The sequence below is a fragment of the Equus caballus genome, chromosome 4 (genome assembly GCF_041296265.1).
Source record: "Equus caballus isolate H_3958 breed thoroughbred chromosome 4, TB-T2T, whole genome shotgun sequence".
NCBI lineage: Eukaryota > Metazoa > Chordata > Mammalia > Perissodactyla > Equidae > Equus > Equus caballus.
Genome location: NC_091687.1, coordinates 54,480,003 through 55,633,435, shown reverse-complemented (window position 1 = coordinate 55,633,435; position 1,153,433 = coordinate 54,480,003). Strand labels below are relative to the sequence as shown.

General features: G+C 36.4%; 6 protein-coding genes, 3 long non-coding RNA genes, 1 other non-coding gene and 1 pseudogene across 62 annotated transcripts; 7 read left to right on the top strand and 4 right to left on the bottom strand.

Annotated features, from left to right (window-relative positions):
- The first annotated feature begins 63,850 nt into the window (after positions 1-63,850).
- Positions 63,851-64,871, top strand: LOC100053273 (small ribosomal subunit protein uS2). Its single transcript, XM_001497103.7, has one exon. The coding sequence runs from the start codon at positions 63,937-63,939 to the stop codon at positions 64,795-64,797; it is 861 nt and encodes a 286-aa protein (XP_001497153.5). The 5' UTR covers positions 63,851-63,936; the 3' UTR covers positions 64,798-64,871.
- Positions 64,872-112,616: 47,745 nt separating this feature from the next.
- Positions 112,617-114,180, bottom strand: LOC111773084 (uncharacterized). Its single transcript, XR_002807282.2, has 3 exons — positions 114,104-114,180; positions 113,684-113,791; positions 112,617-113,561 (listed from the first exon to the last, which is right to left on the bottom strand). It is a non-coding gene; the product is annotated as an uncharacterized lncRNA (long non-coding RNA).
- Positions 114,181-128,281: 14,101 nt separating this feature from the next.
- Positions 128,282-150,276, top strand: LOC138923761 (microtubule-associated protein 1S-like). 2 transcript variants are annotated; one of them, XR_011437847.1, is made up of 4 exons: positions 128,284-129,120; positions 129,721-129,837; positions 141,755-141,862; positions 149,258-150,276. XR_011437847.1 is itself a non-coding variant. In XM_070264654.1 (3 exons), exons 1-2 carry the CDS (start codon positions 128,650-128,652, stop codon positions 129,823-129,825), a joined length of 576 nt encoding a protein of 191 aa, XP_070120755.1. In that variant the 5' UTR covers positions 128,282-128,649; the 3' UTR covers positions 129,826-129,837; positions 131,126-131,446. The 2 variants fall into 2 exon arrangements, 1 of the variants encoding a protein (XP_070120755.1); XM_070264654.1 differs by lacking the exons at positions 141,755-141,862; positions 149,258-150,276 and adding an exon at positions 131,126-131,446 and having other exon boundaries at positions 128,282-129,120.
- Positions 142,918-143,391, top strand: FERD3L (Fer3 like bHLH transcription factor). The gene has a single exon (XM_001497036.4). It carries the CDS (start codon positions 142,918-142,920, stop codon positions 143,389-143,391), a length of 474 nt encoding a protein of 157 aa, XP_001497086.1.
- A 23,804-nt stretch (positions 150,277-174,080) lies between the features above and the next one.
- Positions 174,081-176,032, top strand: TWIST1 (twist family bHLH transcription factor 1). Of its 2 annotated transcripts, XM_023638777.2 has the most exons (2): positions 174,081-174,855; positions 175,374-176,032. In XM_023638777.2, the coding sequence occupies exon 1, from the start codon at positions 174,214-174,216 to the stop codon at positions 174,811-174,813; it is 600 nt and encodes a 199-aa protein (XP_023494545.1). In that variant the 5' UTR covers positions 174,081-174,213; the 3' UTR covers positions 174,814-174,855; positions 175,374-176,032. The 2 variants fall into 2 exon arrangements, with proteins under 2 accessions (XP_023494545.1, NP_001139637.1); NM_001146165.1 differs by lacking the exon at positions 175,374-176,032 and having other exon boundaries at positions 174,214-174,813.
- A 375,950-nt stretch (positions 176,033-551,982) lies between these two features.
- On the top strand, positions 551,983-562,423 carry LOC111773314 (uncharacterized). 2 transcript variants are annotated; one of them, XR_011437846.1, is made up of 4 exons: positions 551,983-552,110; positions 558,987-559,052; positions 560,082-560,454; positions 560,926-562,043. It is a non-coding gene; the product is annotated as an uncharacterized lncRNA (long non-coding RNA). The 2 variants fall into 2 exon arrangements; XR_002807692.2 differs by lacking the exon at positions 560,082-560,454 and having other exon boundaries at positions 560,926-562,423.
- A 22,678-nt stretch (positions 562,424-585,101) lies between these two features.
- HDAC9 (histone deacetylase 9) lies at positions 585,102-1,131,994 on the bottom strand. 50 transcript variants are annotated; one of them, XM_070264618.1, is made up of 14 exons: positions 1,131,130-1,131,594; positions 1,062,249-1,062,368; positions 747,343-747,405; positions 675,906-676,018; positions 660,737-660,978; positions 656,711-656,852; positions 655,587-655,713; positions 652,398-652,519; positions 621,377-621,508; positions 616,690-616,805; positions 608,099-608,221; positions 605,116-605,326; positions 604,465-604,682; positions 585,102-587,732 (listed from the first exon to the last, which is right to left on the bottom strand). In XM_070264618.1, the coding sequence occupies exons 4-14, from the start codon at positions 675,943-675,945 to the stop codon at positions 587,418-587,420; spliced, it is 1,788 nt and encodes a 595-aa protein (XP_070120719.1). In that variant the 5' UTR covers positions 675,946-676,018; positions 747,343-747,405; positions 1,062,249-1,062,368; positions 1,131,130-1,131,594; the 3' UTR covers positions 585,102-587,417. The 50 variants fall into 50 exon arrangements, with proteins under 50 accessions (XP_070120719.1, XP_070120707.1, XP_070120745.1 ...); XM_070264606.1 differs by lacking the exons at positions 675,906-676,018; positions 1,062,249-1,062,368; positions 1,131,130-1,131,594 and adding exons at positions 767,915-768,011; positions 848,034-848,092; positions 943,429-943,519 and having other exon boundaries at positions 655,593-655,713; positions 656,711-656,861; XM_070264644.1 differs by lacking the exons at positions 621,377-621,508; positions 1,062,249-1,062,368; positions 1,131,130-1,131,594 and adding exons at positions 767,915-768,011; positions 848,034-848,092; positions 943,429-943,495 and having other exon boundaries at positions 655,593-655,713; positions 656,711-656,861.
- LOC138923890 (casein kinase I-like) lies at positions 667,395-668,302 on the bottom strand (annotated as a pseudogene).
- LOC111773315 (uncharacterized) lies at positions 982,404-987,061 on the bottom strand. Its single transcript, XR_002807693.2, has 2 exons — positions 983,456-987,061; positions 982,404-982,549 (listed from the first exon to the last, which is right to left on the bottom strand). It is a non-coding gene; the product is annotated as an uncharacterized lncRNA (long non-coding RNA).
- On the top strand, positions 1,036,637-1,036,763 carry LOC111773355 (U6atac minor spliceosomal RNA). The gene has a single exon (XR_002807737.1). It is a non-coding gene; the product is annotated as a U6atac minor spliceosomal RNA (small nuclear RNA).
- On the top strand, positions 1,117,563-1,119,241 carry LOC100066299 (eukaryotic translation initiation factor 2 subunit 3, Y-linked-like). The gene is given in 2 exon segments (XM_023639337.2): positions 1,117,563-1,118,404; positions 1,118,407-1,119,241. Coding segments are annotated over 2 exon segments (1,395 nt in total). The 5' UTR covers positions 1,117,563-1,117,569; the 3' UTR covers positions 1,118,967-1,119,241.
- Positions 1,131,995-1,153,433: the final 21,439 nt, after the last annotated feature.

Genomic DNA, 1,153,433 nt, shown 5'->3' with positions numbered 1-1,153,433 from the left:
TAACTGTTATCAAAACATGTCTCTTGATTGATTTATCTGGAAGAGTGGCTCTTATCTTCTTTTGGAAACACAGTACTTCATATTTTAACTTTTCTCAAGGACCTTAATTGTCAGTGATTTTTCACTAAATCATCTGCAATGGACATCACAAAAAAACTACAGATAGGAATTTTAGGCAGATTAGGCATTTTAATTAGTCATTCCATTTTCTTTTCAATGGCAACATACCTAGGGGATGTGGCTTCCAAATATTTTAGTCTGATGTCCTCAATATCAGGATACTTAATCCATGATGAGGAAAAAAAACAACACTTGACACATTAAGATGCAGAAATGTTTTCTATGAATCAATTTATCTCACTTTCTACCTGGTCCAAATATCAGGTTGTGAACTGATGGTTTTAAACACTTGGTTACAATACAGAAAAATAATTATTTCCCATGCTTCCCCATCTGCATACCATCTCACATACCCTCTTTCCTCCACTCACTGTGGCAGTGACCCCATAACCATCAACAGATCCATTATTAGTGTTTTTCTAGTTGATACTCAGGTTCACATTTAGCTTTATAAAATCATTTTCTCACTGTGGTTCCTAAAGAAAGTCATATTTCTCCACAAACTCCAAGGGATATTTATCACAGAATGATGTAGAAAGAGTACTTGTTTTCTTGTTATATAAATAACTTGAGAGCTAAAAATATTATCCATTGCATAGGTAAAGATGGCTTGGCTTAAGAGCAATTGTTTTCTGAGAACACATTGCATCTTCTATAAGTTCTTTGATGGCCACCAGTCTCCCAGTCTGGGTGGGTTGCATTCCACTGCTGATGTACTTAAGTTTTGCATTTAATTCAAATGTCACCGTTAGGGATGTTAGTTTTTCAATGTTTTAGTCTTGGAGACCCAACAAATCCGCAGCCAATGAAAACTCATTCTTTTAGTTTCATGCCCAAAATATATCATCATGTAACTTAAAAAGATCATACTTTTTATTGCAATATCAGATGGGCAAAGTTTCTTACCTCCCAGCAGATTAACCTTCAAGTCTGTACCAATTCATTAAACATGCACATCAGTCACCAGACTGCAGCATAATTTATTGCAATTAAGCACTTCTGTGTTGGGGAACCGAAATAAGATTGTCCATTATCAGTGCTGTTAATGGTTTTCTGAACAGTCGCCAGTTCATTCACCCCACCCACCCTTCAATAATAAAATAATTTTGACAAAGGGCCCATGTTTCAACATTTTTAATAAAAACAAAATAGAAAAACCATCAGTAACCGAGCAGTAAAGTTTCCTCTCTCTTTCTTCCTTGCCAAAACTAACAGAAAGGAAAATGTCAGGCTGGCTTCTTGCCAAAAAAAGAGGAAATTGAATGGTCTCAGTTCTTATTCTTTGACTAGTAGCATTGTGTACATAGAATGCTTGGCTCTTGGGCTGATTTTGACAGAACTGAAACACAGATAAGAAGTTTTGAGGACTCCATTCTGCAATTTACAGACTTTGATTCTGTTTAAGATCTTTCAGTACCACATTACAAATCAACGTGATTTAGAAAATAATGTTGTTTCTGCCATTGACATAAGCCATATGTGAACTGCTAAGCTACTATGCAAGCCACAGCTATAAATTTTGGTCACTTGCAAGAGAGTCCCTATTATTTTAGGTCTCAAAATAATTCAAACCATTATCATCATCTTGAATGATGTCTCACTAAACTACTGCCTGGTAATGAGCTGAAAGGTCTCTCACACTAAGCGCAGATAGAGTTGTTCTTAAATAAATTTCCCAGGTAATTCATTCAGAATAATAGGACAGTAGGCTCTGTTTAAAAGAAGTTTTGATACACCAAAATCATTAATGTCCCTTTCACAGACACTATGAATGTAATCTATGGAATTCATATCTCTGACATAGACAATGTTTGATGCAGATAGTGAAGCAATTAATTACGAAAATGAAAAACTAAAGTAAGTGTGATAATTTGTCTTTCTGCAGAAAGCAAAATGTGTTCTTGCTACTTTGTTAAACTTAGTCTGAATGTCTCACTGAGAAGGAGCCAGAACACTTACTGTTTTTGTTGGAAATAGCTGAATTAGTGTATGTGGCAAAAAGGATAGATGAAATAGTAAATTTATCCACAGGATGGAAATTTTTCTACCTTATTAACCTCTTTTTACAGTGTATATAAGACATGGTAATGGGATTCCTTAGTATAAATCAATTCTCACGTAAAGAGAAATCTAAATTATTAAGACCCTCTTCAGATTTAGTCAATTACTCTGTCCCACGCATATATACATTTTTAAAAATCTACTCAAAATTAGAAAGTACAGTCATGTGTGGCTTAACAGTGGGGATACGTTCTATGAAGGGCATCATTAGGGGGTCTCATCATTGTGTGAACATCAGTATACCTTCACAAACCTAGGCTATACAGTACTCATCTTATGGGACCACCACTATGTATGCTGTCCATTGTTGACCGAAACATCATTATGTGATGCATGACTGTATTTTTTTAAGCATCAAATTCCCTATTAAGCTTCATTTGTAATTGTAGGGTGAAGCGTTTATCTGAAAAATAAGATGAGATTAGATTAATACATCAAAAACAAATCTCCAAAGACTGCTCGTGGCTATCATCTCAAAAGCATTCTTGAATAGGTTTTCTAGTCTCTCTACATTTCTTCTTCTCTTCTCTTCTATGTTCATTTTTATCCAAAACTAGCCTCTTATTTTACATTTGGACAGAGAGCCATTCAACTCTTTAGCCAATTTCTAAAATCAGTTCAAATCCTCCTCCATAATAATTACATGAGATATGCTTAATTGCTTTATATAAATTTTTAATCCCCTCCACATTCTAGAAATGTTGAGTTTAAAACACATATCCAATTAACCTTAAGTATTCATATAATATTGACAAAGCTAAGAATAATTATATTAATTATATTAGTAATATCAATTATTAAGCTAAGCAAATGAATTATCTGTTTCAAACATTTTCATTCTTCAAACATTAAATATTTTAAGAGGATTGGCTATTTTAAAATATCTGCTTTATTTAAAATGATACTACATGAAAACTATAAGGAGATCTTGGATTCTTGGTGTGAAAAGTCATTATTTTTTAAAGTTAACCCTATGAAATACAAAATATTTATTGAAATAGGATTTTAAACTATCTTCTTACCTAAAAAAAAGTAATTTTTCAAATTTAAGAAATGCCACAGAAATACCATTCAAAAATGTCCTTTGCTTGAGTTTGTAAATGATAAAAAAAATAAATATTTTTTTACTAATTTTATAACCACATAACATAAAAGATATATAATATATTATATATGTATATATATTTAATCTTATATACAACACATTGTATTAGGGACTGAGAGAGAAATTAAAAGGCCTAAGACATAGATCACTGGATAAAAGAATTTACAACATAATTAAGAAAATAAAAGAAATATTCATTAAAGGACACAGTGATATTGCTCATAGTGGGACATTGTTAAAGTTTGTTATGGATTGAATTTGAAAGAGAAAGATTTGATTGTTAAGGTGGAGCAGTTTCCTGGAGTGGAATGCGTAGAATAAAACAGGAGGATTGAAGGCATACCCCACAGGTAGAAGGGAGAGAAGCCAGACAGAGTAGTCATTAAGGTGAAAACTGGGTCACTTCACCAATAAAGAGAAGCTGAAATAAAATCTGAGTGTGAAGCAATCATTTTCTAATTACAAATATATTTGGCTAGGTCATAGCGGGTGAATTGGCAGGGAGGGCTAACATCAGTTTTGGTGGATGTGTTCTAATATGGAATAGTCCCTCGGAGTCTAGAAAGTCACTATACGTGGGAGTGTAATGTATATAATGCAGCCAATTAAAGATGGGGAAGAGACATATGATTGCTGTGGTATATTATCATCTTATTTTAAAATGAATGGTCCTATGTTAATTTTGAGTTTGGGAATCAAAAAAGAAAGTGGAAATCATGCTTGGTTTATTTCCACCCTGGAGAAGAAAATGCAAGGTGTGCTGAAGTTAGTATTATGGGATTCTTGCAGGGCACTGAATAGCATTTAGATCAAAAAACAGTAACCAAAGAAAGGAGCCCCTTAATACACGGACTGCAGCTTAAAGCCAATTATCTAAGGACAGGTAGTGATTATATGCCCTCTTTCATATATATCTCAAAGGGTTATTTTAAGTAAGATACTACTATAGGTTGGGACACTACACTAGAATAAAAGACACACAATCCTATGATTAAGCAGGACCTTGCATAACATTAACCTTTACCCATTTATGCCTCTGGAAACAGAAAAGAGTTGGGTTTCCTGACCTCTGTTTTTCCAACTTTATTGGAACATTTTCTAAGCATAGGAGTTATATAATATAGATCCCAAGAGAATGGTACTTGCACGACCAGCTTCAGAGCTGGGGGCAGGAGCTGCCATGGTGGACTGGCTCCAGGGAATGTGGACTTTGCTGAATGGCTATGTCTGGAAGTTGGCTGACAGGTAGGAAGGAGACTTTCTAGAGGAGCGAAATTAAAATGCAGAGAAAATTAAATAAATGCTTACTTATGTTTCTCCTTCCTTCCTTCCTTCCTTCCACTTCTGAAAGGCGAAGAACCTGTAACTTCCAAGAAACTGTTATGGAAAGGACTTGAAGCTACTGACACTGAAACTCCCAGATCCTTCCCTGACACTTCAGTCTACTTTAACTGAACTGACCAACATTTTTTCCATGATCGAATGAAGAAACCCGACTAATACCAATGTCACTACAGTTTTACACTTTCATTGAATTTTAACATATCTTCAACCCAAGTAAGAAAAGGTGGAGAGAGCATCTGTTTCCATCGCCCTGCAACTAACCAGAGGTCTTAGTATTACCCTGTCTTTAAGCTGCCTCACAGAAGTTCAGGCCAAGGACACCATGGGGAATCTGTGGTCTTTACAACATCCATGAAATTGCTAATACACTGTAGCACCAATGAGAGCTCAAAAATGGAACTGTGTGGAACTCAATTTATCTGCCTCAGAGGGATTAAGAGTAGAGTTCAGTCTGCCAGGATTCAGGACTATGGTTCCGTGAAGTCTAGGTATTAAAGACCTGGGGCTGAACTGTCCCTCCAGCTATAATTATGCAAGTCGTGTATGGTAGAAAAATGCTATAATTAAAGTCACAAAATGTTTTTTATCATAATTCTATTTTATTGGTGTATAACTTTGTGGAAAAAAATGCTCTGGTTTGTCTGAAATTTTCTTCTCTGGTATTACACATTTCTTTGAAAAGACTTGGATAAACAGTGGGTCAACTCCTTTGGAACTAAGGTTGTATAAAAAAAATACAAAATAATTAGAAGAGTTAACATTTTTATTTTCAAGTTAAACTTTGTATTACCAAAGTCTCTCACATATTCCAGGTTAAAATATTTCCTCTTCTTAGGTAAGTACCCTTGAAAAGTTGCTACAATATTTTCATGTTATTAGACTATTTTAACTAGCAAAAAAGATATTTAAGCATCTTAAAAGAGAATGTGGGGGAAAATAAGCAAATGATAAACTATTAACCCGAAAACTTTCTTCCAAAGAAGTATTCTTTCTTTCATTTTGTAAATTCTGTCTGTGCGTGTTTCCTTTCCCCAGTTTAATTGTAATTCCCTGACACCAGGGTTGATGTGTGAAGTGTCATTGTTTCCCCTATGACACCTGAAGCAATACCCTATGTGTCGTAAGTCCTCAACAAATATTATTGGTCCCCTAAATCCAGGAAGATGTCTCACTTTCCTGAAATTGCTTATCATTTACAAGTTAACTGCAATTTTAGTAAACTAAATAATATTCATGCATCTGCAATTATAAACTTAAAACACATGGGAAATATTATACTAGGATTTTTTTCATCGATTTTTTTTGCAGAAATCAAGCTAATAAAACCACATAACTAACTAAGAAGAAAAATTGCAATGTTTCAGATAACTATAAATAACTGTTGGTCATTTGTATTTACAGAAGAAAACAGAAGGGTCAACAATCCAAGCTGACAGATCCTCCTAGGAAAGCTTGTGCTTTGAATCAAGTGATTGTGTTTTTTTACTGACATCTGACTAAGATGGAATCTGCTCCTCTGGGGATCCACTCCAAGGGAAATAATAACGTCCCACTATAACGACACCACGCAGAAGGCTCAATAAAGTTGTTCAGCTTCTTCACCCTTTTTCCTTCTTCACATTCCACCCCATACTGGGCGTATATCACTGTGGAAGAGATTCACGTAAAATTCCCCCTCTTTCACTGTTCCCCCTAAGGATTGCGAGTGGTTCAGTTTCCAAGTTTAAAAAAACTTTTGTTAAAAGCTAAAGCAGAAATGACAACAAAAATGCCAATCAAACCCACGATATAGAGTTAATAATTTTTGCCTGAGGAGTCACATCACGAATATAGTGGTTAGTTGTGATTGTAATGCAGATATTTTTCCCAGATAATGAGAGATATGAGTGTGAGTTCTAGACTTGGATGTTCACCCGAGTGAAAGTGTGTTTTCCCAGACTTTTTATGGAAAGAGCATTTTACAACCCTATATCAAATTCTGAAAAAAAAAATCTTAAAGGTTTTACTTATTATTAGTGGAGTTAATAATTATAGAAGTTGTAAGCAATTAAAAATATTTTCTCAATAAAATTAAACTATGCTCCAAAAGCTCTTGGCAGCCTCTGAAATATAACAAAGAAACTTTACTCATTTTAATGTGCTCATAAAAAATAGAAATTTAATTAATCCCATAGAAATATGAACGCACTTTAAATTCAAGATTTCAACCTGTGCTACTTAGACCAGTATGTGACATGCAAAATGAAATCAGAATGAATCAATGAAGTAGAGAGTACAAATATCAAGACAGAGGACATGTCTGTTCCATTCTCCTCTCCCCTCTCAATGCCTAGAATAATATCTAATGAACAGAGTAGCTCTTCATAATATATTTATGAAATAAATGCTCTATAAACACATTAATAGTCTTTTCGCTCAGAAGAAGGGACGAGATAAAGACCGTTAAAAATTGTTAAGACTCTCTCATTATTAAATTATTCTCCCAGTCACTAAAGCCAGTCCCTGGAATCCTGAACTAAACTGTATTTGAGTGCGTACGTGTGTGTGCGCTCGCGCGTGTTAATGACGTCAGTCAGGTTAATTGTCACCCCGTCACAGCTTCTCACCATTATCTTACGGGCAGAGAACAAATGTTACTCATTGTTAGATAATATTGTTCTCCTCACAGAACACACACATATATATGCTGTAATATTGACCATCTTATAAAATAAACAAGCAAACAAAAAAATTCTCTAGATCCTAAATACTTCCTACAGCAACTTCTCCATTGTTCTGTGTTCAAAATATCTGTCTATATTCACTCTCTCCAGTTTCTCACCTCTCATTCTTTATTCAACCAAGTCCAGTCAGGTGTTCATGCCTACATCTTCACGGACACTATTCTTTGAAAGATCTCCATGACATACTTCTTGTTAAAGTAACTGATCAATTTTTCAATATCCATTTTACCTGATCTCTTAGCAGTATTTGACACAGATGAGCAACCCCTCCTTCTTAAAAAACTTTTCTCCAAGGACTCACAGTCCCCTGGTTTTCCTCCTCCCTCAATGGTCACTCCTTCCCAGTCTCATTTGCCGACTTCTCCTTACAGATGTCTAACATCCAAGTGGAAATGCTCCATTGAATAAACAAGTCCTCTGTATCCTACTCACATACACTCACCTAATTGGCCTTCTTGCTCACCTTTGAACTGGTCAAGTTTATTCCGGCCTCAGAAAATTTGCATTTGCTGTCCTATCTGCCTAGAACACTGACTGCTCTTACAAGTAGCCCTATGACTCATTCCCTTGCCTCGTGTGCAATCTCTGCTTAAATATCACTGGTGTGGAGGGATCTTTTCTGACCTTTATTTGATATAGCCATTTTCTTCATAGTCACTTCTAGGCCCTGACTCTGCTTCATTTTCTTCATAGCATTTAGTGATAATGACATATCATATTTGTATTCATCTATTTGTTTATTGTGTGTGTCTCTCAACTAGAATGAAAGGCCTATGAAATCAGAAACTCTGTTTTGCTCACCACTGCTGTATTGGTGCCTACAACAGTACATGGCATGTTATAGGCCTCAAAAAATATCTGCCGAATGAATGAATGAAGAAGAATAGCACCACATTTAATATGTAGTATCAGTAGATTCCACATTTTGATTGCCACTACCCTACCTTTATTTGCATATTCAATGTAAATGTACTGTGGCAACGTTCTGAGGAAAATACTGTCTGGCTGTGTGTGTGTGTGCCACGTGTGCCCATGTGCAGCACATGAGGTGGGGAGGGGAGGTGTAGCCCAACACTACAGCCCTCAAAGAACACATAGTTTATATGTACAAAATTTAACTACAACACAAGGCAGTATATGGTAAATGCAACAGACAGATTTGTTTATTCGTTCACTCATTCAACAAATATTTGTTGAGCATCTCCAAAGAGCCTTCACTAAAAAAGGCAACAAAAAGTAGGAGGAAACAAAAAGCAAAGAAGAGAACTCATAGGGATTAGTGGCAGCATTCTAGATGTATTTAAGACTTGTATAAGTGGCAGGTTGAACTTGACTTAAGAGAGTTAATGATACACAAGATAAGAAGGAGGATTTTAGTGCATTCAAAAAAAACAGTAAGGAGTAAAAATGTAATGAGTGACATTTCTAAGCAAAAGCACCTGAAAAAGTGCAGGCAGTAAAATATCCCATGTAAAGAAGTGTTCTCCTCAGTCACTCCCCAGAGAAGAAAGATATTTTTGTTCTGAATACATAGTATGTAGCAAAGACACAGACTCCAGAAAATTTATTTCAGGCGTGAGGGGGAAAAAGCCAAATACCAAGAAAAATATGTTCCAGACCATGATGATCAGATCAAATCATATTTTTATGAAATACTATGTGGGAGCATCCTGCACTACTTTTTATCCTAAATTTTTTTAAGACCAAACTAGCCAAGTTTTCATATGGAATTACTGCCTTGTTTTGAATCTATAATGGTAGATATTATAGAATTGTCAAAAGAGGTTAACTTCAATTTTTGGCCATTTACATTCTTGCGCATTTTAAGAATCACTCAACAGAAATATTTGACATTAACTTTGAAAAGCTTTGCACTTTGAGAAAAGTGTTTAAGTGTCTTAGAAAACCACATGGTTTATTATAGAAATTCTGTGTTCAGTATTTTTTTCACAAGGAATGTTTGTTTATTTGTATGTTTAAGAGCTAAATAAAATTTTTCTAACATGGTTACCGTGTGGGTCTGGGATAATACTTACTGCTTAATTGCTTCTGAAGATTTTAGGTCAATATTAGTGTTTAAAAATAAATATGCAGACAATTATCAAGACAAAGGTTTGTTCAGAATTACCTAATACATTCAGAGAAAAAATGTAAGGAAATGGTGTATCTCTTTCTTAAGTCCATAGACAAATTAAATGTCACATTAGCAAACTCTGAGAGATTGTTCAACGTGGGCCTCAGTTCTTCCTAATTCACCTGAGCCCTGATATGCTTGCATCAGTTTGCTGTGGTCTCTGTAATCCTTATATTATCTCAGAACAAACTCTCATATTCATTAACTACAAAAAAAGAGGAACAGTACCTCTCTGCAGTGGGGAAGGATTAGGAAGGGCTGGTCCTAACAGACACAGAGAGTGGGCTCAGAAGCACAACACCTATAAATTCACATTTTATTAGCCTGGTTCATATCCTGCTCAACTCCTCTCTCACCCCACAAGAGAGAATTCCTGTTTACATGTACAATCTCCTTGGGACTGTGGAGGAATATGAATTGTGCTCTATGAAAAGAACTATGGTCCTATGTGGGGAAGGTAGGCTTAATATGACCTGTCAGGGCTGTACATCTCCTAATCTAAATTCCTCTTAAGAGATCTACCATCATCAGTCCAAAGAACTCAAACAGGAACCTCCTGTGAGCATCAGTTACTTTAAAAAGCTCTACAGTTAATAAGCCAATAAAACTAACAGTTGAGTATGACTGACATTCTTATTTAAAAAATGAAGATACACTAGCGTGACTAGAGAATGAAGGTCGCTCTATATTCCTAATGTAGCTTGGTCTCTGAAACTTAGAGCGTTTTTTTTAAAATACCTGTTTTGTTATAAAGCAAACCTTCCAATTCAGATGAATTCTGCCCCAAAAGACACCGAAATTAAATGACTTTTCAAAGTAACCTAATGGAAAAAATATATAAGGCAAAAAGATGCATAGGTGTCAAAATATTCTAGCCAATCTGTTATCTGGGATAAAGACTCTTTTTTCTTTTGCTGAGGAAGATTCACCCCGAGCTAACATCTCTTGCCAATCTTTCTCTTTTTGTATGTGAGCCACTGCGACAGCATGGCTACTGACAAAGGAGTGATGTATGTCCATGCCCAAAACCAAACCTGGGCTGCTGAAGCGGAGTGTGCTGAAGGCCACCAGGGCTGGCCCTGGGGTACAGGTTCTTAGACTAAGCTACAAAAATATGAGATTCTTAAAGATGCAGATGGTGGAATTAGAACCAAATATCACAAATACATCATGCAACTCTAACTTGAGCTACTTAACTTCTTGTTTCAGGTAAACCGTTTTGTTTGAACCGCTCTATAGAGACATGAGAAGCCTTAAGAACAGCAAACCATGGGGTTGGTGGTAGGGACTTGAAGGTGGTTCAAAAGGAATTTTTCTGGAGCCTGTTTTGAAGAGATTTAAAGAAAATGGTAGTCAGTCACCTTACAGGCTTAGTTTACATTTGGTGTGACTTTAAGGAGAAGAGCTTAGAGTATCTTACTTCTTTAGATCTTTCCTAGCTTTTATTACTATATATATTTCATTAATGAGTATATAGCCTGCTTTGTTCCCCAAAAGTATTTGCAGTTGTTTATAAAAATCCATATAGTAAAATAAAACTTCCCAAATTAGGGAAATCAGAGAGCAGAGAAAATGAGGCTCATATATTTTAAAGAAGCTGCTAAGTAAGAACTCAGAAATACATGTGTATGTTTCTGCAAAAGTATGAAAGGTAGGCCATAAATTCAGCTCTGTCCTCTATCAGACAAACTGAAGTGAGAAATAGGATCAGTTATAAAATTATCATTATGCATAAGATAAAAATAGACCAGCTGTTCCAGAGAAACACACATTTTCCTACATTGAAGTCTGCACAGAATTCTCCCATAGTTCCTCACAGAGGGGACAACAAGGAACGTTGGGAACGTCATCCTCAATAATATTCCCAGATCACACGGAGAGTTCCATAGAGCTATTTCTTACTGTAGCTGCCCCATCAAGTTCAACGGGGAATTCATGCCAAAGGACAATTTAATAAACACAGTTCAAAAGGATTGCCAAAACCACACCATCTATGCACACAGTTTTCTGATTGAAAACAGTTTTCAGGGATAAATTCTTATGCTATTTAGCAGACTAGATGGACTGGGATGCATATCTTCCAGGCAATCTTTTTCAATATTACTTTTCAAAACTCAAGTTTTGATAAGAGCTGGGTCATCAAGGTTATACCCTCTGGCAATATCCTGGGGGTAGGGATTGTATATGGCTGATCCTGATTGACAGTTTGTCCAATCCTTTTCCAAAAATCTCTTCTCTTGGAAACCTACCAGATACTAGTCTGAATCATTTCCCACTGCAACTCCACTGAAAAGTGTACAAAGGAGATATCTTCAGGTAGGGCTAAGATTATTTTAGAAAGCAATTCTGGTTGTGCTACAAACACATACATTACAATACAGTACTCAAAACACTAAAATTCAAGCTCCTCAAAAGTGAAGATCTTTGTCCATTTTCTTCACTGCTATCTCCCCAACAACTAGAAATAGTGTCTGGCATACAGGTGATACTCAACAAGAAATTTTTTTTGGTAATAACTGGCTAGAAAAATGATAATGAATAAAGTTCCTAATAATCAGTAGTGATTAATCATTGAATTTATATTTTATTATTCTCAATGCATATATTTACATTTAATTAATAGTAGTATGTGACATTCTTATGTCTACAGATAATGCTTTATAAATATCTGGACTCAAGGATGCATTATATTAACATGTCTCTCCCCCAGGGACCCATGATCCGTAGGTTGGAAAGCATTGGATAAAAGCTTTGCTTTTATTATTTTGGCCTTGAAATTGTCTCAGAGGATATTTCAAATTGCTCACCAAAACTGTAGAAAAATGGTGTGGTTAAGCATGGGATGTGAACTCCACAGACCTATGTTTCAATCATGGCTCCACCATCCTCTAGTTGAATGGCCTTAGGAAATGCACTTTGCTTCTCTGAAGTCTCTGCAAAGAGCATAATTATATCTGCATGCCTAAGTGTTGTGAGGACAAACGAAATAATATGTGTAAAGAGTTTCATAAACGGTAAGAGATCCATGAAGTGCTCCCTTCTATCCAAGAGATGCTAGATGGAGAACAAAATTTAATTCATGAGACCACTCTTGGTTCCTTACAAGAAATCCATTTCATTAACATCTTTTTCTGTTTCCTACAAGAGGACCTACAGCCACAACATTTGAAACCATTATCTGATCTGCCAGGGGATTTTCTATTGACGCTGACTCTTACAGTTTCATTAAGATTCAGATTCTAAATAAACTTAATATCTGTATTTCTCATATGATGCTCATGAAGCTCATCCTACAAACAATGCCCTGAACTTATGGGTGGAAAGCAAACAAAGAACCAATAAAAGATACTAATTATTTTCTAGCCTTGTCAGATTTCTCTAAATATCATATACTTAGTGACCTACTTCCACATTAGATCAGAAGGATAAATAGCAGCCCTGATAGAACCGTGGTGAAGCATTGACAATCAATGTAATACTAACAAATGAGCATTGCTTTAATATTTTGACCCAGTATTTTGTTTATGGTTATCCAAAAGAAAATCTAAATAATCAGTGACCCTTTGGTGTATTTGTAACAGAGATTACAGGGATGGACTTCTTTCACCTTTTCTTTTCTTTTCTTTTCTTTTCTTTTTTTTTTTTTGCAGAACCAGACAATAGTCTCCTTATTGTAGTTATTACTGACATTAATGCAAATATTTCTGACAAGCGGAAAATCTTGTAATTAAATTTCTGTTGTACTTTAATGTTCTGTTTTTCCCTGAAGAAAGTCCCTGTTAACAGATTTCAAGCTGTGATAATAATATTTTCTTCTTACGTTATCAAAAATTGTAATCTGTTTTCTTTCCTGGATATGACTCAAAATAGCTGTAGGATTTAAGAAAACTGAAAAAGATACTTTTTTTCAAAGTTTGGGTGAATTGTTGTTGAATATCAACTTAGAGTTTCAATAGAATGAAGAACATTAGCAAACTTAGTGTAGTGACTTGACTTGGAAATTAAAGTCTCAGCAGATGTTAGAGTCTAGAAACTGCTGACTTTTCAGAGCGGATGGAGCAGTGAGGAGAGAGGCACGTTAAATAAATGGAATTTATATGTACTTTTAGACCCACAGTCTCTGTTGAGTTATAATTTTTGAATGCAACACAAATAAACTCTGAAAATAATCTCATTAAGCTCAACTTCTCCATTTTTGGTTTTGACTAATTTTCTTAAACAGGAATTAGCTCAAATTTGAAATAACTAATTAATACATATTTAAAAATAAAATTTCAGCTTTCCCAGATAAATACCTTTGAGCCAACTATGCATGATACCAAATTCCTTCATAAATAAGACTAAGTCTGAGATGGATAAAAGTCAGCTTTTTAAACCCTTTTATGTGTTATTCTCATACACCTGTTTTGAGTTTTTTATTACTTTTGATTTTTTTTAAAAAAGGAACTCTCAAATAAAATCGCTTTTCTTCAATTCTAGCCAAATAACTGATCTCATTGAAAAGTAGGATTTAGGTATGTGAAATATTTATAGAAAAAAATCTCTTGTCCCCTCTGCACTAATCAATACTTATTAAACATAGATTTGACAATAAAAAGCGCTGCCAAAACAACTAAAGCCACAGCAGTTTCATAAACTTTAGTCTTCATCTAGTATTGCTAACCAAGCCAAATACACATTTCTCAGGATATATCAATTGGCAAGCACTCACACCAAGAAGGTCAATGGACACATTTCTGGTCTGAAACAAAGCTGGAGGGAAAAAAGTCATTCATTGAGTTGGGGCAGGGAGAAAACCTGAGAAATTGAGGCTTTTGTTTAACAAGTGAAAAAGAACAGCCTCAGAGAAATTAAATGACTTATTCAAAGTGTTAGACTAGTTTGTCATTACACTAGAACAACTTAATTACGGCTATTGACTTCCAACACAATAGTCTTTATCCCATACTGTTCTTCAATAGAGATCTCATACTAGAACATTTTTATTAATAAATGCTTTACAGCTATGTGAATGGAGAATCCATATTGCCCAGATGGAAATCCATTTTTTTAATGTATGGCAATTCTTTCTTCTACTACATGTGCAAAACTAAATCATGGCCCCTGCAGAGATAAGCTATCAACTCACTGTGGACGTCAGGAAAATGTATCCTTAGAACGTTTGCTGAAAGGAGGATTTATAGTTTATCACATGCCACTTAAATGGCCAAGGGGTAGCACAGTTCAGAGACTTCTGGTTTTTATTAATAGATAAAGTTTTAAAACTTGCTCCCATTTCAAAGATGACTTGCCTGTTTGTAATCCTTAAACAAAAATAACCATGAAAGAGACTCAGAGGTTTCACAGACTTCAAATGGACCTGTTTGGGTTATTAGCACTTTAGTCAACAAACGTTTCCTTCAGTGAAGACAGAAAATTAACATCATGGGAGGTTCCTGACAGCATTGGTAAACAAGAATCAGTACAGTCTTTGTCAAAAATGTTTGACAAATTAATTTTGCCACCACAATTATTAATAATTGATTTATCAAGGATATTTACATGAACTCACAACTAATATTTTACTCTGCTAGTTCTCATTCTAGGCGTTTAGTGATTGTCTTTTGAAAGCAAAAACTTAAATTCCCAGTCTGCTAATGCCATCAGAGAGAGGCTGAGCCATCCTAAAGACTTCAGTATGCCCCCAACCAGTTAATTCCAATTAGAAATCTCAACTCCCAAATCATCATCAAACTGATGATTCATTTCTGGTACCATATACTTCTTTCCTAGAGCTTTCAAGGAATAAATCCCAGGGCAAGATATCATATTCGGAGTATTCAGCATCCCCCAGTCCTGAGAAGAACTCACTTTCTCTAAAATTCTTTCTCCCTTACCCATCACATACACACTCTCCTTGGTTGTTAGCTTTTAGCAAATTGTGAAAAGATGAGCGAAAACTGGTATTCAGTGACTTCCAATGACAGAAAATGAATCCCTCAGTGTCAGAATTAACCTAGAAGTTGTAGGCCATCAACAGCACAGTTACATGCCAGATAAATGAAAATTACTTGTTTCTGAGCGGTTTGTTCCACAAAAATGTGGAGCTCAAGGTTTTTAATTACCACGTCACAGCACTTACAATGTAACTACAGGCTAGTTACATAAGATTTTGAACCTCATTTTTCTCATCAGTAAAATGAAGATAAAAATAGTTCCTGTCTTTATAAGGTTATTATATGGACAAAAATGAGATTATATATATTTACTGCTTAGCACAGTGCTCAATAAATATTAGGATTCTGATTGAACCCCCTTTCCTTTTTTAAAAAAACTTCAAACAACATTGAAAATATTGTATTTGGGAACACATTTACAAATCAGACCCAAGAAAAGAAATGCTTTGTAGCTCTCTGCATCATGCTGCTTACAATACATCTTCTTTACATGGTAGAAGTTATAAGCAGTCTTGGAGTACATATTTAAGATATTAAATATCTAGTTACAGATACAAATCTTGGTAAAGAATGGGCATCCCAAAACATACAATGTAACTAAAGTAAGAGAGTAAGTAAATATAGGGGTACAGAAAACAATGTTAATACGTAACAAGAAAACCTTAAATCCTCTAAACTTTTTAGAAGTGGATTATGGATTCGGCTCTGAGTTTTCTAGCAGCCAATGCAAAGAAAGTAATGTTATTAGTACATGAACGGCAATGTTACATGATAGAAACACACTAGATGCTGAGGATGGGAAAAGTGATTCTTTTAAACCAAACACTTGAGATTACTATAACTCTACTAATACATTGAATCCTGATGATAAACAGCAAAACTGTTTAAGGACAGCAATAAATAATATAACAGAAATTTACCCAGGGATGAATGGCATGATATTTAGGAAAAGAAAAGATGCTATACTGTGGAATTTGATAAAGCAACTTATATTATTTCTCAGCACTAACTAGTGTATACTTAAATCTGATATTAAAATGACTGCATAGTACTGTAGTATTTTGATGCCTCTGTATCTTCGTTTCTTATAATTGGTATCTAATACTTAACTCAGGATGTCTAATATTTAGCTCTATTTAATCAGAAAATTGAAATAAGGTTTCGAACATTTTTGTAAATCCTGGTTTTAATCTAGGCATACCACATTGTCATGTTCTTCAGAAAGCACTTTCTAAAATAGCAACTTCTGAGAAATGAACAATTTAGGGATTTCCTTGGGGGAAATCTATTCTTAAATTCTCTCTCTCTATTTCCAGCTCTATCTCTAACTCACTCTAGCTTCAAGTTAAAACTGGTCCTTAAAATCTAGAGTTGACTGTGCTGATGTATGAATGTTGATGATGTTTACTATTTACAATATCAAACAATGTAATGATTATATTATAACCACATGATGACTTAGCATTAAACATATCTTTTAATATAATATTGTCCATTAAAATAAGTAAGCTAAAAAAAGCAAATTATGTATATTCTGAGAGTTTCTTTGTATATATCAATAAAACAAACTGTAAATATTTTTCTCTGTGACTGAGGTAGAAAAATAAAGAAGTAAAATAATTTTTCCGTGTTATTTTAAGTCTAAATTCACATGAGAAATTGTCAGTGCATGTGAATTATTTCAACTAAATTCTCTAAGTTCCCTTAAATAGAATATAACATTGGAGATGTTTACTGAAAATTCATCTTTTCATCACGTAGCTCCTTCTTTAATGCTTGTTTAGGTTTTGACCAACCAGGATAACTGAAGGACATCTCAAAATAGAGATACTGCTCCTTGATCTTTTACTGCCCAAACTCTCCTTTTATTTACTTATTTTGAGTGAGGGGTTTGGAGAAAAGGACTAATCATTGCTAATGAATTTGGTGCTGCTGAAAAATGCCAGACGGGCAGTCACAGAGACTGAAGTTCTTTTATTCACAGGCTAAAGCAGAACATTTTCCCCTGTACTTTGCTCTAAGCTGCAACCTGGGGTACAAAGTTATCTTGCATTCCCAGACCTGTACAATCTCTTCTTCATTAATCAGCATTTTCACATTTCATCAAGTATCACTTCTGATAGGCATATTCCGGCTACGCAGAAATCATCATTTCTCATTACTCATTTCTCGGACAGCTTTGAAAAAATAGGGGTTTCACATTAGCAATGTCTTTTGGCAGGAAGGTTACATAGTGTTGATGGAAAATTAATTCAGGGAAAACAAAATAATATATATGACGATTTTTCTTTTATTCTTTCAGTCATCTAATTTAGAACAGATTTATGCCAAACCAATAGATGGTTTTGTATGTACTGAAGAAAACTACCCACCTTGGAGCATTCCTGATGTTTAAAAACGTTACAAATTCATATCGGTTCATGATGATGTACCCAATTATTATGATAAGAGAAATGTTCGATTAGAGTAAAATAACAATGGAGAAGCCACAATTAATTTTTTGTAATTATTATTTATTCAGAATAATTAACATTTTAATTGTGTATACAAAGGGCTAGCTCCAAAATTCTGAAAGACAGGCTTTTATTTTCAAAAGAACTAAGACCCCAAGGATTTAGATAACTTGCCTGAGGTCACCCAGATAATACACAGGAAGAATCATAATAAACTCTGAGTCTGTATGAACATAAAGTCTATGCATACTATTTCTCTGCTGTCAAATCTACATCTCCAGACCAGACCTCTAGTCTCATGTGTCCAACTGTCTCTGAGATATTTTCAACTAATTGTCAGTATGTCCAAAACTAAACTTTAATATTTACTCATGAACTAGCTCCCATTCTGGTATTTGTACCACTGTTACAAATTCTTTTTGGAGTCACGTTTTTCTATCGTTTACATCCCCAGTATTCAGATATTCAATTTTCCATTTTTTCCTTCAAAATTCCTTTTGGTTTTTAGCAATAATGGGAATTTTTTTAACTTTTTATTGAGATTATGATAGTTTACAACCTTGTGAAATTTAAGTTGTACGTTATTGTTTGTCAGTTGTGTTGTAGGTACACCACTTCACCCTTTGTGCCCACCCTCCACCCTGCCTTTCCCCTGGTAACCACTAATCTGTTGTCTTTGTCTACATGTTTAACTTCAGTAGTGGGAATTTTTTAAAAATATACTATTACAAGAAAAATTTTCAATTTCTTACCTATTTGAATACCATAATTTCAAAATATACACAGCGATCAAGTCTGGGAGGGCATACTCTAAAATGAAAATTATTGTATTTGAGTAGAACAATTAAAAGTGATATTTCTTCTTTTTTCAAAATACTCTTTCTTATTTCATTGCAAAAATATGGAAAACACCAAATGGTTGTCACAACAAGTGTCAGTACATTCTCTTTCTATTGGTACTACCCCTATGCCGCTACTTTCTCAGGTTCTTGTCATCCAAGCTTGCCACATATTATGTTTCCTCTTCAAGCTATTCTATAAAACAGTTGATCCTCTTTAAACAAAGCTTTGTAAGAATAGCTCCTGTCTAAAAAACTTCATCAAGTTGTTCCAAGTCTAAAACACTTCTGGGAAAATAGACTTTCCATAACCTAGGTTTAATTTTTGTTTCCAGTATCACTTCTCCAAAATGAGTACTTGACTCCTGCTAGCTGTTACACATTCTTACTTCCATCCTTTGTTTATGTCTGAAAAGCTGTTGCCATCTTTCTTTAAATACCTTTTGCTGAGCATTTAGCTAACATGCCAGTTCCTTTATAAGCCCTTCTCCAAGCCTTACTTTCAGCTTCCTTCATGTCTTGTGAATAAAGTATCTACTACATATTTAAACATTTGTTTACTTAATGCTGTCATATATTAGTCCCTTTGTATCTTTTTGCATATATTTTCTTGAGACCAAGAAATGGGTCTTATCGCACTTTTCTTGAGCATACAAGAGCATTCAGTAAGTAGAAAAGGATTAACAAACTCTGGTTGATTTTTTGATTGGGATTAACGCTGCCTTCTATAACAGGCATTTATTTTAAAACACAAAGAGTTGACTTTTCAAGATTTCACAAATTTTCTCTCAGTTCAAATATTTGCATACTAGAAAATTTAAAAGACACCCAGGATTGAATAAAATGTGAGCTCCTAATCTTGATAGGTTAGGTTTTGGATTTGTGAACATTACAGTAATTTCCTATCCAGACAACTTCGATGGTTTAAAAAAAATTATATTTATTTTACATTCTGCATTCTTAATAAACCAAAACCTCAGTAATTTAGCTGGTGTTTGGATGTTGCTTAAACCAAACCTGAAATCCTATCATTAAATTTTCCCAGAATCATGGACTTTTAGAAGCCTCATGTTACCATTTAAAGTAATTGTTAAAAATATTCCACGTAGGGGGCCAGCCCCATGGCTGAGTGGTTAAGTTCGTGCGCTCTGCTTCGGTGGCCCAGAGTTCTGCCGGTTCAGAGCCTGGGCGTGGACAGGGCACCACTCATCAAGCCATGCTGAGGCAGCGTCCCACATAGCACAACCAGAAGGATCTACAACTAGAGTATACAACTATGTACTGGGGGGCTTTGGGGAGAAGAAAAAGAAGAAAAAAAAAAAAAAGATTGGCGACAGACTGTTAGCTCAGGTGCGAATCTTTAAAAAAATTTTTTAAAAAATCCATGCATTATGAAGGTAAATACTATTTATATATTTAATTCCACTGGAGTTATTACAAACAACTGACATTACAAAACTTAAAAAATTAATTCTAAGTATTGACACTTCATAGATATCTAGCAAGGTTTGCAAAAATATAAGAAAAGGAATTGAACATATGAAAATATAAAAACATGAAAAATGAGCAAAAAACTCTAAGTTTTCACAAATGTTACAAAAAACATCAGAATTTTATAACTTATTACCTGACTTTCTATGCTGCACTACAAAAATTTTAATGGAATAATATATAAAACAATGAAATAAAGGTGGTAAAATGCCTAACATTTACACAAGCAGAGAGTTTAAATCAGATTCTATTGTTAATAGGTATGCTCCCTGGACAGGTTCACTAACATCACTGAATATCCAGTTTCTTCATGAGAAAAAAAAGAAATAATAATTCTTATCTGTCATTAAGATGAGAATTAAATGTGACGGAATGGAGTAAAGTCTCTGCAAGAGTGAATTGATGCACATGAGTCACTGATATTTTTACTGTCTTTACCAGATCAATAAGATTCTGAAATAACCAATGACCGAGAATTGGAGTTGACTTCTACTGCTTCCATCTTTCCTTTCAGATATTTTTTTTTTTTTTAAGATTTTTTTATTTTTTCCTTTTTCTCCCCAAAGCCCCCTGGTACATAGTTGTATATTCTTTGTTGTGGGTCCTTCTAGTTGTGGCATGTGGGACACTGCCTCAGCGTGGTTTGATGAGCAGTGTCATGTCCGTGCCCAGGATTCGAACCAAGGAAACACTGGGCCGCCTGCAGCGGAGCGCACGAACTTAACCGCTCGGCCACAGGGCCAGCCCCTTCTTTCAGATATTTTTAAACACTTTCCTCACCTCATCGTTCAGCTCTGGATGCTTACACTAGGCTCAACAAGAAGCATGAGTATTATCTCTAAATGATGGTACACGGCCTCTGTTTTCAGGTTATTCTTCACCTGCCTAAGCTGACCTCCTTGTTTATTAGTATGGTGTCCTCACCCTACTTCCTTACCAGCCCCTGGGTTCCTCAGTCCTCAGTGCTTAGCTCTCCTGTTTCCTCAAACTCTGTTTATTTGTGTCTGTTTGTTTTCTCTCCAGTGTGATAATGCATCTCCCTATAACCCCACTCCAATCCCCTAGAACAGGAACCCAATTTGACCTTTATCCATACAGTGCTACCAAGTTTTATGATCCACACTGCGATTTACCACTTTTTAAGTGACCAGTTCAATATAATTTAGAGCTCCTCTTTTCTCTTATCTCTCATGGCATAGCTGCAGGGATTAACAGGAGAAATAAGAATGACCAGATTCTGTAGGTATCCAGGAGGTCAAACACATTCATCTCTTAGACATACAATCATTCTGATCTCTGTTTTATTTGAAAAATCCATAGTCACAGTATAAGAAATATCGCTTTAATGACTAAAGAAAGAACCTAAACCATATCACAGTGAAAACTAGATTCACCTGGGGAGATTTTATAAAATGCTTCTGCTTGATCACAGTCCAAAACAGATAAATAAGAATCAGTTGGGACCCAGTGCCCTGAAAGAAGGTAAACACATGCATATTCTCACTGAGGCTTTCGTGCATTCTTACTGACGTGGCCACCTGCCTGGGTTCTATCTGAGCAGACTGAGGTTTCACATCCTTGGTAGCTTAACAGACTTAAAAGTTCCCGGGCATTGCCTTTATATGTACGTGTTTGCTGGGCTATGAGGAAAACTTGGCAATGGCTTGTAGCAGGCACTAGGACAATAGGTAACGTAAAACTTTGTTTGACTGACTTTTATTTCAAGACAAAGTGACTCAAGAAAATAGATTTTGAAAGATTAATTTAATCCATGCTTTATTCTTTATTATAATAAAAGCTAGTCTGAGAATCGCTGTGAAACTTTTGTGAGTCCCTCTGACCATTTTGAAACTTCAGTAAAGTAGAAAACAAAACCACTTGTTTACCAGAGTGATAAAACATGCAAGCTTCACATGCAGTCTCTATATAGTTTTTCTTTAAACAATGTAACGGTTTCTTTAAGGTGCAGTTTAAGGAATGATATCAATTCCTGCTATTTGAGCTCTGTTTACATTAAGACTTAGTTTCCTTTCTTAAATACTTTAAACATAGTATGTTCTATGATGCTCAGTGCAGCCAGACACTCAATAAATACTTTTGGATGATAATGACGAAGTTGATTTTAACATAGGTGTTCTCTCTCTTTACTTACTTTGAATGTCTTACTAAAGTTCAGACCAGTTTGTATTATCAGTTTTCTTCTTAAAATTACATAATGTGGTTGTTATATAAATCTATTTCTTCTTTGTCTTCATTTTCTTAATGCAAATTTTAAAAAAGAAAAGCTGCATTTTACTAAACCAAACTGGGATCTTCTATCAGTAAGACAGGTAACACAGAGAAACTTCACTATGCCATTTTATGCTCCATGCCTTGTTTTCTTTGCCTCACTCCCCTGATCTTCCTAAATCGCTGCTCTTCTGGTTAGAGGCAGTGTTCCCACAGGTAGTGCATGCTAGGAAGTGGGGGTTTGGGGTCAGAGGTCGATGGGCTTGCTTTCATGAACGTAGCTCTAACTGTGAGCCAATGCATCCCTACCCCCCACGCCCCCACCCCAGCAAAGCATTTGTCTTCTCAGCATGAATTTTCTACATGCAGAGCAGGGCAAGGACCCTGCAGACTGCTTGAGGATCCACATTTGGAGAGTTAAATCTCACACTTGACGTTTAATTGCATTACAGTTGATGAGAAAATAAATATTGAACCATTGCTAGGACCTCGTTATACTTTGAAAACTTGAAAATATTAATTGTCTTAAGCTGCAAAAAGTAGATTTCAAACATCTTAGTTGACTACAGATTGCATGCAAGAAGAGTCACGCATAACTAGTTGCTGCAGTGGCTTTCCTATAAAACAAAGAATGGCCAAAAACACTACACAGACCCCTTGCAATCAAAGGGCCTGAGCTTTAAAAGTTAACTTTACTGCCTGATTCTGAAGTTTTCATTTTCTTTGCCAGACAGGTTCAAAAAGAATGTCTGTTTTCATTTCATCAAGCTTAATCCATACATAACATCCTTTCCCACTATTTACTAGACTACAGCTATCAAATGAAGATATGATGTCTGTGTTTGGGTTAGTTACTTTAAATTCTAATGACCATGATGTAATCACTGTAATCAAGAAAAGCTTGTCTGTCTTTAGATTGAGGTCCTTTGCCATTGGCCTGGCACACTTTTGTGCCTTTTCATTAAGCTAACCACAATTTTGCCTAATTTGTAATTATCAGTGAGCCTGCTTTATAGTCTTGTGGCCCCAAATTAAAGCTTATTCCATTGGCTTTTGTTGTGGTGGTTATTGTTTTTCTGGCAAAACAGTTTACAAATATTTGGTTAAGAAAACTTTATCAGCAGTACATTTTTTACCAAACTGATGTCTTTATGCATTTGAGTGGTTTTTTTCAAATTAAGCATTTTTTTACAATTATATCTAAAGAAGAGATGCTCTTATGCCCAAGTAAGTGTTTAGAGAAACTCAGAAATTTAAAAAGAATTAATTTGAAAGAAAAGGATGAAAATTGTAACAAGTATACATGTGAATGCAAATCTTTGTGTTTTTTAAAGAATAAAAGTTTTCATAAATAAAATGGAAATCATATAATTTTCCTAGCGTGAGGAAAGTTTAGCTATTGTGAAGAAAATTCCATTGTGAAGAACATCCCTATTCCAGGCACCAACATTTAAGAAATATAGGATTTTCCTTTTAGCTGTTCACTAAAAAGTAACCCTAAGGGACCGACCTGGTGGTGTGGTAGTTAAGTTCACACACTGTGCTTTGGCAGCTCAGGGTTTGCTGGTTCGAATCCTAGGCATGGACCTATACACTGCTCATCAAGCCATGCTGTGGCAGCATCCCACATGCAAAAAATAGAGGAGGAAAAGCATAGATGTTAGCTCAGTGACAATCTTCCTCAGACAAAAAGAGAAAAATTGGCAAAAGCTGTTAGCTCATCCAGGGTCAATCTTCCTCACCACAAAAAAAAAAGTAACCATAAGACCCTCTTCTCTTTTTCCAGGGAAAAATACTTGCTAATGAATTTGGAAATCAAAGACCATTAAATAAATGATTTTTGTAAAAAATAACCATCACAGTTGATAACATTTTGCTATTCAAACCACTTAAATCTCGTTTTATCAGAGATACCCTGGATAACATTAGCATTTAGCTACTTTCCTGACATGTCTCTAAACTTATGAAAATCTTCTGAATTTGGATGCCCCTATGTTTATTTTGCACATATGGGATATATTTTTTCGGTCTTCTGGGTTGCAAGGTGAGTAGACTAAATAGAGAGGGAGAAAATGGTTTAGTTGCTAAGCAACAGATTAGCAAGGACCACGGATTTTTCCACTAACGACTGATAAGCTTTCAGTAATGTCATGGAAAAGTGATAGAGAGGGAGCATTCTCAAACTTCCGGTGCCTCTTTTTTCATTTCTTTTAAACTGAGAGTGATGGTTTTTTCAAATAGGAATATGAACAGGCTTTGCTCTGCAGAATGTACATATGACTGTGGAAGACTCTAAACCTTCCAGTTCCCTTTGCCTCAGCAACGGTAGAAGTGCAGATGGATGGTCTTCATTAGCCCTCACATGATACTATCCAGCAAGGTTAATTAATTAACCTACATTAATTAATCACTAGGTTGGCTGAAATAAATGGATTACCATGTATATTCTAGTACAATAATCTTTTGGTATATGCTGTTTCATTTTCACCAATTAAATAATTCAGAAAAACTAATAAAACGAAAGAGACAGTCGCATTAATTCCGCTTCTTTAAGCAAAACTCCTGTTACACCTAATTTCATATCAGTTTTAATTAAATAATACATTAAATGTCTGATGTTAATATGACCAACAGAAAGAACTAATTTCAAGATGGAGATACTTATTTAGTCCCAGGAATATAAAGAGAACGATAATCATTCTTAAGTAGGAATGGTGGAAACTGAAATAAAATAAAACCATACATACAACCTATATAGATATAATAGAGTGTTTAGGTTAATAGATGTGATCCATGTCTATTATAAAAAGTTGTTGTTAAGCCATGCCTGTTACTCTTTAACCTTAGAGACTTATTTAGCAGTTAACTTGCTTACCAGAGGATATCTTTGTGATTTCCTAACTAGGTCTAAGCATAGAGAAACAAGTCAATGTGATAGGAAGGAGAAAAAACAATTTCTCATATTTCCTAGAAGAACCTTTTTCTCACAGCAATAAGTTATTCCAGGAAAATTCTGATACAATGAAAGGGAATATCATGTTTTTAACTTATGCTAAAAAAAATTATGACTATTTCAATGTTATCAAATTTTAAAATGCAAAATTTTTGAAGAGCCACTGAACAAGAAATTTAAAGAACCATGAAATTTACATTCACGCTTTTAATATTTATTAACTTCTAATAAATGTTTATTATATATTCCTTATGTGTATATATATGCATGAAATTGAGGTGTAAATTGATGCAAATGGCATTTGTTCTTTGATTTTTTTTCAATTTTAATGATATGTTTTTAAAATTGACATTTAGTGACATCCTTGAAATAAATGGAGCTACTCTTCCATGACACAAAACCAGGATTCTGATTCTCCATCCTAAGGAGATGCAGATGACGTGGGCAACTTACACAGATTTCAAAGGTGCCACTGGTTCTACCGTACCATCATATATTTTCTATCATCCTAGTGATCTATTATTTAATGTAGTATATATTTAATATAATTTCTATGTGTTTACACACTACACTCCCAAAGATATTGTAATCTCCTTCTGGGAATGGATGCTAGCAGTGTCCAACACAATGCCTCGTGTATATTGGCATCTTAAGGAAATGTCTGTGGTCTTGGTTTGAATTAAGTCTTTTACTCTGAAAGTTTGGTGAGGCTGGGAGTGTGTGTCTGTGAGGTGACAGTGGGGGAAGTAGGGGAACCTCAAACATCATGAGGAAAGAAATGGGGTCAGGCAAACACACCAAGTGAAGAATTCGTGAAAACTAATATATATGTTGAAGAGGAGGAAACTTAAAATGAGACAATGACAGGCGAGACAGAAAATATAGGTGCAGTGTAGTGGGCTCGGGTATGGGGTTAAAGCACACGTTTATCCTTTGAATGCCGTGGTCACAAATCCAATGCCAAAGAGTGTCAGGGAGCTAAGGGTCATGACTGAAGCTCCGCTGCTGGTGGAGACAGTAGTAGGGACGGAGGCAAAGTACAGCACATTGTCCACATGAAATGGGCACCCGGTACTCAGCTCTAGCAATTAGTGACATTTAGGAATCCAAGCACCATGCTGTCAGACTTCCAAATCTTTTTAGTAGTAGCCAGAAATCTATTATTATGTGAAATAGCCTAAATTTTTAAATACTATCTTTATTTTTCAAAAACACTGTATAGGTCAAATAAAGCATATCTACAACCTTGATATGACACATAGACTATCAGTTTGTGACTTCTAGTCTTTGCAAAGAGGAGTTATGGAAAGATGTTATTTTGTTTTTTAAAAGCATAAAGTGTGAAGTTTTCACTGCCTCTTTCCTATATAGTGAAAGACATGATATGACATCATGCGATGTATTTGGAAACTCAGGTATAGTGATGCTTCTCCATAGACAACCAGCAATTTTAGCAATTTGTCCAGAGTATTGCTCAAAGTATAAGTGGGTCAGTAGTTCTAAACATGCTGTGAAAATGTGGCTCCTTTATTCAGCATATAATTAAACTGATTCTCTTCTCTTAAACTCCCACCCACTGGTTATTGCGCAGGGGGTCAGGGCTGTGAGAGGATTATGCTTTGGCTTTATCTAGTTTAAAACTCAGTGTGATGCACAAATGTACATAGTTTCTTTAGGTAGTAGTACTATCTTATATGACTCCTGGGCACTGCCCCTCCCAACCCCATGCCAATCCTCTCCCTAAACTGACTTACTCATGTATATGGGGCTGCATCCACTTGCTTCTAGCATAATGCTCCCAATCCACCTGGTTTCTTGGAACCCTGTTGGCTTCTGTTTCCAAACTCCAGAGCTCACTAGCTCATTGTCCATTCTTTGGGTGAATGGGATTCCTCTCTGGAACCTGGTCCACCTGACCTTTGCTGACTTTCTTTCCCCTCAGTTATAAAGGTCTCATACCCAGGTCTCTATGGATCTCCAGCTGGCTCCTGGGCTGACAGTCCACTTCAGACTTTGCCATGGCTCATCTCACCCCAGTTAGCAGGCCCACTGGGTCTCACCTCAGCAACCAGGCCCATGGACAGCTGAGCGAGGCTCAGGTGTGCCAGTAGGACTCTCTCTGTCTAACTATGCTGCTCTACCCTCTTAAGACCAGGCTGCCCCATACTCCTGTGCCCCTCACCCTGTGGTCTCTTCTGAATGGGGAATTGGGCGATGACCCCTGTTCTCAGTGTCCCATCCCAATTATATAACCCACCTCCTTTTTTGTGGGTAGATAGATGAATTAGAGACACATGTCTGATTGCTTTTCTCTTCTCATCTCCCTTTATCTCCGATGCTTCCCACATTTTCCTGAGATCAGAGAAGGAGGGTCTTTTTTACTTCCTATATGTCATATTTGTTTTCTACCATGAAAGTGCCTTGCTGGGACAAGGAGAAATGGCCTCCAATCCGCAGCAAGGCCCAACTCTACGTGCAGTCTTGTAGGCTGGATCTTTGATACCTTAATGTGAACTAAAGAAATTTGGACAATTTTTTCTCTTCTCCCCAAAACTGGTTTTCAAGCCTATTATCTTCTTGCAAAATATAGCTAAATATTGTCTAAGTCTTTCTCGTTTTAGAAATGTGTCTAATCTACACACCACCCTCCACCCTAAAACTAATCTCCAGGACAGGAAAATGTCTAAATGTAATAAGCATGAAAGTTGTGTATTCAGAAATGCAGAAGGGAGAAGCATACCATAGATTTCAAAATATTACCTCTGTTACCTAAGTTTGGTGGAGAACTATAGAAATCAAAATTAAGTGAAGCTACACTCCCTTCATCCCAAACTTACTAAACTCCTTTTGCAAATCTTGTTTCATTCCAAGGCAACTTTTAAACACTCAAGGCTTATACATTGCGAGTCTGATGTAAACATGCCATGAACTTTTTCTGATACCAGGAACATGGATTCTGAGGCTTTTAGACATATTGAACGATTTATCTTTTCACTCTAATTTCTACTCTCTGAATCTAGAAGGCCCTCAAAACACAAAATGATTTAATACAAATGATGTAATGCCATGTATATATTTTCGGCTTTTTCTTGCCAAAGTTCCATTTAAAAAAAAAGAAAGAAGAAAGAAAAAAAGAAATTATTCTCAGAAGACACTGCACACAATGCAACTATTTATATCCCTCCACTCCTCTATTACTTAAAATGAAAACCTCCTTTTAAAAGCTTGTCAACAAATGTTTCAGTACGGGATAGTAAAGAATCCTTGTTTTTAATGTGTCACAGTTAATAACAATGCTTGAATTTATTGCCTCCATAAAAAACAAATATTCTCTGATTATGTAAACAAAATCAACGTTTGAACCCCAAAGTTTTTATGTTGCTTCAGGAATTATACCAGCAAACCTGCTATAATTTTTAAAGGAGAAAAGAAAATACTTACAATTTCTCTTGATATTCATCCCCCCAAATTTAACAAATCCAATAAACTATTGTTGGAATGAAAACTGTGATATTATGAAGAAGTGTAACTATTGAATGAACATAAAAATAGAAAATAGCAACGTTTAAGACGTTTGCCGTTCTTATTTTAGAAGATGACTACACAAAGCCAGCCTAAAGAGGGGGATAAAATTTCACATTTTATTGGCGTTTAGGGAAACTTTATACCCTGTCTCTGGAAAATCAGAAAGGGAAGTGGTTATAAGGAATCCACATAATAATGTATGGGAAAGCCAACTAGAATTTACAAGGGAGGGGACTCTGCTGGTGAATCAAAGAGCTGCCAAGTCACATGTTTCACAATTTATTAATCGTGGGCTGCTCTACCAGCCAGCAGTTTCTCCATTTTCTCCTCATTTATGACTCTATTCCCACTAACCCACTAAATTATTTTTGGTGCAAAATACGTGTTATGAGTGAAAACACAATACAGGACAAAAATGAGAAGAAAGTAAACATTTGGCAGGTTTCAAAAGCAGGTGGAACGGGTCCAGATTGTCCATTGTCTACATTTTGAGATTTTGATTTCAGCCAGGGAATATTGTTTTGTTGTTAAATGCTACACAAGTCTCAGTTGGGTCTTCAAGGAACAACAACTCAGCATTGTTTGAAGTCCAATTACTGGAGATCCGCTGGCACTAAGAAATGGTATTTGCCCTTGACCCGGCTCCAGTTTCCCAGCTGTCAGTCCAAGTAAAGGAGGTCTATAGACGACTACTGACAGGAAAGATTTTTCTAAGGGTTCTCTTGAAGACTGTCTTTACTCACTTCAAAAAAGGCCAAACATTCTATGTATCGCCACTGTTATGTTCTACCTGTGCATGAACTTTTAATTTAAAAAAATATAAAGTTACATATATAATCTCCTTCTTTGAGAAAAAAGTGTTCTTTACGTGTGGCCAATATTTTAAGATATTGCATCTCTAAATGCACAAGATTCTCTAAACCTGGATAATATCAGACACGAGGTTTGGCTCAGGGCTTCTCACCCTGCATGCCTCTTTACCCCCTATCCAAAGCGAAGACACTTGACTATGGTCATTTGGGCTAAGCTGATGGTGGTGAGGAGAATCCTAAGAATTCATCTATACCTGTTCCTCTAAATGAAATTCAATGGATCAAAACAAACCATCATCTCCGTTCCAGGCAATATCAAATGACTTTTGCCCCATGACAAGCCTGCATGCCACTGTGCTCTTTGGCCTCAATTAATTTTACTGAAAGAGGGCTATAGAAAAAGATATGTCCATCTATCTCTACACTGACCAGACAGAGAGCATTTTTTAAACATTTTGAATTATCACTGTCTGCCTAAGTAAATGATACAGACAGTCCATGCAGGCAAAGAGAAACTCAGGCACAAAGCAATCTATGTCCTCACTGCTTTTGGCAATTTTTAGTGCATCTCCTCTTGTTCATCACACTCCTGACAGGAGTACTAGCAGATGTTATTCAGAGGCCTCCAGTTCCCTCTCCATATCCCTTCATCCCCAGAAGAGAAACCTCACTTGTTAACTTACCACACTGTCTGAGCCCAATCGAATACACTACATCAAATCTCCTCGCTAGCCTTCCTCTATCTTTATCTATTTTCTTTCTTCACTTCTAATTGTGAACTTGTGCCAACTTCCAATGGCAAACATCCCCATCTCTGCTTTAGCTCTCATCCGTTCTTTCTTCTCCAAGCGTCTTGCTCCATCGTCATCACTTCTCTTTTGCTTCTTCACTATCTCTACCCCTGCTGACCATTGCCCTTTATTTACAAACGTAAGCAAGCCATCCTTATACACAATACCTCAAGTTACCCAATCCCAAATCTCTCGATTCTAAGATTTATAAAATCTTAGACTTCCAGAACATTAAGCTGAAAAGAAACTTGCAAATCTTTATTCTAACTAAATCATGTTACAAACAGAGGGAAAATCCCATGCCCCTTTTAATTTTCCCCCATGCTCTCAATTTTAATAAGTCCATTTATTCAAAGGTAATAAATGACTCATAATTATTTTTTTCTTAGTCTTTAGCTTTCCCGGCTTTGCTATTTGGGGTAATTGTTAATTCTCAGAGAAATTATTTCCTCCAAATCACCTAAACCCGTACATTTATTCCAACATGCAGTCATTTGGGATCATCCCAGATCCAGAGCCATCAGCAGCCTTCCCAGGTAGTGCTTGGCACAATTCTTAGAATCATCCTTGACTCCCTCCTTTCTTTCATGTTTACTTTAAAAATAGCGTGAAATTTTATATCCATCCTCTCCTTTTCTTTTCTATTGCCCTTTATGTCTTTCATTTTCTCTTCATGGATTGTTACAGTAGGTTCCTGAGCAGGATCCTCACAGCCATTTCCTTCCTCCCCAGTCCATCTCATATATCTGTACCTTGTTAATTTTCTTCAAGTGAAACTCTGATATGATCAGTTTATCCGTAAAACCATTCTTAAGCTTAGAGCTCCAACTTCCAATACACCTGCCAACTAAATAAATTACAATGCCTAGCATTCAAAACTCTTTGGAATCTGGTCCCAGTTTGTATTTCAAGCATTATTCACTAGTCTTTTTTTTTTTTAACCTTAAATTGAAGTCAAAATGAGGGATGAGATGCTCTATAAATATATTCCATGCTTCCTACCTATCTACCATGATGCTCTATGTTATGTCCATCTCTAGTTTCCTATATATCTCTCCTTCACCACCATCTCTGTTAACTAAAATACTTATGATCCAGCAAGGTGAATCTCAAGAAACATCTTACTCATGCAGTCTATCTTGATCACTCAAATCAGAAAAGAGATTTTTCTCTTTGGGAAATCATAGCACTGCATAAGTTTCTGTTCAATGTCACCTAAGATATTCTGTCTTATCTTAGAGGTGATTGGTTCCTTGTATTACTCCTTGCCTGAGAGCAAAATTTTTGAGACTCAGAACTATTTGTTTTTGATTCTTTGAGAACTCTTAGCATAGTGCCTTGTGTTTAAGTATTCGGCTAAAGGTTTAGGTGTTGTCTTACAGGGTCCAGAATATTCAACAGGTTTTAGACTAAACTTTTGCCCCACACCCCTACTTGATCCCTCACTAAACCTTCTCTTTACAAAAATTCCCTAGACTGGGGTAATGGCTCCACCAGTGACTCAGTAATCCTATCCAGAAAACTGGAAGTCTTAAATTTCTCAGCTTTCAGCATAATTCCCAATAATCATTCCCATTGGTAGACAAGTCTTATTCATGTCTTCTTTGAAATTCCCTATAAATCTCTCACTTCTTCTTTTTATCAACACGCCTCTGTCTTAGATCAGTTCTTCAACATTTCTTACCTGGACCATTGCCATAGTTTGGTAACCACATCTGACTTCTCCTTTGTAACCTGTCCTCCACATTGCTACTAGGGTGATTTCTCTAAATAACAAAACTGAGCATTTTATCCTTCTTCTTTAAATCTTCTCAGACTCCCTGTAACCTACAGAGGAGTGCCGAAACTCTTTGTATGGCTTGCAAAGCCTTTCAACAACCTGGTCTCTGTCTTTTTTTTTGGTCCATTTTATGGCACCAGTTTACATACATCATGCACACATAGAAAAAGCTTGGAATGCCAGTCCCCCTTGCTTAAGTAAATCCTGCTCCTTCTTCAAGGCTCAACTCAATCCTCCTGCTGGTACATATCGTAAAGCATTAGGTCTCCCTTCTCTGCCAAATCACATAGTAACTATACGTTCACTTGTCTATTTTCACCAAAGACTGAGAATCCTCTCAGACTGGAATATGATCAAATTTTGGTTCATATTCATGGAGTCTGATGAAATACCTGGAATAAAATATAATACTTGTAGAATTAAAAATGTATGAATTAATTGTAAACATACAATAATTCAGCTCTGATTTATATCAAACCACTTGTACTTATAATATCCCTTTTATAAGTGCAAAAACAAAACTAAATAATATATTCTTTAGGCATACATATTTAATTTAAGAATAAAAAGTAAACAGGGATACAATAAAGACAAATTTAAAGATAATTGTTAATACTGGTAGGAAGAGAGATGGGTCAAGAGAGGTGGATAGAGGAGCAACACACAAATAGATGTAAGATACTTTTAACCTACTTGTTGGGTAGCAGGTTCACTGGCATTCATTCTAAGTTGATTAATTACGTTCTTAAAAATGTGGCCATTCATGGACCAACAGTGATAAAGCATCATGAATCAAAGGTTGGGATTAATCTAATTTGATGGGGTGTTTGGAAACCACATTGGATATCAGATTTACTTGGCTACTAATTAACAAAAAAACTGCCATAGTTATTTTATTATTTAGATCATGGTAATCATACTTTTATAAAAAGTGATGCTTCATAGGCAGATGTACCTTTTCACATTTTCTCTTTGATCTATAGCGCCATGGGGAAAAATATAAAAATATGATAGAACAGATAGATCACTACAAATGTGAACATGTAAGCAAATATATCTACTTTAATATTCAAATTTGTATGTGAAGCTTTAATTACAAAATAAATCTCTTCCCTGAGGAAAAGTAGCTGCAGCAGAAAGAACAATCACAATCGAGTATTCTCCTGGATGGATTGATTACATTCCCTCATTCAGTTAGCAAGCATTTATTGAGAAAAGGCTATATTCCAGGATACACTAGATGCTGGGGACGCTAAGATGAATAAAATAGGGCTCCTGGCAAAAAGTGTATACAGAGGCCAAAGCTTCCTCCATGTGTCACATTTACACCTTGGAAAATTGACTTATCAGCACCTTGATAGAGTGCAATTCACAGAAATCTTTTTCTCCTCACTCCAGTTCAAGGGGAATTCTGGAAAATTTGTGAAATGTTTCTTCACATCAGTTTAAGAAAACACATTGTTTGTGATGCCTTAATTCCCAGGAGACGAAATTCTTTTTCTTTTTTTATTCTCTAACACAGAGTTTGATAATTTTTAGACGATAATTATAGGCTGATTTTTTGGAAAATAAATACTAATTGTAGTAATAGCTGTTAGATCTTTAAACTATATTTTTAAGCATTATTATTCAATAATTTATAAGGGGACATGATACAATTTTATTTAAAATGGAATGATAACTTTGCTTCATTTTATAGTGATTTTGAAAAATTTTTTTCACAACTTTATTTTGTGTGTGAGGAAGATTGGCCCTGAGCTAACATCTGTTGCCAATCCTCCTCTTTTTGCTTAAAGAAGATGGTCACAGAGCTAAAATTTATGAGAATCTTTCTCTATTTTATGTGGGATGCTGCCACAGCATGGCTTGACGAGTAGTGCAAGTTTGTACCCAGGATCCAAACCTGCAAATCCTGGCTGCCGAAGCGGAGCACACAAACTTAACCACTCCAACACCGGGCTGGCCTCTGAAAATATTTTTTAATATAATGTGAACCAAACTGTAAGTTCTGATGTCCTTTTTGGTTTTGGAATTTTATAGTAAAGATTTACAGACCTTTTTGCACACTACACATCCGTCAATTATTTATTGATGATATCATACATAAGAAATGAAAAGTTATGCAAAACTTTATTCAAATGACAGTGGAATAAAATACATGTACTTTTGAAGATCAGATATGTAAAAAAGTAGAAATAAAACTCATTATATATTTTATACAGAAAAATATTACCACTGGGTAATAAGCATGTCGGAAATGTTATAAGTTGTGTCTAGTATAGTGAATAGCATAAATGACTTACAGATTCAGCTCAGCATTGTTTTATGGTACGTAAAAGAATTGAAGGGTACAGTGACAAAGTAGAAAGGTGAAAGTAAGATAAATTTAAAGTGGTCTGATTTTTTTAACTTTCATTTTACCAGTATTTAACATATATTTCACAATTACCATATGATTCATAGATGACATGCTTTGGAGAGAGAATCCACGCTTAATAGATGAAAACTACTATATATATAACATTGCTCTTAGAAGTGGCATGTGTAGTGTAAGTCGTCTAAGTCATCAAAACCTCAGAGAAGGAAAAGAAAAATAAAAAAGAGAAAAAAAAGGAGTGAAAGTTTTGTTCTAAGAATAAGCCTATGAGATTGCTGTGATTTATCCTAATGAAAAGGCAGAGAGTAAAGAGAGGAAAATGAGAGCTGTAACAGAAAGGACTTAGCGTAAAACTTCGAAGAGAATTTCCGTAACGTCTGTGATCCTAGTTATAAAGAGAAAAGAAAACAAAATATCCATCCACTTAAATCTAAAACAAATGGTCATTTATATGGCATAAGTACCTTTTGTCCAGGCAGGAGGGTCCAACCTTAGAAAAGAAAGAAGATAATTCCTTCTGTAGGACACAAAGAAAACTAGGTTTCATGGTCACATTTTCTAATGTTAGGAATGGAATATGTGAGCTTCATTATTCTAAATTCTCTTCATTCTCAAATTCTCTTCATTCTTCTATTCTCAGTTTTGAGAATTGAACAACCCAAATCTCTATACATCCTTATGATTTACATTTACACATTTGTTTCTATGCCCAACCATAAAATATCACTAAATCATAAAACATTGGGAGGTAAGAGAGGATAGTTTTGTTTTCCCTCAATCTTGGGAGTTCACCTCTATCTTCATCTTGTGAGTCAGTGTAATGTAACACTCAACTCAATCTCTTAGTACTTGTGTTCTCTCTCATGTTCTCATCAGATGATCACACAAGTGTGAAAATTACAGTTAGTATATATTGACTATGGAAAGATGAAAGGCAAAATAGATCAAGAGTCACGATGCCTAAAATATACTTTGCAACACCTCAGCATAAGCAATGTGATATAAGGTGAATGTATTACTTAAGTTAAGCCAACACCCAATTGCCCACCAAGAAAGCACATTTGCAAATTGCTCAACTGATCATGCTAATCAAGAATACCTAGTCCTAATGCAGCAAAGATGCAGCATCCTATCAGAATGAGCCAAACTCGAGAGGTGGTTACACAGCCCTCCTAAAATTTCTGTCTTTGATCAATAGATAATGTTTTGCTAATTAGGCTACTGGATATCTAAAATGGGTTTTTATTGATGAAACTAGTGACATATCTTGTTAATTTAGTGACGAAATGAGCATTCATTGATAAAATTAGAGGTGATCAAAATGTATGGGTTGCCCAAAACACTTTACGCTGTTGCTACTCAAAGTGGGTCTGGGGTCCAGCAGCATCAACATCACTTGGGAGCTTATCAGAAATGTAAAATCTCAGGCTCCACTCCAGGCTTGTTACATCAGAATCTGCATTATAACAAGATTCTCAGGTGACTCACATACACTGATTTAAAAGCATTCCCTACTCTTTATGAGCAAGTTAAAAAAGAATTCTAGCAAGGCCTGTCACTATACCCTTAGGAATATTGCCTTAGGCTCAACCCTAAGCGTTCTGTCCAATCATAACTGTGGACTCTGTTGTCCAAAAGGATAACATAATGCTGCTCTGGAATTCTGCATTTGCCTTAAGAAAATCTTTCATTCAAAGTGTTGAACAGAGTGCATAACAGGACAAAGAGCTCTGATTGATCGAACTTATAGATGAGTTAACTATACATCCAGGACAGTCTTACTTTATGCCTATTGTCCCAGTATAATTACTAATTATGCCCCATTTCATTTTCAAAGGTGTCTGGGTTTAGACGATAAATTAAATGGTCAATCTAAAAATAGGTCATATGAATTTTCACTTTTATGCTTTCTTATTAATAATGGACTCCCACATTGACAGCTTTTACAGAGATAAGAGATGGGGAACTTTTCTTTTTTGGGAACCTCTGCCATCTTTGATGTCTCACAATTACCAGCTCATTCTGCCATTTCGATATGTCATCCTTTCTAAAATAAATTATTAAACACAGTGAAAGCGGTATTCATGAACTGAGAAACACAGGAGAAATCAAATGTACTTTCAAACCCATAGCCTGCTACCCATTACTCTTTAACCCAGCTCCCTTATGAAATGTTCTATAAGTTTAAAAATAAGATAGGATGGGGGCTGGCCCAGTGGCATACCAGTTAAATTCGCATGCTCTGCTTCTGCAGCCCAGGGTTCAGCAGTTCAGAGCCTGGGCACGGATATATGCACCACTTATCAAGCCATGCTGTGGCAGGTGTCCCACATATAAAATAGAGGAAGATGGGCACAGATGTTAGCTCAGGGGCAGTTTTCGTCAGCAAAAAGATTAGGTTGGTGGTAGATGTTAGCTCAGGGCTAATCTTCCTCCAAAAAATTAAATAAATAAAAATAAGATAGGATAGAATATGGTCCAGTTCTAAAGCAAAAGTGTTGTTGATGTGGAAAGAAATCAAGATTAAATTTTAAAATGTCTTAATCTAAAAACTTAATCTAAAATATCTTGGCCCAAAAAGAATCCAAAACACTTAATCTTTATCCAGCCACATCTATGCTAGCATTAAATCAACACCAGACTCATATACATTTTAGCCAATATTAAATCTTAATCAATGGTTTGAATCCCTATCACAATTTCTTACGCAATTAATAGTTAAATTGGTAGAATTTTAGCGCTTTCTAAGTGCCAAAAATTGAACCACAACATCTAAACCAAAATGCATTTGTAACAATGAAATTCAAGGCCATCATTCAGTTCTAAGTTACTGTCTTCTGAAAGTAAATAAAATGGTTTGGAGCTCTCATTTAAATAGATTCTAGATCTGTGGTACGCTTTTGACAATGATGAGTTTTCTTGGTACATCAATGTTACCAAAATGGTCAAGGAACTTATGAACATAGCATTTGTGGTAACCAGTTTACAATCGAGAATTGAAAGATGCATTTTCAGGATCATAAATAAAGCTAAATACCCTCTTATTCAAGGGAAGGAATATCCAAAACTTGACCAATTGTACAAGGATCCCAATTAACAAAGACATTTCTTACTAGTATGTAGGCCAGTGTGTGATTACCCTGCAATTGCGGAAGCAGCTCACTGTGGACTGACTTAGACAATGCCCTTTTAGTCTCAGTGAGTTTCAACTGTTCTTACATTAAACGTGGCAAATCAACTTGAACATTAAGAAATAACCTGGAAATTTATTTATCAAACAGGTTTACCGAGAACAAAATGCTAGATTGATTGAAATATTGTACTGATTGATGTTATAGTTTATCAAAACTTTATCAAAAAGATTATAGTTTCTGAGAATGCTGATAAATCAGGAGGGAAAGCTCACAATACAATCAGCTGCAACTGAATGAAATGCAAACAACCAACAATTTCTCATGCAAACTCATGGCATACTCATCACTAAATGGTTCTATATTAGTTTCTTCCAGAAATTTATAAAGCACTCTTTCAGAATTTGACAGAGTACTGATAGATATTTACAGTTGATGAAATGTGGCCATGAAACACCACAAAACAAATCCATCTAGGCAACTCAGCAGTCATACCAAAATGTAGAAAGAAAGGCATATGGACAATGAAGGATTGAAAAATATAATCACTAAACCTATGTTCCTTTGCCTTCCCAGAAATTAATGCACAGTTTAAGAGTTTAAGAAATGAATGACAATTTAATTCTCGCCATTCCAATTTCAACTGCCATGTCAAATGTGTTGAAGATTAAGTTGCTAGGAGTGCCTTCCCAATGCCAAATCTGTGAATGTAAATTATTTTACCTTTCAATTTAGCAAATGAAACTAATGGATGTCAATAACCTATATTTGGTATCCGCAAGAAATGAATACCCTGTAAAGAGCACTCAACAGGGAGTTAGGAGATATCATAGGAGTCTCATCCCTATTTAACTATTCTTGTTTTATTCTTTACCAGTGAGAGCCTAGGATGTGACTATGTTCATATCCTAACTGAGCCACTTGTGAACTTGGGCAAGTTACTCACCTCCCTCTGCCTCAGATTTGTTCATCTGCTATATGGACATAACTTGTTTTGAAAATTAAGTGAGTTCATTCATTCAAAGAGATTTAAAACAATGCCTGGCACAGAAAGTATTTAATAAATATTATTAGTATTTATTCAATTCTGTAATGTACTTTGTTTTACAAAGATTTTAAAAACAAATGTTTTCATAACTAGCTCTAGACAAGCTTTCCCTTCCCCCTACATACTCACTTGAGTAGATTTGATGATTTCTAGGATCCTTAAACTTCTAAGAATGTGTAAATTCTACTAAACTCCTAAAAATACGTGAATAACAAGGCAGTAATCTTCAAACCTTATCTTACTCAATATTGCATTTCTGAGGCAATCACAAAGTATTCTTACATAAACTTGTACTTTTCAAGCAGGACATGTATCTACAGGAAAATACTAAGGGAATACATGAAGCCACAAAATAGCTGTAACACATCTCTGTAGAGGTTTAATCATATTTACAAAATTGAGAGGAAATAGAAAACCAAATAAATAACTAAACAATTTTAACAAACAGAGCTAGGAAGTAGAAAGCAAAAGTCACTACATTTTAAAGTAAAGCATGAGAGAGAGACTTCTGTAGAATAATTTGAGACTCAGTGCTCAAAACGATAAAGAAGGGTGGCTTTTTAAACCTTTATATCTCTGTGATTTGTGTGAGTAAACTTCAACCATGGCTTCTAGCATTGACATGGCTGTTGACTTGATTGCAGTCAACTCTGCCACTGGAGGCTGAGAAATTTCAGTTGTCCAGCAGTTGAAAAACAGCTTCTTTTGTTGAGAGATTCTTCTCGAAGGTTGCCTTTATGATAGCTGAGACATACCAATTTTATTACGACCAAAGACTCAAGTTTACTAGCTTTTGTAAAGCCATCTGAAAGTTGCATATATCAGTTTTATCTTTGCGAAAAAATTACTACTAAAACTATGTACTTTTGAAAGCTTACCGTGATTTTACCCAAGAGGAAAACATTGCTAACTGTCACCACACTGAAAACAAAAGTACCTTTTAAAAAACCTTGAAACAGGGTCATCCATCGATTTCTTCTTAGTCATATAGATACTTGGCATAGTTGTCTGGCAATGTGAAAGTCTGAACTGACACAGATGAACTTTTCTCATACTATAATACATAAGAATTTTGAATAAAATATAACATATCAAAACAAACACAGGGTGGGCCTTAAAAGAAAAGGAAATCCTAGTTTCCAGGATTAGGAAGATAAATCAAACCTAGAGTGGTAAGCAGAAGTGAAAGCTCAAGGGAGTTGCAACCCATCTGTATGTTCAAGGGTCTGATAATGAGAATCCTACTGCTTTTGTGGATACAGGAGATGAGAAACATGGCAGAGCATTTTTAATGGAGCCTGAAAATGGACTTTCTCGTTGAAAAAGGAACACAGCCATTGACCCAGGTCCAGGGAAGGATTCTAAAAATCAAAATAAGATAAAAAGCAGAGAAATCAAAATTCCCAGAAAGCATCAAGCATGAGTATACAGCTTGAATTTATATTATTTTGCTTTTGTTTTATTTTTATTATTTTGCATAGTTGTCTGCTTTTTACTACAAATCCCTTTCACCTCAAATTGTTAAATCTATTTATTTCTAAAATTCTAACTAGACATTAATAGAATTGTATATTTTAATTTAAATTTAACTCCTCATTATCATATTTCCCATCAGAAGAATTTGGTAAGAACAAAATTAAACCCAGAAGGAAGGAGTGGTATGGAATGCTAAAGAAAGAAATTGTAAAAACGTTAGTAAATCTAAATAAGTATTCACTGATAATAAGAATAATAATAGTAACTAATTTGGATAATTTAAATATAAGGCATAAGGCACAGAAAGGCATATAAGCAAACAGCTTTTTAATTCCCATGGGTGCCTTTAAGTAGAGCTAGAACCAGAACTTACTGGTGAGCTTGCTCCTTATCTGCACTGTCAACACTCACAAACACATAACAAAATCACCAAAAACCCCAGCAACTATGACCATACATCATAACAGCACTTACAGAGCAATGGTAAATAACAGGGACAAGTACTAAGCCACTTCAGGAGCAAAGGCTCTGGAACAAGCAGAGTTAATTTAAAAGGCAGGAGGACAATTGCATGTGCCTTGAAAAGAACACTAAAGACAAGTTAATTTGTAATTTTCTACAAGACTATTAAAATGATTAGGAAAAAAGGTTTTCAATATGATAATCACTCACATGATTTTGCTAACAGTACAAGCAAAAAAAGAACCTAAAAAACCTTTCTGTATATGTATTTAAAATGTAGGCATGTATATTTGAGGCAGAGTTGGTTTGTTTTGATCACTCTTGTAAACTCAGAGCAGATATTTGTGATTTGCCTATAAGTACTCATAAATATTTGTGAATGAAAGAATAAGTAAATATTTGCTATACTTTAAATAAATTTAAGGGGGAACTAATATACATGACAAAAATAATAGAAAAAATAAGATAAGAAAGCAGAGTTAAGGAATCCCTTAGTTCTTTTATTGTTCCAGGGAAGTGTTAAAATAGTGATTAAATTTAGGCTTCTTAATTCAAATACAAATGATTAACTGCCATATACCAGAGAAAAATAAATGGCTGGAAGACATAATGAGGGGCAGGCAAATAGAAACTACAAAATAAAATGGTAGAAATTATTAGAAACATATCAGTTATTATAATAAGTAGAGAAAGTCAGTCTTATCTATTAAAAGGTCATAATTTCAGCCAAGATTTTTTTAAAAAGGAAAATCCATGTATATTCTGTTGAGAAGGATTTTCAAAAGGTGAATAGCAAGCACACATAAATAAACTAGAACATGGAAATTAAATAGAAACTATGAGAAAATGAAAAAAACCTAAATTGTTAGTTTTTGCATACAATATGATTTTCTGCATAAAAGATGTGAAGGCAACTATAAACTATTATAATCAATAATAAAGTTCAGCAAGGTGTCTGAACTAAAAGTTAACATATGAAAATCAACTACACTCATACAGTAGCAACAAATAGTTTGAAAAGGATAACTTAAAATATTTAAGGTCTCTTAAAAATTTAATCTGGGTTTTCTCTATGAGGAAAATAATACAAGGAATAAAAAGTATTATTTAAATAATCAGAAAGTTACACCATGTTAACTGATGGAAAATTCAGAGACTCAGTATATCAAAGATATCAGTTCTACCAAATTAACCTACAAATCAAATGAATTTCACTTATAATCATAAAAAAGTGTGTGTGTGTGTGTGTTTGTGCAACATAATAAATTTACTCTTAAATTCATATAGAGAGCAAAGGGCAAAAACAACCAAGAAAAGTTTAAAGAAGTAAAGGGAGCGTGACTTGCCCTACCAGAAACCAAATCTCATTATAAAACTAAAGTAAATTTTAAAAGCATGATACTAATTGATGTTTTAAACAAATAGGTCAGAACACAGAATGCAGAAAGATACGTTCATAAGAACTTGTTGTATCACAGAGGTAGCATTATAAATCAGCAAGGAAAGAATCGGATAGAAAATAAATAACAGTGGGGAAGCTGGCTAGCCATAGGGAAAAAGTTAGATTCCTACTACATACCATCCATAAAAATAAACCCTAGATGATCTAAATAGAAATCTAAATTTGAAAAATAGAACATTAAAAACTTTTTAAGAAAATATAAGAGGATATAATTATGATCTCAGTATGAGAAATATTTCTTTAATGCCACAAAAACTAAAATCGATAAAGAAATATTTAAAAAGTTATAATATCTGATATATAGTAGGCACTTTCTCTGAACTCCTGTATTAGGTACTTGTGAAGTAGATACTATTATTATCACAATTTTACAAATGAGTCCCAGAGACATTAATTAAGCTGCTCGAGGTCATGGGAAGTACGTGAACCAAGATGTGAACCAAAGTCCATGTTTTTCACAATCATTTAATTTTGCCTATTTGACTCAATCAAAATGAAAATCTTCAGTATATCACAAACTCAATTCAAACACAAAAACTGAGATAAGATTGTCAACCCCTAACCAACAAACGATTCTTATTGAAAAAACACTAAGAGATCTCACAAATAAATAAGAAAAATAATCTTGGTAAAGTAGTTAGATAAAACAGTAATCAAAGACATGCAAATAAAAGCTCTAATGACAACCCTATGTAGATCCACTGAATTGGCAAAAATTTTCAAGTATACCAAACCAAGCATTTATGAAGATGTGAAGAAAAAGACACTTTCATAGGTTGCTGATAGGAAGAAAATTGAAGCAACTCTTTTTGAAATAATCTGACACGTAGTAACACTGCAGATCCAGCTATTTACAGCCTTAAAAAATTTAGGATATTTCTTTCACAAAGAGATGTATACAAGGATTTTCATTAGAGCACTAATAACATCAAAACTTCAGAAAATTATAAGTCCACTAGTGTAAGGAAAGATTAAAAATTTGGTTTACCATACAATAGAAGGCCATATAGCAGTTAAAAAGAGTGCATAATTTGTCAATATAAATTCATCTAGAGCATATAATGTTCAGTGAAAAGACTTCAGGAAAACAAGTACAGTATATCTACATTAGTTCTTAATAAAAATTTAAATATATTAAATATACTCTATATTTGTAAAGACACAGCTTTATGATAAAAATATAAAAACTAAAGACATGGTTGGGAGTAAGAAAAGCAACTTCAAAATGGTCATTACATTCGGGAAGAAAGGGTAAGGAATGGGTCCACAAGAAATAGAAAGGGGGCTTCTACTTTATCTCTGATGCTTAGTCCTTTAAGTATAAAAGGTCTAAAGCAAATATGACCCAAAACATTAGCATTTAAGAAATGTCTGAGTAGTGAAATAATGATTTTACTGTTTTCTGAAATGTCCTATATGTCTAAATTATTTAATAATCAATTTAACTTAGTTTTAAAAAGACAGGTGCAGAAGGAAAAGGAGAAAACAGTAAGCTCCAATGAGAGAGCTGTATGAAATGATTTTTAAAAGTCACAGGAAACAGACAGTTAAACCACCTGGGAAGTTAGAAAAAGAGAAGAATGGATGAATGGCATGTCCTTCAGGTAATTCTCCATAAATATAAGTTCCATTTTTCTTGAACTGGAGCTCTTGATTAGTATTAGACAGCAGAGATCCCAAGATTTTACCTCCTGACAAATAAAAGAAGTATAGATCAACTATGTTACCAGTTAGTAGGAGACTGCTATGTGTTAAAAGGAGACCACTTTGACATTCTCTTATAAAATAAACCTAAGAGGCACAAAGTCTTCTATTCCTGTCAAAGATAACATCCTCAGGAAATAATTTGGAGTTAACTTCAAGCCATGAAACAATGGGAAATAAAGTATCCAATGTTCTATCCTATGAAATACAGATACATTAATATTAGTTCATATAATTCCATAAAAATCAATGTTATCAAGCTACCATTGTAGTCATTCTTGTAAATCAGAGGTCTGAAGAAAATCTGAGAAAAACATTTTTAAAGAAACAATTTTTTTAATATTTTTAAAATCTGAGGACTGAGATCCCTATTTTATTCTAGAATATCTGCCTCTAAACAACTTTACATCCTCATATACTCATTCACACAAATTAACTGTAAAATAGACTCTTAGATATGAGAAATAAATGCACTTGTCTAATGAGTCTATTAGATATTAGCCAGTTAATATTTGAGGGATATATACTAACGATGATTGTTTAGGCTTAAGTTTTAAAGAGTTGATCGTAAGATACATCTTTAAGGTAATTCATATTTTAAGTTACTCCAGGTTCTTGTTAAGACACTCTTGTTGTCAATATAGAAAAATTCCCTCTTAGTTTCTGAATAGTGGGCAAGGAATAGAGGAGGAAGGCTTGCATTCATTTCACCTGCAAGCTGGAGCAAGTCATTTAGTTAAAAAAGAAGTGAAGAGTGACATCAGCATCATAGAGGAATGAGCTTTCCCCCTAGACTCTCCACCTAAGATACAATGAAAAGGACATTATTTACCAACAGAGGACATTAACAAACACAAAAGACATCTGAGACCCATACAGCCATACGTCTGAAGGTGAAGGTGCTGAACCCCTGGTGGGAGTGAAAGGAGATAAGGGGATCTTCTCTCCCTCCCCAACGGCAGTGACCCTGGGCTCTGGACTGTGTATGGCTCTGAGAAGAGAGGGAGGAGGGGTAGCCCTTCATGGGAACACCTTTGCTCTCCAAGTTCCATCATAGCCTATGAGAAAGCCCCATACAGAGGTGACTAAGCTATTGTGGGTGTGTCTTCATCAAGCTAGCAACCCAGGAGAGCAGATAGCAAGGACAGAGTGACAAGTCCCCAGGCTCCTGCAGGCGAAAGGAAACAACCCTTCCCCAACCTGGTGCTCCAGCTCAGCCAATTGGCCAGAGTGCCTGCATAGATGGAAAAGTACCGGTTATGAGTGAGCGAGCCACAGATCACGGTGAGCTCAGAACACACAATTCTTGACCCCCACCCAGTGGCAGAGGGTGGAAGTGGTGATCAAATACTACCACTATGTGGAAGCACAAATCCATGCTGTCAAGTGGTATGGAAAAATATATTAAATCTCCAGACCAGAAGGAAAATGACAAGTACCCAGAAATCAATCCTGAAGCCACAGAAGTCTATAATGTAAATGACAGAGAATTCAAAATAGCTATCATAAAAAAACTCAACAAGTCACAAGAAAATGCTGATAGACAGTTCAATGAATTCAAGAGCTTCTTCACAAAAGAGATTGAAACTATGAAGAAGAACCAATCAGAAATACTGGAGATGAAAAACACAATAGTAGAGATGAAGAAGAATATGGATTCCCTAAATAATAGAGCTGATATGATGTAGGAATGAATCAGCAATATTGAGGACAGAAATATAGTAATGCATCAGACAGAGAAGGAGAGAGAACTAAGACTAAAAAGAAATGAAGAAATTTTCCAAGAAATATCCAACTCAATTAGGAAATGCAACATAATGGTTATAGGTATTCAAAGAGAAGAGAAAGAGAATGGAGCAGAAAGCCTGTTCAAAGAAATAACAGATGAGAACTTCCCAAACCTTGGGAAGGAGCTGGAAATACAAGTGAAAGAAGCCAATAGATTGCTGAACTATATCAATGTAAAAAGACCTACTTCAAGGCATATAGTAGTGAAGCTAACAAAAGTCAATAACAAAGAAAAAATAGTAAAGGCATCAAGGCAGAAGAAAATAACTTACAAATGAGCCCCTAAAAGGCTTTCAGCAGATTTCTAAGCAGAAACCTAACAGGGTAGGAGACAGTGGAATGATATATTCAAAACTCTGAAAGACAAAAACTTTCAGCCAAGAATAGTCTATATAAGAAAAATATCATTCAAATATGATAGAGGAATAAAAACTTTTGCAGATAAACAAAAGCTAAGGGAGTTCATTGCCACAAGACCCCCATTACAAGAAATCCTCAAGAAGCCCCTCATACCTGGAATAGGTATACACTATCAGAAAATTGTAGCTATCCATCAGAATAGGTTGACTAACACTTAATTGTAACACTAAAGATAAATGGAAGGAAAATGGCAAAAATAAATATAGTCTTGTCTTTTTAACCACAAACTCACAAAACAAGATGGAATAAGATGTGACAATAAAAACTTAAAAGGGGAAGAGGAGGGGGATGGAATCAGCTTAGTCTAAGGAAATAAGAGGTTATAAGAAAATGGACTATCTAATCTACGAGATCCTTCACACAAACCTCATGGTAACCACTGAAGAAATAATTAGAACAAAACCACAAATAATAAATAAGGAGAAAACTAATAAACCAGCATAGAATACTACATAACTAAATTGATAATCTGAAATACATTGGACAAGAAACAAAGGAAATGCAGAAGAACTGGATTGCAAGCAATAAAATAGCAGCATTAAGCCTTCAAAATCAATAATCATTATAAATGTAAATAGATTGAATTCTCCAATCAAAAGACACAGAGTGGCAGGATGGATTAAAAAAGAAGACCCAACAATGTGCTGCCTCCAGGAAACACATCTCAGTTTCAATGACAAACACAAGCTCACAGTAAAGGGATGAAAGCTGATGCTCCAAGCTAATGGCAAAGAAAAGAAAGCAGGTGTTGCCACACTTATATCAGACAATTTAGACTTCAAGATAAAACAGGTAAAGAGAGACAAAGAGGGGCAGTATATAATGATAAAAGGATCACTCCACCAAGAAGACATAACACATTAATATCTATGTACCCAACACAGGAACACCAAAGTAGATAAAGCAACTATTAAAAAACCTAAAAGGAGACATTAACAACAATACAATAGTAGTAGGGGACCTCAACACTCCACTTACATCAATGGATAGATCATCCAGACAGAAAGTCAACAAGGAAACAGTGGAATTAAACAAAAAACTAGACCAGATGTACTTAATAGATATATAGAGAACACTCCATCCAAAAACAACAGATACATATTCTTCTCAAATGTGCATGGAACATTCTCAAGGGTAGGCCATATGTTGGGAAACAAAGCAAGCCTCAATAAATTTAAGAAGATTGGAATAATATAAGCATCTTTTCCAACCATAATGCAAGGAAACTAGAAATTAACTACAAGGAAAAAAAGCACAGAAAGGGACAAAGATGTGGGGACTAAACAACACACTGTTGAACAACCAATGGATCATTGAAGAAATTAAAGAGAAATCAAAACATATCTGGAAATAAATGTAAATGAACACACACCATACCAACTCATATGGGATGCAGCAAAGCAATTCTGAGAGGGAAATTCATTGCAATATAGGCTCACTTTAGCAGATAAGAAAAATCTCAAATAAGCAATATCAAACTACACCTAACAGAATTATCAAAAGAACAAGCAAAGCCCAAAGTCAGCAGAAGGAGGGAAATACTAAAAATCAGAGCAGAAACAAATGAAATTGAAACAAAACAAAACAAAACAGTAGAAAGGATCAATGAAACAAAGAGCTGGTTCTTTGAGAAGATAAACAAAATTGACACACCCTTAGCCAGACTCACCAAGAAAAAAAGAGAGAAAGCTTAAATAAATAAAATTAGAAATGAAAGAGGAGAAATTACAACAGATACCATAGAAATACAAAAGATTATAAGAGAACACTATGAAAAACTATATGCCAACAAATTGGACAGTCTAGAAGAAATGGCTATGTTTTTAGACTCTTACAACATCCCAAAGATGAATCAAGCAGAAAGAGACAATCTATCTGAATAGACCAATCACAGGTAAATAATGTTAAATAGTAATCAAAAGCCTCCCAAAAATAAAAGTCCAGGACCAGATGGCTTCCCTGGTGAATTCTACCAAACATTCAAAGAAGATTTATTACCCATTCTTCTCAAACTATTCTAAAAATTGGGGAAGATGGAACACTTCCTAACAAGTTCTATGAGGCCAACATCACCCTGATACCAAAGCCAGACAAGGACAAAATGAAGAAGGAAAATTACAGGTCAATATCACTGATGAACAAAGATGCAAAAATCCTCAACAAAATATTGGCAACACAAATACAGCAAGACATCAAAAAGATGATACATCATGGTCAAGTTGGATTTATACCTGGGACACAGGGATGGTTCAACATCTGCAAATCAATCAATGTGATATACCACATTAACAAAATGAGAAATAGAAACCACATGATCACCTCAATAGATGCAGAGAAAACATTTGACAAGATCCAACATCCATTTATGATAAAAAAAAAAAAGCTTAATAAAATAGGAATAGAAGGAAAATACCTCAACATAATAAAGACCATATATGACAAACCCACAGCCTATATGATAGTCAATGGGGAAAAACTGAAAGTCATCCCTCTGAGAACAGGAACAAGACAAGGGTGCCCACTCTCACCACTCTTATTCAACATAGTACTGGAGGCTTTGGACAGAGCAATTAGACAAGAAAAAGAAATAAAAGGAATCCAAATAGGAAATGAAGAAGTGAAACTATCACTGCTTGCAGACGACATGATTTTATATATAGAAAACCCTAAAAAATTCCATCAGAAAACTATTAGAAATAATCAACAACCACAGCAAAGTTTCAGGGTACAAAATCAACTTACAAAAATCAGTTGCATTTCTATACTCTGGTAACAAACTAACAGAAAGAGAACTCAAGAATACCATCCCATTTACAAACACAAAAAAAGAACAAAATATCTAGAAATAAATTTAACCAAGGAGGTGAAAAATCTATACAATGAAAGCTATAAGACATAATTGAAAGAAATAGATGATGACATTAAGAAATGGAAAGATATTCCTTGCACATGGATTGGGAGAACAAACATAGTTAAAATGCCCATAAAAACTAAAGCAATCTATAGATTCAATGCAATCCCAATCGAATCCCAACGACTTTCTTCACGGAAATAGAAAAAAGAATCCTAAAATTTATATGGGGCAACAGAAGACCCTGAATAGCTAAAGCAATCATGAGAACAAAGAACAAAACTGGAGGCATCACAATCTCTGACTTCAAAATATACTACAAACCTATAGTAATCAAAACAGCATGGTACTGGTACAAAAACAGGCACACAGATCAATGGAACAGAATTGAAAGCCCAGAAATCAAACCACACATTTACAGACAGCTAATCTTCAACAAAAGAGCTAAGAATATACAATGGGGAAAGGAAGGTCTCTTCAATAAACGGTGTTTGGAAAACTGGACAGCCAGATGCAAAATAACAAAAGTAGGCCATTATCTTTCACCATACACAAAAGCTAACTCAAAACGGATCAAAGTCTTGAAGGTAAGGCTTGAAACCATAAAACTGCAAAAAGAAAATATAGACAGTACACTCCTTGACATTGGTCTTAGAAAGATGGTTTCAAATACCATGTCTACTTGGACAAGGGAAACAAAAGAAAAAATAAACAAGTGGGACTTCATCAGACTAAAGAGCTTCAGCAAGGGAAGGAAACCAAGATCAAAACAAAAAGACAACCCACCAACTGAGAGAAAATACTTTCAAATCATATATCTGACAAGGGGTTCATCTCCAAAATATATGAAGAACTCATATAAGTCAACAGAAGAAAAACAAACAACCTGATCGAAAAAATGGGCAGAGGATACAAACAAATATTTTTCCAAAGAAGATACACAGATAGCCAAGAGGCACATGAAAAGATGTTCAACCTCACTAATCATTAGGGAAATGCAAATCAAAGCTACAATGAGATATCACCTTACTCCCATTAGAAAGGCTATAATCACCAAGACAAAAAATAGCAAATAGTGGAAAGGTTGTAGAGAAAAGGAGACCCTCATACACTGCTGGTGGGAATGCAAACTGGTGCAGCACTATGGAAAACAGTATCGAGATTTCTTCAGAAATTAAAAACAGAAATACTATATGACCCAGCTATCCCACTGCTGGGTATTTAGCCAAAGAACCTGAAAAGAACAATTCAAAGAGATTTATGCACTCCTGTGTTCACTGCAGCATTATTCACAAAAGCCAAGATGTGGAAGCAACCCATGTGCCCATGGACTGATGATCAGATAAAGAAAATGTGGTACATATATGTATACAATGGAATACTACTCCACCATAAAAAAGACAAAATCATCCCATTCACAACAACATGGATGGACCTTGAGGGCCTTATGTTAAGTGAAATAAGCCAGACAGTGAAAGACAAACATTGTATGATTTCACTCATATGTGGACGATAAACACACGGACAAAGAGAACAGTTTAGTGGTTACTAGGGGGGATGGGATTGGGGGGTAGGCACAAGGGGTAAAAGAGTGCATTTATATGGTGACTGACAATAATAATGTACAACTGAAAGTTCGCAATGTTAACTATTATGACTTCAATAAAAGAAAAATTTTTTAAAACCTAAAACTTCCAAGAGAAAAGCTTCGTGACTTTGAATATGGAAAATATCTTAGATTACACACCAAAAGCACAACCCATAAAAGAAAACCAATTTGACTTCACCAAAATTAATAACTTCTGCTTTCAGAAGACACTGTTAAGAGAATGAAAGGATAAGTCACAAACTGGAAGAAAAAACATGCAAATCACATATCTGTTAAATGACTTGCATTCAGAATAAAAGACTCTCAAAATAATAAAAACAAGCAAGTAATTTTTAAAACACGGGAAAAAGATTCAAACAGACATTTCACCAGAGAAGATATACATTTGGCAAATAAGCACATGAAAAGATGCTCAACATCATTAGTTATTATGGATAAACAAATTAAAACCATAATGAGACAGCACTAGATGCCTATTAGAATGGCTAAAATTTAAAAAACAACCAAGTGTTGGAAAGGATGTAAAGAAACTGGAACTCTCATATACTGCTGGTAGGAATGTAAAATGGTACAACTGCTTTGGAAAACAATTCGGCAGCTTTTTAAAAAGTTAAGTATACATCTACATTGTGACTCATCCAGCCAGCAATTCCATTCCTAAGTATCTACCCAAGAGAAATGAAAGCATATGTCCACATAGACGTTGTACATAAATGTTTATAGCAGCTCTATTTATAATAGCCAAGAATAGAAACACACTCAAAAGCCCTTCAACAGGTGAATGGATAAACAAACTGTGGTACATCCATACAATGAAATCCTACTCAGCAATAAAAAGGAACCAACTATTGATACATGCAACAATGATGAATCTCAAAATAATTATGCTGAGTGAAAAAAGCCATGACGAAAAGTATATACTGTAGGATTTCATTTATGTAAAGTTCTAGAAAATAGAAACTAATCTCTTGTGACAAAAAGCAGATTAGTGGTTGTCTGGGGATGGGGCTGGGAGTGACAGGATGGTGAGACTACAAAAGCGCAAGAGGCAACTTTTGGGGTGACCTGTATGTTCATTATCTTGAGTATAGTGATGGTTTTATGGGCATATACATGTCAAAACTTTTCAAATTGTACACTTTAAATATCTACAATTTATTGTATATCAATTACCCTCAATAAAGCTATTCAAAAAATTTTTTTAAAAAAGAAATGAAACTACAACATAGTCATATGTTATCCCCCTGAATAATATTGCTTTTTTCATCAAAGGACCCTTCCAACCTATACTGACAATCAGTGTAGCGTGATGGTTCAGGTTATTCTAAGAATCACTATTGTTCTGTACAAGCTCAGAAAGTTTAGCTTAGTGTTTTTCAAAGTGTCATTGGACCACTAGCACCAGAATCACCTGGGGAGCTTGTGAAAAACGCAGCTTCTTGGGCATAACACCAGACATACTGAATAAGAATCTCTAAAGAATTTGGGGGAATCTGCATTTGTAAGATGTTTTCAAGGGAGTTTTATAAAAAAAGAAAAAACAGCAGAATTTAAAAACAATCGATTGTAATCTGTAATCAGTATCTTAAAAAGAAACTGAAGTTCACTACATTAAATCAACGTCTTCAAAGTAACGTAAAAGACACATAGTGTGTGTTAGGAGGACAGAGATTTTTTTCCGTTTAAGAAACCTCTAATTTATTGAAGTACTGCTGCTTCCATCTGAGCAGTAAAGGTATTTTCTATGCATAAAAACAAGCATATTTTTAAAAGCAAAATTCTTCAAATTTGCAACTCCAAGACCATTCCCCGAGGGCCCTGTGAGATGACTATTTTGTAATCACAAAGAGTATTTTGTGTCACCACTTCTGTAACAATACAAAATAATTATCTTTACATTATGTTTCCCAATACAATTTAGATGTTAGGGTCACAGGCTTCTGAGAGAAAAAAAGAATAAACCAATTAGTGGTTGATATCTAGGCCAGTTATCTAAATCAATAAGAACATGAGAATAATGAACCAATTAGTGGTTGATATCTAGGCCAGTTATCTAAATCAATAAGAACATGAGAATAATGAAAGACAAAATTGCAGCTTTGAGCTGATGCCCCTAACTTTGACCAATGTCTTGAAAATACACTTCCCTAGTTGAAAAGTGGTTTGGGAGAAGTCAGGACGGCTCAACAAAAATACCAAGATATAAACTGAAACTGCACACTAGGCTAAGGGAAAAATACAAACATTAAAATTCAGACAGTCTAGGAAAGAAAGTTGTCAGAAAAAGGACACAAATTTTTATCAAAATGAGCTAAAAAATCATTAGCTTCTAAAATATGAAGCTGTAGTATGTGGAGTTCCAGATCACTACAGTGGTACAAAGTAAGAACATTTATTTTAAAAACAAACAATAAAACTCCATGCGTTTTCCTGGAAGTACTGAACTAATGCTTTACTTATTATTTATGTTACTATACTTCATATTTTCCATTTAGCAAACAATGGCAATTCACTTAAATACACAGTACCTTCAGATATGAGCAGGAAATAGAAACAGGGGAAGTTACTTTTATTAAAGAAAAACTTTCATGAAAAATTTCCCAACCTCATTATAAAAAGGGCATGTCAAATATAAACATGGGAAATATAGTAGGAAATATGTATCCATAGAAAATAGAACAGAAGAGAATAATACATCAAAATAATGGATAAAAAATAGTATATGTGTAATATATATAAATACATAGTATGTCTTTTTTCTATCACTTTCCCAAGGTTCTCTGGGAAGAGCATATAGTTGTGTCAATTTATTATCCAATTTGGCAATCTCTGGCTTTTAAATATCATATTTAGAACATTTACATTTAGCGTGTTTATTGATATGGTCAGGATAGTACTATTTGTTTTATATTTGTCCCATCTATTCTATGTTCTTTTTTTCCCCTCTTTTCTTGTCTTCTTTTGGATTAATTGAATTTTTTTTAAGTGTGATTCTATTTTATTACCACTATTTGCTTATTATCAAAACTATTTTGTGTCTTTATGGATTAAGGATTACATCACACACATTTAACATATCAGTCTATCATTAAATAATAGCATACCACTTCACATATATTGAAAGAATCTTAAAAAATATAATTTCATTTACTTCCTTCCATCCTTTGTGCTATTATTGCCACGTATTTCACTTTTACATCATATACTCTTAAAAATATGTTATTAGTTTTGCTTTAAGTGGTCTCATAATTTAAAGTTTTTAAAATATGTAAAAGAAAACATTTATATTTGATGGCATATTTACCATTTCCAATGATCTTCAGTCCTATATGGAGGTACAAATTTCAATCTAGTATCATATTTTGTCTGAAGAACCAGATTTTGGAAGATATTTTGCTGCTCATACAATTCTAAGATGACAATTGCTTTTTCTTTCAATGCTTTAAGATGTTGCTCTACTGTCTTCTCACTTTCATAGTTCACTACAAGAAGTCTGCCGTCATATTTATATTTGTTCCATGTGTATAATGCCTTTTTTCCTCTGCCTAATCACAAGTTTGTCTCTTTATCACCAGGTTTCAGATATTTATTTATGATATGAATTGGTGTGGTTTTCCCCATATATCTTCTTGGAGTTCATTAAGTTTTCTGAATCTATGGGTTTACAGTTTCCAACAAATTTGGAAAATATTTCGCCATTATTTCTTCCATTATAATTTCTGTTCCCCTACCTCTTTCTTGTGGGTCTTTAATAACACGTGTTAGAACACTTAGTATTGTCCTACAGGTCAATTATACACATTTTTTTTTCTGTTTTTTTCTCCTTGTAATTTATTTTGTATATTTTCCATTGCAACATTTCTGTGATGTTGAACCTGTTATTCATCAAGGCATTTGAGTGTATTTTTCATTTCAAATCTTCTATTTTTAATCTCTAGAAATTCATTTGGGTCTTTTTTTATATCTCTGTTTCTCTCTTTTTAGTGTTCATGTTTTCTCTACCTTCTTAAACACATGGAATATATTTATAATAGCTATTTTTACATGCCTTTCTGAAAATTCCGTCATCTCAGTCATTTCTGGGTCTATTTCTGTTAATCAATTCTTCTAGTTCTTATAGGCCATATTTCCCAGCTTATTTGCATGCCTAGTAATTTTGGATTGGGTTCCAGACATTGCAGATTTTATTGGTGAGATTTTTGTTGTATACCTTTAAACATTGTTTGGCTTTATTCAGGGATGCAGCTCACTCCAACAGAATCATTTTATCCTTTGAGGCTTGCTTTTTATATTTTTTAGAGCAAGTTCAGAAAAACTTCCAATTGAGTATAATCTTGCTCTACTGCTAAAGCAATACACTTCTGAGAATTCTACCCAATGTCTGATATATTAGGAGATGTTTCAACTTTGGCTGGTGACAACATGGATTATTCCCAGCCTCGTGTGAGCTTCAGGGATTGCCTTGCCTACTCCTTTCTGTTGGTTCTTTTCTTAGTTCATGTACTTTCCTCACCTAGATGGGCAGAGCAGCACTCAGCTAGAACCTCAAGGGAATCCCATGCAGATATTTGGAGCTCTATATCTTTTCTGTTCCCTCATATCTGATTATTTTGCCCTGCAAATTCTAGGTGACTTGGTCTTCTCAGACACTGTCTTCTCAACTTCACAAGTCCTCTGATAACTGTCAAGTTTTCTCTTAACTATGCCACGTCCTGGAAACTCCAGGCCATGAGTTGGGATAGTTGTAGGACTCATGTACTTTGTTTTGCTTCTCTCAAGGATCAATGCTCTGTACTACATTTTGGCCTTTGCCTGAAAATTGATGACTTATATATTTTGTATATTTTCCTAGTTGTTTAATGTGAGAGAGTAAATCTGTTCCCGTTATTCCACTGGAGTGAAAAAAGGAAGTCTATACTGTTTCTTTTTCTATGTAAGTTATTGAATGTTTTTAAAAAGTATAACTTTAAATTTTAACTACTTTATATCTATTTTAAGTTCTCATCAATACATAATGAATTTCCAAATAAAATCTGCTAGAAAAATATGTATTTTGAAGCTTATTGTCATGGTAAATTTTAATTGTATGTCTTAATATGTAATCAAATTACTATGTAAGATTGCTTTTCTTTTGGAACCAAAAGTGTTCCTAAGTTCAACTGTATTTTCCATTTCCAATGGAAATTGTCTTTAGAATTCCAAAGGTATTTTTAATAACTTTCTTTTCCTAAAAAGCAAAGAAAATTGAACATCATGCAGACTTTTCAAAAAAAGAACTCCTCCATGCAGGATTACATTTTAAAAATTCCCTATCTACTGAGAACTCTTCAAAGGTTTCATGTTTATTTCATTAATTATAGGACTTAAAGGAGAAATACAATGGCTCTGACTATGTTGGGTCTCTCTCTTGTTGGTTCTTCATAAATAAGGGGTAAAAAAGTTTTCCATTAATCTCAGGGCTTAGGAGTAAAAGTTAAATGCCATCAAATACAAGTCATAGCTTAAAAGGAGATGTTTTTGTGAAGACAGGTTTATTTCCAAATTAAACTATTCATCTGTCTGGGACATCTCAGTCAATCTCCAATGAGAATAGAGAGACAATAACAGAATTTTCAGTTTCTCTCAACAGAATATAAAATGAAAGCTACTTGTGGTATCCTATTTAAAAGAGGATCATCTAATCATGCCTGCTAGTTTCACCATGTTTTGTTTGTTTTCATTTTTGTTTTTTTTTTAAAGCAATCGCGAAAGATTTTCTTTGTCCAGAAAACTGGAATGAATCCACTGAGTCATCCAAAAAATTGAAAAAAAGAATTGAATCGAGGTAGACCCAAGAAGACTGATCCCTGGATTTCAAATCCCCACAGCTCAATCTAGGTCAGCTAAGCCTTAATCTTTCATTTACAGAGTAAGTGCTTTTGAAACACATGTACTAAGAAAAGATTCTCTGGCAAAGAATGGCATGTTCAGTGGTTGGGTAATATGTTATAATGACATTTTGATTGTGTACTACACAAAACTGTTATGTCATTATGAAAATACTAGGTAACGTTTGTCAAATGTAAGAGGAAAAATTTCAAAGTTGCACCTATAATTAGTGCAGCGTGAAATTTAAAATACTTTCATTTTTACTCCCAGAACCAGATTTTGAAAGTAGTCAGAGTGTCTGTCTTTTCCGAGCCTTTGGATTAAATTAGAGGGCACAAACATTTTTTTCTTCCTCTTTAAATGACAAGAAAGGGAAACAACTTCTCAGTTAGGACAGACCTTAGATATTGACTATCGACAACGGCTCCAAAACTGTTATTTGCTACTTCCAGGAATTGTCAAATCCCTTAATATGAGTCTTTAAAATTTTGGCAGGCCTAGGACATTTGAATAATTGACATTTCCAATTTAAACTACTAGTAAGAAACCTTTAAAAATCCTAAAATCTATGAAACTAAAGTAGATTTTTCTGAGTTACAAATTTAAATCATGTGGACTTAATCTGGTGTAATAGAGTGAACCTGGCTGTCCACCCAAAGTACCCATACTTCACTTCAATGCACTGATTTCAAGGTTTTGTTTTTTTCCTTTCCCCAATATTTTTAATAGATCTTGTGAAGTGAATAAAACGTTGTCTTTGTGGAAAATCCCAAAGAATGCCAAGAGCTAGCCTTCTTGATAGGAATGAAAAGAAAGTGGAGCAGTCTAAAAAAAGCAACAGTTCCTTAGCCAGAAATACAAGTTATAGATAAATTAGAACACAGAAATCAAATGTGATGGTTGTATGAATGAGTTCACCATTATGTAGAAAAACAAGAAAATCCAATTAAGGAAACTACTTTAGCAATTACTTCTAGTACAAAAAGTCATCATTAAATGAGATAAAACTTTAAAAAAAAAAAAACTTGTGGTGTGAGGTTACACATAGGTCACACATAATTCCAAATGGAAATGTAATTGAGGAAAAAGCCAGAAGCCCCTATAAGCACCCTATAAAGTAGCAGGTGGCATAGGCATTTGTATGATTCAGAGATGTAAAGAATTGGAGGCTGTTCTGTAAAGTCAAGATTAGTTGATATGGAAATAAAATGCCTTTGCCTACATGAATCCCTCCAGTGCTTAACCCATGAACCATCAAACACCCAGACTTATTATTTTAATTATGCATATTCTGGTAAATTCATGGCTAATGTTTCCTCAGAAATGATGTAGTGTAGGGTGTATTTTATTGGCATTTATTGTAAAAGTATTCATAAATCACTTCAGTACTTTATTTATAGAATCATTATGCATTTGAGGAGGTTCCTTATATTTTTCAATTTTATGTTGCTGCCTTTTGTTGAGGGAATTATAAGCTAGAATAATATTTTTAGATTTTTATTTACTAAAGATGAGGAAATAAATTTTGTGGAAACAGCTAAGTTTTATGGCACACTTTTCTTAAAGTTTAAAAATAATTTGTGAATAAGATTTGAATATTTGCAGCTAGCATATACATTATGTACTCAAGTGCTAGACTTTATATGTACAGTAAGAAAAATAATGTATATCAAGATTTCATTCCTATGATTAAATTCATAAACAATTTAGAAGAAATAGAACACAATTAAAATAAAGACAATTCTATTTAAATATGATCAGTTTTACAGAAAGTCAGGGGAAAAAATGCTACCTCACTCTCAATATCCAGGATGCATTAACACTTAGACAGCCATTCAGAGTAACGTTAAATAATAGCTTGTTGATGAACATGAGTTGTGTAACACATGTAGCCCAGATGTCAACGGGTGTCCACTTACATCTTAAGATCTCAGCTAGATTATTTGAACACTCACTCATTCTACGTCCTGTAAATGAGTAATACCTTCCCAAACCTCTGGTCTATCTGAGCAGCTGCTTCCACTGAATGAATTCAGTTTTGGGTTATCTGGATGTTCTCAGTGCTCTGTCCCTGTCTACACTGCACCAATCCAGATGGGGAATTCAGAACATTCTGTCACGTCTAACAAATCAAAACAAAAACCAGTCATTCAAACTATGGGTGTGTACTGTAGGTTTTCCTGAAGATAGTGAAGGAGTTTGCCTCAGGGGAGAGAAAAGTTTATACGACAATCATGTAGATAACTTTGAATCGAAAATTAGATACAACTATTTTTTTAAAGGCTCCATCTACCTATTTCTCGAAAACCACCCATTAAATGCTTCTCTCTTTTTCTCAACCATGGGAAATCTTGAAATTTGGAAAGAATTCAGCTGAGTGATTCTGACTTGGGCTGTGGTTTCATTCAGAGAGTAACTGGAGCTGCAACAGGTGGAGAACCGGCCATACATTTCTCTCTCTTCATGAAGTCTCAGAGTTTCTCCATGTGGTCTCTCCACACAGGCCAGTTTGCACTTCCTCACAGCATGTCAGCCTCTGGGAAACTGAACTGCTTACACAGTAGCTCAGGCTTCACTAAGAGTGTTTGAGGCTGCAAGACAGAAACTACATCACCTTTTATGATCAGCCTCAGAAGTCACAGATTGTCACTTCTGTGTAGTCAAAAGTCCACCCATGTTGAAGATAAAGAAATACAGACTGACTTCTCAAAATTTCTGTGTAAAACCAAAATATGGGATGGGAGATGTTGCGGCCGACTTTGGAAAATGCAATCTGCCACGTATGTTTAACTATTTATCCTACATTTTTACCTAATTCTCCTTAATATGCAGCATCAAAAAGTAATACTTACATAAAAATGCATTAATCTAACACTTTGTTACTATGATGAGTACAGTTCTTTTAGTGACTAATGGAATTTTAAAGATCTGTAAAACAAACAGAAATGCATGTATTTTACAAAATTAATGGCATCATTAACCTATCTAGCAGGTAAGATTGGTACAGCTGCTGGAGCTTTAGCTAAAAGCATGTCAATGCTGATAAAGGTGTAGAATCTAGAAGCAGATGTGTTGGAAAAGGATGATGGCCTGAGTTCTGTTGTAAGCTCTATGTCCTAAGAAAGACATTTAAGTCTTCTGGGCCTTTTGGTTTGATCCTCAATAAAATGTCTTTCTTTTTTTTAAATATTTTATAAGGCTGTTTTCTCTTTCTTTGACTGTATGGAAGGTATCATTACCTTTTTTTATGGATAAGGCAATAAAACTCAAGTAGATAAAGTATTTGTCCAAAGTAGAAAATCAGGGTCAAAGTTAAGACCAAAAACAAGCTCCAAGTTCACTACTCTCACCCACGCAACCTACTTGATCAATACAACAAAATACCAACAGGTGAATGCATTATTATATCTAGAATAAAATTAGAGTGGCTACAAAATTGAATGCAAATTTCCATCTGCTTTATGGATAAAATCACTGATTGCTATATTTCAACCAGACTGAAGATACGATTGATCTAGGCCTATGCTGCTCACCTGAGTTTGCCAAGATTCATTCATGTCTGAAGAATGCCAACAGGCCCCTCCAAAAAATTACCTCTGTCTCTGGTTCACACAGGATATGCCAGACTAGATTCACACAGTCCACCCTATTGTATCCTTGTCATACTCCAGTGGATGTTCTCCCTGCGCATTTAATCTGTTTGTTCCCTCATCAGTCTGAAAATAAAGGCACACATGTTTACAGAATCTAGTAATTACATAGTTATTGTGTTAACATTTGGATGACGATATGGCAAAACAGACCTGCCTCAAGTAGTATAGGCATTGTTCATTTTTTAAAAAATCAAGTTACAATACCTTGTAATGTAAAAATGTGCTAAAAGGCCAAAAAGGTAACAGGTTTGCATGTATTCGGCAATTTCTCCGTAGATTAGCCTTCTTAAATCAAGAATAAAAAGGGAAATCCTTTAGCATATGACTTAACAATTGCATAATATTTCTTTTCTTGGCATTTTAAGAGAACTGTTGAGATTCAGTCTGTCATCTATGCATTTCACTCTAAGGCGAAAGCTATATACGATATTACAGCTTTTTCTTCAAACAAAAATTCAGATGGACTATTAAGATAATTATGAAATTCTCAATTATATTGATAATTTCCTAAGAGAGAAAAAGCAGTTACCAAGATTAACCCAAAGAAAAACAGAAAACTTGAATAGACTATTAACCACGGAGGAGGTTGCAAAAAGTATTAACTAATTGTTTTCAATTCAAAGACTCCTAAGGCTCCAAAGACAGAAAATTTTAATAGTAACCTCTTTAGAACTACAAAAAGGATGTAATGTTTTGTTATAAAACTTGCTTGAGCTTTCTCAGTATATAAGCATGTCGGTGTCGCAATCCAATGTACACATCAGGATAGATGCGGAGAGGGCTGATGGCCACTCTGAGTTTATTATAACCAGCGTTTCAATATATACATAGCTTACAGCTGTTAAACATACACAGGTGTTCTGGATGAAGTAATTAGCAAATGCCAAGAATTCTTAGTGATTTCTCAAGGAGCCCTCCCTTGGCCTCTGTTTTGATATTATCATGTTATTGCTGTGCTCGTATATTTTATCTCGGAGCATGCAAGCCCTCCTAGGCAACGGTGCCTCCTGCTCCAGATATCGTGTCTCCATCTGTGCCCCCAGGCGACCGATGCCTGTCTTAGGTTGCCTCCCCCTGGAGGTCTTACCCGTCATTGGCTAACCGTCCTTCTCACCTCCGGGTCACAGTTTGTTAGCAAGCTTTTTCCAGTGATTATTAACCCTTCCTGCGTCAGGGGAAGCTACAAAGCATATCTTCAAATAATAAATTGTTTTTCTCTTTCTAAAGAAGGTAGTCTAGATAATCATGACAAATATGGTTACTGGAGTCAGACTGATCAGTTTTTGCATGCTATCTCCACTACAAATAAAATGTGTGACTTTCGTCAAGTAATGTGACCCCTCTAAGCTGCAGTTTCTTCATCAGCAAAATGAGAATTATAGTAATAGTAGATTAAATAAGATAATTCACATCCGTTTCTAACAGCACCTGACACATCGTAACTGTCAGGAGACATCAGGTATTATTCTTGTTCATAACAATATCCATTAATACAATCATTGCTTTATTGGACATTCTGACCAATTCTATAAGACATAAAATAGAAATAAAAGGTATGATTAGAAGGGAAAAGATTAAAGGGTTATTATTGACAAGTAAATAATGTATGCAACTGGAATGCCAAGAGAATTGCAAATTTCTTAGAATTATCATAGATTAGAAAAGTGGCCAGGTATAAGATGAATAAAAATAATAGCTCTCCTTAACAAGGTAGAATAGTTGTTATAAAAATATATTATTCCCATATACAACATAATTTTCCTGAAAGAATATATATATAACAAATTTGAAAAGAAGAAAGAGAAATTTATTTTACTGTACAAATGAAAATAAAAATTGTTGTAAGAACTGACAAAGAGACCAATGTATCAGAAAATCTTGGTCCAGAACACACTTATATTCATGCACACTTATGAGTTGAATATAACAAAGCAAACAATATAAATCAATAACAAAGGGCTAAAGCGCCAATATTTGTTGTTAGGAAAGCTATTTGGGAAATACTCAAGTTAAGTCTTCATCTCTGTAATGACCACTTGCCTGTTGATTGTCTTCCCAGCTCAAAATATTTCCCCTTCCCTGGTAACTCTCCTTTCCCTGATTTTTTGATATGGAATCTGATCCACAGAGAATAGGCTACCAGAAGCCAGAGTTCAGCCAACATGACCTTGTTTCAGGGCAACATGAAGCACTGTATCCAAATTAGAAAACAGGGTTTCTTTACTGGGAATTTGGATTGGGAGTGAAAGCCAGATTTAGTCCTTCTCTGGATGGTTGGATGGTCCCCACTGGGACAAGGAAGTAGAGAAAACAAATGAGAAGGATGAGCAAATGCACTGAGAGGACAGGCCAGAGAAGAAAAGTAGACACAGAATCCCAATGGCATGCCCACCCTGGGTCTCTGTCTCTGCTTGAAGTGTGGCTGCATCCTGAATGTGGGTCCTGAAAAACAGTTCTGCATTCCTCATAAGAATCCACCTACCTTTTGACAGCTCCAGAATTCTTGTGACTTTCATCTAGAATATTCCTAAATAAAATTATTTTATCTACTAAAATTAATTCTAAAAGGAAGATAGGCTAAATTTTAAAATGAAATAGCTATAAATATATTCATCTTGGGAAGGTAAAGAACATTCTAAACATAAAAACTCCATGACCAAAACCAGCAAACTAGATACTCTACTTAGTATAATTTATAAACAGATAAACAGGGAAAACATCTGCAAAAAATACGACACAAACAGACAAAGATTTATTTGTATTTTTAAAGCAAAAAGAGGTCTAAAAATGGAGAAATACACTAACATCCCAAAATTAAAAGCAGGCAAATCAAGGAACAAACAAGCCAGAGAAGAAATATAAAAGGTCATTGAACATGTGAAAAAAATTCTAAAATTGTAAAGGAATGTTTTCACATATAAAATATGTATTACTTGTGTTAATATTATTACACAGATAGGAGTACTACATGGGTGGTAGTGCTATCAGAAATTAATTTTGCAACGTGTGTAAATAAAGGCCTTCATACGTGGTCATACCCTTTTGAGCCAGTGTACTAAGTCAGCACCCCTGTTTACAAGTACAGAAATCTAACTCAAAATGCTGTAGTGAGAAAAGGGATGGATTGGCTCATAAAGGTGAAAATTCCAGCAGTGCTCATGTTGGATCCCAGTGGTCAAACATGTGGTTATAAATCCCTCTCTCTCCATATCTGTACCTGTTTTTAGTTGTGATGGGTTTTTTTCTCTCAAGTAGGTTCTGCCTCAAGGTGAAAGAGGGCAACCTGCATTTTAGGTTTACATTCTACCAGCTCAACAAAGCAGCAGAAAGAGGACCTCAAGTTTCAGATGATTTCCTGTAAAATCCCAAGATTACACCTCATTATCTCTCTCTGCCAGGACTTGGGTCACATGCTCCTCTCTGAACCAATCACTATGGTCAGGGACTAGGTTCAGCTTCCTAGGATGAGAGCAGGATGTGGGCTTCATCCTGTCTGAATTAGTGCCTGAATTGCAGGGATTGAGGGGGGGGGGGGGGGGGGGGCGGTTCACAAAGGAAAATTCAGGTGCGATTCACAGTAGAAGGGAAATGAATGCTGTGCACATAAAAATAATAGATGTCTGTCATACCCCTATACCTAGTAATTTAACTTCAAGGAATCTAGACTTAAAAATCAATTATACAGCCTTTCCGCGCTGCCTGGCGAGGGGTCCATATGGCGTTGTTTTGGGTTCCCGTCGTAACTTAAAAGGGAAGCTTTCACAACGTCCGGAGCCCTTGACATCCTGCAAATGAAGGAGGAGGATGTCCTCAAATTCCTTGCAGCAGGAACACACTTAGGTGGCACCAACCTTGACTTCCAGATGGAACAGTACATCTACAAAAGGCAAAGTGATGGCATCTACGTCACAAATTTGAAGAGAACCTGGGAGAAGCTACTGCTGGCAGCTCGTGCCATTGTAGCCATTGAAAACCCAGCTGACGTCAGTGTCATATCCTCCAGGAATACTGACCAGCGAGCTGTGCTGAAGTTTGCTGCTGCCACTGGAGCCACTCCTATTGCTGGCCGCTTCACTCCTGGAACCTTCACTAACCAGATCCAGGCAGCCTTCCGGGAACCGAGACTTCTGGTGGTAACTGATCCCAGGGCTGACCACCAGCCTCTCACAGAGGCGTCTTATGTCAACCTGCCTACCATTGCTCTGTGTAACACAGACTCTCCCCTGCGCTATGTGGACATCGCCATCCCATGCAGCAATAAGGGAGCTCACTCTGTGGGTCTGATGTGGTGGATGCTTGCCCGGGAAGTTCTGCGCATGCGGGGTACCATCTCCAGTGAACACCCATGGGAGGTCATGCCTGATCTCTACTTCTACAGAGATCCTGAAGAGATTGAAAAGGAAGAGCAGGCTGCTGCCGAAAAAGCTGTGACCAAGGAGGAATTTCAGGGTGAATGGACTGCTCCTGCTCCTGAGTTCACTGCTACTCAACCTGAGGTTGCAGACTGGTCTGAAGGTGCGCAGGTGCCCTCTGTGCCTATTCAGCAGTTCCCTACTGAAGACTGGAGTGCTCAGCCTGCCACTGAAGACTGGTCTGCAGCTCCCACTGCTCAGGCCACTGAGTGGGTAGGAACAACCACTGAGTGGTCTTAAGCTGTTCTTCCACAAACTCGGAAAATGGAAATAAGGTTGACGGAAAATAAACAAGTTTCTAAAAGTTGTGTCCATTTTTTTCAGTTTTTTAATTCCAGATCAAGGTCTCTTGACATCAGTTTTACTTCTGAAGCCCACTGTGGATAAAGTATATTGCATTTAAAAAAAAATCAATTATACAGGAAGCAAAATTATGGCATACATTTTTAAATAACAGTTGTATTTCTTATACTACAAAAATAAAAACAGTAGTAAGGAAATGGCTAAATAAACTATAGTATACGGGGGAAAACAATAGTATGTGAAAAGGTAGAATAAAGATCTATATACAGAGTATAATCCCAGTTTTGTACGTATTTATATTTGCCTAAAAGAAAAACTGAAAGGCAATAAACAACAATGATAATCCAGTGTGGTGGAATTTGGGGAATTTTCTATAAGCACATATATCAGTTTTTATCAGGTAAAAACTCTGCCAAAGGGTTACAAAAGGCAGAAATCTGGTAGATAATTATTAAGGTGCTCAATACCTGCTGTGCTTAGGCAGCCTGAAGTCATGAAATACCTCCTTTACCACAGAAACCTTGACATCACTTGAAATCTTTGAACTTTAGTATCTACATTAATAAAATTGGAATAATAATGTCTGCTCTGCACTCCTCACATGATTATTATGAAAATCAAATAGCATAAGTAAAGCACTTTTAAAATTCTAAAGCACTATAAAAGCTGATAGCACTAACATCCTGAAATAAAGAAGACAGGGCAATCCTGTGCACTCTCCCCCACTAGCATATTAAAGACTCAAACAATAGTCACATAATAATTTCTCAGTAATCCATCAGTCTCTTGTCTTCCTTTGGACTTTAGTTGTTGTTGTTGTTGAGGAAGATTGACCCTGAGCTAACATCTGTTGCCAATTTTCCTGTTTTTGCTTGAGGAAGATTAACCCTGAGCTAACACCTGTGGCAATCTTCCTCTACTTTGTGTGTGGGTCACTGCCACAGCATGGCCACTGACAAGTGGTGTAGGTCCACACCCAGGATCCAAACCTGGGCCACTGAAGCAGAGTGCACTGAATTTAACCACTACACCACAGGGCCCATCTCTGGACTTTACTTTTTAAGTCTATAAATGGAGATAATAATACCTACTTTTTTGGTGTTACAGGAGGTAACACCATACTAGTGCCCGGCACACACAAAAGCCACTTAACAAATGTAAATTATCTGTGCACTTTTCTTCTTATACCTATCTATTCCCTCATGTGTAAAATGTGCATGCTATAAATGTGCAGAGGTGGGGAGAGGTAGGGCGATGATACCCGAAAATCCTTCCCACCTTTCACTTTGGATTTTTCCACAAAAGCGAAATCTCTTTCACAGAGCTGGGTGGTGGATTTTGCAGTACAAATAGCCAAACCAGTGGCTTTACATTCAACACCATCTCTACCTGGGGCATGCTGGATAGGTGTGACACCACGCAGTGCTGCTCCAGCTGTGTGCCCAGAGGGCATACATAAAGGACCACTGGGACTTTAGAGCCTCCAACATACCTCTGCCCAGCTTGCTATCTTAAGAAAACTGGGAACTTTAAACACACACAGATTTCATATGGCGTCATAGTGAGGATGGATGCTATCTGTTGCACTCCCACAGGTTGCCCAATATCCAAGTTTAACTCAATAAAGGGTGGGTCAAGAATGATGAAGGAAACTACTTGAGAAAGGCATAGGACCTTCTAAATTTAAGAACTGTGACTTTCCCTCTTCTCCCATAAAATGCAGATTACCCCATGAGGCTGTCCCACTCCTCACCACCTGAATTCTGCCCCTCCTTTCTTTTGCAGCCTCTAGGGAAGTATGTGCAGAACGCAAGTTCACCGGGGACCACATTTCCCTTGCTCTGGCCTTGACCCTGTGGCAATTCTTCAAGACTCAAGACAAGAGCCTGTTTCTTTACCAAAATTACTAGAGCCAACTTAAAATCTTGGGCAGCTGAGAATGTAGCCTGTCCCCACAGGGTAGGAATGTATTAACCACCCTATAAAAGTTATTTTTAAACTTTTATTTAAGGAACAGCAGCTGGAGAATAAAGAAAGAAAGGCAAAATACAATTCCTTTATACCGAGGCTGCAACCCCTCTCACACCAATATCCCATGGCTCTCTGTGGGAATTACGTTCACGTAAATGTTCTAAGTCTGACCTTCAAAACTGGAAACTGGAGAATCCAGAAATAAAACAAACAGGAAATACAAAACAACCATGTTTTATCACATCCTTGTAGTTGCCTTGCTCAATTATATTAGGGGAGTTTGACAACAGACTTGGAATTCTTTCCCTGGATTTGGAGGGAATTAGCAAAAAAATTAAAGAAATATTAAAATACCATCACATATAATGAGATCACTGTCATTTGGAAATTGTTTCCAATCAACATACTGTAAATGTTAGCAATGGAAAGTTTTCTAGCAGTTCCTATCCTGTGAATGAGAGTAATCATTTGTGTAACGGGGGAAAGAAATTTAGCAAATTACAAAGTCAGGAAATAAATAAATATTAATGCAGTCTACATTTCATTAAACTCTAAGTTATGATGAAAATTAATTCTGATTTTCATTGCTATTTTAGTAATACTGTATTTGGAATATATGATTGCTATATTTGTTTGTTTGTTTTTAAGAAAACAATGCACCGCCAGTTTGGAATTCACATCAGATCAACAAGATTTATTGAGAGCACCTACTGTTTGTGAAAGGCAGTTCCTACCTCAAGAAGCTTACACCACTGTAGGAAGAAAATATATACGTGCATGCAGAAAACTGAATACATGAGATGCAAAGTGCTATGAGACTGGGAAAAGGGAAAACATCACCTCCGGTCAAGGGGCTTCAGGGAAGGTCTATTCGAGATCACTTTGAGGAATGGGTAGAATTCTGACAGAATAGGAGGGAACAGCATAAGCAAGGGCAACAAGTGACAAAGTAGTGTGCATGTTCAGAAAACAGTAAGTAATCCTTCAGCATCATGACAAAGTGAACAAAGACTTCAGGGGAAAGTGGGCTCCAAGCCTGGTCATACACTTGTAGATGTTTGACTTTTGGTAAGGTGCATAACTTCTCTAAGCCTCCATTTCCTCCTGATTAAAATTGAGCTACTAATAAGTGTGCTATGAGAGTAGGACCATGCATGTGAAGCACCTATGATGGTGACTAGCATATGGTGAATGCTCAATAAATGTTTAAAGCAAAAGAGAAAACAGAGAGAAGGAGGAAGAGCAGAAGGAAAGGAGGGAGGGAAAGAAGAAAAGAAGGAAAGAGATGGAGAAGAAGGAAGGAAAAAGGGAGGAAGAAGGAAGAAAAGAAGGCAAGTTGGGGGTTTTGAGAGGTTTGAGCTTAAGATACATATTTAGGAGCTATTTGCATATAAGCCCAAGATATGAAGACAAACATCACAAACTAAAGTAAACAAGGCAGAGGACAGAACTTCAAAGGATGTCTGTATTTTGTGAGTGGAAAAAGGAAAAGGTACATGAGGTCACATGAGGATGGAATAAAGACAGGACATGGGTTCAGATTTGGGTTCCACCAAAGTCTGTGTGACTGAAAGAAAATTTAGAACTTCTTGAGTGGAAAATTACCTTCCTCACAGAATTATCCTGAAGAATAAAAGACATAAGATATATAACATCACGGAACACCACGCTTTATACATACCTAACCATCGATAACTATTAGGCCCCTCCTCACTCTCTTGCTTGCCTCCCTTAGAGAAAGGAAAAGGAGCAATAAGTATAAAGAAGAAAAAAAACAGCTGATAGAGTGACAGTGACTATTATGGAATAGAAGAGGGTAGGGACTAAGAAAGAATGCTGTGAGGGTTGTTGCGTAGAATTATCATTCATCTTTAAGATTTCAGTTTCAGTGGAGGGGCTGAAGGGAAAAGGCAGATTAAAAATTGAAAATATTAAATGAGTGATGAGGTACTCGAGCAACCACTCAGTGTCTTCCTACATCATATCAGGGCATTAAGCAAAGAATTAAGAAAAAATAGTAACATGCATGAGTGTTAAGGTTAAGTGAGTTTTATTTAACTTATTTAGGTATTTATTTTCGGGGAATGGATAACATGAAACCAAAAAGAAAACAGAAAGAAAGAAGAGGTTGAGAATGAAGGCAAAAGAAAGGGCATGTCTTAGTGGAGGTGAATTGAATCTAGAAATGCGTAAAAAGTTAGTTAGCCTTGACAGAGAGATACATCTCCTTTTGACTCAAAGGTATTTGTGGTTGGTGGAGATACATTAATTTCTTGACAGAAAGAGGATAATGGCCGAGAAAGGTCATGCCAGAGAGCATCCATCTTCTGAGCAGGGTTCCACGAGTAATTCCTGTTGATGCTTAACATCCCAGAAGTGGGAGTGTCACCAATAGCTAAGGATTCCCAAAGTACTAGTGAGAGCCCTGTGAAAATGGCTGATCACGTGGTTTCAATAAAGCACATGGAGGTGCACAAGGGTGATGAACCAGGAGAATTTTGAGTCCATAGAATGAAGCCTTAAAAGATCCATGATCAGAATGTACAAATGTAGAAGGCAGGGCTGAGATGAGAGAGGGTGATTTAGAGTTCAAAGGATGGATCTAAAAGTTTCCAGTTTTGGTCAGGCTCTCCCTTGCTGGAGGGGTCAGAGAATTAGCACAATTGGAAGGGTTCTCTTAGGTCTAGAGTTGAGGGAGAGATTCTTTCCACCTGCGGCTTCAGGGAGACATTAACATCAAGGGATTGGAAGGAAGGACAATTAACTAGGGGTGGGATGAAAGAGATGGCCAAAAATGAGGATAGCAAAAGCAAATATTGAATGCAGAAAAATAAGCTAGCATTCAGAGAGCCAATGAAGTAAGAGCTTAATCGGTAAGAAGCATTCCCGGGTGCACGCTTGGAGGAAGTGTCAGCTGCAGCACCGCGCAACAGGAGGCTTATCAAAGGGGCGAAATAGACTCCACAAAAGCTTTTCGATGCTCTAAGGTGGCTGAAGTGGAGTGGAGATAAAGGGTTTGGGTAGGCGAAAAGCTACCTAAATTCTAGAAACCTCACGGACAGGCTTTATGAATCTCCAAAGATGATTAACTAAGGCACAGTGGAGAGACCGTTTAGGAGACTTAAAAAAAAAACGGGTGCTAAAGAACTGAATTCCCTAATTTAAAAAAAAAAAGATCGCAGTAGAATGAAAATTATGTAGGTATCTCTAATATGACAGCATATTATATAATTGCGCACTATGTAATATATTTTATAACAACATTCCTCTATTATTTCATAAATGAATGTAGTCCTATTTAAGGATGTTGAGAGAAAATTAAATGCTGTAATTTCAGGGAAAATATTAAGTTCATACAAAATTTTTAAAGTTTGAAGTATTTTGCTAAAATTTATAAAGCAATTATTTACATTTATCTGGGAACTAAAGAAAGATTGCTTTTATTTCATGAATATAATTTGTTTTCCTAAACATATAATGTCTATATAATATGGGCAGGAGCTATTTTCAAAAATTGGACAATTTTACACTTGATAAGTTGTACTAGGTAAAATGTGAGTTATGTAAATTATATAACACATGTATATTCAAAAATTAAACTATAATAATTGGAAATTGTTTTAAGGTAATAATATTTGAAACATTTGCACATAACGAACATCTCCATTGCGGCCAAGGTTAAAGTGCCTACATCATTTTGCAGATGTTTCTCTTTACTAGAAAAGCAGCCACACAGCTGCAAATGGTACCCTATGGTTATGTTGCACTATTGTTCAACACTTAATAAATTCTTATCATAATTATTGAATAAAACACATTACCTTTACATATTTACTTTTCACATACTGCTATTGTTTACATACTGTAAATAACCTGCAGGCTTCTATTAAGAACAAGCTGAATTTAATTTTGTGAATTATTTTAATTTCTGTTGCTTAGATATTGTCAATGGAAAAAAATGTTACAAATTGTCACAACAGGATGCATGTGTTGGAATTAGCAGAATAGAACTAATGGGGGGAAAATTTTGTTCAGTTTAAAAAGTAGAGTCTGGAGATAATACACATACTTATAGGCTCCAATAATTACCAAATATATAACACCAAATATACACAGTATAGGTAGACTGGCAATTCAATGGGCCCAGGAGGTAAGATATTCCACAAGAATATTACTAAAATATTAATCCAGTCAGAGATTACTTCCTTCTTGATCTGTTTTATCTTGTCATTATAACAAAGTGGTGACATAGCCACTAAGATACCAGAGTAGGCAAAAACTGGCTCAGATTTGGACATATTTCCAAGAGATACGAAGATCTTCACAGGCACCACCAGAATTCCAATATTCAAATCACTAGGAGGTTCTCTTTTCATGCCTCTTTCAACTTGACATTTGAGAGTAGAAATCACTCCCTAATTATGCAAACACTCTTGACTTGGGGGTTATCACTCTTTTCTGTATTTCTTCACACAAGTCTGATGACTTTTTCGAATTCTCCTTCCCCAGTTTTTCTACATTTGGCTTCAATTATACTGATAACACCTATGTCTCATCTACATTTTCTCCTTTTATTTATTCAACACATACTTACTAAGTTCCCATAGTGTGCCAGAAATTGGTCAAGGCACAAATATAAACAAAACATATTTAAACCTTGTTGTCATGGACTTGACATTCTAATGGCAGGAGACTGAGAATTAACAAAAAATAAAAAAATTAATTTACACTAAGTTAATGTAGTGGGTTGATATGTACCCCACCCCCCAAAAAAAGACATGTCCAAGTCCTAAGCCCTGGTACCTATAAATGTGGCCATATTTGGGAAAAGGGTCTTTAAAGATGTCGTTAAATTATGAAGCTCAAGATGAGGTCATCATGATTTGTGGGGGAAGCCCTCAATCCAACAACAGGTGTCTTTATAAGAGAGGAAAATATAGAGACACAGAAAGAAGGCCATGTGTAGATGGAGGCAGAGATCGGAGTTACGCAGCCCCAAGCAAACGAATGCCAATGGCTTGGAGAGAAGCTAGGAGAATCTAGCCACCAGAAGCAAGGAGAGAGGCATGAAACAGATTCTCTCTCAGAGTCTCCAGAGGGAACTAGTTCTGCTGACACCTTGATTTTGGACTTACACCCTCCAGAATTGTGAAAGAATAATTTTATATTGTTTTAAGTCATCAGGTTACGGTAATTTGTTATGGCAGTCTTAGAAAACTAATATAGTCAAGATGCTGAGAAGTACTATTGAAGGAAGTTAGAGATTGTGAGGATATGGTAAGAAATTACAGATTCAGATAGGTGAGATATGACATTTGATCAAAGATCTGAAAGAGCTAGAAATCTATGCAGAAATCATGTAGAAATCTAGGGAAAGACATTTTCAAATGCAAAGTACAAGGGGACTGAACATGGCTATGCCTTAAAGGAGCAGCAAGGAGGACATTGTAGGTGAGCCAGCATGAGTGAGGGCAGACAGAGGGAAGCAAATTGATAACACAGCCTGAGGCTGCTTCATAGGGTCTCTTGTAGGTAGTGTTATACAGAATGAAACATAAGTTATTGGAAGGTCATGAGCAAAGAAATGATGTGTTATGATTTAGGTGCTGTGTTGTGAATACTCTAGTTTGAAAGAGGGTAAATACAGTAGTAGGGAAAATAGTTAAAAGGCTATTACAATAATCTAATGAGAATAATGGTGCCTTGGGACAGAGTGATAGGACCAGGATAGTAGCAGTGGAGGTAGTGAGTGGGGTCAATTCTAAGATGTTTTTATTTTATTCAGCTTTATTGAGGTATATTTGACAAATAAAGTTGTAATGTATTTAAAGTCTACAACATGATGATTTGATGTGCATATACATTGTGAAAGGATTCCCACTATCAAATTGACTAACACATCCATCACTTCACATATTTACCTATTTTTTTCTTTGTGGTGAGAACACACATTCTACTCTCTTGACAAAGTTCAATTATATAATACAGTATTATCAACTATACTCATCATGTTATACATTAGATTCTAAAGCTTTACCCATCTTTCCATGTCCTCAACATGTTTTTTTTTAGAGTCTACATATAAGTGATACTATAGAGTATTTGATTTTCTCTATCTGGCTTATTTCACTTAACATAATGCCCTCAAGGTTCATCTGATTGCTTTTTTTTGAGGAAGATTAGCCCTGAGCTAACATCTGCTACAAATCCTCCTCTTTTTGCTGAAGAAGACTGGCCCTCAGCTAACCTCCATGGCCATCTTCCTCTGCTTTATACGTGGGACGCCTACCACAGCATGGCGTGCCAAGCGGTGCCATATCCTCACCCGATATCCAAACTGGCGAACCCCGGGCCACCGAAGCTGGAACTTGCGAACTTAACCACTGTGCCACTGGGCCAGCTCCTGATTGCTTTTTAAATAGAGCAAAGAAAGAATTCTTTCTCTTCATTTTTGATCACTCAAATTGCATGGTACAAAATTTAGCTCTTGACAGGCAACATATATTTGTTAGGTTGAATTTAATGTTTACTGAAATCAATATTGAGAGCATAAATTTCAATCCACAATTCTGATGTGCACGAAATGAAATTACTTTGTCTATAATTTTAAGATCTATTTTAAGCCCAATTCCAGCTTAAAATATGTTTGCTCAATTCCTGATAATCTCAGTTACTGCAAGTTCTTCCATCTCCCTTGCCTCCTTCTCCAAGGTTGTGTATAAATACCAGAGACATTTAAATACCTGGACCTGGAGAAGGCTTGTGGTAGCATATAAAAGATGACGTGGAGCAGCCTGGTTGGATCAATGAGGGACTTGCCCTCTGTCCAGCTTCCTGAGTTGTACTTTGCCTTTTCTGGTCTTTAATCCATCTATCACAGGGTCTCTCCAGCTCCTGGTTTCCATTAGATACTTCCGAATCCCTCTTGGCCAAACTAAAAATTAACAGTATTTTGCTGTTCCGTTTGTGTGTTAGTTTGCTAGGGCTGCCATAACAAAGTACCACAAACTGGGTGGCTTAAATAAACCCAAATTAATTGTCGCATGGTTCTGAAAGCTAGAAGTCCAGGATCAAGTTCTCAGCAGTGTTGGTTACTTTGGAACGCTATGAGGAAGAATCTGCTCCATGCGTCTCTCCTAGCTTCTGGTGGTTTGCTAGCAATTTTTGGTGATCTTTGACTTGTAGACATCTTGCATCTCCGTGATCTCTGCCTTGCTGTTCACATGGCGTTCTCCCTGTGTGTGAGTTTGTTGCCAAATTTCCCCTTTATATAAGGATACCAGTCATATTGGATTAGGGCCCACCCTAATGACCTAATTTTAACTTGATTATCTCTGTAAAGAGTCTATTTCCAAAAAAAGTCATATTCTGAGGTACTTGAAGATTAGGACTTCAGTATATGAATTGAGGGGCATGGGGTACTCAATTCAATCCATAACACCTTGCCATACTTGCCATATTGGACACAGGGAAATTGGGAGATCATTTCATGACCAAATACCTAGAAATCCACCCACAACCATGTTTACTCTACCACTCCCACTCAGTGCTGGATGTGGGGCTCACTACAGGGCTTGGTTACTCCCCAGTTTCCTTTTGCTTTAAAACTTCCAAATGCTTATGAAGTTTATATCTCCTGATAGCACTCAGTCAGGGAGCAGGGCCCCTGCTCAGGGACGTTCACTGCATCAAATCTGTTTGCTTCCAAAGTCAGGAATCTTCACCTCCTCAGAGTAGGAAAAGCTGACTCTTAAAACAATGTCCAGCCTTTTCCAGCCTCCTAGTCATAGTACAAACTGGAAACACTGATGCTCTCAGGACTAAGTGCTGCCAACATAAAAGCCTTAACTTCTGAAATTGAAAAATGCTTGTCTTGATTTTTTACATTACCATCTCTCCTGTGCCAATGAATAAGTAGTCCAAACGGAGGAAAAGCCCTAGAACAAAAGTGTCTATCAGGAATGAAACTCACACCAGTTAACATACCAAACCATCATCCTGCTAGACCAACATTCCCCAATATGTATTTCTCAAACACTTGGTTCTCAGGGTCAATATCACGTTATCAGAAATCGCAAGAAAAGTTTCATAGTCAAATTTTGAAAACGCTCAACTAAACAAATAGATCTCTAGAATCAAAGAAATGTAGACAGGAAAGAGACTTTCGGTTTAGTCGAACTGCATTTTTTGACAGATGAAGAATCTAGTCCCACAAGAGAGAAATAATTTACCCAAGACTGCACAGCTACTAATGCACAGCTAAGTATTTTGACTCAATGCAAGGTTTTTTCCTCTTTCTATACTAAATTATCTATTTTGTACAAACAGAGAGAGAGAAAGGGAGAGGAAGAGAGAAAATAGCAGAAAAATAGTAACATAAACATCTAATTCAATCCAACCAATTCATTGGGCACCTACTATGTGCTGGCAATATCCTAGAATAACAGCAAAGGAAAAGAAATGAATATTCACTTTAAGAAACTCAAAAGCAGATGTAGTATAACATTACAATCCCATTTGGATGACAACTATAATTTTTGCACATTAAAAGAAGGACACAGCTATGTTATAGGATAGAAGGCACTTTCCATTCTCTATACAATATCTGCTATGATGAATTACAATCCAAGCATATTAAATATACTCTATAATGTGAGAGCAACATAATTCTGGTCAGTGTAAATTATACCTGGCTAATCTATTAATGAGCTTATATAAAAATTCTTTGAAAAGATGCCAATCCAAAGACCATTTATTGGAAACTTTTTTGTCACATATATGGAATTGTTTTAAAAAGGGAAAACAAAAGTTCAGAATAAACAGACACTTCTCTAGATAAATACATACAAATAATAATTTTACATACAAATACATAAAAATAATATTTATGCAATGTTCATACAAATAAATACAAATAATAAAGTTCAGACAACTGCCAATTCCAATTTTGAGAAAACCATACACTTTCAGAGCTCAACAGGATCTTAGGAATTAACTAGTCCATGCAGTGCTTTTTATCTAGGATATAACCGAGGTGAGAGGAATTAAAATATTTATAAATGTTTATATTGACAGAGAGCAACAGTAAATAGTAAAATCTCCAAGTTTGCAGATGAAACTGCATAGTAAGAAGCAAAACAGAACAGCAGGAGGATGAGGAGTAAACTGAAGGAAGGATTTGGTGATCCTATGTGAGTAGAGAGAATAGCGATAAATGTATTTCAGTGTGAACTAACGCATTTAAGATAAGTAACCCAAACTATTACACTAAAGTGTAACACTAGGTGTACAGTAGGTGAAATTCAAGATAACTCAACGAAAAGATAAAAATCATCCCAGGAATTATGGTTGCCAGATGAAAAATAGGAGAAAAATCATACTTCTGAGACAAGAAAGAAAAAAAGCAAGAGCAAGTATCATCTAAGCATATTTTTTCCATTCACATAATGGATTAAGTATGCATTGACCTTTTTTAACAGTGACATGTTGAAAACAGAGAAACTCTTTGCAACTTGATCAGTGTAATCATAAGATAAATAAAAGAAAGTTCTCTGTTGAGTAACTAGCAATATGTGAGGACCATTATTATAAGGTATGACACAATCTGATGATGCTGAGACCTACTCAGTAGAGTTTTTAGGGGAAAAGAGAGTTAAAACATGATATTTCATGACATGGCTATTGAAAATGTGGACACCTAACCACCTACCACTATGTCCTGTCACTTAGTGCTTTTACCACAGAGATGTGGTGAATAAGACATATTAAGAAAAATCTCACGCTCCTTTACACGGTTCCAAAAATTCTATCATACATAATTCAGAAGTCTAGAATACACGAAACTTTGAAAAGAGAGTAAGAGGACAAAATTCCAAACACCCTGTTTTCCCTCACATGTACTAAATGAATGAGCCACAGCCTATTATTACTGGGGAATCAAGACCACTACAGGATCATTTGAAAACAACTGCTGCCCTCGTGAGAAAAGGAGGAATGGCTTACCACGTGTGCCATGGTCTAGTTGGGAACACATCTAGATGTGGAGATAATAGTTACTATTTCCAGAAGCAACAATCTTTAAAATTGTAGAATAAGTTCTGGTAAATTCATGTTATAAATGAATAGACCCCATTTCTTTGGTCAAAATACAGTGAGAGATTTTAGTTTAAAAAGTCATCTCCTCAGACAAAGCTAAATGAAAATTACATTGGTGATATGGACAATTTGGCCACAACTTAGACACTATTGCTTTCTAACTGAATGGGAGAAAACAAATATTTGAAAAAGAGATACTGTCACCACCAATCTTGCCATTGGCTATAAAGCCACCAGCCGAAAGTCAAAGAATTTGAGACTTCATCTTTGAGTTCAAGAGCTCTATTTTGTATCTTAGGACTCCTATAATTCAATTTAGTTTTACTCTCAATCTCATATGTTATTTTAAAAACTTCTGAAATTAAAAATAGTGGAAAGCTGATGGAAACTCTGCATGGATAAAACATGTATTTTTATTAAGCTACTTTACTGCTGGCAACTTTTTTCGTGGTATGGTGGTGGTAGCATTCTTTAAATGCCAGCATTCCATTGGTACTGAACGTTGGCACTTCTTGCAAATAACTGAGAACTCTGAAGGCTAATCCCCGTGAATTTCCTACTTCATGCCTGGTAGACTGCATAATATCAGGGTAAGCTGAATAAAATGATAGAACCTCATAATGAGTATTCAGATTTAGAGGTAGATTATCACTGTATATTCAAAGTCATGCCTAATAAAAATTTAGCGAGGAAATCTGTTTAAACTTTCAATAAATGGGACCTTAGTCTCTCAGTCTCTTCTGGTTTAATTAGTTAGTTAGCTAGTTAGTTAGTTACTTAAAATCAGTCTCTTTCCTGTGAACATCTTGGTCATTCTGATTTCTCTCCTCTCCTACCTTTCTTCATGATGCCACCTGGGTATCTAGCAGGTGTATGTGACTCTCCAGCATCAGCATCCTCAACAGCTCCCTTTTTTCTCCCCAGAAGCACCTAGAAATTTGTGGCTCTTCTGCATGGCATGAACTGGCTGTGGAGAACCAAGAGTGTAGGTTTTTGGTTCATCCATCTACTTACCCTCGTCTTCCAATTGCGGCCAAGTCTCTGAGCAGAAAGCTATGTTTCTACTAGAGTCAGAAGCTTCTCTGGATTATGCCTAAATGAGCAGACTTCTAATGGCAATGCATATTCTTGGGTATCTCCAAACATACCTGTATGTTTGTCCACCTCCTTCAAGGTTTAACCCCAATACAAGAACCTCTGTATCTGACTTCCTCTCCCAACACCCTATCAGTTCTATTCTACGACATTTAGCAACCTGGATGTGTTGATGTAAGTTTAAGGGATTTTGAAACTCTTTAACTGTCTTAAAGCAATTTTCTGTTACGAATTAAAAGAAAAAAACCACCGGCTTTGTCCCTCACCATCCCTTTAGTCGAGGTAACACCTGCTTTCCTCCTGAAGAGAAGAAAACCATTCAATGAGAAGGAAGTCATAAGAAAACAAGATTTCACAACATTAAAATGTATTTGAAAATATACCTAATTGCATCCCCAGTAAAAATAAAAGCAATAATTTATACAATCTACTTTCTCGGTACTGAAAAATTTCCCAAATCCAAAGAGAATAAAAGACTTCAAAATTCTCGTCCAGTAATGTTCCTCGTTTCTCCTCTGGTGGTAGAAATGTGATTAGCAGGTCCAGAATGTCACAGCACATCCCTTGAAGTTGTTCACAAGGAAGCACTACGTAGTTAATGATGACCAAGAGTTAACAATGATTATAGTTAATGAAGACAGACACAAAGCATGAAACAGGACATGCACAGTCCTTACAGACGGCAGCGTGCTTAAGACTCGGGTGTGCACAGACCCTCAGGCAGTTCCTCAAAGTGAAGTCCAAGAATTGCTTTCATTCGTAACATATGTGGAGCCTGGTAACGAGGCTGATTCCATGGCCACAGCCTTGATCTACTGAACCAGAATATTTTAGGATGTAAGCTGGTATTATCTGTTTTTAACAAATTCCAAGGGGTGATTCTTATACACATTTGTGACTGAGACTCTCTAAGACTTGGTGTCTCACAAAGGGCATTGACAGTTTCCCTTCTCTGGAAAATGTGCAGAAGCCAGAATGCCACCAATGTATGCTGATCCAATTTTTGGTAGTTCGTCAGAGATTAGAGAAAAGGGATACATATGTTGGATTCTAAATAATGACAGAAAGAATATTACAAGGCAAAACTTATTATATTATGTCTAAAAATCCGTGATTCATTGTCCCTTGACATGTAGGATATCTCAGTTATCACTAGTGAGTCATCATCTATGGAATTATATTTCACTAACTATGACTGTCCTTGAAGTATTGATAATTTAAGACTTTATGAATTTATAATTTATCAAATTCATATACTGATTGGCAAAAGCATTTGCTTTAATGTTTGCAGGTAAGAGCAGCCTTCAGCAACTTTACTAGAGTTTTTGACACACCTGCCTGCACTCACACACACAACTAACCTTACACATTTCTTGTCCTTATTCTTCATGTTTCCTCCAGCATCATTTTTTAGTATCCTAAGCTCTCATTTAATTATTTATTTTTGCTCCTGAAAAGCCACATATCAGCCTGTCTCCCCAGAATTTAGTTTTAAGTTATGCAGTGTTAGGAAGAATATTTATTCCTCCCTATTCAAATTTCCCTAAGGTAAGATGTCCCCTTAACACTCCTGGTCTCTCTCCATCCTCTGGGAGAGAAGGAGAGGTTGAAGAGATATATTTGATTGACACAATATGGAACAAGAAATTGACCCTACATAACTCAGCCCCCTTACCTTTCTTCGTTTTGAGAACTTCCCTGCCTGCAGTGAGTACACATTCTGGTTTGTTCCTCCAAGCCACACATTTCACAAGACAAGAACTTCCATGTGGGAATGTCTGTGGCTGTTTAAAGTTGTCTGTAACTTGGTGGGTAAGCCTAATTGTGAGGTTCAGCATAAGGTATTTCATCATTGCCACATCCTGCAATACATCATTTATCTGTATTAAACTCATATTTTGATATCCAACTGCTTGGATTTTTTTGTCTATCTCTAAATTGGTTTCAAACTCAGAAGGAAAAGGAAAGTAATATTTATTGTATTCCTTCAAACCCCAAACCTATTATATAATTTAAGTAAATATATGTCTAATTTGTAGCATATGGCTACTTTCCTTGGGTTTTCTTCATTTTTCTCATTATCAACCTTCAAGGGAGACTCTGTATTTATATTTAAGAAAAACTATGATGAGTTTGCAAATAATAGCCAAAGTATTCCAGAATAAAAGGCATTTAAGAAATTGGAAGGTTAAGTGCGGTAGCAACATGACAAGACTTTTTTTTTTTAATCTTAGTCTAGGGTAATAACCGTTAGGGGGGAATTTCCATTCCCTAGTCCTTCTGTTTCTCTGTGAAGAAGCTTCCGTTAGAGTAAAGTCCTTTGCTCTGTCCAGAGGATGGAGTTGTGAGGGAGAGAAGCTGAGAACACACCGCCCAGCCCTTCCAAATCCCCTCTTTGGGACATGACTGCTCAGAGAACGTGAGGATTGGTTGTTCCCTGAGAAGGACCATTTCGGGGTGGTGACCTGTGCCTTTTCAGAACTTCCTGTGTCTGTGCAAATAATTATGCTCAAGATTAAGTGATATAAAGCCCATTATTGCTACCAACCTGAGCCATATTTTCCAAAAGGTTTTGTCAGTAATTCAGGATACAATTCAATCTCCAGGTTTCTCAACTCCTGTGCCTATCAGCTGTTTTCAAATCAATTGGGATAAAAGGGGAAATTATTTATTAGGTGCCCCCAGGCCTCAACAATAATATACTTTCCATTTGAGCAGGGACTTTATTTTTTTCATTCTTATAGCATCAGCACCTAGAATAGTGCTTATTGCGTATTAGGTACTCAATAAATATTTGCTGAGTTTGTTGAAAGAATTGGAATTTTACCATTTTCATACTTTACCTAAGGCAATAACAGTGATATAAGCCTTCAGTTTTTCAGAGAAAGACTCAGAAAACATGAGGAATTGAAGTTCTGCTTCAAATATTTATATAAACCCTGGAACTAAAAGTCTTTTAAGGTTCCTTCTTATCTCTAAAACCCTAGAAAAATTTGAATGATTCAATCTTAGGTGGAAAATTTTTAAGTGAGTTTTGTTTCATTGCAAAGTGTTAAACCATAATGAACACCTATCATAATCGCTAAAATAAAATATGGTGACCACACCAAATGCTAATAAGAATGCAGAGAAACAAGATTACTCATATACTGCTGGTAAGAATGTAAAATAGTGCATCCTATCTGGAAAACAGTCTGGACAGTCTTTTAAAAAACTAAACACACAACTAACATACAACCCAGCAATTGTATTCCTGGGCATTTGTCACAGAGAAATGAAAATTTGTGTTCACACAAAAATGTGTACATGAGTGTTCATAGCTGCTTTACTCATAATAGGCAGAAGCTGGAAACAACCCAGATATCCTTCAATGGGTGAATGGTTAAAGAAAGTGATATACCCATATCATGGAATACTACTCAGCAATAAAAAAGAAAGAACTATTGACACAATCAATAACTGGGATAAATCTCAAGTGACTAATACTGCGTAAAAAAGGCCAATCCCAAAGGGCTACATAGTGCATTACTCCATTTATACAACGTTCGTGGAATGACACAACTATGGAAATAAAGAACAGAATATTAGTTACCATGGGTTAGGGACAAGACGGAGGAGAAAGACAGATGTGATATAAAAGAACCACAAGAAGGAAACTTGTGGTGTTGGAACTGTTGTATATCCTGACTGCAGGGGTGGACACATGAACCTACATAAGTGACAAAACTGCATAGAGCTCAATACACCGCCCCCTCCCCACACACACACAAGTACATGTAAAGCTGGGGAAATCTGAATAAGATCTGTCATCTGAATACACTGGTATGATACGGTACTATGGTTTTTACAGTATGTTATCATTGGGGGAAACTGGGTAACGAGTTCAGAGGATCTATGAATTGTTTCTTACAACTTCAAGTGTATCTGCATTTATCGCAAAATAAAAATTTAATTTTAAAAGTCTAATTCCTGGTTGGGGGTAAGTTAACAGCAACTATCAGATAAGAAGCATTTATTTTTTCCTAAATTAAGTGATTTATGCTAACTCCTTTATTTACTTCTTTCGTTTTTCTCTTTCTGTAAAGTTTTTCAAAATTTTTTCTAGTTATGAAAGTAATCATGCATATCTAACAAGTAAGTCAATAAAAAAGTGTGTAAAAATTATGTTTATAGTCTCTTCCTCCCTCTCTCCCATTCCATTGTCCCCAAAATAGCAGGGATTAACACTTTTAGACATATCCCTCAACACCCTTCTCTATGCTCATACAGGCATGAATATACATATGTGCTTATATGTAGTGTTTTATGTCAGATTTGGCTCCCCAATATTCCATAGTAGAGATGCACCATATTGAATCAATCAACAATAAAAATTCATGTTTTGCCTATTTTCACGCAGATACTTGGTACCAAAAATATGCTGTGACAAATATCCTTTTATCTTTACATCCTGCTGTTTTTATTTTTATAAACTATATTTTCCCAAGTAGGTTGTTCAGTCAATATAAACATTTTATTTTGATAGATACTGGCCATATGTTGAAAAATACTCAACACTGAACTTACGGGAATGTACCTCTTCTGCTTGAGGTCTTTATAATTATCTAAGGAAATGTGGGATGGCCAACTACAGCCTGGTAATTGTAATTTTTCCCCACTCAGTGGAAAAAGAATGGAATTTCAGTATTTTAATATTTCATAAAAAAATGCTTACCCTTACTTCTTATTCTTTGCAAGATTGAATTTTTTAAATTATTGGTTTTCTTTACATCTTATATCTGAAGCTTCAATTTTTCTTATGAAAACTTATAAATTTAATATTTTAATAAAATTTAAACTTATAAGTGCTCAAAAAAGCTAAGAAATTTGTGAACGGTCCATTATTTCCACTATTATTATGTTTTCAAATATATTTGTTATTAACTTGGAATGTCCTGTAAAATCTTTTTTACTGATAACACCCAGTACTGGTAAAAGTACAAGGAAGTTCACTGCTTCATAGATCCTTCCAGAAAATAGTTAGTAAATATTGACAAATAGCTGTGTAAAGATTCATACTCTTTAACAAAGTACCTACATCTGGAAATTTTGATAAGTAAATAATCACAATGTAAAAATAAATTTTTAGAACAAATATTTAATAATATGGGAAAATGTCCATAATATATTGCTAAATGAAATAGCAGTTTGTAGAAATATCATATTAATTAAGGTTCTTTTGCAATTAAAATAAATAAAACCCACTCCAGCTCAGTTAAGGAAAAGAGAAAATGTACCATAAAAACCAAAGACAGGAATTTAGCGGAGCCTTAGAAATATGCTAACCGTGGCCTTCACAGTAATCAGGACCCTCTTCCGGTTTCTGAATTCTGCTCCTTTCTGCTGACCTGTCTTACTGTCCTCTCCTAGTCCAAACTGACTTCTGCTGCCTTCTGATCTACATGTCAGAAAACGCTTGGTTTTCCTCTATTCAATAGACCAAGGAGTGTGAGACTGGAATCTGTCTAATTCCAAATTCCCTAGAGAAAGATTTCATTGGTCCTGGTTGGGCCATTTACCCATGGTAGCCCAATCAGTGTGGGTATGGGGATGGGGGAAAGGAGGGGAAGAGAGAAAAGTCATGTTATATGAATGTAGACACAGTGAGTCTTGCCTCAAGAGTCCTGTGAATAGGAAAAATATATGTATACATTTGTAGAGTTAGTCTCCTAGCAATTCCATAAACCTAATACATATAGATCAATAGAGACATAAAGTCATGGTTATTAATAAACATTATCCTTTTTACAAAACATGTAAAACACTTCTAAATGCTCACCAAATATCATCTGGTTATTAAAGTGATAAGTGATTTTAATTTCTTCTTTATTCTTCTATGTTTTTTAATTTTATCAATAAATACAACTTACTTTTATAAAGCCAAATATATTAAAATAAACGTGTCAAATAAAATTAAATCATAAAAATTATAAAAGACTCACAATGCTAACCTTCACTTATTGTTTCATCAATAGATGTTCTGAAGACGTGCATGCAAATTTTAAACTAAACCAATTCAAAGTACAGGAGAATTTTTGCAAAGTGAGTGCAAATTTAGTGAAATATTAAGTTTTGTACACATAAAAGATTGATACATATTGTAGAATAAGAATGTTAGCCTGTTAACATTCGCTTTGTTACCCTGTGGTAATAAGACAGTTTTAATTACTGAGAATAATTACTAAGTCATGCTGAAAAAGAAACTTAGTTAATAAAGCATTTTATAGATATAAGTGCTAAATATTTTTCTAGGATTTTAATAATTATTATACTTAAAAATTAATGTGATAATCACTTTTAGGCTTATTTTTATCCACGTTTTTTATTTTTTTATTTTTATTTTTTTAAAGATTTTATTTTTTCCCCAAAGCCCCCCGGTACATAGTTGTGTATTCTTCGTTGTGGGTTCTTCTAGTTGTGGCATGTGGGACGCTGCTCAGCGTGGTCTGATGAGCAGTGCCATGTCCGCGCCCAGGATTCGAACCAACGAAACACTGAGCCGCCTGCAGCGGAGCGCGCGAACTTAACCACTCGGCCACGGGGCCAGCCCCTTTATCCACGTTTTTTAAACAAAATCATGGAAAGAGTCTTAAAAGCCAATAAATATAGGCTATTATCTGGAAAATTTGTGCATGGCACTGTAGCAAGTTTTGTGCATTTTTAATAAATCTCCATTAAAGCTTGAACTAAATGTTCTAGAATTGAATATTAGTAAACAGAGTTGAGGCTAGAAGTCAGTTAAAATAAGACTGATTCCTAGAAAGGAATTAGCAGGTTCTCTAGCTCCAGATTATTTCAATTGTTTAACATTATTTTCATAATCTTTATTCATTGATTTGAAAAACAAAGAAGTTATTAAATATACCCATACCAACATATTGCAACAAGAAATACGAATGTAAATTTGATTTCCTTTGTTTTTTTTGTTTGTTTGTTTGTTTTTGGTGAGGAAGATTGGCCCTGAGCTAACATCTGTTTTTCTTTTCTCTTTTTTCCTTTTTTCTCCCCAAAGTCCCAGTACATAGCTGTATATCCTAGTTGTAGGTTATTCTAGTTCTTCTATGTGAGATGCCATCACAGCATAGCCTGATGAGTGGTGTGTAGGCCCATGCCCAGGATCCAATCCAGCACACCCTGGGCCACCAAAGCAGAGCACATGAACTTAACCACTCAGCCATGAGGCCGGCCCCTCATTACTTAATTAATAAAAACATAATTGAATTACACTCAGCGAATTTGCCATTCTGATACTCTTACAGTTATTGCAGCTTCCCTCTTGATAAAATGGAGATTCCGCCTTTCAGTCATCCTTGCAGATATAACACTAAGTAGGACATAGAGCCCATGACTACAGCCAGAAGGCCTGTGCCAGGCAGGTTCGATAAGGCTCCCACACAGCAGGGATAGATCACATTTTGCCATGTATAATCTCCATCCATAAGTAAAGAACCACACAAGTAGGTCTTGGAGTTCGCAGGGATCATATAAATGTTTGAACAGTTTTGAGATCATCTAAGAACTGCAGTTGTCTCAGAAAAGCAGTTCAGTTGTTTTGTTTAAAGTAAACAATAAAATCCCTCAATAGGATACTTGGAGTTAGTGGTGGAAGGAAAGAAGGAAGGTTATGAAAATACAACTCCTCTGATGATGTACCATATGGAGAATACAGGGAATTCCCCACTCCATCCTCCATTCCTCATCACAATGTGTACCCTCGCTAGTGTTCAAATATAATATCCCAAAGAAATGTGACAGAGCCTGGAGCTGGATAAAATCATCTATGTACATTGAAATATAGGTCATGCTTCTATTTGTTATGCCTATGCCCTGTTGCTAAATTTTCTTCAAATTAGAAACCAAAATAAAATTATGAACTCTATCTCATAGAAAGACATGATATTAACATGTTCAATTGTGTTTTCCAAACTCTACTGCAACTGTTTTTTTCATGCTATACTCTACCTCTCCCCCATAAGACTTCTTTTTTCCTGCGAACTCAAGCGAGGCTGGAGAGTAGGGGCGAGGTGTATAGTGGTCCTCATACCTTTACACCTCACTAGGCGAAGGTCCTCTACCTAGAAGTGCCAAAAGCTGTCACTTTGATACCTGAATGACAAGAAAAGCTAGAAAGTTATACAGGGACACATGAAGCTAGAGGAAGGGCTTACATAGATGCTGAATTCAGATTTCTATCCCTATTCCAAAGGACAGACTGATGGCAGAGACCCAGGAGTCACTGGCTTGGAGCCCAGAGCTGAGCTTAGTCAAGGGATCCAGCAGTGACCTTGAACGCAGATCTGAAATCATGTGGGCTCAGGAATGGGAAAACAAGGAATCTGCTCACCAAAGCCTTATTTTTGCACAAATTCCTAGCAGCATAGTTTAAGCCTGTCTTCCTATTAGCTTCAAAATATAAGGCAGATATGATCACTAGACCATTTCTTTCAGGAGACTATCAGAGAAATAACATTATTTTATACGTCAATTTCTGAGAGTAAAAATATGCCATTGCCCGGCGTCAGTTGTAAAAATTAAAAATAACTCAATAAGATGGAAATGCTAGAAATATAAAACCCTCTTATGAAGTTTTTTGCCTGCCGTGCTTAAAATTACACATTAATCCAATTTGCAGAATTGGTAATGTGATAAAAACAAACAAAGCTCATATTAAGATATGAACTAAATTCCTCCATCTGTCAGAAAGCAACTACCACTTAAGCTGCTTTTTTACTGAAACGTGTCTATTTCAGGTCTTGTAACCACTAACGTCCTTGAATCATATAATGAAAAAGCCTAAAATTTCATGTAAGATAAGCTTTCCTCAGCATTCAAAATACTTTGCAATGTGATCCTCTTCTTAGTTTAAAAATCAAACTTCAGTTTACATCAAAGGCAGTATGAATTATGAAAATGCTGTATGGTAAGCTCGGAAATAGATCAGTACAGAAGTGGGGGAAGTGGATGGAGGGGTGCCCTAACCAGACTGCTTCACTCTTGTTTCCCGAGTCGAGCTTCAGTAGTCTTAGAGTTCAGTGCACCAAGACCACATAAGGCCTTATGCCCTCCCCTACTCCTAATCTTTATTTCTATCTTTCTCACCCAGATACAATAAAAATAACTAAAATTCATTGACTGTTTCATGCAAATCATTATGTTAAATAGTAATTAATTTAATTCTCATAAAAAACCCATGAGGTAGGTGCTATTGTTATCTGCACTTTTAAATGTAAACAAACTGATATAACCAGGTTCCTAGTAGCGTTATTCACCATAACCAAAAGAAAGAAACAGCCCAAGCCTATTGACAGATGAATGGATAAACAAAATGTGGTATATACATACAATAGAATATTATTAGCTTAAAAAGGGAGGAAATTCTAACCTGTGCCACAATATGGATGAACCTTCAGAATATTACTGTAAGTGAAATAAGCCAGTCACAAAAGATAGATACTGTATGATTCCACTTACATGAGGTACCTGGAATAGTCAAATTCATAGAGACAGAAAGTAGAACGGTTGTTGCCAGGGGCTGGGGGAAAATGGAGACAGTTGCTGTTTAAGGGGTGTAGACTTTGAGTTTTGCAACATGAAAAGAGTTTTTAAGATCGGCTGCATAACAATGTGAAGGTACTAAACCTTACTGAACTATTTACTTAAAAATGGTTAGGAAGGTAAATTTTATGTGATATATATTTTACCAAAATTTTAAAAATATTTTTAAAAAGATAGGCAAACTGAGACACAGAGAGGTTAAAATTACTTATCAATTTCACTCACAAGTTTTGTGTTTCTACAAGTGCCACATTGAAATGGTTTCAATATTTAAAAAATTAATTTAAAAAAATTTTAAAGGAAATGGATTTGGACAAGGAATCACTCCTGTAAGATATACCCTCCATTCAGATATCCAACCACAATCTGAGCATTATCCCAACGTCAGACATCACTCCTTCTCCTTTGTGTCCAACATCCAGTCAGTCACTAATTCTTATTGATTCAACCAATAAAATGTCCCTGATTTTTCTCTTCCTTCCTTATCAGCATTGCCACTGCTTCATTCAAGGCTGTGATCATGGGAACCTTTGCAATCACTTGCTGCCTTATCTCCCTGTATCCAACAAAACTCTTCATTCTGGACTGATCACTAGTTCCTAGACTGAAATCCTTCAAAACCAAACCCATTCAAATGAAGCTGAAAGTCCTTCACATAACATACAAAGTCCTGCCAAGCACTTGCCTTCATCTCCTATCTCATCTCACAGCACTATCTCTGTTCCATAAGCTCCAAACATAACCAGCACTTCAGAGGTCCCAAATATGCCACATTGCTACTGAATTCCTCTGCCTTTGAATATGCAATTCCTCTATCTGCAATTCCTCCCCTCCCTCCTCACTAAAAACTATTTCCACTCATGCTTGAAGAATTATTTCAGAAGATCTAGTCTAGAAAGCCATTCTTGACATCCAGGGCTACAAAGGACTCCCCTAAAATGATTTAATAGTATTTATAGAATGTCATTCTAATTATTAGTTTATGTTTTTGTCCCATGAGATCATGGCCTCTTCAGAGTGGTCAAAATGTCTTTTTCTGTCACTATTGCTACTATCTAGCACAGCGATTGCCATACAGAAATGTTCAGTGAATGTCTGAATGCATGAGTGAATAAAAGATGAACGAGTTAATAAATTAATGCTTATTTAGCATAAGTCCCAGCACTACAGCTGCCTGGAGAACCACATCTTACTGCTTGAAGATGGGTCCCCGATCATGTAGGCTGGTCTCAGGATTGCAGAAGGAAGGAGATGAATTTGATCTACTTCTATATTCTCCATCTCATTAAAGAGACTGAAGACTTGTTAGACAGCACAGAAAAATTATTTAGACAAAAAACACTAAAGAAAGAGATTCTAGGGAGAAGATAATTCAAAGACAGTCTCAAGGTTTGGTCAACAGAAAAAAATAATAACTTGACATAGACTAGAAAAAGAGGAAAAATTCTATCTTGTATTACTGCAGCAGCACACACATCTGAGACTGCTCCACAGAGGCTACACTTAGACTCTTTGCAATAGAATAAATGACACCCCTTTCTTCAAGAAATGGTTAAAAGAATGCTGAGGCCTTGAAAACCCTGAGAACCATTATCAAACCCCAAAAAAAGAGACGTATATTAACAATGGACAGCTTCCTGCTGAAAAATACAAAGACAGCATAATGAAAAACTGCGGTGTCTAATCAGGAAGTGAGATATGTTTCTGGACCATGTACATGAGACATGAATAAAAGTCGATCATTAGTTAATCAAACACATCAACTGCTATCAATTGCTGCTGTTAAATTAATAAACAAAAACCTCGTTAAATTCAAGGCAGGAGGCGAAAATGGGGAGCACTCATGCCCTACCTCCATAGCAGAGCCCAACAGGAAGAAGAAAGACTTTCTCTTCTTGACTGGCAAGAAGCTCAGCCAATGAGAGACTGTCACAGCCCAGGCAATGAAAAGCCACTACACCTCTAACTCTGCTTACTCCCAACTTGCCCTTTCCCTCTATAACAGAATTTCTCTTCCCTTGCTGCTGGGGAACTCACAAGCAGATGGCCTGCCCTGGTTGCAGATCCCAGACTGTAATTCTTTGCTGATCCCAAATAAACCCACTTTTTGCTGGAGAAATAACTGGCTGTCTATTTAAGGTCAACACTGCTGATACCTGACTGACACGAGAGGATTTAACACAAAGGAAATGGAGGATGCATTTCTAATGACTTTAAAGTCCTTGTTGGAAAAACTGGAGGACTTCAGGGCATAAATGGCATTTTCTTTTCTTCCAGCTGAAGGTCATGAATTTAGAAAAAAATAATAATGAGGCTGAGAAGTAGCTTGAGTCAGATCACAGAGCAAAGAATTCCAACAGATTTGGAATTCACCCAATAAGTAATTAGGAGACATTGAAGTTCTTTGCAGAGGGAAGTAAATTTGCATTCTAACTTATAAATTCGACTCATGTAAATTGAGTTTATGGAATCAATTAAGTGTAACATAAATGCCTTTAGAATCTACTAAAACTAAATCATTTTATAAGACTTGAAAGACAAAGTACTAAATCTTGAGTGTCAATAACCCTACTAAGCTTTATTGGACCCTGAAATCATTGGCCAAATATTCTTCAGTCCTCGATACACCAATTCTTTATTTTTTTAATCTGAAATACCTAAGGGTACTTATGAATAGTAAATATACATCAAATCACTTGTGTCTTGCAGGAGTGTGAGAAAAGTGCTCACTCCCTATCTACAGAACTACATCCAAACCTCCAGTCCATTGTTCCTACTAACAAGAGTAATAAAGTAACAGCAATAATAATAATAGCGTAATAACACGTGTACACACCCATCTATCTTTCCTGAATTACATCCTCCAAAAATGGATAGATATGGTTTCTCATATTTGAAGGGTATATTTGGGGTAATGTCAATTAAAATATAGGTTTTATACCAGACATAAATTTTCCTTAGGAGGGCCTCTGGGAGGTACCAATGTATAACCAGAAGTTTATGTGTCTGCCAACTGGAAAGGACATGCCATATTTTAAAAGATACTCTGTACATAAATAAATATGAGTTCATATTTAAAACTGAAAGTCTCGACAGTAACCACTCTTACTTGCAAGCATCATATTTAATTGAAATGTTTCCTATTTGTACAACTCTACATAGTCTGCTCCAGGATTGTGAGAGCACGGTGACATTTAACATTGTTTAATGATTCTCCAAAGCAACCACAGTAAGTTTAGAATGTATATGTATTCAACACACTGATTCCAATAAGGATGCTCATTATGAGACCCCTGGATTCAGACTATTGCCCATTCAAACCAAGGAATCAAAGGCCTAGGACTGTTGTGTTAAATAAACTGTTGGACAGAAGAAGTATTATTGGCTGAACTTTCATCACAAAAACAGCACAAATATATATAGCACTTGCTATATGCCAGATACTATTCTAATATAGAAGATGACAGAAAGATAGACACATAGATAAATAGATAGATATACAAACACATATTCATTTCAACTCTATTTATAGCAAACACAATCGTGCTAACATCCTGCAAACTAGGTACTTATTAGTCACATTTTACAGAAGAGGAAACAGAGACATAGAAACATTAAATAACATAGCCAACATTGCATAGGACGGAAACAGCAAGTTGAGGTTTAACCTAGCCATCCTGGTTCCAGAGTCCATTCCCAACCACTAAGTTTCAATGCTGCTTCTATAAAGTGTTGATTCCATTTTACCCTCCTTCATGGTTGTGAAGCACCCTATATGTGCCTCTGTCATAGTGCTTCACAAATTTTGGTAAAATAATGTTATATATGTGTATGTGTGTTTAAGCATATAGTAATATTTTATTTATATGTACTATATATGTATAATAATATAATAATATTATATTGTTAGTATATAATTTCTAGTAATATAATCCAAAATCCTTTGTGAGCCGATCTTGGGCAGGAAGGAAAATTATTCTACACCTCTTTGTACCCATATTCCTAACACAGTGACTCAATACATAGTAAACACTCAATAAATATATGCTGATGAAAATTCATCTGAATACTACGGCTGCTCACTAGTTTGAGGTACTCTTGCCTAGCCAACTGGCATTTCTACTGTCTTTATGACAGCTGACTTTCACCATCAACTTCTGAACCCTGATGTCCAAACTCCTTTCAGATTGCTACCCCGAACAAAAGTAATAACCATATAACATCTGCTGCTATAAAGCAACAATGATAATAATAACCACAATAAAGACAGGAGTTACTATTCATTGAGTATCAACTAAGATGTCAGTATTTGTCACCCCGGGCTGTCACAATGTCTGGACTCTATGCAGCACAGGAAGAATTTTGCGGTGAGGCTGGTCCGCATGGGACATGCTATTGTCCAAAGAGCACTCTAAAATAGAATACTTATTCAGACAAAATTTAATCAAGAAACACCTGAGAGAAAACTACAGCTCTGTGAGAGAATCTACAACTTTTTTTTTTAATCAAGGCAAGGTTTTTTTCTTCTGCATCATAGAATATCAGCACATACCAGAGAATTCATTAAATCCAGTGCAAAATCCTACTGCTTAGCATTTTCACGTTTCAACCTACCTTCAGAATGCCATTAGAGGCAGTAACAGTGAGTCACAATTTATCTCAGTATAATGACTTCTGGCTCTTATATATATGTAAAAAAACTACTAAAGAATGAGGGCAAGAGCTTTCTTCTTCACAATTAATATTTACTGAGTCTCCAGGGCTGAAATTACCTCAGTCTTTTTCTTCAAGTCCACAATCACAGCTGCAGTTTTTTTCCATTACTATAGCAACCACAGGAATGCAAGCATTGTGTTTCCTTCTCTGTCCAAAACATATAAAAGAGGCCAAAGTAGCAACAACCACCAGGAGACAGATAAATACCCTAAAAATGGTCATAATTAAGAATTTATATTTATGGGAGTATTTTGAAAGCACATCTGACTTCAGAGTACTTAGATCATTCAACTATGACAAAATACATATTCATTCAAGTTTATTGAATCAAGATTCATTAGTTTCATTTGTAGAGACTTTCCACAAAGAAATCTTAAATTTACCAGTTTTGTCTTTTTGTCTAAACAAATGATAGAAAAGAACTCTCCTATTAAGGTTATAGAGAACTTTCCAAATTACATAAAAACAATGTCTTATTTATACCCAAATGGGAGCTAGAAAACTATATAAGAAGTTAATGGTTTGATCCTCAATTTCGTTGTTTATCCTTCAAAATCATAGTAATAGTAGGACATTCCTTCATGCCTACAGTTGTATCTTTAATCTAAGTTCATTATAAAGTAACAGAAGCACAGTATTTTAAAAAGAACTCAGTGAGACATTCAAACATCTGAGTCTCATTCTGTGTATGGTTAGGTGACTTTAGAAGTCCTCGGTCCAATTTTGCTGTAATAGAATGAATTTTAAGGTGAAAGACCTGTGGCATAAATAACAGCATTCTTCATTGCAAATACAGTAACTTTAGGCTTTGGACATAGACATATCTGTAGGAATGGCTGGTATATATATGTGGGGAAAAGGAGGGGGAAAGGATTTGAAATATCTTCCACCGTCATCTATTCTGACCTCTTTTCTCAAAGGAAAGAACTGATACAGAGATAAAATGATGACAGATAGATAGATAGATAGATATCCCAGTTCTCACAAAGAAAGGTTTCTATCACTTAGTAATTTTTTTCTCTTAAATTTCCAAGAAAGATGGCTACCCTAATTATTTTCTAAAGAAATACATATTAAATCATTGCACTAGCACTGCCAGACTATGTAGAGCTCTTCCTTGGGAGACGCATTCCCATGCCAATCTGTGTAACTTACTGAAGTAAGCACTATAATAGATGCATTTACAAAGCACAATAGAAACATATAGTATGGGCCTGACTTTTCCAGGAGCAGATTCACAGAGGGAGGATTGTTTTTCTGCTGGGTGTTAAACACATTGTGTTCACTAGACGAAGGCAGAAATTTAGGCACAGGGACCAGGGTGGAGGAAGTGTGCTAGAAGATGGAAGCAGAAAGTGAGCATGGGGCTGTTTTGCAAAGGGCCTTGGATGCCATCCCAAAGAGTCTAAACTTGATTCTGTGGAGAACAGGAGAACTAGCTTTAAGCAAGTCAGTGACAATTTTAAAAGGATAACTGGGGAGACAGAGGGCAATGATGAGAGACTGTACAACAAGAAGATTCTTACAGTATGCTAAGGAAGAAGTTAAATAGAGAAGTTATGGTGAAACAGAAGAGATTGATTGGAAATATATTTAGGAGAAATACTTCGAAGGACTTGATAACTTTGGAAATAGTAAAATAGACTAGTTGAAGACAAACATGATAGCTTCTTTATTTAATTGAAATATAATTGACACATACCATTATATTAGTTTCAGATGTACAACATAAAGATTCGATATTTGTATACAATGCAAAATAATCACCACAATAAGTGTAGTTAACACCCATCACCAAACATACTTACAAAATTTTTTTCCTTCTGATGAGAACTTTTAAGATCTACTCTCTTAGCAACTTTCAAATATACAACACAGATTCGTTAACTATAGTCACCAAGCTGTACATTACATTCCCAGGAGTTATTTATTTTATAACTAGAAGTTTGTAGATTTTGATCATCTTTACCCAACTTCTAACTGGAGAAACATCAAGGGCAGAAACAGTGAGTCATATATAAACTCTTAAATTTGTCCACAAAATTACATGATATCTTCTCTACTTTGAGGGATCCTCCACTCTCTACGGTCTATCTTTGCCACACAGGTTACCATTATGACAGTTAAAAAGAGTTAGTTTAACACCTTCTCTAAATGAGATTTTAACAGAAAGTGGAAAACATTTACCAAATTAGTCCATGTAAAAATACCATGAAAAAGAAAAGAACTATGTTGGGTTCTTAAATAAACCAAGAGTTTTAAATATTTTATAATTATTTTTCCTTAATGGTTTGAACTCTATTCTTTCTCAGAGAGAGGAAAAATGCTTTAAAAATGTGGCAATCCAACAAATATAGTTTTAAATATTAAGGAAAGAAAAGCTTCTCCCAATTATGTACTGTAGGGGGAAAATATCTACCTTAGTTTTTTTCCTAATAAATTCATTTTAATATCTAGCTTCTCAAGAAATATCTATAGCTTTAGAACATGTTACATAACTATGTAACATTACTATAGAAGCTTTCACCTTGCCAACAGGACAAGATAAGACAAATCTGTAATAATAATGACTCTTTGCCATTAAAACATGAGAAAGAAAATGGCAATATTTAAGTATATATTGCCTTCTAGTTCTTACCTGTTTCACTCAATATTATGTTACTATGATTTATGTTGCTGTATGTCATTCACTTCCTTTGCTCCTAATTGCTGCATTGCAGTATGTTGCATCCATCACAATTTTTGTGTAGTTAGCTTGCATTAGACATCTAGGCTGCCTTCATCTCCCTGCTACCATGAGTAATACTGCAAGAAATGGTCTTAATTTTGCTAAGTACTGTAAGGCTGTGTTCCAGAATGACTGCTTTGATCTACACTTTCACTAGCAGTGCCAAAAATTATGTCTTCCCACACCTTTGCCAACACTTGGCAACATTCTTCCTTAATTTTTGCCATTTTCATCGGAGTGATATGAATGATGATTATTGATACATTGATTTGCATCTCTTGCATTATTAGTGAGTTTGAGCATCTCTCCATACACTTGAAAGCCATTCACAGTTCCCCTTCTGTGAATTGCCTAGTCACGCTAGTCACTCATTTTCTTGCTCTGCTTCTTGTTTTATATACTCATTACATAAATTACAGTCACATATGCACATAAAGTCCACATATTTTACATGGATTACTGAATATTTTAAGTATTTGACTATGTAAATAAAACACCTGCCTGCAAATAGGTTTACAAAGGTAGTTTTTTTCTTTCTGACTTAACCTAACAATTGTAAGGCATTATCAGAAACTTCATTTTAAAATATTCCCATTGCCTGAGAATTTACACTAATTGAAAAATTCAATTGAAATTAGAATCTACATGCAGAATGATTGGGAATCTCCAAAATTTCCACAATAGGAGAAGAGTGAAGTAAATTCTACTGGAGGAATATGGTAGAAAATAGTGCTTCCAATGAAATTATAGTTACAAAAGTTGTATCATAATTCATGCCAAAAACATTTATTGAGTGCTTATGGAGTACTAAGCACACATTAGGTACAAGAATACAGACATTACATTTCAGGATCCACACAAAGATCACATAATATACTTAAGAAAAAACCCATGCAAACAATTATTACAGATTACTTGCGTACTGTACAGATATGTTTACATGCAACGTGCTGTAAGAGCTCAAATGACAGGAAACCTCTGCCAGGTGAAAGGGAAGTGCTCTGAAGAGGAACCTAATGTTAAGCTGAGTTGTAAGGAATAAACATTTGTCAAGTGCTCCAGTCGGGGAGGGAGACTGCCTTCTGGGAAGAAAAGGAAAGCATATGCAAAGGCCCTGAGGTGTGAAAGAACATAGCCCATTTGGGGAATTTCCCATTGTTCTTTATTATTATAATTCTGGATACATGTCCAAGTCTTGCTGGAGTGAGATCAGAGGCTGGGGAGGTACGCAGGAGGCATGTGATGGAAGTTTTTTATGCCCGTTTTTGGAGGCCTCTAAATGCTGGATATACAACTACCAAAGGCTTATAAGCCACAAATATCAGGCATTGGCCTTGGAGTTGGAGTTGTGGTGATGAACAAGACAGACAAGCCACTGTTGAGGGGTGTGAAGAAATGACAATCCTAACTTAAGTTTTCAATGGGTAGTCTAGGTGCAGTGTGAAATAAAAAGCAGGAATTGACACATAGAAGCTAGTTATGTTGCTCTTGCAATAATCCAGACCTCAACTAAAGAAAATATTTATGGTATATTCATGGGAAATAAAACATGCAGATACAAAGTTTGATATTTAGCATAATCGTATTTTGAAGAGTACTTCACATTATGAAAACTTTTGAGTGCATGGTCTAATTAATCCTTACAGTAGTCTCAGAAAATATTACCATTGCCTCCATCTTATAGGTGGATAATGAGCTTCATGCCCAAGAAAAGTAGCCAGGGAATGGAAGGACAGGCATACTATCTCAATTCACATGATATAACATTTAATGGATAACTTATGTGTGCCAGACCCCATTCTATGAGCTGGGGGTAAAATTTCTGACAAAATAAAGCCCTCTTCCTACAAGAGTTTGCAGTCTAGAGAGACCAGTAAGTGAACAGCCAATTACACTGCAGTGCAACTGGCATTCTGATAAGGGCTGAGCCAGAACTGCCTCTCCACTCAGAATTGTGTGAAGTACAATGAAGACATAAAGCCAAACCAGGAAGGAAAATCTGTTGTATGAAGGGTAGCAGGACTGTAATTGTTTTCCCAAAAGCCACTTAATGTTGATATTATGGCACTTTTACAACTTCAAAGGCTAAAGGGGGGGCCAGCCCCATGGCTGAGCAGTTAAAGTTCGATGCACTCCATTTAGGCAGCCCAGGTTCACAGGTTTGGATCCCAGCGTGGACCTGCTCCACTCATCAGCCATGCTGTCGAGGTGTCCCACATACAAAGTAGAGGATGACTAGCAAGGATGTTAGCTCAGGATGAATCTTCCTCACAAAAACAAAACAAAACAAAACAAAAAAAGCCGAGAGGCAGACAAAGAAAAGAGAATAAGCATCAAACACAGAGCTAATATGACTTCATGGCAGCCATTCCATTTCTTTTCATTTTCAGAGCTCATGGAAACAATATATCTGGTTATTCATAAGCAAATGTTTGAAATGAATGAGATAGCTATGTAGAATTTCCCCCAATTTAAAGAGCTAAGTGTTTAATAATCAATGTCAGCAAATAGACTGAAGAGGTGAAGCATAGTAAATATCAAGAACGAAAGAAACTGGATCAGATATCACTGTTTGCACTAAATGATAAACATGTCAAATTGGACTTAATTACCAATGATGCCCACAGTTTTTCCAGCTGCATTATAATTCAAATCACTCCTCCACTTCTTTGCCAAAATACATTTGAGAATTTGTTTTGTGATATATGAGATCATGTAAAAAGTACCAATTCTAGATTGATTTTAAAAAAACCCACAAATTCATTTTTCATATTGTGTGAGGACATATTATCCAAAAAATGCTCAAGTAAATTAAGAAGGGTGTTTGCCTATTAAAGATAAATAAAAACTTGGGGGCTTGGGAAACTGGGGGTAGGGATGGTTGGGGGGATTGCATGAAAGATCAAACCATTATGTTACCGTTAATTTCACTATGCAGGTTTTGTCTTAGTATAGTACATATTGATCATAATGTTCGTCAGATGCAAGTCTGAAGGAAAATGTCCTTTTGTCTTTGATGAGGTTGTAGTGAATTTTGGAGAGAGCACTGGATGTGAAACTGGAAGGTCTGTGTTTCAGTCCACCTCTTGCCAGCTGTGTGTCCTTGGGTGAGCCACTTAATAGCTCTGAAATCCAAATTCCTCAGGCAATTTCATATAAAGTTGTGAGGTTTAAGCGAGATAACATATGCCAGCATTTGCAAAACAATAAAATGCCTCATAAATGCCAGTTATTTATTACTCTATGCATAATTTTAAAGGACATTATTAAACTCTAACCAAAACTAAAACAGAATTAAGTTTAAAAAAATTCTTGACTAGAAGCAGGCTTTATCTGCTTTCATTACCTTGTCACCTCATAATATTCATTTTGAAGTTTTTTTTTTTAGGACATAGGGTCATAATTGATGGGCTCTGATAGAATACAATCCAAACTTTGGACAAAAAGGAAAAGATTAATATTTCTCAAATACTATGGGGGAAAATGCAGCAATAAAAGAATACATTTTCTGAGAATCTTGATACTCAAAATCCCTACATAATTAACCATCCCTCTCTCCCTTCTTGGTTTGGGTTAGTAATTTTATCCTCTTCCTAAGGGAGAAGAAACAAAGGTTAAGAGACTGATACAAAACTCAAGCTAGCAGCAATCCTATCTTCAGACTCTGAATCCAGGCCCGTATTAGCTATGTCACCAATAAACCTTTCAAGTTGCCACTGACTCAAATAAAACCCTCACATCAAGCCATTTGTGCCACTATTCCTTTATCTGTTCTACCTACTTGAAATATTACCTTGTTTTTTAACAGATAGTGACCTAAAACAGGCACATATTCCTTTCACTACCAAGTCTGTACTTTAATAGACACAAGCCACATCTAAAAAGCCTCAATGAGAAAACTTTCTGTGAAGAAAAATAACAAAGTACTTCGAAGCATGACACAGAAGAAAAAATTTCGGTGGAAGTTTCTTATCATTATATAGAGGCTTACAATTGGCAAGTTGACGTTTTGGCAGGAATCACATTAATTGCTTCCTTGAGTTCTTCTATGACAAGCCTATTTTAGGGGAAAATACATTTTTCTGTTTGCTACATCAGTAGTTCCATTGTAGTTTCAAAGAGAGTACAAATAGCAACAGCAGCAATAATGCCTGACAATTATATAGCATTTACTGTGTCATACACAGTTCTATGTTCTTTATATATTAACTCATTATCCCTACAAATTCCCAACACTATCTCCAGGGGACAAAAAAGCAGCCATCATTTATTCCACTGTTACCTCTCAGGTAACAAGAATAATCTTTAGGAAATTCTGAAGTGGTTTGCAATGACCAGCTTCCTGACAGACATACTTACAAGTCCCACCCTCCTAGCAAAACCAGTATCTACAAAGCAAGTGAAACAATTTTAATTCTCTCTACTGTAGCTTGGTGGATTTGGTAGCAAGAGGCAGGAAGCATTCTGAAAAACAAAAATTTGTGAGGAATATAAGAAAAATCATCTTCCAGGTAATATATAAAGGAGAACCTAACTTTTCCCTGCCTAAATTGAAGGTCACAAAATCCCACTTATCCAAGCGCAGGAGGCCTTTCGTAGTAGATAGATTTTTGCTCTATTAGCAAAATCGTTCATACCAAAAAAAAATCTGTTTCCCAAAAATTACACTTATTTGTGCCATAGAAAATAGGAAGAGAAATAACTGGAGCCAGTAGAAATACAGGCACAACAGCTGGATGCTTCACAGATGGCATTTGAGCAAATGCAGACATAAACAAAGCATTCTGCAATGAGGATATGGGCTCAGGTTCAAGGAAGCGATCAGTAGGATTTGAGTCGTGAGATCTGTGGGCTGGCACAGACTGTGGAAGTGAAGACTCAAAACCAGCATGGTGACTGGAAGGGGGCTTGCGTGACCACGTGCTCCACTAATATTCCAGCCGGTGAGCAGGTAGGTAACACAAGACTGTTTGCTGTTTTGTTTTGATTTGTTTTAACTTAAAATTTGAATTTGGTTGTTTAGAAAACCATCTGCTATGAATTCAATTCATCTTTAACCAGTCTTTTGTTGAATTTATAAAATCTATCAGGTGTTGCCTTCGTGTCTTGTTAGGGAGAAGAATTCCCTGGCCTGTTGCGACCAATCAAAATTGTGGCCACTCTCTTCCGAGAACCATGTGGAGCAGAGCAGGCAGCAGCCTTTCTGAAAAAATGCTTTTCTTGAATCAGCACCCCTTTCTTTATCTCCTGAGCACAGAGCATGAAGACAGAGCAGGAGGGATTACTTGTACTAACCTCTTAACCCTTCACTGGGTAGGAAGCAGAAATTACAGCTCAAAGCAAATGCACAATAGCCTGACCTAATTCTGAAGCAGTTTTAATTTACTTATAAACTAAATTTGAAATAACACCCAACCTCAACAGAACTATAACTCAATATTTTTCCATTCCACAATAAATAAAGTGATAGAGGCACAGTTTTTCTTTTGGACTGGTCAAATAGTGCTGATAAGAATGCAAAATAAATTCCAAAATAGTAATCATAAGGCTTTTTATAATTATAATTATTAAATGTTATATCAGAGCATAAAGCCCCAGTTACTTAATTCCATTAAATATCTACTTCTTAATGCTAAATGCAGGTGAAGCACATTATTGTTTCTGGGTAAAATAAGATGAAATGTTAAGCTCTATAGAGAATATAAAAAAGTGGAGCCAGATTTTCATACTTATAACTCAATATGACTATTTCTATAGAATAAGAATCTGGCTTAAGTTGTGTAATCATTTAAAAGGTCCCAAAGTCTCCTTCCTGGCTCTCTTCTCACCTCTCAAATGTCAAAAACATATTTCCTGATACAGCTGAGATGCGTGCCAGCTCCCTGTCAATGAAAAGTAAGAATGAGAACTTTGACACAATGGCCATCAACAACTCTCCATGGACCGCCACTGTTTGGAACCTGTTTCTCTCTCTGGTGATGAAACATCTTCTTGGTTCAGTGCCTCTACTCTGAATTCTACATCATTTTCAAGCAATAGTCTTTTTGTTGGACTTTGCGAGATTCCAAACAAGCCATGCAATTTGTCTCTACTCTTGGCCAAACTTGGTTTTGGAACACAAAATCATTTCTTAAGATGACCAGGCACCAAAATAATCAAACCCCTAATTGTCTAGCATTCCTGTAATTCTGCAGTAACTGGAAACTTAAAAGAAAGTACATACTCAGAGAAAAAAAATCCAATGTGTAAATTGTAAGCTTAGCCAAAGTTTAGAAATAAAATGACAAATAACGGAAAATTGAATTAGGACAAAAGTAATGTCAGAGAAAAACAGGGTTGTACCATTTTGCCTTATTTTATTTAGTGAACTCAATATTCATTTATTTACAATAACCAGCATTTGGGTATTCAATAAATATTTGATATTAGCCCTCATAGTGGTGATTGGGGAATCTGTGTATCTATAAAAAGGAGTGAGAACAGAAGCAGAGGAAGGGAGAAATATATAGCATAATATATATAATATTAATTTTAAAATATTTAAGGCAGAGTAGTAGTTATTACTAGGAGACAGTCCTTGGAAAAAAATACTGTGTCAGTGGAGAACTCCACATAGAAGAGAACGCCAAGTAGAGGAGACTCTGCTTCTTGTTCTCTGCTTAAGTTTGAATAATGGGAACATTGCCTGGCACACTGAAGACACAAAAAAAATATTTATTGAATGAATGAATGCAATCACTCATACTATAACTCCCCTGTGGGATTCACAACACACATGAGCTAACCAAAATCCCCAAAATTTCTGCTGTAAATGAAACCTACTTACTTTCTTTTTTAACCTAGGATTTTTAAAATTTATTTGACATAGAACACTTTTTCTTTTGAGGGGGACATTATTAATATTTCGATGAACTGATATGCTATGGAATGTACTTAAGGAATAGCCCTTAAGTGCAGAATACGGACTCAGAATATACAGACACAGTTTGTATTCTCAAAGAGCGCAGAGTCACATGGTAAAAACTGATATGTATACAACTCATTACAATAAAAGAAAGACCAGGATGGAAATTGTTATATTTATTATGATAAATATTTAAAATACCTTAAAACATACCTGTTCATTTTATATATTATTCTACTATAAATGCTATAGTAGTATAATACATTAATAACTACTGTTCTTTACTATTATAATCTATCATGATATTAATAGTGGTTATATAATAATATATTATATTTAATATAAATGTTATTGAGAGCTAGAGGTTCTTGTAGTAAAACCAAACTTGCAGAAAGATAGTCAAAGTAACAAGAGCAAACAGTTTTTTAAAACGTACTTTTAGGGCTGGCCCCATGGCCTAGTGGTTACGTTCAGCATGTTCGGCTTCAGCAGCCCAGGTTCAGTTCCCAGGTGTGGACCTACATACCACTTGTCAGTCGCCATGCTGTGGCAGCAACCCACATACAAAATAGAGGAAGATTGGCACAGATGTTAGCTCAGGGCAAATCTTTCTCAAGCAAAAAGAGGAAGATTGGCAACAAGTGTTAGCTCAGGGCAAATCTTAAATAAAATAAAACATACTCTTAGTTTAATATAAGATTTTAATAATTAAATATATGAAAATGAAACAAAATTCTAATTTCTTGCCTGAGTCTTCTCACTTTCCATTATACAAAAATCACTTTGGAATCAGATCATTCCAATAAATCTTTTATCATGAAGAGTCATAGCATTTTATTTTTGAGTTCATAAGTTTAACCAGCAGTTAGTATAAATCTCCATTCACAAGATGACAAAAGAAATACCTGATTAATTATTTTTTGTTTCTTTGCTCTTGTTACACACAATATTGTTCCAAAAAATAACTCAAGAAAGCTTACAAAAATACATATACTCCAATATGCCTAGCTGCCCGGAGATGAAGCTGAGATTAAAAGTCTGAAGCATTCTAACTACCAAGGATTCTTCTAATGCTCATAAAAAGCATTATATGCCCAATCATATGCAATCTCTAAAAGTGTTACTCCATCTTTTTTTATTTTATTTTATTAGTGTTGAAAACTCTAATGGAACAGCATCTCCATAAAAATGAATCAGAGCTTGGACTTGACTAGAAGTGAGAAGCAGAATTCCGGGCCTGGTAGAAGTAGACACCTCTTATTGTCATTACTATACGGGTAATAATGACAAATGCCAATTATAAGGTCCATAGCTTGCAAAACATGTCCTGTTCATTACCTCAATTGGTCCTCAGAAAGTCTCCCACAAGATAGAAGAAAACTAATATTTGTTCATCCAATGAGTAACTATATTCTAGGTGGAATGTTTGAGCCTTTACATCCATGATAGCTCCCCAGCAATATTTGCAAGCTCACGTGACTGTGATTGTTAGAACTGTCAAGCTGGCTCTGACTCTTGTCGACCCTATGAATGAATGATGTCCACAATGTTGTCTTCAGCAACACTACTCAGCTTCTGTAGACTCAAGCCTATGGCCTCCTTTATGATGTCAATCCATCTCATATTCTGTCTTCCTCTCTTTCTGCTGCCTTCTCATGATGTGCCCAAAGTAAGACAGCCTCAGTTTATCATCTTTGCTCCCACTGATAGTTCAGGCTAAATTTGCTCTAGGATCCACTTATTCATCGTTCTGGCAATCTAGGGTATCCGTAGAGCTCTCCTCCAACATCATATTTCAAATTAATCAATTTTTTTCCTGTCAGTTAGCCTTCTTCACTGTCCAGCTTTCAGGTCCATACATAGTAATTGGGAATATGAGGGCATGAATAATCTTGGCCTTAGTCTCTAATGACACTTCCTTACACTTCATGATCTTTCCTAATTCTTCCATTGCTGCCCTTCTGAGTCTCAGTCTTCTCTTGATTTCTTGGCTGCAGTCTCCATCTAAATTGACTACTGAACTAAGGTAAAAAAAATCTTTAACAATGTCAATGTCTTTATTGTCTATGTTAAAGTTGTGTAGTTCTTCTGTAGTCACAATTTTTGTTTTCTTGATGTTTAAATGCAGTCCTGTTTTGGCACTTTCTTCTTTCACTTTCATCAGAAGTCATTTTGAGTCATTGCTGCCTTCTCCTAGTAAAATGGTGTCATCTGCACATCTTAGATTGTTGATGTTTCTTCCACTAGTTTCACTCTTCCTTCATCTGAGTCTAGCCCAGTTTGCACGATATCTTTATTAGAAATGCAAATGTTGGGGGTTTGGAGAACAATGGTGATCAATTCCATATCTCCCTCTCAAAAAAATAAAATCAACAAGGGTAAGAATTAATCCACGCTAGACTCATAGCTTCAGCATTTGATAGACAACATTCCAAGTTCCAATTATCCATAAGTAGAAGGAATAAAAACATTCCAACAGAACTTCGGCCACTTGTCCACCTCTGCAACCAGCCTATGGACACAGAGAGCAATGAAAGGAAAAGTGAAAAGGCTCTGCGAAAGGGCAGAGGATATACTTAGAGGAAACACAGGCAAAAGGCAAAACATCCTCAGAAAAAGAAAGTGAAACAATAAATGAAAAATGACCTAAATAAGTCTGGACTTCGTAGTTCACAGGCCTGGTGATGGGGAAGGAGGTTGGAAATGTGGGAGACCAGAAATGTTTGAAACTGTTACGGAGTAACAGTTCTGAAGTTCTTTAGGTGGGGGATGAGCATGTGAAAGGAGGAAGAGCTCAGGCTTGTTTAACAGAATTAGGCAGTTTGTGTCATGAGACCATCCAAAGGAGCGTGCATTTTCAACTCTGGCCCCAATCAGGAGAAATAGAACCTTCTGACCCCTAACTCTTGCCAATCACCACAGAGGTAGAAGGCCAGAGAACACTCTCTGGTTAGAAAGTTGACCCCCAGTACTGAACAACCAAGGGAAATCAATGACTCAGGATATTCTGCAGGGCTTATCGAGCAGGGGGCAGAAAGAACTGCCATAGTAATGGTATTAATCAGTATTCAGAGATCTTAGAGCAGCTGCAGTAGTAGAGACAAAGAATTTTCTGCAATTAGAAATAAGGACACTGGAACAAAGAAAAATCCACAAAGCACACAAGAGCATGAGATAAGCAAAGTTTGGAACACAAAGAAAAAGATTACAAATACCTGTGTAAGACCAGAACTGGAAAAGTCTTTTATCTATACCCTCTCTTAACCATGTCCATTTTCACCAGTTCCTGAATAAAATGACTTGAGGTCTGTAGTACTTCCTCTGTAAGTTGTTATAGAATAATGTTTAGGTTAACTGAATAGAAATCTATATTATTTAAACCATAATTTGGTCATTCTCAGTGATTATACATATCACCTTCATAAACTTCTGGATTAAAGAATACTTCCAAGTATTTATATTCAGATGTTGGGGGCTGTATGAATTCTATCTAACTACTGTAATCATATTTTGGGGCCTAAGGTCCACAAAACCAGTTAAGTTACACCCTTTAGAAAATATACCTTAGTCACATTTATTTCTGTTTCCATGTGTTACATGTGACACCTTGACTTGTTAAGAATTTTAGCTGAAATGGAGAGCAGCTAGTTTTGCAGAAAGCAGGTAATGATGTGAACAAATTCATTTCCATGTATTTGTTATGTATCCAACTACAGACACCTATTTTAAGTTCATACGATAAAGATATTCCTTTGTTTTCGTCCAATAAAGTTTCATGCAAGGGACTGAATGAAGGGTCTATTTCCAGGAGGCTGTTTTTGCCATTGAAAACTTTGTCTTCTTCAGGCATTTGCTGAATGATGCATTAGCAGGAGCTACAAGGATCACATTGTTTCACACCAAATAGCCCCTACGCTTTGATTCATATATCACACATGTTCTGTTTCTTACATTTCTGTTTTCACACCCACTACCTAAGTGCAAAGGGATTTGAAGACAAGTACCATAGTTTTCTAACTTTCAGCTGCTTTGGTTGTATTGATGGAGGAAGTTATGGAACACGCAGAAAATAGAATCAAGATTAAGGAGATCATATTTCTGTTTTATGTCCTGTGATACAGTGAAGTTCACAGAGTAACAATTACTCAAAACATTCATTTCAGATCATTTAGCTTCACTGAAAAGCCCTTAAATGGGCAAATACAATTTTAATAAGATTATTTATTCTAGAAGGGAGACAGCCAGAGGTGTGACTTCAAAGATTGTGAAAGTGGCTATCAATAACAATAAAGTTTGTTATATAAAACAAATTGACATATAACTCTCCTTATCTTTTGAGAAATTCAAACTGAGGAAGTGAGCTTAAATGACTCCAGGAAAGTTGTTTCTTATAGATACTGAGATACAATAATGAAGATGGTTACATACTTTTCTTAATGGTGTTTAAAAATACATGCACATTCCACTAATGAGTCTCGAAATTTTCAATGGTTTTACTTCCTGATGATTCCAGAATTCTAAAAAATGAATTAAACAGATAACCTTAGGGAGTCCTGTCTGAAACTATTAATTCAAATTTTATAAACTAATTTAAATAAGTTCTTGATCCACCAAATGACTAGGTAACAGATGTTAAAATCCCTGACACAGGTTGTACTCTTGAAATAATAGAATTAATTTCACAATGGAAGGGAACCTAGGGAGCATATAACTAAACCCTTTCATTCCACAAAGGATGGAAGCGAGGCTAGAAAATATTACAGACTTTTTCACATAGTGGAAACATCTATTTCTTTATAGCCCAGGAATCCTAATTTCCAAGTCAATCCTTTCGCCTCTATATCTCATTTGCCACTTTACCTGAAACTGTGTGAATTTATTATATGGGCATATTGCTATTCTTCAGATCCACCTTCGAGGCAACCTTCCTAACCTCTACAGTGCCTGGAAAGAGACTTAAGTATCTGTTCTTCCAGCACTGCACAAAGTTTTTTACATAATTTCTTGACCACCATGGAGCACATAGAGTGAAACAACAAAAGCAGTACTACATCAACATTAACAAAACAAGAATGAGGAAAGTAGAATAGAAAGGTGAGGGGGTAACCTAGCCACAAATTAAATCAAGTTTATGAAAGAAGTGAAAGAGTGATTATTGCTGACCAAAGAGTGTCGTGCCTGAGACATAGGAAGCACTAAATATTCTTAAATAAATTAAGAGAAGGATACAGTGTGTCTGGCATCCATAAAGAATAAACATGTGGATTCTTGTCCACCTCCTTTTATCTTTCTATCCTAATTCACAATTCCTCCCCAGCAATAATTTGCCATCTGCTGAACATCTACTTACCATGTTACTCTGCTCTAGAAAATTCTACTTTCATTTTTCCTTCTTAGCAGAAATACTCATGGAACACAGCTTAGCACTCTTATCTCTTTATTCAGTTACATTCTGTTTTTCAACTTTATCAAAAGCCTAGAGAACCTATTAGAAGCACTGGCTAGTAGACCCTAAGAAAATTAAGCTGTCCAGTGAAAAATATGCCTTGACAACATATTTATAAAAACGTAGAAAAAATTCATATATATTTTATTACACATATATGTGCATAAACAAACAAATTCCACCAAAGTAGACGCAGAATAAAATAGTAAATATAATATTATTTAGCATATAATACCACTTGACCACACCTCACCTTTCCGTGTGGCTCTAAACATACACTGACATAAAACAAAAAGAAAAATTCTTTAAAAACTCTAATTTTTCCAAGTAAGGATTTAATTAAAATAGAAACTTGGTCTTCAAAAATCATTGGCAGTATGCACTAGGGATTTTGATGGCTATAACATATTGCCTTTAAAAAAACATAAATTCTACATAGAACCTCTTCAATTTATCAAAGAATAAAGTCAAAATCTCACTGTTATAGTTCACGAAATCCTTAAAGCATTTTCTAGACATTACAGGTGTGGATACCCATGGTGCTCTCTTCAAGTAATCGATGACCACTAAGCCACTTGGAAAAGAAGGAAGACAACCACTCTTAAAATGTAAAAGACATGATTGTAAAGGGAGGCCAAGTGAGATCTCTAAAAGAGGGAAAAAGATTATCAACATCATTGAGGCTATGTCTAGAAGGCAACTCCATCAGTGTGGACTTCCTAAAATAATCTGATTCAAAAGAGCTGCACCATTGGCATGTTTCATGTATTATTAACACAAAATTTTGAAATTGAATTTTGATGTTTTTTGGTTGTTCAATAAAACAGAGTACATGCAGTATCCCTTGGCACCACCCCCCCCAATAAGCACAGGGTGCAGACCAGCCTCTGCAGTCGCCCATCACAAGAGGTGACCTTAGGCATCAGCAACTAACTGCAAAGGAAGAGTCTTCAATGTTAGGTCATCTCGGGTAGCACAGGTCTTTAGAGGAAATTAATATATCAATATCTATATTTTCTTTTGTGAATAGTGACTGGGGAGTCTATGCATAGCTGAAGTTATCTAGCCTCTTTAGATGTATTTATTTTAATTAAAGGGAGATTTATTAGCTTCTGAGTCATTTGTATTAATTCATATATATCTCTCTATATTTATGTTTAACCAAAAAGGTACACAGGTACAAAGAATTTCACTCCTGTCACTTGAAAAAGATAAAACCATTTGGTTAGAGCCATAAACTTACTTTATATGGGGCTCTATTTAAAATTAGTATTTGATGAAGAATTATAAGAAGACATATCTAGTCTGAAAGGTAGTTCTTTGCTGTGGTCTTTCCACATTTCATATGTCATAATCATTTTTCCTTGTGCATAAAATACTTTGATTTATTTGAAAAAATGGCACAACTCTCATTGGAAAAAAGTAGTCTAAACTAAAACAATGTAGAGATCCTAGACATTAGAGACCACGTGATTCCTAGGTTCAAATGATTTCCAACAAATACACATACCAGCTGAATATCTGACAAACAGATAATATGACCTAGATCCTTTATCAAGGGACTCCTAATTGATTTTTTTTTTTTTTTAAAGATTTTTTATTTTTTCCTTTTTCTCCCCAAAGCCCCCCGGTACATAGTTGTGTATTCTTCGTTGTGGGTTCTTCTAGTTGTGGCATGTGGGACGCTGCCTCAGCGTGGTCTGATGAGCAGTGCCATGTCCGCGCCCAGGATTCGAACCAACGAAACACTGGGCCGCCTGCAGCGGAGCGCGCGAACTTAACCACTCGGCCACGGGGCCAGCCCAACTCCTAATTGATTTTTAAAAGGTATACTCCTAACCATCTCACAACTAATAAGGCTACAGCAATCTCCTGCATAATAGATACAGCAAGTCTTGCTAAATCCAACCTTTATATCAAATATTTGCATTTGGCACAGATGTACTTGTCAGTGAATGTTCAGTTCTGAGTAAGATAATCTAAATGGAATTCAGACAACTGATGACATATGTCTATGGGGGAACCTATGTAAGTTCAGAGGACTTATAGCAGTGCTTCCAAAACCACCTTAATATAATCACTGGAATTAATATCCTTTTGCTTTAAAAACATATATGAGATTTTTAAAAAATCAGACAGTGGAAGACATAATGGTTCACATACAACCTGTGTTCTAATGTCCCTCTGTTGTGCATGAGAGCCCATCCTGAAGAAAAAGAACTGTCAAAGTGAGAAGAACTGATAGAATTAAGAAACTGTGAGGCCTTAATTCTTCCCTCTGGATATCCAGGATCTCATATGGTTCCACATCCTCCCCAGTTTTTTGACTTTCAAAGAAAGGAATGTGTATCTTACTCTGCACTCTCTACATCGAGGCACAAAATTATGATGTTACTACGTGGTTTAATTAGGTTTTCCGTTGAAGATATCTGTAATAAATCACATAATACTAGAATTTTATATTTGCTTTTGACTTTTTCTACTGTATTTCTTTAAATAGTAGAAAAATAAAATTTTTGTTTTCTTATTGACGTGGTGAGGAGTTGGCTACAGCTACACAGAACTCACGTTCCCCCATAGCAGCAAGCGGGTAGAGTTGAGGCACTGGCTGCACTTTTTAGAAAGAATGAGTGCTTTGCAAACACAAGATTTCCAAAATATTGTTTAAAAACATATAATCCCAAATAGGACACATTTGTCCTTTTCTCTACCTGCTTGGTCCCTGCTAAGCATTAGTGTGTGACCTCAACAGAGAGGAAAATTAATTTTCTAAATAAAATAATCTAGTTGCTGGCAGATTCATGAGAAACTGGTGGGAGGATTGTCAACCTGAAGGAAAAAGGGTAATATTTTATCACTGATGATCTCCCTGAAGCCACATCTAATTTGATATGCACTCTTCTTTGATACCTACCATTATTCTATTATCATAATTTTAACATTTTTAGGCAAAGCACATGGCGTAACTCCAAGCAAAGTTCAGCAGCCACCTCTTTTACTGAGTCTTTTAACTCTATTTTGATATTGTGCGTCTCTCTATCCTGCTTTCTAATCTTATTTGTGCTTTCATCCTTTACCTACTCTCTCTTTACCCTCTTTCATTCATCTTTAAAATGAGGATAGACAAAGAAATATTATGGAAAGAATGTGAAAAGTGATGCTGATGTAATGGGCATGCCTATTGCAATTTTGAATGTGCTGTTATGGTTTCCTTTATTTTACACACTTCACTCACAAAGAAATTCTAAGTAGCTACATGAGAGGATCCAAGGGAGAAAATAAACCTAAAAATATGACATGGAGCATCTGTGCAAAACTTTATGATAAAGCAAATAGAGAGTTATGTTCTCAGTCCTTTAAAAACAATAAAGAGTAGCCACATTCTGATGGGATAGCATATCTAAATTTAAAATATGAAGTGCAAATAAAATAAACTGGGAGGATCAACACATGTTAGGAAAGTAGAAAATGCAGCTTGAACTAATACGGGTTTGGATCTATTTAGTTATGCCAAATTGAAAGATACCTACAAAGTGGACTCTGGTTTCCTAAGACTGCAGTTTAAATGCATTGACTGTTTAAGCAGATCTCACACTTTAATCACTTTAAATCAAGCTCTTGTGGCTTCAGGGTACTGACGCTCTTATGCACATGCACAAAACACTGAAGTTAGGAACAATAAATACACATTTAAATTTTTAAAACAAATTTAAAATTATGAAAAGTAATTTTTCTGTAAAGTTTTCCTGTAATTTCTTATCTTTTTTGTTGTTATTGATCTCTTTAAATCAGGAAGACTTCAGTGCTTTCTGTTTCTACAATATGTTACCAACTTAAGGCACAGAAGCAAAGCGGATTATCAGATGAACAGTATTGTCTGAGGTCACCAAAATCTTGTTTAAATATATATATATTATCCTAAGAGTGATCAAGTTTGCTTTTATGCACATCACAATCTATAACACATTCACCTTTCTGGCGGCATGTGTGAATTTGGGGTGGAAAGTCCTTTGTAACAGGTCATTTCCTGTAACAATCACTTATATTTTGGTTTAGTCAGAGCACTAACATTTGTTTCACAGACCTTTTCTTTTAAGCTCAACTTCAAGCTGAATGTGGTTCTTTTAGAAAATGCTAAATTTCCTCAGAGAAAGCCAATGGTTAGGATTGTTCCTGCAGCCAGAGTGTTGTGTGGTGTGATTCTCGCAGGCCACATCATGGCGCTACACAAGCAACCAGCGGTCACTGTTGTCCCTAGAAAACCACAGAGACTGGAAGCATTGCCTTTGTGGCTGTGTCAGAATGAGTTCCTGTTATCGGTTCCTGCCTCAGACATTCATTCGTAAGCCTTAATTTCACTCTGTGAATCTAAGCTTCACTGTAATGTGATGACTACAAAGAAGAAAGTAAATGTCCCCAAACGAATGTCATCCTGAGCTCACACTCAAACATTTCTCCAGTTATCAAAGCTTGGTATTCACACTGGGATAACTTCTCCTACTCTACTGCTTCACAAGCACTCACTGAAAGGCTGATAAATTAAAAAGATGGCATCTCCTCTGTGTAGTCCTTTGCCAGCTTCCCCAAAATTGCCATGCTATATTATATAATACTTCCTTAGCCAAATTCCAAGAATTCTATAGGCTGTAATTTAATCCTAGGAAAACCAGAGGATATTAAATGATCTAAACTGTCTTAGCCAGAAATCTCTGATTTGGCTGCCCTTTGAAGTTTGTATCTGAAACTTTTTGATGTCTTAATATTGTTTTAGAAATTAAGGGGGAGAGTTGACTTTGTAAATCATTTTAGGATTGCAAAAATGACATTATGATGATGAATGGCACAAGGCTTTAAAAAAAGTCTCTCTGAATATTAAATTAATCACAAACCAAGGCTGTCTAACATTAGTTCCTGATAACTTAGAGATCCTGTGGCATTCCAGATGCTCTATGAAACAGAAATATTCTGTCTTTATTATGAGCACCTTTCCACATCTGCAATTCTGTTATACAATAAAGTCTTGTTCTTTTGTTGCAAGATTGCCCTGGTTCATTTTTTTGTTATTAATTTAAACCATGTGGGTAAAGGGTAATCCAGTAAGCCATAGGATTTCAGATCAGAGCTTTCGTACAATCACATGCAACATCAAACATCTGGATATTTAGATGGATAGGGATGGGGGAAAATTAACAAGACCTGAAGCACTGTCTGAATGAATAGATTTTAACTGGATATAATTTTACTCACTTTGAATATAATATTTCTAGCATACCTTCTTTAAAGAATGGCCAGGTTATAATAGAAATAAAAATTCATAACCTAATTACATCAGTCACATATAAATGCATAATAACCAAATAGTTTTCAGTAAAAAAGACCTTAAATTATTATTATAAATTGCTTGAGTAACCTAGAATCACTTTTATTATATCTAAAGGCAAGTTTAATGATCCACTTAAAGAGAACACGATCTATAAGTTTTCTTGGAGCACTAAGTCACACAGTTGTCTATTTAACATAAAGCTTGTCCTAGAAACATTGTGCCTTTAAGGCTTATTACTCAATTATACATGATAATTAATATTTGCCTTCCTCTGTTTTTTGCCAATTCTTGCACTTTTCCTAACCCCACTTCCACAAAAGTTTTGAGAAAAAAGAAGTCATAATGGTATACGACTAGAAAAAAAATGTTGGCTTGTTTCAAATTTTTACATTTTTCCAAGGTACCTAAAAGTTGCGGACAATAAATAGCATAAGGAAAATGTCTAAGTATCTTGCTAATAAATGATTCTTTATGGGTTTTAGAAATCTGTTTAATGCAGAAAGGTATACAGAAACTTAAGAAAAACTAGTCATTCTTACTAAATATACTCAATTAGTGCCGTTTAGTATTCAAATGATATTGAGAATAATAAAAGATCCTATTCAATACTGAAAAGGGAGGCAGAATAGGTCCATCCAAAGAAAAATTTTAAAGTTGATCCCCAAAATCATATAAAGGTCCTACAGCAGTCTAAATCAATTTATTTTCAATGCATGATGCATATACCAAAGCTTGAAAGTTTGCCTGAATGGATGTTATTTGCATTCTGTAATCCAGATGCTGTGTATTTTACTGCAGATGCCAGGTGTGGACATTCAAAAGTAGAAACCTAAAGATCAAAGAAACAAAGGTTGATCCTGTTGAAATGTTTAGCAACAAGTCATTCATATGACTAGAGACTTTTTGTTTCATGAGGTGTTTACATCCTTTGTTGTTAAAGCTATTTATTACCTTTGAAAACAGTTCACCTTCCCTTTTGGAATACTATAGAGTGTGATATGGTCTTAATGTATGTTAAGGGAACATCCATGTTTGCAATGGAAATCACCACCACTATTCCTGCAAAACAAATTCAATTTGGGGGTTAAAAAATAAAAACAGGTCAATATTTTATTTAACAAAGAGGTACCCAGACCCACAAATAATACATAAAACTAGACATAATATAAACTAGATATACATGGAAACACAAAAGCTAAGGTAAATGGGAAGAAGAAAAAAAATTATAAAACTCAACTAGCTCCAAAAGGTAGGTAGTTAGACAAAGGAGAGCTAAACAACAGCAGCATGCTCTTTTTCTTCTGGAAGGACTCAATGGAGTTGACCCTCTGACTTTAGCATCTCTTTAGTATTACTTCAACAAATACTTACTGAGTATCTTCTGTATGCCAAGCATTGTACTCGCCAGTGAAAATAAAGCAGTCTCTCCCTTCAAGGAGCTTACACTCTATTGGAAGAGACAGATAAATACATTAAATTTTTCAGTACAGTGGAACAAGCATTAAATTAAGCAAAATTCAGGTAGCCACAGAAACATTAAGAAGGAAGATATCCAACTGTTTTGGCACCGACGTCCCAAAGTGATTTCTACTCTACTAGAAAAACAAACATTAGGCATTAGTCAGAGAAGGGGAAAGGGGTGAGTGATCCTGGCAGGAAGGAGAGATGTGTGACTTCCCAGAGATGAGAAAGTACACCAAGTATATGTAACCACACGCAGAAAATGAAGACTCCAAGGCAAGCAATGGGGAGAGTTAATATATAAGAGGTAAAAAAATATCTCCAGACCATGAAGAATTTTATATCTCTTCTCATCTCCACCACCAAAGGAAGGGAATGGCATCTCAGCTCAACCTGTGCTGTTTATTACTCAGTTCAAACTAACGCAAGAAACTTTTTTAAGTATCATCTGAGGACCCCTGGGGCCCTGCAGAGTCCTCCATTCCCTGGTCCAGACTTCAAGGTGTAGATTCTTCCAAAATGTAGAACTGATAGATTTAAAATGAAAGAAAGACACAGGGAACATTTTATACTGCTGTCCCAATATTTAGTACTTACTCAAGAAAATTTTTTTTTAAATCTCTAGGACAATTGCAAATAGCAATGGGGAAGGACTGGACTCTAGTTTAAAATGGAGAAAGTGTGGACTCAGTCTCTGTCTAAACAATCTCTCTCACTGCTCCCTTTTATTTCTATTGTTATTTTTTATATAGTAATGGTAATAGTAATATTAAAAATAATAATAAACTTCATTGGGTATTTAATACCTGCCAGGCACTCTCCTGAGTTTTTCATGAATTCTCTCATTTGTTCTTCACAATAAAGACTTATAAACTGGTTACAGTTTTTATCTTCATTTTACAGATTAAGATCCTGAGAGTCAGTGATCTAGGTAGGTCACAGGTCTGATAAACACACATCCAGGACTTAAAGATAAGACATTTGAATATATACAAATAGGCAATAGTAAATTTTCACATATTCTGATAACATACACACAGTCTCAAATAGAGAAATGAATAAATATTCATCTCACAAAATAAAAACTTCCCAAATCTATGCAGTCCCACAAAGAGATGCTGACTATTCCCTGGGGGGTGATTAAAGAATGCCTTGGAAATATATTCTTTAAAATTTTAAGAATTGATCTTTTTCAAGCTCATCAAATTTATCTGCTGTTGCAAACACATTTGTCTCCTTTCTTTCTGGTCTTCTTTGGTCAAAAGATTATTACAATAATAAGTTTCATACTCAGTCCAATCCTTAAACATTCAGAAATTTACTCATTATCTCCTATTTCTTGTCCTAGTTATCATAGATAGATATAAACTATTTTAGTATAAGGAGAGCACACATGACCCCATGGACACGTTTTATTTTAGCACAGTTACCGTAACATCTCATAAGCCTGAGAAACAATTTGGAGATCAAATATTCCTGTTGTCTAATGCTGCAGATTAATCACCCCCAAAATTTAATGGCTTAAAACAAGTATTTATTTTACATTGTTATGTGGGTTGACTGAGCTCAGGTGAAACGGTTCTCATTTGGAGTCTCTCATTCGATTACAGTCAGAGAGTAGCTGAGCTAGGGTCATCTAAAAGCTTCTTCACCCACATCTGATGCCTGTGCTGACATAGTTGGAACAACTATGGGCTGGAGAGATATCCATCTGGCTTCCATGTGGCTAGCCTGGACTTCTTCATAGCATGGTTCTCCTAGTATAATCAGTCTTCTTACATGGAAGCTGGCTGCCCTCAGAATGAGTATTCCAAGAGGTTATAACTAGAAACTGTCTTTTCCTTAAAAGTCAGGCTTGGAAACAGATACAAGGTCACATTGTCATATTCTATTGATCAAAGAAGTCACAAAGCTCACTTAGATTCCAGCAGTGGGGAAGAGACCTGACCTCTCAATGGGAGAAAGATCAAATAATCTGTGACCACCTTGAATCTATCATACTGAGCTCTTGGCTGGAAACAAAGCCTTAATCTCACATTTTTATTTTGAAAATACATTTCTAAAAGAAGAGAAGTAAAAATATAGTGAAATTCAATATGCTTGCTCATAGGAAGAATAATTTATGCTCTATTAGAAATTTAACTTTTAATCAGCCTATAACTAGTACATAATGTTGACCAGTGGCCCAAGTGTATTTATTCATGTTAGTCACTACACTGAAAATTTGATAAATAGAATTATTTATGGATCATAACTACAGCTCAGCCAAGATGAACTGGCAAAGATGCCAAGATTTAAGATTACAGGGAAGAAAATGGTAATTCTTTCATAGTACTTAAAATTAGTTTTTAAAGTAAGGAGTTATGATAGACTGCATAGCAAATAATATGTTCCTTTCAAATGACTTTATAATGATAGCAACAATTTTCATACATTTCCATGGGAGAATTTTTCTTTCCATAAGTACTTTTTAATGACTATTTAAACAATACTTGATATTCACACAGAATTTAGACCACACAATAATGGCTTGATGCACTTCATTAGTAAGTCTGTGGGAAAATCAGTGGCCCCTTAATTTGGGATTAAAAGGCTTCTTCCTATGGCCTTTAATTTAAATTCCCAGGAAGAAACATAGGCTATGAGTCTTTAAAGTTACATACATGAAGGTAGGTTATCTCAAATGCAGCATAAACAGCACTGTTTTATGCTGAGTAAAATTTATGATCCAGTCCAAAAGGGAAGCTGTACAAGGACTGTTTGTGGTGACAAGGAATAGAAGATCTCTTAGTCCATCACTGGGAAACAAGATAGATGAAGTGTATATATGCATACTATAAACTACCGTGTGGCAATAGGGAAAATACTGAACAGGTATAAAAAGAGCAACACAGATCTTAAAAACAACGTTGAATAGAAAAAAAACAAGAAACAAAACTAGATGTATAGACCAATATAATTTATGCATGCAAACTAAAAATCCACACAATATATATAGTTTTTACAAGAATAAATACAAACAGAAGGATACATCTCATAAGGGTGAGGATATAGGAGGGAAATTGCAGATAAAATGGGATAGATTTTTTTAAACAAATAAACAGAGAAATTTTGCAAAGGCCAATGACAATGATTTGTCATAACCTGAGTAGTTACGTTTGACTCAGCTCTCCACCAAATAAAACAAATTATGATCCAATTACTGTCATCAGTTATAAAATCATAAATGACTAGATATTATATATTTCATTCTAGAGACTGATAAATACTAGTTATTGGTTAAATGTCACAGTGGACAAATAAAACTATTAGATCATCAATGTACATAAAAATCAGTCATATTAAAATAATTTTTAATAGGAAATCAAAGGGGCCTGCTAGTCATCCGTGATTTATTCACACCCTTCCAGCTTACGTTAATGGGCTCTTTAAAACATATTTTAAATTTTAGCCTATGTCCAAACAATTACTTTAAGAGATTGATCAAAAAGACATATTAACTTGGAGAGGATTCTGGGAAGATGGTGGAGTACAAAGCACCAGGAATCTGTCTCCCCACCTAGACAACAACTGCACCAGCAGAATCTGTCAGATGTAACTATTTTGGAACTCTGGAGTCTATTGAGGGGTGGCAACTTCTAGAAGGCTTTGAGAGTAAACTGTCATTAATTTGGTCAATCAATTCTTAGCACAGTGGCAGCTACCCATCCCCACTCCTCAGCCACATAGCAGGCAGCCATACAGGTTTCCAGAAGAGCTTGCACACAGTTTGTAGGAGCCACAGTGGGTAAAAAGGACCCTGACCTCCAAATATCAGGGATCTGCACTCTGATCACTGATTGCTGCTTCTAATCACAGAGATACAGACAAAGAAGTGGGTGGCCATTTTTGCTGTACCTCCCCACATTGCTGCAAGCCCCTGCCCCACAAAACTCTTAGAAAATATAGGGGGAAATCTTCATGACATTGGATGTGGTGATGAATTCTTGCATATGACACCAAAGGCACAGGCAACAAAAGAAAAAACAAATTGGAATTTCTGAAAATTTAAAAACTGTGTACATCAAAAGATATTATCAGCAGATTAAAAAGGAAATCTACAGAATGAGCTAAAATATTTGTAAATAATATACTGAAAAGTCATTGATATCCAGAACATAGAGAGAATTCCTAAAACTCAACAAGAAAAGCAAACAACTTGATTCAAAAATAGGCAAAGGATACTTCTCAAAAGAAGATACACCAATGGCCAATAAGCACATGAAAAGATGCTCAACGTTGTTAAGCATTAGGCAAATACAAATCAAAACTACAATGAGATACCACCTCATACACCTTAGGATGGCTACTATCAAGAAAAAAGAAAATAAGTGTTGGCAAGGATGCATAGAAATTGGAACCCTTGTGTACTGTTGGTGGGAATGTAAAATAGTATGACTGCTGTATAAAACAGTTATTATTCCTCAAAAAATTGAAAACAGAATTACTATATTATCCAGCAATTCCACTTCTGGGTATAGATGCAAAAGAATTAAAAGGAAGGTCTTAAGGAGATATTTGTACACCCACGTTCATAGTGTCATTATTCACAATAGCTTAGATATGGAAGTGACCCAAGTATCTATCACTGGATGAATGGATAAATAAAATGTGGTATATACATATAATGGAATATTATTCAGCCTTAAACAGGAAGGAAATTTTGACATATGCTACAATGTGGATGAACTTTGAGAACATTATATTGAGTGAAATAGCCAGTCGCAGAAGACAAACATTGTACGATTCCACTTATATGAAGTACTTAGAGTAGTCAAAATCATAGAGACACAAAGTACAGAGGTGGTTGCCATGAGCTGGAGGGAGGAGGGAATGGGAAGTTATTGTTTAACGGGTCATAGAGTTTCAGTTTTACAAGATGAAAATAGTTCTGGTAATGGATGGTGGTGATGGTTGCACAACAATATGAATGTATTTAATACCATAGAAATATACACTTAAAAATGTTTAAGGTGGTAAATTTTATGTTACGTGTATTTTCCCACAATTTTAAAAATTGGGGGGAAAAGGAGCAAGGGGAAATGAAGGCTCATAGCAATCACAGATTTATTACAATTCTGAAATACAGCTAAATGCACATCTCCAATTCCTTGATTAAAGCCAGACTAGTTGCCTGAGAGTGATTTACCATGAATATTGGCTCTGCCTTCTGGCCTGTGTTTAGGGCTGAATAACTTTATCTGTCTGTTTCACGTCTGTAGAAGGTCAAAGACCCAGAGACTTCTTTTCGTTATAAAATGATTCTGTTCCTTAAGTTCAAGTTAGTATCATTTCTTTAAAAGCCTGGTGGGTTTCTTGCTTATCAAATTATAATCCATATCACACTGCATATGAATGAGCTAAAGGTGAATCGCCAAGGAAAGGAAAATCTTATTTATGACATAGCTAGACATGTTAATAATAAAATCAATAATAATTCTTTTACATTTTTTTAACATGGGTCTATATGCAGAAGATTTTGTTTTTGACAGCATTATGTAAATTGGCTGCAAATCAAAAGAAATTTTGAAGAACATTGCTGATATTGATCAATTCAGAGCTAATTTTCAATTTTCCAATAACTTTTTGAATTCAATATTAATAATACTGAGCTATCACAAAAGTTAGTGAGTTTACATAACCTAGACAGGTACTGTCTATGAAACAGATACTGTCTTGAAACTGTTACAATTTTTACTTTAAGTTCATATCAATTCCTTTATAATAGAATAATCAGTTTTATCAATGTGAATGTTAAAGGAAAATGATTTAGAGTTCTCATTTAACTTTTTGGAAAACTTTTAAGTATATCTGGAACAATTTGGGTATATGAATCTACTTTTTCAACTATAAATTTTATGAAACTTAAATACAGATCAAGTATACCCAATGAAAACTTAGCGTCCAAATTGAGATGCACTGTAAATGCAAAATATACATTGGATTTTGAAACTTAGTACTAAAAGAATGTAAAATATCTAGTAATTTTTATATTGATTAAATGTTGAAATATTTTGATATACCACTTTGAATACCTTATTAAAATTAATTTCACCTGTTTGTTTTTTTTTATATATGTGGCTGTGTATCAGTTATCAACTTATTGCCTCTGAGCTTCAGGTTCACTATTCAGTACCTGCTCTGTGATAATGGACTGGATTCTTAAAGCATTTCACATTTACAGTCCACATGCTTTTAAGCTTTGTCAGTTGAGGATGTTAGAGTGGCATTGCAGGATGAAGGGAATTCCTCTTCTTGTTTGACTGCTGAACTTTCGGGGTTTATCTTTCTCTTGCTGCACAGTCATCAGCAGTGCAGGTGTTTGATGACATCTGGGGAGGGTGCTCTGTCCCAGCCAGATATCCAGAGTGCACAGTTCTTCAGCAACCTCATAGCCCCACCCCAGGCCCAGCGATCACCTTCCCTTCAGACAGAGACACTGCATGTTCTAGGTCTCACACCCATAAGAGCACCCCAACTCTCTCTGAGCATGCCTACCAGCCATGGCTCAATCACACCCCCAAGGATAGTTTCCTGCTGCTCAGTGACTATGGGCCATCTCTGGCCCACGCAACCCCTCTCGGCCATCCAGTGTGCTAAAACTGCACTTTCTCCAAGGGAGTCTGAATCTCAGCCATGGAGTAGGGCCTGCCTTCCAAGGTTGTCCTTCCTTGAGTACTCTCCCTCAGCTCTTTTTTAGAGTTTTCTTTATATCTTCATACTAACTCTCCTCTCCTGGCTTAATAATTCTTTATATTAAATGTTCTCTGTTTAAATCACTTTATGACTTCTGTCTCCTGATTGGACTTAAACTGTGACAGGGTATAGGTAAAGAAAATTTTTAATTACATATGTGGTTTTCATTATATTTATTTTACCTCTAGAGCATATAACTAGAGAAGGCAGGCAGAGAGCAAGTAGTAGAAAAATCTTGAAAATAATGATTTAAAATATTAATTATATTTAAATAAAATTTAAAATTTAAAATCATTTCAAGTTTCAAGAGACAATGAAGTACTTAAATTGGAACTTCAAAATGTTACTGAAATATGACTCTGGTACCAACTGAGTTTCAAAGATTTTGTTGAAGAAAGTTCAGAAGTCTTACCTGAGAGTTTAGAGAATTTATCCACTGAAAGGTGGGTTACATCCCAGACCCCAACTGATGAGAAGAATGGAGAGGAAGAGATAGATATGACCAAAAAGAAATGGGAATAAAATTGGCGAGCTACTCTCTACATAAGATAGACATGTTTGAAAAAGGCGAGTATGATATTGAAAATGACACCAATTTGTACAAGTAAGCCATGGTCAAAATATGAATACCTGGGGAAAAAAAGCTTTATTTCTTTACTCCGTACAAACTACTAGTCCAGTTCTCAAGTAGTGGAAATGAGCACCAGTTAAACCATAAAATAAAACCATACTTTAGCTTTATAATCTGAATTTGGGTAAGCAATGAATATTCAGATATAAACAATATACTGTTTAGCAACCTATTATACTCCTTGGAAAAAGGACTAATCATTATAGCCTATTAAGAACAGCCTCACTAAATTGTTAAAAGTTAGAGAGACTCTCACTATTAGTCTATTAATCATTAAGAAGACAATGCCAAATAATGTCTTTCTTAGCAATGCTATAATAATATCGATTTCATGTTTGATGGAAAACATATCTAATACTACTTGGTAAGAACATCCTAATTAATTTTGTTCTCCGTGGTCTAAAAATTCAATTAGCTGGATATTTTTCAACATAATAACTGAATAATCTTTCTAAAATAAGGTAGATTAAAGACCATTACATTAATCAAAAAGGATACTCATTGGGGCCAGCCCCATGGCTGAGTGGCTAAGTTCGAGCGCTCCGCTTTGGCAGCCCAGGGTTTCGTCAGTTCAGATCCTGGGCACGGACATGGCACCGCTCATCGGGCCACACTCAGGTGGCGTCCTGCATGCCACAACTAGAGGGACCCACAACTAGAGTATACAACTACGTACTGGGGGGATTGGGGGAGAAAAAGCAGGAAAAAAAAAAGATTGCCAACAGTTGTTAGCTCCGGTGCCAGCAAAGGAAGAGAATTTTAGAGCAATGTAAATTCCAATGCACTATAATTTCAGTCATGCAAGGACCAGAATATTAAGCCATCAAAAAAATAATCCATGAGAAAACTGCTGATTCTACGGTTTTATTTGACTGAACAGGGCCCTAAAAATATGTTTCAGAAAGTTTGTTTAGTATTATATAACTACTTGGGTTATGTGGTTTTCATATTTTTTAGTCTATTTACTAAAACCATTGGTCCTACAATTGCTCACCACATAGAGATGCTTTCCAAGCTTCCAAAATAATAGAATCACATTAAATTTCATCAAAGTTTAGGATAAGGATTCCATTAGGTTACACACTGATGATAAATGGAATCAAGACTTTTTTTTTTCTTTTTGGTGAGGAAGATTGGCCCTGAGCTAACATCCATTGCCAACCTTCCTCTTTTTGCTTGAGGAAGATGGTTGCTGAGCTAACATCTGTGCCATTCTTCCTCTATTTTGTATGTGGGATGCTGCCACAGCATGGCTCAATGAGTGGTGTGTAGGTCCGTGCCCAGGATCTGCACCCATGAACCCCAGATTGCCGAAGTGGAGCACCTGAACTTTACCACTATGCTACCAGGCCGGCTGTTGAAGATATTTTTAAAAGCATGTTCAGTATGTGTGATCCACTAAAAAACTAATTTAAAATCATGATATGAAGGTCTTTTCCAGAGTTACCAAAACAATTAAGGTGATTACAACTTGGACTCCACAACACTGTAGCTACATTAAGTGTTATATGCATAATCTAAACAATGGGGTACAAAACAATTTCACTGAATCACCAGTGGTACAAAACTGAAAAACTGAATTCAGGAAATGCATAACTGGATCATGGACCATAATTCTAAGTTGATAACAACCTCAATCATTTGGGAATTTCCAGGTCTCCACTTTAAGAACCCAGATCTGTTCTCAAGCCACTAGAAGCTACATTCTTCAAACCCTTGGTTTGGGATTCTCATTCTTCGCTGTACACCACACTGCTGAGTAATCGCACCTCTCATCAATTCAGGAAAGCTAAAAAAGAAGCTCTGGGAAAGGTTTGCCTATTAGATATATTCTTTTCTTTTTGTAAACAGCTTTACTGAGGTGTAACTGATATATAATAAGCTGCATCTATTTAAACACTTTGACAAATTTTGACATAGGTATACATCTATAAAACCATCACTATCATCAAAGTACTGAGCAAATCCATCACCACCAAGTTTCCTCATGTCCTTTTGTAATTGCTGCCTCCCAACAACCTACCCTCATTCGTTGGCAACCACTAATCTGCTTTCAGTTATCATAGATTAGTTTGTATTTTCTAGAACTTTATATAAACAGAATCATAAAATATGTACCCTCTTTTGCTCTGTCTTCTTTAACTCATCATAATTATTTTATGATTCATCCATGTTGTAGCATGTATCAATAGTCCATCCCTTTTTATTGCTGAGTACTATTACATTGTTTAGAAATAACATCAATGGTTTATCCATTCATCTGCTGATGGACATCCGGATTGTTTCAAGTTGGGGGCTATTAAAGTAAAGCTGCTATGAAGATTCACGTAGAACAAGTACGCTTTTATTTTTCTTGGCTATATAAATAAGAGTGAATGGCTGGATCACATGGTAAGTGTAAGTTTAACTTTCTAAGAACCTGCTAGATTGTTTTCCAAAGGATTTGTACCATTTTATGTTCCAGTTAGCAGTGTATAAGATGTCCAGTTTCTTCACGTACTCACCAAAACTTAGTATGGTCAGTCTTTTTAACTTATTCATTGTGATAGGTAAGTAGTAGTATCTTATTGTGGTTTTAATTTTTATTTCCCTATTGACTAATGATCTTGAGCCTCTTTTCATGTGCTTATTGTCATTAATATATTTTCTCTGTTAAAGTGTTCGTCCAAAAATTGCACAGCTTTTTATTGGGCGGTTTGTTATCTTATAGTAATTGAGTTTTGAAAGTATTTTTTAATAGATTCTAAATACACTTCCTATGTATTCAGATATGCAATTTACAAATAGTTTCTCCTAGTCTGGGGCTTGTCTTTTGTTTTTCTTAATGTTGTCTTTTGAAGATCAAAAGTTTCAATTTTGATGACATCCAATTTATCAATTAAGTATTTTTATGGATCATGCTTTTAGAGTCATATTTAAGAAATCTTTGCACAACTCAAGATCACAAAGATTTTCTCTTATGTTTTTTATAAAAGTTTTATAGTTTTAGGTTTTAAATTTAAGCCTAAGATCCATTTTGAGGAGCATTTGATTTTGTCTTAATATACACAAAATTTGATGATGTGGTATCACCAAAAAAATGCATAGTGGTTAGTTAGGTGGACAGTTACAACACGGGTTGTGTGATACAGGAAGATTTTGAGGATTATCTGAAAATCCTACCACCCAAGATATTTTTCATATATTCTGTCTATATTTTGTTTCAAGCGGGAAATAGGGTAAATTCAGTCCCTATCACTCCACCTTATCCAAGAGTGTAAGTACAGTATTCTTTACTTTTTAAAAGAGTATTAAGTATACAATCTCTGTATTTATTTCCTACCTGGAGAACTGGGGCAAAAAAACCCAGAAGGATGTGTTACCAGGGGTGCAGAAAATGTCCCACATCAGAAGGCCTAGAGAGTGACTGTGGCCTATCCCAGGAACTCAAAGAGCCCAAGCACGTCTAGAACAAAGAGAAAAGGCTAAGAAAAGAATCTGGAGAGGTTGACAGAGATCAGATTACTGAAGACCTTGTAAGTCTTTTCATGGATTTCTAATTCCATCCTAAAAATGATTAAAGTCACTGAGAGGCTATAAGCAGGTTAGCTGTGATTAGATTTACAACTTTAAAAGAATCACTTTTAGAATGAAAAATACATTCCAGTGGGGTAAGATATTCAGAGACCAGTTAGGAAATGTGAAACATTTTGGCCAGATGTGTGACATAATATAAGTCAGGGGTGTAGGACGAGATGTTTAGGGTGTACCATAACCGAAGGCAAATAATCATGAATGAGAAAGCATATTCCTGACATAGTTAAGAGAACACATGTGAGGTTTAATGCTAAGTTAGAAGACAGACGTTTGGAGGGAGGGGGGTCTTTAATGGTACTCAAAGGATTTCATATTACATGAATAACAAAATTAAACATTGAACAAACTGAAAGTTTTGTTTGAAGGAAGATCAAAGAAGTTCTGGTCCATGGATTAAAAGAGATGACGAGTTTCAAGGACATTTGGAGACAACTGCAGCTATTTAATCAAAGCAATACAGGACAGGGGCAGATTTCTGAAAATGGGAGTTGAAACCAGAACAAAAATCTCTCTATCTAGTTCTAAAGCCTCACAGTTTATTCACAGCCACTTATTAAACTAACCCCATTTCTCAATTCTGTCTTATTTGTAGATGAATGTCCCTCATAAACCTAAAATACTGTTCAGCCCTCAAAATGTTTTATATATTTTAAGTATCCTTGTTATAGCATTTTGTAATATTGTCTATATTATGCAAGTAATTTCTGACTATATTTAGTATTATTTCAACCTATATAAATTTTATTAAACTTAGCATCTTAACATAAAACCCAATCTATGTGCTATTTTATATCCTAATCTGTTTAAGCATTTAGCAGATTAATAGCAATAAAATGATTAATAGTCAAATAAAACAAATTACCATCTTCATGATTATCATTATGTATCAAGGAAGGTAAAATGATAATAGTCAAACGCATATATATTTCCCCTTCCCTTTACGGAAAATATTCTTAGGAAATTGACCTCTGTGATGAAGAAAATACATTCTGTGTGCTATAATATGAGATTTGGTTCTAACTATGTGATTCAAAAACTGCATTACAGAAATTACTACTGATTTTTTTCCCTCAGCTTAAATTATCATTACTGTTTTCAAAACCAAAAAGTTATATCACATCGATGAAACGAATGTTCAGGTTCAATGAAATTATCATCACCATAGACTTAAAACTCATAAACTACAATTGTATAGGTCAATATACATCTCTCAGCACACTGTGTGTGTGTGTGTGTAATGACTTAAGCTACAGTCCATTAAGACATGATGCACCATACCCAAAAACCCTGAGAAGTCACTTAGGAGATCACCTGACACACACACACAGAACATTAACCTGAGCATTGATAATATCTTAGCAATATAAGGATGATAAGAAAACACACAGCATCACTTGGAATAACCAGGCCTTTATGCATGAGATTTCCATCACCTGCAAGATGGAAAAGATGAATGAAAAGGGTTTTTCTCTTCAATTTAAGTGATACTTTAATCATTATCTTTCAAAGCTCGGGGGGAATCTTTGGTGAAAAATGTTTAAAAACCTATTTCATTTTTTTAGCACAAAATTTATCTAAGGACTTTAAGATGACCATATTTTTATTTTTACAAATTACGTAAAGCAAAGTTTCACAGGCCAATAGCTCAAATATTCTAGTTGTGTTATTATTGATTCTAGATGTATCACAACTTTCTTCTTGTTACAAGCGCTGACTGAACTAATTCTATAGGAATCTAACTGATTAAAACACATACCATAAGGTCAGAAAGAAAGCAGAGTTAAAGTTAGATTTCACTATCTAGGCAACACTCCTTTCCCAATCCATGAATTTCAACGGTAACTGCATATTAGAGTCACCTGGGGAATTCAGTTTAAATGCTGATTTAATTTTTCTGGAATATTATCCCCCTATCAATAGTTTTCAATTCACTGGTAATTCTAATATGCAGCCAGGATTGAGAACCACTGTCAGACCTAACTCATGAACCAAAATCTTTAGAGTATATAACAATATCCTAGATAGGGCAACCTCTGCCTACCATCAGATATTCTGATCCCATAACTCTAGAATGGGTCCAGGAATCTGCCTTTTAGCTAGGAGGTCATTCTGAGACAGGTGGTCTACAGATTAAATGAGAATCATTGTCCTAAATTCAAAACCAAGCTTTGTATTTTTCCAATCTCTGTTTATTGAGGCCTATCTAAAGTACAAACCCCTAGTTCCAGAGGGAAAAAAAGACCCAGAGAGTCAGAAAGTAGAGTGACATCAGAGAGCAAGTTGACATGTGAGGGCTTCAGCACTCTCACAACTTTCATATAATGTAATGAGAGCAGTAAGCTGAGAAGCAAATACCCAGGTAAGCAGAAGTTCCACCTGTGCAAGCTAAACCCACTAAGATGGGATTCAATACAGAGTCCTGGAATCTGCAGAAGAAATTACTTCTTCTCCTTGAGAATGAATTAAGAGGAGAACTGGAGAGAGGACAGTGCTCTTCCTATAGGCCAGTGCTTTGGGGATTTTCATAATTACTGTTACTACAAAAAATCTCAGTTGATTTCTTCAGGACTCTACTAGCACACTCTGAACTTTAATTCTTTATAACTTTAAGTAAATTAAGATCTTAAAGATGCTATATTTGAGGATGCAAATGTAAAACTTCGTCCATCCCACGATGATTTCAACATTTATCCATATCAACCTGCTCTTCTTAGAAAACCCTGAAATGGAACACACCAGGCCAATATTTTACTGACGCCATATAACTAATCCACTGCTTTACTCGGGTATTAACCATAGTCATATCCTATCATAAAAAGAATTGCTCCCTCTGAGTATTCACGATGAAAAGTAACACTAATTATTTCAAAGAAAATGTCTTGGTCTGGACCGAGACATACTAAGAGAAATACTTGGTCTAAAACAGACGCATATCACGGATGAGGAGAAGGGACAGGTTAAGAGGTAAAGAGCACGCGCACAGTGCCTAATACACAGTAAGTGCTCAATAGTGTCGCAGCCCCCAGCGCCCACGCCCTCGCTGCCTTCAGAGGTGGGCTCCCCACACCCCACCGAGGCGGGCAGTTCCAGTCCGTCTCCTTCCCGCACGTGCTGCCGCCGCCACCACCACCACACCCGCCCGTTGCGCGGTCCCCCAGCGGGGCGCTCGCCAACGCGCACCACGCAGACCTGAGCCTGGCGTCGCCCTGCGATTCTGGGCCCCGCGAGGTCACGCCCATGGCGCCAGCACCTGCGACCCCGCAGCGACAAGGCCAGGAGCGCGGGTGCCAGGAGCTGGGTGTCTCGACGGTCGAGGAGACGTCGCCCACGTCCGTCAGCGAGCCCCTGCCCGCCCTGTCCGACTCAGGCCCCCTGCCTGCCGCCCCCGGCACTGCGGCCTCGGCCTCGGGAGGCTTCCGAGTCCCTCCCACTGGCCCGCTGACGACCTCCTCAAGTACCCCCATCCCCGCCCCTGCTGCCCAGACCCCCAGCATCTGCCTGGTGGACCCCCGAGATGCTGGGGGGGACCCCCGCCCCACACCCAACAGACCCGGCTAACCGAGGGCCTCTGCAGTACCCAGAAGTCCCTGGCCCGCTTCCAGCCCCTTACTGCCGCCGCCAAAACCAAGGGGCTGGCCGGTGGCACCCGGCCCGTCGGCCACTCAGCCCGCGGAACAAGCCCTGTGACAACGAAAGTCCGGCACCCCTGTCCAGAAAGTCCTCAGTCCCCAAGACGGCCCCTCGCGGCCCATCCGGTCAGCCTGCAGCCGGCAAGGTGCGGCCTCGCGCGGGGTCCCTGGTCCACCTCGACCTGACCTGCGTGCCCAGCGGGAGCCGCGCCCTCCTGCTAGACGAGGAGCTCTTCCCGCGGGTATGCGCGCTCGGCTCCGTGGTCAGCGGCCACGAGCCCCGCGAGGAAGAGGGCATGCGCGGGCGTCCTGGACGGCTGCTGGCCCCCAAGCAGCGGTGGGACCCCGACCTCCAGGTTTTTATTTTAACATTATAGTACTAGGCATAATAGAGCCCATGGCCTAGTGGAAAAGAGATTATTATGAGATCTGAGAGTCAGTGAATAAACGCATGGCGAGAAGAGGAGCGCAAAATGGGTAAGGAGAAAAGGAGCAATATGGAACGCTGGAAAAGTCTAAGGCTCCTGAGGCCCACGCCATTACCCTACCGTGTGTGTTTGAGATGTTGCATCTCAGATGAGAGAAAGCAAATTGACAATGGCTAGCAACGTTATGGTATTGATTTCAGTGTTATTTACTTTATTAATTCCAAGGGCAGCACTGAACCAGGACACGCTTTCCCTCCTTTCCATAGCATGCCAAGTCCGAACCTGATATTCAAATGAGGTCAAAGTCCCCAGACTGTGAGGCAGAACTAGAGTAAAACTAGTCTTACAAGTTTTGTTTTACCTGTAAAGTACGGATAAGTTGTCAGAAACTTTAAAAACTATTTGACCATTTTTTTCTCTAGAAGCTTAAAAGTTTAAGCATAGTACGCGATCATCTCTGCTGTCTTCAATGTGTCTATCATATTATCACTCTACCTTGTACTGAGAAATTTATCATATCCTTCTTAGTGGATTCTGACTGAAGATAACCAATCTGGAGATAATGGTCCCAAGAGCCACTTCAGTGTCCACCGATCGTGGAGAAGAATAGTAGACCAAATCCACAATACATAATCATAAATCCAGGTAGGAGTAACAGATTAAATTTTGAAGCCTGGAGAGATAAAGAGATAGATTGAGACTGCATATATTTTTAGGATAAAATGTAAGGAGACTTGAAAATTATTCCATTATTCTGGCCACTGGTGGGTGTAGCAACATATTTTCAAAGGTAACTTAATGGTATGTAGGTGAGGTAGTGTGGCTCTAAAAGACGAAATCAGGATAGGCTCAAATTTCTGTTTGATAATTGCTTAAAATCCTAGGGAATGTATTAAAGAGGCGTAGGAAGAGGATAACAAAAATGTGTAACAAACCACTTTGCCAAATAAGATGACTGATTTGACACTAATGCTACTTCAGGGGGATGAGGGGAAATTTGTTTTAAAAATTAGAATTTTCTCTTGGCACAGAGCAACACTTGTGAGTGCTCCAGGGGGTCGTCATTTTTCAGGACCCACAGAGATAATGACAGTAATGGCTTCCACCATGATGATGGTGTTCTCCATCCATGACACTAACCAATATGGAGATTCCATAATCCTCAAATGATAGCTATAAGAAACCACAAAGAGGCTAAAGACAGTGGCAGGATAACCAGTAAACGCTGCCCAAGGAAGGTTGGTGAGTCAAGAAGCAGGAAAAGGGTTAGGGAACCTTTCACTTCAAAGTTGTTAGTTCTGATACAGCCAGCATTTTTAAGCTTAAGTAAATCACTTAAATTTAGAAGAGATAATATAGGACAGAAATAAATCTAAATGATATCCTTGGTATTCCTCCTTAAAGTTATTTAATGAAAATATCTAGTGACCCCAATACAGTATTCTTCACTGAAGAAAAAGGGAATAAAAGTCTTCCAAACAAAATGCAAATAACATTGAAGGTGTAAATTTTATAGACAGACAAAATTATTGAGGAGACATTATGTTAGACTCTGTGTTAGGACCCGATATCAGAAAGATTAAGACATGAGTTAGTGAGAAGCATTGTAACTTGGTAATCAAATCCCTGGGTTCTGACCTATGTTTGAATCCTGAATGAGCATTCACACATTTATGATCTCAACCAATATGAGACTCATGTGGAAAATGGGAAGATGAGAGAATCTTCTGCATAAGGTCAAGATATTAAATAAAATAATAAATGCACAGCACTTAACGTATAGTAAGTATTAGATAAAAGTTATTATTATTATTATTATTATTATTATTATTATTATTATTATACTGGTCCTGAAGGAGCTTCCAGTCTAATGAGAAGGGAGATAATTATCATGTGTAATTCAGATTACAACTTTCAAAATCTACTTATTTAGTACCTACAACTTGGAAGATACCACTCAAGGGACTGAGGATTCAACTGAGAATCAAAAAGATAAAATCCTGTCTCCAGGGGCTGGCCCCGTGGCCGAGCGGTTAAGTTCGCGCGCTCCGCTGCAGGCGGCCCAGTGTTTCGTTGGTTCGAATCCTGGGCGCGGACATGACACTGCTCATCAAACCACGCTGAGGCAGCGTCCCACATGCCGCAACTAGAAGGACCCACAACAAAGAATATACAACTATGTGCTGGGGGGCTTTGGGGAGAAAAATGAAAAAATAAAATCTTTAAAAAAAAATCTATTAAAAAAAAAAAAAAATCCTGTCTCCATGGAGTAGGGCAGTTTGGGTCCTCCAGGAAGCGGATGCTGAGACCCAGATAGGAATGAAAGAGGTTTCTGTGCGGGGCGAGGGGAGTGGAGTGTGGTGTAAGGCCTAGGAAGGATAAAGAGAAAGGAAGCAGAATTGGGCAAGAAAGCTTTCAGACTGTGATAAAGATATGACGCCTGTGGAAAGAAAGAGGTGAGGAAGCAGAACTGGGCAGAGAGAGCATTAGACTGTGATACAGATGTGACAATGCCTCAGCCAATAGAATGGGGAGCTACAATGCAAAGGAAAACTGTCAGCTAGCTGCACTCCTCAGAGCTGAGTAAGTTTTTTCTAGAAGGGAAATCTGAGGGAGGGAGGGGCACCTCCATGGATGCCACAGTTCACTCTGTGTCACATGGATTCATCTCTCCGTACACTTGTCGAGTGACAGCTTCTCTAGGATGCCAGCTGGTTTTTTCTTGAACAGAAATTTGGAAGAGAGAGATTAGTAGATCCAACTATAGCCCCATCACTGCAGTTCTTCTTTTGGTTACAACTGGTACTCCCTGTCTTCCTTTTCGGTTCTAAATTCCTCCCACCCTCAGCTATTATCTCTGCTGATCTTGGAGGTTTATCTAATGATGTAACTCAAACCCTCTTTCCAGGAGTCTGAGTCTGGTACCATATCCTCCTCACTCATAGTTACACAAGTGAGTGCAAAGAGGTGCCAAAGTAGATCACCTGATTTCTATACATTTTCCTCCTGCTCATCAAAGGATGGTGACTCCTTTCCCCATCTGCTGATCCCTGAGGACTCCACAGTGTCCACATGACACCAAAGCTTGTAATTCAACAACACCTTTGCTGTATTTGAAGCTCAACAACTCTAAGTATTTAGTCTTAAATTTTGTTTCCAATTTTTTCTGCTCTCCCACTGACAGAGATAAGAACTTCTTGCCTTCACACTTTATTTTAATTCATTTGTAAACTGCTTGAAGTTTTTTATTATTCTCTCTTCGCTACAACATCATTGGAACTTATTTACAGCCAGTCAATTCCATTGTCCTTAAATACATTGCATCCTCCATACTTTTCAAAAGCCTGCATCATTACACCACCCAGCATAACCTTTTCTACAAGAACATCCCTCCCAGTCACCACCAATGAAAGTTTTAGCAAATGGACCACTACTTTGTGCCAGGAATTATCTGTATCCCACATACCACCCAGGATGGCAAGTGATCACTCCCCAAATTCTAATCCAACTTACTACTTGTTAAGAACACTCCTAGTAGCAACCATGTCAGTTCAGATCCTCCAGAAAGTGGATATGAAATCAAGTTAGAAGTGCAAGAGGGTACTTTTTTTAATTGTTGTTTTCGGGTTTTGGGGGAGAGGATGGTAACTCCTGTGAAATATAAAGAGGGAAAAACAGAATTGATCTGGGAAATGCTTGAGACCATAATACTGATCTGACATCTATGAAAAAAAAGGAGAAATGAGGACTGCACAGGAAGAACCTCAAACTATGGTGCAGAGCTGAAAAGAGTTCAGCAAACACAATAGGGAATTCTGGAGTAAATATTATTTATTGATAAGTCCCACATTGGGCAGAAATGGCCAAGCCCTAGTATTCCCTTTGTGCTGAGGCTGACCAGAAAGAATATGGCCTCAGCTTGGATGCTGCAGCAGATCCCTAAGGCAGTGCAGTTGGAGCAGCTTGGCTAATTGCAATCTTTGCAGTTGAAAGAGACACCCAAGCGGTGCACTTCCATGGTTGCCTCTTGGAGTTCATATTCTAATGAGGGAAACTGAAAGTAAACAAGTGAAGAAGCAAATATATACTGTGTCAGATGCTTTGTGTGCTAGGAAGAAAGACAAAGCAGAGTAAGAGGGTTAGGGAGTGCAAGACAGAGGAGGGGGAGTATAGTTTATATAGGGTGGTCAGGGAGTGCTTCTCTCATAAGCTGGCATTATCCAGGGACCTGAAGGAAGAGATGGAGGGGGTTTATGTGGATATCTGAGAGAAGAGTAATGCAGTCAGAGGCAAAAGAAATACAACGGCCCTGAGGCAGATACTGTGCCTGCATGTTTGAGGGGCAGCAGCGAGACCAGCATAGCTAAAGCAGAGGGAAAGTGTAGGAAAGTAATAAGAGATGAGTTCTCATAGGTATTGGGATAGGAAAATAATAGTGTATCATGTAAAATAGTGTCTTTCAAGACATGGTGATTACTTTTACTCTGAGAGAGATAGAAACTTAGTGTCTCCCCCTGACTGTCTAATAAATGTGTTAAACTTAGATGTTCAAAGCTCATCTCCTGATCTTTGCCTTCCCCCAGATCTGCCCTTCCTGGGGTCTTTCTCACTTCAGTTGATTACCATGCTTTCTTTCCAGCTACCCAGGCCAAAACCTTGGGATCATCCTTGACTTTTTCGTTCTTTCACACTCCAGATACAATCCATAAGCAAATCTTGTTTGCAGCAAATATTTTCTTGAAAAATATATCTTGAATATAATCACTGTACATCATGGCAACTGTTACCAACGGGGTTACTGTAAGAGCCTCTGGTCAGGTGTCCCTATCTCCTTGTTCCCTGGAGAATTTATTCTCTACACGTTAGCCAAAGGGATTTTTTTAAACGTTAAGTAAATCTTCAAAAGACTTCAGTGGATCCCCATCTTACTCAACGTAAAAGTCAAGGTCCCTAAGTGGTTGAAAAGGCCCTGCAGGATACAACCCTGCCCCATGCGCCTACACTACCTCGTCTCCTAGTACTCTTTCTTCCCTCACTTCTTTGTGTCTACTGGCCTCTATGATGTTCCTCCAGTATCCCAAGCATTCTTCCACTTTATCTTCTCTAAAATGTCTGTTCTCTCTGCCTGGAACATTCTCACTTGATATGCACTTAACTACCTCCCTACTACCTGCAAGTATTTATCCAAATATCACCTTCCAATCAGACTTTTATGTGATAACCCTATTTAAAATAGCAACTTGCCCCCCAATTTCAGCACTAATGATCCCACTTACACTAAACGGGTTTTTTTCCATAGCACTTACTACTCTTAACACAATAAATAATATTTTGTCTTTCCTATCTCGTTCACTGATGTATATCAAACTCTTAGATCATTGCCACAAGAATGAGGCACATCATAGGCATTCAATAAGAATTTGTTGACAAAATTGTATATTTTTTATTTAGTTTGCAATAAATTTAGTGTAGAACAGAATAACAGATTATAATTTGTATATATTGATGAAAGTAGTATATTTATGTATAATATTAATTTCAATATGTTTAATTCCATTTTCTTATTAAGTAGGAGTGTCTTTGAATATATTAGGTTGAACCAAATTAAATTGCCCACTTTTTTTATGTTAAAACTGGTTTGATTTTTGGCAGTTACATATGTTTCAACTTAATACTAATATTTTCCCCATGTCATAAATGAATGCTATAAGGGCAAAAACTTTTGAAAAATTATTAAATTGCAAAATCACACATATAGTGTTTAATCTCCAATTATACAAAGAACTTACGGACTTAAGGATGACTGTCAAACCTATAACATTTACTACAAAGGAAAGTCACTGTTAAAAATAATGTGCAAAAATATAGTATAGGAAATGAGGGAAAAAAGGAAATTATTTAGGAGTAGTAGTTTATAACATCCTGAGGGATATTTTTTCCTTCACACCTCTCTAATTTTCCACATGTTTTTCAAAAAGAAGTGAAGAATTTGGAGAGGGTTCAAACAACAACTAATGTAAGAACTAATATAATCAAAAATTTGGAAAATAGATTTATCCTAAAGGCTAACAGAAGTGGAATTATTTCATATGAAGAGGAAAAACCTGAGGCAAAAACATTTAATAACTGATTTTAAGCAGTTTTTATAAATGATATTTTAAAAATAGATATAAAGTAGCATAACTATCTTTAGTCTTTCAAATCATCATAGAGTTTTTTAGGTGCCAGCAGAAAACACACCACTGCAATAAAGTGATCTGAGACACTCTGGAAGTGCATTCTTTCTCACATATTAATCTATATTTGAGGGGTACAGCTCTACTCCATTAGATCAAGTCCCAGTCTCCTGTTGCTTTGCCATCCCCTAGGGCCGAAGTCAGCAAACTACAGCCTGAGAACCAAATTCTGCTAGCCACCTAATTTTGTAAATAAAATTCTATTGAAACTCAGTTACACCCACTCATCTGTGTATTATCTATGGCTATTTTCACACCACAGTGGTAGGGTTAAGTAGTTGTGAAAGAGATCATATAGCCTGCAAAACCTAAAATACGTACTGTCTGGCCCTTTACAGGAGTTTTCCAACCCCTGCATAGGGTGATGTCCTTGTCTACATGGTCAGTGCTAGCTAACCACCAAAGTATGCACATTCCAGGCTGTGGGAAGAGGGCAAAGGAGCAAGTAGAAGGCAGATGATTTTGTTTTCAAAAGAACAACTTGAACTTGCACATATCACATCTCATTTATCCCATGGGCGTGAATGTAGTGGGGCAGAAAGGTACCCAGCTAAATTATGTGTGGGTGGCTCTATTACTAAAAGGAAAAAGGTTAAGTAGATACTGAAGAACAATTAGCAATTTCTGCCACAATTATGTATGGCAAAAAGAAGATGGTGTAGGTGGAAAGAAGGGTGGCAAGGATAAGCCTTTTGAAGCAGCTGCTTTCTTTTTTTGAGGATGATTAGCCCTGAGCTAACATCTGCCGACAATCCTCCTCTTTTTGCTAAGGAAAACTGGCCCTGAGCTAACATCCATGCTCATCTTCCTCTACTTTTTATGTGGGATGCCTACCACAACATGACTTCACAAGCGGTATGTAGGTCTGCACCCAGGATCTAAACCAGCAAACCTGGGGCCACCAATGCAGAACATGCAGACTTAACTGCTGCGCCACTGGCTGGGCTGGCTCCAAAGCAGCTGTCTTCTTCATTGAATGAATGGATTTTTGCAATGAGAAGTACTTCACAGAGTAGAAGCCTGCTCTGTCCAGGAACTTTGTCTCTTCCTTATTTATCTCTTACTTATTCCCAGTTAAATGTCATTCACCCAGAACCTAGTAATACTAATATTTTAAAGAGCAGATCCTCAGATTTGGTATTTGTTTTCAGTGGGTAGAAATAAGGCTTCAGTCTCTACGATGGTAACTTTAACTTGGCATGTGTGCTTCCCACACAGAGCCTCTTCTTGTTACTCTGTAACACCTCAGTTTAATTGCAAGGACAGCAGCTACAGATTCAATTGCTTCCAGAGCATTTTCATGCTCCCTGTCCACTCTCCCACCTCTCTGACACACACATACACACACATGAGCAAGATACATGCTCAACAATTGCATATTCCTTCATATTTTTGAGTGTCCTATCTTAGCAAGTCTTCATATTAGGTGTCCTGGGGAATATGGAGATAAGCTTATTATATAGGGCAGGGGCTGGCAAACTACAGTCTAAGGGCCAAATCTAGTCCACTGCCAGGTATTGTAAATACAATTTTAGAGAACACAGCCATTCTTACTCATTTACATATTGGCTCTGGCTACTTTTATACTCAAAGGCAAAGTTGAGTAGCTCAACAGAGACTGTATAACCTATAAAAAGCCTAAATTATTTACTATTTTTCCCATTAAAGAGGAACTTTGCCAATCCCTGAGCTACAACATTCTAAGGAGCCCTTACTTTCATTTGAATCAGGATTATAAGTAGAATAGCAAGAAATTAGTTTGAATGTAAGCAAGAATTTCTTAACTCTAAATGTAGACAAGCCCTAGAATTGATTTTTTTTTTTTACATTTCTTAGATGTTTTTCCTGGAGCTGAGGACAGAAAAGATACTTATTTCGTTTGGAAATATTTTAATAAAATGAATAAGTTTAATGAGGAAAGAATGGTCTTTTCAGTAATAAATGGTGTTGTGTTAATTGGATATCCACTTGAAAACCAAATAAACTTTGGCTACCACCTCTGTTACTCATACTATACAAAAATCATTTCTGGGTTGGTTAAAGCTCTAAATGTGAGAGGAAAAAAAGCTTTTAGATGGAAACATAAAAGAATGTCTTCATGACTTGGAATAAGTTAAGATTTCTTAAACATGACATAAAGAGTACTAAGTAGGAAAAAATGGTAATTTGGACTATAGTAAAACTGAAACCTTCTGACCCAAATCTGGAACACTGACACCACCACATGCTGATGAGGATGGAGAGCAACAGGAACTCTCATCCATTGCTGGTGGGAATGTAAAATGGTACAGCCACTTTGAAGACACTTTGGTGATTTTGTACAAAGCTGAATACTATACTCTTACCATAAAATCCAGCAGTAATGCTCTTTGGTATTTACCCAAAGGAGTTGAAAACTTATGTCCACACAAAAACCTGCACACTGATGTTTATAGCAGCTTTATTTGTAATTGTCAAAAAGTGGAGGCAACCAAGATATACTTCAGTAGGTGAATGGATAAACACCCAGACAATGGAATATTATTCTGTACTAAAAAGAAATGAGCTATCAGGCCATAAAAAGACATGGAGGAACTTTAAATGCATATTACTAAGAGAAAGAAGTCAGTGTGAAAAGGCGGCATACTGTATGATTCCAACTATATGACATTCTGGAAAAGACAAAACGATGGGATGATAAAAAGATCAGTGATTGCTGAGGAGGGGAGGGCAATGAAAGGCAGAGCACAGAGAATTTCTAGGTCAGTGAAAATACTCTGTATTGTAATGATACATATGTCATTATACATTTATCCAGATCCATAGAATGTGCAACATCAAGAGTAAACCTTAAGGTAGAACTATGGACTTTGTTAATTATGAGCCAATGTAAGTTCACCAGTTGTAACAAATGTACCACTGTGGTGGGAGATGTTGATAATGAGGGCAGCTATTCACCTGTAGGGGCAGGGTGTATGTGGGAAATCTCTGTACCTTCTCAATTTTGCTATAAACTTTAAACTGCTCTAAGAAATTTGCCTTAATAAAAATAAATAAATTCTTCTCATCAAAAGACAATCATTAAGAGAGTGAAAAGGAAAGCCACAGAGTAGGGAGAAGCTATTTGTAATACATATGTTTGACTTAGGACTCATATCTGAATATATATACAAATAAATAAAAAATTATAAAAATTAGCATAACATTTGAGCAGGCTCTTTACTAAGGGAGCCATTACGTAATTAGCCGATATGAAACAGTGCTCAATTTCATTTGTAATCAGGGAAATGAAAATCAAAAGCACAATGTGATGCTAATGCACATCTTCGGAATGGCTTGAAAATGCCAACTGTTGACAAGGGTGTGAAGAAACTAGAATTTTGATACATCACCAGTGACAGTGTAGATTCTTACAACCATTTTAGAAGACAATTTATCAGTAACTGCTAAAGCGGAACATGTCCATAACCTATTCCACTTCTAGGTGTATACCAAACAGGAATGTATAAATGTTCTCATCAAAGATATGTACAGCAATATCCATAGCACTGCTACTTGTAATAGCTAAAAACTGGAAAATACCCAAATGTACATCAACAGTAGAAGATATTTTCACACAATTAAATAATGCTATTCAGCAATGAGAATAATATGCATAACTCTCATTTAAGAATATTAAGTGAAAGACACAAAAGAGTACACAAGCTATAGTTTATTTTTATATAATGCTCAAAAATTGGCTAAATTAATCTTAGAAGTTAAGAATAATACCTTGGAGAGTGGCTAGCGACTGGATATGGGTACAAGGTTGTGGGGAAGGTTGAAATAGTCTCAAGCTATACACTTAAGATTTATCTGTTTCTACATTATCTCCAACTTCAATAAAGCATTCTATTTCTTGATTTGGGCACTGGTTTCATGAGTATGTTTACTTTATGAAAATTCATTAACATGCTCTTATAGGATTTGTGAATTTTTAAGTATATACATTAAACTTCAAAAAAAGCTTACCTAAAATAGAAAAATAAAACAGATGCATATATATTCTTCTAACTCTAAAATCGGCCATGGCCATAAACCATATACAATTTGAAATTGAGTAAGAAGATGCAGGCCCCTTCTCTATGTCAGCTAAGGGAACGTTTCTGACACTTTACTCCTTACACTCATGACAAATATCTACGTCGTCCTATTTTATCATTTTCCCCCAAATTTGCTTAAGATCCTGTAAGAATAAGGGAAGGGGCATAAAGAGGGGAGGGAAAGGCAAGGTTTCAGCAAATCTGGGAGAGTGAGGTATTTGCTTTACTCTCTGGATACTTTTTTATCCACCTTTCTCTCCTTACCTCTTAATTCCACCCTCCAGCCCCCTTAAAAATGATTGCTCAAGTTATTCTTGGTCATTCATTTCTTCTACTTTGATTCTGAATATAAGATACAATATACACAAAGTGTTTAATTTTAATTGGGATGGCTAATAGAGAGAAAGTAGGTAATAAACTAAGCAAAACTGACTGTCATTTCATGATCATTTTGTGAAACGTCTTGAGCAAAGTTTGTGGAGAGTTTATTGTCAAACTCTTTACAAAAGCCTCCGTGTAGGTCACTGAATAATTATAAACAATAGGCCTAGAACCCAAAGGAGTCAAGTTTGAATTTAACTTCCTTTAATCCTCAGTTGTATTTTTTTAAAATGTTTCCTCAACTTTCCAATCTAGAAATGAAAATAATGGTTCCTTCCAATGGAATGAACTGTTTCAAACTACTTACCACTTTATACATTTACTACATTTACTATGTATATTTGCTGTGAAACCAAATATCCACAAAAACGTTTTAAAATAAAGTGGATGTTTCAAAATAAGCAGAGAAAAAAATTTACTTATTTTTATTCTATAATTATATTTATAAACAAAAGATATTCAATCGTTATAACTTAGAGTTTGACATTTTTGCTCTTATTATGTCACCATGATTAGAACATTCCTGAGGTAAACTGAAATTATTGTGGTATAAACAGAAGTGTTTATCTTGGGATTTTATGATAAAATTGAAGACAAAGTATTTTTAAATTACTGCTACAGGCATACCTATTAAGATATTAAGACTTTTTTATTAATCGCAATATTTTAATATTAATATTTCAACCCAGTTCTGTCTGTTGCTCCATTAATTTTGCTACAGTTTCTTTTGTGATAGAATTGTTGAAATGTTCATTCCCTTGGATAAAATCATAAAGAATTTTACTCCAAGAAAAGAGTTTCTTCAGAGTCTCCTGATAGCTTCTGACACCTATTTGGTTAAATTTTAAATTTAAGTTTCTATCATGTTCCCCTTCATTAAGTGTCCTAATGTATTTTGTCGTTGAACTAGATTCTCACTAGATGAGATATTTAATCCACTTACATATGCTTTTAAAAGGGAAAAAATAAGTCATGAGAAACTTTTAACAACTAAAAATCAACTATAATATTTGTCCAAATATTTAATAACACAGTAAGTTAAACAAGAGTTAGAAAGCATGTTACTGCTTGTCAAAATAAAAATTATTTCTCCCATTTACTTATTCCTTAGCCACTGTTGAAATTCCAATTTGTTTCTATTTTTCAGTCTTCTCTTTGAAAGAAGTTAGTAAAAACCAAATAGGCAATCATAACCAAAGATCTCATTCTCATTAACGTATTTCAGGAATGTAAATTTCAATTCTTCTCTGCCTGAGCTATCACAAAGCAAACTAGAGAGTGAAGAGTAAATACAAGCAAGAGAAAGAAAATCAATTAAAGGAGAAGAGAGCAAAGGGGAGCTCAGACACAAATGGGTTAAAAAAAAAAAGCGAAAGAAGAAGTCAAGATAATGCTATTTTAATAGTATCTGAGAGTACACACTGGGAGGCTAGGAAGAAGAGGAATTGTGCTGACCTGTTAGAAATAGGCGGTTTCTGGGAGCTGTCCAATGTACTAACTGAACCGTCATAGTCACAACTTCCCTCCTTAATAGGAATTGATGTCCTCGGTGATTCTTCCCTGAATCAAGGCATCTCTATACCCATCTTTTTAGTCTATTTCTTCTAATCTATATTTGAAATTATTTTCTAACATGTCATCCTGCCCCACCCTGTCTTCTTAAAAATCCCTACACTGAATAATTAAATAAATATAGCTCCTGGCAAAAAAGAAGGAAAAATGAACCATTCTTTGTTAAAATATTAGAGATAATATGAAACCAGTAAAATTTAATTACACCAAACTAAAAATCTTTTTTCATCTCAAAAACTGTTGTAAAAATAATAAAAAATATTCCTTAAATAGAATTCAATGAAGTATAATTTCTGCTCTTCAATCCTGTAGGGCAATACAAATCAACGAGGAAAATAAGCCAGATGGAAGTGTCAGGATTTTTCTTTGTTCACAAATACCGGTCAACGATTTAAAAGTCGAAAGACTTCTCAACAGAGGGTGAGCTGATCAACTCATTGGTTTGTCAAAGGGAAAATCGCATTTCTGTAAGGAGATTGAAGTTGATTTGTTTGCAGGGGTGGGAGGGGCGTTGAAGGTGGGAGGGTTGCTTTGCCTCCCACGCCGGGATTATACAGTAAAGCACGCTCGGAGAAAATATTCTGAGCTTTCCCTTTTCATTTTATTGCCATCATAACTTTTGCCCTCGAAGTAAAATCCTCTGCTTTACCTGAGTAGGAGATAAGAGTACCGAAAGGAAGTCAAGTATCTCAATTGTCAGGCTGATTACGACAAAACAGACTTTAGAAGTCAGGGTTTGTAACGCGGCAAGAGAGCTGTTTATGATGCCCGGGAAGGAGAAAGCCGGTTCCAACAGCGACTCTGGGGAATGCGCTTTCGGCCCCCCTACCGTGCTTACTTAGGCTAATGGGAGATCTTTCCTTTCAGTGGCCGCTGCACTGGGATACCAGACAAACAGCGCCGCTCGACCCCTGGCAGACAGGGCCCCTCTTCAGGACATCATTAAAAGCACATGCACTTGTTTTACACCCATTGCATTGGCAGCCTCGGGTGGCAAGATTCAGGACTCCTACTCTGAAGCCAAGGAGAAGCCAGAGCGGTGGAAAACATCCTCGCTTTGAAAATCCAGAGCTAAATTAAAGAACTACATGAGATAAGGAGCTTGAAGAATATTAGTTGGCTGCAGGGGTGAGGAGAGACACAAAAAGCACAGCAGGTAAGAGCTGGGAGTTGCTGCCAAGAAGGAACTGTCCCAGGTGGCGCAGCGAAAAGGATCTCAGAATTGGAGGCCTGTCCCTTTGAGTCTTCCATGCGTGCTCAAGCTTGTCTTCTTCCATCAGTTTCTAGAGGAAGGACGTTGTCAGAGCCTTCCCTATCCGTGCGACTAATCCTGTTATCAGCTTGGTTATAAATATCAATGGCCCCCAGCCCTTCGGAGACGGTGCCACAATCAGACTCAGGGCTGTTAGGAAGCCCATCACCAGTCTCGCCCCTCCCTGCGAGAAATCGATGAGACGCAGGGCCGAGCCGACGCGATGGCGGCCTATCCGGAGAGCTGTGTGGACGCCACCGTGCTGGACTTCGTCGCAGACCTGTCTCTGGCCTCCCCGGGGCGCCCTCTCCTCTGTGGCTTCGCGCCCGGGGTCCCCTTTGGGGACCGAGACGGAAGACCCAGGAGGCTGGCGCGCTTTGAGGAGGAGGATCCAGAAGACGATGAGGGCGAAGTAGACGAGGAAGAGGAGGAAGAGGAGCACGGCAGAGGCGCGTCCCTGCTGGGCCGCCCCAAGAGGAAAAGGGTGATCACCTACGCTCAGCGCCAGGCCGCCAACATCCGCGAGAGGAAGCGGATGTTCAACCTCAACGAGGCCTTCGACCAGCTGCGGAGGAAGGTGCCCACTTTTGCTTATGAGAAGAGGCTGTCCCGGATCGAGACACTACGCCTGGCCATCGTCTATATTTCCTTCATGACCGAGCTCTTAGAGAGCTGCGAGAAGAAAGAAACCGGCTGAGCCGGGTGGGATGGAGGTGTCTGCCCCCTCCCCGCCTGGGCGCGTGCGGGCTTCGGGTGTATCAGGACCCGGCAGTGGTGCGGCTGAAAGGTTAGGAAAGACGCTCCAAGACAGAATGTCTGACGTTCTGGAGCTTGGTTCGGGATTGTAAAATCCCCACAGCGCTCGAGAAGAGTGGCAGCCGTAGAGTTAATATATACACGATCGCTCTCAATGGAGTGTGGGGCAGGGGCGGGCGGGGCGCGTTAGAACTGGTTAGAACGAGTTGGAGCCGTCGAGGCCTGCGACCTGGAGCAGCTTCTGTGGGGAAGGGGACGGGGACGGGGACCGGGGCGGGGAGCGTGGGAAGCTAATTCTCTCCGCAAACGGCAGACTTCAGGGGCTTCTATGGAGTCCAATCTCTCCGCCTTACTTTTTTTGTTTTTAATAGAAATAATAGAGTTTCCTTTTTTTTTAAGCTTCAAGAGTCGGTGCTGCGACACCCCCTGCACGCACTCGGCTCGGCCCGAGCCCTTAGGGAGGTCCTGGAGCAGAGATCCCCAAGGGTGCGAGGTGCGGGGTCTCCTAAAAGGTGAAGGGATTCCGGATTTCTCATCTGATCTTCTTAGGCTTGTCATCAGACAGAAGGAAAGAGATGAGAAAGGAAGGGGAATCAAGGAAACGGGCGACCTCTGAGAAGGGACAGGATTCTCCCCTCCCCTCCACTCCCCTTCGCTTTCCTCCCCTTAAGCGCAGAACCAGCAACTTTGTTCGGGTCCCTCCAGGACCCCAAGGCTTGAACTCGGAGGTGGGTGGGGCAGCTCGAGCCCACGCGCGGGGAGGGCTTCTGGGCGTACCGGGGGTCTTGGGCACCAAGAGCCTTTGCCACCCGCCTATGCTCCCCCTGTCGCCTCCAGGGAAAGGGCCAGGTCTTCCCAGGTGCAGCATCGCCTGAGCGCGCACTTTTAAATTTTTAGCTGTAGTAGGGAAGATAGTCTTCATTCTAGTTGTATCTAGGGACCGGTGAGGCAAAATAGACAAAGGAGGATATGCATTCTTCAGCTTTGGAAAGATGTGTGTGATGGAGATGAGGTTGAAGCAGGACCATCTTGAGGGGCCGCCTCCAGTTTGAACCCTCTGACATTCTACAGTTCTTCCTTCTGGGCACCTGCTAACGCCTGAACTGGGGTTCTTCAAATAGGAGTACGTAAGTGAGGAGAGGAACGAGAGTGAAACATGCCCTCTTAACTGTAAATTCAGTAATCATAAGGGATCAATCCCGTTATTCCAACATTTTACTTTTCCTATTTTGCACACCCTTGCACGCACACACACACACACACTCTTCTCCCTATAATAATTTTAGAAATATAATTCATTTTATTAAGAGGTAATATATGCTCATCCTAGAGTTTGGAAAACAAAAGTTAAAAAAAGAAACATTTTAAATAACTCCACATTACCACACAGCGTTTTTATCTGTTTCCTTCTGGTCTTTTTTTCTATACAGATATAAATTCAATATATTTAACAAACTTGGGATATTTTGGGATATTGATCTTTTTCCACTCAGCATTATAGAATGAAAACTTTCCCCTTGACTTTAAATGTTATGCAAATGTAATTCTGATTGCTGTATTTTATTGTCATATTGATGTATCACAACTTAACTCCAACTATTTCCATTTAAAAAAGAAATCATGCTGCAAAGAGCACTCATAAATGTCTTCTCTGCCTATGATAATTTCCTGATGTTACATAACTAGAAATGAAATTGCTACAGCAAATGAACATTTAAGTTTGTGGCTAAATATGGCCAGATTGCCTTTCAGGTAGGTTCTGCCAGTTCACACTCCCTCCCACCAGCATTGCAGGAATTTGCTGTTCCTTAAGAGCCTTCATTTAAATCTTCCTGGTTCTCCTACTTATAGGAACTGGATTCCTTCTGAAATGACCACCCTCTCAAAGATGATTTCTCATTTTGACTTTGTCTTTTCACCAAGAATTTTTCCACTTCTATCATAAGAACTTCAGGATAAACAGACAAAAGAAAAAATGTAACTAGCTAAGACCAAACAACAAGAAAACCAGGGAGTATATATTTTAAAATTCTCTACAGCCTTTATTAAAATAAACTGAAATTTGGACAATGACCTCTATACCAGTTTTACAAAGTAAGATTACTCATTTTCTCTTCTTTATCTAGACAACTTTTTGGCTACTCAGACTAGAGTATCTGCATTTTTAAAGATAAATTTAAATTTACTCATTTCAATATGTTAAGGAAACGTAACTATTTCTCAACTTATCATTAAACAGTATTCTCCTCTCTAACTTCATATGGAGTGCTAGTAGCTCCATCAGTGCCTCATATTTATGCAATTATTGATTTGTTCAATTAAAAAAATGTGTGAACATTTTACATATAGTGTGAATGGGTTCCACATTGAAAGAGCTTACAGAAGCTCCAGTCTTTCTCCCACTTAAAGTCTTCCCGAGAATTAAACATCATTTTTTAAAAATCTGCAAGTGTTAAATAAGTTTTAAAAAATGGTTCAATTCGAGGAATCATTAATGTTTTGTTGAAAGAACCAATTCTGAAAACCAGATTTAAAAAAAACTGTGTAGACAATGACTTCAAAATCATTGGATCCTGAAGAGTAAATACAACCATCCATCATCCTTAATCCTCTCCCACATACTCTGAACCATTCTGTTATATTCGTAGTAAGTACATAATATCCTACAGTGAACACCTTTTCAGTATAGTAAATAACACCTAAAGACTCTCTAAATAAAAAGCTATTGCTCCGTTATTACTAGAAGATTTATGTCCATAATTCTTAAAACTGTTACAGTTTATAAATGCTTTGTTCTTTGTAAATTTTTTATATGTTTAGAAGCTGCTCTAAAATGTAAAGTCTTTTAAAACTGTTTCTTAATCATTGTACTAATCGAATAATTTGAAGCCAAATAAAGATGAGAAGCACAGGGAAAAGGATTGACTTATTTCTTACACCAAGTCGTCCATAGAGGTCACACAAAATGGTCTGCATTTCAGACATGAATCCACTGCACCTCCATACCTTGACACTCAACTTTTCTCAGCAATGGGATAGTTTTAGTTTTCCCCATGTGAGATCCATAAATTCAGTTTACTTTTAAACACAAATGTTTTTAGTATATAACACACTCTATGTTAAAACTATTTTATTCTTTATTATCTTCTAAACCAACAATGATAGAAATATCAGTAGACACTGGTTTTTCAATACCTTCCACCAGTTAAAAAAAATCTATTGGTGTCAATTACTTCTGGAAAATTGTGATAATTGGTTTTTGAAATTTTAAAGTTAGTTAGACACTTGGAATCTAAATATCATTTTAGATGTTGCTTGGAGGCAGTTTATTTATACACTTTTTACTGACTGAAAACTGCCTTTTGGTCTCAAACTAAGTTCCCCATAACTATCAGGTTACTATTAGCATTCAGACATGTAAACCAAAAAAGATCTAAATGAAATCATATTTGAAAGACATAATCAGGCTTTCCAAGGAAAGTAAAAATAATCAGAAACCAATCATCTTTTATAGTTGCCCAATATGAAAGCAGATTTTTGGCAAAAGTAGCCCTGGAAATTGAACCAAATATTTTGCTACTATGCATAATTCCTGCATGAAAATACACTTAAGACCCTTGTATTGGTGTTTATTATTGCATTTGTCAGCATTTCCATTACAAAAATACTATTGTGGAAGGTTTATAACATAGCTGTACAAATTCTAAGATGAAACTTGATAAGCACAGTTTAGCACACTTTTTTGTAATTGCAAATCTTCAAAGAAAATTTCAAAGGTAATGAAGACACTTAAGTAGATTTTACATGTGAGGTTCCAAAATATACCAACAACTGTAAAAACCAAGATATTCTATTTAATACAAAATATAAATTAGATTATTATTTTATTTTTATCAAAAATAGCTGGCTGATTAACATTAAATTTTAAATACTAAACCTACTTTTTATAGGATATTATTGCATTAAATTATATTTTAAATGTGTTAGGAAACTGTTGATATTTTGGTATATATCTGTATCTTGGCCCAAGTTCACTCAAAGGTTCCTGAACTTTGCCAACACTTTGGGTGAAGTTAGGCCCAATTTCTCGTCATCGCCCTCTCTTCCTGTGAATGCTGGACTAAAAAAGCTTACAAAACACGAGTCAGCAGTTCTGACCATTTTGTTTTGACTTTGGGGTTTCTTTGAATCCAAAGCTCAAAACCAAACCTGGCGAGGAGGAGAAGGAAAGGAAAGAAGCAATGCAAACTGACAGGAATAAAATACCAGAAGGATGGAAAAACTTCTTCAAGTCTCTATAAACCAAAGCCTATGAATTTCCGTAACTTTCTCTGTGACACCAAATTTTTAGTTCTGTGCCTAAAACATGTTCCATCAATGAATATAAGGAAATGCAAAGAATAATAGGAATGTATTTTAAAACACTCTTTATGGCTAATATTTGGTAGAATTCCACCCTTAATTTTGCACAAGGCAAAGAACTTTTAATATTCAGTGAAATCAAGAGTTTTACAAATATGATAAAAAATTTTCATCATAAAATATCTTATAGTAACTCAGTGCTTTATTGTTTTCAAAGCACCATCCACATACTTTCTTTCAATTGATACTGCCAACTGGCTTTCAACAGGATCTAGAGCCTTTAAGTTAAATTGAGTCATCACTGTAGCATCTTAAAAATTCATTCTCTCATGGAAATCAGCATGATACCAAGGTTCCTAAAAAGAACCAATGGTCACATATAAGCAACACATCTCTTTGAAAGATATTGCCTTCAAAGATCAAAAGCACCTTAACAAACTCTGCGGATGATAAATTATACAAAAGGTTGATATGGTCTGACTCCCTCAAAGGCCAAATTTTACAACCTTCTATTTAGGGCTCTGTGAAGGAGATTTCCACCTGCAGCCAGCAAACATAGATGACCTCAAAGCTGTTGTTATGGACAGCTTTTTATGATTTCCAGTCTTCAAAAGGGAGGAAAATATCTACGAGAATATAGAAGTAGATCAAACAGTTGGTGAACAATAAAAGATAAGAACTTCTTATAAACATGTTTGAAGGAATGAATAAATGTGATTACACAATTATTTTACTGCAGATAATTTTGTGACTTCTTCAAAACTTAGTAAAATCACAAGCTATATTTGTTACCAGTCAGATCTTGAACTAATTGACTGTATTTAGTTCTATAGTTTAGTGAAATGTTGGTTATATTTAATCTCAAAGTTTAGTGAAATGTTGGAGAAACTAGAAATGGTCTCAAGGAGAGCAACCAAATAATTGGATTATTAGGTCTGGATGAAGTAACAATATCAGTAAGAAGAAGTAGTAATATCTATAACAATGTATCTACTGTATTGCTTACTTACATGACAGCACATGTTCTTAATACTGTGTTGAGTTCTTTACGTAAGTGTTAAAGTTCTCATAATTTTAGGATATAGACACTGTTACTACCCTCATAGTGATGAGGACACTGGCATATAGAAGTTAAATAACTTTCCCAGGCTCAATCAGCTAACAAATAATGAAGCTAAGATTTATATCCAGTCAAGGATTTCAGAGACCAAATTGTTAGGCACTGAGGTTATCTACAAATGATCATATGATTATTATATTTAAGTAGAAATGATGTGGTAAAAATGAGTAACTATTCTTTCTCTTTACTGAGGATCAGAAATGTAGGCATGGGCTTATCGTGTACCAGAGGCATATGGTCTCTGCAATGAAATTGGGAAAGTGGACTACTGATGGAAGCTTTTGAACAGGTCTTGAAATAATCTATCGATATTTTAAAACCACAGCTTTGCTCGAGTGTCTTCAGTGCAATCCTGCCAGAAGAGAAGAGACAAAACTCTTTCGATGAACATAACAGTGAAAACACAAGCTTTGGAATTTGACAGAAGTAGATTTGAATCGCGAGTACATGACATAATGCTATGGAAGGTAGTACAACTTACTGAAACATGTTAATCCTTGGTTTCTTCATCTTTAAAATAGAAACAATAATATTCATCTAAAAGGCCCTTATGAGGATTGACTGAAATATGTACACAGAGTAAATGGGGTATAGTGAGCACACAGTAAATGGTAACTACTACTGAAATACACATCACCATCATTATCATTATTATTATATCTGTTCCAGTTCTAAGGCAATGAAAACTCTATGGACAAGAGATCACCTTCACCACTAATGGTAATATGTGAAAACATAAAATATATAAAGGGCAAGACTCATTATATAATGCTTTTAAATAAACTGAAAAAATCAGATTTTTTTTCATTTCCCAATATTTTTTACTCCTGGAATACATGAGCACCAGCTTTTAGTCCTGGCCTATGCATCTTTCTAAGTGGAACAATATACAACCAACAGATGAACATGGAGACCAAACACCCTCCTTTAACATGCTACTGTAATAGCACATATATTACAAAGAAAGGGTAGGTTAGTGACTTTAAATCTGAAAACGTTATCTGAGTTCACTCAGAGAAGTTCTGTTTTCTCAGCAGCCCAGACATTGTATTTAAGTATATGTTTCCAAAATCAGTGTGCATTTATTCAAATCAGATAATTCCTAATTGAATATTTCTATATCCTAATTGCAGTGGTGGTTGCACTAATCTACAGATGTGATAGAATGACATCGAACTATGTCTTTTTACACCAATGTCAAATTTCTTGGTTTTGATACTGTACTGTGGTTATGTAAAATGTAACTAATGGAGGAAAGCGAGTGAAGGATACATCCACCCTCTCTGTATCATCTTTGCATTGCCCTGTGAATCTATAATTACTTCAAAATAAAAAGTGAAAAAACATCAGATAATTACTACGACATTCCTTTGAACCTGTAAATCACCTTAGAAATGTAAATTATCATTAATTTTAGACAGGCATTCACATATACTTGATTCACGTCATGTCCTCCAATTTTTCTTCAAGTGTTTCATGAAAGTGAAACCAAGTTTTGTGTATGGTATTATATAGGTCCTGGAACAAAAATCAGGACTCTACCCGTAAAAGGCATAGCCAAAAACTGAGTATCTGATTCTGGGTCCCTTGTTCCATGCTGACGTTCTTGGCCAGATACATTCTCAAGAATGGATTTGTAGTGTTAAAGGAGCTTCACATCCTAATTCTGCTACTGACTAAATTAGATAACTCACTTAAAACATCAGGGCTTCAGCACCCACCCTGATCTGTAAAGTGGAAATGATAGACACGGAGTTATTTAAAGTATCAGAAGAGATCACATAAAGTTCTTAGTACAGTTCCTCACATAAAATACTTAGCCAATGTTCTTATCATTGTTGTTTCTGTTATTTCGGTGTTAAATGTATATACACAGCAAAATGACAATTCAGCCTTTTAGAAGGGCTCATGAGAACACATACAAAAGCAATATTAAATAGTCTGTCCTGCTTCTTCTAAACAGAATCAGAGTCTTAAATAGCATGGCATTTGTGCCCAATTTAAACTGCTGCTCTAATAACGTGCTTTTATTAATTTTGTTTTTAAAACCTAGAATTTAAAGGTAAGGCTTCCGGTCCATGACATATGTAATCACAATCTTTGTTCTAGCAGGACACTCGCTGTAAACCCTACATTCCTAAAATAATCTCTAAAATTTGCATATAAGGCTTTTTATAATAAAAAAGTGATAGCTTGGGGCTGGCCCCGTGGCCGAGTGGTTAAGTTCACGCGCTCCGCTGCAGGCGGCCCAGTGTTTCATTGGTTCAAATCCTGGGAGCGGACATGGCACTGCTCATCAAACCACGCTGAGGCGGCATCCCACATGCCACAACTAGAAGGACCCACAACGAAGAATATACAACTATGTACTGGGGGGCTTTGGGGAGAAAAAGGAAAAAAATAAAAAAAAAATCTTTAAAAAAAAAGTGATAGCTCAATTGGTAAATCCTCTGGGAATTTATTTTTGAGCAGATTCATCCTGAAAGCTATGATGTTGGTGATAGTAACTGAGAAGTAGGACTGCCTCAGTTACTAAGCATTTATGCATGTCTGATCTAGGCTAATGCGAAGTCTGAAAACCTGGGATTCACTCGGCCCAGTCACCTGGGAATGGGCTAGCACGGCCATGCTTTTTTTAGGTTCCTGAGGGACGTAAGAGTCCCTGTGCACCCACTTGTCTCCCATAGAAACGAATCAGGGAGGAAAAGAGAAAAGGCCCCTCCTTGGAGCAGCAAAGAGGGAAGTTGGGTCTCAAAGTGCATTCTTGGAAATTCTGTGTTATTTCTGCCATTTACAGTCATTGAAAATTTGGCACCTGGCCTTAGTCTCTTTATTTATTCACCTGGCTTTATCCTCTTTTTCTTTTTTCACTCTGACACTAGTGGATTTATCCAAAATCTCTGAAAAGCTTTGTATTTTTTGGTCTAGATTTATTTGCAATTTAAATATCAGCTTTTGAAAAGATAAAGTTGGCCTTAACTTACACAAAATTTCTCAACATTTAAAAATGGGTAACTTTTTTCATATCCACTATTTTATATGATAATTTTTCTTCATATTGAAAGTTAAAAGGATAATTATTAAGTATCTTTTTCCTTTTAAAAGCTTTGATTCAACTTCAAGTGGTTTATTTGAGGGTTGATGGTAAAGGGCCTTCTGAAATTTACTAAAATTTTGCCAACTTAGGAAACATACCCAATTTCAAATATTCTCACCATGGCTTCATATTTTTGACCAAAAAATGTGGTGACTATAGTTAACAAGCATTTGACAAGTAGTGGTTTTGTTAATTGTAGATCTTGTGGAACATGCCACACCATTTCTTTCATCACTATTCATTTGCCTAATCTCACCAAAATCCATTAAAATTAGAGCAGATCAGCTCAGTTAAAATATATACATTGGATGCCACTTTGCTTCAAAATGACAACCACAAATTAAACTTCATGCCCTTATTAGCGTACTACATTTCATCAAATTCAATCAACTGCTCCTAAAGTTAACATGAAACAGGCTGAAAAATTCCAAGAACTCAAAGCATTACAAAACAAAAATCTTTCCAAATTACATCCACATGAAAATATGCACCACACCTCCGTCCAAATCTTGGGGTCCTTGCCTTGGACACCCTTAGAGTTTCTATTTCTATAGTTAAACCCCTCTCTTCATTGCATGATTCACATACATGCAAATGTGCATACATGTGCATACCTTCATATGTATTTTAAAATGGAAGGCATGTATGCAAAATTTTTTTACTCCTAGCTCAAACCTTTAAAAACGGTTTTATTTTTCTTCCTTTTCCTCCATACTTTAGTTATTTCACTCTTTTTAATAGGCATCTCTTTCTTGAATACATCATATGTCATAACATTAATGACTGTTGAATGTTTGCATCTTTTGTCACTGAAATTTAAGTGAGCATTAGTGTCTTTACATACAGTGAAAACAAGCCCAGGAATTACTCCAGTACTTGACCAAGCATTAGCCTCACATAGGTCTATCGGGCCTGAATACAATTACTAAGACCAGCAGCCAGCCAATTGTAGAAAAGAAAGTGTCTGGAATTGCCATTCGGGAAACCTACAGAACACTCATTGATTAGATGAGGGTCATTGACTCAATGAGAAAAACAGAATTTTCCCTGGGAGCGGACCTACTTCCTCTTGGAGAGATTCAACAGTATCTGAAGTTCAGGTAATTTACCATATCAAGAAAGGAGTTAGAAAGGATTCAAGAATGCTCTCTGAACCTTGGCTCTGGTTGGGAAGATCTTAAGCCATATTTTACAACATTAGGATATTTTGTGGATTCTTACAGCTTACTTATGGAAATTTCACTGATAGGAATTTAGCCTAAGTAAATAATAAAGACTATGTACAAAGACTAGACTACAAAATATGCATCTCAGTACTGTTTATAATATCACAATATAGAAAATAGCCTAGATGTCTAAAAAAGTGAGTCCTTAGTTTAAATTGTTACAGTCATCAAAAGAACGATGTACAATATAATTTGTGCTACAGAAAGATGATTCCAATAAATAAGTAAAAAAGTATTTTATAAATCAATATGTAAGGCATGATTCCATTTCTGTTTCATATAGGAATGTGCATAAATATATACATATGTATGCATATCTTTATATCTATAGATATAAATGTTCTTTTTATATACATTATGTGAGAACTGGTCATTTTTGTATTTGTTTGTATTTTTCCAGTTTTCTACCATCCTTTTGTAGTCAGAAAAATAATAAAATTATTTTAGAACAAGTGGGACTACATCAAACTAAAAAGCTTCTGCACAACAAAAGAAACCATCGACAAAATGAAAAGGCATCCTACAGAATGGGAGAAAATATTTGCAAACCATCTCTCTGATAAGGGGTTAATATCCAAAATATATAAGGAACTCATACAACTCAATTGCAAAAACACAAATAATTCAATTAAAAAATGGGCAAAGCAACTGAATAGACATTTTTCCAAAGACGACATACAAATAGCCAAGAGGTATATGAAAAGGTGCTTGACAACACTAATCGTTAGGGAAATGTGAATCAAAACCACAATGAAGTATCACCTCACACCGGTTAGAACGGCTCTTATCCAAAAGACCTGTTGGCAAGGATGTGGAAAGAGGGGAACCCTTGTGCACTGTTGGTAAGAAAGCAAACTGGTACAGCAACTATGGTAAACAGTACGGATGTTCCTCAAAAAATTCAAACTACAATATGATCCAGCACTCCCATTTGTGGGAATATATCTGAAGGAAAAGAAATCACTATCTGGAAGAGATATCTGCACCTCCATGTTCACTGCAGCATTATTCACAATAGCTAAGACATGGAAACAACATAGTGTCTATTGACAGATGAATGGATAAAGAAAATGTGGAATATACATACAATGCAATATTATTCAGCCATAAAAAAGACGGAAATCCTGCCTTTTGTGACAATATGAATGGGCTTTGAGGACATTATGCTAAATGAGATAAATCAGACAGAGAAAGACAAATATTGTATGTTCTCACTTCTATGTGGAAGCTGAAAATGCTGAACTCGTAGAAATAGAGTAGAATGGTGGTTGCCAGGGGTTGTGGGGTATAGGATGTGGGGAGATGGTCAATGAGTACAAACTTCTAGTTACAAGGTGAATAAATTCTGAAGATCTAATGTACAGTATGGTGACTATAGTTAACAGTACTGTGTTACATACTTGAAAGTTGCTAAGACAGTCCATCTTAAATGTTATCACAAAAAAAATGAAAAAAGTATTTTAAATTAAAAATAGCAACCAACACAGAGATACAATTTGTGAGCTTTACTCTTAGTTGTATGGCAGAACGCTGTTACTTAGGTGAGAACCCTTGCCTTGTTAACTCTAAAACATTTAAACTAGCTATTTAACATGCTTAGAAATTATGCTCCATAATATTTTTCTTTGGATACTAGAGAGCAGAACATTACCAGCATGTTAGAGGCCCCACTCATGATCATTCAAATTATTGCCCTCTCTCCCTGCAAGGATATCCAGTAACCTGATTTCTAACAGCCTTGATTAGTCCCAGTTTTTCTATTGTTTTATATAAATGATTATCATTGGGTTTTGGGAAAAGATTTTCATTTTTAAATCTATCTTCAGTAAGACAAGCATTCTGCCTGTCTCCCCCAAAAAGAGAAGTTGAAATTAATTAGAAAGATAAGGATTAAATTTGCCACTAAATACACAGTTAAAAATTAAAAGGAAGAGTACATAGTAAATATGCACTTTAATTTCATTGACACTGAAATGGAAAATGGAAATGAAAACTTTAACAAGTGTTGAGGTGTTCCTTAAACACAGCCAAGTTCACCTGTAATTTACACACACACACACACACATACACATATCTAATAAAAACAGCTACAGCAAACTATACTAATGCTAAGATTTTTATTGACTAGTCAGGAAGACCCTCGAATTTCTAATGAAATTCTGGATTTTGAAGCAGTTAGTACCCCAGTTTTGCTTCCTACTTAGCCCCATGGGACTTAAAATATGTGTGTGTGTGCATGTGTGTGTGCCTGTGTGTGTGTGTGCCTGTGTGTGTGTGAAGGTACAAAGAGATTTTGTAACATTTAATAGTTACTTTATTTTTAAAAAAGATATATTAGAACTTGACAAATATGCTCCAAAAAAGCTTTAAATATTCATATTCACATATTCTTATGCATATTCATTTTCACATCCTTTTCGTATTCATGGTTTGAAAACTCTGCCATTTACCAAAAGCAAAAAACAATTACATTTCTAACATAAATAATTTCAAAATATTTAAAACCTGCACTGTTTTTAATAACTTTTATTTTTCTTAACATGTGACATTTTATCCCCATTAGCAATAACAGATGTCTAATGCATTAAAAAGGAAAATCCTGCACACGTGTTGAAATAGAGGACTTTACTGAAAGGAAAGCATGTGCTTTGATTTATATTAGTCAAAATTTAGATACTGTACTTGGTGCTATTTCAGGAAATGAAAAGGTGAGGAAACAGTTATATACCAGTAAACCAGAGCAAAAGTCTCCATAGAAACCAAAACAGTTTCAGTGGGAGCCACTTAAGCTAAATTAATACCTAGAATATGGTCATATTAACCCCTAGAGAGCTAATTCGAACAAAATAAAACCCTGTCCATTGATTCATGTATGTTACATAGTATTTACAATTCTTCTTAGTTCACATTTAATTGTTAAAACTAAATCAGTCATTGAGACTATGAAAATTTGGGTGAATTCTAAAGAGAAAAGATCACAAAAAACAATAGTGTTTTCTTACTCTCCCCCAACTCCTTTATCTTCGCTACTAATGAAAAGGAAGACCAAGGACAAATTGAAAAATAATGAGCGATAAATCTAATTTTGTTTGTTTGGCTGGTTTTTGCCTCAGCTTTCATAGGTAACTTCTCTCCTGTAGACTGCATCTGAGTTACTCACACCATCTCCCTGTTGCAGCCAGTGCCGGGTGCGGAAATGCAAAGCCAGCAGGGACAGCAATTAATTTATTGAACTATTACTATGCACTAGCTGTTTACATAAACTGTGTCATCCAATCTTCACAAAATACGTATTATGATGAATATTAACATATCCACTTTACAAATAAGGAAACAAGATCAAATAGGTTAAAATATCTTGTCCAAGCCAGATTTTGATCCAGTTGACTCCTTCTCCAGAGGTAACAGTGACAAATGTTGCTATAATGTAGCTCCATGCCCATGTCAATTAGCTGGAGGCTTGCATAGACTCCTTGCAAAGGTGGCTCAGTATTGTTTGCGCATCTAGTTTGGTAAGACACTTTGACAAGCATAACCTGAAGGACTCCTTTAAGAGTTACTGTTAGTTCCTATGGTTTCAATTAAAACCGTCTTTCAAATAGTGTATCTGTTGCTACTAAAACGATTTCTATTTCGTGCACTTTGTATTATGTTCCCCTACTCTCATTTTCCATATTTTTATTGCTTTATATTTATAGAGTGTGAAAGAAATAGTTCCTTGCATCTAAACTGGGTGATTTTCTTAAATGCTTCAGAAATATATATTTATGTAAGTATGTATTTGTGTGTGTGTGACATACATTTATAGTTTCCTACTTTCTGATGCTGTAAGAAAAAGGCTACCACCTCAAGACCACATAATCCTTGGTAATTCCTTCAGGTGATGCATTTCATTAGACTCTCTGATTCATAATTAATCATAACATAGGCTGTCTACTAATGTACCCTATATATGATAATTATCATATTTATGATGTTTGAAAAAGCAAAAAAAGAAAAACATTGGGGGGGAGTGGGATATATGACCATTATATAAACCCATCTTTTGTTTTCACCAGGCCCACCCCACTACAGTCAAACTTGATATCACTACCCTCGTGCTACTGGACAGAGTTACTTTTGGGTTTTTTCTCTTGTTGTTCACTTTATTTTCCTGCTCTTTAACAAAATTAAAATTAAATTAAGATGAACTTCTAAATGTGAAAAGTTAACAATACAACAGAAAATTTGTAAATATGTTTATTTCATCTTCTGAACAAAAGAAAAATACTGCTCCTGGGTTGAAAACTAAGGCTCATTCATGGCCATATGCAATGATAGAATAAGAAATCATTTACTGAGTTACAATGTCGCAGTCAAGGAATCCAAAACAATGTCAAGAGCAGCACTGAGGCTAGAGATGCTAAGAGTCCTAGCATTGAAAGGACAGTGTGGACAAACCCAAAGAAACATCTTCTAAGAGGGAAGGGCAGAGCTCAGACGAACCTTAACTATGCGGCTGGAAGCATTTCATGGAGGCTTACCATAAATTTATTACCGAATGGATCAAGTGACAAAAAAGAATACAATTCGCAGATTTATGGCATTTAATTCAGGATAGAGATTTTCTTGAAATAAAATTCCAACGATTGGGAGAATTTCCAAGTCAGAAGATATGATTTATAACATTTTCTTCATCAGCTTAAAGTATAATGCCATTATTACGTCTCTGATTTTGTGGATGTTCTTTATAGTACTTCACTCTTTCATAAATCTAATGTTTTTCCTTCATACCCTGACTGATTTGCTACAGTTTAGTTGTAGTTGCTTTTTAATGCTCCTATATCATTAGTAATTGGCTTTCAATGCATTGCATACTGTATTATAGTTCTATTAGTCGTTCATTTATCATTCATGTCACAAGGATAAGTGGGTATGTCTACCAAAAAAATAAAATCATTGTAGATGTCTCCTGCTTCCCTTCTCCTCTCTCTTTCTCTCCCCACACACAATCTTTTTTTCCTTTCATGCTGTCACTGTCTGTTGGATTCATTGACTATATTTTATATGCTAGCATATAAAATTAAAACTTTCATTTATGTTCAAGATTATTTCCTTCCGTAAAAATGCTTGCAAATTATATATTATCAACAGAAATTATAGAGAAAGAAAACATGAAGATATATTTTATTACAGTTTAGTTAAATTATTGGGCTGCATAAATGTCTCCGTTAGGAGAGAGGAGTTGACAAAATGACCAAGAAAGTGAAAAATTTCCTGACTCCCCTTTCCCAAGTCAAATGTTCATGGTCATTCTTATGTGTAGCCCTAAACTAAACAAGCCCATAAATGTCATAGTGAGGAGAAAGTGAAAAGTAGCAATAATGTAGGCTCGGTTTACTTTTAAATTGGGCTGGATGGATCAGATTGAATTTTCTTGCTCTGTTCAGCATCCAGTTCTTGTGCTAACTTTCATCACCAATTTAGCAAAAATCTATCAAATATTTATTGGATGCTTACTATTCGCCTTGGCTCTGTTCTCAACACAATTTTCTAGCTTGGTTAAGATATCTTGCCTAAAAGGAGCTCATAGTAGAATGAGGGACATACACTTAACCAACCCCTGCAGATATCAGATGGGATATGTGGGAGCATTAGAAATAGCAGCCATTGGGATGGAATAGAAGAAATGTAGTTAATATGTAAGTTGTATGAAATGTAGTTAACATATTGTGAGATCTGTACTATTTTATGCTTAAATATCCTTAAGTTGACACTGCTTGGAACAACAGCATTGGTAGGCATGTATACCTAGCATGCAGACTATGACAAGGTCTAAAGGAGTAAATTTCAAGCTCAGAGTCAAGTTGAAGCCAAGGATCACGATCATTTGGTTCACTACTTGATAAAGAGCCTACTAGTTCTAACAATATCCATTCTCACCTCCTTCCTTTAGCAATAGAACCCATGAAGATTACACTAAACAAGGCCGTCCAACGAATGACCGCATTTCCCAGCCTCGCTTGTAGTTAGTTGTGCCAATGTGACTACGACCTACTAATGGGATATGAGCAGAAGTCACATGCAATTTCTAGATAGGGCCCTTAAAAGGGAACCTTGTCTTCCCCTTGCTTTTCTCCTTTCCCACTGAGTGAAATGCAAAATCGAAATGACACCTGTAGTGACCATTTGTTCCATGAAATAGAAGTCACATTTTGAGGATAGTAGAGTACAAAGTTAAATCTCTAACACCCAACATAGCTGAGCCCCTGAACCAAGCCTGTAACACTTATCCAAATTTTTCATAAGATAAATAAACTGCCTTGCTTAATCCACTATATTTTTGGATCTCTTTATTATAGTGGTAGATCCTACCTAATATACCTGTTCCTCCCAAGTGCCTTAGGACAGTGCCTGACACATAATGGAGTCTCATTAATATAGTGGACCACCAAGGGGCAGAATGACCTCAGACTACACAGAAGGTTTTTAAGCCTAAGGCCAGACTACAAATAGGCAAGTGCCAAGCTGAAATTGTTCTGACCATGTTAGGCTGACATGAGGGAGGGGGTGCTACATACTATACCTTTTCTGCATTCTAGTTTATAACACATCTCAACTCCTCATACCCTAGCCTCATCTCACAAGGTGCCATTCTGATGTTTCAGAAGGGAAAAACATTCTAATTGTACAAAAAGAAGAACATGAAATGTGACAGAATAGAAATCAGCTGTATATATTATGATGCAAAACTCAAAGTTATTTTCATTCTATGACAGTATAAACAATATAAACTTGAATATAATAAAATTTTTCAAAACACATAGTTAAAATATATCTTATCAAAATTCAAAATTTTTAATTATAAGAAATTTAGCATACTTCTAATTCATCTGTCTGCCATGACTTTCTCTTTGACAGTACAGATTTGGGCTAATAGTACTAAATTGTAGAAGATGATAATTGTTAATTGTTATACCTTTGCCTCCAACTAGGGGCAAGAAAGCTTTCAAGTTAAGCATAAGTCTTCCATTTAACATTTAGTTGGGCTCAATGGTTTTCTCAAGAAAATATCACTTCACTGGTAACCTAGATTACTGCATTTTATTGTCAAAGTTCAGGGAGCAAAATCTCAAAATCACTTCTCAATAACTTTCCATATCTCAACTAAGAAAGAAAATATTTACTGAAGATAGCCAGAAGATGTGTTTCATTCAAGATACTAAAAAATCTATAACGGGGGGGGGGGGGGATAGTGGTTAAGTTTGGCGGCCTGGGGTTCTCAGGTTCGGATCCTGGGCACAGACCTGCGCACTGCTCATCAAGTCATGCTGTGGCAGGCATCTCATATACAAAAGTAGAGGAAGATGGGCACAGATGTTAGCTCAGGGCCAATCTTCCTCAGCAAAAAGAGGAGGATTGGTGGTGGATGTTAGCTCAGAGCTAATCTTCCTCAAGAAAAAAAAAATCTATAACAGGATTAAACCACCCCATCAGAAATAAATTAGAGTTGGTAAAATTACTTTCAGTAAATCATAGTTATCTTTCTTGTCCTATGTATTTTTTATCGATGGATCAGACACTTGGCTCTAAGAAGTCTGGTATACAATGTGTGTAAGATTGGCCCTGAGCTAACATCTGTTGGCAGTCTTCCTCTTTTTGCTTGAGGACAATTGTCGCTGTGCTAACATCTGTGCCAATCATCCTCTATTCTCTGTGGGATGCCACCACAGCGTGGCTCAATGAGCGGTGGTGCCAAGTCCGTGCCCAGGATCTGAACCTGTGAACTGTGGGCCACTGAAGCAGAGCGTGCAAACTTAACCAACAGGCTGGCCCTGAAATGAATATTTTTATAAGATGTTCTCCTTTAAGAATTTTTTGTTTAGTTTTGCCCTTACTCTTGTTTCCATTTTTATAACAATTGATTAGACTTAATTGCTGTTTCCTTGTATCATTGCTCATCACAGTTCTTATGTCATTCTCAGCAAGCTAAGAAGATACTCGACCATTTTGTTGTTGTTGTTGCTAAGGACACAAAATGGTATTTTCCGAGTCCTTCCACACATGTTCCTTTGTGTAAATGCGACTTTGGCTTGGTGGCTGAACTTCTTGCACTATACCTTTTTTGTCAAGTGTTCTTATGAAGATCTACATACTCTGATTTGCATCCCTTTATAAGTCATCCATGCTCTCTATCTGGATGCCTATATGATGGTTCCTTTATCTTCAATATTCAACATTTTTCTCAGAATATTTATGGATATGGATCTGTCTTCATTCACTTGCGCCTGGTCACTTTTTTTTTTTTTTTTTTGAGGAAGATTAGCCCTGAGCTAATTACTGCCAGTCCTCCTCTTTTTTGCTGAGGAAGCCTGGCCCTGAGCTAACATTCGTGCCCATCTTCCTCTACTTTATATGTGGGACGCCTACCACAGCATGGCGTGCCAAGTGGTGCCATGTCCGCACCTGGGATCCGAACCGGCGAACCCCAGGCCGCCGAGAAGCGGAATGTGTGAACTTAATTGCTGCGCCACCTGGCCAGCCCCTTGTGCCTGGAATACAGTGTGCCATCCCATTCTATGAATGCTGTTAATTTTTTTTCCTACCTTGGAGAATTATTTTCTTTATGTCTTTTATTATTGATTATTACTTCTCAATTTGTCCTAGTTTCTTCTTGGGAAAATGAATTATCTCTCATTTCACAAATACCACCTTGCTTAAAATTGCACCTGCCCCATTAATACCTATCTCCTTTCTCTGGCTTATTTTTTGTCTGTCACAGTGATCCCCATCTTTTCTTTGGTTTCAGTTCTCATCTCTTCCTCACACACACACACTCCCAGAGTGATTTCCGCCACTTACACAGCTTAAAAGGCTATCTATATGTTGATATATTCCAAATTTTATCTCCAGCCCAGACCTCTCTCATAAATTCCAGACTCACATGTCTAACTGCCTGCCCAACAATTCAACTTGGATTTCTAACAGACATCTCAAACTCAACGTGTCTGAAATTGAACTCTATCTCCCTGAAATGTGTTCCACCACAGCCTTCTCCATCTCAGTGGTTGCCAACTCTCCCTTTCTTCTGTTCAAATAAAAAGTCTTAGAGTCATTCTTGATTCCTCTCCCACACACCTCCTATCTTATCTTTAGTGAATCCTGTTGGCTCTACCTTCAAAATATATCTAGAAGCTGACAACTTCTTTCCAATTCCAACTCCTCTGCTGCCACCCCACTTTAGGTCACAATCACCTCCCACCTAGACTACTGCAAGAGCCTCCTAACTAGTCTTTCCTCCCCCAAAGAAAAGTCCATACATGCCACAGACCTTGGCATATTATTGAGTTGGCATTATTCCTGCTGCACAGGGATGCTCTCAAGTGAATACCCTTGAGTTCTGACATTTATGGTGGAGTGATATCTTCATATTTTGACTAGAATGGACCACTGCCTAGATGGTTGTGCCATCCTGAGAAATTAGAAAAGGAGAAGACTGACATTTCAGCAAAGAACTAACTCCCCTTCCTATTCTAATTGCCACAGCCTCAGATTAGACATTTCCCTTAGCACTTTCTCTCAACTATTTTATTACACAAACCTCTGGCTCTGAAACTACACAGCTGAAAGGCCCTCCTTCTCTTCCAGCTCAGCGTCAACTTCTTCAGCTTCTACTTTGCAAAGAAAATAAAAGGGAGAATTTAGAGATAATTTTTGCTTTATTATAGTTTTTTTTTTCTCCTCGCCAATATTTGTGATGTGCCATGTCCCTCTGGTGTTGCTATACAAAATAAAACACTGTCCTAATTATGAGCTACAGCATTTGGGTGAGGAAGACCAGATATGTTTATTGAATAATTTCAGAATCCAGTTAGTGGTAATATTTCGTTGAATATTTGTGGGAAGCAATAGTCTCCAAATTAACAGTTTTATATCTTTAATCTCTGATTTTTGAGTAACAGATATTACTCCATTTCATTGCTGTTCAAGTATATTGTCTAAAATGTAAGTTTAGGGCAACACTGAAGTAAATTGAGGGATATTTGACCTAAGATAGTACCTGCACTTTTTGTATATTTCTAAAGAGAGCAATAATCAATAAACAAGTAATTATGGAGTACCCATTCTACACATTATGGAGCCCACGTGGAATAAGAGAAGAGTCTGGTTTCTTATGGCAACTAGGCTACTTGGGAAGAAAATATTAACACAAATGAAACAAGAGTCTAATAAGAACCACTTAATACCAAATTGTGCTGCAGAGAGTCTCAATGCCAAGGACTCTGAAATGCCATCTCTGTTGGAGTTCTGAATGCCCCACATTCAAACCAGCTTCCTACTCATTGGGCAAATACCCAGTCTGTCAGACTTGGTGGGAGACTGCAATTTTCATGATCAATTGGATAGAGGAGAGGGTGGGCTGGAGAAAACAGAGGGATTAATGATGGTTCCTAGGTTGCTAACCAATTAGATAAATAATTTACTGAGATTTACTGATTTTCAAGGGTGTAAGGAACCAGTTATTTGACAGTGACAGTTAGTTCAAAATGTCTGTGAGAAACCACATTTTGGTATCAAATGGACAGTTGAATAGGAGAGTCTTTAGCTCAGACAAGATACCACCCGATACATAAGTTGAAAAAGTCATACACCTCCTGTTACAATTTCTTGTCAGCTAGGGCATAAAGGAATTATTGAAGCTCCTGCAATTAGTGTCCTCATCCTGAACTTTGAGTCTTTAGGGAGTGAGACAAGGATATAACAACGGTTGCTCTTCAAACATAACTGGATCATCAATTAATTTTCTCATTCACCCTTTAAACCCTTCCTTTTGCACTTAGAATTGAGTGTGAATGCTTCATCTTAGTCTACAAGGTACTGCATAACTTAGTCCTCATTTAAAATAATAACATCAAACATGTACCAAGGGCCAGGCTCCATTTTAAGAGGTTAGCACTTCTGACTTTATTTCATCATCACAACAACTTAATGATGTACACTATTCTCTCCCTTTCACAGGATACATGGAGGGGTAAGTAACATATCTAAATTACATAGGTCATGAGGAGTTGAGTCATATTTGAAGCTAGGCTGACTGGCTCCAGAGGAAGTGCTCTGGACTTCTAAAACTTCTCCTACCTCTAGTAGTCTATAATTTCATTGAAGTGATTTTTTTATAAGCAATTTCTCCAGTTCTGCAATTGTGATGTTTTAAGAATTTTATAATAAATTAAAGTAAAATGATCATCTAATTTAATCTAGGGAAATTACCTAGATTCCTATTTTTATTTTGCTTTCATGCTTTGGAATTAGTCCAATGACATGACCCTCTGCCATACCTGTTAACTCACGAAAATGATAAAAACTACAGGACACTGTGATTGTAGCATCTATTGCTGGTGTCTTCACATATACAATCCCATAGTCATTCCATCTTACCAAAGTTTGCCATGAAATTCTCTCTCTCTCATTGAAAATGTACGGTACACAAGGCACTGCAAAATATCTTAATGAATCTCTGTAAAATATCTGGGTGCTCAATTTTCATATAAGAAACAATATAAAAATAATAGTGAATAAATGTTACATAAATCTAGATGTAAAGTTTATTTTTCCTAATAATTATGTCAATCTGTAGTCTGTTTTGGAGAATGGCCCAGTTAAAAAGTGAATTAAATATAATTCATTTTCAGTAGCTGCTCCTTAGGTATTCCAAGCCTGCTGAAATGCTTCAGAATTAACATCTTTGTGTTTCTCTTTAGAGTATTTTTAACAACTATTTCTCTCCAGTCCAAAACCTTGGCTGTGAAATTAAAATTGCCAGTAAGGTTGCTTATGATAAATTAGTGGATATTTTTGTTTTCTCAGTCATTATATACACTTCATATTCCCTGGAAATATCTCTACTCTTGAACACAACTACATCTAAATAGGTCCTTTACAGTTAAAACAAAGAGATCATGGATTATTGTTTGCTTTTCATACACATCTGATAGTGAAATAGAAGAATATCCTTATTTGATAGACACATTTCAAGGTTCTAAGACCTTGAGAGAAATTGAGATGATGAGACAAGGCCAGTAGGCTCTTTCTTGTTTCCGATCTCACTGCACTCTATCTTTCTAGAACTGAATCCAAAAGACAGAACTGGACAGCTTCAGCCACACTGAGTAACAGGCACGGAAGGCTCAGACAGGCCTAGGGTGTGACGTCAAGGCCCACACTTGGAAAAATCACAAAAGCCATAGTACCACAACCTTCCCTCTCTTCACAATTTTCACTGCTTTTCAGTTCAGCCTCTTCAATATGTCCCAGTGTCCTTCGACTACCCTGAGCCCCTCCTGTCTTGAGAAAAACATCATACGATCTAATTCACTCAAAGGTGTTAGTGACCTAATGTGTTACCTCACCTTGGGGACTTTGCCATCTAAAAGAGGAGCCTGGGGAGGACAATGCCAGGTCCCAAATTAATGACTTACCAGTGACAGATTTAAAGCATTACTATGGGAAGTATAAGGCGGCTTTTGGAGGAAACCCCTTTTGCCCCTCTTCAAACCGCGTCACTGCCTATTTTACTCATTTTTGGCACAAAAGTTTAGGCCCACAGTTGGCCATAAGAGGTTTCCAGAACTAGAAGGAAACTCATTCTCATCATTTAGGAAAATGCTTTCAGCTTCCAGATAGTGCCAAATCTTAGAGTTATAAGCAGTCATAGAGCAAACTTTTCATCTGTAAAACTGACTAGTTGATAATTTTTAAAATCCTTTTAAGTTTACACATTTTTCAACTTTCTCAAATTACTTATCCAGTTACTTCATTTTACAGATGAGGAAACTGATGCCTCCAAATCCCCCTAAATCCAGTCATTTTCTCTCAACTTTCTATTATCCTGTCCACATCCCTACAGCTACTGACATGCTGTAAGTTCTCATAAGTAAATTGACGTACTTACATTAGTTATATTGTGGGTTAATGCGAACACTTCCTAAATCTAATCATGATGGTCTAATCCATCCCCTGCACTGTCTATAGACCAATATTTCTAAAATAGAAATCTGATCATGTCCTTTCCCTGCCTACCATTCTTCAGTTTTCCCAAATGCATTTAGGATAAAACCCAATTTCCTTAGCACAGCAAAGTTACTGTCATCTAAACTTTAGTTTCTGGCTGCTCCCACACCCACTCTCCCTCCAGCCACACAAAAACTCCTTACAGGTCCCTGAAAAGGCCATCCATGATCAGGCCTCTGTGCCTTCGCCCATGAGGCTACCAGTGTCTTTCTGTCCTCCTACCCTTTTTCCTTCTCACCTGGTTAACCCCTATTCATCCTTCCAGACTAAAGCTGAGAGACAGCGTACTTCAGCAAAACTGCAATGTATGCTTGCTGTATTACTTACGAATACCCAATTCTGCTAAAGAGAGTAAGAGAAACGAGGAGGAGAGATGATGTTAAGTATGAAAGTAAGTAACATGAGAGACATCGTAGCCATCAGTCAAGTAAGTAGGAAGGGACAGAAAGACTATGTAAGCATCAAATAATCCTGAAGCTCTCAGGGAACCCCACATTCACAAGGCACCCATATTCATGAGGTCTTAAATAGGCTCCATGTTGTTGACATCCAATCTGGCCTAGTTGTCCTCTGGCCAAGACAGAAAGATAAAATCCATAACTGCTCAGCAGGCTAAGTATCAAGCCCCAGCTGTGGACTAGAGTATTTGCCCTGTGCCCCTGTAATACGCCAAGCGTATTTCAGCTCCAGTCACCCTCCATCATTGCTCACCCTTAACTTTGGACCTCTTACCCATACCATTAGCAAGGAAGGTTGATGAGACAGACAGAGAGAGAGAAACACAACATATTAACATTGTGCACCTGTGTACTCCAGGATCTGGGTAGCATACTCCTTCCTGCCTGTTTGCAACCTACCCTACTATATTAACATACTCCATCTATTTCCCTTTCTTGCTGTATATTTCAAACTGACTCAATAAACCATGTGACGTGTGCATCTTAATTTTGTCTGTGGACCTTTCCGTGTGTTTCTCTCGGGGACAGGCTCCTGGAAGTGTATTTGGAGGCTACCATTGCAGTGAGGTAATTTCCCAATGCACAAAGGCATCCTGCCACCTCAGACCAAGTCCAGTGTCCTTCCTTGGCACTCCGGAAAACATCTATCACAGCATTTAGCCCTCCATGTTACAAAATTGTTTTCATGTTTTATTTCCCATTAGACTGTGACATCCTTGATGTTACTCAGAGCCCCTAAAATAATTAGAGACTTTGATGCACTTTTGTTAACTACAAAAGAATCAATACACGTGTTACAATTAAGTAGTACCTGTTGAAACCAGAATTCACATCTCCTGAATGCACCATTAGGCAGAACCAGAACCTTACAATCTCTCAAGGTCTTCAGTAGGGGTGAGTAAGAATAAGACTCATCACTTACGGCTATGTTTTTCCCTGAGGGATTTGAAGTGGGAAGGGCAAAGGCATTGATCCTGGCTAACCACAGGGAAAAATACCCAGTTTGATCTCCATTGTGGTGGTCAAATGAAATATTACTAACAAGCAAGGAGTGTTAGCAACCACATAAGATTTCTGAAATTCTATCATGGTCCATAGTGTTGTTCGTGTAGTCATGGCATCAGTATTCCCACAGATGTCTTCCCTTCCACTATCTTAACATATGACGTCATGTTACCATCTTCACTGTAATTCTGGATAGAGCACACCTATTAGATGACTATCAACGTTAAAAGTTTCATGGCCCTCTGCCCGTTTCTTACTTTTTTTTATGACTTGGGTGAGAATCTCAGGGATTTTTAAAACATTTAGCCTACACCAAGGGACAGGCAGCTACTTACAACAATCTTTTTGGGCAGAAACTGAGGCAAATTATCCTAGTGCTTTTCTATTTCTTACTAAGTGCATTAATTTCTTTCTTTCTCTTGTCATTTAAGCCTCTATTCCCCCTACATATCAAGCCTCATTTTCTCTTTTTCTCTATCAGTCTTGCTCCCTTGCTTTAGCTCCCTCTTTCACCCTCTCTCTCCACATTCTGCTCTGTTTCTCTTGAGCTCCTTATTTTCACTCTGTTATCTCTGTCTTGTCTTTTTCTCTTCTCTTTCCAGGTCGTTTGGTCCATTGCTCCCTCCAGCAGGGTCTCAGAGAATGTGATTAGCAATTCATCTGCAAGAAGACACAAATGCAAAGCAAAAGCACCGAGTTCCACCGGAAGCAAGGGTTCCCCAGCCTGGTTGTCACGGCACTCCACCAGAACCACTGTCGCCAGAAAAATACCAAAATGCAATTTGTTTTCATTTACTTTAATTTACAAAGTAATCAGATGCTCTGAAACCTTTTTTGAGAGGAAGTAGTAAAAAGAGGAAGGCAATCTTTCAGTCAAAGATTATATATAATAATTCTGGGGAAGTGTTGGGAGTCAATACATTAAAAATACCTATTTTTCCATATCTTTGAAAGGTAATTTTAGTTCTTAACCTACCGTGTACGTTAAAATATAATTGACAAACCAGAAAACATAATTTCCATCTAATTTTTTATGCAAAGACATGCCAAATGCCAAACTAAAAATTCAAACTTTCAAAGATATTTTGGAATAGTCATATATTTTTTCAAAACTACTTTTCATTGCCAAACATAGTTCTAAAATTAAGAAAGTTAAATTCCAGGTCACTGAGAGTTTTGCACAGAATTCTACTAATGTAAAATAAACATTTTTCCCCTAAAATAATAATTTTAGTATTTCTCATAAATGTGTGCTTTTCTTTTATGTTCTACAATAAAAAGATAAAATCTCCCCCAAAATCTAAAGCTAACTCATGTTTATGTTTTTAAAAAATTAATAAAAGTGACACAAATTGACATCCCCAAAATGACATTCCGTGACTATGTAGTATTTTTGCTATTTTGTTAGCTTTCCTCTTCTTTAAGCTTCTTTTTAAAAAAAGTTCTCTAGGAAATTGTGTCCTCTTGTGGTCACTGGCAAAAACAACATGTTTTCTGCAGGAAGAAATCAATCCAAACAATGGAAATAGGACTTAAGGGTTCAGGAAAAGCCATTTGTGAAAAAAAACAATCCCTTGAAATGAAGAGAGATGAGAGTTGTGAGTAATCAGAAAGGGAACCTTAGCTGGAAGAACACAGAATGTAAATCATTCAATTTATATTTAAATTGCTTGATCATCAGATGACTGAAGAGATAAAAATGCTTACTATGTAGGAAGATTGTGGCCATGATAAAAGCCTCTATGAATAGCTAAGTATTTCTCACATTATTTCTTCAGTTATTCCAGCAACCCTTTGAAATAAGTAAAGTGAGAGTGTACTTCAACAAGGTTAATTGGCAGCAAAGATGGGACACAAACTCTCTAGGCTGCACACCCAGCTAAGCTAATAAATGGAAAATAACAAGTCTCTTCAACTGCGTACTTTTCCATACTCTGATTATTCTCTCCCTACAAGCTCGGCAAGTTATGTCTCCTTATCTCATCCTCATTTCGAGTGCAGAATGTTAGATATTTTAAAAATTAACATTTATTTGAAAGTTTGATTTGTTCATATGAGGTGCTCTTGGCAACTCAATTTCATGAGCTTTATACTTTTTCATTTTATTTCTGGATTGAAAGCTTCAAATTTTATAATTTTAGTTTCTTATTCTTAAAGAAATTCAGAAGGAGAAAGGCAGAATCAGTTAAATCCATGAACTAAACTATCATTAAAAGAGAAAGAGAATGACCTCTTACTCAGGGCAAGCTGTGCAAACAACAGCTAGGCTATTTGTGTCACTGAGGAAGAACCTGCTTTTACACAGTTATCAGACTCACTTGTGCTGACAAACACTTTATATTCCAGTTTGATGAAATTCTCTCATTGAAATTCAAACTAGGCAATTCCTGTGGAGGCTTCAAAAAAGATGAAATCTAAGATGCACAGTCTCGTGTGAGATCCACTCAACTCCAGCCTTTTCCCATTTGCGCCCCCTTCTGTGTGAATGCTCCTGTGTTTTATTCACGCAACTCTGAAAAATTATTCCACAAAACTCTAAGCCAACAAACAGGTGGTAGGTCATCCAAAGACTGCGGAGAAGGAGTAGGAACAGATTCAAAGTACTCACCTTTTTTGCAAGTCTCAACTCCAAATTTTACCAGCTTGCTAAGAATTCTATAGTGTACGTGTGTCTTTTCCTTCTCTAAAAGCATTTAGAAATGATTGTTGCTAAGAGAATGCCAGTGCGTATTTAAACTGTAAGCATACAGATACATACACACTTATTGCATATGCTCGGTATGAGATTCCTAACTCTGTTACTTCTAACAGTATTTTTTTTTTCAATTTTTAACACAGCACACATTCCTCAGGAAGGACTGTGAACATGCCAAGTTTGCAGTTTGAAAACAAAGCTCATGTTGAATTATTCGAGTGCAAAAGAAAAACTTTTTTTGTCTTCAGTTAAATTTTTTTTCAGAGAATTTATGTTAGAAGTAGAAAAAATGATTCACTTTCAATTAATCCAGTATTTCCAAAGAAGGTAGGACTCCAGTGATGTCCTTCCAGTCAGGCTGAGTTCAGCCCCAGAGGGAAAATTTTAAGACCGTTTTTTAAGAGCCTGAAATTAGGATTTTAGACCTAAGTAAGCTTTCTGATGTTAAACTGAATCCAGTGGAGGATATCATTACTGCTGCATATACAAGATATCCAGAATTATAGTTGCCTCATCAGCACACAGAAACGGAGCCCATCTTTATTCTTGCCCCAGCAAGAGTGAAAAAGAAAACTGTTAGATAAAATGTTAGGTAGGATACAGCTATAGATGAGCTAGATGAGCGGAGTGTGACAACTGACCATGAAGTGTTGCAGTTTGCAAAGCAGGGACTATCAAGCCCCAGACATTTGGAGAGGTAATTCATTTGCCCAACTACAACTTTCTGCTCAAAAAGGACCATTTGAGCACTCAAAAACCCATATCATCCTCATGCTGCACTCCTTCAGAGTTCAACAGAAATTTCTTCTCAGAACCAAAGTCATTTACTGTGACTCCATCGGGAAGATTCCGCGCCTGCCCGTGCCGGGATGGTTCTGGTAGGTCATTCATTTTAAGCCCTCTTTTAAGCATTCTGGCATCCAGAGCATCGCCTCAGCCCTGGGGATCCCTGGACCCAATGGCCAGAAGCTTTTCATCCTTTAGAAGTTTAGTGCCCTGGAGGGATGCCTTATTTGTTTAAGAACTAGACTTGGAGACTGATGACTTTGCAAGTTGGACTGGCTAATGATCCCTGGCTGCAGTGCTGTTGTGGACTTGGTTTCTCCTCCAGCTTGTGCGCGCCCTCTTCCATCCAGCTAACCCCAATTCCCCTTGGTCAGGTAAGGTTTCCTTTACACTTTGCCCACACTTTCCTGTCTTGCTTACCCATAGCCACAAAGGAAAGAGTCCAATTATTCGATCTTTTTATTTTTGAGAATTCATCTAAAAGGAAGAAACAAACTTAAGATTTAAGATTGATCTTTAAAAAAAGAAAGCGAGATAGGTAAAGGTGGAAATTTTTCCAGATTTCTGCAGCAACGTTCAAGTAAGAATTGCAGAATACTCTGCCATTCAGATTTACAAAAAGGAACACTCGGCAGAGAGTGGGGCAGAATTTCTGCCTTATTCTCGAACTGCTTGCAAGAGATAAAATCCCATAGGCAGAAGATGCAAACACAAACGTGACTTATCCGAGCGCGCTTTAAGGAGACCTGCCTGCCTGCTATTAAGTGGAGGTCAAGCTTTCATTTTAAAATATGGCAGTCACTTGCGAAGCAGGCCAGTTGGCATGCTGTGGTCATTGTTTCTGAATATTTGTAAAAATGATGATAGACAAACTCTGCAAGTCGCCCCTCTCATGACAGCACAGCCTTGTTAGCCCGCTGTGGGAGGGATGCCTCTTGCCCTCACTTCCCCCAGAAGGCTGAGCCCCTCAGCCGACCCCAGGCGCTCCAGACCCCGGGTATCCGGGACTGAAGCTGCGAGCCTCAGCGGGGCAGAGCCACGTGGCCTGCCCGCGCGTCGCCTGGGCTCCTGCCTCATTCTAGGCACACCCGCGGCCACGACCCTCGATCGGGCCCAGAAAGGGGAGCTTCGCTGAGTTAATTCTCGCTGGCGAGTCCAGACTGGGGAGAGCGAGAGCGGACCTCGGCCTGCGCAGGGCACTCAAGCAGTACTTCGGCACCCCCTAAATCTGCCCCCAAAAGCCGACTACTGCTTTTGACCTCTGGTTTGCTCTACAACGTAAAGAATGAACGTGAAACGGTTATTTTAACCCAACTCGTTCCAGAAAAGAAAAAAAGTCTAGCATTGCAAAAATGGTCTTCTTTTCCACGGCGGCTTCCCTTCCCTTCACCAGCTCACCAACTTTTGTTGCTTCCAATTTGCTAAAATCGGCGTTAACACCCTCTTTGGGGATGTTCCTTGTTAACTTACATAGAAATGCTTAAACGTAAAAGCGTCCAAGTTAATTGGAATGCGTTTGGGGCGCATGAAGCGTAATTGACCACTCGACCGCCTAAGAATGGGGGGTGGGGAGGGGGTTCTCACAGCTGGCAGCCCCGTGTGTCCAGGCAGTGTCGAACCCCCATCTCGCTCTCTTATGAGCTGACCTTTAAAGGTCACAATACAGGGCCTTATTTGGGAGTGAGGTGGGGCTCAAATGGCCACAGGGCTCCACCTTAGGCTGGCAGCTCAGGCGATCAGGACCGCGGGGAAGACGCCGCGCTGCCCCACTCGGGCCCTGCTGCCTTCTCCAAGGACAAGAACTACCTTCCGCAGGAGAATGAACTTCTGCCTCTTTCTAGAACCTTTGGAGGTGTAGTCCTCTGGCTGTTGGGAAGCGTTAGATTGGGTCACTGTGGAGGGATAAGGCAGGCCCAGATGCTTTTCGAGGAGAGGTGAGAGAGCAGGCCGGAGCGCAGATCCACAGTCCCCGCCGCACAGCCACGTCTTCAGAAACGCCCACGACCTCAAGGTCAGCCGCGGTGGTTTGGCCCTTGGCACTCCAGGGGCCCGTCTACCTGACTATTGGGTGGGCTCCGCGGCTGCCAGTTTTCTTGCCATTTTCCCCGCCCCAGCAATCCCAAACCGGCCCCATGGACCTAGAGGGTACTGGGGCGAGATGAGACATCACCCACTGCGCAGAAGCTGTTGCCGCCGTTGCTGTCACAGCCACTCTGGGAGGGAGCAACACCGCGGCCGGGACGGTCCCCTCCGGCCGCTTCCCCCGGCTGCGCTCGGGTGCGGGGGCGCGGCCCGCGCGCTCCGACGCGGAAGGAAATTGCCCCGCGCCCGCGGGCGGAGGGCGGCGGGGAGGGATGGGGGAGGGCGGCGAGGAGGGATGGGGGAGGGCAGCAAGGAGGCGGGCAGAGGGGCCGGCCGCCTGGGCCGGGTCGTTTTTGAATGGTTTGGGAGGACGAATTGTTAGACCCCGAGGAAGGGGGGTGGGGACGGGGAAGGGGGGCTGGAAAGCGGAAACTTTCCTATAAAACTTCGAAAAGTCCCTCCTCCCCACGTCAGGCCAATGACACTGCTGCCCCCAAACTTTCCGCCTGCACGGAGGTATAAGAGCCTCCAAGTGTGCAGCCTTCGCCCAACTCCCAGACACCTCGCGGGCTCGCCGGCATCGGCAGCCTTTCCAGGAGGCCGAGCGGGGTGTGCGTGCGGCCGTTGGGCGCCTTCTTTTTGGACCTCGGGGCCATCCACACCGTCCCCTCCCCCTCCCGCCTCCCTCCCCGCCTCCCCCGCGCGCCCTCCCCGCGGAGATCCTCCCCGTCCCTCCTCCCGCTCCCTCCTCGGCGGGCCGCACCGCCCGGGCCGGCGCCGCGCGCGGGGGAAACTGGCGGGCTGAGGCGCCCCTCTCTCCTCCTCTTACCCGGGCCGCCCCTCTGCCCCGGGCCCGCGAGGCCGCGCGTTGCCGCCCGAGAGATGATGCAGGACGTGTCCAGCTCTCCAGTCTCGCCGGCCGACGACAGCCTGAGCAACAGCGAAGAGGAGCCGGACCGGCAGCAGCCACCGAGCGGCAAGCGCGGGGGGCGCAAGCGGCGCAGCAGCCGGCGCAGCGCGGGCGGCGGCGCGGGGCCCGGCGGGGCCGCGGGCGGGGGCGTCGGAGGCGGCGACGAGCCTGGCAGCCCGGCCCAGGGCAAGCGCGGCAAGAAGTCTGCGGGCTGCGGCGGCGGCGCGGGCGGCGGCGGCAGCAGCAGCGGCGGCGGGAGCCCGCAGTCCTACGAGGAGCTGCAGACGCAGCGGGTCATGGCCAACGTGCGGGAGCGCCAGCGCACGCAGTCGCTGAACGAGGCGTTCGCCGCGCTGCGGAAGATCATCCCCACGCTGCCCTCGGACAAGCTGAGCAAGATCCAGACCCTCAAGTTGGCGGCCAGGTACATCGACTTCCTCTACCAGGTCCTCCAGAGCGACGAGCTGGACTCCAAGATGGCAAGCTGCAGCTATGTGGCCCACGAGCGGCTCAGCTACGCCTTCTCGGTCTGGAGGATGGAGGGGGCCTGGTCCATGTCCGCGTCCCACTAGCAGGCGGAGCTCCCCACCCCCTCGGCAGGGCCGGAGACCTAGGTAAGGACCGGCGCCTCTGCGCCCCTTCGCCGCTCAGGTGGCAGACGGACTGACGGCCAGGCCGCGGCTCCCTGTCCACCTCGCCTTCCTCCCCCTCTCAGCTTCCCCACCCAACCTGGCACCGCCACCTCATCCCCCGAGCGTCCCTGGAAGGCAGTTCGGTCCCGGCTAGGGAGAGAGGGATGCGCTCTTGTGAGGGGTGTGTGTGTGCGTGAGTGTGCGTGACAGACAGCAGGGAAGACTGAGAAAGATTCGAGGGTCCTGGGTGAGGACAGTCTTGCAAGCGCCTCCCTTTCTTTTGGCTTTTAAGTTTTCGTTCTCCTTAAAACAAATGTTTCCAAATTCCACCTCCTCCTCCTTTCCGCCCACCCACTTCCTCTTGCCCTTGGGCTGAAATCCTTCCAGGTTGTTCGGCGTAATTTCTCGGTGGTGGTGATAAGAACAGTGCTCGCTAGTCTTAGAAAACAGCCACAGAGACCTAAACAATAACCAACTTTCCCCCCTCTGGGTTTTTGCAGATGTCATTGTTTCCAGAGAAGGAGAAAATGGACAGTCTAGAGACTCTGGAGCTGGATAACTAAAAATAAATATATATGCCAAAGATTTTCTTGGAAATTAGAAGAGCAGACCCAAATTCAAAGAAACAGGGCGTGGGGCGCACTTTTAAAAGAGAAAGCGAGACAGGCCCGTGGACAGTGATTCCCAGACGGGCAGCGGCACCATCCTCACACCTCTACATTCTGATAGAAGTCTGAACAGTTGTTTGTGTTCCTTTTTTTTTTTTTTTTGACGAAGAATATTTTTATTTTTATTTTTTCATGCATGCATTCTCAAGAGGTCGTGCCAATCAGCCACTGAAAGGAAAGGCATCATTATGGACTTTCTCCATTTTAAAATGGTAACAATCAGAGGAATTTTAAGAACATCTTTAGAAATAAAAATACTGGGATCAAACTGACTTGCAGAATCACAGTCAGTTAATTCCTTTTTTCATTCTTCCTCTGAGGGAAAAAAACTTAAAATACAAAAAACAACATTCTATTTATTTATTGATGACCCATGGTAAAATGCAAATAGATCCGGTGTCTAAATGCATTCATATTTTTATGATTGTTTTGTAAATATCTTTGTATATTATTTTTCTGCAATAAATAAATATGATTGAAAATTTTAAGAACCTTAGAGTTTGGTCTATATTTTTAAAGCTCAGGATTAAGTTGGAGGTAAATACCTGCTTGTTTAACTCTGTAGGCACCCAGGAGGGAGGGGGCTCTAATATAAACAAAGCAGGGAAAATCTCAAATAAACTAGCTGACAGGCACAGGCACGTTATTTAGAAAGACAGCTTTATTATTCTTGCAGTTAGGTGTCCAGTGGGCTTAGCAGCATCTCTCCATCTCTTATCAGGTCCTCAACCAGCAAAAACTTTAATTTGTTACTCACCTCTCTTGCTTATATTTTAAGGAGGCAGCTGTAAAACAGTTAACTGCAACCCAGCAGCATGAAGCCAAAACTATTGTCTCTTGTTACTGTGTATTTTTGTCATGCCCTCTACTCTTTGTGAGGATTTTTAAGTGATAGTTTCATTTCAGTGAAAGGATGGATAAAGTGTTAGTAAAATGATGTATACACACATATAAATGAATACAAATGCATGGAAAATAATAAAGCTTAATTCAGCAGGAAAGAGAATTCCGTTTGTAAAGTAATTTGCTTAACTCTTCTTTCATGAATGAAAATGACATTTAGTGCCATGTTTGCTAAAAAGAAAAGCCAAAGTTAAGACTATCTTCCCATGTTGTTACCCATTTGAGAAGCATGCTTCTTCCATATGTATAAGGAACATACAGCTATGGAGTAAAATACAGTAAACAAAGAATCTGAACTTTCAGGATCCTCGGTATCTATTCGAACAATTACAACTTTAAATGCTATAGCTACTCATTTTCTAGTCAGTTCATTAGCAAATATATATTATCCCAAATTGCACAGAATTTTTCTTGGTTACTTGTATGTATACAAAATCTGATGAAGTTAAGTAAAACAGTAACAGGGACAAATGGTGCTTGATTTTTATTTCATTCTGGTTATTTCTGGGCCAGGAAAATATTGGCATTTATAATTATTATCATTAGAAAGTGAGTTTCTATCGCTCAGTTCTTTTACATCCAGTTTACTACGTTCAAATGTAATTAGGGAAGTTTTCAAACTGGAAAATAATTTTGCTGCCTAATTCAAACAATGACTATGACAAATAAGTGTATGAATCGAAACAGATCATGTTTGCTCAGCTCAGGTTGAGGTTATTATATGGCCTGAAGGTTTTTGTTTCCCTTTCCACCCATCAGCATAGAATGCTGACATAACAATACTGCAAATTTATTATTGTGAATATTTTAGACAATATTTTACAATAAGGAGCCAGTATCATTTACTTATTTCAAAAGATTAGTGAAGGCTTGGGGAATTAATTTTTGCATTTTGATAGTCCTTTACCAAATAATGAGACGGGAATGTGATTATGTGTGGGTGTATTTGCAGCATGTGGGTGTATTTGCGGGGGTTGTGCATGTGTGTAGGGTAGAAATGTAAGGAGGGTGCCCTAGAAGTATGAGGGAGAGCATGAAGATGGTAATTCTTTCTTTTGTGTGTATCATCCAACCACCTCCATTTTCTAAATTATTCGTGGAGGAATCTCCTTGTTCACCAGCTTGGTCTGACTATTTGATATTTCAGATTTCTTGACGTACATCAGGATGGAGCTGACCATCATTGCTGAGAAGGTAATCTCTGTCTTAACTCTGATGATGTAAAAACTAGAAGTTTAAAAAAAAAAAAAGGTAGACTTCCATTTGCCTTTTCTTTTTCTTTTTCTTTTTTTTGGTGTTTTGTTCTTTCCACTTTTCTCATAAGAGAAAATACTTTCGGAGAAAAGCAAATGCCGCATTTATGTTGAGTAATACTAAATACTAAGCTGAAGGTAATATTTTCCCCTAGATTTTTAGAGAAATAAACGAATGAAAGAAAAGTGGTGAATAGTTTTACTTTGAATGAGAAGAATTCACGGTGGAAAATATTAAGTATTAGAATACAATTTTCAACTTGCATACTATTTCTATATTCCCAGCCTCCCCCTCTCCCCCCACTGTACCCATGACAATGCTAATTCTTTTTAGAATAGGAATAACGCTACCTGTGTTTCTATTCTCTCTCCCATTAGTTCCTGTTTTCTTTTTTTTTTCATTTTATTTTTGCTACCTATTCTTATTTAAAGGACACTTAGAATGAATTCGTTCTGTTACAGAAGTGAGAATTTAATGTGGTGCCTGGACCTCAAAGTCTTTACCCTTTCGCCAGAATGTATTCACTGGAGGGAAAGTATTGTATTAAATTGTCTTGGGTGAATTCTAAACAATTAAGAATGTTTCCTTTACTGTACACATAAGTTTCTTTTAATCTTGCTTTTAATTTCGTTAGGTTGATAGCCTTCAGTCATAAGAAAGCAGTAACTTTTTGTTCCCATATTCACACATTTCCCCTCTTTTGCACACACTTGCTAAGCAATGCACAGATGTGCACAGATGATAATTCATGCACAGTTGCAAGTACCTTCCCCAAAGTGGAACATATTAGTAAAATAAGGTTAAGTAGCAGAAACTCACACAATGTGTGTACTTTTTCCCACACTCAACAAAGGCACAAGCTTCTTGCTCCTTCCGTCTTCAGGCTCATATTTATAATGGAGCTTTTTAAGGGACACTTGGCCTCTTGCAAAAAAGTCGAGCATTTTGCACATTCCACGGTTTGGCAAACTCAGAACTGGTTATTTTCTCTAGACCGGTATCAAGTTCTTCTCAGGCATATGATTTCACTTGAAGTCCTGCCCAGGAATCCTTCAAAGTGAGCGTTTGTCCCGCTCTCATGATGTCAGGCGGTTTTCCCTGCATCTGTAATTTGAAGAAAAACAAACAAACCTGTAGGGAACAAACGCCACGGAAACCCAAACAGAACTCCGTGGGGAGCGGGAGTCTCACCTGCGGCGGGCGCAGGAGGGGGCACGGGCCCAGCCTCCCTGCGTGGGTGGCGGCAGCCCCGCACCGCCAAGGCAGTGACGAGGCCCGTGCCCTGCCCGCCCGGCGTGGACGCCCCGGCCCGCGTCGGGCCGCTGCGCGGAGGCGGTGGCTCCAAGTGTCAGCGGTAGCAAGGGGAGCAGCAGCAAGAGTCAGGCAAAGGCCCAGCCTCAAATTTCCAGAGACAGCCCCGCGTTAGCAACAAACGGGTCGAGAGGGGGATCCCCGGGGGCCACTTTTCCAGAATTTTCTGCCTGTGTGTCGTAAAGCGTGCCCCACCCCCAGCACCAGCGAAAGTGGAAGGAAAGTGCACCGGCAAAGTGGAAGGAGAAATCGGTTTCCTGATAATTTCTTAAAGCCGGCAACCTCACTTTTTCCCAGAAACCTCGAAACTGAGCCCTCGAAAATGCAACCATGGTTATTAATTATCCTTATTTACTGAACAGAAAGATAGACCCAGTGAACAGGGCTTGGAATACATTTTCCATTCGCTTTTGTCTCAAGGCCCCAGGACGTGAGCCCACTTAATGTTCTTAGCAAATCAAAGCACGTGTCCTTTGAAGAAGGTGTGTAATTGGAGTTTAAGGCATGTATGGAATTCCCAGATGTCTATAAAGTAAGAAGGAGCATGTGGCAGGTCACTGGAAGGTGGGGCAGGTTAAAATCACTGGCACAAAATCCCCCCGTTATATTCTCCTTTATAAGGACCAGGAAGATAAGCCTTGGGGAAAGGATGGGATGGGGTCATAATGAATATCCAGCTTCTCGTATCAGAGTCATAGTAACCATGGTAAAAAGCACATGGTCAGAAACCTCAAAGAAAACACTCAATTATAGCCGGGATTTCGTGGGCGCCCTGCAATGAGATCGTTTGGGGTTTGCTGCAGTCAGGGCCTCGAACAGCAGTCTTTCTTGTTTACGTGGACTATTTTCTTTTCCTTCTATTTTTTTCCCCCTCTTAAGTTTGTGGATGTGTCTTCGTTCTTCTGCGTGCGATTTAGGCTGAAGCCAGAGGAAAAAAATTCCAGATTGGGAAAAGAAAAAACAATTCTAAAAACACTCATGCCAGAAGGCAGCTTTCTTGGGGGAGGGGAGACAGCGGCCAAGTGAAATGAAATTTCGGTAAAACATGCAGTTTAAAGTCTATCAGATAGAGCGAAAGAAAAAACAACCATTAAAATCAGCTGCTCCCTTTTCTCATTTCACTGAGGAATATGTAGATGTGTATGAGCCCGTCGACTCTAAGCGCGAGTTTGAGTGTTGCTTATTAGGCAGGCTTTTTTGTTTTTGATCTGAAGCTGGAATCGAAGGAAATATGACTTTTCTCCTTGGGTTCAACATGGTGCCCTCATTTACCTGCACAGTCGAGCCAGAGGCAGAGACGTAAGGATCGGGGGTCTGCCAAGGAAACTAGCCCGGGCAAATGTTGGCGCTGGTAGGGGGGCGATGTGGGGTCAATCCGGGCTAGGGGAGGCTGGAACAAAGCGCACCACAGACCCGGCCATTGAGGCAGGCGGAAGAGGGAAAGGGACGCGCCGGGGGTGACGCGAGTGTGACGAGTGAAAAGTTAAGCAGGTACCTGAAGGAAGTTTATCTTGCCCAGATGTTAGGGCTTTTATGAAATGTCACGTGAAGAGAACAGATGTACAACTTGCAAATGGGGCCACGCCTGTAAATACGAGGGAGGCAAATGCTAGGAGGGAAATCCAGGCATAAATCATCAACTTCTTTTTCTAGATATCTATTTTCTCCTTTAAATATTTGTTTCCGGAAAGGGGCGACATCTTAAACTGTTAAGCGCGTCTTGCAGGAGAAGTCACAGCTCCATCTTCTGTCCAGCAATCCCCATCCCCCAGGTGCTGTGGCTGCGGAGGGTTGGGGTGGTGGACAGATTTCTCCCCGGCTTGCGTTGTCCTTCTTCACGTTTCCCATCCCCCACGTTTTTCTCTTGGCTTCTCAAAGACGTTTGATCCTGAGAAACGTATCGGATCTCGGTTTGGAAAAGCTGAAACTAATCAATTGCCTTTTTGAAGGGGTAGAGAGTGATAAGAAGAACGAAGGAATGCCAGGCCTGACAGACCCTAAACCTCCAAGATGCTTGGATGAGCTGAAAGATGAGCGGGTGATCCCTCCTTCTTGGGCCCGGGAACCAGCGCTCTGGGGATCCCTGCGGCCCATGGGGTAGGGCTTTTCCCAAGTTAAATCATGGATGTGATTGAAAAGGATTTTTTAAATGACTTGTACAGATAGGAGGCTTTTCTTTTTCTCCATGCAAGGTGGAGTGTTTCCGTTTATAAACAAAATTTAAATGAATTAGCAGTTGCCAGGTTGTGGAAGACAGTCCAATTCCTTCCTCTGTATTTAACAGACATGTTCATAGAAGTTATTGTGAATATTAACATGGCGCAGCCTTGGATCTCTGTGCACATTAAGGTTTTAAATATTTGTGGACAATACCTTTAAGACTGTACATTAAATGAACTGTGCTGTGGCTCTTCATTTAAATGCAATATTATTCCTACGTTTCTGTGAAATTGACATTGCACCTGGCTTACAGTAATTATATAGCTACCCATATAGCTCTCTACTTTAAACAAAGTTTAAAAGTTCGGGTATTTTCTTCCACAGTATTAATTCTAAATTCACTGTCAGAGTTTATCTTCTTCCTCTTTGGGTTTCCAAAGGTGTGGTCAGAATTGAAATATATTTAAAGTGTTCACATTAGCTTTAAGGGTTGACAGTTTTAAAAATGCACAAGACCAGATAGACAAGACATCTTTTCTCTTTATAACATTTAATCCAAATACCCATCCAGCCATCCCTGGAGGAACTTAACCTTTACTTATTACCTTTGGGTGCATATCATATCTAGTTATAGCCCTCAAAGTGTCCTGGATGAAGACTTCAGATCCGCCCCCCCCCCCAGGCCTGCCCAGCCTAGAAGAATGTTGGGTTGGACCCCAACACTTTGACTCTGATATGTAAAGCTTTCCTTTGGGGCTTCCAGACCTCCATTTCTAAACATAGTACTGGACAAAACAGTCCACATTTATTTCCTTTTGTTCCTGAAACTTAACACCAATCAAAGATTTGTTACTCTTGCTAAAGTGGAACATGCATCAGACAGAAACCATCTCAGTACTGCAAGTTTAACAATGACAATGAATCCTGCAGCAAGGTCTGTGGATGAACCCCTAAATCAGTGTTCCGTTCCTGGGGCAGAACCCTGCCTTCCAGAGCAGCATTCTTTAAAATGTTCTTTTTCACGTTATGACAGAAGGAAATTTCTGTTAGCCTATTGCTAAGATTGCCTCTCTCCTCATTCCACCCTTGACTTCTATTGCTACCCACCATCAATACACACCTTTTAAAACTTCTTACTGTGTAACGTATAAAAGAGATCTGGGGCAGGGAATCCTTCTACCTCTTCCTTCTCTCCAGGCCCCGACTGAGTGAAACTTAAAACACATCTCATAGATCAGTTTTCCTTCTCTGAAGTTAGGCACAGTCCACGACCCGGATTTTCAAATAGCCCAGGCTGGAGTCTGCAATATTTAATCCAGTCAGCTATTAAATGTCCTCCGGCTAAATCAAGAGTATAAGAATCCGTACCAGGATAATGATACCAAGAGCAGTTTGGTGAAGGGAAGGGGGGCTAGGAGGGGGTAGACGACTCCAGGGATCCTTTGATTTGAAAAATCCTGTTTTTAGAACTCCTGTCAGAGTAATAACAAAGCAAAGAAACATGAAAGAACAACTCTTTGTTCCAGGATATGGTTTTAATGAAATACTACTACCACACACATACACAAAATCTACTATTAATAACGGCTTCTGAGACTCCGCTTTTCCTTTACCTATTAGGGACTAGGCGGCTCCGTAACGTGATCTCCTCTCCCCCTTTCCTGCCGCCTCCTTCCCTCCCCAATTAAGCCAAAGTGGTTGCTCTGAGTCCCGGCCCGAAGATAACCGCGGACTGACGCTGCCCTCAGCATCCCGGCTCCTTGCCCCTTCTCTGAGCAAAGCCCCAGGCCCCCGGGGACTTGACTGCGGCGACTTCGCCTTCTCCCTTCCGAAGGCGGACGCCGCACTTTGGGAGCGAGCTCTCCTGGTCCCCGGCTGGAGGCCTTTTAGGACCCCAACACATGTGGCACCAAGGGGATGGGGTGCCCCAAATCTGCTTGCCTTGGCTCCCAACTGACCTTGCCCTGCGCTTTTTTGTTGACTTAAAACACGGGGAGGGACTGCCGCTAATAGCAAACGGGGTTGGGGGGAGGGGAGCGAAAAGGCAGGGGGTGGGGAATCACCAGAGAAAAAGCAACAGCATTTGGGAAGGAGGGGGAGCAACCTTTTAGGCAGCCAGGACGAGGCATTTTAGCAGCCTTGTCTGTCATCTGTAGCAGTGGACAGATAAAACCGTCTCTGATCAAAGAGATTCGTTCATAAATCACCCGTAAGAAATGGATTGTGAGGAGTAAAAGACACGTGTCGAGTAATCTCAACCTCGGAGTTCGCTCGCTGCCAGCGCGGTTCCTAACGCCCCTCCCGCAGTACCCGTGTGGCGAGCGCGTCTCCCAGCAGGGAATGTATGTGGGGGGAGGTCTCTCCTTCCTGGTCCTCCTCCCCCCTCTCCGCCGCCCCCTAGCTTCCGCCGTAGACGCCGGGCCGGGCCATCCCCGCTCCAGACTTAAGATTTCAGTACAATCGGTTGACTCTGCATTGACCAAGGAAGTCGTAGTAAAAATTGGGGTCTTTTCATTTCCGAGGCAAGAAAGTTGCTCTCTCTGAATAGAAGATATCTCCCCTCGAGGTTCCCTCTTAGTGCCCTCGTCCCTCTGATGATCCCTCTTCAGAGAGCTCAGAAATTCGCAAAGCGTTACGGCGCAAATGTAACGCAGCCCGAAGAGTTCAGCTTGAGCTGAAACTGCCTGAGCGGGCGTTTTCTGTTCCGAGTTTGTAAGTTTCAGACGAACGGTGCTTTGCACGCAGGTTTGCCACGCTCGTGAGTGTAGTATGTAAGGAGCGGTTGATATCCTCTAAACTAGGACCGAGTGGATTCTCTTTCTCCGCCTCCCACCTCCCAAGCCCCGAACTCTCTCACACCTGCTTCTGGTTGAAAAAACAAGCGAAAGCGAATGTCCAGTCCCGCGTGCTAAACGCTTGCGCCAGCTGTTCCGAGGACCCCAGAAACGCGAACTGGGCGAGTTTAGAAGCGCTGTGGTTGGCTATTTCCAAGAAAGCAGTTGACAATGCTTAAAAAAAGACACAGTTTGTGAATTTGTGCCGGGGATTTACAGCGACAAATGCCCCTTATGCCTTCCTTTCCCGTGAGTTTTAGCATCCTCCAGATAAGTAGGATTTTGCTTATAATAGGTGTTTATGGTTCCAGGAATTGCACTTTGATCTAGGATTTTGGGGGTGGAGTGTCTAAGGGGTCTCTAGACGCTTGTCTGATTTGAATGCTTTTCAGGATGATTTATGGCAAAAGGCTCCTTTCTGACACTTCCAGATGCCAAAGCTCTTGGCTTCCAGGAAAGGGTGAGGGAAAGCTGCTTTCAATAGCCGCGCGGACGGGAGCCCGCGTGCCCACAGCGCCCACCTGCCTGTCGCCCTAAACCGACAGTGTGCGCCAGCCTTCTTCTGGAGCTGCTGATAACCTTTCCCCGCCTTCCAATTAAGGAGGGAGGGACCTTCTTTTTATGATGACGAAGCTACGGAGGGAAACCAAGTCACCTGCCTGTAAAGTTAGTCTCTCGCAGTTAACTGTATTTTATGCAATTAACCACCTGCTCCCGCCCCGTTGGTGGTTTGGTGTTAATGTGATTTGACCCCCAAATGTGAAGCGGGGCGGGAATAAGCCTTCCGTTGGGACCGCTGGTGGTTTCACCCTCCGGTCCCAGCCTCTGGCCGCGGCCGCGAGGATCGCAATCGTGGTTCCCGCAGGGCGGAGGCCCCGGCAGGCAGTTCTCAGAAGCTGCCGGGGCGTCGAGAGGGGGTGGGGAGAGGAGACGATGTCTTTCCAAAAGCTCCCTGCAGTCGCAGAACCGCGAGGCGAGGCCAGGAAAAATAACCCTCCCGACTCAATTACTGCGAGCTCCATCGGGAAGCTGAAATGTGCGCCTTTGCAGGGGGGCAGGTCAGACAGGGCGGACGCTAGCACGATTTTAGGGGATCCCTAGGGCAGGCAGAGGTGAGAACATGCTGAAGGCATTTGTCAACCTGAAGCGAAAGGTGGGCCCGACCCCCCAGTAGCCTCCAGCGGACGCTTTTCCCAGAGGAAACAAGATTTTCCAGCCATTTCTTCTTCGAAATGTGACAGATTGGAGCTGGGAAGGAGGAACTTCGTTTTCCTTCTTTTTTCCCAAGGTGAAGGCAAATTAAGGAAGGAATTAGCAGCACAGGCTCGAAGACCGGCGGCGCGGAGGGTCGAGGCCAGGGCACTGCTAGTAAATTCTGCTTACAGAGCAAGGTTTAGTCCTGAATGATATTCTGGCTTGTTGCTTGGAATCCCATAAGGATGAGACTCTGTAATATTTGATGACAGTGTCTGCCTATTTCAGTCTTTTTTGATGAGCTTCCACCGTCCCTCCTCCCAAGTCCCTTCGGTGTTCATAACTTGAAGGTCAGCGGTTTGCTTTCCCAATTGAAAACTAAGCCTGATTTCCTGGGTGAAAGAGAATGGATTAACTCGAGAGCCTTTAAAAAAACTTATCTCCCAATGTACAAGCTTTCTTCATTCTCTGTAACGTTACAAAACAAGGAACCAGATCAGAGTTTATTGGTTTATGTAGAACCGATCATGATTTGATAAGCTTAATCATATGACAAAAGGCATACTGATTATTCCCTCCTGTCTCTCAAAAGGCAGCCTGAGAGTTTTTGAAAGTCACTGACTTTTTCCTAGAGTTCCCATCACATCAAAAGAGTCAGGTCACCTCTTCTCTTTTCTGTATGTATATATTCAAGAGCATAAAAATATTAAATAAAAAACTTTCCCAACTTCAAACCTATCAAATGCTTAACAGCTGAAGGATATTCATCTTTAGGAGGCAGACCAAAATGTCAATAAAAATTTAATTATTTCTGAAACATATGGGAGCACTTACAAGACCCAAAACGTGATACTAAGTATTGATATTGAGAGGAAACCAAACAATATACTTTCATATTTGCTGGTCAAGACCTTATACCCCCAAAAAGTTCCATAAGCCACAGACATTTTTATTCTTTCTGACAGGGTTTCTAAAACTAGCATGAAAGACAGGTTGGTGGTCAAAGGGGTCATCTGTATTCTAACTAAGAAGAAATTAGTGTTGAATTCCTATGTCTTTGGCATTTGTTTTCTGTAGAAAGCTGTGTGTGATATCTATGATGGCAAATATTATTCCATTGGCGGACAGGGGAAGGTGTACATTGGTGTGGCCATTTTTTGTTTTAATAGCTAATACAAATTGCCTTCTTAAATGTTCCATCCAAATATTCTTTCCAACCTATAATTCTGCCATGCTGAGAGATGGCCCTTAACACAGGTGACACTGGTGGTGGCATTTCTGTAGTTGGCTGTGATGAGCGAGACTGATGTGTGACTTGGAATAATCTCCAAAATAGAAGTAGAGTCTCTTAGGTAGCTACTTTTTCAACTTGTGAGCTGCAGCTTCTTTTCCACTTATAGCTTCCACGGGACTTTTGATTTCTAAAAAGTGACATCAAACTTTGTTGAATTGCAGGTTAATCTAATGGTGGGCTGCTGCTTTTGGACCAATATTCTGATAAACCCTGATAGTTGGTTTGACTTCATTGTCATGATTTCCAGTTTTCCCTGTGGTTCACTTCACAATGCCTTTGAGAGATGTTTTGGGCACCTGGTTATCTGCTTCCTTAGACAAGAGGGTCCCAGTGTCAACATTAGCCTAATGGTGATTTACATACCTTCCACGATTAGTTATCAATAGATCTTCTACCATTGGAATAAAATTTCCATTTCTCTAAGGTTTAGATTCATTTAATTTAATCATTTAATTTACAGCGAAGGACAGGACTCTGAAGTCCAAAGCGTTTAAGGTATTTGCCCAAGACTGATCGGGCTAGTCCAGTGCCCTTTTCTCTATTTGGGGGTATGGTTTTAAGATTTTAAGCAGGATAGTAAACTCCAGAATTGGCCTGAGTACCAGAACTACCCATTTTCTTCCAGCTGAGCAACTATTCCCCAAGGCTCACTATCTCTCTCTTTTACTACAAAGTTTTGCGTAAACAAAGTGGATAACAAGATCATGACTGTCTCTTAATAAGTGAGACTGGACACTACTCTGGTTTAGATGTAACACCCGGTGAATTGCAAAGGCCAGGATCCTATTCATCCATTTTATCTTTTCATTTACTAAGAATGAAAATGTGTATGTCTTTATTTACACTAAAAATTCTAATAGTAATATTATAAATACTTGTACCTTTCAGAGTACTTTTTATTTGATTTTGATTTTTACAATTAGTGATACAAAGCCTTGTTTGTGGAAAAATGCCCTGAGACCGTTATTTTTTTCTAAGGATAATTACTATTAAGAATACTCTTACGAATTCAAGACTGATGGGAAAAGAAAGGTAATTTAACTAGCATGTGCAGAAAGTGTTTGTTGGTCCAAAACACCGGGGGTACAGTTTGCCCCATGGAGTGATTATGGAATGAGGCAGAACCAAAGGAGAGTGATCCTAAGTGGGTTTTCCTACTCTGTGCAAATGATCCCAGAGGCCTTTTCAATGTGTGATCTGTGATGCTATTCTTATATCTGACGTGTTTTCCTAGGGGGTTTTGTTTTCATGAGTTACTGATGCAAAGAACAACTTGAAACCAGATTGCTGGTAGCAGGATTCAGAAAAATAACAACCTAGGTGAAGAGTTTGTGAACCTATGGGAATGTACAGCCTCGAGCGACTCTCATTTACTCCTGTAAAAGATCTACTTAGTTGTCTGATTGTACAGCTAGAGTTAAATGTCACGTAGATCTACAGAAGCAGTTTTGAAATGTCCACTCTTTTCCAATCACTCTCCCCCAAGTGACAGGCTGCATGGGTGGCCACTGTGGCACTGCCTTCAGTTAAACGAATGCATGATTATTCAGTCAACAAACATTTCTTGAGAGTCTCTCTAAAGTCTAAAGGCTATGTAGAAAAGCGACTATGTCATGCTCATCATAACAAATAAAGGAGCCTCTAATCACAGAAGGCTGGTCTCACCTGTGGATATTTGCTATGTGGGCCCCCCACAAGTGGTTACTCAGTTTTCTTTGATATTCTTGGGAGATGCATAAAATTAGGGCCCCACTACTCGTGGAAGAATAGGAGTGGAGAGGCACAAGTGGTTCCTCTGCATTTAGCATTCTAACAGTAGAAACTTTGGAGCAGAGAGTAGAAGTGAGTCCAAGAAGATTTTTGGTTTTTTGGCTTTGTTACTTTTATCTCTTTTCAATGCACATTCATCTGTCTGTAGCAACATCCTATAGATTAGTAGTGGCTTATTAGACTTTAAGCTTTTTGTGGACAGGTGCCTATCCAGCTCACTGCTATAATCCAAGCTCCTTGCTTAGCACCTGTCACATGGCATTTGTTGATTTGAACTAATGTCACCATGATGCTAACAGGGAAACCGAGGCAGAGAAGCAAAATTCACATCTAAAAGAAACAAAAAAATGACTATATGACAGTTGCATATTATTATGGTAGGAAATTCATATACTTGTCTCTAAGGTTTACATTTAGAATAAAAACCCAAGTAGGCACAAAAGAAGACATTTATTAAAACTGAAATTCAGACTTTTATTTTAAGTATTTTAGAGTACCTTTCTATAGGGAGCCCACAACCACCATTTGCCTTCATGATTTCTTTGTGTGAATAAGTAAAGGGACCCCCTTTTTCCAGGGCTTATGGCTTGTCTGTCAAAGCAGGGCTGATTTCAGGCCCCATCACCCAATGGACCAAGCGCTCTTGTTCAATTAACATCCCTCACAACTGTATGTAGCAGCCTTGGCACCCCAAAAGCAATAATTTTCAAATTTAATAAGGAATCTGGCTAGCTTATTATCAGTGCATTTTCATGTCTGTGAAATTGATTCCACTTGATTTTTATGAAAGACCCAAACGTAGACTCTCCACATGTGCTTCTTAACCAAACCAGGCCAGTCTATCCAGAAGGGTCTCTTCTCCCGATCCAGCCAAGTGGGGTTCTATTTTCTTAAATGCCTTTGCTATACACAGCTCTCCATTGCCCTGTCACCTCCTAACACAGCATAATCGCTGATAACTCGACAGTATATGTCCATCAGTATCTATGGAAAAACTGAAACTCCAAGTTACTTACTTATTGCATATATGCACACGTTATTCCAAACCCGAGAGTGGTGGTGTAGAGATTGAAATATAATTGATTGTGAATTGAAAGGAGGCATTCTAAAAATATTTTAACTTTGGTGTGATTAGTATGAATGGAGAAAACTGCTTCTCCACCCCCATTCCTCTCCTGCCTTCCCCCCTCACTCCAGGGATGCGGTGAACTTGCGTAATTTAAGGCAGGTGGTCCACATAGTAGTCTGACCACAGAGGATGAGAGAGTGTGCATTTGATACCCTGACTGCTGCTCTTTAATAGACTTTAAATATACTATGACTATTATTTGGCTTTTGGCTATTACATTTATTTTCACTTTCTTTCAAAGGCTTCTCTCTTTCATTTAGTCATTTTCCACACACTGAAATGTAACCCGGGTCCAATGGCACCAAATAGAGGATTTATCTATATTGTCATCAAACTAAATGCAAACGAAATATCAAAGGGGAGCAGAGGGCACCGCTATATTTGGCTCTTAAATGCTGACAGAAAATTCATGCATTTTTCTTTGCCTAGGTAATAACAATACTTTATTTTTATATAAAGCCTTTCATCTGAGAATCTCAAAGGCCTTCAAGATGTCGTTTGGGTCTGGTATTCTTCAATTGGCTGCCCTTTGTCTCTTTCAGTAAGGAAACATTCCTGTTGGATGTAGTTTCATAACTGAGCTTGCGCTTGAGTATGCACATTCAGAGGTCCAAGGGCACTGAGTGTTTCTTGAATAGATCAAACAAATGACCAGTTATGACATTCTCAAAACAACCCTGAGAGGAAGATGGGTGGCAAAGGTGATTATCTAATTTGCAGGTGGAGCAGTTGTGACACAGCAGGTTAAGTGACCCACCTGAGGGCACACAGTGGAGTCTTTGTTACTGCTGGAAGCGGTGTAACATCTACCAGACTGTTAGCATGGCTGTGTTTCTTTGACATCCCACCTATCTGCTCCTTCTCCTTTCAGAATGAAAATCTCTAAGAAATGGCACCCTTGTGCAGATAAGAAAAAGATTCCAATGCAAGGGAGGAGACTAGAGTAGCAACTTTGGAAATGTTGAAGATAAAAAAAAATGTGTGAGGGGCTGGCCCCGTGGCCGAGTGGTTAAGTTCGCGCGCTCCGCTGCAGGCGGCCCAGTGTTTCGTTGGTTCGAGTCCTGGGCGCGGACATGGCACTGCTCATCAGACCACGCTGAGGCAGTGTCCCACATGCCACAACTAGAAGAACCCACAACGAAGAATACACAACTATGTACCGGGGGGCTTTGGGGAGAAAAAGGAAAAAATAAAATCTTTAAAAAAAAAAAAAAAAAATGTGTGAGCCTTACTTCTCCAGAAAAATCACACAGCTTCTAGTCAAATTAGTGCATCTAAAATATAAAAAGGAATATCTGCTGCACATAGAAAGTGGAAGTGTGATCTTTAAGTTCCATTCTTTATAAGTAAGAGAGCATGTGTTGACCTCAGCCAGGGAGCATAAGCATAATGTTATATGTATTTTATATATATATATATATATATATGTGTGTGTGTGTGTGTGTGTGTGTGTGTGTATGTATTTATATGCAAATGAATGAACATATATATACATATATTCTCTAATTAAGCTACTTGCACATTTTAAATCTTAAAAGGATTTTTCATTTATGTTTTATTTATAGCTATCTTTTTCTTTCCTGGAATTTTGTTTTGCCTCGTTATCTCCAAACATAGTCATTTGCTTCAACATCATAGTTACTAGTCTGAGGAGCCCTGAAGTCTGGATTATTCCTCTTTGGCATCACTATATGATTTACTGTTAACTCAGTGTTTGACAATACTGACTGTGATATTCCACTTAACATTTATGTTTCAATGTCCTCTTGAGACACCATATCATAATTTACTTTTAATTTTAAAATTCATTGTCACCTGTAGGGCAGGGATCCAAACTCTGCTTTTGTAAGTACAGTAACTTCTGTATTTTATTCGAATAAGAAGAGCTAATAGAAGGAATATGTATATATATCTTTAATAGAAAGGACTTCATAATAAACAAGACTATAGTTTTCACCTGAGAATAATTATACATTTGAAACAAAACAATTTATTAACCACAAAATTTCTTTCTTTTATTTTTCTTTCCTTTATTTTATATTCAGTTTGAGTTTCTAAAGTGGAATGTATCTTTCATAGTAAAGAACTATTACAAAAAGCCAGAGAAAAGTCCTTTGACAATTCTAATATGCATCTTGAGGCTGTCATTAGTCCATCTTACTGGTAGTTATATATAAACAGAATAAAAAAATTCTGGGTCTGTGTCTTCCTATTTTTCTAATCTTAGAAATTCTCTGATCCAAGATGTGTAATTTAGAAAGTTTAGAAAAAGCTGTTTCATATATAACATTGGTTTTACCATATCAGGGGTAGAAATCTCCAAGTGATATGCCCTTTTTTAAAATCTGTACATACCATCTAGGTTCTCAGTTTAGTTTTGATCTGCTCCAGAAGAAATATGCGTAAACAAACAGGAGTGATAAGGATGAACAAAAGTAAAAAACTGGATTGTCTTACTTCGCCTGAGTTTGAGAGTCTAGAATCTGAACTGCATTTTGTTATTATTGGTCTGTCTCTTCCACAAAATTTCTATTGCTTGGTGCTTTATCAATGAATGAGGCCAAATTTGAGAAAGAAGCTAAAGGTTTAGTAACATGAAATAATGAAAATGTTTAAGAACTTTTCCTGCATTATTAGATAATTTCAGCATTGTTTTGCTCTTCTTTTTCTTATCTAGATTAATCAAACCCTCAATGCTATCCTTTTCACTGGCTTATGTATCTTTGTTTTGAGGTTATGAGGTCTTCTTGCATTATTCATTTTGCCTTAAATGAAAGTCCAATTTCTGATGTGTAGTTAGGTTACTTTAGGGTAAAAATCAAAAAATTAGAACAAGTCTAGTGTAAGCTGTGCCACTCATTAGCTGTGTTATTTGCCAATTAACTGAATTTACCTGGGCACCACATTTTCTAAAATTGGGGAGTGTAATAGATTATATCACAAGGATTATCATTCTGCCATTCAATGACCTAATATCTCTGGTGATGCTTCAATAAAAGACAATTTTAAATTACCATTGTAAAATAACTTGTCAAGAAAATTTTTCCATCAAATGCCAAATTTTAAATCTATAAGATCAATTAAAATGCTGTTTTCTAAAATTATGACTTAAAAATTGTGAGGTGAAGCATTATTTAAACATTTAAAAACTTTTTCTGAACTTCAAATTATTGTATTAAAAAATAAAAAAAACTGATATCTGGGAGCAGATACAAAAGCAGTGATGAATCAGTAACATCTCATTGCTTTTGATTTGATTTGATTTATTATTTTTCTTTTTTGCTGAGGAGGATTTGCCCTGAGCTAACATCCAGTGCCAATCTTCCTCCCTTTTTGCTTGAGGAAGGTTGGCCCTGAACTAACGTCTGTGCCAATCTTCCTTCATTTTTTATGTGGGTTGCTGCCACAGCATGCCTTGCTGAGTGATATAGGTCTGTGCCTGGGATCTGAACCTGCAAAGCTGGGCCATTAAAGCAGATCTCACAGAACTTTAACCACTAGGTGACATGGCCCACCCAAAATCTCTTTGCTTTTAAGTCATTTGCTAACAGTTTTGCTTTTCTATTTTCGTTTTTTTTTTTTTTTAAAGATTGGCACCTAGGCTAACAGCTGTTGCCAATCTTCCTTTTTTTTTTTTTAAGGATTGGCATCTGAGCTAACAATTGTTGCCAATCCTTTGTTTTTTCTGCTTTATTTCCCAAACCTCCCCTAGTACACAGTTGTATATCTTAGTTGCACGTCCTTCTAGTTGTGGGATGTGGGACGCCACCTCAACGTGGCCTCACGAGCAGTGCCATGTCTGCGCCCAGGGTCGGAACCCTGGGCCACCACAGCAGAGCACGCGAACTTAACCACTCGGCCACGGAGCTGGCCCCTACTTTTCTATTTTCTTGTTAAAGGAAAGAATTTGTCATTAATCCCTTAATTCAAAAATCAAATCTATCTTAAATCATTCCTAAGATATCTTTACTAGTCAAAATTAATCTTATTCAGCAGCTTATAGCTATATTATATGCCTATGAGAGACAATGAATGTGTGTGTTTACCTAACAACTAGCACGCTGATTATTGACAATGAAAATGATAGATAGAGGAATGGATGTTGGCTACAAGCCTTCTTTAAAATATTAGTTCACAATTCTTTAGCAGAATTTCCTTTTTCTCGTATGACATCAAAGTAAGGGTTTAAAACTTGAAACTTTTCTTAGAATTCATGCTCTGAAGTATTTCTGTTTCTTGTTTTGTTTTGTGGTCACTAACCACAGAGAAATTTGTCTTTTTTACATATGCTGGAAATAATTTACTGCTTTTAGAAATATTAAACCACAAAAAAACCAATATTAAAGAAATATTCTGGGTCTGCCGAAGCCCTCAAAAAGCCAGGAAATTGAGAGTTAATGCAGAAGCTCTGCTCTGGCTCTATGTCCAAGGGACTTTAGGACCTCTGAAGAATGACAGGTAGCGCCCCATCCACATACTTGTAAAAATGTAAAAGGAAAACAATATCAGCAGGATGATGTTGTAGAAAGCACACAGAGTTAGTATAATCTATTTGAGATGCTAATGTTCACGTTTACTTAATATAAAACAGTACTCTTCATAAACACCAATTCTTCTCTAACCTTAATACATGGATGAAAGTCACAAATTCAAAAGACTTCTAAAATGACAATGTAGATTTTTATCTGTGGTATAGATGTATTTAATGGTGTAAACTTGCCACAAATGATATTCTCAAAAGAGTTTTTAGAACTAATAGTCACTTGCATAATCTTTGCTTCTGGTGTATGGGGGGAGCAATACTTTCAAGCCCATCTATTTTACTGATCTCACTTAAGAGACCAGAGATTTAGGCTATTCACACAGATTAGGCCTCAGGAAATAAAGTCTCCTTTATGTACATAACACAGAAAGAAAAGTTCAATGGGTCTAGAGGATATATTTTTTTAAGTGTTAGTTTTCAAACATTACCTCATGTATAATCGTATAGAAACTGAAATTCATAAATCAGTCAAGACAACAAGTTTCTGTCGATGAAAACATGTAATCTGGTTTGTTATTATATTGTATTGATTTTATTTAAATTGCATAACACTTTCCCTCAATAATTTATACTACTTGCTTGTTTCCATTTTAATATTTATTATTTACTGCAGAAAATATATTTTGAATTTTTAATAAGAACATCTATATTAAAAATGGTTTTATTTTTAAAGAAATTATTAAATACCAAATTTATTATCACAATTAAACTTAATTTATAGCAAAATATCTCATTGGATTGAGTACAATATTTTAAATTTTTTAAATCTACAAATATAGAAAGACTGACAGTTCTTGAATTATAGATATACCCTTAATGGTATTATTCAAAGTGCATAGTCACATAACAGTAATAATACACTTTTAAAAGTATTTCTGTTGAGCTGTGATTTTGTCAAAAGCATTAAACAATGATAATTAATTATTGTATTGCTTCATTTACAGCCATGTTATTTGCTTGCTTTGTAAATGAAGAAGAAATGTGGTAAAAACCAAATGTATCAGTTATTTAAAGTAAGCACATTTGGATTCAGAAAAATAAAGATGAATTTCCATAAATTAGAAAACATAGATCGCTTCACTTTTGATTAAGAAAACTAATTTTTGTTTTTTGATGTAAACATTACCTCGTCCCCAAATACAATTTTTTTAATATTAGAACTCTTTCTGTTTAAAAGCAAATTGACTATAAAAATGAGGCATAATGGATGATATATTTAAGAAATACTCATTTCTCAATATACAATTCACTTTATTGAAAACTGATAATTTGCCTGCCTATACTAGTGATTTCTGAAAATACTGGTAAAATAATGAACATTTAGGGAGAAATATTTAGCAATCTGTAAAGCTAGGAGTTAAATTAGTTTTAAACTTCGTTGCATTCTAAAAATAATTTCCAGATTGATTGAATGTTTGTATATTAGTTTAGATCAAAAATTTTGTTTTCTATACTTCAATATGGAAATGTTTAAAACACATTGTTGAATAAAGATTATGCAATTGAGAATTTCCAGACTCAGGAGCTTAATTATGATTTTTCACATTACCTATTCCAAATCATAGATTTGATTTGGTTTCAGTTCATGTGTAAATAAGTGACATTATTCAACCAACTTTTTAACATAATTCCCTCCATAAACGCTGGAAGCACGTTATCAGGGATAAAAATGAGTACATGAACAAAAATTGTCATAATGTACTTAAAAAAATTAAACTTTGTAAGGTTAAAAATTGTGGCTTTACAAAAAGGAGGCATTTTGTCTTTCTATTCTGGACTTAAAGGAGGACATTTGACACATTTATATGGCAAACTTAGCCAATGTTTGGAAATGCTTTGTAGTGGCCAAAAAGCTGTGCATTTCCTTCTGTTGACCTGATTTTTTTTCCTTCCAATAAAGTTAATTAATAGAAGATGCATCAAACTGTATTGTTGCAGATGTGCACGTACTGCCGTGCTAATTGCTCTTATTTTTTTACAATCCAGTCCTGCACATGCTTTAATTTATATTTGCCTGAGTTAGCTTTTTAGTGAATTAGCGGCACTCTGCCACACACTGAATAGTAATGTGCTTGCATCACTGGATTATCTCAGATGCGTTATTGTCTAGAATCCATGCTCCTAATTTCCTTACCACCCACACCCATCTCTTTCCTCTGTTTGGAAGGCTGATTTGTGTTAAGAAGGGACCACCAAGCTATTAACTCTGGGACATAACTAGCATTGTTCATAGAGAGCGGGGCTTATGATCATATCACATTTTAACTCTTCCACCAGCATTATCCTTGTTTCCCCAATGCTTTCAAGAGGCAATAACTCCAAGTGCCTCGCATGGAAATGATAAACTGCCTGTTGTGCCTTTTCTTTGAAGGAGTTCTCCTGCAGAGTATCATATTTAAATAAATTGCCATTGCGTTTAGCAAGCAGTACAATCATGCCCATTGAGGTAGAGTCTTTTGATCATATTTTGTAATGCAATCAAGGATCACATGAGGATTCTCGAACAGGCCAGCCTTGCTGTATGCTAAATAGGCGACAGGAGAAAGAAAACATTAATTGTCCTGAATCCCACTGACATAACAAAGCACACCTGTGTCCCAGATAGTACGGCCCCTAAGGCAGTGGGGTTACATACATGACCAGAGTAACTCTTTTCTCTTGATTGATCAGTAATTTCAATCAAACTACCAGACTAAAAAAAGTTGATGATATATTCAAATTGTCAAAAAAGGTCAAATATGTGCACATAAGAACAGCACTTATGTTCTTTTATGTAATGGAACACACTAGATGGGGAGCAGGATACCTGGGTTCTAGGTCCACCTAGTTGCTGATTGAGTCAGTTGATATCTCTGCCACTAGTGTCCACTCTCCCACACCCTCTCAGAAATCAGTAAGACCAGGGCAATAACTGCCCGCTTACTGAGACAGTTGTCTTGAGGATTACACGAGAGAATGATTAAGAGGAACTTTAGAAATATAAAGCACTTTACAAATGTTCTATTCTGATAACTGTATGGATATGTATGGCACAGACTGTATATGAATAGTGTTCGTTCTCATTACCTCTGTGCAAACGTTTTTATAGTATAATCTTTCTTGCAAAAAGGACCTGGGGACCTTTCATCTACCAGCGATACAGGGTCACTAGTAGGGAATCGCTAACTGACAGAATAATTGAGGAAACTTGGGGACACTATTGAACTTCAGTTAATGGACTGAAAAAAGAGGCGGCAGCAAATGTGGAAGTGGGGGCTTGTAAGGAATTTCCTGCTCTACTGCTCCAGCATTCCGACTTTCTGCTAAACTCTAAGATATCAATGAGAAAGAACTAGCCAATCCCATCCCAAATCATTTCCTGCTGACAGATATTGTTAAGTAACCTATTACCCTCTCTGCCTTTTTGTTTTTCTTTTATTTAATGGCACAGGAGAGAGAAATGAAAAATTGAGGATGTAATTAATAAACATAGATTTTTTTTCAATCTCCACGAAGATAGTTTTGCAGTTCAGATTTCTCTTTCCCTGCAAGAATAGGATATATCTTTTATATTACATTCAAATGAGATCTCAAAAATCAAAATGGAAATGTCTTGTTTTTTCCAGAACATTTCTCCTCTTTTGTAAAGAAGACATGGAGAGCTAGTCCCAGTCTGATACCTTACCTTTCTGCCAAAAGGGGAAAAAACCAAGGGGATTGGACTGGAAAAGCACATCTTTGGTCCTAGAGGGTGAGGAGTGAGGCTTTTTCGTAAGTGTTGAACAATGTTAATAATTCTACCCTTATTATGAACTGAAGTCAAATAACTTGAGAAAATAAATAACCGAGAAGGCAAATGGGGGAAATGGTTTTCATACTGCATTGGAGCCTGTATGAGTTAGCTAGGGCTGCTGTAACAGAGGATCACAAACTGTTCTTAAACAAGAAAAATTTATTTTCTCACAACTCTGAAGGCTAGAAGTACCAGATCCAGATGTCGCAGGGTTGGTTTCTCCCGAGCACTCTCTCCTTGCTTGCAGGTGGCCCTCTTCCCCTGCTCTTCACGTTGTCTTTCTTCTGTGGGTTTTTCTATCTTAATCTCTTCTTTTTTATTATTTTTTTAATCGAGGTATAATGGACGTATGAAATTATATTAGCTTCAGGTGTACAACATAATGCTTCGATAGCTGTGTACATTGCAAAATCACCACCACGCTAAGTCTAGTTAACATCCATCACCACACATAGTTAACAAAAATATTTTTTTCTTACGGCAAAAACTTTAAAGATCTACTCCCAGCAACTTTCAAATATGCAATACAGTATTATTAACTGTAGTCACCATGCTGTACATTACACGCCCAAGACTTATTTATTTTATAACTGGAAGTTTGTACGTGTTGACCACTGTCACTAGTTTCTCTCACCCCACGACCTCTACCTCTGGCAACCACCAATCTGTTCTCTGTATTTATAGGCTTGTTCTTTTTGTTTTTGTTTCTGTTTTGTTTTGTTGTTAGCTTCCACATATAAGTGAGATCATACGGTATTTGTCTCTCTCTGTCTGACTTAGCATAAGGTGCTCTAGGTCCATCCATGTTGTTGCAAATGCAAATGGCAAGATTTCATTCTTTTTCATGAATGAATAATATTCCACCAATTCATCAATAAACACTTAGGTTGTTTCTAATCTTTTCTTCTTATAAGGACATCAGTCATTGGATTACGGCCCACCCTAATGAACTTATTTTTAAAAACCTGTCTCCAAATACAGTCACATTATGTAGACATTGGGAATTCAACATACAAATTTTGGGAGGATGCAATTCAGCCCATCACAGAGACCTTTTTGTCTGAAGAGTATTGAAAAACTCTACCTCAAATACCCTGAGGAAGAAATCTCTTCCCTCAATTTTTACTGACATTGCAGAAAACTTAAAACACATTCAATTTATAATGCTGACAATTCAGGTGGTGTTTCCAGGAGAGGTATTGACAAGGCTTTTGGATTAAAAGAAAAATCTAGCTGAAATAATTAAGCAAAAACCGAATTAAAATCAGAAGTGGCTACCCAAGATGTGATAGAATTTAAACAATCTAAGAATCATTTTTTTCATTGTATAAAGGGAGAACTACTTCAAGTATCTGTTCTTTCTTAGATTGATCCACACAAATAATCCACGGCCCCGTCTATAGCCTTGCCTTATATTTCCCTGTAACCTTTGTTTCTTGCCTCTCCAACCCAGTAGCTCTGCCCTTTTCATCCCTGCCCACCCCCCCAACATTCCACAAACATAAATTTTATGAGGATAGAACATTGTCTGTTTTGGTCACCTGTGTAATCCCAGTGATAGCCATACAATGAAAGCTGTGTAAATATTCCATGAATAAGTAGTAAGGTTGTTGTTAGACATCAGGAGCAAGGAATTTAGAACTCCAAATTACTCTCTGTTGCATCTTGTACTCTGTATATTGCAGGAGCAACAAAAAATATCTGGTTTGGGGCCAGCCCAGGGGCACGTAGTGGTTAAGTTCGCATGCTCCACTTTGGCAGCCTGGGGTTCGCAGGTTCTGATCCCTGGTGTGGACCTACAAACCACTCATCAAGCCATGCTGTGGTGGTGTCCAATATACAAAATAGAGGAAGATTGCACAGATGTTAGCTCAGAGACAATCTTCCTCAAGTAAAGAGAGGAAGATTGGCAACAGATGTTAGCTCACAGCCAAGCTTCCTCACCAAAAAGAAAAAAACCCAAAAAATATCTGGGTCTCCTATCCAAATCCAAAGTGTTTCACTAAAGCAGTTCTTTATAGAAGACTTCAAAAACTCTGGTAGCAGCCTCAGTCAGATCAAAGAACACCTTGATTAGTAAACATCCTTGTGAGCAAATCAGTTCATCAGATAAATAATCAGTTGTTTATAAGTTAGCGTACATATTAGGCCTGTATATATTATCACTAATTCTTAAAGTAACTCACAGTGATATAGATAATCCCTATTTTATAAATAAGGTGATAAAGTTCAGAAAGGTTGAGTAATTTACCAAGCATTTCACAGCTTTTAACTGACAGAAGTAAGATTTCAATTTAAGTTTGTCAGGTTCAAAGCCCCGTGACTTCACCTCTACCTAACTTTGTGTGAGTCAAAATGGCCACTCTAATGGGGTTGGGGACACACAGCTAATTGCAACCTGATAATATTTTTAAATATCCTGCCTTTTTGGAAGGGAAAAAAAATTGTCGAAATGCTATTTTCCTTCTCAGTGAAATCACACAAAATATTGGCTTGTTTTGTAATTATAGCATGCATAATCAAAAGCTGGGTGGTATTTTCTGAAAAAGAAGAAAAATCATCCATCTTTTCTCAACTGATTTTCTCATAACTTGACTTCAACTAACCTTATTAATCAGGACAATGAAAAAAAAATTCACAAGGCCCATGAGTCAGCCCATTTCAGATTCTCAGTGTCAGCACATGGCCTCAAGGCCCAAATGCAGTATTTTCACACGATGCGTCTTTGGCTATTTATTATAGGGGAGGCGGGAGAAGATGAAGCATCCCGAGCAGGAATGCAGTTCACTGTCTTCAACCCCAAAGGCAACTTGGCAGTTTTGGGCTTGGTGCCCACATTGTTAAAGCTGCGTCTGTTCTCAAGTCTCTAGAAGGGCTTTTAAAAAATATTTGAAATATTCTTGTTTCTTCATATCCCCTTCTCGTTCTCCAGAGGAATTGTTTAAATCATATGATTGATCTAATTTTAGGCAGCTACTCTGCTACAACTCTTCAGCAGCGAGACGTGCTTTCTTTTAACTTTATGGCACTTTATACAGGACCCTTTAGTCACGTTTATGTAATTTCGATCAAGCTGCAATTCTAGAGTCTCATCTATTATTTAAATGCTTTCTAAATTAAATATTGTGTATATGACTGAAAGCCTTTCTTCCCAGCCATAAGAATAATAAGTTCTAAAAATAAACTAAGTCAATTTTCTTTTCCCTCCATATTTAATCCTAGTGATTGGATTTTAATACAAGGTAGAAAAAAATATATTTGGGACCCATGTATATACTCACTGTATAGAGAAGGCCTCCAGGAATGGTTGGTGAATTGAACTGATATGCCGGCTGTGTCTCTTGTTCACTTGTCCCAGATCCCCCTTTCACTGGCACGTATTGATGAGGCCCTTGACCTCCAAATTCAGCTCCTTTGATTCAAATCTTTCTTGTGGCTGCTTAGCAATATGATGTTTTCCAAGGTGCTCAATCCCTCTACTCTCAGTTTTTCACGTTTTTCAAGTGGGCAATAATGGTATGTGTCTCAAGAGGATGTGCAAGTTAAATAGGCTTATCTATGTAAAGGATTTACACCAATGTCTGTCATACTGCCTAATAACTGTTCAGTCTTGTTATTATTGTGATTATTATTTTCATCACAGAAGACACACAAAAAAATCACTCTTAGCTTTTGAGGAAAGGGAGAAAAGCTATTTCTCTGAACTTTTCTCCTCACATTTCTGTGCCTGTTTGAAGCTGAGAACCCCTCAGCTTTCTAACACCAATATGGCTGCCGCACAATTAATAGTAGAAACTTGCTACCCCAAATCTGAATTTGTTAGTAGCCTTGCCCATACTTTAAATCTTTTCCCAGTCATACTCACAAATGCAAAAGTGTGTGTAAGTGAACATGTGTGCAGTGAGCATTGAAGATTGGACCTCCACTTCTAAAAACTGTAGTTCCCTGGGATGACTGCTTTTCCCTTCACCTCTTCCCCTTCCCTCCATAAATCTCCTTTACTTGCTGTGACTCAGGAGCAGTTGAGGTAAGAATGGCTATTCCTCAGATCAGGAAGGGTATAAAACTATTTCTGACTTCATAATAATAGGAAGGTTTCTATTGGAGCAGAGGAGGAGCTAGGCTGGGTTTCCTATCTGACATCTAGGACCAAGCATAATCCTATAATATTTTATGTGATTATTTTGAAAGACTTTTTTCCTTAAGAACTTTACTGACTACTCAAGGTTTTAAGGCTAACAAAATAGAAAACCCTATTTCCTTGGTTACTGACCACACAGTCACTAACAAGTTAGTTTCTGGTTTTATTTAAGAATGAAATGCCTTGGCAAGTTTTTGCAAAGAGTTTTGGAATTGTTGCCATTGGATGTAGACATAGGGGAATAGGAAAATGGAAAGATCTGAAATATATCTTGCATATCACTCTTTGCAAGCCATGCTACTTCTTTTGACAATACTCATGCTACTTATATGTATTCAAACACAATCAACAACAAGAAAAACCTGGAGAGTATAGTAAACTTTTCTGATTGAGGGCAATTAGCACATCATTTTATGTCTTGAGGGTAATGCCATGCTTGCTACTCTGAGAAATGGCTGGAAGAGCGTGGAGCACATGCTCCATAGAGGAACATAGGAGAGTTATTCCACGGTACATGTTCAATACTGTCTGTCTTGGGGATTTGAGGCAGCTGGTGGCTCCTAAATACCCGAGTCAGTATCTTGGCTTCAGTTCATTTCTACAAGTAAACATCAGATTTATAACTGTATCACCTTTTTTCTCTTCCCCACTGAGCACTAAAATCACTGTCCCCTGTCCACAGTATACTTTAGTTTTATTATTCTCCCACAGACATAACTCATATAAGGGGGCTAGTAGAGGATCACTGAGTGAGACTAAGTCAGCAAAAGCACTCACCGTGACTGTCCCTCCTGCTCTAGTGGGTACCCATCTGGCAGCCCGTCTTACCCCCCAATGATGCCCCAGCCCCAGAAAACAGAACTAGTGTAAAGCATGTTTTGGGTGCTAGGTATTACTTTACATATGGCTAAAAACTCCAGGCATTTGAACTTGCTATCTTGCTCATCAGTGTTACATGTAATCTGCTTCATCATTTAAGTCAGAGGAAGTAATATGTTCCGCATTTTTACAAAATGTAGGACTCCCTTGCAGTTCCTGAGATCTGAGTTTGGAACTGGAAATGAACCTTTCCAGAACTAAGTTAAAACTAATGTTGTCAAGCACAACATCATGTTCAGAGGGGAAAAAAAGAACATCCAACCCAGGTTCACCAAATAAAAGTTTTATCAGCCCCCTTAGTCATCAAATGCCTCTTTAGGAACCATGTTGACGAATTACATGTAAATGAACCAGAAACAGAGGTAATATTAACACAAGGCTTCAAACGGAGAAATATTTGGTCATATGTTCTTTCAAATTTTCTAAATATTGTTCAATTCTACAACCAATATGTTGAAAACATGTTTTTTACAGCTTTATTAAGCTGTAATTCACATACCATACAGTTTATTCATTTAATGTGTACAAGCCAATGATTTTTAGTATATTCAAAAGTATACGCAAGAACTACCACAGTCAGTTTTAGAACATTTTCATCACTTCAGAAAGAAACCACATATTTAGCTGTCACCTGCTTATGCCCCAATATCCCTCAGCTCTAAGAAACTGCCAGTCTACTTTCTGTCTTTATTGATTTGCCTTTATTGGACATTTCACATAAGTGGAATCATGTGACATGTACTTTTTTGTGACTAGCTTCTTTCATTTAGCATAATGTTTTCAGGGTTCATCAAAGTTGTAGCTTGTTTTAATATTTCACTCATTTTTGTGGCCAAATAATATCCCATTGTATGGATATGCCACATTGTGTTTACCCATTCATCAGCTGATGGAAATTTGAGTTCTTTCCACTTTTTGGCTATTATAAGTAATTCTACTCTAAACATTCATCTACAAGTCTTAGTTTGGACAAATATTTCATTTCTCTTAGGACTATAGTTGGGAGTGGGATTACTGAGTCATATAATAACTATGTTTAACTATTTGAACAACTGCCAGAGTATTTTCCAAATTGGCCTCATCATTTTACATTCTCATCAGCAGTGCAGGAGAGTTCCAATTTTTCCACGTTCTTGTCAACACTTGTTGTTATCTGACTTTTTGATTCTAGACATTCTAGTGGGTATGAAGTAATATCTCATTGCAGGTTTGATTTGCATTTCACTTGTGGCTAATGATGTCAAGCATCTTTTCATGTACTTACTGGCCATTTGTAGTTAATCTTCTTTGGGGAGCTGTGTATTCAGATCCTTTGCCGATTTTTAAATTGGGTTATTTTTGTTTTTGTTATTGATTTGAATGTGTTCTTTGAATGTTGTAGATACAAGTCCCTTATCACATATATGATTAGCAGATTTTTCTCCATTCTATGGGTTATTTTCTGCTTCTTGATAGTGTCCTTGAAGCACAAGAGCTTCACATTTTGATGAAATCGAATTTATCTATTTTTGTTGTTGTTGTTCATGCTTTTAGTGTCATATCTACAATTCATTGTCAAATCTCAGGTCATGAAGATTTATGTCTGTTTTCTTCTGAGAGTTTTATAGTTTTAGCTCTTACATTTAGGTCTTTGATCCATTTTGAGTTAATTTTTGTATAAATTGTGAGGTAAGTGTCCACCTTCATTATTTTGCATGTGGCTATCAAGTTGTCCCAGCACCATTTGCCAAAAGAGCTATATCCTCATTGAATAGTCTTGGAACCCTTGCTGAAAATCAGTTGGCTGTGGACATATGGGTTTATTTCTGGACTCTCAATTCTATTCATTTGATCTATATGTCTGTCCTTATGCCAGCACCACCTGCCTCGATTAATGTTACTTTATAGTAAGTTTTGAAGTTGAGAAACGTGAATCCTCCTAATTTATCTTTTTTTCAAGATTGTTTTGTGTGTTTTCAATCCCTTGAATTTCCATATAAATTTTACAGTCAACTTGTCAATTTCTACAAAGAAGTTAGCTGGGATTCTAAGAGGGTGTGCATTGAATTGATACATCAATTTGGGGAGTATTGCCATCTTAACACTATTAAGTCTTCCAATCCATGAACATGGGGTTTTTTTTCCATTTATGTGGATATTTTTAATTTCTTTAAACAATGTTTTATAGTTTTCAGAATAAGTTTTGTACTTCTTTTGCTAAATTTATTCCTAAACATTTTATTACATTTGATGCTACTGTAAATTGAATTTTTCTTAATTTCATTTTCAGATTGTTCATTGCAAGTGTATGGAAACACTGTTGATTTTTGTATGTTGATCCTGCAACCTTGCTGAACTCATTTATTAGTTCTACCAGTTTTTTGTTTGTTTGTTGTTTTAGTAAATTCCTTAGAATTTTCTGTAGACAAGGTCTGGATGCCTTTTATTTCTTCTTTTTTTTTCTTAAAGATTGACACCTGAGCTAACATCTGTTGCCAATCTTCTTCTCTTTTTTCTTTTTTTTAATTCTTCTCCCCAAAGCCCCCCACTACATAGTTGTATATTCTAGTTGTGAGTGCCTCTGGTTGTGCTATGTGGGATGCCGCCTCAGCATGGCTTGATGAGCAGTGCCAAGTTTGCACCCAGGATCCAAACTAGCAAAACCCTTGGCTGCCAAAGTGGAGCACACAAACTTAACCACTCAGCCACAGGGCCAGCCCCCCACTTTTATTTCTTTATAGTACCTTATTGCCCTGGATCCTCCAGTATAATTTTGAGTGGAAGAGGTGAGAGTGCATCCTTATCTTATCCCTGATAGTAGAGGGGAAAGAATCTTGTCTTTCATCATTAAGCATTGTGGTAGCTGTGGATTTTTTGTAGATGCCCTTTATCAGGTTGAGAAAATTCCCTTCTATTCCTAGTTCATTGCATGTTTTTATCATGAAAGGGTGTTGGATTTTATCAAATGCTTTTTCTGAGTCTGTTGAGATAATAATGTGGTTTTTATTTTTTATTCTGTTGATATAGTGTATTACATTATTTGACTTTCAGATACTAAACCAACTTTGCATTTCTGGGATAAATCACACTTTGTCATGGTGTATAAGTCTTCTTATATGTTGCTAGATGGCTAGCATTTTGTTGAAGATTTTTGTATCCATATTCATAAGAGATACAAGTCTATAGTTTTCTTATAATTGTCTGGTTTTGGTATCAGGATAATAATGGCTTCATAGACTGAAATGGGAGGTCTTCTCTCTTCATCCATTGTTTGGAGGAGTTTATGAAAAATTGATATTAGTTCTTCTTTAAATGTTTGGTAGAATTCAGCTCTGAAGCCATCTGAGCCTGCACTTTTCATTGTGGATAATTTTTATTTTTTATTTTTTTTTGGTGAGGAAGATTGGCCTTGAGCTAACATCTGTGGCAGTCTTCCTCTATTTTGTATATGGGATGCAACCACAGCATGGCTTGATGAGCAGTGTGTAGGTCTGCACTCGGGATCCGAACCCATGAATACCAGGCCACGAAAGCAGAGTGCGCACCCTCAACCACTACACCACCGAGCCAGCCCTTGTGGATAAATTTTTGATAACTAATTCAATCTCTTTACTGGTTATAGTTCTATTCAGGTTGTGTATTCTTGAGTCTATTTTGGTAGTTTGTGTCTGTCTAGGAATTTGTCTACCTTATCTTTGTTATCTAATGTATTAAGGTACAATTGTTCATAATATTCCTTTATAATTGTTTTTTTCTTTCTGTAAGGTCAGTAGTGATGTCCTGTCTTTCATTTCTGATTCTACTAATTTTACTTTTCAAAATTTTTTCTTGGTCAACATAGGTAAAGCTTTGTCAATCTTGTTGATCTTTCCAAAGAACCTGCTTTTGATTTCATTGATTATTCTATTCTCTCATTAATTTCCTCTCTAATCTTTATTGTTTCTTCTGCTTACTTTAGGTTTAGTTCACTCTTCTTTTTCCAGTGTCTTGAAGCTGGGGGATGGAGGTTAGATAGTTAACTTATCTTCCTTCTTTTTTAATGTAGGCATTTATAGGTATAAATTTCCCTGTAAGCACTGCTTTAGATGTGTCTCATTAGTTCTGGTATGTGTGTCTTCATTTGTATGCATCTCAAAACATTTCTTAATTTCTCTTTTGATTTTTTCTTTGACTCATTGATGAATCGACTGTGTTGTTTAATTTTCACGTGTTTGTGAGTTTTCTAAATTTCTCCTTATAATTGATTTCTATTTTCATTCCACTGTGGTCAGAGAACATACTTCATATTATTTCTATCCTTTCAAATTTATTGAGGTTTGTTCTATGGCCGAACATATGGTCCATCCTGAAGTGTTCCATATGAACTTGAGAAGAATGTATATTCTGCTGTTGTTGGGTGGAGTGTTCTATAAACGTATGTTAGGTCTAATTGGTTTATAGTTTCAAGTCTTCTATTTCCTTATTCTGCCTACTTGTTCTATCCATTATTGAAAGTGGGATGTTGAAGTCTCTAACTGTTATTGTTGAGTTTTCTATTTCTCCCTTCGTTTTTGTCAAGCTTTGCTTCACGTGTTTTGGTAGACTCTTATTAGGCGCATGTATGTTTATAATTGTTTCATCTTCCCAGTGGTTTCACCCTCTTATAATTATAAAATTTCTCTCTTTATCTCTAGTAATGTTTTTTGTTTTACAGCCTATTTTGGCTGATATTATTATAGCCACTCCAGCTTTCTTGTGGTTGCTGTTTGCATGATATACCTTTTTCCATCCCTTTACTTTCAATCTATTTATATCTTTGAACCTAATATGTGTATCCTGCATACAACACATAGTTCGATTTGGAATTTTTTTGAATCCAGTCTGACAATTTCTGACTTTTGGTTCGGTTGTTTAATCCACTCACATTTAAAGTTATCATTGATATAGTTGAATTTTCATCTCCAATTTGCTATTTTTTCTTTATGTCTCATATCTCTTTTGTTCTTGTCTTCCTTCACTGCTTTCTTTTGAATTAAGTGAATATTTTCTAATATATCATTTTAATTACTTTAATGATTTTTTTCACTATATTTTTAAAAATTAGTGCCTGAGTGATTGCTTTTAAGGTTTACTTTATACATCTTAACTCCTCAGAATCGGATTTATGCTAACTTAATTTTTGTGAGATATAGAAACATCACTCCTATAGTGCCCTATTTTCTTTCCTCCCTTTCAGTGATATTGTTTTTACAGATATTACGTCTATAAATGTTATAAATTGAGCAATATATTGTTATAATTATTACATCATATAATTTTATGACTTTTGAAGGAGCCGAGAGAAGACTAAGAATGTGATGCTGTGATGATGAGCAGAGTTTTAAAGGCTCTATAGGGATGAGTCTTTCATCTTGCTCTGATCATGAGCTGATTTTCAGAGTGCCATTTTATCCTTCGAGCAGCACTACTGTGGTTGCCTCAATGTTGTTACCGCTTAATTGCTTTATATCTCATATTGTGTGGCTTCCAACAGCAGAGACTTCGATGCCAAGAGGGACTTAACCCGTTCAAAAGCCTTCTAATAATGATGGGTTCAAATGCATAATGCACCTAATCACCAGCTCTGAATTAGTTCCTCAACCAGTTATCTTTTTGTGGATAAAAAATGTAATAGAAATTGAGACGTTACAGGAAGCCTTGGATTTTTATTTATTTACTTTTTGCTTTTGATGGAATGAGAATATCAAGCAAAGTTTGAAATCTATCTTGCGCTTTCATGAAGTAGTGTAAAAGGTAACAGCACATGTTCTGTTTTCTGATTTTCCATCTTTCCCTCTTAACTATCTATACAATTTATGACACCTTTCAAATATTATTGTTTTTATCTTTCCTCATCTTGAGAGATTATGTCTTGTTCATCTTGGTTCCTCTAAAACCTAGAATAGTCACTAGCACATAGCAGATGCTCAGAAATTGTGTGTTAAATATTATGAGCACTTTAGATATTGATTCTTAAAGATGCAAGATTCTTAAAGATTCTTAAAGATAAAGATCTTAAAGAGGTTTCCTCTTTGGAGGTTTTGTGCAATCCCCAATTTTATCCAACAGTGATCTTATTTGAGAAAGCGCAAGATGCTGCTGCTATTTGACAGCTTCTAGTAATCTCATTCATGTGATGATTATGATCTTAAAGAAGCCAAGTGTGCCTACACAAAGTTGATTCTGTTTGTATTTGGTGTCCACTTGTAGTAAGAAGCATAAATGTGCAGACTGTCTGCTCAGCCTTCACTGTATGAGGAAGCAAAGGAACAGGTAAATTATTAGGTAGGAAGAATGGTCAATCTAGGGATGTGTCCTAGGGTTCTGTAGTCAGGGCAGAGAATCAGACAGAATGCCTAACAACTAAAGTTATGAAGAGTGGGGTGATAATGGTGACAATGGGTGCAGATAGCAAGCAGTGAAGTTCACCACTGAGGGAATTGAGCACTTGCCTCAATCTGTTCATAAAGCTTCCATCTCTCCAAAGAACAGAAGCTGTATGAACAGATTGAGGCAGATGACTGAATACTGAGGCCAGAAAGAGGTATGGGTTTAGGATGTAGGTTTTAACCAGTACCTGGCATGTGTTTTGAAAACATCAACAGGAGCATAAAGGAACAATTTACATTACAGGTATCATAAAATTTTGCTTTTTATATTTCTGATATTTAATGAACTGGTCTTGTTTTATAGTCACTTTTCTTGGGAGGCAGAAGAAAATCAACAGTTAGGTGGTCCTTCTAGATGCGTTTATTAATGTATTCAACTCAACAAGCAGAACAGGTTCGTGGTTTAGATATTTTTTTATGTCCATTTTAGAGGCAAGGAAAGTTAAGTTCAACAAATTTAAATAAAGTGGTCAAAGTCACATAGCTAGGCAGTAGTAGAGTTCAGATTTACGTGACTCTGTTACACTACAGATGACAAAAATAGGGAATTCAGAGACTTCAGCTTCAACCATGAAAGAATAATCAGGCCCAGTTTTGCCTTACTGCTGTAAACAACTGGAAAGCTGGACAAAATATATGAAAGCATAATTTTCAGATGTTGGGCAGCAGACAGTACAGGACTGTGATCTTTGAGAGAAGAGAAACAAAATGAACCTTAGACTGTGCCAACTTTCAACCTGAAGAAATTTTCTGAACCATGCGGCAGGGAGGAGGAACCCAAGGAGAGAACAATAGTCTTACTGAGTAGAGGAAAAAGAGATCAGGGTTCTGGGAGGCTGAGGCAACTGAAAGTACAAAATACCAGAAAGGAGAGAGCTAAATAGAAATGGAGCATAAGAATCTGCATAGGGGTGTCTGGAGTCTGTGACTGATGACTAAACCATGCATGCATAGGATGGAGCTTCATGAGGTCGGGCTAAGAACTACTGGGGAGCTGTAAGATGAACAATGCCTAGAGCTCACATGGGAACGGGGGATATTTTAGTTTCAACTAGCCAGGCACCTTGTTGAATACCTCAGGCATTCAGTACTAAATATTAAAATACACTGCCTTAATAGTAAAGCTAAACTAGATGTAGAGTAAAGGAGTAGAGTAAACCAGATCTGCTCTAATATAACTTAAAACTAAGCTTTGAAATAATCAAGCTGATCTGAAAGTAACTTAACTGCCAAGCAAAACAAAGTTCAATTTAAAGGAGGACAACAAAATTTAATCAGTAACATAATACTTACAATGGGAGGGAGAAATAGAAGCATAAAGCTGTAAAGCTTTATTTTTTATGTGATGTGGTAAAATATTACTTGGTGATAGACTGCAACATGTTAAAATGCGTATTGTAAACTCTTGAATAACTGTTAAAAAACAATCAAAACAGAACAAAAACCTTGGCATCAAATTTAAGCAAAAAAAACCAGAAAACAAAAATAAAATATGTGTAGCTATTGAGACAAATATACACATTATTTTGAAAACTAGAAAATACTTAAGGCAAGAAAATAGAAAAAAAGGAATAAATGAATAAATAACAGATAAGAAAAATAGAAAAGGTGACAGACTTAAACCCAATCATATTGGTAATTACATTAGTTGGAAATATCTAAACATTCTAATTAAAAGGCAGAGATTCTAAGAATGAATTAAATATATAATCCCAACTATAATGCAGCCTATAAGGGATGGCATATGATATATGAAGATATTATAATACATAAAATAAATGTATTATTGTATATACTATATATGGATGTTAAAAGTAAAAGGATGAGAAAAGATACATCATGCCAACACTTAAGAACTGTAGTGATTATATTAATATCTAATGAAGTAGACTTAATGACAAGGACTATTATCGGGATCAAGAGGGGCTACTTTATAATAATGAGTTAATAATCCATGAAGAAGATAATTCAAAATGTATTTGCACCCAATAACACAGCTTCAACATATCTGCTTCAGCTACCGACAGAAGTGAAAGGGGAAATACACAAACCCACAGTTATATTTGAAAATGTCAGTAGTTTATATTCGAAGTACACAGAAAATCAATAAAGATATAGAAAACTTGAAAAACACTATCAACCAACTAATTGATGATTATAAAACATAGTAACCAGGAACATTAGAGTATACATTCTTTTCGAGAGCATATGGAACATTCACCAAAATAGACCTTATTCTCAGCCATAAACCCAGTCTCAAAAATGTCAAAGAATTGAAATCATACAGATTGAGTACTTAATTCCTACAACAATGAAATTAAATTGAAAATGAATAAAAGAAATTCATTGTTAAAGTACCCAAATATTTGAAAATTAAACAATATTCTTCTAAATAACTCCATAGGTCAAAGAACAAATCACAAGAGAAATTAGAAAATATTGTATGAAAACACAACATATAAAAATTTGTGAGATACCACTAAAGTAACGTTTGGAGGAAAATTTCAATTTTTAAATGCTTATTTTAGTAAAGGAGAAAGGTCTAAAAATTCATGATCCAAGCATCCACCTAAGGAAGACAAGAAAAAGAAAAGCAAACTCCAAATTAAGTAGCAGAAAGAAAGCAAGAAAGAATATCTACAATATGGAGAAGATCAATGAACCAGAAAGCATGCAGTGTTTTTGATTTCTAGTACTTTCTTTTATTCTTTCTTAGAGTTTCTTTCTCTTTGCTTATATTACCGAGCTGCCCTTGCATGTTGCCTGCTTTTTCCACTAGAATTCTTATGTATTAATTATATTTATGTTAAATTCTCTGCTCAGTTTGATAATTCAAAATCCGCGTCATATCTGAGTTGGGTTCTGATGCTTGCTTTATCTCTTCAGACTGTGGATTTTTAGCCTTTTAAGCATGCCTTGTGACTTTTGTTGTTGAAATTGGGATATGATGTATCCAGTAATAGGAACTTTAGTGTGAGGTAAATAGGCCTTTAACGTGAGGTTTTAAGTTAACATTAAACACATCCCAACTAGGAGTTGTCCTTTCTTTTCTTCCCTGTTGACTTTGGGCTTCCGGAGGTACTCCTCAGAGAGAGTTTATGTCTCGCAGCTTGTTCCGCTGTAATCTTCTATTATACCGGAGCCCTGTTATATGGTGGTAGGTGTTGAGGGAGGGAAAGTGTTCTATAATCTAGTGATTAAATCAGTCTTTCAGTGGGCCTGTGACCCTGAGCTGTGATCTTCACAAATGTTTCTTAGCTGTTCCTCTTCTCCCTTAGGTTAGACAAGAAGTCTAAAGGGGGCTGGAGTGGGAGAAATGCCCTTTCCTCAGGTGGGGTCAGGCTCTGGAAAAGTCTTTTCCCCGGGAGAGTAGGGACAGTAGACCTTTGTTATGGAGAACACTGAGAGTATATTTCGTAATGATGAACCTTCATCTTCCCTGCCAGAGCCACAGAAGGATCTTTCTCTGCTCTTCACTCTGAGAACTTGGTAGAGTTCCTGGATGTAAGCCCATAAAAGTGTGAGAGACCCCGAAAAACTGCAGCCCACAGGAGTTTCTCACCCTCACACTAGTCCACACTCAGCCTCCAACAATTCATCAAAATTGTCATTTAAGTGTTACTACCAGCTTATGACTCCACTGGCCTCTTTTTCAGATAAGTAGATCTTAGCTGTGATGTTCTAGATTCAGCTGTCTCTCTGGATTCAGGGTGGTGATTTGCCCTTAGACCTCAGTTCTCCAGTGGGCCCAAGAAAAGTCATTGATTTCCAGCTCATTTAGTTTATTTTTTCTTGTTTTAATGATGGGAGTGATGCCTTCAATTTCTACATTTTGGAGATGAAACCAAATCTCATCCATCGAATTTTTTATTTTTGTTATTGTAATTTTGAGTTCTAAAATTTCTATTTGATTCTTCTTTATATATTCTATTTCTTTGCTGAGATTTTCTGTGTTTCATTTGTTTCAAATGTATTTGTAATTGCTCATTGAAGCATTTTAATGATGGCTGCTTGAAACTTCTCGTCAGATAATTCCAACATCTGTGTGATCTTGGTGTTGATTGTCTTGTCTCATTCAGTTTGAGATGTTCCTGATTCTTCGCATGACACATGAGTTTTGATTGAAATATGAAGATTTGGGGTAGTATGTTACAAGACTCTGGATCTTGTTTAAGTCTTATGTTTTAGCAGGCCTCCTCTGACACCACTCCATTGGATGAAGGAAGGTGCCACATCATTACTGCCAGATGGCAGTGGAAACCAGATTCTTCACTTGGCCTCCATTGACATCAATGGATAGGGATAAGGGATCCCCAATAGGCATTTGCTTTATATCGCTCTGGCCATTCCTTGGGTCCTGATGTCAGTAGTTGGTCTATCTTCTTCTCTCCACCTTCTTATGTTTGTTTAACATATAACATCCAGGCTTTCTAACTGTACTTGGTGTGAAGAATAGGGAAAAGTACACTTGTTACATATTCCTGAAAACAAAAGTCCCTGACTCTTTTATGACTCCAGTAATACTCCAATATTGGAAGCACACAAAGATATTGTAAGAAAAGAAAATTACAGGCTAATATCCCTTATGAACATAGACGCAAAAATCCTTTACAAAATATTAGCAAATTTATTCCAGCAATATATAGAAAATATAATACACCATGCCTGAGGAAGGCAAAGTTGATTTAACATTTGAAAAATTAATCAATGCAATTCACTATATTAATAGACTAAAAAGGAAAACCTTATGGTCATCTCAAAATATGCAAAAAAAGAACACTTGAAAAAATTCAACACTACTGAAGGTAATAACCTTCAGCAGATTAGAAATGTTCAGGAACGTCTTCAATATGATAAAGGGCATCTATTACAAAGCTATAGCTAATATCATACCTGCTGTTCAATGACTGAATATTTTCCCTCTTAAGATTGGGCACTAGGCAAGAATTTCTGCCATTACCAATTCTATTCAACGTTATACTGGTTGTCTTAGATATTGCTGCAAAGGTGTTTAGAGTAAAGAAACACCACTAAGAAAATTAAAAAGCAAGCCACAGACTGAGAGGAAATATTCACAATACATATATCTTACAAAACACTTGTATTTAGCATATGTAAAGAACTTTCACAAATCAATAAGCAAAAGAAACATCAACTTGAAAAAAATGGAAAAGAGATTTAAATAAATACTTCAAAAAAAAAGATTTACAATTGAAAACAAGTACAAGAAAAGATACTGAACTTTATTAGTTATCAAGGAAATGCAAATTAAGGCCCCAATAAGACACCCTACTTACCCACTAGAATGGCAAAATTTAGAAAGACTGACACTAAAAAGTGTTGGTAAAAATGTGAAGCAACTGGAACTCTCATATATCATAATTGAGACTACAACTGATATAATTACTTCAGGAAATAGTTTGGTAGTTTCTTTTAGAGCTAATTGTTCTCCTACTATATGACCCATCAATTCTATTCCTAGGTATTTTCCTGAGGGAATTCAAAAGCATATATTCACCCAAAGTTTCAAATGTAAAATTTTATAGCAGCTTTATTCAAAATAGCCCCAAATTGGAAACAACCTATTTTGGGCACCCCCAGCAACTAGATGGGCCTTTCTTACAAAATTTGGTTCAGATGTTGAGACTGATGATGCCACACACACAAAGAAGGTAGAAAATGTTTATTCTTCACAGATTGAGGCTTTCTGGGGAGAGCAGGGCAGGTGCTTCCTGTAAATGATGTATAAACACGTGAAGAGTGTTTAGCCTTGAAAATTATAATAGCAATTGATATATATTTTGATAAAACTTTTAAAAATAGTGTGACACAAAGTGCTTGAATTCAAATCCTGAGAGCTACTTACTAACTGTACACAATAATTTTTGGAAATTACCTTATCCCTCTGTCCTTCTTTTTCTACTTCAGTAAATTGGACAAATAATAATGAGTACCTCAAGAGTTATTGTGAGTACTAAATGAGTAAATATACTACAGTACTTAGAACAGTGCCTGGGAAGAAAAAAGCCATTATTAAATATTATCTTTATTATTTTTTTACAAGAATGCAGGGAGTTTCATGCACAGTTGATGTAAATGTAAATTATTACATTATTTTTGAGACTATTACATATAAAACCCTTTAAAGTGTTCATAAATTTGGCCAACAGTTCCACCTCTGGGAATGCATACTGCACAGTTAATTATGTGTATGTGAAATAAATTCTCTCCAAGAATATATAATCACATCATTGTTTACAGAAGGAAAGAAAGGAAATAACACAAATCTCCAAATTTCCAATTGTTAGGAATTAAGTTATGGGATAATCATACATTATTTCCTTGAATTTCTATGGGAACATGTAAAAACATGCAACAATGCACACTTTATGTTCAGTGTAGAAGAAAGATTAATAATTAATAATAAATCAATGCAAAAAAGTTTATATACGTAAAAGCAACAAAAAATATAAAATGTTAACCTATGTAAGAAATCTTAGGACTCAAAGGAAGTGTTTATGTAGAAAGAAGATAGATCCATATCTAGGTGAAAAATCTTTGCTTTGTCACTTGCTAGCTATATGATCATCAACAATTCACTTAACTCTTTGGAGGCTCAGTTTTCCTAAGGATTAAAATAGGAATAAATACACGAGGATACATATTAATTTTCTAGATTTTTGTGATACATTAGTTGAGGTGATATATATTAATAGAACATGTTAGGTAATGAATAAATTATGATTATGATTATTTAATACTTAATTTAATAAGAGACTTAAGTGACTAGATTAACAAGCCATTTTCTGGGATGGTAAAACTAAATCTTGTAAAGATGCACAGCCTAGCAAAAATTTAAGAAGCTTCACAAAAATCCATTTGTAACATTAATAGTTTATTTGGTAAAATACTTTTAATATTCATTTGGGAAAAAAAGAGTAAAAATATCCACGAAAATTTTGAAAAAATGGGGCAAACAGATGGGTACTAAAATATATTTTAAAGCTACAATTATTAAAGCAGTGTGGTTCTGGGGAAAAAATAGCCAGATCAGTGGAATGTGAAATTATAATGAAAATCTATTTTTATTTACTATATTGGTCTGGATCTAGATATGGGTATAAAAATTTAATATAAGGGTAAAATTAAAAACCAGTGATAGATATATTACTCAACATATAATATCGGGAAAATGAATAGACACTTAAAAAAATTAGTTCTTCACCTCATACCATAGCCAAAAAATAGGTTTCAGATTAAGAAAATAATTAAATGCTAAAAAAGAAGAAAGGAATGTGAAAATCTATCTGATCTCTAAGGACTTTCTTAGCCTAAATGAATGAAAGTAATCACAGAGGAAAAATACTGACAAACATAAGTACCTAAAAATGTCCATGTCTGAAATATAGAAATCATAAGTGAAATTAGGAGACAAAATAGTTGAGAAATATCTGCAACAAATGTGACATAGGCTTTGGAGCCTTAATAGGTGTAATTTTTTCCTTTAAAAATCAGCGTTTTATCTTTTCAAACTGTCTGTAATTCTTTATAACATTTTCTTCCTTCTTAAAGATTAACTAATAGATGAGTTTATAAGAACAAATAATTTAGTGAACAATTAAGAACAAGATTTATCCATAGAAATGAAGCGATGTGGGGGAGGTGAAGAAAATCTAAACATACACCTGACTTGAATAGCAGAACTTCTAAGTAGAGAATCTTGCCAATAGATCGACCTAAGTATCTTAACTGTGTACATAAGCATTTTTAAATGGACATAAATTGAAAAGAAAAGGGAATCGAGGTCTTAAGCAATGAATTGTTGATAAAATAAATACAACTGGTACAGAAAAAATTCAATGCCACTTGTAGTCAAAGGAATGCAAATGTTTAAAAGTTCTAATTCTTGTGCCTCAGATTAGCAAAGCTATCCTGATTGCTAAGAGTACTGAAGGGCATGTCAATGATGTTCACTCATTCCTTTTTGGGCCAATAATAGTTACTATACTTTTTCTTCAGGAAATGTGAATAAGAATTTATAATAAAGATATTTGGAATAGAATTAATTATAGTATCAATAATAGCATTACCTTTAATATCTTATATTAGAAAACAAGTAAATTTCGGCACCCATTCATATGTTGGAATGTTATGTAACAATTAAATTATTTTTAGAAAGAATTTGTAATGATATTAAAAGTAGTTATAGTAAGTCAAAAAAGCAAGATGCAAAATTTTTAGTATATGGAATCTTAACTAAGAATGTTTTAAGTATTCATAGAAAAAAGACTAAAATATATAGGTATGATCATGGGTACTATTTTTTTCATAATTTTTTGTCTTATTACAACTGTATTACTTTGTATTCCAATAGAAGTGATTTTTATGACTGTGAACAATATACTGTATATAAAATTCTTTTGCTATGACCATCAAATTTCAAGTTGGTATATTGTAAGAATATTTTAGATGACTTGTAAAAATTGCTTTGTTCTGGGCTTTTAAAAGGAGGAATTTTCATGAACATATTAAATACTTGGTTAGTTGAAGGATTCCAATAATTTTTCACGCTACTTTTAAAAAATTTGGTTTGTATTTAGATGTGCTTAACATTAAAAACCAAATTCCTGTTTGATTCTTTCCTCCTACACTGAAGAACACAAAGTTTTACAATGTGGAGGAGACAGGAAACTCTGGAATTGTCTTCTCAAGATGACAGAATTTATTGTTTAAAAATATTTTTTTTATAAAACATTTCATTGGGTGGATACTGTTTAAATGCTAACACCTTGCCAACTGTCAATTTTTGACACTGCTTTGTTTCTTGTCTTTTTTTATTTGTTTGTTTTATCATTGTACGGTCAGTTTGGACAGTGGTTTCTGTTTAGTTTCTATGTTGTAATGTGGATTTGCAGCATATGGGAGAGTTCTCGACAATGTCCTTAGCATGAGTGATTTTAAATAATATTAAATTTTCTCACTGATGAAAACATTTGGAATAACTGTTAAAAAGGAATTAAAACAAAATCTTATAACATCATCTTTAGTTTTTACTACAAAAGAACAGCAAAGAAAAAATAGTTTTTAAGAAAGATCAAAAATAGGAAGTGTGAAAGATATCATGTTGGAGTTTTAGATGGTGGATCCTGTCTCCTTTGAGCCACTCTTGTGCCAGAGGCCCATGAATATGGTTCTTCATATATAAAACACTCCTTAAATTAAGTTTTTGTTGTTTTTTTAAAGATTGGCACCTGAGTTAACATTTGTTGCCAATCTTCTTTTTTTCTGTTTTCTTCTTCTCCCCAAAGCCCCCCAGTGCATAGTTGTGTGTCTAGTTGTAGGTCCTTTTGGCTCTGCTATGTGGGATACTGCCTTAGCATGGCCTGATGAGCAGTGCTAGGTCCGTGCCCAGGATCTGAACCGGCAAAACTCTGGGCTGCCCAAGTGGAGCGTGCAAACTTAACCACTTGGCCACGGGGCCAGCCCCTCTAAATTAATTATTAATTTGCATACTTTTTCACATTCATTAGGGATAGTAGATGTTTACGGTATGCACATCAATTCATGTGCTACTTAAATCACTCTAAAGGATCCCTATCACATTCCTCAATATTTTCGTCTATCTAGGTTTCTTCCCCATTTTATGGTCAATTAGATTTTATTTCCGTATGCCATGTTTTTATCCAAACAGGAAATGCCCCTGATTAAAAATACTACCAGAGTCTTCTTCCTGTAGAAAAGGCAGTTTTCAGTGAAAGATTCAAAGATGCAAAACTAGAAATTAGAAACAAGAATCTAGACAGTAGTAACGGGTATTTATTTAGCATTTATAGTGTTAACTGTTTTCTATGCATTTAATCTTCATATTAATTCCATGAAATAGAAAGTTGAGGGAACTGATGACCACAGAGGTTATGAAATTGGTTCAAGGTCATGTGGCCAGTTAATAGAATATCTGAGCCTGGAACCCGACTCTGCCTGATTTCAGAGCCCACACACTTAATCACCAAACTATGTTAAGAAACTAGGAAGTAAGCTGAAAGCCTAGAAACTGCCCAGTGCTTTGCTCTTCTTTTTGTCAGAAAGGCCTGACCTATCACTAACAGCATCTCTGCTTCATTCAATAGGTATATTAGTATCATAATCCGACTGGTAAACAGGATCCCTATAGTGACGTCTTAGAACACGCCCAGTTCCCATGCTGAAGGGGAAGTATTCATCATGTAGAAGACATCTGAAACTAGCCTGTGTCACTGGCTCTTGAATAATGGAATTAAGTGTGTTGATCACAAGTAACATGTGCAGCAAAATGACATTAAGGACATGTAGATGTGTATAAGTTATGTCATTTAATGTGCTCGGCAGAATGAGATAGTAAAAAGAAAATTATGGCCTGTGGAGTACAAATCACACCTGTTCCTTCCTCACATTGTGAGTTAGGACAAGGTACCCTCAAACATCCTTAGTTTTTCATTGCAACGTGGCCTCATAATGCCTGTTGGGAGAGTTATTATAAGGATTAGTGACACTAATTTGAAAGCACCCAGCTTGGCATCTGACACACAATAAATTTTGGCTATTATTATTGTGTATACCAAGAGTAATCGTTACAATTTACAGAAGGAAGAGGGCCTTCATCTGCTCTCTGAGGAGTTCTAATATCAAGAAAAGATGTTGTACATTGTATAAGGCAAAGAAGCACAAATGCAAATGCAGATCTAAGCATAAAAAGAGAAGATAATATCTTAAAATTAAAAGACAGATTTCCCAGTATGGAAGGCTGTGCTGATAATGTGTATATGAAAACTGACAGCATTCATTTCATCACATTAAACAGACAATTATCTAGAGCCTAGTCTTTTCTAGGTGGTGGAGATAGACTCAATCTCTTTACACACAGGGCCTACAGGTCAGAGTGATCTTCGAAGAAAAGCAATATAAGCATCTACTCAAATTAAGCCATTTTTGTAATTGGCTTGTTCCAATTGCAAATTGACAGGCAACACCTTCTTGAGAAAAATTAAAGGCTTTATTTAGGGCTTAAAAAACAATAAAGTAAAATGTGATGTTCATGAACAAGAAGATGTTTAAAATTTAAACTTAATTTATTAAACCCTGATATTTTTCAGAAAATGAGGTAATCATTAAAAAAAAAAGCCAATTGATTTGTAAAGTGGATTATTTCCAATTGAAGATCTTGACCTATAATCATACAGTGTCATGCAATTAATAGGTCAGATTACACTGGTTATTATAATAGATAATCCTCCTAATTTCAGTGATTTAACACAATGAAATTTATATTTTGCACACATAAAGTACAATATAAGTGCTTATGTGGGCTAATTAAGGGATCTAGGCTTTTTGCCTAACTACATCATCTTCAACCACATGGCGCCCAAAGTCACTGCATAATGGGGAAGAGCATGGGATATTTATATCTGCAGCCCTGGAAGTGGTAGAGCCTCCTTTCCAACCACATTCCAGGGGTTAGAACTTACTACAAGGGAGACTGTCGTCTAGGTCAATGGTATTCAAATTCTGCTCCATGGACTGGCTGCCCATCTATAAACTTTGCTAATGATCTTTGATAAGATAGGGAACTTGTTCTGGATATAAATCAACTATGTCACTAAGGATACCATTGAGTACCATGAACAACTTTCTTGCTAAAGGAAGCAGTTTGTTGATTGACATTCTGGTAGTGGACCTGCACTTTGAGTAGCACTAGATTAGCTGTGTGCCCAGGAGAAAGAGGAAACAGATTTGGGGACCAATTAGCCAATCTCTGCTATGTCCAACTATATACGTTCAGATGATTTAAATGTGGAAGTGATGATTGAGTCTGGGTTTTAAATATTTTTAAGATCTTTTAATATTAAAATATGTTACCATTTAAATGAAAAATAATTTGCAAGAAATTATTCCTTTTAATTCTCTTTAAAATATGAAAGCATTAGCAAATTAAGAATGATTTAAGGTAAATAATAATATATGTTAACTATAATTGTATACACTGTAAATTTTCAGATTGAAATCTTGTCATTTTAACATGTAGCAGTTATATTATGAACACTCATATAACATGTTAAATGAGTTAACTGAGTTAACTCATATTAAATCTAAACAAATGGGACTTTTGACACTAAAAGATGCCACAAAAATCATTACAGATTTAGAATGAGGAGTTTTGCATTCTAGACTTAGTTGTGTCGCCAACTGTGTGTTATTGGATAAGGAGTAAGGGCCATTTATTAGGTCAGGAGTGTCAAATAGATTTTAATCCTTGTGTTAGTCCAACACAGCTGTCTGAGAGTGCTGTGCTGAGAAGGATTCCAAAGCAGAATTTAGACCCATTGGTCAAGGGTACCATGATCAATAAGATGTATCTACTAAAGGCAAAAGATAAGAAAATAGCTACATTTCAAGGAAATATTTCCTGTATCTCAAATATATAATTAATCAGGTTCTTTATATTTCTAAACTAAGGGTTCTTATGAAGTTTCAGGCATAACTTTTGTAAAGTAGACCAAAGGGAAGATAGGAGTTGGATATGGATAATTAAACAGCAAAAACAAGGAAAAGGGAGACGTTTAGAGAGTGACTTCATTTGTTTGAAGAGAATTTTCAAAACATAATTATGTCCATGTTTAATGTTAGCACAAAGCACATTACAAATTAAAATGTCTTTTGGATTAGTCACCAAGTTGAATTGTCCACACCCTTTTCTTTCTTTTAATGTGGAGAATCAAGTGTTTTCTGGCTTTCGTACTGTACCGTTTTTGTGACCTAGTAACTGGACCATGGAGATGGACTAGCATAATAATATTTGAGAGATAGTACTGCCACATCAGAAGCAAGGGTGTACACAATACATTTAAAGGGGAAAAAAGTGACTTACACTATATAGGAGAAAGCAAAAGTGGCTGCAGATGGAATTAATGAAACAGGATTTAGCCTGCACATGCAGATCATGTTTGAAATTCCTCTTTAAAACATCTCATATGGAAAAGCCAGTCTATTCTGGTTAATCTAGCTTTGACATACCCAGTGAGTTCAAATCTAGATTGCAGAACATTTACATTGGTCAAAGCTATTCTGATGATTTAGGATGAAATGAATCTCTTGGTCTCTCTGGGATAAAAATTTTAAGGTGTCATTTTTCTTTATATTCATAAAAACTGCAGATTCAAAAATCAGAAAACTCAGATTCTAGTGTTAACTCTGCCATGATGTGGGCGGATCATTTCACCACTCAAGAATCTGGTTTCTTCATCTGTAAAATAAGTTGACTCAAACACATGCTTCCCGATACTCATGCTGTCCTATGCTCTAATCACAGAACATGAAAAACTTCCTGGCTTGTGATTTATAGGTATAAATCTTGAGAATCACCTGAAGACAGAAAGCTAGAACTCAATGGTAATATTATAGGTTTTTGGGGGGTGTCAATAATCTTACACAATACACTCAGATATTAAGCTAGAAATCCCAGAGCCATCCTTTATACTTCTTCAAATGAAATCTATTTCCTCCTCAACGTGTTTTGAGTTCACTCCACCCTTAGCTTCAGCTTTATTGTCAGTGTTTATTGAGGCTTCAGCTGGAAGAAAGAACACCTCTGACTTCCTTTCCCTCAGGCCTCCCCCTTCTTTCTGCGCTCCACTATTACTGCTTGCTATTACTCTACTTTATTTTTTATTTTTTTTTTTTTTTTTAAGATTTTATTTTTTCCTTTTTCTCCCCAAAGCCCCCCAGTACATAGTTGTATATTCCTCGTTGTGGGTCCTTCTAGTTGTGGTATGTGGGACGCTGCCTCAGCGTGGTTCAACGAGCAGTGTCACGTCCGCGCCCAGGATTCGAACCAACGAAACACTGGGCTGCCTGCAGCGGAGCGCGCGAACTTAACCACTCGGCCACGGGGCCAGCCCCGCTATTACTCTACTTTATCTCAACAATTCATCATATGACTGCTTTGCTTTTCTCCCTGAACTAACACAAAGCTAAAAGGTTCATCCTCATCCACCTCTGTCCCCTGAAACACTGGGATTTGAAAAAAAAACTATAATGGAATTTTAACAACTTAAGAAGCAACTATCTCATGAATGGTCCTTGTTGATTTCCAGTCTTTCTTCTTTTCTAAAATTCCCCAGTGGAAAGTCTAACTCCCTTTATGGCCTTTCTTGGAGAGCCAGAATCTCTCTTGAGAGCCAGGGCTTCTGAAACCATTTAGTCTCAGGAAACCTTCATACTTTTAGAAATTACTGAGTACTCCAAAGAGATTTTGCATATCTGGGTTATATTTATTGCTATTTACTTGATTAGAAATGAAAACCTGGAACATATTTTCCCAAAGAATAACTGTATTTCCTAAGACTAAGAAATGTAGTAAAAAAAGAAAGTGACATGGTGCTGCACTTTTGCAAATCTCTTGATATCTGGTTTAAGAACAGACAGTGAGAGCCTGCTTCTGCATTCCATCTGCGGCAATATGTTGTTTTCATCGGCATATATTGCGAAATCTGGCTTCCCAAAAATATGTAGTTTGGCAAAGGAGGAGTATTTACTAGCCTTTTTAGGTAACTGTCAACATTCTTCTTTGACACAACACCAAAACTCAACAATGTAGTTTCTTAAAGATTAGTTTCAATGTGGAATTTGAGACCACATCAATGCACTTTTCCTTCTCTGTTACGTTAAAATCTACCAGTCTATCTTGTACTTTGAAGAGACATTTTTCCAATGAATGATTTTGTAACATTATGCATTGATTATTTGAAAAATATTAGTTCACCAAGTTGTGTAGCACTTCCAAATGTTGACACATTTTACTATACAATATCAAAACCCCGCGTTCATTAATATCACCAATCTCATCCAGAAAGTCTTAAGTATTGTGACGCTGTCAAACTCAGAGTGGTTAGTACGTTTTCCAATATTAAAAAAATTTTATTTGAAAGCTTAAATTTTATCATTAGCAATAAACATTTTCCATTGTTTTGAAATGGCAGGCTCATTTTGGTAATTTTGGAGAAAATGTCTGCCAAATACTCACGTCTGAAGAACCAGTTTGTCTGGCAGTCATTCTTTCAAGTAAAAAATGACCCCAACTTGCCTTTCCTATCTCCTCTCTTGCTCCATATGGTCATTGGCAAGAAAGAGCGTTTGTTTTTACACTCAGTATCTTACGCAGAGGTTGGCACAGAACATGTGTTCAATATATGTTTTTGAATAAATACTGCATAGTATTGTGATAGTATTAATATAGCAGATCCAGTTAGTCACTTGTCCTTTTGCCTAATGCTGAATGTCCAATGAGAGAGTCACCAAGCCTCTACTTTAATTTACCTAAATGGATATAGGTGCTTCTGTTTTATGTATATAGTATTGTTTTTAGGCAACATTTATTTAAAGAAATCAAATTGCTTGGAAAAATGTTTTTCCTGTGAGAAACTTTATTTGCGTAAGTTCTAAATATACCTCAAGTTTGCTAAGAGACTAAGACTTAATTATCCCAACCACTAAAAAGAAAGGATAATTATGCAGTGTGACAGAGGTGCTAAATATTGATGCAAAGGCAATCATGTTGTAATATATAAATATATAAGATTAACATGTTGAACACCTTATATTTACCTAATGTTATATGTCAAATATATTCAATAAAAAAATAAAGCTAGGAAAGAACTAGAGGAACTTAATGAGATTCTAGTGTCTTCTATTTAAATGTTTTCTAATTTTGGATAAAGAGATTTAACATTGTAATTTCACTCTGATGACAATTTATGCAATCTTAAAAGCTTTCCATTATAAAAATAAAAAATAAACCTTAAACATGACCCTGACATAAATATTTATGTTCAGCATTAAGAAAAGCTTGCTTCCTATTATTTAAGTCCTGCAACTCCAGAAAAATCTTGGGATTTATTTCATTTTTTTTTAATCAGAAAAAATGATAACTTGGATAATGCGAAGCCAAAGTAGTCCTTTACTAATGAGTTGGGATAATTGATAAATACAATAATTGGTGCCAATTTGTGTCATTTCTTCAATTTAAGTTTACAGAAAACTATGTTGACTTAATTTCAAAAATGTTGTTGACATTATACTGAGTATTATTATTACTGGCTTTATTCTAGATATATCTATACAAGTAGAGCAAAATGTGAACTGAGCACTTAACAGTGGAATTTGATCAATGCAGTCAGGCAAACTGATTTTTTTTTTCCTAAACAGAAGATCAGAAGATTTGGAGACCCAATTTGGAAAGTTGCCTTCACTCTTTTTGCTTAATTTTGGTAGGTGGACAAATCATGAATGTCTAATAAAAGCCTATTGCTTTGGGATAGTGGAGTGTGTGTGTGTGTGTGTGTGTGTGTGTGTGTGAGTGTGTGTGTGTGTATATAATTTCTCTGGAAGCCAACATAAAGACCTCTGTTAGCCTGGAAGATTTGAAGATATAACCCAGGGTATCATTTCTTGTGTCCAGAAAGCTAGGCTGGGAGAAAGATTCCTGGCCTCCGGAACACCTAAAAATATGTTGTAGGTAAGAATTGTAGCTTTGGAGCTTAGATAAATAATATTTTTGACTCTATCCTACCTTTCTTAGAAAATACACTTTTAGTGGTGGTAGTAATCACTTTCAACCTAATTGTCATATTCTTCTAATTTCGCTTTCACCTACTAGAATTGAGTTGAACATGAGAAAATGTGAACTGTTTCCACAAATAAATGAATCATCAAATAAACTTGGTACTGATAAGTAAAAGAGTGTAGGAATAGCATCCAAACTTGTTATCCTACTTTATTCATCATGAGTGTTTAAAAAATGTGAATCAACGCTAACAGCATATTAACACTATTTAAACCCCAAAAACCCATAGTTACAAAGAAGAATGGACTAGATTTAGGCTTGGAATTCACTTGGACCTTTTTAGTTTTGTAATCTCAAGCAAGTTACTTAACCTCTTTGAGCTTCAAGTTCTCCATTTTAAAAATATGAGTAGTAATATCTTGTGAACATCAAAGGAAATAGCATATGTTTAAATACATAATATAGCCCCGGACACAGCATAGACATTTGGTAATTTTCATTCTTTACCTTTATATTTCCAAGATACTATTCAAGTAAAAATTGTCTTAAATTTATCAGCCTTTATTAATTGGAATTTCAGGATAGCAACGGGGCTAAAATACTAGGAAGTATCCCCAATATCACGGGAATTGAGTTTAGAAAAGTAAAAATATGATTTCTGAGCCTATAGGAAATTTATCCTTTTAATAGGAAAGCAACACCCTTCAATGGTTTGGTTACTTTCCGATGTAGCTGAATTACTCTCCTAATTAAGTGGCAGTTTCTGCCATTATACATCATTATGTTTAAATGGAGTATCTGGAAGATGTCTCAATTAGACAGTCTTCCCAATTAAGTGTGTCCTATAGGTTAATAGGAATCACTTCCTCTCCCTTTGATAGTGCTGTTTGGGAAAAATACCTAAGGCCCAATCATTAAAAGGTCAAAATTGCGCTTCTCAGTTAACACTCCATAAAGTGGAACTGGGAAAATTTGCCATGACTGCTGTGGTTTTTGTCAGTCTGGCTGCAAATCAATCAAGACAACTACACTGAGTTATGGTATGATGTACACTTTGTGGCAAAATAACGCATAGGGAGATCAACAGTACTCTTTAGAAGAGCTAAAATATGGCAGTTGTTGGAATAATTCACCATATCATTATCATTCAGGTTTGATAGAATTCATAAAATAATTTGTGATTTAAAAAAATTAGACAAGATGAAGCAAGAAGAACAAATGCTGAGGTGATGAATTCTAGAGGCAAGGAAGAATACTTTGCGGAAGAAGGGCGAGTTCACAAATAATCACATTACATACAGTACAAGGATTTGGCACTGTGGCATTAAACATCAAGAAAGTGGAAAATGTATTTGGGCCATGGAGTAGGAGATATTGAACACTCCTTGACTGCTACTACTGCCACTAATGTCTGCAGATACTGGTGACCCTTAAGTTACTGGAAACCTGGGATTTGGTGTACAAAATTTATAGATTACAAATGTCTTGGCTAAAAAGTTTGGATGCATCAAGAGCTGGTGTTTCACTTGACTTATACTACCTCAAGCTATTTATAGTCTGGGAATAAGACACAGAAGGCAAACACATCTTGCTCTTTCTGAGCTATGCTATATACAGCCTTCCATTTCTTTGGCAAAAAGGATCAAAAATTTTCAAAGACAAAGATTGATGAGAAAGGCTTTAGAAGATGCATCTTTTTTTCCCTGCCTGAAAATGATTGAGTTTCTCCAGGGCACATACACAACAAGAAAACATAAGGGGAGAACATTTCCCAAGAACATTATTAATGTAATCTTGCCAAATATTCTAGAAAATCATAGAATATTTGCATCTTTTAAATATCAGCACAGAGCCAGGAGTGGAAAATAGTGCAAAAGTTTAAAACATGGTTATTCATTTATTATGGATGCATAAAATTAGGTTTTACATTACTAAAAGGGATGTACTCACATTACATGTGACGACATTCTTAACTATCCTCTTCATTTACCTCTCAGGTGCTCAGTCTCTTTCTTGGCCTTGTTTGTATGCATACTTAATATGCTTGAGATAAAGTTTCATATATTCTGTGCAATTTTTTCATTCTCAAAAAGCAGATGTCATTTTTCAGAGTCAAGGAATGTGAGAAAATCTTCATTTCTTCACTCAGTAAATTTAACCTTTTCTAATTCACTAGGTGATGGTGATTCTTTACTAGCATTTTCTTTCTTTGTCAGAATATACACATATGCATTCTTGATAAGGAGAACCTAAATCAAGAATAACACGTAAGGCTTGTCAATAAGACAGAACCAGTATCCTGGGGAATTAGGGGTTTGGATCTCTAGATCAAGCTGAATCTTGGCAGTCAAGGAGAAGCATTGTAGTGGGTGGCTTAATAGAAAGATACAGGGATGTGAAAATTTGAACTAAAGCCTGTATCCCCATCTTCTTAGAATGACATTCTAAAGAGCATGCCCAATGGCACCATCCACAGAATCTAACAGAGTGTCAGGAGTCAAGCTGGAGCACCGTGGTGGACAAGGACCTGTGCCACTCAGACATCATTTCATGAGAGGATGCATTATCCTGTCAGCAGGCAGCCTCGAGCTGTCAGCCCCTTCAGGGTTTTCCTCAGCTACAGAGGACTGTCTGGGCCATAGTCACATATTTTCTGAGACAGCCCATAACCAATGACCAGTGAAGGTGTGACTATAAAAGCTTGACTATTCCAGTTCAGTGCTGAATAACTCTGAGGGGCTATTCTAATTCCAGATCTCCTTGTGAGTTTTGTAGGGCCTGCATCCAAGTCTAACTTCTTTGGCCCTTTGTGCTTCCTCCCTCTCCCTTCCACAAGTATTAATCCCAAAAAACGTTGTTTCAGCCTCTGCTTCCAGAGAACTTAACCTGCAACAAGTGCAAGACAAACTTGTTGCATTTCTGGGTTTCCACGTCTCTGTTTGCTCCTTTTCTTTGTTTGGTATTTGATGACTTCTGTTAGATACTACTTTAATTCTTAGGGACTGTTCGGCCTGAAGATATCTGTCCTTCTCTTTGAATCATGTGACAAATCCTGTGTTCTAAGGACAGAGATTTTTTTGGATCCACAGTGCTATTGTCAAAACTGCACTCAGTAGGATCTGTGCATATTTTCACTTATGAAAATATTACGCACAAAGTTACTTAACTCATTTTTTAAAGAGATGGAATTAATTACACTTTAAGGAGCAAATTTTATGTATCAAAACTTGTAGAATTCCAGTAAAGCACTACATTTTAAATAATATTTTGTTATTTCAGTAATAAAACATTAAGGAAAAAAAGAGAGCCAAAAATTAATGAGTTAAGCATCTAGCTAGAGAACCCAGGGAAATAACAGAAAACTCCCAAAGAAGGTATAAATAATTAAAATACATAAAAGCAGAAATTAATGAAATAGAACAGAAGTCAGCAAACTGTAGCATGTGGACCAGTTGACTGTTTTTATAAATAAAGTTTTGCTGGAACACAACCACATCCGTTCATTTAGTATTGAACATTGCCTTCATGCTGCCATGTCAGGGATGAGTAATTGTTATAAGGACCACAGTTGAAATATTTACTATTCGGCCTTTACAGAAATAGAAAACAACTATGATTCAGAGAAATAAAAACCACAAAAGTTTAATCTCTGAAAAGACTTACAAATTGGCAGACTTTTGGTGAGACATTAAGAAAATGAGAGAAGGCATAAATAAGCATTATTAAAAATGATAAAGAGGACATAAGCAACATATAGTAAGAGGAAATTATGAGGAAATGCATGTCATAAATTTGAAAACTTAGCAGCCATGGACAAATTCCTAGAAGGTGTAACCAACTAAAACTGCTAAAATATAAGACATATGAATGGTCTTTATAACTATTAAAAGAAACTGAATTAGTAGTTAAAAAATTTTCCCAAATAGAAAACATTAGGTCCAGATCATTTTCACAGGCAAGTTCTTAAAACATTCAAGAAACAAAAAAACTGATCTTATACAAATTATTCCAGAATAGAGAGAAATAGAAAACACTCCCCGGTTCACCTTAAGCGACTTAAATAACTATATTCCCAAATGTAGATGAGGGTACAAGAAAGGAAGACTATAGGCAAATCTCACTTTGAAAGATAAGTGCAAAATTTCAATTAAATACTAGCTAAAAAACCAGTCAAGTCATGTTTGTAAAAACAATTCATGAAGTAGGATTTATCATTAGAGAATCAATTACCAGTCATCATATTAACATATGACAAGAGAAAGTCATATGATCATCTCAATGGATGAATGTGATTGTTAATTTTACGTGATAACTTGCCTAGATATTTGGTCAAACAATATTATCATTATTATAATTATAGTAATAATTATTATTCTGGGTGTTTCTGTGAGTGTGTTTTTGAATGAGATTTAAACCAGTAGAATGAACAAAGCAGATTGCCTTTCATAAGGTAGGCCTCATCCAATCTCTTGAAGACTTGAATAAAACAAAAGGCTGACCCTCCCCTGAGTAAGAGAGAATTCTTCTGTCTGATGGCCTTCAAACTGAGACATTGACTTTTCCTGATTCTACAGCAGTCGGTCAACCTTCAGACTCAGACTTGAACTCAGACATTGAGTGCAGAGTTTGGACTCACCAGCCTCCATAAGTGTGTGAACCAATTCTTATTCCCATTTAATATACAGTTTCAATTCAATTACAATCAGAATTTCAAGAAACTTTTTGTAGAACTTGACAGGTTGATACTAAAATTTATACAAAAGAGCAAATGACCAAGAAATGCTAAGATACAACTAAAGAAGGACAAGTTGGTACAATTTGCTTCATGAGATATTAAAAGTTATAGTAATTAAGAGAGTTTGATATTAATGCAGAGCTAGAGAGGGACCAAAGGAATAGATACATATATAGCAGGATAAATGTATGGCAATGTTCATAACAGTATTGTTTACACTAGCAAAAATCTGGAAACAATGCAAGGGTCTATCAATTTGATAATTTCTGAATGGAATACATTCACAAAGTGGAGCATTATACAACAGTGAAAATGAATGAATTACTCCAACATAAAACAATATATATGAATCTCAGCAAGATAATATTATATGAAAAAGTCTCAAAATATTAAATATTTTAGCCTTGTTATAAAATAAAAAGAAATAAAATATACTTTTAAAGGAATACTTATGGATGTACTAAATCTATAAAAAAGTAAAGCATGGAAAGAAAGATAAACATAAGACACAAGAGGATGGTTATCTTGGGGAGAGGAAGCCAAAAGAATGAAATGGTAAGCAAACTATCGTTAAATTAGGTAATTTTCAAGATCCTAGCTTTTGTTTTGGGTACTGGATTTTAAGTGGGGGCTTATGGGTGATAAATACAAACATAAATATCTATGTAAATAAAAGTAGGCTATGCAATGCTACCAGTATGTTATGAACTAAAGATTATGATTAATTCAGTTTTGTGCCCCAAACATTCAAAAAGTGAAAATAAAATTCTGATTTGATAGTGGAATCCCTAATAAAAGATCTCAGATTCCTTTTGAAACTGAATGCAAGTCAAATGAAAATGACTGAAATACATGCTATTTTTTGATCATTGTTATGTTAAGTGGGTATTACCTCCAACTAAACATCAATTTATTAGAATGTTAATTCCCTAGTTTTAAATCCTAGCTGCTGCATATTTAGGATGACCAAAACAACACTCTGAAAAAAATCGCACCTCAATAAGAAGAAATATGGAATCCATATTTGATCCATTTTCTTCACATGGCTTCTAGGACACTACACTCCCTAAACTTTTGTCCACTTTGTTACTCCTTTTCAATTTCCCTTTTTGATTCCTTCTGTTCTTTCCAACCTGAGACAACTGGGGAAATGCTCCAGGACTCAGTCTTTGGTTCTCATCTATCTATACTTATTCCCCTGGTGTTTTCCTCCAAATGTATGGCTTTAAATAGCATCCATAATTTGGTGACTCCAAATCAGATATCCCTAACCCAGACCTCTCTCCCAAAGTCTGGATTATGTTTCAAGCTGTCTACATGGTATCTCTGCTTGTTAGTCTAATAGATGTCTCAAATTCAAGCTGTTGAAAACTGGACTCCTAATCTTTCCCCTGGAACCTCCTCCACCCACGGCCTTCTCCATCTAATTCAGAGGTAACTCCATCTTTCTAGTTCTCAGCTCCCAGACTTTGGAGTCATCCTTGACTCTTCTCTTTCTCTTTCACCATACATCCAATCCACCATTGAAGTTGGTTGGTTCTGCCTTCAAAAGCTAATATCACCATCTGGATTAATGGCTTAGCTGCCAAACTGGTCTCCTGGCTTCCAAATTTGTTCTCCTAAAATCTGTTCTCAACAAAGCAGCCAAACTGACCCTTCGAAAATGTGATCAAGTTACTCTTCTACTCAGCACCCTGCAATGGCTTCCCTTTTCTCTCAGGTGAAAGTCAAAGTCCTTGCAAAAGCCTCCAAGGCCCTACAGAATCTGATCCCTTCCCCCTCGTCACTTCTTTCCTGTGCTCCAGCATACAGAGCTACTTGCTCTTCCTCAAATCCTCCAGGTACTGCCTTGCTCTAGCTCTTCTGAAGGCTGTTTCCCCAGATGTAAGCTTGCCTAATGCCTTCAATTTCTTCAAGTCTTTGCTCAAATTTTGTTCTAGACCCAGCTTTTACCAGTTCATGAGAGCTGATTATTAACTACTCAGGGATTTTGCAAGCCATTTTTCAAACCTTTGGTAGCTTGAAATTGACCATAGTGGGAATATTTACACCACAGAAATGAGGTCTACCCTGATCGCTCTGTTTAAAACTGCAATTTTCATACTCTTCCTCCTTAACTCCTGATTGCTCTTATCTTGCTCTACTTTTTCTTTTTCTTATAGTATGTGCCACCTAATAACTTACTATATTACTTTAATATATTTACTACCTTTATTGTTTGTTGACTATCTCTGTAAGCCAGAATATAAGGTGTACTAGGGCAAGGGTCTTTGATTAGTTTACTGATATAACCTAAGATACAATATCTGACACATAATAGGAACTAAAGAAATAATTGTTGATTGAATGAATGAAAGAAAAGACAAGGAGCTTTATCTTACTGTGAGACAGGCATAAGCAAAAATTGTAAGTAACTCTCAATATTTTTACATCAATAACTATAACCTGAATAAATGGTAAATTGAGGGCAATGACTTTCCAAATTGCTAGAAAGTGGTTAGCTGCCCTGGCTTTGACCATTCTAAAACCGAAGGGAGTATTAGCGTTGAAATACAGTGAATTATTCCTTGTTTGTGTATTTTTCCACTGCTTCATTGCTAGGGTTTCCATAAGCAAAGATTGGACTAAGCATAATGCTAACTGCAGACAAGTTCACTTAGAGGAGACTGAAAGGAAAATGGATGTGTGTACACAGACACGTATCTGAAAATCCCATATCCATTTTGACAATCCTTTGTCTGAAATTGTGTGTTTAATACTTCAATCTCCGAAGTACCCACTTTCAGTTTGTGTTAACACAGGGTTTAAGAGACTTCTGACTCTCAACTTTCCAAAATGGGTAACTTAGCTTTCAAATGATTCCAGCACGTTGACCTGATAAAGAATATTTGAACATATAAAGAGATGGCAAAATCCCCCCACCTAAAAAAAGCACCAAGTAAACGTATTTATATAATTGTTTCTTGACCAGATGTCATTGAGCTATCTTATACACCAGTGGAAGTGACCTCTCCTTACAGTGCGGTTTTCAATGTTCCTTTATTTGTCTCTCATGTGATTCCCTACCTGAGCTATAGTTTAAAGTCATTTTCTTACTGCCATTTGAGGGATGCCAAAACATTAAATAACACCCACTTAAATAATTACATTTCTCTAGCTACAAATGATAAAATAAACATATCAAGTTCATGCACTTTGCTTGTGTTGACACCATAGTGTCTTTTCCAAGGTCAGGAAAACAAATAACGTTTTGGAAATATTAAGCATTATCGTCATATTTTTGTTTTGGGAAATAACTGTTTATATAAACTATAAACTTTACACAAAGGTATCTCAAATGGGAAAGAAGCTCTTTAAAAAAACAAATCTTTATAAATGTGCCTTACCCTTATTTCCAGGCACTTTGAAATTCAATTAAATACCTAAAATGCTTTTCAAGAATCTTGAATATGTTTCGCAGAAATTGTTTTACCTTCTTAACTTTTCTAAATATAGAGGAGCTCCCTAAATTGTTATTTCTTTGGCTTATTACAATGTCTGTGGGGAAATATTACAGATTAATAAAGCAAAATCTAGAGTGGGAAAGGATTCATGCAAATCAAATTGCATATCAGAAATAAAATTGAAAATTTTTTGTGATGAAGATATTAAAGCTGTGAACTCTCCCATAAATCTAACATTAACAATTTATAATCAGTATGGGACCTCTCTTCAATAAGTCTCATTCTTACAGAATTCTACTACTCCGGGTTCTTTTTCAGATCACTCACTGTCATTTCTGCCAACATTACTATGGACTCTTTTCAAAATTCTAGGTATTTATCGTTCTAAAGTGTATCATAAAATCTTAAATCAAACTGCTAGCCTAAAGAGTCTGTGGTATTTCATGACTTAAACCAATACCCTAGAGTTGCTGCAAGTCGTTACCGTGGCCCCTCTTGCCTCTGAATCCAGAGGCACTGAGTCTAGCTCAGGACTCAAGCTGGATGAGAAAGAGCTTGCTTGTACCCAGTTGTAGGGTCAGCAAAGATTTGGGGGTTTGTGATTTTTAGTCTTATAACTACATCAACAAAAATTGTCTGCCAGTTACGTATAGTGTGGGTCATATTTTGAGACCTTTTATGAGTTAGCAATAGAATCTGCTGTAGATACGTGAATCTACCTGTGATATGACAGCTTAAACCATTAAGGTTTTTTCTCCCTCAAAACACGAAGGTCAATGGTAGGCTGACCAAGGCTGACGCAGATGCTCAACAATTGTGTCAGGAATCCAGACTCTTTGTGCATCCTCTGTGCATTTCTGTGCTCAGCGTGTTGTCTTTCTTTCTCATGCCTGTCATTTCTTGGTCACAACATGGCTAAGGTCCCAAAAAACATTGTGTCCACATTCCAGGCAAGGAGAAAGGAAAACAGGCAAAGATTAAGCCAACCATGTCTGTTCCTTTTTATTAAGAAAGAAAAACCCTTTCTAGAAGCTCAGTCCAGCAGATTTCCTCTTATATCTCATTGGCTGAAAGTAAGTTGAATGACTACCAGACCAATAACTGACCAAAGAGAATCAGATAACTACAATGGTTTAGACCAAAAGAGATTTACTCCCTGGCCTAGGGTAAGAACCAAAAGTCTCTGAGATCAAGGTACTGCAGGCACCACCTGAACAATCTAGGGCTCTGTCAATAGGGAAAGGCTATTGGCTGTTGTGTAGGCAATGGACAGATACTTTCATATCTACAGTCAGCCTCATTCATCTTCAAATTAAATCACTAGCATTAGCGAGTAGCACATAAAGCCAAAGTACAAAGTATAACAGTGGTTGGCTGAGAACATGCTTTGGCTTCCACTTTCATTTGCTACCTAGGTTTGAGATATGAAGGTTCAAAATGGCATTCACACTAATTAATAACTGCTTTTGTAAGTGCACCTTAGTTCCATTGCATAATTGAAGTATAATGCTCAAGATCTTGGCTTAGATTCTTGATTCTGGCATTTACTAGCTACAAGACACTTTGGGGTATGTCAACTTAACCTAAGTGTTCTCATTTGTAAAACGGGAATATTATCATTTATTTTGGGACCCATGCCATAGTGTGGTTATGAGGATTAAAATCTTTAATTGCTGAGCACATAGCCTGGCATTTTGTTAAGCACCCAATAAATGTTTGCAATTGGGGTTGCTCAATTATTACTATTCTTATGTCTAGGATTTATTGACTGATTTACTGTGTAGTATATAAGGTGAGAGGAGGGAGACAGAAGCCATAGTGTGTCCAGTTCAGAAATTCCACCCTCCGTTAAGTTAGTAACTAAACTTACCTATTTTTGTAATATTAATCTATTGCTCACTTATCATGTAATTACAAACTTAAGACCAAATAAACACTTCTTACCCCAAAATTGGGGACTTTGTAGGAATCAGGGCTGGTCCAGGAGTTTTTGGAAGATTAGAGGTAGGTAGGATTTTTTTGGATAGTCCATCAAAGCAATTGCTATGTAATTGCATTTTAAAAATTTAATATGAAACCAAACTCCTACAAATGAGTAAATTTATACATATCAATCAAATTCTGAGCTGTTGTTTATAAAGACAGAGTCCATATTTTTCAATTATTTTATTGAAATCATAAAGGTCTATAACATTGTGTAATTTTGGTTGTATATTATTATTTATCAATTTCTGTATAGACTGCATCGTGTTCACCACTAGTAGTACAATTTTTATCTGTATGCCGTACATATGTGCCCCTTCACCCCTTTTGCCCATCCCCCAACCCCTTTCCCCTCTGGTAAACACTAATCTGTTTTCTTTATCCATGTCTTTATCTTCCACATATGAGTGAAATCATGCAGTATTTGTCTTTTTCTGTCTGGCTTATTTCACTTTACATCATACCTTCATCCATTATGTTGTAAATGGGACTATTTTTTTCTTTTTTATGGCTAAGTAGTATTCCATTGTGTGTATATATATATATACCACATCTTCTTTATCCATTCATCCATAGAAGGACACTTGGGTAGCTTCCACATCTTGGCTATTGTTAATAATGCTGCAATGAACATAGGGGTGTATAAATCTCTTTGGATTGTTGATTTCAAGATCTTTGGATAAAAACCCAGTAGTGGGATAACTAGATCATATGGTATTTCTATTGTTAATTTTTTCAGAAACCTCCATACTGTCTTCCATAGCAGCTGCATCAGTTTGCATTCCCATCAGCAGTGTATGAGGGTTCCCTTTTCTCCACACCCTCTCCAACATTTGTTATTTTTTGTCTTGTTAATTATAGCCATTCTAACAGGTGTAAGATGATATCTCATTGTAGTTTTGATTTGCATTTCCCTTATAATTACTGATGTTGTACATCTTTTCATGTGTCTGTTGGCCATCCGTACATCTTCTTTGGAAAAATGTCTGTTCATATCCTCTGCCCATTTTTTTGATTGGGTGGTTTGTGTTTCTTTGTTGTTGTTGAGTTGTATGAGTTCTTTATATATTTTGGAAGTTAACCTCTTGTTGGATATATGATTTGCAAATATTTTCTCCCAGTTGGCAGGTTATCTTTTTGTTTTGTTCTGTTTCCTTTCCCTTGCAGAAGGTTTTTAGTCTGATGTCCCATTTGTTAATTTTTTCTTTTGTTTCCCTTGCCTGAGTAGACAGGGTATTTGAAAAGATGCTGCTAAGACTGATGTCAAAGAGTGTACTGCTGGGGCCAGCCCAGTGGCGCTGTGGTTAAGTTCACACATTCTGCTTCGGTAGCCTGGGGTTCACTGCCCCAGATCCCTGGTATCAACCTACATACCGCATGTCAAGCCATGCTGTGGCAGGCATCCCATAAAAAGTAGAGGAAGACGGGCATGGATCTTAGCTCAGGGCCAGTATTCCTCAGCAAAAAGAGGAGAATTGGCAACAGATGTTAACTCAGGGCTAATCTTCCTCCAAAAAAAAAAAAAAAAGAGTGTACTGCCTTTATTTTCTTCTCGGAGTTTTATGGTTTCAGGTCTTACATTCAAGTCTTTAATCCATTTTGAGTTCATTTTTGTGTATGGTGCAAGGTAATGGTCTACTTTCATTATTTTGCATGTGGCTGTCCAGTTTTCCCAACACCATTTATCAAAGAGACTTTCCTTTCTCTATTGCATGTTCTTGATTCCTTTGTTAAAGGTTAACTGACCACTGCATGTTCTTGATTCCTTTGTTAAAGGTTAACTGACCATAGATGTGTGGTTTCATGTCTGGGCTTTCAGTTCTGTTCCATTGATCTGTGTGTCTGGTTTTTTTTTTTTTTTTTTTTTTTTTTGCGAGTACCAAGCTGTTTTGATTATTATAGCTTTGCAGCATATTTTGAAGTCCAGGATTGTGATGCCTCCAGCTTTGTACTTTTTTCTCAATATTGTTTTGGCTATTCGAGGTCCTTTGTTGGTCCACATAAATTTTAGGATTCTTTGTTGTATTTCTGTGAAGAATGTCATTGGGAATCTGATTGGGATTGTGTTGAATCTGTAGCTTTCTTTAGGAGACATGGACATTTTAACAATGTTTATTCTTCCAATCCATCAGCATGGAATATCTTTCCATTTCTTTATATTTTCTCCAGTTTCTTTAATAATGTCTTATACTTTTTGGTGTATAGGTCTTTCAACTCTTTGGTTAAATTTATTTCTAGATATTTTATTCTTTGTGTTGCAGTTGTAAATGGGATTGTATTCTTGACTTCTCTTTCTGCTATCTTGTTATTAATGTATAGAAATGTAACTGATTTTTGTGAGTTGATTTTGTACCCTGAAACTTTGCTGTAGTTGTTGATTATTTCTAACAGTTTTCTGATGGATTCTTTAGAGTTCTCTAGAGAGAGAGTCATGTCATCTGCAAATAGCAAGAGTTTCATTTCTTCCTTTCCAATTTGGATTCCTTTCATTTCTTTTTCTTGCCTAATTGCTATGGCCAAAACTTCTAATACTGTGTTGTGTGTGAGTGGCAAGAGTGGGCACCCTTGTCTTATTTCTGTTTTCAGAGGGATGGCTTTTAGTTTTTCACCATTAAGTATGATGTTGGCTGTGGGTTTGTCATATATGGCCTTTATTATGTTGAGTTACTTTCCTTCTATACCCACTTTGTTAAGAGTTTTTATCATAAATGGTGGTTGGATCTTGTCAGATGCTTCTTTTGTGTCTATTAAGATGATCATGTGGTTTCTATTCCTCATTTTGTTAATGTGGTCTATCACATTGATTGATTTGTGGATGGTGAACCATCCTTATATCCCTGGTATAAATCCCACTTGATCATGGTGTATGATCCTTGTAATGTATTGCTCTATTTGGTTTGCCAATATTTTGTTGAGGACTTTTGCATCTATGTTCATCAGTGATATTGGCCTGTAATTTTCCTTCTTTGTGCTGTCCTTACCTGGTTTTGGTATCAGGGTAATGTTGACCTCGGAGAATCAGTTAGGAAGCATTCCATCTTCTTCAATTTTTTGGAGTAGTTTGAGAGGATAGGTATTAAATCTTCTTTGAATGTTTGGTAGAATTCTCAGGAGAAGCCATCTGGTCCTCAAGTTTTGTTTTTTCTGAGGTTTTTGATTTCTGTTTTGATCTCCTTATCTGTGATTGGTCTATTCAGATTCTCTATTTCTTCTTGATTCAGTTTTGGAAGGTTGTATGAGTCTAAGAATTTATCCATTTCTTCTAGGTTATCTAATTTGTGGGCATACAGTTTTTCATAATATTCTTTTATAATCCTTTGTATTTCTGTGGTATCCATTGTAATTTCTTCTTTTATTTCTAATTTTATTTATTTGAGCCTTCTCTCTTTTTTTTCTTACTGAGTCTGGCTAAGGGTTTGTCAATTTTGTTTACCTTCTGAAAGAACCAGCTGTTAGTTTCACTGATCCTTTCTACTGTTTTTCTAGTCTCTATTTCATTTATTTCTGCTCTAATTTTCATTATGTCTCTCCTTTGTTGACTTTGTGCTTTGTTTGTTCTTCTTTTTCTAGTTCTGCTAGGCGTACTTTAAGATTACTTATTTGATATTTTTCTTTGTTGAATTGGGCCTATATTGCTATGAATTTCTCTCGTACTACTGCTTCTGCTGCATCCCACAAGAATTGGTGTATTGTATTATCATTTTCATTTGTCTCCAGGTATTTTTCGATTTCTTTATTGATCCAATGGTTGTTCAGTAGCATGTTGTTTAGTTTCCACATATTTGGGACTTTCCCAGCTTTTTTCTTGTAGTTAATTTCAAGTTTCATAGCCTTGTGATCATAAAAGATGCTTTATATTATTTCAATCTTCTTAAATTTATTGAGGCTTGCCTTGTTTCCCATCACATGGTCTATCTTTGAGAATATTCCATGTGCACTTGAGAAGAATGTGTATTCTGCTATTTTTGGATTGAATGTTCTATATATATCTATTAAGTCCATCTGCTCAAGTTTTTCATATAAATCCACTATTTCCTTGTTGACTTTCTGTCTGGATGATCTATCCATTGATTTAAGTGGGGTGTGGAGGTCCCCTACTATTATTGTGTTGCTGTAAATTTCTCCCTTTAGGTCTATTAATAGTTGCTTTGTATACTTTGGTGCTCCTGTGTTAGGTGCATATCTATTTATAAATGTTATGTCCTCTTGGTAGAAAGTCCCTTTTATCATTATATTCTGCCCCATTTGTCTCTCATTTTTTAAAAAATCTTGAAGTCTGCTTTGTCCGATATAAGTATGGCAACACTTACTCTTTTTTGTTTGCCATTTGCTTAGAGTATCATCTTCTATCCCTTCACTCTGAGCCTATGTTTGTCTTTAGAGCTGAGATATGCTTCCTGGAGACAGCATAGTGTTGGGTCTTGTTTTCTAATCCATCCAGCTACTATGTGTCTTTTTATTGGAGAATTCAATCCATTTACTTTTAGAATGATTATTGATATATGAGGAATTAATACTGCCACTTTATCTCTTGTTTTCCAGTTGTTCTGTGTTTCCTTTGTTTCTCTTCCTTTGTCTTTCTGACTGCCATTTCATTTTGGTGGTTTTCTGTGGAAGTTTTCTCAGTTTTCTCCTTTTTATGAATTGTGGCTCAGTTCTGATTTTTTGTTTACTGGTTACCATGAGGTTTGTGTAAAAGATCTTGTAGATACGATGGTCCATTTTGTGATAGCAGCTTACTCATTAGTCTTAGCAGATTCCATCCCTTTCCTCTTCCTCTTCTGAGTTATTGTTGTTCACAAATTATTCTGTTTTGTGAGTTTGTGACTAAGTCAAAATGTTTATAGTTACTTTTGATGCTTTCCTTCTCTGTATCTTTTATGTTATAATTTAGTATTTGACCTGTTCTGAAATAGAGCTTCAGTTTTCTGATTTGTCTATTTATCTTCTTGCTCAAAGCTTTGTAGACCTTTGCCTTTTTGTTTCAGGTATGAGGGCATCCTTCATCATTTTTTGTAGGGGAGGTATGGTGGCAATGAACTCCCTTAGCTTTTGTTTATCTGAGAAAGCTTTATTTCTCCATAGGATCTGAAAGATAGTTTTACTGGATACAGTATTCTTGGCTGAAAATTTTTTGTCTTTCAGTATTTTGAATATATCATTCCATTCTCTGCTAGCCTGTAAGGTTTCTGCTGAGATATCCTCTGAAAGCCTGATAGGGGTTCCTTTGTATTTTCTTCTGCCTTGCTGCACTTAATATTTTTTCTTTGTCATTGACTTTTGCCAGTTTTACTATTATATGCCTTGCAGAAGGTCCTTTAGCATTGATGTAATTAGGAGTTCTATTGGCTTCATGTATTTGTAAGTCTGGTTTCTTCCCCAGGTTTGGGAAGTTCTCAGCAGCTATTTCTTTGAACAAGCTCTCTGCTCCTTTCTCTCTCCCTTCTCCCTCTGGAACACCTATAATCCTTATGTTGCTTTCCCTTGTTGACTCAGATATTTCTCAAAGAACTCCTTCATTTTTTCAAAATCTAAGTTTTCTCCTCCTCCACCTGCAAAGCTTATATATTTTTATCCTCTAAATCATTAATTCTCTTCTCCACAACATCAGCTGTATTTTTAAAGAATTCTAGATTATGTTTTATCTCATTAATTATGTACTTCATATCCAGAAATTCTGCTTGTTTTTTTTTTATAGTTTCAATATGTTTGGTGAAGTATTCCTTATTCTCATTAATTTTATTCCTGAGGTCATTGAACTGTCTTTCTGAGTTTTCTTGTAACTCATTGAGTTTCTTTACAACAGCTATTTTGAATTCTCTTTCATTTAGATTGTAAATTTCTGTGACTTCAGTGTGGGTTTCTGGAGATTTGTCATTCCCCTTCTGCTCTGTATTGTTGCTATACTTTCTCATGGTGTTTGATGAACTAATCTTTTGCTGGCTCATTTGTGGTAGTGTCACGTCACAGATTCTACCTGCTACTGCTGGGGGGAAGCAGGAGCTGTGTTTCTGATCTCACCCCATCTGCTGGAAGTAGTGTGAGTATGGTGGCTGCTCCCACCGGCTGGGAAAGCATTTGCACACTGGCTCAAGGCTGCTGCTGCACCAAGGGGCATTCCCACTTGTGGAACCACAGAGGTACTGTGGGCATTCATGCTGGCTGAGAAAGCATTTGCATGCATGTATGTCTGCTGCTGCCTCTTCTTAGGGTCATGCTGCACTTGATGGGTGGGGCTACTTCACAGGGTCTGAGCCTGGGCCACTCATTGTGATCACAGCGGCAGGGTGGGCTCTCCCATTGGCCAGGAAAGTGTTTGTGCAGAGTCCCAGGGCTACTGCTGCCCCTTCCCACAGTTGCACTGAGGTGCACTCCCACTTTCATGGCCACAGTGGTATTATGGGTGCTAGCACCAAGCGGGAAAGCATTTAGGCATGTGTTCAGGCCTTCCAGGGAAGGGTAGGGGAGTGCTCAGCTATCTCCACCACTTCCCAGGAAGCCAGTTCATTCACCTTTAGATGTACAGGTTCAGAGGTCTCTCAGGTGTCTTGTTGTGCTGTGTGGGTATCCTCCGTTGGTCAATGAATGTTCATTTAGTTGTAGTTCAAAGAGGGAGAGCTAAAGGGAATATCTTACTCCACCATGTTGCTGATGCCACTCCAGTCTCCATTTTTAATGATATTTTTAAGGCAGCCATATTAAACATAGCACAGACCCACCCTCAGACCATTAGAACAAGTCACCTTATGGCTTCATTTCTAAGTTAGCATTGCAGAAATTATGACTGTTCACACAAATAAAAGCAAATCACATAAGCTGCTCCCAGATATGAGATAAAAAGAAAAATAAAATTCTTCAAAGAGCAAAAGGTATTACAGAGGAAGCGCAGAGATTCAGAGAGGCTTGTAGTGATTTAAATTGAGTGACCTGGGGTGGTACCAGCATTGTTCATGGCTCTGTCAGTTTCTATTAGCCTGTTTTACAACTATGTTAAAATTACCCTCTTAACTTAACACACTGTGCCACAGGGATTTCACTCAATATCACCAAATGATCATTAACAGGAGAGCCTAAGACAATAGAGAGACCATTCATCCAACAAACTTTATTGAACATCTGTATGTATACGACTCTATGCAAAGGTTGTAAAGGGTAAGTTTTATTTTTAGTCATTTATTTTTTTAAAGCTAATGCTGGAAACTGCTAAGTAACTGCCTTCTGTATTTGATGCCAAAATGTAAAATCTGTTAATAGTTTTTATGCAAATTTTTCAAGGCATTAAAAAGGAAAACATTTGAAGCTATAGAATATTCCAAAGCGTGAAAGACAGCTGCTGGGATTTTCTCTAGAACTTGAAAAATCTATTATGTGTGGGAAAACACATGCGGGAATAGGATAACACGGCTTCCCTATGTTCATTACTTAGACAAAATATACAACTTTATATTAAATATGTTCCTCTCCTTGTTCTCCTCAATGTTCACATAATTTCTCTGTCCTGAGTCTGAAAATCTTTCAACTTGTTTCCATTATTCTGGGTAGGTGTTCCCAATTCAGAACCTAGTTCTTTGGTATCATTTTACTAGTGTTCATTATGTCAAGAGAAGTTATTACCACTTTACTTTCTGTGACATCATCCTTTTTATAACTTGGCCTCTCTAAACCTACAGTTTACAAACGCTTTGGGAGTAAAGAGCGCCAACAATTTGGGCATACTTTTGTCAAAAGTTGGTCTTCTAAACCCTTCAATATCCAGCAGTCATTGCCTTTCCACACAGCACCATGAGTAACCAACCAATTCTAACCACCTATCTCTGTCCACCCTCAGGTTTTCTCACTTCCTCTTTCCATTATCATACCATATTAAATTTTTTTTTCTGATCAGTGTTAACAACCAATGCCTCGTTTATCTATCTTTTATGCTAACACCTGGTAGATCTGAGAACCCTGAAGGCCTAATGGGAGCATGTTGGACAAGGCTTCTCATAGCAGCATAGCCTATTTTCTCTAAGGTAACACAGGGATATTTACAGTGATTCTATAGAGATCATGTCTCTACCATTGTCATCCAACCTGGGGGATGATCCCCTATTAAAAAGTACTTTAATCCCTATCAAGTAGTAAATTTGCTGAATTCTGATTGCCTATAAGCTGTAGCTTATTTTCTCTTGTCTTTCATATATGAGGTTTTATGTAATTTCTTTTTCTTTAATTGATTTGCCACAGCTTAAAAGTGAATTATCCAGGTACTGGAAGCTTAGGAAACCATTCGGTTTTCAAATGGCAGTAGTATAAGTGATCCCCTCATGGACAAAAGTTGTGATCTCACCTTCAAAACCTCTAACAAAATAGTAAAGTCAGTATTCAAGAAGGTTGTGAATTATTTAGCTATTTCCTATTCATATTCTAATTACTTTCAGATACTATTATTGCATTAACATGCATTTAATAAAGGTGTTTTATAACATCAATTCTCACAGCCAGGGCTTAGACTGACACTGTGGATGTCCTAGACTAATCATAGAGGGCCACTTCAAACTGATAAAATATTTCAATATTTTATTCAACTTAATATTTTATTTGATTTAGTACTTTTGTCTTACTTAATTTTGGATTTAAATATTTTTAAATGTTTCTTTAGGAGAGTTTGAGGTAAACTAATTTTCTATTAATATATTTTTATCTTCATAATTAGCAATATATTACTTGGACAGAATACAACATAACATTTCAAATTATTTGGAATTGTTTTAGTTTCACAAATTTTCCATTACTCTTTATCATATAGCATCAGTCACTCACATTCACTAAAGACAGACATGATGTTTAAATTTTCTTGCCTACCATCAGCCCCACCCCAGCTTCCACCTAGGCAAGGTATTTCCAATTTTTCCTCTTTGGTTTTCTTTTATATTTTCTGAACCAAATATATTCTTTAGAGACAAATTAAATGGTTTCTATTTTTAAATGAAAATATAAATCACCTATCCTGGTAACCTGCTTGAGGCTGCCAACTTCAGCAAACTATGGCTTTATTGGTCCTAGGAATTAAGACCTATAGTGGCACCACATAACCTACACATATCTGTGGCAAAAGTTTTCAATAGAGACAAACTAGTGAGAGTGATGAGTGTGTGTTATTTCCACTCTGGGGTGCTATCTGTTTCAGGGAAATCAGGGCCAATTGACCTTTTGCCAGTTATGTAAGAAGTCCCATGTGGAAATCTTCATTAGCTGGCATCATACTATTATTTTTTCCAGTGATATTTTAGTGCCTTTTATAGTCAGTTTCCAAGGCAGCTGCTCAGGTAGACTACCTCTCAATATAATTCAGCTCACAACAATCATAGTTATCGAATTCACGTTCTGGATGGTACTTCCTTCTAATGGCAGCAAAATTCCACTTTGGCAACTGTCAAGGGCAGAAACTCTTTGTAGAGAACTCCCCAGCTAATATGCAGTGGTGTTATATCTATCACATATTAATCTGCCCAATCTTCATAATTTCTTAGAGTCTTGGACAGCAAGACCTCTTGTTTTCAGTGTGGTCAGCTTCAAATAAAATCATTCAATAGACCATAGATTTTTTTTTTCCCTAATAAATAGATGGATATAAGGAAATTTTATTATACTAAAAATTCTTGATTCAGTGCAGATGAACAGAAGGAAAGAGATTCCATTTTCTACTAGAAGAAATTTATTAATCATAGCAAATGTTTATATATAGCTCCTCCTTTTGAAGATTTTTCTGCAGTGATAGTATAAAGCAGAAGTTTATTCTTAATTCTTTCAGCTTTCTTTTCTTTCTTTTTTTTTTTTTTTAAAGCTTTATTTTACTTTGATCATGCAGTGGCTCAAAGATGCTTTCTTTCTGCAGACTTTTGTGTGTGTGTGTAAGGAAGATTGGCCGTGAGCTAACATCTGTGCCAATCTTCCTCTATTTTATGTGGGATGCCACCACAGCGTGACTTGATGAGCGGTTCTAGGACCACGCTTGGCATCCAAACCTATGAACTCCAGAGCGCCGAAGCAGAGCACATAAACTGAACCACTGCACTACTGGGCCAGCCCCACATCTTTCTTTTCTAAAGCATTTTCTGCTTTCTTGGTGCTTTTCCTTCAAGTGTTCGTAGGTATTTCCATCTTCCAAATTCTTCTTGCACATACTACCTTGTGGATGTAGGAGTTTAAATTTAATGCACAGCTTTCCCTAAGGGTATTTGTATTGTCCCTTATGAAATTAATGACTTTCCTCATGTTAAATACATGTTTGCTATATGATTGGGAGGGTGATAATTGATGGCAGAGGGCTGAATGACCTTGATGATATAATTTAGGAATTGCTTTGGCACAGACCGCTATATAAGAGTTTATCCAATTTGCACAGTATATTCTCACAGTAGCCTCCAATGTGGAAATTTGGTCCAGAGAAATAATGAGGCAAAATAAAATGGTTTAAAATTCAGTGGTATATTTGAGAGTAGAAAACAAATCTTCTTAGTGCTTCCTACCAGACATGCCAATGACTTGGATAAGGATTGTGTGGGTCCCAGACTATTGATAGTGAGGCACAGGGCCAGGAATGCCTGAGGCACTCTTCCTTGCTCCTGTTAGTTGTAGCAAGCCTCATCAACATTTCCCCCACTGGGGCTAATGTTGTGGCTGGACCAACCCTTGTGGTTTTTATGACTGTAGGATACACTGCAGCAAAAACCCATCAGGGAACTTTGAGAAACAAGATTTATTACTCACAAGTCTTGGAGGATACACAGCATGTCCAAGGGCCACACAGTAATGTCACGGGTAGAGTGTGCAGACCCAGGGCTCTGCTTTATTAGTTTGAGGTTGGAGTATCTAGAGTTTTGTGAGTTCACTGTTTATTTGCTAATGTAAAGCATAAGAACAGGAATTAGGACACAAAAAGGGAAAAGCGGGGTGACTCAAGCAGTCTAGGTTACCCAGCTTTCTGAGAGGGATCTTCATTGGTAGAAATGGCCTAAATCCTTATCTGGTTGTTTTGATAACAGCTGTGTCACACAGCTAGAAATATGTTTATTCAATGTTGATGTCTTTGTATTGGATACCTCAGCAATCAAATCTTAGTGTCAGGTACTTAACACTACAATCAAAAAGCTTAATGTCAGGCACACACACCACAGGACATTTGCTTTATCCATTCTCAGTATTATTTATAAAAATCTTTGTAATGTTTATATATATCTTGTATAAAATAATGGTGTAATAAACAATAATATTAAAGGATCTTGTGAATACTGGAAATAAAATATTTGCACTATCACCTTCAGAACTCTTAGTCCAGCATCATACATTTGGACATTAAATTCACTTGGAAGAGTGAAGTCAAAAGTTAAATGAGTGAGCTATTTGATGCCAGTGTTCTTTTGTTCTTTCCCAGCTGCCCACCCACAGTTTCTCACTTGCCTTAAGAGTTCTTCAACTTTAAACTTTTTCCATAAGTTTTAGGAAAAATTTAGAATATTTTATTAATTTTTTGAGAAATTTCCATACTATTTTCCATAGTGGTTGTGCCGATTCACATTCCCACCAGTAGTGTATGAGGTTTCCATTTTCTCCACGTCCTCTCCAACACTTGTTATTTCTTGTCTTTTTAATAGTAGCCATTCTGCTGGGCATGAAGAGATATCTCATTGCGATTTTGATTTGCATTTCACTAATAATTAGTGATGTTGAACATCTTTTAATGTGCCTTTTGGCCATCTATATATCTTCTTTGGAAAACTGTCTGTTCAGATCCTCTGCCCATTTTTCAATTGGGTTGCTGGTTTCTTGTTGTTGTTATATGAGTTATTTATATATTTTGGGTATTAACCCCTTATCAGATATATGATTTGCATATATCTTCTCCCGATTGTTAGGTTGTCTTTTCGTTTTGTTGGTAGTTTCCTTTGCTGTGCAGAAGCTTTTTAGTTTGATGTAGTCCCATTTGTTTATTCTTTCTTTTGTTTCCCTTGCCTGAGGAGACATATCCAAAAAGATGCTGCTAAGACCAATGTCAAACAGTGTACTGCCTATGTTTTCTTCTAGGAGTTTTACGGTTTCAGGTCTTACATTCAAGTCTTTGATCCATTTTGAGTTAATTTTTGTGTATGGTGTAAGATAATGATCTACTTTCATTCTTTTGCATGTGGTTGTCCAGTTTTCACAACACGATTTATTGAAGAGACTTTCCTTTTTCCATTGTATATTCTTGCTTCTTTTGTCAATAATTAGCTGTCCAATTTTATAATTCTTTTTATGTCTATAAAATTTGCAGTACTGTACCCTCATTTGTTTCTGATTTTAGTTATTTCAGTCTTCTCTCTTTTCTCTCTTAGTCAACCTATCTAAAGGTTTATCAATTTTGTTGATCTTTTTAAAGAAACAGCTCTTGTTTATGTTTATTTTTTCTATTGTTTTTCTATTCTCTATTTTATTTATCTCTACTCTTATCTTTATTATTTTCTTCCTTCTGCTAGCTTTGGATTCAGTTTGTTCTTTTATTTTTTGTTTCTTAAGGTATGAAGTTAGATTGGTAATTTGAGACCCTTCTTTTTTTAAAGTAAGTTTGCAAGCTATAAATTTCTCACTTAACACTGCTTTCACTGCATTCTGTACGTTTTCATATGTTGTGTTTGCTTTATATATTTAGGTGCTCTGATGTTTCATGCATATATATTTACAATTGCTATATCTTCCAGGCAAATTGACCATTTTATCATTATATAATGTCCTTCTTTGTCTTTTGATGGTTTTTGACTTAAAATCTAGTTTTTATAATGTAAGTTTGGCTATCTCTGCTTTCTTTAGGTTGCTGGTTGCATGAGACATCTTTTTCTATCCTTTCACTTTCAGCCTAGGTGTGTCACTAGACCTAAAATGTGTCTCTTATAGACAGTTCATAGTTGGAGTTGGATCCTGGTGTTTTGTTTTGTTGTTATTTTTTTTTTTTTTTTTTGCTGAGGAATATTTTACCTGAGCTAACATCCACTGCCAATCTTCTTTTTTTTCATATGTGAGCCATCACCACAGCGTAGCCACTGACAGATGAGTGGTGTAGGGTCGTGCCTGGGGACCAAACCTGGGCCGCCAAAGCAGCGCATGCTGAACTTAACCGCTAGGCCACCGAGGCTGGCCTGGATCCTGTTTTTTCTTTTTAACCCATTCTGCCTATCTATATCTTTTGATCGAGGAGTTTAATTCATTTACATTTAAAGTAATTACTAGTAGGGAAGTACTTACTTTTGCCATTTTGTTATTTGTTTTCTGTATGTCTCTTTGTCACTTAATCTATTACTGCCTTTACTTGTGTTTAGTTAATATTTTTTCAAGTGACACCTTTTGATTTCTTCTCATTTCCTTATATGTATATTTTGTAGATATTTTCCTTGTGGTTACCATGGGGATTACATATAATATCCTAAAGTAATAACAATCTATTATAAATTGATACCAACTCTTAACTTCAAATGCATACAAACTCTCCTCCTTTATAGCTTCCCCCATTATACTATTCATATTACAAATTACACCTATATATTTTGTGTACCTGATAACATAGATTTATAGTTATTTTTCTGCATTTGTCTTTTAAATCCTATAGGAAATACAAGGTGGAGTTACAAACCAAAGTTACAAAATACCGTGGACTGGGTGAGTTATAAAACAGATATTTATTTCTCACAGTTCTCAAGGCTGGGAAGTTTGAGATCAGGTAGCCAGCATTGTTGGGTTTTGGTGAGGGCATTCTTCCTCACTCGAAGATGGCTGTCTTTGTGTAGTAACCCTGAAGCACGTGTTTCTTCAGACTGTTTCTGGAGATTTATTTTGTTCAAGTTAGCCATGTTTCATGGTTCCTTTATATGCCTTGTGATCTTTTTTAAATTGGGGCATTTGAAAAAACAGCCATGTCTCCCAGTCTTTGCAGACTGATGTGTAAGACCTTTACTACTTTGTGGACCTCTGAGTTTTGAGATTAGCCTGGGATGAAGGCTTAAGTTCTTCTCAGATCTTTTCTGGGCATGTGTTCTGTCTGGCCCTGTGTACTTTTTTTTCACCTGATTGCTTTTAAATGTCTTAATTTCCCAAAGAGTTACACATTGGCTCCTTCTTGGGCGCTTAGATATTCTATTTTATTCCTTTACCCGTGACCAATCTCTTATCCCCAGGTGTCCTCAAGTGTGTAGTACTTGTAGTTTTTCCATGCCACAGCGCCCACCACTGCCTTCCACACCTTCCAGACTGAGATACAAACTATGCTACTATTTCCTGTCTCAGGTCCAAGTCAAACGAGATAGATGTCAGTCCTTTGGGCAGCCCACAGACAAACCAGGACTTTGCCAATAATTTCCACTTTGCTCTTTCCAGTCCAAGGGAGGGAAGTGGAATTGGGCTGAATGTTTGTGTCCCACCCCCCAACCCCCACTCAGTTCATATGTTAAAGACCTAACCCTCCAATGTAATGGGATTAGGAGGTGGGGCTTTTGGGGAGTAATTAGGTTTAGATGATGTCATATGAGTGGAGCCCTGTGATAGGACTGGTGCCATTATAAGAAGAGGAAGAGACACTACAGTTTCCTCTGTCTACCATGTGAGGATACAGCAAGAAAGCAGCCATCTTCAAGTCAGGAAGTACTCCCTCACCCAGATCCAACAATGCTGGCTACCTGGTCTCAAACTTCCCAGCCTCAAGAACTGTGAGAAATAAATGTCTGTTTTATAACTCACCCAGTCCGTGGTATTTTGTTATAGCAGCCTGAGCAGACTAAGATAGGCCACTTCCTCCTGAGCTTGATACAGAGAATTGTGTAAGGACATGGAGGGACTGGGGCAAAGGTGAATAAAAGCCAGGAAATTTCCGACCATTTTGAATGTGGCTTTTTCTTGATTGGACATTTGCTTGGTTGTAATGGCTCTTCAGCTGATTTTCAGAGCTCCTATGAAGTTGTTTTAGTCAGTCTGTGGTTGTTTATTTGATAATTCTTTTTTTTAATGCAGAAACATTGGTTTGTAACATTATATAAATTTCAGGTGTATATCATTATAGTTCAATTCCTACGTAGATTACATCATGTTCACCACACAAAGACTGATTACAATCCATCACCACACACCTGTACCTAATCTCCCCTTTTGCCCTCTTCCCTCCCCCATTCCCCTCTGATAACCATCAATCCAATCTCTGTCTCTAGGTGATTGTTTGTTGTTGCTTTTATCTTCTACTTATGAGTGAGATGACATGATATTTGACGTTCTCCCTCTGACTTATTTCGCTTAGCATAATACCCTCAAGGTCCATCCCTGTTGTCACAAATGGCCAGATTTCATTGTTTCTTATGGCTGAGTAGTATTCCATTGTGTATAAATACCACATCTTTATCCATTCATCCCTTTATGGGCACTTCGGTTGGTTCCAAGCCTTGGCTATTGTGAATAATACTGCATTGAACATAGGGGTGTATGTATTTTTATGCATTCGTATTATCATGTTCTTTGGATAAATACCCAGCAGTGGAATAGCTGGGTCATATGGTAGTTCTATTCTTAATTTTTTGAGAATCTCTATACTGTTTTCTATAATGGCTGCACCAGTCTGCACTCCCACCAGCAAAGTATGAGAGTTCCCTTCTTTCCACAGCCTCTCCAACACCTGTTGTTTCCTGTCTTGTTAATTATAGTCATTCTGATGGGAGTGAGGTGATATCTCATTATAGTTTTGATTTGCATTTCCCTGATAGTTAATGATGTTGAACATCCTTTCATGTGCCTGTCGGCCATCTGTATATCTTCTTTGGAGAAATATCTGTTTAGAAATTTTGCCCATTTTTTAAATTTGATTATTTGTTTTTTTGTTGTTGCAATGAATGAGTTATTTCTACATTTTGGATATTAATCCCTTATCAGATAGACGGTTTGGAAATATTTTCTCCTGATTGCTATGTTGTCTTTTCACTTTGTTAATGGTTTCCTTTGCTGTGCAGAAGCCTGTTAGTTTGATGTAGTTCAGTTTGTTTATTTTTTCTATTCTTTCCCTTGCCCAGTCAGACATGGTACTTGAAAATGTGCTGCTAACACTGATGTTGAATAGTGTACTGCCTATGTTTTCTTCTAGAAGTTTTATGGTTTCAGGTCTTATATTCAAGTCATTAATCCATTTTGAGTTCATTTTTGTGCATGGTGTAAGATAATGGTCTACTTTCATTCTTTTGCATGTGGCTGTCCAGTTTTCCCAGCACCATTTATTGAAGAGACTTTCCTTTCTACATTGTATGTTCTTGGCTCCCTTGTCGAAAATTAGCTATCCATAGATGTGTGGGTTTATTTCCAGGCTCTCGATTCTGTTCCACTGACCTCTGTGTCTGGTTTTGTGCCAGTACCATGCTGTTTTGTTTACTATAGCTTTGTAATATGTTTTAAAATTAGGGAGTGTGATACCTCCAGCTTTGTTCTTTTTGCTCAGGGTTCCTTTGGCTATTCTGGGTCTTTTGGTTTTAGGATTTTTTGTTCTATTTCTGTGAAAAATGTTGTTGAAACCTTGATAGAGATTGCACTGAATCTGTTCCTTACTTTAGGAAGTATGGACATTTTGTGTGTGTGTGTGTGTGTGTGTGAGAAAGATTGGTGCTGAGCTAAAGTCTGTTGCCAATCTTCCTCTTTTTGCTTGAGGAAGATTGTCCCTGAGCTAACATCCATGCCAGTCTTCCTCTATTTTTTATGTGGGACACTGCCACAGCATGGCTTGATGAGCGGTGTGTAGGTCCTTGCCCAAGATCCGAACCTGCAAACCCTTGGCAGCTGAAGAGGAGCATGCAAACTTAACCACTGTGCAACGGGGGCAGCCCCAGGAAGTATGGAAATTTTAACAATGTTAACTCTTTCAATCCAAGAGCACAGAATATTTTTCCATTTCTTTGTGTCTTCTTCAATTTCTTTTAACAATGTTTTATACTTGTTAGTGTATAGATCTTTCACCTCTTTGATTAAGTTTGTTCCTAGGTATTTTATTCTTTTTGTTGCAATTGTATTCTTAATTTCTGTTTTTGCTACTTTGTTGTTAGTGTATAAAAATGCAGCTGATTTTTGTATATTGATTTCATATCCTGCAATTTGACTGTATCCATTTTTTATTTCTAAAAGATTTTTGGTGGATTATTAATGGTTTTCTCTATATAAAATTGTGTCATCTGCAGATAGTGACAGTTTCGCTTCTTCCTTTCCAATTTGGATCCCTTTTATTTCTTTTTCTTGCCTGATTTCTCTGGCCAGGAGTTCCAATGCTATGTTAAATAAGTGTGGTGAAAGTGGCATCCTTGTGTGGTTCCTGTTCTTAGAGGGATAGCTTTCAGATTTTCTCTGATGAGAATGATATCAGCTGTGGGTTTGTCATCTATTGCCTTTATTATGTTGGGGTACTTTCCTTCTATACCCATTTTTTTCAGACCTTTGATCATAAATGGATGTTGTATCTTGCCAAATGCTTTCTCTGCATCCATTGAGATGATCACATGATTTTTATTCTTCATTTTGTTAATGTGGTGTATCACGTTGGCTGATTTGTGGATATTGAACCATCCCTGCATCCCTGGAATGAATCCCACTTGATCATAGTGTATGGCTTTTTTAATGTATTGTTGTATATAATTTGCTAGTATTTTGTTGAGGATTTTTGCATTGATGTTCATCAGTGATATTGGCTTGTAATTTTCTTTTTCTGTGTTGTCCTTGTCTGGTTTTGGCATAGGGTAATGTTGGCTTCGTAGAATGAGTTAGGAAGCCTCCTGCTTTCTTCAATTTTTTGGAAGAGTTTGAGAAGGATAGGTATTACATCTCATTTGAATGTTTTGTAGAATTCACTAGGGAAGCTCTCTGGTCCTGGACTCTTATTTTTGGGGAGGTTTTTGATTACTGTTTCAATCTCCTTCCTGGTGATAGGTCTATTCAAATTCTCTATTTCTTCTTTATTCAGTTTTAGAAGGTTGTATGATTCTAAGAATTTATCCATTTCTTCTAGATTATCCAATTTGTTGGCACACAGATCTTCATAGTATTCTCTTATAATCTTTTATATTTCTGAGGTGTCCATTGTAATTTCTCCTCTTTCATTTCTGATTTTATTTATTTGAGCCTTCTCTCTTTTTTGCTTGGTGAGTCTAGCTAATGGTTTGTCAATTTTGTTTATCTTTTCAAAGAATCAGCTCTGGTTTCATTGATTTTTTTTCTATTGTTTTCTTTTTTGTTTTTATCTCTATTTCATTTATTTCTGCTCTGATTTTTATTATTTCCTTCCTTCTACCGATTTTGGGCTTTGTTTATTCTTCTTTTTCCAGTTCCTTTAGATTCCAGTTCCTTTAGATTCCTGTTAGATTGTTTATTTGAAATTTTTCTTGTTTGTTGAGGGAGGTCTGTATTGCCATAAACGTCCCTCTTAGAACCACTTTTGCTGTATCCCAGAAATTCTCGCATGTTTTATTTTCATTTTCTTTTGTCTCCAGGTACTTTTTAATTTCTCCTTTGATTTCTTCATTGACTCAATCATTGTTCAGCAGTATTTCTTTAAATCTCCATATATTTGTGGCTTTTCTGGTTTTCTTCCTGTAGTTGATTTCTAGTTTCATACCTTTGTGATCAGAAAAGATGCTTGGTGTTATTTCAATCTTCTTAAATTTATTGAGACTTGCTTTATGGCCTAATATGTGATCAATCCTGGAGGATTATTTGATGATGCTGCAGGGGAATCATGGTATGGTGCTTCCTAGTCCACCATCTTGCTTACATCATCCCTCCTCCCCATAATTTAGAATTTTTATTTTAAGAAATAAGGCACAATATACAATGAATTCAAGTACAATATATATAATTGAATATATTCCTTTATCTGGGAATTTTGAAAGTTGATCAGTCATGTGTAATTAATATATTTAATAAATTTTAATATCATGATTTTTAAAAAATGCTTAATTTCTAGTAATTCATGAATTTGATTCCATAGTTCACTGTTCATTGTCAAATATCCTGAAGTGTACATGATAAATAGCCAAGTTTCATGCCTAAGTATATATCCTATTTATATATGCTGAGACATTCCTGAGCAGTTACAAAATACAGTTTTGTAACAAGTACTGTGTTTTTTTCATATATAACAAATGCATTACTTCCATGTGCCCAAAATGCAAATTTGCAAATTGCATCCAGGAACTCATCAAATCTGCTAGATGAATTATGTAATTCAATTTGGCAAAATTTTTGCTCACAGCACAAATAGTTTTCTTTGGTTTTCTTGGATTCTGTTCTAAGAAGGAGGTAGCTGGAAAAAAGTGAAAAATTACAGGATATGATTCATAAAAATCCCACATCTTTTTTGTGTGCTTGTACATTCTTTTTTGAGGGAAAATGTTTTCGTCCCACAGCAATGATTCTTCTTTCTCAACAAGTACTTTTTAGTTGGAAAGATACCCACACACAATATATCCAAGGTCTTCCAAAAGAGTAGCCAAAAGGAGAGGAAGATGCATGTCATTTAGCATCTAGAAGAACATGTAGCATATTCATTAAATCCTTTTTTCACCAGAAAGGAATGTGAAGCCTGAACTTTAACATGGCCACAGTATGTATTAGAGAGCAAAGAAATGAAACCTCAGCTATGTATGTTCCTGCCAAGCATTAGCCCAAATCTTTCGCTCTCTGACATGTGACGAGTATCTGTTTCCCTGTCATATTTTGAGAGAGAAGAAAATGATGCCCATGTAACCCTATCCTCACTTGTAAAGTTCAGACAAGTGGCACTCACTACTATTCCTTCCTCTTTTTCATTTGCTTCCAAGAGTGAGATTAAGCACACATGCCCAAAGAAAGGGCTACCAGCACTGAATTGTTAGAGGTAGTTTGCAGAGGGTGTAAGAGACACACCAAGTAATTAGGAGTCGTCAAATCTCTGAATATTACCTATGTGCTTTTAACTTCCTTTTCTCTCTTGAAGCAGCCTGCAAACTCTTTCTTCGTTTTGGGTTTGTGAATAACTCTTATGGCAGTAGTTACCCATTACCCAGAGTGAGGAGCTCTCTTAAGCAATGGAATGACCAGAAGTTTCAGAAACTAAAGTGTCAATTTCATGCATATGAAGAATTCACAGAATATCGGAGCTAATGGGAAACGTACAGATTAGATATCCAATGCTCTTATTTCATAGAAAAAGCCTGAGACCACTTCCGTTGCTGACAATGTGAAACACCAGTTAAATTGCAGCACTTCTACCAGGAAAATCTACAAATGCTGGATGATATTTTCTTTTAAATGTATAGATAAATTCACCAAAGCTATGAACACTTCCAAGTACCAGGAAGGAAGAAGGCACTAAAAATAAGAGAGGCAGGTGGGAGAGCTGATGCTACCTTTGGCTTGGCATAGGGTTGTGAAGAGTTGCCAGTATAAGTAACCCAACGGCTTATGTTTTAATACCCATGCAGAGACAGGAAATGAATACTTGGGACCTCTTGTGGTAGAGAATTGAAACTGAGAAACCCATCCTGTAAACACGTTCACAATTAATCTAGGATCCTTGAGAGGCTGCCCCTAAGTGGTAGAGTAGACTAAAAAATATATCTGCCCACTGACAACAGAATGACAACAAGGAAGCTGGCAGTTTCTTTGTGGACACTGGGTGGAAAAAAAATTTCTCCTGATAATTGGTAAGCCTGCACATAGATTTGTGATTTAAATTCATATTAGTCATATGGTCAAAAAATCCATAAGGAGCAAAGTGAGGATCAAAATGGTCCTGTGTGGTAAAACCCTGGGATCCCTGCCAGAAAAAATGCAAAACTCCTCAAGAGAGATATGTCCTCAAGCCAGATAACATGGAATTCCCACAGGTAAAAGTCTACTGAAGGGGGCCGGCCTGGGGCCGAGTGGTTAAGTTCGCGTGTTCCACTTCAGTGGCCCAGGGTTTCACTGGTTTGGATCCTGGGCGCCGACACGGCACTGCTCATCAGGCCACACTGAGGTGGTGTCCCACATGCCACAACCAAAAAGTCCCATGACTAAAATATATAACTATATGCTGGGGGATTTGGGGAGAAAAATCAGAAAAAAAAAGATTGGCAATAGTTGTTAGCTCAAGTGCCAATCTTTAAAAAAAAGTCTACTGAAAATGAGTTTATAATAAAAAATTTTCAGAAGAGCAAACAAACTAATATAAGCAATCCTGAGTACTTGAGATCATAGAGAATTCTGATGGATGCTATAGCTAAATGTGTAGAATATGATTAAAACAAAAAGTAAGCAATAAGAAAATAAGACATCAGAACAATGGAATATTGAAAAAGAAGTTGGCACATCTTTTAAAAATAAATAACACCATCTTTTAAAGTTAAAATTCATAGGATAAAAATGCCTAAAATTAGACCTGAAAGATTAGAAGAAATTATGCAGAGGGCAGCATAAAGAGACATGCGATGGAAAAGGTAAAAGGCAAGTGTTAATGGACAAAAGTGCAAAGTGAGGCCTATTGATATACGTCTAATAAGAGTTATATCTAATAAGAGTTAGAGCAGAAGGGAATAAAAAATTGGGAGAGCTGTTATCAATCATAAATAACTTAAAATACCCAGAATAGCAGAAAGAATTTAATTTTCAGATTTAGGAAATACATCAACCCCTTGCAAGATAAACACAAAGATCATACCTACTCACAGAGATCTTTAAGGATCCAAAGAGAGAAAACTAGATTACTTGCAAACGAACAATAATTAGGCAGTTACAGACATCTTGGCAGTGAAAATAGAGGTAAGCATGCAATAAAATGATGTTCTCACAGTGCTGAGAAAAAAATAACTGGCAGCCTAAAATTCTATACCCAGCCAACATATCATTTAAGAGTGAGGCCAAAAAAGTAAATACATCTCAGACAGAGAAAGTTAATCACTCTAACCCTGAAAGAAGAAAGAAATGGGATGCAAGCAAACTTATTGAGCAAAGAAATTGGTGAACATGATGAAACTCTACAATAATAATGACTTACTATGATTATTACTGTTTTTACAAATGGAAAAACTGTAATAATCACTGATATGTAAAGATAATTGTTATAAATAAAATCAATGTTTAAAAACAAGGTGAAACTAAGTACTAGACTATAATGAGACACAAGATAAAACAGGGTATACAGAAATCACTGCCATTTAAGGCTCTTGTATCTTGCAAGGGGAAAGTAGACATGTGAGTAAGGTGATTAACTTTAAGTCAAGTGGGCATATAAGTAATATGAGTAACCACTAAAATAATAGAAATATAATGTATAATTTTCCTAAAACAAGTGAAGTAGAATGTTTAACTTTAAAAGCCTCAAAGGGGGAAAAAAACAGAAATTAAGGTTATGAGAAGGTAATGAATTTACTCAATGCTACATTGTGGAAGTGGGTCTGGAAACTAAAAGTCTATATTTCCAGTTCTGCATTATCTTCTCTGGGAATACGTCAACCAAACTTGAATCTTCATAGAGTAAATAGGACTTATATATTTGGCTGCTTTTAAAATTGTTTCTTAGGGCCTGGCCTGGTGATGCAGCCGTTAAGTTTGCACATTCCACTTCAGCAGCCTGGGGTTCCCTGGTTGGGATCCCGGGTGCAGACATGGCACCGCTTGTCAAGCCATGTTGTGGTAGGCGTCCCACATATAAAAAGTAGAGGAAGGTGGGCACGGATGTTAGCTCAGGGCCAGTCTTCCTCAGCAAAAAGAGGAGGAATGGCAGTAGATGTTAGCTCAGGGCTAATCTTCCTCAAAAAAAAAAATTTAAAACAAAAGGTTACTTAAAGCTCTAAATACCTGACTTGGCTTGATCTAAACGAAAGAACAATTATTTTGTAACAGAGATTATAGTACAGGGATCCATATATTTTTCCATTTGCTTTCCATTGAGCTTAAAAGGAGTAGTGACAAGAAGGAAGTATTTCATAGCATCTAGCAATCCTTTTGTAAATATTCATTAATTGCAAAGCAGTATTTTTGGCTGCATGGGATTGCTGAGTTGAATCTAATAGTCTCATGGGAGAGATGGACATATATGTAGCCATAAAAAAAGAAGTTAGAATACATTTAGTTAAGTATGGGCTGAATTTTAAACTGGGGAAATTGAAACTTCAAAATGGCAGTATAGTTTTAATGGCACAGAGACCTCTTGTAAATACAACCTGTCTCATGAGGGTATAACAGTCTATCAAGGTTTGGGGTCTGATGAAAGAACTGAAAGTAGTGCTTATCGAGATCAGGGCTTTGCAAAGTAAAAGAGGTTGGAAATTATGTGTCATTAAAGGGAAAACGAAATAAAGCAGAAATGGTTATTGAAGAACTTGATTATCTGGGACTTGATGCACCAGAAATTATAACAAACTGATTTTTTTAAAAAAGAAATAATGAGAGAAATGCAAATGACTGCAATTTAGAAAGCAATTTTTAAAGGGATTTTTAAGACCTCTACAAATTTAATCTATCTTTCCAATTCTCAACATTATATAGTTTTAATTGAATGTTGACATTAGGGATAGTAGACATTAGAGATGAAAGGGACATTAACAAACACTCTAAACCATGTCTACTCTCTTGATAGCTATCGGCCAAATCTTCCTACGAATATAGTTATACGTAATTTAGACAACAAATATTTCCTGAATGTGTTCTGTCTGCCTCTATGTTATAATTCTATGGAGAAAGAAGACAGGTCTCAATTTTTTTAAAGCCCTAGTATCACACAATTTTAAACCCAAATCTATTTTGTGGGAATATTTCTTTTGCAACTATATAAGAGGGAGCTTTGATGAAATTTTCATTTCTTTTATGTACTTATATTACCAATTTTCTTGCTATTCTCCGTGCTATTATGGGAACAATATTGAATATATGTGATATATAGTAGGCATTCAGTGAATGTTAATTACATTGACTGAAATAGTTTGGATAACAATAAAGAAGATGGGCTTTTTTCTGGCATTTAAGCTTCAGTTTCCTCATCTATTAAATTACTCCCCTCACAGGAGTGTTTTGAGATTTACATGAAAGCACAAAGTAAGTGTTTAATAACTATTAATATTTTTTTATTTTTTGAATAAATAAAATAATTGAAATAAAACATGTTTAGTAAAGGAGAAAAATTAAAAATAGCACACTAAAGTTATACATTCTTAACAGAAACAACCTCATTTAACAGGGATATGAAGTCTTGACATCCAATTAAGAATAAATCTTCAGGGTTGGCCTGGTGGCATAGTGGTTAAGTTTGTGTGCTCTGCTTTGGAGGCCCGGGGTTCACAGGTTCAGATTCTGGGTATGGACCTAGCACCGCTCCTCAAGCCACACAGTGGTGGCATCCCACATAAAACAGAGGAAGACTGGCAACAGACGTTAGCTCAGGGCCAATCTTCCTCCTCCCCCCAAAAAAGAATAAATCTTCATAAATATATAATTAATATGTTATTACGAATTCATTTTTATTACATTATTAAATTGATTTACTTTATCACATCTTAACTTTTCAAGTCTTATTCTTTTGGAAAAAATTATTTTTGGGGAAAATAAAATATATATGAGGGACTTTCAGATTTTAAATGTACTGTATAAGCATTCATCTCCAGTTTTTTAAAGATTAGAAAAAGGAATTCATTCACCTCTTTCCTCAAATCTTGTTTCCCTATTATTTGACATTTAAAAGAATAGCTATCAGCCTTTTCCAAAGTACTTACTAGAATACGTGGGGAATGATCCATTAACGGTCAACCAAGAGGACTACAGGAATTGATATTGCTATCGATGCTACAAAGCTGAGGAGTTACAATTACAATACTTGGAAGGACTTTGAGTTAAATAACTCTGAAAGTTTTAAGTAGCGAAAGAAATTCTTTAGTTCTATTTTTAACTACTTTTAAACTACTAACTACTTTTTAAAAATAACAATACAAGACTCATTCTTATTTTTCACTTATACTCCACTTTTTCAATTGCTCTCTTTTCACCACAGAAACTTAAAAGAAACAAAGAACTATGAAGTAACATTTGCCATTTGACAAATCTGATTAAACCAAAGGTGTTTACCATTGAAATCGACTCTACCCACCCACTCCATCTCAAGTTTACTTTCTGTTAGACAAAATATTACTATCTTTTCCCAGAAGGAACCCAAACCATTGTCCACTGGAAACAGTTATGTTTTAGACTGTTAAGCATTGCAGGGGGTTATAAAATACAAAAATAAGTATTGGCCTTGGGATAGATTTCAAGAGTTTTTGGAATATGTAGTCCAAAGACATCTTAGGGTTCTTGGCTAGATTAAAGAAAGATGTTGAAATAGGGGGAAAAAGAACTGTTTTGTAACTTGTACTTACTGTACAAACCTAGCCACAATTACCATATCCATTTAAAATGATAATTTAATAAAACCGTAAGGTTAGCAGAGACTGAGCACACAGTCTATTCTGAAGGTTAGTCATAGTTTTATAGTTAAAGAATGCCTTTAGTATGCCATCGTTGACGTATCATGTATGCTGTTTGGAGAGAGGACAGACTTTGGAGCCAGATAGACATAGATAAGGATTTAATCCTATCTCTTACTATCTGTAACAATGGATAAATAAATGAGCTAGCTTTTTCCATGCTTCATGCTCTCATCTGTAAATGGGAGTAGGGTTCACGTGATGAATAATATAATTTTGGTACAACGTTCAGTGGAGTAACAGGCACATGGTTGGTGCTTAATCAGTGTTAGCATTCTTTATCCTGACCAGCAAACTACATTCAAACCACAACTCTGTTTTAATTTACTTTTTCTTCTATTTGAATTCTCACATCATTCAAATCACTGCTATCTCAAATCACCGTAAAAAGGGGATTTACTTGCAAGTAACCCTTTAATTTTTTGAAAGTGGAACAGTATATGTCACAGTAATTTATAATTAGTAGCAAGTATTTGTCAAATACCTAGTATTCAGAGTCTAATGGCAGGCACTAAGGAGGTAGAAAAATAAGAACTCTTTTATTTCAAATAGCTTTTATTCACACTAAGACTAGAGGAAAATCTAATTCAGTAGAAAACACAAGACAAAAGGGGATCTTTCGTCCTCTTTGAAGGAGAGTCATGACATTAACAACTTCAACAATAATTTGGAACACACCATTGAATTTTCCATTCAATATTTTCAAATATAAAAAAGGAATCAGAAAGAAGAAGGTGAACATTCCATGAGCATGTTCAACAATGGTATTATTATTAGGTATTAATCCTTTATTAGATAATTATTTTTCACATCTGGGAAAACATCACTGGCAGCACAATTTTAAGGAAAGAAGTTTGGCAATATGTAGTTTTCTCAGCAGCTCTGGATGACAGATTTTGGTGAATGCTAGCCAAAAAAATTAAGGGCAAAACCACTGGTGCGCAGAGGACAACAAACTGATCTTATTACAGAAACAGATATCAGACCACAAGAGAAGAGACATTTTAATTGTACACTAAGCAAGAAACTCCAGATTACTGGCATACACATCAGCAAGTCTAGTCTAGAGTGTTTAATCACAAGATTAATAAATATCGGTTTCCTGCCAGCCCTGCCCACCTTATTTAAAAATATCAGGATATTTGATTTCAAATGATACAAACTGCTGAGACTATAATCTACGTAATGGTCACTCATGTTTAGCAGCATGCTTGTTATACGCAGAAACCACTAAAAGGGCAATTTCATATAATCTGCTGTTGTGGAGATAGACACTGACATTACTTATCCAGAAAGAGTTTGAGAATCTTACGATTTAGTACTAGCATGTGGAGACTTTTACCTAAAAACACTCTTTGCATACCCAAAGAAGTGCCATTCCTCCTCAGATTTTAGAATTCTTAATTCCTAATATTTTATTATTATTATTATTCCATTTCTACTCAATTTTAAGTTAATAAAGGCAATAGCTAGAAATTGCTGTAAGATCTCTATCAATTGTCTTAAAACGCCAAGTCCAAGAAAGGGCGCCACAATGAGGCCTGAAGGCCATGTCTACAATGTCTCACAAAACATTTGGCCCTCCTTATTTTATCTGATGTTGCAACATTTGCCTCTAATGTGCCTAAGGCCCAAACAGAAAAATTAAAAAACTCCAATTCTTTGACTAGTCTGAAAATATCTTACTTCCAAATTACATTGATTTAAAATTTCTCTTTGCTATTTCTTCTTCAGTTTATGCTTGTGGGTTTGACTCACAAAGACATCATCCAAAGGGCAAGAGAAGTATATATACAATCTTGTCGATGTGATAACTAGCACAACACAATTAGGTAGACGCAAGAATGGTGGAAAACTATTTTTGACACAAAAAGAAAAATTCTATGTAAATAAAACAAAGCACCAGGTCCAAAATTAAAGACCAAAACACAATAGCTTGATCTATCTTTTAAGATAAGAATAGTAAAAAAGTCAAATGGTTCTTGAAAAGGAAGAGGTAAAAAGAAAGGTGACTTATCTACTAGAGTATTTATATAAAATGGCATGAAATGAAGTATACCTAGTGGTGTCGCTAGTAAATAAGTTGCCAAGGTTGTTTCTATTTAGAAAACATAAAGTAGAGATTTAATAAATTATTCTGACAGTTTAGATGCGGCAATTTGGTATTGGCAGTTTGACAGGGGAAACAGAGAGGGGTGGAAAGGAAATTATTGGTTAGAAAGATTGGCACTGCACCACGGATTCACCATGTCGTTGTTAAATGTTCCAGTTTGAGGATTAAGATGGTTTGAGGAATTGCTATCACCTATTACTCTATCATTGAGATCAAGTCCAAACAGCGCCAGATCAATAGTCTAAGGTTTAACTGTCTAACCCAGCTATTTCCAGCACATTAATAACTGACTACATTGTTGCGTAAACTATTATATAAAACCAGCCAGGTATATCACAGAAAAAATGGACTGCAGTTGATTTGGAGAAACCACGTTCTACGGTCCTGTGTGGGCACACCATGTTCATCTAAAAAGTGTATACTCTGGCCACATGACAATCATGCTGCGCTTCATGAAGCATTTTATGGAGTAAAGGCAAGCTGTTAGGAGGTGAGGGCTATGACCAGGAAAAGAAGCCACACAGGCACTTACATATTTTAGTGATGGTGTTGATGAAGGTGAGGCAATACTCATAATACTTCATTCAAAAGACAGTAAATAATGCAAACTACTGCTGGAGACCAAAATATAATTGTGCCCTTTGGGAACACAAGAAATATTTGATGATGATCATGACTATGTTGATGATCAGTTTTGAAGACAACAGTACAATGCCTTCATTTCTTAGCATAAATCATCTGGTTTTCATTTCTTCTGGAGGTGAAAATGTCCTCTTTAAGAAATAGTTGAACAGGTGCATTGTTTCCTACTTCCTTTTTTTTCCCCCTGTTTTCTCAGCAAGTCATGTGATTTCATTCCCGAAGCAGGGTATTATAAGATAGATGCCACTAGAAATGACAATGTCAAACTGAGAGAGTGATTATTTCAAGCTCAGAATGAAGCACTTTTAAGACAGAAAGCTTTGGCTTGTTTGTTTTGTGGCTATTAGACGTTTAACACTTTCATTGTGACAAACTGAGATTAAGCTTTCCGAAGATAAATGGTAAGAAATATTTGAATAAATTGTCCTAAACATGAATGCTGAGATAAAAAATAAGTACAGAAGTGCTGATTGAAGAGAAATTTTCCCCCAGGAGACATTCACTTGATCATTCTATTTCACTTCCATATGGAGTCTGTAAAGAAACCCAGTAAATCCACAAAGCTTTATGAATGAAATTTGGAAATCAAATAGTACTGAATTGTTAGGAGAGACAGCCCTGTAGTTTCTGAAACCTTTGCGTGAGATGTCCTGCTTTCAAATCCACTGTTGTCAGTGAGAGCTGTGTGAGAGTTTTGCAAAGGGTTATAGTCGAAACTGAAGGCAAGATTTCAGTTCCTAGGACTGGTAATGAGTAAAGCGACTTGTAGTAGTTTTTCGTAAGGATCTCTGTTTTCTCCAAAAGCTAACTTTCATCACCACTACTGATGTTGTAAATTTATTAAAATATTTAAAAATATTTCATTTACTAAGCAATGATTAAATAGCCTCTGTTACCATTAGAGGTCCATTAAACTTATTATCTATAAAACTGTCTGGTTTTCAATTTAATCTACAACCCCAGACTGTATTATATGATTGAGAAAACTAACTTTCTTACATTGTCTTTTGTACCTATTATCAAATCTTATTCAACATCTAGCATTGTTTACTAATAGAGTTCTCAAAACCCATTATTTTTATTCATCATATATAAGTCATTATGAGATTGTGAGAAAGCCTATGTGGGTATTCTTCAAAGTATGGGTCAGAAAAAGAAATATTGATCACGCTTACAGAGGAGTTCTTCTAATGGCCTCTTACTGGGAACTATTGTGAGCGATAAAAATTAAATGCATAAGTGAAGAGAACTATATCAAGTGAAACTACCCTTTCAAAAAGTGCTGGTCTATTTCAAAAGAAGTGTGGATATTCTCCGAAAGCCTCCATTCTGTCCCTGAGGGCTACACTACATCGTGTAACGGTATAATCAAAAAGCACTGGCATTCGGTTCTTACAACTACAGTCAGCTGTGATTAATCCTCTCCATAATTTATCTGCCTCTCCGTGTATCCTAAAGACTCTAACTGCAACCAATTGGGTACGGTATCACATGGAAGGATGTGTGATTAAATCATTAATGTGTCATGTTTTAAATCTAAATAACCATGGAGATGTCCTAGTGATTTGGCTTTTTCAGATTGATGGCTATGCATAAGCATGCAACATAATTATTGTAGGAAACTTCAGTAAATTAGTATGTTTGCACTATTCTGTTTCATTTTCTTATTCAACATTTAAAAAATATCTGGGAGGGCTGAGAGTAATAATACAGACTTGTAATTATGAAGTTGATTTTAAAAAGTCACAATTATGTTCCTAATTAAAATATGACATAACTTTCCTTTTTAAAGGAGAGAGTCTTTATTAAGACTTTGGCCTCACTATTTTATTTTCTTTAAGTAAATCTCCCCAAGCAATTACAGCAAAATGACAGGAGTTAGCAAACATGACTGGCATGAATTTCGTTGAAAATATAGTTTTTTTACAAAACATTTTTACAAAAAATTCATTACTACTGTGAATTTAGATTGACCTTACGCTTATGCAATGAAAGTAATTTTTACCTAATACTGAATTACATTCCATTTCAGATTTCCTATTTCAAAGGGTATCTCAAATTTCTAAGATGTTAAACCAAGTATCGAGCCATTTTTGCATACGTAATAAAAGTGTTTAAAATTAAAATGGTAATGCTAAAAAATCCAAATGCATGAAAAATATGGTCTGACTGTATAACAAAAGGGAGTTATATAATTCTACTTGAGTGAAATCTTTCATCTTTGATTTACAGGTTAGAGTCCTCTTTAACTAAAACCATATTGTGCCATATCTTTCATATCATAGCCTTCCCTAAAACCTTGTTTTAATTAAGGTTTCTTTCAGATTTCTGAATAAAAGCATGACAATTTTCACTTATGGCTTTAATATATCCCTTGAGTTAGGAAAATATATAAAAAGAAACATCAACTCTTTCGAAAGCACTGTCAGATATTAAATACTGCAAGGTATCCTACATCAATGTCTTTAGGTGTTTGAGTTATGCATTGAAATAGAGTTTTGGGAGGTAGGGGGATAACCTACTTATATTCAGTAAGTTGCTTTTAATCTCAGAAATAAATGTCCTTTATTTTCAGCCTTTGACACTAAGGCAACATGTGTAAAGGTTAAATTTGTGGGTTTTTTTTTTTTTTTTTCCTACATAAAGGCACAACTTCAAGGTTAACTCAATTCAAGGTGACTTCAAATAGGCAGTGCCTTCACTAACACATTTCAGAGATCTAGAAAATTCAGTAACATTGCTTAGGCCATATTCACCTCAATGGTTTCACACTAAAAGAACACATCAGATCAAGCAACTGTGTTAACGTGGAAAGTGAAAAAATAAACTAAATATTCAAAGCTCCTGAGTCATTGAGGGGATTATTGGTAATCTTTAGCTTTTTTATAGAAAGGAAGGATGAAAGGTAAGAAGAAAGGAAGTGACGGAGGATAGAAAACGAAAAGTGAGAGAATAAGTTCTTGAAAGATTTGGAATAAATTAAGACCATCTTTGAAAAGTTATGAACTTTATCCTCTGTGGAACATATGCTCAGAGCTACTGTCATCAGAGCAAGGGATGTATGAGGGGGGAGAGAGACCTCATTCTCAAATACAATTGCAAATCTCCCGTGTGTGAGAACACAGAGAGGGATGTTAGGGTAATTTTTCTCAAAAAATGTGACAAAGTATCGCACCATTACATACAGTGTGTGAGGTTCCTTTGGCATTTGGACTTGGAATATAGCGTGGTTTATTCCACTGAAAAAAGCCTCAGCCAAGTTCCTCCATCTTGAATTCTTACTAACAAGAGTTGAACCATGTGTTAAAACAAAGGCCAAAAAACAAACAAAAGGAAACAAAACCAAAAAAACTACAATCTGTAGGGAATTGCTCTCTGTTCATAGCTGAAAGCAAATCCTGTAAACAATTAAAGACTGACAAAAATATTACCCAATAAAAAACTGATCAGAGTGTCAGGAATGGGTATGTCTCAGGTTTTGCCCCAAATTTTGCTGGCTATCATAGCATCTGTAATTAACAGGATCTAATGCTGTATTGGGTGTTTCTAGTTCATACTTTGGGTCTAGGAGTGGGTCACCCAGCATACGAAAAGCACGCTGGAAGCAGTTTCTTCCAATCGTGGTTTACTGTAACTCTAGAATCACAGCGGTTACGTTTAAGGAATCTTTAATGCCCTTTCAAGTCCATCCAAAGAACAAGTGAAGCTGCTGTTCAGAATTTTGTGCCCAGTGTTTATGTTCCATCGAATCTGTGCCACCCAGGCGGCAGACAAGACATGTCTGAGGGTGCTGGGGTGGAGGGGATACACAATGATGTCACACACAGGAAATATCAGTGGGGGGGACTTGGCACTTCACAAGGCTGGCTCCTCTTCCATAGGCTCACCAGCAGTTCTGTAAAAATAAACAGGCAATCAGAATACGGCATAAGAGTACACAATGACATTGTAGATTTTCATGCATAATCAAAGCTGATTTTTCAGCTCTCTCTGATGTTTATTTGTGTTATTCAGTTATCCATAAATAGAGTTTCTTTCCTAGGAAGTATAAACAAATGTCAAGTGGAAAAACATTTTAGATCCAAGCAATCATTGGAAATGTTCCTGTTTATATTAAAACATGTCAGAATATTTTATAACTCTAGATTCCAAAATGTACATGTTTTGTGTCTAGTACAGTCCAATAATTTATTGAAAAAATTAACTATGATATTTTATTTTAGGCGCAACTGCAGTGATTTACTATGGAACCAGTTTGCTAACCAGAGCAAAGGACCCAGCTAGCTTCTGGAGGAGACTCACCAGGCTCTGGGTTTTGCTTCTGTTCTTTCATAACTGGTTTGGCTGCCTGCTGGAGGCATTTTGAATCAAATTCTGAATTTGATTAGCAAATCGCTGCTACAGACCCAACGTTTCTACAAGAAACGCACTATGGTAGTGTGTAAATAGTTTTCATTCGGCATCATCTGTGGGGTGTTCTGCTCAGGCAACACCAAAACTAATTGCTTGAAAATTTATACTTTAGATTTAACCTTAATTTAGTAACACTCTGAGAGTGTTTTAAGGCAAACTTTTAGAATGATTTTTAATTTAGTCAAAAGGACAAATTGTACCAGGAATCCAAATACATGAGGTAGCTGGACTGTCGAGGGAAGAATGCTGGGATTTGAGATGCGGGAGAATTGAGTTGGAGTCTGAGTCTGCGATTTACTCATGTTGCAACTGCTCACGTAGTAACTATACTTCTGGGAAGCTGTGGTTTCAGGTTTAAATGCGTGAGAAGAAAGATGTTCCTTATGGAATTAGTGAAGGTTAAAAAAAAAGGACGTAAAATTGACTTGTAAATAACAAACACTATGAGATATTAGTTATTTAATACTTTGGATTTGTCCCTTCGTCATCTAACATATGCATGCAATTGTGTTGGATGGCACACCGATAGTTACGCCTTTGTCACCATAAGGAAACACAATATTTGGATGATAGTTCTCTCTGGGTGGTGGAATAATAGGTAGGTGGTTTTCATTTTCTCTTTTATATTGTTTATCTTCTTGCCAGGATTCTGTAATGAATTACTTTCATATTAGGAAAAAATGCTATGTTTAAAACACAGCTGTTTATGAATACAAATAAACTATTTAGCCATGTTATTTTATAGATTTATAAGGAAAAAAGCCAAGATTGCCTCGCATCTATAAATGAAGTAGTTGCCATTTTAACTTAGCATTTTTATAATAAATTAAAAATATTGAAAGATTTTATCCATGGAATGTGATAAAAAATATTTTAATGCATCCTCTAAAGAATGAGAAATATTAGGTATTCATTATTTAACTTTACCAAAAAGAGAGAGTCCCAGATGAGCTGATGTGGAATACTAAAAACATAATTTCTTAGGAATTGATAGCTTGTCCAAGAGCCCACTGGATAAGGAGGTTGTGAGAAAGTGTTTAGAGCTGCTATATAAGATAAAAGCTATTTAAATGAGTCATACTCTATTATAATCTTTCCAAACTAACATTATCAGCATTCCCAGAAGACAATTTTGGAAAACACTTAAGTAATTAAACTAATTTATATGTAAACATGCAAACATTTACATCTGAGACTATGTGGACAATACAGGCATAGAATCCTCAAACTAGGTACTCTAATGGACACTGAATTTGCATACTTTTTTCCCAGTTTTATTGAGATATAATTGACACATAACATTGTGTGAGTTTAAGATGTAAAATGTGATGATTTGATGTACATATATATATATTGCAAAATGTTTACCACAATACCACACCCTTCCCCTCATATTGTTGTCATGGTGAGAACGTTTAGGATTTATTCTCATAGGAATTTTCAAATATACAATACAGTATTATTAACTATAATCACTATGCTGTGCATTAGGTCCCCAGAACTTTTTCATCTTATAACTGGAAATTTGTCCCCTTTGACCAACATTGCCCCATTTCCCCCACCTCCCAGCCCCTGGTAACTATCAATCGACTTTACGTTTCTATGAGTTCAACGTTTTTATTTCCAGTTTTATTAAGAAATGATTGACATACATCACTGTATAAGTTTAAGGTGTACACCATGATGGTTTGATTTACATATATTGTGAAATGATTACCGTAATAGGTTTAGTTAACATCTATCACCTCATACAGATACAGAGTTCAACATTTTTAAATTTCATGTATAAGTGAGGTTACACAGCATTTGTCTTTCTCTGTCTGCCTTATATCACTTAGCATAATGACCTCAAGTTTCACCCATGTTGAACCTTCTATTCTATGGCCTAATAATATTCCACTGTATGTATATACCACATTTTCTTTATCCATTCATCCATCAATGGACACTTCGGCTGCTTCCATGTCTTGGCTATTGTGAATAATGCTGCAATGTACATGAGAGTGCAAATATCTCTTCAAGATAGTAATTTTGTGTCCTTTGCATGTATACCCAGAAGTGGGATTGCTGGATCACAAGTAGTTCTACTTTTAACTTGTTGAAGAACCTCCATACTGTTTCCCATAGTAGTTGCACCAATTTACATTCCCATCTACATTGCACAAGGGTTCCCTTTCCTCTACATCCTCACTAAGATTTGTTATCGCTTGTCTTTTGCATGCTATCCATGTTTAACAGATGTAAAGTGATATCTTATTGTGGTTTTGATTTGCATTTGCCTGATGATTAGTGATGTTGAGCACCTTTTCATTTCTCTCTTGCCTATTTGTATGTCTTCTTTAGAAAAATATCTATTCTAGTCCTTTGCCCATTTTTTAATCAGATTATTATTTTTTTGCTATTGAATTATATGAGTTCCATATATATTTTGGATGTTAACTCCTTATCAGATATGCGATTTGCAAATATCTTCTCCTATTTCATAAGTTACATTTCCATTTTGTTGATTGTTTCTTTTGCTGTGCAGAAATTTTCAGTTTGACATCGCCACACTTATTTTTGTTTTTGTTGCTTTTCTTTTGTTGTCATATCCAAAAAATCATTGCAAAGACCAAAGTCAAGGAGCGTTTTCCCTATGTTTTCTTCTAAGAGTTTTATAGTTTCAGGTCTTACATTTAAGTCTTCAACCCATTTTCAGTTAATATTTGTGAGTAATATGAGATAGGGGTCCAATTTCATTCTTTTGCATGTGAATATTCAGTTTTCTGGACACCATTTATTGAAGAGATTATTGTTTCCTCATTGAGTATTCTTGGCTCCCTTGTCAAATTGGGCCATATACGCGAGAGTTTATTTCTGGGCTCTCAATTCTGTTCCATTAGTCTATGTTCCTGTGCCATACTGTTTTGATTACTATAGCTTTGTAATACGGTTTGAACTCAGGATGTGTGATGCCTCCAGCTTTGTTTTTTCTCAAGATTTCTTCAGCTATTCAGGGTCTTTTCTAGCTCCATGTGAATTTTAGGATAGTTTTTTCTATTTCTGTGAAAAATGCTATTAGAATTTTGATAGGGATTGTCTTAAATCTATAGATGAATTTGGTAGTACGGATGTTTTAACAATATTAACTCTTCTGATCCATGAACATTAAATATGGTTCCATTTATTTGTGCCTTCATGAATTTCTTTCCTGGGTCTTACTTTTTTTGGTGTATTTTGTATCCTGAAACTTTACTGAATTTGTTTATTAGTTTTAATAGTTTTTTGGTAGAGTCCTTAAGATTTTTCATATACAAGATCATGTCATCAGCAGAGACACCCTTGTCTTGTTTCTGATGGTAGAGGGAAAGCCTTCATTTTTTTACTGTTGAATATGATGTTAGCTATGAGTTTGTCATATAAGGCCTTTATTATTTTGAGGTGCATTCCTTCTACACTCAAATTGTTGAAAGTTTTTATTACGAAAGGATGTTGCATTTTGTCAATTGCTTTTTCTGCATCTATTGAAAAGATCATATGATTTTTATATTTCATTCTGTTAATATGATATATAACCGTGATGGATTTACACATGTTGAACAATCCTTGCATCCAGGGATAAAGCCCACTTTATCATGGTGGATGATCCTTTTAATGTGCCGTTGAATCAGTTTGCTAGTATTTTGTTGAGGATTTTTGCATAGATGTTCATCAGGGATATTGGTCTATAGTTTTCTTTTCTTGTAGTATCCTTATCTGTCTTTGGTATCAGGGTAATGCTGGCTCCATAAAATTAGTTTGAGAGTGTTCACTCCTCTTCAATTTTTTGGATGAGTTTGAGGATTGTTGTTACTCTTCTTTAAATGTTTGGAAGAATTCACCAGTGGCCCCATCTGGGACTGGGCTTTTTTTCATTGGGAGGCTTTTGATTACTAATCAAATCTCTTTACTTGTTATTGGTCTGTTTAGATTTTCTATTTCTTTATGATTCGCTCTTGGTAGATTGTATGTTTTGAGCAATTTATCTGTTTCTTGTAGTTTGTTCAATTTGTTGGCATATAATTATTCATAGTAGTCTCTTATGATGCTTTTTATTCGTGTAGTATCAGTTGTAATGTGTCCTCTTTCATCCATAATTTTATTTATTTGAGTATTCTCTTTTTTTTTTTCTTGGTAAGTCTAGCTAAAAGTTTGTTAATTTTTTTATCTTTTCAAAAAACCAACTGTTAGTTTCATTAACCTTATTTATTCTTTTTCTGTTCTCTAGTTTATTAATTTCTGCTCTGACTTTTGTTATTTCTTTTTCTTCTGCTAACTTTGGACTTAGTTTATTCTTTTTCTGGTTCCTTAAAGTATAAAATTAAGTTGTTCTTAAAGATTTTTTATATAGGCATTTATTGCCGTAAATTTGCCTATTAGCACTGCTTTTGATACATCTCATAAGTTTTGTTATGTGGTCTTTTCATTTTTGTTTGTTTCAAGATAGATTTTGATTTTCTTTTGATTTCATCCTTGATCCATTAGTTGTTCAGGAGTGTGTTGATCAATTTCCACATATTTGTGAATTTTCCAGTTTTCCTCCTGTTACTGATTTCTAGTTTCATACTATGTTGGTCAGAAAAAATACTTAGTATGATTCAGTCTTTTAAAATTTGCTACAACTTGATTTGTGACCTAACATATGACATATCTGAGAGAATGTTCCATGTGTACTTGAGAGGAATGTTTATTTTCCTACTGTTGAATGGAATGTTCTGCATATGTCTGTTGGGTCCAAAGTATAAAACAAGTCCAATACTTCTTTATTGATTTTCTGTCTGGATGATCTATCCATTGTAGAAAGTGGGCTATTGAAGTTCCCTACTATTATTGTACTGTTGTCTCTTATTCCCTTCAGGCTATTAGTTTAGGTGCTCCAATGTTGGGTGCATATATATTTACAATTGTTGTATGAATTGACCTCTTTATCACTATATAATGGCTTTCTTTATCTCATTACAGTTTTAGACTTAAAGTCTATTTTTTCTGATATAAGTAGCTACTCTTGCTCTATTTTGGTTTTCATTTGCATGGAATATCTTTTGCTATCTCTTCACTGTGAGCCTCTATGTGTCCTTAAAACTAAAGTGAGTCTTTTGTAGGCAGCATATAGTTGGGTCTTATTTTTTTTTTTTATCCATTCAGCCACTCTATGCCTTTTGACTCGAGCATCTAATCCATTTATATTTTAAATAAATATTGATAGTTAAGGACTTACTATTGCCATGTTGTTAATTGTTTTCTGGCTGTTTTGTAGTTCCTTTGTTCCTTTCTTCTTCTCTTAATGTCTTCCTTTTGAATTCATGATTTTCTGTAGTGGTATACCTTGATTCCCTTCTCTTTATCTTGTGTGTATCTATAATAGGTTTTTGTTTTGTGGTTACCCTGAGGCTTACTTGAAACATCTTATGGATATAATAATCTATTTTAACCTGATAACAGCTTAACTTTGCATACAAAACTCTACCTTTTTACTCCTGCCTACATTTTATGTTTTTGATGCCACAATTTACATCATTTTATATTGTGTATCTATTATCAAATTATTGTAGATTTAGACCATTTTAATACTTTTGTCCTTTAACCTTTATATTAGAGTTAAGTAGTTAACACATCGCCATATTACACAATTAGAGTATTCTGAATCTATGTACTTACCTTTACCAGTGTGTTGTATATTTTCCTATGTTTTCATGTTACTAATTATCATCCTTTCTTTTCAGCTTGAAGAACTCCGTTCAGCATTTCTTGTAAGGCAGGTCTTGTGGTGATGAATTACCTCAGCTTTTGTTTGTTTGGGAAAGTTTTTATCTCACCTTCATTTCTGGAGGCTAATTTTGCCAGGTGAAATATTCTGGTTGGCAGTATTTTTCTTTCAACACTTTGAATATATGATCCCACGCTCTCCTGGCCTGCAAGGTTTCTGTTGAGAAATCCACTGATGCTCTTATGAGAGTTCCCTTGTATTAGAGAAATTTTTTTCTCTTGCTGCTTTTAAAATTCTCTATTTGTCATTGATTTTAGACAGTTTTATTATAATGTGAGTTGGAGAAGATCATTTTGGATTGAAATTTTGGACTGACCTATTAGGTTCATGAACTTGGATGCCCAAATCTCTCCTCAGATTTGGGAAGTTCTCAGCCATTATTACTTTAAATAAGCTTTTTGCCATTTTCTTCCTCTCTTCTCCTCCTGGGACTCTAATAATTCATAGATTGTTTGTCTTAATGGTGTTCCATATATTCCACAGGCTTTCTACATTCTTTTCTTTTTGTTCCTCCTACTGGGTAATTTTAAATGACCTGTCCTTGAGTTTACTGATTATTTCTTCTGGTTGCTCCAGTCTCATGTTGAACTCTGGATTGAATTCTTTGGTTCAGTTACTCTATTCTTCAGCTCCAAGATTTCTGTTTGGTTCTTTTTAATGTTTTCTATCTCTCTGTTGATCTTCTCATTTTGTTCTTGTATTATTTTCCTGATTTTTATTAAATTGTTTATCTGTGTTCTCTTGTAACTCTCTGAGCACTTTTAGAACAATTATTTCTAATATTTTTTCGGGCAACTCATGTATTTCAATTTCTTTGTGGCCAGTTGCTGGAAGTTTACTGTGTTCCTTTAGTGGTGTCAGGTTTCCCTGATGCTTCATTATCTCTGTGGCTCTGAGTCTGGGGTAGGGGGCATGATGTCTCATTGGCTCAGGCCTCTCAGGTCCACAACACTGACAACTGTGTGGTCCTTGGCAAGCACTGTGGGGAGTCTGGAGTGACTTAAGGGGTTTTTGGAATCCTCAGTATCTTCTTCAGGTGCAGTAGCCAGGGACCAGGCAGGCTGCTGTGCTGGCTGGAACCAGTGGTGCACACACTTGGCTTGGGGGGCCAGCTCAGATGCCTGTGTAGTGGCAGGGGCTAGTTGCAGACCACATATAGTGGCAAGGGCCAGGGCCAGTGGCAAGGGCTGGGGCTGACTGCAGGTGCAATATCAGCTGTAGGAGCACTGGCTCTCAGCATGCAATTATGTGATTGCAGAATCTCTCCATGGATGTATGGCAGTGGAGGCCAGTTTTGAGACTCGTGCCAGCAGTGTGCAAGTGCACAGCTGGAGTGCTAGCTGTAGTTGAGCCCAGAAGTCTAGGCCAAGAGTCAGGGCCAGATGTGGACCCACAAACAGTTTTTGGGGCCTTGGATGTTGGAGTGCACTCTTGTGGCTGAAGGGTCTCACCCCAGGGGTGAGCAGGGCAGTAAAGGCTAGTGATGTGAGTCAGGTCAAGGGTGTGCAGGTGCAGAGCTGGAGCGGCTAGCTGCAGGTGAGCTCAGCAGTTCAGGCCAATGACAGGAGATAGGGCTGAATCCAGGCCCACAGGCAGTTGTGGGGGCCTTGGCTGTCAGCATGGACTAACGTGGCTAGAGGGTCTTGCCATGGGTGCACACATGGCAGTGGAGGCAGGTGATGGAAGTTGGGCAAGTGGCATGTAGGTGCACAGCTGGAGGGGCTAGCCCTGAGGGTGTGCATGGTGGGGGGGGGGGGGCGGTTAGTTGTGGGATCTAGGTTGGCATCTTGCACTCATGCAGCTATAGAGGCTGGGGCTGGCTGCCAGTATGGATCCCAGGCTCAGAGGGGAGGGAGTAGAGAAGGACTCAGGCAACTGGTGACCAGGATGACCATGAACGTAAAAATCAGTAGGGTGAAAACCTCAGAGGTGAAATCTGCAAAGGGTCCAAGGCCGCTGTACTGGTCATTGGTTTCTTCAGCAATAAGAGCTGCTGGGGTCCTTGCAGAGCATGTCCCTGGGAAACATGATTACTCCCACTGCATGGCTGATACTGGTAGCCCCCTGCCCTTCTTCCTTCTTCCTGTCTCTACACTGTCCATGCCATCTCAGCTTTGGGGGTCTCTGGGTAGGATGAAACTGAAGTGGGTCTTTTTTCTGCAGTGCTTCAAATGGCTGGGGAAGCTAGTGACTCACCGTGCTCTCCCTTTCCCAGTCAGGCGAACTCCTTCTAGCTGGGAGTTTACTCTTGGAGCTGAGCAGTGCCATCTTGGAGGCTGGGATGATGCTGGTAAAATGAAGCTGTCCTTCATTCCCTTTTTGAGTGGTTATTCTCAAGTTTTTTCCCCTGTGTGGCTGAAGTTTCTTAAGTGGACTTCTCAGCTCTCCCAAAGTTGTTTTTCTTCATGGATAGCTATCTAGTTATTGATCTTTTTGGGGGACAAAGGCTCAGTTCCCCGCTCTGCCATCTTGGTGATGTCACTGTTCCCAGTTGAATTTTCTTGTTTCTAACCCAAATCCACAGCAAGATGATCTTTTCTCCCACATTTAGGAATCAATTGTGGCTGGACTTTCAGAGACTGTAGTGTGTAGATAAAATGTCCTGGGGGTCATGGATGTAAGGAACACATACCTCCCTTTGGTGGTGGATCTATGCATTCTCCGGGTGCATGTTCAGCCTGGACTCTGAGGATGTGAGCAGGGTGTCTGCAGTGCAATCCACTCACTGGCAAAAATGGAGCCTCTTCTGTTGAAACATTGGAACTTGCAGGTACAATATAAAGCTTTCCATCAGACACTTCTCTTCCCTTTCCTCCCTTCAAAATCATCATTTCATATTCACCACTTTTTTTCAGTCCATTTACTCCTCCCTACTTTCTACTGAATCAAATACACATGCACATAACTAGCCAATTCTCTGTGTCTTGCAGCATAGAGGTAGTGTTAGTAGCACAGCAATTTAAAAAATATCCTGGGTTTCAAGGTAGGTGCCCTGTGTTGAAGTCCCAGCTGTGTCACTTTCTAAAATTTAACTTTGAGCAAGTCAATTTCTCTAAATTCTCAATTTTCTCTTTAAAATTGAAATGATAATCTCTGACCTGTCCTCAAGGTTGTGAGAATCGAATGAGTGAATCTAAGGGAACATGCTTTAGGGCCAGCCTCAGTAGCTTAGTGGTTAAGCTCTATGTGCTCTGCTTTGGTGGCCTGGGTTCAGTTCCTGGGTGTGAACCTACACCACTCATCACTGGTTATACTGTGGTGGCAGCCCACATACAAAATAGAGGGAGATTGGCAACAGATGTTAGCTCAGGGCGAATCTTCCTCAGCAAAAAAAAAAAAAAGAGAGAGAGAGAGAGAGAACATGCTTTATACACTTTATACACTGTAAAGTATTAAACAATTACAGAATGATTGTATTATTTATATCTGCTATCATGATGATTCATAGTAACTCCCTTCTCATATCCGCAGCTCTCAGTGGAGGTAGTGTTATCTTTACTTAATCCCTGTTCTTAGGTAACTTTTATTTATTTATTTATTTTAAAGATTGGCACCTGAGCTAACAACTGTTGCCAATCTTTTTTTTTTCTGCTTTTTTCTCCCCAAATCCCCCCAGTACATAGTTGTTTATTTTAGTTGTGGGTCCTTGTAGTTGTGGAATGTGGGATACCTGACAAGTAGTGCCATGCCTGCACCCAGGATCTGAATCAGCGAAACCCTGGGCCATCGAAGCGGAGCGCGCGAACTTAACCACTTGGCCACAGGGCCGGCCCCGAGGTAGCTTTTAAATATGTCTACATATTTTTTTTAAAGATGATTTTTTTTAAAGAAATCATCTTCATGAAACACTTAAAAAGTGAACTGGTTAGGGATTAGCCTTTAATGGTTGTTTTTGGTGAAAGAGTGAGAAGCAATTCTCTGCAAATGTGGGGGCTCACCACTTCAATCATCTATGGACACATACCAAGTTTACCTTGATTGACAAAAACACAGTTGTAGAAAGGGATGGGGGAAGGAAGAGCTGAATCTTTACATATTTGAATTTAATTCCATTTGCAATTAGGTGAGATAGAGAGACAGTAAGGTCAGGAATAAGTGTACAATAAAACCTCCAAAGATAAATTCTAGTACAATAGTTTAGCTAATTGAAAGACATAAACTTCTACTACAGCAAGCCAGCTTTACAGTGAGCACTGATGGTTCTCTGTCAATGAAGGGCAATGATTTCATATATTAAGGGAAGGATCAGTTCAGTCCAGCAATCATAGGTTAAGATAATTTACAGAAATAAAAAGTAGAAAGAATTTAACGTGATATAAGATACAGCATAAAATTAAGTTATTGTATTTTCCCTTAAATGGGCATTTAATTTCCTATGATTTTTAAAACAGTATTTGTTAATTTATGTTAATAATGTTATTTAGTAAGACACATTTTCTCTTGTTTTATTGATTTAATTTAATCCCTATATCTTACTTTCTCTTCCTCCTGCAAGGTAAGTAATCTAATGCCTGTTAACGTACATTAGTTTGCTCATAGGTTGTTCAAAGTTATATATTATTGTTTTGTGAGCATATATTTTTATTTTATATTTTTTATTTTTATATACTCATATATCATTTCTGTTGCTTAATTTTCTCACTCGGTATTGTATTTATTAGATCTATCCATGCAGTTATGTTTTTCTAGTCTGTAGCTGCAAACTGCTATGTGGCATCTCCATGGTGTACAGTCACCACATTTTAATTATTTATTATCCCAATAGTGGACCCTAGGTTTGATTACTCCTCTCTACCCACCATGCATAAAGCTGTAGTGAAATTCCTAGTACATGTACAGTCATGCATTGCATAACGACATTTCAGTCAACAATGGACCACATATACAACGGTGGTCCCATAAGATTAGTACCATATAGCCTAGGTGTGTGGTAAGCTATACCGTCTAGGTTTGTGTAAGTGCACTCTATGATATTCACCCAAGACAAAATCACCTAACTATGCATTTCTCAGAACATTTCCCTGTCATTAAGTGACACATGACTGTACTCTAATAACCTCAGATGAGAATGTCTTCAGTATACATTCCCAGGAGCAGGATTATTAGATCATGGGTTTGTGTATACTAAATGTTAGTAAATTGCTTTTTAGCCTGGCTGCCATACTTTATCTTCCCACAGCTGTGTGGGCTCCAATGCCCCACCTCTCCACCAATGCTGGCACTCAACATTTTACTGAACTTTTCATTGATTCAAAAAATAATTACTGAGTATCTATTATGCATCTTGGCTCCCCTCTAGGTTCTAGAAGTATAAGGGAAACATAAGAAAGTACAACAGGGGGACCTGATATAATTTTGGGATTGATGGCCAGTGAACTTCTCCAAGAAGAGGAAGTGATAGTTGATCTGATGTCTAAAGATAAGTGGAAGAGAATGAGGAGGGCAGTATAGGGTCAGTGGGAGGAGAAGGAAGACTAGATAAGTATTCCAAACAGAGGGGAAGGTATGTGCCAAGAAGGCCTTATGTGAACTTGAATATGGCTCTTAGGAGAAAATCTGAAACCACAAAGAGATGCTATTACATGCCCACTAGAAAGGCTAAAATTATGAAGACTAATTATACAAAGTGTAGGTGAGGATATGAAGCAATTCTAACTGTCATTCATTGTTGGTGGGAATGAAAAATGGCACAGCCACTTTGGAAAGCAGTTTGGAAGTTTATTACCAAGTAAAACATACGGCTTCCCTACAACTTGGCTATTCCACCCCTACGTATATATTGAAATAAATTGAGTGCTTATGGTCACAAAATAAAAACTGGTACAAAAATTTCATAGAGACTTAGGTTTCTCAAAAAATTAAAAATAGAATTACCATATGATCCAGCAATTCCACTTTTTTTTCATGAGGAAGATTTGCCTTGAGCTAACATCCATTGCCAATCCTCCTCTTCTTTTCTTTTTTTGCTTGAGGATGATTATCCCTGAGCTAACTTCTGTGCCAATCTTCCTCTACTTTATATATGGGATGCCTCCACAGCATGGCTCAGGAGCGGAGTAGGTCCATACCTGGGATCCAAACCAACAAATCCAGGCTGCCAAAGCAGAGCACACGGAAACTTTAACCATTTGGCCACGGGGCTGGCCCCACCAGCAATTCCACTTTTGAGTATATATTGAAAAGAATGGAAAACAGGATCTTGAAGAGATAATTGCACACTCAAATTCATTGAAGCATTATTCACAATAGCCAAGAGGTCGAGGCAAACTACATGTCCATTGACAGATGACTGGATAAAGCAAATGTGGTATATATATACAATGGAATATTATTCAGCCAGAAAAAAGATGGAAATCTTGTCTTATGCTGGAACATGGATCAACTTTGATGACATTATGCTAAATGAACTAAGCTAGTCACAAAGTTAAATACTGCATCATTCAACTTATATGAGGTATCTACAGTAGTCAAGATCTTAGAAACAGAAAGTAGAATGGTGGTTGCTAGAAGCTGGAGGGAGGGGGAGAAGAGAAGTCGTCATTTAGTAGATATAGAGTTTTAGTTTTACAAGATGAAAAAGTTCTAGAGATATGTTGCACTACAATGGGCATATAGTTAACACTACTGTCCTGTACACTTAGCAATGGTTCAGGTGGTAAATATTATGTTATACGCTTTTTATCACAATAATAAAAAAAAAATTCAGAGCAGCTTTATTCATAATAGCCCCAAATGGCAGAGGATCTGAATAGACATTTTTCTGAAGAAGACATACAGTTGGCCAACAGGCCAACCTTATGTAAGGTGCCTAATCACCAGGGAAATGCAAATCAAAATCACAGTGAGATATCACCTCACACCTGTTAGAATGGCTAACATCAAAAAGACAAGAAATAACAAGTGCTGGCAAGGTTGAGGAGAAAAGGAAACACTGATACACTGTTGGTGGGAATGTAAACTGGTGCAATCACTATAGAAAATAGTATGCAGTTTGCTCAAAAAATTAAAAGTAGAACTAACATGATTCAGCAATTCCACTCCTGGGTATTTATCCAAAGGAAATGAAAAGATTGACTCAAAAAGATATATGCACCCCTGTGTTCACTACGGCATTATTCACAATAGCCATGACATAGAAGCAATCTAAGAGGCCATCAATGGATGAATGGATAAAGAAAATGTGGTACAATGGAATATTATTCAAAAATAAGGAAATCCTGCCATTTGCATCAACATGGGTGGACCTTGAGGGCATTACGTTAAGTGAAATAAGCCAGACAGAGAAAGACAAATACCATATGATCTCACTTATGTGTGGAATCTAAAAAGACCCCTGAACTTATAGATACAAAGAACAAATTGGTGGTCGTCAGAGGTTGCAGACGGGAGGATGGGTGAAATGAGTGAAGAGGGTCAAAAGGTACAAACTGCTAATTATAAAATAAGTAAGTCCTGGGGATGTAATGTACAGCATAGTGACTATAGTTAATAATACTGTATTGTATATTTGAAAGTTGCTAGGAGAGTAAATCTCAAAAGTTCTCATGTAACTATATACCGTGATGCATGTTAACTAGACTTATTGTGGTGACCATTTCACAATATATACATATAGCAAGTCTTTATTTGTACACCTGAACATAATACAATGTTACATGTCAATTATATATCAATTAAAAAATCAGAAAAAAATAAGTCAATAGCCCTAAATGGGAGACAAGCCAAATGGCCATCTACAGGTGCTTGTGTTAGTGCCATCGAGTTGATTCCAGCTGCTAGTGACCCTGTGTACAGCAGAATGGAACCCTCCTTTTTTGCACCATCTCTCATTTTCTGGCATTATATCAGACAATGCTCCACTGCTATTCATTGGGTTTTCATGGCCAAGTTCTTCTGAGGTGAGTGGCCAGGTCCTTCTTCCTAGTCTGTCGTAGTCTGGAAGCTCTGCTGAAACCTGTCCACCATGGGTGACCCTCCTGGTATTTGAAATACCGTTGGCATAGCTCTCAGCATCACAGCCACATGTAGCCGCCACAGTGTGACAACAAACAGACAGGTGGTGTGGTTCCCTGACCGGGAAACAAACCAGGGCCTTGGTGGACCACTATACCACCAGGGCTGGCTCATCCACAGGTGCATGGATAAACAAATTAGGGTGTGTTTATACACTGGAATAATGCACAATCATAAAAATGAGCAAACTACCAATTGGATGGTCTTCAAAGCATTAAGCTTAGTGGAGTAAAAGAAGCCAGGTAAAAAGCAGTAGGTACTATGGGATTCCCTTTAAATGAAATTCAAGAACTGGCAAAATTAATCCATAGTTAAAACTAAAAAACAAATGGTTACCTCTGGAGGGATTGGCATTGATTAAGGAGAAGCATAAGTAAACTTTCTGGGATGAAAATGTCCTCAATCCTGTTCTGAGTAGTGTTTATATAAGTATGGAATAGGTAAAAACATTTTGGTATGTGCATATTATTATACGTAGGACATACCTCAGTTAAAAATTAAATGAAAGAAGATCATTTTTGGAACGCAGATCACAAAACAGAAAGCAAAGATATCAGAGATAAGGTACGAAATGCAGGTGAGGGTCTGATCATGCAGAACTTATGGGTCCTGTTAAAAATGATGGTCTTTATGTTAATGGAGAGGGAAAGGCACTGAAGGGTTTCCAGCAGAGGCATGACAGGACTCGCTGTCCAGTTGTGTTGAATTTTGTTTTGTTTTGAAGAGCTCCCTGATTGCTGTGTAGAAAATGGATTAGAAAGAAGGTAAAAGTGGATATGGGAACCAGTAAGGAAATGACTGTAAGAGTTTGGATGAGAGATGAAAGTACTTCGGAGTGAGTGTTGGCAGTAGAAGTTAAAAAAAAAATAGATGGTTCTCTCAAGCTATTGTCTTTATCTTGGATGCCCTTCTTATGTACTAGGTGAGATCCTGCGTATTCCTCCACCCTGGCTCAGTTGTCCCTGCTCTGTGATTTGTTCCCCAGTCCTTGGCCTAAGTTAAGTTTCCTTTTTCTCTGCAGCTCAATCTATGAAATGACTTGTCAGTTATTACAGTTGGTTGTTGCTGTCTGATCCTGTGGTAGGAAGAGTGACAGCTCCCAAAGATGTCTACATCCTGATCCCTGGAAGCTGTGACTATGTTACCTTGCATGGCAGAACTGACTATGCAGAGGTGATTGAGGTTAAGGATCTTGAGATGGAGAAATTATCCTAAATTTTCCTGGTGGGTCCAATCTAATCATATGAGTCTTTAGAAGCAGAGAACCTTTCCCAGCTTTTAAGCAGGCTTTCCCAGCTTTTTTTCTTCCATCAGAGAGAGAGATTTGATGACTGAAGAAAGGTCAGAGAGATGTAAAGTTGCTGGCTTTGAAGACAGAGGAAAGGGGCCATGAGCCAAGAAATGCACGCAGCCTCCAGCAGCTGGAAAAGGCAAGGAAACAGATTCTCCCCTAAAGCCTCTAGAAAGGAACCAGGCCCTGCCAACCTCCTGAGTTTAGCCGACAAAGAGTTGCGTCGGCCTTCTAAATTTTGTCATTTTGAGCCATTAAGTTTCTAGTAAGTTTTTAGGATAGCAATAGAAAACTAATACAATCCCCAGGTATGTGAACCTTTTGAGGACTGTATGGTAGCTTTGTGACCCTGGCTTCCAACACTTTGTCTGGCATATAGAAAATAGTCAGAAAGTGTTTGAAGAATAAATGAACTGGACATTCTCCCTCTTCATCTGCAGGTTGGAGGATAATACTGTAATCTGTCAGCATCACTCTCATAGTTTTCTCCCCCGTTAAAGACAATTCCTCTCTGCGTTCAATCAGACGCTTGGCTTCACGCTCCCTCCTTTATTATGTTTCCTCAGTCAATCTATTTTTATGATCTGAGTACTATGGATTCTGGTTAGCCAACATATCTGAAAGCGGACATTATTCAATTAGTACTATGAAAGAAAATAAATGTAAAACACACATTTTGAAAACTCTTATAAAAATATAAAAACACTGATTCCCCCAGAAAACATAGTAAATAGAGACAAGAAGAGCTCAGATATCATAACAAAATGTTATGTTGCCATTTTAACAATGGTTTGCCTTCTGTCTTTGGATTCAGTCATTTATTCAATAAGTATTTATTTATTACCTACAATGTATTGGGCATTGTGAATGTTCTTGAGTTAAGCCAGCTAACCACAGATTAGCTAATTGAATCAATTTATTGCTTAGTGATTGTTTGTCAACCTCTTGTTTTTAATGACTATACTATTGATTTAACCTATGAACAGTTAAATATATAGATACACAGGACAGCCTCTATATTCTAGTATTATAGGTCACTGGATGATGAACTATTATGAGAGGGAAAAAATAGAATAAATTGAGGAAGAAGAAAATGAGAGAAAAAAATAATAAAACCGAACCTTTACTGAGTACTTACTATGTGTTAGGTGTTAAGTTTTTAAAATGTATTGTCTCGTTTCATCCTCAAAACCGTATAAAATTTTCCCTTCATTTTAAAGACAAGGAAAATAAAGCCCAGAGAGATACGTAAGTTGCCCCTGATCCCACAATTATTAAGTTGGAGATAGGATTTGAAACTAGGCAAGCTGATTCTAGAGTCACAGTCTTCTCTTATTCTGTAGTGGTAAGAAGATGGGATTGAAGGAGTGGAGACAAAGATAAGACGGTGGGACGCTAGTGTTACCATATTTCGTTTTACATATAGTTCCATTAAATTATGTTTCTTTTTTCAAATTAAACACTTCTTTGTAGAGAATTCAGAACAGAACCCTGAAATACATAATCGGCCACTGGATTAAATCTCTACCATACTAAGCCAGACTTCACACACGCCCCAAGACTACATGTTAGGCACTGAAAACAGAGATAAAAAGATGGTCCAAGGAAAAAGGAGGAAAAGGAGATGAGAGGACAGACTGTCCTTCCTTTTACCAGGAGTTTCCAAATCTCAGCCCACTCTTCAACTAGGGCTTTGTTGACACTGCATGAAAATTAAGAATAAAATTTATATTGGAAAGTTTGCATGGGTAGATAAATGAGTGCTCAAAATAATGGTATCATAGAGAAAAATCAGAAGCCTGCATAATTTGTGCAATATTTGGCTTCTAGAAGCCTTGGAGACCCAATCCTAAAAGATGGAAAACAAAGTTGTGTTTCTAAGTATATTAAATACGAATGTGTATTTAATAGTGGTCTACATTTCTATATAAATCTTCAGATACAAGAAAATGGTGTTATCAGTGTCCTTGGCACTACTGATAGATCAGTCAAAGCTAAGGCAGATGATAATCAGGACTTTCCAGCTTATTGTTATACTTTTTTTGATACCTTGAATAAGACAGTTACTCAAAACACAAGATAGCCAGACTCGGAACCATCTATTTCTCATGCTTCTGTATTGACTTGAAACCATCTCATTCATGAGAAAAGATGCCAAAAGTTGAAGATGAAATGATTAAATAAACAACCAGATCAGATCTAACATGATTCACACTATAATCAATAGGTCAAACTGACATTTGAAAACTTAACTTTCAGTGTTTGTTTTGATTTTAAAAAAAGACAGAGAGAGAGAAAGTCAGGAATTCTACAGCATAAATGTGTTCCCAGTAACCTAATAGTTGATCATCCTGAAGTCTTGATTGCCAGAGAGAACTTTTTCTTGATTTTCAGCAGAGCCTGAACTGGTATCCAAGAATAAACCTGAATGCTGCACTGACCTTTTCAAAGTAGAAGCGTTGGAAACAGATATCCAACCAATGCAAAGTATAATCTTTTAAAGATGCAGTCTTCTAGCAAACAAGAAAAAGCCTAAGATCACAGTTCTCTCTTTTAAACAATATGCTATATATGACCAGGCCTATCTATTTAATATTCTTTGAACATATAACTTGGCCCCATTTAGGTTTTTCTTGTCTTTTCGTTTTGGTTTTGTTTGTTTTGCTGACCCATCCATCATTTCCTTCCTGATCAAGTCCTTTGTCACCTGAAAATTATGTTCTGAAAACTGTGTTTCGGTCAATAATCCCCAAAATGAATCCTCACATGTCAACCTTTTTCTAATAATTTATTCTTCATGGTCCATCAATGAGTTATAAAAATGAAATGACTGCTTGCACTGTGTTGTCATCTCCCCCCCATCCAAGAAAAATGAACAAAAAATACTTACAATGGTTCTTAGCCAGGAGCATTTTATCCCTTATTCACTAGTGGTAAATGAGTCAGATATGAGTTGGCCAGGAAAAGAGTTGCTTTACCCAAAATCTTAGTACAAAATGAGTCATCTCACTCCAAACACCAATATATCCTCCAAAATAACTGGCAAGAATTTCCTATAAAAAGAATCTTGCCTTCACCCTTTTCCATCCATTTAGTGCTCTGAGTTTTCTGATTTTTCAATTTCCTGTGTACTTATAATATTGTATTGCTAACAAAGGCCCAAGAACATTTCCACCTCTTTATCTCATTCTGAAAGTCATCTTTCCTGTATTGAGTAGGGGGACCATTCTGATAGTATTCCCCTGAAAAGAGTAAATGCTTTGGCTTTCAAGGGTTCTCCCTGACTCTCTCTGATGAAATTCATGCATGGTTCAATAAATATGCAAAAGCCAGTTCTAGAGGAATTTTTCTTTTCTTCCGCTGAAAAAGTGAGTTCAGAGCCACAGGAAATGTTTCAAGCTAAACCATTTTTCTTCCCGCAAGAAAAATCAATCAAAATAGATACAATCTCTCTAAAACTGATAAGCAAACATGAATCCAGGCCACAAGCTTCAACTCTGTCTCCGTGTACATCAGAACATGCCCATTCCCATTCTCTTTCTGCTATCACATAAAGTTTAAAAATCACTGTGAACTGAAGCCAGGGTTTAGTCCCTGTAGATTATCAACAGTCAAGCACACTATTTACCTGAGGATAAATAAGCATGCTTACAGAGCTCCAATTCCTGCCAAAGTGCTGAGATTTTTATACTACTTGGGGCTCATAACATGACTTATTATTCTTAATTATTTTAAGCTCTGCAATTTACTGTGTAAAATTACTTACAATTCATTTCAGGTCGGAATTTAAGTTCGTTTCTCTATATTAAATGAATTCTAAAGAATAGCTATGCTCCTTTTATATCCAGCACTAACAGATGTTAGTTTCCTCAGTTTTACAGCCCTCAGATGACAGACAACTAACTGTATTTGGCCTTGGGAATAATTGCAACACCTTTGGATTATGAACTTGGTTCATTCCTTAGCTGGGAACAGCAGGAGGTTAGTTCATATTATCAAAGATGTAAAATAAGTTTTCCCTTATGCTCCAGATGCTCATATGAAGATGCTTTCTAATACAATATTGTATAACTTTTTGTTCCTACTAGTAATCTGCTCTTTAAGTGGTTATGGCAAGAAAAAAAATAATTGCATAAAAATGAAATCTCTTATTCAATGTATCTCCTTCTTTTGACCAAAACAAGATGTTAAATCCATTAAACTCTGAATATCCAGTAAAAGCAAGAAAGCTAAAACTGTTCAAATTTGTGCAATCTTGGGAAAATTGCCAACTTATATACTAGTAGCAGGATCTGTGTAATTAATGGTGATGTTGTTGACGGAGGGAGTCCGATTTCATTCTCAGAAGCAATTTAAAAGTGCAAGCTGGCAGAGCTTTAGCAAAGCCTCACCTGATTCGTTTTTAAATTGAGGAAATGTAACTTTTAAGTCAGCCATAGAAAGCACCAATGTTAATGTATGTACATTTGTGGTGGCTTTGGTCACAGTAGACTTAAAAGACATTTTGAATGTAGTACAGTCTGTAGGATAGGATAATGAACACCAAAATGCACCAACTGACAAACATTTCTTAAAAGGAGAACAAGCAAACCCAATCTTAGGTTAACCTTATTTATTTTGCTCCTGAAAGCTATATTCATATGAAGACTAATTGAAGTCAACTCCTTCTTATCATAAAGTAAAATAAAGTCAGACTCAAGTGCACACATTCCTTTACATAGACTCCTTTGGAGGCAAATCCATTTTTATCCATTCATTGGACCTCAAAGACAGTCATATAAGGAGCTTGTATGTATTTAGGCTATCCAACTGACCAGCAATACCTCCAGCTTCTGCTTTCCTTTTTTCCCCTTGTTATATCAGAAATTTCAAAATGGTGAGAGAAAGAAAAATAACATGTAGAAAAATAGAAATAATGAGGGAATGAAGGCAAGCCCACAAGTATCTCTTTCCATAATATTCTGGATGGGATGCAGATGGATGGATAAATAAGGATGGATAATCTTTAATTATCTAACAAGGAGTGATTTTTCTCACCATCTATCTCATCCCCTTTATTTTTCTGTAAACTGCAACCACATGGTCCAGCTCTGTGTTTCCCATGAAGAATGAAACAGATGAATCCTTGATAGCTGACAGAATGCGCTGTGGCATATGTGGATTTGGAGAAGACAGGTAGTAGAAGTGGAGGAGACAGGTGAAGGAGAGCCTGGAGAGAGGTGCAAGAACGCTAACAATGAGCCTGGATGTTACTGACCTTAATGATTCCCCCATGTTGGATCCATACCTGCTGTCTTCTCGAGCAAAGGGCTGTTCCACATCCACTGTCAGGGAGGCCAGGGCAGAAACAGTCTCTGTTTCCTCCTGCAACTGAGCCCCAGCCAGAGCACAGCCCCTTGGCACAGCTACCATCCTTACCGACTTCCAGTATTTGCCTAGAAAAAAACATGTATCATACTTTATAGGAATTTTACTTAGAGCAGTGTTAATCAGAATACTTGTATAGGTCCAACTCAGAGTATTGTTAAGTTAAAATTCGTCGTGTTATACACAGTTGTAATTTGGTTTCTTAATTGTCATGATTAAGTCTTTTTCTCAATCTAAGAAGGCCAAGTTGTGAAGTGCTAATATTCCCAAGCCTGAGTCTCTCTCCCTTGCTCAGAAGGTAATAAAGTGAGGAATAATCCATGGTCTAATGAATTCACTATCAGACTGACAGCTGTTTCTGCAACTAAGTAAGCAAACTCTGGGCATCATGCCCCCTGGGAAACCCTCAAGAGACTGGGAGGTGGAAGTCTCATGGAGAAACTGAATGAAATAGTAACGTCAAATTGCTACTTGAGCCATTAACTTTAAAAAAAAAATGAAGTTGGAATATTAAAGAAAAGGAAAAGCCCAGAAATGCCAGCATGAATCAAATGGCGACTTTGCCAGAACAACCAGGTTTGTTAGTCCTGGATGTTCTTTATTTCTCAACCCCAGGGTGTGCACTAGAACAATAATTGATTTAAAACTTTAATATATGCATTGGCTGATGTTGGAATCCTTCCACACGTCATATGGATCTTTCTGTTTTTGAGGCAGGGAAGGAGAATGAGAGGAAAATAGGAGATCATTTCGTGAGAATATGCCAATGGGATAAATATGAAAGAGTAGAGTCAACAGACCCTAAGCTATTTCTTGTGAAGTGTCCAGTAGCCCCAAATGAAAGCAGGAGAATCTCCCTGGGTGCTGACACGACTCACCAGGTTAGAACTATCTCTGCAGCCTCACCAACTAGGCAGCAAGTTGGCATGCAGAGTTTGCTTACTTCCAAAAAAAATTCATTTAGAGTAGAAAAGGTAAATGGATGAATACTGCATTGGGAAGTAAGATAACTGGGTTCTGGACCGAGCTCTGCCACTGACCATCTTATCATGCTGGAAAGGCTCTCCAGCACTTTAATTCTGCTTCTCAAAGCAGGTGGATGGCCTCAAATCCCTTCCAGCTCTAACTAACATTTCGTGATTAGCTTTTTGTTATCTTATTGCTTCCCAAAGGAATGAATGTCACATTAGGGGAGGAGACCCAGTCTCCCCCTCTACTCCTCATGTCAACAGAACTTCCTGACATAGTTATCTAGGACTGCTTCACCTACTGTGATGACCTATTATGACCAGAGTCTGAGAATCATAAAGCTTTTAATTTGGACCAAAGGATAGCAATTCTAACTGTGAATGAACCTACAAACTAATACTTTTTGAAAGCTAAGGCTGTGCCAGATGTTGGAGACAAAAAGATACTTCCCTGACACCAAGAAATTCATGGTCTAGTTGAGACAGCACTTTTAGTTAACAAACAATGACAATTCTGTGTGGAAAAGGCCCATGTGATTCTGAGAGGAAATAAGTAGAACATATACTTATGATGACAGGAAGGCGAGAGAAGACTTGCCAGAAAAAATAACACTTGACCGAGTATTTGAAAGACCATCAGAAGTTAGTCAAGCGGAAATAGAGGGAGGTGGTGGTGGTGAGGTATCCCTGGAAGAGGAAATAGTGCATACAAATGTGCAGAAACTTGAGCCTCTGTGGTTTACCAGGGCACAAAGTCCACTGCTAGGCACAACTGGTACAGAAGAAAAGTCTGGAGTGTGATGAATGAGACTGCTGTGGTAGGCGTGGTCTAATTAACACACAATCTTGAATCACATGCCAATGATCTTGGACTTCAACCTGATGAGGGGTGGTAAGGGGCCATTTTAAGCAGAAGAGGCACAGAATCAGGTTTAAGTTTTTAAAAGATCCCTCTGGAGATATCATGGAGGATGGACTGGAAGGTGATAAGAGTGGTGGCAGAAAAAGCAATTTCACATCTTGGCAAAAGTCCAGGTGGGAAATGATGATGTCTAAACCAAAGGGAAGTGACAGAATAGAAATGAGGAGATGGACTAAAGAGAAGGGATAGGAGGTAAGCAATGGAAATGTATCTTGGCTTATTCTTTAATGCCCCTCTATCTCTTTCAACTTTGAAAGATGACCTTGAATTGACACAGTTCCATTCCAAGACCCTAATCTCTCTAGATCGCAATATCATTATAATCTTACCCAAGCTGGAGATGCTATATTCCACCTATAAGTGCATTAAGTTGTAATGTTTCACAAAATATTATTATTAAACATTATTTTAGCACATGATATTCACAAGCTGGGATGCTGGGTGTCATCCTTTCTTTTTTCTCTAGAGTGACTAATATGGGGCCTCTGACAAACAAACAACAGGTGGCTGGTAGTTTATGGGGTGAATTATTTTATGAACACTATAGGACAGAGAAATTAGCACTATTCAGCTCCTCATGTGTGCCAAGGACTGTGCTAGGTGTTTTCACATTTATAATTTAATTCAGTCCTCATGACAACTATGTAGGCAATGTTAAGTAATTTTTTCTAAGGTCACATGACTAGCAAGCAGAGGAACTGAAATCTTTACCCAGGTCTGCCTGCCTCCAAAATATCTCTTCCTCTGTACTCAGGTGTCCTCCTTTATTTAGTCCTCCTCTACACTCCTCCCACTACACATAAAAATACAAAAATAGACTCAATATATGAAAATCTCAACTTAAAAGAACTATGCATATTGCAAAGGAATTCCTCACTTACCAAAGAAATCATCTTTGGTAATAACAAGTTACTCTTGTTCCTTAGATTATGTGACTCAGTTCATCCACGTTTTATTGACTTTTATAGCATGGATTTATTGCACTAAGTGAGACAACAACGTTGAGACTAGTTCTTTCTACCATTCATTTCTCATAACTTTGTACTATTGCAAGTACCTGGCTCCCAGGTAAGTCATTGATGAAGCTATCATAAAACTGGAGACAAGTGCTCACTGAAGATTATGAATAAGAAGTCCATTGAAGACGGAGCCCTGAACTAAAAGACAAGATTTTCAGATTGAAGACTCCACACTAGTCCCAGAGAAGTCATTTGGATCACTCTGAAGCACAATTTCAACATTTCTAAAGTGATAGTGGTGACCTTGATGATAATGCAATGTCTTTTCCTGCTCTAATTCTAATTGATCACTGATCTCACATTACATATCACTCTTGGATATTAGAATAAACTTAGTATGCAGAAAATCTTACTTTTCTGTGAGCCTATGAATCCTTGAAGAGATCAGCAAATACTTACTTTTAGATAATATGGTAAGTCTAGAATAACCAAGGGCTTTAATTTTCAAGCATTGTACTTTTTCCTCAAGAAGAGAGCTCATGGCCATAGACAAAACAAACATTTTTACTCCCAAAACACAATCGGGACAGAAGGTATGAATCATTAATAACAATCTTTCAGCAGAATGACTGACAATGATCCTTCAAAGTTTAGCCTGTATGTGCGTGAGTAGTAAGAAAGATTTTAAATAGTTGAGACCTTTTGAATAAAACGTAATATGTGTAAAATATCCTGCTAAGTTAACATTAAATGTTAGAATTTTGGCTTTCGTCCAAATGTATGAGGTTCCTGAGTCAGAAATAACCCAAAACTTTAAATTCAATATGGTCTCTGGCAAAGACTATAAAAACAATGGAAATATTCTACATTAATAACGCATTTATAGACCACTATCTCTATTTATAAAGGAGATAATTAAAATAGAAATGGATATAGCACAGACTGTGCAATATGCAGCCAATTCAAACCCCACAATTTATGGGTTATATTTTGACATGATGGGTAGAGTTTTTTTCTTACAGAAGCATATGCACAAGAAAATCGTATTGGTTATCATGGGAATAATACCCCGATTAGAACATAAGAGAAATGAACCAAAGTTTACTGCTAGAGTTTTCAGGAGCTGCTATTCATAAAATAAAATATTAGTAACCAGCCACCACTGGGTTGCTCTCCTAAGGCAATAAAACTGGCAAAAGAGAGGAGTTTTCCATTAAAATTGGACAGACAACCTCCCTCTTTGGTCATATCCTCTATCCTTATTCGTTTTTCCCACTATGTAAATCTTCCCACTTTCAGCGCTTTTTTTCTTGGACTATTCAGTCTTTATTATTCTGCATTTTTGTTTTGTCTGGTAAAGCTAAAGCAAAGAATAAATATAAAAGAAATGTAAAAGCTAGATAACAGAATGCAGACAGTCAGGAGTTAGAGATAGGGGCCATAGATGAAGTGTCATTGGGTCAGATAGGAGCCATAAGAGGATATCTTGCAGGTATTATGGAATCAGATGTCAGTGTAAACCAGATCATTCTTGGTAATGAGCAACTTGGAAAAATAGGTAGTGGTTGACATATATGAAAGTCTGTGTTAGAATTAACCCATCCACCAAAAGATTTCCCAACCAAAGTCCTTTGACACTTTGGAAAACTCCTGACCCTAGAAACCTCCCACATATATCATCATCTCGGGAGCCTTAGACTTGTTTCTCAGATTTGTTCTTGCCGTTAATGATGCCATGCTTTGTCATTACACACCATGTTCTCATAGGAAAAGAATCTGGTACTGGCCTAAACCTGTTCCTATCCCCTTAAGTCTTCAAGATTATTAACACTTGGGACTTACAAAGGACGTAGGTTCATGGATTCTCCAGAGCTCAGAGCTTCTTAATACTTTTTTAATATATATTTTTTAGCTAAATGGAGAACTTTACTGGGATCCAAAGCATTGTATATATGCAAAAATAAAGATATACTGAAAATTGGTGTATAAATAGAGTGATCAGGTAATTTTTCATCCAAGTTGGGATAATTTTGAGGTTAAAATGGGGCTAAAAATAAGACATGCTACGGAAACACTCATTTTTTGGTCAACAAATTATTTTCATCAGTGGACCTATAAAATAGTCCTATTCAAAAATTATTTTCACAACTAAAATTCATTCTAGAAAATAAAAATCTCATGACTTATGTATGCCAAACCACAATAACCAACTTCTTTATATTGATTATCTGAATATTAGAAAATAACATAAGCAGAATTATGATTGTTGGTAAATATTCACACATGTTAATCAGTTCTGTGGTTATATCTCTCACTGATAGAATATCATTGCTATTTTTTAATGAAGAATGCATTTTTTATTTCAATGTGGTCGAAATATTTTAGATTTTTTCATAAAATTGCCTGCAATCTTCTTCAAAGCAGAATTTTATGGTTAATAAATTTGAAATTGTGGTATCTGATTTACTCTTCTCAAAAGACTATAGTATTTTTGGTTGACAAATACCATCTCTACAAATGCAGTGCTGTCTGGTAAGCTCAGGGCAATTTCTGCTAAACATGGAATATTTTCACTTCCAATTTTTAAAACATTGAAATGAATAACTATTTCATACCAAATATTTTCATGACTACTGTCTTTTTCCTCCTTTCAGAGTAGCTTTCTTTGGCAAACATTCTATATAAGCCAAACTTATCAAAAAAGTTTTTTCCATGGGGCTGCTCTGTTGGTGTAGTAGTTAAGTTCATGCACTTTGTTTTGGCACCCCAGGGTTTGCAGGGTCAGATCCCAGGCATGGGCCTAGCACTGCTCATCAAGCCATGCTGTGGCAGCATCCCACATAAAATAGAGGATGATTGGCATGGATGTTAGCTCAGCAACAATCTTCCTCAAGCAAAATGAGGAGGATTGGCAAGAGATGTTAGTTCAGGGCCAATCTTCCTCAGGGGGAAAAAAAGTTTTTTCCATTTATGACTTTTCAAAGTTTTATTTACTAAATTTAGATGTTGCAAAATCAAATGACTTCTCAATTTCATTACATTCCAGAACAGAATATAAATTTATCCAGGCAAGAATAGGAGTCTTATCATTGATTCTATAAACAAATAGACATTTTTGAAAGCCTAGTTACAAAGTTTCAAAATCAAATCTTGTGCATGGTTTGAGTGCTTATCCTTCAATTTGTTCGTTTATTCCCTTGCCTTTATGGATCAATTTAAATGCTTTCCTTTTTGAAAACATTGTTTCCTGTAATTGCAATTCCTTAAAATCGTCCAAAGCTGATATTTTTGCTGCATTTCATGACTATTTTTTATCAGCTTCACTGAGGTATAGTCTGCAATCAATGAAATTGACCAATTTTAAGGGTAGGTTATGATGCATGTTGACATATGTGTGCAGTCATATAAGCACTACAACAATCAAAATATAGAATATTTTCTTCACCCCAAAAAGTTCCTTTTGGCCCGTTGTTATCAGTTTCTTACCCTCCTTCTTGGCCCCTGACAATTACTGAAATTCTGCCACTGTACTTTTGTCTGTTCTAGAATTTCATATAAATGGAGCCATACATTATATAGTCCTTAATATCTGGCTTCTTTCACTTAATACTATGAAATTCAAAAGATTTCTTTTCTATAATTGAATAAATTTGATGTAACATTGAGTAAATTTAAAATGTACAGAGTGTTACTTAGATACATTTATATATTAAAAGATTTCTTACCTTTATCTTATCATCTCTATTCTTGTTTCTTTGTATGTAATATGATTTTTCTTTTCTTCTGGCTACTTTTAAGATTAGATTCATTATGATGTTCCTCAGTGTGATTTTATTCATATTTATTCTGCTTGAGATTGATTGAGTTTCTTGGATCTATGGATTTGTAGTTATTATCAAATTTTTAAAACCTTTTTCTATTATTTCTTTTAATATTCCCCCCACTGCCACCTTTTCTGGGACTCCAATTACAGGAATGTTAGACTGATTGATGTTGCCCAATATATCTCTGATACACTATTTTTTCAGTCTTTTTCTCTATTCTTCACTTTGGATAGTTTCTATTGCTTCTTCAGTGTCACTGTTTTTTATTTGTTTGTTTGTTTTTGTCTTCTGTAGTATATAATCTGCCATTAATCCTTCCAGGGTGCACAATGTTTTATTTCAAAAACTTTTCATCTCTAAAACTTTCATTTGCAAGTTTTTTATGTTTTTCCTTTCTCTATGCATCATGCTTGCTCTTTCCTCTTCACACTGGAAGTAACTATTTAAGATTCTTGGCGGCTAATTCCATAATACCTTGCATTCCTGGGTCAGTTTCTATTAAGTCATTTGCCTTGTGGTTCTAAGTCATATTTTCCTACTTTGTTGCAGGCCTGGTAAATTTTCATTTGGATGCTTAACATTGTTAATGTGAGCATTTTTGGTTGTTGAATTTTGTTGTCTTCTTTGAAAGTGTTGGATCTTGTTCTGGCATGGAGTTCAGTTACTTGCAATCAGTACGATCCTTTTGAGGCTCGCTTGTACTCTTTGTTAGAGTGGTTCCAGGGCAGGCTTTAGAATAAGGCTAATTTAGCCCTCCAACTAAGTTGAAATCTTTGTGATATCTCTATATGATGTCTTGTATATTATAAGGTCACTTCACTGGCTACTGGGAACGCAAACTATTCCCAGTTTTGTGTGAACTCCTTGGATTGTTTAACCTAGTGTTTTCCATTGGTTAGTTCCCCAGCCTTGTGGAGTTTCACGTCATACATGGAAAGATAAGTAAGACAATGGTTTAAGGAAACTCCAATACAGTTGCACAGAGCTAGTTCTCTGTGCAGCAACTTCATGTCAAATATTCTGCCTCACAAATTCTAGTCACTTCAATCTTCCCAAACTCTGATCACTTATCTTCAACTCAGAGAAAATTTGGATTCTCCCTCCCTAGGCTGCAGCCTGGAAACTGCCTCTCATCAGTAAGCTTAGGCAATTATAGAACTCATTTTGTTTTTTCTCTTTCCCTGTTTGTTTCCTGCTGGGATCACAGGCCTCCACTGTCCAATGTCCAAAAACAGTGTTCTATGTTTTTCTGGTTTTCTTTTATTTCTGATAAAAGGACAATTCCTATAGTAGTTACTCCTTCATTTGTGGGGGCCAGAGGTCCATTTATTGAATATTTTGATTAATAAATTCTAACTGATTACAAAAAATGTAATCAAAATTTAAAAAACTCATTTACAAAACAGTTCAATATTACTATAGAATAATCATCTCAAACATTGCTAATGTATGGTTGATAATGGGCAGCAAAGAGAGAAATTTTATACTCCCACGCTGAAGTTTATTTTCTTTGTCATCGATATCAGCTATATTTCAAAAACCTTGTATTTCATTTTTCACCCTAACTGTGTTTACATAAAAGTATTTGAAATCTTGAGAACAATAGCTTAAATTTTCATTGATAGACTATCAAGCCTGTTTTTTAAAGGAATTTTTGAAAAGTTTATTAAATTTATAATTACATTTCATTAAGTTATTTATAAAAATTTAACGATTTTTGTGTACTCCATAACTAATACCAAATACATTTCTGTTCTTTAAGATTGAGCTGTGCTCCATCAAAATTTAGATTTGCATATTAATACAAAATCAAATGATTTTATTGTCATTGTTGAATTTTCACTGTAATAGCATTCAGAATAATGCCCTATGTTTCATTTTTGACAGATTTATTTCCAAAAGCTTTACTTTGATTCCATGAATTGAATGAAAAATATCATACCATTATTAGAATTAACTGATTTTTCTGTTTGAAGCACCTAAGGATACTGTATCATTTAACCAACAGATTCTTCTTGGGAAGTCAATAAACAGCAACTATGTCCTCACTTTGGAGCTTGAAAAAGAACATTTGAAATTGAAAATTCATTTAAAGAATTTAGACGCATAGTCATTTTATCTGAATAAAAAGTCATACTTCATAGAGTGATACTTAAATGCACCTTCTGCAACTGCACTTATTAAACTGTTCTGTTTGCCTTAATTTTTTTTGTTCTTATTAATTACTAAATTTTAAAGTAGATACTGCTATTGATTCAGCAACATTGTGCCTTCAATGTCCATGTCACTCATTATATCACTACGTTCCCATGATGAATGATGAATATTGACAAACATTTTGTGAAAGTTACATGTTCAGTATCAACTTTCTTGGGAAATAACAATTGAGTCTTTTAGCAAATACTAAGTTTTTTAGTAGCAAACTAAGTTTTTTAGCATGCACATTTGTTTTTAAGCACTTTTCAGCCAACAGTGTACATAGTACAGTTAAAATATGTAATTAGCAGGGCCGGCCGTGACCCAGTAGTTAAGTTTGTGCACTCTGCTTCGGCGGCCCAGGGGTTCATCAGTTTAGATCCTGGGCGCAGACATGGCACTGCTCATCAAGCCATGCTGAGGCGGCGTCCCACATAGCACAACCAGAGGCACTCACAACTAGAATCTAAAACTATGTACTGGGGGGCTTTGGGGAGAAGAATAAAAAAAAAAAAGATTGGCAACGGTTGTTAGCTTAGGTGCCAATCTTTAAAAAAAAAAGTGTAATTAGCCATAAAACAAATAAATATTTGTGGAATTGCAATGTATAATAATTGACAAAACCTCTGTAGAAAAAATATTCAGAGTGTAAATGCTGCATGCAGGATTGCTCCTTCTCTATTTCTTGAACATATATTATCCACATCTAACTTCTGATTCCCCATGTTTCCCCCAATCTCACCTTCTGGCAGCTTGGTGGCTTCATGCAAGTCACAAGCTGTGGCTACAGCACACCTGCCTGGTGCACCAGGTGGCAGCAATGTTGAATACTTCTCCCTCCACCTCCCAGAACAAAAATTTAGGTGTCCTTTACAACTCATGTCTTGGCTGATGTCTGTTATTTCAATACCCCATCCAGATACCACTTGTTTTGGGTTTTTCATTTTTCAGAAACCAAATTGATCCCACATCTTGTTTTTGCAAATAAAGTTATATTGAAACAGAACTCTGCTCATTACACATTGGCTATGGCTGCTTCCTTGCCACAATGGAAGAGTTAAGCAGTTGAAACACAAAGCTTTATATATTTACTACCCAACATTGTACAGAAAAACTTTGTTGACTTCTGGTTTAGAGCAAAGAGACTAACATGCCCTATTTTGTAAAAGATAACTCTGGCAGCACTTTAGAGAATAAATTGGAGAAAGCAAGAGTGTATGTTGATAAACCACTTTGTAGGATATAAAAATGGTCCAGGAGAAAGATGACGGAAGTCTGATTTGGGACAGTGGCCATGGAACAGCAATAACTGGATGGATCAATAAAATGTTTAGTGAGTACAACAAATAGGATGGGGTAATAGAGTGGATGTAGACAGCAATGAACAAACAACATGAAGGATAACTTCTAGATTCTTATCTAGCAAAACTTGAAGGTAGAGAGGTGCCATCTACTTGGATCAAGAAACCTGGGAAAGGTTGAGGTTTGGAGCAAAAATAACGACAGTGGCTTTGGACATGTTGACTAGATGTGCTTTTGTGATATCAAGCGGGAAGATGCTGAGCTAGAAGTTTAATAAACATCTAGAACTCAGATCTGAGGTCTGAGCTGCAGATATAAATTTTTGGAGTTATCCAAGTAGAGGTGACTGTGAAGTTATGGTCTGGGACAAAAACAACATGCCTATGATATGCAATTAGAGTGTGCTTTACATGTAATTTCATATAATTCAAAACTACTTTATAAGATAGATTCTTTCATTTTCCTTATTTACCGTGAGAAAACTGAAGTAAAGAAGACTGAAATAACTTATCCATGCTGCACACTCAGGAAAAGAATATATAGTGTGAAAAGGATTTAGGTAGAGGATGATGGGCTCATTAAGCAGAGATTCTGCATTTAATGTTGCAGCTAGGGGAGTTGGGAAGGGCTCTAATAGTTCATTTGTTTGGTTGGCTAAAACATGCACCAAAAGGTGGCCCATAGTAAATGATTTAGAAATGTTAGACCCACCTTGGTTTAATGGAGAGGAAGGAATTCAAAGACTTAGGAAGATTGGAATGTTAAAGTGAATTTGTCCTTTATGATCTACTCACCCACACTGGGAGGGTCCAGAAGACATACCTTTCATCATGACTGGGAGAAATAAATTTGTGAGGGAAGTCGTGGCATCCTTGAAGAGCCTTGTGGTTGCTCATTTCTGTAAACCATAACTTACAGTGGGAACTGTGGTCACAGAATTGGGAAACCTAAATGCAATGTGAGTAATAGGATCCCAGGATGGCAGGGGCCAAGTGGCAGCATTCAATTGCTAAAGTCAAGGTGGACTTGGTTACCATAATGGACAGCAGAGTCGCAGCAGCTGTTTTGATACGATGGTGGAATGGCCTTTGGACAACTCAGTTTCAGTGCAAGCTAGGTGGTAATATCTTGCAAGACTGGGCAAGGTTCTCCACAAGGATGTAGATGCGCTAGACCATCATACAATATACTGTGCTGCTTCTCCCATATCCAGGATTTATGTGTCCAGGAATCAAGGGGTGGAAATGGGAGTGGCACCACTCACTATTGTATCTAGTGAACCACTGAGAAAATTTTGCTTCCTGTTCCTGTGACCTTATGTACTGCCAGTCTAAAGGTCTTAGTTTCAAAGGGAGGAAAGGTTCCTTCAGGAGACACAATAATGATTCCATTGGACTAGTGGTTAAGACTGTTGCCCAGCCACGTTGGACTTCTCATGCCTTAGTTTCTATAATTGCGCTATGGTTATGTAAGATGTCAACATTAGGGTAAGCCAGGTGAAGGTTATAGGAGAACTCTGTATTACATTTGCAACTTTTCTCTAAATCAAAAATTATTTCAAAATAAAAAGTTTAATAAAATCGCTTTTTAAATCTAGCGGTAGAAATGCCACTGGTGACCATAGTGAGACTGCAACTGATCAGAGTGGTTTTGACAGGGATTTGAAGCTGAGAAAATGGAGATAACTAGAGAGAAACAGTCTTCAAGAATTTGTTCCTGAAGGGTTTGGAGAGCAATAGGATGGTAAATTAGAGAAGGAGTGAGGTTGCTGGAGTTTGTTTTTAAGATGGAAAGGATTTTAGGGTGTTTAAATGTTGATGAGAATGAACAGTTCAAAGAAAGGAATTTGGTAGCTACAATTTACTCTAAGTAAGGTTTGTTGCTGAGATTGAGAGGAGGTGAGGTGAATGGAGGTTTGAGGAGAGTGAGGTTTGAAAGAGTAGTTTGAGAGGCAGGGTAAGATGGTCTGAGAAACACAGTAGGATTATAATGGGCCCATTCGAGTTTGGTGACCATAAATTTACAGGAGGCCAAACTGCTAGGATCCATGACAATCGTGAGAAGATCTGTTTGTTTAGGTCAAATGTTTTAGAAAGTTCTTTGTAGAATACATCCAGGACTGAGATTTTATTAGATTAGTAAAGTGGAAGGGCAAGATTTTTAAGGCAGACTGAAAGTTAGAAGGGCAAATGAATTTAAGTGTTTTTAAGCTGGACATAGAAAGAACTGAAGGAAAGGGATAATGATTTAGGAGAAATGATGAATTAAAATAACTGCAATACAATAAGGAGTTTTAGGTGTGTGGGTCAACAATTCTATGGCATATGGGTCTGATACATCCCTCTCTGGCAGAGACCTATCTGCCAGTACTGGCTTAGGATTCAGTTTTTTCAGGTGTGTGAAGGGATGGTCATCAGTAACAGATGGTCATCTGCTTTCCAGGTTCCTATTATTTCTTTTCTCATTCTTTATCCCTATAAATATATGTCTTAAAAACAAAACAAAACAAAACTCTCTTTATTATTATTTTAGTGACATTCCATAAAGGAGTGAAAGTAAATGAGTATTTTTAATCTATTATAATTTCTTGACAATAGTGCCCTTCCTCCTTTGTAACCCCATTATAAGGCTTATTATTCTCATTTCTCTTTTCTACTGACTTTCCCTAGTGGCTTGTGATTTTATTTGATTTTATTCATGTATTTAAATATGTATATGTTTATTTACTTGAGCTCATATTTTGTTGAACTTGATCTCTGCATATACAGAAAGTCTAAATTAGGGATACTTTCCTCCAGAAAGGAATTTCATTTGCTTCCTCCAGAACCCAGGAATGGACAAGGAAAAAAGCTCTTTAGTACCCATCCAGTCACATCCCCAATTCTGATGCAGAACTTAGGCTTTCTTGTGCAGTTCCAGCACTGATATCATCATTGGCCCCAGGGATACTCTGTCTTTTGTGTTACTTACTGCTCCCTATTAAATTTCAGCTTATGTTTTCTTTTTTCCTCTCATTCCCTTACATTCTAGCAAGCCCAGTAATGTATTAAAATAGTCTGTTTTAATGTATGCAGAATATTCTACATTTTAGGAGCGGTCTATTCTAGTGTCTATGCTGGGATACTCGGAAGTAGGAAGTCTGGTGGAACTCTGTTCTTATCTGTGAAATGAGGTGGGAACAGGAAAGCCATGCGCCTTAACAGAAAGAAAATGGGCTTGACAGCACAGCCAGACCAGGGTTCAAGTCTTGGTTTTACTGCTTAGTAGTTGAAAGACCTTCAACAAGCGACCTAAACTTATTAAGCCTCAATTCATTCACAAACAAGATGAGGAAACTAACTATGCATTGGAGAACTGTGTGAGGACTAGGGATAAATACATAAATACCTACCAAATAATGGTCCCCAAACCTGACTTTTAGCATACCCTATTTCAGTGAATGGTATCTCGCGAGTGTGTGAAGCTCACGTGGGTTCTAAGAGCTGAGTATACAACCACAAAGCATTCCTATTCTTAAAGAGTTTTCAGTCCTAGAAACATGCATAGGTCTATTTATTCTCTTGGTTTGATTAGTTTTGCCTTTGTAGAAACGTAAGTGAAAGAAAACTCATAATTACAGATGAGCTGGAATAAAAAAAATTTCCAGACAAGTTAAGTCTCTAAGCAGATGGCAGATTTTCCTTTTTATTCTGGTACATTCTAGTATTAGTACTCTACCAAACAATAATGAGAGTCTCAACATTTCAAGAGAATGGCTAATTAGAAGTTCAAAATCAACTTTGAAAAAGCCATGTGTACAAGTTTGACCTGGCTCTGATACAAGTAAGGGTTGGCGGGGTTAATAGTGGGAAAATGTCTAACGCTGCTTTTCTTCAGCAAAGGTCTGCCTGGCCCAGGGCTGCAACGTCAAGGCCTCTGTCTAAAGCCAAAAAATCTATGACAAATAGCAGCTCACACCTGACAACAGTCAGGGTTTTAAACTCAACAGGGCAGGGATTTGAAATTCTGCCAATTCTTGCATTTTTTTGTGATTAGATGTATTTTGCAAGTTTATAAGGGGCTCTGAAGTGGATTCATAGCTCCATGGCTCCTTGTAATTTGGTACTGTCCTTCTAGAACTGCCTGTGGCTAAACCTCAGTTAACCGGAACTTCCAAAACTCCAAATCTTCAGTTAAATTGGTTATTTTTCTAAACATGTTACTTTTGGAAGGAATGGGAAAAAGTATACACAAAAAGTGCAAAAGGAATGAATTTATTTGTGACATAGACTGCTTGATTTAGGATCTTGCCTTTGGACACATTAATCGTATGACCTTGGGGAAATTAATTAACCTAGATGTGTCTCAGTTTACTTGGCCATAAAATGGGAATGAAAATAGCACCGACCTCATAGGGTTGATTAAATGAGTTAATCTGTATTCACCAGATTGCTTAGAACAGTGCCTAGAACACTGAAAGCGCTCAACAATTATTATTTTCTTATTTGCTAACAGCTTACAGGGTTTGAATTGTATAAATAATTTCATGCAATGTCCTTTCATAACCTCACTGTAGTGAAAAACTGATGTCTAGGATGATACCACCTTCCCCCAAAACTTCGAGCCTTTCAATCAGCAAAGTTTCTTTTCTTAAGTCTAATATTCTTCATTCTCCCTTTCAAACCTTTTCTTCTTCCACTGTTCTCTATCAGAGGAGGTGACATCACCATCTACTCAGCTGTCAAAGCCTGAAACCTATAAATCACTAATCCTCTCCATGCCAATTAGTTACCATACCATGCAATTCTACTTCTGAATTAAACGGCTCACATTTGACAAGAAGCCCTGCTAAATCTCCTATCCTTACTGCAGGCCTAGTGATCTTTTGAAATGCTGGTTTGATCATATCCCTTCCCCGCTTGAAATAAATCCCCAAACCCTTATGAGTTAAAAGCCCCTTTCCAAAATGGTGGATATCTCTTGTTCTTCTCCCCTGGATCTCAATAAGATGGACGTGGAGGAGAGAGGAAAAGAGATAGAGATAAGAAAAAAGGTAGAAAATCAAAATGAAATAAAGGTCAAAAAGAGAAGAAAAACTGAGCGTGGGTTAGCATTTGGGTGTGGAGTCAAGAAGCTAATGAAGCTTGTGACCTGATCTCTGCAGCACATGTTGCAATACGGAGAAACGACCCTTTAATCTGTGTGCATGACGTCAAAATATTGGACAATTTCCTCACAACAGGAGATGTATACAAATTCCTTTCAGCTTAGAAACAATTTGGATTTTTTCCTGGATTGATGGATACGCCCCTTCTCCTTGGGAAAGAGCTAGGTAAAGGCTATTATAGTAATGGGAGGAGATGGCTGAGAATGGCATTTCACATCGAAGAAGACAATGCTTGCTATCTTTAAAGAGAGATTTATCTTACTTTAGAAGCTTTTTTCAATAATTACTATCCAGATCTCTTAATCACCAAGAGAGCTGAATAGCACTTACTCTGATCACCCACTCTAATACAGCATCAACCATGTTTGTATTTTATTTTACCAACTAAATAAATCTGTCTAATGGAAATAGAGTAGAAATGAAATCAACAAAATTAGCACTCCTTTGTTCATTTCTAACATTGGTTGTTACTTCTCAGGGTAATTTCCAGAACAGCAGGTATAATGATTTTATAAAAAGAGGAAGAGGAGGAGGAGGAGAAGGAGAAGGAAAAAATAATAGTAGTGGGAAGAAGGGGAGGAAGTCATTCACTCAATAACACATATACAAAACATAAATTAAGCACAGTTCTGACAAGGAGTAGGTGTCAATTATACTTGTCTATGATCACCCAGAGAAAACTTGATTTCATTTTTATTTCTCTCGAATGGGTGAAAGGTTGTGCTCTGCACATTATAGGTGCCTGAACTACGTGGATAGCTGACTACCTTGTAGTCAGCTACATATGTACAGGTATATTCTCCTGCAATCAGAAAATAATATCCCTTTCCATAGTGATCTGAAAAGTTGGATAAATTCAGAGGAGCATTAATTCACTTCTCATTGCCCTAAATAATACTGTGTGTGTGTGTTTAAAAAAAGAGATTTTTCCATACTGGCAAATTTTATATGCAGGAGACATGGATGTTGTTCCTCCATTTATATAGAACAAATTTGAGAAGAACATACAGTGACACTGCAAATACTGTCCCTCCTCATTCTGGCCTATGTCACCATTTTGCTGGGGTTGGCATAATAAGGAATTCTAAGAAGACCCCAATCCAATAGACAAGGAAGAATCTCTGGAGGGGGCAAAAGATGAAAGTGGGAGTGGAGGAGGAAATTCCTACTGTTCTTTTATGATTCTGCTTCTTATTTCCCATTTTGTTGCCACAGCCGCACCAACTTAGAAAAACAGTGTGGTGATATGCCATGTCATTCCTCTTGAAATTCCTCAGAAAAGTTAAACGTCTTGCTCATCGTCACATGGCTGGTGAGTGGAGAAGAGGGTTATACTGGAATTCATATCACTTTTAAATCTTCTACAGTAGTGTTTTTCAACTTATCAGCTGCAAACCGCTGGAGGGTTGTAGCAAAATTTTAAAAGAATCCTCAGATCCTATGTACATATATATTTTCTTGATCCACGAATCAAAAGATACTATGATTATCACTATTATCATGCAGGAGGTCTATAAAATTGGTTGACACTTAAAAAGAGTACTCTTTTTGCTAAAAAATTTAAATAAATGAAAAGAAACCATGGTTCTCTACTTGTGGTTTTCATATTTTTGGGTTTCACAGATCAATATCAATATCATTCGTTATATGTTTTTAGAACTTAAAATTATAGTCTTTCAAACTAAATAAATTTAGTTTTATGGAAAACTCACTTCATGGTTCTTCCCTTCAAAATCAGTGAAAATGTTATCATGGGCCAACACTGGTGTGAAAAATGGCATTTGGAAACCTCTCACTATGCTATGCAGAAGAAGGGAAGAGTTTAATGGACTCTGTAAGTTCTTAGGATGGGTTTCAGGAAAGGAAACCTACATATGAGGATCCTTTGTCCTTCTCTGGGCTGATTCTTACCTGGCATCACTTGTTGGTGATTATAGCTGGCTAGCCAACCACTAGATTCAGCTTTGAGAACTGCCACTTCCAAGCTTAGCAATGGAAATGGTAGCTGACAAGTAATCTATGTTCTTCCTAATTTAGAAATGATTCATCATTGTGGGTTGTGAAAGAGAGAGAAGAAATGGGCTTTCATACATTTTGCCTGCTCTTCTTAATCCATTCTGCATGGGCTAGCCAAGGAGCATAATTACCTAGGCTAGTTAACAAAACCAATCTGAGCCAAGAAAAGAATGTGGCAAATATTGACAGACTGTTTGACTCATTCATTCAACAAACTTTTGCAGAGCACCTACTATGTACCAGACATCGTGCAAAGGATACAGCAATTAAAAACAAAGAACATCGGCATAAACAATGTCTGCCATGAAAACACACGGGAAATATACCCAATGTAGAATAGGGATGAAGGGGGATTCATAGATGGCTTCCCAAAAGAGATAACATCTGAGCTAACTCTTGAAAAGTTAATAAGGGTGAGGCAGAAGACTTTGTTAGCAGAGAGAACAGCATGTGCAAACATGAAGCTTCTTGACCATGTTGCCCTTTCGTCATCTCAAAGATGGTTGGTCTTTGTACACATCCACCATCTTGAGATGAAACCAGTCTCTGACCTGTCAGGAGGGGTCTTTACCTGTCAGGAAAAATGGTTGCCCTGCTGTTGCCTTGTAAGGCCTTTTCTTCTCAACTAAATGAGTAACATAAACAAGGACAAGAGGGATGAGCCTGCTGCAAAATACTCAGACACATGTGGCCAGGCAAAGGGCCAATGCTAATCACAGTCTCCAGCACCTGCATACCCTCAGCTGGGGGGCTCAGTTCTCAAAGAGAAATTCACATAAGGCCTGTCAGCACCTTGCTGTCTGTCTTGGGACAGGGCTGTCTAGGAACTTGCCTGAATGTTTCCCACATGCTACAAGGCCTGCTTCTCAACATTTACATAGTTTCCTGATATTGTAGTTCAAAATTGTAGCACAAAAGAGTTCTTCAGAAGCTGGGCTAGGAGATAGGCTGAAATTCAAACACCTCCCGAAGTTAAAAGGAGGCACCTGTGTGACACTCAGAGGCATACGAAGAGGAGATTCTCCTGTTAAACAAAGGCTACCTGCACGGCTGACTTCATAAACAAGCAACCTGTGCAGTCACACAGGGCCTCATGTTCAGAAGGCCCTCATGCTTGGTTCAATGCTCTGCTGTCATCTTCTTGAAATTATCAACAATTTTTTAAAAAGGAAGCATTCACATATTTTCATTGTGCACTGGGATACAAGTGATGTAGTGAGTCCTGACTAGTTTTCCCAGCAAAAGGGAAATGGAAAGCCCAATCAAGAACCTGGAGTTCTACAGGAGCACTTGAAATGGGAGAGTAGTGGGTTATAAAACAGAGAAAAGTAGGGCCAGCCCTGGTGGCCTAGTGGTTAAGTTCAGTACGGTCTGCTTCGGCAGCCCAGGTTTGGTTCCCGGGTGTGGACCTACACCACTCTGTTAGCAGCCATGCTGTGCTGCTGGCCCACACACTAAAAAAACAGACGAAGACTGGCACAGATGTTAGCTCAGGGTGAATCTTACTCAGAAATAAAAAAAACAAAGGAAAACAGAGAAAAGTAAAAGAGTACAACTTTACAGCTTGTAAGGAAATCTAGCATTGTTTGCTATGCCAGGAGCCCATAATTTAAATTTTCTAAGCTATTATGAAGTTTGTCTGAAATATGCATATTATTTTACTGTTTTATGGCCCTTAGGCAGCCCTGTTCTGTTTCTTTAGTCAGGAAGAGCAGCTCCAAACACACACAATTTAAGAACCACATAAAAATGTACTACACAGTGGTCAAAGCCACAGTACTGAGCCACATGGTACTGATTTTTACCCCATGTCCCAAATGGTGAGAGATCACTCTTATCTCATGTTTTTCTTTCCCTTTACAACCTCAACCCACCATTCAGTTCCTGCTCAACCACAATTTGAATTCTCCTAGTGGTGATGCTACTATCAGTCTTTTTGGTAAATATTTTTTTGCATCACCAGCACCTTGATTTTCATCAGGACCGGCTACATAATTTGTGAAGCCCAGTGCAAAATGAAAAGGTGGGCTCCTTGTTCAAAATTAAGTAAGAACTTCAAAGTAGCAACAGTAAGAGCATTAAACCATGCATAGGGCCCTTCTAAATGTGGGACCTATATCACTGCACATACTGAATGCCCATGAAGCCAGCCCTGATTCTCATTGGCCAGAATCTGGTCATGTACCCATCCCTTAACCAATCACTGTTAAAGGGGTTGACTAGTTTACCCTTACACTAAGAACAGCTCCAGGGGAGCTGGGCATAAATTCATTTTCCCCTGAGTTGCATGGTGTCTCATGGCAAGGATTCATGAGTGAAACCAGCCTTCTTTTGAGTAGAACTAAGGAAGGCATGGTTGCTGAGCAGCCAACAGTTCCCATGACACCATATATCCATGAGTCAGAAGGAGGAACTCTTCTCCAGAAGCTTGCTTTGATGCAAGCTTGGTTCCCTAGGGCCTTGAAGAGTTATTCAAATCCTTCCTACTCAAATCTGCCTATGCTCAATTCCCAGGCTCCCATGCACTTTACACCTCTTCCCTGCTGCCAATCCTTCCTGTAGGTACATGAAGGTACATGAAGATATGATTCCTGTCCTCCTGATGATTATCATCTTATTAAGGAACCATGACTAACCACAAAATACACAAAAACTCAAGTAATAGAGAAATCTAAAATAAAAGAACACTAATTAAAATGCACGTTAGTGCTGAGAGTTTCTAGAAGTATTGGATTAACAAGAGCTGGGTAGATGTTTCAATACGAGTTTAGGAGGAAATGGATTTTTAAATGGGGGAAACGGTCAGTGTTGGGTGATGTGAAATGAATTTTGGAGCAGAAGACAGTGATGCACAATCCATAGTGGCAGAATTCTCATACAACAAGCTTTGATAGCAGAGTGAATCATTTTCAAGAGTCAAACACGTTTGTTGTCTAGAGCAGACTGCCACTGTTAGTGGTGAATGGAAAAATGACAGGCAGCAGAAAGTCGTTACTAGGAAATTAGATCCAATGCAAAATGCAACAGTACAGTTTCTGAAGATATACACAAACTATGATTTTTCACACCTATGTGAAAAGTGAGTCCTGTGCTCTATTATTCCCCTTCATGCTAACTTTCATGTTAATTTGTGCTTGATTTCAGTGTGTGTGTGTGTGTGTGTGAATGTGTGTGCATGCATGTTATCATCTAGCCACTAGATCACCAAGGAACTGTATGTGTGTGAATGTTATCATGTAAAAAGAATAACTCTTGACAAAGTAACAGCAAGTGAAGGGAAGTGGATAGTAAAAAGTCACTGACTGTCCCTGCTTTGTTTAGTTGGTTTTTAATTGTGTGGCTTTCTCATTAACTTTTTCCTCTCTTGACAAACTTAAAACCAGTAAATGATTGCTGAATTCCAACATCATTAGGAGATAACTTAACCTTAGTTAAGACTAGACAATATAATTACAATTTCTTTATTAATTTCATCGTTCTAGGTAGATGCTTAGTGGTAATAATGGAAAAAAATCCAAATACTTGGAAAATATGAGAAAAACAAGATTTTAAATCTAGAGTCTCTGAGCTATGTTATTAATGTAAGATAAGATTGCCACATTAAGAGCAAGGCAATAATATAGGTATGAATACATAATATGTGCAAATTATAGTAACTAAATTTTTCTTATATTTGAGAAACTCAAATATGTTTTTCATGTGCTGTAATTCTCAATGTAAGTTTAATTAGTTGTACCTGATTAGAAATTTTAAAAAAAAACAACTTTAAAGACATACTTTGAATTTCAATGATCTTCTGTAAAGAAATAACGGCATTCATATTCGGGGTTTGCTGGAGAATATCTTCTGCAAGTGGCTCCAGCTGCAAGAATAGGAGATAATAACGTGAGCAGAATGACTTTATAGTAAGTCTGACAGAAGCAAAGCAAATTGAAACAACCACCCCCCCATAAAAGCTTGCTCTAAGAACTAGTTAACATTTTCCTGATATCACTTCTAAAAGTTTAACCAGTTTTATTTTCTCTTTTGCAGCCATGTAATTGAATTCCAAGGGGCTTTTCTATTGGTCACAAGACTAATCTATGAAGCCCCTGAAGCAGGTGCATGTCTGTGTATTATTCATTAAAAATCTGAGTTATTTGTGTAATTTTTGTAGGTTCCTCACAAAACAAATTCCATCATGTCTGTCTATGCAGCTGGGCCCTGCAAACAAAATCTCAGGGAAGTTGCAGTAGGCAGACAGTGAGCAGTGTATTATTCATACATTCGCAGAGTTTTTACATCTAACCACCTTACACTTTCAGACACTTCATGGTAGAAAGCCACGAGACACAGCTACTCTTATTTAATTGCTATTGAATACGTGGTAGAGAAAATGTTCAAATAAAACCAAAGGTAAAATAATTGTACATTTTCATTTAACTTCAACTGTATTCATAACTACGCAGATGTCCATGGGGAAGTACAGGACAAATTCCTGTCTTGCAAATCTATCAGGATCTTCTGGAATTACACTGATTTTTCACGGAGAATCTTAGAAACATTGCTTTGCAAGAAATGAAGAGGAGCTTTAAGTAATTTATGGAGGGTTTTGGCAGAACTAAATCTGATGATGCATCCCTGGGAATACATTGGTGATGTAGCTGAAGTAGCGGCAGAAACTACATAGCCAGGACACTTGCAAACAAAATAGCTGTCCAGCTATGGTGACCCAGAAAGCAAGGAAAGTAAGAGTAACAAAGGGATTAACAAAAAAGGAGTTTTCTTAGAAAATTTATAGTTAGTAGTCTCAAATATAAACTGATGGTCCAACTATAGTAGGACACGAATTGGAACTGATGTCACTAGACGTTGTACTCATCTATGTCTCTTCATCCGTAGTAAAAGACTCAGGGATTTCAAGTTTCCATAGCATATGTGAGTGAATCTTCCCCCAGGGTCTCTCTGAATTGATTATTCTATACTTCAATCATGGAATCTAAAACAATAGCACCTTTCTTCCAGATGCCATAGGATAAGAGACTAGCTCAGGGATATTTATATATGGGTAAATTCACTAAATATAACTTTCCAGAATGTTTTTTTTAGCTGCCAAAGAAAAACCTTTAAAACATCAAAAGGTTTATTTGCAATACAGTTTGGCGAGAGGAAAAAGAAAAAAAACACCAGTGTCAGTGAAAGGTTCTGCAATCTTAAACTCTTAAATTTTGTTAAACTCGTTTTTTTACATCTGGTATGTCAGATAGTATCTTCAAGAATATGTTATCCTAGCAACACCCTCTTAACTCAGAGGAACTAATGAATCATAAACAGAAGGTTACTTGGAAAACTCTTACTCCAGAATTAGACAGGGTTGAGTTACCTTGCTCATAAATAATCTTTCCTTTCACTTCTGTCTCAGAGCTCAGAAAAATGTTTTAATAGAAATCAGGTAGATTTTACTAATAAATGTTTTGAAACATCACTCTATGTTAAAATACTTAAGAACAAAAGTAAAAGATGATATCAGCGTATTTAGTTCTTCAAAAAGCTTTCCTATGACTTTAGGTTAAAAATGCTGACAAACTAAAAGGTGCTGGCTACTGGAAAGAAAGCTACAGGCAGATCATTAATGTAAAAAACACTTCTAGAACTCTCTCGCGTTGAGGTCTGTGGACTATTTTTAAGACCTGGGTTACGTAGAAAGTAAACGTGATTCAGGGTGTTGAGAGTAAAAATACAAACAACCCTAAACCTTCCATTTGGACTCGTCAGTTAGATACGATAAAATTGTGTCTACTTTTAAAGGCAACCTAGAGAATTAAGGCAATTACATTGATAATTTAAGCCTCCCAAACCATTTCCCTGCATGTTTTAGGTGAATGTCATTTAGAGGATTTAACCTTCAGTTAATTGCCCCAATTTGTTTCATTTTGAGAGTATACACACACACAGAGCTGAATTCAGAAAGTTCTCAATGTAGGTTCTTTAGTTTTTTTCGGGCAGCTCTGCAGAGAAGGTAATGGGTAATACTCTCAGTTGGCAAGAAAGCAAGCGGCATTTAGAGTCTGTTTTCATAAAATTAAAACCTTTCATAGAGGGACCACAGAATTGAGTTGTCTTTTCTAGAGAGTTTATTATTTAATCATTCACAATTATAAGCACTAAAAACATCTGATTAAAATATCTATTTAATAAACATTTATGAGTATTGGTCATTATTAGTAATCTAATAACGAACTGTAATGAAATAATATTAAATAATCATTTTTAAAGTAAAAATATGCAGCAAAACTGTTATGTATTTAGTTTGGCTGATAAGGTGTAGCAAAAACATTGGCTATTGAGGCTAATCAATGTTAGTAAGAGTTATTAAAAGATAAATAAGGAAGTAATTTATGCAAGCTAGAGAACTTTTGCATGAAAACATTATAGCTTGATAAAGCAGAAGGAGATGTAGGGAATATCACATACCCATCATGCCATCTTTGTTGAGCAATTTCATCAAGTAATAATAATTATCATGCAGTTATAAGATACACTAGATAATTTTAACACAACCTCTTGACACATGAAGCTCTCATCTAGCTTTATTTAATCTAAAGCTTAATTGCAACCATTACGGTAATTCTTTATATAATTTTCAGACTCAGTGACAGGGAAATATATTTTTCTACATCTTTTACAGAAAGTTGCAACACTGTATTGATACAATTCAGATGTTTGTTAAATTGCACATACCATGTAATTTCTAAGTACTACAGCTATTTTAAAACACTATAAAACTGTGGCCATTATCAGGTTGTGAATAAGTAATTTGTAGATTCTCTAGAATCAGATCATTTAAATTATCAAAAATCATTTTAGTTGGCTAAGATGCGCTTGTGTAAACAGGAAAGGGTATCCTTAGAGAAGCTCTTGAGAAAGAGTTTTAAACTCACTCTGCACTTATGAGACTTAAATACCTACATTTGCTTACTTCATGTTTGACTTGTTGGTTTGATTTTCTAATTTCTTGAGTTGTATGCTTCTATCTTTAATTTTAAGCTTTCTTCTATTCACATGTGTACAGTTAAAGCTTTATATTTTTCTCTAAATCCAGCTTTATACACATTATACAAGTTTTGATATTTCATATTTTCATAATGATTCGACTCAAAATATTTTCAAATTTTCATTGTGATTTCTTTGACACATGAGAGGTTGTATTTTAAAATCTCCAAATAGGGGCCGGCCCGGTGGCACAGCGGTTAAGTGTGTACGTTCTGCTTCTCAGGGGCCTGGGGTTCGCCGGTTCGGATCCCGGGTGTGGACATGGCACCTCTTGGCACACCATGCTGTGGTAGGCGTCCCACATATAAAGTAGAGGAAGATGGGCACAGATGTTAGCTCAGGGCCAGGCTTCGTCAGCAAAAAGAGGAGGACTGGCAGTAGTTAGCTCAGGGCTAATCTTCCTTGGAAAATAAAATAAAATAAAATAATCTCCAAATATATGAGATTTTCCAATTATCATTTTATTTCAAATTATACAACTAATTTATTTTTTTTAGTTTTGTTTTTATATTTCATTATTTTATTTTACATCACTGGTATTTTACTTATTTTATTTTAATTTTATTGTATTAAGAACACAACATGAGATCAAATCACTTAAATTTTTAAGTGTAAAATACATTATTGTTGACTATTGGTACAGTGTTTTAGAGTAGATCTCTACAGCTTTTTCATCTTGCTTGACTGAAACTTTATGCCCATTGATAAATAACTCTCCATTCCCCCCTCCCCCTAGCCCCTGACAACTACCAATCACTATTCCACTCTTTGACTCTATGAATTTGATTATTTAGACACCTCATATAAGTGGAATCATGCAGTATTTGTCTTTCTGCAACTAGATTATTTCACTTAGCTTAATGTCTTCAAGGTTTATCCATGTTGTGGCATATTGCAGAATCTTTTCCTTTTTAGGGCAGAATAGTATTCCATTGTATGTATATACCACATTTATCCATTCATCTGTCAATGGACATTTAGCTTGTGTCCACATCTTGGCTATGGTGAATAGTGCTGCAATGATCATAGGAACGATAATATCTCTTCAAGATCCTGATTTTGATTCTTTTGGATAAACACCCAAAAGTGAGATTGCCAGATCATATGACAGCTCTATATTTAATTTTTTGAGGGCCCTCTATACTGTTTTTCATAGCAGCTGCACCATTTTGCATTCCTACCAACAGTGTGCAAGGGTTCCAATTTCTCCATATCCTTGCCATCACTTGCTGTCTTTGTTTATTTGATAATAGTCATACTGACATCCTGAATGTCATGTGATATGCGAGGTGATATCTCATTTGTGGTTTTGATTTGCATTTCCCTGATGATTAGTGATGTTAAACATTTTTTCATATACCTGTTGGCCATTTGCATGTTTTCTTTGAAGAAATGTCTATTCAAGTCCTTAGCCCATTTTTTAATCAAGTTATTAGTATTTTTTACTACTGAGATGTTGAGTTCCTTATATATTTTGGAGATGAACACCTTATCAGATATATGGTTTGCAAATATTTTTTCCCATTCCATAGATTGTTTTTTCACTGTGTTGATTGTTTCCTTTTCTGTACAGAAGCTCTTTAGCTTGATATAGTCCCACTTGTTTATCTCAGATTTGTTGCCAATGCTTTTGATGTCATATTCATGAAATCATTGCCAAGATCAATGTAATGAGCTTTCCCCCAGTTTTCTTTTGGGGGTTTTACAGTTTTGGGTCTTATGTTCAAGTCTTTAATCCATTTTGAGTTTATTTTTCTGTATGGTGTAAGATAAGGGTCCAGTTTCATTTTTTTACAAGTAGATATCCAGTTTTCCAACACCATTTGTTCAAGAGACTACCCTTTCTCCATTATGTATTCTTGGCAACCTTGTGGAAGATCAGTTGTCCATTTATGTGTAGATTCATTTTTGTGCTTTCTATCTGTTCCCTTGGCTATATGTCTGCCTTTATGGCAGTACCATATTGTTTTGATTACTATAGCTTTATAGCATATTTTTAAATCAGGAAGTGTGATGCCTCCAGCTTTCTTCCTCTTTCTCAAGACTGATTTTTTTATTTACTGTTCCATATAAATTTTAGAATTGTTTTTTGCTATTTCGGTAAAAAATGTCATTGGAATTTTGATAAGGATTTCACTGAATCTGTTGATAACTTTGGTTGGTACGGGCATTTTAACAGGATTAAATCTTCCAATCCACAAATATGGGATGTCTTTCCATTTGTTTGTGTTATGTAATATTGATTCTAACTCATTTTCACTGTGGTAAGAGATTATACTCTGTATGAATAAAATTAGTTGAAATTTATTGAAACCTGCTTTATGCTCCCAAATATGGTCTATTTTAAAAAATATTACAAGTGTATTTGAAAAGAATGATATTCTATAGCTATTGAGTATGGCCTATTATATATTTCAATTAAGCCATGTTTATTAAGGTGTTTAAATCTTCTAAATACTCTCCTTTTTATTGTCTTCTTTCTCTGTCAGTTCCTGAGAGAAATGTGTTAAAATTTGTCATTATGTTGGTGGTTTTGACTATTTTTCATTTGTTTCTTTCAATTTTTGTTTGATGCATTTTGAAACTGTGTTGTGGATACACAAATTTTGAATTATTTTATCTTCTCAGTTAATAGAATATTTACCACAATGAAGCAACTCTATTTATCTCTAGTTCCTTTTTTTGTCTTAAAGTCCACTTTATCTGATGTTAATATAATCACATGAGCTCTCCTTCAGTTAGTTTCTGTAGTTTAATCCTTTTCATTTTTTTATATTCAATCTTTCTTTATCATTATATTACAGAAAGTGTCCCTTTAAACAGCATTTGTTATTACACCGTTATAATCTTTGCTTTTATTGGCAAACTAAATACACTCATATGTGTTTTGTGGAACTGCATAAGCTGATTCTAAAATTTTATATGAAAACACAGAGGGGACAAATGTAGCCAAGACTGTCTTGAAGAAAAACAAACTGGAGTATTTGTTCTACCAGATATCAGGATTTCTTATAAAACTACAGTAGTTAAGACAGTCTGATAATGTCATGAGGATAGACAGATACGTGAAACAGAATAGAGTCTCCATGTATATATGGACAAAGATACCACTGCCGATCCATAAAGAATAGATGGTCTTTTCAATAAATGGTACTGAATCAACTATATATACACATTTAAAAAAATCACTTGACTTCAACTTCATGCCACATACTCAATTCCTGATGAATTGTGCATCTAAATGTTGAAGTCAAAAATAAATCTTTAACGTGGGTCAGTCCCATGGGCTAGTGGTTAACTTTGGCATGCTCCTCCTTGGCAGTCCAGATTTGTTTCCCAGGCATGGACCTATACCACTTGTTGGTGGCCATGCTGTGGCAGAAACCCCCATACAAAGCAGAGAAAGACTGGCACACATGTTAGCTCAGGGCGAATCTTCCTCAAGCAAAAAGAGGAAGATTGGCAAGACATGTTAGCTCAGGGAAAATATTCCTCAGCAAGGAAAAAAAAGTAAATAAACCTTTAAGGAAAAAATAAAGAGAATATTTTCATGACTTTGGGCATAGAGAAAGAATACTTAAACAGAACAGAAAAGACCTAATCATAAAGGGAATAACTGAGAAATTGCAAACATTAAAAATTACTTTTATTTGTCAAAGGATACTATTAAGAGGGTGAAAAGACAGATAAGATATTTCAACACATGAAACCCATAGTAGAATCTATAAAGAACTGGTCAAATCAGTGAGAAAAATGACAAACCATCTGAAAGTGGACAAAAGACTTGAATAGGTGCCTCGAATATTGGTATATACAAATAACCAATAAATAGATGAAGAGCTGCTTTACTTCATGAGTATTCTAGCAAATCAAAACCATGATGATATACTACTGCTGTACCCAACAGAATGTCTAAAATTTTAAGACTGACAATACCAAGTGTTAGAATGATATAGAACAATCGAAATAGTCATATGCTGCTGGTAAGAGTAGGAATTTTGACAACCACTATGGAAAACAGTTTGTGATTATCTACAAAGATTAAATACATGTATATCCCATGACCCAGCAATATCACTTTTAGATATATACTCAACAGAAATGCATGTATAAATGTACCAAGGAACATATATAAAATGTCCATTATAGCATTGTACATAATGGCCCCAAAACTGGAAAAAATCCCCATATCCATTAAAAGTAGAATAGACAAATAAACCATGGTATTTTCTTAGAACTTCTTTTTATGGAATGTAATACTGTATAATAATGAAAATGAATGACGTATAGCTTGCTGTAACAACATGGATGAATCTGACAAGCATAATGTTGAGAAAAGAAGTTAGATACAAAGGAACATATATTGTATGATTTAGTGTATAAAAAGTTCAAAAACAGGTAAATTAAAATCTTATGTTAGAAACCAGAAAATTGTTTACTTTCAGAAAAAAGAAAAGGAATACTTATTGGGAAAGAGAATTTGTGGTTTATTAACGTGCTGACATTATTCTATTTCTTGACCTGGTTGATGGTTATATATGCGCTCTATTGAGTTGTACATTCATGTTTTATGCAGTTTTTTGTCTGAATATTTATATTTTACAATTAAAAACAATTTAAAAAGGGAGTACGTTTTCTGACAAAAGGGAATAGGGAAACTAAGTCTGGTTCTTGAGTCCAGGTTTCTACTATATTATAGTGCATCTAAGAAAAAAAGAGAGATTACAGGTTTTGCAACAAGAACAAGTTATATTCTTAGATACAGGCCACAAATTCACTTACAAAGGGAACTGAAAGTTCCCCTACAACCTGAAAAGCAACTGAGAAAAAATGCAGAAAGGGTTCAGTTATCAGAATCAAAGATATTGTGGAACTTTGGAAGAATATAATGATCAAGACCAAGAGGATAAGTGAAGCAGATTGCCATAAGGACCTGACCCTCCATGGTGATGAACTATTATCAATTCCCTAGTGAGGAGAGTTGGTGGTTAAAACTCAACTTTCATTTAAATAATTGTCTTAGAGATGTCTGCAATTAGTTGTATATGTTTAATTTGATTGCTTAAGTAAATCTGGTTATAATTTTATCCATATTGTGATTCATGAGTCATTCTCAAAATAATCCCTTTTATTCACTTGAAGTCATTAAAATCCTTGACCAAATTGATTGAGAAAAAAAGTAAATCGGGGTGGATTCTATTGATAATCAAGTTAATACACTATTGAGATTATTCAGACTGAGTCTGCCTGAATTCTATGCATGTAGATGATGAAGGGTGACATCACACAGCAATAAAGAAACATCTCTGGCCAAGAAGAGTGATATAAACCTAACATGTCTTATGAGAGTATCAGGAAGACCAAGAGGCAAAGGGTACAGTCATGGCCATTCAGCTCACATGACTTACTGAAGGAATTCCTTGAATAAAAAGGAGGGACAAGTGGGCTAGACTCTGAGATTATTATCATAGTTATTGTTCTATTAGTTGAGTTTTATCCAAAGCTACCATTGCTAGGAAAAATGTAGGTTACGTAATATATCAGCCAAGGATGAAAGGAGGAAGACTATGAGGAAGTGTCTCTACTCACTATCATACCCAAATAGTATCCTACAGTTTCCATGCACTTGACAATGGAAAGTTTAGACATAGTGGCATATTTAAACACCTACAGCAAACTGGCTAAATAATTAAAAATGAACTCAAAGGTAAAAAGAAGGAGGCATAGTGGTCTATTGGAAAGAGGGTAACGAATGCTATTAGTTGGATAATTCAGACTATCAATACTTTTATTTAAGCATTGAGGTAAGATATGCAATAATGAGAAAACATTTCAACCACACAGTTTGGTTAGGGAAACACTATATATATTGAAAGGTGCATGTTAAATTGAAGTTTCAATAACATTGAAGGGAAGTTTGCTCAGTCCTTTATGTGTAATTTCCTAACATAATGTCTATCGTTTAGACATCAATTGTTATAAAGAAGGCTTAGTTCATCTTATATGCCAAAAATCTTGTTTCCTTGTCCCTTTTTTGCAAATAAGTTTAAATTTTACAGTTATATTTGGTAAATCCTCATGTTTCATTGTCTTTGATCCTTGGTTTTCTTGCCCTCACTTGATTTTTTATTTTCTCTCTTTAATCTGCTAATTTGCATGTTTTTAAACTGTTTTTCCTTAACTTTTTGTTTAGTAAAGAGATTTGTACTATACGCTTTTCCAAATGTTGATTTTTCTGCTAAGAAGACCTGTTTCACATCATGTAGCAGTGGTTGCTGGTAAATGTTTAACAGCTGACTGTCCAAGAAAGAGCTATAATTTGTAGCATTTGCTGATTTCCGTGGTGTAAATACTCCCACCATGGCCTATTTCAAGCTACCAATGTGATGTCACTGAACTCAGATTTGAGTAGAGATACACACAGTTAGCTCTCATAAGCCATTAAGAGTCACCTCCAACATATCACTGATAGACTATTATTCTGTTTATTGGTAACGTGAAGAAAACTGTTCCAAATGATTATTTCCTTAATAAACTCTTGTTTTTTTGTATGAGATTCTGCCTTCTTCAAAAACTTCATACACTGGTTTTTTTTGTTATTTTACCCCAGGTCATGAAACATTTATTCAAGGCTTCCATATTTTCCACAGAAATTCTAATTCCTTACGATATTCCATTCCACTGATCCAGCCTCAATATTTACTTTTATTCGACTCAAAGTAGCCTGTCCACTGCCCGAAACAAAACAAACCTAAAACAGAGCCATCCACAATTCCACGGAATCTTAATGTCTTTATCTGTGTATTTCTACTTCAAGAGCTAAATGCTTTCCTTTGATTTTGGTTTGTCACAGTCTCATTTTTATTCGAGACCAAGGTTAAATGTTAACTTCCTCTATTAAAATATTCCTCCATCCTTGTAGTTAAAAACAAAGGGTCCTACATTACATTCTTGAAGTACTTTGTTTATATTTATCTTACTCTTATTTGTATTAAAACTTTTAGGCACAAAGTAGATGTCCAATAAAAGACTATTGAATGAATCGACAGATAAATGAATGTCATAACATGTTTGCTTCACCACTAAAAAGAAATGCTTTCTTTCTTTTATTGGTAACCAGAACCCTGTGAAGTATCCATGTTCCCAGTCCACATTCCTTTTAACACTTTCTGAAAAGCCTAAAGACAAACTGTACAGAAAATCTGCATGTCGGGGTTTCAGACTATCTGGATAACTCCTACTTTATTTGGCTTTTGCTAAGACAGAAAATCAAAAACTCCACCATCACTTTGGTTCTGCTTCTCATAAGCCTTGTTGAACATAAGAAATGCAACATCATAGGCCATATCTACAATGGAAACTATCTTCAAATAATATTTTCCAAAACCTTTTTACTCTCTTTAGATTATTCATACATTCTCTTTCAGCATGTATAGGTTTCAAAGTCTAAGAGAAGACCATAGAAAAACATTATTCTGGATTATCATATATTTCCCCTGTATTCAGTTCACCCTTTCTCTACTCATGAATTGCAACTATTTAGGAATTTGTAAGCTTTCCCAGATTCACACCAATTCCCCAATGGAGTCAGCCATACATAATCTAAAGAACGAAAAAGCGGGAAAAACTACTTCCCCATTCAAAATCTAATGCAAACAAACCCCTGATGAGCAACTTGGACAACAACATCTCAAGAGTTCACCTCAGGGGTGGTTGTCAACACTTACTAGAGTCAATTCAAGAGACTTTTTCAGCAGCTTTAGAGCAAAAAGTCATCTTGGAAAGATTATCAACATACACAGTCACTAAGTGTAGCCACTGTTGCTGAAATCCAAGTCAAATGAAAGCAGCTGAGCCTACTCAACAGGAGACAGGAGATATTACAAAGAAAAGGAGAAAGAAGAGAGAGAGACAGAGGAAGGCAAGAAAAAAAGAAAGGAAGGAAGGATGGAATGGAGAGACAGAGAGAGAGAAAGAAAGAAAAAAAGGTAGGTAGGTCTAGAAGCCAAACCTTAAATGAGTGAGGAAATTAGAAAAACAACAACAACAAAAACCCCGGTATAAACCCCACACGCTAGACTCAAATGTAAGTGTTGAAGCTTCAGTACCAGAGGACACGGCATCATCTCACCAGCTTCCACGTCTATGGTAATTTGGTTTTTCTCTCTAACAAGCTTAAAACTGTCATTTATTCTGTTTTGACAGGTGGTCCTTTAATGGCCACGTTCTCAACTCACTACCCAAGACTCTTCCTACTACATGTCGTCTCCTTTCTTTAACCTGCCTGAAGTTTTTCAATGTTTTTGTTTTAGACTCCATAGGAATGCCAACTGCTTAAGCTTTTCTCACCTCTTGGGAAAATTTCTTTCAGAGGAAGCAACCCAGGGTGCCACTAATTGGATTTGCATAACAGTAGGCAAATTTGGTCTTAGAGCAACTGTGACATTGTTTGCCAGCCAGCACAAAATCAGTTTCTCTGAGAACTTCACAGATGTTTGTATTACAAATTCTAAAAACGATGTGACTATTCACATAAGTATCTCTGATGTGATTCCAAGCAACCTGATTTTTCTCATTTAGATAGTCACTTCATTTTCTTGTAAACCCCAAGCTGGTGTTTCCAAGTGCTTCATTGAAAAAGTTCAAAAATATTCATCATACACTGATTGGACTGATAAATCTAAGTTCTGAACTTCGCCAAGAAAAAGAAAAAAATTGACTTCTGGTATGTCTTCAAAATCAGTTGCCTCAAGGAATTTCCTGTACCATGCTTAAATTAGTTTTAATCCAATAGTATATTATTTTGACTGACCCTGTGCATATTTCTTACAAGAATAGTTAAGAGATGTTTTGCTAACTAGATCACTTTCATGATAAAAAAATATTTAAAAAGAAGAAATGCCTATTTTGGGTGCAACACTCAGATAACTTAATTTTTAAAAAATCAAGTTTTTGGGTACCCATCTATGTATCAACACCGAGATACAGAGCCAAGAGTTCCTGATTTTATAATTCTTTTGGGTTATGTAATGCATATTATTCTGCTGATAATAAGCCATATAAAGCAGCATTTTGCTGTATTGACATGGCCTGGCCAAGAACAACAAGGAAAAGAAATAGCATTAAAAAAACTGGCAAAATGTTTATGAATTCTAATCCTCTGCACATGAATAAATACATCTGACGAAGTGCAGAGGCCCTCAAAAAGGCCCTTCTTGACCTTCCTAATTTGAGTTCAATTGCATGTTCAGTGTTGAGAAGCAAAAGTAGGTTCTGCCAATGTTTTAAGCTCAAGCTTCACTATATTTTGTTATTTGTAAAAGTGAAATGCCAGATAATAAGTTATAATTGCCCTATTAATCACTGGAAAAGGGAGTTTGGAGGGAAATTGGGATTTGAAATTGCAATGATTGGTATCTGAACGATATCCTTTTTTATTTTCTTACCTAGAGCTTAGCACATAAAACTACTGTGAAAACTACATGTATGCACTTTTTTAAATGGTGAGGTACACACAATATGCCTTTTTCTAAAGGAATGAAATTTAAAACTTCAATGTAGTCATGCTGTTAGTCATGATGAACTTTGAACTGGAAAAAAAAGTACAGAAAACCAGGCCTTGTATTATAAATTATATTGTCAATGAAAGTGAGAAGAACTCTTTGTTTCTTAATTTGTTTCAAGTATTACATTTTCATTTCCTCTTTTCAAATAAATTATAATGTACAATACACATGTATTTTTCTTCCATTTCTCATTTTAAAAAATCCTTCTTTCTCTTAGCTTTGTTCCTCTGTATACTGATAGACCTGACACACCAAAACTTACCTTTCAAAGTTCGATATACCAAATCCATCTGTTAGCCTTAGAGTATTTTGTGGGAAATCTATACTCTTGTTATATCCCTAAGAAATCTCAATGGAAAGAAATACAGAAATATATAGATTATATAAACCTCTCTTACTTTAGTTCATGATGAACAAGTTTTAGATTGTGCTTATGCAATTGAAGATAGATAACAAAAGGGGACAAGGTTGTATTTAGGGTATTATAATGTCTAAATCAAATTTATTATAAGACATCCAGATATTTAAAGTTGACTAAATAGTCAGTATAACTAAAAATAATCATTTCGGTTATCACTTACTGGAATTTTTAGCATGTATACACCCACATAGGCATGTTTAAGACTAGCCAGTGACACTTTTTTCCCCTCCTCTATCTCAAGCCTGGTCTTTCTAAAAATGTAGAAAAAGAGCATAGGTCTCAAACTTTAAATTAGGTGGCATTCTCCTAAGGTCACTTACTGCTCTATGAAAACAGTCTATTTGACCTCTAGGAATAGCTCATATAATAAAATGACCACAGGCATCTCAGTCAAAAGAGTATGCAGGGGAAGGAAGGTATAAAACACACCCATTTTGCTTTTTAGTAAACTCAGATAAATTAAGAAAACCATGTAACACCAAACAACTGACTCGAATCTGCTCTGAAACACAGTCATCTCTTAAAGGGAGAGACCACAGGAAAAATTACCCCACCCTCACTAGAAATCCTTCAGAAGAATAGAGAGGACCAAGTGCAGAGATTACACAGCATGGAGATAAAATCTCATTTGAACGGATGTGCTCAAAGAGAGCCAGTGAAATCCATAATTTCCTTTCACATAGTTGGAAAAACAGTTGGCTTTTGCAACTGGGTAACATTTCTTTCTGGGCAGGTCAATCATCCACGGAGCCACAATCCAAGACCTACTGTGATTTTGCGCATGTCTGGTGAAAGCCTTTATAATGCAAATATTAAAACTAGTCTGCTTCTCTAAAATGTTTCTACATTTAAAATCAAATAAGTAATTTGAGAATATAGGTGAATATGCAAAATATGTTATCTGGTAGGCAAACAGAACAGCCCAAAATTAACTGATAAGGTAGAAGAAGCATTTATTTTTTGCATTCATTTATTGCCATAAAAAGCCCCAATATTCTGTTTGACATAATTTGTTCATAGGAATCTCAAAAAAACTCTAATATTTAGAAAATCTTAGACACCTTGAACTATCTGAAATAGCAGTCCAGTAATAACAACACTAATCATTAGATAGTTACATCTTTTGGGTTATTGTGCTGTCTAAAATTACACACCAGAGTGAAGACTTGAGCAGTGCTCAAGTTTTCTCTCTCATATTTTCCTTCATGTTAAAAATGTACATATTTACTTCAGTAAATATGGTACAGTAATCATGTTGAAGCACTATAGGTTTGTAAGGTAATGATGAAAATAAAACTTCTGTGTTCAGCGTGCAGAAAAAAAGATGCCTTTTTTCCCTTCATAAATACTACAGTCAAAAGCATGACTTACTATTAAAAAACAATATGAATGATAGATTTAAAAAATGATTTTGTAAGGGGCCAGCCCAGTGGCACAGGGGTTAAGTTCTCAAGTTCCACTTCTGGGCGGCCCAGGGTTAGCTGGTTCAGATCTCGGGTGTGGACACGGCACCGCTTGGCACGCCATGCTGTGGTAGGCGTCCCATGTATAAAATAGAGGAAGATGGGCATGGATGTTAGCTCAGGGCCAGCCTTCCTCAGCAAAAAGAGGAAGATTGGCAGTAGTTAGCTCAGGGCTAATCTTCCTCAAAAAAAAAAAAGATTTTGTATATGTTTATTTCATAAGCAAGGTCATATTTCAAGTTCATCAAAAGAGGTAAAATATACAAAATAGAACACTTCTAAACATGCACATAAAAAAGTAAATAAATTGATAACATTAACGAATTCATACTAATTTTGAAATATTTGTTGCACTGCAATTAACTGGTCCAAAAGTGTGCCATGATCTGTAAGTGAACCTAAGGGTAATTTGATCTGAAGTCTGCAGAGTAGCCAGAAAAATATGTTGCAATTTAGTTATGTGATGTGAAAGAAAAAAGAATGACCTTTGGCAATGTAAATTCAAGTTCAAATCTTGGATCTAATGCATTCTTGCTGCATGAGTTTGGCCTTCTCAAATCTCTTGGACACTGGTTATCACCATCTGTAAGATGGAAATAAGATGTATCTCTTAGCCTAGAGAATTCATAAATGGTGATAGAATAAAGAGTTTATCAATATTTTTAAGACTTCAGATCAAGATGGTGACATAGGAGGCTCCTGAATTTCCCTCCTCCCACGGATGCACCAAATTTACAGTTATACATGGAGCAATTCCTTCAGAGAAATCCAGAACTAGCTGAGTGACTCCTACACAATGAGCAAATGAGAAAATACCCATATCAAATGGGTAGGAAAAGCTAAGATACACCTTAGCCATAAACCCCACCTCTGGCACAGCACCATACAATTGGGAGGGAACTCCCAACTCCCAGCTTCACCCTGAGGAGCACACATCTAGCACCCCAACTTTTAAGGCTCAGATCTGAGGAATGGGCTCCCAAAACACCAAGCTCTGAAAGCCAACAGGGCTTACATTCATGAGTTCCAGAGGACGATAGCAAACAAAGTAGTTCTCAGGTGTGCATGCACTTGCCACGGCTATCCCCCCCACCCAGGGCTCAGAGCAGAGGAAGCAGGCAAAAATGCCCATCTCCCAGTCTTTCCCTGGAAGGGGATTGACTACATACATTACAAGCCACTGTGTGAGGGGTCTGGCTTGTAATTAGCCCACATCAAGCTGCTGACTATGATCCTCCTCAGAGCCTTAAAGAGCTGCTGTGGCCACTTCTCCCACATTCTTCCTCTGGTTCCCTCCAAGAATAAAATCAAGTCACCAGCATCTCCCTGGAAAGCGCTTGTTCATACACCTAGCACCCCAACTTTTATGGCTGACACACAAAAGATGGACCCCCAAAAGGCCTAGCTCTGATAGTGAACAGGGCATTCATTCATGAGCCCCACAGGGCTATAGCAAACAAAAAAGCTGTTTTTAAAACAAAATTCAACATTCTTTTATGATAAAAATTCTCAATAAATTCAGTATAGAAGGAATATACCTCAACATAATAAATGCCATATAAGATAAGCCCACTGCTAACATCATACTCTATGGTGAAAAACTGAAAGCTTTTCCTTTAACATCAGGAACAAGACAAAGATGCCCACTCTTCTACTTTTATTCAAGATAGTATTTTAAGTACTTTATGCAGTAATTAGGCAAGAAAAAGAAAGAAAAGGCATCCAAATCAGAAAAGAAGACATAAAACTGTCACAATTTGCAGATAACATGATATGTACAGAGAACCCTGAAGACTCCACCAAAAAATTGTTAGACCTAATTAACAAATTCAGTAAAGTTGCAGGATACAAAATTAACACAGAGAAATCAGCTTTCTATACACTAACAATGAGCTATCTGAAAAAGAAATTTAAAAAAATCCCATTGACAATGGCATCAAAAACAATAAAATACTTAGAAATAAATTTATCAAAGGAAGTGAAAGATCTATATATACACCAACAACTACAAGACATTGAAGAAGAAAGAAATTGAAGAAGACTCAAATAATTAGAATGCTATCCCATGTTCGTGGATCAAAAGTTAATATTATTAAAATGTCCATACTACCAAAAGTGATCTATAGATTCAATTCAATCCCTATCAAAAAGCATTTTTCAGAGAAATAGAAAAAACAATCTTAAAATTCATCTGAAACCAAAAAAGACCCCGAATAGCCAAAGCAATCTTGAGAAAGGAGAATAATGCTGGAGTCATCACACTTCCTGATTTCAAACTATACTACAAGTAATCAACACAGTATGGTATTGGCATTAAAAACAGACATATAGATTAATGGAACAGAAGAGAGAGCCCAGAAATAAACCTATGTATATATGGTCAATTAATCTTCAACAAAGGAACCAGGAATGCACAACTGGAAAAGAAGAGTCCCTTCAATAAATGGTGTTGGTAAAACTGGATACCCATATGCAAAAGAATGAAACTGGATCCCTACTGTACCTCATACACAAAATCAATTGAAAATTGATTAAAGATTTAAACGTACGACTTGAAGCCATAAAACTCTTAAAGAAAACATAGTGGGTAAGCTCCTTGACATCAGTATTGGCAATTGATTTTTGGATTTGACACCAAAAGCAAAGGCAACAAAAGCAAAATAAACAGAAGGGACTACATCAAACTAAAAAGCTCTGCACAGTAAAGGTAATTATTAACAAATGAAAAGGCAATCTACAGAATGAGAGGAAATATTTGCAAACTACGTATCCAATAAGGGGTTAATATCTAAAATATACGAGGAACTCATACAACTTAACAGCAAAAATCCTACATAAACCAATCAAAAATGGGCAAAGTAGCTGAATAGCTATTTTTCCAAAGAAGACATACAAATGGCCAACATTTACATGAAAAGGTGCTCAACATCAGTAATCATCAGGAAAATGCAAATCAAAACCACAATGAGATATCACCTCACATATCGTTAGGATGAGTATTATCAAAAAGAGAAGAGAGAAATGCTGGTGAGGATATGGAGAAAAGAGAACCCTTGTGCCCTGTTGGTAGGAAGGTAAACTAGTATAGCCACTATGGAAAACAGTAGGTGGTCCCTCAAGAAATTAAAAATAGAACTACCATATGATCCAGCCATCTCACTTCTGGGTATATATCCAAAGGAAACAAAACGACTATCTTGAAGAGATATCTGTACTTGCATGTTTATTGCAGCACTATTCACGAAAATCCAAGTACGGAAACAACCTAAGTGCCCATTGACAAATAAGTGGATAGAGAAAATGTTATACATATCTATATAGATACACACACATGCAAGCACACACACACAATGGAATACTATTTAGCCTTAAAGAAAGAATGGGGGCTGGCCTGGTGGCACAGTGGTTAAGTTCGCATATTCCGCTTTGGCGGCCTGGAGTTCGCTGGTTCGGATCCTGGGTGCGGACATGGCACCACTTGGAAAGCCATGCTGTGGCAGGTGCCCCACGTCTTAAGTGGAGGAAGATGAGCACACATGTTAGCTCAGGGCCAGTATTCCTCAGCAAAAAGAGGAAGACTGGCAGCAGATTTTATTGATTTTAGCTCAGGGCTAATCTTCCTCCAAAAAAAAAAAAAAAAGAAAGAAAAGAAAGAAGGAAATCCTGTCATTTGAGAAAACATGGATGAACCTAGAGGGCATTATGCTAAGTGAAATAAGCCAGACAGAGAAAAGAAAAATACTGCATGGTGTAACTTATGTGAAACCAAAACAAACTAGTTGAATTCATAGAAACAGAGAGTAGAATGGTGGCTGCTAGGGGTTGGGGGCTGAGGGGAATAGGGAGAAGCTGGTAAAAGGTTTTAAATTTTCAGTTGTAAGATGAATAAGGTTTGAGGATCTAACGTATAACATGTGGCTATGGCTGATAACACTGTATCGTATAGCTGAAATTTGGTAAAAAAAAAGTATGTGAGGTGATGAATGTGTTAACTTTATAGAGGGAATCATTTCACAGTGTATACATATATCAAATCATCACATTGTACGTTTTAAATATATTATAATTTTATTTGTCATTTACACCTCAATAAAGCTGAAAAAAATATATACATATATTTTAGTGAGGAAGATTGTCCCTGAGCTAACATTTGTGCCAATCTTCCTCTATTTTGTATCTGGGATGCTACCACAGCACGGCTTGATGAGCCCTGTGTAGGTCCACATCTGGGATCTGAACCCACAAACCCTGGGCCAGTGAAGCAGAGTACATGAACTTACTAGGCCACCAGGCTGGCCGCTGAAAAAAATATTTTTAAAAGGTGTTTTTTTTTCCCCCTGAACTAAGATAATCCTACAGAAAATCTCAAGGGAAATTTTCTTTAGTTATTTCTTTTTCAAAGTTTCAGTGCTCATTAGTTAGGTCAGTATACAAAGAATTTCTCGTCCCAAGGGTTATCTTTATTATTTATTAAGTTCTGCCAATAACCTGATTGAAGAGAGCGCTATGTGAAATCTATAACTGAGCAAAAGTTATAGCATATAACGTGAAAGCATGTAAATTTCTTTTATCTAAGTCTTGCCTTCTTCCTTAAAATCCTAAGAGCAACATTGTGCTTTCTGAGTATATGGGATTTAAAAAAAAGACTTAAAAAGTATGCACGCATACATTCCTAGTTCTTTACCCCTGCTCTTTTGTACTTTTAGTTTTTTACCTCATTTCCTAGAAGGGCATTTACACAGGCTTCTGATGCATCGCAGATGGCTGTGAGATCATGTCCTCCTTCCAGAGCCAACACCACGTGTCCATCGGCCAGTGTCATCAACTGCTTCGTCAAATGACCAAAGCCTACCATAATACAAACAGAACATTTCAAAGTATTAAATCAAAAGTGAATAACCACTAGAATCTAATATTGATGGAGCATTTATTCTGTGTATTTCCTTTCGAAGCACTTTTTGTGTGCTAACTCATTTAATACTCACAATAACTTGATAAATTAGGTCCTATTATAATCTCTATTTTACAAATGAGGGAATCAAAACCTAAGATCCTACAACTCCCAAGTATCACAACCAAGATTTGCAGCAGTCAATCTGGCTCTTCACCAGTGTACAACACTGCCTTTCACAAAACATTGTACATATACCTGGATAAAAAACTTGAACTGTATTCAACCCATGTTAATAAGGTAAACAATCTCATTTGCTTGACGTTTGTTTCCTGTCTCCACCATCTGTCTTTATTATAGAAGAAAGTTTTCTACATATCACCTCAAATTACTTACAGATTTTTATAGACATTCTTTTTATTATGAAATAGTTGATAAATGCAAAAATTAAATAACGTCTATGTATGTTATAAAGTATAATGATATGACAAACACCTGTTCACTTACCTTGCAATTTAAAGGAAATAATGTTAGCAATACTTTTGGAGCCTCTTGTGTGCTTCTCTCTAATAACATGCCTCCTCTTCTCTGTGGGAAATCAGGGTCCTGAGTTTGTGTTTATAATTCTTGAGGCTTTCCTTTGTTTAATTTGCTTGATTTTAAACTTTATAAAAATGGTTTTATACTTTTGCAATTTGCTCTTTCACACAACATTTTGTTAGCTCATCTCTTTTGATGCACGGAGCTATAGTTCTTTGCTGTCTAGATGGACATTTTATGAGTATAGAAGAACTTATTTACCCATTCACCAATTGACAAATATTTGGGTTTTTTGTTGTTACAGAAACCCAGCATTTTGTTATTACAAGCAATGCCTCCATGAACATACTTATACCAGTCTTCTGGTGCACATGTGTAACAGTAGAGTAAAACTGTCGTGGCTTAATACATGCTAAATAATACCAGATTATTTTCAAAGAGGTGTGCCCAACTCCAACTCTCAGAAGCACTATATATAAAAATTCCAATTTTGCCAACATTTGCTAAGATTGCCAAGTGGGTGGGTGAATAATGGCATCTGTGGTTTCATGCAGTTTAAGGAGGGATCTTTCTATTTCTACTTTGAATTCGAGTTTTTATTTTAAATAGATGTTGAATTTAATTAAATTATTTCTCTACACCAAATGAGTCATTTTTTCTCCTATAATTTCATAGTGTTGTGAGTATGTTAATAAATATTTCTAATATTAAGCTACCATTGAATTTCTGGAGTAAAATAAGCTTGGTTGTGATGTATTGTCTTTTTTATACATAACTGGATTTGTATTGCTAATGCTTGTGTAGGATTTTTTTCACCTATGTTCATGAATGGAGTTAATCTATAATTTTCCATTCTTATATTAATCATGTTGAATTTTGATATGATTGGGACCCTCTTTTTTCCATTATCTGACCCTAGAATGTTGGGTTGAAATCTTCCTTAAAACCATTTGAGTCTTGTGTTTTCTTTGAGGAAGACTTTTTTAGTTTTGAGGAAGGTTAGCCCTGAGCTAACATCCACTGCCAACCGTCCTGCTTTCTGCTGAGGAAGATTGGCCGTGAGTGAACATCTGTGCCCATCTTCCTCTACTTTATATGTGGGACGCCTGCCACAGCATGGCTTGACAAGTGGTGTGTAGCTCCATGCGCAGGATCTGAACTGGCAAACCCTGGGCTGCCGAAGTGGAGCGAGCCAACCTAACTGCTACACCACTGGGCTGGCCCTGAGGAAGACTTTTTAACTACTGATAAAATTTCTTCAGGGATTACAGGACTACTCACACTTTCCAGATCTTCCTAGATTTTTCTAGGAATTTGTTTCTTTTATTTAAGTGTTCAAATTTATTGAAATAAAGTTGTTTATTATCTTTATTATCTTATTTTGGAACTTTAATTAGATATAATAGTTACGGTCATTATGTCCTCAATGTCTCTTAAGTTTCTTTCATAGTTTCTATGTCTTTTTCTGTCCTGCATTATGTGTACTTTTTTTCAGATCTGTCTTCTAGACTTTCTCCAGATGTGACTAATCTGCTGTTTAACACTTCTCTACATATTTTCATTTCAGTGATTATATTGTTCAATTCTAGATGTTCTATTTGGTTATATTTCATCACTTCCTAGTCATTTTCATAGTTTCTTACACTTTGCTCATTTTTCATTTCTTCCTCTTTTTTTTTCTTTAGGCATAATTATTTTATATTCTGTAACTGCTATTTGAAGTTTTTATGGCTTAGCTTACTATGTGTTGTTTCTGCTGATTCATCCTCATGGTGTCTTAATTCTCCTCTGTTTTTTGAGATTTTTTTTAACTCATATTCATTGGAACTTTATATGTGAGAAGTCTTTGAAGCCTTAGTTGAATGTAATATTTATCTTTGAAAACTCGGGTTGAGTGCGATTTTGTCTGCTTCTGCTGGATGGCTGGGCCACTGGCAACTAGGATCAATTTTAAGTTCTAAGATTGCAGGGCTTTTTTTTTAATGCACAGATATTGTAAAAGTGGAGCCCAAAACTTGATTACAAATTCTCATGGAAAAGAAATTCAGTTTCTTTTTCTGAAATTCAGTTTCTTTTTCCTTTTCTTTTCCTTTTTTTTTGAAATCCCCCTTATTCATAGCCATACCTAAGACAGATTTGTTGTTTTGTTCAGTATTTCCTTTTCTCCTATTCATCCTTTTCCTTAGAGCTGGCCTTTTGTCATTCCTGTCTTCATTCTGGTCTTCAATACAACCCCTTCCCTACATAAGCCCAAAGTTTTGACTCTCCTTTCCAGTATGTAGTAGTCTATCAACGTACAAGCTCTAGTCAATTGGAGACTGTGGGATAGCCCAGGGAAGCCAATAGCTACAGTATTTGCTCACCTTCCTTCATCTTTTTGGAAGTCATCCATAAATTTTAAAGAGTAGTTTTGATATTTTCATGTAGGAGTGTTTCAGGATATGTAGTCTCTCATATTGCCAAATTTAAATGTTTCTCATTCAACATTTTAAAAAATTTAACAGTGAGTCCAACCTGCCCAATTTCAGAAACAATTGCAAAAAAACAAAAGAGATAAATAAAACCATGTGTTCAATATGGCATTTCATTTTTTTAATATGCTTTAAGGATTTTAGGGAATAAACATTAAATTTTTCAATCAATTACACTTTTTAATAACTAATAGATTTTATTTTTTTAGAGCAGTTTTGGATTTACAGAAAAATTGAGCAGAAAGTTCCCATATACCACCCAACCTTCTTGCTGTCCTTTCCCCTATTATTAACATCTTGCATTTGTGTGGTACATTTGTTACAAATGATGAGCCAATATTGATGCATATTGTTAAAAGTCCATCGTTAGGATTCACTCTTTGTGTTGTATGGTTTTACAGATTTTGACAAATGCTTAATGTCATGTATCTGCCATTATAGTATCATACAGAATAGCTTCACTGCACTAAAAATCCCTTGTGCTCCAACTATTCATCCCTCCTCTCCACCCCAACCCCTACAAATCAATGGTATTTTTGTCTCCATCGTTTTGTCACTCACTTTTCAATGTTTGCATTAATTCAAACTTTTAACTTCCTGTATTATCTGTTCTAAAGGACAAAGGGCACTATTTCATTTTCTCTCATTTATATACTACTTATAGTATTTAGAATATCCATAAAAACTCTATCTCCATAAAAACTTGAAAGAATAATCTTGAACATGGAAGTCCATGCTCTGAAAGCCCACCTGTGCTGCCTTCAAGAGTGTCCTCTGTTCCTCTCTTAAGTATTGTGGTCTTTTGTTTGAAAAGAAAGGAAATTCTCACAACAGAGTTGGTAGAACTAAATGAAAGTCTGAAAAATTGTCAATGAGATCCCAAAACCGAACTAAGTTGCTTCCATATTGGAACAATGAAATAATATCATCTTAATCCTTGGAAAATATTGAGATATCTACTCAATAAAACTGTCCAGAATTTCAGTTCTTGTCTAGCACTTAAGGCTAGCCATGAAAAAGAAGAGTTCATTTCCTCTGGCAAAAAATTATTCAAAAAAGGATTTTAAAAAGGTGAAAATTGGGGCTGGCCTTGTGGCACAGCGGTTAAGTGGGTACATTCCACTTTGGCGGCCCAGGGCTTGCTGGTTCGGATCCCGGGTGCGGACATATCACTGCTTGGCACGCCGTGCTGTGGTAGGTGTCCCACATATAAAGTAGAGAAAGATGGGCATGGACGTTAGCTCAGGGCCAGTCTTCCTCAGCAAAAAGAGAAAGACTGGCAGCAGTTATCTCAGGGCTAATCTTCCTCAAAAAAAAAGAAAGGTGAAAATTATTTTCAAGCATTGTAATATTTCTCACTTTCTATAGACCACATGATGATACCAATAAGAATCTTTTCCACAGGCCACTTAAGAATGAAGCTGACCACACTAAACTCCATCTTCTTACCTGATTACTATAAAAAGAGTGGTAAGCTTTCAGAAAATATGTAATGCAAAGTTCTGATCCCTAATTCTTAAAAATCTTCTTGGCTTAAGTCAAGGTTAATAGCACATAGTAATTAGTTCCACTCTTGTAAACAAAAAAAAAATAAGAAATACTCATAGATAAGTATTTCTGCTACTCATATTGTTAAATATTCTGGACAGCTTTTCCTATAACCTAAACCAGGTCTACAGTGATAACTTAAAAAGATATAATAAATCAAGCCAATGCACCATATCTTTCATACTAAAGGTTCCTAGCAATTGAGAATTCAATTATCTAAAGTCACTACTGAGCAGATCAAATCACACGGATAAAAAAAAATAGGAGAGAAAGAACCAAATCTGATTTAAATTCACTCTTTCCTCTGGGAATAAAAAAAAGTCCCATAAAATACCAAATTTAGATGGGATAGTAAAAAGTGGATGGAAAGAATGGAATGAGGCTAATCTTTGATCTCTGTCCAAATTCCTCTTTCTTTTACCTACAGGGTTTATTTCCATTCACATGTTACCCATGTGATCTCTGGAGCCACAGATTAAGGCAGCTGAACTCTGAGTTATGTGTGCACAAAACATTCAAGTGAAGTAAAGAAAAGAAACTTCTACAAGGTCTCTGCCCTTTCTTCCAATCAAAGTAAGAAATTCAAGAATAATTTTTTAGTTCTATTAACCTGAGTTTCTACTGTGTCCATTACTGCTGTAGATAAAGCCAAGCGTGGTTACCAGTGTCAAGGTATTATTTTTAAGGCCGTGTGAGATAAAAGTTTCAGTGGTGTGTGAGTGTGCTTATTTGATTAGAGGCTATGTAACATATTTTTAATAGGCATAATTGCAAGTTTTATTTAATAGTTTTTATTCCTAGCTTCAGAAAAGGCACAGAAAGCTCATCCTACTTGTCACAACAAACCTAACCCACACAGTTGAAATGTTATAGCAGAGACCATAGCTAGCAATGTTTTCCGCAAGGGAGTTGAAGTGTCCTGAGTTTGATGACTGATGAGAAAGAGTGATCAAAAGTGAGAAAACATGTCTGTAAGCATGCTCCATCATGGGCTCAAGCAATCACCAGATATGGGGATGGAACTGGGTTCTTAGGGTCCACATACACCTTTAGTTTCTGAATTTTTTTGGTGGGGGAAGCAGAGCTTAGGCAGGAGCCTGGATGCCTGGGGAAGCAAGATGGGCAGGCTCAGATTAGTGGCTAGAATTGGTACATAGTCAATGAAAATTAGCCTTGGCAGTCATCTCTACAACCTGACTGTGACAGAATTCTCTAAGAAATACTCTTTTCAAAGTGGGATTTGACACCTTAAACTCTTTTAAGGATTTCTTCTAGAATGAGGCATTAACAAACTATTACCACTACTGCTAGTACTCACACTACTACTGCTACTACACTAAAGAATCTCACATGGAGTCTGTTTCAAAAATTAAATCGGCATTAAATTAAAAGCATGAGAAGGAAGCTACATGGTAATAAATCATTTCTTTTGATGACCAAACACAGCTGAACTGGTAACTACCAAGACTGAGACACCACTGAAGAAGAGAAATAGGAGGGCATTTTCAGTTAGAAATCCTCTGTTCAGTTCTGTCCATTTCCTACAATCAAATTTAATTTTGTTGCTTCTAAGAAAGAGTATTAAGTAAGCTGTAAATATGATAGTGGTTCAAATGATCAGTTTCAATTTGATTTCCTGATATTCTATGAGGTGTTTGTTTTTGCCTAAGAAGTCATATTGTGTCAGCATTTTTACTAGTTCAGAAAAGTGGTTTGAAATGAAAAGTTGCCCTAAGAAGGCTCAAAGCTTAAATTTTTGATATGTATTTAATAACCAACCCAAAGGGCACAAAAGGATTCATCCTTCAAAATGGCATGTCTCAAATACTTCTCTGTAATGTTTCCCAAATAGTTCCTAGAGAACAGTGGTAGTGAAAGGAAACAACCCTAACTAGCTTTATTTTAATTTCCGTTTAAAAGCAACTATTTTAAAAACCAAAATTAACACATGTTCATTGTAGGAAATTTGCAACATAATAAGTAAAATAGTATAATATATAATAAATATGATATATATTGTTATATATTATGTAAGTATATTGTCTATCATTTAATAAATAATAAATAGTAATAAAATAGTTATAATATATATAATAATAAATCCATAGTCCTACCAACCAGAGATAGCCAATTCCAATTTTGCGGTATTTCATGCTTGTTGTTTTTGTGTATTTTTAAAATAAAACAGGACCATATTGTAATTTTTTAAATTTACGTTTACAAATATCAATATAGTAGAAAACACTTTTTATGTCCTCTACAATATCATTTTAAATGTATTAACATACCAACCAATTCTCTGTTTTAGATATTTAAGTTGTTCCTAGCTTTTCCTTTTTATATATAAGATTGAAAATAATATCCTCTTGTATGCTTGAAGTGGCCACTACATACTAGCAATTACCTGATTCTAGTGTTATTATGTATTATTTTAGGATGGAAAGAGGCCTGCTCTTTTTACCACTAACTTTTCTTTTCTACCAGAGTATGAGATAGAACATAAATAATAAAGCACATAAAGGCAAAATGGTAACAAAGTACAGTCAAAACTTTACAAACTTCACTCTTTTAGAAACTATGTGTTTTCAGCAATGTTTGTTGGGGATAACGGAAACATTCTTATAGAAGCTCAGAGAAATGAGAGAGACTGCAAGAAATTATCTTTCTATTATGAAATTGCAGATAGTGTATAGGAACTCTCTACGGAGGCCAAGACTGAGGGAATTCAATTTAGTTGACATTGCTATTTTGCCATCCTGTAATAGATCAGACTCTTGAATCAGCAGCCAACTCTCAGAGAAAGGTACCTGGGTCATGATTCATTTGGCTAATGAAATAGTGACATAAAGTGATTAAACAGGTCATTTTACCTCTACTTATAAATCTCCTAAATTTGCTGATGTCAGTCCCTATTCACTACAGGTGTTTCTCCATTATTATTTTCTGTGTCTGTTGAGGAAAGCTTCAAGAAAAAAAAGCAAGAATGATAGAGGCAATCCCTAACCCGCAATGCCTAGCTGCCATTCAGCAGAGGTAGTGGAGTGAAAGTCAGCGGTAGTGACAGTCTCTTTTGAAATGTTCACACCTAAAATGTTATTGATTTATATCATTTTTGTAACTTCCTGATGGCTAAAAAGCCTCAAGAACAATTTACTGATTTTTTAACAGGTTAGTTTCATTTCGGCCTGAAATGTGTGTGAAGAATTCATTGCAGATTCTAGCTAGTAGGGATCAAAGGAGTCATTCACTTTTGTCCCATTTTAATTTGAAATTTAATTTTGCACATCCACTGGCATATTTTCTATAGTTATGTCCAGAAAGGATCATTTTCCTGCCTAAACTCCTTTGTCATTAAGTTACTGTGTTGTTCCTTAGGAAAATGCAGTCAAACTCAAGTTGAGAGAGAAGTTTGGGTAGCATGTGGCTGTCTCATGTATTGTAAGGCTGTCTAGCAGGACTTCAAAGCCAAATCTGATTGTTGCAGATGGGAAGAATGCTTTCCACAGAAATACCTTTTTAAGACGCACGGCGCTGTAATTCATATGGTAGGCACTTGTGATTCATTCCTGATGATGTTGGGATCATTTAACTCACAAAACCATTGTCGCTACCATAAAATCCTTTCATCTGTAGCCAAAAAGGTTTAGTTCATGCAAATGAAAATTTTTCATTAAAGTATCACCTTAATAATGGTCAAAGATATACATGTTCTGATCATGTTTAAAATGTAAATTTATGAACATATTCTGAAGATTCATTTCATGTTAAGATCTTTATTTATTTGATGTCCCAGGACTCTTTCCAAGTTCATCGAAACCGGAAATCAATTTTAGAGAGAAATATGGAGATTATTATCATTAAATCTTTCAGTTGGCTTATTCCGAGCAGCCCTATAAATACTGCATATGTTTTAAAGAAGGTACTTTCAACCATAGTAAAAATCCTTTTACTGTTCTAGTCAGTGATACTCCAGGAGGTAAGTTTATATTCTCAGCACCTTTGAAAACAAATGAATAGTTGCTTTGTATCCTAAACAAAGTCTTCAGTGCCATTATTTCTGAAAAAATGAAATTGAAAATCATTTACCCAAAGGTATTACCAAGAATAAAATGTCAAGAAAGGTTGATTGGTATTTTGACTATCCATCCATCCATAAATCTATGATTCATGTACAAATCAACAATTACTTACTAAATACCTACTATGTGCCAGAATTTTATATATAAATCTGATACTTCAAACAGATATATGAGCTTCAGTTTTCTCACCTGTGAATACAACTAAGGATTATTCTACCTCACAGATTTGAAATGAATATCTATTCATAAAAAGCCACCTCAAAAAAAAAACAAGCACAGTGCATTGAACAGATCCTGGCACATAGCGGGTACTCAGTTTTTAGATTTTTTTAATAAAATATTTTAATCATAGGACTTTAGATCTAGAAATGAATTTCAAGATTATATACTCCAATCCTTTTATTTTGAGGATGAGGAAACTAAGACCCAGAACGGTGAATTATCAAAGCAGTTAACAAAATTGGGGAGAGAACCCAAAGCTCTCAGTGAGTTCATTTCCCACCATTCAGCCAACTCATAGATATTAATACTGTCCATATTTTTAGACATGATTTTCAGTTCAAATGAACTTTAGAAAGAGTCCCTAGACACCAATGGCTTTACAAATCATTGCTGTGGTGTGCTAAGTTAAACAAACCAGAAACATGTGAATTAAATTTCCCTTAAAATACTTAAATATAAAAACAGTAGGGAAAAAAATCCTAGAAAACGCTTTTGGACATCACAGGATCATTCCTTTCCACTCCTCAGGAAAACTGTTTTTGCCAAACCCCCAAGTGCAATTTGATTTGCCAATCACTAGCTTTTACTGCTGCTTTCAATAATGCATCAAATACTTGGGATCTATTCTCTCACCGATGCTCAGGCGTAAGTGGCCAAGTGGGATGGAACAAAAGCAGGACAGACTCATCTTAAGCAATGATGATCACATTATAGTAGTCTGTGCTACTCAAATTCAACCAGTATTTACTAAGCACATACATTAATAATAGCTAGGGAAATATATAGATAAATAAGATATAGTTCCTGCTTCCAAGGAACTAAAATATAAGGGATGTATACACTGATAAATAAAATTTAGCATAAAGCAAGATAATTGTTATAAAATAAACAAATTTTTATAAAGCTTAATAGATGGAGGATATATGTCTACTTAGAGGAAACTCAGAAGATAGCAGAAGATACTCTTAAACATTTGCAGTGTTATGCATTTGCATACCTTTGCCTCGGCTCCTCATTTCTGACATAGGAATAGCAATGCTGGTTTGTTTCAGTGAGATAATATATATATGTAAGATGCATCTACCCAGCACTTGACACAAAGGCAGTATCAATAACTATTACTTCCTCACCCAAGCCCATCAGTCCTCTTCATGATTTAAAAGCTCTATTAGATAAATAGGCAACATATTCTAAATGGTATCATTCTTTTCATTTACTTAATTTTTCTATTAGTAAACCTATCTCTAGAATTACTCAATTATGCTGACATAGGATTATATATATTGTAGTTCCAGAAAGCAAAATGGAGAATGGAAAAATAATTTTGGTGAACAGGAACCCATGTTTCCAGACAATCTTGCTCTTTAAAATCTATTTCAAAAAGATAAACTGGTAAGAATTGATTAACACTTTCAAACCCAGCATCTAGGCTGGTACGTAATAGGTGTTCAGTGCATGTTTATTGAAAGAACGAGTGAATTTGGAATGAATGTATTCTATTCAAGTTTATTTGATTCAATTTCAATTAGATAGTATGGTAAGCAGAATTCCCAGAATGACCCCCAATGACTCTTGCCCTTGTATAATCCCCTCCCCTTTAAGTGTGGGTGGAACCTGTGCATATTATATATTCCTGTGGTATGGCAAAAGGATTTTTCAGTTGACTTTGAGTAAATCAAAAGGGCAGTGTTGGGGGGGTGAAGGTAATCTAATCACAGAGACGCTTTAAAGGCAAAGTTTTCTCCAGCAGGTCCTGTAAGAGGAAATTAGGGAGATTTACAGCATAAGAAGGATTTGATTCACCATGCTAGTTTGAAAACAGAGGGGACCATGTGAGAAGGAATGCTGGTAGCTTCTAGCCAGCAAGGAAATGGGTACCTCAGTTCTACAACTGCAGGGACTGAATTTTGGCCAGCAACCTAATGAGCTCAGAAGATTGCTCCTTAGAAACTCGAAAACAAGGAGCTACTCTGGCTGATATCTTGATATCAGCCTCAAGAGACCTGAAGCAGAGAATCCAGTTGCGTTTGCCCAGACTTATGATCTACAGAAATGTGAGGAAATAAATGGGTAGTGTTTTAAGCTGCTAAGTTTTCACATATCCCTGAATGTACTACAGTCCTGAGAAAAATCAATATCATAATTTCCATTTTTGAGGCAAATTAAAAGTTTAAGGAAAGTTGGAACAATAATGCCAACTACAATAATTAGCAATTCTAAAATATTTATCCTGTGTCAGGTCCTGGTCTAGATGTTTCATTCAATCCTCACACCAACCTCAGGAGAAAGCTACAGAAAATATACAACTTTCTATAGAGGAGCAAACAAAGAGAAGTTGAGTAACTTTCTCAAGGTCACACAACTAGAATGTAGTAATGTCAGAGCTCAATTCAGGCTTTAGAGTCTGAAGCCTTAACCACTGAGCATACTGACTGTTTAACTAAGTGAGAAGAGCCCAGATAACTTTTTAAAAATCCACACATAAAAGCACGTGTACTTTTCACTTAGAATATGATGAAGTAACCAATGCCTGCCACCATGTGCCCAAAGGGTTCCTCTGTCCTCACTATTCTGTACCCATCTCCCCCACTAAGTGCTGAGTGCAGTATCCTGAGGAAGAAGACTGGTACCTTGACAATGCCTGAATAAACTGTCTGTTGGATCTGGGGGAGGTGGGTTGTTGGAAGAAAATAGGTTGTGATGAGTTTTCAGTTGCAATGTGATACTTCAATAGAGTCAGTGCTGCTGGCTTCTCTATTACCCTGAACAAAAGCCAAAATCTGTGGGTCATTCTGTTTAAAAGAATAAGAGAAGCTCATTCTTGGATGAGCCCGAGTTTATCTACATTAGGTGACCTTTCTAAACCAGAGAGATTTCTAGAACTGTGAACTCTTCTAAATGAAAGGGCTCTGTTAAAGAGATATGATCATTGGCCACATCAGGTTGGACACTGCAAGCCTTTTCTAACTAATATAGCTTGTGCTCCAGAAAACCTGAGAGGTCTTATACGGCTGAAAGAGTGTAGAAGTTAGAAGACCCTGGGCCTGGAGATGTGCAAGCATGCCAGTAGAAAGTTCTAGGCTCACTAGCATAGAGAAATGAGCTCAATACACTAGCCACCCAACACCTGTCATTGGCTTCTCACGCTTTTCAGATTAAATTCAAAGTCTTTAAGACATGGTCTCTCTCTCCAGCCCCATCTTCTGCCATACCATCACACTCACTTTTCCCTTTACTTAAACATAACTATTTATACAATTTGATGAACACTGCAATCAAACAGTGCCCACAATTCTGAGGTTCTTGCTGATGGAATGATCTGTCCACATTCAGCTAACTCTTACCCAACCTTTAAATTCAGTGTAAGCAACATACAATTGTTCCCATATGCCCCCTTCACACTTATTTCTTTCTATATAGTCCTTAATTTGTGAGTTCACCCTACCAGGCTGTAAACTCCAACAAACAGGGACCACATCTTGCCTGACTTTGTATATCCAGTGCGTTGTACAGTGCAAGGCATTCTTAATACGTCAATTAAATGACTGATGTATAGCAGTAGAGAGACTTGAAGCCAACATTATGAACTTAGCTAAATGTGTGATAATAGCTAAAGTTTTTATAGAACTTATTACAAGGTAGGCTCTATGCTAAACACTTTACTACTTATTTAATGCTCAAAAAAAATACCACACACACATATGAAAGAGGTATTATCATTACTTTCATTTTAGAGATGAGAAAACAAACACAGCGAGGTTAAGTACTTTGTCCAAGGTAAAACAGCAGAGGATTTAAGCCCTCTGACCCTGGAGTCCATGCTCTTAAACCACAAAACCCAACTTTTTTGATTCAGGGACCATAGTGATATTGGAGAGCAATTTTTGAAGAAGAGCAAAGAAAAGCAAGGCCCTGAAAATTTTATGTTTTTATGATATGCCTAAAATAGAATATAAATTTTCCTTTCTTTAAGAATGTTTTAAAAAGATACTGTGGCCCATATAAGTAGAAAACATTTTTCAAAGATTGGCGAGGAAGAGTATCTGAGGAAGAGTTCAGGTCCAAAGAAATAAAACAGGCCAAAGGGAAAAGTCAAGTCCTTCTTGTCACAGACTATTTCATATACAGTTCTATAAAACTTATAAGGAATTTAGTTAATTTAGTTTTACACTGATTGAAACTAAAACACCATGTGTTCAAGAGGACTCAATAAAATAATTGTGGCTGATCCATCAATTTAAGACACAATTGTTCAGAATCTACTATGTGACAGGAACTGTGCTGGACAATGACGATACAGCTTTGAGCACGACAAAGACAGCCCCTACCCTTATATCACTTATAAACTAACGTTAGTGAGACCTAACACCACCAGGCACCATGCTATGTGTTTGAAACACATGATCTCATTTAATCCTCACACAACTGCCCACCTGGGAGAAGGAGTTATAAAGAAATTAACTTGCTTAAGTGACACAGTCAACAGCAAGCTGTAATAAGAAATTGGCTGGCTGACTCCAGGACTGGTCCTTCAAACCACTTGGCTGTGTTTAAATCCAAATAATACTGAAGCACTAGTTTAACGTATTAGTGCTACAGTCACAGCACCAGCTGTGTCTGAATAATAATCATCAAATGTTAGTGACTGTAACTCATTCATCTTACTCAAGCTCTAACTTACATTTGTAAAAACTGATTTTCAGAAAAAGAAATACCCACTTTGATTTTTCTGATATTGTCAGTTTGAAAAGAAATATATCACCACCTCACCCCTCCCCCACCAAAAAACCCCTAATTCCTTTTCAAACCAACCCTTGGAATTAAGCTTGCGTTTCAACTTCAGTGTAGCATTAATTCATGACAGTACTCCCCAAATTCAGCCCAGATAATGACGGTCATGGCAGCACTTGTAGTGACCATTGCCAAAATGTTTATCCACGAGTTTGTCTTACTTGTCCTTGTGGTTACTTCATGACTAATTGCTTTTTTAAAAAAATTAATCTTTTGAACTAACATAGTACCTGACACATAGTACCCAAAGTTATCTGGTCTTTTCTTCAAAAACAAACAAACAATAACAAAAACCCCACTACTGAGTCTCAATGTATACATTCCTCACAAACAGATGCCTGTAAACTAGACAGATGATAATTCATCTTAAAAGCGCCAGATAAGTATCAGCTAAATTGTGAAGGTTTGTTGAATGGTAGAAAAACAAATTATTCTCTTCCAAGGAAAATGAGGACATATGTGCATTGCCAAAAACATTCCTTGGAATTCGATTTCCCAAATGACCTAGGTTTTAAATTTCAAGACGAAAATACCTGATTTTAAAAGATAAGTATCTGCCCTCTGGGCAAAACTGATGATTTCTTATTTTTTCTGCCATAAAAGGAGGTTCAGGAACCCTCTAAATTATAGGTTTCAAGCAACCATTTAATTTAGATTAAATTAGACAGCAATTGTATGTTAAATAAATATGAAATGGCTCTGACTGTATTTGTTAGACATTAAGAATTCTGTAATACTTGGCTTCTATTACACATTTGTTATTGCTGATTTTTAAAATAAATCACCATTTAATTGAAATACTTAAAGAACATTTACAAAGGAAACCATAGCATTTAGCAAAACCCATGAGAATCTAATAAGCCCAATAGGGTAGCTCTTAAAAAAGTAGCCCATTCTCCAACATCATGACAGAAAATCTGTAGTGCAAACATGGCCAGGATCCTATACAATCTTTACAAATGCCATGATTCAACTTGCCACTATGGACCTAAAACGGGTTTTCTTTTAAATATTTATTATCAAAGTGGCTTTGGTCTGTTATAGGCTATTCCCATCTGCCATTAAAAAAAAAATCATTGAAGGTAGATGAAGATAGGAACTCCTTCATGTATCCATCAGATTCTTGAATATAGCTATCATTCTTTAGGAAAGAAAATTAAATATTCCAAAGTATGTTGCATCACAGTTTTTATCATGCATTTTCTTTCTGCTTTCCCAAGTTGGAGATGTAAGACATGAAAAAAGGATCCTTCCTTTGATTATGCTAGAGGTCTTGCACCTTAAGGGAGAGTTTCTTTGTGAATGAGGCTCAATATCCAACTTATACGAAATACAATAAAACCTTCAACATGGCAAAGACAGTATTTCAGGGAGGATGGTGGCATTTTAGGTCAAACATTTCAAGGCATTTACGGGATCTGAAAGATGACAAAGACTGTAGAATTGAATATTGACAGAATGAAGTAAGCAGAGTCCAGATTCAGGATGGGCAGAGCAACTCTTTAGGAGTTGCCAGGACTTTTGGGACTAGACGAGTATGTATCGGAATAAATGAAGGTGCATAATCTACTGGTAACTCTAGAATTATTAGAACTGGGAGGTCATAGACGTCTTGTTAAACAAGAGTGTGTAATGAGATTAGGCAACCAATTGTCAAACTAAAGACAATCACAGATGCTCTAGGCTGAGATTCAAGCTGCAACCCACTCGAGATATGCAGCTATAAAGTCTGTTGTTCCTCTCTTAGAGTGTCAGTTCAGGTTTACCAAAAACAATTAAAATTTCAGAATCTGTATGTTAATGGACAAACCTATAGCTGAAAAATTGGTAATTTTATTAAGATGTGACCATCAGCATTTTTCTTATCACAATCACAAGCGTAATAGCTTCAGAAAAAGAAAATCAAGTGGGTGCACAAAATCACCTAATTAATCAATAGATGACAAAGAAATTCAAATTGACTATTAAAGGAATATGGCTTTTATCATAACATTATGTCTCGAAAGAGTTGTGTAACTCATTATAATAACTTTAAACCTCAAAAATCATTAAAGATAAATTACTTCTCTTAAGAGATACCCAGATGTTTTCCACCAGCTGCTTAAACCCCCCCAAGACATTTGTTGATTCTTATTGCCTAAAGAATGTTAGTTTCTAAAAAAGATTATCAAGTCTATCTTGTGAAGCATCAGTGACAGAATCAGTGTGGCACCACTGATTTTCAACATCGATAACATTAATCAAACTACAGTGGATATTATCAACTAAATTCTAGTTCAAGTTCTAAGACCTGCTGGATAAAGCCAATTCCCATCTCTAGGTTTTTATTTCTCTATGGGTCAAATAAAGGAGTTAGACTAAGTCAGTATTTCTTAAAGTTGTTAACCTCTGGCTAATCAGAATCATACAGGTGTTTATTAAAATGCAGATTCCTGAGCCTCATTCTCAATCAACTTGGAATCCAAATCTCTGGGGTGAGACCCAGACTCTTCATTTAATATAAGTCCCTCAAATGAGTTTTGAGAGCGATCTGACTACAAAATCTTGAAGGCTCCTTCCAGCTCCGCCATTCGGGTTGATCCTTTGATATCTTTTATAACTTTGTAGTAGTCAACAGTTTAAGCCTACCAAAAAACAAGCAAAATAGATCCAGTTTTATTTTGTTTATCAGCATGACAAATAGACATTAAAATCAAAATAATACAGTACATCGTTACTCCACCTTGGGCTTCCATGAAATTGTATAGGAGGCAGCATTTCAACCCACCCTCTTACCCCTTTTTTGCCCATCCCAACCTCCCTCTCAAGTTCTATCCTCCTCTTCCCTCTAGTCTTCATGAAATACACTTTCAAGAAGGGCTCTCACACAGTGAATGGATTATGTTTATCAGGAAGCTTTAGATATGGGGCCTCATCTCAATATTTAAATGTTAATATTTGCAAATCTCATAAAAAAGTGCCTGACCCATTGTAATAAGAGCTATATAACTATTAATTCTGGCATTTTAAAAGCCATTCCCTTTATTAGGAAGATTTTTCAAGTAGAACTGTGTCCTGGCTCTCCCAAAATATAGTCTTAAAAGAAATTTACTCGCATTTAAAATTAAACCTTGTTACCATCATTTTGGTTACTCTTATGATGAATTATAGAGAGTAAAATGCCAACATGAAGAAAGCTTTCCACTAGCGACAAATAAATAGTTTAGGTTATAATGATAATAGGCAGCTCTTCAGAAACAATAATTTACAAAATGACATATAAATACTCTTCTGACTTCATGTTTTGGAAGATAATAACATTTTCCCTAAGCACATTGAATTTTCCTTCTGATTAGGCCTTTAATCACAACAATCATTTATTAACTCAAGTATTTTATTGAGGAAAATTTTTTATGTTGTCTTTGCCTCTTTATTACCTACTACTTCAAAGTGGAGGGCTTGATTTGAACAAAAGATCTGAGACATATAATATTATCAAATGAAAAAGACTTGGGCTATGTTCAACCAACCAAAGAATTACATTTGAGAGCCAATGATTCTCAATGGAAAAAACTTTTCAGGTCCCTAGGATTAAAACAAAGTTTATTAACAGAACTCTGGTGAATCCCAACTTGCCATCATTGAACATGCGAGGAAATGCAGCCACTATGGAAAGCAGTATGGAGTATCCTCAGAAAATTAAGGATAGATCTACCATATGATCCAGCTATTCCACTGCTGGGTATTTATCCAAAGAACTTGAAAACACAAAGGCATAAAGATACTTGCACCCCTATGTTCATTGTGGCATTATACACAATAACCAAGACTTGGAAGCAACCTAGGTGCCCATCAAGGGACGAATGGATAAAGAAGATGTGGTATTTATACACGATGGACTACTACTCAGCCATAAGAAATGACAAAATCCGGCCATTTGTGACAACATGGATGGACATTGAGGGTGTTATGCTGAGTGAAACAAGTCAGAGGGAGAAAGTCAAATACCATATGATCTCACTCATAAGTAGAAGATAAAAACGACAAAAAAAAAAAAAAGCACATAGCATTGGAGAGTGGACTGGTGGTTACCATTGGGGAAGGGGGGAGGGAGGAGGGCAAAAGGGATGATTAGGGTCACATGTGAAGGGATGCACTATGATTAGTGTTTGGGTGGTGAACATGATGTAATGTACACAGAATTCGAAATATGATGTACGTCCGAAAAAAATTAAAATTAAAAAAAATAAAAATAAATTAATTAATTAAAAATAAATAAATAAATAAAAAAGAAAAGAAAAGCAGTTTCATAGTATACTGTGTCATTTCAATTGGTTGATTCAGTCAAATGGTTGGATCTACTGAAGTTTTATTTCTGACTAAACAACTGAGGTGGCAGCATTTGTAGGGATATATGGTCAAACTGGCCATGTGTGAATACATTACCCAACAATATACTAACATTTTAGTGGAGGAGAGACAGGCAATAAACAAGAAAAGGTACTAAGAGCATGGTTATTTTGGTGGCTTAATTTAGGGGCAATTTTAATGATCACCTGAAAAAAGCCTGGAATTCTTATATCTATTCTTAGCATAAATAAGCAGGAAAAATTGTACATAAGTTTATGTAAATATCTCATTTAAATATTTTAGCCTATAGAATACATCTTGAATGATACTCTGACTTTCTGTATCATTGAGATTTTTTCTCCTCTGCTTTATGAAACACTCTTCTCACCTGGCCGTTGCCATCATACTCTCAGGTTTTCCTCCTTCCTCTCCTTCTCTTCCCTGTCTAGTTCCGGCTCTCCTCCACCTCCTTCCACCTAAGAAATGTGGGTATTCCCAAAGGTTCTGCCCTCAGTACTCCACTCCTCCTCTGCAAACATTGTCCATCAGTGAATCTTTTCACTGACACAGTTTCATCCATTATCACTAAGTCAAAGACTGAAATCTCTACTTCTCTCTACCTTCCTTTCTAGATCTAATTCTCAAGCACAAATTGCCAATGGGATATTTCTTTGCACATCCAAATTTGACTCTAGTCGAACATGTCTAAATATTATCCATTATCCATTTTCCTCAGCTTCTACTTCTAAAATCCCCTTAACATCTGCCAATGATAAGGCTCAAACTACCTGATTTGTTAAGCTGGGTCCCAATATGCCATATTGTCAAAGTGACATTTCTAAATAGGCTTTCCTTCTGGAGAGTGCATTGGATAAGAGCACAGATTTGAGAGTTTGAATTCCATTTCTCTCTCTGTGTCACAAGCGTCATCTAAGGTATATTCTCTATTTTCCCTGAGTCCCTACTTCTTCTTCTGTGAATTGGGGATAATAACACTTGAGATTATAGTGACTGCATGGAAGAATGCATATAACTACTTAAGCACGACGTAAGGATACAGTGAAGCCGAATGAACGGCTGCTGAAGAACAAATGTCATACATTTGTTTGTGTCCTTCTTTCCATATGCTTTCCCTCCCCCTCTCATCTATGTCTTACTCATCGTTCAACAGCCAGCTCTGCTGTCCCCTATAACCATATTTAGAGAAATTTCGCTGATCACTATACATTTTGCTTGCAGAATTCACTTAATCAAATACTGTCTTTTCTTGTATTGATGTATTTTTGTTTTCAATTTAATTGTGAGATTCTTAGAGTGGTTCAAGATCCCAATTTTTGGCCTGTCGGCCAGTAAACCAAAACAGTAGTGTTTACTGAATAAATAAAATGCCAGTGTTTCTCATACTCATGTCCAGAGGGGCACTTAGATTGAGCAGTGCTCATGCCTGAATCTGAGTTCTTAGTCATGACTGACTGCAAATATTGTGTCATTTGAGCCAGGGAGATCAGAGCTTTGGCATTCTCTTTGCTCTTTCCCAAGGAATGTAGGAAGATTTCATATTTGCGAACTTTGAAACTATATCAGCTCACCTTTAATGACTTTTCTCTCTACTACACATGCTCACAGAACTTGTAAGATAATGTGAAAATGGAAGTGTATTGTCTCCTTCTTTTGGGCACTATGTACTCTCAAAATGTAACTTAACATGAACAAAATGTAGACTTTATCCGAGTAATGCTCAGGAAAGCCTCTCAGGGTCCGGAAATAAACATTCTGGGATACTCTGCAGGCCAGATGTGCAGACTATGAGATGGCATGTGGGAGAGGAGAGAAAGAACCCAAGCCCGTTAAATCTAGCATATTCCTTAGGGTGGTTTACTTTTCTTTGCAAAGATGTGGTGGTGAAGCCCTTTGCTCCTGGCTGCTGTTTGCCCACACTTTCTGGCTGTTTGTTAATACCAATTAAAAGGGGAAGGGAGAGGTAGGTTTGAGAGTACTGGCTCTGATAGGCAGGTAGAAAGCAGTGTCTAAACCCAAGTGTTTATGTGTCTGTTTCTTTCTGTAGCCCAATAACTTCTCTATCTATCTTATCAGCCCATAAGAGAATTGCACCAAAATTCTACACCACTTTACTGTGTTATCTGAGCACACCACGTTGCCACTCCGAGATGCAGTGTCCTCGCTTCCTCATTTGTAAAACCAAGAAATTGTTGTAGATAATATTGAATTTCCTTTGCACCTATGACTCTATCTCAGTCAAGGACTCATCTTTACTCCACATAACAAAGCTCTCCAGGTCACTCTAATTACTCTCTTTGAGGCTCTGAAGAAATGGCTGCCAAATTTCTGGCTAGTGACTGACGTTTCACATCCATGCTAGTACACTTTCAAACACAAACCATCCCGAGCCTTTCTTTGTTCTTTGGGGATGTCTGTTTCCGTCATCCCAAGAAAATGCAAGAACAGTCAAACGCAGGTGTTTGGGTATGGCCTAACAACTATGGTTCTTCGTCTTTCTTCTTTTTTTCTTTTTGAGGGGGGATCTGTTTTAATGTACAGGAAAAGTCACAAAGGCTGATCCCGAAGTCTTGACATCCCCTCTGGTTGTCTGAAATTCTGTGAAGTCCATAGGAATGCCGCACTCCATAGGCCCAGGCCCATAATTAGTAAATAAGGAAATATCCAAGGGAACAGAAATTTAAATTTGAACAAAGAAAAGAAAAAAATCTTAATACAGAAAAAGTGATTTTGTTGTTGTTGTTGTTGGAAAAAATGGGAGTTTAAACAGCACATTTATTTCGTTTTAATTTCTGGGCTGTCAGACATCAGCTCTGAAGCCCTGATTCAGAACACATGCGAGGTCCCTTTGAAGTTCTGGCTGCCTTTTTTTAACAATGGCAGAAAGATATAAAGAAATTAAACTGCAACATAATCATGAAACAGAACTTCTGGACTCCTGATTTACAAATTGTCGCTCTTTCATTTTTTCAAGGCTTCATTTTCAAAGCTTTATTGTGACACATACCTTTCTGTAATTTTTTCCCTTTAAGCTCAATCTTCAGCTATTCCTTGCCCTCCAAAATGAAGCATTCTACTTTTATTTTAATCAACTAAAAAAAATAGTTTGTTGTGGTTTTCTGAAGACAAGAAAGGAACTGGAAAATCCAGAGCAATATATTAAATGGAACCTTTTTGATAAAAGCCATAGCAGTATGGGGTTTAGCTCTCAAAGTACCCAATTCTCTTGGCATAAACACAAAAATGTACCTTAAATTTTCAGGCAGCCCAAAGAAAATGTCTACTTCGTTTTCATGCTCTAATTACAGAAGATCCTTACCAAAGAGTCCAAGGATCCTTAATAAGAACTGCATTTCAGATTTGGTCTGATAGATGCCGCATTTGAAAACACACACACACACACACACACACACACAAATTGATTTAATGTTGTTATTCAGTGGCCATACATATTAATTTGAACAAGGTACACAGGAATTTAGTCCCTAAAGTAATTTTCTTCATCCTACATTTTTTTCTGTAATCTCTTATGGGTCTTATCATATATTATAATATTTATACTCTTTCCAAATACCGCTATACTTTATTCCACCTCCTTCCATTTTTATAGTGAAACTTCTGCTCCAGGGTTTCTTTTCTGCTATATCCTTTTTTTAAAATTTTTTCTTTCTTTTCTGCTTTATCTCCCCAAATCCCCCCATACATAGTCATATATCTTAGTTGTGGGTCCTCTTTTCCGCTACATTCTTAATGGTCAGAATTTCAGAAATTATGTTTTTCATCCAATCTATTGACCTTCGATACACCTTCAGCAACTACTTGTCATCTTTTATGTCAAGTTCCAATTCCATATGGTAAAATGAAGTGGTAAGTTGAAAGAACTTTCCCCATCAGTGGTCAGTTCATACTGACTTGTGAGAACTGATTGCTAAGTTTTCAGAAATTTTGTGAGCCAGGTGTAAACACAGACATTATTAAATATTAAATTATATAATTTTACAATTTAAACAACAACAATAAACAAACATATAGATATAGAGAATAGACTGATGGTTACCAGAGGACAAGGAGACAGGGGGAGGGCAAAAGGAATAAAGAGGGACATGTGTACAGTAATAGATGGTAGCCAGACTTTTGGTGGTGAGCACAAGGGGATCTATAAAGAAGTCAAAATATAAAGATGTACACCTGAAATTGATATAATCTTATAAATCAATGTTACCTCAATAAAAAAATTTTAAAAAACAATTTAAAAATTCTATTAAAAACAAAGGTATTAAATACTCAAAACTCATCATTTGCTAATTATTTTAGTACAGTTGCTGTTGCTTATGCTCTTGGGGTTATTTGCATCTATTGTATCTAGATGATGGAATTGCTATATTATAGTTTGCTATTTCACATCTCTTTTCAACTTGTGTTGGTAACTTCACATTTGTAGCTGAAAGTGACCAGGTGGGGAGTATTACACCACAGGCCTATTTGTTTATTTGTTTATTTGGGAGAGCTAGTTTTTTAAACATTTACCTGCACATCACTAATTGTCCTCAGTACCTGAATCATTCAAAAGAACTAATTTAAAACTTACTATGATCACTTTACATTTTATCTTGAATATTCCACATAAGAATTGGAAGCTGGAGTTTATTTTTGTCAGTCCTCCTTTAGGGAGAAGGATTGAGGGGAAAATGAGAATATGTGGAACTATTTCTACTTTCCTACAGCCTGAAACTCCTCATATTTCCTTAACTGCGTACTATTCTTTAATCCCTTCACTGTTATTCAATGTATTGATTTCCTTTTTACATTCCTCGCTTCTAGGGTTTTAACTTTTCTTCTGCCTAGAATAAAATTGCATTTTCACATCTACTGAAACACCTCTTAAAATTTTAATGAAAACTTACATAGTCTGTGATGTCAATAGTAATTAGGAAGCTTGGTATAAGATTCCTCTTATTTTCTGGCACAGGATCAGGCACATGTGGTCCAAATGAAACAGAAAGAAAATTGTACATATTTCTTTAAAAGGAGTAGGGAGTGAAGTGTGTATTGCTATGTCATTACCTTAGAATCTTGGACTGTAAGTGCCTAGAAGGGAGGTACCGAGTATGTCAAGTAGCCTAATCCCTTAAGTATTAAATAATCATCAGATGGGTTGCCAAACTTCCTCCCATTCTACTTTGACAACAGCCTCAATCTACAAATGAAAAACATTTCTGTGTCAAGTAGTTTAAATGCTATTATTCTGATATGAATGACTGTCTTGAATACAAACAGATTTTAGACATAGAAAATTAAGATCTCTTTCTCCAGAAGGGATGTGGAAGAGATTTAGATAAGAATTGGAGAAAGTCTGACCATGGAAATTAGCCATGTGTTGAAAAGGTTGCATTATTTATATACACTTGTATAGCCTTTGGTCTATTTCAAGAATGCTAGATTACGCCCAATGCCCAAAAGAGAAATAGAAAATTTTTAAGCACAGAAAATATTCATTTGTATGGGCTACAACTAAACGGAACTTTTTGACTGAAAACTCCTCTTTAAGTAGTTTCCTAATATTTGGGATTAGTATTATTTGCAGTGCAGGGATGATAACATTAATCTAAACATATTTCCCAAGTTCTGGTATAACATCATTTTAAGGGAGCATGAGCATGCCCTTGGTGAAACTGAAACACCTACATCTCAAGCATATCTAGATTCAACACGAATCTGTCACATCCCACATTCTAGCAAAAAGATTACTCTAATTTTTACTAAAATAATTACAATTAATGTCACATACAAGTTTTTTTTAATTTAAAATGAGACGAATATTTCTCAACCACCACCCCATTGACACTTTGGAACAGATAATGCTTCGTTACAAACAACTATCCAGTGCCTTGTAGGGTGTTTAGCAACATCCCAGAGCTCTACCCACTAGATGCTAGTAGCACCGTCCACTTGTAACAACTGCAGTGTCTCCAGACATTGCCAAATATCTCCTGGAGTGCAAAATCACCTCCAGTTGAGAACCATTGAATTAGACTGATTTTCAGCGAAAATCTTAATTTGACAGATAACACATTTTTAGAGGTTTTTTATCTCTTGTTAAAGAAGAAAACTTCATAATAATAGTACTTTCGTCCACTTATGAGATACCTTTGTAGTTTTCAAAAAGCTTTAAAACATCATCTCAATTAATTCTCATAACCTAAGAATATAGGTTTTTATGTTCATTTTCATAGATGTGAAAACTGAAAACAGAGAGGGAAATAATTTTCCAAAGATCACTCAGCTGTAGTGCTGGATATGAATATATTTAATGCTAAAGTTAAGCATTGACTATGTAAAGGCAGTATAACTAGTGTGGCTCTTAGCTTTTATATCATGCTTAATTTCAGAATATTAAGCTTTTTAAACAATATACATACATTTGTGAAGTACTAACTATTCTATGAAACATTTAAAAATGGGCTCCATTTAAAGTTTTTTTCTTCTATATGTTAAGAGGTGGTATAAAAAATTACGTCTTTTCCTTTAGAATAAAATACACTATCATGGAAAAATATTGTAAAAATATCTGAAATATACTAAGTGTACCTAGTATGTTTACATAGTAAAATATACTGTGACTATGACATATATTATAGGTACAAATTTGATCAGAACCAATTCTATGGAAGTCACCTTTAACCCTCACTTTCAAGGTTCTCCCACATCTGGATGATGCTGAAAATGACCTTACATTCTTATACAGTAGCCTCCCTCTGTCTGTAGGGGATACATTCCAAGATCCCCAGTGGATGCTTGAAACCACAGATAGTGCCGAGCCCTATATATGACTATGTTTTTTCCTATACATACATACCTATGATAAAGTTTAATTTATAAATTAGGCACAGTAAGAGGTTAAGAATAATAATTCATAATAAAATAGAAAAATTATAACAATATACTGCAATAAAAGTTACTGTAGATCTTTGCAACCTCAGCATACAATTTTTTTCTTTCCTTAAATTGAGAACTTTCAACTTTTCTCTTAAAGGAAGAATTTTATGGCTTCTTTTTGGCATATCTGAATTGCCAGCATCACTACTCTCATGCTTTGTTGCCATTATTAAGTAAAATAAGGGTTACTTGAACACAAGCACCCCTGTGCATGTGATACCATGACAATCAATCTGATAACTGAGATGGCTACTAAGTGACTAAGGGGCAGGTAGCATATACGGAATGGATACTCTGGACAAAGGGATGAGTCATGTCCCCAGCAGGACCGTGTGGGACACTGCAAGATTTCATCATGCTACTCAGAACAGTGTCCAATTTAAAACTCATGAATTGTTTATTTCCGAATTTTTCATTTAATATTTCTGGACCGAGTTTGACCACGTGTAACTGAAACAGAGGAAAGCAAAACCTGGGGAAACAAAATCACGGACTGTACCTACTATCAAGATATCACTATTCCATCAATATGTCACTAAACTACTAAGAGTAAGGTAAACTGTAGGAATGCCTCATACAATATGTATGTTGCTCTTTGGTACATTTTGTTTTCTTTCCAGGATTATATGACTCCACATCACTGGGTTGCATGACACAGGATCACTAGTCCACCCTTCTCCAAGGAATTACCTAGCTATTGCTCCAAAGGTCTGTGGCCCTTCTCATAAGGATGGGCCAGAATGACATCATCTCTGGATTCTACTTTGCTTTTGAGGTTGTGGTATAGCCCACCTGTAGTCAAATTTTGCCTGTCAAACAATATTACATCACTAAATCTGTGGGGAATTCTTACACTAGCATTATGACTCAACTGGGAATAACATAATGATGTAATCTTGATATGCATCATAGCATCTTATGATGTGTCCCCTCTTTAAAAATCTTTTTAGACAAAACTTTATCACTTAAAAATTAAGTAATTTAAAATTCCTATTACACCTCACCTAGTGACAAACGTTTTTAATAGATAGTTAATCTTGACATTGTCTATTTTACCTGGGAAACATTTTCCAGATCAGAGTATTCCAGTGGCTTGTGTGTGAACCTCATTTTTCCTTCTCCACATTACATTTTTTTCCATTCAAACAATATTATAAAGAAAAAATTCACCTTTCCATGTTCTGAATGGTACTATATCCTGCAGAATGAATTCCCCACCCTTGGGATCATTTGTTTTTTATTGGAGCTTGTTTTCATAGCACCTGCTTGTGGTTTCTAAGCTTTTGGATGCACATGGAGTTGGTTTCTTCTTTTCATGTGCAGATGCTCCTGATGAGAAGAGAAAAGAGAGATCTTCCTTCCATCCAATTTTCTCTCTTTCCCCAGGTTTACACCCAAACTATCCCATCTCTAGGACAAGGGTTGTGGTATTCACTGACCCAAATTAAAGCTTCTCAGAGCTTAAAAACTTTAAGAGATCCATTAAACTGTAAATATCCAACTATCTTCACCATCTCAAACCTAGACAATTCATAATCTTGGGGAGAAAAATGGACTATCCATGGAAAGGAGCTTTGAATATATCTTATCTAGCTTGTAAGGGACAAGGTAGCATTAATGTACATCCACCTACTCTAAGATGCTGTATTAAACTCCCAAGTGCCTTCAGGCAAGTAAGAGACATAAGGCAAGTGCAGAGATGACAACAGTACAGAGATAGAGGGATGAGCAGAAGAAAAGATTCCAACCGAGTCATGAGCAGTAAACAAGAGTGAGTACTTCCAGCTGGGAAATCAGGAGGCTCTTCAAGGAGGAGAGGACATTTAGGCTAGAGCTCAAGGATTAGTATAATTTGGCCAGCAAAAGTGGGAGGAAGGGCTTTGAGGACAGAGAATACACTAAGCAAGTGAAAGAGAAAGAAAAGGTGGAGGATTTGGGGTTGTTCTGCTAAATGTAAAGAACTTTATGCAGAAGAGTGCAAACATCACAGTAAGGGGAGTTTATCAACAGCACATGGAGTCTGTTGAAATTTTTCTTCATTAAACCTATCCTATCCCTGACCACCTTGACTTGAAGTGATCTTCTGAAAGCCTAGAGCACTTATTTTTGTCACTCGTTTATCACACAAAAGCCATCAATTCATAGAATTTTAGCACTGGAATAAATATAAATACAGATGATAAAAATGAGAGTCAGTTAGGTTTAGTTATCCTGTCTACTAATAGTTTAAATTTTCGTGCATATATATATATGCAAAAACAATCTATTGAGATGTTAATTAGTGTCTCTTCTTCCTTTTGGGAAAATGAAAAGATTTTCTTTCCAACACACCTCCCCCCCGACACACACACATACACACAAACACATGCACGCACTCTCTTCTGTTCATGGAGACATCCTAGGCCTTTGGGTTCCGAATGCTAGGCTCTTTGGTCTTTAGAGGCTATTGATGGTTTCTGTGGTTCAGAGGAAAAGAGAATGTGCCAGATACCAGAAGACAGTCTCCACCAGACTTTTGTTTGGAAGTCTAGCCTTATTAAGATCATTTAATAAAGATCTTCACTGAGGGGGGAGGGAAATTGAGACTGGACCTTGGATTAAAGGGACAGAAACTGGCCTAATCCCAGCTGTGGTTGCATAGAGACGGAAAGGAGAATCCTAAATCTAAAGTATCTATCATGTCACTCTCTGTCATGTCATCTTATTTTAATTTTCCTTTAATACTTAATGCTACTAATATGATCCATGTTTGTTCAATTGTTTGCTAATTGTCTGACTCCCACACCCTCATCACTCCCAGAAAGTAAGTTCCATCAGGACAGTGAATTTATCTTTCTCATTCGCATTAATTACATCCCCAGCAACATTACTTAGGGTTCCAGCAGGAAACAGATGGCACCTCAAAGGGTGTGAGAAGACAGTTTAATAAAGGGACTTTTTACTGAGGCAGGAGCAATACTTGCAACAGTAGGAAGGGATGTGGAAAAAAGGCCATGTGATAGAAGCTGTGATCTTAGGTAGAAGAATGTAGGCCTTGCCCAAGGCTAGGTAGGAGCAGGAGAAGGCTTTGAAGAATAGACACTACAGTTTCTCTCTCCTTTTGCTCTCTAAGCTCCTGCCGGTACCCCCAGTGGCCATACTCAACTAGAATCGAGGAAGCCTGGTGCTGCAGACTATAGAGGTTGGTCTCCTAGGGCACACAGCCAGTTGGAGAGCTGATGTAGAGAGGCAAACAGAGAATAACACACACATTTAAAATTCCCTAGATGAATGACTAGGCTATCAAAATGATAGGGGGGTAACCTTCCCTTAACACTTTTTCAGGAAGTGGCAGGAGTGCTGATGAGGCAGCATATACATTTTGACAGCAACAGAACACTAAGAGCATGTGAAATTGGGAGCTAAAAGAGAACAAAAAACATCCCTGTGTGACCTTGCTTGGCACAGAGTGAGTCAAGATACTTGCCTACACATGGATTGCGTGAGCTTGGACAGTGGATAACAGCAACCGTGATGGATTGAAGGCTACAGCCCCCTCCAAAACTTTTTAACTATGTAACCCTTCTCTACCCTCTCGCTCAGGTCTCAGTATGACTTTGGGGATGGTTAGAGAGCTCTCCACTGACCTATGCTGAGCATCTAGAAAGTGAGAAACCCAGAACCAGATCAAATTTGATTTAGAAAAATGAACCAGTGCAATATTTTATGAATCCAAGAGTTTTAGAGCAAAATCATTCCTGCTATATAGAACTTATTCTTCCAAATAGATGTTAACCTCCATGAGGGCTATTTAGGCTGAATTGTGTCCCTCCCAAATTCAAATGTTGAACTCTCAACCTCCAGTACCTCAGAATGTGACCATATTTGGAGATAAGATCTTTAAAAATCTGATCGAGTTAAAATAATGTCATTAGGTGGGGTCTTAATTGAATATGTCTGGTATCCCTATAAGAGGAGAGACATCTGCAAGCCAAGGAGAGAGGCATCATGAGAAATCAAACGTGCTGACACCTTGATCTTGGGCTTCTAGTCTCCAGAACTAGGAGAAAATAAATTTCTGTCATTCAAGCCTGTGGTATTTTGTTATGGCAGGTCTAGCAAACTAACATAAGGGCTAAGACCACATCTTAAGTTAGTTACACTCCATTATCACAGTGGCAGCATGGTACCCTTACTGCCACAGCTACCCTGAATTCTGTGACTTAGCTGTATTGGCTCGTTCTCTCTTTCTAATACATTGGGAGTGTGACAAACAGTGTGTCTTTCATAATTATCGTCTACTTCCATTGTATGCATATGTAAAGTGGAAATAAACCTTACTATTTCAGTAAATTTTTACTTCTTACTAAAGTAGAAAATAACCTTTATCTACTTAAAAGAAATTGAGAAAAATCATATTTTTTATCCAAGGTATTTTAAAGCTTGTACTTGTTCCAATTGTTAGGTGTTTTTGGAAAGATAGGAATTGTGCCTATTGTAATTATGTGTATTACAGCTTCAGACATTCAGCAGAATCTCTGTTCCCAGTCATAGCCAGCATTATTCTGATTCTAGAGCCTTTGCCAGTTGTGTAAAGGTCATGTGGAGGTGAGCAGAATATGAGGTATCTGGCTCCAATTCCACTTGAAACATTAAAGTGACTCCAGATTGATAAAATAGAGAGAGGGAACAGCATGCTGAACTACAAAGATCCCAAACCAGAGTGAGCCAAATGGTACATTCTTGACTAATGGCGACTGGCAATGAAAGGGAGCAGAGATCTTAGGAATGGAACAGAAGCTCCATTTTAGTTTAAGATGTAGGTAGGACATATGAGAGTATTTGCCAGAAAGATGACAGGAAAGTAAACAGCTGGCAGGAAGGACAAGAAAATTGTTAATGTTTTCTGCAAGGATATGAAAACTCATTCTTTTCATGGTAAATACTGGCGGTCAGTGAGATAACAGTAAAGGAGAAAATTAAGGAAGTTAAAAACACAAACTCTATGAATGTCCTCAGAAAAAGGAAGAGAGGAAATTCTACTGGAGATCTATTTGAAAGAGTGGCAAAAGGAAGAATATGTAATAAAGAAATTGAGAAAGATGAAAATGGTTTAAAGCTTGAGAGAACTATTACCAATTAACAAGCTTTGGTCTAACACCATCACTGAGGCATCATGCAAGTTATTTACATGAACTATGAGTATAGTGGTTATTTCTGTTTTCTAACTGAGGAAATGAAGTTTAGGGAGGTTAACAACTAGCCTGAAGTCATGTACCTTACAAAAGGCTGAGTCAGGACCCAAATCTAGGTTTGCCTAGCTCCACAGCTCTTGCTATAACTAAGCACCAGGCTGAAATTCCATCAATTCTCAAAGTGCCTTTCTCCTACTGTGATCAATAAACTTATTCTGTGGCCTAAACATGTAAATTGTTTACAAATAGCTCATGCAAGCAAATTGCTGGATATATTTGTTAAGTTACCCTTGAATGACTTTGTATCGTGCTTTATTATATCAGACTGATCTATCCTGCCAGGTAAGGGGTACCTCTGTACAATTTCTTTTGTTCAACCCTTAGCACAATATCATTTGCAGATAAGAACTCTTACTGTATATGATTGTATTTGTTAGAACACACTCCAAGGAATGAGATCAGTGAGAGTTCTGGATTCAGAAAACTTATACATTTAGCGTAGAGAAATGTTTCACTTATAAATAATATGAAATTTCTTTCTCCCAACATCTTCTATTCCTTGAATACAAAAATCTAAAGTGTTCCTCTTTGGTTTATGTGCTACTTTGACTACTTAGCAAAATAATTATATTCTAGGATATCCAACAAGATATCTAACTGAGGTAAGTAGGTTTTTATTTACTTCAGTGATGCAATTTACTCAATCAAATATTTTCCCCTGCTCTTGTCAATTGTTTCAGTTGCTCACAGGCAATTCTATTAGGAATGAAATATTGTTAGAGGGAGTTCTCAAAGGGTGCTTTATCTTCATTATATTGAGAATTCTATTCCAAAAGAACCTTTGGGGAAATCTTTTTTACTGACATTCTTTTCTTTCATAGTTTTGTTTCAAACACAGGGACTTTTTCCTGCCAAAGCCTCATTTTTCTCCTTTTTGTCTAAAAGCTGTTTTCTGGAGACTGTTCATTTCCCCCAACCCCCCACCCCACCCCTTGGTGGATCTCACAATGATGATTCTCCTAAGGACACATGAGAGGGCTTTGCCCTAATCCATATTTTACTAAACAGCCCCAGGAGTGAGAAGGACCTTCCCTAGGATTTGATTAAACAAATTCTTAAAGTCAATAAAATATTTTCAAGTTGTAAGAGAAAGCAGCATTAGTGCACATTCCCAAGGAGGGCAGACATTTCACTTTTCAGTCATCTTTAAGGAGTATTGTTTGAGATGAAGTGAATTCTCCTTGAGATTAGTTCCAGAAGCTTCAGCCTCTAGGGGCAGTTGCCCGTGAGGATAGTTTATTGAATAGCACAACACTGTTGTGACTTAAGCTATTTCTACACAATTCAGAGCAATTTTATGTGTAACTTTCCTCTGCAACTTTACAGGGTTACTGAAAGGGTAGAAGAAAACAAAGTAGGTAAGACCAGGCAAAGCATGTGATTAAGTTGAATCTGAGGTAAAATAATATGACTTACCCCTGGGAGAAATGAAAGAGAAAGCTACTTGTTAAATACAGTAGATTAGCAATGTATATGTGAGGTGTGAGGATAAAAAAGATTAGATTAAATATATTAGACTGATATATGGAGCCTATTTTTATGATTAAATAGGCGTGGTTAAGAAAACAATACAATTGAATGTTCAGTAAATGGTTAAATTGAACCAAGTTGGTTAAAATGCAGCTTGTTAACATCACATTTACAGATGCTAAAATATCCATCCACAATATCCAATGAGGAGAAGTCTAGCAACTAAGTGGTTAATTTGATCCCCATCCATAAGCATAGAGATTCATTTATCTGAGGGGGAAAAAGTCCCCTACAGGCATAGGATTCTCCCAGTTGTCTGATAATAACAAACAGGCTGACTAGAAACAAACGGTGTAAAATCTCCATGTTATGTGTTCAGTAGATATAGTTTAAATATTAAATCTAGCTTTTCTTTTTCCTAATGTCAACAATGCAGACAAATAACAGGCCTTTGGAGAAGGAGGATTTTTTAACTTTGAGATAATTTAATTCTGTCCCAGCAGAGAATCAAAGAATCACAGGAGAAAATATATTTTCTCTCTCTCTCTCTCACACACACACACACAATAATGAGCGTCTGATCTGTTGCAGTATAGGAGCCCTGGGAATAAAGCATCTTGTTGGGAATCTCTGTAGTATTTTATTAGACAATCATGATTAATGTCACAGAATTTAAGCAATGTTTGAAAAGAAGTCAAAATGTGCCACAAAAATTCACTTGATTGTGCCAGTGGGAATATTTCCTAACATAGTCCCAAACTTCAAAAATAGTATACAGCATACAAATGGATTAAGGGACAGGGTCCATCCATTTCTTCCCAAGTATATTTAATTTATTTAACAGAAAAATGTTGGGAAAATGGTGACTCTCATTAGCATGAGAAAGGAGCGTCCAGTGGTGTCTATACACTGGATTGTTCACATGTTGTTTTTCCCAGGGCGAGGCGGGTATTTGAATTTCTTACTGCTTCATGTCACCAGTCTGTAATGCAGATTGTAACTTTAAGATGTTATCTCCTGGCTATTCAGATAAACGGCCCATTATGTTTTTATGGTGGGCAGTTCTGAATCCTTAGGGGATTAGAAGATATTGGCTGGAGTTTAGTCCCTGCTAGACTATCAAGGGGTCCATGGGATCTTGTTCAGACTATATCTTTAAGCAAACACCTCTCTCATAATGGCGTCTCACACTGTCTTCTTGGCCATGGACTTCAAAAGCTGATTGCAGGGAGGCCCAAGGAGGCAATAACCCTTAATATAACAGAATCAGTCTAGAAGGGACAGACAGGGCAAAGGTAAGGCGTCTCTGAGGTTGGCATTTGTGTGTTTAGCCACATGGGGTGAATAGGGGCCATCTGTTCTTGAATCTGCTAACTCATCGTTTTCACACCATCCTAGGATCAAGTACATTTCATGCTTATTGGTGTGAGCACCATAGAGCTTTGCCAATCCTAATGATACATATTTTAATTTTATTTACCTTAGCTCTCTAAATAAAGAAAGGATGTGTAGGTAAAAGTGTGTGTGCATGTGTGTGTGTCTGTCTATGTGTGTCCGGGGAATTTGAGTTGTTCTTTGTAGACTTAAAAGTAAGACTATCACAATTAAAACTAAACTCAAGTACATATTCATAAAACTCATACATCCTTTGGGCAGTGGAAAAAAAACTCTGGAATGCCATGCTGCTGGAATTCTTTTTGAGTGTACTGTGTGACCTTTTTTTTTAAATTAGAGAAACTCCCTGTTTGAGACCCATATACAGAGGACTCCCTCTTCTGTCATCTTTCAAATAGTTGTGTGTACTATCAACTATTACAAAGAATACTTCATTTCAGAAAACACAAAACATTTTCCATTTTGAGATCTGTAAATAAGAAACAGAAACTTGAATTTTTCTGTTAGTACTTTCAAACCCAATATAAAATTGTTTTTTATATGCCAGGTCATACAGAGTGTGTAGCTTACTAAACATTAGATATGATAAATGTGGATATTTACCTTTATCCACTCTACTGGTAGATGACAAATCATATTGAATAATTAAAAGCTTATACTTTGATTTTAAATATTATTAACCCATTGTATTCATATTAATTATTTTGTAAGGTAAGTTAGCCACCGTGTCTTCTGAAGGAAGAATTTAGATACTATTAATTTTAATTTTGGACTAAAAGAAATAATTAAAATTTGTATCTTCTGGAGCCTATAAAATTTTAAAAGTACAATTTAATCAATAGAAAGTTAGTTGAAACTTGCTACTAGTGGGTGACAGTCTTCCCTTACTAACATCTTTAACACAATCTAACCCAGGCTGTCAGATTCTTTGTGAATCTCAGTAAGGACAATGAAAAAGAAGGAATCAAGTTCACATTCAGGTATAGGAAGAGAGAGTAACTTTCAGAAAAAGTGACACCAGTCCTAATACCAGGGCACTGAGTTAACTCAATCATACTGATTGCCATTTACCACCTAAGAGCTCGGTTCAAATCTAAAGACAACAAAGTGCCCTCTATTGATGGGACATTGAATTAGCATTTTGATTCTCAAAGAGAACAGTCCATAGCGCATGCAAACGTTATGTTTTCAATCAGTGACCATAGCAAATACATGCTAAGATTAAAACATGATTTCTCATTAATAACAGTTTGCTTGGTGGAGATTCCAAAACCTAAGTCCATACTTTGGATACTTTCCCTAGACAATACTTTTCTAACTCAGCAATCTTCAGGCTTTTCTGGAAGCATAATCTTAACAGCATTTGAAAAACTAAATACTGTCTTGCATATTTTAAAGGAATGTCTAATATTTTTATGATTTAGTATTTTTTAAAGGATGTATTTTAAGCATACTGTATAAGTGCTTTAAAAACAGTTCCTCAAAATATTGGACCTCTTGATCTAGTTTATTCAATTTATGGAAAATGTCCACCATACAATAGAATTGGCAATGCCAGTCCTCTGCCTCACCAATCAACTAAACCAGACTCACTTTTTTTTTGGCAGGAAAAAATATTATTCCCTTTTTCCATTCAAATATTGACAGTGAATTTCAACATAGGGAGAATGATGATGGACAGATGGATGGATAGATGGATAAATAGATATGATAGGTAGGTAGGTGGATATATACATACATACGTACATATGTACATACATGCATGCATATATAGACACACACGGCCTTTTTGTGAGGCCAATAAAATGAGATGCTGCCTCTCTTAATATTGCTTACCAAAACTCACTTTGTTTTGTGGTCACAAGAGACTCCTTTAGATATAACGCATTCTCTTAATCACCTTCCTTCACACACTCCAAACACTATCTACATGAGGCCACCCATATTTTCATGAAAATACAATGCACTTTTAGGATTACTTTTAATTTATGTGAAATTTCCTTAGTTGTCTGTTCCATTGCCAAGTAACACTCAAAGTTTCATGCCATATTTAAGTTACCTTGTCAGCAAGGTCTTTCCGCAACCAGGTTAACTGATCTCCTTCCTCACCTGTTATAACTATCCACTGGTTATTATAATAAGTATTTTACATCTATATTGCCATACCTGTATACATGTCTCTCTTAATAGACAATGCCTATTTATCATATTAAAGACTCAAAAACGTTTTTAAGTGAAACAGATGAATCAATGAATGATTCAATAATTAATAACTAGTTCCACTGAAAAATGTCTAAAATAGTGCTTTGAAAGGACAATAGCCACATATAAGGTCATGCTCTAGAAGAGGTGGGTTCTTTAAATGTACAAAGTATGTTTTGCTAATCTCCATACACACAAAAATTTACATGTTATTATTATCCTTCTTTATTCCTGAAGAGACTGATTCATAGGAGACATTTTAAGAATGACAATAAAAAGCAGCAATCTAGAAAAACCATACGTGGACGCGCTGTTTTAATAACATTAGATCCATGCCATTGTTCCTTGGTGGCAAAACCCTTAGCTGGAATGGGGAGACAATGTTAAAAAAAAAAAAAAACAAATTTTAGAAGGCTATTTGGATGGGGAAAAAAATCTTTGTCCTATAATCACTTATAAAATCTAATTATACCTATTTAACATATGTTAACAAACAGGAAATAAAATTTAAAAACAAAAAATAATTTTAAAATATTATACAGAGAATTATAGCCTGTCATTCATCCTTTTTGGTTGCCAAATCAAGCAGCTTAACCAGAGCTTCTCCAGCATAGCATGGTCAAATTGAATGTGACCTACAACTTTGATCATTTGATATTCTGCAGATGAAGGCAGCAGAAGCCCCCCCACAGCATCCCTTAAACGATTTGTGCAAAATTGTAATACTGGATTTTAGGAGCCATGTGATATTTACCTCTTCTCTTATACTCGATATAGTCTAAGAAAACAGGGAAAATTGATAAAGTCCTAGAGTTTTGATGAAACGAATTCTCCCAAGTCTTTGAGACTTATTTAGATTTCAGAAATTACTCAATAAGAGATCATTTGAGAGACCTTATTAATTTTTCCCCAAACAGCAGCCAAGGTTTAATATACATCTAATATATAGGACTTATATCTTCATATTTACTTAACACTTTCTGTTATAAATAAGAAGATGGAAAAACATCACTAAAGCCATTTCTAAAAAATTCAGTCAGACTAGATTTTGTTCAACTAGCATTTTTTTCATGATTTAAACTTTAAAAATAGGAAATGTTAGTGAAAACAAGCTTTGAGACATTCCTGGAAGTTACAGGTCATGATTTTATACTAGAAAAAAAATTAGCATCTGCATTTTCTGAATTGAATGAACACACGTTGCTAAATCTTTTAGAATGTCATTGAACACAGAGGTAGTTTAAAACGCCTTATTCTTCTTTGTTCATGTTGATGGTCTCAGGAATTGAGAATTAATTTTCTTTGTTGGACGAGTTAGAGCTTAATTTATCTACCTTCTTTGTTTCTCAATAGACATCCTTTACACTAAAAGTTTCAAAAATATAATTTGCACTTTGAAGGTATTGGGTCAGAACTGGTAACTCTGAAGCAAAGTTCTTTCTTCTCTAACAAGCCACAGGTCCTCAGGAGTGGCGTGTGACCTGTTTTCACCATCATTAACAAAATGACTTTTTGTACAAAAGGAAATACTTTTATACCTGAAAACAAAATCTTGTGACACATTGTGAAAATTATTTGGTCTGACATTGGGTTTTATTATGCTTTGTGTTATTCCTGAGGAACAAAGAAGATCATGCTAAAGAATGAAAAAGAAAACACTTAAGGGAGTCTGGGCAGTTTTAACAGCATGAGTGAAATACAACACCAAACAGGATGTCTCTATTCCCTTTGAACTTGAGGCATCCCATGGACCCTAAGCTACCGAATTCTCTGGTTAGTTATGTGGTGCCAGACATTCAGTGGCACTTAATGAAGATAAGTTTCTACATTGTACTTTTAAAAGTAATGGTGAATGAATCCTGCCTGACCTGAGTGTTTTATCAAAGTCTTTGTGAAGTTGGAGAAAATGTTTTCTTGGGTTAAAATAAAGCAATTGTCCACTTTCTATTTTTTTTTTCATTCACTGCCAATAAATCTTCAAATCAGTAGGGAGAAATATTTCCACATTTTTGTTTCAAGAATAAATGTAAATATTTGTGTTTGTTCATTTATATTGAAACATAAATAAGACTCTAATGGAAAATAAAATTTAAACTTAAGCATCAATAGAATGTTTCTCATTAAATATTTCCTTTCATAAACAACACTTACAATTTCCTACATATTAAGAAAAGTTTCTTCTTGATCTTTCCCTTTGCATTAATGAAATATGTACCTGCTCTTTTTTGAGGTTTCCCTGATTATACAAATAGTTTCCTTATGGTTCTGTAGTTAAGTAGTACAAAATCCACACCTAGGACACTGCCATTCCTCTCTTTTGGAAATATATTCATAAAGAAAGTGGCTAAGCACAATTAAATAATGCTTATTGTTACTAGGCTTGTATTTAAAGTCCCTTTTCAGGAAACTCTTGGAAAGTGGGTGGAATAAAAAGCTTAAGCTTCTGATTGAATGCAAACCTCAAGATTGTACTGTCTAGCTTCACAAGAGAATATGCGAAAAAGATCTATCTGATGCTATCTGAAGGGAAGGCGCTGCCTTCTTATTTTTGATTTTTCAATATAAACATCAACTGATTCTACCTTATCAAAAATTTTCTTCTTTCATAAAGAGATAACACTCTAATTCAGACAAAGTATACATTGACCTAATAAAAATTTAAAGTAATTCCCTTCATGAAGTAATCTTTAGAATAGGATTTAGTGACTCACTCTTATGATCATGCCATGGTTCCTTTAATCAGCAATAATTAGAACCCTTCCATAATACCAATTCCAAGCATTCTCCTCTCTTATCATTATCTCCTATCTTGTGAGTTTACTCCCACTACTACCACAACTGCAATAATTTGGGGATCTGCAATTCATTGATTCTATCAATTTTTCATTTCTCTTATACTCCTTATTTTCTTACTTCTCTCCTTTAACTAGTTTAAAATTCATAGTACATCAGAAAATCACTTCCCTGTCTCTTTCACTCTAATTCAACTCTGGTTCAACTCTTGTTCAACATGGCTGGGAAAAATGACATAGTTATGTTGAATTATCTCACTTTGAAGTAATGTGTATGAAACTTATGTGGGCCCTCAATGTTGCTCCATGACATCTTCTCCGAGTAGATTCCCTTTTCCACTCTCCTAGCTAATTATGTCATATCTTCTCTTTAGTTTTCAAACCTCCAAAATTTCCTCCCCACTGTTATTCTCAGTGGTGACCTTGGTTCCTATTTCACCAAAGAAGTCAATCGGAAGCACACTTCACAAATCTCCTACCACTGCATTCAAGCACCTGCCAGCAACTGGATCCATGTGTTCTGCTTTTTCCACTGTTACTATGGAGAAACTGTCCATGTATCTAAGGCCAAACCTTCCATTTGTGCGCTAGATCTCATTCTCTTCATAAATTCAAGAACATTTCTCCAGAAATTAATTCACTCCTCTCTCTATGACAGAACCAGTTTTTTGCTTTGTACTAGATCATTCCTAGCATCACACAAATATGCTGTTATTTTTACTAATATTATTTTTTAAAACACTCATTTACTCTCCTCTCTCTACCCACTGTTCCATTTATCTAATCCCCTTTAGAGCAAAATTCCTCAAAAGATGAGTAGTTTATCCATGTAGTCTTTAATTCCTCCTCCAATTCTCTCCTCTAATTAAGCTTTTAACTCATCAAGCCCCTCATTGACAAGATCAGCAGTAGCCTGTGTGTTACTGAATTTAATGACCAGGTCTTAACTTACTTGCCCCATCCACAACATTTAATTTAGTACAGCTGATTATGCTCTCTTCTTTGAACTGCTTGCTTCATTTAGGTTCTAGGACACTCAGCTGCTCCTCATCTGGCTCCTCCTCATGACTCTGATATCGTAATGTTAGAGCGTCCCAATCTCAGTCTTTAGATCTCTTCTCTACACACACTTGCCTTATAGGGGATCTCATCTTTGCTTATGGCTTTAAATACCATCTACTTGCTAACAACCACATTTATATCTTTAGCTCTGACTTCTATCTTAAACTCAAAGCACATTTATCCAATTGCCTTTTAGACAGCTCCACTCAAATGTCTAAGGAACATTTGAAATCCAATTGTACAGAGCTGAACACCTAATCATCAGCTCAAACCTGCTTCCACAACCTTCCCCATTTCAGTTAACATTAACTCCTTTCTATGTGGTGTTCAGATCGAAAACCTTGGCGTTATCATTTACTCCTCCACCTCTACCTCCCTCTTACTCCAGGTCCAGTCTGTCAGCAAAGCCAGTTCACTTACCTTTAAAATAAATCAGAATATAACCACTCGTCACCACTTCCACCTTCCTTTTCCCTGTTCACTCCACCTAAGTCATACTTGCCTCCATGTTCCTTGAGCACTCCAAGGAACTTCTGCCTCAGGGCCTTTGCCCTGCCTGTTCTCTTGCCTACAGTGCTCTTCCCTATGATGGTCTCACAGCTTCCTCCCTCATCACTTTCCAGTCTTCATGTAAATGTCACTTATGAGTGAGGCCCTCTCTGACCATCTTTTTTAAAACTGCAAATCACACTTCTTGCAGCATAAGCTGATCCCTTCCCTACTTTAATTTTATTCATAGCAATATCAACTCCTAATGTACTCTGTTTACTTATTTATTTTGTTTGGTCTTTAACCTCTAGAAAACACTCTCCAGAAGAACTTTCTGCAATGATGCACATGTTCTCTATCCGTGCTGTCCAATGTGGCAGCCACCAGCTATGTGTGGCTACTGAGAACTTGAAATATATAGTTTAATTAACTTAAATTTAAGTTTAAATCATCACATGCGGCCAGTGGTACCCTTTTAGACAGCACAGCTTGGATATACAAGCTGCATAAGAAAAGGGAGTTTTGATTTTTTCAGACTTATAGAACCCTAGGACCTACAACATCATCAGGCACACTATAGGTGCCCAATGTATTTCTGTTGAATGAATTAAGTACTTCCTTTGCTTTCTGGTTTCATTTCCCTGTTTAAACATCGACACAGGCCATGGTATTTGGTTGATGAAGGGAGCACAGGTTACACCTTAGCTCTCATTAACCCTGCGGTGCCCTTTGTGCAAAGCACAAACTGCACAACTGCAGGTGGCCACCCTGAGTGAGTGACTTGGTTTCCAGATAATTACCAGTTGTTTAGAGCCTGCAGCTTTCTCTCTTTTTGGACACCATCGTCACCATTAATGTGAAAAGAAGGGCAGGGACACAGTGGGAGAGCCCTAGATGTGGAGGTGTTTGCCTATCTCTGTGTACTGTCACTGCCTTAATGACAAAGGGACTTTGAGCTCCTTTTTTTTTTCTTCAATCTTTGTGCCTACATGAAACCCTCTGTAGACTCTCCACACTCAGCTTCAGAAGAAGGGCCAAATGTAAGAAGCATCAAGCAACAGCTAGGGAGGAAAAAAAAGAAAAAGATCAAACATAAATTTAGGCTCCTTAAACTCAATAGTAATTGTCCTTAGAATATAAATCTCATCTCTCTACCAAGAATAAAATTTTGCGCAATCGTACATGGGGAAGATTTAACATCATTGTATGTCTGGGACAAAATCAACTACACTTCCCCGAGATCTCTGGGTTTGTTTCTGTGCCTTCAATCTCCTTTTCCCACCTCATATTGCCCCTTTACTTATTTGTTAATAAAGCCTTATGAGAGAATAGGTACACAGAAGCCCGGGTTTACCTCTTTCTGTCTTCACAGGGTAGGGCCAAGTCCTTCATGGTGGAGAGATTTATGCTCTCAATACACAAAATGACCTTCCAGGAGAGAAGGAAAAAGAGTGGAAATAGCAGAGATGGGGAGAGATGTAGCTATTTCAACCAAAGAGTGAAGTTAATAAACTTGGATCCCCTATGGTGACAAGTCCTAAATGTGTCCTGGTCCCTGCCTCTCCTTGTTCTCAAGGTCAATTTCTGATCTAAACACAGACAGAAAAATACATTTTTACCAGCTCTAAAAACAGACCACTTTTGAATTCCAGCTGCAGCTCTTTAATAAATCTGGCCATTTCTTATCATTTTTTATGATTTAGTTTCCTCACCTGTAAAATAGGGATCATAGCAATATTGCTTATTTTACAGTGTTGTTATAAAGATTAAAAAAGTAAATGTGGCGTGCTTACTATAGATTATAAGCACTTATTAAATGCTTGTAGCTCTTGCACTTCGAGATACAGAATTTTAAACCATTCCATTTGTTGGCTCAAACTCTTCATTTTACAGATGAGGACTGGAGACATCAATTCTTTAAATAGATTTTTAGTGTCTGAAGCAGGATTAGAACAAAAATCTCTTACTTCCTATTTAGCATACTTTTCAACACACCACTCTAATACTCACTGTGTCCCCTTATTCCTTTCCCTTCTTTTCTTGACTGTTACATGGAAAATAAGAGGAGTAATCAAAAGTGGGAAAATTGGAGGGGGAAATTGTGGCTTTGGTTGCAAGTAAAAAGTTACTTAACATTCTGCTCTTCAAGTTTTTTCTTCTGTGATGTGGGAGTAATCAAACAGATCAGCTGGAAGTGCTATGCCCCCTGCCCCCAGAGGGAACAGATCGGTTCACACAGAGACCTGCCAGACAGTTGTAACGCCAATGCTTCTGTCCCATGTAGAAGGTGTTCTAGGGCTGCCTCTAAATAGATGAGGCAAGTGTAGGAGTTTGTAGCTTACAGATGATAAAATTTGTAAACCTTTTGGTGATTTGTTCTATTGGGATCAAGAGTCGATTGTAACTAACTCTCCTGTTACCAAATACCTGAACACCACCTCTGGAGGGAGTCGTGCAACGAGCTGCAGCAGCAGGCACACTGCAAAGAATAAGAGCTGGACTCTCCAACAAGCTTGGGCTATTGCTTTGGCCTGGCACTTATCAGTTATTACGTCTGCTACTTAATGATTTACTCTTAGAGGGCCTGCAGTGGTGGTGTCTTTTCCTAATTGCTGATCTCATTTTGCACCCTAGTGCCAAATAGTTCCCCTGAGACTACTGAGTAAAACAACAGGACAAGTTCCAATAATTATCACCATCCTTAACAAAATGCAGCTCTTAAAGTAGATGACCTTCCTGGAACCATCCCAAGCAGCCTGACACTCCTCTGTTTTCTTTAGACACTTCATGAGCCTGTCAGTTACTGAAATTAGCTACATTTAATAAACAATTCCCTCTGCTGGCTACTTGGACAATAAAGTGATTTGAGGGACTCATATGTGTGCCTTATTTAGATGATTACCCTAAAACAGGATAGAAATATTGTGCATAAGGACAGGGCTGTGGTGAAAAGCCTTTGACTAGAAATAAAACATGTGAGAATACTGTTTATAGTAGATCCAGAAAACTGCAAATAGATGAACAGAGCTGGCAACATATTTTGAATTTGAGATAAGTGATTTTAAATGAGATGACTAGATTTTATATAGTGCACAAATATGTGCCACGAAACCCAGATCAGACAGACTCACCAAAATATCCTACACTGTTGGAGTTAAGTAAGGGTCGGCCAAATAAATTAAATCCTGAGTGTACTACCCTGGCCTAATTGTCGGGTCTCCCTGGGCTTACCTTTGTCTTTTCATCACTAGCTCCACCTATCATTTTATCTTTCTATTTTCTTCTTATTTTAAATTTTATATCATAGTACTATCAATTTTCCATAGTAATTCAAAAATAAACATTCTCTCTTATGTTATACTGTAGTAAATTTCCTTACTTTATAGTTTTAAAAAAATCTGCTTTTGAAAAGGTCATCAGTCACAGTCAATTTGCTATAATCCCAATCACTAATAGAAATGTTCCCTCAGTTTTATTCCTTGTTTTTATCTTAAGCAACATGAGTTGCTTTTTTAAAGCAACAAGAGTCTCTTTTTTTATGCATGTGACAAATCTTTTAGATGTTTATGAAACTTCTTATTAAATTAAGAAGTTTGCTATTTGTCCCAAATATCATTAGCCTGCACTACCTATATGAGCTTGGCTAGCTAGACTGACTCCCTGTTATGTAGATGTCTGGGAGATTCATTCCATTGACAGACGTAATCTCTCAAAATCTATGGACTTATGCATTTTGTTAACAGTTGTTCATTATTGCAGTTTTCATCTGAAAATTATTTTGAAGCATTTAAAAGCCAGATAGTTATATTTTGTTATCAAGACACAGATCTGGAACTATTCAACTCAAATTAGAGTAATATATTATGAATGTATTAAACTGGTGATCCAGAGCACTTTGAAGGCACGTAAAAATTTTAAGACTGTCTAATATTGGCTAACATTTGCTGAGTGCTCACTAAATGTAAGTCTCTAGATTGAAAAATGAGCTGTCTTATTTAATCTTCACAAACCTATGAAATAGACAGTCCATTTGCATATGGTGAAATTGGGTCCCACTAAGGTAAAGTAAGTCGCCCAAGGTCACACAATTAGAAAACCGGCAGAGCCAAGTGTTGGTCCTAGAAAGCTATATTCCAGAGCCTGTTTTTTGAACCACCACCTAATATTGCCTAGTAGGCTGGTTATTGTTTCGTTTCATTTTGTTTCTTTTTTTCCTTCCTTCTTTCTTTTTTTAATAGAAACAAACATGGTACAACATGAATACTTATGAAAGTATCTCGAATATGCACCCATACACAAATTTTCAAGTAAAAGAAAAAACAATAGATTGACTTTGTAGAACTTAAATACATTTTAAATTAGGTCATTTGATTTCTTTAAGAGAATAATCATCCAATAAATGAAAGTCAATAAATATCTTTTGAGCAGGGACAATGAGTGAGGTGATGTTTTAGGTCTGTGGATATACAGCAGTTAACAACACATAATAGCCTCAAAGTGCATAGTTGTAGCAAATAGCGATTAGAGAAAGTGATGGAGGATGATTGGGAGGTGGGCACAGTGGTCAGGGAAGATCTCAGTAGGTGATATCTGAGCTGAGTACATAGCCAGGGAACAATAGACAGAATTCCAGACAGAAGAAATATCCTGGGACAAGACCCTGACATGAGTCTGGCATGTTAGAGAAATGTAAAGAATTACGAGGCTGGAGCAGAATGAACAAGGGGAGGACCAAGGAGGATGTGAAGTGGAGAGAGGTCATGTGTGGTAAGAAGTGCAAATTGTATTGTAGTTGCAGGAAGAGAATATTAAGCACAGGACTGATCTGTCACAGGTGGCCACTGACTTGGTAAAATAATTTCTGAAATAGGTAGTTCCTCCAGTTTACAGACAAATTCTATCAAGTTAGAGAAAAGAGGAAAACAATAGGGAATAAAGACCTTGCCCATAGATTTATATCATTATATATGACTCCACATAAATCATTCCTGAAAAAAGGTTGAACATTAGAAAAACAAGCAGTAAACAAAGCAGAGATTTACAAAGTGATGTTCATAAACTTAGGCATTTCTGTTTCATGTCTATCATTAAAATAAACATCTAATTATTTTATACAGGTGACTCATTTAGATTGAAAAATTCCACACATTAAAAATTTGAAGCAGGACAGCCCCAGTGGCTTAGTGGTTAAGTTTACCACACTCCACTTTAGCAGCTCAGGTTCAGTTCTGGGGCACAGACCTACCTCACTCATCTGTCAGTGGCCATGCTGTGGTGGTGGCTCACATACAAAAGAAAAAAGAGGAAGACGGGCAACAGATGTTAGGTCAGGGCAAACCTTCCTCAGAAAAAAAAATCTGAAGAAATGATAGGAGGAGATAAATAAGAGCTTACAATCTGGTTAGATCCAAAACAATTTCTTAGAGAACAAAGCTGGCACTAAGATTTTTAGACAGAGTGAAGGTGGAAGATGGGATGAGAAAACTTCTGTAAAAGAAGTATTGCATTTTAAAAGCAAACTGGAAGAAAATTATGCATCTCTGTCTCACCAATTTTCATATTTGTTTGATTGAAAATACATCAAATTCTGAAATCAAGAGAAAGCTCATTTCTACAGAACTCTTCCTACCAAGGGATCTGGCAAAGTTCATGGTACTCTACTAAGTAACAACTAGTTTATTTAGGTGAAGAGATAAGGGAAAATTCACGGAAGTGACTTTTGGTCTGAAACTACCTGATGGAACTATTGGGCAGAGGAGGCCAATTAACCATAACTCTCTGGAATCATAAGAGCTTGTAGTAACATATATATGCGGCATACAAGAGACACAGTTCAGACTTAAAGACACTTACAAACTGAAAGTGAAGGGATGAAAAAAGATACTCTGTGCAAATGGCAAAGAAAAGAAATCTGGGGTAGTAATACTTATATCAGACAAAATAGACTTTAAAACAAAAACTGCAACAAAAGACAAAGAAGGGCACTACATAATGATAAAGTGAACAATTCAACAAGATGATATAACACTTGTAAACATTTATGCACCCAACATAGGAGCACCTAAATATATAAAGCAATGATTAACAGACATAAAAAGAGAAATAGACAGTAACACAATAATAGTAGGGGACTTTAACACTCCACTTATACCAATGGATAGATCATCCAAACAGAAGATCAATAAGGAAACACTGGACTTAAATGACACATTAGACCAGATGGACTTAATAGATATATATAGAACATTCCATCCCAAAACTGCAGAATACACATTCTTCTCAAATGCACATGGAACATTCTCCACAACTCATCACATATTAGGCCACAAAACAAATCTCAATAAATTTAAGAAGATCGAAATAATACCAAGCATCTTTTCTGACCACAATGGTATGAAACTAGAAATCAACTGCAGGAAGAAAATCAGAAAAGCCAGAAAAGTGTGGAGATTAAACAAAATGCTACTGAACAACGATCGGGTCAATGAAGAAATCAAAGGAGAAATCAAAAAGTATCTGGAGACAAATGAAAATGAAAATACAGCATGCCAAAATCCATGGGATACAGCAAAAGCAGTTCTAAGAGGGAAGTTTATAGCAATACGGGCACATCTCAACAATCAAAAAAAACCCCAAACAAACAATCTAACAGCACACCTAAAGGAACAGGAAAAGGAAGAAACAAAGCCAAAATCAGTAGAAGGAAGGAAATAATGAAACTCAGAGCAGTAATAAGTGAAACAGAGACTAAAAAAACAAGAGAAAAAAATCAATGAAACTAAGAACTGATTCTTTGAAAAGATAAACAAAATTGACAAACCTTTAGCTAGACTCCCCAAGAAAAAAAGAGAGAGGGCTCAAATAAATAAAATCAGAAATAACAGAGGAGAAATTACAACAGACACCTCAGGAATACAAAAGATTATAAGAAAATACTACAAAAAGCTATACACCAACAAATTGGATAATCTAGAAGAAATGGATAAATTCTTAGAAACATACAACCTTCCAAAACTGAATCAAGAAGAAGTAGAGAATTTGAATAAACCAATCACCAGTAAGGAGATTGAAACAGTAATCAAAAACCACCCAAAAAATAAAAGTCCAGGACCGGACAGCTTCCCTGGTGAATTCTACGAAACACTCAAAGAAGACTTAATACCTATCCTTCTCAAACTCTTCCAAAAAATTGAAGAGGAAGGGAAGCTTCCTAACTCATTCTATGAAGCCAGCATTGCCCTGATACCATAACCAGACAAGGACAACACAAAAAAAGAAAATTACAGGCCAATATCACTGATGACATCAATGCAAAAATCCTCAACAAAATACTAGCAAAGTGAATATGACACTATATTAAAAAGATCATACACCATGATCAAGTAGGATTTATTCCAGGGAAGCAGGGATGGTTCAACATCTGCAAATCTATCAACGTAACACACCTCATTAACAAAATGAAGAATAAAAATCACATGATCATTTCAACAGATGCAGAGAAAGCATTTGACAAGATACAGCACCCGTTTATGATAAAAACTCTAAATAAAATGAGTATAGAAGGAAAATACCTCAACATATATGACAAGCCCACAGTTAATATCATTCTCAATGGAGAAAAACTGAAAGCTATCCCTCTAAGAACAGGAACCAGACAAGGATGCCCACTTTCACCACTTTTATTTAACATAGTATTGGAGTCCTAGCCAGAGCAATCAGGCAAGAAAAGAAATAAAAGGGATCCAAATTAGAAAAGAAGAAGTGAAACTGTCACTCTTTGCAGATGACATGATTTTATATCTAGAAAACCCTAAAGATTCCACTAAAAAACTTTTAGAAACAATAAAGGAATACAGTCAAGTCGTGGAATACGAAATCAACGTACAAAAATCGGTTGCGTTGCTATACACTAACAACGAAGTAGCAGAAAGAGAAATTGAGAATACAATCCCATTTACAATTGCAACAAAAAGAATAAAATACCTAGGAATAAACTTAACCAGAGGTGAAAGATCTGTACACCGAAAAGTGTAAAACATTGTTGAAAGAAATCAAAGAAGACACAAAGAAATGGAAAGATATTCCATGCTCTTGGATTGGAAGAATTAACATCGTCAAAATGCCCATACTTCCTAAAGCAATCTATAGATTCAACGCAATCCCTATCAAAGTTCCAACAACATCTTTCATGAAATAGAACAAAGAACCCTAAAATTTATATGGAACAACAAAAGACCCCAAATAGCCAAAGGATTCCTGAGAAAAAAGAACAAAGCTGGAGGTATCACACTCCCTGGTTTGAAAATATACTACAAAGCCATAGTAACCAAAACAGCTTGGTACTGGCACAAAAACAGACACACAGATCAATGGAACAGAATTGAGAGCCCAGAAGTAAACCCACACATTTATGGACAGCTAATATTTGACAAGGGAGCCAAGAGCATATGATGGAAAAGGAGAGTCTCTTCAATAAATGGTGTTGGGAAAACTGGACAACCACATGCAAAAGAATGAAAGTAGACCATTCCCTTACACCATGCACAAAAATCAACTCAAAATGGATTAAAGACTTGAGTGTAAGACCCGAAACCATGAAACTTCTAGAAGAAAATGTAGGCAGTATGCTCTTTGACATCAGTCTGAGCAGCATATTTTCAAGTCCCATGTCTGACCAGGCAAGGGAAACAAAAGAAAAAATGAACAAATGGGACTACATCGAACTAAAATCTATTGCACAGCAAAGGAAACCATCAACAAAACGAGAAGACAACCTAACAATTGGGAGAGGATATTTGCAAACCATATATCAGATAAGGGGTTAATATCCAAAATATACAAAGAACTAATACAGCTCAACAACAAAAAAACCAACAATCCAATGAAAAAATATCCTTTCTTTCTATAACTAGCCCAGTGGTTCTTGAAGACCAGGAGTATCAGGATCACCTGGGAACTTGTTGGAAATGAAAATTGCAGGCCCTGCTCCTAATGAATCAGAAGTTCTGGGAGTGGGGTCCAGCAAACCTGACAAGTCCCCCAGGCGATGCTGATGCCTGCTCATTGGTATACCATGGTACTAGACCACAGTGATTCGTCAGCCCATGAGAGTAGGGTGAGGAAAACTTCCTGCCGGTGGAAAGTACACGTTCATTCCCCACAGTTTCCTTGATAACGTCATCAGCTTCACACATGCTAGTAGATGATTCTCAGTCACATACTTGTGGCCCATACACTTACACTACTAGCACCGACCTATGACATTACTTAACCAATTGTTCGACTAACTGATTCTTTTTTGTATTGATTTGATTTGTGAAATGAACTGATAACCAATTATTTTACTTAGAGTGATCATCACAGCACGGGGTAATAGTCTATGGTCATATAGATTTCAGGTCAAGGAAGAAAAATTTTTGTCTGAGCTAAAAGCTAAATCGCATTAACAGAATCCATTATTTAAAATCTCTCCCTGATAATGTTTTTTTATTTTCTTTTGTATTGTATTGTGATTTTAATTTTTACTTTCTTGGGATTCTGTTCAATCATTGGAAGCCTGCAGAGAAAATATAGAATGGAAATCTAATCTATAATTTTAGTATGGCCTTTGGCTTGGATTTTTAAAACAACAGCTCAAAAAGTAAAATACTATATCTCATTGAATCTAAGATGTCATCAATTACAGGACAAAATAATTGTGACCATTTTTTTTTTATATACCACTATGAAAATTAAAAAACCAGTGCCAACCCCACAATGAAATGCCATCAAATGTAAGAGGCATCCCAGTTAAGGCATGTTAAAATATGAAAGAGTGCGTCGTAGTATCAATGAAATACAGTACACATTAATGTACAGTTGCAGCTGGCATCCTCCTTCAGGGCAAACTCTGCTTATGTATTTTCTTTTCAAAAGCAATGTTGATCTGGCCCCAGTTATGGTACAGTTATAGTAATTTTGTTCTTCAAAGTTAAGCAGTAGTCATTCAGCCTAAGGATTATTTCATGACATCAGTAACTAAGCACTGCAGATGGAAAATATTCTTCTACAATTTGGTATCTGAGTTGTCATGTGGCGGAGGAAACAGGCAATTGAGCGAAAAAATGAAGGCAGGGTAACAGTAAAACATGGAGCACTCATTGAATAAATCTTTTGGCTGTCATATAAAAATAAAACCATTCCCAAATCTGAGATTTTTTTTTTTAATGCTGATATTTTCCCTTCTTAATTAGCTATGTTGCTTCTTTACATTAGTTGTTAAATATATATAAGAAAACTATGTTGCATAAGACATTCATAAACATAAATGTCCTGCAAATCTCATTCCCCCTGTCTTTGCAGAGAGTCATGTACTTACTTAAGAGTATAACAAAGAGATGTACTAGTATGCAGGAATTTTGAGCCGAAGACTAAGCCCCTGACTAGTTCTTGCACAGAACGCTCCATGAAAAGCAGCGAAGATGGTCTGCAAACTGGTAAGTTCCCATATATTAGAAAAGCTCTGCTTACTTTTTTGACTTGGAGAATTTTATTTAAATAAGAAATTCATTGTTGGTAAAATTTCCTTTTATTTCTGTATTTTCACAATTCAGAACAAGTTTCTGTAGTATTTAAAAACTCTACTCATTTATTGGAGATATTTTTAATAGCCCATTGAGCCAACTTGAAAGTGTGTTAAGCTGGAAGTTACAAGACATGAGATCAAGTTGTGGTTTCGTTATTCCTCAGCTCTGCGACTCTGAGCAAGTCATTTAATTTTTCTGTCACCTTTTTAACATTTGGAAATGTAAATGACTGCTAAATCCTCTTTAGTGATTTCAGGGTAATAAGAAGATCCAAGAATACAGCAATACAAAAATACCAAAAAAGGGCGATTCATATATATTATCTCATTTAATCATACAAACGAAATGAGATCATGCAGAGGAGTACTGAGTATAGTGTCTAGCACAGAGTAAATGCTCCATAATTGCCACTAGGTATTATTGTTCTATCATCAATAACAACAACACTGCCAGAGTGAAATTAATGTTGCCTTTCCAGTCAAGAAAACAATCTTCAAGAGGTTGAGTGATACTGTTGTGGTCATTCCAAGGGCCCAGGCCAAAATTATGACTCATCTACTGGACAAGCAGACTGTGCTTTCAACCTCAGGGCCACAGTGCCCTCCGCAGTCACTGATAGCATAGCCAATCAGATTGTCTTTGAGTAGAAAATCATCTTTTTGATTTAAATTTAACTCCTGAAGTATTGTTTGAAAACACCTTAAAATAATAACATTTTATCCATCTATCACATGACTGTTAGCCCATTTTTCCCTTAAAGTCTGGATTAGACTTGAAGAATATTCGTATAGAACAATATCCTCCCTGCCAATTTTAACTGAAAGGGAAGGGGACTGATATACGAAATTTAAAACAGTAAAAAGAAGAAAGATTAGTTGTGTGGGTGTATGTGTTTGTGAGAGACAAGGGATATGGACTGTGGTTTGAGGTAGAGTTAAGGAAGGTAGAAGGCATTTTCTTTAGCTGCCTTCCTCCATGTTTTTAAGTGCTACATAATGAAAAAGAAACAGAAGCCCAAAGTGACTGAAAAAGTCAGTGTATGCAATACCTATGCAGAAAAAGACGTGAAACAAAAACCTCGAAATAACTTAAAGGTCCATTAATAGGAAGATAGATAAAATACACTATGGTATATGTCCATAAGGGCCTAATATATAGAAATTAAAAAGATATATAAATATCCATAAGTATACATCAAAATAAAGATATTAAAAGCAAGTTCCATAAATTACACGTACAGAACAACAATTTAATACTTACCTTTTGCTATATATGGTAAATTTAAAACCACACTCACTAAAATAATATTGTATTGTGTGTGTGTGTTTGTGTGTGTGCGCGCGCGTGTGCGCACGCAGTGGAAATACACAGATTATGACAGTGGCTAAGAGGGGAAGGGAATAAGACTTAGGAGCAGTGATTAAAGGGGAGTCCATATTCATCTGCAATTTTTATTTCTTTTATAAACAAAAGACTTGGAGCAAATGTAATAAAAATATTTAGCTGTTGCCATTTCTAAACGGTGGAAATAATGAAGTTTGTTACATAATTCTTTGTATTATTCTTCATCTTTTAAATCATCCAACATTTAAAAAAAACATATTTTAAAATGGGTGCATTATTTTAAACAACATTTCTGAGTTCCCAGATTGTACCAGTTTATTCTAAAAGGATGATATATAAATATACAAATTCTTGATGTGAAGCTTAGTAATTATTTACAATGCCCGTGTGACTTCCAGTTACAAGACATGGAGATTAGCTTGCATTGTAAGACATAGCTGAAGTTTGTTTTACAGATAAGAAATCTTGGGAAAAACTGAACACTCAATTTCTTTTTATGTGCTTGTTTCAGGGGTAAACAATATATAACAAAATAACTATGCCAGGCATAATGTGAGAAGCAAATTAGCAAACAGAAACAAACTGACTATAGTTTGTTTGAAAGTAAAGATTGTGTGTGTGTGTGTATACATTTGAAGTGAAAAGAATGTTTTTAAATACATAAAATAAAGGACACAGATAACAAAGGAAACAACTATATTGAAAAAAGCCACCAAAATGTGGGGGAAAGTCATGATATAATACATGCAATTGTATATTACTGCAGCAAAGAACTAATTAAGCAGCAGGTCTGACATAAATCATCACCTCAAAACAATGATAAGAGTAATTGATCATTGGACATATTTACACAACAGTAAAGTGATATGAAAATAGCAATCATTTCTATTGGTGACAAGGTCACCTGTTTTACCCATAATGCTGTGCTTTGTTGCCTACACTTATATTGGGAAGAAATACACTCCTAAATTCATACAGCTAATAAGGGGCAATATTAGTAAAAATAATGATGTAATTTTTTTCCATCCAAGTTCATGAGCCTCATGAATTCTATCCAAGGACTCCTGGGAGGTCTGCAGACTCAAGATTAAGAACTACTGAGACAGATATATGCCCACCATCCATTCATTTACCTCCACTTCCAAACTGCTGCTTAAATCTGCTGCAGGTGGGAAAAATTAGCTAGAGAATCAAATACATTAGTTATATATGTAAAGAATTAAGCAGAATCTCGGCAAGGGTAAGAAGGCGGGTCCATACATTTATAAATGGGCTTTCTGAATCCACTTTTGCATTTCAGAAGTTCTTCTGTTTACTTTCTGATTCTTAATGGTGTTAGATAGTTTGATTACTAAAAAAGTATCACTGGATAATTTATTCTGCATCAGAATATTAATAATGGGAAAACCCAAGCATACCTCAATATACCAGAGAAATTGCACAGCTTTTAGGCAAGCAGGACCTGAGGTATCCTCATCACAAAATACTAACGCTTTATTTTCTTTTAAAAGCATTGTCATTTATTCCATTTGCCCCCAGACTTATTACAATGTAAAAATACATACGGACAGGGAAATATGAGATGTGGGCCCATCTCTTACTCACCTGACTTTTAACTGCATAGACATACGTTTTCTATTTACCTAGAATTCTGCATAGCTTCTGGGACTTCTGGCCATCCTCCTTCCATTTTGTTCAAATAAGAGTCTAAAATATCTTCCCACAAGTTACAACATTTATGATACCCAGACTTTTGTTTAACATTTAGAATTGTTGAAATGATATCAACAACAAAATTCAAAACTATTAACTCACAATGCTTAATCATTTACTTCTTATAATTATCATCTATTATTATCTCTCTACTCTCACTTTTTTTGCTAATTAAGAAACTAACGATTACAAAATCAGTGAGGGACAAAGTTGAGATTTGAGCATAGAGCTTCTGACATCACAACGAGCTCTTCTGCACTCTCCTTTAAGTTTTCATGTCTATTTCAGGTTTACTATTTAAAGGATTCAGTCCCCCACTGTCCTGCTTTTCTGAATAGGGATAAACCATCTCAACATCCAGATTCTAGTAGGTGTGAACAGCAGGGACTCAGTGCTTTTGCCCAAGGCCCACTGTTACAAGGAAATCATGACTTTCCATTTAATCCTTACATTCTTTTCAATACTATTTCTATTAAAGACAAATATTGAACAAGTGACCATTGCCAGAAACACAGGTTTGCGTTAATTAAAATATGGGAGATATGAATATGTGGTCTAAGACCTAGAAAGAATTGGTGGTGATGGGGGTGATAGCAATAACAACAACAACAAATCATGAAATCCCAATTCAAGTAGTATCAAATATACCGGAAGAAAGAGTCTGACTTACTTAAAAGATCATGGGTTCATTTTAGCTTTACTTATTAAAATAAAAAAAGTTACTTAGACTATGTGCCAGGTCCAGCTTCTGAGGACACAGCACAGAAGTGTGTAAGAGAGGTTAATCTGATGGTGGCTGGATGGGAGAATAGTTTGAATAATCAATCCTGCACGATATTCCCCCAGTTTCCACCCTAATCTAAAAGAACCAAAACAGTTCAAGTTCAAGGTTGACCCTCCATGAAGTATTATTTAGTAGATGTCTTCTAGACATTCCTTTTCTCCACACCTGTTCGCTGTGGCCTGAAATTCTATTATGAGATGACAAAGCATTAAGCCCCCAATTACAGATAAATAATAGAAGATGCAACTGCCAAATAGAATGATCACATTAGCTGAAATACACTCATCTGAAAAAAGTAAATCAGGTAATGAATAAAACATGCAAGTGAATGTGATCAAGTTGTTTATAAGTTTTGGTAACGGGGAGAAAATTAGAGACTTAGGACAGCAACGGACATTTCAAGGGAGGGGTAGAATCATCATTGAGAGAAGAACAAGAAAGAAAAAAAGAAGTCAACTTCACCAAACTTAGTTTTTAGTCAACTTAGTTCAGGCTTAGTCTGCCTTCAACTCTGTGGACAAGTAAAATGTGTAGGCAGAAGACATTTTGCACTGCACACCCTCGTATATGCACAGGGGAAGAAGCACACACATCCATCATTAGCAAATGAAGTAGACCAACATAGCATTATGTTTAACAAAGTTTATTTCTTGGCACTTATTTGTTGACTGGGTTAGTACTCAATTTCTTATAGACTTATTTTTGGAGGATTGACTAATCAAGGAGTTTTTACACTTCCCCAGGAATAACTCACAGCTAAGTATGAACTCATTTATACAGGTGGCTGCCTCACGACAGTGTTCTTTCTTCTCAGACAGTTACAGGGGGATAAAAGGAATGAGATGATCATTAAAGAGGATAAAACATTCTATTAAGAAGAAGATGGTAATTCAAGAACCTAAGATAAGGTTATTTGGATTTTTCCCCAATGATTAGCTATTCTTTACTTGTCAAAATAACACGTGTATTTGTTGAGGGAAATGGTTGCCATCCCAAGGACCATAAAAATATTCCATGTTTATAAAAGGAACATATTTTTTAATCAGACATAGCTATCATCGCACAAGGACTTCTGCATTATCACAAAGAAAGGAAAATTCTTATTCACATGATAAAAGCAATTTGCACATATGAATTCACTACCTGAAGCCAATGAAAGTAGAGAATATATAAATGTGTTGGAAAGGAAGAAAAAAAATATTTTGTTGTAAAATGAATTTGAACTAAAGAACCTTCATTATGTTTTTTTAATGGTGACAACACTGTAAAGCCAGGGGGTGCTGCAATATGGTGAATCAATTTTATTCAATTTTATTGTTTGAACATAGCACTTAGTTGTCATGCCAACCATCTTAAACTGTAACCTGAAGACAATTAGATATGAATGAGAGTATTTAAAAAGTTAAACTGATAACTTCAGGTAAAGTTTCCAGCAGGGTTTAGGGCAGGGCACAAAGATACTATCCTTTGAGCTTGGGCCTTAACCGTGGTGGTGAGTTGAAAGAACAGCAAAGATTTTAAATAATTACTTCAGATAATTTATTTAAAACTTCAGCACAAACAAATCTATTTTTGTTGTAGTCTCACAGCAGAGAACATTTAATATGTAAAGAAATGAGAGGAAAAGAGAGGAAGGAAGAATAGTACGAGCAAAGAATCAACTTTAATTTTAAATACCTCTATATTTGGGCTGAGACTTTTGTCATAATATCAACCAATTCTTAAAATAAAATGAGGTAGCTAATTACATGTTTTAAAACAAAGACAATACTAGTTGTTTTGACTTAATTTATCCTTTCCTGTGAGATATATCAAACAAAATTATTATAAAAGACATATTCAATGTGCTAAAACAGTAACATTTTAGCATCTATAAAGATAGTACCCTCAAAGCCACTCTCTAAAATGCTGAACATTTTACCTGGGGCAGGGATGAGTTTTGCCAGAATGGGAAAACGTTAGGAGAGGAATTGATTCCTGTAATTTCTACCTATTTTTTACTTTAGGTGTTAGCACATTTCTACTCTGATTTTGGGACTGCCCTCAAATAGAGGATGACTTATGGCATGGGACAGTGAAGACCCAAAATTAATTACCTGTCCAGAACTTCCAGACCAAAGTAATATAATTGCATCTGCCAGGTGGTTAGAAAGAGAACAAAGAGACCCAGGAGTGAGCTCTTTGGGGAATAAGTGTACAGCAGTCCGGTAATCCTAACCTCTACCCATTAGTGTGGCTGCATCTCTAGAAAATAAAATAGCTGGCAAACTCAGGCCTAAGTGAGAAGATATACACAAACAGTCACCCAGATGTGATGCTCTGTTGCTTGTCAGTTTAGTATCATAGGATTAGTCAGTGTCTATCACTGACTGTGCGCGTAGTGAAGGGTCTTGGGCACCAAAACAGCCTCTGCAGTGTGAATCCAAGTTCTCCATTCTCATGCATTATAAACATTTTTCTCTTTAGTGGGAAAACAGCCAGTAAATGACATGTAATTTCATCTAACTACAAATTCAGGATAAGCACTTTGGTTTTAACTCCAATTATTTCAGATGGTAAAATAAGTTAGTTTTCTCGTGTATGAAATATGTGAACTCCTTTAGATAGCCTCTACTACAATCTCTTTGGGTTCTAAGATTCCCTCTCCTCATTGTATATCTTTTCCTTATTAAACTGCAAACATTCAGAAAAGGGTCAATTATTAAATCACTTAAAATTTAAGTCTCTTTTTCTTAGGAAATAAGTCACTTAGTAAAGAAGCATATGGTCTGTTAAGTAGAAAAGACACAGAAGGGAAGAAATAGATAAGAAGGGGTGAGAGCTTGGAGAGATTACAGACAAACTTATCCTGGGATAGAAAGCAATGAAGAACTTACCCCAAAATGGGTACATACATAATACAACATAATGAGGGTCTTGCAGCACTGTACTGAAGCTAACAAGAGCTAGAAATGTTTCCTATGTCTGTTTTTTATGTCTATGACCAAAAGAAACCATGCTACTACTACTTTCTATTCTGCCTTCCAAGATAACATTTGAAATTTGAACTCGACTTGGCAAAAAGTGAACAAACAGGCAAACAAAAAAATTAGTTCCTTCCAGCTAGTTTTGAGAAATGGACTTGTTACAACTTGCCCCCTTGTCAGGGAGAAAGACCCAAGTATAGACATTCCTCCTTCCTGAGGGAGATTCTTGGGTTTAATGGCAAGGAACACCTTTTCTAGAGTTCTGTCTTTGCTCCATATGTTTCCTATTGTTTGAGTTTATCTCAATTTGAGATACAAGCTTTTTTTTTTCTTTATTTAGCCTACACTATTCACTAGTCTTGACCCAAATGAGGTTTATCTCCAGTGGCAAGAGTTCATTCTATTTGAATGGAGTTCCATGAAGAAAGAAAAAAGATCATAAAGACATTTGATATGACCAAACACCTCTCTATTTTACCAAAATTGTGAATTATCATGTTTTGTTTGTGTTTGTGGAGTTGCCTCTTTTAATATGTTTTCAATAGACAACAAGGCACTAAGAATGGTGGGTAAATGATAGATGGCCAAAATAGCTACTACCTAACAATGTTACTGGAACAATTAGAGTGCAGAAAACTCTCTCATATGAGAAGCCAACTAAAAACAAAGGTTGGCATAATGCTGGTTCTTTGGTTCTTTTCAGATTAATAGAATACACTTGTTCCAAACTCATCTCTCTCACTTGAAACTGTTTGGGTTGTCTTTGATCTGCTTGTTTTCAACTCCCCTAAAATACACAATAGTGGATCCTATTCTTTGTGAAACTTTACTTTTCTTCTTTTTTTATACATATCCAGAGTGCCATATATATTTGTATACGTGGACATACATATGCCTTGTTTTCGCACTCAGAGAGCACAGAAATTATTCTTAAAGAAAGCCTCTTTCTAGCCAGATTCTATTAGGTCATGTTATTCAAATACAAAATAACACACAAAATTCATTTGTTCATTTGGTATCTAGTTGCTAAGGAACACAGCCAGAAAGTTAATCTTTGCAACACAACAGACCAGTAGAGACCCTGAGCATTGCCCATAGGCATGTACAGAGCCTCTGAGCAAGGGGAACTACACTTTTGTATTCAAACTGGGAAAAGCATAGCATTATCGGGAAAATAGCTATTTATACCCCATGTACAATGGAATTAAAACAGTGACATCCATTCTCCTTGCAAAAAAACCAGTAGCTTTTCTAGACTCATAACCTCTCAAGTTGTTTAACATATCTTAAACAGAAGCCCTATCACTTCTGCCTTTAAATAGTAAAATGGGACTCCTGAAAAACATAAATGTTCTGAAATGTCCCATCAAGTACACCATAGAAAACAATTTAACTTTGTTTTTCTTAAAGGCCACTTTCCACACAGAGATGAATCTGACAGAGCAGTAAACGCCATCTGAATCATTCAAAGATCTCACTCAAGTTTATTAGACACATGTAAAAGATGCCGTCTATTTCAAAGACCTAAAAGATATTATGTCACAACATTGCATAAAGGCCTGAAAGATATACTTACATTTTGCTGTCACTTTGTACCCGCCCAGAGGAGGGGCGTGGCCTTCTAATGCATCAAATCCAGCAGAAACCAGGACCATGTCTGGATCAAACTCTTTGGCCACAGGCGTCACTACAGTCCTGCACAGTAAAAAGGCAACAAGTCACACGTAGGAATGGGGAATACCTTGAAATATTGTGCAGTGAAAATGACTTGGCGCAACCTCAAGAACTTCCCAAGAATAAAGAAAAGGGGAAAGAAACACTACTCTGAATGGATCCAAAACATCATTTCCTTAATACTGAATTACTGTTATCTTAGCATCCCAATTCAGTCTTTTTTCTTTCATCTTTTTTACTCCAAATTAAAAAATATATATATGCTCTGCAGGTACATTCTAAAGGCCGACGTATTACATGCACATCTGTGGCTGTTTTATCCCACTGCCTATAAAAAACTGCTTCTTCCAGGGGAGTGACTAATGTTTTACAGAGGAAAGCTGAAGCTTTAGTGAAAATCTGGCTAGCTCCAGTTAGTGAGAACTTGGTGTAGATTTGAACTATAAATTTCTTTTGGGAAAAAGTTGCTTTCCCAACTTTTTTTAAAAAACATTTTAAAATATTTGTCATGGTAGGGGGTGATTCTTGCAAAGGAAAAACATGAAATTCCTTTAATAGAATCCAGACTATAATGTTAAGTGAGTCCAAGGTCAGAGACACCAGGAATGTGGCAGCCGCATCCATGACAGCAACCCCTGCAGGCCCCACTCAGACACTTCAGCACTTACCTCTTCAACCTTCTCAGGCCTCCCTAACCTCTTTCTCCTCAGTGTGGATTTGAGAGAGAATGACTAATGGATACTAGTAGGATTTATAAAATCAAATTTTTTTTAAATGGAGGCTTCAAGACCAGTGTGCAATCATTAAAATTCAAATTTTCAAAGACTATATAATGACATGGGGAAATGGCATACTATAGCGAATTTAAAAAGCAGTAAGTTCTCTATTGTGTGTTTAGGAGAAATAACTAAATCAAATATTAAAATAGTTATCCTTGAGTAATGACATACATGTTTAAAAAATGTTTTTAATGTTTGATAATTTCCCCAATGTTCTGCAACAACCACATATTAGTTTTACACTTAAAAATGTTTTGCATATAAACAAGAAGTTGTTGAAGTTATAAAATAAAAAATACTTGTTTGAAACTTACCTAGATAGAGATATAAATCAAGGAAATGTTTTTCATAACTCCATTACTGTCGTAGAGGTACAAAAGTTCAATCCTTCAAATTCATAAATGTACATGTAAGTGACTTCCATGGTAGTCCTTCCAATAATTGGAAATCCATTTACATCTGAATTGGCTCATTAGTGAAACTAAGTGGAAACCTAATTTTGTTGACTGTGTGCAATTTCATTATTTTATTCTTCAATAAAATTAAGAATCTCTAATACAGCTACATTATCAGGGAAAGTATCTTCAATTCTTTTCTTCCTAATAATATCAACTCTTACATTATAATTTTCATAAAAGTGTCACATATTATCAATTCACTACTTTTCATTAGTGAAATAGCCATGTGATGTATGTTGTTGGGATATTAGATATTGGAATAAGTTGTCTCAAGGAATCAAGAATGTTTTATCAAGGTACTCCATCTACTCAGTTTGATTAACCCTATGTACTCACTTAGAGAACAGACAATACTCTTAGGAAAATACGTTGGTGATGATTGAACAAGGTTGTCTGTCCAGTCATATGCATCATAGTAACAAATTTTCCATCTCCTTTCCCTCTGTTTGGAAGGTTTCTCCCCCTCCTCTTCTTTTCTCCCCAATTTATTCTTGTAAGAGCAATTGAAGGGTAAACATCCTTCAAGGCACAGCTCACTTACTGTCTTCTCCAAAAAGCTTCTCTCTATAATAAAATGATGAAACTAAGACCCCATAGATCTCTTTATCGTGGCAATTATTGTAGCATGTACATGGAGTGTTTTTACTCTTCCATTTATGCAAGTCTAGACTGATTTTTATTCAAAAGATCTTTCATGTCTGAAAGATTGAAAAACACATCTGAGAGTATTAAAAATCTGGCTAGCTCCAGTTAGTGAGAACTTGGTGTAGATTTGAACTATAAATTTCTTTATAGAGAGTATTAAGTGGGAAAAACAATGTAATTTTTCTTAAATAGAAGAAATCCTCAAAGACATTCATTTAAAATTTTATCTGAAGAATTGAGTTCTCCGGTTAAAGACAGCAAACAAAGCATATGTGTTTGTGCCTCCTCTTTCCTAATATCCCACTGAAAGGAAAGTATAGGAATATACACATGAACTCATAATAGATATCAGGTAAATGCACACAAATAACTTTCGACGTGTGTGTATGCATGGGTTAGTATGTATTTCCTAGAAGCAATGACAGCCCAGTAGCAAAGAGCACAGTTAGTGCACAGATCTTGTTTTTCTAATATCAATCTCCAATACAGGGATCCAGGGATCCGTGGAGAAGTGATTGATTCCAGAACTGGGTCAGGGAAAGTACAAGATATTTCTGGAATATCTTATAGTGACAGGAAACAATGAAATGCTCAAAAAGGGATGGGGACATGTTGATAGGGCATATGAACCAGAGTGAAAGAGCTCTCTCCCAACAGCTAAAGCTGGGACAATTTGAGTAACAAAATAAATAATAACAGTATTGGATTATATTCCATAGAGTTAAATAAGTATCCATAAATCCACACAGAGATTAAAAATAAGAGAATAAATAGAGAAAAGAATAAACAGCTGTGCCTTACAGAAAAATTTCAACTAATAAATGTAGAAGAATTGAGGGAAATAGAAAATCATCATTTGAACAAGACAGAAATAATTGATGCAGGAAAGATATATGGAGGGATGCAGAAATTAGTAGTCAAAAGCTTGAGAAGAAACATGATATCTGCATAATCCAAAAGTAACTTGCCCATGATTATTATGAAGGAAAAAAGTAGAAACTTTACAATGAAGAAAGCTGCAGACACCACATTACTAAAGTGATGAAGGTTGACATCTCTAGTGATGAGACATATCAACATCAATACTTCTTGATCTGATACACTGAGAAAGGCAGATCAGTTCTACAGCATTCTTGCTAAAAATATATACCCTCAAATCTAATAATGAGAAAACATCAGACAAACCTAAATTGAGGGACATTTGACAAAATAACTGACCAGTACACTTTAAAAGTCATGGCCAGGAAAGACTAAGGGATGCTATTGATTGGAAAAGACTAAGGAGACATGGCATCTGAATGCAATGTGAGGCTCTGGACTGGATCCTGAAACAGAAAAAGGACATTGGTGGAAAAACTGCAGTCCCATATAAAATCTGTAGTTTAGCTAACAGTATTGTACAAATACTAATTTCTTAATTTTGATAATTCTACTATGGTTATGTAAGTTTTTAATATTAGGGAGAGCTGGATGTAGGGCACACAGGAATTCTATGATATTCTTACAACTTTCTGTAAGTCCAATAGTATTTCAAAGTAAAATGCTACCAAATGTCAGAATACCAAAAAAGGAATAAATGTATAACAACAAAAGACAATGGGAGAGTTGTCAACGAGCAGAGATACTTAACAAATTTCCAGAAGAGGGAAATTGACTGGGTGCATACTGAAAAAATGAAACAAAAAAAGAAAGCTACCACCCTGAACATGCTCTCATGGGACCACAGAAGAGATGGAGGACACTCCACCTAATAGAACCCCAATGAAGGAAAGCATAGTGAAGGAAAAGAGAGGACTAAAACCAAGAAATTAAAGAAATGTTAGTTTGTTAAGAAGACCAAGACGACATCCCAACACTTTTATTATCTTTCCTCCATGCCAGCAACCAGTGTTTAATCCCACGCAGAACATTCAGATGACTCTTTTTAAAGAAAAGGATGTGTCTGGAGAAAGCCAAGGTTTCTAGTATGGATACTGTTGCCCTAAAATAGTCTTCCTTATTTTGTCATTTAGGGAGATTCAGAGAGCATGAGCCATCTTTTGGAACACTAACCCCAAAGTAGAGTTTGGTGGTCCACACACTCTATCCCACACTGGCTGACAAAGAGCTCCCAATTGACCCTTTTACACAACCACAGGGAAAACCGACACGTTACTACTTTCATAAACATCAACGGCAAAGCAGGAATTTCCTGGCATATAAAGAGACCCAGTAGTATGAAGAAAAAAAGTGATTAAAATAAACATAAATATAAGCAACTCTGGACAAAACAAGAGAAATAATAATCTCAAAGAGATTCAAGAACATATTTTATCTTTAAAACACAGACATGCTGTTATGAAAAAAAATCAAGGAAAGCACTTAAATATAAAAACCACAATTGCAAAAATTAATAGAAGGTCTGAAAAAATAAAGTTGAAGTAATCTCTCATAAGAAGAGGCAAATAGATAAAATATATAATAACTCGGAAAATATGAGACATAAAGGATCAATGCAGAAGTCTTATATTTGAAGGATAGGCTCCCTGAGAATGCTGAGAAAGAGAGGGGAGGACATTTTCAACTAATAACAGAAGATAAATTTTAGGAACTGAAAAATAACTCAAGTCTATAGATTTGCTAAGTCCAACCAGTGCAAAGCTCTATGCATAAAAACATATACATACTTAAACATATTCTCATGAAAATTCAAATCCTGAGGGATCCTTTAAAAAGAAAAAAGGTCATCCTCAAGAGACAGAATGAGACTGACATCAAAGTCCTAATCAGAAATACTGAATGTCCTTATATTCTGAGAGAAAATTATTTTTAAACTTTATTCCTACTTCCAGCCATTATATACTAGTATTCAAGTATGTTACTTAAATAAAAATACTTTAAGATGTGTAAGGACTTAGAAATTTAATTCCAAAGTAACCTTTCTGAGTAATTTAATTGGGAATGTACTTCTGCAATGCAAGAAAGTAAACCAAAGAAATACAGAGATGTAGGAAAAAAGTAGTGGATATATGGGACCAGCCTGGTGGCGCAGCAGTTAAGTTCACATGTCCTGCTTCAGTGGCCTCGGGTTCACTGGTTCGGATCCTGGGTGTAGACCTACGCACTGCTTGTCAAGCCATGCTGTGGCAGGGGTCCCACATATAAAATAGAGGAAGATGGGCAGAGATGTTAGTTCAGAAACAATCTTCCTCAGCAAAAAGAGGAGGATTGGTGGCAGATGTGAGCTCAGGACTAGTTTTCCTCAAAAAAAAAAAAGTAGTGGATATATCATAGGAGAATGATCAATGATAACTTGTACATATATTTCTTTGCTAGAAACAAATGATGGAAGCAATAATAATGGCACATGTGCTTTTTCATCTTCACCTGACCACTGGAGATTCTGTCAGGTTCTTGAAGAGCAACCCTCCTCCTTCTTCCCTTCATGTCCTCTCAGGTGAGACTCATGCTAGAGAGAGTAATTGAGCTTATAAAAATAAAAGGAGATAAAAATACTACTACCACTACTAATAAAGGGAGACATAGATCACGTGACCAGACACTGAACAGAGCAAGGAGAAAAGAATCCCATTCTGGATTTCTTTACATGAAATGTGATTCTGATTCATAACCTCCTCAGTTAGAATGAGATCTCTGGATTTATTCCATCTCTAGTCAATGGCCAAAGAACTGGTTGCACTGACATTGACTCATGTGTTGTGCTTAAGCTGAACCACACTACTGATTTCCCTTGACTCAACTCAGTGTGTGCTGAGTGAACAGTATATGATGCTACCCCCTCATTTGTCATGCTCAGTGCAAGGAAGAACTGCTCTGGCTTTAAGGAAAACAAAAGGCTTGGTTCCTCAGCCTTCAACTTAAATTTTAAAGCATTTCAAATCATTTTAACCTATAGAATTTCTCAATAATATTTTTTTATTCATTCATAAATCATTTATTGAGCCCGTATTGTGTGAGAGGTACCGGAATTGTGCCAGGATTCAAAGATACAAATAAGTTGTAGCTCTGCCCTCAAGGGGTTCACACCTTAGAAGGAAAAGCAGGTGGAAACATGTCTTTGCAGTATGGTACGGTACAAATTCAGGCACAAACAATGTACCAGGAGACAGACAGGAGTGGGCAGCCAATAGGGTTGAAGACAGTATGAAGAAAGTCCACCAGAAGAGGAAACATGAAAAGTGAATTTGGACATTAGTTTAAGAGGTTGCCAGGAAGAAAAAGTGGTGAGGACAGTTCAGGCAGATGGACTAGCAAGGGCAAAGTCATGGACATTTGAAAGGGCATGGAGGCTTGTGACAAATAGTTTGCTGTGACTGAAGCATATGGTGCATATGGGGTCGCAATAGTAGAGGAGCCTCTAAAGACATGCAGACCCCAAGCCCTACGTGTCTGAAACCAAACAAGAAGCGCCTGATGTTGAGGAAGCCAGGGCCTAGGGGAGAGTGGTGGCCAGTGTTTCAAGAACTGGAGAGCGGATACCAGTATAAATGCATCACAAAGATCATCCCATTCACTTTCTTCACTTGACAAATCTTTAACAACCACCTGCCATGTGCCATGCACTGTTGTAGGCCAGGGTTACTAGCAAACAAAGTCCCCAATCTCTTGTCTTCATGGAGTTTACATTCTAATAGAGAAGAAAGTGTATAAATAAACAAGCAAGTGTGTTATAAGGAATAAGGTGAAAAATGTAATAAAGCCATGGGAGGTGGTGCACGTTTAGATATGGGTACACAGAGAAGGCTGCTCTGAGGTGGTGATAGTGGAAGAGAGAACCACACTGTATGAAAAGAGGAGGTAGGTTAAGTGAATGATGGAGGAAGAGCACTGACCTGTGGGAATAGCAAGTGCACTGTATCTGATGTGGGAGAGTCTTTGATGTATTCAGGGCAACAAGAGGAGGTCACTGGGGCTGACACAAAGTGAATGAAAGTAAAGATGGTTGAAAATGGGACCAGAAAGGTGGCATAAAGCCAGTTCACGTAGGGCCTCATAAGCCATTCTGAGGACTTCGGATTTCATTCTGAATGAGTATGGAAACTGGAAGGTTTTGAGTAGGCAGTAACACGATCCGATTTATATCATTTCTGTCCTCATCAATTAAGCTAAGTATTTAAAAGTGTCCTTTAGAATTATGAGGTCTTTTTGACCTCTGAGACAGCAGATTCTGATCCCCTGTATAATTTATAATGGCATATTATAATCATGTAAATATGAATTATAGGTGAAAATCCAACCCTACTTTTTTCTTTATAGTTTAATTGTAGGTCATTGCTTAAAAGCATCAGATTATAAAATTACACATTTTCGAATGGTATAAGGATGTCTGTTCTTTTTAGATTGTTCTTACAAAAACAAAAGTGCACATTACAGTGTGCACACTTTTCATCCATCTGCATGTGTTTGTGCATAAAGTGAAGGATGCTCCCAAGGAAACTCCATGACAATTCATGCTTGGACAAGTGGCAAAGGCAGCACATCAAAGAGTGGCTGCTAAACAGATTTCAGGCAGCAACTGTGGCTGCTGGCATTTCAGAATGTCTCCCAGCACCTCACTCACCACTGGACCAGTCACATTCTGAGGAAGCACCAAAGGAAGGAATACCCTGGGTATCTATGGAAGAAGGCCACCCCTGGGAGCTCTAAGCACACCAGTATAACTGGTGTTCTCAACCAGCTCCTCCAGCCCTGACCTGAGTAAGTCCTGCTCTTCTTTCTTAACTTTCACCCTCCATCTTGTCACACATCCAAAACACACATACACAAACATCATCCCTTGCTCTCTTTCACACTTGTGTCCCATCCATCTGGAAATCCCGTTGTCTACACTTTCAAACTATATCCAGAAACTCACCACATCTCAACACCTCCTTTGTCATCACCCTGGCCTGTGCCAACACCTCTTACCTGGATAGCAGCTACAGCCTCCTAAGAGGTACTGCTATTACCTCTTTTATCCCCTGCACTCTATTGTCAATATAACAACCGGGTTGATATGTTTAATTAGATCCCCATCCTTTTTCTCAGGGTAAAAGTAAAGGTTTTTTAAATGACTCATAAGTCTCTGCACAATTAGGCTGTCCCCCATCTCTCTGATCCCATCTCTTACCACTTTCTACTGGGACCCTGGTCACACATATGCCAGACGTATTTGTCTTGACAAAGACACACTCTGGCCATCAGAATTTTATACTGGCTATTCCCTCTGCCTGGAGTGCTCTGTCCCAGATGACTAACTCCTCACCTCATTCAAATCTTTGCTCATATATTATTTTCTCAGTAAGACCTTTCCCTAAGGCCCTTTCCTTCACCTACACCCACTGTCACTCCCTAACTCTTTTATTCTGCATTTTTTTCCTAACACTTATCTTTCGAAGTGATACACGTTTAACTTATTTATTATACTCTTTATCTTATTGTCTGGCTCTCCCCAGTGGATGCAAGCTCCGCAAGGTAAGAAATTGTTTGCCTCTTTGTTCGCAGATGTTTCCCCAGCACCTAGAAGAGTGCCTCATACATGGTGGAGACTCAGTAAGTAGTTGTTGAAAGATAACCCCTCTGATTTTTTATGTTCTCACCTTAGGTTTTCTTAGTCTCTCACTCTTCCCCAGCTTCTGCACATTTCATAAATATATACTCATGTGGGGTTTCCCCAAAACATTTCCAAAAATGGGACCAAATTCTGCAACATTTTCCACTGCAAGCCATCTTGAAACTGAATTCTCTGGCTTCAGTGTACAATTGTAGTGGAGTAGAAAGATCGATGGACTCCAACTCAAGACATTTGGTTTCTGTTCCTGACACTGCTCCCAATTGTGTGACCTACATAAATTGTCTTTCCTTGACTATTAGTTTCCTCAACTATAAAAGGCGGGGGGGGCACTTAGAGACTACGTATATGGTCTCTAAAGTCACATGCAGCTCTCACATTCTATGATTTTTTTTATGTCTCAGAGCTACCACATCAAAGGGACACTTTCTTCCCCCCCCTTCTTATTCTTTTTCTTGCATTTGATAAGAAAAACCATTGCCTGGGTGGAGGGTGGGGTAATTAGGTGAAGGTGATCAAAAGGTACAAACTTCCATTTATAAAATAAATAAGTTCTGGGGATGTAATGCACAGTATAGTAACTATACTGTATGTATTGTCTGCACATATACCACATATACTGAATATATATATCTAGTCCAAAAAGTTTATTCTTTCAATTAGAGTTTTAAATATGAAATTTAGTAAGTTTAAATTGCTTTAGTACATTAAAATGCTAACACTAATTTTAGAACTCTGTTATTAAAAAAGAACGAATACTTTAAGGGACTAAGGGACTTTCCTTGCCTAAGATGTGTCATATAGCCAGTAATAGTTCTGACTAATGCAGAGATATTACTCAATGTGTCTCTGAGCTGAGAGTTGGGAGAAAAATCTTTCTCAACAGTAGCTCTTCTTGGCTTTGGGACATTGTCGGCGAACATCATATATATACTATGATGCTGGCTTCCTAGGCAAAATCCTACACTTAAGCATAGCAACCTGGGAAAAATTACAAGATTGTTAGTCTATCAAAATGGATAAAGTGTTTCTTATTTAATTACCATATAAAAACACAGTTGTAATAGAATTAATAAATTTTGCTTTTGTTGAACACTACACAGAAATTCGACTTAGAAAAATTAACAGACCAGAATTAGGAAACTCTGAGACGTGCTTAGTTTGGAGTTTCTAGAAGTCATTTAAGAGTTAATATTAAAATTTTATTGAAATGAACATTATTTTGCTTTGAAATATAGAATGAAATGTATATATGTTTATATATGCCCCTTCCCAGTCATTATTTTATGAAAGTATTTAAATACCATGTATTTTAACATGCCAAAATGTGGCTATAATTTTGCAACAGTGGTTTTCAAGAAATATTTTATTATGATTCCAATGTGGGTCCAGTAACTTACAGATGGTCTTATGTCTTTAGTTTCATAAGTATTGCTAAATCAGTTCTTCCAATTTGTAAAGGTTAAGGCTGAAAAGGAACAGTTTCTATGCCACTATCCAATTAACAAAGGGCTGTGTCATAGGTAACCAATACTAAGCCAAAACAGAAAGGACTAGAATCTTCTCCAGGGTAATGCACTGGACCATTGATTCCTTCTTGAACACCTTCAAAATTGCCCACATAGAATGTTTTTCCTTATGGTTACAGTGGACACTTATGGAGATGCTAGTTCCACAGCAGACCTTAAGCTCTAGCTTCACTTACACCTACCTTATTACTCCTCCCTCCCTCTGTTCTTTCCTCCACTCTCCCTTCTTTCCTCCCTTCCTTCCTTCTTTTCTTTGCTTTATTTCTTTTTAATTTTCTCTCTTTTTTAGACCAATTGATTCTTAAAGGACATGAAAATTTAAGAAGATTTTGAAAAAATTTTACACACAGCAGACCACAAATTTATAAACTTTGCTTCCTTAGGAGAAGACCAACTGGATAACTGAGGAAGAAAGTACATTTAAAGAAGAACACAACCCATATATTGGGGCAAGAGAGGCAGAACTAGTCCCTACAACACGTATCTTTCCAAATCTCTGTTTACTTTCATTTCTATAGCAACCTGGAGGTTGTAAAACATTGCCATAATGAGTGGAAAATAGAACACAAATGACAGCAAAATGTTCTTATAACTCGAATAGTAGAGAATTGTTTAGAGAATTTGGAAAGGCTGATTTTTTTTTAATGGACTCATAGCAGGAAAAATGTCTACTAAGTCAACAGTAAATTTCCCCTCCAGAGGGACAGTAAGATGCTCATGACACGTGCACTTTGGAAACTTAATTATGTGCCCATTTCTTGTTATTACTTTCTTTATCCAAAAAAATCCCTAAAGAGATTTTACTACCATCAAATCAGTCATAGGGATTTCTCTGCTTTCGGTGGGGTGCAATGTGGAGCTTAGTACACATATTGCATTTCCCAACACCCTATGAGCACAGAATATTCTTTTTGTAAAGTTTCAAATGGGCCTCTCTTTGGTCTTTGCACAAGTGATTGCATTCCATAAAATATTATTGCATAAAGCCAAAGGACCCTGGCTAAAAATTAAACTCAGTATTCCAATAAAATCCAATCTAGAATATATATATATACACACATACACACTACACGTTAAAGAGAATGTTAGCCTTTATATTTCTTCTCAAAAGAAGAGAAAATAGAGCTTTGTAGGCATAAAAAGAAGGAAAAAGAAAGGTCAAACTTTACTGTAAGTAAATGTTCTGTGGTTTATAGAATTCACAAAACAAATTACAGCATGACATCCTTTTCAAGGAACTGTTTGTGTCTTCGGAAAAAGTGTGTATTATTTTTGGTGAACTCTACCTTTTGATGTGGCCTTTCTGAGGGAGGCAGCATCATCAAGATTTTTTTTTCTTTTAATTGCGTAACAATATGAGATGAACAAGACAAAAGGCAAACTCATTTAGTAATTTGAATCCCTGAGGCATAGCCAGAAAGAGACTGAGAAGGAAGGAAGACCTTGGGAACTGAATGGAGCTCTGAAGTGCAGAGTTGGGTATCTCCTCAATCAGGAGACTCATCCAAGATCAAGGAGTTTTAATTTTATTCATGTCTAAAATGACAGGAGAGTAGGATTAATCCTAAAGCTAAAGAAATAGTTCATTTATGTTGGAGGCAAGCTAACTCTTTTCTTCGAGCAGCAACAATAAAATTATCAACCATTTTGACAGCGTACCATATGCCAGGCATGGAGTTAGACAGTTTGTACATTATCTCTAATGCTGTAATACCTACAACATACCTAAAATTATGTGTTTTGATCTCCCATTTTATAGATAATTAAACTGAGACTCAGTGAAGTTAAAAACAAAATTGTGAAGTTCATGCAGCAAGTAACTGGCATAAATTGGGATTCAAATCCAAGATTTGTCTGAATCCAAAGACTGTGTTCTCAGAAATGACAATTTCATTGTCTTTTCACTGCATTTTTGGATGAAAAATTAATGTTTCTAAATGCTATGATTCTATGAGGTAATGAAGACATATCATGTGTATCAAATAAATGACTTCAATTTTCTGTGAGTTAGAAAGGAAGCATTAACTGCTATGCTCCACTTTACAGAAGATGGTAGTAATGAGACTGGCTGTGAACATTTATTCAGCAGCAACTTATTTCCAGGCACAATTCCAACCACAACGTTCATTCCACTAATAAGTATGGACTTTTCATGGTGGCTGGATAGAGTAATTGATATTTACTATTTTATTAGTTATGACAAAAATATAACATACCAGCAATGAGTTAGTGAGACTATGGGTTATCAGTTGGATTAGCATGAAAACAATTTCTAAGTACACTCAAACATTTCAGATAAGTGGAGAAATACACTGATCATCCATTTTTCCGAAGATCCAAATACCTGGTTCCATGTACACATATAACTAGCTATCTGACTGATTATTTTCATTTTTTAAAAATTGGATGTTATGGTGGCACCTGGATGCTACTATAGTGATACAGTGACATGCTAAATGAGCTGCTGAACACCTGGCAGAACCCAAGATTGCAATGGATAAAAAATATGAAGACTAATCTTCCTCTACAGTCATCTATACGGCAGTTCTACAACCTCCTATCAAAAAGATCTACATTGCTTTTAAAAATCTTTCCAAGTGGCGGATATTCTATAAATATTTTCAAATTGGTTTGCATGTCTGTCACGTCCCCATTTGAAAACAAAGGTGAAACTAACTTTCACAAGGTTGTCTTATTCATAGATTTCTTCACTTGTTTATTCATTTATTTATCCACCAAGCATTCATTGAACATCTACACTGAATCTCTTTGCCAAGTGCTGGATATCATACTATTAAGACAGATTCCTATTCTTAAGAAGCTCATGTGGCATGTGTACTAAATCTGTGAACGAATTTCTCCCAGTTCAAAGTGATAAGTTCTCTAATACAGATATAGATTTTTTTTCTCCCAATTCAAAATTAGTACTCTAAGAATATAGCTATGCATGTAGACACAGAAAAGAAGTCTCTAATTGTACCTAGGGAATAAAGCAAAAGCTCTATAGATAAAATGACACTTGAGTTAGCTGCTTAAACAGTCGCTCAGTGGGTTTCAAAATTCTCAGAACATAACCAATAGCAAAAAAACACATTTTACTTTGGAAACCAACACACACACACACACAACTAAAACATAAGTTTCATAAAATAATACTTACACCCTTTTACATTTTATATTATATTCCATTCCATTCAAGAAATGGCAATCTTGACCCACTACATTGATTTCATAATCTTTTAATGAGCTGTGACTCATAGTTTAAAAAATACTAGTTTAAAGGAAAAGAAGCAATTATCCATTTGAAGAAAATAATTCCAGACAAACGGAACAGCATGTGCCAGTCAAGGAATTATTGAAGCCATGACATGTAGAGAAAATGGTAAAAATTTCAAGGGAGTCAAATCATGGCAGGCATGGGGGTGAAGAGTTGAAAACCGTATTGGAAGAATCAAAGACAAGGAAAACATAAGGCTGAAAGTGAAGAGAAGAATGTGGATCAGACTGTGAATAATCACACTGTTACTTACTTCTAAGGAATATAGGTTTTATGGTGTGACAACAGTGATCTAGCAGAGATCATTAAGGTAGAAAACAACATGCTATCTTTGCTTTATGGAAAGTCAGTAATGTGGAGAAAAGACCCTAATACAACGAGACAGGTGACAGGGAAAATAAGAGATACCTCAGCCAAGGTAGTGGCAGTGGGGATGGATACAAGAAGCCATTTTAAGAGCTATTCCTAAGAAGGGATCCAAGTTCAAAAAACTAGCATTACATCATACAATATTAGTAAAGCTAGAACAAAATAGAATGGTGAAAATGAAATACAAAATAAAAAAAATTGTTCTCATTTCCAAAATGTAAAGTAGCAATTTATAAGGATTCATGTATCCAACTGAATATTCTTAAAAATTCAAACAGTTCTTTAAAATTACTATTAAAAATTGGCATGTAATGAATTAATATGAATGACCATTAAATATTTTTTTAAAATCCATCTTATTAGTAATCAGAGAAATGTAAATTAACAAAAAACACAGCATTTCTGCTTATCAATTGGCAAACATCTTTTTTAAAAGATGAATATTTTTTATTGGTAAGGGTAAGTTGAAACTGGTACTCACATATATTTATTGGTGGGATTATAAATTTACAGGATCTTTTTTGGTAATCAGTTGGGCAGTTTGTATCAAGAAACTTAAAAATTTATCACGTCTGTTGACTGATAATTCAACCTGTAGAATTTTCTTCTTGAGGAAAGAACCAGATTTAAAAGGAGACAAACTCAAGTCTGCTTAATATTTAAAATAATCAGAATTTGAAAACACCCTCAATGTCCACCATTATGGAAATGATTAAATAATATCATGCAGCTATTAGAAATTGTTTTAATTCAACCTAAACAATTGAAGGGTTTTTTATACATTTATTAATAATCAGAGATTTTTAATTCTGTTTCCTCATCAATTAAATGGGGATAAAAAAATACTACCTCCCCAGTTGGGGGATTAAATGTGATTATATAAGAGAAAGTTCTTTTGTAAAAGTATACATTTCTATGAAAGTGTAATATGTATTTTTTTCTATTACATTTTCTAGCAAAGACATTCAATTGGTATCATCACAATGGCTTCTGGACAAAAAAGAAGTTCTCTAATTGGCATTTGCAACCAGAATCAATAGAAATCTTACAAGTATCCCAATTTAATTTTCCCAAGGGGAACATAATTTAAATTAAGATTTAATAATTACTCGAAATGATATTGTTATTTAAATACCAGAATTTTTAAATTGTCACATCCATCCTAAAATCATTACACTGTCTTTTGTGAGAAGGATTATGGGTGATGATTTTTTGTATCTCCTCTTCCAACTTTTCTGTAACATAGTTATATTCTTATTACCAGCCAAAATTATGAATACAAACCCTTCCATTATTTAAGATAAGTTCCTAGACATACAGGGAACTTGAGAACCTTGGTCACTCTACCTTTTGGGGAGCAGAAGGAAGAAGTCAAATAAGAAAAAGCAAAAGAGAATGAACTTGTAAAATTACAGGAAGAAGTCTAGGAGACCACAGTGCTATAAAAAGCAGGAGGGGTACAAATTTCAAGAAAGAGAATATCAAGTTTCTATGAGATTGAGAAAGATGATAATAGGCTAAAAAGATCATTGGCAATTTGGATTTGATGAACAGGTACTATGCCAAAGAAGAGTTTTAATAAAGAATAGAAACAATTTGAATGAATAATGATGATATCTGAATAACCGGACAGAGTGAGTTATTTTCATGACAAACAGACTTTGGCCTAAAACAATTCTACAACAACATTCATTTATAGCCCATGATACATGTATATGATGTATATATTAGTCTGCATTCCTTGGATTCTCAAAAAGCCCCAGAAGCCCTTTTCTAGTCATTTTGTGGTAGGGCTGTGAGCAGGGAGAAGATGTCCTAGAGAAGAGAAATCTCTGGCTGCAGCCCCTTTCAGGCAGTCTCTTTTGAGGTTGCAGATCCTCACGTTGTTCTCTGTCACCTTATTTCCAGGAAGATTTGCACTTTATGTGACTAGGAATTGTCACGCCCTAACGTGATGTGAAACTCTTAGAATATACTGTACTGCATAATACGCAGGCATAGTTTTCACAACTGTATTTGTGGTGATTTCCATTAAAGCTGGAGATCAAGTCTTTAGTCAATTAGCATATTCTTTCTTTAAGAAAAAATCTCTTTAGAACTTTTTCTAAGAATGAAACATTCTAAAAGTCAAGAAGAGAACAGGAAATGTGTATCTGGCTAGTGTTTTTATAAAAAGGCATCTCAATTCTTACACAGAGGTCAAGCACTTAGTTTATTAGATCGTTAAATGTATGTTGATATTTACTATTGAAAATTAGAAGCAATATGAAAGTAGAGTGCATAGTAGGAAGATTTAATTTAAATTTTTCTCTAGGCATTTATTGTATTTGGGGTGGCCTTACCACTTTAGGAAGCCAATTTCAAAACAGTAATAATAATAGCAAACAGCACTTACTTTGCATCAGATCTTATTCTAAGTGCTTTACTTAAATAAACTTATTTATTCCAGATAGAATCCCAAAAAGTATTTCTATTAATTTTTCCCATTTTGCAGATGTGAAAAATTGAGGCACAGACGGCTTAACTGACTTGCCCAAGGTCACACAGGCAGTAAGTGGAGCTGCTGAGGTTTGAAACCAGGTAGCCTGGTTCCTGAGTTCAGGCTTTCAATAATTTAGGTAATGAGGCAACCTGTTTTATAATACTGTTAATAACTAGAATATTGGTTCCCCAAATAGAAACAGTTTGAACCTGAATTGACGTTACACTTGATTGTACTGCTCACATTAACTAGAATAATGTTAATAGAAAACAACTGATTAAATTGCTCTGGTATTTCCAAAGGAAAATGCACGTGAACTTCTTTGTTTCCTTCTACATATATCACAAATTAATAAACTGAAATTAAGGAAAGATGCTAATGCATTTGTAGAAAATAGACTTCTTTTTGCTCACTCCAAGTTCAGTAGAAGAAAAATAGAGGTTGTATCTACATCGTTACTAAAATCAATCATATTGACACCCATTGGAAGCCATTTCTATGGAGTAGCTGTGAGTGGTGAAGAGATTGTCATGTGGTCTACTCTGTCTGCCCACTGTAATTACCAAAACAGCAAATGAATCTGATTTTTAGGGTTAGTTTAGGGGTTAGATTAAAAATCTAACCAGTCACTCAGTTTCTTGGGGGCTGTAAGGTTTTAGCCTGAATCTATGATGCAATATCTCTCAGGACCAAAATACTATAAGAGCACCTTCTTTTCAAAACATGCATTTTAAGAGAACAGCAGGATTCAGCTTCCCTAACCAACAGCCCCACTCCAAAGATACAACAGATGTTGGTCTGTGTGCAAAGCAAACATCAGCCCTGCTAATGTGGTCTGCGCTGAATTCTTTGTAATTAGACATTTATCCCAGTGCAGAGTCAAGGTCATTAGAGTGAAAAGCTGTAATGCTTACAATTATTTTGCCCCTCATGTTTCTCTGCATGAAGTCAAGGAAGACGGCGGTGCACAGGAGTGAAAGAAGGAATGTTTCCATTAGTGCAAAGGTCTCTTGGTACTACAGAGACTGGGAAACAGAGACTGAGTCAGTAGTAGAATGAGCTACCGTTTGGTTAGACAGCTTGACCTGGATTCGGCTAAGGATCCCCTCCCCCTCTTTTTTTCCCCCCTATGCCTTCTGACCTAAGCAAGGGAAACATTAACTGACAGAATGGCAAACTAAAAAGTAAGGGGCTAGCAACCACAGCCTAATTAAATTTAACATATTAAGAAGTGGTGAAACCACAGGCAGCTGAAAAGGAGTGCTCAAGTTCAGCACGGCCACCATTTCTAAACACAGTGGGTGCAATGAACTATGAACAGTATCTGCAGAGGACAAGCAGTAAAGGTGCTCTCAAGGTGATGTATGAAAGTACAGTGATCTCTCACAAAGATAGGAATGAGGAGAGTTGTGCTGTTGACAATGGGCCACATAAAAAAAATTATTCCAACTATTTTCTCCAAATAGAGAAAATGTGCTTTCTGTCAGGTTCACATAGAACAGCCACTAATCAATTAGTCAAGCTTTCAAACTCCCTTCTCTACAATAACACAATACTAGGGTAAGATAGATCTTTTGGGGATGTACATTTAGAAAAATCTGCTGTATGTAATCTAGTTTAAAGAGCCCTGGGCTCAAAGTCAGACAATCTTGTGTTTGAAACCAGACTCTGCCATTCACTGGCTGTGTGATAGAGATATGTCCTTTTACTTCTCTAGTTTCAGACTCAGCCTTTGGAGAGTAGAGTGTGGTGGGATTAAAGGATCCCTTCTAGCTAATTCCATCTACCTCTGAAATCTGACACCAGTCACTTTAGCAACCAACTGCGTCAGTTTTCCTATTACGTTATAAAAGCATTATGTTAGACCTTGGTGATATTCAAATATTTAACAAGCACAACACAAGACTTGATCAATTTGTACAGACACTGACATCATTGCCTTCTTTGGAGGTTTAAGTGCACTGACAAAATATACATACCATAAAAGCTATAATGTCAATGACCATGATAAAGCCTCATTTTTATAAATTATAACACTAACTGAAAATAATTGCATTTACTATTTTTGCTTTTTCCTTGTTGTAATGGCTCCTTACTCTCACTCACTTCTTTAAATTACCCCTGATTTGATTATTTACTCCTCTACTAGACTTTTTATATTTTCCTCCACTAATTTGTTTTTCTTTTGGCATTTCATACTCAAGCCTTTGTACTGTCCTCACTTACCTTTGTCTTTTTTGTTTTTTTCGTCCTGACTTAGCCATTTCTATACTTTCTTTACCCACCTACAGACCTTTCTTCTGATCCCCTTTTCTGCCTAATTGATAATGCTCTTGAAGTGTCACAGACTTATTGTTTATGCTATAAGATACAATAACAGTCTTAGTACTCATTAAATGACTATCAAACATCATCACAATTACCATTACTATCATGAGCTCCACAAGAATATCACTTACTTAATATCTATATGAAAGATATAGAAAATAAAAATATGTTTCAGTTGCTAATGTATGACAGTGCAATGACATATCAACCAGAAGAGAGAGCTAAGCATTCTCAGAAATATGTTGTAAAAGTTCCTTTTCATTTTATTTTTTGTCCTGCATATTAACAGGTAGCTGCCACCTGACGTGCTTGCCAAATATTCATAGCTACATCGCATTAGGCAAATTTCTGGTACATATCTGGTGAAATCTGCCCAGAGCCATGGAGAAAAAGATTTTTAAAAATACAAATTTTCAGTTTTACTTTCTTACTCTTTACTTTAAGAAGTCTTCCACTGGTACTGTTTACTTTTACTGGTGGAATTACAACTATGTCAATATGTTCCTAGCAAGTAAACCTTTTCCTTGGCTAATTCTGGTTTTTATAAATGTCACAATCAGCTGGATAAATTACAATTCAATCAGCAGTTAAGATAGCCAGACATGTGAATTACTCTTTATCTAATGTTTTTTCAGATAGGTAACTTCTAAGAAAAATTCCAATCAACTGATTTTTAAAAAATCTATTCAGGGGCCGGCCCCGTGGCCGAGTGGTTAAGTTCATGGGCTCCACTTCGGCAGCCCAGGGTTTTGCCGGTTTGGATCCTGGGTGCCAACATGGCACCATTCATCAGGCCATGTTGAGGCGGCATCCCACATGCCACAGCTAGAAGGACCCACAACTAAAATATACAACTATGTACTGGGGGGATTTGGGGAGAAAAAGCAATTAAAAAAAAAAAGAAGATTGGCAACAGTTGTTAGCTCAGGTGCCAATCTTTAAAAAAAAATCTATTCATTTGACTAATTTAATTTCCATGGAATATAATTACATAATTGTGTAGGGATAGGGAAAACATTAATGAAATCTAAGAGTTATAAAGAAGCTTTCTGCTGCTTTTTAAGTTGTTTAAAATGACTAGTTCTATATTGGCAATAAAATTAAACACTAGAGGGCCAGCTCCAGTGTTCTAGTGGTTAAGTTCAGCGTGCTCCGCTTTGGTGGCCCAGGGTTCAGTTCCTGGGCACAGACGTACACCACTCTGTTAGCAGCCATGCTGTGCTGGCAGCCCACATACTAAATAACAGAGAACGATTGGAACGGATGTTAGCTCAGGGCGAATATTCCTCAGCAAAAAAATAAAATAAAATAAACACTAGAACCATAAACTCCTAAATTACAACATTTTCAAAGAGAAACTTTAAAGGTAAAGATGACACATACTTAAGTTCCAATGAGATAGTAAGGAAGCCTAGTATCAGATTTATAAAGATGCTCTGAATATATTCTGTGAATCATGATTTTGGGATCAAATTTTCAGAAACCAGAAATTCTGTATCACAGAATAAGTTACCTTAGAATTGATGCTCATTGTCTGATCTTAATGGCTGCTTAGAACTTTCAGAATTGGTATGGAACCCCTAAATTCATTTTTTTTCTTAATGGGCTTAACCCTACCCAGGGTCACCTACAAATTTATTCTGGAATGTATTGAAGTCTTCCATTTGTTTTAATAAATACAATCATACAAAAGTCCTGAACATATTTATTTAATATTTTTTAAAGGAGACTAGGATGTCAAGGGTATTTTCTCTGTTTCATTTCATTAACATAAATCACTCTGGTTAAGATGAAACACCCTACACGTGAACTGCATTAAAGCAACTCTGCCCCTTAGGAGGAAAGTCGGAGCCAGGCCAGTGTAGGGACTTGCCTCAGTCCAGATTTTGAACATGTTCACAAACAGGTGCAGACTCTTCACACCAAAACCAATAGAAAAGTGTGTGCTCTGCATGTAAACGTTGATTGCCTTCCCAATCCCCACTTTGATTTGTTTTGTTTTGTTTGAATTGACTTCATCATTTTCCCTTAATGGGTCCTTTCTGTTTATTTAAAAAAATATATGCCTTAACATACACTGGAAAGAGAGAGAAAAAATCCTTTACTTTGATCTCCTTGGCATGTGCCCTAGGATGAAAAATGTATCCCAGTTGAATTTTTATGTCAAGACCATTCTCTATCAGTGCAGTTTCTCTAAGAAATCTTCCACCCTTGCAGAATTTCTCTGCTTCCTATCACTAGCTAGCATAGCCACTAACTTTATCTGAGGCTCATTATATGATACGGTGTCCATTGTTTCATTCCACATAATGGCATTAGGGTTAAATGAACCACGGCAATTTACCACAAAACTAGTGTAGCTTAATTTTCAGAGTCCCTCACTCACATGGACCCTTTCCAAGACCTTGTACCTATTTCAACGTTTTTTCCTTTGTATTCTTTCTCTGAAAGAGAGTTCCCATAATTGTACAATATTGAGACCTATAAACTGGGGTCTGACCCTGAGTAGGAATGATAGCGTGCCTGTGTTGTGTGAAATCATCCTTTCCTGGATGCCTGCAGAAGGGGGGCTATTTATAAGGCATGAATTAGCATCCCATTCCCTCCTCTGTGTTCTCCTACTGCATGGTCAATATTTCATGCTTTATTCATTCTCTAATTGTCTCACAGTAATTTTCATTCCCAGCCAGGACTGTAAACTTCTCCAGGGAGACTGCTGAATACTTCTGCATATTCCTCCACAGCAACTAGCTCAAAATTGAGCTCATAGAATGTCAGTTACATGTTTGGCAGCTTTATGCACATCCTATGTACACCTATGACAGATGTCTCAAGCACCAAAGGCTGAATTAAGACACTGATCAGGCAGTTAGAACAGAGCTGTGCCATTTCTGCACCCCTCAGCAGCCATGTCAGGAGAGCTTTATCTGGGGACAGGTTTCCAATAAACCTCAGTTTCAGTGGTATTTCCCCCACAGGCATGTACCTACCTGCCTGCCAGAAGGGAAGAAGGCATTGCTGAGTGGCTGGTCCTGTTTTATAAAAGGGGAAGAAAGGCTAATGAATCTGAGCATTCAGGAAACCAACTTTGAGCTGATGCTTTTGTAAAAGAAAGAAAACGGAAAATAGTTTGCTTTCATAAATGGATTTTAAAAGACAGAACTAATTACAGACATTTGATGTTAATGGAATTTTTAAAAAGTTGATTGGATGATGTAATACGAATCAATAGACCAACTAACATTTCAAAAGAAATACATTTTAGTACAGTTCAGAACATCTGTACATCTAGAAATATTATCTTTGGAAACAAAATGACATTGCCACACCATAATACCTATGGTCCACTGTTAAATCCAGGTCTTAACCTTTCACAAGCACCATTTGAAAATTAAAAATGCAGTTTCATGGGAAGGCAAATAAAGGATGATATTACTAAGAGATGATAATACAGCACAGCACGTGAGAAAGAGCAGACAGACACTGCAGCTCAGATCCTCCCAATGGAAATCTGGTGACAGCAGAGATGAGCCACTGCTGGGCAGGCTAAAGCACTGTGACCACGAGAACTGGTTTCTTGTCAGTGTATTTCTAAATCCATTCATGTTTGTCTTCGGAATACACTCAGTTCCCCATTTTGAATTGATGGTGAGGGAACATCCAAGCTTCTGTTTTAGCCCTGACACTAATTTCCTGTGTGATCTTCATAAGTACCTTGTCCAATTCACAAAGATGTTTGAGGACAAATAAAATATTACAATAGATGCAGAGCTTTTGAGCTTTGGGAAGAAAGATACTTCTTTATCGTTGGGCCCAGGAAAAAAATCTATTGATGGTTCATGGAAGGAAGCATTCTGTAGGTTTATTCCAAGGAAAAATTCTCCCCTCAACTGTCATTTTGGTAAGAGAATTGTCACACTTCTGCCTCTCCCAGAACAAGAAGTACAAGAGTCTGTATCACACAGAACATTGTGTGTTCCAGCCACACCATGATTTCCCAAGCACATTCCATACTCTGCATATTGGAATCAGGGTCAATTTAACTAAGGAAGGCTGCATTCTTTGTGTTATTCAAGAAAAGCATTTTCTCCTTTTTTTGGGAATCTATTCAAAGTCCAGAAGGCTCATGTGTCATAATGCTATTTCATGACTTCTGAATGCTTTGATATAACTAATACTTTTGTTGCTGTTGTTTATTCATGTGTTTTTATTTAGGTTTTCTTTTTTCACTTACATAATTCAACCTACACGGATATCCTAAAGACATTGGTTGAGTACTTATATATATAGTAAAACGAAAGAGCATTTTAAGCAAATGACTAAGGACTTTGCTGACTTATTGCTTTGATAGATGTAATATCTTTTGAATAAACATGTGATGACCACAGCTGTGGTTTAATAAAGTTCAGGACATCTGTACATCTAGAAATATTATCTTGGAAACAAAATGGCATTGCCACACCATGATACCAAAGGGACCTCTCTCAAAGCTACTTTCTTTTTTAACCAGGAAAAGCAATATAGTTTAACATTTACTGTCTTATTTCAGGGTTTGCTTTCTTATCATGAAGGGTATTCACTTAATGGAAACTCTCCCCTTATTGACATAAAAACAAAAAAACTAATTTCCTTTTTTTTCCTCAGCGAAATGTAGTCATGAATAACAAATGAGGTCTTAACACTTTTTAAGTCCATAAATGGATTTACCCATAAAACCAATTATATGTTCACACTGCAATTAGTTGCTAATTGTAAGAGTTAAAAAAAACCAAATCCTTGTTTTTAATGTGTCATATCTGATCTAAAATAAGTTTGGGAGATACGTGCACATATTTAAGCTGAAACAAAATATACATAGTGACTGTAAAATATCACCAATTTGCTATAATTTTGAATGGCAGTAACTCTACCCTAAGAAAATTCACTGGATGATTTAATAGTGATATCAAAAGAAACTGATCTTCTTTTCCCTTTTCCCTCTCTTGTTGATTCTGTGTTTCTCCTTTCTTTCTTTGTCTTTATGACTGTGTGTTATGTAAGAACCACCTGGATGCAAGCAGTGGGAAATAGAGAAGATAATCTGTAGAATATGGGTCACCGAAGTGCTCAGTTTATTTGATAATAAAATATTATATACTATATATGCAATAATATAGTGCACGTATTTTTTATTAGATTGAGAGAATCTTAAGGGTAGATGTGTTTTACTTAGTTTTATATTATCATGTTTATTTTAATGATGAACTGTCTAAAGCGCTAAGTTTGTTCCTTATATATCAGGATTTCCCAAACTGTGTTCTATGGAACGTTAGTTTCTGTGGAATTTACAGCCTTTTGGGGGGAAAGAAACTGGGGGAGTGAGGAGTTCCATGTTCAAGTAATTTGAGGATATAATGCATTAAGTAATCTAAGATAGATTTCCTTACTACTGGAATTCTAAAAGTCTTTAATATGATTTTGCAAATTATCAAGAGGAGATTTTTCACCATAGGATATTTTTTATTTTTGAGAAACACTTATTAATATCCCCTGTATCTACTGTTTAGAATGTAGTTTGGAAAATACTTTTATTGGTATCTCAAATTTAGAGCCATTATTTGGTAGTCTAGTCTCCCAAAGATCTTTGTGGTGCCTATCTCACTCTGCTCAGGTTGCCATAACAAAATATCATAGACTGGGTGGCTTAAACAACAGAAATTTCTTTTCTCACAATTCTGGAGCCTAGAAGTCTGAGATCAAGGTGCCAACACAGTCAGGTTCTGTTCAGAGCTCTCTTCCTGGCTTGCAGATGGCCACCATCTTCCCATCTGCTCATATGGCCTTTCCTTGGTGCATGCAAGCAGGGAGATAGGGAGAGAGAAAGCTATCTGATGTCTCTTCTTATAAGGACACAAATCCTGTCAGATCAGGGCCCTGCCCTCATGACCTCACGTAACCCTAATTACTTCTCAAAGGCCCTATCTCCAAATATATCACATTGCGGGTTATGGCATCAACATATGAATTTGGGGGTGGGGATACTCAAGCATTCAGTCCATAACAATGCCTAATAAAAAATATATTTTGAATTAGCTGAGTATTCTAAGACTCTTCTTTCTTCTGGTCTGAACTGACATCATATTCATCACTAGCAAAAATCTGTCAAGGGCCTCCTTAATTTCTCTTAGGAGAGGTTAGGGAGTGGAGGCTCATTTTTGTCTTCCCAGTACTGATCTCCCTGGGTTCTCCATGTGGACCCTTGTGGAGAGCTAGTGCCCAGTCCAGCCTGTGTATAAGAGTACTCAGGAAGGAGTATTGGATGAATGGTCACCAGGATCATGTGTGAAATTAGAACATATTAATGTCAAGTTTACTTAAATAATGCAAAAATAACTCACTTTTTATTTCAAAAGGAGCCAAGTCAGACAATTATCACTTATGACTTTCCTACCTAAAAGGTGATAAGTAGGACATAGCCCTGGACTGGACGTCCCTTACTTTCATAGCATGACCAGGGCTCCTTATCTGAGAGGGCTTAGTTGAATAATTGTTAATTCATTAAGATGTATAATCCATCTTTACCAATGGACCAAAAGCAATGGAGCAGCAGCAAGCGTGGGGAGGATGGAATCCTTGGTGACACTACAGCTGACCCCTGAGAGGGAGACTTCCTTATTTTCGCTTCTTGGCTTTGGACAGGATTGAGAGCACTTTCATATAACCTCTTTGTGGGAGGCTCTAGAAGCTGGGATTGAACTTTGTAGAGCCTCCTGAGGGGTCTTTATTCCTCAGGGTGTTAGGATAACTCTCACACCACAGAAAGGCTCCTCACTTATGTCCACTTCAAAGGAACATTAATAATAATTCTCCTTATTACAGAATCCAACCAGACTTTTTCTGGTGTGATGATTAATTGGGAGGTGTTGTATTTTTTCCAATATATCAGGTAAAATCATTTCAGCCTCTAAAAATAAATGTTCTCGCTGCAAAAAACAGGCACAAACAAAAATGTTTTGAAAAGTAATCACTTGGTTAAAAAATGGAAATTGGGCTTCTGTGTTGTAAGGAATGTATGTGCATAACGGTGAAATTCAACACTGGTAAATGATCTGACTGCCTCAAAGTGAAGTTTTTGCCTTCCTACAGTGGCCTTTAACCCTGCCCTTTCCTCCAATCTGAGAAGAGCTGATGTTGATGGAACATATAATGGCCCCTTTCCTGTGTAGTAAAGTCAGCAATAAAGCTTAGTAATTAAGGGTACCAGGGAGGCTCAGCCCAGCAGGCTAGTGGTGTGGCGAACACTTTTAGAACTTCAAACAATATCAAAGTCGCTGAGAAACGGGCCTAGCTCAGTTCTGGTTTGAATTAAGCCTCACTTCCACACGCACTTTTCAAATCCAAGCTCAAACAAGAAAGCCAAGGCCTTCTGGATTTCATTAGAGCCAATTATCTTATCTGTTTCATCTCAGGCCTGACCCTAAGGCTGGCAAACAGCTATTCAGTGCATTTGTGTGGTTGTTTGAGAAAGCCTCCAGTCAGCCAATGGCCTGAGGACCTGCTAATTAAAACACCGTTGCCCCCCTGCCTCTAGTGATTAAATATTTTCAAGCTTTTGTAAATAATTTTTCCATTCTTTGCCCCAAGCCTCAAAGGTCCAATACATGCAGTAATTTATTTAGTTTGTCAGAGAATACTATTGGAAATAGGGACATAATGGAACCTTTGGAAACTTTTATACATCTTCGTACTTCTGAAAGTGACAGTTTATAAATCAGCCAAATGTGTATACTGTTTCTGATGTAATTATGGCCTAATGGCCTTTCCCTTTTGAAGTGATATAGTGTATAACAGGCTTACATTTTGTCAATAATCATATTTCCTCAAATGTCAACATGATATCTAGCATCGGAATTTAATGAGATCATTTAAGTCCTAGAAATTGTATCAACGTATAAGGCCTTCAAGTTTTTTGCCTGTGGGTGGGTCACAGTTGCAAAGACCAGCTTGGGAAGAAGACTAATCAAATTCTCGCTTGCTCTTTGTCTCAAGGACCTGCTAAAGAACACTGTGATTTCTTTCCAGGGCCAACTTCTGAGAAATCAGTGAGTGATATGATAATGCCACTTCAGAAAAAAAAAATATTCAGGGAAAATAAGGATATTTAGAATTAAAATTATTGAATTAAACACTTTCCACAGTCTAATTTATATTCAGAGTGATCTGAGAATCTCGGAATGATGCTTATCTTGCAACTGGATTGTGGGGAGGGGAAGGACATTAAGAACTATCTTTATAGCTCTGACAAACACTAAAGTATACATGGGTTTGGTAAACATCCTAGGAAGCCCACCATGGCCCTCCTAACACATGGACTTCCCTGCCCTCCCATGCTCCTCAGGCTTGATATGGCCACATATACCAGAGTGCATGGGACTCCAGACCAGCTCCTCCTGGACCAAAACACAGACAGACTGGGTGAACACACACAGCACACAGACGCTTCTCTTCCCGCCTGCCCCGGGCATAGCCATACAGACTCACAGCTCTTCTAGCCAATCCAGTCATGTTTTATTGGAGGAAAATAAAAATCCAAGGTTTTGTTTGTTGTTGTTGCTCTTTTTGAAGTATTTCAAGAAAAAATGTCAGCAGGCTCATTAGCTGTATCCAGTGTTCACTAACACACCTATGAAAAAGAACTATAGGGCTGAACAGCTTTGCTTCTGTTGTTCCTAAAATGACACTTTGGTCTTATCCTAAATAATAGGCTTTTAATAAAAACATCCACCAAAAGCAAACAATTAAACAATACATAAAGCACCAGGGGGCAAACTCGTGGTTCAGTTACAGTCTGGAGCCATTCCAAAGGAGAACATGTGGGTATTTTACAAGGAACAATATACTTCTCCAAACTTATTATAAAACAACACAATTTTAAATTGAGCCTAATAAGCCCCTCAAATCTTGATACAGGTTTTCATGCTCAGCTCTGACAATGGAATGATCTCTTTACATCCCAATTTCTTCAAAAGTATGTTTAGAGAATTGTGCCAAATATTATATATACATAGTAAACATATATATATATCTATATATAATAGCATTATATATAAAATATTTATTTTAGAAGACGGACAGAATATTATTTAAATTTTTAAAAGATCCACACTAGTAAAGTAACAGGGGAGTGATCCTACTTTCGCAGTAATTAAGTATTTTTAACGTGGATTCTACATATAATCATTTGATTTTTATCAAATGTCATATACTCAAAAAATGAAACTAAATGGAATATATTCAACACTTGGCAGATTTCAGTTCTCTGAATAATTTAAAATATAATGAGATATTTTTAAACTAAATCAGTGAAATATGACACACATCAGATTTTATTTTTTCTGTCCCTGCCTTTTTCACCTGCTCTGACACTTGGTATAATTATATTTATTGTAGAGAAAGGCATCAATGAATAATTTCTGCAATGATATTTTCAACTCAGATATCCTGAAATATAAAAGGGAATTAATAGTATCAGACAAAGGAGAGGTCTTGGGTACACAAAGCAAAGTTAGAGGCCCAGTGTGGCAACTTTAATATCTAAGATTTTTTCTGAAACTGAAAGCACAGAGGGTTAAGTGACCAAGCTTTCTTTGGACTAAAAAACTTTTAAATTATAAATCCATGCCTGCTCCATTCTTGCTCTGGATTGCAAATCACCTTCATTTCTTTGCCTTGAACTATTGTTTGAAAAGGGCTCGTTTGTTTTTGAAATTCAGTCCATTCCAGTAACTCCAACATTGCTTTACTCTTATGAAGTTATGAACCAACAAAAAATATATATCTTAGGTGAACCAATATTTTGTTTTCGAGTACAACAACGTGTATTTTTGTTTAATAGGTAAGATAATATATAGATGCTATTGTCTTTTGTTTTTTTTTTTTTTGAGGTAGATTAGCCCTGAGCTAACATCTGCCGCCAATCCTCCTCTTTTTGCTGAGAAGGAGTGACCCTGAGCTAACATCTGTGCCCATCTTCCTCTACTTTATATGTGCGACGCCTGCCACGGCGTGGCTTGATAAGCAGAGCATAGGTATATGCCTGGAATCCAAAGCAGCAAACCCTGAAGCTGGGGCCACCAAAACATATCACAGGAACTCAACCGCTGTCCCAGCCCCTAGATGCTATTTTCTTAACGGCCTTTTCCACAACTGTTTTGTGATGCAAATTATCCCCAAATTGAGATGCAAATGAATTTAAAATTCTCCTGAGGGGCCATCCCCATGGCCGAGTGGTTAAGTTCGCATGCTCTGCTTCGGTGGCCCAGGGTTTCGCCAGTTTGAATCCTGGGCGCGGGCATGGCACCGCTCGTCAGGCCACGTTGAGGCGGCATCCCACATGCCACAACTAGAAGGACCCACAACTAAAATATACAACTATGTACTGGGGGCATTTGGGGAGGAAAAGAAGAAGAAGAAGAAAAAAGATTAGCAACAGTTAGCTCAGGTGCCAATCTTTAAAAAAATAAATAAATAAAATAAAATAAAATTCTACTGAGACTGAAAGATGACTCAATTTCCAACCCCCCTCTTCTCCCATCCACTGTTTAAATTGTGAAATCTGCACTATAATAGCAAGATATTATTTTGCTAAGCCTTTCCCATTAGAAATCATGCAGCTCATAAGCCCACTGCCCTCCATATGGATGTACAACACCAATGCTGCTCTTTGGAATAGAAGATGCTTAGACAACCAGTACCGAGAACTGTGGTGCCCACAAGAAAGATGGGCAGATTCATAACAGATACAAAGACAAATCCTCGCCCTTCTAAAAGAGTGCCAGAGGAGTTTCAATGTCTGCATAAATGGGAACAGATGTTGATTTACAAGTTTCATCTATATGACATCAAGTCATTGGGTAAAATATGGAAATTTGGGTCTATCATCCAGATGTTTGATGTTATGCAAAGACTTGGACTACTCTCTGAAAGTCCTGCCTACCAGAAAATGGTGTAAACTGCAGGCCTGTACCTCAGAAGTAATATCTGAACAGACTTTCTGTTGAACAGAGGTTTCCCAAAGATGATCCCTCTATCTGGAAAAATTAATAAGTAAATTTCTGTTAGTAAACATTATATTTATCTAGTTCTCAAAAAAGGAATTACAAATTTATATTTATATTAATTAAATTTAAATTAATTTATTCAACAAAAATTCTGTCTCTTTTTTCACATTATTTGTCATCTCAATAAATTTAGTTTTAATAAACTTCAGGTGTGAAATCATGGAAATGGTAGAGAATTATTCAGTTTCAAGAAAACACATCTAAGACCCAAAAGGCATTGAAATTTGGTGAATAAATAGCTGTTCAATGAGATAGAGGATAAGTAACTTTCATTTGGCTTTGTCTTACCACTAAATGAAGAATAATCTTAAAATATTCACTAAAACTGTGAAAAAAGTGTGACTCCATAGTTTCTTAATTATATTTATCTTCCATTCTGGCTATGTCATATGATAATTAACTGCACAACAATTCCATTATTAGATGAGATGATTTAAGTTGATAAATTGATCTGAGTTGCTTAACTGGCCAAAGGATCTACTATTTCTGGCCTAAAAAGTTTCACAATAATATTTCGTGGAAAGCTTTCATTTCCTGATATCTCTGAGTATTACACATATGTTGGGAGGATTTTGTGCAAGGCAAAGGTTTTACAATCCACTATTCCATCTTGAAAATAAAAATAAATCATTTCTAGTCACGCAAATTGCTTTCCTTCTTAGAACTGATGGGGAAAAGAGTTAATTGAACATAGCTACTTTTTTAATTAGTCCCTACTATTTTGAAAACTGTATAATTGCTAAACAAATTCCTGGAAATTTTTGGCTTTAAAACTTCTAAGTCAGAAGGGAAAAATGTTGTTTTAAAATTTTTATAGTTCATCTGACCTTTTAAAATAATAATGAAAACTATGTTGTAGCATTTGAACTATTTTAAATAGTTCTTCACTGCAGATAATATAATTCACCTTTCAAAACTTCAAGTACTTCAAGATACTTCCTGGACTTTTTACCTGAGATCTATACCTTCTAATAATATCATATCTCTTTGATGCTCAGCTCAAAAATGAAATTTACAAGTTTCCCAAGGAAGACAGGTGTGCACAAGATCAATTTACTCCCAGGGTCAAAGAGCAGAAATTCTAAGGGTATCTAGAGACACACACCTACAGAAATTGTAATTTTTTGATGAAAATTGGTACAATATGTTGCACAGATGAAAGAGAAAAAAAATGTTCTTAAACTATACTTACTGCTGAAACTAAAGAGCAGATAGACCTGACAGCTTTCTAAAATTTATTCCTATGGATCTTTTTCTTCTGACCTGTTCTGATAAAACTTCCTGAAACATCTCTACCTGCTGAATATAAAGAATAAAATTTGGACAATGAATAAAACTGTGGATCATACCAGCAGGAAATTCATATGTATTGCTCTTCATTGAAATAAAATATTAATAGATGAAAATCATTACTGTTTTGTTCCCAAGATTGATTGACAAGTTTGGATTTGAAGCCCACATCTTCTTTATTAGCCAAGTTTTTCAGAAAGAAAAAAATGTGGGCTTGATTTGTGAGCTATGATAAATGGTCTTGGAAAGATGGTAGTAGGGCCAATTTGATATGTACAGTATTTCATATTGGCAAATTGTTTCAAGAAATTTCACCATCATTTCCCAAATGTCTTCGACATCCTTGGGAAAATACATACTATCATGAGCATAATATATTTGGTTGTCACTAACAATTGAGAATCCATTTCAAGACTGGGAAGTATCCACCACATCTCTTATAGACAAAATAAGACCCCCAATTACTTTGCAGTATTGAGAATAATTTTTAGATGATAACAAGTCATTCTTTATTTAAAAATTGAATCTAAAAGTTCATTTATTGCTCTATGTTCTATTAAAATTTAATTTGGTATTTCTCAAGTTCAATTATATACTCATTCCAAAAAATCCAAATATATAAATAAGAAGAAAATATTTCTTTTAACAAAGTAGGAAAGAATATATTTTCCATTGTAAATAGTCTGGTTATCAAAAGGAAGAAAAATTATAGGGGTTTCATTTGATAGACTCTCTTAGTGTGTCAGATGACGGAAAGGCACAAAGAGAAGTGGCTTGGAGTTATTATATGGTACAAGGGTAGTGAAAATCTAGAAATTATTTTCAATTTTAAAATAATGTTACCAATTTAGATGTCCAAGCCAAATGTTGGACAGGCTAAAATGCATTTGCAGAGAATTTCTCACTACACTATTGTTTTGTCATCACTACTTTTGACAGAGTAACTACAGTTTATAGCTTGGGGCAAAAGGAGTACTGTCTCCACAGTCACACTTGTTGCCACTGAGTCCCTGATCACCACTTACCAGCTGTGTGACATCAGGAAACCTACTGCAATTGAAAAGGAGCTTGGTATCTTCATCTGAAAAATGGGAGCACTCAGCTCAATAACTCATAAAGATGAAAAGAAATAAGCAACTAGCATATACTAAGTCCTCAATGAATGTCCTACATTACTATGTTATTATTATTACATTGCTATTTTTTATAATGGTATTATTTTCCATCTCCTTAGCATGAAATTACATTAAATACGATAAAAATAAGAAAAGTAACCATAAAACAATATTTACGTAGTTGTCATTACCACCAACCAGAGAGACTATAAATATTTACTATGGTTCCATCTCATTTCTCAGACAGAATTTAGCAACCTCTTTTTCGGTCTATGTGTTTGACAACATTATTTATAAGTCAGTCCTCTAAAAGTAGTTAGAATGACAATGATATGTTTGATAAAACAATAAGGAGAGAAAATAAAACATTGTACTTATTTATGTGCCCTGCCCAAAATTATCTATCATCATTCCATGATAAATTCAACCACTCTAAGAAAACTCCAGGCTGACCCTCATTGACTAGTTGTCTGAGGAACACTTGCTCCATGAATATGACAATAAAGGACTCTATTCTCCGCTCTCAAGTTAAATGCACATTTTATTTTTGCCACAAGCAGAGGAGGAACCGTAGGAAGCCGTGGTTCCTATTTTAAAGATCTGCATCTTTAAGAGAATGGAATTGATAATTTGACTTATGAACTGAGGATAGATATGCTATCTAGTCAAGTTTCCAGTCACAGTTTGGTATTAATGGATTTTAAATTTGCTAATATCATTAAAGCAAACAGGTATGAATCAAAGACAGGAGAAAGAGATATACGCTGTTTGGACTGTTTGTATGTACTCATCTGATTCAATTGCTTTGACTATGTAACAACTATACTAATTTTTAAACATTCTAGTTGGTTATATGGTCAAAGAATTTTAGTGAAGGCTACATTTACTAGCACAAAACGTTTTTATTAAATAGAGATACTTCATAAGCAGTGAAAGAAAAAATAGGTAGTTTACAATAAAAATAACAATGAAAATTTTGACTAGATATTTATTTTCTCAATTAGACAACTCCCCCGAATTCCCTTTTTTAGTTGACTTCCTGACAACTTCAGTGAAACAAATCATTCTGGGTTAGAGTTTTCCCCTGAGATGAACATCCCTGAAGAGCTGATTTTTATAGACCCTTTGTCTTTTGGAAATCCTCATCATTAACAAATTTTAATTCTGGTATTTACAGATTATAACACACTGGTTTGGGAAGCTGTGATTTTTAAAATCAGAACTTGTTTGTATCTAAGCAACCAAAATAAATAGCTCTATGCCATTCTCTTAGCTAGTCCTCAGTGTGTCAAATGAATCATTTATTATTTCATTAAAACCTTCTGAATTTAAGAAGCTTCTACATCTTTTTTGAAATTAAAAGGCCACACGAGGACTGTCATTCATTCACTTATTTATTTATGTATTCAATAAAATAGGCACAATTTCAAGGACTACTAATATCTTACTTCTGCGTTAGAAATTGCTACTCAGTTTTTTAAACACTTGGAAATGTTTTATTAGATTTATCTAGAAGCATGAGATCCATATTGTCTCTTGCCCACTATAAACAAACTATTTAAATGGTCTTATATAAATAATCACTTTAACATTTGCAGGACTCTTAAAGAGTTAATCTTCAGAAAAAATAATGTGTCCAGTGCTCATCTGGGGACTACGGAGAATACAAGAACCATTGGAACAATCTTTTGAAGTGATTGAAACAGAGACTGTTTAGCAGGCATTCAGCAAAATATTTGTTGAATGAAGAGAAGATGTCTGACATTGATATAAGCAAATGAATGGGTGTTCAGAGTTCCCTGTAAATCACACTCTTCAAGGGGCCAAGAGATAGTAAGGTTTCATGTAGCCCCCTCAGACTTTTGCACTTCACTTACTACCAGGGGTTTCTAATGCTTCTATTGTAGTCAGCATCATTCCTTCCCTCTTCTCCGACTCATTCATTTATTCATTGACTCATTCAGTCAATATTGTTGAATGGCTGTTTGCCAAGCTTCATACTAGGGATTTGTGACTTAGGTCAAGAAAGAGATGGTCTTAAGTTTTGGTAAAAGTTCACTGTGCATTACCACTCCTTAGTCTTTTAAGTCATGAACAATAGAAAAGAACAGCAGTGTAGTGTGACAGAAAAAGCAGAGATTTTAGAGCCATAAACTAAGTTGACAACATGGTCCTTCAAATTAATAGTTCTGTGGCTTATACAAACCACTTAAGAATTAGCCATAATGTCTATACAGTTTCTAATCTAGGACCTATCATGTCAGACTCAATAAAAATAGTCACGATTATTTTATAAAATGGTAACTTTGCCAATATACTTTGGTTGAAGATAAAAACATATTTGCTATTAATATACATGATGACCACACTGGGAAGTTTAGAAAAGTTGCTAATATAAAAAGTCCACATTCCAGGCAAGGAGAAGGTGCCATTCTCGAGGACATTCAGCCACTTTCAGGAGCACTCGATTCCATTTACCATTTTAATAAAAAAATAATAACACACACTTAATACCTGTTTTCAAATTATTTAATGAAATTGTGCTCAAAGGGATTCTTCAAAAAAGATCTCACCTACCATTTACTTTGTGATGTGAGAACAAATAGATACAAAATATAAATGGTCCCTCCCTGCTGTGCATGCATGATCCATTTTTATGTAAAGCTATAGTGCACAAATATTATTATGATAATAAAAAAACTAAGAAATCTGCATTGCTGATCAATGGATACAACAATATGCTACAGTAAGGTTGACAACTTAATGTGTGTATCAAGCAAGTTATCTGGTTAACTTTGTAAACAGACAAGTAAATTCATAAGTGTAATAATATTAAAGTCTATTATCCCATAAGAGTTCCTTTAAGATATTAATAACGTTTGTCAAGTTGCAAATATAGGCAAATAGAATTCATAGCATTGACATCCCAATAGATTCTAAATACAATTTTTAAATTTTACTGCTAATCAACACAAAAATGTTCACAGACAACCCAAATCTTACAGTAAATAAACTTATTTCAACTATGTTTTCTATAAATAGTATAGATAAATGAGTCTATATTTTTTTCCAAAGTACAAGTCTAAATGTGGGTAGAATTTTCCTTACTATCTCAAATATCAGACAAAATATATTTATTTTAAATGTGGTTTCTTGAAAACAGTGATTTTCTATCATTTTTCCTGAGCCTGTTTTCAAATGAGAAATGACCCTCAAATGAGAAATTGAAATATGCATAATACATAGGACCGACCAAAACTTCACTTATTCAAAAATTTCCCTACCTTTCAAATACATTAGCAACAGAATTTTCCCCTTGGGAATTTATAAATGGTACATTTCAAAACAATGAATGCTTCTAAACTTTTTTATCATGTAGCTGTTTGCTTTTGCTTTCAACTAAACAAAATATCCCCAAAAATCATGCATTACCAACAGGTTAAAATCTCCTAAAATCTTGCAATGAGGCACATAGTGACACAATCTGATATTTCTCCTTAAAACAGAGACCTTTCCAAGGACTGAAAGTTCTTTTAAATTCCAGAGAACCAATGCCTTTTTGAAAAAAATTCCATATCCAGCAAGAAAGCTTTTACTTTGTTGTATTTCTTGTTTAAATTAATTTTAAAAGTTATTTGCTTAGGGGAAAAAACGGAGCAGAAGGCAATGTTTATATATATATATATATATTTCATTTAACTGTCTACACTTTGTAGAGAAACTGAAAACAACCAATTAATTAGTTGATGTTTTAATGTGAGAGGGAAAAATATACATATCATGAGAGGGAGAAGTCATTTACCATGAAACAAGATTGCCTAGGTCAATGTTTCTAAAGTGAGCTAGCTCCTCAGAACGAAGAATGCTAAGGGTGTTGTGTGCAAAATGGATTCTCTAGTCCAATGAAGCTTGAGAAATGCTTGTTCAACAAAGTTAAATAGGTAGTGAAGGACTTCTCAGAGCATTTAATATGTTAATGTCCATTCTAAATTACATCATATGTCATAATAGGCAGAATTTTCCAGAACTACTTAATAATAAAATATTTTTTTCCTTTCTTTTTCGCAGGGACAGGGGAATATGACTGAGCCATTAGCCAATATACTTGTACAACTACAACTAGATCTTGATTTTTTCTTATACACATTCCTTATGTGGCTTTGTAGCAATATTCAGGTGCCCCAAACCAAACATTTTTTTGGAGCTTTGATGGAAGGACTCCTTTAGCCACTTTACCTTAGTTAGAAATTTATAGTTCTCTTTTACATTTGGTGTTGTTTCTTTCAATGGACATTTGTTTTCTAATTTGCTACTTTCAGAGAAAGAAGTACCAACCTGAATGCTTCAAGGTACTCAATATCTCCCATGGGGGGATCAAGGCCACCTGTCCAGGCAATGTTTATATTGTATCCTTCTCCAAGGCCTGTTCCAACCTAGGAAGAGAAAAACCACACCACAGTGGGTAGAGGAGGGCACAGGAAAGAAAGCAAGAAGAGAGGAAAACAAACACATGTGAGCTCTTGAAATAAACATCAAACAACATGTCAAATCAGCCCAACCTTGCTTGACAACCAGTGCTCTGGGTTATGCACTTGTTCTGCACTGGTTCTTGGTCCCGTGGGACAATTCAGTAATCTCATGTAATTTAAAACACCAGCAAAGGACAAGAAAATTAGGGGTAATCATGCAATGCAATTACCTGAAAGATACAAATAAAAGTGGGGCTCTAAAGAAATAAACCGAACCTCATTTGGGGCTCCACTGCCAGGGAAAAAGTTCCCTTCATCATAGCGATGGAGTGAAATATACAGGATGCTGGGGTCAGCATAAAAGGCCTGCTGTGTACCGTTTCCATGGTGAACATCCTACAGGGAAAAGAAAACAGACGACAAATACAGTCACGTCTAACTCTGTGCTGAGACGATCTTTCTGATTTCTAGTTCCCTGTCTTTCTACCTCACCTTCCTCCTCATTTTCTGTCTTCTCACTGTGTCTCTCTTTCTTTCTCCTGTTCAGTCGGCTTCCACACCACCCCCTTTACTTCCTGAACTTTCAGGCAAATTACCCTTTAATGCACTCATTTTTTAAACTGGCTTCTAAAAATCAGGAAACCACAGCGAGCATGCCCTGGAGACTCCAGATGAGCAGTCATTGAGAAAGCCCAGTCCTTTGGTACAATTAGATATTTATACACCGGCCCTTTGTACTCTTTGCTTCAGTGATGGAATCTCGCATCCTGTTTTATGGAGGAATTTTATGACTTATTAACTGCCAACAGTTCATAACCCCTCAGGCTTAATTAACTAGCCTCATTGGCCTCTGAAGAAAGACTAATGTTTAAACTACAAACTAGTATTTTGCAGAAGGATCTATGGCTTACAGAGCATTTTCGCAATTCTTGACAGAACACTAAACATACGTGTATGCATTGATTTGCCAAGTCCCACCATTAAGGTCAAAGGCTTTGCAACCAGCTGAGTAAATTGGCTTTCTTGAAGCAGTCAGTTCAGTTAGCAATCCCTCAGCAGTTAGAATCACTTGAAAAGAGATGCCAGATGCAAAATGGACTTCATACTTTATTTTGGTAAAATCGTGACAGTAAGATTCAAAGACACAGGAGCATGAGCTCATTAGCTATTAAATCATTTGGGTCAAAGCAGAAAGATGGCATGGGGCTTTATGCAATCTTGTCCAATCTGCCTAATTTTAATATTATAACATGGCTCTCTTCCCAGCTTCCTTTCTCCTCTTTTTTCTTTACCCACACCATTCCCTCTTGCTGCTAAAAAAGAAAAAAGCCTGTGTCATTAGATGAATGAAAAAAATTCTTAGGATATTTGAATATCATAATGATTCAAAACTTAGTTCTTTTTCTTAATTGTTTTATGATATAGACATATGCTGGAATTGACAAAAGAAATAGGAAAAATAAAATTAACAGCATTTTAAAAAACTTTTCAGTAAAAGACCTCAAGTGTTAAGCATCTCAATTAACATGCTTCCTAATATCTTCTGGACAAAAATAAAATAGACGACTCTTAAAAGTGAATAATGTACATATTTGTATTTAATAGAATATACTGCCACATATATAATATATACAGTTTTGAGTTTTGTTGTAAAAAAGTTTTGGTCACTTGTAACTATATACTTATATTGTACTTTATATCAGTGAGAATCACACTATTTTCCACAACAATTCCTACAATCTTTGAGTCAGGCACTATATTAAATACCTTGCATAGATTATTTAACAATTCTATGAGGTATATGGTATTATCTCTAATTTAGAAGACAGGTAAACTGAGACTCACTTAGAGAGTTTCAGTAATTTACTAAGAACATACAGCCAGTAAGTTGCAAGAATGGCTCTTGAATCCACTTCTCACTCCAAAGGCCAAACTCATAACCATTATACTGTTAACTTACATTCATTATCTCTTTGATCCTCTTACAAGCCCATGAGGTGAGATTGGTGTTCATTATTGCTCCTTATTGAGGTTTATAGAACTTGTCTCCACTTCAACCTCCAGCCCAGAACTCCCTCACAAGACACCCCCAAAGCTTCCCTTCAATGGGTTCTGAAAGCCTGCACTGAGCTTGCTATCCACAGTGTATATATACACTAATCTTCTTCCTCTTTTATATCATACACATATCCAAAATCAGTTAAGAAATCATAAAATATTGGGGAAGATAGGCAGCATTCTAGAAACTTGTTCCTGCTAAAGGCATACACATCAGGAAAAAAAAGTTTACAAAAAATATAGTAATTCCTGGATTTCTGAATGTTCAAAGGAAAGGAAAGAGGAGATAGCAAAACTATTTTCCTTTATGGGAACAAAAATGAAACAACTTAAGCTAAAATGTCTTTTAAGTTTGCTACTGAATACCTAGAGGATTATCAAACAAAATACATTGAAAACAACAGTGAAAGAACGTTTGCATTTCCACTATACAATAGAATTTTTAGTTAGTATTGTAAGAAAAGTTTTGCTCCGGCCCTAAATGCATTCACACTTTGAAAACCAGAATAATATTTCCTTGATTAATTTTGTTTCTTTAATGATGTTGTGAAGGCTTATTTAAGAAGGTCAAATAAAAGATGATAATTTGTCTTTAGAAAAATGTTTTGGGTGCTTAGTGTTGCATAAATTTCTGAATAAGAAATATAGTCTTGCCCACAGCATAATAAACTGTCAAAGACATTATTCACTAAATACACAAATCCATTCTAACAATACTTGGATAATTTTTTATCCCATATTCATATTCACAAAGTATCTAGAGATAAAGATAAGTTCAAATATGTCTTTTGTTTTGGGCAACAAGTTACAATATAACCTTGTGAATTTTTTTTGTTCTTTTTTTATTCAGCTTTCTCTACTGCAAAATATTCATACAAAGTATCTACTGCTCAGGTAAGATCTGAGGATTTTTTCTCTCCATAGCAACAAGTATATACTAGACTAATATAAGAACATTATTGGTGATTATGAGGAATTACTATAGTAAGGAAATGAACTGAATCATTAAATGCCTCAAAATAGACCTTGCATCTAAAGTGTTGCTGGAAAATGCTGAAAAATTATTTCAATATTTTACTAATTAAAAATATACTCTGAACATTTACTCTATACAAGGATTTAGCATGCATATATTTTCATTACAATGTTAAAATAGCTTTGAATAAATCATATATTCTACCAGCTAATGTTATCACTTGTAATTATTTAGTATAGGCACTCGTGACAAGGCTCTTTGGATAAGTTTGGTACATCACCAAAAATGGATTGCCCAAAATGTAAGGACATTTTAAGTGACTCTTCTTTTATGAAGAAAGCCTAAAACATGTTATTTTCAACTGAAAGTCACATTACATAAAAGCTACCTGAGTCACGCAGGCAAATCCTACTTCTAGGACAGGTTCATGCCCTGAACACATGATGGCCAGTCTCTTGCAAGTTGCACCTGTTCCCTCTCCTCACCAATCTGAAGGTCTTTGGAATCTGCCCCAGAAGGTGAACTGGAATGAATAAGCTTCTCAGATCAACTGGAATCATTCCTGCCTAAAATACTCAACGCCTCTGAATTTGGCTGTGGTCCCAAAAAGGAGGTGAATTAGAGCTCTGGCTCCCTATTTCCTAGGCATATAAAAACGCTGAAGGTAGCTGCCGGACAATGGACTAGTTCTGTCTTCTCTTGGCCCAAGATTTTGTGGAGCCGGTTCACATCCATTAACTAAAGTTAGTGATTTTGGATATGCAGGAATGAAGCTTTTTTTTGCCATTGAAGAACCTTTTCCTCTTCTCCTTTGCTAACTTGCAGAATAGACCTGTCAGCCAGGAAGAACGGATGTTTCAGCGCCACGTGGCACTTTAAAACTTCCTTCTCAGCAGCTGAAAGAAACAGGGGAATTTCCTCAAAGTATCCTGCAGCTGCAGAATTTGGAAGACTTAAAAGAAAGAATATGCCGGCTGGTGGTGATCTCAGAGGCAACCCTTTGGACAGAGCTTCATATATTCAGAGAATTTGAAACAAAAACTTCTCCTCTACTACAGCCTGCTGGGAACTCAGTATCCTTGATGATTGGATAATGAAGCAAATTCATAATCAAAGGCCAGTAAGCTTACAGGACTCTCCTTGGAGCTACCAAGCAACTTATTTTATAAATCATATTAAATTATCTCCAGAAGTCTTTTATTCTTATATTAGCATACAAACCTTTACACACAAATCCTCTGAGAAACAAAGTATCCATCTATCACAAGCTAGGCATTTCAGCTTTCAAGTCTATTGTACAATTCATTCCTTTAGAGTTTGGACGTCATAAATGTGCTTTCAAAGGGGACTCAACAATTATCTTCACAGAACCATAAAATGGTAGCAGAAGAGACTCCTCAGAAAGTAATACTAAAATGATTCAGAAGGATAGGATGAACAGTTTACCAACCTATCTTTTGTCTTCATCTGCTGTACTTTATTCAAGTTTGTGGCTTATCTCTCTAGCAGAACTTACAATACTAGAGCATATTAAATAAAAAATTTTTTAAAATTTACTGTCTTATAAGTCATGCAAACCAGTTATTTATTATTTAATTAATTTAATAATTATTTAAAATGTCATTTTGTATATATAAAATAGGGAAAATAGGTACTGATTCCTCATTTTCATAAAATTTTAAGACCCTGCTGCTGTAGTATATCTAGGCCTTCAACACATTTTTTTAATGGTGAACTATGACCTACATTGAAACCTAAGCATATTTGGAAAAGACATGGAAAGTTGGCTTTCAATATTCTCAGCTCCAAAGTGCTTGCAGGAAAGCTACAATTCAGCGTGTGGAAAACATCTATTCCTACCAAGCACTAGAAATGGTTATCCGTCTTTCATTCCTTTTATCTTCATTTTACGCTAACTAAGTATTTCTTCACATGGCTTTGTTTGTGCTCTCTCAACCCTTTGGTGTGCCTGCTTAACTGAATCCGAGGACTGGACGGTGAGGCCATGACTTCCCAATAAGATTTAATTATGAGTGCAGATATGAACAAGATTTAGACTATTAAGCCTTGCACTTCAAAAAAACCTTTAACATATTTTGCCTTTAAATCTTTTATCACCTGCAAAAATTAATTAAGTGCAGATGTAGCAGGTTCGCTTTGGATGCCAGGGTTCATTTCCTGTCTATGCTTTGTCAGACAACCTATTACACCTCCTCATGAACTGGAGGCAAACCGAAAACGGGGCTCATAAATCACCAGTCAGCTCTAGTTCGCCCTGTCCTGGGTTGGTCCTTTTGTATGGGACAGATCTCCAGCTCATTACTCACGGATATACTATAGACAACATGCCAAGTGTCATCTGCATTTAAACAAACCATTTGTTAAACAAATTATAACTCTATTGTGTAAGAATGCATCATGTTAAAATGCAAGACTAACCTAATGCCTCTGACTTTTAATCACTAAAGGTTCCTGCCGGGAGTCATCCCAAACTGGCATACGTGATCTGAGATCTTTTCAGAAAGAATGACATGCTGACTTGTTTTAATAATACCACTCTTGCACAACAAGTGACATGATTGCTAACCAGGGGAAGTAGCCAATTGGTTACCAAAGCAACAGCATTCTTTCCAGCACATCTGACTATTTAAAGTCTATATTCTGTAGGGAAAAGTAAATTCAGGTTCTGTTGGGTTATTTTAACTGTGGAAGTATCAATTCATTTAAGGATCATAAAAGTTGCCCTGATCTGCGCCTTCTTCTCATTAAATTGCAGTTAACACCATGAAAGTGAAACGTGAATGTTTATGGTTTCAGAACTGCAATCTTGAATTTAATGAGTTTCCACATTCAAAGGAAACGCACCCTTCAGTTATTTGTAAGTGCTAAAAGCAAGACAACCTAACAGAGAAATATAAATTCACTCCCTTTTATCTAGAGTTACTGAAAATGCAGCTCTGGCCAGGAATACATACCAGATCTACAATCAATATCTTGCTTATATTTAGTTGGTCTCTCAAGTATTTGGCGGTAATTGCAACCGAATTAAAAAAGCAGAACCCCCTGCGGAATAGAGAAGAACAGAGAAATAAGAAAGCAAATCAGCCAGGAAAACCATTATAAATAATGTTCAGAGCATTTTTAAAAATGCTATATGATCTCTGAAGCCATAAATCTGCTTCTGGGAGTACCTCGCAAGATTTTTCAGTCCATCTGTTAACAATTAGAGGCTTCAGAGACATGCACAGGGCAGGTGACCGCCAGGAACCGTGGCGCTTGAAGATGGGCAACAGTTCCTATACTTACATGGCTGTGGATTCTTCAGCGTGATGGCCAGGGGGCCTCACAACAGCAAACCCATTCTGCAAGAACAAGACAGGTTTTCATTGATCAGCTATGGGGGTATTGCTTGGATCTCCATGTACTACAGAACATCAGGAATACACAAAAAAGACTGAGGTCTATAAGTGGCTTCAGAGCTTGTTTTCTTGCTCCCATTACCGATTCATAGAATGAACAGAAACAATATATATCATCACATTTTCTCAGATAGTGTCTCAAAAAGAAGGCTCCCACAGAGCAAGGAGAACAGGAACTTGGGAGTTGTACCTAGCTGGTAAATGTGCATGTCAGCTGTTAGACTAGCATGATCCACTTTCAAGAACAATTTATTTTATGACACCAACATCCTACATAGGGAGAAGAAATTTACTCTTGGTGCAGGTTTGAGTCAAAGTTCGGAAAGACCAGGGAAGATCCAAAGTCAAAATTCTTTAGCTGGATTCCCACAATGGTTATTTCCACTACAATGTCAGCAAAATGATAAATTTACACTCACGCACTCACATACACACAAAAGAAACCCCAGAAAGGTGAAAAAGAGAACAATGGAAAGCCCATATTTCTTCCAGTCTATAAATTTAGCTTGGACGACTGCCAAGACTTGCAACTTTATTGGATTCCCTAAGTCAATTTCTAGTGCACATTCTGGAATTTTATAAAGAATTCCAGGGCTGAATAGCAATCAGATCTATCCATGATCAAGGAATGCCTTAACCTCCAGATTAGTTGGAATGCATCACGGAAAGCTGAAGTAACTCCAGCATGAAGGCAAGGAACTATAAATCCTTGCAAAGCCAGCATGCTCAGAAAAGTTGGGTTGCTTGACATGAAAAAAAAAATCATTTATCAGATGTTTCACACCACCTTTCACTTAACTATGATTCAAGTAACATTCTCAAAGGAGAATGTTTCTTTAATACATGATCCCAAAACTTTTGAAATAATTTTACTATACCTCAGGGATATTTTTTTCAAATCTTACTACAAGCATAAAGATAATATTAAGAAAAAAAATCTATTCCCTAGGGCTTTAAATATATATAAGCTTTTGCAGAACCTTATGGTAATTAACACACAATGAGTTAATTTGCTATATATTTTCATTCATATACATAATAATATTCTCAGAAGCAAATCAGAAGTCAAATAATACAATATCAATTACTAATCTAGGAATGGTGATAAACATATTCCCTGTTCTTGTCTTAAGATGCTTACTACCTCCCTGGTAATAAGAGACTAACATGAAAGAAACTATTAATGAACAACATAAGACAACAGACACTGAAATTTTAAGATTGTAGAGCAGGACTCTAGAGCGCTATAGAACTTCTGAGAAAGGAGAATACTGTAAAGATTAGAGGGGTGCAATATATTTTATTGGGAAAATAATATGGTGAAAATAACAACAAATATAATATAAGGCAATATAATTAGCATGTTACAAACATAATTAGCTTAATAGTATTATCTTTTATAATTCAATTACAAATACCTGGTTTTATGGGTAAAGGGTATGACTAGACAATACAAAGAAGAAAACATCCAGTGATCAATATCTATCAGAAAAAATACTCAATTAGTAATTAAATAAACACAGATGAAAATCCCAATGGGAAGCCATTTTTCCACTCAGGAAATTAGAACTTTTAAAAATACTCTATGCTGACAACGGAGTGGTGCCTTATGTACTCATAAAGGCTGCCTGTAGGAGGATAATTTATCACAGCCTTTCTGGAAAATAATCCACCTCTATATCTCTATACCCTTTTAAAAAACATTTTCCCTTTGCATTAGTAATCTACTTAGATAATTCTGGCCCCAAAGGTGTTATTAACTGTGTAGACATGTATTTATGTCAAAGATAATGTTTTATTTACAATAGGAGAAAATGGGAATTATCTAAATCGGCCAATATTAGGAGAATGGTTAAATGAAATATGGTATATCTATACCATGGAATATTAGACAGTCATTAAAATTTTATTATAAATATTTAAAGTCACAGAAAAGACATCAATTTTAGAAATATTAGTGTTAAAAATAATATACATAGTATGAATATCTGAGTAATGGTATTATGTGCATTATTTTTAATTCATAATTTCATATATTTTCCAAATGGTTTTACAACAAATATTAATTATTTCAGAGTGAAAAAAATTATAAAATAAAGAGAAAGTTGAGGGGCTGGCCCCGTGGCCGAGTGGTTAAGTTCGCGCGCTCCGCTGCTGGCGGCCCAGTGTTTCGTCGGTTCGAATCCTGGGCGCGGACATGGCACTGCTCGTCAGACCACGCTGAGGCAGCATCCCACATGCCACAACTAGAGGAACCCACAACGAAGAATACACAACTATGTACCGGGGGGCTTTGGGGAGAAAAAGGAAAAAATAAAATCTTTAAAAAAAAAATTAAAAAAAAAAAAAAAGTTGAGAGGTATATTTTAATGAGTGTTACAGAAACAGTTGTGTTCACAAAGGTCGAAAAAGGATGTAAAGGGTATTTGGGGCAGGGGGAAAAGCATAAACAATGGCTCAGAAGAAAGGACTTCAGAAAGTACTATATATACAGGAAATCAGTCTAAATAGAGTTCACTTTAAGGAACAAAATGGAAGTGAAATCTCACAGGTAATTAGCAACATTCTGGAGGAGAAAAAGCCAAATAGAATTTGAATTCCATCTTCCTCTTTTCTCTTACAGCCAAATTCCTTGAACTAAGGGCCTGCCTTTCCTTTTATAATCTTCCACAGTAACTTCCACCATTCTGCTAAATTGTTTCTGAAACTGCTTGATTTGGGGTTGAAAATTTTCTTCTTTTTGTCAATTATAAACCTTTTCTCAGTAATCATGACCCACTCAAACTTTCCATTGTGCTCCCAGGAATGGCCAACTCCCCTACATTTTCCATGTCTTGTCTGAGTGCCCCGCTTTCCTTAGCTGAAACCTGGCAAGGCTACTTCTCTCACAATCTGCTTAAGCGGTAGCTGTTTCCTTTCTCAAACCTCACAAACCTTCCTGCAGCGTAAGATGGAGCTAGTGTTCTCCTTTCTCACTGCTGCTTTGAGAGCTGGAGGCCCACTGCACCCACCCACCACAACACTCTCTTGTGAAAAAGGATTAGATCACCCAGAAAGAGAGAAGATAGAATACAATAAAATAACCAAGACTGAGTCCTGGGCAGTCTGGCTCCTTTGCCCTCCTGTTACACTAGAACATGTGTTAGTCCTCCTAAAATCTATCTCCCCACCCACAGTTAGGATCTCATCCCCTCTTACTTTTCCACTATCATTTATGTTTTTCTCAATAACATAGTAAATTCATATTAAAATTCCCAATTATACACAATTCATTGAAATTTAAATAGACTCAAGTTTATGCCACCTTGACAATAAAAGTATATACGTATATGTTCAGTAACACAATACAAATATATATGTATACATACAATATACTATATATATATCTCCATCCTTAATCCCATTGATCTCTCCAACTGCCACACTTCTTTTCTTCCACTTTTAACAGCTAAAATTCTTTAAGGTGGTTTATCCTGCTTTCTCTTTTCTCCTTTTCCTCACCTCTGCCTCAGTCACCTATCTCTAATTTATCTTCCATCTCCATTAGTCCACTAAAGAAGCTTTTACTAAGGTCTCCAAAGGCCTCTGTGTCACTAAATCCAATGACATTTTTATGCTCTCAGCCTATGTGATCCCTCATTAGCTTTCAACACTATTGGCTATATCGTCTTTTTTAAACATTCTCTTCCCTTGGCTTCTGTAACTTCATACTCTTCTGATTTCCTTCTCTCTCTTTCTACTTCCTAATAAGTCTCCCTTGAAGGCTCATACTCCTCAGTCGGCTCATTAAGTATTGACATTACTCAAGGCCCAGTCTTAGACTTCTCTTTTCCTCTTTCCACACTTACTTCCTAGCCAACGCTACCACTCTCATGGATTCAATCACCAACTATGATCAGATACTTTACAGATTTCTATTTCTGTTTTTTAGTTTTTATTTTTAATTTCTTTTCAAATTCTTTTTCTTTTTTTAGATTGGCACCTGAGCTAACATCTGCTGCTAATCGTTTTTTTTTCTTCTCCTCCAAAAAGCACCCCCAGTACATAGCTGTATACTCTAGTTATAGGTCCTTCTGGTTGTGCCATGTGGGACGCTGCCTCAGCATGGCCTGATGAGCAATGCTAGGTCCACGGCCAGGATCCAAACCAGTGAAACCCTGGGCCATCGAAGTAGAGTTTGAACTTAATCACTGGCAATGGACTAGCCCACAGATTTCTATTTGCAAGATGAATCCTCCCCTGACCACCAGACCAAAATATCAGCCCACCTACTTGATATCTTCATTTGGATATCTCAAAGTCACTTCAAATTCGATATATCCAGGTTCAAACTCCTGATCTTCTCTCAGTCTTCTCTAACTTACCAATGATACAATAATTCATCCAGTGGCTCAAGTCAGGGATTAATGAGTTATCCTTTATGGCTTCCTCTTCCTATTCTTCCTCCATCTCATTTTAATTCACGACCAATTCCTGTTGATTTTGCTTCTAAATATCACTCAAATCTATGTACAGTAGTCCCTTCTTATCTGTGAGGGATACTTCCAAGACCTCCAGTAGATGCCTAAAACCATGGGTAGTCCTGAACCCTATATATACTATACTGGTAGCCCTTCGTATCCACATATTCCGCATCCTTGGGTTCAACCAGTCATGAATGAAAAGGCCTACGATGGCTGCGTCTGTATTGAACATGTACACACATTTTTTGGGTCATTATTCCCTAAACAATATAATATAACTATTTATGTAGCATTTACATTGTATGAGGTATTATAAGTAATCTAGCAATGATTTAAAGTATATGGGAGGATTTCATAGGTTATATCAAATACCACACCATTTTATACAAGGAACTTGAATGCCCATGGATTTTGGTATCTGTGAGGGATACTGGAACAAATCCCCCACAGAAACTGAGGGAAAACTGTACATACGTATTTGAGGTATGACAGCAAAATTAGCAGAAATGTCTTTTTCTTCCTCACAATTTCATGTTTAAAAGATCCGTTCTTACTGCAGATCTTAGCAACCTCAGCATATGATTTTTTTATTTCCTTATTAAGTTGAGAACTTTTACCTTTTCACTTAAAGAAAGCACTTTATAGGTTCTCTTTGGCATAGCTGAATTGTCAGCATCACTACTCTTGCACTTTGGGACCATTATTAAGTAAAATAAGGGTTACCTGAATACAAGCACTGCAATACCACTGCAGTCAATCTGATAACTGAGATGGCTACTACGCGAATAACAGATGGGTAGCATACACAGCATGGATGCACTGGACAAAGGGAGGAGTCATGTCCCAGGCAAGATGGCGTAGGATAGTGTAAGATTTGATCACACTACTCAGAACAGTGTGTAATTTAAAATTTATGAATTTTTTATTTCTAGAATTTTTCATTTAATATTTTTGGACTGCAGTTGACCACGGGTAGCAAAAACCATGGAAAGTGAAACCACAGATAAAGAAGGCCTACTGTACTTATATCTATATTCATTCCTTGAATATTTTGCCTTTTGGTTTCCTGCCTTTCTCTCCATCACTCTTCTGGTAATTATTCTTAGTGATTTCAATAACCACAGAATCAATTCAATATTCTGATTTCTCAGTTCTCTGATTCCTCACTTTTAATAAATTTGTCTTGTTTACATTCATGGTCCGAGCCTTTGCCATGACCAATAAGGACATCTCTGCAATCTTAATGTCAAACATCCTATTTTCCAGTTAATGCCTCAGCAGCACTGGAACTTCTGGTCTATTGAACTTACTTAACTTTTGCTGTCCATCATTCATCCCTACCACCATGTTCACTTCCCTCCTTATCTGGGTTAGAACTTTGGGGTGCATCATTATATCCACTACCTTGCATATACTTCAGACACCTTGTACCTTTTTCCCTCCAACATACTCCCTTGGTGTATTAGTCTGCACAGGCTACTAAAACAATGTACCATAGGCTGGGTGACTTAAACAACAGAAATTTATTTCTCATAGTTCTGGAAGCTGGAAGTTGAGATTAAGGTCTGGCAGGGTTCAGTTTCTGTTGAGAGCTCTCTTCCTTGCTCGCAGATGGTCGCCTTTTCCCTAGAGTCTTCATCTGATCTGTCTGAATGCTCGCACACAAGTGCAAAGAGAGAGAACTCTGGTATCTCTTCCTCTTCAATAAGAGCACTAGCACTATCCAATTAGGGCCCCACCCTTATGATCTCATGTAACCTTTATCATCTCTTCACAGACCCTTTCTCCAAATACAGTCACATTGGGAGTTAGGACCTCAACACAAATGTTGGAGGCACAAACATTCACTCCATAACATACTTTTAGTCACTTTGTCCCTTTCTTCCTTCAACATACTCCTCTGATAAAATTACAACTCTGAGTAAACACAACTTGCACCTGCTCTCTTCTTGCACCTAAGCATATGTAAAAGCCACACAACTGGTCTTCCTTTAAATTCATGACTACAAACCTCAAGTAGGCTCTTCACGATCCCAGCAATCATATTATGTTCCTTAGTCAACTCCCCAAGTCTTTCAGATAAGTATTTCCACCTTCTTCTCTTTTTTCAAACCTCCATTAACCCCTACTCACTCTTTATTCTCTGCTGATAACTTTGCTTCTTATTTCACTTAGAAGCAATTAGAATAAAATTTCCTCATCCTTCCACAATAAACTCTACCCATCTACCCCTACCAGTCCTTGATCCTATCTAAGATAAATTAATTCCCCTGTGCACATAATCCCACCCCCTCTTACCTATTCAAGGAAGTCTCACCTACAGTTTCTCCCTTTGTCTCTGGTATCATCAGATTTTGTTGCTCTTTTGCACTATTGCCACCAGAGTAAAAAACATATTTAAGTCTCTCCTGTTAATAAATACAAAATAAACAAAACAAAATGACAAATAATAGTATTATATTATAATGCCATAATGTAACATACAATACATAAAAATAATATAATACAAATAATAATATGATAAATAATAAACTCTAACATTTTGCTATTCATTTAATCCTAACAATATCTGAGGGCAGATAATATTATTATTCCCATTTCACAAATGAGGAAATGGAGGCATAGAAAGATGAAAAAACTTGCTTAAGTTTTATATCCAGCAAGTGACAATGCTGAAATTCTGTCCCAGACAGTCTGGTAGCTAAGAACAAGTATTTAAGACTAACCATACTACACAATCTGGCCTCTATCCACCTCTTCAGCTTCATCTTGTACCACCATCCACTTTGCTTTCTCCACTCCAGCCACACTGGCCTTTTGATTCCTCCAGCATGCCTTATTTCCTCCAGCCACAGGCCTTTGCACATGCTCCTAAGTTCTGTATGGAATGCCTTCAACTTACCTACCCTCTCCTTTAGCCAGATAATGCCTCCTTATCTCTACACTTCAGCTCCAACATCACTTCCACAAGGAAACTATCCCTGAGCCTCTGTAAATCACCATCAGTTTCCTCTGTAATGTGCTCTTAACTGATCTGCCACCCTTGTTTCTGAGAATTCGTCTTAATTTGTAATGATACAACTCTTACTGTAATTGTTTGATTTGTTTTATAATTTTTGATTGTTATGATTTTTATGATTGATGTCCACACTCCTACTCCCCACCTTGGAGTCACCACTTTATGACTTGGCTCATCATTTTATCCTCTAGACTTACATTATGCCTGGCACATAGCCGGTGGTCAGTAAAGAATGATAAAATAAATTGTGAATAGAAACTACCCTGGCTCTTATCCTTCTGGCCATTCTTTTGCTCTTACCTCAGCTCCAAGTTCTTCCTTCTCTCAAGGGTCCCAGTATTTGCATCCCAGCTTTTTGTGGGAGGTTGCCTGCCAGACTTGGGAGCATCATTTTTCTTAGAAATACATAAAATATTTTGTCCCTTGTAATTAATAGAGTCTTTAATTTGACAAACTGTTGTGGAAAGTAATTGAAACGACTTTATTATGCTTACAGAAATATCTGACTTTCACACTGGATTCTGAGCCTCTTGACAAGGGATTTATTTTGTATTTTTGTGTATCCTTTATTGCCTGGCACAAAGATTTGTTGTTTATAATACCACTTAAACCAGATTTTTCCTTGGCTAAAGAACATCTATATCTTCAATGAATATTTTTCAATAAGCCTTAAATAAGTTACTGTATTTTCAAAGAACTTAATAATTTACTAGGCTCACAAAGTATAAGAAAACCTGTATACAATAAAGGATTCAGTGGCTCGGTTTATTTTCTCATCTAATGCTAATAATAATAGATAACCATTTCCATTTTGTGAAAAAATATTCTGTTTTCGCAAACTCTGGAGTATGTATGATGTTCTTACTTAATCTCTTTTATTTTATGAGCATTTCAGATAGCAGTAAAACCTACAAATGCTGTATTATTCCATACAACTGTGAATTTTTTCTACCTTACTCTATGAAAAACTCTTTGGTTTATAATTTATTCAAAATTATGAAGACCAAGCAGTTAGTCTAAGAAAATGCATGCTAAAGCACTTTTCTGTGAATTTACATCAATTTTATGGTGACAACTTTTATCTTAATAATCTCATTTAAAAAAATGTCTTTTTTAAGTTTTACATTCTCTTCAGTCATGAGCATGACTAATCATAGAGCTTTGGCAGTATTTTAACACCACTACAGCAACAATTAACATTTCAAATACTGAGTGTGGTCACATCCCTATTTTTTTTGTTGTTTAGATTAGTATTATGGATGTTTCTCTTTGGTCAAAGAGAAGAAGGATGTGTTTTCTGGTGTCACCATATGGAGAAATGCAAGAGACTATTTGCTTACTCTAGAAAGCCATGTAACATCCAGGAAAGGGAATCTATGACATTATCTATATGTAAAAATGGATTTGAATGAGAAGGAAGGCAATCCAAACATTATAGACTAGTCTATTTTCATAACTGATGAAATTTGCATCTTCTGATCAAACTTTTAGAAATGTCAAACTTATTTGTGTATTCCTTACATGCACAGCGAAACCCTCCCCAACCAAATAAAGGGTAGGGAGTAAGCAAATCACTAGAATAACTTTAAAGCTTCACTTTTTTACGCAATATGACAAAAGTTCAAATTCCTCTACATAAGCTGTTTATTACCATGGCACTGATGGGAACTGAAAATTCAGACAGTAGAAAATAATCTGATCATTTTACTTGTTGCATTCATTAAGATGCATTTACGGGTAGCAGAAATGTATATTTTCTTTCTCTATCCCAGGGCCAAGTAGGTATTCAATGGATAATAAGAAGCATTATTAATTCCAACCTATATAGAGTGATTGAGGTGTCAGAAATCATGGATAATAAGGACTTAATCACCATGAATGTAGAAAGTCAAGAACACATTGTAGAGCAGAATCAGCCAAAAAATATAGAATCCAAAAGAGAAAAGCAAAGATTACTTACACATTTTCAAAAATATTAAGCAAGGAAACAGAGCTTAAACTAATACTACCTGTAATACCCAGTAGCCCTGTTAGCCACTTACTAATTTTGATTTTGTATTCTTTATAAAAGCATAACTTCAATGTAGAGTACAGAAAGTCTATGCTATATTTATAAACTGACAAGAGATGAGAAGATTGTGTTTCTTTGTTAGAAGTAGTTGATCAAATCTTAGATTTTTACTTAATTTTTTTAATGTAACTCTATTTTGGGAAGCTACAAGAACAAAATCAAAGAAATCTGTCCTGCTGAGAAAAATGTTTTATGTATATAACTGCCTACTATCCAAAGACTAATTGAGCATGTCAGACCAGTTGATTGGGATTCTGTTTTTAAAATTTCTCTTTTAGTGCATTACTAATTTAGAGCTCGGTAATTACCTCCCAATGGCTAAGTATTACCACTAAAGTATTTCTAAATGTACTAAAGTATCAATTCTCAGTGAAATAATATATATCAAAACCAAGCACAGCATGGAAAAACTCTACAGCATGTATTTCCAAGTAAAGACGTGATGGTTGAATTATTACTTTCAATATATTTGCTGAATTGGAAATTCATATGCAATGATTTATGTGTTTCAAATATTTCACTGGAAGCCAAAATCCCAGCTACCCCAGATTCTCACTGATGCATTATCAATTTTGAAAATCACTTTAAGAAACTTTCCTTTATCTATATATAGGTTGATTTTTCTTAAAGAATAGTTGGAGATATTCTAATCTACTTTGATATTCAATAATAACTATAATTATCAAATATTTTGGTGCATAAGCTATTTGGTCTAGTAAGAAGAAGTGCTGAAAGAAGCCAGAACCTGCAATTTATATGACTATGCTAGGACAGCACAATTCCTCCCCAACAAATCAGACTGGTCATAAGAGTCCTTTCTAATATCTCAATAAATGTGCTTGCCAAGTATATAAGTCTTTTACCTGATGATAGATCAAAAGAGTAATGAAAATAAAGCATGCATTAGCTGGTTTGACACATTAAAAAAAATCTTCTAATTCTTTATACTAAATTGCACAAAGGTCAAGAAGTCATAAACATGGTAAAGACATAAGGCTTTTGAAAGATTTAATTAGCTAGAAGATCCTAATATTCTCCTATTATACTAAAATTTTGTTTTTAAAAAACATTACTTGAAGTAATTGTATTGTCTGTTGGATCCTGTTTGGATTTTCTAGTTGTTGTTTGGGGTCTTTTTTTGGCTGGGGGTAATGATATTTGTTGTAACAGGACTTAAAATACAAATAATACTGCTCATCTTGCTATATCAAGCACTTCATTTATAAGGATTACCTTCTCCCCCATTCAGGTATAGTAGAATATGGCAAAAAATGTCCATCAAAATTCACTCGTGCCTTGTTGAAAACCTATGATGGTTCATTTGAACTTGACTCAACTCTGTTTCCCCAGCCAAAATGGTCCTGGTTACACTCAACATAGTTGTACGAGAGACCAGTCTTTTGGCTAAAGAAACTGAAAATTGTTCAATGGACAGTGTTCACAGTGTATTTGTTGATATCACTGGATGTTAAAATTTGGGGGTAATATCATACATGAAAGTTGAATGAATACTACCTTCCCCTCTTATCACTTTCTGGTAATGGATTTGGGGATTTAGATTATCAGAAACCAACTCAGGAACAGAGAAAGAAAAACAGATATTCACTCCTCCTGCCTTGTTTCCCCCACTTCTATTTACCTTGTAGGAGCTTGCACAACAATTGGCTCAAATTCCACTTTTCAGGGACAGCTCAGGCACAGCAGTATTGTTAACGAGCTGTTAACCTGCAATGTCCAGTTGACCCTTATGAACATGATACAGCTCATCACTTGTTCAATATGCCTTACAGCAGCTCGCATTCAAAGTTCCTACTGAATAGGAACTGTGGATCTTTGATGTATTCTGAGGTCCTCCTCTTCTACTACACTAAAATCCATGATGAAAAATAGTCCCACATGATTTATAGTATGGTAACAAGAATGTGAAAGCAGAATATTCCCCTTCCCAGCTTTAATTTCTTGGAATAAAGTCTTATTTAGAAGTAAAAAGAAATGCATTATTTCTACAAAATGTCATAAATAGTTGATTTGCCCTACCGTGTCAGTCTTTATGAGAAAGAGAGAGAGGATCAAATTGTATCATCTTAGGGACCTACTAGTAATAAATGCCAGACATTATCCACTTGTGCACAATTCCACAAGTCTTTAAGAAGTATTGTATAATATCTTTATTGTTAATTCTATATAGAAAAATATAAAATCTAGTTTTGTGATTCTCTTTGAAAGGAAAGAATTGAATAGGAACATGAGGATAAAATGTATTGCAGAATATTTGGACACTTGGTCAATAGGTATCTCCTAATGACATCTGAACCATTTGTAAAATTTGACATTCAAATTAGTAAGTCAAGGTCAGTCTTTTGGGTTACCTTTAATTAGAGTTTATCGGTTGCATAATATTTTGCAATATACTAATTTAGTCCTTAAAACCAGTTAATTTCAGCCTTAAAAAGGACTTTCTAAAAGGACAGTTTGCTTTAGAATCTGAGGGAAGAAAATTTCACAAAGAAAGTTTGTCTCTCACATACTAGAATCTGGGAGGTTAAAGGAGGTAGGGAGATTTGCCAAGAAAACAATAAGGGACATATGGGAATACCATTTTGTTTCTTTGAGTGAGCTCAAGGGAGCCAGGAAAACAGGAGCCTAGCATTTGCAGTTTAACTGAATGGTGGACCCCAAAGCATGTGAACAGCCGCCAGCCCTACTCCCTGAAGAATCCAGAAGGAAGGAGCTTGATGATAGCACTGGAAAACAGTTCTTATGAAGCCTGGCATCTGTGGCCCATAATGCCTACAGCCTTGAGCCTGGCAAAGATGTGGCTATAGATAGGAACAAACACATTCATGAAAAATCAGTCTCCTGGTGGAAAGGAGACAGGGCATTTGATGGTGTTTGTATTAAACACAATTTAAGTTGAGCCCTGTATGAAAATACTAACAATGGATCCACTATGAAGAAGTTTTTTTTTTTTTTTCTTGAGGGAGATTAGCCCTGAGCTAACATCTGCCACCAATCCTCCTCTTTTTTGCTGAGGAAGATTGGCCCTGAGCTAACATCCATGCCCATCTTCATCTATTTTTTATACGTGGGATGCCTGTCACAGCATGGCTTAGACAAGTGATACATAGGTCTGCACCTGGGATCCAAACCAGTGAACCCCGGGCTGCTGAAGTGGAACGTGCGAACTTAACCGCTGTACCACCAGGCTGGTCCCTGAAGAGGTTTTTGTTGAGGCAGGGGGATCATCAGGATGTGGGTCTTGGTAAAACAATAATAACTCACTGAAAGCAATTTGTTTAGTTTATCAATCAGTGGTTTCAGCTGATACAAGGCCCAACAACTCAATTCCCTGAAGATTCTGAAACGTGACTGGCTTTTGGACCACGTTGACCCAAAAAAAGTCAGGTATTTTCAACATGTAAATAGAGCCTCAGTATGAAAAATTTCTGAAAAAATAAGAATTAGGGCAAAATAATTTTCTTTTTGCTTTGTTTTTTAAGAAACAGAAAAAAAAATTTATTTTTTGAGGACGATTATCCCGTAGCTAACATCTGCTGCAAATCCTCCTCTTTTTGCTGAGGAAGACTGGCCCTGAGCTAACGTCCATGCACATCTTCCTCTACTTTATATGTGGTATGCCTACCACACCATGGCTTGCCAATCGGTGCCATGTCCGCACCTGGGATCCCAATCGGTGAACCCCAGGCTGCCGAAGCAGAATGTGAGAACTTAAACACTGTGCCACAGGGCCGGTCCCAGAAAAAAAAATTTTAAAACAGATGATCATAGCCTTCTGTGAAGACAATAGCACAAAATAATAGTACATTATAATAATAGTAATTACATAGTTGATATTACAATAACAGTAAGATAACAGTAATGATCAAGACTTGAACATAGATGATACTAGGGGAAAAAGACTGTATCAAGAAATGTCCCATGATGAGATCACTTTTGTCATTATACTCACATCTTAACCGCAACAGATTTGCATTAAGTCAACAGTGGTTCTAACTGTCTTTATATCTTTTGGCATATACATACACTTATTCAATTAGATACATGAAATTTCAAATTTTTTTTGGTGAGGAAGATCAGCCCTGAGCTAACATCTGTTGCCAATCTTTCTCTTTTGTTTTCTTCCCCCTCCCCAAAGCCCCAGTACATAGTTGCATATCCTAGTTGTAAGTTCTTCTACTTCTTCTATGTGGGATGTTGCCACAGCATGGCTTGATGAGTAGTGCGTAGGTCTGTGCCCAGGATCTGAACCAGAGAACCCCAGGCTGCTGAAGCGGAGCACGCAAACTTAACAACTACGCCATTGGGCCAGCCCCTCAAGACTTTTTAAGAGTAGTAATATACATTTTATAACTATTATTGAAATGTTTGGATTCTTTAGATAGAAGATTTTTAACTTTGGCTATACTATTCTTCCCTTTTTTTTCTTTTAAAGATTGCCACCTGAGCTAACATCTGTGGCCAATTGTCTTTTTTTCTTCTTCTCCCCAAAGCCCCCCAGTACATGGTTGTATATTCTAGTCGTAGGTCCTTCTGGCTCTGCTATAAGGGACGCCACCTTGGCATGGCTTGATTAGCGGTGCTAGGTCCATGCCCAGGATCTAAACCAGTGAAACCCTGGGCTTTTGGGAAGTGGAGGGCGCAAACTTAACCACTTAGCCATGGGGCCTGCCCCTATATTATTCTTCCTTTAATTGTAAATTTTCTTTTTGTGTTAAATTTTAATTCTCGATAGCCGTACACTATAATAAGAATAGCTACCAACAATTAAACTGGTCAGTTTAGTCAAAACTAGGCAACTGAGTCAAAATTTCAACCAAAGAAATTAAATTATGTAGCATCATGTACATAACAGCATCACGTAGAAGGAACACCAAATCAAGTGACAAGATTTTTCATTTTACAACAAGTTTCTGTATATGCGTGCATGAAATTTATTGCCATATAAAATTACAAAGGTGTAAAATACTTATGTTCTCCAAGTGTGTACGGTACTTGCGATTTGTACACTGGTATCAAGAAGAAAACAATATCTTTTGCAGAGATTGAGACAAAAAAGCAAGGAAACATCTGCATTATACATAAACCAGCAGGTATCAAATTTAATACTATTAAAGATAAAAAACAAACATAAATTAGTAGGAAGATTTTCCCCCATTATGTATTATTTATTCTATATTTTAAATATCAAGGTAAAAATATAGCAGTAGAAAACCTTGTAAGTAAATGCTAAATTTGAGACTGGACTTTATTTCAGGAAGCATTTTTTCCACCTAAGTTATTTTAAAAATATCATCAGGACTCTGACTAAAAGTGTAAAGTATGTGTCAGAGACTGAGAAAAGCTCAGCAAGGTTTAGAGGGAAGAGAGACATAGATACAGTCTGAAGGGAGACGCAGCAATTTTTAGTCAGTATGAGCTAAACCACATATAAGCAATGAAATCTGGACAGTTCAAAGCCGAGAACCAGATGGAGAGACTGGAAATAGATCCAATTACCACGGAGCAGGCAGTCAAAACTACAAACTTGAAATGGATCTCTTAGCCATCAGAAAAGCAGATGGGCAAAATAAAAACCCAGAAGGAAGCAGATTATTCAGTGGGAACACCACAGGAAGACCAACTAGGCAACAGGTCTTGGTTCCTGAGCAAAGAATCTGAGTAGTAGGTAGGCTCACCTTTCACTTAACCCAAAAGCTTTTAAGTATTGTATGTTTGTCATTTTTCAGAGGTGTAAATCAGTCCACAAGTTGGCTAATTTGAGTTTTCAGAAAAAGTTGGAGCACTTGGTATAACAGGAAGTGAGAAGGTCAAGAGTAAGGCAGTTTCACACAAGAGTAAACATACAACTGCCAAGGTTTCTCCCTTTCTCTGATGTTTAAATAGTCATTCACAGTGGATGTACAGAGAGTATATTAGTTACATACTTGTCTTTTCCTTTTTTTAATTTGAAGAATCAAATAGAGAAATAAAACTGTCACCCCATTCTAATCACTGGCATTTGTCCCTTATGAGAGTGAGAGATAAAATTTGAAATAGGAGAGAACTTCAACATCCTCTCAAAAATATAGTTGCTTTGGAGATCCACACCTGATTAGAAGGAAGAAGGATGTGTAAAACTTCAGTCCTGCAAAAGTAACAATAAATCACTGAATAAACCCAAAAAGTACACTTTCCTTTAAATCATTGAAGAACTTTGGACACAAAGAAATTTTTAAAAGAATTAAACTCCAGAGAAACAAGCCCTTCTAACCTATATTGGATTTTAAACACAATGCCTAGCATATAATCAAATATTACAAGACATGCAAAGAAGCAAAATAATAAGACTCACAATCAAGTGAAAAATAAGGTAATAGAAACATACAAGTGACTCAAATATTAGAATTATCAGATAAAGATTTTTAAATAATTGTGATAGACATGCTGAATCTATAGGAAAAGATGGTGAAGATAAGGAGAATTTCAAAAGAGACCTAGAAGCTGTAAAAAAAAACCCAAAGGAGAAATGAAAAATTATTTTAATGGGATTAATGGCAGCTTGGACACAACAGAAGACAAGAACAATGAACTTAAAAACAGGTCAATAGAAATTATCCAAATAGAAGTATAGAGAAGAAAAAAAGACTAAAGAAAATGAACAGACACTCAATGTACAGTGGGACAGTGTGAAGTGATCAAATAAACATCTAATTGGACTCTAAGACACAGAGAACGTAGAAAATGCGGTAGAATAAAGTATTTAAAGTTCTCCAAATTTTATAAAAAACAGCAAGCCAGTGACATAGGAAGCTCAGTGAACTCCAAACAGGATAAAAACAGAGAAAACCATACCTAATCACAAAACTACCGAAAAACAAAGATAAAAAGTGTTGAAGGCAGAGAGAAAAAAGATGCATTAAATCAATAAATAAAGAGTCATTAATAAGAATAACAGCTGATTTCTCATCAAAAAAAGGAAAAAAGATATCACTGGAAGTATATCTTTACAGTATGAAATAACTATCAACATAGAAGTCTATATCAAATGATAACATCATTCAAAGATTAAAGGAAAGAAAAACATTTTCTTATAAACAAAAGATGATAGAATCTGTTGCCAGTAGAACTGCAATACAAGGAATGTTGAAGGAAATTCTTCAGACTGAAAGGAAATGATACCAGATGGAAGCCTGGATCTGCCCAAATGAATACAGAACACTAGAAAGATTAAATATGTGCTCAAATATAAAAGATATTTAATAAATTATCTTTATATTATATATGTATACACATATTCTCTCTCTTTCTTACACACACACACACGAACATACACATTTTGAAATTACTTAAAAACTTTCAACTATTAAAGCAAAAATAATGATAATTTATTGTGGAGATCTATAATATGTGTAAAAGTAAAATACATGACAAAATAATACAGAGGATAGGAGGAGACAAAGAGAATTACACTGTTACATCTCAATAAATGTAAAATGATTCAAGACATACAAAGCACATTTTCTGACTCCAGTAGAATTAAATTATACATCAATTAGAGAAAGATATCTGGAAAAATCTCCAAATAGTCAGACACTAAGTGATATACTTCTAAATAACTCATGTGTCAAAGAAGTCAAATGGGAAATTAGTATTTTGAACATAATGAAATGAAAACATAACATGCTAAAATTTACAGGCTACAGCTAAAGCAGTATTTAGAAAGAAATTTATAATAGTTAATAATACTGCTTTGAATACTGGAAATTTGCTTAGAAAGTAGATTTCAGGTGCTTTCACTATAAAAAAAGAAAACAATGGCAACTATGTGAGGAAATGGATATGTTAATTAGCTTGACTGCAGTAATCATTTCACTCTGTATATGTATATCAAATCATCATGTTATACACCTTAAAAATATACAATTATTATGAAAAATAATAATAAAGAGGGGCCAGCCTAGTGGCACAGTGGCTAAGTTCCTGTGCCCCACTTCAGCAGCCTGGGGTTTGCAGGTTCAGATCCCAGGTGTGGACCCATATACCACTCATCAAGCCATGCTGTGGCAGAGTCCCACATACAAAACAGAGGAAGATTGGCACAAATGTTAGCTCAGCAACAATCTGTCTCAAGCAAAAAGAGGAAGACTGGCAACAGTTGTTAGCTCAAGGACAATCTTCCACAACAAAATAATAATAATAATAAAGGAATTTATAGCATTAAATGTCTATATTAGAAAAAAGAAGTCTCAAGTCTATGACCTCAGCTTCTACCTTAAAGAACTAGAAAAAGAAGAAATAAATAAAACCCAATGTAAGCAGAAAAAAGAAAACAATAAAGATCAAATCAGTGAAATAGAAAACAGAAAAAAATAAAGAATATGAATGAAACCAAAGGCTGGCTCTTTGAAAAGATCAATAAAATTGATAAATTTTTAGCCAGGCTGATCAGAAACAAAAGAAGACACAAATTAGCACTATCAGGAATGAGGGAAGTGATAAAACTGCAGATTCTAGGGGCTGGCCCCGTGGCCAAATGGTTAAGTTCACGCTCTCCGCTGCAGGCAGCCCAGTGTTTCGTTGGTTCGAATCCTGGGCGCGGACATGGCACTGCTCATCAGACCATGCTGAGGCAGCGTCCCACATGCCACAACTAGAAGAAACCACAACGAAGAATATACAACTATGTACTGGGGGGCTTTGGGGAGAAAAAGGAAATGATAAAATCTTTAAAAAAAAAAAAACAAAACTGCAGATTCTACAGATAAAACAGTAATTACTTTGGAAAACAGTTTGTCACTTTCTTATACACCTACACATATACTTAACCTACAACACAGTTATTTCTTTCGTAGCATTTACCCATGAGAAATAAAAACATATGTCCAAAAACAGACTTGGAAAAGTATCTTCATAGTAGCTTTATTCATAATTGTCCCAAACTGGAATGAATCAACAAATTACACAATATTCACAAAATAGAAGACCACTTAGCAGTAAAAGGTAAGCTAAACAATACATGCAACAGCATGAACATATCTTAAAAACATAATATTAAGTGAAAGAAGCCACATAAAAAAGTCTACATACTGTATACTGCCATATATATGCATATAATTAATATATACTATATAATATATAGTATATAATATAAAAAGCATACATATAATTTTTTCATAATAGGAAAAATTAGGTGATTATAAGAAAAATCAGATCAGTGTTTGCCTGTGCTGGAGAGCAACTACCAAGGGGCATGAGGGAACTTCCTGTGGTAATTTAAATATTATATAACTTGTGGTGGTAGCCAGGTATAGACATTTGTCAAAAGACATAATACCCTTGAAAATCTGTATGTTCTACTCAATGTAAATTATGTCTTGATTAAAAGATAAATTATCTATTTTTGAAAACTCTCAAGTGATTACTAAACAGCTTATAGCCATATACAATCAGAACATGAAAGAAGGAATATACTTTGAATTTTGAGTAACTGTTTGTCGTAGGCAGAAGTCCCCCAAAAGATGTCCAAGTCCTAATCCTCAGAATCTGCGGATGTTACCTTAAATGACAAAAGAGACTTTGCAGATATTATTATGATCAAAGACCTTGAGATGGAAAAGATATCCAGCATTATACAGACGGTCTTGTTCAAATCATCTGCATTCTTAAAAGGTGAGACGTTATTCTCAGCTGTGGTCAGAGAGAGATGCAATGATGGAAAAAGGTCACAAAAATGACAACTTGAGAAGAGTTCTACACCCTCTTGCTGGTTCTGAGATGAAGGGGCTATGAGCAAAGAATAGAGAGAGGCCTCTAGGAGCTAAGAGCAACCCCTGGCTAATAGCTAGTTAGAAAACGGGGAACTCATGGTCTCCTACAACCAGGAGGAAATGAATTCTGCCAACACCTGATTATGCTAGAGAACTGCACAGGGCTCACTGGGCTAACATCAAGGTGTCAGCAGGGTGCAATAACACTATACAGTTCTTCTGACCTCCAGGACTGAGAATAATAATTTTGTGTTGTCTTAAGCCACTAAATTTGTGGTAACTGGTTATAGCAGAAATAGAAAACTAATACACTGGTATATTGAATGGGCTGAATTAGGAATGGTATAAAAAGAAAATAGCATTATTTTTCTCCCAGCACTAACCTTTCTTTAGTTTTTATCTGATACAGTCCACAGCTTTTCAGATTGCTTTCAGCTATGGGAACAGTCTCATCTTTAGATATTAAAATGTCCAGTTCAGTCTAATTAAACTCTTTAATGTCACATTTCATTTACAGCTTTACCCCACTGACCTGATGGCACACTGAATTAGGGATGAGCAGTGGGCAAATGTGGTATGTATATTTGTGTGTGCTGGGGGAGGAGGCTATATAATTTATAGTTTATATTTTTTCCTTTCTTGTTCCACCACCTTCATGCCTAGCTTATGGATCTTCCAGCTCTGGAGAGCGGGAAGAATAAAAAGGATAAAGACTTCAGATTAGTAGCGCAACTTGGAGATCCCTCTTGGTTCTTCTAATGCCCTCTGTTGTGGCAGAATTACAAACGTTATTATCTCTCTTTCAACGGAAACATTCACAAGTTCCTCAGAGACACTGTCAGTGACCTCCAGCCTGCAAAGTTCACTGATATGGGCAACGCACTCACTGGCTGTCCTTACAAGCCCTCATCATCTCCTTCACATATTTCGAGTCTTATTCTACCAGGGTGATTTTGCCCTAAAAGGTAGACCTCTTCAGTGAGATCCTTTCAAAATGATTCAAATCTGGCTTCCATGCAAAGTGTCTACTGGCCCACAAGGGGAAAAACCCTTGCCTTACGAACAGTGTCGTTTTTGCTACAGCTGCTCACCCCTCTCTCTTCAACTTGTCCACATGGCAGTTTAAGCCAGCTCTCCTATTTGCATTCTCCAGGTGACAAGCTTGGGCATTCCTCTCTTTACACAGCTCCCAAACTCCTGATACATACCTCAGGCACTCTAGTGAACTCCTTTGTGCCCCATCCCGGTAGTAGTCTAGAGTGATTCTACAAATTTCTGTAACTTAACATGCATCAAGCTATCACTGAAAAGCCACTCTTCCCATCTGCAGACATGAGTAATTTCCTGTCTCTTATACATTTGACTTAGGTTGGGGGAAAGCATAGAAGGGAACAGAACAGAATAGCCAAAATACTTAAATTCCTTCTGAAGCATCTTCCATCAATCACATGTCTATTATCTAGTCTTTTGTTATATAAACTGGATTAGGTAAAGCAATTTCAGGCCTATTTGACAATCTTTTAATGAATTCATTCAGGAGGTGTCTATCATATTTAACTAACATCCATCATCCTCAGCTTGGGCCCTTGGTCAAAATTGGAGTGAACACAAATATTCCATTCCATACCTTATTTGATATACCATTTTATGATGGACAACAGTATAATATTTTAAGAAAGGCCAAATTGGTGGCAATTTGTATCTGAAATGGCAATACAGCTTTCTTTATCTATTAACTGGTAGATAAATAATGTAAGTGCTATCCTTATTCTCTAAGGTAACAGAAACACACTCTTAGATTTTAATGCTATCTACATATGCATATATATGTATATGCTGTATAATTGTGTATGTGTGTGTGTGTGTACACCCCATTATCTGGCTCTTGATTGTCTCTCTAAAATCATCTCTTGCTAGTCTCTCTGCAGATAACTCCAGACACACGGGGCTTCTTGCAGTACCTTAAACATGTCAAGACTTATGTACTCTACCCTATAAGAGAGATTCTGTATTTGCTTTTTCCCTTGTATGGACTATTCTTTCCCCAATTCTCTACATGATTCTTCCCTTATTTCATTCGCCTCAAATCTCTCCCTATCAGTAAGGCTTTCCTGATAACGTAAGCTAACAAAGCTAGGCCTCTCCCTGTACCCTCTAATTCTCTTTCATGCTTTATTTTTTTTCCATAATACATATTTTGATCTGAAAATAGACTCAATACATATTCGTTTTATAAATGAATAATTAATAATTGAAATTAGCAAGGATACTTTCAATCTGATGCAGGTGACATCACAAACTATCATCACAAGGCTGCATTAAATTTTAGTCTTGCTAATATATATTTTAAACGATTTTGAATCAGTAAAACCCACTATTAGACACATGGTAAGCAAAAGCAGAATATCAAAGTCAAAAAGAAGACATTAAAAGTAATCAGACAGTGGGGTCTGGCCCCGTGGCGGAGTGGTTAAGTTCTCGCGCTCCGCTTCAGCAGCCCTGGGCACAGAGATGGCACCGCTCACCAAGCCATGCTGAGGTGGCATCCTACATGCCACAACTAGAAGGACCCACAACTAAAAATACACAACTATGTATTGGGGGGGCTTTGGGAAGAAAAAGGAAAAATCTTTAAAAAAAAAAAAGTAATCAAAGAGAAAAAAAACAATATCTACAAGAAATAACAATTAGATTGGTAACAGATATTTTCTATATTAAAATTAGAAGCCAGAAAAGCATGGAGGAACTTCAAAGTGCTGAAAGAAACTGTCAACTTTGAACTGTGTACTCAGCAGAACTCTTTCGAGAATGAAGTCAAAAAGATATCATAGATAAACGAAAACTGAGAAACTATCAGTAAAGAAACTTGTAAAAAATGGAAGAAAGAAAACAATCAAAGAATGGAGGTTTCAAATACAAAGATAAATGGTGACTAGGAAAATGATAAATAGGTGGGCAAGAATAAAGAAACACTGATGGTTTAAAATGGTATAATAATGTCTCATTGGTGTTATTATTATTTTTTTAAAAAAGCTAAAGCTAAAGCACTGAACTGTAATAGCATATAAGTTAGGGCATAATTGCTTTTAAAATATTCTAAAGTTCTTGAGTTGTCAATGAGGAGAACAAACAGAGTGATTAACTTTAGAATTGATTAAATAGGTTGAATTTTAAAAGGTAATTACTAAAATAATACAAATAATGTGCACATTTTTAAAAAGAACTAGAGGTAACAGAGAATGAGAAAAAAATTGCAACTGAAAACAGAGCAAGGGGTGAGTGAAGGGAAGGGGACACACAAATAGAAGGAAAAGAAAAAAACAAAACATGATGAGAGAAATCCATTTGTGTACACTACCAATCATAATAAACACAAGTGAAGTGAACTCCCAGTTAAAATATATAGTCAGAAAAGAAAACAAAATCCATCCATGAGCCATTTATAGGAGATAGACCTAGTATATAACAAAGAGAAAGTGTGCAAGCAAAGGGATGGTAAACAATGAACTAGGCAGATACTAGAAAATAAAAAAAAGTTAGTAACGCTATATTAATATCAAACAAATATAACTGAGGACAAAAATATTTACTTGAGATAATTATTAAATACTAATAAAAGGTTTAACAAGGATATAACAATCAAATTTGTCTATATGTAATAACAGAGGTTCATTATAAGGTGACATTTTATATCCATGAGATTGTCAAACATTTAAAAATCTGAAAACGCCAAACAAAGACGAAAGTGAAGAGCACTGGAAATTCTTACTTGCTGCTGGTGGGGTTTGAAATTGGCAAATGACTTAGGTATTTGTTCTCTATGCGTAGTCTTTTTTTGTTGCTCAATTCCTCCATTACTGCCTTCTTTTAAGATAAATAGATATTCTCCAGCGTATCATTTTAATTTCCTTGTCATGTCTTTCCATATATTTTTGAATTATTTTCTTGCAAAGTTGTGCAGTAGATTGTAATTAACCTCTTAACTTTTAACAATCTAGTTCAGACGTGAACCAAATTTCAATAGTATCCAAAAACTTTGTTCTGCTGTTACATAGCTTTATTCCATTGTGCTGTTAATTTCATACAAATTACATGTTTATACACTGTGTCCTCATCAACACAGATTTATAGTTACTGTTTCATGAAGTTGACTTTTAAATCTGAGAGGAGAAAGAGCTACAAACAGAAAATACACTTATACTATCATTTATATTTATTTATGTAGTTATTTTTACTGGCGCTTTTTATTTCTTCATGTGGATACATGTGTTTCTTTGCATGTCTCATAATTTTATATTGAAAGCTGGGTATATTAAATAATATAATATGGCAATTATAGAAATTAGATTTTTACCTCTCCCCAGGGTTTGTTGTTGTTTTGTTTAGTGACTTTTCTGAATTAATTCTATAAAGCCTGTATTCTATGTTGAGTGTGGCACTGATGTCTTTGCTTGGTTAATTTAGTGGTCTGTTAATGATATGATAGAGACTTCCTTAAAAGCCTGGAACCAACAGTCCCCAGCCTTTGTCAAGAGGTCCTGTGTGTGCTGGACACACTGACTACTCAGCCAGGCAGCTGACAAATCCACCTTGGCCTTCACTTCCTGTTTGAGCAGAGCCTCAAAGTCAGCTTGAAAGAAGAGCTTAGGGCCTTCTCAGGTTTTTCCTGAGTGTGAATATAGCCCTGAATATGCACACAGCCCTATCATGCATGTGGCCCTCTAGATTCTTAGGAACTCTAATGAGACTTTTCACAACCCTATGTACCTCTCATTCCCCAGTTTTTCCTTTGAAGCTTTTGGTTAGTCTATTGTTTTCTCCACCGTTATACACCACTTCAGGCAGCCATGAAGTTAATCAACTGCCTTTAATGCTTTTCAACAAATGCTTCTGGGGAAAAGGCTTTTCATATCAAGCGAACTCCAAGTCAGATCAAACAAAGACAGCCTTGCAAGTGGGGTCTTCTACTGAAGCACCAGACAGGCTAAATAACGACAATTCTCTGAGAATGGGGCTTTGAAGAAGCTCCAACCCCATCCTGCCTCCTCTGGAGACTGCCAACTTACTGGTTTTCACTGAGAATGCAGGTTGTTATTTGTTAAGGCTACTGGGGAGCTGGAAAGGGTAAGATGAGAATAAGGTGAATTAAAACACCGTCAAGTTCACTGTTCTTACCAAGACTCAGCCAGTTTTGGTTAAATACGTACTTCCTGAGTTGTTGCAAGCTTTTGGTTAATTTCCAGAGTTCTTAAAAATTTAATCCTGCAAATTTTGCCAGTTTGTCATTGATTTTATGGAGAAAAGAATTTTCAGAAGTTTAAGCTGCCATTTTTGATGATGTCATTGTGGCAAAATGACTTTAGAATTCTACTTTGCATTATTTACTGAAATTTATTATTTATTATTTAATGGCTAGGAGCTTGCCATTATGCCATATTGGAAACAGCAAGCATGTTCAAGAAAGTTCCTAGCAGCATTCTTCAAAAAAGCAAAAACCTGGAAACAACTAAAATGTCCAAAAGAAGAGCGAATAAACAAATTATGATGAACAAGGGAATACTTTACAGCAATGAAAATGAATGAATCACAGCTACATAAATTCATAAGGAAAAGTCCTCATAACATGATTTTAAGTGGGAGTAAAGAAATCTGAGGAATAATATATTCAATAAGCTTACATTTTTATAAAGGTCACAAACATACCATTAAAACTATTTTAAAAAGGGAAAGGAATAATTTTAAAAATACAATAGACTAATGATTACTCCTGTGTCAAAAAGATAGGAATGAGATAAATACTGAGAGGACTTTCATAGTGTTAGCAAAGTAGTATTTCTTAAGTTGAATGAACGACTCATAGGTGTTTATTTTATTATTGTGCTTCGTAAGTTATTAACATAACTTTTTGGGGTTTTTTTTGTATGTACCTGTATTAAAGGTTTTATAGAAATAAAACGGAAAGGATCTAGACCATTTGAAAGAGATCACTTTAACCATTTTTTTCTTACATACTCGTGCTTCCTCTACAAGAAATCCCTCACTGAGCAGTTGAAAGAGAAGAGAGAATTGTGAGACTTACAGGCTTTGCCATTTATTAAACTGTCTGTAGGATCTTAAAAAGTTACTCGATGTCTCTTAGCTGGTATCCCACTGGTGGTACTTACTTCAAAGGCCTTTGTGAGAATAATAGCAAATTACATGTAAACTGCCTAGTCTACAGTAGACACTCAATGAATAGCAGGTATTATTATCAACATAACATCAATATCCATTCAAACATTAAAGAAACCCATGCATCATTCAGATAATCAGGTGAGGGGTTTTTTTTGACAAAAATTTCCAGATAGCTAAAGGAATTTTTACCTTTTTATAGTGACATTATAGCATTGCCAACATAGCATCAAAATGAATCCTTATAGTAAAGCTTGATAAATGTTAAACTATTTTTCCGGATTTGCTGAGGTATAATTGACAAATAAAAATTGTATATACTTGAGGTGTACAACATGATAGTTTGCATCATTTTTGAAGCAAGTACTGAACCATTTATAACTTGGAAAAATAATGCTCATCTTTTAGAGATATTTCTATTTCTAGACATACTTTCTTAAATGTCCTAGAAAGCAAAAAGACCATTTTGAGATATCTATTCTTCCAATTACAGTTTCCAATAAACCAACATTTCAGTATTTTCAGAATATTTGCGTTCCTTTGTACTAGAATCTGAGAAATAGCCAATTTGGGCATCTATAGATTAGAGAAATTTCCACGTATGGGTTTTTTTTTTAAATCTTGTTAAAAACCTGGAAAGCTTGAAAGTTCCCATAATTTCCACTGAACTCCACTGAGTATGTCCATTCTGTGCCAAAAATACACCAATTTACTGCTGTAGTTTGCTGCGTGTGGTCTATTTAAGCATCAACATGAGACCCACTCCCTGTGCCTGGTTCGTTCTTCTAATTCCTTCAACCCATCAGTATCCCTAAGGTGAAGAAAGGACAGAACCCGTCAAAAGTTGAAGGAGTGGTCATGATCAAGTCCAGCATCAAGCAAATGTTCTAGGTAATCAAATTTGTCTTTGGCATTTTCCCTTTTTTGTACACATTTCTTATCTCCAAGGTCCCCATCCTCTATGGGTTCAGTGACCTCTTTCCAGCTGTCTCCCACCTCTCAGTGCAGCACTCTTCCAGGACCAACCTATATGAAATAAAGTTCTTAATTCTTCTCTATTTTTCCAAGTAAAATTAGTGCGGTCTCAGAAAATGTAGTATTATAATATGCCATTGTTGTTTCATTAAGTTATTGATTTACTGGGAGAATGGAGTAGAACATGTGAGAAGTGAACGTAGATGTAGAAAATGAAAGACGAAACACTAAAACACTAAAGTTTTCTCTTTACATCTTTTATCAGAGGATAACTTACTAGTGACCTCAAATAAGCTTCCCTATTTTCTTCCTAGATCTGAATGAAAATCTCCACAGCCATGAGCGTTAATGCTCCTGGCCGGCAGGTGAACCAGCCCTGTCATATTGGAGTCTGGGACAAGTAGATAGACCCTAAGTAACATTTTTCATTAGCTAGAGGTCCTTAAACATGGCTCTCTACCTCAGCTCTTCACTGTGGCCACAAACCATTTGTAACTGCTGCCTTTCCCACATGGCATTCCCGTAGCCTTCTCCAAATTGTTAGCAACCAACAGGTTCAGTCTCTTACCCTGTCAGCACTGGTGCCTTTGTGATGGTCCTGCCTGTCTTGGACTTTCACTTTGGGCTTAACAATCAGAAAGATAAACTACCTGCAAAATCTGGAATATTCACCAAAGTAAACTGAAATTAGTTTTGGAATATCTTCTATTTATATGCTGTAGTATGTATAATTGAGAATCAGATCAACTTTTCATTTGCAAATAGCTCTGAATGTCAGCACCAGGGCAGAACAAGAAACTGAGGCCAAGAGAAGTTAAATGATTTGCCGCAAATGACACAGCATTTAAGTGCCAGAGCCTGGACCAAGATTTCTTGATTCTTAGGCTGGCACTTTCTTTTCTATTCTTCTCTTTTATTTTATAACCACACCTGCTATTTCTCAACCAAAGGGGAAAAAGCATTTGTATGAATTCTTGTTCTTAACATAAAGAGTCAATGTTGGTACAGCTGGTGGTCAGCATGACCATACTATATGTTGTTGACACTTTGTTTGTAATTAGCTATTTTAAATGACTACTTCCCAAAAAGTAGAATTAGGTTTTTGTTCAACACTCCTCATACATACATGTGGCAATTCTGCAGACTGTGAGGCTAATAGCGATGATGATTTTGAGCATTATATGTGGGTATTCTACTTGAGAATATTTCTGAATTATTGATTAAACTTCTGAAAATCAAAACAATTAGAAATTATAAATGCTAACATAATCATTTTTCTTTGTTATCAAGTGAGTCTGTACCAGCCTAATCTTTTAAAAATTACAATATTGTAGCCTGGCTGTTATCTGTCTGTGTTATAAATCCTTTTGAAAATAAGACCCTCAAATATTCTTCTAAAATGTCAACTTATTCCAATGCTACAAGTGACATACCCACACAGGAAGGATTATTCCTAAAGTGCCACTGGGAGACAGCCAAAACCTCTCCATAAGGCTGATTCCTTTCCTCTTTTCAATAGCTTGTTACCAAAGGTAAAGACTGAGTAGTAAGCACCATGTTAATGGCCCCATAAAACCCTCTAAGATGAGCAATAAATGTCCTGCTGCTGATCATGTCAACTGCACATAAGGCATATAAATATGCACATGTATATATATACATATGTGTATATACATATGTATGTATATATATATATATTTTAATACAGCTCACCTCATCAAAACTATATTTCTGTAGGTTCTGACTTCTTAAAAAGTAAAAGCAGACTTCTGGGACAAACAATGCACTGTAAAGTGCACATTCCTACTGTGCATTTTTAATCACAAGTGGAACAGTCAGGTGTAACTGAATAAAAATTCATTAGACAAAGAAAAATAATCCTAATTAGATTTTATTTTAGATTAACAAAACTCACGGTGCTTATGTTTTTGGTCACAATATATTTCCCTTAAGCCCCACAACTGATAAAAATACCAAATCAATCACTGCCCAGGTTTCGTTATGAAGTGTGTGAACTAGTGCATTAAAAAGCTATGTTAGCACCAACAAAGTTTATTGGGGCAACTGCATTCAAGACACACATGGCATACCTTTAAATAGCTCTGTTAAAATACCAAATAAAATGTCAACATCTGTCCGGTCTCTGGCTTTTATAAATTGTTTAGACTGGGAAACCTTGGGATTTGGACATTGTTCTTTTCATATGATGTAGAAAAGAAGAGACCATAAAAAGAAAAGAACAATAAAGCATAGCTCATTTTTGAAGTTCTTTCGTGGAAAAACATACTCTGGATCATTACCCTTCTAATCAACAATTTCCTTCTTCCTCCCAATCCTTCCCGTCTGGTATTTACCTTTCTCCCCTGCCCCCCATCTCTCTGGGTGGTATTCTGAGCTTATACATAGTACTCAGTAATCATATTTTTTAAATCACTTCAAAAGAGAATCCCAGGAGGGCATGACAGATATGAATATGCTAAGGGTGTTTTTAACCTGGACCATAGCTTTACTCACTATTTCTATGCTCTTAAAAACACACCAGAGTGCCCTGAGCACGAGTTTCCCCAAAGAGAGGAAGGCCCTGCAAGCAGGATCAGCTACTACCTACCTACAGTCTAGTTATTATCACACCTTAGCGGCCATCTCCTTGCCCTCTTCCTCTCGCCCTTTTCTTTTTATTACTACACCACACTCCCCACAATTCCCAAACAACAACATCTCTGTTTCAGCTTCTTCTCTGGATTTCCCACACTTAATGCAACCCAGACCTCACCTTCAGCTCTCCTGAGGCCACTCTGGAAGCCAGCTCGATGACACAGCCAACAGCCATGCGTGCAGCACCGGACGAGTGGAGCTCATTCCAAATGGTGTCACTGTCCACCTGAGCAAACAGTAAGCAGAGCCCGAAGAAGGAGGGAGGAAGAAAGAGAAAGAGAAGGAATAGATGAAGGAGAGAGGGAGGGGGAGGGGAGTTGGGGTGAGGGGAAGAGAGAAAGAAAGCAAATCTGTGAGGAAGAGCTGGCAGGGTAACAGCCTGTGTACAATAACATTAGTCTTCCGTCTTGGCCAGCTGAAAAGGCCTTCTGGACACAGCTTTGCTTATACTTTTTCTCTACACTGACTTCTCCAATGGAAACACATTCCTGCCATGCCTCACTGCCATTCCCTGTTTAGATTTCTCATCACAAACAGCATTACATAGGCCGGATCTGGTGTAGTTACAGGCCTGCTAGAAACCAGGCCCCAGTAGTAGATAGACTAAAAGCTAAGAGCACTTAGCTATACATAAAAATCGGATTTGCAAGTGCTAGAGGGGGAAAATTCAAATACCTTTCTGGCTGCAGGTTTAGAGGGAGCCAAAGACAATTATTAGGCAGGTAGCAGTAGCAGTCAGCGAGTAGGAAGGAGCAACCACAGTTCAGGTTCTCTAAATAAATGGAAGGAGTGTGTGGTCCTCACATTTAAAACATTAACACCAGTCAATTGCAAGGAGGAATTTGATTTTCAAAGTAGAAGTTTAAAATTTCTAACATTTAGTACAGTTTGGCAGCAGGTCTTCATGCAAACTGGTATAATTAAAATTGGATAGGCCATTAAAATACATGTTTGCTTCTATACTAGAGAGCATCATTATCAAAACAAAGCATGAACCAATAATTTGAATTTACCCTTATAAAATGCTGTTTACTCTTTTTCACGCATGCAATGAGAGAATACAGACAAGGACAAGAAAAGTGCAGTGGTTTACAATTATCACATATGTTGCATATTTTTATGCATAAAATATTTAATAATAGAAAAAAGGTAACATTATCAAATGGTAGAAGTCTTTAATTTTAGGACATTTAAATTACTTGAAGCACCAGGCAATGCAATAAAAAGTTTGTGACTGTACAAATATCAAGACTTCCCAAAAGGGTCAAAGAGGGGAAATCTTTAAAATAAAGATTTGCTTTAAAAAAGGAAGAATGAAATTAAAGAGTCCTAATGACATGTAACAATACAATAAATAACAGCAATATATATTCACAATGCACTATGCAGTATCCCAAGAATTTTCAGACACCTTTCCTTGAGATCCTTACCAACTTAAACGCTATCAAGAACAATGAATAAGTAAATAATAAATGAGAACAATAAATAACAAATAAATAGCAAGTTAATATCCTCTCGACAACAGCATAATGTTGAATTATAAAGGTGAAGAGAGAAGTTTCTGGAATCAAACTCTCCGGTTGAAATTATGGCTTCACCACTAAAACCTGAATGACATTGAGTAATTAATTAATTAACATCTCTGTGCTTTGGTTCCCTTACCTGTGAAATGGCAACTTTTTAAAGTACCATCTGCATATGATTTTAGTAAGGATTAAATGAGTAATAAGTAAAAGTTAGCTACTGCTATGTTGGCTACTATTATGCCCATTTTGTAATTCCTAGCACATAGTAGAGGCCTAATAAGTGTTTACTGAATGAGCACACTGTGGCTTAGAGAGGCCACTCAGATGGTCTGAGAGCCCTCAGCACATGTCTTTCTACCACACTCCTCAAATAATCCTTGCTTTCTAAGAATGTTCAGCCCACATCATAGTCAACACCATCATGGTCAACACTATCAGCTAAAAAGTGAAGGAATCATCAAATGGACACTGGAACCTAATCATTCGACCTCTAAATTGAAATTTTTATTTCTTACTGAGCCAATATAATTATTTGAGCTTCATATGGATATATCCTCGAGGAAGATGGTTGCTTAAGTTAAAAAATAAAAACCAACATTTACATTGTGTTGCATAGTTTTCAACCATTACAGAGCTACACATGCCATTGAAAGTCCTCATTAACCAGATTTAAAATCATTGGGAAGGCAAGCAAACATAAAATACATCAATAAATACCAAAAGACTTAATGGGTGACTCATAACTACATACAATTCCAAATCCTATTTTACTTGACTTTGAACTATACTGCAAACTTACTTTCTTTTTTTTCTTAAAAAAAAGCAGTAGAAAATTTCCTTCCAAAAAGTTATAAATACTACATTTTACTAGAAAAATATTCCAACAGCTGAGAACAATGTATCTTTAACCATAATACTAAGGGGCATTAGATAGCCACAAATAACATTGTCTGACATCCACCTGCCTGTCCATATTGTTCTATCTTCCTGAAGGTATTCTTGTAAAGATAATACTTTGTGTCTGTGCCATCAATTTTGGTGTATAAACATTTAATAGCAAGATACTTATTTTTTTAATTCAGCTAATACTTTTCGGGTACCATCTATGTAATAGGTGCTAAGAGTTACAGTATGGGGGGTTACTTTTATAATAAGGATAAGGTTATTGACTGAAAGAGTGTTGGGCACATAGATGCTCAATGAATGCTTGAGGTTTTGACCACATCCAAAGTTTAGGCTTATCTCTAAACAGGTTCTCTTTAGGAAGGTATAGAATTTATCATCTATTTATTTACTTATATTTAAGCATAAAAAATATTTATCTAAATACCACTTCAACCTATGTTTTATGTACACTTAGTTTGTACCTAAATGGTAATAATGGTCATGATTTGTGGATATAATCTATTCATAAATGCGTAATTTTTTAAATTCTGAATTTATGAACAGGTTTGTCTTAGTTCGAGCTGCCATAACAAAATGCCACAGCCTGGGTGGCTTGAACAACAGAAATTTATTTCTCACAGTTTTGGAGGCTGAGAAGTCCAAGATCAAGGTGCAGCCAATTTGGTTTCTGGTTGAAATTCTGATTCAATTCTCTTCCTGGCTTGTAGACAGCTGCCTTCTCACTATATCCTCACATGGCTTTTCCTCAGTGAGTGCATGTGGAGAGAAAGGCAGATCTCTCTCTCCTCCTCTTCTTATAAGGCCACCAATCCTATCAAATTAGGACCCCATTCTTATAATCTTATTTAACTTGAATTACCTCCTAAAAGCCCTGTCAAATTCAATCACATCAGGGGTTAGGGCTTCAATATATGAATTTGGTGGGGGGGGCATAATTCAGTCCCCAGCAAGGTTATATCCCAAAAGCTTGTTTAGATGTCAATTTATATTTTTCCCAAGACATTGTGTTCCAAATGGTGTTTCAGGGCCATTACCTACCAAAATTAGCTACCCCCAACTACCCAGATGTATTTGCCATATTATGGTTTTAATAAGAGCTCCAACAGTAAAAAAGGATGCGTGGCTCAACAACTCTCCATACGATAATCCCTGTCACTAGAAGAGACTCCCATGTCCACTTTCTGCCGTTCTCAATGGCAAAAAGTATTTCTCTGTCATGTCCCTCTTACTGGTTGGAGACATTGGGAAAAGCCTTTCCCTGTATTAGTGATGGCGTCAAGAAGGTCACCTCCATATAAGAGCTCTGATTTCAACTGCTTAAAGACTTCCTGACAGTAGGAAAAAACTCTAGTTAAAAGATGATGGTTGACTCTATCAATTGAGAGTAGTTCCTGGCATGGAATCGGACACTGAGAGGCTTAAAAGAAAGGGAAAAGAGCTAGAAGAATTCGAGTTAGATGATATACGTAAATAGGATTAAGGAGCCGAGGTGGCAATAATAATGGTGGAAGTAGAGACCAGAAGGGCTTAGAACTGTAAGAAGACAGGTCTCTAGCATTTGGAAGTTGAAGGTAGAGAGATTAGGAGAGTGGCACAGAGTTGACTCTGGATATGGAAAATAATGTAAATTGTAATAGATTAGTCCCGGACAGGGGAAAGAAATGGCAGTGGAGCAGAAAGCAATCTTGTTGACTATACTAGTTGGTTACTAAGATCTTGCTAAAGTTGTTAAGACATGCAAGGCAAATTCTTAAAACTAGAACAAATATAATTTTTTAAAAATCAATGGGCTTTTTTTTCTTTCCATATGCCAATGAACTTCTCCTTGGTCTGTCCACCGATTCATTCTTTTGCCTGTAAGTGTCTGTGTGTGCATGTGTAGACGTGCATGCACACACGTATTAGGGGGCAGTGGTACATGAACTGAAAGGGAAATTAGAATTGATATAAAAGAAATGTAAGGAAATTGACATTCAAAATAGGATTTTGCATAAATACACATAAAAATTCAAATTTTGTGGTGAAAGAGGATTTTTTTCCAAATTTCTTTACATATCAAGAACTAAACCCAGTGATCTCAGATTATAGTCCTATGTTGGTGATAGCACCAAGACAATGCTATCACTGCTTCTCTGAATGATAGTTCAAAGAAGAAACGTTTTCTACCTATGACAACCAGGCATAGGGTTTGCAGATCTAGACTACAGATAGGATATGATGAGAGAAAGACAAAGCCAAAAGTTATCCCTCTGGTTCTGAAAGATTGGAGAAAGGCAAACCAAAGAGATGCAACAGAAGCAGGGGAAGCAGAGTGTTAAGCGAGCAAATCCCAGGAAGAGGGAAAATGTCTTAGGTAAATTGACAAAATAATGTCAGTCTGTCTTTTTTTTTCCTTCTTCTTCTCCCCAAAGCCCCCCAATACATAGTTGCATATTCTAGTTGTAGGTCCTTCTGGCTGTGCTACGTGGGACACTGCCTCAGCCCGGCCTGATGAGCAGTGCCACATCCACACACAGGATCCGAACCAACAAAACCCTGGGCCTCCAAAGCACAGAGCACGAATTTAACCACTCAGCCATGGGGCCAGCTGGAGTAAGTCTTTATTCTTATTTACATTTGGGTCTTTTGCAGCCCATGTCTACACTTAACTATAGGCATCACATAAAAAAGTCTGTGGAGTAGTGTGAAAAGTAAATGGATGGTCAGAATGAAGCATTCCTAAGATGCTCTCAGGTCCTGTGTAATATGAGTGGAAGCCTCAAGTTCCCACCATCCTCTAAGGCTATGCTAAAGGAAAGTCTCTGAAATGGACTAACTATGGTAGGGGCCAAATGGAGTCCACAGTGGAGGCTCAGGGGGACCCCAGCACCAAGGAGCTGAGGTGAGGCTGCTGGAGCCTGGGAGTCCCACCAAGCTCCATCTTGCAGTGAAACCAGAAATCAGGAGAATATCAGCTGCTGACTTCAGCTTCAAATGCTGGGAGATTAGGAACAATCAGGTGAATCAGGGAGGTTGCCACGAAAACCTAAATATTCAGAGGACAGCATGAATACCCAAGGACACTACCAGGCTTCTATCCCTCCCTCAAATACCCAAATGCCATCTTGGGAGAGGAAGCTGAAAGACTGAACACTTACCTAAAGAGACTGTATCCAATAATAAGCTGCTCTTGAAGAGACAGAATTTTAAAACTGAAAGGAAGCTATTCAAACTTGAAGAGACTGACATTATTAATTGGAGATCAGCGCAATTAGGGAGAAAAAGAAAGAGCGTGTTTATCACACATATGAGTGAGCATAGGTAATTCTGTCTCCCATTTTCAAGGTCAAGAATTTGCTCTGCCGGATGACAGGAAAAAAAATCTAGCCAGGATTCTGGGCAGAAGTTCCAAAGAATATGCTGCATACATGGCTAGTGGTATATAATTGTATTTTAGAATTAATGTGGCAATAAGCAATTTACTGCCCCCCTCAGAATTCATATGGAATGTTTACCAAGCTTTTGCTTATGTACTATTCTAAAAAAATAGTATGCTTTCAACTATGAAATATTTCTGACAATGTAACTAATGTACAAAACATGAAGGCAGCTTTACTAGTCTGCTGAGTAACATGTCCACAGAGGCCCTGTTTTATTGCCAGAACTAAAATTTATCAATCTTGAAATACTCTTCCAAAAGTTCAACTCACTTTATAAATATGAAGGAGGGTCTGAATCCAATATGTGTCCAAAACTGAGGTTTGGAAATGTTAGGTGAGGCTGTCCCACAAAAAAATGTCTTTCTGTGTGAGGAACCAACAAACATGGTGAGATAGGGTGGAAATATGCTTTTGCGTAGAGAATTATACAAGCTTGGCCCATAAAGAAGATTGAGTCATCAGAAGAGGAGGCACAAATCTGAAGACAGTACAGAGTCTGGCACGGACATCCTCCTAGCCTGTCCTCCCAGAGACCTGTTCTATTTAGTAAGTTAGAAAGGGGTAAAGAGATAGAGAAGGCTGTAAGTAAAAACTGGAATAGGCAATACACTTTAAATACTGTAAGAAGAAAAAAACAAAAACAATATGAGATTGAAGTAAAACATTTTGGCATCAATTTGAAAAATTATAACGTTAAAAGAGGGAGAGTAGGACCAGCTGGTGGCATAGTGGTTAAGTTCATGCACTCCACTTCGGTGACCCAGGGTTCACAGGTTCGGGTCCTGGGCTTGGAACTAGCACCACTCATCAAAGCTATGCTGTGGTGGGATCCTACATAAAACAGAGGAAGACTGGAACAGATGTTAGCTCAGGACCAATTTTCCTTACCAAAGAGAAAAAAAGAGGCAGAGTGACACACTTTCCACTTTGTTATGGATCTCAGAAAATCCAGAGCAACTGGCAATGTGAAAACCCCAGAATAATCACCAGTGGCAGCAGGACTCATCAATTTTAAAAAGGAAAAAAAAGGGAAAGAAAAGAACAGTAAACGTGGGGAAAAATTCTGGTAATTCATAAGCATATAGAAATTAGTCATCCTAGTCATTGTCTGAGGTTCCTAAAATAATTAGGAAGACTCTCTCCACGGAGACATTGAGGAACTGTAATAGGAGGGAGTGTAAGAGCCAAAAAAGCACTAGTTACATGTCTATTTATAAAAACTTAGCTACTAGATAATACTATCCACATCTGAAAGAAGAACATTATGTTGTAATCTCTCTTACTAGCAGTGAAAGAAAATAAGGAGCAGTGCTGAATCAAACATGACATGGAATATGAATGGTAGAAATGTGATTCATTCACTTGGAGTTACAGCAGAATGCAATTCAGGAAATATATAGAGAAAGTAATAGAAAACTAATATGGACATTTCAGGTTTTCAGTTTTATTGTTATATATTCCCCTACTCTATAAAGTTCTGGTCTTTAACATACATATAAGTAATAATGACAATAATAGTTATCTCATAATTATAGAGTACATATTAAGATCCAGGCACTGTGCAAAGCTCTGTGTCTATATTAACTCATACAATTCTTACAACAATCATTGACATAGATGCTATTATTAAGCAGTTCAGCATATGAAATTCAGAGGTTATTTAGCCAGTAACTAGTGAAGATGGAATGAGAACCCAGAAAAACAGAGTATGAGTTCTAAACCCAAATGGATTTTTATGCTAGTAAAACAAAAATCTAAAAACTAAATAAATAATACAATGATTTTAAAAAACAGATTCTAATCATATTTGTAGAATCAAAGATTTTCCTAATGAAATAAATCAGCTAAGACCTACACGAATGTTTTACCTTTAAAGGTTTCGAACTTCCACAACGTAAGATTGCTAAAATAGTCAAAAAATGCAAATGCTACAAGTGTTATCTGGAATAGTTGGGCTTTTCCTGAGTGTTGTAACTTGTTTGCCATTATTCTAAAGCAGTGGTTCTCAGTGGGGTGGTTTTGTCCCCCAGGGGCCATTCGGCAATTTCTGGAGACATTTTTGGTTGTCAAGACTGAGGAACAGGTGTGTTTCTGGCTTCTGTTCGGGAGAAGCCAGGAATGCTGCTAAATATCTTAGAGTGCAACAGAACAGTATAACAAACAGTCATCTGGCCCAAAATGTCACTAATGGCAAGGTTGAGAAATCCTGCCTTAGAGACATTGAGAACCATGTAAATAACAGTGCTGCTTTCTTCATATTGGCTGCTAGAAATCTCAAGGCCAAATTTGTGGTCCTTCTCTAGTAAAAGTAGTAGCTACTAAAGTACACACTTTATATGCTAATCTCATTCCTGGCTCATTGTATTTTTACTTTTAACTGATTGCCACAACTACTTTAAAAACACACACATACAGTTCATGTTTGTTTGTTTTGAAAACTGCTTTAAATCCTTTATGGAATATAGCTAGAATAAAAGGAAAATATAGAGAAAGAAGGAAGGAGAAGCAAAAAAGAAAGCAGAGAGAGAGCCCAGAGAATATGGAGGATGACAGGAGAGAGAAAGAACAGGGAGGAAAACACTTTATATTTTCATTGTTACTTTTTTAAAGTTGTGCTTTTTCTCTTGCTTTTTATTTGGATTAGAATGAAGAATAATTTTTTTATCAACATTGTTCTTTCCCTGAATTTCTCCAAATAATTCTGCCTCCTGAATAGAATCAACAATAATATAAACTTATTTTTAATATTGTTCTGCCCTTTTCAGTCTCTTAAGTTTCACAGATATTAGTGACAGAGCCAGGAAAAACCTTTCACAGTTCTTCCCACTGTTTTGCTCCATGTTCAACTTATCTTTCCTTAATACATCAAAGAAAGGGACTGAAATTTCTTCTAATGATTTCAAAACAGAAATAATTATCTAATATTAGTTGCAAAATAAAAGATCAAGGATCACATGATTATTGGCCTCTATACCAAAAAGAAGAAAGAAAGGAAGAAAGAAAGAGACAATTTCTACCTATTAAAAGCCAGGTCCTTGAGAAATGGTTGTTCTTGAGACTGTTAGGCTGGTCCCTGTGCACACGGCAGGCTGGGAATACATGGATAGCCTGCTGCCTTTGAGCGGCCCTGACTCATTTTGTGGAGCGCAAATATGGAAGTGCTGTTTCTGAGTATACTTACCCTTCCAAACGTTTACCTCCTTTGAAACAGATTCTGAGCATCTGAGAGCTGGGTAGAATATTTCAAAAACCATTGTTTTCACAGTTTCTTTATTCCACTGTGGATTTGGAGCATGAATTAAAATGATCAAAAATCCATGATCAGGATTTTGCAAGAAATGAAGATGTTTTCTGAGTGTTACCCCCTCCCTTATTCAGAAGCCTCTCTGCTTCTGAAAACCTCTTGGGTAAGCACCTAATAGCCTTAAGATTTTTCGTTGTTTTTTTATTGTTTACTCTGAGAATGACCATGTAAAAACGAACAGCAAAATAATAGTATGACATACTGTGCAGAAAATAATCAGAGTTTCAAGTAAGTTTTGTCCATAGATACATTTGTTACTGGATAATATACCTTTTTAATGTAATTTATAGTTTAAAAAGAGCGATAACAACAGCAATCTTCTCCTTAAATACTTCCTCAGACCTGCAGCAGGTACAACTTAAATGTTAACAAGGGTGTAAAGAATTTTCTTAGTGTTAAAGGGATTGATGACCAATACAGACAAGTAGAATCCATGAACATGGTAAAGCACAGAAAAAGAGCTTGCAGAAACTCACATATACAAGTGATGCCGATCTGGGATAAAGCAGTAGCCACGTGTTCAAATGACGCCAGGGGTTAGACTGGTAATGTAGATGTAATGTAATGTAAGGTAAATGAGGTGGGGTCTTGGGCATAATTTTTCATCTTAAATATTGAGAAGAATTCACTCTTAAAAAAAAAATTCCCAGCCAGGCTAAAAGAAATCTTTGTGTTAAATATGGCTCCTGTGCTGCCAGTACATAACTTCTGCTGTCCAGAATGACTTATTTTTATACAAAGCTTGAAAATTGTAAAACAAGAAACGGGAAAAAGGTATCTCAGAGGAACTGGCTCAGTTGATTTTTTGTGTGCAATGATCACAACCTAACTCAAGGAGATTTCTGAGGGTGGGGCAGTTGTAGAAGGTAACTACTCTAACTCTCAAGGGGGTGTGTTTATAAAGGATTCTAGTCTCTGCCGGAGGATAAGACTAGAGTAAGGATGCTAAGGTTAACATTTCAAGTAAATGTTGAAAATATTCAGAGCAGTACAGAGAGTTTTATTGCATTATTAAAATTTGTTATTTGAGAAAATACATAGTGGTGAAAATTATAATTAATTCAGCAACTATTTTAAATTAATTTGAAGCATATTAATTGCAGCAATGCGTACATGCATTTGAAAATGTAGCTTCATATTTTTGCCACATAATATTTATTCAGTCCATGGACAATGTTGAATGTGCATATGAACTTATGGGCCTCTTATAATTAATAATTTCATGGCCCTCCAGGGTTTGTGAACACAAGTTAAAAACAAGTGGTCTACATTTACTCTACTGTTTAGTATACTAAAAGCTGCAAAGAATGATGCATCCAAACTAATAATAAGAAAAATGCTGAATAAATGTTAATTGGGGGGGGGGGGCTGGGAGTTGAGGTCACAAGGCAATCAAGTTACCTGAATTGTCTAACACAGGTGTACCTAGATTCTTGGAAGGATGAGAGAGAGAAAATAAGGCAAAAGAAATGTTGACGAGATAATGATCAAGAACTTCTCCAAAACAATGAAACCACAGATCTGAAAAATTCAAAGCATAACTAGGAAAAAGAACCACCAAAAAATCAATTAAACAAACAAACAAACAAGAAAACCTTACCTAGACACATCAGTCAAACTGCTAGAAACTCAACAAAAAATCTTGAAGGCAGCCAGAGAAAACAAATACATCACATAAAATCAAACAAACATAGGAAATATAACAGATTTCTTAGCAGAAAATATTCAAGCTGGAAGACAATGGAACAACATCTTCAAGTTTTCAAAGAAAAAAATGTCAACTCAGAATTCTAGACTAGCAACAACATCTTTTAAAAATATTTTTAGGGGCTGGCCCCATGGCCAAGCGGTTAAGTTCACACACTCCACTTCGGCAGCCCAGGGTTTCAGCGTTTCGAATCCTGGGCGTGGACATGGTACTGCTCATCAGGCCATGGTGAGGCGGCGTCCTTCATGCCACAACTAGAAGGACCCACAACTAAAAAGAACCCACACAACTATGTACCAGGGGCTTTGTGGAGAAAAAAGAAAAAAAAATATTTTTAAAAGATAAAGATTTTTCAGAAAAATAACAGTTGAAGTATTGTATTGCAATTAGACCTGAGTTACAAAAAATGATAAAGAAAATCATTCAGGAAAAACAGTAGAATACCAGATGGAAACTTGGATTGACACAAAGAAGTGAAGAGTGCTGAAAATGATAATAATGAAGGCATATACAAGAGACTTTATTCTTGTGTTCATTATCTTAAAAAAGATAATTGACTATCAAAAGCAAAAGCAACGAAACTTTGTTGTGGAGTTTATGGCACATGTAAAAGTCACATGTATGACAACAGAAGCACATAGAATGGGAAGAGAGGATTGCAGATAAACTGCTGTTAAGAGTCTTATATTATACATGAAGTAGTATAATATTATTTGAAGGCAGATTGTGATAAGTATTAAAGTGTAAATGCTACAGAAATAACTAAAAATTAGAGGTACAATTAATATGCCAATAGAGGAAATAAAATAAAATAATTTTTTTAATATTCAATCCAAAGGAAGAGACAAAAAGAAACAAAAAATCAACCAGACGGGACAAATATGAGACAACTGACAAGATGGCAGATTTAAATTCAACCATATGAAGAACCAGTGAAAGTGCTGTCCATGGAACCACAGTGGTCTGGAGAGTGTTCCCAGTGCACAACAAGATAAACACAAGCAAGCATTTAGAAAATTTTACAGCAATCTGTTTAGAGTAATTTTTATCTGTTGAATATAATAAAAAAGAATCGTTTTTTACTTTGTATGTTTTTTGTATCTCATTTTTAGTGATTCTTTTTTACTGCATTTACAAAAGTATTGCTCTGTGACAGACAGGAAATAAAACATAAACAAACAAAATCTTTTCCTTTACCACATGATAATTTGAGAAGCATTGATTTCATAGCAAAAGAACTTTCCTTTCAAATTGTACAAAGAAAAAAGTCTATTTGGGTAAGAGAGGTAGAAAGAAAAGGTGAAGCTAGAAAGGTGTGTTAGGAGTTTTATTAATAAATTAGCCCTATTGAGATAAGATGTACCAAGAGAGAATGACTACCAAGAATTTGTCTAAGTATTACACTGGCAGTTTGTACATATAGGCTTCCACAGCCTCAAGATTTGGAGAAACTGCCAGGCTTTCTTTCTTTCTTTTTTTTTTTGAGGAAGATTAGCCTTGAGCTAACATCTGCTGCCAATCCTCCTCTTTTTGCTGAGGAAGACTGGCCCTGAGCTAATATCCATGCCCATCTTCCTCTGCTTTATACTTGGGATGCCTACCACATCATGGCTTGCCAAACAGTGCCATGTCTGCACCCGGGACCTCAACCAGCGAACACTGGGCCGCCAAAGGAGAACGTGCGCACTTAACTGCTGCACCACTGGGCCGGCCCCCTGTCAGGCTTTCTAATAAGCTTTCTAACAGAGACCCCAAGGAGCCAATCTTTGGACAAAGTCTCACTTTATTCTATTCTTTTGAGTGGTAGCTTTGGCAAAGGTATCATCAAGGTTTAGTGCAATAACACCTTATTTATTTTGTTGACTTTATAGTTATAAATCTTGAAAACTACCACTTCCACTTACAAGCTGTTAAACCTTGGGCAAGTTCATTAATTGCTGCAAGCCCCAAGAAAAAATGGAGATGACACCACCTTCCTCATGGGATTATTATTAGCATTAAATTAGTCAATACGTGTAAAGTGCTTAACATAGTACCACACAATGATGAAAACAGTAAGCTCTCAGTAAACGGTAACTAAGAAAAAAAAAAAAATCCCAGTTTTGTTTCCAACATTACTTTCTATTCTGCAGCATACCGAAAACAAAAATCATCTGTGATAATGCTGGAAGCCAGAAACTACCCCCAATCAGAAAGCTACATTTTTTTTTAGCTACATATGGATCTAGTTCAACTGGAGTTTCCTGAATGAATGTGGGCCTTTTCCAAGCACATCCAGCATAGCTCAATCATTGGCACTCGAAACAAAGCTAATGCTCTGAAAAGCTGCACATGATAGAAATTAAGCTACCTGTACTGAAAGTGGATGTGAAAGTATTTAAAAGGGAAAGAGAATGACTTAGAAGAAAAGGAATTTAGGCAGTCTCCTTTGTATAATCTAAAGCTTGTTGATTCATTTCGGAAATATTCCCAGAGTTAAATATAATACTATTGTGCCATTAACAGAACAGGTTTCATATGCTGTGCATGGTTAATGCGGTGCATGGTTCTTCCTTGAATGCCTTAAATATTTCACCCTGAAACTTGGGAACCAAAACTCCTCAGCAATACTAAGCAGTTTAGTAAGCTCTTGGTGCTATGCTGTGCTTCTGCTCAGGCCATGGGCATATCCGAATAATTGAGTTTAAGCTTAAATAATGATCAGATGCCCCTAGAAACCTCCTGAGACACCAGACTCAACAAAGACGCAGAGGTTTCCATCACAGTACTGATTCTGTGCCCTTTTAGGCATGTTGTATAAAAGATAAACTAAAAGAAATTATCTTTTTAACTTTTGCATTGCATCAAGAAAGTGTAAAATGAATCATCTACAGTGGACCAGAGGTTCTGCATACAGTGTCTTGATTTAGTACCTTACAAATTATCTAATATTTTTTAAACCACTGAAATCATTTTAGCCTAATTTGATTTCTAGGATATTTTAGTTTTAATTTTTTTACATAGCTTATTCTGTTTTAAGGTCTACACAGTATGTATAATGGCTTCTCCAAGCCAAATTTCTTATTTGTTTGTTTTGGGAAGTAGAATAATTACCTTTTCCACTTAAGAGGTACTTGAGAAGTTCAATATTTTTCTATGCTCAAGTCTCTACTCTTAGGGATAGAGCTGAAGATTCCAGGAGATATTTTCTTTCTGGGAATACAGATAGTGGGCGTGGGAGTAGCAAAGATTCATAGAGAAAAGCCTAACTTATTAGTAGATTCAGTGGAAGAGCTATTAAAATCAAACTTATTACCCAAAGAAGGCACAAAGTAAGTATCTTTGGTCAGCATCTAAAGAAAGAAGTAGAGGGCAGACTGGGGCACCAAAAAAGTGCTGGACACTGTGTTAAACACTTTAACAACATTACCTAATTTATTCCCCACAATAGCCTAATAAATGTATTATTAGTCACTTTTACAAAAGAGGAAACTGGTTTAAGAGAGGTTAAGTAACTTGAACAAAGTCACACAGTTGATAAGGCATGGAGCTGGGATTTCAATCAAAGTCAACCCTACACGTGGATATTGTTATAGACTGCATTGTGTTCCCTCAAAATTCAAATGTTGAAGCCCTAACCCCCAACGTGACCACATTTGTAGACAGGGCCTGTAAAGAGGTAAGTACGGTTACATGAGGTCATGAGAATGGGGTCCTAATCCATTATGACTGGTGTCCTTCTGAGGAGAGGAAGCGACACCAAGGATGCACACATACACAGAAAAGGCCACGTGTGGACACAGCAAGAAGACAGCCATCTGCAAGCCAAGGAGAGATGCCTCAGGAGAAACAATCCTGCCAGCACATTGATCTTGCACTTCCAATCTTCAGAACCGTGAGAAAAAAATTTCTGTGTGTGTGTGTTTTTTTAAACAACACAAAGTACAGTTGACCAAATCTTCATTGCTGTCAGGGATAGGATAAAGCCACATTTTTCTACCCTGGGTACGAACATATCAAGAAGAGAGATGTGAATATTTTAAAAGTTGATCAGTTTTTATAGGTAGAAGTTTTTTGTTTGTTTGTTTTGCATGTATGTGTTTGTTTCTTTTCTTTTCTCTCTGAATTCCTTTGCAGTATAGGCTAGTTATACTATGTTCCAAATACAGGATGACTGTGAAGCTTAGAAAGCAACTGATTGTAATTTCATGGGGTACTTGGGTTGTTGTAGGAACACCTTATATTTATGTAGCTGCTGGTAAACAACAATTTCTGTTTTTTAAGCCACCCAGTCTTTGGTATTTTTTATGGAAGCCTGAACAGACTGATACAGATATGAACCTAAAAGAGATTTTCTATATTGCTTGTTCTGTAGATCTCTTCTTAATGATATATAATGAGAACTAGTGTTAGGTGCCACGAGCACAGGGCTACGAGTGTTTCTGTCTTCAGGGTGTGACACATAATATATGCTTAATAAATTTTTGTCAAGGGAATGAATTAATGAATGAGAACAAGTTAATTCAATAGTGACATATTTCTTGACAGGGTTTGATTATGGCTAAAAAGCCTAAAATGTGATATAAAAATTCCTACCCCATTCAAGTCCTGCAATACATATAGAATATATTGAAGAACATTTCTCTCTTTATCAGTTAGCACCACACCTACACTGTAGCCCTCATTTACGAGAATCAGGTGCCTCCTTTCCCTGGCTTGGCATCCAGAAACATCTGGGATACTCCTAGTACTCCAGACCTCTTTGTCATGGATCACCCTTGCTGCTCATAGAAACTTCCATGCCCTGCAACTATTTTCCCAAAGGAAGCAAACTCTCTAAGACAGTCAGCCAGATCCCCAATGACCAGCTAATGGGAGCCTGCTATCTGATCTCTCAAGTAAAACGAATTTTTTAAAAAGCTATTTTAGGGGCTGGCCCCATGGCCAAGTGATTAAGTTTGCGCACTCTGCTTCAGCAGCCCAGGGTTTCAGCGGTTCGGATCCTGGGCATGGACATGGCACCGCTCATCAGGCCATGCTGAGGTGGTGTCCCACATGCCACAACTAGAAGGACCCACAAGTAAAATATACAACTGTGTCCTGGGGGTATTTTGGGAGGAAAAAAAAAAGAAGATTGGCAACAGTTGTTAGCTCAGGTGCCAATCTTGAAAGAAAAAAAAAAGCTATTTTAAATTTGGATAAAGCACATAGTAATGCCATATTTGATCCCCAAACAGGATGATAAAGCATGTTTCATTAATCACCTCTACTTCATAGGTAAAGAAATTGAGGCCCAGAAAAATTAAATGATTTGCCCATTTGTGGTCATACAGGATCTTGTCAGAATGGTCCATGGATCAGCAACATTGACATAACATGGGTGTTTGTGAGAAATGCATCTCATGCCTCATCCAGTTCTGTAGAATCAGAATATACACTTTAGATTTGTAGAAACACTTTGGAAGAAGTGACAGTGTGAAGATTTGAATCTAAATGCTCTAACTTCTAAATCAAGTTTCTTGCCCATGTGCTTCATCACAGGGGCTTCCGAAAACAACGCCCCCTCTCCCCTCACGAGTCTCCCTAAAGTGCCATGATTCTAATGGGAGAACATCAGTTGGGTAGGTACATCAGATGAGACCTGAGAGCTCCAGAGCTTTGAAGAAGCTTTTAAATCATAGCTTTGAGCCAGCAGCCTATTTATTCTCTGTAAAACCAGACCTAATTAGGGCAATAAATCAAATTGAGGAAGTGTCCATTCTCTACACACAGCTGCCATTGATAACCTACATCATCACATTTGATCCTCAAAACAATGCAGTGAGAGAGGCCTGATTATTTCCATTTTACAGATAAAGAAACTGAGGCTCAGATAAGTCAAAGTAATTACTTTTTTTTTTAAGATTTTTTTATTTTTCCTTTTCTCTCCCCAAAGCCCCCTGGTACATAGTTGTTTATTTTCAGTTGTGGGTCCTTCTAGTTGTGGCATGTGGGATGCCACCTCAGCATGGCTTGATGAGCGGTGCCGTGTCTGTGACCAGGATCCAAACCAGTGAAACCCTGGGCCGCAGAAGCAGAGCATGTGAACTTAACCACTCGGCCATGGGGCCGGCCCCTAGTCAAGCAATTATTAACAGAAGCTTGGCATTGCTAGGGCTGAGCAGAAGGACACATCCCCTAAAAGTGTAAAACCACTCAGGGACAGTTCTGCAGTTACTGAGGTAGCAACACTTCAAAACCTCTTGAGAGATATCTATGACTCTGTGTAACTGTCACTTTTTTCCTCCTGTAGGATAATGGTAAGAGTCCTATTTGTGGGCAAGGACCTATGGCATTCTTTACTGTATTCTTTGGCTGGCTCTGCAGACTGTAACAATGGGTGTCCGCCCTTCTCCCATGTGATACAACGTTCCAGCTCTTTGAATGTCCATATTCATTTCATGTTAGATGTTCTGCTGAAACCCTGAGACCTTTGAAATGGAGCTGGGATGGATTTATGAGGACAATGGGTGGGTGAACCCACATGCTTTCTCTCTTTTGTTCAACACTGGGAGGAACACATGAATGACAGCCCATTCCCTTGGGATCACTTCTAGGTTATAATGCCCACACCTTAGCTTCTTTAGTCATGGTGAGATGAAAAAGAAACAGAGCAGCTACACGGAGGACCTTCAGACTCCAAGTAAAACCACGGATATGATGAATGAATACTGTGACCAATATTCCATATGGAAAGAAGGCGTGAACTATTAATGCAGCAGCTGGAGGAGACAAGGGGCATGCCATGTACACTAATGCTCTACCACAAACTCCCTTCCAGTATGATCAACTGCTTTCCGGCAGCTCCATTGACCTTGCATGTGCAATTTCTAGTCACTCTTCATCTTCAGGAAAATATCCCTTTGCTATTTACGTGCCAGGAACAGAATAAGTACAGGAATATGTTTGTTGTGGCAAAGTGCTACATCTTGAGACTCTAAAGATCCTTACTTAAGATACTGGTGGACTCAAGGATTTGTCAATAATATATGGATTCCTGTGGGTTATGTGGTCAGTCAAGGAATTTGAGAGTCCCTATTGCAGTTATTCACAGTTTCAGTGACCTGCTGGTCAATCTTACTGAGACTGAATTAGAGATAGAGCCAAGTAATACCATTTTAGTATTTTCCTACTGCTTCTTCATTTAATCTGACGTACATACTGTGTAAAGGGTATTTCATAATATGCTAATCCTTGTAGTCACTAGACAGTGCATGTTAGAGCCCTGTCCCTACCAAGACAGCTTAATAAAATTAACTCTGACTCAGTCAGTGTGTGAAATGAGATTCTCTCTAACTCATCCCACAGTGGTTTGGTCCAAGAGCAGAGATTTTTCAGTGGTCTAGTCAGAGTTGAAATGCTGTGTACAGCTGCATAATGTTTTTTTTTTTTTTAAAGATTTTATTTTTTCCTTTTTCTCCCCAAAGCCCCCCGGTACATAGTTGTGTATTCTTCGTTGTGGGTTCTTCTAGTTGTGGCATGTGGGACGCTGCCTCAGCGTGGTTTGATGAGCAGTGCCATGTCCGCGCCCAGGATTCGAACTAACGAAACACTGGGCCGCCTGCAGCGGAGCGCGCGAACTTAACCACTCGGCCATGGGGCCAGCCCCCACAGCTGCAGAATTTTTTACCCCAAGTTAATGATGTCTGAATGCACAGATTTAATACTTTATAGGAATTTCAATAAAAAAGAATATGCTCTTGGCAAAAGAAACAATTGTGCTTTCTTATGGCTAGGGTAATTCTCATTTGGGAAAGGAGTGTTGACAATCATATGAGGTTGAAATTATGGTGAGTTGTGTGTACACAGTATTGTGGTTAAGAGCTTGAGAATCAGGAGATTTCTACTTCACCACCTACTAATTGTGTGACTTGAACAAGTTACTCCCCTTGCTGAACCTTGGTTTCCTTTTCTGTAGAATAGGAAGCCTCAGTTATACCTTTAGTACTAAGACTCCTGGGATTGTTGTGATGATTAAAAGAGATGAGGTAGGTTATCACTGGAGGCTGCTGCATGTAAAGAATGGCTGCCCTCTGATGTGAGGCTGTGAATAAGCCCAGTTCTGTGAGAATCAGTAAGGTATGTTTTAAAGGGTTCTCCAGAGCCCTGCCTAGACTAGGGCATTTCACCCTTCCCACTACCTAATAGATAATCCCATCATTAAAGTGAATCCTCTGGACACCATTAGGGTCAAAGTTAAGTATTATTATTTTAGACGGTTAGAGTACAGCCCTAAATAACTTAGCAGAAGTTTTTTATTGGTTGATCCTATTTAATATTGAAGTTACTGAGGATTAGAAACTGAGAGTTAATAGTAAAAAGTAGCCCTGGTAGCTTGACTCCAAAGTTTGTGTTCTTTGCACTGTATACATGCAACACAAAATTGGCCACGAAGAAATAAAGAAGTCACCATCCTTTGGTCTATGCACTAGCCTAATGGGATCGACAAATCAGTTACCCTGAATCTCACAGCTAGATATAAATCAGCAGGGACCAGCCAGAAACAACCGAGGCCACAATGTAACACTGTCATTAAGAAGCTGCTAAAAGGCACATGAAAAAGCACTGGGAAATGTCATGCATGCAAATGTCAGGGCATTTTCATTATACTTGAAAATGGGCAGGTGTTAAAACACTGTATCTAAGTTGCAACTGCACAATTTATATAGAAAACTATGTCTAAAAAACGTCCCCAGGGACTGGGAACCCCAAAGCACATAATGCTGCTAAGATCTGGAGCCACCAGATGTCTCACAGCACAGGATCTGCTATTGAGGCCCAGATTTTTGAGTGCTTGGATAACTGTGCCCCTGCCCTCAAGCTCCTCCAGACCTCCAAGGTCAGATCTTAAGAGAGATCTTAGGATCTCAAGTTGTGCCTGTAAATCCAACTTGCTCCCCTGCTCCATCACCACACCTCAATCCAGGAACCAAAATGGAAGGCAAGAACTCTGTGTGTTCTGGATAGAACAACTGTACCCCCAACTGTCCTCATCTATATGGGTGGGAATGAAGATGGGGACCTAGAACTCTGAGCAGTCTTGACAAGCCCGCTCTCATCCTCTCTGAACTTTCATTGCTTCCCCATCACTCTGCTTGGGACCCTCAGTACAGATCTCATTATTCTCTGTATCCCTCTTTAAGTTAGTCAGCCATCAGCCAGCTTGGGACCCTTAATACCAATCTCATTGCTCCCTGTAATACTCCTTATGTTAGTCACCACAAGAAGCCAGGACTCCCAGGTCATTTCTTTTTTTTTTTTTTTTTTTTTTTAAAGATTTTATTATTTCCTTTTTCTCCCCAAAGCCCCCGGTACATAGTTGTATATTCTTCGTTGTGGGTTCTTCTAGTTGTGGCATGTGGGATGCTGCCTCAGCGTGGTCTGATGAGCAGTGCCATGTCCGCGCCCAGGATTCGAACCAACGAAACACTGGGCTGCCTGCAGCAGAGCGCGCAAACTTAACCACTCGGCCACGGGGCCAGCCCCTCCCAGGTCATTTCTTACCCATCAATTCTAATCTCCAAAAGGTAATACTTCCCATTAACCACCATTTCTGTCCCCCAGCCCCATCAGACTCCATACTCCCTTCGTTGCTTTCTTTTTTCCATAACATTCATCGTTGCACACACATATTTAATGTGTATTTGCTTATTTGTCTCCCCTACCAGAATCAAAGTTCCATCACGATAGAATTTTTTCTGTTTTGTTCAGTGCTCTACCTGCAGTTCCTGGCATATAATAAGCACTCAACAAATTTTTATTGTATACATAAGTGAATAAATTTTGTTAATGAATTCTGCCCCAAGCTGTGGTAGGCACTAGAAGCTGTGAGTATATCAAGTCCAAAGGCACAGAGAATAGTCTATGCCAATTAGTACTGGGCCTTTGACTTCTCTCATACTTGTTATTAATGGAATAGTGGACCGATGCTGGATATTGTACTCACTTGCTAGCTCTCAGAATGAAGATTTGATGCCTTGATCAAAGAAAGCTGAGACAGGAAGGCTATCTTATAAAATATTTCATCAGAAAAATGACTTTGGATCTTGCTCAACTAAGAGTCCAGATATTCTGATTACCTTCAGTACATATCCCTATGAACTCTCAGGTCTTTCTTGCTAAAGTTTATTAATAGAAATAAAATAAGATTAACATAGAGTATAATGATAAGCATAATAAGTGATATGAGTGGAAATTGAAAAGGAAAAGACATAAAAATGTAAAAAGTATGAGGCTACAAGTTGCTCCATACTTAGCACACAGGAGGTTCTTAATACCTGTTTATTTAATAAATGAATGAGTGGATGTTGACACGTCTAAAGGAAAGACAATAAGTTAGGGAAAAAAAGTAATCTCTTTAGGAGCAAAGAATTTCACTACAGGCCTTCGGTTTTATTTCTTTTACTTCTTTGCCACATTTCAAAATGGTATAGGATCAATTTGAGAAGTCTTTATAGATCATCATTAAGGATATCTCCATGTGTCCATAGTAAATATTAATCAGAGACCATATCAATCATATCATTTAGAATATGACAACAGAATAAATTAACCAAATGATTTTGGATGCTTATCACTCTCAAATATATTAGTCTTTTAATAGTCTTATTAGTCTTCATAAAAACAATGACTCAATTTATGCTCTGTTGCTAAGATAAATCATTGTTTTAGTCTTCCTTTATTTTACTTATTATTTTATATTTAAAAATGAGACACTGCGCAGTGGTTATAATGCCTCTTGCCTAGGAGTCAGAAGCTATGGCTTCTACTCAGGGCTTTGGAATGATTAAGTCCTGGGGACTCTGCTGTGAACTGCCTGCTATGGTTCAAGCATTCAGTTAGCTAATTGCTTTTAGTTTTGGATTTTGAAGGAAAAGCAATAGATTACTTGAGAATTTAGAAGTTATGCTTTACTAAAGTTCCTGTCTAAATACTTCACAATGACAAATCTAATAGTGATGTGTCAATATTATATATTGGATATTAGTTTGTTACAGAGATGAACAGCTGGGTCTGGAACTATCCACGGTAGAAATATCACAAATGAAAATATTAGTGAAGTTTTTTCACATGAAAATGAAAAGCTGAGATGGGCCAGGGTTTCGCTACATTTCAGGCTGCACAACATAGACGCTGTCCCAATGTTCCTTTTTTCTAAGTAGTCCCATTTCCTTTGTCAACTCTAAATTTTTGTTTGACCTAATGAATTATGTTTTCTTGACAGTCAGAAGCAGCATTCAGTGGATGATTATATATTCAAATATTTTAATTTCTTAGAAATTTTGTTTCATAGAGCCATAGAGTTCCTGAGTTAGAAGATTAAAGCTCATCAACTCCATTTACCTTCAGCAACCTCAGAGTCTAAGGCTCTGCATGATTATAAGCAAGACACATAGACAAGGGGAGCAAATTATTATAGAACAGAGAAAAATGATAGAACAAGAAATTCCAGAAATAGATGTTTCCTTCTTCCCTGCTATTGACATCACTTTGGTTGACATAATTGAACATATATTTTTTATAAGTGTTGTGGTCCTGAGAATGTAAAAAACACATGTGCAATGCTTTGATAATGGCTTTGTGTGTGTGTGTGTGTGTGTGAGGAAGACTGTCACTAAGCTAACATCTTAATATCTGTGCCAATCTTCCTCTATTTTGTATGTGGGATGCCACCAGAGTATGGCTTGATGAGCAGTGCATAGGTCCACACCTGGGATCAGAATCTGCGAGCCCTGGACTGCTGAAGCAGAGCACCTGAACTATGTTCACGCAGCTGGCCCCATGTTGATGGCATCTGACAACGGAAGACTTTCAATAGCTTGCTAGATCCAGGCTTATTTTAAGAAGAAAATGAAACTAAAATTTCAAAATGCATCCTGTTGTACTTAGCCATAATGTCAAAGTAGAAAGAATTTAATCACAGCTAAGTGAATTAAGGAAGAAATTAAGGTTTCCATTTCTAACTCTCCTCTTTCCTGCAATGGACACCAGACACTTAAATATTCTATATAATTTTACATTTTGTAGTAAACACAGGGTAATGTATATATGTTTATTTCTGTGGGGAGTATTGTCTACTTCCCTGCAAATATTATTGAGTATACACAATTAGCATCATCTAAGCAGTACAGAAATTTCCTTTGTTATTGAGAAGGAATTCCCTAGCTTTCATAATATTTTGTACTATATTTTCCAAGGCTGGGGCAACACGATCTTTTTGTGGAATCCATAGCATGAAACAAAACTCTCAAACAGTTTCATTAAGGTGGCTTATCAGTTTTACTTTTTCCAGGTGCTGTGGGGTGTTCCTGCTAGTATCATTTACAACAAGTTTAAAACTAACGAAAATCCAAACACAATTAGGAAGGGGAGATGGGGAAAAGAGAGATTCCAAATCAGGGTGGATCTTTTTATTGTGCTGGAGGGAAGAGGACTCTGATGCCCCTTTGATAGCAGCAGTGGAGGAAGTGAAGCACTGATTGCAAGCCAGGTTTGAGTTGACCATTAATACAAGAGAATCAATGTTATCCTGATTACTGCATGTAAGAAACAGATGCCACCCCCTCCTCTTTCTGCAGATATAACAAAATCATTGTGCCAGCTCAGGATAACGGTGTGAGAATAACAACATGATGCATATACTTATGATAAAAGCAAGAGGTTCTCATGTCAATATCAAAACTTCGGGGACATCCAAATTTTGGTACAAACATTAGTTTAGTGGGGTTTTTTGAGGAAGAATAATTCCCTGCTAATTGGCAACAGATTGTGTAATTGTCAAAAATATGGTGTGTTTTTATGGCCTAAACAAATAATGCCTAGATGTGCCTTCTACCCTACATTCATACCCTCCACACACACACACAAACTCATACAAACACAGTCATTCCTAATTGTTCTTGAAAATTTAGGTTAATGACTGCTTGAGTAACCCCCACACTCCTCTTCTTTCTTTTCTGTTCTGGAAACCCCCTCCTCTGTGCTCCCACAGCACATTTATCAGAATCAGCCCAATGAATACGCTATGAGCAACTGAGAAAAATGATCTTGTCTCATTAGTCTTTGCATTCCTATAGTTTGTCTAATCATTGGCAACAAGCCTTATCTTATGTTTTCTACCCTTCACTCCTCATATGGTAGCATATGTTACGCCTTCTGAAATACTGATTTTGTTACAAAAACCACTCTAAATAACAGGAGAAAAATGTATTAACCAAACCTTTCTGTTACATTGAATTTAACTATATGTCCATAGATTTGGTCATAAAAGAAATCATTTCCTGATATTATAATACAATAGAGAAAGTCAGAGCAGTCCTTTGAAAGGTTTGCCACTGGTACTTTTTTTTCACTGCTATTGGGGAGAATAAATGTGGAGGAGCAAGGTAGCGTAATAAATGAGAAAATAATACAAAGGTATAAATGTAGCTTAAAATAAAATTTTCTTCTGAACATATGTACATATATATGTAATATTTATATATATGCAAATTTTATATATTAGAGGGGAAAGCTTACATTTGAAACCTCACAGAATGAAAGAAAATTTGAGAGATTTCATCCAAACTTGCCTCCTGTATATACGTATAGTTAGTATATAACTGAAATGTCTGCTGAAAACCTCAGAGCAATTGAAATGAGCCTTAAATTACCTCCCCAAAATCAACTAATCCTTCTCCCCGTTTCCCCCTCCCCAAATCACAAAAATAACATCCCTAACCCCTAGTGTGTCAGATCCAGGTATAATCAAATAGAATATGGACAGAGTAAAAATTTGTAATAAAAAGCTGGGTTTGTGTTCAAGATTGACTGAGTTACTGCTGGAGAAGGTGCCTTGATTAAATCTCACAGAGCCTCATTTTTGGCACATCTTAGACCAGTTATGCAGGCCCAGATTCTGCCCATGCTCTGCAATTCCTCATTCCTCCTAGGAAACTGTTCTGCCTCTTCCACAGCTCCTCCTCCTCCAATCAAGGGTCTGACACTGCCCATTGACCACGTTTATTTTTCTGCCTTTGGCACTAGGAGCTTGTCTGTTGTAGGATAAAAGTGGAATTCTCTGCTGTCTGCAGGGCTTTCCCCAGGGAACAGAGCATGAAACCCAAACTTATATATAAAATCATATCCTGTTTGCAAACATCATATTCCCTTTGCTTCTCACTAATCTGGTCCTGTAAACCCCAGCACAGCTTGAGAGCCCATTCCTCATCTAAACAAATGCCATAAGCCCCTTTATACTTTTACAACCATGTCAAAAAATAATATTGCCTGCCAATAGTGATGTGATTGGAGTTGCCTCCTCCGAGCCATAAAAGAAGTGCAGAGTCTGTTATCAATTTCTCTAAGTGTATCAGGGGAATTATGGGTCGATTCAGTTCCAAGTTATAAATGACAACTCAAAAGCCGCAGAAGCGTTTGAAGCTGGGAGCTGATGACGACATTATCATAAAAGCCTGCTCGTCCTTGCTTTTGTGGGTTTTTTTGTGGCCTATCAAGTGAAGAGTGAAAAATAAGGCTGAGAAATGACTTCAAGATTTCTTCACACAGCAGCAGGTCAGATAGCCAGGAAAACGATCACTATTTTTAGTGATATACCCCGAGGAGTGAGAACTAAAGTGGTCCTGCCCTGGCTTTTGTTTCCACCAGAGTCCCTTGATTATCTATTTCACTCTACAATGACCAATTCCTGGGATTTGGTAAAATGCTCTTTTCAATTGGTGCATTTTCTTGTAGTGTAATCACACAGGGATCAGAAATGAGTCATGCCATAGTAACTAAACAAAATGAGAACCAAACACAAAGGAATTCGGAAACCTTGAGATTGTTGCTCAAAAGGCAATTCTGGAGAGCACACTTTAACGCACTTTAAATACCATTTACCCTTTGAGCTACTTGACCAACATTGTTAAATTATCACCTGCAATTTTAGGGGAAAATATAATAAGTAGGGATTTTCTGATTTTATAATGTCCCTGGTAGTCTCCTCAAAAGCAACTAATTCATCAGCATTCAGTAGGTATATATTAAACCCATCCAGTAGAGAAATATATATTTTAGATAACTAGAGTTTACTTTAACAATTGGGGAGCATTAAGTATTTTGGAATTTAAACCAAGGGTCTATCTTAAATAATTTGAACCAGAAGAGTGCCTTAAGACAAAAGCAATTTCAGTGGTTCCCAAACTCACTAGGGTGCCCCCATGTTACCAAGTTGGGCCATTCCAAATTCATACTGGGTATCTTTTGTATACTTAATATGTCTAGGATTGTCTTGGAGGTAAAAATTTAGACTGGTACAAATCCAGGGGACCCAGAATTTCTCTTAGGACTTATACCAAAACCAAAGATCTTAGGGGCTAAGATGGTTCCTGAATGTCTAAGAACACAATGTTGTTCCTAAAAAAAGCCAAAAGGACTGAATCAAACCAGTTCTCAAGTACCAACAAGGACAAGCTTGCTCACACACACACACACACACTCACCTAGACCTACATAAACACCACCAGAGGACTTACAGGCCAATTTGACAAACAGACGTGTCTCTCTTCAGCCCTTTCCAGCATTGATGGAGTCAAACTAATCCAGTCTTTCTCCTCTTGCCTCTACTTGACCAAGCTAGACTTACCCACCACCACTGCTGCCACCATCCAGATTAGATCAGTGTTTGGGGCTGTTATTAAGGACATATTCTATGACACCCACTGTTCCAGAAGCAGCACTCACTATTCATTCCTTGGGCACTTCTAAGAGTTTATTAGAGCAGTTCTGGCTAAAGAATAAAAGTCACCTTGATCTGGGTTTAGAGCAGTTGAGTAGAGGTACTTTGTGTTCAAGGGATAGTGAGTTATAGGCACTGCCCAAGTCAGACTTGGGAGGTGGGTCCTAGGGAGCTGTCCTCATTTCGACTCTGGATCAGCAATTAAATGTACTTTGTAAATGTAATCTAAATGTAAAAATGTAATGTAAATGCAAAAAGAAAAAACTCTGTAAATGAATAGGGTTTGATGACTACCACTCTTCTAACAGCTTTGATTTCCTCCCCATCACCTACCCACTAAATTGTCCTTAGCTAAGTTGTCCTTAGCTTTGTTTCATTCTTCGCATCATTTACAGGTAATCTTACGGCCATTCTCTTAAAATAGCCACTTATGATGTTAGAAAATAAACTCAAAAGTCAATGAAACCCACTTTAGAAGTCAGTTTATCCTCTGCTTTTTAGAATGATTTTGCAAGCTCCTGGCTTGACAGGAGATTTGCTAAAAATGAGAAGGATTAATGTAGGGTGGTGATTGTCCTGTGCTCGGAGTCAAAAAGCGAAGCTCACTGGGGAGCTGCCACAAAAGGGACCACACTACACCAGCTGCACAGCTGCACTGCTAGGCTTCAGGGGCAGTGGATGGCCTGTTGAAGATGAAAGCTGTGGAAGGTCCTAAAATGCTCTTTTGGAACTCCTCCACATGGACATGCCCATCAACCTCATACTTTCAGCCTTTCACCCTTTGCCATGTGACTTCAGGAAAATAACCTCAGTTCTCTGAGCCTTCAGGTTCTCATCTGAGAAATAGTGTTAATAATAATGACTATTTTACAAAGTTGTTATGAACCTTGGTTGTATGTTAGTAAACTGTAACGTCCAATGCATATTGATACAGTTGCTATTCTTATTTCTAGAGGGCAGAATCACACGTGAAGGAATAGAAAGATTATCCTTGCTAAATCTAACATCCCTAAAATGACAGAATTAACTGAAATTATATGGGATTTCCCTGTATAAAATTTAGTTATAGCAAAATTTTGCCTAAAATCTGACATACACAGGACTAGTTTTGTTCTTTCCCTTCAATATCCGAGAAACCTAATTGACTTAAATTCCTTAGTCCTTGGAAACCTGATCTAGAATGATGTTGTCCTAACACAACTTAGCCTTAGTTCTACAGGATGACAGTTTGTTACTGGTAAGAGTTAACTTTAAATAGATTGCAGGTTATAGGCTACATTCTAATCATCCACCAAAATGTAGACATTTTTCTTCACATGTCGCTGGATTCGAACAAATTTCTCCTTGAAATGTGGTACAAATATCCTGAGTCAAAAAGTCTTTGTTAATTATTGAAGACAAAAATGACCCCAGGGGTTCACAAGCAAAATGTCCCACAATGCAAAACACTGTGAAGTTTATGCCATTTTCAGTAGAAATATAATGTATGTGCACACTCAGTGTGACTCTATTGAAAATTGAGTTCCTGTACAAAATGGTGTTAAGCCCTCTTGTTACTACCTGTTTCCAGCTATATAAAAGTCTAGCTAAGCCGCTTTCATGGATGTGTGACCTGTACAGTTACACAGAATCCTGCAGTTAGAAGGGCCCCACACTTGGTTCAATTTGCTATTGTCGCCATCTTGAAATTCTTAACTTTTTTTTTTTTGAGGAAGATTAGCCCTCAGCTAACATCTGCTGCCAATCCTCCTCATTTTGCTGAGCAAGACTGGCCCTGAGCTAACATCCGTGCTCATCTTCCTCTACTTTATATGTGGGATGCCTACCACAGCATGGCTTGCCAAGCCATGCCGTGTCTGCACCTGGGATCCAAACCGGCAAACCCCGGGCCACAGAAGCAGAGCGTGTGCACATAACCACTGCACCACTGGGCCAGCCCCCTTAAAATTCTTAACTTTTGAACAAGAGGATCTGCATTTTCATTTGGCATTGAGCCTTATAAATTATGTAGCCAGTGTAGAGTAACTTTTACTGAGAAGCAGCCTTAAACACAACTGAACAGATAAAGCAGATATTTTTGGAAGTGTATGTTATTAACAGCAGTAAGAAAACTCATACTTACCCCAATTCCACCACAAGGTAATGAAGAAAAAAACTTTTGAGAAGCGCCACCTACAGTAAGAAAATACGAAAAAACACGTAAGTTTGGAATATAACTATAGTTTTTTAAATTTTTGCTGTTTTTTAACACATATTATTATATTAAGTAGCATTTAACATTTGACTCAGGAGCAAACTGATCAAATTTTAGATAGGTAAGAACTTAAAGCAAAAGAATACAAATATTATTAGATGTAGCGTCCATTGCCCCACATGAACAAACACCCATGAAGTTCGAGTTATATCACAATATCTTTTTTATTTATAATTTATTAATTATTTATTATAAATAACTCGGCTAGTCACTGTCACTTTTTAAATTTTTCAAATAGTAAAATAACTATTCAAATATGGACTTACTCAATTTCTACTTCAGATATAGCTAAGACCAAGCATACTATAAGCCTTTCCAATAGCCACAATTTTCTAAACAAGTCACAAAACACTACAAAAAGGATACCCTATTTGGGGGTCTATACAATATAAATAAAAATACACGAGCTGGCCCCATGGCCAAGTGGTTAAGTCCTTGTGCTACACTTCGGTGGCCCAGGGTTTTCCCGGTTCAGATCCTGGTCACCGACCTGGTACCACTCATCAAGTCATGCTGAGGTGGCATCCCACATAGCTCAACTAGAAGGACCTACACCTAGACTATACAACTATATACTGGGGGGCTTTGGAGAAAATAAAATATATATATACATATATATATATCTTCTTTAAAATATACACCAAAATTTTACTTGTGACTGTGTCTCAGAATTGATATTTCACGGAATTTTTAATCATTTTGTTTACTTCCACTTTTATTTTCTACATTATCTACTATATGAATAGAGAAAACAAAAGTAACGACTGCTGAACCAGTCCTGATGGCCTAGTGGTTAAAGCTCGTTCTGTGCACGCCACTTTGGCAGCCTGGGTTTGGTTCCCAGGCGTGGAGCCACACCACTCATCTGTCAGTAGCTATGCTGTGGCAGCAGCTCACATAGAAGAACTAGCAGTATAACTAGAATCTACAACTACGTACAGGGCTCAGGGGAGGAAGAAAACAAAAACAAAAACCACTGCTAAACCCCTAAGACTAAAGTGTGCCCAGCAAAGCAATTAAAGAGAAAGGCAGTAGACATTTCTAAATCATGGTCAAATGGCTCTAAAGTGACTCAGACAGGTCACTTGGGAAATTAGCGGTAGAACTAGGTACAAACCTCTGTTTCACCTATCCCAATTCATTTGTTCTATTGATGATCAATGAAATAAATAATAACGAAAACTGAAAACAGGTTTGTGATGGAATTCACATGCCATGTCAGTAAAAGTTTAAATAGATTTTACTGTCACAGAACAAAGTTTATTTTGAAAACAATAAACTGTATGAGTTGATTTTTCAAATACAATTGCTAACAGATGGAAAATGATAAAGAAAAATGTAAGTGCAAACAAAAAACATCTCTTTATATATAAGGATCTTCATGGAAAAAAGATGAGAAGTCAACAGAAAAAATAAATAAATTATGGAAAAATACTAAAACTGGAATACTGATGTCAGTAAAAGAAACATAAAAAAATGATGGATAGCTTGGGGGAGGAGTAAAGTTTTCTTAAGTCGTTGCTCATAACAAAGATATTTCTGTATCATTGAATATTTTGCAAGGATGTATTCATACGTCACAGGTGAAATTGAAATATATTATGTTGTATATTTTAATGTCTGAAGTCTTCATTCCATAGTTAGTGAAAAGGAGTAAGAATACAATGTAATAAAATAATTTTTAAAGTAATTTTTAAAAATTATTAAACTCTAAGGGAGTAAGAAAAATAAATGATATGCTGCTTAAGGAGAATTTTATTTAATAATGTTTACATAGTACAAAACAGCCAAATAATAATAATTTAAATTTAGTAGTGTGTAACAAATTTTTCATTCACTGACTTGACTGAATTTATTTTTTAATAACATTATATTATTATAATGTTATCCATAGACTGAGATCTGGCTAGCCACAAGATAATGAAAACTGGTAGTAAGAACGACAGGAATATTAATACTAAGAAAACGTTGCACCAGAAATGATTTGAGAGAATGTTTTTAAAGTGTCACCTTACAGGGTCTAAAGTATTTAAAAAGATAAATGGTGCCCATTTTCAAATCTAATTATTTTATAACCTATAGATGTCTTTCAAGATACAAAGACTGATAGGTCCGGTCATAATGAACTTTTACTGAAATCCTTCCTCCTAACTCCAGAACATAACTATCGAGTAGTAGTATCAATTTAACTCAGAAAATTCATACAATTGAATGAATTTCAATTCAATGTGTGTGCGCATTGACACCTCCCGCCTGATCTGTGCTGGGAGGGATTAGGGGAGAAAGAGTGATGTATGAAAGTGAAAGAAAGGGATGGAGAGAAAATATCTTGATGGTTATGAGTTTCTATACATTCACACATGGCCGCTTCCATCTGGTCTCTTAGATATAAATAAAAAACAAGCCACAAGAATTCAAATTTAACAAAGAACAAAAAAAATTATAAAAAGTCAAGTTTTTAAAATAATGGGATTATTCACTTAGAACTTGAATTAAGGAAAATTAGCTAAGTTTCTGGATTCACGGGACAAACTGAAGTAGTTCAGAAGTGTCATCAAAGTTGAATTTAGTGTTTCACATCAAGACCTCACAATGCAACATCTCTGTTTATCTTTACTAGTGCAGCTAGCACACAACGTTGAAATTGTTGCACTGATCCCTGAGAGGTGACTATGGAACTCCACACGTGTATCTAAATCTAATTCTAAAATCATCAGCTATATGAATATTATCCCACATTAAATACTCAAAGCTAATGAGATAAATGGCCAATTTATTTGGCTTAAAACTGTAAAATTAAATTATTGGTCCTTGGTGTTTTCATTGCATACATATGTGAAAAAGACCTTTGCCCAAGTTCTAAGTTATACATTGGAATTCATTTTTAAATCATCAAATTTTCAAATGATATATATGTTGAGTATTTTGAGAAAATAAGTTTTGCTCAAAAGTGTCAAATTTCATTTAAAAAAAAAATGGTATTGCCATGTTTCCTAAGTAAATCATTGGAAACGGCCAAAGTTCAAATTTCATGTTTTTTTACAAATATGTCTTTTCTCTTAAATTGTGGAATAATAGTTGTTTTGTAACATCCTTCAGACACCTACATGTAAGTTTGCCCCCATTAAATCCAAAGTACCTAGTCCTATGCCTCGGTTTACACTACAGTAAAAAGAAGAAGAAAAAGAAAAATGGGGAAGGGTTCCTACTTGTATTCTCTTAACCAAAACAAAAAATAATCAAAGTATACATGGCTCCCTATCTTTAAATGTGTGAGTATTCTGACCTCATAAAACCATGGAAGTTAATGTCTGGTTTACTTGACCTTTGTGGGAAACTTGGTGAGATTATTAACTCATGTTAAAATAAGGACATTTATGGGGCTGGCCCCGTGGCCGAGTGGTTAAGTTCCCGTGCTCCGCTGCAGGCGGCCCAGTGTTTCGTTGGTTCGAATCCTGGGCGCGGACATGGCACTGCTCATCAGACCACGCTGAGGCAGCGTCCCACATGCCACAACTAGAAGAACCCACAACGAAGAATACACAACTATGTACTGGGGGGCGTTGGGGAGAAAAAGGAAAAAATAAAATCTTTAAAAAAAAAAAATAAGGACATTTATTATACAGTATCTACAGCGAAGAAAGTATTTTATGTAAAGGCTCTGCATGTGCAGAGATTGATTCCTTCAAAGAAAGAAGGAAAAAAACATAAAGTGTATATTTAGATTGACTTATTTGCCTTTACATTAATATATGTTTACTTCTATTATACAAATTGTATTTATCAAATTTTAATAACATGTTTTCTAAAAATTGAGTAATCTTTACGTGTTCCCATCAATTTCTCCCCAAGCTACCTTTACCCATTCTGCAATGCATGCACGTGCATACACATACTCACCCATATGCCTTTACTTCATAAATTTAGGGATGCCTGCCACTTGTTTTAAAAAGGCAGACCATAAGCATTATAACAGGTAATTGTTAATTTCCCCTTATAATCGCTCTCCAAGATGCCTACTGTAAGTCATATAATTGCTTTTGAATTGTTTAGCCCCAGATAATATACCATTTTGAAATATATTGAATTAAGTGAAGGAGTCCAATAATTTGGAACTGACACAATAGGTTTATTTGAAAGAAAGGGACAAAAAGGGGTCCTAAAATGACATTTGAGTTAAAATACTTAAAACATGATCCTTTTTGCACACATTTCCATGTCATATATTGTTATTCCATTATAAAAGTTATTGATAAACAATATAATTCATATAATTGTTTCACTGAAAATAAGGTGTTATCATGAACTTTTTCCAAAATCTGTCATTTCTATCACTCATATAAAGTTTATATAAAGCTATGTAACATAAATTTTATTTTAAAATCTGATGGTAAGGTTTGAAAAATCATACATTAACTAAAAATTATGTTATTAGTTTTCTAGTTCTGCCATCTACTTTACTATTTAATTCCATAGTTAAGGTGTGCATTTAATAGATTACATGAAGATTTAAAATGCGATCTTACTATAAAATGTAGTGTTCTAAGCATAGTAATAAGGAGTTTTCACTTAAAACAATTTGTACTATGACCTTTGTCTGTTAAGGTCATAGAAAAAAGAACTGAAAGACACAAAACAAATGGGAAAGGTGAAGATAAATTTGGATAAAGAATGTGAAAATATTTTTTTCTTTTAGTTTAAAAATGTAAGCTAACAAACTTAACAATGCATTTATTCCTGTATGCTAAACACAGTGAACAAACACTGCTCAAATAAAGGTTAATTTTATAGTAAACAATATGGAACTTGCACTGTCATTTTTTCTAATGCAGGCTTTTCTTAATCTACATTGGCTTCTATTGTAAACGACTCATTCCACAAAGCAATGTTGCTGGAAAAGCTGATTTTTTGTCACGCTGCTTGCCAAATATTTTGAACTGACATCAGCATTGACTAATGATAGTGCTGGAATGTGCTGTTCTCAGTAGAAGGGAGGCCCGTACAGACCTAGGAGTGTCCTGGGGTCCAGCTTCTGTCCATCCAGGGGGTTGGTGCCGTACAACAGTGAGTGATGTTCAGAATGAACAAGCTGTATTTCCTCCAGGCTGGCTTTTCGACCTTGAATTCGCTGAAAGAAAACAGCAGAAGCCTACAGTACTCCACTGACAACATTTAGAAGAAAATAAGACCCCAAGTCCCATTTAAGATGATTAATAATGGGCTGAGTTTCACCATGCAGGAATGTGACACTGATTTGCTTAGTAAAGTACCATAATAACATTTGAAAAATGAGTGTATGCGAGGTTCAGATCCAATGGATTGCTTATGCCTAGTAGGCAATTGACATAAAGCATAGTCTTCTTTGGCATAAAAAAGAAATATATAACAAAGAAATTAATAGTTAACTTCTTTGTAAAAGTATCAGCTTAAAAACAAATAGGAGCTACTGTTTAGCTGAGAAGTAAATTCATTAAAATTTTATTTTACACTCACCTGAAGAAGTTGTTCGAACAAATTCCTTATTGTTTCTTAAAGGACATAAGTACCAATATATTTTAATATATTTGATTATCACAAATATGCTGATCACTTCATGTGTGTGCACCTCACAGTAGTGTTAATCGAGACCAATGTTACTCAAAGTGTGTCCTACTGGATTGGTAACACATCAGGAACTGTGTGTGAATGGTCTGTGATGAGGTCTCTAGAGAAATTCAGATTAAACATTTAGAAACTTTTAGAGTAATCTGACAGAGTATTTTCCTATTTGTTGAAACTAATATAATCTCATATGTCTTCAATTTTTATTTCACTTTTGCAGTATTTTATTTTTAATATATTTTATAAAATCATTAATCTGTGACAGAATGGAAACTATCTCCATTTAACCAGAAATAGTTTGAGCCACTCTAGACTCAGTCAACATTTTTACAAACACGTTAGGCAGAGACTTTCATTTCAACTAACAAAGAATGTTCCTTCAACATAGACAAAATCATACATTAAGTTAAACTTCAGTTAGTCAATATGCTAAGTGTTCTTCCTGGCCACAATTCTCAGTTGGCACATCTGTGAGCCCAATAAACGTCATGCTGGTGTATGAAGCTAACTAGCCTTACTTTTGAAAATTGCTGTGCTTCCTAAAATTACCCAGACAGTATTAGTATTTCACTTAAGATAAGTATCACAACAAGGCACTTGTAAGGTAATATATTAGTAGACAAATACAGTGAAATTCAAAGAGAATCTGTTCAGGGAATGCTGTCCTCTCATATTCCTGACCATGGAATCACCAGTTGACATGGAAACACCAGGTGAGATTAACATCTCTTTCAGGACTAGGACCAGTCCATATTCAACCTGCTTAGTTTAAGGTGATGCAGCTGCTGTTGACACGTGGTTCACTGAAGGGGCAGCCTGGGAAAACCTCAATACATGTATTGATACTTCCTAGGGGTTTACTGGGTAGAGGGCAGAGCTGTTCTTGTCATGAAAATAAATGATCATGTCACAGTGAGAGAGGAATGGTGCGGGATCCAAGAGGTAAAACGAAAGTAACAGGAGTGATGTAAAACAGAAACTTCTTGACACTGTGCCAAATAAACAAACAAATGCTTACGAAATTTTCTTTGTCATAGCATTGCAGTTTCCTGTTTTTGACATCCAATTTACATTTCTAGAAAAATAAAAATATGCTTTAGAGAAATTATCCCTAGGTAGGTGTTGAATGTTGAAATTAAATCAGGTAGATAATGCTGAAGACTAAGGCAAATTTAACGATGGCCATTTGGCCAGCCATTGCTCTGATCAATAAATAAACATGTTATTGGCCAAGATGGCTTGCTGGTAAACATAAATTTGAAAACATGGAAGACCAGAACAACCAAAGAAACAGAATGACTAGTAATGAGATAAAATGAGCAAGGAAAGTTCAAAGTCAATATTACAGGGAAACATTTTAACTGTGAGATTTTACTGGTAGAAAATCCGCCAAGATAAATAGCGATAACTCCATGGTCTGAGTCATCTAAAATTGGAATGAACAGAGCACTGGAAACAAGACTGTGGCAACAAGTCCTAGTCTGGCAGAATAATGAACACCATGAAATAATAGGGCTTCCAGCTCCCATTTCTATGAGTCTATGAAATCCATAGCCACTAACATCTTATATGCTGATAGAGTGAAACATCTATATCCTAAACAATGTCAGTTCTGTAGCTAACAATCAGACTCATGTTTTGACTACTATCATAAAGCTTCATTGATTTTTTTCCCTTTCTCTTTTTTTATAAAGATATTTTTTCAGCTCTAAATTGAATTTTTACCTCTGGTATGGCATTAAACACTCAATAATAAATATGTCTTTTATGTTTTCATAAACTAGTCATACACTCCATGCTTGTCCGAGCTTCCTTTTTATTCTCCCACAATCCCACTAGCTGAATGAATCCCACTAGTTCAGGCTGAATGCTCAATCACATATTTGGAAAATAATCTGCTAACAAGATTCAATTATTGACAGTATTTCAAGTGCTGATAAGTCATAAAAGAACACCTGCTGAATGAATCTCAGTCATTCCGTTGTATATCAGTGAACTAACAATAAGGACAGAGCATCTGGCCCAGTCTATTATTTAGCATTTACTTAATCTAAAAGCATTCCGTACAAATTTACATCTAGTTCTCCTTCTCACTAATAAAATGAAACACAGTTCATGAGTTTCACTTTGATTTCTCTGCCCCCCCTCCACTTCCTTTTGACTCCCAGGAAGTATTTTACACTGGCTCTTTTTATTATTATAGCATATATTTCTTAAAAAACAATTATACTAAGTACAAGGAAGCACTTATTCTTGACAATGATGTTCTGCTTCTATGGCTGTTGAAGAACAAGACCCATAAACAAGGTGTACATGTTTCCACAGAAAGACAGCAGTAAAAACCAATTCTATATGGAAAATGTTTCTACCTGGAGAAAGGATCTGGAGAAAGTGTGTTTTGAAATTTATATCTCACAAGGGCACTGCTATGGGAATTTGGTGGATGACTAAGTTAAAAATTCTGAAATAGCAACAGTTTTTCTTCTTTCTTAACACATAGGATCGCCTGGAATAAGGACATTTTGCCCCACTTTTATCAGATGTCTTAAATTTGTCACATTTAACTTTTCCTTTCAAATTGTGATCTCCAACAGTTCTCATTTTCTCGTAATTTATTAAGTTACATGTTTACGCTAAATACAGATATTTTTGTTTAATCCCTTCCCATATTTTCTATTTCCTGTGTACCCTTTAATCCTTCATTTCTCTCTCACGATGCTCTTTTGAGTCAAAGGTCAACAGCATAATGAGTCACAAAATAGGACAAAGTGCTCTGATAATCGTAATTGAGGGAGATACTGATTTCCGTTCTCAGAGAGATTTAGTCTGCAGGATGTCTATCTAAAGTCATCTGTGATTCTGCCCAAAAGAGTTCTTGAGAATTCTGAGTGTATCTGGACACTCTGGGACTGTAAGGGATGGTGTTCATCTGGGTATTCCTCACTTGAGATCCAAATATAAGTCTTAAATATTTTACCAATATAGGCCTAGGAAAGAAAGCTTATAGCTCCTCTTTCGCCTTCTTAATAAAGAAACTCTATGACGTAGGATGTGTTCATTATATTTTCATTCTCTGTGACTTGCACTTAAGCAGTTTCTTCCCTGAGAGTAGAAAGGAACTAATGTGCACTGAGTGCCTGCTCTGTGATAAGCACCTTGGGAGTATGACTTTATTTAGTTCAGAGCCCCAAAGAGTATACATTCAGGTTTGAAGTTTAACTAAAGTTGTTCAAAATGACCCTATCATTGAGTCTCACAACACACCATGGTTCTTTCCTAAAGAAATAGTCTTTCTGAAATAAAGCCTGTTAATGCAACCTGATTATAGAAGGAATGTTCTGAACATGATCTACAAAGTCATACTGTGACAGGATAAAATGCAGCCTACCCACACCCACCCACACACAGAGCGCACACACGGTATAGATTCATATTTTTTCTGCCAAGAAGCAGGGTAAAAAGGAAACAGTTCTATTCCTTCCCCTCCTGTGTTCAAAGCCTGGATTGAGGCCAGTGTCCTAATCAGTTCTCATTGGCCCTGGAGGAATCAGAACCTTTTGTAAAATATAATAAAGGGCATAAAATCATGATAAAATGCATGAAAAAGCAGTGCCTTTGGTTAGGGAACTAGAAATAATTTAGCAGAACAGATGGATTGCATTGGTTTGGTATTATTGAGGACATGAAAGGGCTCATTTTGTGGCAGTTCCAAACTAAGAGAAAATGTCTAACCTAAATTTGACAAGTCAAAGTACCTGCCTCTGGTGGGGGGGACCCCATTTTCTTTAATCATTTTCAAAGTGGTGACATATTAGGCAAGAATTTCCACTGAAATATCTCATTTTCTGAAAACATCTCATCCAGTGTCCCTAAATATACAGATGAGTTCGTGTTTCTTTCTCTAAAAATCCACAGGGCTACAGACTTACATAGTTAAAGAAAAGAATCATGAATGACTTATGAGTGTCAAAGTCACCCTCAGTTACAAATTCCATACTTAATATTTAATGAATCAGTTTACAGCCTTTTCATTATTCTTGATACAGCTTTTTCTCTTAACAAATACAAAAATCTGGTCTCATTGCTCATGCTCAAGCATACCTACTGAAGTTTTCAAATGCTACTACCAATTGCTCCTTTAAAAGTTACATGTAAGTAATGTTCTATCCTCTGCCCCCAACTGCATTCTCTCCTTCCATATAGCCCTCATCATCTAATAACCTGTTCTCTTCAGAGTTTTTCTTATAAAGAAAGAACAGTGAAAGAAGGAAAGAGGCAATTAAGAAGACAGGCAACTCGAGAGGCTTTTGGTCCTTTCTGTTGGTCACATGGAAAGAAAGTAAATTGCAAGTCAGGAGCCCTAAGTTCTGGGTGCTGACTCTCGTGTGTCCAGCCAGCTATGAAGTACTTTTATGGACCTTTGCTTCTTCATTTATAAACATAAAGATGTTTGACCAAATTGCTTCGAAGCCCACTTTTAGCCCTAAAATGATAAAATTCTGTGTGAAATAAACTTACATACAACAAAAATAATAAAATATTCTTTGTTTTGACATATAGATTTGCCTTAGGCAAGCAAATATAATAAGTGAAGTGATAAATTGCTATGATTAAGGCAAGGAAGGAGATCTATGAGGGTTTTCAAAAGGACTCTAGTGGGTGCCCTTTCTTCCTTCGGGAAGAAAGGCCCCAGGCCATGGTTCCACATAAAGCTGTCTTCTCAGAGAAAGGAAACAATAGAAAGAATAAACAAATGGGACTTCATCAGACTAAAGAGCTTCTTCAAGGCAAATGAAAATAGGATTGAAACAAAAAAACAACCCACTAACTGGGAAAAAATATGTGCAAGTCATATATCTGACAAAGGCTTAATATCCATAATATATAAAGAACTCTCACAACTCAACAACAAAAAAATCAAACAACCTGATCAAAAAATGGGCTGGAGACATGAACAGACATTTCTCCAAAGAAGATATACAGATGGCCAATAGGCACATGAAAAGATGCTCACCATCGCTGATCATCAGGGAAATGCAAATCAAAACTACACTAAGATATCACCTTACACCCATTTGAATGACAAAAATATCTAAAACTAATAGTAACAAACGTTGGAGAGGTTGTGGAGAAAAAGGAACCCTCATACACTGCTGGTGGGAATGCAAACTGGTGCAGCCACTATGGAAAACAGCATGGAGATTCCTCAAAAAATTAAAAATAGAACTACCATACAATCCAGCCATTCCACTACTGGGTATCTATCCAAAGAGCTTGAAGTCAGCAATTCCAAAAGTCCTATGTACCCCAATGTTCATTGCAGCATTATTTACAATAGCCAAAACATGGAAGCAACCTAAGTGCCCATCAACAGATGAATGGATAAAGAAGATGTGGCACATATATAGAATGGAATACTACTCAGCTGCAAAACAGAACAAAATCATTCCATTTGCAATAACATGGATGGACCTTGAGGGAATTATGTTAAGTGAAATAAGCCAGCTAGAGAAGGATAATCTGTGTATGACTCCACTCATATGAGGAATTTAAAAATGTGGACAAAGAGAACAGATTAGTGGCTACCAGGGGAAAGGTGGGGTGGGGGGTGGGCACAAAGGGTGAAGTGGTGCACCTACAACACGAATGACAAACATTAATGTACAACTGAAATTTCACAAGATTGTAACCTATCATTAACTCAACAACAAAAAAAAAGTAAAAAAAAAAGGGACTCTAGCTATTCCTTGAAGTCCATTTTTATATGCTTAATTATAATTGAAAAATAAGAGTATTTTTTAGAACTTATATTCCTGGCCTGTGAAAACATCAAAATAATGAATACTTTTCTCAATTTTTAAGAATTTTTTGTGTACGGAACTTCTGAATTGGTGCCACCATTGTCTTCCAGGTAAATACATACATCTCCAAATTTTGACTCCATTCATCTGTTTATCTCTACTTCATTAAGCTTATATTAAGAACTTGAGTTTTGGTTGCAGTGATTTTTAACATTGGCTGCACCTTGTAATCAGCTGCAGAAGTTTAAAAGGTATTGATGCCTACCCTCCGGAGCTTCGGATTCACTTTGTCTGGGTACTTCCTGGGCAGCCAGATACTTAGAACCACCCAGTGCGTTTTAATGGGCAGCCTAGGTCAAGAACCACACGTTAGAGGGAACTATCCATTCTTCCTGCTCATAAGTGAATTCAAGATACTGACACTGTATGTACTGACCAACATTTGGGACCATGGAGTAGTTAAAATAAACGGTTTGCACAGGGAAAGTTGGGAAATAAAAAAGGTCTATTTGATCTTCAAAATGGCAAGTGCCTTCTACTTGAATGTAATACTGATCGATTCAGTCATTACAGTTTATTTAAAAATATTTCAAGGCATAGAGATATTTTAAAGGCACTTCATAAAAACAGCAAATCCCATTCAATAATAAAGGTCTCGGTGGTGAAAAGCGTATGTACTGTATTTTTTTTTCAGTTTTATTTCCACCCATTTCAAATCATTATGCTCCTCAGAAAGTAAGAGAAATACCAGGCCTTAACGTAACTGCTCAATTTTCACAATTTTTATACAACTAAATATCCTATGTTGTAATTATTTTTAAAACAACATTGTACATGAACATTTTAATGGTTTGGGTTAAAACACTGATTTTTTTGCAATCACATATGAAACAATTTTGTCACAATAAATATTTTGATACTTTAGCACTATAATTTTCAGATGGTTGGAAAATATATAACTATTCATTTTTGTTAATAACCTTTAATTGTGTTATTTTAAAAAACCTGTATCACTTTCTAAACAGACTCAGAAGAGTAGCTTGTCTTATTTCCTTTTATTGGTTGTCCTCCACGAGTTCTTCCTTTTTTGAAGAAATAAAAATCAAAACAAAAAATTCCAAATCATCTTAATTCTGATTATAGGCTGCAGAAATATTTTTAATGTATTTATCTGCCTAGGCCCACTCTGTTGTGATAGACATATATCTCTCAGAATAATGACATAATGTCCCCTGGTTTACTCATCACATACAGATCATTTGTATTGCTTCCTGAGCTTGCCATACCCTTTAGAGACAATTCATAAGACTCCCTGTTTGAGTTTCTGACTGCTTTGTGGCTTAGATTCTAAGACACAAACACACACAAAATTTTTTTGCAAACTAAACAAAACAGTAAGCTGTTATGTGCTGCCATCTAGTTAGATTACTCTATAAAACAAATGTTTAATTGAATTTCCATTAACTTGCAGTATTCCGTGCTTTATAGCATTGATGTCAGAAAATCTGCATATTACAAAAGTGTTTTCCCAAAGAGTATTATATTTCTTTATTTAGAATTAAAAAAGAGATTTTAAAGTCACCTGTGTGTGTAGGGAAGTGTCCTGGAGAGCCCTATCCCTGAGCTTCTTGGCATCTTAAGATTTTACACTAAATTTGCTCTCTACTTTTCTCATTGGAACTGCTGAGAAGTCCCAGAAGGGGCAACAGTAGCTTAGTTTTGTGTCCCAGAATTGTTTTGTAATTACTTTGTGTTGGCACTTGAATAAAGGAGCTAAACATTTCAGCACAGTATGTTGCTTATGCTTTTTACTTATGAATTAAGCGAAACAAAGTTATTCAATATTAGTTACAAAGATGCAATGCAAATTCCACATAATATGTAATCCAACAAAAGCATTATAAAATGTTATTATTCTCAAAACAAATGTGAGAGCAGGCAAATGTCTGTGGGTGGCTTGGTGGGGCTGAGAGTCATGAGCACTTCTGGAAAAACAACTGCAAGTGCATTTCTAACAGATGATGGGTCAACCTCTGCAAGTTTTTAAGCACAGAAGAGTACATTTTTTTTTTTTAGGGGCACACACACTTTAGAAACCTGGCTACCTAATCAAAGAGGGTGTTCCCAAAGAGGACACCAAATGAACCCTCCAGATTCACTTCTCACAGTGACAAGAAAGTTGCTGGTTTTGCTTTGTGCTCCCAACAGAATCACTAAGCTAAGTATGAATGATTCAATAGGGGAAAAAATTAAATGGTATTGGCAAGAAGGACTACGAACGACCTCAATTTTTTTAAAAACAGTGTCACGTCATGCCAAAAGAAGTTAACCCATGTAACCACTGTAATCTAATGTAATGAGGACTAATGTTTTATCTGGCTGCTAATCAGGACTAGTAAGCATAGCCAATTTACACTATAGGTTACAAACTAAAAAAAAATGTGTTTACTAAAACATCCTAAAAATTTTGTCTCCTCTTAACCAAAGAAAGTGTTAATGTTACAAATTAACTCCTTAACCATCTAATTTCATACAATATTATAGCTGGAACAGATCCTAGCAAATAACCTGCCTAACACCCTCAACTTATGCATGGGAAAATCAAAGACCAGTAAGGTTAAATGATTTGACAAAAGTACACAGATAATTAATGGTAGGACTGAGGTCAAATCCAATGTTGAACAGTAACCTTTGAAGGAATCCATCTTGATTAATTTTCTACACTGCTAAATGAATTGACACAATACATGTTTGATTTGTGAATCAGTCTATTGTTTTGAAACAAAAGAGACCTTTTAATGTTTTAAATTGCCATTTTTTCTATCATACCATTGTTTAATTGAAAAATTGACTACTCTGTTGGTTGAGGAAAGCTGACTTTTCTCTGTATGCCAGCAGAGGTGAGACTCCTTAGCTTTAGTCCCAGTGAAATAGTAACTCAAATAGACAAAAGAAAATGAATAAAGACAGAAGGAGGGCAAGCTCTTCAACATAAGGTCTGGGATACTTCCTCCTTTGCACTCTAATATATAACATCTCCTCCTCTATCTCCTGCTCAGAGGGGCTTCTGATGCTGACAAGACTATGGGGGCAGCTAACCAGTTTTCTCATTTTATTTCTTCCCTAGGATCAATCAATAAGTCTTTAACATCACTGCAATATAAAACTAGTGACTCAAAACCCCTTGGGAGTTTGTAATTATGTCTTTATTTGTGTGATCATTCCATTAACATCTATTGATCCCACCAGAAGGGAACTTCCCTGAAGGCAGGGGATGCCTCTTCTCAGTATTATATCTCCATCTCCTAACACAGGAGCCTGGAAAACTCAAATTCCTAATAAATACTATTGAATGGGTATATCACTGTTATCAAAGTGTGGTGCCCAGACCAGCAGTATCAGGATCACCCAGACACACGTTAGCAATATAAACTCTTGGACCCCACTCCAATAGGACCCCACTCCTATCTGATCTGAAACTCTGGAGTTGGAGCCCAGCAATCTGTGTTTTAATCTCCCCCCAGATGATTCGAATATATGTTCACATTTGAGTATCACTGTAATCAATAAAGGAATGTCACTTATCTAGCCACAGGTTTCTGCTTGCTGGCCAGCTATATGTTCCCAGAGCTCTGTTGAGTCCTTCCCTGAAAGCACAGTTGATCACAAATTATGGGTGGCGACACAGGCCTGGCAGGAAAACAGTGTTCAAAGATGGCAAATTGCTATCTGGATATCGGGAAACAACACATTGATCCAGTTTGTATGTGTTATATTCTATTCAATTATATCCTTTTCTATAAAATCTAATAAATCCTCTCTTTTGAGACAATTAAGTTAATTTCTTATTTCTTGCAACCAAAAGAGGAATTTTTCCATACTGCTTAGGAGAGAGTGATAACCTAGACACCAGGGCTGGTACTCAAACCCCTAGGTCCCAGACACATAGATTTTATCCTCTCAGGAAAGCATGCTTTAGACATAACCAACGAACAGAGCTGGACTTTAGCTTCCAGATAATCCCACTGAGACAATTTAGAAAGAAAGGCTTGATTTTCCTTAAGTCCTTGGGCTATCATGGTAAATATTCATTCACACCCAAGCTAGAACCTAACATCTTCTCTTGCAGTAAATAAGTCAAGTTCAACTGGAAGATATTGTCATTGGTCTTGATCCCTTTAGCAGGCTCATTAACACCGACTAGGAAGCCTGTTAGTGTAGGAACCTTCTTGCCTCTGCAACTAGATAATGCGCCCACTATGTTCCTGACCACTTGCTGATTAGGGTGTGTTTTCTCCTGGTTTTTCAGCAACTGATTTTAATGAGTTTTGGTGAATTGTTAAAAGGTGTGTAGTATGTTTCTGGGGATTTCTTCTCCCCACTGCATTGAAAGTTTCAAAATAATTTGGCTTGAGATAGAAAGGTTAACATCCTTGCAAGAGGGTTTAGTAATATATTAATAATAAATGTGTACATTAGAATTAACTTGTCAAATCAAAAACTTTAAAAGAAAATCCACAATGAACATGTATCAAATGTTTCAATTGTGTTTACTGGGGAGAATACTGGCGAAGGAAATAGATTCCACTATTTCTGCGTGGGCTAATAATCTCTGTATGTTCCTTTTTTACTTTCTGCCTCACTCTTCTGGCAGAATCAATCAGGAAGAGAAAATAAATCACATTTCTTTTGGTTCTATGTTTTACCCCTTTCAGTACTACATTTCATCTTATATGGAACCTGAAAGTCTCTCGAAAAGGATAACATTTGTTTACTTAATGATCATTTCTAAAATTTAACTTTGAATATGCCTAAAATCATTCACACACAAGCAAAGGTATACCAAATCCCAGGTGTCTTAAAGTTAATTGTTTTTTGACAGTTTTAGAAATTCCATTTCATGTTTCGGATTAGGTCAGCATAAAGTCATAGATACTTTGATAATACAGGAGCAAACAAATATATATAGGCAACAATTTCATGACTTAAGAAAGCAAACACTTGGTGAACTGCTTTCAAACTATGTCAAGAAAAAGAGTGTTCTGTTTGCATTACTGCAAAGTTTTGGATCAAACTTTTGTGCTTGATCTTCATTGAGAGCAAATCTGCTGATCTGGGCTTTCAAGTGCATCATGTGTTAACTGTGTGATTGTTCACCAGAGAGACTCTTATATACCTGACTGGGCTGGGTCTAGACACTCATTCTCGTCAGCCCCACAGTGCTTCTGACATTTCACCCTGGGTCTGATATCACAGCAGTTGGTGCTGTAGTATAAACTGAATTTTATCGTTTCAAATAACACAGGACTAAAGTAGTGTGATGTACAAGGAATTTAAAAAGATTGATCAGATAGGGATGATAACAGACTTTTAAATTTTAAGACCAGTGTGAACCATATTACATTCCATTTATTTCTGCACTTTGCTTCCTCCATAAACAGTACTCTTTCAGGTGACAGATTTAAGGAACACCACAATCTAGCAATACATTTGAGGGCTGTGAGCAGCCGCTGCTAATCTGAAGTGGCTGGGGTAAAGCTCCAGGATATAGCAAAGACCTTAACATGAAAAGATGCAAACAGCCATGCCTCAGGTGGCAAGAGCACAGAACGACTGCCAAGCTGGCAAACATCCATAGCAGATACAAAGGTGGGACTGGAAAGCCACATTAAGAAATGTCCATTAAGAACAGGCCACCACAAAAACGTCTCCTTGCTGGTTTACTTTATGTACTCCATATGGGATTATGCACACAACAGAGTGGTCTGGCCTCCAAAATGCATCATCAAAAACATGAAAATCTTAAAGAGAAGTCTAAAATTTACCAAAGGAGTATGAAAGCCTTCTGCCACATAATATGGATGCTACTGGCAAAAGATGAATAATAGACTTTCAGTCAGGAAAGAATCAGAGAAATAAATCTAGCTCAAATTCTTTCTCTTTGGGGTTTCTAGGTAAAGGATATATTTAATCAAAAGCAGAACTTAAAATATGAAAAACATTAGATAATTCTATTATAAACATATAATAACACTTGTGAAACTAAATCTGTACACACTGCTTTGGTCTATTCATTTACAATCTCAACTGCTGAATGACCCATAGACATTATCTATGTTTTGATATAAAGAAAATAACCACTTAGTTTCCCTGTGAGATATATTATTCATCTTCAAAAGAGAAAATCAATAAAGAAAATAATTTATCCTTAGAAATGAACGCACTGAATGAATGACTCTGCATCTTAAATAGTCAGTTATTTTTACTACTTTGCAGAAAAGAATGATCTGACCAATGTAGCCCATGCTATCAAATATAGGCAAATGCACTTTAAGAAACATTCTGTTTGCTTTGGCATTTCTATTTCAACTGAAATATTTTACAGGTTCACTTTAAACTAAATTGGCTCTGAGTAGGAATTTTCTTGACTACATTTTGGGTTTCCAAAGTTATTTAACACAAAACTTGTTGCAAAAGATTGCTTCTTGATTTTGTCAAAGTATAGTGAATCTAATATGGTCTCAGTTTCATCCTGACATAACTATGGTCAAAATATTATCCATTCAATTCCTTCCCAAACTGGTAAGAACAACATTGGATTTCCTTTAATGATCTGCAAAGAAGAACAACAGGACCAAATAGCAACAGGTTAAATTGTCAGTCTGTAAGAACAGGGACCATATTTGCCTTGTGAAATTCCGTAATTCTAGACCCTAGAACACATGTGGAACATAATACAGACCCAGGAAAAAGTACTTTTTATCAATAAATGTTAAAGTAGTGTGCAAAAATACATATGGGATTTTTTCAATGTTTTAGACTCAAATATAGAATGTTATTGGATCTTAGGCAACAATGGACATTTACAGTAACTAAATCAGACAGCTGCTGGTTCTTATATATTTTGCAAGTTTGACGATGGGAGCCTTTTTGAATTGATACCATTTTTAATTTTAACCTTTGAAAGCCTAAAGAAATAGATTTTTCTAAATGAAAAATAAGACTCATCAGGAATCTGCAGAAATAAGTCTAAAGAAATATTGACAAAATAAAAGTATTCAAACCTCTACCATAAAAATATTGAAACAGCCACTTCAATAAAAAGAAGTGATTTTTATTGGTAAGAAGACAGTTAATCTTTTACATCTAGTCATTTCCACAAGGCAAAATTGGCATATATCTGATTTCAAAGCACAGCTTATAACAAGCACTTAGCACCTAACAGTTTATGAAGAGTTTCTCAGAAAATTGACTGAATAAATGATACCTATTTGGAAACAAGAATGATACCTTGTGGAAAAAAAAAAAAAATGCTGCAATAATAGCACACACACATCAGGCAGCTGCTCAGTCCATCAACTTTAACTGAGTACCTACTGTGTGTGCCCAGCCTAGAGGTCAGGTCATAAGTTCTGTACTACTGGTGTCTATGATGGTTCATCAATTATGGTGTTTACGCTACAGGGTCAACATTTTTCTGGTACTATCCAAATGAATACTGGCCTCTTTATATGATTTATTTAAGTAAGTAAAAGAGTGTGGCCAATTCAGGATTACCTCACATTTATTTAGCAGCCCTGTTTCTTGCAGCCGTGACCAGATGCTCTGTATTCGTCCAGCATGCTCAGGGTGAGTGGTGGAATTACCACAAATGCACTGGTGTTTCAGCATCAGGGGGTCGTAGGCAATTCCTTAGGACAAAAAAACAGCACAAGATTGAGTAATGATACAAGTTAGATGACAATATGATTACTCCAAAAAAGGCATTCTTCTAAAGTAAATTTACAAGTAGAGAAATAATACATATCTGCAAAGTCCCAGGAGCACATAAAAGCTATTTAGTCCTCTGTATCTGGATATATATGCAAAGAAAAGTTAACTCATGGATTAATCAGTACTCAGATCCTGGCTTAGTAAATCTGTAAAGTGATGAAGATGGTGATATTTTAAGAAACTTCAAATTAAAAAAGAAATACTGTAATTTTACCAGTATCTTAAATCATTATGAAGTATTTTCAGATGGAAAATTCAATTCAATAAAGGTTTAAATTTTACACTGAAGTCACAAAATAAGCTGATTCTTTAAATTGTGACTTTATTTCATGAGTAATTCTAGCCTCACTTTACATCAGGTTTATATCCTTGCAATAAACTGGAAGATTTTCCAACTGCTTGCCTATTCTGCTTAGCAATTCCTTCAAAGTTGTGCAAAGTTGTGCAGAAAGAATGTCTTCTTTGCTTACTGTGCTGTTCTCATAATTTGTGCCAATCTGTAAGCAAAATGGGATATTGCAGATTTTATAATATTGTGGGACATCTGAAGTGTTTCTTTTAAAAAATGAATTGCAATACCCTTAGTAGAGATTACATAGATACTTAACGAATAAAATCTGATTTTAAATTATCATGAGTTAACATATTTCATATTTCAATTAGACTCTATGATGGAAAAGATATCATAAAAACTGATGAAATAAACTATATTAGGGATACATAAAATAGGACTTTTCTTTTTCTTTTTTTCTTTTGGTGAGGAAGATTGCCCCTAAGTTAATATCTGTTGCCAATCTTCCTCCTTTTGCTTGAGGAAGATTATCACTGAGCTAACATCTGTGCCAATCTTCCTCTATTTTGTATGTGGGATGCCACCACAGCATGGCTTGATGAGCGGTGTGTAGGTCTGCATGGGATCTGAACCTGCAAACCCCAGGCTGCTGAAGTGGAGCCCATGAACTTAACCACTACACCACCGGGCTGGCCTACAATAGGACTTTTTAAAGCAACAAATTAGATGATAATTATAATTGGTTAATTTTGAAAAGATTTCCTCCCTTCACCTGATTCCTTGGGGGGAAACATGTTACTTACAAAATTGCCTGACCTAAGAAATTATTTAACCAATCAAATATTCCAATAAAATTACCATCAAAATACATCCTCTAGGGGCATGAAGTGAGGGCAGAAGAATCCATGATAAGAAATTAAAGAGCAATAATAAGTATCTATTCAAGAACAGATAAGTACCAGCAATTTACGTTGTAAAGTAAGTTTAATTAACGTATTTTATTTTCCCTTTGACCTACATTATTGTGTTAGAGGAATGTTACTCAAGAGGGGAAGAACCGCCCCCCCAACCCCGGCCACCAAAGTGGAGAGTGTGAACTTAACCACTACACCACCAGGCTGGCCCCAATATCCATTCTTAAGACTCAAATGCCTTCAAAATCCAATCCTATGCCCCAAATCACATTTTCATCATCACTGCTGATCTCTCTTCTCAGCAGTACGCTTGCACACTTGTCTATTCAACTGCCCATCCAAAATCTCCATTTGGCTGTCTAATAAAGTGAGGATGTCTCAGATTTGAGTTCACAATCTTATACCACAGAGTGTTCCTTCTTTCAGTAAAGGACATCATGATCTGCCATTTCACATGCAAGAAAGCTTAGTGTCCTCTTGATACTCTCTCTCTAATGAACCGAGAAGTAGTGCCTGTTTTCCCTCCAAAATACATCTTGAATCACTTACTTCTTATCTCCAATGCCAAACCCATACACAATCCAAGGTACTATTATCTCTAATCTAAACCCCTGAGCTAGCCTTGTAACTGGCTACCTGACTTTCACTCTATTCCATTTACCACACAGTGGTAGCTACTTTTGCTTAAATCCTTCGTCGACCTCACAGATGAGATTAAAATTTCTCAAGGCCAGCATCAATAGGCCCCTTTCCACTTCTCCAGCTTCATCTCATACACTTTCCTCCCTTGATCTCTTGTTCTCCCATAAAGGCCTACCTTCCATTCCTCAAAAGGATCAAAATCATAGCCGCTTTACAATCTCCATACTTGCAGTTCTGTCTCTGCCAAAAAATTCTTCCTTCCTGCTCCTCATTTGGCTAATTCCTCTTCATTCTTCAACGTTGTTTTAATGTCACTTCCTCAACAAAGCATTCCCTGAGATCTTTACTATATATTACATATCTGTATCTATATCTCTCTCTATATATATATTAGGTCTCTACTATATGTTCTCATAGCATTTCTAGGTCTTCTTCAGAGCGTTTACCACAATTATGTAATTGTTGTATAATCTTGTTAATTGCACATTTTCTTCACTATCTGGTAAAATATATGAAAGCACAGACTAGAGTTATATTGTTTATCACTGAACTCTTAGATCTGTAAACGTGCTTGGAATATAGTAGATCCTCGAAAGTATTTTTAATGAATGAATGAAAAACATAAATAAATGAGTGAATGCTAAAACTAGGTCAGATATCTCCATGATAAAGCCTTCCTTGATAAACCTCACTGACAGATCTCCTTTAACTCCTAAAGTTTTTGTAGCCTTACTTCTGCAGTATTTTACCTTTTATTTTATATGTCCTAATCTTCCTACTGGCAAGTGCCTCTAATACAGGCATTTATTTTACTCAGTTTCATATTTTTACATGGCATTTTGCACAAAAAGGAGATAAATAAATATTTGTAAATAAAGTCAAAAGGAAGACATAAAGGAAGGCAGAAAGGAAAGAAGGCAGGCATGAAAAGTAACATTCAAAATATAAAGATATATAAGACACGTCTTCACAATTCAGAAATATCAAGTATTTATGAGTTGCTGTTACATAAGAGGAACTATTTAACATATTTTCAACCACAGTTTCATACTACATAAAAGATATACTAATGATAACAAGGAAACAAAAAATGTACTATCTCCCTCATTTTGAAAACATATTCTTCAAAAGTAGAGATTCTAATCAAGTTGCTTAACTTTTCACTATTTCATCTCTTGACATATCTAACTTTACCTCCTTAGTAATTGTTCCTCTTTTAACAATACTTTCTCCATAAACCACTGCCAAAATATATATATATATGTGAAACAGGTTATGGTAGCTGGAAGTTATTGCCAAGTATCTGGAGATTATAATACAAAGTCCAGGAGCTCTTGGAAAGACATTGAATTTAAGGGGAAATAAATAAAGTCTGGAACCCCAAACCTCCACTTACTCATCTTAATGATGTAGCAATGAGGTGTTAACAGGTAGACTGCAAGGTGAGACTTTAACCTCATCCTTCATTTCCATTCCTTTCCTCTCTCTTTTTTTCTTTTCTTTCTTTTTTTCAAAAACAAAGACTTACAGAGTGAGAAATAAGCCCTGCTCTTCTCTTTGGGATTCATATGGAATTCTACTTTTCTTTGAGCCTTTCTGCCTCACTGGCTGTCATTTGCAACATAAACCAATGGATCAATCTCTCTCTTGATCAATGGGACAAGAGTTAAAATTGGGACTGGGGAGAATACACAAAGGAGTCTTAACATAAAGTCTTTACCTGAATTTAACCCTAGCAGTTTATTTTCTACCAAAAAGAATACTAACTCAAAAAGTTCTGATACCTTTTTTAGATAAGCTTGGACTTAGTACTTCCTCTGGCTCTCAGTTCTATTATTTTTTTTTAATTAATTAATTTATTTAATTTTTATTTTTTTCGGATGTACATCATATTTCGAATTCTGTATATGTTACCTCATGTTCACCACCCGAACACTAATTATAGTGCATCCTCTCACATGTGACCCTAATCACCCCTTTTGCCCTCCTCCCTCCCCCCTTCCCCAATGGTAACCACCAGCCCAATCTCCAATGCTACATGCTTTTTTTTTTTTTTTTGTCGTTTTTATCTTCTACTTATGAGTGAGATCATATGGTATTTGACTTTTTCCCTCTGACTTATCTCACTCAGCATAATACCCTCAAGGTCCATCCATGTTATCACAAATGGCCGGATTTCGTCATTTTTTTTATGGCTGAGTAGTAGTCCATTGTGTATAAACACCACATCTTCTTTATCCATTCATCCCTTGATGGGCACCTAAATTGCTTCCATGTCTTGGCTATTGTGTATAACGCTGCAATGAACATAGGGGTGCAAGTATCTTTATGCCTTTGTGTTTTCAAGTTCTTTGGATTAATACCCAGCAGTGGAATAGCTGGATCATATGGTAGATCTATCCTTAATTTTCTGAGGATACTCCATAGTGCTTTCCATAGTGGCTGCACCAATTTGCACTGCCACCAGCAGTGAACAAGGGTTCCCTTTTCTCCACACCCTCTCCAACATTTGTTGTTTCCTGTCTTGTTAATTATAGCCATTCTGACTGGAGTGAGGTGATACCTCATTGTAGTTTTGATTTGCATTTCCCTGATAGCTAATGATGTTGAGCATCTTTTCATATGCCTGTTGGCCATCTGTATATCTTCTTTGGAGAAATCTCTGTTCAGATCTTTTGCCCATTTTCTAATTGGATTGTTAGGTTTTTTTGTTGTTGAGTTGTATGAGTTCTTTGTATATTTTGGATATTAACCCCTTATCTGATATGTGGTTTGCAAATATCTTCTCCCAATTTTTAGGTTGTCTTTTCATTTTGTTGATGGTTTCCTTTGCTGTGCAGAAGGTTTTCAGTTTGATGTAGTCCCATTTGTTCATTTTTTCTTTTGTTTCCCTTGCCCGGTCAAATATGGGACTTGAAAATATGCTGCTCAGACCAATGTCATAGAGCATACTCCCTATGTTTTCTTCTAGAAGTCTCATGGTTTTGGGTCTTACATTCAAGTCTTTAATCCATTTTGAGTTGATTTTTCTGTATGGTGTAAGGGAATAGTCTACTTTCATTCTTTTGCATGTGGCTGTCCAGTTTTCCCAACACCATTTATTGAAGAGACTCTCCTTTCTCCATCGTATGCTCTTGGCTCCCTTGTCGAATATTAGCTGTCCATAAACATGTGGGTTTACTTCTGGGCTCTCAATTTTGCTCCATTGATCTGTGTGTCTGTTTTTGTGCCAGTACCATGCTGTTTTGGTTACTATGGCTTTGTAGTATAATTTGAAATCGGGGAGTGTGATACAAATAAATAAAATCAGAAATGAAAGAGGAGAGATTACAATGGACACCTCAGAAATACAAAAGATAATAAGAGAATACTATGAAAAGCTATATGCCAACAAATTGGATAGTCTAGAAGAAATGGATAAATTCTTAGAAACATATAACCTTCCAAAACTGGACCAAGAACATGTAGAAAATTTGAATAGATCAATCACCAGAAAGGAGATGGAAACAGCAATCAAAAACCTCCCAAAAAATAAAAGTCCAGGACCAGATGGCTTCCCTGGTGAATTCTACTAAACATTCAAAGAAGACTTAATACCTATCCTTCTCAAACTCATCCGAAAAATTGAAGAGGAGAGGAGGCTTCCTAACTCCTTCTATGAAGCAAACAGTATCCTGATACCAAAACCAGACAAGGACAACATAAAAAAAGAAAATTACAGGCCAATATCACTGATGAACATCAATGCAAAAATCGTCAACAAAATACTAGCAAATTGAATACAACAGTACATTAAAAAGATATACATCATGATCAAGTGGGTTTCATTCCGGGGATGCAGGGATGGTTCAACATGCGCAAATCTGTCAACGTGATACACCACATTAACAAAATGAGGAACAAAAATCACATGATCAGCTCAATAGATGCAGAGAAAGCATTTGACAAGATACAGCATCTATTTATGATAAAAACTCTAAATAAAATGGGTATAGAAGGAAAATACCTCAACATAATAAAGGCCATATATGACAAACCCACAGCAAATATCATTCCAAATGAGAAAAACTGAAAGCTATCCCTCTAAGAACAGGAACCAGACAAGGATTCCCACTGTCACCTCTCTTATTTAACATAGTATTGGAAGTCCTAGCCAGAGCAATCAGGCAAGAAAAAGAAATAGAAGGGATCCACATTGGAAAAGAAGAAGTGAAACTGTCACTCTTTGCAGACTACATGATTTTATATCTAGAAAACCCTAAAGAGTCCACTAAAAATCTTTTAGAAATAATAAAGGAATACAGTCAAGTTGCGGGATACAAAATCAATGTACAAAAATCGGTTGTGTTTCTATACACTAACAACGAAGCAGCAGAAAGAGAAATTAAGAATACAATCCCATTTACAATTGCAACAAAAAGAATAAAATACCTAGGAATAAACTTAACCAAAGAGGTGAAAGATCTGTACACCGAAAACTATAAAACATTGTTGAAAGAAATCGAAGAAGACACAAAGAAATGGAAAGATATTCCGTGCTCTTGGATTGGAAGAATTAACATTGTTAAAATGTCCATACTTCCTAAAGCAATCTATAGATTCAACGCAATCCCTATCAAAGTTCCAACAACATTTTTTACAGAAATAGAAAAAAGAATCCTAAAATTTATATGGAACAACAAAACACCCCAGATAGCCAAAGGATTCCTGAGAAAAAAGAACAAAGCTGGAGGTATCTCAGTTCTATTAAAAGAGATAAGGACTTGAAGCACTCAGTGTAGTGTACTATCTTTCCATTTTCTTAATCATTACATGTAGTTAAGTCATTATTTAGCCATGGAATCCATTTATGTCTTCAGGTTTATACCTAGTCTCATATGACACTGTTGGGCTGAGTCCACCTTGTTCTATTAGGAAAGTTGAATCTTGAGATCTAAAACTCCTGATCCTGATTCCTAGTTCTCAACGTTCAACTTCGTATTGCTTTTCTGGTAAATGCCTGAGGTTTCATACCTTCCCAAGGTATTTGGTCAACAACGCTTACTAAACACCATGTAGGGCCAGGACTGAACTAAGGACTATAGTACAATACAAGAACATGGAACATGATCTCTCTCCTGAAAGATGCAGATTCAGGAAACAGTCATTGAATGCTCATTATGATCTAGGTACCAGCAACTTCATTTTATTATATTTAATTTATTATCTAGTAGTAAAGGTGAGGCATATACAAACATAGTTATAGGACATGCATTTAAAAAACTCTGTATGGTAAAGGAAGGAAAAAATTATGGGGCTAGGAGGTCAAAGACAATCTCTTAAAAATAAAAAAATATTTTACAAAAATTGATCTGAAATGGGTGGAATTACTGAAATGGATAGAAGGGGCTATTTTGAAGCAAGGATCAGATCCAATAACCTCCAGATCATACCCACAGCAGCACTGTTACACTTTCTAGCCATAATTCTAATCAATCCATTGAGGCTATCTTGCTTTATTTTTTCTTTCTACTATACTCTTTACATTCTAACACCTGTAATATTTGTTACAGTATCTTTTAACAGGAACACTTAAATCAAAGTACCAGATAGCAAAATTTTTAATTATGTGTGAAACTTTATTTGTCCAGTGAGCAAAGGAAATATCCAAAAATGATTGTTTAAAATTTGCTTAATTGTGCCTCTGAGTAAATAAGAAGTATTTTCTAAGACTTATAGTTTTTTTCTTTTCCATGTAAATCATCTTATCAGACTATCAGACAGCTAAAAAGGAAGTGAGTGGAAGAAATTCCACTTTTGGCCTTCCAACTGACACTATATGAAAGTCTGTTAGAACCTAGGAATTGGATTAAGTGTTGCAATTCAACTAGACAGCCAAGGAGGAGATTGTACCAACATGTAAGTTGGCAAAAAGTGAAGTCAAACACAATTCACTAGACATTTCCTGGCAAAATATCTGGAAAGATTTCTCTACATTCAAGAATAAGTGAGCAGGAAAAGAAAAAAACAGAGTCTATGAGAATATGCCACAGAAAGTGTAAAGGAAACATCATTCCTACTACTTAGCTCAATGAACATGATTTACTTAGGAACCAAAACAAGATTTTAGAAAACTTTTTGGCATCTTCAAATGTCAAAAGACATTGGTCCTACAAAATAGGAGTCAAAAGCTAAAAGGAGACATCAAGCTAAATTAATGAGTAAAAAGAAAGATGGATAAGATAAGGACTACAAGAAAACTAAACTAATAATAGCAAAATTAAGATCTATATTGGAGGCAACAAAAAAAGAATTTACATTTCAAAAAACCAGATCAGTGCTATTGAATTCAAGCTTAGAGATGTACGCAATGAGAGGAAAATAGGGAGACAATGGAGAGCTCAACACAAAATTGTGATTGCTCTTGAGGAAGAAATCAGATTAACTGAGTAATAGGAATAATTGAAGAATTTTTTTATAAGTAGAAAGAGACACATGCATGAGTATGCAACTACAAATGCTCATCATAAAGATGATTTGTTTTTTTAAATTAACAGGATAAAGAAAATATACTATGAGACTCCAACAAAGAATGAACAGGCTGCCCACAAAGAAACACACAGAAGGATGGCCTCAGAATTCTCTTTAATGCTAAACTCAGCCTTCTCCTCTTCAATGCCAATGCTTGAGCATTTGACTATATTTCCAGACTTTTCCGACAAAAAATGTGTGCATTAAGTCATCTGTGTCCAAGTATGTATGAAGGTAATAGGATGACATTCTTAGCCATAGGAAAGCCAAAAGTACTTAAAAATTAAAAAAAAAATATATATATTTTACACATATACATATACATATATACACATATACATATACACATATACATATACATATATATGTATAACTAATAAATACTTATAAATATATATGCTATATGTTATATGTTAATAAATATGATATATGTGATCAAGTTCAGTTAATCTCCTAAATAAATAAGATAGCTATTTTTATCATCTTCAGTGAGAATTCGATGAGAAAATTTTGGATGAGTTTTTCAGGAGAAATTTCAAGCAGATATATCTGAGAACAGTAATTTCAAAATTGATTATCTACCCAAAGGAAATTAATCTCTCCATTCTGATACAAGGTAGTGACAAAACTTACTCTGGGAGGTCTTAAAACACACACATACACACATATACGTACACACATAAACAATTACACACATACATACACTTATAGATAGACACACACATGAACACAGACACGCATAATGCTTTTCTGTACTCTGTTAAAGAGAGGCACATAGGAAGAGGAAAGAAATACTGAAAACAAATAAATATATATTTATTTATAGTTACCTCTAAGTGATAGAATCATGAGTGATTCTCCTGTACAGTTGTTTAGATTTACCAAATTGCCTTCAATGAACAAGTATCACTTATTTGTAATTAATAAAAATATAAATTTTACCCCCAAATTTCACTTAACATACGAATGACCTTTTTTGGTATAATTTTATGGAATTCATGTCTTTTTACTCTTATTTCATTTATTTGTTCATTTGTTTGTTAATTCATTTATTTATTATACAGTAAACATATATACTGAGAACCTTCAATGTGCCAGCCATGAACCTAAGTGCTAGAGTTAGAGGAAACAGAAAAACATAGTTTCTTACTCATGGAGAGTACATTGAAACACAATCCCCAAAATAAGTAAATAATTACAATTTTTGAGGGAAAAATACAGTTTGTTAGGCGAGACCATAATAGATTTTATTTGGATTTAGCTGGCCAAGCAAGGTTTCCTGAAGGAAAATATAATATAAACTAAAACTTCAAGGATTTACTTGAGTTAGTTTGACTTGGGAAAATATCTTTCATTAAAAAACAGAAAAAAAGGCCAGTGTTGCTCTTCTCATACTGAAACATTCAAATGTATTTCACTTTCCATCATAATGTTCCACCTACTAAACATCAATTTACAAACTCTTGTTACCAAGTTATTTTTAATGGCTCTCACAAATGTTGGTTTAGTTTGAGCATGATGATTCTATTTTACATTAGTCTCTGACTAAAAAGATAAAGTTACAAAAAAAGAATTTACTCAAAGATTATGTAAACTAACATAGTGTTGGGAGAAAGAAGACCCTACTGGGTGATAGGGAAGATAAAATCAACCAAACTTATTTGCCATTAAATTCTTATTTCAATAAATCCCTTTTGGTATAAACTAGAACAATTATATCATCTACTGTCAATGTCCTGTTGTGAGCCATGGCCAATCCTCACCTCTCTTAGGAATGGCTGAGTAGAAGAGATGACTATGGCACAGAAAATAAAATACATTGCCCTTTCTTTAGTCATCAGAACTCATATAAACACCATACTTTGGCTTTAAATAGGATGAGAAAAGCACCTCTTAAATGGAATATTATTGTAAAAATTGAATATTATTACTCATATTCCAATATAATATAAAATCCATTTGAATATGTGGCAACCTGCTTTACAACACATATTCTTCATTATTACTACAGCAGGTGCACAATCATATGCTCTTCTTGTCCATCCTAGAAATAGCTTCATCCAGGCTCTCCATAGGGCCAGCAGGTGGTGGCTCCTTCTTAGTCTCTGTTTCTTCATCCATTTAAGTCCTCACGGGAAGTGGACTCGAGACTTCATCTTTCAACAACTGTCTAAACGTAGACAACATTCTCCTCTTGGAACATTGTTTTATTCTGTACAAAAAGTGGGTGGTGTGGCTACTCCAGTTGGCTGCTGAGGATCCACATGGAGGGTAAAGATTTGAGTGGTGTGCCTTGAAAATTACGTAAGTTTAGTATTAAATAACTTTTTAGTTGTGCCAAAAAGTGTAGCTCTTACAGAATGGATTTAAGCAAATCGTCTACATTAACATTGTATTTGGTCTCTCTTCCTTACTTTTTAGTGGAACAAACTATTGTGTGTGTGAGATTGCATGACTTTCTTTTGAAAACACTTAAATATTCCCAAAGAAAATATTTGAATCTCACTTTTAATTTTTTAAATGTATCTACAACGAATAGATGTTAAAAAGTCAAAAGAAAGGAGTGTAATATTTAAAAATAATTGTTTTCAAACATAGTACAAATGAAAGCCTTCAGAGTTCACCTCTAAAATCAAGACCATTAGAAATACTAAAATGAATTTGGAGATCAAGTGGATTAGAAGAGTATGCAGGCTACAGGGGAAATTTAAGTTTGGATTAAAGCCAGAACAATATGTGGAGGAGCAACGTGAAGAAGGTGCATGTCACTTTCCTTGGATTCGGAAAAGCACTAAATGAAAGCCACCAGCCAAAACATATTTTTAATCCCAATGACAGCAGAGGGGCAATTAGCAGATACATAAATTACATTTTGCACGATTTTTCTAAAACTTTATTGAGCCTTTTAATTTTAAGAATTTAAGTGTTAGGATGCAACATTTTTAGGGTCAAATAAGACAATAAGAAGGTTTTTCTCTACAGAAATATATAACCTTCAAATCACTTAGTCATTCTTTAACCAGAACACTAATTCCGAAGTAACCTGCACTTCCAGTGTTTTCAAATTTGAACTAGCAAATTCATAAATGTTTATGATTATATGTACATACATATTACACAAATTAATATTTGTGATTCAACTAAAATTTATTGAATGCCTATTAAGAACAAAATCCTATGTTTTTCAAAATACAGGTTTATATAATCTCTCCTAATTGTGTTTACAATATAAACTCTGAAAAATACTAGAATGCTGACATTATAGTTGTCTGAAATGACCCAGTCTTTAATTTGAATGACTAGGTTATGTTTAAGTCATGCTTATGTTATTAGGTTTGCAGGCCACCCTTTCACCTGGATTCTGCTAAAGCCTACAAACCCTTTTCATTTGGCAATACTGTTTTCTCAAAGTTGTAGGATATTTCTAATACTCAGAGATTGTGCCTCATTTATATTGAATTAGCATATAAAACTAGAGGAAACCAAATCATGTCAGGAAAGGGCCACTCCTCTTAACCAAGAGGATTACAATAGACAGCAGCACACATAGGAATAGCACCATCAAACTTTATAATTGAGCTCACTTTTAAATTAAGGACATGATTTTGAGTGAATGGAATTGGCATAATGATAAGATGGTTGCTACTCCTTGTTCTCTGAAAGCTGTGGCCAAACAAAAAAAAACTTTCAGGAAAAAGAATTGAGATTTAAGAATTGTAATTCTTTAAGGATTGTAAGTCTACTGCTATGACTACTTACAAAAAGTGTTCCTCTACACCATGTATCTGGCTTTGAGCAAAAGCCCTAAAGACCAGGGATAGAACTAAGCATGACCGATCCAAGAGGCTTCCGCTGACACTGGGCTGCAGTCTTGGGTCATCTGGGATATGGGGTCATGTCTGCTATGCTCCAAGAAAGAGAGGCATCAGAGGCAGTGACTAATGTGGTGAAAGAAATATATCCAAATATACCCAGTTGTAGCTCCTAGTATGAAATGTTGGCTTGTAGTATAACATATTATGAAAAGTAGCTCCTATGCATGCTTATTAAAGTTATCTGTCACAGTTAAATGACTTGGCCATTTCACCCATTGATTTTTAAATAAAAGATGATATCAAGGCTTAGGAATGTGATTTCAGAAAAAGTATTTTAACTTTTCCAAGCACAAAGGGTTGCATGAGGTCAGAGAAGCCACAAAAACAAACTCTGAATCCTGAAAATTGATTCAAAAATAAATCAGATAACCTGTGAGAGCCTTTGGAGGAAGGTACATATGAATTCTCTCCTTGCTACACCCAAGTATGAGTCCCTTAGGAGTATAATATCTTTCATTTGGTCAACCACAGATTGAGAGCAGGGGAAAAGAAAGGGGTCCAGCAGACAGAAGGGAACATTTATCCACATGGGTATTTATGGCACGTGGGTATTTATGGCACAGTTCCTTTGTAAAGGGAATAGCACCTCTTTTTGTGTGTGTGTTCCAGACTTGACCTTCTTCTGGCCTTGGAATTATCTGGTTTGTTTTCCTCTGGAGCCAAGCTCTGAAATATCAAACACAGCTGTAGGCAAAGGAAGAGGTTGGTCAAATAGCCCACCCAGAGGCGCCATAACAAATGGAAACAGAACTAACGTATGTAGAATTAAGCAAGGGTTGCCTTGGCACCATTGTCTCCCATGAGTCATTTGTACGGGAAGTCAGAAGAAAACAGTGAAACAAACAAAACAACAAGAAAAACAAACAGGGAGAGACACTCTTTAGAGTTAAATGAAGTCAAGCATCAAAAATTTCCTAGTGACCAGGACTACTAGAAAAAGGAGATCGAGGAATACTGCTAAAGAATGTTGTAGAGATTTTTGTTTCCAAAAGGGACCCATGCACCTGTTGATGTGTTTTCCAGGCCCGTGAATGATAACAATTTATGAGGCTATTAATACTAAACCCAAGATTTATCAGATGTGCTGTTTGTCTTGTGACCAATATAATCTCATAAAATTTGGGCTGCCTTGGGTTAAAATAGAGCGTTCAGCTATTGGAGCTATTCAGAGCATTTAAATCGCTTAATCCTACAAGAACGGTGCATTTAGTCCGCCTATTAGGGAGAGTCTTTAGGGATTCCTACCAGTTGCAGAGCCAGGCTGAAGGGGGCAGTCCATTGCTGGGTGAGGTAAAACGGAGGCAGCAGGAGAGGAATGAGTCTTGGAGACAAGATGATGTTTCTCTAATCCATCCATACCAACCACAGCCAACTGAGCTTGGTGCACCGAAAGCGCACATGTGTGCTGGGGCTCCAGGAAGGGCTGTTGCCAAGAAAAGAGCACAGTAGAAAGAAACATGAGACAAGCATTGAGGGAGACACTGAGAGCGACATGTCAACAAATTAAGTTCATCAGGTCAGAGACATAATAAACGGTGTGAAGGAAAAAGAAAAAAAAAATACAGCAAAGGAGAGAAAAAACAAGATCCAGTCAATAAATCCATTCAACAGATGTTTTCACACTGACTGCCAGGGCCTGTCTGCCTGGCTAAGGAGGAGGTGATGGCAGGAGGCCTGTCAGTTTGAACTGACTGAAAGAAACAGACCTTTAACCTCAAGAGGAACATCGACTTAGACTCATTTTCTATCTTGATACCAATGTTTTGAATACAGCCCCAGAACCGTTACAACACAAAGTGGGAGAACAATTCAACTGCTTTCAAACTGCCAATGAGGCTCAATTCTGAAAATTCTATCTTGAATTTATTTCAATAATATTAGTAACGAAATTTATGGGAGCCTAAAAATTACCAACTAAATGGCTATATTTTGATATCTTTCAGACTTCATATAATGGTATGGAACAACGAATTTTTCCTAAATTGTATGGAATAATCCCAATACCATAAAAATTTTAAGTTTCTTTATAGAGTATTAAATATAATCTCAGTGATTTAACAACATTATCATTCATTATACTTCTCAAGTTATCAAATCAAACCAGAGTTTGGAAGCTCCTGGAAGATTCACTTAGTCATTTCTCTGTCTCCGACCACAATCTCTCAAACACAGATAGGCAGCTAATTTAGCTATCGATATTACACAGTGAATATTTCCTCTCTCTTCAACATCAGGGAATTCATAACCTTTGTACTTCTTTTTATGTTTCTTTCCTTTTCCATGTTCTCAACAAACATGGTTAATGCTGCATATAAACATACGAGCTATCATTATGAATATATATTTAGTTACAGACCATAGGCACAATTTCCCAATCTAGAAAACAATTAAGAATTATTTAAAATTAATTTTAAAATAAGTTATAATTAATGTGTGCTGTTACTTCCGTTTTGCTCTGCAGAATAATCGAACCATCAATCAGTTGGGAGGCATCTTCACATAGTCAGGCTTTGAGCATTTGCTTGATGATTAGGACAGCCTGGTCAGGATCTAGTTCTAGTTATAACAGTTTTAACACTTCTGCAAGAGTCTACTCTCTTGATTTCTTGAGTGTCTCCATGTTTAATGCCCTGAGGTTACAGCAGTGAGGTTGACATAGTCTCTCCTCTCATGGAACTTACAATCAGAGGGAATGCAAATGTAAACTATGACTTTGGGAATTTTCTATGGGAAAAAGGAGTTTTTCTGCATATGATCTAAAACACATCGGTAAATATATACCTGAATGTTTGTAATATCCATCCCTTCTCTCTCTACCTACTGTAGTCTCCTCTTTAACCCTCATATAAACTAATGCAAAAGGCCCTTGATTGATTGCCCCCTTCTAAGACCAATCCATCCTATCCCTTCCTGCAAGAATTCTCTTCCTAAAGCCCCAATGTAAGCAGAAAGTTGACACAAAAGTCTCTGCAGGTAAACTGAAGTTTGAAGAACCTCCCCAGCTTGTCATTTGGGCTCCTCTTGACCTAAGGCCAACCTGTATTTTCAATGTTAGATCCTCTATTCCTTTTCCAGGTTCTAGCTGAAATCCTATCTACTATATAACAAATATCCCCAGGGCTGCATTATGACTTTTCTTTTTTATTTGAGGAATATTAGCCCTGAGATAACTGCTGCCAATCCTCCTCTTTTCGCTGAAGAAGACTGGCCCTGAGCTAACCTCGGTGCCCATCTTCCTCTACTTTATAAGTGGGATGCCTACCACCACATGGCGTGCCAAGCAGTGCCATCTCCGTACCCGGGATCCGAACCAGCGAACCCTGGGCCGCCGAAGTGGCAAGTGCGCACTTAACCGCTGTGCCACCGGGTAGGTCCTGCATTATGACTTTAATGGGCGCTGGGCACTTCTGCCTTTTTGGGCCCCTTCCTCCATAAAAATAATATTAAAATTTAAAGTTTATGCTTACATTGGCATACATTGCATTCATTATTATAATTCATTTTTTCTTCTGATTAAAATATTGAAATTTAAAACATTTTGTGGGCCCCTTAAGGTCTCATGGGTTTTGGGCACAGTGTCTACTGTGTCTAATGGATATGTTGGCCCTGATCTTTCATGCTTCCACCATCTTTTCTATATCATCCCCTCTAGGTGGGTCTATGAAGCTTCATACTCAGCATTCATATACATCTTCTAAGATCCATTTAAAATTTTATATAGAAACTTTTTAAGTTCCCACATTAAATGTGCTTTCCATTTCCATTAAATTCCCACCACATTTTGTTTTTCTCTCTCCTTTTTCTGCCATCATCTTTTATATATTAGAGTTATTGCATGCAATAACTACATATTGAGCTCATACTCTGTGCCACACACTTTGCTGGCATGTTGAGCCTTTTTTATTTTTATTGTCTAGTGAGGAGACAGATACTAAATATTTCTAAATATAATGGAATTATAAATATAATGAGTGTTGTACAGGAAAAATGCAGAGTGCCATGAAAAAGTGTAAAGAAGAATCTGATGTAAAAGTTGAGGGAACTTCCATCTAAGAAAGTCATGTTCAATTTGAAAAGTGAAGGATACACTGAATTAGCCACGGGAAGAGTGGGGGAACCTCCAGATACCTTGTGTGGTGTGTGTAAAATTATTTTTGTATGTATCATATCAAAAGCTTTTTGAACCAGGGACTGGATTTAACTCATCTGTGAACTTATTTTATGCTGAATTTTATATTTTTCTTATGCTTTCTCAAAGCTAAATAATTATTTGTGCATTAAGAATATGTAACAGATATCTGGAAGTTAAATGTCATTTTTTTTTCTAATAGCAGAACCACGTTTTCGATGACTGAGGTTACTAAACGTTTTATCTCTTAATGAATACTCAATACTATAAGAGTTCCATGTAAATGACACCATCACCTTACTTCTTTTTTAATAAAGTATATTTATTGCTTTACTTGGGCTTCACTGGAACCCTTTGAGATAATGGAATAACTGTTTGCCAACTCATAAGCATGATACAAATGTTACATCTTAATACAGAACTTCACAAGCAGGCAACCAAAATCCTACTTATCCAATCACTACCATCAGGAATTTGGCAATATAGGTAAGAGACAAGTAACTACTTGTTCAATAATAGTTATGTATTTCTCTCATATAAGTGTCCATCCAATATGTATTGTGCATTCAGAAGGAAACAGATCCCACATGGGGCTGTATAGATAGGAAAGTGAATTAAGCGTAGGTTGACACCCAAAATTCAAGCACTTTATCCCTGGTTAGTAAGTTCCATGAGGATACAAGCTTTGCCTATTGGCTCATATTCTCATGCAGTGTTTCACAAATAGTAGGTGTTAATAAATATTAGGTTGAATAACTAAATGAATAGAAAGGTGATACATAGTCATCCTAAGATCTCACTGTAAGGATAAAACAAGAAAGATTATTATAAGCAATCACAACATAAAAGAACCAAGGAATGGTTAGTGAAAAATACAAGAAGATAGAGCCCAGACAAAACAATTATCAAAGGACAATACTCTGAAATTATTTAGTGCTGGAGCCAAGAAATAATGAGGGAAATGAGCGATCTGAGGATTATTTTTCCTTTGTGATTTTATGTGCTTTCCAAACTTTCTGCATATCACCTATATTAAACCTTAATTAAGAAAAATGGTGAATGTTATTTAAAATAAACAGTTGAACCTTTCAAACACTTCATTAGATTCAAAAATCACTGGGCCTAAGAGCAGCCATGGGTCAAATATTTTTGAATCTTCTGCCAAAAAAGGACTACAGAAGAGAGAAACGTTTATTCACTTTCAAAAGATTTGACTACAATTATATCCTTTTACAAATGAAGTATAGCTTTTAATGTGTAGGGCAAATCTTGATGATCCAGTAAGCCACACATTAACATGGTGCATATTAGTCACCAAAGTATCACAAAATGGTAGGCCACTTTCATTTCAGATGGATATTACTCTTCACCAATCAAAAGCTTCCTTCTTGAAGTTGAAAATTGAGATATTTTTGTGTTGTAGCTGGAAACGATTGAAATGCTTCATTAAATCTTTTATTTTCTATTAACAATTTTAATGAAAGATCAGTTTGTCCATGGTTCTTTTCTGTACTTCTAAGTAAGTCATAAAGTACGTTCCCCTCTTGCATTGTCAGAAAAATAAAATGGCAAACAGTTCAGAACCTAGTGTTATTAAAAATTAAATGGATACCCAAATTGACCTTTCATCTGTTGAGCCCCATTGGAAAGTGTGTGATGCCCATTCAGTGAATAGTAAACATGCCCTCCCCTTGAAAAAGTATTTTTGATTAAAATATCTTTTAAATATACTATATTGAGTCTGTTTCTTACGCACACATTAGTCTTTCTTTTTTCAGGTGACTTAATTGGGGACTTTCTCTCAGGGAAATTCTCTCAGGTTAGTCAGATGTGTAAGACAATCTTTTCTTATAGGAAGTGGTCTAAGGCCGCTGTGCCTGAATATCATCTGTCCTCTTGCACTGATAAAAGCTGCAAATTACTTTCACAGAAGAGTTACTATGCACCTATTTTATAAATTCTTCAATGATGTAAGTAAGACATTAATGTCATTGAGGCCTGGACCTTTCTAAGCTGTGGAGAATAGACGTTGCCATCTATTTGGAAAGTGAGTAGGCTTGAAGTTCTCTGTATGACAAACACAACGCTTAGAGTAATGAATCTATTTAGGGTTAGCTTGCTAATGGAGATTTTGTGGTGATAAAGTCCATGGGCTGAGGAGACTTCAAGGACCTATTCTTTTGTAATAGCAGTGATTTTTTTTGGTTTGGTTTGGTTTTCTTTTGCTTTCTTGTTGCCACTGCTCAGGGACCTATTTTATGGCTTCTGGGTTTGTTCTGGATGTTACATTTGCTTCCAGACATGTGGGTGGTTACTCATTGTGTGCTATAATCAATATCATCATGCAACTTCAGCAAGAGCAAATAGAGAAATAAAAACAGACAGGGTTTTATCTTTGAAATAATCAGAATCATTTGAACTAGTTTAATAAAAGATATGACCTAAAAGTAAAAGAAAAAAGATCCTGGGAAAATAATTAGAAAAAAATATTAAAATTCTATTTCTAAAGCCATTTCTTTAAAGAATACACGTTCCTCCTTGTTTGACGTTATGAGAAAATTGAATTTCTTTCTAGCTCGCAGTGTTTTGAATTTTAGAAGTCTTGCTTTTACAGAAAATTAGAATCATAAATATCCCTGGAGGTTATCTTGCAAGATGCCAAGGGCTAGTGGGAATTTACACGTCCTAAAGTCTTTGTGTTATTCAGGATGGGTGTGGAAATATTGGTTAATTTTAGACTTCTTGAAGCTAAACATGCGTGTTAATAACTTAAAAGCAGCTATTAAATAATTAGAAATAATGTGCATAACTTTAAAGTGGACAAAAAATTTTGAAAAAAAGCAAAATCAAGAAGCAATTAATCTAAAAATAAATGGAGAAAAAAATGAAGCATTGAAAAAACTGAACCAATATAATTCATAAAATAAGATGTTAGAAACAAATCCCCGTATGTCACTAAATACAGCTGATGTGAATGTACTCAATTTACCAGCTAAAAGATGGAGACAGTCAAACTGAATTTTAAAAATAGAAAGGCTATATTCTTAGGCAGAGCAAGATTGAATAAAAAGGTTCTCTGAAGACATATAAGGAAAATACTAACCAAAAAAAAAAAGAAGAAGAAGTAAAAGCCTTGTGCAGCCATGTTCAAAACAGACAAAATAGACTTTAGGGGGAAAATATTAGCGACCGTAAGGGCACATATAAAATAATACAAAAGTTTAACTAACAACAACAAAAAATGTATACCACATAAATTGGCAGAACTATAAAGAGAAATTGAAAAAATCCAATCATGGAAGGAGGTTATAACAAATTACAACAAAATGATTGAGGTTACAGATGATTTAAATAACAACAGTTCACTGGCTTGGAGATATATTGAATTTTGTAGCCAATGAACATATATCCTTTTAAGCACAAATGTAACAATTACAAAATTGATCAATACAACAAAGCAAGTGTCAATAAACTGTAAAGAGTTAATATTACAATAGAATATTATTCAGCCTTAAACAGGAAGACAATTCGGACATGTGTTACATGGATAAACCTTGAAGACATTATGCTAAGTAAAATAAGCCAGTCACAAAGGACAAATACCATGTGATTCCACTTATATGACACATCTAGAGTAACTCAATTTATAGGGACAGAAAGCAGGATGTGGTTGGAAGGCAGGGAAATGGAGAGTTATTGTTCAATGGGCACAGAGTTTTAATCTGGGAAGATGAAAAAGTTCTGGGAATGGATGGTGGTGGTGGTTGCACAACAATGTGAATGTACTTAATGCCACTGAACTGTACACTTAAAAATGGTTAAAATGGTAAATTTCTTGTTGTATGTATTTTACTGAAGAAAAGAGGAATTATCATCATACAGATCATGTACACTGACCACATTACAGTCAGAGATGTAAAGTAAGTAGATGAAAAGTTACACTGTATTCTTGATAGAAAGAATCAATATCATAAAGATAATAGCTCTTCCCAAATTAATCTATAATTTCTGAAATGATTCAGCTGATTCTAAATTTTTTACAGGAAAGCAAAGGCAGAGAACAGCTAAGTGAACTCTGAAAATAAAGAATAAGCAGGGGAGATAGGCCTAACTAGATAGCTATACAAACTAAAAGCAAAATTATTGAAGACAATACAGCATTAGCACAAGAATAGATTAATACAACAGAACAGAGAGCCCAGAAGCAGAGCCATGAGTATATGGAAACTCGATATGTAACAGAGATGACCTACAGAGTAGCAGGTAAACAAGGAATGTCAATAAATGATGCAGGGAAAACTGGTTATCCATAAGGAGAACAATAAATTTAGATACCTACCCAATAATACAAGCACAAAGCAATGGAAAGTGGATTAAAAATTGAAATGTAAAATGTACTATTTAAAAAATCTTAGGAAAAACTGTGGAGAATATCATTCTAAACTTGGGGAAGGAAATGAATTCAAATATTCCTATTCATCATAAGCCAGAAAAATATAAGCCAGAAATTGGGAATAAATATTTGCAAAACATAACATAAAGCAATGTTTAATGTCTACATTACATACATAACTCCTAAAAATAAATAGGAACAGAAAAATGAACATAAAATATAAGTAGGAAATTCCCAGATAATGAAATATTTCAATAAGCCAACAAATATATGAATGCAAACAATCTCACTGGTAATCAAGAAAATGCAAATCAAAACCAACATGGGATAGCATTTTATACTCATCAGATTGATCAAAAATTTAAAAGTCTGATAATATCAAGCATCAGTGAAAATACAGAGCAAGCGAAACCTCTGTTATAACCACTTTAAAGAACAATCCACTAATATTTAGTAAAAGTGAAGATGGACAGTAAACCTACAGTAAAAATGGTGAATGAAAAAAATCAAGCATGTACATGAAGACAATTATTTAACTTTAAAAATATGCAAGTGAATATTATATATTGTTTATGTACCTATATGAATGTAATAAAAATATAAAGAAATGTATAGGAAAAATAAAAAGCAAATTCAGAAGCAAAGGAATGGGAGGGGGATAAAATAGCAAGAGATATACAGGAAACTTCAATTGTATATATTACATTTTATTTCTTAAGCTGGACATTATGAATGCTCATTTTTATAATCTTTATTATTTTCTCTGGAAACAAATACATTTAAAGTAAATTTTAAATGTTTATTAAATTGGCACATATAAAAACCAATTTTATTATGCAAAATGGTTTTATTGAAAAGACTAAGTTTTTGTAGAGAGGAAACGACTCATTGGAAAATATAAAAAGAATGAGTGAGAGATAAAAAGAACTAAAGAAAAAGTAAGAGTAGATGAGAAAAGAAATAAAAATAAGTATGAAATTTTTTTTACTAAGTTTAAGTATGCTAATTTACTTTTAGGTCATATATTCATAAGATATCCATCAATTTGTACCAACTTTCACTAAGAGATAAATGAATACAATAACATGCACAATTAAGTATATTTTGGCTTTAGAATTTCAACGTATTATCATTAAATTCATCTCAGTGAGAAAACAAGGATACTGAAGGGACTGAGAGATTGGTTCAGAAGAAGGTAAACTGGGAACTTAAAATGAGGATTTGGAATAGAAGAAAACACAAGTTTAAATGTGCAAACCTTAAGAAAATATCTAAAGAAACATAAAGACATTTAACAACAATTATTTCTAAATACTGATAATATGATTGATTGCTATTTTCTTATTTTTGGCTGACCTGTATTTTCCAAATTGTCTGATAAGCATACATTTCAATTTATTCTAAAAGTTATTTTGAAATGTTATACTTACTGTAATATCAATATTTTAAGTGGTTAAATATGCTAAGGTGGTGTGTGTGTATTTATAACAAACAAGAAAAGATATTAATTCAGACTTGGACAAAAAGAAACTACTAGATATACAAGCTACCTGCGAACAGATACTCCAACTGGATTGTTACACGCCCAGTCCCAAACCTAGAGACTGGAACACAACAGGAGCTCATTAAATGCTGAGTTTGAAGAATGTACAGCTTATATCATAGAAATATAACTGTTTCTAGTCTAAGATTAGAGGGACAAATCAGACTCTCTAAATTATTTGACTGAGCTGGTAAATCTACATCTTTTTTTTTTTACATAATTTAAATTTCTTGTTCTTCTTCACATTGTGTCTAAAACCCTTTGGTAAACCCATCAACAACTCTAGGTCATTAAGATATCCTCTAGTATTGTGTTTTTAACTCACCAATGTATTGGAATAATTGCTTTACCAAATTAGAATCATAGAACAGGGTGAATGGGATGAAGTTTCAGAGAAAGTCTGCTCTCCTGGAGATGTTACTGGGTGTGTACAAGTAATTCAATACTACCTTAGGGCCTTGAAGTAGGGGGGAGCCCTTGGTTGAGGACATTTGGCTAAAGACTGGTATAGTACAGAATAGAATCCAAATATGGTACCTAAGAGCAGTGGTCTCCAAAGTGAAAAGTACACACCAATCCAGTGGGATGCAAAAGAAAATAGGAGTTTCTACTCATATTTAATTTAAAAAAAATACAAGAAAGCAAATAAACTATACTAATATTTGATATATGGATAGACACTAGCAGTTACAACCAGTCCCTGTATCAAGGGTCACATGACACAAACTATCGGAGATATCCTAATTTAGGAAGGAGAGTCTAATTTCAAACCTTAATATACAGCCACAGTAATCAAAACAGTGTGATCCTGGCATAAGGATAGACATACAGATCAATGGAATTGAATTGATAATTCAGAAATAAACCCTTACATTTATAGTCAATTGAATTTCACCAAGGGGGCCAAGACAATTTAGTGGGAAAAGAATAGTCTTTCAACAAATGGAGCTGGGACAACTGCATATCTACATGCAAAAAAATGAAATCAAACACCTTCCTCACACAATACACAAAAGTTAACTCCAAATAGATCATAGAACTAAACGTAAGAGCTAAAACTACAAAATTCTTAGAAGGAATATATAAGAATAACTTCTGAGATGCAAGACAAAAAGAAAAAGGGACCCAAAAAATAGATAAATTAGACATAATCAGCGGTAAAAACTTTAATGCTTCAAAGGACACCATCAAGTAAACAGATAACCCACAAAGAGAGAAAACACCTGCAAACCATATATCTGATAAGAGACTTGTACTCAGCATATATAAAAATTTCTTATGTCTCAATAATAGAAAGACAACTTGACTTAAAAATGAGTAAAGTTTCTGAGTAAACATTTCTCTAAAACAGATATACAAACAGCCAAATGAGCACATGAAATAATGCTCACCATCATTAGCCATCGAGGACTGGCAAATCAAAACCACAATGACATACAACTTCACACCAAATAGAATGGCTTATAACCAAAAAGATAGGTAATAGCAAGCACTGGTGAGAATGGGAGAAACTGGAACTTTCACACACTTGGTGAGAAGGTAAACTGACGTAGCCACTTTGGAAAACAGATTGGCAGTTCCTCAAAAAGTTATCAATAATATGTATATACCTAAGAGAAATGAAAATATATGTCCCACGAAAACTTATATATGAATGTTCACAGCAGGACTATTAATAAAATCCAAAGCAAAGACAACCCAAATGTCCATCAACTGATGAATGGATAAACAAACTGTGGTATATCTGTACAATGGAATATTACCCAGCCATAAAAAAGCAAGCTTTTAATTTTGTTTTGGGTTTTTTAAATTTTTGCTCATTCCTAAATGCACAATCTTATTCGCTATTTTCAGGGGAATCTTAGGCATTAAACTGCAAGCTGTTAAATATGGATATCTATAAAAGTATAAAAGTATAAATAACCCCTTAGAACAAATTTTAGTGAATTAAATCTTAATATCTATAAATTTAAAAAATCATAAGCCTATCTATTATGTCAAGGTCATAAATCAAACAACACTTAGCAGTTCCCCACAGGGCACACCCCAAGGCCACCAACAGGCCACCCTCCTCCCGGGACTCCACTGGGGAGAATGGGTCAGCAAGTGGACAAATGTGCCCTGCGGAAAGGTTGTTATCAACCGTTGAAGCCAAACATTTGACAGCATACAACAGACCTTACAAAAAGGAGGAGGTAAGTCCTAGTTCCGGAGAACTTGGTTAATCAGATTGTTGGCAAAGGAAAAGAAAAGAAGGCACCGGCAGATGTCTCCAGAAGCATGAGCACTGGACGTGGCAGGGCCTCTGACCTACCTGTCGGCAGCCCCGTGGTCAGTGTGCACAGCTGCCCTAGGAAGCAGGAGGTCAAGAAGCAAAGAGCTGCTCCTCCCAGCCAGGGTCCCCAACTCCGACAGCGTCCACGACCGGCTGAGAACGGTCAGTTCTCAAAGCAGATGACCAGAAGTTTTAAAGGAATCCTAGTAGCTCCAGAGTCATGTCAGGTGGACAGAGCCATGCAGGTGGTGTGCGAAGTCTCAAACATCCCAGAAACAGGAAGCAATGGCAGACTTACACACAGAGAACAAGAGAGCCAGCGACAGAGACATTCGTGATGCGCGGTCAACATCCAGTTGTCAGTGTGACCCGTGGTTTCCGCTCCAGACGCCAGGTGGGCAGGTCCCCTCCCGACCTCAGCCAGGAGAGACAAAGGCCCCCACCCCGACCGGCACCCGTGGGGGTTACGGCCGAGGCGAAACTTCGACATCCCTTTACTTGATTTACCATTCAATCCAAAATGTAGCAACACTTTTAAGCATTTCTAAAAAGTAAAAGCATTAGGTCGGTTATCCACACTGGGAAAGAAGGGATGCAAAGCTCCTCTGCCCGGAAAGGACAACCCGAGAAGCCTCGACCGTTGTTTCAGGCCCGGCCCAGCCGGAGGGGCCTGGCTCGGAAGGAGGCCCCGGGGCGCACAGGCCCAGGGGCAGTGACGTGCGGCGGCCAAGCGCAGAGGCGGGAAACCGCACTCATCACACCGGGGAGGTAGAGCGGGTGACCAGCGACACCCAGCCAAGGCCTGGGACCGCAGCCACTTCCCAGCAAGGAGGCGCAGGCTCCGTTCCATACAGCCCATTACGCTCTTCGGGGCGGTCAGGAGCGTCCTGCCTCCGGCGCGGCGCTGTGGAGAGTGGAGCTGAGGCCGCGCCCGGCCTCGTCCCTCCCCACGGACCTCAGAGGCAAAAAGGATTCACACCCACATCTCTAGGGAAATTGTCAAAAGCAGGTTTCTTCTCACCGCCAAGCTTCGTCGACGTTGCAACTTGTCACATCTTGGGAAAAGGTAAACCGTTTCCTCAGCTGTCAACACTGTCCTTCTCACACCCTTGAACCCCATTCTTGCAAAATCTTGGCTTTCCCGCCGGGCTCGCTGGTCGTGCCCTAAGGGGTGGGTGGGCAGCTCCTGGGAAACCATGGGGAGTAACTCGGCCTCGTCTTCACCCCGGAGCGGTCGGAGGAGCCGCTGCTGGCCCGCCGCTCAGACCTGCAGCCAGCAGACGTGGTGGACCCGGCCGCGCGAGCTCCTCTTACCGACGCGGAAGCGCGCTGGACGTGTGCTTCCCCCGCACCTGTGGTGTTCTGCTGTCTCCTACTCTAATTTTGTTCTTTATAAGTTTGATTAGTGAGGTGATAATGGAAAATTCCGCTTCCTCCAACACTCCTTCCTCTGCGAGGTCTTTGTTAACGACCAGCTTTCCGTGCCTCAGAGAGTTCAGCACCGGCCAGAACAGGTGGGGTTTCTGTGGATAAAATGGGCACCTGTGGCATCCTTGGCGCGGAGTTCAGGTGCTGGTCTGCGGGCGCAAACCTTACAAGCAGGACTTCCGGGCCCGGCCCAGCGTCTGCCGCGTGGGGAGGATCGGCTGCAGACGCTGAGCGGGATCCACGTGGACACGCTGCCGGGCGCTGAGCCCGGGCGTGGAGACGCGCGCTGCGACGACGCGCGCTGACGGTGGCACAGGCCGCCCTCCCAGCCCGGCCCCTAGGCGTCCGGAGGCTCCCCGCAGCAGCTGGCAAGGGTTCTGCGCCTTGGTCGCAGAAGGCCCGTCCACAGCAGCACAGAGAACAGGTTGGTGCTTGCGGGGCGGGGTCGAAATGGATGAAAGTGGTCAAAAGGTACAAAGTTCCAGTTATAAAATAAATAAGTCCTGGGAATAATATACAGCATGGTGACTATAGTTAATAATACTGTATTGTATATTTGAAAGAAAAAAAATGTAATGAAGTATTGGTGCGTGATACAGCGTGTGCATGGATGAACCCCTAAAAACATTATACTAGGCGAAAGAAGACAGTCACAAAAGACCATATATTGTACAATCCATTTGCATAAAATGTCCAGAATAAACAAATTTATGGAGACAGAAAGTAGATGAGTGACTCCGTAGAGTCGAGGTGGGGGCAGAGGGGAGTTGTTAGTAATGGGCACAGCGTTTCTTTTGGGGGTGATGAAAATGTGCTAAAATCGTGTTCATGGTTGTACGACTGTGTGAATATACTAAAAACCATTGAATTGTATACTGAAATGAGTCCACTATTTGGTATGTGAATTATATTTAAATGAAGTTGTTTAAAATAACACTTTTTTCATTATAGTACAAAAAGTTTCTATCCCATTAACTCATAAAATTTAATTACAAATAATGTTTATTTCATTTTTATCTCCCCTTAATTTCTATTTTTGTGCATGTTTTGTAACATATATAGTACACTGATGTAGTGGTACACTTATATAGTTTGTAAATATACATTTTTATATTTGTTTATAAATCTGTATAATGATTATATACATAAGTACACACTAAAATTGTTTTTTGCTTGTAATAAAAAAATTGTATACCAATGCATCAGAGTTGGAAGGTGAAGCGCTCCCATTTTAAGCAAGAATTTGATGAGATAGAGGGTGCCTTTGACAAATACGTAAGACTATCATGCCCTTCTTCCATAGCAACGGGCAGTATTTCCGAATTCTACTGTGCAAGGGTGGCAGACAGTCCAGGAGAAGCCGGATTTACAGGCTTTTGCTCACCAACAACAGAAAGTGCTCACTATTTCTCTACCAGCCCTCGTTCCAGTGTGGAGTGGTGGCCGCTTGTAGCAGAAGTTGGGCTCAAGGTAGATTAATTATTGCTCCCATCAACTCACTGGTTGCTTCTGCTGAGGTCAGGTCGGTCCCACTCCCTTCTTCAGCTTCTTATTCCAAACAAGAGTCTTTGTCTAACATATTTTTAATGCCAGCAAACAATACACAGAAGAGCACAAAGGAAAGGTAAAATTTGTATATATCAAATATTATCCTCATTTTCAAATCATGAGGAATCTATAAATAAGATGGCTCCCAAGGCAGGACTATGGGTAGCTGAACACCACAAGGCTTTTCGCTAAAGCATCACCAGCAAAATCAAAGGAAATTGGTTTCAGGTCTTTATCTATGTGCATAGGGGAAGAGTGTGTCGTGTGTAGTTACCCCGTGATTTTGGACTGAAGCTAGAGGTTTATTTTAATACTGTAAAACTGAACCTATTTAACAGCATTGTTCCTCCATTGGGTAGAATGTTGGTAAAAGTTACCACCTGTATACAGAGTATGTAAGTAGCTTCTGATACATTTATAGATATCCTCAGATATAAGAGTTCCAGGGGAAAATAAATTACTAAGTCGGTTGCAGTATGCATTTATATCTGTGAAAGAGTGGTTGCGTTAAGAATGTTTAAGATCCAGCCACATTGGAGCACTCCTGGAAAATGACAATTTTAAACCAATGGGGATTTTACTCCACTACAGAATACAAAAGAAACCACATTTGAATTTAGAAATTAAATAAGTAGTCCATAATGAGTAATTTCTTTCGCAATAAAAAAGTAAAGAAAACAAGTTATATTTCTGTTCCTTTATTTGCTTTTCAGCTTCTACATTTTTACAATTGCCTGTAGCAAAAAAAATCTTCAAGAGAGCAGGTTGAAATTATTTTAATTACGTAACAGCCCAGAGGAAGATGAAATTGTGCAATGGCCTAGGCTAGCATCCTTTGTCTGGTTGATAGCCAATGAACAGTACAGCGTGAACAATAGAGCTCTGGTCTAGAAATAATAGCCTGAAGATAAAGGGGGAAAAGAGGTTTCTTTTGACTGTGATGAATCTCTTGAGTATTTCCTTTATTCCTCCCCTTTGATAATTAGAGCCCAGATATAAAACAAATCATAATGAGAGAGACGACAAGCAATATAAATCATTGCTATTTAAGACATATGAACTGTATGGATTTATCTTGAATAGGTGTTCTCAGTCTAGGAGCTCTGGAAGAATTCTAATGATTATAAAACCCCTGAAATTGTGTGCAAAGTTGTATGTGTGTCTGTGATTTTTTGGGAGACATAGTTCATAGTTTTCATCAAAGAGGTCTTTAATTTTTTAAAAAAATTATGAATCACAGGTGTAAGAAAGAATGCAATAACTGGCTAAAATAATATCCCACTAGTTACAACTTTTAGGTTTCTCTAATGATAAACCCGTTTTAGCAATGTCATGAATGGATTTCTTTGAAACCCATTGGTTCAAACATATCACAAGTTGTCAAGTGAGTAGGATCTGAATCAGGCATTAAGTTTTGTACGGTCACCTCTCAACGCAAAAAAGCATCCTACTAAACTCGACAGAATCACCATATTTCACTACCAGACTCCAAGTCCAATTACTTGTATGCAAATTACCAAACGTGTCAAACACCAGAAAATGTGTGACTTTATGTCCCTTTCACCCTCTCTCCCAAAGTATGCATGGATCAAAGGCGAGATATTCCGAGCCTCTTTAGTCACTGAACTAGAAGCTAATTACTGATAGCTCCCTGCTAAAATGTTTGGCTAACCAAAAAGGAAAGAGAAAGAATATTGTTTAACCTGCATTCCTTCTGGCATTTAACCACAAGCATCCTCTTAAAAAAGAAAGTTATTCTCTTAAAATAGACAAGTGTTTGAGGAAGCACACAGCTCACCCCGTAGCATGTAAGAAAACATCTTAAATAGTATAAACACTTGTCACTGTAGGTCAGAGTTGAAAATTGCTGTTTCCTCCGCAACCAGACCTTTAACAATAATCCTAGGGTACATTTGCTAAGATGAATGTAATATAATACACCTCAAAATACTTTGTTTAGTTTTTGAAAGGAATGCCTTTGTAAATATTTCCTCAAACCTAAAAATAAATATCATAAAAAGGGCATTGTAACTTGAAACAATTCTGTACCTATTTCTTGACTTTGGTGGAATTGAACTAATAAATTCATCTGTTCACTCGTTCACTCTATTAAGAATCCACAAGGTGTTGAGCACTCTGTTAGAAACTAGAAGATACAATGCTGAACAAAACAGATACAGTCTCTTCCCTGTGGAATTTACAGTCTAGTGAGGGAGACAAACTTCTACACAAATAAATATAAAAGAGCAACTGAGGTAAGGGCTGTGAAAGGGCGTTATAATGTCCTAGTTTAAGAGAGTCAAGGAGAGCTTCTCCAAGGAATGGATATTTGAGCCAAAAGATGAAGGATGAGGAGGATTTAAGCTCACAGAGAGGAAGAAGAATGTTCCATATGGGGGGAACAGCATGTTTAGAGTGGCTCTGTTGGTAGGGCACCTGGTAAGTACCATGGAACAGGTGCAGGTCAGCATGACTGTTCATGAGGAGAGGAGGCTGCTGATTCAAGGTAAGGCTGAAGGAGCAGGTAGAGTGAGGCTGTGCAGAATTTCATCCTATCTAAAGAGGCTGAATCTTAATCCCAAAAGCAATGACAAGTCAATGAATAGTTTTAAACTCTTGAGAGTTTGGGCCTGGGGATTGGACATTTGGTGGGGTTGATAGGAACAGAGTTCTATTCTGAAATGATCATTCCAGTAGAATGATGGAATGATTTTATGTAGGGTAGGTAACTTGTTTTTCATGCGCCTTCCTAAGCAAACTAAATAAAGTTATTAAGAGCACGGGATCCAGAGTAAAAGCTCCTGGGTTTGTATTCCAGCCCTACCACTTTACAGATGTGTAAGTTGGGGAAAATTTACTTAACCTCTCAGAGAATCTTTATAAAGTGAAGAAATGATAATGTGTATCTGCTAAGTATTTTTCTTTAAGAATAAGTGATATATCTTCGAAGGGAATAATCAGAATTGTTATTTAAATGACTAATATTATATATTTTTCTATAGAGGATAAGGCAATTAATCATGAATAATATGCCATTATCATCAGTGATTTATTTTTTAAAACACAAACTGGCTCTCTATTAGCAAAATAATTGGCTGTTGGTGGGCCAATCTTCTATGTTATCTCTGGTCTCCACGACTGATGTCAGTCTAAAGGTTGTTCAACAGTGTTTGCCCACTTCAGCAACCATCAAATATGGTGCTTCTCAGTTTCCATGCTTGTTTAGCTCCTTAGCAGAATTATGCACGTTTATTTTTCTTACGTATATTTTTATTGTTTTACTAAGATGTTTATATTAATAAAGCTTGTTGTATTAATGCCCTGCATACTTATCAGGATGACAAGACTAAGCTTTGTAAATCGATTGTGATGTCTCTATTCTTAGATGTCTTTTAGTGATTGGTTTCTGAAGTATTCCTAGTCTTTACCCTCATGGGTCAATAATTGTTATCAGCTGACATGTACTGCTTATCACCATGCTATTAACCTTCCAGCACTGTTTTAATTAATAACATCGCCCACCGAAACCAAAGGTGTGCAGATTCTGCTAAGTGGTCTCATTAGTTTCCATAAATTGTTTGCCTCTATCAGTAGCCAATTTTCCTTTATTACAGTCACTTCTCACAATTTTTTCTAGAAGCTATTGCCCACTGAATAGACATGTCAAACTCTTTAGTCTTGCCACACAACTTTCACTGCTTTAGCTTCAACTTAGATTAACTTCAGCTACCTGACTTTAGCTTTGCCCATCAAATGGAAAACATGTTTTTATTACAGTGGAATATCCGTTATGATTTTTTATTTTTTTCACCAAACTATTTTATAGTTTCTGAAATAGCATGTTGGTTAGGAGTATGGACTCTAAAAGGAGATTGCTTGGATTTGAATTCCAGCCCTATCATTTGTCAGCTGTGTGGTTTTGGAGAAATTAATTAAATAAATTAAATTAAGCTTCCTCATCTCTAATATCACCTATGTCATAAGGTTTTCATGAGTGTTGAATTAGTAGATAAAAGTACAAATTTTATAATGGTGCCTGGCATATACTGAACACTATGTAATGTTAGTTGTAGTTATAATGGTTGTGATCAATTTCACCAGAGCATATCAGCAATAACAGACATTTGAAATTAATTATTTAACCTTGTAATGTGAAATAAATAAGTAGTGCAGTGTTAATTGCACTTCTGTTGAAATGCTTAATTAAAAAGTATTTAATCACTACAGCATTTTGTTAATAATATTCTGATGATATGTAAGAAATCCTTTCCATTTGTAACTTGAAATAGCAAATTAGTACTTAAATGTGTACAATGATCTTATTCCCTGTGGTAAGAATTTTTTCAGTGTTTATGTCAGGAAAGACTATTTTCATAAATTTTAAAAGCTGAATGATAATGCTTCTCAATTCCAAAATGATCTCCCAGTTTTCTCCTACAAGCGATCTTCAATGAGTCTGTCTTCCCTGAGATTGTCCTATTTGTTACGCTTTACTGTACTTAAAATGTTTATTGATCTGCAGTTACCCATTCCTACCTCCATGAAACACAGACCAACAGATTTCTTTTTAAAATTCAAAAGAGAATATAGCTATAACTTAGTATTAGCAAAGAACCTTAACAGGTCTACAGAGAATAAATTCATCATATAATATTACTAGACAATGCTTAACAATTTAGCTTAAGATCTTGTCTTGTACTATTTGGTTTTGGTAAAACAGATTCAATTCTAAACAGAATAAGCAGAGACCATGTAAATTTCACTAAAATAAATTACTGGCTTACATGAATAAACTTTTCAATTTAAAAGTTATTTTATCTCTCTGAAAAATATAAAATGATGTTATAATCATGAACATTTGTGCACATATATTATTTATTCTTAGAATATCAAAAGTTGCTATTGAAAAAATACATTTACAATATAAATCTGAAAATATGCAATAAATATGAGTAAGACATTAAAAGTGATTATATTCAATTATCACCAAATTTATTATATTTGATTTATCACGTAAATGAACTTGCAATACCTCATGTTTACTGGCGTGATTTTTCATCTGTTTGGTTCTTCAGCAAAAAAATAAATAATAATGATAGTATTTGTTCACAACTTGAGGAGAGGGTAAAATAGTTCTCATCGCCTTATTAGATGGTAAGTTTGTTATTAGTTATACCTAGAGATTTTAAACCATGCTTCTCTAGAACATGGAGTTTGAAGTAAGGTTGATGGAGGAGATCGGAACAGATGAGGAGAGAGTAGAAAACTGAAAGTGCCTGGTTAATTAAAGACCTTGTTAACCATCTTTATGAGTTTTAACTTCATTCTGAAGACAATAAATATTCACTGATATGTTGTAAGGAGTGGAAGAACATGAGCATATTTGCATTTAACGAGGACTTAATGCTTCAGTTTAGTTGAACGGAGATTCGAAAACTGTTTGCCGGAAGATCTGATGAGTCATGACCAGTGGGCCATTGGGTGAGCTGGGTATCCTTCAGTCTGTCACCTTGTCCCTATATCCATTGCATATTTCCCTCGGTTGATATGACTTTGCTTTGTGTTTTTTTCGGTGAAGGAAAAAGAAGGAATTCTGGTGAGATATGAGAGAAGAGATGGGAAAAGATGAGGAATGGAGAGGAAAGAACAAGTTTGCCCCTTGTTTGGCCTCAGTGAGTGGTTATTTGAGCTCCAGGAGGCCAGGTCTTCAGAGAAATGGCGAAAGAACTGGTTTTTGTATGAAATTTAAGGCACAAGCAATGTTCTTTTGGACCTCCTGTGGCAAAATGGGTCATAAAGTTTGAAGTAGGGCATTTTTCTAATTTCTGGCTGAAGATACCATTGAGGACTAAAGGAAATGAAGGGCCATTTGGCACTCTGATGATTGTAAAGCTTTGAGAACCTAGGAGGCAGCAACCAAAGTGTGGGCAGGGTTGGTGGGTACAGCAGATCATGGCCGGAGTTGTTGGTTCTCAAGTGAGCACAGACTTGTGCGTGAACGCATGTGAGACTCCCTCAGAAAATATCCCGAAGTATCTGCGAGGCACTGAATCAGGCTCTTGTTCCAGAGTTATGGTGTTAAGAGCTAGCGTGACAGCAGAAGGTGGGTAATCGGTGCTAATGTGAGCTAATTTGTAATCACTGGCCAGTGACGTGGGTTACAAATTAACCCAAGGAGTCAGACTACCAGAGACAGGCAGGACACTCCACAGTAATCCCAGTTGACAGAGCTGCCTGGTGAGAACCAGGATTGCAGCAGTGGGTTGAAGAGAGGAAGATGGACCCATGAGATATTTAGAAGACAGAATCAACATAATTAAATGAATTAGAAAGATGTTCTCTACTTGAGGGCAATGGGGAGCAATGATGAAGAGCATTGACTCTGAAATCAGACTGTTTGGGGTTTATCACTCACCAGCTATGCAAGGATAAGCAAGCTACTTAACTTCTTGAAAGTTCAGTTGTCCCATTTTTTGAATTTGTAAATTTTGAATGATAATAGTAACTATTGTGTAGAGATTCTTGTCAAAATTAAATGAGATGATACACCTAAATATTTGCCACAGTGCTAGGCATATTCTAGGCATTCAGAACACAATTATTACTATAGCTTCAAAGAGTATACAAATTACAAGTAAATCAAATTGTTAATTTTAGAAAGTGCTATTTTATGCAAATTTGAAATGTTATTTACAATTGTTAGTTTAAAATTCATATTTATTTATATGTATAAATATATACACTTATGTACAAATATACAATTGGCTAATCTTCACCACTAATAGTAAAGCAATAAAATGTGCTACATAGACGTTTTTCTCTATTCCGTATGCTCTTTGTTGTTGTGTAAACTTACATGGCTTTCCTTGTTTGGGGTATTGCACATAATTTTTCCCTTTACTTAGATTATCAAAGAGCATTTGACGTAATTTCAGCTTCTAGGTATGAATGCTAGTCATCTGTAAAATGAACAGATGTATCAACATAGACACTATCTCCAATATGCTGACTGCTGATGGGCTAATATTCTGAGTATTTAATATCCTTTAGTCATTGATTATGCATCAATTTTTTCCTACCAGAATATGTATGTGTATATATGTCTGTGTATACATATACATGTATATATGTGTGTGTGTTTGTGTACAATCTGTGGGTGCATGTGTGTGTATAAACGTGAAAGTAATAGTTTGGAAGTGAGATTGTAAACTTACATTCAAGATTTCAAACAATTAAATTGATATAAAAGTGACATAAGATGAAATATTTACAAATTGTGATCACAAATATTCAAACTCTTTTCTCACTGATATTTCTCGGAAGATATCTCTGTAGGAGGGCCCTGGCAGAACTCTGACTTAAGTCCTGGGATGGGGTGAGGAATAGAGTCACAGGGCAAGGAAGCTGCCCTTTGAATTTTATGATAATCCCTTAAATTATCCCATTTGCGTCTAAACCTGTGAGAGAGAAGGGTGAGTTGTTCACTATTAGATTCCCCAGTCACAGGTACAAACATATTGGAGTGTTCAATAAATATTTGTTGAATTAAGCTATTGTATTTGGGGTTTCCAAAACTCTTGAGATATATTTTTAAATTTTAATCTAGCTCTTTAAAAAAAAAAACTAGTTAAATAGTTGTACTTTAACCTGTTTTACCAATGAGAAAATTGTTTTCTAATGTAAAAGTGACTTGTTCACATTATGGAGCAATTAAGTATCTGGAATCGAAACAAGGTCTAGGGTTCTTTTTGTTTGGATGGGAGTCTGTTTTAACTTCTTTGTTATTTTCTTAATAATATTTCAAATTATATACATGTATGTGCACACACGTATGTGTGTCTGTGTGTATATGGAGAGAGAGAGAGAGAAATAGAGAGAGGGAAAGAGAGAGAAGAGACAAGGAGAGAGAGTGCTTTAATCTACATGTGTTTCTTGTTTGATTTTGTGAGAGTTTCTGTGTTTCACATAAGACTAGAAGTTGTGTTTTCACTGTCCAGTGACCATACTAGCTGGGAGAGTCTGTGGATACACCAGTGGACCTATGCCTCTCACCTCCGCCCAGCACTCTTTCAGCCCTAGAATCCTACCTGCCAGTACCCCCTTCTTAGGCCAAACTTCTCATTATTCAAGTTCTCTCACTCCCTGTCTCCCGTTACCTCTGCTTGTAGACCGCACTGTTCCTTCCATTCCCTTCAGTCCTCTTCTGGCTCTATTTCTGTCCCTTTCTTGCATACACTCAATTGTTTATCACTCCAAGCACTCAAAATAATGGTGTTTTTGCAGGCCCTCTCCGTAAATCTGCAAGCTTCTGACCAGTCTCACTATTTGTTTTCTTTATTTCTAAATTAATGTTGCAGAGTGCTGCTAGAGAAAGCCATATGGATACAGAAGTAGGTGCCCTTCATTAACAATTCAGTCCTCAGCCTCAGCTGGCCTCTCAAGTCAGCCGGATAATCTGTCTATGTGTCCCAAGTCCCTTTCCTCCCTCTTTTCCCTTAGCAGCCCTTCCAAATCCCCATCATTCTCCGTAAACCCTTGACCCCACTCAGCAAATGACCTCACCTTCTACTTCACAAAGGAAATAGAAGCCAACAGACAGCAACTCCCTCAACTTCCTGCCCCCTCCTCTACATTCTTATCAGCACCCACATCCATCCTTACCTCTTTTCCTCATTTTTCAGTTGAAACGATGTCTCTCCTCTTAGCCAAAGCTAATCCCACCACCTGTGATCTGGATTCCATCCCTCCCGCTCCCTCTGGGACGTGCTCCATCAATCATCCATGCTCCTGTATCTTCAGCCTCTCAGGGTGTACTGGCTCTCTCCCCTCAACTTACAAAAATGCTCTCAGCGCTTCCAACTCAAACACAGACACACACACTCACACACACACTCCTTTACCCTCCCTGTATTCTCTTCAAGTTACTGCCAAAACTTTCTCTTTTCTTTCTCAGCCAAACTTCTTTAAAGAAGAGTTTTCCTCTGATTTTAAAAGTAATACATGCTCATTTTAGAACATTTGGAGAATAAAGATTTTCAAAGAAGAAAATAATAACTTCCCATAATACACACCAACCAGGGATGACAACTGTTAATATTTTGATTTTGCGTTTTTGGTTTTATTTTTCTCTGCCTATAAAAAAAATTGGATATCATATTGCATAAAGGTTCACATCATTTTTTTTACTTACTGTGGCCATTTTTCTATAGTCTTAAATACTCCCCACAAACATGTCTGTTAGTGGTTGTATATTATTGCATTATATTTGTAACAATTTAAATACCTTCTTTATTAGACTGTTAGACTGTTTTCAATTTTTCTCTTCTATAAATAATCATAAACATGCTTCCTGAAGACAAATCCATACTTTTTCTCTTCTCCCATTCACTTCTCTGCCTAAAACAATCTGTCTTCTCCCTCCTTCATTTGAGGTTTCCCTCATTAAAGTTACCAGTGACTCTTTACCAATGTTAAAGAGATTTTTCTGGTTTATCTCACTCAGCTTCTCTGAGGTACTTGATACTGTCAGCAATTTTCTCTTTGAAACAGTCTTCTGCTCTGCCTTCCAAGAAACCATCTCCCTGTTTTCTACCCTTCTAGTTCCTCCCTATAATCCCCTTTGCACTTTCTTCTTCCTGGCCTTGCCTTTGAAAATTGGCTTCCTTGGAGCTCCATCATTAGCTCTTGGCTCTATTTAGACACTTTCTTCCTGGGGTTAACTCGTGCCTCATCCTTCACTTACATGCTGCTGGTTTCCAAGCGGTACACCCAGTCCAGCTTATCTTCTGTTGGGACACTTTTCTACCTCTCAGTCATGCGTTCTAAATTATTTTTCCTCCTTTTCTAAGCTCTTATGGCATCCTACACCTAACTCTATCATGACATACATCACTTTCAATTTAAACTGTTGGTTGACTTGCCCTTCTCTTTCCAGAGTTTCTCAGCCTCGGTACTATTGATTTTGGGGGCCAGATAGTTCTTTATTGTGGTGCTTAGTCCTATGTATTGTAGGATGTTTAGCAGCATGCTTCACCTCTACCAACTAGATGTCAGTGGCCACCCACCCCAATTGTGATCGTCAAAAACGTCTGAAGACGTTGCCAAATTCCCCTAGGGAGAAAATCCCCGCTGTTGAGAACCACTGTGCTAGACTGTGAGCTCTGCAAAGGTGGACCTGTATATTCATTGTTTTTTGCCCAGTACTCAGCCCAATGTCCAGCATTTAAATGATGTCAAATAAAGAAATGGACCAAAATACAAGGTAAAACTGGGAAAAATAAAAATTAATGAGATTGTTATTATTTATTTTTATTTTTATTTTGAGGAAGATTAACCCTGAGCTAACTGCTGCCAATCCTCCTCTTTTTGCTGAGAAAGACTGGCCCTGAGCTAACATCCGTGCCCATCATCCTCTACTTTATATGTGGGACACCTGCCTCAGCATGGCCTGCCAAGTGGTGCCATGTCTGCACCCGGGATTCGAACCAGCGAACCCTGGGCTGCCGAAGCAGAACGTGCAAATTTAACCGCTGCCCCACTGGGCCGGCCCCTATTGTTTTATAAAAATATTCAATTTTTATTGTCAAACATCAAGCAAATAATATATTACTAACAAATTTCCTTGATCCATGGTAAATATTAAAAAAAAAACTAAGTTCTTAGCCTCAAGGAGCTTACAATTTTGGAGGAAAGGCATGAGTCAGGCATGCAATCAGTATGCATATGGAAACTTAACTATACAAATGAAATGTTTAGGTTTGCTGTACAATTTGGAAATTTTATTACTGCTCAGGGAGAGGAAAGCAAAACAGGAAAACTTACAGAGGAGCTAGACCTTTTACCACATGTGAACAAATGACCTGGTTGGCAAAAAGGCAAGAAGGATGGAGTGTTGTCCAATCCTACAGGGAAAACTGTGGAAAGGTTTTACACAGATGGGTCAGGATCTAGGTGTTCAAGAACAGAAGTCTGCCCAAACATCGATGAGATTATTCCTTTTAACTATAGGGTTAATTTAGCTACTGAGTAAGGTTCATGTTTTGCTCTAGTGAAATACATTATAATGCCAAGAGTTTTAAATTAATTCAATTCAGTTAATAAGAAGGCATATATGTCTTGAGTTAATCATTGGAATATAAAATGCAGACTTATTTAGATAAACAGATGTGAGCAAATGGGAGGAATCATGCTTCACACATTATCTCAGTTGTTCTCAATGGGGGTGAATTTTGCACCCCAAAGGACATTTACAGTGTCTAGAGACAATTTTGGTTGTTTCACCTGGTGACGGGGTAGGGAAGGGGTTCTACTGTCATCTAGTAGGTAAAGGTGAGGGGTGCTGCTGAAATACTAAAATGCACAGGAGAGGCCCACGAGAAAACATTATTGGGCTGACATTTTGGAATGTCAGTAGTGCTGAGGTTGGGAAACCCTATTGTATCCTGTGCTTATGGATCCACAACACCAATTAGCATGTAAAAGGATCCAGACTCCTGCAGTGAAATAAATAAATAAAAATTTATTTAATACTTGTAAACAGAGGATCTCATCAGATTATTTTATCATGAACCCTGACAATATATTAGATGTATTGGGTAAAACATATTGAATAAAATAAAAATATACTATTAAAAATAATTTTACCTCTTTCTTTTTATTTTTTAATATCACTGCTAGAAAATATAAAATCACATGTGTGGCTCATGTTATATTTCTGTTGGACAGTGATGATCTATACTATTTCTTCTTTTCAATAACATAAAATATTCCATTTCCTATAAAATGTTGAAATCCTTCTTTTAACCAATGGCAATTGATACTTTACTCCTCTGTCCCTCTCTATCTTCGACTATTATACTGTAGTTTAGTATTTAACTGCTAGTCATAGGTAGGCTACATAGATTGTTTTTGGATTTATTATCCAATCTCTGTATATGCAAGAGAATACCTCTCCTACCACTCAGATGTTTAAAGTCAGATTTAGAGTGTTTTATCAGCTATTGAAATCATTGATATATTTATTCTTTGAGAAAATTCTTGACTTTATACTTGCTCCAAATCCTAATTTTGAAGTAACTAAAAGGAATAGAATATCAAGGTCGAAACAGATGAGAATGTCATTTGAGAATATCCACTTGTCATGCAAGGATGTGGCTGTCGATGAGAATATGTCAGTCATTCAAGGAAAATCCCTACCTACAAATTTGGTTAAGTAGTTAGCATCACTTCTTAAAATTTTGGAGGCATAATGGATTGCAATAAGGGCTTATGTAGTATATGGAGGAATGCTGAATATTTAAGTCACAAAAGTTAAGGAAGAACTCACAATACTTCTAGTACTTCTAAACAGGAAAGTCCCAAATCTTCCAAAGTCAGTAAGTCATGGAGGAAGAAGAGTGTGAGCAAAAGTAGAATCTAAGATCCCCTGTTTCTGTGTGCGGCAATTTAAATCTTGCTCAGGCTGTGCTTGCAGGCAGGCCAGGCAGAGCACACAGGTGCCACTGGGTCCCAGTTACAGCAGGGACCACTCCTGGGCTCTCAAGAGGATCTAGCAGATGGCATTTGCATGGTAGCAGGGGATGCTTCTTGTTTTGAAGGGCTATTTTTGATACTCTTTTTCTCCCAGCCCCCCACCTCCCCTAACACAGGAGTGACAGGGATGCCACATTAGTCAAGGCAGGACAAGGTCAGGGCTTGGCCCAGGATCTGGTTGTGGGAATACGAAAAAGGAAGTGGCTAAAATTAGTAAGGACTGAATGTGTGCCTGTGTTGTGAAGAAAGGGGAGACAACAGGAGGAGCAACTCCAGATCCATATGCTTGTGTTGTTCTGGAGGAAGAAGTAAGAATATAACTCCGCCCAGGGGGGGAGAGGGGGTCTTCGGGAGTGGATATCACAGTTTTCTTCCCTTTATTTTCAGACCTGTCTGCTAATCTCATTGCATTGTTTTCTCCCCAACTCTTCCAATTTGGAATCCTTTGTAAATATGCTATAATATTTCATGCATTAGCTCACTATGTTTAAAAAATAACCCTGGATAATATTTACAAGATGGAATTGGGAACACACCAGTTTGTGCCTCTATGTAGAAAAGTAGGCAAGAGATTCAGTCAGAGAAATGCAAGGATAGATTTGTCTCTAACATCTTTGCCTTCTTAAATATCAGTTACTAATTTGCACAATCAGACATCCAACAATGGCTTTCGCTCTTCTTGTGATGGTTGATGTATTTTATTTAATTTCAAATATTAATTATTTGGGGAAACTGTGCATCCTGATATATGAATATCCATAACAATGTGATGGAAATAGGAAATCAAGAATATAATTACATTACAGCTTACAAAATACCATAATATTTTAAATTTTTTTGGTTTCCTCTGAGCTCCTGTTTAGAAATAAAACAGTTAATGTGTTGTTTTATATCGAATGAACATTAGAAAATCAGAATTGTGTTTCTTTTATTAAGAAAATAATACATATTGTACTCAGTATATCTGGTTTTCTTTGATTTGATTTGTAGAGTTTTAGAAAAGAATAAAATGAAACAAGTTTTGAAGAAGAGGTCATTGAAACAGATGTTACCTACCATAAAATGTTTAATATTTTCTTGAATTCTTATGGCATTTGTCATTCAAATGGAATAAGTATAGGATTCATACAGTATGTGTGGATTTCAAAATATGTAATTGTCATTCAAATGGAATAAGTTTAGGATTCATAGGGGATGTGAGGCTTTCAAAAGATGTAGCGTTTCTTTACTCTTGCAGCAAGAAGTGCATACCTTTCAAAAGGATGTTTAAAGTTAGGCAACAGCTTTCTAAATATGAAGACAAAACCAGTTTTTGTTGCAAGGGGTAAAATGTGGGCAGAGATTTTTGATAAATGTCAGAGTGAAATGTTAATTCTAATTGTTCCCGTCGAGTTGTCCTTGATTTGTGACAGATTTGTTACTATGCAGATTTCCTAGCTGCCACCACCCATGTGGGGATTTCACCCTGTGAAGTTACCCAGATACGCCCTCTTCTCCATCTCACCTCTTTATTCCTAATTAGCTTGTCCCTGGGTTCTCTCAGAGTAGCATTATGGTTGTCCTGAAGTGTTTTTGATTCTGACCCACTGACAAATTAAGCCATCTAATGTTTAGCGAAAATACAAATTTAAGTCACAGAAATGGTAAAGCCTTATAGGCGGCATCCTAGAGTTATACTGACTCGACAGTCACTGACTTCCATCCTACTCACCCCGTCCACTTTCTGGAGGTGCTGCAAGCACAGCATATGTGTAAACTCACTTAAGGTTTTGGCTTTTGTGTTTTAAGTTCTCATTGTAGCCCCTGAGTGCCTTTTTCTACAAGTAATAATAGCACCAGGGGCAGGCAGAGCAATCCAGTTGTCAGTATGCAAAGAAATTTAGCAGGTCTCTGAAAAAGCAGACACAGGGAAACTGGAGAGAGGAGGAAACAACCATGGAAAGATAGGTCTGGCACAGGCGCCAACAGCCTGTCCCCTTACTTAGGCCAGCAACATTCAGACTAACCCAGAATCACGCTTTCAGTCTCCCTCCTTGCTCCCAAACTCTGCCTAACGTGCAACTTATCAGGAAGGTTTCAACTGCTTTTCATAGTTGAAGTAAGTAAATAGTAAGAAAAAGTGAAAAAGGGACGAAGAAAGGCAACTAACGCTCACTAAGCCTTTCTGTGTGTCCTTTGAGTTGCCTCCTTCTTTAACTCCACATCATCCCTACAGAAACCCAGAGAATTGGAGGACTTGTTCAAGCTTACACGGTAATTAACAGAGTCAGAATTTTAACCCAAGTCTGTCTCTAGTATGCATCCTCTTTCCTCCACGCTCTTTCTGGGTGGATTTTGGGAAAACTCTATCTATAGGATATCGCACATCCTTGGGAATCTAGAATGTCCTTGGACACCTAATGGATGTTCCCCATCCATTTTCATATGTCAACTAGGCATGCTATTGTGAGAGATGCCTTTATACACAAATTACCCAGGGTTCTGTCTTCCCAGGATGAGAAGACTAGTTGGAATTGATTCTGATTTTTTTAAAATTGCAATTTTGAAACAGTATTGCATTTTCTGTTAGGCAAAATATGCAATATATATATATAATATATATTATATTATATTATATATATATAATATATCTAAGAGCTGCTAATAAAATCGTTTATCCTTAAGAAACTGTCTTCAGGGGCCTGTCCAGTGACATAGCAGTTAAGTTCTTGCATTCCACTTTGGTAGCCTGAGTTCACTGATTCAGATCCCAGGTGCAGACCTATGCACTGCTTATGAAGCCATGCTGTGGCAAACATCCCTCATATAAAGTAGAGGAAGGTGGGTGTGGATGTTAGCTCAGGGCCAATCTTTCTCAGCAAAAAAGAGGAGGATTGGTGGCAGATGTTAGCTCAGGGCTAATCTTCCTCAAGAAAAAAGTAAAGAAAAGAAAAGGAAAAAAAAAGAAACTGTCTTCATCTAAAACTACATGTAAATACTAATCAGTTGAGTTTCGTAGTACTAGTGTACAGTAAATCGATATTTTTTAAAAAGCAGATGGCATTACAGCATAAATTTCTGTGATAAATAAGAAAATTAAAAAATACCTTTTGGCATGCCAGATCCAATTGTGTTAAACACATGGATTCATTATTCTTTTAAATGTCTCAAAGGACTAGAATGATAGGCCAAACCTGGGAGAAAGTCTAATTATCCCACAGGATTGGGGTTTTTTGGTTTGGTTTTGCTTTGCTTTGTTTAAGGGGAAAAGAAAAAAGCACTATGCCATGGTTCTTTTCAAAAACATTTCTATATATTGAGGTGTATTGATCCTGATATGAATTTTGTAGAAACGTAAGTATAACAATTGTTAAAATTTTTTATTACGTTCTGTATCTGTCTACCTGAAATGGATTTCAGAAATGAGGGACATGATAGTGGTATAAGGTAGCAGTAAGTGCCCCAGTGAATCATTCCTTCCTATATACATGCCCTCAAGTAGTTCCTTCCCATAGTAGCTCTGAGCTTGGCCATGTCATGTGCTTTGACCAATGAGGTAATAAACAGCAAATGTGACAGAAGCAGACACTTGAAAAGTGCTTGCCCACTGGATCATGCCCCTTCTGCTTCTTGAGAACCCTTGTGCTACACTGTATGAGCACACCAGGGATAGCCCCCTGGAGATGAGCAATGATGTGGAGAGGGGCCCCAGCATTTCCTGCCATGCCAGCTTTCCCAGAGGAAAGGTGAGGGAGCCCATCCTAGACCCTTCAGCCCGAGCTGAGCTGGCTTTAGAACAGAAGAACCACCAGCTGATCAGCAGATTCATGAGAAATGATACATGTTTATTGTTGTAAGCCGCTGTGTTTTAAGCTGGTTTGCCACAGAGCAAAAGTTAACCAACACAATCTCGTTGCTCCAAAAATGTAAATATAAATCCAACTAAGACTTAGAGTGATTGAAAACTGTTACCAGCTCACAGAGCTAAGAGACAGCCTCACTCCTGATCTCATCTTGATAAACAGATTAGCCATCTCAGTTGCTTTTGGGAAACTGAATTCTAGAAAGGCAATCCCACTGTCGCCAATCTTTATGCAAAAGGTTGTAGGGGACAATGAGGGCTTTCAGGGGGTGTCAAGACAATAAAGACAAGGCAGCTCATTCATAAGACTCCTATGTGTTTCACAGAAATCCAAAGACTTCAAAAATTCTCTCTGTCTGTCAATCTCTCAATCTCTCTTTGTCTCTCACCCTCTCTCTCTCTTTGTCTCTCTCTCTCTCACATGCACACACACACACACACACACAGGGCAGTGCGAGTAGAGGAAACATTCAAATTCACTAATTGTTCTGACCTCAAAACTTTCAGAACTGTACCTCTCCAAAAAGGGGACATTTTTTCTTCTTCTTGTAACTTCTAATGCCAGGACAAGCTTGCCCATTACGCTATCACCATAGTCTATGAGATTTATTTTCTCAAATAGGTATTCCTTTTAAGATATTCTGGCTAGTTCCAGAAAAACATGGTCTTGAAGAATATTTAGTAACAAACAATGGTAAAATGTATATATGAAAAAAACACTTTAAAATATTGCACATTTAATATTAATTCAATTTGTAAGAATTCTATATGTTTTATGTATAAAATAAGCAAAAAAAAGGACTTTAAAGAAAATGTGCCCAAATGGTAAAGGACTTTATGGAATTATAGGAGATTTTTATTTTCTCTTTTAATCCTCAGTAGTAGTGAAATATATATAAAATAGCATAAACTGGAAATCATTGGGGGAATATCATAGTATATAAAATAATATTCTAAGAACCATTTGGGGGAAAAAAATCAAGAAATTTAGGTCAAGACATAGATAGTGGACATCCCCAGGAGTGAGTGAATGGGTGTACATTACAGTAGTAAAAGTGTGTACAGATTTTGTATAAATAAATAAATAGATAGATAGAATTGCATGCCATACCAGTATTTCTAAATTTTGTAATCATGTTCTTCTACACTAATTCTTTTTTAATACACACTTCTTACTTGCATTAAGAATCCCTCACTGGAAACACAGCAGATTGTTTCACGGTTCTCACTAGTATTCCACATTGCTTCTGTCCCCCTCCTACTCCATCTCTCTCTCTTTTAAGATTCTAATGCACAGAGAAGGTAAGAAATTATTTAAAAGCAACTCACTCACTCTTTGGAATGTTTGGAAATGTTGTCCATTACTCAGACTTCCAGTCTAAGCCAGTACCCTAGAATTACATCCATGCAGTCCCCCGCTATTGTCTATACTTAAAGCAGAATACTTAAAATATAATGGTATCGAGAAATGCAATTTTAAAATAAGGCATGAATCAGAAGTCTGGGGTCTCAGTGGTTGCCCCAGATGACACAGTTACAGGACAGAATCTCCAGGTTTGAGATTCCTCGATCACTGCAGTGCCACGCATTTGTGTGTGCTTTTTAGGTCCTGTAAAGGAACAGATACTGAAGGTGAATTCATGTGCACTGTCAAAAAGTAATCCTCCCCAAAGGTATAAATCGGAAATTTATTTTTTCCCAGCAGATAGGATGACTGTATGAAACTTGTTGCTAACCTTTTCAGCCTTACTATATGACAGAGTGTACCCTTTCTTGCTGAAATATTTTGCAAACAAAATGTGATTTGAATTTTTAACAACTAATGTGATGCAAGAATAATGAATATTGTAACAGAAAAACCAGAGAAATCAGAGTTGCCTCCTCCCTGAATGCAATATCCACCTATTACTGACCACTGTGACCTTTCTGGGAAAAGTCACTTCCATTGGATAGGGCAGTGGCCGCAAGGCAGCAAAACGCCACTCGGAGTAATTCTTTACAGATGCCAGGAACCGGAAGTTTCAAGGGGAAAAATGAAAGCCATTCACTCTTCCAATGACATAGGCCTTTGATACCACAAAGCCATTTGGGCTGAGAGCTCCAAGGTCAGGAAGCCACGTAAAGATTGGTGATTAGAGAAATACTATATCAGCAAAGTGTGGCAAGCTATTAAAAGAAACTATAGCTTTTATGATTGTGTCGCTGAAGCTCCCCAGGGCTATTTGTATTAGATATTGAGTTAAGCATAACTTATTTAGTCCCAGCATTCCAGAAAACATTTTGATGTCAGCTACTGCAGGAAAGTAAACACAAAGCAAAGGAGGAAACAGAGCTGATCTCGAACAGATAAAAATGGCGTAATTTAATTTTCTGAACCCGGGCGTTTTAGAGCATTAAGAATGAGGAATTTTAGAAAGATCCTTTCAACTTGAAAAATAAAGTTTATTTAGGCATTTGGTGGAGGGGGAGAGATGGAGCACAGGGCTTACATTATCAACTCGTTGAGCATATATTAATTTCTGATCAAAAAATATTTTTGATGTATTTAGTGAAACATTCCCAAGGTTATATCTGCATTTATGATGATGGATAAATTTCCCTTCTGCTCCCATGACTTAATAATCACATAATTTTTGTTCATGCATCTTCTCCTAGTGGGTCTAATTTTAGCATTATTCATGATCTCATTGGTTTATGAGATGTTTAGTGTTCACTCATACACTTCCACAACTACTATCAAAATTCTTTTTTTAAGACAAGGCTTTAACACTGACCACACTAACCAGGTGATATACAACCCTAAAATGAAAATGTGGGCAGTGATGAGCACACCAAAAAATCTGTTTACTTCCATTTGAACCAGAGAAAGGAATGCTTGAACTCTGAACTCTTGGCTCATGCCCGGATCCCTGAGAGAGCTTTCCTCACAGGTCCTATGAAGACAGAGCCAAACTTGGCGACTCGGGACAGATAATAGACATGTGAACACATTAGGAATATCACTGTCTAGAAAGTTAGCCACTTTAAATAGTCTTAATATAGATGGCACTGCAGTTGAAAGGAGTTGGAGGGGGTCAGTGTTTTTACCTAAAACTTTAGACGTTACCCAAAGGAAGAAATATTTGCCATCTTTGCAAAACAGCAAGGTAATTATAGAGAGAGAAAGAAGGAAATATGTAAAAATGTTAACAGTGCTAGCCTGTAGGTGGTGGGATTATGGGTGATTTTTCACCTGCTTTTTAAGCTTCTCTGCTTTTGCCAAATTTTCTGCAAAGGCTATGTACTCTTTCTGATTAAACAATAAAAGAGGAGGAAGATACACAAATGAGTAGGAAAGCACGTAGGCCTTTTTAATGTAAAAGACATGCGATGATCCCATCCTTCATGGGCTAGGCCTTGCCATGTGAACATCTGCCTTGACATAAACTCAGAAAAGCTGCTCCAGGATTTACTGGCTGCTGAAAGGAAACTGCTGGACTGTTTTTAGAAGGACATTCTTACAAGATAGGCATTTGGGATTTTGATTTCATTCCTCAGACAGTCTTTTACTCTTAGCCCAACTCTGAACACTTGCATTTGTGTCTTCACTTGCAAAGGAACTCTCCTGGTTTCTTTTTTTCATTTCTCCTCAAAAAGTTGTTTTTGTTTGTTTGTTTGTGGGAAACTGGTAACTCCAACAAATATTTTGTAATCACATCTCTTGCTCAAGGCTGATGATGTTCAATGAGCATGTGATGATTCTTATTGCCACTATCCATTCAGTTTGATCACTGCCGTGCCAAATGGTTGTTAAATATTGTGAATACCATCAGTAAATCTACAGCCATACAATTCCCCATTCAGGTAATAATAAGAATGATCTCAGGTTAATCACAGTAGCTGTTATATTATATAATATGTTCTATTATACTATGTAATAAATACAATGTACAATTATTATATAGTTATATAAATATGCAACTATAATAGAGTTTTATATTTTTTGGTGGTTTAAGATAATTTATAATTTCACAGCCAATCTTTTTCAGTGATTAGTTTGAAATAAAAATCTGTTTGGTTTAAAGAAGTTATCACTTTGGAATACTGTGTAAACATATCTAGTGAATGGTCACTACCTGATTGAAAATACTAAAGAAAAGACAAAAATGATATTAAAAGCAAAAGCATTCTATCACATTTTAAATGTATGTTACCTAAAGCAGTATAGTGTTAGGGGAAAAGATATTACAGATTTTAACTTTCAAAAATAAAGTAACAGTTTGAGTGTACTCAGCAAAATAGTCACATGTGAAATAGGCACAGAAACATTTTACCAACTAGGTACAGTATATGCAAGATACCATCAAGAAGATAAATAAAAATATGAGAGAAAACTGAGACATTATTCTTTAGGTAACTGATTTTTCTCAAGAAAAGGAAAAATTCTTAAAGGTGTGCTTTTTGGTTGTTGTTAAAGAAAGTTCAGGTGAGGATAAGTTCCTGTTGGACAGTCATAAACCACCCATTCATTCTAAATTCAGTATACTAAGGAACACAAACCTGACATCAAGGTAAAAATAAATCCTGTATCTCTAACGCTGGCAACATTTTGAAAACACCAGTGAGATTATCGAGCAAACTGTCTGTTCATTCTTTCACCGTTGCTTTCTAAGTTCTGTTCTGGTCATTGAAAGTGTCAGTAGGCTGTATAACAGGCTCCTTCTGTGTATTTCAAGGGAAGCCTACACTCTTTCAAAATCAATCTACTAAATGCTGAGTAAACATGGACTGTGTCATGTAAACACAATCCTTACCTACTGTTGAGTTTTTATGTCCATGTTATTTGGTAAATAGCATGGCAGAAAAGACAGGGAACACACACTTCCTCCATGATTCCAGTCTTTCCTCCATGTGCATTATTTCATGTTCCCTCCCCAGAGAGTCCAGGTATGGACATAACATGGTTCTTTTCTAACTTGAGTGGTAGCCCAAGGTACATCTGCAGAAGTAATTGCTAATGGTGCCATCATTTTTGCCCTGTCAGCCTAAGATCCACTTGATCAGTTGTAAGACTGAGTTTTCTCAAGTCACCTTGGTTCTAGAGATCTAGTTCCAAGAAGTACTAAAGCGCATGACTTCAATTGTTTAGAATAATACTTATGCCTCACTTATGTCCTTGCTAATTCCATACAGCAACCTTCAAACTAAATACTATTTGACTTCCTTAGATAAAGCATCAGGAAAGCTTAGGGTTTTAATAAAAATAAAAACAAAATGTCACTCCCATGCCTATGTAAATTAGAGAAACAAGGAGTAGAAGGGAGGAAATATCGAACACATTTTCTTTTATTAATACTTCCAAATAGCAGAGAAACTCTCCCGGAGGATATGGCCTCTTTGAAGATAACGTTCCATTTGCATAAACTGAAGGGGCCTCTTTAATGCAGTTTTCATTATCTTGACTCCAAAGTGACTGATGTCAAGATCAAGGGAGTCAATCAGGGCAGATACACTCCAGGACACCACTGAGAAATAAATCAGCCTATCCTCTCCACACAGGAGAGTCCTGCTCCACGAAGGGGATTTGTGAATCCCCTTTCTGAAGCAGGAGGCCAAGTTCCATTATTGCGAGGACTGACTCTCATCCCTTAGAAGTCTCTCATTCTTTACGTTAATTGAGGTCCCCTGCTTCAGTTATCTAATAGGCTAATGAAGTTTGGAGATAAACCAGTTCTTGACCATCTCTTGCCCTCTGAACACTCCCAGGACACTAACCCATTCAGCCTTTTATCTCATTATGTTAAAGAGAGAAAATTAACTCTGAAGAAAATGAGATAACAGCCGCTTGGGTGTTAGGTGAATGTGGTATGGATCTTCTGTGAGAAGGGAGGGACAAAGAAAGGAAGAGAAATCACCACATTCGTTAGATCCTACGTGACAATTAACCCTTTGCCCACCTCAGCCATTTTCTCCCATCTACAACTGCATTTTGGCCATGGAGTGTCTGTCCATTGGCCTTTTTGTTTTTTTCAGACTCTGTCATCCAACTTGTTGCATGATGCAGCAGGTCTGCCCAGTCATCATAGGTGTGGGCGAATTAAAAATGTCATCGTTTGGTCTTTATTTCACAACCTTGACTTAGTGCTGTTTTCACTTGCAAAATACAAATGTGAAAACTATAATTTATTATGGTACTAGCAATTCAAGATGTTTTGCTTGGATCCTGTGTGCGCAATCGGTTACCAACATTCCAGCCTGTTTTGCTTTAGTTGGCTACTAGTTGACTACCCTCAATTTCATTCTCTAAATCTGTGTTTAAAAACAATTTAACAACACTTTGATTCTGTTTGGAAATGCAGTTATGAGTTCCTCTCACTAATGCACAGCAACTTTTAAATGTGGTTTGTAAAATGGCATTTTAAGGTAGATGACAAGATGCAAATGACTTATTCAGTGATTCTTTCATTTTACACATACTGTTTGACTAGAGTAAATATGAGAGGCTGGGTCACTTCAGGAGGACGTGAAGAGGTTATTTCAACTACAGACATTGGAGTGGCCCCGAAATCCCTGTCTCCTTGGAGTCGTGAAACACTTAGCTAGAAGAAATCAGCCTTGCTGCTCTGTGAGCAGCCCCTGCTGGACAACTGACCAGTCTGTGCTGCTCCCAGACTAGAAGCATCTATTCTTTCTCCTCTCTCCTCTCTATGGTGGGGGAAGGAGGAGCAGGGGCGATTTTTTACTTTTCTCTTTAAAAGTAAATTTTTATTTTCTTTTCTAGCATTCAATATTTAGTTGAAAGAAGTAACACTATATACTCTTATAAAGACATATTGACCTTCTTAAGGTATGTATAGTATTGTGTTTACTCAATAATTCAATTAAAACTCTGAAAAGTAATCTATTCTCCCATTCAAGTATGTTTTCTGTACATAATAATCAAAGAATGTCATTAGTTTTAATAAATGTAAATCAGAATTCTAATAACTATTAGAAAAATGTTGCAATTGACTAAATAGAAAAATAGAAGTAAAGATATTTTTCTTTGATTTGGTTTTCTCTCCTTTTAACAAATGTGTCAGATATGACCCTTATCTCAATTTATTGTTTCCTATGGGTCCCAGGGCTTTAATAATATTTAAGTTGATCCAGTTTTCATTCTCAGCTACTATTTGAAAATAAATTACTTTGTGTGTTATGTATATTTTACCACAATGAAAAAATTTAAAAGCCACGGAAAATCAGTATACAAAACAAAACATCACATTCAAAATGTATTTATCACCAGTTAATGAATTTGGCTATTTTCTTTCCCTGCAAACATCTGACTATAATGTAGGACTTTTTTCTCCAAAAAGTTGTAGAACAAAATAAATGTATTACTTACCAGTACTCAAGTGATGCACTTCCCATTTTAAGATAAAGTATAAGTAGGTACTTTTTTAAATTGTTTGCAAAAGATACCATATTGTCAGCTTGGATGCTTAGGTGCCCTTTTTACATATACAGAAAGCAACCAAACTTTGCACACCATGTTGAGAAAGTATTATATACTAACCAGATCTCCATTTGTTTTTCGTGGCCCAGAAAAATCTAAGGAGGTATTAACAAGGAATGCCAAACTTGGTCTAAGATAAATGGACTTAGACCCAAATCTTCCTTTTCCCGCATGCCACAAAAAAGTTAAGAGAGATGGTTTATTATAGGTTATATTTCACTTCAGTTATATGTTACCTAAAAACTAGGATGTGAGGAGCTAAATATCCTAGGTCAATGTGTTATAAAGTATGTTCAGTAGAACAGTTAACATTTGAAAAATGTCATGGTCATATTTTTAATGTCAGGTCAAACAACATAATAAGTTGCTTTGTTGCAGGACTTCTCAGAACCATTAATTTCCTAAAGTACATTGGATGTCTCCAAAAAGCTTACATAGAATGCCAAGTTTCCAAAATTCATCAGACCAGAGAACCTCTCTCTGGACTGATATTTCAAAGAACACAGTTTGGAAAATCCTCTCTGAAGTCATCCAGTCATCCAGCCTTTTTACTTCCTGAGCTCTTAAGGAAATTGGTACTTCATTCCTTTCCAACCTCCAGTTACTGCCCTGACCCACCAGCTCTGTGAATGGACCTGAAATAATGCTCTCTCTTCTAAAGTTCACCGTTGACCTTGGGAGATCGATGTTATCAAGTCCCATGTCATAGAGAAGGAACTTGAGACTCAGAGCCTAAGAGATCTCAAAACAAGTGAGTGGCTGAGCCAGGACTCAAACACAGATGTGTACAAGATGTCCTTGCTGCAACATCCACCCTCTTTCCCTTACACCATGTTGCACAAACTGTTCTCTTTTGGTAAAACTCTTCAGTGGCTTCTCTGATATGTCTAGGTCATGAAACTTCATCAGGATTGAGATAGTCTACCCTGCACTGGCGATCTTGATGATTGGATCTTTTACCATTGCAGACTACACTAATTGTTAACTTGAATTCTCTCTAGCCTAGAAAAATTAGCACATTTGATGCTAATTTTATTTAGAACACGATGCATTCTAAAGGACTACCATTTATAACACACAGCGTATGATGGAAAATGCATACATGGTAAAATACTAATCAAAGATAAATTTGGAAACAACCAGAATAAATTTATGTTGAAGAGCAGTTAGAAATCAGCATTCGTGTAGAGGTAATCTTTGTTTTCTTCTTCTTTACCTACAGGCCAAATACTACCAAGCCAGAAACTACCAACAAACTCCTCTGTCTCACAGTAACAAGATATTAATAGCCCATGGAGAAATCAACGTATAATTTAGTTTCTGTTCACTTCAGTCCCTCTACTCTTTAGTACTAAAATGAATATAAGATCAGAAAGGGCGGTACAAAATAACTAACAAACTCATCAGAAAAGTTTTGGGAGAACATTTTCAAACTTCTGGATGAGCAATTGGGACATATTAGATTCTTACATTGCAAGAATTTTTTTTCTATCAGAAAACAAAAGATAACCCTCTCATGCAGAAAATGAGCTTGAGCCCACAAATTGATTTGAATGGTTTATCATTTCTCTAATCTCCTGAAAGACCTATCCGCTATGCCTGTGTAAGTATTGTAAACCAAATAAAATTAGCATTTTTCTCAGAATTCCCCAAGATAGGAGAATCCCACAAGAGTCATTCAGAAATAAATATGCATTGAACAAATATGTGATAATATCAGTAATTTTCTGTTTTCCTATAATCCCTTAGCAGAAAACTATAATCACACAGCACAAGATCACATGGAAGTATGCCGTTGTCATGAGTGAGGACAGGCAAATTCCCTAAAGGACATTAAACAACTCTATTATCGAACCTGATATATCTTTTACCAGGAAAAAAAAAAGCACAATGCCAAAATATGCTAGTTATATACTCAATGTTTTGTTTGCAAAATTACTTACATTACCCTATTTTTGTTCAACTCTAAAGAGCAATTTCTCCCTAATTACAACTGTCTCTTCTCTAGGAAGAAATTTATGCATAATATATATTATAGCAACATTTTCTGCATGAGTGGTACTTCAGCAATTTGACTTTGGTGAAAATAGAAAGAGAGCTCTTTCTCCCTTCAGAACAGCAGCAAGAATACACAACGAGCTCTAAGTGAGGAAGACATCGACTTCTCCTAACATCAGAGAAATGCCTGAAAGGAATTCTTGTTCCACAAGAGATGGCTAAAACATTATGCTCACAGTCACCTTTTCAGCCTCAATCTGCAAAGGAGAGTCAAAGTTTAAAGATACCATTTTCTAGTCAAAACAAAAATAAAATGTCCCAATATTCTTATCATACAATCCATGAACAGTTGTAGGATATGATTTGTAAATATTTGAGTTTCATAAATGGAAATTGCAGCCACTGCATCTTGGCATATTATTGCCAGTAACATCTCCTTACTATGTATACCACTCAAAAGCTAGAATGAACTTCAGTTCACATCTAGCCTTCTTGAATATGAAGTATTCAGCCTCCTCAGTTACCATCAGATAAGGAGGCTCTTGCAGAAACAGTTGAAAATCAGGCAGCAGTGCAGTGGCTGGAATTGAACTGGCAGGGCTGCTTATTGAGCGTGGTGCCTCGTTCCAGTCACTGCCTCTGTTCCTTTCTCTAGGATGTTCAGCCCATTCGATGGAATACCACTGTTTGATGTCAATAAATCTTGATTTCAGGTGGTAAAATTATCCATGGAAGTATATCTTAAACACATCACGATAGAATTGGTGTCCTCCCTTACACGATGTAGGCAAGAATGTGATTCCTTTTCTTAATAAAATTTGGTCAGTTTGGACTATTCCCTCTCCCTAGACATAGTTGGCAAGTACATTGAAAATACTTATTTTAACTCAACCATAGCCACAGAGAAATATATCACCAACCAAACCAAAGATATCCTGTTTAAATCAAAGGAAACTAGGCTACTCAGGATCCTGATGGCTGTAAGCAAAACATGGACCATAAATCCGTCATGCTAAGCACTAGTTTTTATTGCTACCATGGCTGCATAAAATTGGCTAGAACCAACATTGCTGTGAAACCATAAACCAACAAAAGCTTTACTTTTAGCGTCAGAATCTCTCCAAGAATATCAGGCACTGTCCTTTGGTTAAAGCACTTTCAATACATTTTGGAAACATTTCTGATGGGATCCTTCGGCTATAATTACTTTTCTTCCTCTCTGAATTTGAATCATTCTACTCTGACCATTTAGATCCTCTCCAGAAATTACCATTGACCCTTGTGACCTTGCTTCTCAGCTATATCCTACTAGAAAAGCCTATGAGAAAATCCAGAATTTCGGAGTTTTGAAAATTGTAATGGAGACCGTAGTGCCTGAAATCTCTCTACTGCCTCTCTCGTCTTAGTTTAAACTCACTGTTTATTCCAAAGTGAGAGAGGAAAACATATTCATTGAGAACTTGTTACAATGTTTAGAAGACTAAAATTCCCTGAAATCCAAATTAAGGATTTCTTCCCTGAGGTTTGGGGCAGCTCTAGCAACAAATTTTCATGTATTAATGGTGTTTACGTTTATGACAAGTTATTTTTCGATGTAAAATATGGTTTGTGAACTGCATTTTTAATTTAGCTGCTCCTACATGTTAGTTTTAATTTATCTGATAGAATGCAGGTTTAGAAGCATAAAATGAAATCACTTTTAAAGTAGACTGTAATTGAGACATCCATTAAGTTAGACTACGTTTCCCTTGCTTTTTCTAAGTCAGTGATGTTTTAATTTATTTCAATGGAAAATTATTTGTGCTGGGTAGCTAACAACAGTCCAAGTGTCTCATAGTAAGATATTTACTTGTCTTAACCTTTCTTTGCAATTGTTAGGGTCCTTGTCATTTTGACTTCCTTTCAGCTAGTGACCTCTGCCCTGTCCCAATTTAAAGATAAACTAAAAGACATTTCCCCTGGATGCGTGTTTCTTCTAGTTTTTTCAGTGGAAGCAGTAGGCTCTAGTTGTCTAACCAATTACCTCCTATTTGAAAGGACTTGTGGGGTGTGTAATTGTGTATTGGGAGAAGGAAGTATAGGAAAAAATAAACAAGAAAAAATGATGTGTCAACTCTAAGAAGTGAGCCCAGAATTCAACATCAAAATAAGAAAAGGAAAACTATGAGAGATAATAAATAAGAAGCCCTTCGTGAGTTAGCTTTTATCAGCAATATTGTGGGCACACGTGATAATATTTCAAAAACAGTTGATTTAAATATGTGTCTGGAATTGGAGTTAAGCAAATCATCTTTTATACAATTGCATATTATTCATAAAGTTTGTTTACAAATACACTAGAAATGGAGCACTCATGATTTAGAATTTTACAGAAAAAACATTTCCTGTGTCACTGGTAGCTTTATACAATAGCATTTTCCCTCCACCTTTTCTTGCTCTCTGAGAATATGATTCTTGGTGTTGCTTTTGAAGTCTTAGTGTTTATTCCACCTTGTTGATAACAAACTAAGGGAATTAATAATAGATTAATATCTAAATAATGGCTAGAAAAAGAGAGAGAATTACTCTAAATACCTTACATACATACATACCTACACACATAAGGGGGGTGTGTGCATGTATACATAGACAAGCTCATGTATATTGTCATTTTTATTCAATTTTCAAGTTATATAGGCTGTTTGTGGGGTTTCCATGTTTTCAGTTAGCTTATGAAGGGAAATCTGATAGCCAAGTCATTCCTTCACACATTACGTTATGGAGAAAGTCTATAAAGTGAAAAGAATATCTAGCCAGACTTTATAGTAGATATGGGAGAAATTTACTGGGTTAGGACTAAAACAATCTTTATTACAGGAGACCGCACCTCAACTTATAATGGAGGAAACCATCTCCTTTGGGAGAAAACATGATAAAATATGTACATCTAAAAGCTGTGAAACCTGAAGAAATATACAGCTTCCCCCCTCCCTCCCTTTCTGCATTCCTTTTCATTTGGAGTCAGACTATCTTAGGCCATTAATTAACCTTCAGGCCCTTGAGGTCACCTCCTTGGATCTGTTCTCTATATATCTAAAAGTTTTATTTCTCAGTGAATATTAGAGATACATGAATATTGACTATGTTGCCAAAATAAAGATGTATTATATCTGCTAAAATGCCTTGAGTTGTAAACATGAAAAAAACCACAACGTTCGCTAAAGTAATTTTGAATAGCACAGGTGTTAATTAGCCCAGTATAGAAATTTCTTTCTCATCAATGGGAGTTCTAAGATAGTATCAATTATAACTTAAAAATATTGTCATAATTAAGTCTTACATCTTTGAATATCTGTTGTCTCAAGAATTTTAAACTATTCTGTGGTTTTACACACAAATATACATAAAGGGTACCAGCATGACCATTGTGTTGAGTGGAAGATTTATTTAAATTATATCTATTTAAAGCAATTGAGCTAGGACTACTTACTGGCTCATACATTGAAAAGCTTACTGCCTGTACTGGAAAATGTGTTGACTTAGGAAATGCGTCTACACAGAAATAACATTAACAAAGCTAAATTAAGAATTTTGATGGGATTGGAAAGCATAAATGTTCTTTAACTGTTTATATTAAATCACAGGGTGTTTGAAAAATTTAATCTTTAACAGTTATTTTATAAACATATGAACTCCAAAAGTACTTCTATATCTGTACCTATCATATAGACTTAACATCTTTTATTTAATAATTATTTAAATATGTGATTTTTCTTTCACATACCAGATTATAAGCTTATTGGAGCCAGGCAGGATCGTACCCAACGCTTAAAACAATGACCTGCATATTATGGTTGCATGATAAGTAATTGACAAATAAAGAAATGAAGATTTAAAGTGGCTTAGTTAATGTTAGTTTATGAGTATTTTTACGTATAAAGGAGAGAGAATTCCACCCTTTCTTTTAAACTTAGTGTTTTCCTATAATTATGAATAGGAGAGAGGAACCAATTTTGTATAAATGTTGGTAGACAGAGTTTAAACTGCACAATCCACTGGGCAGGTTAAGGATATCTAAGCTGACTGTGAAGAAGTTGTCCCATGTTAAGTGTTTACGTTTGTTTTTCTTGTATATACTAAGAGGCAAAGGGAATGAACATATATTGTAAATCAAAAATGAATTTAGTAAGTAAAGTAAATCTCACATTGAGTATGAAAAGTAAGCATTGGAGAGCTGGGGATCCCATAAATGACATTTTGCAATGCCTTCTAAGCCAGAACCACTGAGCTTTATGAACTAGTGTTAAATAGAAGAATGAAAAGTTTGTAAGGAATTTATTTAGTATGAAGAGCAAAAGCAGGGCCACAAGGGTGAAGCCGTTCATACAATAACTTCCTGATTCGTTTTCGTTTTTCACTTTTGACTTTTCTTTCTACAAGTGCTAGCACATCCTTATCAAAATAATTGGGAGAAGTAAGAAAGATTTGGTTGAAAATTTAACATGGTAATAAATGGCTTTCTGATTTGAAGATGAAGGAGCTATATTTTGAAGTTATTCAATAGTCTGTGAGTCAGATCTGAGTGTCCTTTACAACATTACCACAAATTGGCTGTGAGACTCCAAGCCATCTCTCAACCTCTCTGTATTTGGCTTGGGGTTGAAATCGGAGCTCTACCATTTTCCAGATGTATGACTTTAGGCAACTTTTCACTACACTGAAGCCTCCATTTCTTCTTCTGTACATAAGAGATGATGATGAAGTGATATAATGTACGTAAATTTCCGGGACACAGTGTTTGACATTTAATTAACTCTCGGTATAATACTACCTTTATTGTTGTTGTTGTTATTATTTTACATCCCTGCCAATAATAAAATTTTGTCATTCTGCACTATTTTGATATTGCTTTCTGTAAAACTTTAAATATTGGCACATACTATTTTGCATATATTTTGTAACTAACTTAGATTATTTTCACTCATGAGGAATATCAAAAACTTTCTCAGCATCGAATGTGCTCCTCCCATCTCCCCCACTTTAGGTGGAAATGTATTTGTCAATTCTGGTTCAAAAATAATTAAACAAGGGCCAGCCTGGTAGTGTAGTAGTTAAGTTCAGGTGCCCAGGATTCATGAGTCCAGATCCCCAGCACAGACCTATGCACTGCTCATCAAGCCATGCTGAGGCAGCATCCCACATACAAAATAGAGGAATATTGGCACAGATGTTAGCTCAGTGGCAATCCTCCTCAAGCAAAAAGGAAGATTGGCAACAAATGTTAGCCAGTCTTCTTCACCAAAAAAGAAAAAAGTAAATCAGCATTCACTTGACCTTTTTACAAAACATTCAACAAGCCTTTTATTTTTAACCTGTTAGAATTTTGAAAAAAATCATATGAAAGTAAAAGAAAAAAAAAAGAAATTTTGAAAATAAAATGGACATTCAACATTGGTCTACTTGCTCGATAGCTGTCAACAAAAGTGCAAATATTTATCATCTTTATATGTCAGGTTTGGTTGCATATGTACACATACATATATAGACACATATACACACATACATACATATGTTAATGTGTATAAATATATACGTATCAGATTACTTTATAAGCTAACTGTCCTTTGGGGTGGAAATTAAGATTCCCAAGCCATTGAAGAATAAGCAATCCATATTAGTTTTCAGGACCTTAATCTTATGCTTAAAGTTAAGACAGGCATCATTTGAAAATTGGATACCTTACTCAAAGGAAAAGCACAATTATTAATGCATAGCTCAAAAGCGACCTTTAAGTCATCTAAAATATCCATTGCTGTGTTAATCAAGGTCCTTTCAATAACTTAGAATAGGGATAAAAGATCTTAGTTGCCAAAAAAATTTATCAAAATTGTTTTTCTGATGCTCATGAGTTAGTTATTGCTACTTTCTTATTTTAGAGTAAATAAAGCTTGAAAATTTAAAAAAGTTCCATAATCATAGGCAACAAAAGTATAAATAGTCAAATGGGACTACATCAAACTTAACAACTTCTGTGCAGCAAAGGAAATAATCAACAAAATGAAAAGGCAATCTACGTACAGAATGGGAGAAAATATTTTTAAATCATATACCCAATAAGGGATTAACATCCAAAATATATGAAGAACTCCTACAACTCAGCAACAAAAAAACAAATAACTTGATTAAAAAATGGGCAAAGGATTTGAATAGACATTTCTCCAAAGAATTATACAAATGGCCAAGAAACATATGAAAAGACGCTCAACATACTAATCATAGGAGAAATGCAAATCAAAACCACCTGAGATGTCCCCTCATACCGGATAGAATGGCCACTATCAAAACAAACAAACAAACAGAAAGTAACAAATGCTGGCAAGGATGTGGAGAAATTGGAACCCTTGTACACTGTTAGTAGGAATGTAAAATCATGCATCCACTATGAAAAACAATATGGAGGTTCCTCAAAAAAAAAACAATTATCATATGATCCAGCAATCCCACTTCTTGGTATATATCCCCCCAAATTGGAAACAGGATCTCAAAGAGATAGTAGTACACTCATGTTCATTGCAGCATTATTCACAATAACCAAGAGAAACATGAACCCTACATTTCCATCAATGGATGAATGGATATGGGAAAAATATATATATATATGTATGTACACACACACAGAGTGGAATATTATTCAACCCTAAAAAAGTTGGAAATCCTGTCAGATGCTACAACATGGATGAATCTTGAGGACATTATGCTAAGTGAAATAAGCCAGTAACAAAGGATAAATACTGCGTTATTCCATGTATAGAAGGTATCTAAAATAGTAAAACTCATGGAAACAGAAAGTAGAAGGTAGTTACCAGGGGCTGGGAGGAAGGGGGAAATGGGAAGTTGTTCAATGGGTATAGCGTTTCAGTTTTACAAGATGAAAAAACCCTAGAGATCTATCGTATAACAATGTGCATAGAGTTAACACTACTATACTGTACACTTTAAAAATGGTTAAGCTGTTAAATTTTATGTTGTTTTTTCTTATCACAATAAAAAGTTCCATAAATGGAAGTATATTAACATAAATTACACTTAGAAGACTCAACCCGCATATCTTGACTCACATTTTGATAACTACAGCTTGTAACAAGTAGAGCTGAAATATAATTAAAAATTTGATTTCTGCCTGCAATATCCTCCCATTTTAATGAATGAGTGAAAAAATCCAAAAGCCCTTTCAATGTTCCTAAAAGGAATAGGCAGTCTCTTTGATAAATCATCTCCATTGTCATCAAACAAACAAAAAATATGAACTATTATAATTATCAGTGGAGGCTATTTCTCAGAGTAACTCAGGGTGCAACAGAGCTACACAACCGTAGTGCGAGAACCTCAGGATCCTCCTCCCATTATTCAGTCTTTCGGAGGTCCAGCAACAAGATGCCAAACCCTCTGCTGAACTCTGAATTCTACTCCCAGGTAGCAGTGGTTATTGGAAAGAACACGGACAACTGATGTGGGTTTTGATCATATTTCAGCAACTTAGAAGCTGCAAGATTTTGATCAAGACCTATACAGATTTTGTGCTTTATATGCATTTTTACCATGGTGGCACAAATGACACTGTAGCTTCTTCATTTATTTACCTGTGCATTTCTCTAAGAGACTGTAAATTTAGGGGTCCATTTGGCAACCTCATTTATCTTGGTGTTCTATGGTCGTCTTCTCAGCCCCTGGCATAAGTCCCAGGCACAAGTAATTGTTCAGTATACATTTGTTGACTTGGTTTGAACCATTACGGTTTATTAGGCTGAACTTCAATTAAAAAAAAAAAAAGAATAGAGGGCTGGCCCGGTGGCGTGGTGGTTAACTTCACATGCTCCACTTCAGTGGCCCAGGATTCACAAGTTCGGATCCTAAGAGCGTATCTACATGCTGTTCATCAGGCCATGCTGTGGTGGCATCCCATATACAAAATAGAGGAAGATTGGCACAGATGTTGGCTCAGCGATGGCCTTCCTCCAGCAAAAGGAGGAGGATTGACAACAGATGTTAGCTCAGGGCCAATCTTCCTCACCAAAAAAAAAAAAAAAAGATGAGGGACATTTACCAGTTTACACCATAGTCACAAACTCATAAGTGTACATGAAATAAAATTTTAGGCTGATGTGTAAAGGAAATTTGGATTAATGTTTGCTACAAGCCAAATTAATTAATAAGTTTATAAACACTGGACACAGCTTGCTTTTTGCTAAATATCTGTTTTAAAGTACATAGTTACCTTCACTATACTTATTTTTTGTAAAAAAAAAGAAACAAACACAAAAAATGGAATTTTACAAGGGTTACATTTTCTAGAAGAAACCAGGTTGTACCATTTTAATTGTGAATTAACTGTCACCTTATTACTAATTTCATTTCAAACCTCAGTCATGTTATACTTTATAACATTTTCAATATAACATCAATACTGAAAAACAGAGCTTTATGAAAAATTTCTGCCATAAGTTTATTTTCTGTACAGACTATGGGTGTTTCTCAATATTAACTATATTCTTTGTTAAGTTAGCAAAGTGAATTGTCTTGGATGGATACTACTTCATTCTAAAATCAATGTGTTGTAGTGTGCATGTGCCCTTAGGAAAATCACACTCTAAACCTACATTTAAAAGAAAATAAAAATAAAAAATCACATATAAAGAACTATAGAATACGATAAGGAACCAAAGTAGATATAATGATTGAAGATTTAAGTACAATCAGACTGAAGAAGTGATGATAGAATAGCATCAGAAGAATAAAAACACAGCTTTCACTTTGTTGGTGATGTTACCTTGTCCTTACACAAGACTAAATCCATGCAGCTCATAGGTCCGCAACAAGACTTACACTTTGAATGGATGGTGGTAGCCATATTAACTATGAGGTCTTTATAAATGTCTGTATTATGAATGTAAATTATCTTTTAAGAATTATGTTGGTGAAGAGAATTTACATATTTAGGTTTTAATTTCCTTTTACCACTTAAGTTGTTTTTAATTAAAAAACGATCAAAGGTAAGAATCTTATTTGCAAATTCTATCAAAGTGAAATCTGCAATAATTCTCTTGAAAATTCCCAATCTATTGAAAATAACAGATCTATTAGTTTTAGAACAATGCTATTTCCTTTGAGACTGTCATTTATTCAGTCTAGGTCCTATGGTTTGTTCCCCAGATGTCAGAGGGCAGGAGCTGTACCTGGGCACCTAGCACAGTCGCGCATACTGACTAGATGCCCAGTGTGATTGACTGAACTCTCTCAGTACATTATTAAGTCCACACATAAATCCCTCTTCAAATTCAAATGTTGCATGTGTCTAAATTAGTTAAGAATCTCAAATCTGGGACATCTAATTTTAAAATGTCGATATTCAAATAAGTTTATCATGTTGGACAAGTCACTTTGACTCATGGAAGTTGCTGTTAATTCAGCTGGAAATTTAGGCAGAAGTCCTCATTGGAAATCAGTTTCCTAAGTTGCAGAATGTATGTTTTAATCTTCTATTTCTTTTCAAATTTTCTTCACTAATTTTAAAGCTTGAAAAATATCAGCAATATAATAGTGACTTAAATATGATTAAAGAGAATTTTAAAAATTTGAACATATCAATTAAAAAAGGAAAAATTTAAAAATATCTTTGACCTTGAAACAAAGACTAAAATATTGGGAACAATTCTTAAAGAGACAAACTGTGTTAACCATTGTCCTTGCTACAAAAACAAAACTAAACTAAAATATTCTCATCTAAAATATCTAATGAAATATTTTCTTCTTCAACAATAAATTCACTGAAAGATTTAGAGATTTGGCAAGATGAAGAAAATCACGTTAAATATATAAATGAACCAAAAAAGGAGGCTTGATTTAAAATGACAGTTTGTCAGCTAAGTTGGGATTAAAATGATTCAATGATAGTTGTTTTGAGTTTCTACTAACAAAGTAGACACAAACTAACTAACAATTTCATATTATATTAGTATGATAATATTCTGAACATTCTATTAAACCACAAAGAGCAACAGTTCTTCTTCATATTCTCAATATTTCTTTTTCACCTTCCAAAGGCCAAAATGTCATCATTTTTTTTTTTGTAAAATAAAATCAAAGCCAAATGGCAAAAATGCAAAGATTTGCTTAAACAAACAGTCAGAATTTCAGTGGTTTTATCTGCAGCATGCCCAGCAACCAAACAAAGCCAAGATATTGTCCATCTCTTTGACAGACAAAGAGCCTCAGAGGTCCAGAGTGACATGCCTGAAGGCTGGCACGTGATTGGGTTAATTAAATTAAATAGCAGGAAACAGCTTTTCCATATGCCGCTGCCTGGCCACACACAAACTGTAACAGTAAATCTTTTATACTAGTCAAGGAAAAATGTAACCATTAAAAATATATAGTATCAACACACCATACAAGTATCAGAAGTTGCATATCTGCATAAGGTCTCTGGGCCTGGACTTCAACGCCAAATGTGTAAGAACTTCCTAATTCACTTTAGGAGCCAACCGAAAGCCCATGGTAATTAAAAAGGATGAAAAAGAAAAGCCCTCCAAGTTTATCAACACTTTAAAAACTTAAGCCAATATTCTGATTGCTTTAAGGGCACATTTCTATACCAAATTAAAACCTCAATACCTCTGAATTGAAGTTAAATTCTATTGCTCATTTTCCACCACATTCATATCCTTCCTCCCCATTGCACAACTGAAAATTAAGAGATAAATTGAAAAAAGGCATAAACCCTTTGAAATCTCTTGAGAAAACTCTGCTCCCAAGCTCCCAACAATTTCTCACCCAATAATATAATTTTCTCTAAGGCTGCCATTGTAGTTCTACCCTTTTGTCCAAGACGACATTATTTTAAACACATCCATGATTTCATGTTTCTTGGAGAATTTCCCTTTTGGTAGGTGCTACTCATTTTTATCGATCATGGTCTTCATTAGCATTGATTCAGAATCAGTGCAGACCATGGCTTATCTGTTTAAACAGAAACATTAAATAGTAAATATTACATATAAATATTACATATTTAATGTAAATATGGTACTCAGTTTTCTTTTGTAGTAAAATGGTCCTCAATATTTTTTAGTAAAAATTATGTTTATGGTAGCCAGTACTCAGATGTTATAAATATTCCATTATTCATGCTTCAAGAATTTTCATTAGATTTATTATTTCTTGCTATATGGAAGAGTTGTCTGAATAATGGACCATGATCTAATAAAATTATAGTATAATCTTTACAAAAACACACGCAGTTCATGGAGGTTCAGTGTTACTCAGAAAAAGAAAGAAAGTGGTGGAGGTGTTGGGGAAGGCAGAGAGACAGAAAGGAGGAAAGCATGAAGGGAGAGAGAGAGAGAAAGAAAGAGAAAACCTAACTGTTTTTTTTTTTTTTTTTTTTTGAGGAAGATTAGCCCTGAGCTAACGACTGCCAATCCTCCTCTTTTTGCTGAGGAAGACTGGCCCTGAGCTAACATCCGTGCCCGTCTTCCTCTACTTTATATGTGGGATGCCTACCACAGCATGGCTTGCCAAGTGGCGCCATGTCCGCACCAGGGATCTGAACCAGCGAACCCCAGGCTGCTGAAGCAGAACCTGTGCACTTAACCGCTGCACCACCAGGCCGGCCCCAAAAATCCAACTCTTTAAGCTGAGATTTGCAAGGTTTTTGAAAACTAGTCAGTATTATTGTTTTTTACTTGGTTTATTTCCATATAATTGTAGGATGCCAAAATGTCATCCAAACACATGGGTTAGCAATGCCCATTCAGTCTGTGTATATACATGCCAGAAATCCATATGCAATTATTAATCTTTTTCCCCATGTGTACCTTCAAAATTAGTATTTGAATGTAAAGATAACCAAAACCCAAGAAATTCAAAGCCTAGGAGAAAATGGTCAAGCTACAAAGAACTGACTTGGTAGGAGCCAGTAAGTGACCAGCTTCTAAAGTGAAGCCAGGCCTAAGAGTGGGCTGAACCCACTCCCCCCACCGCGCCCCCTGCCTCAAAAAAATAGCCTCACTGTATTTATCTCTTCACACCTTTACTGAATCCCATCCTCCTTTCTCCATCTTCATTCCTGTCCCAGGGCCCTTGACTAAGATGGATAACTCCCTGGTGTCATCCATCCCTGTAAACATCCAGGACATTCAATAGAGGCCCAGACAGCTCACAAATAAGTGAGAGAGAAACCGGGCTGAGAGTCAAAGGCTACCATAGACCTGCCCGGACAAAACTTTAAGTCAAGTCTTGAAAAGGTCAAGTGATCAATATTCTTTAAAGAAAGGCAACAAATTTAAATTGTCTGCATCTAATGAAAATTTACTAGACATTAAAAGAAGCAGAAAACAAGAACTGTTCAAGAGAAACATTAAGCAGTAGTAGGAGACACAGAAATGGCAGAGACAGTAAAATGAGCAGAAAAGAACTTTAAAATGAATGTCATAAAAATGTTCAATGATTTAAAGCAAAACATGAATATAAGGAGGATGTAAATGGAAAATATATAAAAGAACCAAATGAAACCTCTAAATCTGAAAAATACAATATCTTAAATGAAGAATTTGTTGGATGTGACTAAAAGAAGTTTATCCACTAGAAGAAAAGATGAGTATGTCAATAGAAACTATCCAGACTGAAATGCAGACAGAAAAAAGAATAAGAGACGTAAAGACTGCTGAGACAATATCAAGCAGTCTACCCTAGGTGTAACTGGAATCCCAAAATAATAGGAGAAAAAATAATATTAGAAGAAACAGTGTCTCACATTTTCCAAAATTTTAAAAGGTGTGAACCCACAGCTACAAGCAGCTCAGTGAACCAAAGCAGTATACAAAGGAAACTGCATTGAGGCAAATCATAATCGAGTTGCTGAAAAGCAGTGATAACAAGAAAATCTGAAAAAAGAGCAGAGGAAAATACTACCTGATTTAAGACTTGCTATAAAGCAATAGTAATCCAGATTCTGTGGTATTGGCCTAAAGTTAGATATATAGATCAATGGAATAAAAGAAAGAGTTCAGAAATTTTTTCGCACATATATGTCCAACAGATTTGTAACAAAGGCACTAGAATAATTCAGAGGAAAAGGATAATCTTTTCAAAAATAGTGCTGAAAAATTTGGCTACCTATGTAAGATAATGAACATCAGCCTTTCTTTACATCACACACAAAATTATATGGCTCAAAATGGCTCTCTGCCTTAAACTAAACTATAAGAATAAAACATCGAAGCAAATCTTTCTTAGATAGGTCACTAAATCACTAACCATAGAAGAAAAAATTGATAGAATGGCACACATCAAAATTAAAACATTCTGCTCTTCAAAATAAAAGGCAAGCTAGGCTAGGTGAAAATATTTGCAACATATATATTTAGAAATGGGTTGTATCTAGAATATATGTTACTCCTGTAACCAATAATAAAGTGACAGATTTGAATTAAAAAGCATTCAACATAGCTAAATCAATAATTTACCAAAGAAGATACAAAAATGGGCAATAAGCACATAAAAAGATGCTCAACATCATTAGACATCAAGTAAATGCAAAATAAAACCACCAAGAGATTCCACTACACATCCAGTAGAATGCATAAAGTTAAAAAAAATCTGACGATGCCAAATGTTGGTAACAGGAACTCTCATACATTGTTTATGAGAATGTAAAATCATAACCAATCACAAGTAATTTGGCAGTTTCTTAGACAGTTAAACATACACTTAGCATACAACTCAACAATTACACATTTAGGTGTTTACCCAAAAGAAATAAAGACAAATGTCCTCCAAGACTTGTATAGAATATTCATAGCAGCCTATTCATAATCATGCACACCTGGAAATAACCTAAATTTCCATCAGTAGATGAATGCATAAACAAATTGTGACATATTCATATAATGGAACGCTATTCAGCAATAAAAATGACCATATTACTGTTACACACATGGATGGATCTAGAAGCATTTTCTGACTGAAAAAAAAAATCCAGACAAAATACCACAGACTCTTTTTATATGATTTATTTATATAAAATTCTGGAAAAGTCTAACATAAGGCATAGTGACAGAAAACAGATGAATGAATGATTGCCTGGGGCTGAGTGGAGAGTAGGGATGGGGCCTTAATTAAAAAGGAGGGGGAGGGAACTCTTTGGATTGATATAAATACTCTTTACCTAGTTTATGGTATATATATGTGTCAAAATTAATCAAACTGTACATATATAATGAGTGGGTTTTTGTATGCGAATTATACTTCAGAGTCGATTTACAAATCAATAAGATTTAGCGAATTAAAGCCAAAATAAAAACATCATTTCAAAATTTTAATTCAAATTATTATGGGGAAAAACCCCCAGGACGTTAGAAATTGGACTTCTTTGAATCTCCAGGAGAGCCTCTTTTTGGGAAAAAAATTTTTATTTGCTTCCATATCTAGAAAAATATTATATTGAGATACAACTAACCACTGTACATATATAAAGGTATAAAATATATAGAGATCCTTAAAATCTGAATGAGATGAAAAAAAATAAAGGAATCAAGTTGTATATTTTCATGAGTTTGTCAGATGAGTCAAGCAATAAACAAAAATTAAACCATTTAAAATATATACCAGAAAACTGAATGTTAAATTTACTTTAAATTGTAAAATATAAATAAATAGGGATTTGATAGCCCCAGCATCATGACCAAAACATATCTAAGATGCTAAGAATATAGTGTAAAGTAGGCTTATTCTTTATCACATTAAATGAATGTCCTAGAGAGAGCACTGATGACTATTCAAAATCAGGGAGCAATTTACTTAAGATCAAGAAATCATTGCAGGATTTCTTGGTCCCAGATGGAATGAGTTTAACATTCACCAAACTGGAGATAGAAAAAATCCTCGCTGCTCCCCTTCCACGCCCCCACGCCTCCCGGAAAAGACAAGAGTCTCAGATCATGTGTTAAAAAGCAAAGACACAGAAAAGTTTAGTACTTTATTTCATGCTGACTCCAAAGAAAGGCAGATCCCAAAGCAAATGTGACAAGAGAATCCCTTGTAGGCTATGAGGTAAGGCCAGTTCTCTGAGTTTTGCTTCCTGGTGCTGATAATGGGGTGGGAATAAATGTTAGAGGGGAGCTGGGCATAGACAGAGCTCATCTGAAGACCCTCTTCCTGATCGATATATTTTCTTAACACATTCTTTGGAATGAAGATCGTGTTGATCATCCACACCTAGAGCTGGCTTAAATTTGATGAATCCTTAGTTGAATCTGGTTTAAAAAAAATGGGGTTCTTTTTATGGGAGGGAAAAGGAGATAGAAGGAAAGGAAGTGGAGAGGAAGAAGAAGAATGTATTCACAGGGTCTCCCAAGGAACAGCCCAACCTGGTAACGCCCCAGGAGTCATGAAAAGGTTGCACTCGAATCAATTCTAAACTCCTCCTGCAGTGACCTAGACTGAATATATATTGCCATTTTCTATGCCTGCTCGGACAGGAAAAAGTACTGTTCTAAGGCTTTTTACTTACTGACAAGAAAGTTATTCATTATTAAAAAGTGAAATTGAGTGTGAGATATGTTCCTACCAAAGAGAAGAAAGTTACTAAATTTCCAAGAAGTTCTTAGTAATATTACCAATAATGATATGAATAACAATTGCTAATGTTTACTCTGCATGAATTTTGCTAGCACATTTTATGTTTAGACTAATCCATTTAAACCTCACAATACCCCAACAAAATAAGTACAATTGTTAATCATATTTAACAAATAAGTAAACTGAGGCTTGGCAGAATTAAGTGATTTGCTGCAGGTGGAGTTGCTAGTCGATGATGAAGTTGGAATTCCTGCAGTCCAACTCTAGAATCAGCATTGTAACCAACAGGTGGTTACATCTATAAGGCAGTTCCACACATGGATCTCAAAGTCACCGAGAATTGCCACTCTTCAAGTTTGATACATAAGTAGTCAGAACAACACATCAATTTCTATGTTCAGTAATAGTTTTCTTTATTTAAATATGCATAAAGATGAAGCTGATTCACTCTCTAAGATTAACGTGAATCATTTGTCTTCTTTTCAAGCTCCAACTTTCAAAAATTATCTATAGAATACATGGATATAGAAAAATTAATACTATAAAGAGAACATGAAAATTATTTGATATACTGTATTTTTATCTAAAAATGTCAGATATTATAATAGAAGTAATTATAAATGACTCATACAGAACATAAATTATGAAAAATCAATTCAGTTTTGGTAATAGCAAATAACAAATTCATCAAGAAAAAAATTTCCATCATTTACCCCTGGCTGGAATTGAAAATTAAATAGTAACTATTATTGCTAGAGCCAGCTTAAAGAAAATATTACTAAGATGGACATTCAGCACAAGAAATAGTCCAACAAGTAAAAAATGATTGTACATTTTACAGAGAAAATGAAAGTGAGCCTGTATTCATAAAATGGAAGAAAAGGTCCTTTAGCCATTAGGAAATCTGAATAAGAGAAAAGTAAAACAAAAATCACTCAACTGAGTTTCATTGAGTCTTCACAGGTTCCTTGTGTGGTGCTAGGAACACTGTAACATATTTTCCCTGGCTTCCAAAGGCAAAAAGATATGACATACAGGTAATGATTACAGAAAAATTACATAGTAAATTGTATGTAACTAATTCCTAGTTGATTGAAGAGTTTGGGTGGGTTGGATAAATCAGAGATGGCATAAAGGGGAAAAGGAGAGTAAGGTTTGGAAAAGGAAGTAAAAGGCTTTCCAGATAGGGAAAAGAGCTTGATGAAACTTGTGATTTTGGAGCCCCAAGCTGGAAATTTGCTATGCATTTTAAGTGATTAAGTTAGCTTGGGAGCTGGGCCGGCCAGTGGTGCAGCAGTTAAGTGCGCACGGTCTGCTTCGGCGGCCTGGGGTTTGCCAGTTCGGATCCCGGGTGCAGACATGGCACCGCTTGGCACGCCATGCTGTGGTAGGTGTCCCACATATAAAGTACAGGAAGACGGGCATGGATTTTAGCTCAGGGCCAGTCTTCCTCAGCAAAAAGAGGAGGATTGGCAGTAGTTAGCTCAGGGCTAATCTTCCTCAAAAAAAAAAAAAAAAAAGATTGGGAGGGATGAGAGCTTGGTGAGAGTATAAAGGTTGAATTATGAGGGCTGTAACTCCATGATAGCATTTAGATGAAACAATTAGGAAGATAATATTGTAGGTTCTGCTCTAAAGAATGGAAAAATGGTATTGGTATTTTACAGGAAGTTAACTGAATTAGTATAAAGATCAACTGATGTGGAAGGAGGCTATTGCAATGATAAAAGAATCAATTTGTTTTAGTGTTAATTAAGGTTGTGACTAGGGAAAGCAGAGCCAAAGAGAAAGAGAAGAGATGTGATGGCTTGAAATCAGAAATAGGGGTTCCAACTGCTTATAAGAGATAAAGGAGAGGAGATAATCAAAGATGATTTCATGATCATCCATCCCAGTGTCTAAATGCGGTTCCATTGACAGAAATGGAAGAGCAGGAAAAAATAGCACACTTTACAGACGATGAATTTACTGACTTTGAGATGAGAGTGGAGCAATAGGTGAATTGTCCTTACAACTGATAGTATTAATAAAACATTTGATAGACTTTGAGTTGTATAAGGTAATGACGAAAGAGATCTTTAAACCCTTAAACCACTAAGATGCCGCAGATCTCTTCTAACGCTAACATTTTACACCTCTTTGTCAGACTAAGTAACAGCAGCAGAAAATTGTTGGCAAGAGCATATATTCATTTGTTTAGATTTTACAGCCCACCTATTTCCAAAATGATGTAATGAGATCTATCTATTAACATAACATAAAATGAGAAGGAGGGTGATGTAAAGCAGCATTCTACGATAGCAAATATAAGGGGAGCCACAAATGCAAGCCACATATACAAGCTTAAATTTGCTAATAGCCACATTAATAAAGTAAAAGAAAACAGGCAAGACTAATTTTAATAATGTTATATAACCTAATATATTTAAGATATTATCATTTTAATATGTAATCAATATACATCATTATTACTTAGGTGTAAATACATACACACATATATATATATTTTCTTTTTCTTCCAGAGGAAGATACCTCTGACCTAACATCTGTTGCCAATCTTACTCCTTTCTTTTTTTGCTAGAGGAAGATTAGCTCTGAGCTAACATCTGTACCAATCTTCCTCTATTTTATATATGCATTGACACCACAGCATGGCTGACAAGTGGTGTATGTCCACACCTGGGATCCAAACTTGCAAACCAAAGCAGAGCTAGCTGAACTTAATCTCTAGGCCATGGGGCCAGCCCCAAAATACTTTTTATACTATGTCTTTGAAATCTGGTACGTATTTTACACTTACAGCATATCTCAATTCAATACCAGTCACTTTTTTTTTTTTTTGGTGAGGAAGATTGGCCCTGAGCTAACATCTGTGCCAGTCCTCCTCCATTTTGTATGTGGGACACCACCACAGCATGTGCTTGATGAGCAGTGTATAGATCTGCACCCAGGATCTGAACCCACAAACCCTTGGCCACCAAAGCGGAGCATGAGAATTAACCACTACGCCACTGGGCCAGCCCCCATACCAGTCACATTTTAAATTCTCAATAGATACACATGGCTACCAGTTTGGACAGTACAAATATATGGGTCTTTGCAGAAAATCTGTCAACAGAGGCACAAATATCAAAGCAAAGTCACGATCATTAGTTCAACATAGAATTTAAGTGCAAAGTAGACATAAGTAAAAACAAGTAACCAGTAGAATTCTAAAACCATATACATGAAGAAAAATAACTCTGATTTAGTTTTTAAAGGTCACCATAAAAAAGGAAAAATAAAATTAATGTTTTCATCAGTTTATATTACATATAATAAACATCAAGATTATAACATTTAAATGATTCACTGTGAAAAAAAGAAGCAGCAGCATCAAAAGCTAGGAAGCAGCAAGAGACAGTAACAGAAATGGCAGAGAAACAAGACCAAAATCAATGAAAAATAAGGAAAATGGAGATAATGCATGAGAAAATGGAGTCCAACAATCACTAAATTCTTATCTGTTTAAAAATAACTCAAATGCATGGAAGAATGTTTTTTAAACAAACAATGTGTTTAACTCAAAATGGATCAAAGACCTAAAAGTAAGTGCTACAATTATAAAACTCTTAGAAGGAAATGTAGGTGTAAATCTTTGTGACAATGGAATAGGCAATCATTTCTTAAGTATGACACCAAAAGCATAAGCAACAAAAGAAAAAGTAGATATATTAGACTTCAACAAGATTAAAAATGTTTGTGCATCAAAGGGTACTACCAAGAAAATGTAAAGACAACCCACAGAATGAGAGAAAATATTTGCAACTCATATATCTGATAATGCTTTAGTATCTAGAATATATTTAAAAACTCTTACAACTCAACAACTAAAAGATAAACAAGCCAATTAAATGATGGGCAAAAAAGTTGGATAGATATTTCTCCAAAGAAGATGTACAAATGTCCAATAAGTAAATGAAAAGACGCTTAACATCATTAATCATCAGTGAGATGGAAACCAAAACAACAATGAGCTAGTACTTCACAGCCACTGGATGGCTACAATTGAAAAAAAACAAACACGGAAAATAACAAGTGTGGGAGAGGATGTGGAGAAACTGGAACCCCTCATAGACTGCTAGAGGGAATGTAAAATAATTCAGCCACTGTGGAAAACAATTTGGCAGTTCTGAAAGAGTTAAACAGAGTTACCATATGACCCAGCAATTTCACTCCTAGGTATATACCCAAGAGAATTGAAAACAGATGTTAACACAAAAACCTGTACATAAATGTTCATAGCAGCATTACTCATAATAGCCAAAATGTGAAACAATTCAAGTGTCCATCAACTGATGAATGGATAAATGAAATATAGTATATTCATACAATGGAATATTATTCAGCCATAAGAAGAATGAAGTACTGATACACGCTATAATGTGGATGAACCTTGAAAATGTTATGTGAAGTGAAAGAACCCAGACACACAAAAGGCCACATAATGTATGATTCCATTTATATGAAATGCCCACAATAGGCAAATCCATAGAGACAAAATAGATTAGTGGTTGCCACGGTTAGAGGGAGGGGGAATGTGGATTGACTGCTTAACTGGTACAGGATTTCTTTGAGTTGATCAAATGTTCTAGAATTAGATAGTGGTGATGGCTGCATAGCATTATGACTATTCTAAAAACCAATAAATTGTACATTTTAAAATGGTTAAAAGGGTGAATTTTATGTTATATGAATGTTATCTCAATAAAAAAAAAACAAAAAACAACATAAAACAAATAGCTCGGAACTTGTGAAGAAAAATAATTTGCCAAGTCTTGGCAAATTAATACTCCATAAATAGGCTAAGAAATTATTTCAATTAGAAGAGAGAAATAAGCAAAAAGGACAAACTATAAAAAAGTAATTGCAATACATGTAGTGAGAGTAACCTATAGTTGAGTTAAAATGCAGACAAAATAGAACAATATACGACAAAGATGAGACAGTCTCTTTTGAAAACGATGAATCAAGAGAATCCAAGGATATTAGGTAAAGGCTATTGAAAACCAGGCCATATTTCAGGAAGTGGTTCTGGGCCCCTGGCCATCTCTAGAACACTGTTTCTGAATCAGACTCTGCCAAAGGATTTGAAAAATGTAGATTCCTGGGCTCCCTGTCAGGACGACAGACCCACAACCTCTGGGGGGTGTGGTCAGAATCTGAATTGTCAACAGCTGCCCTCAAGAGGATTTTTATGCACCTTTCAATTGGAAAACCACCGAGGAGGTCTAGAAGTCGAGACAAATGTCCCTATTTTTCCTTTTCACAACATTTGATGCAGACTATTTTAGGTCAAAATGATCACGATTATCAAGTGCATCCTTGATAGGTAAAACAAAGTTTTTTTAAAAGCTTAGAAATTGGAGTCTCTTAGCCTAGGTTGGGGACTGAAGCTAAGAAGCAGCGAAGGAGAGCTGTGACCTGGCTGAACTCTTTTCTCTTCCTTTCCCCTAGAAAGTTAATCCCAAGTGCAGACACTCTGTTTCACCCCATCCCAGGACTGGCTCTGGTCAGAAAAAAGAAACTCACAAATTTTCATGATTCAAATTGGTTGAACAGAATGTGTAAAAGAATTAGATTTCTCTTTGGTGAATTAGAAAAACAGAGTCCTAATCTCCTAATTTATAGCAATGCTTAAAAGAAAAAAGTGGCTCAAAACAGTTTGGAAATGCCTATGGGCTGAGAGAGAGAGAGAATAGTAATGATTTAATAATCTTGGACATTAAAAAGAATTGTTGCACAATACAGCACGGTGGTAAAGGTTGAGAACAAGGGCTCTGGTGCTGGCGTGCCTGGGTTCAAATTGGAGCTAGACTGTCAGTAACTGGGTGGCCTTGATTTTATTTAACTTCTCTGTGTCCCAGTGCCCTCATCTCTACCACAGGACAATAATACCTCCCCTATAAGGTTGCCGTGAAGACTAAATGAGTTAATAGATGTAAAGTGCCTACAACAATGTCTAATATATTTTATGTTTACAATAATTAAAAGTCTTTTTGCAAATCAAGATGGTCCCAAAAAATTGCATTGTCTAAACCCTACAATTTACAAGCTTTAAAGAAGTTATTATAAAATCAGAATAGAAATCATTTAAAATCTAAATAGATTAAGTTCTGAAAAGTCACATTCCCAATATCCTTTTTTATTTGCCTGAGTTCATTGATTGCCCTCCCATACTTTCCCTTTAAAACACAGTTGGAGGAATTATCAATAATAAAGGAGAAGATAATCTACCTCTCAAACTCCTTTTCTTGCATCTCCAAGATCCCGATTATAACTGGTTATAATTTGTAGACCTTGATTACTTATCATTGTTAACCCACAATTATACACCCACAGTTGTATGCTTCCATTATTGAAAAAATCACAAAGAAATGCCAAGTTAAAAAAAAAATACTGTTGTCTACCTATGTATCTGGTGAGTACTAGGTTTCAAAAATATGTTTAGTGTCTGAATTCCTTTTTAACATCCTTTAGGAAAAAAAAAATGAAACAACACAAAAATCTCTTAAAAACTGCCTATCTCACATCTGTGAAAAGTAGTAGTCTTCATTCCAGCGGCCACCTTCACCAAGAAGGTGGCTTTTTGTTGCCAGAAGAGGAAATCTAATGGTTAGTTATTGCAAGTCCTGGCAAAAACTATTTTTCTGAAGAAAAAGTTTCTAACATGAGATTGATGCTTTTTATTAAAACAACAACTTTACACTTTGGAAATCACATATACAGTATAAAACCACTGGAGTTGATTCCTCCAACTCTTTTTTGAGGATCTCTAGTACTGAGGTTAATCTTGTAATTTTATAGGGTAAAGGCAATTTTCAGGAAATTATGACTAGCACCAATGGTATTTCCACAATTCTGACCAAATTATCAAATTTATGGAATTATGGAATGACAATCCATTTTGTAATAGTCAATGATAGTAGCTCCAGAATTCTTAACAACCTAATGCAATATTGTTGTGTTGGAGTAACTTGAACTTGCATGACACTGTTAAAGTTTAGATTAAAGGCATTAAAGAATATAAAACAATTATTTTTAACCTATTGAACCAAATACATGTAACACATTAGGAAGTACTGACTGATAGGTTTTGCCAGCAACTGCCCAGAAGAGGAACAAGGTAGTGATGGCCCATGGGATGTGTATGGTCCAGGTTCCCTGGATCTGAGGCTCCTTTTTCTTCACACTAGTATCATAGTTGTTTCCATATAAGGGGAGATCATTTAATTACTCTTTTCTCTTTAAATTTATTTACTGTCACTTTATACTTGTAGGTCCAGCTCTCACTGTAATAGGTATAACTATTATCATACATGGAAAATTATTCATTTTAATATTTATTGAGTGCTTGTTATAGTCAAGGGATTATGTTAGCATTTTTAAAAATAATTTTTTAAGTTGAGCAAAGTTAAGAACTGACATCTATTTATATAAAATTTTATATTTAGAGGTTGACATCAAAGATGATAATATATCATGAAAAAGGCCACACTGGGAAAATGAAAATGCAACAAATTTTACCTGTGTTTGTTATTTGATAATGGCTGATGTAAACAGTTTAAAATCATTATTGTTGGAATTATTATTTTTAATGGTATTAGAAGTAACTGCTCAAAATATCTTTATTTTCTTGTTTCATCAAAGAATGGCAATATATTTTGGTATATGAGACCTAGTGAATAAGCTTCGAATTCAATTAAATATAGCAAGTTTACACAAAGCCATATGTATGAAAGGGGATCTTTTAAAAAAAACTTTATTTGAGAAAGGAAGAGACTTATAACAGAAGGCAAGAAGGAAACATACAAACAATATATTTACAACACAAAACAAGAGATCACCTTCAAGGGTGTAAATTATAATAAATACAGTAGATTTTAAAAGAGACATTTATCAATTAGTTCTAAAATTATTTAAGTCCAGCTTTCCTTTTCACTGGTTCCAGGTAGTTTCTTGATTAAATTCAGAGATTATCAAATTCAAACAATTAACGTCCACCAACTGTACTGATGAAGCTCTCTCAAATGACATTATAAAAAATAGTTTTTTTGTTTGTGATTACATATCTTTGAAGTAATATTATACAAAAGTCTGCTTAGCCACATGTTCCTCCCCAAATAAAATGTATTTTAAAAGATGCACTATCCCTTTTTTATGAGATTGAAAAAAGACTTTAAAGAAAATGAATATTTATGAGATGGAAAAAATATACAATTTTATCTTAGGAATGCCATATTTTTAATGCAAAACAACTGACAAAAAGTCATTTTAATCTGAAGGAATATATTAACCAAAATATGTTGGTAATAGGAAGTGTTGTCTATTATAGCTATTTGTCAAATTATCAGAAGGACTTTCATTATATGGAAAAGTTTTAAACTTTCTAACTTCTAGTTATGTTAATTTAATTTGAATGGAGACTTTTTAAAAAAGGATAATGTATCTTTAGCAGTAACCTTTTATAAGAAATATTTTTAAATGTCACAGCAAAATATAAACAACACGTGCCAATAACATACAGTTGTACAATGTCTACATTTGGCAAAACTGCTATATCTCCTTTGAAACAGGATACTATACGTTAAAATACCTTGGATTTAGAAATATAAATATTTTAATAGAAAAAAACCTCACAAAGATTCTAGGTCAATTTGGATTATCCATATTAAAGGGGTCTTAATACAACGAATCTTTAACTAGCTTAACAAAAGTAAACCTATGAAACAAGGTAAACATATCAAAAGGGAGTATGAAGGAAATGTTCCAGTGAAAAGCTTCCTTAACAATTTCCCTGCTTGTGGTGTTATTTTCTTAGACAATAAATCAATTCATAGAGTGCCCTTTTAAAAACAGAAAGAGTAAAACACTATCCTCCGTTTTTTTTTTCCCCTACATTCCTCAGTACATGAATCACTTGGACTTCCTGTTTCCACAAGGCATTTCCTGTTCAGGCTCGTGGAATCAGCTTTCTGTAGGAGAACAGCAGGAACCTGACAAAGAACTGACTTAAATAAACACAGTCTTCTGTTGCCTTCAAAGTTGTTTGTATTTCATAGCATCAAAGGACAAAGTCCTTCTGAAGGTGCATTATGTACAAGTAGATTCTTTTGTTAAGCCTAACTTCCCTAATTTTTTATTTGCCAAAATGATGTGGTATATGCCGTGTCATTATGGAATTATACTTAACAGATCCTAGTGATAATGATTATAAAATATGATACACTTCTTCTTTTAAACATAATTTTGACTTCATATCAGATAATAATCATACCGTTACTGTGTTTTCTACAATTGTAGATACAATATAGTATCTGATTGGACCATAATGCTGCTTATTACTTTTTGCCAACATTTGCATCTGCTTCATTTGATCTTTTTCAATAGACAGTATCATCAAATAACACAAGATAAACGTAATATGAGCAGTGCTAGATGAGACAATGTAATATTTAAAATAGTGCTGTACTTTGCATTTATATATTTAAAACCACCTCTATTCCTAATATTTTCAATTGCAATCTATACAATAACCTAGAACTATTGGCATGGTAACCAGAACATTTCACTTAACAAAAAAGAGAGAGGAAGGAAGGGGCAGACTACCTGTAACAGTGTTCAAGACTGTAGTATGATACATTATGTACAACAATGTGAAAATTAAATTCTACATATCAAAAAAAATCAGGAACTAATAGAATGTTTCATTGATCAGACTGGGAAACTATATCCAGCAGTCACTGATCTCAACATATAAACTAAAAACAACAGTATGTTCGTTTTCCTTAGAAGTAATTCATGGATCAGGCTTTGGGATGAATTTAAAGCCTATTAATTACTTGGATACTCATGTAGTATAATTTTAGTGTAACAGGTTTTCCTTAGCAGTGGAGTTTCAGTGAAACCTTAGTATCTATATAGAGATCATTATCTAGAGAGATCTCTATATAGATATATCTGCATTAGTTAGACTCCTTAAACACTAAAATCAAATTGTTCAGAGATGTAAACGGATAGGAAACAATATCCATTTACCAAAACCTGCAATGCACTTCACGTTCAGATAATGACTTTAATTACAAATCCTGGAGCTAAATCTTTGCCTATTACCTGTTGCATAAAAGCAGCCTGCTCCCCAGATTCCATTTCCTGGATCTGAGCATCTTCATCACTGTCCACTGGTTCCTCCTTGACCTTCACAGCCCCAACTTGTCCCAGAGTGTCATCCACACAAGCACTGCTGTCGCTCCTAGTGCTGTTGCCACTAGAGGGCGCTCTGTCTTCCTGCATCGCCTGGTCCCCCTGAAGCTCTTCCTCTGCTTCCTCGAGGTGACTGCCTGGTTGCTTCAGTTGTTCAATAGATTTCGAAAGTAGCTAGAAGAGAGTGTTCAGGGGTTCAAAATTCAGTAGTTCTTGGTGGGAACAAAGCAGCAAAATACACTTTGATTTATAATGACTCTACTTCAATATACTCTGATTTCTAATCTCTGAACATCAATTTCAGAATGAATTTGTATGCAGCAAACTCCTCAGTAATAGTAAATCTGAAGCAGTCCCATCATTTTGATATTGTATTCGTGTAGTAGGCAGGGAATGAGGTCTTTAAGTTTTTTTGTTTTCTTTTTTAAATGATTACTCTCTACTACACTTAGAAAATGCTGGGAAAAAGGTAAATAATACATTTTTTCTATGGAAATCATGAAACTTCCACAAGGACAGGTTATACTGAGTCAATTTAATCCAAATCAACCTGAGACTATTTTCCTTAAAAGAGAAAATGTAATGGAAAGAATGAAAAGGTAATGAAAAACTTCCATAATCTCATTCTTCAACAAATGTCAACCACTCTAGCACAAATGCTAATTAGTCCTTCTTGTCTAATTTTCCTATACATAAATGGTCAAATGACAAAACATCTCTTTATATATACTTGCAAAACATGGAAATACTGAATTAGAAATGCTAAATTTTAAACAGATTCAGGATTAAAAAAATTTTTTTTTGACAGCACTAAAAATGTTTTATGAACATATCTAAATGGAAATTGAATAACAGGAAAGAAATAAGGAATTATTTTCAATTTGAAAATTATTGTTTAGACCTTATATTTATTTTGTTAGTCAAATCACAATCTTCAGAAGTGTATAAATTAACTGTTCAATGATTAAAAAAGATAACTGACAACATACCTAACTTAAACAATAGCAAGATACCGTAGTATAAAATCTCAATGAATGGAGAAAAATTCTCAAGTTGATTTCATCTCACATAGTCCTTCTGTTTTATTTGACAATGACGCTATTGACTGATCATCTGCAGATCCTGAACTGTGTTTTCAAGGGTGGTTAGAGTTTTCTGCTGAGTCAGTGCCCATGTAAGCAATATGCCAATTATTGTAACAAGCAGCGCACAGAATCCCACCACTAAAAATGAACAAATACATGAATACAGATTTTTCTATGTAAAATTCAAGTTTACCTTCCACTCACACCTAACTATGTTTTTATTACTAAACACATGCTTTAAAGTTAGAATACACAAGTACTCAAACTTTGAAGAGCATGATAACCTCTTTAGGCTTATAGACATTCCTCCAGTCCACATAACCTCAAATGACCCTGCACACACTGATGAAACCCTTCAATTTCACTCTAGGTAGAAATATTGAGAGTTTTCATTCATTTGTTCAAAAGATATTTACTGAGTGCCAACTGTATTCAAGACAATATACTAAGCATTGGGAAAACAGCAAGTACCCTGCCCTCATGGAGCTTATGGTTTAGTGTGTCAGAAAGGCACCAAATAGATAAATAAACTTATTCTTATTTTCAAGTACGGCAAATAAATAAGAAAGAAACACGGAGTGTTATAAGAGTACATTTGAGCAGTTGAAAGGCCAGTGGAGTTTGAGCACAGGAAGACGAGGAGAGAATGCTGGAAGATGATGTTGGAGAGAGTGACACAGGTGATATTATATTTGGGTTGAGAATAATATTCTAGAGAAATAAAATATAACTTAGGATAAACTACATATAAGACCTAAACATCACCAATCCTAAGTTAGACATGATCAAGCTAAGAGAACATATACTAATCAAAATTCATATCAAACTGAAGAAGGCAAATTGAAATATTAATTCCCTTTATTGTTCCTGGGCATTCAGCATAAGGAGACTATTCCCATCATGCTTTAAATGTCTTAAAGTACTTTTCAGGAAATTATTTGCAAGACTTTTGTACCAATTCTAAATACTAATCAGCTCTTCATGTCATCAGTCGATCCTGCAAACCTTGCCTTCATCATTCACCTCAGACGACAGGAAAGAGCAGGTCAGAGGCTCTTGTTGGTATTAGGCAGGTGATGGATTCTGCAAGAGCCCCTCAGAGTGACTACCGTTAAGAATATTGTTGCAGTTCATCTGATGGATGCTTCCTGAGCTGTAGAAACTCTCCTTCTTACTACCAGAGCTTGGCTGTTAAAGTTCATGAGAGCTAGCCCATCAGAGCTGGAGAGCTAAGGACAGTTGTGAGTCAAGAAGACACCTCTGAGAGGCGTTCAAAAGATCCTTCCCATAAGAGCCTCTGTGAGGACAAGAGAAAGAAACTATATGGGATGTGTGGCCACAGGACAGGAACTGAGGGCCATTCATGAAAGGCCAGCCAGAGAGCACATGACCAGTGTCCAGGAAATGCCATGTCAAAAGTCTCTGCTTACTGAGGGGTGACTGCATCTTATCCAGCTTCGGGATGTTTGACTACAGGGAGTATTTAATAACCAAGAGGAAGCTACAAATACCACCTGCTAAGTAAACAGACATTTCTGTTGCTATTCGTCTCCTTCCCAGTCCCAGTTCCAGCACGGTGTCTCAGTGCCTTGACCTCCTAAACTCCCATGGTCTTGTCCTCCATCTACCTCAGCTCGCAAGGTTGTGATCAAATCCTACCCCTGATCTTTACTGGTAACTGTACACTCTCCTAAATCTCAATTTCAAACATTATTCCCTTCTTCTGGTTCATTCTCAGATTCTGACCCCAGTCATTCCTCAGCTCTGCAGGGTCTTGTAACCTATGGCACCCACCACATTCTCACTGCCCATCACTCCTCATTCCTTCACTTCCCTCCTTGCTAGACTAGGTTCCACTCTCCATCATTAAAAATCACGCCCTTACATTACCTTCAACTCTCCCACCCTATTCGATATGAATTTTACTGGACAAATAAGACTTCTAACATCGGTTAATACTAAATCTCTGCCAAACCCAAGCAACTGAATAAGCTAGGAAACAAACAAAGTACAATCATGCTAAGTGTTTCTCTTCAAATTCATGATCATAACCCTCAAATAGGCCCTGGTGGTGCCTGACAGCCCTACTACATTTCTCTAGTTAATTCACTCCCACTCTTTCAATGACTATTTCAAACTACCTCCTCTCTCCTCAAGCCTCTCATCTTCAGACCTTTTCCTCGTTCCCTGCTGATACCTTTGCTTCTTATTTCACTGAGAAAATAGAATCCTCAGAAGAGACATTCAGCATCCTACTACCATCACATTTACCAAGCTGTCCCATTCACCCTTCCTCCTGTTTCTTTGCAAGCAATGTCTGCACTCCTATCTCAGTCAATCCCTCCACTTATGCCCTGGATCCTATCCACTCGTGCAATTATCCACTCTGTCCTCCAGCACACATTTCCCCTCTCTGCTGAAATACTCTCATTTGTACCCTTTCAGTGTACAAGACCTCCCTTGACCACCCTCCTCCCACACCATTATGTACCTCTCTTCACAGTAAAACTCCTTGAGTTATTTCTCTTCATTGTCTTCATTTCTATTTTCCCATTCTTTCTAAAATTCATACCAATTAGGCTTTCATCCACACTGTTTGGCTGAAATTATCTCTCTTGTTAAAGTTGATAATGACTGCATAAGTGCTAAATCCAGTGGCAATTTAAATAGGATATTAATAGGTGTCAGTGAAGGTGAAGCATTTTAGAAAGGATACCAAGACAAAATGACAGCACCTTTGACAGCAACAGACTGATATTAGCAGTGTTGGTGCAGGCAAGGACCAAACTGTTGGTATCTTAATTTACTGGAATATAATTTCCCATATATAGCAAGTATGTCAAAGAAAATCTCTAATACTGACAAAACACCAAGTGTACAGAATATATCATAGGTACATTTTAGCAGAAAACCTTCCAAAATCTGATCTGTTAATGTATGTCTGAGATCACTGAAGTATCCAGAAATCACATCATTTAGTCCATGAATCAAATTTGGTCAGTATTTACAACCTTGCTGACACAGATGTGTATATGAAACTGTGTATAACAATTTTCAGTGTGGAATAAAGAAACAATGCCATTTGTTCCAGCCAGTTCCTTTGGCTTCATGTACCTCTGATGTACTACAGGAAACACGAGGGAGAAAAATGCCAGAATGAATGATGCTGTGATAACCGGACAAGAAGGCCAAATGGCAAAATGATCTTCTTTCAAAGGCGGAATTCCTTAATGCTTTGTGAAAGAAATGTTTCTTGACATAAAACAGTAACTTATGAGAGGAGATCAAATGGATATAAAATGCTGCAGTTGAAAAATTTCTAATAACAATCTTCACTTATTTTATAAAAAGAAGGAATTTCATGCCCAAGAGAAGCTGAGTCATCTCCAAAAAAGATAAGAAACCTAGAACTTTTTATACCCTTCTACTCTGCATTCTCCTCTGACACAGCTATATTCTGATAAGTGAATTAATATAAACAATTCCAGTGTCTCCCCAAGCTCCAAACTTGCATATTCAGCTGCTTCCTTAACATCTTTGCTTAGATCTAGAATATCTAATAGGTATCATAAACTTTAAATAGCTCAGAGATAACCTTTATTCGCATCCCACTCAGATGAATTGCTCACCTAATTCTTCTCATCTGAGTAAACAGCAGTACCCAATTGCACAAGTCAAAAATCTAGAATTTATCCTGTTTTCTCTTTCACTCACCTTTTTTATGAATATCTGAAGACTTAATTAATGCTTAGTAACAATGCTTTGACACATTTCTTCCTAGGTTATGAAGCAAATGCCAGTGTCTGCATGAACAATAACTACCACTTTTTCATCATCTTGAGAATAAAATGTGCTCTTTGTGGAGTCTCACAGAATACAAAAGAGAGAAATGTGTTCTCCTGGAGCCAATATAAATGCATAGATGGAGTTAACCTAGACTTCTTATTTTATTTTAGGTATTTGACTAAAGCTGTTTTTGTTCAAAGAGTCAAATTTGCCAGAGTGGAAAAATTAGCAATTAACATCAGCAGGGAAAATCTACAAACAATAGTCACAGAAAACCTGCCTGCCAGGTTTGATGTATTTCAGACTTTTTTTTTCAACTTACTTGGTGTTATTTGTAAGTTTCTGACTATTTACTAGGAAATGCAGTATTCGGATTATGTGGTGTTCTACATGTTTTTGAACTACAAACGTGACCATTACAAAGACAGTATGGGCTAACCCTTTTCTAATTTGTACTGCTGCTGAGTGGCCCCAGATGCAGGGAAGAGCTGTCTGCTTACTCTCAGTGGGGTAGCAAGGTCTCTGGTTGAACATCTGGAGGTGATCCCCCAGCAAAGTTGAGCTGTTGCCTTGCTGGCTAGAAAACACAAGACAAAACATCTGTGTGACAGATAAATGTGCAAGCCTGTGTGAATCTCGGCTGAGGCCCCATCTGCAAAACACACCGTGTGTCATTCGTCTGACACCAGGTGAGTTACTTTGGTGGGGAACCCAGCTGAGATGAAGAAGATGACGGCTGTGCAACTTCTCCTTCCCTTTCATCTGTGCTCTTACTCATCCGTCAGGGTGTCTCTGTATTCTCCATGCTACTGTACGGCAATCGTCCCGAACTCTAAGAATGCAGCAGGCAATCTAGGACCATTCTGTGTTTGTAACTCACGGGCTTATATACACTCACACAGATACTCTATAAGCCAGATAGCATGGTAATTTATCCGAATTTCTAACACCTTCAAGTCTTACAACTAAATTCTTCAATTCTTATCAATCCCTGCTAGGGTCATAATTATAGCAAGTCCATAATTTCAATGTTTTATATTCCATGTATCATATGTTTTATTGGCAAATGATGTAAAATATATCCTATTGGCATATGGTGTATATATACACACACATGTAGAATAGAGAAATATATTCTATTGGCAAATTATGTAAAATTCATAAAATAATATTTAAAGGCTATGCAGCTAACCTTTATACATTTAGCACATTAAGCTCATTTCTAAGTTACACTGTTTGATACAAGTCTAGAAGTCAGCATAAGCATAAATGCTGCTGAATAAAATATCTTTAAAATCTATATTTTTAATTTTTTCCACGTAAATCCTTCAGGTCCACACAGGTATCTTCAGATTTGGAATGGCAACTATGAACAAGAGTGTATAAGGAGTAAATCTGTTTCTGGTAGACATCTGATTTTCTGAAATTGTCAACAAACCGTTAAGCACAAGTGTTTGAATGTGATTATTAAACTATGTAAAATGACCTTCAACACAACTCATCACTGTTTTATTTTGCCTCAATTTTTAAGACAGATTTTACTTGGGAAATGGCAATAGCACAAGTTTTTTTTTGTTTTTTATCTTTAATTTTAAATAAATGTAAAATTCTTCTTTCGGAAATTCAAACTTTTCCCTTAAGCTCCAAGGAAACTAGATTTAAAAATAATGATAAAATTCTGTTTCAATTCACAAATAGATTAGGTATGTACCAACTGTTCTGAAAAACAACACGCAGAGCTTGGAGGGCTTTCAAATCGAGAGATCTGCTTAGAGAAGAACTCCACCTCAAGCCAAAATAGTCCATGTCATTTCACTTCCGTGTATTTTAAGGAAATAACCAGAACCAAAATTAAATAACAAGAGAGAAAGATTTTCTAAATATTGGTTCATTATCCACATAAATTAAAAGTCTAAACTGAAAAACATCCTTTCTTGCCAATAATGAACAGATATAAAATTAATCCAGGGACCAAGTGAATTCTTAATAAAAACTTGTTTATCTTTATAACTCTAAATGATTGTCTAAATGATGCTTAATTAAAATGTCCTTTTACTGACTCTCAAAACACGCTAACATTTCAATAAATTAAATAAGTGTTCACTTCTGGAAAGGAGACCGAAACTTTCTTCTTCCCAGCTAGTTTGAGAAAGTTACCCACTCACTCTTTCATTCAGTCAACCATTTTTATTGAGCACTTACTATATGCCAGGTCCTGGGAAGAGTGGTCAGTTAGGCAAGATCCAGGATCTCAGAGGGCAGAACAGAAAATAAGCATATGGAGAGTGGAACTTGACGTGATAGGGAATGATGGCGGAAGGGTGAGTGTCTGTGTCCAATTTGGATGGGCAGGGAAGGCCCCTCTGAAGAGGTGAAGTTTGAGCTGAGAGAGACTCCAAGGTCAAGTCATGAGAAGACCTGGAAGTTGAACATTCCATACAGAACTGTGGCTAGCACAACTGCTGGAGATGGAATGAGATTCCCTGAAGACCGAAGAAGGGGCTAACCTGGCTCGAGCTCAATGAGGAAGGGAAGGGAGTAGGAGATGAGGTCAGTGAGGGGGGCAAGAGCCAGATCACAGCAGCCTTGTAGGCCACATAAAGATGTTTGGATTTTATCCTACAAACAATGAGGAGCCACTGGGGAGCTCTAAGCAAGCCTTTGACATGACTTGATTTGCATTTATAAATGATCACCCTGGCTGCTATAGAAGATTGGATTTAGGTAGGTAAAAGTGGAGACAGGAAGACTGACCTTTCAGAACATAAAATCCTCAGCAGTAGAGTGTAACAAGAGCTCTTAGGGGCTTTTCTTAACTAGAACACAAATGAGCTATTTTCCTTCTTTTACAGCACTGTGTAATTTTATGTCCTTTCATATTACATAATAGGATTTTCCCCAGATTATTGCCTTTCCAATCTTCAGTTGACAGTACATTTCTTTTAAAGTTTTCTTTCTTTGCTCTTTAAGGGTAAAAGAGTAGAGGCACAGTGTGGAAAGCCCTCGTTATTTTTTTTGCAAACCCTTGGTAATTTTGGACTGTGTCTCAGAACAGATAGGATCAATGATCTTCCAGTCACTTGACTCATAAACATCTCTCTTCCTTCTCATTGATCAATCTCTTGCTTTGGTAAACTGGACAGCAGTGCAAGCCCTATTTAAAATGGGCAACTAAGAGTAAACCCCAGACATTAATTGCCACATGGAAATGTGAGCCCAGTGCGGCCAGACTTTTTAATTTTTCAGACAATGCCAGAAATCCAGGTTTGTATTTGAAATCTTTCTATTTTTAAAGGTTGACCAATAATTTGAATGCTTTTTAGGACACCAGCCAGGCCAAAGACAGCAATTCAATAGAATGGATCTGGTCCATAGACTGTCAGCTTGTGACCCCTGAAAATAATCCCTTATGTCCCTTCTTGCTTGAACATTCTATGGTTTAGATCATGTAGGGCTGATGTCTGCATGCTGTTAAAATACACCATCCTTCACACTTGTGATTTGTTTCATGTTCCCTACATGGTCAAAAATTCAACTACTTTGCCAGGGGTTGGAGGTAGGAGTAGGAACTGACTACAAAGGAGCAGCACAAGGGAATTCTGAAAGTTTAGGGAACTGTTCTATATCTTGAATGTGGCAATTATATGACGACATGCATTTGTCAAAACTCATTGAACTGTACAGCATAAGGAATAAATTTTACTGTGTGTAAATTATACCTCAATAAAAAATTCAATAACTAACCAAAATATTGTTCCAAAGAGAAAACAAGGTCTGCTTCACGATGAATACAAAGACGCAAGAGAGAGCTGGAATGAAGTTTAGTGGTTTGGTTTACAACAAAGTAGCTTGATGCAAAATTGAGAGAAGTGGGAAATGTGTGTTTTGGAAATATTTTAGCACTTCCAGACAACCATTTTCACTAACAGAATAAGGAAAATAGAACCATTAGTGCTATATAAGAATATAAATACTGTGTTAGATTTCAGTATTTCTCACCATGTTTACAAAGCACTTTCAGTACATCCTCTCATGTGATCCCCATTATAAACCTCTAAAATGTGAAAATTAGAGAATTATTGGACAAAGAGGTTCAACACTTTGACCAAAGTTGCAAAACTAATAAATAATTGTGTAGGACATCAGGAACTTTTCTTGGAAAGTCTATCAAGCATTCTAGATTTTGCAATTCACATGAGCTTTGCATTATGTAGAACTATACTTGATTAGAATTATCTGTTTGCAGGTCTATGAGTCTTTCAAAGGAAATAATATGCCCTATTTATTTTCATATTCAGTATACAGCATAATAGTTGCTACTAAATCTTTATGGAACATCATCAATTATTTCACGCCAGGAAATTATTTTTTAGAAGCGAGTTTTCATTGCTGGCTGATAGAACTAAGTTGATAGCAAAAGAGTAACGGTACATTTAGGATATGGGACCATAGCCCTGGATTCAGTTCTGCCAGAAGGAATGGGAATACTCCAGACCATATGGCATTTCAGGGTCACTATAATCCCTCAGATTTCATAAGTAGTTGGAGAAAGAGCAGAAAGATACAGGGGGAAAAAACTCTAAAATCAGGAACTTATAAGCAACCAAAATCTGTAACAAAGAGACTGCTACACATTGGTGGTTTTCATGTCTACAAATCACTTAGCTATATTAAAAATTCCTTAGTAAGACTTAATTATTTCATTCTGTCAAATGAAACTATTTGTCAAGGTTGGGAAACAACCAAATTATTTAGCTTCCCTCTCCCTTTGAACTGCCTGGAATCAACATCAGTCAAACTACTCACATGGTTTAATTCCCCAGACATTTTGCTTTCCCCTATTTTCTTACCTCATAGTCATGTCCAACTATTGTTTTTCTCATTCAGTAAAAGCGTCTCTGACTAGATTAACAGCGCAGAGTGAAAAGGAAAGGTCGAGGGCCTTCCCTTGGTCTTCAAGTTATGAAAGCAGCACTGGGAACGTTTATGAATGTTACACATTAATCCACTGAAATGGTCATTTAGTTTCTTTTCCAAACACAGGATTTCATCACATCTAATAAGAAAGCAACAAGCCATTTTCTGTATATTATAAACCATCAACTTGTAATTATATAGTGAAATGTTTCTATATGAATTCTCTGTGGTGATATAAGCCGGTATTGCAGCGTAAGTGGTTTTTGAAGCCCAATACATACCTACACGGATCTATTTACATTGGGCTAATCATGTCAAAATAGCATCTATTTAAGGGTAAAGTCAAAGTTTCTTTTATAAACCTCTATAGATAGATAAATAATCTAGGAGGCTTTTTACTGTTAGAAAATTAAGTCTGCCTTTCAATGCTTGCTAAAGTTTTTGGACATACTATACATCTAATGGGCAAAATGTAATCCTAAATTGGTGATTAAAGACTCTGCATGGAAACAGGCTGTCAAATGGATAGAGAGAAATTAAACCTGACAATGGTAATGCCTACTTTCCTAAATGAAAGCCCAGTTCAAGTTTCTACTCATCCATTTTTCAAAACTTAAAACAAGGCATTTTCCAACCACCCATAGATGAGATGCCAGCATTTGCATTTCAGTTGAACTTGATGAAGTCAGTAGACTTTCAGCTTCAGGCTTGCTCAGAACTCCTGAGAGAAAATGTTTGCCCAACCTAAAAAATATGGCAATGTGACAACATGTGAGAAAGGAACAAAAACGCGGCCTGGCTGTAGCTGGCTCTGTACTGCATTCACACCGCACTGTTGGAAAGCTTATAGTCCAACAGGATACCTGAATATCCCACAATCAGGTCCATGTGAAAAAGACTTCCAGGTGAATAAATGGATGGAGGGCAATGCGTGGAAAGTTGGGAAGAAGGGTCAGGAAAGTGGATTTCTTCATCTTAGCAAATCTAAACCAATACCAAAAATAAATAAGATGACTCTCATTTTTTCTTTGTTTGCTTTGTTTTTAGTTGAAAGTTTTCTATTTTTTGGCAAAAATAAAACTAGGAAAATCTTGTCTGTTGATTCGTGATAACAACAACACTGAAGTCATAAGCACAACTTTAAGTTAAGGACAGGCTTTTGTGTCATACAACCTATTTTGGAATTCCAGCTCTGTCAACTGCTAGCCCTGTCACCTTAGTCAACTTACTTAAGCCCTTTAACATTAACTTTCTTGATTTTTAAGAAAAGTGAGTTGTTAAGTTTGAAGAGACAATATACATAAGAATGCTAGGTTAGCAAGGTGTCACAGCTCACAGTAGATCCTACATATAAAAGGGAGCTGGTATTATTTAAATGATCCTATCCCTAAGGTATCTATGGAGAAGGTGCTGGAAAGATGCACAGTGCATAAAAGAAGGGGAGGGAAAGATACACTAGGAGAAAGAGGTGCAGCAAAAAAGCAGAGATTAGTATATGGTCCTCATCTAATTATACTTAAAATTTTAATCTTCCCACAAGTAAGCCATGGATAGAATTATCTTTATTAAAATAAATTTAATATGAAATGTTTACTTGTTTGATAATATGAAGTGTGACTTAGAAAATATAAACTTTTTGGAATGCACATGTCTATATAGTTGTTGTTCTTCAAGTTCATCTCCTTGAGAAAATATACACTTTGCTCAATAGTAAACAAATAGTTCTATTTTAGAACTGCCTTCATGGATACTTTATATGGACAAAAAGAACACACACACACATATGCATGCTATGTTTGTATGTGACCACAGGCATGAAAGAGTATACTCCCCTGGGTTGCTGTGGATGGATGATCAGCGACAAGGAGTGGGTATGAATCATGAGGGGCTATGGGGAATATGTAACATTTATGTTAGAAAATAAAGTCAAGAAAAGGAATACAACAGATACCACTGAAACAAAGGGTCAAATTCTCTTCCAAAAACTAATGAAAGCTCCCCATTTGCTCTGCTCCAGCATTTGAGCATAATTATATTCATGCCTTGCTTGTCAGACATAATATCTACCTGTTTTAATAAGGGCAAGACAGGACATCTGCTTGACCTCCCTTTTACTGGTCTTGTCTTAGATATATTTTTATTATGATAAAATAGCACTCATGTCAAAATGCCTAAGTATCATAGTAATAAATATATAATAAATACTTATATCTAGAGTGAACCTTGACATATATAAGATATCATCTCATGATTTACGTGGGGTTTTTTTTAAAGTGTTGGCTGATATCCAGTCATAGGAATGCATAAGATATTTATCACAGAGCATATTAGAAAGAAAGAAAAATAGCAAGAAAGGTAAATAGACACAAAAGAAAAAATGTAAAAAGGACAAGATAACCCAGAGAGGTAATGAAACAAGTCTTAAGTCTTATTTACTCAAAGAAAATTCCTTCCCCATGTCCCCTAACCTAATACTTAATACATCGTACTATTGTTTACTTGAGTATTTCACTCTCTAGCTCCCCACACTGTAAGCTCCATGCAGACACTGAATGTTCTTTTCTTAGTGCCTAAAATAGTGTCTGGCACAAAGTAAGAATTCAATATGATTTGCTAAATGGATACATGCATAGTAGTATTTCATTCAAATAAATACTGAATGAAGAAAGAAGTTTCTTAAAATTTCTGCTCATATGGATTTGATAGAATGAATATGAAAAACATAGGTGTTAGAAAAGGTATTAAAATTCTGGTTAAAATAGAAAATATTAGGCATGAATTAATACTATTCTATTAATGCTCTAACAAAGAAATAATCCAAAGAATAAGGTTGTCATTGGGTGGGGGGCAGAGATCTATGTCAAATTATCTTACAACAAAAATGCTGAAGATACTTGGGAAAATTTCTATATCCCATTCAGATAGTGATGTCACTAGAGATTTACCCTTTTACTAATTAGGCAGTGGTCAGAATACTCCTTCAAAATAATAAAAATGTCCAAGTAACTGCCTTGTGTTTTGTTTTCATCAAAGTATTATTTTATCAGAAAATCTGTGGCAATATTTAAAACGGAAATAGGCTCAGAAGAAAATTACCAATACTTTGTTGTTTTTTGGTTTGCTCTCTTGTATTTACAGGGAAAATTTTATCTTAGAAACCATTTTTTTCTTCCAGTAAAAAAACAAAGATGGGACCAGCCTGGTGGTGCAGTGATTAACTTCGTACACTCTGTTTCAGTGGCCCAGGGTTCACCGGTTTGGATCCCGGGTGCAGACCTATGCACTGCTTATCAAGCTATGCTATGGCAGGTGTCCCACGTATAAAGTAGAGGAGCATGGGCATGGATGTTAGCTCAGGGCCAATCTTCCTCAGCAAAAAGAGGAGGATTTGTGGTGGATGTTAGCTCAGGGCTAATCTTCCTCAAAACAAAAACAAAAACAAAGATACTGGCAAAAGTAACAGTCCTCTTTTGATGCTACTTTATACTATCATGTACTAGTTTAAAACCAACCATATACTTGGTTTTCTGAAAAGGCTCACAAGTCATCATCATATGAATGTACCATATATTAGTAATATAAATTCTTTAATGCATTTCTGAATTTTTTAAGTGTCTCAAAAAACCAAAAGAACAAATATTGTAAGCCATCATTTTCTTATGGTTAAGCTTCTCAAAACAGTTTCAGCAAAAATAGAATATTCAAACTGATGAGCAGAGATAAATCATTCTGACAGGCTTTCCAGTCATCTTTCTAGCTTGCCCATTATTTACTGGTAGATATAACAATATAAATACTATATAAATCCATGCCAGGGATATTTATGCTAAGCTACTGAGCACTTGCACCATAATCAAATGAGGCTTAAAATAACTCTCACAACACACCAATTTCCCATGTAAATGTTATTAAAATATCAGGCAACAGGTAGGTAAATTATTTAGCATGATTAATAGCATTTACATTGCATAGTTATAACAAGCATGAATGCTTTCATAAATGCATTCAAATAATAGTAAGATATGAGAAAATCTTTAAAATTTAATTAGTCAATCGTATAAACTATGCTCTGAAAAGTATAGGTTTCCTTCTAATTCTTCTAAGGATTATTAGCAATTCAAATATATCATTAAAAATTTCATACCAGGAAGGCCAATCATATTTAATACGATGTAAGTTTAGAAATAAACCTACTTATTTTTTCTTTGCTCTCACTCCAATTTTTGCTTCCCTAAATTCCTCAAAGAAGAACTATTAAGGAATAAAAGGAAAAGATGTTTTTAAATATGTCCATTTGCACACCTCTGTCTTCATGTGTGCCTATACTTTCTGCTAAAGTAAGTATCCAGAGTAGGGGCCATGTTTTTATGATGCCAACTATTTGACTCCAGTTTGAATGGATTCAGTAATGGTTCATCCATGATAAAAGGAAAAAAGTGACACAAGTTAAAGTTTCTGTGGTTATTTCTCATCAGTGGGTACTCCAAATGGTTACAGTACCCATAAATATATTATTATCCAGAAACTTATCTTTTGAAATCTAATTTATGGCCCTCATTTAATATGAAATAAATCTTTTCATTACTTCCTGGGGAAGGGTGAAGAGTAGCAATCATTTCTTGATGGTTCTATTGTGAATACTTTAGAATATTTAGAGATTCAGTATTTTGTTTAATAAGATTCTTCTTTGTTCACTTAGACAATTGAGGGCAGGTGAAATATTTTCAAAATCTGGAGAATACCCAATGTGCATATGCCATCTTGATTGAACATATGGAATACATACTTGGAAAAAAGCCAACTGGAGACCTGCTTGAGTAATCTAAACACCCAAGCTGAGAGGGGTTAATATAGAAAGATCAGCTTTGAACTTTGAAGTTTTCTGGGCTTCATTCTGCCTAATTAAGACAAGATTTAATAATCAAACCACTGTACAAACATGTACCTAAAAGTAAACGTTTGTTTCTAATTTTGAGACGAATTCTTAACAGATTCCAAGGAATCAGCTCCACATGGGAGAAGGTCTCTGATAAGATTTGCTTCTCTCATTGCTAAAATGCAAATACCTGCTTTTCATCTTAGTTTCTTCCATGTGACTGAGTTTAGCATCTGCCTGTCAAAATCTCGAGTGTGATACCAAAATATAAATCCCGATATTAGCATACCATCTGAGCTTGAAGCAGTGGCAAATCTAGGTCATAAAAAATGTATTCTAACATATTCTTAAAGGTATTCATAGGAATCACTTGTAGACGATGATTTCAAAGGGATCAATTTACCCAATTTACGTATAATAGAAAATACATATGCACTAATAACTAGGAAATAGAACTTAGTAGCAGAAGGAATATCTATAATCCAATACTAATTTTATAAACAAACCTAATTCCAGACCAAAATATTAGGAGGCAAAAAGTAGGATTCTCAGTCTTTCCCTCCACATAAATTTTTTCCCTGGACACTAGACAATTTTTCAATACCCAGTAGTTTTCAGTAGTGCTGAGAGGCCACAAAACAAACCAACCAACCTAACTCTACCAAAATACAGCAAACATATGCAGAGGCACAGTTAAGGCACACGTACAAGATAGAAGCTGCTTCTTCCCTGACGAGACTCATTTTATACAAAATTTGATAAATTTGCATAAATGCTGTAGCAATAAAACAGGCATTAATCTGATGATATAAAAAGAGTCTGTAATATAGTGAAATATAGTCTGCAGTATAGTGAAAGATGGCACAAGAGGCAATTGCTACTGCCAGCCATCCGCACCCACCACCCTCCCAATCCCACTCACATACACATCATCTTTGAAAGCTGAAGAATTTCTGTTCAATAGTGTGGTCTTCAGCCTATGCTCCCTTCTTGGCTCTGCCTTATGAAGATGGAGGCCAAAGAGAAGAGAAAAATTCTAGCCCCATCTGCAAGAGGTTAGCACATGATAAAGGCCCTCTTCTCCTATTGCTATCAGAAAGATGATTAGACCTTGGCCCATGAGGTTTTGTTTTGTTTATATCAAAATACAATAAAGTATTTAAATACTAAGCCAATTTCTAGCTATCCATTTATCAGTAAATAGGACATCATTTCTCAATATAATGCCTCTTTACGATATTTACAGGTGATAAAGTAATAAAGGACAGTGGATAGAATCTTGATACTCAGGACCTTAACATTTTCTAGGAGTGAGAGGACTCTGCTTAGTAAGCCTACCATAGCAGAGAGTAGTGGCAATACTGTACAGACCAATTTTGCTTACAAATTCATTGAAAATGCTTTACTGGCCTGTTTGATATCATTATATTATAATCACTGTTTCTTTGTGGTTGCCTCAGCAGGAGAGCTCCAAAGGATGTGGTATGATAGAGGCATGCGCTGTCCATTTCAGCCAGAATAGGACTGCCAGAAAGAAACTACCACAAGTTTCTGAGAAACTGCTTCAAACGCCGTTTGGAACAAAACGAGGCATGCTAAAAAATCAGTATAACATGGATACACACAAGTTGCCAACCTTATTGGCTCTAATCTTGTGATTCAACTCTACCTCAAGCCTTTACTGCAATACCAAAAAGTGGGGCTTTGCACACTTGTGCCTGTGTGTGCTTATGTATTAAAATAGGTACTCAATGATAAAGATCTTGTTGATCTATAATCCCAATTTTGCTACAAACATCTAGAGCATATAATGATGGTGAAAACACTGATTTTGTGATGGTGTCCTTGAGCCCTGAAAGCAGGGCTAGGATGACAATCTCTTTTTTTTTTTTAAGGAATATTAACTCTGAGCTAACATCCACTGCCAATCCTCTTTTTGCTGAGGAAGATTGGCCATGAGCTAACATCTCTGCCCATCTTCCTCTACTTTTTGTATGTGGGATGCCTGCTACAGCATGGCTTGATAAGTGGTGCTAGGTCTTTGCACAGGATCCGAACTGGTGAACCCTGGGCCGCTGAAGCAGAGCGCACGAATTTAACCAGTACACCACCGGGCTGGACATGACAATCTCCTTTTGACTGAAGGATACCAACATTCTCCTCTGGTATGCCCACAACAGTGAAGAGAACCCCAATTTCTACACCAGTGGTTATGACAGTTTGACTTTGCTTGGCAGCTTACTTTGTTCATGTGGATCTGCTGCTGGTATTGCTTCTGCTTCTCCAAGAACTGCTGGTGTTGCTGCTGAATGACCAGCTGAGCCAAAGTGCTCTGAGGCAAAGGTGCAGACTGGGTTCGATTCAGGGGTCTGTGACGGGGTAATTTGTGGGTACCTCTAATGCCAGGTGAAATTCTCTCTTTTGTTGCCAAGGGAGACTGAGGATGCAAAGGAACTCCACCTAAAAAAAAGAAAAAAAACCCATATATAATGTATACGCACACACAATTTCGCTTAAGAAAAGATAAGAAGCTACAGAAAATATGGGATAAATTTTATTAAAAGTAGTGATGCTACTGGGCAAAGATCAGGAGAAGGCTAGGTTGGGTGGGGTGAAGGCAGAAGTGCCAAAACATTGGACGGGTATGAGTCTGACCCATGACTCACCAGTAGTCCACTCTGGTAATGTATGAAGGCTAATGAGGTGAGGTTTTTTTCATGTATCTAGAGGAATAAATAAGGATAAGAGCCTTTCCCACAGTACCTGGTCTCAGGAAGGCCTTTATATTATCACTAAATCTTTACCAAGGTCTTGAGTTAAAGAGACATTACAATGGATCGCTGATAAAATAAAAGCCCTAAAATGACCTGCAAATGGCGCCATTATTAATTACCAGCCACAAGAAGCTTTTGCTGTCGCATTTGTTCTTTCAATAATAAATGCTGCAGGAGAGCTTGGTGGCTGCTGTTGGGCTTTCCCTCCAAAGTGACATGGGGATGGCTTGAAGATGCCTGGATGCTGCCCCCATACTGCCCAGGCAGAGGAACGCCTTGCCTGAGTGTCTGGGTCTCACACTTCTGTTTTTCTTTGAGTGAATTTGAAGCCTGTGTCAAGAAATAATAAAGATGTTAATCTTCTTTCATCCATGTGGGTCATTAGGTCTGTACATCATTAGATTAGATTTTTATTCCATAATCTCCCCCCCCCCCACACACATACACACAAAAACCATCTTACCCAATGGCTGAGTAGGGAAAATGGATAAAAGCCTGTCTTTTGAACTAAGTGAATTAACAAAGGAGAAATAAAAATAGAGTTGAAGCACTGGAGACAATTTAGTATTGGGTATCATTGCACTGAACTTCATGAGTTTTTTTAACATTAAAATGATGCTAATTTCAGGCTTAATAACTGGGAAGTTTATTTCTAAAATGCTTTAATACACTGCATAAGTAAAAGGTATATTGAAAAAGTAAAATTTATTCAAATTGCTAAACTAATGACTATATCATAGGGATTTAAGAAGCTGGAGATAAAATAGTCTGTAATTTTGGACTTTCAAGCAGAAGGAACAATTTACTCTTTCTCTACATGTCCACTAACCTGAGCTGTTCACAGGGCTGTAGGTTTCCAATATTTAATTTTTAAAATAAAATTCTGCAGATAACTCAGTGAAAGGTTGTATAAAATACGCAGGAATTTGATTTAAGAATGTATTTTATATTAATTCATAACAGATCCCCAAATCTCTAAATATTGAAAATGACACTCCAGATACTTTTGTTTAATAAAATAAACTACAAGTGAAATTAGATATCAAATAAAAATGCTATTAAGAGCTGAAATGTATGATAATATAGTAATGAGGCAATAATAATTATATCATCAATAGTAATAATGAATTATCCTATTCAAAGAGTTTAATGAATGGTGGTCATTTTGTATTACAAAAGCAGAAGTCTAATACCTCAAAATTATGTGGCATGTTTCTTTTCAAAACTCATGTTTCATCTTTCAAAATTGCTGTGCACCAGGGAAGCAAAGCAATTTTCAGTGATGGAGAAATGGAAGGACAAAGAGGCAAATGGTTTGTCTTAGTCACACAGCAAGTCAATGCAATGTTTAATCTAGAAGTGATTCCTTCTCTTGGCCTCTTTTCCTTAAAATTTCCCACTACTCAGTGGGGAAATAGAATATTAGAGATCCCTTTGCCAAAGCAATGCTAAGCTTGAAAGATTAATTGTGATGGCCTCATCCACACCAAAATGGAAGCAAAGAAAAATGAAACTTCAATCCAAACCACATTGGTTTATTCATCCACTGGTACCAAATTGTATTACCATTGAAACTTTAAATGGTCTGGCATTAGTACTTGGTCCTTTGGGAAAAAATTCTCCCCAACCACATTAAAAGTGGTGTATGTTTGTGCTAGCTGGTAGGAGTGACTTAAGAACATGCACAAAAGAGTGGAAATAAAATTCCTATTCGTGTGTCATAAGAAGTTTTTGTGTTAGTATTGGCTTAATCATCAGAAGAGATAAGAAAAATAGGAATAGAAGAAAAATAATTTTTAATAAGTGAAGATCTGAAAATGCCATCCATGAATATTTGTTAGTTTCATTCCTAATTCCTTTTTTCTTTTCACTAGAACCAGTTGGTTACAAATGTTTCAGGTGAAATTTCAAGGGCATAGCTGAATTTGGTATTTTTAAGGTTTTCTTCAGTCCCCGGATATAAAACATCGCAATTTTGCTTTCTCTTCACTGGTACAAGATTACCGTATAACATACGATCAGATCCCACCCTAGGAAAAATACCAAATATAATAAGATACCTCTTAGGTTGATTTTATAATATGTATTAAACACAATCATAAAATTTATCATTTAAAAATTTCACTATAGGTGTACTTGTGCATAAATCAGCATACCATATACACGTCTAATATTCTGAAAATAAATTAGTCTCCAAATGATCAACTCTTTATAATTTTCTGATGTGGGCATAGTGTAAAAGATGTCAGTTTGACAAACTAGACTCAGTGGGAGACCTGCTGCTAAAGATGGGGAAAATTGGTGCCAAGGATTAGAACAAAGTTCTCTTTAAACCTAATGTATCACATGATCTGTGCACAAGTACTCAATCTACTAACCTTTCACAGATGAATTATTCTAGGCAAAGCTCACAAACCTTTCACAATGACTAAAAGGAACATGTATAAAATAATTATTGCTATCTTCTGCTAGTAGGACAGTTACTTCCAAAAGATCCTATTTCAGGTGTCAGGACTTTTAAAGTAATTGATTCACTTTGAATCTCCTAGGAAGAGTTTAATTTTGTTCTTAGAGATGTTTTCCAGATAGGTATTCTTCAGCACCACAAAGTCAGTAACTTCCCCATAAAGTCATTCACGAAGTCAATTCTGTAAACGTAGGCTGCTGTGTTTTATGAGCTACACCTCTCAGTACTGGCCTGAGTTGAGTTCCACGTCTGCCACCTACTGCCTCTGTGATCTTGGGCTTTTAAACATTCCAAGTCTCAGCTTCCTCTTCTGCAAAAACGTGGCCTCTAATCTCTGTTCTGTGGGATTGCTGTGTGGAGTGACTAAAATAATATATCTGGAGAGTGCTTTCTTTTTTAAAAGCTATGAAGTATTATACAAATGTTAGCTATTACTTTTATATATTATTATATGAACCTGTATAGTTCTTTAATTTGAAATTAAACTGAACATCTTTGAACAACTCAGCAAATGGTGAAGGAGAAGCAGAGTCTACCAAGTTTCCCTGAAGTCTAAATATACAAGAAATGACAGAGAGATGCCCTGTGAAAATGTCACTCTGGCTGGTTTATGCTGTTGCTGTGTAATGACTCACATTGAGCTGGGTTGGCACTGCTGGAAGTCCCAAGGTAATGTTGGGCAAAGAGGGAGAGGTATAAAGACTTAGCAGGTTCATGGAATCTTCGTGAATTAGAATGCGTTGCTGTGAAACCATTTTCTGAAAAAAAAAAAAAAGTGGAGTTTCAAAATATTACAACATCACAAATTTTACTGTAAATGTTCACATTTCAGAATAGGTTTTATATTATCATAATTAGTCAAAATACTTAAGTATTTATTTTATGATTTCTGTATCCAAAGGTTATATGTAAAAATTAAATTAAAACTTTCTTCATCAGACATAATTATAAAATCTGAAGAAAAGGCTTCTATGTTCATTTTGCAAAACTGATTTTTAAAATTCTATCCTTATGGAATATAATCAATGTGTTTGTCATCAACTGGTAAAGTACAACGATTAAATTGAATAATTCTTATAAGAGTATATGTGCTTTTTTGTATTACTGAGTGATGACTATCTATATAATGCTACTCTAATGACTATCTTCATATGGGTTAAACATCATTCTACTGATGGGAAAACTCACACAAGAAAATCTTAGATTAAATATCTCCATATAGGACTTCTATAATAATTAATCGTATCTTTTTTTAATATAAAATTTATGAATAGATAACTCTGTGTGGTGTTTTATAGATTGTTCATATTCAGAAACTAAAGTAAATGTTAAAATATTATGAGTTCCCTGTACCACAATAGCCTTCATTTACATTGAAATACCTTGAACGTGTTGGCATCATAGTCCTTTTTACAACAAATACCTTTTTTTAATCCAATACTAAGAGTCATGTTTTCTCACATGTGGCCTAATATGGTTGCTTGAATTACATTTTCTGTTTAACTCTTGCTTCCCTCCCAGAACTCTTATACAATAAGAGTTACAAAGGTCTTATTAGACTAAGGAACTCTGGCCTGATATGGTCCCCAAGGGAACAACATCCCTGAAAAAGAATACTCCATGTAACAGTATGACACAGTGACTGCTTTCTTCCCAAACAAAAAGCATATGGGACTCCAATAATAGACCACCTCCAAGAGGGATATTGCACACACGGGCTTTGACTAAAGTAAATATAATAACTTGTCAAGCATGTTTGGGGGAGCCGTAGATTTTCCCCTGGACAAACCTGGGATATCAATTAACTGGGGAAAATATCATGTGCTAATACAATGCAACCTCAGAATGTCACTGAAGAGTGATGCGCCACCAAAACACAGGATGTTATTCCAAAACATCACCTCAATCATACGTTTGTTTGGAGATGAGTCATAGCCTTAACATAGTAAGAGCAGAAGGTTAAATGTGCATTTTTCTCATTGCAACTTGGAATTCCAAACTAACTCAGATTTTGTTTTTTCTCAAAAGAACAAAAATATTTGTGCATGAAAATCAAGAGGTATACTGAAACTTTTAACCTTACATGGACTTTTACAAAATTAAAATTTAGGTTGAAAGTATATTCGTGTAAGCAAAATACTAGCTTGTCTTTTTAGTTTGACCAAATATGCAGCTGTCGCTGATCGCTCCTAAAATAAAACTGCAATCTCACACATTGTAATGATAAACTCTTTTCCAACAATCTTCAGGCTAGAGTGTTTTAGACAACTTTAAGTATACATATATACCTGAACAAGAGCAAAAAGAATGTATGAGGAAGTAAAAATATTTTAACTAGCTTATTGGCAGCAAGTAGTAATTAATAAAAGGATATTTCATTCACTCATTCATAGATGAGAAATAAACGTGGAAAAATATGTGCTTTAAATCATGTATAATGTTCATTCAAGGTTGTATCTGCTTCTCACAGCACTGAGACTTGGCATGCACTGTGGGAATGACACCAACAGATACCACAGACCTCACCAAGGAGGTTACCTTTGTTTCCCAGACAGAACTTCTACAATATCCTCCTATCTCATCACAGGAAGCAAATCTACACTAGCAAGAGAAAAAGGTTTCTTCTCAGATATAATCACAACAGCAGCACACTGGCTGCTCACATGGGCTTTGACTAAAGTGAAGAACTTGGGGAATATTCTTGCTATGGGATTTCAGATCCCTGTAGTTTCATATCAAAATTGACTGGCTCCATTTCCTACGACAGTGTGTTGATTTTCAGCACCTACCAGATGCCAAGCCCAGTCCCAGGGATGTTTTGGACATTAACCTGTTCTTCCTATGCACTCTCCAGCTAAGATTATGCTTGTTATGGATGAAGAAGCTGAGTGATTTCTCCAAGTCTGGTTCCCAGTGGGATCAGCAATAAAACTTTTAAACTGATCAATGCTATATGATTTATTATCAGGTACTGTTGCAGAAGCTACACACCACTCTGCAGCCATGACTGAAGGATAAGGAAACCATGAAAAAGTATGAAGAAGGGGGAAGCTTTAGAGATGAAGAGCAAGCAAAATCAGGCCCTGAGGCTTACAGAAAGAATAAAAGTGTGCAACTGGGAGACAGCTGACCTGGGCATGAGAAGAAAGTGAAAGCCCTGCTGATTTTATAGATGTGAGGATCTTCTCATCATGCAGACGATTCCTGAAGAAGCAAGGAAAGTGTGAAGTGCCCTAAGCCCACTAAATACAGTTGGTTCTTCCCACAGAGACTAACTGGTATAGTATCATATCGTATCGTAGAACTTCAGGGATTGGGACGTTACTTAGTTTATTTCCTTCAATTACTGATAGGGAAACAGGCACAGCATTTATGCATACTTCTAATGGCTAGAATTGCAAATGATTTAACAGACCTGAAAAAATCTTTTCCTCAAATTATCATCCTTAAACATAACTTTTTTCAGTTTGGCTTTTTGATAGAAGCACTCTATCTGTTCCAGGTTAATGTTTCTTAAGAAGAACCTGGAGCTGTAGTCTACAGGGCTAACAGAGTACAGATACACTTGAAAGCCAGGCGAACAGGTGGTATGAGGTACCATTTCACAGAGACAATGAAGGATCCTGACCAGCATTGTTGCAAGGCTAGAAGGTTACCCCACCTTAACATTGTGGTGAGCTCACAAGTATTTTCAGCCAAAGCCAGGATTTTTCCAGGAAGCAGTTTTGAAACTGATCCAGCACTGAAATCAGTGCTGTGCTAAGATGCCAACATTTCACATCTTAGAACATAGGGAAGATGGTTTTAATCTAAAAGATTTTCAGAAGCAGAAACTATTGCTATAGTTAGAGAAAATGGAAATATTAAATGTATAAATGGGCATCACTTAACATTCACAGGATAATTAATGAATAACAATTAAGTTAGATTAGCAGTGTGATACTGGGTGGTAGGCGTATAGAGATGTCCTATACCACACAAGTTCACATGCTAATCAGGTACACAGAAAAGTAGAGAACTAACCCTAACGACCTGTAATAATTACTAAAATTAGAGCAGGGGTGAAACAATGGCACAGAGCAAAGTGTCAATTTTAAACCAGGCTTGAATGGGTCACTAGCATTTTACCAGAAAGAGTATAATATTGGGAAGAGGGATATGATTAAGCTAGGTGTTGGGGCAGGAGAGGCCTACTCACATTTTAATAATGACCTTCAAAATTTAATTACTTTTCTTACCATGAGGCCAGTTGGAAGCCTATCTTACAGATAATATTTGCAATTCAGATGAATAAAATACACATAAACTGAAAATTATGTGTCTCAAAAGAGCTATTTAGCCATTGGAATCAAGAAGCTCCAAGTTCCAAACAGAAGATTCAAAATCTCTTACAAAATGGACAGTGGCAAAAATTAGAAAAATGGACAATGTCAAATGTTACAGGGATTTAGAAAGGTAAAAACCATCACACATTCTGGTGGGACTGTAGACTGGTACAGCGATTCTGCCGAACAATTCAACACTATAAACCAGATAATTACATTACACATTACGACTCAGCAATTCTTCTGCTAGGAATTATATCTTCAAGAAATTCTCTCATTAAGCTGTAGGGTGACGTCATGGGTATATACTGAAGCATTTTTTGCTGGTGGGAGACAACTGGAGGCCACTCGGGTATCCAACTGAAGAACCCATGCAAACAAAAATACAGGAGAGAAAGAGTGCCTATGGGGGGCAAGGAAAACGGAAGCAGGGGTAGGAGATACAGAGGCAGGAAGGAAGAAAGAAAGGAAACCTTTCTCACTCTTAAGAAGACAAAGAAATCAACAGATGACCATTGACAGAATACTGGTTGTATAAATAATCACCTACTTCTTAAGAAGCTCATAAAGTGGATGTAGAATTTTCAATTTACTAAATGTTCAAAATTACCTACAATATGCATGAGCAAAAGAAAAAGAATATAAGTATCTACAGAGTTTTGGTGAGAAGCAGTCTGGACTGGTGAAAAGAAGTATGGCGTAGCTCCTTACACGTGAGGACTGCCTCTCACTGGCTTAAGAGTCTGGGCAGCTGCTTACCTTCTCTGGACTCCAGGCCCCTCAGCCTAAGACTGAAGCACCTCTGACTAGCTCTATCAGGTAACATCTGTGTCTACTAAAATGTCCTCCAGGAAGATATGCATGTAAACCTCAATCTGCTTTGGCTTTAAAAGGTCCCACATCCCCAAATCTAGACTATCTAAAAAAAAGAGAGCCATATAAAAAACAAAACAAACAAAAAACTCTTAATCATTTAATGTTTGCCTGTGGCGTTCATAGTATTTTTCAAGATAGTACTTCTACTCTTTTTTCAGACAGTTAATAGAAAATTAAAGTCTCCACATAATGAAGAAAATTTTTTAGATAGTAAAAATCTCTAAGTTTTCATTTTTACTAGACATCAAAGAATGTATTACTATAAAATGGTTGGGAGACAGAAAAAAAATCATTTGACAGGGCTTCCTTTGCATTTAAAAGGCACTGATGTTTTGTTAAAGGTCTTGCTTTACAATATTGACTAATGCTATTCCTAGTAAAAGATCCTTTTGTCATAGCAACCTCCTTTCCCTGAGGGAGGGAAAGCGTTTCATTTGCTGCCATCTAAAACCATAGCTCTACGCCCACTTGGATGGGAGCATAACATTTACAGCAAATGTCACAACAACTATTATGAAACAATAGGCAGATGAGTCATGTGAGATTGGGGCAAAACAAGCGACATTTGGAGTACTTAACCTTATTATTAGAATCCTTTTTTAAAATCATTTGTATCTGCTGGAAAAAATTATTTAAAAAGTAGCGCTGCAGAGCCAGCCACTAATGTTCAACTAGAAATAAACCAGCTGCTTGGCTACTGCTAAAACAGCTATCAAATAAATCTACCAAATCTAAAATAATGGGGTTGATATCCATGGAAACATATTTGAACCCACAGGCCCACAGTATTAACAACAAAGTAACTAGATAGGTAGAGACATCTCCGACTGGAGTTGGAAATAGAAACTCCTGAGGTTTCAGCTCCCCAACCAAGTTTACAAATGAGTAAAGCAAGTAGCTCCAAGAATCCGAGTTCGGTACTGAGCATATGTAAGAAATGGAAGAAATGGAACAGAAGTGGTCAGAGCAGATGGCGACTCACTCTCATGAGAGCTGCTGGCATGAAGACAAACATGCTAATGAGTTTTCCCTACTAGGAGTCAGTATAGATAACAACAACAAATGAACTTGTTTCACACTTCACAATTTACTACCCACCTTCCAAACACTGATTCCTCACAACACAGCTGCTGGGGTAGGTATTACTACCCTTCACTAGATGAGGAATATGAAGTTCAGGGCAAGTTTAGCAACTTAACCAATGAGGAGGAAGCAGCTGGTTTTGGAGCTGGGTTCCTGCAGAGCCTTTCTGATTGAAGACCTGCCTGAACATGCTGTGCTGTTTCTTGAGACTGGACTTATGAGTAAATTCTCCTCCTACTTCTGACTTAAGCTTTATCTAAATTATGCAGACATGAGAATTACAAGATAGAAAATTTTCTTTTCCTCTAAGCCTCAGGATCTTTAGATACAGCCTTACTTTCCTATTTCCTAAGCAGCAAAAGGGAGTAGAATGCCATTTATTTCCATGGGCTCTAAACTAGGTGACATGTTTTTCCACTTGCAGGTCATAGAATAAAGAGTTCATTCAAAGGGACACTGTTATACTATTTTTAAATGAAAACTCACCTGTCCTGCTTAAGCAAAGATGGTAGAATAAGCTGTTTTGTAAATGGTGAAGTATGAAACTAACTTTGTTTTTTAAAGTGTAGTTAATGATGTAAATTTTTTATACCCCAAAAATACTTCTGTTGACACAAAATTAAATGATATTATTAACCTTAGAAGACATCTGTAAAAATCATACCATATTCTAAATAATTGTTAATCAAGAATTGCCTGAAAACATTTTCTCTTTTCTCTAGTTTAGGTGGAGGCATTTAGTGTCACAAAGCTAGGATATTAATTTGCTGACAGTTCCAGTCTGGATTCTGCCGTCTCCTCTCTTCTCCAGTATGAATTATGCTACAGACCTCTGTGAACGCAATGCAGCAGAAAACCACATGTTAGCCATCAGGGTTGCATTTTTTGTTCTGGGCCACAGAGAGGCTACCCATCAGTGCATAAAGGTCTGCCCACCTGGCCTTTTGGATCATAGTTCACGCACACAATTAATTCATTATGAGGTAAGTCACTGCTTGCTTTTGAACTAGTCTTTCCAGCTTTGGAGGTGAATGTCCTGTCACTGACCTGGAGAAATACTTCTACTCTTTCAAACTCCATTAAATCACATTTCCTTCTGTTTTCTTTTTCTTTTTTTTTCTTCTTTAAATCGTGAGGGTGGAAGGAAAGTTTTGTCATGACAGAATATGTTCAACAATTAACTGAAAAGCCAGGGCATCTAAACAGATACTTATGACAATAAAGGTTCCAGAGATATAAAACAGATTCAAACAATATAAGCAAATTCCTTTCATTTACATTCACCACTGTATATATTTTGAAATCTAAAGTTAGGGTCACACAATCTGCGATATTCATTTTAAATTAACAGGTCATAAAAGGCTTGAAATAAAGAGAAAAATCTCACCTTTTCCATTCATTTCCAATCTCATGAATATATATTTCTTGATTGTTCCTTTACATTGTACTAAGTATTGTATGCATATATACGTATTTATAATGAAGGAGTATATGTATCTTCCTCGTTAGTAACAAACCATGTCCTCCTCCATTCCTGAGAGGTAACCATCATGGTAAATTTTGTGTTCATCACTCCTTTGCCTTTTAAAAATATACTTTTACTACATATGTTTTCCCAATCAAAATATTATACTGCTGTTTCTGAACCTAATAAAATACCATCATGTTGTAAGTGGTCTTTTGCACCATTTTGCACTAACAATGCATTCCTAAGAAGCATATCTGCTGTTAAGCGTAGTTCAGAGTGTCATTTTCATTTTCCAAGGGTAGCAAATTCATCCAGAGCCTATTTAGAAACCAGATCCTTTAGTGTTTCTGCTATTAGTGTAATGTGATTACTGAGAATCACATTCTTCAAACTGAGAGGAAATGGAAATCTAAAGTCTTTTAGAAATATTTGTGACCAAGTTGTTCTTTTCCTGGAAATTGATTAAAAGGTTGCAGAAAATTGACCACTACTGAGATATAACTGCACTAACAGAAATACAATACCTATAACCAATGGTCCAAGAATCCCACTTACATCCATGGCCACAAATATATGTGAAGTATTTATTCCATCTCATATCATGTTTTTGAAAGGATAATGAAAAAGAGAAAGAGGGGCAATAGGATGGTAAGAAACTAGAAATAGATGAAGGACCTGGAGATAATGTAGAGTCCTGAACTGTTATTCCTCAAATAGCTGAAAGACAATCATAAGCAAGAGGGCATCCATCTATTCTGCTCATTTTCGTTTGAAAAATTGGGGGAAATTTTTGAAATCTAGAATGAAGGTGTATTCCTCTAGAGAGGATTTATATTTGCTTTTTCCAACACCTAGGAGCACTACAAATCTAGGGCACTTTAAACCAAAGGTTTATGGGGTTGTGTAAATTTGGGCTGCAACTCCATGTAAGGACAACTTCTCAGGGAGAGATCTGCCCCTGCTCTGGTCTGCGTGCAGACACCTCTGGAGGTGGGCGTGAGGGGCTCACCAATGTAGCGTAGATCCCATAGGCCAATGTAGATCTTTGGGATCACAGCTTAGCTTTTGGAGGGTCTCCTATTAGATTCTCAGGTCATTGGATAAAATCTGCCTTGCTAGGCTGTTCTTCTGAGAGGTTTGTATGAAGTTGTTTTTATGTACTGATGGGTCTACTCCCATCAGAATAACCAAGAACCAAGCAGAAGGACTACTGACTTGCATGACTGCTGGGCAATGCATACTCAGCATCACTAAGAGTGACTTTTTTTTTGAGGATTACATTTCAATATTTTCAACTGTGATTGTCATACAGACTTTGTAAATAAGATCAAGTTTACTCAATCCCACACATTATACCTCTAAGAAAACTAACTGAGAACTGGTGGCTTTAAAATTCAATTCAGAAATATCACTTTGTTTTAGGGGGCCAATCAGGAATCTACTTTTTAAAAGAACCAAAATAATAGAGTCTTACCTCAGCATGAGGAGTAGGCGGCAAAACCGAAGTCTCATTTTCAGTAACATTTCCAGTTGGCCCATTATTTGGTGAACTAGGACCAGAACCTGGAGAACTGCTACTAACTGAGGATTCTGAAAAACATTGTGAAGTACAAATATATTCGTGGGAAACGTACAAAGATGAACTTCAGTTATACTCTAAGTAATACATAGCAATGAACATTGTTTTTTTCCCCTACGTGAATAACAAGCACCATTTCACTAAACAAAAAGAACTGTGAAAACTTCTGGAACATTCCTGAATTTTCATACCACTTTTCTCCCTTTGTTTTCACTGTGAAATATATAACACAGTAGTCAATAGCTTCTAGAGAAGTAAAGACATCCAGTTAGAATTATAGACACTTATGATGAGGAAAAAAATAAAGAAGGTAATCTTCTCTTACTTGCTTTTGTGCTACCTTAAAAATAACAGTAACAGAGGGCTTGGCCCTGTGGCCGAGTGGTTAAAGTTCCATGAGCTTCAATTTGGCAGCCTGGGTTTGCGGGTTCGGATCCTGGGCACAGACCTACTCCACTTATCAGGCCGTGCTGGGGAGCATCCCACATATAAAACGGAGGAAGACTGGCACAGACATTAGCTCAGGGCTAATCTTCCTCAAGCAAAATAAGAGGAAGATTGGCAATGGATGCTAGCTCAGGGCAAATCTTCCTCATCAAAACAAAACAGCAATAGAGATGATGGACTTGCACAGTTCAGAAAAACATGCCATCAGTATGTGAGGCCTGGGGCCATTCCTGTTTATGTGGAAAAATTGCTAATATGCTGTGTTATAAACAGCTCTTAATTTACAAAGGCTATATGCCCTTTTATAGCACAATTAGTCAAAGTTGTATGAAGAAAATACAAGAGAATGTAAAATCTAAACATTACATTGATGGCCTTGTACAACATCATCTAACCTTAACTCTACTCAATTTATTCTCCAGAAGATGAGAAATTGCCTAAATTTAATATGTTAAATTTCAAACACCAATATAACAAGAAGCTCATTTTAGCAAAAGTTAGATAACAACAATATAGATTATTTATTTAACCCATCTCTTTCATCTTCAGATATTAAATCACACACATTTCAACTTGTGAAGGAATTATTGCACTTATTAAAATATCTAATTAACAGAAATATAAACTTCCAATTCCTAGAAAAATAACTAAGAGAGGTCACCTTCTCAAGCCTTGGCAAATGATTTATTGAGCTCTAAACAATTTTATATCACCTTCTACAGTCCATTCATTTCAAGATTTCACTAGATGGCTCATCCCTATATCTTTCCTCATACTTCTCAGAGACTGACGACTTTCAATATGATTTCCACCAGTGATTTTTCTTTCTGCCTCATGGTTTTCTTATCCATACTCTCCTTTCCCATTTCAAAGGTAAAGCATTTCTCTTCCGCGCCCCTCTCCAATGTTAGCACATTCACTCTTATTCATGATCCCATCCCCCTTTTAGGATTTTACTCCATCAATTAATTTGAATCTTCAGGGCTTCTGTTTCCACTGGAATTGTCCCTCTAGTCTGAAAGCATGCTAATAATTTGTGAGAAGTACTCATTCCTCCAAGACCTGACAATCTGGCTAACTCACTATCAACTGCAAATGTTCTCTGCAACACCCCCAAATTTGAAGGCTTTTCACAAAACAATCCTCCTCCTCCCTTTTACAGTAACATTCTCCACCTCCATGTTTGTCTTTCTCTCTCTCTGATGTTTTCCCTTTTGACCAATTCCTGAATGTAGACATTCACCTAAGTTTGTGGCCTTATCTCTTTTCTCTTTCCCTTGTCAAAATCTGTCTATATTGTGGTACCAACTATCATTTTTAGGCAGAATAATCCCATGAAAGTTATATTTCTTGCTTTTACCTCTCATAGATTCCAGCTTGAGTCCAGTGGAATGCTGGACATTTTTAATCTCCCTTTCCATGTGTATCAAATTCACTGTATTTCAAGATTCAGTGTGCACTCCTTATCTGTTTATCACCGCCCTTGGTGTCATTCTCATTCCCTTCCTTACCCCAAATCTAATCAATTACTGGGTCATTTCATTTTGTTCTTTACATCATCTCTCATCTACTTCTGACTAACATCATTTCAGTTTTGGCCCTCAGACCTCATTATTCTCTCATGGAGTATAGCAAAATTCTCCTAATATTTCTGAACTGCTACAGTAGTCTCTTAGAACTTCCCTCTCAATAGTTGCCAGGTGGATCACAGAGAGCCAACTGTCACCATGCTCCTCTGCTCCAAAATGGAGCCTAACATTATTTCCGACTGTTGCCCTTTCTGTATTCTGCACTCAGCTAAATTTAAGTCACCTACTCTCCGTAAGCGCTACTTTCCCATTTGATACTTTCTATCTTCCTTTTCCTCCACCTACCTCACTGCAGGTCCAATCTGACCTCTAAGCTCAAAGCCTGGCTCAGGTACCATCTGTCCCCTAGTGAACGGGAACTCCCAATTTGCAGGCAATATCTGCTTGCACTCCCTTGCAACACCTACAACTTTCAACCTTCTGTTATAAATATTTCTCTACTCAGAACTGCAGGGCCAACAGAAAGAAAGTGAGGTTGGTGACAGAATTTTGATCCCGACACCTACTTAATGTGATCAAGTCAGTGATATCATAAAATTCTTAAACACATCTTGCTCACTGCCTTTCTGTCTATATATCTTGCTTATATTTTGATTAATCAGCTGTATATCTTTGCCTCTTTCTTGTGTACTTTCCTTTTAATGAAGAGAATAACATGGCTTTGGTGGGGAGAGATGCAGAAAACTCTTGAATTTGAAAAAGAGGAAGATGGCAAGTGGTTCCGTATCAACTACTGGGAGGAGAGAGGTGGCATGGGTTTGAGAAAAGCATATACTTGACCTATGAATTGGGGATGAGAGATATAGAGGTGCGAGAAGAACAGTAATAGTAATTTAACTGCTACTGATGCTATGATGGTCTCTGACTAGATAGCAAAAATAATTAGTATTAAGATCCAAACAGAGCTCATCCAAATTACATGAAAGCTGGCAGAGAAAGAGCAAGGAGTACAGGTGAAGAAGCTGTGTGTCGGGTAGTTTAGATCCTCCAAAGACATTTATAATAAGTGCAACATACCAGTTAAAAATATCTACCAAAACATCCACAAGTCCCAGCTCACTGACTAGAAATGTGTCTCTAATTAATGCACAAGTCTCTCTTTGAATATATTTCCTCAGATGAAAAGGGGAGTCATTATCTCACAAAGTTAGGAAGAGAAAAATATAGTTCAAAAGTAAAGAAATGAGTAAAACTCTAGCAAATCATAACCCTTATAAATGAGAATTAATCGTTACTTAGATAGGTATTGAGATAAATTCCACTGTAATTTGGTAAGAAAAAATTCCTATTAATAGGAAAATAGAAAAGAACATTGGGATAAATATGACCTTAGATTATAAGATTCTAAAGTAAAACAAACAAACAAAAGCAATGTATTGGTTTTCTATTTTCTTCAAATTTTTCTGTTATGAGGGAGCCTACTCTCTCCAATTAGAAAAATCACCTATATCTATTTGCATTACACAATTGATATGTTCATTATTCTCTACATTCATTAGAACAGATCCACTTCCCAAATCCCCATCTCTACCAAGAACCACTATTATGAAAACTTAATTAAAATTTTTACTTACTTAAATACAAATATGTTTTTTGAAAAAAAGTCTGTACTCTGAATTTAGAACTCAATTGGTGTACGTATTTGATATTGGAAAATAAATATAAACTCTAATGAAATAATTTTAATTAATTTAATATTTCTTATTCCGCAAGGCAAAATGGTTGCAGATTACCACTTCTTTATTGATGCAACCAAAGGAAATGACCAGATACAATGCACAGCTCTAAGTAGGTACTCAATAAACAGTAGTCAGTATTATTATTTTTTGCTAGCCTTTTTGCTTCTTGTATCCCTAGGTCTTCTCTAATTTCAGACCAGGTACAACTGGGACTAAGGAGCTTTGTAAGACATCAGGTTGAATTTCCTAACCTGTTCACCCCACCACTAACCACGCAGCTAAAAAAATAAGAAGTCTTCCATTTGAGACTAGTGAAAATGACAGTCTCTTTCCCTTCATAAAAGGCAATATATCCCCCTCCTGCCATAAGTCCCAGTTCACTAGTAAACACATAAAGTCATTTATGAGTTCTGTAACTTTGTTGAAAAGTCAAGATTTTGCTGTTCCACATAGTTTAATTTTCCCAGATGAATTTTCTACATTCATGTCTGAGTATGGGGGAAGTGTTCTTCTTGGACCTCCCTCTGCTCATTTCTGATCAAATTTCATTAAAAGTTATAGTCTCCTGGTTGGCATTCCCAAAATGGACTGCCTGTTTCTGAAAAAATGAAGGTGAGCTTTGGCGCTCCCTAGTTATGCCTAGATTGACACATAGTTCTGTTTTTCATTCATTTCCTGTTTAGCACAGTTGGTGAATGCATGGCAAGGTTTGCTGAACTACTTGTGAGTTTTCAATATCATTTCCTTTCAAGAAATGTTTCTCCTTAAAATACTTTCAATATGCAACAGGCATATTTATTCTAAACTATTTTGTTTCCATTCCTACTACCAGCATTTTTAGTGTATGTCTGCCCAGTCCTCAATTACCTGTCACCTCAAACATTCGCTTCTTGAATGAAGTGACAACATTTCCATCCTTCCGCCTGAGTAAGGGGCTGCTTCTCCTCTCTGCCACTTTCTGTTTTAACCTGGACCGCACCTTCAAGTTGGGCTCAGAGGCTGGGGATTGAGACAAAGAAAATAGATAAAAATTAAAAAATAGAGAGCCAATTGCTCACGTGTATAAAAACCGGCTCACCCTTTTCTTGGTCCCTTCTCATCTCAAATTAAAACCCCAAGCATGTAAATAAGACATTGACTCTAAATTAATTAAGCAGACAAACAGAGTAATTATTTTGATGAAATGTGTGAAATGCTTTTCTCCTTCTCTAAATGCAAAGCGAAAAAGAAGTGAAAATATAAGTTTTCTACTTATTTTTTCCAGCAGAATTGGGATTGTTAATGGGAAGTTTAGTCACTAAGTATGTTTGGGCCTGAGTAAGATTTATTACACTTCATCGTCAGCCCTTTTAATTCTCTCAAGGGTGAAACTCAATAACCACAAAAACAGTACCCTAATGTGATTTTAGAGACTCCAGCCTGACTTCTGATCATAAGAAGACACCTCTGTAGCATAGAATTTATGTCTAATTCTGACTCCTGGAATATTTCTTTGTCAGTAGTTTTTAACCCGAAATCGTGGGAAAATATATTCAGTATAATAACACCAAACCAAGTCAAATCACTACATATAAATTGTTGTATACATTTAGCATACAAGCAAGTGGAGAGGATGGTGGCCAAGTCTTAGAATTGAAATTTCTGAGTTAGGTTGTATGTTCCAAAATATGAATGCACATTATTCATACATATGTTACTATTTCTTTGGTTAAAGTACTCTAAATAGTGATGCCCTATTAGTCATTATTTATTAGGTTTTAAAATAATTATACTTTAAAAGAATGGAAACATTGGATTAGATCTCTGTAGAGTAGAAATCGATGATGATGATGATGGTGGTGATGATGATGATGATATTGATGATGATGCTTATGGAACATATGTTTCTGATGACAATTAACATTCATATAATGATGTCTATGTTCCACTACTGTTCTAAAAGCTTTGTCAATATGAACTTGTTTAACCATAAAAAATCTGTATGGGATAGATTCTACTTATACCTTGATTATATCAATGAGGAAACCAAAACACAGAGAGAGGGTAAGTAACTTGCCCAAGGTCACCTAGGTAAAAAGGGATGAAGCCAAGATCTGTACCAGGTAGTCTAGCTCAAGGCTATTCTTCGAAATACTGAAAATACTGCTCTTCTGCCATTCCTCATGTACAAATACTATAACAATTATAAAACTGTTTCTTCCAAAGCATTACTAATCATCTATATCTAGATACAACATTAGAATGTAGCTAGAATTTTTGATCAGTGAAAACGTTTTCTGTGAAGGAATTTTATATTTTTGCCAGACCTATCAAAAGTAGAAATTACAATCTTTTCTTTTTTTAAATTTTTTTTTTGGTTTTAGACTTCAAATATCTGTACTTTAGTTTTCTCTTTGTTCTTTGTTTCCCCCTTCTCTGTAGCTTTAACCTGGCCTGAGAACCCTCACATTCTAAGTTTTCTTGGAACTGGCTAGGTGAAATAGAAATGTGAAAGAAATATTCAGTTAAAAAAATAAAACATTAATTTTTTGTGCGTTGTACACCTGATTTTGTGCCTGAAAATACTGAAAAAGTAGAAAATGGGCTTAGAGGGCAGAGATCAGGACTTAGAACAAGAAGCTCATTGACTTTGTTGTTAGTGCCCTTGAGTCATTTCTGACTCCTGGTGACCCTGTGTACAGCAGAGCAGAACCCTGCCCGGTCTTTTTGTGCCATCCTCTCACCTTCTGGTGCTATATTAGACAATGCTCTGCTTCATTGGGTTTTCATGGCCAGTTTTCTCCGAAGGGGGTGGCCAGGTCCTTTTTATTAGTCTTTCTTAGTCTGGAAGCTCCACTGAAACCTGTGCACCACAGATGATGAGGCTGCTGGTATTTGAAATATCGGTGGCAGTTTTCAGCATCACAGCAACCCCCAGCCACCATAGTATGTCAACCAACAGATGCATGGTGTGGTTCCTTGTTCGGGAAAGGAACCCGGGCCACAGCGGTGCCGAATCTTAACCACTAAACTACCAAGACTGACTAGAGACTCAAAATGTATCACTTCCCTGGACCTCCTGCCTTGAGGCAAAGAAGGTAAGGAGTTTGGGGGAAGGATTAAGGTTCTTGCCAGACCTTCCAGGAGTGTCAACCCACTTTATCTTAGTGGAGAAGTCTGAATCTGAATTACTAGCATCCAACTTACCTAGGATTAAAGGAAGAAAACGTGACTCTATTAATTTACTTAGACTTTCCCCCATATATATTTATTTTGAAATTCTTTAAAAACACCAGTTTTGTCACTGAAAGGCTATAGGTTTATAAATATATTCATCTAAAACCTAGAAAGGAAAGAATGGGGAACCCCTATGTGCTAACTATATTGGAATCCACTGTCACCTTGCTTATAATCCTAGGACAAAAATCAGATTCTGACTTTGGTCTAGACATGACTTTATGATGAAATCTAATGGCTTAAATACTACAGATTGGCTGTCCAGAGGGAGTAAATCAGTTGATTAATTACTTGAAAAGGCACTTGTTTCAAGTGGGAAGATGTGGAGTTAAGTCCACATGGCACCACTTTCCAGCTCTGGGATTTTCAGTGAGATTCTAGTACTTTCTGAACCTGACTCTTCATTTGTGAAACATGAAGATCTAACACATTCCTTATTTCACAAAGTTGTGGCCACCTGATTAGACACTTGAGAACAACTGTGAAGATCTAGATGAATGCAAAAGAAAAAAAGGTTTATGGAATTTTTATTATTGCTACTACTGCTGAGGGATACACAGCTAGGAATGACAGCCAGGACTAGACCCCAAATCTGATTCTCGGTCCAGTTCTCCTCCTTCTTGTAACACGTTGCACCAGCTAGAGCCAAGTTTCTGCAATCAAGACAAAAATATGCCAACAGCTTGGGAAAACAGTATATGCCATTTAAATATTCTACATAAAACCTAGAAATCCACAAGCTTTTCAGAAATAAATGATTTCTCAGGTGGGCACATAGCTTTCATTCCTGTGTTTGTCTATTTGTGAATGGGCTGGATATACAGCTCTTAAATTTCTTTAAATGGTCAGCATTACAAAAGTGAACACCAAAATAGAAATGAGAGCTGGGTTCTGATCATGCATCTCTCAGCTACTAAAATCAATAACTGAATAATTCATAGTCTCACTGAATACCAGTTCATTTACGCAAATCAGCTATGATGATACCTTTGTAGTGCACAGAGTAAAAGAGATGTGCATTTAAATGCCTGCTCTGTCCATTAGCTATTTGGCTTTGGATGACTTACTTTATATCTTTAAACTTTAGTTTCTCATGTTAAAATGGGGATAATTTTTTCTGGGTTTTCTTCTCCATTTGCCCCAACAGATTCCACTTTCTGTCTTTTTCTGAGCCCATGGGGCTGAATCCTGGGGTTGTGTCACTCCAGTTCTTTGCTAGTTGGACTCCATTTGGGCTTAACCCACTGGTAGGACTTGCTAGTGATCAAAGGATGAAGGAGGAGTGAGGGGCCAGGGTATCCTGTGCTCTCTGCTACAGTGCTACATTACTGACTACAGTTTTGCCTCTTCCTGACTTCATCTCCATCCTCCGCTCCAGGACTTGGGCTTTCCCAGCACTCCAGGAACATTATTTCCTCTCCTTGCTTCTTCAGCCCTAGGGGTAGGAATGGCTTCCCATTATTGCTAGTTTCTGGGTGCCTGAACATCCCTAAGCAATTGTAAGTAGTCCCTTCATAAAAGTCTATGACCCATATTGTGTAGGTTTAGTTCCCTGCCAAGACTCTGGTTAACACAGTCCTACATATTTTGGAAAATTATTGTAGAATCAAATGAAATAATGTCTGGTAGAGGATAAATCAGCGGTTCTCAACCAGGGAAGATTCTGACACCAAAGGACATTTGGCAATTTCTGAAGATAGTTTTGATTGTCAGTATGGGGAGTTGCTACTGGAAACTAGGGGGTAGAGGCAGCGATGCTGCTAAACATCCTACCATGCATAGGACAGCTTCCACAACAAAGAAATATCGGGACCCAATCGTCAATATTGCCAAGTGTGAGAAACGCTGGGGTAAGCAATGAGTAAACGGCAGTCGTTAATAACAGTACTACACTGGGATCATTAAAGGAGATGATAATAATTGTTAGAGATTCTCCACGAGGATGTAGAAGAATAAAGGAAAAGGAAAGATTATCAGAAATAAGGGAGTGCTCTACGTAGCTCGAAAATATTAAATATTTCAATACATTTTATACTTAGAAAATTATTTTTAAAAAATTTTCATACCACTGATATTTCTAAAGAAAGCAAAGTTAGTCAACTTCTATTGCTTATAGATATATGCAGAAAGAAATAATTCTCAATTTGGGGAAGGATAATATTTGAGGCATTGTGATATTTTTACTTTTATCAATTGAGGACATAGCTTTTTAAAAACTAGGAGTCACTAATATTCTTTAAAGTGTAACATAAATTTATTTTCTCAAAATGTACAATATGCAACTTTCATAAGTAAAGGTCCACATCCACTGGTTCTAGCAAAAACTTCTGTCTGTACTTCAATACTGGTTTTGAGTCACCAGAGACATTACTATCTCAGTGGTTAGGATGAAGGTTGGAATGATAGATAACCATCATTTAGTCCTTGTAATGCTTTATAAACTCACTCCTAACATTTCAGAAGCCCACACACCAAAGCTCAGCATGATACATACCCAAGCAGCAGAATTAATGACCTATTGTGCTGACTCAGTGTGCAGTTAGAGTTAATTCCATTTTTAATGCTCTGGTCTCCCCAAAGGCTGAAGATTTCCATTCTGGTGACTTACTAATGGGATGCAAATCCTGGGGAGACATTCTGTTTGTATTTGAATGTATTTCATGCCTAGTTGCACTAATTGCTTTTCTATTTTTACCCCACACCCATCACTCTCTACATCTCAATTAATCACAGAAACAGAGGGCAAGCTTTTTAGTGTGTGTGCTCATCTGAATGCATTTGTCTGCTGAGATGAAAACCTTACACAAAAATTATCATTATTGAAATGAAAACAATCAACATTAACATAAAGAAAACAGAACTAAAATATTTTTCTCTTTTCACTTAAAATAAATTGGGGGCCAGCCCAGTGGTGTAGTGGTTAAGTTCATGCACTCTGCTTTGGTGGCCTGGGGTTCAGATTCTGGGTATGGGCCTACTCACTGCTCATCAAGTCATGCTTAGGCGGTGTCCCGCATACAAAATAGAGGAAGATTGGCACAGACATTAGCTCAGGGCCAGTCTTCTTCACCAAAATTAAATAAATAAATATATAAATAAAAGTAGACAAAAGGAAACAGAAGACATGCGAAGAATGCCTCTTGAACTAAATGTATTTCAAATCTTTCTTCTCATACTGATCTCCAAGGTGCAGAGTGAATGTAGGCGTGACAGGGTATGCGAATAAACAACGGGAAAGGAATAACAAAGTTAGGTAGCAGAAGCACAGGTTAAAAAGTTAGGATTCCAAGGCACAATAAGTGACTTGTCATTTCACTAGGAAGTTGGTGTGTATGAGTGTGTATGTGAGTGTGGGGGTGTCATTTTCATATACATACACACACATACAGACATGGAAACCATCTTTTGTAGAAGCAACAGGTCTCTGACAGAAGCAAGCCAGACTCAGATTTCACTGCTAACTTTTTATATGCTAACTGCAACCTTGGGTGAGTTGTTCGATCTCCATGAATCATTTTATCATCTATTATAGAACAGTGACAATGCCTACCATACATCACGGTGGGATATTAAAGGGTGGAATAAAGTATCTAGCTCAACTAGCTGGCTGTCACCAAAAAACTTGTTCAACAGATAGATGTTGAATACATTCATGTTTAATGCAGTCTACACATAAGACTAAGGGACTTATTAAAATAAAACACACAAACTAAAAAGATAAGCAGAGGGCTAGAGGGCTAGAACAGGTCTACTCCCTTTGTCTAGGGCAATGTTATCTACAACAACAACAAAAATAACGATAGTCCTTTTCTGATCTTTTTTCAGTATATTTAAAATGCTTTTTGGTTAGGAGTTGACTTTACATATTTTCCTCACTTTTTTTACTTGCCTGTTTATAATTTCTACTCTATTTAGTTCTATGTCTCAAATACATCACCTTCTACTAAGAATGATTGCCTACTGTGCACATTTTGTCTTTGTTCACTTTTAAACCTAAACTAGGACTATTCTTTACACCAATAATTTGGACAAAAATTTGACACCACATATTGCGGTATATAGAAGTCCTTCGTTCTCATGGGAAATGATCACAAGGAGAAAAGGAAGAAGTCCTCCTTGAGTAGTGGTTCATAATATTATTAAGATCACTAATTATTAATCAAGATTAAGTACTAGATTAATAATGTGTCTTTATACTAATAAATATTTGGAATATTCAACAATTCCACCTGCAGTGCATGTTTAGCTCTATAATCACAGGTGAAGGGCAGGCCTCCATCACCAGCCTCAGATCCCTTCTCTGGCATTGATTAGTCTTCCCTGCTATACTAGACACCTCTTGGTTTATCCACCAGCATCTCTGTCTCCTGGATTTCTTCTGCTATCTCCCTGCCACAGGGCTACCTGAGGAGCTGCCATATTCTAACACTGTGTCTCTTGGAACCAACCACATATAATGAATCTCTCTTCTGACTTTCTCCTCAGCATGTAGACATGCTCAGATTTTTCCCATTCAAATAAAAATAAGCCCTCTTGAGATAAGACACTATTGGCTACTGTCTGCATTCTATGCTTTAATTCACAGTCAAGTTTTGTGTGTGTGTTTTTTTAAGTAGCCTTACACTCGCCACCACCACTTTATAACCTCAAGCCACGGTAACATGGCTCTCACCCTCATTGTTTCACTGACATTACCTTACCACACAGAGCACTCAGAACAGTAAATGTAATAATTAATTTTGTGTCTATTCTCAGTACTTTAGACTCATGCTGCGTCTCAATAAACTGTTGTTGAATGAATAAATGCATGTTTGCATATATCAAAACACGAAAGGAAACTTACATTAAAAGGCTGGGTTTCTAATGCTATTGAGAAGAAAACTAGCTGAACTTCAACTTCTTTAATTTCTAAGAGTTTCATGATGATGAACGTTATGGCAAGAGGTCTTACAGATCAGATGTGGGATGCAGAAGGAATTTCATTTTTCTGGCAAGCATCAAAAATACCATGTTTTGGAGTCAAGGAAATCCATATCCCACACAGTCTAGAATACCTTCATATGTCAATTCTTTTATATGCTTTAATTTTCAAATATAAAATATTTTATTTACCCAGGAAAAGATAATATTTGAAAGTCTGTATTTTGAAAATATAGCAAAATTTTGAATTACCACTTCAATAAAACAAACTAGATTAGGAGCATGTTTCAGTCTTCTTCAACTCAGTTTCTAAAATATCCTTTTAACCTAAAGCCTGAAGGTTTATATTAAAGTCTTGCTTTGGAACTAGTATTTCACAACTTAAATAACATGCTACTTTTGGGGGAATCTGAATTTACAGATATAGTTATATCTTTTTTTTCTTAAAAGTCCTCTTCAGTTCTAAAATCTATACTAAAAAATAAACATTCAGAATTAATTACTCAATTCTGCTATTAATCTTCTTTCAGTAATGAATTCCTGTTTATGCATGAAAAAAATTTTGCGGTGTACTTTACACTTTTATTTACCTCCTCTATTAGATGTATCTTTCATATACTCTCTTAAATAGAAATGTCATGAAAAGTAGTTTTATTTGTGGATGTAAAACTTTTTAACATACTTTCTACCAGGACAGTTCATAAGAGCTACATGTATAAACACAGGTGTGAACTGATTTCATGACAGGCTGAGGACCATCTTAGTGGGTGAGATCTGTGCCGGGGCAGCCCGGTATTTGATATGGACACATGCTGAGACAGCACGCAATTCCTCCCAGAAAACAGACTTACATCAGGATTGTATGGTTCAGAAAATTAATAGCTATTGCCTGATAACTCCCTGGGTATCCCCATAAATCTAACCTTTATTGTACTTATTTGTGCTCTCAGCATGAACCTCACCTGGTTACATTCATGAGTCTGGAGTTGTTTTCCAGTCTTGACTCTGCCACTGTGTGATTTGGGTAAGGTATTATTCAACATCTCTGTGCCTCAATTTTCTTGCTTGCAAATGTGGACAATAATATCCATTCTCCTGACTTTAAAGAATTCAGAAGTCTGAATATAAAGCTATACAGTAAATATAGTAAATCACTGTCTAATTTTAAATGCCATAGTTTATTCTTCAAATTATAATATAATAAATTATCTTATTCTTCAAATATATGACTTTCAACTTTTTGTCTGTGACGTCTACCTGAAAAGTTTTAGTTGATTCCTGTAAAACTATAAAATCATTCTCTAGCTTCTTATTTCATTTTTTTTCTTTGTTTTCTTCTGACTTGACCAGTTTATAACCATCCAGAAGCAGTTACTCAATCTTTTTCCTACAAAATATTACTGTGAATTAAATTCTCAAAAATTTTTTCATAAAGAATCTTCCTATATTTTAAATACCTAAAGAGATGTATATTAGTTCCTATTTTATTCCATATACTTATTTATTCATAGAAGAGAAATTTTTTCAGTGCCTATTATGAGTTGTCTAAAGATGCTGGGGATACAATACCAAACAAGCTATAGATATTATCTTCAAGGATTTCTTAGCAAAGTAGAGAATTTTAATTTTAATATAAACATATATGCACAGAGATATGTCCAGGTATACTTGGGCATAGATATTTGGCATAAAGAACATAGTGAGTATTTAGGGTAGCTTGGTGAGTGATGCGAAGGCACCAAGTAAAGCTTACCAGAGGTAAGTATGTATCAGCTAAGCATTTAAAGATGAGTCTGAGCTATTCAATCATACACTTTAGGAATAACAAGGACCATTTGGAAAACCAGGTGTGAATGGCTTGTATGAGTGTGAAACACAAAGTCTCATTCATGGAATTGCAAACTGTTTGGTACCGCTAGGGCAAAGTGGTATGACATGGTGGAGACGGGGAAGGTAAGGGAGAAGGTTAGGGAGGGAAAGAGGGAGGAGAGTTTGCGCGTGCCAAGGAAGGACTTCAGCCTTGTACATGATAAAAGAGGTATTAAATGACTTTTAAGTAGGAGGGTAGAAAGACTAGATTTAAATTTTAAAAAGACAGAGGGCTGACTGGACGGGGTTAAGTTGGAATCAGAGAACAGTCAATAACTGGAATGGAGATTGAACTAAATGGCTACTGAACTATAACAGAAGGTATGAGGAGAAAGAGGAGGTTTAAGAGCAAACAATGACAGAAGTTAGTATCTGATGAGATCAAGGAGAACCTGTAGCCCAGTGTGCCTCCCAGATTTCTGGACAGGTGACTATGTAGAAAGTGGTTCCATTAGTCTCTTTAGGGATCACATTGTTCAACTTAGTTTTAGTGACTTTCTGGTCAATCTTGTCATGTACATATATTTTTTTAACATTTAATTACTGCTACTTAGAACTGTTATCTGCTTTGATATAATTCCAAGTCTTGAGGTGCAACCACTAGTTTATCTGGCCCTTCAGAACCCCACAGATACATCCAGTTGCCATGGATCAAGAGCACCAATGACAAAGGGTCAGAGTTGACTTCTGGTCAACAGGAGTTTGTCTTCTCTCCAGCTCAAATGCCACCTTGTTTCCTGCTCTTCTTTTTCTGTTTCAAAGTTTCCAAGTCATTTGGGCAGCTCTTGTTATTATTTATTTTCCTTTGCAAGTTTTGATTTTGTAAACTTTACGGTTTTGGAATGTCCTTGGTAATTCACCTCTGCTTTAAGGGAATTCATAGCTTTACTTTGTTAGCTTCATGATAAATTTCCTTTATAATACATAATTATAAGGAAACACTATTATCTATTTCAGACTGATGTAAAAGGCAGTATTTTGCCTCTGGATTTAATAAGGTCACCCTAGAACCCTTCTCTAGACAGACTTTCAGTTAAACACCTTCTATTTAGCCAACTTTCTCTTGATGGTTGTCTGGATAAATAAACCTCAAACAAACTTCAAATAAAATGGTAAAGGAGTAGTAAGTCAAAGTGTGCTGTAGAAAATATCAGCCTAATATAAATTCTAACTAGCTGTGGTAGGCAGAATAATGCCCCTGCCAAAGATGTCTATGTTCTACTCCCCAGAACTTGTGACTGTTACTATACCTGGTAAAAAGGGAATTAAAGTTGTAGATGGATTTAAGGTTGCTAATCAGCTGTCTTAAAGATGAGATGATCCTGGATTATCCAGGTGGGCCCAATATAATCACAAGGGTCCTTTAAAAATATGGAAGAGAGGGGCAGAAGAGTGTCAGAGTGATGCAGTTCGAGGAAGCCTCAATTAGTCATGCTGGCTTTGAAGATGGAAGGTGGCCACAAGCCAGAGAATGCAGGCAGCCCCCAGAAGCTGGAACAGGCAAGGAGATGGAACAGCCCCTGGAGCATCCGGAAAGGAACACAGCCCTGCTGACACCTCGATTTTCGCCCACTGAGACCCATTTTGGACTTCTGACCTTTAGTACAGTAAAATAATATATCCATGTTGTTTTAAGCAAGTAAGTTTGTGGTAATTTATTACAGGAGCCATAGGAAGCCAAAACAGCAGTCTAATGAATTCCAAGGTTGGTATGGCTTTGGAAGTCTGAATATTCTAAAATATTGGTTCTAACTAGATCAGGTTTTACTGTGCGCTCTATTTTTATTGTATTATTTTTAGGTAAGGAAGTAGGGTACTAAAGACAACTATCAATGATATATGCCCATCACTTAGCAAAAATATCAGGACAATAATTTACTTAAAATTAATATTTACCAGTTTATCAGACTTAATGTTCTATAAAAGGTAAAGGTTTTATTAATATATTTACTTATTTGTAAAAAGACCCAAAGGAGAAAAAAAAGACAAAAGTATAGCTTTTTTCTTTTAAATTTTTCTGTTAAACTTCTGTAAGGATGTAAGTTAAGGATCATTTATTTTAACCCTAAAATGCTGATTAGTTTGTATATGTTAAACAGCCACAATAAGCAAGCAATTTCCAAAACTCATTCAAGTGGGAACATTTTACTTTTTTAAAGATTCCATTTGAGATATTAAACTATTAAGCCAAATGACAAGCGTATGATAAGGCCCATTTCTAAGAACAATTTCCCTTTTTAGTGCAATGTAAGTAAAAGGAGGGGAAAACAACCCAGTTTAAACCACTTTCAAAATGTAGGCAATTAAAACATTTTTACTTTTATATATGTTCTTTACAGTATGAGATACAATTCCAGTCTCCTACAACTTAATCAGCAAAATATAAAATGTAACCTTCCATCTGGTAAATTAATTTAACAGACATAATTGTGCCCTGCCATAACTCAACAAGACACTGAGGAAAACCATTGAAATGCTATTTCCTTTTCTTTAGAAGAGAATTATGTACAATTTCAGCATGCTTTGCATTTCTAAAAGTTAAAGTCAACAGGGAGGTATCACTCTCCTTTGCATGAAGTTCCCATGAGAAAATCAACAGCAAAGTAGAGAGCTTGTGCTGCTATTCATGAGACACTCCATAATATGAACTCGGCTTCAACCAGAACATATTATTTGGCAGCTAAACCCTTTAATTAGAGTTGCGGTTTGAACAGATTTTCACTGAATTTATGTTGTATAGGGGCTCAAAGAACATTGTTTTTCTAACCAGTTTATTCTATTTCAGGTGATATAAATGTGGTACTTGAGCTAGAGGTGGAAAAAAAGGGAATGTTGCTCTGATTCTCATTTTATTGGCTTTAATTATGATGGAACATTTCTGAATGAGTGCTAACAGCAGTTAGACAAGAAGAAGAATGAGACCTCCCTTTTAACAAATATTTACTGAACACTTGCCCTGTGCAAGGCTGTATACTGGGTATTATTATGAAAGAAAAAATACAACTAAAAAAGATGATTCCAACTTGAAAAAAAAGAAAGAGCTGGTGTGGGAAAATTGGTGATGGACTGGACAGGAAGAGAGAGAGGATGATGGAGCCAAAGTGGAAGCCAATGGTCAAACCTGCATAATGTAGGGAGAGGTATTAGCAGAACTGAGGAAATGAGGAAGAGGAGCAAAGCTTGAGGTGGAAGACGGGAGGGTCAATGTTTAAAATTAGTTAAAATAATTGCAGGACATCTTGGAAATGTCAGCCTGGAGTCTATGAAAGGGTTACGAATTAGAGATGTGGATTTAGACCACAAATGAAAGAACTTAAAGGAAAAAAATGAAGATGGTCCTGATCTGTCTGTTCATTGTATGAATAAGGAAGCTGGGTTAAACCCTACCATCAGAGATACGTACTGATTAGAATGAATAAGAACTAGAATTAAAGCCATTAAGATGGTGATGATAATTAAAACATGGGAAAATTAAAACAATGGAACAACATGCAGAGAAGAGACAAATGAACTTTAAAAGTCCCATGTTTCATGGGCTGCAGATATAAAGGATGCAGTAATGGAAATAGAGAGGAAAAACAGATGAACAGAAGTGCAGCACGTAAAGTTAAAATTTAAAGAAGGAAGAATTGGTCAGTGGGGTCAAAAGCCACAAAAGATAAAGAAAAAGGAAACCTCAGAAAAATTCATTGATTTCGCTATTTGTAAGTCATTGTTGTCCTTTGAGAATACTGCTACAGAAAAGAAAAAAAAGCTGAATCAGCTGATACACATTTCTACAACATCATAACCTAGCAGAATAACTAATATAGAATAGGTGCCCAATAAATGTTATTCCGAAATCAATCATAGATGCAATGATGGAATAGGCTCAAATTTTAAAAACAAAAGGAAGATGAAAATCTAGAACAATTTAAATGAACTTTTATTTCTTTTTAATTCATTTTTTTAGGAGAGGGACAGATTTTGAGCATTGAAAACATTACAGAAGGAACTTGTTAATTGGAAGACTTAGAAGATGCTTGCATTATGGGGATAACTGAGCAAAGTTTCTTAGAAACAGATGCTGAGCTCCTTGAAAGCAAAGATGATCTCTTAAACAGCTCTATGTGCTTGAAGTGACTACAAGTTCTGGCCCAGAGTAAGTGCTGAATAAAAGTTTGCTCTCATTTCCCTCTTCTCCCATCTTATAGAACAAAATTGGAAGGGCCAACTTTGAAAAGTATCCCTTTCTTTGAAACAGCTTAATTTTGAAGACTGCTAATGAAACTAAGAATGACAAAACTTAAGAACTGATCTTTCCAGTATTTTTCATCCTTTGTAATCTTTATTCTCTGAAGTACCAGAAAAGCAGACTATATTCAGTATCAGAAGAAGATGTCTCATTGATCACCCATCTCAATCTCTGAACTCCTATTCAATCCTTAATCACCTTTAATTTCCTTCCAATTATAGATTAAACATATACAACTTTTTAGACTATACATTTTAATAATATTTCTACCAACAAGTTTCAAAAATATTTCCTTCTAATCAACCTAAAGTTTCAACCTTTAACGTACTGAGATTTTTTAAAACTCAAAAGTTCACCGTAAACATAAACTTCCTGATTTTTGTCTTTTCTGTTCTCCTCTTAGATTCTGAAACCTTAAGAAAGAGAAGAGACCTACTAGTCATGGTCTTTCCTCATGTGGCAGCATCTCCATTCTCTTCTCATGAAATATTTTCCTGTGTTCTTATGTTATTCATCTCCAAGATTTACCTAGTTCCACCTCTAGAGTATATGATTTACTTATTTTTAAACAAGTGAAAGGTATTATGATGTTTCCAATACCTATCCTTGAAATACCCAAAATTTCATTGCTTTTCCTACCTTCTGTAGCACGGAGCTCTTCCATCATTGAATTCTTTACCTCCTTACCTTCTTCCATACCTCAGAGAAGTCTGAGATTCCTCATTTTAATTTTCAAAACACGCATATTCATATCCTCCCTCCGTCTGTGCCTCTCTCTCTCTGCCTCTCTCTCTCACACACATACACACACAAACACACACATTTCTCTTCTAAAGGGCTCAAAAACTCTGAAACCTTTCTAAGTTTTCTATGTGACTCCAAGAAAACTCCAATTCTGAACTTTCAGTCAATTTACCTTTAATTTTACTTTGTATGTCTTAATCCCATCTTTCATCAGTATAAGCAAAGCACAATTCATTAACTTTCCTCTCAAGCCAGAAGGAATTACCTTCTGCCAACAACTGTACATCAATTGATTTTATCTTCTTTCCACCTCTAGTGAAATCGACAGTGCTATGCTAATACCCACACATTCTGGTGTCAGCAAGAGTAGAATTAGAACTCCACCTCTGTTGTTTACTAGCTGTGTGAACTTGGATACATTTATAAGATCTCTGAATGTTAATTTTTACAAAAGCTAGTTAGCTAAGCTCTCTGCTTTCCAGTCTCTTCTTTTATTCAGATCGGCACACAATAACCAAGATATATCTTTGTAAAGCTTTTATTGTTTCATGTTAATCCCACACATAAAAATGTATTGCACTGACCTTTTACTCCTTTTCCTACATCAGGTTTCAGGAGAAAGTGAATTCCTGCAAACTGTGTCTCACATAGGCTTCCATGATATGGCACTACCCTACCTAGCAAGAGTTTCTCTCATTGCTGCCTAAAATAAGTCCTCCACCTTAAGATGCTCACTCTTCATCACCTTGCCTTTTTTTGCTTCTCCCTAACTCTCCACGTAACCGTTCAGGAAACACTGTGAACCCATTTTCGCTACCAAGACTTCCCTCAATGTTCCAGCCTTCACTCTTTGCTTATAAAACTCAAAAGGACTTTAAAAACTTTTAAAACATTATCTTTTTTATTTTTTTTAAAAGATTGGCACCTGAGCTAACAACTGTTGCCAATCTTCTTTTTTTTTCTCTCCCCAAATCCCCCCAGCACATAGTTGTATATATTTTTAGTTGTGGGTCCCTCTAGTTGTGGCTTGTGGGACGCCGCGTCAACGTGCCCTGATGAGCTGTGCCATGTCCGCACCCAGGATCCGAACTGGCGAAACCCTGGGCCGCAGCAGCGGAGAGCGCAGACTTAACCACTTGGCCATGGGGCCGGCCCCTAAAACATTATCATCTTAATCATATAATATCTACAGACACATCAAATCTTTCGAGGAATAAAATGGGTAACGATTTAAAAAACAATCAAATGAATACTTAAACAGATATGCCTCTATTTGTACTTATTGTATGTGTTTTCACAAATAGACTAGTTATCTTGAAGGCAAAAATTTGGTTAATATATCATTTGAATCAAAAACAGCACAATACTGAGCCATAACGGGAACACAGAAAATGTTTCTGGAGTTTAAGTATAAATTTTATACTTTTGCAAATTATAAAATCTTTGAATTCTGGCATTTATCCATAGAAATATTTCACTCTTAACATCTGTCCACTCAAGAAATGTCATACATGCCCATTATTTCTATTTTTTTTCCTGTTCCTAATAAAACTGCAAGGGCAATTTTGTAATTTAGTTTGTATGTTATGCCACCTTTAAAGGAATCTGAAGATGCTCTCAAGAAATGGCATAAATTAAACTGGCAAATTTTTAAAAAATAAAGTTCCCTAGGATAGGTTAGGGTCCAGGGATATAGACATCTTTTCATTTACTGTAGTTAGGAGTGGAAAGTGAAACAATTTTTATAGAGAGAGTTTAAAACAGAAAATATACTGCTAGAAATCTATTCTATAGAAGTAATAAGCAATTTGCCCAAAGATGAACTTTTATAAAGTTTATTGCAAAATTATTTTAAATACCAGACACTAGAAATACTTTAAATGTCCAACATTAGAGGACTATAAATAAATTACAATACAGCTGTATAATAAACTATTATTTACCCATTAAAATGACATAGGAGATTCATACTTGATACTAGAAGACATTAAAAAGTGAATGTAATACTTATGGTGCCAACATAGAAATTACAGGTGTTTCTATTTCATGGATTTATATAATTTTTTTGCAAGTAATGTGGATTTCTTTTTTTTTTTTTTTTAAGATTGGCACCTGAACTAACAACTGTTGTCAAACTTTTTTTTTTTTTCCTGCTTTTTCTTCCCCAATCCCCCCAGTACATAGTTGTATATTTTTAGTTGTGGGTCCTTCTAGTTGTGCCATGTGAGACACCACCTCAGCATGGCCTGATGAGCGGTGCCATGTCTGTGCCCAGAATTCAAACCGGCGAAATCCTGGGCCAATGAAGCAGAATGCGGGAACTTAACTACTCGGCCAGGCCACGGGGCTGGCCCCCTGGATTCCTTTTTAATTACAAAAAGAAACAGTAAAATCTGAATTATAATAAGCCAATACACAAGTAAGGAAAATCTCTGCATAGGCTAAGGATAGCTAATTCAAAGGAGCAAATCGAATAGCTTAGTTTCTGACAGAGCAAAAGGAAAAATATAAAGAATTGTATAGTTGCAGTAAGTAAGCATATTAATTCTTCAAAAAAGACAAACGTTATTCTAGTAATAAATCCAAAGGGAAATTATTTTACATGTATGTATATGTAATGGTAATGAAAACATAATGAGTGTGTCTTTAAGAAACAGTTTTTAAAAGCTCGAGAAATATTCTTCATATTTTTTCTTATAACTATATTATAAATGAATAACAATAAATTTAAAAAGTAAAATAGCTTCTATATGGAATAGTTAAACACACATAAAGTCTGTATATTAGTTGTGATGTATCTACAAGCTTACCCCCTAAAGAAATCTAGTGGATTTGGAAAATAATATTTTCTTGTATAATGACTGCAAAGTATCATATTTTGGCATTAATTTTACATTTAAGTTTCTCAGAATTCTGTCATTGATCAATAAATCAGCTCATATTGTTTGTGGCAAACATATTTTAATGATGATGATATTTTACCTCTGGAATAGTTTATTTTAAAAAAATGTTTAAGAATTTAAATGAAGAAAGAATACATCAATTTGTGGTTTTAAATAATTTGCTTTCAACAGTAAATGTCTGTAGTAGTTGAACATATGAAGAATGATCCAAACTCATGTTATTTCTAAAAATTTTGAACGTTACTCACCATTAGACTAAAGTTAAATTACAAATGGTACAATCCAAATTGTTATGATTCACTATTTTTATTAGGATGGATCAACACGGTGCTTTAACTTTAGCAAAACTGGCTTTTTGAATGATACTAGATACCACTTATTTATGTACAAAACATAGGGGTTAAAAAACCAGGTTCTGAATAAAACTCCCTGTCTGCAGATATGGCATTGCACTTACTGCTCATATAAATGAAATGAGAACTGAGGAAAATTACTAACCTCTCTGTGACGGGTCCCTTGACTATAAAACTGGTGAGAAATATAAAGATGTATTTCAAGGGTTATTGTATGGAGTCGATAAGATACATAGATAAGATACTTAAAATGGTATCTAGCACCTCGTAACCAATGTTATCTAGTACCAGCATATAAATCTAATGTATTTAAAAATATATATCTAAATATTATTCCTGCCAGTAGTAACCTTAAAATCCACTGATTACCCATTTATTTTTGACCAGCTATCACAGCAAAGTAATTTGCTGCTCTCTTGTTTGTCAGTATTTTACTGCAGAGCAACACAGCATCTGAAGTAGGTAAACACCATCATCACGTAATTAATCTTTATACTCTTCTTAATATCACATTCCTTATTCCCAAAACATGAGTTATATCACAAAGTTCTCAGTGCACTTCTCGGGCAAATATTCATTTCATAAGCCTTGCACGATCATCTTCTATAATGTTTCGCAAAATGAGGGATGTGGTATGAATCTATTATGTTGTAAACAGCATTTTAAAATAAAATAGAATAGGAAGGAAACTATTATATATGATCAAAGTATTGTGAATTTTTATTTGTTTTTCAGATGTGTGTTTTGTTCCACGTTGTGTAGTAGTTTGTCAGAGCCAAAAAGATTTGAAAGGTGCTGATATATTACATTAAAACACTGTGATCTCCATTGTTGAGGCCACAAAAATAAAGCACAATCCTGCCACCGAGTAAATTTCATTATCATGGAGGGGCAGTGTTTACATGGGAATAAAATAGGTAGCAAGGGCAAATTAAGGGAGTTGAATTGTAAAAGAAATTTCAACACCATTGCTTTAGGGCAAGGAGGGTAGAGGATTTGAAAAAGTTTCCTATAAACTGCAGTGCTCAAGATGGCTTTTGAAGAGTGAGTAGCAATTCAGGATCTGAAGAGCCCACCGAGGAAAGGCCTAGGGCATGTGTGAAAAATCCACACACAATTTGAACAAGAGAGTAAATAGGATCGGAGCTGCCCTTTAGAAAGATGAATGCTGGTCAGAGTTTCATTCTCAGACCAGGTCATCTGAGAGTTACTGTAAACTCCAAACTTCCAATGTTGGCAAGTGAGGCAGCTCCCCATCCCCTCCCCCCAGCATAATTTATCTCTCTGTGAGTGTGATTGATTCAAGGTTGGTACCTGACCCAGGCTGTCCAAGTAAATTAGCCCTAGGAATTGATCAGAACTAACTGAGAGGAAAATGTTTGGTCTTGCTGTTCTCATTAAGCAGAGGTAAGCCTAGGACTGTACTGGGTTATCCATGTCACCATTTGGAGAGAGCATTACTGTCTAGAACCAAGACAGGAACTCATACTTTTTTTTTTGACTCATACTTCTTTTTGTTTTTTGAGGAAGATTAACCCTGAGCTAACATCTACTGCCAATCCTCCTTTTTTTGCTGAGGAAGACCGGCCCTGAGCTAACATCCGTGCCCATCTTCCTCTACTTTATATGTGGGACACCTGCCACAGCCTAGTTTGCCAAATGGTGCCATGTCCGCACCCGAGATCCAAACCGGCGAACCCCGAGCCATGGAAGCTGAACATGCACACTTAACTGCTGCGCCACCGGGCTGGCACCTGGATCTTTGATTTCACTCAAGAATGTTTATAATCTGGAAATGTGAAATAGTAGTTCCTCGAGAAGTAAGGGTTCAAATGCTAAATTAAATTGACTTTCAATCAAACTTTCAGGAACCTACGGCATGTACCTCACTATGAAGACTATGAGCTTCTTTACAGCAAAAATCCTTTTTTATTCACAGTGATACCCAATAATAGGCCCAGCACAAGGTGTGGTTTGTCAGATAAGAAATGAAGATGTTGCAAACACTCTCTTCAAGGACATTTTTACCATCTAACCAGGAAGAACAAGATAAAAACAACAGTATGAAATATGATATCCAATAATGGGCATATGATTGCCAGCTTTTATAACAAAAATTACAGTGATGTGGGAATACAGATAAGGAAAATGTCAGAAATGAGGTTTTATGAAAAATGACTTTTGAATTTATCTTGTATATGGATAGGTGGTAAAGAATGGAGGAATTAGTACATATATTGAAATAAAAATAAAATTAAGAAGCTCAAAAGCAAATAGCTTTATAAAAGAGGAGATTGGTAAAGAGAAATAATGATACATCTGGGTAGGTAAATTAAGGCCACTTGATGAAAAACTAGCATGCCAGGATAAACTCTTATTATGTGCTGCCCTGAATACTAAGAAAGTTTTGTTTTGTTTTGTTTTTTTAAGAAAGATTAGCCCTGAGCTAACATCTGCCGCCAATCCTCCTCTTTTTGGTGAGGAAGACTGGCCCTGAGCTAACATCCATGCCCATCTTCCTCCACTTTATATGTGGGACGCCTGCCACAGCATGGCTTGCCAAGCGGTGCCATGTCCACACCCTGGATCTGAACTGGCAAACCCTGGGCCACTGAAATGGAACATGTGAAGTTAACTGCTGTGCCACCGGGCTGGCCCCCTAAGAAAGCTTTTGAGCAAACAGATAATGGTTTCCCTCAGATTTCTTTGCCATAAAGGACACTTTCACTTCAAAGTAATTCAGTGGGTGGCTGAAAATTTAAAGAAAATATAATCGCAAATATTTCATCATTTATATCATCTTTTAATTTATTTCATTAGATATGTTTAGACATATATAAGTGCATATATTTAGGTGGACTATTTCCCCAGTGTTTCAAGTTATATAGTTGTGAATAGTACACATTAGGAGTCATTTTTCAATCATTTTCAATCATGATTATACAACAGATGGCTAAATGCTTTAAAAGTCTTAATTATTATTTTTTGCCAATTTCTTTTTCCAATCTTATCTAAAATGTCCTGCCTGTTTCTAATTGAACATTTTACGGAGAGTGAAAAATATGTGATTAGACTTTGCTATAGTTAATTATAATGAATTTGAGATACAATTCTGCAGAAGCGCCCTCATTTATTTCTTGTATGTTCTTCAAATTATTAGCATTTGCTTATCCTATTCTTCATGAAACATAATACTATATTTCCTTTTTAGGCTTATACACAATCTTAGGCATCATTTGGTCCAAATCTTTCACTTAACTGAGAAATATGAGATCCAAAATCATGAAGTGCTATGCTCAAGTTCATATATTAATGAGAGGTTAAGACGACAACTCTAGACTCCTTTTGCTATTCTAATTCTTTTACAATTATACCAGGTGGCTACTAATAATAATTCCTACCATGAATGCCACACCAGTATTCTCATACCATTATATCACACTGGTAATATGTGCAGAGACTCTGCCATATGTCAGGCAATGTGCTGGGCACTTTCATACAATATCTTTATTGCTTGCAATAATCCTGCAAGGCAAATATTTCCTATACTTGACACTTGAAAAAACTGAGGCTCAGAGAAGTCCTGTAACTTGCCCACAGTCACACAGCTCTAACTGGTAGCACCATGCTGGAATTCTCAGTCAGGTATAACCCCAAACCATGAGATTACTTTCGACGCTTTGTCTTTCTAGGCTATATTGACTTTTTCACACTAGTTTCCCTCACAAGCAAATAAATTGAATTCGATTTTCAAAGTTCTTACAAAGTTGATTAATTATCACACAATTCTCAAATGACACTTGCTCTTAGCTCCAACTAGTTATCACACATATCGAATGTACAATCTGTGAGACCAGCTTCTCACTGATTGAATTGTGAAACTTAAACCATTTTGTTCTTTGATTCTATCTCTAACCAAATCCAACTTTTGAATCAAAAACGTCTTAGGAACATTAATTTCCATTATGCTTTTTGATTTTTAAATGAAAAATTACATATTATAAGTTTGGATTCTTTATCATAAGGAATCTTACTATTCTAAACCATTTAATTCTTGGGTAAATACTACAGTAATTTATCACTGTATCATGCACAATTACTTTGTACACCACTAAGAAAAAAATGCAAAAACAAAAAACACTGCTAGTTAAACTATGATATATCATCCATTAGACCCATCCAGATTTCAGATGTGTTTTTTTTTAAAATGAGCATCTTACAATCAATGCGATATGGTAGTTTAAAATAGCTAACTTTTCATAATCTACATGGTTAAATCTATAAAAAAGCCTTCTTTTAAAAAGTAAATTATCTATGTAAAAAATTAAAGCCTACAGTTAAAAGGAGCTGAATTTTCTAATTTTTGGAGGACCAAAGACTGGTTTGTTTTTCTTACCTTATTAAATTTCTAGTGTTTGATAGTATGAGAAAAGTAAGAAAAACACAGAAAAAAAGTCCTTATAGTTCCCGTCTTGCTTATATAGTGGTTTTACTTTGTTCCAACCCAATTTTTCATAAAACTTATTTTCAAAATAGCAAAAATCAATGGAGTGTTGATTCCATTAAGGAGAAGAGAGAGATGACATATAGATGAGGGCATAGAACAAAATACCATAAAATGAATCATTAGGCAAAGACTTTAGCACAAAGTATTACATTCCTTCCAAAATGTGATTTAATATTATTTGTTTATTCTATCTCCGTCCTGTTTTTAGCACATAGATTTGTTAGTCATGACCAAGCTGAGCAGAAAGAGAGTCAATCATTGATGTTAATCTTTTTTTTTAAAAAAAATCTATTATAATTAATTGGCAGACAATTATATTGCTATAATATGAATCTGTCACACTGAAAAGTTGTGTTTTAAAATTTTTTTTAAAATATTTTATAGGTTTGGAAGTCAGTGGCAGACCTGCTATCAGCTCAAACATGAAAAGAGCTTGGAAATCTTCACTTGCATCTTCACCACAAGAAAAAAACTGAACAAATTAAAAATCAAAGTGATTTTCTTAGATCCATCAGAGAAGTGAGGTCTCAGAGCAAACTGATATCCCAAAATCTGGAGAGAAAGCAAAATTTAAAAAATCATAGCCGTGATCAGTTAGTAGGAGCAAAACCCACTGGAGCCAGTAACTGGTAGGAACACTTGCATGTTAATTTTGATGAGTTGCTGGAGGCATGAAATGCTGGAAGCTCAGTGTGGGCTAGGTTGAGAGTTAAAAACTACAGGGGTCCAGTCTCGGGGGAGAACCCTACACATTCATAGGTTTTACTTATAGGAACCCAACCACGTTCTTTCAGTGAAGCTCAGTGAAAAGTCCCCTCCTGTGTAAGTGAGGGTACGAATTAGGGGTGGAGGAGGGGAGAAAAGTAGCCATTTTGAAATATACCCAGAGGAGAAGCAAAAATTTAAAAACATACCCAGAGCATTCAACATTAAAAAACCTGCCCTCCAAGGAAAAATATTTTACCAGATCTTTATTTGACCTAGAGGGAAGGGCAATTAGCCAACCCCAGCTCCTTCTACCCTTTCTAGCTCACTTAAGGGGAGGATAAAAAGAAGCTAAGAACCAGTTGTGGAGGTCACAGACTATAGACTCAGGCCCACTAAAAAAGTGAGATTTAATCACAAGATTACAGAACACGGCACCTCCCCAACATCTTACCACCATATCAACTGGGTTCCAGTAATAATAACAGTAGATTACAATTGAGAGAGCTGCAAGACACAGGCTCTTTGTATGAAGGAGCTCTTAGGGAAACCCCAAGACAATAGAGGAAGAAAAACAAAACAACACAAAACAAATGAGGAATCTAAAGCCCATGGCAGCTTCATCCACAACATTAAAGGCAGCCTAGTACCAGCCAGATTAACATAAAATCTCACACCAAATCCTAACCACTCAATTTCTACTTTGTAATATATCATGTCCAGCTTTCAATAAAAAATTGCAAACCATGCTGAAAGGCAAGAGAAAACAGTCTGAAGAGACAAAGCAAGCATCAGACCAGACTCAGAGATGACAGTAATTTTGGAATTATCAGATAGAGAACTACTAACTATCAGTAATATGTTAAGGGCTCTAATGGAAAAGGTTGACAACATGCAAGCACATATGGGTAAATGTAAGCAGAATGGAAACTCTAAGAAAGACTCAAAAGGAAATGCTTGAAATCAAAAACACAGAAATGAAGATTTCCTTCAATGAGCTCATCAGTAGACTGGACATGGCTGAGGAAACAATCAATGACCTTGAAACGTGTCAACAGAAACTTCCTAAGTCGAAAAGCAAAGAAAAAAAAAAGAACGAAAAATGAACAAACTACTCCAGAACTCTGGGACAATTGCAAAGGATGTAACATATGAATAATGGGAATCCCAGAATAACAAGAAAGAAAGAAAGGAGCAGAAGAATATTTGAATAATGACTGGAATCCATAGATACAGGAATCTCAGGAAGCATGAAGTATACATACCCAAAACTAAACACCTCAGCATATCATATTCAAACTGCAGAAAACCAAAGACAAAGAGAAAATCTTCAAAGAAACCAGAGGATATTAGAAAACAGCTTGCCTATAGAGTAATAAGGATAAGAATTACATCACATTTCTTGTCAGAAACCGTGCAAGCACAAGAGAGTGTGGTGAAGTGTTTAAAGCGATGCAAGAAAAAACCCAGCAACCTAGAGGGCTGGCCCCATGGCTAACTGCTTAAGTTCCCATGCTCTACTTTGCAGCCCAGGGTTTCGAGGGTTTGGATGCTGGGCGTGGACATGGCACCACTCATCAAGCCATGCTGAGGAGGCATCCCACATACCACAACTAGAAGGACCCACAACTAAAAATATACAACTATGTGCAGGGGGGCTTTGGGGAGAAAAAAGGAAAAACAAAATCTTTAAAAACAAAAACAAAACCAAAGAACCCCCCAGTAACCTAGATTTCTGTATTCAGTGAAATTATCCTTTAACATGAAAGAGAAATAAAAACTTCTCACACAAACAAAAACTAAGGAAATTTGTTGCCAGTAGACCTGCCTTGTAAGAAATATTAGTTCTTCAGCAAGAACTAATAAATAAAGTTCTTCAGCAAGAAAGAAAAAGACATAGGTCAGAAACTCAGATCTATATAAAAGAAAGAATAAATTAAGGTAAACTAAAATATTTTATTTTTCTTATTTTTAACTGGCTTAATAGATTATTCAAAATAATATCAACAATGTATTAAGTAATTTTAGCTTATGGAAAAGTGAAATTAATATTATAAAAGATGGGAGGGAGGAATTGGGATACTCTGTTATAAAGAACCTATACCATAAAGCAGTATAGTGTTATTTGAAAGTGGATGTAGATTAGCTGTAAACGTGTAATTCAAACTCTAAGAAAACCACAAAAGAAATTTCTTTAGAGAAGTACAATTGATATGCTAAGACAGCAGAGAACATGGAATCATACAAAATGCTCAATTAAAATCAAAGAAGGAAGAAAAAGAAGGGAGATTAAAAAAGCAGAGTAAGTACAATGATTAGAAAACAGTTACAAACATGGTAGATATTAATATAACTACATCAATAACCTCTTTAAATGTGAATGGTCTGATACACTAATTAAAAGATACTGGCAGAGTGGATAAAAATAACAAAACAAAAACAAGACCCAACAATATGTTGCCTATGACAAAACCATTTTAAATATACTGCCACAGATAGATTAAAAGTAAAAGGATGGAGAAAGATACACCATGCTAATATCAGGAAATTACAAACTAAAACTACAATGAGAAAACACAATATGCCTATTAGAACGGGTAAAATCCAAAAAACTGAAACTGAAAATACCAATGCTGGTGAGTATGTGGAGCAACAGGAACTCTGATCTCCTGCAGGGGGGCATGCAAAATGGTATGACCACTTTGAAAGACAATTTGGCAGTTTCTTACAAAACTAAACATAGTCTTACTATAAGATCTAGCTACTGCACTCCTGGGTATTTACCTACTCAAGTTGAAAACTGTTATCCACACAAAAACCTACACAGGAATGCTTACAGCAGCTTTATTCGTATTTGCTGAAACTTGGAAGGAACCAAGATGTCTTTCAATAGGTAAATGGATAAACTGTGGTTCATCCATGCAATGCAACCTTATTCAGCAGTAAAAAGACATGAGTTTTCAAGCCACAAAAAGACAGGGAGCAATCTTAAACGTATATTGCCAAGTGAAAGAAGCCAGTCTGAAAAGGCTCCATACTGTATGATTCCAACTATATGACATTCTGCAGAAGGCAAAACTACAGACAGGACAGATATCACTGGTTACCAGGGGCTGGTCAGGAGAAGGGATGAATAGATAGGACACAGAACATTTTTAGAGCAGTGAAACTATTCTGCATTATAGTGTTAATGGTGGATACATGACATGACATTATGCATTTGTCAAAATCTACAGAACTTTACTACACAAAAAGTAAACCTTAACGTAAATTATGGACTATGTTAATAAGAGTGTATGGAGAGTGGTTTATTAATTGTATCAAAGGTACCACACTAATGCAAGATGTTAGTAAGAGTTGAGACTGTGGGAGAGAGGGGAGAATAATATGGGAACCCTCTGTACCAGCTGCTCAATTTTTCTGTAAACCTAAAACTGTTCTAAAAATTAAACTCTATTAATTTAAAAATGAAGTTAGTGGCAGAAATTAAAACTCAGTTTGGCTCTAGTGAGCACAGAGCATCAATTAGTGTTCCTCCCATGGTAAAAGGACAGAAACAAGTTTTTGCTACTTTTTGACACCATAATGGGCTCTGAAATGCCAAAGAGTGTGCAGAATTAACAAAGACCTTTATTCCTATCTTGACATTAGCATTGCAAGTTGCACATAGCTTAAAAAGAAAATATTTATCACTTTCTCCTCAGTTTACCGGTTTTATCAATAAAGGTGGCAGAATACAAGATATTAAAAAGACTTTCCACAATAAGAGGTTTAGTTTTAACCTGATGAAAATAAATGAAACTCAATTCCTTATCAATTAGAAACATGTTAAGATTAACAAGCACTTCCTAAGTCATGAGTATGATCTTATGTGCATTACATGCATTACTTAACTGAATCCTCAAAATAGCTGTATGAACCAAGTGCAATCATTATTCCCATTTTACAGATGAGGGAATAATGGCTTAAAGAGTTAAGTAAATTTCCAAAGATTGAGGATCCAGATTTCCAACCAGTAGGTGGATTCAAAGCCTTTGTTACTGTGCCAGATTGCTTCTCAATTCTGGGAAAGCTGGTATAAAATTTATCACAGAGAGTATATTTCAATCATTTTAAGCAAGAATAGCCACAACAATGGAACTAAGATAGAGTACTAAGATATATAAAAATGCTCCAGTTTTTGTCAGTCTGGAATAAGATTCTGAGTGAAGATTTTTATAAGCCTTAATGCTATCTTAATGTTATCTGTGCAGAAATGTGTGTACATGTTCATGTGTGCTCATGTACATGTGTTTGTGTATTATGAGAAAGACAGAACTAGAGAGAGAGGGGAGAGCAAGGGAGATTTTAAAACTTTTTTTTAAAAAAACCTCCTTGTATTAATTCTGAGTTATAATAACTTGAACAGGTCACCAAGGTACCACAACATAACTTCTAACTGCTACACTGAGAGAGATTTATAAAGCTATATATCTCATTTCTGCCTTCTTTCCAATTTACTCAGTGTGGAAAATGACATTGGCCTTCCAAAACCCTAACTTATGTTTGGACCCTTTCCATCTTTGAGTCTTATTCTAGTGCTGCTGACCATTAAAATGAATATTTCAGTGGGGCTGGAACACTCCTATTAGCCCAAGCCAAGCTTTATATGGCTTGTGCACTTTAAGAGGTTAATCTAGCCAGCCAACTCACTTTGTTCAGAAGTATTAAATGGAAAGACTGTAAGATTCAAAGAGAGGCAAAGTTCACTGGGTAAGACCCCAGTAATATAATGGAGCATAAAACCTCTAGAATTTTTTACCATAATATTTTATGAAACATATGCACACACTCACTGCAACAGGATCCAATTCAAACGGTTTTGAAGGTCAGTTCAAAGTCACCACATATGCAGTATCTTTGTGAGAAATATGTACTATTTCAAAGTTCCTGGACCCAGAAGCTTCCTTTCCCTATTTTATAGTTTATTATCAGCCCAGCAGTATACTATATTAGGGGAAAAAGTCACCCACTACAGCATGATATAATTTGCAGCCAAAACATGAAGTTTAGTAAAATATTCCAAATTTCAGTATCCACAAATCCTTGTGTTATGGGACAAAAGGAATCACAGAGGGTAATTCTAAAAGGAAGTGCTACTTTAAGGGGGGCAATAAATATAAAAATTAAAAACAATTATTTTATTTCCAGCTTCACAACCAATTATGAAAGCCTTTGATGTTCCTTGTTGTGCAAGGAGCAAAAGTCTCTCAACTCCTACATTTAAAAGAAAAGTGAACTAGGAATGGGCCTGATTAGAGCCAACTATTTCTATTCTGATGTTTTTTCCAAAATGCCCCAATTCTATGAGCAACTATCATTCTCCTAAGGGGAAGGAAGTAAAGGTCCACTTTGCATGACGAAGGTCAGATTTCTGCAGGCAAACGAGACTTCTATGGTTGACTGTTCCTAGACTGTCACTGTGCGGCTGGGTCCTAAGAGGTCAAGAGAGGTTCCAAATTGCGCTCACGGCTCAAGGGATACCCCTGGGGCCATTTTAACCATTTGAAGGTCATTAGGACTTTGCTTACTCTGGTTCCAGCTTTTCTCCCTTAAATCCTGCTAATACATATTGGCAATTCGGTACCACCGTTGTAGGTTAAAAAGAAATTCAAAGTATTTGATATTACATGCGGATCAAAAGATAGAATCCACTTTATTTAACAACTTCTTTTAAATCTAAGATTGAATCAGTGAAACAGAGGAGGATAATCAGACCCAAATAGAAAAAGCTTGACTGTATTATGGCTGTCCTGGTATTTACACTATGTGATCAATGCTGCGTTCATTTAATACAATTTCATTTAATATGATGTAGCTTTATGTGAAAATTATCTTAAACCGTTTCCCCAATCATCACATATGTTTAATTATGGTAATAGTTTACTGTTTACTTTTTTTGTAATAACTATTGAGCCACTAAAATATAGCAAATGCTGAAGTAAAAACTATTATTTGACTGTATTTCAATGCTCTTCTATTTAGTGCAAATATATGTCTAAACTTTCTCACAGTGGATTGGATTATATTTATAAAATTCGGAAGAGTTCCACCTATTTGTAATTAATGAAGGGTATCTCTAAGTATTTTAGATAATGTGTAGGGAACATCTGTATTTAATTATATCACAGTTTTCTTAAGACAATAGAAATTGAATTAAGGAATATTTTGAAACCGCGGTAGAGATATAAAAGTATTAATGGCTGTTCACAAACTTTATTGCTGCAATGCTTGAAAATGTTTGGATTTACACATCAATAGCCTGACACTTCATAAATATCAGATTTTCAATATAAAGGGAAGAAACAAAATATCAGGCAAATACAGAAAACATACCACTAGAAAAGACAAGGGCTGTATCTTCTCATTATTATTATATATCATATAGACAGAAACAGAAAATATCTTTCATATTAATACAGATTTGAATAAAATTTTGTAACATATATCCTGAGCAGGACTTCTTTTTGAATTTTGTTGTGGATTGAGAATTTCTACAATAATAAACTAATGGCTTGCTATTCATTCTTCACAGAAGAAAAATCCTAAGCTGTTCTCATGGAAACAGTGAGACACAAGTATGGGTTTTCAGTACTTGTTCTTAAGTATTGAAAAAGATCAGGTTTTCTTTCTAGATGCTTGTTGGTTCCAAATGCCACTTCTTTTCAGAGTCGGTGTCAGTTCTGCAGTCAGTTTTCAATCTCCCAGTGGTAAGAATATATTCAAAGGCTGTGTGCACAGCAGGGTAGAAGTCTTTCTCTGTGAATGTAACTATATCACTCATCACTAACCTCCCGCCATGAGGGGACTTGTGTTTTCTTTCCTTTTAGTGACTCCTTGGGCTCTTGAATGCCAGTCACTGCCCTGAGACCTGGGGCAATAGTCATATAATCTCTGTCAATAGTTCCTGCACATGCCATTGGTGCAACTAAATGTCAAGGCTGCAGATCAAAGTCCCCACATTCTAAAACTCATGTCCTTTATGGATCAATTTTCTCAAACTATACTCTATGTTTTAGAAATACATGGAGACTCACTCTTTGCTTTCTTCCTTTCATTCCAGGGAAGTTTATTTACACAAAAGGCAATCTGATTTGTAAATAATAGTGTGAAATTTTGATGCAATACATAAAACTCATTCTTTCCTTTGCATAGCCTTCTACTGAAGTATTTTACTGCACCTATGGACTTATAGTAGAAATGCAAAAGTCTTTGGGTGATTAAAATAAAGACTCACAGATTGTTTTGCAATACTTGACCATCCTTTCCCAGTGCCTGGTACAATATGGGCTAGATGGTAGGTAAAAAACTCTTACTCAGGATTGATTTTATTTTTAAATCTTCATTATGCTATAGGCAAATTATATGACAGAAAATAGCTTCAGCATGTGTTTTTTACAATCTATATGCATTTTAACTATTCAAAATGGCTTGGGAAAATGAATATAATTATTTGAAATCATTTACACAAATTACATAGATCTATACTTCTCCAAGTAGACCTGAGTAAAATACAATGGACCAAATTATCTTCCCTAAAGACCTTTTCAGATCAATTGTGGATATAAAAATTTTTAAATTTACAACTTTCTGTAAAGAACTATATTTGAAAAACATCGTAAGATTTAGTACACAAATGCTACTTATGCTGATATCTAGCCAAAGTTTAAATATATTTATTATAGAGGTAAGAGCATATAACAAATTAAATATGCACATATCAGAAGGCTAAAACAAAGAAGATGGGAAAATAAATACAGGCCTTACAGCCACAGAGCTGTTTACTAAATTCTAAATAGAAGCTTCATTGTCCTAGTTCCCCTAAGCAAATTTTAATATAATTACAGGAGATTATTAGCTACAAAGCTTTACCCTGAGATCTACTGTAATCTGTGAGACATTAGGCAAGTCACTTACTCAGATGCTAACTTTGGTCTTATGTGTTTTAATAAACAATTAAATTTAAGGTTTTTTAAAAGTGTAAGGAAAAATAGTTTATGATGTCCATTTTTGTAGTAAATGGTTGAGGCTCAACAGAAATCAGATAAACGGAGGAAATTAAAGAGTTCCTCATTAATGGAGAAGATTTAAATTTCCTGAGAAATAAAATTTCTGTTTCCCTTAATCTATTCTTTATTGCTAATAAGAAAATAATTTCTCTAAAATCCAAATGTGATAAACCTTTAAATTCAAAAAGCTTCTTTGGTTATATACTGAATCAATTGATGTAGAAATAGATGTGCGCACACACATATATTTGTCTACATTGAGGGTGGATGTGAAGAGGCCATAATAGTTATGATTCAAATTCTGTGACTTTCCTCTAGAGGGATTGCAAAATGAAACTACAGGTATGTTATGGAAGAGCAAGTGGAGTCCTCTTGTTAAACCAACTTACCAGTTTTTCGAAGGGGGAAATCGTCCTTTGCATCTTGTGCTCCTGGTAATGTATATTTGTAGGATGGAGACGTTCCACTCAGGGGTGGAGAGCTTTGATCCAATGACGTGTGGTGGGCAGCCCTACACAAGAAAAAGAAGGTTCACCATTTGCACTGGAGTTTTTACTGCATGTTGGTCAGCAACAATCAGTTACACATGCTGTAACATGTGTCTCAGCTGTGTTTATGTTCTTTCTTTTTAGTGTGTACAAACCACAGCCTCATGTAACCAAGTTCACTGTTGAGCAGTATGTTATGGAATGATGCAGGATGCGTCAGAATGCCCGCTGTGTGTTTGGTCACACGATCACATAAAAAAGTTCGCTTCACTAACAGAGAATTTACCAAGAGTCTGAGTTTTGATATCTGAGATTATTGTGTATGTTTTTTTAAGAGTCATACTAGTGGAAAATTCATCATCCGAATCCTTTTTAGTCAACGATGTAGAACAACCAAGGTAAAAGTAAACATACAGAAGGACTTCATTTGTAAAAGTTGCTAGGTAGTACACAAAAGTACATGAGGGTAGCTTTTCTACTGAAGAGAGGGTACTGTGCCACCAGCCTCAGGTCTCCTAAGTCTACAGAGGTTCCAAGGTAGACTGGAGATCACATCCTTCTGCTGTATGAAACTGATTTTTAAAAATGTTTTGTCTTTCCTGCGTTAACATAGTGAAAGAGATGCAATGTGTTACTGGAGAATAGTTTACAGAACTGAACGTAGACCACCCAGTGGATATAAATAACCATAATTATCATATACGAAGAAAACAATGGACAGGGCATAGTATCACCACCACAATGACTATTCTATCATTATTACTTATTTGAATTATACATTCTCAAGAATTAATTGGTTTAAAGATATTTCATCTAGCTATAACTTGAAAAAAAGTATTAAATTCAGATGCCATAAATTAATAATTTGTGGTTGTCTGGAGTTGGACTCTACTGAAGTTCAATTCAGTACCAAAAAAAGATTTCTAATAACATTGAGAGCCATGTTTAATATACCCAAGGGAACAGCTAAAGAATTTTCAGCTGACAAGTTGTTTGCATGTAGTTGTTTCCCACTAAAAAACAGGTACAGTAGTTCCTAATTATCCACAGGAGATACGTTCCAAGACTCCCAGTGGATGTGTGAAATCGCAGATAGCACCAAACCTTATGTTTTTTTCCTGTACATACACACCTATGATAAAGTATAATTTATAAACTAGGCATAGTGAGAGATTAACAACTTCTCTTCTGCATATCTGAATTGCCAGCATCACTACTCTTGCACTTTGGGGACATTATTAAGTAAAATAAGGGTTACTTGAACACAAGCACTGCGATACTGTGACAGTCAATTTGATAACCCAGATGGCTACTAAGTGACTAATGGATGGGTAGTACATATAGCAAGGATACACGGGAAAAAGGGATGATTCACGTCCCAGACAGGACAGAGTTGGATGGTAGAAGATTTCATCATGCTACGCAGAACAACATGCAATTTAAAATTTATGGATTATTTATTTCTGGAATTCTCCATTTAATATTTTTGGATTGAGGTTGACCGCAGATAAGTGAAACCACGAAAGTGAAACTGTGGATAAGGAGGGACTACTGGATTATCTCTTCTTAAAACAGGATTTCACTTAGAAGAAATATGAATTAGTTATAAATTATGTATGTAATTTTAGGTAATAAAACAGTATTTCTTTTCAAATAGTGATGTTGATCGAACATTTGAAAATATTCTTCAGGGATTGGCTTCTTAAGTCAACTGACATGCATGATAAAAATTATGTAAATAATAGAAAAGTATTTATAAAGCATTCTGGAATTTGCTTCAGTTACCTTTTTTTGGATGCCGAGGGGGAAGATACTTATAAAATAGAATTACAAGAACAATAACTCTTTAAATAGAACTCCTGGGATGCTTACAATTTCTGAGTAATCAAGTATGCACTCCCTTATCCTTATGATGTGAGAGATTAAAAAAATATGAAAGTGTGGAGCCAGCCCAGTGGCGTAATAGTTAGGTTCACATGCTCCACTTCAGTGACCTGGGGTTCGCCAGTTTGGATCCCAGGTGCAGACCTACACATCTTCAAGCCATGCTATGGAGGCATCCCACATACAAAATAAAGGAAGACTGGCATGAATGTTAGCTTAGGGACAATCATCCTCACCAAAAATACATATGTCTATATGAAAGTCTAAAATCTTGTGGTCATTCAGCAACCATATTTATAAAATGAGAGCAATAAAACTATTATCTGTTAGTCTACTATCCAAATATGCTTTGCCTACAGTTTTTATCCTAATTTTTAAAAACTATCCAAATATGCTTTGCCTACAGTTTTTGTCCTAATTTTTAAAAACACCACATCCTTCATATTTTATAGAAGAAGAATTGTGTATTGCACAGTATGTCTTCACTGGACTTGGGGAAACATGGTTCCATAAAAACTGTAATGCCACAGTGTATTATGTTGTCAGCTTGTGTGTCAGAAGCCAATCTACTCTCATTTTACTGGGAGGGAACAAATGAGGTGAGGTGGGCAGGAATGAACTAGTCACTGAAGACTTAGATTGAGTCAGTTATTTACCTCCCTTCTCTTCCCTTCTTTTCCCTCCCTTGCTTCCTTCTTTTTTTTTTTTAAATTGCATCAAAAATTTTCTGGACTTTTAAAAATAGCTCAGATCTCCATCTTATATTAAGCCAAGTAAAATAAAAGCTCAACCTGCCAAGTCTTCAGAAATTATTGTAAAGATATCAGATGAACCATCTGAGAAGAGAAAAATGCAAAATATGAATTAATTTCTATGCCCCATCCCACATTTGTCAATTATTCATTCAGCATAGAACATATGTACTTCTTTGCCCTCGAGATGATGCTTGCTAACGTTTATTACCCTACCCTCTGTTACATAGTTGACCACATCATCTCATAGGACCTTCCTAGCAATCCTAGAGGGCAGGTACAATTATTATCCTCTTTTGACAGAGAAGGAAACTGAGCCTTAGAGAATTCAAGGCACTTGCCCACAGCCCCATAGCTCAGAACTGTCAGGCCCCGAATTTGTGCCCAAGCTGGCTAAATACAGAATGTGTGTTCTTAACCGTTGGGAATGAGAACAGCCAAACACTGAACATACGTGTACCAGAGCTTGGGATGGCGGCTCACGGAATGATTTTTTCCATTAGTTGGAGTGTCTTTTGTTGCTGATTTACTCAAAAGGAATTCTTGAAGCTTCTGCTTTACTTCTGTACTTGCCACTGCCCCTGAAACATACACACGAAGAAAAAGATGTTGATTTGGGGTTTTTGTCCTTTCAAGCTTCTAGAATATTTACAAAAATTAAGAAGTAATACCGCTGGTCACAGTATATGAAGTTTTCCTATTAAAAGAAGAAATCAAGAGTCTAAACCGGATTTGGAAAATGGCATCATAATGTTTTGTAACCACTGCTTCAGCTGCCAATTTTCGAAAGACCTTCGATGATTTCTTTAATTGCTTTTGCAGAAAGGGGATTCCCAGAATTAATACCAATTTTTTTCTGAGCTTTAGAAAATATTGCTAAGGAACAAAACACTGCCTTTTAAAAATCAAAAATCTTGGGTGACCATATAAGTGACTGAACACATTAAAATTATCTTTTCTGAATTTCTAGTTTAAATAACTAACTTTAAAAAAAGGTTTTTTTGAGCATTAAACAAATAAATATTGCTGACAATTCCAGTTCAAGTCGTCTGACTTTAAACCTTGCTATGACCTGATTTTGAACTGACCTCATACAGGGGAATTATTTGGATCTGTCTCCCTCTTGTGGATAGTTTTTTTTAACAAATGTTCAACCTTAAATCTTCCCAAAGTCTGGGTACTTGAAAAATAAATGGAGGCAAGACTTGACTTACAGAGAAATTATTACTTGAGAAGGAGAAAAATATAGTGGAGAAATGTGGAAGCAAGTTTATTATTAAATAGGATGGCATAGCTAGAGTGCCTTAGTATTTAACATTATTTTTAAGGTCCCAAACAACAGAAATTAGTTTCTTCATCAAACAATGCTATGTTTACTTCTTGAGATGCTCTGCAGACTGAATGCAGACAGCTGATATGTGAATGTCAAAGCTTTACATTTGGATCCTTAATTTATTCATTTAATTAAGCACAGACAGTTTTGACAAGTTTAATTGCACTCTTTATCAGGCTTCTTTCTGAGTGACGCTCAGCTACAGACGAGGGAAGAGATCCATCTTTTACCCTGGTGCCTCTTACTTTCTCGTCCTCTATCTTTGCCTCTGAGAGGAGGAAGCTGCTGTTCTCTGCGATGCCTCTCTACTTCCTGTTCTTGCCTCTGCTGCTCCAGTTTCTGCTCCTTTTCTAGAAGTTCTTGTTGCTGTTTTATGGCTAGAAGTTCCTGTTGCAACTTGCGAGAAGAGAAAGACATGAGAGTGTGCAATTTCTTTAGGCTTCATAGTCATCACTGACCAAAATCGAGATGTTAAGAGCTTCTGGAACTTATTTCTATTTATTTTACATTTTTACCCACTTTTTTTGTAAATTGTTGAAATCTAAAGACAAGTAAGTAATGCCATAGATGGTCTTAATGTCATCAACAAGCAAATTTTTAGGCAGCTTCATTACCTTTGCTGTCTTATCAAAACATTACCAAATTCATTCAGATCTTCAGTTCCCTGAGTAACTTTTCTTTGTACATCTGAAATATACGACACAGGCAAAGGCAGGAACATCCCAGACGTGTATTTTACAAAGTCTCTCACATTACAAATGAACAACTGAAATGTTCATTTCTCATGCTGAGAAATGGTATGAGAATAATCCAACTGAATAGAATGGAGAGATATGAGTTAATTTGGGGGAAGTCTACCTGAAATAGAATGAGTGCTAAAAATTTCAAAACCTTACAGAGAAGGTTCTCAATAAACTAATGCAGTCTACTTATCCATAATTAGGTCTTCTCTCAAAACAGCAAAGTCTAGTTCATTCATCCATCACACAAAAACCTTCTGATTAGAGAGACTGGTCAAGAAGAAATCACCTCCATTAAACTACCCCTTGATGCACTATTGTTTGCTGTCTGATTCCCTTGAACTCACTTTCAAATAATGACTATCATGAATATGAAGTGCTCTTAATAACTATTTTGAGTTGTCAGTTTTTCATCAGATTGAGAAATAGACATCTATGAATAATAGTAAATGTACCCACTAAGAATAAGTAAAAACTGAGTCCTAGTAGACTCTGACATTATGAGATATGAGATCTGGATAACTTACTAAACTACTCACAACACTGCTTGCTCATATGTAAGATAAATCATCTCCCTCACACATCCAGTTCATTATGTATGTGAAATTTAGTTTGTAAGTTTGAATCATACTAATTTTACTTAATATTATGGTTTTTAACTCTCAATACTAATGAAAGTTGTGTAAATTGCTGTTTATATTAGATAGGTACCTAAAACTCTGAAATTTACACTGAAAAGTTAGTAGAACAAAAATAAAAAGCTATGTGGAATGGCATCAGAGTCACTCTGGAGGAACAGGAAGCCAACTCTGTATGTCAAGCATGATGGCCTCACTACTTCCAGAAGGATATAGTCAGAAGCATTCCTGGTTACTCTTCACATTAAGATCTTTGGCATTTTGGCTTTGATATACCAGTCTCTTAATGAATGTTTTTAGATGTTCCATTCTAACAGGAAAATTTGTAACTCTGCTTAAACTCTGCCTTAAATATTAATACTATACAGACATTGGGGTTGCTCAAATTGATTCAGTGCTTCACCCAAGGTCCCAATGGAATTGAACTTTAATCTCTCTTAGGAATCTAGTAAAGCACACAATTTAATTTCCATAGCTACTATTTATTATGGAAGATTACAGGAATGAAGTTGAAAAAAACCGAAAGAAACAAAACTTCACCCCTCCAGTTTGAGATGTTCCACTTCAGGAGAGGGGCAGGATGATGTGGTAGCTTTGGAGACAGACGAGGCAAGACTACAAATTCTGCAGTACCCACCTATTGGCTGTGTGGCCTTGGGCAAGTTACAGTATTGCTCTCTGCCTCAGATTACTAGGTGGAAAAATGGGATAATAGCATGGAACTCAACAGATGTTGATTACAGAAGCCAAAGAATCAAAACACTAACGTAAATAAAGCATCATGCACTGCTTTTCCTCATAAAAATAAAATCTAAATGAATATTTAAAGCATCAACTTTTAGCCGTAACCATAAAAAAGTAAAACAAAATAAAATAAAAATTTTAAAAAGCTAAAAACTTCCTAAACTTAAAAGAAATTTTTAAGTATGTCTTTAGTTTCTGAGAAAGCAATTTATTACTTTAGAGAATCATTTCAAAAGCTAAAATTCCCCCTTTAGCTATCTCAGAAACTTTTTTCTCTCAAGAGCCTCCTCTTTTTCCAATATTTTCCAGATGTCAGTAAACCTACTATATTACTTTGTTGGGGCCAAAGTAATAATTAATTAGCTACTTGCTACTATTAACTTGTGAGTAAAACCAAACAATAAATCACTGAAGAAAAATTTTATATTGATCTTTACAACTACAAAAAGCATCCAACATAAATGAAGCAAGTATCTAAGGTAGTAACTTATCAGTATTGCCCAGTATTCAGGGCAATATGGCTCACGTACCACAGGAAAATGAACCATATAGTTACTTAAATCTTAAAGTACAAACAAAATCTTAAAGTATGAATCTTAAAGTTATGAATACAAATCTTACTCATCCATCATTTCCATCTTAACGTGCCTAGAATGAATGAAGGAGATCTAGACATCAATGCTCTTATTACTGTTTCAAAGGTCAAATTGAAATAATGCTTCAGAGTCATTAATAATTCTATAAACAACATAAAATAATTCTATAAACAAAATGAAGTTTTCCTATAGAGCAACATATAACCATCATTCCATATGGGACCAAAAAAAATACTCTTATTTTTAAGGTTTCTTATAGGATTCTTTTAGTAAAGTTCACTAGTAAAAGGAAAAAATTATTACATTTTATTTCAGGTATCAAAGAGCTTTTTTTTTGAAAATAAGATAAAATAGGTCTTCTAGGCTAAGGAAATATAAAACAAGGAACATAGAGAAAAAGATAGCATTTTTACCTTCTCAGACACTGTAATATTAATGTGGTAAATTTATATAATATTAACATAGATTAGTTATCTATATTAACCCCACATAAACGTTCTTCTACTTGATATGCAAGTAAGTAATAGATTGTGTCTATAATACAATATAATACAATATTCAATATAATAAAATATAACAGATAATTTATTGTATTAATAGATTATCATATACTTAAGTCATTTTTGAAGGAGTTGGACATAAAAATAGAATTTTTCATTACAAATATTTGCTGCCTTATATTCCTATCACAATAAATTCAAATTAAACGTCTACTTAATCAGACCAAAATAGCTTTGTTTTAGATGTCTTTGTCAAGAAGTTGAAAGACATTTTACAAATAAAGCTAAAGTAATATTTATCTCTGAAGATACAAGAGAAGAAATAGATACACAGACCCATCTAAAATGATCTGATAATAAAATAGCTCCTCATAAAAAATTCTGGGACATGGACATACTTCTCCTAGAATAATTTAATGACTTGGGTCTCAAATTGTCAACTATTCTTATCTATAGTCTATTAGACTCATATAAAAACATCAAAAATGTCTGCATCAGTTTCTTCATATGTAATTTTCTCGAGCTTTTTACTGTGTTATTGCTCTGAATGTATACATTATGAGGTCCTTTCCATAGGACAACTAGGACATACTCAGGACATCTACTTAGTGACCAAAGACAAAGAAAAAAATAGGCTCTCTTAACATGAAGTGACTAATGTATCCTTTCTAGTAAATAGTATTTGCAGATTCTTTAGAAACATAAAATGGGTCTTCCCAGGCTCGTGGTTCTTCTTGGTACAGAGGAGATGGGGCAAATGAACAAAATCATGTAGAAGAGAATCTAAAGAGAGGGTGGGAAGTTACTATTCCCTACTATTGATGCTGTAAACTAAAGGCTGAAAGAGTGGTCAGGCCCCTCTCCAAGAAGCAAAGCAGATTTGTTGCCAGCATTTTTACTACTTACCCAAGGTTTTCACTAGTACAACCACAATTTCCTTCAGGCCATACATCCATGACTTATCACAGTGAAACTTCCCTCCAGTGCTCCCTCTTATGTCCAGGTCTTGGCTCACGCTCCCTAAGAGGTCACAGACAAAGAAACATTTGCTACCTTGATGTGCTCCTGAAGTTGAGCCTGGTGCTGCCGTGTCAAGTTCTCATGCTGTTTCTGAAACTCTGCAATCAGGAGCTGCTTCTGGATTTGCTGCTGTTGCTGGATGAGGAGTAACTCCTGCTGCAGTTGCTTCTCACGGACAACAGGGTCCACCACGGGCATCATCATCCTGAGGTCTGTCCTTAGGTCTAAAGGTGAGATGGGCTCCAGGCCCACAGGAACCTCTGATTTCACATCCACTGGAGAAACAGGGAAAATAAAAAGGGGAGGGACGACAGAGGATAGAAAATTAGCATATTGATTTGGAAACAAACAAACAAAAAAGGTACTATAGCCTGTACAACAAATTTTATGTTAACAAACCTAGTCTTTTTTTTAATAATGATGATAAAAGGTCTTTTGTACATCGGCTTTGATAAAATGGACCATATGCTAATTTTCACCCAGTAATTTGTACTCTGCCATGAATCTTCCCCATTTCCCTTTTTCAAAGAGGTAACTCCAATTATTAACTGGAATCAAAGTAATTTATCAAACTTATCCTACTGGACCTTACAAAAGTCAAGACAACTTAGGACAAAAAAATGCAATTCTATTGAGGAAAGATGTCATGTTATAATACAGAACTTCTAACAACCAAATTTGCACACATGTGAACATTTTTATTTGTAGTCAGTCAGAAGATACATTCTAAGCTGTACTCCTTAAGAAGTAAAGCTTTTAACATAATGCATTTGCAGGGGTGTTTGACCTGGCAAAGAAACAACACAAATCTGCATGCTAAAATGATGGCAATGGTGAGTAGATTAGGTAATCAACCACAGCAATGGCGCCAGGTCAAAACATCAAGGAGTAAAAATAGCTAAGTTTCCAGGTGCTGGGTTTTTTTTTTTTTTTTTTTTTTATTATTCTTACGTAATTTATTGCAAAGCCCCAATTAAACAAAACCTCAGGTGACTGGAATTTTCTCCTCACCATTCCTTTTTTTTTTTTATTGAGTTATTGATAGGTTACAATCTTGTGAAATTTCAGTTGTACGTTAGTCAGTCATGTTGTAGGTGCATCACTTCACCCTTTGTGCCCACCCCATACCCCACCTTTCCCCTGCTATCCACTAAACTGTTCTTAGTCCATAATTTTAAATTCCTCATATGAGTGGAGTCATACACAGATTATCCTTCTCTCGCTGGCTTATTTCACTTAACATAATTCTCTCAAGGTCCATTCTAGGTGCTGGTTTTTAAATGGTAATAATCTGTAGATCTGTTGCCTTATTCCTCAATAGGCAGAAAAACTGTGAGAAAGCTTAAAACAAGTCTTCAATCAAAACACTGGAGGAAGAAAGACTTGATGATGAAAATGATTATAGGATATTTAAATTTATAAAAATTAAGTTAGATAACATATAAAATTCTTAGCATAATTTCTATTAGATAACTTCTTGGAGTGGTAAAAGCACAAAAGCTCACAGACAGGGTACATCACAGAAATACCCATTGTTTATGGCTGGGTCCACTCTGATTAGTCAGTGCTTACACCAAACTGTTTGTTAGATATTTTGAACATGACCCTTGCCCACAGGCATCATGAAAGTTCTGTAGTTGAATGAAACATGTTTAGTGAAAGACAATAGGGATTTTGGAAAGAAAACTGTGGTGAACTGGACTGCCTGGCTCTTCAAAGTGGTCAGCCATTACTGAGATCCAACCAATTATTGGTGGGGGAAAAAAGAAGAAAGAAAAGAAAGAAAATACAGACCCACTGTAGAAAGAAGTCACCTAATTAAATTTAAAAATAATTTAAAATATTTAAACGCTATAGGAACCAAAAAAAAAATAAATGCTTCAATAAGTCTACTTTTGACATGCAGGCTGCTGATTTTCAACCTCTGTTCTAAAATCTAAATGTCTGTTCCCACTCTTCTAATTGTGTTAACCTGAAGGTGTTATTTAAGTTCTCTAGGCCTCAGTTCCCTTAGATGTAAAATGGAGATAATTACAGTTTAACAGAAACAAGAGAGAGTTGTTAAAAGGACAAACGGGGTGATCTACTCAAAGACTTACAGCATACAGCACATCCCTCAATAAATGCTTTGGTTTTTTTCTATTATATAAAAATGGATACTTCCTGTATATTAAAATAAATCATCAACACTATGTATCTAACAAAACAAAAATATTAGGAGCAAGTATGAAAATAAAATTATATATGATTTCTATTAAATATTAGAAAATACAAACACTAAAACTTCTAGAAAAATGGGAAAAGAAAATAAGAGAATATAGTTAAACAATGCAAAAATATTCACCTTACTAATAAAGAAATGCAAATTTTAAATCAAAATAAGGCATCATTTTCTAATTATTAAATATTGTATGATTCATGTGTATGCATATGTGTATGTACAATGTTCCATTGTGCAGGGTAAGCATATGACCAAGCAGACAATTATATATTTTAAGTGGCAGGGCCAGTTGTTTAAAACTTCTGAAAAACAATTTGGTGATATGTATCAAGAGGCATTAAATATTTGATTTTAGTTTTCCAACTTTAGGAATATATCTTAAGGAGATAAAACCAACAGAGGAAGAAAGATTTCAATGTCACATTGTTTACTGAAGTAGTATTATTTAATTAAAATCATCAACAAGAATGGGGCCGGCCCGGTGGCGCAGCGGTTAAGTTCGCACGTTCCGCTTCTCGGCGGCCCGGGGTTCGCTGGTTCAGATCCCGGGTGCGGACATGGCACTGCTTGGCAGCCATGCTGTGGTAGGCGTCCCACGTATAAACTAGAGGAAGATGGGCACGGATGTTAGCTCAGAGCCAGGCTTCCTCAGCAAAAAGAGGAGGACTGGCAGTAGTTAGCTGAGGGCTAATCTTCCTCCAAAAAAAAAAAAAAAATCATCAACAAGAAAATGTCTAAGTAAAATATGTCACTCCATTTGGTAGAGAAATAGGCAATCACTAAAAATGTTTATGGGAGGGGCCTGCCTGGTGGTGCAGCGGTTAAGTTCGCATGTTCTGCTTCGGCGGCCCAGGATTCCCCGGTTTGGATCCCGGGTGTGGACATGGCACCGCTTGTCAAGCCATGCTGTGGCAGGCATCCCACATATAAAGTAGAGGAAGATGGGCACGGATGTTAGCTCAGGGCCAATCTTCCTCAGCAAAAAGAGGAGGATTGGCAGCAGATGTTAGCTCAAGGCTAATTTTCCTCAAAAAAAGAAAAGAAAAGAAAAGAAAAAATGTTTATGAGAATATGAAAAACAGTGTTACAATATTAAATGAAAAAACTGTTAATAAAAGTGACATATACCCTATGATAACTCTTTAAACTAAATAAATATACTTAACTTAGTTGATATACACTTAATGAGAACCTTAAATTCTCAGGCTTGATTCTAGATGTTGGGGTTCAGTAGTAAAACAAAAAAGACAAAAATTCCAGCCTTCACAGAGCATATATTCTACTGGGGTTTTAATTATATTAGTTTCTGAATTCTAATAGCAAAGAGTGGTAAGATACAAAACAGAAGGTGGTTGTATTTTGGGTGAAAATAGGAATAATTTTCCCTCTTCTAATTTTCTATATTTTTCCAAATGGTATCTAATGCTCCGACTACTACTACAAGTAACTTGGATCTGCAGATTCCAGGTTGGGAACTACAGTTAATATTCCATGTGGAGTTAAGAACTATTTTCAGCAAGTCAAGAAAGCCTGAGAGAAATCCTGTCTATAGAAGTTAAGCCTGCAAACACTAAATGAAACATTAATGTCTTTGCTTATCATTTGAATTGTGTGTGTGAGCAGGCACGTGTGCGTGCGCCTGTGTGTAGGGGATGGGGGGGATACTAGTATCAAACTTGGATTGCTAACACTGGTTATCTTTCAATGCATTGATCAGAAGCTTGCATTGATGTTACTACATGTGTCACTTTAAAGAAAATGGTAAAACAATTTGTTAATAAACCATGGTTTGGAGGACAATGTCTTCTAAAACATGATTATTTGTGAAAGGAAAGATATTAATTGTGACGCGTTTCAAACTAGATGAGGATGACAGTGTGTAAGATCTCTTAGTTGCAGTGTCCAATGTAGAACTTTCAATCAAGGCTCGGGAGTAACATGAGATTTTGAGCATTAATTTATAGAGTTGGCATAATTCCAGCCAAAAGCAATGGCTGTTAATGATATATTTCATTTTTACATTAAAAAGCCCAAACTACAGCCTCCAATTTTTACATGGAAATCCCAATAAACAAAGGTCAGAATTTAACCCTATAACGACCAAATGTAAAATTTCAAGAGACTCTGGGGTCTCTTCTTGCTGGCTTTCTTATTATCCATAAACTGTAAACATCACATCCCTAAAAAACATCCCCTCTTCCAAAAAAAAAAAAAAAGATAAGGAAAAAAAAGTCCCAGAACTCTCCAAAACAGCTATTGTAAACCTCAAAGGGTAATTTGACTTCTTAACCTGCTATCCCAACAGAAATGATTGTGTCTAACTGCTTGCCTTTGTTCAGAGACTAATCACTAAATTGTGAAAAATCACCCTCAACTTACAAAAACTGCTCTTGATTATAAATAATTGCCCAAGACTGAGAGAAAGCGGCAGGCAAGATCCCAGTCTTTCATCCAATTTATTCAGCAGCAATCCACATTCCATTTGTCTAGACTAAATATAGCAGCGTTTATACAAGAAATCAATAGTGCTCACAGAGAGGAGAGCAAAGGCATGAATATTTCATCAAACTCAGAGAGAAATGGCAATCAGCAAACTGATGGTTCTGTGTAGGTCATCTTTGGACTGCTGGATTAGTTCCTGTTACTCGGACAATAGTTCATCTCTGGCTAATCATAATCATATCATTGCCATTCTTTCTATTTTTAACATTAATTGTATTGTGGGTGACAAAAGCTCGTCGCATTCCAAAAGGAATGATGGATTTTTCTTACATCTTCTGTGACAGGCTAATAAGCCTCCCCAGGAGCAATAACAGTAACACAATACCAGGGCTGAATTTCAACAAGTTACAGTCACTTTCATATCACCAAACGTGAAAGAAAGAGCATTGTCCACAGCTGCTGTATTACCACAATTAGAAATAATTAACTTACAAGGAAAAGTTAACAGCCTCTTTTAACAGTGGGGAAATGAATCATCCCTGTTCACAACATTTCTTGTCTACGAACATGCAAATTCCTTACAAATTCCTTAGAACAGGTGGCCAGTGATACATAAGTTAGAAGGAAGTTGATGACAACAAATATTAGTGCTAGCTTAGTTATGAACAAATCATGCTTTCTTAACAGACCTCAAGACCTCATCACTTTATTTGGACTCACCCTGTTTATCTGAGATTTCAAATACATGCCAACATATTTAAGTTATATTTATATTATGTGTTATTCTAATACCACATGCCCCGTCACAACATTTCTGCATATATATTAACTAGTCTTAATTATCACTTTACAAAGTCCTGTTCATCTTCTTCAGTGTCTTTCTTAAATGCTCTTTGATAGTTATTCCTTCTGTTTAGCATTTATGAACTCACACAATATTTTCTAGAAACAGTTTTTAATGAAGATGGAAACAAAAACCTTTCATTTCAAAATAAAAATCTCAGATCAAATAGATGCTTATGATAATTATATTTATTTGAACAAGATATATACCTGTTCGTTGTAAATTTCTGTGACAAATATGTTTTTTTAAATACTAAGACCACCAAAGAGTTAATTCAGAGTCCTAAGAATAATCCAGTAGCCATTCTAATTCTTCACTTCAGATGCTGTTATTTATAGCACAAGTAAGTGGGAGAATTTTCATATGCTCAAAAATAGGAATCTGGAGCCCAGCCCCGTGGCCAAGTGGTTGAGTTTGTGTGCTCCACTTCAGCGGCCCAGGGTTTCATCGGTTCAGATCCCAGGTGCGGACATGGCACCGCTCATCAGGCCACACTGAGACAGCATCCCACAGGCCACAACTAGAAGGATCCACAACTAAAATATACAACTACGTACTGGGGGGGTTTGGGGAGAAAAAGCAGAAAAAAAAAAAGAAGATTGGCAACAGTTGTTAGCTCAGGTACCAATCTTTAAGAAAAAAATAGGAATCTTTGGTTGCTACTTTATCAGCTGACTTACAAACAAGAAGCCACCCATTTTAAGAATGTTTCAAGTGAACAACTTGCAAATCTCGTGAATGGAAAAATTCTAAGAATGCACAGTTTTGACCATTTACAACTATCACAACTATGGCTAAAGACTGCCCATGCTGTTGCTCTGAAATGAAATTTAAAAGCAGTATACTGCAAAACACAGGTTTTCACGAAAAATTGGCACAAGCACAATCTCACCACCAATGTGTATGTGCCAATTTAGTTAAAAATTGAAACTTGAAAAAAGGAAATAAAAACTGAAACCATATTTACTATCTCAGTTAATATTCATAGTTACAGCAGCTATAACTCAGGATACAGCATCACCAGTGTTACCAGGAGCCAGTTCACACAGAAATTAAGTTCTTTATACCAAAGAAACAGTTGTCCATAACCACAATGGCAAGTGGACATAGGAACTACAATTTCTACATCTGGGGAGAAACAAATGTTGCTCTGATCATCTGTTCAGCTTCTTCTGTTTCTCTTTTCACGCACAGAAATTTGTGAGAGTTTGGGCCTGCTGAGTCTGCCCACTGGAAAGGCTGCCTGCTGTGCTGTTTTCTGCCTCAACATTGTCCAATCAAATATGTAGTCATATAGGTAGTCTAGGGTTCAGAAAAGAATGTGGAATAGCTGCCTCAGACACATGCCATGAGTGCTTCCTCAAAGTGTAGCCTATAATAATAGTTTCAGTACATGGCAAATTCTGCAGGAATTTATATAAAACTTCAACAGGAATAGATATCTTCTTTTACTAATCTTTTCATATTTGTTTCTTTCTTGCAGCCTTTTTTGCCAGGGCGGGCTGGTTCTATTAAAATACATCAACATGTTCCTAATGATACCATGTCATCTCTGAAACTCTGCTCAATACCAAGATGAGTACTGATGCTAGATTGTTAGGTAATGCCAGGGAGATTATCATCTTCTCTGTATCATATGTGCTGCCTTGTCCTATCATTTCTGTACTTTCTGGCCAAACCAAAATCAGTAAGGATTAAGTTACATCTACTACCTATTACTATATATATAGTGTATGCATATGTATCTATCTATAGATATATATAGATATATTAAATATATACCTATTACTATAGAAAGTTATCTGGTTTACTGTCTCTGTGTATTAAACTCTTGGTATGCACATATGCAATTCTACTGATCATCTCGTCACCTAACATAAGTACAGTTTTCCTTGTGAGCCTTCTTGAACAGAAACTGAAGCGGTCTTAGAGGATGAGTGGAAGAAGATCCGTAAGCAGTACACTACAGTCTTTGTCCTAACCACACCACTTTATTCGTGGGATGTCAATCCCATCTTGGATCTCACTTTACTCCAGCAACGGGGATACCTAGCTTTTGTGATTCTAGCTTCACAGCCACTTCCCTCGTCATTATGTTGATTGCTGGAGAGAGTTTTTCAGGTAGAATCCATGAGCTTTTGGAAATAAATAGAACTTAAGTCTTTTTCTTCCTTCAACTCCATGAAGTGGATTTAAATTCATTTAAACCACCCTGATATTTCCTTCTCTGAAATCCTGCTACCACTTCCCACTCCCTTCTTTTAACAATGATTTGGAACCAAACAAATACAACTTTATAATTTTATTTACATTTTTATTCTTTATATCCTGTTGGTTACATCATAGCATAAAGCTAACTTGAGGACAGGGCCATGCCTGATGCCTGTATGTATCTTGTTCCTCTCATTCTTTGCCTCAATAACTATGCTGTGGCATAAATTCTTAAGTATTATACTGTCTAAAGAAAGTATCAGAGATTGTTTAGGGCTGTATGTATCTAAATAACATTGAAGTCATTGTTTTTATAGTATTATCAGGATGACATACCATTTTTCATTCACTCCTTTATTCAGCAAATATTTGTAAAGCCCTATTAAATGCCAAAACAGTTTTTAGTCAACAAGAGAAGTAAAGAACTGCCTTCAAGGAACCCATCTGCTGATGCAGAAGATCAATGCATAAACCTATGCAGAAAACGTGATGCATTAAGGGCAATGATGTTGGTGCTCCAGAATCCCACCTGAGCCCTCTTCTATTTTCTCTCCAGGACTCTCCGTGGTGATCTCTTCCATCCCCAGAACTTTATTTGCTTCTCATATGGTGACAATTCTATCTCTAGCCTAAACATCTATTCCAAACTTGCGATCCATAAGTATAACTATTACTGGCACTCTTCATTTAGCTGTCATACTGCTCTTTCTCCAAGACCTCTGGTCTCAAGTATTGCAGCCAGAGGAGAACATGGGGGTGATATTTGACTCCTCTCTCTCTTTTATTATCCATATCCAATTGACAGAAAAGATCTTTTCTCCTCTTAAAGATTTTTTTAATTCATAAAGATCTCTCCACTGCCACTGACTGTTTTATTAAAGCTGTCTTCTGTCACTCTCCTGGCTAAAACCCAATCTTTTACATGGCTGTCCTGTCCCTCCATGGTGTGCTTTCTGCCTGTGTTTCCGGCCTTAACACCATCTACTCTGCTTCGCTTGAGTCATACTGATCTTCTGTCAGTTCCTTAAACACCATGCTCTCCTAAGTCTCAGAGACTCCGCCTACATGTTATCTCTTCCTAAAATCCAATCCCATTCCACTTTTCTAGACTGATTCTTATTTATTCTTCATATGTTAGCTAAAAATGACTTCATACAGAGTATCTTTCTGAGTCTTATTGCATGTTCCCATTAAATTTTGCAATTCTTTTCATAACATTTGTTTAATTGTCTCCCTTCACCATTATTCCAAGTTCCATGAGAGGAGAGACTATAATTTCAGTGCCTAATACTGCACAAAAACATAGCAATGTCTCAATGCATACCTGGAATGAATGAAGGAATAAATGAATGAATGACAGTCACAAGAATCATATGGGAATAAAATTAGAGACACAGGTGCACACATGCATATACACATACCAAATTAAAATCCTAAAGCAATTACTTATTAGGGCTTTTTGTCTGTCTGAATTCCAGATAAATATTACTTGACTGCTTAAATTATTGACAGTGAATAAGCTTCTAGCAATAGTGATTAAGTATTTGAAAAAAAAAGATCTAAAAAAATTTTCCCCCTAAGATATCATTTCACATTTCACAGACCCCAGTGTACCTCTTAGAACTTGGTGTGCTGACAGACGACAACCACCAAAGTGGGGTAGGAAGCACTGAGGAAAATAAAACTGACCCACCCATGCTGTTTGCCTCAGTAGGGATGACCAAGAATGACCACACTCCTGAGTTATCTAAACAATAAGGCCTAATTCATGAATGATTACCCCATGTTATATTACTAGAAAATTAGACCAGAACTGATAAACTGTAAGCTAAGAAGTTTTTAAATCTCCAATTTGAAAAATGAAGAATTAAATTACTAAATGTAAATCAAAAAGAATAAATCCTCTCGAAGCTGTTTAATCAAAATTCTTTAACATTTTATCTGAAATAACCAATAATTGATTTTTCTAAAAGAATGCTGAAGTGCTTTTTAGTGAAGGCTCTTCAGTGAAATGTCTAGTATTATTTCAGTCTTGGAAGGCACATTTTTTCTGAAAAAGAAAATTAATGAATTTGAATGTGCCTAACATCAAAAATTGAAAATGGGAAAACAAGTAATACAACCTCAGTTTGCTGCCCAAATTTCACTTTAGTAATACAAATATTCTTAGTCGATTTTCCATTTTTAATATTTATGATAGCATCAGCATGAAATTTTTAAAAATTAGTAAATTATCAAACATAAAAATAATTTTTATAACAAGAATTATTTAAATTGATTAGTCCAGAAATACAATTCTCCCTCAAAGTGATTCTGTTCAAGTTATACATGTCTTCAGTTTCTTTAAAGTGCACTAATACAGAGCATAAATGAAAAGAAAATAAATGCAAGAAGCAATCTGGGTTTTGATTTACTATTCTCTTATTTCCCAGGGGCCTGAACAGGAAACAAAAATAACCACAAATGACTAAAATATCAGTAGGCCTTGAAATATCAACATTTAAGTTAAAGAAAGCTAACTTTTTAATCACAGCCTTACTATTTTGATTTACTTAATTCAAATTCCCTCTCTGCAAATATGCTTTTGAATTAAGCAGTCATAACAAACCATAACACAAACATGAATTGCCAACTCATTTGTAATACCCACTTAGTTCTGAAGTATTGCAGTGTTTCTAGCTCTTCACCATTTGAGTCCCAACTCAAAGCTGCCTTCAGCTTCTTGCAGTATGGAAACAAAATCAAGCCAATTTATGCGACTTCAAGGTAACAGGAGCTAAGAAACTAATCCACGTTATTTTGTAATTTGAGATAAAAATTTAATCTGAAATAACGGTACCTGTAAATGAAACCTTCGGTAGATGAGAATTTTAGTGTTTTAAAATAGAAAATATAGGTATTAATCTAAAAAGAGTTATCTAGCCACATATAACACTCATCATCCGGGACCTAGAGCAAACTGACTTTTACAAGAACTACAACGAGGGTGAGACACAATGTCTCCTTCCCCAGATTTTTTTCTACAACTCATATCTTCTTCTAGGTTACACACACGTACTAAATTATTACTATTTGCAAATGGCTAACCACACTTCTTCCTCTATTAAAACCTACTATTTGAGGCAGGGCATTCCCTTCTAACTCCAGAATCTAGCCCATCACCTGATATGTAATATAAGTTTAATAGATAAGTTTAAATTTAATGAATATTGGTTGAATAAATGACCCTTTCTGCAGCTCCCCCTCTCTAACAACACTTTTTGGAAACAAATCACATTTGTTTATTCAGCAAATAAAAATTTTTCAAAGAATATGTTCCCACTCTTCTATCAGGAACACTTGTTTGCAGAAGTATGTAAATGTGTTCTGTTTTGATAGAAAAAAAAGAGCTTTTATTGGTTCTTGCGTCCTGCCAGTCAAGAAGCAACTACCTTTAACTATAAAAAATAATCCATTATTTTCTGGAAGCTTCAGTGATTAATCTATTCTGGCTAACAGCATACATTAACAGTGCAGGAAAGTGGGAGGAGAAAAAGAACAGAAATGCCATGCATGATGAGTCTCTCCTTTTCCTCCTGATTCAAAACGTGCCTTTTCCTTTTTTACCTCCTAAGCTCCAGTCCTGCAAAATGGGAATAGGACTTCAACCGATGCACTTTTTCTCTTTTCTTCTCCAGATCTCAGCTGTTTCCTAAGTTCTAAGGAAATCTTACTACAAAACAAAAAGTCTTAAAGTCCCACTAAAACCTTCTAATATAGGATTCCACTGGCTTTTAAAAAGCAAAAAGATTTCTTTAAACAGCTGGACACCTTCTTCAAATAAAATCTTATGAATAGTCCCAACATATAAAACCAGCACGAGTTTAACCATTAAGGAGGAACCAATGTCCCACCCACTCACTTCCTCTCCGGCCTCTTCCCTTGGGAACCCAGACTCCGTGGAATTCAGTTGGAAAATCAGTGTTCTAACTGCATTATTCCTTTATTTGTTAAATTCAAATTAGAGGCAAATTATATTACTTCTCTTTCAAAGAGCAACGCATTAGTGTTTCACAGAATTATGGGAATTTGGAATTTTTGAATTGGGAAAATAAAGTTTCACTTCATACATGCAATTTGGGAGCAAAAAGTTAATGTTAAAAAATAAAAAATTGTCTAACTTTGCATAATTTCAAACCTAGTCAGACAAATGCATAAGCACCTGTGTTTATGTTATTGCCACATGGTGGCACCACTTTTGCTGATAAGTAGAAATACCCACCATCCTTTGTCAGGAAGCGGTTTGGATATGTGAGTTTTAAAATAATGATGCAAGCTCGGAATTACTCGAAGTTTTCAGGGCTTGAGCATTCTAATAAAATGTGACTTCCCTATGCCGATTCCAAATTTGGCTTTCTAAACTTGGGTAAGACAAAGACTAATATCATAATGTTGGTCGTTCTGGAAAGTTGTTTTCTTTTAATTTAAATTATGAAGCCCACACCAATACAGCACTAATTGTGTGCCAAACAGTGTTCTGAATGCTTTATAAAATAAATTTTAATTCATTTATTCTTCTTTACCACACTATGAGCTTGTGCTATTGGGTAACCTAGGGGATAGACATGATTATGATCCTCATTCACAGATGAGGAAAATGGAGGCCGTAGAGGAACTTGGTGAACGTCACACAGCTACTATGTGGTACAAAAGGAATTCAAGCACACACCGTGCAGTGCCAGAGTCCATCCTTTTAGCCATTCCACTCTTATTTTTCTTGAGTGCTACAAAACAGGTATCCAATTTAATTCCTACACAGTTCACTTTGGGGTATGCCTTGATATAAATGAGACTTAAAACTTTTTTTTTGTTAAAATGATATTACATATTTTTATTTTTAGAGGTAAAGAAAAGCATTTACTTGTACCTGCCAATATCTAATGTGGAGTGATGTGTAAAAGAACACATTTCTGAATATTCTGACACCTTTGTGTATTTTCAGGTGAGACCAAACATCTTTCTTAACATGTGTGTTTCAATAGTCTTTTTAGAAACAACTCTGTATTTAGGAATTACAAATTTGGTATTTTACCCTTTTCTTTTAGCTATAGAAAATTCTGTTCAGTCTAGACAATTTTCTAAAATTCACCTTACTCTCCAATCTGTATCTACTAACTCACAGGTAAAGACTGCCTAATAATGAAGTCTTCATTAGTACCTGATTAACTAAATCCCATTGGATTGTATCAGAGGTAGAGATATTGAGTCATAATTAACTGTAAACAGTGTTAATGAAGTTTGAATGTATTGTTCATAAAATTTTAGATTACTTTTTTAATTGAAGAAAGTAGTAACAAAAGAGAAGAGGCAGCTGTTTCTTGACACTATGGGAAAAGATTTGACAGGATAGATTGTGGTGGTTTAGTTTTTCTTATTTCAGGGCTTTTTTTGGCTCATGATTCCCTGTGCATTATGAGAGATGATCACTAGCCATTGAGGCACAACACATTAGGTAAGTGGAAGGGTCTACCTCAAAGAGAAGCCTGAAGTTATTGGAAAAATCTAATTTTTAAAAATACATAAATAAATAGAAATCGACATGTCTATATATATTCATTAAAGACATTCATAATTTGGCATAAGAAAACGTAATAAGTTTTCTCTGTGGCTTCTATTTAATTAGACGTCATTAAAATTTCTATTTCTGGTAGAACTCCTAGTATCTGTTTATAGAAACAGCCTGTATTCAGAGAACTGTCAGCATTACAGAATGCTTCTAAATATTTTAAGCACAGCTTTGAGATGATAAGTCCACAATTTGAAGTGGAACAATTTGTACAAACAAAAGTATAGGAAGTTATTTAAAGTATTAAAAACGAGCAGGACTCCGCAGAGCAGCAGTCAGCAAACGACAGCTCCCGGGCCAAATCCAGCCTGCCCATGTTTCTTTTTAATGCCTGCTACCGAAGAGTGATGTTCATATTCTTAAATAGTTAAAAAAAAGAAAAACATTTCATGACATGCATAAATTATATGAAATTCAAATTTCACTTCTCATAAATAAAGTTTTATTGAAACACAGCCACTCACATTCATTTACTTATTGTCCATGGCTGCTTTTGCACTACAAAGTCAGAGTTCTGTGTAACAGAGGCAGCACAACCTGCAAAGCCTAAAATATTTACTGTCGGTCCCGACAGGAAAAATCTGCCTAACCCTGCTGCAGAGAATCTACAACCAATTTTATTCTCAGAGTGGCACTTCCCTGTGACAGTCAAATTCCCAAGCCACCTCCCTACACCCTACTCTACTGGTTTAATGCACAAGGTTAAAAATTACCATAGCTTATTTCATCTAAAATAAAACATAATTAGGAAGCAGAATATGCTGACGAGAAAAACACCATGTAAAAAGAAGCTCTAAGTATTTTCATTGAATTGATATACGAATTTTAGACTTTGTTGCTTGCTCTTCACATTAAGCAGTTAACTGGAAAACAAAGATATAAAGAAGAATGATGGCGTTTTAAAGTGAGCAATATGTGCTGAGCATTAGCTACAATTTTTGGATGGATTTTTTTCATTTAATACCACAGCCTTATTATTATTGCCATTTTAAGGGTGAGGATAAGGAGCAATAGACAAGTTAGAGCTAGTCTCTCCAATCTCATGTATACAACATCTTTCTCTAAGTATTACTTCTTTATCTTGCTTACTTAAAATCATGGTAAATATTATTTTAGTATGATATTAAATGAAAGTCATTGTATCATATTCTATACTAAAAGATTCAGGTGGGATCTCCTTCTAATTTCTCTCTTTTCCATGAGGCAGAGATAACATACCCTACAAGAAGCAAGATCTAGAACAAATATTTGTTCAATTGAAATTTCTTTTAACAAAATAAGGCAAGGACACAGACTGCTCGCATCTGTGTAGTAGCTATTACATAATTCCATATATATTATTCTATAGAATAATATAAAATATATATAAAAATAATATACTATATATCCTCAAAAGGCCAGTACATCTTATAGAAATCGACATGTGAATGAGTTTAAGAAAGGAATCTTTGGAAATTATAGAATATTGTGTTTATTTGACATCAAAATTTTTGTTAATACTGTGTGGGTTGATTTAGTTTATACAGAATATTTTAAAACCTTGAGGTTTTAAAGAAACATCATATGTACCTCAAAGCTACAATAATACTACTACAAGGTTGGTTATTATACCCTTGTGATAGATCTGTAGCCAAACCACTAAAGAAATTTGGTGCCTCAAACAAAATAGCCCTAGCAGTTAGGCATTGTAAGAAGAAAAAAAAAAAAAGAACTATGGAAAAAAATAGTTACACAGATGTTCTTCCAGATATTAATGTAATTTTAAATTAATGTAACCCAAGATCATAGGAAATACATTGCTAATCACAGAGCTTAGCAAAGCCTTGCTGAATCCAATAGTCTCAATTTTATTTTCCACAGAATTTATAACATAACTTACATTGGAGCAGTAGAGGAGATTCAGCAGCTTGAGAACTCATTTGTTATACAAAATTTCAAGTTCCAGGTTTTTTTTTCTAAATGCTTTAAATCAATGGTTTGGAATTTATAATCCTTGAAATAAAAAAGAAAAAAACACCAAATATTACCTTGGTTAAAGAAAAGAAATAAGAGAGACCAAAAAATAGACGCAATTTTTCTTTATCCTACGAGAAATGCACTTGTATAGGGGTTATTCAATTTCCTATTCCTGCCGGGGTAGGGGCAAAAGTAAGGAGCTAGAAGCCCCTGTGATTCCTCCTTAGGTCAGTAAGGAAATTCAACCTGCCATGTTAGGCATGTCTTTATTAGGTTTATGTAGGTGGTTCAGTTGGGTTTATTCCTCTCAACGTAAATTTGGCAGGATGCAGGATTTAGTCAAAGCCAAGGTTCAGAAATTTCTGGGCACGTCTGGAGTGCAGGTGGGGCTGGCACAGCAGATGTCCATTTGCATAAATGACTAAGGCACCTCCTAAGAAAAACTCATCTTCAGCAAAGAGGAAGCCAGGCCTGACATACTTGACCTGATAAGCAAGCCTCAGGGCCTGAGGGATTCTGATTCTGAGCAGTGCATCCTTCCTTGGTCCGCTTTTACCTGCAGGTCCCGGGGTACAAACCTAGTGTCCACCTTTTCTGCTGCTCTGAAAATGATTTCTACAAACTCATCAGTAACATCATGTTGTTAAAACCAAGTCTTTGTCTTACTTGATTCTCTTAATCATGGGACACAGTGGTTTTAGAGAATAAATAAATGAGTAAATATTTCTATCAACCCATCATCCTTCAATCACTGGCTAACGCCCAACATCTTGCCAAAGGACAGAAGCAGAACCAGGCAGAAAGAAAACTGAGTCCCCAGTTCTAATCTTGATCACTCCACTTCTGTGGACCTTGGGCTCCTCGTGTATAAAGCAAATAAAACAAAGAGGGTGAAGTAATGATTCCCCAGGCTCTTTCTAGTGCCAAGGCTATTCTCTCCCACACTCAAATTATATGGAATATATATTAGTCTCTATCAGATAGTCTATGTCATGAGAGAGGCAATCACTGTTGCCCTTCATTGACCTCTTTGGGTGAATTAGTAACCAGCAGAGCAGTTTCTGACCACAGAGAAAGCAAGGGCTCTCAAGAGGGAAGAGAGGGACTCCTACCAAATAGGAGAAAATGACAGAGAATGGAAAGCAGGAACTCCTTTAGAAAAGCTTTATCTAATTAAGTATTACCGTAGGGCAGGCTTTGCCCTAACTTTGCCCATAACTCAATTAAGGTCAAAATTGTTTTATTCCTTGATTGTGGTGTTTGGAAACTTCTCCTCAAATCTTCCATTTTAAATAGCCAAACATTACTTTCCATTTTCTGTTTCAAAGAAAATATATCTTTTTCTACAAGAGTTGTTTCTCAGTAGGGTATAATGAACAAAAATATCTACATTTTGTAATTCATTACTTGTGAAAATAAGAATAAACATTTTCCTCACTTAAAAAAGTGCTACTATAGAGCAATACAACACCCAACTGAGAAAAATCAGAAACATTATTCTGATCAAATGAAATGTGATGGATATTCAGACCCACATCGCTTAATAAAGTAACAGAAAACTGCCAGTAATTAGGAACAAGAAAACCAACCAAAGTTGAAAAGTAATACTGAAAAAAAAATTATCCACAATTTAAATATCTTAGAATTTCCTTTTTTGGTTAACATAAAAAGATAACATTACTTGCAAAGGCTTATATAAGTAAAATTAAAGCCATGTCACCAATTTATTTTTATTATTTCAGGGCATTTAGATATGAACTGAACCATTTTTTTGTTTTTTGCTGAAAGAATCCTCCTTTTTCGTTTTCTACAGAAGTATCCTATACTGTCCAAAGCATTTGGTCCTGTTCAATAGCTAAAGAACTCTTCTTTTTCCCCCTCTCTCTAGTTTGGCTTCAAATCAATGCTGTTTTTCTCATTCCAACTGTTTTGGACATATGCTGGCCCAACTAACAATGGTAAACACAGCAAGCTGTCTCTGATACGGTGCTGATTGAGTCATCTTGTGAGCAAGCAGAGTTTGGATGTTCAGATGCTAAGAAAAAAATTACTTTCAGAAATTCTCCTCCCTTTGAAAAATATTTGGATTCTTTATTTTAAATTATATGATAAACAAACCATGGGATACTTCAAAAAATACGCTCATTCAATGTTGGCCTAGGCATTTGAGATATAAAGAAAACTAAGACATGATCCTCATATTCCTGGATTTTACAGTTTAAACAGATAAGAGGAAGTATAGGCAGCAGTGGAGCCCAAAGATGAGCTTAAAAATAGCTTTCTAGAGAATGGCACTTGCTATATCTTATAGGAAAAAAAAAGGCATAAAAGTGAAATCGTGAATACTTTGAACTTTATTTTAATGTCCTATTAGTAAAATATTAGTACTAAAGTAGTATCTTAACCAGAAGAAACAGGAATAGAGATCCAATGAACGTCATAAGCATGTAGTACCAAATAATTGGAAGGAATATAGATATTGTAGTACATGTAACTGTTATTCAGAATGACAAATTTTTTTTAAAAAACTGGCATCTTAAATTCTGTTTTTGTACATTAGAATGGAGCACTTAATTTATGCTTAGCTTAGATTGCTATATGCCAGCTTCCCCTCATTATGCAAATAGAATAGATAAAACCAAATTGCAAAATAAAGCCAGGAATTCAATTCTTTTTTAAAAATGCATATATATTTGGAAGCTTAAGAGGAATAGGCAAGTCAAAAAAAGACCACCTCAAACTTGAGCAAACTGTAACATCTCGTTTACATGTCAATAAAGCTCTCACCAAGTTAATACTATCCATAATTAGCCAGATAGGAAAGCAAGACAGATTAATTAATCTATAATCACGAGGAATTTTTTTCAGCTGTACTTTTATAACTTAGTTTTCTTATTTCTAAACTATGTAGGCCCTGAAATTAGAAAGGTGGGGAGTAATCACTAGTTGTTACTATCAAAAGATTTACAATCTAAAGCAGGATGGGAATCTGGGGGAAGAGATGGAGAGAAAATATATAAAAGGTATAGAATATGATAAAGGCTACATTAAGGATTTGAATAGATAATTATCAATGTTGATAGGTGCCAAGTTTTGAGAGTTTTCCTGTGAAAATGACTGCGCTAAGCAACTTAAATACATTATGAAATCATAGAAGTAGGAGAAATTAATTCTTTCTGTAGGGGTCATAAGAAAGGCTTCTGAGTACAAGATATTAGAAGCTGGAGAATGGGGAAATAACTAAAAAGCTAACAGCAACAACAAAAGAAGACAAGAAGAAGATAATCATTGAATAATCAGGGCTTCCAAACACAGATAGAATAGAAAGAAAGAGATTAATTTAAGAGAGGTTTTCAAGGTCTAGTCAGCAAGATTTGAAAACCAATCAGATGAAACAAGTAAGAATTCTTTTTTTAAAAAATCACTGATATATTTAGGTTATGGTAGCACTGTTATGGCAACGTTGAACTTTTTTATTACTTTTAAAATCAGAGGGCAAAAGAACATATAATTTTTTTTTTCTTAAAAAAGGCAAAACCTTTTGACAGCAAATGGGAGCACTTCAACTAGAAAGATCTACAACTAGAACATACCACTATGTACTGGGGGGCTTTGGGGAGAAGAAAAAAAAATGGGAGCACATAAATGGCAATACAGTGATGCACCACATAATGACTTCTTGGTCAATGACAGACTGCATATACGATGGTGGTCCCATAAGATGAGTACGATATAGCCTACAGCCTAGGTGCGTAGTAGGCTATACCATCTAGGTTTGTGTAAGTACACTCTATGATGTTTGCATATGATGAAATTTCCCAAAGGCTCATTTCTCAGAACATAGCCCTGTCATTAAGTAACATGTGACTGTAAATTATTTTCTTAGTCATCACATAAGTTCTCTAACTGTACGAAACCACATTATAATATATTTAGAAATTCTTGGAAACATTTGATCAGTAAATATAATCAAACTATGTAAAAGATCAATAAAAACTTGACCTACATCAAAAAAGAATAAAATTCTTAGGCATAAATTACGCAAAAGAACTGCAACACTTGTACACTGAAATTATAAACCATTTTGGGAAGAAATTAAAGGAAATCTAAATAAATGGAAATATATCCCATGTTAATAGATCAGAAGCCTTAATATTACTAAGATAGCAATACTCCCTAAATTGATCCACAGATTCAGTACAATCCCTACCAAATTCCCAGTGACATTTTGTTTGTTTGCAGAAATTGACAGGCCGATCTTAAAATTCATATGGAAATGGAAGGGACCCAGAACAGCCAAAACAATCTTGAAAAGGAAAAACAATATGGAGGACTCACCTCCTGATCTCAAAGCTACAATAATCAAGACAGTGAAGTACTGCATAAGGACAGATGTATAGATCAATGAAATAGAAGTAAGAGTCTATAAACAAAGCCTTATTTTTATGGTCAATTATTTTCAACAAGAGGGTTAAGACAATTCCATGGGGAAAGAATAATCTTTTCAATAAATGGTGCTGAAGCAACTAGAGATCCAAAGGCAAAAAAATGAAGTTAGAATCCTACCTCCACCATCCACAAAAAATTAACTCAAAATGGATCACAGACCTAATTGCAGAGCTAAAATTATAAACCTCTTAGAAGACAACATAGGATTAAATCTTTTTGACCTTGGATAAGGCAACGGTTTCTTAGATAACAAAATGAAAAGCATAGGGACAAAGAAAAATAGATAAATTGGTCTACATTAAAATTAAAACTTCTGTGCTGAAAATAACATTTATGCACAGAATGGAAGAAAATATTTAAACATTGCATCTGATAGGGCTCTAGTATTTAGAATATATAAAATAAACTTGTAAGAGTTTAAACTCAACAACAAAAATATAAACAACTCAATTAAAAAATGGGCAAAGGACTTGAAAAGATATTTCGTCAAGCAAGATATACTAATGACCAATAAGCACTTGAAAAGATACTCAACGTCATTAGTATTCAGGGCAATGCAAATTAAAACAACGAGATACCACTTCACATCCATTAGAATGGCTATAATCAAAAAGATAGATAATAACAAGTGTTGACAGGCACTTATAACCCAGCTATGCCACTCCTAGGTATATACAATAGGAGAAATGAAAAACACATCCACACAAAAACTTATATAAGGATGTTCATAGCAGTATTATTTGTAATAGCCAAAAGATAGAACAGTCCAAATGTCCATCAACTGATGAACTGATAAATAAAATGTGGCATATCCATACAAGGAAATATTATTCAGCAAGAGAAAAAATAAATGAAGTGCTAATACATGACAACAGGTTTTCTTAAAAACATTATGCTGAGCAAAGGAAGCCAGTCAGAGACGACCAAATATTGTATGATTCTATTTATATAAAATGTCCAGAACAGGTAAATTTATAGAGACAAAAAATAGATTAGTGTTTGTTTATGGCTAGGAGGAGGGAAATGAGGAATGACTGCTATTGGATACGAATTTTTTTTGGGGCCACAAAAGTATTCAAAATTGGATTGTGGTGAAGTTTGCACGACCCTGTGAATATACTAAAAAACATTGACTTGTACACATTAACTGAGTAAATTTTATGGTATATTTCAATTAAGCTGTTAAAACAATCTAATAAAATTGATTAAATATAGTTAGAGCTAGGAATAAGAAACAGTTACTGTAAAGAACAAAATATCTGTTCGTTTCAGAAACATAAAAGATAATCGCTTAGGAACTATTATGTTTCCTTTAGAAACTTAAAAGTATGCAAAGTGAAAGTTGCCAATGCCTTATTAATGTTTTCATTCTAGCTGTTTAGATTACATTTTTAATTCAGTACATACTATTCCCAGCTTCTTTTGGAGAAGCATGGATGCAAACATCAACTTAAAATGCCACCACAAATATTGACTCCATCCTTTTAACCAAGACATCGAATTCTTTCACATGAGCAAGAAAAATTATTCATTTTCTTGTTCCTTTTTTTCCCCTGACACTTTAAGCTTTCTGGGGCTAAGTGATACAGAATGTAGGGACAGATGTGGTCCAGCTGCTTAACTGAAGAACCACTTTCTTTCTAATGCCTAGAGGAGAGGATAAGACAAGGTAAGGTCCACACAAAACTTCTAAATGTGTAACTTGACTTCCATGGCCTTCCCCTTTGCCTCTTGCCTTTTCTTTAACAGCCTCTTTCTTCCCACCCACTTAATGTTCCCTCTCTGAGGTGAGGAAAGTCCCGTGGTCCCCACAATACCCATGTCATCAAAATATTTCACCTTTGTCCATTTCCCCACTATGAAAACAGAATCGGCCCTCAGCAAGGTTGCTTAATTTGTGCATTCACTCATTCAGCAAACACATACTGTTTATTATGTGCCAATCACTGCACTGAGTGCTAAAACATTGAAAAAAGCACTAACTTGGGGAGAGAAATAAATATTCAATTTACACTACAGTGAAGATGCCTGATGTCAGAGATATGCAAAGGGCACCATGGGTGCTCTTTGTACAGGAAGATCTTGAAGCTGGGTATATGCAGGAAACTTCAAGTAATTATTGTCACAGAGGCACACGGAGGATGTTGATGGCAGAGTGGCAAATGCTGAGGGTGGGGAGTAAGTGGAAGCTAATAATACATGACAAAGAGCTTAGGACTTAAAGAGTTAATATGTATTGAGTGAATATTCTGTTATAGAAACTGTACTAATGCCTTTAAATCTATCTTGTTCAGTTAATTCTTAAAACTTTGTAAGGTCTTTAGTATTATGATTTCCATTTTACAGAATACCAAGGTTTAGCACAGTTATATACCATGCTCGACGCCTCTCAGCTGAGAGTTAACATATGTGGAAAGCTAAGTCAAATCAGTCCGAGCACAATTAGGAAATTATTTTTTATAATTTTCCACACGAACCTTGAGATTTCCAGAAATGTTTAATAATTAATTTTTAAAATAACTAATAAAATATTTGCCTCTTGGAAAGGCAAAGTGACTGGGATATTGGAGCACAAGGAAAATATACTTGTCATTATATATTCTCTTGCATATTTTAGATTTCATATCATGTTACATATTATCTATTCAAGTGAACGAATAATCAATCAAAATAAATATACGAAAATTACAAGATTTGCGTCATCTTGACCCCTCTTTAGTATCTAAGCTTATATTTAGGTAGTACAGCCAGCATCTAACAAAGAATACAAAACAAATAGATCTTAGAATGTGATATTTAAATGAGAAAGTATCTCATAGACTACATAAAAGTTTAAAAAAAGTTTCATTCCCAAAGCTTTTACTAAATAGTTGTCTCTATTTTGGCTGAGGCCCCAAGAGAATAGGTGTCAACTACTCCCACAATCTAGACCATCCATGCAGGATAGCAAAGAAATAAATTGAAACCAGTGTGGGGACCCTTGGCTTCCCAACACTGAAAGGTATAAAAGAGCTGTAGTAAAACTAAGGAGTAGGAGAAAAGAGATGCAGAATTTCTTGAGGGAGAGTGTCAATGTATTCCCCATCCCTGCCCCCTCCTCCTTCGTGATGTAAGGCTTGCTTGGCTCTCACCTTAAGAATAGTGACAAGGGCTCCAAAGAACATACTTAGAGAGCTTGATATGTTTCATCAAGTTCTGGAGACAAAGTGGACAAGGTTTCTGACTCAAATCTGAGAAATCTGAAGGATTAAAGCCAAGGCTGAGAAGGTAATTGAACCCACTTAGGAAAAGATGGCGTACCCAATGAGCAGGTCTAAGGTGTGTGTGTACTGGGTAGACCAGATTTGGACCAGGAGAGAAAGAGAATAACAAAACTGTCCTGGGACTGTCTTAAAATTTGCCCATGAGGGCCACCTAATTCGTCAAGGAGACTTCAGCTGATATGGTCCAGAGGTATACAGGCTGACGCCCAAAGAAAGCTGGGGAGGACAGGGAAGCTGACCATGCCTTTCTTTTCTCTTTCAGGCTCATTCATGCAGCTCATATGAACTGAGTTGAGAAACTTTTACTTTGAATTGTTTGACTGTTATATTGATAATTACTGAACCGAAACAATCTAGGATTACAGTGCCTAGAGGACTTTTAATTATCTGAGAGTGCCTAGAAAAGTCATGGGGCCTACAGTTCCCCTCCACTGGTAGGTCAGGCTTCTCCTCCATACTAGTTTGAAAGGACAGAGAAGAAAGAGAAAAAGTTGGTTTGCTGTTGGCACCCTACAAATCTCACGTGTTTAATACAAAGTTAAAATAGTTGTGAAAAGAAATTAGCCCAAAAGGGGCTGTCTACATATGATCTTGGCATATCGAACCAAGTACTAGTGTACTAGGCAAGGCACAACCCCAGTTTCCACATCTCTCGAGTACTGTGTATAGTATGGTCCTGAAATGCAGTCTGGAAATGAACCCTGATATATATAGTTTTTAGATGACTTTGGCAGAACAAAGTTCTCAGAATGAGATTCTTGTCATTTTTTACCCCTTATATCTCTCCAATTCCTTTACTTATCATGGCCTGTGAAAGAAACACCAATAATTGGAAATACACCACACGTATGAATAAACTGTTACGTTTATTTATTTTTAGTAGTAGGAAAATGAGTGTGTTTTCTGAAGATCCTGAAAATGAAATACGTAAAACACGAGAAGAATAACCATTAATGATTGAGTCAGAAAAGATGACTGATTACGTTAAGTTCTATATGGCAAAGACTGTATCCAGTAGTTTTGGTTTATTATGAAAAGAAGTGTTTTCTGTATCTGGGGGCCAAAGTTTAACAAATATAAGAACATTCTTTAAACAGCTTTTTAAATTGTTTCAAGTGTTTGTACTTGCTTATTCCAGGCCTCATATATTGTTAAAAAATTTTTAATGCTAGATTCCTTCAAGTTCTGCATGTGGTGGCCACACTTGTAAAAATTGAAATAAATGCAACTAAATGCTGAAACGTAATTAAATATTTATCAAGCCTATAATATGGCAAAAGCCTAATATAAACTTATAATTTACATGTAAATAAATAAAATCTTATCTTGTTTTAAATTATAAAAGTAATAGTATGTTCATGGCAAAACATTTCAACAGTACAAGAGATAAAGTAGAAGGACAAAATCCCTCTTTCTCACTCCTTATCTCCCGCTACTGTTCCTAGAAGAAATCTGTATTAACAATTTCTTGCATATTCTTCACGAGGTCTGTCTTTCATGAAATGTTATGTTTCTGTCTGTGTATTATGGACAAAACAGATACTATTGTAGAAATAAAGAAGCAGCATAAGAATTATATTTTTATTTTCACTTGTAATAGAGAAAAGTTAGGAAGAGATGACTTTAAAATATACCAGGAATATTTAGATTGGATATAAAGAAAAACTCACTATCTTTCCACTGCTTTAAAGTTGTCAAAACCCCAGGATAAAACACCAAAAGTGTTTGCAGAATCTCCTTTGACCTACATCTGCTTTTTAAATTTTAAGTCAATATCACATGGAGAATAGATCTAGAATGTTGAACTAACAGGACTCCAAAATAGCTTCTTCCGGCTTTAAAAATAACCATAATCATACTATTCCTAAAGTAACTAGAAATTTGAGTACAGAATATTCCCTCTTCACTTAAAACTAAAATACTAATGAGATTCCTCTTGAATCTACTGGAATCCCAGGTAGATTTTCTGGTTAAAAGATATCCAGAAGCTCTCTGAATAAACAGTAATATTAATGGCTTTCCAAATTTACCATATAGAAAGAAAATAAAGATGGTTAACCAGTAAAAGATCTAATAGTTCATATTAGATTTATTCAATTACTTCAAAGAATGATTTATCATTCTTAGAATGGTTACCCCAAAATCATTCTAAATGAGGTAGAATCCATTTAGTTTTCTGCTGAATTATGTAGCATTACCAACTTAGCAGACACACGAAAATGTGTGGGGAAACATTGGGAAACAGAAGTTTTATTGAGTTAAATATTAAGATAAGTGACAGTAAATTTTAAAATATTCAATTTACTTCGAGAGGAACATTTTTCCATATGTGGCATTTGGCTGCTGACTTCAATACTGGAATGAGACAGAAATCAGGGAACCTAATTAAAGAGCTGAGAGAACATCTGGAAATTCAGTAAATATTACCTAGATAGTAAAGATTCTTTGGACTTTTGATTACATATGATATTGCTGTTAGAAGAGAATTTAACCTTCTTCCTATTTTTGGCCAAAAGGTAAGACAACAGTCAATTTTATATATCCTCTTACAAGGTATTGTCTCCTCTTACATTTCTTATTTCTGACTCCCTCGCACCCAAGACCATGCTGTACAAATAATTATTGATTGAATGAGTGAATGAATGATTTAATGAAAACTAATATTAAGGAACCCAACTTTATGCTGAATTTACACAAATCCTTGGAACCATTTTGCCTAGAAGGAATTTGTAGATTTTTACCCTATCCTTACAGAAAACATAATATAATCTCCTCCTAAAGGTATTTCTAGCACGAAGTGTTATTTTTTTTAAAGATTTAATTTTTCCCTTTTTCTCCCCAAAGCCCCCCAGTACATAGTTGTATATTCCTTCTAGTTGTGGCATGTGGGACGCTGTCTCAGTGTGGTTTGATGAGCAGTGCCATGTCTGCGCCCAGGATTCAAACCAACGAAACACTGGGCCACCTGCAGCGGGGCGCGTGAACTTAACCACTCAGCCACAGGGCTAGCCCAGAAGTGTTATTTTTAAAAATATACAGTCATGATTTGCAACTATAACATTTTGAATGGCCTGAGACAATATCATTTAACTTTTGATTATATACTAGAGCTCTTCTAATAGAATTTTTGATGATATATACCTTCTCCAAATAAAAACCATTATATATTCATTATTAAAAAAATACAAGAAAATAAAACTCCAGGATTTTTTCATCTAGAAACAATAACTGTGAGATCTACTTTTAGAGTATACACGAGACCAAACTATGTAAAAAAAATTTTCACCTTGCTCTTTTCATTCAATATTATTATAGAAACTTTTATCACATTATTAAAACTTCACATAAATATAATGAAATAATCTAGAATGTAGACTTATACTAATTTAACCATTATGTTACTCTGGCACATTTTAATTGTTTTCAATTCCTTGTTTTAAAAAATGTCCCTTCTTATTACACCTCTATAATGGGTATTGTAGAAAACTAGGAAATACAAATAAAAATCAGAAAATACAAATATTAATTCCTAACGCCCAGAAGTTACCACTGTTAACCTCTGTTAAGTGTTAAGATCTTAATATATCCTGTTGGATCTTTTATGTATTTACATATCTTTCTGTATTTGTATGTGTATATGTGTACTAAAATGAGCTACTCATACTATTTTGTAGCTATATTACTCTTATGGGTTAAAGATCTCCACCTTTCTATTTCAGAATAATTTCATCTCATCTAAAGGCCAGATCATATTCACACACAATTCCCCCAAATTGTCCATTAGAATTGGTTTGTTGAAAATTATCAAAGTCCCTATTTTTATTACCCAGAGTTGATGAAAACTTCCCAATTTTTTGCTATAAGTAATAGTACTGAAATGAAGACTTTCATGCATAAGACTTTTTCTATTATTAGAATTGTTTCCTTAGGAGAGGTTCCCAGAAATGGAATTAATGAATCAAATGCCATGAACTTGTAAATCTCTTGATACCTACTGCCAAATGACTTTCCAAAGCCTTGTACCAAATTACATTTCCAACAGCAGGGCATGAGAATTTATTTTAAACAGCATAGTTAAACAGTAAAGGAGACTTTTGAACTTAATTTTTATTTGATGTCAAGAAACAATGAAACTACATAACTTTATGTGCTTTCATCATTTACCTGTCAAGTTCAAGTCAGCTTATTAAACATGTACTACTACACACACAGAATTTAACTAGGTAGGAAAGACGTATACCATAGTTTCTGCCCACAATAAGCATTCAATCTTTTGAGCATCTATAACTGATCAACAACAGATGATCTCAATATAATGCTGGAAGACAATGACAGAGATATGCCCAAAGATTTGTAAGAACGACATTAGGAATCACCCAACCCAGTCTGAGAAATGAGAGTTAATGATGGCTTCTTCGAAGCTCTAACAATGTAGTTTATCTTGATGATTAAGTAGGAGGTAGCCAGGAGAATAAAAAGTAGGAATTAAAAAAAGATGATAGTCATAGCAGAAGGATCAGCATGAACTTCAAAAGTAATCTGTAAGCTAACTTGGTATAAATAGCGGCAACCACCCGAGCCTTTTTTCCTGTCTTTTCTCAACTTTTATTGTATGTATCATTTCTTTAACATAGTTTCAACAACAGAGTTCTATACTCACTTTGTATCCACGTAGAGTATACTCCAGCCCCTCCAATAGTTCTCAGGAGGAAGGGGTGTAGTTAACAGCCTCTCTAGAGGACATTTGATAAATATATGAATATATCTTTCATTGTCACAATAACTAATGGTACTACAGACATTCAATGGTCAGGGGCCAGGGAAGCCTAACTTCCTTCACTGTGCGCCACATTCCCACACAACAAAGATTGGTCCTGTCTAAAATGCTAATAGTGCTCCACCCTCCCTTCTTAAGAAATATTGAGCCAGACTGTAAGTTCCCTGATGAAAAGATGGTATTTTACACATCTACCCTCATCACACCTAGAACACATGGATGCTAGATGTTATAAATGTACATTGAATAACTCTTGAAAGATTAAAATGAAAATGAGTAAAATTTCAAATATAAGTAAATTGTTCAAAGCACTTCACCAACTGTCTTATTATTTACTTTACTACTTACCATCCATCACCATGAGGGGCATTACCAGAAAATGATAAGACTGTAAGCTGCCAGTCTGTGAAATAAAATCAATGGCAGCCACCCATCTAATTGTTTACATTGGCAGAGAAAGCAAATCAGCTTTAATTCCCTCTATCACTTGCCACAGGGGGAAAAAATTCCTAGAGCCATTCAAGATCTGTGAACACTTATTTTTCAATAATTGCAGCTCTAATCCCCTATGAATGGTCACCTGGAATTAAAGCGTAATCTTCTGCAGCTGAAGACTTAACATATTATGGAAAGTGAGGAATAGAATGATACATTCACACAAGTACAGTTTGTTCCTAATTGTTTCATTGTACTTTTTGAAGTCTGCAGCAGGTATTACCTTTAAAAGTTTCTCCTTAAAACAAAATCGCCGTGATTTATTTTTTACTAAATCTTTACACACCATTAAACACAGTCATTTAGTCTTTTAAGACAACCATACTGTTCTTGGGGGAAAAAAACACCCTAAAAACATAGGGTTCTTAAGATTTTTATTTTACAATAAAACAGGCCACAGGCAAATAAACACAATTCAGAGTTAAAAGTGGTAGGAGCATTAGGTTTCAGAATTATCGTAAAACAGGAAGGTTGTGAGGGTGTAGCATAGGATGAAAGCAGCCTCAACCCTGGAGCCTTCCTGCTGACTTGGGCCATGCCAAAATACACAATGGTTCACACACATGGCGAAGACACACAAAGGTGCACACACACAATACTCCAAGGATAACGTACTTAGGATAGCTATTCTCTCTCAAAAATTCCAGTTCAAAAGTCGAAGATAATAAAATAAAAGGTTCATAGAGTTAATTCAACTACTTCTGAAAATAACATGCTGCCAGTACATCTGGATTAGAAGTGGTTTTCAAGCATGTGCATATTAGCAGTTTCTATTAAGGTAATGCCATCTGGGAGAATAATCTTCTCTCCTTGATGATAATTCTACAAACACGCATACACACTGAAATGCCTGGAAAAGGTTGTACCTCGACACCTTTAGCGTCGAATTTCTCTCCGAACACTTGCTTAGAGACCACACCTCAGAGAAAAACTAAGCATCTGCATTGGTAAATATGACTCAAAATATACATTGTGGTAAAGAAAACATACGTTGTGGTCAAGAGTGCTGTACCTACAGTTATAGCCACATTCCAATAAAAGGAGTAGGACAATGTGCCAAATGGAGGTAGCAGTTAAATTGCTCACCAGAAAAATAAACCAAACCATGTCGTTTTTTTCCCTTCCCTGAAATAAAGAAGCAGCTTCTGCTTAGTTTGGAACAGTCGCTGTAGAAAGGGAAGCTTGTGTTTATTCAGCTCTGTTCTTCTCAGCAGTCTGGTTCATTATGTTTGTAGTTTTTGATTTTTTTTTTTTTTACTTTGTTACAATAATCTGTGGGTATTATAAAGCCTACTCCTGAGATGGCGACTAAGAAGAGTACACAGCAGACTACAGGCAAGAGGCAACACAAATATACACAAAATATATGCAAACTAATTTCAAAATATTCTGTAGACTCAAAAACCTTTTGTTAAGACCTAGTCCTGTTCCTAGATGGCAAAACTGCATTACTAAAAATTTATGTTTTTCATCTATAATCCTTCATATACTTGGTATATGAATACTTGATATCCTGGAATAAAATATATGGACAAATTCAATAAGAAGGGTGTAAACTTCCATATATAAGTCACCACTTGAAATAAATTCCTGTATAAGTTTAATCACAGTTATCACAAAGGATTATTTAACAATTTCAGGTCAAATGCTTAATTTTTTAACCTGCGCATGCATTAGAAGCATATGAAGCCCAAACACAAAAATAGTGTTATTTATAAAAGATGCTAATAATAAAAAAAGATCATAATAAAGAGAAGAAGCTTAATTTCTTTTTCCTCAAATAACTACATAAAAAATACATTTTAATTTAGCTTCCTAGAATAAGCGTAATGGGTAGCTTATTAAGACATCACATCATCATTTACTCTAAATAATGGGTCAGATAAATCCAGAATCACTCTAGAAGAACCAATAACACCAAACCTACTTCTCAAAGCAATTTAAATCAATGTTGATTCTCTGTTTGAAACTCGAGCAACAAAAAAACAAGAATTTAGCATGCTAAATTTTTAACAAAAAATTATCTTATTTCCCAGTATAAAAAATAGAATTAAAAAAAAATAACTTGGGGTACAGCAAGACTGAATCACATCACACCCACTTGCACTCACGGTAATAGATATATTTTTAGTAATTGGATCCCTTTGATACACATTCCTCACTTGGTTTAGAGGCCAGTACACTCTTAGGTTTCCTCCTCTTGGACTGGCTGTTGCTTCTTGGTCCCATTTATTGGTACCTTTTCTCTTCCCTGACCTCTTAATTCTGGAGTTTCCCAGGGTTTAGTCCTTTTCTCTACCTATACTGACTCCCTTAGTGACCTCATCTAATCTCATCATAAATATCACTATGTGTTGGTAACTCTAAAATACATATCTCCGTTCTGGACCTCTCTCCTGAACTCTAGACTCATATACCCACCAGCTGGCAAGCAATGTCTATTTGTATGTCTAAAAGATATCTCAAAGTTACCACATTTAAAAATAAACTACTGATTTCCCCCTCAAACCCGTTCCATCTGTGGTCTTCTCCACATTGGTTGTTGGCAATTCTATCCTTCCAGTTGCTCAGGCCCACGACTTTGGAGTCATTTTTTAACTCCTTCTGTTCTTTCACATTCTCTACATCAAATTCATCACGAAATTCTATTGGCTCTATCTTCAAAATACACCGATTTCTTCTTCTTTTTTTGGTCAATAATATGAGCACTTCTGTGACTTTACCGCTAACAGTATAGAATAACCCAATGTCTTTCTCAATGAGATTACCCTGGTCCTAAACTAATTCAGATCGCTAGGTCCTCTGCTGCAAACCCTACAATGGCTGGCCATTTTGTTCAGAGGAAAAGCCATGAGCCTCACAGCCCTATGTGATCAGATCTTTCTTTTTCTCTCTGACTCCACCTCCAATGAATCTCCTTCACTGACTCTGCTCTAGTCACACTGGCCTTCCTGCCGTTCCTTAAACATTCCAAGCATCTCGCATCCTAGTCCCCAGAAAACTTTTCCCTCAGATCAATTTATAGTTAAATCCTTTACCTCCTCACAATTTCTCACACCTTATCTTGTTTGAAAAGTATAACTTTCCCTCTGTCCCTACCTCATCCCTCCCTTCTGCTTAGCTTTTTCTTTTTGTCCATAGCACTTACTAACTTCTAACATACTATAAATTTTATTTATGTGTTGTGTCTATTTTATTTCTGACTCCCTTCTTGAGATGTAAGCCTTACGAGAGCAGCAATTTTGATCTGCTTTGTTCACTGGTACATGCCCAGCCGTCTAGAACAATACCTGGCACATGCCAGATACTCAAGAACTATTTATGGAATAAAATGAATGGAACAGGTTGAGGAATCACAGAATGGAATCAGATATAACAGAATAGGTTGGTAGGGGAAGTGGTTATTCTGTTTTGCTACCCACTCCACTTTTTTTTTTTGTTAAATATTGGCACCTGAGCTAACATCTTTTGCCAATCTTGTTTTTAATTTTTTTTCCTTCTTCTTCTGCCCAAAGCCCCCCAGTACATAGTTGTATATTCTAGTTGTAGGTTCTTCTGATTGTGTTATGTGGGACGCCACCTCAGCATGGCTTGATGAGCAGTGAAATCTCTGGGCCCAGGTTCCCAACCAGTGAAACCCTAGGCTGCTGAAGCAGAGCATGTGAACTTAATCACCCAGCCACGGGGCGAGTCTCTACCCACTCCACTTAATAGTACTGGCTCTGCTTTTGTTTCTAATCTGTAAAACAAGCAAACAAACAAACAAATTGCTGAGTACCAAAAGAATGATGACATAGCTATGAAATGATCTGGACTTTTCAAAGAAACCATATATCCAAATTATAATCATCATAAGTTTAATTGACTAATGATACAAAATATTGCCTTTCCAAACACAAAGGCACTAGTCAGAAGGCCAGAACCAGTAAAGCATACTTCTAAATGAGAAAAATAAGAAATCTCAAAATCCCACACAGAAAGAGAGAAACAATTTTGGCCAGAATAAATGAAATGCCTACACTCCTCACTCACTGCAAAGTAACCCTTTTCCAATGAGCAATAGTGTGTGTGTAAAGTATGGCTTAAAAGAAAATACCTTTCTATTTTGAAATAATTTTAGAGTCACAGAAATTGCAATATTTTTTGTACTATTTTGTACAGAGAAGACCCCTGAGTACCCTTTACTCACTTTTCCCTAATGGTTACATCTTCCATAATTATAGTACAATATCAAAACCAGGAAGTTAATGTTGATACAATGTTGTATAAATGGAATCATACGGAATGTGTGTGATCTTTTGGGATTGGCTTTTTCACTCAGCATAACGCCCTTGAGATTCATCTGAGTTGCTGTCCGTACCAATAGTTCGTTTTTATTGCTGTGTAGTGTTCCATGGGTGGACATATCACATAGCTTTTTTAATCATTCACCTGTTGTGGGACATTGTGATTGTTTACTGTTTTGAGCTATTACAAATAAAGCTGCAATGAACCATTGTGTACAGTTTTTTTGGGTGTGTGAATATGTTTTAACTTCTCTAAGATAAATTCCCAGAAGTGCAATTGCTGGGTCATACAGTAAGTGTATTTTTACATTTTTAAGGAAAAAGTCAAACTGTTTTTCAGAGTGGCAATATCATTTTACATTCCCATCAGCAATGTGTGAGTGATCCAATTTCTTTGCATCCTCACCAGCATTTGTTATGGTCACTATTTTTAATTTTAGCTGTTCTAATAGGTGTAATTGATATCTCATTGTGGTTTTAACTTCATTTCCCTCATGGCTAGTGATGTTTAACCTCTTTTCATGTGCTTATCTGCTATTTGTATATCTTCCTCAGGGAAACGTTTCTTCATGTCATTTGCCCATTTTCTAATTGGACTAATTGGTTATTTTACTGCCCAGTTTTGAGAGTTACTTATACATTCTATCTATGATTCCTTTGTCATATATGTAGTGGTTGCTAAAGTAGTTGCTACGTAATTTTGCATATATGCAAAACATTGCTATTTTATATAGTCAGGGTTTCACCTGTGCACTCATATTATACACACTTACTAAAGCCATAAACCCAAGAACTCATTATGCAGCAGATATAACTTTACTGAAATGAATCATAAAAATTCCTCTCTTTTGTTGTTTTTGCCTTAGGTGTGTCAGTGTCCACTCATGTTCTCTCTCTAACTTTTCTCTACTTCCTCAGAAAAAAAATTTAAATAAAAAATAAATTTCTAAATAAAAAAATCCATGTAAATGTACATCCTACCTTCATTCATGCACACTTATTCTGTAGATGCATGTAGCATGTATTACTATAAACTGATACCACATGCACACATACACAGACACACATACACACACACTATTCTTAGCTTTTATAACCATAAAACAAAAACCTCAGGGTCAAATCTTGTCCTTTTGTCACTCGGTAGAACATGGAACAATGGGTTCCCCGTTACTATATTTCTAAGGTTCAACAGTAGTTTCTATTTTACTGAAAATCAAACATACTCTTTTACTGTAAGTGACAAAGTCCTCACATTCTTTTTGATAATTTGAGAGTTTTTTATTTATATGCATCCTTTGTTACAAAATTAAAACCTGTCTATTTTAGCAAGTTAAACCTATGCTTATGAGTGAGGCCCTCTGTTTCTCCTAAATTTCTTTTAAATGTTACGTTTTCTGATCTTTCAATCACATCACTCATTATCAGCAGTCGTAGAAATATCATCATCATCACTGCATTAGTCAGTGTTTATTCAGGGAAATAGAATCCATGCAACCTGCCTCAATAGAATAAAATCAATAAGGTGGAATTCATTGCAGAAGTGTTGGAAGAGATGAAAAACAGAGGAAGGTGAGGTAACTCAGGGATTTAACAAGTGCTACCGCCTCAAGGATCAAAGGGACAAAGAGACGATATGGACACTAGATTCCAGAAGCTGGGTTGGGAAAGAGGGAGCCAGAAACCCAGAAGGCCACCAAGGTACCATCCTTATGGGCAACAAGGCCAGGGCTGTGAGGGTAGGTCTGGGACCATGGAGAAAAAGCAGCCACTTAGACAGATACGAAACCGTTACATACACTGCGACCATAAAGGGAAGAGATTCCTGAAGAGAAGGGGGACAGAGTGGGGAATGGGGTGGAAGGAATACCAGAGCTTTTCCATCTGCCCTTCAGTCTCCAGCCAGTGCTTCCTATTTGCTGAACCTAAGAAGGAAATAGTTGGCAACGGAGCCTGGGAAATGTGCCAGCATTAGCCCCATGCAAAACAGAGCAGAACAGGGGAAGGGCAGAGAGTGACCACTGACATTGTGAGCAGGGCTAATATACAGTAAACTGAACTGAGGAAGTTAAGCAAGCCAGATTTCACAGTCAGGCCACGTTTTAGCAACTCTGTAAAAAGATCTGGTAGAAGTTAGAACTATTACATAATTTAGCTTTATTGATTATCTTGAAATATGATTATCGATGGGGTCTATGATCTCAAATTCTTCCAGACTAGCTGTAACAACTCAACAAGACCAAGGAATGCACAAATGGGCAGAAGTTTCACTGTGAACACGCTCAGGAAGGGAAAGCTGGAATGGGCTCCTGGTGACAAAGCTGTTCTCCAGTTCTGCTCCTGCTGGGGCACTTTGTCTGAATGTGTTTATATTTTTTAACGCACTACTGTTTCGCACCATTAAGAGGGAAAATACCACCATACAACACAAAATACCAACAAAACTAAACTCTTGTCTATTTTAAAATGGTAATATGTTCTATCAGCTTCATCCTAGGTCATTAAAACCAAACAAAAGAGTGGGAAAAAGGAGAAGGAAGGTGCCAGGATAAGCCAAGGTGAAAGAGAAGGAGAAGCTACAATGTATCCAATATCTCCTCTGGTGTCAGGCAGGTTGCTGGCTACTTGCCATCGGCTAACTTATCTAATCCTTATAACTTGAGAGGTAAGAATTTTTATTCCAAGTTTACAGACAGCAAAACTAAGAATCAAAGAAGGTGAACACCTTGCTCAAGATGTCCCCCAGTGAGGGGGGATGCAGAGGGCTGTTTATATCCTTTTCCAAAAGCCAATTTCTTTCTGCTACACCAAGAATGTTTCTGTAAGTTTATACTCTTTAATCATACTCTTATGATGAAAAGATTCTTTTTTACTTGAAACAAAATGAAATTACTAAATCTCAGCAGAACATCTTTCCAGCATCTATGCAATCGCTAGGCAAGGGCATGTAGTGCTTGGCAAAAGGGACAGGAAGAAAAGCAGCCAAAAATTGAGGAGATATTCAAATTGTTCCCTCTTACATATTCCTACAGAATAAGATCACAGTTGTGTCAATACGCATAATATAAGTCAGAATAGAAATCTGTAATGGTAAAAATAAATTTTGTAGTGGTAATCTGAAGAAGCAAACTTCCAAGAACTGAAATCAAGACATTATAATCTAGAGACTCACAGGCCAAAGAAAGTCAAGCAATACAGTGCACACGTGCCCCCTTTATTCATTTATTCCATGCCCACTATTCTATATTTACTAAATTTCCTACAATCTTCACATGGATGTACACTTGTCATCTCACACTTCGTACTTGGACCATGACTGTGCTGGGTGGTGGGGATGTACAGTACTAATACACAGTACCTATCCCAAGGAACTTCAAATCTAACACAGCAGTTCCCAACTTTCTCCTTCATGGTGCCCTTAGCATCTCAGTATTTTTTACCCTAAGCCAAAAGAAATACCTATCGATTGAGTTTACTGAGTTGTCAGGTCCAAACAACTTAGTAACTATTTGTGTCCTAACAACCCGACACCTTTTGGACACTGTACAACTTCTCAAACCTTGGAATCGGGTTGGAAACCACCACTCTCACTTCCTGTTCCAGACTGAATCTCACAAAGTACTTGATTTTTATCAGAGCAACCTCCAAAATCCAAGTTTTTATGTTATTAAAAGGATGTTATTCAAAGGAATGAAGAGATTTAATACTCAAACTGTGATCTTCCTTTGGCTAGTAGTAGTTTACATGGTGTTTGACAGATGTTTTTGTGTGTCTATCCATCATTTGAAATATCCCACAGCACCCTTGTGGGTCCACCCTGGGAACTGTAAGTTTAGCGTAGGGTTTCTCAACTTTGGCACTGTCAGTATTTAGGGCTGGATAATTTTTTGTTCCAGGCGCCTGCCCTGTGCTTTGCAGGATGTCTAGCAGCATCCCTGGGATCTACTCAATACATGCCAGTAGCACACACCCCTCTCAGTTGTGACAGTCAGAAATGCCTCCAGACATCGCCAATTGTTCCTTGGAGTGCATATTTTCCCTGCTGGAGATTCACAGGTTTGAGGGAAAGAATAGATGAATAAATCAATATTTGCCAAGGGGTAGCGTAATGACTGTGAGAGAGGTAACCACTTGGCAATGACCCTTATAACACAAATCCATTGGTAAATTCTTAATGCATTTGATTCAAAGGATCACCCTCCCCTTCTTAAAACACTATCTTTCCTTGGGCTTCTAATATTCCACACTTTCCTATTTTTCTTTCGTCTCACTAACCATCCCTTCTCAATCTTTTTGTTAGATCCTCTTTCTCCTCTCTATATGGTAGAGTGGCCCAGAGCTCAGACCTTGTTTCTTCGTAGTCTGTGCTCACAGCCATATCAGTGGACATATAGTATTGTCACTTCAATTACTATCTATATGCTGATGATGCAAGTTGAAGTCTGGTTGGCATTTCACACCTAATACAGCCAAAACTCAATAACATGTTCTCATTCCTAAACATTCCCTTCACCTAGTGTTCACTCTATCAATAAATACCACCAGAAGCCATCCAATTACTCAGGCCCAACATTTCAAGAGTTATCCTTTCTTATCCTTGAGGTTTCTCTTTCTCACCACCAAATCTATTGAATCTTGTCAATTTTACCTTCAAAATATTATTCAACAAAAAAACAGCCCACTAACTGGGAAAAAATATTCACAAGTAACTTATCCGACAAAGGGTTAATCTCCATAATACACAAAGAACTCACACAACTCAACAATAAAAAATCAAACAACCCAATTACAAAATGGGCAGGGGACATGAACAGACATTTCTCCAAAGAAGATATACGGATGGCCAATAGGCACATGAAAAGATGCTCATCATCGCTAATCATGAGGGAAATGCAAATCAAAACTACGCTAAGATATCACCTTACACCTGTTAGAATGGCAAAAATATCCAAAACCAAGAGTGACAAATGTTGGAGAGGCTGTGGAGAAAAGGGAACCCTCATACACTGTTGGTAGGAATGCAAACTGGTGCAGCCACTATGGAAAACAGTATGGAGAATCCTCAAAAAGTTAAGAATACAAATACCTTATGACCCAGCCATCCCACTACTGGGTATCTATCCTAAGAACCTGAAATCAGCAATTCCAAAAGTTCCATGCACCCCTATGTTCCTCGCAGCATTATTCACAATAGCCAAGTCATGGAACCAACCTAAGTGCCCAGCAACTGATGACTGAATAAAGAAGTTGTGGTATATATATACAATGGAATACTACTCAGCCATAAAAAAGGACAAAGTCGTCCCATTGACAACAACATGGATAGACCTTGAGAGCATTATGTTGAGTGAAATAAGCCAGACAGAGAAAGACAAACTCTGGATGACTCCACTCATAGGTGGTAGTTAACATATGGACAAAGAGAACTGATCAGTGGTTGCCAGGGGAAAGGGGGGTGGGGGGAGGGCACTAGGGGTGAAGTGGTGCACCTACAACATGACTAATAATGATGTACAACTGTAATTTCACAAGGATGTTAACTTTCATAACCTTAATAAAAAAAAAATATCATTCACATCTGATCACTTCCACCTGCCTCCACTCTTATCAGCTAGATCCAAGCCACCATCATTCCTTAACTCAACAACTATGAATGCCTGTAACTGACTGTCCTGCTTCCATCTTTACTTTTACATTCCCTTCTCCACACAGCAGCAAGGTTGGTTTTAAACAAGATTATGTTATTCCACATAACCACACGTAGAATAAAATCCAAACATCTTACTATAGCCTTCAGGATGCTCTGGATGTGACATCTGGATGCCCCTCTGGTCTAATTTGCACTGATCTTGTCTCAGCCCAAATCTCATAAACCCATTTTCTGTTCCTGGAATATACTAAGCAAGCCCAGAGCTTTTACATGTGCTGTTCCCTATGCCTAGAATGCTTTTCCTTCAAATAGTTCTGTTGCTTGTGAAGGAAATCAGAATATGTTACCCCCAAATATGCCTCTTCGATATGAAAATTATTTTGAGCTGAAAGCAATTAAGAAGCAACAAATGCAGGAAATGCTGTTTCCATCTTCCCCCTTTTCTGCATAAAGGCAGGTATAAATTCTTCTTTTATTGGAAACAGACTCTTATCAGCCCAGAGACAGCACAAGAGGAATCTGCAAACAGACCTTACTGTCAGTTTCTTCCCATACTTTTACCTTTCCACAGTTTGCCACCCTTGGAAGCCTAAAACTACTTTTTTTTGTCCTGTCATTTCTCAAAAATTTTATTGTTCTTTGTTGATGATATATAAGCTGGAGTTCTAAGTCACCACTTTGAGTTACTCTTCATAAAGATTTCTCCTGCATAATATGCATGTATGCATTAATAAACTGTTTTTCTCTTGTTAATCTGTCTTTCTGTTAATGAGTCTCAGCTGAAAACCTAAGATGGGTAGAAGTAAAGCTTTGCCTCCCCTACACTTACTCGCTTCTTCCAGGTCCCACTCAAAATCCCCTCTTAAGATAAATTTAGATTTTCTGGTCTACTTGTTTATATTTCATCTTTTCCACTGGAGTTGTGAAGACCTCATGAGAGTAGGAAATTTTGACTTTTTTTTTTTTTTTTGCTCATCAAGACTATAGCCAGCACTTAATATAGTACCTGGAATTTACTAGTAGCTTAATACATATTTGTTGAATACGTGAATAGCAGAATAGATGAATGAATGAATAAGTCTGTATGCCATGCCACAAGAGTACAGAGCAACCAAAAAAATGTAAGTCTGAATGGGGTGGTGTTTAGAGAAAGTTTTCTAGAGCAGGCGATGCTTTAGCTTGGTCTTGAGGAGAAGAGAAAAGCAGAAAGGAAAGAAGAGCCTTCCAAGTAGACAAAACAGGTTGGTGGGCCAAAGCTCAGAAGGGTGAAGCAGCAAGGTTTGTTCAGGAAACTCTAGGCAGGTCAGCAGAGCAGGCGCGCTGGGCAGCAGTCCTCATCCACTTTGCCTCCAAATCATGCAAATTCACCATTCACATGTCCATCAGAAAGTCTTCTGGGTGGTTCTCAAAATAGAGCATGCTCCTCTATTCATGGTGTATCAGAATCTCATGAGGTGTGGGGGTTGAGAAACTGGCAGGGAGACTTAAGGAGAATAAACGGCTAGATGAGTAGGCAGGGTTTGCCAAAAAATAACTTAAAAGGGTGAGTGCTCATGTGTGCATGCTCCTGCACGCCTAAAGATTTTTATATTGAAAGTGATGGGGGCATTTTGAATCAAAAATTACCATGGTCAGAGCATTTTCCCAACTTTATAAATATTATTTGAAAATGTGATGCCTACATATTATATGATATAAATACACCAAGAGTTATTTCATCATGTCCTTATTAGTGAGTTCTTAAGTTGCTTCTAATTTTTGCCATCACAAACAACATAGCAATCAACATACTTCTTTATTAATTTTTGAACATATTACTCCCTTAGGATAAATTTCTAGAACTAGATTTACTGTTAAAGGCTATAAATATTTTAAAGCTCTGATACATACTGCCAAATGATCCTCCAGAAAAAATAAAGCTACATATTTTCCCAACACAATATACTGGTGCCTTTTGCCACACCATTATCAATTTTGAGTATTTTAAAAATCTTTCCAAATTTAATAGATTTAAATAATACAGCATGATGCTATTTTGTATTTTCTGGATTATGAATGATGTTGAACATTGTCTCATGTATTTACTATCTCTTGTATATCTCTCTTTTTAAATTGTCTGCACACATCCTTTGGAAAGAAGAATCTTAGGAGTTTCCTGTGTTATAAGAATATTGCTAACATTTAAGAGTATTCATTTATTATTACAGATATTTATTAACTTAAGCATACTACATGCCAGGATGTCTTCTAAATGTCTTATAGGTATTAGTTCATTTAATCCTCACAACAGTCATATGAAGGAGGTTTTATTAATAAATTTATTTGACAGATGAAGAAACTGAGGTGTAGAGAAGTTGGTAACTTTTTTTGTTGTTTTTTTTTTTTTGAGGAAGATTAGCCCGGAGCTAACTACTCCCAGTCCTCCTCTTTTTTGCTGAGGAAGCCTGGCCCTGAGCTAACATCCGTGCCCATCCTCCTCTACTTTATATGTGGGACGCCTACTACAGCATGGCTTGCCAAGTGGTGCCGTGTCCACACCAGGGATCCGAACCAGCAAACCCCGGGCCGCCAAGAAGCGGAACGTGCGAACTTAACCGCTGCGCCACCGGGCCAGCCCCTGAAGTTGCTAACTTGATCGAGTGATACAGCCTTTAAAGGAAGGAGAAAAGCTTTTCTTCAGACATGCTCTTAACTTCTCTGGAGGAGATGATTTTAGGAGAAAATGAGTTTAATTTCATACATGCTGACTTTCCTAAGTCTATAGAACATTAAGTCAGGGGTTCTCAGCTGTGGATGAAATTATCCCCCAGGGGACATTTGGCAATTTCTGGAGACATTTTTGATTGTCACAATTGGCGGGAGGGGAGTGCTACTTGCATCTAGTGGATAGGGGCTGGGGATGCTGCTATAACTCCTCCAATGCAGAGGACAGCCCCCACACAAAGAATTGGCCAGCCCAAAATGTCAATAGGGCAGAGGCTGGGAAACCTCAATCTAAATGGACGTATCTAATATGGAGTTTGGAACTCAGAAAAGTGGACTAGGTCAGAGAGAAAAATTCGGTATAAGCAATATAGAGGCATACCATAAAAGGATTACATTTTTGTGGATCACTATGAACATATGCTGTTATCTACATCTCCACTCACTGGCAGCTTGTATCAAATTTATTATTAAGCTTTCAGAATTAAATAGACTATAAAAACTGAACATTTAGCCGCATACAATTCATTTATAGAGCACCCTTGTTTTTCAGTAATTGTACAGAGAAATTAGAATTCCTGTTTTTGTTCCAACAAAAATAATGCAAAATAAAATCCCGTATAATTAATTATTCTGTTTGTCATCAAAATGCTTGCAGGCAAATGGGGTCATTGCTGAGTACACAAAATGGAATGTTTTGACAAATTAGGCAATTCCAACAATAGGAAAACACAAAATTAAGGAAAGAATATATCACAATTACCAGAGCATCCTTAGCAAGTCAAGACAATTAAGCCACATTTAGAACCATTAGCTAATGAGCCACCTTGTAAAAGGACTATTGCTATGTCTATTGACATGTCTATCGACATGGCAAGGCATCCTTGGTGGTTCAGAGTTTCTTCAGGAACTTAAGTGCTACTTTTGCTATTTTGGAATCTTGGTCGGCATGCCAAGCTGCCAAGGTCACATTCTGCTGGCAGGCAGCAAAGTGAAAGGCACCCATCCATGCACATCAGCAAGGGGCAAGGTGCCAACTGGAGGGCATGGCAAAGGCTATTTCCTTTCAGGAAAAAGAAAGTGTTTTATAATTACTTGTATTTTAAACCAATGTTTCAGAAAAATCAGGGATTCTTGATACTTGAAACATTTTGTGCTTATTCTCCTGGTTTTCGCAGCTAAGTCCAAGATCAAGGTGGCAGTGTCTGGTGAGAGCTGTCTTCCTGGTTTGCAGACTGCTGCTTTCTTCTTTATCCTTACATGGTGAAAAGAGAGAGAGAGCAAGCTCTCTCGTCTCCTTTTATAAGGGCATTAATCTCACCATGAGGATCCCACCTTCATAATCTCATCTAAATCTAATTACCTCACAAAGGCCCCACCTTCTAATAAAATTACCTTGGGTGTTAGGCCTTCAACATATGAATTTTAGGGGAACACAAACATTTAGTCCACAATAATTTTGAAACAAAAGAGAATATTGTGGTATTTATTTATTTTTATTTATTTATTTATTTATTTTTAAAGATTTTATTTTTTCCTTTTTCTCCCCAAAGCTCCCCGGTACATAGTTGTATATTCTTTGTTGTGGGTCCTTCTAGTTGTGGCATGTGGGACGCTGCCTCAGCGTGGTTTGATGAGCGGTGCCATGTCCGCGCCCAGGATTTGAACCAACGAAACACTGGGCCGCCTGCAGCGGAGCGCGCGAACCCAACCGCTGGGCCACGGGGCCAGCCTGAATATTGTGGTATTTAAATAACAAATATTGAAACAAAAAAATATTGTCATGTTTAAACATTCCTTTCCTAAATATAACAGTCTTAATTACAGACAAATGAATCTCTTCTCAAATTCTGTGTACCTTCTTCATTAAAACTCCCTATTCATCCAAGGTTGTTTACATCTCCTCTGAACTTATGTCACCACAATTCACTTTGCCTAATATAGTACTGATGTTATCTTGAAATAGTATGTAAATATTTCGCACCATTTAACTCCCCATATGCCTATGACCTGATTCCTCACAAGCATTTTTTTATAGCATGTGTTGGCCTGTCTTGGAATAAGGACTTGTTTTAACATGTAGAACACATCAAGTTCTCGTGTGTCTTCAAGCCTTAGCACAGCGTCCAACTCATGGTTGGGATTCGATAATTATTTATTAAATGAAAGAACAAAAATATTTAACAAGGTTTTGTTGATTTAATGATGACAATATTTGTTTTTGTTTTTGTTTTGTTTTCTGCTTTGTCTCCCCCAATCCCCCCGGTACATAGCTGTATATCTTAGTTGTGGGTCCCTCTAGCTGTGGCATGCGGGATGCCTCCTCAGTGCCGTGTCCGTGCCCAGGATCCGAACTCCCCAAACCCTGGGCCCCCAAAGCGGAGCACACAAACCCAACCACTCGGCCACGGGGCTGGCCCCGACAATGTTTTATATATAAGAAACAAGGCTGTAACTTTATAATTTTTTTTTGTTTTACCTTATTACTGTATTTTTCCCATTCGCTTTTCTTTCTTTTCTGTTTTAAATTGACATGCAATAAAATGGACTTTGATGATGTACAAGTCTATGAATTTTAACACATGTATAGATTAATATATAACTATAATCTCAGTTAGGATACAAAACAGGTCTATCCATCACTCCTAAAAGTTCCCTTATGCTCTGCTTACCCCAACCCCTGGCAATCACTGATATGTTCTCTGTCATTGTAAATTTACTTTTTAACATTAAACAAAAATTTTTTTAACTTTTTATTTTCAGAAATAAAATTTCTGATTTGCAGAAAAGTTGTCAAGATATCACATTGAGCTCTTGTATATGCTTCACGCAGCTTCCCCTAATGTTAACATCTTACATAACCATGCAACATTTGTCAAAACTAAGAAATTAACATGGACACAATACTATGAACTAAACTACAGATTTTATTTGGATTTCATCAGTTTCGCATTAGCATCCTTTTTACTGTTCCAAGGTCCAAGCCGGGGTCCCACATTGCATTTAGTGGTTGTGTCTCCTTTTAATCTCCTCTGACATGCGACAGCTTCCAGTCTTTCCTGGTTTTTCTTGACCTTTTTGAAGATTACTGCTCAAGTATTTGGTAGAAGATTACTGCTCAAGTATTTTGTAGAATGTTCCTCAATTTAAATTTGATATTTTTGCATAATTAGACTGAGGATATGCATTCTGGGGAAGAAGTCAGAGAGGTGAAATGCCCTTCTCATCACATAGGTAGAGTAGATCCCCATAGTTACCAATGACAATGTTCACCGTGACCACTTGGATAGGAGGTTTCCACCAGGTTTCTCACTGTAACATTACTATTTTCCCCTTTCTATACTCCATTCATTGAATCATTGATTGACTGACTAATATAAAATTATTACTACGACTAGACTATTGCAAGCATAATTTATCCACAACCCTATCATGTGAAAGGTGCTTTTAAATCTACTCCTCACCACATACATGAGACAAGTATTATCATCCTGATTTTATATGGGAATTGAGGCTCATGGGAAATAAAACAGTACTTAATTATTAAGCAGGAAAAGTAAAATTAAAGTCCATGAATATCTGATTCCCAAACACAGGCTCTCTTCTTACCAGACTGCCCTTTCATCCACTCCAAAATAAATGTCAATGAAGGTGAAGCAATAAATTCCCATCCCTGTTTCTAAGCATGTAACTCACATATTTCACCTTTATGCCTTAACATACCAACATACTTGAACTAGCATGTTTATTTCATAAGGCTATGGCTGAGCTGTCTGATAATTAGCAAACTGGTAGACAGGATTTGTCATTAATGGGGATACTAGACAACATAGATAAACATCACTAAGTCTGGAAAGAGGAGGACTAAATGGAAAGTGAGATCCCATGAGAGAATGAAAGTAAATGCAAGACCAGAAAAGAAATACAGAGGGTGAATGCCAGAGAAGTAGTACATAGAAAATAACGTCAGAGAGTTGTCAGGGAAAAGAATACCGTAGTTCTGCTCTTTCCACGCAATCAAGGCTATAGGGGACTAAGTTGCTTACTGCAAAATAACTCCATGATAATTTGCAGAGCACAGCACAGAGCAGAGATCATTCCGGACACTGAGAACCAGGCTGCCTGAGAGATATGGAGGGACTGGAGGTGTCACCCATTAACTGGAAAGATGCTGGTTTACCTCTTCACCTTGTGTCTGAACCCGAGATGCTCAATTTCAGCATTTGGGCATTTTTAAGAAGTGTAATGTCTGTGGCCACTGAACAGTTAAAAACTCAGATGTTCGCCTCATTTCACTGGCCATTAACTTTTTTCCCTCATAACTTTTAAGTGAGATTGGATTGGGTATATTCCTCTCTATAACAAAGTCCAATGGCTTTCCTCATGTTTAAGAGAATTACCAGGGCCTTACAATATTATGGTTACTTCTGGCTTTAACTTCCTGTCTCCACTAAATTACTGTTTTCTGTTCTGCATTTTTCACTTTTATTCATGCCCTGGCATTAATCTTGTCCATAACATAAATAAAAAAACTATTTATTCTTTTGATCCCTATAAAAATAAACCCATTCATTTGTGGCCATTTTGTGGGAATTTGACTTTATTGTAGAGTTGGAGATAAAGAGTACAGCATAAACACTGTAAAATATGAATATCTGACAAGTCTATTTTTTAAGGTCATTGGTTTCCTCCCTCTCATTACTTTTCCATACCTTCTCACCTCTGTTCCACCCATTTTTATTCAGTTCCGTTCCTCTAGGAACAACAACAAATACATTTCTTCCATTCTGCTGGCAAAGAGATTTGGCTCTCTCCTACACCCGTCCCAAAAATCCATCCCTCAATCTCCGCCAACCTTTTCAGTTAGAAGATGAGCTAGCAGCAAGGGTAAGCACAGAGGCAAACTTATTCAGGTTACACTTAAAATGTTTGCTCTACAATTATTCCTGTTATTTAAATTTCTGTAGTACAGCGCAAGTATGTTTTGTCCCATATTTTAGATAATCCCAGGAGGCTCGGGAGAATGTGGAAATATGTTAGCAATAACGATATTCTAGCAAACTAATTTCCAGGAGAAGCAGAGAAAGAGTGCACACAGACATACTCACAGTACGTCATGCCAGCATTTATTTCATAACATGTGTGTAACTTTTCAAAAAAATATTTTGGAAGCTTCTATAGAGAGTAGCAACGATATGATTAACTTCACCGATACCTTCACTGGTGCCTCTCCATGAATTTACGGAGGTTTAGGCAGGATTTTTATTGAGCACTATTAAGTTAATGATCTCCCATTTCCTTAAAATAGTTTAACATTCACACATGTTTTAATTAGCCAAATAACATCTTGAATATCCAGAATTCTAATCAAATGAATCATTCAGGATGGTTTAAATTTCTGTATAGGTAAAGGTCAAACATTGGAACTGTAATGTATTAGTTATTTTAAATGGGACATCTTTCTTAAATATACACGTAATTCTCATGTTCTCCAACAGAATACATTGAATATAACTGAATGTTTCCTCACTGACTGAGTCATTTTAAAAATTAAGTATTTTACTTTTTGTACATATTACAGTGTCTTACTGAGGAACATAAAGTTGTTCCCCAAATGTAAATTGTCCTTTAGTTTGGGTCTCCTAAACTAAGGCAAAAATTTTAGTGCTTTGCAATTTATTTGAGAGATGATTCTACAAAACACCAGTAGGAGAGCAGGGAAATGAGACAGCAAAGGAAGGCAGCCAAGAAACCAGTAAATTACCACTGTGGACGACTGGAGCTTCAGCCCTCTGGGGACCTCTGGTCACTAATGCACAAAACATTCTTTAGACTTTACCAAGGGGCAAGGAAGCTGGGATATTTACACATCAACTCCTGTCAGTCATTGGTTGTGGGCTGCTTCCTGGTGGCATTAATTCTCTGGCATTTCTGACCTGTCATGCACCTGTAATAGGGATCTGCTGTAGGCTTCAGCTACCAGAAAAAGCCCGCAGGCAAAGAGAACTATGCTGGCTAGAGCCAGACCAGGGAACATAAAAATGATACAGCCCCAGGAGATTTGGGCGGAGCACCTACAGCTTCTGCTACAAGCTCCTAATAGGAATTTGAGTTCCTTTGTTTTCCATTTCTAGTTCTCATGTCTGCCTCTTTGTGATTGTTTCATAGATTGTTTCTTGCCTTCTTGTAGGCGTCCCTCTTATTTTTCTTGTGTTTTGTTTTCTAACTTCTGCGTATTTGGAATGTACATTTCAAAAGCTATTAAAATTGGTTATGAAATAGAAGTAAATTCTTTTTTACTTCAGGCTCTTACAGGCTATCCCTAGAGAAACATTTGCAGACTCAAATGCAAACGTTGTTTCAAAGACATTTCGGATACTTTCTCTGTTCTGGCATTTGTTACCAATAAAATGAGATGGCTGGAGAGCTGATTTCTGGATGGATGAACTATTACTAAAGAAATGATTGTATGTAGACATGAATACATCATTGATAGACATCAGAAATGTCCATCACAAATTTTAATCTTATGACATCCTCTTTGAAATTATAGAATTTGATCAGGTCCATGGCTATAATGGACTTCTTTAGTAATCCATTTTAGGAAATTTCTTGGGAAAGTTCCAGTATTTTATTATCTTAAAATACCTCACATTACAAACACTAAACAGAACAAGAACATCAATAGTAACATTGATAATACTAATCTGGGGTGATTTAAAAACTGTATGACTTCAGAATAAAAGTGATGAACTCACCAAACACATTTATTTCTGCTCCCTTCAGAAATACCATAAAATGGCAGTAAAATGATTAAAATCTTATAAAGCTAGAATGAAAAAGAAAATGGAAGAGATGACAAAAATGAGCAAGAGAGTTCAATGCAATTTTGAAGAGGGAAAGTGAATTGAATAGTGCTAAAGAGCCCTGCTGACTGCACACAGCACCACCTGAAGTAGCCTCAGGGAGGAAGTATCCAGCAGCCTCCTGCCAGAGAATCCCCAAGATGCTCAGAACTTGCAGGCACAGGCACTAAGAAAGGTGAGTGGTCAGGTGCAGAACCAAAAGCAGAGGGACTGGTTGAAGGTTTCATTACAGAGTCCTTAAACTGTCATGTCCTCTCCTCCACAGCCAAGAGATTTTTCCACCTCTCCAGGTCCCCGTCCACCCTCTGCACATACTGCATCCCTTGCTGCTACAAGACTAAAGAGTTATTTCCTGGATGAATTGAACTGAGATGCGGCCCAAGTCCCAGCAGAAAACATGGGACACATGTAGAGCTGAAAAGCAGCAGGTTGAGTGCAAGTCTGCATAGCCTACTAGCCAATCTACTCCTCCAGCTTGGGCAGCCAAGTATATTACCCTCAAGTAGAAGCCTGAAAAATTCCTCTCTAGAAAAACTGAAAGACTCATGAGAAGAACACTAAACACACCGGTATGCAAGGATTCCCCCAACCACGTACACACAAACACACAGACACCCAGTCAAAGGACTGCTAACAACTCTAAGCCTCCTACACAGGAAGCCCTCCAGAGTCCAGAACTGCCACACAAATAATGAACTTTCAATGAGCAAATGCTCACTTCTGTGTATGAAAGCTCCCAACATGCATGAGAGATCAAAACAAACATGAAGGAGGGCAGAGAAAAAACCTAAAGTCTAGGTAGAAAAATAAAATTTGATTGGCTATAACTAACATCCTCTATCCAACCAAGGAAGTTACCTAGTACATTAAAATAAGAGCAGTGTGTTTGGTAAAGGAAGATTCTCAAAAAACAAAACTCTTTGAAGTACCTAAAAAAAAGAACCTCCAAATTGAAAGGGTCCACAGAATTACCCAGCAATATGAATTAAATAAGAGTAAGTCACATAATTGTGAAATTTTAGAACAGAGATAAAGAGAAGATTCTAAAAAGCTTTCAAAGGGGATGGAGAAGTATAAAGGAAAGAGAATCAAATTGGGACTGCAATTCACAATGATTTTCAACTGATATTCTATGACCAGCTGCACAAATCTATCAATGATAAGGAGAGAGAAACGACATTTCAGACATGTAAGGGATTCAATAAATAGAAGTTATCATAAAACGTTCTTCAGAAAATACAAAACAAAGAGGGGACAGGCCAGCCAGGTGGCACGGAAGTTAAACGCACACATTCTGCTTTGGTGGCCTGGGGTTCCCTGGTTCGGATCTCGGGTGCAGACATGGCACTGCTTGGCAAAAGCCATGCTGTGGTAGGCATCCCACATATGAAGTAGAGGAAGAGGAGCATGGATGTTAGCTCAGGGCCAGTCTTTGTCAGGAAAAAGAGGAAGATTGGCAGCAGATGTTATCTCAGGGCTAATCTTCCTCAAAAAGAAAAAAAAAAAGGGGGCGGGACCAATAAAGAAGCCATACAGATCCAGGAAAGAAGGGATCACCCAAGAGAACAGCAAAGGAAAAGACCCAGGACGGGAACTTTGCCTAGAGAACAACCAGTTCACAACAGAGACAATGGGTTAGAAACTCCAGGTGTGGAAAATACTTTTTATAAGCACACAGCAGAGGTATTCAAGCACAGAAAACCAGAGAAACAGGAGTAAATTTATCATGAACTCCAGGAAAAAGGAAAAACTGAACAAGAAAAGAGGCATGGTTGGTTCAGCAATAAACAACATTTGATTAGTCATACAAATACTCACTGATTTTACTTAACATCATGTTACAACTACTGGAGAGAGTGGAGAAGAAATGTGCATGTATGTGCACCTGTGTGTGTGTGCACGTGCATAAGTGCATGTGCACATAGCATGGGTACACTTGTGGGTGTATATATAAATGAATATTGGGAGGAATTTCCTCATCTCCCTGGCCAAGGAAACAATACAAAATGCTTCAAATTTATAAACTAAGAATTTTCAATATGAATACTTTGTTTAGAAATATTAAAAGATTAGAAGAAAGAGCAAGAATAGCTGAAGGTAGTTGCCTCTGTGGACTGGAAAAATAAATTGGAGAGAGGCAGAGGAGTTTTTGACTTTTTTTCTTAAAGATTTTATTTTTCTCCCCAAATCTCCCCAGGATAAATGTATATTTTTAGTTGTGGGTCCTTCTAGTTGTGGCATGTCGGATGCCACCTCAGCATGGCCTGACGAGCGGTGCCACGTCCATGCTCAGGATCCGAACCGGCAAAATCCCAGGCCGCCAAATCAGAGCGCGAAAACTTAACCACTCGGCCACCGGGCAGGCCCTTGAGTTTTTAAACTAAACGTACACCTTACTTTGATTTAAAAGAAAACTACATAGACGTAATATATGGCCTTTTAATAATTTCACTTGTTAATTCATAGAGAACCCAAAATTAAAGTTACTGTTTAAGGCCTGGACAGTTCTCACAACAGTTAACATCAGAGCTGAGAGAGGAGTAATAAAATGGATGTATACGATAGTCCATGAAAATTATTTTATTTATTAAGAAAGTACAAATTAATTTTCAGAATTGGTACATTTTAAATAAATAGCTAGACCACTTCTCTTCCCATCCCTGTATTTTGAAATAATTAAATATTTTAATCTAGCTTTAGAAATGTATATTTAGGAGAGCTCAGGATCTCACTGTAGACAACAGAATTCCTGGCAGTTGAAATGTGATAATTCAATATGGAAGTACTTTAATTCTTCAAATATAAAACAAAATAGCAAACAAATGCTTCGGACCAAAAAAAAATCTATCTTACAATATTTTCTTTCAGAATCACCAACACTTTGACAAAACATAAAGACTTCATTTTTCATCATGCATCAACTTTTTAAACATTTCCTTGCTTGTTTGTATTGAAACTGAGTTCAATATAATTCAAAGAGCTGAAGTGCGGTTCTGGGAGGTTAAAGGCATTAAGTTTCGCTTACACAAGCACATAAAAACAGAATTACATTTGTGTAGTTGGTGAATCAGGACAAAAGTATGAAGGTAACAGAAGATTTTCTTTTTTTCCTTCCCATGTTCTTATTTATAAGAAATTCATCAATTTGTCTACTAAAGATTGTCAAAAAGCAATATACAGGGGATGCATTAACTTTAGAGTTGTTTGACCTTTTTTTTTCAATCATAGAAAAAAGGTGACTTTCTTTTAAGGTGTTAAAGGTTTTTGTAAGAGTCTTGGTTCCTAATTACATGTACATCAGAGGAAAGAATTTGAAGAAATTAAATTAAGGTAAATCATTTAACAATTTCCTCCAGTTTATGTCAAGTGTTATGTCAAGTGTTTTAAATTCTTCTTTTCTTAACTAAAGTAGTAGTTCGAGTGTAACCACCTTCCTTACAGTTTGCTAGTTAGCTACATTCTAGTCTTACTTAGATTCCAAACCATTCGAATCCACATATACCACAACAAACTGAAGACCAGCGAAGAACCTACTGTTCCTAGGTTTGTGAGCATCAATAAAAATTTAAAATAATAATAAGTAGAAAAACTAAGAACAGTGATGTAACTATATTATGAAAGAGAGGGAGGAGGAAAATTGGTGAGTTATTCTCATTACCATGCAATATCAATAGACGATGTTTAAAGTGAATAAATTAAACATACTAATTAAAGATATAGACATTGTCACAAGAGGCATAAAAGTCAGAAATTGTTAAAATTGGCTAATATGGGCAACAGAACTGGGAGTAAAGCGAAATGGGACAGTTTGTTTTCACTGTAAGCCTTTCGATACTGATTGATTTGATTTTTCAAAACTATATATCTATATTTAAACTCCCAACAGTTTAACAAGTATTATGTACATACACCTTATTTTATATACACATGCACACACATAAATGTATATTATATGAATATATATATATCTATATAAAACATTAAGCACCCCATACTTTTACAAATAAGAAATACATCTTCAGACGTTTGTGACAGTAGGGGAAATCCCTCAGAAAGCTGGGTGGACCCAGATGGTGAGTTCATAATGCATGACCAACAGCCTGTTTCTGAACTTTGAATAAAATAAAATCTTAATGAATGTAAAATAACAAATAAAATCTTAATGAATGTCACATCCTTTCAGAGACTTCTCAACAAGAATTTCTTTTTCTGTTTTTTTCTAGAAAAATTTGCGTTAGCTGAAAAAAATCTCTGCCATCTCACTAAACATATAAATCATTCATTGAAGGCAATTAGCAAGGGTATTATTTTTTGTTCAAGACCAGTATGTAAAGCATTATTTATGTTATGGAGCAGTCATGAGGTTGGCTAACTTCACATGAGCGAGTCTTCCTCAAATCTAGGAGCAGCTTCCATAGGATGTTACCAATGTTGTTTTCAGGTAGAATATACAGTATTTTATAATTGTTCCATTCTTAAAGCACTAAATGTATATTTAATAAAATAACTAGAAGTTGGATCAAATTTTATGAATAAGTAATGTGATGAATAGAGCAAAAGTCTGAATTTTATAATTTATATTAAAAGGATGGATGTCATGGCAAATCATGTACCACATCAGATCCATGGCAGTCAGGTAAAGATTTTAAAAATGGGTGAATCAAACTAGTCCAAGTCTCTTTCCTCAACAAGATATGAATGCACTTCTTTCTTAACTGTAAAGACAACTAAAGAAATAACTGAGAAAAAAATAAGCCTATATGTATGAAATAAACATAATGGGTGTAAGCATAAACATACAAAATGCACACAATCATCAATTGCTTTTCTCTTAAGTTACAGGCATCATTAGAAGCTTCTCAAATTCCTTCAACAAACCCTAGGGCCTGGTCCACTAACTTTATTAAACTGTTTTGGAATCAAATGTTGGAAATCTATAGACATTCATGTGTTAATTACCAAATCCTCCAAATGAAGTGTTTGATGGAAACTTAACTCGGAATCAACTAAAGTAATCTCTGTCCTCATTCCGGTCTGTATCATCTCCCCCTTTCTTCCATTGGCTGATTTCCTACCACCTTCTGATTTGTTTTTATGTCCTATGCCAAGTGATAACCTTAGAGCATGAGGAAGGAAAAGAAAAGAGAAGGAGATGAGAGGTACTTTTCCCCGAAAGGTTACCTCAAAGACCTTTCACCATTACTCAAACAGCTTTTTTTCCCTCTCTAGTTATTTCTTGTGTCCTATAATTAGTTTTCTTCTTGGCTACAGAAATTTTCCACTCATTGGTATTTTGTTTAGCTTTTTGAAGCCCTCTTATATTGAATCATAACGAAAAAGAGGCTTACACTCAGACAAATGGTTGGGATTCAGGAGATTCACAGAATGGAAGGACAAAGACATCAAGAGAGAAAATAGAAATGTAATACAAGTACCCAAGAAAAACGGATGACTGAAATAGCTATTTTACTTCAGGTTTTTTACTTTTGTGGTTCCTTTGTCAATATACATCATACCAAATATACACGCGCTAGACTGGGCAGGAAACTGAAGCTGAAGGCCAGAGCAGTGGAGATAGAGAAGTATTACCTTCTAATGATTCATATGCTGAAAGATGATAAGCTATATTCTGCACTAAATTCTCATTCTTACTGATTCTTACCTTTTTGTGTGTCTATCACTACCATAAAATTTATTATTGCTAATATGAGTGCAAAATTATTTATAAATTGGAAACATTGTATAACTTGTAGAAGTGACTTTCTAGAGTAAAACTTCAACCAAAGAGAATGCTCCTAGTCTGTAATTAGGAGTTCACGAAGTCATTTCTTTCTTTTTTTGTTTTTTGAGGAAGATTAGCCATGAGCTAACATCTCTACCAAACCTCCTCTTTTTGCTGAGGAAGACTGGCCCTGAGAAGTCATTTTTAATGCTCTATCAGAGACTACTGAAAAGTTAGTAAAGGAGCAAAGAAGAATAAACATTAACCTTACAGATCATGTCTCAGAATTTTAAGTAAAGGACCAGAAAGTCCATTTGGTCTGAAGATCCAGAAGAGAATATATTCCATTTCCTTCATCAGGGTTACGTATTAATTGGTTTACCTTAATACATTTTTTTGTTTCCACTTAATATGCTACACTACATTTCTTCTAATATGCTACACTAGTATTTATAATTGCTACTTAGCTCTAAAAATCTACTTTCTGAAAAATAATTAATTTTGACAAAATTATTTTAGAGAACAACTCATGGAAACTTGATTCTGTATGGAAGATAGTTTCCATAAAATGTTCAAAATAACCTTTTTAGTCAAAATTATTTTTATTATCTTCTACATAGAGGCATATATAGTATAAACATTCCAATAAGTTCAGAACTCAAAAAATAATACCATATTAAAATTTTTCATTTAAATTCCACATGAATATATTAATACAGGAAAATCACAGATTGCTCCCTAAAAAAAATTTATTTTAATTTGATCATTGTCTGCAAAAATTATTTACCAAAAATAATTACCAAATTTTATGCAAAATATCAGACTTTTTATCCTAATTATAATTCTCAGAATGACTTTTGTATTGTGAACCCTAATTTAGAGAAACCGAAAGAGATTTTTTTCAGTATTATCACAAACCTAACAACTTCCTCATTGAGCCACAATATTTCTTTCAGTGACTTTCAAATCTAATTTTGTGACATTACCCAGAGATCCCCAACAATTTTCTTAATGCTTCAAAAATTTTTTCAACAGCATAATTTACTTAATTAGACATAGTCCATAGAGCAGAAGGAAACAGTGGCAAAATGGGAAGAACAAAGATAGCAAAATTTGGATCATTCAGCTCTAACTAAAATTATGCAAATGACATGCTGGTTTCACTCTTCAACAAATTTGTCTCAAAAATTAGTATAAGGTACAGTTTCAAAGAATATATTAGAACCCCTACCACTCTCTAGTCCTTTCTCTTAGTGTTCCTCCACCTTTTTCTTAATTGTAGAAACAGGGCCAGACTGAGAATCATATGGAAATGATCTTTCACTATCAAATCCATGTGAATTTCTATGTATAACCTCCAGAATTCTTCTATCAATCATTCTACTAAAAGTTCATCTTTTTCTCTCTAAATCATTCTATATTGCTGACTTTCATTGCTATAATCTCTAATAAACAACGTTGTTCTGGCTTACCTTTCTCTCAAAGAAATTTCCTCACTGAATTTCTTCTTGACTAGACAGAAAATTTTTTAAAGCTCCACCTAAGACCCCTGCGTCTTTGAATTAGTTACTATCCTCCATGCTCCTGATTGACCCCTTGCATCTCTTCTCTCAGGCTGTACTTCAGGATACTGTTAAGACCTAGTTGAGTTTTTTCTTTTTAAGTGATGTAGGCTATCCTAAGCCATAGATCCTTTGTCCTACAAATAGAACTGATGCAGTTAATTGAAGGCTTCCTGCTGCTGTACTAGTCAGCTACTGCGGTAGTTTAAAATTTCAGTGAGTTCTTATAACATGGAGCCAAAGGCAACTTTAATTTCCTCTAATGTCCTTATGAGATTAACTTTGATAATATGTTTGGTGACACGCGGACAAGAATCGACTTTTCCAACCTTTTACACCTATTGTATTACAACTAGCGTCTGAGTCTTCAGATATACAGTAGTAATAAAGATAGTGTCAGTTGAAATACCTATGACAAAATTTTCCACTGCTCATAAAATGCCACCCATTTAATATTTTAGTACCTTTATGTGTGATGGCCATTAAGTTCTAATGGTTTATTTTTCAGTGTTCACAACATGCTCCTTTTGGGTGTTAGGAGCGGTCAGTGGAAGGATTAATGTGCCAGTCTAGGAGAGAGATGATTCAGGACATAAGAATTCTCAAATATTAACTTAAAAATATTACCCCGTAACTCCAATAAAATATTATATAACAAGAAGTTCATGTAATAATCCATTATATACTTTGTGAACATTTCCCATGAAGACGGCAGTCTTCCTCATGGAAGTGGTCTTTATGTGCTCCCCTAAATAAATAGTACCTAAACCAATGAGTTTCATCTGGTATGGAACTATTGTTGAGTGACATGCAAAGAGACAAAATGGAGAAATTACAGGACAGTATGTCTTAGATAGCAAGGGAATATGAACTGCTGGAGAGGCAGGACTTCAAGTCAGGTGAATCAGAAACTATATGCAGAAAGTAAAAGATACCTGTAGAAAAACAGTTCAGGAGCTGTGCATTCTCAAAGTGAGATGGAACCAAGGCCAAAGAATCCGAGCTCCAGAGAAGAGGCAGTGGGCATCCTACTCTACTCGGCAGGGCCAGAAGCAGTTTACAGGAAACGATAGTTCTATATTCAAAGAGCAAGCCTATCTTCACAAAGCCATTTATATATTCTGTCTCAGTAGCATTTCTAATTTTAAATGACACCTTACATTATACATGAAAAAAGAGGAGGTAGGAATATATAAAAAACAGTAGCTCAAAAAAAAGAAAAACAATTCACTATTCACAAAAACATGAATTGGGCAAAATGGTTTAGGATGAACATTATTTAATACCCATATGAATTACTTCACTGAAGACTGCAGATGAATTAGAGGATTATAGTTTATCAGACAGAACTAGATTTATTTTCTCAATACTCAAACTCAGTCATTTTAAAGATTTATCTTCTGTAATCACCAAAGTAATTAAGAAATTTCAAGCAGGAAAGAGACAAAAGAAACAAAGCCTTTGGTATTTTTAATCACTTTAAAATATCTACCCCAATGACATTTTTTTCATCAGTTCTATTTTTTTGAAGTCCCCAATATTATTTGCTCTAGCATTATGTCTGGTCTCTGTCCAAGTCACTACATGTGTTTTCAGCTGTCAACACATTCGCTCCAAAATGAAATTCGTTAAATAATTAGTAATCTCTGTCCTGTAAAAACAATTAAGGAAGCACTCTATGGCATGCAAACCTATGGGGTTTACTCATTCAGGCTGATTTATTAGGTTTTTCTAATTTGTAATGAATGACATACTAAAAACTTAAATGTGTCACTATCATTAAATCTTAAAATGATTTTGGAGTCTCCGAAGATTTCTTGGGTAGTGTATTAAAAGCATGGCATTACATTTAGAAAAGCAACTTTCCTTCTGTATAGATACTTTTTCTATCTTTATTTCGTGTATATTTAAATCACTACATTTCATTATAATCTTCGTCTACTCAAAATCTTTTACACAAACTCTCCAAGTACACTTTGAGCCAGGTGTAGGGGTAGTAATATTGTGTAGGGGGGCTATTCATGGGCTCCTCAGGCACCCTCAGCCCAGCCTAGCCCAGGTTCTCTCTGTTCCTTGATCCTCTGGTCAGCACGGCTTCACACCGGCCTCCCCTGGACACCCTTGCAGCTTCGGGCCTTCCTCACAGACACGCTGCTCGACCAGCTGCCCAACCTAGCAGACGTGCAGAGTTTCCTGGCCCAGCTGGCCCTGACTGAACCCCAGCCCCTTAAGCCACCTCCAGCTGGCTGACTAGGAGCAGGGCACCTCTGGGGCTGAATAGGAGCGAGTAGAGGCCTGCGAGTGCTAAGTTTAGGGGTCGGAGCCCAGCTGGAGAGGGGCGATAGAGGGGACCAGAGATGAGATTGGAGGGCTCTCTAGAGAGAGACAGAGAGAGAGCGTATGCCTACCCTCTTAATCCTCCTTGTTCAAGTTGGAACTTTGTTTTCAATTATATTAACACTTTTTAAAATTTTATGCTATTAAATCAGGCTTAAATGTCTGGAAGTCACAACCCATAACATGCTTCTATCCTGAATCCAATCTTTGTACAAGTTGTGTACTTGCCATAACTTGGACAAACTAGTGATAATAGCAGCAGAGTGAGCCCCTCTCAACCCCAGCTCTGATAGCAGGCCTCATCACAAAGTAAATGGCTGAATTCAGCAACTTCAGTTCCTTTAAATGAGAAAAGGCAATAGTATACACCTGAAATTTACATAAGACTAGTAATTCTGAGTTTAAGATGCCTGCAATTCTTAAAAGCATAGAGTTTCTTCAACTATAAAAAATTGTTAACTTTCAGTCCTCAAAGGAATACAGCAGTTAATTATATATGTATTATCCTTCTCATATTCACTATATATGTAAATATATGTATACATGTCGATGCATGTGCGTGTGTGTGTGTGCATGCCAAGATCCAGTTTCCACATACCTTTCATACTTGATTACTCTGAGAACAGCTAACCCAGCCAGATGCTGACGTTTCTGTAGGACTTCTTTCCCCTCTATTGCTTAAGGTTTTTCTCCTCTCATCCTTCCCGCATCCCTCATTCGGTGAAAGTGGTCAATGTTCCCCACCAGGCTCCACTGTACATTCTGTCAGCCTGGACAGGTTGCAAGACAGGCAATGGGAAGAAAACGCGCGCGCACGCGCACGCACACACACTCACACAGTAGATTTTAAATTCCACGAGGGCAAGTGTAAATTATTTTGTTCCCTCATCTATCTTAGGCACCTAGACAATGTCTGGCACATAAGAGGATCTCAAAAAATACTTGTCAAATCAATGAAAAATGGCATCACATCTACCCAGTCATGAATGCCAGAAATCTAAGAGTCATTCTAGATTTACTCTTCTACCTTTTGCATTAATTCCCGATTTCTCTATTTCTGATCCTTCCAGTTTCCTCTCATTATTTCTGCCCAAGTACTTATAGTTAATAGTTAACAGGTTGAATAATGGTTACACAACCCATTTTAAGGAGTGTCTCATCCTTTGCCTTGCAGCCGAAGTTATTTCTAGTTACTTCTGATTATGCAGCTCTACTGCTTAAAATCTTTCAGAGGTTTACAAGTCACCATCTTCGCATGGAATTAAAGGCTGTTAATCATCTGTTTCCTGCCTGTTTTGCAGTTTCATCTCCTACCATGGCAACACTATAGATCAAGCCCTCTAGCCACTCTCAAACACCTGGAACTCCCCTTCAATTATCTCCTTTGAAAGGTTTCCCAGGCCTTCCAAATTTTGCATATTCTAGTTTGGGCCTCTATTGCATTCTGTTTATTTTGCCTTTTTCCTCCACTCTAGAGAGTATGCTATGGAAGCAAGACACTGCATCACTTACCTTAGAAAAATTCAGTGGGCATCCATAAATGCTTTAGTCCACTTTTATTGAGAAATAATTGACATACATCACTGTATAAGTTTAAGGTGTACAGCATGATGGTTTGACTTACATATATCGTGAAATGATTACCACAATAGGTTTAGTTAATATCCATCACCTCATATAGATAAAATAAAAACAAAAGAAAAAAATTTCTCCTTGTAATGAGAACTCTTAGGATCTACTCTCTTAACGATTTTCCTATACGTCATACAGCAGTATTAACTGCAGTCGTCATGTTGTACGTCACATCCAATTCCTCCCTCCCCCCACCCCATAAATTCTCCTTATTTTAAGGCGTTCAGCTTTTACAGGCTGATTTTCCTTATTATTTTTTTTTTTTCCACGTACAAAGACGGTCCTAGGGAGGGACAAATTAAATATCATACACTGAAAGCTCACAGCACTTAACTGATACTCAGAGAATGTTATTATTTTTAAGACACATCCTTGGCCCCATTTCAACTGCCTCACCTGGAAGATCTAAATAAAGACTAGAAGGGGCAAGAAATGAGAGACACGTTTTGTTTGTTTGTTTACAACCTGCCTGTTTCTCCTTTCAGTATTAGCAAATGAACTTTATAACACATGTGAATGAAAGTTAAGATACTATGTCCTGTCCAGTTGTAGGCCTGGGAAGAATCTGACTAGGAATAGATAACCAATATTCAGGATCAAGAGAAGAAATAAAAATGTGGCTAGACAGTTAAGAATGAGCTCTGAATATATTGTTAGAAGGTTTTGGCTCCTCAGAATTTCTTAGCCTGGAGCCTTACCCCTGGAGTCCTCCACCTCCCTATCATTTCTCTGTTAAAATTTCCATCCCTCTATCTAAAGATGTATTTAATCAGATACTTTATGATTTAAAATCTTTCAGTGTGTGGCTGTTACTTCTGAATGGCCCTAAGTATTTTTTTGTGCTCAGAGGAGCCAACTTAGCCATTCACAGAGAGGCAATCTCTCTATAAATGAACAGATTTCCACACGTGGGCTGTAATATATGCATAACACATTTCTCTCAGTGTTAATTTTGGTCTAACATCCTCCTGATGGTCTTGATTACCTTGGAGACTTACATCCTGTCTTCTGTATATTCGTAGTTGTTAGTCACTTCTACTAAGTTGTCTCACCACCATTTCTCAAGAATGTTAACAGAAGACACAATATTTCAATAACTGACTTCTTTTCAACAAATGTTTATTCAATCTCTTGTTTCAAGGCATTTTGCTAAGGCTTAGTTGAATCTTAATTTCATATAAAATAGGAAAATTCTGTGAAGGTCCAGCTAACTTTGTAGTAAAAATAACTGGAACCATTTTAGGATATTAATCAAAAAGTTTTATTAATTGAATGTTTTTCTTTTAATTTATAAGTCAAAAGTAAATATCTTATTATAGGTTACCTTTAACTTGTTTTATTACAAAACTTTTCTTACAGTCTTTTTCTTACAGTCAGAAATCCTAGACTTTTGTTTATGATCAGTCATATTATTGACATGGCTACAACTCAAACACTATGTTAATCAGAAGTATCCTGAGAAAGCAACAGCATACGAATCAACATGGTGAAACAGTGTGGTGATAAACGCCATTTGGGATAGCATATTAAGGGTGAAAAGTAACAGCAATAATTTTTTTTAAGTTGGAATTAGTAGAGGCTTTATCCACTTTGCTTATTTTATTCACGGTGTGCTAATCAAATAGATGGATGACTGGGCACTGATTCCATGTAAACAATCTATGTTGTGACAAATCTCAAGGCATCTGGCTAAGTCAGATATCTCCCTTTAGGAATTAAAATGAAACAAGTGTTTTGGTCCTAAGATCTGTACCCTAGTAGACAGGATCCAACACAGAATCAAACATCCCATCTAACTTTTCCAATGCCATGCTTCCAAAAGGAAGTTACATTAAATTCGTCCATTCAAAATGCAAAAACCAAGACATCCAAGAATGAGATTTTCAGCAGAATGTAATTTTAAAGACATGATTTTTTTTCCCATTACTGGAGATATCAAACATTTTAAAAGCCTGTTCTTTCATAATTGGATTCCAGATCATTATTTTTTTGGCCAAAAAGAAAGGTTTTCTGCAGTCTTAAAATAATTAGGCAAGATTTCAAATCAAATTATCCAATTTCAAAGCTCTATTTTTCTCTCCAAAATGCCTGTTAGAGAAGGACTGCCGATGACTAAGCTTTGTGTCATTCTCATGGCTTTATTAGGAGAATGTTCTAAGTCCTTCACTTTCTATGTAATCAGAACTATAATTTCTTCAGGTTATTTTAAGACCCAGCTATGGCTAAAGCAGGAAACTCAATTTTATTCTGAGCTCTAGACATGTCGACACAGCAGAGCAGGGTTCCAGCTATTTGGGCTATCTTCTTTCAGAAACCCTCTTGCTTGGTGTGGGACCAAGGCTCTGGGCTAGTGGTACTCCACTCTCTGGGTATCACGTAACTCTTTCCAAGACATTGAGGGTAGTAGGACTGTTATTTTGGAAAATGTGTGTTGACATATCATCACTCTCCAAATGAAGAGCTTACTTGCCCAGAGAGTACTACTTATTCTTCCTAACATCAATTTGAAAACCATATTCAACAGAAGGGCAGTTAAGAAAACCCAGGTGCCAGAAACATTTGATAAAAAAGCAGAACAGAAAGCTCTAACTACATATGTCTACTTAGTTCTTCATACTCCCTTAGAATTTTATAACTTAATTAACCAACTCTATTTAAGCAGGCTGGTTGCCTCTAATTATGCTAAAATTTTTCTGTGCTGCAAAGTGATATTAATAGTGAGTGACATTTCTGCAAGTAACAGGTAACCCAATTGTATAATCGTGAGCTCTATCTAAAGTAAAGAAGGGAGAACAAGACGGTATAATAAACTTCAAGTAAAAATTATCTGCAGGACGTGGTCTCAGAATGAAAAGAAAAACATACTTTAGTATTTTGATCTCTATCAAAAACGGTCTCATAGATACATAAAATTAATCTTATTACTGAAGTAAATTTATTAATAATTTCAAGTTAACACAGACACAAAAGTGCTTTCTTCTTTTAAACTTATATATCATAGCTTTAACAAATTTCTCTTTAACTGATATTTTTCATTCTAGCATTTTTTTCTTTAGATTAAAATATTCTAATTTACTACTTTTCTAGTCTTCCTGCAACAATAAAATGACATCGTAGATCTGTTAATTGAGCTTACCATCCTAGACGTACATAATTATGCATTTTGAGTTTTTTCCCCATTCAATATTGTACCTAGCCTATCCTTCCATGTTAATATATTCAGACAATACTTACTAATTTTAATGACTACATAGCATTTCAGAGTATGGATTATGGCAATTGATTTTTGTATTGTCCAATACTTAAATCATCTTCAATTTTTACTACTATAAATAATACTGCAAATAAATATCCTAGTACACAAATTCTTGTGCATTTGTACAAGTATTTCGGTAAAGCACTTAAATGGAATTATTGGATTGCAGATTATGTACATTTTTAATTTTGATAGTACTGCAATTTATGCTCCTCCAAAATTCCACGAGCATGCCCTCTCATTAATATATGAGGGTACCCTTTTCCTCCAAATTCTAATCAACAGTATTATAAGTCTTCTTATTTTACTTATGTAATGGATACAAAAATGGCCCTCATTGATATATTAACTATGACTGAGATTGAGCATCTGTGCATTTATTCATTGGCCATTTTTGGTTCTTTCTCTGAATGTGTTCTTCATACCTTTGACCATATTCCCACTGAGTTGTTGGTATTTTTCTTATCGATTTGTAGTTTGTATTTGTACCTTAAAGATATTAACCTCTTGAGTGTTTGATACACGGTAACTATTTCCCTCTGTCTGTCATTTAGTGGAAAACAGTGGTATCATTTGTCACAATTTGTTTCTGACTGAGAATGCCAAGTCAAACATCACTCTTTTTTAACTATCTCCAGATAGGATTGCACTGACAGAGATCTTTCCTAGAATGACTTGTATTGACCTCACCCATAAGCTCGTTAAAAAAAAACAAATATTTTTCCCAAGACATAATATCTAAACTATAGTTTATGCTAGCATCTTTTAAATTTTGGTCTGTGAGGTAGGGCCTTGAAACCAATCTTTAGGTTCATTCTACACAAAGTGTTTCCCCATCACTTAACAGAACCCACAGATTTATGCCAAACTAATAAACCAGGCACTGGGCTTCTGGACACAAACATTCGTTTTCTATCACAGTATAACTTTAAGGGGCAGGTGATGCATCTCATAACCTTATATACCCATCTCAATTCATATGGGGATAAACATTTCAGATGGCTATTAAAGTATTTCTATTAAGTATTTCTATTAAAATATTTTTTAAATTCCATTTTACTATTTTAAGAGGCTCTTTTCAAAATAGCTTAGACATATCCCTGCTTTTAAAGATGCCCACAATATGGAGGACACAGGGCCATCGTTGGGCCCATGAGTTTCTATGCTACAGCAGGGTGGTCTCTTTAGGGATTGTAACACAGGATGGTTGACCCTTATGGGATTAAGCTGCTTTTTTTGTCGTTAGTTCTATTTCTACTTTTTTAATATTTGGGGAGGGGCAGGGTTCTTCTTGCTTGCTATTGTGCATTGTGCCTGTGGGTAAGCCTGGCTCTAGTTTCCTTCCCTGCTTCTTACCTGTGCCTTCTGATCTCAGGCTGGAGACCCCAAATAGGCAAATTTGTTATTAGCCCTTCTAAAAATGATCACTGACATTTACTAGCGTCACAAATTTCTTTGAGAATTAGACACAGAATGGACAGTTTTCCAAGAAAAATGCACACGTACACAAATACATTAGTTGCAGAAAATTTCATAGGATTCAGGGACTGCTTTAAAGACCATTCATGGATCCTTTGGGCTCTCCAGGTCCTTTTTGGGGTCATTTCAAACTCTTGACCTTGGTTCATAGAGAAGAGGTTCCAAAATAAGTGAGTCATTAATAGAAGTCAGTATAATTAGAGAAAACCGATCTCAATAAAATCAACCAGTGTGGGAGACAGTAAACCAATAAAGGAGAGATTATATGAAATCATAATGGATAATGCCCTTTTAAATGCTCAATTATAATATACAAAATACGTGATTATTTGTCTATGGTGAAATGTTCTCATGTTATTTCAAAAGGGAAAACAACGGAAAATATATGTGTGAACACAGTATAACACTTGTAAATGTGTGCATGTGTGTAAGGACTGAGAAAAGAAAATGAAGAGGATTATTGGCATTTTTAAAACAAAACTTCAGCCAGAAGAGCTGTAATTCCAACGACTTCTTCAGAAGTACAGTCAGGCTATTCCTCAGCATGTGGAAGGAGATTCTTGTCCTTACTGCCTTGTTTCTTGTCAAATTGACATCAAAAGCCCACTTTCTGCCCTGCATAAGCCTCGCAGGAAACAAAGGGTTGAGAATGAAAAAAGAAAGAGAAATAAAGGACTTTTCTTTAATTAAGGTACCCTGGCTTCACCTGTACTCCTCTACCTGTAAGGACTTGCCCCTAACGGTTAACAAATGATCAGATCAGCAGGGAGAAAAGCCCAATTGAAAACAAGAGAACACCAAAGGTAGTATACAATGTGCAAGAGATAATAGCTAATTCTTCAGAATAAATGTAGAGAAGAATGGGGAAAGTAGCTGTGCCAGAATCTGAGCATGGCAGAGAGAAGCAATGGAGGGGAGGAAATGACTCAGAGCAGGGCCTGAATCTAAGGATCTCACCCTTTAGTTCAGTCATTCCCAATCAATGTTCTGGGTTCTCACCACGCACAAGCGATCATGCCCTAGATGAATCTACAATTGGAGAGGCACAAGGAAATAAAACATCCTGAGAACACATTTTCATAATCCATTCTTTGAACTTTTGTCATTCATAGAAACAGAGGCAGGTGACTCATTTTTCCATCTCTAAAATCAGGTATCTGTGGGGCCTCCAAATGGACAGTAGGAGCTGTTGATACAGGTCTAAAGGCTCAAGAGAGAGGCGGGGCTTGAGCTAGAGATTTGTGAGCTATCAGCCTAGAGCTGGTAATTGAAGCTGAGCAGGAGGATGAGATCACTCCAGGAGAATGTATCAATTATAATAACTTTAAAAAGCATTACTGTGGAAGGCAGAATTGTAAGATAGCTCACACGATGTTCCCCATCTTGTGTTACTCCCACGATTATTTTAGGTTACCTGGCAATGGAATTTGCAGATGTAATTAAGGTTACTAATCAGATGACTTTAAGACAGAGATATTATCCAAGTGGGCCTAACCTAATCATATGGGACTCTAAACAGAGTTTTCTCTGGCTGGTAGAAGAAGAAATCAGAGAGATAGAAGCTTAAGAGGGATTCAATGAGAGAGAGTTTCTTCATTGCTGAGTTGGAGGAGGCCACATCAAAGCACCTAAGAGTAACATGTAGAAGGTGAGAAGGAACCCAGCTGACAGCGACCAAAAAAACAGAGGCTTCAGTCCTACAACCACAAGGAGCTGAATCCTGCCAGTAACCTAAATGAGCTTGAAAAGGACCCAGAGTTCCAGAAGAGATACAGCCCCAGTTAATACAGTGATTTCAGCCTTGGGAGATTTGAGGACCCAGCTAGCCCATGCCTGGACTCTTGACCCACGGAAGTTGAGAGATAATAAACAAATCCTGTTTTTTTAATAAAAGAAAGAAAGAAAAAGACAAAGTTAGGTGGAAAGCAGTGAAATGAGCCAATTATGAAGGTGAAGCCTAATAAGAGACATCAATGCCCGTAAGCACTTGGAGCTCTTCACAACATAATCTTTCCAAATGTATTTGTCCTTAAACATTAGAAAGCAAATTTTTCTATGTGAGGTCACCAGGTTTGAGCCAAGAAATCAGGAATCAGAGTAAATATTCATGTTTATTGAAAAAGAAATCGGAGTTAGAGAGAATGTTGGTTGAATTTTTTTTTCCAGAAAAAGAAGACTAAAATCTGATGTTGCTCTTTTAAAATAATCTTTCTATAATAATTTTTTACTACTATGCCATAAGATGTTTGATTTTTCAGCTACGCCAGATCAGATGCTCAATTTTTATTATCCTAGAATTTAAACTTGACACATATAAGAACACTCTTTGAGGCTCTTTTCTGAAGGGAGCAGAGGAAGGCTGAGTTGGGCTTTTCCTGTTAGTGTTTTCAGGTAAACAGGACATTGAGCAGGATTGTAAGGTAACATTCTCTTTGCCGGAGGATTCTACTCACAGAACTTCAGCTATCCAGAACATACTACAGACCCAAGCATTTGGTCTCTTATGGGCCAAACTACATTTTAGATGGATATGAACTTCACTGAATATACTTTACTCAAAAGAAATCCTTCCTAAGAGTCTTTTAATGATTACTTTAGAAGCCAAAGTAACGAGCTCAATCATCTGATTTTTTATGTACTAACGATACAGCACATAATAAATGAGGATAACAGAATGTGGCCCACTAGAAAGAGGCCTGGAGGAGGATAAAGAGTTTGGAGCACAGTTGCACAGGCCATTTTTGTCTGAAGGAAACAGCCCAAAAAAACCTTACTTGTCATTGAAGGATTTCCTATCTGAAGTATGACACAGTTAATATTCATAAAAATAATAATGTACCCTTAATAAAAGTATCAAGAAAAAGGAAGAGAAGCTCTTCCTTACCTCTTTTAAATTAAATATTGGCTGTTAAAATTTGTTCTTTATGTATCTGTATGCTTAGATAATCCAGTGTAATGGGCTTAGAAACATGTAAAGTGCAAAGGTATGTGTGCAGTTTAAATATCAGCTGCTGTAAATGGATGATTTTCAATTCATTTACTCCACAAACATTCATTGAGCAATTATTGTATGTCAGGCATTCTTCCAGGTCTTAAGTTTGCTTATTTGAATTTCTATGTTTTAATTAATTTAGAGATTTTATTTTTTAGATATTTTCCTAAATGTTGATGAATGGTTCAGGGATGGAATGGATTTTGTTCCTCAGAATTATATCACATTTTTATCTCATTCACAAAATAGAAGACCGATTAGCATCATTCTGTTAACCAGCTACAAATCTTGGTCTAGAGTATCGTAGCACTCAGGGTCCAATGTTTCTAGGACTCTATTTCATGCGCTGGGTGCTAACACCTAGCCCTAGATTCCACATAATGCATCTAACACTGTGAAGTTAGAAATCTTTGCAAACTGGTTTTCACCAACTACCCAAGTAGCTAAAAAAATTTTCATTCTCAGAGTACTGAATATTTGTGAATGACTGATGTGTTTTTGGCAAAGAAGTGAATACTTCAGGGAGGCACACTATATTCAGCAGTGAGATACACTTAACATATGAAAGAAAAATTTCCATGCATTACATTTCAAAAGATTGGAATGAGAAAGAAGGAAAAAATACTGTTGTTATCTTGATTGCAACATGTAGCTTTGGCATCATTTAAATATCACCCAGAGTAGGTGTAAAACCCAATAAAATATGATTTTAGAACCAATAACCAATATAATCTCTCTCTTTTTAAATTCTAACCGTATTAACCATAAACTGGGGTTTAGAAAAAATTATGAATAAAAATTCCTAAGGACTCTGTAGTACTTCTTCCAAAATAGTTTTTATAAAGAAAATTATTTTGACTTAAATAAATTGTGGGGAAAAAAGATATCTGGGAATTATCCTTTATCTATTTATTTAGCAGCTGACTTGCAGCAATTCAATATATTAAGTGATACTATTTATTGAGGTATTTGACTAAACTTTCTACTTATTTATAATAATTTCTGTTATAGTGCTATTTAAACTGAAATTTCTGTGTATTTATTAGTCTAAAATAAGATGTAATTTTTAAAAGTGAAATGCAATTCTAAGTGAGATCTAGAAAATTCAAATGTAACCACTGGGTAGAGATAGAAAAAAATGAACACTGACAACAAAACCTTCTATTTCTGATTTTCCTTCTACTCTATTTCTATTAGAAGAATGCCATGACTCTTGCTACAGGAAGATAAAAAAATAATTAAAATTATAATTATAATACAGTATTAGATAAAGAGATTAGAAATAGAGAGAGATTGATTTTGATTGCTTTAAAATATCAAATCAAGCTAGATAAGTCACAACAGTTACTAAATAGTTCTTTATAAACAGGCCTGACCACAAGACTTGTGAAAAGGTAAAGACATTCAAAACCAGTCAGACACAGCACAAGCTTCAGAATAAAGTTAAAATAAGCTAGAGCCGAATGAGTTTCTAAGCCTAAAATATGTAGTATGATAAACTGACAGTATCAGACCAACATATTACTGCGGCTATTTGCCCACTGCATCAAAATTCCTTTTGGTATACAAGAAAAAGTACTTGTGACCTAATCTGTTTTAGGTAATTAAAAAGGCAAATCACTGACATTTTTAACGCTGGCAGACCCTAACAGCAACCTAGGCAACTCCCCCCATGGTTTATAGATGCCAAGAGAAGACGAGTCAATTACCCACCCTTCACACAAACAGTGGCAGACCCTGAGCTAAAATCCCCACAAAGTATAAGCCCCCTGAGACTAGAGGCTGGTGTTTCTTCCTAAATTTCATCATTCCTGAAATCTTTTAGTACCTTTACTAGGTTCAAAAAATGTGAATGAAAAGATATACCCAATTTTCCTGATTTCACATCTACTACGCCAAGCAATACTTAAATTGTTCTTGCATTCACTGGGACTAGAATTACATTCAGTATATTTCTGGTATGCATGGAAAAATAAAAAAGGTGAAGAAACTTCTGTTCCTTTAGCATACAAACGGTACTTCCTAAAGACAAACTACCAGATATTGCTGTACAACATTGAAGAGCTTATGAATTTCCAAGTTAAGAATATAAAAAATATGGCATTTTAAGTTTGTTACGAAGGACAGTTTAGATGCAATATTCTAGTGGCCCCTGCCTAACCATTCACCTTTCCCCTCTGTTTTGTTGAAAATGCTATAGCCACGTGAGCCTTCATTTTGAAAACAGCCACATATATTTTGAACTTAGGGGCCTTTGCACTGGCTATTCCTTCTGCCGGGAATGCCTCTCCTTAGAACTTTGCATGGCTGGTCTCTTCCAGTCACTTGGGCTTCAGCTTAGAAGTCACTTCCTCATTGGTCTTTTTGGGTACGACCCAGCAACTACTATTTGGCGAGACCTTAGGATAATGTTTTCTATCTTTCTTCCTTGACTAAATTATCACCCCTCTATTTTACTCAATGGTACTCTTAAATCTAAATCTGTTATTTAAATTAATTTCAAATTATCTTTTGAAAATTGTGAGCTATACAAATATTGAATATTTCTCTCATCTAATTTAGTTAAATTTAACTAAAATGCTTCCCATACCTTCATAAAATTCTTTCCCATCCCTCCAGAAAATGCAAGACCTACATACATTATACCTCAGCTTTGCAGAAGTTTAAGTTGTAACCTGTCCAACTGAATAACAACAGTCTTATAAAAATAGATATTTGAGGGGTCCACCCCATGGCCGAGTGGTTAAGTTTGTGCGCTCTGCTTCTGAGGCCCAGGGATTATTCGCCAGTTCGGATCCTGGGCATGGACATGGAATCGCTTGTCAAGCCATGCTGAGGCGGCATCCCACATAGCACAACCAGAAGGACCTACAACTACAATATACAACTATGTACTGGGGGGCTTTGGGGAGAAGGAGGAGGAGAAAAAAAAAGAAAAAGAAGATTGGCAACAGATGATAGCTCAGGTGACAATCTTTGAAAAAAAAGAAAATAGATATTTGAGTACATCATTTGACTACGAATTTACAAACTGAATATATTAATTGTTCCCAAACCATTTAAGTGTCTGTCTTCTGACCATTGATTTGTGATGCAAACTCTGTCATATAAAAAGTTATCTTAAAAACTATGTATTCTGGTCCTTTGATCTATTTGACTATGTCCCCACCCAAACGAAACAATCATTATTAATACAACTTTGTATGACTTGCTATCTTTCTTCTTTTCATTTTTTGTTTTACAAAGTTGCCATTTGTGTAAAGTTTTTCTTACATTTGAATTTTAGAATCAGTATGCCATGTTCTCTGATAGGTCCTGTTAGGATTTTAATTGAATTTGTACTAACATACAATACTCTGTAAAGTACAGAAGAAATTGTTATCATGTCAGCAGAAGCAGGGAACTGAATGGCTGGTGGAGATGGAATGGAAGGGAAACTTACTTTTTACTACATACCATTAAGCACACTTGACTTTTCTATCATGAATAAATCACCTATTTTTTAAAGAAAGTTAGCTGTTTTAAAGACAAAGGGATTTACAGATTAATTTGGGAATAACTTATGTTTTAAAGATGTAGTCTTCCTATTCATGGACACAGCATCTCTCAAATTTGTTGACGTTTTCTTATATGCCCTTCAATAATTTTACCAATTTCTCCATAAAAACTTCAGTTGCTATTCTAAGCCGCATCACTTTTTATTACATTTTGTGTTTGGTTATTTCTGGTATAAAGCAATCCTTTCAGTTTTTTATGCTATAGTGACCTTGTACTGAGTAATCTAACTGGACTCTATTAGTTCAATTAGTTTCTTTTTCTTTCAAAATCTTATATGTCTTATTGAATGTTCATGTTTTGGAACATTGACTATGACCTCCAAAGACAAAGTTTCTGACATTAAAGAGAATGTGTTTTAACTTTGCCATTACATATAACGTTTCAGATAGGGTTTTCACTGATAACGCTTACTTTCTTCTTCTATTCTTAGTTTAATAAGAGTTTTTTATCCTGGAAAGGTACTGTATTTTACTGACTGCCTCTCTGCGTCTAATGTGATGATGATATTATTGTTTTCATTTAATCTGTTAACAGGGTGACATTCACTGACAGACTTTTTCCCTTTTAAGCATTCTAGCATTCCTGGAATTATCTTTCCATAAAAGAAAACCCAAATGACTAATAACATATAAAAAGAATTCAACTCCACCAGTAATCAAGGAAATTCACATAAAAAAAGTAGTGCTGTGTCTTTTTTCATCTCTCGGTTTGGCAAAAATATCTAAAGTCTGACAATATCCAATGATGGCTGGGATGTGGGAAAAATGGCTCTCATGTATATGACTGATGAAGCATAAAGATAATCTACTACATGTTTGTTCAGTGCCCAAGGAACTTGACTGTGCAGTAGATAATGAAAGAGAAATATGTTCTCTACCATGTCTACAAAGCAATGTAATATATTTTGTAGTCATCCAAAATGAACTCATATAAGGTTTTCCATATTTGGGTTTAGGATTATCTGCTGAAGAATAAAAATAAAGGATCATTGATCTTTCCAGGTCAATGATGGGAAGAATTTCCATTTAATTATTGGGATAATGGATAGTGAGAGTTGACTATTCATTAAAGTCTGAAGGAAGTGATTTTAGAGTAAGGACATTTATTTTATTATGTTTAATCATCCAGTTGCTTGAGGTTGTTTATATTATTTTTCTTCTTACAATATACAATTTAGGTTAAGTTGATAGCCAGGTAATATTTTCTAACATTTTTATGTTCATCTTTCAGAAAAGAAAATAAATGATTAATTCCAATTAACTGATTTATAGCTCCAAAAATTATAATCCTCTGGATATCTGCTTAAACTAATTCTTATTTCTTGGTAATGTTTCAAATGAGAATGAAAAACTTCTAAATCCAAGGTCAACCAACCTTGATTTGTTCCATCTCAATATGATTATTACAGCAGTTAAGAACTTACCTTGGACTCACAATGATGAGAAAACACACTTGGCAGCATTTGCAAAGTCGCTGAAAGAACATTGGCATGCATTCATTCCCTGTGCTCTAAGTTGAGCTCAAGAGCTATGTTGCAAAATTTGGTTTTATTATCCAACTCCTTTCTTGGCCCATACTTATATTATTAACTAACTCAATTAATTGTCTGAGCCTTAACGTCTTTAACCTATCATAACTTGTGCTGAGTTTTAAGTCTAAACCAGAGCAAAAAGACTACCCTGAAAATAATTACATATTTTTCCTGCTTATATTACACCTTATTCTCTTTATCATTTCTCTCCCACTTAGACATAAATATATTTATTTGATTCTTCTCCTTGAACAGCTGTGTATAGAGACTGAGTCACTCCTTCTATCAGTTTTTCCTTAATATCTCACTCTGTGAATTCCCTGTTCTGACATTTCACTTTAAACCATTTTTAAAATTACTGATACCTTTGGCATTGAAAATTTGATTATTAAAGTGTTCACCAAAAATCTTCTTTCATTGCCCTCTTCTCAAAGAATATAGCCAATTAAATAATGCCTGAATAAATGCAGAGGAGCTCTAAATAGCAATCTGAGGTACAGAACTGTTTCAAATCAACACTACTGTTAACAAAAAAAATGCATCAATTTTTGTCCTTTATCTAAAAAAACTGCCTCTACATAAAAATATCACAAAGAGAAAAACAGGATTAAATGTGAAGTGGTGTTTGAATAATATAAAAGTACACCTGTAATCATTTGCACAACCAAATTTATTCTTCTCTTTGGATAAAAAAGTATGCATTTATATTCAGGCAGTCTTAAATTAGCTATTTCACACTTAACATTTTGAATGCAGACACATATCTCATGAAATTTCTATTGGCATTATTCATTGAAAAATCAAGTCAGATACGAATATTCCAAAATTCCCTTTGTTAAGAATAACTGAAACATTTAAAGGTCATATACACGTTGTCAAAGCACTGGAGGTCATTCTTGACGTCCACTCTATAATAAATGGTTTTCATTTTTTAGTCAAAGGCTCTAACATCCCTAAAAGTCTATATTTTTCAAATTTACAAAGAAACTGGGTACTTATTTTTTTTACACAAAAGAAGAATCCTTTCTAACAAATAAAAAAATTATACAAACAGACCTCAAAAAGCACTGTACTCCTTAATCACTCATTCATCCATTTAAAAATAGTCTCAGGGATCAATTATGTGCTAGGCACTACAGAGAATAAAAATAGAAGTAAAACGATCCTTTTCCTCTTGGAGCTTATAATATAACTAATCGGGGGGAGGGGGACACACATACATAAATAACCACTGGGTAAGGCAGAAAATGGACAGGTTTTAAGAGAGTGAAAAAAGACTACAGAGGGAGAGAGAGAGAATAATCTGCGTAACCGGGGAAGTGTTTCAGGGGTTTGTGAGGAGTTAGGAGACACATGAATTAGGTTCTGTAAGAACTGGGATTTCTCCCAGTGAAGACTAGTTGGAATGGAGCAGAAGGATTTTTCAGAAAAAGGAAGTAGCTGATCACTAGTTATTAATTTTAAAAAATAACAGATAAACAAGAAATCTAGCTTAAAAATACAGCTGTCAAGTATCAATAAATATTAATTGAATGAGACAAACTTTGGGGACAAAAAAAGGTAGCTATCAACTATTTTCCTCAAGCTACATTGTGAATCCAACAAAGCAGGTTGGCCAGGAGTTTGGCTCAGTCCCAGTCTTCTTGAGGCTAGAAAAAATCGTAGCTGACAGCCCTCCTCTGGCTCCCTTACCTACCCGCTAATAAAGGCTTCCCCAGCCCTTCCAGAAGGCAGAAGGCAGTGGAGATTAAAATAGCCCAAGAACACTTCCTGCTCTATTCTAACTGTGCTTTCATTCCATTTGATTTAGACCAGTTGGAATGTTGAGGGAAAACCCCATGAGGCATCAAGCATGTGAGATAATGTGTCAGTCCCTCAAAAATGTTTGACCATCCTACTATGTGTGTCCATCATTGTTCCCTACCCACGAGAAAGCAGAACATGTGGGGAAAATAGCTCTTAGCACACTGTTGTTTCTCCTTTTTTAAAAATAGATCTATCAACTCCATGAAATACTTCCTTACTTAACTATTGCAACAATTTGTCACAAATCTATCCATTGGCCAACATAATGAAAACTACATGTTCTAAACATTTTGTTTGGAAGTTACAGTTCTCTAGCCATTTAACAAAGTTTCTGTTTGACCCATGATTTCCCTGAATTAAATGTCTGGCACATTGTAAGTGCTCAATAAATACCTGTGAGATGAATACTGCATTTTATACCTCTTTAAAAAGTGTGCAATATTGTGTTTATGAGAAAACGGTCTCAGACTTCTAACTTTAACCAATGAGGATATATTGTTCCCCTTCTTTTTGGCCTCCAGGGAAGAGGAATTATTCATTTCACAAAGCTACTAGGACAGTTCACACTGCTTGGGTCAGAAATTTCAGCATAGTTGAGATTAGAGTGGGAATAAGGGGCAAAGATGAATTTTTAGGGAGGAACAATGGTAAGTGGTTCCAAAAGTCCCTTAATTCCCAGTCAAGAGCATTAATCCTAGAAAGAGATCATCTGATTCCAGTCTCTCTTTGGAAAATAGAGAAAATCATAGCTAACAGCCTTCCTTTGGGTTCCTCATCAACCCGCTGATAAAAGCCCCCCAATCCCTTGCACAAGGCAGAGGTAAGTGGAGATTAAAATAGCTTCATAAAATTTTCTGCTCTGTTCTAACTATGCTTTCATTCTTTTTGACTTAGCCCAAATGGAATGTTGATGGGAAACCTACTTTTATTTGGGAAGATGTTCTTCATATCTTAGCCTCCTCAAAAGGCTTTACTTGCCTACCCAGCTAACACTGCCCCTGCTACCATCAGTCACTTTCTATCCCATTTTTCTATTTTATTTTTCCTTATTACATATTACTATCTAAAGTAGCCTTATCCATCTGTCATTCAACTGAACAGTCAACCATGTGTCTCCTCATCTTGTGTTGTTTTTTTTTTTTTAAGATTGGCACCTGAGCTAACAACTGTTGCCAATCTTCTGGTTTTTTTCTGCTTTTTCTCCCCAAATCCCCCCAGCAGATAGTTGTGTATTTTAGTTCTGGGTCCTTCTAGTTGTAGCATGTGGGACGCCGCCTCAGCATGGCCTAACGAACAGTGCCGTGTCCTCAGCCAGGATCCAAACCTGCGAAACTCTGGGCCGCCAAAGCAGAGCGCGCGCGAACTTAAGCACTCGACCACCGGGACAGCCCCCTCCTCTTGTTTTATAGTTGTATCCTCTGGGCCTAGAAAAATACCTGGCACATGGTTGGCTCGCAAATATTTTTGAGTGAAAAAATAAACAGATGAGTGAATATTTCACCTCAGCTTCCAAGGCTTCAAACAATTACATCACCTCCCAAAACATCCAACCTGCTAATTAAGAGTGGTTAAGATGCAACTGGTTCCTACAATTGCTTCTACTTCCACCCTCTGAATTTATTTACATCTTGGCTTCTTTGAGAATAAACTTGAATTGCTGTGTGTTTCCTGTTTTGTCTGTCATTTTGCAAATTTCTAATGGTCAGTGGATTCCTTATATTGAGCACAAGCACAAAAACATTTATCTTTTAAAAAGATTATGTTTTTTCAGTAAATAATTAATAAAATTATGAATATCCCTACAGAGCTGTAAGTTATACATTTCAATTAATGTGTAACATGACATGTATTAATATACCACTTTAACATTTTCATCATCTAAGAATGAGCTAATAATCAGGAGATATAGAATGCAAATTTAACAGATTAAAATCACAATTCTAATTTTAAAACAAAATATCAATTACTAAGATCTGAATTAAGCACACAGCTTAAGTAAGCTAAGAGAATAGTTCTCAAATGTGAAACTGTACATTTTATTGTACATGAAATTTATTGGGTTCATCAAGAGTTAGTTTTACCAGAACTAGCAGAGACTTACACGTACTTTTTTTACATACTGAAAACTTTATCTCATCAATTTAAACCAGCAAGTTATACTACTTCCTCATAATCATAATCTTTTATAGCTCTATGTTATATTGTTGCAATAAAGCCAGAAGCATAGATGATACTATTTTACAGGTATTGTATTTTATTATTAAACATCATTTATTATGTACATTCATCTGTTTTCCCACAACTTATAGCCAACCTGTATATTCACAGTACTTATACAATTGTTTTTCATAGACCATCTATCTCTTAAGCCCAATCTTCATAAGATTTTAAAAAGGAGTCTACACCTATTGGAGGAATTTAATAAAATTTAGATTTCTTAGCTTAAAAAAAGTTCAAATTATTTTCTTAATAATAGAGTCATTCCTACAAAATGAGAGAAGAAAAAAAAGTGTGTGTCTGTGCATGCATAAAACTCCATTTTCACTGGAAGGGTCAACAGCGAGGAGCCCTGTTTATGAGCCATATTAACACCAAACAGAGAGCTTAGCAATGTCTGTTTCTGAAAATAAACTCTGTGTGTCTCTTGCTGTCATCATCAACCAGTCTTCTGTGCTCTGTGACAGAAAGCATCAAGGCTGCCTCTTTGCCTTTCCACAAGCATTATACATCACTACCCAAAGGCCTTCCCTTTCTGTCAAGGTAGCAGAGATAAAAAGAATTCTACAATCACCCTAAGCACACATTTAAACATTATTGCCCCTTAAGCAGACAGTTATCATGTTGTTTTGGCAGCAGGAAGGAATCTGTGGTTTCACTTGAATGTTATTCTTCTTTATTTAAACTACTAGAAATAACCCAAAAATGACAGAATGCTCTTTCTATAAATAATCATTCCAGCGTAGAGTTATATTAGGAGGTAACTCAGATGGCATGATAACGCCTAACAAGCTAATCTTAGACCTGCAATGCCATAAGATAGAAATACAGAGGCTAAGAATAACTGACCCAAAGGAGTCAGCCTGCTAAAGAGAGCCACAGACATGTGGGCATCTGCAGATTTTAATGCATTTAATGATCTTCTGAAAGCTTCTTTCCCTTAGGAAGGCAATAAATTATGTTGGTCATTAACATGACAATCAATGATGCTTTTACAAGGTATTGATTTATAAAGATGGCTTAAGATTCTCACAACAAATAAGATTATAAAAAATAGTTGATAGAAACCAAACAGTTGGCTCTTGAATAATTTGATTAGCATATAATTGGTGAATTTTATGCATGAGCCACATACAGAACATACAATATTCATCCAATTAAATAAAATTTAACTCAAGATAAAGTAAAATGTAATATCATGTTGGTACGTCCAAAACTGTCATCTGGTTTTCACCCAAAATGTCCAAATTTGACCCAAAGTGGACCAATCTATATTCAAAATAGGCAAAATCTAAATTTTGTTAGCTAGATCATTCTTTTGGCTTAAGAATTTGACATTGCGTGTTGAAATCAGGATTTGAGTGAAGACACAGACTTTACGGAGCCCTCCCACCATTTCAAGGTAAAGACCAAGGTGGGTATAATTCAAACATTTTGGTCAAAAGAAACTGAATCTTATGGTGCTAACATTTGGGGGGAAGAGGAAAAACCTTCTCCTGCTAAAAGACATGAATAATAATGTGCTATTTTGAAGTAGTGTGAAACTTACCTTTATGATGTGTGGGAAGTATTGTGAGCATTGGCAAACATATGCCAAATGCATTGGGAATTGTTTGTTCTGTCCACAGTGTCTGCTCATTACTCTGTATATCATCAGTCTCGTGGAACTTTGGAGGTTGTGTTAAGTTCGCTTCAGCCTTAGACAGTGTCAGTTTCCTCCAATTTAATTACCAAGCACTGAAATGTAAAGGAAGGCTCTTCCAGCAAGCCCTTCAACATAGTTGCCTATTTGTACCTTAAACCTCCCAGAACTAAGAAGTGTACCTAGATGCTTATGTATAAATATAGTTGATTCCACATTTTTAGCACTAAACAGATATGAAAAACATTAACTTATGTTAAATATTTTTTTCTTTGAGAAAAATTGGCAGGGACATGGTAAACAAGAACAAGTTCAAACCTGACCCTGGCATTTCCTACCTAACTCTGGTGACCATCAGTAAGTTTCTCTGAACCTATTTCCTCATCTGCAAAATATGAATACTGCTACAAATTACTGCACATCTCTTCAAATTATGGAGAGGACTGAATGATAAAACACTGCCTGGTACAGAAAATGCTTTTGAAACATTAGCTTATTATATCAATAATAACAAAAATAACAGTGATAAAAAATGATGAAAAAATATGAGCCCAATCACTGACCTCCTAAATTGAGACTAAACAACTAGATCAGAGTGGAATGTGGCAGAAAAACCACAAAAATGTTAACTGATGATGATAATTTTTCTTTCTAATCTAAAATGAATAGTTCCTGATGTAAAATCACAGATTCAAAATGCAGGCTTGAATTTTACTTGTAAGCAGATTAAAAAGCACCATCAATAATACAACTTAAATCATCTTCAGTTCACCAAAAGCTTTTCTAGTTCACCCTACATAGAGTTCCCTGAAAACTTTCTGGGTAAACATGTTTTTACTAAAGCAAGAACTCCCTGGCCACAATGTAATTTAATGGAAATTCAGTGAAATTTTCTTGTTTTCTTTTTTCTGTTTGTTTTTCATTTCAAATTTTGAAAAAACTTCGTGACATTTTCATATTTAACCCAGCTTAGAAATATAGTGACTTAGACACCCACCAAAACTTACCTCACATAATTGAAAACGGCAACCACATGGCTACAATTGTGTCAATACTGAATATAAATTATGAATTAAATGTTTCTAACACACGTGGTAGACCATGAGGGGAAGAAGCAAGAAAATGAAGTTCTGGGGTATTTCCAACCTTATCAACATGCAAAGAGTTTAATCATAAGTAAATGACTAGTTACACTCTGTGGTTTGGTAAATTTCCTTCTTCCTTAAATGTAGTTTTCATTGGATTTAATTATTGGGTATTTTAAAAGGCACCATATATAAAACGCTCATCATTTATTTTACTATGGAAAAATTAACATTAAAATAATGAACAGAACTGATATTCTTATAAAACATAAGAATTAACTTAGTTTTGTATTCGTGAACAATAGCATCATAGAGTAACCCTAAACATGGTGTTTTCTGATGACACTTAAAACTGTAGGTCTGTCAGTATTGTAAAAACTTGTTTAAATTAAATTTGTTTTGTGCAACTAACTTAGTGGAGGAAGAATGGAACTAGTGGACACAAGGTATTTTCTCGTCCTTTCATTTCCTGATTGCCAGTCTCCTAAGATTAGAAAAAGGAAAACTGCCCATAGTAAGGACACCATGCATCCCAAGCTAAGCCCTGGCACTTACACTTTCCTTTCAAGAATGGGACAGACCATAGCAATGCCACACTGCTTTGAAGCACATGCCAAAATATCTTTGAATTTCATCTAGAGAAAGCTTGTTTTTAAAGTTTTTTTCATGAGCTTATATTCCAATTAAATTGTTTTCAAAGTATTCCAATTTAAGGGAAAAAATGTTAAAATGCAGTTACCATTCCAGATTGTTAAAATTGTTCATTACTTTGAAAATGTAATAATTATAACAACATACTGGCAAAGAATTGCATTCTGAATATTTTAAAGATAATCCTCTTTAATGTACTGAAAAGTTTATAAATTATTAAATTTCTCTTAATATTCTTTATATCCTTCGAAGCCAACATTAAAGGAATATTTTACTCAAATTTATTATAAATGCTTGTAACGCATTAGTCCACAATGTTGATTTTCCTCTTTTCTAAAAAAATGACTTACAACCTAGAGAGATGCAGTTTTCTTCCACAATTTTCAGTCTCTTTATTAGAGGCATCTTCTAACAACAGCTTATACTAACAAAGGCTTTCTATTCAATACTAAAAAAATTTTATCAGTGTTTAAATGGATGTATATCTTCATGAAAATTAAGTAACAACCACAATTCAATTGAAAGAGAAAATACATAGTCCACTTCCTTCCCTTAATTATTTATATTTAGAAATTACAAACTAAAGGAAATTCCAACCACCAACATATACACTGTAGCAAATACTGCTGGTGCCTAGCTAACAGCCATTCCTCTCACCCTTTCTTTTTCCCAATAGAAACTAGATTATTTGCTGCAGCATCCCCCATCCCTGGCTCAGCCTCCGTCTTAAGGAGTTATTATGGTGGTCCCATTCTTCCTTTCAATGACTGGCTAATGTATGGGCAGGTAATGCTATTCTGGCCAACGAGTTATGAAGGATGATTTGCTGAAGAAGTTTTCGATAAAACTTCCTTTTTTTAAGAAAACACCAAAGGAAGCAAAGTTTTTCTTCTATGTCTCTGGAATTTATCAAGCATAAATAGATGCAATGCCTGGTACTGCTACAGTCAATTTGTGACTATTGGAGGAAACAGCCCTGTGATGACACCAACTTTAAGGCCAGCAGAGTGGAGCAGTATGAAGGACCTGAATGCTGTTGACATTAATGACCACCTGGTGCTGCCTAACTACCTTACTACTTTACTAAATGAGAAATTTCCTTGTCGTTTGTGAGTGTGAGCAGGATTTTCTGTTACTTGCAGTGGAAGACAACCTAACAGATATACCTACTACTTAACAATGAATCACTGTTAGTATTCTGGCACAGTAGCTTGTGTGGGGGTGTGTAAGAAATACTTTTTAGAAGTTATGTGCATATTACAAAAATTCATACAACGCAAAAAAGTATGACAATGAAAGCAAAAGCCCACCTACCACCAGCACCACAACCACACACACATTTTTCCTGATTTCTATCACTCATGCGTCGCTTAACGACAGACATACATTCTGAGAAATGTGTCATTAGGTTGTTTCATCATAGTGTGAACATCATAGAGTGTACTGACACAAACCTAGATGATATAGCCTACTACACTCTTGGGCTATATGTACTACTTTTATGGGACCACCATCGAATATGCAGTCCCTTCTTGACTGAAACATCATTATGAGGTACATGACTGCGTATGAATTCTTCTGGGAGATGGATAGATGGACAAAATATACTTTTATAAAAATGAGATCATATCACTGATGTTATTTTTATTTAAGAAAACATTTAAATTTAAATGAATTTAACAAAATTAAAAACTGCAACTGAAGGGACTATGAACAAACTAACATTTTTTCCTATATGAAGTACTATAACCAAAAAGATCCAAGGTTAAAAAAAAATCAGTGTTTGGAGTCTTTTTTTTTTTAACTGTGTGTTTCTATTTTAAGCAGCAGGGAGTCTGTCCCTGCTCAGAAAGGAGACGATATTAGCGCTTTCACACACCCTCCATCTCACCTCTCCCCAATGCCTCATACTGGTTAGCTTTATGAATATTTTTACATTGCCCTACTTTATAAAATTTGCTTTCTCTCCTATAACCACAATCTCATAGTTGTTTAAATAGATTCCATGTTTGCCCCATTAATCTTACTATGCTGTCTCTACTTCTGACATTCATTTTTTGCTTTTAAGTTCATCTCTTCATTGTGTGGGTTTCATTGTCAAGTAGTCTAGTTCATGCTCCTAGAGAAATTTCTAACTTGCCTATCTTTTTCCTCTATATTTTAATAACATCTTGCCTGAGTGGAACACGGGGTGGCACTTCTTTTAGAACTTCACAGATTTTTCTTCATTATCGTCTGGCATTGAGTACTGAATATGTTTGATAAGCCTTCTTGAGTCCCATACATTCCCTCCCTCCCGGCGCTTCCACACCAAAAATCTTTGCTTTACCTGCCTGAACCCCTGAAGAATTATTTCTCATTTGAAATTCAATAGCCCAGTCCGGTTATGACTCTGTGCCAAGTACTTGCAGCAAATTTTCCTAAAACACAGGAGCTCTTTCAATCTGCAGATTTATTTTTTTCATTTTTGCAAAATTATGTCGTTTCACTGTTTTGGAATATCAACATCAGGGACATAAATAATCTTTTTGTTATATTGTCTTTGTCTTTCTTATTTACTGACTTCTCTCCAATTGCTTTAATCCATTTTCCCTTTCATTCCCTCTGATTGTCTCAACCCTTTCCTCTTTGTTGGTAAAGATTTTCACTGGTGTCTCTTCTGATTCCTGCTCTTTCTAATCAATATTTTTGTTCTATAATTATCATGCTTTTTTCATTCTTGGTTTCTTTCCCTAGATCTAAAATATCCTTTTTCATCTCATTCTATTGTTTTATCATTTCATCTTTGAACTCTTGTTTATGGAATTTCTCTTCTTATTAAGGTGCTCTATTTGTGGGGAGCAATTATTAGACAGTTCCACAGATTCAGTGAGTTGATGCTTACTTCCTGGTGGGATCTCTAAGATCAGTTGGGGCAGGGTATTTCACTGCAAAGAGCTACGGTTCGTTTTCCCAATTTAGAGTGTTGCTCTGAAGGCTTCATTTCTCCAGAGAGGCAGTGTTTGCTCATCTTCCTCCATTTCACTATTTCTCTTCCAGAATCCTTTCTACTATTCCTCAGTCGCAAGGAAAAAAACAAAAGAAAAAAACACCAAAAGCTGAGGATATCCATTCATTTGCTTCTCTCCAGATTTGGGAATGTTAGTGAGAATTTTCAGGAGTCGTCATCTTGTCAATAAAATTCTAAGTTGGCCCAGGATTCAGGCCCTGTTAGGTCTCTCTGTTTTGACGAAAGATGCCTGCTTCCATTTTTCCCTTGACTATTAGTTTCTGAGGTATGTTGCATTAGGTTATACCATTTTCCTTGCTTACTTATTGCTGAATATAGTGTGTATGTGTGGAGGGGAGGGTGTTTGCTGGCTTATACTATTTTAGGATCACTTCATTATCTATCAGTGATGAGAAATTATGTGGTACACTTTCAAATTTCTCATCTCCAGAATCAAAATCACCATTTTTAAATTCAGAATTTGGGTTTATTTTAGTATTCTGAGGAGTTTTATTGAATTTTCTGACTTAATGGACATAACAAGTATGCCACCTGTGTCATCCACAGAAAAATAAAATACTCATTCTTGTCCCCATTCTCAATGGGTCTATTTATAACTAGCTTTTAGATTGCTACCTATCAAATATTTCAATTGATAACAGCCTTATAAGTGAAGATAACCTGAGTTAGAGAACAGCAAAACAGTAATTATGGGGAATACCAGAAGTGATTCTTGACGTGACAGGAGCATTTCACAGTTTTACATTTTCATAATTAGATTCTGCTTTCCAAGTAGACATAAATGACTACTGAATCTAAAATGTTCCTTTCCCCTCGACAATATACACCAAGAGAAAAAAGGACCCTGAAAGGGTGAAGATACATTTTTCATAAAAGAAATTCAGGATTTAGATTTAAATATTTATACCTGACAATAAGAATACATAGTGAAAATATGAGCTTTCCCTATTATAAATATGTTTATATTTCCCTATTGTAAAAATATATACACTAATGCTGTCCAAACTCTAGGAAATTCTTTCATAATAATTGTTCCAGTGTTGTCTGGACAGCTCTGCTGTCCAACGTGTTAAGCAACATGCCTGGCAACAGGAGAACACCCCGAATTCTGCCAGCTACTGCAGAGTGATCTGAGTCAATATTTGTACATGCTTCAGTTTCTGCCACAGTTATCACTTATATTGGCCCACACATGCCACAAAAGTGGAGATTGACCTGGCAAAATGTGTCACTCATACTGAATTCCAGGATTCAACAATATAAAACTCTTTAACTGAAAAGACATTAGCAGATTACATTGTAGAACCTAGTTCTACCTAAGATGTCTAGCCTGGCTGGGTCAATTTTAGGAAAAAATGCAACAATATAAAATATGTGCAATTCAATAGTATATAAAGAGCTCTGAAGAAATACCATCTATGCATAGTATCCAATATAACTAGAATAACAAATGGGAACTCTAAAGCAATGGCTAACAACAAAAAAGAGCTTTTTTAAACAATTAATCTCAAGAAATCTGCCATTGGTGTTTCGCTGTTCAATTAAATACTCTGCAACTTCTATGCCTTTGATTATTACGTAATGAGACATTTCACAGAACACACACACACACACACACACAAGCTACTCTGATTTACAGTCACAATTTGCACAAGGAAAGGATTTAATTCTTATCAGACACGGAAACCAAAAAAAATAGCTGATTTACAAAATAGCTAAAGAAAACTTATTATCAAGACAAAACATCATTTCCCACATGATATACAATCTAACTCATCTAGCTTGTTCAGCAAGACAGAGCATGGTACTGAAGAACTGGGAGCCCAGGTTCATTCACTAAAAATAGTGATAATAATAGCGAGTACACATTTTAATGACATGTTGTTACGTTTGAATCTCACAAGAATGCCAAGAGGGAAGCAGGAGGACATCATTATTCCTCAGTTTACAGATGAGTAAACCAGTTACACAATTGGCTAGCTGCAGAGTTGTGGCTGGGACACAGAGCTTTTGGCTCCTGGAACAGTGCTCTCTCCACTCCTCTGTGCTGCTACCATATCTCTTTTCTCTCTTTTAGATCCAAAGACTCCATCCATTTCTAAGCCTACCAACCACATCCATGTCACTGGTCCAAAAGGGAGTTGAACAAGATTTGTAGCTAAATTAAGCCAACACACCCCTAATTTAGCAATTAGCTTAAAGGACAAACCCTACTAATATAGGTCGCCAGCATCACCATCATGTCCCCCTATTTCTATATCGGTGATACCCAAAGTTTGCTGCACATTGGAATTGCTTGGAAGATTTAAAAAATCCCAATGTTCAGGCTGTTTCCCATATCGATTATACAAATCAGAAACTCTTGGGGTGGAACCCAGGCATTAGCATTTCGTAAAATTCTCCTGGTGACTCCAAGTTGGAAAGCCAGTGCCTCAGAGGAAGTACACAATAAAGGCTGAGAGAATTAAATTTAAGGACATATTCTATGAAACAAAATCAAATTTACACGATATGGTAGGAAGGATGCAACTGTCTTTTTGTTTCAAATTTTATAAATAAATAGAACTTTCAGTTTCCTTGTTTATACCAAACAGGTTTGGGAGTTGACGTGAATCTACATGACTTTTAATTGAATAGCTTGGTGCTTAAAATGTTGCTTCCTGTAGAATTGACAATAGCATGGACAGTTTCAAGAGCTTCCCTGCCTGAAAATATTGTGGCTTTGTATAAAAATCATTAAATGCCAGGAAAATGACAATCTCAACTGAAATCGAAGTAAATTTATGTACGATTATCAAAGACACTGAGAAACAGTGAAGCTTGCAAACACCTGTAGCGAGATTCAATGTCAGCAGACTGTCGCTGCTTGAAAGACACAGCTTTGTTTCTACCCTCCGAAAAAAGTTATCAAGAGGGGAGGACTAAAAGGATAAAATATAGTACTGAAAATATATCTAAAATAGTGATTTTAAAAGAGTTGGTCCATATTTAAAAAATAAAATGCTAAATCAAGCATCCAGTTCCATCAGAGACACATTAGCTGACCCCTCCCCAAAGCTCCTGTCAGTTTCATAGCCACGAAGATAACAAACTCTGCTGAAATTCTGGTACATTTGCTTTAGAGAAACAGACATTACTAATTAATATAATTTCTGTCATGTAAGTGTAAACACACTAAATTATACAAAATTCATATTTTATTCTGAATCCATGAAAAAAATTGGATCAACAGAAGGATCTTAAAATCATGACAACTAACTGAGGTTTAAAGAAAACTTGCTTCAAACACAGATTTGTAGATGGGAAGGTGTTCAACACTAAATAGACATCATACCAACCTGTGGAGTGTTCTTTCATCGTTATCTTTACCAAGTAAATGCTGCGTTCTGTTGCACTCTTATCATAGCAATCTAGGTAGTGATCTATAATTATGATTAAGCCCACATAGGAACTTAGAAGATGTGAGGGAGAACTTTAAGCCAATTTAGATTGAAGCATTCAGAAGGGGACCAAAACACAAAGTGCCCCAAGCTTTATAGACTATCTGTAGGAAATAAATACGAAAAGCAACAATTATAAGTAAGTGATGTTGCCTGGAAAGTCTACTCTTTCAACAAATAGAAATTGATAAAGCTGACAAGCTTCATCTCCCAACAGCACATCTCCTTGAAGGCACAAGCACATACACAGGAGAAACTAGAAATTGGAATCTGTTACTGTTGTTCTTTAAAATGTTGCACCTGCATGTAACACCTTTATATGTGTGCTATGCCATCGCATCTGCCTAACGATGCTAGACTCCCCAAATGTTTTTGAAGAAAATTAAAATAACCATCTGCTAATAATAATTTTATTTCATCCTAAATAGTTTCATTTTGGGCTGACGAGAAAAAACCACATTAAAACTACCTTCACAACTCTGTAGCAAACACATTTCAAAAGGTAGGTCTATAAATAGATGTGCTTCTGTATGCACACTGTAAATGTAAAATCCTCGGGCTAGCAGAGGCTGCAATTTAAACTGAAGCCCTAGTATGAACTTACCTGATTTTTAAGGTCCCGTTAGAATACGCACACAACCAGCACAGATCTCCTCTTTCTAGTTGCATAGTAAGGCAAAACACCCCCAACTACATTTTACTTATCTCAGTCCCATCCTTCAACAGAAGCTTTGCAATTCCATTCAGAAGCTGCTGTCCCCAAACAGACTGAACATGCACAGAAACAGTAATGGAAGAGATCTAAGTTAAATCCTACAGACGCACCAAGAAAACAGCAACATCAACACCAAAAAGCAGCAAATCCTTAAGAGAGGTGCTTTTCTTAGCTGCATTTCCCAAGTCAGCCCCCTTTCACACATAAAATGTCTCAGTTGCGAAAGAGGATCTTACCTGAGCTGATCATACTGTGCATTCTCTGCTGAGCCAAGAGCTGCTCTCGTCCAGCCACCCCATCTGAGGAAAAACACGAGTCACTCTCGTAAATTGTCTGCAGCATATTCCAATCACTCTTACTTCAGCTACATGAAAGATTCATCGCTGCTCAGTGCATGGGCCCCAGGAGCTACCCTCACTGGTCCTCCCTCCTCCCTGAGGAGAAGCAGCAGAGGATCAACTTCGACAACGATTTCCTTTCTGTTAAGATGGACACACACTTTTCAAAAGACCTGGACACTTTTCCCATGTTACCAACCTGTGTACAAAGCAGAAAGGACCGAGTGGATGCTATGGCTCTCTGGAGTTTAGGTTATCCCGGAAACTAAAAGCAGGTGGGAAACAGGAATGTGCTTCAGGGTTATTGCTTTGTCAGAATAAGTAGAAAAATATTAACTCTACCCATGAGAAAAAGAAACCAATTAAACCTGGCTTATAGTTCTTCAGGCTGCTAGAGTTTCGTTGCAAGAACCCTCAGTCCTGCCAGAGGCTTCAGCCGGTGCCCTTCTATTTGTTTGTGTGTGTGTCTCTTCCCCCTCTCTGGTCTCTCTCAGCTCAAGTTGGCTAAAGCTAGAGATAATCCATTTGCATATGAATCAACAACGGCATGGCCCACAGGCACAGAAATAGAACAATGGTCGGCCTGAGCCAAAAATAGGTCAAGCATGGCCGAGTGATTGGAGCCTGCATTAATGCATTTAAAAATACCCCAGCAAACCCAGCTGTCCAGCCTCTATCTTTCAAACCATAATTCTCTATTGCAGGGCCTTAAAAGCAATTAACTCTTTCCTCCCTCCAAGCTTGTTTTACACACTGTGTTTCCACACTGGCGATTCGCTTCCAAAGAAAGGAAGGCAAAAAGAAAGGGAAAAAAAAATTTAGAATCATAATTCTAAGAGGGCAAATGCACATACATTTAATTTCATTTTATTTTTGTAGTATGTGTTTTTGGAAGAGAGAGGAGAGAAGTGCAGAGCTCTGTATTGGTTCTAAAATAATACTGGAAGCTTTTGCTCATAATGTGGTTTCTGCCTCACCCACGCACAGCAATCCTGGTGTTCTATTTTTGTTGCCTGTTTCTCTGGCTACACTGCAGTTGGCTGTAGCACTAGAAGCTTTTCTGCCTTCTAGTTTTAAGACTGACAGGAGATTTAGTAGAGGTAGTTTCGGAAAACAAGCACACCCCAGAATAAAATGTTTATGAAGGACTGGCTTGATTTTTCACTTGCTATTGTGTAAGGCAACTGTCCATTTCACAAATCCTAATGTGATCTTAGTACCACCTATCAATTTTATTGCATCCAGTTTTTATTACATCTAAATTAAAAAAAAAAAAAAACAGCTTAAACCTGAGCACTTTCCCTCTATTTCAGTTGCTCAGGCTAAAATCAATTTATCTGCAAAAAGGAAAAGAAAGCGTTGTTGCTTTCCTATGGATGGATGCAGAATGACTGAACACATGCACCTGTGGATCAAGAAATAAATATGGTCAGTCCCCAACTATGAATGTTCTACATTCATCTCTACCTGGTTACCTGAAATACAGACCTCATTTTTCTATAGAAATAGCATTTATAATAGTTGATAGATTCCTAGACCAACACACATCATGGAATTCACCTATAAATTAAATGAACTACAGTATATAGTACTAAAAATTCTATAGTCTCTGATGTACACTTACAATATCCTTTCTATATGAGAAATAAATTCTGCATCACAAATTGAGTTGCCAGCATCTAACTACTCCTAAGGGCAAATCCACAAGCGCTACATCCACTGGTCAAGGAAGCTCTTCTCGTTTTTCTAAACTAGATCGACAAGGAAAATGTAATTCCTAAGGCATCGGTAGCAATAGAGAAGGAAAGGGAAAAAGCAGAGTGTTTCAAGGTTCCCAGAAAAATCAGCTGGAGGAGGGATCGTGGTCAAGCACAGAGTGTGGGGCAGGGGAAAGAACAAGGGAACATAGAGTTTTGGTGGAAAGGAGGAAACAGGTTGAGTCATTAAGCAGATAACCCACTGCCGAAGAAATGCCACTGAATTCTACTTCTTTCATAAACTAACTCTGACTTCTTGGGAAATTATATTTGCACAGATAAGTTACAAGATTTAAAAAAAAAGAAGTTATTCCAACTGCATTTGACTTAAGTTAAACAATAAAATGTTATGTTTCTGTCCGTGAAAAACACTATTTAATTCCATCTGATATTACAAGTAAACTTTTACTCACTTAAGAAACTGGTGTATAAAATTCAAGAGATGGAAATACTGAGGATGTGGCAATTTACCTCAAGGATGATATAACCAATAATAGCACTTTAGATCTAGAAGGAAATTTAGAGATTATCTGCAATGGTGTTCAAACTCTGTCCCCCAGGATGACAAAGTACCCAGGAGCTGACTCACTGTTCTCCAGAAGAGCTTCTTCCCCCAACCAGGAGAGTCTCACTTTTATCTCTTTACATCAAGTATGTAAGATTTCTTTTGAACAATGACTTCTTAGATTAAGAAAAACACTGAAATTGAAATCCACTCATTTTGTACAAACGAGCTCCCTGTTTTACACATGAAGAAAGTAAAGAAACTTGCTGAAGTTTACAAAGGTTGTAAAGGCACTCATTAATGGAGCCAGGACTAAAGAGATTTGCTTAGTCTCTGATAGGTAGTTTCTAGCAGAGTAGGTCTAGCATTCATGTTCTGGAGTCGGCCATAAATATCTGAGATATTCAGAATAAATTTTAATATTATCTACTGATGAAAAATGGAATCATTGTCTAATTGTTTCAGAGTGGTTTTGAACAGAATACGCAAAACTAGTGATAAACATATAAGAGGGATAACAAAACCCCAGTATTGACATAATATACTTACACATCTTTTGTTATTTTACATTTAAATTATACCCTCAAGCTACAATTTACAAAAATAGTCTCCAAGCTTTTACAATCATAAAAAAATAAAATAAAACTCCAAAAGGGTGAGTTAGTAATTATCCTCTTTCTCAGAGGTTCTAGGAAAGGGCATTCCACATAAAATAGTATAAATAATGCGTCATCGTCATTTTGACAAAGTTACTAACTTGAGGTTTATTTACATTTCATCCCTGCATTCTTTCAGCATTTTTTTTCCATTAGCAGGCTCGTCTTTCAACTCTTGATAATGAGAACTTAGCCTACAGTGAAAAGACCTTGAACATATAAAATAGATACCACTTGTTTCTGGAAGGAAAAATAAGCATAATTAAAACCACCACCAAGTATATTGACAACCACAGTTCCATCATCCAAGAACTTAAATATTAAGAATCTTAATTCTGCTTACATCATCTCAACAATGTCAGTAAAGAAATGTGAGTAAGTTTTCTTTGGATATTTATAAAACCAATGTCACTGACTTGGGAAAAAAAAAGATACTAAATTTTATATTATAAGAACCATAACAAGCTATTTTACAAATACCACGCTAGAATAGATAGGCAACTTTTTAAAATCTCAATATAATAAATTTTAATTCAATTTAATAAACATTTTGGAAGTGATCTAAATATTATATTTTACATTCATTCAAATAAAAAAAAAATTTTAAATCAGGTTCCCAATTTAATAGAAAATGGGAATGGGCATTGAATTCTAATGCAAAATGTCATTCAAAAGTGATTATGGTAATTCCAATTCTCTCAATGCAGGTACATAGGTAAAACAAAAAAAAATGTATAAAAAAATCTATATAGCATCAAAATGTTTCCAGAAATATCCTCTGACCCCTAGCTCACAATGATCTTTTCTCAAATCAGTCTTAGTTGATGACTGAAGACTCCCCAGAGAGAAGCAAAGAAGATAGTGTAACCTGATTTACTCTACCACAATAATATATCCTCTGTTCATCTGTAATCAAGCATAGACTTTTCACGTAGCACCAAATCCCATGATTCTGGAACCTATAAGCAGTAAGATTTAAAACTTGTTTGCATGAAACACTGAATTATGCTTTAGAAGAAAGCTGCAAATTACTCACCAATAACTGGAACTCTTCCACTCCCTGTCTTACTCACTCATCTTGCTTCTTCTCTCATCCTCACATTTCTCAAACCATTGTCACAGCAATGAAGTTATATGCACTTGCCTACAGGTGATAGAACTTGGTTCCCATAGACCCCCCAAGGAACAAGAAGAAGAGAGAAAGTACAGTGTACTAATTTCTATTTTATTGTATTTTATTTCAAACTAAGTAGCTTATATTTCTGAATTTCCTACCTCCTGGAGGAACATCACCAATTCTTATTAAATAGTGGAAACTCAATTTACATGTGATTCCTCTCCACTAAGATGACCTAATTGGTTACCAAATGGTGTTCAAATGAGGAAATCTTGCCTGAACTCAAGAATAGGTAAAGGGTTTGAAAAAACACATTAGCAATGAAACTCCAGGGAGACTGTTTTATATGAAAACAAAACAACATGAACAAAAGCTCTAGAACTGGTTGGCTTTGCTTTGATTGAAAACAATTTCTTCCCTAACTTTTCCCTTCAAATGGGGTGTGTTGCTTTAGGATCTATTCTATTTTTAGGGGGTTACAGAGCATCAGAGTCACCTGGGGACTTGTAAGAAATCTACCCCCGAATGACTAAATCATAATTTTTGCAGGGAATCTGTATTTTACAAGCCCTTCAAGTAATGCTGATGCACAACAAAATTTGAAAACCAGTAGATTAGATCATCCTTTCAAAAGCAACGATCAGATGGCTAAAAAAATAAATGGATAAGGTATCTTTTTTGTGTTCAATTTCAAATTAGCCAGTATCATTAGAGAACAATTTTTCAAAATGAAAATAATTAAACCAGATAAGAGACTGAAGAAGACCATTAATATTCAAGGTATGAAAAGACTGAAAAGGGTCATCCAGAAAAGGATCCTCTAACTTGCAGACGAGACCAGCATCGTACACTTAAGGCGACAGGCACGTGTGCACTGCTTTTCTCCACTAACCCATTCTGTATTTCTAAGTTCTATCTTTCTGAGTATGTGCCAGCTGTATATCAGCCCCTCTATGCAGAGCTCAGAGCAGCCCCTCAATCCAGGAGGAGAAGGGAACATGATCATGCACAGTCCTTTAATTAGAAGGACAAGGAAAACCCAAAGGTCTTTTGATAGAATCAAAGGAAGTTTGTTTTTTTCTATGAAATTCAATCATCCATATATTGAACATTTACTATTTCACAACCGCAGTGCAGGTCCTGAAGATATAAATGGATAAAAGAATGATAAAGCCTCAACTTTCATGGAAGTTTTAGTTTTAGGAGAAATACAGCCAAGGCAATTACTATACACTTTGATAAGAACCTCTCCAACTCTAGATTTTATTTCAATATTCTTTGAATTTTAATTTACAACCATGGATTCAAAATAATAAACCTTAGAGGGTTGTTATGAGGATTACAGAGTATCATATCATACCTGGCAATTAAGTTTTTCATAAATGGTAGCTATTGTTATTATAACTAATAATAATAAAATATCCTTATGGACCCTAATTCATGATTATTAAAATACTTCAAAACTGTTACTTGTCTTTTTTCCCAAGGAATTGTATAAATTCTAAAGAAAATTATGTAATTGATTAAACATGGAATTCCTTACCTATAGTTACAGATCCTTCATTCTGCAAATTGAAAGAATTTTGTTTCCTGTTATATCACCAGAGCTTAGTATAATGTCCTGCACACAGTATGTCACTAGCTAAATATCTGTGCAAAAAATAAGTGATTCCTTCTCCAGAGTATCCTATTAAGTGACTACTGATCTGGAGCAAGTCACTAATATAATACTCAACATCTAATATTTCATTGTTATTCATTTTACCACAGTACTATTAAAATTTCAATAATTATCTTCAAATCAACAATAAATCACAATTTGATAAAGCTAAGTGTATTTCTGAAAAAGGAATCTTTTGCTGAAATCAAGTGTAGTTTAACTGCACTTTCATTTTATGCATTTATTTTCCTTGCCCCATTGCTGTCTCACAGAATGGAATAACCAGTGGAAAAAGTCAGACAACAGACTACCAGAAATGATCTTATATGGATTCCTTATTGTGATCATCATCATCTAGTACAGTCTTTCTTGTGAAGTTATCTTAAATATACTGGTACTAAAAACTTAATGTAAAAATGCATTTTTAGTTCCACTTTATATCTAGTAACTGCAGTGATGGTAGAGCTTCCAGAAAAGTCTGGTTATCAGTTGTATTGGCTAGTGTCCACATGTTCTATTTTTAATTGATGAATTCCATTAATTATACTACTCTGACTCAAAATTCTGAAAGAAATGTATTATAGCTACAGACTCAACCTTCTCTCCCTGCAAAAGTCTCTTAAGAAACTTACAATATTTTTTTTACATTTTGTATATACAGCATTTCTGTAACTCTAAAACTAATATTTCACATAGGAAACTATTTCACATTAGCGTATGTACTAACAAGCCTGAATGTAAATATCAGTACACAGCAATCAGAGATCTTTTGTTTTAAATGGTATGTAATGGTTCACATGGATAATAAAGCATCATTTTCTCTTTTTAACAGCATCAACTCTGAAATACAAACTAACCATGACTAACCTATCCACTGTTTACTAAACTATGTATGTACAAGGTATTTACAAGACCAGAGACTTAACGGAAATCTTAGTTTCAAGAGAAAACACTCTTTTTTGGTGACAGAGCTATGAAAATAAAAATTCTGGGAAAATTCCAGCTAAGTAAAATTAGCATTCTGATCTTCGCTATTTGGTATGGCTCAAATTCTTAATTTTATATTATTGTACAAAGTAGGTCTTCATATTATGTAGCTGCACCTTTAATATTAATCATCTAGGAAACAAATGGGATTTTCATCACCAAAAATTAATAGCTATATGTAGCATCTAGATAAATACTACATTTGAGACCTATGATACGACTAATTTCCACATGCTAATATAAGTATAGCAGACACTGAAAAATCAACCCAGAAATGTCATTTCTTGCCATAAAGGTCAAGTTGATATTTACCATACCAAACTGTTACCTATCACCAAGTTAAATCAAGAGAATGCCAGAATTCTTGCGTTTGAAAATAGCAACACCATTTTTTTAATGTTGCAATTATAGTCTGACTTCATATCAAATTTAAGAAATAGCAAGCATCCAAAACATACTTTACTTATTTTTGGACTGATCAAAAATATTTATAGTAATGGCATATAATACGTCCAAACATTTGCAATTGGCCATATCACTGTTTATCAGACATCTCATGGTTATGGAATCTTTCCTATTTCAGGACTCTTATTTCAGTGCCAAGAGCAGAAAACCATGGCCTCTAAGGCCATTCACATTCTGACCACAACCTACCTTAGGAACTGAATCCTTTACGCTCTTTTTCAAACTTCACTAACAGACAATTTCTTGGTATTACCCACACAAATCCTTCATTCTCCCATACCTTTGCATGTGCTGTTCTTGTAATCCAGAATGCTTTTCCACTCTTTCCTATTTGGGAAACTCTCTTTCGTTTTACCAGAATATAATATCCTTCTTTGTTCCTCAAAAAAAAATTTTTTTTGCTTTAAAATTGTATAACAGACTTTCTTTCAGTTCACATTTTCCTGATAGATATTTTTCTATCCCTTTATTTTCACCCTTTGCATACCATTAAGTATGGCTTTTATAGACAACATATTTCTGGATATTTTTCCCTTTCATCCCACAGAAAAGTCTCACATTTGGTAAGTTTGTGGAAGGGGAAGTGTCCCTTGCTGGTTCACCATCTTCTCAAAAGAGTAGTAAATCCATTTCATCCTTTAAAACTCTGCCCAAAGGTCATCTCCTTGGAAAAGCCTTCCCTGACTTGAGCAGTCATGAATGAGAGGACGTAACTATGTCCTTACTGCTATCATAACATAAATCATCAGATATTTTAATAATTTGGTTACATATCTGTTCCATATACTAGACCTCAGAAAGTCAAGATCAGCGAACCGTTGGGGACAGCCCAGTGTCGCAGCGGTTAAGTGTACACATTCCGTTTCAGTGGCCTGGGGTTTGCCGGTTCGGATCCCAGGTAAAGACACGGCACCACTTGGCAAGCCATCTTGTGGCAGGCGTCCCACATATAAAGTAGAGGAAGATGGGCATGGATGTTAGCTCAGGGCTAGTCTTCCTCAGCGAAATAGAGGAGGATTGGCAGCAGTTAGCTCGGGGCTAATCTTCCTCAACAACAACAACAACAAAAATCTGAGAACCATCATTCATCTATGTGCCTATCCAACCTGCCCAGCCTGACAATAAGCACTCTCTCTATACCTGTTGGTTGAATGGATATGTGAATCTACATAAATGTACATGATGTATTTGATATTTATACACTTTCATTCATACCTATTTTTACAAATAAATCCCAAGCAAACAATTTATAACATCTTTTGCATCATCACTCCTTGTTCCACCTGCCACCCTTCCTCAAATCTAATATCTGGACCTGATTTTCCTTTTCGGAAGAGCTCACTTCACACACCCAAAAGCAACACCACCCTGGTCAGACAAGTATGATGATTATATTACATACAATATGTAAGTAATTTAGGACAACATTGTAACCATACATAAGTTTTGTATTATCAATATAAAAGAGAGGAATTATAAATTCTATTATGCTTTATTTTCCTAGAATTAAACACAAGAAATTAGAAATTCAAGATTCTAGAGAATTTATTTAAAACACTGCCATTTCCACACTGAAACTATTTTTACTGACAAGGCATTTCGGAATTTTAACAATTCTTCCTTTGCTCTCCTCGACTCTAACGGACAGCCTGACTCCTGTTGCAATTCCTCTACAGGACTGGGTGACCACAGTGACACAACTCTTCTAAAAACATCAAAGCTCTAATCAAAAGAAGTTCCCCTTTACATTCTCACTGACTTGAAGGGTTCCTTTTCACTATTAAAGGGACCTTACACGGTCTAAGCCTTTTGAAGGGGGGCCTTAGGTTCATACATTTTCTAAATCAAAGAGAGATATATTCTGGAAAATGTGGAAACTTCAGCTTTGGATATTAATTTATATTTGATTCATGAGAACTGTAGAATCTCTTTTACATGAAGGGCAACTATATAACATTCTAAATAATGTGGCTTATTGGATGGAGAAGAGGCTCTGGATTAAGACAGAATTTGACTTGAATTCTGTCTCTGTCAGTTATTAGCCAGTTATGAGCTATAGAGCCTAGATATGTTACTTAAGCTTTCTGAGTCACAATTCCCTCATCTTAAACATGGGGATATTAATATCTGCCTTGCAGTGTTGCTTTAATAATTAGAAATAGTGAATATAAAATTCCTACCATTATGACAAGAATATAACAGGTACTTAGTACATTGTGGTTATTATTATTATAGCACGTTATTAATACACAAATCAAGAAGTAAATAATTGAAGGACTACTTAGATTTCCATATTCTGAACTAAGATAATTCCTGTTCTCAAGATGGGCTATAGCGTTGTAAAACAGAATATAAAGATCATTAGTTTTGCTATTTCCTAAGGGAAAAAAAATGAGTATATATAAGTTAGATAAGAAAAATTAGAATGGAAATTTTCATCATATTAATATCACCCTACAGACTGATAAACAAACCATGTGTACTCAACAACTCACTGATTCCTAAAGGCGAAATAAGAAATGGAAATAATGAACAAGAGGGTGAATTGTATATGCAAGGCTACTTACTATGTTTACTTTGTAAGGTTAAATTGGATATTTTAACATGAGGAACAGAGATTAATAACAGCACTCACACAAAACACAAAACTTCACTGAGTTCACTGAATTACATGTGTCTGCCATTACTTGCAACCAAGTGATGTCTTCAATACACAATGCATTCCCCCCAGCTAATGTTTTCATTCCAGATGGCAGGGACTGACTATTTATCGATAAGCTAACATTGGTAGTTTTATCTGAAGCTATAAACACTCATCTTTTGTAATGAAGTGGCAACTGTCTTCCTATTTTGGCTGTATCTGAAGGAAATTCTCAACAGCACTTCCCAAAAGTAAAAGGGATCCATTGGAAGCCAAATTCACTTATTTTAAGTTCAAGACCTTACTTGGATTAAAATTTACTACTTTTTGATTATTTGAATTATGAATAATTATGTATTGACTTGATGGAACGCAACGCTAGTCAAAGGAAACTAAACTCTAGGAGCAATTAATATTTTTAGGGCTAAATGGTAGAGAATTCTGAAGCATAGTTTAGTGCTGCCCCTTTATAAACTAGGGAGAAAACATTAGTAGGAAATAACAGTTAAAATCCTCAGGCATTTCATTTCATTTAAAGTATATACTTCACTCAGAACATAGATCAACCAACATAGGATCAGTCAACATAGGATCAACCAAACACAGAGCATTACATGAAAATAATAAAAATGTAAACCAGTATGGGGAATGAGAAATGAGAACCCATCATTACTTTCAAGGTCTATGCTAACATGGCTACCTTTGTATCTCATGGTATAACGCTTATAGTCATATTTTTAACATCTAGTCATTAAGGTAAACCTAAACTAGTCTTTTTTTCTATTTTGAAATAAATCATGGATTATCATAACATCTCAGGAATATTTGAATCATTAAATAGTAAAGCATATCAGCTTTCAGACATCCAAATGCATATTTCAGTTGATAAGAAAGAGCAAGATTAAGATGATAGTCAAAATTTTGAATCCACGCCATTGAGTATAACATATAGGAGTCATGATACCAGCTTTTTTAATAATAAAATCTACTAACTTTGAACTTTAACATAATTACCAACCTAGCATCACTCTTAGAAAATTTGACCGAAAAGACCGAAAGAGCTGGATTTGTAAAAATTTAAAATGACTATATTTCAAGAAACAAAAAAATTCCCCTAGAAGTTGTTATGTATATCCAGGAGCAATGTTGATTTTCCAGAATACAGCTTCTTAACATGGGGGTGAAGTGAATAAGAAGATACATTATATAAAATGGCCACTCTTCATTCCAAGCACTCTTCCCAGGATTTTCCTATAATCAAGACAAGAATGATGTCTACTGAAACATATTTCATAAATCAAAACACATCCACTATCAAATAGGTCTCCTTTTCTGTATATTTCTCCTGTTTTGTTTTTTTAACCTGGTCTCACTTTTCACTGGGTTCTTCAAAATCATTGTATCCCAAATGCATATCGATGCTTTCTCAAATGTCCTATTTTGTTGCTTAAAATGATCTCTCCCTCATTTCCCCAGTCATCGCCTGCTCTTTGAGACATTTATTCATGCACCACACACCTTTGACTCCTTTGTTTTCTCACAAAGAAGTAGAAGTTCTCGCCCCACACCTAAGCATATATTTCTTATCATTAGCATACATATTCTTTCCCCCTCTTTCATCGTTCTTTGTAGCGTATATCATATACACAATTCAGTGTTTTTTTCTTCAGCTAATTTTCTTACAGGGAAAACTTTAGCAGCAGCAAAAGTAACACTTCTGACCAATATCTTAAAAAATACATTAGCCTTTGTTCTGTTTTTAATTTTAAGACTTTCCCATATTCATACAACAAACATTGTTCCCTTTGACAAATACTGGTTCTTTCAAAGGCTTCGGTGAGGAAGGGTCTTAGGTGTCTAAGCGAAGTGAGCGTGACCAGAAGGGGCAGAGTGTGAGGGAAAGTCCACGAGCTGTAGAACCAGGCAGACCTAGTGTTAATGTTCACTCTCACAGTTTAGTCTTGCAGCCCAGGAATAGAAACCATGCCCTTTGAATCTGAGAACGATGTCCTTGAAAATGTGCTGTGGTGCTCCAGAAAAAAAAAAAAAAAATAAGGGCTTAACATGAATATGAAGGAATACTATTATAAAGGATTATAATGGAAATTAACATGATTATAAAGGAAAGTATTGTGAAGAAAAATATTCCTTCATAATTCATGTTTTTAATCCTCTAATTTTTTTATCCTCTGCCATTTTAATTTCTAGTATTTGAATAGTAGAATAACATCTCAAGTATCTAGTGCTGGAAGATAGCTGAGATCAAGACAAAAACACAAACAATATCCACATGCAGGGAAATAGTTAAAAAGATATCCCTGAAATGTGGCAGCCAGGGAGACCCTTTAACAGAGTGACAGGGCATGCTGGCATCCATTACGGAAGATCAGGGTCCATGTTTCTGCCCCTGTTTTCAATTCAGACCCCTTCTCTTCTCATTAGAAAGATGTTAGAAATGCTAGAGGTGATGATGTGGTACTTAAAGAGACCCAGAGGCAATTACACACACAGAGACCAATCATTTTTCTGCAAATAATAGTAAGGGTCTTGACGTGGAGAAGTAACAAACAGACAAAAATCATCCTGCCATAATGTGGCCAACCCAGAAGAGATCTCCAGCTTTCGGACTTTGCAAGACAAGAAATCTAGCCTGGACTTAGCTCTATATGGTGAAGATGAGATAGGAACTGAAGAGCCACATGAGGACCTATCCTTTGTAGTACACAATTTACTGACGTTATGCAGTCAAATAAATCATTGTGTGGTTTATTAACTGACGTTAAATTATTTTTGATCTTCCTAAAGCCCTGTGTTAAAAAAGAAATTGCTAGGTCTTGTAATGAATGCTGGGGTAAATCCGGACTACTGGAGAGAAAATGTCTAGGGCTCAAAGTAAACGGAACCAAGTATAAGCCTTATAAAACTGTCCCATAGCGTTCAGCAGTTCACAGTAGTATGTGGTTAAGGATACGTGTCTGAGTAACCCAAAAGTAATATCCAAGTAAAGCAAGTCCTTTATTTATAATTTTTGAACACCGTGAAGGAAATGACAGGTCCATAAGAATGCATGCATGTCAGCTATAATACGACAATTGCATTCCAAAGAAAATTCATGCTCTGTTAAATATGTACCCTAAATAACAAGTTTACAGGATGATAGGGTTATCAGCAAACTGTTCAAAACGTACGTTATTTTGTAACTGTACCACTATCTTCCTCATCATTATCATCTAATATTATTATATTTATAATTGTTAATTAGAGAAATGAGGTGGACCCCTCTCACCTTGCCCCCTTAAAATACCAAAAACCACAGCTCAGCTTGGCCAGGACTTCCACAGTGGATGGACAAGTGCACAAAACAATAGGCAAGAGGAGGGATGGGTGCTGAGCCAAAGCTGAGAGAACAGAGCACTTAGGCAGGAGGCTGCGCTAGGTGGGCCTTGGAGGAAGTGCCTCCTGCCATGAGGCAAGAGCTGTACACGGCTGGGCATGTGCACCTGTGGCAAGGGATTCACTGGAGGTAGACACTAGTTTTGTTTCTTGAATACAGTCACAAAGGCTCCTGTAGGCAATGTAGTAGCCTAATCGATAGCTTTTTCCTTTCCCTTTCTTACTGAAAGTCAGCATTGTATTTCTACTCCTCTGGGCCCCTATGCCTGGAAAAAAATATCACACATGATCCAGCATCCACTTTACACTCTCATTATCCCCTATTTACCAAACACATTTGATTTAATTTTTGTTACAGGAACGTGAGTTGCAGAAGAACAGACTGACCATCTTAAAACTCCTTTTATTTCCTCTTCCTCAATCCACTGCTCTGACACACAGCAAGTGCTTTTCTCAGCCCACCACAACCACCTTTGAAAAACTCCTCTAGATGGAGCCCAGAGGTACCTATTTCTTTCCTACCTACCCACACTTCCTAGAAACTGTCCAGCAAATCAGGAACTCCATGGCCCACAGGGAGGTACTGATCCCTCCTCAGGATCAGGTGGTCTGGCTTTAGGATATTTCATCACCATGTCTCTGATTAAAGTTCAATTTTAACATCTTGTTATGTGCTAGAGGCAGGACGGTGCAGGGAGAAAGGCAAAGATGCAGATTCAATCCTGACTGCAGGGCATTCCACCCTCATGACCTGGGGGAAGTGACCCTCAGGTTTATGGATGTATTGGCTATTATAACACAGCCCTAATAGGAGTGTTGCTGTGATAACATATAAAGTGCCTAACACAAACACTGGTACATAATAGCTGATCAATAAATAATAGCTAATTAATTATTATATCTTAAACCCATACTTGAAATCAATTTATTTTTATCTTTGACAAAATTTTAACAAGTTAATTGGCAATAGATTAGAAGAAAAAAATAGAAAGAGGGAAAAGGTGCTGCTAAAAACAGGCAATCTTCCAAATAAAAAAGTCAGGGGTGAATTCATAAAATAAAGGATAAGGAATATCTTCATAAATATTATGAAGATTTATAATAATAAAACAGTAGATCTAAAACTTCTCTAAACCTGGCAATCTAGGATAATGGAGTGTTGGCACACACAGGTCTACTTATACATCTCAATATTATGTAATATAATAAACCATTAGCATATTACATAGTATTAAAATAATGTTAATAATAATGTTAATGATAGCCCTGAGTGATGGTTAAACTAGAGGAAGTACCCTCCACTTAAGAAGTCATAGATGAAAAACAACAAAGAGAAAAATTAATAGTGAGATAGATTGTGCCCAAGGATAGAAAAAAAATCAATATTTAATATTAATATCATTTTAACTTGACATGCTAATTCTAAAATTTACATGAAATAGCAAAGCTCCAAGGAAAGTCATGACAATTTTGAAGGAGATCAAAATGAGAGTATATGCCTTATTGAACTTCAAGAGTTATCTGTTAAGTTATTATAAAGAGAATGTATTATTGATTTAAATATAAACAAATAGGTAAAATAACAGAATAGATCAACAAAGATTAGACCCACATATATATGAAAACTTTACATATGTCAGTACTAGTATCATAGATAAGCGATCTTCAATAAATGTTGCTAAGATAATTGGTTCTCTATGTTACACTATTAGATTCTTAGAAACCAGATCCTTACATTAAATTACACACACACACACTCACAAAATTAACTCCAAATAGATTAATAATCTATATACAAAGAGCAAACTTTAAAAGTTTTAGAAGAAAAAATATAAAAGAATATGTTCAAATCCTCAGATTAGGGCTAGATTTAAGATACAGAAAAACACAAATCATAAAAGAAAAGATTGATAAATATGACAAAAGAATACAATTGTTATGCAAACACACCATTAAAAAAGGAAAAAACTAGGGGGCTGGCCTGGTGGCATAATGGTTAAGTTTAGCATGCTCTGCTTCTGTGGTCTAGATTTGTGGATTCAGATCCTGGACATGGACCTACACCACTTGTCAAGCCATGCTGTGGTGGCAACCCATATACAAAATAGAGGAGGACTGGCCCAGATGTTAGTTCAGGGCCACTCCTCCTCACCAAAAAAAAAAAAGAAAGAAAGAAAGAAAGAAAACTAAAGATACATTGAGAGAAAACATTTATAGTGCATTTAATCAACCAACAATTAATATTCAGAATATAATCATATTTACAAATCAGTTAGGAAAGACGCAACCCAATAATATGGGAGGCAAAAGATAAAAATAGGCATTCACTGAAAAGGAAACTCTAATGTCCAATCTAAGTATGAAATATGTTCAAGATCACTAATAATCAGGAAATAAAAAATTAATGCACAATGAGATACAATTATAAATCCAGCATATAGGTAAAAATCAAGACTAATAATACTAAGTACCAAGAATGTTGTGTAATAAGAACTCTTAAACATTGATAGCAAAAGTTTATTTTGTTACAAACATTTCATTTAATGAAGGCTAGATCTTTGGAAGAAATCTCCATTTGAAGTGGCAACATTTTGTATTTTCTAAGGCAACTAATATTCTGGATAAAATTCTAAATTGAATCTTGGCTAAGCTTTCCTTTCTCTTTTCTTTTCTGCTTAATTTAAACTAAATGTATTCTTTTCAAGATTTTCTCATTGTAATTCTGCTATCAACAATGAGAAATTACTATGGCACCTGAAATAAAAGTCGATTTCCAAATTAAGTAATGTCACACAAAAGGAAAGAGCTAATGTGCAGCCCATCCTCTCTAGGGTGCAGCACAGAATTAGTAAATGCATAAATCACACTTAAAAGTACAGTTTCTTTTCCAAAGATGATTACTACTTTAGGGAAAGCTTCACGTCTGTTGATAGCCGTCAGGCAATTAAAGTATTGACTGATCTTTTTTTGTCTCGAAATGCAGATACAGTCGTGATAGGCAAACACATTTTAAATTAACAAAATAAAAATCACTGGAACTGTTATTTAAAACGTCTGAATAAATATACCACTGGCAGAAAGGGCAGAAGGTGGTTATACTCTGTGAATGTTATTCATAGATCAAAGAAAATTTATAATTATTCTAAAGTTCTCTTGATTTTCATGAATGTTTGAGATAAATATAATTTGAGAATAAGCAAATATTAAGAGCCGACATAACATTAAATTCTGGAAATCTCACTTTTGTAATCTATCAAATGATAAGCTCCTCACCAGTTTTAAGTTTCAAAGATTCATGAATGCTAGAAAATGTGTCTAGAAACGAATTTTGAGGCCATCTTAATGCTGTTAAATTATTAAAATGTATTTTACTAGTAAAGAAGTATTTTCTCCATATAAACACAGGTTGACCTTAAGAAATACCTCATCTCAACTATATTTTGTAAATACAGTCATACAGTCTTCTGGTTCCTGAAATAAACAAATATGCATGTATGATAAACAAATATGTGTGTTTCTGTTTACTTGTTTACATATAAAACTAATTACCTCCTCTGCCAGCCTTCGTTTAGACATTTTGACGCACTGGATACTGGGCTTTCCTGGCAGCTTTTGGCCATCTATTGTTAATTGTTAAACTATCAGTTCATGGGGGCCAAGTTAGCCCTCAGAGGCTATTCTTATTTCCCTTACATTCAAGTTCTTGAGGAGTTAACTTGAAACGGATAATACATAATAGATTTCAGATTAGTCAGAGTTGACTGTCATATAATTAATAACTTTAACCCATTGAATGAAGATCCATTAGAAGGGATGTTGCGTTATCTTTGGAATCAGAGAAAACAGGCATCTCAGAGGTGAATTGTCAGTGCGTGCCTGAGCTCTGCTCTGGGGAGAAGGTATCCAGTCCCAGAGGCTGTTGAATTCCTATCACTATAAATAGGAAGCCCTATTTTTCTTAGCAGCAGCAGGCTTTCCTTGGAACTTTTAGGTGACTCCTTTGAAAGGGATTTCGAATGGAAGATGAGATCTACAGGTGGCAAACTTAAATAGCAAAACTGAAAACAACAGAATGGCTTAGCCAAGTGCAGGCTTTGCTTTTCCAGGTAGGAACACAAAACTGTATCCAGAGTTTAATTGCTCAGGACAACACGATATATCCCAGGGGCTGTGTGGACAGAGAATGAAAAAAATTTTTTTTAATAAAGATGAGGTTATTGGCTGCTAGGGAGGAATATTAGGCGAAGAAATAAGATATTTCATGTGGATTTTTAAATGAAGTTTTACAGTGAGGTATTCATTAGGCTCTCCTCTCATAGTCTATAGCAGTCTAACCTACTCACTAATGCTTGGAACCTTAAAGTGTAAGGAGTTAAATTTGCCTTTTAGGGGAATGCAACAAAGTCCAGAAACTGTCATATTGGGTTTGAGGCCAGATCCGAGGCTCTCTGTGGTGGTTTTGCAACATCTGGGTTCCACAGAGGCAGATCCATCAGTCATCTTAGCTTCATGTTATTAAACATTCAAACCATATAACTAACAAGCATGGGTTTCAGTTGAAATTCTGCCTTCATCTTCTAATTATAGTCTGGTTTCCCAGAATTTGCTGGTGACAGGTCATGAGGGTACTGTCCCCTGGAGTAATACCTTTCATTGGGCCTATTAATTTGACATTCTGGTTGAATTCATTTGTCTTTGTGGGCATTGCTGATGTGAATTTGCCAAGGTAATGCCACCCTGTGGGGACATGCTAACAGACAGTTGTAGTTGATAGTGCTACCTATTGCAAACAACCTCTTTTTCTTTTTTTTGAGGAAGATTAGCCCTGCGCTAACATCCACCACCAATCCTCCTCTTTTTTGCTGAGGAAGACTGGCCCTGAGCTAACACCCATGCCCATCTTCCTCTATTTTATATGTGGGATGCCTGCCACAGCATGGCGTGCCAAGCGTTGCATATGTCCGCACCCAGGATCTGGGCTGGTGAACCCCAGGCTGCAGAAACACAACATGCGAACTTAACTGCTGTGCCACAGGGTCAGCCCCTGCAAACAATCTTTAATCACTGTTTTCTGAAAACATCAACCCTGCGGTGTCATAATTTAAATATGATACCTGCTTCTTCTATTTAAATACAATAGCATTCGAAGCTCAAAATTAAGAAGTTCAAATTTGGGACTGTAATAGAGAGAATTCTTGATTTCAAAGAATTGGTCTATCATCCTAATGGGGACCAAAGATGCAATGGGAGGTCTGCCTTATAAATGTATAGTTAGGTTTCAAGAGACAAGACCTAAATGGTGCTATGGAAAACACACACATAAAGGGGTCTACTGCATATCATTGCATCATAGAACATCCCTAAGTAGGACATTTTAATTTTAAGATCACATAGAGCTACATGCAGAGTAAATGACGCTGAAATCACAATGGGATGTTCTGGAATATTAATGACCTTAGTGGATTTTGCTGATATTTTGCTGTTTATGACTGACATTCACAGAAGCTAGAGCCTAACACACTCATTCCAGAAGAAAATTTCCCTGCGATGAACAAAGCCCTTTTGTGCTTCTGGTAAAACATGACTCCACTAAGGCAATTAGCTGTTTTAAAAATAAACTAATTCATTTTGGAGATCTGATGTATAATTATGCAGCTGCATGGACTGGGGAGGCATGGTGACTGGCTAGAGTGTTAGTAAAATTAGAAAAAAACGCATCTCCAAGCTGACAGCTAACGCATTGATTTAATGTCCAATTGCCACCTTTGCCTTGTTGGAGCTACAGAATGAACCTCTCCTGAAAATAATAAAAAAAAAATTCTGATAAAGAGGGCAAGATATCTCCAGGGACAGAGGGAATGGTAACTAAAAATATTTATCCAGATCCTTGCTTCCAAGAAGCTTGGTACCCTCTGTAAAGTTAACTCTCATATCTCCATACAAGTATGACTCAGAGAACTTAACTCACTCATTCCATAGACAGAACTGCTCTGCACTAGTTCAAGAAGCAGAAGATTTGGTGACAAGACACTTTGTGTGGGTTCAGGGGCAGTGGCCAGAAGAGGAAATGGCTCTTGGTCCATTTTCAGAGATTTGTTACTAAGGCAGCAGCTTCCTTGAGGGGGAAGATCAAGGCCTGGCCATTAACCACAGCAGGATTGTTCCAAGCTTCGCTGGACAAAGGGCTCTACCTGATCCTGACACTGCACCTGGCTTACTTGCAGCCTAAGCTTCCACTAAACCCACAGGGCAAATTCCCACTGTAAGGTGAACATTATTTTAAAATTCTATTAACACTTATCTGATTGTCTTTCATCACATTATATGCTTCCCACTAAGTTACAACAGCAATATTCACATAACATGTCTTTATAGATTTCTCTTGCTTTTTATCATTACTTCTTTCTTCTTTTTTTCTTTCCATCCTTCCTCCTCCTCCCTTCCTCCCTTTCTTTTCTCTCTCCTCCTCCCCTCCTGTCTTCCTCTCTCCTCTCTCCTATCCTCTCTTCCTCCTAGTTGCAGTTTCATTCACTTTTCTTCTTCTGAGTATTCCAGATTCTTGCTATGGATCATTTTAAATCTCACTGTTTTTGTGTCTCTGACTTCCAGGTTTCTAGTGTTGCCTTTATTAAGAAGTAGTTCTCCAATATCCTGAAACTAGAGAATATGAATTTTAGCTCAAGATAAACATGGAAAATAATCTTTATCTATTTCAAACTTGCTTTTAAATTATTTGAGAACATAAAAATTTATTAAAATTTGATAATGAATCTGCCTTACTCTGCTAAAGGAAAAAATGGTAGTTCAAAGATAAAACATATACAAATAGAGGAATATATTAAAATTGCATTGTTATAAAGTGTTACTTCCTCAGTATCATTTTGATGCATTTTAAAAATTAGATACAAACTTTATTTCTTCAAGTTTCGTTTCCCTGGGTCTCTGATTTCATCAGCTTGGCAGAGTCTTCCCTAGGGATTATCGTGGCTAGAGTCTCACAGGGAAAGACCGGTGCTGCAGGGGCAGCAACAGGTGGATATCCGAGAGGGGAAAGCACAACTCTGACTGCCATGAATCTTGCTGATATTTTGTTCAACACATTATTTAGATTATTTAAAACTTACAGAAAGCTTGCAAGGATAATACAAAGAACTTCACACACCTTATATGCAGATTCACCAGTTTTTAACACTGCACCACATTATAGTGCTGTTTTTCTAACTTAATTTACTTTAGTTTCCATAGACTATTTCCACTCATGCATACACAAAAAAGTTGTGAGATATTACCCAAGCTCAATATCAGTGTTGGGCAGAAAGACAGAAATAGCCTTCTCCGGACAAACATTGGGATGCCATTCCCTTCCTCCACGTCTTCTTAGAAGGCCTAAAATAACACAGGATAAGAAGCTGAGAAGCACGAGGGCCTGGAAAGTTAAGATCTAGTTGTTTTACTTCTGCATTTTAAGTGATGTGTGTGGAACACCATAAACTCATAGTTATTATTTACTGCACATTATTTACTGTATATTATTTATTATATAGCAAATACAGCATAAGATCTCTCTTAGTCTCTACCCAAAAAGTCAAAGAGTTTGATTTCTCAAATAATTTAAGATCATTTAAAATAATTTCACCAACAGGCTGATCCACCAGCATGAAGCTCTAAGGAAAACATTACAGGCTCTAGTCAGTGAGAAGTAAACCAATCATATATTACAAAAGCTATGGATAATTAAGCATGCTGCCCAGGAAGAACTATTGGGGAAAAAATCAAGGTTGCTAAAGAAACCTCAAAATATCTTTTGTCTTTACATTTACCTCAAAATTTTCCAGAATAATTCCTCCTTACAAGGTCAGAGGTCATTTTAGTGGCTTATGCTATTGCTTGGCTTAGGAAACACTTTTTAGAAATGCAGTTGCTGGTCTATTGTATATGCACGTGTACAATTGGGCTATGGGTGTACATATGAGTGGAAAAGAAATACTGTTCTGTAGAGACTTGTGAGGCTGATGGTACACAGATACTGTCAATTGAGCAGAAAATAGAAATGATTGGGTCTTGTAAAAGAATGAACCAAAAATCAGTATTCTGAGTTAGAGATATAACTTGCGCTAAGGTTGCATCACAACTATCGCATGTTAGTTCTTCCCAGCCTGGCAAAATTCTCTGGTGAGCTCTGCAAACACAAAGCTGGCACAAATAATGAGAAGGGTGACCAGGAGCATAGGTATAAAAGCTGCTGCAAATCCCCAGCATCTTTCTTTGCATGAGTGTTTGTTTCTGGGACCAGAGATTCAGCCAGTCCATTAATCTCAGCTCCCCATGACCCAAAAGGTGCTGAATGCTTAACTTTGTTCTCCTTGACTTTGCTATACCCCATATAGGTGAGCTTGTCTGGTTTGCTGTGCATATGGATTGTTGTGCATCAAAGATGATTTGGAAATGGCAAATTGGCCTTACTTCATTCCATGAGCACCTAGTATACCAGGCACTCTTCTAAACACCTGGGATAGACCAGAGACAAAATCCAAGCTTTCATGGAGCTTATATTCTGAGGGGGGGTGGGGGGAAGCAAACAGTAAACAAGTACACAAAGAAGTGGGATGCCATATAGTGATCGGTGCAACACTAAAATAAAAGAGGGTAATGGGAGGGGCCAGTCCAGTGGCTCAGCAGTTAAGAGTGCACATTCTGCCTTGGTGCCCTGGGGTTCGCTGGTTCAGATCCCAGGTGTGGACATGGCACTGGTTAGCAGGCCATGCAGTGGTAGGCGTCGCACATATAAAGTAGAGCAAGATGGGCAGGGATATTAGCTCAGAGCCAGTCTTCCTCAGCAAAAAGAGGAGGATTGGCAGCAGATGTTAGCTCAGGGCTAATTGTCCTCAAAAAAAAAAATAAAAAAAGAGGGTAATGGGATACAGAGTGAGTTAGGATGCATGAATCATTTAGAAAGAGTGGTAGAAAAGGTATCTTCGCCGAGGAGGTGACACGACCAGCTGAGATCAGAAAAACATGAAGGAGCCAGCCATGTAAATATGCAGGAAAGGCACATTCCAGGCAGAGGGAATAGACTCTGTGTGTTTGCGACAGAAAGTAGGCCAGTGGAACTGCAACACAGAAAGGAGTGGGGAGAGGTAAAGAAGATTCTTTTGGAGGAGACAGCAGTCAGAACCTGTCAATCTGCGCAATTACATCAACAGAATAAAGGGAGAATTTGAGAGTTAGGGTATGAGAGAGATGGGGCCATGTAGTGGGAAAGAAAGAACTTCATTCAAAGAGCGCTCATACTGCGGAACAGGTCCAAGACCATCCCTGGGCAGTGCCTGTCTGGGAGGCAGCTAATCAGGGACAGAATCAGAGGTGAATAGATTAGAGGGAACAGTCTGAATATTATCTGTGCCATTTCTTACTGTGGAATTTGATTTGAAACCTGCCAGTAACAATCTTTTCTTGGAAGTAGGCAGGGGTAGATATTATAAATAAATATAATCTGAGAACAAAAACAGGACTGAAAATCAAATCTGCAGCTAAAGGCAGCTAAAGCACGGCTCCAAATCAAATCTTCAGGTTTAGAGAAAGTCCTTAGCAATTACAGAACAACACCATCCACAGCAGAGCGGCAGTATAGAGAGAAATATGGGCATGGACCTCTTAGAGATCTGCAGCCTGGTTTGTGTTAGTAGCAGAATTTAAAACACAGGGACAAGCTCTAGAAAACCAGAGCCCAAACAGCCATTTACAGGTTTTTTAAAAAAGGCACCGAAATTAGCATGTCTAAACTAGGTGAGTCTTCCTAGCATCTCTTTATCCTACTCCCACATCCTTTTGGTAATAGTCTCTGATTTTCTCCCCACAAGGGTGGTTAGATAATGGTACCCCTGACCCAGTGGTCAAGTAATTGAACTAAAGAACACACACTTGACCTTAGATGGGCCAATCTCAATCTCTCTCCAGGAATTTAAAACTAGCACAGAGCACAGAATATGTAAAGACCCAGAGGTGGGAAAAAGTTGGGAGCTGAGTTATGTCGGGTGGCATTCCAGAGAGAAGGTCCACGGAGCCCTGTTGCTGAGACCTCACCTAACTCATTTTCATAATATGATACCTTTTGTGTTTATGTTGGCCATATTGGTTTCTCTTGATTCTAGCCAAAATGTCTTTAGCTAACACAATTATCAATTCTTATAAATGTCATCCTGCTTTGGAATCACGAATGTTGAAACAACGACAGACTTGAAGGCGGGATTCATAACCCAAAATTACTCAAAATAGATGGAGCGTTGGATGAAAACTAAAAGATATGGTGTAAAAAGCAGGAACTCAGTGGCCAGGACTCAACTGCCTGGATATCACATACAGAGACTGTCAGGCACTTGGATGGAGGGCACCAATGCACACTGAGAGGGAAGACCTTGGTCCATTCTGCAAAGGTTTCCCGAAACACCTACTCTAGGCCAGGCACCTACTCTATTTTCAGATGCTGGAAATATAGCAGTAAACAGGGGAGAAAAGGTCCTTGCTCTCTTAGAGTTTCCATTGTTAGACTTTAACTCAACAGAAATTCTCCCTTCATATTTTCTCTGTCCATTATTTGAAATAAAGGTTCTACCTGATAAGCAAATGCTCCACAAACTTCAACCTAGCCAAGCTAGGGATACTCAGGGATACTATAGAGATAAACTCCTGCCTCAGCTGTCTCAGTAGTCAAGGAATTGGAAGTTCTCAAACTTAAGCGTAAATAATAAACAATAATAATATTAGCAACTACATAAACATGCAGATTCCAAGAGCTTATCTCGAATGTCAGGGGTTAGGCAAACTATAGCAAATCTAACCCTCTGCCTGTTTTTCTAAGTAAAGTATTACTGGAATACAGCCACATCTATTTGTTTACATATTGTCTATGGTTGTTTTCCTGCTAAAAAGCAGAGCTGAATAGTTGTAACAGAGACTATACAGTCGGCAAAGTGGAAATATTTACTATCTGGCCCTGCACAGAGAAAGTTTGTCAACCCCTGCCTTAAGAGATTCTCATGCAGGCTATCCAACGTCTGTAGTGAAAGCTTCTTCTACCTCTACATTTTAATGATTTTCAAAAAAATAATTTAAATTTAATACTAAGAAACAGAAATTTCCGTAACTGGCTAAGCACTATGAAAGTAAATCCAAGGAAACATAAAGATTATCCTTGCAAATTACAATAGCTTAAAATAACTGACTTTTTGTTTTTTCATTTCTCAAATTTAACAAAATATATACTTGTTTTAGAAACCATGGAACATTTATAAAATCACTACTAATTCGTAACACATGAAGATCACCTCTATTAAGTTTCTGACATATTCACTTAGAGTTCTGTTTGCAATTGGTTTATTAAATGCAAGAAGACACATATCTAGGCGAAATGATTTTATTCTCAAAGTTCACCTTACCTACAATTCATTAGTTCTAAAATAAATAGTATGACTGATATACCCGTAAGAGCTGAGCTCTCCCCATTAAACTGAGTTACACAGTTTAATGTAACTGTTTACAGTCTAATGTAGGAAGGGATTATAACTCACTCATTTTTATTTTCACAGCAACCAGGATCCTGGCTGGTACTTAGTAGGGACTTGATAGAATGAATGATAAAGAAAGCTCCTAGACAGTTATGTTCTTGCATGAGGTCCTGTTTGTGGGAACTTTGTGAATTGCTCCCATTCATGAAATACAATGTGGTACCATTAGGTTGTTACTAGTGAACACCTACACACTTTCTCTTGCTCTTTTAAGCTCCCTGTTAGATGTGTCACCATTTAAAATGTGCTTTTTTCCCTGTTAATGTGAGTTTTGCAAGGTCAACCCACAGTTTCCCAAAATAACACTATATCTAGTGTTTCCCAGAAATAGCATATACAAATATGACATTTAAAACTGCTCTTTGATTTATGAGATCTGTACTTGATGGTGAATAATAGTGAGAAGTTCCCAAATTTGAACATGAAAATGTACGGCTCTTCTCCAAAATTAAAGTGGCAGAATATTATAAATAAGCTAACACTATTTCTCTGTCAACACATAGCCAAATGCCAAAAATACAAATATATATATATACACACACACATTTCTCATAGGTTTCGATTTAGTCACACTGGCCAATGAAGTAAAACTGGAAGTAATAAAAACCTGGTGGCCATCTGTGGAAAAACCCCAGGGCCACTATAATTATGTTTGGGTCTGAATCAATATAGAGAGTAGGTGATTATAAAACTTAAAGTAATGGCGGGATGACTAAGAAGCACAAATGAGAGTATGAAATGAGACAGATACCCAAGGTTACAATGATCTCATCCTGCTAAAGATGTACAGTCTGACAACACAGAGATTGGCTTGTGTTTTAAATTTATTTCTGTATTTTCTACTTTTCACCTATACAATAGTCCGGAGATTCAGAGGAAATGAAAAATAAACCAAGCACAATAAAATAAGTAAAGTAGTGTTGGATTGTAACACAAAGAATAAAACGGGAAAATAAATAAGGCATAGCTAAATACTTCAAACATATTACAAGAAAATTTCCGTTAAAAAAAGAAAAATGGAAAAGCTAAATAAAATGGACAAATTCCTAGAAAAGCAAAACACAAAACTGATACATGAATAACTAGGAAAATCTAAATAGTCATACAACCATTAAAAAAACTGAACCCACAATTAAAAATCTTCCCTCAAAGAAAATTCCAGGCTTCACCAGTAAATGGTACCAAAAAATTAAGGAAGAAATAACACTAAATTCTTCCAGAAATAAAAAATTGAGGGAACACTGACCAACTCATTATGCAAATATAGGCTGATACCAAATCTAACAAGAGGATTCCAAAACAGGAAAATTATAAACTAGCTTCATTCATAAACATAGAGGAAAAAATCCTACACAAATATAAGAAGTAAAATCCAGACATAAATAGAAAGGACAGGTTCAATTTCTTTCTTTACTAGTAATAGGAATCTTCAGGGAAACTCTAATTAAAAGCAAAACTATCTACCTACTGGCATGGCTAAAATTACACAGACTGGTGACACCAAGTATTGACAAAGAAGTGGAGCCATCAGTACTCTTACTGAGTGCTAATAGGACTGTAAATTGATACAATCACTTTGGAAAACTGTTTGATAGTGAGTACAGGCATGTGCTGCTTAACAGGAATACATTCTGAGAAATGTAACGTTACGTGATTTGGGTTTTGTGCGAACATCACAGAGTGCACTCACACAAGCCGAGGTGGTATACCTCCCGCACACCCCGGCTCTATGGTATAGTCTGTTGCTCCTAGACTACAAATCTGTACAACCTTTTACTGTACACAATTGTAAGACAATGGTAAGCATAGAAATGTACAGTAAAACTACAGTATAAAAGATAAAAAATGGTACACCTGTATAGGACATTTATCATGAATGGAGCTTGCAGGACTGGAAGTTGCTCTGGGTGAGTCAGTGAGTAAGTGGGTGAATGAAAAGGCCTAGGATGTTACTGTTCACCACTGTGGACTTTATAAACACTGTACATTTAGGCTACACTAAATTCATAAAAAATATTTTTCTTTCTTCAATACTATATTAACCTCAGTTTACTGTAACTTTTTTATTTTATATCCTTTAAATTTTTTCAAACTCTTTCGAAGTAACACTTCACTTAAAACACAAACACACTGTACAGGTGTACAAAAATATTTTCTTTATATCCTTATTCTATAAGCCTTATTTATTTATTTATTTTTCTGTAAGATTGGCACCTGAGCTAACAACTGTTGACAATCTTCTTTTTTTTTTTTTTCTGCTTTTTCTCCCCAAATCCCCCAAGTACATAGTTGTATATTTTAGTTGTGGGTCCTTCTAGTTGTGGCATGTGGGATGCCGCCTCAATGTGGCCTAACGAGCAGTGCCATGTCCACACCCAGGATCCGAACTAGTGAAACCCTGGGCTGCCTAAGCGGAGCGCACGAACTTAACTACTCGGCCACGGGGCCGGTCCCCAAGCCTTTTTTATTTTTAAAATTTTTCATTTCATTTTTTTAATTTTTAAACTTTTTTGTGGAAAACTAAGACACAAACACACATGTTAGCCTGGGCCTACAAAGGGTCAGAATCATCAATATCACCGTCTTCTACCTCCACATCTTGTCCCACTAGAAAGTCTTCAGCGCAATAACATACATGGAGCTGCCATTGCCCATGATAACAATGCTTTCTTCTGGAACACCTCCTGAAGGACCTCCCTGAGGCTCTTCTTGAGGAGATGTCACTCTTTTCAGAAATATGTCCATGGAGGTTTCCTTGGTTTGTTTCTTTTTTTCATTATCGATTTGCTTGTAAACAGATAATATACCACGAATATTCCCCTCTATTAATGAAAGCCTTTCCACATTTCCAAACTTTTTAAGGAGCTTGCTGATGTCTGAAAAAGCTTCTACTAAACATTTCATTGTGAATTTTCTTGGGGGTTCTTCTTTTCCTTCTCCTGCAGTTTCCTTTTCTCTTGCCTCTTCTTCGGCTATGCGTTCCTGTTCCAGTTCCAGTTCCTCATTAGTCAATTCCTAAGGAACCATCTCTCAGAGCTGCTCAATGTCATCCTTATCCACACCCAGGTTAAAGCTGTTTGCTATCTCAACCACAGCCTTGTTGATTTTTGCAACCCCCTCATCCGTGGCAAATCCTTTGAAGGCATGGATGAACCTCTTGAGTGTCTTCTTCCAGATGCCATTCATACATTTCTTGGTGACATCACCCCAAGCCCAAGTAAGGTCTTGACGCAGCCATAGCTGTTGTAATCCTTTCAGAATTGCACTAATGTCTTCTCAGTGTTTTCCTCAGTTGTAGCAATAGCCTGGGCAAAGGTCCTCCTCAGGTAGTAGGCCTTAAAAGCTGCTATCACTCCTTGATCCATTAGTTGGATCAAAGAGGTGGTGTTTGGAGGGAAAAAGACCACTTTGATATTGGAATGAAGATCACCAATAAAAGGAGGATGTCTGGGAGCATTATCACAATAAACAAAATCTTGAAAGGTATGCTATTTTCCAAACAGTACTTCATTTTGCTGGCATAGCAATTCAGGAGGGCATCTTAGAAGAGGACCTGGGTCATCCACGACTTCTTACTGCTTATGTAGTACACTGGCAGTATGTGCTTATTGATATGCTCGAAGGCCCTGGGGTTCTCACTGTGCCCGATCACAAAGGGTTTCAATTTGTAGCCTGTAACATTGCCCCAAGTAAAACTGTTATCCTGTCCTTAAAAGCCTTGAAACCTGGCATTCCTCGGCCTGCTTATGGATGAAAGTCCTTTCAGGCATCCATTTCCAGAATAGGGAGGTTCCATCCATACTGAATATTTGCTCTGGCAAATTATTTTCCTACAAAATCACTTATCTAGAGTTTACAAAAATTCTTCAAATGCTTTCAGATCAGCACTCCCAGACTCACCACTCACTTTCACATTACATAACAAATGATCCTTGAATCATTTAGGCCACCCAGAGCTAGCAGTAAATTCAACATCATAGTCAGATCCAGCCATTTCTTTCAACGTCACAAACAGCCTTTTTGCTTTGGCCATGATTGTCATGGTGCTGAGAGGGATATGCTTCTGTGTCTGGTCTTCAATCCAGGTCATTAGAAGTTTCTCCATGTCATTCTTCTAGAATTTTTGTGAGTCTTATTGCCTTCAATGAAGCAGATCCTTTAACAGCTTCCATCACTTTGTTCTTGTTCTTCAAGATTGTAGCTATGGTGGAATGGCACGTGCCTGGCTAGCAAAAACCATCACAGGTTTTCCATTTTCATAGCCCTTAATCACTTGTATTTTCATTTCCAGGTCAATCACTTGATGTGGCCTCTTACTGGCAACATTAGCAGTGGATTTTGTACACTTTGGGGCCATGATGAACAAAACATGAGATTAAATCAAGCACAGAGAAAATGATGCAATGAAGAGACGTAGTAAACATGACATATACACGGCTGCTGCCAGTGTAACACGGCATACTGCTTTACAGTAGAAATTTTTTTATAGAAAGAGTACACTCTAAAATAATAATAAAAAGTATACTGGTAAATATATAAACCAGTAACAGTCGTTTATTATTATTATTTAGTATTATGTACTCTACACAATTGTATATGCTATACTTTTATGTGACTGGCAGTGCAGTAGGTTTGTTTCAGCATCACCACAAACATATTAGTAATGCATTGCGCTATGACATTCTGACAGCTATGATGTCACTAGGTGATAAGAATTTTTCTGCTCCATTATAATCTTATGGGAGCACTATCATATATATGGTCTGTCGTTGACTGACAAGTTAGGTGGTGCATGACTGTATTAAATTTCAATATACTCATATGCTATGCCATGGCAATTCATAGGGGGAAAAATTCATGCCCCAAGGTACATGAATAAGAACATTCTATAACAGCATTCTTCATAATTAGTCAAAACTGGAGATAATCTAAATACCCATCAAAGGTAAAACGGGTAAAAAAAATTCTGATAGGGTCACGGAGTGGATACTATACAGCAAAGAAAATTAACAAACTAAAGCTATAAACAACACTATGGATGAATCTTGCAAACTTAACTTTGAGTGAAAAGTCCAGTCACAAAACAATACATACCACATAACTTCATTTATTTGTACTATAAAAACAGGCAAAATGAAATGACAATAGAAATCAAAGTAAGGTCACTTATGGGAAGGAGGGTTGGAATAGGGATTGGGAGAGGACCTGATTTAGATCTAATGCTACATTATAAAGTGCTGGCATTATTCTATTTCTTCATCTAGGTGTAATACTTATAATACGTTCATTGAGCGTTTTTCTGTATGTGGGTTTTACCTCATTAAAAAAAAAGTAAAAAACAAAAAAAGTCCTGACTTTTAATAGCATTTCTTATAACAGAGTAATAGTGAGAACCTGGTATGACAGCAATATTATTATTCAGTTATATATAAAGAGTGGATGAGAACAGGAAGCCTAGATACAAGCAAGAGGATAAGAGGCTGTAACAAATAATCCTTTTATCAGAGATTAAAACACTGGGGTGACTGTGGAAATAGAATTGTTATAACATCATTACTTGAAAGGTTAAGATATATCTTTATATGACAGATTTATAATTTCCAGTCCATTATTTTTTAAATGTTAACACTAGAAGTTTCAAACTCCGAGGTTTCTGATTCAATAATAGGAGATAGATAGTATTAAATAGGAATAAGAAGTACTTAGTCAAACATAACCACTTGCTAATATAGTGAATATAGTGACCATGAGTACATTATTCAACTTCTCCAGGCCTCAGTTTTCTCATCTTAATACAACACTTGGGAGGAATAAATGAGATAGTCTACGTAAGACGTTTAGCACAAGCCTGGCACATAATAAGCATCCCTTATTGTGAACTACTATCATCACCATCATCATATAAAATTGACTAAAGTCATATCAAATAAATTTTTAGTGTCATAATCTTTTTAATCAAATAATTAAATTTATTCAAAATTTATTACTTTTTCTTCTACAAACAAAAAGTCACATTCATCCAAACCACAGTTCCATAAACCCTTCACAAGCCCTCATCCGCACTTTATAAGCAATAAATGGGTGAAGGGAGCCATTTTTTCCCCTAAAAGACTGCTCTTGCTAAAACTGCTTAAATTCCACTTAAGCCAATGGTTAGACAGTACTGATAAGCTCCCCCAAATAAAACAAAACAAATCTCAGAAGATTTGGTTTTCATTGACTGGGGAACAAAAATCAAACAAGAAAATATATTTCCTCTAAAAGTTTATAAAAAACATCTTCTAACAGTACTGTAGTGAAACATCTTAAAAATAACTGGGGGATCTCTCTTCAGCTGCTACTCTGGAGATATAAGGAGGCAACGTAACTCTTAACAAAGGGACCGGTCCAGTTCAAATGTGCCAGGAAAAACTAAGTTGATAGGAAAAGCAGTTGTTTGCCTAGTACCAATTTAAGTGCTACTTTTATTTAATAAAAAAAATAGGAATCTGACAATCAGATAGCAGGTAGCATAATACTGCTGCTAACAAAATCATGCACAAGTGTATATTATTAGGTTACAACTTTGTAAACATTTTAGGCAATACTGGATTTAACCAAAACTTTTTGAGCTTTTTGGTCTTTTTTTAATTGTTCGCAAAATATTTTAAAATCCTTCAATTTTAGAAAAAACATTTTCATTAAAAGTCCTCTTTTTCATCACTTAAACTTATCTAAAATTAGCAACATCTAATTGACCATTGCATCGCAGATTTTTAAGTTTCGTGAATTTTCTAATAGGATTAACCTGGGTCAAAAAGAGTTAATTTTCAATCTAGAAATCAATCTGGTATTAGTTTCTAGCATTTAACCAAATACTTAGGACTCCAAATTTTTTCTGACTGCAAAGTCCATGTATGTCTGAGAGAAGTATATGTGTATATGTACGTCTACACACATGCTAACACACACACATGAGATGTTTTGCTAGTCTTTATTTGTCTGACTTTGTTATTCTTCTCCACAGTTAATAGGGTTCCCCACAGAAAGAGAGCCACTAATTTAATTTTCTCTTTTTTGGCTTTTTTAGTCTTGTCTAGAAACTACTGTCTATTTTCCAGAGTCTATTAAACAGGTGGGGTTGCAAATATTAGTCATAGTAGAGCATTAGGTTGTTTTTATAATTTTTCTGCTCAATCTACCTTACAGAAAAACATAGTAGTCTTTCTAAATATTTTCTATTAAGGTTCAGGAAAATCCACTCTTGATACCATAGAATGAAGTCGAAACCATAAAATATAGAAAGCTATTGGGGCCGGCCTGGTGGCCGAGTGGTTAAGTTCGCGCGCTCCACTGCAGGTGGCACAGTGCTTTGTCGGTTCGAATCCTGAGCGCGGACATGGCACCACTCATCAGGCCATGCTGAGGCGGTGTCCCACATGCCACAACTAGAAGGATCCACAACTAAGAATATACAACTATGTACCAGGGAGCTTTGGGGAGAAAAAGGAAAAAATAAGAAAACTTTAAAAAAAAAAAAAGAAATCTATGAATTTTGCCCCCAAATGCAGCTGCTACATACCATAATTCCACAAAATTTTATATCAATGAAAACTAATTGTTTATTCTGCACTGAAACCAAGCCTGGCCACTGTCAAAAGCTTTGCTTCCTCTTTATAATTCCACAAAAGTTAAACTAAAAGCACAAGTGTAAGTACAACAATGAAGTATCATCTATATGGTGACAGGCTAGAATTATACACTGTGCTCATGAACAAATGCGATTATCACAAGCAAACAGTTGAACTTCTCAATCATTTTAAGTCAACTTCATCCATAAGCAGTGTGCAAACTGAAGATCTGAAATAGTCTGATACAGGAAAATCTATAAGGTTTGATGATTCTGTAGGGTAGATTGGATGCCTTTCTCAAATATGAGGACTTGAAGATATACTGTAAGAAAACTAAAAGGCTATTTCCTTTCTCTTTAATAAGGAAGTTATATGACGTAGCCCAAGGGGGCACACCATCCTCAGAGAAGTCTATTAGGCTTCAGCACAATCCTCCAAATCAACATTTGCAAACGTTAATTTGTAATTTGAACACCATAAAAATTAAATCATCACCCTGGGCAGGCTGATTCACTGGCAAGGGAGCAAAAATTGGAGGCCAAGGGCCATTTTCTATGGTTACCATTAGTCAATTATAGTCAGTAAAATGAAGCTTATCTTACCTGTTAAAAAGATTGCCTCTCCAGAAAACAGCCCCCGCAAAAAAACTGGAAAAATAATCCATCTGAGCATGTATACTACCAAAAGGCAATTTTATTTATTGGTTCATCATTTTCTTAGAAAATTTCTTTCACTCTTACTATTTTAATATAACTTTCTGCTTTCCTACTCAATTCTTACCTCACTACAGTATCTATTTAAAATCATCTGAGAGGAAGAGAGTTAATTCTTAGCATTTTAACCTCTATTTGACTTATATGTTAAAACAGTAGGAAGTAACAGATTTCAGGCACTTGGGGCTAAGGAAAAGAAGGAATCTAGGGGCCTGAAGTAAGAGGCAAATAAATAAATAAATAAATAAAAAGAGTAGGGAGAGGTGAAAAGACCCAAAGACACTCCTAACCGACCTGAGAGTTTTGCCCAGCCGGTAACCCTGCTTCTCTGACTCATGCCAGCTCCCAACAGCAATTCCTTGGTTGGTCGCCCATGGTAGAACTGGGTCAGGCACGTCTGGGCCAAAGTTGGGGCTAACCACAGTTTTGACCAATAGCCTGGGAAAGAAAGTCACCCACTCATATTCAGTTCAACTCCAAAGAAATCAAAGAAACAGGGTGAGGTCTGGATATATCTGGGAAGAAACTACAGCAGCCAGAGAATAGTACCTACAGTAGGAATTTTAAAAAATGTTAAGTTTATATAGAACTCTATTTTATTGATTGGTCAAAAGTATTGTTAAACTAGCTTCACTCTGTTTGAACTCACAGATATTCAGGTGATAAGAATTTTTAAATAGATTTTTCTTTGCTGTGGACTGGCCTTATTCTGCCCGGGAGGAGCTAGATCTCTATTTCCTGGAATAATTCTATACTTTCTTCCTTAAATTTTTGGTACTGGTTACTGGTAAAGCCTGGAATTTTCTTTGTGGGAAGATTTTTAATTATGAGTTCAATTTTTTAAATGAGTGAGGTCTGCTGGGGTAGGAAAGTCAAGTTTAACAAGGAAAGAGCTCCCCATGACAGTGGCAAATAAGAGCCAACATCTTTAGTTCTCTTTCGGTTACTGCTTTGGGTAGAGGTCAAAGGCTTAACATATATTAATTCAAAGTCTTAGCCAACTAAAGAACAAACACTTATTTTTATATCAAGATATTCTTTTGCTACTTTTAGCCATGATTTAGAAGACGGGACAGGAAACCAAATTCAATCAATAGCACTGGCTATGAACTTTTAAGTAAATCCACTCTGCAAATTGGTATCCAATCTTTAAAACAACAATAAATCTTACTTGCTCTGGAAACAAACCATAAAGATATTAAGAATATTAGTGGGTTAGTTAGTACTGGTTTTAGCACAAAGTGATCTGAATTCTATATTTATTGGCATAGCTTGGAGGTCACATAATCAGGGGGCTTTTCATAGTTTCCTAGTAACCATTTTCTTCCAGAAACATTAGCCACATTTCACATATGCTCATCTAAGTTACCAAGCCTAAAAGAGCTCTCCTCTTGCTCATTAGAGATGACTCTGCCTAGTTAAAGTTTTCACTTCAATATATTCTTCTGATCATTTGTTCCTGCAAATAATGGTCAAATGTCCATATTTTAATTACCGGCACACTGGCACTGACAGGGTGGCTCCTTCTTTTGACAATGTAACACTTCCCTGGGGCAAAATGCCAAGGAGTTGTCAGCACAACTGCACCTACTTTTTGATGGTGAGGCAGCAAATGTCACAACACAACAAATGTGATTCAGCCCTAACGTTTTTATAAAACCCAACCCTCAGTGTCAGTATATGCATGTGTGTACGTACGTGTGTGCTGCTAAGCTACGTAGGCAGGATTTCTTCCAATGGCAGAATAAGACCTATCGAGCAGCAAAGAAGAATCAATTTAAAAATTCTTATCATCTGAGGGGCTGGCCCTGTGGCCGAGTGGTTAAGTTCTCCCGCTCCGCTGCAGGCGTCCCAGTGTTTCGTTGGTTCGAATCCTGGGCACAGACATGGCACTGCTCATCAAACCACGCTGAGGCAGCGTCCCACATACCACAACTAGAAGAACCCACAACGAGAAATATACAACTATGTACCGGGGGGCTTTGGGGAGAAAAAGGAAAAAATAAAATCTTAAAAAAAAAAAAAATTCTTATCATCTGAAAATCTGTGAGTTCCCACACAGTGAAGCCAGTTTAACAATACTTTTGACCAATCAACAAAATGGAGCTCTTTGTAAACTCAGTATTTTTTTAAAACTCACTAATGCCTTAACAAGGATGTCAAATCCAGTTGGTATGAAAGAAAATTAATTGGAGCAAATTTTTATAACATACAGTTATGAGACTATTAAGGCTCACATGAAAAAATCAACCAGTTTGTAAATATGATGGGTCACCCACACAAAGGCAGGCAGTAACTAACCATAAAAATACACTTAATTAAAAGCCTAAGAACAATGGGATTATTCTTTTTAAAATCATATTTTGCAATTAATTTAAAAAGTTAAATTAAAATTTAAAAAGTAAATATCTTCATCATGTCTCATAAATTTTATTCCTTAACTCATATACTCTCTGAAAAGCTCTTTCCCTTTCATTTAATGACAACTCTTTCTATTTTATCTTAAATTAAAAGAGTAAGGAAACAGAAATTGGTGGGATGAACATTAAGCACTTCACTCAAAATACTATAGGAAAAATGGGAGCAAAAATGTATACATAGCTTCTGGGATCTGAAAAAACTATATTCTCTTCTTGCTCGTTAGTAAAGGGTTAAGTTGACGGCGCTGGCCTGGTGGCTAGTGGTTAAGTTAGTGGTTAAATTCGAGTGCTCCGCTTCAGCAGCTGGGAGTTCACAGGTTCAGATCCCGGGTGCAGACCTAGCACCACTCATCAAGCCATACTGTGGTGGCATCCCAAATAAAGTAGAGGAATATTGGCACAGATATTAGATCAGTGACAGTCTTCCTCAAGCAAAAAGATTGGAGGATTGGTAACAGATGTTAGCTCAGGGCCAATCTTCCTCACAAAGAAAAAGGAAAGAAAGAAAAGAAAAGAAAAAGAGTTCGGTTGAAAAATGGACATGTGAACTAATCAGAACGTTTGAGACTCAAGGAGCATCTGCAAGGAATTCTGGAAAAAGGAATCTTATTTTTCCTACTAATTTAAGATTTCAGAAAGTGGAGGCACTTGAGCTGAACTGCCAACTTGCTATAACATGACTATGAAGCAACACCATAGGTAGCAAAACCGAGGATGGAGAAAAGCATTTTGTGACTCCTGAAAATAGCTATACCTGAAGCTGATTCTACCACCAGGGCTTTCAGTTACGTGAGCCAATAAATATCCTTTTAACTTCAGCCAGTTTGAGTTGGATATTTTTAAACTTGCAATCAAAGAGTCCTTAAATGGCACATTGCTCTATATTCAATTCAGAATCTGAAAAACAATTTTGACAGGTCTCAGCTTTTTGATCATCTCATTTAAAGTAGAGAAAAGGGAGTGTTATTCTCATTTTATAGACACAGAAAGAGAGAAGGCATAGAGAAAATCAGAAGCTAAGCAGAGCAGCCAAATTGTCTTAAAGCATAGTGTCATTCATAACCTTATTTTCTAATATCTTCTACCAACTCCTTTTCAGATGCACAAATCTTATAAATAAAGGGGTGAATATATATGAGCTCAAAAGCGTAACATGGTCTGATAATGCAAGTGGGTTAATTTATGTTATAGAATAAAATTATCTTCACAGGGGCTGGCCCCGTGGCCAAATGGTTAAGTTCCCACGCTCCACTTCGGCGGCCCAGGGTTTTGCCAGTTCGGATCCTGGGTGCGGACATGGCACCACTTGTCAGGCCATGCCGAGGCGGTGTCCCACATGCCACAACTAGAAGGACCCACAACTAAAATATACAACTATGTACTGGAGGGATTTGGGGAGAAAAAGCAGGGGAAAAAAAAAAGATCGGTAAAAGTTGTTAGCTCAGGTGCCAATCTCTAAAAAAAAAAAATTACCTTCACAAAACTTATTGTAGTTCAACTATGCTTATTTCACAACAGATATCAACATGGAAATGAAATGTGGAGACTATATTTGTGTAATATGTTATTATATTTCAATCCCAAGAAAGTTTGGGATATAGAAACCCACAAATATTTCATTAATAAGTTAAATCTCCCTAGCAGGTAAAAAATCTGCTTCTGCTTCTTTTAGAAATAATTTCCTTGCTTCTTCATTTTATCCTGGTTTCATGTTTTCTGGTTATAGCTGATGTTTTCAAAGTTGACACTAATTGATGATAGAGGAAAATTTTAAAACAGCAAGGAAAATACTTTCTAAAGGTGCTTTATAGCTCTCAGTAATCTAATTTGTGGGAAATGGAGAGTAGAGCATCACAGAGTGCTTTTCAATAACTTATGGTAGAGATTCATCTCCTAAGTTTAGAAACATGATTTGTGACCCAACTGTGCTGTGAACCTATTTGGGTAATTAGATGGCTGGCTATATCCCCATCCTGACTCATTCTTCTTGCACTCTCTTCTGGGTCTGCAATAGATTCTGTGCTTGGATCCATCCTTTGGAAAATGAATAAATGAAAACACTTATTTATAACATGTTTTTTTTTTATTCTGATTATTACCAAAGCACTGACCTGGCTGGCAGATCTTCCTTTTCAAATTTTTTCCTTCTGAGTTTATAGAGAAGGAACACCAATCCAAAATTCTCCCATTTGTTTTCATTTCATTTACATCCTTTAATGGCACAGGATTTTTTGTTGTGTAATGAAATCTATGTCCTGGTTAAAATTTCACACTAAATGGTAAAAGGGACCAAGAATATCACAGCCATAAATACTTCTAGTTCAAGTTTTACAGGATTCATTAAGTTAGACTTAACATTTAAAAAAAACAACTAGGAGCCGGCCCGGTGGCGCAGTAGTTAAGTGCGCATCTTCTACTGCGGTGGCCCAGAGTTCGCCAGTTCAGATCCCGGGTGCAGACATGGCACCTCTTGTCAAGCCATGCTGTGGGAGGCATCCCACATATAAAGCAGAGGAAGATGGGCACGGATGTGAGCTCAGGGCCAGTCTTCCTCAGCAAAAAGAGGAGGATTAGCAGCAGATGTTAGCTCAAGGCTAATATTCCTCAAAAAAAAAAAAAAAAAAAAAAAAACACAAACAGCAATTTTAAATATCTTCAACTTAAAATGAAAAAGGAGGTGTTATCTTTATTTTATTTACATGACTATACTTGAGCTACAGAATATTAAGTTTCTTACAAGAAATAGAAAGAGATCTGGTCGTTTTCCTATACTCACTTCCATGTCCCTGACTCCATTTTATTATCCAAGTATTGGGCTTTGAATGAAACAGCCTTAAAAGAAGAAAAAGAAAAAGAAAAAGAAAAGACAACAGCCCTGAATTATGTTTGATCTGTGTGCTCAGCGACAACTAACCAGAAATCAGTTAAGAAGGAAGAAAACTCTAATGCCATCCTCCTCCATTTTCAGATTAAAAATAACTTTTATTTTGAATATTTGCTGTCAGCAAGAACCAAGATCCACAATGGAAATTAATTTATAACATCCTGCCTTATCCAGTTACAGAAAAATGATTAAATTTAACCTGGCAATGAGATCAACAGAAGTATTAAATAAAACTTGTATAATTAATTAATTATCAAATGTCACTTTTTTTAGGATAAATGCTGAAAATGAGAGCTGCATAATAAGGTAGAAGACAATTCTGCTTAATTAGGAAATTAATAAAGGATGTTTCCTGCTATCCACAGGTTCTCAACTGAGTAACAAGTAAATGAATAAAATTTTATTTGCCTTATAGTGATTTATATTTTTAAACTATTTTCAAGAATATATTATGTTGGACTTAATGTAACATAAAAAAAAGGATTTGGGAGTAAAAGCCCAAATACTTGGATTTGACTTCCATCTCTACTGGCTTTGAGAACTTGAATAACTAATTTAAACTTTCTGAGACACAGTTGCCTAAAATGGAAAGTGGAGGCAATACTTGACCTATTTATATTACAAAGCAAAGTATCTGAAAACACAACAATTTGCAAATTGTAAAACATTGTCCAAATATAAAATATTGCTTTATAAAATTTCCTAAAGCTTTAGTCTCAAAATTGTAGTGATCCACTTAAAATTAGAAGGTTAATTCCATTGACCAGGGAGAACCGTAGTTCATCAAATAATTAATTTAAAGATTTTGAGCTCAAAAATAAAAAATCTCTGATTTTTTAAATCTCCAGCATTTTCAGAAGACTAATAAATAAATCACACAAGTCTTAGATCTTTTTTGCCATATCTAAACTAGCTTTTAATAATTCCATAATTAACACTTCAGAAAATCTTAGTAATTCTATAACTATTAATTTACGCAATTACAGTTTCTGAATAATATGTCTGTTTTCACATTAGATTATGAGGCTCTCAGTGCATAATCTAATTCTGAGACTATCTTGGTACTTGCTAAATAAACATTCCCGCAATTGAATTGAAAAGGAACAATTCCCCCGTAGTCAAGGCTTAGGAGTTCCCTCCCTTTTGTCCGTAGGCAAGTCTAAATGGACTCTGGCCTTCATCTGTAGGTTGCTTGGGCAAGTGTATTGTTTGAACTAGGTTTTATTCATAAATTTTGATAATTTAGTCCCTGATAGCTGCATCAATAACTGACATTTACCTAAAATATAGGCAGAAAAAACATGGAAAATAAAACACAGAATAAGTAATTTTTCTACATAGTTACAGACAGTGAACCAGTTACATTAATTAGTTAAGGAAAGCTTTGAGGCCAGGATTGGGAAATATGTGGCACTTGTGCCTCCAAAACCTCCCAGCCACTAGTTTAGCACCCGGATAAGCACTACCAATTCCTTTCCACCAAGCCTCAGTTTCTTTCTTAACACAGGACTCCACGCAGCTGCTACCAGATTCTGTGGATTTGACACTCAAGGAGAAAAATATTTACCTTTTTATGTCTTAGACCATCGTGTGCTAACAGCACTCTATTAGGTATGCTCTTGACATGTTTAACCAAATGGATTTTAGCTCCAGAATTAGCATGCATTTCCTTTTATTTCACTGCTGATGTTGACCTTAGTGCATTTATCATTAATACAACTAGAAACAAGTTAATACTATTAGAAATAATCCAGTGTGAGAAATGCATAAGAAATAAGAAGGCGACTATCTTGAATCAGTAAAAAGATAAACTGCAAATTCCAGTCTTTTGAAACAACAGACATATAAAAAGCAATTTTTACCCTGACCTCATGAGTCAAGACATTCCTAAGGAAAATTCTAATTAGAAGATATAAATTTATTCACGTACTTTATAACTTATTTGCAAAAAGTACCACAATGATGAGAAAAAAGTAAAATCGTGCTTAACTTGCATTGAAAAACAAGGATAACTCTTCATTGACCTTTCCTGATACAGTGTCCAAGTTTATAATATGTATGTCCAAATTTATATTATATACTGATGCAGCTTATAAGTCTCCTGGCTACTCACATGCTCTCCCTCTGTGTCTAAAAGACAGGCCTACCCACCTGTGATTTCACACAAAGTTCCCTTGACAAATCAGGCCCAAACTCTGGTTTGTTAGCCCCAACTCTATCTCACAGGCCTCAGCTTCTGAGATTCACTTCTGATATTTCTGGTTGTTCTCTAAGAGTACCATATGTGTTCTTACAAGTCTGTCCTGGCCAATGTTCCTGCTGCCACTTCTACTTTATACTCAGGCCATATTCTTAGTGCTCATTTCAGCTTATTCCTGCTCTTGAAAGATCACTGTATGATGCTCAGTGCTTATGTTCCTACCACGGCTCAGCCCAGGACTCAGGTCACCGCTTGATGTCCTGGCGACACCACTCCTGACTCCACTGCTGGCCTTTGTCCTATAACTTCATGACCTGCTCCATAGCCCCCCACACCACCCTGACTATCATCTCAAGGCTGCTGATTGATACAGCAGATACTGACTCCATACTTTACATGGATCCCACAGCAAAGTTACTTGAGACATAATACTTTTGTACAACATCTCTTTTAGGTTCCACACAGACCTTAACACCCTGGGATATGCAGCTACCATAAGGACCATTGGATTGGGGCAGATTCAGGTGAAATCACCATGCTGGTCCCAAATCCACAAGTCCCACCATATCAAGATTCCCCCCTGAGTCCAGGTCATTGGCCAGACCTCTTCCTTTGGATAAATTATTTCCTAGGGGCCACAAAGTCTTTCCTAAAATTTGCCTTCTGTTCTCTACATCACCCCACGTCACACACTGCACCAAATACACCAATAGGGCTGAATGGAAAACATGTTTTTTCCAAGAAGTACTTCCATATCCAGATAAATCAGTGGCTACAAATAATATGGAAAGATAAGACGCATTGTGTCTGGGAAGTTGGTGGAAGTCCACATGTCAGATGTGTGCAATTTGTACTCCTGGTCAGCTTGGATTATTTATGCATATCTATCTATCTATCTGTAAGTATATATTCACAAACACACACAGATTTATTATCATAGATCCACACAGAAACACATATTACATTTAACCTCTCCTTTCTTTCCCCTTCTTGATACTTTCTCCTTCATTTTGTATGTCTTGTTGCATTGCACTCTAAGGCTAAATGTAAGAGATATATAATCAAAACCCTTCTTTTCTTCTAACTGAGAAATGGACCAATCAGAATATAATCTTCGAAGCTTTGCCTCTTCTTAAAAACATAAAGAAAATAAACACAGAATAAAAATTTGGTATTAAATAATAATATTAGTTATGGAATAAATATTAAGAACTAATGAAAGTAGAATTCAAAGTCAGAGCTCAGTGTTCAGTAAGACACAAGAGAAGCACACTTGGATTAAGAAAGCATTTACTTCTTAAAGTCATAATCAAACTTATTTACACACGGCTAAGTGAAAAATGGTAATAATGATAGAATCATAGGTTACTTTTACAAAATACTTGAGTCATACATGGAAGGTTACTAAAAGTGTCTACTCTATAACTAGCATTGTGCAAGAGCGATGGAGAATAAAAATCAAGTGTACAAACTCTGTTAAACATTCTTTTGCCACCGAAATGAAGCCATTTTTGGAGACATCTTATCTACCGTTTGCCAAAAGCAACGGCTCCCAGCGATATTAATGGTGCCAATCTTCTATCTTTAAAACAATGGCAAAGTTGATGAATAAATATCCAAGCAACTGGAGTTGAATCAGGAATCAAAGACGTGGATGCAATAATTAGAATCAGGCACCACCATACACCACCAATTAGCTTCAGTTAGTGAACATTTCACAATACTCTTTTTGACTTTGCTCGCTCACATATCATAGGCAGTCAGAGTTGGAAGGGCTTCCAAAAACATTAATCATTCCACAGACATTTTTGAAAAGCCTAATATTTGTCAGATACTGGAGTGTCAGTCTGATTCTCCTTACTTTGATATGCTGAGGCCACTAGCCTCAGCTTGAATGTTTCCAACAAAAGGAGCACACTCTTTTCAGATACTTTTAAACAAAGATATTAACAAATGAAATAAGTATTAATTCAATTGGAAATAACTAAAATTCCTCAAAATAAGGAAATGGTAAATACATTTTGGTACTCCCAATCAATGAAATTTTCCAATTGAAAATATTTAATGTCATGGAAAATGTCAACAACAGGATGACAGGTGAAACAGATTTAACAAGTAAGATACTGGATATATTGGAGGCATAAATTGGAACTTTTCATTATCTGAAATCAGAGGCCATTAGTGAACTTAAATTTCATAATAAACTATGGAGGTGAGGGTAAAGGGGAGAGGACTTCTTCTCAAAATTAAACAAAATATAAAAATAAGTTGATTTTAAATATATGTTTAGTAAAATCTAGTTATACTTACAACTCTGAGCTCGTTCTTATAATGGAAAGAGTGAACTAAGTGGTGTTTTTGAAGGCGGCAGTGAAGATTTTTTTTACATAAATTCTTTTATTCTAATGCTACAAACATACAAAAAAGTGAGCAAACCATAGGTGTAGATCTCAGAGAATTAACACAAAGTAAACACATCTAAGAAACCCAATGAAGAAACAAAACATTTTGACAACCGCCCTGAACGCAGCCCTCATCATGCCCCTCTGTTGCTAACCCCCTAAGTAACTAATAGCTGGACTTCTAACACCATAGGTTGGGTTTGCCTGTTTTTTAACTGTGTAAAAATTAAATCAGATACTAGTCACTTTTGAATGTCGCTTCTTTCTTTCAACATTATATTTGTGAGGTTCATCCACAGTATTGTATGTAATAAGAGTTCATTTATTTTCATTGCTATATGACGTTCCATTATATGAATATATCACAATTTATCCATTCTAATTTTGAGGAACATTGGTTTGTTTCCACTTTGTGGCTGTTAGAATAAGACTGTTAGAAACATTCTGTACATGTATTTTTGGTAACACATCTTAGTGTATACATTTCTACTGGGTATGCATCTAAAGGTGTAATGCTGAGTCATGGGATATGCACACACTCAGATTTAGCATAAACTCTTTTGAGCTTAATTGCATAAGGAAAAAAGGTGAGTTCCATAACACAGTCTTCAGTTTTGCCAAGATATTCCAGGACTTTATCAATTTTCCCAAGAGTTTTCTTACTCCTCTAACACACAAATTATTCTTCCTGCTGTTCACTTTTTTTTTGTAAGCATCTACCATGCCACAAATCTTGTAGGGTTCCTCTTATTGGACTATCAACAGATTAAGCCATACCAGAATTTCAAGAGCTATTCAAATTGTTTTCCAACATCACTCTCAGAAGTTAATAAAATCTTGAATCTTTTCTAAAAACATAATTTGACTTTGCACCATATCTGCGTTACATTTTTGAAAACAGTCTTTTCCAAATTGCCTCCAAAAATCAACAGAACACTGACCAAGAAGGAAACTGACTGAATGGGTGAATTTAAAAAATGTGATTTTAAGTAGGAATATTTGAGTGGAAGTAAATTTTATAAATAATCAATTTGCCATGAAAATTCTTCCTTTTTTTCTCCATGCAATCCAGTAACTGTTGGAAGTCTAATAATAAACACTCAAATAATTTGAATACAACTGTACATATACAAAATCTCGAAAGAAAATATACCAAACTATTTCTGGGGGTGGGATCAAAAGTGATACTGCTTTATTTTAGTACTTTTTTAAATTTTGTACAATAAATACACATTATTTGTATAAGCAGAAAATATCTGTAAGGATTAAAAAGTGAAATTTGTTTCCTTTTCAAACTCATTGGTCTTAGTTCTGCTTTACGTAGCTACACAGAATAAATTTAACTTATTTTCCACATGAGAGCTCTTGAAATAGTTTATAACAGTTACGGCTGTTTCTTCTTCACAGGATAAATAGCTCAAGATCCTTCCATAGTTCTCTCTATGACATGGTTGCAGGACCCTCTGCAATTCAACTACTCTCCTTTGGACATGCTCCAGTTGTGTTCTTCCAAATGTACATTGTAGTAGAAATATGTAACAAAGGGAGTCAATGGAAATTTTCAAGCAATCGAATTTGTGGATTTCATAAAACTTACGGTAGTCTTTTTTCTATATATATGGTGATTAATAATAAAGTTCTTGCTACAATATTTCATCTGAATAATAAAATATAGCTTAAGTACTGCAAATATAAATATTTCTCCTAGTCAAGAAAATAACCGCAACTTTATACTTTAAATTTGCATGGCTAAGGTCATGACTCTGATGGTTGCTTTTACGTATTTCACATTCTAGGCTACCTGTCAATAAAACGATTGATGGACATAGCTGCCTTTCTGTTTTTCCCTCAAATAGACCAATAACACAAATGGTTCTACAATGATTAAATTCAACACATCTTACTCTCTTGTGTTTTATAAACAGAATAACATTATCAGTATTTACTTTTACCTCCAAAACCAAAAATCCAGTAAAAAAAAAAATAGGGTAATATTATAGACCAGGATTTTGGCAAGCGGTATAGAAATGTTTCTGTGAAATATAGGAATAATATTAAAACAAACAGGAAGTATTTCTTCAAACAGGGGTTATTTTAGGTGTTAAATTATCAGTTTAAATCTGATGATGAAATTTATTGACACCTATGAGAGTTTACATCATTTTAAACTCTCTCATTTTTATTTTCATACCACTGACTCATATCTAGATTTGGATTTTTAAAAAGGTCAGCGATGCCATAGATACACTAGGGTCAATAAACATTTTCCTTATTTTAAATACGTCAATAATCCTATATTATTTTTAGGGTTAAAAGAAAGACTATGAGAATTTAGCATTTACCCAAACATTCAGAACTTTTTAAAAAAATGTAAAGCTTACATGGACACAAGCATTCACTGATTAATATGTACACAAATATTCATTGGGGCACTTTTTTTTTGTAATAGAGAAAAATTGGAGACAGACTAAACACTCAAATACTAGGAAAAAGGTTAATCATGTAGATAACCTGCAACTGTTAAAATAAATTGAGAGCATTTATAGCTTTTGACACAGACGGCTCTCCTTGATATTTTGCTTCGTTAAAAAAAGGCATCTTATGAAAAATATATAAATATGATACGTATACACACAGAGAGAGAGAGAAGCATATTTGTATATTTGTAAATGCACAGCAAAAAGTTTGAAAGAACCATATCATTAACAGTGCTTTCCTCAAGGAACTGGAAGTAGAAGCAGAAAGGGAGTTGTAGTCTTTTTTTAAAACTTACTCATAATATGATAATTTTTTACAATAAACATCTATTATTTTTGTAATTTAAAAACCTAAAATATTTAAATATAGTTTACATGGAAAGCAGGGTTACAGTAAAGAAGATTTGACTCCAAAATGCATCCCTAACATTTTCTTATTTTCAAGCCTTGTCAAATCTATGGCAAACACATTCTTTTCTTATTTCTTTACTAAACCCACTCCCCCAACCTTGGCATGTGAAAGAATAGTGACCAGTGCTGAGGAATGGCTGGCTTTAGAGCAGTGATGTCATACACACCAACCTAGAAAACCATGAATAAAATCTGAATATGACAATAAACTATTTATTTTTGGCCATCTTCTGAATTCCAAATTAGATACAGTTCTCTAACTTTAGTGGAAGCTCTGTGTATGCGTCTGAGAGTGTGGGAGCCAACAAAGGGTAGTGTTTGTCCCACTGAATTTAAATGTCTCTGCATATTATCCTCTCGGCTGGCCAGATGACAGAGGCCTTTGCCAGTCTTACTCTCTTTAAATAGAGACCTACACTTTTTAAATAGAGCTTACTTGTTCCAGGGAAAGGTTTTCTTTCCTTGTGCTCAATTTGTTCTTTAAGGAGCAAATGAGCCTCTATGCCATCAGTACTCATGCCACACACTCAAGATGTGTCTGACTTGTAAGCAGGCTTCTGTTCAAAAGGTTAAATAAAAGTCTTCTTTTTATTCTCTGCTTTTTATTTCCAGCACCTAATGAAAAGGTCAAACCATTTTCAGGATATTTCCAAATATTGCTGTCAACTATCTTCTTACCCATTTAACCATCCATGCATAAAAGGAGTATTTGATTCAGGCAAGCTGAAATTTCAGAACAATGCCTTCACTTCTAAGTATCTGTAAACAGCTCTGCCTCTGGGCATTTGGGAACAGATAGGCCTGGTTACAACACACAGAAAAACAATTACTGGCACCAATGCACAGTATTGGGTTCAAATTTTCATTAAAAAAGGCTCAGAAAGCCCTGTGAACATCAACTCATATTATCACAGGTACTTCTTTTTTCAATAATGGCATGTGCAATCTAAAACACAATTATAGGAGCCACCCAGTCCTGTACATTTAATGTTAATTTAGTATACCATAACAACATAGTCAGGGGAGTTATTTAGTGAGCAGAAAATTAGCAACCTGTCAATATGTAAAGTCGATTAACATCATCATATAGAATACAATGTAAACATATAAACAAATTACACAACTCACTCAAAAATAGCCCCCAGGAGAAAACAATGAAGTATTTCACCAAAAAGTTAAAGTAACTGAACGTAATTGGATTTATATGACTTCTTATAAAGAAATTTGTGACTTGAGCTAATAAAACTAATTTTACCTTCCATGATTACTGAAAGCTGATTACAGTTGATTAAGTAAGACTGTCGCCATGATATGATTATTGTCTTAAGAAAACACATAATTCATTTTTCTGCAACTGTGAATTCTTTTATCATTGATACAGTGAATGCAACCTTCTGCCTTCCCATAACACATACATTGGCAACTGAGCAGGACTTTCTCAGGTCATAGAACGATTAAGTTCTTGCATAATTATAGAAACTCACATATAGCTAACATTTCTAGCTCTGAATCTTATATTGATTGTATATTATAGGGAAATTTAGTCATTAAATGAAAGAGATGAGAAAGATAATATTTTTTATTCTTAGCACATACAAATTAAATGGATGAAAGTCATATTATGACAAAGATTATAAACATTACTTGATGCTAATGAGCAAGAAATCCTTATCAAAATCCTACTTTTTGAAAAAGAACAATAGAATAGTGTTATCATTCACAGCTAATATTCTGGTGCAAAACATATATCTTAACATCACAGTTGGCACTATTTTATATATTCACTCCTTTGGGCATGACATAGTGTGAAGAACCATTAACCTGCAAGGAAAAAAGAAGATCTAGCAAAGTCAAATAATCAGACACTATTGTGTCTAGGATACCATTATCTCATCCTATAAGCTTAAAAAAATGAATGCATTTGGAAATAGCAGTTTAAATACTAAAATAAGGATGGGATATATAGTGTTTGGAGGATAAAATAGATTGCTCTAGTTTCCCCCTTTTATTTAAGAGATATGTCAATCACTATGTAGAAAATATATACTGAGATGTCTATTCAGAGATTTATTTCATTATTGCTATGGATAGTAAATTACCATCTTTGTCAGTAACTGCAATAGCCAGAATTAAGGTTTTCTCCTCCTGCTAGATAGATACATAATAGATATATAGATACATACATATATACACAAATCATAACATTTGTGTGTGTGCATGTGTGTATACAAATTCAAATTGGGTTCTATTGTTATCCAAAGCATTTTTAAGCTCCTTGAATTCTATTTTGTAAATGCAGGGTGGTGCCCTGCTAGTTAACATGAGTTAAACATTTTATTTTAAATGTATATATATATTTATATATTAAATAAATATATATAAGCTATCTTGAGAGCTTTGCTAATATACGCCTCCAGGGCTATTATTATTAAACAATAACATGTTTTTTAGAATAGACCATTACTAACATGGGAAAAGCCAAGACAAAAAAAAAATGCATCCTCAACAGCACTACTAGTTCTTACTTCCTGTTTATTTGCCTTTATTTCCTTCTATGAGATGTATGCCTGTGCTCCCTGTAACATAACCCAATTTCCCACCTGGTTTTACGAGAGAGGTGAGACTATTTACTCACTGGTCTTCTTCAGTTTAATTTTCTGTCAGAGAAAATACAGTCACATTAATTTACTAAATAATTTTCCCTAATGTCATAGTATACAAAATTAAAATATAAATATAATATAAAATGTAAATTACCTTATCCCTGTGGAAATTTCTAATTGAAAGCAACTAGAAGAGTTTCCTTCAGAAAAATCTCAAGTTAATAAGCCACTTTAGGTGAAGCAGGACTTCTCATCCCTGGCTCATCAGCGATCACTGAGATTCTATCTCAATTCTATGGAAGTGAGTTTGCATCAGGCCAGGGACGGCTGTGAATTCTGTTCTATCTGTGGTAGCCTAGCAAATCGGGGGCTCCCATTGAGTGGTATTGGTTCAGGAGAATGATTCAGATATTAGGAGTCAATCAGCCATCAGTGTGGGTGCCTGGGGCATACACTGTAGCTGAATCCCCAAATATGCTCCCTTGTGAATTCTTCAGGCCCACATCAAAGTCACCTTCCCTAGTTTGAAGCTGTACATTTGTCGCTAGGCTGGACTGAATGAGCCTCTGGGGATGCAGGCAAACCAGCTGCTAATTATCCAGGTACTGTCTTAACTATCCGACCACTGAAAACCCTAGAGAGAAGGAAAAAAATACACATTTCCCATGGCACTATAGCATAAAGAATTATAAATAGATATTGCAAAGTAGTAGCATGGTGCAAACTCTTTCCACTCAAAAGGATAAAACCTATTACAGACATAGTTTGGTTCTATTACTCTGAGAACTGTAATATTTCAGATAATGCAGGCTCTTATGTTTCGACTGAAAATCCAAGGTATCCAACAGATTGTGGGTCCCCCGAATAGAGATAAAGGTGAACGCAGGAATACATTAGGCAAAGTAGAGGCAAGGAGGGTGGACAGGAGGTTGTACCATGATCATATGGAGTACAAGAGTCAGCTCTGCAGGAAAGCGAGTCTAGCAATTGGGATGGAAATGTGTATTTGGCCTTTTCTATTGTCTCGAATTTCTCATTTTCAAGCATCAATGTGAATCTTAAGGCTGCATGAAGTAACATACCTGGTAAGAGGGATGAGTGTGTGGGAGGAAAAAAACTACAGTTCTTCCTAACCAATCCCCACAACTGTAACACAGGGGTGGAAAATGCTAAATGTTGATGGAAAAGAAATCCTGTGTATAACATCAGCGTGTACAAGCACAGTCGGTGACGGTCATCCATCGCCTTTAGTTTGGTCTCACTTTAAAGAGTCCCTGCATTGTAATTGAAAATCCGTGTAAAAATTAATTTCTCCTCTGGCCTCTATAGACGTTCTATAGGTGGAAGATGGGTAGAAGAGTGAGGTGCTTATATAGTGTGCTTTCGTTTCTTTTAGATTTCTAAGATGTAAATCTCTTGAGAGTCTCACCTCCAAACAGGTGCATATTGAAAAATGTCTTTGGAATGTAAGGTAATTTGCAACCTATATTATGCATGTGTGAAAATGAAATCTGAGATCAATCACAACATATTATTTCCAAGCAAGTGTCATGCCACCACGTAGAAAAAAAACACAGATTTTATATGTGCATATATGTGTGTATGTATATACTTTTAAATTTCTATAAATATATTTACTTAAAAATTTAACATTTTGCATTGTTACACAAATGCTAAATTATCAAAAACTCATAAAACATAAAGGTAAGTCCAAAATGGAGAGAAAGACAAGTGATAAATGTCCAAGTAAAATATTACAATAAGAGCTGACAGATGATATGGGTGAAGTAATGTAATACATTAAACAAAAAATTGGCCAGATGTCCACATAGTAGTGGTTATAAAAGAGCTTATGGTGTTGCTATGAGCAATAGAATGACATGGTCTTAGATACACAAATGTTAGACCTAGAAATGACTTTGAGTCATGATCTGGGTTACTCCTCAGCTTTTATGAACATTTGATATTACTATATCCATTTTATAGATGAAGGAACAAGGTCCAGAGATTGAGTTGTCAAAGTCACTAAGAGCAAAGAGTGGCCAAGTTGGAACTAGAAGCAAGATCTCCTTTGCCCTCATGCACTGCCTACATCATTAATTCTTACTATGGGATTGGCTTACAAAACATTCATAAAGAAGCATGAAAGTCAAGCAGCTTTCAGAAAAGATAGCATTTAAATATAAGATTATCAGAGAGAGAGAGGAACTAAAGTTTTATAAATGACACTGCTCTTCCCATGTGTTGTGTGCACTCTGGTACTATCAATCCTGCGTTTAAAATGCTAGTCTCAATCCGCTAAACTGATTTCTCAAACTACTAATAGGTCTCCCTGTCAGTGAGAAGATAGTAGTGATGAGGGGTAGGACCTCTCAAGTTGTTGGACCAAGAAATGCCCAGGGTTTCTCAGAGGACTGATGAGAAAAGGTGATAGTGGGTATATTAGCATCTTCATTGCAGAGGCTGTAGGTAACCTGATAGAGTAGAACTGAGATGAGCAAAAGATCTTGAGTCTTTATATAAGTGAGACTGTAATAAGATTGACAGCCAGCCAGGATTTAATTTGTTGCCCTGATTAACCAATTTTAAACATTTCAAAGTTTAACATTACTATAGGAAGTCAAATTACAATTTGATTCCCTTATTTATATAACACTATTTTTAGAATTTAATGGAATGAGAGAAGAGATGAAGAAAGAGGCAGAATGGAGGAAATAGAGTGCATAGGGTCCAGAGAAAGCAAGACACAGAGAGAAGGGAAGAGATGGAGAGATTAAAAACTCCTATATGTGGCAATCTTCCCATTTTAATTCTCCAGGATTACTGGAAGAGAAATATTTAGCATTATTCAAAACGAATGGATCCAATAATTACTGAACTATGTAGGATAAATTAACTGCTTGTCAGGTGGGGGCTATTCAAATTCATCCAAAATTACATGATGCACATTCAATAAGTCCAGATACTAAGGATGAAGTTATACCATGACATACACACACTTTGGTACTTGCAGAGTTCAAAAATAATTTTTACATTCACCAATTCCCTTAGAGCTTAATATCACTGTGATGTAAGCAGGGATAATTTAGAATTTCTGTTGGTTTTTAAAAGATTATTAAAAGTTTAGTCCTGTAAAGTTAAAGCAACTTAGAAGTTTAGGGAATAAAAAGAGAAAGTACTCCCTCCCGAGGATTAACAACTGTTGTTTGTTGTGTATCCTTCAGACCTCCTTTTCTAAGCATTTATGCATGTATACACACACATATTCTATACAGACAACCTATAATATATAGAGTATAAAATTTCTTTTCAATTCTGCAATATGTCTTGGCCTTTTCCATGTCTAAATATATGTCTCCTTCCCATTCTAATGTATCGATATAGCATAATTTAACCCTTCTCCGATTGTTTTCTGATTGTAAATAAAAGCCTATGTGGGGTCAGCCCTAGTAGCATAGTGGTTAAGTTTGGCACGTTGTGCTTTGGCAGCCTGGGTTGGGTTCCCGGGCATGGACCTACACCACTTGCCTGTCAGTGGCCATGCTGTGGTGGTGGCCCACATACAAAAAAAGAAGATTGGCAACAAATACTAGCTCAGGGTGAATCTTCCTCAGCAGAAAAAGAAAAAAAATTGATATGCATGAGTTTGCATAAATGTATAAATATTTCCACATGGTAAGTTGATTCTAAAAAGTTGAATTGCTTGCAAAGTATTATATTTAAAATTTTAAATGACAGATTGGCCCCCAAAATTGTTTCTAATAATATACCAATGTGTCCAATTCCCCATACCATTACCGACACCAGGTAATACTGATCTTTTAAAAATTTTTACCAATGCTCAGGGTGAAGAAAAGTATCTCATATTAATGTTTTCTTCTTAAGCATACGTTATATGTTTATTGGCCATTGGAGTTTCTTCTTCTATGAATTCTGTTTGCATATCCTTTTCCATGTTTACAGTAGTTTGGTGATCTATAGGAACACTTTATATATTATTTATATATTTATGGTATATATTTACATATTTATCCAGAATCTAATATATATGTTACATATATTATCTGTCAGTCTACAACATGTTAATTTGCAATCTTTTTCTTTATGACTTCTGAAGTATATATTTTGATAGTAGGAATTTTTTAAAAACAGATTACAGATGAGCACACAGAGACTCAGGGGGTTTAAATGATTTGTCTATGGTCACATAGGTATACACTGGTGATTCAGAGGATCTGACTTTAGTTGGCTGAAGTTCCTCTGGCAGAAGCTCAAACAAACTACAGTACTAAAAAAGCCATATGATATTTTTGGCAGACTTTATCTTAGTGTTCTTGAATAGCTTATACATATATAAACACGCACACATACCACACACACACATAACCATACACTCTTTTAAAATTCTCCTGTTACCCTCATACATAAAAGACTACTTTCCACAGACCATTTTAGCTTCAGACAAAGTGAAATTGAGCTTAAAATCAACTTTAATTAAAGTCAGCTCAGAAAACCTGATACTGGATTGCCAGTGCTAGGAGATATACAGAGTTTTAACCAGTAAATAAAACCTTCCCATTGGAAGAGAGCCTTAGAAATCCCTCTCGCTTCACAATGGCCTCATCCTGAAGAGAATCATTAGTTAATAATATGTATGTAAGTGGTATTAGTATAGTTGGATTTATTCATCAGTAAATGATATGTACCAGGGTTTGAATTTCAGAACTAGAAATTCTATTACTTCTATCACATCAAACTATTCCTTATCCATCTACTTCTTTCAATAAATAAACAGTGCTAAACCACCATCTATATTTCATTATCTGGCTACTGCTAACACATGGATGGTTTGGAACCATAAATTCTGTGTTAAAATAAAGCCTCATTTAGCAAAGGCAAATTTTTTTATGAAAACATAATCTACTGAATTTACAATTTATAAGATACAACCATTCTTGGCAGATGTTAAATGTTTTATACCTTTTCCCTTGCAAAGAAGTTAAATGAAATATTTATTGTTTGTGTGAAGCATCAAACAGTCCCTCATGACAATTCCACAACTTAAAATTTTTAAGACATGTATTTCCAAAGATCCATCTACCTTGAAATTAGGGTGAAAACAAAACAACCATATACAAATTTTTTTAATGAAAAATGAGTGGAGTCGAGGAATCTTTCCCTATTTTCTGTACCATTATTCACAAGAGTTCCTAATAGGATTACACCAACTTTCTAAAATTGCAGACTTTTTCCTTTAAGACTACTAGGTGAACATTTGAGACAGGTGACCAAAAAATAATCTTTGCACCATTTTATTTGGAGTAGAAATCTCCTCAAAAAATACCATTTCAATCAAATTTTGATTGAACAATAATACTTAAGACTTTAGCAGCCATAGATTTGATAAAAATTTACTGTTTCTCATATATCACTTCAATATCATCAAAGAAAATATGTAAAGGCCATCAATATAAGTAATGTACATTTATTAGTAGTAGTACGATTACTAAGAGTATTATTAGTATAGTACAAATATTATTTATTTAACTCTAGTTGACATGCTCTATATAACCACAGACTTTGATCCTCCTGTGCAGCACCCTTCCTTCTAGATGGTTCAAGTATGCAAAATGAACATTCAAATTCCCAGCATAACCCCTAGTGTTCAGTACATGGAAAGTGCATCATTCCTGATTTCAGAAGAAGATGCAAACAGAAGTGCATTAGACTGCTTTAACAAAGCCCCACATCTTAGAGACTGGGGATAACTCACATGACCAGGCTTGTGATGAGAAATCTAAGTCAATTTTTTAAAATGTTTCTCCATCCATTAATTCAGGATTTATTGAGTGTCTACCATGTGCAAGGCCTCATACTAGGCTCTGGAAATCCAAATATAAATAAGTTAAAATATATGTCCTCTCGAGAGTTCAGAATCTATCAGAAGAAACAGCTAAGCATAATGGTTACAAAGCAACATGGTTCTGCTCAACAGAGGAATGGAAGAGGGAGTTTGCAGTGGGTGCAAAGAGCAAGAAGGAGATGCTTGACAAGGGCAGGAATCTGCCATGTTCACTGCTGTAATACCACTGCCCAGCAAAGAGCCTAGTGGGTGCTCAATAAGCATTTGATGAGTGGATAGTGGATGGAAGCTTGACTATGCCTTGGAGAACGGAAGCAACAATTCATTGACATGGATTTTGAAAGACATAATTAGATTTGTCAGACAAATAGGGCTAAACAGCTGGGCTAAGGCACAAAGGCATAGATGCACGTTTTTTTCAGGACCCTTCAAATAGCACTTGTCCTGGGAGAATGTGAGAAGGGATGTCCAGGAGATAAGGTTGAGGAGGTAAAAAGGATGCATTAAAAAATTCTAACTTTATGATATAGGCAATGGAGATGGTATTCAGCACAGTGTTCTTTCTATACATACCAAATTCTCAATAAATTCTTGTTGATAAAATGACTGAATGATTTTCTCATAATAGATAAAGAAATTAATGCTAAAGTATGGAGAATTGACATGTAATTCAGTCATACTCATCAAGTATCATACAGTATTGAAACCAGTATATAATTCTCTCATTCATCGATACAGCAAGCAGTTACTTAAGGTTCACTTTTTTTTTTTTTTTTAAAGATTTTATTATTTCCTTTTTCTCCCCAAAGCCCCCCGGTACATAGTTGTATATTCTTCGTTGTGGGTTCTTCTAGTTGTGGCATGTGGGACGCCACCTCAGCGTGGTCTGATGAGCAGTGCCATGTCCGCGCTCAGGATTCGAACTAACGAAACACTGGGCCGCCTGCAGCGGAGCGCGCGAACTTAACCACTCGGCCACGGGGCCAGCCCCTTAAGGTTCACTTTTTAAGGCATCGTAGGAGTATAAGAGAATAATAATAACACTAATGATTATACTTCAGCAGAATGCATTGCATGTATTTAGCACTCTCTTTCAAAACCCATTCATGCTGCTATCTTATTTGGTCCTTCCTTGATTTGGAGTTCACAGTGTTATTGGTATATAATGCATATGTATTAAAAAGATCCACAAAATTAAAGCATACTAGCTTTTGATTAGGTATCTAAATCAGTGTCATAGATTAGGAAGAAATAGACGGCAAATTTGCACAGGCATGGTATGACCACATCACGGGAGTCATTTCCCCAGTTCTCGTGGTTTCATCAGGCTTGGACTCTTGGAAATATGAGAGGAGGAATCCAAGGAATGTCTCCCACTTTTTTGCCCTCACAGAAGTAAAAAAGTCAAAAGCCTGTTACATTTAATATATTATTTTGTATGATTACTATATCTAACCATTAATTTCCTTCCATCCCTTTGTAGGTTCCTTAAGGTCTGATTTTGTTGCATTTTGTATCCACAGTGCTTCACACATATAGAAGCAGTTTCTAGAACAGTGTATACACCATAGAGCCAATATATTGTGTTGTGGGATAGGATGGGATGGGATGGGATGGAATGGGAGGAGATGAGATAGGAGGGGATGGGATGGGAGGGAAGAAGGGAGATGGAGATGGGGAGAGGAGAGGAGAGAAAAGGAGAGGATAGGCATGGCACGGCATGGTAAAGCAAGGCTAGGCTACGCTAGGTAGGATAGAGTAGAAAATATCTGAGGGCATTACATAGTGTTAGGATATTATATTAGTGAAACATGCTTCACTTATATGTATATGTACAAATAATCGCAATTCAACATTCTTTTATTACTGTACGTTGTCATCCACACGTTTGAGAAACATTAGTTTAGGAGAATAAGTTTAAGCTCTAAATTCAGCCTGGGTCAATTTGCAGCCTTGGTATTTCTGGCTCTGTGGACTTTGACAAACTAACCACTCAGAAGCCTCAATTTCCTAATGTGAAATAAAGATGATATTATTTACACTATAGAACTGTTATAAATTTTAAAATTTAAATGAACTAATGTATGAAATACTTCTAAGAGTTCCTAACATCCCAGATGTATTCACAAACTATCAATATTATTTTACATTGTAATCCCTTATGAAATTTTACTTGAATGCAACTGAAATGAATTCTTTTAATATTTTAATTAAATACTGAAAAAATAATTTAAAGAATCTAGTTTATTGAGAAGAGTTTATATTTGATGTCAGCTCTCACACTCAACTGGAAATGTATCTAAATAGCATGGGAATTCCATGGTTCAGTTCAGAGAAATTTTGAGTTTCTGTCTTTTCAAGTTTAAACTTCATGCTTTTCATTCATTCTTGAATTACTTGTAACAGCATGGGGAAGTTATATCAAAGACACGTAATCTACATTCCCCTTTGTTTTTACTGCAAACATTGCAGTATAAAGACAAGTTTAAAACATACACACACACAATCGAACTTCCACTGGCCATCTGAAATTGAGAACATGAAAAGAAGCCCTAGCATCCAAAGGAAAGTAATTTTTCTACAAAAAAAATGGAAGGATAGGTAACACATTTATAACTAAATAGGAACAAAATATCACATTCCTGAGACATGAGCACTCGGCTGAATTAAGGAAGGTCACAGTGGGAGGCCTAAGACAAAGGAAAGATAAAGAGGAGGAAGTCAACAAATTAATTCTTATTCATTTATTATTCATTTTTTTCATTCAACAAATATGAAGTATTTATTGAATCCCCACTTCACGGCAGATATTTTTCTAGGCACTGGGCATACGGCAGTTCCAAAACAAAGCCTCTGCCTCCATGAAGTTCATGTTCTAATCAGGGGCAATGGACCATAACAACTAAATCAATACACACTTGCTGGTTGGTGATAAGTACTGTGGAGAAAGCAGGGTACGAGGAAAGTCCTGTGAGGTGGGGTGGGGTCTGGCAGGGGAAGGATTGCCCTTTCATTCAGGGTTGTCAGGAAAAGTCTCTCTGAGAAAGTGACACCTGAGCATAGATCTGAAGACCGATGCAGGGAGTCACCCAGATATCTGGGAGATGAGATCTATCTATCCAAGCAGTAGGAGCAGCAAGTACAAAGGCAACAAATTAGGTGTGTGTTTATCATGTTGACCGTAGAGCAAGGAGGCCACTGTGGTAGGAAAGAGTGTCAGGAGATGATTTAGAATGAGAGGAGGTGCAGATTCTCATAGGCTCTGGGAAGTATTTCTGTTCTTACTCTGAGAGACGAGAAGCTACTAGAGGGTTCTGAGAAGAGGACAGGCATGACATGACTTCTAAAAACTCACTGGGGCTGCCAGATTTAGAATAAACTAGGGCTCGGGAGTGGGGCGAGAAACTTAGAACAGAAGCGAGAAGATCAATTAGAAGACCTTTGCAATAACCTGAGAGCCACAGAAGAGGCCTGGCTAGGCAGCAGTGTAGTAGAGGTGGAGCTAAGAGGACGCAATGATAGACTGGTTGTGGAATGGGAGAAGAAAGATGAGTCAAGAAGGACTACCTGAGTTAACACAGATACAAGAAAGTGAAATTCTAGAATGAATGAATAAGCAAATGATTAAGTAGATAAGGAAGACAAGGAAGGAAAGAAGAAGGAAGATTTAACATGCAAATATTTACATTTAGAGAACTCAGAATAAACCTTACCCCTGCTTATGACTAAACATCTGGTAGCAGTTGCAGTTGAGTGGCTAGGCAAGGTGCTGCCATGGAAGAGATGAGTGAGGTTCTAGGCACGAAGAAGCACCTATATTTCTTTAAGGGCCTAACCTACTACAACAGGAATTTACAAATAGAACAGAGCCTTCAATTTGAAATAATCAGTCAGTTATTAGAGGCCAAGCATATTAGGATTCTGTCGTGCCTGCAACAATTGGTTGTTACTCTCCAGCCGGTTAATACCAGCCAGGCAATGAAGCTAATTGTACTAAGGATCAAAGAGTTGAGCTCCTGCAGAGAAGCAAGTGCATACGTTGCCAATATTTCATCATTCAGAGCTACTTTCTTTCTTTTCCTAATATGAAAGCTATAAAAGGGGGGGAAAAAAACCCAGCCCCTGAAAGTGCTATTGTTAAGACCAAAAACTAATTAGTCATTGCTTCCCAAAGTGTTATGTGAAATGTCTCCAGAAATAATGGTCTGCTTTCTCAGATTTTATAGGTTTGCTGAGTCTAGTGTTCTCTGGAATTTCCTGTTTCCTTTGCTAGCGAAGATTGAGTAAACTTTACAAGTCATCTTGAATAACACAAACGTTTCAATAAAGGCAATCATTTGTGGATTCATAAAGTATACAACTAGACTTGAAATAAGGATGAGAGTGGTAAATAAAAGCAATTCCAAGATTGTGTATATGAGTGTGACTAAACTTTTTGGTTATTATATGCCTGAGGTAGTCATTTTATACTCTTTGAAGATGCTGAATGAAAAATTCACATTTCCTTTCAGTGTGTTCAAATGTCAAATAAATTATGGTCTAAATATGGTAACCCAATGCCCCTAATGTTTGTAAATAATTTGTGCCAATTCAAGTGTAAATTACACAGATATCCCTGAATAAAAGTTGCTGTTTGATATTAAGTGCCATTGTCATTGTACTTTAGTAAAATATTCAGATTCTATGCTTCTCACTAAGATTGAAAAACTGTATTAGCATTTGTGTAAATGCTGCCACTGACATAGAAACTCACTTGGCAAATTGGCAGTTAGAGAGAGAGAGAAAGAATGACAAATGACTTTTTGCACAGCAGCTGCCTTCAGAGGTTCCTATGAACAAAAGATAATAAATATAAACCCCACTGACATTTATTTTCTAAAGCTCTTGATGTATGCCAATCAATTCCCTGGAATTACTCTACGTGATTTTGTCAGGTGGCTCATAACTATGCCTGAATTATTCAGAAGAAATATTATATATGTGTGTTAATACCAAAAATCAAATGCAAATAACGAGTCTATATGTCTACAATTGTGTATCCACATTTCGATAATATATGGGGTCTATTCCCCACTGAGCCAGCAACTACTCGGTCACGTCCAATGTGAAAAAGTACTTCTCTTCTGTTGTCTCTTCCCAAAGTTGAAAACTACATGCTGGCTTGGTAGAAGGCAAGTTGACGTGAATTCATTACAAGCGGATGTAAGTACTGAAGTACAAAATGGACCCATTATAACACATATGATGATTCTACCTATATGAGTAGATCATGAAGATAGTGTTAAAGAGATTTGCAGCTTATTCTAAAAAGAGCCCACACCATGGATGGAGCTTGCCAGGAAGAAACTTCCTCTCAATATTTTCTATAAATGTAATGTATAATGAGTATTTAAATGTTAACTCTTCAGAATCACAACTCACATGGCACTATATGCTTCCTGCCAAAGCACTGATAATTTTGTATTAACTGGAAAAAGGAAAATCCTCCTTTGGAGGCATGTGTAAGACTTAGTTAAACACTAAAATATGCCAAAGAGGTCATCCACTCTGATGTTTTGAAAACCCCAAATTCAATTTAGTTGACAAGCTTTATCAGAGAAAAATCAGAAAGCAGTTCTTTCCCTAACACGTGTCACCTGCCCACTCAGTTGTGACTGGAAAACGTGTCAGGCCACCTTCAGCTCTGCATTTTTCTCTTACATGATGAGAGGAGTACTTGCTGAATAATCTCAACTCCTATCTTACTTACAAAATAGAGTGCTTGTGATACATCTCAGATGCAAACTGTCATTTTACAACTATTTCTATATTCGCTTGAACAAAATTCTCCGCAAAAATAATTTTAATAATAATTTTGCATTTTTCTGAAATTTTTTAACCTACTTGGATACAATCCTGCAAGATGTCTACAAATTCCTGTCCAATTAATTTCAGGAAAAGCAAAGGTTCAATTTTCTATTATTTTATGACAACAAAAGAATGGGTTTACTACACCTAGGGATTAAAATTCATAACAAAAATATTTTCAAACTTCTTTCCTAGGTAACCTACAGATATCTTTGTTACATAACATATAAGTACCATGTAATTTGAATACACAATAAAACATTTTTAATTAGATAATCATAAAATACATCATTATGATTGCTATTGCTTCATTTAACTATTAAAGGCTAATGGTGGGAAATACCTCCACTAAATTTTTTTGATGGCTTTGTTGTAAAAGTCATACAATCATATAATATCTATAAAGTCAAAACAGAAATAATGCTAAGCGCTTTCCCTCCTCTTCTGAGGAATGTTGTCATTATAAAGGAATAAGAAAAAGAACTCTGAAAAAAATGAAACCTCCATGTAAATACTATATTTGGTAAGCATAAAAAACTAAAACCTCTAGAATTTATATCAAATTTTACATTTTTTCTACTTATTTTGTCCTCCAAATATTTAAAAGAAAAATATTATTATTTTTCCTATAAGATGTGACCAGAATAATCAAATCTCAAACTGAGGAAGTCTCTATTTCCCCAAAATATTCAAAAACAATTTTTATATAGGAAATTTAATTAACTATAATGAAGGGAAGTAGGGAAAGGGAAAACCTACTATTTCCTAGTATATTGTCCCAGTGACTGTATTATGTGATTTATATAATTACTTTATTTAATCTTCATACCAACCTGATGAAGAAGGTATAATTATTCTCATTACACAAATGAGGAAAATCAGACTCAAAGAATTTAAATAACTTGCCCAAATGTACACAGTCAATAAGCGGAAGGATTGGTATTTGAACCCAAATCCATCTGCCTCCAGATTCTTTTCACTACACCATAATAGTGAAGGGGTTGTTTTCAAAAATAACTCAGTTGATTGTGAAGTGAATAACAGCCAACGTTTGGAAATGGTCAGACTTAGGTGAGAAGTGCAACTCTTTATTGTTAAAGATCAATAATGTGGAATGTCATAACTGGAAATCAAGGAAATACAAGCTCATATTGCAAGATTAAGAGTGTATACAAAATTAGAGCATGATATTTATAGGTGCTATGTATCAAAAGGACCTTCATAATAAAGATAAGGAGGAGTTTACTCATTCTTTTCAGGGATATATTTGTACAACGGTTGTGCAAGACAGTCTCCCAGTGTGGTGGGCAACAATTCCTTCCCTCCTTGTAAGTGTTTCTCCCAACAAGACATGGAGTCCATCTCCCCTCTCCTTGACTCTGGGCTGGCCCTGTGAGTTGCTTCGGCCCATATAATGTGGTATAAGTGGTACTGTGCCAGTTGTGAGCCAAGCCTTTAAACACACCTATCTAGCCTTTAAGAGGCCTCGCACCTTCTGCTTTCACTCTCCTGAGATCCAGCCTTCGCATAAGAAACTTGGGACTATGAATAATAGGAGGCCACATGGAGAAAGGCCCTGGGGAACAAGATGCCCTCTTGGACTTGCCATCTCCAGCACCAGCTGAATGCCATGACAGCAGAGACACACCACCCTGTGAATGACCTTCCAAAATGCAGAATCACAGGCAAATAACTGGTTGTATTTTACGTCACTACATTTTGGGGGTGATGTGGTACACACCAACAGAGAATAAAAACAGTGGTTAATTAAATCCTTTCTTTTAAGCCACTACTTTAAGCATCCTGTGCTATGTCTTGAATACAGCCCTCTCCTAATGGGGCATCTAGAACCTAGAAACTAAACTCTCTCAATAATGTCAGAGAAGAAGTAAATTATTATTACTGATTTTTTAAAACCTGTATACATATATTTACATATACATATACATATATATATATATATACACACAAATAGAGAACTTTTAAAGTGCAGACGAGGCACAGCAAATATACAACGAAAAAAGAAAACCAATCAAGAGTTATTTGTTGAAATTTTCACTCAGCAAAAGCATACAAAGCTATTAAGTTTTAATCATTCATAAAAATAATCAATGTATTTTTTGAAATAAAAACAAAAGATACCTGTTCTGAATAAACTGGAGTGTTCCAGGTAATTGGAGTGTAAAAAATAAAAACAAGTATTAATAAAACCCGCTAGTTTAAACCTGCTATAATTTTAGTAAGGTGTATCTCAATTACGCAATAGCAGTCTGCTATAAAGTGACTTTTGATAGAAAACTGGTGTATTTGTAGCTATTAGCTCAGTAGAAACCTTTCCACATTACACTTCGGGGGCATACATAGGACCATTAGATTGGAAGTTTTAAGACCTCGCCCCTCCCTCCTCAAACTCAGGACTGTAGAGAAGCAGTGAAATTATTAACGTAAACTCCAGATAGGAAATGAGTCTAGAGAGTGGAAAAAATAACCTTCAACCCAATCCATTCTGAGCTTAGTGGCAGTTTTTTGTTGGTTTTTTTTGAAGCTAATGACAGGTTGGGCTGTGGCCTGCTGCTACTTCTTTCTCCGAGTCCAAACCCCATGGTGATTCCTTCCTTTCCCATGACCTCTTGCCAGACTTGTGCTTTCTTTCCCTACAGGCTTGGTTTCTCCCTCCTTTGAAGATTCTCGTTTTATAAAATCAATGCCTCAGTCTTGCCTATTTGAGAGCTCTTTGGAGACCACCATTCGTAGTCAATTGACGGAAACTGGGTAGAGCGAAGTCAATTCAGATTTTCCTCATGTGTAAAAGTAATTGTTTATAATTGATTTACAATTTGCATGTGGATTCTCACTTGCCAATACTAAATCTCTTGCTGTTTTTGCTTGGCTGATGTTTAGTTGCCAGTGGCTTCTCCTTTCTATTCTTTCTCCCCATATCTATCCTATGATATCCACATCTATCCTATCTGTGTTCCACATTTCCTTTCCTAAAATGGCATAGGACTGAAAAAACAACAAGAAAGGGAGAAATTGAGGAAAATGAGAAGACTTTACAGACTCTTCTCTGACCATTTTATTGTCCATTAGAAGACCAACACTAGGAAACAAAGTCTTTAGTGCACTTGGAGGGGGGATAAACCAGAACTAAAGCATGTACTCCCAGATGTGAGAACGTGTCCTCTTTCTATCATCTGGGAAAATAAGCGGAATAAAAGCAGAATGATAAGATCTATATTTAGACACAGTGAGAAAACGCAAGAATATGCAGCGGCTCCTAAAAATAGATTACAACAGAGAATGGCATTACGCTAGTCACAGAAAAACAGGGTCAAGACATTAAAGATATATCAGACCAAGAGCCACCATCACCATGATCCCTTCTGGGGTTGGTCCAGGGCTCTGCCTCCACAAACAATAACAACCAGACTTTCAAGATTTAGTGCTGTCCTTACAAGAGACTGTTTTCACTCGGGGACCTCATTAATCTTGTGCATTCACCCTGAGTCTAATCACGTGGCAAGCTAAGGTTAAGAGTCTGTTCTTGGGGAGCTAACTGCTTACTTGTGAGGTAAACTCACTCATCTGTGACACCGAGCTACCAAGAGGGCAGTGAAAGAAATAATTTAGGAAATTATGCCCTGGAAGTCTCACATTATGAATGTGTGAATCTGTCTCCGAGCTTCAAAGTTACCTCATTTGGGGAAAAGTTCCCTATATCTTTCCTAACATAAAAGACTTCTGTTTTTTCTTTCTTTCTTTGTGTTTCTAAGAGATGTTATATTTGCTCATTTTAATGCAAGTTTTGAGATAAAAGACTTTTGGGGAATTATTTTTAAAATTTACCTGTTTCTTAAGTAACCACTTTTAAACTAAATTGTTTTGTGAAATTATTCTAAATGTGGAATAATTTTCTGAAAACACTAGAGAATGAATTACCCAAAACAGTGTTTCTCTAGTCCCTTAACAATATAGTTTTCATTAAGAATACACAAATCAGAAGGGTAAGGCGGGATGGGAAAGACTGCAGGAGGAACATTTTGAACAGCAAAAGTGAAAGCAAATCAGGGTAAGACATCAAGGTGACATAATGGTGTGTCCGGCCACGTCCACATTGTAGCAATATCTTTATGTTAGCTGTTACTTCTGCCTGGAATGCTCCTCCATCATATCTTTGCACAGCAGCCTGTTTCTCATTCAAGTATCAGCTTAAATGCCACCTCCTTGGAGGGGCCATTCTTGACAGCTTGATCTAAAGCAGGCTTCCAGGTACACTTGACTGCTTTACTTTGTTTTAATTTCTCCTGAGCCACATTACTACCTGATATTTTCTTGTTCGTTTTATTCAGCTCCACTCTACCCCTAAATTAAAACATGAGATCTGTAAGAGCAGGAATCTTATCTTCTTATCTTTCTTTTTCACAACTGAGTCCCCATGATCCATGAAAACGTTGAGCAGACATGAAATATTTTATAAAAATTTGTGGAATTAATGAATAAACAAATAAATTAATGAAAGCTTTCACAAGAGTTTACTTATCAATTTTATGAGTTACTAGTATGAAAAATCATACCTGGAAGAAATGGAATTACCACTGATACAAGGCTGTAGATGAAACCATTAAAAAAGCAGGAGCTCTGTTTATGGTAGATTATTATACCAGGATCTAAACTTCAAATTCAGAGTGATTTTCTAAGATTTTACTACTACAGATGATGTGAGCACAGCAAACTTTGATACTGTTAGCTCCAGCAATCACAAAAAGTAACACGAGAGAAGTCAGTGATTTCTGCAAACAAAATAACTACAGGAAGTACACCTATTCCTGGGCCTGAATTCAGACTTCATGTCAACAGTCTAGAAAGATAAATAAATCATCCTGGGTAATCAGATAGTGTGCTTGTCCCAAGTGCGGGAAAACTACATTTAGGAAGAGAGTGTTTGTTCCTGCCTGGCCTTCCAAACAACTCTAGCAATTTATCTAATCTCAGTGGTTTATGAGTTTTGTTTATCTCATTGAGGTCCACTTCTCTGTCCCAAACATTTCTGTAGAACAGCAGAGCTTTTCGTTTTTACAAAATGGGGGCTGTTCTCACGGTGCCTGTGCCTGAGGCTGGAGTCTGCAGGTGCAGGCCTCCAAGATTCACGGGCAGCCATCGCTGGAAAGCTGCGCCCTCCCCCAAGTGCAGGAAACAGGCTGCAGGAGCTTTTCACAGTAATGGTGAATGCTTGTAATTTTTAATGAACCTACCCAGTGACATATCCTTGCAGTTATTTTCACAAAGAAACCAGAACACTTTTATAAAAATGGAAATATTTTTAGGAGATCTTAGCAAAAGAAAAGATTTATTAAAAAAAAAAAAGATCCTGCTTCTTCTGGAATGTCTGTTTCTTTTGGTTTTCAACCCTCTTTAAAGGTCTAAAAGGCTTATTTCAACAACAGAGTATAATTTATCATTAGAAACAGTCTTCTCTTTAATAAAAAGCTCTGTATAATAACAGGAGCAATAAATAATGCATAAAATAGAGTCATCTGCTCCTCTTTGGAGATTCTGAATAGTGTCTGGAGAGGAACATACTGCCACATTTGGAAAACACTGAAACTCATCTTCTCACTTGGAGGCAGTGGAGCATGGTCTTTGACACAGACCTAGAGTCTCGTCCATAGCTTTTCCTTAGCTGTGACATCTTGAGTAGTTATTTAACTTCTTTAAAACTTAATTTCTTTATTTGTAAGAATAATGATGGCCACCTCACAGAGTTGTTGTAAGTTTTGAATGATACGACATATTTCTTAGTACATCGATAATAGACAATTGTATTTATTATCATCATTGAAATATTATATTATTAATATCATCATTGAAAAGGCATTTTTCTCACTGGCTGTGATGGTTAACTTTATATGTCAATCTGACTAGGCTAAGGGATGACCAGAGAACTGGTAAAATACTATTTCTGGGTGTGTCTACAAGGGGTTTCTGGAAGACATTAGCATTTGAATCAGTAGACTGAATAAAGAGTATGCCCTCACCTATACTAGTGGTTGTCATCCAATCCCTTGAGAGCCTGAACAGAACAAAAAGGCAGAGGAAAGGTGAATTTGCTCTTTTTAGCTTCAGTTGGGGCATCCATCTCCTGCCCTCAGACATCCTGGTTCTCAGGCCTTCAGACTCAGACTGAATTACACCACCAGCTTTCCATTTTCCAGCTGGCAGATGGCAGATTATGAGACGCTTCACCCTCCATAATATCATGTGAGCCAATTCCTATAATCAGTATATATACATTCTGTTTTTCTGGGGAACCCTGACTAATACACTGGCCATATGTTCGTGACAAAGAGAGAAGGCACCAAGTCTATTCCTTCTTTCTTGTCATACAATAAAGAGAAGCAGTATTGGGAAACAATCAAAATCAATCATCAGTCTCCAAATACTGCTTATTAGTATTGAGGAAAGAATTGAGTTGCATAGCTACTATGGAGTAAAGAAAGGAAAGAAATATAAAGATAACCCACGTTAACCATTCAGATATGTCCCATTGTCCGTAAAGATTCTATGAGTTGCAATGGGCAGAGACGCTATCCTCAAATAAAGGATGCTCAAGAAGAGAAGCATTACTTGTTTTCCTGAATAAAGTCTTATGGTAACCAATATTTGCATAACAAAGGGTAGAGCTAAAGTATTTGAGCATAGCCAAACAGTTGTTTCCAGACTACTGGAGTACCCAGAGCAGTAAAATGAAAATTTTATGGGAAATCAACATAGGATGGACCACTTGTACTTTTGTCAGGTAATGTCTTTAAAAAAAAAACAAACCTTACCATCCATCTGTCATCATAATAAATTCAATAAAGCATGGAATTTTATCACTAAAAATGTAGGAAGGATATAGTAAAAAATAAAGTCTCTTAAATGGAATAAATTTAGCTTTATAAAAAACTCCCTATCTTTTTCTTATTCTTCTATGGTCGGGTGAAAACATCCTTAAAAATAAGTACTCATTCATGAATATAACATTGGGAACCAGCTACATAATCTTTTAGATTGCCCATAATCATTTTATTTCGTTAATTTATTGAAAAACACTTTAGTTGTTTGTATGGCTGTAGTTTTTCTGGTTTGTATGTTTCTATAATTCTTTAATGAGCAAGTTTTTATTTCAGAAAAGAAAACTATTAATATAAAGATTTATCCAGTAGCCAAAATAGTAGGATTTATTCTCCTGAGTTTTACTCTCTGAGGCTGAAACTTCAGAGTCCAGTCTCAAAGTCTTCCCTCTTTAGCTCTGCACCTAGTGTCAGAGAACTTCTGCTTTCAACTTGGATGGAGTCACAAGAACTGAATTTAATCTTCTGCCTGAACCAACTAAAATCCTGAAGCAAACAAAACTCAAAAGTGAAACAATGGTTTTCAAGATCCTGAACTTGAGGCAATGAAGAAGAGTAATCTTAAGAGATGGAAAGCAAATGAAGTGAGCCCTGCAATTGTTCAAGTTTGTTGCCTTGAGAGAGTTTCTAGGTGACAGTACAGGAAGGGAAAGCCCAGGAGGAGCCTGGTGAACTACCAGACTTGAGAAGAGAGATCTGAGATTCCAAGGAGAATAAGGCAGCTAGAGTTTTCAGGACAGAGCGTCAGAGGGAGGAGGGCTGTGAAGGGATAGAACTCTGAAAATCTACAAAGGGTTTCCACTAAGTACAGTTACGTGTGGCATAACGTTTCACTCAATGATGGACTGCATATAAGACACTGGTCCTCATAAGATAAGTACCATACAGCCTAGATGTGTAGTAGGCTATACCATCTAGGTTTATGTAAGTATACTCTATGATGCTCGCACAATGACAAAATCCCCTAACTACACATTTCTCAGCTGCGTTACAGTTGTTAAACGTCAAATGACTGTATTCGGCAGAGTACCAGTCACTACGGATGTGTGAAGAAACTGCCTGAGGCAGGGGAAAGAACCACTTGAAAAACCTAGAGGTAAAAGCGACCAGCACACACACAGGCTAGGATTAGTGCCTGCCCCCATCCTCCAGACCAGAAAATCTCATAATATAAAGAGGATTGGGAAGAGTACCCAGAATGGTGTTGTGTCAGTACTGGGAAATAATTAATCCAAAACTAAACACTGATCTAGTCCTGCCAAACAAATCTTAAAAGCAATACCTGAAAGGATAAAACTGTTTACATGTAACTTTACTGTATTATAGAACAAAGCAAGATTTATAGGAATACAGAAATACCCAGCACCCAGTAAGTTAAAATTCACAATGACTGGCTTCCAATAAAAATTATCAGGCATTCAAAAAAAGCAGAAAAATATGACCCATAGTGAGGAGAAAAACCAACCAATTGAAACCGACCCAGCACTGAAACAGATGTTAAAATTGACAGACAAGAGACTAATATAGTCATTAAAACTGTAATCTATATGTTAAAAAAGCTAAGTGGAAATATGAAAGAGATAAAAAAGACAGAAATTGAACTTCTAAAGGTCAAAATTACAGTGTGTAAGATGAAAAATACATTGGATGAGATAAACACAGAGCAGACAATACAGAAGAAAAGGTAAAAAGACACAGAATGTACAGAGTAACTAAGATAAGAATGAAAGCAGATATCTCACTGGAATCAACATGAACAAGTACATAGTGCAACAACTTGCTTAAAATTTGGAAAAGAGAAAACACAAAGGTGACATCACTACAGATTCTATAGATTTTACAAAGATAATATAGCAATATTATGAATAACCTTTTTCAAATAAATTGGACAACTTAAGGAAAAGGGAGAAATTCTTTGAAATACTAACTACCAAAGTTCACTTAAGAAGAAATAAGCAACCTAAATAATCCTAAATCTATTACAGAAATTCAGTATCTAGTTTAAAACATTCCCACAAAGAAAACTCCAGGCCTAGATGGCTTCACTTGTACATTCTAGCAAACATTTAAAGAAAACATAATATCAATTCTACACCACTCCTCCAGAAAACTGAAAAGGAAGTAATACTATCCAGCCCCTTCTAGGAGGCCAGCGTTACCTTGATATTAAAACTTGACAAGGGTATTACAAGAAAAGTATAGATTAATATCCCTTTTGAACACAAATGCTAAAATTCTAAATAAAGTTTTAGCAAATTGAACAATATATTGAAAGAATAATACATCATGACCAACCAGGGTTTATCCCAAAAATCTGTGGATGGTTTAACATTTAAAAAGCAATCAATATAATTTCCCATAATAACAAACTAGAAAAAAAAAAGACCAACAACACATTAAAGATACAACAATAGGGGCCAGTCCTGTGGCCCAGTGGTTAAGTCGGCGTGCTCCACTTCGGCGGCCGGGGGTTTGGCCAGTTCGGATCCTGGGCGCAGATGTGGCACCACCCATCAGATACTGAGGTGGCGTGCCACATAGCACAACCAGAGGGATCCACAACTAGGATATACAACTATCTACTGGAGGATTCGGGGAGAAGAAGAAAAAAAGAGAAGACTGGCAACAGACGTCAGCTCAGGTGCCAATCTTTAAAAAAAAGAAAGTAAAGATACAACAATAGTATTTCTATACTGAGAATCTCAAAACATACACAGATACTTTGAGCTTCTTCAGAATGAAAACTTTTAAATGGTCTCTAAGGGATACATCTGCAAAACCTTAAGTAGATATAGCTGCTAGAAAAATCTGACACTGCATAATAAGTTCCTTGAGTACTGCTTTCAGACATTTCCCACCACCACAAAAAAAAAAAGAAGAAGAAATCAAGACAAGCAAAACATGGAATCAGCATTGATTTAGGAGATTAAATTTTCCCTCTCATCATTATGAGAATGAAATAAACCCAAAAGATATTAGAGAGTGGGGCTCTTTATAAAAAGTGCCTCACTAATCATTTTATCTGTCAGCAGCTAAATACCTCACTTTAATTGCTACTGGGCCAAGGAATGAGGGCAGTGCAGATTGGGGAGTGGGTCCTGAAGGATGCACAAGGGCTGTTGAAACAAAGGAGATATTCCTAGCAGTGGCTACTGACTAGCCAGCGTAGAAATATTTCAATATTTTAACAACTGGTACAACTGTATCAGTGTGAACTGGCTGAATATTAGCCCTACAGACATTCCAGTTCAGACGGGAAAACAGATACACATTAAGCAATTGAGAACTACAACACAGTCTATCAGCATCACCTCTGATCTAAGAAATAACTCCATTAGAAAGTCAGGCAGAGCAGTGGACCAGGAGACAGGAGAGCAGAGCAGCTTGGACCAAGTAGCAGCTGTGTAAACTCTGTCAAGTTACTTAATGCCTCTGAGCATGAGTATTCTCATCTGTAAAATTAGGAGAAAGAGATGGTAAAACAAAGAGAAGAAGAATGGGGAACTACAAAGTAAGGAGGAAAAAAAGAGGCAGACAGGTCATAGAATGAAGAGGCAAGGTAGAAAGGCATGGGAAATATGGAATTAGGACGAAGTATCAAGGGATTTAAATAAGATTATTCTCTAAAATAAGGATGGAGAGAGCAAGAGGGTGAGATAAAAAAGCATAAGCGTCAACCATCCTTTACTTCCCCATTAAATATAAATTCAACCAGAGTAGTCTCTAAAAATAACAAATAGTCTGTCTTCTTCTTTTTGTCTTTTTCTATCTAGTTTATTTCACTTAGCATGACGTTTTTAACCTTCATTCATATTGTAGCATGTGTCAGAACTTCATTCCTTTTAATGGATGAATAATATTCTGTTGTATGTATACACCACATTTTATTTATCCATTCATTTCTCTTTTTAAAATTTTTTGTTGAGATATAATTGACATATTATATTAGTTTCAAATGTTCAACATAATGATTCGATATTTTTATATATTGCGAAATGATCTCATAAGTCTAGTTACCCCATCACCACAGATAGTTACAAATTTTTTTCTTGTGATGTAACTTTTTTCAAGTTAAATTTTTTTCTTAATTTCTTCTAAGAAATATTTGCATCCACTATAAAAATGTTTTTCTGCATAAAAGAGCAAATGTTGACATTCTGACTAGACTGCCCACATACCTTGTTTACTTATAATGAGTAGACCACCTAACTTCAAAAATAAAGACGCAAAAATTTGTGATATATAAGAGGTCATTTCTTTCCTTATAATTTCTTTCTTATGCAGATCAGAAGATATTTTAGGTAGCTTATACAGTCAGTTTTAGGTAGCTTGTACAATACATTTTTGGCCAAGGCAAAAAAATGAAGGGTGGCGATAAAGGAGCTATATCTCCCATTATTTGACAAGAATAAGTACAAAAGTTACTTTTTTCTCTTTTTTTGTTCCTTTAATGAACATTTTCCTCCAATCCTAAATTTAAGAATTTATCCTGTGAATCATATAAAAGTGAAATTGGTCAATATGTTTGCTTCATCTTGACAAAAGTACAATAAAAATTTTTTCTTTAACACATGAAAGAAATATGAAGGTTTTGCTTAGTTCAAATATTTTTCAAGTTGTCACTTCAATACATTTAAAAAATAAATGTCAACTAACCATGTTTTAAAAATTCTTAACTATTTTAATATCTCAGTAGCAGCATTTGAGTTATGGTACTTCAGTTGTAAAATGTCATTCATTTACTTCTAATTTCTTCCCTCTGGTCTTCTAAGTTCCTTTGAAATAAAGTTTCTCATGTGTGGTCTTAGTCTGAAATGAGTTTATTAGCAGTTTTATTTACATATCACAATTGGCTTACACAATATTCAAGGAAAAATAAAGAATATTAAACTATTCTTAGTTTAACACAAAGACATAGCATCTACCACAGAGCTAAATATTATCATTTAATAACCCAAATGTTAAATATCTTGAGTTTTCTGCAGCATAAACACCAGCCTCAGTTCTACTCTGAGATATGAGGTGCTATTTTACTCCCCTAGCTGTCTAAGTACACAGAACAGTGATTCCCCAGCATTTTTAGTATACCCTTTATTAGGATCTATTTGTCCAAGTATCCATTTATTTCAAAGACTTTCCCAGCAGGCAAATTTTGTAAAGTAAGAATTAATACGGTTTCATGTGTTTTATAAACAAAGACATGTAGTAGCCAATCAGAGCGTCTACTATATACGAGAGGTTATCACACTGTTGATGTAACGATCAAGAGTGAAAAAGCTCAACAGTTTAAGTCCTGTGCAGCCCTAACTGGAGTAAAGGTATTAATGGTAGGACCTTTAAATATTAATAAGAACACAAAACTTTAAGTTGGTGGGCCCTTAGGGAGCCAGAGATGGTCTCCAGGTAGCAATCATTAGTTCCAAGAATTCTGCTCTTTTTTCTTACCGTTTTTTAATTGACCTAGAGAGCCAGCAGTATATTGTAGCTATCACAACTTTTTCCTCAAATTGTTTGCTATGTCTGCATTTCCTCCTGCTCTACCTTCCTTTTATGGTATCATTTCATGAAATACCAATTCACAGCGGAAATATTTATAGGAAATTATATACTATTATTTTGCATGTCCTTCAAATCACAGTGATACCTTCCCTATTTACTTGATGTTAAAACTAATGAATGCTTTCAAACGAATATAGTAGCAGATATACATTACTTACTCAGAAGTTTTACGATTTGCTTCTTAAGCTAAATCATATTTTCAATTAGTTAATCTGAAGATGGTCATATTTTAAAACCTTGAAGTGACATTTATCATTGATGTAGTTTAAACTGTTTCATATTATGCTAGTTTCTAAAGTTTTTCAAATCAATACTCTTAAATATGGATAAAGAAAAAGTAATTATCCATTTCATTATACTATTAACTTTTTCAAGTGTCCTTCACTTGTTAGACTGTAATTTCTTCTAATTTGTATATAATTTTTATCTCACAGGAAAACACGGGTCTATGTGTCCTTATCACATGTGGCATGTACTTTTTATTTTGAATAACATTTGCTTTGTTTTCTGCCATGTAGTAAGGAGCTCAGGCTTTGCAGTGAGTCAGACATGGGTATTGGTGTCCTAGTCAGGCAATGCCCAGCAAGTTTCTTCACTCCTCTGAACTTCAGGGTCCTTGTCCAACAGGGGGACAATCATTTCTCCACCATAGGCTTCCTATAAGGCTAAGTGATGCAAATAAACCATTATAAGACACATGGCACAAAGCCTGCCAACCAAGCTGCAAGCAATCACTACCTCTATCCACTACAGTCCTGGGGACGCTTTCCTTTGCTGAAACCCTTGCCTCAGTCTCCTCTTCTGACTGGTATACTCTATGTGTTACTCTATTTGTTTAATAGTTATTACGGTTATCTCAGTGAGTTATTTTTTGCTAGTTTTTCTGGCTAAGAAATAAAGAATATATAGTATAAGATAAGACATACCTCTATGACTTATTTTTAAATAATTTTTTCTCCTAGACAAGCACCTAGTGAAAGACTTAAATTTGGAAAGTGGGTACCAATAGCTCTTGCGGACTGACTTCAATCTTTCCTGAAGGTGAGGTACCCACCAGCACTTTGTGGATACACCAAATACACTAAGCTGGAAATCTTGGCTTATTAGCTTATTAGCACTTCCCAAACATTGACAGACAAGCCTGTGCTGCAAACTGCTTCTTGCTGAGCAGCTTAGCGCCTTTTCACTCAGCAAGAAATGGATTTCCAAAACTAGTCTTTGATTCTCAACTACTTCCTTGACTGAATTATAATTCTCTAGAGCTGTCTTCTTTTTTTTTCCCACATCTTTCCTACAAAATGGAATTTGCTTCCCATAACCCTCACCAAAACAGTGCACTTGTGGTAAAGCTTATATTTACCACATTTTTAAAAGACTATTTGCTTAACAAGAATATCATTTAGAGTCCTTTTTCAAATAAAAAAAAAATTTAAGATAGAAGCCTTGAAATGCATCCCCATTCCTACACTCTTGCATTTCATTAAGTCAAAAGAACCTATATTTCTTCCTTCCTGAAGCAAAATATACTTAAGGAAAAATAAAAATAAGTAAGGTGAAGGAAACATATATTTGAAAGAGTTATATTCCTTTCAATTTTATTGTATGTTTTATTCCTCTATTGTCACACATTTGAAAATGAGATTTTAAAAACTAAAGAAAGCTATAAAATTGATTCTTGAGTCCTTATAAAAATATAGTATCTTAACAGTATTATGTATACATCAGTGTGTAATTGTCATGCTCAGAAAGCATTCTTTGTCAAAACAAAGCACTACAGATTCTTGGCACACAGAGTTTTGGTGACAAGGTTCTTATGACTGATGTCAGAGCTAAAAGCCCCAACAGTATTGTCCAACCAGTACAATTTTCTTTCTTCATTGCTAACATGGACCAATGCCCTATCGTTTTTTAAAAGAATGAATTTGAAGAAAGATTCTGTTTCTCCTTCTCAGCAACAAATGGATGCAGTACCTTCAACCTAAAGCACTATATATTCACCAGTAGAGCGAAGAAACTAAATCATAATCTAGTGTTTCAAAAGAACTATTTTTAGATTATGATTTAACTTAAACAGAAATTCCCCCCCAAAAATGGGTAAAGAAAAACGTTAATTAAAAATTAAAAATAAAACAAGTACTTTCTATTGTTCATTTTTCTACACTTAATGAAAACCAATTCACTTCACTGCAAACCTAATTACACAGCTACTTCTAAGATTTTGGAGAAAATGGCTAATTTAGCCAATATTTGAGGGTTTTTCCCTAAAACCACATTGAAAATACAAGAAAGTATAGCTTCCAAAAAACTACAATCATATCACTTTTTCCAAAATTTAGTTTATTGTGTGTATCATATTGCTAACCATAGTACATGTCTTTATATTTCCTGACAAAAATGTGAACTCAAAAAAAGGAAATATACTAACATTTAAATATAATGCAAGCATAACTAAGCAAACATCGTCTTCTTAGGGGAAAAATTAAAACATCAGATTTACAGCATTTCATGTGGTAGAAGCAACCTCTGGAACAAGGGCAGTTTCCGAGGGTTGAGAGGTGAATTCAGAGGGTGTCACAGAGCTTTTAGTTAGTCTCAAAGAGGTACCACTGTGGCTAATTATTTTCTTCTATGCTTCTGTCTATAAGCATTACACTTTTCACTTTTCTATGAAAAAAGAGCCATAGTTAATGAGAACCATAAAGATCCCTTAATCAGCTTATATTGTGAAAGAGTATTAAAGTCTCCACTTTCACAACAGGCACATGAAATACACACTTTTATGATATATTACTAGCACAGGAACTTACATCTCTCTCCCCTTGAACCACCTGCAAATTTTAATAGTCATGTATCGCCAGGGTACCAGAAACTCATAAAAGTTTAACCTGCTAATTAACAAGTAGGTTAAGCTCCAGTCCTGTACCATAATTCGTTTGCTTCGAAGGCATAGTCAACAAAACCTAGAAAATATTCCCTTGAATTTTTTTTTCCAAGGCAACTATATTGCAGGCCTGATTCCTTACCAAGGTTACCAAGAAATAAAAGCACACAAATAGATAACAAAAATCACGTCCTTATGAAGGAAATAAAGTTAGTGAAAATGTGGAGGTTGAAAAATGGATTTGATTATCTCCAAAAAGCTGCTACCTGAAGGGTTTTATTTGGACTAGGTTGCTCTGGTTTCAAAATCAATTTGTACCTTTCCTGGTGGTGTTGCATTTGAGGTCTGTGCTGTTTGTTTCATTCTGCATTAGAAATTATTATATATTCACTAGAACTGTTTATGTAAATATCCAAACCATGATCCCAAATGTGGGGCCCACAAAACAGAAGTCTAAAGAAAGCATTGCAAGAAAGAAAAAGCCTCCCAATTCTCTCCTGTAACAATGGCGATGGCTACTAACAACATTCCGATAAGATGACTTCAGGCTATGTAAGCTTCATAAACGGCCCATTAGTGTCAAGGCCCTTGGTCTCAGTCCCAGCCCAACTAGTCACACTAGGAATTACTACCATATTAAGAAATTGGTTATTTTTCTGAACTTATAATACCAGGCAGAGGTATTTTCTTTTTCTAGCATTTTATTTATGTGAACTAACCTCCTAAGAGAGTAATTAAAAGATTTATGCCAGAAAGCTAGTGGAGGTATTATATGATGTCTGATTTTTCTGTGGCTTAGAGGATATCTGCACATGTAAAGGCGAACAGACAGCCAAAAGTTAGGAAGTGGTTCATTCATTCATTCTTATTTTGAGTGCCTTCTATAACTGAAGAACTAGGTATAGTGATAAAAAAGATAACACATCCCCGCCCTTGTGTATCCGATAATCTAGTGACCATGAGGCTGGTTCTTCAATATTAGCTGATTTTAACAGAATTCGTTCCTTCCCAGCATCAAATTGACAAACTAATAATAATAATCAGTATATATTGATTACCAACTTTTTGCCAAGTATAATGCTGATAAGCCTTCTATATATATCATCTCACTTAACGTTCCCAATAATTTCATGATGCAAGTACTATGTAAGTATGAAGTAACTTAGCTGTTGACACACAAATGAATATGGCCAGAACTCAAACCCACTTCTGGTAGACTCCAAAGCATTTGTTATTATGACTTCATTATCTCTCCTTGAACAATAATTTAGGATCCAGTCTTAGAAGTTCTCAATCTACCCAAATAAAGAAATTTTCTGTAGAACTTATATTTCTAGACAAGAGGAAACACAATAAGATTTCCTTTAACAACTGAGGATAGCAGCGTCCTTTTCATTAACCATCTCCAGAGCACAGTCCTAAATAGCATCTAAAAACCAATTTTTCCAGCTCTACTATTGTTCTATGGAACGGATGCATCCCCAGTGCTCTATCATTTAACTCATAAACACTTCATAGAGTTTTGAGAATTTGAACGGCATGCAATTCACTAGGTGCCAAGGCATATTGTCCTAGAGACTGTGTGAGCGATGGGACTGGTTTATTGTCAGAGATCTTACTTGCTGAACTGACCAATCACAGAAGGCTGGGCACTGACTTTGAATCTCCTGTTCCTGTTTGCTGTTCATACATTATAAGATTCTTTGCCTAAATATATGTCACGCTACTTTTACATTTGTTAAGTAGCTTAAGACCTCGCAATGGAACGAATAGAGAAGCAAACTTTTAATGTACATTACTGTTCCTGCTAAACAGGGACGACTACTGCAGGGGATGTTCAAAGAACACTTTCCGTCGGCAGAGAAGAAATGATTGTTGGGTCACAAAAAAGAGACAATCAAATGTTATTCTAGAAATAGAATAACAGAAGTTATTCTAGAAATAGAGCAAATAACTCAACATATAGGTCAATAAAACCTGAAGATTAGGAAAGCTGAGTCTTCTCCAACAGATTGAGAGGGAACTGAGATCTAGAATGAAGAAAAAAAGAATCAGATCTTGGACTTTGGGAGATTTGGAAAGAAATATATACAGTGATCAGAGATTTCAATAAGAGACTACCTAAGCCGAGTCCTAGATTTATTGATGTACCTTTAATTGCTTATTGACATATAGTTTATATAGTTGTATAACTATTTTCATGCATGTAACCAAGCTGTCTCTTTTGACTCATCAAGAAGATTCATTATTTCTAGAAACCTAACTTGGGTGAATAATTTTAAACAATTCATATTTATGTAAATGAAGATAGTCATTCTTTGCTGTGTTATTTTTAATAGCCAGAGAAAGAACTAGAGCTAGAGAAGAGGAAGGGAGAGAGAGAGAAAACAAAAACAAAGAACCTAAAGCTCTAGCCGTAAGGGAAATATTACATACATTATGGCAGAGTAACTAGATCAAAATTAGGCACTCAAAAAAATTATACATAAAGGTGTTTTAGCAAAAATGCTTGTCTTATGAAAATGTTAGAGGAGAAAGTAGGACAACATTTTGCGCTCACTATATTCACAATTATGAAAAAGTCATACAATATTGAAAAAATTAAATGATTTATAAACCAAAATGATACTCTTGGTCATGAGAGTAGCTATATTATCAGCATTTGTTAAGAAGGTGTTTTCTATTCTAAAGACTTTAGATAACATAATTGTATTCCTTTTATATTTAAAACATACATTTACAACCAACAGCAGTCTGAAAATAGTTGTTTATGTGACAGCTTCTTAATAAAGCCCAGAGGTGAGGGGAGGCAAGTTATCCAGAAGTCTGGCAGGAGCAAAGAAAGGTATTGCCAGGCAACCAACAGTAGATCTAGCTAGAAACCAAGGACAGAGAAGCTTTCCACAGGCAACAGAGCAGAATCTATCTTACTCTTGGCACAATGATTTTGGGGTGTTTTTTTAATTGTTTTTGTGCTACAAGTTGAGGTGCAAAAGGTGAAGATGAGATTAAATTATTGTCAAAGTTTTAAGTATTTTAAACGAAGAAGTCCAGGGGCCAGCCCTGGGGCTGGGTGGTTAAGTTCATGAGCTCCACTTCAGTGGCCCCAGGTTTCGCTGGTTCGGATCCTGGGCACAGACATGGCACTGCTCATCAGGTCATGCTGAAGCTGTGTCCCATATAGCACAGCCAGAGGCACTCACAACTAGAATATACAACTATAAACTGGGGGCCTTTGGGGAGGAGACGAAAAAAAACCAAGATTGGCAACGATGTTAGCTCAGGTGCCAATCTTTAAAAAAAAGAAAACTCCAAGTGTAAGTATTCTAACACTATCAACTCTGCCTTATTTCCTTCTCCAGCATATTTTTCATCACTTAAAAATTGTCCTTGAAGCCAGCCCGGTGGCACAGTGGTTAAGTGCGCAGGTTCCGCTTTGGCAGCCCAGGGTTCGCCAGTTCGGATCCTGGGTACAGATATGGCACCGCTTGGCAAACCATGCTGTGGTAGGCATCCCACATATAAAGTAGAGGAAGATGAGCACGGATGTTAGCTCAGGGCCAGTCTTCCTCATCAAAAAGAGGAGGATTGGCAGCAGTTAGCTCAGGGCTAATCTTCCTCAAACAAAAAAAAAAAGATCCTGTACTTTTGAATGCAATTTTCTTTCTTTTTCATGTCCCAATTTCCACTACCTTTCTGAAAGGATAACCATGTAAACTGGCTATTGTGTTTCAGAACTGATGAACAAGAGTTGCCTAATATGGGGAAGAAAGGAAGGAAAATGGCTCTTCCCACTGCTCCCTGGCTTACAGGTGCTTCAACACTGACTATGCTGTATTTCCATTTGGGAAATAACAGTGAGTAACAGAGAGAGGTGGTTGAGAAAACACACACACACACATGCACACACACACAAACCTCTGGAGAGACACTGAAAAGCAACCTAGAACAGGAATCAATAATCAGAATTAGATGTGCCAAAGGAATAATTGGAAAACCAGAATTATAGTTCTACATGTTTAGGTAACAAGAGCAGTAAAATTAGCCTGCAGCTAATTTGCTAGACTTCAATTTGTCACTCAATAGATAATTTTTGGTGAAATAACTAGACATTAAAAATGAATACAATGTCACTGTGTTACATGGCATTACACTCATAGTTTTATAAGTACATGAGGTCAAAGCAGAATTTTAACCACATATATTGTCTCACCCTATTGTTTTCTGACAAAACCCTATTCCTCTTCTGTTTCCTGTATCAGCCTTTCCATTCCTCCAACATGCCACATTCCTGCAGTTCTCAAGACCTTCAAAAAAGTTTTCCCTCTGGGGCCAGCCTGGTGGCACAGAGCTTAATTTCGCACGTTCCGCTTCGGTGGCCCGGGGTTTGCTGCTTGGGATCCCAGGTGCGGACCTACGCACCGCTTGTCAAGCCATGCTGTGGTAGGCATCCTACATATAAAGTAGAGGAATAAGGGCATGGATGTCAGCTCAGAGCCAGTCTTCCTCAGCAAAAAAGAGGACGATTGGCAGATGTTAGCTCAGGGCTAATCTTCCTCAAATGAATAAACAACATTAAAAGAAAGTTTTCCCTCTGCCTGAAAGGTCTCTTTCCTCTTCACTAACTCATTCTAACACTAACTCATTCTTCAGGTTTCAGCTTGGAGGCTACTTATTCACAGACGCAAACCCTGACCTCCTTAGGTTGGGTCAAGTTTTTGTTACGTACCCACATAGCAAGCTCTTCTTTTCCTCCTCAACACTTACGGAATATCTTAATTACATTATTTCCTTCTATAATTATTTGACTAACATATGTCTTTCTCTTGAAGTCAAGAGCTCTAAAGGTAAGAACTCTTTCTGTCTTACTCACTACTGGTGCACCAGCTCCCAGCCTGGGATATAGAGGTACTCAGTAAATGTTTATAGTGAGGCCCACTCACCTACAGTTCACTTACTCATTCATTTACTCACTAATTCATTTTGCCATTCAATTCTAACAAATATAAATGGAGCAATTACTGTGACTAGTTAAGTCTGTTTTTCCTCCCACCAATAAATTATTATTGATCATATCATGAAACCTAATATGCCATTCTACAGTAATGACGATTTAACCATAAGAGTGACTGAATTTCATTATTGTATCTTGTATATGTTTCTATTTGAAGTAAAATGGAAAATTAGCAATATCTCACTATGTAAGGATATACCTCACTGTATTTATACACTTAACTGGGGAACTTAACTCTGTATGCACACACAATCAATATAATTCTCTGCTGCAAATTTGTAAATAAAGAAATTCTGTCTGCAACTCTCAAAACATGCAATCAGATGTACGATAAGAAGTGAAATGTAAACATATTTCCCTAAGCCACTAATTTGCTATCAAGCAAGAGACTTTGAGGATCAAGCCGACTCTGACTCACAACTATGCAATTCTATGATTGCGTGTGCTTAAGCCATAAGCCAGCGTTTTCTATAATCACTCTGTTTAGAACATCGGATTTCCCATGAATTTTTTTTAGACTTGCTATGCCACCCAAAATTTTCTCTCTGAAGGTAAATGTAATGTATATAGCATTTTATTGAGTTTGTTCTTGAAAGAGGTGCTTAGCCAGTGAAGAAGGGCATGAAAGCAACCTTTAATTCAACTGTTTTAGGTGCTGCTATCCATACAAAATTCATTCTAACCATCAGCAGTCCCAAATATGAACCAGTCCTCCAACTCCAGATTCATTATCCACATTGCCACAAGAGTGAGTTCTCTAAACCAACTATGTTATCATGCCTCTCACATGTCTGAAACCTTCTGATGGTGCTCTAACACATTCGGGATACAATTCAAGTTCCTTGGCTCGGCAAACAAAAGCATCCACGAACTGGCCCCTGTCTACCACTCAGGCTCACCTCCTACCTCACCCAATTTTGCACTTTATGCTCCGCTGATACTGAAAAGTTCATGGTTCTTCTTACTCACCATAAAGTCTCCTGCCTTGGTGCCTTTGCTCATGCTCTTTCCTCAGCTCAGAACTCACTCCTCTCCTGGTTGGTACTCTTACTCGACCTTCAAGATTTACTTCAAGAGTTCTTTCTTCCAGAAGGCCTTTTCTTAGCTCATCATCCCAGGCTGGGTGACTTACTCTGTTCCTCAGAACAACTGGAGACGCCTATCTTGTATTTATTACATTATATTGATGATCTGCTTCCCTGTCATACTTCTGACTAGTCTACAAGATCCTTGAGAACTGATGAACAGGAAAGGATGTCGTATTTATTTATTTATTTATTTATTTTTGTGCCCTCCAACCCAAGTCAACCATGGTGTTTACCACAAGATTCATGCTTAATAAACATTAGTCATTTCCTTTCTTAAAAAGATACTTAAGGAATTTACAAAATACATCAGCAGGGAAGAATGAGACAAGTACATAAATAGTGGTAAATTGGGAAATAAATATGAGAAGTGTCATAAAGGAGTTCATGAATAAAGGCAGATGACAGTGGAAAGACGAAATAATAGATTGAAAAAAATCAAGGAAGCCTTCCTAAACAAACGCTCTATTTGAATTGGGTCTCTCAAAATGCGTAAAATCTTGATAGGAGAAAATGGAAAGACGGTCAGAGGAAACACCTGTATTAATAAAATCCCAGAAGCAGGTAATGACAGATTGTGAAGTATGAGCAGTAACTCTTGCCAAGAGAAGTATAAAGCTGGATAGTGTGGAATAAAAATGAAAAGGAGGTTAGGATAGGGCTTAGAGCATGGGGTTTCTTTGAAGGCTCATGCAATTAATGAGTTTAGTCTATAAGATGCAAGTATAGCAAAACCACTGCAGATTTTTGAGCCTGGTTTTGACAAGAGGAAAGAGAATTGTTCATTGCCTATCTAATGCTGCTGAAGCATTAGAGTTAGTGCCCGTCACCATCACACCACTCCAGCTCTAGCACTTTGAATATGGCTCAACAGGAGACACAAAGTATTGCTATGCAAAGCATGAAGATCCCAGGTTAGAGAAGGTCCAGAAGAGCTGGGTCTGTTGCAGGAGAACACCAGCATCCCAACCCCCAGTACTTCTGCTCCTCCCTCTTCTCCCCAACTACATTCCTAAATGAGGTAAACAGCTGTAGAATCCTGCAAAAAGCTGTACAATCCTGTAAAGCAACTACACAAGGGTGAAAAGGGATATCTAATAGATGCGTAAAGATTAGGGAAAAGCCATCCTTTCTTTGAGTACAAATCCCTTTCATGAGCCCTGGAAGAGACCATTAGGTCATTTTGTTTCTTATTAGCCTGTAAATTCATAACCATGCCACACTTTAAATAAACGTACAATACTTCATGAAAATTCCTACTCCTAGCAGTTTTCAAAGAGCAGATATTTGACACGCCACAACCAAAAGGACTAAAAGTAACAAAAGCTGGGCAAAATATAGGAAAATTTATTTCCTCAAGAACAGCCAAAAACAGCCTAAAAGTAATTAAGTTTAGATTTAAGAGTTTCCCATCATTTTCATACCACAACTAAGGTTTCTCAGCCCAGCTTATGCAAACTGGACTGCTGTGTTTGTTTAACATCTGATAGTTTAACTCAAACTTTCATGCCATGCCCCTCTCCAATAGGGAAAGGAAATCTAAGAGGAAAGTTACTTTTGCAAAATGCAGACTTGATTTACATGACACAATCTCCAGTTCTTGAAGGAGATGATCAATGAAGGCTACTCTTCCTCTTCCGGGCCTCAGGACTAACTGCTTTCATCATACTTCTACCTTCTTGTTCCTCTGCCTCACCTATCCAAGAGCCCTAATTCATCTCCATGCTCCTCCACTTGACACACAATTCCACATACAAATCAAAGGAGGGCTCTCAATTTTTCTATGTCTCACTGGTCATCATCCTCTCCCACTCCAGAAACTGTCCACTAACCTCCTATTCACTCTCTTTAGGTTCCCATCCACACCTGTTTTACACCTACTCAGTGAATGTCTCCGTGTTCAACTTCACAGTGAAATTAACAGTTCATCTGCTGGGAGGGAACACTGCCAACCCTGGGCTCCCACAACAATACACTTGTCTGACTCTATACCCATTCTTACTACTTGTCTCCCATATTATTAGTAGGATGTATTTTTCTCCCTGTCAATCACTATCCCAATAAATTCTATAGCTGTTGAACAGCAGTGTATCAGCAACTTTATATGTTTCTAACCTGATGATCCAAAGACATCTCTCACAACTACACACCACATGCCTTTACTTTTTTGTTGTTAAATTGAACTTAAAAAGGGGAAATTTCTTTGGCTACATCTGTCCAAGGCCATATAATTTGTTTTTGTCTTTTCACTTTCATCTAAGAGATGGCCCCAAAGTAGAATTTTATTTCTTCTATCTAATGTTATCACCTCTGGGTATCCACACTAACCAATTAAATAAAAATAATCAAAGAAAGACTCGCCCGCCACCTCTCCAAATCCCTGCAGTTTCTGATTCTTCCTTTGGGCTCTGAGGGGAATAGGCCAGTGTAAGGATGTCCTGGGTACCTTTAAACGAGGATGGTAAAAAAGGGATCCATGACCCCATATGTAACACTGCTGCTGTGCATCCTTGCCATTCCCCAGCCTGAAGAAGTAGAGAAAGAAATGTGACTTCCAGCTTCTTGAGATGAGAGCTGTCTGCTACACAGGTGCCTGGGCGTGTTATACAGCCCTGCTCCCAAGTTCTTTCCTGGAAGGTAGCCTGTGAGTATCCTAGAGAGACAGAAGGGGTGTGATGTTCCTCACTGTCATACTCTGTAAGACACACAGCAAACACTCTGCTGAACCACAAGGGAAGAAGCTCTATTTTTCTTGATTAAAATGTTCCCCTAATGCTCCTCTGAGAAAATGTGATGCTTGGGGAAAAGGAGCCTTGCGGAGGAGGGCATCTTATTTGAATGACATCCCCTTTCTGGGTTGCTATGATATGTGTTGCCTCACTCACGTTTACTACTGTGAGGTTCCCTCATCAACAAAACAACAAATGAAAGCTGAGTTTTACTATGTTTTAAACAATGAGTGCCATTTGTGTCAGATTTTTAAATCTATATTTAGCTGAAATTTTTCATGAGCTTTAGTTTTTCTTTCTGTATCTTTTATATCTCAGAAATTTTTGTTGTTTTAGTAGAAATCTGGAAGGAAAAAAATGTCACTTTTTTTCCTTTTTGTGACACTGCGGATAACTCTCACCCTTATAAATTTGGTAGAGAAAGGTGGGTTTTTCAGTTTCCCCATATTGTTTTACTCAGTACCACCTGATAAAAAGCTTATAGAAATTAGCTTTGCCACACACCACTGACCTGCGGAGTCATTTTTCAGCTTCATGAACAAGTCCAAAGGAGAGGAAATTATTTTTTATTAACCAGGTACTAAAAACTAAAGCCTTTTATAAGGGTTCCTTGCTTCTTTCCACTGAGACCAGTGGGCAAAGGAAAAGAAATCCACTGGCAATAACTTTGCCCATAGGCGGCTTTATTAAAATCTATAAGGTGAAATTTTTTAATAGAATCAAATCATCATAAAATATGTTAGGTATTTATGGTAAATACAACCATTATTATACACCTTCCTCCTGTGACACCACCCTTGGGAGAAAAGGATTTTGTGTGTTTCAAAAATGTGCTATTGTAAGGTGCATTTGGGTTCCTCTAGTTAAGGTCAAGTTGCATTTTCCATTATAAACCCGTTTCCAGGGGTTCATTACTTTGTCATAAAATCTGCTTGGGGCTGAAATATGGCATATAGAGTCTTAGCTCAGCAGCATATTCTTTTTAAAAATGTATCAGAATCGGCTAAACTCAGTTTAGTCCCACTTAAATAATAAAATTATGACTGAAATATATCTTAAAGAATCCCATGGGCTAACACAGCTCAACCATTGAGTTGAGCAAAGCATCACACCTACAAGCTCATGTCTTTCCACTTGTCAAATCTAAGGATCTATAAAGTCCACCACATTGCTTCTAAGCAAGGAAGGTGGCAAATATTTTAAGCATTGAAAGACAAAAGAAAAAAAAGAAAAAGAAGCTCAACCCTAAGGAAGCGTTTTACTTTCTGTTAAGGTTTAATGTAAGAGTTTTCTAAGAATAAAATTTTATTTTGTTTCATCAAAGTTCACGTTGGAAATACCTTCTTTTCTACAGGAAAAATAGGAAAATATTAGTTAAAATATAAGAAAAATACTAAATCAATCGGAAAACTGAAAGAGTTCCTTATTAAATTATACTCATCTGCGATACACCTTTTTTGACTAGTGTTCTAAATCGTTTTTGCTTGTTTGAAAACACTGTTAGTTGAAGAAGGGCTGTACATTGAAGCAGTTGTGGAAAATAGTTATAAGTTGAAGCTACAAAGGGATATCTTCTAGAATTAGGGTATAGAAATAAATTATGCCAATCTGTAATACAAATTTACTTTGGAATAAACTTGTAATTCAAGATTTTGTAGTGTAACCTTGGACAATCACTTAATCCCAGTGGGTTTCAGATTACCCACCGGTAAGATGACGAGTTGGATTCATGATTACTGGACTCCCTTCCAGTTACCTCATCCTAGGGTGAGGCATACACACAATACCTGGTTTGGAGGTCTGCTTATTTTGTACCTTGTTAAAATTACATCACAGGACGCTCCCATCTTGGCCTTCCTGATCTGTTTATTAATACAAATCAAGTCAATAATAATTGGACCCGTGGAAATTTTTGTGTTTTGATCTCTGATGTAAACTTCTCTACAACTAACTTTTTGCTATCAAGTAATGGAGGAGGAATATCACAGAGAATGTATTTCCATACAGCAGAGTGCTTAAAGATCACTTATATTTTAATTTTTCCATATATTACATGAATTTTAAAAAGCATATTGCATTTCTGAATGATGTCTGGCTTAAGTTAACGTTAAAAGAATTTTGCATTCCCAAAGACATTCATTAACATAGGAAGCAGGGGAACCTAGAAGTTTTCTCAGGAGGTGGTGGTGGTTAAATTTTCCTCAAACAGTCAATAAAGTGAACGATCCACCTGCCAAAACTGCACCTAAGGAATAATCTCTATGCTGCTCTTACTTGATGAAGAGTTTTATTGATTTCAGACTGCCTCTTCCAGATTCTGTGACGTTTTTCTTTCTGTAATAAACAAGTGTTTGCCTTGCTTCTCACTGCATTCTGAGGTGAAAATACACTAGTATGTTCACCAACAAATTCCTTTTATTTTTTTTTAGTTCATAAGAGTCTCCAACATTGTGAAATTTCAGTTGTGCATAGTTATTTGTCCATCACCGTATATATGTGTCCCCTTACCCCTTGTGCCCAACCCCAACTCCCCTTCCTCTCTGGTAACCACTAGTCTGATCTCTTTGTCCATGTATTTGTTTATCTTCCACATATGAGTGAAATAATATGATGTCTGTCTTTCTCTGGCTTATCTTGCCTAACATAATACCCTCATGTTCCATCCAGGTTGATGCAAATGGGGCAGTTTTGTCTTTTTTGTGGCTGAGTAGTATTCCACTGTATACGTATACACACCATGTCTTCTTTATCCATTCATCAGTCAATGGGCACTTGGATGGCTTCCACATCTTGGCTATTGTGAATAATGCTGCAATGAACATAGAGGTACATAAATCTCTTTGAATGGTTGATTTCAAGTTCTTTGGATAAACACTCAGCAGTGAATAGCTGGGCTGTATGGTAGTTCTATTCTTAATTTTTTGAGAAATCTCCATACTATTTTCCATAGTGGCTGCACGAGTTCGCCTTCCCACTAGTAGCGTATCAGGGTTTCCTTTTCTACACATCCTCTCCAACATTTGTTATTTTTTGTCATGGTGATTATAGCCATTCTCATGGGTGCAAGGTGATATCTCAATGTAGTTTCGATTTGCATTCCCTTGATGGTTAGTGATGTTGAACATCTTTTCACGTGCCTATTGGCCATCAGTATATGTTCTTTAGAAAAATGTCTGTTTATATCCTCTGCCCATTTTTTGATGGGGTTGTTTGTCTTTTTGTTGTTGAGTTGTATGAGTTCTTTATATATTTTGGAGATTAACCCCTTGTTAGATATATGATTTGCAAATATTTTCTCCCAGTTGGTGGGTTGTCGTTTTGTTTTGTTCCTGGTTTCCTTTGCCTTGCAGAAGCTCTTTAGTGTGATGCAGTCCCATTTGTTTATTTTTTCTTTTGTTTCTGTTGTCCAAGTAGACATGATATTCGAAAAGATCCTTCTAAGACAATGTCAAAGAGTGTACTGCCTGTATTTTCTTCTATGAGTTTTATGGTTTCACATCTTACCTTCAAGTCTTTGATCCATTTTTTGTTTTTGTCTATGGCAAAAGATACTGGTATACTTTCATTCTTTTGCATCTGGCTGTCCAGTTTTCCCAATACCATTTATTGAAGAGACTTTCCTTTCTCCCTTGTATGTTCTTGGCTCTTTTGTCAAAGATTAGCCGTCCGTAGATGTGTGGTTTTATTTCTGGGCTTTCAATTCTGTTGGACTATCTGTGTGTCTGTTTTTGTCCCAGTACCATGGTGTTTTGATTACTATACCTCTGCAGTATATTTTGAAGTCAGGGATTGTGATGCCTCCAGCTTTGTTCTTCTTTCTCAGGATTGCTTTAGCTATCTGCCAGTGTCTGCTCCTAGTTCTGCTCCTAGGTTGCACCAGCCATTATGCTTGGTGGGCAGGGCCGCCCCACTGGATCCAAGCCAGAGCCACTCCCTGGGACTGCGTGGCATTCTGGGCTCTCCAGGAAGTGATCACATGGGGGCTTAGGGCTGCTGCTGTCTGCTCCCCAAGTTGTGCTGAGGCGTGTTCCCACCCTTGGTGCTACAGTGGTGTTATGAGCGCTCCAGCCGGGAGAGTAGTCACATGCATGCACTGGGCTGCCTGGGAACCAGAGACTGCTCACCTATCTCCACCACCTCCCCGGGGGGGTATTCCATCCACCTTCAGGTGTATAGGTGCATCCTGATGTGTTGTGTGGGTATCCTTTGCTGATCAATGAATGCCCATTTAGTTGTAGTTTGAAGGGGGAGAGACAAAAGGAACAGCTCACTCCACCATGTTGCTGATGTCACTTGCCAATTTTTAAAAAATATTTTCTATTGTTCTTTTTGAGGCCCTTGCCCTGCTAGCGCTGAAGAATGTGCATAGTTGGCCTACTGAAGAATCCTGTACTGTGGGTAATTCCACTGACATCATCTCCAGCCTGGGGATCCAGGGGGTCAAGACAGAGAGATGGTCTCCTGACCCCACATAAAGCTGGGCGTACTTTGCCCTTCCCTGTCCATAAGGAGGCCTGCACTGAGCCTGGAACACTTCCCCGAGGGCCTGGACAGGGCCAGTGGGAGGGCGTGATTTAAAGTTGGTCTGAGTTGCCCCTTCCTGGCTGCAGCCAGGTCGGCTGAGGTGATGTGAGCTTGGCTTTCACCTTTGCTCTCTGCCTGCTTTCCAAATTTCTTAATTAACTTAGTGCTAATGTGTCAATATCATTTTCCTTTCTTGAGAAACGTAAACTGTATGAACACTCATCTACAATTACCACTTCCTTCTGCCTCTGTTCTCTTCCACACACCTTCACCCATTTATACTGTAAGCTTTTATTCTATTTCCATTCATATCCATTATCTCCCTTAATCACCCACTTTGGTGCATCCCAAATCTATTTCCTCTATTCCCTTCTTGTTCTTCCCAAAGATAGGAAACAAAAATGATTTTTTTCCAGCACAGCATGGAGTTCTCTCCTTAGAAGGAGGTGGGGGGTGGGGCAATGTGGGAGGGAAGGCATTATATCATAAGTCAAAAAAGGAAAAAATAAACCAAAGGAATTTGTCTTAGGACAAGATGACAGCAATCAGTCCAAGATCATTCTATCATCAAAGTAAGCAAAAACGAATCAGGAGAGCTTCCATTTCCAAGGAGAACATGCTAACGAAAGTACTTTTCCCAAGTAAAATTCCAGTATTTAGCGGTCTTTAATGAATTGGCTGAACACAATTATCACCACTATTCAGACATCTGGAATTTTTAAGCCTCGTCTCCATAAGGGAGTGTGAAACTTGCAGGCATCATCTCTTAATAGTGCCAGTCAGGGGTAAAAAATTAACACCTTGATCTCTACTCTTTAAAACAATTTACAGGGATAGGATTGAGTTCAACTGAAAAAGCAAGAAAGCCTCAAAGGGTAAATGAAGTTACAGAGGAGAATATATGCGGAAGGGATGGGAGTAGATAGTATCAACTCCACTTTGTTTCTAAGCTGTTGGGGATATTAATAATCTATTTGCACATCCTGTGTCTCATGCAATGAGATGAGCCCATCTATACTACTTCTTTTTCCCTCTATAACAGCACCATGCTAATACCTGCATATAAAAAATCTTATACATTTTTTAACATATTAATTGTTGTCTCCCTCACTAAAGTGCAAGTTCTATATGAGCAAGGATTTTGTGTTTTTTATTCATATCTACTTCCAGTGTCTAGGAGAGTGCCTGGCACACAGAGGCCCTCAGTAAACATTTGTGGAAGGAAAACAGGAAGGCGGGGAGGGGAATGAGAGGGAGTTTTGGAGAAATGACAAACAATTTGACAGTCACTGTCAGGACAATCTACTTAACTAGAATATTATTAAATGACTGCCTTTTCCCTACATCCTTCCTAATAGAACAAAAAATATAATTTAAAATATTGTGATTCATCATGTGAGAAAACATAATCTGAGGTAGAATCAACTACTAGATCAATATATAGATTTTGAAACTAAGGTATCTCCCAAGTTTTTCTCATCTCAAAAATTTTTACTAAATATTATGGCGTCAATGTGAAATTCTACAGCTCTAGAATGTTTGAGGCAAAATTAAAAGCTTTGGGCTTCTTCTCTGAAATAATGTAATGGCCTTGGAGGAGCAGTGGTTTAAACTTTCATGTTAAAAAAAGTCTTATATGTGTTTGCAATGTCAAGTTTCCAACACACAGAATACATCTTATATGTAATCCTAAGAAATATCAAAGAAACGCAATCTCTAGGGAGAATAATCACACCTGAGAACACTCTAACAAAGAATGCTCTCCTTACCAAAAAGAGTGAAGAGATATTTATAATAATTCCCTTTTGGAAGGCTTAGGTTGCTGAAAACATAAATGTGAAAATGTCTGGCATAATTCATTTCTTCTGCAATTCCACAGTCTACATACACAAAATTACCATGTAATATATCCTCATATATAAGTACATCATTTTCCAATAGAGGAAAAAGTGCAAAGGGAGCCCCAACCCAAATAATTAACGGTACTAATTTATACTTATGTAGCATTTCATACGTTATCTCATTTAATCCTTAAAATAACCTTGGAAGGTTGACAAAAATTAGCCCTATTTTAAAGTTAAATTACTTAGCAGGTCACACAGCTAGTGGCAGGACCATGATTCAAAGCCTGAACTTACTTCAACTATCATGCACCATCCAGTTTACTGTAACTCCCTTCATATACCATAGCATTTTAACAAAAATAATCCTCTCCTGGTAGGATGTCAAACATAGTGTAATTATCTATTTAAATCTACATGGTAAAATTACTATTTTGATAGAAATTTTTCTGTAAATCATGTCAACTATCATGTTTATCAGAATATTGTTAAATTTCCTAATAAATGTGTATTTAACTCAGTGAAGGTTTGGTTTTATTTTGTTAAATTATGGTAAATGAAATTTTAAAAATGACAATGCATAACTATTTAGCTAAAAAGTACATAAATAATTGGGTTATTAATTGATTTGTAAAGTGTCCTTTGATATAAGAAATGTCATATTCATACATTCAACAGTTCTGCTAAACCTTTACCTTGCAATCTCAAAAGGAGTAGACCTGTTACACTTGGCATGCATGATATCTGCAGAGTGTAGTTCTTAAACAATGAATTTCCACAGAGAAGATATTTAGCATATTGTAATAGCCCTCAGTCCTTGTATCTGCCTCAGAATAACTTGTGGAACTTTCCACACACAGATACACACATACAGACATACACACACACACACACACACACACACACACACACAGAGGCCCCATCCCTTTGAACTACTCATTCAGAACTTCCAAAACAGGACCCCATTATACGTATTTTTTTGAGAACTCCACAGGGGATTCTGATTAAGAATCAAGATTCAGGGGGCCAAGCCCCATGGCGGAGTGGTTGGGTTTACACGTTCCACTTCGGCGGCCCAGGGTTTCACGAGTTTGGATCCTGGGTGCAGACATGGCACTGCTCGTCAGTCCACGTTGAGGCAGCGTCCCTTGTGCCACAACTAGAAGGACCCACAATTAAAATGTACAACTATGTACCGAGGGATTTGGGAAGAAAAAGCAGGAAAAAAAAAAAATCAAGATTCAGAACCACTGCTATAAACTATAACATTTGTTTCCTCCGACAATTTTTGGAAATAATACTTTATGGCATTACAAAAAAAAATTCTGGTAAGCAGTATCTTTAAGGATTTCAGCCTTTGCTGCCTCTCAGCATTTCACAGTCACACCACTCCCAACATGCACAACTTTCCCAGCCTCTGTTTTAATTTGTTAAAATCAACAAGATACCTACAGAATTTTAGGAATAAAATTAAGACAGCCCCCACCTCTAAGTGTCCCTTTAACAAACAAGGTATGATTGTAAAGGATAGTCTCTTCCTAAATATTTAGAGCCCCTTGTAGAAATGCTAAATGGAGATTATTTAAAGACTTAAGTATACAGAAACCTGACACACTCATTTTTAATGGGGAGGTAGACTGGTGTTTATTTAGCTTTTGAAATCTATCCTAAATTTGGCTTTATGGAACCAAAAAAGTCTAGCTTTAAATTAACAGACTGCCTTCTACTGTCCAAGGGATAATTTGAACTTCACTGAGACATGTCTATGAATGGAAATAAAAATAACTCACATTAAACCCTAAGTACTTCCCCACACGCATTTCACTTGCCACAAGGCCCATTGTTCCATGCATCGCTTTTAAGTAGCCTGTAGGAAATTTTCACTGAAACAATTTCCCATAACCAAGAAGAGGAAGACCAAAACGATTTCAATTAAAAAAATATATACTTCCTAAGCTTTCAACATCTAAGGTATGAAAAGCAGCTCTGTCAGAATAGCAGGAATGGGAACTGAGAGGCTCACATAATACTCTTAAAATTCTGTGGGTTTAATTTTAGCTCACTTTCCTCATGCACTTCTAAACAAAAATCAACTCCAGATGAAGTGTTTTGCTCCCCACTCCCACCTCACCTCATCCATTCTTTTAAAGACATAATTTTAAAGTTAGAAATGTTTCAACTATCCAGAAAAGTAACAAACATAATATGAGAAGCATGCCTGATTTAAAACAGGTTACTATTTTGCCATATTTGCTTCAAATCTCCCTTATCTTCTCTTCTCCTTTACCCTCCAGGTCTAATCCATCTTGTGGAAATGTCCCTGATCATTTCAGGCCAAAATGATCACTCCTCCAAAACTCTTTTTCTCTTAATTCTAATTTTGAATAACTTTATGTCTTATCTCTTGTCCATGATAGTTCTCAAGAATTTTACTAGTTTAATTCACTCTGCATTTTAGCCTGAATTAATTTCTTTACTGCTTGCTGATCCTCGGGTTTTCACTTTCATGTTGAGTTAATTTATGCTTTTCTTTTTTAAAAAAATCCATTTTATCCAAGTTTTAAAAATGATTGGTACATAGTTTTTCATATTTCATTATGATTTTAAGATCCCTGTCAGAGCATTATTATGCCCTTTTCCATTTCTAATAATGTTTATATGTACCTCCACACTTTTTTTAAAATAAATCTTGGCAGAATTTTGGCTATTTTATTAACCTTTTCAATTATTTTTTGTCAATCATGTCCAAACCTACATTTAGTACCTACCGTCTTTCATGCCTTGTGAGCCTACCTAGTGGTCTGTTTACTCTGAGTGCCACAGTCCAGCAGGTCAGCAGGAAAGCACATTCAATTCCTTCCCTTAGCCCTCCTCTGGCTCTTTTTAGGTTAAATTGTATCCAGTTCAGCCCATCCTACGTGAAAAGTGAAATACCATATCCTCTAGCCAAATAAAAAGCATAAAATGTAGATCCTTACCTTCAAAGCCTTTGCTGATAATAAAGCAGAATGCTAAAAATGTCAATAATAAAGTGATGTGAATGTGTGATACACACAAGTCAAGCACTTACCGTTCTAGGGACAATTACATTACTTGGACTGTAGTGGTCAGGGCAAGTGACAACATGAGAATAGTTTACTTTAATAATATAATAATTATAATAATAGCAAGCCTTCATTTACCAAACACCTATGCATACTGGTAACTGAGGTTAGCACCACCTACAAAGAACACGTGTTGTGTGTGTGTGTGTGCACGTGCATGCGTGTCTGTAAATGTACAACAGAGTGTTCACAGGAAGCTTGTGGGTCATCATAATAAACCCAATTTGCCAGGGAATCTGCAGTCAAGGTAGACTGTAACTCGCTCAGGTGACTTTACTTGTAAATTGTGGTGCTGGGGTGAGACCACAAACCTAAAAACTGCTCTCTTTTCACTGTATCTTACTCACCTCATTCAAGAAGGTGTTAGCTCAAGTATGAGGATGAAAAAGTCATGTCATGTAGGAGAAAGGACATAAGTAAAGGGAAAGGTACTTTTAGGACATAAGTCCTAGGACACAAGTAAAGGTACTTCTACATAAAAGTAAAAGTGTGGGAAAGTAAACCTACATGGAGGAGCTAGTGATTAATAACAGGCCACGTCTACCAAGGGCTTACTTCATGCCAGCTTCGGCTCTGAGCACTAAACCTGAGGAACTCCCGTAATCCTGAACACAACCTCATGAGGTAAAACCTACTAGTGCCTTCATTTGACAAAGAAAAAACTGGGGAACAAAAAGGCTAAGTGACTTGCCCAAGGTTGCCCATGTGGTAGGTGAGGGCACTTGGATTTATGTCCAGATGTCTGCCGCTAGAGCTGCCATTCCCAATGGGTGAAAAAGACAAAAGTGAGGAGAAGTTTTTGGAAAGTCCTTAGAGCCACCAAATCTAGTTCACTATTTCCAAGTGTGTCTTTTAGGGAATGTTATTTGCTTGAAGTCTCAATAAGTGATATGTGAATAACAGGATTTGATAGTCCATAAGCAAGGAGTATGCAGAGTTAAACCAAGGTAAGCAGGTCAATTTCGGGCAGGACTTCTCAGAACCTTTAAAATATACCACCATGCAATTTTAGATTACTAAGAAAAGCATACAGTACGCAATGTTTTCTAAGCTTCATTGACTAAGAAATAGTTACTCTTTCGCAGAACAGTTGGTGACACGTAGAGTCTCTAAGTGATTTCTCCAAGGTCATAAAGATGATTGCAGTGAACCCGAAGCTAGAATTGAAGATCTCTGGCTGCCGGGCCAGGCCTTGTCTAGGCACAGATAGTGAAAGATCTTGAAATGTATCCCATGGAAAATGTACAGCGAGTTAAGTTTTTATGAGCAGAAAAAAGCAGGGTACAGAATATCCTGAAGGGGAGAGACATGAGCAGCCATTACAAAACTACAGCAGGAATTCAGAAATGACATGCAAAGTGGCCTCGTGGCAGAAAGAAAAAAAAAAGCAGGAAGCAAGAATAAAATCAAACGTTCAAAAACAGAAGTAAACCTTGAGAGTTGGTATGAACCAGTAGTTCCTGTGAGAGACAGAACTTGCTGACCTGCTAGGATCTTAAATTCTGAAGAAGTCTGCGGGCTGGCACCAAAGCCTCCTCTCCAGTTCTATCAGCCTATTCCAGGGAGTAGTTAGCTGCCAAAAGCCACAAAGATCAACTCATCATTATCAAAGAATTACCTTAAAAATGTAGCTATGTTCTTTTCCACTGAAAGCCAAGAAAATCATGGTCAAACCTTTGAACAAATTTTTCGTTCTCATGCTTACCCTTCACTGCCTTCCTTCTCAATCGTGTCTCTGTGTGTGTGTGTGTGTGTGGTCTTTCTCCAAGGGCAAGCACAATTGAGATCTAAAAATATCTTATTTTTTCAAAACAACGACACTAATTGCTATGTGTAGAGAACATGTTAGTCATGTTCACAAAATGCCAAAATAAATTTAAAAAACTACATCCTCAGGAAGTCACACACTCTTTAAGGCATACAACCATAGATAACAACTTTCATTAACCCTCCCTTTTCCTTTGCTACACTCAAAAACGTCAGAATAGTTATACCTTCAGAATATCACATGATGTTAATCATTAGCTCACAGTTCCTTTTTCACCTTTGTGTTCTTTAACATCTAGTCATTAAGTCCCATCGCCTTTTAGGTACTATTTTCCTTTTCTTATACTCATCCTTGACACACATAAATTCCCTCCCACCATCTTGTGGCTGAGACCACTAGCTAAGTACTAAAAGCTTCTCTCTTCCTACCATACACATCCCAGCCTCCCCTGAAGTTAGGTGAAATAATATTCTCCCCCACAGAATGTGAGCAGAAGTGACATGTGCCCCTCTAGCTCTAGCCTCTGCAGAACAAGCATGAGCACTCTTCCATGCACTGTCTCCTTTCCAGGGTCCGGGCTACATTGGAAGCTATGTGTGGAAGATTTCAAAACTACCCTCATTACAGGTCCATGAAGGACACAGGAGAGGAGAGCTGTAGTGCTGACTTAAACTGCTATAATCCAAGGATCTTATGCAAATGAGAAAGAAAATTTTATTGCCATAATCCACTGACACTTTGTGGTCTCTCTGTTACTACACCTAGCCTAGCTTAACAGAGAAATGAATCAACAACTTGAACAGAATGGGACCAAAACAAAGGCCCAAAACTTTAATATGTGATTAGGGGGTTGGAATTAGGTAGCAAGAAAACAGATATAATGACTAGAAAGCTGGCGATTTGTGCTACCATAAAAACATTTAGTGAAACTGAAGCTGACAATTACTCAAAATGCAATCCAAGCGCCCAGCGGACTTGCAGCTCTAGGGGAAGAAGTCACCAAAGGCCATTACATCACTGTGTATCATTTGTTCTTTGCTGCTTATTGCAAGATATGACAAGAAAGAGATGAGCTCAGGCAAAAATTAACTAGTTTGGAGATAGAAATGAAAGGGAGTAGGGAGTCCAGAAATTTGGGACTTTGCAGAACTGAAAAGTCAGACTGCTTCTGATCTCCAAATAGCAAAAATAAACAACTGTAAAAGGCTTTGAACAACAAAACCCATTAAAAATTCCCAATTAAACAAAAAGACTGAACTCTGCGACAAAAATAAGATTATAACTCGTGCCACCCCTACCACTTCCCCCAGCCTTTGTTTCAGATGGATTCAAGGTGGCCACCACTGAACTGAGAAGGAAGTGTGGACGAGAGAAGGAAAGAAAAAGAGCAGAGTTAAGAACCATGTTTAGAAAAATGTGAAGTGTGACCATGAAACTGGTTGGAAGCAATATATCAGAAGCATACTAAATTTCTGAGAAAACTGCTATAAAGAAACTAGAACCCTATGGTGAAAGAACGAAAGTATCTAATTAGAATTTCCATAAGGTCCTCTGAAGCTAGTCATCAAAATCTTTTCTTCCTTCATTCCTCTCCTATCCTCAGAAGCTGTAGAAGACAATACTGGCACCCCAAACTAATGCTGGTGGGAAGTGGGCTGTGAATGCTACGTAGCCCCCACGATGGGCACCTTCTCCACTGCCCACTTCAGATGTGTTCATGGAGGGTCGTGAACAAGGGAGAACTTTCCAGAGGACTGTGGCCACTGAGAATATAAATAAAATACCCTGGGGACAATTTTGGGAGTAGTATCATTTGATTATCTTAGCCACACATACCAACACACCATGGTGTTTTGGTCCAAATATTTATACTGTTTTTGTAAAACAGACCCACATGGTTAAGTGAAACAGATTCTTCTCTCCTAGACAAGATGAGTCCCACATCTCCTATGTATAACTTAAAATGTCATTACTAGAATTTAAAACTAGAATTTCAAAAACCTTTTAAAATACAAGATATCACTGAGTTACTGTAATCTACTGTGAACGGAAAGCTTTTTTTCTCTTTTCCCCCACAGATTATTTTTCCCCTGTAATCTAATTTAAAACATACAAAAATATTAAGGTGTTTTTCAAATAATGAGTTGATATAATTTGTTGTCTTACTCGTGTACACATAGTCCTTAACAAAGCATACAACCATATCAAACTACTGGAATTAGCATAAAAATGTCAAGAAAGGATATGTTTTGTTCAATATTTTATCTCTATACCAACTACTAATATTGTTTTGTCATTTACTTTTGCCAGTGATGAGGAAGATTTTTAAAAATTCACTCTGTCTTACTTGCTTCTAAAATTCTAAAGATAAGCAAGTTCCTACACCACTGGCTTGGCTAGGAGTACTATTTCAGTTGGAATTTCTCTGTTCAGCCTACCTCCTACTTCATTTTTTATGAGTAGTCAAAATAGCAGAGTATCACTTTTGGAGTGACATGGCATTTCAGGAAAAGCCCACATGACAACTGTTTAAAATATTCTTTGCAAGTTTCTGACTGAGAAATACAACACAGGCAATTTGGAGAAGGCTTTAATTGTACTCAGATCCTATAATAGCAGAGGAGAATAAGAAGAGGGAACTAAAAAAAATGGACAGGATTATGAATCCAGCATTTAATTGAGCACCTTTTATGTGCAAGACTTCTCACTGGGTACTGGCTGGCAATATAAACATGAGTAGAGCAAGAATATCTACAAACAGAAAAGGTGAAGGGGCCGGCCCGGTGGTGCAGCAGTTAAGTTCGCATGGTCCACTTCCATGGCCTGGGGTTTGCCGGTTTGGATCCCAGGTGCAGATCTATGCACCACTTGTCAAGCCATGCTGTGGCAGGTGTCCCACATATAAAATAGAGGAAGATGGGCACAGATGTTAGCTCAGGGCCAGTCTTCCTCAGCAAAAAGAGGAGGATTGGCGGCAGATGTTAGCTCAGGGCTAATCTTCCTCAAAAAACAAAAAATGAAAAGGTGTGACAGGGTAGGTTTCCCCCTTGACCCACCCCATGCTGAAACATAGAAAAGGTTAAGGTTATAAAAAGGGAGCTTTTAAAGCAAAGGTGGAGACAGGCATTCTTTTGAGCAGTTTCTCTTTAGGTCTTCTAATCTCAGAAGCTAAAGGTCACCACTCCTATCTATCAGTAGAAATGGACAGATCTGAGACTAACAATCTCCATAAAAGGCCAGACACAAGAGAGGTACAAATACATAAAAAGACTGATGACTGCTGGACTGGGGGAAGGGAAGAAAACAGTGAGAGAGCTAAACAGAGAGGACCCAAGAGGGACATCTTTGCCAAAAGTAGAGAATGGATTTGGCCACGTGGTGTGTCCCAAAAGACCAAGACTAAATTCCATGAGTAGAAATTAGTAAAAGAGCTGAAAAGACTAAAGAAAGCAGTCTAGAATCTTCTTTACCCTGGGGACTGAATAGGAGCAGGAACAGATTGCTGAAAACTGAAGAGACTGAACACTTTCCTTTCTAGCTGTGACTCCATTATGATAGGTCACTTCCTAGTTACCCTAACTAAGCTCCCCAAAAGGGCCGGGAAACCACCTCATACACTGCAATGTTAAATGTAACGTTCTTGTAGGTGTTTAATTCTCCTCCACTGGTAGGTGAGACCAAGTGAAGGGCAGGTGCAAGGTAAGAGTGACCTGGGTCTCAAGTTATGGTTTGGTTTCAAGGTCCTTCTGGCATCAAAAGGTAGAAGTGACATGCACAGAGCCAAAGACTTGTCCTCAAGAGGCCATTTCAAAACAAAAATCACAAAATAAGATTTCCAATGCAAGGGGTTTAATGGAAATAAGATACTATCTACAGATGTAAAGCTGGAGCCAATGGAAAACAGAAACCAAATAAGGTATTATTTGAGGGAATGAAAAAGAGAAAGAAGTGGGAGAACTGCAGACATAAGATGCAGGTGCCCAGGGTGCATATTCTAGGGCTGCCATAGGCTTAGCTGGGCTGGCAAGACAACTTATGAAGAATCTACACAAGGTGAACGCTATCAGTGGTACAAACAAACAATCTACAGGGAATTCAGAGTTGGAGATGAGGGAAAGCTTCATTGATGAATAAAGGCAGGTAGGATCTCACTAGAGACAGATGGAGGAAGAAGATGCACCAGGAATCAAAATCATGGTGACCAAAGGAAATAGAAAACGAACAAGTCTCATCAGATGAATATTGAATGGCACAAGTTTGCTAGAACAAAGGTTACATTAAATAATAAAAGTGGCTTGAAATGTAGCCTTGGGCTGTATGGAGTGTAACTTTTTTTGACAAGCAATGGGAAGCTACCAGAAATTGAGAAGGAGGAAAAGAGCTTAGCAAAATGCCCTGTGCTGGGGAATTCTTTCCTCCAGCTTTTCAAGAATGTCAATAATGGTTGCAATATTATAAACTGTACTTAAAAATGAGAGAATCAGAGCTTCAGTGCAGGTTGGGAGGCTGTGAAACAAAGTGGTCACAATCATGCTATTTAGTGTATTTTCTAAAGCTAATTTAGAAGAAAACTGCCATCATCAAATTCTTCTAGGGGAACAATATCCTAACTATAACTATAGTCCTTATTTTCATCAATTTGAAAGTTATTCTACCCAGCTAGATGTTTTCAAATAATGCTCCCCTGTGAACAGAAGTAGCATAGAAAAGACACAAAACTCAGGCCAGAGAACAAAACAATATATCAATTATGATATATGCAAAATCTATCTCCAAAATATACCCAAATTTACCTCAGTAGACTAACATACCTCAGACCCAAACGGTAACCTGACCACACTCACTAGCATACTAACATAAATGTATCCATTTCTTTTGGTGCTAGTATCCAAAAGGAAAATGATGGGATTTGAGGAGCTTGCATGCTGAGACAAGAAAGACTGATTGAACATACACCTATCTAGTATAATGAATAGTCTCAAAATACTTCTGCACTTGAGAGTGCTTATTTCTTACCTGGAGTTGTAATGCATATATTTGATTCCATCACTTTGCCTCTTTTTGCAGCAAGGTACCTATAATACATAGAATTAAAGGCTGCAGAATGTCTGTGATAAGAAAATAAAGGTTTTTTTTTGTCTTTGTTTTTTTTAACATTAACACTCTTGGCCACCACAAGAACTCAAATACAAGATTTACAGGTTGGTGGGCCAGAAAAGGAAGGATTGAAGGATTATCTTCACACATTTGCAGATGGTAAATAAGAACAGAAAGAGCTCACTTTTTACCAAACTCTGATGTTTCATCTCCAAAATCTAACATCATCTGTAGGAGAAAAGCATTTACCTTATCAAGCCCTGGAAGAACTAAACAGGAGGTATGTGGAAGGAATCGGGGACAAGCACAGAAAGTAGGATAAAATAAGCCAGGCTCTGTGGTTGAAAGATCAGGCCCCAGTTTAAACTCAACCTTTTTTCCTTCCTTCTCTCCAATTCTGACATCAAGCAGGACAGAGATCTATGACTGATGCTAGGTAATGGCATGAGGAATCACACAACTACCTGCTTTGGATCTCAACTCTACCACTTCCTACCTGAGTTATCTCGGGGCATTTATTTAATTTCGCTGAACCTCAGGTCCCTGATGTTGAAAAGCAGAATATTATTACATGCTTGAGATTACTAAGAGAATTCAGAAATAATGTATGCAAAAAATACTGCAGATTAGATTTTTAAAAATATTAGTTTCCTATATTTCTCTTCATAAATCTGATACACATTCCTTTTTAGAATAACATATTCATTGTAGAAAATTTAAAAATAATAGAATTATCCATAGTCTCCCTATCTTAAATGAATGGCTAAAAATATTTTTGTATGCTTCAATCGAATCTCTTTAGTATATACACGTGCGTTTGCACATATACATATTTTCAAATAATATTTTACAAAATATTGTAAAACATGCCCAATACGTTTTGCAAATACTACTTTTAAGACTTACAGAAATGAAAAATTTTGGAGTAATTTCATCCATCCATCCTTTCTTTAATTGATTTCTTCCTTTGCTTTCATGCTAAAAAAGACCTTCTTTACTTTGATGTTAGATAAATATCTATATTATCTCCAAGCTCTTTCCTGCCTTTTGTTTTTTGATTCAATCCTTTGATTCATCTGGAATTTATTTTAGGCTATAATGTGAGGTAAAGGACTAACTATTTTTCCAAAGAGTTAGCCAGTTTTTCCAGAATCATTTCTGAAATAATCCTTCCTTTCTTTACTAATTTGTATGTCACTTTTATCACATACCTGAAAAGCAAAATGTTTTAACCCATGTGCCAATTTTGATAGCCTAATGGGCCTGTCTGGAGTACTCTGAGACCACGTCCAGGCCCAGCAGGGAAGGGAGCCCAGGTCATTTAGCCATGAATGTGTGCCATGGCGAGGAGGATGGGAGAAGACGGTAACCGAACCACAAACGTGACTTCCCTGCACTAGTTAATTGGTTTCTGCGTCTTCCAGCTCAATTCCATTGCAGCTTTATGATGTATTTTAACATCTTGTAGCCCAGGTGCCCTTTTATTTCCCTTCTTAATCAAATTATTTATGGCTGTTCTTTAATGTTTATTACTCCAGGTGAATGCTATATTCTCTTTACAAGTGTCCCAAAGAATTTTGTTAGGATTAAAGTAGCCGTAAATTTGTAAAAAATATAAAGATAAATGACATCTTTATAATAACGAGTCTTTCTAGCCAGAAATACAAGTTGCTCCACTTATTTAGTCATGCCTTCTCTCAATTAAAAAAATATATGTGTGTGCACACTCCTACGTGATATACATATAAATATACATACAGGCTCATATGTAGATTTTTTCATTATATGTCCTGCACTTTCCTGTTAAGCTTGTCCTATATATTTTGTATTATTTGTTGCTATTGTGAGTGGAGATATTTGTCGATAAGATTTTCTATATGATTATTTTAAATTATTCCTTTTATATGTATTTTATATCCTTCTAAGTTACTAATCCATCACGTTATTTCTAACATTTTTTTCTAATGACACACTCTGACTTTCTAGGTAGGCAATGACATCATATCTGAAATCATAAGATTACTCTCTGAAATCTTCTTGTTTCCTTTCTTATTGTCATCCTCCACTTACCACTGTAAACGATACACTTCATGGGAGCAGGCCCTTGCCTGTCGTGTACACAGCTTGATCTCCAGAGCCTAGAACACTGCTTGCCACAGCATAGATGTTCAATAAATATTTGGTGAGTGAGTCTGTTGATTGAAATGAAATAACTGCCAAAAATAACGGCAATGTCCTCTTCATATTTCTAAGAGTTATGCCTCAAAATTTTGGTTTCTGACTTAGTACGGCTAGAATCCCAAGAATACCATGGTGGGAGCAGATATTTTTTCTTGTTCTTTACTGAGAATGTCAATGGTACTTCTCTATTACATATGATTGATGCTGAAATATTGTTTTAAGAATAATTTGTCACTTAAGAAAGCATCTCTATAACTAACTAACTTGTTTCTTCTTTCTTTTTTTAAAAAAAATTTTAATACAGAATGGACAAGGACTCCATTTTCGAGATTTCTGAAAAGAAGATTACAATATAGGTTTTCTCCTTCGGTCTACCAAGGTGATTTACTTTTTCAGTGAAAAAGATAATTTGGAGGGATGAGGGGTTTACAGACCACCTTGAGACGCTAATATTGATACTACTCAGAAAAACATCATTCACACACAAGTTTGTATTTAACCTCAGAGAGCCATAAGTTTGAATAAAACTTGTATAAAAAACAAGTCTTTCTAGCCAGAAATACAAGCCACTCCATTTATTTAGTCATATATTCTCTCAATTAAAAAATGTAATTAAAAAATATAATTACACATACAATGCCTTTTCATTAAGAGGCAAAAAACATGAAAGAAGCAACCAAAAGACATGTAAAACATTAAAATATTGTCTAATGTTAAACATACTGCCAAATCCTGAAATAAGATCTATGTCAGGATGTATTTTGCCTGAAATGTACTCTTCAATTTACTTGTCTACTCTATTAAATTTGTGTCTAATCAATATTTTATTGAAAGGAAATATTTTATTGAAGGAAAATTATTTCTTTCATATTCTTTCCATAGCATTACTTATCTAAATTTCAGTATTGAGTGGATAGTTTATTTTCATTGGTTCTTACTTAAAAACAAAGCGTAGGTCTGAAATTTGCCTATTAATTGTAGTTTTGTCCTATCCCGTGCTTTTTGACACACAATCACATCATTGCTGCTATTTTCCTAATTGTCAGTAATTACAGTTCTGATTTCCTTTTTGATCCAAAAATTTACAAAAGTGGTTTTCTTTTTACGTTTCCAGTACTTTTTAACTTAAAGCTTCATTATTAATTTCTACTTTATTGCTTTGTGTTAAAGTAATGTAAACTGCGCTCTTTCTAGCTTGAAATATTTATGCAACCACATAAATTATATCCTCCAAGCTTTTTCCCAAACCGTTTGTCAAAGAACCAGAATAATTGCATTTCCAACACAATTAATCTTCTTTTTCTCAAAAGCTTTACTTTACAAATATGAAGAGACAGGTTTCTAGAACTCCAGAGAGCTGGAAGTAAAGACATTTGAGGGGACCCAAAGACTTTAAGTGCTCTTTCCTCCCAGATGAGGATGCAGCTTTGCAAATAATGCACTTGTTTAAAGAACCACAAAAAGCCCTTATTAGAGAAGCCTATAGATCATTAGTGTGAGTTCTTCCAGAATGGTGATAGAAGCCCTTGTAGAAACAGATTTCAACACAGCAAGAATTCAGCCTCTCTTCATACTCCATGAGGACCATCTCTACGCCAGGAGAGGCAAGGGCAGCAGTATCAGGGGCAAAGGAAAAGCCATACAATAAACGCTGCATCCTGCCTCTGTTCAGTCAACTCTTCTGTTTAATCCCGAACCCTTGGCAAATTTATAACAACTAATGGTTTGGTCTCTTTTTTGCTAATCTGAATTGCCAAACTGCAACAATGCAATTTAATCAATGCAATTTAATTTGCCACTCTTTTCTTTGTTTTTAGTATATAAAGTGTCACAATTGTGTTTTCACTGTAGATATTTCTTTAAATTATATAAAATAAGTTCATTTTATCCTCATTTAATGCTTTTTTGACTTATATTCTTGGTTGTTATATCAATTTCCCTCTTTGCACTTAGCTGATACATTTTAACCCATTATTTTATTTTAAACTGATCATGTCATTTTGTTTTAGGCCTTTTGGAAACAAGCTATCTTCAAATCTAATCTGAGAGAGCCTCTTTGTCTTTTAAAATAGAAATTTAACGCATTTATATTCATTGGCATAATTAAATATCTCATTTTACTTAGGGATCAAAGTGCTTATTTTAGGAACTCAATTGATTTTAGAACAAGACTAAAATGTGTTACTTCACTCACTCTGCTCCAGGTGGGGAAAAGCATGAGAGATATCACTCCTACTTTTTGGTGACTTTCTTAGATAAGAGTTAGTTGCAAGAAGTAAATTCAAGGGTGTTTCAGATAGTTCAAAGGAATTCTATAGAGTCTATACGGAATGGACATCCGTTGGATCTGCTCAAAAACACGAGGTTAACAGTCAGGAAACAGAGACACCATAATTATTTAACAAGAATATACTGTAAGCCCCAGAGAAACACTACACAACCAAAAAAGACAACAATCCTCCCAGTAAAATAGAAAAATCAATATTAAATTCAGTAACCTTGTGACAGATTCTGAAACTAAGACAAAAAAGAGTTGCATACTTATGATTAATCTTGAAATTTAAAAGCTGATTGTGAAGTTAAATTTTGTGTGTTCATGAGTTCAATAAAACAATTGGTGGGCTACCCAATTCTGTATCTAACTCAATTCTCAATTTCCGATATAGGACAGGAGGTCATTTAGAGCTAGAATAGTGTAACATGTTCAAGGATTCATGAAAAACTAGTACTGATTTCCCTACGAAGATGTTTACAAAATAAACAGGTTTTTTGTTGCAAAACAAAACAGTTATTTCTCTAGTATATATGAATTTGGGCCTATTTGCTCCATTGACAAACTTAATTGTTTGCTCTACTGAAAGAAATATTAGAAACCAAACAGTGACCACTAACGTAAGATAATATGGTTACAATTTCAATCTATACTTATCTAAGAATCAATATAAACTGATCAATGACATACTAAAAATAATGTAGCTCTTACGTTCATTCTCCTAAGTGCATCTTTTATTATTCAGAGAACCAAATTTTTGAGTGGTGATTTTCAAAAGTATTACTAAGGAGAGAAGTCATTTATGAGTTATGAAGTTATAAATTTCAATAACTGCAACTCAACTAAAAGCATAGATCCCTACGTGTAGTAAGAAGAATCATTTTCAGATATAAATCTTTCAAAAAACAAGCTTTGGTTTTATTTCAGCATTTGAACAAAACTGATGTGCCCATAGATCAAATAACCAATTACAGCTTTAGATAAAATTGAATTAAAAGAAGGCTTTCCGTATTTAGTTCTACTAAAAACAATACAGATGTCATTTAATAAAAACAAGCTCCTTTTGCCATTGACTCTATCGCTTCAACTGCTCGGGTATATGAAGTGAAGGCATTCTGTTTTGTTTTGGTATGAGCTCTGCTTTTATAAAATTCATATGTTTACTCCAAAATAGAGACTATGCATAGACATAAACATATTTATATGCATATAAACATATGTGCATAAAGAAATATATATCTACATTAGATATAGATACATATAAACTTCACTTCATTCTGGTAAACATCCACAGGAAAAAATTAGATTACTAAAATTTGACTATGTGTGGTTAGGCTCTGCTCCCCCCTAATCATCCTTAATGTGAATTTAATCCCCCCTTAGATATTTTTATCTGGCATTACTATGAAAACACTATTCTGTAATATGATCAGAATGAAGTAAGATAAAATAAATATATTTTCTAAACATATACAAAAATAAACACATAGTTTGGTATATATAAAATATATATGTGCAAATATACAAATATGTATCCATATATACACTAAATGATCTATTCTCTCAGAAATTTAGCTTTGGCATTTGTTTATACTAAAACTAACATTTATATTTGCTTTGACATTTGTACAATTGAAACTCCCTTACTTGTCACCCGCTAGTTACTTTAATAATCTCTTTTATATTTTCCTAAATCTGCAGTGAATCCTCCAGGCACATTTGCTAGTCCCTGGGTGCTCTCAGTATTGGCTCACTAGACAAGAGTGGCACCTAATTTAGCTATTATGTCCCTCTGCTTTTTCAAGTCTCAAGATTTACTAGTTTTGTTCCACCTACTGAGGAATCTGAGACTTCCTTTAGGTTTTCTGGAATGAAAGTTAAGTATTTTTCAACGTGTAAAATTGAACCACTTCCATGTTCCCTTGTCTATTTAAAGGACCAAGTTTCTACTTTAAATCTGGAGAACAAAAGGAGAAATAATAAAAAACAAAATCTTTATCTTTATATGAATAACTGTAGATTTTTAAACGCTTGGGGCCTGGCCCCTTGGCCAAGCAGTTAAAGTTCCCTGTGCGCTCGGCTTTGGCGGCCTGGGTGCATGGGTTCAGATCCCAGGTGTGGACATACTCCACTCATCAACCATGCTGTGGAGGTGTCCCACATACAAAAAAATAGAGTAAGATTGGAACAGATGTTAGGTCAGACTGAATCTTCCTCAGCAAAAAAAAAAAGAAAAAAACTTAAATGTAATGACATCCTTAACAATGAATCATTATTACATTATTATCATCCTTGGAGGATGAAGCACAAAAGATTGGTCAGAATAGCTACTCAATATATATCCATAGCCTGCCTCATTTACTGAAAGTATAAAATATGCCTGAACTCTGAAGGTTAATATTTAAATCTCAAAATCATACTAAACACATTTGCCACATTCACTCTGATAAGAGGATTTAAGACTTACACTGAAATTAGTATCTTTACTATACCTAAGCTTCAACCAAAACAAGTATCACGCATATATGTGGCATTGAGATTATTTTCCATTCTTAAAGGAAAAAAAAATTAAATTTCCCTAATAAGGAGCTAATATAATTAATAAATACAATTAACTAATAAAGTACCTACAGAATTTTGTAGGTAAAACTAATGCTCATTTTTAAAGGAAATCTCCAGAAGACCAAGAGACCAATTTTTTAAAGAGAGAAAGCATTTTTGATGAGAGGGACTGTAAAGTAAAAGTTCTAGCCAGTGATGAGCACAGTGTTGACCCACAAGGAGTTTCTAGGCTATGGATTGCATCTTAGCCCCAGCATCTCTGATAGCTCTTTCTTAATTCAGGCAAAGGGAAGGGAACATACATTATCAGTATTATGCCTAACAGCAAGAAGCGAGTGTCAACACAGTGCCAGAATTATTTCATGATTTCCAGGATCCCATAGCAATAGAAACGTACAATAATTCGTTCAGTAATTTAACAGTAAAAACGGAAATATGTATTAACTTAGGGTGCCAGAGTGTGCAATATGTCAAAGATGATGACTCAAAGGCTTCTGCATGAGAGGAGTATGCATTTATTCTATGAATCAAAATTACGGGATGAGAGCAGGTTTGGTATTTTTTTTCTAAGATTTATGTCTCAGATACAGAATTATTACAAATATTCACATTTCAAATCACGTTTACAAAAGAAACTGTAATTCCACTTCTAGACTAAATTTATTTGATAAAATTTGTAATTGGGCAGAGTACCTCTTCCTTCACAGTGTCTTTTGGCCCAGGAAACATCAATGTCATACACTAATTGTTGTCTTTCACGATGACTTCTCATGTCTCTCATTCCCTCCAGGGTCTTACTTCTTAAACCCCTCCTCCTTACGCTCATTCCCAATCCTTGCTTGCCTTTCACACATAGCAGCTCTGTCCCAGAAGAGTCACAAAGATCTCTTGGCCTCTTTCTTAAAACTATGCACCTAACTAAATAATAACTCTCAATGCCAATAATCAAAACATTTCTTTTTGATCTTGCCTATTCTGCATAAAAAATTATCTTACACAAAAATTTGCATAATGCATTACTTTTATAATTTTTTTATAGACATTATTTTATTTAATCTTCAAAAAAATGATATTAGGATTAGCGGTGGAGGACAGACACTAATGCCTTTCTACATGTGACTGGGGTCATGTAGCTGGTTAGGACCAGGCAGGATTCAACCCTAGACTTCAGATTCTCACCTCAGGGCTCAAAGGACCAGGCGGCTGCCACCAGCCCAGGCTAGTATGAACACAGTTTCACACTAGCATTTGAGGCTGATTAAAAGGAGGGCAGGCTAGATTTTAGCATCCAGTCACCCCTCCAGGCGCCAATGTGCAGGGTCCCATGCCCACCACCTGTGTGGTGGTCCAATTAAGGGAAAATGGAAAGGACGACTTATTAAAAGCCTGCTGTATACCAAGCCTTTATATAAATTATCTCACTTATTCTTGCAAACAAATTTACAAAGTAGGTGTTATCAAACTCACTTTACAGAAGAGGAAAATAAACCTCTATGAGGTTAAGCAATCCTGTTCAAGACCACACAGCTAGTAAATAGTGGAAAAATAAAACTCAAAATCAGGTAAGCCTGACTGTCTAACTTTGATGCCCACCCTCTTGGCTTGGAACACTACTGCTTCCTACTACATATGCTACAGGGGCAAGAAACATGCATAGATATATGTAGATTTAGTGTATAATATATATGAATGTGTATACAGAGAGAGAGAGAAAGAGAATGTATGATTTAGTGAATAAACATTCATTCAAATTAAAAGAAACAAACTTACAGAGAACTAGTCACGTTTTAATTTCACTTCATGATTTTAACTTTTATATTCTAAAAATTTTTACATCACCAATAAATTAATATCTGCCATTATTTTTAGAAATACTCAAGTTAAATACCTAATTATAGAGTGCTTTCCATATTTCTAAAAATATCAAATATCAACCACAAAAATAATTCAAAGAGTCACAAGTCTACCAGTTCTCTTTAAGAGGTAGCTTGTCTTAAACGCCAGAAAAAATACATTATAAATTTTTTTCCAAAACAAATGAAATTTCAAGGCAAAGTTGAAAAATGTCAATGATTAGTAAAGAAGAGTTCTCAAGAGTTCAGGTTTTGGTGTGTTCCTTTCAAAGCTCCTTCAGTTTCACCTGGATTTCAATGGAAGTAGCATTGCAAATGTGGCACTTACAACCCATTTCCTGGCCTGAAATCCCTATATATCTTCAATATTCAAAGAAAAGAGAGTTCATCAGGATTTCTGAATTACTTGGACATAAAACTCAACAGAATAGTTGTTGATATCATTGTTAAGACCTTCCAAATATACATATTTATGTATCAGAATAACACTATAAGGTAGGCACTGTTACTATCCTCATTTTAGAGGTGAGTTAACTGAGACATAGAGTCATACTTGGATGATTCTTTTAGCTTTCCCATGTTAGAAAAAAATATACTGTAGGTCTTCATTAAAATTTTTTGAAACAAGATGGACTTTACATAAATGATAACTTTAAATTAAATAAATAAACAGACATACCTACCTTTTCTTACTACACTACCAAAATAACGTGCTCATTAGAGCTCAGCTAGAAAGTCCTACAATTGCAGATTAAAAACTCAAGTCTTTAGACTCCAATTTATTTGTGTTTTGAACTAAAATTAAACAAATGACTGTGGAAATATGAAATTTCTAGTTTATTAAAACCCACTGCTTTGGATAGAGAAATCAGTTACATGGTTCCCAACCCTGCTGCCTGTACAAAATGACTTATCCTTCTTATAATCTATAGTAGCCAGCCACTATCACAGCATCTCTAACAAGATCACCAACACCAATCCAACACAACCAAGTCTGTCAGAAGTTGTTCAGTTGGTCAGAATGCTTTTCCTGCTAGCCCTGGCAGATCATGGACTAGACTAGGTCTGATCTGAGCCCAGGTTGATCTCGCATTTAAAATTTTGCAGGAAATAATTACAGCGCTGTCCTTTTTACTCTTCTATCAAAATGTTGTCAACCATTCAAGAATGACTCTAGGAATGGGAAAGGGTGCTTACACTAAGCAAGTTAAAATCTCTAAAGGACCGAAACTTTTATTTAACTTCTGAAGTGATTTTGAGCTAAGAGGAAATCCAGACATGGTAAAGAGATTATTCTAGCCTCACAAACTCTCTGCTGCAGGTTCAGCCCCTGCCCTGTCGTGCCCGTCCTGGTTCTCAGGATTGAAAAGCCCTCTGAAGATCAGCAGGGCAAGCTACCACTCTGTAAGGCTCATTGGTATCCATGTAATTCATTCTGCCGGGACAGTCTGACATTCCCATAGTTGCAGCCACCGTGTTCAATCTCCCAAGCCCAGCGTCGATCAAATCTGCCTGCACGTTGGAATAACCAGGGGAGCTTTCAGAAATACTGATGCCTGGGCCTCATGAAAGATCAAATCAAAACTTGTTAGGTATGAGTTACTTATGGGGCTGGCTGAGCTCATTCAGATGCCAAGAATGCCTCATTTGTAGTGAGAAATAATTGATTGGAGGAGATCATCAGTGTCATTGGAGGGTACGATTCATCCACAATTCAGAAGGGCCACAAAGTTGGCCTAAGATCTGCCCCTACCTCAAGAATCTTAGAACAGCAATGGAGAACACCAATACTTCAGTGTCCAGATTAAGCAAAGACATATGACCAATGTCAAAAAATCTCTAAATTCTGTTTTTGCTCATTGCCAGGTTAAGTTAGTCTTGGAAATGAAACCACTAGACACATTTTCTTGCCTGTCGCATCACATCAGTGGAAATTGATTGGGAGACCTTAAATTATTTGAGATACTCTAAGGAGAAAAAGAAATCCTCCATTCTGTAATTGTTAAAAAGATATGAGAAAGGAGAGAAAGGATAGCTGTGACAGGATGCAGCAATTAATAATTTACCCATTTTTTTCCTGCTTTTGTGTCTGTATACTACTTTTAGTGTAATTAGTTCCTATTTTTGTCTGTTTTTTGGTTTTGTTGTAGAATTCCTAGTATGTTCTTATACATAATAGACATCATAGATACCAAAATAGACTTACTATCTTATATCAGAATGCTAGAATATCTTATACTAGAATCAATGAGATAAAATATACACACAAAAAGATACTACATCCCAAGCATTCATTTAGTTAACTCCTTCAATCAGAATTTTAGGAGAACCATTTCATCAAAAAAATTCATTTAAGTTACTTTTGAAGGGTAAAAATATATACCTACATATTGTTAAACTGAAATCCACACGTCGATTCTTGCTTTAGAGCAACTGGCAAGGTTTGTTTAGCAAATTTCATGCCAAGCTTCTGAAGTATGCACCCCACCCCTTTCCACACATAATTCAATATAAACACTTTTCTTCTGACAGACATTTTGGAAGATCAAAGTGCAGAACAAAGGCAAAGAGTGACATGAAGCGCGAGTTCTGGACCATTGAGATGAATGGATGGATTAGCCAGAAAATTCACAATGACACCTCGGACCTACAGAAATGGTTCTGTTTATGTGATTACAGTTTCAATGCTTAGGAGACCCAAAGCTCTAAACAGCAATTTTCCTCTATGCCCCTACAGGAAACCCTGCAATATTTCAACAAGCTCATCCATCACTGCCAATCAGTACAAGTCACCTGACATCTCATTATAGGTTTTAAGCAACTGGATGTCATCTAGAAGAGGACAAATAGTTCATTACACAAACCATTATGGACCAAATAGAACCCTTATGCAAAATGCATCAAACAAAATCCAGCATATTGCCAGCAAGGGCTAGATAAAAGTCAAATAAAATAAACTGACTATTGTGGAATATGCTTCTTATAGAGCACAATGATCCAATTGCCTCACACTTATGATTTACAGGCTTATACTATAAGAAGCAGTGTTGAGTTTGCTAAACAAAAAAAAAATATGGTTTTATGCACGTATACTTAAAATAGAGAAGAGATTAGGAGTGAAGTTTTAACTACATAGACTTCTCTGATCTAGGAGTAGAAAAAAAGGAGAATGTTTGGGTTCACTAGCTGGAGTTTAATATTTTCAGCAATTTCCAGCCACCCTCTAAATTAATGTTTTCAGCAGTGTCGTATACCATCATGTTGATTTCAGAATATGGCAAAACATCAAAATCCTGGCCAGTGTTACTCCTTTCACTGCTAGCTTGAAAGGATATGCAATTAATTATATTGCAGATTTATGGAATTCTAACTAGAACCACACCGACTGGCTTGCTAGTGAGCACAGGAAGAAGGTAACCCACTTGGGGCTTGAAGAACCTATAGGACTACATGCACAATGGTTTGCAGGAATAAATTACTTCCCTAATAGCCTGTGCTCTAGTCTATTAAAATGCCTACTTTTTTCCCTTTCAGTATCATTATCTCCATGGACAAGTTATATTGTAGTCATACACAAAAAAGGAACTGAAAAAGCAACTCTTAAAGACCTTTAAAAAAAAAAAAGCTCTTCTTGAATATGCTTTGTACCTACAAAAAAAAATTATTACATTGGCAGGTGGTGGGAAAGTTGACCTTATAATTCTTTCTTACCCCAGAATGATTTAAGGATTCTCTATAAACGTTTTTTCCCCCTCAGAGCAGCAGCTACACTGATGCAAACAATCCCACTTCAGGATGCTGGCAGCGACAGACCCCGGGAGCGGCACGCTTCCTCAATCATCCCTCTGAGGCTCTCCTTGATCCACCATGAAATACTTTTCATGACTTGCTCTGCACCATTCTGAAAAGATTTTAGAATCAGTGCTAGCTATCTTGAATTAATCTGCCTAGCGTAGAGCCTCCTTTAGTGCAAAGCCCACAGCATTTAGCATGCATAATTAGAAATTCCACTGAAGGAGTCATTAACTTGATAAGATATGACTAGATATGAAGCTCAAGATAAAGTATTCTCAAGATTTCAATGTACGGACACTAACTTAGAGATATTTAAAAGAGAAAACAAAAAGGAAAGAAAAGAGAAAAAGGAAAGGAAAAAAGAAGAAATGAGAGACTAGATCTTTTGTAATCCAACCCTCTTGGGTCATTTTCAGATAACACGATATTATCACAACAGTCTAAATACTGCTAGAGAAAATAATGACATAAGTTGTTAATTACTTTCTTCTCAATGTTGAGTTCACTAAAAGGGACGTTTTTAAAGTGTAAAAAAATGGTTTACATAAGCACCTCAATATTGTACCGTTACATGAGACAGAACAGACTCTTAAAATAATTCATTAACGAAAACCCAGAATTTCATTTCCTTTCTAATGCAAAAAAATAGAGGATACATAGTATGACCTAGTCAATTTTTTTTATAGTTTGAGATATGGAAAATGTGGGAGCACTTTTCACTTTAAACACTTTAAAATAAAGGATACTGAAGGAAACAAAATTAAGAAAACACAAAATGCCCCATATATAAATAGTGTGAAAGCACTTAGCCAGGTGGTAGGTTTTCAGGGGTTGAAAAATGGGTCTAGTAGATTTGTAAACTAGTAGCACATGGATAAAAGGATAATTTATAATCACTGTGTATAGATATTTATAAGGATTTTTGTCGGCAATATATTCAAGCATAAGGCTGTGGCCTGCAGAGTGAGTTCAATAATTATAACCCCTGTTCTTGCTCAGGGTCTCCACAGACCAGCACGTCCCTCTTCAGCTTGGCCACTCGTTATGTGAGGGTTTCCATATTCAGTTTCCTCACCCTGAGTATGTGTTTGCAACCTGGACATGTGCTTTCTTCTTCAGCATAACTCATGTATCACCATGAAGTTCCAATGGCGGAATGAATGAATACTTATCATTAACATAAAGAGGATTAAAGAGAAAAGGAATGAAATTAAACCGATGGTCTTTTTTTCCATAAAATTAATTTAAACTTTTTTTCCAGAAAATAAAGCACATTTTAACAAAACAATATGTTTTGCTTTATAAGCAAGAGTGTATGTGAGAGGCAAAGTTCTCATCAATAGAAGCGAATGGAATCCAGAAACAGAATTGTGTGTTTGACATACGACAAATTTGATATATGGCAATGGTAGCACTGCAGATCACTAGTCTGGGACATGTAGTTAACCATATGGAAAACGAAAACGAAACTGGATCTTTACCTCACACCACACCAAAAAAACCTTACGTGGACTTAAATGTAAAATATGATAGGTAAGTTTAATTTTAGAATAAAATACAGGATGACATCTTTAGGACCTTTCATAAGAAAGAATTTTCAAACAAAACATAACAGAGTATCAACTGTTAAAGAAAAAATAATAAATTTGAATCCACTAAAATTAAAAAACTCCTATTTATCAAAGGATACTATAAATAAAGTGAAAAGACAACCTATAATCTGGGATGAAATACTGGCAACGTAAAATTGACACAGGATTAGTATCAGATTACTCCAACAACCTCCATGAGTCAATAAGAGATAGAAACAACCCAAAAGAAAAATAGGCAAAGAGGTATTTCCCATGAAAAGAAACGCTATGTTGAATACACACATGGAAAGATTATGGAACAGGCTCCTCTAGAAGGATATAAAGCACTGCCAAGTCCTTTGAGTTTTAGGATATTGCTAGTAGTACTCTGGCTCAACCACTTACCACTCAGGGAAGTATTAGTAAACACAAATTAAGATCACATCAACATCCTCCAGATAACAAAAATTAAGAAATTTAAATACACAAGTGTTGGGGAAAATGTGGAGCAACAGGAAGTCTCAGACACTGATGATGAGTATGCAAACTGATTCCAACCACTTTCAAAAATAATTTGTGATTATCTTATAAAATGTTATGTATCCATTTTATTACTCAGCAATTTCACATTCAGGTATATTCTAAAAAGAGCTACATATATACGAGAAAACACGCATAAGCAGCATGTTCAGAAAAGTATTGACCATGATGGCAAAAACTTAAAACAAGATAAATGACTATTAAGTGGAAAATAGATAAGTAAGTGTGGTTTATTCAAGTAATGCAGTATTAAAGTACAGGAAAAAATGAAGAAATTCCAGCTATACATAATAACCTTAGAATGAATTTTAAAATATAACATTCAGTGAAAAAAGCCCATTGCAGAAGACCACATACATTATCATGCTATGTTTACAAAGCTCCAAAACAAACAAAACTAAACTAAAGATTGTTTTGGAGTATATACAGATATAGTACCTTTTTACAAAAAATAAATGGGAGTGATAAATACAAGCTCGGCAGGCAGCAGTTATCATGGAATCGGATTTGACAAAACACTGAGTATGGCAAGTATTGGTAATGTTCTTAAGTGGGGGAGTGGGTTCACAAGCACTCATTTGGTTATAAATTACTTATTGTATATTCTTCCATATATATATTACCTTACACTAAAAAATTACAAACACAACTGCAATTTCTAATGTTAGGTTTTATACATATAAAAGAAAGAATGAAAAATGTCTGCATACCTGTTCTGTTTGGTTTGTCTATGATCTTTACTAATTTTCACATCATTCAAACTTCAAAATGAGATACATTATATAAAAAAATCTAGTACTCTTCTTCTCTTGAAGCATAAGAAGAACTGGTGAGTAGAGGCCCATCTTCGTGCATGGTGCAAAAATCAATGGAGCTAGGTAAAAACTGCTCCCTCTAGTCTCCTGCCCCTATCCAGCTTGATTCTTTCATTTGTTATCACCTGGCCCCTCTAAGTATCTGAGTTTGCAATCCCTTAGAATGCGCTGGAATTAACAATGGCTCTCTCAGAATGGTGGGATTAAACATGGTTTTATTTCTTCTCTTTGCTTATCTGTGCTTCTTCTTGTTCTTCTGCAGTGAATATCCATTACTTATGAAAAAGAAACACGAGCATTATTTTCATGGATATTCCAAGAGAAAAATAAAGCAAGCTCATACAGAAGGAAAGAGAATGAGAACAAGTTATCTAGAAAGGTAGTGACCGCTATATGTTCAGAATTCATGTTAATAAAACCAGCCAAATGTATGACATTTTAATAAACATGTTTAATGCAAAACATTATCTATGGTTTTTTCGTATTAAACTGAATGAAGTAAACAATATATAGAAGATATGACTATTTAGCTAAAAGCGTCACTTTTACATAAAAATAGGAGAGTCACTTCATTGGAATTTCAAACTGAGAATGGAATATGAGCTAGGTGAATAGGTATGAGCATTTCTTTTAGAAATCAAGTTATAATTTTGCAACTACAAAGATGGAAAGCTGCTTTGTAGCAAGGGCCTAACAGCCCTGCCAAAAAATGTCATCATCTGTCAGCATCATATGTTCCTAAATTTTCTTGAAGAATAAAAAGGAAAAGGTGGTTATGGAATTTATGCATCCCACCCTTTGGCTCTCAGTCCTGTTCCTTTGGAGTGTATTCATGCGAAAGTTCATCAGCCAAGGAGGTTCTTGGCCAAGTGAGACTGAAAGGCCAGAGCCCATGGAAGAGTAAGCACAAGTCTTGACTGGCATTGTAGAAAGTTATTTTGGGGCAGAGATCTTCTATTGGAGAATATTCTAGGTCTTACATCCAAGGCAGTTGCCATGATCTAGGAAGCTTTATTCCCAAGGTCCTAGGCTATCTCAGCCATTATTTTCTTCTTAACACATAGGATACCGCCAGCTAATAACTGACCCTGTGTACTGTAATAGAGCTTCTACTTCCATGAGTCACTTGGTAAAGGATTTGTCAGTTTCTGAAGAAGCCTTGCTCACAACTATTCTGCAAGGCAACATCACCCAGGATCAATTTTCCTCCTATTCATCTCCATATAATACATAAAACAATGGAAGTTAAGGAGATTAAGAATTAAACTACAGGCACTTGCCTGGTGGTGTAAGCAGTTAAGAGTTCATGAGCTCTACTTTGGCGGCCCGGGGTTTGCCGGTTTGGATCCCAGGTGCGGACCTACACACCACTCATCAAGCCACGCTGTGGCAGGCGTCCCACATATAAAATGGAGGGAGATGGGCACAGATGTTAGCTCAGGGCTAATCTTCCTGAGCAAAAAGAGAAGGATTGGCAGCAGATGTTAGCTCAGGGCTAATCTTCCTCAAATAATAATAATAATAATATTTTTTAAAAAAGAATTAAATTACAGTAGTGGGGAATGATCATGAGAATATCAGTCTGCTACTTTATTATTCAATCCTAATCCACGATTCTTGGTTGCTTTGGGTGCTCACAGAAAATTAGAAGAAATGGAGGAGAAATTGACAGAAAAAACAATGGAAAACAACACAAAAGGCGAAAAAGAACAAACATGAGATAATGCATCAGGCATTATGTTACACTCATTTAACTTCTCTTGAACTCTATTTGGAAATTACTACTATTATTCCTATGCTAAAGATGAAGAAACAGAGTTTTTCATTCTAGGAATAGGTTAACAATAATTTACGCAATGACACAGCTAAAAAGTAGTAGATCTGGTGTTCGAATTCCAGAGGATGTGTTTTTCCTATTGGACCACACTTTCTAGAATACAAAATTGTGCAAATTCAGGCTTTATTTGCCTCTTGATGAAATATGGACCTCATAGTCAGGCATTTCAAAACTAAACTCATTATTGCTTTATTCTTTTGACTGCATTTCCTATTCCTGTGCTACATATTACTGGAAAAGATCAAATAATACCACAAAAAAGATTTACCATAAATTCATGTTAAAGTTACTTCTTTATTTCTACTCAATAATTTTCATACAATGGCAGGAGATCCTCTATTCTGGGAAAGCAAATGTGTGGAGCACACAGCACTACTTCTCCCTGATTATCAATGCCAGGAACTGCTCATCAAGCAGCTCTCTTATACGATGTTGGCCTCAGAATCCATGTCAACACAATATTCCATGCAGCCACTACCAATCAGTTAGCACTGAATCTAAAATTTATGCGTCATTCTAGTCTTATCTCACTCACCACTCTGGTTCCAAACCTATCACACCACCAGTTACCAACCGTATCCCTGCCCTACATACTCCCAACAAATAGCCTTGCAGCCTAGATGACATCTAATTAGAATGCATTTTTCTTCCCTCTTCTTGACCTCAAACTCTTTCCATTTTTGCACTTTTCTAAGAAGAGGTGCTTTTCTCAAATTCACCAGTCATCAAAGTTTTTCTTCTCTGTTCTTAATTTTACCAGTCATCAAAGTTTTTCCTCTCTGTCCCACCTCTCAGTTGTCCATGCCTTCATAATTATTCATACTCTCAAATCTTTCACCCACAATGTGATACTCTACTTCCCTGGGTAGACACACCCTCAACTGTTTCTTGCTCATAAAAACAAAATTTCCCCTCAATTCTGCTGCATTTTAAAAGGATAATCTAACTTTTTCCAACCCTGATAATTTTTAAGCTCCTTGAAAGAATTATCATTAACTTTTTCTGTCTTTTATTTGTCCCCTATTCATTCCTTCCTCTTCTTCACTTAAGGTCTAGCAGGCGAATTCAATGGCTTGTTTAGTCTCAATCCCACTTATCTTCTCTGCTTCTCCTGAAGTGAAGTCCCTAGGGATCCTGTTAAAATGCAGATGTAGATCCCTTGGGCCTGGCTAGGGCCTGAGTTTGGAATTTCTAGCAAGCTTTCGGGTGAAGCCGATGCCGCTGGTCCATGGACCACACTCTGAGTTGCAAGGCTGAGTGGCAAGGCTCTCTCATTTTTTAATTACTCTCTCTTCTTTTTTACATCCAAGACACACCCTATGCTGGTTCTCTCCATTTTCTGATTGCACTTTTTACGCCTCCTTACTGAGTTTTTTTCTTCTTCCTTGAATCTGAACTATTTAATTTCTAATATTAATAAAAGTAATAGTATTAATGGAGTGTTTATTATGTGCCAATAACTGTACTACAAACCTTACAATGATTATCTTAATTAATCCTCAGCAGAATCTGTGAGACGTTTCCGTGTTAAAGATGGTAAGTGGAGGTGTCATCACCAACACTGCACAGGCAGCCTGGAACAGAGATTCAGCCCCAAGAGATTTAACTCGAAAGCCTGGGATCCACACCTCAGCAATCCTGCCTCACGCCAGTGTTGTTCAAGAAGCCACAAGCAAGCCAGTGATGTCAACTTTGCATCTTGAAAGTAAGTGACTGAAAGGTGTGAAAAAGAAGGGAAAAAGGTCCTGAAAGAGAGATTATGAACTATTGCAAGAAATTTCAGAGAACAACATGGGAAGGTGAATAGATTGGAATTGCAAAGTAACCTGATACAGCACGTCCGCTCAGAATTAAATTTCTGAACCTGAAAAATCTTTAGGAAAAGTTGGACTCTGAAAAACACATTCATGATAATTTCACCAGGAAAATCAAACTCTGGGGCCATTCATATTCTCATAATGCAAGTCATTGGATCAAATGACACAATGTGATGTCCTTTGTACAAAAATGCAAAAGCAGGACTCTCAGAACTGAGGTCAACCACACACAAAAAGAGGACACACCTGGTAAGGTTGCCTTATGTCTCTATTTATGCCTTCCTCAATGCTCAGTCCATTGGCCTTCTCTAATTAATCCTTATAACACGGCACTTCTGAGAGGCAAATTAGAAGCAGAAAACATCTCCATTTTGTAAATAGGAAGCAGATGCAGTGACTTAGTGGCATTTAGTGAATCAATAACAGAACTTCAAATCAAGCCTAACTTAGATTCCACTGATTTATCTACATAGCATAGCACCGAATGTAAACTTTAAAAAAGAAAAACAAAAACCCAGTCCTTCCTTTCTTAAGAAACAACAACCAGGAGTCTCCAAAACAATTTTTTTTTTTTTTGCTAATCCAGGCAAAATTCTACAAAACAGGCAAAAATGTGCCAGTTCTTTCTCTAGGATTAATAAGTTTCTTCTAAACACAAAATTACTAGACAGAAGTCATGCCCATTAATCCTCACAATTAGCTTTAGAAGTAAGTATCTGAGATCAGACACCAGGAAGTTACAAAAGATGTATATCTCATTTGACACTAAGAAAAAGTAAAGAAGGAAATTATATGAAAATCCACTGTGGCTAAAATACAAGTCATGGATTAAAGGCTTTATGAAAAACCACCTTATTAAATCCTACCCTTCCTTAAAAGAGATAAATAGAATTAGTATAATTAATGGTTGTAATTACTTTTATAATGTGCTTTTCTTGACATTCTTTAATCAATCCAAAATGCAAAAATGCTTATTAGTGGGTTTGCTATTTTAATAAGCTTTATCAAAACATGTCTAAAACTGGCACCTTTAAGTACTTAAACCAAACTAGGATAAATCTTTTTTTGCCCAATAAATTCAACACTTATGCTAATTATCAGGCATAGATTTTTACTAGAAGAAAGGTATAAACTAAACGTAACAATGCATATTTTATGGCCTTTAAAAACATAAGCCAGAAGTTCCATTATTCAGGATTCAAATATGAGACTCACAAATAATTCTTCCTAAGAGATAAATGCACATGAGAGCTGATAAGTGAAATTTAAAATCACTAGCATGATAAGTTGATGTATGATATGAATAATGGTTGTGAAAACAAAAATTTCACCATTCCTAGGTCACTTTTTGCTCATTTCGTGAAGAGAAATCACTGCTTTTATACTTAACACTTGTATTCACAATAAATCCAAGCTATTCATATCTGTATACCATATATATGTATATTGCTTTTTCATGCCTTTGTGAATCATAAATCTCCAAATTCCTCTATGTTTAGAATCTATATCAGGATTGTGATGAATGGGCCATATTGTGTTTCCAAATTACCGAGATTCATATTTTTATTAAAAACCAAGTTTCTTCTACATACATAATATAAACACATATCACTTTCCTCTAATACAGACATACAGGAAATTAGGGTTGCAACACATAAACATCACAGATTTCTATTCTGTGACAACAGAATCTTTTAATTTCTGCAATTCTGAATTGAAATTTAGAAATGAGGACTGGAACACGATAAATGCTGAAAGTCGACATGGCCAAGTACAAACGGTTAGATCATTTGCAGCCTGACAGCTCATTCTGTTCTCCCAGAAACAATTCATAATCAGTGAGGAGAGCTACGACTCCTAAGAGAATTGGGGAATTTGCTGGTGCTCCATTTGCTCCCCCTAAAGCGAATCCTCAGAAGCAGCAAAAGCACTAAGTTAGCTCAAGACGGTGGCCTGTGCTGAGTCAGCACTTGTCCTTGAACCAAGAAACTGCAGAAGGGTGGGGAGCTGGCAAGGAGAGAAGGGAAGAAATAAGGAGGGCTTGGAGGAAAAGAGCATATCATGTATTGACAATGGGTCTCCCGAGAGTGTCCGTAATAAACCGGCTTTCTGCCAAAATGTTTCTCTCTCTCTCTCGGCAATAAAGGAAATAGTACATTAAAGTGTTCTGTGGACTATGGACAATTTGGAAAATTACACGTTTGCAACAGTATTGCTCTATGAATTAAAGTTAAGGTCTTTTCCTTAAACAGAAGTAGTATTAACTACATATTCAACAGAAATCTTACCCTCAGTAAAATTTTATGCCTATTGAGTCAGTTAAAGTGTTTCCAAAATAGGAGAAATGAATGTTTCTTTTAGTTTCCCTGGTGTAATATAACTGAATGTAATTATTTACCAAATATACAGAATGAGAATGTTTAAATTGAAATTTAATTTAAAGGTTTAAGTTCTTCCTGGGAGGAAAAGAAATGCTACCCAAACAAGAAATCAACACATAATAGACTAGATGTTTTAAAGGGATAGAAAGTACTGGTCTGGATAACTTCAGGAGAGAGGTGTGGGTGGAGTAAAGGAGATCAGTCCCCATTTACTTTCACTTACTCATGTATTAAGATTTTCAATGAGCACTTGTAATTTTAGTAATTTAATATTTTAGCAGAAGAAAATCCAATTTCTCTCCTTGTTACACTTGACCAGAGAAAAGAATAAATCCTTCCAGCTTTTAGAAACTTTAGTATATTCTATAAAATATATTATCGTTAGTTGTTAGAAGGTACAGAGACAATGAATCAGCTGGGAAAAAAAAAAAAAACTTTGCTAACTAAAACACCTCCTAATATTTCTCAGAAGAGGAGAATCATGCCACTTCTAGGAACCAGGTTAGTGTGGAACAGGCCTGATGAATTGAAAAATTGGTTGTAACTGTGTCATGTTACAAAACTGATACCAAACAAGGATAATTCTTCTACCATATTTCAAGTATGCATCAATCAATCAATCAAGACCAATGTACAAAGAAATGCTCTAGACACCGTGGGAGTAAATAAGTAAGCAGAAACAAATCACCCCAGCCCTTGGAAAGTATATGCTTTTATTGCTAAAGCAAGACAAATAATTAAAAATTGTCAGTAATGTAGTGTGTACTAACTTTTAAATGAGTGGGACCAAGATTGTTGTACTAAAGAAAAGGAAGAAATTATTCTTTGAGAGAAGAACATGAAAATCTTCAAGAAGGAGATGAGATTAAAGCAGACCTTGGAAGAAGAGCAAAATTTATTAGTTTGAAGTGACAGTGAGAGGAAAGCATTGGAGAGAGGGCATAGAGGGGAAAATAGTGATTCTGAAATTTTCCTTTTTCCAGAGCAAATGGGGGAGCCTCTGAAAACTTTTGGCTAAGAAGGTGTTTTAGGAGGTATAAGAGAAAATATTAAAATAGGGATAACAATCAGGAGGTTAACATATAATAGTCCAGTCATGAGGTCCATACATATTTCTAGAGCAGGGAAATAAATAAGGAGAAGATGCTAAAAACTATTATCAATGAAGACTGGAACTGAATGACTGATGGAATATGAAAGTAGAGAGAAATAACTTTGAAATTTCACTTGTGTAAAATGAGGAAAATAATGGCATAAAGGAAGTTCACTTGGTGAGAGATGTGATGAGTTTGTTCAGAAATGTTTAAAAGTAATTGAAAATGTAGGACTATATTCAGGGTGGGAGGTCAAGATTGGAGATTAGAGTAGTCTCCATCTAAACTGGAATTACAGTCGAGTCCAAGAAAGCAGAATTTCTTATAACAATCTAGAAAGAGACGAGCAGAGGACCAGAAGTAAGAAGTTGAGAGAAGAGGATGTGGAGGACTGAAAGGGACAGTATAGCGCAGGGATGCTATGGTGAGGAGGAAGTGTTGGTCAGCAGTACCTTCTATTGGAGAGGAAAACGAGACTGAGAAAATGCTCTCGGGTTGGTTAGGAAATCACCAAAGTTACCTTGGAAGATCACTGGAGACAGAAAGCAGGTATTGGAGGTTATGGCTACATGGAGGATCATCACACCATTCTCTCTACTTCTGTGTGATTTTGAAATATTCCTTCTTAAGTTTTAGAAAATGTGAATGAGAGTTGAGGAAATGAAAGTGAATGGAAGAAGAAAAGTAGAATAATTGTTTAGGGACAAGGGCAAATATCTCTTCTTCTCTCTCCCCCCAAGCAGCTCAATTTAAGGATGAAGGACAAAACAGTCATTAAAAGTGCAAACTCTGGAATCAGACCTTCTTGGTTCAAATATTAACCCTGCCATTTGTTAGCTGGTGTCCTAGGACAAATCATTTGATTTTGAATACTGACTATTAGATACTTTATTTCTTGAATACCAACTATATCACAGATCCTTTGCATACAGTATTTTATTTAATCTTAACATTCTTACAACATAGTTCTTATAGCTAATTTTCTAGTTCAGGAGGATCAATGAGAGATTACGTGTCTAAAGTTATAGCTAGTAAATGGTAAAGCCTTGAATGGAACCTAGCTCTGTTGATTCAAGAGCCTGTGTCCTTTTTTTTTGGTGAAGAAGACTGGACCTGATCTAACATCTGTTTCCAATCCTTCTCTTTTTGCTTAAGGAAGATTGTCGCTGAGCTAACATCTGTGCCAATCTTCCTCTATCTCGCCTGTGGGAGGCTGCCACAGCATTGCTTGACGAGCAGTGCAAGGTCCCCGCCCAGGATCTGAAGATGCAAACGCAGGGCCACTGAAGCAGAGCACATGATCTTAACCATTATGAGACTGGGCCAACCCCTAGAGCCTGTGTTCTTAACTACTAAATAGTATAGAGAGGGAATAACTGAAGGTAGAATGTACTCTGTGTAGGGTTCCTAAGCATAAGTACCATACCCAAGACATGAGCACCTTCTACATCTTTGCATCCACAGCTCTTATTTAACATATACACGCAACCTATGGCTGTCTCAAAGTTGAAGCCAAATGCCTACAAGAGCCAGTCAGGTAATGTAGGAGTTTAGGGGGCTAGACAGCTCACCCCATCTGTGAGATGGGGTTCAAGAAGAGTCGCTGCTCAGTACCAGTCAATGGTTGTGGTATGGAAAAATGGATGCACCTTTACAGATCTTTAATATTTCAAAAGTACGGAAATAAGGATTTTTATGCTGACAACTAATTCAAAGTGTTTTATTTTATTCATTTACTTATTTTTCTGCTTTATCTCCCCAAACTTCCCCTGTACATAGTTGTATATCTTAGTTGCAGGTCCTTCTAGTTGTGGGATGTGGGATGCCGCCTCAACCTGGCCTGACCAGCGGTGCCATGTGCACACCCAGGATCCGAACCCTGGGCCGCTGCAGCGGAGCGCGTGAACTTAACCACTCGGCCACGGAGCCGGTCCCCAAAGTGTTTTAAAACTACTATGTAGGGCAAACAAAATATGAACATCCTTTGGGCTAGGTCACAACATCAGCATGACCAGACAAAGATTCACTTTTACTCTAGTGGTAGCTAACAGAGCACTGCTATTCCTATCTCTTGCGATTTCTGGCAAAGGAAAAAGCTGTCCCAAAAATGGCATGTCCAGGGATGGTGCCTAAAACAGTAAATCCTATATTCCTTAAAAAATACCTTATAGCACCTGATGACATATTTTGCATTGTATTCAGCTCAACAAATGGCCTTGAGTGACTAACTGATGCTACAGGGAAAACTAACAACATATAGTGCTTCACATGTGTGCCAGATGCTGTTCTAAGTGCTTTTCATAGAATATCTCTTTTAGTCATCCTAAGAACTATACGAAATAGGTGAGTTTATTATTGCCATCATACAGACCAGAAAACTGAGACACATACAAGTTTAATAACTTGCTCAAGGCCACTAAGCTAGTAAACTGCAGAGGCAGGACTTGAACCTAAGTAGTCCACCTCCAGAATCTGAGCCTTCCCCTCCGTGGGCACTATCTTCCTTAATTTGAATGGGGGGAGGGAGGGTTCATGATGCTGTGGATTGGCTTCCCTCTGGTCCCTCAGAGTTGCTGCAATACAGATATGCGATACTTTTATTTTTAGCATTACATGTCACATTAACAACCTCAGCAGAGAGGAATCTTATGTGGTAGCGATAAAATAGCCCAAATGTTGTTTTCCATATCATTTCTGCTCCTATCAAGACCACCAATATATACTTATACAACTGCTAAGCAATATTCACAGATGTATAAGTTCACATTATTTTAATGTGTTACTGAAATATTTTAGGCATTCATGAATGTAGTATATATGTACTTGTAGACACACATGTATAAAATCTTCCTGGAGGTTTTAATATTATTCATAGGCTTTTTTTTTTTTTTGACATTTTAAGTCTTAGTCTATTATTCTAATTGATTAAAAGAGAAGTTCCTAGCAAAATAATATTAAGGGATATGCTAACCTACTTCTCAAGTTCTGAGTGTTCTCATCTGCTCCCATATTTCATCAGCAATTTTTGAAAATTCCAGCCCTCAGAGAGAGAAGCACTCATTTGAAAACATTTGGATTGGCTTTTTACAATCAACATCAGTTTGCATAAAACTAGAAATACAAGAAATTAATGTTTCAAAAATGCCACTAATCACTAACTACTCTCTCAACGTAGCCACATTTAACAAGCTGAAAACTATTTATACCTTTAAAGGAACAAAAGAAGAGCCTTTTCCTCAACTCCCAACATGCAGGTGAATGTCAAACGTAAGACCATTTTAGTCTAGATTACTGCAACTGCCTCCTGACTTCTTCTCCCACATTCTCTTGAGTTTCTCCCCAATCCATTCTCCATGGAGCAGCCAGAATGATTCTTTCAAAAGCTAAATGAGATGATGTCACTGATTTTCTTTTGCTCTTTAAAGCCATCACTGCACCTAGAAACAAATACGAGCTCCTCACATAAACCTTTCTGACCTGGCCTGTCCCCCCTCCAGTTGCATCTTAGCCCACTCCCTCATTCACAGTGAGATGCCTAAACAACCATTCAGTTTCTAGAACAAGCCAAGTTCTTTCCTAACTCAGGGCCTTCTCAAACTCTGTTTCCCTGCCCAGAAAGCTCTTCCTCCAGTCCTTTATGTCGCTGGCACACCTGAAGTCACCTTCATAGTAACATCTTTTTTGACTACGTAGCCTCAATTTGATCCCAAGAATTACTCTCCTTGTCCTTATCCTCCTTAGAACTGATTTCAATACGTAATGATGCATTTGCTTTTTGTTCATATGTTGTTTTGTTTGTCTCTTCTACTCACTATAATTCCACAAAGGCAGAAATTATGTTTGTGTCTTCACCATTGTACAGGTGGAACCTAACAGAATGCCTGGCACACAATTAGCATGCAATCAAAGTTTATTGAGAGAAATGAAGAAAGGAGAAGGGAGATGAGGGAAGGAAAGAGAAAATAAGAGATGGAAGAAGAAAAATTAATTGAGCTGCTGGGTTCACTCAAATTCCATTTTTTATCACTGGACCGTGAAGTCTGCTCAGACAATGAGAATGTCTGTTTAGACAATTCTCAAGTTACTTCTCACTTTTTTTGGTCTACTCTTTTTCACATACAAACAAGGTTGGATAAATAGGAAGAATTTCAGAACTAAAGTAAAGATAAGACACAGTGAGGGGGGCGTAAAATTGTTTCAGTTCCCTACACCAAAAATCAATGCTTATAAATCCTGTGTGTTGATAAGATCCTGGAACAGTGGAAGTTTGTAGGTATTTTTTTAGTTAAATGACCATAGGAAAAATATCATCAATTGTAGGGTAAGAGGAAGCTAGTGATTTCTTAAAATGACCTGACATTTATAATTTAATGCTAATTAATTTACCTTTTCAATCATTATTTGTTGATTTCTACTGTACACAAGACCAATAATTGTTAAATTTTAAACACCGAGAATGCTAACACCACACAATTCAAAAAAATCCTTACAGATCTTTAAGTCCTGCATTCCTAATTATTCATACATTGAAGCGAACACTAGCATTGCATTTGCCTTTTGTCATAGCCTGATTCTTCCAATGTAACCTTATAAATGTATGAGGTTCAGGGATTTGTATCACAATTTCCTGGATCTTCCGCCTCCCCCCATGTGTAAATACTGATTTTGCTCTTCGACTGTTGTCTTTCCCTAAAAAACCAAGTCTTCTAAAGGAAAAATGTTGTGAAATTACTCCTACATCCCCCTGTAGACTGGGCTAAAAATGTTTCTAGGATCTAAATACCCAGAGGTGGAAAGGATAGCAGACAGGGAGGAAGGGATGGCTCATCCCAATGAGTCGCTGAAGGAAGGGCCTCAACTATCCAGGTCTTCAGGATGAACCCCTGAAATCAGAGAGGTTCATCTAAAGCAATCTGGCATTCCTGGTGCTGGCAAGTGACTGCAGTTTGTCTGAGGAAGTTAAGACTTGTGAGAAAATGTGGGTGTTTCAAATAAAAACTCATGTGCTTCCCTCTAGAGGCTACAAGTAAAAATGAATCAACCTAAAAATACCGAAAAGGGAAAAGTAAGGGAAAGAGGGCAGGAGGCATTTAAGTTTATCTTTACTATTTTTCTGACCTATCATATTACATTAAATGGCAGACTTTGAGTTGAGAAGTAAATTAATATCATATGGGGGAAATTCTGAATCTGATGTAAATAACAGTTCTCTCAAAAAACACAATTCTAGATCTTTTTTCATTTTTGGTTTTTTAAGGTACATTTTTAAACAACTTTATTGAGTTTATAGCATAAATTTATCTATTTTAAGAGTACAATTCAGTGATTTTTTTTTTAGTGAATTTAAACTTGGTTGTGCAAATATCACCACAATCCAGTTTCAGAACATTTCCATCACCCTCTATAAGATCCCTCCTGCCAATTTACAGCTAATATCCATTCCCTCCCCAGCCCCTGGAAACCACTAATCCACTTCATATCTCTATAGATTTGCCTCTTATTTCATTTTTGTCTCTTTTTTTTTTGGAGGAAGATTAGCCCTGAGCTAACATCTGCCACCAATCCTCCTCTTTTTGCTGAAGAAGACTGACCCTGAGCTAACATCCGTGCCCATCTTTCTCTACTTTATATGAGGGACACCTACCACAGCCTGGCTTGCCAAGCACTGCGTAGGTCTGCACCCAGGATCCAAACTGGCAAACCCCAGGCCGCTGAAGCAGAGCACGTGAACTTAACCACTGTGCCACTGGGCCAGCCAGCCGCGCCTCTTATTTCATTTTTGAAATATGAAAGTCTAGAATTAAACACTCTATAACTATCAAGACAAGTCTTCCTTTTTGTAATGCTTCTCCTTCAAAATGTCCTGCTTTGATCAATGTCATGAAATGAGTGTTAAATCCTTTACCAAACCAAACTTTTGGGGGAAGTACCTGTAAATATCTACTGCTCAATGTCTCACACAATGTATATTTAACCTTCCACAGTTTTGAGGGTGACGTTAAATCTGTCTCTATTATCTATGTGAAAATTGACCACGGATATACCTTTAACATATTGGTCAACAGCCCATTTCAAAATAAGATTTTATGTCCAAAGATTTTATAAAGGATTAAAGGTTTTTATACTTGCCTTCATTGGATATGAGCAATTCATTTTTGACTATCAAAGAAAATCCTAAATTATTCCCTTCTTTGCTAAGGAGCTTTTAAAAAACATCTCCATTTAGAATCTGTCAAGAGCATTTTAATCCTAGTGGTGCGACACAGACTCCAGGCTGAAAATAAAGATACTCTCAAGAACCCAGATTCTCTAGAGATTAAGACCTGGAGCTCCAGACCATCCTTTGGTCAGGAATCCTGCTCTGGAATTTACTGTGTTATTCTGGGCAGGGCACTTGACTTCCTGTACCTCACTTTCCTCATCCATACAGTGGAGATAATACGAGTTTATTTCAGATGTAAAAGCACTGAGATGTGTACCTGGAACACAGCCCATGGTGACTGTTTGAAATCAATAGTATCTGGAAGTTATTTTACCAAAGATAATTATCATCATTTCTATTTAAGAGTAAAGAACAGATTTGTGATTGGTAGTAGCAAAATGATTGACAATAGGCAGACCAAGGATTTTTAATCATCAACTTACAATTACTTATATCACATGTTTTGTGGATCTTCAGGGCCAAGCTGTGGTTTCAGTTCATTTCCAAGCCTAAGGACCAAACCAGGAGGGATTCAAAGGCTGGTCTCAAAGAAGGGAACAATTCACTTCACGGTATATGTGCCAAGAATGTGCTGACTCCCTCTAACACTTTCTGCATTCCCCATTTTTTATTGCCTTCCGAAGAGCTTTCCCTCACCTCATCCAAATGGTAAACTGCCCACTTCACAAAGGTGAGATTATGAGATCACAGCAAGGTGGAAGTGGAATAAATTTAGGTCTGGAGAAGTGAAATAAAACAAATCAAAGCAAAGATGGGTATTGCTAGTTTGATTTTTAGGTTCCTTTTTTTCTAAACAATTTACGCTTTAAAGCATTATTAAGTTAGGAACAGTATGTTTCTTTGTGAATCAAGACCAGTGAAGAATCAAACCACTATAATTAATGTAACAAAGCCTGCTGACTCACCTCCTTGGAAGGCAGTCTCTAAAAGGCCAAATTTTCACTTTAATTGCAACTAAGGCTCCTCTCCTCTTTCAAGCACCATGGAGCAGAGTTTTATAAACAGCAAAGTGTGTTACTTTAAACAAAATATAAAAAACCAATTCTTCCTAGGTGGTAAAGTTTGGTCTGCATATTTTCATTATTGCATAATGGTTACCTTTAGCCCATAAACTATAAGGTCATAGTAAGGTCACAATGAAGTGGCAAATGTAATAACTGAGAAGGAAAGTAACTGGAGACCATATTTAAGACGACTTTTTCCCTAGCAAGGTAAATGAACATTTCTGAGTGTAGCCCATTCAGTAGTGTTGATTTAAAGTAGGTTTTCTATTTAAATCATTCATCTATATTCTGTATTATAATAAAATTTCTTTTCCGTGCTGTCCCCTTCCCCTCTTAAAAAACACAACGCAGAACTTGCTATGGCCCAAATGGTGAGATTTAACTCAAAGGTTAAAGTCATTGTTGGCTTAGAATGTGCATATGCTAACATTCAAAATAAAATAACACGAAACTGGTCACTGTTCCAATTGTGAAGAATACATTAAAATAAACAAAGAGGAATAAAATAAAAAGAGTAAGTTCAGGCTCTTTGTGTTTCTCAAAAACTTATCCCTTACACCAAGTGATGGTAAACTAATATCAGGCACCAATAATTTTAAAAGTTGTATACCTGCTACTTCACATAAAACACAAAAGTGCAAAAGTTGGCTTAGGCAGAAAATAGCTTGAGATTTTTCTATCCAAATGTGTTGGTCAGTATGATAACTGTGTTTTTCATTTATATGCTGTTGATACCCAAGATACAGCAAATAATGTCATCAATTTCCTTCAATTACCTCATAAAGGATTCATTTGCACTCAGGGAATAAAAAGGTTGCGACAGTAGCTTCAGGATCACTCAGCAGCAAGAATTGACATTAATAACTATCCTCAGAAGCACAGAGGGAGGCAAAAAAGTCATTTACTTAACATTCTTTAATTCTTCGTGGTATAACAAGACTATGTCATGATTTAGGGCTGAAAAGCACAGTTGTTTTGCTCACCAGAAAAGTCTTTCACAATCTACACATTTTTGTGACACTAGGAGTTATGAGATCTTAGGCAACCTTTAAATGTGGTATCCCCCTGCTGAAAGCTCTCAAACAGCCTTCAGAGGAAGGAGAAAATCCCGTTATTACTTTTCTCCTAAGACTTCAAATAGCCCAAGCCCTATCGTGTAAAGACGTTTCTTTATACAATAGTTCAATGATGCTGAAGAAAATAACTTTTCTATGCCTATATTGTAACATAGGGTCATGTATAGCTAATTAAGCATTCTTCCTTTGGTTTGATTACAACATAAAGAGTTGGTTTTGTAATATAATAGCATGTGAAGGTCAGTATGGTTATGAGAGAAACTTTAGATGCTGTGACAAATCCAATAACTATCAGGGCATTTTGTTCATAAAAGCAAAGCATTTCTTAAAATATTTTGCTGATTTGTTAAGGTACTAGGAGATATTTTGCTGGCTGGAGGGCTGACCTTCTCCACGACACTACAGAGTGTCAGCAGACTTGACGACTATACAGTTTGACAACTACACAGGGTCAACTATCCAGGCTGCCAACAGATTTTCTTAGAAGATACAGATTTGTATTTGGAGTAAGGTGGAGACCAAATCAAGGATAATTAAGTTGAGGTTCACAGGTAACTGAACCAAAGGGGAAAAAAAGATAAATATCAGTTAGCCCCTTATTATTTAAAATACATCCAGCTTCAACAATTCTGAGTAAGCAGTGCTGACACACTTTTCACATGGAATTTTAAAGTCCTCTTTCAGGTAATCTCTGCCCTCCCCTCCCCGCCCCCCAAGCCCCTGCAATCTAACAGCCTAACCATTTTAGCAGAAAAGACTTTACTTTCACGTTTATGTCTCTTTTGAGTGTTTAAAACACAGGGTGATTCACATCTTACAAGGCTGGGAATCTTTGAAGAGAACTTCAGGGAAAGTTCAGAAGCTACCTGAAGCTTCTGCAACAAATCTAAGACTGCACTGCCCTCCAGAGGTGAATCCTTGGCAAATGCTTTTAATTAATGTGAGGACCAACAAACGACGCTGCAGTAATCCTCATTGCAATTTTATTCCTGCCGTCCCAAATATTTTTTTAAATAAACACCCAAAAATCAGTAGCAACCTACTGTGTCCCCTAAGTAGAATATTACATTTTCTTGACTCTTCCATCTCACCCCATTTCCTTTTGTCCTGTTCAAAAGCAATATTTACTATGGCTTTTCCTAAATGTTAAATATTAAGTTTTGTTTGTTTGTTTAGGAGGGCCTATTAATTAATGTATAGTTTTCAGAGAAATCAGACTAAATAGGTAACTAAGGAAATTTTAACAAAACTGAGAAGCCTCAGAGATGACTTCAGAGCATACACAGAAGCACTCAAGAAACTGAACGTTTTACACTCTAATTATATTATCCTCGCTTAAGTGAAACTTGAAGGGTATCCACAGCCATTGTGAGAAAACTATAAATTTATTTTGAACTCTCCTTCTTGAGCTTCTGTTCTCCATAGCTACATAAACTACTTCCGTCCCACGTGCTACCCCAAATACGGGACAATTTTGTGGATTGTTGCTTTCTCTTTATTCACTGTAAGTTCAAAATTTTCGAAACCTAAGACAAAGCTAATAATTTCAATATAAAATCACAAAACCAGTGTGAATGACTCAAAACACATTAATGAAAAGTGTCAAATCTCAAATATTTAGGAGGGGAAGTAAAACTTTATTTCTATATATAACAAATATTTATGTAGGGCTTTGCAAATATTAACTCATTTAATTATTATAACATCTATGAGATTGGTATTATTATTGTCATCCACCTTTTACAGATGAGACACAGAGACGTAACTCACTGCTCAAGATCACAGAGCGGAGGAGGCTGGCCCCATGGTCAAATGGTTAAGTTCGCATGTTCCACTTTGGCAGCCCAAAGTTTCACCGGTTTGCATCCTGGATGCAGACTTCACACCCCTCATCAAGCCATGCTGAGGCAGCGTCCCACACACCACAACCAGAATGACTTACAAACTAGGATATACAACTATGTACTGGGGGGCTTTTGTGAGAGGAAGAAGGAAAAAAAAGATCACAGAGTGGGAATGTGATGGAGCTGAGATTCAAACTGAAGTAGTTTGGCTCCAAAGTCCTGGTTCTGAATTTCTTGAACTTAATTTAAATGGTAACTTAAATGTATAGATTTTCTCCCACACATCATAAAAAGCTTTAATAAGATTTAAAATAAAGTTAATGCTTTTCAGGTAGTTTTTTAAAAATCCATGGCACACAGAAAGCTTTAAAATATTAAAACCTGGAAATACTAGAAGGCAGAATGAAATTGTAAATCAATTTTTTGTGATGACTTGCAAATATTTACCAAGTCATTAATCTTTCGGAGGGAAAAATGAAGAAAATATTGAAACAATGTGGAAAAATATTAACTATCTTCTTCTAATAATAAAAATAAACTATGGAAGTAAATCAGCCATTGACGTATCAAAGTAAATATCAAGCAACTGTTTACTGTTTTTCAAACAAATAATTGTAATTATTTTTCTGCATTAAAGAAAGAAATGCAGGGAAAAAAACCTTTATAGGTGAATACTAAATTCATTTTTTAAAAAGAGACAGTTAATATGAGACTTCAGATTCAATCAGAGAGGCAACTTCACAAACCGACAGTCAGTTAACTCAGACAAGGATTATAAAGTGCACTTGAGGTTGCATTTAAAAACAATGTTCTTCCACTAAGCACAGGCCGGCCAGCGACCCAGCGGCTGGGTTCAGAAGCTTAAAGGCCCCTGGGAAAGCAGCTCGGGAACAACAAAGCAAATGTGGTCAATGCCCAGTGTCGTTATGGGGATTAGACTGGGGTCACGGCTTCATGGCAGCACCTGCGCAGCTATGACATAAGCTTATATCCTACATAAATCATATCCCCTCTGTTTTGAAAGCAAATAATTAAAAAGTTGTTCCATGTCTCTTGACCTTTATTTCTGGGAAACCTAGATTTTTCCCTTATAGCTATGGAATGTACTAACCATCTCCAGTGGGACACACTTAGAAACCTCTGTCAGAACACATGTATAAATATCCACCTGCTCAATTCTAAAGTGATTTGCATCTTAAACATCACTAAATTATTATTTTTTTAAGTAGCTTAAAGTGAGATGGAAAGGGAGAGTGAGAAGGAAGGAAAATCAGAGAGAATGATACTTGAAAGAGGAAATTAAAATACTGGTATTGACTAAGATACATAATTGACCAGCTAGTGATAAACGGAAATCAGATGGACGTTGCTGCTGACAGTGGCTAAACACTGCCACGCACAAATGCCGATGAACCTGGTGCACAAAGAGCTCCGGAGTTCTTTTTTTCATGGAATCCAAATACTCAAAACTATTGCCTCCCCCAAACAAACTGCTTTTCAAGACCTGGCATTAACATTACTTGAGATATCAATGAAATGACGTTGCTAGAACTTACATGAGAAAAGAAAAGGTGGCTAACTACCCTTAAATCACTGAGTTACACACATATACAATAATTCTGGACGCCCATAAATCCAGTTTTCCATAAGGGCTAACTTCAGAGCAAAACATAAAACAATATCATGTAAAAAAAACCCTAGAAACCTATCGAACTAGCATTACCATGCTTATATGATAATACTAATACTAATAATGAATGATGGCCGGAGCTGGCACATAGGAAGTATTGCCTCAGCAAGCGGAGCACCTCCCAGTACTGAGGTAGTGCCTAATCCTCACAGACATTCTCATGCTCTAGCAACTAAAGGAAAGAACAGGAGAAATGTACCGAGTATTAATACTGAATAGCTACTAAGTTTTACTTGAGTAAGGGGTCTTTTATAAAACTCTTTTGCTCTAAATATTCTATCTAGAAAGACATTTTATTTTCTTCATAGTAATATTCATTCCTATTGATACAAAAAGTGATACACAACAATACATTTTTTGCTCAGGAACTTCATTACGAAAAGTGCAGTTAATACAGACAACATTAGGATAATTACCAAGACATCATCTGTGAGGCTTTCATGCTGTGAAAATGATAAATTACTATTCTAAAGAATATCAAATATGTCTCCCAATTCATTGCTCAATATTCAAATATGTATTGAGTCCCTTCTGTGTGCTAGACACTGAGAATACAGCAGTGAACATAAAACCACTGTTCTCAAGGACTTACTTTACACTGGGGAGAAATAAAAAATAAATTTAAAAGCCCAAAGATCTTAACTGGCGATCCCTGCTACAGAGAAAAAGCCAGTCAGCAAGGAGGAGGGGCAATATCTGCGTCTGTCTGTGTCCGGAAGCTCCCTTACATAAGGCGATCTGGTAAGGCGTCTCTGGTGAGGGAGGCAGAGCTGGATGGCCGCTCTAGGGGAAGACAGTTCAGACAGAGGGAGCAGCAAGGGCAAAGGTTCTTGAACACGTAAGGCACATCATGCAATGCTTTGTCAGTCTTAGTAAGGAGTGAATCTCACTCTGACTGAGAAGAAAGCCATTGAGTAGCCAATGTGAGAACTGCACTTTCCAATCTTGGGGGAAAATGATGTACTCAAATTATAGGAATAGTTTACATATGACATAGCGGCCAGAACTTGGGCTTGAAGACTGACATATCTGCATTAAAATAATTTCAATTCTTCAGAGTCAAAGCTGAAAGATCCTGTCTTAACTACTGCACTTCTCAGCCTATATTTAAATGGTCACAATACCTACATTGCTGTACTTTAGTGAAGATGAAATAATACAAACAGCACCTCATATTTTTCCCGGATTATAGTAAGTGCTTAATAAATAATAGGTGTCATTTTAATATTGTTGTAAGCACCTGGAAAATGTGTTTGATGGAAATTTATGCAGGAAACACAAATTTTAAAAGGGCTGAAAAGAAAGTGGAGGGAGAAAGTTGGTGTTAAGACAGGCTTTGAATCCTGGAAGATTTTAAGGGGCTCTTGACATCTACATAAATCTCCAAAAGATGCCAGTTCAGAACAACAGATGTGTGATTTAATAAGGAGAACTGGTGTACAAGAAAAATACCTAATTGGGATAATTAAATTATTACCTCTATACTGTAACTGACAAAAAATATTGACATCGTTTGGTAAAAATTAAGCATTTATTAGGGTATACCTAACTGAATATTCCCAATAACCTATGAGTAAGATATTAAACGTATTTTTTAAATGAAAAGCTGAGGTTCAGCAAAGGTACAGAAAACATCCAAAATCACCCATCTAGTAAGTGATCTCAAACCCAGTCCACAGTAAGTCCACGATAAATGTTTCTTAAATGAATATATGGATCTTTACTCCACATTTCATGTCTGAATTGCTGACAATGCCTGTACAATTCATTAAACCAGATAAATGTTTCCCAAATTCTTCTGATTATTAGAATCATCTAGGGTGCTTGTGTTTTTTCCTGTGTGCCACTGTAGGACCAGAATCTTTTCTGGATCAGCCTAGAAATTGGTATTTTTAACAAGTAACTCAGGAGATTCTTATGATTAGGGAATTTTGAGAAACACTGGATAGTTACAGCATAAAGCTCCTCTCAACTCTATAACTGCTATCTAAGCTCTTCTCTCCTTTAAAAAGAGGAAGTAAAAATATATGGCCCTTGCAACCCTCTACCTATTTCAAAATCCACTACTTATCTTCGTACTTTGCAAAGACAGAGGGCCTTGAAATGCGGATTTTTTAAATGTCGCAATGTCTCAACTTTGTCTAGGATCCCTTTGTTGATTTTAACTGAATGGGAATGAACACAATGTACATGGGAGTTGTTTTTAGTGTTGTTTTCCCATTATTGGCTACAAATCCAAGCAAATGTTTGAGGAAAGACTTTCTGTCACTGGAGCTGTTATATAGACTTCATTATAAAAAGCATCCCTGCCTGACCCCCTGCAGGGGGTTGTAATCAAGGTCTCATTGCATCTAGAAATTTTTATTCATGTTTTATTTCTTGGTAACACAATTAAGAGTGTTGCTGATGAAGTGTTCATTTTCCTTTACTTTCTGGGAAGACTGGGAAAACAGACTTCATTTGGAAAGTTTTTAATATGCTTTAAAAATACACATTGCTGTATATTCTGGCAACTGCTGAGTGGTACATACTTTGCAGTGATGGTAACTAGGATTGGATGGTGTTACATTAAAATGATGAATTATTATATTTTTCTCAAAGTTTTGTGTTCTAAAAAGAAGTGCTATAAAATATTCATTTGGCATGGTGCAGAGAACAAACAAGAACAATTTTTTAAACTCTCATCCGATGGTATGATGTAAAGAAATGGACTGACGGGGATCATGTTGTCTTTGTGCCAGCAGATCCTCGTATGAAGCCCACGCCCATGAATTAGGGAAAACTAGGGAGAACTTTTTAGATATAGAAAACAAAGAAAAGTGGCAGATAGCTATTCCCCTCTCCTCGCACCAAGAAAAATGATCTGAACTGTCATCTTCTGGCTCCCAAGCAAATAATGGGAAACTTTCAGCTTCTCTTGCTTTGAGATTTCAGTGAATATTAATGATGAGAGTCATTAATCAAACATACCAATGTCTATTATAAATATACAAGATAAAATTGCCTTGCTATCCTATTGACCATTAGCGATTGAAAAGCAGCCACATTCTACAGATTTCCAGATAGGAAGAGGATTCTGAGAGTATATTTACTGAAAATTCTATTTCCTGGTCAGATGATTTTTTTTCCCTTTTAATGACAACAAAAGAACAATGTGAAAACTGCAACTCTTCAACCTAAAACAAATAGCTCTCAGGAAATATTCATATTCATCTTTTAGTCCAACACAAATAAAAGGAAAAAAAGAAAGTTGTATAATGGAGGTTGGGACATCCAACAAAAGCAAATCTAAAGTGGCTAAAATAGCATGTGATAATTTTCGAGATTTAAATTACCTAAATTCTCTTATAAAGAAAGAGTCATAAAGATTTAATGACAATGGGTGATATTTGTTTCAAATCATTGCCAAAGTAAATGTATTTTGAAATCATCTAGTTCCATTTATTTGTAACATCAAGCTATCAATTTCAAAGGTTTTATGAATTCTTTTAAAATGCAAACAGTTTTCTTTTTTGTAGCACAATTACTGCCATCTTAAAAGGGAAAAAGAAACTTTCTTCATTATGAACAAAAAAATAACTTTTCTTTAGCAAATGGTTTTTAGTTAAACCAATTATATTTAGCATTCAGAAATTCAGACTGTCTTATACATATTTTCTAAACGAGCATTGGTGTACTCTATTCTCTCTAGGAAAATTTCAAGAAAAATGGTGCCTAAAAACTTAAAATATCTAATTTTGAACTTATGGTTGCTCCTGTGTTGGGAACATAAGTATTACTATACATGAGGCTTGAAGAGAAACAGACAGGAAAAATTTAACTATAGAGGCCTTGGAAAAGAGTCAACTCTAATGCATGCCAGGGGCCAGCAGGGGGAGTAAAATCCCAAAAATATAGGTAAAATAAAAGAAAAATGTTGAATGGAGGAACAGCCTGGACCAACCTGGAAAGAATCAGTCACCCAATCAAACAAGGATGATAAACTGATTCTTTAGGGCCTTAGCCTAGAGATAAAATGAATTTGAATTATTCCTCATCCATGTATAAAAATCGAATTCACCTCTTTCTACATATATTCTGGGGAGCAAAACAAGCTAACAGGGAATTTCTTCTTCAGTCCACTAGTACTCAAAAAATTGTCATTTTGTTCATCTTCTGTTGACTAATAAAGAGAATAAACTACCCTACTGGAAGACAATCATGTACTTTTTAAAAATTAAGACTATTTTTTAGAGCAGTTTTAGGATCACCAAACATGTACTTTTATTAAATAAGAATTTATTAAATTAACAATTTCTTGAATGCCACTGTGTAGCCTGCTAGGAGAACCATGATTCCTATTGTCACTAACCTCTTAATCAGTATTAGTTATAGCACATGAGAGAGAATGATGCTTAACATGATCTGTATGAATTAACAACTCTGGAAGCACAGAGGAAGGAGAAATTTCTAAAAGCGATGAAGAGGTAAGCTAGGAAAAACTTTTAGTAATAGGTTAAAATATATTCTATTGTTCATCATGCTCAATTTTAAGATATTTTATACATAGATATACATTATCTAGAAGAAAGGAAATTCTGGCCTTTGAAAACAATAACCCTTTCAGGTCACAGAATTACCAATGCCTCTGATTAAAGTATTGCCTGTCAAACTTCTCAGGAGCACCTACAACCATCTGAGGTGTTTGCTGGCTGGTTATTTCACTCACTAAGGCAGTGAAAAGCTATAAACTCCACCCTTTCTTATTTCCATTTAGATGTAAGGCCATGAGGTTTTAGCAGAGACGCCAGATCATCCAAATTCCGGTTATACAAACTCTCAGTAGAATGACTTCACTGATTACCATTTAATAGAAGACTTTGCTGATCAAAGACCATACCTCCTTATGAATTTTACTTATCAACCCTCAGAAGTTGGTGAAAGAATTTTTTTTAAGTTAAAAAGAGAAAGAGTTTTGCTAGAAAATCTTCAACTGTGTAGTTAACACTGAATTTGATAAACAGTACATTCCCAGTAACAGCCACCAAAATTCCAAGTTAAATCTGTGCCCTTGGAACAATGCCAAAATGCCACAGCATATTTGCACTTTGAACAAATTGCACATTTTTAACTCCTATTTTTTTCTGCCAAAACAAAGGCTCAAAATATGCAGATTCTATCTTCCCTGAAAACTTCACAATGATAATTTTGGATGCAAAGAAAAATGCTTTAAGACCAAGAGAATGATAGATTAATTTGATTTGCTATTTTAGTACCAATACTACCTGAACTATTTCTAGAGGTCATATGTGAACACAGATATCCTGAAATTGTCACTATCATTATCTGGCTTGAAATCAGACAACTTTATTAGAATTCTCTTTGTTACTTGGCCAATATCCTTAACCTCCCAGCCTCCATTTCTTTCTCTGTCAGATGAGGATAATAGTACCTCATAGGCTTGTTGGAAGGAGTCAATGAGATAATAAATATAAAGTGCCTAACCTAGCTCCTGCCACATAGTAGCTAACCAATAAATGACGTCCCTACTATGATCCGATTAGATATTTGCATCTACTGGGTTCAAGACACTAGTCATGGACTTGCAACAGGAAAACAATAATTTTAAAAAGGCATTTGTAGCTTTCACTTATAATCTGAAATGCTCTGATATTGGACATTATATAAATGTGAGAACTCTGTAAGAAATCGAATATTTTCCATCAAATATACCATTCTCCTCAACAAATAATCACTCATTAAGACCCTACCAAGGGATCTTCCTATTGAATTGCCCACTACAGAAGAAAATCTAGTAAAAGCAGATATAATTTGATCAGAATCTAATAGAAGTGAGTTACTCAAAAAATAAAGGATTCCCCGAACTGTGTCTAGGTTATATTAGACTGTTACTTAAGTGATAAATATCATCTGTTCCTACTTTTTCATAAAAGAATACAATGATTCTTTTTGTTGGAAATAAATACATATATAAAAGTAAATTTACTAAAATGGAAATAACTTTTCTTGAGGAAATGCAGATTAGTATAGATAAAAATCTGTGCTAAAATGGTTTTTCTTTTACTAAATCTAAATAAAGTGGAGAAGACAAAAGAGTCTTCTAGCTAGGACCAAGGTAGAAATTGATTTCTTATGCTTTATATTTTGCTTTTTAAAAGACTATATTTAAATCACATTCTATTTAAAAATAAAAATTTGAGTTTTAGTTTTAATATTAATATAAAGAATAGCTCCTTCTCTTCAGTGTCAATATTCTGCAAATAGATGTAGGTGAGTTGCACACACCATACACATAGGCAACATTCTCTGTAGATAATCTGAATGCTATGATGATTTGAAATGTGCCTAATATTATCTCATTAAATTATGCCTGATGTATTAAAACTGTGCATTAAGAATTTACGTACCATAAATTCCCTTGGAGGTTTTAAATATTAAGTTACTAATTACCTCCCTTGTTGAAAGTTCATAAGACATGAAGTATTTACTATTAAATAGCTTCTATATTTCACCTTAGGGAATGCTAAAATGTTTCCCAGTGGATAACTTTAGTGACCTAGGCATTAAAAAACTGATGAGTCAGATATCATAGAGACATGTTAAAATGCCATGCTGCTGAGTTTGTTTTGGTTAAACAGCCCAGCTTTTATTGAGAAAGATGGGATTAAACGTGATCTTCCCTTACGGGAGGAGATGTTATGTAAGAAGGGTAAAGAGATGATCCAAATCACAAAGAAATGACTTAGTGAATTGTATCTGCAATTTTTTGTCTGGATAGGAACTTTCATTCTCAGAAGAATATTTTGAGGACCATATTAAGTGTCCTTGACAAAATTTCTCTCCCAGGAAACATTATCCAACTGACCATACTAACAGTTACCACCTGTCTTTCAAGATGTATGATTCTTGTCTCCCATTCAGTAGATCCACTTGACCCTTTACTTGCATATAACATAAATATTAAACTTATTTAACAGAAATAGAAAAATGAATCAAATTAAGTGGACATACATTTAAAAGTGAGAGACAGTTTTGTGTGATTTGTAACATAAAAATAATGATAACAATAAAATAAGTAATACACTGGGAGCTTTCTATGTGCTTATTAAATGTTTTACAGTGTTATCTCATTTAACTCTCTCAACAAACTTGAAAGTATGTACAACTATAATTCTAATTTTATAAATGATGAAATTGAGGCACACAGAAGTTAAGAAACTAGCCTTCTTAGTAGAAAGGAGGAAAACAGGAATTTAAGACATTATTGTTATGATATAAAAATTACTATGAATCAGAAACTTCCATTTCCTGTCAAGATAAAATAATAGATCAGATTTACTCTCTCACCTGGAACAATAAAAAAAACGGACAAAGTATTTGAACAATGGTTTTAAAACACTGGACATCAGGCAACAAAGTGTAGTGATCCCTGAGAGATGTGAAATATACAAAGTGAGTGCAAAGATGGCTTCAGCTTATTGCTTTGAACGATTTCTGCTGATAGTACAGTGGGTAGGAACTCAGAAAGAACTCAGTATCCCAAAGTTGAGGAGACAAAGCTGAAAGTCTAGGGTCACCAAAGTGTTCACAGGAGGGAGTACTAGAGAGAAGAATACAGCACCAAGCAATAGAGAGAATCCCAGAGCTCTACAGAAGAGATTCCCTCAAATAGTCAGTAGAGTACTCATCAGCATGTGTGTACAGAAACCGCCATAAAGGATTAGAGGTAATAGTGCCCAATTGTCACAAAGGGCTAGAAATAGTGCTTATTTTCACCAACCAGAGAGGAAAATCTCATGAATCATGGGACACTGGATACAGTAAACTAAAGGGACTTCTCACAGAAGTGAGAAATAATAAGCCCTAGACAGCACTACTCCAGTTATACCTACCTGGAACCAAAAGGATAAAACTGTTTTCAATAACTTAACTGTGTCCTTGAATAAAGCTCAATAATGTTTATAGGAATACAAAAAACATTCAGCATTCAAGGAGGTAAAATATACAATGTTTGACATATAATAAAAACTCCCAAGCATACAAAGAAGCAGGAAAATATGACCCCCAACTAAGAAAAAAAATCAATCAAAACAGAACCAAAACTGATAGAGACTCTAGAATGAACAGGAAAAAAAAAAAAAAAAAACCCCACATTAAAACAGTTATGAGGGCTGGCCCCAAGGCTGAGTGGTTAAGTTCGTCCACTCCACTTCAGGAGCCTGGGATTCTCTAGTTCAGATACTGGGCACAGATCTACGCACTGCTCATCAAACCGTGCTGTGGTGACATCCTGCATAGAAGAACTAGAATGACCTACAACTAGGATATACAACTATGTACTGGGGCTTTGGAGACAGAAAAATCAAAAAGAGGAAGATTGGCAACAGATGTTAGCTCAGGGCCAGTCTTCCTAAGCAAAAAAAAGCATACTTAAAAAAAAAAACAGTCATGAAACTGTATCGCATATGTTCAAAAAGTTAAGTAGTGACATGACAGATATTAAAAAGAACCAAATGAAAGTTCTAGAAATGGAAACTACAATGTATTAGATGAACAACAGATTGGATGGAACTAACAGCTGATTAGACATTTCAGAAAAAAAAATTAGTGGCCTTGCTGACACAGCAACAGAAACTACCAAAATGAAACACACAGAGAAAAGGCAATTTAAAAGAAAAGAAAGAGAAGAACAGAGCATCATCAAGATGTGCGACCATTTCAAGTGGCTAAAATACATGTATTTGAAGTCCACAATGAGTGGCTGATATTCAAAGAAATAATGGCCCCCAAATTTCCAAATCTGATGGAAAATATACACTCACAAATCCAACAAGCTCGATAAACGCCAAGCAGAAGAAACATGAATAAAACTACTCAAAGGAATATTATAATCAAATTGCTCCAAAATAGTAATAAGGTAGAAAAAAGTCTTAAAAGCAGCCAGAGGGTGAGAGGTTGCAGGGAAGTAAGTACACTTTAAGTACACAGGAACAAAGATAAGAATGACAGCATACTTCATGTCAGAAACATTGTAATCAAGAAGACAGTGGAGCAACACCTTTAAAGGATTGATTGAAAAAAAGTCAACATGGAATTCTATACCCAGCCAAAATATATTTCAATAATGAAAGTGAAATAAAGACTCCTTCAGACATACAAAAGCTGGAAAAATTCACCTCCAGCAGATTTGTACTTCAAGAAATGTTAAGGAAAGTCCTTTACATGGAAGGAAAATGATATCAGATGGAAAAATTCCGATGGACCTACACAAAGGAATGAAAAGCACCAGAACTAGTAACTACCTGGAAAAGTAGAAACTTTTCATATTATTTAAATCTCTTTAAAAAATAATCTAATGTTTAAGCAAAATTCACAACAATGTAGCATAGGATTTATACCTAATGTAAAAATAAAACCTATGACAATAGCACAGTGGTCAGAAAGGGGAAAATGCAAGTATACTTTTGATAAAGTTCTCATCCTGTACATGAAGTGAAGCAGTACAATAGTACTTGAAGATAGACAATGATAAATTAAAGATGCACACTATAAACCATAAAGTATTAGCTAAAACAATACAACAAAGAGTTGTAGATGACAAGCTAACAAAAAGAGATAAAATGAAATCATTTTTAAAAATCAATTAATCAAAAAGAAGGTACAAAAGGAAAAAAGGAAATAAAGAAGAGATAGGAAAAGTAAGAAATAAATAGCAAGGTGATAGAATTAAACTAACCATATCAATAATCACACTAAATGTAAATAGTCAAATACTCCAATTAAAGGCAGAGATTGCCAGGTTGAATACCAAAAGCAAGATTCAACTATATGCTGCCTTCAAGATACTCATTACAAATATAATGACACAAATAGATCAAAAGTGAAAGGACTGGAAAAGATATATCATCTTAACACTAATCAAAAGAAATCTTGAGACAAAAGTAGATTTCAGAGCAAAGAATATGACTAAAGGTAAAGACTTTCATTTCATAATATACAAGAAACTCATACAACTGATTAGCAAAAAACCCAATTTAAAATTTGGCAAAGAATCTGAGCAGCAGTTTTTCCAAGGAAGACATCCAAATGGCCAACAGGGACATGAAAAGATGTTCCACATTACTAATCATTAGGGAAATGCAAATCAAAACCACAGTGAGATATCACCTCATACCTTTTAGAATGGTAATGATCAAAAAGATAAGAGAGAAATGCTGATGAGGATGTGGAGAAAAAGGACCCCTTGTACACTGTTGGTGGGAATGTAAACTGGTAGAGTCACTATGGAAAACAGTATAGAGCTTCCTCAAGAAGTTAAAAATAGAACTACCATATGATCCAACAATCTCACTTCTGGGTATATATCCAATGGAAACAAAATCATTATCTCAAAGAGATATCTGTACTCCCATGTTCACTGCAGCATTCCTTTCATGATGGCCAAGGTACAGAAACAAAGTGTCTATCAACGTGTGAATGGATCAAAAAATTATATATACATATATACACATATATACATACATACTGCATGGTATCACTTATATGTGGAAACTGAAAAGAACAAGTTGAACTCATAGAAACAGAGAGTAGAAAAGTGATACCATGGGCTGCTGGGGTGGGAAAAATAGGCAGAGGTTGATAAAAGGGTACAAACTTTCTGTTGTAAGATATCATTATAAGATGAATAAAGTCTGAGAATCTAATGTATGACATGGTGACTACAGTTGAACTATAGTTAATAACACTATATTGTATAATTGAAACTTGCTAAGAGAGTAAAACAAATATTCTCACCAAAAATAGAAGGTAAATACATGAGGCGATGGATGTGTTAATTACTTGATGTGAGGAGTCCTTTCACAATGTACATGTATATACATTGTGTTGTACACTTTAAAAGAAAGTTTTCTAAACAAAATGAAAATGAAAACACAACATATGAAAATCTGTGTGATGTAGCTAAAGCAGTATTAAGGGAAATTTTATAGCAATAAATACATACATTAGAAAAGAAGGAAGGCCTCAAATGAATTACCTCAGCTTCCATGTTAAGAAAAAAGAAAAACAGAAGCAAATTAAACTGAAAGCAAGTTGAAGAAAGGCAATAATGAAGGTCAGAGTGGAAATCAATGAAATAGAAAACAGAAAGATAATAGAGAAAATCAATGAAACCAAAAGCTGATTATTTAAGAAGGCTATAATATTGGTAAACTTCTAGTCAGACTGATCATTAAAAAAAATGAAAAGACAATAATTACCAACATCAGGATTGGAATTTGTGACATCACTACAGATTCTACAGATATTGAAAGGGTAATAAAAGAATATGACCAACAACTTTACACCTATACATTTGAAAATATAGACAAAATGGACAATTCCTTGAAAAATACAAACTACCAAATTCAAGAAGAACTAGGTAGTGTGAATAATACTATATCTATTAAAGAATTTGTGCTTGTAATTAAAAATTTCCCCTCAAAGAAAGCTCCAGTCCCAGGTGGAGTTCACTGTTGAATTCTAAAAAATACTTAGCAACACACTAATGCCAACTCTATGCACAGTCTTCCAGAAAATTGAAGACAACCGACTCCTTCCCAATGCATTATATGAGACCAGAATTATGCTGATACCAAAACCTGATAAACACATTACAAGAAAAAAAAATTACAGACCAATATTCCTCAAACACAATCCATCAATATATAAAAAGTATTACACACCTTGACCAAGTGGGATTTATCCCAGTAATGCAAGATTAATTTATCATCTGAAAATCAATTAATGAAAGACACCACATTAATCGAATAAATGACAAAAACCACAATCATCTTGAGAGAAGCAGAAAAATAAATACATTCTTGATGAGCTACATGGAAACAGGTGCAAATTCTGAATGTATCTATTACTAACACTAATAGCACTAATACTGAGTGCTATTCATTCAGTAATATTATCAAATATTTATTAAGTACCTACGATGTACATGAGCCTAATTCTTGGCTTAGAACACAATAGGGAAAAATAGACAAAACCCTTGCCCAGGTGGAGCTTATATCTTTGTAATTGTTGTCATTATCATTGCAACATCATCGTCATTCCTTTTACTCTGTTTAGATCTTTCTTTGAACAGGAATGGCTCTCTACCACCTGCTTTGACTTGTCAACATAGTAAGTTGCTAGTGCATATCCAGTTGATTACATATAGCTTACCTGGCTCATAGCAGACCTGTGCACATTCTACTTCTAATTTCTTAAATCTGAACTACCTTAAATACAATAATTTTCTATTTTCCTTTCTGGTTAGCCGAATAAAATAAAGGCACTTAACTCTATTGTAGTTCTAGATAACAAGCAATAATGAAAAATAATAATCTCATACTTCCACAATGTTTACACTTTTCAAAGCATTTTCATCTTGATTATATCATGATCATTTGGAAAACTCTGGGAGTTCAACAGAGAGGGTAGTAATATCTTTATTTTATAGATGAGAAAACTGAGGTCCAGAGAGATTAAGTGATTTGTCCATCACTTATAACTATATAATTTCTACACAAACATAGATGGTATTTTTTCATCTCCTTCAAGTTTCAGAAAGAAATGGTTTCATAAATATGTACCATATTTCTTGAATGTAATTGCACATGCCCAATTATTCCCTAAACAGGCTCCTTCAAATACATAGAATAATGAAACATTTCCAATATGGCTACTAAGCTTTCTGCCCGATGATAATGAAATCCATTATAGAACATACACACTTCTCAAGTCTTACTCTGTTACAAGATGATCAGACCAGTTAAAAAGTGAGCAGTATCCCTGTGAAGAAAACTCTAGATCAGGGAACTAAGAATTCATATTAGTATAACATTAGAATCCAAAATAGAAATAATATTCATTACACCTCTACAAAGTTAATCTGTAAAAATAAATTCCCCTGACTGAGGGAGTTTTTTCAAGTTTTATATAGGAGTGTTTAAATAAGCTGCTTTTAAGCTCCATATCAACTTAGCTAGAAAAATAATCATCTTAATCAATTTATTTAACAAAGACTAACTCAAAGTGCTAAAAAGTATTTTGGATATGCTTCTACCCAATTTCAGTAGAACAGCCTCTGCACAGCTGACAGGAAGAAATGAAGAAAGGTTTCCTCTGCTATAAATAAAATACAGAAGTATGAGAAGCGGTGGGGGGGGCATTGGAACATGGTTGATTTGCTGTTCCTCTTTTAAAAGTCACTAAATTGAATGTGAAAATAATTCAACATAGTAAGTTGTTCATGGACTTATCCAAGTGATTGCAAATCCCTGGAAAACAATCTTACTCTGTCACTACTTCTAAAATAAATTACATACATTACAAAATAATGTCATTGGGAAAAAAACTCAAAAAACCATTAGGAGATTATGTTTCTAGGCACATGCAGAGCTCATTTTACTTTAATTATACAGTTCTTTAATTTGGTAATTATAAAATATTCCCTGACAAAATTAGTTTTAGTTACAAACTTAGGCATGTAAATTTCATACAGCCACCACTTTTTCTGACACACTGTCAGAATGTCACAGTTTTTAAGTAATGACAGTACATGGTATGGCACCACTACTTTTTAAAGAAATACATCCACCAAGAACTTAATGTTCAGTTGGCTTCCTCAAAAGAAAATAGATGAGGAACAAATAGTGGCAATAGTTTGCCGGCTTGTGAAACATAATAACACGATAAAATTTCAGATTTCACTCAACATCAGCCCAACCATTTACATCTATGTTCACCTCAACCTGGAGAGTGACTTTTTAGAATTATTTAACATGAGATTAAACTAGCAATAACAATTGAATCTCTCCCAATGGCTAGAATTGCAATCAAATTTCTACCAGTATTATTCCTTAAAATATAAAAGAAAACGATTTTACATATATTCGTAGTGAAAAGTGCCTATGTTAAAATGAAGATATCATTATGTCCATTACAGAGGACAATAACAAGCCTCTGTTCACAGAATTCACTGCACAGTGCCGTGTTTTCTGATCTGTACTTATATACACGGGCTGCATTTGAGTCAATGTTTGGATGTGAAAACACGAGAAGTAAAAAGAGAGGTTAAAATATAACAAATGAATAGTCAGAGTTAGGCAACATTTCACAGGGAAGTTAAAATGCAGCTAGACCAAAACGTTTATAATAATAATAGTAACAGTTATTGAATCCTGACACAACACGCACTATTACTATTCCCACTTTTCAGATGGAGAAACTGAAGCACGAGAGATTTAAATATTTGTCCAAGGTCCTGTAGCCAGCAAACACTTGAGTAAAAGTTAGAACACAGGCATTCTGACGAGGCAAGGTGAGTTCCTGTTTTTCCTAAGAAAAAACTCAAAGTTGTTGTCTTGAACTACATATTTTTATAATTACATAATTTATATCATTTGTATGACATCATGAACAGTAAAATAACTGAAAAAATTGCAAAGCACAAAATGCCTGTGTGGCTGAAAAACTTTTTGAATTATACTAACTCATGACTTACTGACACTTGCCCCTTACATATGGACTAGCCTCCCAAACATAAGACTCCCTCCCCTACCTGCTGCAACCCCTTCCCCACTCATCACTTCTGCTGACAGATAGGGAACGTGATGATTTGGAATTATCCTATACACAGTATGGCTCGCAGTCCAGCCCTTCCCTTTTTACTTCCTTCTATAAGAGTAACATTCTAAGCATTCTTAGAAAGACATACAGTAGCTTAGCAGTTATCCCCAGCTCTTATCTGAGAATAAGTCTACTTTCCTGACTAATCTCTTTTACAGTGTTCTTCCTACATTTTTGAAATTAAAAATGTCTCATTCTCACCCTTTTCCTCTCCCAGTTTCCAGTAGAATATAGGAGGCTAAGGCAATGAAAAACAGACCTATAGCCTTCGGCATTGGACTAGAGTTAGCAGCAGATCCATCTACATCAAGACTATCATAGGCTTGGTCTAACCTTGGGACATGTCCATGGGCAATCCAGGAGGAATCAGGAGATGGAATCTCTCAGTCTCAGTCCTCCCAGCTGAAGAAGCCACAGGACTGGAATCTAGGATTACTGGTGGCATAGACTGTGTAGGGCTAAGAAATGGAAAGAGTCAAAATGAACCGAGTCAAAGAAAGAAAGAATGAGAGAAGACTGATTGAGGCTACGGCAGAGAAAAAGGATCTACGGTAGAACAAAAATAGTATACTCTTCTTGTTTAAATTGATGTAATGTATTTCTCATCTCTCTGAGACTATTGTTAAATTGTTTTAAATTTTCTTCTGTTCCCTGCACTGAATGTATTTCTTTTGAGGTTTTTTGTTTTTTTCCCCATTTGAGAGGTTTTATTTCTTTCTTTAAAGTTCAAAGTTCTTCTGAAAGATCAGGGGTTCTGGCCAGCAGGTGGGAAGTAGGTTGACAATTCTCACATTCTGTATATAGACTTTCACTTAATACACTATTTATCAATCCCATCTTTCACCCCCAGCTTCCCATATCCCTGGTGTCCCAAAGTCTCAAAATTCTATGGATTAATTTCTTTAAATAATCAACTTCCCAAACTCTGCTGGGCAAGAAGAAGGGCAGACTCCTAACCGGGTGGGGTGGTAGGGCAAGGAAGGGAGAAGTATGATCTTGTGACCTAACTGCTATTTAAATAGACTTTCAACCAACCATTATATTCAGCCCTTAGCATCATCCCCACCTGTAATTCCTGGATCCTTTAGAGTGTGGGAGAACAAAGTCCCCTGCTTCCCAACACTCTCCCTGCAGACACTGAGGTTGAGTTTCCTCCACGGTTCTAAGTCAGTCACCACTCCTATACCTCTTCCCATCTTCCAAATATTTGTTGGCATCCCTTCTCCATGATGATCTCCTCTCCTATTCTCTCTCTCCTCAGGGTTTATACTTTTAAATCTTTATTGTTAGCTCAAGGTAGTTTCTGGAAATAACGGAGATAAATATGTTTTCATTAATACATTGGAAAAACTATGTGATATTTTAAAAAAGTGACTATCACCAATAACCTTTATATGTTATCAAATATAAGAATACTTCGATTTCAGAAAGAATGCCTCTGGTAGCTCACTCTATGATATTGTCTGATTAAGAAACATTTTCTTACATAATGACGGTTATTTTATTTCTAATTTATTAATATTTTCTCTCAGCAATAGGTGTTGACTTTTTTCATGCTTTTTATCCATCTCTAGTGTGATATTTTTTCTTTTGATGTGTTTCTATAATTATTTATTAATGAATTCCTGACACCAAGCCATCTCTGGTTGAGGTGAATTATTCTTTTAAGATATTGCTAAATTTAATTTGCTATATTTTATTTAGACTTTTTGCCTATATATTCATAAAAGAGATTGCTCTATAGATATATTTTTGGTGATATTTTCCATTAGGTTTTGGATTCAGGATTACGTGACTTTCAAATTTTTAACTGGAATACTTTCTATCAATTTCTATTCACACAAACAGGAATTTATGTCTTAAAATTTTTTAAAGCTTACTGGTAAAAAAATTTTTGAATAATAATTCTTAAATAAGTTTTCTTTCAATTTCTCCCATTTTAGATATTGCAGTTTTCTACTCCAAAATTAGAAGTAGTCAGCCAGTGAATTTTTTGCTGCTATTAAGTTTCACAGAGAATCAGCTTATGATTTCTATTTTTATTAAAATTTGTTTTTCATTTAACTTCTTTACTCATTTTTTTAAATAACTGTGCTTTACATTTTTTCTTAGTTATATTTCCAGAGATTTCTAAATTATTATTATTGTGTGTGTGTGTGTGTGTGTGTGTGTGTGAGGAAGACTGGCCCTGAGCTAACATCTGTTGCCAATCTTCCTCTTTTTGCTTGAGGAAGATTGTCACTGAGCTAACATCCATCCCAATCTTCCTCTATTTTATGTGGGATGCTGCCACAGGGTGGCTTCACAAGCAGTGCTAGATCAACACCCGGGATCTGAACCTGCGAACCCCAGGCCACAGAAGCAGAGGGTGCAGACTTAACCACTACACCACCAAGCTGGCCCCTTAAGTTATTATTTTTAAGAACCAGCTCTTGAATATATGAACTCCATCCTTCACTGCCTTTAAATCGTTTGGCTTTTTTTTAAATCTCATCCAATTCCCCTTAATATTATGTTATGGTTAAATATTAGCTTTTAAAAATTCCTAAAGTATTCTGTTTTATTTTATTTTTTTTTTACAGTTTAAAAGTGAAATTATTTAAAACTATATAGTTGCCTGGGTGTACAGCTTAGCTGCATTTCAGGAGGGTTTTTCCCCTTGACTCATAATTGCAGTTTTAATTGCCTCTGACCCAATAGTTTTTAACGGCTTAATTCTTCTAAGTAACTATTTATTTTATATTAAAGCTTTTTGTTAATAATTTCTGGTTTTATTATTTATTTATCACTTATTATGTATTATGGTGATCAGAGACTATGGTATATATAAGTAACTTTTGGCACATAACTTAATATCCAATAATATAAGCAACTAAATTTGGCATCATAAACAGACTTCTCATTCTACAGTAAATACTTTGAGAGAGGAGTTTTGTGTAAGTTCATCACCTCACAACAGGATGATTTGCCAAACGGTCCTCCACTTCTGAAATAAAGCCAGGTCTCTATTTTCTCAGTGTTAGATGGTACATTTTGATTTCTCTGCTTCTAACAAAACTGTTAGCTCACAGTCTGTTATACCTGAAAAGGGATAACTTCCTCTAGCTTCAACACAAAAACACAGGCCAAACTGAGAAACGGTGTTTTTCAACCACTTAACCACCAACTTGAATTTTTGAAAGTATTTTACAGATGCATTAATTGAAATCTACAAAGGCTCAAATGACTTGCCCACTGTGCCACGACTAGTACAGAGTACCCAGGGCCAGAACACTTTTTTTTTTTATTCAGGTGTCATAGTCCCCTTCCAATGAGCTCTCTGTTTTTATTGGCCCAATTATGGAATGCATTCACTAATTTTAAGTATTTTTCATACACTTGATTAGAAAAATTATATGCCAGAAGAGAAGCAACCGTCAAGTTTAAGTGACTAGAGAGGAGATTTTTAAAAGAATCATGTACACACACACACTTAAGCACAGCTACAAATTGTAGACTTCTGAAAAAACAAAAAATCATCTTTGAAGTAGGATGAGGAAGCCTTTCAGGGGAACTTTGGTCACACAGGCCACATTGTAATATTTACTAGTCAACCTTGTTTCCACCAGAACATTTTGGTTGTTAGTTTGAAAGTGTTTAAGTGAGGAAATAATCAGGAAAATTATTTAGTATCCAAATAAAGTTTCCACTTCTAGAAGCAATTTTAATTAGAACTCCAAAGAACAGACATGGCCCTGTTTTTTAAAAAATTTAAACTTTTGAATACCTGGCAAATGTGGTCATGGAAGCTGTATTGAGCCCAATGGAAGTCTAGTATATGTGTTCCAGTCCTGGCTCTGTGACCTTCCTATCTAACTCTAGATGTTTCTCTAGAACTCCCTTTTCTGAGATGCTTTGCACAGATTATCACCACCATGCAGTTGAATGGAATTTTTGTGAACATAATTGCAACTGATACTGTTTTTCATGTCAGGTAATATTTATTAAGAACCTATCAAGCCCCAGATAACAGTGCTAGGTAATGGAATACAGCACGAAAAGAGTAGTTACGGTCCCTGTCTCCAAAAAACTTGTAGTCTACTATTTCTTCACCTCAGATAGGATGATTCATTTATTATATTTAAAATAATAATTATTCTAATATGTTTTTCTTGTGCACACAACAGCCATTTTGTACTTCTTTGGGAGCTAGTTAAAAGTGATAAAAACAAAGAGACGTTAAACATTTATGTTACATCCTGTAACTGTTAGTATAAGTTCAAAGTTACATTTTACCACGCACCTAACAAAAGGTGGTGCTATATTCCTCAGCTCCACTTTTGTCTGTGATTATTAGAGCTATTTTAAGTTTTAATTAAAAATATGTATTTCCTAAAAATAAGTTAAATGAACACATTGCCTTTTCTTTTTTAAAAAATAAACTTTCCATTAAGCCGATAATATCAGAGATTAATAACAAAAGTAAAAGATAATTAAGCAGGGGCATTTAAAACAAATGGAATTCAAAATGTACTGCATGCTTGATTGGTTGACTAAAATTAAACAACTAATCTGAATATGACTGATGGGAATGATGCTGAAGGAACAATTAAAACAAAGCAACTCTGATAACCTCGATCAGGTTAGATCTCTTTTTATTTTCCATTTGCCTTTTGTTATTTATACCCGAAATATAAAACCTTATGATCAGTTTCTCATCTCTGTTTATGCTTGCTGTACTAGGGAAATCAATTAATTCATCAACTCAAACAGTACTCGCTTATTTGTTATGTTTGTGTCTCCCTCTTTGATCTTAAATTTCTCTATGATTCTCCTCAGGGTTATTTGTTATATCTTAGTAAAACCAGGATGTCACAGTGCTAAACTTACTGTTCTGCCATTTGTTTCAGATTATTCTTCCTACATGCTCTGATTTGCATAACTTTATTGTTTTGTGGATTCTAAGCTTGTGAATTTATTACTAAGGCACCTGCCAGTGTTACTGTATTTAAGGAACTGTCAGCAGTTTCTATTTTTGGGTTCTAAGTTGGCTACAAAAATTCTCTTTGGGCTGAATTTTGGCATGTGTTATAGGGTAACAACCCAAAAGTGAATTATTTTTAGAAAAGGGGAGAGTGGAGGGGAAATAGTTTTTTGGTTGGTTTTTTTTTTTTTTTTTTTTGAGGTATAGAAATATAAAATAGAAAACAGAAGTTGTTGGTTTCAGAAGCATTCTGAAAGATTAATTCCCTTGAGTTTTTCTGAAGTTAATATCTTTTTTCAACCCATTATTCTATACTGCAGACTCACGCCTTGAGGGATTATGGTGAAATAATAAAATTACCTATTCTATTACAGGCAAGATAGCTCATATTATGCATTCATTTTAATAATGGGACAGCAGTTTTAGGAAAAAATAAAATCATCATTTAGTGAGGATTAGACTAGAACCAACAACAGTTTCTGGTTCCTGGAAAATGACTAAGCATCTGAAGTATGACCTTCAAGTGTCTCAAAAGTAGGTTCTCTCTACCCCCCACCCCAACACACACGCACTTATCATCACAAAGAGCTTCGCTAAATTGAAGAATTAGTGATACTCCTAGTTTCATTTAGTTTTGAAGCTCTGTCTCTGGAAAGCCCCTTCACAATCTAAATCTTTATTTGGCAAGCAAAAAGGGATTCATAAGCATATCTAGAACTTCCTCAAAATAGCATAATCAGAAAATTTTTATTTTTCCAAAGCATCAAGGCATGCAGGTGGGTATCGTGCTGTTCTCATACACACACACATTCCTTAGAGTGAAGCACTAAACTATCCCCAAAGCATCCTAGAAGTGAAACATGTACTACTCTTAAAGCAAAAATAATCAAAACCTTGTAGCTAGCTAAATGGTTTATTTCTTGAGTACCTTTTTGGGGCCAGGCACTAAGCTAGAAAGTTGGGTTAATCAGCTTATATAAAATACTGCAGCAGGGAGAAAACTGTAATATGAAATTGAGAAAAGAAAGGAAAGTCTTCAAAAAAAAGTAATCTGCATCCAAGCACTGTGTACGGGAAGCATAACCTGGCCCACAGTCTTGAGCAATCTGGTCCTTCTGGCAAGTGCGTCACTGTTGTGGAATTGGAGGCATCAGAATATCAGAGACCAGTTTCAAACACTGAATCATGCAATTCATTCCATTCCCTCTTTTAACAACTTACTCACCAAGCAGTCTCCTAGTTATAATTTGATTTTCCCTGTGGAGTAACTTCCAGTGAGACAGTGCTGAGTAGGCTCACATGTGCATTCTAAATCATTTGGAGCAAAGACTTCTTATTGTAAACCAATATATTTGCATTTTGGTTTATACACTAATATCTTGTGAGTTTGGTTAATGCAAGCCTGTCTCTGAACGAGAGTTCTACTCCCAATGTGCTAACTAATTTGTGTCTAGATCTCCACTGCGAAGGTCCACACCCTAGAACCTGTGAGTCCAGCTCTGACACATAATAGGCACTTAATATATGAATGAGCAAAGGCAGTGATGCACTGTGAAAGCCCCTGGTAGCACACGTAAATTGCTACGTAGTTTTCTCTCCAATTTCAACAGGAACTAAAGTTCAAAGAGGAAAGAAGTCATGGTTTAAGTTTTTACAACTTCATTTTATTTTAATAAACTGCAAAAAAAATGTGCTAAAGCAAAGGGTTCCTAAACCATACCTCATTTCCACTCTGATGTTTTCCAGTAAGAATTACTGCTTAAATAAATATTCTTTAAACGATGTTAGATTTTTTCCTATTTGTATGGCAGCCTATTGCTGAAAGGCACCTTAGAATACTTCTGACACAAACCCCTCTTTTACAAAGGAGCAAACTGACGTTATTATTTCATCTAATCCTGTAACAATTAAAAAAAAAGGAAATAAGTACCAAAAGTAGTTTAAAATTACCAAGAAGTTGTTCCTCACTAATTAAAATAAGGAAGTTTGGTTAGTTTGATGTTAGTTAGGAAATAAATTATTTCAGAGTAACTCATCTGTATTTCTTGCTGTGTATCCAACTTTAGTTGGTATGAGCTTTTCAACTTTACCTTCAGTTTTCTGGTTATTAAGAGTTTTAAGTAGCTTTTACATATTTATGCAATGATAATAAAAACAGCAAGTTCCTCAGAAACGTGATTTTCTTTCAGTTTTTGTCTTTTTTCTTTTTTTGAGGAAGATTAGCCTTGAGCTAACTGCTGCCAATCCTCTTCTTTTTGCTGAGGAAGACTGGCCCTGAGCTAGCATCCGTGCCCATCTTCCTCTAATTTATATGTGGGACGCCTACCACAGCATGGCTTGCCAAGCAGTGCTATGTCCACACCCAGGATCCAAACCGGTGAACCCCAGGCTGCCAAAGGGGAACGCGCGCACTTAGCCGCTGCACCACCGAGCCGGCCCCATCAGTTTTTGTCTTTTAAACAAAAAAATTTGCACCTCAAAAGTGTGGTGTTGCCCACTCCATGTTTTGTTTTGCTATTGATTGAATCAGTGTAACATTTCATGCTTTGGCTTCTAGTATTAGGTTGAACTGTATACACCTCCCATATCTGTAGGTCACAAGGGTCAAATATCAGCAATTTCATGTGGTCAAACTAATATTTACTGAAAAATGTAGTTTTTACTGCAAATTAGCTATATGATAGCATTATATCTTCTAGTCAATTATTTCTAGGTTCTGATATGTAAACCAAAAATGATAACATTTTAGTTATCAAACTAAATTTAATTTATAGCAAATAACTGTTTATCCTAGGAAATACTTTTATTTCCCTAAAAACAACTATTTGTATTCATACAAGACCTCCATGTACTAATCAAAAATTAAAAAGAGATTTTCCTTACTAAATGAAATAAGTCTAGTAAATAAGTCAAATGTAGAATGAGCTCAAATAAAAATCAGTAAAAGAATTCCATTTATAGATATCTTGTTGCATATGTCCATGGATATTAATCGGTCATCAGCACATGGGAATTGTGGGGGGAAAAATCCCTCAACTCTTAGTTATTTTTACACGCCCCTTGAGGTATCCAAAATCATAAGAAAATGGTGAAATGATGGAAAATAGGGCATTGAGGAGAAAGACTTATGTTTACCTGAATAACTTGCATGATTTAATCATTCAATTGCCTACTTAACATGGATTCCAGCTATGAAGACCTCAGATTCCCACAAAATTTCCACGCTCTACAAAAGGGAATATAACTAGAAAGAAATGGCTTGCAAAGACGGACCTCGCATCAAAAGAACACAGCCTCATGTTACACAACTCTTTAACTAGCCCTTCTAACAGAGTTAAAAAATCTAAACAATTTAAAGTGCTGAAAAATCCAAAATATATATTCATTTTGGTGACGGATTGGCCACATGCACTGTGAACATGCTCCTCTACCTAATTGTTCCAGGTACCGAAAACATGCCAGCATGTTTTATTGTTTGGGACAAAACCAAAAATAAATAAGGGGTGAAGAGGAATTGAGAACTGGTAATTCCTAAAGACAAAGTGAAGCATCCACTGCATTTACATAAAATAGCCAAGAAAATAATTTAAATACTTCTTAATATCTGTTATCCAACTTAAACCTCCTTCAAGCTTCCCTTGTCCAAAATAATTTGTAAAAAATCCTAAGAATGTTGTCATTTCTAAGACAAATATATCCTTTTGGATAATTTTATTCAAAAACACATTATTTGAAGAATGTAAGCAGGAAACTTCAGTTTGAAGTAAGTTCTGAAAAGTAAAAACCAAAACTACTGCCAGAAAAAAATGGAATTTGAAATAAGACAATAACAGGTCTTTATATTTACTAATAACAAAAACAAAATTCTATAAAATTAACCATGAACAATTTCGCTTCTGCTATGTCAGAATTACATTGGTCCAATTTGTCACCTAAAAACTGCCCTCTCTATTTACAACAGCTGTGTATGGAGAACAAAACCCTGCTGATTTGACTTTTGTCAAACACCATTAATTATAGCCAGTGACAAAAAGTTCAACAGTTATTTCAAATAATTATTTTTGCCTATATTAGACGAGACCATGTGGTTTTACCACAAATTGAAATAAAATATATCAAACTTGAAAATTTTATGTGCTTATTTAAAAAACAACATACTTGTGCTATAAATTCAAATAAAACACAATGATATCTTTAATATTACTGAAACAGCCTTCAAATTCAAAGCTACCTGCTTCTGTATAAACTCAACAACTTTCATTTCACTGGAGGAAGGGACTGAATCACTGCTTGCTGTGGAAATTATCTTATCTGTCTTAACTCTTAGGCTGTATCTCCTTTGGAAGGTTTTTTTTGGTGGTGGAAGAGTAGAAGGAGAGTGGGTGTAGTTTCTCTTAAATCTCACACATATGTATCTCCATCTCAGGTATACTAAATGATGCCACTCCTCTTCTACATTTTACTTATCATTTTAATTCACTTTGCTGCTAATACTTTCAAAAATAATAAGTACATTGTAGTGATCATACAGAGTTTCATCAGCTTCTTTCACTAAATTGCTTTACTTCTGGCTGTTCTGGTAACTTGCAATGGTAAACTTGACAAGATGAAATCAGTACCATTAAAAGGAGAATAATTAATAAATCAATGTTTTCTTCATAATGACAACAGAGTTGTAGGCCATATTTTTGTTTAATTCATTGCTTTTTAACTTAAAAAGTAGGGTTTTATTTTCACATGCACTAAGCATCAAAAATTAAGGTAATTGTAATATTTCCATTCACATGCTTTGTCTTAACCTTGATCTTTGTCTGGGTAGTCTATTTCACCTCATAGACGTAACATTATTGGGTCATTTTTAACATCTGTTGGTACTTGTCCCTTTTGTTTCAGGAAATGATTCCACTTCTACATCAGTTGTCCCTTACATACATAAACAAATGTAGCTCGCCACTTACATATACGTCAAGCTCTGTGGTTTATAGCATTTGAGAGATGGTAGAAAAGAAAAAAGGCTCATTGTAACTTTAAGAACTTTCAGACTTTATCAGTCAGAAAAGGAAATTTATACTATTTTCAACTTGAGCTTGAAACAATCTGTGGTATTTTAGCATTTGGCATGGATGTCTCATGTCACTTATCACATTATACCCTGCATTATAATTATTTCTGTAAATACTGAAGTTGTTTTTAGGGACCTCTAAGCTCCATAAGGGCAAGAGCTATTTCTTATTCATCTTTTTATGCTTTAAAAAAATGCTCCTCAAATTTAACGTGCACACAGATCACCTGGGGAATCTGGTCAGCGTGCAGATTTCACTCAGTAATTCTGGGACAGGGGCTGAAGCATTGCAGTTCTGACTAACTGCGAGAATATGTTGATGCTGCCGGCCTGACAACCACACTGTGAGTTGCAAGGGCATACAAAACCCAGCGCAAGCCACGAACCACTTAAAGGTATTTCTTTCAATTTTCTGTGAGAGAAATAGGTATTTCTTTGGTTAGGTTTGGTAGAAAGCTAACATTATTGAGTACCTACAATGTGCCAAATACAGTTGATAATTCTCACATCCCTATGAGGTAGGTACTATTGTTAGCTCCATTTTACAGATAGGGAAACTGAGACACTAAGGTGAAATAAATTATCTAAGTAATTGAACCCAGGTTTGCCTGAATCAAAGGCCTCTACTCTTAATCACATCAACATCTTAGCATCTCATAGCCACAATCAATGAGGTTGTCCTGGATGCCCCGTCTCCCCTTTTCTCTCAGGGAAAATTTTCCATCCTTCAAGGCCCAGAAGGATGGCACTTCTTTGACTTCCTTCCACTTTATGTAATTTTCTGGCTGCTCTTGAGCTTCCTCAGAAATCTGTTCATCCTGCTGGTGTAGAACTTGCCAAAGTGTATTAGTTATCTGGGTGGAATCCTCTGGTCTTCTTTGCCAGGTGTCAAAAGCTTGAGAGCTGGAACTCGTCTTACTCATGTTGATACCCCAAGACTTACGGCATGGGAGCTTTTAAAAGATACAATGCCCAGGCGCCACAACCAGGGATTCAAATCTGTCTGATCTGGGTTAAAGCCTAGGCATCAGCATGTTTGTAAAAGAACCTAGGGGATTCTAATGTGCTGCCAGGTGACAATCCTTCATGTTGAGCTTCACAGGACATAGTGAGGGCTTGGACATTCACTCTAAGGGAGGTGGGTATCCTTTGAGGGTTTTGACAAGATCCCTTTGGCTGATGTGTTAAGAATCGTCTACAAGGAAACAAGGGTGAAAGCCAAGAGCTGGGCTATCAAGTAAGATGCCACCATAATAACCTAGCTAAGAGAGAACAGCCATCTGGACTCAAGGGAGTAGCATTGGAGGTGATGAGAAACAATCATGAGTCTAGATATATTTCCCATGGTACAGCCGACAGGAATTGAAGACAAATTGGATGTAGGGTCTGGCAGACAGAAAGGGAGCAAGGATGATGCCAAAGTTTTTGAGCAACTGGAAGACTAGGCTTGCTACTTACTAAGATGAGGAAGATGTCAGAAGGTATAAATAACATGTAAATACTTGACACTATTCATTCCAGAAGAGGGCCAGCTGCCCCTCTTAATTAAAATGGAGCCCACCCTTCGTAATGAAATTCTTTTCCTTGTCAAACACTCTCTTCCTGATGTCCTTCCCTAAACCAGGACTCTTCCCCAAGCCAACTTCCCAGTTCTTCTCAGAGTCCTTCTTTCCCTTACAGATCCTTTCCCAAGTTTTACCCTATGCTTATCGGAAAATTTTTTTCCAGAAAGTACACTATTCTTGCTTCTTCCTCCATCCTGAGACTAGCTGCTATTTTTCTCTCAGTGATCCCACTCTTTCCCTCAACCCTGTTCTGAAATCCCTGCTTACAATAATCCATATCTGCCTGTTTTCTCCTCCTGCACACCTAACTAGAAAAACGTCTTGGTCACCCCACTGAATCAGCAATCAGCACGCTCCATACCAGCACACCATCAAGGAAAAACAAACAAACAAAAAAAACACTCTGCCTCTGCTTGTAGAATTAAATGTTTTCAACATGAAAATATAATCTCTTGGTAAGCAGAAGATGAGAGAGTATCAAAAGTGACATGCTCCCATTAAGAAAACACTGAAAATTATTTTCCCTGACAACCAAAGATGCATCTCAGCATACTCCTGGAGGGAAATTGGACTCTGTGGGGTCTAACGTTGTAATCCTCAATAATTATTTACTCTGTGATAGCTTATGATAATGAAAATTACACTCACCACGCCTTCTTCAATATCTAAAAACACTTTGTCCTATGCCCACAGTCTGTGATTATGAGAAAGAAACAAGCTGAGTAATCCAAACTGTGATGCTCACATTCAAATCCTGAAGTAATGGACTAGAAAAAATAATTTTCTGATTATGCCACAACTTTACAGATGAACACCGTTTAATGCTGCTACAGCTACAGAGAAGAAGGGATGATTTTAATGTTGGCTTTACCTATAGATGAGATTTTTCTGCATGCCATTGTCAGAAGACATTTCAAATAAAAGACAAAGCACCTTGGGAGGCTTAGTGATGGGGGAGCTCTACATTTCTTCCACTAGAAATCTCAAAAGAATTCTCACCCAAAAGAAGACTCATATGAATTTAACTAATTTGAGATGTTAAGTATCTCTTTGATATTACGGCTAACACATAACGGAAAGTAGAAATACAATTCTTACACTTTTTATATAAATTCTAAATGAAATATGCAAAGCTACAAAAAAGCTACAGCTCCCTATTGTAAAAGAAATGAACACCAACATTTATATGATTCCATTGTACATCAAGCTGCATCTCACCTGGAGCTCATTACACAATTTGATTGGAACTTGGCTTAGTTTAGGGAAGAAAAGAAAGGTTAATAAAGCAATTATTCACGTGCTACCTAAAATCAGACAAGAATTTGAATCTTCAAAAAGGCACAGTATATAAAGTTACTCTCAAAAAGGCTAATATTCCTAGAACTCACCAATACATACCATTTCAACAGTGTTCTTTGAACCATATTAAGTAACCACTTTCTCATTTAATTTTATCTCTGCAATTCCACAGTCACACACACACACACACACACTCTCTTTTTTAAAAGCTTACAAAATGATTGTGTCGTTAAAATGAAATTACTTTTTAACAACATTAATGCATAACACCTATTTAAAATGGCCTGTTATTGAGTTTATCATCAATTTTGAGCTCTTCTGCACATGCCCTCTTTTATCTCATATGGTGCAAGGAATATGATAAGTGTTGAAAACACATCTAAGACAGGTAAGGAGATGAATGAGGTAGATAAACTGATGATGTATGGATAGGAAGAGAAGAACATGAAGGTTCTGAAGGCCTGGTTTTAAGTAGGGAGGAGATAGAATAATATGAAAGCGAAGATAGAGGAAAAAAATAGTTGTGGATACTAAGAGCAATTTCCATCTGCTCTACTGTTTAGACTCAAGTCAGATTTGACTATGACAGTAGGAAAATATCCAAGAAATCTGTAGAACTTGCTAGATAGACAGATGGATCAATCTATGCCTATATATAGATCTATCTATATTTCATCTATTTATCTATAGATCTATATATCTATATATAGGTATAGATCTATCTATCTATATCTATCTGTCTATATATATCCCTGTGTCTTGAGGTGTGAATAGAGAAATCTATTAGTTTGAACCACATGAAATTGCCTGACCTACAACAACGGCCATTGCAAATGGTTCAAACTGAGACAAATATTTTCACAGTCAATGCTAATTATCTCCTGAATTATCTTTCCTCTCTTTTCCTCCCATCCATGACTTAGGTAAATATGCTGGAAAATGGGCAACTGGAAAGTTCCCCTAAAGAGGCCGTGGGACTGCATGAGGTCACTCTGCTGGCCATGGGAGGAGCAGGGACCAGAAATCAGGGCTTACTCCCTAGCCCGGTGCTCCTTCCACAACACCACTGTGACAGTGGAAGGTTCAAAAAGAGAAACAGAGTGGAAGGAAGGGCAAATGTCAGACTTACCTGCACACTCAGAATTTCACTGACAAAATTACATCTATAAAAATAGAGCTCCCTTCCACTTCATGTACCAGAGAACAAGGAAGGAATAAAAAATGAGTCAGCAGAAAGAATGACAGTTCCCTCGAGTTCCATGAGTTAGAGGCGTTTTTTAGGGTCAGTCCCAAGTTTGCCAAATTCAGGAGTTCTCTGCTGGTGATTAGTCAACATGATTGACAATCAGGGATACTTTAAAGAGCTACTCATCCTGCCATGACACATTTTTCAGGGTTGGACAGGAGAGCCAGTGCAAAGGATTTTATACCCTCAGTCATTAATACTGTCCTGAAAAATAAGAGCTCATCCCATTCACAGTACAACTCCTCCTTTAGCTAGAAGTTAAAGACTGATTTCCAAGTTCCATGGAAGTGTCACTAGTGGATTTAACGAGAGATCGACCATGGAGCACATGGAGAAGAGAAGATAAAAAACATAGTTAAGAATCTGATCAACCCAAATAACTCACATAAGCAGATTATGGGGGGTTGGGGGAATGCTCAAAGCTGCTTTGAAAGATCTTCACAGATTTCTTAATAGCCTCAAACTTGTTAATGGAATTTAACAGGCTGTTACTGTAAGCATCCTTGATGATCACTGGGCACCACAGTGTGGTTGAACGTCCTCAAGATTTTCTATCACAGATTTGCTGGTAAGCTTGTTAAAAAGCCAGGCTGCCTCTGGTGAGTGGCAGGTGCTGAAATAACTTGGACTGTACAGTGAGAGAAAATCTTTTGTTCCCACCATCAGGAGTTGTTAAGGTTATAAAATTTGAAACTGAAAATTGGTCAACAACAACAAAAATCTGCTGCACTAACTAAAATGGATTCTATATGTGAAAAAGAAAATTAACTTTTCTCACTCAGTTTGTGGTCCAAGAAAACAAAATCAAAATATTGGGTGAATGTTGTGATTGTCTGCTGTTAAAGGCAAAGCTGTTATTTTAAATAATTGCAAAGAAACTTTTCAAAAGCCTTCAATAACAGTTTCAATAATATTTAAACCTAGCTCTAGATGGCAAATACATCTTTGCCTTCCTATGAAAGTGGGATGGCTAAAAACTTTTCTCAGGAAGACAACAGAGGTGCCTCTTAAATTTAATCTTCTCATATTTTCACCAGGGCTAAATTACAAGCAGTATGTTGGTGAGTTGTAAAAGTCAAATAAAGAAATTAAATTTAGCACAGTGTTTACAATGGTGCTTTCTCATTCCAATAATAATGAGGAACTCATAAAATTCAGGCTTCTAAGAATAGCAGATTTGTTAGACTTATTTTTAAATTTATGGGCATCAACAAATAGCATAGTTTCCAATATTTTATTTCATCTGATTTTTTTAATCTGGCTGGCAATTTGCTTAAAATATTCACACTTCCATTTTATTGGTTGCTAGATGAACTTTTATTTGTAAATACACTGTGCCTACTTTTAAACTGCTTGTTTTGGCTTTCAAGTTTGTGTTTAAATGCATAAACATCAAAAAGGAGATAACTAAAAGCTACTTTAAGATCTGAGAAACAATTTTGAAAGTTTTGCTGACTCCCAAACTAATCTTCACCAGCAACAGAAACTACTCTCATTAGTAATCAATAATAAAGAGAATGTACAAAAAATAAATGCCATAAAATGTTCTTGTTTCAACTATCATGTGTGTTTAAGGTTATCAGCTTAGAACTGTAAAGCACCCAACAACCATGACAAATACCGCTAACCAACAAACATTTAACATTTTTCTATGCCAGCACTTCTCACACTTTAATGGCAGAGGAATCTCCCCTCTTCGTGGATTCTTACTAAGGAGGTCTGGGAGGGGCCCGAGATTCTGCATTTCTAACATCTCCGTGGTGTGATGCTGATTGCTGTTGATTTGAGGTCTAGACTTCGAGTAACAAAAGTCTATTGTGTACTAAACAATATACTAGGCAAATATTTTTACATTTAACCTTCTTAACTACTCTATGATATAGGTAGTATTATCCTCACCTATCAAACAAGGAAAGTGAGGAAAAGCGAGATTTCATACAACTAGTAAGTGACAGAACCAAAATATGAACCCAGGTCTCTTTGAAGCCAAAGCCCCTTGTCTACAATATTTCACTGCATTCATCTCTCAAGAAAAGAATTTCTCATTGTCGGAAGTTAATGCCCTGTACTAACAACATGCTAATCCAAGATGAATTTATTTAAATCAATGGTAGAATAGTTTAAAAATCCAGATGCTTAGGCCCCACTCCAGTGTATTTCTTTTTCAATAAATGTGGTGGGGATTGAGTTTTGTAAATCGTTTCACCATCTCTACAGGTGACTCGGGGAATCACTAAAGTTATTCATTTGTTATGCTGTCTGAAGACAAAGCCCACTGCAATAAATGCCATCTGCATTCCATTTGTTACTGAAAATGGAAAGCATGAAGTGTGGATGCTGAGCAAGTATGTGGGCTTGAGGGAAAACACCTCGTCTTAAAAAAGGTTAGATGTTGATTTAGCATTTTCTATTGGATGACAATACACAAAATATAACCTTTCAATTAATCCCTAGGCCTGAGCTATAGTCCTTTTGTAATTCTCCCTTATTTCAGGAAAGGCTCTGATCCAAAAGATGCTGGCATATCCAGCAGCTGTATGTAGGAAACCATTCCATTCTGAAACTTCCCTAGGAGGCCAGGATATTGGGATGAAACTGGTTCTGAAAGGGTTCTTTTCCCCTCTACTTTCATGCTGTTTTAATAGCAAGCACATGTCATCAGAAAATATATAACTAGCCAGAGCTCCTCCTGATGACTATTATTATATTTTCTGGAGTTTAAGTAGGGCAGGCCTCTCTTCCTATTTCTGTGTTTACAGGCAAATTTTTCAGGAGAACTAACCATTTTACAGGACTTTTATACTGGGCCATTTGTGCAATATGGAACTATAAAATGTGTGAAGAAATCTCGGCAACACAAAAGTCGTTTCAAGAGAAAAAAATGAAACATGGAGTGGGGCCTTACACCATCAATATTCCCCTAAGTAGAAAGTTCTATCAGCCTTGACAACAATCCCATAGGTTGCCAGAGGCTTTTCACCTGTTTCACCATTACTTTTAGGCTGCAGTTGATTCAGTAGTTATCAGAGAAAACATGTCAGCACCAAGGCAGTGTGTCATCAGTGACAAGCTGGAACCAGTTACTTAACCTATGTTTGGGAAAGACGCATGTAAGTCAGATTCTACCATTTCTGTCAACATTAGAAGTGACTAGATACTCACACACAGTTTTTCTTCTCCTCTCTTCAAAAGTTGCTGCTAGATTCAAGTTTATCAGACAGAATTCCAGCATACTTAATTTCAACAAGTCCTTATTCAAAGGATATAAAGAGCAATGATCTCAAGAGAAGATAATAAAGTTACTTTTTGGACTAATAAGAAATCCATGGCCTATTATTGCTTTAATCAAGAAAATCTGGCTGTTAGAAGTGAAAACATGATATCAAGATACCCAATCACATCTTTCATTCACTATTACACACATAGAAATATTTTATTATGGGTAATTTATATGTATGTGTGTGTGTGAGGAAGATTGGCCCTGAGCTAACATCTGGTGCCAATCCTCCTCTTTTTTGCTTGAGGAAGATCGTTGCTGAGCTAACAACTGTGCCAATCTTCCTTACGTGGGATGCCGCCACAGCATGGCTCGACAAGCGGTGCTAGGTCCACACCTGGGACCTGAACCTATCAACCCTAGGCCGCCAAAGCGAGCATGTGAACTTAACCACTATGCCCCTGGGCTGGGCCTGATTATGGGTAATTTTTAACAGAGTCTTATTCCAAAGAGGATTCCACATCGATTTTGGGGGTACAATGCAGCACAAAACCAGTATGCAATGCATTACTTCCCAATGAGAAGATTCTAAATGCCAAACTTCTCAATACTTATATATGGTATGTGCATATTTTAGCAGATAACCCCAAATGGAGTGCAAAGTTATCAGTAAAAATATTCTGTTAATATGATATTTAAGAGCACTCATTAACAGAAACATCTTTGCTATGCATACTTTGCAGCACCCTGCTATTCAAAGCGTGGTCTCTGGACCAGCAGCAGCAGCAGCAGCAGCAGCATCACTGGAGAACCTGTTAGAAATGCAAAATCTCAGGCTTCATCCCAGACCTGCTGAATCAGTGTCTGCATTTTAACAAGATCCCCAGGTGACTCATAGGCACTTTAAAGTTTTAGAAACACTTGTGCAGCAGTTACTGAGCTAGGCACTTTATATTTTCTTTTTAATTTAATCCTCACAACAACCGTATTAGCTAGATACTATTCTTTTCATCATTACCATTTTGTGAATGAAAAAACAAGACTAAGTAGTAACTTTCCAAAGGTCACATAAACAGGAAGGGACAAATGCAAACCCAGGGCCGACAGATACAAAAACCCAACTTGCTTCTCTCTGCTGTGCTGTCTTGAAGGCAGAACGTCTTCGTGCAGAGCCTGTGGATAGATATTGGATACTTTGCAGGATTTAGTCCACCTTTCTCATGAGGAGGTTCAGTTTTCAACCAACTTTCAAAGGAGTCTCTGTCCCAAAAAAGTTTAACAATCACTTCTTGAAATTCTTGTTGTAAACAGGTACAGGAGCAAACAATTGAAAAGCAATCCACAAAAACGTATTTTCTTAACGTTAATACTTTAACCCTTGAAAATTGAAGATTACCACTACAAATGAAAAAGCCATATTCCAAGCAGCAATTTACATTTATACACATTGAAAAATCTGTGGTCACGTAATTTTTCTTTCCTGCTGATTTTAGGATGCTTAAGAAATTAAAAGGAGAAACGAAAATGAAGGACACTTCATGCTGAAATTTCAAGTATAGGTGAAATTCAGCTCATCTCTCTGGATTTTAAAAACACAGTGGTCAAGAGCGTTGCTTTTGGAATTCATGCATTATCTGGGTTTGAATTTTAGCTCTACCTTGTGTCATACACATAATCTTGAAAAAGTCATCTAGTCTTTTTAAATCTTAGTTTCCTAATGCAAAATGAAGATAAGGATAGCATTGGTCCCTAAGCTTGTTTTATTACCTAAGATAATGTAGGCAGTCACCAGCTCTGGTGGTCTAGTGGTTAAGATTCGGAGCTCTCACCATCGAAGCCTCGACTGGTTTCTCAGTGAGGGAACCACACCTCCGGTCTGTTGGTTGTCATACTGTGGTGACTGTATGTTGCTGTGATACTAAAAGCTATATTACCGGTATTTCACCCATCGTGGACAGGTTTCAGCAGAGTTTCCAAACTCAGACAGACTAGAAAGAAAGACCTGACCACCCACTTCAAAAAAATTGGCCATGAAAACACTATGAATAGCAGTGGAACATTGATACAGCGCCCGAAGGTGAGAGGATGGCACAAAAAAGACCAGGCAGGGTTCTGCTCTGCTGTACACAGTGCCACTAAGAGTCGGAATTGATTCAATGGCACTAACAACAAAATATAGGCAGAGGGCCTAGCGAAGTGCCTGGCAATGTAGTAAGTACTCAATAAATGCAGTCAATCATTACTGAAAGTCCTGTATCTTATCAGTGATTATTATATTATTAAGAGACTTACTGGAGTTTTTCCAGGGTCCAAAAAGCTGCTCATCAGATTATCTAATCTTTCTAAATAAAAGGATGGGCATATAAGGAATGAGTGCTGGCCTAAACGCAAAGTTTAAGGGGGAACTTAAACCCCTTTCATTTACATTTTTAAGGTGAATCAAAATTTTAGTGATTCTCAAAGTGTAGTCTCCAGACCAGCAGCTTCATCTTCACTGGGGACTTGTTAGAAAAGCAAATTCTCAGGTCCCTCCTCAAAAGTAAACCAAAACTCTGGGGGCGGGACCAGCAATGTGTGTTATTGCACAAGTCCTCCAGCTTATTCTAATGCATGCGAAGTTTGAGAACTGCTGGTATAAATGAAAAGGAGCATTAGGCAAGGACCATCTGAAAACAAATATACCTCCACCTGTCCTCTAAAGGGCCCTCTTCAGTGTGTGGCCACCCGAGGCTGTGATTAAATCTCTTGTGATCTGCGACACCTGTCATCATAGGCTCTTCCCAGGAAGAAAGTCAGATGAGACTGAGGAGGCAGAGGAAATGCATATTTGCATAAATATGCAGTTCTCAACTTCCTAAAGTCAGGGCGTTATCCTCCTAGAAACTGCCTCCACCTCACCAAAGGGGATTAATGTAATCACTAAATTATCGAGCGCTGTGAACATTTGCATCAAAATAACATATCATTTTCTACAGAAATAAATTTCAAGTGCCTGATCCTAGCTTACAGCCTGTATTTTACTAGGGCAAATTGGACATCTATTTAGGTTTAAAGCAGAGAGCTGTTAACTAATAAGGAGCAAAATGAGAGAGAGTGTAAAGCATAGAGGTTAAGAGTGTTGATTGTGAAGTCCTGCTGCCTGTTTTCCTAACCCAGCTCCCTCAGTTACAAGCTCTGTGACCTTGAGCAATGAATGAATCATCCTTTGCCCCAGTCCTTTGTCTACTCCAAGGGGATAATAACAATAGTACTCATCTCACAAAATGTCAAGGATGAAAGGAATTCACACATGTACAATACACAGCACAGTGCCTGACAGCTAGTAAGTGTTCAATAAATGCTCATTTTTCAAAAAGGTTGATGAAACAAGGGGTGGGCCTGCTGGCATAGTGGTTGACTTTGTACACTCTGCTTCAGCAGCCTGGGGTTCACAGGTTAGGATCCCAGGTGTGGACCTACATACTACTCATCAAGCCATGCTGTGGCAGCATCCCACATAAAAAAATAGAGGAAGATTGGCAAAGATGTTAGCTCAGTGACAATCTTCCTCAAGCAAAAAGAGGAAGATTAGCAACAGATGTTAGCTCAGGGTCAATCTTCCTCACCAAAAAAAAGGTACACGAAATGGAACAAAAAACATGGCTTCTTCTGTCTTTGTTAGTCTTGTAAAAAGGAATCCATTTCCTTTAACATGGGGGTTTAGACAAATGCTGTATGTTTGGATACTCTGCATGGCACCTACAATAAGATCACAACCTTTATGTGGTTATGATTACTTAATTATTTCATGTAATTTGCCAGGTTTTTTCAACCAGATTGCTGAGAACCATTGAGGACAAATGTCTTTCTTTGTTTCCTTGCATCCCCCACTGTTTCTTCCCCACAGTAGCTGCTAAGCACATATTCATCTGTGATGATATAACATGAAGAATAAAAATCTGAACTATAAATTACAAATTTCAGAATTCACTTATTTGTAAAAAGACAGGCACAAAATTAAAAATAATTTACCTAGCTTAAATATTACTAAACTTGTTTTAAATTTATTGCCAAAAATGTATCTAAACATCAAGTAATGCCTACTGTATTAACCATAACAACTCAACCCAAGGTATCATAAAGCCGGAGCCAAATCACCTTCTTAAAACATTATAAAGCACCTACTCCTCAATGACATAAAAACCTGTTTATGACATTGAACATAAAGACCGATGAAGGTTATGCCATCCAGCCCTTCAAAAACTCCTTTAGATTGTTTTACCGATGCTCCACCAGAGATAAGAAAGTTATTACCTGAAATAAAACCTCAGTTTCAATTTATTGCCACATTTCCAGGCATCCCATATCAAACATAACTATAAATAGTAGGATCCTCAAACTGCAAGTCCAGTCTAATTTATAATTTATTTCCCCACTATTCCTGTCTTTCTGTCCTGGAATGCTTCAGCCTGAAAGAAACACCTTACTGTTTCATAAGTTCAGTTTGCAGACCCACTGCAAATGGGACATTGTCCCCTTGGCTGCGCTGTGATGCGGCGATAGGGCAGGCATATTGCTATCTCCAGAATACAATGGCTTCCTTGCCCACATTTCCCTTCCCTCTGTCTCACACTGCTAACAGCTAATAGCACAGTTTCTATAGAAGCTGTCACCAGGGAACCGTCCAATGTACTTTGGCAAAGGAATTATTTCACCCTGTAAGAAAAGAGGATAGAAGGATACTAAAAAGAATAATCTCTCGCTTGGATGCTGGCCATCTAATTAAATTCAGAAGGGTATTGATTCTGTCCACCTAGATTAACTTTAATTTTATGTATAACCAAATCATAGATTCAAATTAACCAATACAGATCCCTGAAACTCCTCCAAAACTGTATCGAATATCAGTAAATGAAATTTCTCAAGTGACTGTGACTGCAGTCCAACTTGGATTGTTGATAATTTTCTATTTTAACATAAAATCTCTAGCACAGAAGGATAAATCGAGGCAGTGTATTAAGTGCAGTGCAGACCACACAATTTAGCAAACAAAGAAAGTGGAAACTTTCTAATGTTCATTAAGGATATGTTATTATTCCAGAGATTTATAAAATATTCAAGAGCAGCATTTTAAATTAAATTGATGGCATGTGCAATAATTTTTCACCTGAAACATCACACATTGTAAAAGTATTTACATATATTAAAATCCAAATATTCCAAAGTTCACACATGGTGACAAGGATATCAAATCTTGAATCCTAAGCTTGCCTAACTAATGTCTGGTTAGTGTGTCCCACATCTTTACTAAATGCTGAGTAAGAGGAAATAAACTAAGTATTTGGATCTGAGCCTTAATAATTTTCAATGTCAGGTCATAAATCTCCTGACAGGAAAATATTAAATTCTAAAATCACTTCTCAAAGAATTTGCAGCATTGTTTTCTTCAGATTATTTGCTACATAGCACCAATTTTGTTATCTCTAAGTTAGTGTGGATATAACTGAGTCAGGAAAACATAGGATGGACCAAATCAGGAATCCATACATTTCTACCAAGTTTCCACTTAATTGTCGTGCTGGTCTATTTCTCATATAATTATCACTCACTAATATTGAATATTTTTTTCCTGAAATTGGCTAAAACATCCTTAAAATGCATAGATGACAGAAAACTCAGATGGTGAAGGAATGTTTTCGTTGTTAAACTGAACTAACAGTTCCCAGAATTGTCTTCAAAGAATAGGACAAAGAAATAGGTAACTATATGTTTAAGAAAATACACACCTTCCACATAATTTTCCAAATCTCCATGAATTATAGGAAAACAAATCTGAAAAAGTTTTAATGGCTGTGGAGAATAAAGCAGATAGAACTTTCAGAGAACATTTTTTCCTTCTAGAAAGAAACATTCAATGTCCCTAATCAACCCACTAAATGTTAACAAATTGTGTTTCTTGAACTCTTTCAAGAGGACCACTTTAATCTTCCAAGAGAAGAATGTCTAGGGCAAGATACAAAGATTTCTTACCATGATTACTGTTCAGAAGCTAAAAATAGACACCTAAGAAAATTGAGATCAAGACAACTTCCTGACACAAACCTGACCTAATTCAACTGACTGATCTTTATCAGCCCCTGCTGCAGACACAGAGGGCTGTGAAGCTTCTCTTAAGAATAAGAGACCACACAGAAGACTCAGAGCCCTGAGGGCAATTTGCCTGTAAAATAATCAGGCTCACAAAAGATTAGAAATTACCTAATGTCTGTTAATGAAAGACCTGCTAAATAAATTTTAGAAAAAACCATGCAATGAAATATTACATAGCTGTAAAAAGGGAGGCAGGGAGGCACTTCTATATATGGAACAAACTTCAAGAAGTAGTGTAAGGGGAATAAAAACAAGCCACAGTAAATGTCCTATAATATGTTAATACTTAATACACACATCCACACATACATAGCACAACATTCTGGAGGACTACACTAGAAATGTGCGGCAGTGACTGATTCTGAACAGAGGAGAGGAACAATGAGGAAAAAGCAGGAGAGATACAGACATTTCACTTCATGGCTTTTCTATCTTTAAATATTGTACTTGTACAGCTAATACATATTTTTAAATCATATTTAATAGTACTAGAGAAAGAATAATGCCTGTGTCTAAAAATATTCAGCCAAGTTAGCAGTCCTTCCCATCTAACTGCACGTCCTACAAGGAGTCAGGACAAAAAGCCCTACAACCTCCAGATGATTTCCATTTCACCTTCTCCTCACTCACGAGGAAGCTCCACATAACAAAGACTGTTTTAACTTTAGGTAAACATCTTTTCCACCTACTGTTCCTTGGATTGTTTAAAGTAAATTTCCCATCAAATAAGGCGATTTGGTGGCAATAGACATTTCCCTTCCATATTAACCTCCATTACCCTCTTTACAAAAGCTTCCCCAAACAATCACACATTCTAAGTTTTAAAACGGTGCCTTCAATGGAAAGGCAGCTCCAAAGCCAGTCCCTAGCCAACAACCACCATTCATCTCTAAACCTTTCTATTTAGGAATTCTGAGGCCGACACTACCTTGTCCCCACACTTGAAACAAAAATTCCCCATTCAGTACAGACCTCCTTGACAGCACTACAATCTGAAGGTTCTGAGTAGGTGAGACAGAACATAGTGTTACAAGTGAGGGCTTTGAAAACAGACTGCCCAAGTTTGAACCCTGGATGTGCCACTTACTAAGTAAATTTGAGCAATAACCTTTGTATGACTATTTCCTTATCTTTAAAATATGGATAATCATACTATTTAATCTGATAGCATAATTTTTCATTCTGCAGGTTGCAACCCATTAGTGTGAGTAATAAAATCAGTTTGCTTAGTCACAACTTTTATTTCTTTAACTGAATGAGACAGAATCAAATAGAATAGCAAGAAAACACCATGAGTTTTAAACATAGCAAAAGTTGATCACGAATTTTTTCCATTCATATATAATATATACATAGAGGGAGTATATGCGCGCTAAGTCTCAATTTCTCATTGGGGATCATGTTCAAAAGCCTAAAAGCCTCTGTTACAGGTTGACTATAAGGAAAAAAACGTATAAACAAATATCAAGTACAGCAGTCCCCCCTTATCCATGGTTTTGCTTTCCAAGGTTTCAGTTACCTGTGGTCAACCACGGTCTGAAAATATTAAATGGAAAGTTCCAGAAATAAACAATTCATAAGTTTTAAATTGTAACACCATTCTGAGTAGTGTGATGAAATCTTGCATCCATCCTTCCTAGGACATGAATCATCCCTTTGTCCAGCGTATCCATGCTGTATACACTACCCACCCGTTGTCACTTAGTAGCCCTCCTGGTTATCAGATCGACTGTCGGGGTATCATAGCACTTGCATTCAAGTAACCCTTATTTTACTTAATAATGCCCAAAGCGCAATTAGTCTCTTACTGTGCCTAATTTATAAATTAAACTTTATCATAGATATGTATGTATAGGAAAAAATGTAGTATATACAGTGTTCAGTACTATCCTCGGTTTCAGGCATCTGCTAGGGGTCTTGGAAAGTATCCCCTGAGGAAAAGGGGGGACTGCTGTACTTAGCACACTGCCTAGCACTTAGTAAGCACTCTGTGTTACCTTCCGTGATATTTGTTATAATACTGATAATCTATTTTTGTCATTATCATCATTATCACCTGTAGAACTTGGAGAAGTAAACAAGTAAACTCAACATATAAACGATGGCAGCCAAAAAGTTACATAAAAATACAGTTCTTACTGAAGTTTAATTAATGATATTAACATATCTATAGAAATAATTGTCAAGGATCACTTGGAAAATTTTAAAAAGCAGAAAATGGAAAGAAATATTATAGTAGGTTTATGTAATATGGTTCAGGTAAGAGAGACACTGAATTTAGGCATTCTCAGCAATCTGAAAATTAATAACCTCTGTGTGTGTATGTGTGTGTGTGTGTGTGTGTGTGTGTGAGAAAGGCATTCATACAGGTTCATAATGACCTGGAGAAAAAATAAACTTCTCTTTCCTCTGATTCTATGTTTGCAAAGGAAAAAGCCAATACTAATTCTACCTCTCACTTGCAGCAATATGGAGAAGGTAGGGCACTGAATCAGTTTCACCAGCGATCCAACCACTAAACAAGGATATCCCAACTCTAAATGTTAACTTGCGCACAGTAAGAAGAAATGGGAGAGTTAAACAAGAGTATTGTAGAATTTTATTTTTGTGCTCCTCATTGTAATTTGAAAAATAAAACTGGCATTCTGATTTGCACATATGTTCCTTAGGAGTCTGGTGAGCATGAAGCTGTTGCTGAGACACAGCCCAATTCTTTCTTTACTGACCAAACCCAGTTTTAGGACCACATGGTTAGAATAACATGATCACAGTCAGAGATATGGTCACCTGAGAAGCCTTTTTGGGCCACCAAACATTGGCCTCCAAAGAAAGACGTATCCCAGTGGTTTTTAAAATCTTATTTAGTGGTAGAACCCAATCTAAAACCTTACGACATGTAAAACAGAAAACCAAGGTTCCCCTAGTTAATATGAGCAAATGGGTTGGTTGGGAGGGGAGCCTAGGAAACTTTCCTGATCATTCCCCAGCAATTCCTACTCCTTTCATGTGGCGGATTTTGAAGGAGCTCTGCAGGGTAGTTTGGAAGCTTCTATTCCATCTCTGTAATTATCAAACTATAGCATGCAACAGAATGATCAGGAAGGCTTGTTAGAACCCAGATGGCTAGACTCCACCAGTGTCTGATTCAGAAAGTCTAGTGTAAAGCCTGAAAATTTGCATTTCTTACCAATTTTTAAGGTGATGCTGATGCTCCTGGTCCAGTGACTACACTTTGAGAACCACTGCCATATCACATCTCTTCAACACATTTGCTTAATATAGTGAAAACAAGGATCACCTGTATTTTATTCCTTTGCCACTAATTTGAGAAATTTGAATATTTTTATGACAATAGCATTCTAAAAACTCAAGATATAAAAGTAACTGGATTTGGGGATTTGTTTTTCAACCAAGTAGTTTTTAATCCTAGTGATTTAGCATCATTAACCGAGAACACACTCACCAGGGCATGACATCAGCTCTGGTAAAGTGCTATAGCAGCAAACGTTCCTAAAAGTTCTTTAGGTTCTGTTTGCTTACAGAACAATAAATGTTCCCTGTTTGGAAATAATCCCCAAATGTTCCCTCTTGTTTAAATTGCATGAATTCTTAACATACGCGGTACACATATTGTAATCTCTGACTGAATGGAAGCCTTTCTTTTCTCAGGGAGAATGGAATGGTGTTATTTTCAGGAACAGTGAGGCTACCTTTACCATTTTTTTCCCTAACTGGCAAAATACTGCAATAAAGTATTGCTCAACTCAGACTGCGACAATTTTCCCATCTGTCAAAATATTTTAAATAGTATCAAGCTGGTATTACTTTGTCAAAACATTTCATCAGAACAGTATCTAAATTTAAACAAGCAGTTCCTCGAACTTTGTAAGTAAGGTGAATAAACTGTCACTGACACAATATATTTTTTGGAAAATCCGCAAAGTCTCATTAGAAAGACCTTGAAAGAAATGAGTGTTTAAACCAAGGATGCATGCACGCTGGGGAGAGAAAAATGAATACTGCAAAAACGACTGAACATTTCAGTGTCCTAGAAATGACAGACTTCAATTCTTCCCAAACAGCATAAAACAAGCCTAGCTTTACAAATAATTCTGGTCAGTCTCAGTCAACTTACAGTTGTGCAATACAATATAGGCAATGTAGATTGATGTAGAGACCTTAACTAGCCTAAACAGGAGCTTGAGTTTTGGAGTTGATGCCATTGCTCATTCTCCCCTCACCAGCCATGTGACTTTGTGTAGGTGTCCTGATGTTTCTAGACTTCAGTTTCTCCATCTGCACACAGAGGTAAAACCTGCCTTATACAGTGGACTTAAGATATGGCACTAAGAAGGCATTTGATGGACTCTATTTTCTTGCTGTGTGTTCATCCACAAAAATTCGTGTTAATTCCCAAAATTTGAGTTTAAATCAGGAGACAGTATGAATAAGAAGGAACCTTTCATATCAACAGTATACATAACAGCTTCTGGCTTCATATATTCCCTACTTCTTTTCATTAGAAATCTAACACAAGAAAAGGATTAACGGAACGTTCTCTCCAGGTCTGAACTACCTAACACTTTTTCCCCACAAAGTAGTATCTCTCCAATCATTTGCAGAAGCTACCAAAACTTTCACATCTTCAAAAAATTTTAAATTCCCTCTCAAGTACTAAATGCAGGAGGGAGCAGAGTGTATTCGTAGTAAACAATAAGGCTGTGAACTCTCCAAAGATTAAATAATTACAGATCAGAGTTCAAGTTTAACTTTTTCCTCACAGAAGTTTTCCTTTCTTGCACATGGTCAAGCAAGCCTACACGACTATAAATGAAATAGGGCTAAAATGGTGACATTTTTTCCTCTTTGATTTTTAAAATATTCTATGTGGGCTCATTTTGCAAATTTCACATTCGAAGTAATCTAGATAGGCAGCACCAAGTTCATTAAATGAATTAAGAAGTCTTTAACAATCAAAATTGGTTCACAACACTGTTAAAATGTTTAAATTAATTGGGCATGTAAACATAAACTAAGACAATGTGCTGAAAATTTTATTTAAATTGAATTACTTACAGAAATAAATTTTTCATCACTCTTCAGAATCATAGGATAACTTTTAACTAAGAATCTAATTTATTTGTAACACTTTCATACATACGTATATTTGCTGGTCTGAGAAATATTTCTCTTCTTCTTTTTGTATGACTTCAAGTATTTTCATTACCTAGAAAGTACATCTGGCCAGATGGAGAATCACGGATGTAAAGCTTTCTTTCCCACAATGATCTTTGATGTTAATCAATGATATACGTTGCTTTTATGTACGTGATTACTGTTTTTAAAATAACACTATGATTTTGATTGTTACGATTTTATAATGTTGGAAACCACTTTTAGAATCTAAGTATGGCTAAGCACTTAATTTGAGAAAACAAAATGGTATAACAAGAACTTTGGCTTTTTTTTAATGGCCCTAAACGATTACCATTATTTTCTCAAAAATCAATGTTCAAGACAATTCTCACATTAAAAGCCTTTTCTAATATGTACTAGGCAGAAGTTTCATTGAAGTGCATTCTTTTTGTACTCTTGGACTATCAGTGTGAAAGTGCATGCAGATTAAGGCACCAATTACTTGCTCACAGACACAAAACTAATAATGGTGGAGCCAGGATCTGAACCCATCAGGAAGTATGGGTTCAAAGCAGATTGTCTTGCAAACCCCCTCACACCTCTCCAAGAGGAAAGAGCTCTCTTTCAAGGAGTATACAATCTAGCTGGGAAGCGAAGACATAGCACACAACAAGTTTAATAATAAAAGTGAGAAATACAAATTCAAGTTAATACATGGAAAACCTGTCACAGTGTGAACTGTGCAGTGAGGATAAGGAGTGACATCACTGCTGCCTCAGCTGACCATGAGAGACGACTCCCTATGAGGAGTCCTGAAGGAGGCCTGAAGAATGGGAAGAATGCAAGTAAGCAGGAGGTGTTTCTCACGTCCAGAATAACAGGAGGAAGGTAAGCAAACAATCTGGTTGAAGTGAAGGATTTATATTCGAAAATATTGATGAAGCTAGAGAATCAGTTGAAAAGATTGTAGGAGTCTTGAATTAAAGTCTGGAGTTAAGGCTTTATCCTGCGAGCATTGGCATTCTGTCCAAGGACTATGAACAGATAAGTGCCGTGATCAAAAGGTCTTTGAGAAAAGTATTCAGCAGTGGCATGAACAACGGTATGTGAGGAGAGACCAAAGTTGTGTGTGGAAGGCTTCAAACTCTACTGGTCAATTTCAAACTACTCCTATGTTACTCTTAAACTGATCTTAACATCACTTTTTATTTTCTTACAAATGCTGCTACTTCAGAACCACATAAATACAGTTTTGGAACACATCTACAGCTGCTTCACTCAGATTTGCTTCTCAAAACATGCTATAGCAGATGCTGTTGATGACCCCTCCATATCTATTAGCCTTTACCACTGCAGCATATGCTGGTCAGACTTTGATTTCCAACTGCCAGCACCTGTATTTCTTTTCCAGTGGCCAGAAGTGCTGGGCCCTGCCCATCAAGCCCTGCCCCACAGCCCTCAACAAATGACTAGGTCAAGAGTTAGTACATAAACACCTCAGTTCACTCACCCCTGGGTGGAATATCTCTGACTTGCATATTGTGCACTGTTTCCCTCAGTTCCCCAGTAGAATTAAGCTTTAGTTAACCAGTGTAGCAACTTACTTGATATCATAGTATTTTTTTTGGCTGCCTTCCATTCCCTTTCTCATTTCCCCTATTAGAGTTTCCTGGAATCTCCTCCCAAATAAATGACTTCAATTTGATTCCTTGCCTCAGGGCCTACTTGGGATTGGGGCGGACCCAAACAAACATACATCAGTGTTTCAGCCCCCTCACCTTGGCTCAAGTTACCTTCCTTTTTCCGACAGTCTCTCAGACCCAGAAAGTACCACCCTTTACCCCTACTCCAGATTTCCTGAACCAGCTTCTGTGCCAGCTCCCTTTCCTGAACCTTCAAACAGTTATCACCTTTACCCTTTATTTGCTCTATATCACATGGTACATTATGTGTATGTCTTATCTTCTTATCTAAGAGGCCTCTATCTAAAGATCAGAAACTTTGCTTCTTTGTATCCTCCACAAGGGCAAGTTTGTGTTATTCAAATGCTTATTGATTACTACTTCTCCCTGTTGACTTACAGATCAGAAAACCTGCTGATAAAACGGGAGTCACACTTTATTTATCTAAGGGTTTAGACATGAGTCTTCAGAAATACATGATTTGGCAGAGTGAAAGAAGGTGAAAGAAACCAGCAAATGTGAATCTAGCTTTCTAGCTTCTAAGTGGAAGCACACTGTTAAATGTTTTCAGCTTCCTAATGTTTCAGGGTTGGTTAGACAATATAGAAGAAACCAAGAAAATGTATTTCTCTTTTTCTCAAACCTGGTATTATTCATCCATTTTCTTATTCAACAATTGTTTATTGAGCACCTACTATTGTCAAGCACTAGCCTTGGAGATCTGTATGCATTGATTGGGGGGGATGTGATTTTTGCTGTTGTGGCACTTAAAGTCGAGGATGAAGACGAGAGAAGACAGGCAACATGCAAGTAAAAAGAAACGCACAAAAAAATAAAATTAGAATTATAAAAAGTGGGGCTATTAAGGAAAAATTCAGATGGGGCTGGTCAAGTAAAGTCTTCCTGCCCTGAAGGATGTGCACAGATCAGCAAAAACTGATTATTTTTCCTATCAAGAAATATCATTTAGAAATTCAGGCTCAGGGCCAGCCCCATGGCCGAGTGGTTAAGTTCACGTGCTCTGCTTCGGTGGCCCATGATGAGGATTTTTAGGCTGCTTAATTTTAAAATGGCTTATGATGAGGATTTTTAGGCTGGTTAGTTTTAAAACTACAGATAAGATTCAGGCTCCAAGGAGTGGAATTTGTTTGCCCCTTTGTTGGGAGACATTTACATTTCTAAGGGAAACCTCTATCTGTGAAGATGCCTCCCTCTCTGTGCCAGGAAGAAGGGGGAATGGTCTTATCTCTAGAAGCTCTTAATGGGGAAGGCAAGAACTTAAGTTGGTTGCTGTCTGGCAATCTCATGTAACTGGTTTAGGGTGGTGGCGTCTAACCTTTCTAACCTTTACTTAATCCGATTTGATTCTTGTCTAAAAGTCATGGGATCACCCAATGACCAGACCCCACCCGCACTGATACCATTTTAACTTTTTTTCATGTTCTTTCCTTTGTCTTGTAAAGAGATGAATCATATATCTATGCCTTATAAAATTAGCCCTAACCCTCAACTCGGGGCAGCAGCAGGAGCTCTGACTGCCTGTGGGTCCTGTCCCCACGCACCAGCTCTGCCTGCCCATGGGTCCTGTCCCCATGCCAGCGGGGGCAGCAGAAGCAGTGGCAGCAGAAGCTCCGACTGCCCATGGGTCCTGTCCCCATGCTATTCTATACTATTCTCTAAATAAAAGAGCACTACTGCCAGATCTTGAGAGTCTAAGAAATCTTTCTTTCGACTCCTCGGCTCACCGACCCCGCATCAGCCCAGGGTTTCACCAGTTTGGATCCCGGGGGCGGACATGGCATTGCTCATCAGACCATGCTGAGGTGGCGTCCCACATGCCACAACTAGAAGGACTCACAAGTAAAATATACAACTATGTACTAGGGGAATTTGAGGAGAAAAAGCAGAAAAAAAAAAAAAAAAGATTGGCAACAGTTGTTAGATCAGGTGCCAATCTTTAAGAAACAAAAAAGAAATTCAGGCTCTTGAACTTTTTACCTATTCCAATAAAATTGAGGACTATGGCATGCTGTTTTATGAGAACAGACTCCCTAGTAGGGGAATGAGGTGTAGGGAGTGGGGGCATATATGAAAATCCAGGACAGCACACTTGCTTCTGATACATCTTCCATTCAGGGTACTACTCTTCCATCCTGCCTGAGAATTCCTCTTAGAGAAATGACAAGACTTAGATAAGTAAAAATAGATTACCACCCTGTCTTCATTGATATTGATATATGCACCTGAATTATTAAGTATTAATTTAATATAAACAGTGTAGAATGTGATATATTCATGATCTCATGGTAGATGATCTAGGTTCTAAGACTCAATGATCCAAAATTTTTCCTTTTTTGTCACACAGAAGCTACTTTCTTCAACATTCATACAGCATTTGCACTGTAATGACTTGTTTATGCATCTGTGCCTGCTAGACTATTGACCTCCTAGACCTGAGGATATGGACAGTCTTGGGGTCCGCACAGCACAACCATAATATCTTACTTATCTCAGAGTTCCCCTCCATAAAATCCAGATAATAATTCCTAACTCATATGTTGGTTACGAACATTAAATGATAGTGTATACAAGGTGCTTAGCACAGTGCCTGGTATATTGTAAATGTTAAACTTTTAAACTCATAAAATCTCACAATAGGACCACGTAACACATGAGGGCACAGAGGCTTGGAGACTCAGATCACATTATTCATGATGGGCAGAGCCCAGATCAACCAAAATCTATGGGATTCTGTATCAGTCAGGGTTGAAGTTAAGCTGTTGTAACAAAGAAACCAAATAATACAGTGGTTAAACAACAGAGAAGTTTATTTCTCTCTTGTATAACATTCTGAATTGTCAGTGCCTTCAGTGACCAATGTTCTTTTTGCCTTTTGCCCTGACATTTCCTAGAGCACTTTGGTCAACATACGATTGAAACTGGATCAAAACCCTTTGAAGTTCCAGCCAGCAGGAGAAGGAAGGAGCATGAAGAGTAATAAATCAATGTCTTAAACCACAGATCTAGAAGTGACACACATCAACTCACGTTCTATTCATAAGAACTTAGTCATGTGGCTACACCTACCTCAAGTGGGGACTGAGAATTGTAGTGCCTACCTGGTCAACCATGTGCTCCGCTACAATTTTACTTCCATGGAACAAGAGGAAATAGATTTTGGTAGACAGCTAACAATCTCTGGCATGGACTCCAATACCTATGCTTTTCAACATAAAGAATCTAAGGTCTCATTTTTTAACTATCCTTTTGCCATCTCTGAAAACTTAATAGCTTATTATGCTAGTTACTTGACTATGTCACAGTGGGGATGAATTTACCACATACTTAATAATTATATTAACTTGTGTTCTGCCCTATGCAAAACCATCAATCTCTTCATGGCTAATTTATGCTACTGCATCCAGTGAAATCATATGCTTTTAGGAAAAGCCATGAAAAGACCAATCAACAAAATCACACTTAATATTATATATGTAGGAAATTAGGACCCGAAAAATAAAGTTGTTTAACTAAAGTCTTAATTGTTAGCTAGTAAATCAACCAGAAATAGAACCCCCAAAACAGAAGAGCATGGAACGAACACTTCTTGAACACCTACCAGTATTCTAAGTGCCTTAATTCATTCAAACAAATAGTTACTGAGTGCTCATTATGCCCCAAACACTGTACTAGAGACCAGACACTGTCTATACCTTCTAGAAGGTTAGTTTCTAGCTTTACATAATTATTTCATTTTACCTTCACTACCACCTTACAGAGTGGACATTATAGATGAGCAAATTGAAACTCATAAAGGTAAAGTCAATTTGTCTATGTCTTCTAGAAGGTTAGGTTCAATTTTTACATAAATTATTTCATTTTATCTTCACTACCACCTTGCAGAGTAGACAGTATAGATATGGAAGCTGAGACTCAGAAAGGTAAACTCAATTTGCAAATGTCACTCACTAGTCAATAATATCGTTTACTTTAAAATCCAGATAATCTTGGCTCCAAGATCAATACCCTTTCCATAATGTCCCGACCCCCAGCTCCAACCACACCACACGTTAGCAATGACTTAACCAAAAAAGAATACATCACACACTTAATACCATTATCTGGATTTTTTCTCATTTTCTGACTGAAATGATGCATAAAAACTACATATGCCAAGTGAGTCCCCATTGGAACCATGATTAGAGAACTGTGCACATAGGCATACGTCACAAGTAGCAATTAAGTGCATAAAATCAGCAGCACTGACCCAAGAGTGTAAACAAACAAGCAGACTAGGGAGTATTATTAATCACATGCACATTATCTACTTAATTGCAACTTGGGCTCTTAAAGTTAGAAAAGAAATTTCCACTTAAGGAAATTGCCAACTGATGGTGAGACTTTTGTTCTTAATATCTGAATATTTTAGATACACAGATGACTGAACATACGACTTCAAAAGCAGCAGAGTCACCAAACATTTAAATGAATTGCTTTGTCAAATACACTAGCACAAAAATACTAAATTATAAGATTTATACAAAATTCACTTTCTTATATATTGACTTCTGTGGTAGCTGAGAAGAAATAGCAAAACATAGGTGTGTTAAGAGCTTATCATCTGAGAAATATCTTTATAAAAAAACAGACCTTTTCCCACTGCATCATTCATTCACCCTTATTATTAAACATAAGTATCTGGTTGAGAAATGGGAGGAGGGGCTAACACTCCTCACTTGAGGGCAGATTTATTTTGACCTTTTGGTTTCTGTAGTATGAGCTACAAATATAGATAACATGGTGACGCATTCTCTACACGTTATTATTGTATATTTCTATACACGCAAATTAATACATTCAAATGCAGTAGGAGTCAAAGTTTTGGTCTCTATTTCTACATTTAAATGCTTAGATAGTTATATGATAGAAACTTTCAAGCTATTTACTATCTCAGTGTGATACTAAATGAAAACTAAACAAGTCTCTGGAATAAATTAAAGGATTAAATGAGTCAATGCAAAAATAATCTATAATGTGTCTAGATTGTTTGTTGCTATAATTATATTCAGTGTAAGGTTAAAATAAAGACAACCTCATGTTCTATCATAAAATGAGACTTTGACTACCATATTTAAATTAATTTGCTCCACCTGAAATATCCACATTATATCTTCAAATCACTTAGCAAGTAGCTCATGATATTATGACCTTAAAACAATTCTAATACTTATATTGAGAAGCTAGAAAGTTCCAATTGAACATTTAACTTGAAGGAATATTATTTTAGGCAATTTCACACAAAATGAGTATGATATGGTCTTCAAAACACATGTGCAATAAACAGTTTATTTTTCAAAAATTGCATTTCAGAAAAAATTGTGCTCCCCTAAAGGACAAAAGCGCTGGCATTTTCTAACTTCAGGTTTAAAGAAACAAAGTAATTTCTTTAATTCTATTTAATTATTTATTTGATAGTATTTTTCTCAGCATAATTCAGGAAGAATTGTGTAAGCGATTATCCATTAACTAGAATCCATGATTTCAGAGTTTTCAACTGCTGTTTCATAACCATTAGTAAAATGATGGTGTTTCTCCTAAAAGTAATTTTTGTCAATTGTAAATATGAAATCATCTTTGTCTTCTAAAATATATACCAAATTTCTTTTCTAGCAAGCATAGACAAGATAAGACTGCCTGGCTTTAATATAACCTACATGTTTACTAGGAATAGTTCGCGTTGTATATAGTTCAAGAACTTTAAAATTTATATTTATTAAGATACTTACTTATATTTACTTAAGAAGGTATTTGCAAACTGAAAAACTGAATCAATTTGTTATTAATCTTATTTTGATTAAAAAAATTCTACATATAGTTAATATATTGCCTTATAATCTGCCTTTTTCCACTTAGTATACAGAAAATATTTTATAATTATTAGATATATTTTTGTAACGGTTTACATTACTTGCTTTAATACATCCTTCAGTTCATTGTGTTTCTTCATTAAGGTATTGGTAAGTCAAAGCAAACCTGATATTTATATAAAGATGACTTCTACCCGTTAAAATCAGATCTTACCCTTGACATTCCTTAGAAAAGTCAGTATAACGAGAGAGAGAGACAGCACTAAGAGGAGGAAGACCTGAATTTTAGGGTGGTGATATCTGAGTTCCCAGGGAAGTTATTTAATATCTCTTGGGACCTACAGTATTTCATTGGCAAAAGTCTAGATAATAAAGAATATATCTTACTTGTCAAGAGAGTCTCTTGAGAAGCCTGCAAAATTTAACATCTATGACTAAAATATGTAGGTCACTGGACTCAAGCAGGCGGAAGTGTTTGCTAAGGTGACAGTGAATTGGGATCCTTTCCTCTGAGCAGCTTCTCTCTCCAGTGCAGAGCCCTGAATGACTAATCCTGAAGACCTTCCTTTACTATCAGGCCAATAATACTTTTCAATCAAGGAAGAGTTAGTTCCTGTTTTCTCCAGCTGGCACCAACCCATCTTTCGAACTGTGACAAGCCATGCATTTTATTCAGTGACAACCTTTCTTTCTCTAACCTCTCAAGATGAACAAACACTTTTTTTCTGACTGTAAAAAATCAAATTATGTCACCTCATTTCCAGGAAAAGATCTGCAATGGCAACCAGACCAAAAACACCATTTGTATGCAAAGAGAGTTAAACTACTGGAAAAGTACCCTTGCCAGTAGAGTGTGGTATCATTAAACACAGAACTAAATTTGAAGCAGAAGTAGTAGAAAAAAATATATCTTGAAATGTGATAGGGTCCATTACGCTTCTTGATGAGATTACTCGCCTCTCCAATACATTTCCCAAAGGCGCTTACAAAACTGAGGGAATATATTACTTGGGAATTATCGGAACTTTTCTAAGTAGGTCAAATTTTTGAAGCAATAAACGCTTTAAATTTTATGCAGTGTTACAAAGAAAAAAAAAAATCTTAGGAACTGTACAGCCAAGGCGCTAATCACTTTTTAAGATAAATTTTTTTAAGAAAACTTACTCTTGCATAAACATTAAATGTACCACTTTAAAATGCAGAGTCACACACCTGAGGCTGTTCTTTTACTGTCATCTTAATTCAGTTTTTAATAATAAACTGAATTTTAATTATATAAATATCTTTATTCATTTGGAAACTCAAGAAAGTTGGGCTCCACAAAGTTTAAAATTTACTTATCATTTTGAACCAAACAGATTCAATCCTAACTGTAAATATGAAATACTTTTTCTCCTACCTACTGGGTTTTCATTCATGGTATTATTACAAAACCACAAAATACTGGTATAATATTTCTAATAAAATTTTAGTTTTCTTACAGGTAAATCTAAAATAGCAGGTTTACTATTTGATTGTGTAACTTTTCATATGGGAATACATTATTTAAAACATCTAGCAGCTATAGCATATGCCTAAGAGAGTTCTAAGCAGCAATATGATCACATAAAAATTGACTTAAGAACCTAGTTAATTAATTCAAGTACAAGTTGAATAAAAGAAAGTTAACAGCTTTAAAAGTAAAAAATTTCTTTTGCAAATCATCTCAAGCAAGAGAAATGTAAAACTTTAGGTCTTTCTTAAATTTTTAATGTTATGTTGGTAAAAGTTAGATAAATATGGACCAAAGAAGTACTTGTGAAAATAAATAATACTAACATAGACCTGTTCAGCTTACATCTGTTATGGTACCTGAATAGTCCATCATTAACCACCACTTTAGGTGCAGGCAATGAAGCCCCCAGTGAAGATGCCATCTGGGAGTGAATACATTAGGCCAATAATAGCGTTTTGTGAATTACTGTGAATAATACAGACTTGACACATTAGCATTAGTAACTAGCAGGCCTCTGAGAAAAGGGAATGCAGAACTGTAACATTTAAATTGGGTGTGAGGGAGGAAAGAGCAGAGTGAAATCCCTCAGGCTTAGACCCTAACAGATAGGAAAGCTCACAAACGTTAAAGAGAGAAAAGCTCAAAAGGCAGAGAAAATGTCTTTAAATGATTTCATATGTTATCTAGACCAATTTCTTATTTTAAAAAGGAGGAAATTTAGCATCAAAGAAACCAACAAAAAGGGAAATGACAGCTCCAGAGACAAACTGTGCTGATGTCACACTTTTCTGGTTCTTCGGATAATTACACTCCCTTCAATCAGGACTAAAAACTTGTTCTAAGTCATATAAAAATTCCAAATCAAACCATATCACACTTATTGTCACAAGAACTCAACCTAGTTTTGAATGTTAATCCACTACAATAATGCATATTGTAAAGAGAGAAAGACAAAGGAAGCATATGGAATAGAAATAAATTGATGAGGATTTTAAAATAAAAATAAGCAAAAAGCAATAGAAAAAGCTCATAGTGGGTTTCCTTTTTTTTAAAAAAAAAATCCCACCATTACCTATGGGCAGTCCTCAAACTTAATATCCCTCTTGTCCCTACATTTCTTCCTTTTGTGTGGCTTCAACTTGCACCCCACACTGAAGACTCTTAAATAGCCACTTCCAGTTGTGCAATCTCGACAATGACTACATCCCTATGTAGAATTGCCACAAGAGAGCAAACTCTTGGATGTCTTGCTACAGTGGCAAGTTTAAGTCCAGATAATGAACATGGCACTTCGATCTTCTTGAAGGAAAGCACAGCATACAAAATCCATCTCACCCTTTATGCTTCTTGTCCCATCTCTTTTTGTGCTTCTGTTAATAAAACCTCCATTCTACCACCATGTTTAAAACACTGTTGTTTTGAGCTTAGGCTCGTCCTTTATCCACAGATGTAGACAGTCACAAAAGACGTCTACTTTCTAAGGGTGCCACTGTTCTCACCCTTGGTGCAATGCCTCACAGCCACATGCCTACATTTCTCAGTCACTGAGCTTGTTTTAGTCTTTCCACCCTTCCCCTTGCCAATCCATCCTACAGGCACAGGCTTTTTTTTTTTAATTGTGGTTAAAAAACAGATAACATGAGATCTACTCTCTTAACTTTTTAAGTGCACAACACACTACACTATTGTTAACTACAAGCACAATGTTGTACATCAGATCTCTAGAACTTTTTCATCTTGCTTGACCGAAACTCTATATCCACTGAACAGCAACTTCTCATTTCCCCCCTCTTCTTAGCCCCTGGCAACCACCATTCCTGCTTTCTTTTTCTACAAGTTTGACTACTTTAGATAACTAATATAAGTGCGATCATGCAGTTGTGGTCCTTCTGTGACTGGCTTATTTCTCTTAATATAATGTAAACAAGGTTAATCCATGTTGTAGCATATGACAGGATTTCCTTTTTTATGGCTAAATAACAATCTATTGCATATATGCCATATTTTCTTTATCCGTTAATCTGTTGATGGACATGTAGGTTGTTTCCACTTCTTGGCTATTGTAAATTGAATAATTGCAATGAACACAGGAGTGCTAATATCTCTTCAAGATCCTGATTTCAGTTCTTTTGGATAAATACCAAGAAGTGGAATTGCTGGATCACACGGTAGTGCTATTTTTAATTTTTGAGGAACTTCCATACTGTTTTCCATAGCAGCTGCACCATTTTACCATACATCCCCACCAACAATGTATAAAAGCTCCAATTTCTCCACATCCTTGCCAACACTTATTTTCTGTTTATTTTTTAAATGCCCATCTAATAGGTGTGAGGTGATATATCATTGTTTTGATTTGTATTTCCCTGATAATTAGCAATACTGAGCATCTACTTGCTAGCTATTTGTACATGTTCTTTGAAGAAATATCTATTCAAGTACTTTGCCCATTTTAATCAGGTTATTTGGGGGTTTTTTTGCTACTGAATTGTAGGAGTTCCTCATATTTTTTGGATATTAACTCCTTATCAGATCCATGGTGTGCAAACATTTTCTCCCATTCCATAAGTTGCCTTTTCACTACATTGATGGTTTCCTTTGTTGTGCAGAAGATGTTTAGCTTGATGTAGTCACACTTGTCTATTTTTGCTTTTGTTGTCATATCCAAGAAATCACTGCCAACACTGATGTTATGAAGCTTTTCTCCTATATTTTTTCCTAGGAATTTTATAGTTTCAGGTATTCTGTTTAAGTCTTTAATCCATTTTGAGTTGACTTTTGTGCATGGTGTAAGATAATGGTCTAATTTCACAGAAAGACATTTTAATAACTCTAATTTTATACTTTGGTTAGATATACATATATGTGCAGCAAAACTTTAACATAAACTTAAAAAACAATAAACAAAAATTCAGAATTGTATTCACTCTTGGGGGGAGGGGAGTCACACAAGAGGCTTCACTGATGATGGTTAAATTCAATTTCCTAAGTTGGTTATGTGTACCTAAGTAATTTATTTATACACACACACACACAATTTTAGATATATGAACTATTCTATAGTAAAGTGAAAATAAAAATGTTATTTTTAAAGGAAGGGGAGGGTCCTTATAGGTTTTTAAAAATGAATTAAGTTTTAAAATTCTTTTTTAACACTAAAACCTTCTTAATATACACTTTAGCATAGGAAGTAACTCTACTTAAGGATTCCAGCTCTGATGTAAAAAGTCTAACATCCATTGGGTGGAGCACTGCCCTCTATTTCTAACCATATAGATGAATTCTGTTGAAAATTAATTCTGCAGAAGCAGTTCATACAAATGCACTTTACTTTTATTTATTCACTTCTTTCTATCAAGTCTCAAGAAGAAAACAAAATTGAAAGATTTCTTGCTACACAAACTTACTGGTAGGCCATAAAAAACAAAGTAAAAGATTTCCACTCTCTTACAGAAAATCTCTATTGCCAGCACCTCATGGTGGGCACTGAGCAAGTCTGCATCATAGTCTAAGTCAGGGTTCTTTAACCTCAGTACTATTGACATTTTACATCAAATAATTCTTTGTTATATGAAGTTGTCTTGTACATTGTAGGATTTTAGCAGCACCTCTGGCCTATCCCCACTAGAACCCAATATCATACTTTGCCCCTAGTTGTGACATTTAAAGACATCTCCAGGGGCTGGCCCGGTGGTGCAGCAGTTAAATTCACATGTTCCACTTCTCGGCGGCCTGGGGTTCGCCAGTTCGGATCCCAAGTGCGGACATGGCACCGCTTGGCAGAAGCCATGCTGTGGTAGGCGTCCCACATATAAAATAGAGGAAGATGGGCATGGATGTTAGCTCAGGGACAGTCTTCCTCAGCAAAAAGAGGAAGATTGGCAGTAGTTAGTTCAGGGCTAATCTTCCTCAAAAACAAAGAAAAAAAAATGTCTCCAGACATTGTCAAATATCCCCAGAGGATAAAATTGCCTCCAGTTGAAAACCACTGGTCCATGTGAATGGCACTCCTCTGCCTGCTTCTAAATTTTGGAGTTTCCCATGGTTGAGTACTGGGCCCTCAGCTTTTCTCACTTCATACCATCTCCCTAGGTGATCACATCTATTTCCATGACTTTATGTACCATCTACTTGCCATCAATTGACTACTTGACGTATTCCCTTGAATGTTCCAAAAGCATTTCAATTGAGATTTCCAAGCCTGCTCCTCTTCCAATTTGCCCCATCTTCATATATGACATGTCCAAAGACCCAGCTGCTCAAGTCATAGGAACATAATTGACATTTTCCTAACTCTTACCTTCACATCCAATTCTTTACTAAATCCTATTGATTATACTGGATCTCTCAGCTCTGTCCACTGCCCTCAAACCCACTGGCACTACTTATTCCAGGCTACCATCACTTCTGGACTATGCTACTGTAAGACTTTTCTAACCTGTTTTTATGTGTCCACTTTTGCTTCTTGAGAACCTATTCTCTACTGTGCAACTAATTTAAAAATAGTATTCAGATCATGCAACTTCCTGTGTAAACTTTCAATCACTTCTATTTGCACTTAGAACAATATGCAACCTTCCTACCATGACCTACTAGGCCCTGCACAATCTAGACTGTGCTGGTTACACCTCCAAGCAACTTTCCCCTTTTTCCATGTTTCAACCATGCGAGCTTTGACTCTCTTTCTCAAGGGGGCCAAACTCTTTACCACTTTGACACTTGCAGTTTCCTGTGACTAGGAGGTCTTTCTGTGTCATTCAGGCTCATCTTAAAGTAAACTTCTTTTGAGAGAGACTTTCTCTGATCCTCCAAATCATATACAACATGCTATGTAAATATTTAACATGTATCATATCATATAAATCATACAGCAACCTTATGAGCTCGGTATCATTTTACAGGAAAAACATCAAGGCTTAGGAAGGTTAGTGAGATGCCCTAAACCAGAGAGTAACAGGATTTGAACCATTGCACTCTAATCTCAGAGCCTGGCCCTTATCCACACACACACTGCCTTTCCCAGTAGAGTTAGTCCAATGAAGATAGAATATATTTTACGAACTACAGCTTCACTCACTTCATACAACTTTGTTTCACCCACTAGTCTGTAAGCTTTCTGGGGGTGGAAGTTGTGATTATTGATCTCTGAATCTCCAGGGCAGGAGATACTAAAAACTTGTGGCTAAACAGTCGAAGAACAAAAAAGAGAGAATTCATCTCAAGAAAAAACAATGCTTTATTTATTCAAGACTTTTAATAAAATATTTAATCCCCAAACAGTAGTGACATAAAAGCAGTGACGAATGTTAAAGATTAGGACAGAAAAGGTGGATTTGGAAGCATGCGGGCATTGGTATTCAGTCACCTAGCGGGGGTAACCAAGCCCATCAGAAATGACATTAATGCATAAAGAAGGGGACCCTGACAAGCTAAATGGCACTTCTGAACCTGTCTCTAACCATAGACAGACACAGAAATCTCCAACACTGAATCCTACTTTATGAGTTGTGAATGATGTGTTCTTATGAGATAAAGACATTAGAGAAAAAGAAAGAAAACACAGGTGAGGGAACAATTCTGGAAAAAATGGTTTGCAGTCCCCAAAACTAAATAGCCTACTTGCTTTCTCAAAGATTTAAGAAAACAAGGATGCTTTATAACAATGATCCTTCCCATTCTTATTCCCTCCCCTACTGGCAGCCTCAATTCCATTTATCTCCTCCCTTCTCTACAAAAACATAGCAGGATTTCAAACCCCTTCCAATGTTTTTATAAGTGAAGCTTGGCTGATCCCATCAAGATGACAAAAGTGCTGTAGCCAATGAAGGAAAGATAAAGATGAAAGATTGCTGAATGTATCTGATTGTCTAATAAGAGAAGTCCTGTCATTTTATATCTGATGATTTCATTTTTAGATGGCAATTCCAGACAGTGTCCCTTTCAGTGAAGGAAAAATTTTTAAAACACCATTACTCCACTGGAGGGAATAAAAACTCTCCAAAGTTGTGAAATTAACCTCTCCCTTCATTCACACATTTGGTTCTATTTTTACAGTTGTACCAGCAATCTAAAAGAAAAAGCACTGAAAGTTAATTCCAGGTTTCTAAAATGTCTGACTGTGCATGTCCCAGTTTTCTTCAGCACCTCCCAGAAGATTCAGCCAATTTTTATTTCTGCAGCGCATCAGTGTTTATCATTTGTTTTACAACAGCACTGCATGTTCTTGAAAATTGACTTAGATGAATTTCACCCATCATTTACAAAAACTCAAGAGAGATAAATGGCCTTAAAAACAAAATCCACCACTGAGGCATGGTTAATTTACTAAAGGAACATTTCTATTTTTACTCTCTCAGTTCAATATTTACTTCATTACAGTGGTAACTCCACCCCTACCCCCACCAACCTCTGTATTTGTCGAGATTTCTGACAAATTTCCAGCTTATAATTAGGCATTATGAAAATTTACTGTATGAAAACTACTGCTAGATGAAAGCTTTTCCATTCAGCTTGCTTTAAAGGCATGTTGATGAGTCTCACGTCCAGGAAGGCTAAGAGTAAAATCATGGATATATTTTGATTGCACATGTATGAATAAACTGATTTCTTACGGACAAATGCTCTAAGAAGTGATTAAGTCAGAGAGACCTGGAAAACAATCCTGACTGTCTCTGAATAGCTGAGTAATCAAAGGTTAACTGCTTAATCTCTCAGTGCCTCAGTTTCCTTATCTACAAAATGAAGATATTCACACTAAGTGTCACACAGGGATATCAGAAGAATTAAACGAGAAAACCACCTAGGGCAGTGGCAGGCACATTGTAAATGCTCAATAAATACATCATTAGTATTTTTGTTAACAATACAGAGAAGAAACAGAGTAGGGAAGGTCCTCACCTCCCCACTCCCTGCCATCTTCAGTATTTCACCATCCTCATGACCAGTGAAAAGATTATCTAGGCAGCTTGTGGCCCTGGAAGCCCATGGCAACCCTGGAGAGCTCTGTCTCTGATAGGAAAGGACAAGAGTTCAGACATGAGGCAGTCTCCCAGGCCCAGCAGGGTCACCAACAGCCAACTACAGCACATCCCCCTGCAGGGATTAGAGGAGCGCATGACTCAGATTGACTACTTCTTGCTCTGTGAGTTTACACAAATTTCTACTCCCTCATCCTCAAAGTGAGAAGGTGGACAAAAAAACCTCTGATACTGTCTGTTTTCAGAGAGAATTAATTCAGAGCTGATGGGGAGAGCAACAGCAGAGAGTTTTCAGGGGCCCAGGAGCAAGTAAGAAATCTCAATGGAGACTTTTGCTAGCCTTATACCATCAAATAATCAGGAGAAAAGCAATGGTCGAAAGACAACCACATACGCTCAAATACAGGTTTGGCTTTCTGTTTGAACACGTCTCATCTCTACCAACACTCTAATAATTTCAGCAAACAGTTGTGGAGCTAACCTACAGTGAGCACTGTCTGTTCTCAACAATTTGCAAAGTCTTTACATGCACTATCTCATTATCATCTATCCTCAAAAGATCAGTACTATCATTATCTTCTTTTTCAGGTGAGGAAACCAAGGCAATAGAAAGATTAGGAAACTTCCTCACGAACACCAGATTGCAATGGAACCCAAATCTGACCCCAAACAGTCATCTACAGTCCTTACTTCTATCCTCTACTCCCATTCCCACTGATAAAACAACCATTGGAAATTTGGTCTTGCTTTCCCTGACTCATAATTAAATTTTCTGTAATAATATTTCTCTAAAACTTATATTACTGAGCTGGTCTGAGTCTTTAGGAGATTCTGGGCCTTTTTCATTTAATATTCACAATGGGCACATTTCAAGCATTGCAGTTCAACCAGATGAAATGGGGGAGTGCACCACAGAGGTGCGGACAAAACCACATGAGCCCTGAGTTCATACCTCGTGAAACTGTGTGATCGGTGCATGGGGGAATCTGTACACTGTTCACTCTACTTTTCTTTGAATTTGAGATTTTCCATAAGAAAAAGTTAAAAGCAATAAAAATTTCAACCACAAAGAAGATAACTGAAGATCTTAGGCCATTTCAGGATCCGGAGGGACATTCAGTTTCAGTAAGTCAATGCCTCTGCTGATAATTCCAAAGTCTAGATTTCAAGAACTGAAAAAAAGCCTTACTAATACAAGAATTCTCCCCCTAGAATATGTCTGTCTTGTCTATTTGGAACAATGAAGGTATTCCCAGAGTTGAATCTTTTGCTCGCTAGGATGTTTGTTGTTGTTGGAGCTACTGCTGCTCATTGGAAAACCTTTTGCTTCCTTCCTCGTAACAGGTTTATCTTTCTATAGCCTACAAATTACTAAAGACTATTTGCATAGTCAAACTTTAAAAGTTCCACCCAATATCCTTTCCACAGCTCTCTTAAAAAATTAAAAGAAAGAAACTTACCCATTCTGTTGTGCATTCCCTCTTTGCCAAAGCGTGCTGTGGTTTCGAAAACTAGCCCAGTTCTTCTGAACTTTTCTGTATCCGTTATAATATTAAAGAGCCACAAGGAAGGGAAGTGGTTAGTCAACTTGCTAATTTTATCAGTCCCTCCCACTGGTTAAATAGTACCTGATGCTACAGACACAAAATCAGTTTTCCAGCTCACTTCCCTGCTACAGCACGATTTTATAAAAACAGCATAACTCGAGGGGAAACACAGTGACAATATCTAGCTCATAGGCATGAGACAGTTAATGAATGAACATTTTATTACTATTAATAAGAAGCTAATAAACTACAGAAACCAGCGATTCAACAAAGTGAGGAGGAGGAGGAGGAGAGAGAATGTCTCTCAGCTCCAGACTCAAAGCAAACTCAGTCAGCTGGGTAGGAAGGGGAGTGATTTTTTAATGCAATCAGAGGACGTGTGGGAAGTAGCTGCTGTTTCATTTGTTGATAAATTGTTCTGCCCTGGAATGGTGCCAGTTTGCCGGATATAGAAACTTCCACAACTTGGGGCCCTGGCTCGGACGATTCTCTTCCCCTGGAGTTTAGCAATTAAAACACAGGACAAAGGAGCAGATATGTGCCTCTGGATGAGGGAAAATTAAACATCCTCTGAAGAAGGTATGAACTGTTTTATAGGTACAAAGATCTGCAATAAATGAGAACAAAATAAAGAGCCTGTGACAGATTTTAATAAAATACTTTGGATATGATGATCCAACTCCAAAAGATTGCAACATACAAAACACAGTCACCCAAGAGCCCGACATCACACAATTTTCTAAGCTACAAAATGGGTGGCATTTGAATTAAACCTGGAGTATTCACTTTGAAGTGTGTTCCCCACCATATCTAAGGATTATGACATTAGGAAATAAGAATGTCTGAAGTCCAAGTCATCATCGAAGACTCATTAACTGTGTCCTCTGATTGGCTGAGAAAAGGTCCATTTAGAGCAGTTTGTATATATTCACATGTGGTGATGGTGTCGCAAAAAGAGTTAAACTTGGTAAACTGAGACAGGCTAAGAAACTAGCAATTCACTACTGTCACCTTTCCCTTCTTAGTATTCCCCCCATTCAATATTACTCACCTAATAAAATAAGGAAAGAAAAAACTCTGGAGAGCTATCGAATTTATTTTTCCATCTCTATAAGTTTGTTTTCTGATTAGAGCTAAGAAAATGTACTGTACTGAAATGAAATGCAAGTGATGTCTTGCTCTGAGATCCCACCTACAATTTGCCTTGAAGAGCGACAGCTGCACAATTCCGAGCCCTCAAGGCCACATCTTTATATTTGTCTGAGTTTAAGGTGAAAACAAATACCTAAAATCAACACTTCACATCCATGACCAAGTTGCTTTAGTCTCTGTCACTTACATCTGTAGCTTCTGTGTCTTCAAGGAAGGAAGAGGAAAAGATACAGAGCTCTAAAGTGGAAAGAAGGGAAGGAAAAAAGAAAAAGACGCACTCTCTCCATCTCTAAAGCTCTCTGCAGCCTCCTCAAGCTTCTACATTCGGGGGCACCTCCTCAGCTACTTCTACAACCTTCCTTCCCAGTTCAAACATACTAATTTGCCCCTCTCTGAGATCCTAGAGCATATTTTATCATCCTCTAAGTCTAGCTGTAAATTATTTCTATGTAATGTCTTTTTAGAAGACTATAAGCCTCTTTAGGACCTATATACATCTTTGATGCTCATCTAGAACATTAAGCTTACCAAGCACAAAGTCCCACTTTTAAAACAAGTATGTTGCAATGCCTTTTTTGCTAACCTAAAATGAAACTGATAGATTCTAAATTCAATCTCTATAGAGTGTATTTTTAAAAATCAGTGAAGTGCTCCCAGGCTTGAGCATTTACACATTTAAGAAATCCTCCAATGCTTGCCCTACTACCAATGAGTAAATATATATCAAAGAGAAGAAACAAGAAGCTAGCCCTTACAAGAAAGGCAGGAAAATGAGACACTAGAGGGTTTGAGTGGACATTGGAATAAAATCTAGTAATAAAATAAGAAACAATATGCCAGACTTATAGGTACATGATAAAATAAAGGAAAATAAGATTAACTGAAGTCCAGATAACATGCTAAGGCAAATTACAGACTGTAGAAGTAAAGAAAATATGAAGAACGACTAATATTCTCTCATAGGAAATGAAAATTATTACTTATTCATAAAAGATCTAAGGAGTCTCAATTTTCTTTTTTTCTATATTGAACAAGGGAGCTCCAAACACACACTGAAGGAGCTGTGTGTGGTGGTTATTCAAGTACCATAGGCTATGCTGTTGTCAATGACATGGTTTTCCAAATGGTGAACAATTCATAGTAAAACTTCTAATAATAAAACATGAAATTATATGATAGTCATAGCCCTAGACAATTCAGTGAACACTAAATCTGAATAAAAACAGTTTTCATAAGTTCAACAGATTTTGTTTCCAGGTTCAAATAATTATAAACTGGTGTTTTACCCAAATGAATGTCCAAAGGGATATTTTAAAATGCAGGACATAAGAAAACTTCTTCCAGGTACAGGACTATCCCTCACATTATGGGACCTCTCACACCCCTGAATCAAGTCCAATAAATGTGAGTAGCACCCTCCAAGCATTGTGGCACCCAGAAAACATTCCCACAAATTCCCAAACCTTGCTTTAGAGGCCACTACAGTCTCATTGAAAAACCACTATCCTAGACAAACCACTACTCTTGCAGATTCAGCTGGCTTCAGGAATCAGGCATGAACATCAAGGAATGAAGGAAACTAGGGGAGGATTGCACTGAACGCAGGGCACAGGCCCCAGCTAACATGGGCCACAATCGGCTCCCACCAGCTGTGGCCAAGCAGATAATGAGCACTGCAGCGCTTCCCAACTTTCAAGAGGAATTAGACATCTGGATTTTTATGTGAAATCTCCTTTTCAAAAGATCAGCAAACACTCCTCAGACTACGCAAAATTTGTCTGCAAGCCGAAGTGATCACTGCCCTAGATATTAGTTGCTCAATAAAAAAAGTTGTAACAACATTTAAAAAATACGTAATGTCAAAGATATGATATTCAGTGTAATAAGCTGTTGACCAAGCACTTTGGTTTCATTTCATAAAAACAATTATATATGAATTATATAGAATAGACTTTGGAGTATGTGCCAACATGTTACCAGGAATTCTCTTTTGATAATTTTTTTTCATTTTTCTTTTTTACTTTTCAGTATTTTCTAATTTTTCTAAAACGAACACACAAGGTTTTATAGTAAAAAAGAAGCAATAGAAAGTATACTTAGTTTACATAAAATTAGAGGACTATAGCTATGAAAAGTTCTTTGAACACATTCAGAAAGGACCATAGTTAAAATGGAGAAACAAATGAAATAGCTCTCAAATACTTAATTCTGCTCCATCTCCAGCACTGGCTAAAGACCAGATGTCACAGTTAAGTTGTCTGCAAATCAGAAGAGGGACGTATCCAAGTAATAGGATTCATTACCTTGTGTTCCAGATATACATCATTACTTTACCTCCTTTATTAGATAAGCAGAGCCCATAGGTAGGATCTGACTGCATGCACGACATAGAAAGCACTCAAATAATTGTGTGTCAATTAAGAAAGATCTAAAGCTTTAAAAGAGGTAAAAAATAAATTTCCCTATGAGCTAACTAAAAATAATAATAAAGTTAACCTTTAAAATGAAGGCACTTTAATAATTTAAGTACCTTTTTCCTATTTACAAAATTAATATTAGAAGCTGAGTCATGTTTGAATTCAATAAAATTATTTTATTACCTTCCTCTAAGGCCTAAAAAGTACTTTATAAAATCTCTTCTTATAAGCCAGGCTTCTTCTTCAATCTGCCAAAGACTTTGATCACATTTTACTCTTATAAAAACTTATTTTTCCCCTAATTAGAAATGTTTCAAAGCTGATCTTCCTAGACATCAAACATGACATCCTGGAAAAATAAGCTAGCATCTTAAAAAATCATACATAATAAGACCATTTAAAACTCACATCTATACACACTAAAAATTCTGCAATTACTATTGACTTTTTACAGTTTATAAAAAAGTACCACCAGATTATATAGAAAGGAATTTTTAGAATCATAGCAATTGGTGTGGAAATGATGACATAATTTTAGAAGATCTTACCTTTTCTTGTTAGGAAGTACAGTCATGCTAGTGCTTACTTTGAAAGGAAATTCGTCCTTTCTCCAGTCTTAAGCTATATGCTGACTGAAGCCTGAGTCCTTAAATATGTTTTCAAGTCAGTTCCTTTCAATTCTGCAGAAGCAGAAGATTATACAGTTTGTGAATGAAACCTTTCCTTTCAGGTATATCTTTCAATTTTGATGACAAAAGCAGATGTCTGCAGGTTTGAAAGTTGCTAATTCGACATTGTTGGGGAACCCAGGGTAAACACAACAAAATTACCAACAAAATTTATGCCCAGCATAAAAGGGGACATGAAAATCTCAGAAGCAGAGTATCATGCAGCACATCATTCTGAGGAAAGCATCCCACATTTAGTCTCTTTAAAATGCTTTAAGCATTTGATTAAACTTGCTGCTAAGGGAATTATTTTTAGCCAACATTTTGCTTATTGACATATATTCAAATAAATTTTTAAAAACTGCCATTGCAATGCAACATATCTAATACTTGCTGAAAAGAAGGGAAGACCACTCCAGGGTGTGTGTGTGTGTGTGTGTGTCTGTGTGTGTGTGTATTCCTCAGTAAACAAAACACATAACGTAACAATTTCACTGGTAATCAAACAAATGCCAATTATGAAAGATTAACATTTTTACCTATCGATGCTAATACACGATGCTGACAAGCTTATGATGTGAAGAGCACCTCATATACTACCAATAGGAGTGTAAATTGGTATACCTCTTCTGGAGAAAAAATTGTCACAGTATATCAAGAATCTTTTTAAAAGTTCACACTCTTTGAGAGTGACCATTTCTAGGAATCAGTTCTAAAGAAAAAGGAATCAAAGATGCAGATGGTAATTTATGTAAATAAATGTCCATCACGCTGTTATTTTAAAATGTTGTGAAAGAACTGCAAATTTTCTATATGCCCAATGTAAGTGGAATAACAAAAGAAGTTATGGTATAATCATAGGATAGATTATAATACAACTTCTATAAATCATGATATTGAAAATACGTAATGACACTAAAAAAATGTTCACAGTACAATGCTAAGTAAGGGAAAAAGATACAAAAAGATTATTATTATCCCTATCTTGGACCACAAATTATACTCCACTCACTCACACCTCATACATAAAATTTATCCACATATTCAATAGAAAACAGACTAAAAGAAAAGCCCAAAATGTGAAGAGTGATTATTTCTGGATGGTATGATTATAGATAAACTTTATATTCTTTGTCCTACCTTTTCTTTTTTGACCAAGGTTTTTACTTTGAGAGTCAGGGAAGAAAATAAATTCATAAATCTGAAGACATCAAAAACATGTGCAGCCCTTTTCATAAGTGCCAGAATCTTCTCATGTATCACAGTGCCATTTACTTAGTCTTTTGGCTTCAGAAATTTTATTTTAATGTTACTTGACTTTGTGGATTTTTATTTTACTCCTTGATAAAGAGAAGCCTGCCTAGCAACCCAGAAAATTTAGGCTGAAATTAACCTAATACGGAAAAGACTGCCAGTTGGCCATCGTTTTTAGTTACTCCACAAGAAATTCAATTACACTTAAAAACAGACTTAAAATTCACATCTAATTTATTGCAAAATGAATAAGCAAATTTTTACCTGGGACAACAGTAAGAGTGAATGTTGGGTTTAAATCAAGTGAAGGAGAAAGAAAATGATTTTTATCTAGTCTTCATAACACCAGAAACTTGAAAATTTTAGCTCATTTAATTATCACAACAATCCTGAGAGTTAAATTTTCTTACATCTATTTTATAGACAGGGAGACTAATTTACCCAAAGACTAGGTAAATTCACAAAGTTCTCATATTTGGTAAATGGAGGACCAGAATTGACTACAGATAAATTCTGACAATAAAACCAATGTCTAGCACTCTACAGAGATTTCTTTTGGAATCCAGATGGTTCACCAGTCATAGTCTTAAAACTACAGACAACTTAAAGAACAAAATCCTTGAGGATCAAGAAATAAAGGAGATTAAGAATGGAAACAAAACATGCTTCTCTCCTCTGTAGTGACTATGGTGGAAGATGAAATAAGAGCTAATAGAGAATTGGAAAAAAGTACGCAGTTGAATACATAACTGAGGCCATGTTTTCTGAATCAAAAGTTAGGATATGTGATCTGACCATATGAAATACAAATGGTCCCAGAGTTTCATGTTCCAGTAGCCATCATATGTCCAGTGTTTAATGAAAAAGAAATAAATATACACACACATACGTATGTGTACATCTATACGGGGTGTTTAAATTGGTATCTACATATTATTTGTAAACACTAAATAAAATTCATAATTATTTTCTGACTGCAAAGTATTGTGTGTTATACAAATAATATATGATCATAAAATCAAATAATACACAAAATGTATGAAGACAAAGGTAAAAACTGTCTCCTAACCCTACACTGCCGAAGTAGCTATTGTTAACAGGGCAGCTTCCCAGACTTTCTTTCTATTCACATACATAAAATCATCTTCTCTTCAGAAAATGAAGTTTGGGTAAATTGTTCAAGTTGTATAGTTAGTGACATGAGGCAGGGTTTGAACAGACATCTGTCTAACTCTCACAGTAATGTTTTTTCTACTTCCTTATTTTGCCTAGGGTGAGGGGTAGGCAGAATACTCTACAAACACAGAAATGGGGGGGGGGGGTTCTATTTATTTGTTTTTAATACTTTTTAAAAATCCAAAGTATTAGATGGCTGATTCTGCCATTTACTACTGTTTTCCTTTGAGCAAATCATTTAATTCCCCAGGCGAATGTTCCCATCTATAAATAATGGTGATAATTTCCAAGAGTTCTGAAAAAGCCAATGACTCAGTGACTAAATGGAATTATATCTTAGTACTTAAAAGTCTCTGTTTTAGAGCAACATGACGTACTTGACATAAAACTTTTGTTCTCTTTTAGAATTTTAAATGAAGAATTAAGATACCATTTGGGCCATGTGTACTGACAACCCATTCTACAAAGAGGAATGATAATCAGTTCACCAAGTAATACTCAGCCCTCTGTTATACTTTCTGCCACATGAACTTGGTATTCCACCAAGTTTAAAAATAAATCTCTAACTCACCTTTGATTTACTCTCTCTCTTCTTACATTATTACCATGCCCTACCATGGAATGTCTCCCCGTGATGGGTTAAAGTGTGCTTTGAGCATTAGAACACCAAGAATCAGAAAAGAGTCAAAGAGTTTCACATGCTCTTTATTCCTTTCTAAATGCAATGCCTAAACATTGTCCAGAATTTCCAATATTTATTTCAGCCCTAGTTTACAGGGTGGGAATTTGTGATCATTCAAACAGTCTTGGGTTCTAGCTTGTACTGCTCACATGGAACTGGGGCTGCACTAAGTGAAGGCTATACCTCCACCAGGCAGCAAGGAGGAGGGAGTGCCCAGGTCCATTTAGTTATCGACCCATTGTGAAATGCAGTTACAACATCCTTTCAGCTGTGGGATACAAAGAGATAAGTTTCCCAGCAAGTCGCACACAATCAAAGTGAGCTGAATTCTTAAGTTTTCACCAAGTGATAATCACTTTCCCTCAGTGCAAATATGTGACTTCCCTTTCTGGAAAGGCCCCTGGGATCTTGCAATGTCTTGTTTAAGAATAATAATCATGATGTATCACTCTCATCTATTCCCTTAAGAAGTAAAATGTTTTTATTTCTCAACACTAGAGAGTCTTAGGTATTATTTTGGGGTTTTCCTGAGAAATATCCATAATATATTACCACTCACTAACTGTAGAGTCTTAGGAATGTTATTAAATGCTCTGCTCTTTATTTTCTCATTTATAAAATGGGCTAATAATACCTATTTCATAGAATTGCTGTGAACATTAAATAAGGTCAATGATATAAAGGGCCTTCACACAATGACTAGCACATTGTAAATGGTCTACAATTACTGGTCATAAAGAATAATTAAATAGTTTTCTTCTCTCCATTCTGAGAGGGATACTATAATGACTTTGTGTATGTGTGTGTGTATGTGTACGTTCTTTCCATTTTTTTAAAGGTGGGTGTAGGCTCATTTTGGTCCTTTTTAAAAAAGCTTTACTACATAGTTTTTAAAATCCTTTTAAGATCCATAATCCTATTGAATCAGGAATAAAACGTGTACTTAGTTTCAGGCAAACAATTGTTCAACAGAAGCCCCTTCAATTTTTAATTACTCTCGCTTCCCTCTCCAAGTTCACTGTTATTCTCTGATTTTTTAATCTTGAAAGCCAGTCAGGGTACATTATTTATATTATATTCAATAGAAAGAAAAAGAAGAAAAGGAGTTTTATTCAGGACACTAACTCTAACCTTGAAAAGTTATTTTCTGAACATTTGTTCTGCTCACTGAGCAAATTTTAATCTTCAAGTCAGATGTCTAAATACAGTGCTTGAGCTCTGCTTAAAGGCTAAAAATATAGACTTCTGTGCAAGGTGATGGTTACAAAGGAAGGTGTTTAGAATATGGTTCAACAGAAGCTATGGTAATTGAGCATTAGCTATATAGTTCAGCCAGAAGAATTTCCTATCTACACTGAAGCTTTGGAGTTGAATCTTAGGCTATTATCCTTTGAAATACATCTTCTTGAAAAGAGAGTCAATTAAGTAAGTGGTTCCCTGAAATCCTTCACCAGCTCCCCAATTTTCATCATTTAAAGACTGGAAGTTATGGAAGCCTTTGTCAGCCCCTCTCTCATAAATGGTGTACCTATAAAGCATGCTCCACAAAGTATAGTAACAGGAGGACGGGCCACAAAGCCCATGCAATATTTTCCTCCTCTTGAGAAAAATCTATTAATAGAAGTCAATGAATAGTTATGATGCTCACTAATATCACATAAAACATGACCATCATATAGAAAGTTTATGATCCTCTAGAACACATATGTCATTGCCTGATCCTGTTTCAGACTCTATTCTTGAATGTCACACTTAGTCTTCCTCAGGCACACCTTCCCCAAAGTATCAAGGTTGAGATGGAAACATCAAAATAAAATGAAGCCCTAAATAGATAATCCTGCTTCCAAACAGCATGTGAAGTCCACTTAATTTTTAAAATTTTCTTCCTTTTGAGAAATTGGAAAAGACAACATTGGATGAAGAAAGGGAGATTAGGGTACATAAGAAAAATTTTGATGTGCTCATGAGGAAATATTGTCTGAATGAGTAAATGAATGGAAGGAATCCTAACAATATTGGAAAATCTTAATAGGTTATTTTATTATCTAAGCTCCCTCTTAAAACATTTATTATATGTAAGTTTAATGAGGTCATATGTAAGTTTAATGAGGTCATCCTGTCTTTTTCAATACGCCAGTGTCTAGAAACAAACCCAACAGAGGTAGTTCCTTAACAAATATTTGCTGAATGGATGAACACATTTTCATTTTATTTTTATTTCCTTTCTAACTTTTCAATTACTTTTAAGGGTGATTCACAATTATTTTCTTGAACCTCTGAGAATTCCCCTTTCAATGCTAGACAGAGAAGATAAGTGAAGAATTGAGTCATAATTCCTTAATAAAATTTTCATGCAAGAAATAATATTTGGCCAATTTATACATAGTAAATGAATTAAGCCTCTGAGAAAACTAGGAAATATTTGTCCTTATTAAATGGGTAAAATGCAAACACACATATATACTGAATATACATTTGACCAATTTTTTGCATCATCTTCATCATGAAGTCACTGGGTAGAAAGGATCAGAATATGAAAATTCCCTAATCATTTCACTTTTTCTTATCCCATAACAACCAGAATTGCCCAAACATTTACTTTTTAGCAAGAACAAGGGTAAAACTGGTGCATGAAAGCCACGCAGGCAGCAAGAAGAACTAGCTAACCAAGGGACAATAAACTTTTAAAGTCCAAAGCAGGTTTCTATCTGGACTATGTTGTGTCAAGTATATTTAACAAAAAGTAGTTCGCTACCTTCCAACACTTCTTTGTAAACAAGCTTTTATGGCATATTGGAATTTCGTTTTTGGTGGAGGTTTAGTTGTGCTTTATTGAATGGTGAATTAAATTTGATACAGGCTTAATATTAGAGTTCAATATCTTTCAAATTTATTTCTAAAATGACATAAAGTTTACTTTTAAACTCCCAAACTTCCACATCCATGTTTTTGAGTTTCCAGATTTGGACTTTCAGAATAGAATACCTACTGACATTGCAGAGGCAGCTCTTGTTAGGGGTTAAATGTTCAAGAGAAAAAAAATCACTTCTCTTTCTTGAATTACCAAACACCTCTTCATACCTTTCAAAGCGACCTTTTAAAATTGAATGTGAAATGCATAAAAGATTATGTCTCTCTCCATAAGCACTTATTCACAATGTCCTGAGGCATTATTTCAGCAAGAAGAATCCTGATGTTTTAAAGTCAATTAAAAAAAATGCTTAAGAAATAACTGCATCATATACAATTTTAAGTACTTCTCTTTTACTATGTTACATTAAAGGCATATCTAAATTTAGAAATATGTAGATAAACATGCCGATCTCTGAAAAACCCTAGACCACAGAAGTTCTAGGGAAAAGTCTGTATTATATTAAACATGAGACTCCATTTCCTTGTTTTGAATTATTCGTGCTGCTGTGGCAACAGCACAATAGAGAACTTTGTTGCACTCTCAGCAGAGCTATTTATATGATTTAACCTCTTCCCTGGGAGTTCTTCCTCTACAACTTCTTCTATTATTTTAATAAAGCAACACTTTCAAAGTTTTTTAAAAAAATCATTGCTAAAGCTGAACAAAAAAACTTACCTTTGAACTGTTTAGGGCAAACATTCTGGACATGAAAATAATCTCATTAAGTAACTGAATACCCATTTTGCAGATCACAGAATTCTGAAATAAAAAGATAATTTCCTACAACTGAAAGGTTTGGCATAGGATTTCTAAATGCTCTAAAAATTTACGAAAATATACAGAAATGGGAAATAGCTAGTTAAGGAATACTAAAAATACTCCAAAGGAGAAGAGAGTTCTACAAAATAAAAGTTCAAGATGGTGTTCCTTGAGCCAGCCCTGATGGCCTAGCGGTTAAAGTTGGGCATGCTCTGCTTCGGTGGCCCAGGTTCAGTTCCCGGGAGTGGAACATACCATCTGTCTGTTAGTAACCATGCTATGGCAGCGGCTCACACAGAACTAGAAGGATCTACAACTAGAACATCCAACTATGTACTGGGGCTTTGGGGAGGAAAAAAAAAAGAAAGGAACATTGGCAACAGATGTTAGCTCAGGGCAAATCCTTCTCAGCAAAAAAAAAAAAAAGATGGTGTTCCTTCCTGATGGTAAGATGTTGCAAGTGCAGGATCAAGCAAATACAGTGACAGAGACCTGGACAAGGACTAACGTTAACTATCGGCATAAAGATACACATCATAAAAATTTCTGTAATACTACTCCTCAGAAACCGTTAAAATAACCAAGCAAAGAAATGAATTGATTAGTTTAATTTAAACTGTTAATACGTTAAACTAAACTTTAAAACATTTCCTTTTAATTAGTAAATTGGCTAATCATTTAGTTGGATCAAAGGTAAGACTTTCTAATAAAATATTTTGAACACAGTAACTGAAATTAATTCCCATATTTGAAAATTAATCAAGATAAGTCATTAGGAAAGGAAAAAATGAGGTAGGAAAAATAAGTTCCAGGGAGTCTTCTCAAATGACTGAGAAATATCTGGGGGTTGGGGGAGTCTAAGACAAGATATTAGAGCCAGGTAGAAACTATCAAAATGGAAGAAAAGGACTGTAAATTCTACGTATAAATGAAAATTCCACTAAATGAAAATTCCACTTCAGTTTCATCTGCCATTTCCCCCATACCCCCACTAGTCCAGGTACAAGGAATTTCTCACTTTTCTCTAAATCGGCCAATACCTTTCACTCTTCTACCCATTTCCCCTTGCTGTTGCACCCCTCTGCCCCTCCTCCCCTCCTTTTTTGTTAGCAAACTCACATTCGCTTTTTTAGACACAGATCAGTTGTCTTCTCTGTCAGCTTGCCCAGCGTCCCCTACTCAAGCAGAGTTTCTCACTGGTTCAATGCCAGGGGCCATCATTCCTCTTTCTGCCCGAGTGTTCACATCTTGTCATTATGAAGGTGTTTTCGTCTAGTTCTCACACTAAACTGGGGCCTCCTCCAGGGCAGAATCCACAGAAAACTCATTCACTCATCTTTGTACCTCCATTTTTTTTTAGAATTGTGCAATGATTACCGAATGACTGGTAATAATAGTATCAAAATAAATTTAAAATAAGTAATAAAAAAACTACAACATTTCAAAAAATTACAATGTTTCAATATGCTTCAAAATCTAAGTTTGCTCATTTAATATAATACAAGAAGAAATTTAGGGTATAGAAGAACAGTGATAAGGATACAAAAAGAAAAATTTAGGAGAAAGACAAAAAGCCACTTCTGTCACTGTCTACTATGACTACAAGCAAACTTATTTAGTAAATATTCTCCTATTAAATATGTTTGGAAGAGGATATTACAAAGGCTAAAACAAATAAGCATCATTGCTATTTTTATATTTGGCTCATGAAGAAAAGTAAATTGGACAAGCTGTCATTCCAACTATGCGTTATTTCATTATAAAACATAACACCACCAACTTTCTATGGAAGAAAAAAAATTGCATAGTCTCTCTTATTAAAACCTATGCCCTCTAGAGGTGCCCTGTCAAACTGAGAAATGGCATGTCAGGAGACATAATATGCGGCAGAGACAGATGTCCCTATTCAAAATGCATGTACGATGATCAATCACTGCTCAGAACACTCCTGAAAATTCAAGTGCCACGCTTAAAAAAAATTACACAAAGACGTGTTAAAATAATATAAAGAAGCTGATACACACTGAACGCACTACCCAAGAAACTAAAAAGAGCACTTGTAGAACATGAGATTTTGCATTTGACTAAGGTTCCATATAAGAGTTTTAAATGTATTGTGGGGCTGGCCTGGTGGTGGAGTGGTTAAGTTTGCGTGCTCCACTTTGGCGGCCCAGGGTTCGCAGGTTCAGATCCCAGGCACAGAGCAGGCACAGCTCATCAAGCCATGCTGTGGCAGCAGCATCCCACAGATAATAGAGGAAGATTGGCAAAGATGTTAGCTCAGCGACAATCTTCCTCAAGCAAAAAGAGGAAGACTGACAACAGATGTTAGCTCAGGGCCAATCTTCCTCACAAAAAAATTAAAACAAAATGTATTGTTAGAGGAAATATTGTTCTGAAGTCTACGGCTGCTCTTGGGTGAGCTCCCCCTTGCTTTATCCTCCTTTCCTACTAGCTACCCACTCGATATATACACCTGGCCCATCATTAATTCCATTTCTAGGGTCAAGTTTTATTATAAAAATAGATATAAAATCTTATTATACAAATATCCACTATTTGCAATTATTTTCAGCATCTACCACTGGACTATAATTTCTTTCCTAATGGAATACCTTTCTGTAAATTGTTACATTAGAGATAGATAGAATAACAAAATAAACAACTGTATGCTCATTTATTCATTTATTCAACATACATTCATTGAGAGTCTACTATCCCTGGACTCTTCAAGGTACTGGGGATACACCTGTGAACAAGTCAGACAAAAATCCTTGCTCTTGCAGAGTTTATATTCTAGCATAAGGGCCAGACGATAAAGTGTGTTCACAAAACAAAGGCAAATGAGAGGCGTGTTAGAAGAAAATAAGTGATATACACAAAAACAAAGCATGGAAAGGGGAATTAGGAGTGGGGGTGTTGTAATTTTAAATAAAGGGGCCTTATTTAAGTGAGAAGGTAACCACTGAGAAAACACTTGAGGAAGGAAGGGGCATTTAAGCAAACATGTAAAGGAAGCTGGCCATGCAGGTCGATGGAAAAAGCTCAAGCATGGAAGTATGTCTGGCAGAAGCACTTGAAGCGTGTTCAATGAACATCAAGGAGAATAGTGCAGCCAGAGCAATGCAAATGAACAGAAGAGTTAAGGGAATAAGGTCAGAGAGGTGGCAAAGACCATAGCATACGGTACCTTGGGGACCATTATAGGACTTGGGCTTTTTCTAAGAGAGAAATGAGGAGCCACTGGCGGCTTTGAGCAGAGGAGTAACATAATGGGACTTACACTTAACAGGACCATTCTGGAAGCTGTGTTGAGAATAGATAGTGGGTTAGGGGGAAGTGCTGGGATGAAAGCTGAGAGGCCATTTAGGAGGCTATTTAGAAAATCCAAGCAAAAGATATTGGTGGTATAGATCAGTGGGGTAATAGTAAAGCAACAAGGAGTAGTAGGAATCTGGATATGTTTTGAAGGTACTGACAAGACAAATATCCTACTGACCGAATGTGGGGTGTGAGGGAAAGATGGCATTCAAGGATTATTTCAAAGTTTCTACCTGAGCAATCAGAGGGAGGGAGCTGTCATTAACTGAGATGAGGAAGACTGTGGGTGGAGCCATTTGGGTAGAACACCAAACTGGGAGTTCAGTTGGGTCACTTAAGGCTATCATAACATCTGGGGGCCGACCCCACGGCCGAGTGGTTGGGTTTTGGCGCTTTGCTTCGGCAACCCAGGGTTTCACAGGTTCGGATCCTGGGCGCGAACATGGCACCACTCGTCAGGCCATGCTGAGGTGGCGTCCCACATGCCACAACTAGAAGGACCCACAACTGAAAATATATACAACTATGTACTGGGGGGAGGGGAGAGGAGCTTTGGGGAGAAGAAGGAAAAATAAAATCTTTAAAAAAAAAATCTGGATATACGTGCCCGAAGTTCAGGAAAGATGTCTGTGCTAGACACACAAATTTGTGGTTGTTGTCATATAAATGGCATTCAAAGCCACCACCCTTAAGAAATAGATTACAAATATACTTGAAACTTGATTGCATCCTTCCCCAAATCAACTCTAGAATTTAATATTTATCACTGTTAAGCATATCTTTGATATATTTCACATGTATGTAGCCCTAAACAATACACAGCAGTGTTGTGCATGTGAAAATGATAAAGTATACACAATCTTCCACTATTTACCCTTTTTTCTAAACATATTTTTGAGATTTATCCATTATTATATATATGTAATATATATGCTGAATATATTGAATAACATTGAATAACAATGCTGAAATAAACATTCCTGTACACGCCGCTTTGCATACATGTAAGAGAGTATCTCTATGTGATTATACCTCCCAGTGGAATTGCTTGGCCCTTATAAGACACACCACTTGACTACATATGTATGAACAAATTGCTCTTAGTGGTACTATTTTACATTCTCCAGCATTGTGAAATTTCCTACTGCTCCATACTCTCACCAACACTTGGTATTGTTGGACTTTACATTTTGTCAGTCTGAAGGGTATATGAAATTATATAATATTGTGGTTTTAATTTGCATTTCCTTGACCACTATTTTGGCTGTTTAGTGGCTGTTTGGGTTTCATTTTATCAGAATTGATTATTCTTATTTGTCCTGTATTCTACTGGATTGTCTTTTTCTTTGACATCCTAAATTCTAATCCTTCATCATATTTACATCACACATATCTTTCCCTGGTCTTTGACTTGTTTCTCTTGTTTTGTACAAATTTTAATTTTTTTTTTTCTTTTTGAGGAAGATCAGCCCTGAGCTAACATCTGCTGCCAATCCTCTTTTTGCTGAGGAAGACTGGCCCTGAGCTAACATCCGTGCCCATCTTCCTCTACTTTATATGTGGGATGCCTACCACAGCATGGCTTGCCAAGTGGTGCCATGTCCGCACCCAGGATCCGAACTGGTGAACCTCGGGCAGCCGAAGCAGAATGTAAGCACTTAACTGCTGTGCCACCGGACCGGCCCCACAAATTTTCAATTTACTGTTCATAATTATCAATTCCTCCCTTTGATATTAGTGCTTTTCTTGTACTTTGTTTAGAAAATTCTTCCATTCTCTATATCACAATGATATTCTCCAATTTGCATGTCAAATTTAAACCCTTAATTCATCTGGAATTGCTTTTGTGCCTTTATGAGGCAGGGATACAATTTCAACTTTTTGTCCCAGTGCAATTCATTAAATAATTCATCCCTTTGATGATCAACAATGCCACCTCTGTCATATGTCTGGTTTCCACGTATAAATTGGTGTTTCCTGGGCTCTCCAATCTAGTCTATTTAGCTATGCACAATATGCAATATTGTGATTTTATAAGTAGTCTACATATGTTATAATGTTATTCTTCCCACATTGCACTTTTTCTTCAAAATTGTCTTTTCTTTCCTTAGCCCTTTACTCTTCCACATAAAGTTGAGAATTAGTTTGTCAAATTCCATAAATAATTCCCTTAGGGTCTTGATTAGAATTTTATTGAATCCATAGCTAAATTTTGGGAGAACTAACAACTTTGTTACATTGAGTATTCCAATCTATGAGAATAGTATCTCTTTCTATTTATTTAAATCTTCTCAAATGACTTTCATTAAAGATAATTTTTGTACCTGAAGATATTTTGCATCTTTTATTAGATTTATTCCTAGGTTCCTTTTATTTGTATGGCTAATGTTAGAAATATCTTCAATTGCATTTTCTAACTATGGAAATATAGCTTCTTGATCCTTGTATCTACATCTCATTATACATTTAGTGCTCCTTATATGCATATTGATTATGAATAAATGAATGACAAACTAACCCCCTTATCTATAAAATGTTGTGACATTTAAATGAGAAATAAAATTCTATAATGATGGTGAACTATAAACATACGATTGGGTATTAGTTTGTTTTAATTTCAATTGAGCTAAGATTAATATATGAGAAAAACTCAGGTAAGAATTACCCATAATTTTAGAGACTTATTTCACAAGAAACTGTCTAAGGAGGGGAAGAAAACATTGCAGAAAGCAGTCTTTCAGACAACAGCAAGAAGAGAAAGCTAAAACCAAGGAAGCAAATTTTAAAAACATATTTTTAAAAAAATCTGATTCAAAACAAAGAATGGAGAATTATTTATTGTAGAAAAAATTATTCCTACATCCAACTGACTCCTTGAAGGGACTTTACTGCAACACATTAAAAAAATTCTTAACTATTCACCTGTCAAGAAAGGATGAATATGTTTACCAAAGTTAAAATATGTTCAGGAGACTAAAAGTCGTGTTCCTTTCCAGACAAGAAAAGCACTCATCCAATACCATTAATATTTTAAAAAATAATGTTTAACTTAAAATTATTTGATGCAAATGTGTAAACTATAACTGTTAGTATACTTAGCACTCATCCTGCAAAAAAAATAATAATAAACATTTGGAATATTGCTATTCTATAATAATTTATTGTGTCACTAAAATTCACATGTCCAAAATTCCACATTTCCAAGTCAGAACTTTTGGGGGTGAAAGAAAATTGAGCATTTGATGTCCTGTCATTGTTCAGCAAATGTGCTACTCTACATTATTTGAGAATTGTTTCTGACGTGTCCTACTCTTTCCTCCCAAAAAGGCTGGAAATGATGATGCCTAACTTCCTTCACTGATTCATCAAACATTTATTAAATTCTATCTACATGTTAGGCACTTAGATGCTAGAGATACAGTGGTGAATGGAATGTGCCTGATCCCTGGCCTAACAGAAGCTTACAGGCTCCTGGAGAAAACAGTCATTAAATGAGGGCTCACCATCTGTATTAAAGTGCTGTGACAGGGAAGCACAGGGTGCTATGAGCACAACTGGGGACTCAGGAGAAAAGGCATCAGAGAATGCCCATCTTGAGGAAGTGCTGTTCAAACTGAGGTTTGAAGGAAATTTAGGAATTACAGAGAAAAAGTGCTTCAGGTTGAAGGAAAGTCCTGGGGTGCACAAAAGGTGAGATCACAGCATTTCTAAAATTCACAGTTAGTCTATACAGGTGAATCAAGGATCAAAAGGGGGAAACTAGCACCAAATGTTTGATCTTTGACTTCTTACTCAAACATATAGCAGCCTGACAGCATTTCAAGTCAAACAGGAGGATGAGGAGGCAGAACTGGGAATGCCTAATGTCCTAAGTAGTGGATCTTCCTAAGAAAATATGTATGCACCTAAAATGTGCTTAGGCAAAAGAGCTGGGATTAATGTACAAACAGTTCCTGTACAATCTCACTTCAATATACACATCTATATGGAGAGTACAGTGCAGGTGCATAGCCATATATGCCAATCTCTCTAATAATTGAGATGCGTAATTCTTTTAAAATCACAGGCTGCACACTTGCATCATCTACATTTCCTCCCCTAACTACAGCTTCTACAAGAAAATTCTACCGTAAGAAAATAGCAAGGAATAATGGTGAGAGATGAAAAATATTACAGAGGGATGTCTGCAAAACAGATAAACTTTCAAGAAATTATTTCTTCTACATTTTAAGGAATTTCCATATAATAGTTGCTATTCTTTCCGGGTTATGTCATTACACCAAAATATTTTAATGCTACATTTGCTCTGCCAAATAACAACGCTGCAACAGAAATCAAATAACATAATTACAGAAAACTTTGGGTAATAATTTCAGAAATAGTAAGTAGAGCTTTAATTTCTTTTTGTCTTTTCATTAAAAATGAACAAGCTGCCATTTCAAATAATGATATAAAATCCACTTAAACTTTGCTGGGTTTCCATTCATTTTATTTGGCTTTTCTAAAGACTAAAGAAAAAGAAGGCATCTTGTCAATAATGATTCAGATGGTGCGTGTAAAATCTAATCATAATGCCAGAAGCAACAATGACTAATAATTTAGCATATTCTGTCCTGTTCTTTTCCCTAAAAATAATGTAATTACATATACATGTATATCCATATATATTCAAAACAAATCATTCTTTAAGTTCATAACCTAACTTTTACAAACACAATATCATTTAAAAGATTTGGTAGATAACCTATTTTATAAATGTGTAATACTCCACAGAATAAATGCACCATATTAACTTGGCTGTTTTTACATTAGTAGGCATTCAGATTTTTTTCTGACATTTTTACTCTTTATAAAAGATGCATCATTGAGCCTTTTTATTCTATGGCTCTTCTACTAACAGCGTGGGAACTCATTGGCAGAAAAGGTGACAGAAAAGTAAATCTCCTTTCTTCCGTAAGTCACCTATTTATTTATTTATTTATTTATTTAGTGAGGAAGACTGGCCCTAGCTAACATCTGTTGCCAATCTTCCTCTTTTTGCTTTTTTTAATTTCCAAGCCCCAATACATAGTTGTATATTCTAGTTGTAAGCCCTTCTAGTTCTTTTATGTGGGATGCTGCTACAGCATGGCTTGATGAGTGGTGTGTGGGCCCATGCCCAGGATCCGAACCAGCAAACCCTGGGCCACTGAAGCAGAGTGCATGAACCCAACCACTATGCCACCAGGCCGGCCCCATAAATCACCTATTTTTAAAAATTTATGCAAACATTTATTGAGGTCTAACTCTATGACAAGTCTTTTGATAAGCACAGAGGATATAGAGATGAGTGAGAACCAATATCACTTGCCAGGAGCTCATTGTCTATCATATTGATTCTCGACTCAGACGATTTTGTCCCACGGGAAAATCTGGCAATGCCTGGAGACATTTTTGGTTGTCACAACATGCAGGTAGGGTGATATTGGCACTTAGCAGGTAGAAGCCAGAGATGCTGCTACACATCCTGCAATGCACATGACAGCCTCCACAACAAAGAGTTATCCAGCCCAAAAGGTCAATAAATAAGGTGCTGAGGTTGAGAAACCCTGGTGCAGCCCTTTGGTGTGGTCTGTCCATCTCTATCAAACTCAAGAGACCTCACCCTAATGATAACATTTAATAAATTATAAAAATAAATAAGTACATCAATAATCTCTGTGAAATTATATATTAAGGTCAACAGAATGGCCCAGTTCCCATACTGATATTTCAAACACAATGACTCCATATACTGATCAATGAGCAAGAGTGTGGATTTTACATCTGGGGCATACACTTCAGGCTCTGTTCAGTGTAGCTTCTTTTGTCCTCTTTTAAACCTTTAGACTTTAGGATTTTCTCAAGCAAGGAAATGAAAACAAGGTATTTTTAACTACCTGCTCAATTGCTTGGAAAATTACCTCTTAAAACATTTACACACCCACTTCTCATTTTTTCCAAAGCCCTAGAGTAGCCAAGCGATATTAATCATTGGAATTCCTTGATGAAAAAATGTAATTTTTCAAAGTTTAGACAGTTTGGTTTATTTATCAAGCTGTTTATTTTGGAACATATATATATGTATGTTTATATATACACACCATAAATATTCCATATATATATATATAGATATGTGTGTATCTGAAAGACAAATAATTACAAATTTCCTACAAACCCTGCAGCAGCACCTTCTCTGAAATTCTAGAAGACTCAATTTTGATAGACCTACAAGAGCTTTCAAAGGGCAGCAAACTCATCATGGCAATGGAAATCTAAGTAATTATAAGTTCTTCAACTACAAATGCAATATTTATTAGACAAAAGAATCCTGATTTTGTGTAATGCTGTATATAATGAGATTGTACAATTCCTTTAGTCTTCCATTTGTTCAAATAACCATAGCACAGCTGGTGGCAATAAAAGCTACTCAATTGTTTTCTCACTGTCTGAACTTGGAATAAATGGTCCAGTTCTGGAAAAGAAGCTGTTCTTTTGTTTGGTAAGTTCCTTTCAAGTGGTTATCAATTTAAGAAAGAAGTCAAAGCAGCTCATCAGTAAATACCTCATCACATAAAACATCAAATACCAACCACCCCCATTACTGAAAACACTGGTTTGGAAAATAAACAAGGGCAAAACGGCTCACTGCTTTTAATCAGTGTAATGAATACTATTAACTCAAACTGCAAACTCCCTATGCACCAGAAGTGAATTATTTAGTTCCAATATCTTTCCAATGGTTTCTTTTTCTCTCTAAACTTTAATTAAAATTAACCACATTTGAAAATTGAGGAGCCTAAGCCTAGGAAAGGACTTTCAGCAACAAATTTTTTTTTTTTTAACTTTGGTTCCAGCAACCTCTCTGACATCTGAAAATTCTTTAACTCAGTTGGAAATGCAGTTTGTATAACTCAAACATCCATACAGTGAGGTATAAAACTCAAGATACTGGACAAACTTTCGTGGGGAAAATTCAATGTGCCGAATACTACGGGCACATGGCAAGTTGTTGAAAATGACTGTGAAGTATACAACATAACTGATATTTTGAAAGAATCTTATAAAAGATTTTCTCTGTTCTCTTTGACTTCTGAATACTCTAATAGGTTTAGTGTTTTTATTAGCTCTAGTAAATATCCACGTTCTCAGGAAAATATTAATTGATCAAGAAATGTCCATTTTAAATTATTCCAATAGCTGTGAGTAGCACCAACATCAATTAAGATTGACTGTGTTCATTCATGGTGCTCAGCATTCTACCAAGTACTAAGAAGAAGGATAGTAAAATTGCAAATATGCTATAAGAATGGCTTCATGGTTTTTTGTTGAAATATTCACAGTATTTATATATCCACCTAAGATTTATTGTCTACCATGTACATAGCCACGTAAAAGAACCAGAAGCACAAAATATTTCCAGTTGAGGAAACAAATGACAAAAGAGCCCTTTAAAGGAATATACTTGATATCACAGGGGAAATAAGCCTCAGACTAAAGAAATGTGCATCAACTCTCTTTCTGACCCAGCTCTAATTTCTGGGTATTTACTAGCCACATACAATAGTCAGAAAACAAAACTATTTGTGAACTGATACAATATTGCCCATTGTTGGGCATTTTGATTTTTTTTAAATAATGTCTGATTTCCAAACTTAAAATTCTGTGCAAGAAAACAGCATGAACAGAAGCTCATAAGATATTGCTTCCAGCAACATTTTTGTGTGTATCATGATTTTGCTTTGGCCTCCCTGTTTCGATAATTGTGGAGATTATTATAATGGAAGGTGAGACACCATTCAGTTGGAACATCCAATATTGATTCCTCCTTGTTCTGAAGAAAGAGTAAGTTTTCCTTGAATATTTGCATGATCTATTTTTTTCACCACCTAAACATAGGCTGAAATTAAACTTACTATTTATAATAAAAATCCTTGCTATTCTTCAACAAGCATCAACACTTTTAAACACACATGCTCTAAACTTAACAACGCATCATGATGGACATAAGTAGACACTTCTGGGCACAATGAATATGCCTAGAGTAACTAAACAGCTTTCCTTTAATGGCACTAAAGTATACAGCAAAAAAGTAAATGAAAAAGATGTGGCCTGTCTAACACCATTTAGATGTAGTCAACATTTTTAAAAGATTTCTACATTTTCTAAATACACTTATATAAACAGCTTTTTCTTAAAACTTAAAATTTTGTTTAATGGAAGCTGAAATTTGAAGTCAGGGCTTGAATAGTAAATTATTCTTCCCCATAAGAACTAAGTCATATAGCAGGCATACATGGGTAAAACTGTCAACAGAAATCATCCTTTCTAAAACAGAAATGTGTTAATCTTTCAAAATGAACTGCTGGCCTCTACATCCATGTCTCTCTTACATAATGAATATATCTACAGTCATATTTAGCTAGCTAAAATCTCCCATACTTCATTTTGTCATGGCTATAAGGAAAGTATTTTGCTTGTACAATAGCACAATAAAGTTTTTAAAAACCATGATGTGTCTCCAAGTTCTTTAAATCAATTCATTACTATCTGTAAGTGTGTGTTTACCCTGTTTTGTTCTTCTCTGACCCACTGGTTATTTAGGAGTGCATTGTTTAATTCCCACATATTTGTCAATTTACCAAATTTCCTTTGGTTTTTAACTTCTAATTTCATCCTATTGTAGTTGGAGAAAATCCTCTGCATTTCAATCCTTTTAAATTTATTGAAGCTTGTTTTCGGGCCAGCATCTATGGTCCATCCTAGAGAATGGTTCTTGCACACTGGAGAAGAATGTGTTCTGCTGCTCTTGGGTGGAGATAGAGATGATTATTAGGTCTAGTTGGCTTATAGAGTTATTAATGTCTTCTGTTTTCTTGCAGATCATCTGGCTTGTTCTTTATCAATTATTAAAAGTGAAGTGGTAAAATCTCCAACTATTATTGTTGAGTTTTCTATTTCTCCCTTTAATTCTGTCATTTTTTGCTTCATGTATTTTGGGGCTCTATTATAAAGTGCATAAATGTTTATATTTGCAATGTCTTCTTCATGAACTGACCCTTCTATCATTATAAAACGTCCTTTTTTGTCTCTAGTAACAATTTTTGTCTTAAAGGCTATTGCGTCTGAAATTAGTTGCCACATCAGCTCTCTTTTGGTTATTATTTCATGGTATCCTTTTACTTTTAACTTGTTCACATCTTTGAATCCAACTGTGTTTCTTGTATACAAGACATAGATTGATGATGTTTTCTGATCCATTCTGCCAATATCCTCCCTTTGATTGAATTATTTAATCCATTTACATTAAATTATTGATAAGATTTATGTCTGCCATTTGTTACTTGTTTTCTATGTCATGTCTCTTTTGTTTCTCTATTCTTCCATTACTGCCTTCTTTTGTGTTAGATATTTTATAGTGTACCATTTTAATTCCTTTGTCGTTTATTTTTAATATATTTTTAAATTGCTTTCTTAATACCCGGGGATTAAAATTGTCTTAATTTACAATAGTCTAATTCAAATTACTACTAACAATTTCAGTAGTATACAAAGCTACTATATAGCTTTGTTCCCTCCCCTCTCCTATGTGTTATTGTCATACAAATTACTTCTTTATATACTGAAAGCCAATTAACATAGTTTTATATTTTTTATGCAGTTGTCTTTTAAATCAGGAGGAAAAAATGAGTTATAAACAAAAATAAATTTATACTGTCTTTTATATTTACCTATATAGTTACCTTTATCAGTGTTCTTTATTTCTTCATGTGGATTTGAATTGTGGTCTACTGTTCTTTCATTTCAGCCTGAGGAAACTCCTTTAGCATTTGTTATAGGGCAGGTCTGCTAGTGACAAAATCTGTTTTTGTTTATCTTGGAATATCTTAATTTCTCCTTTACTTCTGAAAGACAGTTTTGCTGGATATAAAATTTTTGCTTGCTAGTCTGTCAGCACTTTGAATATGTATCCCAATGCCTTCTGTCTCCATGGTTTCTGAAGAGAAATAAGCTATCAATGTTATTGAAGACCCCTTGATTTGATGAGTCACTTATCTTTTGCTGCTTTCAAGATTCTCTCTTTGTTTTTTGCTTCATCAGTTTGATTATAGGTGTGGCTCTCTTTAAGTCTGTGCTACTTGGAGTTTGTTAACCTTCTTGGGTGTGTAGATTAAAATTTATCATCAAATTTTTGGAGTTTTAAGCCCTTATTTCTTGAAATATTCTTTCTGGTCTTTTCCTTCTCTCTTGTCCTTTTGGGACTTCCACTATGTACATATTGGTACACTTGATGGGGTCCCACAAGTCTCTGAGGCTTTGTTATTTTTCCTCATTCTTTTACGTCTCTGTTCCTCAGACAGAATAATCTCAATTGGCCTATCTTCAAGTCCACTAACTTTTTTCTGCTGCCAGCTAAAATCTGCTGTTAAGCTCCTTTCAGTAAATTTTTCATTTATTGTCCAACTCTTTATCAATATTGTATATTTGGTGACACATTGCTCTCATACTTTCCTTTAGTTCTTTAAATATGGTTTCCTTTAGTTTTTTGAACATGTTTATAATAGCTAATTTAATTTATTTGTCTAGTAGATCTAACTGCTGGGCTTCTTCAGGAGCAGTTTTTATTTGAATTTTTTCCCTTTGCATGGGCAATACTTTTCTATTTTTTTTTTTTTTTTGCATGTCTTGTACTGTTTAGTTGAAAACTAAACATGTTAAATAATATAATGTGGCAACTCTGAAAATCATATTTCTGTCTTATCCCCAGGGTTTGTGGTTTTGGCTGTTTGCTGTTGCTGCTGCTGCTGCTGCTGTTGTTTGCTTAGTGACTTTTCTGAATTCTCTAAAGTTTGTATTTTGTTACATGTGGTCACTTAACTCACTGCTTAGCTAGATTTGTAATCGGTTGAAGATTAAACAAAGAATTCCTTAAATACATTGAACCAGTATGAATCCAGCCTTTCCCAAGGGGTTCTATGTGCATACTGGGGCATGGCTTCAATGTTCTGGTGGGCAGTTTACGACTCTACTTTAGCCTTCACTTCCTGCTACTGCAAAGGCTAAAGGCAGGCAGAGGTGAAAGATTAGGGCCTTCTCAGGTCTTTCCTGGGCATGTGTACATCACTACCCATCCCTCCTACAGTAGACCCTAATAAAAGTTCCATTTTTATATGAAGCAAGACACTGAAGTATCCTCAATATAAATTCTTATTAAATGACACAAAATTGAATTTATTGTGGATCTGTCCTTTTCCACTAGCCAATATTTCTCTTTCTGGCTCTGAATGAATCACGGTTCTTTGCTCATCAGAACAAACTTCCCTCTGCATATTTTATAGATGATTTAAAAAACAAAGAACCTGGCTATCCCAATCAGAATCCCAAGAACATTCTTCACAGATATTGAACAAACAATCCTAAAATTCATATGGGGCAACAAAAGACCGCGAATTGCTAAAGCAATCCTGAGCAAGAAAAACAAAGCCGGCGGAATCACAATCCCCGATTTCAAAACATATTACAAAGCTACAGTGATCAAAACAGCATGGTACTGGTACAAAAACAGGTCCACAGATCAATGGAACAGAATTGAAAGCCCAGAGATAAAACCACACATCTATGGACAGCTAATCTTCGACAAAGGAGCAGAGGGCCTACAATGGAGTAAAGAAAGTCTCTTCAACAAATGGTGCTGGGAAAACTGGACAGCCACATGCAAAAGATTGAAAATTGACCAGTCTTTTTCACCACACACCAAAATAAACTCAAAATGGATCAAAGACCTAAAGATTAGGCCTGAGACAATAAGTCTTTTGGAAGAGAATATAGGCAGTACACTCTTTGACATCAGTTTCAAAAGAATCTTTTCGGACACTGTAACTCCTCAGTTGAGGGAAACAATAGAAAGAATAAACAAATGGGACTTCATCAGACTAAAGAGCTTCTTCAAGGCAAGGGAAAACAGGATTGAAACAAAAAAACAGCTCACTAATTGGGAAAAAATATTTACAAGCCACTTATCCGACAAAGGGTTAATCTCCATAATATACAAAGAACTCACACTGCTTAACAACAAAAAAACAAACAACCCGATCAAAAAATGGGCAGAGGACATGAACAGACATTTCTCAAAAGAAGATATGAATATGGCCAATAGACATATGAAAAGATGTTCATCATCGCTAATCATCAGGGAAATGCAAATCAAAACTACACTAAGATATCACCTTACACCCGTTAGATTGGCAAAAACATCCAAAACCAAGAGTGACAAATGTTGGAGAGGTTGTGGAGAAAAAGGAACCCTCATATACTGTTGGTGGGAATGCAAACTGGTACAGCCACTATGGAAAACAGTATGGAGATTTCTCAAAAAGTTAAAAATAGAAATACCCTATGACCCAGCCATCCCATTACTGGGTATCTATCCTAAGAACCTGATATCAGAAATCTCAAGAGTCCGTTGCACCCCTATGTTCATCACAGCATTATTTACAATAGCCAAGACGTGGAACCAGCCTACATGCGCAGAAACTGACGATTGGATAAAGAAGATGTGGTATATATACACAATGGAATACTACTCAGCCATAAAAAAAGACAAAATTGGCCCATTCACAACAACGTGGATGGACCTCGAGAGTATTATGTTAAGCGAAATAAGCCAGTCAGAGAAAGACGAACTCTATATGACTCCACTCATAGGTGGAAATTAGTATATTGATAAGGAGATCTGATCGGTGGTTACCAGGGAAAAGGGGGGGTGGGGGGAGGGCACAGAGGGGGAAGTGGTGTACCAACAACATGACTAACAAAAATGTACAACTGAAATCTCACAAGGTTGTAATCTATCATAACATTAATAAAAAGAAAAACAAACAAACAAAAAAAAAACAAAGAACCTGATCCAAGTATTAAAAGTCAAAATGTTACAAAAGCTGTGTATTTCAATAAAACCTTAAAGATAATAGTGTCTAGAAAATGCCAAAGTGCTTTTCTCTTCAAATTAAAATTCTAAGCAATTCTATGAAAAGCTCCTGAGATCAGCATCTCCTCCTGTAGCCCTCTCCCCAGCCAGAGGTTTCATGGTTTTCACACATGCTCAGCACATATAACTTATTTAGAGAAGGGCTTATATAACCAAAGGCCTTGACTTCACAGGCTTGTTCAGGGAGCTTCCTGTGAAATGATAATTGAATCTTTCCATTGCTGCTTTTCTTGTTCAGAGCCCATCTTATGAATTTGCTCCATGAAAATGAGAAAGAGCACAGCATTACATCAGACACATGCAATTCTTTCACTAAAAGTCATCTGAGACTCTGTAATAGGACATTTCTGGGATCAATCAGTCATCTTTCCATTTTGTCTCCAGATATTGCTAGATAAGAAGGGGTTAACTAAATAAGAAAACTATGCTTGGAACTTGACATATCAAAATCAATTCACACATTGTAAAAGTTCCACCTAACTAAATTCCTACAAAATGAGAATCTGCTTCTAAGATGAGTCACTGGATTTCATGTTAAGCTGATGAAAATTAATATGTTGATACTTTGCATTCAGAAGCTTTTAGTTAATAAATACTACCTAGCTTAAAATTAGCCAACTGATGATCACAGTTGGATGCAATAGGTCTTTCTAAAAGATATTATTAAACCTGGCAACAGGTTTAATTTTCTGAAATAAGTAAACTGACTCTTAAATGACACATAGCTATGGTAAGAGATCCTTACAATACTACTCTATTTTAACTCGCTGGAGAGGAAAACAGTACCATGAGTGGGAAAATCTATTAATGAAATGTAAAGTGCAAATTTAAGCACAAAAGAGCCAAGAAAGGCAAAAGTTAAGGTCCTACGGTTAACGACCATTCTGTTATGTCAGTTATATTAAACTTAACATGTGTTTAATTAAGCTATTAAATGTGTATTTTAATGTACCACAGGTGAAATGCGGAGGAGTTAATGCTTCCTGAGAATTTAACTTCTACAATTCCTTATTCCCCCATGTTTAAATATGCAACCTTTGAGTATAGCCTTTTGCAGTTTATTGCTTTGTTTTGTTTTTTTTTTTTAAAGAAAAAGGAATAAAGCATCTGACAGTATTTAGTATTATTCATGTTTAAAAGGTCCTTGTTGGTTTTACAAATAATACCTTAGTAAAGGGAATACATTAGAGGATATGTTTATATCTTTGCTAGCGCCAACCTAATTGACTAGAGATCTTTTTTTTTTTTTTGCCAGATTGTGTTTATAAGCAGTAAATCACTATGTTAAAATAATCAAAAGAAATAATCATTTAGTTGTATTATTTTATTTTTAGAACAAGTTGCCGTAATGCACACACAAAATCCTTAAGCGTCCCCACTCACTCACTTCAGCAATGAGAACAAAACAACTATGGGAGTATGCTTTTGATTTCAGTAACTCCACTCCACTTCTAAATACAAGCAGAAAAATACAACAAAAGTAACCTTCTTGGTGTTTATGAAAAGAGTATGCCCCAGGAAACCACAGCTATCTTAATCCCATTTTTGTTTTCTTTATAAGCCATCAAACTTTTTGTTGGTGCTCTCCATTGCATTTTAGATGCAGATGGTAAACTTTATTTTGTAGTGGGAATGAAGATGAGAATCCTTCCCATTAGTCCCACGCAGTTACGGCCTGATGGTTTCTGGACTTGTGTGATGTACTGGCCCAGTGGACTGGACTGTGATGCATACCTTGGGATCCCTAAGAATCTATTCCTAAATGAGTGAGAGGGAACGGCAGTGCTGGCTTCAGAGAAGCTGAGTATGGTTTCCATTAAAATACATTTTGTTAAGTCAGAAACAGCTATAAAGTTGTCCAACAAGTCCACTTATGTTTTAGAGCCATAAAGTACCTATACTAAGGCTGGTTCAGCTGATTTAACAGACTGACTCTTACCTTCTCAGTACACAGCTGTTGATCTAGCTCTGGATGATTTCCCAAGCATGAGCCTAGCCATCCCACCAAAGCCAATTTCCAGGAAGAGAGGGCTATAATGTCCCACATCAGCCTATTTTGTTTATTCATGCTCTTTGAGAATAAATGGCCTGGTCATTCATTACCTCCTAGTTACTCATTAACTCACACCCTGTGTAGTAAGCAAAGCTTCAAAAGCAAATCTAAATCCTAGCTCCACCACTTACCAGCTCCATGACTTTGCATAAATTGTTAATTCCTTATAGACCTTAGTTTTCTTATCTCCAAAGTAGAGAAAATAAGAATTTCTTCTAAGACCGTTGCACTGACTAAATGAGATAAAATTTTTAAAGCTCTAAAAACAGCGCCTGGCAAAGAATAAGCACCCAATCAATGCTAGCCTTCTGAATCGGAGTATTGTGAATACTCAGAAGCATTGTCAAAGAACACCTTTGAATAGCAAGGCTCCGAACAGGTTTAAAAGGCAGCCATGGGAAACTGATTAAAGGCATAGTTTGCTGGACTAGATTTGACTTATAATTATTGTAGTGATTATCATTCATTGTCCATTCAAATATTTACCAAGCATCTCCTGAGTGCTAACTAGATTCCACGCAGGAAAGAAAAATATGACAATTTCTCCAAAAGGCTTACATTACTGTGGGAACATAAGACAAATATACACATCAGTATGATATGAGGAAAATTATAGTCAATGCCAACTAAAGTATTAAGGGCTTAGAGGTGGGGGGCTCATATTTGGCAAGAAGGTTTAATATACTATGAAATATTTCCAAAGAAAGTAAGACTTTTTTATTCTGATTATATTCTTTTGATTCCAATTTTTCAATGCCCAGTAAAACTGGGCTCCAAAGGAGCCCTCAAGGGTAAATATTCAACTCTTTTATTTAATCAATATTTATCGAGAACTTTCTATGTGCTAAATACTTCATTCCACTAAACTTCACACAATACTCAGGGATAAAAACGGCTTTGTCTTCATATGTCAATAAAATGTGTTTATTTTAGGGGAAAAAAAACTACAATCATGACACTCTCTTTATTTTGGCAAAATTTTAATTCCTACTTAACTACTTCCTGAAGAAAACTTTAGGATTCACCTCAGTTTATATTAACTAAAAACAGCACTTGCTCTAAAAATGTAAATCAAAATTATTACACTGTCTGAAATATTGAAGTTGAATGGAGAAGCCCACTGATTTACAAGTCTATTTTTCTTACTTTTTAAATGGCTTTCTTTTCTCTTTTTCTTTTCTTTAAGAAACTGTATTTTAAAAGTGTAAACTGGATTTAGGATCACACAGACCTTGAGCTCGACTGTTAGCTAAGACAAGTGATTTATCTGAGTCAAGTTTTGTCATCTGTAAAAATCTGTACAATGGGAATGACTATCACAGCACTTCGCTCATACCTTGTGTTCTTAGTTCATTCTGTCAACTTGTCCGCAAACAAGTCTCTCCTACTAGACTGCTTCTTAGAGATGGCTACCATGTCTCGTTCATCTTTACATCCCCAAAGTACTTAAAATAGCGCTGCACACATATTAGATAATAACTAGATTATCTAAATGTCTAACACCTTTCCCTCTGCTTGATGATGGCAAAAACATCTGATTTACACTTAACCAGCAAAACAATATATTTTTACTTCATGTATTTTGTCAGGGAGAGAATCTCCAAATCCACTGTTATATAAGTTTTGGCTAAAACTCAAGAGAAATAACATTTTTAAAAATTTTATTTATTTATTTTTGACAAATACAAATTGTATGTATTTAAAGTGTGCAATGTGATGATTTGATATATGTACACATTGTAAAATGATTACCACAATGAAATTAATTAACATATCCATCGCCTCCCATAGTTATTTTTTTGTGTATGCAGTGAGAACACTTGAGATCTACTCTCTTAGCAAATTTCAAATATACAACACCTTATTATTTACTATGGTAACCATCAAGTACATTAGACCTCCAGAACCTATTCATCTTATAGCTGAAAGTTTGTACTCTTTCATTGATAAAAGATTGTCTAAATGTACAGTAACTCATCTCAGATACATGAAAGCAGTGCTCCTTGAAAATCCCCTGAAGATTCTGATTCAGAAGGTCTGAGATGGGGTCTGAGAGTCTGCATTTCTAACAGGCCTCCAGGTGATGCTGAAGTTGCTGGTCAGCAAACCACGCTCTGATTGGCCCAGCTCTAAATCTCTCTGTCAGTTCTGCCTGGTGTTCATTATTTGGCCTCTATAGAAGTGTTTTCCTGGACACTGCTTAGGCATTAAACAATTAGCCAAAAGTATTACAAAAATATACTTTCAAAACTCCTAAGACAAGCTTTGTCCTCTTTACTTGTAAGGATGTTTTTGAGGACATTCATTATTTATTACATTCTGTGGGGCTTCTCTTGGAGGACTCATCACAGAGAAAACTTCTCCCTGGACTTGGTAGTAAGAAGAGTGAGAAGTGCTCCTCCCCAGCAGCTGTCTTGTTCTTATATTGCAGACAGTATCAATCTTATAAAGCTACGGTCTCTCCCTCTTTTCTGCGGCTGCCAGACAGCTATGTGTGCCCTTTATTTACAGAAAATGGGTAGCACCTTAGCATCTGGATTTTATGTACAACCTCATCCACATTTTTTTCCCTTATTTTTTACTGGCTCTTATTTTCCCACATTTTGGCTTTTGTATTGTTATATTTGTATATTTTAAACAAACAAAATCCTCTTCAAAATGAGAAAGAAATGGAAGAAGGGTAAAAAAGGACAGATTTTAAGAAGCAGAAAACACATAAATCACAGTTCTTAAACATTTCACCATTATCTATCATAAAAACTACAAAGCAGCTAACCAAAATTTGTATTAACTGACTTAAAATGATTTTTCAGAAAACCAGGGTTCCAAAACTCATTACTATCATTTCCATTACTGAGGACAACGGATTATCTTACAGCAATAAGACAGAACACTAGTTGGGAAGGTAGGAATGGCTTGTCACTGGCTGTGTGATTTACTGGAAGCTCTCTCTGATCATATACCATCAATCTCATCACTCAGTCTGGAGGTTAAGAGCCCTTGAAATTCTTCCACCCAGCTTCTCTGAAATCCAGTCACAACTCTGAACTCCTAGAGAATGTATTTTCTATACTATTTTTTGCTATCTCCCAAATGCTATGCAGTGTTGTTATTACAACAAAATGTTTTTATATTTTTGTCCATCCCTCACTTCACCTAGCACCCTACCTTCCATGCAGTCAGAATCAATATTACTTTCTGCTTTTTAAGTAACAGCATTTCTATTTTTATATAGGAACTCTACAACAACGGGCAGTGCAAAATAATCTTGGACATTCAAATTCAACATAGAGGTAAGAAATAAAAATCTATAAATCTGGGGCAAACAAAATAGCCCTTCAAGTTATTAAGAGAAGAAAAGCCCTAGATCTGCTAGGATGACAAGGTTTCTGAAGAGCCAACTAAAATTGTGAAGTCACTTCAGCAATTAAATTTTTTTAATAATGCTTCCAAAGCTCTCTTAATCATTTCACTCCATCGTAGAAACTCATCAAAGCTGTCGATAAAGCTGCCTGGCTAGGTTATCCAGGGCATGGCCACAACGTATGTTTCCAAGCTGAATGATGTCCCATTATTCTTTTATGTATGTAATTCTCCAACCAAATTGACTCTTTTATTCATCTCAAATGGCTCTTCTATCATCCCCTCATCTTGCTCCTTCCATGCTCCATGCCTGAAGTACTATTCATGCCTGTCACACAGCTAAATCCTATCTAACCTCCAAAAGCCAATGAAAATGTTCCTCCTTCATGACTTTCGTTGTCTTTCCCTGTTCTCCAACCTGAAAGGAATCTCACTCTGCCATGTTTATACCACTTAAAATCTGTCTCCTGACTCCTTCCAAAATACTGCCTTTGACTACATTTTGTGTTTTCTGTATATGATATCTGCTAACTGGTTAGCTCGCTGAAGGAAGTTATGGTTACTTTTTTTAATACCCTGAAAACACCTACTTTACTCCCTACAATTTAGTCTTCAAATATCTGTTGAACGAATCCATCAATGAACTCCTGGTAAACATGTATCAGCATGTCATTATAAAGCAAAGAGAGGGTGACTTACGAAACAAGCCTGTTTTGATCACATCTACCATTTGTGAGTGTGTGTGTGTAGGCATACATTCATAACTTTGCAAAACACATGTTAAATATATAAAGTGTTTAATCTGTGCATTCCAGTTTTGATTATTCATGGCATAGTGTTCCTTCACAGAAGTTGATAACAGCTACTCATAAAATGCTACTCCACATAATAGTACTTGCCTTGGTGCTACTGTACTTAATAAAGCACTTAAAAATTCATATCAGAGTACAGAATGCTCTAAACTACAGGAATCAAATTATTTAAATGTGTGATTAAATATGCTATAAAATGATTCGTCAGAACACTTTTTTTATTTGTTAAAGAACATACGTTCTTCCTCAAAATAACTTGCTATTTTTGAACTATTACTCAGCCACACACTTCTTACAAGCAGCAAAGGTTGCCTCAGATAAACCTTGATTTTACAATATTTCAAAGACTTTCCTCTGCTACTCTATGCCAACTGAAAATTCATGAGTCATAGGTGAATGACAGGAGCCGTTTTGGGGGTAATTTTTCCTTAATGCAACTAGTCTGAAATAAAACTTGTTTAGCAATTAATATTTTATAAACCCCCTCATATATTGGATTTTGTTTGCTTCAAAGCAAGGATGAAAACAAATATCAGTATTATCTCCATTTTTCAGAAGACGCAATCAAGTCTTAGAGAAGTTTAAGTGAATGGCTTAAGGATGCACGGCTACTTAATGGTGATACCCAGATGTCTAACTCCTCACACTATCAGGTTTACTTTAAGATTTGAGGCACTGAATTAGTCACCTTTCATTTCAGCTTGAATTGTCTTTGGATAGCCATTTCTTTAAATATAGCTTCTTCCAAATTGGCTAATTAATTTGATATGTTTTCCTTCTTATTATGTTTTTGGTCATTCCTTGTTCATTGATCCACTGAATTTGTGTTAAGTTGGAAACTTCTGAAGTATATTGAAAGATCAGAAAATTTCTAATTAATGCACCGTGTTTAAACACTGTGGCAGAGACAATGCTGTATCTTTCCAAACCCTTTTCTTCCAGGGCATAGAGCTGGACTACATTTCCCAGGCTCCCTTAAGTTAAGTGGAACCATATGATTAAATTAAAGCCAAGGGAAGGCGGGCAGAAGTGATGGCTAACACCTCCAGGTCTGGACTAAAATAACACCCTCCAATGCAGTTCTCCACACTCTCTTCTCTTGTTTACAGGCCAGAAGCAGAGGATCCACTTGGGACTGACAGCGAAGCCACTTAATGGAAGCAGCCAGATTTCCTAAATGACTAGGGAGAGCAAAGGGCTCCCATCACCTGGCCCGCTAATATCAACGCTAACTCAAATTGGATGATGACATGGTGAGAAATAATCCTTTACTGTACTAAGCCATCAAGATTTGGGGCTTGTTAGTTATATTCATCTACCCTAATTTAAACATGAATAAATAACTTGATTTAAATTGACATTTTATAAACAAAAGTATGTGATTTCAGGTACAGATTCCCCAGCTATTATTACCTTTCATAATCAATCAAGTGCTTTTATGAATGTGCTTTGGTGTTAAGTAGGCTTGAGACAAAGAAATAAATTCAAAGTGCTAAGTTGTGGATTATATATAGCTCCTTCAAAACATGGCAATAGTATAGTATTCTTAATTTTGGTATTTTTAAAGTTATTCCTGACTATATTTCATGCACCTAAGGATATACAGGATATATATGTGGGATATATATCCTATATGTAGGATAGGATAGGTTCATTATATAGGATATATTATTAAACTGCTCTTATATAGGTATAAAAATATTAAAAGTCTAAGATTTATATGTATAATGTTCACATTTTAATAACACAGCAAATACTATCTGCCACCCATGAAAAGAGGAGAAGGTTGACATACTCCTCAGCTTTCACAGAGTTGATCCATGGTTTTCCAGACCCTTCCCTGAATGAGTGACTACACTGACTCAAGCTGCCCCTCTGGATTCGAGGATCATTACAACTGGTTGTAGTTACATATTTCTCTTGTTGGTGGCCTCAGATATATATATATATTTTTTGTCCAACTTCCCTATTGAAATGTTAACTTCATGAAGGCAGAAGACTATCTTTTATTTATTTTATATTGCTCTATGCCGGTAAATGCTAAATGTTCTCAAGACCAGAGTATTGGCATGTAAAACTATTTGTAGATATTTTCTTATGTGATAACGATAGAAGTGAAAATACAGAGGAATATAAAAATGCAATGCATCATTTTTGGAAAGCACACCTCAAGGGACATAAGCATACACGGGTGCACATAATTTCCTTCCTTTAACTCATACCTCAACTATAGTAAAATAAGTTTCTGATGCTAACTTCTTAACAGTTTGCAGAATTGGGAAATATCTAAATTTGAAAGCTCACACACATACAAAGTCACTCACCTGTTATCACCCAGAGAGTTAAAGTACATACATTAAATGGAAATTTTATGCATGGAGGTGACAGCGTTGACTTGACACAACATTAAAAGCTGTCCACCATTTTTTAAATTGCAGATAAAGTCCTACCTGAAAAGGCCCCAAAGGGTCAAGTGCCAATGGTGCTTTCATTTGTTTTTACTAATATCACAAGAATTCATTCTTAGAACTTCCCAACCCTCTACCTGCTCCAAATTCTACTCTAGAGCTTATTATAACAAAGGCTTTGATAATTTAGGTGGTAACTCATTCACTAAAAAGTATTTATTGAGCACTCAAGATGTGCCAGGCCCTCAGCTAAGAGCTAAAGACACAGAGTAGTCTACCTATCTAGCCTTCATGGTGGTGATAGGTTATGGAGGAATGCGCACATTAAGCCCATAATTATGAGTGAGAAAAATGGGATGATGGAAACTCAAGTGTTAATAACCACCAATAGCTCAAGATTTCAGGAACACAAAAGCTGGGGGGTTGCTGAATGAGAAGCATCCTCTTTGCCCTTTGCTGAGGATTCAGACCGTACTAGAAGAACATGCAAGGTATGTTCTTGATCATCCAGCAAATGTATTCTCCTTTACTAAAACACTAGTTTCTGTTGGGGGCAAAATAATCACTTCCTTCTAATGTTGCCTCTAAACCCAATGCTGTTTGCTCCTCCGCGCCTTCCAATTTATCTTTCATAGACCCAACTCAACTTCAATAATATGGTAACTCAGAGAGACAAAAGAATTTTCACAATCTTCACACATCTATCATATCTAAATATGGAATGATTTTCCTTCCTATTTCAATGGTCCACCACAGCTCCCATTTTTTTTTTTTATCTCATTGGCAGGGGCTTTTTAATGCAATTCCATCTAAATAATGTGTGTTTCCCTCTTTTCTTCCCATTGGATTGTTCCTTACTTCAGAGGTGGAAAAACATTAATTTTCTTTGGATTTCTTCAGCTCCTAGGGCAGAATCTTACCTAAAATTAGCAGGCATATCTATAATGGAATAAATCCTTATTTTAAAAATATTTACAACCTCTCTTCTTAGTTGCCTACCTGCACAGGGGGTATAATATATTCATTAAAAGGAAGATCAACAGGTATTAAAAAGAAATACTAGATACACTAGGTACCCAATTACTTAATTGGTGTTTTCCTCCAGAAAAATAGGAATGTCATTCATTGACAAGGAAGAGTTAATTTGGGGATAAGAGGGCAGATGGTTGTAGGCAGCAGCAAACACCGACAGGTTTGTCCACTTGAAGGAACTTTAAGAAATAACCCCTCAGCTGTAAAACTACCCACTTAAAAAACATATACTTTAGAAAGATTTTGTGAAAGTATTTTGTTTTCTATTTAAAATTCATTAAATTTTTGCCTGGTTTAAAAAATATATCCTGAAATAGGGAAACATAAAGAATGCGAATTTTAAAAACAAATTAAGATTTTTCTGGGGCCAGCCTTGTGGCCGAGTGGTTGGGTTCACGAGCTCCACTTCGGCGGCCCAGGCATTCGCGGGTTCAGATCCTGGGCGCGGACATGGCATCTTTCATCAGGCCATGCTGTGGCAGCATCCCACGTAACACAACTAGAGTCTACAACTATGTGCTGGAGAGTTTTGGGGAGAAGAATAAAAAAAAAAGAAGATTGGCAATAGTTGTTAGCTCTGGTGCCAACCTTTAAAAAAAGAAAAAAAGATTTTTCTTATGAGCTTTGTGATAAGATGTAATAGCTTTTCCCAACTGTAGCCCAAAGATTCCAGCTGCAAGAAATTTGAATCTTAGATTCAAAACTAGAGATGTAAGTGATGTCAGGTAGCATAGTAGTTTATTTAATTAAAAAGCAAAAAACAAGTCATTTTTATTTTCAACTGCTGCAGAATGACTGTCTTTGTATATTCGTTTGAATAATCCAAATGATGCTGGATAAATGTTGATTGAATAAATTAATTAATTATTGAATGAATGAATCCAGCTCTCATCTTTGCATCACAGCATTGAACACAATGCTTGGCACATAGTAGGCATTCAATAAATCTTCAATGAAATCAACTCTCCCTCCCACAGCCTGGTGAGAAGACTTTTGCAGAATTAATTCTCTAAGACTTCTCTTGTATCTCATATTTCCACCTCCTTCATCTTATGTAGTGGTGGAAAGAAATTGACCTTCATTTGGAAACATTAGGTTGTAAAACAATCATCAAATGAAACAGTAGAGTAGCATGCCTCAATGCAGGAAAATCATTAGTTCTCAAGCACCCATGAAACTATCTGTTAGTCTTTATAAACATTCGTTTGGCACTTACGTGAGTAAAGAAACAAGACAGGCATGAAACAGTACACCAGAAGATACTGGGGAAGGTGCCAGCTCAAAAACTGCAAACAATTCAACCAAGTTTCACATCAAAAGACCACATCCAGTGAATGCAAGGGTTCCCTCCCTTTATTGTGTAGCTACTTTTCAGAAAACTCTTCTCTAAAACTTTTTAATGTCATAAAACTAGTGAAAACAGAATCTGTTTACTTGTAATACTAGTATCGATGGTTGTCTAGTGTTCATTTGCTTCTTGATTACTGGAACATGTAATAAAAGTTAAATTCTTTCACCTAAGCAACTTTATAACCCTAGTTGTGATTTAAAAAAATTAAAAACATCAAGTAGCAAATTCAATTAGTAAATTTGCAATTGCTTTCTTAATCTAACATATTTTTAAAATTTAATTATCCCAGACAAAATTTTATTAGTTAAGTTATACATAATGCATTTTTATGTACCTAAATAAAGCATTGTAAAGGCCTTAAAATAAACATTGCATATAATATCCTGTTTTTCCAAGGGGCTGGGAAGAAAGATTATTCTGATTCTTTCCATGACTTTTAAATTTCCCAAATTTTCTTAGTTTTTGTGAAAATAATTATAAACTAACCTATAAGAAGTACATGAACAAAACCTTTACTGGATAGTTTTTAAAAGTATTTTATTTTGTAAAACATAGGTTTATTATTAGTGATTCAGAAAGAGAATCTCTCAGACATGTTTCTTATTTCTGACTTTCCTGCTCATAAATTGATCTTCCTTTTTAAATGATAGGAGTTGTCTTGAGAATCTGTAGGCAAGAAAATGAAACAATACTTTGTAAAGAAAACTATCACTCACTTGAACTAACTATATAATTATGCTACAAAAGATAAGATTTCTAGCGAAAATGAGGAGCTAAAGAAGGGGGTACTGCCCCCATTCTTTTCTCCCTTTTTCCAAGAAAATCCTCCAAATATTTGTCTCATTCACTATTCCCAGTTCCTCTTTTCCCATTTTCCTTTAAACCCATTCCAATCTGACTTACAACCTAATCACTCCACTGAAACTGCCCCACAAACTGCTAGATCCAATAGTCAGTCAACTCAGCAGCATTTCATTCAGTTGACCACTCTCTCTTCCTTGTTTCTATTTCTTCACTTGGCTTCCAAAACACTACATACTCATGATTTGCCTCCTACCTTTCTTCCTCCTTTTCTGGTTCCTTCTGTACCCCTCATCATTTAAGGAGGATACGCCCCAGTGCTCAGCACTTGGCCTCTTCTCTTCATTTAACCCCTTGGTGACTTCCCCCATTCTCATGGCTTTACACACCATTTCTACATAACAACGCCCAAATTTTTATCTCCACTCCAGGCTGCTTTCCAGAACTCCAGACAAACACATCTAATCTCCCTGACATTTTCATTTGGATGAACAGACATCTTAAACTCAATCTGCCCAAACTGTGCTTTTGATATTACTCCCCACAACCTGCTCAAGCTGCAGCTTCCCCATCTCAGTTGATGGCAACTTCATCCTCCTAGTCACTAGAATCAGAATCACTGGAGCAATCCTTGCCTTCACATTTCTGTCACATCCCAAATCCAGTTCATCAGTAAGTCCTTTTAGTCCTAGCTACAAAATATTCCAGAATTCAAATCTTCTAAGCACTTCCATTATTGCCAACCTTGTCTGAGCCATCATCTTCTCTTACCTCTTAGTCACACTTCTTCCTTCTATCCTTGTTACACACACTCCCCCCACTCTACTCTCCCATGGAGCATTTCATCCCTCAATTTAAAACTCTGGAATAGTTCTCCATTTCATTCAGAGTAAAAGACACAGTCCTTAACAATGGCTGACAAAGGATTCAGCTCTCTGTTACTTCATTGACTTTCTCTCCTACTACATATAATGCTCCAGCCAAGCTAGCTTCTTGGTCTTCCTCAAAATACCAAGCACATCTATAGAAACAGGAAGCAGATCAGTGGTTGTCAGAGGCTGAGGGGAAGGTGACCACATAATGAGTATGGAGTCTCCTTTTGAGGTAATGAAAATGTTCTAGAACTATATAGTAGTGATGGTTGCACAACACTGTGAATGTACTAAATACCACTAAATTATACACTTTAAAAAGACTAAAATGAGGGCTGACCCCATGGCGTAGTGGTTAAGTTAGGCACACTCCACTTCAGCGACTCAGGTTCCTGGGTTCAGATCCCAGGTGCAGACCTACACCACTCATCAGCCATGCTGTGGCAAGGACCTACAGATAAAGTGGAGGAAGACTGGCACAAATGTTAGCTCAGCGCTAATCTTCCTTGGCAAAAATATTTTTTGTAAATAATTAAAGAAAGACTAAAATGGTGAATTTTATGTATGTGTACTTTACCACAATTTTAAAAAGTGACAAATACACTTCTATCCTTTGCTGTAGCTGTTTCCTCTGCCCAGAGAGCGCTCTTGCCCCAAATATCCCATTTGACTAACTTCTTCCACCCATAAGTCATTGTTCAATATCACATTCTCAATGAGGCCAACTCTGACCACCGATTTAATACTGCAAACTCCTTCTTACTCTAGGATCTTGCTTACCCTGCTCAATCTTGTAACCGTTTTTTTTTTTTTTTTTGAGGAAGATTAGCCCTGAGCTAACGTCTGTCACCAATCCTCTTTTTTGCTGAGTAAGACTGGCCTGAGCTAACACTGTGCCCATCTTCCTTTAGCTTATATGTGGGACACCTGCCACAGCATGGCTTGATAAGCGGTGCATAGGTCCGTGCCCAGGATCCGAACTAGTGAACCCTAGGCCACCAAAGCAGAGCATGCAAGCTTAACCACTATGCCACCAGGCTGGCCCCTCAATCTTTTAATTTTTTCCCACAACACTCATTTTCTAACATAATAGATAACTTACCGAATATATGTGCTGTTTATTACCTCCTTTGTTAGGGTGAAAGCTCCATGAAGGCAGGGCACTTTGTCTAGTGGGCTCAGTCATGGATTCCAAGGGCCCAGAGAAGTGTCTGGGACACACAAGCACTCCATAAATTACCTGTGAATAAAGCTCTTCAGTGTTTCCAGAGATGGGCAATGACTGAACCAGTCACATTAACTAATTTCTGGAAACTATTTAACCGCCAGATTCATTCACTATTTATTCAAAAAATATATCTTAGGCCTACTATAAGCCAGGCAATTTGCTAGATGTTAGGAATTCGATGGTGAACAAACAGGCATGACGCTGCCTCTTCTCAAGTACAGGAGGGGCTTTAGAAGAATTCAGTGTGGCAGAATAACCTCCTGAAAATTTAAGTTAGTCTTGTTTTTCTCAAATTTAGCTTCGCTGAGGAGAAATAAAAGCTATGTTTTTTCATCCCCACATGCCCCAGAAGGTAATCTTAAAAGTAACCTCAGGGTCTTTCAAGTTGGCCTTTTTGAATGATTAGTCTGAAAAGAAGTTCCAGCTGGGTGGGCGCCCCCAAGACAAATGCTAACTGGGCCTCTGCATCATCGGAAGGCCAAAGCCCACGAGACTCCTGAGCTAGAGGTTTTGTTTGAAAATGGAAGAGGAGATGAGGTCTCAGTACTAGGAGTGGTCCTGTCCCTTGGGGGGTCTAATAGTTTCCAGATACTTAGAAACAACGGGGATTGCAATCCTGCAGAGTGTAAGATACATGAGCCCATTTGATAGCGCAGCTTCTGAGGTGACAATGCCACAGGGGATGCCTGCTGGCAGCCTGTGAGGGAGGAAGAATTAGTCCTAAGCACTATAGCTTTGGGAGCTGAAGCAAAATTTTCCCAGCTGTCCCAGAGCAAAACCAGCTGCCAGTGGAGCCACTCAGTTTGAACTGACGCCACAGGCCTAAATGAAGAGCCCAGGAAAAGTGACCAAAATGGACTGAGGATCCAGTCCCATCCCTCCTCCATTTTCTAGAACCAAGTTCTAGGATGCTCATTTATATATATGAAGAAGGAGGAATCAGCAAGACTAAATGATATTTACTTTCTGGTCAATCTTGATCACAAAAGAAAAACTGAAGATTGAGCCCTTTCATCATTTTATTAGGCAATACTGATCTGTAAGCTCATAGAAGCCGATGTGCCATTTGTCTGTAACTGCAGTTGTAACTAACGCAGTCCCTTCTATACAGTAACTTGTCAAGAAATGAATGAGCAGTGACTTAAAATGAGATGAATGGAAATCTGTTTACATTTTGCAGTAGTTTAATACTTTTCTAGAAACATACCACTTCATTTCAGCTGCCAGTATGTATGGTAGTGGGATTTTGTTTTTGCTTTCATTTGGATCCTGGAAATTTTGTCTCCTATTACTAGAACTCAGTTTCTGTTGCATAAAAAGAATCTCGCCCCCACCCTTCTAGCCCCTCACCCTCCTGCACAATTTGCTTTTCTTTTACCCTTGCTCAGCTGTTCCTTTGCTCATATTTGGGAAGTTACTCATTTTATTTTAAAACTTACTTTTAAGCTCTTCCCTCAAAACAGAAAAAGCCTTACTGTCACGCTGGGTTATTCAGCAACAATCTATTCCCCTCCATGGGATAAACTCAGCCTTCACCCCCATAGTTTATCTGCTCTGGGAGCTGGATTACTGCCTCATAAAGCAGCACAACAGTACTATTATCACATAATCATTATCATTACCTCACTTTCAGCCATACACATCCTTCTAATCCCGAACATCTTGCCTCTCTAATCTTGCTATATCTATCCTCTCCTGCTGTGAAACTGGTGCGTTCCATTTTCATGGAAGCTTAATGTAATCACAAATGGAAAAATAAAATATATTTTGTAAGTAGGTTGCATTCTATGGATACCACTGTGTTATAGAGGGATTCAAAATAGCTCCAAATTTCATTCAAGTAAATAAAACAAATGTGTAGGTAGCAGTGAGGGTTGATCTTAGCCTAGGTCCATGTTTTCTTCCCCAATCTTATCTGTCTGGCTTTTGTCATCTTATTTAGGAGAGATTCAATACGACACTTCAGAGTAGGGACTCCTCAGCCAGCAACAGAACTGTCCCCACCCTGAGCGGAGTTTGGAAGAAGCACTGTCATTCTACCGAGATTTACCCAGAGGCTGGAAGTCGTCACCGTTTAACTGGGCCTTCTCCATGCCCAGGGAGAATTACGAGCGACACCCAGAGTGGGTTCCTTCCTTGATCACTCTGACAAAAAATGGGCCATTATAATCTACAGCGAAGACATAATCCATGCCATCCCAATCTTAAAAGAAGTAAGCATTGTTCTTTAGTCCTCACAACCAAAGAAAAGAAAGTTAAGGAAAATTGTATAGCACTATCAGTGAAATCAAGTCATCAAAGAATTCACATTTATTTCCTTATGTCCACAGAACTTTTCTTTTTACGTCTGCTTTCCCACTTAGTGTTTAACCTAATAATATAAAATTAGAAAATAAAAATATACATTAAAAGAATGAATAAATGAAATAGCGAAAAACGAGAGAAATAAAACTATAGTTACCAAAATTCCAACCACTCTCAAATAATCACAGTTAATCTTTTGGTATTTAACCTTCCACATTTTTTCATACATAACCAACTGAAACAAAATATTTGTTTTCCAAAGAACTGAATCACCTAACATGTATTGTTTTGTGCACCCTTATTCACTTAATAATAAAGCATGAAGGTCTTCTCTATCAATAAATGTGATATAGAGAAGTTTATTTTTTCTAACTAGACTCTTCCATTCTAAAAGTACATAATAGATCAAGAAATCTATAGAAATTGAACTGTACAGACTTGGGAGCAAACAGAAACATTTAAAGAAAATGTGAGAGAAGCATCTGAAATGAGGATATAGGGAAAAAGTAGAAGGCAGGAAAAGAAAAATATAAAAAGCTATGATTAGGGGGCTGGCCCAGTGGCACAGCGGTTAAGTTCGCACATTCCACTTTGGTGGCCCTGGGTTCGCAGGTTTGGATCCCGGGTGCGGACATTGCACTACTTGGCAAAAGCCATGCTGTGGTAGGTGTCCCACGTACAAAGTAGAGGAAGATGGGCATGGACGTTAGCTCAGGGCCAGTCTTCCTCAGCAAAAAGTAGAGGAAGATGGGCATGGATGTTAGCTCAGGGCCAGTCTTCCTCAGCAAAAAGAGGAGGATTGGCAGTAGTTAGCTCAGGGCTAATTTTCCTCAAAAAAAAAAAAAAAAGCTATGTTAGCACTCAAAGTAAGTAAAATTTTACTTTGATGTTACTTGAAACACAGATTAAAGAGAAAATAATTAATACTGGCCCTAATCCTTAAGAATAGAGAAGGATATAAATATATGCTATAAATTCCTCTCTAAAGAAGAAAATGAGAAAGAACATCAGAAAAATTGAAATATTACAGATTGATGGTGATACATTATCAAATTAGATCATCTCAAGGGTTTAAATTCAACTTTATATCCCTCAGCTTTCTATCCGGTCAATTTTTTCTCAAAACAAGTCAATTAGACACCTTCTTCTTTCTGAAACTTAGGGCTTATAATATCTGAAAAGATTCTTTCCATGCAAATATAGTACAAGTATTAATGATAAGAAAATAATAGTTGTAAAATCACACAATTTCAATTCTTCATCAAGATATATCAAATGCCTACATATACCAGAAGCTGGGCTGTATGTTCAGAAAGCCCCTGCAAAGAACCACAAGCTGGTGGGGGGAAATAGTAATTAGGAAATTCTAAGTTAGAGAATGTGACAGAGCACTGTGTACTGATGAATGACAAGCAGATACCCCAATGGCTCCCTTCTCACGGACTGGGGAAAAACACAAGATTCAGAAGGATCTGAAACAGGTAGAACACCCTAGTGGTTGGAAGTCAGCTCTTCAAAGGCCATAATCTAAAACTCAATCCATGCTATTCCCAAAGGTTTGTTAAAATCCCAGAACTGAGTTCGTGTTACATAACAGAACTTGGTTATATAACAGAAGCATCCCATTCTCCAGATAGACCCAAACTAGGCCTTACTCCCCTCCATATCATAGCACCTCCTTATGGCATATATTTAAAAGCTATTGCATGTCTTGGCCCAACAAGCAAGTCCCATTATTCTATTAGCTATTGCATGTTAAAACTTACACTGCAACCAGCAAAAGCCTCCAGTCAGGTGTATAACCACTATGGCAACTGGGCAACTAATGTTAGGGAATACTGAAACTTGATATGTAACCATGGGTGAGCCAAGTGACCAGAAAACTTCTGGCTAATTTATGCTACAATGTTGTTGACTTGGGCTTTTAATTGAATGATGAGATTGCCTTTTAAACAATTAATAAAAACTATCTTTCTTTATTCTTTTGTCTCACTGTAACACTGTGCCCTACCTATAGCGGAAAACACAGAGGCATCACTGTGAGAAGACCACAGTTTCCTCCATAGAAATAGCTGTAATCAACTTCCAAAACAGCTAAGCATCGGGGGAAGCAGAAATAATATAGAAAAAAAAGAGCTCTGAGTAAAGGAAAGAGAAGATAGATACTTTTTCTCTGTTTAACACCAGGGAAGGCTATAAACCCATCTATGGCAATAATGGGGCATTTCCCAGAAGTCCCAAAGAGAACATAAGCAGATCACATTTTCATTTGAGAAGAGATGTGCTCTCTGAATTTTCAGTATACACTTAGTTTCGTAGAGTAGCAATTAACAAACTAAATACCTAAAGAAACAGAGCTGATGAACAGTACAGCTTGAGCAGAAAGGATTTGTACTCTGAACTTACCCACATTTTAACCCCAGCTAAGATCTCTTTGGATCGTAATACCTAGACAGAACTGCCTCTATTTCTAGGGCCTGGGAAGCCCTAAGTCTCATAAGGATATCTCCTAATTCCTGGAGTAAAGCTTTCATGATCTGGACCCTGTATCCACCTAGGATAGTGGTGCTATTGAATTTCAGATGGTCAAGGACAGTCTCAATGATAAGATGACATATAAACCGGGACCTGAAAGAAAAGAGGAGTAGCAGGCCATGTAGATATCTGGGGGGAGAGGGAAAGGCAAATGCAAAGGCCCTGAGGCAGGTCTATGTTTGCTGTATGCAAGGACCAGTAAGGAGGCTCGTATGGAGTAAAATAAGCAAGGGATAGGGTTTTGGAGATAAAATCAGAAAAGTGTATACAAGATGCATAACCCTACGGAAGAAGGTGAGAACTCTAGATTTTGTTCTGATAAGATAAGGAGCCATTGGATAGTTATAACCAGAAGAATAACATGATATGACTTTTAGTAAGATCACTCTGTCTACCATGTGAGAAATTAACCATATGAGGGCAGGGTAGAAGCAGAAAATTAAGTTAGGAGACTACTGCAAGAGTCCAGGCAATATTTTTTCCCAGGGGAATTCTCCTACCAGCTGTTGAGAGAATAGCAAAAAATATTCTTCATATTTTTACAGTAAAAATAGAAACTTGAATAACTGGTGAATTAAAAATTAGAAATAACTGCAGTCTTTTAAGAAGTTCCAAAACAAGGAAGGCATTTGCTCAGTAGGGGAAAATGCAGTACAGAATAGGAAATTATCACACAATGAAAGTCTAGCCGAACTAAAGGTAATACCCCAAATCACAACCAAAACCCAAGATTCTAAACTAGCCACTTTGGGTTAAGGCTTTCATTAATACTCAAGTAGGAATAATGGTGAGAAATACCATGGTAGTTTTAATTGTATAGTATTGGCAGTCATAAACCTGGGAAATAGCTGGACATTTTTGCAATAATTTATTCCAAAGTGCCTGTGTTTAGAGCCCAAACAGTATTTTCTACTACCTCACCATAAAGTTCCAAGTCAGAAGATCTCTTCTGACAATTGTTAAGGAGATGAGACCAACCACATTGACATTAGAAGCACTGGAATTTGCTGTGTTGGATGAAGTCCAAATTAATCAGAGAAAATATGCAGCATATCTCAGAGGAAAGGCTAGCGGGACAAGGATTACTCCTTTTAAATATGTCACCTCTTACACTTGGTGCAATATTCCTTTAAATGTTATTTGTCTTTATTTACCCTGGAACTTTTACCCTGTATTATGATAAAAGGAAATTAAAATTCTGGGAACTATTAACTGTTCCCAAAAGGCACTCTCATTCTCCAGCAGCAACTTAATATATTTGAAGCTAAGCCCATTTTTGATTAAACTATAGGAAGACTCTGCCAGGTCTCTGCTAAAATTTATCACTGTATTTTTCTTTCCTATCATCTGAAATGTTTTTGAGGAAAATCAAAGGTACATCTAAAATAGAACTTTATTTTTAACTTCTTTTACCACTTGAAAAGAACAGGGTTGTCAATGACGCTGATCTATGGGTGAAGGAAAGAAACCAAGGTGGTCAGGAAGGCGGCTCAAAGTTTTCACAAAGTCCTTGGTCAGCTTTAATGTACATCAAACGAAACCTACAGTCCCTGGTGACAGAAAGCCTTCATCCACTCGCAGCCTCTCTCTAACCTCCCCTTCATGCTGTGTACTTCCTTTCCAAGTCAGAATTCATATTCCTCCTTTGTGAGAGTAAGGTCTGTTCAAAGTAACCCAGATAAAATGGAGTTCCTTCTATTTCTAATGGCAGTTTAAATCATTTTAAAAGGATATATCCTTCTGCTTGCACATGATCTTAGTTTTTCTCTAGTGTGCCAGGGGGATATTCTGTTACCTTTTATTTTGGGCATTGTCTTTCACGGAAAAAAAACCAAGCACGAAATGTGACACTTAGAAGTATTGTGATAAATTAGGCAATTTCCAACCATAGGTGAAAGGTCAGTGAAAAATCTTTAAGAGACGCTTAAAATACCCATTAGCAGGAGAAGGATTGTACCCAGGGTTAAAACTTACGGGAAAAATAACTTGTAAGCATTACCATGATGAAGCTGAGTGCCTAAGGCAATGTTCCTGACCATCGCAAAAGCTGGTGATGTGCCTCTGGAGTCTGTTCCACACCTCTCTAATAGGCCTGGAAGCTACAGACAATTAATTATTAGATTATGTAATTCCCACTGCTGAAAGTTAGCGGAACATTCTATGGTTTTACTGCTAGTGTGCTGCTTTTCAGCTGGGGGTGCAATTTCATCAGCTCACTCATCTGCATCTTTGTGCTACTTAATCCCGGCTTCCCAGGGTTTTTCTTTAATTGGCTCAGCCTTCTTCTGCCCTCAATCAGCCTGATTTTATTCTTGGGTTCCCAGTTAAGACGACTGAATCAAAAAATGCCAAAGTCTTATAGCAGTGTTAGATATATTTCTCCATCTAAAACTTCTATATATAGATGGTTTGTCTTTCTGTGATTAATGAAGGCACATCTTTGCAAGCTTCTAAAGTCTACATTGTGCTAGTGAGAAACTGGAGGAACCACCCACTACACTAGTGTTAGGGTATGGAAGGTAGCATTTATGGTGCTGCAGAAAGCACACTGGTCAGGGAACCAAAAGACCTGTCTTGGTTTCAATTTATTTCACCACATGTCTTTGCAGGCAATGCCATCACTTTGATCCTCAGTTTACTCATCTCTAAATGGGGATTAAACCACTTACCTCAAAGGGTTTTGGTCAGAGATTAACCAAATAATAAATGGTAAAATGCTTTGCAAATTATAAATGTTATAGAAATTAAGAAATTAGACTATTATTGGTATTCTCAAACCCTAATTTCCTTATCATTGTGGCAGTAAATAGCCCTTGAGAATCTGACAATGTTTTTATTACTAAAAAGTTAATTAAGAAGACCTTCATTACCATGTGAAATCAAGTTCACTGTTCTAATTGGTTCACTGAAGTTTCTAGTGGTAAAATAACATGGAAGGAACCATAACAAAATCCTGAATAAATGTTAATTACATAGCATCAAAATGTACTGAGGAATAATCAAAAGATTTATGGTCATTGACATTACTCAACTCAGCTGTCTGCCCTTGACGATCATTTGCCACACTGATGCAAGGATATTATGCCACCTCCAAGTTTCAACATCACCTTTGATAAGAGAACACAAATGGGCATATGAAGCCCACTTCTTTCTCCTAGGCCTTAACTCAAATCTCAAACTGGTTGGAATCATCTGAGTTCTTGACATTTACCAGTCCTAAAATTGAGTTCATTTCAACTATTTAGATTCAGACTTGCCTATTTTTTCATCAGAGGCATCATCAATCTCTCCGTCATCCAGTTAGTATTTTACCCATTCTTCCTTCAAAATGTCTTTCAATAATTATTTTCTTTTATTCTGATCACTAACTCTCTAGTGCACCTTTATCATCTCAATCCTAGACTAACAGATGACTTTCCCTATGCTCCCCTTCACCTCAGAACCCCTGTATTCTATTCCACAAGTGGTAGGATTAATTTTCTTAAAATCCCACTTTTAGGTATCAACCAAATTATCAATACCTCAGTACCATGCCAAGATTTTAAATTCCATTCTAAGTGATTTTCCTTAATTGAAGTAATTCAACAGCAAGATGTTTCCAAGCTTTAACAAATGGTAGTTAGTAATCTGGCTGTGTCAGTAACATGTGACTAGATATTTCCCAACCAGTAAGAAATACTTAACACCGTGCTAAAAATAATTTACTAATCATGTCTTCTACAAATATTACTTACGTATCCAAGAAGTAAGTGACTTTTACAGGAACTCTCAGTAGCCAGTTGCCCTGGAGTTCCTCAAGGAAGCATAAACTGGGATTACCAGACTGTTAGAGATGTGGGATCAACCTGTACCAGTAAAAGAAGCAAAGGAAATGCCCAGTCTTGATCTTAAATCAAGTGGATTACGATTAGGGTGACCAACTGTCTCAGTTTGCCCAGGAGTAGGCAGTTCCCAGGACATGGGACTTTCAATTTTAAAACTGGGAAAGTTTCAGGTGAACTGGGATGAGCTGGTCACCCCAGTTAAGACCATGATGAGATATGCCAAGCTGAAGGAGAAGCACAAAGCACAATGAACAGGTCAGGGGACTCAAAGCCATGGGGTAGGGGCCAGAGCCACATGCAAAGGCCAAGAAGTCACGTGGACCCTATTTTGCCACAGCTTATTATTTCAGATGCTTTACAGCCCCACCCCACAGCTGTACATAATGAGTACATAATTCAGTCAAGTGTATGAACTGCCATCTGACACTATATGAGGTACCAAGGTCTGTGTGTTCACTTCATCTGTTTGGTTCATTCAGGACAGAATTCCAAGAGTATCCAAAGTGTACATAGAAAATTCAATTTTATAAGCCACAAACCCAGGTGTGTATGCAGTGTAACTATCTTAATTTCCCTTACACTGAACTGAATTTCTACCTTAAATCCCCAATTCCAGCTAATAGCAGACAACTTAATTGAGCCACTTCAAGTAAATGCAATCAAATTAGTGATTACTCAGTTATTTCTGATTTCAACTCTGTCAACTTGGAATGAGACACCCAGGTCTTCTCTTCTTTAAGATCCCCCGACCTCTCTAGGGTTTCTCGGTTTGGAGAGGGGGGAGACCTAGGGCTCTTCTCAAATTTCAGCGAGCATCTGAATCACCTGGAGAGCTTGTGGATTATACATCATTGGCAAAGCCCCACAGTTTCAGATTCAGTATGTCTGGGATGGGAGGCCCCAAAATTTGCATTCCTAACAAGTTCGTAGGTGAGGCCGATGCTGTTGGTGTCAAGGACCACACTTTGAGAGCTAGTGGCAGACGTTTAGAGCTCTTCTAGGTGACTTTAGCTCCTCATTAGTTTTCTTCCATTCTCTGAATTGTCTCCCTCAAAGTTTTGATCTCTCCATGTGGCTATAAAACGACTGGCTGTGAATGAATGCCTTACCTGTATAGACTTGGGGATGGGTCACATATTATAACACAAGAAAACATGGGGTTATAGAGGTACTTCAACTAATATTTCAGAATGATCATTTGCCTTATTGGTAGTGTCATTCTCTCAGTATTGTACACATAGCTCCCCTCAGATGAATCCTGTAGTTTAAGTAGTAGTGTAGAGGGAAGGAAAATGACTTAAACAGTAGTCCAGAAACATCTAAGTCAGGCTTTGCCTCTTAATATCCATGTGACCTTGGATACATTCTCTAAATTTATCAGCTCTCAGTTTTCTCATCTATAAAATAAGGCTGACATTATCTTCCCTACCAGGGCAATCTCACAGAATATTTGCAGCACTCAAAGGTAATCTTTGAGAACATGCTTTGAAAATAATTAGCGGTTATATTTAAGGTAAAATATCTGTTATCATGCACATAATTTCCCATCAGCATAAATAGTTGACTTTATGAAAACTGGATACACACATGTGTGTATGTATACATATATACACACACACACATATATATGAATGCAATATACCAATTGGGTATCTCTTAGCTCCACATTTAATGACGTTAACTTGGTATCTTGAAATCAACAAATGCTACAAATCAGGACTTGTATGTGGTTTGTTTGTTTATTTTCAGAGAGCTAGTTGTTAAACATTTATTGACATACCACTGCTTTCAGGATATCCTGGGCCTTTGAGAGGTATATTTCCAATGTCAGTTGTTTTCCCTTTTTTTTTCTGAGGAAGATTAGCCCTGAGCTAACTGCTGCCAATCCTCCTCTTTTTGCTGAGGAAGGCTGGCTCTGAGCTAACATCCATGCCCACCTTCCTCTACTTTATATGTGGGATGCCTACCACAGCATGGTTTGCCATGCAGTGCCATGTCCGCACCGGGGATCCGAACCAGTGAACCCCAGGCCACCGAAGCGGAATGTGCAAACTTAAACGCTGCACAACCGGGCTGGCCCCAGTGTCAGTTTTTGATAAAGTAATCATATATTTTTCTTTTCTCTTCTATACTACACAAAAATATTATCATTTAAACAAAACACATTAAAATATATACAAATATGGTGTTTTATCAAATTCTCCCCTTTACCTGAAGCAATCTAAAGTGGGATAAGAATCATCTGGAGCACTTATTTAAAATGCAAATTCCAGGGCCCTATCCCTAAGAATCTGAAGAAGAGTCTGAGGAAGGATCTTAAAGAGGCATTTTTTATAAGCTCAGGTAGTATCCCAAACAGGTAGGTCCTTGGAGGTCATGTGGAAGTATGGATGAAACACAAACCCCACATTCTGGCATTCAAAATCCTCTACCGCCCGGTCACAAAATTCTTTCTCCCCATCTCTGACTGCTCCCCAGTGTATGCCTGTCTTGAATTGAGAAACTACCATCACTCTCCTGCAACAGAGTCCTTGGAATTTTATTTTACCTATTTGCCAAGTTTCCTACAATATGGCTTGAGAGCTCTCAAAACTGGACCCTGAGTTGACAAGATAAAATAGATTTCATAGCCTTTTATACTAGCAAACTCAGTAACTGTTACAAGGGCATATGCTGGCATTGAGTCGGGACCAATTGAAATCTTGCAAAAAGTGGCAAGTAAAGGGGGTCAAGAGAGAAGGATGAAGGTGTGTGTACGCATCGTTTGCCTCAGACTGCAGAATAATGCTGAGCATTTCACCAAAGCAATTTTACTTTAGACACAAAAGTCCTACTATACAAAAATAACTTGTTTTATAAATTAGCTGTCCAATCCCTGGAGAAGCCAACCATGAACAATTTGTTGTTGGTTATATTTCCATTATTGTCACTATTTAATCCATAGTTTAGTGATTAATGGTTTTCTAAGAAGACTTGTTTGAAGTATAAAGAATGAAATCTGTTAAACCGAGTAAGACTCGACAAGATTCATTTCTCTTGGGGTCTCATCAATACTGAAACCACTCCGGCATAATTAATGGTCCAAGAGATGAAACAGGACTCCTGTTCTGTCATGTCTCCTATATTTAAGTCTTCAAAAATGAAAAATAATGAGTAAAGGTGTAAAACAGATTGCTTGATATGCCAAGGAGCAGAATAATCCCATTAAAATAATTAGAATTTTGTCGTGAATTATTAGACACTGCTGTTTCATTGGAGGGAAAGCCCAGCCTGGGGTGATCCTCTGATATAAGTGGGCATCATTTATGACACTGCCGTTAGAAATATTTGAAAAGATGTACTTTTGGAAGCTTGATCAGAAACCTCTAGACATGTTTCTTTCAGAATTAAAGGCTGCTTTGGGGCAATAATCTTTCAAAAGTTTTACACTGATCAATGAAATCGCTGGTTTCTTTAGTTTAAGAGCCTCCTACATATGTGAAAGAGCACAGAACACAAAACTGAAACTATAATATGAGCCTATGCTCATAGATTCATAGAAATTATGTTTGCAAATATACCAGACTGGAAAAGGCAACAGAAAATTATGACAATAATTGATTTTTTCAGGGATAGGAGATTGGACATTAACTTTTTCATCGTGCAATAAATACAAATTAAGAATGCTGACAGTAACTCAACTTGGCTCTACAGCATACTAGGTCAACGATCTGTGTCCCTGAATGGTTAGCAAGTAAACCATTATTTTAATCCAATCTGATTTAACGCAATAAACTATTTGTGAGCACCAACTATGAGAAAGGTATTTGCTAATATCATGAGGAATAGACAGTCAAGGATTCATTAGAATCCATGTCATCAGGAACTTGAAGTCTAGTGGGGAATAAAGACATGCATAGAAATAGCTACAATAGAAAAGTAAAATATGAAGTGCTCTATAAAACACTAGGGAAGTAATGATAGCTCTAAAGAGGGGAGTAGGTGAAGATTTTACAGAAAAGATAGCAAAAGAGAGAAGCTTATAATTTTCCTAAGATGTGAAGGCTTGCAACAGCGGTTGAAAAGTGCATCTCAAGAAGTACTGGGAACTATAGTAACAAAGGGAGAAACAAGGAAGAGAGGCTATAATGGTGCTGTGTAAGAATTATCCCACAACCATGCCAGCTTTTGGTTTTATATCCTCTAGCAACATGCTTGGCACACAGCAGGCACTCAAGCCCAGTGGTATCAAGGAGGAAGAATACTCCAGCCAGTACAGCCAGACAAGTGTAAGATTGTACCTAGAAGATAACTAGTGTTTTAAATGTGAAAGTGTAGGCTAAGTCTCATTTTATATGTGCTTAAATGTCATGTCTCACAACTATGAGAAGCAGCAGCACAAATCACAAATGTGCTCATTATTTTATCTTCAATGGTAAGATAAACTTGTTCTTGTTTTGCTATTACAAAAATGTTATCTAATTTATCAGTGTGCATCTTTTCACGTGTTAATGTATAATTTTACATGTTTTCAGTAGTTTTAATAAAGGAATACACATATGATTTTTTTGATACCTAAAGGTTAAGAAAAACTTAGAGAATATTACATTCAAATCAAATAGTACTTCAATTAACACGTACAACTAATAGTTCAATTAACAAATATTCTTGGAAGAGGGTACTGAACTCAAGCCAATGTAGTGAAAAACACTGTACCATTTCCTTCTGCCTCCACTTCTCCCATTCTCTAGCCTCCACCTCATAAATAGAGGCCCTAGCTCCTCACATCCCATAATCCTACCAAAAAGTGAAGAATCACTACTCTTTCCATTCCACTTTAACTGGTACTCATTCAGACTGCAATATACTCAAAATGTTTTCATTTTCAGAGGTAAGTGGGAATAATATTTTATTCCTAATAAAGAAAGGCATTTTCTCACTTTAAAGGACTCCTGAATACTTAGGCTACCTAGTAAGACTACTTAGCTGCTTCTTACGTTGTCCTAAACACTAGCCCATATGGTGTCCCTTCTTGGGGGAGACACAACCCCATATGAAGAAATGCAGCTTAATCATCATAAAGTGGGGAGGAATTCAGATGCTACTTGCCTCTCTCCCAGTGAATCTGTGCAGCGAAAAACCTTGCAAAAAAACAACTGAACACAGCAGCCCTGCTTAAAGAATCCAATTTAATTCTTGTGGGGTGACTTGGGGAGGGAGGCCCAAAGCATCTCCATAAGCCAGACTGGCTCCTTGCTCTTCTGGGACGCTGGCTAAGGCTGCTGGAAACTTTAGGGAATAGAAGAGCATATGTTGTTACATCTGAAGTGAGCCTACATCACCCCCAGCAAAGGGCTATCTGCCAGCAGGTCCCCTCCCTTTAAGCCTGTCCCCAATGGATTTTCCTTTCCCAAATATAGACAAAGCCCCAGCCTTGATCTCCTTTAACCTTGACTGCTTCAGCTTCTGCTTAAGACTAAGACATTTTTATTCCTATTTAAAATTTCTGTCATGTACTCTTGCTTCTCTGGAATGCATCTTTCTGCTTCCCAGATTATTTCTGCTTGTGGTTATGAAGTTTCTAACAAATAATTATGTTGTTGGAATGCATTAATTTCATTAATAGAGCTATTACTGCACCCAGTACATAAAGCTGACAATGATAGGCTTTTTAAATCAACTTTTAAAACCATTTCTAAGAGTTTTGCTTATTTATGCTCTTTACTCACTTCCAAGAAAGGATTTGAGATGACTTAAAACACAAAAGACCAAACCCACTAACATTGCATACAAAACCAAAGTCAAATAGTAAAGCAGAAATGACATCAGAAAACCCAGACCAAGGAACTCCATTTGAGCACAACACTCAAAGAAATTTAATGGATCATTTAGGGTGATAAACACTATCCTGGTGCTATGATCAAAAAGGAATTTACCACGCGAGTCTTTCTTTGCAATTCACCAGGCAACACAGTGAGTGAATTCTTTAGGAACAGCTTTCATAAGCCATACAAAGGCATCTCGCAGCCTTCATGTGACCCATGAAGCTGCACAGTGCCCTAAGCTCCAAAGAGCCCCACACTTGTTTTTGTTTTTTTGGTTTTTTTATTTTTGAGGAAGATTAGCCCTGAGCTAACATCTGCCGCCAATCCTCCTCTTTTTGCTGAGGAAGACTGGCCCTGAGCTAACGTCTGTGACCATCTTCCTCTACTTTATCTGTAGGACAACTGCCACAGCATGGTTTGACAAGTGGTGCATAGGTCGACACCCAGGATCCGAAGTGGCAAACCCTGGGCCGCCAAAGCGGAACATGTGAACTTAACCACTGCACCACCAGGCCCGATGCTCTGTTGTTGTCTTGAAACTTTTAATTTCTTTTAAACAAGGTTCTTAAATTTTTCATTTTACACTGGACACAGCAAATTACACAGCAGGTCTTGTCATCTTTCATACAGCTGCTTCTTATATCAGCCCCCAAATTTCTTGTTTTAGGTTGTTTCTTCTTTGGCAATATATAGTATTTGCAGAATTTATCCTACATTTTTCTGAGTATTAAAAATAATTCGCCATGGATATAAACACTCCACCAAACCTATCAATCTTAAATCTTATCAATACAGTTGGTCCCCCATATCTGTGGGTTCCACATCCATGGATTCAACCAACTGTGGATCGAAAGGCCTATGATGGTTGCACCTGTACTGAACATGTACAGACTTTTTTTCTTGTTATTAGTCCCTAAATGATACAGTATAACAACTATTTATATAGCTTTTATAGTGTATTAGTTATCATAAGTAATCTATAGATGATTTAAAGTATACAGGAGGACGTATGTAGGTTATATGCAAGTACTACACCATTTTATATAAGAGACTTGAGCATCCATGGATTTCAGCATCCAAGGGGGTTCTGGAACAAATCCCCCTTGGATACTGAGGAACAACTGTACTAAACATGAGCAATAATGGAATTCTTTTATTTTGAGGAAAGAAGAAAAGCCACTATTTTTCTCTCTGCATATACAGTAGTCCCCACTTATCTCAAGTTTCAGTTACCTGCAGTCAACCATGGTCCAAAAATATTAAATGGAAAATTCAATGAATAAACAATACATAAGTTTTAAATTGCATACCATGCTGAGTAGCATGATGAAATCTCGCACCGTCCACTCTGTCCTGCCCAGAATGTGAATCATCCCTTTGTCAAGCATATCCATGCTGTATAACTTACCTGCCCTAATTAGTCACTTTGGAGCCATCTTGGTTATCAGATCTACTGTGGCAATATCACAGAGCTTGTGTTCAAGTAACCCTGATTTTATTTAATAATGGCCCCAAAGCCAACTTTATTATTGGTTATTGTTGTTAATCTGCTACTGTGACTAATTTATAAATTAAGCTTTATCATAGGTAGGTATGTATAGGAAAATATATAGTATATATACGGTTCAGTACTATCCACAGTTTCAGGCATCTGCTGGGAGTCTTGGAAAGTATCCCCTGCAGATAAGGTGGGACTACTCTATTTAAGTTGAGGACACTTTTCGTCAGGCATAACATATTATGATTTTTTTAGATGTAGTTAGATGTCTTAGATGTAAAATCTGTAAATAAACTTCGTTTAAAATCAATTACCCAGTTAAATGAAGTATAACTCCATCAAACTGAAGAATTTGATCTCTGAATTACACTTTTCAAGATTTTTTTTCCTTGATTTTATTGTCTTAATAAATAAATTTTCAAATGTATTCAAAGAGAAGCAAAATATCCTCAGAGGGCATTTTGTACCTTTCTCTGCCTTTGGATATATTATAATTACTCATTCCTACCAGAGGAATGGATTCCTAGCCTGTTCTTTATGAATTTTTGTGCATAGTTGAAAGACATCTTTCCCATACGTAACATACCAAGTAGAATAGAACTTGGCAACTGCTGTCCATATGATTGATGAAAACTGTTTCTGCATGTAATAGCACTGGAGGCTTCTATTAGCACATCAAGTACAGCACCAGAGCTGCTGTTAGAATGTGCTTGAAGGTACCATGATCTCAGCATCCCTCCACTCTACTTTAAAGAACGACAATCTTCCAGGCACAGAGCTAGGCACAAGAGATACATCACTGGGCAAGACATCTCAATCTGCCTGTAGCTTAGAATCCATTGGGCAATACAGACAAGTAAATGGATAATTACCACACCATGCATACGTAACATAGTGAATTACAAAGGAAGGGATCAGGGAAGGTTGACCCCAAGAATGTGACATTCAAACTTATTTAAAAATATTTAGCTTTATTATCAATTCAGAATTTAACTTAATAGGTGCAGCTTTATGCATGACACTAGAAGCAGATTTACTATGAATTAATGAAGCTTAAGTTCAAGGCCCTTGACTTGCATAGTACCTTCCAAGACTTTTTCACTAATTTCGTATTTGTAATATTATATCCCTTTTCTTAAAGAGGGTCCCCAAACAGTGTATGATCCACAACCAACAAAACGTGGGTCCTCCTCTGCATGGGTCCTACTGACTTTTGACCTCTCCTCAGAGTCCCTTTCAGAATGCCAGGCTCACACAGCTATATGCTGTTAACTGATGTTAGTTCCATTTTACTACTTCGTGGACTTATAAAGATAACAAGACTAGTTTAGAAGGCTGCAAACTTATCCTATTCAGCCTAATTTTCTCAGACTAGACTCTTTCTGAGCTCAAAGTCTTAGTGCTAATTCCAGCCTTCCTCCTACTGAAAGCATAAAGACAGGAGCAGGAGGGCTAATCCATTTTTGCATTCATCCTAGAACCAAAGAGAGCGAAAAGGTAAAAAAAAAGAAAAAGATGTGTTGGAAAGGAAAAAGCCATTAGATTGCAGCTCCTTTCTTGAACTAGAACTTCTCACTTCTTGGTTTCACCCCACAGCCTGCCCGGGCTTTCTAGACAACTTCACTGGAGGGAAGGAAACATGATTTGCCTATTTTTCTCTAGAAATATTTCTCTTTAACAGTGACAGAGAACATCAGGATTGTTGTACGGGTGATACTGCGTTTTAGGGTATGTGGTGTTATAAGATGGTTTTTAATCAAAGGAGTATGAACCTATCAAAAAAATTGAGTCTTTTTTTTTCTTAAGATTGGCACCTGAGCTAACAACTGTTGCCAATCTTTTTTTTTTTTCCTGCTTTATCTCCCCAAATCCCCCCGGTACATAGTTGTATATCTTAGTTGCAGGTCCTTCTAGTTGTGGCATGTGGGATGCCACCTCAACGTGGCCTGATAAGCAGTGTCATGTCCGTGCCCAGGATCTGAACCAGCAAAACCATAGGCCACCGCAGTGGAGTGTGCGAACTTAACCACTCAGCCACGGGGCTGGCCCCTGAGTCTTAAGCTTCAATTTCAGGAAGTTCATCTGTTTTATTTAACAATGAAGTTATCTATGAATAACAATGAAACTATTTATAAAGATAATTTTTCTATATAAAAAAATTACTTGGCAACAATAAAAATAACTAAATCGGAACGGGAATAGTGAATTCTTGGAGCATTAAGCAACTACCTTTCTTCTATCAAAATGCATGTGACTAAAGGTGGTTTTAAAGGTGTTTGCAATTCTTTTGCCATCAAATATTAACATTTCCACCAGATAAAGCACAGTGATTAAGAATGGCAAGCTAAAGAAATTCAATTCACATGATGCCATTTGCAGCAAAATTTATTTTGATTTATTCTGGATAGAAATGCAAATATATTTTACAAGGACATACAAACTAAAGAAGATTGCCTTCAGACTTAAGTAAAATTATTATAACACAAAGGAAAGTGAATAAAAAATGTATTAGCACAGTAGCTTAGAAAAAGAGACATTCAAAGCGTATAATTCATACAGTAAGCACTAACAGGCACACTGTTTCAAATCAAGAGTGCAAACAAAAGTTCTCAAAATATTAGGAAAAATTCTTTTGAAGCTATTATAACATTACACAAAAGCTGTAAAAGTAATAATATAATAATATTTATAATAGAGAAAAAAATGCCAGCAGGCAGCAGGCTGCATTGTTAGTTGATGCTGAGGGACCTTCAGCTAGGTAGCACAAGATTATCTTTGCAAAGGATTTTCTCATATAAGTTTGGAAGTTTTATCAGATACGGTTCCAGGCTCACTATTTGCACCTAAGAAGAATGTTGACAAATTGTTATCTTGTGAAATAGTGCAGCCTTTCGATAGTTGTATTTTGGGCATCTAAGAAAAACTGGCTGTACAATGCATTTGGGGTATGATTATTCACTTTTCGAAAGTTCAGGTTCAACAGAAATGTGCCCTGACAAAAAATGAACTTAAACTTTTCTTTGTTTTCCCATAAACCAGAGAACTTACAAGATCTCAAGAGCATCTTGTAGCAAACAGTGTCAGTGAATTTTTCTATGTTCTTTCAAAAATCTGAAGTAATTTTATTCAAATAATTGGATTTACAAAAAAACTAAAGAAAATACCCCAAAATATTAGAAAGTTTCTATCAGAAGGTGAGAAGTCTAAGTAAATTTACAACTGCCCTAGTTTAACATAAATTCACTAATCAATATATCAAATATAAGGCATTCATAACAGATTTTCGTGTATGCACTCAACTAACCTAAATATCTCTACTTGAATATCTTGACCTTCAAGGGCAAGATGTACAAAATTATACCAATCTCCTACAGTTCCCCTGCCATAAACTGCATTTCCTGGCATACCACTAACAGGCCTCCCTCTCTTCAGCTGTGCTTCTCTCCAAGCTATAGCCAGAACAACTTTCCCCCAAAACACAAATATGATTATATCATTGCTCTATTTGAAATTCCCCAAATGTTTCCAGTTCCCTTCATTCACCTGAATTTGGCTCACAATGCACTCTGAGATTTGGTCACAGCTCACATACCCTGCTTCAGTACCCTCCACTCTGTCTCATAGTCTAGGCTGTAACCAGCCACATTAAACATTGCTCTGAATTCAAGACATGTATCAAGATGTCGCTCATCTTACCTGAAAAATCTTTCCCCAATAATATCCCCTACTCCTTCAGCTTAAATCTCACTTCCACTGAAGCCCTAGACTAGCTTATCTTCCCATAGTATTCCACACTTCCTTTCTCATGAACTCTAACTTACCACATATTATTATTGTTCGGGGAGGGGGGAACGCTTCTTCCACACTCTTGAAGTTTCTCTCTTGTAGGAGGAGCACTCCTACTGTGACACTCTTACTCTTCACCCAAAGAAGGAGTGACTTACCTGGTGAATTTTCAAAAGGCAACATAGAGTCTCTCACCTTTTTCTTCCTGGGAGCCACATTACCCACAGGTAGATGGGCTTCCCTTCTCGATGCTGTATGTCTCACAGGGGCCAGGGGCTTCTCAACACAGAGTAGCCTGCAGTTGACCACCACTCCCAGAACACTATGAGTAAATCTCTCTAACCAGGGGTTTAGTATTAGAAAGCCCACTTGCCTCTTGATACAAGCTACACATTCTAATACCAGCTATATCAATGTAAAGGTGATATTTTTGTTTTCCATCCATCATACTCTTTTCCTTAATTTATCACTTTGTTCAGAAATCAGGCAAGGACAAGGAGTGATTTTTATTGGGAACACTCAGACCTTCTAAATATAATTAAATATATACCGTCTTTGGCAATAGTCTACAAACTCTGAAAGAAAGGGAATATACGTCTGCTATACTATTGTAGTCCCTGTAACCTAGCAAGTGCTTGGCCAATAGTAAGTGCTCCATAAATTGTTGTTTATTGAATAAATGAATAAATAATCCTTCCATCTTATGCACTATTCTGGCACTGCCATTACCATCAGTTAAGTTGTAGCTACTCAATATATTTCTTAGTTCCAAATGCCATCCATTTTCTACCTAATAAATTTTAGACTCTTGACATCAATCTGATATATATTTTAAATTCCTATTAATAGCACTCTATTTAAATAAATCCTAAATTGGAAACAGATGAGCTAGCACATTAAGAATTCACTAATTTGCAGATCATTTATATCCATTAGTTCATTGCAGAAAAATCACACTTTTAGAAAGTAGTTCAAACAGCAATTTCACCAACATTTTAGATTTAAATTTCACATACTCTAAATTTATCCTATCCAGGAACATACAATAAAGTGTAGATATGTTACAGTTAAGTATAGCTCAAGATACTTGAAAAGAGGCAAGTTAGCATTTTGGAAAGTAGATTAAGACTCACATATTATGAGTAAAGTTAGGAGAGAGAGATTAATTATTATAGTTTAAGAGTTTCTGGAACTCTCATTTTTCATTTCAAAGTTTTTATTGAGCACAAGAACAGTTATTAATATTCTAAATATGTTTACTACTAAATTTTATAAAATTACCATTTTATGTTTAAATATATTATTTTAAAAGGATTGATACATTCCTGAATATGACTTCTTATTTAAAATCAAGGGACAAGTTTTCTCCTTGAAAAAACAAATCTATAATTTTATGATGAAATCTAACAGGAAAGTATAAATCATACAATAGAAATATCTGTCAGAGAATTTTTTTGCTTATGAAGTATCTGTTATTTTAAGTGAAGAATGCCTGCATAAACTAATTTGTGGCAACTTCATTTTTATTCATTCAATTATATTTAAAAGTCTATGTATATGCATGAATACATAATTAAACATTCTTGTAAGATTTGTCTCTAGACTTGAAGAAAATATATATATATTCTCAAAATTTGAGAATTATGATGCTACTGCATAAAGCATAGTGAAGGATTATATGTCAATATCTTTGTTTTGTATTTATGACAAAAGGAAAAATATTCCAAAAAGAATTGTAAATGAAGATCTAAGTTGTACAGGACAGGAACAAAATGTGCAATAAGCAGAAGTCTTTTGGGATATATTTTTAAACAGGAGGTTTTGAAAACTCCAAATTTAGCTTCATAAAAAGAGGTAGTGCAAGTGTGAAGCATGTGGTCATTCTGGCATACTCAGTGTATAACTTCTCTCTTTACCTATATAAGGATATAATAAAGCTTCAGAAATGTGCAAAGCAGAAATCCTCCAGTTCTGTTTATTCACTTTCAGTCAGGTAGTAAAATATCCTAATGTTCCATGAAGAAATCTTCAAAATGCACTACCAAAATAGCCTGCTAAAGAGAAATCAACAACTTCTTTATTTAGATACTGAGCAGTTTAAAGGAAAGTGGAGGGTTTTTTCAAGCCAACATATCTGTAAGGATGAGTTTTACTAAATTTTCATCATCTTTAGTTTGCTGCATTTTTTTTCATACATAATGCCCCTTTCTTCCTCTTCTATCCCACATATCCTTCAACTTCCTCTCAAGCTTTTTTTCTTTTGGTTTCAACATCTTTTCCCATTTCACCTCTTTTTTATTTTCCTTTCTCTTCCTTCTGGCTCCCTCTGGCCTTCTTTCACAGCCTCATATTTCTTTTAGAAATTCAATTTCTAAAACACTCTCCATTCACTTCCAATTATACAGTCCTAGGTCATGCTTTGTAAAGAAATTGTAAACTAAAGTCTCCTTTCTCTTGGTTATCTGAGACACAGAGCTGCAATGGGAGGAATGGCAGAATTTTTACATGTGATGTGTGTGACGTCATTGTGGCTCTCAATCTCAAGAGAATACCGAACTCTTCCTATAACCTTCAGCATTCACAACTTGGAAAAAAAGCAAACATGTTCACGTAGAGAATTGTGCTGAGAATTAAAATGTGACATTCTGCCTCTTTCAATGGTGTTATGTGATTTTCAGTTTGATTTTGAATAATTTTGGTGCCTAAAGACCATTATGGTTTCAAATATATCTTAAATAGATACCTAGAATTCAAATCAACCAATAACTATGAGCATATGAATGAATCACACAATCTACAGGAAACTGGATTTTCAGATACTAATAACTCATTGAGTAGAGTTTTTGGCCAGCAAGATACTGAAACTATTCCTCACTCTGACACTGAGTATACAAAAATGAACTAGCATAATAATCATAAAATGAAAATTGACTTGGTAAATAGTAATGACAGTTAACATACACCCACTGTCAAAATGGCATGCAGCTATAAATTTGAAGAATAACCAAGATTTAAATTTAATTTTAATTAAATTAAGAATATTCTTAAACTAAAATGTCCAAAACCTAGAAAAAGTCAATTGTACAACTTCACTAAAAATGTTAACTAAAAGACATATATTTTCCTGAATAGGATGATCAATGTTGTAAAGATGCTCATTGTGCAATTATAATTAATGCAATTATAAACTATTTTGAAGGGAGAATTTGCAAACCGAATTTAACATATTAATTCTGGAAGAAAAAGTCCCTAAGAACAGTCAAGAAGAGTTTTAAAGAGAAAAACAACGACAGAGCCTTTCTCATATATAAAAATTAGTCTAAAATTAGAGTAATTTAAACAGTATGATACTAGCAAAGAAATAATATGATTATTATAATAAAAGAGAGTCTACAGACATGTATATACATAAATTTAGTATAAGATGAAAATAAAATTAAACAGATTCTTTCCTCACACTGTTAAAAAAGATGAATTCCATACAAATTATTATATTTAAAAATTTTAAAAGAAACAAAGTAGAAACAATATAGGAAGTTTTGTTGTTTGTTTGTATCAGTAATCTTGGGGTTAGGGAGGTCTCTGACTGCCTGTATTTGAGTTATGGCACTATCATTTAAAACTATGTAACCCTGGATAAATTACATACCCATTATCTATAAAAGGAGAATTAATAGTATCCTATTCACAGGGTTGTTCTAAGGAGTCAATGAGACGTACACAAAGTGTCTAGTTTTTTATTCCTTGCATGAAAACAAAAACCAGAAGCCATAAGCAAAAAGAATGACATCTGTGAATATATCAAATTGTTAAGTATTTTTTGCAACAAATATCATCACAATAAAGGTAAAAGAAAAAAGGAGGTAAATATTTACAACATGTATCGAGGATATATTAAAAGCTCTTCAAATTAATGTGAAAAGTGAGCACCTAAAGAAAAATGTGGCAAATGTCACAAACAGGCAGTTCCCAAGAGAAATACAAAGGCCCACAAACACATTTTTTTCAACCTCACTAATAATCAAAGAAATATATTTCTTTTTTCTTTTCTGATTAGCAAAAACTGATTATTCACAGTATTGTAAGAGTACGGCAAAAAGACTTTCTTATACAATACTGATGACAGAAGAAATTGGTAAAACTTTTTTTAAAGAGCAGTTTATGGAAATTTAAATATGCATTACTTTTCCCTTAACAGTTCTGTTGGTACGAATTTAGCCTAAGGAAACAGAGATGTGTGCAAAAACATACAAAATAGGTATTTCTTCACACTGTTGTTAAAATACCAAAACAAACAAATCAATAACCTAAGAGGTAGGTCAGTAATTACTGAAGCAGAACTAGATCAATAGATCAATATTCAATAAGAAAAAGCAAATGAAAGAACAGTATATAGAGTGTAATCAATCCCAGGTAAAACATATGCAGATTTATATTTGCAAAGGAAAAGTTCTGGGAGACTATATATTAAACTGTAATCAGTGGTCATCTTTGTGGGGTAAGATTAGAGGAAACTTTCACTTTTTAATTTACACTGTTCAGCATTGTTTGAATACTTTTTAATGTAAGAATTGCTTTTATAATGGAAAAAAAGAGAGGCATTTCCATTTTGAAAAAAAATGAAAGATTAAAAACATAATAATTACTCTCCTTCAGATTACTCTCTTCAGATTCTCACATAATGCTAACAGCTACCTGCCTTTTTAAAACACTTTTTGCTTAAGTTCAATAAGGTCCTTGTCAAGAATTAACATACACTTAACTGCTAAAGTCCTTTTTAAAAGAACTACAATTAAAAGAGCCACTTATAAAGGAATTCACAAGCATGTTTCTCAGTGCAGAGTTTAACTTGCAAGTAACATCTCCATTAGTACTTGAAACCAAGAATTATAACCCATAGCTAGCAGAACATTTAAAGAAATGTTAATAACAGGAATGGGTCCAATTTAATTCAACTTTCAAAATGTTTTTTTATACTTTAAAAATTAAGAGATTCCCTACAGCCTATAACACCTGTATCTTTCATCATAATTTTCAGAAAGAAAAAAAGTCATTTCTTATCATTAATAGCATAAGGTTTATACTTTCAGAGACTATAGTTATGTGGAAAGTTCATGATTATCATGGTAGAAACAAAACAAGATATTCTTTTTCATCAATGAAGAGTATCAGAATCTTCTTGAGATCAAATATTTTGCATTTTCCAGGATTTCAACATTTTTACTAAAGCAAGCTCTAACTATATTTAAATATGGAAGGCCACAACCCAATTTAGTGAAGAATTTCACTTCCTCAGGAAGCAGAGGAACAGCTCTCTCACTAGATATTATCTCTCTCAGAAAGAATTAAGTTGGATTTCTCCAAAGGAGACTAACTTCCCCATCTCCACAACATAAAAAGTGAACATTACTATTCTTACTTTAGTCCTCATTCCACCTGCCAAAAGTTGTGCATCTCCTAGATTCTCTTAAGAAGCATCATGATACAAAGCAGAGCATTCTGTACCAACACTCACCAGATGTCTAATTTGGAGAAAGTTTCGTTTACACATCTGTAAAATGGGAATAACATCATCTACTTTATAAGGACTTGTGAAGATTAAGTGGGATGCTGAGGCTAATGCACATAATACAACATAGGGCTCAAAAAATGTACTTCCTTTCCAGCTTATCTGTAGCCAGGATAATTCATAGTGAGCACACCAAGAAAGAAAAAAATTGTAAAATATTACAGTAATTATAATTGTATAATTATATGATTTTCAAAGTATCTGTTTTCTTGGCCTACTTGAAAAATAAAGTGCTAAAATTAAAACACAAAGTGAAGTCAACCAAAGGTAAGTGACCATTAACCCAACCATCTCACATTAATTCCTTTTTTTGGTAACAATATATTTATAAGAGAAGAAGAACAAGAAAGAACCACTAGGAGCTTCTTGAGCAGGACAGGAGTGATGGCTCCAGGGTTTGGAATCTTTTCACCTCATTCCTGGCTTACTGAGCTGACTCTCAGCACGCATCTTCATGTCTGGGTTATGACAGAGGTGCTGAATCACCTCTCCTAAAGTCCTTCAAACACTAGAACCATGACTTCTCTCCTGCTCCAGAAGCTTCAAGTGATGGTCTACTATCTGCTTACTCTCTTCTGTCTGAAAAATCAAGGTTCTCAATATTCTGATCATACCTTCCTTATCCATACTGAATCCCAAACACAGAGTCTCTACTCTAGGTTAGGTCAGTTTACTCACGGCAAAACAACACATGGCCATCAGTTTCTCTGAAGGTGTTCATACCACTCCCAGACTTAGGACACTCCTTCTCCCTTGCTCTTGTACAAACCAATCCATTCTTCAAAACCAGTGTGAGATGTACCCCTCCCTCAATGAAACCACGAATGTCTACGGACTTACACGTTTAGAGCCAGTTCCACAGAATTTATCACATCTATCAGTTTCATTTTTATATTCATACTATTAGTCTATGGCTTGCTTTGCCTAGGATGGTTCCCAGTTCATAATAGAGAGTCATGGCTAATATTATTCTAGTTTGAATCCTTTAGAAACTTTTATATAACTATAGTAATAGAAAAACTCTTCACTGGTACAAAAAAACAAGCATTTGTCCATGCCCTCTACTTCCACTGTCACAAACATTCTTGGTCAGAATTACAGCATAAATTTAATATTCCCTACAAATCACTGAATTTTTCATTTTGTTTAGGTCTTGCAAAGATATCACTTTCCAAAAACAGTATATATTTCCACAGTTATTCTTTTTGCTTCATACACATATCATGCACTTGTGTGTGCCAGGCACTATGTATATATTATATAACATAACTAGGAAACAATGTGGCAAAGTCGGCATCTTTACTTCTTTTTTACCGTTGAGACTGAAAGGGCCAAGGTCACAAAGTAAGCAGGAGCTGACCATCAAATACAGACCTTCAGATTCCCAGATCTCTGCTCTTGCCTCACCAGACAGAGTGTGCTCACATTCTACCCCAGCTCAATGTCTCAAACTCTTAAGACATTTAAAGTTTACAATCAGTTATTATGAAAATGTGAAAATGAAATTTTTTTAAGATCCAGAAAGCCGTTCAGTGGGTTAATTCTTTTGTACAACACTGGGAACCTCAGTGACACCAAAATGCAGCGCAGGAAACTTTTCAAGTAACAACAGTCTTTCTATCACATGGGAATACTGAGAGTGCTTTTGTTTTTTTTTTTTTTCAGACTAGACAACTCTCAATTATGCTTTTAGCCCTGGACAAATGTTCTTCAACACTCACCAAATTTTGGCAGATGGCTGACAACAAAAGTGAAAAAAGCATCTTTTCACTTTTAACCCATCATTCTAGTAAATGTTCAAACAGTAAAATATAAGTTAAGGAAACTTTAGTAATCATTGAACTAATTGATGAGTATTTTGAAAGTCTTTCAATTACCCAATTATTTTTTGTTATTTCCAGGTTCACTACGGAACACTCCCGTTGTGTAGCCCTAATGGAAAAGTCTAATGAAACATATTTTCAAAGAAAGCAAACTGTAACATTTTTCAAAGAGAAACACTTTACACCTTTAAAAGTAATTATGAAGAAGATATACGTTTTAAAATTAAGAAGAAAAATATTATATAGATCAGGAATAAGACCTTTAAAATAATTCCCCTACATTATTAGTAGCCCAACATTAAAACTACAATTAGATACTATGTTCCTTGAGGCACTTTTAATTTTTCAAATATGGTACCTAGTATTGATAAGCATACAAGAAGCCAGGCACTCTTTTATTATGTCAATGAGAAAAACTTTGGTACAAATTTCTGGAGAATATTTTGGCAGTAGGTGTATAAAGCCTTAAAATGTTTATATGCCTTAGCCCAGCAATAATGTTTCTAGGAATTTATTTCAGGTAAATCGTAGACATGCTCAAGGACTTATGGGCAAAAAAAATCAATAAACAATTTATAATAGCCAAATACTCAAAACAACCTAACTATAAGCAACATTAGTACATTGGTAAAAATAAATTACGGTATGCCCACACAATGGATGCTAAATGAACATATAAAAATCCTATTTTGGAACACTATTTCATAACATGAAAAATGTTTATGATCTACTGTTATGTGGGAAAGGCTAAAAACAGTATATGCCCTAATTTGTTTTTTTTAAATGTTAAAGGTCATGTCTCCATTGGGAGGGGAAAAAAACAAACAAACAAAAACTTGGAAGACCCACTATGTGAGGGAAGTGGACCTAAGGTAAGTTTTATATCCCTGGGTACATGTGGTGACTAGTTTTCAAGGTGACCCAATGATCCCCACCTTCTGGCATTTACTCCCTCGTGTTGTAGCCTACATTGTATCAAGGTTGGTAGGTGGGATCAACGGAATACAACAAAAAGGATAGCATGTCACTTCTGAGGGTGGTTCATAAAAGATACTGTAGCTTCCACCTCACTCTCTCTTGGATCATTCTGAGGGAAGCAAGAAGCCCTGTGGAGAGAACCACGTGGCAAGGAACTGAGACCTTCTGCCAACATCCAGTGAGGAACTGAGGCCTCCCACCAAGAGCCATGTTAGTGAACCATCTTCGAAATGGGTACTCAGCCCTGTTTGAGCTTTCAGATTACAGTAGCCCCAGCCTACAGTTTGACAGCAACTTCATGAGAGACACTCAACCAGAAGAAGCCAGTTAATCTACTCCAAGATTTCTGACTCTAAGAAACTGTGTGAGAAAATAAATGTTTTGAGTTGTGAAACTTTAGGGTAATTTATTATACAGCAGTAATAACTAATAAACTGTTTCTCTATATTTTCCAAATTCCTATGGATAACTCATTGCTTTTAAAATTAGAGAGAGAACAAAGTGCCATTTTAAAACACTAGACATTGTTTGTCAGTGTAATCCTGATACAGATTTTTAAGATTAACTACAGTGTCAATTTTTCAAGCTAAGCGTTTCCATAGCATTCTCACACAGGTAATTTACACGTGCTAGTCCAGCTACAGAGAGTCAACTATAAATTGAATTCTCCAGTTACAGTAAATTAGAAAGCCTAAGAAGTACCTAGCCAGCCCTGGTGGGTCTAGTGTTTAAGATTCGTCATTCACCACTGCGGCCGGGTTCATTTCCAGATCAGGGACCCACACTACCCACCTGTCAGTTGTCATACTGTGGAGGCTGCATGTTGCTGTGATGCTGAAAGCTATGTCACTGGTATTTCAAATAGCAGCAGGGTCACCCATGGTGGACTGGTGTCAGCAGAGCTTCCAGACTAAGGAAGAAGGACTCAGCCACCCACTTCCGAAAAAAATTGGCCATAAAAATGCTGTGAATAGTAGCCAAGCATTGTAAAGACCAGGCAGGGTTCTCTTCTGCTGTATGCAGGGTCGCTAGAGTTGATTCCATGGCACTAACAACAACAAAAAGTATCTGGAAAGGCCCTTTGCAAATAAAGAATAAAAATAAATTAACTAAATATTCAATGCAAATAATTTTTTAAGGAGAACAAACTATTTCTAAGGAAGATGGAAAGAAAGAAATACTAAAGATAAAAACAATTATTAATTTTTAAAAGATAGTAAAATATGTACATTCTGGTAGATAAATCCAACGGTATTTGAAGAGGGAAAGAAGAAGAAAAGAAAAGGCAAAACTTCATACTAAAGAGAAAGATCTAAACATAAAATGAGAAAATAAAAGGGAGACAAAATCACTAGCACAGAAAAGATTAAAAGAATTATAAAGAGTGCTGTGTATAGTTTGTCACTAAAAAATTTTTAAATTTCAATGACATTAAAAGATTCTCCCCAGAAAATAGAATGTATATCTAAACAGACTGACAATTCTAGAAGAAACTGAAGCAAACAACTAGTGCCAAATAAAGTTTCCAGACCATAATGATTTTAATGTGTTTGTTCTTTTAAACATTGAAGGAATATAAAAAATGGAGATATTTCTAAAAATCTATTTTAGGATGTTCCCGTAACCCTGACTTTCTGCTAGCTGATAAGGGAAGTCTGTGTGTTAGAAAAAGGTTCCTCCCTCAAGATACCTTATTGCCTTCATCTGTAAGACTGTCATAGCTACACATATTACCATAGAAGAGGTAGCAATGTGCAAGGTGTACAGTCACAAGTGACAGGCCTAGTAAGCCTTATGCTAAAACCTGAAAAAGAGATGACAGGACAGAAAACTACAGGTCAGTATCATTTATGAACACGGAGGCAAAAATGCCAGATGAAATAGACATCAAACCCAGGAGCATATTAAAATAATAAAACATGTCCAATTAAGTTTATTTGGGGAATCCCAGAATGAAATAATATTGGGAAATCGACTAATAAACGCATGACGTCAATAGGTCAAAAGCAATTAAAACAGAACCACCCTCTCAAGAAAACATGTTGTCATCAGAATACATGTCCATAGGTTAGCAAACCAAGATAGTTCAATAATATAATAAAGATTCTCTACCTTCATCTTGGAGTCAACATCCTCTTAAACATTTAGAAGAGTCATTTTCAATAAAGCCAGATGTACATATGCCCATCGCTAATATTACCATGAAATCATGACACTATTACCAATACAGGAGAAAAAGAACTAAGATTTATAAATATTGGACTGGCAGATTATATGTGCATATAATATTGCTGGTTATCTTTAAAAAAGAGAGAGAGAGAGATTTAACTGAAATCCATGAAAAGTAATGAGATTTTGGCGATTTTTCAATATAGCAACAACAGTAAGAAAGTTTTCAGGAAAAAGCCCCAATCGCATAAAACCAACCAATCATTCATTCACTCAATCTCCCTTCTTTCTCTTTTCTCTCTCTCTCACACACATACACTCATACAGCTCATACTGTTAGCATCTAGAAATAAAATTACAGTTATCTAATAAAATAAGAAAGGGGGAAAAAGGCCTTCTGAAGAGGTACAGGACAAGAGAGGCCACGGAGAAGAAATAACACAACTCTAGAAAGCCACCTAATATATTAATCTGATACGCCAACATGAGTGATTTCTCTCTTCTCAAGGAGTGAGAAGTGTTTCAGAAATTGTCTAAATATGTATTTATATGATTGACAATAACAGCTTGGAATATGCCTATGGTGCCCAAGGGTATATAATATACATTTTCAGCCCACTACTTGTCTTTTCTTCAGGAAGACAAAGGCAACAAAGTTCCCCATGGGATGAAGAGAATAGGTTTCTCTTTATCTACTTTATTTTACTAGGAGTTATTAACCTCCAAAAGTCACAGTATTCTGGGACCACATTTTAAGTCGCATAAGAACAAATGCCCCCTTTACGTGCCAAGTGCCAAAAACTGTTTGAGGACAAGGACACAGTCATGTCTGTAGATGCTCAAATCTTCCTTACTAAACCATTTAAACAAAGCAGACTAATTATTAACCTATTAATATTAAACCTTCACATGATGAAAAAGGAATAATTCACCCACATTAGCATATACATGGGTAAATTTGGCAGAGACCGCTTTCCATGTATCCTTTTCTGTCCCATAGCAGCAACTATAGGATGTCACGCATTAACAGAAAACTGATATATACTAAGTCAGCCTTGTTGGGTCATTCCAAATTATATCTCTCCACTTAAAGAAAGGATTGAGACTCTCTCTAGGCCATTTACAATGTCTCTCATCTAATGATGTTAAATGCTATTTTTAATTGGGACAAGCAGGTATCAGATTTCATATTTAAATCTGTATCTCAATTTAGTACACTGTTTGAGGTATGAAAAAAGGGGTTAAGTAATTGTTTAAACATAGTATTGTATAATAGAATAGAAATAATCTACTTATTAGAAAGTAATATTTTCAATTCATTTGTCCCTTTCATTTCCAGGAAACACAAATAACATCCACTATTCACTAACAGCATAACCACATTATTAAAATACAGTACTTAAGTACAAGCTTTTCTACTATTTCACACTATATTTCAAGAAGCAGCAGTTTATAGTTCCATAGGTAAATAATTATAACAGCCTAATCTCCCCAAATGGTCAGAAATAATAAAATCTTTTCCAGACTCATAAGTTTGCTTTGGGTGGACTGAACCACAACTAACATGTCTTTATAAATAAAGCTTTGCTTTCTTTCCTGCTGCCTGTGACACAATGCGTAGGTATGACCTGCTGCATTCATTACCGAATTTCTTTATCTTATTACTTAGTTTGTCAGATAAAAGCATAAAAGTAGGATTAAGTCTTAGTAAATTCTGTAAACATTAACTTAACTTCCTATGCTGTTTCATATCATACAAGTGCCTACCAGTTTCTCTAAGCACTTCAGTTTAATTCTTAACTACATTTTGGAAAAGCACCAAGACGAGATTTTCCCCAATGATAAGACTTTTACTTTTAAAGTACATCAGTTATAATGTAGCTAATGAAGCAGAGTGAGAGAGATTAGACCTTATCACGTATTAATCTGAGCTCAAAATAAATTCCAAGAAGCATCACTATTTTACAAGGATGGACAGAAGCATGTGTTTATCTCTGAAAAAACAGCTCTGGCTAAGTCAAATGCCACTTTTCACAGCTTAATGGGTGGAATTAAAGAGCATGAGTCAGGCAGACCATTAAAACAACAGTAGCTTCAAATTCTGACTCTGACACTTTCTGTATGATGTTGAATAATTAGACTCCAAAGTCACCACTTTCTATTCTGTAAAACAGGACAAAAATATGCACCATGTAATGTTGTTATTGTCATGAGGCTTAAATGCAGTAATGTATAAAGTGATTAGCACAGTTCCTGGTCCTACAGATAGAGTAAATAAACCTGTAGATATTAATATTAAAGTGAAGTTTATGTTCTAACATCACCAATCCTGGAGATGAAATATCCTCTCCTCTTTAAACTGGGTAAGAAAGAAACCACAGGGAGATTGCTACACTTAGAATGCTAGAAGGCTTGGAACTGTGGAAGAATTACAACACGAGATGCTTCAGAGGCACTTAGCAACATATTTGCTGCCTGGTAGATGTCTCAAGAAATAAAATAGAGAACACTTCATCACATGTAATGGGAGACCAAGGCTTAAAAATGCTTTTCCAAGAAGTGAGGCCACCAGTGAAACAGAACTGTTAGTTTAACATCTCTTAAAAACAGACTGTGTCCGAGCTTAGGTCTTAGAGGGTGAATAGCCCAACCATTTAGCTCTGCTGTTTTATCTGAGTTGACTGAGAACAGAATGAAATTAAAATTCAGCTAACATCAGTGACTATGTTCACAGTCCTTTCAGCTGATGAAAATCAGTCACGGTTACATCAAGCTAACAGAGAAAATTCCTTCTCAAAGAATATCATCATAAAAGTAAAATCGCTAGAGACACCACATTAATAATTGTCCATGGACAAACAATAATTCAGTAACTATTATCAGAGTTTATAGTAATTAGATCTGCATAGAAGAAAGTTAAAAACTAGCCAAACCACCTTTCTACTGGTAAAGCAAACAATTATAAAATATGGAAAATCATGGTTCCTCATATATACACTAGATTTTAAGAAGAAAAATGGAGGAGTAGGTCATGAATACTGCTCATCAATATTTAAATGCCAAACCTAAAAATTAACCACTGGCATACAATAACTCTTGAACAGTACTCTCTCCCATGAACAGATATTTCTGTGACCTGTTAAAAGTATTCTGTCTTACCCCAGAGGGAAAAATTATTAAAATAAATTAACATTTTACTGGGTCTCTAATTGGAAGTGGCTGTTCTCAACAAATATGTTTATCAAACAGTGTGACTGGCAAAATGTATTACTGTAGCTGTAGTTATCCAAATTACATGCTGTCTAAAGCAAAAAGGGCAAAAGCCATCTGGCTCATATAACTTGCATTTTCTAGACAGCTTGCAGCTGGTTCTGATTAAGCAGCATCTCAGAACTCTGTGAGATCTATTTTTATCCCTGGAGGTGTATTTTTAGGGCTCACACATCCAAGGCACAAGGCGTTTGCGTTAGTAAGTCAACAACTACCTTAGATTAGGAAAAGGTTTATGCAAAACTGCAGTTTGGTTTTCAGCTGTACAAGATGGACTGCAAGTTGAACACAACAGCCTGAAACCTAATTTTGAGAACCTGCTTCTCCCTGGATGTTTCAGGGTTCCAGCGGAGGGACACAGAAAAGATGCCTCCTCTGTCTCATGAAATAATCAAAAGAAGATAGCTCAACAAGAAGCTTGACTGTATCATCTTATCCATCCCAGGAGGCTGGTACAATTATAATCCCATTGTACAGATGAGGAAACAAAAGTTTAGAAAGGCTAAATAACATGCTCAATATAAAAAAAGGCAGTGAACAACGCAACCAGGATTCACACGCATATCTTCTGGTTTCACAGGCTGAACTATTACCCAGAAGATTATGCCATCTAACCATCACAGAGTTAATAATGAACTTTAATAATTCATTTTATCATTAAAAAAATTTAATAATATTATATAAAGAAGTAATAAATTTTGATGGAAGAAACATATTAGAATACTTTAAAAGTGAAACTTACAATAATAAAGACAATGAATAATAAATAAGGAAACCTTTTCCTTCTAATTTAAATCTCCATAGTGGTATCACTTATCATCCTATTCATCATCCTGATCATCAAATTAGGATGAAGTCAGACTTGGATGCTAGAAAGAAGCACATAAAAAATTTTTAGATTACTAAAAAGACATGGGCATTCTAATTTGCTTCTGCCCAGAGAAACACAGTCAATGAATCATGGAGATCAGTGAACAGCTTGATCTTTTAGTAATCAAAGAATTCTCTCCTACGAGCATCCACGAATGTTAACCTTCACCTCAGGCCACTTTCCCCTTTGCTCACCCCACCATAGTGGTGTTTTGTCCCTCAAACACCCACTCTCCTCCTTCCATCCATAATTCCTCAGATCCCTCCAAGTCTCCTCCTTACCCTTCCTTCTCAGCTAAATGTCCCCTCCTCACTTTCCTCAGTCCTTCCCCATTATATACTCACACAGCACTCTGTACTCACCAAAATAGAAAAAAAATCACAATGGCCATACTTTACATTAACAAATCTGTGCTTTATATTTTGTTTTAAATATTATTACTTATAAAGTAAATTTAAGCAAATATATTATTTGCTTAAATATTATTTATTGATCTCTTTCCAGCTAGACTGCAATATTTATCATTATAGGGGCCGAATCTTCACGGCACATTTTTGATCCTCAGAGCTTAGCATAATAACCAGCACTCAAAAGTGCTTGCTGAATGCATGATCACAAAAGTCATTCTTTCCAGGCACAAATTTAGAACACCCAGTATCCGTGGTTCTCTCCAAAATAGAGCTTTCTTCCTATTCATCATCAGTGAAGTAGACACCAGTGAACGCCTATGTAACTTTGTCATAAGGACCAACTCAAATAACAGTCATAGTATTCTATTTCTATCAGAAGGAAATCATGAGGATATTGGCACGTTCATAGAAGTTCATCATTCTCACATGCAAGGACAAAAGTCGAATCATTTCAGATGTCCTTGACACTGGACTTCCCCCAATATACCATAGCACTGTTAGGTTCACAACAAACATCAGAGACTCACCCACTAAGTGCTATATTTATATTCAAGACATAGTATCAGATTAGCTATAGTTGGAGAAAATCTACTTTTTTTAAAGCTCTTACATTTATAATGTTGGGACTGTGAGTTAGTGGGCTTCTCTGATGAGTGAAGTTTTACACAAGCACAAAGGTACTGAAGCACAGCCCAACAAAAGCTTTGTAAGCTGCTTTAAAATGTAGATGAAATGCTGTTGCCCAGATGGTCACTGATGGGACTCTCGAATCACTAATCCAAGACTGACATTTTTTCCTCTTATTATTAGACATTCTCCTTCCACAGCTGTAATTACATGCTTCTGCATTTCCAGGGGACTTTGCACATCTTGACTGGTAACTACTTGCACGTATTTTGAGTAATTATGGTCATATTTACCGTCATGACTCTGAAGGAAAAGTGACGCTGTATAAAAATGTTAGGGAGTATTTCATTCCTATCCTTGACGTCATTGCCACACTCTCCTTACAAATAAATACCTTCTGATGGTAAAAACAGATAATAATGAACGGTTGCCAAGTTTCCTCTCCTCCAGACTGTCATGGAGAATTAAGTGTTAAAATGATGAACTTGACTATAAATAAAACGGATTATTTCATTATAAGTAAATAAAAATTGTGAATTTAGAAGATGAGAAACTACTTCATGCTCAAATTTAGAAAGGGAAAGAAGAAAATTTCAATTTAATATACTACCTTGAGCTGAACACTACTCATGTTAACTTAGTTTTGGTTCCACATAATACAGTAATTCCCTAAAAACAAAAACAATACTTCCCTGATTCTGGAAGTCTGTGTGTCATAGGGTGCAAAGAAAGAAAAGGAAGTGACTGGTTTAAAATAGGCCTGGTAAGTGACTCAATTACATTACAATGAACTCTTTTCAACATCCTTTAGTTCTAAAGGTAAAATGTGGGTTATATTTGAAAAAGATTTAAAATCATTGTACAGGCTGATTTACGTTACATTGTCTGAAATAAGAAACTTAGTCTCTTAGCTGGAACTTAACGTTCTTTATAAGATAAGTGATAAATGCCCAAAGCTGATGATAATAGTAAGCAATTTACCGAACTGGAGTTCTTTGAAAATCAGCAATCTCATTATAAATTCAAAGTTTCTCCACTGGAAGATAAGTTTCTTGAATCCAATCTATGTCTTATTTAAGGTTGTATCACTGAATGTAGCAGAACACCTGGATTACACCAGGTGCTGAATAAGCGTCTGATGAACACAACTAAATTTGAAAGAATTTCTACTATGTGCCTCACTTTCTTCATTATATCAGATAGAAAGTTTACAGTATATATTGTTTGTAGGTACCCTTAATAGTCAAAAAGAACACTAATATCAGCGTCAAAAAAATTACATTCTCTTTTTTCCTCAAAGAGATGTTCCCCTTTATCTGAAGCTCCAACCACTCCAATTTCAACCAAGGGAAAATATGGTCTGATTCTTCAGACTGTTACAATGTCAACAACAATCAGATCTGTTTCTCAATGCTTCGATTCCACAGTTTGGCCCAGATAACAACAGCAGCCTCAGATCCAGCTTATTTAATAGAAGACTACATTTCACACAAACATAATTAATAAACACAGAGCAAAGTGATCTTAAGTCAGAAGTGCTTAGCAAGAGACATGGTTGTAGAAAGAACACTGGTTTCAAGGTCAAAGACTTGGGTTTGAGTCAAAATTCAGCACTTATTAGCAATATGACCTTGGGCTAGTCTCTCCCAAAGATAAGCATTCTCCTATATTAAATAAAGACCATAAAGTTCTTACTTCATGGAATCATTATGAGAGGTAATGTATGATAGACATTTAAAAAAGTCTTAGCATAGTGCCTATTACTAAAGTAGAAGACCAACGAAGTTTTATTGAATCAGAATGTAAAAAGTAACAAAACCAGAAAAGTCACTAGCTCCTTCCATTAGAACATCCATGCCTAAATGGGACATGGGTGATAACAGACCAAAAGGACTCAAGGAGCTTGGAAATAATGACATAATAAATAAAGGAAATAAGATTTAAGGAAAGGCAAAGCTGTTAAATAAGGTATCTTGACAGTTACTTTCGTTTATTCAAGGGATTAGGACTTAACTAACAGCAAGTAAGCTGTATGCAATAAAAACCAAAAGCAGAAAGTACACATCTGAGTAAGGCAGGGGTCTTTTTCTGACTCAGTATCATCTCAAGACTCTTACTCAGCATTTACAAGCCACATAATTTATATGGTATCTTCCAGTCTCTCACTGTTTTTCATTTCTTCATGCTAGTTTAATTTTATTATTCAACTTTCTTTCCTTTCCCATTGACAGCTAGATCAAACTTTTCTTTAAATTTTCTTTCCACACTCTACACTATCAATGATGATTTTGTTACAATTTAGAATGGATATGCTACGACACTTTGGATAAAAATGACCAAGCAAGTCCACCCCACGAGTTAACAATGGTTTCAGATTGGGGGAGTTACTTTTTGTTTTGTTTGCTGCAGATGATGTTAGGACAGAAGAGGGAGTTAGACACTGAGACAGAAAATGTGAAAGGTTGTGGTCTGGGTAACTAATGAGAAACACCTTTGAAGTTGTCTCTCAAAGGAAGGATTCAGTAACTTTTCTAGATCACATTTATCATGTCTGCTCTGCTCCCCCAGACGTTTTTTAGTCTTCCACTCTTAAATTAGGCACTGAAGAAGTTGATCTGGAATTACCCACAGATAAATTAGTTTTTTTAAAGGGACTCACTTAGGATTACTAGCACATTACTTGGTACATGCTTTATAAAGGTCTGCATAAAAATTTCTTCCAGAAATTAGCTACGCTTCTCCTAAGAAACATAAATGCAATTTGCTTTTTAAAAAAATAACACAAATATAAAGATTTAATATACATAAAACAAATCTGTAATAAATAAGTGTATGTGTATGTATGTAGTAAGAGACACAACATGTGTAATAAAAAAATTTATTTTCTTTTTTGTAGTTAGGCCTTTCTACTTATTTATATTTTCCTCATAATGAATCTTTTCTTCTCCATACTTTTCCTCATTATTAAGTTGCATATGTTTTAATAAGATGTCTCAGATCATTTTTTTAATGAGGCAGTGCATACATTAAATAAAATAAACACTTGGACTAAATTTTATTATCAAGTGCCTGCCACTTCTCTTTCTGCATTTGACCTTACTCTGTAGTCCCCCTAAGCAATTTCAGTGTACCCCAAAGAAATATTGTGCTCCCCAAAAAGAAAACTTTTTAAAGGCCTCCATTTATTCAAGTCAATGGTCTTGTGTACACCCATATTACTTTTGATGATTCATATAGGAAATGAACTCCTCATTATTCTTTGACCTCCTGTAGCGACAAGAATAATCGAGTAATTGAAATGCTGAAATTCGAGGAGTCTCTCTGGGAATATTTATGCCCCCACATCCCCAACTTTCTTTTCTCTTTTATAATGGGATCCTGGCCAGGAGAAGTGTTCTTGTATATAAGAAGGATTATACAAAAGAGAAAATCCAAAGACAGTTTTCCACTGGGATTTGATTATTTACGTCACTGAGGTCCTGCTTATTCCTGACCTAATTTGCAAATACAAAAATATTTTTAAATAAAGCACAAATTAGAAAACCAAAATAATGAAATAAACTTTATCCTGCATTTAAAAAGTAGGGTTTAAACAACTGATATAAGCAAAATTCCAGAAATGATTACTATTTGATATGTGTTCATGTTTTATTTTCCAAAACTCCTCAACATCTTTTAACCCCTTCTTTGTCACCAATTAACAGCTGCAGTGATAGAAACTATAACTCTCATGCCAAAGATGATCAGTCTAAAGTTTCCATGGCTATAGAACACAGATCGTTTTCCACAATTTCACTCAGGTTTTCATAAGAATATGGTTTCTTGGCACAACAATTTCTCATTGACCTGTCGTTGTTTTCAAAAATTAACTATTAGTAGGTGCTGGCCCAGTGGTATAGTGGTTAAGTGCATGCGTTCTGCTTCGGCAGCTCTGGGTCTGCAGGTTTGGATCCCAGGTGCAGACCTACACACTGCTCATCAAGCCATGTTGTGGTGGCATCCCACATACAAAATAGAGGAAGACTGGCACAGATGTTAGCTCCTTAACAATCTTCCTCAAGCAAAAAGAAGAGGATTAGAACAGATGTTAGCTCAGAGACAATCTTCCTCACCAAAAAAAAAAAAAAAAAAAAAAAATTATTAGTAAAGATCAATGATACTTCTCTGTTTGTGTCTTATGTATGTGCTAAATCCTATCAAATCCCAGAAGTATTCTCAATAAATGTTTGGGCACCCTCAATAAAAAAAGATGAAGTGCTTCAATTTTCCCTGTGAGTGTCAAACCCAAAATAAAGACTTTTTTAAAAGAAATAAATCAAATATAGAATTACCTAGAGACTATTACAAATAATATTCATAACATGTACATGATTATCCGAAATTTTTCTAAGTATTTCATATTAAAGAAAACTATAGAACTTAATTGTGAAATAAAAAAGACGACACAGACAATAATCCTGAATGAGATTACAAGTTAAAAAACATCAAATGTTCTTTTTTTTTTTTTTTGAGGAAGATTAGCCCTGAGCTAACATCTGCTGCCAATCCTCCTGTTTTTGCTGAGGAAGACTGGCCCTGAGCTAACATCTGTGCCCATCTTCCTCTACTTTATACGTGGGACGCCTACCACAGCATGGCGTGCCAAGCGGTGCCATGTCCACACCCAGGATCCTAACCGGCGAACCCGGGGCCGCCAAGAAGCAGAACTTGTGAACTTAACTGCTGCACCACCGGGCCGGTCCCCTTGAATGTTCTCAAGTTATTCTGTAGACATAACAGAATAGCAATTATAATTAAAATAAAATTTTCATTAGAACTAGAAAACATAAGTAGTTGAAAACATATTCTCTCCTTCGTGCTACCACAGTTCTGTATCCACTTCTCTTTCATGGTTTTTATCACATTATAGTGCAAATACTTTTTGACACGTCTGTTTTCCTGGCAAGACTTTGATTACCAAGGGTGGAGACTGGGTAATTTCCATTTCTATAGCCACACTTTTTGTTGCACATAGTAGAAGCTCAATGATTTCTGACAAGAGCTGAACCTATTAGATTTTAAAACTTATTAAAATACAATAATAATTTAAATAATGTGGTTTTGATATCTAATTTGAAATAGATCAACGTATAAGGATATAGTCCAGTAAAACATCTAATTACATATAAGAATGTAATAATACGATAAAAATGAAAATTCAAAACAAATGGGGGAAGCTACTTAATAAATGATATTGAAATAACTGATTGGTAATTTGAGGGGAAAATGCATAAAATTTATACCATACAATATAATTATAATACTAATTTCTCCTTTTTCTCTCTCTCTATATGTATGTGTGCATATATATGTATCTATGTATATAAAATATATGTACAATTTAGCTCATAAAAATTAGCATAAAATAGAATTGCTTATTTTTGGAAGAAAGCTTTCTAAACCTGGAGTCAATAAAAGAAACAAAAAGATGTAAATTGTTTTTAAAGATGTAAATTTCTTTTTAAAGATGTAAATTTTGTGTAACAGTTTAAACTTTAATACTAAGAGGATAGTCACGGCAAAAAGAAAACAACTCATTGCAGAAATACGTTTATTAAATATAAGAGATAAAAGGTTGTTTTCTATGTTACAAAACAATCTGACAGAAAAACATAAAATCCAGGAGAAAAGTAAGTCAATAACATGGTCACACACAAGGGGAAATCAAATTATGAAGTACACATAAAGAAAAAAAGAAGATTCAAGCATCTTATTTATCAAAGCGATGCAAATTAAAACAACACTGAAGTAACATTTTACATTTAACTAATAAATACAAAAATTCTAAGAAACAATATCTAACAGTGTCCAGGTTCTTGGAAAAGTAAAACTGATTAACCCATACATTATTGTTGGCAATTTACATTAGAAAGCAATTTGACAAAGCACTTCAAAAGCCATTTTTTAAAAATCACATCCTTTGACCCATAAAAATATTCAAAATCTTTAACCTAATGATATCAAGCCAGAAAGTTTAAACTGAGTAAATAACTCAATAAAAATAAAAAAACAAAGAAAGGCATATTCAAGTAGATTTTTGTGGTGATGTAATTTATAATAGTAAAGCGCTATAAATCTAAATCTTTAACATCAGAGGAGTAATTAAGTAAACTTCCAATTATCAAACAACTACTCTTGAAAATGGTTCATTAAAGAGTATAACACATGTAAAGGGCAATATAAACTCAAGCTGAATATGACGTGAAGCTGAAAGGAAACAGACAAATTGCACAAGCTGATATGCTGAGGCATGGTTCCTTCATGATTGTAATATTGTTGATTCTATAATTAAAAATTGAGAGAAAAATTGTTATTAAATTATTAGTCGATGTTCAAAATTAGGGGCACACAGAAGGATCACATACAAGGCCGAAGCTAAAAACAAAATTAATTCCTTTGAAAGAAATGACCATTTTGGGGACAGTTTCTGGCATTTCTTGCATTTAAATTGAGAAAAGGCTAAGAATAATGAGAAAATTAGGACAGTAAATAAATGAAAGACAAAATTAAAATGCCTAGGAAAAGTATTTTCTCCATGGAGATCAAGAACTAAAGCTGGTTTTAAGCTAAAAAACAGCAAGTTAATTGTTCCATTCAAAGAAGCTGGAAAATAGAAAAAAGACTATTATTAAAAAATCTTCTCCATGACTAATTTTTTTTCACTTTTCCCCCTCAATCATCCTTCTTCATTCCTGTGCACCAACAGTAGCCCTCTGGTGTCTAACTATGAAAAGCAAGAAGGTTACAATCAGCTTTTGTTTGTGTACATTCACCATTTGGACACAAACTTTAATATTAGCTTAAATAAGAGAACATTGATGCAGAGGTTTGGAGAAAGGGCAGTCTACCCCTTACATCTGTGTAACATTATCTGCAAAATATAGTGGTCCCTCCACTTTCAATTTCATTAAATGTAACCAGAATGAGAAAATTTGTTATGCCACAATCACGGGTGTTCACACAATTCTACCCGGATCAGCCACTGTTTTGAGATACATCTGGTGTGCCAGAAACAAACTAGGAAGTGGTGTGTGGGAGGAAAGAAAATTAAAAGTTGTCAAACATATTTCTTTAGGCATTCAACATAATCTGTTATTCTAATTATTTTCCTGTTATTTATGTAGCCAAGTTAATTATTATACAAACTAAAGTAAAACTTTTAGGTTCCCCCAAAACTTTTCCTCCACTATTTCTTAAATGAGGAAATGGGCATTCACACATAACACTCTATACACACAAACACATATACATTATATCATGAAATTTTCTACTTGGGCTATTATGCCTCTGGGTATTAGGTTATCCTACATTCCTCAAAAATACCCAATATTTTATGCTTATTGAGATCTGTCACTAAGTGGAGGACTGCTTCCTCAGTATTTCCCTTCTAATCTGAGCAACTGTGAATACGGGGCAATGTTAGTGCCAAAACCAATGCCAACGTTAAAGACAATATTATACAGTTTGGAAGAGGGAAATAAATTGCCTGAAATCACCAAATAATTTCACAAAGACAACCCAAGAACCCAGGTTATTTATTAATATTAAATTATACAAAATTAAAGCTCACAGTCTTTTTGATGCACAGTTCATTTTTAAAAATACAAACCAGGAACACCTCAGAAAAGACCTTCCTAGTCCAATTTTCCTAAACAATAGTGTATTGAAAAAAAGCCACTTGAAAATACAGATAAGCCTTGATCTATTAACTCAATTAGGAATATGAAGCCTATTTAATAGCTAACCTTTATAAAGCACATACGATGTTATAGATACTACTCTAAGCAAATACTACTTCATTTACTCCTCACAAGAAGTTTTGAGCTAGATAACATTAATTAATATGCCCATTGTGCAGATGAGCAAACTGAAACAGAGAGATTACAAAAGTCAGTTTTTGGAACTGAGTTTCAACCCAGGTCCATAGGTTCCGCCGTTACTCTCTACTGCCTCAGAGCTCTGCACTGTGGACCATGCCTACCATTCCCTTTGTGTCATCTTTCCATTTCCACTGTAACAGATACCTGACATGCCCACTAAGCAAAAACATATGATGATTCAAGAGACATCAGGTAAACCACTTCTTCAGAAACAACTCATCTTAAAGATGGTGATTGGGATTCCAAGAATGATACTGGAATATCTTAAAACATAAAATCTTAAATTGACTCATCTTCAATTTACTATCTTTTTATCTAAATGGCCTTGAATCTACCAAAGGGAAGCAAAAGCCTAGTAAACATAAGAGGGAGGGAGAAGGTATGAGTATCCAGAACACTCAAATTTTAAATTACTTTTCATTTACCTCTGAATTAAGTACAAGTGTCTGCACACAGGTGCAACATGTTCCACAAGGAAGGAAATCCTAAAGAAAAAAAATCCCTTAACAGGAAAGAATCTGTTAAATGTTCTCTGGGCTGTGACAGGTAACTATCTTATAGACCGTTAATACAGAAGGTAAACAAACAAGATAATCATTTAAAAATATCTGGAAAAAAATGAAGTAGTGAAACTTAGTAGAAACCTACCTTAAAAAAAAAAAAAAAGAAACCTACCTACATAAAACTAAAAATTCCAAGAGTTCTCTGACCTGAAATTTTACTTAATTCAGGCCCAAAGGGAAACAAAAGCAAAACAAAACAAGATCATTTGAATCTGCCTATAGATAGTTGGGAATATATTACTAAAATATAATGGTGGGTGCTGGCAGAGCTTAAACAAAGATGGTAAATAGAGGGGCTGGCCCCGTGGACCAGTGGTTAGGCCCAGCGTTTCACCGGTTCAGATCCTGGGCATGGCACCGGTCATCGGGCCATGCTGGGGTGGCGTCTCGCATGCCACAGCTAGAGGGGCCCACAGCTAGAGTATACAACAGTGTACCGAGGGGATTTGGGGAGAAAAAGCAGAAAAAAAAAAAAAGAAGATTGGCAATAGTTGTTAGCTCAAGCCCTAATCTTTAAAAAAAAAAAAAGACGGTAGAGATAAAAGTCTTCCCCAGATTTCTCTTCTCCAAAATGTCAGAAGAAGCTTTGTGATGAGAGAGCAGAAAAGTTCTGCATTTCCCAATACTGTGAAATATTCTGAGCACATGTTCAAGGGGCTTATGTTTCATTGTTAGTGCACTGGAATCGACAATTCTGACTCCTAGTGACCCTGTGCACAGCAGAGCGGAACCCTGCCCGGTGTATTTGTGCCATCCTCTCACCTTCCAGCGCTACATTAGGCAATGCTATGCTGCTATTCATTGGGTTTTCATGGCCAATTTTTTCAGACAGGATGGGCAGGTCCTTCTTCCTGGTCTGTCTTAGCCTGGAAGCTCCGCTGAAACCTGTTCACCATGGATGACCCTGCTGGTATCTGAAACACCAGTGGCATAGCTTTCAGCATCACAGCCACATGTAGTCGCCACAGTATGAAAACTGACAGATGGGTTGTGTGGTTCTCTCACCAGGAAAAGAACCAGGGTGCAGCAGTGAGAGCACCGAATCTTAACCACTAACCCTACCAGGGTAACTCTCATTACTAGCTGCTTAACTCTCATTTATTTTCCTCAAGTGCAAATAACCAGTTTCTTAGGCTGACTTCACCACCCTTGCTTTTTCATCTCTGTTTCTCCTGCAGGGGAAAAAAGCGTAAATGACATTGGTATCAGAATGCTGCTAGGAAACAGGAATGGTAAGGCAAACAAAAAGAAGAAAAAATGAAGACACTCACCGGAAGGTGAGTTACTTGAAAGGAACTGCTTCCTATGGGCGAGGCCTGGCTGCCTTGATTGGCCAGAGTCCTGGAAAGCACCCTGGTGGGAAGCCCTTGGCTCCTGAGGTCTCTCAGAGGCACTGGTCTGATAGTTCTTCCTGTGGATAGCCCTGCCTGGGGGTTGGCTGGGGACCTGCAGTTCCACACTTCTCCATCCATGACTGGATCGCTAAGTCCAATAGAGAGCTGAGGGAGGCATAGGAAGCCAGTCAGCCTTGGGTCCATTACGTGCTCTAAAATCTATCATTATTTGTAAAAAGGCAGTTATTTTGGTCCCTCTCTCTTTCCTATATTTCTTTGTGGCTTGAAACATGAAGAAATGGAGTAGTACCTAACACTCCGGAATCCCAACCAAATGCAAACAAAGATTTGGGCTGGTTTTCCAAACTAATATGAAGTATGAGGAGTTAAATTTAAAAAGCATTAAGGAAAACTACCTAAAGATACAAAATCTGAGACAGGGAATGAATGAGGATCTTTAAGCATTCTCCGGGGCTTCTATAGATTAGCTATGTTGCAAGGTGGTCATAAGTTCCAGCCTAACAGTGCCATAGCTTCCTGTGACAACTATGGAACTGTGCCCATCTCCCCTTATGTGTAAAACAAAAGGGCTAGACCAAACCATGTCTAGGGCACCTACAGGTACTAACATCCTAGGATGTTATAACTAAAATTAACTAGCTTTGGCAGTACCTTTAAAGTGAAAAATGAAAACCCACATGAGTCCCACATCACAAGACGGAAGTCAGCCCAGAGCCAGAGCAATCTCTCTTTAAGAAAGAAGAAAAAGCTGTTGACCTGCAGTAGCTTTAGAAACTGCTGAGGAAGGAAAAAATTATAATAAGGAATTAAAATAGGACATTGACCTCTGTGAAAAGATCAGATACAAGAAGAATAAGTGCTGGGCTAAAGGAAAAGTAGTCTCTCTTTGTATTATTTTTAAAGTAGATATGTCCTTGGAAATATTATTAAAAATATTGAATTCTCAATTGCCCAATGGTGTCAGTCTACTACCAAAACCCCATAAAATCTCAAATTAGCTTGCAGATGAATGATGGCTTTTAGGATTTATCTGGAATCCAATGTGATCCTATAGATGGGATGGGCCAAACTCCTCAGAAAATGCCAAGAAACATCTGAACCAGGCCAAAAAGTGCTGAAACATTCCACTGACATAGAACCCACAAGTCAACATGAAGCTTTCACTGGAAGATACTGCCTTTTAGTGCAGTTTTCCAGAGATCCAGCCAAAACTCAGAGATTATTGAAAAAAGCTGTCAAACCCAAAATGGTTCCAAACAGAGATTTGTATGAGAAGGGAATCCTGCATGAAAATTTATCATTCACAATCATGCATTCAATCGCTGATCACATTATATCAAAGGATTTTCATTCTTCCTAAAATTCTTTACAAATTACAAGTAACCACATTCTGAGCAGAACGAGAACTGCGTATTTTTAAACAAGTCAATTGTTTCAATGAGATAAGTACATTATTTCCACCAGACAGATAATTGTTTTCTTGTTCAATTGCATTACATTTGTGTATCCAGGTATAAAATGTTACAAATGGAAAATTACTGAGAAGCAAAGCAGTCATTAGTGTGACTTATAAACGGAGTAAAGATGTCAGAAAAGTTTTATCAGTGCTTTTTTTATGTTCCTGAATATGTAGATTTTATCCTTTTTAGTTTCTTATATATCTGATGGACAGAAAATAGTAAAAGCAGATCTGTGTGCCTACACATACTACAAACAGAAACTAAGATGTCAGGTTACATGACCTGGATATAAATATACAAAAAAATAAAATGAATTCAAGGATAAATTACTCGCCTTCACAAAGAATCTAGAAATTTTGAACCTGTGGGAAGTAAAAATAAATAGTTTTAAAGTATCACTACTGGAAGTAAATCATATTTCTAGATTTTTACTTTGTAGATGGAAGAATTATATCAGAAAAGTATATATTTGATTACTGTTGTGACACTGTCTATTTCCTGAGAGAATTCTTAACTGTTAATTGTCCTCAATTAAAGAGCCTGAAAACAAGTAAAAGAGACATTAAATGACACAAAAACCAACATCGGCACTTTGTTAGTTTAAGGCAGATTATCTCCAGATGGAAGTTGCACATTGTAGACAGTCACTGAGCAAGAATGGCCAGAAAGAGTGCTCTTGCACACCAGAAATTGAGAAGGCAGGCAATCAGAATGATAAACAATATCTAACACAGAATGCATCTCCCAGGGATGCAGTAAGTTCCATTTAATAAACAAAATGTTGGTTTTTAATGCTAGTGTTCTAGTGCCTTTGGATTAAAGGTTATGGCATCTACTTCCCAACGGTTTAATAGTGTCTGTGTCAAATATATCAACATATGTGCTGTATATTTTTTAAATAGAGAGGTCATTTTCTTGAAACTATTTTTAGAAATTCACCATATTTCAAATTGTACAGTCAGGAGAAAAAATGTTAAAGGATAAAGATTCCAACTTAAACATCACACACTAACCAAATACCCCAAACTGATACTGGATATGGCTTGGAGGAATGTGCTATTCAGAAGAGAAAGTATTCTCCCAAAGTAAATTAAAAATGGGTATGGGAGATTGTATGATATTAACACAGATCTAGAAACATATGAGGAAGTACAATACAATTTTGAATAAAGAATGGTAAACACACAAGATAATTTTAACCAACGATTCCTCTCCTTTTTTTAAAATTACGTAAGTTGATTCTATGAGAACATTTTAAGTTAGAAGGCTTTGTAATAGAATAAAAATTCCATAAGAACTGAAATTTCTTTGTAGCGTGAGAATTTGAGGAAAAATACTGCTTTTGTGTTTTGTGTTTTGTGCGTGTGTGTGTTTTTATAGCTATATTAATTTAAAGCTATGTAAAGTAGGCTTCACGCCGCCCCCGGAATGCTTTGTTAATCACATCTTTAATATTTAGGAAGAAAAAATTTTGGCCCAAAGCTCCTTTTAGACAAAGTTTTGATTTATTTAACATATTACAATATTTTGATTGATATTAGATTAATAAAAACTTCAAAAAAAAGAGGTGAGGAGGAAAATTTGTCATAAAATTTGATTTTTCTGAATTTATCCAGGGCCACTTCAGCTTAGAACAATTTTTTGACATATAGATATTTTTCCCTAGAGTTTTTCAGTTGTAAGGAATTCTAGAAATTCTTAAACCAATTTTCACTTTTTTGGAAAGGAAATCAAAGCCCTAGGAATAAAAATGTGAAACCTGATTCTATATATCTACGTAAATGCCAAGTCAAGATTAGAGCAAAGGAATCCTAATTCCTGTTTTGGTTTTCATTAAAGTGAAAAATAAGGGTAGAAGCAATGTCTAGAGATCTCGAGAGTCTGAAGGACAACATTTAAAGCTGAGTAAACAGGAGCGGGTAAATGGTTGCCCTCATGGAGCTTTCCTTCTAGTGCAGGAGATAGACAAACCAACGTCAAGAATGAACTCTGTCACCAACTAGTTTTTTGTATACTGGGTTCATCTTTTTCCTCCAGTCCCGTAATTCCCACCTGGAGAGCCTCAATCAATTCTTACCCTTTGCTCCTCTCTCTCACTTTCCTGTGGACTTGGTTCTGTCATGTGACTTCTGTTCACCTGCATGCAGATGATTGCAGGATGCCACCCCCAGCCTAACCCATGCAAGCTACCTACCTGGCTTACCACAGCTGCTTAAAATAATTTCACTTGAATCTCCAATATTACTTCAGAGTCAACAAAACCAAAACCAAACAAATTCTCCCTCAAAATTGACTACTTCAACTTCCCTATTCCTATTACTATTGTCATCATTCTCCAGAATTCTCAGTCCCAAGTTTTAAGTCATCTTAATTACTTCCTCACCTATGGTTCCCGTATCTAGTCAGTCTCCATATCCTATGAGTATTACTCAGGGTTCTCCAGAGAAACAGAGATTTATTATTCAGAATTGGCTCACGTGACATGGGGGCTGGCAAGTCCAAAATCTGCAGAGATGATGTCCCAGTTCAAGTCTGAAGGCCAGCAGACTGCTGTAGAACCAGGAAGAACCAATGTTCCAGTTTGAAGGCTGTCAGGAAGAATTCTCTTTTATTCAGTGTGGGTCAGCCTTTTGTACTATTGAGGCCTTCAACTAAATGGATGAGGCCCACCCACATTATGAAGGTTCAATCTGCTTTACTCGGTCTACAGATTTAAATGTTAATCATATCCAAAAATCCCTTACAGAAATACTAAGAATAATTTTTGACCATTTATCTTGGCACCCAGCGGCCCTGTCAAATCAACACAAAAAATTAATCATCACACTATGGTTTTACTCTTCACAAGTTTCACACTCTTTTCTCCATTCTCATTCTCATTATTATTATCTCAGTTCAGGCCCTTATGATCATAAGGACCTACTGAGTTTTCAGCAAAAGGATATAAACCAGTCCCCTTCCCAGCCTTTAGTTCAGGCATCAGACTGAATATGCTGAGGATACATTTATTTTCAGAAATGTTGTTTTTATCATATCCGTCTTATTCTATTACTTAACTCACAATGGCATCTTACTCTAAATAGAGCCAATTCTTTTTCTTATAATATAGTGCTGTACATAGTCCAGCTCTACTTGGCCTACTGATCTGTTTCTTCCATCACTCTCCTCATTCAGAACTTACTATAATGGGCCAATAGCTTAAATATGTTCTTCACTCATCAACATCCATTCCTTCCTCAACATACTCCCTCTCTCTGGAAAGCAAGGTGCACTCTTCTTGGCCTAACCCAATCCCATCCACCTGCCAAGGTTTGTCTCCAGCTTCAACTCCTTTTTGAAGTTTTCCTAATTCTCCAAACCACATAAATCTTTTAATTTTCTAATCCTCACGTGCATTTAAGCTAAACAAAACCATTGCTACTCTAAACTACTCTGTCTTGTTCTCTAACTTATTTCTACTGCACATCCCTTTTTCTCTGATCCCCGATCTCACCCTATCACTTCCAACTACACACCTTCTATTTATCTTGGGCCGAAAATCTTTGAATCTGTGATGTGCCAAGCACTATGCAAGTCAATGGATATACAAACAGGTACCACTCTCAAGAATCTTAAAGTCTGATACGAGATAGATAACTATTCAATTATTATGGAACAATGTACTGCAGGTTATAGCAAATGTTGATCCAAAGCTCTCAGGGAAAACAGGGAATAAAACAGAGGGAGAAACTAAACTGTCTAGTAGAATGATATCATAGGGGATACACTTCACAGGAGGAGGAGAGGAAAAGGCATTTCAAGCACTGAGAATAACCAGTGCAAAGGAATAGAGACAATGAAGAATATATATATATATATATATATTTTAAGCTATTTTTAAGGTCTGATGTTTACAGCATAATGAGACATGTACCACAATGGCAAACATATTGGGTAATAAAGGATCAGAATCCAGGCATAAAATCGCTGAAAAACAAGAGATTAAATTCAGCAGAAGAATCACTGAGTAATAGGTACAGAGCCTCAGAAGCAAAAATGTCTCTAATACTAAGAATGCTAAGCCCACAACTGGAGTGCAGCAGGGCAGAAGCAGGCACAGTTGGAGCATGGAGCTAAGCCACTTCTAACCAAGGAAGCTGGAAGTCCTTGAAGTACATGTGATATTTTGTTTGTCCCTTATCCATGATCCTAAAGAACATTTTTTATAACTCATTTGGCAACAAATCTAAGCTCATCTGGCAACAAAAACTGTCCTAAACAGACATGAGGCCATTTATCATCTTTATATCATTTAGTATTAATATCTATGAATTTCACTACAGAAATAATAAATTTTTTTATTATAAGGAGCTGTCCCAGACTCCATTGAAGGTGATATGACATGTAACACAGGGTATATGTTCCATACTACCTTCTTAAAATCTGATAAATTCTCATTTCCAAACACACCTGGCCCCTAGGGTTTTGCATAAGATTCTGTGGGCCTTAGATTTTGAGGTTGCAGAGAATCAGTCAGATACACAAAGGGGTCTATTGTCCAAAAAAGGTTTCAGAGTTCATGGAAGATCCATTTAGGATTGTTTTGTTAAATGGAGGATAAGTTTTCAGTGCCACACACACTCTATTGTTGACCACCTTTGCGATCAGTGGCAAAGTTTTTTTTTAATAATATTAGTTAAAAAACAAATTGCCAACCATGAACTCTTAAATCAACCGTTTTCCTCCCCTTACAAAGCCAAGAACACCAGAAAAAATTTTTAAAACAACGTTCTCTTTGCCTCCTATAACCTTAATAGATAGTTTCCTGGAATTGTCCTTTTACATAGAAAATTAATTTCCCTGCACAGCTGGAAATACCACATTGGCAAGCAAGGAGAACATCACACACGAGTAGATTAAATAAAAAGTGGGGGAACTATAAGACTCAACAAAATAGAACTTGTTCAGTAAGATGGTCATATGAGAACAGCTTTTCACCTGTTTATTTAATGTATAAATGCATCTTTTAAAGTGAAGTAGCAATAATCAAGGAAGCTTTGGATCCAGAGAAACAATTAGAGGATTACATCATTCAAGAAGTTTTTCTAGTGTTATATGAAAGGAGATAAGGTTAGCACTCCCCTTTCCAAAGATGAAGGAGGTCCTTGGGCCTGCACAACATGTATATGGTTAAGACATTGCCACCTACTCCACGGCATCTAACTATGTTTTTTTTCCTTTCACTTTGGGATGATGGAAAAGTTCTGAAGGTGGATAGTGGTGATGGCTGCACAATAATGTGAATGTACTTAACACCACTAAAGTGTACACTCAAAAAGGGTTAAAATGGTAAATTTTATTATATATATACTTTACAATGATAAAAAGATTTCAATACTATGCTCAAAGCTCTTATAAATCAATAACAAAATAAAACAGTCTAAAAGAAAATGAGCAAAGGGCAAAAACAGAAATTTAAAACAAGAAGAAAATCCAATAAATATGTGGAAAAAATGTTTAAAACCACTAATAATCAAGAATGCAAGTAAAAATGACCTCAAATTATGTTTAATCTTTTAAAATAGCAAAGATTAAAAAGATTTAGAATTCTTTAAAAAGCAGCAGCTTTTCTAGACCACCACCAATATCAGGGTCTATTAATACATGGCCCTCCGCTGGCTTAGACCTAACGTATATCCTCTGTACTGACAGCCATCAAGAAAAAGCAGGTTCATAGTGCCATCTGGGGACTACTTGCTGATGATGTAGCTGCCTCAGGCAATGACCTGTGTGGCCAATATTCAACTAATAACCAAACTAAACAGAATAATACACTTTGCACCACCACTTTAAAAACAAAAGGAGAGATGGAAAACAGAACACCACCTGAATTCAGGAACTGCCACACAGAAAGGCAAACAAGAAGCAGTAACAACGTGGGAAGTTGGAAACCCCACACGGCATCCAGACAGTTGGCCCCTTGGTCCTGCTGCCTTGATTCTCAGGTTGTCAGAGAAAACGGACAAACCTCCATCAGCTCTTAGTGCAGAACTGACATTGTGTAAATAGCAAGAGGGAGAAAGTTCAATAAAAATCAACGTGCTATGAAAGCAAGATACAGGAAAACGTTCTACATGAACTTTATCATTGCAGGACTTCCTAACCAGTGAAAGGCTGAGTTCAAGATATCAGGAAATTTCTAGATAAAGCACAACAGAGTTCCAAAGTGGCATATTGTGTTATAAAACATGGAGTTACATTTCTATTATCTTTGACAAAACACCTCACACTTCCATAAATCCACCAGGGTATCCTACAAGCAAAATGAGGGATCAATTTAATTATCTGAATATTCATTCCCCACACTGAAGGAAGTAAGTGGCTGACTAAATACCTGGTACAAAGCAGGAGCTCAATAAATATTTGTGGAACTGAACTGAAAAAAGTGGTAGAAGTAATAAAGATTATCTGTATCTATTGATGAAACCTATTAGATTATTTTTCCAACTTTCCACCTGACTTAACCTATGGAAAATAACTGGCCTTATCTATAGAGACAGCTGTAAAGGTTCTGTTCTTTTTCACTTGGAATCACAAGTACCAACCCCCATCGCCCCCCAGCATGGTGCTCAGAGGCTCAGTGAAGATTCATCTCTCCAGAATCAGCACATCTGACTCAATTACTGGTGATAAAAATATAGGAATTTTAAAGTATAGGAGAAAAAATGTAGAAGATGCATAGATGATCAAAATAAAATCCTAACAGGGGAAAGACAATGATAGATAAGCTACCTCAAGGAGGCCCAATCAAATAAACTAGGAGTCAGCCTATTTTAACTTCCTCATCTGAAAAATAAGAGAGGACTCAATCAGTGGCTTTCAAGCTTCTTCAACTGCTACTCACACTGAAAAATTCATTTCATATTAAATGCAGTATAAACATGATTATCTATATAAAACTCAAACGTCAGGTTCACAAATTAATACTTAATACTACAATGTGTGTGCACTCTGGTATATTGTAGTGTATTTTATTCTATTTCATTGTTTAATTGCAACTACTAAATTGATTTCATGGCCCACTAACAGTTCATGACATGCAGTTTGGAAAGCACTGGACTAGATGATATCTTTCCAGTTCATTGCAAGAAAAAGCATGATTTTACTTAGAAGCAATCTAAAAATATCCACCACTCCCAAATACTAGTTCCTCAATGACCTTTCCAAAGCTAATTCCTGAGTGAAATGATATAACCCCTACAACATCTTTGCCTTCCCTTCTTCCTCACAGTAAATACCCATGATCCTTTCCACTCAACAGGCTTTAAAAGTGATTTTCTCAGGGTGCACGAACACGGCCAAACCTGACAACAGAAGTGAGCACAGGGATTCGGAAACTAAAAGTTAAACATCTACCAAAGGAAATCCCTTTTACCCATAACAAAGTACATCTGAATCTTTGCAAACCATCAGGCAACAGCTAAGCAAAAGTCAAAATGATACTCATGCAGCAGCAGCAAACCACATAAATCTTGATTTGAATTAAATGAAAAGATATTTCCAAGTAGGTGCATTCTCCCTTACAAACTATAAAATTTGTTCCTCTAAATAAACTTTTCTAGAATAGCATTTATTGTCATTTTTGTTGATTTTCTTAATTGGCCGTCTTCTGCTGCAACACCCCCCACCTCATCCTACCTCATTTCCACCACCTTTAGTAATGCCCTAAACTTGTGGTTGTGCAGGAATCTCTGGTGAAAAATGAGTTGGCTTTGTGTCAAACAATACTTTTCAATCACAACTGGGGTTTTTTCAGTACGTGGCTGGAGAAAGGCCTCCTTGTTTACTTCTTCCCTTTATAGCCTAAAAACCACCTAAAACATTGTCTCCTCAGAGGCATTACAGTCTTGACATGGAATCCTAACAGTATTATTTGTGTTTGTCAATGATTTCAAAATGCTTTACTCTAAGCCTTCTCTTGGTTTCTAAGTCTACAGGGTAAAGAAGAAAATAAATCCCACATGTATTTGAGGGCATTTGAATATTTTAATCATTCATTTACAAAATAAAATGTAAAGCCTCAAAGTTTTAAATAAAAAGCACTTCAATTAATAAATATGAAAGAAATAGTAATGTCAAAAAATTAGGTCCATTGTAATCCAGCAATCAAAGCATTCTGTGTATTTTCCAAACTTGGCAAGACACATTTTTATTTTTAATTTTTGAACTACTAATTCTGGAGGAAAAACAAACACCATTAACTTCCTCTTCAGTCACTAGCTGTCTGTGCCATGTGTTTTTATCACTTCCTGCCACAAGGAAATACTTTCGAAACAAAGAATGATATTCAAGAGATCTCTGGGTGAGTCTAAAATCATTCTTTCAGAAATTGAGAAACAGTGTAAACATTTAAATAAAAATACAGAGCGATAAAACTACTCAGATAACCTTCACATTTTTTTATTACATGATATCATCTAATGTTCAAAACAGGTCTGCCAAGATTATTTGATGAAAAAGCTGAGTTGGTCAAGTAAAATAACTTTTCTTCACTCACACAGTTAATAAATGGCAGAGTTAGAATTTAAATCCATTTTGTTTCATACCCAATTAATAGTGGAAACTATATCATACTGTTTTCCCTCAGAGCCTTTTGATCAAATTGTAAGTTTTTACTTTAGTCTATTTGTCTAAAACATCAGGAGTTTTTGTGTACAAGTGATGGGGAGAGTGATCAGTGAAGGCTGTAGATAATGATAAGAACATGAGGACCAATTCTACATCCTAAGTTGTGTTCTACAGTTATTTGAGCTCCATGTACTAGGTAGTACACTAAATACTGAGGATCCTAAACAAAGATGAAAATTATAGATCTTACCCTAAGGAGTTAGTGAGAAATTTAGAAAGGAAACTGAATTAGTCAGCTTGGGCTGCTATAACTAAATACCATAGATTGGGTGATTTAAACAACAAAAAATTATTTCTCACAGTTCTAGAAGCTGGGAAGTCTAAGATCAAGGTGCTGGAAGGTTTGGTGTCTGGTGAGGACTCTGGTTTGCAGATGGCCACCTTCTTGCTGTGTGCTTACATGGCATTTCCTGGGATCATGATCATGGCGAGAGAGAGAGAGAGATATCTAAGGGCACTAATCCCATCATGAGGGTCCTACCCTTATGATCTAATTAAACCGAATTATCTCCCAAAGGCTCTTACCACCAAATACCATCACACAGGGGGCTAGGGCTTCAACATATGAATTTCAGGGTGGCATAAATATTCAGCCCATAACAGAAACTCAACAGGTAAAACAAATAATCACAATGAGTTTGTTACATGTAATTACAAAAATATTATCACTTAATTACATTCAGCAAATATTTATTGATAGTGAAAGGGAAGTAAATTTTTGACAGTGAATGAAATCCATGAGATAGACAATATTCTCCACATTTTACAAATGAGGAAACTGAGACTCAGAGATAATATTTCTAACATAACAAAGTGAAGAAGTGAGGGGGACTGGATTTAAACACCAATCTGCCTACCTGAAAAGCCACTTTCCACTAGAACAAGAGAGCTGTAACCAAGGGCAACAGCCTCGCTCACTGCCTCTTCCAGGTTATGCACAGCATGGGTCTCCCTACCAAGAAAGACAGTGGCCCCAAGATCCAGGTGCAAACACATACAGCACACACAATTCCTCTCTGTAGGAGATGACTAAGGCCTGAACGCTGGTCCAATAAAAGAAGGAAAGGGAACTAATCAGGAGCACATACCCTAGACTAGCCTGCCCCACCTGGAAAAAAGAACATTCCACCCAATAAGATAGTGGGCCATTGATTTCATGGTCAAACACAGTATACCTATAAATCTCAAAAAATATTTCAGAAGCTGTATAAAAGGAGAATAAAGATGCATATATATTTTGAAATATTAAATCAATGTTTAAAAAAGTACTTTAATGTTGAAGCAAATCATTCTAGGATGGTGACACAGATCTCATTTATCTTTCTTCAACTCTGAGAAAGTCAGTGTTACTCAGTGAATATAAAAGATGTAGCAAAATTTTAAGGGTATACATCTATTCTGGCACTTTGCATAGTAGGTACTTAATAAATATGCTGCAGATGAATGGATGGACACAGGAAAGTATGAATTAGTATTCACACTAATGTCACATTCAGAACGTATAATTAAATATTTCATTTTACTTAGGGGTTTTAAAATTATTTCTTCACCTTCCAGTTAAACATCTATCTATATGTATTTCTAAGCCTAACTTGTACAGTAGACAAAGGGTCTAGATTCTTTGTTTTCAGAAACAAAACAATTACACGCTATTTTACTTGTAATTTTTTAACTTTTGGGTTCATAAAAATACTACATTTAAAAGGGATTTGGGGAAACTAGAAATTACTGAGAATTTCAAAATCTGCATATATGTAGTATGATAATATAAGAGATTTTAAAAACTAGATAATTTTGATTACTACTTGTGCAAATTCGGAAGGATAAAAGAAAAAGAAAAGTAATGATCTTTATTTCAAGGTACAATTTAACAACCATTTCAGTGACAATGTAGAAAGTTTTACAGAACAATGCCTCTACTCCATCTTTTGTTCTGATCATCATTTTTCTCTTGTTTCATAATCTTATTGTTAATGTCTTTCATCTTGCAATAGTGGGGTTCTTTTTATAAGCCAGTTTACATCATCTGGGGGGAAGACAAGTCATATATGTACATGTGTGTATGTGCTAAAACATATAAACATATGCCTATAATCATTTAAATGGATACGTTATATATAATTAGATATGCATATGTCTCTCTTGCTCTCTATATGTGTGTATATATAATTCAGAAATGACACAATTCATGCGTTAGCTAAACATTTATTTACAAGTTAAACTTCTTTATGTATTTCATATGTGCTCACAGAAAACTATCTCATGCTCGTGCAAATGTAAGAAAATCACCTCTTTCAAGAATTCACTTTAATTGATATGTCTTTGGGTTTTTCAGCATTTGGTTTGCACCCCAGTGATGTGTGTAAAAGGATGGCCAGGAGAACTAAGGTATGACTAAGTGTCATAATGTCAGGCAGTACTGGCTAACTTCCTCCACACACAGTGATAGCAAGAGTCCTAAGGTGGTCACAGCTGGGCACCTGTGCTCTGAGTCTATCAGAGAACCACCAGGCTTACCACACCCCACAAGGCCTTGTAAATCCTGGAGGATTCTGGCTCGGTAGGTTCAAATGGGGCCTGGGAACCAGTACTTTAATAAGCCCCAGGTGATTCTGACAAGTCTGGAATATCTGATATCATGTATGGGAAGGAGTGCATTGAAGGAAAAGGCTGAAAATATGGTTCAACCTATACCCTGGACAGTAGGAATATCTCACGAGTACTGGCAATTTTGTAGACCATGGCAAGCCACGGAAGATTTTTGAGAAAGGAAATAATTAGATTTCAGTTTTACTGGAAATCACTAGGCAGCATTGTATAATTAGGCTGAATGGAGGAGAGACTAAGATTAGAAAGTCTAGTTGGAAGCCTACCACAATAGTGGTAGCAAGAAGTAACAAGTGCTAAAGGTTGGCAACAAAAAATGAAAGATAGAGTCAATCAAGATTCAAGCCAACTTGATGTGGAGGGGAGCAGAGTAAGAGATTCAAAAATGGTGCCACTGTTTTAAGCATAGGTGGCTAAGAAGATATCTGTGATGTTCACAGACAGAAAGGTCAAATGGATTCAGACTAGGATAGTATGAGTAAATTAATTAATAAATTAATGGTCAAAAGAAAGACCATATGATGGGAAAGGAAATAGGCTTTTAATCTGCATTCTCTCATCTCCTTGCTGGGAGGTGCTGGACATATCTCTTGCTGGACCATCTCTTAAGCTCTCTGAACCTCAGTATCCTCATATATAAATAATGCTAGTAAAACCTATTTTGCAGGATTGCTATGAAGATTAAATGGGATTATATGTAACATTCAATCCATAGCAAGTACTTAACAATTTCATTTTTGCCTGCTTTTATTTTTACTGACTTTTACTTTCAATGACTTAAAACCATTCCAGACACATAGTAGACACTCAATATATACTTGTCGAATGAATGAATTATTACTGCTATTACAACTCTATTGAAGACTGAGAAAAGATCATAGGATTTGCCCATTAGACAGTCATTGGTATACTTAGAGATTGCTTAAATGCCTAAGGGTTTTGAACACTTGGGTGAAGTAAAGGTCAGTCCAAGTGTTTTGGTGAGGACATTCTAAATCAAGACATACTGTAGAGTAAAAGTTTTTTGAGTTTTATTGTTTTTTTTTATGCTGCAAGTTGAAAAAATAAAGGCTTCCAGCTAGAAAACAAAAATCTGCTTTACTAACATTAATAGTTTTAAAAACACCTTATGCTTTATTTAGAGTTTTTACAGTATATATCTCATTTGATCTTCAGCCCCTTGAGTTAAAGAATTTGGTTACTACTCTGGTCATTTCTATTTTAAAGATGAGAAAACTGAGATTCAGGAAAGTTGAGTGACTTTTAGTGCATGGATTTTTAGTCTAGGAATAACGGAGGTTTTTGACCACAAAAGAGGTCTGTTGCTGAGCTTCCCACTACCCACACTCATCAAGCCCATTCATGTTATTCCAGATAAGCTCTCCTCTATGCTTTCTGCCATCCTAAGCTTCCCTTCCTACAATTTGGAAGTGAAGGATGGGGCAAAGTCTTATGGGCTTTGGGATGTTTTGAGAGTACTGCTCCTTCCTCAAAACCCAACCAGCATCAGAGGGTACCCATCCTCCCACTGGTCCAAGGCCAGTAGTGGATGTTAATGCCAGTAGTTCATCTGTTCTTTGTTAGCTTCAACAGAAAAATCTGCCGTTCTCTTGGGAAATATCAGAATTGTCTTTTTGGAAAGATATCCTGTAAAGAAGGTACAAGCTTCAATTTCTGATCTTAACCTATTGGTTAAACAGAAAAATTTGTCTTCATATTGGGTTATTGTTACCTCGTACCACTGCCCATGGTGCTGGACTCCTTGAATGCACATCTTGGCCCTATCCCTAACTAGGGACAGGTTATTTTATGTCTCTGAGACTGGTTTCTCACCTTTAAAATGGGACTTTTAGAAAAATAGAACTTATTCCATAGGGTTTTCACTATAATTAAATGAGATACTACATACAAAGCACTTGGCACATTTGTAACTTGAAATATAAGGAACACTCAATACATGGTCATTGTTATTCAGCAATGTGTGCCATCACAGTCTTAGAGAGAAAGCAACCCAGGTTCAGAACGATCAAGATACTTTGCACAAAGTGACCAAACATCACTTTGAAACAGTAACCAAGCTTTCCTTTTGGAGAAAAAACGCCCAAGATAATCACTGAATTTTTCATTGACTGCAAGTGTCACTTTCACTCTACTGATTTTGAATTATTCATTTGTAAGCTATGTGCATTTTCAGTTCATAAATTGGAATAAGGGAGGGGACCAGACTCATAGCTGAGATTCAGTAATCTTAAACATAAGAAAGTAAGTAAGTTCAGAAACACAAAGAAAAAGGGCTTTTTTAAACACATAAATATTTACTCTTAGGCAGCCTTATAACAATTAATATCTAAATGAGATTAATTTGTCTCCTTTCAAAATAGGAGAACTGAGTTTCATTTTCATAACTAATTAGACAAAATTTTCTTTTTTAGAAAGTATACGTTATCTCTTAAAGGATGAGCATTTTATATTTATTTACTTTCTCCTTCTCTTTTGCACTTTCCTGATATTTCTTTTAATAGCAGTTCTCAATATTGGTTGTATATTATAATCACTTTGGAGGTTTAATGAATACCCATGCCTAGGCCTCACAAATCCAATTAAGTCAGAATCATTGAGGTTGCAGGTCCCAGTTCAGGTTTTTTGTTTTTTTAAGCTCTGCAGAGGATTTTAAAGCATAGCCCAAGTTGAGGATCATTGGCTTACCCAATGTCTTCCAAACAAGAATGACAGACTTTTTTGCCTTGCTGATTGCTGTCTGTAAATAAAGTCGTTTTACTTCAAACCATAAAGTTGCTTACTCTGAAAGCCAATCTTGACCTTTAATTCAAGTTAGTTTGATTTCCCTTGATTCTAATCAAACACTTTTGTGAGATCCCATTCCACTAATTTTCCTAATAAAGTTAGGTAGGATGAGTTATGTAAGCAGACCACATCGTACCCAGCACTCAATTACAGTATTAGAAAAACAGGACATGAAGGATACAGATTAGGGCTCTGCAGTATTTTTTTTAAGAATTTAGGTATGATACTAATTTTGTAATAGTTGAAATTATAAATCAATGAGAAAAATGTGATTCCAAGAAAACCAGGATAAGAAATATAGCATTATAACATTAAGATATTTGACACAATCACACAGCTATGCTGAAATCCTTTTTACTCAATACCCAAAACCCTTCAAATAAATATGCTGGATTCAGATTGCAGAACAATGGGGGTTAAAAGAACAAGACAAGCACAGGAAACTTGATCTGGTTATACCCACAGGTAACAAAAAAGAACACAACTTATACTTCAAACGCAATAATTTTATTTTCCCGGGTTATTTAATAGTGCCCTTTCATGCATACTCTGTGAGAAAGGTGGAATGAAATGAAGTTTCAGGCACTCTGAGAGAAGTGAGAGGAGAAAGACACTCAACAGCCAAGACACCTTACCACTTAGGTGTTAGCATCCTTTCAATCTTAATTTACAAACTCTTTAAAATGACAAAAATATTGAACTACTCTGCCAATCTTCTTACACTAGCCTAATCTCTCTACAGAGTGGCCCTCTTCTGTTGGGGAAAACATGAAGGTGGAAAAATGGAATCTAACAAAAGTCCCAAGGATTTGAAACTGAATCATGTTCACAAATACAGGCAACAAAAGTTAAGAAAGTGTTTAGATTTGTCTCCTTAAAGGCATTGAAGTTATTAAGTAAAATCTTAAGCATAGGGAGAAAAATTCAAGATTGAAAGATTAGTTTATTTGCTTGTTTAAATATTCAAGAACGTTTTAAAAAAACGTTTATCATGTATTAAGTGACTGGCAGCCTTTTTTTTTTTTTTGAGGAAGATTAGCCCTGAGCTAACTGCTGCCAATCCTCCTCTTTTTGCTAAGGAAGACTGGCCCTGAGCTAACATGCATGCCCATCTTCCTCTACTTTATACGTGGGACGCCTACCACAGCATGGTGTGCCAAGTGGTGCCATGTCCGCACCTGGGATCCGAACCGGCGAACCCCGGGCTGCCAAAGCAGAACTTGCGCACTTAACTGCTGTGCCACCAGACTGGCCCACTCTGGTAGCCTTAAAGAGGGATAAGATACTGTCCCTGAAAGTTTCATTGAGGCTTGGTCCTTGGCCCTCTACTCTTTCCTTTCTTCCATCTTTTAATTGATAAGGTGATGCTTGCTAATTTGAAGCTACTCATGTTTTCAACTGTGACCTCTCTTCAGATGATTTCTTAAACTCCTGTCTTTGGGTCCAACTTCTCTTCATCGACTTTACTCTCAAGCTAGCCTCCTGTTAACTAGCGGAACACTGGTTAACAATACAAACTCTAGAAGCAGGGTAGCTAGATCTGAGTCCCAGATGTTCCACTCAATTTACTGTGAGATCTTGATAGAACAAGATACTTAACCTCTCAAAGTCTTAATGTCCCTACAGTAAAATGGGGATAAGGATAGTACCTACTTTAAGAGTTAAGAAAAGAGTTCTGTGAGATAAAAAAAAATACAGTAGTAAAGCCCCTGGCTTGTGGGAAGAACTTAGCAAATGATGGCTACCTTTTCTATCAATATCCCCCACTCTACTAATTTTAGCATCATTCTTAAACTTTAGAATTACCTTTGTTACTTCCTGCTGTGCTTTTCTGTAGTAGTCTTTTGAAACATTTTAAATACAACCTTCCTGTCCATTTCTTTTGCTCTCACTGAAGCCTGCTCCTAATATTTACAGGACCTAGAGCAAGAGTACAAGCAGAGGCTCAGCTATCACGTTTCTAAATATTTTAAATGTATAAATCAACCTAGTAGTTGTTAAATAAAATACGTTCTACCCTACTACCCTGACAAAACATACCTTCAAAGTGACCCAGAAGACCAGGTTCAAATTTAGGATTCTCAGAAGCCTCTGGGTTCCAGGCCAGAAAGTCTTAATAAAAGGAAAATTGCTTGCTAGGTCTGGGTCCCTGTCCCCTGCCTCCAGCCGTGACCTACCTCCTTCCTCACCTCCACGCCTGTCTCCACAACATTCTCTTTCCACCACCCACCTCTAATTCCTTTTGAAATCTTACCCATCCTTCAAGGACATTCCAATCACTTCTCTCTCCAAATTTCCCTTGAGCCAGATATGATCTCATCCTCCTCTAAGTATCCCAATTATTTTGTTTCTATAGATCTTAGTGGAACTTATGGCATTTTGTCTTGCATTTTTATCAGTACCTGTGCATTAGTTTTCCTAGTTACAGATCACATCTATCCGATCAGAGATTCTCTGTGCTCAAAACTAGGCAGTACATAAGAACCTCCTGATGAGCTTCATAAAAAAAAAAAAAAAAGACCTCTGGGCTCCACCCAGAAGCAAGCACAATGTGGGGTAGGGGAGGAGGCATGGATATTTTTTAAAGCTCTGCTGCTGATGTTGACATGCAGCTAGGGTTGATAAGACTTGTATAAGATTATAAATTCCCTGGGGGACAAGGTTGATGCTTTATTTTGTACCCAACACATTGTTTTAAATTGAATTTAAGCTGATACATGCTTTCCTCCCTGCAAAACACTTTCTGATCCAGAGGCTGCACATAACCACTATAGCTACTGAAATAATTTACAAGCACTGGGGCATGACGGTGGCTTATGCTTTAGAATCACACAAAAGGAGACATACAAAGAATCTTATAGTCTGGATTGAGTTGTCTCTCTTACTTTTATCCTTGCATTTATTCTGTATAGTACATCTTATCAACAACATAATGAACTTATCAAAGGCATGGTCAGCGTGTTATTCTTAATACCCGGCACAGTGTCTGGCATATAGTGGGCATGAAATAAAAGTTTGGTGAATGAGTGAATGAATGAGCAGATGTGTGAATAGAAACTATAAACCAGCAGGACTTCAGAAATTATTTCAGGTGTTTGGCAGGCTGAACAATGACCTCCCAAAAGATATCCACATCCTTACCCCTGGAATCTGCGAATGTTCCCTCATCTGGCCAAAAAGGACTCTGAAGATATTATTAAAGATCTTAAAATGGAGAGATTATTCCAGATTATTTAAGTGGGCCCTAAATGCAATCATATGCATCCTTATAACAGGGAGGCAAAGAGAGATGATACACACGGAAGAGGAGAAGGGAGGGGCCCTCCAGGTGGCGTAGCAGTCAAGTTCACACACTCCACTTTGGTGGCCTGGGGTTCATCGGTTCAGATCCCGGCTGCAGACCTACACACCACTTGTCAAGTCATGCTGTGGCAGGCGTCCCACATATAAAATAGAGGAACATGGGCACAGATGTTATCTCAGGGCCAATCTTCCTCAGCAAAAAGAGGAGGATTGGTGGTAGATGTTAGCTCAGGGCTAATCTTCCTCAAAAAAAAAAAAGAAGAGGAGAAGGCAATGTGACCAAAGAGGCAGAGGTTGGAGTGATGCAGCCACAAACTAAGGAACGCTGGCAGACCCCAGAAGCTGAAAGAGGCAAGGAACAGGTTCTCCCGCAGAGCCTCTGGAGGGAGCACCGCCCTGCTGACACTTTGATTTCAGCCCAGTGAAACTGATTTTGGGTTTCTGCTTCCAGAACTGTGGTGAGAGAATAAATTTCTGTTATTTTAAGCCATCAAGTTTGTGGTAATTTGCTACAGCAGCCACAGGAAACTAATACAGGATGGAAAACTGGTATCTAGAGAGATAAAGTAACTTTTCCAAAGCCCCAAGGTCCCCAGGGCAGAGCTGGGTTTCTAATGAAGATTTCCTGACTCCTTCTCGAACTCTTACTCTTTCTGTATTACTACGCTGCCTGCTACAGATTATAGAGCCCACAGAGTTCTGCAACTTTTTCATCTAAATATGGATGCCAAATATACACTCTTCTATGGCCATGGGTTGGATAAATCCCTCAGACTCACCAATGTTACCAGATTTAACAAAAAAATCATTTGACAAAATGACAAAACAATGTTGCTAGAGTAAGGTCCAGAAAGATACTCAGGGCCGATATTTTCATTAAACCATATGTAATCAATATATAACAGCAAACGTCCATAGAGCAAGGGAGGGAGAGGTGCTTACAAGAAATGCCGGCATGGCAAACAGTATAAAAACACAACAAAAAGGTGAAGCAAAGCAAGAAAGTCATTCACTATTAGGTGTGAGATAGAGAGCGGGAATAAAGAAAACAGAGGGATGGAATAATTCCATTTGTTCAAAATTGATCAAACTTGACACGGATACAAAACTGGAAATTGTGATAGAACCTTGAAATGATCATCTTTCTCATCTGTGTAGAAAGACCTATAGACATCAGAGTTTACAGTGACATTCACAAAAGGATAGTTACAGGTTGCAGCTGTGAAAAAACACAAACTTGTGCAATAATTCTAAATGAATACTAGATCCTCTACTATCTTTTTTCACAATTATACCTTTTATGTAATGATATAACAAATTCATGACATATTTTCCAAATAAGGAAACTGGGACAAAGGGAGATTTAGTGAATAACATGATAGGTAACACTTGCTTCCAGAGCTCATGTTTAAATCCTTGGGCTTTTGCTAATAACTCCAAATATGCATTTATAAAACTTCTCATTAATAGATATATAAGATAAGAAAGCATTCAAAGCAAGAGACATGGGTTTATTTAGACCTGATGAGTATGAACACTTTTTTTCATAGGTGTAGCGGGTACAGAATGATAAGGAATATAAGGGAAGCAGAAGCAAAAAGAAGATCAAACCTCTCAATTCATATTGGTTAAGAACATATAACCACAACAGGATGTCAACATTTCTCTAATGATCCCACAGTTATAACAAGCAAAATAAACAATCCAACCTTGACATGTCCCTACTCCCTTAGGACCTCAGGTTACCTTGTAGCTTAAGGACTAGTCACTCATTTAGACTGGGGCAAATCCCTATAGATTCAGGGAGGTTGCGATCAACTAATGGGTTATGGCGTTATTGTCAGCGGATGTTACCCCACAGGAGGCTGGACCATTGCATCATTCAGGGTAAAGACATACTTGTTATGTGCATGACAAACAAAAGCCTACCCAAAGAGGTTCCCCAGAGAGCTGTGAGTGAAAGACATGCAGTGCTTGCCTGTTCCACATCTGTTCTTTCCACGATTTTTAGAAAAATGAACTTCCTGGCAGGTGAGAAAGGAACCCCATATGACTAGATAGATATATGCCAAAGTAGGTCACTTTGTCCATCAAATATCATGTTGCAATACTGTCGAATAATAAAGTCAAAAACACATCTTTAACAGAGACACACAGAAAGTTTAAGATCTTAATTTAATCTTTATAAAGACTTCAACTATTATATTAAACTGCTTATGAGTTCATTACTTTAAATAAAAGGAATGAAAAACATTCATAGATTGAAAAGCCATAAATTTTAAACCAGTGTTTCCTTCACATATGTTTTACTGATGGTCCTCACAAATTTATTATATAAAAAAGTTATTGTTAATAATACAGGATGCAAAAAAAGCATTAATTTTTGAAAGTTTAAAGGATGTTGGACCAATGAATTCTAAACTAACTTAAAACAATTTCCGGCTTAACCACAATTCAAAATCCTTTTACTCTTTCCTCTATTCTTAACTACAGTGTGTACTTTTTATGGGGAGGGAGGTAGCTTATAAGTATTGGAACAGGGAAAGGTCCAGGTTGCTAAAAGGGAAAAGGCTGGTAGGTCTCCTGCTACCCGTGCTACCTACAGCGGTTCCAAATTTAGAGACTTCTCCAAATTCGGGGAACTCAGTATGCAGCTACAGGTCTTGCAAACAATAACCACTCTATTTCAATGCTTATTGTTCAAGGAATAAACAAGCCACCTGAGAAAGAGAAAAAACATTTCAGTGTACAGCACTAAATAGAGGTAAAAGAACATCTCAAAACTGCCATTTAGAAGAAGTGAAAAGAATAGAAAGTCAACAAATGAATAAACAAGAAGAAACAATGAGAAGGGACCTGATTTACCACAGAGCTCAAATAGCTTCATTTTGCTCAGATATTTTTAACCACTTCCCTGCCCTCCAATGATAGTGCTGCTATCATCACCCTCCTCACAAAACGTCCTTTGTTCTTCACTAATTCCGGTCCTTCTACATGCTAGGCAGTGTATCAGTTAACTAAGCGAGCAACCATCAGTAAAATAGACAATTGCTTTATTTTATACCAAAAAAAAAAAAATCTTAGAAGGATGTCTCTTGCTCTCAGAAAGGTTAGTTTATTATTAAGCTATTACTAACATAAGCCCCCAGCACCAGGAGAGGTAACAGATGTCAGAGGAGCCCAGGGTCACCCAGGAAGACTTCACAGAAAAATGGAATTGGAGTCATGTCCTGAAGGGTAAATAAGGAAATTTCCCAAGAACTGAAGGAGTGGGGAATGTGGGAGGAGGGCACTCCCAACAGTGCATTCACAGGTCTGCAGGCAGGAAAGCAGGACCTGGGGAAGGCATGCAGTTCCATGTGGTGAGCAGAACAGGGTTCAGGGTTCACTGAGGAGAAAAAGGAAGACAAACCTGAAAAGGGTGTGGGGTCCTTGTGTACCTCAGGTAGAGGTGATAGAGGGCCACTGACATTTCTTAAACAGGGCAGTGACTTGATCAGATTTAGGCTGAAGGAACAGTAATCTCATAGTAGAAAACAGACTTGCTACCAGGAAGCTCAAGCCTAATCTATTCCTTTTCTAGTAACTTCACAGAACTTGAGTATATTTACTAAGGGTATTTACTTTTATCCAACTTTGCTTCCTCTATTTTCTTTCCTCTTCATGTATTTTATTTTTTAAAACTTATTATATAGATCCCAAATCCTTTTTGCAGTTACACAGGATAAAAGAAAAACAGAGAAAGAAAACAGAGAAAGGTAAGAAGGCAGATGAGTATGTGGATTATCAGTTCTCCAGACAGAAGGGAAAATGAACTCTACTTTGACATATTTTATTTAAATTCAGAGATTCAATAGCATACATCACCCAACACAAGCTATGGTATGTATTATTTTTCCTCTTTCTATAATTGGCTTCCTGACTTTTTCTACTAATTTCTAGGTCCTTTCACTGAAATATTATTACCTTTAAAATCTGTTTTCCAACTTATTGTTTCACACTAAACATAAAGCCAAAATAAAACACATTCAATTCTCCATTAGAAAATGAAGCACCATATGATAGGCACAAAGACACAGACACATTCAAAAGTAACATAAAAATCATCCAAAAAGAATTTTCATAGCTATGTGCTTTTATTTTCTTAAAAGTAGTTTTTCAAATGTCTCTAATTATAATACTTCTTTTAATATAACATATAATGAGAGGAGATAATGCTTCAGAGAGAATTATTTCACAATCAATTGGTTAATAATTTATTTCAACAGACAGTATACCCTGAAAGGTAGTAATATTTCCAAAATGTCCACATACGCGAAAATATTGGGCAGACATTTGGAATCTCAGTGACAAACCAAACAAGTAACTACAGTGACTTTCCATATTTTTTCCTATCAGATAGAGATTTTCAAAAAGAGGGATTCAGGATAAAGTTCTGGTGTTGCCAATTTGCATAGCAGTCTTAGATCTCCAGAAAGAGCTCAAAATCAGAAAAACATACGTAAGGTAATCAAGTAGCCTCTCCAGTAACAACAGACCCAGAAGGTGCCTTTTATTAAACATGCTTATATTATCAGAGTCCAAACCTGGTAGCTAGTTTTTCTTATTAATAATTTGTTCACATGTCATTTCAGCATTTTTTTCTGAAGAACAATTTCCTCTGAGAGTGAAAGATAAAAGATGAGTGCCCACATACGTGCCGCTATGATTATCTGCTCTCTCTCAAGACTCAGAGAATTCCAAAGAGGGTGAAATTATTAGGGCAAATTCCAACTCCAAAGGAAATTCCCCAGCTCAGCCATTTGCCAGCGGAACTATAATATCAATCTGAAGAGACAGTCTTCTTGGAAGTTAAGAGTCTGGGAGAAAAGGTTAATTACGCAGTGCTATCTGAGGGTCTATCATCTATCATATGAGGAAAGAGCCTTATGTAATCAACTGCCAGAAAGTTATCACCAAAAAAAAAACTTAAAACAATTTCACAGACTACCTCAGAGTTTCTCAATTTCCTATAAATCAGTACAAGATTTTAAAGAAAAACTCACGAATAATTTAGTTGTGAGTCTTTCATTTTGGATATTAAAGTAATTCCAAAGCAAAGTTACAAATCAACACGTGGGACATGCATTGATAAAAACTTATTGATCATAAGGTGCAAGGACAAACACGACAAAATCAAAACAATGCCTCACCTATTGGAAGGTCAGAATTTTGTAAATCTATGTAGCAAAGACAGAAATAACCAAGAAAATACAGTTAAAATGTAATTACAATATGTAAGAAAAAACAAACATAAATACTTTACTCGTAAAAGAGATCTTTACACATTTCCCCAGAACTTACAGAACTTATTCTTATCTTACTAACTGTTTTATTTAACATAGTTCTTTGCTTTCCAACCCTACAACAAATTTGAGGCAATAAATTATAAATGGAGAAGACTGCTATACATTGACATTCTCATAAGATGACAGATAAAAATTAAGAAATAAACAGAAAACCATATAAAGTAAAGCATTTGAGTGTTATTTAGTGGAGCATATATGGTCCTACATTCTTCTGTTCTCCCTGATAGTTATTACAGTATTGCAACACAATTACACACACACATACACATACACACAATCTGGGTACTCTTAAGAACAAACGCCAGGGGCTGAGTGGTTAAGTTTGTGCGCTCTGCTTTGGCAGCCTAGGGTTTTGCTGGTTCGTATCATGGGAATGGACATGGCACCACTCATCAGGCCATGCTGAGGTGGCGTCCCACATAGCACAACCAGAAGGACCTACAACTAGAATATACAACTATGCACTGGGGGGCTTTGGGGAGGAGAAGGAGAAGAAGAAAAAGAAAAAGAAGATTGGCAACAGATGTTAGCTCAGGTGCCAATCTTTAAAAAGAAAAAGAACAAACCCTAAAGCATACAAAAAGAAAAAAATTCTATAAAGGTCCACATAATGCTATAAACAAAAAGCTATCCATGTGTATTTTGCAGAGGTACCAAAATTTGTTCATGGATCTTTAGAAAATAAAGCCCAGCATTGTTTTATAATTGCATTCTGAAAACATCAGTGTAAAACAAGTTTTTATCAACAATTGCATATTTGGCCTAGATTTTCATCATATTTAAAACTACGAAGGTGGTCAAAAATGTGACACCAATATGCAATATAGAGCAAACGTAAGAATTATAAATATTAAGTTCCTTCTTCCTCAGCATATATGCAAGTATAATTTCAGATAAACTGACACAACATTTTCTTTTTTTTGCAGGAAGCCTTCAGCTGTCACCAACATGCATTTTACACATTAATTAAGGGCCACATAATATTCTACATATACATATTATTCCCATTTTCTGAAGCATTCCCACTAACAATAAGAACTTGAATTTTCTAACAGTTACACTGCTTCACTATTCGGAATGATTCATAAAGAAAGGCTTCCTTAAAACAGCTCCCAGAAAATGTAGATGAGCTGATTTGCTCTGATTTTAATGTGTTTCTATCTCTTTAAAGAAAACTTACTTAACTCTTTAATAGCTGGTTTAATCAAGAGTACATTATGAAATACTCCACCTCTTGTAAGTAAGACCATATTTGCACTCCCAAGTGTAAATGTTCAAGACAAATGTGGTAGAGACTGGCAAGCTATTCACCAAACCTGTTTCCTCCTCTTCCTGGACTACTGCTAGACTACATTTCCCAGCCTCCTTTGTAGTTAGGTGTGGCCATGTGACTAAATTCTACCCACTGATATATGAACAGAAGTGATGTGCCTATAGAAATTTTCCATACACAATCCACTTCTTCATTTCCTTTCTGTTAGCTTGATGTAGAGATGCACATTGATCTTAGAATCCATGACCTGACAAAGTATGAGTCACAAGGTAGAAGCTGTCTGGGGCTCTGAACAGCCACTAGAAAAAGAACTCAGGAAAATCTTTTCAGTCTTTATGGGAGCAAGAAATAAGCTTATTTCCTGTTGGAACTATATTATGGAGGAGGCTTTGGTAGTGTTACGATAATGAACACAATAAGAAATACATAAACTGAATTACCTACCAAAATTGATTGTGAAAAGTAAAGTTGGGAAAAAATAAATGTGCAAAATGAATTTAAACAGAACATTTTGGGAAAATGTGCCTCCCTTTGAAAGCACTATACCTCAGGAACTGGAGAATGAATAACATGCTCTCTCTGGTTTATGTTTCAAAGTTGAGTATCAGACTGAGAAGTCTACTTTTAGCAAAACAAAAGAATGAATCACATAACTATGAAGTTAAAGTAGTAAAAAAAAATACATCCAAAACAATATTTAATAAATTTAATATTCAGTGTTTCCCACCAATACTGTACTCTGTGACCAAATTTTGTTACAACAAACTTCAAGGGACTAATTTATTTGATTATCTTAGAATATTTTTCTTGAAGACTACTTGAAATAGTTAGCTGGAAGCCTGAAAATATTTTACTTACACAGAGCTTAGTGTAAAGAGATTTGACCTGTATTTCATCAAAAAGCCAAATGATCAGACTCATCTGGGAAAGCCATAACCTACTTGATTTGTCCGATGACTCTATTTCATTTACTATTCATTTTTTATGGTAACATTGCAAACAAACTGAAGGAAAAATACCCACTAAGACCTTATGATATTTGTTTGTAGCTTTGTCCTGGTTTTAGTTTCCTACTTAATGACTAAATGGCACCATGGTGGGCAATGCACTGGGGTAAAAGTGGTGAATCATTAAAGAGTTCGTAAATTTAAAAACAGGGGCAGGCCTTCTGGGCCTCATACGCTTCTAGAAAACCCAGTGTTGTGCTGTATTAATTGAACTGTGAAGCTTTTATTAGTCCTCTTTAAAAATGCTTGCAGTGAAGGTTTTATTAATGTTTGCCCTCAAATTGTTTATACTACTTAGTATTTCCATACCAATTTATATTTCAAAGAACTTTTTGATCATTAGTTAAATCTACTCTACATTTCTATAAGAGAATTCAGCTTGTTTAGCAGAACAGAGGCATGAAAGGAAAACTCTTAACTAATTTTTGCCTAAGATTTGCCAGTGAGAATGGAAAAGAAATAGAATATAAGATCTTGCCACAAACTTTTAGCTTACATAAATAGCCCCGTCTTCTCAACCCATATGAGTGGAGTAGACATTATAAGCGTTCCCTCAATGGTGAAGAAAAGAGAAATTAGTTACCTTTGTGCTATGGGCTTTGAAAACTAATGCTATAGGACTTTGCAATACAGCTACAGCAACTCAACTATCCAGATTCAGCTGGAAGTCCACAAGGCCACAGCATTGCCTAATTCCAGGGGGCGGCATGCACACTGCGTTCTATGTTTGGAAAATTCCTCTGGGTGCATTTTCATCAAGACTATATTATATAAATTAGATTCATCAAAATTAAAAGCAATACTGTAATTATTCAAGGATTGATGTAGCCTAATTTATTTACTCTTACAAATGTCCAGGTTCAAATCATGTTTTCAATAATCTTGGGATCATACTAAGAATCTGAGCTGGGTTAAAATAGGTAGAAACTTGTTTTGAGGGGGAAAAAAATGTACTCTATCTATAAGAATCTCTGGTTCACCTCTACAGAAACAGGACTGCCTAGGTAGCCGAGAATACATGTAAGCCACTAGCATTTTCCCACAAGTTATTACCTCCTCTAGTTTTCAACAGCACTAGCTTTTTATTTACCAGAAAGCAAAATAACTGAGTTATATCTTAGCTCACAGGAGAAATACTTATATTGAGATAGGACTTAGTGATGTATTTTTTTGTTTTTTTAGAGTCTCAAAATGAAAAGCACTAGTGCTTTTTGGAGTAAAGAACATTTCTGCACTTTGCCAAGTCACACTGAAGAGCACTACGCAACATGTTATCTAGTACCTGCCTCCAGGTCTACTGCGTAAGTCTTTTTAGGGAGGGGTCCGAGAATCTGTATTTTTAACAAGAACCCCAGTGACTTTCATTATCTGACATGTTTGGAAAACTCTAGATTAGATTAAAGTCTTTGTGAAGTTTGGCAATCCTGATAAAAATTAAATTACTAGAAACGGCAACCATACTGCTATACAGAAGAACTTAATTTCTGCTCCTATATTTATTAAAACACTTAACACATTGAATGGACCAAAATTATTTACACTTCTGTCTCTCCTACTAAAGGGTGTTGTCTATAAGGGGAGAAACCATGTCTTAGTACTCTTTGTGTCCCTACTGAACAACACAGGGCCTGGCACAAAATAGATGCTTAATAAGTTTTGAATGAATTAATATGTCAACTGCTGCAGCTAGCTGCCAATCTCATCCAGATAGCCTTCCTTCCATTCAGCCTCCTCAGTGCCCAAAAGCAATACCCAGTGCTTTAACTTAGAACATTATTGGGGTAGCAAGATTAAAATAAAAACCAGTGAATTCTATATTCAAATGTCAGCACTTATTGTTTGACTGAATACATGATCAAGACAGAAATATTTAGTACTTGATATCAACTATATTTGAATATGCTCGGAGAACTTCTATGAGAATGTTGTCAATGCATGGTGAAAATAAGAATTCACACTATATCGGAACCAATTTTCAAGACAAATATAAATACTCTGTCCAAAACATTGACTATTAAAGAATTTCTGGAACAACTGGAGTGAGTCTATTTTTCAGGTGCACAATAACTCCTTAGAACTCTTTGCGGGACAAAAGCAAAATAAATGGATGGTGATTGCATAAGACCAATTTCATTCTTTTTTTAGGTACTTAAAAAAAAAAGAATGCAAAAGAACCCACTTTTTCTAATCAAATAATTAGTTTATTTCTTACCAGTAAAATATATATGGCATCATAAGATAATAATAGCAGAAGAATGATTTCATGTTTGTGGCCAGACATTTTCCTTTATGTATGTAACGTGCATTTCAGGTCTCTGATCACAGTTTGTACTCACAATAGATAGAAAAGATTCCCACCCATTTGATCCATTTGTTTTGACTTTGCTCAATTCAGATTTCACTCATAAAAACTCCCCAAACAGAACTGATTAAGACCTCTTTATAATGCTGTTCTCAATAGAGCAAAAATATTTATAAGAAAGTGTACAACGAAATTTTAAAGGCCCTAAAGTCAAATGTGCTTCACTTAGTTATTCTCTCATTTATCACTCACTTTTTCTTTTCTCCTGACTAAACTATTAGCATGGCTGGCAAGAACTCCCTCATCAAAATAGCAGCCTCAAAGGATATTTTCATATTACAAAGTCAATATTCCCGGGGAGGCAGGGTATGCTGATTTCAACTGTCAAATATTTTCAGTTGTGAGCCAGTTTCAGGTTTATGTGGAATTAATTAAAGTACTTGGTATTATTTTACTTTATGCTTTTTTGAAAGAGTGTCCAATGTGTTTGACCATCTTATGTATCATAATACACTTACATATAGGAACTCTGAGTTTTAAGGAAATGCTACAAGTTGTTCTCACCTTGCTGTAAGAAGCTGAGCTCTACGTAGTACTCCCTCCTTCTCCATATGCACCTTGAAGCAGGGACCCACATCCACTTTCTACACAATCAACAACCTACACTGGGTGGCCAATAAGACTCCTATTTAACCTCACTCCCTTTTGATCATGTCTGTTTCTTCTGCCTCAGGAGGAGTTAGGCGCACGCACTCATCTGTTTCCTCCTCTCTTTTATCTCACAGATTTCAGTAAATGTTACTTCTGACCATCGGTCCTCACATATATATACCATTTCTATAGCGTTCTTGCCCAATATACTTACCTCTGAAGCAGTTACCTCAAGAACAAAAGTCTCACCCCCACCCTCTGTTCCACACATAAGATGAGAAAACTAAGAGTGGCATCACCCTTATATGGACCTCCCCCCAAAACTTACTTTTAGAATGAAATGAGATGTAATACAGACCTACCTGAGAAATTCTCTAAGGTGCCCATAGCTCACATTAAGTATCACCATAGAATTTCTCACCTCCTTATCTTTCTACCATTTGGACCACTTTCTTTAAGCATGTAACGTTTAAAAATATTTATTACATTGTACTGATTCTCTTTTTCAACTAAGGTTGTCCAAATATTTCTGTATACATTCACTGCAAGCTAGTTAGCTTTAAATAGGCCTTGATGGGCTAAAGTGGGAATCCAACCACTTACAATAGTGTTTTAATGGGCTTACGTGTTTCCCACTAAAAACAAGTGGGTCCAAGTCTATACGTGTTAGAGATGCTAAATAAAGACCATATAAAGACTGAAATTGCTACACTTGCAGTATTTAAACGTTAGTAAATTTTATAAATTGAGTTTAATTATAATTTGGACTCAAATTTTTCCTCTATAGTTTCATTCTTCAATGTCAGCCTTGATGGTATCTGCATTTTGCGTCCATTTCAAGATTATATATCCAGGTAGAAATGCTGTTTTAAATGTTTCATTTGGATACAGTTGTTGTCACTGCCATAAATCCTGTTTTCCCATCGTCCAGTCTGTCCTGTCACTCTTCTGTGAAGCAAAGTGGGAGATAAATAATGTGGGGAGGATATGGGAGAGGTGGGTAGAGAAGAAAGGGACATGGACAAGCTTTTAAAAATATATAAAAGCCTAAATTCTGGCCTTGAGAGTTAAAGAAAAACCTCTATATAAATTCTAGACAATAACTTGTAGAAATCGAGAAAGTTTTCTGTTACTTCTGCACTTAGCCAATCTGTTCCTATTGCTTTTAGTATGTTTTTTAATTATTCCAACACATTCTACTGTGAGAAAAAAAAATGTTTGACTATGGTGGTTCTAAATTAAATGCCTCTTTTAAATTATGCAATTTTGAAATATTAAATTTATATATAAGTAAATATATAAGATACATATTTAAAATGCAATATATACAAAGCAAACATGATTTTAAGTTCATCTCAATAGAAAGGATAATACTACTACACTATAATTGTGATGAGCAATGCAGCTCACGCACAGAGCTGTCTAAGAGGTGGAGGGCCAGCCGGCTCAGGGGAAGGAACAGGCATAGCAGGTTAGACCAGTGGTTCCCAAAGTGTAGCCCCCAGGCAGGAGTGGCATCACCTGGGAGAACCTGTAAAAATTGTACTTCTTGGGCCCTACTCCAGACCTACTGATCAAAAACTATGGGGATGGGGCTTGTTTTTAACACCCCTCCCAGTTATGCTAATGCATGCTAAAGTTTAAGAACCACCGGGCCACAGGGACTCAGAGATAAGAGGCCTAGGTAACTCTTCATCTGCTTATCCAGATGACAACGCCAATTATAAATCACGGTTCTGACTAAAGACTCTGCAATATCTTTACTACATCGTTTAGAATCAACAATTACAGTTACTCTCCAATAATTTCCAGTTCTAAATTTGACAGCCTGCTGGGGATGTGGGGAAAGGGTGATGAGACAGCGGAATTCCAGAGCAGCTGATCTGGGTGTGGCACTCCAAAGAATGAAAATCCTGGCAAAAGATTTCCCTTTAGAAACCCTGAATATAGTATTACATTAGCTTCAGCCTGGAGAGTTGGATAACTCAAGAATATCAATATGCTGAAAGATTTTCTTTAAAGAACATATAGAAATAAATGTTCCTATAATGATCCAAACAGAAATTCTTTTTAAATTTGTCTATGCTTAACAGTGATATCCGACCCTACTCCATCATTCTCAAGACTTGGATTGTGTTTGTTCCAAAAGTGACACACTGTTCCTGTAGGAATGGGTGTTGGCTGTGCTGATCACAACACTACATGAGCCACACACTACACTGGACTCGGAGGAAGCAGGTGCTGAGATTATAATTAAATATGTATATAGGAAACAGGAGTGGCAGCAAAGGGCGGGGAGGAGAAATATCCTTCCTGTGTGTCAAAGAGATGGAGGAAGAGTGAATCTACAAGCTGACTTCCAAAGCCCACAGCACAATTTAAAAGCATACGGACACATATTAGGTCAGAAAGACTACGGGTGTAAATTAGATGCCTACATCCTATTTAATAAATATTTATAACTTTATAAAATTCACTCCAAATGTTACACAGAAGCAGAAGGATTAAAGCCCAGTGATCAGATAACAATGCAAATGGAATTAGTTGCCAGAAAGCACACTGAGTCATGTAGTAGAGGATTAGCTATAGAATACAAAATTCAAAATTCACTGTATCAATCTATCTTTGTCAGGGAAAAAAAGGCTTATCATGACTGAATTTGCTTGGTTTGAAGCAACACAAAGCAACATCTTTCATCTGAAGTCTGTTAATGATTTAAGAAGCAACCAGACTGACCGGGCTGCACTGGCGAGCTCATCATGGGAATCAGGAGAAGGACTGATGGGCTGGGATGCAGATTCACAGCCTTCCTTCAGCTGGCAATGGCGGTCCACGAGGGGCTGGTAGAGGAGAAGCCTAGAATGTAAGAAAAATGGATGCGTATGATATAGGTTATGTCAAGCCACATAGGACAAGAAACAGAGAACTGGCCTTGAGTCTCAGCTCAGCCAGGTCTTTGAGGTAGCCACATCAACCTCCCAGGTGCCTTAAGTCTTCACCTATAAAAGAGCAAATTTACCAGTCGAGCTTAAGTCACAGAAATATTGAGAAAATGAAACCAAAAAATAAAATAATAGGTGTGGAAGGAATCTGTGAGAGGGAAAGCATTTCACATAATTATACCTAGTTTCCTATGTACTATTCACTATAATTTGTCGCTGTTATCATTATTATAGAAATTAAAAACATATTTTGGAATTTTGCATATAAGTATCTCATTACATAGTCTTCTTAACGATAATTGTCAAAGATTTCCTTCTAGAGATAGGACCTCTTGGAGAAGAAAAGCTTAATGGACTAAACAAAGGAAAAAACAGGCCATAAACTATGAGAGTGACAGAAAACTCCCATTACAGTTTCCATTTCTTCTCAGAGTCTTTCGCAATCTTGTTCCAGCCAAAAGTAACAACAGCAATAGTCTTCCTAGGAGTGGCACTTACAGGATGGATTTCTTGAAAGGAATTTAAGGGACTTTCTGCTCTTAATTTGAATGTACTCTCACTTCTAGACACTTCAGCAAAGGAAAAGCAATTGGAAGGACATTTTCCCCACAGTTTACTGTAATGTCAAAGTTTAAAAAAAGAAGAGGAAGAAGCTTTTAAAGTTGCACTTAATGAGTTTCTTTCTAAAATAGTATATCCCATTTGGACTATTTTTATAGACAGAATGCTGTAACTCTGAGAATTGTACATCTCTTTATCTTGAGAATCCAACATATTTATTATGACTCGTTTCCCATCAGTATTTTGAAAGTGTTATTACTATTTTTGCCCAAATGTATAAAGCAGGATATAAATACACATTTCCTTTGAAGAACTATATAACATCACCAAGAATACCTATAACACTTCAAATGGTCTCTAAATAGAAATATGCTAGTTATTAAAACAGTTAAGTAGAGTGACCAGTTCTAGCAGGCTACTTCTCAACACATCTTTAATGCTGGATATATATTAAGATTTAGTAACGATGAAATGTACATTTTTATGAGTCTCCTTCAAAAATTATACTGATGTGCTTATTTTGTCAAAATTATTTAAAAAATCTTAATTCCCATGTTGATGAGAAAGCAATGTTTCTCCAAAAATGATGGGAAATGAACAGAAAACTCCTTTGATTTCTTTATCAGCAAACAGATCTTCTGACATTGACTTCTACATAAAAAGACCTCGATGTCTTATTTTAAAGTAATAACATCATTTGCATAGTTCTTTATAGTTACAAAGTACTTTTAGACATACCACCATTTTTTATATCCTTTTCACAACACCATGCTAATAGATACTTGTAATTCTCCCTCTCCCTTTATAGGTGAGAAAGTAGAGATATCATCTGTTTCATCACTAAAAGGTAATGAAGCCAAATCAGAATTAAACTTGAGTGAGATTTGAATTTATAGACTATCTAAAATTAATGAATGTGGAATTTGAGATTTTGGGCATTTTAATTTTTTTACATTGCAGTATGAAACATTTCACAAACACTCTTGATGCATTCTTGATTCTCAATGGCCCAGTTTGATTTTAACTCAAGAACGACAAAAAGCAATGGACAGAAAACCTTAAGAGAATGTTAAGTCAAGCGGCACTGAAAGGTGACTTCCATCAGGCAGATAGTTACTGTGTTTAAAAAATATTTTTTAATCTATAATGTCACTTTATACAATTGATACTTGTATATTTACAAGTACAATTCAATGTAACCAGTAATTTCCAACAGTTTAACAGTGGTAATACTAAAGCCAAAGTTTTGCTACTTGTCCCAAAATCTAAAATTAAAAAGATGTTTCTATTTCCACACACTTCTGCTATTTATTTCCACAAACACACATAAAAACTGTCCACGACATGCTGATTCATGGCTAGTTACATAATTGTTGAGTTTTGCCTTCATAGCTCTAGATTTGAGTTGCAAAGTGAACCTCTAATGAAAATAGGAATTTGGCTTCCAAAATATCCTTTTTAAAATTTAAACTACCCTCTTTGCCATTCAACCTTTTTAATAACTGCCTAATCATGACATATTCTTGAACACTGTTATAAAGAAAATTAACATGCATTTCTATGTTGATATGTACTAGTTTCCATTTATTACATCTCCATTTCCAATGAGCCATATTAAACCAAAGTTATGATGACAGCTATAGCTGCATAACTGAAATATAGTCATTTAAAGAGCTCTCCTAAAATGTTTCAGGGGTATCAATCCTCTACACATACATGCACATTGTGTATGAGTGTGGACGCATCATAGGCTACATAAGCTTCCCTTTCCTTGTGGCCAAGAAAATCAACAAATTAGCAGCCCTATTCACACCTTTTAGAGACAAAATTGATAGAGAATTTTACACAAATTTTTAGGGGCCAGCCCCGTGGCCGAGTGGTTAAGTTTGTGTGCTCCGCTTCGGTGGCCCAGTTCGGATCCTGGGCACAGGTACGGTATCGCTCATTAGGCCATGCTGAAGCGACGTCCCACATAGCACAACCAGAGGCACTCACAATTGGAATATACAACTATGTACTGGGAGGGGCTTTGGGGAGAAAAAGAAGAAGAAAAAAGAAGATTGGCAACAGATGTTAGCTCAGGTGCCAATCTTTCAAAAAAACAAAAGGACCCTTTTTAGCTGCTTGGAAAACAAAGAGGGGTCAGTGGGGGACCATGTGTCAATGAGAATGCGCAATTTATTCTTAAATCTTCCAACACTTCTTTTTCCAAATAGGCTGCAGAGAAACAGACTATTTTCTTAGAATGGGGAGGTTTTCCCCTAGTATATTAGTCATTCTTACGATAAGACTGAACCAGAAATAATGGGAAACTGGCATTCAAGTGGCTAGATAAACGAAAAAAGGGGAAAAAAAAGTAATGCTGATTGCTTGTGAGTACAGATTATCAAAGCAGATATAAAAATATATCTGCTTTCAATTAATAGTTTCAATTAATTTGCACATTAATTTGTGCATGCTGTAAAAAATATGTGTGTGCACATTTAAAGTGATAAACACATGCAAAGCAGGAGCAAAATTGCTACTATCAATCTTTAACTATTGCAATCCAAGAATGGTTAATTGGGTTCTTAACTATATTCCTTGAGCTACCTGGATTCACTGTAAGGGACTAAGAGTCTGCTTCAAAAAGATCATCTCTGACTACAAGTTGATTAGCTGCCTGCAAGTAAGTTAGTGCTATAATATCCTGGGATATAGCACAGGGCAACAGCCCAACAGGATGACATCTTGTGATATCTTAGCTTGTCCATGCAGCCAGGGAAAGAGAAGGCACTAACACATTACATTACCCCAGCCCACACTGCTCCCATTAACATCACTGTGGTGGTGGTTACACAGGTCCTTTAACCATTCCACCTACGTGGCCTATACCAGAGTAATCACATGGCGAATCAGCAGAGCTTTATAGGTCACAAAGAATTTGCACAAGGATTATCTCCTCTCATCTTCACAACAGCCCTTTGGAGTACAGTGAGTAAGCCATTATTATACCCATTTTACAGATGAGGAATTAAAGGCTTAGAGAGTTTCAGGGATTTGTTCACAGACATCTAGGTGGTAGATGAGAGGGCTGGTCTTCTAACTCTTAGCCCAGTGCTCTCTTTGTTGCATCACAAGGAATTACAGGCCATTCTAGCACAGCTGCCTGAATGTCAAGACTGAGTCTATCTAGTCATCACAATTTCAGTAATGACTCATTGAGTTACAGGTCTTCTTCACTAAAGAACCTATCTAGCCATTGAATATACTGAACTCAGTGACAAAAGATGATAAAATAAATTGAAAACTTGGAATAAATAGCTACAAGAATTCTTACAGTATAAGCTTTCAAATTCGACTTGGACTGCATGTTCCTACCATAATCTTTCTTTTGGCTTTTTAACTATAGTCTGTCTGAGGTTCTTATTACACTTTTCTTTTTCTTATCCTTTTTGGCAATTGGTATTAATTTGGACAGTGTGCCACTAAGAAAGCAGAATGCTTTTGTAGTCTATGTAGCTAACAAAAACTATGTGTTTATAATATGTGTTTTCCAGACTTAGGGCAAGTTGTAATGCACAGTTCAGTCTACAAAGCCGTTCACAGTCATGTAAAAGGTCCTTTTCTTCTTAGATGGATCCATTAGCCCCAATTCCTCTATAGAGGAGGCTTCATGAGCTGACTCAACTCATAACATCCACTGTACAGATAGTTTATTGGTGGAATAAGCCTACAGTGCCAGTGCATTGAGCATTAGGAGGCTCATCAGACCCGCAGTCTCTCTCTCATGCCTCAGGACCTGAAATTCTGCCATTATTTCATCTTTAGAGAAAAACCCTAGAAAATTGCTCTTAACATTCTATTCAATTCAACAAACTCTTATTGAATACATTCAAGACTCTCTATTACCCATTATGAAAACCCCAGATTCTATTCCATTTCTCTATTTCATGCATTTCCTATAGATATCACAAAAGCCAGAACAGGGATCTCTTAAAAATATCTTTCATATCTGGATTCTCTTTTCCATTTCAATGAATGCTCCCTTGGCTCAAGTAATCATCTGTTCTTGATTGGAGTCTATCTAGCCTTCTAGCTCGTATCCCCGACTCCAAGGAATGTCTGAATGAATGAATGAATAAGTAAATAAAATTTGGTGACCTGCAAACTCCTTAGATGGCATTCCAGTTCCTTCATAATTCGTCCCCTCCCACCCCATTTTCTCTCCTTCCTTCTTTTCCTCACACATAACTCCTATGGTTCCAGGTAATCTGTCCTTATTCCTAGGGTGAGATTCAACATTATTAACTACTGCTAAGGCACAGGCACCGATAAATCAGAATGAACGTTTGTATGGGCACTGCTGTGGCTGTACTAAAGCACATCAGCTGACAGTGAGTCCTAACTATTCCAGTATGGTATCATTCACACTCACATTTCCATGCTTTTGCACCTCCTTCCTGAAAGGATACCATCACTTCGTCTCTACCTCCCAGCTCAATTTTTTTTTTTTAAAGATTGGCACCTGAGCTAACCACTGTTGCCAATCTTCGTTTTTCCTTCTTCTTCTTCTTCTCCCCAAAGCCCCCCAGTACATAGTTGCATATTCTAGTTGTGACTGCCTCTGGTTGTGCTATGTGGGACGCTGCCTCCGTATAGCCTGATCAGCGGTGCCATGTCCACGCCCAGGATCCAGGCGAAACCCTGGGCCACCGAAGTGCAGTGTGCGAACTTAACCACTTGGTCACAGGGCCAGTGCCTCCCCAGCTCAAATTCTTCAAGGCCACGTTCAAATGAGATTTCTTAACCAACCACTCCAGGTAAAAGGCTTCCTTATCTGTGTTCCCACTGTGTCTTGTACCATACCTATAATAACACCCTTTATGTTAGATAATAATAATGTAACATATGTTAGATAATAACCTCCTCCATTAATGGAGTACTTTTATCCATCATGAGACTATGTTCCTCCACTCAGGGATTGTACTATATTCATCTCAGTAATCCCCACACCTAGCATGGTGCCTGGTACATGTAGGTACACAATAAATGCTTATGAATGAGTCAACAAAGGGAAGGGCTAAACCAATGAATCTGTACTTGCCTGACTTTGGGGCAGAATCATTCATCCAATTTGTTAGTACAGAGTTCTGAAGGACTAGAACACAGACCTTTGATTTGGATGAAAGAAAGAAAGAAAAATACTCTAGAGTTTGGGCCACCATCAAGGAAGAGCAGACCCAGATGGGGTGCACGCCTTCATGGATCAGGGGAAGACCCCAGACACCCAAAAGCAAATTCGCCCATGAATTACGTTGTCTGAGTTAGTGTCATTTCCTGAGCTTTTCAATTGAAGTGATTTCTCACATCATTGGAAGAGTTTAGCTTCCCACCTTTTCATCAGCTTCAGCTTTTCTCCACCTCAGGAAATTCCTTTCTTTATTAGACAAGCTCTACAAACTCACGACTGCATCAAAATAATCGAACCACTATTCATCAAGACACAGGACAACGGGATATAGAGATTTAAGGATACTTGTTCCCTTTCAACTTTAGTAGCAGAAGCAGGACCGTGCAAATAATGCTCCTTACAACACTTAAGTTGTCTTAAGCAACAGGACCCTGAGGACGCTGGGGGCTGGGAAACTGACAGGCACTCAGAGTACAGCTAAGAACAGAAAGTGTCTTGAGAGGGCCACACATCTTGCATACACTTTCTGTGCTTACATTTCAAAAGCAAATAATAAGCTCCATTCTAAGACTTTGAGGAGAACCATTTAAGCACAGGCTACATTGTAGGGTGTAATATAGAGCAGGGAACGCAGCTTGGAAGGTTAGTTATGCATATAGTTTGCATATTTAAGATAGGATTCAGTAGTCTATATTATAAATGTAACTCAATAGTAACATCTAAAAATACATAACATAATCAGGAATGGTCTGCTGAATATTTCATTTCACAAGAAGAAATTCTGCCAACTACAGTACCTGCACTAATAAAACTAGACCTTTTCTCAGTAAGCCTTGATTTTTAAAACACTGGGATTAGCCCCAGGCTATCCCATACCCAAGTCATATCCCAAACAGCTTCTATAAAGACCATTTCATCAAAAAGCCTTACTGCACTTATTTCTATTGGGTCATCTTTGAAGGCCCCTACCTGCAACTTCCCTCCTTGGACAATAGGGAATAGGGAGTCACAGCCACAATTATCATCAGTTTGAGCTTCAAAGGAGAATCGCAATGCCCAGAAACTGCAGGACATACAAGGCTCCTTTTCAGTCATGGCAAAGAGGTTGTTAAAAAAAAAAAGCTTTGTCTACCTGTAAATACACACGAGACAGAAGTCCAAAATAGAATTGTGAAAAGGAAGTAACAGTCGAAGTGAAGGAACTTGTAACAGACAACCTCTGATACTGGGGCAGCAGGAGGCCTTTGTAACTCATACACTATAACCTTCCCCGCAGAAAACTGCCCCATCAAGCGCGCTTAAAAGAACCTGGCTCCTGGTCGACTACCTTGCCAGTGGGGAGGCACGGGGTAGGATCAGCCAGCCAAATACAAAAGACCTTTATCATTGCAATTTAAATTGACATGGCTCTCTTTTTCAAACTTCAATATTGAATACGCTTTACATTTTTTTCTGTGATTTCTTTAATACTGCAACCTACCTCTTAAAGATCTGATAATCCTCTCATGCAGCAAAGTGCCCATGCAGAATGTCTCACTAGCTGGGTGGCCTGGAAGTCAATTAACCTCTCTGAGCCTCAGTTGCTTATACGTGAATTACTAAACTTACCAAGTTGTTGTGAGCCTTCAAGAAGATAAATGTAATCAGTAAGCAGAAGGTGCTCAAAAATGTTGGCCATTATTAGTACAGAAATTGTGTTTTATTTCAGGCCAGTTCCATCCCAGGAGAAAACAGTGACACACAGTGCCTCTCACCCTGGAACAGAGTTCCGCAGCACAGCTATTAATCTTTCTCACTCCACTACGGTTACAACAGGGATCTAATTGCTAAAGCTTTTTTCCTTTCTTCGCTTCTTTCTGTTAGAAGGCAAATGTGTACTCTAAGGAAATATACCGTGCTACTATTTGCTTGTGAATAGACCATGTTTACTATGATCTTTCACTGATGTTGCTAATATAAAAAAAAAAAAAATCACTTGGGTATTGACGGAAAGGAAAACATTAGAATATCAAAAGCAGTAAGTTAGGAAAACTATCGCACTGTAGATATTTGAGGAGAAACATGAAGTATATTCCCCAAGGACTGTGTAAATCCTTCCATAAAGAACTTTTCTATTGTTTTAACAGATCACCTTGGGAATTTCAATAGACTCTATGGCCTCTCTTTCTATTTTGGGCAGGATTTCACTGATCATTTTACTCACTGTTCTATCTATTGCTAGTGGTCAGCCCAATTTTAAGCCAGCCAAGACACATCTCCAGGCATGGACAGGTATGCACCTTACGTGAAGAAATGACAACAGCAGAATACCCACATGATGAAGAAGGAAACAGGATGAGCCTTGAGCCACCAGGGTCATTGCCAAGATGTGAGGTGCATAGGACCTTTCCTGAGCCAATGCCCACGTTGTCACTGATTCCTTATATCCCTCATCCCTCTACCTTTGACCCTCTTTTCCACTAGGCTTCTCCAGGATCTCCTCTAATTGAACACGTCATTTCCTTCTTTGATCCCTTTCCAAAAACCCCCCTTCAATAAGGAGTTGAATGAACCTCCCATCTCCCATCTTTATCTCCTCATTCCCTCCTGAAGAACTGTATTTTATACCTAAGATTTATCTTAATTCCATCCTTCTATGGTTCTTTTCTTGCCTATGCTTTTCCTTTTTCTACATAGGCTTCCTCTGAACACACACTGATATCTTAGGATACACCTAAATTTCCAGAACACACTGATTGATAGTTAAGAAATGAATCATCACATCAGATACCTTGTTCTTTGAACTTCACCCTACCAATTAGCATTGACTTTTCTAACTTGCACAAACTTTATCTTTATAGTCAAGTTAAGATCAACCAGGTTCATGCTATAGAACTTTGTGGGCTATACTTAGCACAGGAGCAACAGTTAACTGAGCTTGAGTTAGTATGTCCTTATTGAGTGCTTACTATGAACATTCAGTACAGAGCTGAGAGGGCAGCTCAGATAGTTCCTGCCTCACAGACTTCACACCAGGGATTTCTCAGAACATGGTCCAAGGACTCCCCTGAAAATGGGATTCAGACACTTGGGACTTCTCTAAGATCTTCCAGATCACAGTCTTTGGGACAAGGGACCAGGAACAGCGTTTTTAAAGCTTCCACAATGATTCTCAACTGAGCTAAAGTATGAGAACTACTTGGAAACAACATACATATATGAACAATTAAGAAACAAAATAACAAAACATATGGAGAGGGTAACACAGTGGAAGAGTGTACTGGTTTTGGAGTCTGACAGACCTTAATGCAAATTCCATCTCTCCAATTTTCTTGCTATATTTTCACAGGCAAATTACTTTACCACTCTGACCTTCAGTTTGCTCACTGGTAAGTTGCTGGCTCTAATATCTACTTGCAGGGCCACTAGGGATGAATGACAATATATTTAAAATACTTAGCACAGTGCTCAATAAATGTGAGATAATATTATGACAGGGCCTCAGTGCTTCAAATTGCCCCTGCAATTGTGAAACACTGCAGCCCTAATAGGTATTATCTCTTAAAAGGACTAGGACAACACAAACTCTACAAGAATTTGGAGAAGGGAGTTTTCATTGTAATTAGAGGTAGAAAGGGAAAGTACCAGGGAAGAGCTGACATACAGGTTTAGGATACTAAATTTTATTCCAACAAGCATGGTTGGCAAAAATGTTCTTCTTTCCCAGAAGTTTCCCAAGTCCTAACCTCAATGAATTGTAAATAGTTTCAAGAAACAATTTTAAAATTACCTTGCTGTGTCCTTCAATTATTATGTGATTAAAACAATCTATTTTTGTGTTCTCATATCATAAAAATATTTTTGGTGTTAAAATATTCCTCAAAATTATCTCAAATACTACCTGTGCTAGTAACAGGATGTTAGTAGTTTGTTTTATGTAGCACATTCCATTCCTAACAAGGTGGTTGAATTTTACACAGACTGCTTCTCAAGTATACCATGTTCTTTATACACAAAAAGACAGTGCTGACCTCCTGCCAGGAGGGGGCACTCTTTTGGTTACTATACTATTATCACTGATGAGTTGCATCTTACTATCATCTCTTGAATGAACCATGTGAAACATGTCCAAAGAAGGTCAGGAAGGCTGCCTTTAGCAAAGATGAAGATTCATCTGCTTCAGGAAGCTGACTGGGCTCATGATGGGATCAAGTTTCTCAATCCCATTAGTAAAACACACTAACCAATTAAGCCAACTCACTCAGCACCAATCCTATTAAACCTCATTATTCCTGTGAAGAATAAAGAGCAACTACCACTCCATTTCAAAAAATGGAGAGAAGTTTCAAATTATAAAGTTGCAAAAATAAGGTCACAACAATTACTGAGTATATAAATACAAACTCAGAACTCAAAAACAAACTCATCACTCGATCCACAGAACATTTATTCCCTCTGAGTGAGAAATCCTCCTTTGAAGCTGTGTATTTGTATAAAAACAAAGGAGCTAAAACAACTCATTTTGTTGCAGGAAACTTCTATTAAAGTCACATGGGGAAGAGATACAGCCTTTACTTTCATATTCCAGTTCTGCAGAAAAAAGAGAAATATATATACATACACACACACACACACATATTAAAATAGACTGAGACAGATCAACACATATAAATAGCTCCATGAAACATCTGTAGCAGTCCTTAAGATTGTATTAAAGTCCTTGCTGTTTATCAGGTTGGTAAATCATATCAGCTCCTAGTTATTTAAATTGCCAGTTGCCGGGCAACCACATCTTCTGTCAACTGTCATTCACTCTTAAGTTCCTCTGCAACACTCCCTTAAGAAAAAAAATAGTGAAAAATTCTTGAGACGCTTATTTCGGGCATAAGAAATGCACTTAATTTTACCCCTGAGCTTAAAGAGTCTGAGAATTGGGGCCAGCCCCGTGGCCGAGTGGTTAAGTTCGCGCGCTCCACTGCGGCAGCTCAGGGTTTTGCTGGTTCGGATTCTGGGCGTGGACATGGCACCGCCAAGTTGAAGCGGCGTCCCACATGCCACAACTAGAAGGACCTGCAACTAAGATATACAACTATGTACCAGGAGGGATTTGGGGAGATAAAGCAAGAAAAAAAAAAAAAAGATTGGCAACAGTTGTTAGCTCAGGTACCAATCTAAAAAAAAAAAAAGTCTGAGAATTGAATGATATTGAGAAAATAAACATGTTTATTGAGTTGGTCAGAGGGGCAATGTGTGGTACAGGTAGTGACGTGGGTGAGTTCCCAGACAGAAAAGTTGAGGGACTTTGCTAAAGTAAATTTCCTTTTTGGAACTTGATCCACAGTAGAGGCATGTTTGTGACAGAAGCCTTCCAAAAGAAAATATGCATTCTGGGGGAAATAGGTGATTCTCAACAAAACTGACATCTCGTTATTTTTATAATCATATGCTCACTACTGAAGGATGAATAAGCTTTATAGTCACAGTAATCAACTATTCTTTGCTTCTGATACTGCCTTTTTTTCCCCTGAATAGTTATACACAGTGATTTGATACCATTTCATGAAAATTTCTACCATGTAAATGTTGGTTTTATTTTCTTAGATGTAAGTCAGCATCCATTATTTTACTCAGCCCCAAAGTTATCTACCAGTAGTATAAAACTTCTCTTCAAGCTAAGGCAGGCTCCTCAGCCATGAAGATAATATAATGCAGTATCTATGTAGTTCACTCTGTCAATACAAGTAGTTCTAGAATTGCCGTGCCCTGTCTCTCTCTCGGCTTCAGTTTTGGACCAGATCATCTCTCCAGATCTTCCTAGCAATAAAATTTCATAAACCCATCAATCTTTAAATTATATAGTTCTCAGTTGCAGCTTATATAAAACTGAGCCAACTTAATAAATTAGACTTGCTTGTGCTGTTACCTGTCACAAATATAGATAGAAACATACATATCTAAAAAAAAATTATTAAAATGTATAATTTGCTCTGTTGCACAAACATTTAAAAATAAAGAGGGAGATCTTTATGACTTCAAGTAGGATATTACTTCTTAAGACAGAATTCACCAACTTTGAAATTAAAACCTTTGTGCAAGAAAAGAAACTCTTAAAAAGTATAAAGATAAATCACACTGAGGAAAAAATATGGCAATACAAATAACCAACAAAGAATTAGTAGTGCAAATATTTTAAGAACACCCATAAATCAGTAAGAAAACAAAACAAAAAAGAACAATTTAGAAATAGGAAAAGGAAAGGAATGGACAATGAACTGAAAGGAAAACTTCAGCAGCCAATAATCATAGGAAAAGATGCTCAATGAGATACAAGCCACATCCGTCAGATTGGATATCATTTTAAAATCTTATAATCCTAGTATTGACAAGGACATGTAACAACCAAAATTCCCATTCACCTCCATAGAGAGTATAAAGGCATGCACCACTCAGATAGCAATTTAAAACTATCTAGTCCAGTGGAAGATTTATAATACCCTATGACCTGTGGTAAGCAGAATAATGGCCCCACCAAAAATGTTCGTGACCTAATCCCCAGAACCTGCGAGTATGTTACCTTACATGGCAAAGGGAAGCTAACGTTGCAGGTGGAATTGTTTGCTAATAGAAAGACCTTGAAATAGGGAGAGTATCCTGGATTATTCAGGTGGTCCCAATGTATTCACAAGGGTTCTTAATAGTGGAAGACAGCGGCAGAAGAAGAGAGTCAGATGGAGATGTGACTATGGAATATTAGTCAGAGAGATGCAGCATTGCTGGCTTTGAAGATAAAGGAATGAGGCCACAATCCAAAGAATGTGAGCACTCTCTAGAAGCTGTAAAGGCAGGAAACAGATTCTCCCCTGGAGGTTCCGTAAGAAACACAGCTCTGCCAACACCTGGATTTTAGCCCTGAGAACAGTGTCAGACTTCTAATCTACAAAACTATAAGATAATAAATTTGCATTGTTTTAACCCAGCAGGTTTGGAGTAATTTGTTTCAGCAGCAATAGAAAACTCATAAATGATCCAGCACTTCTACTCCTTTGGAAATTCTCCCTAGTGTTTTCTTGGGCAAAATCACAAGAATGGGGGGCCAGCCCCATGGCAGAGCAGTTAAGTTCATGCACTGGGCTTCAGCAGACCAGGGTTCACCAGTTTGGATCCTGGGCAAGGACGTATGCACTGCTCACCAAGTCATGCTGTGGCAGCACCCCACACATAAGAACTAGAATGATCTACAACTAGAATATACAACTCTATACTGGGGCTTTGGGGGGAAAAGCAAAAGAAAAGAGGAAGATTGGCAACAGAAGTTAGGTCAGAGCCAATCTTAAAAAAAAAAAAGAAAAAATCACAAGAATGTTCACAACAAGACTATTTAGAACAGAAATTTTGGAAACAATCTAAATGTTTATCAACAGGAGAATGAATATAAGAACACTGTGGTAATTTACATAATAGAACACTGTACAGTAATTAATACAAAGGACCTAGAGCTATATGTATCAACATGGATACATCACAAAACTTATGATAAATTAATGAAAAATAAGCTAAAGCATGATTAGTATAATATAACATTTGTTTAAGGTTCCAAAACATACAAAATGATATGATGATATTTGTGGATAAATACGTTGTAGTTAAAGAATAAATAAATGGATGGAAATAATAAACACCATTCTCAAGATAAGGACGACCTCTGAGGAGTGAGTGAATTATACAGTGCTTCACTTACATCTTAAATGCTTTATTTCATAAAACCAAAACAAAAGTCCGGAGGTAAATAAGACAAAATGTAAAGATCCGACAAGTACATAATGAGTAGATGACTATTAGATTTGTTAGTTACATTTTTCTGTATTACTGAAATATTGCATAATTAAAAAAATATGCGCTCAAATGATGTATTTTCCATGTGTCCACTGGCAAACAGGCAACCTGATTCTTCCCAAGTTCACAAAAAATGATCTCACCCAAGGAAGTATCCCTATTAACTTGCCAATTAAAAGACAAAAATACCAAAAAGCAAATATCAATATTTGACCCAATTTCTGTAACCTTCTAAATGTACACTGAAACAAGCAGAGTTTTATTTTTCCTTTTATTTTAAGCAATTTCATCTTACGTCTGAAAGTCAAGAGGTAATTCACATTGGGAGGATTTCTTCTGTGTGTCTACAAATAGGCACACCTAGGTGTGAAGAGGTCTGTTTGTAAGTGGCTATTTACGAAATGGACCATATTAGCTATGCTGTCACCTTTCAGACAAAAAAGTGAGATGTTTCATTTAGAAGAACAGGGTTTAACCCAGTTGTGAAATAGACAAAATAACATTCAACTTATCATTGTCGAAACCTTCCATCAATAAAGATTAATAAAACTATCAGCTAAAGACACAAATATTGAGGGAAAAATATAAAACTACTTTTTGTGGGTTTTATTATTTATACTTTTATCAGACATGTTTCAATTCCTCCTTAAGTGGCAGTGTCTGTCTAATGCCCTGGGAACATTATGAGGAGATTAGGAAACAGCTATTCTGCTTCTTAGGAACATGTGAAAATGAGGGAGTGCTTTTGACTGCTTTTCCTCCTGAAGTGGAAAGCTTTATCTCTATGAAGCATTCATAACTTAAAATATTGGCACTAAGTTGCTTTTGTTGGAAGGAAAACATAAACACAAGAATAATGTATAATATAAATATAAGACATGGGTAAAAGTAGAAGCATTGTACTGCAACCCACTGTTATTCAAATAAAGCTTACTTCATCTCTTAAAAAGCCAAGGTCTCTTTCTTTTAAGCCTCAGAAAACTAAATTAATTATATTTAGTTCTGGGTTACACAGTATTTAATACCTATGCCCGCCAAAATGCCAACCACAACATAAAAGGCAATAATAGCAGCTCTAAAGAAAAGCATATGCCTTTGTTTTTCTGACCAAGCCAAGCCTAAGTCCAAATAAATTTATGCCTCCATCAACAATTCTGAATATCAAAAACGAAGCCTTGCCATATTATTATGCCAAAAATAAAAGATAAACATACTACTCCAGTTTCATTTACACAACACTATTTAGGATACTAATGGACTAAGAACTATTATCTAAGAAACAATGACTTAAGAATACCCAAGCCAGATATGATCTTATAATCAAAGCTTATCCCTTTAATTGACACCATGCATTTATGCAGAGCATTGCTGCTTACAGCACTCCAGAATCACGCAATAGTCCTTCTTCCGCAATAAGGCTCTCTCTTTCTTGATCTCTTTCTCTTCTTTCCATTTCCTTTTCCTCCAAACAATCAGCATGAAGACCCTTTGGTTGGTGAATCCACATGCTTACATGTTTTCTACCTGCCCCTTCTCCAGAGAAATGTCATCTTGTTCCATTCACTTCTTCTGAGAGGTCTTCCTTGTCTGGCTAGGATCATTTCTTCTTTGAGCACCTACTTCTATCCCTTCTAGGTCAAGTTCCTTAAACTCAATAGGACAGGGATCTGTGAAACCACCTTGCTGCTTTTCTTTCCTTTAGAGGAAATTCTCCACTCATCTCTGACAGATTACCTCTACCTTAACACATCCCCTGTCAAAGACTCACCAAATCCATCTTATTGAAGAGTAAATTATAAGCATTTAAAAGATGTTCTCTACATTAAGTAGAGATATACCTCTCTGTAGTTCTATTTATTGGTCTACTTCATTCAGTCTTCCATGGGTGTTCCAGAATCTCTTTGTTATGTTATATAGTCATTCAATTATTTGAATGCTATAATATTTCCTTCAAATCTTAAATACCCTCTGTTCATTCAAATAAGCCTTTAACCCTAAGACCTTTAGCCCCATAAACATGCAAGTTCTTACTACCAATTGACGTTAACCTAAGATATAATTGGCATATGCCTGGATAATACATTGGCGTATAAGAAACAGCACAGCCCTCACCAGCTAGGTCAACCTAAAAGCATACTGCCACACCCAATCCCATCACATCATCCTCGGTTTATTCAAATTATTTATCTCCATGTGAAATTATCTTGCTTATTCATTGCTTCTTGTTATATGTCTCCTACCACCAGACTATAAACTCCATGAAAGTAAAGATGATATGTGTCTCATTCACAGGAACCAGAGAACAGTGCCTGGCATATGATAAATAGTTCATACATACTGTTGAATCTTCATACAAAATCTACCTAAAATATTGCTTCTTAACAATTTTCACCTAAGATATATATTCAGGACACTTACTGACCTAAATCATACAGTGCCTAAGTGGTGGCCATAAATTGTGGAAACACAGAATGAGTGAACCTTAGTGTTCATGGATAGAGAGAATTCCCAGAGTTGGTGATGACGAGCTAAGTTCTGGAGGAAGAACAGGCAGATGTTCAAAATACATATTGATAATAAACACACATTACCACAATGTCTTTCTGTTTCATTTTTTTAGACTTTTGGAGGTTTGAGACTTCAAGAACTTTCAAAGAAAGGTATTATAGTTACATGGAACAGGATGAGTGTACATTGTGGAAGTAAGAAAAAGGATAGTCTAGGAACTGCTAGTTGATCGACTCAGGTGATGGCTGAGGAGAAGATGGGGAAGAGAAAGGCAAAGAGTGATGCTGGGAAGTTAGGGCAGATTGTGAAGAGAAGGGCAGTGGGAGCCACCAAAAGGATTTAAACAAGAGTATGACCTAATCAGATTGACATTTAGAAAAAAAATATGCTAGACTCAGCATGATGCATATTGCAGACGAAGGTATGACTAGGGGCAGAAAAACTGGGTATTAAGCTGCTACAGGATTCCAAAGAAGAGATGAGATGAGACTGAACTAGGATGACGGGAGTGGGGTTGGACCAGAGAGAATGGAGCACAGGGATATTCAGGGAGGCAAGACCAATAGGATCAAATGAGGAAGGGGTGAGTGAAAGGGGAAGTCAAAGACGACCCCCAAGGTTTCTGATTTGGTGAACTAGAAGAAGGTCCCAGTCACAGATATGAGGCATAAGAAATGAAGAACAGGGGGCCTGCCCAGTGGTGTAGTGGTTAAGTTTTCACACTATGCTTTGGGAGGCCCAGGGTTCACAGGTTTGGATCCCAGGCGTGGACCTACACACCGTTCACCAAGCCATGCTGTGGCAGTGTCCCACATACAAAAAATAGAGGAAGATTGGCACAGATGTTATCTCAGGGACAATATTCCTCAAGCAAAAAGAGGAAGATTGGCAACAGATGTTAGCTCAGGGACAATATTCCTCAAGCAAAAAGAGGAAGATTGGCAACAGATGTTAGCTCAGGGGCAATCTTCCTCACCAAAACAAACAAACAAAAAAACAAAAAAACAAAAAGAAATGAGTAACAGGCAGCTCAGAAGCATTCACTTTTCCTGAACTGAGGGAAGGAAATACGTCAACATGTTAATGCTTCCCTCTGAGAACTCGTATTTAGGTGATTTTATCTTCTTTAGCCTTTTAATTTCCAAATTTTCTAAAAAGAAAAAAAAGCATTATTCATAATCAGAAAAAGTTTTTATTTCCAAAATTTTTCAGTAAAGCTAGTTTTATTATTTTGTTTATTTACTTCTCATTGAAAAGAATGAAAGTCATTAAAATCAAAACCAGGTGTTAACAGGTAGACAGATTTAGGAGTTTGAAGATTTTTTTTTTTTTTTGCATAAGTATAAATATAGCCAGCAACAGAAGACTGTGACACTATCAGGTGATCCATGTCAACTGGGGCTTTCTCCCTCCTTCTAATGAGATTATCTGACACAGGCCACAGAATTTTTGTGTAACGCCTACTGTTAGGATATGTCATGCACAGCCATACTCTGCACCAAATTAATAGGTAAAATAAAAGGGACACTTACTTCCTATAAACTAATTACGTTGCTTTCAATTTTTACTTAGTTATAGCAGCACCTCATCTTTTACTTACATACTTAATATCTTGACATGGTAATTTAAAAGATTCTGCCATCCCTGCCAATAAACAGAACTTCTTAGATAACATGCCATCTTCATAAAAACACTGACCACAAGCCTCACATATATATAGTTTCCTCAAAAGTATCAATGTAGTTATTTGCTTGGTAAGGGCTAACAAGTAGTGTAACTCCATCTCCTGATTTCTTGGAGGAATTTTTTCTCCAGGTTTTGGAAAGAATTATTACTAGTATTTGCTACAAAATGCAAATACCACCGTAGAGATTTATTCATTCAACAATAGGTCTAGGTGCATGGAATATACCAGTTTACAAAAGTTAGGGGTCGAAAAAACTCCCAGCCTTCACATAGCCCACATTGGGTGAGAAAGCAGCAGAGGCTAGAGTTTTGGAAGCATCTCCCCTAGGTTGCTATAAGTCTAAAGTGGTTCAAAACCTATGGGATCTAAAGAGTGGAACTGAAGGACGTTGGTGGGACTAAATAATTACTAAATCCAGAGCTTCTGTGGATGCTGCTGATACAGTGAAAGATTTTAAGGGAAGAGGCCCCCTCAGCTTCGTGCAATGTTTGCTGCTATAGGTTTACTCCACAGACTTGGGGGCAAGAAGTGCTGGAACCACAAGATGTGAACATAAAACTGAGCACTCTTGACCTGCCAAACCGTCTGGGAGGGGCGTTGACTCAGCTCCACATCAAGGGAAGTAAAATCCTGCAGCACTATGGGCCACCAGAGACAAAGGGCCTCGGAGAGGGTAAGCTGGGAGACAATCAGATTGGCCTGAGATGAGCTGGTCCCAGAAAGGACAAAACTATATGGCTAGTTGTCCCTTCTGCTCAAAGCAGAGGAACAGCAAGGAAAGTAACAGAACTCAAATTCTCTTGCATGATAAAGGAGGAACAACACAATTCTATGTGGTAATGATGTTGATCTCATCCCAGTAACAACAGAACAATGTCTCTACAGCAAGTTAGGGCAGTGCCAGAGACTCCAGTGCACTTAAAAACAAGTGTTTTTTTCAACAGGGAGAAGAACCTCAGGGGTAAGCATGAGAACTGCCTTGGGGGTAGGAAGGATGAGCAGAAGTGAGGAGCCCCCTCAGGGGTTTACTCTGCTCTAATTGATTATTTTGGAAGCATCTTATTTTTTAAGGGTAGAGTTTCATTGGGTCAAATTAACATACTTCTAATCCCTTCTATATTCCCTAAAATATGCTTATGAGGGTAGGGAAAAGGGGAAGACCTTTAGAGGTACAGGTTCTTCATAGCTTAGCGCCATCTTCTCTAAGAGACAAAAGAATAACGCCTACAGCAGGTGGGGGTGAGAATTCTTCAGACAGGACTTTTTACTCAATTAGGATTTAGGGGAAAAAGTCCTGATATAATAAAGGACTAGTGTCAATCCAATAAATTAAGAACCCAAGGATTTACAAGGGGAAATCATGTTTCAACGAACTGAGTGGGTGTTCTAGACCCTATCCAATATTTGCCCCCTGTATTCCAAACTCTGCTTACACTAAGATATTTAAGAAAATATTTTAATAAATAATATCTTAGAGCAGGACCAAGACTGTGGTTATTTCAACTTGGTAATAATGAAGTGACACAAGTAACCCAGAAGAAGGGATATATGAAAATGCAAAGAGGTGAAAGATGAACTCCAATCCCACCCCATGCTCCCTCACTACTCTGAGAGCCCTAGAGACTATCCAAGAGACAACACACATGAGCTCCAAATGCCCCAGCAGTTTAACATTTTATATGATGAACGAGGCTGTCTCAATATCTACACCACAAGTACCCGAGCGTCATGAAAATTTGCTCTATTTATTCAGAGATGCTAGTCCTCCTGTGGACTTAATATTCCTTTCTGAATTCCAGAGTTTTAAAGTATTTACTATGCAAAATTTCCAACCTAACAGCAGCTCAGGAAGCAGAGCCCTGCCTGTGGGCTCTCATGGGTTTTTTAGGCCCTGTGCACCTGGGATCAAAGGCAGGATTTTCAGATAATTTTAAAGCTCTTGCTAGGGTGCTTAGGAAATGTTCAAGGTTTTTAAATTTATCACCAGACAGGAAAAAAAAAATCTCTTTCAAATAGATAATTTTTCTGCAGTCCTGAAAGTACTTTTTAAGAAATCATAATCACCTCAGTCAGATGTACTGAAACCAGCAAGGGAATAATACAGTTTACTTTTGAAAGGACTCTGCAAAATACTCACTACCAAACAATAGAAGCTGTGCTTCAGCAGGGCCCTCGGTTCCATCTCAAAATGCTTAGTGTGAAGCCTAGCGTGGTTTGCTTGCTAATCAGGGTATACAACTTCTCACCAGCTGAAGAAGCTTGTTTTCATAGTGGCTGGTTTATTCTAAAGAAAAACGCTGCTCATTGAGAATTTTAGTTTTATGAAGGGACAGGAAGTCAAATTCTATTGTAGCCACTTGATTAAAAATAAATAAATAAATAATTTACAATTTGATTTACCATTCGAAATATGAGTGACCTCCAAATCAAATGCTGTGTCAACAGAACTGCTCTGTTTTATATTTGATATTTTATTTCTAAAGAACTTTAAAGGAAGAAGAACAAGATATAAATATATTCAGTGGCATATGCATATAGGTTAAATCTTTGGTACTGGAAAGAAAAATTAATTTTTGTTTTCAAAGTATTGCATACCAAGCAATAACATAAAAAATATTCTAAGCTATTATAATTAGATGGATGTAGTTATTTGCACAGCTAAATAAAAGGAAAATCTTGAAAAATCAATTGTCTAAACATAATTACTAACAATGTCTCCTACATAACACAAGGTATTGATGCAGTTTCCTAATTTTGTTTATTTGAATTAAAATAACAAGAGATGGGATGAAATCTGGATCTAGTCAAAGAGTGACACATAATTTGTTCTAAATTCTGGGGAAGAGGATATATTTTATTGTTTTTCTTATTTTGGTGTGCTCAAAGAGAAAAACCTGTAAAATAACTCACATGCTGGTACTCCAATTTAAAAAGAATACAACAAAATCTGTATTGTTCAGTCTCTTCTTTAGACCAATTCTGTCTTTGTCTGAGAACACAGAGGCTATTTGCCTGCTGCCAAGAACCCCTAGTCAGGGGACTATCCTGCTGCCACTGGCTTCCCATCAGAGCCTCCTCTCTGCAGGTGGAAGGGCCACTGTATGTTTGCACATTTCACCGTGGCAAAATGTGAATTTTACCTGGGCAGTGAATGCCCTGGCTTTAGGGGAGGAAAGCCTGCATCCTGTCCTTGCTTTTTTCACCAACTGAGGTGGGCTAAGGCCTTGGACTTTTCCGTGGTCTTGTATTCGTTTTCTACAGTTGCTGTAACAAATTATCACAAATTTGATGTCTTAAAACAACATAATTTATTCCCTCACAGAAGTTTTGGAGGCCGGAAGTCCAACATCAATTTCAGTGGATGAAATCACGGTGTTGGGAGGGCCACACTCCCACCAGAGGCTCTAAGGGAGAATCTGTTCCTCGCCATTTCCAGCTTCTGACAGCTGCTGGTATTCCTTGGCTTGTGGCAGCATCACTCTGATCTTTGCTTCCACCATCACACTGCCTTATCCTCGTCCATATGTGTCAAATATCCCTCTGCCTCTCTCTTACAAGGATCTATGTGATTGCATTTAGGGCCCACCCGGATAATACAAAATAATCAGAATAATTTCAAGTTCCTTGATTTAATGATATCTGCCAAGTCCGTTTTTGGCTATGTAAGGTAACAGTCGCAGGTTCCAAAGGATTGAGATGTGGCTATCTTATGGGGTGCCATTATCCAGCCTACTACAAGAATCTCACACAATCCAATATATTACAAAACATTTTGTAAAACCTGCCAGTTTACTTCTGCATGATGCTCACAGAAGAAATGAATAGCAAAACACAGTATGTGTAGATTATAAGTAAAGCATCACGTTACATAATTTCTTGGTGCCGGGGAGTAAAATAAAATGTTATAAAAAGTCCAGATTATAATGGTATGATGACGATATCCAATAGAATTAAATATTTAATATTCCTAAGCATAATTTTCAATCTCTAAAATACATCATTAAAAAAAATTTTAAACACATCTGATTACCATTTTAGAAATGGAAGATTACGAGAACTGCTAGTAAACACAGATATAATCATAACATTTATTTGTTGGGACTCTACCATGTCTCATCTAGAAATCATTATTCTAGAGAGCCAGTAAGGTGTAAGGAAGAATCAAGCACCCTGCATTGAGAGAGTCCAGATTTGCATCCCAACCTTGCCCCTGACGAGCTGAGTGACTTCAGGCCAGCACTTATGCTCAGTTTGCTAATCTGTGATGTGAGAGATGTCCCTGGGCATTTCCCTGCCAAACAAGATTCATAATCAAATAGACTTGAGCCCTTAATTCTTTGGCTGGTGCAAGTCCAAGGTAATCCTATCTCTTTTGCTACCAGTTCCTAGGGAGGCTGCAGCCTGTCTCCCTCTCTGCTTCTTGGGCTCTCTCCAGCACTGTGTACTTGGGCCAAGAGCCCAAATTTGCACAAAAATAACAATACTAATAATAATAATAAACAACTTTATCGAAAGCTTCCCACCATCTTGCTCTTTGGCTCTCTTTTTTCTCCTCCTTTCCTCTCTATTCCACATTGCCTCCATCTCAGATAAACGCAGAAATTCCAAACCTTCTTATGCTACTATGCCATCTAGTTCTCGGTCTGAAGTCTTGGCACCAGTGACAAGAAGAGAAGCCCTTGAAAGGAGAGAGGGGGAGGAAGGCATGGCATAGGTCAGAGGCTCATGGTCTCCCCAGAACCGTTATCAAATTTGCAGACTAACACATTTCTCTTCCTCAGAGGAATTTTTACTTTTGTCAAACTGATACATTTTCTCCACCTTGTTACATTTCAAATGGGGCTACCACTACCAACTTAGAAAGGTAGTGGTGAGAATTAAAAGAGAAAATAGATGTAAAATACTTTAGCACACTGTCAGGCACATATTATGTACTCAGTAAGTATTATTGCTATCATTATTATTACTAACATTACTATTATGCCACCAGGATTTAAATTAGATCTGTTTAGATATGATATAAGAAAATCCAGTCAATATTCTTAAACTGACTATAAAAATCATTGAAGTCAGAATCATAGTTTGATTCAATGCTATAGTCTAAAGGGTTGTCATGCATAAAAACAAATGCCAATGAATTCCATTCTGAAAACAATTTTGCAGAGCTGTATTTTTAGTTTCTCAGAACTGGCCTGATTTTCTTTTCCCTGGGTGAACAGAATTCCCTCTGAAATCCCTAATGTAGCAAGTAAAGCGAGAATATTTCTGGTTTCAGTCAAATATTACTTGGGTTGAGGGTGGGGATGAGCATGGAGATGAGGCTGAGAACTAGAAACATAAATCTGATTCAGAATCACTCTCTGTGTTTAGGAATGAGCAATAACGTTGTTCACTAATGTCGACAACTTACAATTGATTCTCTTCTTTTCTCCTTTTATGTAGCCCCTGTAACTAATTTCTGCCTTTAAAGAATCATATCCAATTTCTACTGCTTCAAACAGGGCCATGCATGAGAACCTCTAAGCTATATTCAATACATGAATTTTGATAATGACAGGTATAAGTACAGCTAATGGTGGAAATTAACCACTAGCTTCATTGGTCTCAATCCACCAGGGTTATAAAAGAACTTATATGGTCACCCAAAGGCTCATTTCTTTCCCTAGCAGTCCTTTAATAACACTTCTTAATTAATATATACTATGACATTAGTGAAAAATAATATGCTATCCAGCTGAATTAGGAATAAAGCAGGTGAATTTTGTACTGCTCAGCCACAGAGAATTTAGTCTCTGAAATACCAAGCCTCTTGGTAAGGAGACTTGAACTTTAAAGCAGTCCCACAGCATGAACACAGAGAACACTATGGTGCCAAGGAGCCAGCACAGTTACAGGAAACTTCCACAAGGTTATTCACACAATGGTTGTAATGGACCAATTCCAGGAGGGTGAACATTATAATCAAAGCTAAATTTTACTTTGTTGGCCCTGCCTGAGAAGGGGCACTCAGGCATTTACAAAAAACGTGAGTAGGGGTGTGTCTGTGGGGGGGCGTGGACATACATATGTATGTATGTATGGATGGATATGGATATATATATATATACACACAGATTTATAGATATAGATTTTTTAAAAGAGTGACTTCAAACAAGAAAATAAAATGTAATGCCACAAAAACGTTTCATGCTTCCCATAGCAACTTCCAGTAGTCAAATGGTTTTCTCTGAGTAAGTGGCATGAAAGCATTTACAGAACATGCTGCTTTCCCTTTTTTTGACAATAACCACTTTTTCCACTTGATGCTTTTGGTTATTTGATTCAAGTGCCATTTTAAATGCAAAACAACCAAGAAAAACTGAGCCCCTTAACTCATTAAAAAGTGTTCATGTATACAGAATGTATTAAGTAGAAACATTCATATCTGCTGAATAACGTTTGTACCCTATAACTGTAAAACTAAGCCCAGAGATAATAACCAGGAAAACGGACATCACACACTGCTAAAAATAAGCTGATGCCAAAACTACCAGACTTAGCTCCTAAGTCTCCTTAAAATGACAAGAAGTCATGTTGTTTCTAGTTTCAAGTCACAGATATTTGACAAGTCTTCTCATATGTCACCTAGAATATCACCACTGCTTAACTAAAAGCCCAGTGGATTTTTTTTTTTCTTAAGAGGATGATACGAGGAATGAACAGCTCTAAATATATTATGAGGTTCTGACATGTCCAAAGACTAAAGTTATTTTCTGTGATTAATTCTGGTTTTTACTGACAATCCATGGGTAATTTGGGGGGAATTTGTTCTGCTTTGAACCAAAGTTCCTATCTATGTGTTTTTTTGTTATTAATTTCCAATGCAATTCATGACAGAAGCTAAAGATGATGAGTTGAGGGTGGGGAGCAGAAGTCTGAATCAAGCTTTGCTTTCCTTGACAGACCACTGGACCTACTGTTTGCATGGTGAGCAGTTGTATCTGTATTGGGGACTAGAGGATCCAGATAGGCCAGGGCCCAAAGTTCACAGCGAGGTGATTTAATTCTCAGAGTTATTTTTAAAAACCGTTAACCTTAGGATGCTTTACAAAAATAAAATTGAATAAAAAATACAGTCACTTTATTCAGGGGTGGGGGATCAGGATACACTGGGATTCTGATATAAAGGAACAATATCATTTGAAAAAGCTGTTCCTCATTGTCAGCCTCGCATGACCCCCCTCGCCAAAGACCGATTTAGGCTAAATTCTTTATTTTATGGATAATAAAACTAAAGTCTCACAGGTCCAAAGAACTCAGCCAAGGTCATTTAATAGCTCTATGCCACTTTCTCAATAATCTCACTTAAAAGAACATATTGTCTTCTTTGGAAATTATTCATTTCTTTCACTTAATCTGGAAGGTGATACTAAGTTTTTTGATGCCACAAATAATAGGCTAAAAACTTCAATCACAACTTTTGAGTATACTCAGATATGACAAAATATTTTGCCCACTATTCCTCATATTACTACAATCTTATGAGCATTTCTAAACACCTTGAATGTAGTTATATCTTACTTCTGTAGTTAGTAATTTGGAGACCGTCGTGGATTTTGGAAGCTACTAATTGTCTGAAGAAAAGAGAACGTCACTGGGACACATTGGCACACCAAAGGCAAGAAAAAGCCTTTAATTGCTGTGACTTGGGAGCAAAGAGAGGGAGGCAAATGAACATGCAATAGAGAATTTTTAAAAGGAGGCGTGTGAAGGTGTTAGAGAATGGAACACATTCAACTCTTATTTCTCTAAGTCTGTAATTACCACCTGGCCGAAAGAACAAGCAATGATTCTCCATAATCTATGTTGCCATTAGCTGAAATAGCTCTTAAACAGCTGACGTCAGCCTCTTCTTTGCCTAAAACAAATTGGGGAAGTGTTTGTCTTAAATTTTGACTCCAATTATCTATCATTACATTATAATTTTTAAATTTTGTATTGCTCAGATTACAAAAATCACAGATGAGTCACATGATACAGCTTGCCTGGACCTGCTTTCTTCGAGGACAGGGTCTCAAGCCCTTTGCTAGAATTAAGACATTCACTGCCTTACAACGGCCATGTTCACTCTCACCGCTCCCCTCCCCACCTTGCTCATAACATCAGTTTCTTTCTTTCTCTGGGGTATAGGAGTGACAATGGCCAAAGCTTTGGCCCAGGAAAGACACTGACTTTTCCTTTTCTGCCTTCAAAATATGTTTTCTATGACTGACTTCAGGCAGTGGCTCAGTAGTACACATTGTACCTCCTACTCCACCCCACAAGTGGTCTGGTCAAAAATAAATGAAGATTAATACTTCTTAATTTCTTTTCCTAAGTAGGAAAGAAGCAATCTCCTAATTTCCAAGAAACCGAGGAATTCTGATTGATGCTACCAATCTAGTTTTTCAACCATAACATTCTGATTTTCAGCAGACTGTAGATATCTATCCAGCAACCAAATAGTGCTAATGGCTATCAATCAATCAATCAGGTTGACACTAACAAGTGTTGAGCATGGAATTATTACTGTTCTATTTTTAAAGCAGAGACATCACTTTTAAAAAATAATTGGAATATATTTTGTTTTAGTCTTTTTCCTTACACATACCATCCAAAATTCCAAAATGCACACTCCCCAAGTTTTCCTCTTATTTAGAGGGACATGAAAGCTTTATGCAATGTGTCTATTACATTACAAAGGTTCATTTGAGATTCCGAACACTAAGTGAAAGAGATCACCTTTGGCTAACAGACAAAAGAAGACCAACTGATGATCTGTAAAGATTCCTAAACACTGAACAATAACAAGTAACACGAAAGACAACTCTTCATCAATGTGAATTTGACTACTGCACTGGCAATCTAGAAATTGTTCTGAATTTGGAAGTTGCTGATAGCCTGAAAAAAAGAAAAATAACATCACTGGAACAAGTTGGCACACTGAAAGCAAGAAAAAACCTGTACTTGTGGTGACTTGGGCAGAGGGAGGGAAGTAATGAACATGCAACAGAAAATTTTTTAAAAAGGCATGATACAGATGATCACATATTATGATTCTGCGTATATGAAATGTCCAGAATACATACATCCATAAAGGCAAAAAGTGGATTACTGGTTGCCTGGGGTTGCAGGGATGGAGGCATTGAGGAATGACAACTAAAGAGTATGGCATTTTTTGTGGGGGGGGGGGGAGGGGCGGGTAACAAAAATGTTCTAAAATTGATTATGGTGATAATTGCAAAGTTCTGTGAATGTATATATGGACCACTGAATTGTATGCTTTAAATGGGTGAACTGTATGCTATGTAAATTATATCTCAATAATACTGGTACCAAAAAAAAAGAGGCCTATGAGGGTGCAAAATGAAACACCAAGAGAAGCAATTGCAAGGGAGTAATTTAGTAAGAGAATAAAACATTTAGGAATTTGGGCACTATGAACAGCATCACTGCCCCGCATGCCACTAATCCCCAGGCTTAACTTTCAATTCCTGGAGCCCACAGGTCTCTTTTCCACCTCAGGGCTTTTGTATATACCATGCAACATGTCTGATTCACTCTTCATCAGTTGTTTTGTTTTGTTTTGGTCTAGCCAAGAACTATTCATCCTCAACAGTAGCTCTCTCTTAGCTTAAACGCTACTTTCTCAGAGAGTTTAAGCCAATCTAGGGAGGATGTCACTGTTATTCTCTCATTTGAACCCTGATGCTCTCCTTCTTAACACTTATCTTAATTTGCAATCACATATTCACTTATCTTTACTTTTTTATTGGCTTCTCCTCCATTGACTACAAGCTTCATGATGGTAGGGGCCATGTCTGCTTTGTGCCTAGCACAGTTCAGTGGACAGTTTATGGAGAAAGTAAATATTTGGATAAATGAATGGATTAAGAATGGATGAGTGGACACCACAACAAATGCCTGGCAAGACTTCAGAAATTACAGATAAATGAATATGCAAAAATAGAAAGTAAAGCACTTAATCAAATATGATGATAAATTTAAATATTCCATTCCATTAAAATTCCAATATTAATATTGTATTAAAAACTGAATGGAATCGTAAGTCAAATGAAAAGTAGTTAAATTTATGTGTACTGCTATATGTATTGTACATTAATACAACAGAAACCTACTAAATACCTACCCATTTTAGGGGTTCTATAGGCCTATTAATTGGGGTTAAAAAGATGAATACAATAAGGTCCTCCCCTCAACAAACTTAAAATCTAGCATGAAAGAAAGACACATTACAACTACAAAGAAAAGAAAATAATTCTACCCAGGCATGTGAGGGAATAATTTGTAGAGTATATACCAACTTAAAAAGTGCTTTCTCATAAAATTTGAGAGTTAAAGAAGCCCTAAGAGTTCAATAGAGATTATATTTTTGTTTTAGATGTAAAGAAATGTATTCCATGACTTCTCCAATAGTCATACAAATAGTAAATAACAAAAGGACACAGGAACCCCCAATCTTCTTGCTCCAATTACAATATCCTTCTCTTCAACATATCTGAAAGGCTTATGGGCTTGTGTTGTGTTTTCTCTCTCATCAGAATGCACATAGAGAAAAATAAGCTCTGGAAATCCAGATAAGGCAATACAATTATATTATTTCTGGAAGACTATCTCCTAAAAGTCCTGTTCTCATCATGTTAAAATGGCAGGAAGGAAGAACAAGAAGGAAGGGAATGAAGGAGGAAGGGACAGAAAGAGGGAAGGAGGGAGGGGAGAAAGAGAAGGAAAAGGGAAGAGAATCAAGATTCAGATGCATTAATTATAAGGGAAAAGAGGCATGGCATAATTAAAGGCCCATTAAGAAGATATTTTACTTAACTCCCATCGTTAGGTGAAACATGCCATTCAACCCCATGAATGTTCCTGCCCTGTCAATAGTCAAATCTGAGTGCATTATTGCCTGCACAGACCTTGGAGAACAGCCTTTCCAGATCCACTGTTTCTATTCCAAAAGATGTGCCCATAGTTGAGGCGTTTTTTGTAATCTCTTAGCTATCCTAAGGTATCCTGAGAAGTAGTTCTGGAAAAGTTTCATATGGCTTGAGGCTTCCCACCTCTGTTGCAGCCAGTACCAAAGTAATAAAGACCTCAGAGGTCACCCAGTCTCGCCCTCGTTTTATTTTACAGATGAAAAAGGCAAGCGCCAGAGAGATGAAATTAGCTGATCTATGTTACAGTTAACAACACACCATTTCAGCTTAGTAGTCCAAAAAGAGTTTGGTGCCCCTCTTAAATTCTTCATGGTAACTATATAATAAGACCATCCCTCTAACAGACCCAGTGTTTTTCCAGCCTAATCTCTGATTTTTTTGGTAAAGATATGTCTCCTAGAGTTTTGGCAGAGTATGAAAGGCCCTGGCTTGCCTTAGCTGCACTGAGAAACTCCTGGTCTACCGCCACCTTGGTATATGGCTAAGCAGTTAGATGCTGAGAACTCTAACTTCTCCAACTGTATTCCGATTGCTCAAGAAATCAAAAATTTACTGTAAAAAATGACCTTTTACTAAAAGTGAAAATATAGTTTCAGAATTGTTAGAGATGTCAATCATCTACTAAATTTTTCAGGAGTATTTTATAATAGTTTGCTTTGGAAATGCACCAAAATTGGTGTTAAGTGTGTGAAGTACACAGGAATCAAAGGCAAGAAAACGAACAACTATGATAATAGAATTTTAGATGAAAAAAATATATACAGTCACAAACTGAGGTTCAATGAGGAAAAACACACTCCCAGAATAACTAAAAGAATGGTTTCAAAACTCTTCTCCATTTTCTTTGCATGGGGTCTGAAGTTCTGGCCTCTGGAGTTACTATGTATTAAAGTATTGGCTACAGAAGGTCTTGTTAAATAAACACGTAACCTGGAAGAAATAATGCACGAAGCCATAAGCTCTGATAAGGAGGTTAACCCGAATTACTTTATCAGATTAGTCTCTGGACACTTCAAAAAAAGTAAGATCCTCACTTAATGGTCCTGAGCAGGTAAACTTCAAACTAAAAAAGCAAAGAATGGAGTTTGCTGTGGTCTGAATGGTTGTGCTCCCCCAAAATTCACATGCTGACATTCTAAGCCCAAAGATGATGGTGTTAGGAAGCGGGGCCTTTCAGAGGTGATTAGGTCAATGGGATTAGAGTCTTATAAATCAGGCCCCAGAGAGATCCCTAGCCCCTTCCACCAGCAGAGGTCACAGCAGGCCCTCACCAGACACTGAATCTGCCAGCTCCTTGATCTTGAATTTCCCAGGCTCCCAGACCTGTGAGAAATCAATCTGTTGTTTATAAGCCACCCAGTGTATGGTATTTTGTTATAGCAGCCTAAACAGACAAGACAAGGTTAATAAACTAAAGCTAGCAGCATAGTGGGGGTCCCTGGACAGCTTGAATGCCTAGAGAAGGGGAGAGGAGAAAGGGGCGTTACTAGGGGTGCTAGATTTAGTAAATAATAATAATGATAATAATGGGATGCCCAATTAAATTTAAATTTCAGATAAACAACAAATATTTGCAGTATAAATATGTACCAAGCAATATTTAAGACTTATTTATACTAAAAAAATTATTTGTTGATAAGATAAAATTCCAGTTTAATTGGGCATCCTGTATTTTACCTGGCAACCTAGACACCAGTGAAGAGGAGCATAAACTTACAGGTCATATGACTTTGGTTCATATCCCAGCTTCACCACTGACCTAACACAAGTTCTTTAAATTCTCTGAGAATTGCTTGCAACTTAAAAGGATTGTTGCAAAGCCAAAATTAAATAATATTAAAATGCCAATGCATCAATAACTATTTATTTATCCTCTTGCCCTCATGTACTTAATAATTCTGTCTGGGGCTGACGTGGATTCAGAAAATAGTTTTTATGCAGGTTACTAATTTTATTCCCAACTGCTCCTCCTTGAACCCAGAGAGTACATAAGATGCTTAAAACCTTGGCTTATAATCAAACTACTGATATCTTTCACCCAAACCAAAACATAAGTGTGACTTGAGGAAAATGTTTATAGCAAATTGATAGCCAGCATTAATAAATCCCTTTCCCTCAGAAATCGGTAGTTTCCACAGCCGGATTGGACTTTCTGTGGCCAATAAACTAAATTGAAAAATCTCCAGCCAACTGTAATAAACACAGAATTGAAAGCTAATAAAACACCACAGGGCATTTCAAGGTAACTCAGCAGGAGAGAGCTCACCAATATAGATGTGTTTACAGATGGTGACTAAAGATATAATAATTAATCTGCTTTTGAACTAATGAACAAATCACATGCTTCCTTAAAATACAGAGCACAAAGCTCTTAGCTGCTAATTAAGTTCAGGAGCGGAATAAACACTTGATTTGCAGTAAAGGATAAGGCTCACAACAGTAATATACAGCTATCCAGGTCCTGCCTGTCTGACTCAGAAAAAAACATGCCCTATTCAGGATATAAAAACTGACGTGACACTATCATTCTCCTGTGGTTTTCAAGTCTTAATAAGATCCAGGATCATTTATTATTAGATGTAATGCACTTCCTTAAGGATCTTTTACAAAGGAATTACTCAAAATTGGTTATAAGAATGCTAAATGTAGTGTTTTAAAATAATAAAGATAATACTTAAAGCTTATACAAGTTCAACCAAGGAAAACAGAAGTGAATCACTATGAGAGATCCAGTAGATCACTTATTCTCTGTCTCCTTTATAAGTGTTTAGACTAGCTGACTATATGAATAAGTAAGAATTCCCTGTATAGAATTTAATGGAATCAGATTCTTACTCACAGACGCAAGAGGAAAGAAGGTAGGTAGATAGGTAGACAGACAGACAGATAAACAGACGATAGTCAGACCAGGAGTCCACAAACTACCACCAGAGGGACAAACCTGGCCTCTGGCTTCTCTTAGCACAGCCCACAAGTAAGAGTTGCTTTTACATTTTTAAATGTCTGAAAAAAGTCAAAAGAAGAAAAATATTTCATGACATGTAAAAATTATATGAAATTGAAGGAAACGCAAAGAAGTTGCCTATAACTAAAGCGTCATTGGAACACACTCCGTCCATTCGTTTACCCTCCATCTTTGGGGCTTTTGCTCTATGGTGACAGAGTGGAACAGCACTTAGAACACAAGCCATATGGTCCACAAAGCCTCATATACTGTATTACTTTCTTGTCCTTTGCAGAAAAAGTCTGAGGACTCCTAAGGTAAATGGATAAGGACATAACACAAACTGTAATCATCTACGATCCACACATCCAAAAAGTTTTCACTAGAACTCTAAAGCATGGTAATTAAAGTCACCATAGTACTTTAGAATGTATTATCATTTAAAAAAAACATATTTATCATGAGCCAGTACTTGTCTTATTGCTACATCTGATTATCTGCATACTTTCCCTTAGCAAATGGACTTTCAGGAAAGGCCCAGGAACTTGGGCTGCAGCAGGACTTCTGCTGAGCTCTCCCTCTCCTTCCCTCATTGCTCACAATCTCTGACGTTGCCTGCACAGACTCTTCCTTTCTCCAGTCCTTGATCCTCACCCAACTGCAGCCAGGCCAGGGCAGGCTCCCAGGGAGCAGGAGTGGATATGGCTGAGACAAAGGGTAGAAGACGGAGGGTAACCTCATCTCTCAGTGCTCCTGCAGCTGTTCTCAGTCGTTGATCAATCTCTGCCAATACACTTTCTCCTTCCTCACCAAATCCGGATATTTCTCAGCAATATAAGTAGATCTTACTTCAGTACTTTGGATTCAAAGGAAACACTGTTATTCTCTTTATGCACTTTTAACTTTATAGATTTAAGAGAAAAAAGTGGGGGAAGTGAAGAAGCTCCCTCCACACCACCACCACCATCCATTTCCTCTATTGCTAACAGTATAAGAAAAAAACCTCTGGAAACATCAATCAACTTATCTGTCCGTTTTGTGGCAGAAGTATAAGAAAAATTCAGTGAGATTGTGTCTTGTTTTAGAATGGGCAATGGAAAGACAGAAATGATCAGGAACAACACCTGGGGGCAGGACCGCTGAAGGGATCAGATCAATCTCTTGGATTCTCAAAAGAAAAGAAAATAAGTGATATGAACCAGCCAAGGCCAAGAAAGCCCCACAGGAGTTTACACTATCAGACAGCCTTATGTGTCTACTCCATTCCTACCCCAACCCCCAAAGCTTTACCAGGACCACAGCTTATCCCATGGAATCACAGAGAAACATAAGAGAGCTGGGACGGACTGCTGAAGGTTCACTGCAACATCCGCTGTGCCTAAAATACTGCTTGTAACAAAGTAGATGCTCAATAAACATTTGTTGAATGATAAATTGAGGAATAAATGAATCTATCCTACCCTCTTATTTTATAGAAACTGGAGTCTGGGGAGGGAAATTACATGACTATTTCAAGATCACAGAGCTGGATGGAGAGAGCAAAAACAAAATCTCAGATTTTATGACCTTCCCCTTGCCCCAGACCACTGCTCCCTAGTGGCAGACAGTGTGGAAGACATGGATGACATTCGCCCAACAGACATTCCACTTTCTTCTTTGTCAACAGATCTCCAAATGAGTTTGGCAACATGCTCAGAGAAGGTGGGCAACTGCGCCACCTCCCAGAAGATGAAATATAATTCTTCTAAAGCTTAGGCTGTAAGCTAGTTCTAGGAATCTGATTTTTGGTGGCCAGTGATTGGTTTAGGAGCAGGCTTCCGACTCAGAGTTTGGCCAAGGGTATGTAAAGAGAAATCTACTGTGGGCAATATTTTCCTACTTAACAAGACCAAGAGACCACTCATCAGTCTTTCACCTCATCAGAGTTTGTTATGCAAGGTCAAGCTTCTTGTGCCTCAGGGAATATCTTACAACCTCGAGATTATAAAGATTTCAAAGAACCTACCCTAACCTAGAACCTTGACTTCACTGAGCTGGTGAATTAACCAATGCTGAAACTGCCTGCTCCAGACTTCTTATGAGAGAGAATAAACCTTATTATTCAAATTGAGTAGTCTCTTGCTTGCAGCCAAAAGCAAGTTGAATCATGTATCCACCCTTGGAAGATGCCCCTTCCCTGCTTTAGCCCCCATCCTGCTACAGTCTTCAACCCAGGTCATGGGAATCATAGACAGCATCATGAGAAAATGATGCTGATTCTCATTGCCAAGATGGCGGGAGGACTTCAAGTGCCCAGCTCAACCCAGTGAAGCTCTAGTCTATTCCAAGCCAAACTCTAAATGCATTTTCCCAGCAGAAATATTATTATATATGTTGTGTGGGCCCCATGATGATTTTAGAGCAGAAACTGTACAATATGGTTTAAATAGGCTTTTGTGGGTTGGCCTGGAAACCTAACATTGTTTCTATGGAAAAATGTTTCAAACTCCAAACAACGCTGTTCCAAATGAACTTTTGAATGCAACCTGTTTTAAATTAGGGGGTTGCATATTTATTTATAATTAAAATACACACGGGTGAAACTGAGTTATCAGCTGCAAAAATCACATTTAGACTTCTAGCTTTAAACTGATCAATGCCCCTTTGCCATTCTGGATAAAATAGCTCTGAATAAAAAGAGGTTGTGACATCTTGCAGTACCAGATAACAATGCAAAATAAGAACTAAGATAATCTACTGGCTTCCATTTTAAAGTAATTTTCTGTTGCAGGAGGATGTTACCTTACAAATTAAATAGCACCTGTGGTGCCAAAATCTGTCATTGTAACCAATGTGTCTTTAGGGCCACCGGGAAATATTTCAAGCAGTAATTTTACTGAGTGTATGAAAACCTTGCCCCAAAATAAAGAAAAAAAACCCAAATAGCAGAAATATTTGTATTTAGGGATAAATCCAAATCCTCAGAGTTTTGTGTTCAAGTCAACCAACAACTGTAACTTGGACCCCTCTAAAAATCTCCATATCTTCATCCAGATACTAGAGATAGGTCAGGGTATAGTAGAAAAATTACTTCCTAGGTATTGTAGCGTTTTTACCTCTATTTACTCAACTGTAAAATGAAAATAACACCATCTAGGTCCCAGCGCTGTTGTGACATTTATATGATATAGTATCCCCCAGTGCTGTGCCTGAAACCCAGTAAGCACTCAGTAAGAGTCAGGTCCATTACTTTCTATCCTCTTCTCTCCCTATAAGAACACTGCCCTCATATAACATATCCAAATTCTCACCAACCTACACATATAACTACCAGAGTTTATTCTACTGGTAAATATGCATATGGTCTCTAAAGAAAATCAAGTCTAGCATAATCTTTCAATTGTATGTGAAAATAAAGTAACATTTCTCTCTGCCTTCTATAAAATATTATGATTGAATGCTACGGGGTCTTTTCAATACTGTAATTCCCGTAACATATTTAAATTCTGCTGAAACCATGGATCTTGATGTTGGCTTTTGGGGAACTGGCATGTTGAAGGGGTAGCTTTGTTTCATAAAAGATTGAAAAAGAAGCAAATTAACAACTGTAAATCAAATCAAGGTTTGATATGATATAGAGAATCTCATCTTTTCCTCAAGATCTCCTCATCTTTTCCTTGTGAACCATTGTGTTTCAGAGTGTCCAAAACTATTCCCAATAATACTGTAACTTTTTTTTTACTTAAAAATAATAGCAATGACTAGTGAAGGCCTATGAAAATAATGATGTTTACAGTTAATATAAGGTAATAAGATTAGACCTCAGTGTTCTTAATGCTTTGAAATTAACATCGAAAAGCTGGAATTCATTCTTTCAGTTAACTTGACTGCCACACTGAGCATATCTCTGTGTATTGCTCCCTTAAAATGTTCAATTTTTGGATGCTGATTAGAAGCTGTCTGTTTCAGCTCTTCTACAAATAATTCTGAAGCGTTATTTTCAAATTGTTATGGTGCTCACCTTATCTTACTGCATGTCCTGTCCCTTCTCTCTTTATTAAATCTACCAGTTGACAGAATAAACACCAGGTCAATCAAAGAAGTGCCTTTGTTCTATGCGATTATTGTGCAAAGCAACTGAAGCTGCTGCTCTAAGTCTCCAGAATAAACCCTACTCTCTGTGCAAGTGTAAAACTCTAGGGGCAGGTATCACCCTACCTAGGGCAGCTGTCTGTATTTATCAATGTACAAGTCCCAAAATACACTATTCAAAAAGCAATTCAGGGGCTGGTCCAGCGGCATAGTGGTTAAGTTCACACACTCCACTTCAGCAGCCCGGGGTTTGCAGGTTCGGATCCTAGCACCTCTTATCAAGCCATGCTGTGCAGGCATCCCACATATAAAATAGAGGAAAGATGGGCACAGATGTTGGCTCACGGCCAATCTTCCTCAACAAAAAGAGGAAGCTTGGTGGCAGATGTCAGGTCAGGGCTAATCTTCCTCACCAAAAGAAAAAAGAATTTTTTTAAAGGCAATTTAATATTCTGGCAAAAATATATTATCATAGAGGGATGAGTCTTGTTAATTTTCCTAAGCCACACTTCCAACTCATAAAATGTAAGTTTTCAAATAAAATAACTTAAATTAACTTTTCCCCACCTCTTATACTCCAGTAACCTTATTTATCTGTCAGGCTTTATCCAAAAATTGAGATTTATCAGTGACCAAAGAAGTAAATAAAACAGCTTCCTCATAGGGCTCTCCACACTTCTCTCCTCACAGTGAACTCGGCCTTTCCCATGTCTCTGTATCTTGTTATGCTTTAAGTCCAAAACACCCAAAATCTACCTTACTGCCGGCATGGAAGTAAACTCTCATCCTTAAGATCTACAAAGAGTCTTCAATTCCTCACCAAGCAGCAAGCTTTACAAATCACCATCACGCCCAAGAGAAGAACAAATCAAATTGCTTTTGAAAGATACAAAGAGAAGCAAAAACCAAAAGCTCTCATTCTTAATCTAAAAACAATGCATATGTATGAGCAACACTAAACTCTAAATATACATTTTGTATTTCACCCACACTGCTTATGACTACAGATTTTTGCCAAAAATATTACATTTAAGTATAATACCTCAACTTTTTGAAAATCTCCAAACCCCCTGTCTTTCTTTCCCACTGCCTACCCCCAGCCCAAATATATTACTATAAACTTCTCCCTAAAAGACACAAAATCTTCTTATATTAAAGATGAAGAAACTGAGGTGAAGGACACTTCTCAACATAGAAAAACACCCAAAAGGTCTATATTTTGGGATCATTTCTTAGTTTAAGAGGAGCAGGCTTTAGAGACTAAGTTGGAATGCTCGCTCTGTCCCCAAGGAACTGTTTAACACTGAGAAATTGACTTAACCTTTTTGAACCTCAGCTGTAAGGTGGGCTTAACATCTTCTATGATCACCATGTATATAAATTACATACGGGACTGGATATAAAGCAGAGTTTCTCAGCCTTGGCACTACTGGCATTTGGGGCCAGATAATTCTGTTGTGGAGGCTGTCCTGTACACTGTAGGATGTTTAGTAGCATCCCTGAGCTCTATCCAAGAGATGCCAGTAGCACTCCTCCCTTCTGTTGTGATAACCCATAATGTCTCCAAACATTGCCATATGTCCCAAAGAGCAAAGCCTTCCCCTATAGAGTATTGGTGGGTTACCTGGCCCATAACAAATGCTTTCTTACATAATGGTAGTAGTCACCATTACTGTTACCTGTTAGATATTGTTTTCCGGATAAAAATTGTGGTACCATTTGCATTTCAAACTTCCTATATATTACCCATGAAAATGTTGTTTGATGGCAAATACAGCAAGCACAGCAAGGTCATGGCAAACATCCAGAGGGTTGATCAACACTTCAAATGCATTCTCAATATGACACCTATGGTCTTTTGTAGGAAGAAAGGGAATTCGTGGGAAGTTAAAGGGAATGTAAAAACCCACACTTACTGCCACATGAAGAAAGTTATTGCCACAAAGCTCCACTTTCTAGTCCTAACGTTAATTTGTAGCAGACCTGTGACCGAAAATACTGACACACTTACTCCCAGTCCAACAAATATTTCACTTCACCGTGACAGGTATTTAGGGAAAATCCAAATTAGACAGTCAGACTTTCCAGTGTCTATTCACTGTTGAAGTGCGTTTTCCCAGTAAATCCTTCTGGTAAACTGGCTAAGCTCTTCAAACTCTCTTCCTGTTTCCTTCACCATACTGCCCAGTTCTTCAGGAGACTGACAGTTCTCTAGGGTCTAGAAGACAGAAGACAAATTTAACCAAGTTTGGGTAGCAAGAAACCAGTAGCTTCCGTCTCTCTACTGTGCCACAACAAACATTTTTTATGGCAAACATTCTCAGCTGAGATGGAACAGACAGTCTTTCATATTTTACTTAACCGACATACATCACTTGGTCAGATCAGTTTTGCCTGCAAGACCTACTCAAACATTACTGCTTGCTGTATTTTCTAAGAATTTTTAGTACTAGAGGTATCTGACACAGTGTCTATGCCTTCCAAGGAAACAGCATGGAATGGACTTATTAAGCACTCTGATTTCATAAATAACATCTTTTCTACTGTAAGGTTGTAACCTACCATTTACTGAAAGGTCCATGTTAGGGGTAGATTGTCAAGTTTGTTACCAGCTTCTTGAACGGGAGAATATACAGCAACCAAAACGTTAAGCAGGAAGCATTCAAGTTTTGCTTGGCCCTAATTATGATAACTAAGCATAAGTTAGCCTAATTCTAGAATAGTTTTAGATTAAATATTCTGAAAGAAGCCAAGTTCATCTTTGATATCCCCATGCTGATGCACCTGGGGTCCTCATGGTGTGCTCTATCCCTAAGCCTAACCTATTCAATTCAGGATACCATTTTTCAGATGTTTCTGGATTTCCCATACTCACCTATCTTGGCCAGTATCCTCTCACCGCCCAGGTGCTCAGCTTCCAAAGTTGATCATTAATCTGATAAATTAGTCCATGTCACTGTGTTAATGGTCTTCTCTAACAAGAATGAAAAATCAACTCTGGAGGCAAAATAGACAAGGATTTGAAGACTAGTAATCTTGACCAAGTTACTTTTCTAAGCCTCAGTCTGTCAGCTGTGGAATAACAGTATCCCCTACCTCACAGGTTGCTACACATAATGCAATGCCTAGCACATGGTGAACATCAATAGTGGAAATTATATCATTAAATTCCCCTATCATATCTTAACTTGAAGTAGCTCCAACAATGAAATTTTCAAGCAAGCTAGAAAATAAAGAAACTATGTTAATTTTAACAATAAAAAAGGGATAAAGTATAACAAAGAAAAAGAATTTAAAAAAAGAAAACATGGACCCTCTATTCTGCACATGAAGAAACTGTGACATGGCCAAAGTGAGAATACCACGTTGATGTAACATCCCTTTCCAAGGCTTTCACCCCTTCTTTCTCAGATTAAATTAAGTTAGGTATCTGTTGTTACCTTTCCCATCAAGGAACCATGAATACTAACACTATTTCAGTTCTGACTCCCATCTTCAAGTCTCTGAAGGGACAAGAAAAAGTGAGAAGTCACAGAGAAATATTATTGGCTCATTTGTAAAGTAGAGCTAATAATAATAATACATTCCTCAAAGGATTCTTATGAAAAATAAATGAAATAATACATGTTAAGCACTGAACCCTGGGCCTGGATGGGGAAAAGTCCCATTAATGTCAGCTTTTGTTATTACTCAGATGTGTGCAAGATCCTCACTTCACCAAAGAAGCAAATGAGAGCCAGAGAGATTAAGTAATGTCACAAAAGTATGTGATGGAGGGGGAAATAGAACTCAGTTTTCTGATGTTTATGACAATAACATAGAGACAAGAAGGAAGATGTGAACTACAGGAGAAAGAGCAAATCCGCAGAGCACTCCCACTGACTCTTCCCATCATTGCTCCATTTTTACCTCTTGTATTAGTTTCCTAGGGCTGCCACAACTACTACAGATTAAGTGGCTTAAAACAACAGATATTTCTTCTCTCACAGTTCTAGAGGCTAGAAGTCTGAAATCAAGGTGTCAGCAAGGCCATGCTCCCTCTGAGACTCTGGGTAGAATTCTTTCTTGCCTCCTCCTAGCTTCTGGTGGTTGTTGGCAATCCTTAGCCTTCCTTGGCTTGCTGCGGCATCACTTCATCTCTACCTCTATTGTCATAAGCATTCTCCCTGTGTGTCTCTGTTTCTCTCTCCTCCTCGTCTTATAAGGACACCAGTCATATTGGATTAATGGCCCATCCTCCCCAAGGATGACCTCATCTTAACTTGATTATATCTACCAAGACCTTTTTTCCAAATAAGGTCACTTTCTAAGGTACGAGGAATTAGAACTTGAACATCTCTTTTAGGGCAACACAATTCAACCCACAACAGCTCTCTCATCTGGAGACATTTTATTTTGTTTTGGTTTGGGGTTTTTTTTGGTCAGTCCCAAAGCTACAAATGTGAAGTTCACTGAAATAATATTCATGCTAATGGACCAATTCAGAATTATTGTAACAAAAAGGCAACTATGTCTACTTAACCATGTTTACTTCCCAAGCTCATTAGTGGTTCCATGTGGTGAGAAAAATTTCCCACTCACTGTATCAAATTTAGCACATTTATTTAGTCTGAGTCAATGCCTGAAATATCCTTTCATACATTTAAGCCAATTTTCCCCAAGGTCATGCAGCAAGATAGAAGTCACAGATCTTTCTCCTGTGAGTCAATCACTATAAAACAGCATTGAATCTGGGTGAAAAGGAACTAGGTGATAAAATGTGCCTGGAATAATACAGACTTGATTTTTTTCCATGTAACAAATTTGTATTACATTTTGTTTTATACACATTTGAACTAAAATGAAACCACCACTGGTCTAGACTGAACTATAATTTCATATGAATGTTTCTGTAATGAAGTAGATTATTTTTTGAGACTGAATAGCAATCTCATTTTGTTTCCAATCACAATTCACAGCATAAGGGAGAACGTATTACTTTCTGTTAACATCCTTTAAGCAAAATAGTTTTTGAAGAATAAAAATGATCACTTTTCCCTCATCACAAAACGTCAGCAAGTAACATAAAACAAAACTTTTCTAATCAGGCATAATCTTACATCATTGCTGAATTTTTGCGTCAGATTTTCTCAGCCTGGAATTTTTTGAATATATATTTGATTAATTTTGACAGAAAAATTCACTCAATCACCTAAAAAATGAACTAATCTAAGTCCTGGTCATATGTGCAAGATGCAAAGCAATTTCTATCAAATTTTCATCAACTTACACCAGAAAAATAGCTACCAAATTCGATCTAAAAGAGGAAAGTTGTCTCTCAGCATGATACCATTAAGAAATGTAAGGAGGGTTTTCTGGAATTTTACAATGTAGATGAAATTTTCTCTTTAGAAATAAATATTACATTTCATAGAAAACTATAGCAATACAAGTCAAACATGTGACTAACTACATACAAGCAGAGTAGTGAAGTGGTTATGGTCCACATGCAGTCAGCTCAGATTGCCTGGGTTGGCAGCCATGCCTTGGAAGCTGTGAGAAACTGAGACAGCTACTGAATCTCTCTAATACTCAGTCAATCTCTAATTCTCGGCTGTAAAACAGGGATGATGAAAACAGCACCAACATCTAGGATTTTAATGAATAATAGATGAAATGACTATAAAATCTTTGGCATAGTGCCTAATTGTTATTATTATTAAGAGCACAGGTCCACACCTGGCAGATGTGGCAAACTGCCTGGTTTCAAATCACAGCTGCTATGAATTACTGATATTGAAACCTTGGGCAAGTAACTTAACCTCTATGAGTATTAGATTCCTCAAAAGGGGAAAATAATAGTAACTACTTCAAGGATATCAACCAACATACATGAATCACTTAGCCAATACTGGAATACAATAAGATCTCAGAAAATATATATATCTCATATATCTTTATGGTAGAATTTAATTCTGCAAATAATTTAATAATTGGCTTTTCATTTACGTGCACTGCAAATTTTTTCGTCGTTTAAAAACTATTCTCATAAGTCCAAACAAAGAATTATTCTATGCCTAGAGGGTCAAAAATATTTCATTTTTGCAGGTGTAAATAGTGCGAGATTGATCTAGACATGGATTTTAGAAATATAGACACTGCAGATTCATTCTCAGTGCTCCCAAGTAGTCCACAAACAGACAGTTTCTTAAATTTCGATCTTTTCTAATATTTTTTAGCCACAAAAAAAGAAACATATTTCAAACAAGAAGTCTTGATGTACGGTCCCACACCAACCAGAAAACAACCCAATAATGTACACAGCTATACTTGTTTAAATCATTCAGATACAAAAAGTATTATCAGGCTGATCTCAGATTACTTTCTTCCTTGCTGAGCTTTCTGACAGGAGCCTTCCCAGCAGCCATATTTGGTACTAAGATGCTGTTAACATTGGTTCCCTTTCAATTTCAGGGTCTGTCTTATTTCCTGGCCTGCTCTATCTAGATTGATATTGAAAAATGGATCCTTTTCTCCAGAAGTAGTCTAGATGGGGGCCAAGAAACTTTCTTCTAGGCTAGCAGGTAAGGAAACCAAAAAGGCTGCTTCCCAGGTAAGACAGCCTTATATTGATAAGTAACAGAAATGCAAATGTTGGATCTATACAGGACTTGAGATTCTAACCAAAGCCATTCTCTACCAACTCCCCCTATAGGTGCTGGGAAGCTAAATATTCACTTTCCAAACTCTCCTATACCTAGGGGTGGCCAATGAGATCTAAGCAGAACTCAGCCTAGGAAATGTCTCTAAAGCTTTTTCTTACATGATTAAACAGGACCCACGTTCCTAACACTGTCTCATCCCTGCCTCCTTCACCCTTTTTCTATCTTGAACATAAACATGATCTTTAGACCAGCAGTAGCATCTTGCAACCATGAATCAATCAACAAACACAAGGTCCAGCTGCCTGAGCAGGGCCACAACAGTGTTCTAACTCTAACAACACTAATACAGAGTGAAGAATTATTCTTCCAAAAGTCAAGGCTAAGCCTTCCACATCCTCAGCCAGATGAATGAGGTGCTATTAGACTGCAAAGGAAGTAACCACAGTGTTAGGCTCAAAAATGAGAGCTATAATAGTAATTGAGGGCCAGTTGCACGTAATATTCAATAGCAATACCCATATTTAGCATAACCAGTGCCAGCACCTCCGAATATTTAGGATAATTAATATATTTTGAGACAATAGACCTGAAAATACTTTAACAAAAGTCCTATGAAAATATAGCATAGTTCTTTACTATATTTCAATTGAGAGAAAAATAAAGACTGAATTTTAATAGTGGAAAACCAATAGAACTGAGACAGTGAGAGCAAAATGTTATGCATTTCTTTGATTGAAGCATACATATAAATATGAGTGTGTTAAAAGCAAGAATCCAAGCGAAAAAGTCATAAATTATAATGCTGAAGAAAGTCATGTTCCAAAATAAGACTTGTTTTCTTCAGCAGTCTGGATAACATTTTACCTTGTGTTCAAACTATCCATGCGTGCAATGAATGGAGTTTAGTCAACCTCAAATTATACCCCATTTTTGATCATCCTGTGGAAATTCAACCCGTGTCCATGGAAATGCAGCAGTACATTGCAGAGCTAAGTAAAAGAAACAATAGTTGGCATTTAAATGCATAAGGTGCCTTTAAATTGTCTTTCATTTTATTGAAAAGTCTCCACCTAGAAAAACAGACTAAAAATACAACACAATATTTCAGAGGTTAAATCATCATGAAAACTTGCCCTGGTCAATCATAGTATTCACTTCTTATTCAATCATTTATTCATAAATTAACTGAGACTTCTCTGGGTTTCTTCTCTTGAGCTCATCCTGCCCTCTTCTTAAATTACAGTTCACTGATGTAAATGATTTCAACGTACATGTACTTAAATTTATCATGTTATGTTACCATTCCTCATCCCTACAGGATAGGGGTGCTCCCTGTGTTCAAGGTTAAGTTTCTCATGATGGCCTGTATTCTTATTTCCTCCCACTTCCTTGTCATCTACTTCCAACATTTATTTCTACCTTTTTCTGCACCATCAATTTCTCCCTCTCTATGGGCTTCTCTCTTTAGGGCTATAAATCCCTTGGAGCAACAATACAAACAAAAAAAAGTCCCCAAACCTGCAAATGTCTTCTGGCTACCCATATACCTAGTACCAGGGTAACAACCCTTGTGTACCATGCTTTTCCAAAGAGTAAATCTCACTTGCTTCCTCACATCCCATACATATAGCCATTGTGTGCTGGTAAATGTTTAGCAATTGGCTCGCATAAAAATAAATATGCATATGCATGTATATATGTATGTATACATAAATATTTATTATAAATTTTACTGATATAGATATAACACACAATTTACACATAATAATAAAATATACAATAATCTTTACTGTAAATTCCATATAGCCAACTGTTTCTTACAAAATGCTTTCACTGATATTTACCAATTCTGGTATGTACTGACATTAATGTTGGTTGATATTTTCTTTTGCATTAATAAATGAAATTAATGTGAAACAATGAATATGTATGTCAGAACATCTCTTGTTAACCAATAATGGCAGCCACTTCTTTGTTGAATAGGATAATAGTTTACATATTTGGAGAATATTTGGAAGAATATTTCCTCAATTTTTTGTGCTATTCACAATGTATTTGCTACATATCCAACATACTTTTGAGTTTAGTCTGCATTATTATCAAACTCTCTCTCTTTCTTAAGTCTAGACAATCAACAAAATAAAATCTCTGATTTGTAGTATTTGCCAATTTCCCTGGTGTAAATACTCTCACTAAGGCTAATTTCAAGATATCAAAGTGAAGTCAACACACACAGACTTCAAAAGGGTTGCACAGGGGGCTGGCAGGGTGGTACAGTGGTTAAGTCCATACGTTCCGCTTCTCGGTGGCCTGGGGTTCGCCAGTTCAGATCCCAGGTGCAGACATGGCACAGCTTGGCAAAAGCCATGCTATGGTAGGCGTCCCACGTATAAAGAGTAGAGGAAGATGGGCATGGATGTTAGCTCAGGGCCAGTCTTCCTCAGCAGAAAGAGGAGGATTGGCAGTAGTTAGCTCAGGACTAATCTTCCTCAAAAGAAAAAAAAGAAGAGATGCGCAGTAGCACACCATTATATAGTACATCCATCATTTAGATAAAATAGACATAAATAACCTTACGAGCATAGATAACAGGAAAACATAGTAAAATAATTAAGGAGGAGGAGTTTGAATATTTATTACATTTACTTTTAATATAATTTATTTAATTGTAAGCATACATAATTTAATTTTCAATAATGGCTATATTTAACAACCAGCTTGCACAATTCCTGAAAATCTAACAATCTGGCTCTCACAAGTTACTGCAAGCCAACTCTAGCACACCACCGCATGGAAATATGGCTTGCACATCTACCACACTACTGTATCTGCTCTTGCTAGAGCCAGCATGGACTTGCAGTTCTAAAGCCATGGAACTTTCCTATACCTATCTCATTTGACCTCTCTGCCACACATTCCCAACCCTTTCCACATGACTTTCAACTACTCTGGCATTCTTTTCCAGATTCATCTGAGGGACTTTATTCATCCAACATTCTCCTTAAATGTTCACGTTATTCTAACCTCAGCCCTCTTTCCTGCTCATTTTGCAAACCCAGTCTAGACAATCTCACTAATGGCTTCACTAAAGCAACTTATTTACCAACGATCTCCAAATCTCTCCCACTTAGCAGACCAGGCTGTTCTGCTCATCTCCAGAACGGATTACACATTGCCTTATGAGTTAGGTCCCCTTCTTATTTACTTACTAATTAAGTAATTAGTTGGGTAATTATTTGCTTATGTCTCTCCTACTAGGCTGAAGCTGCACAGACACATGGAACATCGTGACTCTTTTCTTGCCATATCCTCAGAGTCTAGCACATTACCTAGCACAGAGCAGTTCCTCTAGGAATCAATGAAGGTATACAAACGAATAACGAATAAGCATTTCAAATTCAACAAGTACTAAACAGAATTCACTTGAAATGTGTTTCTCTCCTGAATCCCAATCACTCCGAATGGCACCAATATCCACCCTACCCCATCTAAGAGAATCCCAGACTTCCCCTTCTCCTTATTCTTCTTATCCAGTCATTCATGACAATCTACCTCCCAATCTCCTGAATATTTTCCAAAGTTGTTCTGTCTTCCCCATCATCACTCCTACTACTTTAGTTTAGATTCACTCTTGCCTGGACCACTGCAACAGCCTCCTGAGCTACTGGCCTTTCTCTCCCTACTCCACCACAATGGCATAGGGCTACCGAAAACTTTTTTTTTAAATATGACTATGGCCACCTCTATTTAATAATCTATCAGTGGTGCTCTACAAACTAGAGGAAAAACTCCAACCTCTATACCCCAGCACTTCTAAAGCCCTTTATGGTCAGGACTCCATCTGGCTTCCCAGCCTCATCAACTTCTACTTTCCCATGAGGAGCCTATAATCCACTCATACTCACATGGCTGCAGTTCCCCACCTTTTTCACATCTCTGAGTTTCTGTATATTTACTTCTCTCAGCCTGGAATATCCTCTCTCTATTGTTCACATGGTATTCAAGGTTCATGGTAAGTATCCTTGCTTTTGTGAAGCTTTTTTTGACCCTCAAGGCAGACCCCTCATCCAGACTTTTATAACTCTCTGATCTTTCTATGACTGTATTTCCCCGTTCTATAAGGATTACTTTTGAACATTTATTTCCCCCTGACGAGACTATGAATGTCTGCCCAAAGTCAACTGTATCTATCACAGAGACAAGCACATACTAGGAATTCAATGCTCCTTCTATAACTATAAAGTGACAAACCATTTATTCTGCAGAGAAAATACACATCCAAGTAGCTGCTGTCCCTTTTAAAACCATTCACCTTGAAAGTTATCTGCTTAGTTTAATGACAGTGGCATTACTCCAAGTATTTTTGGAAGTTGACTTTCAGAATTGTCTGGGGAATGTTCTTTAAATTATCTTAAGTGAGGCCAAAAAAACATCATTCTGAACATATCTGAGGCCTAGGAAGAACCATAAAGCAAGTAATATAATTCTGTGTAGAAAATGAGGAATAAAATATGTAAAAGATCATGTAACAATTGATGTCAGGGCACTAACTAGCAAAGTGGATCAGAGGCATACCTAAAGAGAGAATTTTGAAAAATATTTTGAACAAAGTCCACGTTATTTAAAAACATTTAAAAGTCCATAAGATGGTTACTTTGATAGACAATATTAATATGGGTATATAAGTATTGGTAATTTGCTTGATCCAACTCATGAATCTCTTCAAATTAGCATTTCCCAAAGAGTATACAATGTGAATAGGTATTACACTGCAGAGCGGACAGGAGGCAGAAACCAGTGATGAAAGAAATTTAAAATGCAGTATTAAACAAAGTCAAAAAGGTTATTTACTCCCAGACATCTCAGAGATTTTAATATCTTAATGTAACTCTCCATGAAGTCCATCTATGGTACACAGGGTTTCTCAAATTCTTTTAACTTCATAATCCTTTTTTCTTACAGATGTTGTGGGATTAATGTTCCATATACTTTGGGAAACCTTGTGTTGTGTAGGGCTGGACACTTCAGGCAACAGTACTTGATCTGAAACTACATTGATATCAAAAGCTATGGTTGAAGCTACTGAGAACTTAGTAAGTTCTATTCTAACTGCCCTACATAATATATAGCATGTATCCTTACAATGTATCCTTCAAAAAATCTTATAGTATAGTTTGCACCAGTATCCCCAATTTATAGTTAAGGAAAGAAAGGCCAGGAAAATTTAAGTAGCCAGTTAGATGCTACAAAGCTGGTTAGCAGACAAATAAAGCAATAAAGACAGAATGTCACCCTGTCCTGGCCAACCGATGGGCCCAAAAGCTTAACCTGGGTACACGGTGGGTTCTCACCTGCACTGCCCCCTGGACTCAACTCAGGCTCTCCTGGAATGCACGGTTCCTTCATAAATTCCCTGTTTCCACATGGCTAATTCCTACCTATTACTTTAAGGTTCATTTTATCCACTTTCCCTGGGATGCTTTCACTGCCAACAGGCTAAAAATAACCATCCCCATGGTACCTTATTCCTTTCATGGAACTTATAAATTTACTACCTTATACAAACCGCACAGAGAGGCCAGACTCACACAGCCTAAGAAAAAAAAAAGCTTTTGACTGGTTAACATATCCCTGATAAGAGACAAGTTTATAGCCTATCCACATTTCTACTGCTTTCTCAGGGTACATTTAGGTACATATCATAATAATAAATTTGAAATACTGCTTGAAACATTTCAAAGTTTTTTTGGGAATATCATCTCTTTTCTGTCTCAATTGTGAAAGGAGGAAAATAAATTATCTTTATAAATGAAGAATCTGAGCTTTAAAAAGCTAAGTGCCTCAACAAGAAAATCAATACATCCCAACACTAGCACAGTACTAGCACACAGTAGGTACTTATCTGATGGTTGAGTGAGGCTAACTTAAATTCTGATATTTTTCACACTTTAGCACTCCTCCCACTCTGGGGCACCATCTTCACGCACAGCAGACACTGTTGAGGCCCACCCACATCCCCTGGCCACTACTATTCAAAGGTAAGCCCACAGACTTCCAACTGCCAGCACTTCTACTTCATTGCCTGAGGGTTTTCTCTGGACTGGCACAGCAGGCTGGAAGCAGCCCTCCACAAAAAGCAATGGTTCTATGGTATAATATCCCAGCTCCCTTGCTTCTCTGGTAGACAGTTCTAAGGGGAACCTTCTACCTTTTCCTCAGAAGAATTAAGCTTGTTGCCCAAAATGGTAGCTGGCTTAATTCACACCCTGTACTGACTGCCTTCCTTATTCCTACTCGTGTGTTCTCTGCCTCCTAAATAAATTACCTCTCAAAACTTTGTCTCAGGGTCTGATTCTGGGAACCCAAACAAGACCCTATAGGATAGGAAAGAATTTCTAATTTTAAAAACCAAAGGTAAAAAAGGGAGGGATTGCTTATAAATAATTAAGTATAATCACATTTTTCAAAGACAAAATATTAACTAGCCACTATTTGCCACTGCATAGTGAAAAATTTCAAACTGGGAGTTAATGTTAGTACATGAATTTTAATTTATGAATTTTCTGACATAAAAAGAAAAGACTGTTTTGAAAAGTACAGAAAACACTTTAAAAATCTGTTAGGGAAAGTGCCATTTTAATACCTACTTTAGGCCTTAAATCTAACACCTTCCTCAGGTGCATAGGTTGAGGAAAGTGAAAATTCTCACTTTTTTTTATTCTATTCTTTTTGAAACAGCTTTTTAGAGGGTCTGTGTGTGTGTGTGTGTGTGTGTTGAGAGAGATGGGGGCAGGTTGTATTTTAATGAAGGCATCTAATTACACAGCATTTCATTTCTTAAACGGTCCTCAGACCTCTGATCTTTAGTAAACCAAATGCAAGCTCTCTCTCCCAGATGCTTACATTTGATGTCACTGAGGATGCCCATTCATTTATTCAAAATTTGCCAAACACTTTCTACGGAGAATTACTAGGATTTAGTTGTATACATAGAGAAATGAAAGACACAAGAGGTATTCCCAAGGAGTCCTCAATCTAGATGAGGAGACAGAAAAATAAACAGATAGTTACTTTTCAGGGTGACAAGGGGGGCCAAGGGTGTTTGGGGGTCACAAAGGAGATGTTCCTACCCTGCACAGGATGAGGGGAGGGAGGCGGAAGCAGCAAAGCTGGATTAAGACTCTTGACACAGTGTGCGCTTTAGAACACGGTTCCCCACACCTAGCCCACCATATTTTATTTAAAGTTAAAATAAAAAACTATAAAACATGAACACTTTCGTGTACACTAAAACAAAAAGAGCTTCTTTTTAGACTTTCTGATTGCAAAATTTGGATAAGCTCATCAAAGTAAGTCCCTTGTCATGTTGTAGGGTGCTCTTGCTTGGCTCTGGAGAATCTATCTAATCCCACTCTTAAATAACACAACACTGGTATAGGGAAGGAAGTCCGGAGGAGGTGAGATCTGAACTAAAACATGAAGGAAAATCAGGAATTCTTTCCATGGGCATAGGCAGTGGAGAGTCGGTAGGACTCATCTGGCAGAAATGTGTAAATGGACAACACTGAGCAATCGCATGGAACTCTTAGCGCACTTAGGAGGTTAGCACACCAGCACAAGAGAGAGGGGAAGGTAAGCGATGTGTAAAGCCTGAAATACCAGGAACTGAGACCGGAGAAAAGTCAGATCTGTCTTGTTCTCTGATTTTTTTTTTTTTTTTTTTTTTGAGATATAGTTCACATACCATAAATTCACTCTTTAAAACGGTACAATTCAGGGGGCCGGCCCATGGCTGAAGGGTTGAGATGGTGCGCTCTGCTTCGGTGGCCCAGGGTTTCCCCGGTGTGGATCCTGGGTGCAGACATGGCACCGCTTATCAGGCCACACTGAAGCAGCGTCTCACATGCCACACTAGAAGGACCCATAACTAAAAAGAACATGCAACTATGTACTGGGGGTATTTGGGGAGAAAACGTAGGAAAAACAATGAAGATTGGCAACAGCTGTTAGCTCAGGTGCCAATCTTAAAAAAAAAAAAACCTGTAGAATTCAGTGACTTTTCAGTAAATTCACAGAGTGTGCAAGCATCAGCCCTATCTAGTTCCAGAACATTTTCATCACCTGAAAAAAGAAACCCATATCCACTAGCATTCACATCCCATTTCTCCTCCCCTCAACTGCTGGTAACCACCACTTATTTCTGTCTCTGGATATTTCATATAAATGGAATTACACAATTTGTGACCTTACAAAAGGCCTTACCAGTTTGCCTTTTTTCACTTATCATAAAGTTTTCAAGGTTCATCCATGTCGTAGGACGAATCAGTACTGCGTTCTTTTCTTAGGGCCCAGTAATATTCCATTTTGTGGATATACCACATTTTGTTTATTCATCAGTTGGTAGATATTTGGTTTGTTTCCACTTTTTGGCTATTATAAATAGCTATGAACATTCATGTACACATTTTTATCTAGAAACATGTTTTCAATCCCCTTGGCATATACTTAGGAGTGGAAGTGCTATGTAATATGGTAACTCTATGTTTAACTTTTTAAGGAACTGCCAAACTGTTTTCCAATGTGCCTGTACCATTTTATATCCACACCAATGCTAAAGGAGTCTGAAGTCATCTAGAAGGCAGGTAAGCCATTCAAAGTCTTCAGGCTAGATAGAGTCACATTAAAATTTTAATTTTACAAAGGTTACTCTAAAAGTAGTGTAGAGGCTGATTAAGGATTTCATAAGAAAAGAGGCCCAGAAGTCTGTCAGGATTCTACCACAAGTAAGCAAGGTGAGACGACAAAATAGTCTAATTAGGATAGTAGTAGTAAGGATGGAGAGGGGGAATTGGGATTGAAAGGGAAAGGGAAGGGGAAGGAAGTGAAAGCACTTTTAGAACAGATTAATTTAAAACTTAAATTACCCAGGAAGATGAGTATCAGAAATTTAAATGCCTAAAAGATCAAGTAAGTAATTAAAATAACTAAAACACACACAAGATGTAAGCAATACAGAGTGGTGGGGACTATAACAAACAAGAAAGAACATGTCTAATCTAAAAGAAGCAGCTATAAATCAACTCCAACTACCTAATGTTATGGAGAATTAGGTGCAGTGTTGTCAGATCTTCTCTTTGGTCAAGAAAAGCCAAAATCTGGATTTCAAGTTAAATATCCTGATTTTTAAATATTGCCAATTAATACAATATTTCTTCAAATTCTGTGCAATATGAACAAAACTGCCCAGGAGCTGCCAGTTTGTGATCTCCCTAACACAAAGTAAAAGGAACAGTGAGCCAAGTCAGCATAAGGATTATGTGCCTCAAATCTTTTCAGTTTCTCAGAGAAGGGCCAGATGGGATTAATTGTATTGTTCTCTTCAGCTGATAGATAATGGACTAGTTCAAATTTTTTTTTAATGAAGTCCTTTGAAGAAGTTTAGATCTCTATGATATATGATCACTTGGTCCTTTTAAGCTTACAATTATAAAATATAACTAACATATCTTACGAACAAAAAAATTATAGGAACGGTGTATATGGTTTTGCCTGTGTGTAACAGACCCAAAATGACAGTGGCTTTGACAACATAGAAGTTTCTTCCTTGCTCTCATAAAACTGCAAGCCATTATGGTAACACTGCTTCAAGAAGTCATCATCATTGTCCCAGGCCTTTTTAAAAAATCTTGTTGCTTTGCTGTTCTTAGAGTGCTGGCCTCTTAGAGAACACCACCCACATTCCAGCAAGCAAGAAGGGAAAGGAGAGAGTACACCCCTGTCCTTTACTGGCCTATCTGGAAGTTGCACGAATCACTTCTGCTTAGAACCTACGGCCAGAACTTTACCACAAGGCACAATTCCTAGCTGCAAGGGAAGCTGATAAATGTCATCTTTATTCTGTAGGGGTCTGTCCCCAGCAAAAATTCAGGGTCTAAATGTCTGAGGATGATGGAGAAAAGGGATATTGGGAGACAGCCAGCAATCTCCACCACAGAGTGGTATTCAATTTTTTAAGATTCTGTTCTTAAAATTCTATAAATAATTTATATTTTGGTTCAATTTTCCAAGAGAATATAAATCTCATCTAACCTTTATGTTTAAATATTGGAAACATAGCAATGTAACATTGCCACAATTTTGGCTTCATCATGCTGGTATTTATGAAAGTGCTGAAGAAAGTTAATTTTAATTTGTTCTTACAAAATTATTTTCCTAAGAATTCTAAAGCAACTGTAGTCTTCTTGCCATGCTTAACAACTAGCTTTCAAAAGACTACATTAAAAACTCAAATTAAAAAAATTTAAAAATCATTGACATATTCCTATAGCATATGGAACTATACCACCTCAAGGATTCTTTTAAATTAACACAGTCAATTGTGCCCTTAATGCCAGAAAACTCTTGAAGAAACAAGATGTATGCACCATAGCAAGATGTACTCCTGAATTTTGATACTTTATTCTCACATTAGTTCACAGTACTCTATTTTATCATTACAATACTAGAGAACACTAAAAATAAAATAGTTCACCAGCATATAGTTCACTACTGCTTAACATGTGAACATTCTAAAGGTCTACCCATGAACTATAGACTCTCCTAAATAAATATAAAAGGGAACACCATTAAAGGTGATACAATTTAGAAGACAGTACTTCATTAGCTGTTTTATGATCATTCACATATACAAATTCAAGAGTGTATTATTTCAAAGCTACTTGGCTTCAATCCTTCTTAAAAAATGGGAACATGGTACTTACCTATGGTAGCATCTTTTATCCACTTAAAAGTGTGTAAATAATTATGTTCAACAAATTTAACTTCTTAATTTATGACTAGCTTGCCTTGAGAATGGTTTTGAATGGCTAAGGCAATAGTTAAAATCATCAAGTATAATATAGAACATAATTGACTATTAAAACTTAGTTTTTGAAAATGTTTACGGTACAAAGTATCCATTATAGAAAGTTTGGAAACTACTGAAAAGTAGAAAGAATATCACAATAAACTGCATTAAATTGAGTATTAAATGCTTAAAGAGTCTCCAAAATTATCTTGACCAACAAGACTTTACACAGAAGAGAAAATGAATGGGGGACACCCACTTCCAACCAAAACAGAGTAACAGGGACAGGAATGGCCCTCCTGCCTGTAAAAATGAAAGTGCTGTACAAAATACATGAAACAACAGTTGTCAATACACCTGATACCAGGCAATGATCCTTGAGAAACAGGAAGCACATAAGGTGAACCCTAGGAAATAAGAAACTGATGACATGAGCACTATGGCTGTCCAAGCCTTCAGATTATCGACCTGGGAAGGAAAACCAAGGCAGAGCTCAGCACGATCCCTGAATTGAAGATGTGCATCTGGGAAATCACAGAGGGTCAGAGCAGCTATAAATCTCAGGACAGAGGGCCAGAGGGAGGAGAGCTGAACAGAGAGCGATCTACAGAGATCTGTAGAAACCCCTCAGGTATTCAGCAGTGTACTGATCAGCACACTGAGAAAACAACCCACAGCCAGAGAAAGAACCACTTGAAAGGATTAGAAGGAATAGTATGCATCACTCATACAGGGCTAGGAATTGTGCCTGTTCCCAACAGCTAGACTGGAAAACCTTATAATTAAAGGGGTTTGGGGTAGAGTACTCAGAAACTAATCTTAAAAACACAACCTTAAAGAATTAAACTATTTCCAAGTAACTAACTGCATCCCATAAAAAAAATGCTCAAGAAGATTTACAGGGATATAAAAATATCCAACACCCTATAAGATAAAATTCACAATGTCTGGCAGCCATCAAAAATTACCAGGCATGCAAAGAAGTAGGAAAATATAATCCATAACAAGGAGAAAAATCAACCAAACAAAATTGACCAAGATCTAAAAAAGATGTTAGAATTTGCAGACAAAGTTATTAAAACAGTTATTATAAATCTACTCCATATGTTCAAAAAAGTTAAATAGCCACATGGAAGTTTTTTAAACACCCAAATCTAACTTCAAGAAAATTATAATGTATGAGATGAAAAACACACTAAATGTGATCACCAGTAACGAACCTGAAGACATAGCAATAGAAACTATCCAAAATGACAGACACAGAGGGGAAAAAGAAGAATAAAAAAATAAATGGAGCATCAGCGATCCTGATATATATGTAACTGGAGATCCTGAAAGAGAAGAGAGGAGGGAAACCAAAAATATTTAAAGAAATAACGACTAAAATTTTTTCATATTTGATGGACATTATAAACCCACAGGTCCAAGAAGCTCAGTGAACCCAAAGCACAAGACACATGAAGATAGCTATACCAAGACACATCACAATCAAATTGTTCAAAACCAGTGAAAAAGGGAAACTCTTTAAGGACATGTTATATTGAGAGAGGAATAAAAATAAGGATGACAGCAGATTTCTCATAAAAAACAATGCAAGTGAGAAAACGGTGGAGTAACATCTTTAAAGTATTACAAGAAAAAAACTGTCAATCTAGAATTCCATACCCAATAAAAATCTTAAAAAATGAAGGTGAATAATGATGTTCTCAGACATACAAAAGCTGAAAGAATTCATCACCAGCAGACCTGTGCTGCAAGACATGTTAGAGGAGGCCCTTCAGGCAGAAGAAAGAAGATACCAGATGGATGGAAATGGTAGGAAAAGCATGAAAGGAAATGAAAGAATGAAAGGAATGAAGAGCTTTTCTGGGCAAGATGGTGGCAGGCGAAGTTGCAATGGCTGTGGGGCAGCCACATCTTTCTCGCCAGGGTCTGGCCAACTTGGATGTTACCAAGTTGACTCCTCTCTCTCACAAAGTTATCAGCAGACAAGCCACAATTAACATAGGTACAATTGGTCATGTTGCTCATGGAAAATCTACAGTTGTAAAAGCTATTTCTGGAGTTCACACTGTCAGGTTCAAAAATGAACTGGAAAGAAATACTACAATCAAGCTTGGATATGTGAATGCCAAGATTTATAAACTTAATGATGCAAGTTCTCCTCGACCAGAATGCTACAGATCCTGTGGAAGCAGTACACCTGATGAATTTCCTTCAGACATTCCAGGGACCAGAAGGAACTTTAGACTTGTCAGACATGTTTCCTTTGTTGACTGTCCTGGCCATGATATTTTGATGGCTATTATGCTGAATGGTGCAACAGTGATGGATGCAGCTCTTTGGTTGATAGCTGGTAATGAATCTTGTCCTCAACCTCAGACTTCTGAACACCTGGCTGCCATAGAAATTATGAAGCTGAAACATATTTTGATTCTACAGAATAAAATTGATTTGGTAAAAGAAAGTCAGGCTAAAGAACAGTATGAACAGATCCTTGCATTTGTACAAGGTACAGTAGAAGAAGCAGCTCCCATTATTCCAATTTCTGTACAGCTGAAATATAATATTGAAGTTGTCTGTGAGTATATTGCAAAGAAAATTCCAGTACCTCTAAGAGACTTTACGTCAGAACCCCAACTTATTGTTATTAGGTACTTTGCTGTCAACAAACCTGGCTGTGAGGTTGATGACCTTAAAGGTGGTAGGGCTGGTGGTAGTATTTTAAAAGGAGTTTAAAGGTGGGCCAGGAGATAGAAGTCAGACCTGATATTGTTTCCAAAGATAGTGAAGGAAAACTCATGTGTAAACCAATCTTTTCCAAAATTGTATCACTTTTTGCAGAACATAATGATCTTCAGTATGCTGCTCCACGGGGTCTTATTGGAGTTGGAACAAAAAGTGACCCCACTTTGTGCCGGGCTGATAGGATGGTGGGGCAGGTACTTGGTGCAGTTGGAGCTTTACCAGAGATCTTCACAGAATTGGAAATTTCCTATTTCCTACTTAGACGGCTCCTTGGTGTACGGACAGAGGAAGACAAAAAAGCAGCAAAGGTGCAAAAGCTGTCTAAGAATGAAGTGCTTATGGTGAACACAGGATCCTTGTCAACAGAAGGAAGAGTGAGTGCAGTTAAGGCTGACTTGGGTAAAACGGTTCTCACTAATCCTGAATGCACGGAAGTAGGAGAAAAAATTGCCCTCAGCCAAAGAGTTGAGAAACACTGGTGTTTAATTGGTTGGGGTCAGATAAGAAGAGGAGTAACCATCAAGGCAACAGTAGCTGATGACTGAAGAATACCAGTTAGTAACACATTTGGATAAAGTCCACATTTCTCTTAATAAAGTGAGGGTGTAATATTTCATAGCTCATTGTCTTAACAGAAACTACAAGGTTATTCTCATTTTTTGGTGATGAAAATTTTACCTCTATTACTAAAATAAATAATGGGGTCTACAATAACTGTCAAAATCAGCATATTGATGGATTTAAACCACATTTTAGCAGAAACTGATCATTGCTAAACAGTGTCAAATTTGTACATCAGTTCAGGTTTGAAATGAAAGTGCTGTTACAACCACCTTTGCTGTAGTACACCTAGCACTGAACCTGTTTGAAATAAAATTTTTCTTCTTAAAAAAAAAAAGAAAGGAATGAAGAGCACTGAAAATTGCAACTACATGAATAAAACAAAAGATCTGTTTTTATTATGTAAATCTCTTTAAAAGATTATCTTTTGTTTAAGCAAAAATAATAATAATGTAATGTTGGGTTTACAAACTATGTAAGAAAAACAGAATAGGATATGAAATAAATTTTAATGTGTTTTTAATAGTTACTTGAAAATTATAAATTCACACAAGAGTATTTCAGATCTGCTATTCTACAGAAATTAAAACTGTAGCCATTATTCTGAAATGCCACTCCATTTGGCCTACACTTTCTCATTTAGCTTGGGTAGCCTTAGCATTACACTTTTGAAAATATAATTTAAGTTGAATTTGCTACATTCGTTTTCATAGAGAAAAAGTAATACGTAACTCCAAAAGAATGTTCTTGTTAGTAAGCAAGTTAACTCACAAGGTATGGCAGTAGCTTTTGCTGAACTTTATGAATAAAAGCAAACAACTGGTGTTTCACTACAATGCTAAACTCATCAAATATTTATTTTAATGTAGGTAACTTCTAAAAATTGGGTCAAACAGATAAGCAGGAGATTTTAAAATGTATTTATAGCACAGAAGAAAGTTCCCTTCCTCGCTCCCCCAACCTGCCTAAAATGAAAAGAATGCCTAATACATATCATCAGGGATTTTTAGGAGACTGTTTATCAAGAAGGTTTGGGGGAGAAGAGAACAAAGCAGTACTAGCTTCTCACCATTAAGAGGCAGATGAAACTAATCATGAGACCAAAGACAACTGGTGATTCATGAGTGCAAAATTCTATATATTGCTACTGAGTTTTTCTCCTATTTCATCAAATCTATTCAAAAGCATATCCACAAGTTCTCTCAATGAGTAGCCCTGTGCTGGAATGAAAGTGGAAATTAATAAATACGGAGGAGTTGCATCTTTTCAGTAGTGAGGGAAAAGTAGATTCCAAGATGAAAATCTAGTATAGACAAAACTGCCTTGGAGAAGGGGTTAACTCAGCCATAAAGTATAGTTTAGAGCCTTTTCTGTGGATAGCCCTGAAGAGAAATTCTGATTCAAACTCAAGTGTGGGAACTACCACACTAGACAAAGAATTAACAAAAGGCAAGTCTCCCTGCCGAAGTCTGTGCGTTCAAATTCTGCCATATAAGACAACCATTAAATCTCCAGCAGGAGAGAATGAGTGGAAAATTCTAAAGTGTTCCTGCTTGTCAGCAGAGTTTATTTCCATTTATTTGAGTATTCAGTCTCTATAACCATTACATATTACTAGATTCAGCATTCTTGAAAGAATTAAAGGAGACAATTATATATAAATATACCCAATACTGAGGCTCAATAAACGCATGATGGATTTTAATCTAAGTCTTGCTCTGAAAGTGCCATAAGTTGCATAAAAGACCATGGCCACTCATAGGAAGCAATTTCTGCCTTTCTAAACGGAAAAATCTTGTTGTATTGATTTCATGCATTTTGACACCAGCTGTGAAACTTGTTCTGGTAGCATTACGTCTCACATAAGAATTGAGTTATATGTTTAAATGCACATTATGCTCCTTCATTCTTCTCCTGTACCAAAAAGGGCAAAAGGACAAGAAAAGCAAAGAAATGAACAGAAGAGAAGGGATATTCAAAGACATTTTTAACAATACAGTAAATTTGAAATCTGTTCAGAATATCAGCGGGGCCGGCCCGGTGACGCAACAGCTAAGTGCGCACGTTCCGCTTCGGTGGCCCAGGGTTCACCGGTTCGGATCCTGGGTGCGAACATAGTACGGCTTGGCAAGCCATGCTGTGGTAGGCGTCCCACATATAAAGTAGAGGAAGATGGGCACGGATGTGAGCTCAGGGCCAGCCTTCCTCAGCAAAAAGATGAGGATAGGCAGCAGCTAGCTCAGGGCTAATCTTCCTCAAAAAAAAAAAAAAGAATATCAGCAGACATTAGTACATGAAATACAGTCTAGCATAGCATAAACACCATTTTACACAATGATGATAATGATGATGATGATATAGATAATCCTAGTTTAAATGACTCGTTAGGAAAGAAAAGGATTAAAACAGTGGAACCAGCAAACACAAGAAAACGTTGGCCATTAAAAAAAAAAACGTGTACGTAAAACTTATCTGGAAAAGTGGTCAGTGTCAGGCCTCTAGACTAATAAGGAAATGATGAAAAACCAAATCAGATGGTGGGATGAGTGAAGATGCAACGTTGTTGGTCATTCAAGAAAAGAAGGAAACCAATTTGATGGAACATATTGTTCTGTGTTTAAAGTGATATAACTCACTTTATCAACCCAGTAACAACAATATCCAATTACAACAAAAAAATGTAGTAGTGTTGTAGATGTGGGCAAATGAGTTTGAGATTGGAGGCATTATATTGGGACCTGGGCTGCCTACTAGCCACATGACACTATTTTATAATCAAAATTAAACAAAAGTAAATTCAGGCTCTCGGCCCGACTACCTACATTTCAAGTGCTCAAAGGTCACTTGTGCCTAGTGACTATGGTAATGAAGAACATGATCTATAATATTTCCATCATCGCAGAAAATTCTGTTGGGCAGCATTGATCTATACAACTGTTAGGAGCGCTTTGTATATGAAAGATGAGATCTAAAAGAAGACACACACATAGACACAAAGCCAATAACTCATCCATTCCTTCTTACAGACATTTACTGAGCATTTTTCATGTCAGAGTTGCTGTGCTAGGCATTTGGAGTCCACAGATTAAAACAAAATAGTCCCTGCCCTCAAGGAGCTCACGGAGAAGTAGGAAATAATGACATATAAACAGTCAGTTGATCAGCAAACACTCATTGGACATCAACTCTCAGAAATGCACTCAGTGCTGTGGAAAAAAAAACAGTAAGCAAGTTCTCTCTGCCTTCAAGTGGCTTACAATCTAGATAATGATGAAGAAGGCAGAATAAGATGCAAACTGTTTTAAGTGGTGATTGATATTTGGGACTATGTACTTCAAACTGAGATCCACGAGTTGGATGCGGAATTTTCCTCATTTTGGGTTTTCGCTGGTATGATAATCTAAAAAATCAATAAATATAAATGTATTCTAATTAAATTGTGAATAAGCTTCTTAAAACTAAATAGAACCACCAAATTTTCATTCCAGTGTTTATTGTTGGTGTTCTCAACCACGTGTGCACCAGGTGAAGGCCAAAAAACATACAGTTTGATAAATAAAGTCTGATTAGGAAAGATGTGAGGATGAACTGAGTCGATACAGAACACACAGTAGCACAGGCCTCCCAAAGCGCCTGCATGATAAGTCATCATCACGTTGAGAGTGAAGGTGGTGCATGCATCCTCTCTCTGCGTAGTTTCCGCGCAATCTGTTCTCCATTCCTGCAATCTTTGGATAGGGCTTTAAGATTTGATTTAGAATTCAATAACTTCACAATGCTAATCACATCTTTAAGAGAACAAGAAGACATTACAGAGCGCTCAGGTGACACGTCATTAAAATTGACATTTGAAGATTATTTACTGGTAGAGTTTTCGTCATACATGAAGTCTGATTACCCTGAACCAGCAAGCAAAGCCTTCAAGTTAATATTGGGGCTTTTTTAATCTACTTTTTAAAAGGACACTTTCTGCATTTATATTCATATAAAACATAGAAACAGATTAAATAAGAACAGGATCTGAAGCTAGCTCCTTATACGCTTAAACCTAACACTGGCAATGTCATTTCAGCAATACAATACCATTTGTCACATAATTTAATGTTGTTCCTTGTAATTTCATCAGTTCTGTTGTTCACATTTAATATTTGCTCATTGGTTTTGGTCTTCTAATTTGCAAAATCTACGAGTCAAAGTATTTGCATTTTATTTTACGTTTCTACATACTTAAGTAAAATGTTTAATAAGAATAACTTAGGTTCATACTGCATAGAGCAGTAGTCTTAGCTAAATCAGACAATCTTCTTGCAGCATTTTACTTGGAGAGGGTGCCCATTAGAAAGCCAAGCCGTCTCTTCCCTCCTTTCCATCTAGGCAAAGGAGGGCACAGATCTCTAGTGGGCCACAGAGGAACTGCAGAGAGAACATATATAATAAATTCCATATATTAAATATACTCCTATATTTCAAAAGTATAAACATGCTGAATTGGGCAATAAAATGTCAATTCCTTTAAAGTTTTACTCATATAGTAGACTTTTTTTTATTATGGGTTTTTCTCAATCAATTGATACTAAAATTCAACTAGTAAGAGTGTGTGATCCACTGCCATAGTCCTAAATGACTGTAGGAATTCAGAGAACAAGATCATGATGAGCTGCAGAAGTCAGAGGAAGCACCGCCAAAGAGGAGGGACATAAGTTGGGCCTCGAGGAAAAGGAGAGCAGAGAAGGTGCAGCTTCCTAATGGGCATACTCTCCAAACAAAACCTGAGAGGAGTAAAGTCTGAGTTTAGCTAAGTGATGGCCACTGATAGTTCGGAAGGTAGCAGGTTCTGAAACTGCACTGAGAATGCTAGGCTGAAAGAAACCTGTGCTATTTAGTGTACTTTCAATTGCAAGGGGCAGAAACTCAATTTATGGATGACTTCTTGCTCACATAAGGTAACCCCAGAAGAATCTGGTAGAATGGCCTCAAGAATGACTGGATGCAGGAAGTGAAAAACTGAAATGCTGTTACTGTTTGTTCCTAAACCCCCTCTCCACCTGCCACCCCTGCCACACACATGCACATTCACACCTTGACTTTTCTTTACATGTCAGGCTGGTTGTTCATTATCTAAAATGCAAGCCACTTGCTAGCTTCAAGCTTAGTGCTTACATCCTTAAAGTCATACAGCAGGGAATGGCAAGAGTTAAAAATATAAAGGTAATAAAGACAGGCTAGGTCCAGACTATGAGAGAATCTGTGTGCCATGCTGAAGAGTTTGGGCACTTAGAGTCAAATCTGGCCTAAGCTAAGTCAGAAAATCTAAAACTCACATGAAGAAATAAAGTTATTTCAAGATTTCCCAAGCTGTAGCTTGCTCTGGATTAGATTATTGTAGCTGACCCTAATCAGGCTGAGGGTGGCTCACTGTTGCCCTCTGAGAACAGCGGGACAGCCACAGTTGAGTGGTCCATGGGTATGCACCTGACCTAACACAATCCAATCAGAATAATACTTTGGGGTATTCATTTAAAATGCTTACATTCTGATACCCAGGGAAATCTTAAAGTCTTCCTCATACCATGCTGGGCTGCAGGGTACAACTCAGTAAAATTAACAGAATACAGATGAGTCCCACACTGAGCTTGTATTTTACAGTAGAGCAGCAAGGGGATCTAGGCCAATGATTCTGATCAATGGAACTGGATCCATTTAAAGAAGAGATTTAAGTACATAAAACAGAAAGAAAAAAAGTAGAATATCTATGAATAGAATTCAGAGACACCGCAGAGTAGAAAGGGGGACTGAGTAATAGAAGAACAAAGGAGGAATGTCTCAATAGACTTTTCAAGTAGATCAAAACAGTGCCATCTACTGAAAAGGCTATAGAAAGAACCCTAAGGCCAAAGAGGCAATAAGAATTCATAACGCTTCCTGATTGAATTTAACAGGAGAAATCTACATATAGGAGAGAAAGGAGACACAGAGCTTTTGATTTTAGCCAAAATGATAAGTAGAAATAAAAATACACAGCCTCGGCTCCACATTCTTACTTTTAGATCAAAGAAAGACCTATAATCTGTACTTCCTGCTGGGAAAATAAAAGAAGGCATGATACAGCACACTCTCTCACTCCTCTCTTTAACCCTCATCTTCCAGGATCCAGTTCTCTGAAGATGAATGAAGAAACCAAAGAGCAATTATAGTGCTAACTTTCCCTTCAATGGGAAAAACAAGCTTTTCCCCTGGAAACGTCACTTACTGCTTGTGCATATGGGAAGTGTACTATAGGACTACGGGCCTTGACATCAGACCTAGATTCAAATCCCAATGGCACCTCTAGCTGAATGACCCTTAGCAAGGTATTTAACCTTTCAAAGTCTCCACTTCCTTGGAGGTAAGAGGGGAGACGGAACTAGGGAAATTTGAATTCAGTTGCCAGAGAGGAAATGCAGATTAGATAAAATCATTCCTGCAAAGTGCTTGGAGCAGGGGCTGTGCTCAATACACCCTCGTGCCCCTACACAACACGCCACAGTCATTGGACTACAGACGTACAGCAGATCTGAGATGGTCTCTAGCTCTGTTCCCGCCTACAGGATAAGGAGAGGCCATGCTGCAGACCTCCAACTCACAGTGCTGGCTCCCTGCAAGGATTGGTGGCACCAGTCCCTTAAAAATCTTTCCCATGTAAAATATATTAGGGACTAATTAAGTCAATTCCTAAACTAACATATGTGCTAGTGATTTATCTTTTAAAGTCTTCTACTTCTTTCTTACCACCACCATTCCTAAATGGGGCCTCACTACCACCATTCTCCTAAATCCTCGGAGAGTTTTCTTTCTAAGGAGTTAGTTGCATGACTCCAGCTACTCTCCAATTCAATCCCATTTCCAGATGGTCATCATGCCTATACTGGTCAAAAACTTCAACATTTATTACACAATAATTTGCTCATATTTTTTTCTCCTTCCCTTCAGCAGTGGATACTTATGTATCCACTGACATGACCATGAGCAACTGAACCCCATTATTATACAGTGTATGGAGAATCCTCTCTCTTTTGATAGAACCCACCTTCCACTATAGAAGCTTATGTGCCAACAGTGACAGCAATGCTATCTCACAACATCAGCTCTGCAGAGTGATTGTGAGCAGTTTCTGATTGAGTGGCTTCTAAGCCAGGTCTGCTGACTATCCCAGAGATTCTACAAGCTAGCAATGTGGTGGACACATTCTAAGGTGACCTTCAATGATTCATGCCTGTATAACTCTCTTTCATTAAATTTGGATACAACATACAACTTGCTTCTAACCAACAGAATAAGGCAAAGGTGACAGATGTCACTCCCTTGATTAGATTATATGACAAAGGTGATGTTATATCACTCCCATATGTTACACAAGACTGTCTTATCATCCTGGAGCAAAGCTTTGAAACGCAAGCTGCCATGTTATAAGAGTGACTGTGAGAGGGTCACATGGCAAAGAACAGCAAGCAGCCTTTAAGAGCTATGAGTGGCCTCTGACTGACAGCCAGCAAGAAAATGGGAGACCTCAGTCCTCCAATCACAAGGAGACAAATTCTACCAAAACCCAAGGGAGCTTGGAGGCAGATCTTTCCTCAGTTGAGCCTCTAAGACTGCAGCCTGCTCAAAAACCTGATGAGATTCCTGAGCAGAGGACCTACTTGAGCCATGTGTGGACCCCTGAGCAATGAAACTGAGATAACAAATGTGTATCAAGCTGCTTAATTTGTGATAAGGTGTTACAAAGCAATAGAAAACAAATACAATCAATATCCTCTAACATTTACTTAATGCTTAAGTTAACTAAAGTTAGTTTTGATGACTTGCTCACAAATATCTTAAGTGATATCTGAGTAATCGAAATCCTATCCTTCTTTCAGTGGCCATTTCAAATTCCACTCATCACTATTCTATTCAAACTAGACTAGTCCACACCCATCTCCTTATTACAGATTCTGTAGAAATGGGAAGAAAGTACCATTTCCAGCAACCTAACTCTTCTCAGTCTCACCAGAAGCATGCTATTCCCTCTGGCAGAGCAAAGAATATAAAGAATGGGAGTTTTCCTCTCTTTGGTGCTCTAAACAGAATTCATTAACGCAAATATCCAACCACAATTGATTAGTCACTTTTTTTTTAGTATTTCACATTTAAAATGATTTGGATGAGCTCCTATATACCATCCATCAGGGAAAAGGACAGTGAAAAGTATATATATTAACTTAATAAAGTAGACAGCTCCTGGTACCATCTGCTTATTCAAAAATGCTGAAAGTATTTTCATCAAATACATGCGAGCTTGCATAAGATTAAATATTTCTATTTTCTATGAAATTACAATGCTTTCTTCTGGGTAACGTATTCCACTCTTGAATCAAACAATACAATATCAGAAGTCTATCACCTTGGCTGGTACAAATCATGTGGGCAATTGCCCTGAAAAATTCTGGTGATATCTGAAGAAGAGAGGATTTGAAAGGATAAAAAAAAATCGTAAGAGTATCTTCTCTCTTCTCTAGAGAAGAAAAAGATGCTACCCTTTTTTTTTTTAAGTCTGATTTATCCAGATACGAGGTCTACATGGACAGAAATGACTAGAAAATTCCATAAACCCTCTGCTCACTTTGATTTCTATAAGTTCAGGCAAAGAAGCAGAGCTAATAAGAGAAGGTGGATGTCCTAACACCCAGAAGAACATGATCCCTAATCGATATTGGGGGGCTCTAGAGTGGGCAGTCTGTTACTGTCCTCTGTCAATACTCTCTCTTCTCAAAAATCATGTTCTGAGTTCTCTCACCAGTGAGCCTGATAATCCTAAAGCTTGACAACTGTGCTAATAAACTTCAAAGCACCTTTGACCAATAAAAGGGCAGCATGTAACCGATAAGGTGGGGCCAGTGGGGGCAGAGGGATGTGCAAAGATGATACCTCTCAGAGGTGTGCATATTTGTTTAGCACTAGCTATTGGAGTCACGGTTCTTCCCCCATCAGAAGGCAACTGTAAGGGCTCATTCCCTTATGGCTATGGTGACTGATATAAAATCTGACCTGCACAACAAAGTTAAGCACTTTAAAAGGCTAGGAATGTATAAATGTATGAAAATGTCATAACATAGCCACGGGAGCAGCTTGCTGTTGTGCATACGATACAGGAAATATAGATGTTATCCTCAACTTCACACTGATTAACTAGTGTGTGACTTTGGATCTGTCAGTGTACCTGCTGGCTCCTTCCAAAAATGAGAACGATGTCTTCTGACCTGTCACTCAAATGTTTTGAAGAATCACCAAGAAAGGTAAAAGTTATAAGAAGCAGCTAGGAAACAACTGTACATATCTGCGGATGTGTGCAATAAAAATTAAGTATGACGTCTTTAATGAAAGGAAAAAGCTTCAAACAATAAAAGCCCCCACCAACTTAAACATTAATATGTTACATTTTAAAACAAACAAAAAAACCCATTGAAGCAAAAATAAAAAGCCACATTTGGATGTAATAACAAAAAATGTCCATAACTACAATATTTCACTAATGAGAAGGTACAGATGCTACATACAGAAGGATTTCACGATGTCCATATGTTTCTCAAATGACTCTCCTTGTTAGCTATTTCTTCATATCTCTATTTAAGAACAACCTACACCTTCCCCACTGAATGGGTATAAATTATAGTATAATATGTTATAATATTTAAACAAATTCAAAATAGAATTCTAAAAAAAGACCCTAAAATTAATATTAATACAAAAATGAATTATGTGTATAAAGTAGTTAATTAAACAGGTTATCTGGTCAGTTGGCTTTATGATTTAAAACCCAAATATATCCCAAATATAACCCACATATATAATAAGTAACTATTTATATATAGTGGCAGTAACTTCAGAGAGCAATTCTGCTATAATAATGCACATAATAATGGTCATAAAATAATCATAAAAGTCGGTGACAATATATAAAATTACCTTTTTAATTTCAGAAAAATCATCGTTATTTTTACAGAAGATGGCAGTTTAATATGCCAAACACTCTCTAGCCAGAGTGACTAGACTATGACTTTCCAATAAAGTCCGGCCCAATAGGCTGAATTGCAGAGGAAGAGAAACAGGAAGACTGAGGTGGGGGAAAAAAAACCCTCCCTCCTAACCATAAACTGGTACTTAACATAAAACTCTTAACTTCCTTCTGCACACACAACCTTATATGCATCTAACCGTGTCCATTCAGTGGTGAGATGGTCAGTTCAGGAGTAGAGCTGGGAAAGCATCTCTCCCTCTAGCTGACAGCCTGATATCAAAGGTCACACTCAGGATTCCCACTCTACATGCACCTGTTTGTGACTGAAACATATATGAAAACATTCGGTTTCTCCCACACAGAAAATGACATATTCCAAGAAAATGCTTCTCCTCTTGAGATTTCCCTCATTCAAACAAAATGGACGAAAATAAATTACAAGAAAGTTTTACAACAGACTAAATTACTTCTCCTTTTGAAGATACAATATTCTTATTAAGCATTTTAAACACGAATGTTTTCCAGAAGGCTTGTCAATGATTTGGTGTTTGGGTAATTAAATTAGTCCAAAATGGAACAGTGGTTTAAAAGGAAAAGGAGAACTAATTATCTGTGATAAAAGCAAATATATTAAACAACAAATTTTCAGTCACAACTTCCATAATAAACGTCCGGAGTACCACAGAGTAGTTCAAAAGATACCCTTTCCAAACATGATATTTTAATTGTCTTCATTTACTAACTGCAACTTATTCTGTGCTGTTAGTAAGTAAAGGATTAAAAAGATTTCTAGAGCATCAGAAAATAACATCCAGACCTTTTCAAATATCAAAAGGTTTTCTTTCCAAATAATTTATTTTTTCCTTAATATAGATCCTCTATGTACTTACTCCCTTTTCCTAGATTTCAATAACGCTTGCAAGATTTGAAAACACTGATTGTACTCCAAATACTTGTAATTCCTAAGTCTTACCCTTTATGAGAAATCTCAGCACACCAAGAGTATTTCGTTGTATAAGCATTGTTATACCCTTTGGGAAGAAAAAAATTAACTCTTCAATTTCTTTTCCAATTGAAGTTAAACTTTTTAAGCCCTTTTTATCCCACTTACACATTTTGCAATACACAGACACACACAACATACATGTATAATGGAATATATGTAGATATTCCATATGCACAGATTTCAAAATGCTATAGTTACTTAATCTACAAGTTCCTTTTAGGAGATTACACACACCTCCCTGGTAGGGAAAACAAACGCAACAGATCTGCCTGAAATTAGAGCATAGGAGACTCACTAGAGAATTTCCAATTCCATATCACACGAACCGCGTCCTCAGCTCCCGCCGCAGGCCACCTCTCCCTGACAACCGCGCCTCGGCTCTGGAGGGCAGCTCGGTCCTGGTCGATCACACCACGGACGCACAGGCCTCTGACACGAGCACCTCTCACTGCGGACAAGTGGGCGACGGCTTCAAAGCCAAACGCCCGCCGCCTGCTAGGCGCTCAGGGAACGCCCCCGTCCTCTCCTCCCTCAAATCCCCACTGTGACACCCTCGGGTGGCGATTATTTAACCAGTTTACCTTAATTAGTTTAGGATTCATCACTCTCCTTCCACTAGCCAAGGAACTGCTTCATCTCCCATCCCCCAGGCTCCGGAACTTTTCTTAAAACCCAGTATTCGGACAGATAGATTTGGAATTGAAGTCTCCCACGAAACGTCAAAGGTACCCCCACTAGGCATTGCTCCCCTCAAGCAACACGTTGGCAGTATAACTTTTCATTCATAACTCGGCTCCAACATAAACTGGGTGTGTGCGTGAGGAGGAAGGGGTCATGCCACCGACCCCTCGCCTCAGCTTGTCTAGCAAATGTCAGGGTCTGCACCAACCAGATCACCTGGCACCGAACTTCTGACAATGGTCCCCGTAAAGCCACCCGCTGGCTTGCGAGACGCAAGGCAAGCGGTGCCGGGGTCCGGACCGGGATGCTGTTAACCTGGGGAACCCGGGCAGGGAATTCAGCGATACATCCGGAGGCGCTTGGCCCCCAATTCCCAGAGCTTTCCCCGAGCACGAGCCAGGGACCGGGCTGTGGTGCCACTCACCTCCGCCCGCTCCTGCTGAAGCTGTCGCGCCCTCCTTCGCCCCGCGCCGGCTACCCCCTAACTTCTCCCCCTTCTCCAAACAGCCATCTTCCGAGGAGGAGAAGAGAACGGCGAGGCAGCAGCCAAGGGGGGACTGAAAGTTGACTGGGGGACCACGGTTGCTGGGCCAGCAGGGACTTGGCGTCGGCGGCGGGCGCCGGAGGAGACCAGGAGAGGGCGGCGGGCGCGCCGGGCTGACTCGGGGTGCGCTGCGCGAGGTGCGGGACGCGCCGCCGCCGCGGCCGCCGCGCGGGGGGAGCTCGGAAGGGCGGCAGCGCTCGGCTGCGAGCTGCGAGCTGCGCCGGTGGCGGCGCGCGGAGGATTTGCTAAAAATAGCCACTCTTGGGAGGAGTGTGGGGGGCGGAGGGGGGCGATGGGGGGCGGGAGGCCGAGAGGCCAGCCCGGAGGCCCGGCGTGCCGGAGCCTGGGCGGGGCCGGGTGGGAAGGGAGGCAGCACCGGTGGCGGGAGCTGGGCCCAGGCGCTGGAGACCTGAGGCCCGAGAGGCGCGGGCCGGGGGGCGAGGGATGCGGGGACCCCTAGGCGCGGGGAACGACGCGCGGAGGCAGGAGGACAGAGCCACCTTGGGTGGAGCGGAGGAGAGCTCCGGGCTGGACCGGCGACCCTCCCAGGGGAAGGGCCGGGCGCCCGAGACTCTTGGGGGTCCTGAGGCGGAGCACGCCCACGCGGGCGCCCCTGCTTCCCGCGCCCGGCGCCTCAGCAGCCCGCGGCCGGGCCGGGCCCCGGTGGGCAAGGAGCCGGGGAGTCGGGCCGTTCAGGTGCGCGCAGCGCAGCCCCCGCTGGTTCCCGGCTCCCTCCGCGACTTCTGCAGAGAAACGAGCGTTGTGGGGCGATGCCTGGAGCGGCCCCGCTTATGCTTGGAGCTTAAAGAACCATTCAAGGGAATTTTAAAAGAAAATGCTATATTTGGAGTTTTTTTCAAAGACCAAATGGGAAACGCAAGGAAATATGGTGACTACCATGAGAAACATGAATTAGGTTTGGCACATTTTAAGGGTGAACAGAGAGAACCATCCGCTCTGAATCCAGCCCTAATAGAAGGGAAGCAGGCTGAGAAGGTCCGAGAAGTGACGAGGTGATCCCCTTCAGTAGTTAGCATTTTTACTTTGTGAACTTTTGTTATTTACTGCTGTAACTTAGTCTATACTAGTAACACTAATACCTATAGAATCCTTTATAAAGAGTAGAACACTAAAGATTGGAAAAAAGTGTAATCCTAAACATACTTGTCTAATGCAATATTTGATCACTCGAAAAGGCTAATTTTTATGGTGTATATAATTTGACCCTGTAACAAATTAAAGCTAGTGTCTCTACATGTGCATTTATGTTTTCCTCTACGTCAGCTAAAGCACAACTGACGCATATATTATAGGGATGGAAAGAACAGGAGAGACCTAACGCAGTGCCCTCGTTTTCGGTGGAGGGGAACGAGGATCCTGAGGAATAAAGTGATTTGCCCAAAGTAGTTAGCATAGGGTTCAGATTAAACCCTAGGATTAAAACCAAAGTGTGAAAGGCACGAGACCAGGATAATTTAGAGAAAGCAGTACGGTGCCTGTAATTTAATTTAAAATAGTTCAGCATTCAGAATGAAGGCTTGTGGTGGTTAGATTTAATACTCACTTTACTCTAATCAGGAATTCCCACTATAGGGCTGGTCAGCTGGCTTTACATTAAAAAAGTTGCACTCCTATGGCTGTTGGTGGTGGAGCTTCAGCTAGCTTAACTTTGTCTACGCTTTCCGTAAAGTAGCATGATGAATCTTACAAATGGGTTCTCAGTGGTGAAATCTGTCGTGTTGACAAATCTGTTGGAGATACTCCTGATTGCATAGGAAGTAGGCATAAGCAGATAGAAACATCTAATGACCTTTGACCCTTTACCTTCCAAAACAGATGCCTTTCTGAAATGATCAAGTATCCGGCCTTTTATTTTTTTAGATGATGATTCTGTTTGACGCAAAGGGAAACAGTTTTCCCTTTATTGTTTCTCAAGAAAACCTTTCATGTAAAGTGTGGTGGAAGCACAAAAAGGGACCAATTGCTGGGATCTCACTAGAGGTTTGTGTGATAAAGGTGTACGTGACAGAATTTGAGCTGAAACTTGTTTTCTCCGTTTAGGGAGGCGGTACCGGGAGTAGCTAACCTTCGCGTATCTCGAACTGTTTGTGTCTACATCTAGGTCATTTTACAACAGGGAGCTGCCTTCCTCATCATTCTCTTCAATATTTGAATGCCGACTTTGAGCAAGGCACTGTCTGTTTGCTACTGGAGATGGAAATATTTTAAGATATGGTTTACTAGAAAAGATTAAAGTTTCTCTTAAAGCTCTTGGTGGAGCTCCCAGAGCTCTCTGTTCAAACCTATATTTATAACATTTATGACACTGTATTGTAATTTTTTCTGATTTTCTCTCCTCAGCTGAGCTCTGGGAGGACAGAGATAGCTCATTCACGTTTTTTGTAGTTTTTTTTACTAGGCTATTTTTAGACCAGTTTTAGATGTACAGAGAAATTGAGAAGACAGTAGACAGTTCCCATATATTCCCCCTCATACACACACAATTTCCCCTCTTATTAACATCTCACGTTAGTGTTGTACATTTGTTACAATTAGTGAACTAACACTGATATATTATTATTAAACAAAGTCCATAGTTTATTCAGATTTCTGTAGTGTTTAGCTAGTGTCCCTTTTCTGTGTCAGGATCCCTTCTAGGAATCCCACATTATGTTTAATGGTCATGTCTCCTTAGGCGCCTCTTGGCTGTGACAGTTTCTCAGACTTTCCTTGCTTTTGATGACCATGACAGTTTTGAAGAGTAGTGATCAGGTATATTGTAGGATGCTCCTCTATTGGAATTCATCTGCCATTTTGCTCATAATGAGACTGGGATCATGGGTTTTGGGAGGAAGATTAGAGGTAAAGTGCCATTTTCAGCACATCATATCAAGGGTACATATTAGCAATGTGATTTATCACTGTTGATGTTCACCTGGCTGAAATAGTGTTTGCCAGGTTTTTCCACTGTATATTTCCTCTTTTTCTGCCCCTTTCCATACTATAGTCTTTGAAAGGAAGTCACTATACGGAGCCCCCACTTAAGGAGTGGGGAGTTAGTCCTGCCTCCTTTAGGGCAAAGTATCTACATAATTTATTTGGAATTCTTGCGTCCTCATTCATACTTTTTCTCTGGGGATCAATATAGTGCCCTCATATAGTAGGCTTTTATGGATTGCAAGATTAGGTTTAAACAGAATTTTTCCCTCTAAGAAAACTGATAATATGCTCTGCGTTTTTTGCAGAAAAAATAATGCCTCATGCTAAATGTCCTTTTTTTTTTAAATGTTAGTCATAGAGGGGAAGATACTTGAGGTGTTTGTGGTGGTGGTGATGATAGATGTTTTGGAGTTTTCTTTATGGGGAGTAGTACTGGGTAAATTTTATTGTTGTTTGAAATGTTTGTGGCCCTCCCTAGGGGGACCAGACCTCCCACTCCACTGATACCCAGCTTAGCGATATGACTTAACTTTGGCTAATGAATTGTTAGCACTGACTTGTTAGAATTAAAGTGATGTGTGCCACTTTCAAGCAAAATCTTTAACAGCCTTCCTGTGGTTCCTCCATTTCTCCTTGCAGTCAGCCACTAGACTAGCAGTTTTCCAGGTGAGGAGAGCCCCTTCCAGAAATGAAGACCACACAGAGCCCTCTGCCAAATCATGGAGGACATAAACATGAACAAGAAACAAACCACTGAGATTTGGGAGTTTGTTGTTACCACACCTTCGTCTAACCTATCCAGGCTGATTGCAAAGTCCTTTCTGAGTTCCTAAAAGTGGACCACCAAGTGCTGAGCTTGATTCAGTTCCCAGCTGTGATCACCTTTGGGATACAGTCTTTTAGGACCTGTTTGTGCTTGGTTATGGCACAAGTATGTTTAAAAATCATTTTCCATTATGTTTAAAAATAAACACTGTTTTTTTGAGTGAAAAATCCCATCTTTTAGTTATGACACTATCAACAAAATTAACTGAACACCCACTGCATGCAGAACACTGTAGCAGATACTATAAATTTTTTCTGAATATTAATTTTAGGGTGATGCCATTTAAAAACTAAAGATATAATATTTGGAAGTAATAGATAAAGAAATTTAGCTAGAATAATGTACTACCAGAGGTGGATTTTACCATGAAGCTAATGAAACTAAGGTTTCAGGGAACTTCATTTGCATAGGTGCCTTCTAAGGCCATCTATTCATAATTTAGTATTATTTTACTCAAAAGGGCCCCAGATATGTATAAGTTTCAGAGCCTGAAACCTGGCTCTTTCCTTGTATACTACCAAATATGAAAGGATGAAAGCGAAGGCTTTATAACAGTTTATAAACAGACTGTTTTATAACAGTCCTGAGAATAACAGGCAACAGTCCCAAAATCTGTGCATCTGACCTTCCAGAAAGGGTTCATGCAAGGTGGCACTGAAGGTTGAGTTCCCTAATCAGATTACAACTGAGTCAGAATGTGCTTCTTTAATAAGAGGGGAGGATATATTCAACATCAGCGGAGCCTCCAGAACCCAGAAACTATTCAACCTCCAAGGCCAATGTTTGTATAGTCACTGTAGCATTTTCCCATCATGTGATTTTCATTTTGTTTGTCACTCAGAAAAATCTTTAAGAACATTATTAGTCCTCTCTGTAAAAGTTCCAGTTTTCAGCCAGCCCCTGTGGCCTAGTGGTTAAGTTCAGCTTGACGCCCTCCACTTCAGAGGCCCAGGATCAGTTCCCAGGCACGGACCTACACCACTCACCTCTCAGTGGCCATGCTGTGATGGCAGCTTACATACAAAAGGAGGAAGATTGGCAGGGGATGTTAGCTCAGGGCAGATATTCTTCAGCAAAAAACAATTTTTTTTTAAGTTCCAGTTTTCACTGAGATTATTTCTTCCTAGAAGTCACTTCATTTTGAAAATAATTTTTTATGGTTGCTGATAATACTTCCTCAGGAGGTTTAAGTGACTGCTTTTTTCTCAATTAACTTTGTCCATTTCTAGGTCTGCAACAATGGATATCGTACTGCTCATCATCTGTTCAGGAATTCCCTGTTGAAGAGCGAGGTCTGTACAGTAATAGAGGTTGTAATGTGATCCATTAAGGATTTCTCTCCCTTGTTAAATTTTAAATGGAAACCAAATGAATATGCTACCTCTATTTTTAATAATTCCTTTCTTATGCAAAAATGTGTGGGTCATAGTTAGGTTTAATCACAACCCATTGCTCATTTATGAAATACTCTGAACTGCAATTAGTCACATACAAATGTGAAGTGCTGTTATCATGCACGCATTAGCAGGCTGTCAAACCAAGTTTTTGAATTATGAAACAATCAAAGAAAAGCACTTGCTTTTTATACTTTCACAGTGAGTTTCTTTTAAAAGACTAGTTTTCAAATCCACTTTTATAAATATTTCATATTAAGGTGATCTATGTACCTCAAAATCTATGGCTAATCAGCTTACATTGTAAGAAAAGACTTCAAAATCTAGATGTATATTTATATGTATATGCCTGTATTTATACATAATATTGGTAGGTGAATTAAAGTCCTTCTTAGAAAATAATTCTTAACATAAAGGAGGAACGTGAACAAATTAATGTTCTTTGTGGGTTGTTTTTCGGTATGCTTAAACTAATTATTGTTATATTTCAGCTCTAATATTATGTTACCTTATGATGTAAAAGTATGAATTTAATGTTGCTTTTTGAACTTAGGGTGTTCAACCAGCTGTATAATGTTGTTTGCCATATGAATAAACATATACAAATTTTAGGATGCCTTTTTAAAGGAATCTATTTTCAGTTTCCCCAAGAGTTAAGATTTGCTTTCAGGAAATCTAAATAACCAGTGGCTTGAGCAAACTAGAAGTTTTAGTTATTTATTTTTTAACACAATAAGAAGTCTGGAGATAGGAAGCTGCTGGTATTGGTTTGGTAGCTCAAGGATAGAAGGCCAAGGTTTTGTGATTTGTTTGAAGGCCTTCTCCTTATTGTCACAAAATTATTGTTGCAGCTCCAGCCATCAAATCTACTTTCTAGAGGGTAAGAAGAGGCAAGGGTGAGGGGGAATATATAAAGGGTAACACATATATCAAGGAAAACAGACTTTCCCAGAAGTCCCACACAGGCATTTACCTAGTTCTCACTGGCCACAACTGTGTCTCATCATGGACCCTGTCTGAAAGGGATGATGGGATAGCAAATTTTATTTCGTATTTGTTTATTATTTATTTTTCAAGACTCTATACTAAAGAAAGACAAGTGAAAGAGAATTTGAATGGGTGAGTGAACCAACTTAGAGTATCTGCCATGGCCTCCAAGGTTCTTTCAAAAAAATTGATCCCAACTCTACTAGAAAAATTTTGTTCATTAATATTTTTAAAAAGAATGTTCTGGGGCCGGCTTGGTGGCGCAGCGGTTAAGTTCGCACGTTCTGCTTCTCGGCGGCCCGGAGTTCACCAGTTCGGATCCCGGGTGCAGACATGGCACCGCTTGGCAAAAGCCATGCTGTGGTAGGCGTCCTACATATAAGGTAGAGGAAGACGGGCACGGATGTTAGCTCAGGGCCAGGCTTCCTCAGCAAAAAGAGGACTGGCAGTAGTTAGCTCAGGGCTAATCTTCCTCAAAAAAAAAAGAATGTTCTTTGTGACAGAATTTTGTAGTTTCAGAAGTTTATTACCCTGATTTTAGTGATCACACCTAATCCAACTCAATTTTACAAAAGAGGAAACTGAGATCCAGAAGTTTTAAGTAACTTGCCCAAGACCATGGTTGGTCTTAATTATTCTGGAACTAAGAGCCCTCTCTGGTCTAATACACACCTCTATGTCAGCATCCTCCTCCCAGTGTAACCTCTACCCACTCTATTTTTTCTTTAGTTTAAGTACTAAAAAGAAAATTTAAGGAAGAGGGAAAACTATGCTTACCACCCTCCTCTAACTTATTCCCTTCTTCTGAGCCAAAATTCCAAATACATGGTAAAAATTTTTCAATACATTTGGTGTTATTTGGATTACTATTTAAAGACAGTATTACATTATAACGCTCCTTTTCTGCTGTCCCATTCTAAATCTTCTGCTCTTAACTTTGCAGCTGTTGTTTCTGAACATTAAGACCAATCAATGCACCTTCCTTCTCTAGAGATAGTTGTATTGTCTATAAAGAAGGACATTCTCTTCTTTAGTTCCTTGTGGCTGCCTAAGAAGATAGGATACATCCATAAAATAGCCTTAAGAAAATTGAAATTTAGAAAAAAAATTAAGTTGGGGAGTGATTATTAAGAAAAAATTGCTTGTTTTACAATAGTTGTGATCATTGAAATCTATAATCATGGACTGTTGAATACAATTGGAAAACATATGGGAATTTTTCTTAAAATTACTGAAGAAGTATTTTAAAATTTTGATCTCTGGATTTTATTATATAATGGGCTCTTCTAGTGATTTCTAAATTCCCAATTTTTGTTTTCATGCAATTCAGGAACACATAGAAAGCATTAAATAAGTTAATTCCCATTATGTCATTGTCTTTTTTCTTTTAATAATTCATGGTAATGTGGCTTTATATTTGAAATATATAAGCATTATTTCTTCTAAGCAAAAGAACAGCACAAACAGCTTTTAAGTTACGAAGTGTCACTGGCAGAAAATTCTTAAAAAAGAAAACACCAAGATTTTGTAACTAGATTTTCATAAATTGCTGCATTACTCTGAACAGAGTATCAAGGTATAAGACTATGGAAAAGAGCAGAGGGTCACGTGGACTTGTCTTAAGGGTGGCTCTGCTCAAAAGTCAAGTCTTTTACTGGCCAAATGATCGACATTATTATAAGGCCATACAAGGTATATTTTACTCTATAAAAGGAACAAAGACCTACAGACTTTGTAAAGACAGTGAACAAGTAACAGTCTGACAATGAATTCTGATGGCACGAGGAGGTATTTTCTTTCTTTAAGTTATGCAAAATTGCAAACAACCCCCCGAATCTCAAATGTTTACTTCATGCTCATGAAACTGGTCCTTGGCCATTCAACTGCTGGTCTTCTCCATGTGTCTATTCTTCAACACAAAGAGCGCGCCTATCTCGAAAGTACATTCTCATGGCAGAAGAACCAAAGCTATGGTGGACAGGTGCACTGGCTCTAAAAGCTTCCTCTTGAAAGCTGCATACAGCAATTTCCTTTGTATTTCATTACCAGAACTGAGTCACTTAGCCAAGCCTAACTTCAACATGGTGGGAAATACAATTCTCTCACAGGGAGGAACCTCAAGTAGTACTGATAATAATATAATAATAATAATATTTATTAACGATTTGTATACAACAGGTATTAGGCTGGTGCTAGTACATAGATGATCCCATTTAATTAATACAACAAACCTACAATTTGGGTACTAATAATTGTCACCATTAAAGAAGAGGAAATTGAGACAGAGTAAAGTTAATTAATGCTAAAATCTCACTGCTTAAAAGTGAATATTACAGGGCCTGGGCCATTGGCCCAGTGGTTAAAGTTCCACACACTCCCCTTCAGCAGCCAGGGTTCATGGGTTCGGATCCCAGGCACAGACCTACTCCACTCAGCAGTCATGCTGTGGTGGTGTCCCACATCCAAAAACAAACAAAAATAGAGGAAGATTGGCACAGATGTTTGCTCAGGGTGAATCTTCCTCAGCAAAGAAAAAAAAAAAAAGGCGAATATCACAGCTTAAATTCAGACACAGGCAGTCTGATTCTAACGCCTAGCTCCTAACCAGTGTGCTGAAGTAGCACACAAAGTCGTATTCAACAGTTTACTGAATATAGAATGCAGAAGACAAAAGATGCAATATTGAGAACTACGAGATTAAAAAAGGAAGCTCATAACACTTTAGCACTAAGTCAGCAAGTCCTGGTAATACACGTATTCAGTAAACTTGATTACTTGCAAAAGCAATCCATGTATCCTTTACAGTATCTGTAACAATATGGAAAGGGACAATCCTAGGGATTGAGGCTAAGAAGACCAAGAAGGATAACGTGAGACAGATTATATTTATTGAAAAAGACCAAAGATCAAGACCAAGTGGACCTAAGAAATTAACTAAGATGCGGATCCCTGGCCTTTAAGGCTAGCAAACTACCTCTTCCTGGTTTAGAATGATTTGTGGTCAAAACTAAAGTCACACTGAATGTTTCTTTACTTGTAGGTACCTATACTAAAATGTTATCTTAAATCTTAATTTAGTAATTGTTTTGTCTGTAATACATACTCGTGACTCGTTCTCAAATGATGCCATTTTATCAAATCTGAAATTTAGCAGATATTGCTTCTAGCAATAATAACCATCAGAAAGAACCATTCCAATATTGCCCTTGGTGTTATCATCATCATCACAGCAGCTCACATTCAGTGAGATTTAAAGTGTCAGGCATTTTACTCTACGTGCATTGTTTCAATCAATCCAAATAGGAATCTTATGAGAAATGCACCAGTATCATCCATCCTCTGCACATGAGGAAACTGAGGCTTAAGGGGTTAAGTAACTTGCCTAAGATCACAGAGCTGGTAAGTGGTGGGCCAGGATTAGATGCCAGGTCTGTCTGACTCTACAGCCCAGCTTTTACATTAGTGCCTCGGCAGTCACCTCCTTTGTTCTTCTTGTATCACTCCAGAGTGAGTTCAGAGGAGTAGGCAGGAGTGTATAGAATTAAAGCCCAAATTTACACAATTACTTGAAAGGTATGTAAGATCAATCAATAAGCTTATTTTCCAAACCTGCATCTTTAGTTGTCACCCTTTTTTCACCCCATTGGTTCTTTCACTATGTCCCACATCCATCAGAACAGGAAAGAATCTGATATTGATTATATTCTAGTACAAATAAATTTCCATTGATTTGCTCACTATGGGGAGGATAAGCTCACTGCTGTTACTCTGGAATTGCTTCTGGGGACTAAGTGTGGACAAATCAGCATGTAATGCTGCTACCCGCATTTCCAGGTTGTTGGTTCCACTCTTTTCCTACTAACCTAAGTCAACCAGTGCTCTCTCTTTTGCCCCAAAAGGTCCGGTTGCTTCTCCCTCTTCTTTCTCTAGCTCTTCAGCATATTTTGTCAACAGTTTTATCCAGGTGTGTTTGCATATGCGCTTAGAACTAAATAATCACATAAACTTATCACATAAAAGGTTGTATTTCTTTCATTCCTATGATTCCTGGGTTCTGATCCTGATATAAAAATTCTGTTTTTTTCAAATTAAAAGTTAAGTTAGGCTTTGAATATAAATCACATTCTACGTTAAACCACTTACCTTGAATAAACAAACAGATAATAATGGATAAATAAATAAACACAATATTGACTGAGCACATTAGTAAATGTGTCAGTTCAATCTGGGTTCCAGCCTTGTATGTTCATTTATGCTCTGCTCTTCATCATTTGCGCCTTTGTGTCAGTAGCCAAATTTTGCTGAGTCACCTTTCCAGTTAAAGGGAATATTTCATCTATCCTCTCCAGATCCACTCTCTTGTCAGTCTGGCTCTGTGCCCAGAAGGCTGGCCTCTGCAGACTGCATCCCCTGGGCTTCCTCGCCTATGGGCTCCAAGTTAGGTTTTGCCGTGGGAGGCTTAGAGAGAAGTCACACTGTGTTTAGTCCCACCTCTTCAGGTCTGCCTGCTGGGCCATAGTTTGGCAGAAACTGCATTCTTCTCAGCCAGCAGCTCCCACAGACACAGCGCTCACAGGGTTCTGCTCAATTGCTTTCGCCCCTCAACACCTCAGGCCAAGGGACGGTAAGGACTTGCTGCTATTGCTCGGTTCTAAGTACTTCTCTATTACCATTGACTCCTCTAACAGTGTCCAGTGCTCTGTAAGAAGTCGCTCAAACCCTCTCTAACCCTTTGATTGTGCCGTCTGTTTTCCTACTTGGACTGTGATATATGCTAAAAATCACTTGTGCTAAGAATAAAGTTTTAAATCAGTCAACCACAAAATGCTCTGATTGCAGCTACCATATAGCTCTGTCACCATCACCAGAGTAAGATTGGATAACTGTTTGCAGGCACACATCAGAGAGCTCACCAAAGCCCAGAATTCCAAGGTTTCCCAAGAACACTAGATTTTCTCATCCAATATGATTTAAGGTATCTAGGATATCTGTGTCTTCCTCCAAGTTTTAGCCTCACCAGCAAGTGGAGGATCACTATTTCTGTGTGTTTCAATTTAAAATGTACATGTATGTCTTCAAGGGGTATATGTAACACAATAATAGTAGTATTGACATGGCAAGTAGCAAGTTGCATGGAAGTGGATCTTTCATATAAAATATGTAAATTATGAACCAAAAAGAATCTGTTTTGGAAGTACTTGTCACAGAAAAGCATTCTTTCAATTATAATGTGTTCTTAGGGGCCACTATTGAAGAAAGTAGTAGATTCTTGTCAGTCTTCAAAAGAGGAAGAGGGTGTTCCATAGTGCCAACCAAGAAAACTTAAAATAGATGGTCTAACACCATTATAAGGTATTAGGAGAATTGGAAGAACAGTAAACTTCAAATCTGAGGCTAACCTCTGTATATAAGGAAAATGAAAAAACATGGTTTATCTCCCATTCGGTTATTTCACTAGCATCATGGTTCATATAAAAACTACCAAACACCTGAAACAAGACAGTTTGTTGAAAATAAAATCAAAGTAATAAATAAAAATAGTCTTTAATGATTGCAAAATAACCAAGAAAATGCAGGTTAGTCCATAAATGGGAGTTAGCCCCCTAACGCAGTAAGGAAAACTTTTAAACTACTTCTGTTGGTTTGAAACTTCATGTTTCCTTATTATTCCTCCAGCGTTGGTATTTATTTGTATTTTTTTTAAGATTATGTCAGCATTGTACCTCTTATGGATACTTTTATCTTTTTGTTTTAAAGAAATTGACTTTCTCTGAATGAATCCAGAGTTTTGTAAATCCCCCAGTCCCAGCAATAACATCTTCCTACTCTTCAAAAAGAGACTTTGATCTTTTGTTCTTGAACAAAAATTTTCTAGTGTCAGTTGAAAACCCTTGAAAAATAGAATTCAGCAACTATATTTTACAGGATATTACTCACCTCATAACAGTTGCATACTTCAGTGCTTTAAAAAAGCATTTTAGATTTGTAATGTATTTCTTAAGTATGTATCATCTTCTCTCCACTGCCCTGTGCATTGCTCAGACATGTCCATTTAATACTCCAGAACAAAGTGCTATTTTCCCTAACTCCTTGGCTTGCTAGTACGAAAGGCAAATTTTTTTATCTTTAAATATGAAATGCATCATGATTTTTAAAATATGTTACTTTATAGCCCGACGAAGACTGAGGTGAAAAAATAGGACACAAGAGACATAAAAATTAATGTTAAGAAAAAGGTTACTGGGGAAAATATTCTTTCCTACTTGCTTTCTCACTTAGAAGTTTTAAAGGGATGAAGAAGCCTTTCTCAGAAAAGACGGGAATTTTAGAAGAACTAATAGGCTATATTCACAAATCCTCATATTGAAATGCTATTTTAATATATTTCATATGGAATTAAAGGAAATCCTCTTTCCTCCTATTTCAATATGATTTAACTTCAATGGTAGCCAAAATATTTGTGCTACAACAAATTCTTTTGGAGACTAATTCCTGTATTTCATAATAATGACTTTTCTACTATTTTATTTTAAATTTAGCGTCTATGAAGAAAAGTTGAACTGTTCAAGAATACTGTATCTGGAACTTTGAGTTAAACATAGTGGATTGAACATGAATTTGTCTCCGGTTCTCCTAAAACCCCATTAAACTGACAACAAAGATTTTTTTAAAGGATAAATCCATGAAAACAAAAAGAATGAGAAAGAAGATGACAACAGCACAATTTTTTCTTTGGGAAACAAGATGAGTTAATTATAACTGATTTAGAAGCCAACAGAAAACTAAAACCAGAAATAAGTCAACTCACAATTCAAGAGCTGGAAGTAATAGGTACCTCTAAAAGTGGAATTGGCTCACGGATACAGTATTGGAGAGCACAGAGTTAGAAAATACTGGCTCTGAAAATTTTCATTTGCTCTTCATGATGATTTAACAGTGAACCACCTGGATGACTGGGGACACTGAGGAGACATATCTGTACATTACTTTGATAACTAGACCGCGTGGTAGACTGACTTGAAGAGCCGGTGCCCACAAGGTACTGTCCAGTTTATCCCCAGACTTTAGGAATTGGATTAATACTCCCTAGAATGGACTGAGAGAGATGATCCTAGAAATCTTGCAGGTTGCGGTTGAGATTTCCCTAAAAGAGAAGGAAGTATACTTTGGATGTTTGAAAAAGGAGATGTTTATTGCAGTGTGTGTGTTTGTGTGGGAGGAAGGAGAGAGAAGGATTTGTAAATAAAGAATATAATAAAGACCTAGGGTGTATCCTTGAGGGTCCCCCAATAACGGGTTTAACATTTTGTGCTTCTCTCCTTTGCACTATGGAGTCTGTCATAGTTAGTTGTGATAGCATTCAGTTGCTTGCTATGCTTCAATAATTGTGATATTTCCTTGGAGCCTGGGATGTGTGATATTGTAGGGAATAAAAACATAGGACAGTAAAGGAAATAGTGCCTGCCCCACCTGGAGTCTTCTGGAGGGGCACCTGCTGGAAGAGAGCAGCATCAGGAAAAGCCCAGCAGCAAAGTGAGCAGTGACAGAGAGGAGCACGGGATGAGGAGAAGCAGCTGAAGGCAGGCAGCTGAGGAACAGGTGTGAGAAAAACTCTCTCAACCTCGAATATTCTGGATGGAGGTGACAATGAGGGAGCATTGCAGTTGGGTTCCCCAGGAAGCAGACTCTGATATGGAGATTAGTGTATGGGAAGCTTATTAAGCAGAGTTCTCGGGAGCAACCCCCTGTGGGGAAGGGAAGGCAGCAGGATTGGGCAGAGGGAGAAGTTGGGCTGCCTTGCAACCACGACGGGCCTTGGCTGATGCCACAGTGAGCTCTGCAGCTGGGATGGCCTTTCTAAGTTGTCCTGAGTTGGGGTGAGAAGGCTGAGCCATTTTTATCCATAGTTCAGAGGCATGAATTTGGGCAGAGACTCTCTTCAACAGAGGACAATTCTTCCCCTCAGCGGAGGGAACAAGTCCCTCAGTTCTGAAGGAGGGATGTGAACAGCACAGTACAGTATCCATGATAGTGAAGATTAGTCTAGGGAAAAATGTTAAAATAGAATATATACTGGTTTATATCCAACTACCCAATGATGCATATTTATATGGCAGAGGGAGAGAGTTTGAAAATAATTATATTAACATGAATAAGTAATAGGATGGTAAAGATGAGTATAAAGATTGTGAAGATAAGATCAAAATTTCTTGGCATTTTATATTGTTCCTTATTTAAGTTATGACCAAATAAAAATAACACATTTTCAGCCTACTTTGTAGTCCTTAGCGAAACCTGGGAATAAATGTGTATTGATTTAGAGAGTTCCCTCTTCGACACCAAGTCTCTTTCTCTTTCTTTTTTGCTGTCTTTGTCTCTGTCTCTCTGTTGCTCTCTTTGTCTCTCGCTCTCCCACGCTTCCTTAAACACACATGCACGCACAAAACACACACACACTTAAAGATACCTCTTTTATTAGGTTGATATTTGGATAAGTACTTTGGTATGGATGGTTAGTCACCTAAAAGACAAACTTGAGTTACAGTAGAATGTTGCTAAGCTGCTTTTTGTGAGAAAAGTAAATTTGATTAAATATAGGGAGAGATTTTGTTTTGCAGAGGGTGGAGGGTAAGGAAGCCTAAAACCAAAAGGGAATTGTTTGTAGTCAGGAGGGTTCTGAGAAGTAGTGGAGGGGCTGAGGGAAGAGAATGAAAGTGTGACAGCTAGTAGCCTTAAGAAAAACTTTGAAGAGCAAGAACAAAAAAGGAAGAGATTTTTGTTACATTTTATTTATGTAGTGCACACTTTCAACTTTCTTCTCTGTCAAACCACAAAATCTGCAATGCATTTTTCATTATTCACCAACATACTCTGGAGTTGGGTGTTTTCTGCTGTTTTATTTTGTGTGTGTGTTTTGAACTCAACAAAGGGTGAGTCCGTCTCCTAGAGGCCCTGAGGTTAGAAGGCCAAGACTGCTCACTAGCAGCCGGCCCCATCTAGCAACTAATGCATTCACAGTGAGGATCATCATGAAGTTGGAAGCAAAAATTAGAGAAAAGACCCACGTTCAATATTATCAGCAGACAAAATTTAAGTACGTCCAAACACCTAAAATTAACCTGTTCGCACCATCACCATCAGAAAAGACAATAGCATTGGAACTGGCAATTGGATCTTGTGGGCAAATGCTGTCTTATCACTTTAAATACCACCTGTATATGGATGACTTGCTAATATGTGTCCTAGCCCAGATCTCTCCCCTCATTCCAGGTTTTGTGCCTGCTACTCAATGAGTCCACTTAGATGTCCAAAACCAGGTGTCTGATCTCCCATTTTCAATCTAGCACCATTTACAGTTTTTTCCATCTTGGTTAATAATAATTCCAAACTTCCAATTCCTCAAGCCAAAAGTTTGGATTCAGATTCGATTGCTCTCTTTCTTTCACAACTCTCAAATCCCTTAGCAAATCTTGTTAGCTTTACCTTCAAAATACATCCAGAAGCTGACTATGTCTTACCACCTCCACTGTTCACTCCCAAGCCATCATTACCTCTCACCTAGATCGTTGCAGTAGCCTCTTAACTAATCTCCCTGCTTCCATCCTTGTCACACCATAGCTTATTCTCAAGCCAGAGGCCAACACAAATAAAAGCCAAAATCTCGACAGTGGCCTACAAGATGGCTAGATGATCTACTCTCCACTGACTTCCTCCAACCTTGTGTCTTACAGCTCTCTGTCTCTCATTTTCCACTGGTCTCCTTGCTGTCCTTTGAACATGCCAGGAACACCACTGCCCAGAACTTTGCACTTGCTGCTTCCTCTGCAGCAATGTTCTTCTCCTAAATATATGCACAACACTTTCCCTCTGATACTTTAGCATTTACTCATAAGTCATCTATTTAAAATTACCCCCTCTTTTCTATCATTCCTTATCCCTCTTCCCCCCGTATTTCTAGGATACCTACCTCTACTTGATGTACTATATTTTTCACTTATTTATTTGAGTATTCTGTGTTTTCCCCCACTCCTGCCAGATGCAAACTCCACAGGAACACAGATTTTTGCCCTATTCACTATTGTATCTTTTAGTGCCTAGAGTGGTGCTTGGCACATGGTAGGCATGTGATAAAATTGATTGAATGAATTTAATAAGTTAATTTTACACTGAGTATTTCATCATCTTGTCTTCATCTTGGCCTTTATTTTGAGGCTTCTATCATGTCTTAATATTTTATATCTTCTAACTGATCCTTTGCAAATAGGAAGGTTTCATTTGGCTTTTTCACCTTCTGGTATTTTTCAACTCCAAGTTGCTTAGGTTTGCTGTTAAGGCAGGTTACCTGCTGACCATAATCCTACTGTGAGTACATGTAGGAGGTAATACAAGAGATGCTTGTGGTCCGAATCCCAAATCCCAACCCCTCTCTTACAGTTCACTCTTTGTGTAAACATAGAGTTGCATATAACGTTTTTAACAGAATAGAATCCTTTGGGGAAGGTAGAATGGAAAACTGAGTGGGTAGCTTGAGAAAAAACACTGAAAGTCGTAATTTGCCTTTCATAAATTCACACAAGTGAGAAATTCATCTAAAAATGGAAATTCTAAAACAACAGAAAAAAATATGACGTTAGGAACAAAATCTCAGGGTATTTTTCTCTTCTTTTGTAAAAGTGGCTCCCTTTTCCTGTGATTTCATCACCTAGCAGGGACCATCTACACTGGCAAATGCGGTCTTGGGCACATCTGTCCTTTCATTCCCATCAATCAGCAGCACTTAGTGAGTGCCCACCATTGACAGCAGATGCTGTGATGTGTTTAAAAAGAATTAAACAACACTTTTCTTGCTCTCCTTAATTTTTCCAGTTGGAATGAGGAGCATTGGAAAGGCAACAAAACCTCTTTAATTCACACTCCACTAAAGCTGAATTTGTAATTATTCAGAAGAAAGCCAGACTAATGTTTATACTATCTCTAAAGAAAGTCTTTGCAAAGCAAATGAATTTTCCACAAAATTTCATGAAAACTCTTTAAACTATTTTAGGCCACTATTTTTAAGTATTTGAAAATCACTTCAACCATTTAAAAATCATTCATTTACACATATAGCTCATTGTTATGCTATTTAGAAATAATTTCCATCTATTTACAAAGAGCGAGTCAGCAAAGGATACGTAAGCAACATTTCTCTTGGACCTGGTTAGGGTACCTGCCTTAAAAGAGGAAAAAAACTGCAATTATTTTTAAATATCTTCTCCAGACTTCACAAATTTAGCAAAAACTTTTTCTTATTAAATACAAATTAGAGTGCTTTTTATAAACTGTTACAACAAGTTTTAAAACATTCTTATAACTAACTGAAGTTACATAGAAATACACACAAATGCTGTACAGGTAGGAAAACAATGGCAAAAAAACATGAATGAATGAAAGAGAGAGAGAGAGGGAGAGAAATAGAGCGGGAGAGAGAAGAGAGGGTCTTAGATTTAGAATCAATGACCATATACTTTAACATTATATTTGAGATAACTGAAACCAACTACATTACAACAACAGAATACTCAGCTGGACAATCAAACTCTCCATGAGCTGGTTCTATCTTCTTCAATTTATCCTCTAAATAAAGATATTTTGTTTATTTATTGCTGGTCTGGGAAGTTTCCCAAAGATGACAACCAAGCAATTTACATATTTTGTGTCCCCAGTTAGTATGTAGATTTGGACATGACACATAATTAGGGCATATTATCCAAGAAAAACAATGGACTAGGAGTCAGGAGTTTTAGTCCTAACCTTTCTATTTCTCCTTTTTGAGAGGCAACATAGCATAGGTAGTTAAGAACTCTAGAGCTCTGGGTTCAAATTCTAGCTTCACTACTTGCTACCTCAATAAGCATGTCACAACCTCTCTGTGCCTCAGTTTCCTCATCTGTAAAATGGAGGCATAATAGTTGCATATACTTCATAGGTTGTTGGTGTGAAGATTAAACGAGTTATTGACTGTAAAGTGCTTAGTACAGTGCCTGGCACAAAGTTAATACTCCATACATGTTTGCACTTGTTATTTCTGCTATTGTTATTATGACTGTAACTCAGTCATTATCTTTATGTTTAGTTTCTTCATGTATTTGGTGAAAATAACCACCCTGTCACACACCTGCCTTTCAAGCCAAGCCAGCAATGTAGCCAAGGCTCATGGAGGCAGGCTGGGCCCACTCTGTTAAACAGAGGATGAATAATCAATGCTGAAATAAGTCAAGAGAAAAAATCAGGCTAATACAACTAAATGCTGTTAAAGATATTTGAGCTTGTATTCATTGCTTGGATGGGGCAAGCCAATGATAGATGATTCCCCATATAAGACTGATATTCGGCAATCTGGTATAGGTTTTAATATAGATTCCTACCTGTAGATGCCCACATTTGTCTTGAAGACTCTCTTTTCAGATAGTTGGGATAAGGGAAACAAATTATACATTTCTTCATCGATAGGGTCATAATCTTAGACATTTATCCTCTGAAATAAAAACAAATCCATAGGCACTTTAGTTGCCTTCCACTCTCAGGTTAGGATTATGATAAACAAGGAAAATGGTCCAGATCACTATCTTCTGAGGAAAAAAGTTGAGTGTGCTAGAAAGCCACATACAATAGAATGGTACTCATTGATAAGCAGCTACTTCCTTTGGAACAGCAGTAGTGTGTATATATCATATTCTTTTGAAGTGAATTCTTACATTTAAAAAGTATCTCAGGGGGCCGTCCCCATGGCCAAGTGGTTAAGTTCGGGGTTTGCCATTTCAGATCCTGGGTGTAGACCTACACACTGCTCATCAAGCCATGCTATGGTGGCATCCCACATAGAAGGACTAGAATGTCTTGCAACTAGGATATACAACTATGTACTGGGGCTTTGGAGAGGAAAAAAAAGAGGAAGATTGGCAACAGATGTTAGCTCAAGGCCAATCTTCCTCAGCAAAAAAAAAAAAAGCATACCTTTAAAAAAATAGAGAGGAGAAAATAAAGTATCTCTACAGTTTTACAATAAGTGTTTACATTTGTTATTTCATTTGATCTGGATAGCAATCAAGTGAGGGATAAATATTATTACCATGTAAAGTAGATATTAGTATTTTTAAAAACTATATCTTAGAGAACCCAAGGGACTAAGCCAAGGTCAAATGGCTAGTAAATAGGGTAACTAGATTCAGATTCTAAGTCAAATTCATTCAGCATTCAATAACTTTCTACCAAGCATATATTATGTGGTAAATATTGTGCTAAGTTCTAGAGCTGTAATTACTCTTTGTCTTTTAATGGTTTTCAGTTTTGAGGAGATACCAGAAAAGCAAAATGTCATTGCAATATAATGATAACAGAAGTTTCATTCATTCGTTTAATGTTTATTAAGCGTCTGTTGTATCAGTCAGGGTTCTAAAAGGAAACAAATGGCATAATCCAAGTATTTAGCTGAGAAGAGTTCAGTGAGGTCTTTTTACAGAGTTATAGGATGGTTGAGAAACCAGCACAGGATAGTGAAGCACCCAGAACCCAGCAGCAAGGAGACACTGTTACGAGAAACCATGGCAGAGAGGCTTTCTTACAAGGGCTGTGGCTGGAGAGAATCACAGCCACTACCAACCACAGTAATTTATTACGAGTCCCAACAGAAAACAGGTGGTAGGCTCAAATTCCAATAATTTACGTAGAGTTTAATAAAGGCATGCTTTATAAAGGTAGAATTATGAACTTCCCCAGGACTAGTACCAGTGGAGCTGTTACTACCTTGAGGCCTAAAGAAGCAATGTAAGGGATGCAGTCCCTGGAATCCAGAAGGAGAGGCCTGAAGAGAGCGCCATCTTGAGAGGAGCTGTATTCTTTGATTGTGGAACACAGGAACATAGAGGAGCTGTGTCCTTTGGTTCTGGTGTATCACCACCATGATCGATGATGCTCCAAGGAGGGGGCCAGGGAAATAAACACACCAAACTCACTCTCCTCTGACTCCTGATAAGACTCCCATTGGCTGAACCCAACTGGAAGCAAGAGGTCAAGGGAACCCATAGATGTAGTCCATGTAGAGCAGCTTTATAAGGCTTAGAAGAGAACAGAGATGGGTAGCATGTGGTATGGAGATGCCAACAGCTCTAGAGGGCCAAGTCTGAAATCAGCATTACTAGGCCAAAATCAAGGTGTTGGCAGGGCTGTGTTCCCACCAGAGATTCTAGAGGAGAATCTCTGTTCCTTGCCTCTTCCAGTTCTGGTGGCTGCTGGCATTTCTTGGCTTGTGGCCATATCACCACAATCTGCTTCTCTATGATCACAGTACCTCCACTTCTGTGTGTGTAATCCCCCTCTGCTTCCCATTTATAAGGACACTTGTGATAACATTTAGGGCCGATTATTTTGGATTATCCACTTGGATAATCCAAAATAATGTCCTCATCTCAAAATCCTTAATTTAATCACTTACGTGAAGATCTTTTTTCCAAATAAGGTAATTTTTGTAGGAATCACAGTCTTCATTTTACACCATGATAAAACAATAACACCTAAAACTGGAAAATCAAGCTCATATGAAAATATGAGCATATTTTTTAGTGACTTGCAGGTAAATATCAAAAAATCAGCTAAAGGGGCTGGTGTGGTGGCATAGCGGTTAAGTTCACATCCTCTACTTCAGCAGCCCAGGGTGCACGGGTTCAGATCCTGGGCACAGACCTACACACCACCAATCAACCCGTGCTGTGGTAGCATCCCACAGACAAAATAGAGGACAACTGGCACAGATGTTAGTTCAGGGACAGTCTTCCTCAAGCAAAAAGAGGAAAATTGGTAACAGATGTCAGCTCAGGGCCAATCTTCCTTATCAAAAAATTCAGCTAAAAAGAGTGAAAATGGCTGTCTCTGTGGAAGGGGAAATAAATAGTGCGGAGGCCATTCTCAACCAGAGTTCCACTAGAGTAAAGATTTGAGCCTTAATGCCCTAAAGCATCTATTGGAGGTTAGGAATTAACCTCTGTCCTATGCATCGTGAAGGATACTATTGCATTACTATCCATGGGAGATTTGAAAAAAGAGTCTTTCAAATCATATTCTGTAGGGCTTAGTTCTTTCATGTAACCCTGTTTGAGAAAGGCATGTATAGTTGGACAAGAAATTAAAAGTAAACTTTAAAAAAATAAAATAAAAGGAGGAGCAGAAACAGCATCTTTCAAAGGCTTTCAAAAGTTTGGCTGTTAAGAGCAGATGAGAAAGAGGAAGTTCTGACAAATGCAGAAAGTTCCTGGAAGAGATGGGAGAGTTTGGTTTTAGACAGGAGGAGAGGCCCTTCTTCCTTCACAACTGATGAAGAAGGAAGGAAATGGGATAGGTGCTGGTAAATTTTAGGTGCGTAGAAGGAAGTTGAAGAAATTTACTCATGATAACTCTTCTTTCCTCTGTGCCAGATAGGAAATTTTGCGTAATTCTACTTCATTCCCCGCTCTACTATGACTGTCACTTCTAAAATGAAGCCATTAGGATACAACATCAGAAAATCGTTTTGTCTTTTTTTAAACAAGTTATCCAACTTCAACTTGGTGTTTGAGTTCATATCAGCTAATAATCATTTTCTGAAGTGTTCTATTCAATTTACATCTCTCGCCTCCTAGAAGGAAGAATGTTAGTGGTAAGGAAATCTGTCAAGTCTCTGATTACTGCCTACAAATGTTATCACTTGCTGCTGTTCAACAATGTTCTCATGAAAATATTACTACTAATGGAACAACATGCATATGTTCTTAGGATAGAAATAGTATCGCTACATTCTGTCTGCTTATAAGTAAAGTAAACTAACATTGAGCTGAGGTGAAAAGTAATTCCTTGAGCAAAGTTCTCATGAAATTTTAACTCTGAATGCACACATTTCATAGATGATTACAAGAGACTGCAGACTTGAATACTTTCCTAAATGAAACCTCATCTCTCAGTAGATATTATAACAGAATGAAAGCAGTTAATGCCATTCCTGAAGACCAATTTCATATTTCTGGATA

What these genes read in the sequence shown, in the direction of transcription:
- LOC138923761 (XM_070264654.1), top strand. Translation starts at nt 128,650, where the DNA reads ATGCTGGGGGGGACCCCCGCCCCACACCCAACAGACCCGGCTAACCGA. An exon ending in GGTGGGACCCCGACCTCCAG is followed by an intron (nt 129,121 to 129,720) that starts GTTTTTATTTTA and finishes TATCCTTCTTAG; the next exon opens with TGGATTCTGACTGAAGATAA.
- TWIST1 (XM_023638777.2), top strand. Translation starts at nt 174,214, where the DNA reads ATGATGCAGGACGTGTCCAGCTCTCCAGTCTCGCCGGCCGACGACAGC.
- HDAC9 (XM_070264606.1), bottom strand. Translation starts at nt 767,972, where the DNA reads ATGTTTGTCCGGAGAAGGCTATTTCTGTCTTTCTGCCCAACACTGATA. An exon ending in TTTCCCCCTTCGAAAAACTG is followed by an intron (nt 621,509 to 652,397) that starts GTAAGTTGGTTT and finishes CTCAATCCCCAG; the next exon opens with CCTCTGAGCCCAACTTGAAG. An exon ending in CGCCTACTCCTCATGCTGAG is followed by an intron (nt 608,222 to 616,689) that starts GTAAGACTCTAT and finishes TTTTTTTTTCAG; the next exon opens with AAAATGGTTTCACAGCAACG.
- LOC100053273 (XM_001497103.7), top strand. Translation starts at nt 63,937, where the DNA reads ATGAAGGAGGAGGATGTCCTCAAATTCCTTGCAGCAGGAACACACTTA.
- FERD3L (XM_001497036.4), top strand. Translation starts at nt 142,918, where the DNA reads ATGGCGGCCTATCCGGAGAGCTGTGTGGACGCCACCGTGCTGGACTTC.